General features: G+C 47.6%; 3 protein-coding genes and 1 non-coding gene across 23 annotated transcripts; 1 reads left to right on the top strand and 3 right to left on the bottom strand.

Moving 5' to 3' along the window:
• Positions 1 to 37,321: 37,321 nt before the first annotated feature.
• On the bottom strand, positions 37,322 to 405,430 carry tango2 (transport and golgi organization 2 homolog (Drosophila)). Of its 6 annotated transcripts, none has more exons than XM_072470802.1 (9): positions 405,336 to 405,430; positions 223,905 to 224,019; positions 214,218 to 214,306; positions 130,152 to 130,271; positions 117,151 to 117,265; positions 79,539 to 79,606; positions 72,504 to 72,657; positions 59,170 to 59,274; positions 37,322 to 40,343 (listed from the first exon to the last, which is right to left on the bottom strand). In XM_072470802.1, exons 2-9 carry the CDS (start codon positions 223,952 to 223,954, stop codon positions 40,223 to 40,225), a joined length of 822 nt encoding a protein of 273 aa, XP_072326903.1. In that variant the 5' UTR covers positions 223,955 to 224,019; positions 405,336 to 405,430; the 3' UTR covers positions 37,322 to 40,222. The 6 variants fall into 6 exon arrangements, with proteins under 6 accessions (XP_072326903.1, XP_072327077.1, XP_072327006.1 ...); XM_072470976.1 differs by lacking the exon at positions 405,336 to 405,430 and adding an exon at positions 349,932 to 349,952; XM_072470905.1 differs by lacking the exon at positions 405,336 to 405,430 and adding an exon at positions 323,137 to 323,157.
• Positions 405,431 to 405,797: 367 nt separating this feature from the next.
• Positions 405,798 to 952,246, top strand: arvcfb (ARVCF delta catenin family member b). Of its 14 annotated transcripts, XM_072471369.1 has the most exons (23): positions 405,798 to 406,473; positions 499,076 to 499,135; positions 507,120 to 507,242; positions 636,640 to 636,727; positions 663,608 to 663,668; positions 663,816 to 664,065; positions 764,088 to 764,243; positions 770,215 to 770,810; positions 798,183 to 798,682; positions 826,052 to 826,235; positions 862,987 to 863,104; positions 866,742 to 866,910; positions 867,800 to 867,817; positions 871,117 to 871,188; positions 915,237 to 915,364; positions 917,405 to 917,555; positions 919,065 to 919,257; positions 927,610 to 927,721; positions 928,962 to 929,061; positions 930,262 to 930,309; positions 931,629 to 931,720; positions 938,680 to 938,792; positions 950,266 to 952,246. In XM_072471369.1, the coding sequence occupies exons 6-22, from the start codon at positions 663,856 to 663,858 to the stop codon at positions 938,779 to 938,781; spliced, it is 2,949 nt and encodes a 982-aa protein (XP_072327470.1). In that variant the 5' UTR covers positions 405,798 to 406,473; positions 499,076 to 499,135; positions 507,120 to 507,242; positions 636,640 to 636,727; positions 663,608 to 663,668; positions 663,816 to 663,855; the 3' UTR covers positions 938,782 to 938,792; positions 950,266 to 952,246. The 14 variants fall into 14 exon arrangements, with proteins under 14 accessions (XP_072327470.1, XP_072327552.1, XP_072327287.1 ...); XM_072471451.1 differs by lacking the exon at positions 663,608 to 663,668; XM_072471186.1 differs by lacking the exon at positions 507,120 to 507,242.
• Positions 918,570 to 918,675, bottom strand: LOC140430594 (U6 spliceosomal RNA). The gene has a single exon (XR_011949466.1). It is a non-coding gene; the product is annotated as a U6 spliceosomal RNA (small nuclear RNA).
• Positions 952,247 to 995,244: 42,998 nt separating the features above from the next.
• On the bottom strand, positions 995,245 to 1,023,881 carry LOC140388367 (catechol O-methyltransferase-like). 2 transcript variants are annotated; one of them, XM_072472546.1, is made up of 5 exons: positions 1,023,774 to 1,023,881; positions 1,021,856 to 1,022,138; positions 1,008,267 to 1,008,460; positions 1,005,376 to 1,005,507; positions 995,245 to 995,947 (listed from the first exon to the last, which is right to left on the bottom strand). In XM_072472546.1, exons 2-5 carry the CDS (start codon positions 1,022,136 to 1,022,138, stop codon positions 995,768 to 995,770), a joined length of 789 nt encoding a protein of 262 aa, XP_072328647.1. In that variant the 5' UTR covers positions 1,023,774 to 1,023,881; the 3' UTR covers positions 995,245 to 995,767. The 2 variants fall into 2 exon arrangements, with proteins under 2 accessions (XP_072328647.1, XP_072328567.1); XM_072472466.1 differs by lacking the exon at positions 1,023,774 to 1,023,881 and adding an exon at positions 1,023,164 to 1,023,353.
• Positions 1,023,882 to 1,068,768: the final 44,887 nt, after the last annotated feature.

The raw sequence follows: 1,068,768 nt of genomic DNA on the forward strand, positions 1-1,068,768 counted from the left end.
GCGGATATGTCGTATGCCGTTCATCTTCGTGAACCTTGCAAACTCCTCACTGGTGAATGGAGTGCCGTTATCCTTGACCAGCACCTCGGGAAGGCCATGTGTACTAAAAGACAAACGCATCTTCGCAATTGTTGCGCAGGACGTTGTGCCTAGCATCTTATGCACCTCTAGCCATTTAGACTGGGCGTCGATTAATAAAAGGAACATGGATCCTTGAAAAGGGCCGGCGAAATCTGCATGCAAGCGTGCCCAAGGCCGCCCTGACCATTCCCAGTGATGTAGGGGCGCAGCCGGCGGAAGCTTCTGATGCTCCTGACAAAATGGAGCAGTTTTGGGCCACCTTCTCAATGTCGGCGTCGAGGCCTGGCCACCAGACATAACTCCAGGCCAACGTTTTCATTTTGGTCACACCTGGATGCACATTGTGCAAGTCTCTTAGTATCAGCTCCTGTCCTTTTTCCGGGACAATCACACGCGTCCCCACAAGAGGATGCCGTCTTCCATGCTGAATTCTGACAGCTTGGAGGAAAATGCCCGCAACTCGCCTGGGAGCTGTCTATGCTGCCCACCATACAGGACTATGTGTCGAACCTTTGACAAGACTGGCTCTGTCTGGGTCCACTCACGGATTTGTGATGCTGCGACAGGCAAGGTGTCCATAAAATTAGGGTTGCAACCACCTCACCGGTCGTGGGGGTCGACATGGGGCTGGTCAATAATGACAATCGTCTCAGTGCGTCGGCATTCGCTATTTGGGTTCCTGGTTTGTGCTCCAGAGAATACTCGTATGCAGCAAGCAACAAAGCCCAGCACTGGATCCGTGCAGAAGCAATGGGCGGTATTGGCTTATCCTCTCTGAAAAGTCCCAGCAGAGGCTTATGATCAGTCACAATAATGAATTGGCGGCCATACACGTACTGGTGGAAGCGTTTCACTGCAAAGACCACTGCCAGGCCCTCCTTCTCGATCTGCACGTACTTCTTTCCCACTGCAGTCAATGTGTGAGAGGTGAAAGCTATCGGCCGCTCGGCCCCGTTCTCCATCTTGTGGGACAGGACGGCCCCAATACCATACGGTGATGCATCACGTGACGAGCAAAGGCTTTCCACGATCATAGTGGGTTAGTAACCCAGACGACGACAATTGTCGTTTTACCCACCGGAAAGCGTTTTCTTGCGGCTGACCCCAAACCCAGGTGTGATTTTTCTTTAGCAGAAGATGCAACGGGGCCAGCGTAGTTGCCAGATTGGGGAGGAACTTCCCGTAATGGTTTACGAGGCCGAGAAAAGAACGAAGATGCGAAGTGTCAGTTGGGGCGGGGGCCGGTTGAATCGCGCGCACCTTCTCTGCGATGGGGTGCAAACCTTCACGGTCCACCCGATAACCCACGTAGACTACTTCCTTCGCCTGAAAGACGCACTTTGTGCGACGTAAACGGACTCCAGCCTCCGAAAAGCGTCTAAGGAGAGCCTCCAGATTTTCCAAATGTTCCTGCTCCGACGTCCCTGTGATCAAAACGTCATCTAAGTAGACAGCGACACGCGGTAAACCTCTCAAAATGCCCCCCATAACGCGTTGAAAAATAGCGCAGGCAGAGGATACTCCAAAGGGCAACCGTGTATATTCATACAGGCCCCGGTGCGTATTAACCGTTACATATGGTCGGGAGGCAGGGTCCAGCTCCAGCTGTAGGTAGGCGTGACTCATATCTAATTTTGTGAATGAGTCTCCACCTGCACGTTTCGCGTAGAGATCCTCTATGCGAGGCACTGGATATCGGTCAAGTCGGGAAGCCGTATTCACTGTAAGTTTATAGTCGCCGCACTAGCGAACAGTGGCATCTGGCTCATTACAGGTACAATTGGTGCTGCCCAGTCAGCAAAACGGACGGGCCTGATAATACCCAAACTCTCCAAACGAGTGAGCTCCCCTTCTACCTTCTCGAGCAAAGCGTAAGGCACCGGTCGCGCCCGGAAATAGCGCGGCATGGCTCCTGGTTCGACTTGGATACGGGCTACGGCCCCTTTTATTTTCCCCAAACCGGGCTGGAATACATCTGGGTATCGTCCTAGCACCTCAGTCAACCCTTCAGAAACTGTTTGGAGGATGTGCGGCCATTGCAACCGCAAATGGTGCAACCAGTCCCGACCCAACAGGCTGGGCCCATGGCCGCGCACCACGATAAGTGGGAAACGCCCCTCCTGGCGTCCATAGACAACAGGGGTCATTGCAGTTCCTGCAATGTCCAGTGGTTCCCCCGTGTAGGTGGCCAACCTGGCCTGTGTGTCGGTTAATGTAAGGGTCTGTATACCCTGCTTGATGCGGTCAAATGTCCTCTGGGCGATCACGGACCGCTGCGCCAGTGTCCAACTCCATCTCAAGCCGGTGGCCATTGACCCATACTGTCACCTTAATGGGGGCCACATGGGGAGCTGCCACACAATGCAGCTGCAGGCAGTCGTCCTCCGTCTCCACATCCTCAGGAGTAGTCGCCGCAGGTTCATCCACATGGAAGGTACGGCCCCTGGGCTGGTCCCAGTTTCGGTCAGAATGACGGCGCCTCTGGCGCCCCCAGGACCGGCTTTGCGACGGGGTCAGCACCTACAAGTCTGACACGGACATGGCTCCTCATCCATTGTTTCTGGAGAAGGCTCCCTTCGGGGAGGAATGTCCGACGGCCACTGGCGTCGATCCGGACGTCGTCTCGCCCAAGGTACCGCAGGAGTGCGGGGGACGTTTTCGGACTGAAGGGGTTGCGCCCCAAGGCATGCACTTCCATTCCCTGTATCTCCTGCATTCCTCGTCCTGCGCTCTCTCGGGACAATACTATTTGAATGGCCTGTTGAAAGTCAATGTTGGCTCAGCTAACAACTTTCTCTGGGTGGCCGCATTGTTAATACCGCAAACCAAACGGTCGCGTAAGATTTCTGACAAGGTCTCACCATAGTCACAGTACTCCGCAATCCTGCGTAGCCTGGATAGAAAGTCGGCAAGGGATTCTCCTGGGGTCCTCTCAGCGGTATTAAACCGGTAACGTTGGACTATCGTGGACGGGGTTGGATTAAAATGTTGCCCCACTAAATTCACAAGTTCATCAAACGTTTTAGTGTCCGACGCAGCTGGGTACGTAAGGCTCCTAATCACCCCAAACGTATGCGGGCCGCAGGCGGTGAGCAATATGACCACCTGGCGCTCGTTTTCGGTGATGTTGTTTGCCCGGAAATAGTAACACATCCGTTGTGCATACTGGTTCCAGCTTTCCAGCGCAGCATCAAAAACACCCAAACGTCCGTACAGAGGCATGGTGTAATAGAAAACAACTTCCAACCTGTATCCAACAAAAAACCAGGAAGGTGGCTTCAGCAGTGTAGACAGCTATTCACTTTAACCCTCGTCACCAGCTTTGTGAGGGCCCCAAAGAATCCAGCACAAGTTTCAGGATACAAAGAAATAACATTTATTTACAATAACATATATACACACACAACAGCAACACCCTCGCTTGCTGCTTACTCCTTCCTGCTGGTTCCAAACTGGCCAATTTTATTTATACAGGGAGTCTGCTAATGATTTCTCCGCCCCCCTCATTGGGGAAGCTCATACTTCCACAGGATTGTGGGATTGTCATTAGTCCCCAGCCAATGGTAAGCAGGCAGGTTATAACAGTTTCCTGTTTGGGCTCTTTGATTAGTTGGAGTTTGGCTGGGGGGACATTAATAAAGAAAACAGTTAAAAGTGTTGGGTTAAAATGAATGCTTCAGGGGAACTTTGTGCAATTTTTTTTTGTGTCTGTATGGGAAGGACTGAAGAGGGCCTGTTATTTCTTATCTCTTTTTTTTCTTGTTTAACTTGAATGGTGCTATTGTGGGGGTTGTTTATGACTTGTATAGAGTGTTTGCTTAGGGAGTTTGAAAAAGCGCGGGAGCTGCGAGGCAGAGGGGACAGAATAAAAGGTCGCTGCCTGGGTGAGGTAAGTACTGATTAACCACTTCCTTACCTTGCAGGTCAGCTGTTAGTTTTGGGAGATCAGTTCCGGGAGCAGGCCTATTGGCTGACTGTAAATCAGGAAGGATACAAAAGGTGTGGCTGAAGTGCCAATAGAAGCGGAGTGCTGGAGGCAAACAGAGTGTATCTAAGTTTGGGTAAGGCTGAGTTCGGGTAAGAGGTGAGTGAGGGCTGTGTTTGTTTTTTGGAGTTTGGTGTTTGGGGTTGAGTTTCCCCCCCCCAAATTTTTTTTTTTTAAAATCCAATTAATTAAGTAAATTAATTAACTAGTTAAGGGAATTTGGTGCTCATCTTAAGGAGGTGCAGAGAAGCAGACCTGTGAGGGAGCCTCGGGAGCAATTACATCACAGCCAGCAGGTAAGTGATTGGCTTGAGACTGGTAAGTGATTTCTCTCTCTTTGACTTTCTCTTAGCTGTGTAGTGTAGTTCAAATTTAACTTCAGGTTTAAGTCATGGCAGGAGAGCTCAGACCCGTGTCATGCTCCTCTTGTGAGATGTGGCAAGTCAGGGACCCTTCTGGTGTCCCTGACTCCTTCATCTGCAAGAAGTGTGTCCAACTGCAGCTCCTGTTAGACCACTTGACGGCTCTGGAGCTGCGGATGGACTCACCTTGGAGCATCCGCGATGCTGAGGAAGTTGTGGATAGCACATTCAGTGAGTTGGTCACACCGCAGATTAAAATTACTGAGGCAGATAGGGAATGGGTGACCAACAGACAGAGGAAGAGTAGGAAGGCAGTGCAGGGATCCCCTGCGGTCATCTCCCTCCAAAACAGATTTACCGTTTTGGAAACTGTTGGGGGAGATGGCTCACCAGGGGAAGGTGGCAGCAGCCAGGTTCATGGCACCGTGGCTGGCTCTGCTGCACAGAAGGGCGGGAAAAAGAGTGGCAGAGCTATAGTGATAGGGGATTCAATTGTAAGGGGAATAGACAGGCGTTTCTGTGGACGCAAACGAGAATCCAGGTTGGAATGTTGCCTCCCTGGTGCAAGGGTCAAGGATGTCTCGGAGCGGCTGCAGGGCATTCTGGAGGGGGAGGGTGAACAGCCAGCTGTCGTGGTGCATATAGGCACCAACGATATAGGTAAAAAACGGGATGAGGTCCTACAAGCTGAATTTAGGGAGTTAGGAGTTAAACTAAAACGTAGGACCTCAAAGGTAGTAATCTCAGGATTGCTACCAGTGCCACGTGATAGTCAGAGTAGGAATGACAGGATAGCTAGGATGAATACGTGGCTTGAGAGATGGTGCAAGAGGGAGGTTTTCAAATTCCTGGGACATTGGGACCGGTTCTGGGGGAGGTGGGACCTGTACAAATCGGACGGTCTGCATCTGGGTGGGACCGGAACCAATGTTCTCGGGGGTGTGTTTGCTAGTGCAATTGGGGAGGGTTTAAACTAATGTGGCAGGGGGATGGGAACCGATGTAGGAAGTCAGTGGGGACAGAAACAAAAGGCAGGAAGGGAGAGTGTGTAAAGCATAACCTGAGAAAGCAGGGCAGAGAGCAAGGAAGGTCTACATTAAACTGCATTTATTTCAATGCAAGGGGCCTGACGGGCAAAGCGGATGAACTCAGGGCATGGACGGGCACATGGGACTGGGATATTATAGCTATGACTGAAACATGGCTAAGGGAGGGGCAGGACTGGCAGCTCAATGTTCCGGGGTACAGATGCTATAGAAAGGATAGAACAGGAGGGAAGAGAGGAGGGGGAGTGGCGTTTTTGATTAGGGAGAACATCACGGCAGTACTTAGAGGGGATATATCCGAGGGTTCGCCCACTGAGTCTATATAGGTGGAACTGAAAAATAAGAAGGGAGAGATCACCTTGGTAGGACTGTACTACAGGCCCCCAAATAGTCAGCGGGAAATTGAGGAGCAAATATGTAAGGAGATTACAGATAGCTGCAAGAATAATAGGGTGGTAGTAGTAGGGGACTTTAACTTTCCCAACATTGACTGGGACAGCCATAGCATTAGGGGCTTGGATGGAGGGAAATTTGTTGAATGTATTCAGGAGGAATTTCTCATTCAGTATGTGGATGGACCGACTAGAGAGGGGGCAAAACTTGACCTCGTCTTGGGAAATAAGGAAGGGCAAGTGACAGAAGTGCTAGTGAGAGATCACTTTGGGACAAGTGACCATAACTCCATTAGTTTTAAGATAGCTATGGAGAATGATAGGTCTGGCCCAAGAGTTAAAATTCTTAATTGGGGCAAGGCCAATTTTGATGGTATCAGACAGGAACTTGCAGAGGTAGATTGGGGGAGACTGTTGGCAGGCAAAGGGACGGCTGGTAAATGGGAGGCTTTTAAAAATGTGTTAACCAGGGTGCAGGGTAAGCACATTCCCTTTAGAGTGAAGGGTAAGGCTGGTAGAAGTAGGGAACCCTGGATGACTCGAGATATTGAGACTCTGGTCAAAAAGAAGAAGGAGGCATATGACATACATAAGCAACTGGAATCAAGTGGATCCCTTGAAGAGTATAGAGATTGTCGAAATAGAGTTAAGAGGGAAATCAGGAGGGCAAAAAGGGGACATGAAATTGCTTTGGCAAATAATGCAAGGGAGAATCCAAAGAGATTCTACAAATACATAAAGGGGAAAAGAGTAACTAGGGACAGAGTAGGGCCTCTTAAGGATCAACAAGGGCATCTATGTGCAGAGCCACAAGAGTTGGGTGAGATCCTGAATGAATATTTCTCATCGATATTCACGGTGGAGAAAGGCATGGATGTTAGGAAACTAAGGGAAATAAATAATGATGGCTTGAGAAGTGTGCATATTACAGAGGAGGAGGTGCTGGAAGTCTTAAAGCGCATCAAGGTAGATAAATCCCCGGGACCTGATGAAATGTATCCCAGGGTGTTGTGGGAGGCTAGGGAGGAAATTGCGGGTCCCCGAACAGAGATATTTGAATCATCGGCAGCCACAGGTGAGGTGCCTGAAGATTGGAGAGTGGCAAATGTTGTGCCCTTGTTTAAGAAGGGCAGCAGGGAAAAGCCTGGGAACTACAGACCGGTGAGCCTAACGTCTGTAGTAGGTAAGTTGCTAGAAGGTATTCTGAGAGACAGGATCTACAAGCATTTAGAGAGGCAAGGACTGATTCGGGGCAGTCAGCATGGCTTTGTGCGTGGAAAATCATGTCTCACAAATTTGATTGAGTTTTTTGAGGGGGTGACCAAGAAGGTAGATGAGGGCAGTGCAGTAGACATTGTCTACATGGACTTTAGCAAAGCCTTTGACAAGGTACCGCATGGTAGGTTGTTGCAGAAGGTTAAAGCTCACGGGATCCAGGGTGAGGTTGCCAATTGGATTCAAAATTGGCTGGACGACAGAAGGCAGAGAGTGGTTGTAGAGGGTTGTTTTTCAAACTGGAGGCCTGTGACCAGTGGTGTGCCTCAGGGATCGGTGCTGGGTCCACTGTTATTTGTGATTTATATTAATGATTTGGATGAGAATTTAGGAGGCATGGTTAGTAAGTTTGCAGATGACACCAAGATTGGTGGCACAGTGGATAGTGAAGAAGGTTATCTAGGATTGCAACGGGATCTTGATCAATTAGGCCAGTGGGCCGACGAATGGCAGATGGAGTTTAATTTAGATAAATGTGAGGTGATGCATTTTGGCAGATCGAATCAGGCCAGGACCTACTCAGTTAATGGTATGGCGTTGGGGAGAGTTATAGAACACAGAGATCTAGGAGTACAGGTTCATAGCTCCTTGAAGGTGGAGTCGCAGGTGGACAGGGTGGTGAAGAAGGCATTCGGCATGCTTGGTTTCATTGGTCAGAACATTGAATACAGGAGTTGGGATGTCTTGTTGAAGTTGTACAAGACATTGGTACGGCCACACTTGGAATACTGTGTGCAGTTCTGGTCACCCTATTATAGGAAGGATATTATTAAACTGGAAAGAATGCAGAAAAGATTTACTAGGATGTTGCCGGGACTTGATGGTTTGAGTTATAAGGAGAGGCTGGATAGACTGGGACTTTTTTCCTTGGAGCGTAGGAGGCTTAGGGGTGATCTTATAGAGGTCTGTAAAATAATGAGGGGCATAGATAAGGTAGATAGTCAACATCTTTTCCCAAAGGTAGGGGAGTCTAAAACTAGAGGGCATAGGTTTAAGGTGAGAGGGAAGAGATTCAGAAGGGCCCAGAGGGGCAATTTCTTCACTCAGAGGGTAGTGAGTGTCTGGAATGGGCTGCCAGAGGTAGTAGTAGAGGCGGGTACAATTGTGTCTTTTAAAAAACATTTAGATAGTTACATGGGTAAGATGGGTATAGAGGGTTATGGGCCAAGTGCGGGCAACTGGGACTAGCTTAATGGTAAAAACTGGGCGGCATGGACTGGTTGGGCCGAAGGGTCTGTTTCCATGCTGTAAACTTCTATGATTCTATGATTCTAGGGCTGATCTGGGGAAGTGGTGTGGAGGGGTCGGGGTCGGGGTGACTGGGAACAATTTGTGGGAGATGTGAAGGTGCCGAGGCTGGGAGTCCCAGGCTAGCTGAGTGCAGCGAGTCAACGGGAGCCGAGGTGGGGGGGTGTCCATATAGTTAGATTAGAGCAGGGGTTAGGTGATAGATTGGTGTTGCTGGGGGGGAATTGTTCTGCTGACGGCGATGGAAACTGGGCATGGCAACAGTGAGGAGGTCATGGGTGGAGCCGGCCAGGGGGCAAAGGAAAGGGGATGGCTGATCGGCAAAGGGGGGGGGGGGGGGGGCGAAGTCCCCCCCAACCAGGCTGATGACCTGGAATGTTAGAGGGATAAACGGGCCAGTGAAGAGGGCGCGTGTGTTTGCGCATTTGTGGGTTCTGAAGGCGGACATAATCTTGCTGCAGGAGACGCACCTGAAAGTGGCAGACCAGGTTAGGTAAAGGAAGGGCTGGGTCAGTCAGGTCTTTCATTCGGGGCTTGATTCTAAGACGAGGGAGGTTGCGATCCTGATTAATAAAAGGGTACAATTTGAGGCGGAGGGCACAGTCGTATATGGGGGTGTCAGGTTCGTTATGGTGAGGCGTAAGTTCGAAGGGGTAAGAGTAGTCCTGGTCAGTGTGTATGCCCCTAATTGGGACGATGTGGATTTTATTAGGAAGATGCTGGGGAAGATCCCCGACTTGGACCCGCGGAAGTTGATCATGGGCGGGGACTTTAATACAGTCCTGGACCCAAGCCTGGATCGGTCATGCTCAAGAACGGGCAGGTTGCCAGCGATGGCAAAGGAACTGAGAGGGTTCATGGAGCAAATGGGAGGAGCAGATCCGTGGAGATTTAGCCGGCCGACGGCGAGGTAGTTCTCGTACCACTCCCACGTCCACAAGGTGTATTCCCGAATTGACTACTTTGTTGCGAATAGGGACCTGCTGGCCGGAATGGTGGGGGCAGAATATTCAGCAATTGCCATATTGGACCATGCTCCACACTGGGTAGACCTGCAGTTTTGTAAGGACAGCTTTCAGCGCCCACCATGGAGGCTGGAAGTTGGACTACTTGTGGACGAGGCAGTGTGCGAGAGGCTGAGGAAATGCATGCAGAATTACCTGCAGGTGAACGATACTGGGGAAGTCTCGGCAGCGGTGCTCTGGGAGGCACTGAAGGCAGTGGTGAAAGGGGAGCTGATTTAAATCCGGGCGTACAGGGACAGGACAGATAGGGCAAAGACGGACCGACTGATTATGGAAATCCTACGGACGGACAGGAGTTACGCGGAATCCCCGAGGCCAGAGTTACTCAGGAAACGACAGAGGCTGCAGGCCGAATTTGGGGAGCTGACTACAGGCAAGGCTGTAGCAGCTTAGAAAGGTAAAAGGCACGATTTATGAGCATGGGGAGAAGGCCAGTAGAATGCTTGCGCAGCAACTAAGGAAGAGGCAAGCGGCTAGGGAAATAGGGAGGGTAGTGTATGGGGAAGGTAATCTAGTGGGTGATCCAGCAGGGCTGAACAAGGCCTTTAGGGACTTTTATAGGAAGCTGTACACTTCGGAACCACCCGGGGGACCAGGGGGGATGAGGCGATTCCTGGATGGACTGACCTTCCCAAGAGTGGGCAGGGGGTTGGTGGACGGACTGGGGGGCCTGGTCAGGATCGAAGAGGTATAGGGGGGCCTGAAGATCATGCAGTCGGGTAAAGCCCCAGGGCCAGACAGGTATCCGGTGAAGTTTTACAAAATATTTGCCGAGATAGTGGGGCCGGTGCTGGTCAGGGTCTTTAACGAGGCAAGAGACAGAGGGAGTTTACCCCCCGACGATGTCGCAGGCCACCATCTCGCTCATTCTGAAACGGGATAAGGACCCGGAGGCCTGTGGGTCATACAGGCCGATCTCTTTGATCAACGTAGACGCCAAGTTACTGGCCAAGATTTTGGTGACCAGGATTGAGGACTGTGTACCGGATGTAATTGTGGAGGACCAAACCGGGTTTGTAAAGGGGAGGCAGCTGGTGGCCAACCTGAGAAGGCTGCTCAACGCGATTATGATGCCCCCGGAGAGTAGGGAGATGCGTCCTGTGTCTCCATCTCGGAGTCAGAGTCTGCTGCCTCTGTCATCTGGGCATCTCTATCTCCGCGCGGTTCTGTAACGACCTGCGCAGGCTTTGAGTGAGGCACCAGAGGAAGATTGTGAGGACTACTTTCCATTGTCTCTGGCCTCTGCGGCTGTAGAAATGAGCTCCGGGGGCGGGGAATCTTTGGAAGGGATAGTCTTCTGGACCAAACGTGTTCTACATGTTTGCGCTGGAGACGACCCTGGGCTTGCACCTGGTAAGATATAGGGCCCGTTTGGCAAAAGATGATCCCAGGGACCCACTGGGCACCACCAGCAAAATTGCAAATGAACACTGGGTCACCAGGCGCACACTGCCGAATCGGCCGATGCCGAGAAAATCCCTGTCCCTGCCGTTCTTGTGTGCGGCGTACGTTTGCGTCAATGTCCGGGAAAACCATACTAAGGCGGGTGCGAAGTCTCCGGCCCATTAGGAGCTCTGCGGGAGCTACCCCAGTCACCGCATGGGGGGTGGTCCTATACGAAAACAAAAAGCGAGCCAGTCTCGCGTCCATTGACCCGGAAGACTGCTTCTTTAGGCCTGGTTTGAATGCGCACTGCGCGCTCCGCCAACCCATTTGAAGCCGGGTGGTGAGGGGCAGAGCGGATATGTCGTATGCCGTTCATCTTCGTGAACCTTGCAAACTCCTCACTGGTGAATGGAGTGCCGTTATCCTTGACCAGCACCTCGGGAAGGCCATGTGTACTAAAAGACAAACGCATCTTCGCAATTGTTGCGCAGGACGTTGTGCCTAGCATCTTATGCACCTCTAGCCATTTAGACTGGGCGTCGATTAATAAAAGGAACATGGATCCTTGAAAAGGGCCGGCGAAATCTGCATGCAAGCGTGCCCAAGGCCGCCCTGACCATTCCCAGTGATGTAGGGGCGCAGCCGGCGGAAGCTTCTGATGCTCCTGACAAAATGGAGCAGTTTTGGGCCACCTTCTCAATGTCGGCGTCGAGGCCTGGCCACCAGACATAACTCCAGGCCAACGTTTTCATTTTGGTCACACCTGGATGCACATTGTGCAAGTCTCTTAGTATCAGCTCCTGTCCTTTTTCCGGGACAATCACACGCGTCCCCACAAGAGGATGCCGTCTTCCATGCTGAATTCTGACAGCTTGGAGGAAAATGCCCGCAACTCGCCTGGGAGCTGTCTATGCTGCCCACCATACAGGACTATGTGTCGAACCTTTGACAAGACTGGCTCTGTCTGGGTCCACTCACGGATTTGTGATGCTGCGACAGGCAAGGTGTCCATAAAATTAGGGTTGCAACCACCTCACCGGTCGTGGGGGTCGACATGGGGCTGGTCAATAATGACAATCGTCTCAGTGCGTCGGCATTCGCTATTTGGGTTCCTGGTTTGTGCTCCAGAGAATACTCGTATGCAGCAAGCAACAAAGCCCAGCACTGGATCCGTGCAGAAGCAATGGGCGGTATTGGCTTATCCTCTCTGAAAAGTCCCAGCAGAGGCTTATGATCAGTCACAATAATGAATTGGCGGCCATACACGTACTGGTGGAAGCGTTTCACTGCAAAGACCACTGCCAGGCCCTCCTTCTCGATCTGCACGTACTTCTTTCCCACTGCAGTCAATGTGTGAGAGGTGAAAGCTATCGGCCGCTCGGCCCCGTTCTCCATCTTGTGGGACAGGACGGCCCCAATACCATACGGTGATGCATCACGTGACGAGCAAAGGCTTTCCACGATCATAGTGGGTTAGTAACCCAGACGACGACAATTGTCGTTTTACCCACCGGAAAGCGTTTTCTTGCGGCTGACCCCAAACCCAGGTGTGATTTTTCTTTAGCAGAAGATGCAACGGGGCCAGTGTAGTTGCCAGATTGGGGAGGAACTTCCCGTAATGGTTTACGAGGCCGAGAAAAGAACGAAGATGCGAAGTGTCAGTTGGGGCGGGGGCCGGTTGAATCGCGCGCACCTTCTCTGCGATGGGGTGCAAACCTTCACGGTCCACCCGATAACCCACGTAGACTACTTCCTTCGCCTGAAAGACGCACTTTGTGCGACGTAAACGGACTCCAGCCTCCGAAAAGCGTCTAAGGAGAGCCTCCAGATTTTCCAAATGTTCCTGCTCCGACGTCCCTGTGATCAAAACGTCATCTAAGTAGACAGCGACACGCGGTAAACCTCTCAAAATGCCCCCCATAACGCGTTGAAAAATAGCGCAGGCAGAGGATACTCCAAAGGGCAACCGTGTATATTCATACAGGCCCCGGTGCGTATTAACCGTTACATATGGTCGGGAGGCAGGGTCCAGCTCCAGCTGTAGGTAGGCGTGACTCATATCTAATTTTGTGAATGAGTCTCCACCTGCACGTTTCGCGTAGAGATCCTCTATGCGAGGCACTGGATATCGGTCAAGTCGGGAAGCCGTATTCACTGTAAGTTTATAGTCGCCGCACTAGCGAACAGTGGCATCTGGCTCATTACAGGTACAATTGGTGCTGCCCAGTCAGCAAAACGGACGGGCCTGATAATACCCAAACTCTCCAAATGAGTGAGCTCCCCTTCTACCTTCTCGTGCAAGGCGTAAGGCACCGGTCGCGCCCGGAAATAGCGCGGCATGGCTCCTGGTTCGACTTGGATACGGGCTACGGCCCCTTTTATTTTCCCCAAACCGGGCTGGAATACATCTGGGTATCGTCCTAGCACCTCAGTCAACCCTTCAGAAACTGTTTGGAGGATGTGCGGCCATTGCAACCGCAAATGGTGCAACCAGTCCCGACCCAACAGGCTGGGCCCATGGCCGTGCACCACGATAAGTGGGAAACGCCCCTCCTGGCGTCCATAGACAACAGGGGTCATTGCAGTTCCTGCAATGTCCAGTGGTTCCCCCGTGTAGGTGGCCAACCTGGCCTGTGTGTCGGTTAATGTAAGGGTCTGTATACCCTGCTTGATGCGGTCAAATGTCCTCTGGGCGATCACGGACCGCTGCGCCAGTGTCCAACTCCATCTCAAGCCGGTGGCCATTGACCCATACTGTCACCTTAATGGGGGCCACATGGGGAGCTGCCACACAATGCAGCTGCAGGCAGTCGTCCTCCGTCTCCACATCCTCAGGAGTAGTCGCCGCAGGTTCATCCACATGGAAGGTACGGCCCCTGGGCTGGTCCCAGTTTCGGTCAGAATGACGGCGCCTCTGGCGCCCCCAGGACCGGCTTTGCGACGGGGTCAGCACCTACAAGTCTGACACGGACATGGCTCCTCATCCATTGTTTCTGGAGAAGGCTCCCTTCGGGGAGGAATGTCCGACGGCCACTGGCGTCGATCCGGACGTCGTCTCGCCCAAGGTACCGCAGGAGTGCGGGGGACGTTTTCGGACTGAAGGGGTTGCGCCCCAAGGCATGCACTTCCATTCCCTGTATCTCCTGCATTCCTCGTCCTGCGCTCTCTCGGGACAATACTATTTGAATGGCCTGTTGAAAGTCAATGTTGGCTCAGCTAACAACTTTCTCTGGGTGGCCGCATTGTTAATACCGCAAACCAAACGGTCGCGTAAGATTTCTGACAAGGTCTCACCATAGTCACAGTACTCCGCAATCCTGCGTAGCCTGGATAGAAAGTCGGCAAGGGATTCTCCTGGGGTCCTCTCAGCGGTATTAAACCGGTAACGTTGGACTATCGTGGACGGGGTTGGATTAAAATGTTGCCCCACTAAATTCACAAGTTCATCAAACGTTTTAGTGTCCGACGCAGCTGGGTACGTAAGGCTCCTAATCACCCCAAACGTATGCGGGCCGCAGGCGGTGAGCAATATGACCACCTGGCGCTCGTTTTCGGTGATGTTGTTTGCCCGGAAATAGTAACACATCCGTTGTGCATACTGGTTCCAGCTTTCCAGCGCAGCATCAAAAACACCCAAACGTCCGTACAGAGGCATGGTGTAATAGAAAACAACTTCCAACCTGTATCCAACAAAAAACCAGGAAGGTGGCTTCAGCAGTGGAGACAGCTATTCACTTTAACCCTCGTCACCAGCTTTGTGAGGGCCCCAAAGAATCCAGCACAAGTTTCAGGATACAAAGAAATAACATTTATTTACAATAACATATATACACACACAACAGCAACACCCTCGCTTGCTGCTTACTCCTTCCTGCTGGTTCCAAACTGGCCAATTTTATTTATACAGGGAGTCTGCTAATGATTTCTCCGCCCCCCTCATTGGGGAAGCTCATACTTCCACAGGATTGTGGGATTGTCATTAGTCCCCAGCCAATGGTAAGCAGGCAGGTTATAACAGTTTCCTGTTTGGGCTCTTTGATTAGTTGGAGTTTGGCTGGGGGGACATTAATAAAGAAAACAGTTAAAAGTGTTGGGTTAAAATGAATGCTTCAGGGGAACTTTGTGCAATTTTTTTTTGTGTCTGTATGGGAAGGACTGAAGAGGGCCTGTTATTTCTTATCTCTTTTTTTTCTTGTTTAACTTGAATGGTGCTATTGTGGGGGTTGTTTATGACTTGTATAGAGTGTTTGCTTAGGGAGTTTGAAAAAGCGCGGGAGCTGCGAGGCAGAGGGGACAGAATAAAAGGTCGCTGCCTGGGTGAGGTAAGTACTGATTAACCACTTCCTTACCTTGCAGGTCAGCTGTTAGTTTTGGGAGATCAGTTCCGGGAGCAGGCCTATTGGCTGACTGTAAATCAGGAAGGATACAAAAGGTGTGGCTGAAGTGCCAATAGAAGCGGAGTGCTGGAGGCAAACAGAGTGTATCTAAGTTTGGGTAAGGCTGAGTTCGGGTAAGAGGTGAGTGAGGGCTGTGTTTGTTTTTTGGAGTTTGGTGTTTGGGGTTGAGTTTCCCCCCCCCCAATTTTTTTTAAAAAAATCCAATTAATTAAGTAAATTAATTAACTAGTTAAGGGAATTTGGTGCTCATCTTAAGGAGGTGCAGAGAAGCAGACCTGTGAGGGAGCCTCGGGAGCAATTACATCACAGCCAGCAGGTAAGTGATTGGCTTGTGACTGGTAAGTGATTTCTCTCTCTTTGACTTTCTCTTAGCTGTGTAGTGTAGTTCAAATTTAACTTCAGGTTTAAGTCATGGCAGGAGAGCTCAGACCCGTGTCATGCTCCTCTTGTGAGATGTGGCAAGTCAGGGACCCTTCTGGTGTCCCTGACTCCTTCATCTGCAAGAAGTGTGTCCAACTGCAGCTCCTGTTAGACCACTTGACGGCTCTGGAGCTGCGGATGGACTCACCTTGGAGCATCCGCGATGCTGAGGAAGTTGTGGATAGCACATTCAGTGAGTTGGTCACACCGCAGATTAAAATTACTGAGGCAGATAGGGAATGGGTGACCAACAGACAGAGGAAGAGTAGGAAGGCAGTGCAGGGATCCCCTGCGGTCATCTCCCTCCAAAACAGATTTACCGTTTTGGAAACTGTTGGGGGAGATGGCTCACCAGGGGAAGGTGGCAGCAGCCAGGTTCATGGCACCGTGGCTGGCTCTGCTGCACAGAAGGGCGGGAAAAAGAGTGGCAGAGCTATAGTGATAGGGGATTCAATTGTAAGGGGAATAGACAGGCGTTTCTGTGGACGCAAACGAGAATCCAGGTTGGAATGTTGCCTCCCTGGTGCAAGGGTCAAGGATGTCTCGGAGCGGCTGCAGGGCATTCTGGAGGGGGAGGGTGAACAGCCAGCTGTCGTGGTGCATATAGGCACCAACGATATAGGTAAAAAACGGGATGAGGTCCTACAAGCTGAATTTAGGGAGTTAGGAGTTAAACTAAAACGTAGGACCTCAAAGGTAGTAATCTCAGGATTGCTACCAGTGCCACGTGATAGTCAGAGTAGGAATGACAGGATAGCTAGGATGAATACGTGGCTTGAGAGATGGTGCAAGAGGGAGGGTTTCAAATTCCTGGGACATTGGGACCGGTTCTGGGGGAGGTGGGACCTGTACAAATCGGACGGTCTGCATCTGGGTGGGACCGGAACCAATGTTCTCGGGGGTGTGTTTGCTAGTGCAATTGGGGAGGGTTTAAACTAATGTGGCAGGGGGATGGGAACCGATGTAGGAAGTCAGTGGGGACAGAAACAAAAGGCAGGAAGGGAGAGTGTGTAAAGCATAACCTGAGAAAGCAGGGCAGAGAGCAAGGAAGGTCTACATTAAACTGCATTTATTTCAATGCAAGGGGCCTGACGGGCAAAGCGGATGAACTCAGGGCATGGACGGGCACATGGGACTGGGATATTATAGCTATGACTGAAACATGGCTAAGGGAGGGGCAGGACTGGCAGCTCAATGTTCCGGGGTACAGATGCTATAGAAAGGATAGAACAGGAGGGAAGAGAGGAGGGGGAGTGGCGTTTTTGATTAGGGAGAACATCACGGCAGTACTTAGAGGGGATATATCCGAGGGTTCGCCCACTGAGTCTATATAGGTGGAACTGAAAAATAAGAAGGGAGAGATCACCTTGGTAGGACTGTACTACAGGCCCCCAAATAGTCAGCGGGAAATTGAGGAGCAAATATGTAAGGAGATTACAGATAGCTGCAAGAATAATAGGGTGGTAGTAGTAGGGGACTTTAACTTTCCCAACATTGACTGGGACAGCCATAGCATTAGGGGCTTGGATGGAGGGAAATTTGTTGAATGTATTCAGGAGGAATTTCTCATTCAGTATGTGGATGGACCGACTAGAGAGGGGGCAAAACTTGACCTCGTCTTGGGAAATAAGGAAGGGCAAGTGACAGAAGTGCTAGTGAGAGATCACTTTGGGACAAGTGACCATAACTCCATTAGTTTTAAGATAGCTATGGAGAATGATAGGTCTGGCCCAAGAGTTAAAATTCTTAATTGGGGCAAGGCCAATTTTGATGGTATCAGACAGGAACTTGCAGAGGTAGATTGGGGGAGACTGTTGGCAGGCAAAGGGACGGCTGGTAAATGGGAGGCTTTTAAAAATGTGTTAACCAGGATGCAGGGTAAGCACATTCCCTTTAGAGTGAAGGGTAAGGCTGGTAGAAGTAGGGAACCCTGGATGACTCGAGATATTGAGACTCTGGTCAAAAAGAAGAAGGAGGCATATGACATACATAAGCAACTGGAATCAAGTGGATCCCTTGAAGAGTATAGAGATTGTCGAAATAGAGTTAAGAGGGAAATCAGGAGGGCAAAAAGGGGACATGAAATTGCTTTGGCAAATAATGCAAGGGAGAATCCAAAGAGATTCTACAAATACATAAAGGGGAAAAGAGTAACTAGGGACAGAGTAGGGCCTCTTAAGGATCAACAAGGGCATCTATGTGCAGAGCCACAAGAGTTGGGTGAGATCCTGAATGAATATTTCTCATCGATATTCACGGTGGAGAAAGGCATGGATGTTAGGAAACTAAGGGAAATAAATAATGATGGCTTGAGAAGTGTGCATATTACAGAGGAGGAGGTGCTGGAAGTCTTAAAGCGCATCAAGGTAGATAAATCCCCGGGACCTGATGAAATGTATCCCAGGGTGTTGTGGGAGGCTAGGGAGGAAATTGCGGGTCCCCGAACAGAGATATTTGAATCATCGGCAGCCACAGGTGAGGTGCCTGAAGATTGGAGAGTGGCAAATGTTGTGCCCTTGTTTAAGAAGGGCAGCAGGGAAAAGCCTGGGAACTACAGACCGGTGAGCCTAACGTCTGTAGTAGGTAAGTTGCTAGAAGGTATTCTGAGAGACAGGATCTACAAGCATTTAGAGAGGCAAGGACTGATTTGGGGCAGTCAGCATGGCTTTGTGCGTGGAAAATCATGTCTCACAAATTTGATTGAGTTTTTTGAGGGGGTGACCAAGAAGGTAGATGAGGGCAGTGCAGTAGACGTTGTCTACATGGACTTTAGCAAAGCCTTTGACAAGGTACCGCATGGTAGGTTGTTGCAGAAGGTTAAAGCTCACGGGATCCAGGGTGAGGTTGCCAATTGGATTCAAAATTGGCTGGACGACAGAAGGCAGAGAGTGGTTGTAGAGGGTTGTTTTTCAAACTGGAGGCCTGTGACCAGTGGTGTGCCTCAGGGATCGGTGCTGGGTCCACTGTTATTTGTGATTTATATTAATGATTTGGATGAGAATTTAGGAGGCATGGTTAGTAAGTTTGCAGATGACACCAAGATTGGTGGCACAGTGGATAGTGAAGAAGGTTATCTAGGATTGCAACGGGATCTTGATCAATTAGGCCAGTGGGCCGACGAATGGCAGATGGAGTTTAATTTAGATAAATGTGAGGTGATGCATTTTGGCAGATCGAATCAGGCCAGGACCTACTCAGTTAATGGTATGGCGTTGGGGAGAGTTATAGAACACAGAGATCTAGGAGTACAGGTTCATAGCTCCTTGAAGGTGGAGTCGCAGGTGGACAGGGTGGTGAAGAAGGCATTCGGCATGCTTGGTTTCATTGGTCAGAACATTGAATACAGGAGTTGGGATGTCTTGTTGAAGTTGTACAAGACATTGGTACGGCCACACTTGGAATACTGTGTGCAGTTCTGGTCACCCTATTATAGGAAGGATATTATTAAACTGGAAAGAATGCAGAAAAGATTTACTAGGATGTTGCCGGGACTTGATGGTTTGAGTTATAAGGAGAGGCTGGATAGACTGGGACTTTTTTCCTTGGAGCGTAGGAGGCTTAGGGGTGATCTTATAGAGGTCTGTAAAATAATGAGGGGCATAGATAAGGTAGATAGTCAACATCTTTTCCCAAAGGTAGGGGAGTCTAAAACTAGAGGGCATAGGTTTAAGGTGAGAGGGGAGAGATTCAGAAGGGCCCAGAGGGGCAATTTCTTCACTCAGAGGGTAGTGAGTGTCTGGAATGGGCTGCCAGAGGTAGTAGTAGAGGCGGGTACAATTGTGTCTTTTAAAAAACATTTAGATAGTTACATGGGTAAGATGGGTATAGAGGGTTATGGGCCAAGTGCGGGCAACTGGGACTAGCTTAATGGTAAAAACTGGGCGGCATGGACTGGTTGGGCCGAAGGGTCTGTTTCCATGCTGTAAACTTCTATGATTCTATGATTCTAGGGCTGATCTGGGGAAGTGGTGTGGAGGGGTCGGGGTCTGGGTGACTGGGAACAATTTGTGGGAGATGTGAAGGTGCCGAGGCTGGGAGTCCCAGGCTAGCTGAGTGCAGCGAGTCAACGGGAGCCGAGGTGGGGGGGTGTCCATATAGTTAGATTAGAGCAGGGGTTAGGTGATAGATTGGTGTTGCTGGGGGGGAATTGTTCTGCTGACGGCGATGGAAACTGGGCATGGCAACAGTGAGGAGGTCATGGGTGGAGCCGGCCAGGGGGCAAAGGAAAGGGGATGGCTGATCGGCAAAGGGGGGGGGGGGGGGGGGGGGGGGGGGCGAAGTCCCCCCCAACCAGGCTGATGACCTGGAATGTTAGAGGGATAAACGGGCCAGTGAAGAGGGCGCGTGTGTTTGCGCATTTGTGGGTTCTGAAGGCGGACATAATCTTGCTGCAGGAGACGCACCTGAAAGTGGCAGACCAGGTTAGGTAAAGGAAGGGCTGGGTCAGTCAGGTCTTTCATTCGGGGCTTGATTCTAAGACGAGGGAGGTTGCGATCCTGATTAATAAAAGGGTACAATTTGAGGCGGAGGGCACAGTCGTATATGGGGGTGTCAGGTTCGTTATGGTGAGGCGTAAGTTCGAAGGGGTAAGAGTAGTCCTGGTCAGTGTGTATGCCCCTAATTGGGACGATGTGGATTTTATTAGGAAGATGCTGGGGAAGATCCCCGACTTGGACCCGCGTAAGTTGATCATGGGCGGGGACTTTAATACAGTCCTGGACCCAAGCCTGGATCGGTCATGCTCAAGAACGGGCAGGTTGCCAGCGATGGCAAAGGAACTGAGAGGGTTCATGGAGCAAATGGGAGGAGCAGATCCGTGGAGATTTAGCCGGCCGACGGCGAGGTAGTTCTCGTACCACTCCCACGTCCACAAGGTGTATTCCCGAATTGACTACTTTGTTGCGAATAGGGACCTGCTGGCCGGAATGGTGGGGGCAGAATATTCAGCAATTGCCATATTGGACCATGCTCCACACTGGCTAGACCTGCAGTTTTGTAAGGACAGCTTTCAGCGCCCACCATGGAGGCTGGAAGTTGGACTACTTGTGGACGAGGCAGTGTGCGAGAGGCTGAGGAAATGCATGCAGAATTACCTGCAGGTGAACGATACTGGGGAAGTCTCGGCAGCGGTGCTCTGGGAGGCACTGAAGGCAGTGGTGAAAGGGGAGCTGATTTAAATCCGGGCGTACAGGGACAGGACAGATAGGGCAAAGACGGACCGACTGATTATGGAAATCCTACGGACGGACAGGAGTTACGCGGAATCCCCGAGGCCAGAGTTACTCAGGAAACGACAGAGGCTGCAGGCCGAATTTGGGGAGCTGACTACAGGCAAGGCTGTAGCAGCTTAGAAAGGTAAAAGGCACGATTTATGAGCATGGGGAGAAGGCCAGTAGAATGCTTGCGCAGCAACTAAGGAAGAGGCAAGCGGCTAGGGAAATAGGGAGGGTAGGGCTGAACAAGGCCTTTAGGGACTTTTATAGGAAGCTGTACACTTCGGAACCACCCGGGGGACCAGGGGGGATGAGGCGATTCCTGGATGGACTGACCTTCCCAAGAGTGGGCAGGGGGTTGGTGGACGGACTGGGGGGCCTGGTCAGGATCGAAGAGGTATAGGGGGGCCTGAAGATCATGCAGTCGGGTAAAGCCCCAGGGCCAGACAGGTATCCGGTGAAGTTTTACAAAATATTTGCCGAGATAGTGGGGCCGGTGCTGGTCAGGGTCTTTAACGAGGCAAGAGACAGAGGGAGTTTACCCCCCGACGATGTCGCAGGCCACCATCTCGCTCATTCTGAAACGGGATAAGGACCCGGAGGCCTGTGGGTCATACAGGCCGATCTCTTTGATCAACGTAGACGCCAAGTTACTGGCCAAGATTTTGGTGACCAGGATTGAGGACTGTGTACCGGATGTAATTGTGGAGGACCAAACCGGGTTTGTAAAGGGGAGGCAGCTGGTGGCCAACCTGAGAAGGCTGCTCAACGCGATTATGATGCCCCCGGAGAGTAGGGAGGTAGAGATAGTGGTAGCCATGGATGCTGAAAAGGCTTTTGACCGGGTCGAGTGGGATTATCTGTGGGAGGTACTAGGACGGTTCGGGTTCGGGGCGGGGTTCATCGACTGGGTTAGGCTATTGTATCAGGCCCCGGAGGCGAGTGTAAGGACGAACAAGGCGACATCGGACTACTTTAGACTGCACCGTGGGACAAGACAGGGCTGCCCTCTCTCCCCACTGCTATTTGCGCTGGCCATAGAGCCGTTGGCAATTGCACTGAGAGCTTCGACAGTCTGGAAAGGGCTGGTCTGTGGTGGGAGTGGAACATAGTCTCGCTATACGCAGATGATCTGCTGTTATACGTATCGGACCCAATGGTGGGGATTGACGGTATTATGGCAACGATTAGGGAATTTGGCCGGTTCTCCGGATACAAACTGAACATGGCTAAGAGCGAGTTGTTTGTAATTCAGGCGAGGGGGCAGAAGAGTATGCTGAAGGGGTTGTCGTTCAGGCTAGTGGGGGAGAGTTTCTGATATTTGGGAATTCAGGTGGCACGGGACTGGGGCAAGCTGCATAAGCTCAACCAGTCCCGACTGGTGGAACGAGTGAGGGAGGAGGTCCGGAGGTGCGATGCGCTCCTGCTATCATTGGCGGGGAGGGTGCAGACTGTTAAGATGACGATTCTTCCGCGGTTCTTGTTTGTTTTTCAGTGTCTCCCCACCTTTATCCCGCGGTCCTTCTTTAAGAGGCTGAATAAAATTATTCTGGGATTTGTATGGGCAGGGAAGTCCCCTCGGGTGATGCTTGAAAGGGACAGAGGAGAAGGGGGGCTGGTGTTGCTGAACTTCACCAACTATTACTGGGCGGCCAACATAGCGATGATAAGGAAATGGATGGTGGGTGCGGGGTGGGTTTGGGAGCGGATGGAGGCCGCTTCGTGCAGGGGCACGAGCTTAGCAGCCCTGGTCAGGGCGCCTCTGCCGCTTTCGCCGGCACGGTACTCCACCAGCCCGATAGTGGTGGCGGCTCTTCAGATCTGGGGCCAGTGGAGGAGGCATGTAGGGGAGGTAAGAACATCGGTGTGGACCCCAATCTGCGGCAATCACCGATTTGCCCCGGGGAACATGGACGGGGGTATCGACTGTGGAGGAGGACGGGGATTGTGTGGATGGGGGATCTGTTCCTGGAAGGGAGCTTTCCGAGCATGAGGGCGCTGGAGGAGAAGTTTGGGCTGGCGAGAGGGAACGACTTTAGATGCTTGCAGGAGCGGGATTTTGTACGCAGACTAGAGCCGTCCTTCCCATGTCTCCCGCCGAAGGGGAGGCAGGACAGGGTAGTTTCTAGGGGAGAGGTGGGAGAGGGTAGTTTCAGACGTCTACAAGGAACTAATGGGAGCTGAGAATACGCAGACCGAGGACTTGAAGCTTAAGTGGGAAGAGGAGCTCGGCGGGGAGATAGAGGACGGTATCTGAGCGGATGCCCTGAGCAGAGTAAACATGACCGCAACATGCGCCAGGCTCAGCCTGATCCAATTTAAGGTCGTGCACCGGGCCCACATGACGGTGGCCCGGATGAGCAGATTCTTCGGGCTGGAGGACAAGTGTGCTGGATGCGCCGGAGGGCCGGCTAACCATGTACACATGTTCTGGTCGTGCCCTAAACTCAGAGGGTATTGGCAGGGATTCGCAGATGTCATGTCCCGGGTACTGAAAACTGGGGTGGTAATGAGTCCTGAGGTGGCAATCCTTGGGGTTTCAGAAGATCCGGGAGTCCAGGAAGAGAGAGAGGCCGACGTTCTGGCCTTTGCTTCCCTGGTAGCCCGGCGACGAATACTGTTAGCATGGAGGGACTCAAAGCCCCCGAGGGCTGAGGTATGGCTATCGGACATGGCGAGATTTCTTGACCCAGAGAGAGTCAAGTTCGCCTTGAGAGATTCGCTACTAGGGTTCGCCCGAAGGTGGCAGCCATTTATTGACTTCTTCGCAGAGTAAGCGTCAGCAGGGGGTGGGGGGGTAGTGTAGAGTAGAGTAGGGGGATATTGAGGCAGGTCTGTGTGTGAACAGAGCCGTGGTTTGCACTGTGTTTAATTTGTGTCTTGACTTCTTTTTTTGAACTGTACAATGTCACTTTTTCTATATGCCTAAAATACTTCAATAAAATTGCTTGTTAAAAGAAAAACATTTCTGCAACAATAATGAAAATCTGAAGGAATGAGACCACATCAAAAAGTTTGTTTGGCAGTAATTTAAACTTTTAATGCTGTTGCAAATTCTTACATTGGACTGGATAAGCCCTGGGCAGGACTCTCTAAAAATGGGGCTATGTCCCCACTCCGGCGTAAAAACGCTGGTGTTTCGCTCCAGACTTTCCTAAAAAAAAATAAAGACCAATTCACTTACCTGCAGGGGGCTGGCAGGGACCCGGGGAGCTTCACGCAGCTTTGGCTGCAGATACGGGCCCCCGCACTTCCGGTCCCGAGTCCTGCGCCGAACGTGATGGCGGACTTAGCCGGCGGACCTGGACCAACAAACAAGGTCCCACCAATCTGCCCCACGCCGCTCCATATGACCCACCCGATTGCCTCCCATAAGGCCCCCCCTGGTGCATGATTCCCCCCACCAGGGCGGCGGGGGCCAGAGAATCGCAGGAGCGGCGTCTGGCCCAATTCGCCAAACGCGATTTTGGTGCGGGGCTGCGGAGAATCCAGCCCCCTGGCATGTTTAGTTGGTATCTATCAGGTCGGTGCCACAACTTCCCACCGTTTCAATCATTTGAATGTCATGGTTCTCGAACCTGTGCAGCGCTGCCTTTGAAAAGGTAGAACTCCAGCATGGACTTTTGGATCTCCGCATTTAACTATGCATGTGTGGTCTCCAGACTTCGCTGTCCCATGAACCATAGCAATGGTACAGCTGAGAGGTGGTGGTACAGTGGTATTGTCACTGGACTGCTTAACCAGAGGCCCGGGGTACTGCTCTGGGCTCCCAGGTTCAAATCCCGTCACTGCAGATGGTGTAATTTGAATTCAATAAAAATCTGGAATTAAAAGTCTAATGATGACCGTGAAACTATTGTCGATTGTTGTAAAAACCCATCTGGTTCACGAATGTCCTTTAAGGAAGGAAATCTGCCGCCCTTACCTGGTGACTCCAGACACACAGCAATGTGGTTGACTCTTAACTGACCCCTCAATGGCAATTAGGGATGGGCAATAAATGCTGGCACAGCCTGTGACACCCACGTCCCATAAACAAATAAAAAAATGGAACCATTCAGTCCATCTTGTCCATGGCTAACCATCTAAATAATGCTGGGTTTGTTATTCCGACTCCCAAAATCTGTCCCCTTATGTTGGCCCAAAACCCTCTTCCCTGAAATTCTCTCCCTGTCCTCCTCCTTCCTTTAACCCTTTCTCCTCTCATCTTGCCTCTCCATTCCTTTTTCTCATCCTTCTTCTTCAACCCTTTCTTAAGACTTCAATCTTCCTACTGAGCCCTTTCCTCCACCCTCCCCGACCCTCTCTTCCCCTGGCACTTTCATCCCATTATCTCCCGATAACATCTTGGGAAGACAAATTGACCATGGCAGGGACATTTCTCAAAGCAGCTCTTGCTTTGTTGGTAATACTTTGTTGGGAATAGTTTCTGCTGGTGGTGGTGGTGGGCGGGGGGGGGGGGGGGGGGGGGGGGGGGTGGGTAAGACTAACACTAATGTTCAACCCGTTACACATGCATCAATGATGAGCTTGCTGATTCTTGCGTCAGGGGCAAGCAGGAAGTTGGCATCCCCGTCATTACCTCTTGAGGTTGAAAGTCCAGGCAAAACGTTTAAAGGGCACCCAGAGAGTTTGCACTATCCTTCCCACCTTTGCCTGGCCACTGCTCCATTCTTCCTGTGATGATATGTATAGTACAAGTGTAGTAAAGGGTTAACATCAGACACTATATGTAAATCAAACACTAGATGGCGTTACTAAGTTATTGTATATAAGGCAGCATCTCTAGGAATTCTGGGAGAAGATGCTGAGAAGCTGATGAGAAAGCAGAGGGAGATTTCATTGTAGAGATATAGCACAAGGTCAAGTTCTAGTGTAGTTTAATAGTTAGAGAGAATATTGATTACTGTACTACAGATTCAGTATTATTAGTTTAGTATCTGTTACTCAGTAAAGTGTGCAAACCTAATCAAGTTTAGTAGTACAAAATAAATTTGTTTTGATTCAAACTTCTTATTTTTATGTTCTTTGTCAACACTACATATCTGGCTATCTTGGAGGAAAAGGCAAGGAACACTTCCCCTTTTACAGAGGCTGCCCAAAGAGGACCATGCAGTGGCAACTCTCAGTTAATCATGGAAGAATTTGACCTTGTCAGGTGCATGCCACTTATGCACCCTCGGAAAAGTGAACTTTCTGATTTCTCACTGGTGGGGAACTTAATTGGGCGGGTAACCTAATTCTGGCGAGGTATCCTCTTAGTGAGCACGCATGACCTGCTAATGCATGCAAAAGAGCTTCCTGACATTTTGGCATGTATGGAGAGTTCCCACTTAATTTCGGGCAAAGTAGTACTGACCAAATAGGAGCAGCGTGAAAAGTGAATTTTCTAGCCTACGATTTTAGGTGTTCAAACTGCTCAATCAGTTCATTTCATTATCAGACGATTATGTTGAGTTAGGAAAGTGACTGTATTTTCAACACCATAAGTTTCTAATCAGGGAAACTTCTATTGATAGTAATTTATAGATATTTATTACAAACTTAACAATAATAAAGAACAATCATTACGGAATGTAAAATTCTATTTTGCATTATTGTTGCAAAAAAAATCTTGGAATCATAAAATACAATTTCAGTAGTAATTCTGCTGAATTAACTTAATCGGGAAGTTGCAAAGAATTAAGGGCATGACCACAGGAATAATTACATACATCATTCAAATGGTTCTAGAATTGCACCAATATCTTTTTTCAAAATTCAGGTAAAGCCCCCCAAAAAATAATCCCTGCAGTGACATTTGCTGACCACCTTTATATATAAGTCATATTCTGAACACGCAAATACCACATACAACTGAGCAGAACTTTACAGAATAATAAGCTGCTTCAGTTAAAGGTTTAAACGTTGGCATTTGTGAAATTATAGCTGAAATAACCTGCGACTCTCGCAAAGACAAGTTGGGTTAAAGGGACAGTTCTTACAACATGACATGAAAATATCATTGTTTGCAGTTTAAAACAATGAGCTTTATTGCAAGTGCTGGTGAGCTCACAAACTGGGCGACAAGAATGAAACCAGGAGACAGAAATTCCTCCAATTAAAAAAAAAAAGAGAATGACATTTTTTAATCCAAAATTAGTAATCTGCAAAGGAAATTAAATTCTCAGGATTTGTATGTTTCAAATCATTTGATTAATACCATTATCACTGGTGAAAATCAGGTGAAATCCTATTCTCGTTAAAAGTGGTGTAACAGGGGTGCAGTGCTAAGAACTGCTGTCTCATGGCGCCGAGGACCCGAGTTCGATCCCAGCCCCGGGTCACTGTCGGTGTGGAGTTTGCACATTCCCCCTATGTCTGCATGGGTCTCACCCCCACAACCCAAAGATGTGCAGGGTAGGTGGATTGGCCACACTAAATTGCCCCTTAATTGGAAACATTTTTTTAAAAAGTGGTGTAACATCGTCAAGGGTGTTGTGTTGTGCTGGGATCTTATAAGCAGGGAGTTAAGCACACTTTAATATGGGAGTTCAGGTAAACGGCACAATGACTATTTTTATTGTTGCAAAGTCTGTTTCGCATAAGCGAGGCGCTTCAAAATAATGAGGAAATAAGACAAAATAGAAACCTACCTCTTTGTTGAGCGCTATCTTTACATGAATTATCTTCCCTATATATTTAGCTGGATAACTAAGCTATTTGCCAATGCAATCAAAACAAAAGAAAGAGAGTCTCTTGCCAGTGTTCGGAAAGTTAAGGCACTACTCGGGTCGGGTCCTCAGCCAGTCCCAGTTTATATTTCAATACGAGATCACATGTGAAACAGAATGAAATGAAAATGAAAATGAAATGAATAAAAATCGCTTATTGTCACAAGATGGCTTCAAATGAAGTTACTGTGAAAAGCCCCTAGTCGCCACATTCCGGCGCCTGTTCGGGGAGGCTGTTATGGGAATTGAACCGTGCTGCTGGCCTGCCTTGGTCTGCTTTCAAAGCCAGCGATTTAGCCCAGTGTGCTATACAGCCCTTTGTAATTCAAAGCCAGGTAGTGAAACACCATTTCTCAGGTTGCTCACTAGGTTGTCAAACACATTTTCGTCTCAAGCTGCTCATCGGGTCCCCTCCACAATGCCGTTTAGCTCTTTTTATACGTAACTGATTCCTGTTTCAGTGTGATTATGTCTGGCATGCATAGTGCATGTGAACTGCTGTGTAGTTCTGGCCGAGAGGAAATGGCAGAGAGGGTGAACGGTAGCACAGTGGTTAGCACAGTTGCTTCACAGCTCCAGGGTCCCAGGTTCGATTCCCGGCTTGGGTCACTGTCTGTGCGGAGTCTGCACGTTCTCCCTGTGTGTGAGTGGGTTTCCTCCGGGTGCTCCAGTTTCCTCCCACAGTCCAAAGAAGTGAGGTTAGGTGGATTGGCCATGATAAATTGCCCTTTAGTGTCCAAAAAAAGGTTACTGGGTTATGGGGATAGGGTGGAGGTGTGGACCTTAAGTAGGGTGCTCTTTCCAAGAACCGGTGCAGACTCGATGGGCCGAATCGCCTCCTTCTGCACTGTAAATTCTATGATTCTATGAGGTACCATCCGTTCTCAACTCAGCCCAATTCTGTGTTGCAGAGGATTTTCACCGCGTCTGGTGTTATGATTTCAAGTATTCAAACTATGTTTAATTGCTGCTGGGCGCTATTTTAAATATTTCACCATGTAGTTCTCCATTTTAGTCTTTTCTTATCCTTTGACAACCTGCCCTATTTCCTGTTTATTATTTGTTGCCATTCATTTCACCGTTTTTCCTATTTAATAATTTTATTTCCTAAGAAGCAATAACTTTAATCACATTGTTCACCAACCAATCTTTTCTTACTTTTCCATATTTTCCATATCCTTACCAACAGCTATTGGCAAGGCAGCAGTAGCTGAACACTGAACAATAACAAAGAAACACAATACACTGCTCATTTACACAAAATAACACTCAAACCTTAACATTAACACTGCAATGAAGTTACTGTGAAAATCCCCCAGTCGCCACATTCGGGTACACTGAGGGAGAATTTAGAATGTCCAATTCACCTGGTTTACTGTACATTCGTTCCGGTACGCATCGACACCATTGTCGAGGTGACGGAGAACTGCAATTTGGCCTCAAATCGGTGCCCACTGCGATTTTGGCGTCGGATCCGATTCTCCGCCTAATCGCATTTCGCGATTTTAGCTTCGACCAACAGAGAATGCCGCACAGGGACGTCCGGCAGCAGTATGTGGTGGCTCCCGCTAGGATACTGTATCTTTAGCCTTTTTTACCCAGTTGCTGCGGGTATTTTTGCTTAAAATCCCACTTGAGTGGAATGGCTTAGATAGGGTGGACGTAGGGAAGTTGTTTCCATTAGCAGGGGAGACTAGGACCCGGGGGCACAGCCTTAGAATAAAAGGGAGTCACTTGAGAACAGAGATGAGGAGAAATTTCTTCAGCCAGAGAGTGGTGGGTCTGTGGAATTCATTGCCACAGAGAGCGGTGGAGGCCGGGACGTTGAGTGTCTTTAAGACAGAAGTTGATAAATTCTTGATTTCTCGAGGAATTCAGGGCTATGGAGAGAGAGCGGGTAAATGGAGTTGAAATCAGCCATGATTGAATGGTGGAGTGGACTCGATGGGCCGAATGGCCTTACTTCCGCTCCCATGTCTTATGAGTGATAGCATCGGGTGCCCACAGAAGCGAAATGCCCAGAAAGACCAGGGCAAAGAAACCTGAAGGCAGAGTTCCGTCGACGGAGGCGAGTTTTTATAGGGGCTCCAGTTTGGGTGCTCTAGGAACAACTTTGCTTCTGTTTTTTCCTCCAAGATCTTCTTTGAATCCAGTTGCTGTGTCCACTCTGAGAAGCTTTTCAGGTAGCATCTGAAATTCAGCTCCATGTCGTTGTTGGCCCCTATCTATAGTAATCATCTCTTTGTGCCAGCGGGCATTGACTCTACCTCATGGGAGGGGAAGGGCTTGAAGAGGGTTGGGGACCTGTTTGTGGATGGAAAGTTTGCCAGCTTTAATGAGCTGTCGGAAAGATTTTAACTCCCTGGGACCACTTTGTTGAGATATTTCCAGATTCCTGATTTTTTCTTTCCCCCGGCACCACCGTCCAGTTGTGAACCCACCTCCCATCCATTGACTCTGTCTACACCTCATGCTGCCTTGGGAAAGCGGGCAGCATAATCCAAGACCTGTCCCACCCAGGGTATTCACTCTTCCAACTTCTTCCATCGGGCAAGAGATACAAAAGTCTGAGAACACGCACGATCAGATTGAAAAACAGCTTTCTCCCCACTATTACCAAACTCCTGGATGACCCTCTTATGGACTTTTCACACATCTTCTCTACTGAATAGAACTGCCCTCCTGTATGCTTCACCCGATGTCTGTGTCTATGTATTTACGTTTTATATTTATGTATGTCCTATGTTTTTTTCATGTATGGAATTATGTGTCTGGACTGTACGGAGAACAATACTTTTCACTGTACCTCGGTACACGTGACAAGAAAACAAATCAAAATCCTCCCTGTTGGAGAGGATTTTATCTTTGGCCGGGTCTGGTGGGTGGTGGAGTATTTCAAATATTTACAGCCAGATCCTATCAGTGGATTCAGCTCCGTTGAATGAGGTGAAGGTGAAATGGGAGGGTGAATTGGGTCCTATTCTGGATGAGGAGGTGTGGAGCGAATCTCTTCGCAGGGTCAACTCCACGTCCTCCTGTGCTCGGCTTAGTCTGATCCAGTTCAAGGTGGTGCACAGGGCTCACCTGACTGCGGTGAGGATGGTTGAGGGTTTTTTTTGTGAGTGGGCGACAGGCCTGAGCGGTGTTCTCGGGGGCCGACTAACCACACTCCTGTGTTCTGGTCGTGTCCCAAGTTAGTAAGCTTTTGGATCTCCTTCATCAACACCAAGTCAGAGATACTTAATGTCGATCTGGAGCCTTTTCCATTGATGGCTTTTTTCACGGTGCCAGACTTGCTGGCGCTGCAGACGGGGGTGAAGGTGGATGTCCTCACCTTCGCCTCGTTGATAACCCGGAGGCGGGTTCTGCTTGGGTGGAGGTCTCCTACTCTGCCCAGTGCCTCGGCCTGGTTGGGTGACCTCATGGAGTTCCTACATTTGGAGACAGTCAAGTAAACCGTTAGGGGGTCGGCCGATGGCAGGCATTCAGCTCCTTTTTTTAAAGAGTTAGTCACCGTCAGCTGTAAAGGGGGTTTTAGTTTTATGTTGTGGGGTGGATTGGATGTGTCCTAGCTTGTTGATTATGTTCTTTTTAGATTGTAACTTGATGCATCTGTTTTATGTTACATTATTATATAATTTTGTTACAATGAAAAAGTTTTCAATAAAAATATTTTTTTTAAAATTCGGTTCAGATCAGGCATAATTTAATGAAATGTTGGAACAAATCAAGGGGCTGAACAGTCTGCTCCAGCTTCAAAATACATCACAAACTGAATCCAGACGAATGGCTCTGATTCGCACCAACTTTGTGTAACAGAGCGTTTGAATACAGTCCCCTTCACAGTCATTACAAACATAACTAGGAGTCTATGGAATGGTAACGTTGCTCACACTCAAGTTAATTCAGATCTGGGCAAACAAACCAGAGCCAAATATTAGGCCATTCTCCTCAATTCAGTTTAGTTTCAGTGTGGGTTAACAAACCTTTCAGCCACCCGAATCATGACTTCCTCTGAGAGGCTGGAAATGTTCCCGTTCCAAAGTTGCACCATTATCGCTCTTACAATTTGTGGTAATCACCACTGTTGTATATATTAGGAGATATGTGGTAAGGCCCTGTACTACAGGTACGGGGATAGTCCCTGCCTGCTGGCTCCGCCCAGTAGGCAGAGTATAAATATGTGTGCTCCCCATACAGCAGCCATTTCGCCAGCTGCTGTAGGAGGCCACACATCTTAGTGTAATAAAGCCTCAGTTGTGTTCAACTCTCGTCTTTGTGCAATTGATCGTGCATCAATTTATTACACTAAAGTTTTCAGAAGATGGACCTCCGCTTCAAGCCGGATCGCCTGCAGCTGGGTCCGCAATCAAGAGACGCCAAAAAGGACTTTGAACAGTGGCTAGCTTGTTTCGAAGCTTACATCAGGTCTGCACCAGACCCAATTCCGGAAGCTCAGAAGATCCAGATCCTCTACTCGCGGCTGAGCTCCAATGTTTTTCCGCTTATCCAGGACGCGCCGACCTATGATGAAGCTACTGAAAGAGAACTACGCCCAGCGGATGAACACGCTCTTCGCCAGACACATACTCTCTCCTCGTAGTCAGCTCCCTGGTGAGTCCGTAGAAGATTTCTGGCTGCTTTAATTCTCCTGGTCAGAGACTGTGACTGTCAGGCTGTCCCGGCCACGGAACATTCGAACCCCCTCATGCGGGACGCTTTCGTCCCGGGGATAGGGTCAGATCACATCCGCCAGCGACTTTTAGAGGGGGCCACGTTCGACCTCGCGGAAACCAAAAAGCTGGCGCTATCGTTGACAATCGCCTTGCGCAATATCCAGGCCTACACCCCCGGCTGCGCGGCCCACTCCTCCTACGCATCGTTGGCTCCGCAGATGGCCGCCCCACCGGGGACCCTACTCAGCCAATCCTACGCCTGTGCCATGCGCCAGCCAGCCAACCCCGGGAGCCCCAGATGTTACTTCTGTGGGCAGCAAAAACACCCCCGCCAACGCTGCCCAGCCCGCAGCGCCCTTTGCAAGGCCTGCGACAAGAAGGGGCACTTCGCCGCGGTGTGCCAGGCCGCTCAGTCGCCACGATCGCCCCGACCCCCCCCCACGTACGGACAGTGGGCGCCGCCATCTTCCCCTCCTCGGACCACGTGCGGCCATGGGCGCCACCATCGTTTTCAACCCCCGTCACGTGCGGCCCGTGGGCGCTGCCATCTTATCCACCTCAGGATCTCCAGGCGCCGCCATCTTGTCTCCCCCACGGAACATGGGCGCCACCATCATACTAGGACCCGTGCCCCCCGGCACCCCATCGTCCGACACCAGCGACGACCAGCCACGACTCACCTCGGTCACGATTGACCAGTCTCGCCCGCACAATCCAGCCACCACCTCGACAAGCATGAAGATCGATGGGCACGAGATCTCCTGTCTGCTGGACTCCGGGAGCACCGAAAGCTTCATCCATCCCGATACGGTAAGGCACTGCTCCCTCGCGGTACACCCCGCCAATCAGAGAATCTCCCTGGCCTCCGGGTCCCACTCCGTGGCGATCCGGGGGTACTGTATAGCCACGTTCACGGCTTCCGCCTCTACGTCCTCCCCAACCTCTGCGTTGCCCTGCTACCCGGCCTGGACCTCCAGTGTAACCTCCAGAGCCTAACATTGAAATTCGGCGGGCCCCTACCACCACTTACTCGCGACCCTAAAGGTCGACCCACCTTCCCTATTCGCAAACCTAACCCCGGATTGAAAACCCATCGCCACCAGGAGCAAACGGTACAGCGCCCAGGACCGGACCTTCATCAGGTCCGAGGTCCAGCGGCTGCTGCGGGAAGGCATCATCGAGGCCAGCAACAGCCCCTGGAGAGCCCAAGTGGTAGTGGTGAAAACTGAGGAGAAACTTCGAATGGTCGTGGACTACAGCCAGACCATCAATCGGTACACGCAGCTCGACGCGTACCCCCTCCCACGCATTTCTGATATGGTCAATCAGATTGCACAGTACCGGGTCTTCTCACCTGTAGACCTAAAATCCGCCTACCACCAGCTCCCCATCCGTAAGGCGGACCGCCCATACACTGCCTTTGAGGCAGATGGCCGCCTCCACCATTTTCCTAGGGTTCCCTTCGGCGTCACCAACGGGGCCTCGGTCTTCCAAAGGGAGATGGACCGAATGGTCGACCGGTACAGGCTGCGGGCCACTTTCCCGTACCTAGACAATGTCACCATTTGTGGCCACGATCAGCAGGACCATGATGTCAACCATGCCAAATTTCTCCACACCGCCACTCTCCTAAACCTCACTTACAACAAGGAGAAGTGCATATTCAGCACGAACCACTTAGCCATCCTCGGCTATGTGGTCCAGAACGGAGTTCTGGGGCCTGACCCTGACCGCATGCGCCCCCTCATGGAACTCCCCCTTCCCGACTGCCCCAAGGCCCTCAAACGCTGCCTGGGGTTCTTTTCTTACTACGCCCAGTGGGTCCCAAACTATGCGGACAAGGCCCGCCCACTCATCCAGTCCACTCTTTTCCCCCTGACGGCCAAGACATCGCCAAGGCCGCGATGCACGCAGTCGACGAGACGTTACCCTTTCAAGTGGAGAACGATGCATCAGACGTCGCTCTAGCCGCCTCCCTCAACCAGGGAGGCAGGCCTGTGGCATTCTTTCCACGAATCCTTCATGCCTCCAAAATCTGTCTAAAAAGAGGCCCAAGCTATCGTTGAAGCTGTGCGGCATTGGAGGCATTACCTGGCCGGCAGGAGATTCACTCTCCTCACTGACCAACGGTCGGTAGCCTTCATGTTTAACAATACACAGCGGGACAAGATCAAAAACGATAAAATCTTGCGGTGGAGGATCGAGCTCTCCACCTACAACTACGAGATTTTGTATCGCCCTGGCAAACTCAACGAGCCCCCCGATGCCCTAGCCCGAGGTACATGTGCCAGCGCACAGGTGGACCGTCTCCGGACCCTGCACGACAGCCTTTGTCACCCGGGAGTCACACGGTTGTATCACTTCATCAAGGCCCGCAATCTGCCCTACTCCGTCGAGGAAGTACGGACAATCACCAGAGACTGCCAGGTCTGTGCGGAGTGCAAACCACACTTCTACCAGCCGGACCGTGAGTGCCTGGTGAAGGCCTCCCGCCCCTTTGAACACCTCAGCATAGATTTCAAAGAGTCCCTCCCCTCCCCTCCACCAACCGTAACACTTATTTCCTCAGTGTGGTCGATGAGTACTCCAGATTCCCCTTCGCCATCCCATGCACCGACATGACGTCTGCCACCATCATCAAAGCCCTAAACACAATCTTCGCTCTGTTTGGCTTCCCCGCCCACATCCACAGCGACAGGGGATCCTCATTCATGAGTGATGAGCTGCGTCAGTTCCTGCTCAGCAGGGGTATCGCCTCCAGCAGGACGACCAACTATTACCCCCGGGGAAACGGGCAGGTGGAGAGGGAGAACGGGACAGTCTAGAGGGCCGTCCAACTGGCTCTACGGTCCAGAAATCTCCCGGCCTCCCGCTGGCAGGAGGTCCTCCCCGATGCACTGCACTCCATTCGGTTGCTCCTATGCACTGCGATTAACGACACACCCCATGAACGTCTCTTCGCCTTCCCCAGGAAGTCCACATCCGGGGTGTCGCTCCCGACTTGGCTCGCAGCCCCAGGACCCGTACTCCTCCGTAAGCACGTACGACTCCACAAGGCGGACCTGTTGGTTGAAAGGGTGCAGTTACTCCACGCTAACCCCCAGTATGCCTATGTAGCGTACCCCGACGGCCGCCAGGATACTGTCTGCCTTAGGGACCTGGCACCAGCAGGTTCTACACACACACACACACCTCTGGCCCGGCGCCACCCTCCCCTCCCCCAGCGCACCCAGCAGCAACCCTCCCAGGACAATCCGTCCTCCCCCTGCCCGCGCCCGAGGATGAGGAAGATTTCGGCACGCTCCCGGAGTCACCGAGGACTGGACCGGCACCGGAATCGCAGCCACCACTGGTCGCTCCCAACGTCAGATCAAGGCCCCGGACCGGCTAAACCTGTAATTGGTTCGGGACTGTTAAAGCACCATGTACGGTACTCCAAAATTTTTTTTTGCCTCTGTATATTAAAACTTGTTCTGTATATAGTTCTCCGCCACCCCCGCCGGACTCCATTTTAACAGGGGGTGAATGTGGTAATCACCACTGTTGTATATATTAGGCATGATGTGGAGATGCCGGCATTGGACTGGGGTGAGCACAGTACGAAGTCTTACAACACCAGGTTAAAGTCCAACAGGTATGTTTCGATGTCACTAGCTTTCGGAGCGCTGCTCCTTCCTCAGGTGAATGAAGAGGTCTGTTCCAGAAACACATATATAGACAAATTCAAAGATGCCAAACAATGCTAGGAATGCGAGCATTAGCAGGTGATTAAATCTTTACAGATCCAGAGATGGGGTAACCCCAGGTTAAAGAGGTGTGAATTGTCTCAAGCCAGGACAGTTGGTAGGATTTCGCAGGCCAGATGGTGGGGGATGAATGTAATGTGACATGAATCCCAGGTCCCGGTTGAGGCCGCACTCATGTGTGCGGAACTTGGCTATAAGTTTCTGCTCGGCGATTCTGCGTTGTTGCGGGTCCCGCGACACGCGACAACACAGAATCGCCGAGCAGAAACTTATAGCCAAGTTCCGCACACATGAGTGCGGCCTCAACCGGGACCTGGGATTCATGTCGCATTACATTCATCCCCCACCATCTGGCCTGCGAAATCCTACCAACTGTCCTGGCTTGAGACAATTCACACCTCTTTAACCTGGGGTTACCCCATCTCTGGATCTGTAAAGATTTAATCACCTGCTAATGCTCGCATTCCTAGCATTGTTTGGCATCTTTGAATTTGTCTATATATGTGTTTCTGGAACATACCTCTTCATTCACCTGAGGAAGGAGCAGCGCTCTGAAAGCTAGTGACATCGAAACAAACCTGTTGGACTTTAACCTGGTGTTGTAAGACTTTGTACTGTATATATTAGGAGATGTGTGGTAAGACCCTGTACTACAGGTACGGGGATAGTCCCTACCTGCTGGCTCCGCCCAGTAGGCAGAGTATAAATATGTGTGCTCCCCATACAGCAGCCATTTCGCCTGTTGCTGTAGGAGGCCACACATCTTAGTGTAATAAAGCCTCAGTTGTATTCAACTCTCGTCTTTGTGTAATTGATCGTGCATCACTTTAAACACTAATGAGCTTTATCAAAGATGCTTATCTCTGTTTTGAGTTCATTCCACTTGGCAAATCACAAACACAAATGGGAGCCCGGGGGCAATTGCTAATTCGAAAAGCTGGTTTTGTCTTCTACCATGACAGCTACTGCTCTTTCCTCTCCCAACTTTGCCACAAATTTATCTCTCCTCCTGGCGATATTGATTCCTTGCTCCAGAGTCACTGGCCATCCTCCAGTCTCTCAGCCAAGCAGTCATTCTTCCCGTTTTAATGTTGGCATGCATGTGTAACCGCCCAAGGCATCAGGACTGAACTCACCCCACGCCCACCCACTGAAAACCCACACAGACGCACTTCTTAGCAGGTGCCACTGAACAGCACAACCAGCAGGGATTCTGACTCATTTTCCCACTGAAGTAAACTGCTGCACTTCCAGTGTCATCTTGGCTCGGGTTGTTAACACTGCACAGACGTTTGGAATGAACCTGAAGCCACAACAGTTTGGCCCTTTATCAAGAGAACTGGGAGACCGAGATGGTTTGTGTGATTCAACAATGAAAATTTATTATCTGGGTGAGCCAGAAAAAGTACCTTTGTTGCGCTGGAACTACTTTGAAGACTCCCACACTTTTAATATGGCTGGATTTACTTGCATCACATGGAAATAAATGGAGCTACCAACAGTTAACTTACATCGCTGGCTGAAGAAAAGATTGGCATGTTCAAATAAAAAGGTTGTGTGCATCGAAGGCATTTCTAAAGATAACATTCAGTACATTGTAGTCATTTACACAGTTGTAGAATTTACAGTAGATACCACTGTTTGAGAGAATCTATACAGTTTTATTCTCTCCCCACTTTGGGAAATTAAGTGCATTGACTAACAACTTTGACACACTTGCACCATCAGTTTCAACTATAACTTATATCCATCAATCTTGAGAAGAGCAAATGATATGAAAAATACTGTTCCTCAAAACTGGCTTGAAGCAGGTTCCCAACGGGAACATGGATTAGTGGGTAGGGCTCTCACACTGCAGTGCTGATTCGCTCGGCTGTGCTCTCTTCCATTCCTTCTGAGAATGCAGTAATGCTGAGACGACTCTGAGGAAGGCCTTTCCCACAGGACAGGCAAAGTCTGGTGACTGGTTACTGAGTTACACAGCAGAATCCAGGGAATACGTCACCAGCACCTCATAACTATGATTGTGAACTGGAGGTAAAAGGTTTATAAAAACAGGAAAATACACAACAAATAGTTGAGAATGAGGGGGTTAAAAAAAATGTTTAACCTTATGTCCCACACAAAAGTGCTGCCCACTTATCTCATAAAATAAAAACGTATTTAAGATGAAATTACCTGCACTGTTTCTAAGAATACAATTACATTGATCAATGGTAGAATTATTCACCAAACGGAAACAAACAAAAGCAACATTCCGGACACAAACTCACACACTAACTCAACTGTCGCACAAATACATCAGAGCTAGGAGCAGGAGGAGGCAATTCAGCCCCAGGGGCCAGCTCCGCAATTCAATACGATCATAGCTGATGTCATCAACTCCACTTTCCTATCCGTTCTCCATAACCCTTCAGCCCACTGCAAATTAAAAATCTGCCTATCCCCTTCTTAAATTTACTCAATGCTCCGGCATCCATCGCACACACACTCAATCAAACAAACAGTTGCGCACAAACACACACCTGCACACGTACACACAAACATTCGTAGGGCTGGACTTTATGGGCGGGATTCTCCACTCCCACACCGAAGTGGCCGCGCCGTCGTGAACGCCGTCGAGGTTCACGACGGCGCGGAACGGCCCCGGTCCCGACCGATTGAGGCCCTGACAATGGGCCAGTATCGGACCCGCGTCGTCTACCTGCGCCAGGCCTTGTCGCCCGCGTAAAAGTGGCGCCGCATAGATGACGCGGCCGGCGCTGCATAACGGACGTCATTCGCGCATGCGTGGTTGCCGTCCTCTCTAAATCCGCCCCGCAAGAAGATGGGGGACGGATCTTGCAGGGCCGCGGAAGGAAGGAGGTCCTCCTTCAGAGAGGACGGCCCGACGATCGGTGGGCACCGATCGCGGGCCACCCCACATTCCAGGTGAAGCCCGGTGCAGGATCCCCCCTCACCCCCCCACAGGCCCACCCCCCCAGCGTTCACGCACCGCCCACGACTGCAGCGACCAGGTGTGGGCGGCGCCGGGGGGAACCAGCCGTTTTGGCCTGGCCGCTCGGCCCATCCGGGCCTCAGAATAGCGGGAGTGCCGGAGAATCGCCATTTTCGGTGTCTCCGGCGATTCTCCGGCCTGCGAAACCCGACCGGGCCGTTCCCGCCGCTTGGGAGAATCGCGGGAGGGCGTTGGACCGGCGTCCCTGGAAATTCTGGCGGCCCAGGCGATTCTCCCAACCGGCGTGGGAGTGGAGAATTGCGCCCTATGTCTGCAAATCAGGCGGGAGGCACCCACACCCCCTCCCAATGCGTGATGTCATCGGGTTGCGAATACAAGGTCATTAAACCAGTCTCCCAAATTACGGAAGCTGAGCAGGCGTGGAAATCGGCAGCCCACCCACTATTAATAATTAACAAGTTATTAATCGACCCAACTGTTTGCAATTTCTTTGTTGCTTGCTGCATTTTTCAGACATTGGGGTGAAAAGGTTTGGGATTGTATTATGGCAGCTACGATGAGGAGGCACAAGGATGAGAGACAAGGCCTGTGACCTGGACCTTGGCTGAATGGAGCAGGTTCTGCTGGAGAAGGGAGCAGCGCGGTCTGTTTTTTGAAACTCATCTTGTATCTTTTTTGAACCTTTCATTAAAAAGTAAAGACTGATTCTGAGAGGCCTTTAAACCTGTAGCTGTGACCAATGTTCTATATGGAGCAGTGCCCCGTTGCCAAGTGACGCGTTGGCCTACAGTCTGTATTGGGCACTGAGCCCCCATTTGCACCTCTGATTGGCCTTTTTGTTTGACACATGACGACCACTATTTGGATCTGACATTCGTTTGGGGCTGAGACGGCAGGGCAGGAGGACCCCTCACTTTGCATTTCACCTCCCTGACCCCACTGGGAAACAAAATCCAGCCCATACATAGACATATTCACACCTGCACGCACACACACTTACACAGATGTACACACGTAAACACACACTTGCACAAATGAACACACACTCGCACACCCATTCAGTAGTCTTCACTTACCGAAACACACATACACTCAACTCACACACACGGACCATAAATTTATGAAACACAAAGTGCATTTTAAAAGCAAGACAGTTGCTAGGCTGCAGTATGATTGAATCAACTATTTACGTGTGTAGTGCCCCCAGAAACCTGCAGCGTCTGTGAAGCATGCTTTCATTTCCAGTCAACTTTGTTCTCTGTTCCTTTCTTTCTCGCTGCGTGCTGAATGGAAAGCTGTTAAATCTCAAGTTCAAACTGGAAGGAGCTGACTTTCCATTGGTTTGCGTCGGGGCTGAGCATGGTACGTTCTGTGAAGTTTACGTGACCTTTTGCATCAACGAGGATGACTGTGTTTGTCCTGACAATAAAATAAATCAAACCTTTCAATGCACTCAAAAAGAACTTTAAAGTTAAAAGACAAAAAACACAAAACAGAAAGGGAACAAAAGTCAGTGAGAAATGCGGCTTCAAAAGGGATGAAGCTCCATCGAAAGATCACCAAAGTGCTGACTGCCTTTCTTACTATAGCGAGTCCAAAAATGTATGAAGATACGTAAATGAATGATATAATAATAATCTTTATTGTCACAAGTAGGCTTACATTAACACTGTGTGGTAGTCACCACTAGCTGTATTATATGTATTACGGTAAGACACATATACTAGAGGTTCATGGGTAAATCTATGCCTGTTGGCTCCGCCCAGTAGGCGGGGTATAAATGTGTGTGCTCGCCGGTGCTGCAGCCATTCTGGTAGCAGCTACAGGAGGCACAACATCTTTGCTCAATAAAGCCTCGATTATTCCACTACTCTCGTCTTTGTGGTAATTGATAGTGCATCAATTTATTGAGCAAGATTTTTAAAACGATGGAGCTTTGCATCAAGCCTGATCTCCTGCAGCTGAGCCCTCAAGCAGCCACTGCCACGTCTACCTTTGACCACTGGCTAGCATGCTTCGAAAGCTACCTCCGAACATCCGCTGAGGAACCCTCGGACGTGCAGAAGCTTCAAGTCCTTTATTCACGGGTGAGCCCTGACATTTTTCCTCTCATCCGGGATGCGCCCACTTACTCCGAAGCAATGGAGCTCCTGAACGGACATTACGTTCGGCCAGTCAATCAACTATACGCCAGGCACCTCCTGTCCACGAGACAGCAACTCCCCGGTGAGTCCCTAGACAATTTCTGGCATGCCCTGCACACTGGGGAGGAACTGTAACTGCCAGGCAGTTTCAGCAATCCTGCACACAGAACGTTTAATCCGAGATGCCTTCGTTACGGGCATGAGGTCGGCGTATGTCTGCCAGCGCCTACTGGAAGGGGGTACGCTTGATCTTGCGGGAACCAGGCAGCTCGCGAACTCGTTAACAGTAGCCTCCCGTAACGTCCAGTTGTACGCTCCCGACCACACGGCACCACCATGGGCATGAGGGGCTGGTTTAGCACACTGGGCTAAATCGCTGGCTTTTAAAGCAGACCAAGCAGGCCAGCAGCACGGTTCAATTCCCGCACCAGCCTCCCCGAACCGGTGCCGGAATGTGGCGACTAGGGGCTTTTCACAGTAACTTCATTGAAGCCTACTTGTGACAATAAGCGATTTTCATTTTTCATTTCGTGGGCCCCACCAGCTACCGACTCCAGCTCACTGCAAGCCTGCGCCGCGCGGCAGCCAGCCAACCCCGGGGGCCGTTATCGCCTGCCACTACCTCCATCACCACTGACCAGCCCGGGGCCTCCCAGCATCTGCTGCAGCTCGCCTCGATCATCCCGGACCAGTCCCGGCCCGGCAACCTTGCGACCGCAACGACAATGGTGAAAATCGATGGGCACAAGACGTGCCTTTTTGACTCCGGGAGCACAGACAGCTTCATCCACCCCACGACGGTAAGGCGCTGCTCCCTCGCGGTACACCCCGTTACCCAGAAAATCTTCCTGGCCTCCGGATCCCATTCCATGGAAATCCGGGGGTACTGCATCGCGACCCTCACTGTCCAAGGCGTAGAGTTTTGCAACTTCCGGCTCTACGTGCTCCCCCACCTCTGCACTGCCCTGTTACTTGGCCTGGACTTCCAGTGCCACCTCCAAAGCTGAATCTTAAAATTCGGCGGACCCCTACCCCCCTCACCGTATGCAGCGTCACGACCCTTAAGGCCAATCCACCTTCCTTGTTAGCGAACCTCACCCCGGATTGCATACCCGTCACCACCAGGAGCAGACGGTACAGTGCCCAGGACAGGACCTTCATCAGGTCGGAGGTCCAACGGCTTCTGTGGGAAGGCATCACTGAGGTCAGCAACAGCCCCTGGAGAGCCCAAGTGATAGTAGTAACGACTGGGGAGAAGCACAGGATGGTCATTGACTAGTCAGACCATCAAATCGGTACACGCAGCTCGACGCGTACCCTCTCCCACGCATATCTGACATGGTCAATCAGATTGCACAGTATCGGGTCTTTTACACAGTGGACCTGAAGTCCGCCCACCACCAGCTCCCCATCTGCCCGGAGGACCACCAATACACTGCGTTCGAAGCAGATGGCCGCCTCTATTACTTCCTCAGGGTTCCCTTCGGCGTCACTAATGGGGTCTCGGTCTTCCAACGTGAGATGGACCGAATGGTTGACCGGTACGGACTGCGGGTCACCTTCCCGTACCTAGACAACGTCATCATCTGCGGCCACGATCAGCAGGATCGCGACGCTAACCTCCTAAAATTTCTCCAAACCGCCAAACTCCTTAATTTCACGTACAATAAGGAGAAATGCGTGTTCCGCACCAACCGCTTAGCTATGTCGTGGAAAATGGAGCTCTAGGGCCCGACCCCGACCGCATGCGCCCCTCATGGAACTCCCCCTCCCCCAAGCCCTGAAACGATGCCTGGGTTTTTCTCCTACCGTGCCCAGTGGGTCCCTAACTATGCGGACAAGGCCCGCCCACTCATTCAGTCCACAGTTTTCCCCCTGACGGCTGAGGCCCGCCAGGCCTTCAACCGCATCAAGGCAGACATCGCCAAGGCCACGATGCATGCGGTCGACGAGTCCCTCCCCTTCCAGGTCAAGAGCGATGCATCAGACGTCGCTCTGGCCGCCACCCTCAACCAGGCGGGCAGGCCCGTGGCCTTTTTTCCTGCACCCTCCATGCCTCTGAAATTCGGCACTCCTCTGTTGAAAAGGAGGCCCAAGCCATTGTGGAAGCTGTGTGGCATTGGAGGCATTACCTGGCCGGCAGGAGATTCACTCTCGTCACTGACCAACGGTCGGTTGCCTTCATGTTCAATAATACACAGCGGGGCAAGATCAAAAACGATAAGATATTAGGTGGAGGATCGAGCTCTCCACCTATAATTACGAGATTTTGTATCGCCCTGGGAAGCTCAACAAGCCCCCTGACGCCCTATCCCGCGGTACATGTGCCAGCGCACAAGTGGACCGACTCCGGGCTCTCCACGATGGCCTCTGCCACCCGGGGCTCATCAAGGCCCGCAACCAGCCCTATTCCATTGAGGAGGTCAGGACTGTCACCAGAGACTGCCAGGTCTGTGCGGAGTGCAAGCCGCACTTCTACCGGCCAGATCGAGTGCACCTGGTGAAGGCCTCCCGCCCCTTTGAGTGCCTTAGCATGGATTTCAAAGGGCCCCTCACCTCCACCAACCGCAACACGTACTTTCTGAACGTGGTCGATGAGTACTCCCAGTTCCCTTTCACTATCCCATACCCCGATATGACTTCTGCCATGGTCATTAAAGCCCTCACAGTATCGGCACCCTGTTTGGTTTCCCACCTACGTCCACAGCGATCGGGGATCCTCTTATATGAGTGATGAGCTGCATCAATTCCTGCTCAGCAAGGGCACTGCCTCGAGCAGGATGACCAGCTACAACCCCCAGGAAAACGGGCAGGTGGAGAGTGAGAAGGGGACGGTCTGGAATGCCGTCCTGCTGGCCCTGCGGTCTAAAAAAGGTCTCCCACTGGCAGGAGGTCCTCCCCGACACGCTCCACTCCATCCGATCGCTCCTCTGCACCGCGACTAATGAAACCCCCCATGAACGTCTCTTTGCCTTCCCCAGGAACTCCACCTCCGGGGTCTCGCTCCCAACACGGCTGACAGTTCCTGGACCCGTCCTCCTTTGCAAGCATGTGCGGACCCATAAGTCAGACCCATTGGTCGAAAGGGTCCACCTCCTACACGCGAACCTGCAGTACGCCTACACAGCGGGTGCCAGGACACAGTCTCCCTCCGGGACCTGGTACCCGCTGGATCCCCACCCACGGCTCCCGACCCGACACCCCCCCACCCCCCCCCTCCGGTTGCCTCATTCACTCCTGCACCACTCCCCCTCCCCCCAGCGAACCTCACCGCAGCCCCTGCCCCAGGAGGATCCGTCCTCCCACTGGTTCCACTCAGGGGCGATGAAGACGAGGACAACACGCTCCCGGAGTCACAGGTGACCAAGTCGGCGCCCACATCACCACCAGGACTGAGGCGATCACAGAGGAGGATCAAGGCCCCCGATAGACTGAACTGGTAAAAAAATTTCCACCACCCCCGCCAGACTATTTTTTTTAACAGGGGGTGAATGTGGTAGTCACCACTAGCTGTATTATATGTATTAAGGTAAGACACATATACTAGAGGAATATGGGTAAATCCCTGCCTGCTGCCTCCGCCCAATAGGCGGTGTATAAATGTGTGTGCTCGCCGTGCTGCAGCCATTCTGGTAGCAGCTACAGGAGGCACAACATCTTTGCTCAATAAAGCCTCGATTATTCCACTACTCTCGTCTTTGAGGTGATTGATGGTGCATCACACTGCAATGAAGTTACTGTGAAAATTCCCTAGTTGCCACACTCCAGCGCCTGTTCGGGTACACGGAGGAAGAATTCAGAATGTCCAATTCACCTAACCAGCACGTATTTCAGGACTTGTGGGAGGAAACCGGAGCACCCGGAGGAAACCCACGCAGACACGGGGAGAACGTGCAGACTCCTCACAGACGGTGACCCAAGTGGGAATCGAACCCGGGTCTCGGGTGCTGTGAAGCCACAGTGCTAACCACTGTGCGACCGTGCCGCCCAGGTATCAAGTGTTAACTCTTGAAAGACGATGAAGCATTCCAATTAAATAAATAATACAACAACTTCCTGATTCACCAAAATCAGCATTGAGAAATCATTGATGGATTCATGGTTTCTGCTTTATTTTTAGTTGGTTATTCTCTTTAATCAATCACAGGATATTGGGGCCGAGGCAACTGCACAAAAGAATGTAAAAAGCTATGGATGCTCCATGTTCATTGATCCACTATAAAGTGTATCGAACCTCTCTCGTCTGGTTATATTTCCTCGAGCCTGTGTGTTTTGCTTATATACCTGTATCCATAACTTGTACAAAACACAATAAAAAATCCCAGGATCTTGGGCTGTATATTTTACAGTCCTAGTAGATTTTGGGACATATAATTGCTGATGAGTTGTTGAGGTTATTAATGTATGAATAATCTAGCCCTCACAAAGGCCTCAATTTCTCTCCTTGAGTTGGGTAGTGGGAGTCAGGAAAATTCCCAGCATGGCCCACCCGCCTTGGGAGAAAGTGTCCGTAAAGGTGGGATCTTCATTGCCAGCGGCGGGTGCGGGCAGGGGTTGGGCCACCTGACCTGCGATAACGTTTGGAAGCAGCCACAGGGGCTGTCAGGTGCCTGTTTAAAAAGCCCGCCTTGGTGCAGTGGGACTTTGTGACCTCTCTCCATGCCACTGTCATGATATTCAAACACACACATCATGATGGACACACCAACAGGCAAATCAGAGCACACAACACCACAACCAATCACACACAAGAACACCAACCACATAAAAAGCACGAGCACGACACCTGGTGGTCAGTAGGTCTGGGGACAAAGACACGGAGAAGAGCAAAATCACAAAATCACAAACAGGGAATCCCCACGTGCAGAGTGTCAAGACAAAACTGTACATAGTAAGTTTAAATAAAATAGCGTTGTACCATATACAACCGTGTTGGCTCATCTGTGTGTCAGAACACCCAACACCACATGGTACAGGAGTGGATCGATACCTGCCAACTAACCTGCCATTCTGGACATGGACCGCACCGACAAACCGCAGCCGTTGCAAGTCGCGGGGAACCTAGGTACCAATTGGAAGCTCTTCAGGCAGCGATTTGACCTGTACATCCGTGCCACCGAAAAACAGAGTGCCTCGGATGAAACGAAGATTGCAATGCTCCTCTTCTACGCAGGTCAGCACGCCCTCGACGTCTTCAACTCACTGGTGTTCGAAGAAGGCGAAAACCAATCCAAATATGACACGGTCATCCTCAAACTGGACCAGCACATTAAAGTTGAAGTAAATGAAAGTTTTGAAAGATACCTCTTTCAGCAACGCCTGCAAGGTAAGGAGGAGCTTTTTCAACCCTTTTTGACGCACCTCCGGATTCTAGCGCAGTCCTGCGGTTACGGCACCACCACAGAGTCCATGATCAGGGACCAGATTGTTTTTGGCGTTGCCTCTAGTGGCCTACGCCAGCAGCTTCTTAAAATAAAAAGCCTCACCTTAGCATCTGCTGTGGAAGCCTGTGTCCTCCACGAAAATGCTACCTGCCGTTTTGCCCGATTTCAGGCGTCCGAGTTGGCACGGAGGGGGTCCCCAGCCGTCGAATCGGCAAGCCAGGTCGCCCACGACGTCGAACGCATCCAGACCGTCGATTACTTCCCGACTCACGGCCCGGACGACAGCGGCCGCTTCCCGCGCTTTTCGCGGTCTCCCGCGCTGGTGCGCGCCAAAAATAACGGCCACATCGAGGGACGCACTGCGCAGGCGCGCCCACCGCAAGATCGCACTGCGCATGCGCAGTGGCGCAACGAACGCCGTGACGTCATGACGTGCGGCAATTGTGGAGCTCTACATTTAAAAGGGCAATGTCCTGCAAAAAACCGACAGTGCCTCAGATGTGGCAAGATGGGCCACTACGCTGCCCACTGTCGTTCGGCTCAACCCATGGATCCGGCACATCCCCGACAATCTCGCAGACAAGTCAGTACCGTCCAGCCCACGCATCAAGACTTCCAGTTAAGTGATGCAGATGACCAGGATGCCTTCCGCGTTTCCGTCATCGATGTCAACAAGGTCAATGCCATCAATCCAGCCGATGAGTGGTGTGCCACCCTGACGGTCAACCGATCGCGCGTCACCTTCCGTCTGGACACCGGCGCATCCGCCAACCTGATTGCATATTCTGCAGTCCAGGCCATGAAGGTCAAACCACCCATCACGCCATCCCGGCTCAAGATGGTTGACTATAACGGGAACGTCATCCCGTCCATAGGATCTTGCCAGCTACAGATAACTCACAAGATGCACATGGCCACACTCCCCTTCGAAGTTGTCGGCTCATCAAAAGACTCGTTACTGGGCGCACAGGCGTGTAAGGTCCTTCACCTGGTACAGCGCATTATGTCTCTCTCTCCAGATGAGATATCCGACTTCCCGGATGCTGAGTTCCACGCAAATCTCCATTCCCTCCTTGCTCACAACCAGGAGGTTTTTGAAGGCATGGGGACATTGCCATACACGTACAAGATTCGACTCAAACCGGACGCCATCCCTATCGTTCACGCACCTCGCAGGGTTCCTGCGCCACTCAAAGACCGCCTCAAGTTACAACTGCAGGATCTTCAGGACCAAGGGGTCCTATCCAGGGTCACGGAGCCCACGCCATGGGTCAGCTCCATGGTCTGTGTAAAGAAGCCCTCTGGCGAGCTCCGCATATGTATAGATCCTAAAGATCTGAATAACAACATCATGCGGGAACACTATCCCATCCCGAAACGAGAGGACCTCACCAGCGAGATGGCGCAAGCCAAAATATTCACCAAATTGGATGCGTCCAAAGGATTTTGGCAGATCCAATTGGACCCGGCCAGCCGAAGACTATGCACATTCAACACCCCTTTCGGCAGATTCTGCTACAATCGGATGCCATTCGGCATCATTTCAGCATCTGAAGTTTTCCACCGCATTATGGAGCAGATGATGGAAGGCATCGAAGGGGTACGTGTATATGTGGACGATATCATCATTTGGTCCACCACTCCGCAGGAACACATGCATCGTCTACGACGTGTCTTCACCCGCATACGACAAAATGGCCTGCGTCTCAACCGTGCGAAGTGTGCCTTCGGCCAGACGGAGCTGAAATTCCTCGGGGACCACATCTCACGGTCAGGGGTCCGTCCCGATGCAGACAAAGTTAGCGCCATCACAGCCATGCCACGGCCGGCTGACAAGAAGGCTGTCCGAAGATTCCTGGGCATGGTCAACTTCCTTGGGAAGTTCATTCCCAACCTGGCTTCTCATACAACGAATATGCGCCATCTCGTAAAAAAATCGACAGAATTCAACTGGCACCAACCGCATCAGCGGGAATGGGAGGAGCTCAAGCACAAACTGGTCACGGCACCAGTGCTGGCGTTCTTTGACACGACTCGCCCTACAAAGATCTCAACAGACGCCAGCCAATCGGGTATTGGAGCGGTACTCCTGCAAAAAGACAGCACGTCGTCATGGGCCCCGGTTGCATATGCTTCACGAGCCATGACCCCTACCGAACAGCGCTACGCGCAAATAGAAAAAGAATGCCTGGGCTTGTTAACTGGACTGGACAAGTTCCACGACTATGTTTATGGCCTGCCACGATTTACGGTTGAAACTGACCAACGCCCCCTGGTCAACATCATTAACAAAGACCTGAACGACATGACCCCTCGCCTCCAGCGCATCTTACTTAAACTCAGGAGGTATGATTTCGAACTGATCTACACTCCGGGGAAGGATCTCATCGTGGCAGACACTCTCTCCCGAGCAGTGAGCACACCACCAGATGCGGAGGGGTTCGTGCGTCAAATTGAGGCACACGTAACTCTGACAGCAGCAAATCTGCCAGCTGATGATCCTAGTCTGGCCCACATACGCGCAGAGACGGCGACTGACCCCCTTCTGCAGCGAGTGATGCGCCACATGACGGAAGGGTGGCTCAAAGGGCAGTGCCCCCAGTTTTATAATGTGCGAGATGACCTTACCAACATAGACGGGGTCCTTATGAAATTAGACAGGATCGTTATTCCGCACAGCATGCGCCAGATGATTCTTCATCAACTACACGAAGGCCACTTGGGCGTCGAAAAATGCAGACGAAGGGCCCGAGAGGCGGTATATTGGCCGGGTATTAATGAAGACATAGCCAACATGGTGCTCAACTGCACAACCTGTCAGAGGTTTCAGCCGGCGCATCCTCCGGAGACGCTTCTACCACACGAGATGGTGACGTCCCCCTGGGCGAAGGTGGGTGTTGACCTATTTCACGCGCTCGGCAGAGATTACATCGTTATTATAGACTACTTCTCAAACTACCCGGAAGTCATGCCTCTCCATGATCTGACGTCGTCCGCAGTCATTGGGGCCTGCAAGGAAACATTTGCTCGCCATGGCATTCCAAGGACTGTCATGTCAGACAATGGACCCTGTTTCGCCAGCCGTGAATGGTCGTCCTTTGCCGCAGCATATGGTTTCACTCATGTGACATCCAGCCCTCTACATCCACAATCGAACGGGAAGGCTGAAAAGGGTGTCCACATCGCCAAGCGGCTCCTGTGCAAGGCGGCTGCTGCCGGATCGGACTTTAACCTCGCCTTGCTGGCCTATCGATCGGCCCCGCTATCCACGGGTCTCTCGCCAGCGCAGCTACTAATGGGTCGCTCCCTCAGGACGACGGTACCTTCCATCCTGGCACCAACAACAGACCATGAGACGGTTCTTCGGAACATGCAAATGCAGCGTGATCGCCAGAAAAGTCGGTACGACACACGAGCGACGGACCTGCCCCCCCTGTCCTCCGGAGACAAAGTACGCGTCCATCAACCGTATGGTGGCTGGTCAGCATCGGCCGAAGTCCTCCGACAAGTGGCTCCCCGCTCGTTCCTGGTTCGCATGCCGGATGGTTCAGTGCGTCGCCGCAATCGGCGCGCCCTTCGTCGACTTCCACGCTCACAGCCACACAGTACGCACACGCCAGATCCTCAACAGGCTTCCGAGGATGACTTTGTGGAGCTGCCGCAGATCACGCCCTTTCCATCGCCACCCATGGCCATGCCTGCACAGCAGCCGGTGGTTCTTGATCCACCCTTGAGGCGGTCAACCCGAACTCGTCACAAGCCCATTAGACTGGACTTATAATACCGTTCATATGTCTAACAAGTTGCACAATTTTACATGATAACCTGTTGTTGTTTATCGTTCCAGATATCGTCTGACTGGACAACTGTTCAAGTTTTTTTTTTCTCTCGTTCGCATTCATGTTATGTTATGGTACAACTTGGTTCATGTGACGCACCCGACATCGCCCCATGTAAATAGTTCCGTCATATGCACATGCTGTACACGACACACATTACTCTTAGATGCACTCACGACGCGATCATATTTATTACCACGTAGGCACATATCTTTGTAAAAAGGGGGGATGTCATGATATTCAAACACACACATCATGATGGACACACCAACAGGCAAATCAGAGCACACAACACCACAACCAATCACACACAAGAACACCAACCACATAAAAAGCACGAGCACGACACCTGGTGGTCAGTAGCTCTGGGGACAAAGACACGGAGAAGAGCTGTTACAAAATCACAAACAGGGAATCCCCACGTGCAGAGTGTCAAGACAAAACTGTACATAGTAAGTTTAAATAAAATAGCGTTGTACCATATACAACCGTGTTGGCTCATCTGTGTGTCAGAACACCCAACACCACAGCCACCTCATGCGCTCACCCACCCGTGGCCCCTCATGTCTCCTATGTCAAGCTATGTCCTCCCACCCATCCCCTTTGGCTCTTCATGTACCACATGACAAGCTTTGCCATTTTATCCACCCTCAATGGCCCCTTATGGCACCAATGACAAGCTTTGCCCTTCCACCAACCTTTATGGCCCTCACTCCCCTGCCAAGATATGGCAATTCCATGCCCATTGACATATGATCCAAGCCTATATGTGCTTGGCTGCGAGCCCAGACATCCATTAAGCTTGTTGAAGCACCTGTGCCCTGGAGAAAATATCGCTCAATTAACAACTCAGCCCTCTAATTTTGCTGCCAATTTTACAAGGTTAAGTAGTTTCAGTGGTTTGTTTTTTGTTTAAAGGGTTCAGTTGATTGACACTTATAAAGGCTGGAAGTGAAATGACTTTTTTTTCCAATAAAGTAGAATGTTATGACTGAGTTTCCCTTTTAAAGCTTTTTTTATACATCTTACTGTCCCTATAGGATTCACAGCTTTGATATAGTTTCTCGTGGATCAATGGACATGGAGGTTCCATAGCTTATTATGGAGGACGTGAGGTGTCTCAGGGGGTGGGTGGGAAGTCAGGGTTTGGTCGAGTGGGTATGAGGAGGACCTTTTGAACTTATATTTTAAAAGATCTCATCATGCAGACGAGGATTCATGACTCCTCTGAGGAGATGTGAATGACAACTCTTTAAAAACCTGGCCCAATAAGAGGAAGGGAGCTCGAAATGGCGGCCAGAATTTCACCCCCCACCCCCACTGTCGGGTTAATAGATGGGGGGTAGAAATTGAAGGAATACGATTCCCCCCAAGTTCCCACCCACCCAGCGATGTCATGTTGTGTGTGTGGGGGGGGGATAAGGCCTTGGACAGGTGCACTACCTCTTCTGTCAATTACAGCTCTTCTCACTGCAGAGATTGGGGAGCTATCTGGACACCCTCCCTAGTGAGTGGCAGAATACCCGCCTACAGCCACTTGACACTCATTTGAGTGTGAAATGGCTGTGGGGCAGTTGGGAGTCAGTGAGGATGCGTTCTCCATCGACTCTCTGGATGGTGGGAAGGGAGAGTCCGCAAAATTCAGGTCTTGAAGGCAGATAGTAGATTTAGGTTTATTGTCACGTGTACAAAAGTACAGTGAAAAGTATTGTTCTGCGTAGAGTCCAGGCAGATCACTCCGTACATGAAAAACATAGGACATATGATTAATACGCAATGTAAAGACATAGACATTGGATGAAGCATACGGAGTGTAGTACTACTCAGTAGAGAAGATGTGTGGAGAGATCAGTTCAGTCCTTAAAAGGATCATTCAAGAGTTTGGTAACAGCGGGGAAGAAACTGTTTTTGAACCTGTTCGTGCGTGTTCTCAGAATTTTGTATCCCCTGCCCGATGGAAGAGAGAATAACTCGGGTGAGAGGGATCTTTGATTATGCTGCTCGCTTTCCCAAGGCAGCGGGAAGTGTACTCAGAATCAATGGATGGGAGGCAGGTTCGTGTGATGGACTGGGCTGTGTTCACGACTCTCTGAAGTTTCTTACGGTCTTGGGCTGGGCAGTTGCCATACCAGGCTGTGATGCAGCCAGATTGGATGCTTTCTATGGTGCATCTGTAAAAGTTGGTAAGCGTCAATGTGGCCATGCCGAATTTCTTTAGTTTCCTGAGGAAGTATAGGCACTGTTGTGCTTTCTTGGTCATTACGTTGACGTGGGTGGACCAGGACAGATTGTTGGTAATGTGCACCCCTAGGTATTTGAAGCTGCCAACTATCTTCACCTCGGCACCATTAATGCAGACATGGGTGTGTACGATACTTCGCTCCCTGTTGATCGGCTTCTTAGTTTTGCTGACATTGAGGGAGAGATTATTGTCGTTACCCCACACTGGTAGGTTCTCTATTTCGCTGCTGCACTCTGACACATCGTTGTTTGAGATCTGACCCACTATGGTTGTGTCATCAGCAAACTTGAAGATGGAGTTGGAGCCGAATTTTGCACACAGTCTTGTGTGTACAGGGAGTATAGTAGGGGGCTAAGTATGCAGTCTTGCGGATCCCCGGTATTGAGGACTATTGTAGAGGAGGTGTTGTTGTTGTTATCTTTACTGACTGTGGGCTATGGGTCAGGACGTCGATGAGCCAATTCAGAGGGAGGGGCCAAGTCCTAGGTTTTGGAGTTTTGATATGAGCTTGGCTGGAATTATGGGGTTGAAGGCGGAGCTGTAGTCAATGTCCAGGAGCCTGACGTAGGAGTCCTTGTTGTCGAGATGCTCCAGGGACGGGTGCAGGGCTAGGGAGATGGCATCTGCTGTGGACCGGTTGCGGCGGTTTGCGAATGGCAGTGGATCAAGGCCTTCTGGGCGTATGGAGTTGATGTGTCTCACGACCAACAAGATATTTACATGGTAACGAGTTAACAAAATGAGTATTGAATCTATAGAAAGTGAGTCTGGGGAATTAATCATGGAAAATAAGGAGATGGCAGATGAATTGAACCGCTATTTACCATTGGTTTTCCCTTTTGAGGATATAAGTAACATTCCAAACATTCCTGTGTATCAGAAAATGGAAGGGAGGAACTCTGGTAAATCAGGATCACCAGGAAAGTGGTACTGAGTCAATTCTGAGTACTGAGGTTATTCACCAAGGCCCCACCTTCTCAGACTTGCTCCTCGCCTGAGGTGTGATGTTCCTCGGGCTAAATCCCCATAAGTAAGCTCTCTCCCTCAAAGGGAGAAAAGCAACCTCTGGTCATCTGGGATATGGCGACTTGACTTTACTGAGTAAACTGTTGGGAGGTGTCAGTTGACAAGTCCCCAGGTCGTAATGGACTTCATCCTAGGGTCATAAAAGAAGTGGCTAATGAGTTGATGTGTTGGTTTTAATTTTCCAAAACTCCCTAGATTTGGGAATGTTCCATTCGTTTGGAAAATAGCAAATGTAACTTCCTTTGTTCAAGAAGTGGGGGAGGCAGAAAGCAGGAAAACATAGGCCAGTTATCTTAACATCTGACAAAGGAGACAAAGGTGTTGCAACAGGGCATATCAAAGGGTGTGATTCTCCGGCCTTGTTACACTCTCGCTCAAGCAAAACAAGGCCAGTGATTAGTTGGAGAGGCCAAAAGACGAGATCTGTGCCGGGCGCCAAACAGTTTGCAACCGGCCTGCTCCCGTAGGCGAAATTGGGATCTCGCCGTGGTGCGACGAGAAACCAATTATCACAACTTAAGCCCCATTTCCCGACAATTAACAAAAGCGACCCAATATCCATCAGCCTCCCGCCATTCATCAGCCTCCCCAGCAAGTGGTTACGTGACGCCGATCAGTACCCCTTTATAAAGGCACCACAATTCGACTTCATCCAATGCTGAGATGCGCACATTTCCAAGAGAGGTCAATGGCTAATGATCAGAAATGGGCGATATACCCTCCATATAATAGGAGATGTTTGAGACAATTTTAGTAGCACTACTGCTGCAGCTGAATTCAGTACAGACTACAGATAAAGAACAAAGAACAAAGAAATGTACAGCACAGGAACAGGCCCTTCGGCCCTCCAAGCCCGTGCCGACCATACTGCCCGACTAAACTACAATCTTCTACACTTCCTGGGTCCGTATCCTTCTATTCCCATCCTATTCATATATTTGTCAAGATGCCCCTTAAATGTCCCTATCGTCCCTGCCTCCACTACCTCCTCCGGTAGTGAGTTCCAGGCACCCACTACCCTCAAAACCTGATGAATGTAGGAATGTCAGATATCGGGTTGGATTCTCTGTTTCTGAGACTAAGTGTTGACGCCAACAGAGAATCTGTGGACTTTCACAAAAAAACGGCGCCACACCTGCACCGATTCTGCTACTATTAAGGGGCTATCACCGGTGCCGCGTGGAACACAATCAATTCTGATGAAAAATGGTGCGGGATTCGCCGGGTTCATGATTGACACTCGGAAAGCTGACAAGCTGCAGCCGCACATAAACATTACACTCCCCACACACACTCATCCCAGCCAACAAGATGGCACTGGTTGTGTTGGAGTGCACCCATACAGCTGATCGGTCGTCTGGGGCCAGGGGGGTGCCCCGGTAGGACACCTATACGACCCCTGGCACCAGGTTCAAAGTGGGCTGTTCGCGGTGTGCGCAGCTGCATGGCTGCCTTGCCGGCTGTGGCATTGGTGTTCCATGTCCATCCAACCCCCCCCACAGCCCACCTCCTGCCCCCCCCCCCCCCCCCCCACTGTTCCCCCAGCCCAGGTAGAAGCCCCCCGGCCAGCGGCACAACTATCAGCAGCCGCCACGCCGGTTTCACGATTTTTAAAAGCACAAGTGAACCACACCGTCGGGAACCCGGCCCATCGGAGGCGGAGAATCGTGGAGGCCCCGGAGAAAACTGGATCGAGCCAACTAATGGCATGCAAACGGTGCCCACTGCACATGAGGAGCAAAACAAATTGACGCTGTTTTCGAGGTTCTGGAGAATCGGGGCCTGTTGCGATTTTGCCGTCGAAAGCCTTTTTACGCCCAATCGCACTTTCTGATTTCAGTGCCGGCTAATGGAGGATCCCGCCCATATTGTATTATATGTATCTGGTGCAGTAATGGCCTGGGTTAGGATGTGTATGTGACTGCTGCAGTAATGTTTAGAATATCCTGGTTTGAAAGACGGTCAGATTTTGTGGCTACAGAAGGATAACTAAAGCATTGTAAATGTAAGTTAATAATTCATTCAATCATGTATATTTTTTACCTGAATATGGCTAATGCAATTTTGTTTGTAGAAAGAAGGTTCCCTGGGAGTAGATAATTAAAGACATAGGGTGGAATTCAACTAAAATATTTCTAAGTGTCATTTTGGGCGCGCTTGGTGGCGTGTTTCTTGCAACACTATTCAAACCACACTCAAGTCATTTTTGGGCCTTGGGGAGCTTCTCTCTAGTCAAGCCGTCAGCCAGACCAGCTCCTCAGAGATCGGGCCGTCATTTTGCAATGGTGCCCCAATCTCTAAGTGAGCATGAGGGTCCCCCATTACCCCTTCCATGGGCAATGTCACTCTCCGCACACATGGGCAATACCCCCTTCCCAAGTGAGGGCCACCCTTTGCAGTGCTCCACTCCTCCCCGTTTTGCCCCCCACCTTCAGGACCCGCACCCTTAATCCCCCAACCTTCATGATGCCTCTTCATACCCGCCCATCACTCTTCATAACCCCCTCATCCCCTTTCCATGGGCATGGGCCCCCTCAGGCCCTGACCCTTGACAGTGCCACCTTGGCACATGGGAGCCCTGGCATGGTCACCCTCGCACACTGGCAGTGCCCCTGCCAACCAAGCAGTGCCACATGGGCACCTCGGCAGTGCCAGGGTGGCAATGCCAATGTGCCCAGCTGGCAGTGCAAAGGTGCCCGAGTGCCAGAAGGAGAGCCAGAGGGCAATCCTGCCGTGTCCCCAACCAACCAAAGATCTCCAATGGCTTGGAAAACCTCAGGTGCTGTTGGCCGTATCAATGTTTGTGTGGATCAGTGCTAAACGGTGCTTGGTCGAGGCATTACTGGGGAGGCCGTTAGTTCCTGGATGCAGGGAAACTCCGATGCAGACATATTCAAATGAGCCGGACGGCTTATTTAAATATGCTGATCTGGATCTCGATGCCTCACTAGGTTCAGTTGTATCTAGTGAGACGTCTCAACTGTTCGAATCTCGCGAGTGGTCTTTCGCAAGATTCAACGGCCTCATTGCGTCACCAAGGCGGGCACAACGAGGCTGGTAAATTGTGCCCACTGCATTTATCCTCAGTAAGATGGTCATAACCCAGTTGGCGGGGTAGAGATGATGGAGCTAACGGGAGGAGCCAGTGCCTGAATGGCGAGCTGAGAGGCTGTTTTGAAGAATAGAGAATACAGCCAGAGATTCTGCATTTTTCTGACAGGGGGTCAAGTCTCCCTCTTCAAGAAGTCTCAAAAGATCTCTATCCAATATTTGGCAAGAAATGCTGGGCGGGATCCCCGTCCCGCCGCACCAGCACGCCCCCGCCGGCAGCGGGATTCTCCACCCAGCCAACGTGGGCAGCCCCACGCCGTCGGGAATCCCTGGGCGTGGATGCGCTGTCAGCGTAACGGAGAATCCCGACAGCGGAGAATCCAGCCCCTTGTGTTTGCTACCTCTAGTTAAAAGTGTTTTTTGACTTGAGTTCGATTTGCTTCATTGTTGATAAAAAGATAGTAGTGAGGCGTTGAAGTGTTTCATTTTATTGTTAAGCATTGTTTAACTGGCAATTGAAAGCTACTCTTTGTATGATGTTAAAGTTAGTTTAATCCTGTGTTAGTAATAAAGTTTATTTAGGGCGGCACGGTGGCACAATGGTTAGCACTGCTGCCTCAAGGCGCCAGGGACCCGGGTTTGATTCCAATCTTGGATGACTGTCTGAGTGGGACCATAGAACCAGAAAATTCCTACAGTGCTGAAGGAGGCCATTTGGCCCATCGAGTCTGCAACGACCCTCTGACAGAGAGCATCCTACCGAGGCCCATTCCCTCACCCTATCACTAACCCCACCTAACCTACACATCTTTGGATACTAAGGGGAAATTTAGCATGGCAATCTACCTAACCTGTACATCTTTGGATTGTGGGAGGAAACCAGAGAACCCGGAGGAAATCCACGGCGACATTGGGAGAATGTGCACAGGAATTGAACCGGGATCCCTGATGCTGTGAGGCAGCAGTGCTAACCATGGTGCCACCTCGTCATTTATTAGTTTTTTGAGACTGTAACAAGCAAGACGGATAAAGGGGAACCAGTAATTGTTGTGTATTTGTATTTCCAAAAGCATTTGATACAGTGCTACAAAAGCTCACAACCCAAGTTAAGAACTCAGGATGTTGGGATTAATATATCAACATGGATAGGCCAACTAATAAGAAACAGAGTGTTGGGATAGATGGAATGTTTTCAAGTTGACAACTGTATCTAGTGGAGTGACACAGGGATCGGTTCTGGGGCCTCAACTACTTACAACTTGTATTAATAACATAGATGAAGGAACTGAGTGTACTGAAGCCAAATATGCTGGTGGCACAACGAAAAACAAGTTGTAAGGTCCAACCAAACATTCTTCAAGGGATGCAGACAGGTTAAGTGAGTGGGCAAAAATGTGACCGATGGAGCATAATGTGGGAAACTGTCAGGTTGTCCACTTTGTTAGAAAGAATACAAGAGCAGAATATTATTTAAACAGAGTGAGACTGCAGAATGCTACAGTACAAAGGGACATGGATGTCCTTGTACATGTATCATTAAAAAGTTAGCATGCAGGGCAGCACGGTGGCGCAGTGGGTTAGCCCTGCTACCTCACGGCGCCGAGGTCCCAGGTTCGATCCCGGCTCTGGGTCACTGTCTGTGTGGAGTTTGCACATTCTCCCCGTGTCTGCGTGGGTTTCACCCCCACAACCCGAAAGATGTGCAGACTAGGTGGATTGGCCACGCTAAATTGCCCCTTAATTGGAAAAAAATAATTGGGTACTCTAAATTTATTTTAAAAAATTAGCATGCAGGTATGCCAGGGAGTTGGATTATAAAGAGGGGGAAGTTTTGCTACAGCTATAAAAGACATTGGTGAGTTCGTACCCAGAGGATTGTGTCCAGCTTTGGTTTCCTTAATTGAGGGATATCCTTGTATTGGAGGCTGTTCATAGAACGTTCACTAAGCTGTTTCCTGGGGTAAAGGGGTTGTCTAATGAGGAAACATTGAGCAGGTTGGGTCTACACACATTGGAGTTTTGAAGAATATGGGGTGCTCTTATTGAAACATACTGAATAGATTCTGAGGGGGCAATTTCGCAAACAGGAAACCTCAAAGGACATGTTTCCTCAGGTCCTGCTGAAACTAATCGCAGGTCCTCAGTGCCATGCACCTGTTTCGTGGCTCAGCCACCCAGATTGAGGGGCTCAGCTCCCAGTTGTGTTCCGCCAATGCGGCAGCAGTGTTACGATCATTCAAACGGGAAGTGTTGACAAGGGTTGGGTTTGGGAAATGCTTTACATTTTAACTTCTCACTCAACCTAAACCAACCCATTTGAGGGGCTAAAATTACTCCCAATGTTGCAGACATTACAAGAAAAACAAGGCAATATGGAAATTATGATCAAACAGCAGAATTGAGGGCATCAGCTAATGAGAGTTCAACTTGCCTTTCAAGTCTAGATGCCTGTCTGAGGACCCTCTTGTGTGATATGGATGGTTAGTTCATCATTGCTGAGCTCTGATACCACCGGTAAAATAGAACAATGCTGATTCCAACCCAACAGGAAGAACTCACCGGGTGCCATAAGAGGAAGTGCGGACAAACAAGGCTGATATCTCCTTCAGGATCGGTCGAATGAAGTCCTGACCCTGCTCCTCGATATCTGTAGCTGGCATTTGGCTGGTAATAAAATGACAAAAATCAATTGTCAAACAGCGCAACGACCAATTATGCAGTCAAGCTGCTTAGATTTTAATCTGCTACCATGAGGTTTTCTTTCCTTTAACTTTACCACAGAGACTTCCGGTGACGGCGGGCGGGAGGCAGCCGCACAATGGAGGGCTCCCATTCGGGAACGGCATTTTCGGGGCTTTAAGCCCGGTCCCAGGGTCCACGGAGGCGGCATAAGCAGGTAGAAGGCACGGAGGAGGTACAGTGAAGGCACAGTAAAGAAAAATGTTGAGGGTGAGCAAAAAGACGGCCGTAAAAAAAACAGCTGAAGGTCCGTCGGGGAGTGGAAAGGTCACCACGGGGTCACCAAGGAAAATGGAGGCTGGAGCACCAGGGGAGGCCGCATTGCTTACGGCTGAAGAAATAACTAAGGTGATGGCTGCGGAATTCGAAAGGCAGTTTACAAAATACATGGAGACAATGAGGAAGGAGATGAGGGAGGTTTTGAGTGTGTTAGTGGAGGAGGCGATGGCGACGGCGGTGGCGAGCACAGTGGCGGAGGTGCGAGAGCAACGGGAGGCACTGAAGGAAGTGGAGGAGACGTTATTGCAGCACAGTGATCAGCTTACCTTGATGGGGAAGGAGATGTGGAAGGTGATGGAGATTAACAAGGATCTGCGAGGAAAAATGGAAGACCTGGAAAACCGAAACCAGGCGACAGAATTTGAGGATTGTGGGGCTGCCCGAAGGAGTTGAAGGACCGAAGCCGACTGAGTATTTTGCCGCGATGCTGGTGAAACTATTGGGGGAGGGGGAGGATCCCTCCCGATATGAGCTGGATCGGGCTCACCGGTCGTGGAGGCCTGTACCACAGGCGAGTGAGTCGCCAAGGGTAGTGACTCTGTGCTTCCGTAGGTACAGTGTGAAGAAGAAGGTCCTGTGCTGGGCCAAGCAGAAGCGGGTGGTGCAGTGGGCTGGAGCTGGTATACGTGTATACCAGGACTTTACGGTGGAGCTGGCGAGGAGGCGGGCTGCCTTCAACCGGGTGAAGAGGGCACTGTACATTAGCAAGGTGCAGTGCGGCATTGTATATTCAGCGAAGCTGAGGGTGACTTACAAGCTCAAGGACTTTTATTTTGGAACGGCGGAAGCAGCGGAGGAGTTTGCAAAGGCAGAAGGACTGTGGCAGAACTGAGAAATTGAGAAATGGCCATGTGCCGATGTAACCTCATGACTGTATTTTCTTCTTTTTTGTATCACTGCGCGCGGGTGTAGAGGCTAAAGGAGCCAATGTGGTATATATTTGGACAAGGGAAGTGATGGGACTTTCCCTCGAAATGAGGTCTATTTGGGGTGTAGATGGATATGCGGGGTTTGTGTGCTAGAAGGGGATTTCTGGGCTTTCCTAGGGCCGGGCAAGGGGGAAAGGGACCCGGGCGGGGACCTCCCACGCTGGCCGGTTTAAGCCGGCGTGAACGGGAGTGAGGTGGGGGAGGGGCTGCGGCCATAGGAGCCTGGCAGAACAGGGTCCGAATTGTCCAGCCGGGGTGGAAAGTTGGGGGAAGGAACCGAGGTTGGGGGGAGGAGTTTTACAAGAGACAGTGGACGGGAGGAGTTGGGGTGGGGGGGTTTACAACTCTTGGGTATCATGTGCGGTACTCTTTCAGAGGTTGGATGGCATTGCGTGTAGGGGGGGGGGAGGGGGAGTGGACTCTATAGGTTAATGGTGACCATGGGCGGTCCCGGACTCCTTTTTCTTTTTCTCCTTTGTTTTTTGTTTCCACCGTGGGAGGGTTTGCTTTATTGGATGCATATATTGACAGGTGGGCAGTTGTTTGGGGTGGTGGGAGGATGGGATCGTTGTTATTGTTAAGGGGATTGATTTTGTATTTGTTACCGTTTGCTGTCTGTGGGTGGGGTGTAAATTTTGAAGGAAAATGTGAAAATGGAGAATAAAAACATTTTTTTTTTTTAAATTGAAAGCCACAATGTTACTGAAATTCAGTTGAATGTAGAAAAGATCCTATCGCATTTATTTGATTAGTTCAATGAAAAATAATCTGAATGGAATCATAATCTTGCTAAAACATCGAGGCTGTGCCAAACAGATGTTAACTTGAGGAAAAGGCTCACAACCTCTTCACCTAGCTGATGAAGACAGGTATAAAACAAATTATGAAAACTGTTTTTCTCAGCCGTTTATTGACATATTTGGGGAAAACTAAGCTGTCAGCAGATATAAGGGGGGGGGGGGGGAGTAAAATGAAAGGGAGGCAGAGGGGGTTAGTTGAGGTGGGAAACATTTAGTGGGAAAGTGGGAACTGTGTATGCAAGCCACATTGGTTGTTGGTTGGGTGGGTGTAATTTGTTCTGTTGTTTGTTTTCCTCTTGAAAATTGTTGTTAAAAATTATATGTGCCTTAATAAAATATTTAAAAAAAAACTTTTCCACAGTACGTGCATCATCTGATATGCAGTAATACCCAATAACACTCACCTATAAACCTGGGCAAGAATTACTGGTGCCCGAGTGACACAGCATTCCTCCCCGAGAGCCCGGGTTTGGATTGCGGTTAACAGTCACCCCAAAGGGGTGTTAGCATTGGCGAGCGTCGAGAGAATACAGGAGTAAACATGGGCAAAACATAAAAATGGCCAATTTAAAACAATGCTGTGGAATGTCAAATTAATGGCGTTCACGCATAAACATTCAACAGACTTGTAAATGTGTTAGTTTAAAACAAGTATTATGTTTTTTTATTTTAACCAGACTGACACCATGACAACAGTTTAGACAGAGAAGCAGAACAGTTGCATTTGTATGTCAACTTCACTGAGTGAGCTTCTACTGTGTACTTTTTATTTTGGAAACTGCCATATTAATGCATTTAATTGGTGGCTTTGATGCATACAGGAATTCAGAAACAAATAGCGCTGAAGTGTTAGTCTCGATCATGACTCCCATTTTTGACGGCTTGGCGGGAGGATCGACTGGAATTCCTGACTCCAGAGAAGGTGAGGTTTGAGCTGAGGGGGTTGAAGGAAAGGTTCTACAATTCATGGGGACTGTTTATTATGCACTTCGAGAATTGGTTGTCATGAAATGAAATGAAAATCGCTTATTGTCACAAGTAGGCTTCAAATGAAGTTACTGTGAAAAGCCCCTAGTCGCCACATTCCGGCGCCTGTTCGGGGAGGCTGTTACGGGAATCGAACCGTGCTGCTGGCCTGCCTTGGTCTGCTTTCAAAGCCAGCGATTTAGCCCTGTGCTAAACAGCCCCTCATCGAACATTAGGGGAGCGGAAGGGGGGTGGGGGCTGGGGTTATTATTGCTCTTGAGTACACTGTTCACTGATTGATTGTTAACTTTCAAAGAACAAAAGAAGAACAAAGAAAAGTACAGCACAGGAACAGGCCCTTCGGCCCTCCAAGCCTGCGCCGACCATGCTACCCGTCTAAACTAAAATCTTCTGCACTTCCTGGGTCCATATCCCTCTATTCCCATCTTATTCATGTATTTGTCAAGACGCCCCTTAAACGTCACTACCGTCCCTGCTTCCACCACCTCCTCCGGCAGCGGGTTCCAGGCACCCACTACCCTCTGTGTAAAAAACTTGCCTCGTACATCTCCGCTAAACCTTGCCTCCCGCACCTTAAACCTATGCCCCCCTAGTAATTGACCCCTCTACCCTGGGAAAAAGCCTCTATTTCATTTTTATTTCATTTTTACTTGGAATGTAGGGGTGATATCTGTATACTGAAATGGAATGCTGTTTGGGGGATTGGTACTGTGTTTGTTTTTGTTTGTTTTCTTTTGTTGTATATTTGATGAAAATGTTGGAAATGAGGAGAATAAAAAGATTTTTTTTAAAAATGACTCCAAGTCCTGGAACGGGGTTTAAACCTACAACCTTGGAAATGGAGGTGAAGAAGAGATCCACCGTATTCAGATCCAAAATAAAAAGCTCTCTTTTAGAGTTCATAATAAAACCAAAGTTGGGATTTGAAACAAGGCCTTTTGCACACCAAATACTCCGCTGATCAATGTACCCTGTGAAGTTTCAACACTGCTTTTCCCAATATTCCCATGGCTTCCTCAGGGTATGCACTATTTGGGTTTTGAAATGTAACCTCTCTGATTGACATATCTGGTTTTATGTGGTCATATGACTATACCATGAGGCTGCCTCTGGAGGCAGACATCTTAAGGCTAGTTCAGCAAAGCTGAATAAGTGCAGCTGTCCTTACACTTGAAACATGCACCAACCACAGTGTGGGAAAATTGTCTGTTCCCAGGTCTACCCCAATGTTACTCTGAACCACATTTCAGGAGACGGGCGAGGGCCATTTTATAATATTCAACCTGATTTACACCTTTTTTCCCCCAAAAGTTTTCCCTCCTTTTTTTCCAATTAAGGAGCAACATAGCGTGGCCAATCCATCTGCCTTGCACGTCTTTGGGTTGTGTAGGTGAGACCCACGAGGAGAATGCGCAAACTCCACACGCACAGTGTCCCGGGGCCGGGATCGAACCCGGATCCACAGCACCGTGAGGCAGAAGTGGTTGATTTACACTTTTAAAACAGCTAAGGTTGGGATCTCTGTACTTTGTCAGACCACGACTCCATCGAACCATAGAAAAGTTACAGCACAGAAGGAGACCATTTGGCCCATCTTGTCCATGCCAGCCCGAGGACACCCACCTTCCTGCACCCGGTCCATAGCCCTGTAGCTTACAGCACTTACGGTGCAGATCCAGGTCCTTTTTAAAAAGAGTTTAGGGTCTCTGCCTCTACCACCAACTCGGGCAGCGAATTCCAGGCTCCCACTACCCTCTGCGTAAAAAAATTCTCATATCCCCATTACACCTTCTGCCACTTATCCCCTGGTTTTGGAATTCTTCGCCAAGGGAAACAATTTTATCCTGTCCACTTTTTCTCTTCCCCTCATAATATTGTACACCTTAATTAAGTCACCCCTCGGCCCTCTTTGCTCCAAGGAAAATAACCACAACCTATCCAATCTCTCCGTGTAGCTACACTTTACTAGCCCTGACACCATTCTTGTAAACTCTTCTGCACTCTCTCCAGAGTAATAACATCCTTCCTGAATGTGGTGACCAGAACTGCGCACAATACTCCAGTTGCGGCCTCACCGGTGTTTTATACAATTCTAACATTATAGCCGTACTTTTATATTCTATATTTGCCAATGAAGGAGACCATTCCATATGCTTTCTTTACAACCTTGTCTACTAGAACTGTTGCCTTTCGGGACCTTTGTACTTGTATGCCAATATCTCTCACTTCATCTACCCCTCTTAGTATATTCCCATTTCTTATGCACTCCCTATAACTGTTTGACCTCCCTAAATGCATGACCTCACACTTCTCTGTGTTAAATTCCATCTGCCACTTTACCGCCCACTCCACCAACCCATCTATATCATTTTGGAGATATTAGCTATCCTCTACACTGTCCACCACTCGGCCAATCTTGGTGTCGTCTGCAAATTTCTCAATCTTGCCCTGCCATGTTCATGTCCAAATCGTTAATATATAACACAAACAGTGAGGGTCCCAACATCGAGCCCTGTGGAACACACTTGAAATACCTTTCAATTTGCAAGGGCAGCCATTGACCATTACCCTTTGTTTCCTGTTACTAAGCCGTGAGACCTTGTCAAATGCCAAGCTAAAGTCCATGTACACAACATCCACTGCACTACCTTCATCAACCCTTCTTGTCACTTCCTCAAAGAATTCAATCAAATTTGTGAGGTAACATAGAACATAGAAAAATACAGCACAGAACAGGCCCTTCGGCCCACGATGTTGTGCCGAACCTTTGTCCTAGATTAATCATAGATTATCATTGAATTTACAGTGCAGAAGGAGGCCATTCGGCCCTTTGAGTCTGCACCGGCTGTTGGAAAGAGCACCCTACCCAAACTCAACACTTCCACCCAACACCAAGGGCAATTTGGACATTAAGGGCAATTTTTCATTGGCCAATTCACCTAACCCGCACATCTTTGGACTGTGGGAGGAAACCGGAGCATCCGGAGGAAACCCACGCAGACACGGGGAGGACGTGCAGACTCCGCACAGACAGTGACCCAAGCTGGAATCGAACCTGGGACCCTGGAGCTGTGAAGCATTGTGCTATCCACAATGCTACCGTGCTGCCCTTGAGAACAAATAAATCTACACTATCATTTTACTGTAATCCATGTACCTATCCAATAGCTGCTTGAAGGTCCCTAATGTTTCCGACTCAACTACTTCCACAGGCAGTGCATTCCATGCCCCCACTACTCTCTGGGTAAAGAACCTACCTCTGATATCCCTCCTATATCTTCCACCTTTCACCTTAAATTTATGTCCCCTTGTAATGGTTTGTTCCACCCGGGGAAAAAGTCTCTGACTGTCTACTCTATCTATTCCCCTGTTCATCTTATAAACCTCTATCAAGTCGCCCCTCATCCTTCTCCGTTCTAATGAGAAAAGGCCTAGCACCCTCAACCTTTCCTCGTAAGACCTACTCTCCATTCCAGGCAACATCCTGGTAAATCTTCTTTGCACCTTTTCCAAAGCTTCCACATCCTTCCTAAAATGAGGCGACCAGAACTGTACACAGTACTCCAAATGTGGCCTTACCAAAGTTTTGTACAGCTGCATCATCACCTCACGGCTCTTAAATTCAATCCCTCTGTTAATGAACGCGAGCTTAAATTCAATCCCTATGTTAATGAACGCGAGGTAAGATATTCCTTTAACAAATCTATGCTGACTATCCCTGACTAGTCCATGCCTTTCTATGTGACAGTTAATCCTATCTCTCAGAATTGATTCTACTAATTTGCCCACTACAGATGTAAGACTAACTGGCCTATGATTGTTTGACGATCCCTTAAACAATGGAACCACGTTTGCATTTCTCCAGTCCACTGGTTCCTCCCCTCTATCTAGCAAGGATTGGAAAATCATCCTCAGAGCATCTGTTAACTCCTCCCTGACCTCCTTCAGTAGCTTCAGAAACAATCCATCTGGTCCTGGTGACTTATCAACTTTCAAAAATTCCAACCCTTCAAGTACTTCCTCTCTCTTTATGGATTATCCTATTCAATATCTCACAGTGTTCCTCCAGGACGACTGTATCTGCATCATCCATTTCCTTTGTAAACACGGAGACAAAATATCCATTTAAAACATTTCCCACAGCCTCTGCGTCTACACACAAGTTCCCCTCTTCATCTTTGATAGGTCCCACTTTTTCATTAACTAACCTTTTACCATTAATATATTGGTAAAACATCTTTGGGTTTTCTTTAACTTTACTTGCTAATCTTTTTACATGGCCTCTCTTTGATTTCCTTATTTCCTTTATTACTTTATCCCTGCACTTCCTATACTCGTCTGGGCTATCTGCAGTGCTTAGTCCTTTGTGCCTATCGTACACTTTTTTTTTCTATTTGATCTTTCCCTGTATTCCTCTGGACATCCAGGGGGGGTCGAGATTTGGCAGTACCACTCGTATTCTTGGAGGGACACCTCTACTTTGCATATTTAGGATCTCGCTTTTTAGTGCTTCTCACTGGTTTCCCACTCATTGATCCTTTGGCAGTGTTGGTCACTTCACCTCAGTCAAGTCCCCTCTCATTTCTGTAAAATCTTTCTTCCCCCCCGCTCAAAATTAAAACAACGACAGTGGTACTTAAGGGGTCAAGATGGTGGAGGGGAATTGAGCGTGGGGGTGTTGACAACTGAGTTTCTTTGTACATAGCTGATCTCCTGTTGTATATTTCGGACCCTGTTGGGAACTTCGATACGATCATGGGGATTCTGGGCGAGTTTTGCTGCTTTTCGGGGTATAAGCTGAATATGGGGAAAAGTAAGGTGTTCCCAATTAATGCAGGAGAGGAGGCTGGGGGAACTGCCGTTTCAGGTGGTGGGGGCGAGCTTTTGCTATCTTGGAATACAGGTGGCGTGGAGTTGGGCAGAGCTGCAGAAGCTGAACTTGGCACGGCTGGTGGAGGGAATGAAGGCGGACCTCAAGAGGTGGGATGTGCTGCCATTGTCTTTGGGGCCGTGGGTGCAGACAGTGAAGGTGACGGTGCTGCCGAAGTTTAGTTTGTATTCAAGAATCTCTTGATTTTTGTTCCTTTCTAGGAAGGCGAATGGGATGATTTTGAGGTTTGTGAGGGCAGGGAAGGCTCCTTGGGTGAGGAGGATGTTCTTGGAGAGAGTTCAACAGCGGGTGGAGGGAAGGGGGGGTTCATATTGCCAAGCTTGTTGAATTACTCGTGGGCAGCAAACATTGCAGCGGCTAGGACATGGGAGGTGTGGTCCGTTTGGGGGCAGATGGAGGTGGCCTTGTGTAAGGGGTCCAGTCTGAGGGTGCTGTTGTTGGCACCCCACCCATTCTCGCCGGTTTGGTACTCAACGAGTCCGGTGATGGTATCAGTACTGAGGATTTGGAACCAGTGTCGACAGCACTTTGGATTGGAAGGCATTTGGGCGACGATTTGTGACAATCATAGATTTGCGTCAGCGGGGTTGGATGCGAGGTTCTAGGGGTGGCGGCAGGTGGAGATAGAGCAGGGTTTTTCAAACTCAGGGTCACGACCCACAGGTGGATTGCGGGCGGGTATCTCGAGGGATGGGGGGCAATCGGTTGTGGCGTCCCAATCGTGGGAAGAAGTTCGCAACTGCCGCGACCAGATTTTAAGAATGCTGGCCGCGAGCAGCCACCGATTGGTTGCGGTGTTTGAGGGGGCAGGCGGCACGAGGCTGGGCTGTGTGCTGGTCACCGAGCGCAGAGTGGTGGTGGGGGCTGACGGCATCCACGTGGACGCGATACTAACAGTGGTGGCCCCAGCTTGGAGCTCCGCTCTATTGATCGTCCTTTGCGCGCTGGTCGGCTCGTCCCCCACCATCGATCGGCAGTATGCAACCTGTGGCAATTTGGTCAATCCATTCAACGACCAGCACAACGTCCGTTTGCACTCCCACGACGGTAAGTACTGGTCGGGAAGTGGTCTGTGACTGGGGTGGATAGAGTGAGAGGAAGCCAGGCCAGGTTTATCAGAATACTGATTAACTGAGGCCAGTCAATAGGTCTGACATATGTGAACACTGGAAGAAACCTACAGTCATCACATTGTGTCACCACGCTCTGGAAACCAGGAAGTCAGAACTTTTGGTGAGAATGGAGCAGGAGGTGACTTGGATGTTTGGATAGTGCAATGCAGTGGAACCAGTAAGAAATAGTGTGACATTGTGCATGTTTGACAAGTTACTTCATCGCCTCTAAAGTCGGAGTTTGTAAAGTAAAAACAAGATTTTACTTTGTTCCATAACTGGTTACATTTCTAAAGAAATGGGAATATATTTAAAACAAATACTGTATGTAAATGTAAGGATGCACATGTTCAACTGATGTTGTTTTAATTTTTAGCAGTAAAAAGTCATAAATTTGGAAAAATTAGGTATTAGAAATAAAGTTGCAAAGTTAAAAAAAGAATGTCGGCTGCAGCCAGCCTTTAAATACGAATGAAGAGTCTTTCCGCCAGAGGCAGCGGCAGAGAGAAGGTCATGCGTCCGGCACATCAATGCTTTGGGTGCAAAATCATAGAGGTGAGATTACTCCAGCAAGCAAGCAACAGGACTGTGTGAAGAACTGAAGATGGGTCATTTTGTAATAAGAACATAAGAACTAGGAGCAGGAGTAGGCCATCTGGCCCCTCGAGCCTGCTCCACCATTCAATGAGATCATGGCTGATCTTTTGTGGACTCAGCTCCACTTTCCGGCCCGAACACTATAACCCTTAATCCCTTTATTCTTCAAAAAACTATCTATCTTTATCTTAAAAACATTTAATGAAGGAGCCTCTGCTGCTTCACTGGGCAAGGAATTCCATAGATTCACAACCCTTTGGGTGAAGAAGTTCCTCCTAAACTCAGTCCTAAATCTACTTCCCCTTATTTTGAGGCTATGCCCCCTAGTTCTGCTTTCACCCGCCAGTGGAAACAACCTGCCCGCATCTATCCTATCTATTCCCTTCATAATCTTATATGTTTCTATAAGATCCCCCCTCATCCTTCTAAATTCCAACGAGTACAGTCCCAGTCTACTCAGCCTCTCCTCGTAATCCAACCCCTTCAGCTCTGGGATTAACCTAGTGAATCTCCTCTGCACACCCTCCAGTGCCAGTACGTCCTTTCTCAAGTAAGGAGACCAAAACTAAACACAATACTCCAGGTGTGGCCTCACTAACACCTTATACAATTGCAGCATAACCTCCCTAGTCTTAAACTCCATCCCACTAGCAACGAAGGACAAAATTCCATTTGCCTTCTTAATCACCTGTTGCACCTGTAAACCAACTTTTTACGACTCATGCACTAGCACACCCAGGTCTCTCTGCACAGCAGCATGTTTTAATATTTTATCATTTAAATAATAATCCCTTTTGCTGTTATTCCTACCAAAATGGATAATCTCACATTTGTCAACACTGTATTCTATCTGCCAGACCCTAGCCCATTCACTTAGCCTATCCAAATCCCTCTGCAGACTTCCAGTATCCTCTGCACTTTTTGCTTTACCACTTATCTTAGTGTCGTCTGCAAACTTGGACACATTGCCCTTGGTCCCCAACTCCAAATCATCTATGTAAATTGTGAACAGTTGTGGGCCTAACACTGATCCCTGAGGGCCACCACTAGCTACTGATTGCCAACCAGAGAAATACCCATTAATCCCCACTCTTTGCTTTCTATTAATTAACCAATCCTCTATCCATGCTATTACTTTCCCCTTAATGCCATGTATCTTTATCTTATGCAGTAACCTTTTGTGTGGCACCTTGTCAAAGGCTTTATGGAAATCCAGATATACCACATCCATTGGCTCCCCATTATCTACCACACTGTTAATGTCCTCAAAAAATTCCACTAAATTAGTTAGGCACGATCTTCCCTTTACGAACCCATGCTGCGTCTGCCCAATGGGACAATTTCCATCCAGATGCCTCGCTATTTCTTCCTTGATGATAGATTCCAGCATCTTCCCTACTACCGAAGTTAAGCTCACTGGCCTATAATTACCCGCTTTCTGCCTACCTCCTTTTTTAAACAGTGGTGTCACGTTTGCTAATTTCCAATCCACCAGGACCACCCCAGAGTCTAGTGAATTTTGGTAAATTATCACTAGTGCATTTGCAATTTCCCTAGCCATCTCTTTTAGCACTCTGGGATGCATTCCATCAGGTCCAGGAGACTTGTCTACCTTTAGCCCCATTAGCTTGCCCATCACTACCTCCTTGGTGATAACAATCCTCACAAGGTCCTCACCTGTCATAGCCTCATTTCCATCAGTCACTGGCATGTTATTTGTGTCTTCCACTGTGAAGACCGACCCAAAAAACCTGTTCAGTTCCTCAGCCATTTCCTCATCTCCCATTATTAAATCTCCCTTCTCATCCTCTAAAGGACCAATATTTACCTTAGCCACTCTTTTTTGTTTTATATATTTGTAGAAACTTTTACTATCTGTTTTTATATTCTGAGCAAGTTTACTCTCATAATCTATCTTACTCTTCTTTATAGCTTTTTTAGTAGCTTTCTGTTGCCCCCTAAAGATTTCCCAGTCCTCTAGTCTCCCACTGATCTTTGCTACTTTGTATGTACCAATAAGGTAGCGAGGGCCAGAGATACAAACAGGACAGGATCTCACAACTAAATCTGCTGGAGAGAGCTTCTCAGGAGAATTCACGGTAGGACAAGGCAGTGCTGGTGTGAGCTGTATCCCGAGCTCCAGGGCCTCTGGTGAACAAACAATTAAGAAGAAACTGAAATCGGGAACAAAGCAAAATAAAGATGATTTCTTGAGGTATAGCGCTAATTGTGCCAATGGAAATCAGGATGCAAAGCTCATGTGTGTTATATGCAGGGAAGTACTGACGAATGAAGTTTAAAACACTCAAATCTTCAAAGGCATTTGAAGACTAAGCATGGAGAGTTCGAGGACAAACCTGTTGATTTTTTTCAAAACATGAAGCAAGAACGTAAATAGTCAGCTGAAATCCTTAGCAGAAATGTAACATTGAATGACGGAGCAAGAGCGATTGTGAGGACAAATCAGGCCCACCCGCCGCATTAAAGGTAAGCAATAATGGTGTGTCGCGAAGGTCGGTCGTTGTGGGTCGCTGACGTCGGCCAGGATGGGTCCTGAAGGTCTATCGGTTGGTAAAAGTGGGTCCCGGGAAAAAGAGTTTGAAAAACACTAGGATAGAGTACTTCAGGGAATTGTTCATGGGAGAAAAGTTTGCAGACATGGAAGCGCTCGACGGCACATACCAATTACCAAAGGGGAATAGGTTCAGGTATCTGCAGGTTAGGGACTTTATTAGGAAGGAGGTGTCATCCTTTCCGATGCTGCCGCCCCAGTGCTGCAGGATAAGCTTCTGCCCAAGGATGAAATTGGGGTGGGCAGGGTTGCAAACATGAATGGGGAGCTGATGAAGAGAGAGAGTGCTCCCGTGGAGAAGGTGAGGCGCAAGTGGAAGGGGGAGTTGGCAGAGGGCGCTGGGAGCCGGTGTGCGTAGGGAAGCTCTGCGGAGGGTGAATGTATCCTCGTCGTGTGGTAGGCTAAGTCTTATCCAATTTAAGGTGGTGCATAGAGCCCACATGACGACGTCCAGGGTAGATTGGCGTGTCCGAGGTTGAGGGAGTTTTGGAAGGGATTTTTGGACGTAATGTCAAAGATTTTAAGGGTAGAGGTAGCTCTGAGTCCTGAGGTGGTGATATTTGGGGTGTTGAGGATCTGGGAGTACCAGTGCTGCGAGAGGGTGACGACTGTTGCTGGGGGGAGATGTGTGGAGTGGGGTGGTTCAGTTACCCGTTGCTGCGCTTGTTTTTTGCATTTTTGTGATTATGTATATATTTAAAATGCCTCAATAAAATGTTTTAAAAAAAGACAAATGATCAGATGAGGAAACAATGTCTGGCCTTTTCCCCTATAGTCCACGGATGCGAAGGACAGCTATGTTGTGCTCTCGCTGTCTTCGCTGACATCAGTTGAACTGGTGGTCGAACCTGAAGCTTCTGCTCGGTATGGCTTTGTATTACTAATGGCAGTGCTGTATCGACCAAACCATTTGAGCAGCTCCAGTTTAACTTTGGATATCTGCATATTCAAAGCAGTTTTGGGTTAAATATTGTCAATAATACGTACAACTCCTCATTATTCAGCACAGTGATGAGTTCTTGCACCAAGTTCTCCGGAGAAAGTTCATTGCTTTGCTTAATTGCATCTGTAAAAAGTTTTTTTCCCAAAACAAGTTTTTTCCATGGAGTCTCAAGAAGACTGTTAGAAAGCCCATAAATACCTAGGGATGTAAAAAAAATTAAAATAATTACAAGAAAGATTTAATCCATCCAATTGAATGCAGAAGTGTTGTTTATATCTAGAGTCCCATCGCTGCCTTAAACAGGATGTAAATTCTTCAGTCTTTCAAAGAACAAAGAACAAAGAAATGTACAGCACAGGAACAGGCCCTTCGGCCCTCCAAGCCCATGCCGCCTTGCTTGCCACCCTTTTGAAGGTCCTGGAACCATTTATTAGGAGCTAGTGACAGTGCCAATGACAACTATGACTCAAATGTGACTCAGATTGGTAAATTTAGAGTACCCAATTGTTTTTTCCAATTCAGGGGCAATTTAGCGTGGCCAATTCCCCTAGCCTGCACATCTTTTTAGGTTGTGGGGATGAGACCCATGCAGACAGGGGGAGAATGTGCAAACTCCACATGGACAGTGACCCGGGGCCGGGATCAAACCTGGGTCCTCGGCGCTGTGAGGCAGCAGCGCTAACCACTGCGGCACCGTACTGCCCTGTGACTCAGAGTGCTACAACATCACTTTGAATTCACTTAATTACAATTCACTTCAATGGATTTTAATATCGAAAAGAGGCTTAACACCAAATCTTCCGGGAAATCGAGCAGCCTGGACACTGAGAAGAGTAGATCATCATTACGGCAAACTGAGTCAACACTGGAGATCTCTGGGGCTTCATTTCCAATTCTGGTTGGGAACCTGACAATGGATCAATTCCCAGTTCCAGTGCCTGCGTCGCTTACATGGCGTTTTCTAAACGTCAGTGTCCTAATTGGACTGGGGGTGAGCTTGATGCCCAATTACTGGTGTGAGCTCTGGGAGGAGGTGGAAGATGCCTGTTGGAGGAGGAGGGTCAAAGGAAGACGGCAGCCAAGAAAAAATCTGCCGCTGTTTGAAACAAGTAAGAAAGCAAATATTTGGAGGACCAGATGTCTTAGCCCTCAGAGAATTGGTAAAATGCTCAGCCAAATGTTACTGCACCCAATCTGACAGCAAAAACTCCAGGGGCAAAATCTTCTGGCTGCAAAAATATCTCTGCAACTCCCTGCATGAAACCTGATAGGTGCACAACTAACATTGGGTTTGGCGAATCCTGATTTGAAAATTGTCTCCTGGTCCACCCGACCTGTTAACACACTCCTCAAAAGAGCTCCCCATGCTGCCTTTGAAAATTGTGTTCTGGAGGTGTTGGGATCCAGAACGCCCTCCAAGAACTCGATTTTCAATGTGCATCTGCACTGAGCTCTGAGCTAAACTTCTCCTGCAACTGAAAATTTAGTTCCTTAAAGTCACAACCATGCGGCCGATTTTCCGTCCGCATTGAGCCCGGCGCAAATCTCGGTATGTCGGGAATATTCTGGGAGAAGGAGAAATGGGGGGCGCCATTCTCCTAAATGGTGACTAAGTGTTTGCGCTGTCGTGAACGCGTGAAACAGGCGCGGGCACTAGCGATTCTGGCTCCCTGCACGGTGCTGGAGCGGTTCACTCCGCTTCAGCCTCCCTTCCTGGCGCCAAATGGGCACCGCGCCAACCTGCTCATGGGCAATTGGGCCGTGCCATCCTGCGCATGCGCGGGGGACTTCTTCAGCGCGCCGGCACCAACGCAACATGGCGTGGGGGTTCAGAGGCCCGCCGCGCAACAAAGTAGGCCCGGGGGAGGGGGGGGGGGGGGGGGAGGAGGCCGGCTCGCCGATCAGTCGGCCCTGATCGCGGGCCAGACCCCATCGGAGGCCCCCGCCGGGGGCGGAGGCCCCCCCCCCCCACACACACACAGGCCGCCCCCCCGACCCTTCGCACAGAGTTCCTGTCGGCTGCGAGCAGAGGTGAACGGCGCCTGCGGGACTGTGCCGTTTCCGCGCGGCCCATCCGGGCCAGAGAATCGGCGGCCCGCGACCGGCAGCGCACCAAACGCGCCGGCGCAAATGGTGCCGATTCTCCGCACCTTGGAGAATCGCATGCCGGCGTCGGGGCGGCGTGGCGCGGTTGCGGTGATTCTCCGGCCCGACGTCAAGTGCCAAACAGTTTACGGTGTTCCCGGGCTCTCCTAGCAGAGACCCAGCGAGGGTGTAAACCAGATGACCATTCATTAAAATGGATTGAAATATTGAAAATTGGTGAAACACCGAATCTTCCGGGAACATGCAAGGTTCCCACCTGCTGGCGCGATGTGGTGTCAACGGAAATCATGACTTATCTCCACAAACAGGGACCAAATGTGACGACCACCCAAGAGGGTGGGGGGGGGGGGGGGGGGGGGGAGGCCGGGGGGAGAGAGAGATTGAGGCCATTGTAGCCCCTGGGTGGTCGGGACCTTGGCAGGGCAGTGCCCTGGCACCCTGGCAGTGCCAAGGGGTGGGGTCTGAAGGGGGTAGGGATTATCGGACAACCTATTGGGAGAGCCCCCATGCTCTGAGGGTGGTGATCTATATTTGGTTGGGGGATCAGGGCTGTGGGAGGTGAACATGCCACGAGTGCGGGCCGGATGGTCCCGATGGTGGGTCACTTTGAGTTCTCAAAGCCGAGCTTCCTCAAAGCCTCATAAAGATGGTGCAAAACCACCTTTCAAAAAAATGGCACAGTGTGGGAAGATCTGGTCGGGAAACCTACCTGTTTCTCAGGGGAGAAACACGCCGGCTTTCTGACTAAATCTGACACATCTCCATTTTCTGGGAAAATTCCGTCCATTATTTCACAATCTCCAGATATTATGATGTGGAGATGCCGGCGTTGGACTGGGGTGAGCACAGTAAGAAGTTTTACAACACCAGGTTAAAGTCCAACAGGTTTGTTTCAAATCACTAGCTTTCGGAGCACTGCTCCTTCCTCAGGTGAATGAGGTCAATGATTCACCTGAGGAAGGAGCAGCGCTCCGAAAGCTGGTGACATCGAAACAAACCTGTTGGACTTTAACCTGGTGTTGTAAAAACTTCTTACCGTCCAGATATTATGGCAGAGAGTCTTCAAAAAATGCACTCTAAATACAAATCTACAAATGCCAACACAGAAATAGTCAAGAGGCACACAAGCATTTTTTTAAAAAATCACCATTTATCTTGAAGGTTAAAACTTGCAATCTTCCCAAAATTGTACCGAGTTTTGATCAGGCAAGAAAAGCTGTGGGAAACTTGCTGGCTTCACAGCTGCCTTTTCTCACCTGATTAAGCAGAGCTCTGTGCAATTTCAGAGTGGTTGGTGGGGATCACACAGCCAACTGGCGGGACAGTGCCTAAACACACCGGTAATGCTGAGAATCTGAGATTGGGGCGTCAACTTTAAAGAGCGCCCTGAGTTGGGGACCAAGTGCAATGTGTCAAAGTTTGCAGACGACACTAAGGTGAGTGGTAAAGCAAAAAGGGCAGGGGATACCGGAAGTCTGCAGAAGGATTTGGACAGGTTAGGTGAATGGGCTAGGGTCTGGCAGATGGAATTCAATGTTGCCAAGTGTGAGGCTATCCATTTTGGGAGGAATAACAGCAGAATGGATTATTATTTAAACGGTAAGATGTTAAAACATGCTGCTGTGCAGAGGGACCTGGGTGTGCTAGTGCATGAGTCGCAAAAAGTTGGTGTGCAGGTGCAACAGGTGATTAAGAAGGCTAATCGAGTTTTGTCTTCCATTGCTAGAGGGATGGAGTTCAAGACTAGAGAGGTTATGCTGCAATTGTATAGGGTGTTGGTGAGGCCGCATCTGGAGTATTGTGTTCAGTTTTGGTCTCCTTACCTGAGAAAGGACATATTGAAAGAACTGGAGGGCATGCAGAGGAGATTCACTAAGTTGATCCCAGAGTTGAGGGGATTAGATTATGACGAGAGGTTGAGTAGACTGGGACTGTACTCATTGGAGTTTAGAAGGATGCGGGGGGATCTTATTGCGACATATAAAATTATGAAGGGAATAGATAGGATAGATGTGGGCAGGTTGTTTCCACTGGTTGGGGAAAGCAGAACTAGGGGGCATAGCCTCAAAATAAGGGGAGGTAGATTTAGGACGGAGTGTAGGAGGAACTTCTTCACCCAAAGGGTTGTGAATCTCTGGAATTCCTTGCCCAGTGAAGCAGTTGAGGCTCCTTCTTTAAACATTTTTAAGAAAAAGATAGATGCCTTTCTAAAGAATAAAGGGATTCGGGGATATGGTGTACGGGCCGGAGAGTGGAGCTGAGTCCACAAAGATCAGCCATGATCTCATTAAATGGCGGAGCAGGCTCGAGGGGCCAGATGGCCTACTCCTGTTCCTAGTTCTTATGTTCTTATCTCAAAGTTAAATTTAAGGCCCCCAAACCAACAGATATTGGGATATCCCCACGGACAAGGGGAACAGCGCCTAACATGTACACGCAGAAGGGGATCCCCCTTCCCCCACGGATAAGGATCCGCCCCCCTCCCACTTGCAGAGGGGAACCCCCACAATGGAGGTGAGTAACCTCCCCTGCATGTGCCCCCTTGGCAGTTCCCCCTGGCAATATCAGGGGGCACTGCCAGGGAGCACCACCAGAGTGCCAGGAGGCAATGTTCAGGCACGTCCCTCAATCCCTGGGGTCTATAGGCACCTCCGCACACCCCGCGTGATCATTATGACTGGTTTTTGCTTGTGAAAAGCAGTAGTGATTCGCACTGGCGTGATGCCATCGGGTGAGGGATGAAGAAACGACGTGGGCTGAAATTACAGCGTCAAGTCCAGTAATCAAATGCACATTTATTTAGATATATGTAAATCAGCTGCACATACTCTCTGGGCGTGAGCCTGATTATGTCACCCGCGGGTGATGGGGACGATCTCAAACTTAGACCTCACCGGCGCAAATCATGTTTTTAGTCGCTCCGAGATTTAGCAGCCATTATGGGATTTGCACTCGCAGCTAAAGGGGCCACAAGATCATGTCCCTGGCATCTTGTCCACAGACCAATACTTCAAGTTCATGTGTTGAACCTAGACTGCAAGTGTCAACAGGCTTTGAGCTTGAGGTCTGGCTTGGGTCACTGTCTGTGCGGAGTCTGCACATCCTCCCCGTGTGTGCGTGGGTTTCCTCCGGGTGCTCCGGTTTCCTCCCACAGTCCAAAGATGTGCAGGTTAGGTGGATTGACCATGATAAATTGCCCTTAAGTGTCCAAAATTGCCCTTAGTGTTGGGTGGGGTTACTGGGTTATGGGGATAGGGTGGAGGTGTTGACCTTGGGTAGGGTGCACTTTCCAAGAGCTGGTGCAGACTCGATGGGCCGAATGGCCTCCTTCTGCACTGTAAACTCTATGAAACATCATAGATAAGATCATAGAACATCATTAGGGCTTTTCACAGTAAATTCATTGAAGCCTGCTCGTGACAATATGCGATTATTATCAGAATTATTAATATAAGTCCCTTTTTAATTCTTAAACATCACCATGAATATACTTTCCAATGGGAAAGGATTAGGGAATCCCCGAGAAAATTTCAGGAGCTTAGTTGGTGATTTACCTTCTTCAGTAAAAAGGTGATGAGACTAAATGTAGTGACAGTATCATTATTCCAGAGATATCAGTAAACCCGGGTGGAGGTCTTGTGGTACAGTGGTAGTGTCCCTATCTCTGGACCAGAAGCTCCAGATTCAAGTCCCACGTCAGGGCCTGATGTCCATGGAAGACATATTCATCACATGGCCAAACAGCCTGTAAATCCTTTCAATACACCTGATAGCAGGTGGTAAGGGCGGGAGAGTTTCCTGGTCAGCCAGACTGCAGAAGGCAATGGCAAACCATTGAAGTACTTTGTCAAGCATTTTCACAGACCAATCCAATGTAAGTCCATGATCACCAATGTCCTCTTGGGGCACGGTATCTGAAGGAGAAGGAAGATCAGCAAGCTCAACAGACTACAGGTCGGAATCAGGGACCTTCCAGGATCATATGTCACTCTCATACAGTGCTGAACTGTTTGAGGAGTAACTTCTTGGTCTAGGTCATGGATCAACAATATAGTTGAACATAACAGAAGGTGACTTCCAGTTTTACAAAGGACAAAGAAATGTACAGCACAGGAACAGGCCCTTCGGCCCTCCAAGCCCGTGCTGACCATGCTGCCCAACTAAACTACAATCTTCTACACTTCCTGGGTCCGTATCCCTCTATTCCCATTTAACTTGTGTAGAGAGCATATGCTGCCATTTTGCTATCTTGCACATCAAACTAAATGGTGTGGATCAGGGGGCAGCCATGTTCTATGTACCGCTAACAGTTTAGCAGCACAGTGGTTGGCACTGTTGCCTCACAGCACCAAGGACCTGGATTTGATTGTGGCCTTGGAATGTGTGGCAGTTCCACGTTCTCCCCGTGTCTGCGTGGGTTTCTTCCAGTTTCCTCCCACAACCCAAAGATGTGCAGGTTAGGTGGATTGGCCATGATAAATTTCCCCTTACTGTCCAAAGATTTGTACGTTCGGTTACAGGGTTGCAAGCATGGGGTGGGGTCTGGGCCTAGGTAGAGTTCTCCTTCGGTGGGCTGGTACAGGCTCGATGGATTGAATGGACTCCTTCTGCACTGTTGGGATTAATTTCTCTAACATGTACTACAAAGAACATCCACACATACCACTAATATACACAGTTTGTACAAATATGTCCCCTTAATATTCCCCGCTCCCTCGGTGACTAAGAGTTCCTAAAACATGGATATGAACGGATACCATCGAGTGCAGAACCCTTCACTGTAGGGGTTCTATGTTCTGTATTTTGAACGATGATTGGACCAAGAACTTCAATGTTGTCTATCTAATTTTTCATGGTTCGATTATTCAAATTCCAGAGAGGAGAAATGGAACTTCTACAGGATTCACCCTGCATTCTGTGCCTGGCTTCTCCCATCTCTTAAGAAACTTATTAACAAATTTAAAAATTCAAACCTGGCTCCAGTGTTTTGGGCTCCTGGCCACTTTTACTTCCATAGTAACACATTGTATCTCCTTTGGTGCTGTAAGAAAAGAATATTCACCTATGAACTTGGGTGGGATTCAGTTCGTTCAGAGACTAAAGTGATCACCCCCCCCGGCGGAGAGTAGGGTCTGTGTCCGGCTGATGCTAGGAGCATCGCTGAGGTGCTATTCACATACCTTTGCCAAGCTAAATTATACATACAGGTGAACACGCCAGTTTCCCTGACCTTACTGGTCTCTGGCCGCCAATTTGAATGGTCCCAGCATCCAGAGAGAGGCCCCCGCCCCCACACAACGCAAATGTTGATTCCCCGCTAAAAAAGGGAGTACCCCAAGCCCCCCATCAAGGTGGGTCATCCTCCCCCCCCAATCAGGGGAATAAAGGGTGAAAGGACCACACTACGCATGCATCAGTGATTTCTCTTCCTCTTTTCTAACCACAGAAAGTACTCAGCATTGTGAAGTGGCCAGCAGCTGTCAATCAGAGCAAAAAACCTCAAAAAAACCATGCACTCATCTGAAAGTGTGTAGACCCCACTGGAACGCACTCTACGCCCTACAAACCGATATTGGCCCCATCTCTAGATGGCACACCTCTTGACTGCAAGTATCACCAACCGCAACTTGAAAATGAAAATGAAATGAAAATCGCTTATTGTCACAAGTAGGCTTCAAATGAAGTTACTGTGAAAAGCCCCTAGTCGCCACATTCCAGTGCCTGTTCGGGGAGGCTGGTATGGGAATTGAACCGTGCTGCTGACCTGCCTTGGTCTGCTTTAAAAGCCAGCGATTTAGCCCAGTGTGCTAAACCAGCCCCTGTTAACTGGGGAGGTGTGGTCACATGCGGAAAAGCTCATATTGTGACTGTACTCATCCAATTCAGACCATCAGAGAGTCTAGGGCCAGAGGGCATAATCTCACAGTAAGGGGTCGCCCATTTAAGACAGATGAGGAAAGATTTCTTCTCTCAGAGGATAGTGAATTAATCTGTGGAATCCTTTACTGCAGAGGGCTATAGAGGCTGGGTCATTAAATATGTTCAAGGCCGAGATAGGCAGATTTGAAAACATCTTTATTATTGTGACAAGTAGGCTTACATTAACACTGCAATGAAGTTACTGTAACTGTAAAAATCCCCGAGTCGCCACATTCCGGCGGAGCCTGTTCGGGTACACAGAGGGAGAATTCAGAATATCCAATTCACCTAACAAGCATGTCTTTCGGGACTTGTGGGAGGAAACTGGAGCACCCGGAGGAAACCCGTACAGACATGGGGAGAACGTGCAGACTCCACACAGACAGTGACCCAAGTGGGTCTCGAACCTGGGACCTTGGTTTTTAAATAGTCAGGGAATCAAGGGTTATGGAAATAAGGCAGGAAAGTGGAGCTGAGGATTATATCAGATCAGTATCTGCGTGGGTTTCTTCGTGAGCAGAGGGCATTGGATCTGATCGGCAGAGTGGGAAAGCGGGCAGTCGCAGAGGTCGCATGGGACAACCAAGTGAGTGCCCAATGTATTGCAATGTCCCCGGGACAAACCGGTGGTTACCCCTGATCGGGGACCACACCGATGCTCCCATTGCACCCCAGTGCCGTCTCCACTGGCCCCAGATCCTTAGTGTTGCTGCCACCACCGGGCTCGAGCCCGTGACTACATGAGGAGTTGACAGCAGGCATCCAGCACCTGCAGGTCCATTTGGGGGAGTGCAATTGCCTGCAGCAGCATGGGGAGGTGGTGCCAATCATGTGTACCACCTAGGCCAACACTGCATGGGTGGCGTCCGTGGTGGAGACCTTGGATGCAAAGGTTTCAGCCATGGTTCAGGATGTCCGAGGCCTGGGGTACCCCTATGCAGGTGGTGGCTGAGGTATAGGTCAGGGCAGCCATGTCACAGGGCAGCACGGTAGCATGGTGGATAGCACAATTGCTTCACAGCTCCAGGGTCCCAGGTTCGATTCCCGGCTTGGGTCACTGTCTGTGCGGAGTCTGCACGTCCTCCCCGTGTGTGCGTGGGTTTCCTCCGGGTGCTCCGGTTTCCTCCCACAGTCCAAAGAGGTGCAGGTCAGGGTGGATCGGCCATGCTAAATTGCCCTTAGTGTCCAAAATTGCCCTTAGTGTTGGGTGGGGTTACTGGGTTGTGGGGATAAGGTGGAGGTGTGGACCTTGGGTAGGGTGCTCTTTCCAAGAGCCGGTGCAGACTCGATGGGCCGAATGGCCTCCTTCTGCACTGTAAATTCTATGTAATTCTATGTACTACGGCCATATGGACATTGCTATGGCAATGGCTGAGCCTGGCTGAATCACAACGGGACATGGCTGCGGGCATTGACAGCATTGTCCACCCGGGCGATCTATGAATGGGAGGCCGGCAATGTGGGGTGATGTGTGAGAGGACAGCACGGCCAGGGCCCCACAAGGCAGTCGGGGGTACCCCAAGTAGCAAGTGTCCGCACTCGGAGGCAGCAGGGGCCTGGGTCAGAGATGCGGGGGCGCTGGAATGGTAGGGCCAGAGATGCGTCACCGGGCACTGCTAGCTGTTGGGTGCCCTGCGCCAACCTCAATTTTCAGCTGAAGCACCATTCTCCACCCGATTGCGATTCCGCCACCGCTGGATGGCGAATCCCGCCCAAAGTTAAATATATAAGCCCTTAGGACTGCCTTAAAGAAATGAAGGGATTCACACAGTAGCAGTTATAATTATGTTTGTGGTAATTTTATCTCTTATTTGTTATGTTTTTACTTTAGTTTCACTCCTTCTCTAAAGCCATCCCCTCCTCCCCCATTCTTAGAGACGAATTATTCAGTCAGCTTTTAAGAAGGTCTGTGAAGGTGATCATTCTTCCTCGTGCTGCCAACTTGCATTTTACGTTTATTTCTCGCTCAAATATGTCTGCTGGTGGGTAAATCAAGGCAGTGGCTTCAAGAGCCCATCATTTGCCTTCCAAGGAGTGAAAGGATAGTTAACAATATTTTGCTTGGCAGGTCGGTGGGTGGGAGGATGCTCTGAGTAGATCAACACGTCCTCATCATGTGCCAGGCTCAACCTGATACAGTTCAAGGTGCTTCACCGGGCACACATGACGGTGGCCCGGATGAGCAGGTTTTTTTGGGTGGAGGACAGGTGTGTTAGGTGTGCGGGAGGGCCTGCAAACCATGTTCACATGTTCTGAGCATGTCCGAAGCTCAGGAGATTCTGGCAGGGATTTGCTGATGTCATGTTCATGGTGCTAAAAACGAGGGTGGCGCCGAGTCCAGAGGTGGCGATTTTTGGAGTGTTGGAAGACCCGGGAGTCCAGGGGGCGAGAGAGGCTGACGTTTTGGCCGTTGCCTCCTTGGTAGCCCGGAGACGGATCCTATTATCCTGGAGGGACCCGGAGTCCCTGAAATCGGGGGAGTGGGTTAGCGACATGGCCGGGTTTCTCAGGCTTGAAAAATTAAGTTCGCCCTTAGAGGATCAGTGTTAGGGTTCGTTCGGAGGTGGCAGCCGTTTATCGATCTATTTGCGGAAAATTAAACTGTTAGCAGATACAATAGGAGGGGAGGGGGGTTAGAGAATGGGGGCGTAGGGGAGTTAGTTTAGTTTAGTTCAGGTGGGACCAGCGAGAGGAGATGGAGGCACTGGGGAATTGTGTGTATAAGCCATGTTGGCTGGGTTTGGTTATTGGCTGGTGGGTGTGTGGGGGGGGGTTATGTACTGAATTATATTTACATTTGTTTTTGTACTTTGTTATTATAAAATCATGGGCGCAATTCTCCCATCGGGAGACTAAGTCCTGAGGCCGGAGTGAAAACCGGAGTGTTTCACTCCGGCGTCGGAGGCCACTCCTGTTCTCCCGCCCCCGGGGGGCTAGAAGCGTCGCCGGGTCATTTACGCGCGCCGGGCCTTGGCGCCGATTAAAAGAGGCGCTGCGTAAATGACGCGGCGCCGACGTCACCCACGCATGCGCGGTTGCCGTCCTCCCCGCGGCCGCCCCGCAAGAAGATGTCGGATGGATCTTGTGGGGCGGCGGAGGAAAGGAGGTCCTCCTTCAGAGAGGCTGGCCTGCCGATCGGTGGGCACCGATTGTGGGCCAGACCCCTTTTGAGCCCCCCCTCGATGCAGGAACCCCCCTCCCCCACCCACATGCCGCCCCCCCAGCCTTCCCGTGCTGTTCCCGCCGACAGCGACTAGGTGTGGTCGGCGCCGGCGGGAACCTGTCGTGTTGGGCAGGCCGCTCGGCCCATCTGGGCTGGAGAATTGCCACTCGCCCATTACCAACGGCAAGCGGCGATTCTCCCAGCGGCCAGCCGTGAATCTCGCTGCGCCGGTTTGGGGGGGGGGTGGAGAGAATCGCGTGCGGGTGCCAGGGTGGCGTGGTGGGACTCGTGTGGTGCCCCGGCGACTCTCCCACTTGGCGTGGTTGGGGGGGGGGAGTCCGCCCCATTAATGTCTTAATAAAATGTTTTTTTTAAAAAACAAAAACAATATTTTGCTTGAATTATCGTATATAATTACAAACACAAATAGATGTTCCTTGGTTATCATCTGACTGATGGCTAATTGTGACAGTCAGATATTGGGAGTGGTTTTCCGGTCACATTGCCCCGGTGCGAATCCGCGATGTCAGGAAAATATCAGGAGTGTCCTGAAACGAGATTCGTGATGTTTCCGAGCCAGCCCAGCAGACGGAATCAGGTTCACATGCAGTGAGGGCATGAACCTAATTACTATTCATTTAAATGGATGGAAATATGCAAAGTCAGCTTGACACCGAATCTACCTGACACATGTAATGTTCCTGCCAGTGTGATGCTGGGGCGGCGTGGTAGCACAGTGGTTAGCACTGTTGCTTCACAGCGCCAGGGACCTGGGTTCGATTCCCGGCTTGGGTCACTGTCTGTGCGGAGTCTGCACGTTCTCCCCGTGTCTGTGTGGGTTTCCTCCGGGTGCTCCAGTTTCCTCCCGCAAGTCCTGAAAGACGTGCTTGTTAGGTGAATTGGACATTCTGAATTCTCCCTCTGCGTACCCGATCAGGCGCCAGAGTGAGGTGATTAGAGGATTTTGCAGTGTTAATGTAAGCTACTTGTGACACTATGTGGCGCCGGCAAGAATCACTCCTGGCCTCCACAAATCGAGAACAGGCAGGATTACCATGCAGGGGTCTCGGAGGCCATAGTAGCCTCCCGGTGGTCGGGGACATGGCAGGGCAGTGCCCTACCACTTCTCCTGGCACCGTGGCACCACCAGCCTGGCAGTGCTAGGGTGGCACAGTCAGGTTGGCATTGTCAGGGTCCAAGAGACAGTGCCAGATTGTGGTGAGTCCTAAAGGGTGGGGCGATTGGCGATCTGATAGTGGAGTGTTGTTCACTTGAGGGGGGCTGATGCTTCCAATTGGTGGTGGGGGGGATGCCTGCGTGGTTTTTGGGATGGTGGGGGGAGCCAAACATTTAATGATGGGGGGGGGGAGGATGCCCTCTGTGGTCAAGGGTTGGGGTATTCTTCTTGTCTGCAGGGGAGGGTTTCACAATGTGCATTGAGTGGTTGGGAAGGGGGCCTGTCACTTAACTTTGAGATCAGATAGTTCTTTAAAAAAGGTGCCCCCAAGGGCAGCACGGTGGCACAGTGGTTAGCACTGCTGCCTCACAGCGTCGAGGTCCCAGGTTTGATCCCGGCTCTGGATCACTGTCCGTGTGGAGTTTGCACATTCTCCCCGTGTTTGTGTGGGTTTCGCCCCCACAACCCAAAGATGTGCAGGCTAGATGGGTTGGCCACGCTAAATTGCCCCTGAGTTGGAAAAAATGAATTGGGTACTCTAAATTTTAAAAAAGGCACTCTCAGAGTCGGTGCAAGACACACACCCCTTTAAATAAATGACTACGGCGGGAAGATCGCAATCAGATTTGGTCCGGAACAACCAACGTGATTCATGCCAATTTTCGCTGAAACCCACGCTCCACCATCCCTCCCCCACCTGTCCCAACCTCCAACCACTTAAATGGCCCAATCCATTTATAATCCAATTTTCCGAACATCTTCCACTCGTCACACTCCCCAAAACACTCTGTTTCTCTCCTCCCTGAAGATGCTCCTTTAAACATTCCTCTATGACCTAGTTTTTAGCTACTGTCCCTCTTTATGTGACTGGGTAACAAATTTAGTTGGATAACATTCCTGTGAAACACCTTGGGACATTTTATTACGAAAAAGGCGCTTAGAGATAATTGCAAGTTGTTGTAGAAACAGTCTACCATACATTGGCATTACAATGTATGCCTGTTTCTGTGAATACATGAACAGGTGTGCACTGGGGAATTTTTTTTTTTAATTGAAGCTTCTTTATAGAAAGGCATGTGTTTGATTCTCTGTAATGATTAAAGGGCAGCATGTTAAACTCTGGCATGAAACTTCACTAACAAGAGTCAAGGGATCCTTTGATGCAAATACTTTCTTGGATGATCAACTCTCCTGTCAGCCTCCTTTGAACTGAACTCCAAGTTACAGAAGAACCACCGTCCCGGCCTGTGTAGTTGGCAGTCAGGACCAGGAGGTCCCGACTCTAAATTTGCTTCAGCTGCTTGGATACAACCTGTTAAGTGGAAGTTATTTGTTGGACAAAAATCAATGCTGGCCTCAGCTGAATTAGACCTTTGTTTTTCTGTGGAGAGACCTCTATTTCGCTCATCAGTATTCAAGTTTACATGATCTTTCTTTGCAGTGACTGGCTCGGTTGAAAAGTCACTGGGGAGGGACTCGGGGGTGGGGGAGGGGGGGGGGCGTCTGCTGAGGGGTTCGGAATTGTACCTAAATAAACAAGAAAAATCCCACTCAAAATCCTAAAAAGTCTGGGAGAGCCACTTAAGAGCATTCAAACGTACAATTATGTTGTCCCAAAATATAAACATAAATACATGAACCCTTAGGACTGTTTTCCAAAAAAATTGAAAGTTCCACATGGTAGCAGTTTTAATGATGTTTGTGGTGATTTTACCGCCTCCTTTTTACTATGTTTTGACTTTAGTTTCTCTCCGTCTCGAAAGTCATCCCCTCCCCCTAGAGCTGGGAGACCATTTATTCAGTCAACTTTTAAGAACGTCTGTGAGGATATTCTGGGTGATTATTCTTGCTTGTACTTCACAGTCTTCGCTCAGTGCTAATCTCACAGCTTGCCTGACATGCAGATCTGGTGCGTGAGTGGAAAGCAAGCAAGAAATTACAAACGTGTTTCTCCTTCTATAGCATCATTGCCTGGAGAATTCCAGCAACCTTTGCAATTCACGAGATGAATCATTCATCCACATGACAAGTCCCCCCACGCAGAGGGTAAGGGAAGTGGGAGTGGGAAAATACTAGGAGATTGAAGAAACAGTTCAACTTGTGACATCTTCGCATTTCCTTTTGGTTTAAAGTCCCAATCCTTTTTATAGAAGAAAATAACTGTTCCAGCAGAAGTTTATTCGACACTTTTTAAGATGTCAGTTTCATCACTGTGTAGATTCACAAGCAGAACCTCTGTTCCTGAGGACAGCACAGTAGCACAGTGGTTAGCACAGTTGCTTCACAGCTGCAGGGTCCCAGGTTCAATTCCGGCCTCGGGTGACTGTGTGGAGTTTGCACTTTCTCCCCGCGTCTGCATAGGTTTCCTCCGGGTGCTCCGGTTTCCTCCCACAGTCCAAATGTGCAGGTTAGGTCGATTGGCCATGCTATAATTGCCCCTTAGTTTCCAAAAGGTTAGGTGGGGTTACTGGGTTATGGGGATAGGGTGGAGGCGTGGGTGCTCTTTCCAAGGGCCGGTGCAGACCCGATGGGCCGAATGGCCTCCTTCTGCACTGTAAATTCTATGATTCATTGGCCCAAACCACTGCAGTCAGCAAATGCAGTAAGTGCTCTGTGCTGTTCCAGAGGGGCTCCACTGAGGATGCACAATTTCAAAGCAGTCAAGAAGCACTCTACAGCTGCTGGACTAACACATTACAGGTTGGGAAAGCCTGCATTATACATCCTATAATTAACAGCTCCGGGCCAGTCTGGCAAGGAGCAAGTGACACTATACTTTACAGTCTCCATGGCAGAGGCAAAACTATTTCGGAAATAAAAAGCATCACGCCTACAGGAAATTCTTTTTAAGACAGTTATTTTATGAGAAGGATAAGAAGCACTTTTAAAGAACTCTTATACTTTCCCTTTAATATAATTTAAAATAGATGTTGAATCTTTTGGTATTTACGGTGTAAAGGCTGCCAGTCTGGGTTATTTTCACTAAATATGAAAATAGAATTAAAATGACTTACTCATTGAAAATTGAGAGTTCAATCTTAATTGCCATCATTTTCAGAAGTCTGCATTTGGGGGAAGGGTGTGGTGATGAGTAAAATAGTATTCTCTTTGTATTCTTGTGGAAGAACATGATAATTACACAGGGTCCTTAACTGAAGCACTATTCAACCAAATTTTGATATAGTGGTGCTATTTCCATTTTTAACTGAAAGAAAGTTACCTCAGGGAAAATGTAAGCATTTTCCTCGTCTTGGCAGCTGGCACCAGCTATCCCCAGGACTGGCGTCCATTGACTGAGGTTTCATAATGCACATATATGCGCGCTGGGCACTGGAGCAGTAACTGCTTATTTCGAATGAAACTTGAATTATTGGGTTTCCCAGCTTTAAGAATATACAACAGCAAAAATGAATGTGCACTGCTCATCTTCTACAGCAGCTTCCAAAGCCATTACGTCTACCACCTCGAAGGCCAAGGGCAGCAGACATATGGGAACACCACCACCTGCAAGCTCCCCTCCAAGTCACTCACCATGCTAACTTATCATTGTTCCGTCACTGTCGCTGGATCAAAATCCTGGAACTCCCTCCCTAACAGCAGTGTGGGTGTCCCCATATCACATGAACAGCAGTGGTTCACGAAGGCAACTCACCACCACCTTCTCAAGGGCAATTAGGGATGGGCAACAAATACTGGCCTAGCCAGCGACGCCCACATCTCTTGAACAAATTTTTAAAAATAGATGATAGCTGCTTTGAAACACCTGAATGTTGAAGGCAGGAAAAAAAGATCCAAAGAAAATTACTGGAGGAAGTTTCCCAAGACACTTACAAAAGTGGAAAGCACCTTTTTAAGCATTCCGAAAATTAGTTAAAAAATCAGCATGTATGCAATATTTATCTTTATACATTCCTTCTAATAATAATTACACTATTCTGCAACATTCAGCATTTTCCATTGTGTTCACATTCATCATTCCTCAAGTCAAACACACTTCTTCAGTAACTGCACCTAAGCGTTTTAATAACAAATGTTTGTTTTCTTTGGAATTGCACTCCAAAGTTTCAAAAGCCTTTCTAGTAAATAAGGCAATTGGACATAAGTTCAAGGCTTTCACATGTTCGAAGGACTGTGGTAGTCACCACTGTTGTATTATATTGTATATACTGCACTGCATACGAGGGTTATACGGTAAGGCCCCTGTACTAGGTATGAGGGTAGATCCCTGCATGCTGGCTCCGCCCAGTAGGCGGAGTATAAATGTGTGTGCTCTCCGAACTGCAGCCATTTCGGCAGCAGCTGTAGGAGGCCACACATCTCTGTGTAATAAAGCTTCGATTACTCTCTACTCGCGTCTCGTCGTAGTTGATAGTGCATCAAGGACATCATTAATTACAAGAATACTTACTTGGATGTGGATTCCTGCCTTGCAGGTAAGAAAAAGGATGGGGTAATAGAATAATTGTGATGACTGCATTCTTCACATGTAATGACCTGAGTTCAACCAGGACATTGGGAGAGGGACAGGGGAGATTGGGGGTGGGACCAAATATGAGGCAAGTGGGCAACCAGAAGAAAAACAGACATATACAAAAGTTTAGATTTTCACTGGTGTTTTGGCAAACAGCCAAGTGACCGAATAACACAGCAGAAGCCGAGCAGGAGGCTGTCATTTTGCCCACTCGGCTGGAGAATAACGTACAGTAGACAAGAACAAAAGAGGGACAGGAAGCTACGAATAAAAGAAACCTAAAATAAGTCAGCTCATTCTGCTCATTGCTGGAATCAGTGCAGCTTTTTGAACCGCTAACACACACATAGCTTTCTTTGTTAGCCTTTCCCCCTGGTGTACATGGTTCAACACTCCAGTGAACAAGAAATCTACTGATCACGTTTGTCAGTAACAGTTGAGGCATCAAGAATTACAACTCAAAGGCAACTTAAACCCCAAAACATTTCAATCAAAACAATTCAAGAAAACTCTGAATAAAAGATTCCAAAGAGCAGCAGGAATTGGACTGCTTGGCAGACTAAACCCATCATTCAATAAACAGCGTAATCCTCTATTGAATCCCTGTTTCAGGTTTGATGTTAAGAAGTGTAGCAAGACCGTGTTTGTAGATTTCAGACCCTGCTGCTTTTCACTCGCAACAATTTTTGGAATTGTCACAATCTCGGTGAATATTAATAATGTACAATGTATGCTGTTACTTGTGTTTAGGCGATCGACCTTCTGATTTATTAACAGATACTGGTAAATGTTGGTGTCAAATCTTGCTAATTGGGGTCTTTTTCAAAAGATACAGGAACATCACCCGCTGCACAACTCGTTTTATGTTGAGTGTCGCACATTTCATGTGCACTGTGTAACCTCAGGTAAACCCGGTCAGTTTCAGCTGATGTGCTGCACGGAAGCTGGGAACATACAAACTAGAGAAGGAACATTATGCACTGCTAGGGATATTAAAGGGATGCAGCAGCACATTGCAATATAGATGGGCACCGTCAGAGACAATAATCAGATTGTCAACATCCCCAATGTGCAACCTGCTGCACTGAACAATTCCAAAAGAAGATCCTGCCCAAAAGCAGGAGTCTTTACATCTTTTCTGCGTTGGTTACAGGGTATGAATCCTTCTGCTTGCTTCAGACAGGATTTTCCTGCCCCCATCCATTCAGACCTTGGAAATGTTCTTCGTGTGTAAAAAGGTGCAAAGACCTGGCAATGTGGACTTGCTCCTATTTCCTGTCCCTAACGCCTCAGGAACTGAAGCATGGAAACCTTTAAAGCATAAACATCCTCCCCAGAATGTGTAGTCAAGGAAATGCTTTTCCAGAAAATCAATCCGACATGAAGAATTCAGTACCTGGCTGGTCACGGAACTGATTGTGTTTGCAATAGCATGGAGTGTTTTGCTGAACATGCGATGTGCATGATGCATGCCTGCCTGTTATCAGGCCAAAGCTTGTAACAAAAAAAAAACTATTCTGATGCATGAAGCAAATTGCAGTGCCCCGGTACTGGTTTGTGAACATTAACTTGTGTTTAACCTTTAATGGAGTCTGCAAGTTCGCAGATATTACAAATATATATCTGGGCAGAAGGAACTTGTTGAGAAAAATGGATTTTAGGCAGTTGTGATGGGGGCCTGTCTATAAATATTAAACAATTGTACTTTTGCACACACAGGCAATGCCAAGTTTGTGCACATCATGCAGGACTGTGTACTTAAGCTTGCAGAATCGGGACTCCCAGTGGTGTTATGTAGGGGAAGACAGGCATGAGGTGGCTCCTGCTATACTGCACTTTTTGCCATTATCGCTTAGTTTAAGGGGGTATTTACGTTTGAAAACCCACTGAATTAATGGCATAAAGATCCAGTGGTTAGCACTGTCGCTTCACAGAGCCAGGGTCCCAGGTTCGATTCCTGGCTTCGGTCGCTGTCTGTGCAGGGTCTGCACATTCTCCCTGTGTCTGCGTGGGTTTCCTCCGGGTGCTCCGGTTTCCTCCCACAAATCCCAAAAGACATGCTTGTCAGGTGAATTGGACATTCTGAATTCTCCCTCTGTGTACCCAAACAGGCGCCGAAATGTGGCGACTAGGGGCTTTTCACTGTAACTTCATTGCAGTGTTAATGTAAGCCTACTTGTGACAATAAAGATTATTATTATTATAATAAAGGTGGTGCCCAGAAAAGCCTGGGGATAAAAGGCAGTCAGTAGAAGGTCGTCGAGGGAATCGGAGGCTTCTCAGACCTCATCTGCTGAAAAGATGGTGTAGGCAGCCTCTGGTGCCCTGGCCACTCCACTAACCCCAGAGGTGCTTGCCAGTACTTTGGCGAAAGAATTCGATAAGCATTTTTCTCACATGTGCATCATGTATATTTGCGGATTGATATTTTTGTGGTGGATAGGTCTCTCCTCCCTTTAGTGGTGGCAGCTGGTTACTCAGTGATCGTGATTTTGGAGCATGCCCTGCATTTTGCTGATTTGGCACTAGAGTCAGGTCCCTCCGGGCATCCACCATGGAGATGGGACATAGCTTATTAGATGACAAGAAATATTATGAATGCATGTCCACTGCCAATGGGGAATATATTAAATTTAATAGAAGTGAGTCAATGTCACTTTCTACGGGAAGCCCTTAAGATGTTCCTCAGTGATCCAGCTACAGTGCAGACTTTGTTTGCACTGAGTGCTGAATTTGGTGCATTTGAATGCTATAGTGAGAGTTTGGTGACTGAGGGAGTTAGGTGAGGAGGGAGCAAGGTGCTCCTTTCATTTTATTTCCGTAAAGAGCGAGAAGGGAGCCAGGAGTTTACAGAGAGTGCAGCTGACTGGGAGCAGAGTCGGAGGGCGGAATTCCAGTTGGTTCACAGGGCAGCTATATTCTGTAAGGTAAGAGGGGATGGAGGCTCGGGCAGTTGCATGCTCCTCCTGTAGAATGTGGGTGGTGAGCGATACCACCGGTGTCCCCACTGACTATACCTGCGGGAAGTGCACCCAACTCCAGCTCCTCAGAGACCGTGTTAGGGAACTGGAGCTGGATGAACTTCGGATCATCCGTGAGGCAGAGGGGGTTATAGAGGAGTTCCAGGGAGGTAACCACACCCAAGGTACAGGACAAGAGTAGCTGGGTTACAGTCAGGGGAAAGAAAACGAACAGGAAGACAGTGCAGGGATCCCTCGTGGCCGTTCCACTTCAAAACAAGTATACCGTTTTGAATGCTTTTGGGGGGATGACCTACTGGGGGAAGGCCCGAGCGGCCAGGTCTCTGGCACTGAGTCTGGCTCTGGGGCTCAGAAGGGAAGGGGGGAGAATAGAAAAGCAATAGTAATTGGAGATTCAATGGTAAGGGGAATAGAAAGGGGATTCTGTGGTCGCGAGCGAGACTCCCGGAAGATATGTTGCCAGGGCCAGGGATGTCTCGGATCGTGTCTTCAGGATCCTTAAGGGGGAGGGGGAGCAGCCAGAAGTCGTGGTGCACATTGGTTCCAACGACGTCGGTAGGAAAAGGGGTGTGGAGGTAATAAACGAGTTTAGGGAGTTATGCTGGAAGTTAAAAGCCAGGACAGACAGAGTTGTCACCTCTGGTTTGTTGCCGGTGCCACGTGATAGCAAGGCGAGGAATAGGGAGAGAGTGCAGTTGAACACGTGGCTGCAGGAATGGTGTAGGAGGGAGGGCTTCAGGTATTTGGATAATTGGAGCGCATTCTGGGGAAGGTGGGACCTGTACAAGCAGGACGGGTTGCATCTGAACCAGAGGGGCACCAATATCCTGGGAAGGAGGTTTTCTAGTACTCTTCGGGAGGGTTTAAATTAATTTGGCAGGGGAATGGAAACCGGATTTGTAGTCCAGCAACTAAGGTAGCCGATATTCAGGATGCCAAAGCGTGTAGTGAGGCAGTGGAGAAGGTAACACTGACAAAGGAGAGTACTTGCAGGCACGGAAATGGGTTGAAGTGTGTATACTTCAACGCAAGAAGCATCAGGAATAAGGTGGGTAAACTTAAGGCATGGATCGGTACTTGGGACTACGATGTGGTGGCCATCACGGAAATTTGGATAGAAGAGGGGCAAAAATGGTTGTTGGAGGTTCCTGGTTATAGATGCTTCGATAAGATTAGGGAGGGTGGTAAAAGAGGAGGGGGGTGGCATTGTTAATTAGAGATAATACAACAGCTGCACAAAGGCAGTTCGAGGAGGATCTGCCTACTGAGGTAGTATGGGTTGAAGTCAGAAATAGGAAAGGAGCAGTCACCTTGTTGGGAGTTTTCTATAGGCCCCCCCAATAGCAGCAGAGATGTGGAGAAACAGATTGGGAAACAGATTTTGGAAAGGTGCAGAAGTCACAGGGTAGTAGTCATGGGTGACTTCAACTTCCCAAACATTGAGTGGAAACTCTTTAGATCAAATAGTTTGGATGGGGTGGTGTTTGTGCAGTGTGTCCAGGAAGCTTTTCTAACACAATATGTAGATTGTCTGACCAGAGGGGAGGCCATATTGGATTTGGTACTTGGTAATGAACCAGGGCAAGTGATAGATTTGTTAGTGGGGGAGCATTTTGGAGACAGTGACCACAATTCTATGACTTTCACTTTAGTAATGGAGAGGGATAGGTGCATGCAACAGGGCAAGGTTTACAATTGGGGGAAGGGTAAATACGATGCTGTCAGACAAGAACTGAAGTGCATATGTTGGGAACATAGGCTGTCAGGGAAGGACACAAGTAGCCTTGTGCACGGGCAGCACGGTAGCCTTGTGGATAGCACAATTGATTCACAGCTCCAGGGTCCCAGGTTCGATTCCGGCTTGGGTCACTGTGTGTGCGGAGTCTGCACATCCTCCCCGTGTGTGCGTGGGTTTCCTCCGGGTGCTCCGGTTTCCTCCCACAGTCCAAAGATGTGCAGGTTAGGTGGATTGGCCATGATAAATTGCCCTTAGTGTCCAAAATTGCCCTTAGTGTTGGATGGGGTTACTGGGTTATGGGGATAGGGTGGCGGTGTTGACCTTGGGTAGGGTGCTCTTTCCAAGAGCCGGTGCAGACTCGATGGGCCGAATGGCCTCCTTCTGCGCTGTAAATTCTATGATAATCTAAGTGAAATGTGGAACTTGTTCAAGGAACAGATGCTACGTGTCCTTGATATGTATGCCCCTGTCAGGCAGGGAAGAGATGGTCGAGTGAGGGAACCATGGTTGACAAGAGAGGTTGAATGGCTTGTTAAGAGGAAGAAGGAGACTTATGTAAGGCTGAGGAAACAAGGTTCAGACAGGGCATTGGAGGGATACAAGATAGCCAGGAGGGAACTGAAGAAAGGGATTAGAGAGCTAAGAGAGGGCATGAAAAATATTTGGCGGGTAGGATCAAGGAAAACCCCAAGGCCTTTTACACATATGTGAGAAATATGAGAATGACTAGAGCGAGGGTATGTCCGATCACGGACAGTAGCGGGAGATTGTGTATTGAGTCTGAAGAGATAGGAGAGGTCTTGAACGAGTACATTTCTACAGTATTTATGAATGAGAGGAGCCATATTGGTGGAGAGGACAGTGTGAAACAGACTGGTAAGCTCGAGGAGAGACTTGTTGTGGTATTATGGGTATTACGGGACCTGACAGGCTGAAGCACCATTGGTGGAAACTGTATGCTTTCTATTGGTTGAATGTATGATAGCTCCGCCCTGATAGGCGGGGTATAAGAACCCGTGCCGCCCATTCTGTACCTGAGCTGCTGGGGGAGACATCTAGCTTATTAAAGCCTTCAGTTGGACTACAACCTCGCTTTAGTGGTCATTGATCGTGCATCGATTTAATAAGCTAGTTTTTTAAGAAGAAAGGATGGATCTCCGAATCAAGCCGGAGTGTCTGCAACTTAGCCCCCACGCGGCGAACTCAGCGGCAATCTTTAAGCACTGGCTAGCGTGCTTTAAAGGGTATCTTGAGATGGCCGAAAACGCACCCACGGGAGAGCAGAAACTGCACGTCCTGCACTCAAGGGTGAGCCCGGAGATTTACACCCTCATCGAGGAAGCGGAAGACGTCGATGCAGCAATAGAGCTGCTAAAAAGACACTATATTCGCCCAGTAAACCAGGTCTACGCCCGGCAGCTGCTTGCAACAAGGCAACAAACCCCTGGGGAATCGCTGGAGGAATTCTACCGTGTACTCCTGGTGTTGGGCAGAAACTGCGGTTGCCCGCAAGTTTCGGCGAGCGAACAGACGGAACTCTTAGTCCGGGCCGCTTTCGTGGCAGGTATGCTATCGTCAGAAATCCGTCAGCACCTGTTAGAAAAGGACACCTTGGGTCTCAGGGAGGCACGGGCTCTTGCAGGCTCCCTGGGCGTGGCCTCCAGGAACGCCCGCGCTTACCTGCCCGACCGCGCGGCAGCCCCCTGGGCAGCGTGGAACCCCTCTGCGGCCGACCCCGAGACTTCCCCCATTCCCCCACAGGCCTGCGCTGCAAGGCGGCCTGGCAACCCCGAGGGGCCCCGCTGCTACTTTTGCGGGCAGGCAAAGCACCCCCGCCAACGCTGCCCGGCCCGTGCATCCACCTGCAAGGGATGCGGCAAAAAGGGCCATTTCGTGGGGGTATGCCAGGCCCGGGCGGTTGCCGCGGTCTCCGGCGGCGAATGCGGACCGCAACCACTAACTTCTCCACGGGCCCCGTGCGGCCAGCGGTTGCCTCCATCTTCATATCCCAGGGCCACGTGCGGACCCCGGGCTCCGCCATCTTGTTCCGCGGACGCCACGTTGGAGGGATGGGCGCCGTCATTTTGTCCACCCCCAGCCATGTGCGACCAATGGGAGACGCCATCTCGGATGAACCCCAAGGACCCCAGCTCGGCTGACCACGCACTGCCCGTAGAGAACTCTCAACTGCTGCCACTAGCCTCGGTGACTCTGGATCAGTCTCGGCCTCGAACACTCTCAACTGCTACGACGACCGTATTCATCAACGGGCACGAGACGTCCTGCCTAATCGACTCTGCGAGAACGGAGAGCTTCATACACCCTGACACGGTAAGACGCTGTTCTCTCCTCATCCACCCCATTAATTAAAAAATCTCCCTGGCTTCCGGTTCCCACTCAGTGGAGATAAAGGGGTTTTGTGTAGTAAACCTTACAGTCCAGGGAAGGGAGTTCAAAAATTTCCGTCTCTACGTCCTTCCCCACCTCTGCGCGGCTACACTCCTGGGTTTAGACTTCCAGTGTAACCTTCAAAGTCTGACCTTCCAATTCGGCGGCCCTATACCCCCCCTTACTGTCTGCAGCCTCGTGACCCTTAAGGTCGACCCGCCTTCCCTATTTGTGAACCTCACCCCGGATTGCAAACCTGTTGCCACCAGGAGCGACGCTACAGTGCCCAGGACCGGATCTTTATTAGGTCAGAGGTCCATAGGCTACTGAGGGAAGGGGTCATTGAAGCCAGTAACAGCCCCTAGAGAGCTCAAGTAGTGGTGGTAAAGACCGGGGAGAAGCATAGGATGGTCATCGACTACAGTCAGACCATCAACAGGTTTATGCAGCTGGACGCGTACCCTCTCCCCCGCATACCCGACCTGGTAAACAGGGTTGCGCATTATAAGGTCTTCTCCACGGTGGACCCCAAGTCTGCCTACCACCAGCTCCCCACCGCACTAGTGGCCGCAAATACACTGCTTTCGAGGCAGATGGGCGGCTCTATCACTTCTTAAGGGTTCCCTTCGGTGTCACTAACGGGGTCTCGGTCTTCCAGCGTGAGATAGACCGAATGGTTAACCGGTACGGTTTATGGGCAACATTCCCGTATCTCGATAATGTCACCATCTGCAGCCATGGCCAGCAGGACCACGACACCAACCTCCAAAAATTTCTCCAGTCCGCTAAAATCCTTAACCTTACATATAACAAGGATAAATGCGTGTTTAGCACCGACTGTCTAGCCATCCTCGGCTACGTAGTGCGAAATGGAGTTATAGGCCCCGACTCTGAACGCATGAGCCCCCTTATGGAGTTCCCCCTCCCTCACTGCTCTAAGGCCCTGAAACGTTGCCTAGCGTTTTTTAGCTACTACGCCCAGTGGGTCCCCAACTACGCGGACAAGGCCCGTCCCCTGATCCAATCCACAGATTTTCCCCTGTCGATAGAGGCCCGCCAGGCCTTCAGCCGCATCAAAGCAGACATTGCAAAGGCCACGATGCACGCCATCGACGAGTCCCTCCCCTTTTAAGTCGAGAGCGATGCGTCCGACGTAACTCTGGCGGCCACCCTCAACCAAGCGGGCAGACCCGTGGCCTTCTTCTCTCGTACCCTCCATGCATCCGAAATCTGCCACTCCTCAGTCAAAAAGGCCAGAATAGAAGCTGTGCGACATTGGAGGCATTACCTGGCCGGCAGGAGATTCACTCTCCTCACTGACCAACGGTCGGTTGCTTTCATGTTTGATAATGCACAGCGGGGCAAGATTAAAAATGACAAGATCTTGCGGTGGAGGATCGAACTCTCCACCTACAACTACGAGATCTTGTATCGTCCCGGGAAGCTAAACGAGCCTCCTGATGCCCTGTCCCGCGGCACATGTGCCACCGCACAAGTGGACCGCCTCCGAGTCCTCCACGAGGACCTCTGCCACCCGGGGGTTACTCACTTTTTCCATTTTGTCAAGACCCGCAACCTGCCTTACTCCATCAAGGAGGTCAGGACAGCCACCAGGGACTGCCGAATCTGCGCGGAGTGCAAACCGCACTTCTACCGACCAGAGAAAGCGCACCTAATAAAGGCTTCCCGTCCCTCAGCATGGACTTCAAAGGCCCCCTCCCCTCCCCTCCACCGACCGCAACACGTACTTCCTGAACGTGATTGACGAGTACTCCCGGTTCCCATTCGCCATCCCCTGCCCTGACATGACCGCAACCACCGTCATCAAGGCCCTCCATAGCATCTTTGCACTGTTCGGGTTCCCCGCTTACATACACAGTGATAGGGGGTCCTCCTTTATGAGCGACGAACTGCGTCAATTCCGGCTCAGCAAGGGCATCGCCTCGAGCAGGACGACCAGTTACAACCCCCGGGTTAACGGACAGGTAGAGAGGGAGAACGGAACGGTCTGGAAGACCATCCTACTGGCCCTACGGTCCAGGAACCTCCCAGTCTCCCGCTGGCAAGAAGTCCTCCCGGGTGCCCTCCACCCCATCCGGTCACTGCTTTGTACGACCACCAATCAGACAGCTCATGAATGTCTCCTTGTCTTCCCCAGGAAGTCCTCCTCTGGGACCTCGCTCCCGACCTGGCTGGCAGCTCCCGGACCCATCCCGCTCCGAAAACACGTGCGGGCGCACAAGTCGGACCCATTGGTCGAGAGGGTCCACCTGCTCCATGCTAACCCCCAGTACGCCTACGTGGCGTACCCCGACGGTCGACAAGATACGGTCTCTCTACGGGACCTGGCGCCCGCCGGAACCCCACGCACATTCCAGCCGCCAGTGCCACCCTCCCCTCCACCGCAGCACCTTACAGGCGGATCGGTCCTTCTGCCGGCCCCGTCGAGGTCCCCCCACCCACCGACACCCCCCGCAGGCGCTCCCTTCCCAGGTCAACCGTTTTCCCCGCCAGCGCCGTCTCGGGGTGGCGAAGCTGCCATGGAGATCGAAGCCACGCTCCCGGAGTCACAGACGCCCAAGCCTCCACCGGAGTCACCACCGAAGCTCCGACGATCGCAGAGGATGATCAGGGACCCCGATCGACTGATTGCTTAATTTTAATTGTAATCTGTAAGTATAAACCATCAAATGTACATAGCTTTCAGAATTGTAAATAGTTACTAAACACTGTACGGAGGTATTACGGTACCACCATAACTAATTATACCATAGAACGATACAGCGCAGTACAGGCCCTTCGGCCCACGATGTTGCACCGACATGGGAAGTCAAAAAACAAAAGCCATCTAACCTACACTATGCCATTATCATCCATATGCTTTTCCAATAAACTTTTAAATGCCCTCAATGTTGGCGAGTTCACTACTGTTGCAGGTAGGGCATTCCACGGCCTCACCACTCTTTGCGTATCGAACCTACCTCTGACCTCTGTCCTATATCTATTACCCCTCAGTTTAAGGCTATGTCCCCTCGTGCTAGCCATTTCCATCCGCGGGAGAAGGCTCTCACTGTCCACCCTATCTAAGAACATAAGAACATATAAGAACTAGGAGCAGGAGTTGGCCATCTGGCTCCTCGAGCGTGCTCCACCATTCAATGAGATCATGGCTGATCTTTTGTGGACTCAACTCCACTTTCCGGCCCGAACACCATAACCCTTAATCCCTTTATTCTTCAAAAAACTATCTATCTTTATCTTAAAAACATTGAATGAAGGAGCCTCTACTGCTTCACTGGGCAAGGAATTCCATAGATTCACAACCCTTTGGGTGAAGAAGTTCCTCCTAAACTCAGTCCTAAATCTACTTCCCCTTATTTTGAGGCTATGCCCCCTAGTTCTGCTTTCACCCGCCAGTGGAAACAACCTGCCCGCATCTATCCTATCTATTCCCTTCATAATCTTATATGTTTCTATAAGATCCCCCCTCATCCTTCTAAATTCCAACGAGTACAGTCCCAGTCTACTCAACCTCTCCTCGTAATCCAACCCCTTCAGCTCTGGGATTAACCTAGTGAATCTCCTCTGCACACCCTCCAGTGCCAGTACGTCCTTTCTCAAGTAAGGAGACTAAAACTGAACACAATACTCCAGGTGTGGCCTCACTAACACCTTATACAATTGCAGCAGAACCTCCCTAGTCTTAAACTCCATCCCTCTAGCAATGAAGGACAAAATTCCATTTGCCTTCTTAATCACCTGTTGCACCTGAAAACCAACTTTTTGCGACTCATGCACTAGCACACCCAGGTCTCTCTGCACAGCAGCATGTTTTAATATTTTATCATTTAAATAATAATCCCTTTTGCTGTTATTCCTACCAAAATGGATAACCTCACATTTGTCAACACTGTATTCCATCTGCCAGACCCTAGCCCATTCACTTAGCCTATCCAAATCCCTCTGCAGACTTCCAGTATCCTCTGCACTTTTTGCTTTACCACTTATCTTAGTGTCGTCTGCAAACTTGGACACATTGCCCTTGGTCCCCAACTCCAAATCATCTATGTAAATTGTGAACAGTTGTGGGCCCAACACTGATCCCTAAGGGACACCACTAGCTACTGATTGCCAACCAGAGAAACACCCATTAATCCCCACTCTTTGCTTTCTATTAATTAACCAATCCTCTATCCATGCTACTACTTTCCCCTTAATGCCATGCATCTTTATCTTATGCAACAACCTTTTGTGTGGCACCTTGTCAAAGGCTTTCTGGAAATCCAGATATACCACATCCATTGGCTCCCCGTTATCTACCGCACTGTTAATGTCCTCAAAAAATTCCACTAAATTAGTTAGGCACGACCTGCCCTTTATGAACCCATGCTGCGTCTGTCCAATGGGACAATTTCCATCCAGATGCCTCGCTATTTCTTCCTTGATGATAGATTCCAGCATCTTCCCTACTACTTAAGCTCACTGGCCTATAATTACCCGCTTTCTGCCTACCTCCTTTTTTAAACAGTGGTGTCACGTTTGCTAATTTCCAATCCGCCGGGACCACCCCAGAGTCTAGTGAATTTTGGTAAATTATCACTAGTGCATTTGCAATTTCCCTAGCCATCTCTTTTAGCACTCTGGGATGCATTCCATCAGGTCCAGGAGACTTGTCTACCTTTAGCCCCATTAGCTTGCCCATCACTACCTCCTTGGTGATAACAATCCTCTCAAGGTCCTCACCTGTCATAGCCTCATTTCCATCAGTCACTGGCATGTTATTTGTGTCTTCCACTGTGAAGACCGACCCAAAAAACCTGTTCAGTTCCTCAGCCATTTCCTCATCTCCCATTATTAAATCTCCCTTCTCATCCTCTAAAGGACCAATATTTACCTTAGCCACTCTTTTTTGTTTTATGTATTTGTAGAAACTTTTACTATCTGTTTTTATATTCTGAGCAAGTTTACTCTCATAATCTATCTTACTCTTCTTTATAGCTTTTTTAGTAGCTTTCTGTTGCCCCCTATAGATTTCCCAGTCCTCTAGCCTCCCACTAATCTTTGCTACTTTGTATGTTTTTTCCTTCAATTTGATACTCTCCCTTATTTCCTTAGATATCCATGGTCGATTTTCCCTCTTTTTACCGTCCTTCCTTTTTGTTGGTATAAACCTTTGCTGAGCACTGTGAAAAATCACTTGGAAGGTTCTCCACTGTTCCTCAACTGTTTCACCATAAAGTATTTGCTCCCAGTCTACCTTAGCTAGTTCTTCTCTCATCCCATTGTAATCTCCTTTGTTTAAGCACAAAACACTAGTGCTTGATTTTACCTTCTCACCCTCCATCTGTATTTTAAATTCCACCATATTGTGATCGCTCCTTCCGAGAGGATCCCTAACTATGAGATCCTGAATCAATCCTGTCTCATTACACAGGACCAGATCTAGGACCGCTTGTTCCCTCGTAGGTTCCATTACATACTGTTCTAGGAAACTATCGCGGATACATTCTATAAACTCCTCCTCAAGGCTGCCTTGACCGACCTGGTTAAACCAATCAACATGTAGATTAAAATCCCCCATGATAACTGCTGTACCATTTCTACATGCATCTGTTATTTCTTTGTTTATTGCCTGCCCCACCGTAATGTTACTATTTGGTGGCCTATAGATTACTCCTATCAGTGACTTTTTTGCCTTACTATTCCTGATTTCCACCCAAATGGATTCAACCTTATCCTCCATAGCACCGATGTCATCCCTTACTGTTGCCCGGATGTCATCCTTAAATAACAGAGCTACACCACCTCCCTTACCATCCACTCTGTCCTTCCGAAAGGTTTGACACCCTTGGATATTTAACTCCCAGTCGTGATCATCCTTTAACCATGTTTCAGTAATGGCCACTAAATCATAGTCATTCACGATGATTTGCGCCATCAACTCATTTACCTTATTCCGAATACTACGAGCATTCAGGTAAAGTACACTTATGTTGGCTTTTTTTACCTCTGTTAATAAAGTTGCTGTGAAAAGCCCCTAGTCGCCACATTCCGGCGCCTGTTCGGGGTGGCCGGTACGGGAATTGAACCCACGCTGCTGGCCTTCTTCTCGCATTACACGCCAGCTGTTTAGCCCACTATGCTAAACCAGCCGCTCTGTTCCCTGACCCCCTGATCATTTTGTATGTCTCTATTAAGTCTCCTCTTAACCTTCTTCTCTCTAACGAAAACAACCTCAAGTCCATCAGCCTTTCCTCATAAGATTTTCCCTCCATACCAGGCAACATCCTGGTAAATCTCCTCTGCACCCGTTCCAAAGCTTCCACGTCCTTCCTATAATGAGGTTTATTTGTGGGTACATGTGTCTTTCTACAAAAAGCAATTAATCACTTGTGAAGCACGTCAATAAAGGCCATTCATTTTCAAATCTCTGCACTGCACCCCCCGCCCCCAACCTCCAACCTCTGTAATCTCCCCCAGCCCGCAATGCTCAGAGATCTCCGCACTCCTCCAATTCAGGTCCCTTCAGCGAGCCCGGTTTTAATCGCTCCGCCATGGCTGGCCATGCGGTCAGTGATTGCCAAGGCCCAAAACTCTGGGGTGCCCTCCCGAAATCTCACCACCTCCCTCTCTGCCTTTAAAAGACGCTCGGTAAACCCCCCCGATTTGACCAAACCAGCATTTAGGCAACACCCTGAACAGGGCAAGATGTCGCATTATCTCAAATGGCCTGGTGTTGCTACGTTTTGTAGTTTCAGGCCACCACCCCCGCCGGACACTTTTTTTAACAGGGGGTGAATGTGGTATTATAGGCATTACAGTACCTGACAGGCTAAAACACCATTAGTGGAAACTTTATGCTTTCTATTGGTAGAATGTATGATAGCTCCGCCCTGATAGGTGGGGTAACAGAACCCGTGCCGCCCCAGCAGCCTTCATTCTGTAGGATAGACAAGTCCCCCGGACCTGACGGGATATATCCAAGGATTCTATGGGAAGCAAGAGATGAAATTGCAGAGCCGTTGGCAATGATCTTTTCGTCCTCACTGTCAACAGGATTGGAGAGTGGCGAATGTCGTGCCCCTGTTCAAAAAAGGGACTAGGGATAACCCTGGGAATTACAGGCCAGTTAGTCTTACTTCGGTGGTAGGCAAAGTCATGGAAAGGGTACTAGGGATAGGATTTCTGAGCATCTGGAAAGACACTGCTTGATTAGGGATAGTCAGCACAGATTTGTGAGGGGTAGGTCTTGCCTCACAAGTCTTATTGAATTCTTTGAGGAGGTGACCAAGCATGTGGATGAAGGTAAAGCAGTGGATGTAGTGTACATGGATTTTAGTAAGGCATTTGATAAGGTTCCCCATGGTAGGCTTATGCAGAAAGTAAGGAGGCATGGGATAGTGGAAAATTTGGCCAGTTGGATAATGAACTGGCTAACCGATAGAAGTCAGAGAGTGATGGTGGATGGCAAATATTCAGCCTGGATCCCAGTTACGAGTGGCGTACTGCAGGGATCAGTTCTGGGTCCTCTGCTGTTTGTGATTTTCATTAATGACTTGGATGAGGGAGTTGAAGGGTGGGTCAGTAAATTTTCAGACGATACAAAGATGGGTGGAGTTGTGGATAGTGAGGAGGGCTGTTGTCGGCTGCAAAGAGACATCATAGAATTATCATAGAATTTACAGTGCAGAAGGAGGCCATTTGGCCCATCGAGTCTGCACTGGCTCTTGGAAAGAGCACCCTACCCAAGGTCAACACCTCCACCCTATCCCCATAACCCAGTAGCCCCACTCAACACTAAGGACAATTTTGGACACGAAGGGCAATTTATCATGGCCAATCCACCTAACCTGCACATCTTTGGACTATGGGAGGAAACCGGAGCACCTGGAGGAAACCCACGCACACACGGGGAGGATGTGCAGACTCCGTACAGACAGTGACCCAAGCCGGAATCGAACCTGGGATCCTGGAGCTGTGAAGCAATTGTGCTATCCACAATGCTACCGTGCTGCCAGGATGCTGCATAGATAGGATGCAGAGCTGGGCTGAGATGGAGTTTAACCCTGAAAAGTGTGAGGTTGTCCATTTTAGAAGGACAAATAGAATGCGGAATACAGGGTTAACGGTAGGATTCTTGGCAATGTGGAGGAGCAGAGATATCTTGGGGTCTATGTTCATACATCTTTGAAAGTTGCCACTCAAGTGGATAGAACTGTGAAGAAAGCCTATGGTGTGCTCGCGTTCATTAACAGAGGGATTGAATTTAAGAGCTGGGAGGTGATGATGCAGCTGTACAAAACCTTGGTAAGGCCACATTTGGAGTACTGTGTGCAGTTCTGGTCGCCTCATTTTAGGAAGGATGTGGAAGCTTTGGAAAAGGTGCAAAGGGGATTTACCAGGATGTTGCCTGGAATGGAGAGTGGGTCTTACGAGGAAAGGTTGAGGGTGCTGGGCCTTTTCTCTTTTTAAAAAAAAATATTTTTGTTAAGGTTTTCATAAAATATCAATAACAAAATGAAAAAGGAACCCAACAGGGTTAAGTACAAAACACGGTCTAGAAAAGCAACCCTCCCTACCACTCTCGCCCCTGTACATAAATAATAAATTAACATTCACACCCCAACTTAACACAACTGGTATATATACCCCCTCAGACCCTCCAGTGTAAATAACAGAAACAGAAATAACCCCCCCCCCCCCCACCCCAGTTGCTGCTGCCATTGACCAATGTCTACCGTTCTGCCAGGAAGTCTAAGAACGGTTGCCACCGCCTAAAGAACCCTTGTACCGACCCTCTCAAGGCGAATTTAACCCTCTCCAATTTAATGAACCCCGCTATATCGTTGATCCAGGATTCCACGCTTGGGGGCCTCACATCTTTCCACTGAAGGAGAATCCTTCGCCGGGCTACCAGGGGCGCAAAGGCCAGAATTTCAGCCCCTTTCGCCTCCTGCACTTCCGGCTCCTCTGCCACCCCAAATATTGCGAGCCCCCAGCCCGGTTTGACCCTGGATCCTACCACCTTCGACACCATCCTCGCTACGCCCTTCCAAAATTCCTCCAGCACTGGGCATGCCCAGAACATATGGGTGTGATTTGCTGGGCTCCCTGAGCACCTAACAGATCTGTCTTCACCCCCAAAAAACCGGCTCATCCTTGTCCCGGTCATGTGTGCCCTGTGCAGCACCTTAAACTATATGAGGCTGAGCCTCGCGCACGATGAGGAAGAGTTCACCCTCCCTAGGGCATCTGCCCACGTCCCTTCCTCAATCTTCTCTCCCAACTCCTCCTCCCACTTTCCTTTCGCCATCACCACCGAGGCCTCCTCCTGCATCACATGGTAAGTTTCCGAGATCCCCCCCCCCCCCCCCCCCCCCCCCCCCCCCCCCCCCCGAGAGCACCCTGTCCTGTGCTGTGTGTGGCAGGAGACGCGGGAATTCCACCACCTGCCGTCTGGCAAACGGCCTTACCTGTAAGTACCTGAAGGTGTTCCCTGGGGGGAGCCCGTACTTCTCCAGCTCACCCAGGCTCGCAAACTTCCCGTCCACAAACAGGTCCCCCAACTTTCGTATCCCTGCCCTGTGCCACCCCAAAAACCCTCCACCTGTTCTCCCTGGGGCAAACCGGTGGTTCCCCCGTATTAGGGTCCATGCCGAGGCCCCAACTTCCCCCCTATGCTCCCTCCACTGCCCCCAGATTTTGAGGGCAGCCGCCACCACCGGGCTCGTGGGAGACCTCCTTGGAGGGAGCGGCAGTGGCGCTGATGCCAGCGCCCCCAGACTCGTACCCACACAAGACGGCGTCTCCAGCCTCTTCCATGCAGCCCCCTCCCCCGCCATCACCCACTTTGCGCACCATCGTCGCATTGGCGGCCCAGTAGTACCCACAGAGGTTGGGCAGCGGCAGTCCCCCCTATCTCTACTCCGCTCCAGGAACACCCTTCTCACCCTCGGAGTCCCTCGCGCCCACACAAACCCCCATTGTACTCCTGTTAACCCGCCTAAAAAAAGCCTTCGGGATAAACACGGGGAGGCACTGGAACAGGAACAAAAACCTTGGGAGCACCGTTATTTTGATTGACTGCACCCTACCCGCCAGGGACAGCGGCAACGCGTCCCACCTCTTGAACTCCTCCTCCATTTGCTCCACCAGCCTTGTAAAGTTAAGCCTATGCAGGGCCCCCCAGCTCCTGGCCACCTGGACCCCCAAATATCTGAAGCTCCTCTCCGCCCTTTTTAGTGGGAGCTCGCCAATCCTGCTCTCCTGGTCCCCTGGGTGAACCACGAACAGCTCGCTCTTCCCCATGTTGAGCTTGTACCCCGAAAAATCCCCGAATTCCCTAAGAATCCTCATTACCTCCGGCATTCCCCCCACCGGGTCCGCCACATGCAGCAGGTCGTCCGCATAGAGCGACACCCTATGCTCATCCCCACCCCGCACCAACCCCCTCCAGTTCCTTGACTCCCTCAGTGCCATAGCCTGGGGTTCAATCGCCAGTGCGAAGAGCAGGGGGGACAGGGGGCACCCCTGCCTCGTCCCTCGGTGCAACTGAAAGTACTCAGACCTCCTCCTGTTTGTGGCCACACTCGCCATCGGGACCTCACACAACAGCCTAACCCACCTGACAAACCCCTCCCCAAACCCGAACCTCTTCAGCACCTCCCACAGGTACCCCCACTCTACCCTATCGAAGGCTTTCTCAGCGTCCATCGCCACCACTATCTCCACCTCCCCCTCCCTCGCCGGCATCATGATAATGTTCAAAAGCCTCCGCACATTCGCGTTCAACTGCCTCCCCTTCACAAACCCCGTCTGGTCTTCATGGATGATCTGCGGCACACAATCCTCAATCCTCGTGGCTAAGACCTTCGCCAGCACCTTGGCGTCTACATTTAGCAACTTCTGTAAGACCCACACTGCAGGGGATCCTTGTCCCGCTTCAGGATCAAGGAGATCAGTGCCTGGGACATCGTCGGAGGCAAAGCCCCCTCCCCCTCCCTTGCCTCATTGAAGGTCCTGACTAGTAACGGGCCCAACAGGTCCATATATTTTTTATAGAATTCGACCGGGAAACTGTCCGGCCCCGGTGCCTTCCCCGACTGCATGTTTCCTATCCCTTTGGTCAGCTCCGGCAGCCCAATCGGGGCCCCCAATCCCGCCACCAGTCCCTCTTCCACCTTTGGAAACCTCAATTGGTCCAGGAAGCGGCCCATCCCTCCCTCCTCCCGTGGGGGTTCGGATCGGTACAATTTCTCGTAAAAGTCCCTGAAGACCCCATTGATGCCAACCCCACTCCGCACCACAATCCCTCCCCTATCCTTAACTCCCCCGGTCTCCCTGGCTGCGTCCCGCTTCCGAAGCTGATGCGCCAGCATCCGGCTTGCCTTATCCCCATACTCGTAAATCGCCCCCTGGGCCTTCCTCCACTGCACCTCCGCCTTCCTGGTGGTCACCAGGTCGAATTCGGCCTGGAGGCTGCGCCTCTTCCTCAACAATCCTTCCACGGGCACCTCCGCATACCTCCTGTCTACTCTCACCATCTCCCCCACCAGCCTCTCCCTCTCCCCCTGCTCCCTCCGCTCCTTGTGGGCCCTAATGGAGATCAGCTCTCCCCTCACCACCGCCTTCAGCGCCTCTCATACCATCCCCACTCGGACTTCCCCGTTGTCGTTGGTCTCCAAGTACCTCTCTATACTTCCTCGGACCCGCCCGCTCACCTCCTCGTCCGCCAACAGCCCCACCTCCAAGTGCCACAACGGGCGCTGGTCCCTCTCCTCCCCCATCTCCAAGTCTTTGTTCTTTGTTTGTTCCACCCAATGCGGGGTGTGGTCCGAAAGTTTGGCCTTTTCTCATTAGTTCGGAGAAGGATGAGGGGCGACTTGATAGAGGTTTATAAGATGATCAGGGGAATAGATAGAGCAGACAGTCAGAGACTTTTTCCCCGGGTGGAACAAACTATTACAAGGGGACATAAATTTAAGGTGAATGTTGGAAGATATAGGGGGGATGTCAGAGGTAGATTCTTTACCCAGAGAGTAGTGGGGGCATGGAATGCACTGCCTGTGGAAGTAGTCGAGTCGGAAACATTATGGACCTTTAAGCGGCTATTGGATAGGTACATGGATTGCGGTAGAATGATGGGGTGTAGATTAATTTGTTCTTAATCTAGGGCAAAAGTCCGGCACAACATCGTGGGCCGAAGGGCCTGTTCTGTGCTGTATTTTTCTATGTTCTATGTTCTAGAGGAGATTATCTCCAACAAAGTGCACATGGTGATAACAGCGAGGGCGGAGCAGCAGAAGCTGGTGGACTCCATTCGTTTTTTAAATAAATGTAGAGTACCCAATTCATTTTTCCAATTAAGGGGCAATTTAGCGTGGCCAATCCACCTACCCTGCACATCTTTGGGTTGTGGGGGTGAGACCCACGCAAACATGGGGAGAATGTGCAAACTCCACACGTGACCCAGAGCCGGGATGGAACCTGGGATCTCGGCGCCGTGAGCCAGCAGTGCTAACCACTGTGCCACCGTGCTGCCCTGGTGAACTCCATTCCTGAGGTGGACCACCAGTAATCACTTGCCCCAACCCCAGGGTTGTTGGCAAGTAGAAAAGAGCTGCACACAATTCGAACTATTGTCAACGGAAGAGTGGTGGGCCAGCTGCGACGCTCAAGGGGTATGTTTTATGAATACGGGGAGGATGCCAGTTGCCTCTTAGCTCATCAGCCGAAGCTTTAGGCGGCTTCCCGGGAGATTGTACAGATACATAACTCAAGCGGCAGTCTGGTTTCTACCCCACCTCTCAGGTCAATGCGGCTTTTGAATCATTCTATTGGGATCTCTATAGATCAGAGCTTCTGGCCCAGGGATCAGTCAAGACTGACTTTTTGGACAGTTTATCCATCCCAGTTGCGGAGCGGGAGGGGAGCGAGGAGTTGGAATCCCCATTGGGCCCAGGGGAAATTATGGATTGCATTGGGTTGATGCAGACTGGTCAAGCCCCTGGGCAGGATGGCTTCCCCATTGAATTTTAGAAGAGGTTTGCAGAACAGTTGGTACCTTTAATTCTGGATATATTTAATGATTCCTTATCCGGGGGTTTGTTGCCCTTTACCCTCACACAGGCATCTATCTCCTTGATTCTCAAGACAGACAAAGACAACAGATTTTGGTCGTATCAACCTATCTTACTCATGAATGGGAATGTTAAGTTACTTGTTAAAGTGCTGGTGCTGCGGCTGGTGTCCTGCCTCCCAGAGGTGATCTTGGAGGATCAGACAGGCTTCGTTAAGGGTCAGCAATTGTCGGCCAACATACGTTGCCTGCTAAAAGTTGTCATTTCCCCCTCCTTGGTGCCCGAAACGGAGGTGATTGTTTCCCTAGACGCTGAAAAGGCATTTAATAGAGTGGAGTGGGAATATCTGTTTGAGATTCTTGGGCGGTTTGGATTTGAACACAAGTCTCCTGGATTTAACTACTGTATAGGGCCCCCAACTGATCGTGTTGGCTGATCTCTGGCTACTTCCCGTTAAAAGGGGCACGAGACTGAGGTGTCCACGGTCTCCGCTCCTATTTGCCTTGGCAATAGTACCGCTTCCTATAGGTCCTCTAATAAGTGGAGGGGGATAAATTGGGGAGGGGTGGAGCATCAGGTTTTTCTTTATACGGATGACCTACTTCTCTAAATTACGGACCCAGTACCCTCCATGGATGAGATAATGAAGCTGCTTAGGAGTTTTGGCTCCTTCTCTGGGTACAAGTTGCACTTGGACAAGAGCGAATGCTTCCTGGTTAACCCCTGCCCAACTAGGGACACTACCTTTTCACCTTGCTTTCATTATCTGGGGGTCAGCTGGCACGCCAAGCTTAATTGTTAGATTATATTAGTCTGGTTGATGGTGTCAAATCCGTGGAAGCCATTCACCAACCTGTTCCAAGACCTGTTTATAGCCAGCAGTCATAAGCCGGAGGGAGAGGGGGGGAGGGGGGGGGGGTAGGTGGGACCACAGACACAAACAGAAAGAGGGAGAAGGGGTGAGGGGGGGGGGGGGGGGGGGGAGAAGGAGGAAGGGGGGGAGAAGGAGGAAGGGGGGGAGAAGGAGGGAGGCAGGGAACACGGAGGCACAGAACTCAACCATACCCAACCGTAAACAGCATACGTAGCACTATGCTACCCAACAGGTCCACGTTGGATGATCCAACAAACAAAGAAGGCACGCCAGGTAGCAAGAAGGGGAGGGGGAGCGGGAAGAAAGGGGAGTGGGTTCTGGAGGCCAAGTCAAAGCTAGGCACTTGTAAAGAAATATGAATTGTAACCGATGTATATAGTGAAAGTTCACTTTCACTTTTGTTTTGTATTAAAAAAATCCCCAATACAAACATTAAAAAAAAACATCAGCTGGGATCGTAACATTTTCAAATGAGATTTTAATATTGGATTAGATTGGATTTGGTTGTCATGTGTAACGAGATACAGTGAAAAGTATTTTTCTGCTGCTAACTGGAATGAGGGGGCAGGAGAAGGGGATTAAGACACTGAAAGATTTGTTTCTTGGGCGTCGGTTTGCAGGATTGAAGGAGCTGGGAGTGAAGTATGGGCAGGAGCAGGGGGAAATGTTTAGATAAATGCAGGTTCGAGATTTTGCCAGGAAGAGGATAGAGCTTCCCAGTGGAGCCGGCCTCCACATTGCTGGATGAGGTGCTGACGACAGGGGGACTGGAGAAGAGGGTAGTGTCGGTGGTTTACGGGGCCATTTTGGAAGAGGAGCAGGCACCATTGGAAGGGATGAAAGCAAACTGGGAGGAAGAGTTGGGAGAGGGTATGGAGGAGGGGTTCTGGTGTGAGGTGCTCCGGAGAGTGAACGCCTCCATCTCGTGCGCGAGGTTGGGGCTGATATAGTTGAAGGGGGCATATAGAGCACACTTCACAAGGTGAGGATGAGCCGGCTCTTTGAGGGGGTAGATGATGTGTGTGAACGTTGCGGCGGGGGGACGGGGGGGGGGGGGGACCTGTGAATTCACAGGCCCCCCGCCTGTGAATCACGTTCATATGTCCTGGTCCTGTCCAAAGCTGGAGGTTTACTGGAAGGAGGTTTTTAGGGTAATCTCTAAAGTGGTGCCCGTGACACTGGACCCGGGCCCTCGGGAGGCCATATTCGGGGTGTCGGACCAGCCGGGGTTGGAAATGGGTGCGGAGGCAGATGTTGTAGCCTTCGCCTCGTTGATCGCCCGAAGGCGGATCCTGTTAGGCTGGAGATCAACCTCTCCACCCTGTGCCCTGGCGTGGCGGGGGGACCTGTTGGAATTCTTGAGAGGTTAAGTTTGAACTGAGGGGAAGGATGGAAGGGTTCTACAATTCATGGGCGTTATTCATTGTGCACTTTCAAGAATTGAATAACATCGAACATTAGTGGGGGGGGGGGGGGGGTTGGGAGGGTTGGGGGGGAGGGGGACTGCATGTGTTCATGGTGACTATGGGTGATTCCTGATTCCTTTTTGTTATTTGTTTATGTTAACATGCGGGCCAATGTTTGGGGGTTGGTGGGAGGATTGGATTGTTGTTGTTGATATGGGGATTGACATTATATTCGTTACTGCTTATTGTTTATTGTTGGTGGGTGTAAATTTGGGAGAAAATGAAAAAGGAGAATAAAAATATATTTTTTAAAAAACTTAGAACTAGGGAGTATAGCCTCAAAATAAGGGGGAGAAGATTTAGGATTGAGTTGAGGAGGAACTTCTTCACCCAAAGTGTTGTAAAGCTGTGGAATTCCGTGCCCAGTGAAGCACTGGGTTGAATGTTTTTAAGGCAAAGGTAGATAGATTTTTGAACAGTAAAGGAATGAAAGGTTACGGTGAGCGGGCGGTAAGTGGAGCCGAGTCCGCAAAGGATCAGCCATGATCTCATTGAATGGCAGAGCAGGCTCGAGGGGCCAGATGGCCGACTCCTGCTCCTAGTCCTTATGTTCTTATATATAGTTTAGAAAGAGGTAATCCCAAGATATTTATATTTAGCTCTTATAGGATGAACAATTCACACAGACTGGACTTGTTAAGAGCAGAATTGGTAAAAGTATGACTAAGGATGTTAATGAACTACCAAACAAAGCAAGCTGTATATCTTGTTTTCCAATCATTAGCATTCTGCTGAATAGTAAATTACTCAGACAACCTTTCCTGCTACTCTATCAGCGCTACTATTTTGGATCTATATTGGCCAAGTGCATGTCGCTTGGTGCTGGAGTCTGACCTAGCTTCCCCAGAGACAGAAAAAAGGTAAAACGCCCACTTCCATAGCCATTACTTCTCCTGACAGAGCAGAGGCTGATAAGGTCAGCAGATCTGAAGGTACAGCTACTGCATCGATTCTTTAAAAATGAATGAAAAGCACTTAAGTGACAGAATGAGGGTAAGGGGAGGGGAGAGCAAGGGAAAGGGAGAGAGGGGAGAGGAAGAAAAAGAGGAGAAGAGATGGGAAGAGGGACTAACAGGGTGAGGTTAGAAATGAAGCCATTTAACCCATCAGTTCCACAGACTTTGTTAAAAGCAGTCTCTTTTAGGCCCACTCGCCAGCATCTCTTCAAGTATTTTCTCAATTCCCTTTCAAAGACATTATGACCCTCATGAAGACCACGGGGAATCGCTGATTGATCTCCCCGTGGGCCTTAAATATCGACCCCTAGACCTGGACCAGCAGTTCCCTATAGTCCTGGGCTGGGATATTTGTTTTGTACACTGTGGCGGCGGCTTTATTCGTGTTGGAGAATAAACCTGCTTTGCCTTTTAGCCTGTGCCTCCTGGAATTATTACAAAAGGCTTCAAGAGAGTCATTATTCATCACTCAATTCGGCAACACATTCCAGGTTTTAACCACTCAATGCATACAAAGGTTTTTCCTCATGTTGCCCTTGGTTCCTGTGTCAGTCCCCTTTAACCTGTGCCCTCTGGTTATCGACCATTCAGCCACTGGAAAGAATTGGGGGGAAAACGTGAGAGAAAAGGAGGGCGAATAAGGGAAATTGGGGTTGATCGAAAGCCAGGAAATTAGATTGGGAATGCGTTTGCAGGAAAATCATTGCAGCTGGTCGGGTCACCCGCTGAGAGCTTGCTACTGGAGCCAAGGCAGTTTAAAACCAGTAGCAACAGATGCAGCATCAGGATTCTTATTGCACCATTACCCAGAACGACTCTACAGTGAATGTTCACGTGTTGGCCATGATTGAGGGATGATATGACAAGGCCTGCAAAAACAATGGAGGAGCTCCTGAGAAAGGGCACTTTGAGCTGCGCATAAAATCTCAGGTCGGTTGGTGTGCTGTGATCAGCTGTGATCACTGAATGTTAGAACAGGCTCAAGGGACAGTTCCTAAATGCCTTTTATTCTCTTAGTGCATCACATAATGTGATCCTCTCAGCATCATCTACAGACACAATACCATTAAATTGTTGCAACCATTCACTGTACATAGTCGGGGGGGGCAGGGGGGCACAGTGGTGGTGGTGGTGTCGCTGTACATAGCTAATCTCTGATGATATTGCACACAGAATAAGCTGTGACAGTAAAGCCGTTCTCCTTCTTCCAATCTGAAAATTAAGAATCTCCCACTTGAACTGTATGTATCCAAGTTCTCTGTAATTGTACACCACCCTCCACCCTTTACACAAGGCTTATCCAACATGTGGCCCAGGGCCACCACACGGCCCAACAGGCTTTTCTATCCGGCCTGCAAACCCGTGTTCAAAATGTTGGTTAGTGAATTAAGAGATTCTTCCATGAACTGCTCCTCCAATCATAGGCTGTTTCTCTCCCACATTTCCTGTTGCTAGGATTACTGGCCAATCAGCAGCAAAAGTGGGAGAGAACCAGTCTCTGAATGGAGGAGCAGCTTCCTTCAGCCAGAGGCCTGAAAGAATGATACGGCGACAGCAGGGAGTCTGCTGGGGAGGGAGGGAGCTTTTCAGGGTCAGGACGAACAGTCAAAGTAAAATAAAAATAAAATCTTTAGCTTCTGGGCACGTGGAGAGTGGCTGCCAAGTGGAGAGGGAATGGCTGCCAGGCGGGGCCAGAGCAGGGGAAAGAGACTGGCTGTTGGTGTGTGAGTGAGAGTGTGGGCGCGATTTAACGTGCAAAAAACAGAGTCCCGTCTTGGGCGCATATAGCAGGGTCATTCTCGACCCTTGGGACTCTGCTGTTTTTCTTGGCCTTGGTTGGGAACGCCCCACTGAGGCCGGTTATCTCATTTCCTGCACAGATGACTGCGCCATCAGGGTGCCATTTTTACATTTTCAACACCACCCCCTTCTGCTCCTCAACGGTGGCCTCCAGACCCCAACTTAACTTTTAGGGGGTCCTTGAGCGACCTCTCACCCTACCGCTTAAAGGAGCAGCACCACTGGGCCCGATCCATGGCATGGGCAATCTGGCACATTGGCACTGCCAACCTGGCACACTGGTAGTGCACCTGCCAGCCTGACGGTGCCACCCGGGCACCCTGGCAGTGCCAGGATGACACCTGCCATGGTATCCAAATGGCAGTGCCATGGTGTCAGGCTGGCAATGCCAATGTGCCCAGTTTAGGGCAGCACGGTAGCACAAGTGATTAGCACTGTGTCTTCACAGCTCCAGGGTCCCAGGTTCGATTCCCCGCTGGGTCACTGTCTGTGCGGAGTCTGCACGTTCTCCCCGTGTCTGCGCGGGTTTCCTCTGAGTGCTCCGGTTTCCTCCCACAGTCCAAAGACGTGCAGGTTAGGTGGATTGGTCATGCTAAATTGCCCTTAGTGTCCAAAAAGGTTAGGAGGGGTTATTGGGTTACGGGGATAGGGTGGAAATGAGGGCTTAAGTGGGTCGGTGCAGACTCGATGGGCTGAATGGCCTCCTTCTGCACTGTCTGTTCTATATCTATATCTATATCTTGGCAGCGGGAGTGCCAAGGTACCACAGGGGCCTCCAATGGCCTGGGAGGCCCTTCCAGATGCCGTTATGCCTGGTCCACGTTTGTGTGGACCAGTGCTAATCGGTGCGGTCTCCCAGGTGAGGCCACTAGTTCCCGGGCATCGAGAGAATCCGGACTAGATATGTTTAAATTAGTCTAATGGCTCACTTAAATATATTAATCTGTATCTCACCGCGAAGTAGAGATCCAGACCGTGACGTCTCGCGAGATCTCGTTAGATCTCACGAGGCGTTCACAGTGTCACAAATCCCGCGAGAGGCCTCTCACGCGATTTAACGGCCTCGTCGCGTCACCTAGTCAGGGGCAATGACGCTATCAGGTAGCGCCTAGTGTGTGTGAGCACAAGAGAGTGTGTATGTGAGAGAGTGAGACAGAGAGCGGGTGTGGGTGTGTGTGAGCCTGAGCTTGTGTGTAAGTAAGAGAGTGTGCGTCTCTGTCAATGGGACAGTGGCTCAGTCCTAAGCTCAGGGTTCACATCAACCCTCACTGCCACACACCCAGACTAACTCACACCATAGCTGAGTGTGAGTGAATGAACACCCAGAGACTGGAGCCTGAAAAACACAATTTGACCCTCTCACACTCCATAGAACCATAGAATTTCTGAAGTGCAGAAGGAGACCATTCGGCTCATCGGGTCTGCATTGACCCGTTTAAAGAGCACTCTATCAAGGCCCACTTGCCCGCCCTATCCTCGTAACCCCACCTAACCTACACATCTTTGGGCTGTGGGAGGAAACCGGAGCACGCGGAGGAAACCCACGCAGATACAGAGAGAAAAACCAAACTCCACACCCAAGGCCAGAATTGAACGCGGGGCCATGGTGCTGTGAGGTTAATCACTGTGCCACCTTGCCGCCCAGTACTTTAATGGGCACCTTTATTAATTGCTTATTATTTTAAATGATAAATTTATTGCTTTGACATTGATTTATTTTTGCTGCAACTTGTTCCTTCTCTTCATACCTCAACATTTTATTGAAATTCCTGTTTAATGTTGGGCCTAACCTTACCTTTTTTAAATTTGCTCATTGGCCCCTTCAGTGGGAAACAAAATTGAAATGTGGTCCCTCGCACGTAAAGGTCGGACAAGCCTGCACTGCATCATCATTTTCAGCAGGTCTGCAGACAAGGGTCTTGTCGTACCTTTGAAACCCGAAGCTAGCTCATATCTAGAACCGAGAGACGTGATGAGGAGCTACCAACGAAAAGGAAAAACTGTCACTCATTGAATCGAAGGTCTCTGAGGAGCAGGCGGTCAGATACCGATATTATGGCTAAAGGTTTATTCTTAGAAAACCGATAGTTGAACCTTCAAACCAGATGTGTAATTAATAGCAAAATACTGCAGATGCTGGAAATCTGAAATGAAAACAGGAATGTTGGAAATACTAAGGGAGGGATTCTCCGGCTGCGCCCGCCCGGTGACCGGAAATTCCCGCCCAGGATCAATGGCCCTTTACAAGGTCCGCGTCCCGCCCGTGGCGATCTTCAGCGGACAAGGCAGAAGAACCCTAAGTCTAAACAAAAAGTCAACCTGAAATGTTAACTCTGTTGCTCTATAAGAGATGCTGCCAGGTCTGTTGAGTAGGTTGAGCAGTTTGTATAAAATGTTCTTTACTGCGTTGTTGGTCAGGGGTCTTGCACCTGAATCCCACCATGCTATGTCTCCAGAAAGGCAGACAAGTCCACTGTGTCAATGTATGGCAGCAATGAGGTCACATATTTTTGTAATTATTTGAATCATATTGAAAGCCAGCATTGTTCAACAAATTATACTGGTGAACTTACTTAAAGTCTGCAGTTATCAAGTTAAATCCATTGTACAGATGTCCCTCTGAAGAAACTTTCTTCAAGTAAGTCAAACCATCCACATCTTCAGTCAGGAAATTTGTCACTAGATTACCTTGAATAATATTTTTTTAAAATACATATAATTAGATAAAATCTCACAATGGCACATCTTGAAGCACTACATCTAAGAAACACAAACCGCCTTCAGGATTGCAGCATTTCTGCACAAGCATCACAATGATTTTTAAAAACTGGTCACTTTAAAATAAAGCGTACAAAATTGTAGAAATGTTCTTCAACACTGTACACTTCACCTGAACTGCTGCATGAAGTTCAGCATCTAAAAGCAGCACAGTTCGTTTTCACAATATTCTAACTCATTGAACTATTTTCTACACTGTTGTCTCGAATCTTATTAAGAAACACGTAAGGTCATAAGGTGCAGACAGTGAAGACAGGGTTGAACTTGATTGTGATGCTCCCTCACAGTTGAGTAGTTGATAGATCTCACTGAAGAAAATTTGTTTAGTCTATGTTTCCAGAGTTGAGCCTGGCTGGACAGGAGTGTCGGACAGTGAGTGGTGACAGCTTATTAAATCTTGAGGCTATGACTCTGTCCATGCCCAATATTGAACAATGCGCATGGGATCACTGAATAGCAATCAAGAGACCAAACCAAGGCAACTTTCCACCTTCCTAATGCAGAGATAGTGAAAGTATCACATTGATTATTGAAAATACAGTAATCAATGAATCATACTAATTATTAGAGATGCCAAGATTAACACCCCCCCCCCCCCCCCAACTACCTGAAATACTGGCACCACCTGCCATACTGGCTGAAATCAACCCATTCAACATAGCTCAGGGACAATCTTAGAGCTTTCATGTTCTTTTGCTGGGATATAAGTCTCCAGTGACCATTAGATAGGAGTGTTCATCAGAAACAGGTCTATATCACTTCCGGTTGCGGCTAGCAGAGCTAAGTCGCACGTTCGGCAGTTCCCGCTTGGAACGGACTTTTGGGCTCTTTTTAGGATCCCCAAAGGTATTCTTTTAACATTTCCCGGTGTGGGAAGAAGACTGCAACATTCCCCCAACAGTGTATGGCTTGGACCAGGAGCGGGGCGACTAAAAAAGTGGTGGTGAACCCAAAGAAAGTGCGAGGGAAGAAGAGCAAGATGGCGGCGGGCGGGGACCAGGCAGCGTGGATGCAGTGGGCGCAGGAGCAGCAGGAGGTTATCCAGCACTGCTTCAGGGAGCTCAAAGCAGACCTGCTGGAGCCGATGAAGGCTTCTATTGATAAGCTGCTGGAGACCCAGACGGCCCAGGGGGTGGCGATCCGCGAGGTCCGACAAAAGATCTCAGATAACAAGGATGAGATCTTAGGCTTTGCGGTAAAGGTGGAGGTACACGAGGAGCTCCACAAGAAATGGCAGGAACAGTTCGAAGGGATGGAGAATCGGTCGAGGCGGAAGAATCTGCAGATCCTGGGCCTCCCAGAGGGGCTGGAGGGGTCGGACGTGGGGGCCTATGTGGTGACCATGTTAAACTCGCTGATGGGAGCTGGGTCCTTCCAGGGGCCCCTGGAACTGGAGGGGGCCCATAGAGAGCTGGCAAGGAGGCCCAAGGCTAACGATCCGCCACAGGCGGTGTTGGTGCAGTTTCATCGGTTCGCTGATCGGGAGTGCGTACTCAGGTGGGCCAAGAAAGAGAGGAGCAGCAAGTGGGAGAACGCGGAGGTTTGAATATACCAGGACTGGAGTGCGGAGGTGGCAAAGAAGAGGGCCGGGTACAACCGGGCGAAGGCGGTGCTGCACAGGGAGGGGGTGAACTTTGGCACCTACAAGGACCGGCACCATTATTTTGAGTCCCCGGAGGAGGCGTGGGCCTTTGTTCAGGCCGAGAAGCTGGACACAAACTGAGGGTTGGGGTGGGGGGTCGGGCGTGGGGATGGTTGGGGATTGTTGTTGTTGTGTTACATTTTGAGGGGTGGTTCTTTGTTCTTGTTTCTTTTTGATTCAGTGTGGGTGGTTAGGGTGGGTTGGGCACTGTTTTGGTTGGATCTGTCGGGTGGGCTCTTGGAGGGAGGCAAGTAAACAGAGTAGGGGGTAGATGGCCGGTAGGGGGCATGGGGCCCCGCGGGGGAGGGTGAGGCCCAAGTCGGGGGTGAGGGGACTGGGCCTGTAAAAGGAGCTGTGCCAGAGGCGGCGGGGCCGGGCAGGTGAAAAGCGCGGGCTTTTTCCCACGCTGAAGGCTGGATGGGGCAGTGCCGGGGCGGGGAAGCGCGGGTTTTTTCCCCGCGCTTGGGATGGAAGGGGGAGGCGGAGAGCTTGCTGGTGGGTAATGGAGGGGGAGGGGAAGTCCCACAATGGGAGGAGTCGAAGGAGAGGCTGGGAGTGGCCGGGGTCAGCAGGAGTCAGCTGACTTGTGGGAGTGCAATGGGGGGAGCAATGAGGCTAGGATGGGTCCTAGCTGGGGGGTGGGGGGGGGGGGTGAGGAATGCGGGGGAACCGGGTTGCTGCTGGTATGGTCAAGGGGGAGCTGGAGCGAGTAGAGGGGGTTGGGACAGGGGTCTGCCGCCATGGGGAATGGGCCAGGAGTGGGGTGCGGGCGTGTGGCTGGCCAAGGAGCGGTTATGGCTAGTCGGCGGGGGAGGGGGGCGGGTAGCCCCCGATCCGGCTGATAACCTGGAACGTAAGGGGACTGAACGGGCCATTTAAGCGGGCCCGGGTGTTCGCGCACCTGAAGGGGCTGAAGGCAGATGTGGTCATGCTCCAGGAGACACACCTGAAGGTGGCAGACCAGGTAAGATTGAGGAAGGGGTGGGTAGGTCAGGTGTTTCATTCGGGGCTGGATGCCAAAAATCGGGGGGTGGCGATATTGGTGGGAAAGAGGGTGTCGTTCGAGGCGTCGAGTATTGTGGCAGACAATGGCGGCAGGTAAGTAATGGTAAGTGGTAAGCTGCAAGGGGAAAGTGTGGTGCTGGTCAACGTGTACGCCCCGAACTGGGACGATGCAGGTTTTATGTGGCGCATGTTGGGTCGGATACCAGACTTGGAAGTGGGGGGCCTGATAATGGGGGGGGGACTTTAACACGGTGTTGGATCCGGCACTGGACCGCTCCAGGTCTAGGACGGGTAGGAGGCCGACGCCGGCTAAAGTGCTGAGGGGGTTTATGGACCAGATGGTAGGGATTGGAGATTTGTAAGGCCGGGGGCGAGGGAATTTTCATTCTTCTCGCATGTTCATAAGGCCTATTCCCGGGTCGACTTTTTTGTTCTGAGCAGGGCGCTGATAGCGAGAGTAGAGGATACCGAGTACTCGGCGATAGCCATTTCGGATCACGCCCCGCATTGGGCAGACCTAGAGCTGGGGGAGGAGAGGGACCAGCGCCCGTTGTGGCGCTTGGAGGTGGGGTTGTTGGCGGACGAGGAGGTGAGCGAGCGGGTCCGAGGAGCATAGAGAGATACCGGGGAGGTCCGAGTGGGGATGGTATGGGAGGCGCTGAAGGCGGTGGTTAGGGGAGAGTTGATCTCCATTAGGGCCCACAAGGAGAGGAGAGAGCAGAGGGAGAGGGAGAGGCTGGTGGGGGAGATGGTGAGGGTAGACAGGAGGTACGCGGAGGTGCCGGAGGAGGGACTGTTGAGGGAGAGGCGTAGCCTCCAGGCCGAATTCGACCTATTGACCACCAGGAAGGTGGAAGCGCAGTGGAGGAAGGCCCAGGGGGCGGTTTATGAATATGGGGAAAAGGCAAGCGGGATGCAGCTAGGGAGATCGGGGGAGTTAAGGATAGGGGAGGGAGTGTGGTGCGGAGTGGGGTTGGCATCAATGGGGTCTTCAGGGACTTTTATGAGGAACTGTATCGGTCCGAGCCCCCACTGGAGGAGGGAGGGATGGGCCCTTTTCCGGACCAATTGAGGTTCCCGAAGGTGGAGGAGGGACTGGTGGCGGGATTAGGGGTCCTGATTGGGCTGGAGGAGCTGGCCAAAGGGATAGGGAGCATGCAGGCGGGAAGGCACCAGGGCCGGACGGTTTCCCGGTCGAATTCGACAAAAAATATGTGGACCTGTTGGGCCCATTGCTGGTTAGGACCTTCAATGAGGCAAGGGAGGGGGGGGGCTTTGCCCCCGACGATGTCCCGGGCACTGATCTCCTTGATCTTGAAGCGGGACAAGGATCCCCTGCAGTGTGGGTCTCACAGGCCGGTTTTGTTGTTAAATGTAGATGCCAAGGCGCTGGCGAAGGTCTTAGCCACGAGAATTGAGGATTGGGTGCCGCAGGTTATCCACGAAGACCAGACGGGGTTCGTGAAAGGGAAGCAGTTGAACGCGAATGTGCGGAGGCTCCTGAACGTTATTATGATGCCAACGAGGGAGGGGGAGGCAGAGATAGTGGTGGCGATGGACGCTGAGAAGGCCTTCGATAGGGTAGAGTGGGGGTACTTGTGGGAGGTGCTGAAGAGGTTCGGGTTTGGGGAGGGGTTCGTCAGGTGGGTTAGGCTGTTGTATGAGGTCCCGATGGCGAGTGTGGCCACGAACAAGAGGAGGTCTGAGTACTTTCGGTTGCATCGAGGGACGAGGCAGGGGTGTTCCCTGTCCCCCTGCTCTTCGCACTGGCGATTGAACCCCTGGCTATGGCACTGAGGGAGTCGAGGAACTGGAGGGGGTTGGTGCGGGGTGGGGAGGAGCATAGGGTGTCGCAATATGCGGAAGACTTGCTGCTATATGTGGCGGACCCGGTGGGGGGAATGCTGGAGGTAATGAGGATCCACAGGGAGTTCGGGGATTTCTCAGGGTACAAGCTCAACATGGGGAAGAGCGAGTTGTTCGTGGTTCACCCAGGGGACCAGGAGAGGGGGATTGGCGAGCTCCCACTAAAAAGGGCGGAGAGGAGCTTCAGGTATTTGGGGGTCCAGGTGGCCAGGAGCTGGGGCGCCCTGCATCGGCTTAACTTTACAAGGCTGGTGGAGCAAATGGAGGAGGAGTTCAAGAGGTGGGACGCGTTGCCGCTGTCCCTGGCGGGTAGGGTGCAGTCAATCAAGATGACGGTGCTCCCAAGGTTTTTGTTCCTGTTCCAGTGTCTCCCCATTCCTATCCCGAAGGCCTTCTTTAGGCGGGTCAACAGGAGCATAACGGGGTTTGTGTGGGCGCGAGGGACTCCGAGGGTGAGAAGGGTGTTCCTGGAGAGGAGTAGGGATGGGGGGTGGGGCTGGCGCTGCCCAACCTCTGTGGGTACCACTGGGCCTCCAAGCGGCGATGGTGCGCAAGTGGATGATGGAGGGGGAGGGGGAGCCATTGGAAGAGGCTGGAGACAGCGTCCTGTGAGGGTACGAGTCTGGAGATGCTGGCAACGGCGCTGCTGCCGCTCCACGAACCCGGTGGTGGCGTCTACCCTCAAATTCTGGGGGCAATGAAGGCTGCACAGGGGGGGAAGTGGGGGCCTCGGTGTGGACCCCGATACGGGGGAACCACCAGTTTGTCCCAGGGAGAATAGATGGAGGGTTTTCGGGGTGGCACAGGGCAGGGATAAGAAGGTTGGAGGACATGGTTTGTGGATGGGAAGTTCGCGAGCCTGGGTGAGCTGGAGGAGAAGTACGGGCTCCCCCCCGGGGAACACCTTTAGATATTTACAGGTAAGGGCGTTTGCCAGCTGGCAAGTGGTGGAATTCCCGCTGCTGCTGCCACGCACAGTACAGGACAGGGGCTCTCGGGGGGGTGGGTGGGAGTGGAGAAGATCTTGGCAACATACCAGGTGATGCAGAGGGGGAGGAGGCCTCGGTGGAGGAGCTGAAAGGTAAGTGGGAGGAGGATTTGGGGGAGGAGATCGAGGAGGGGACGTGGGCAGATGCCCTTGGGAGGGTGAACTCTTTCTCTTCGTGCACGAGGCTCAGCCTCATATAGTTTAAGGTGCTGCACAGGGCACACATGACCGGGACAAGGATGAGCCGGTTTATTTGGGGTGAGGACAGGTGCGTTAGGTGCTCAGGGAGCCCAACAAACCACACCCATATGTGCTGCGCATGCCCAGCGCTGGAGGAATTTTGGAAGGGCGTAGCAAGGACGGTGTCAAGGGTGGTATGATCCAGGGTCAAACCGGGCTGGGGGCTCGCAATATTTGGGGTTGCAGGGGAGCCGGGAGTGCAGGAGGCGAAAGCGGCCAGTATTCTGGCATGTGCGTCCCTGGTAGCCCAGCGAAGGATTCTTCTTCAGTGGAAGGATGCGAGGCCCCCAAGCGTGGAATCCTGGATCAACAATATGGTGGGGGTTTATTAAATTGGAGAGGGTGAAATTTGCCTTAAGGGGATCGGTGCAAGGGTTTTTCAGGCGGTGGCAACCGTTCTTGGACTTCCTGGCAGAACGGTATACAATGGTCAGCAGCAGCTGTAACCCGGGGGAGAGGCTGTGGGGGGAAGGGGGGTCTATTTTACTTTTGTTTGTCTGTACTGGGGGATCTGAGGGGGTGTATATATTTGCTATGTTTGCTATGTGTTAATTCGGGGTGTTAATTTATTATTTATGTATCGGGGGGAGGGGGGCACGGGGTTGTTTTGTTTTGTATTTAATTCTAGTGTTCCTTTTACATTTGGTTGTTGATATTTTGTGAAAACTTTAATAAAAATTATTTTTTTTAAAAAGTCTATATCGTAAACATGCTTGAATGAGTATTGTTAACTAGTCAAGCATCATGGCCAAACCTCTGCCATAGGTTGGTAATTGGTTAGATGGTAAGAAAAGGGGAGTAGGAATAAGGGGAAGATTCTCAGAAGGTGTACAGGGGCCTCAGCTCCACTATGTATAAAAACGGCTTGGATGAAGGCAGAGTAAGTCGTATACTCAATTATGGCAGATGATATGGTTAGCAGTAGTTATATACTGAGAGCAAGTAGTAACACAGGGTCATAGATTAACTTTGAAAGACAGAGGTCAATGTAGGGAAGTGTGAGGTCACCAACATTTGATCCAAGAAAGACAAATGGAAGTATTTTCTTTGTTTTCTTTTTGTTTTAAATTTAGAATATCCAATTCATTTTTTTTCCAATTAAGGAGCAATTTAGCGCGGCCAATCCACCTACCCTGCACATCTTTGGGTTGTGGGGGTGAGACCCACGTAGACATGGGGAGAATGTGCAAACTCCAGACGGACAGTGACCCGGGGCAGCACGGTAGTACAGTGGTTAGCACAATTGCTTCACAGCTCCAGGGTCCCAGGTTCGATTCCCAGCTTGGGTCACTGTCTGTGCGGAGTCTGCACATCCTCCCCGTGTCTGTGTGGGTTTCCTCCGGGTGCTCCGGTTTCCTCCCACAGTCCAAAGATGTGCAGGTTAGGCGGATTGGCCATGCTAAATTGCCCTTAGTGTCCAAAATTGCCCTTAGGTGGGGTTACTGGGTTATGGGGATAGGGTGGAGATGTGGGCCTGGGTAGGGTGCTCTTTCCAAGAGCTGGTGCAGACTCGATGGGCCAAATGGCCTCCTTCTGCACTGTAAATTCTATGAATCTATGAACCTGGGTCCTCAGTGGCGTGAGAGAGCAGTGCTAGCCACTGCGCCACCGTGCCATCCAAACTGAATTATTTTCTTAATGAGTAGGTGCTATGGAGGAACACAAGAATGAAAACAAATCATTAAAAGTACAAAAGGTAATCAGAAATGCCAGTGAAATGTTGAACTTTATATCAAAGTGCTGGAAAACCCCATCTACAACTGTTGTGGACACAGCAAAGTTATGTTGGCCAGGGAAAGAGATTTATCAGTATAATATCAGGTTAGATTCAGAGAATTATAGAAACCCTACAGTGCAGAAGGAGGCCATTCGGCCCATCCAGTCAGCACCTACCCTACTATACCCATTTACAGTCCCCCCCATCCACTCCGCCTTATCCCCATAACCCAGAACCTAACCTACACATCCCTAGACATTAAGGGGTAATTTAGCATGGTCAATCCTCCTAAACTGCACATCTTTGGACTGTGGAAGGAAACCCATGGAGAAACAGGGAGAACGTACAAATACCACAACAGACAGAGGCTGGAATTGAGCCCGGGTCCCTGGCGCAGTGAGGCAGCAATGCTAACCACTGTGCAAACTGCCCCCCCATAAACTTATCTCACTGGGTTTAGAAGGTTGCAGGAGTTTTAATAATTGTCTTTAAAATAATAAAGAGATTCCATACGATAGATTCAGAGAAACTATTTCTTCTGGTCAGGCAAATATTTTGGTCACAAATATTTTGGATTGAAACACATTACCACATAGATTAGAGGAAATTTGGAATTCACAACCTCCCAAAATTGTCGATGTTATGAAAGGTAGATTATTATTGAGTAAGGACATATGGGATGTGGTACAGAGAGAGGTAAATAGAGTTCAGGCAGAGATCAACCATAATATAACTGGATACACAAGTCACTATGTAGTGACACAGGTCAATAATGCTATTAAAAAGCAAATAAAGTATGGCATTCATTTCTGGAGGGATAGAAATGAAAAGCAGAGACATCATCTTAAATTTACTAGGACTGTAGCTTGGTGACACTTGGATCATACAGTTCTGTTCCCCATATTAAAAAAAGGGTATCGAATGGTGATGCCGGAACAAAACTTGACAAGGTTGTTTCCAGAACGGGGAAGTTACATCCAACAGGATGGATTGGGACCCTCTTCTTTAGAAAGAAATAGGCTGGGGAGTGACATGACATAGATCTTTAAAGATATGTTTTTTTTTCCAATTAAGGGGCAATTTAGCGTGGCCAATCCACCTACTCTGCACATCTTTGGTTTGGGTTGTGGGGGTGAAACCCACATAGACATGGGGAGAATGTGCAAACTCCACACGGACAGTGGGATCGAATCCAGGTCCTCGGCACCGTGCGAACCACTGCGCCACCGTGCCACCCAGATATATTAAGATTATGAAATAATTTGGTAGGGTAGACACGTGGAGAAAATGTTTCCATTTGCGGCGAGCCCAGAACTCAGGGGTTATAATTATAAGTTCCAATAGGAGGAACCTCTTTACTCAAAAGGTGGCGAGAATCCAGCAGCACGGTAGCATTGTGGATAGCACAATTGCTCCACAGCTCCAGGGTCCCAGGTTCGATTCCGGCTTGGGTCACTGTCTGTGCGGAGTCTGCACATCCTCCCCGTGTGTGCGTGGGTTTCCTCCGGGTGCTCCGGTTTCCTCCCACAGTCCAAAGATATGCAGGTTAGGTGGATTGGCCATGCTAAATTGCCCTTAGTGTCCAAAATTGCCCGTAGTGTTGGGTTGGGTTACTGGGTTATGGGGATAGGGTGGAGGTGTTGACCTTGGGTAGGGTGCTCTTTCCAAGAGCTGGTGCAGACTCGATGGGCCAAATGGCCTCCTTCTGCACTGTAAATTCTATGATTCTATGAATGTGGAACCCACTACCAGAAAGAGTGGTTGAGACAAATTACAGGTAATGCACTTAAGGATAACTTAAATAAACACAAGGGAGAAAGGAATACAAGATTAGACTGACGGGATTTGATGACGTTGGTAGGAGGCGGCTATTGTGGCCCATAAATACCAGCACGAACCCGTGAGACCGAATGGCCTGTTTGCCTGTTGTCAGTTCTACACAAGAGACTCAAAGGGTTGAATGTCCTGCTCCATGTTTCAAGACTAAATGTTGCATAAGTATCATCTCAAAACTACAAAAAAACAAATACATCTTTAATTCATCGTGCTCTTTGATTAAATTCCATTTTTAAAGCACGTTTTTAAATGTAAATTTAATGCAACCTCAGGACGATAGCTTTTATAAATAATTTATTAGCAAATCAATTTCCTAATGCAGCTGGTTCTACCTCATCCGACCGAACCTTTAGACAACTAGAGTGACAGTCAAGATGACGATGCTACAGCTTTTGTCAGTGCTGCATAATGCACAAAAAACAGGTCAGTCTCCAGGTGGCGGTGAAGACTAAAAATAGAAATACTGGTAGGGAGCAGGTGCTTATCCTGTTTGTAATTCTAAAACAAAAAGCATAATTACATGTTTTTCTACGGCAGGTTTGTGATGGCAAAAATTGGCCTCAATTTGGGAGGGGAAGAGAAGGAGCAGCTTTAAACCTCAACACAAAATTATTTAAATCGAGAAGTAGCAAAATTGAATCTGGATTTTGGTTCTGACTTTAACATGTGAAATTCTCTAATTGAAAAAATAATCTAAGCAAGGCTTGAAAGCTGCCTTTGTTCACACACTTGTCAATCATCATTTCTTCAAAACATCAGAAACACTCATGTAAAAGTCGAATTTTTGAGACCACATTTTTAGACAAAAAGTAGCAGGGTGACTGCACAAATTATATTTTTGAGGGGTTGAAATTTCTGACTCTGAGCAGTCACACACCTGGCAGCAGTGGGTAGCCAATCAGGCCAAATGCTGGAACAATTTGGGGCAAGTTGCTGTTATCACCAAGATTTTCCTGGTGTTGAATGTGCCCTGTGGATTTGAGCCACTGGCAGCAGTTTGGAGGCAGCTGCCAGCGGTAGGCAGGAGAGTCGGTGGGTCTCTGTCACTGGCCCCACGAATGTGCTGACAAAGTGCAAAGGCTGCAGGATTAGCCATGAATCTTCCTGTGCAGGGATTTCCCTCCAAACTGATGGCCCTCAGGGCTGTTTTCCCCAAATATGAATCAGGATCCCAAGGGCACTTCCACTTTGAGGCATCCTCGTGCTCTCCGACCTGCCTCAACAAGCCTCAGCAGGGCCTTCCTCTCCCAGTGATGTTGCCATCAGTACGGGCATCAACGGTGTTGCCTTTTCTGTGGCTCTGCTGTAACTATGGCAATCAGTGAGGTTGCCCTCCTTTCTTTGATATCTATATTCTAATGCTCAGAGTCGCCAGGTATCAAATGATACAACCACAAGGTTCAACCGGATACCGATCAAAGAGGCAAACACCAGTTAGTTAGTTCAAGGTCAAGAGTACTTTATTTATACACACAATTAGTCATGCAACATAAACACTACTAGTTAACTACACCTATCGACTAAGACAACCTGTACTTAACTTCATGCACCCGGCTTAGGTCAGAGGAACAGTGGCCGTTGTTCGATTCTGGATCTATCGGATCTGTAGGAGTAACTGCTGCTCAGCTGGGCTCATCCATCTGGTAGCGAGCATTGAACTTGGACTGGCTTCTGGTGGTGCTGCGATTGGAGATGGACGTTGCCGGGGCCCCAGGTCCAAAAGAGGACGGACACATGGTGGACTCTCTTCTTATGCTTGGGGGTTTCGCGCTCTTTTGGGCGGTCCTTCAGTTTGGACCCCACTAATTGGGTGATCCCTGATCACTATGTTCGATTTCGAACCAATAAGTGGGCGGGTGCCTTGATGGCTGGGCGTGTCCCAAGCGGTCACTGACCCTGTTGTTTATGCTTCCCTAGTACAGGGAGTGACGCCGAAATGTCTGGGACTGTACCGGTCGCTCAAGTACCAGTCCTTTGTCTTGGTGGAGATGGGCCAGCAAATGCTAATCGGTCCATCAAATGCTAATTCGATACCGTCTGGATTCCTTACTCCGCAAATATACATTTTCAGGCTCTGAGCCTGCCTGAATCTCACATTGTCCATTTTACCCGCTATGCTTTGCGAGCTTCTCTGTTCAGCTCCAGGGTCCCAGGTTCGATTCCCTGCTTGGGTCACTGTGCAGAGTCTGCACCTTCTCCCCGTATCTGCGTGGGTTTCCTCCGGGTGGACCGGTTTCCTCCCACAGTCCAAAGATGTGCAGGTTAGGTGGATTGGCCATGATAAATTGCTCTTAGTGTCCAACAAAGGTTAGGTTGGGTTACTGGGTTACGGGGATAGGGTGGATGCGTGGGCTTAATTCGGGTGCTCTTTCCAAGGGCTGGTGCAGACTCGATGGGTTGAATGGCCTCCTTCTACACTGTAAATTCTATGATTCTAAGAGTACAATGCTCCTGTTGGGCCTTCAGCTTCGGGTAATGGTTTGATATCTTTAACTTTATGGCAAGTGTGGAGGAAGACTGTTAACTGGGTTCCCTCCCAGAAGATTCAACGTGTTGGCAACTGGGATCAGAAATCATCCCAATACCTAAAATCTTTCAAAGAGTATAAGATCCTGTCCAGTGTTTCATCAGTTCCATAGATACTGCCAGGCCTGCTGAGTATTTCCAACATTTTCTGTATTTTTTTGTTTCAGATTTCCAACTCCTGCAGTATTTTGCTTTTGTCACAGACAGAATGTGGTCGGTCCAGGCACTCGAACGGCGGCGGCTGGCAGGCTCCTTCACGGGCCGGGGTACAGGGTAGGAAGCCTCTCCTCCACGGCGTCCAGCGGGGTTTTAAGCTCGGCGTCCGTAAAACGGGGTGCTGCTCTCCTCGCTGCCACCTTGTTGCCTGGGATGGTGTGTGTGGAGAGCGCAGTGTGTATATCCGGCTGCAGCTTGTCAGCCTCCTGAGTGTCAATCACTAATCCGGCGAATCCCGCACTGTTTCTCATTGGAATCAATCATGTTCCATGTGGCGCCGGTGCTAGCCCCTCAATGGTCGCTGGGTGCGGCACCAGTTTTGCTGTCGGAGAAGCCCACGAAATTGCCCGGGTATCAACACTTAGTCTCAGAAACAGAGAATTCCGCCGCAGATGTTTCAACAATCTGCCCAGATTTCCTATGGTTTACAGTAGATTTACAGGGAAGAAAATCAGCATATTCACCAGGAAAAGCGGCCTTGTAAAATCTATTGCACAGAACATGCTGGTTTCATGTTTCTTCTTTCATACTTTGTGCACTACACCTGCTGAATTGGTTGTTCACTACGCAAACATTATTAAAAAATATGCTGTTAGAGGAATGCAGATGTTAGTCCACATTAAATTTAGCACAGGCATATTTGTTTCATGTTACAATAATGAAATTAGAACGATGCATTGAAAATTATCAATGAGGTAGCTGCATAAAGAAATAGGAAATGTTGTTGCTACAAGAGATTTAAGTTGACAATCCTTCTTACCTCTGCCTAATGCATTCAATCTGTTTATCGGTTGAAGATAATTGGTCAGTGCAGCAAACTTGCCCTTCTTGTTAACACCCAACCATGTTCCTCCTTCTCTGCCTTTTTCCATGTCCAGTCCTACAGGTGACACATGGAACAGAAGCAATGCAAGAGAGGTTTTCAGATGTGCTGTTTTGTTTCATAACTCCCATCATTTATTTAGGAACCTATTGATCATAGTGAACCATTTACTGAACAATCTCTTAAATAAGTGCTCCAAAAGCTTGTGATTTCAAATAAACCCGTTGGACTTTAACCTGGTGTTGTGAGACTTCTCACTGTGCCCACCCCAGTCCAGCGCCGTCATCTCCACATCTTAAATAAGTAAGAACCTCATTGGGTTGGCAAAGGAGGAAAGAGGCAGGGGAAGTAGAACTTATTGCTTCGAATAATTTGCATGTGAATGCAAATAACGTTTTTTGTTTACTTTTTATTGGCACTTACAATTTTTATAAAAATTACCTCAAAACAAACAGCAGAGGAGGAAAGCAAGCCATAGGTAACAGCGTAAAACAGAAGTCACTGCAAGAACAAATAAGATCGGATGAATAGGGACAGAATCCCCAACACAGTCCCTTCATGGATGTAGGACCTGTCTGCACAAGAACGGGATAGATGCAACATCACAGACCTACATCATGCCCATAGATTCAAAACAAAATGTCAGAAAGAAGGAATCAACATCCCGAGTATCCCAGAACTAAAGGGGAAATCGACGAACACTCAGATTAAACTCTTCTCCAGACCCAGGCCAGAACAGATAGACGTAACATCACTACAAAATGACAAGGAGAGAACCGGGATCCAGCAAGCATCAATTCTAGCCAAACAAATCCCAACAGGATAACGCAATCTGCTTGGCCCTGGAAAAAAGAGATTAGCTCTCACTGGGAGGACCTACCTTGAACATAGCGATGACAGAACTAATCCTACCAACCCAAGCCCTCCACCTCTCCTCCCACTCCGGCTGTGCTTGTCTTCCCTCCAGAATACATTTGGATAAGGGTACTTTGCACAAACTATGAATTCAACAGCTTAACATGATATAAACGTCTAAAATCAGGACACCAAACCCAAGTTATTCACTTTCCTGCAAGCAAATAATTGACAACATCAACAGACAACAATATAATTATCAGGGAGTGAAGTGCAGGATACCAACTGAGATGCGAGGCAGTTCTCAGGGTAAAGACTTCTCCACTGACTTCCGGTGACGGAGATGTGCTGAGCAGTCGCACATCAGGTGGCTCGCCTCCAGAACACAGTGAAATAAGCATGTTTGGACAAATTTAGCCCGAAAATTCAGAATCATTCTACCCGTAAATAGAAAAGGAAGAGGAAAGGAGCAATTTGCCATCAAGTGGGAGCTCAAGAGGCTGCAGGGAAGGCAGAAGCGGTGGAAGAGGACAGAAACAGCGAGGGAGCAATTGGCGGACCCACGAGGCGAGAGGTCCTCGGCCACCCGCAAGAGAGGGAGACCGATGACCCGAACAATAGGTTTTCCCCCCGACCTGGAGACAGATGGAAAACATTCCTGATGAAGGAATTGACCGCGATGGAGGAAGAAATCAAAGTGGAGATCCAGGTGGCGGTCAAGGTGGTGGAGGCGCTGTCGCCATGTAGACATGGGGGAGAACTGGAGGCTCAAGGGAAGATGATATAGGAGCTAGAAAAGACTTTGACTGACCAGAGCAACAGGATTGTTGCTCTGGAGGCCGAAATAAAAAGGTTGGTGGCGACCCAGGGGAGCCTGAAGGGCAGGGATCAGGAGAACCGGTCTTGGCGCCAAAGCATTCGAATAGATGGCCTGCCTGAAGGGATAGAGGGCAGGGACCCGACGGACTTTGTGGCCCAGATGCTGGGCAACTTGGTCGGAAGGGACAGCTTCCCCAAGCCGCTGGAGATTGACAGGGCACACAGGTCACTCCGACCGAAGCATAAGGCCAGGGAGCGACCAAGGGCAATAATCAGCAAACTATATTGTCATTTTTATCAATGACCTAGAGGAAGGCGCAGAAGGGTGGGTGAGTAAATTTGCAGACGATACTAAAGTCGGTGGTGTTGTCGATAGTGTGGAAGGATGTAGCAGGTTACAGAGGGATATAGATAAGCTGCAGAGCTGGGCTGAGAGGTGGCAAATGGAGTTTAATGTAGAGAAGTGTGAGGTGATTCACTTTGGAAGGAATAACAGGAATGCGGAATATTTGGCTAATGGTAAAGTTCTTGGAAGTGTGGATGAGCAGAGGGATCTCGGTGTCCAGGTACATAGATCCCTGAAAGTTGCCACCCAGGTTGATAGGGTTGTGAAGAAGGCCTATGGAGTGTTGGCCTTTATTGGTAGAGGGATTGAGTTCCGGAGTCGGGAGGTCATGTTGCAGCTGTATAGAACTCTGGTACGGCCGCATTTGGAGTATTGCGTACAGTTCTGGTCACCGCATTATAGGAAGGACGTGGAGGCTTTGGAGCGGGTGCAGAGGAGATTTACCAGGATGTTGCCTGGTATGGAGGGAAAATCTTATGAGGAAAGGCTGATGGACTTGAGGTTGTTTTCGTTGGAGAGAAGAAGGTTACGAGGAGACTTAATAGAGGCATACAAAATGATCAGGGGGTTGGATAGGGTGGACAGTGAGAGCCTTCTCCCGCGGATGGAAATGGCTGGCACGAGGGGACATAGCTTTAAACTGAGGGGTAATAGATATAGGACAGAGGTCAGAGGTAGGTTCTTTACGCAAAGAGTAGTGAGGCCGTGGAATGCCCTACCTGCTACAGTGGTGAACTCGCCAACATTGAGGGCATTTAAAAGTTTATTGGATAAACATATGGATGATAATGGCATAGTGTAGGTTCGATGGCTTTTGTTTCGGTGCAACATCGTGGGCCGAAGGGCCTGTACTGCGCTGTATCGTTCTATGTTCTATACAGGTATCAGGATTGTGAGAGGACCCTGCGTTGGGCTGGGCAGACAAAAGTGAGCAGTTGGGAAGGACACAGAAATACGGGTGTACCAAGGCATTGGGGCAGACCTGGCAAAGCGCAGGGCCGAGTTCAACCAAGCAAAATCGGCCCTGTACAAGAACGGCATAAAATTTGGGATGTTATTTTGGGGCGATCAAGAAGAACGCCAAGGTTCCTCTTCCTGTTTAGATCCATATTGATCTTCATCCCCAAGGCCTTTTCCCAAAAAACAGACAAAATGATTATGCCGTTTTTGTGTGGGAGGGATATCCAAGAATCCCAAAGACAACACTGCAGAGGAGGAGAAGTATGGGTGGCCTGGCCCTCTCAAACTTGCAATACTACTACTGGGCAGCCACGGAGAAGAGAGTGAGGGGATGGGTAAGGGAACCGAACATTGAATGGGTGAAGATGGTGGAGTCCTCTTGCATGGGAACGACCCTCTGAGCCCTCACCACGGCACCGTTCCATCCCTCCGGCAAAACATGCATCTAGCTCAGTGGGAGTAGCAACACTAAGAAACTGGAACCAGATGAGCCAACACTTCAGTTTAACCGAGGTGTCCACCATTGCCCCCATCTGCAGCAACCACAGGTTCCCACCAGCCATGCTAGACGCCACCTTCAAGAGGTGGAGACAGGACAAGGGGACGCTAGCGATCAGGGACTTTTACACGGGGACAGACTTGCGACCTTCGAGAGACTGGAACGACTGAACAGACAGAAACTCCGAAATTTACAAGTCAAAAACTTTCTCCGCAAGGAGATGATGAGGTACCCTGGAGCCCTTAGCGACACAACGTTGGAGAAGCTAATGGACGCGGACAGTATGGAAAAAGGGAACTGCGGGGACATATATGAATGACTTTTAGAAAGGACTCGCTCACCACTAGACTGAGCAAAGCAGAAATGGGAAGAAGAACTAGGGACAGAGGTAGGGTGGGGACTCTGGAGTGAAGTACTGAACAGGGTCAACTCCACCTCCTCCCGCCCAAGGCTCAGCCTCAGCCTCATGCAGCTCAAAGTGGTGCACAGAGCGCACCTGACAAGAACCCGAATGAGCAGGTTCTTCCTGGAGGCAGAGGACAAATGTAAATGGTGCCAGGGAGGCCCAGCCAACCACACCCACATGTTCTGGGCATGCCCCAGATGGTCAGGTTCTGGACAGACTTCTTCAAGACGATGCCCAAGGTTGTGGGGGTGAGGGTGAAGCCTTGCCCGAGAGTGGCAGTCTTCGCGGTAACAGATCAGCCAGAACTTCATATGGGGAAGAGGGCCGAAGCCCTTGCCTTTTCTTCACTAATCACCTGCTGGAGAATCCAGTTCGGCTGGTGATCAACAGCACCATCCACAGCTGCAGACTGGCTGGCAGACCTATTGGAATTTCTCCATCTGCAGAAGATCAAATACACCATGTGAGGGTCAGACGATGGCTTCCACAAAGCCTGAGGGCCATTCATCAGTCTGTTCCAGGACCTGTTTGAAGCCAACATTGGATAGAAAGGGGGAGGGGAACAGGGGACGCATGGGAACCAGGGTCACAGAAAGCAGACAGGAACGAGGAAGGCAAGCCGCGGAGGCAGAGACCAAAATAAATGCCAGGAGGGAACCCAGGGAGAGACCTACATGGGGTTCACAGGGCCCCCACAAAGCTACAAGAGCAAAACAAACAACTATCAAACCATCTATGGCGAAGGAAGGGGCCTAAGATAGGACCCAAAAACAGTAGAAAAGGGGAGCGGAGGTGGGAACAAAGTGGGGGGTGGAGAGGAGGTGCCGAAAAAGAACAGCGTGGAAATTGTAAATAAGAACCATTTCATTCAACTCCTGGACAGTGTATAAATGTAAATTTCAATAAATATATTTATTAAAAAAAGACTTCTCCACTGGCGCACGAAGAAAGCTGAAATCAAGGATAAAGCAGGTTCAAAGAGGATGTGCCCTCTTCAGGATCTTCCATGAATTTCAACGATCGAAAAAACCTCATTGATTCCAACATGCCGTCACCCAACATGCCGTCATCCCTCTTGACCGACATCAGGAACAGGACAATATAGGACCAGGTGTTGGACAGTCAACCCAACCAAGACCTCAAAGACAGGATTAAACTGTTACAGGTCCTCGATCAGCCAAGGACAGCATTCTCTCTGTTACAAGAACCTCCTCGTGCGCCTCCAACGCCTCCATAAAAACGCCTCGCACCGCCTGAAATTGGGCTTTGACGACTTGCATCGCAGAGCAGACATTCAGATGGATCAACACCATCTCCGGCAGCCATCATCTGTCGGAACACACCGCACTGTCAGGGCAGGAAGCCTCCCCAAAGCAATTGTGTCACTAATGAGAAGGCCCCACCCCACTTCCTTCCGGCCGCCACGCCATGAGGATTTAAGCATTTTATCTCAGTTCAATGGTTCTAAAATACCCCGCACCCCGGGCAACAACTATTTTGAGTTATAGTCAAAAGTTCTCTTGCTGAATTCCTTATTTGGGTGTCAGAGGAAATGCAACTGGATGGAGGAAGTAACAGAATTGGTTTCTTTCTATTGAGATGGTTAATCTGCAGCACTTTCAAAAGTTAAATCATGACTGCAGGACAAGGGGATCCAAATCTGGGAAGGTGAGAAGCAAGAGCAGGATATAACCAAGAAAGCACTTCTTCATGTAAAGAGTGGTAGATAGCTAGCATACGATGCAGGTGATAAAAGTTGGAGAAAAAAAAATTTGGTGCTCGAAATTAAAAAAAACAGGATATTGCAATGGGTGAATCCCAACTTTCTATGGAAGGATCAGATAGATGAGCAGGAACAAACAAAATAAAATCAAACCTAACAATTTAGAAGTGAAATTGGGAAGCACTTGTTCACACAAGAACCACTGAAAAATGGAACTCACTCCCCCCCCCCCCCAAAAGTTTGTGAATGCTGAGTTAGTTGAAATTTAAGACAGAGATGGAAATATTTCTGTTGGACAGTGGTATCAAGGGATATTGTGCAAAGGCAAGTAAATTGATTAAAGGTACAGATCAGGCATGATTTAATTGAATAGCAGGAAAGCTCAAGTGGCTCAATGGCCTATTTTTAATTCTGATTTCAGCTTTACATGTCTCTGTAATGCACAGTTTTGCAATTTATGAAAAATGTACTTTCATTTGTGAGACATTAATTATGGAGGACAGATATTTCTGCTAAAGGAGGAATTTCATCCCCCCCGCCGTCCTCGCCCACTCCATAGAATTATCCCAGCAGGAGGAAAGTGTACTTTCCGTTTTCCAAATCAAATCAATCTCACCGACCTAGCACGGTGTCGTGACTGGAGAACTGATTTTCACAGCAATGTGTGATCTCACAAATGACTTTGCACTCGGAATCCAGAGGCCTGGACTGGTGATTCAGACACACGAGTTTGAATTCCACCACAGCAGCAGGAGAATTTGAGTTCAGTTAATTAATTAAATCTGGAGTTTATAAAAAAAACAGCTGGTGTCAGTAATGGTGACCATGGAACTACAGGACTGTCATACTAACTCATCACGTTTTAAATATGTATTTTTTTATTCAACAAATGTTCAATTTTACAACAGACAAAGAAGTCCCGAAGTCTCTCGGCCCCCTCCCTCTCCCAGATCTTGTACGATGAATCCATCACAGCTGGTATAAATCTATGATTCCTGCAGATCCCCGCCAGTAGCAATATAGACTCTAGTTTAAAGTGCCGGATGAATTGGTTCCATATTCTCAGAGAAGCTGTTACCACTGGGCGCGCAGAGTACCTGGCCGGAGAGAATGGAAGAGGAGCAGTAACAAGTGCTCTCAAGCTTGAACCTGTACAAGAAGAGTCCTCGACCCACCCCTGCACTTTCTCGATGTTCGCTGCCCAGTAATAATACATCAAATTGGGTAATACCACCCCTCCCCCCAGCATTTGTCTATCCGTCTGCAGGAATACCCTCCAAACCCGCCCAAACAAAGATCAAAATGAGCTTTTCAATTCTACTAAAAAACGACTTGTGCAGAAAAACAGGAAGACACTGAATCACAAACAAGAACCTCAGAAGAATGTTCATCTTAAGTGTCTGAACCCTTCCTGCCAATGACAACGGGAGGGCATCCCACCTCTTCAATGTAATGATATGTATAATGTAAGGACTGTAAAGGGTTAACAAGATGATGTTCATTTATCTCAACACTAGATAGCACCATAGAGTAGGTATATAAATATACTGTGCCTCCGAGTGTTCTGGGAGAAGGCATTAGAAGGGGCTGGTTTAGCACAAGGGGTGGTTTAGCACAGGGCTAAATAGCTGGCATTTAAAGCAGACCAAGGCAGGCCAGCACTGCGGGTTCAATGCCCGTACCAGCCTCCCCGAACAGGCGCCGGAATGTGGCGACTAGGGGCTTTTCACAGTAACTTAATTTGAAGCCTACTTCTGACAATAAGCAATTTTCATTTTCATTTCATTTCATTTTCATTTCATTTAGAAAAGGTGTTGGAGAAGGGTTGAGATTGGGCGTTAGTTGTATTAGAGAGATATTATAGATTTCAGTAGCATAGATATAATACTGTTCCTTTCTTACCTTTTACGTAGTAAGATGTGCAAATCATTTAAAGTAGTGTTTTAAAAAAAATATTTTTAGTCTCCATTTTCACATTTTCTTCAGAATTTACATCCCACCAACAAACAGTAAAGGGTAACGAATACAATGTCAATCCCCTTATTAACAACAACGATCCAATCCTCCCACCAACCCCCAAACAACGGCCCACCTGACAATATAATCATTAAATAAAACAAACCTTCACAAGGTGGAAAAAAAGTAAAAAAGAAAAAGGAATCAGGAATCGCCTATGGTCACCATTGACACATATAGTCCACCCCCCAACCCACCCCCCTAATATTCAATGCCATCCAATCCCCGAAAGAGTACCGTGAATGACACCCATGAATTGAAGACACCCTCCCCCCCAATCCCAGACTCCTCCCCTCCACTTCCTCTTGTAAATTCCTCCCCCCAACCTCGGTTCCTTCCCCTAACTTTTCACCCCGGCTAGACTCACTGAAACCTGTTCTACCAGGCTCCGATGGCCGCAGCCCCTCCCCCACCTCACTCCTGTTCACTGGCTGGCTTAAACCGGCCAGCGTGGAGACCCCCGCCCGGGTCTCCTTCCCCCTTGCCCGGTCCCAGGAAAACCAAGAAATCCCCTTTAGCACACAACCCCAGCATACACACCCAAGCCCCAAAGAACCATCATTGCAAATGAAAGTCCCAACTCGTCCCTTGTCCAAATATACAGCGGCGACTCATTTAGTACACACACCAACACGCAGTGAAAAAAATAAAGTTACATGAGGCTACATCGGTACACAACCATTTCTCAAGTCTGCCACAGTCCTTCTGCCTTCGCAAACTCCTCCGCTGCTTCCGCCGTCCCAAAATAAAAGTCCTTAGATTTGTAGGTCACCCTCAATTTAGCTGGATATACTATGCCGCACTGCACCTTGCTGATGTACAGTGCCTTCTTCACCCCGCTGAAAGCAGCCCGCTTCCTTGCCAGCTCCACCGTAAAGTCCTGGTATATGCGTATACCAGCTTCAGCCCACTGCTCCACTTGCTACTGCTTTGCGCAGCACAGGACTTTCTCCTTCATGCTATACCTATGGAAACACACAGTTACTACCCTTGGCGGCTCACTTGCCTTTGGTATAAGCCTCCATGACCGATGTACCCGATCCAGTTCATATCGGGAGGGATCGTCCCGCTTCCCCAATAGCTTCGCCAACATCGTGGCAAAATACTCTGTCGGCCTCGGGCCTTCCACCCCTTCGGGCAGACCACAATCCTCAGATTCTGTCGCCTGGATTTGTCTTCCATTTTGGCTCGCAGACCCTTGTTGGTCTCTATCACCCTCCGCAAATCCTTCCCCATCGAGGTGAGTTGATCACTGTGCTGCGATGATACCTCTTCCACTTCGTTCAGTGTCTCACCTTGCTCCCACACTTCTGCCGTTGCGCTTGATACCGCCGCCCTCACCGGGGCAATCGCCTCCTCCACCAGCACTTTCAATACCGTCCCCATCTCCTTCTTCATCGATTCTATGTGCTGTGTGAAGTGTTTTTCAAGATCCACAGCCATCACCTTGGTCATTTCTTCTGCTGTGAGCAATGCAGCCTCCCCTGGTACTCCACCCTCCGCTTTCCTTACAGTTCCTGCGCTGACTTTTCCACTTACCGGCTGACTTTCGCTAACCCCCTTTTTCACGACCGTTTTTCTCCCAAACTTGGACATTTATCCTCCCTGTGCCTTCTTACAGCCTTTTCAGACTCCGTTGCCCCCGTGACCGGGTGTTAAAACACCAAAATTTCTATTCCCGAGCAGGAGCCCTCCAGTGTGCGGCTTGCCAAGGTCATCCCCACACCCCCACTACTTGCCTTCAAACAACCGCGCAGCCTCAAACGAACCATTGTTTGCAGCAAACTACCCAGTCTTCAGAACAGTGACCACGACACCACACAATCCTGTCATGGCAATCTCTGCAAGACGTGCCAGATCATCGACATGGATACCACTATTACACGTGAGAACACCACCCACCAGGTACGCGGTACATACTCGTGCGACTCGGCCAACGTTGTCTACCTCATACGCTGCAGGAAAGGATGTCCCGAAGCGTGGTACATTGGCGAGACCATGCAGACGCTGCGACAACGAATGAACGGACATCGCGCAACAATCACCAGGCAGGAATGTTCCCTTCCAGTCGGGGAACACTTCAGCAGTCAAGGGCATTCAGCCTCTGATCTCCGGGTAAGCATTCTCCAAGGCGGCCTTCAGGACCCGCGACAACGCAGAATCGCCGAGCAGAAACTTATAGCCAAGTTCCGCACACATAAGTGCGGCCTCAACCGGGACCTGGGATTCATGTCGCATTACATTCATCCCCCACCATCTGGCTTGCGAAATCCTACCAACTGTCCTGGCTTGATACAATTCAAACCTCTTTAACCTGGGGTTACCCCATCTCTGGATCTGTAAAGATTTAATCACCTGCTAATGCTCGCATTCCTAGCATTGTTTGGCATCTTTGAATTTGTCTATATATGTGTTTCTGGAACAGACCTCTTCATTCACCTGAGGAAGGAGCAGCGCTCCGAAAGCTAGTGACATCGAAACAAACCTGTTGGACTTTAACCTGGTGTTGTAAGACTTCAAAAAGAAATAATCACTGTAAGGATCCCAGCCTAGTAAAGATAAAGAGGGAGAGTGCTCCGGTTTCCTCCCACAGTCCAAAGATGTGCGGGTTAGGTGAATTGGTCAATGATAAATTGCCCTTAATGTCCAAATTGCCCTTGGTGTTGGGTGGAGGTGTTGAGTTTGGGTAGGGTGCTCTTTCCAAGAGCTGGTGCAGACTCAAAGGGCCGAATGGCCTCCTTCTGCACTGTAAATTCAATGATAATCTATGATTAATCTAGGACAAAGGTTCGGCACAACATCGTGGGCCGAAGGGCCTGTTCTGTGCTGTATTTTCTATGTTCTATGTTCTATGAGACTCGAGGGCAGGTAGAAGTAGAAAGAAGTTGAACCGTGAAGTCACAGCCAGCAGGTAAGTGATTGGCTGGTGACTGGTAAGTAGTTTTTCTTTTCCCTGAGGTGTGTTGATAAGGTATGATTTTTCTATTTCTATTTTTTTTTATCGTGTGATTGGTAACAATTTTTCTTTTTTTTTTCCTTTTTCATTTATCTATTATTTGATATTGTAGTTGGACTAATTAAGCTTAAGATTAAAATGGCAAGAGACCTCAGACCCGTGTTATGCTCCTCTTGCTCAATGTGGGAGCTCAGGGACGTGGCTGGTATCCCTGGCTCCTTCACGTGCAGGAAGTGTGTCCAGCTGCAGCTCTTGTTAGACCGCATGACGGCTCTGGAGCTGCGGATGGACTCACTTTGGAGCATCCGCGATGCTGAGGAGGTCGTGGATAGCACATTTAGCGAATTGGTCACACCGCAGATTAGGATTTGTGAGGGAGACAGGGAATGGGTGACCAAAAGTTTGCACTGAGTGCTGAATTTGGTGCTTTTTGAGTGCGATAGTGAGAGTTTGGTGACCGAGGGAGTAAAAGGCTTCATTTTTATCAAAAGTTTAGTCTTTCTTTGATTTAGTTAATTAACTTAAAAGTTGCTGTTTGGTTTAGAAGAAGGTGAATTTTCAATCAGCTTTAAACAGTCTTCTACTTCTAGGCACTTGCAGCTGGAGCTTGTTAATTAGTTAATTGGATTAGGCCAGTTTTTCAGAGGCTAGATACACAGTATAAAAGTGATCCCCTACAGTGCAGACTTTGTTTGCACTGAGTGCTGAATTTGGTGCTTTTTGAGTGCGATAGTGAGAGTTTGGTGACCGAGGGAGTTAGGTGAGGAGGGAGTAAGGCGCTCCTTTCATTTTGTTTCCGACATTTCCGCAAAGAGTGCCAAGAGAGCCAGGAGTTTACAGGAAGTGTAGCTGACTGGGAGCAGAGTCGGAGGGCGGAGATCTAGTTAGTCCACACAGCAGCCATATTCTGTAAGGTAAGAGGGGATGGAGGCTAGGCCAGTTACATGCTCCTCCTGTAGGATGTGGGTGGTGAGGGAAACCACCGGTGTCCCCACTGACTATACCTGCGGGAAGTGCACCCAACTTCAGCTCCTCAAAGACCGTGTTAGGGAACTGGAGCTGAAGCTGGATGAACTTCGGATCATCCGGGAGGCAGAGGGGGTGATTGAGAAGAGTTACAGGGAGGTAACCACACCCAAGGTACAGGACAAGAATAGCTGGGTTACAGTCAGGGGGAAAAAAACAAACAGGCAGACAGTGCAGGGATCCCTCGTGGCCGTTCCCCTTCAAAACAAGTATACCGTTTTGGATGCTGTTGGGGGGGATGACCTACCGGGGGAAGGCCCTAGCGGTCAGGTCTCTGGCACGGAGTCTGGCTCTGGGGCTCAGAAGGGAAGGGGGGAGAATAGAAAAGCAATAGTTGTAGGAGATTCAATGGTTAGGGGAATAGATAGGAGATTCTGTGGTCGCGAGCGAGACTCCCGGAAGGTATGTTGCCTCCCGGGTGCCAGGGCCAGGGATGTCTCGGATCGTGTCTTCAGGATCCTTAAGGGGGAGGGTGAGCAGCCAGAAGTCGTGGTGCACATTGGTACCAACGACATAGGTAGGAAAAGGGGTGTGGAGGTAATAAACAAGTTTAGGGAGTTAGGCTGGAAGTTAAAAGCCAGGACAGACAGAGTTGTCATCTCTGGTTTGTTGCCGGTGCCACGTGATAGCGAGGCTAGGAATAGGGAGAGAGTGCAGTTGAACACGTGGCTGCAGGAATGGTGTAGGAGGGAGGGCTTCAGGTATTTGGATAATTGGAGCGCATTCTGGGGAAGGTGGGACCTGTACAAGCAGGACGGGTTGCATCTGAACCAGAGGGGCACTAATATCCTGGGAGGGAGGTTTGCTAGTACTCTTCGGGAGGGTTTAAACTAATTTGGCAGGGGAATGGGAACCGGATTTGTAGTCCAGCAACTAAGGTAGCCGATATTCAGGACGCCAAAGCATGTAATGAGGCAGTGGGGAAGGGAACACTGACAAAGGAGAGTATTTGCAGGCACGGAGATGGGTTGAAGTGTGTATACTTCAACGCAAGAAGCATCAGGAATAAGGTGGGTGAACGTAAGGCATGGATCGGTACTTGGGACTACGATGTGGTGGCCATCACGGAAACTTGGATAGAAGAGGGGCAGAAATGGTTGTTGGAGGTCCCTGGTTATAGATGTTTCAATAAGATTAGGGAGGGTGGTAAAAGAGGTGGGGGGGGTGGCATTATTAATGAGAGATAGTATAACAGCTGCAGAAAGGCAGTTCGAGGAGTATCACCCTATTGAGGTAGTATGGGTTGAAGTCAGAAATAGGAAAGGAGCAGTCACCTTGTTAGGAGTTTTCTATAGGCCCCCCAATAGTAACAGAGATGTGGAGGAATAGATTGGGAAACAGATTTTGGAAAGGTGCAGAAGTCATAGGGTAGTAGTCATGGGCGACTTTAACTTCCCACATATTGAGTGGAAACTCTTTAGATCAAATAGTTTGGAAGGGGTGGTGTTTGTGCAGTGTGTCCAGGAAGCTTTTCTAACACAGTATGTAGATTGTCCGACCAGAGGAGGGGCAATATTGGATTTAGTACTGGGTAATGAACCAGGGCAAGTGATAGATTTGTTAGTGGGGGAGCATTTTGGAGATAGTGACCACAATTCTGTGACTTTCACTTTAGTAATGGAGAGGGATAGGTACGTGCAACAGGGCAAGGTTTACAATTGGGGGAAGGGTAAATACGATGTTGTCAGATAAGAATTGAAGTGCATAAGTTGGGAACATAGGCTGGTAGGGAAGGACACAAGTGAAATGTGGAACTTGTTCAAGGAACAGGTGCTACGTGTCCTTGATATGTATGTCCCTGTCAGGCAGGGAAGAGATGGTCGAGTGAGGGAACCATGGTTGACAAGAGAGGTTGAATGTCTTGTTATGAGGAAAAAGGTGACTTATGTAAGGCTGAGGAAACAAGGTTCAGACAGGGCATTGGAGGGATACAAGATAGCCAGGAGGGAACTGAAGAAAGGGATTAGGAGAGCTAAGAGAGGGCATGAACAATCTTTGGCGGGTAGGATCAAGGAAAACCCCAAGGCCTTTTACACATATGTGAGAAATATGAGAATGACTAGAGCGAATGTAGGTCCGATCAAGGACAGTAGCGGGAGATTGTGTATTGAGTCTGAAGAGATAGGAGAGGTCTTGAATGAGTACTTTTCTTCTGTATTTACAAATGAGAGGGGCGATATTGTTGGAGAGGACAGTGTGAAACAGATTGGTAAGCTCGAGGAATTACTTGTTAGGAAGGAAGATGTGTTGGGCATTTTGAAAAACTTGAGGATAGACAAGTCCCCCGGGCCTGACGGGATATATCCAAGGATTCTATGGGAAGCAAGAGATGAAATTGCAGAGCCGTTGGCAATTATCTTTTCGTCCTCACTGTCAACAGGGGTGGTACCAGGGGATTGGAGAGTGGCGAATGTCGTGCCCCTGTTCAAAAGAGGAACTAGGGATAACCCTGGGAATTACAGGCCAGTTAGTCTTACTTCGGTGGTAGGCAAAGTAATGGAAAGGGTACTGAAGGATAGGATTTCTGAGCATCTGGAAAGACACTGCTTGATTAGGGATAGTCAGCACGGATTTGTGAGGGGTAGGTCTTGCCTTACAAATCTTATTGAATTCTTTGAGGAGGTGACCAAGCATGTGGATGAAGGTAAAGCAGTGGATGTAGTGTACATGGATTTTAGTAAGGCATTTGATAAAGTTCCCCATGGTAGGCTTATGCAGAAAGTAAGGAGGCATGGGATTGTGGGAAATTTGGCCAGTTGGATAACGAACTGGCTAACCGGTAGAAGTCAGAGAGTGGTGGTGGATGGCAAATATTCAGCCTGGATCCCAGTTACCAGTGGCGTACCGCAGGGATCAGTTCTGGGTCCTCTGCTGTTTGTGATTTTCATTAATGACTTGGATGAGGGAGTTGAAGGGTGGGTCAGTAAATTTGCAGACGATACGAAGATTGGTGGAGTTGTGGATAGTAAGGAGGGCTGTTGTCGGCTGCAAAGAGACATAGATAGGATGCAGAGCTGGGCTGAGAAGTGGCAGATGGAGTTTAACCCTGAAAAGTGTGAGGTTGTCCATTTTGGAAGGACAAATATGAATGCGGAATACAGGGTTAACGGTAGAGTTCTTGGCAATGTGGAGGAGCAGAGAGATCTTGGGGTCTATGTTCATACATCTTTGAAAGTTGCCACTCAAGTGGATAGAGCTGTGAAGAAGGCCTATGGCGTGCTCACGTTCATTAACAGAGGGATTGAATTTAAGAGCCGTGAGGTGATGATGCAGCTGTACAAAACTTTGGTAAGGCCACATTTGGAGTACTGTGTACAGTTCTGGTCGCCTCATTTTAGGAAGGATGTGGAAGCTCTGGAAAAGGTGCAAAGAAGATTTACCAGGATGTTGCCTGGAATGGAGAGTAGGTCTTACGAGGAAAGGTTGAGGGTGCTAGGCCTTTTCTCATTAGAGCGGAGAAGGATGAGGGGCAACTTGATAGAGGTTTATAAGATGATCAGGGGAATAGATAGAGTAGACAGTCAGAGACTTTTTCCCCGGGTGGAACACACCATTATAAGGGGACATAAATTTAAGGTGAAAGGTGGAAGATATAGGAGGGATATCAGAGGTAGGTTCTTTACCCAGAGAGTAGTGGGGGCATGGAATGCACTGCCTGTGGAAGTAGTTGAGTCGGAAACATTAGGGACCTTCAAGCAGCTATTGGATAGGTACATGGATTACGGTAAAATGATATAGTGAAGATTTATTTGTTCTTAAGGGCAGCACGGTAGCATTGTGGATAGCACAATTGCTTCACAGCTCCATGGTCCCAGGTTCGATTCCGGCTTGGGTCATTGTCTGTGCGGAGTCTGCACGTCCTCCCCGTGTCTGCGTGGGTTTCCTCCGGGTGCTCCGGTTTCCTCCCACAGTCCAAAGATGTGCGGGTTAGGTGAATTGGCCAATGATAAATTGCCCTTAATGTCCAAATTGCCCTTGGTGTTGGGTGGAGGTGTTGAGTTTGGGTAGGGTGCTCTTTCCAAGAGCCGGTGCAGACTCAAAGGGCCGAATGGTCTCCTTCTGCACTGTAAATTCAATGATAATCTATGATTAATCTAGGACAAAGGTTCGGCACAACATCGTGGGCCGAAGGGCCTGTTCTGTGCTGTATTTTCTATGTTCTATGTTAAAAGGCAGAGAAAAAGCAGGAAGGCAGTACAGGTGTCCCCTGCAGTCATCTCCGTCCAAAACAGGTATACCGTTTTGGATACTGTTGGGGGAGATGGCTCACCAGGGGAAGGCAGCGGTAGCCAGGTTCATGGCACCGTGGCTAGCTCTGCTGTACGGAAGGGCGGAAAAAGAGTGGAAGGGCTATAGTGATAGGGGATTCAATTGTAAGGGGAGTCGATAGGCAGTTTAGTGGTCGAAAACGAGATGCCCGAATGGTATGTTGCCTCCCAGGTGCACGGGTCAGGGATGTCTCAGATCGGCTGCAGAATATTCTGAAGGTTGAGGGTGAATAGCCAGTTGTCATGATGCATATAGGCACCAATGATATAGGTAAAAAATGGGATGAGGTCCTACAAGCAGAATTTAGGGATTTAGGAGTCAAGTTAAAAAGTCGGACCTCAGAGGTAGTAATCTCAGGATTGCTACCAGTGCCACGTGGTAGTCAGAGTAGAAATGAAAGAATAGGCAGGATGAATGTGTGGCTTGAGAGATGGTGCAGGAGGGAGGGGTTCAGATTTTTTGGACATTGGGACCGGTTCTGGGGGAGGTGGGACTACTACAAATTGGACAGTCTACACCTGGGCCGGACTGGAACCAATGTCCTTGGGGGTGCTTTTGCTAACATTGTTGGGGAGGTTTTAAACTAATGTGGCAGGGGGATGGGAACCAAATGTGGAGGGTAATGGACAGTAAGGAGGTAGTAACTAAAGCCTGTAAGGAACTAGATCATGAAGTCAGTGTGACTAAGGGGAAGAGTAGGCAGGGAGCAGATGATGAACACAAAGCGACTGGTGATCTGAGGTGCATTTATTTTCATGCAAGAAGTGTAGTAGGTAAGGCAGATGAACTTAGGGCTTGGATTAGTACCTAGGAGTATGATGTTATTGCTATTACTGAGACTTGGTTGAGGGAAGGGCATGATTGGCAACTAAATATCCCAGGATATCGATGCTTCATGCGGGATGGAGAGGGAGGTAAAAAGGGTGGAAGAGTTGCATTACTGGTCAGAGAGGATATCACAGCTGTGCTGAAGGAGGGCACTATGGAGGACTCAAGCAGTGAGGCGATATGGGCAGAGCTCAGAAATAGGAAGGGTGCGGTAACAATGTTGGGGCTGTACTACAGACCTCCCAACAGCGAGCGTGAGATAGAGGTACAAATATGTAAACAGATTATGGAAAGATGTAGGAGCAACAGGGTGGTGGTGATAGGAGATTTTAATTTTCCCAACATTGACTGGGATACACTTAGTGTCAGATGTCTAGATGGAGCAGAATTTGTAAGGAGCATCCAGGAGGGTTTTCTCGAGCAGTATGTAAATAGTCCAACTCGGGAAGGGGCCATACTGGACCTGGTATTGGGGAATGAGCCCGGCCAGGTGGTTGACATTTCAGTCGAGGATTATTTTGGTAATAGTGATCACAATTCCGTAAGTTTTAGAATAGTCATGGACAAAGACGAGCGTGGTCCTAAAGGAAGAGTGCTAAACTGGGGAAGGCCAACTATCCCAAAATTCAGAAGGAGCTAGGGAATGTGGATTGGGAGCAGCTGTTTGAAGGTAAATCCACATGGGATATGTGGGAGGCTTTTAAAGAGAGTTTGATTAGAGTGCAGGCCAGACATATCCCTGTGAAAATGAGGGATAGAAATGGCAAGATTAGGGAATCATGGATGACAGGTGAAATTGTGAGACTAGCTAAGAGGAAAAAGAAAGCATACATAAGGTCAAGCGACTAAAGACAGACGAAGCTTTGGAAGAATATCGGGAATGTAGGACCAATCTGAAACGAGGAATCAAGAGGGCTAAAAGGGGTCATGAAATATCTTTAGCAAACAGGGTTAAGGAAAATCCCAAAGCCTTTTATTCATATATAAGGAGCAAAAGGGTAACGAGAGAAAGGGTTGGCCTACTCAAGGACAAAGGAGGAAAGTTATGCGTGGAGTCAGAGAAAATGGGTGAGATTCTTAATGTGTACTTTGCATCGGTATTCACCGAGGAGAGGGACATGACGGATGTTGAGGTTAGGGATAGATGTTTGATTACTCTAGTTCAAGTCGGCATAAGGGGCAAGTTTTGGGTATTCTAAAAGGCATTAAGGTGGACAAGTCCCCAGGTCCAGATGGGATCTATCCCAGGTTACTGAGGAAAGTGAGAGAGGAAATAGCTGGGGCCTTAACAGATATCTTTGCAGCATCCTTGAACACGGGTGAGGTACCAGAGGACTGGAGAATTGCTAATGTTGTCCCCTTGTTTAAGAAGGGTAGCAGGGATAATTCAGATAATTATAGACCGGTGAGCCTGACAACAGTGGTAGGGAAGCTGCTGGAGAAGATACTGAGGGATAGGATCTATTCCCATTTGGAAGAAAATGGGCTTATCAGTGATAGGCAACATGGTTTTGTGCAGGGAAGGTCATGTCTTACCAACTTAATAGAATTGTTCGAGGCAGTGACAAAGTTGATTGATGAGGGAAGGGCTGTAGATGTCATATACATGGACTTCAGTAAGGCATTTGATAAGGTTCCCCATGGTAGGCTGATGGAGAAAGTGAAGTCTCATGGGGTCCAGGGTGTCCTAGCTAGATGGATAAAGGACTGGCTGGGCAACAGGAGACAGAGAGTAGTAGTGGGAGTTTCTCAAAATGGAGACTGTGACCAGAGGTGTTCCACAGGGATCTGTGCTGGGACCACTGTTGTTTGTAATTTACAGAAATGATCTGGAGGAAGGTATAGGTGGTCTGATTAGCAAGTTTGCAAATGACACTAAGATTGGTGGAGCAGCAGATAGTGAAGGGAACTGTCAGAGAATACAGCAGAATATAGATTAAATGAAAAATGAATGAAAATCACTTATTGTCACAAGTAGGCTTCAAATGAAGTTACCGTGAAAAGCCCCTAGTCGCCACATTCCGGCGCCTGTTCGGGGAGGCTGTTACGGGAATTGAACCGTGCTGCTGGCCTGCTTTCAAAGCCAGCAATTTAGACATGTGCTTGGAGAGTTGGGCGGAGAAATGGCAGATGGGAGTTCAATCCGGGCAAATGCGAGGTGATGCATTTTGGAAGATCCAATTCAAGATCGAACTAGACGGTAAATGGAAAAGCCCTGAGGAAAATTGATGTACAGAGAGATCTGGGAGTTCAGGTCCATTGTAACCTGAAGGTGGCTGCGCAGGTCGATAGAGTGATCAAGAAGGCATACGGCATGCTTTGCTTCATCGGAAGGGGTATTGAGTACAAGAGTTGGCAGATCATGTTACAGTTGTATAGACTTTGGTTCGGCCACATTTGGAAAACTGCGTACGGTTCTGGTCGCCACATTACCAAAAGGATGTGGATGCTTTGGAGAAGGTGCAGAGGAGGTTCACCAGGATGTTGCCTGGTATGGAGGGCGCTAGCTATGAAGAGAGGTTGAGTAGATTAGGATTATTTTCATTCGAGGTTGAGGGGGGACCTCATTGAGGTCTACAAAATCATGAGAGGTATAGACAGGGTGGATAGCAAGAAGCTTTTTCGCAGAGTGGGGGACTCAATTACTAGGGGTCACGAGTTCAAGGTGAGAGGGGAAAAGTTTAAGGGAGATATGCGCGGAAAGTTCTTTATGCAGAGGGTGGTGGGTGCCTGGAACGCATTGACGGCGGAGGTGGTAGAGGTGGGCACGATAGCGTCATTTAAGATGTAGCTAGACAGATACATGAATGGGCAGGGAGCAGAGGGAAACAGATCCTTAGAAAATAGGCAACAGTTTTAGACAGAAGATCTGGATCGGCGCAGGCTTGGAGGGCCGAAGGGCCTGTTCCTGTGCTGTAATTTTTCTTTGTTCTTCTGTGTTCTTTGTTGTCATCATTGCTTTGCAGGCAAAAAGAGAAAGTTGTTAAAGATAACATAAAGCAGAAGAATAGCTGAGATTGGATTTGATCCAGGTGGATTGGCTAATTTGAGTTATATAGGTTAGGAAGCACAACGAGGTGTGCGCAGAAATAGATTGGTAGCTGTCAGGAGGGGTTTCTTTTGAGAAATGGCAACAGGCATTTTGAACAAGTTGGTGGTTTTGTAAAAAGGCATCAAAAGACTTGCATTAGAGAGCGCTATTCACAACCCTAGGATGCCTGAAGGTGCTTTTTAAAGTGTAGCCCACAGTTAAAATGTAGATTTACTGCAAGGGTTAAAAAAGGAGCTGGGACTTCCGGCGGGGTAATGTAGGGAGAAGACGCCCACGACGTGGCTCTCACTAGAATTCTGCACTTTTTGCCCTTTTCGCTCAGTATTATATTACTCCTTGAGTCTGAATAAAGCTCGTAGTCTTACAGTTGAAGTAGATGCTTTATTTGTATGAGTTTGTTCTCTCTCCAGCTCTTGTACTATGTTACATCTGAGCTGCCTGTCTGTGTCCTGCTCACCAGCTGCTGTTCCTATGAAGAGTGTGTTGACTTCCTGTTTGTGTATATATATGTATATATATATATATATATATGCATCTCTGGTGCTCCCTCTTTTGATTATTTAGTTGTAGTGTATTTACATTGTGTATATACAGTGATGCATATCACTACAAGTATCAGGGGGTAAGGGCAGCACGGTGGCGCAGTGGGTTAGCCCTGTCGCCTCACGGCGCTGAGGTCCCAGGTTCAATCCTGGCTCTGGGTCACGGTCCATGTGGAGTTTGCACATTCTCCCCGTGTCTGCGTGGGTTTCACCCCCACAACCCAAAGATGTGCAAGGTAGGTGGATTGAACACACTAAATTGCCCCTTAATTGGAAAAAAAAATGAATTGGGTACTCTAAATTTATTTTTTTTAAGTATCAAAATCCACATAATTAATGGGATAGGCATCCTATTGGATTGAAATGCCCAGAAAAGCCAGGGGAAAGAAGATGGACAGCAGAAATTTGACGACAGAGTCGGAGGCCTCTCAGAGTTCGTCGACAGTGGCAGCTTCTGGTGCTCTGGCCACTCTACTAATGGCCGAGGTGCTTTCGGGTACCTTGGCGAAGGAATTTGATAAACACTGGCAGATTGTGTCGGAGGACCTCAGGAAATCAGTGGAGGAGGCCTCGGCCCCCATCCGAGCGGTTCTGGAGGAGACAAATGAAACTGTGAAAACCCATGGAGCCACAGTAAAAGATATGGAAATGCCCCTTTTGAGACACAGTGATCAGAGAGCCTCACTGGAAGCGGAGTCTTTGGTGGCCGAAGCGAATAAGTAATTGAAGGCCAAAGTGAATGGTCTAAAGAATTGATCCAGGAGGCAAAACCTTTGGCTGCCAGAGGGGAGGAAGGCCCAATGCCCACGGAGTACTTCGCAGAGATGTTCTGCAGACATTCCCTCTCGCTATAGCACGAAGGTCCTCTTTTCGACTACTGTATAAGGCCCTACTGCTAGTGTTCATATGAATGCCCTGAACTCTGGCTACTTCCTGTTGAATAGGGGAATGAGACAGGGATGTTCACTGTCTCTGCTCTGATTTGCTTTGGTAATAGAACAAATCGCTATCGCACTGAGGTCCTCTATTAAATGGAGTGGGATAAATCGGGGAATGGTGGAGCATCGGGTGCCTTCGCGTGGATGATCTATTTCTCTATATTATGAATCCAGTACCCTCCATGGATGAGATAATGAAGTTGCTTCGTATTTTTGACTCCTTCTCCGGTTATAAGGTTGCACTTGGACAAGAGTGAATGTTTCCTGGTCAACCCCCGGGTTTGTTACTTATTCGCCTTGCCAAGACTAACTTTCGTTATCTGGGGGTCTGGGTGACCTACAATTGGGCCTAGCTTCATAAACTAAATTACACTAATCTGGTTGACAGTGTTAAGTCAGACTTGCAGAGATGGGATAACCTCTCCCTATCCTTGGCAGATAGAGTTGAGACCATTAAAATGAACTCTCGTGTGAGATTTTTATTCCTTTTTCTCCCCAAGTTTGTTTTTGTCAAAGTCAACATTTTGTCATCACCTGAAAGTCAACAAATTAATATCCTCCTTTATTTGGGCGGATAAAACTCCAAGGATCCGTCAGGCTTTGCTCCCAAGAGATCAACGCTGAATGGCTTCTTTCTGCACTGTAAATTATATGAAACAGCCAGGGGGCTTGGCGCGACTCAATTTATTGTTTTATTGTCAGGCAGCCAATATTAAGATGATATTGTTCAGCGATCCTGGTTCCATCTGAGGATAAATGGAATCGAGAGCCTACAATTTTTCTAGCACAATAGTTACTGCACCATTGCCTCTCATAGAATTATGGAATTTACAGTGCAGAAGGAGGCCATTAGACCCATCGAGCATGCCCCGGCCCTTGGAAAGAGCACTAAGCCCACACTTCCACCCTATCCTTGTAAACCAATCTAACCTTTTTGAACACGAGCATGGCCAATCCACCGAACGTGCACATATTTGGACTGTGGGAGGAAACCGGAGCACCTGATGGAAACCCACGCAGACTCTGGGAGAACATTCAGACTCTGCATAGTGGCCCAATTTGAGGATCGAACCTGGGACCCTGGCACTGTGGCATCAATGCTAACCACTGTGCTATCATGCCGTCCGGTGAGATTTTCCCTGAATCCAGTGGTGGTGTCCACCCTGAGAATTTGGAAGCAGTTCAGATAGTATTTTAATCTCCGTTCCCTGTCTTCACGAGTCCCCATCAACATCAACCATCTTTTTCTGCCAATGGGTTTGGACTCGATGTGTAAATCCTGGGAGGGAAAGTGTCTGGAGAGGTTTGGAGACCTACTTGAAGAGGGGAGGTTCAGTTTTAAGGAGCCGATGGAGAAATTCCAACTGCCTGGTTCCAGTCTTTTCAGGTACTTTCATATTCAGGATTTTTCACGCAAGGCTTTCTCCTTCTTTCCCTTGGCTCCACCCTCTTCCCTGTTGCAGAGGATTTTGTCTTTGGCCGGATCTGATGGGGGGACATTTAGGGCATGTATGGCCATACTCTCGCAGTGGAGTCAGCTCCGTTGAGTGAGGCGAGGACAAAATGGGAGGCTGAGTTGGGTCTCATCCTGGATGATGAAGTATGGAGTGAGGCCCTTCACAGGGTCAACTCCACGTCTTCAAGTGCTCGGCTAAGTTTGATTCAATTCAAGGTTTTGCACTGGACGCACCTGACTAAAGCGAGGATGAGCGGATTCTTCTCAGTGGTGGAAGAGAAGAGTGAGCGCTACTCTGGGGAGCAGGCTAACCACATTCATATGTTCTGGAGTGACTAAAGGCAGACTGGATGACCGCTTTGCAGAACACCTCCGGTTCATCCGCAAGCAGGACCCAGACCATCCTGCCATTTCAACTCACCATCAGGGGCTGGTTTAGCACAGTGGGCTAAACAACTGGCTTGTAATGCAGAACAAGGCCAGCAGCGTGGGTTCAATTCCCGTACCGGCCTCCCCAAACAGGTGCCGGAATGTGGCGACTAGGGGCTTTTCACAGTAACTTCATTGAAGCCTACTTCTGACAACAAGCGATTATTATTATCATTTTCTCACATAGGATTAGGAAGGTGTAGGCAATTCAGCCCTTCAAGCCTGCTCCGCCATTCAATCAGGTCATGGCTGATCTCTTCCTGGCCACGCTAAATTGCGCCTTAATTGGAGAAAACAAATTGGGTCGTCTAAATTTATATAAAAAAAGAGACAGAACTTGTATGATAAAATTTTCCATAGTGACGACAGAGCGCAAATCTCTCACAGGAGTGGAAGCATGTGAAGCACTTGGGTTCGTTAAGCGAGTTTACAGTGCAGAAAGCATGGTAGCCCGCCAACATGCATCCTTAGAATCCATCACAAAGGACTTTCCGGAGATATTACAAGGCTTTGGCACTCTGCCTTTCATGTACCGCATCCAATTGAAGGAGAATGCAAAGCCAGTCGTACACGCGCCGAGACGTGTACCAGCTCCTTTGATGGATAAATTAAAGACCGAGTTAGACAGAATGACGGCTCTAGGAGTTATCAAATGCATAGAGGAGCCTACGGACTGGGTTAACTCTATGTTGTGTGTCAAGAAGAGGAATAATGATCTATGAATATACATGGCCTCCAAAGACCTGAAACTTAACATCAAGAGAGAGCATCACTCAATTCCGAAGAGGGAGGAAATAACATGCGAGATGACTGGAGCGACATGTTTCAGCAAGTTGGACATGTCACAAGACTTTTGGCAGCTCAAACTGGACAAAGCGAGCACAAAGCTGTGTACGTTTAACACACCATTTGGGCTCTAATGTTTCCTTCGAATGCCATTTGGCATAATTTCTGCTTCAGAAATTTTCCATCATGCCATGGAGCACATAGTTGAAGGGTTATCAGGCGTCCGTGTCTATGTGGATGACATTATAATTTGGGGGTCCACACGCGTCGAGCATGACAAAATGCTTCTCAGGGTCTCAAAGAGCATAAAGAAGAATAACCTAAAGCTTAACAAAGCAAAGTGTCAAATTGGGGTTGGCAGCATCACCTTCTTAGGGGATCGGTTCTCTGCACAAGTTGTGCAGCCGGATCAAGACAAGATAAAGGCTATTTTGACGAGGCCAGAGATAAAAAAGGCATCCTACGGATGTTAGGGATGATCAACTTTGTTGGCAAATTCATTCCCAACCTGCCATCTAAAACCCCTTACCCCTGATATACGATCAAAATGGACGCAGTGTTCCAATGGTTCCCCAGGTATCAGCAGGAATGGCCAAGCGTTGCAAATCTCCTTGACTACAACACCAGTTCTAATGTTTTTTTGACCCTGCGAAAAAGAACAACATTTCACCCGATGCATCTAAGGATGGCGTGGGAGCGGTGTTACTGCAGCAGTTTGCAGAAGCAAGCTGGTTGCCTGTGGCAAACGCATCCAGAGCAATGTCAGAGACGGAGCGCAGGTATGCGCGAATTGAAAATGAATGTCTAATCGAATGTCTAATCAAATGGTTAATCAATGGTTTGGCCAAGTTCCCTGATTATGTGTATTACTCGTAGTAATTGTACAGAAGAATTTGAGCGAAATGTCCCAAGGATCCAGCAGATGATAGTGAAGCTCCAATGCTACAATTTCAACCTAATCTGTACACCAGGCAAGCATCTCATTGTCGCTGACATGCTTTCTCGAGCCAAGGGCATTAAAGAGATACAACTGATTGATGAGGACGTGCAAGTCCATGTTAAACTTATCACTGCATCACTTCCAGTCTGATGATAATTTTTTTTTTTTTTTTATAAATGTTTTATTGAAATTTTTTTCCCAAACAACAATTTTTCCCCTCTTATAAAGCAAACGCAACAATAACAATACAGAAATTTTAAACAATACACAAGTAACAAAACCCCTTTATCTTTGACCTAAACTAAACCCCCCCCCTCCCCCTGGGTTGCTGCTGCTGGTCATCTGTCTTCCCTCTAACGTTCCCCTAGGTAGTCGAGAAATGGCTGCCACCGCCTGGTGAACCCTTGAGCCGATCCTCTCAGGGCAAACTTTATCTGCTCCAGTTTAATGAACCCCGCCATATCATTTACCCAGGCCTCCAGTCCGGGGGGTTTCGCCTCCTTCCACATGAGTAGGATCCTGCGCCGGGCTACTAGGGACGCAAAGGCCACAACGTCGGCCTCTTTCGCCTCCTGCACTCCCGGCTCTTCCGCAACTCCAAATAGAGCTAACCCCCAGCCTGGTTTGACCCGGGCCTTCACCACCCGCGAAATCAATCCCGTCACTCCCTTCCAATACCCTTCCAGTGCCGGGCATGTCCAAAACATATGTGCGTGGTTTGCCGGGCTCCCGCCACACCTCCCACATTTGTCCTCCACTCCAAAGAACCTGCTCAATCTTGCTCCCGTTATGTGTGCTCTATGTAGCACCTTAAATTGAATCAGGCTAAGCCTGGCGCATGAGGAAGAGGAATTTACCCTGCTTAGGGCATCAGCCCACATACCCTCCTCTATCTCCTCCCCTAGTTCTTCTTCCCACTTTCCTTTTAGTTCGCCCACCGACTCCTCCCCCTCTTCCCTCATCTCTCGGTAAATCTCTGACACCTTGCCCTCTCCGACCCACACCCCTGAAAGCACCCTGTCCTGTATCCCCTGTGTCGGGAGCAACGGAAATTCCCTCACCTGCATATATCTCAAGAAATTTCCCCGGGGCAACTTATACTTTTCCTCCAATGCTCCCAAGCTCGCAAAAGTCCCATCTATAAATAAATCTCCCACCCTCCTAATTCCCAACTGGAACCAGCTCTGAAATCCTCCATCCATTCTTCCTGGGGCGAACGTCTGGTTGTTTCTGATTGGGGACCCCACCAGGGCTCCCCGCACCCCTCTCTGTCGCCTCCACTGTCCCCAGATATTCACCGGCACAGCTGCTGATGAATAAGCAGCTATGAAAGACCCTGCCTTCCATTACCACTGATCCTCTGGATCGAGGACTGGAGCAGAAACTGCTTCTTCAGAAATGGAGGCAGAAAGGGTTCTATGATAGATCCGCAAAGAAGCTCCAGCCACTGCATCCAGGTGACACAGTTAGGCTGGAGAATGCCAATGGAAATGGATGGTCAAGACATACAAAGGTACTGCAACAGGCAGGTCCATGTTTGTTTCCCATCATTACTGAAGGTGGTTCAGTCTTGCGGAGAAACCGAAGAGCGTTGTTGAAAGTTCAACGTCCCTTCGCTTTGAGTCCAACAGAAGAGTTGGTATGTAATCCCAAAACACCTGAAGAGGATACAGACCACCAATGAAAGCCAGAGAAACATCCGTGGCAATAAATACAGAACAAGCAGGAACACCAACGACAAATGAAGGTGGAACACGATCGCCTATTCAGTCATTGCTCAGGAGATCAACCAGATTACGTCGTAAACCTGAGAGACTGAACTTGTAGCGAACTGTGTACAGTTACATGTTTGAAATTGTTGCACATATCATGTTTGGTGGAACACAATTATATTTGAATATGTTACATGTTTGAAATTGTTATGCATATCATGTTTGTTGAAGCATAATTACATTTGTAAATGTTAACACTTCCAAAGGAAGGGGGGTGTGGTGATATGCATATGCACAGCAATGTTCAATGTTATCCATTAATGTATGTAGTTGTCTATACAACCTCCGACCAGCAGGTGGTGATAGAGATCCACCATGTGACTCCAGAGATCTGGCAGTTCGTGGTAAGTTGTACTAGAGGACAGTCGCATTAGAAGTAGCTCCAGGAGAATTCACTTATGCATTACCGTTTGTATTAGAAATGGCTGAGCAATTAAATACATTCTTTGGTTCTGTCTTCACAAATGAGGACACAAATCAGATCCCAGAAAGTTGGAGAATGAAAGGTATAGTGAGAGGGAAGAACTGAGGGAGATCAACATTAGTCGAGAAATGGTGCTGGGAAAATTGATGTGATTGAAGGTGGATAAATCCCCAGGGCCTGAGAATCTGCAGCCCAGAGTGCTCAAGGAGGTGGCTCTGGAAATAGTGGATACATTGGTGGTCATCTTCCGGGATTCTATAGACTCTGGAACTGTCCCTGCAGATTGGAGGGTAGCTCACGTCACTCCGATATTCAAAAAGGGAGGTAGAGACAAAGCAGGGAATTGTAGGCCAGTAAGCCTAACATCGGCAGTGGGTAAAATGCTTGAATCCATTATCAAGGACTTTATAGCGGAACATTTAGAAAGCAGTGGCAGGATCAGTCAGAGTCAGCATGGATTCATGAAGGGAAAATCATGCTTGACAAATCTGTTGGAATTCTTTGAAGAGATAACCAGTGCAGTCGACAAGGGGGAGCCAGTCGATGTGGGGTATTTGGCGTTTGACAAAGTCCCGCATAAGAGATTATTGTGCGAAATTAAAGCTCATGAGTTTAGGGGAAATGTATTGAGGTGGATAGAAAACTGGTTGGCAGAGAGGAAACAAAGAGTAGGGATTAATGTGTCCTTTTCAAATTGGCAGGCAGTAACCAGTGGGGTACCACAGGGATCGGTGCTGTGACCCCAGTTATTCACAATATATATTAATGATTCGGATGAGGGAACAAAATGTAACATCTCAAAGTTTGCAGATGATACCAAATTAGGTGGGAGGGTGAATTGTGGCGAGGATGCAGGGATCCGACAGCAAGATCTGGACAGGTTGGGCGAGTAGGGAAATCAATGGCAGATGCAGTATAATTTGGATAAGTGTGAGGTTATTCACTTTGGAAGCAAAAACAGGAAGGCAGATTACTATCTGAATGGTTGTAAATTGGGAGGGGGGAGTGTGCAGTGGGACCTGGGTGTCCTTGTGCACCATTCGCTGAAGGTAAGCATGCAGGTGCAGCAGGCGGTAAAGAAGGCTAATGGCATGTTTTTTTTTAAAAAAAATGTTTATTCAAATTTTTCAAAAAAAATTTTTTAACAAACAAACCCCCCTATAACAAAAAGAAGAACACAAACACCACGATCAAAAATAATAAACTACTTATACATTGGGTTTCTCCTGCATATATTAACCCCCCATATGACATTCAAAAGTACCCTTGGGGAAACCCCCCCCACCCGCCCAGATACCCCCCCCCCCCCACCCCCCCCGGGTTGCTGCTGCTGCTGACCTCCTCCTAGTGCTCCGCGAGATAGTCTAGGAACGGTTGCCACCGCCTGAAGAACCCAGCTTAATGAACCCTGCCATGTCATTTATCCAGGCTTACACACTGGCGGGCTTCGCGTCTTTCCATAATAGCAAGATCCTCTGCCGGGCTACCAGGGACGCATAGGCCAGAATACCGGCCTCTTTCGCCTCCTGCACTCCCGGCTCGTCCGTTACCCCAAATAATGCCAACCCCCAACTCGGCTTGACCTGGACTTTCACCACCTTGGACATAGTCCTCGTGAAAACCCACCAGAACCCATCCAATGCCGGCCACGACCAGAACATGTGGACATGATTCGCCGGGCTTCCCGAGCACCTCCCACACCTGTCCTCCATCGCAAAGAACCTACTCAACCTCGCCCCTGTCATATGCGCTCTGTGAGTAACCTTCAATTGTATTAAGCTGAGCCTGGCGCAAGAGGAAGAGGAGTTAACCCTACTCAGGGCATCAGCCCACAGACACTCATCAATCTCCTCCCCAAGCTCCTCCTCCCACTTGCCCTTTAGCTCCTCTACCGAAACCTCATCCTCTGGTTTCATCTCTTGATAGATCGCCGAAACCTTGCCTTCTCCGACCCATACACCCGAAATCACCCTGTCCTGAATCCTCTGCGCCGGGAGCAATGGGAATTCCCTCATCTGCCGCCTCACAAACGGCCTCACTTGCATATACCTGAACGCATTTCCCGGGGGTAACCCAAACATCTCCTTCAGCGCCCCTAGGCTCGCAAACGTCCCATCTATAAACAGGTTCCCCATTCTTCTGATCCCTGCCCGATGACAGCTCCGAAACCCCCCATCCATCCCTCCCGGGACGAACCGATGGTTCTCCCGAATCGGGGACCAAACCGAGGCTCCCATCTCGCCTCTATGCCGTCTCCACTGCCCCCAGATCTTCAACGTTGCCGCCACTACCGGACTCGTGGTGTACCTTGTCGGCGAGAGCGGCAGCGGTGCCGTCACCAGCGCCCTCAGGCTCGTGCCCCTGCAGGACGCCATCTACAAACTCTTCCACGCCGCCCCCTCTCCCTCTATTACCCACTTACGGATCATCGCCACGTTGGCTGCCCAATAGTAGCCGCACAGATTCGGCAGCGCTAGCCCTCCCTGTCCTTGCTACGCTCTAGAAACACCCTCTTTACCCTCGGGGTCTTATTTGCCCACACAAAACCCATGATACTCCTATCTACCCGTTTGAAAAAGGCCTTGGGAATCATAATGGGAAGGCACTGGAACACAAAGAGAAACCTCGGGAGGACCACCATTTTGACCGACTGCACCCTACCCGCTCGTGAGAGTGGCACACATCCCATCTTTTGAAATCCTCCTCCATCTGCTCCACCAACCGCGTCAAATTGAGCTTGTGCAGGGCCCCCCAGCTCCCAGCCACCTGGATCCCCAAGTACCGAAAGTTCCTTTCCGCCCTCTTCAATGGTAGGTCGTCTATCCCTCTTCCCTGGTCCCCTGGATGCATCACAAAGCGCTCACTTTTCCCTACGTTGAGTTTATAGCCCGAGAAGTCCCCAAACTCCCTTCGGATCCGCATGACCTCCACCATCCCCTCCACTGGATCTGCCACATACAGCAACAAGTCGTCCGCATACAGCGACACCCGATGTTCCTCTCCCCCTCGGACCAACCCCCTCCATTTCCTGGACTCCCTTAGTGCCATGGCCAAAGGCTCAATTGCCAATGCAAACAACAAGGGGGACAGGGGGCACCGCTGCCTCGTCCCTCGGTACAGCCGAAAGTACTCCGACCTCCGCCGATTCGTAGCCACACTCGCCACCGGGGCTCTATATAGAAGCCTGACCCAACTGATAAACCCCTCCCCGAACCCAAACCTCCGCAACACTTCCCACAGATACTCCCACTCCACCCGGTCGAAGGCCTTCTCTGCGTCCATAGCTGCCACTACCTCCGCCTCTCCCTCCACCGATGGCATCATAATCACGTTGAGGAGCCTCCGCACATTAGTGTTTAGCTGCCTGCCCTTTACAAATCCCGTCTGGTCCTCATGAATCACCCCAGGGACACAGTCCTCAATTCTCGTAGCCAGCACTTTTGCCAGCAACTTAGCATCCACATTGAGGAGCGAGATCGGTCTATACGACCCACATTGCAGTGGGTCCTTCTCCTGCTTCAGAATCAGCGAAATCAGCGCCCCGGACATTGTCGGGGGCAGGGTCCCCCTCTCCCTTGCCTCATTGAAAGTCCTCACTAACAACGGGCCGAGCAGGTCCACATATTTCCGATAAAACTCGACCGGGAACCCATCTGGCCCCAGGGCCTTCCCCGCCTGCATGTTCCCCAATCCTTTAACCAGCTCCTCCAACCCAATTGGCGCCCCTAAACCAGCCACCTCCTGCTCCTCCACCCTCGGGAACCTCAGTTGATCCAAAAATCGTTGCATCCCCTCTTCCCCCGCTGGGGGCTCAGATCTGTACAGCTCTTCATAGAAGTCCTTAAATACCTCATTTACATTCACCGCACTCCACACCGTATTCCCCCTGCTATCCTTAACTCCACCTATCTCCCTCGCTGCCACCCTCTTACGGAGCTGGTGTGCCAGCATCCGGCTCGCCTTCTCCCCATACTCGTACGTCGCCCCCTGTGCTTTCCTCCACTGTGCCTCTGTTTTCCCTGTGGTCAACAGGTTAAACTCCGTCTGGAGGCTTCGCCGCTCCCTAAGTAGTCCCTCCTCGGGGGCCTCTGCATACCTCCTGTCCACCCTTAAGTTCTCCCCCACCAAACTCTCCCTCTCTCTGCCCTCTCTCTTCTCCCTGTGGGCCCTAATGGGGATTAACTCTCCCCTGACCACTGCCTTCAACGCCTCGCAGACTATCCCCACCTGCACCTCTCCGTTGTCATTGGCCTCCAAGTATCTCTCAATGCAGCCCCACACCCTCACGCACACCTCCTCATCCGCCAGTAATCCCACATCAAGACGCCACAGCGGGCACTGGTCCCTCTCCTCTCCTAACTCCAGCTCCACCCAGTGCGGGGCGTGGTCTGAGATGGTTATGGCCGAATACTCCGTTCCTTCCACTTTCGGGATTAGCGCCCTATTCAAAACAAAAAAATCTATCCGGGAGTAGGCTCTATGTACATGGGAAAAGAATGAGAATTCCCTGGCCAGGGGCCTAGCAAACCTCCATGGATCCACTCCCCCCATCTGGTCCATAAACCCCCTAAGCACCTTGGCCGCAGTCGGCCTCTTCCCCGTCTTGGGTCTGGAGCGATCTAATGCTGGATCCAGCACTGTGTTGAAATCCCCCCCCCATTATCAAGTTTCCTGCCTCCAGATCTGGAATCCAACCCAGCATGCGCTTCATAAATCCGGCATCATCCCAGTTCGAGGCGTATGCGTTTACCAGTACCACCCACACCCACTGCAACCTACCGCTCACCATCACGTATCGACCTCCATTATCCGCTACAATATTCTTGGCCTCAAACGACACCCGCTTCCCCACCAGTATTGCAACCCCTCGGTTCTTCGCATCCAGCCCTGAATGGAATACCTGTCCGACCCATCCCGTTCTCAACCTGACCTGGTCTGCCACCTTCAAATGTGTCTCCTGAAGCATGACCACGTCTGACTTCTGTCCCTTTAAGTGCGCAAACACTCGGGCCCTCTTAACCGGCCCATTCAGGCCCCTCACATTCCAAGTTATCAGCCGGATTGGGGGGCTTCTCACCACCACCCCCCCCCCCTGCCGACTAGCCATCGCCTTTTCTAGCCAGTCACGTACCCGCGCCTCCCGCACCCTCCAGTCCCCCAGACGGCGGACCCCCGCCCCGACCACCTCTCCTATTTCCAGTTCCCCATTGGCCAATGCAGCAGCAACCCTATACCCCCCCCCTCCCCGCTAGATCCACATCTAGTTCTTTTGCCCCCCCCATAACACTCCCGTAAGTCAGCTGACTCCTGCTGACCCCGGCCTCTCCCGCCTTCCCATCGACACCCTCAGTGTGGGAATTCCCCCTCCCCTTCAGCAGTCAGTGTGCGCTCCTCCGACCCCCACCGCCGTCCTTCCCTAACGCGGGAAAAAGCCCTCGCTTTCCTGAGCCTGTCCCGCCCCCTCTGGCGCAGCTCCTTTTGCGGCCTTATCTCAATTCTCCCATCCCCGGGCATCCCCTCCCTCCAACACCGGCGCCCAAACACTCCCACAGTCTCCCTATCAAATCCCTTCACCCATCCCCATCCAGCACCCAACCAAGGGAACATTCCCTACATGTAGTTAAAACCATATATACAGCAGACATCCCCCCCACAACCACAGCCCCTCAATTTGAGTCCAACTTTTCAGTCTGTATAAAGCTCCAAGCCTCCTCAGGCTTTTCGAAATAGTGGTGCCGATCTTGGAATGTGAGCCACAATCGCGCTGGCTGCAGCATACCGAACTTCACCCCCTTCCGATGGAGCACCGCCTTGGTCCGATTAAAGCCAGCTCTCTTCTTGGCCACCTCTGCACTCCAGTCCTGGTAGATTCCGATCTCCGTGTTCTCCCACCTGCTGCTCCGCTCTTTCTTGGCCCATCTCAAGACACACTCTCTATCCATAAAGCGGTGAAACCTCACCACTACAGCCCTTGGCGGCTCGTTGGCCTTGGGTCTCCTTGCCAGGACCCGATGAGCCCCATCTAACTCCAGGGGGCTCGGGAAGGCTCCCGCGCCCATCAGCGAATTGAGTATCGTGCTCACATATGCCCCGGTATCGGGCCCCTCAACTCCTTCAGGGAGACCCAGAATCCGAATATTCTTCCTCCTCGACCTATACTCCAGGTCCTCAAATCTTTCCGCCCACCTCTTGTGCAGCGCCTCGTGTGCCTCCACCTTCACCGCCAGGCCCAAGATCTCATCCTCGTTCTCCGAGGCTTTCTTCCGCACCTCCCGGATCGCCGCCCCCTGGGCCCTCTGGGTCTCCACTAGCTTCTCCATCGGCGCCTTCATTGGCGCCAGCATTTCTGTCTTCAGCTCCTCAAAGCAGCGTTTAAGAAACTCCTGCTGCTCCTGCCACCACTGCGCCCATGCTGCTTGGTCTCCACCCGCCGTCATCTTGCTTTTTCTCCCTCTCACTTTTCGCTGCTCCAAGATCACTTTTTTCATCGCTCCACTCCTGGTCCAATCCATACACTGTCGGGGGGACCGTGCTGTCACCTTCCCACACTGGAAGCTGTCGAACAAGTGCCGTTGGGGCCCCTCTAGAGAGCCCTAAAGTCCGTTCCTGGCGGGAGCTGCCAAACGTGCGACCTATTCAGGCATGGCCGCAACTGGAAGTGGCTAATGGTATGTTGACCTTCATTGCGAGAGGTTTCGAGTATCGAAGCAGGGATGTGTTGCTGCAAATGTACAGGGCCTTGGTGAGGCCACACTTGGAGTATTGTGTGCAGTTTTGGTCTCCTTCTCTGAGGAAGGATGTTCGAGGGAGTGCAGCGAAGGTTTACCAGACTGATTCCAGGGATGGCGGGACTGTCATATGAGGAGAGATTGACTAGGTTGGGATTGTTCTCGCTGGAGTTCAGAAGAATGAGGGGGGAATCTCATAGGGACTTACAAAATTCTAACTGGACTGGACAGGGTAGATGCAGGGAAGATGTTACCAATGATGGGTGTGTCCAGAACCAGGGGTCACAGCCTGAGAATTTAGGGTGAACCATTTCGGACAGACATAAGGAGACACTTCTTCACACAAAGAGTGGTGAGCCTGTGGAATTCATTACCACAGGAAGTAGTTGATGCTAAAACTTTGAATATATTCAAGAGGCGGCTGGATATAGCACTTGGGGAGAATGGGATCAAAGGCTATGGGGAGAAAGCAGGATTAGGCTATTGAGTTGGATGATCAGCCATGTTCGTGATGAATGGCGGAGGCCCGAAGGGCCAAAAGGCCTCCGTCTGCTCCTATCTTCTATGTATCTATGTATATTATAGTTCATTCGTTATCTTTCCACGTGTTCATTTCGTCAATAAACTATCTTACTCGTAAAGAACTAGATGTTCTGTGTGCACCTTTACAACGGCCACAGAACATAACAACCTCCATTTTAAAATTCTCATCCTTGTTTGTAAAATCCCTCCACCAATGTAGCAAATTTAGAGGACTGAGACCTTTCGCTAATCTCCGTCAGCTGCACAGGGTTCCAAGATATCTGTACTCATCAAATTCTAGACTTGAGCATCGCTATTTTAATGGTTCCATCATTGGCAGTCACGCCTCCAGCTGCCAAGGCCCCAAGCTCTGAATTTCCCTCCCTAAACCTCTCCATCTCTTCATCATCCTTTCATGCATTTATTAAAACCTATTTATTTCACCAAGCTCTTTTTCATCCTCACTAACACCTACTTATGTGCATTGGTCTCAAATGTTGCTTTATAATAGCTGCTTTCAAGCATTTTGGGACATTTTGTTACATTGAAGATGTCTTCATAAAAATGCAATAAATAGAAGTAGGAGGCCATACAATTCCTTCAGGCTCGCTCTGCTGTTTGATAAAAACATAGCTTATCCTAAATTCAAGACCACATTCGTGCCAGATTCCCAATATCCCTCATTCCCTAACTGCTTTCTTCCTACATGCCAGTCATTGCACAGTGGGTACTATTTGTGTTTAAGTCAGAAGCTTGTGCGTTCAATTCCCACTTCAGAGATTTGAGCATAAAACATCCCAGTTGATATTCCAGGACCGGTGGGACTGAATTGTTGGGAGTTTAACATTGAAATATTAAACTGCGGCCCTGTCTGCTCTCTCAGATGGTAGACTTTCATACGGCACTATTTTAAAGATCATCTGGGGATCTACCCCCAGTGTCCAAGCCAACATAGATCCCTCAGTCAACATCACTGAAACAGATTATACGGTCGCGATTCAGCAGCTTAGTTGACTTAGTGTTAGGACGAGGCCGTTGAATCTCCTGTTGGTTCACACAAACGTGGAACAGTCATAATGGCACCTGGGGAAGGGGGACACGACGACCTGGGGGGGTGGGGGTCATCTAGGCCATTAGAAACCTCCGGGTGGTCAGGGACAGGGCAGGGGAGCAGCCGCCAAGAAAAACCCTGCAACATGCGCCCAAAGCCGGACATAGATTTTTTTTCCCGGTCTGATCCGGCTGCGGAGTTACCGACTTTAAAAGAAAAATAACTGAAGTGCTTTGGGACATTCGAAAATGGTGAAAGGTGCTGTATATAGAAATACAAGTTTCTTTCCCCCGGCCTAGGGATAACCCATCTCAGGAAGCCCACCAGATGGAGTGCTTCACCAAGGTAGAGCGTTCTCTCTCTCTCTCTCAAAGAAACTGGCAGGTGAGAACTGCCCTACCTGAAGGGCGACCAAAAACTAGGGGTGAAGCTTCACTGATAGCTGCTGGTGAGGAGCGTGTGACACAGACTGTTTCTTGGTTGAAAAATTACTGGGTGTGTGAGTGGCAGGGGGGATAGAACATAGAACATAGAACAATACAGCGCAGTACAGGCCCTTCGGCCCACGATGTTGCACCGAAACAAAAGCCATCTAACCTACACTATGCCATTATCATCCATATGTTTATCCAATAAACTTTTAAATGTCCTCAATGTTGGCGAGTTCACTACTGTAGCAGGTAGGGCATTCCACGGCCTCACTACTCTTTGTGTAAAGAACCTACCTCTGACCTCTGTCCTATATCTATTACCCCTCAGTTTAAAGTTATGTCCCCTCGTGCCAGCCATATCCATCCGCGGGAGAAGGCTCTCACTGTCCACCCTATCCAGCCCCCTGATCATTTTGTATGCCTCTATTAAGTCTCCTCTTAACCTTCTTCTCTCCAATGAAAACAACCTCAAGTCCATCAGCCTTTCCTCATAAGATTTTCCCTCCATACCAGGCAACATCCTGGTAAATCTCCTCTGCACCCGCTCCAAAGCCTCCACGTCCTTCCTATAATGTGGTGACCAGAACTGTACGCAATACTCCAAATGCGGCCGTACCAGAGTTCTGTACAGCTGCAACATGACCTCCCGACTCCGGAACTCAATCCCTCTACCAATAAAGGCCAACACTCCATAGGCCTTCTTCACAACCCTATCAACCTGGGTGGCAACTTTCAGGGATCTATGTACATGGACACCTAGATCCCTCTGCTCATCCACACTTTCAAGAACTTTACCATTAGCCAAATATTCCGCATTCCTGTTATTCCTTCCAAAGTGAATCTCCTCACACTTCTCTATATTAAACTCCATTTGCCACCTCTCAGCCCAGCTCTGCAGCTTATCTATATCCCTCTGTAACCTGCTACATCCTTCCACACTATCGACAACACCACCGACTTTAGTATCGTCTGCAAATTTACTCACCCACCCTTCTGCGCCTTCCTCTAGGTCATTGATAAAAATGACAAACAGCAACGGCCCCAGAACAGATCCTTGTGGTACTCCACTTGTGACTGTACTCCATTCTGAACATATCCCATCAACCACCACCCTCTGTCTTCTTTCAGCTAGCCAATTTCTGATCCACATCTCTAAATCACCCTCAATCCCCAGCCTCCGTATTTTTTGCAATAGCCTACCGTGGGGAACCTTATCAAACGCTTTGCTGAAATCCATATACACCACATCAATTGCTCTACCCTCGTCTACCTGTTCAGTCACCTTCTCAAAGAACTCAATAAGGTTTGTGAGGCATGACCTACCCTTCACAAAGCCATGCTGACTATCCCTGATCATATTATTCCTATCTAGATGATTATAAATCTTGTCTCTTATAATCCCCTCCAAGACGGTGATTGGGATGCCATGACTTGAGAACGTCTCCTTACAGGCTTTGGTGATGGTCCGAGAGGTGAGGGTCGCGAGCTTCAGCACCTCAGGGTAATTCGAGAAATAGTCGATGATCAATACGCAGTCATGACCATTTGCGTGAAAGAGGTTGATGCCAACCTTGGACCACGGAGAGGTCACTATGTCATGCTGTTGGAGCGTCTCCTTGCTCTGCGCTGGCTGGAACCGCTGACAGGTAGCACAGTTCAGGACCATGTTCGTGATGTCCTGGCTGATGCCGGGCCAGTAGGCAGCTTGCCGGGCTCTGCGTCTGCACTTCTCGACGCCCAGGTGTCCCTCATGAATCTGGTGCAGCACCAAGCTCTGGAGACTGAGCGGAATGACAATCCTGTCCAGCTTGAGGAGGATACCATCAATCACCGTCAGGTCATCCTTCACATTGTAAAATTGTGGGCACTGCCCTTTCTGCCAGCCATTGGTGAGGTTGTGGATGACGCTCTGCAAGTGGGGGTCTTTGGCTGTCTCATCACGGATGAGAACTACCTTCTCATCTGTCGGTGGGAGAGTGCTAGCACACAGGTGCACCTGAGATTCGATGTGCTGGATGATCTCCAGCGGGTCACTGGGCGAGGTGATGGAGCGGGACAATGCATCAACGATGATGAGCTCCTTGCCAGGTGTGTATCATAGAATTTACATAGAATTTACAATTTATAGAACCAACCGTGTACGCCAAGTTGAAGTCATACCTCCTAAGTTTAAGCAGGATTCTCTGCAACCGAGGCGTCATGTCGTTCAGGTCCTTGTGGATGATGTGGACCAGAGGCCTATGATCCGTCTCGACAGTGAATGTCGGCAGGCCGTAGACATAATCATGAAATTTGAGGATGCCGGTGAGACGACCCAAGCACTCCTTCTCAATCTGAGCATATCTGGTTTCAGTGGGCGTCATCGCCCTTGATGCGTAGGCTACTGGTGCCCAGGATGGTGTGTCATCTCGTTGGAGCAACACCGCACCGATGCCATCCTGACTCGCATCTGTGGATATTTCATAGAATTTACAGTGCAGAAGGAGGCCATTCAGCCCATCGAGTCTGCACCGTCTCTTGGAAAGAGCACCCTAACCAAGGTCAACACCTCCACCCTATCCCCATAACCCAGTAACTCCACCCAACACCAAGGGCAATTATGGACACCACCTAACCTGCACATCTTTGGACTGTGGGAGGAAACTGGAGCACCCAGAGAAAACCCACGCACACACGGGGAGGATGTGCAGACTCTGCACAGATAGTGACCCAAGCCAGAATCGAACCTGGGACCCTGGAGCTGTGAAAGCAATTGTGCTATCCACAATGCTACCGTGCTGCCCATGTCTTTGTCTCCCGGTCCGGGTCGAAGAATGCCAGGACTGGTGCAATGGTGAGCTTGGCTTTCAGCTCCAACCACTCTTTCTGGTGTGCCGCCTTCCACTCAAAGGCAGTTGACATTTTACCAGGTTGAGTAGGGCCGTGGCGTGTGTGGCCATGCTTGGAATGAACCTGCCCAGAAAATTGACCATACTCAAGAAGCGCAGCACCGCATTTTTGTCCTCAGGGACCTTCATCGACTCGATGGCCTTGATTTTGTCTGTGTCCGGGCGCACACCATGCTGTGAGATCTGGTTGCCGAGATGATGCCAAATGGCATGCGATTGTAGCAGTATCTGCCAAAAGGCGTGTTGAAGGTGCAGAGCCTTCTGCTGCACTCTTCCAGCTGGATTTGCCAAAATCCCTGTGATGCATCCAATTTGGTGAAGAAGCGCACGTGTGCCATCTCACTCGCGAGTTCCTCCCACTTCGGGATGGGGTAGTGTTCCCGCAATATATTCGTATTGAGATCCTTGGGGTCAATGCAGATGCACAGGCCCCCAAAGGCTTCTTTACGCACACCATCGGGCTGACCCAGTCAGTCGGTTCGGTGACCTTGGATATGATGCCTTTTTGCTGAAGATCCTTGAGCTGTGCCTTCAGGCGCTCCCTCAGTGGAGCAGGGACTCGGCGTGGTGCGTGGACCACTGGCTTGGCATCAGGTCGTAGCAGAGTCTTGTATCGATACGGCAGCGTGCCCATCCCATTGAACACATCTGGATACTGGGCGAGGCTGTCGTCGATGCCGGCCTGAAGGATCCACATGGGAGGATGTTGCGGTGTAAACCTTTTGAACGAGGGTCAGCTGCTTGCAGGCGTGCGCACCTAGTAGGGATGCCCTGTCCGACTTACCAATTTCAAAGCGTAACCGTGCTTGTGTGTGTCGGTTGGATACGTGCAGTGGCAGGTTCTCAGTGACGTGATGGCATTCCCGTTTTAATCCAGGAGCTTGCAGGCAGCTGGAAGGACCGTGGGGTCTTCTTAATGTCTGCCTGTGAGAGGGGGTTGGCAGAGGCACCTGTGTCCAGCTTGAGCTGGATGGGGCAGTGGTTGACCTTCATCACTGCTCGCCATTCGTCCTCGGAATCCACAGCTAGGATTGGTCTTGCGATGTGTCTGGTGTGGCATATTCACAAGTTGCAATAATGCCCACACGGTAGGCGTTGTCCAGGCATTCATCATCTGGATCCGTTGCACTGCCGGGATCAGAATCCTGTAGGCGTTGTTGCACACTCCGGATGCTCCTGACTGGTGGTACAGGTCTGTACAGGGCTGCTTACTGGCTTGGCTTCCCGCAGTTTAAACAGTGTCTGCCTCTTGCAGGGCAGTGTTTCTTTAAACTGGCGGTGCCACAGTTTGAACACGTCATGACGTCGGCGCCCTGACGCTCCGTGCGTCGTTGCACATGCACAGTGCGGTTCTCAGCCGTCTGCACCTGCGCAGTGTGGGTTTCGGCCGCTTCGTTATCCCGTTCGCATTGCGCATACTTCGGGCCGCGGGAAGAGCGTGCGAAATAGCCGCTTTCGTCAATGTTGAGGCGCTGCATCCGGGAGATGGCCTGCACACTCTCTGTCTCATGGGAGGCTAGTCTAACATTTTCTGCCGTTCTGTACTGGGAATAGCGATTTTTAGCGTGCTCATGCACTGTGCATGTTTCAATCGCGACTGGCAGGGTCATATGCTTGATCTTCAGTAACTGCTCTCTCAGAGGATCAGAGTGAACTCCAAGAACGATTTGGTCTCTAATCATGGAGTCCGTGATATCACCGAAGTTGCAGGATTGTGCCAGCAGTCTAAGGTTAGTTAAATATGAGTTGAAGGATTCGTCTTTACCTTGCAATCGCTGCTTGAATATGTAGCGCTCAAAGATTTCGTTGGTATCCACCTCACAGTGGCTGTCAAACTTGTCCAGGATGGTCTGAAGCTGTGTCTTGTCCTGGTCTTCGGCGAAGTGAAAGGAGTTGAATATTTCCAAGGCGTGATCACCCGCTGTGGCGAGGAAAAGAGCTATCTTCCGTGTATCAGAAGCACCATTGAGGTCTGATGCTTCGACGTAAAGCTGGAATTTCTGCTTGAATGTCCGCCAGTTGGCACTGAGATTGCCGGCGGTCCTGAGCTGGTGAGGAGCCTGAATCTTTTCCATTGTGCCGGTATACATTCACTGGTCGTCACGGATCCTGCTGAGTTGAACTAACTAGATTGAACAAACTCCTGGTATCATGTTGTGTTATGTAATTTGGAATAACACAAGCTGCCACTTGATGCAGTTTTGAGTAAAAGATGCTCCAGACTTTGAAGTGAGTTCAATGTGTTTTATTTATAGCAGAGTTCTCAATGAGTTCGACTCTGCTAATCTAAATGTAGTAACTCAGTCTAACTGAACCAGCCTTGCTCTGAGCCATGTGCTGGGGTGTGATGCTAAGGATACACCCTGTCTCACTCTGCAGATGTTGGTCTGTGGAAAGAGGCGGGGTGTGAGTGCCTCATCCCTTTTATAGTGAGAGACCACCCCTGAGTGTCCTGACTGCTCATTGGTCGTGTCCTATTCTATGTGTTCATTAGCTGCATGTTTGCATATCATGACATCCACCAGATCTTCTGACTCTCGGTCAAAAAAAGAATCAGGGAGCGTGGTTTGCACCTTCACTTTGGCGGGGCGGGGTCCAATAGAGCCGGCAAACTTATCGACAGAGATCAGGACTTTTTTTAAAGGGTGCCCAGGTGTCAAAGTTAAGTTAAAGCACCCCCCACTACCCCCGTGGAAATCGGGACAACCTGATGGACAGTGGGATCCCCGGGGGCCAAGGGGAACAGCCCTAAATCTCACATGCAGAGAGACTACCTACCCCCACCACTCAAAGATCAAGGCACCCCTCCACGCCACGCAAGCATTAGGGTGACCCGGCCCCCACCTCCATAGAACATAGAACATTACAGCGCAGTACAGGCTCTTCGGCCCTCGATGTTGCGCCGACCTGTGAAACCACTCTAAAGCCCATCTACACTATTCCCTTATTGTCCATATGTCTATCCTTAGCGCCGGCATCGGGACATTCTCTCCCTCCCCCACCACGGGACTGGGTCGCCTGCCTCCTCCTCTCCTCAGAACACACGTGTGAAGGTGACAGGACCCCCTCACTGACCCCCACGTGAGGTACCCCCATAAAAGGTATGGATAAAGTAGACGTGGAGGGGATGCTTCCTCTTGTGGGGCATTCCAGAGCAAGAAGTCATAGTCTTAGGATAAGAGGTAACAAATTTAAAACGGACTCGAGGAGAAACTACATCCTCTTTCAAAGGATTGTGAATCTGTGGAATCTGCTACCCCAGAGTATGGTGGATGCGGGGACAGTGAGTAAATTTAAGCAGGAGTCAGACAGATTTTAATTGGTAATGGGTTGAAGGGTTATGGAGAACAGGCAGGATGGGGGAGTTAAAGCCAGGATTAAATCAGTCATGATCGAATGACGGAGCAGACTCGATGGGCCAAATGGCCGAATTCTGCTCCTATATCTTATGAACTTACAGCAGGGAACACCCATAACGGGACCCCCCCCCCCCCCCCACCCCCCAGCAGAGAAACCCCAGCATAGCAGAGAACCAACCCCTTAACCTTGGTCTGCTGATTCTCGCCCAGTATATCTCTGAAGCCCAGAATGGTTGAAAATGTCGACATAAGCTTCTTCCACTTCACATTTCTCATGAAGTGCTTCATTGCATTTTCGAAGTATTTACATAAGACATGATACCCACAAATTTTGTAAAAAGCAGAAAAGAAGCTCCTGCTATACTGAAGAGTAAGAAGTCGCTCTGTTCCTGGTGTGATACAACTATGACCGAGTGGAAGCTCACGACAATCAAAACTCAGGTTTCAGCATTGCCATTAAAACACGGTGATTTTAAAAATCCACGGATCAACATTCCCATATCTAATTCTTGCATTTAAAACAGGAACGGCAAAACAAACTTGGGCAGAAATTTACATCACATTTACTGCCTATTATTTCAACAGGTGCTAAAATTCAAGAGAGATGTCTCCAATAATTTTGGCAAAGATGCAGAAGGTAGGAGCAACTTATATCTTTGCTAAACAAATCAAAACAAAGCAATGAACTGGTGAAAGGTTCTGCGATGCGTAGGTAAGAAAAAGGGACATGTTTGCTGAAGAACACTGTCCTGATTTATACGAGCAGTGGGTGTCCCTGATGCAAATTAATGAAGACGTGATCAGAGCCTTAACGTATCAACTGAGGGAAAGATAAGCAATGAAAAGAAAAAGATAGAGGAAAAAGCAAAAATAGACAATAAAACAAAGGTAAGAAATGTTTACTGGAGTAAGTTTACTGATCCTATCGTCACGGTAGCACAATGGTTAGCACACTTCACAGCACCAGGTGTCCCGGGTTTGATTCCCGCTTGGGTCACTGTCTGTGCGGAGTCTGCACATTCTCCCCGTGTCTGCGTGGGTTTCCTCCGGGTGCTCCGGTTTCCTCCCACAGTCCCGAAAGACATGCTTGTTAGGTGGATTGGACATTCTGAATTCTCCCTCTGTGTACCCGAACAGGCGCCGGAGTGTGGCGACTAGGGGCTTTTCACAGTAACTTCAATGCAGTGTTAATGTAAGCCTACTTGCGACAATAATAAAGATTATTATTACTGTCAGTGAGAAGCTAGTCCTGGAGGGTGTGTGGACAGGAGAATTGATACTACAGTGTCGTCGTCCTTGGAGTATGGTTTCCTGCTTGGAGTACAGGATTGCTGAATTCATTCAATTCTGAATTTATATTGTACATGTCACTGTTTCTTGACTCATTGGGCGCGATTTAACTAAATGGGCCAAACCCCCTAGCGAGCCCGTTTGGCAACATGTTTCCCGACGCTTGCAATGCCGAGAAAGACAAGGCTAAAAAATGCAACTCTTATTTGATAAGGGGCCTCAACGGGGAAAGTGTAGCCGAGGCTGCAACAAAGCCCCGTTTTGTACACTGATGGGCTCCGCTCGCCAGGACTCCTCAGTGTAGGGAGAGATTGGGACACCATTTAAAAATGGCATCCCGCTCTCCGGTGCCCCCAAAAGCGACTTCCCCAGCCGCCCCCAATGTCCCAACTCACTACTTGGCACTGCCAACCTGTCACCTGGGCACTTTGGCAGCACCAGGTTGGCAATTAGGTGGCACAGCCAGGGTGCCCAGGTGGCACCAGCCATGTCAGGGTACCACCCTGCCCAAAGGGCATGCACCTGGGGGCCTCTGATCCCTTGGAAGTCCACGAGTGCCGTTCCATCTGGTCCCCGCTTGTGGAGACCCGGACTGAATGGCACTCGTCTGAGGTCTCCGAGGCAAGGGGGATTGATTCCAAGGCTTGGGTAACTCAGGAATCTGCACATTTAAGTGAGACTAGCTGTCTCTCTTTAATATGCAGATTTGCTAAAATGTGATCCTGTCCATGGGGTCTCCTGGCTTTCATCGGCCATGATATGCTGCAGCGAGCTGTTTTTCGGGCACAGTGTGCCATTAAATCGCGTCCATTGTGTTAATTTGGAGTCATAGGGCAGAATCATACCAGAATTTGCCAAAAAATCAGACTTGGACTGAACTCTGGCATGTAGCTCTCCAGTTCCACAGACCAAGACTGGTTTAGTACAGGGCTAAATCGCTGGCTTTGAAAGCAGACCAAGGCAGGCCAGCAGCACGGTTCAATTCCTGCAATAGCCTCCCCGAACAGGTGGGGACTGGGGGCTTTTCACAGTAACTTCATTTGAAGCCTACTTGTGACAATCAGCGATCTTCATTTCATTTTTCAGGTTTCTCTCCAGATATGGAGCCGAGCTGCTTTGAAGCAAAAAACATGGGCATGGCTCATATCGTCCCTCTGGCGGGGCTCCACAGAGATCGGGGTGCCATCTTTAAAGAGCACCCAATCAGCACTGCAGCCTAACAGCCCCCAGCATGGAGGTATCACCAACATTTCCCTCCCACCCTGACAATCAGCGCTGGTATTCCCCTGCATCCTGTAATATCCTGCACCAGGCCGAAGGGGTGGGAATGATTGTCTCCCCTGTGGTTCCCACGGAACACCAGGTTAAAGTCCAACAGGTTTGTTTGGAATCACTAGCATTCGGAGCGCAGCTCCTTCATCAAATCACCTGATAGACTTTAAAGTCCAAACCTGTTGGACTCTAACCTGGTGTTGTAAGACTTGTTACTGTGTCCAACCCAGTTCAACGCCGGCATCTCCACATCATGATTGTCACGGAGTATGGGCTCCTCCGTTGAGGGGTGGGGGAACTCCATTCAATTGTTTTACAAGATCAGCCAGTTAGGCACTCACCGAGGAGAGACCCCGGAAGGATCTACAGCGTGAAGTATATAACGTAATCGTAAATAAACCAAAGTTTGCTCTCCTTACTCGGTGTGGACTCTCCACATCCTTATTAAACACCCCCTCCCCCCCACAATAATCATCGCTGGTGTCCCCCCCGCCCCGCCCTGACAATCATCGCCAGCATTCCCCACCCTCTGACAATCATAGAATCACTCCAGTGCAAAAGCAGGCAATTCGGACCATCGGATCTGCACCGACCCTCTGAAAGAACACTCCACCCAAGCCCACTCCCCCACCCTATCCCAATACCCCTTAACCTAACCTACACATCTTTAAACACTAAGGGCAACTTAACATGGCCAATCCACCTACCCTGCACATCTTTGGACTGTGGAAGGAAACCGGAGCACCGGAGGAATCCCACACAGACACAGGAAGAACGTGCAGACTCTGCACAGACAGAGACCCAGCGGGGAATCGAACCTGATGTTGTGAAGCAAAAGTGCTAACCACTGTGCTGCAGCAGGGTCAGTAATGCTACCTGGGACGCAGTGGCAGCAGCTGTCAGTTTGGGCAGCATGACCAGGAGAACTGCCATCCAATCTCAGAAGATGATAAACAACCTTCACCAAGTTGTAAGGGTAAATTATCACCTCTCCTAGCATCAATTTTGCCTGCCACCCTTCAAATCCACAACCCCCCCCCCCACACACACACACACACAGATCACTGGCTGACACCTCGCACCATCCCCACATGCAATCTTCATGCTTGTTCCTCAGAACCCCCTGGCACCCACCAGCACAACTCCTTCATGTCCATGTGCGGTGCCCGTACATGCCACCTGCTATAGACCCCCTCTGATCCATCAAGTGTGCGGCTCACAATGCCCTCTCTTTGCCCCCGCAGGAGAAGATAGTCCACAATAAGCGGAAAGGGGCTAAGAGGGGTGTGGAGTCCCGGAGATCCAAGTCCTCACCCTTGTGAGGAACAGAGGGTGGGAAGGTGGGAGGTTGGGTCGATACCAAGGGAAATGTCTAGTATACCGATGCACGTACCCTGGTTGAATGTACAGTGTATAAAATGCAAAAAGTGAAGACATTTAACAAAGGCTATATTTAAAATGCTAACTCATCTCTCTGAAGATACTGACTGACCTGCAGAGTACTTTATGTCTCTGTCTTAATGCTATGTCTGACCTGGGAGTGTTAAATGCAGAAGGTGGGTGGGGATATGCCATGACTCAGCAAGGGCATTCATGAGCTTTTTTATGGGCATGAAAAAAGTTCAGGAAAAGTTTGCTTTACAGTGAGCAGAAGGTTGTACGTGCCAGGCAGTGAATCACAATTTGTGACCCTGGGCGGGATTCTCCGACCCCCCACCGGGTCGGAGAATCGCTGGGGGGCGGGGTAATTCCCGCCCCCGCCGAATTCTCCGAAGGGTGAAAAGTCGGCGGGGCATCAATCGAGTCGCCCGCCTCGGAGAATGGCAGGGGTGGGCGCGAGACAATGGACTCCGGGGCTGCCCATATTCTTCTGGCCGGATGGGCCAGATGGGTGAGTGTCAGCGACGGGGGGATGAGTGCAGGGGAGGGGGGGGATGAGTGCCGGGGACAGGGGGATGAGTGCCGGCGACGGGGGGATGAGTGCAGGGGAGGGGGGGGGGATGAGTGCCGGGGACAGGGGGATGAATGCCGGGTACGGGGGGATGAGTGCCGGGGACAGGGGGTGCGAGGGCAAGGGAGTTTGTCTGCCTGGCCAGGTGCTTTCCTCCAACAGTCGCGCCTATGCAGCCCATGCCACCTGGCTGGGGGGAGACGGGGTACAGGCAATGATGTCATGTCGTCGTTCCCCCCCCCCCACCCCCCACCCATCGCCCCCCACCCCCCCGCAGGCTGTCATGTTTTCTGATCAGCCAGCAATGTTGGCCGCCGTGGCAGCAGCAGCTATTCTCCATGTTTCCCTGGAGGAGGAGCGTGCCAGAGAGTCGACGCCGGTCCCGGCTGTCGTACCAGGACCTCACGGACCGGGAATGCAGGAAGAGACTCCGGATGAGCCGGGAAACCGTGGCACACATCTGCCACCTGCTGGCACACCTGGCACCGCGTGGCACTGGGGGGGGGGGGGGAACACCCTCTCCCCGTGTCCGTCAAGGTTACGGTGGCCCTGAACTTTTATGCCACGGGGTCATTCCAGACGCCAGGTGGGGACCTGTCCGGCATCTCGCAGACATCGGTGCACCGGTGCATCCGGGCAGTGACAGATGCCCTATATGCCATTGCGGACTGCTACATCCGCTTCCCTGTGGACCGGGCCAGCCAGGATGCCCGGGCCGTGGGCTTCTCTGCCGTGGCCGGGTTTCCCATGGTCCAGGGTGTGATCGATGGGATGCATGTCGCCGTGCGGCCAGCTGCAGATAACAGGGCCGTGTTCAGCAATAGGAAGGGGACCTATTCCATGAACATCCAGGTGGTCTGCGATCACTGCATGATTATCCTGCACGTAGACGCCCGGTACCCGGGAAGTGTACATGGCTCATACGTGTTGTCGCAGTCTTACATCCCCGGCATACACGAGGGACGCCACCCCCGGCTGAGGGGCTGGTTGCTGGGCGACAGGGGTTACCCGTTGCGGTCGTGGCTGATGACGCCTATACGGAGGCCACAGAATGACGCGGAGAACAGCTACAATGATGCCCATGCAGTGACAAGGGGTGTGATAGAGAGGTGCTTTGGTGTGCTCAAAATGCGTTTCAGGTGCCTGGACCTCTCTGGGGGCGCCCTCCAGTATCCGTCAGATAGGGTCGGCTGCATCATTGTGGTGTGCTGCGTCCTGCAAAACATAGCCCAGCAGAGGGGCGATGTTCCGCAGGCAGAGGAGGGTGGAGTGGAGGAGCAGCAGGAAGAGGCGCAGTCCTCCCAGATGAGGGGGATGGGGGCAATGGTCAGGGCAGACAGGCTAGACATGGGCGGGTGGCTGTCCACTGTTACCGGCTGGGCCAACGGGCACGGGACGGGCTGATAGCCACCCGCTTCACTGACTAGGGGGCGTGGGAATCGGCGAGTATGGCCACATACCGCACACCATGGCAGCACCCGAACACCCTCACCCTCCCACCCATCCACCCACCCAGCACCCTCACCCGCCTCCCCCCCCCACCCCAACCACACCCACCCCACCCGCATGCACACCACCCCTCCATTGCAGATCCACCTGCGGCACGACGGCCGGGCTCTCACAGGCGCCGGTGGAAGCGTGTCTATTGCAGGCCATGGAGGATGATGACAACCCGCTCTGCGATGAGCTCCTGGCTCCACATCGTTGGACGATGTCTGACCCATGGCCTCAGTACCACCATCCACCCGGACCATCCCTGCATGTGGCTGTGACACTGCAGCGCACGGTCCCTTCCCCTGCCCGGGGGGATGGTGAGGGCGGCCCAGGGGGAAGGGGGCAGACTCACCTGTGGCCGACGTAAGACCACCCCTCACACACACACTGGCACTCAACGTACATGACACCCCCGCACGCTTCGGACAGAGCACAAAGGCAGCTTCTGTAGGTGTTAAAGTGATTTTAATAACAAACAGTGCATACATGTGCCCTAGCCCCTGAAACTCGTCTGTGCCCTGCACCCGTGCCAACTTACTCAGCGTCTAATTGTTTGGCCTTATGGGCCCTTTGACTACTCCCAAGTGGTGCCCCAGATGGTACAGCAGAACTGGAGGTGGACTGCTGCGATTCCTGCCCTCTGACTCGGGATCCCTTTGGCGGCCATTTCCTGGGGCGTCCTGGCCTCGATGGGCTGCCAGTCGCTGCCAGTCCTGGAGGCCCGTGCTGGTATCGACAATGGTCTGCAGGTTTGCAGCCATGGAGCTCAGGGAGTTGGCCATCCCTGTCTGTGACTGTGCGACGCAGGCCAGCACCTGGGCAATGGCGCCGATGCCCTCAGCGATGGCCTGCTGAGACTGGGCCATGGCCTGCAGTGATTGGGCCATTGCCTGCTGAGACTGGACCACGGCGTTGAGCGCCTCTGCCATCTGCCGCTGGCTCATGGCCTCCTGTGAGAGGGCAGCCATGTCCTGGGCCACAGACGCCGCCTGCATGGAAAGCCCCAAGCCTCGCATACTGCTCCCCATGCCTGACACCGTCACACCCATTGCCTCCACCGCGGACGCCACCCGTGCGGTGTCAGCCTGGGTGGCACGCATGACCGGCACCACTCCCAGCTCCTGGACGCGGGTGCACTCCTCCACCTGCGACTGCAGCCGCCGCCAGCCGGCCGTCACCCCCTTCGCTCGTCCCAGGTTCGGTGGTTGCATCGGGGCTATGGGTGGGTGTGGTAACTCCAGGAACCCGGGATCCATCTGGGCGGCAGATGTTCGCTTGCGCCAGGATGCCCCCCAACCTCCCAGCCCCTCTGCTGCTCCTACCTCCACCTGCTGTACCTGTACGGCTGTGTTGTGCGCACCAGTGAGTGTACCAGACGCCTCATCACTAAAGTGCCCAACCGAGGTGAGTGTCTCTGTGATGGTGGAGGGTGTTGGAGACAGCAGTGGCGTTGTGTCGTGCACATCGTCCGACTCTGAGTCCATGGTACTTTGGGGTGACGGTTCGTCTCCACCCATCCACTCTGTGTCACTGTTCTGTATTTTGGTTTCCTGGGTAGGGGTGTCCTGGGTAGGGGTGTCCTGGGTAGGGGTCTCCGGGGTAGGGCTGTCCTGGGTTGTGGTTTCGTGGCTCGGCTACGACGGGGCCCTGTGGCTGCCCCCCTCGTCGCTGGGTGGCACACGCCTGCATCGCTGCACCCGCACGAGACGGGAGCGTCGTCTCCCTATTGCTCCAGGTCTCTCCGTCTCCCATGGTCGCCCTGGGGCATCCTGCGGGTGTCGCGTGCCAGGGGGTCCGGGTCTCTCCGTATCCCGTGGTCGCCCTGGGGTATCCTGCGGGCGTCGCGTGCCAGAGGGTCCGGGTCTCTCCGTATCCCGTGGTCGCCCTGGGGCATCCTGCGGGCGTCGCGTGCCAGAGGGTCCGGGTCTCTCCGTATCCCGTGGTCGCCCTGGGGCATCCTGAGGGCGTCGCATGCCAGAGCGTCCGGGTCTCTCCGTATCCCGTGGTCGCCCTGGGGCATCCTGAGGGCGTCGCGTGCCAGAGGGTCCGGGTCTCTCCGTATCCCGTGGTCGCCCTGGGGCATCCTGGTGCCCACAACACATTCCTGGGGCGGTCGGCAACTGCGGAGATGGATGCCTCGGCGTTTGCTCCTGCGATACACAATGAAGCATGCATGGTTAGACATGGTACAGGGACTCCCTCTTCGCCTTTAAAAATAAACTCTGTTCCTGGAAGAGCCCACTGATGTACTGAGGAGGCAGCCAGCCCCGCTGGGCTCCGGGCCTACGCACTGCTACATCTGGCTGAGGGGGCGGGACGGCCGGCATTCTTGAAAGCCAGTTGCAGCCGGCATTTTAAAAGCCGGTCATGGCAGTTTGACACATCGCCCGCGATCAGAAACGCTGCGTCTGATCGCTCCGCGAACTCTCACCCTCCCGCCCGCAGCCCACCTACCCACGGGTCGCAACCCAGAGTTTGAAAATGACTGCTTTAGGACTTAGCCGGTTCAGTCAGTTGTCGTGCTACCGAGCCACTCTTGGTGATGGACATTGAAGTCACCTACCCAGAGTTCATTCTGTGTCCTTGCCCCCCTCAATACTGCTACCAGTTGATGTTCAACCTGGAGGAGCACTGATTCATCAGCGAAAGGGTGGTGGGGCGAGGTGCAGGGTGGATGAGTGGGGAGGCAGTAGGCAGTAATCAGCAGGAGCTTTCCTTTCCCATGTTTGACCTGATGCCATGAAACCTCATGGGGTCCAGAGTTGATATTTGGAACTCCCAGGTAACTCCCTCCTGACTGGAAATATTAATACTGTGTCCACAAGAGCAGGTCAAAGGCTAGGAATCCATGCGGCGTCAATGATGGCGCACGCCGTCACTGTCCATACAGGGTGACGCCATCGTGAATGGCGTCACGCCGCTCCTAGCCCATTCGGGGCTGGAGAATTTGCGTTGTTTGGGGGGGGCCCGACGCCGGAGTGATCTGCGCTGTTTTTGGTGCCGGGTCCCGGACATCGCGCCAGTTTTCGGAGAATCCCACCCCGTGTTTCCTTGTAAAATAGTTTAGAATTGATTTTTTTCTGTTCAGTCACTTTGCTGCACAGGAACAAAGTGAAACAGTCAGATCCTGGAGCCAGCTCCATCAATCACACTAGAAATGACCTGAAACCAGAGGAAGTTTGATCAATACATGTTTGGAAAACTGAACATACCTTGTATCAATGCAAAACAACTTCCACGTTATTTCCTTTCCATTTTTTCAGTTGCAACTGATAAAGATTCAAATGTAATTCGAGTTTACTGCCAAATAACAATTGAATTCTTCAATTGCTCAGTAAACTTTTAAATAGGTAGAATATTGCTGGCAAACCTGCTTCTGAATCCACATGTTTGATAGAGATAGTAGAGAATTGGGAATATGAACCTGTTACTTGACTCTCATTGTTTTATACTTGGATAATAGTGTGACCCAAGGACAGAGCAATAAATACAACATGAGTGCACAGTCATGCCTTTTGCACAGGCGCCTTTCAACCCCAACAAGACAGATCAAGCAATAAGTCCAAAGATGTGCAGGTTAGGTGGATTGGCCATGCTTAATTGTCCATTAGTGTTCAAATATGCGCAGGTTATGTGGCATTACAGGGATAAGGCGAGAGAGTGGGTCTAGGTAAGGGGTTGTTTTGGAGGGTCAGTACAGAGTTGATGGGCCGAATGACCTCCTCCTGCACCGTAGGGATTCTATGGGTTGGATTCATTAAGCTGCTTTATATCAGAGTATGGTGAGCAGTGGGCTCTTCCAGGAACAGAGTTTATTTTTAAATCGATTAGTCTTCCCGTCAGAAGCTGCGCCAGAGAGCAGGTCACGCGCCCGGTACTCTGACGTCACGTATTCTGGCCGCGAAATTACTTCTTCCATTTTATAGCTGCCAGCAAGCAAGCAACAGGACTGTGTGAAGGAGTGAAGAGGGATCTTTTTGAAGTAAGGAAGAGAGAGGGCCAGAGACGCAAACAGGCCAGGATCTCACAACTGAATATGCGAAGAGAGCTTCACAGGAGAGTTCGTGGCAGGGTAAAGCAGTGCTGGTGTCAGCTCTAGGGCCTCTGATGAACAATCCATACAGAAATTTAACATTGAATGACAAAGCAAGTGAGATTGTGAGACCAAGCAGGCTCCACTGTTGCATTAAAGGTAAGCAAAAATGGTGGGTTACGGAAAATCAGCCGGTGTTGATCGCGAAGGTTGGCCGGTTTGTAAAAATGGGTCCCCGTGAAAAAAGTTTGAAAACACTGTCCTAAAGGACATAGCTGGGTCTGCGGCAGGAAATGAGCATACCAATAAGAGGGAAAAACCTACTTGGCCTCATTCTCACCAATTTACCTGTCACAGATATATCCGTCCAGAACAGTACTGAAGTATTGGTTGGAGTGACCACCGCACAGTCCTTGTGGAGACATTGAATACTGTGCTAAATGGGATAGATTTCAAACAGACCTACAAATTCAAAACTGGACATCTATTAGGCACTGTGGGCCATTAGGGAGTCATGCCTAGCTGTTGATCAGTCATCTCAATTCCAGGACATCACCTCAGGAATTCTTACAGGTCGTGTCCTTGGCTAAACCATTTTCAGCTGCTTCATCAATGACCTTTCCTCCATCATAAGGTCAGAAGTGGTGATGTTTGCTGATGACTGCACGATGTTCAGCACCATTTAGGACTCTTCAGACACTGAAGCAGTCTGTGTACATATGTAGCAAGACCTTGACAACATTCAGGCTTGGGTTGCTAAGAGCCATCTCCATCAAGAGAGAATCTAACTATTTCCCCTTGGCATTTAATGGCTGAATTCCCCACTGTTAATATCCTGGAGTTTACCATTGACCAGAAACTGAATTAAACTAGCAATATAAATACCGTGGCTTCAAGAGCAGGTCAGAGACTGGGAATTCTGTAGCGAGTAACTCACCTTCTGACTCCGCAAAGTAACAAGTCAGGAGTGTGCTGGAATGTTCCAATTGCCTGTATGAGTTCAGCTCCAACAACACTCACCCAGAACAAAGCAGCTTGCTTGACTGGCCCCTATCCACCACTTCCAACATCCACTCCTTCACCACTGACGCACAGTGGCAGCAGTATGTACCATCTCCAAAATGGCATTGCAGCCACCCACCAAGGCTCCTCTGACAGCATCTTCAAAGCCCACACCTCTACCACCTAGATGGACAAAGGCAGCAGGTGCATGGGGACATCCCCATCTGCAAATTCCCTTCCAAGTCACACAACATCCTGATTTGGAATTATCTCACCATTTGTTCACTGTCACTGAATCAAAATCCTGGAACTCCCTCCCTAACAGCTATGACATGGGGCAGCACAGTAGCACAGTGGTTAGCACAGTTGCTTCACAGCTCCAGGGTCTCACGTTCGATTCCCGGCTTGGGTCACTGTCTGTGCGGAGTCTGCACGTTCTCCCCGTGTCTGCGTGGGTTCCCTGAGGGTGCTCCGGTTTCCTCCCACAGTCCAAAGATGTGCAGGTTAGGTGGATTGGCCTTGCTAAATTGCCCTTAGTGTCCAAAAAAGGTTAGGTGGGATTACTGAGTTACGGGGATAGTTTGGAAGTGTGGGCTTAAATGGGGTGCTCTTTCCAAGGGCCGAATGGCCTCCTCCTGTACTGTAAATTCTATGATTCTACGACACAACATTGTCTGCAGCGGTTCAAGAAGACAGCTCACCACCATCTTCCCTTTCTTTAAACATTTAGAGTACCCAATTCATTTTTTCCAATTAAGGGGCAATTTAACGTGGCCAATCCACCTACCCTGCACATCTTTGGGTTGTGGGAGTGAAACGTATGCAGACACGGGGAGAATGTGCAAACTTCACACAGTGACCCGGGGCCAGGATTGAACTCAGCTCCTCAGTGCCATAGGCAGCAGTGCTAACCACTATGTCACCGTGCCACCCGCACTACCACCTTCTCAAGGGCAATTACAGATGGACAAGAATAATGCTGGTCTAGCCAGCAACACCCACATCCCATGAAAGAATAAAAAAACCAATTCTGTGTCGAGCTTGCAAGATGAGCAAATGGCTAGGGTCCTATTTATAAGATTATTGATAAGCCAATCTAAAAATGTGTGTTGCTATATGAATCCCAATGTGTAAACTAACTGGTGAAGGTAGGTTTGCAGTACATAATAGTGGAGAGACCATTAGTGCATTTTTAATCTAGCATGTCAAGGACTGCTCCATTTCAAAAGCGAATTGCAGTGCGGAATGAAGCAAATTATGGCATGTGAGGAATTCCTTACCTGCGGCTGCAAATTCAACAATTGCAAATGTATCATCCTCATATCAGAAATAAGCACGGGGGTAGGAGGTTACGGCTCATTCCATCAGAAACACGTATCTCATGGAAACTAGCAAAAACATTTGCAAGCTCTGGATGTAGAGGAGATACCATGGCTACACCATCTATTTGGGCATGCATGGTATCATTAAAGTTGAATTAAACTGCATGAGTTGCTAAATTCATAAGTTCAACAAATTCAGATCCAGAAATTGGTGATAGGTGCAGAGTGTCGTGATATTGTGACGCGGTGCAAATGTTGATGGTTCCCTTCAGCGGCTTTGTCTTCATAAATAAGCTAACAATGTTGATTGAGCACATAGGCAATATATATATATTAAGAGACATGCTTTGTCTATGGGCTGAGCAAAGCTGAAGGAATCCTTCACTGTGCATGTGGAAAACTCACTAAGAACTAGCTATAGTAATTCACTCAACTGAAAACGTCATGCCCGTGTAATGGCAGGGCTGTTGGTTGCACATCCCAATGATTGACCAATCAAATTAAATAACATGTTCCTCTGGCTGCTCGTAATAGGCAGAGGACAGTCCCATACTCAACCTACCCGCGCTTACAAAACTCAAAACAAAACGTCACGTCGACTATGAGGTGCGATTTTAGGACAGGGCAGCACTTGCTCAACAATCTTGAGTACGCTAATAGCTAAAAAGAAATGTCAGAAATGAAATATATTCAGACATTGAGAACAGTTCTCTGCAAACAAAAAGAATATGTTCAAGCCTTAAGCCTTTATGAATTGCTCAGAAGCATGGGTGACTTTCTTCATAATAATTACTTGGCTAATCAGAGTCAACTTGCCAAGGGGTCAGCACCCCTTTACCCTGTGGTATAAATTGCTGTGATAATTAAAAATTTGGCATTCTTGCATATGACCTGATGAGTGCAAGATTAAATACTTAAGCAACATGTCGTTCTGTTCAGCAATGCCCTTCAAATTCCTGTCAAGTACTTGAGAGCAGAACAATGCATTGTGAATTTTGTTTTTTATTCATTTACAGGATGTGGGCGTCGCTGGTTAGGCCAGCATTTATTGCCCATCCCTCGTTACCCTTCAGAAGGTGGTGGTGATTTGCTTTCTTGAACCGCTGCAGTCCTTGAGGTGTAGGTACACCCACTGTACTGTTAGGGAGGGAGTTCCTGGATGTTGCCCCAGCGACAGTGAAGGAACGGAGATATATTTCCAAGTCAGGGTGTTAGTGACTTGGGATGGGAATCTGGAGTTCCCAGCTATCTGTTGCTCTTGTCCTTCCTAGGTGGTAGTGGTCGTGGGTTTGGATGGTGCTGTCTAAGGAACCTTGATGAGTTACTGCAGTGCATCTTGTAGATGGTACACACGGCTTCCACTGTTTGTTGGTGGTGGAGGGTTTGAATGTTTGTGCAATGGGGAGCAATCAAGCAGGCTGTTTTGATCTGGATGGTGTCGAGCTTCTTGAGTGTTGTTGGAGCTGCGCTCATCCAGGCAAGTGGAGAGTATTCCATTACATTCCTGACTTGTGCCTTGTAGATGGTGGACAGGCTTTGTGTGGTCAGGCGGTGAGTTACTCGCTGTAGGATTCCTTGCCTTTGACCTGCCCTGGTAGCCGCATGCATTAATATGACTGGTCAGGTTCAGTTTCTGATCAATGGTAATCCCCAGGATATTGATTGTGGGGGATTCAGCGATGGTAATGCCATTGAATATCAAGGGGCAATGGTTAGTTCCTCTCTTGTAGGAGATCACCATTACCTGGCACTTGTGTGGCGTGAATGCAACTTGCCACTTGTCAGCCCAAGCCTGGATATTAACATGGACTGCTTCATTATCTGAGGAGCTGTGAATGGTGCTGAACATTGTGCAGCCATCCGCAAACAGACCCATTTCTTACCTTCTGATGGGAGGTTGTTGATGAAGCAGCTGAAGATGGTTCGGCCGAGGACATTACCTTGATGAGCCCCTGCAATGATGTCTTGGAGCTGAGATGGGGGGGAAATCAACTGTGTGTGGGTCCTCCATGCCAACCACTGGGCCGTGTGTTCCCATTCCGGGAACACCCCTAGACCCTGCCGGTTTGCCCAACGATCACCCATAAGTTCCACAGATCGCAGAGGCCTCTTGCCCTGCGGCTGAAGGCTATTGCTAATCGGGAATTGGCAATCATGGTTAAATGAGCACTTCACACATCCCAAGTGGATCCCCGTGGGTGGGCGGGCCCTTGCCAGTCATGGCGGCTCCCCAATATTTGCACCATAGTTCAAACGAGGTTCTTTGTCCCTTGCACAGAACATAGAACATACAGTGCAGAAGGAGGCCATTCGGCCCATCGAGTCTGCACCAACCCACTTAAGCCCTCACTTCCACCCTATCCCCGTAACCCAATAACCCCATCTAACCTCTTTTTTGGACACTAAGGGCAATTTAGCATGGGCAATCCACCTAACCCACACGTCTTTGGACTGTGGGAGGACCGGAGCGCCCGGAGGAAACCCATGCAGACACAGGGAGAACGTGCAGACTCCTCACAGACAGTGGCCCAGCGGGGAATCAAACCTGGGAACCTGGCGCTGTGAAGCCACATTGCTATCCACTTGTGCAACCGTGCTGCCCCCACCTGTGCTATCGTGTCAACACCCTTTGCGATGCTCCTCAGTGATTGGGTCATGCTCTGCAGTGCCTTGGCCATGCCCATCTGAGACCGTGACATGCCCCTCAGCGCCTCATCATGGTCAACCTGGTACCGGGTCACGTCCCCCAGCGGGTTGGAAATTCTGCCGAGGCCCTCAGCCATGGCTGTCACTGACTTGAGGCACACATGGACACTTCAGCTAATGCTGCTGATATTATGCACCAAGCTCTCCACTGGGGTCGCAACCCCAGCAGTGTTGGCTTTGGTGCCATCTGCTACGCCCATAGCTTCTGGGACTCTTCCAATTGGCTATGGACCTGCTGGAGTGTTACTGATATCGCCCTCCGAATATCCCGGCCACTCCCTAACGTCTCTATCAGCTCCGGGAGAGCCTGTTCCATAGGCTTAGCATCTGGCTGAGACCCAGCTGGGACCTGGAATCCAGCAGCCCACTGACTGCTGTCTCGCCAGGGCGTTCTTGCCTCCACCTGATGTGTATCAGTGACTGTGTCGTGCTCAGCACATTGTGCCCAGAAGCCTGTCCACTAACATGGCGCACCAACATGTATGTCTCTGCACTGGTGGAGGGTGGGGATGATAGCTGGTCTCATGGGAGGCAGTGGAGGGAGAATGAACACGTGGTCAGTGAGAAGGATGGGTCAGTCTGTATGGCAATAACAACTAACGTTTGACAGGTCCTCCGGGTGGGGCCGGTGGATCCTCACCTCTGCGACCTCCGTACTGATTTTTTAAAAATAAATTTAGAGTACCCAATTATTTTTCTTTGCAATTAAGGGGCAATTTAGTCTGGTCAATCCACCTAACTGCACATCTTTGAGTTGTGGGGGTGAAACCCACACAGACATGGGGAGAATGTGCAAACTCCACATGGGCAGTGACCCAGGGCCCGGATTCGAACCCGGGTCCTCAGCGCCATAGGCAGCAGTGCTAACCACATGCCGCCCTCGGCCTCCTTATTGATGACCGTTCGTCCTCAGCCTCCCCCGTAACCCCCAGGGCCCGTTCCTTGAAGGTCGTGAGGATTCCTATGTCTGGCACCCCTCTGCCAGACTGGACCCTCTCCAAGTGATTGTGAACAAAGAACAAAGAAAATTACAGCACAGGAACAGACCCTTCGGCACTCCCAGCCTGCGCCGATCCAGATCCTTTATCTAAACCTGTCGCCTATTTTCCAAGGATCTACTTCCCTCTGTTCCCCGCCCGTTCATATATCTGTCTAGATGCATCTTAAATGATGCTATCGTGCCCGCCTCTACCACCTCCGCTGGCAAAGCGTTCCAGGCACCCACCACCCTCTGCGTAAAATACTTTCCACGCACATCTCCCTTAAACTTTCCCCCTCTTATCTTGAAATCGTGACCCCTTGTAATTGACACCCCCACTCTTGGAAAAAGCTTGTTGCTATCCACCCTGTCCATACCTCTCATAATTTTGTAGACCTCAATCAGGTCCCCCCTCAGCCTCCGTCTTTCCAACGAAAACAATCCTAATCTACTCAAACTTTCTTCATAGCTAGCACCCTCCATACCAGGCAACATCCTGGTGAACCTCCTCTGCGCCCTCTCTAAAGCATCCACATCTTTCTGGTAATGTGGCGACCAGAACTGCATGCAGTATTCCAAATGTGGCCTAACCAAAGTCCTATACAACTGTAACATGACCTGCCGACTCTTGTACTCAATACCCCGTCCGATGAAGGCAAGCATGCTGTATGCCTTCTTGACCACTCTATCGACCTGCGTTGCCACCTTCAGCGTACAATGGACCTGAACTCCCAGATCTCACTGTACATCAATTTTCCCCAGGACTCTTCCATTGACCGTACAGTCCGCTCTTGAATTAGATCTTCCAAAATGCATCACCTCGCATTTGCCTGGATTGAACTCCATCTGCCATTTCTCTGCCAAACTCTTGCTGTATTCTCTGACAGTCCTCCTCGCTATCTGCAAACTTGCTAATCAGACCACCTATACCTTCGTCCAGATCATTTATGTATATCACAAGTAACAGTGGTCCGAGCACGGATCCCTGTGGAACACCACTAGTCACCTTTCTCCATTTTGAGACCATTACTACTCTCTGTCTCCTGTTGCCCAGCCAGTTCTTTATCCATCTAGTTAGTACACCCTGAACCCCATACGACTTCACTTTTTCCATCAACCTGCCATGGGAAACTTTATCAAACGCCTTACTGAAGTCCATGTATATGACATCTGCAGCCCTTCCCTCATCAATTAACTTTGTCACTTCCTCAAAGAATTCTATTAGGTTTGTAAGACATGACCTTCCCTGCTAAGGTTGGTGGAGCGAAAGGGAGTTTTTTTGGGGGGGTGAAGGGTGGGTTGGAGGACAAATGGAGGGTTAGGGGGGCTGGTCGCATGGGGGTGGGAAGGTTTTTTGGGGGGTGGGTCAACTCATGCGTGTGGCTGGTGTAAGTCATTGACCTTCTTGCGGCACTGGAGGTCAGTCTACTTGGTCACACTTCCTGAGCTGATGGCCACTGCCACCATCCCAGAGGGCACTGCTTGCCCTGTGGCTCATCCTCGGGACCCTCAATGATCCCTCCTGGCCTTGACCGCATCTAGGAGCCTCTCCAGGTCCATGTCTCCAAACCTTGGGGCTGGTCGTCTCGACGACATGGCTGCGAGCTGAGTGGGGTTGGATGTTAGTGTTGTTCAAGTGCTTTTCGATCTTGTTAGCGGGAGGCTGGCGAGCGTGGTCCCGGTGAATCAGCTGGTGAGCCTTCAATTGTGAAGTGTGAAGCCCTTGGGGCCTCGTTAAGTGGGCCAATTAACGTTGTATTGCATTGCTGGCCTCGCGGTCCGAGCGCCGGGAAGCTCACGGCAGTTCCCACTCACTACCACACTTGGAAATCTTTCCAGAGAATCGTGCCCCAGATGTCTTCTTAACCACTGTGTCCACCTGCTCTGCTACCTTAAGGGATGGGTGTACATGCACACCAAGGTCCCACTGATTCTCGGTGCTTCCCAAAGTCCTGCCATTTATCCTGTGTTCCCTAACATTGTTTGACCTGCCCAAGTGCATCACCTCACATTGATCCGAATTGAATTCCTTCTGATCAAGACTGTCTATACCCTCCTGTTTATTTACCACCCCATCAATTTTCATATCATCTGCCAACTTGTTTCCTCCCACAAGTCCCATAAATGTGCTTATTAGGTGAGATGGACATTCTGAATTCTCCCTCTGTGTACCCGAACAGGCGCCGGAGTGTGGCGACCAGGGGATTTCCACAGTAACTTCATTGCAACGTTAATGTAAGCCTACTTGTGACACGAATAAAGGTTATATTTCTATCCAAATCATTTATATAAACCACAAACAGCAAAGACCCTAACTGTGGGAACTCACTGTCACAGACTTCCAGTCAGAAGAATACCACTCAACCATCACCCTCTGCTTCCTGCCACTCAGCCAATTCTGGATCAAATTTTCCAATTCCCTTGCATCCCATGGACTCTTACCTTCACTATCAGTCTCCTGTATGGGACCTTATCAAAAGCCTTGCTGAAGACCAAGTAGGCTACGTCCAATTCATTTCCCTCATCTACACTCCTCGTCACCTCTTCAAAAAGTTCAATCAAGTTGGTCAGACATGCAGTGAGATTCTCCGGCCGCGCCCGCCCGGCGACTGGTAACTCCCACCAGAGGTCATTGGACCGTTACATGGTCCGCGTCCCACCCATGATGATCTTGCAGTGGGCGGAGTGTAAGAATCCAGCCCATGGCCTCCCCTTAACAAAACCTTGCCGTCTGTATTTGATTAATCCCTGCCTCTCTAAATGCAGATTAATTCTGTCTCTCAGAATTGCTTCCAATTGTTTCCTCAGCCCTCCAGCACCTTTCCTGCGCTAGAGAGGAACTGAAAATTATTGCCATTTCCTCCCTTGCCTCACTCAACAGCCTGGAAGATATTTCACCTGGCCCTGGAGATTTTCCTACTTTTAAGCCTGCCAGAACACGCGGAGCCTCCTCTCGATCTGTGTGAAACTTCATTTTGTTGCAGTTCTTCTCCCTGATTTCAAGTACAACAAGTAAAATAAGACTGTCCGCCTGGGGTTTGCACATTATTTCCCTGTCTATGTGGATCTCACCCCCACAACCCCGAAAGATGTGCCGGGTAGGTGAATTGGCCACACTAAATTGCCCCTTATTTGGAAAAAAAGGGGTACTTTAAATTTATTTAAAAAAACATAACCATGATGTTACTGTTCCCCTATTGCAAATGAAGCAAGCTACTAAGAATTAACTCCATTATTTTAAGTGATATAAAAATATATTTTCCCCTCCCTGTATGGAGAGTTTTTATTTCTGTTCTTATTTAGCAGCGTTTTGCTAATATCACATCTCACACTCTTAATTAACAGTTGGATTGGTGACCTACTTGCAGATTTTATCCTAATTGAGCCGGATGATAGGAAAAACTGAAGATTGCCATGGGTTGGTTTGGCCTTTAGCTTCCCCTCCCTCTGGGAAAAGACTACATTTCCTTTCCCCCTCTTATTCCTTTGAACCAGCTGTACCAATCCATTAAAATCATGAAGTATTCAGCAGCAAAATCACAAGATACTTTAGACAATTTAAAAATTGAAAAATATATTCAATTTGTCGTCAAGACTTAAAACTACTATTTCATATTGGCTACCTTTTAAAGCAATTGCCTGTTTTTATTCCCACTGGTGTAAATCCCATGTAAAACTAGTGTCACCTGCTGAAATTTACAGAAATGAGATACTTTCGCCCAGCGGCAATTAGATAGTGTTAGCAATAATGAGACATTGCGAGATTATTAATGCAGCCTGGACCTTGGGAAGTCAGTAAACCCATAAAACTTTATGTGCTTATCTCACTGCAGCCGTAGCGTGATGCCTGAGGTGATGAATTTGCCAACTCTCCTGTAAATTAATTAGTGATCTGATGAACGTATGCCTGAATTACAGCTGGGTAAAAGCACAGTGATTCCTTCAGCTACCTGAATAATCCAGCGTCCTATACATTGAGCATGGTCCTCACATTAATAGCTATGGAGGAAATAATGATGCAGGTAAACAGGGCTTCCATCATGCAGTAGGTGACTGAGCTGTTCTATTGTATCTTGTTATGGGCCAGGGTTTAGAGAACCCCAAAGTGTATCATGGAGTTCACCTGACCCACAACTTTTAATAGATCGTGGTATGGGGAGCACACGGCCCACTCTACAGGTGTGGTACAGCAGAAATGGAAAAGTATTTTTTAAAGCAAAACAATGTTTATTCTATGAACTCAAGTTAACCTTTTTAAAACATACAGTGAACATCTTAGCAACCATTAATTCAAATACAACCCCCAAAGCCAGACCTGGAAAACACCACAGAAGCCGGGACCTCCACTCTGCTGCTACACTAAGTAAACCTTTAAGCTTTCCTTTTTAACATCCATACGACTGAAAAACAAAACCTTTATCAGAAGCACATCAGGTTAAAGTCACTACTGAAAACATTTATAATTCTGAATTCACCAAATGATCCAGAGATAGTCTTTTGATGGCAGAGAGAACAGCAGTACACCTGCTTGGTCTGGCTTCAGCTCCAACACTGAACACAAAACTAAAACACACCCTGCAGCCTGCTCAAAAACAAAAGTAAAAAACTGACAGACAGCCCAGCTCCACCCACTCTCTGACATCACTGCAGTAATAAACACCCATTTCTTAAAGGTACACTCACTACAGATATTTATATACACGCCCATTTATAAACACCCATTTCTTAAAGGTACTCTCAGATGACAATCTTCCATGAAGTATACTCTTCTTACTTCAAGTAAAGTTATTTTTTAATCTGTTCTGCCTGTATGTTCCTTGGATGTGATTGGAACAGCTGGCAGGCTGCTTCTAAAACTTCATTCTAACTCTTTTAAACTCTCTAACAATATTCTAATTCAATTACTTACAGATTTAGCGATCTTTAGGACCCGACACCTGAAACTGACGACCTGAAATCGACCCGGACCAGCCGTCCACATGTGAGCAGCTGCTGGAGCTGCAGTCCCAGACCTGGGAATTCCCCTACAGCGGCTGCCAGAGACCAGGAAAATGTCCTGGAAGCCAGGGCCTTCACTCTGCTGCTCTCCAATGACCAGACCAGCATCCCAGGAGCTGGAGCTCTCTCCCCCCCACCTCCCTATCCCACTGACCCGGGGAGCTGTGACCACCAAGCACTCCTTCCACTCCCCCCCACCCCCCCTCTACAGTCACCCCACAGTCCTAAAAATCAACTCCCACAGCCTAACAATCATGAATACTGCTCTTTCAAATTTACTTGCAGGTCTAGAGATCCTCCGTCCTCTGAAGGAAGACCGCAATCTGGAAAGGACCCTGCGGACCCCAACACACGGACCCGGCCATCGCCTCATCCGCAACCGCAATCCCAGAGACGTCATCCACTTACTGGCCATCACCCCATCCACGCGGGAGCATGGTCTGGACATCCACCAACCTGTGAAGACAAACCGCAGCCCGACAGCGACCTGGGACGCTCGACCACGCAGACCCACCTACTGACGCAGGAATCGCAAGCAAGGCAACAAATCCTCCATCCACACACAGACCAGAGTGAATAACCTCATTGGACACAACTATTCCCTTAACACTTGAGGCATGATCAATTTAACTGGAGACGAAGGTGAATCCAAACTGAGGCTTTATTAGTATCAGATGTGTGGCCTCCTACAGCAGCTGACGAAATGGCTGCGAGCTGGAGGCCACGCATATTTATAACCCGGCTCCTGGGCGGAGCTAGCATGCAGGGGCCCAGGTGAACCTGTAGTGTAGGTTCTACCGTACAACCCTGAATATAAGAACACAGTAGTTTACCACAACACTGCATACTCTCACCGTCTCCGAGGCTCGAAAAGAAGCAGTCACACCAGGAAGCGTGGAAAACGTGCAGGTCTGCAGGTGAGAGTGAAACAACGCGGCCCCAAAGCCCCTCTGCCTAGCTTACTCCCAGCTAATGTCCAATCTCTAGAAAACAAGCTAGACGAACTTAAAGCCAGACTCACTTTTCAAAGAGAACTAAGGGACTGCTGTGTGCTCTGTTTCACGGAGACATGGCTCACTACTGCTTCACCAGACTGTGCCCTACAACCAGAGGGCTTCTCAATCCACCAAATGGAACGTACGACGGCCTCAGGCAAGGCAAGGGGAGGTGGGGTCTGCCTCCTAATCAATGTTTTGTTGCCTGTGTGGTAGGTAACATGTGCTACTCAATCCTTGGTTAATGACGAGGTCTTCTGAATCTCGATGAAGAAGACTCCAACTCGTCCAGTAGTAACAAAAGGTTTATTGAGTAACTATAACAATAATTGCATGAGTTCTTTACTTTAACTTTGATACTAGTGATAAGGTTAACAAGATCTAACTACAGTAACTATATGTAACTCCACCAGCCATCTGAACTAGTCTGCTATTGCCCTGGTCACAGTGCACCCCCGAGAGACCAGAGACCCAATGTGGTTGCCTTTTATACCCCTGTTGGTCCGGCCCTCTAGTGATCATGTGGTGCTACTGATTATACATTAACCCCTTGTGTGCATGCACATAAAAAGATCACTACATCCCCCTTTTTTTCATGTTACATATTTTCTGTATGTTGTAAAGAAAATTGAACAAACATAATGGATGCAGTTTGCAAATGCATTACATAAAATCAATGAGTTAGTCCGTCAAATGTGAATACATTTAGTCTCTTAGGTTTTTTCACTTGTGTGAAATAGGTAGACAAATGATGTTATGTACAAGTTGTGATGATCTTGATGATTATACAAAGCCAATTAATATTTATGAGTCCAATCTTAATAAAACATTTGTGAGTCCGAACTTTATGAATTTGTTCAGTTGAGTTGCTTTTGTCTTCTGTTGTTGAAGTGGTGATGTTGATGTCGTTATTTCTTTGTGAACGTCGTCAGTGTTCTTGTGTTTAAATGACCATCAAGTCATCATGAGGTGTTCGAATGGTCAAACCACTTTTTTGTCTGATTTAGACTTTTTTTTCCTCTCTCTATACTTGTGTTAGCGATCCTGTGTTACACCGTTGTCTGACCCAGACTTTATTCTATGCTTGTGGTATTGACTCTGTATGTCATCTTTGTTGTCTGACCTGGACTTTTTCCTGTGATTGCGGTATTGATCTAGTGTGTCATCTGCCTTGAAAGCTGGTGTGCTTGCTTGTTCTGGAATTTGTGAGATTATTTGTCATGCCATGGCATGTTTGTAGTCTTGTCATTGTTTTGCAGTGTGCTGTGGCATTGTCCTTCATGTGCAGAGTTGTACCATGTTGTACAGGTCGTTGTTTCATTGTTGTCGTTTCTGTTGTTTGTCTTGGTCGTTTTCGTTGTCGTTCTTGTTGTTGTTCTTTTTGTTGTTTTTGTCGTGCTTGTTGTTTCTGTTTCCCCCCCCCACTGTTGTTCTTGTTTTTCTTGTTGTGCTTGTTGTTTCTATTTTTGTTATGCTTCTTGTTGTTTTTGTTGTTGTTCTTGTAGTTTTTGTTGTTGTGCTTGTAGTTTTTGATGTTGTTGTTGCTGTTCTTGTTTCTGCAGCGCTTCTTGTTGTTTTTTGTTGCTCTTGTTGCGCTGCATGTTGTTTTCGTTGTTGCTTTTGTTGTTCTTGTTTCTGCTGTGCTTCTTGCAGTTTTTGTTGTTCTTGTTGCGCTCAATGAGTGTTCCGTGTGGATGATGTGAGTCATTGTCACAGTTATTGGTAGCCATGACGTGGAGATGCCGGCGTTGGACTTGGGTGAGCACAGTAAGAAGTCTTACACCACCAGGTTAAAGTCCAACAGGTTTGTTTCGATGTCACTAGCTTTCGGAGCACTGCTCCTTCCTCAGGTGAATGAAGAGGTATGTTCCAGAAACATAGATACAGACAAATTCAAAGATGCAAGACAATGCTTAGAATGCGAGCATTTGCAGTTAATTAAGTGTTTACATATCCAGAGATAGGGGTAACCCCAGGTTAAAGAGGTGTGAATTGTCTCAAGCCAGGACAGTTGGTAGGATTTCGCAAGCCCAAGCCAGATGGTGGGGGGTGAATGTAATGCAACATGAATCCCAGGTCCTGGTTGAGGCCGCACTCATGTGTGCGGAACTTGGCTATAAGTTTCTGCTTGGCAATACTGCGTTGTCGCGCGTCTTGCGACAACAAATGAACGGACATCGTGTGACAATCACCAGGCAGGAATGTTCCCTTCCAGTCGGGGAACACTTCAGCAGTCAAGCGCATTCAGCCTCTGATCTTCGGATAAGCGTTCTCCAAGGCGGCCTTCAGGACGCGCGACAATGCAGAATTGCAAACTTACTAATCAGACCAGTTACATTTTCCTCCAAATCATCTATATATACTACGAACAGCAAAGATCCCAGCACTGATCCCTACGGAACACCACTAGTCATAGCCCTCCAATTAGAAAAGCACCCTTCCATTGCTACTCTCTGCCTTCTATGACCTAGCCAGTTCTGTATCCACCTTGCCAACTCACCCCTGATCCCGTGTGACTTCACCTTTTGTACCAGTCTACCATGAGGGACCTTGTCAAAGGCCTTACTGAAGTCCATATAGACAACATCCACTGCCCTACCTGCATCAATCATCTTTGTGACCTCTTCGAAAAACTCTATCAAGTTAGTGAGACACGACCTCCCCTTCACAAAACCATACTGCCTCTCACTAATACGTCCATTTGCCTCCAAATGGGAGTAGATCCTGTCTCGAAGAATTCTCTCCAGTAATTTCCCTACCACTGACGTAAGGCTCCCCCTCTGTAGTTCCCTGGATTATCCTTGCTACCCTTCTTAAAAAAAGGAACAACATTGGCTATTCTCCAAACCTCCGGGACATCACCTGAAGACAGTGAGGATCCAAAGATGTCTGTCAAGGCCTCAGCAATTTCCTCTCTAGCCTCCTTCAGTATTCTGGGGTAGATCCCATCAGGTCCTGGGGACTTATCTACCTTAATATTTTTCAAGACGCCCAACACCTCGTTTTTTGGATCTCAATGTGACCCAGGCTATCTACACACCCTTCTCCAGACTCAACATCCACCAATTCCTTCTCTTTGGTGAATACTGATGCAAAGTATTCATTTAGTACCTCGCCCATTTCCTCTGGCTCCACACATAGATTCCCTTGCCTATCCTTCAGCGGGCCAACCCTTTCCCTGGTTACCCTCTTGCTTTTTATGTACGTAAAGAAGAGTGGTGTTGAGCTTTTCAACCGTGTTGCTGATGCAATGATCATCAATTCCGAATAACTCATCCATGTCTGAGCAGTAGTCTTCAATGAACAAATCATCTCTTTTTGTTTCGGATTTGTCATTGTTCTTTCTATGTCAAATGAAGAAATCATCTTCTGAGTAGTATTCTTCAATGAACAAATCACTGTGCTCTCCTCTTTGGGTGGTGCAAACTGCTTGTGCTAGGGTGTTGCGGAGGTTCTTTTTAGCTGCTGGTGTAAGTTCGTGCATTGTTCTGACTTTTGATTTAAGAAAATTGTGTTTTGCAGCTTTAAATGTCTTTTTGTTCATTTTCATGCATTTCCCTTTTAAGTGGGCGTGGTCCAGGTCCTCTGATGTCATGACGTCATGCGTAGGAGTCGATTGCGAATGCCGATTCGGTTTCCTTTACTGTGCGCTCTTTTCGCAACTGCGCATGCGCGGCTTCTCAAGTGTATTTTGCCGTTTTCCTTCTTTTTGAGAAGTGCGCATGTGCATACTGGCCGGAACGCTCTTGCTCAAGATGGCTGCCAATCAAAAAGCGCTGTTGCATCGAGCATCGAGTGAAATCCTGCCTCTGCCTCGTGGTGAATGTTCATGCCATTTTTACCGATTTTGTTTTCTAGATACTGATTCTGTGTTTGTAAAGACTCACAGTATTGATTTTGTTTTTGTTCATAAGCAAGGCATTTTTGTATAGCAGTTTCTAGAGTTAGATACTTATCGTGTGAAAGCTCTTCCTTCAAATTTTTGTCACATAGTCCAGAAATTAATTGACCCATTATCATAGTGTCTCTGAAATCAGCATCATCACAGCTTGGTGGTATTAACTTGAGGTTTCTCTGGCATTTATGACATGAGTTAAATCTTTGCAGCATCTCTCCAGACTGACTCTTACAATGTTCATCAAATGTTTTGAGTATTACTTCTATTTTGGTGTTGTCTTCACCTCTAAGTAATTAAAGCAATTACAGATTCTCTAGCTTCATGCCCTCCTATTGAGAGTAGTAGTGCTATTTTCATTGCATCAGAGACCGTGCTTAAATCATTAGCTGCGATAAATATTTGGAATATCTGTTCAAATCTTTTCCAGTTATAACTTGAATTACCGGTTGTTTCCCAGTGGTCCAATGAGTCCCAGAGTTAGTCAAGGATCCATTTGCTGCGAAGTCTTCCACAGTCGAATATCCGGTCTGAATTTTCTTCTCTTTTTGTCTAATCTAATCTAACTAGTTCTGTTAAAGCCAACACGCCTGGTACCATGTTTTGTTACCTGTGTGGTAAGTAACATATGCTACTCAATCCTTGGTTAATGAAGAGGTCTTCTGAACCTCGATGAAGAAGACTCGAACTCGTCCAGTAGTAACAAAAGGTTTATTGAGTAACTATAACAATAATTGCATGAGTTCTTTACTTTAACTTTGATACGAGTGATAAGGTTAACAAGATCTAACTACAGTAACTATATGTAACTCCACGAGCCATCTGAACTAGTCTGCTATTGCCCTGGTCACAGTGCACCCCCGAGAGACCCAGAGACCCAATGTGGCTGCCTTTTATACCCTGTTGGTCCGTCCCTCTAGTCATTATGTGGTGCTACTGATTACACATTAACACCTTGTGTATATGCACATATAGAGTTCACTACAATCAACAACTCTTGGAGCCTAGATATAGCAACACAGGCGTGTTTCTGCTCCCCGGACCAAGAATGCCTAACGCTAAAATGCCGCCCCTACTACCTTCCGCGGGAGTTCAGCTCCGTTATCCTGACGGCAGTTTACATCCCACCCCATGCGAACGTGAAAATCGCACTGGACGAAATATTCACCACCACAAACAGCCTTGAAACTAAACATCCCGAGGCCTTGTTCATTGTAGCTGGGAACTTCAATCAGGCCAAGCTCAAGACCATACTACCAAGTTACCACCAACACGTCACCTGTTCCACCAGAGGCCCAAACATCCTGGACCACTGCTACACAAATATCAAACATGCCTACCGCTCTATCTCACACCCACACTTTGGCAAATCTTTTTTAAAAATAAATTTAGATTACCCAATTATTTTTTCCAATTAAGGGGCAATTTAGTGTGGCCAATCCACCTACCCTGCACATTTTTGGGTTGTGGGGGCGAAACCCACGCAGACACGGGGAGAATGTGAAAACTCCACACAGACAGTGTCCCAGAGCCGGGATCGACCCTGGGACCTCAGCGCCGTGAGGCAGCTGTGCTAACCACTAAGCCACCGTGCTGCCCCACTTTGGCAAATCTGACCACAAGGCTGTGCTCTAGCTCCCGGCTTATAAGCAAAAACTGAAGCGGAAGAGTCCGTCAAAGAAAGTTGTGCATTGTTGGTCTGAGGAATCGGATGGTCTCCTACGGGACTGCTTAGTCAGTGGACTGGTCAGTATTTAAAAACTCTGCGACCAGCCTGAACGAGTACGCCACTACAGTAACTGGCTTCATTAGTAAGCGTGTAGAAGACTGTGTGCCAAAGCAGCAAATCCGCGTGTTTCCCAACCGGAAACCCTGGATGAACAGGGATATCCACTGCTTGCTGACGTCTAGGTCTGAGGTGTTCAAGTCCAGCGACCCTGACCTCTACAAGAAAGCCAGATATGATCGAAAGAAATCCATCAAAGATGCCAAAAGACAGTACCGGACCAAGCTCGAGTCACAGGCTAGCCACACGGATCCCCGCTGTCTATGGCAAGGTCTGCAAGACATAACGGGCTCCAAGATGAAGGCATGTAAAATCGTCGGCTCCAACGCACCCCTACCTGATGAGCTCAATGCATTCTATGCCCGCTTTGAGCAAGAGGTCAGCGAGAGCGAGCCCTCCACCCAGAAGCCGTGGATGAACTTGTGTCTGAGATCACCACTGCAGACGTCAGAGCAGCAGCCTTCTCGAAGGTCAACCCATGGAAAGACACTGGCCCGGATGGGGTACCTGGACGAGCACTCAGGTCTTGCGCGGATCAGCTGGCGGGGGTATTCGCAGACATCTTCAACCTCTCTGTCCAACAATCTGAGGTCCCTATCTGCTTCAAGAAGACGACCATCGTCCATGTACCAAAAGAAAGTCAAGCAGTGTGCCTTAATGACTATCGTCCAGTGGCTCTGACATCCATCATCATGAAGTGCTTTGAAAGGTTAGTCATGGCACAAATCAACTCCAGCCTCCCGGATTGCCTTGATCCACTACAGTTCGCCTACCGCTGCAACAGATCCACAGCAGACACCATCTCCCTGGCCCTGCACTCTATCCTGGGACACCTAGATAACAAAGACACCTATGTCAAACTCCTATTTAGCGACTACAGCTCAGCCTTCAACACCATCATTCCTACGAAACTCATCTCCAAACTCCGTGGCCTTGGCCTCGGCTCCTCCCTCTGAGACTGGATCCTGAACTTTCTAACCCACAGGCCACAATCAGTAAAGATAGGCAACAACACCTCCTCCACGATCATCGTCAACACTGGTGCCCCACAAGGCTGTGTCCTCAGCCCCCAACTATACTCCTTGTACACCTATGACTGTGTGGCCAAATTCCCCTCCAACTCGATTTTCAAATTTGCTGATAACACCACCGTAGTGGGTCGGATCTCAAACAACGACGAGACAGAGTACAGGAATGAGATAGAGAATCTGGTGAATTGGTGCGACGACAATAATCTCTCCCTCAATTTGAACAAAATGAAGGAGATTGTCATCGACTTCAGGAAGCACAGTGGAGAACATGCCCGTCGACATCAATGGGAACGAAGTAGAAAGGGTGGAGAGCTTCAGGTTTTTAGGTGTCCAATCACCAACAGCCTGTCCTGGACCCCATGCCGACACTATAGTTAAGAAAGCCCACCAACCACTCTACTTTCTCAGAAGACTAAGGAAATTTGGCATGTCAGCTACGACCCTCACCAACTTCTACAGATGCACCATGGAAAACATTATTTCTGGTTGTATAACAGCTTGGTATGGAGCCTGCTCTGCCCAAGACCGCAGGAAACTACAAAAGGCCGTGAATGTAGCCAAGTCCATCACGCAAACCAGCCTCCCATCCATTGATTCTATCTATAATTCCCGCTGCCTCAGAAAGGCAGCCAGCATAATCAAGGACCCCACGCACCCCGGACATACTCTCTTCCACCTCCTTCCGCCAGGAAAAAGATACCGAAGTTTGAGGTCACGTACCAACCGACTCAAGAACAGCTTCTTCCCTACTGCCATCAGACGTTTGAATGGACCTACCTCGTATTAAGTTGATCTTTTCTCTACACCTTGCTATAACTGTAACATTATATTCTGCAGTGTCTCCTTCCTTCCCTATGTACGGGATGCATTGTTTGTACAGCATGCAAGAAACAATACTTTTCACTGTATACTAATACATGTGACAATAATAAATCAAATCAAATCAAATCATCCCATCATCCTAAAATGGTGCCCACCCTCCTCTGCTCCATCTGTGTGTTATTGGCCTCTAAGGTTACATCCATCAGAAATGCCAAGATGCTCAAGAGGAACCTTCATCACTAGTCAGGATTGTGAAGTCAAAAACCTACTCGGTGACCTGACCTCATCAGAAGAAAATCATCTGTCTCCACAAGTCATGTGAAAAATCAGGTGCAGAGATTGGAATTCAGGATCCATCATTTTTCAATATCCTTATTCTGATCCCAGACCAGACCCCAACAGTGGCTAGGATACTGGACCAAAACCCCACTACTTTAGTTTATTTTGTAAGAGACCACTTGGAAACGTTTTTCAGTCTTGTTGAGTTTAGTATACATCCCTCCTACTCCCCGAAGGGTCTCTCACACCCAGCCCCCACCTGGACCGGGGTATTTACTGCACAAAGTCCGAAACGCCATCCATGTCGATGGAATGAGGAAAATCCTTTACCCTCTCCGCTAAAGGCTGATTATCACTCGCTGCCCTGAGCCAGAGGGGTATAACGGACTGGGGAGCGACGCTTCCTGGTTGATCGCCTGGAAGGTTCTGCTGCCTATCTCGCAGCGGTCACCCCGGGACCTGTGTCGATTTCCGTCAGCAAAAAGTCCATGTCCGACTCCTGGCCAGACTGGTCAACCTCCTGCATTTCCGAGTCACCGGGCCCAGCAGCCTCACTGGGTACCACTGGCAACTGCTCCGGAGAGAGCAGTCGATCCTTGCAGTCGAGCCTGTTCCACCCAGCTCCAGAGATGATCGACGTGCCGATTTTAATCCTTCCCTTACACCTGCACCGTATATGAGACCAGCCCGGTGCATTGTACCACTGTCCCCGGAACCCATAATGCCCCGTCAGTAAAGTTCCAGACGTAAACAGAGTTGCCAGTGGCAAATTCTGTCACAGGCCTAGTTCATTGAGCTCCAGTCCGCTTCTGCTAGTCACGGACCTTATCCCCGATATCCGGTGAAAGGAGGCTCAACCTGCAAGTGATGATCTATCAAAGGCTCCGCTGACGTCACCCCGGTCGTAGTGCAGCATGGTCATATAGTGGAATAGAAAGCAGCTGAGGCAGGTTTCTGGTGAGCCCGCGGTCTGTTTTCTCATCCCTATCCGAAGGTCTGTCTGGCACATGATGTACCGTCAATTACCACGAGACGAGAATGGTGGAACAATCGAGGCTTTATTGAACAAGATGTTGTGCCTCCTGTAGCTGGAATCAAAATGGCTGCAGCGCAGGAGAGCACACACTTTTATAAGCCGCCTGCTGGGCGGAGCCAGCAGGCAGGTATTTACCATCGTACCTCTAATATACGGGCAGTACCGTAATACGTATAATATACCACAAGTGGTGTTCACCACATTCACCCCCTGATAAAAAAAAGAGTCCAGCGGGGGTGGTAGAAACATTACAAGTTAAGTCTGTCTGTCGGGGACCTTGACCCTCTTCCGCGATCGCCTTAGTCCTGGCAGTGGTGTGGGCGCCGACTTGGTCACCTGTGACTCCGGGGGTGTGTTGTCCTCGTCTTCGTCACCCATGAGTGGATTCAGTGGGAGGACGGATCCTCCTGGGGCAGGGGCTGCGGTTCGGTTCGCTGGAGGGAGGGTGAATGGCGCAGGGGTGAATGAGGCAACCGGAGGGGGGGAGGGGGGTTGGCGGTGTCAGGTCAGGGTCGTGGGTGGGGACACAGCGGGTGCCAGGTCCCGGAGGGAGACTGTGCCTTGGCGCCCGTCGGGGTATGCCACGTAGGCGTACTGCAGGTTTGCTTGTAGGAGTGGACCTTTTCAAGCTAGGGGTCCGATTTCTGGCTCCGCACATGCTTCTGGAGGAGGACGGGTCCAGGAACTGTCAGCCATGTTGGGAGCGAGACCCCGGAGGTGGACGTCCATGGCAGGGTGGATGAAGCTCTCTGTGCGCCCGGAGTCAAAGAGGCAGTTCGTCTCGTGCCCATTGATCTTCACCGTCGTCGTAGCGGTCACGAGGTTGTGGGGCGGAGACTGATCCAAGGTGAGAGAGGCGTGGTATGGAAGATGCTGGGAAGTCCCGGGCTGGTCAGCGGTGGCGGAGGTAGCGGTCGGTGGCGAACGGTCAGATGAGCCGAGGTCCTGAGGCAAGTTCCAAAATGACGCCGAAGATGGCAGCGCCCATGGGGCGCACGTGCGGGGCGGCATCAAAGATGGCAGCGCCCACGAGCCGCACGTGGTTTGCCGTGGGGAAGACGGCGGTGCCCACGGGCTGCACGTGGCTTGCGGAGGGGAAGATGGCGGCGCCCCTGGGTCGCACATGGGGGGTGTAGAAATGCCAGGCCTGGAAACAACGGCGACTGACCGGGTCTGGCAAACAAACCGGGTCTGGCAAACAGAAACAAAGTGTCCTTTCTTCCCACACCCATTGCAGGTCGCACTCCGCGCCGGGCAGCATTGCCTGGGGTGCTTGTTTTGTCCGCAAAAATAGCACTTGGGCCCCCCAGAGTTGGCAGGCTTGCGGTGAGCTGGAGTCGGCAGCTGGTGGGGCCCACGAGGGTGCCGTGCAGTTGGGGGCGTAGGATTGCACGTTACGGGAGGCCACTTCTAATGAATTAGTGAGTTGCCTAGTCCCCGCAAGATCGAGCGTACCCCCTTCCAGTAGCCGCTGGCGGATGCTGAATTCATGCCCGTGACGTAAGTGTCTCTAATTAAAAGTTCGGTGTGCTGGACTGCCGAAACTGCCTGGCAGTCACAATTCCTACCTAGGATCTGCAGGGCCCGCAAGAGATTGTCCAGAGTCTCCCCGGGCAGTTGCTGGCGTACACTTGATTCACCAGTCGAACGTAATGTCCCTTCAGGAGGGTCATCGCTTCGGAGTAGGTTGGCGCATCCTCCCGGATGAGGGGAAAAATGTCAGGGCTCACCCGTAAATAGAGGACTTGGAGCTTCTGCGCGTCCGAGGGTTCTTCAGCGGCTGCTCTGAGGTAGCCTTCGAAGCAGGTTGGCCAGTGGTCGAAGGTGGACGTGGCGTTGGCTGCTTCAGGGCTCAGCTGCAGGTGATCAGGGTTGATGAGGAGATCCATCGTTTAAAAATCTTGTTCAATAAATTGATGTACCATCAATTACCACAAGATGAGAATGGTGGAGCAATCGAGGCTTTATTGAACAAGATGTTGTGCCTCCTGTAGCTGGAACCAGAATGGCTGCAGCGCAGGAGAGCACTCACTTTTATACGCCGTCTGCTGAGCGGAGTCAGCAGGCAGCGATTTACCATCGTACCTCTAATATACGGGCAGTGCCATAATACATATAATATACCACAAGTGGTGTTCACCACAGCACGTTCTGCCGGGTTCAGCGCAGAGAGATGGCACAGAGACTGCAGCTCTGGAAGAAGGCCATTCCACCCATCTAGTCTGCACCGAACCTCCGAAAGAGCCCTCCAACAAATCCACTTCCCAATAACCCCTTAACCTAAACCTAACATCCCTGGACACTAAGGGGCAATTTAGTATGTCCAATTCACCTAACCGGCGCATCTTTGGACTGTGGGAGGAAACCGGAGCACCCGGAGGAAACCCACGCAGACAAAGTGCAAACTCCACAAAGTCACCCGAGGCCAGAATTGAACCCGGGTCCCTGCCGCTGTGAGGCACCCGTGCTAACCATTGTACCACCCTTTCGCCCCGGAAGAGAATACTGGTTTAGCACAGGGCTAAATTGCTGGCTTTGAAAGCAGACCAAGGCAGGCCAGCAGCACGGTTCAATTCCCATACCAGCCTCCCCGAACAGGCGCCGGAATGTGGCGACTAGGGGCTTTTCACAGTAACTTCATTTGAAGCCTACTTGTGACAATAAGCGATTTTCATTTCAGTTCAAACATTAAGATGGGGTGGTGGTGGTGGATGGGATGGCAAAGGGGAGAACTCATCCAAAAACCTAGTTTTACACTATTTCTCTTAATGCCGATACCAGGGGTGACCAACCACCATATTCTTGAGAACTGAACGATTGGTCAACACGTTTTAACTTCCAACATAGCTTGTAGCTCAGCTGATGAGAAACCAAGTGGCTTGTTCCCAGTGCCTTGGGGCATTTTAATATGTTAGAGCCACTATATGATTGCAAGCTGTTGATGTTGGAGATCTTTGGTGATCCATTACGACATGGTAAGTATTGCCCAAGCAGGAGATGCCAGTTCGGATTCTTATAACCTTGCAGAAAGACACCAAAGCTCTGGAGTAGTTTAGGACACAAGCTGAACAGAATGGGGAACTCTCGAATCACGAGACAGAAGTAAAGACCGCAGTCCAAGGGCAGCACGGTGGCGCAGTGGGTTAGCCTTGCTGCCTCATGGCGCCGAGGTGCCAGGTTCGATCCCGGCCCTGGGTCACTGTCTGTGTGGAGTTTGCACATTCTCCCCGTGTCTGCGAGGGCTTCGCCCCCACAACCCAAAGTTGTGCAAGGTAGGTGGATTGGCCACGCTAAATTGCCCCTTAATTAGAAAAAAATGAATTGGGTACTCTCAATTTTTTTTTTAAAAAAAGACCGCAGTCCATCTCATTTGCTCTCTTCTAACTTGATAATGGAGCTTGTTCACCAATTATGACAATCAACCTCTGCAAAGATCTCAACATCCCCATGTGAGGTGAGGGAAATCCTCCATAGTTGGGGGAAACATAGGTCTGAAGCAAATTATTCCCCCCAGTCATACTTCTTCTTGACTACATCATCACTGAAATTACCCTTTTCAGGGCTATTTGAACCTTTAACCTTCCAATTTAGTCCCATTGCACATACATGGCTCCAGGTGTAGCACATATGCGGCATGTCAGAAAACCAAGGTGATTTTAAATGATCTATATGTATTTCTGGGAATTAGACACAAAGTATAGCTTTAAGTAAATTTAATTTTGCGTTTCTTTATAAGGGTTTAAACTTGAGGTAGTTTTACGTTAAAGATGCATGCACTTGGTCACTTTAAACTGTGCCTGTATTAGAATGAAAGGTGAAAGTAAACATGGTTTAATGGAAAACTAGGCTGTTACTCAGCAACCAGGAGCAACCCATGTTAAGAAGCACTTTTGAGGTTGATTTTAAACTGGGCCCAGGAGAAGGAACGGGACCAGGGAACTGGAAAAAGCAGACTTCCCAAAAGAACAAAACGAAGTCCAGAAAGTGCTCTAAGTTTAAAAAAAAATAATTTTTATTAACGGTTTTCATAAAATATCAATAACAAAATTAGAAAGAAAAAAGAACCCAACAGGGTTAAGTACAAAACACAATCTAAAAAAGCAACCCCCCCAAACCCCTCCCCCCCTGTACCTAAATAATAAATTAACATTAACACCCCGACTTAAGACAACAGGTGTATACACCCCCTCAGACCCTCCAGTGTAAATAACATAAATAAAAATAAAGTAACCCCCCCCCTCCCCCGAGTTGCTGCTGCCATTGGCCAATGTCTATCGTTCTGCCAGAAAGTCGAAGAACGGTTGCCACTGCCTAAAGAACCCTTGTACCGACCCTCTCAAGGCGAATTTCACCCTCTCCAATTTAATGAACCCTGCCATATCGCTGATCCAGGATTCCGCGCTTGGGGGCCTCGTATCTTTCCACTGAAGGAGAATCCTTCGCCGGGCTACCAGGGATGCAAAGGCCAGAATTCCGGCCTCTTTCGCCTCCTGCACTCCCGGCTCCTCTGCCACCCCAAATATTGCGAGCCCCCAGCCCGGTTTGACCCTGGATCCTACCACCCTCGACACCGTCCTCGCTACGTCCTTCCAAAATTCCTCCAGTGCTGGGCATGCCCAGAACATATGGGTGTGATTTGCTGGGCTCCCTGAGCACCTAACACACCTGTCCTCACCCCCAAAGAACCTTGTCCCAGTCATGTGTGTCCTGTGCAGCACCTTAAACTGTATGAGGCAGAGCCTCGCGCACGAAGAGGAAGAGTTCACCCTCCCTAGGGCATCTGCCCACGTCCCCTCTTCGATCTCCTCTCCCAACTCCTCCTCCCACTTACATTTCAACTCCACCACCGAGGCCTCCTCCTCCTCCTGCATCACCTGGTAGGTTTTGGAGATCTTCCCCGCTCCCACCCACCCCCCCAAGAGCACCCTGTCCTGTACTGTGTGTGGCAGTAGCCGCGGGAATTCCACCACCTGCCGTCTGGCAAACGCCCTTACCTCTAAGTACCTGAAGGTGTTCCCGGGGGGGGGGGGGGGGGGGGGGGGGGGGGGGCAGCGGCGCCGTTGCCAGCGCCCCCAGACTTGTACCCACACTGGACGCCGTCTCCAGCCTCTTCCGTGCAGCCCCCTCCCCCTCCATCACCCACTTGCGCACCACTGTCACATTGGCGGCCCAGTAGTACCCACAGATGTTGGGCAGCGCCAGCCCCCCCCTTATCTCTACTCCACTCCAGGAACACCCTTCTCACCCTCGGATCCCTCGCGCCCACACAAACCCCATTATACTCCTGTTAACCTGCCTGAAAAAAGCCTTCGGGATAAACACGTGGAGGCACTGGAACAGGAACAAAAACCTTGGGAGCACAGACATTTTGACTGACTGCACCCTACCCGCCAAGGACAGCGGCAACGCGTCCCACCTCTTGAACCCCTCCTCCATTTGCTCCACCAGCCTTGTAAAGTTAAGCCTATGCAGTGCCCCCCAGCTCCTGGCCACCTGGACCCCCAAATATCTGAAGCTCCTCTCCGTCCTTTTTAGTGGGAGCTCGCCAATCCCCCTCTCCTGGTCCCCTAGCTGAACTACGAACAGATCGCTCTTCCCCATATTGAGCTTGTACCCCGAAAAGTCCCCGAATTCCCTAAGGATCCTCATTACCTCTGGCATTCCTCCCCCCGGGTCCGCCACATACAGCAGTAGGTTGTCCGCATAAAGCGACACTCTATGCTCCTCCGCACCCCGCACGAAACTCCTCCAGTTCCTCGACTCTCTCAGTGCCATAGCCAGGGGTTCAATCGCCAGCACGAAGAGCAGGGGGGACAGGGGACACCCCCGTCTCGTCCCTCGGTGCAACCGAAAGTACTCGGACCTCCTCCTATTTGTGGCCACACTCGCCATCGGGACCTCGTACAACAGCCTAACCCACCTGACAAACCCCTCCCCAAACCCGAACCTCTTCAGCACCTCCCACAGGTACCCTCACTCTACCCTATCGAAGGCTTTCTCAGCGTCCATCGCCACCACTATCTCCGCATCCCCCTCCCTCGCCGGCATCATGATAACGTTCAAAAGCCTCCGCACATTCACGTTCAACAACTGTCTCCCCTTCACAAACCCCGTCTGGTCATCATGGATGATCTGCGGCACACAATCCTCAATCCTCGTGGCTAAGATCTTCGCCAGCACCTTGGCATCTACATTTAGCAAGGAAATCGGTCTGTAAGACCCACATTGCAGGGGATCCTTGTCCCGCTTCAGGATCAAGGAGATCAGTGCCCGGGACTTTGTCGGGGGTAAAGCCCCCCCCACCCCCTTGCCTCATTAAAGGTCGTAACTAACAGCGGGCCCAACAGATCCATATATTTTTTATAGAACTCGACCGGGAAACCGTCCGGCCCCGGTGCCTTCCCCGCCTGCATGCTTCCTATCCCTTTGATCAGCTCCTCCAGCCCAATCGGGGCCCCCAGTCCCGCTTCCACCTTTGGAAACCTCAATTGGTCCAGGAAACGGCCCATCCCTCCCTCCTCCCGTGGGGTCTCGGATCGGTACAATTCCTCGTAGAAGTCCTTCAGGGACCCCATTGATGCCAACCCCACTCCGCACCATGCTCCTGCCCCTGTCCTTAACTCCCCCGATCTCCCTAGCTGTGTCCCGCTTCCGAAGTTGATGCGCCAGCATCCTACTTGCCTTTTCCCCATACTCGTAGACCGCCCCCTGGGCCTTCCTCCACTGCATCTCTGCCTTCCTGGTGGTCACCAGGTCGAATTTGGCCTGGAGGCTGCGCCTTTTCCTCAACAATCCTTCCTCAGGCTCTTCCGCATACCTCCTGTCTACCCTCACCATCTCCCCCACCAGCCTCTCCCCCGCGCTCCTTGTGGGCCCTAATGGAGATCAGCTCTCCCCTCACCACCGCCTTCGGTGCCTCCCATACCATCCCCACTCGTACTTCCCCGTTGTTGTTGGTCTCCAAATACCTCTCTATACTTCCTCGGACCCGCTCGATCACCTCCTCGTCCGCCAACAGCCCCACCTCCAAGCGCCACAGCGGGCGCTGGTCCCTCTCCTCCCCCATCTCCAAATCCACCCAATGCGGGGCGTGGTCCGAAATGGCTATTGCCGAATACTCGGTATGGTCTACTCTCGCTATCAGCGCCCTACTCAAAATGAAAAAGTCGATTTGAGAATAAGCCTTATGGACATGTGAGAAGAATGAAAATTCCCTAGCCCCCGGCCTTGCAAATCTCCAAGGGTCCACCTCTCCCATTTGGTCAATAAATCCCCTCAGCACTCTAGCCGCCGCCGGCTTCCTACCCGTCCTAGACCTGGAGCGATCCAGTGCCGGATCAAGCACCGTGTTAAAGTCTCCCCCATTATCAGGCGACCCACTTCCAAGTCTGGGATCCGACCCAACATACGCCGCATAAAACTCGTATCGTCCCTGTTCGGAGCATACACATTGACCAGTACCACCCTCTCTCCCTGCAACTTACCACTTACCATTATGTACCTGCCGCCATTATCTGCCACAATGTTCGACGCCTCAAACGACACCTTCTTTCCCACCAAGATCGCCACCCCTCGATTTTTGGCATCTAGCCCCGAGTGAAACACCTAACCTACCCACCCTTTCCTCAGCCTTACCTGGTCTACCACCTTCAGGTTTGTCTCCGGGAGCATAACCACATCCGCCTTGAGCCCCTTCAGGTGCGCGAACACGCGGGCCCGCTTAACCGGCCCATTCAGTCCCCTTACATTCCAGGTTATCAGCCGGATCAGGTGGCTGCCCGCCCCCCTCCCCCGCCGACTAGCCATGACCCCTCCTCGGCCAGTCACGCGCCCGCACCCCACACCCGGCTCGTTCCCCACAGCGGCATACCCCCGTCTCGACACCCCCCCCACTCGCTCCAGCTCCTCCTTGACCTTAGCAGCAGCAACTTGATCCCCCCCCCCCCGGGGCTTGGACCCATCCTAGCTGGTTTACTCCCCCCATTGCATTTCTGCGAGTCAGCTGACTCCTGCTGACCCCGGCCACTCCCGCCTCCCCTTCGACTCCTCCCATTGTGTGGCACACCCTCCTCTCCCGCTCCCCATCCACAGGCTCTCCCCCTCCCCCGTCCGTTCTAAGCACGGGAAACAATCCTCGCTTCCCCGCCCCCCAACCCCCAGTCTTTGGCGCGGGAAAAAAGCCCACGCTCTCCACCTACCATGCCCCGCCACCAACCAAAACAGTGCCTAACCAGCCCCATCCACCCTCCCCAACCCGAAAGAGAAAAACACAGAGAAAAAGAAACCCAAAACAATGCAAAGGCCCCCCCCCGAACAAAAAATAGGCATAACATATCCACCGCAGTCCCCAATCGCCCATCCCGACCCTCAGTCTGTGACCAGCTTCTTGGCCTGAACAAAGGCCCACGCCTACTCCGGAGACACAAAATAATGGTGCCGATCCTTGTAGGTAACCCACAGTCGCACCGGTTGCAACATGCCAAACTTCACCCCCTTCCTGTGCAGCACCGCCTTCACTCGATTGTACCCGGCTCTCCTCTTCGCCACCTCCGCACTCCAGTCCTGGTATATTCGAACCTCTGCGTTCTCCCACCTGTTGCTCCTCTCCTTCTTGGCCCACTTGAGCACCCCCCCCCCCAATCGACGAACCGATGGAACCGCACCAGCACCGCCCGCGGAGGCTCGTTAGCCTTGGGTCTCCTCGCCAACACTCTATGGGCCCCTTTCAGTTCCAGGGGCCCCTGGAAGGACCCCGCTCCCATCAGCGAGTTCAACATGGTGACCACATAGGCCCCCACGTCCGGCCCCTCCAGACCCTCCGGGAGGCCCAGAATCCGTAGATTCTTCCGCCTCGACTGATTCTCCATCTCATCGAAACGCTCCTGCCATTTCTTGTGGAGCGCCTCGTGCGCCTCCACCTTTACCGTCAGGCCTAAGATCTCGTCCTCATTGTCAGAGATCTTTTGTCGAACCTCTCGGATCGCCACCCCCTGGGCCGTCTGTGTCTCCAGCAGCTTATCAATAGAAGCCTTCATCGGCTCTAGCAGGTCCATTTTAATCTCTCTGAGGCAGCGCTGGATACCCTCCAGTTGCTCCTCCGCCAACTGCCTCCACGCTGCCTGGTCTCTGCCCGCCACCATTTTGCCCTTCTTCCCTCCCTTCTTCGGGTCCATCACCACCTTTTTTGTCGCCCCGCTCCTAGTTAAAGCCATATACTGACGGGGAGCTGTTATTAACTCCTTCCCACACCGGGAAACGTCGAAAAAGTGCCCTTTGGGGCCCTGAAAAGAGCCCAAAAGTCCGTTTTTGCGGGAGCCGCCGAATGTGCGACTTAGCTCCGCATAGCCGCAACCGGAAGTCTCGAGAGGGAATCATTTTGGCAGTGTTCGCTTCACCAATCTGCCCCAAAAAGTCTGTGGAAACTCCTGAAAAAGGTCTGAGAGTCCGTTCCAGACGGGAGCTGCCGAATGCGCGACCTACTCCTCCATGGCCGCCACTGGAAGCCTCGACCCCGCTTCTTCAATGGCCTTGGTAGATCTTTTCACAGTTGTTCCCTCTGCTGTTAGAATTCACTTTTAATAAAGGCCCTCAAGCCTTTTTCTGCCGGGTCTGGTAACCAAGAGACATACCATTCCTGGGGGACACTGTCGGGGGAATGTTGCAGTCTTCTTCCCACACCGGGAAATGTCGAAAAAATTCCGTTGGGGGCCCTGTAAAGAGCCCAAAAGTCCGTTCAAAGCGGGAGCTGCCGAACATGCGACTTAGCTCTGCACAGCCGCACCCGGAAGTCAAAGTGCTCTAAGTTAAAGACACAGCTGCAAGATCCAGATTTAAAATGAGAAGCTAGACATCAGAGATAAATCAAAAGTTTGGTGACATCTTAATACAGCCGGTGAAGCAGTGGTGTTCTTTGGCACGGCTGGGTACCTGAGAGATTGTGTGGAAGCTTGACTGAAGGTGGCAATCCAAGGCAGAGGAATTCTGAAAGGAGAGATTGAAATTATGGAAGTGAATCCTTGATGAAGGCATCCAAGGGAAAGAGTGGTTTGAGAGAAGATTCCAAGGTGTGTTTTTTTCGAGAGTGGTGTTTGGAAACAGAAGGCATAGTTCCAATGAGACTAGTTGGCTCAGTGTGATAAGCATCTGAGGAAATTTGATGAGATGTCCACATACATTGGGTGGCATCTGCCACTTAGTTTCAGAGTGTGGTGTGTCTGACCCCAGTTGGCCTATTGGTTTGCATGGACTGTGTATTTACTGCGAACATTATACTTTTAACCTGTGTTATCTTTATAAATCTGTGGGCAGCATGTTGGTGCAGTGGTTAGCACTGCTGCCTCACGGTGCCGAGGACCCGGGTTTTAATCTCGGACCCGGGTCACTGTCTGTGTGGAGTTTGTACATTCTCCCCGTGTCTGCGTGAGTCTCACCCCCACAACCCAAAGATGTGCAGATTAGGTGGATTGGCCATGCCAAATTGCCCCTTAATTAGAAAAAAGAAACAATTGGGTACTCTAAATTTATTTTCAAAAAACCTTATAAATCTGTGTATACAAAACAAAGAAATGTACAGCACAGGAACAGGCCCTTCGGCCCTCCAAGCGCGTGCCGAAAATACGTGTAAAGATATTGTTGCAACGAAGGGGTATTGTAGTATGGTTAATATTTTCTTGGTTAATAAATGTTTTATTCGTTTGTTAAAAGTGAATTGGCAGTCCTGCAACTCTGTTCATCCAGGTCTCTAAAGAAAAAAATAAAAGTTAAGATCAATTTAGCTGTGGTTCTGCTCTGGGACCTGACTGTCCAGGAGTAATATCAGCTGGGTTCATAACAAGCACCACGACCATACAAATTTGCTGCCAGTTGCCTATTGAATGCAATAAATCTGACTGTTTTTAAAAAAACATTGTTGATAGACTTCAAGTGGTTTTCTTTATTTGAATGTGCCCACAAGGTGAAGAAGAATTTACTTGTGATTTGTTTTAAAAGGTAATACACAAAAAGTAAAACACATTGGTTACGAGAAATCATGCTCGTCCCACCACTCAACCTATTTTGAAGGATTGCACTTCAGCTTAATTATGTCCTTACCGCTTAGAATCTCACTGTTGTTTCCCCAGAAATCTGCTGGCTTTGATGGTCTGGAATAGTATTCATCTCGGTTTGCTGCCAGGATAAACCTGTGGAAGGACAGAATGTACATATATAAGAGTCAAAGCTCTTTGCCAATGTAATCAGAACCATTAGTCAAAGGGCAAGGTCAGGAAATTATAATAATCTTTATGATTGTCACATTACATTAACACTGCAATGAAGTTATTGTGAAAAGCCCCTAGTCGCCACACTCCGGCACCTGTTCGGGTACACCGAGGGCGAATTCAGAATGTCCAATTCACCTAATAAGCACGTCTTTCGGGACTTGTGGGAGGAAACTGGAGCACCCGGAGGAAACCCACCCCGACACGGGGAGAACGTGCAGACTCCGCGCAGACAGTGACCAAGCCGGGATTTGAACCCGGGTCCCTGGCAACAGTGCTAACCACTATGCTACCGTGCTGCTCCACTTGACTTTGGGCAGGGTTTTCCAGCATCACCCACTGCCGGGCTTGTCCAGACCCGCCGAAAGTCAATGAACCTTTTGCTGAGCTGCCCAATCTCCTGCGGCGGGTCGAGCCATGATGGGATTGGAAAATTCCAGCCTTTGTAACTAATATTAGTAGAGAAAGCAAAATAAACCCGTGTTTTTATTTTACAAAGAAGATCCGACAGTTTGATACTGTGTATGGGAATGGAGTTCAACTGCAAAATACCTGTTAATCTTGTAGTGATCTCTGTAGATGTGTATATTGGTTTAGCATAGTGGGCTAAACAGCTGGCTTGTAATGCAGAACAAGGCCAGCAGCGCGGGTTCAATTCCCATACCGGCCTCCCGGAACAGGCGCCGGAATGTGGCGACTAGCGGCTTTTCACAGTAACTTCATTGAAGCCTATTTGTGACAATAAGCTATTATTATTATTATTACATGAAGGGTTAATATGTAGTCAGTATGGTCAGATGATCACTAGAGGTGAACACAAACAGGGAGTATAAATACAAGCTCAATCCCTGCTCTCTTCGGGTGTGTGGTGGCTAGAGAACAGAAGTATAGTTAGCTCAGAGTGTAAAATATATTATTCATAGTTAATCTAATTCTATCTTTTTAATTTAACAACTAGTAATAGTATTGAAGAATCGAACTCACAAGTTAATTGATAAGTTACTCAATAAATTATTTGTTATCACTGGACGACTTTGAGTATTCATCATCATCACAGTTAAGTTCCACTCGGCATAAACAAATGAGTAACATATATTACTCCAGGTAATATAACAAATCTGGTGGTTACTTATTCCGCATAAATGCGAAGAGAATGTTCAATGGACAGATTATATACTTGTTTAGTGTGCACCACACAACATAACTAGGTAAAAATAGCAAAATACCAAAGTGAAGAGTCAGGAATTGAAAGGGTTAAAATTCTGTCCCAGAACTGGGGATGTGGTGTGAAGCATCTCAGATATTTGTGACTGAAATTTTTCTGCTCGTCTAGGATCCTCAGTGCAAAGAGCTGTAGATGTTATTTAATGATGTCTGAAGTCCAAGGCATAAAGAAAAAGAGTCCTCAAGCTTGGCAGGACTGGCGGCTGTAGCAATCTCATCCAGAGAGTGCACAAAGGATAAGGGAGGCCAGAGAGGAAATTGAAAGTCAAGCTGGTCAAGTAGGGGAAGCAGTGGTTTGATGTTGTGATCTAGGTGCTTTGTTCAGATCAACCTGACCTAGATTTGCTTAATGCTGCACGGACATTGTGCAGAAAACTATTAAATGTTGCACTTGGTCATTTTAATTTAACACAAAAAGACAACACTGAAGTGGAAAATGTTTGGATAAAGGAAAACGCCAGAAAAAGCCCTATTTTTTTTAATCTTTAATAAATGTGAAAAATATAGTTTGTATTTTAACTGTGATAGTTCCTTGTCCATTTTGAGTACCTAACACTTCCCGTTGCATATTGCCACCTTGTTCAAAGTTGAAATAAAAAATCTTTATCTTTTAAAAACGAAAGATGAGTGGTGCTTATTCCATCAATGTTCAATGACTCACACTCAGTACACGGATTTGAATAATCTGCCTTTATAAAGTTCCCTCAACATCGTAAAATGGCGTCATAGGAGTGATTCTCAAACAGAGGAAATAGTAGCACAAATTTGGCAAAAGCTTGAGCCAGGAGGTAGGTTTTTAGCAGTACCTTATAAAGAAGTCGAGATTGATCCCGAGGGGGAGAGTTTAATGGGAGGGATTTCTGGAGATCAGGGCTTACAGCAGCTGATTGAGTGACTAAAGCCGCGGTGTCAATGTATCAGCAATTGTATCCTTTTGATGGTCATTGATTCGACCTCCAAACAAGTATAAATGGACACAGCTGAACAGTTGGGTATGGGGAAACAGATAGTTACAATGCTGAGCTGTCCAGAGAATAAACATTCTGAAGGCAAAAGACAAATTTGAGTCTTATTTCTTTACCAGTTTTTCAAACTGCTGGTCATGGGCAGGTGTTGAGAGGATCACAGGGTGACTTGTCACGGCCTTCCCGATCACGGGTGAAGCGCCCAACGGCTGTGACCCGCTCTTAAATTGAGAATGCTGGCCATGACAGCTTTTCAATGGAATGATGCAGTCTTCCAGCCAGAAGCAGCAGCAGAGAGCAGGTCATGTACCCGGCGCGAACACTGATGTCCTGTGCCCTGGACATCTGTGCTTTTGGCGTGAAATCAGGAGGAGAGATTCCTCCATTTTCTAGATGCAAGCAAGCAAGGGAACAGGACTGTGAAGAATTGAAGATGGGTCGTTTTAAAAAAAGGAAAACTGAAATCGGTAACAAGGCACTACAACTACAAAGATGATTTCTGTTTTTTTTTTCTTTTTTTAAAATAAATTTAGAGTACCCAATTCATTTTTTCCAATGAAGGGGTGTTTTAGCGTGGCCAATCCACTTAGCCTGCACATCTTTGGGTTGTGGGGGTGAAACCCACGCAGACACAGGGAGAATGTGCAAACTCCACACGGACAGTGACCCAGAGCCGGGATTGAACCTGGGACCTCGGCGCCGTGAGGCAGCAGGGCTAACCACTGTGCCACGGTGCTGCCCTAAGATGATTTTTGAGGTTATGGCTTTGTTAAATGCAATGAAAATTGTTTATTGTCACAAGTAGGCTTCAAATGAAGTTACTGTGAAAAGCCCCTTGTGCCAATGCAATTGTGCAATGCAATGTAATTGTGCCAATGCAAATAAGAATGCAAAGCCCAAGTGTGCTCTACGTAGGGAATTACAGGCAAATGAGTGTTTAAAACCCTCGAAGGCATTTGAAGACTAAGCATGGGGAATTCGAGAACAGACTTGATTTTTTTTCCAAAGGATGCAGTGAGAACTTAAATCATCAGCTGAAGTCCTTAGCAAAAATATAACATTGAATGACAAAGTAAGTGAGGTTGTGAGAACCAAGCAGGCTCACCTGTTGCATTAAAAGTAAGCAAAAATGGTGGGTTGTGAGGTTGGCCAGCGTGGGTCGTGAAGGTCGGCTGGTTGGTAAAAGTGGGTCCCGTGGAAAAAAAGTTTGAAAAACACTCCTTTACTATTGTTGGGATTAACACAGGGGTGTGCAAAGGCCAGAATGTCAGGAGCACAGATCTCAGAGGCATGTAGAGCTTGTGAAGAATACCGAGATTGGGGGGGGTGGGGGGGTGTGGCCATGGAGGGAATTGGAAAAAGATGATGGGCATCACAGTGGTTAACACTGCTGCCTCACGGCTTCAGGGTCCCGGGTTCAATTCCGGCCTCGGGCGACTGTCTGTGTGGAGTCTGCACTTTCTCCAGTGTCTGCGTGGGCTTCCTCCGGGTGCTCCGGTTTCCTCCCACAGTCCAAAGATGTGCAGCTTAGGTGGATTGGCCGTGCTAAATTGCCCTTGTGTCCAGCTCTTTCCAAGGGCCGGTGCAGACTCTATAAACCGAATGGCCTTCTTCTGCACTGTAAATTCTATGATAAATTTGAGGTGTTGCTGGGCTGAGAGTTAAGGTGGTGTGGTGAACCACTGTATTAGGAGATGGAAGGTAGGACCTGCACTACAGGTTCGCCTGTAGCTCCTGCCGGCTGGCTCCGCCCATGGAGAACTGTATAAATATGCATGACCTCCAGTGCCCTGCCATTTCGCCAGCTGCAGCAGGAGGCCACGCATCTGACTGTAATAAAGCCACAGTTGCACCCAACTTTAGTCTTTGTGCAATTGATCGTGCATCAATTTATTACAGTCAGATTTTCCACAGAATGGATATCAGAATTAAGCCCGATCGCTTGCAGCTGGATCCACACTCGCCCGATGCCAGAAAAGACTTTACTCACTGGCTAGCATGTTTTGAGGCCTACAACAACGCGGCGGACCCCGCGCCAACGGAGGCTCAGAAGATAAACGTCCTGTACTCCAGATTGAGCTCCAGCGTGTTCCCGTTGATCCAAGATGCCACGAATTACACAAAAGCAATGGAACTCCTTAAGGAACACTACGCGCAGAAGATGAACATGCTCTTCGCCAGGCATGTACTCGCCACCCGCTCGCAACTACCTGGCGAGTCCATCGAAGACTTCTGGCGGGCCCTAATTCCACTCGTCCGGGACTGTGACTGTCAGGCCGTTACGGCCGCCGAACACGCGAATCTCCTCATGCGCGATACCTTCGTGACGGGGATTGCGTCGGACCGCATCCGAGAACGATTACTGGAAGGGGCCATGCTCGAACTGGCAGAGACAAAAACTTTGGCGCTCTCCATGACGGTCGCATCTCGTAACGTGCAATCATACCCCTCCCACCGCGCTGCCCACCCTTCTTCTCCTTCCTACCCCTCCTGGACCCCGCCGACGACCTCCTCAGCCGAGGCCCTGCCATCCCAATACGCCAGCGCCGCACGCCGATCCGCGCACCCCGGGGGTCCCCGCTGCTACTTCTGTGGTCAGCAGAAGCACCCACGCCAAAACTGCCCGGCCCGCATTGCCGTTTGTAAAGCCTGCAGTAAAAAGGGCCACTTCACGGCTGTGTGCCAGGCCCGCGCAGTCGCTGCGATCGCGCCCGCTATAGCCCCCTCCCCCACGCCAGACAAACAATGGGAGCCGCCATCTTCTCCTCCCGGGTACATGTGCGACCAATGTGCACCGCCATCTTGTCCCCCTTCGGCCACGTGCGCCCCATGGGCGCCGCCATCTTGTCCCGACCCAACAATGTGCGCACCATGGGCGCCGCCACCTTGTCCCCCACAGGGTCTCCGGACATCCCGACATCGGAACTGCACACGCTCACCACCTGAAGCATCCGATGGCTACCCACAGCTCGCTTCGATGACGCTGGACCAATCTCGCCCGCACAACCTGGCCACCGAGTCGACGACGGTGAAAATCAACGGCCACGCGACCTCGTGCCTGCTGGACTCTGGGAGCACCGAAAGCTTTGTTCACCCAGATACGGTAAGGCGTTGCTCCGTCGTGGTCCGCCCTGCTAATCAAAGGATCTCCGTAGCCTCCGGATCCCACTCCGTCCCGATCCGAGGCTTTTGTACAGTCACCCTCACGGTCCAGGGCGTAGAATTTAGTAACTTCCGCCTCTATGTCCTTCCTAATCTCTGCGCTGCAATCCTGTTGGGCCTGGACTTCCAGTGCAACCTCCAGAGCCTCACCCTCAAATTCGGCGAGCCCTTACCCCCCCTTACCGTTTGCGACCTCGCGACCCTCAAGGTCGACCCCCTCCCATTTTGCCAATCTAACTGCGAATTGCAAGCCCGTTGCCACTAGGAGCAGACGGTACAGCACCCAGGACAAGACCTTCATCAGGTCCGAAGTCCAGCGGCTGCTTAAGGAAGGTATTATCAAGGCCAGCAACAGCCCCTGGAGAGCCCAAGTGGTAGTGGTTAAAACTGGGGAAAAACACAGGATGGTCGTGGACTACAGCCAGACCATCAATCGGTACACGCAGCTCGACGCGTACCCCCTCCCACGCATATCTGATATGGTCAATCAGATTGCGCAGTGCCGGGTCTTCTCAACAATTGACCTGAAATCTGCCAACCACCAGCTCCCCATCCGGAAGTCGGACCGGCCATACACTGCCTTCGAGGCGGACGGTCGCCTCTACCACTTCCTTAGGGTCCCTTTCAGTGTCACACTGGGGTCTCGGTCTTCCAAAGAGAGATGGACCGAATGGTTGACCAGTACGGTTTGCGGGCCACCTTTCCGTACTTAGATAATGTCACCATCTGCGGCCATGACCAGCAGGACCACGATGCCAACCTCGATAAATTCTTCCGCACTGCCACTCTTCTCAACCTGACCTATAACACAGAGAAATATGTGTTCAGCACGACCCAGTTAGCCATTCTCGGCTATATTGTCCAAAACGGACTTCTCGGGCCCGACCCCGACCGCATGCGCCCCCTCATGGAACTTCCCCTCCCCCACTGCCCCAAGGCCCTCAAACGCTGCCTGGGGTTCTTTTCCTACTACGCCCAGTGGGTCCCAAACTATGCGGACAAGGCCCGCCCACTCATTCAGTCCACCCAATTCCCCCTCGCGGCCGAGGCACAACACGCTTTCGCCCGCATCAGAGCAGACATCGCCAAGGCCAGGTTGCCGCAGTGGACCAGTCACTGCCTTTCCAAGTAGAAAGCGACGCTTCAGAAGTCGTCCTTGCCGCCACTCTAAACCAGGCAGGCAGACCCGTGGCATTCGTTTCCCGCACCCTTCATTCCTCTGAAATTTGACACTCATCCGTCGAAAAGACGGACAAGCTATCGTTGAAGCTGTGCGGCATTGGAGGCATTACCTGGCCGGTAAGAGATTCACTCTCCTTACGGACCAACGGTCGGTAGTCTTCATGTTCAATAACACACAGCGGGGCAAGATCAAAAATGATAAAATCTTGCGGTGGAGAATCGAGCTCTCCACCTATAATTACGAGATTTTGTATCGCCCCGGTAAACTCAACGAGCCCCCAGGCGCCCTCTCCCGAGGTACATGTGCCAGCGCACAAGTGGACCAACTCCGGGCCCTGCACGACAGCCTTTGTCACCCGGGGATCACTCGATTGTACCATCTGGTCAAAGCTCGCAATCTGCCCTACTCCGTTGAGGAAGTAAGGACAGTCACCAGGGACTGCCAGGTCTGTGCGGAGTGCAAGCCGCACTTCTACCGGCCAGACCGTGCGTGCCTGGTGAAGGCTTCCCGCCCCTTTGAACGCCTCAGCGTGGATTTCAAAGGGCCCCTCCCCTCCACCGACCGTAACACGTACATTCTCAGTGTGGTCGATGAGTGCTCCAGATTCCCCTTCGCCATCCCATGCCCCGATATTACATCTGCCACCGTCATCAAGGTCCTCAGCACCATCTTCGCTCTGTTCGGTTTCCCTGCCTACATCCACAGTGACAGGGGATCCTCATTCATGAGCGATGAGCTGCGTCAGTTCCTGCTCAGCAGGGGTATAGCCTCCAGCAGGACGGTAGCTACAACCCCCGGGGAAATGGGCAAGTAGAACGGGAGAATGGGACGGTTTGGAGGGCTGTCCAGCTGGCCCTACGGTCCAGGAACCTCCCAGCCTCTCGCTGGCAGGAGGTCCTCCCTGATGCTCTAAACTCCATCTGGTCACTACTGTGCACCGCCACTAATAACACACCCCATGAATGTGTTTTTACCTTCCCCAGGAAGTCCACATCCGGGATGTCGCTCCCGACTTGGCTCGCAGATCCAGGACCGGTCCTTCTCCGTAGGCACGTCCGACTCCACAAGGCGGACCCCTTGGTGGACAGGGTTCACCTGCTCCACGCCGACCCTCAATATGCCTACGTTGAGTTCCCCAACGGCCGCCAAGATACTGTTTCACTCAGGGACCTGGCACCGTCAGGTTCCACCCCAACACCCCCCCCCCCACCCATGCGCCCCCCCCTCCCACCGCGCCGCCAATATTGACCCCACCAGACCCCCCCCTCCCCTTTTCTGCACAAGAGGACGAAGAGGACTTCGGCACGCTCCCGGAGTTCCCCGATGACTAGCCAGCATCAGCACTGCCATCGGTGCCACCTCCACCACTGCCAACACCTACTTCGCCGCCACCGTTATGCTGCTCCCAACGAAGCACCAAAGCTGAACCTTTGATGGACCGTCAACATAGACTTTTCTTTTTCCTACCACTGTACATAATTGCACTAATTGTATATAGTCACCCCTGCCGGACTCATTTTTAACAGGGATGAATGTGGTGAACCACTGTATTAGGAGATGTAAGGTAGGACCTGCACTACAGGTTCGCCGGTAGCTCCTGCCGGCTGGCTCCGCCCATGGAGAACTGCATAAATATGCATGACCTCCAGTGCCCTGCCATTTCGCCAGCTGCAGCAGGAGGCCACGCATCTGACTGTAATAAAGCCACAGTTGCACCCAACTTTAGTCTTTGTGCAATTGATTGTGCATCAAGTGGGTCAGCAAGTGTAGGGGTGTTGGGTGAATGTCACGTGCTGTAAATTAGGATATGGGCAGCAAAGGTTTGGATAATCTCAGGATTATGGGGGTAGACTATTGGAAGTTGGCCAGAAGAGCAACAGAATAGGTAAGCCTAGAGCTAACAAAGGCATGGATGACGATTTCAGCTGAGGCAGGGGCAGAGTCAGGTGTTGCTACAGAGGTTGAAGCAAACTGTCTTCATGATGGAACAGATGTGTGGTCAGTGGCTCATTTTGGAGTCAATTGTGACATTGGGGTTGCGGTTGGTCTGGTTCAACCTCAGGGTTGTCAGGGAACGGGATGGATTCAATGGCCCAGAATGGAGCTTGGGCAAGAACCAAAGACAATTGACCTTCCCAATATTTTGTTGGTGGAAATGTCTGCTCGGCATGTACTGGATGTTGGAGATAAATAAGAGACAGTGGATGGATCAAGAGACAGTGTGAGGTAAAACTGGGTGTAACAGTGTCTATGGGAACGTGCTGTTGTGTTTTTGGATGGCGTTTTTGATTGGCAGCAATAGGAGGGGACCAAGGATAGATTGTTGGGGAATTCCAGAGGTGATAGTATTCTGAATTCTTATGAGATCATCAACTAAAGAATAACTGAAGATAAGAATAATGGGATATAAATATATTAATGAATATTGTGACAAATTGTATCATAATATATTTTGTAATTGAATCACCTGTGATGGTATTCAAGAGCAAAGTTGAAAGAACACACTGCTGTCTCAGACTTCAAGCCCAACTTTAAACTGGGAGCCCTAAAATTCAACATGGATTTATTTCTTTGCCCAGATCCGTAAAAAGGTATGAAAATGTTCCTCGCTTTAAGTTGTCAGTGATACAGTCTCAAGGAGAACGCCGCTCTGTGGGCAATACCTGAAGACCGTGTACATTTTGTCCTTTGTGAATTGTACAAGGGCCAGATCATGCAGCCTTGGTCTGTGTTAAAATTTAAATAAAGTTTTATGGATCTCGAGTTACTGAAATCAGAACCACCGTTGCTAGATTTTTTATCCACAAAGGAGGATAGGGCATTTGAAATCAAACCCTCCAATTTTAAACAAGACAATCCATCAAATAAAAAAGTGTTAATCTGACTGAATTTTTCTGGTCCTCAAGGGCTGAACTACCAGGGATTGGAGCTGCATGCACTTCAAAGGCTTGTGAGTTTGCAACATAGGGGATTTGACTTAGAATACCTGTAAGCAGAAACTGAATGCGGGTCAAACTGGAAGAAGATGATACACATGGAGACCTCGGGTTAGCTTCACTTCTTCAGAGCCAGGAATAAAGCTAGGGTCATTGGTACGATGCCTGGGGAAATAGAATTGAGATTAATGGTATTCAATCCTCATGATCCAGAAAACTTTCAATCAGAGCATAAACTCGTGGTCTCTATTGACCACACCTCTGTGCACAATTAAGATTGCAAAATTTAAACTTGTACATAATTACTACAGTACAGTTTATGTCCGAATACAGGCTAACCAAAGAATGCAAAGAAAATCACATCATGATACCGGCAAATTTTAAAACTATGATAGCTCATTGGTTTTTGCTTCCATGCACTGAAAATAAATGAGTCAAAAATGAAGCGCACCATCTATTCATTTTATATTGGTTTCTACTGGCTGTTTCTGCAATATACAGGAATCTTCATTAGAGTTTGGATGTAACAGGGACACCTCAAGTGCAATGTTCCAAGGAAGCACAGCTTTGCATCTTGCTGCTCAGACCTTATCCTCGTTCAATTTGGACAAGTAGAGGCAAGCAAGCAGATGTAATTGAAAACCTGTGAATGGCTGTAATCTAATCTATCAAACAGATGTCCAACAGTCTTGGCTTCAGTATCTCTTGAAAAAGATATTGAATGGTCGATTTGAAGCCAGGAGGAGCCTTTCGGCCAGCAGAGAGACTGATCTATAGCTGGTTCCAAGGCATGGGTGCACAAACCTGTTTTGATGGAAGAGACAATTTACTGAAACATTTGGAACCAGCCTCATTTCGACATTGTATGGCAATATTTTGAAGAGGTTAATCCACAGTCAGAAGCAGGTCCACACATCAGGGCACGGGCAGTATTCTCACAAAAAAAAGGATTGACAACTTGTTCCAAACCCAGTGATCTGATGAAATTGGCCTTCCTTTTACAAGTTATGCTCAAGTGGAACCTTGACTTTTGTCAATGAAAACAATGTTCAGGTGCCAAAAACCATCAACCTGCAAATCGGCCTCACTGTTTGCGCTCCATGATAGTGGAGGGAGGGGAAGCCAAAAGCCCCCAGTCTTTTTCTGGAAGTAACAAAGGACAGCGTATGACTGGTGTGCTCTCTTTGAGGAACAGTTGAGGAGCTTTGACTTGAAGCATGGCATTGCAAAGCTGAAAAACAGCCTGAGGAATTAAGAAATGCATGGTTCAAGTGATCGGCTGCATCTGAATGAAATGAACAAAGAACAATACAGCACAGGAACAGGCCCTTCGACCTTCCAAAACCCTCAGCATTTCCTTGTGCGTATCCCTCTATACCCATCCTATCCATGTATTGTCAAGATGCTTTTTGAATGCTTAATGTATCTGCTTCCACAACCTCCCCTGGCAACGCGTTCCAGGCACTCACCACCCTCTGCGTAAAAAACCTGCCTCTCACATCTCCTCTAAACTTTGCCCCACGGACCTTAAACCTATGCCCCCTGGTGACTGAGCCCTCCACCCTGGGAAAAAGTGCCTGCCCATCCACTCTCTCCATGCCCCTCATAATCTGTAAACCTCCATCAGGTCACTCCTCAACCTCTGTCTTTCTAATGAAAACAGTCCGAGTCTATTCAGCCTCTCCACATAACTAACACCCTGGAGGATGTTAGTTATTCCACCAGGCAACATCCTGATAAACCTCCTCTGCACCCCCTCCAAAGCCTGCACATCCTTCTGGTAGTGTGCCGACCAGAATTGAGCGCAATTTTCCAAGTGCGGCCTCACCAAGGTTCTAGCAGGACTTGCCAGTTTTTGATACTCAATGCCCCGTCCAATGAAGGCAAGCATTCCGTATTCTCTCTTGACTACCTTGTCTACTTGTGTTGCCACCTTTAAAGATCTGTGGACCCGTCCAGATCTCTCTGACTTTCTATATTCCTAAGAGTTTTACCATTTACGGTATATTTTCCCTCTATGTTAGACCTACCAAAATGCATTACCTCACATTTGTCCGGATTAAACTCCATTTGCCATTTCTCTGCCCAAGTCTCCAACCTATCTAAGCCCTTCTGTATCTTCTGACATTCCTCAACACTATCTGCCACTCTACCAACCTTGGTGTCATCCGCGAACTTACTAATCTGACCGGCTACATTTTCCTCCAAATCGTTTATGTACATCACAAACAACAGAGGCCCCAGCACAGATCCCTGTGCAACATCACTAGTCACAACCTTCCATTCAGAAAAACACCTTCTACTGCTACCCTCCGCCTTCTGTGACTGAGCCAGTTCTGTATCCATCTTACCACCTCACCTCTGATCCTGTGTGACTTCACCTTTTGTACCAGTCTGCCATGAGGCACCTGGTCAAAGACTTCACTGAAGTCCACGGAAACAACATCCACCTCATCAATCATCTTTGTCACCTGCTCAGAAACATTGATCAAGTTATTAAGGCACGACCTCCCCTTCACAAAACCATGCTGTCTATCGCTTAGGAGTCCATTTGTTTCCAACTAGATATAAATCCTATCCCTGAAATATCTCTCCAATAATTTACCTACTACCGATGTGAGGCTCACCGGCCTATAGTTTCCAGGGTTATCCCTGTTACCTTTCTTAAACAGCGGTACCACATTAGCTATTCTCCAGTCCTCTGGGATCTCACCTGTAGCCAATGAGGATACAAAGATGTTCGTCAAGGCCCCAGCAATTTGCTCCCTTGCTTCCCTCAATATTCTGGGATAAATCTCATCTGGCCCAGCAGACTTATCTACCTTAATGAGAGGCTGTTTAGCACAGGGCTAAATCGCTGGCTTTGAAAGCAGAGCAAGGCAGGCCAGCAGCACGGTTCAATTCCCATAACAGCCTCCCCGAACAGGCGCTGGAATGTGGCAACTAGGGGCTTTTCACAGTAACTTCATTGAAGCCTCCTTGTGACAATAAGCGATTTTCATTTTCATTTCATTTTTTAACATAGACATAGAACATACAATGCAGAAGGAGGCCATTCAATCCACCGAGGCTGCACCAACCCACTTAAGCCCTCACTTCCACCCTATCCCTGTAACCCAATAACCCCTCCTTACCTTTTTGGACACAAAGGGCAATTTAGCACGGCCAATCCGCCTAACCTGCACTTCTTCTTTGGACTGTGGGAGGAAACCGGAGCACCCGGAGGAAACCCACGCAGACACGAGGAGAATGTGCAAACTCCGCTCAGACAGTGACCCAGCGGGGAATCGAACCTGGGACCCTGGCGCTGTGAAGCCACAGTGCTATCCACTGTGCTACCGTGCTGACCTCCACTGTGTGCTACTGTGCTGCCTTCCACTGTGCTACCGTGCTGCCTCCACTGTGCTGCCCTTTAAAAGACCCAATACATCCTCCTTTTCGATGTTAACATGATCCAGATTGTCCACACACCCTATCCAAGAATCATCTTCCACAAAATCCCTCTCTTTAGTGAACACTGATGCAAAGTATTCATTTGGTACCTCTCCCATTTCCTCTGGCTCAACACATAGATTCCCCCCACTGTCCTTAAGTGGTCCAATCCTTTCCCTGGCCACCCTCTTGCTTTTTACATATGAATAAAAAGCTTTGGGATTCACCTTAATCCTACTTGCCAAGGACTTTTCATGACCCCCCTCCTAGCTCTCCTAATTACCCGCTTCAGTACCGTGCTACTTTCTTTATACTCCTCGAGGGTTTGGATTATTCCCTGCCTTCTAGACCGTACAAAAGTCTCCTTTCTCTTTTAGACGAGCTAAACAATATTCATGATTTAAGCATTGGGTGCTGGGTCAACTTATTTCACAAAATTGCACAAGGAGGAATGTCTGCTGCCAAAAGCGAGTGGTGTCCATGATGCTGGCATCCCACTTTAATTGGGTGACCTGCAAACACTTTGCATGATCCACTCCATACAGGATGAACTAGAAGCAATTGCCTTTGGCACAAAGTTCACTACATCAGCAGAGCAGGCAGTTTCATTTTATACGTGATCCGACTCGGGCACTGCTGGCCCACTAAAGCAGCAACCTTTGGAGCCGCACTAGTTGTCTGTTGCTACTGACGACAAGACATAGCTTGTGAATCCGCTGTCAGGAGTGATAAGGATATCCTTGTCTGGATTGTTCACTGACATTGAAACTGCTGGTGTCGAGGAGTGAGGAAGAGGTACAGAGGAGTGAATCCGATGAGCAGATGCAGAAGATCAAGCCCTCACTGTGGCCATGCTGTCCAATTAACTGTATTTGAGGACTGGCTGATAATTACACTATCTAGATTTAGAGATTTGTCACGTGCACCTAGGTACAGTGAAAAGTATTGCTCTGCGTACAGTCCAGACAGATCGTTCAGTTCATAAAAGAAATACGACATATGATTAATACACAATGTAAATACATAGATATAGACATTGGGTGAAGCATACGGAATGTAGTATTACTCAGTAAAGAAGATGCGTGGAGAGATCAGATCAGTCCATAAGAGGGTCATTCTGGAGTATGGTAAGAGTGGAGGAGAAGCTGTTTTTGAATATATTAGTGCGTGTTCTCAGACGTTTGTATCTTCTGCCCGATGGAAGAAGTTGGAAGAGAGAATAACCCATGTGGAACTGCTTTCCCAAGGCAGTGGGAGGTGTAGACAGAGTCAATGAATGGTAGGCGGGTTTTCCTGATGGGCTGGGCTGTGTTCACGACTCTCTGTAGCTTCTTACGGTCTTGGGCTGAGCAGTTGCCATTCCAGGATGTGATGCAGCCAGATAGGGTGATTTCTATGGGGGGCACAGTGGTTAGCACTGCTGCCTCACGGCACCCAGGTCCCAGGTTCGACCCCGGGTCTGAATCACTGTCCGTGTGGAGTTTGCACATTCTCCCCGTGTTTGCGTGGGTTTTGCCCCCACAACCCAAAGATGTGCAGGGTAGGTGGATTGGCCATGCTGAATTGTCCCTTAATTGGAAAAAATGAATTGGGTTCTCTAAACTTATAAATAAAAAGGATGATTTCTATGGTGCATCTGTATAAATTGGTTGGAGGCAATGTGGACATGTCAAATTGTCCTTCGTTTCCGAAGCTAGTATAGTATTGTGCTTTCTTGGTAGCATTGACGTGGGTGGCCCAGGACAGAATTTAAAGCTGTCAACCATCGCCACCTCGGCACCATTGATGCAGACAGGGGTGTGTACAATACTTCGCTTCCTGAAGTCAATGACCAGCTCCTTAGTTTTGCTGACATTGAGGGAAAGATTGTTGTTGTTGCACCACTCCACTAGGTTCTCTATCGCCCTCCTGTACTCTGACTCATCGTTGTTCGAGATCTGACCCACTTCAATCGTGTCATCAGCAAACTTGTAGATGGAGTTGGAGGTGAATTTTGCCACACAGTCATCATGTGTGTATAGGGAGTATAGTAGGGGACTGAGTATGCAGCCTTGCGGGGCCCCGGTATTGAGGTCTATCGTGGAGGAGATGTTGTTTATCATCACGGATTGTGGTCAATGTTTCAGGAAGGCGAGGATCCAGTTGCAGAGGGAGGAGCCAAGTCTTGTTTTGGAGCTTTGATATGAGCTTGGCTGGGATTATGGTGTTGAAGGCGGAGCTGTAGTCAATGAAAAGGAGTCTTACGTAGGAGTCCTTGTTGTCGAGATGCTCCAGGGATGAGTGTAGGGCCAGGGAGATAGCGTCTGCTGTGGACCGGTTGTGGCAGTATGCGAATTGCAATGAATCAACGCGTTCTAGGAGCATGGAATTGATGTGTGGCATGATCAACTTCACTTTACAATGATAGATGTCAAGGCCACCAGACAGTCGTCTTTGAGGCACATTGCCTTAGAACGGAGTAGGGAGTGGTTGAAGGTGTCTGAGAACACATCTGTCAGTTGGTCCACACAGGATCTGAGTGCACGACCAGGAACTACGTCAGGATCTTTTGCTTTCCAAGGGTTCACGTTTTGGAAGGCCGATCTGACTTCAGAGGCTGTGACAGGAGGTACGGGTGTGTCCAAGGCTTTTGGGCCAGTTGGTTTCCTGCTTGAAACGAGCATAGAATGCATTGAGTTCATCAGGGAGGGGTGCTCTGTTGCCCATTATATTGTTTAAGCCTTGCCACAACTGAAGAGAGTCCGTGTCATTAGTCTGTGACTCTAGTTTAATCTGGTACTGTCTCTTGGCGTCCCTGATGGCTTTGAGGAGGTTGTACCCGGATTCATTGTATAGGTCAGGGTCGCCTGTTTTGAATGCCCCAGACCTGGCCTTCAGTAGGGAGTGAAGCTTCCGGTTAAACCATGGTTTCCAGTTGGGGAACGGATGTACTACCTTTTTTGGCATGCTATCTTTCACACTGAAAAATTTTTTTTTTTAAGTGTACCCAATTATTTTGTTTCCAATTAAGGGGCAATTTATCGTGGCCAATCCACCTACCCTGTACAACTTTGGGTTGTGGGGGTGAGACCCACGCAGACACAGGGAGAATGTGCAAACTCCACACGGGCAGTGACCTGCGGCATGGATCGTACCCGGTCTTCAGCACTGTGAGGCAGAAGTGCTAGCCACTGCACCACAGTGCCGCCCCTTCTACACACTTACTGATGAAGTCTGTCACGGTGGTGGCATAATCGTTAAGGTTGGCCGCTGAGTTCTTCAATATGGACCAGTCCACTGACTCCAAGCAGTTCCAAGGAGCTCTTCTGTTGCCTCGGACCAGCATTGCATGATCCTTCTTAACTGGATTCTCCCGCTTAACATTCTGCTTATATGCCGGGAGAAGGAGCACCGTTTTGTGGTCCGACGATGGCAGAAGTGAACTCCTGTGGAAGGTAGTATGGGCAGTATTTCACAGTCAGGTAATCCAGTCCAGGCAGCAGTAGTTTGCCAGGGCCTCCACGCCCAAGCACCAGCACATCAAACTTTTCTTTGTGCTAAATAGTTAATGGCAAATATATTGTTGGTAGAAATTGACCACAATCGGCACTAACTTTGCGCAAGTACTTTGAACATTATGTGCAGTGCTCTTTTTTGATCAGGTACATTTCAATTGTTGTTTTGATGGGTATTTTAGGTGTTTGCTTCATATATTTCTAGATTGTTTCATTAAAGTTACCAAATTTGAACCACTGGATAATTTGAATGTTTTTTTTTCTGAGTGAGAAACTAAACCGGCTGATGCTCTCTACCAAACATGAACAATGTCGTACAGTCTACGAAACAGTTCGACTGTATTTTGAACTCATCACTGTAGAATCCTAATGGTTATTATCGTACAAGCTTGATGGTTAATCTGGAGCTGCAACAGTTAGCTTCCTCACCTGATAGATCAAACTTGACTGAGCAAGGACACAGCCTATATCTTGGTATTGTAAGACCTAAGACATAGGAGCAGAATGAGGCCATTCGGCCCATTGGGTCTGCTCTGCCATACCATCATGGCTGATATGTTTCTCATCCCCATTCTGCTGCCTCCGCCCCATAACCTTTGATCCCCTTATTAATCAAGAACCTATCTATCTCTGTCTTAAAGACACTCTGCTGTGGTCCCAACACTAACCCCTACATAACACCACTAGTCACCGGCTGTCATCCAGTGGAAAGGACCCCCTTATACCCACTCTCTGCCTTCTGCCAGTCAGTCAATCCTCTATCCATGCCATTACCTTGCCCCAACACAATGGGTTCTCATCTTATTTAGCAGCCTCCGGTACAGCACCTTGTCAAAGGCCTTCTGGAAATCCAAATGGATCACATCCACTGGTTCTCCTTTGTCCAACGTCCTCATTACCTCCTCAAAGAACTTTTCATAGAGTATTCATAGAATTTACAGTGCAGAAGAAGGCCATTTGGCCCATCGAGTCTGCACCGGCTCTTGGAAAGAGCACCCTACCCAACCGCACACTTTCACCCTATCCCCAGAACCCAGTAACCCCACCCAACACTAAGGGCAATTTAGCATGGCCAATCGACCTAACCTGCACATCTTTGGACTGTGGGAGGAAACCGGAGCACCCAGAGGAAACCCACGCACACACGGGGAGGATGTGCAGGCTCCGCACAGACAGTGACCCAAGCCGGGAATCGAACCTGGGACCCTGGAGCTGTGAAGCAATTGTGCTAACCACTATGCTACTGTGCTACCCAAACTCTAACAGGTTTATCAGGCATCACCTAACCCTGACGAATCTGTGCTGACTCAGTTCTATTTTACCATGCACTTCTAGTACTACACAATCTGATCCTGAATAACAGACTCTAAAATCTTACCAACAACCGAAGTCAGGCTAACCGGCTAATAATTTTCAGTCTTCTGTCTCCCTTCTTTCTTTAACAGGGGTGTTAAGATTAGACATTTTCCATTCCTCTGGAAATGATTCATTTTTTAAAAAAATTTAGTATACCCAATTCATTTTTTCCAATTAAGGGGCAATTTAGCATGGCCAATCCACCTAGCCTGTACATCTTTTGGGTTGTGGGGGCGAAACCCACGCAAACACGGGGACAATGTGCAAACTCCACACGGACAGTGACCCAGAGCCGGGATCGAACCTGGGACCTCAGCGCCGTGATGCAGCAATGCTAACCACTGCGCCACCATGCTGCCTCTCTGGGAATGATTCTTGAAAGATCACCACCAATGCCTCCACAGTCTCCTCAACTATCTCCTTCAGAACCCTGGCGTGTAGTCCATCTGGTCCGGGTGATTTATCCACCTTCAGACCTTTCAGTTTCCACAGCATCTTCTCCTTAGTGATGGCCACTGCACTCAGCTCTGCCCTCTGACTCTCTTGAAGTTCTAGTATCCCACTGGTGTCTTCTACTGTGAAGACTGATGCAAAATACCAATTCAGTTCCTCTGCATTTCTTTGTTCCCTATTACTTCTTATCCAGCCTCATTTTCCAGTGGTTCAAGGTCCATTGTTGCCTCTCTCTTACCTTTTTATATATCGAAAAAAAACTCTTGCAATCTTCCATTATATTACGAGATAACTTACATTCATATTTCACCTTCTCCCCCTTATTGCTTTTTAGTTGACCTCTGCTTGCTTTTAAAGGCTTCCCAATCCTCTGGCTTCCCACTAATCGTTGCCACATTGCATGCTTTTTCCTTTGCTTTTATGCTGTCCTTGACTTCGCTCGTCAGCCATGGATGCCTTGTCCTCCCCTAAGCATGTTTCCTCCTCCTCAGATGAATTTCTGTTGTATCTCCCAAAGCCCCCCCAAAGATTCCTGCCATTGCTGTTCAACTGTCTTCTCTGCTAGGCTCCCTTTCCAATCAACTCTGGCCAGCTCCTCCCTCATGTCTTTGTAGTTCCCTTTATTCAATTGTAAAACTGTTACATCTGATTCCAATACCAGCTTTAACTGTTGACCCTTACCTGGTCCTAACCAGGTGATGCACTCAGCACATGGTGAATGTCTGTGTTGCAGGCTGTGAGCTCTGTGCTCTGAGCTGGCTGCTACTAGAATGAGCGGGAACTCTCCTGTCCCCTGTCTTTATGGTGCGTGTGCTCTCACTGGTGATTGGCTGCGGTGTTGTGTATGCTGATTGGTCCCACTGCATGTCCATCAATGTGTGTGTGTCTGCACCATAATATACTGGTGTATATTATGACATCCCCCCTTTTAAATAGAGAACATGGGCGCGATTCTCCACTCCCACCCCGGTTGGGAGAATCGCCCGGGCCGCCAAAATTTCCGGGGACGCCGGTCCGACGCCCTCCCGCGATTCTCCCAAGCGGCGGGAACGGCCCGGTCGAGTTTCACGGGCCGCAGGCCGGAGAACCGCCGGAGACACCCAAAATGGCGATTCTCCGGCACCCCAGCGATTCTGAGGCCCGGATGGGCCGAGCGGCCAGGCCAAAAGGGCGGGTTCCCCCCGGCGCCGTCCACGCCTGGTCGTTGCAGTCATGGGCGGTGCGTGAACGCTGGGGGGGGCGGCCTGTGGGGGGGGGGGGGGGGGGGCGAGGGGGGATCCTGCACCGGGCTTCACCTGCAATGTGGGGTGGCCCGCGATTGGTGCCCACCGATCGTCGGGCCGTCCTCTCTGAAGGAGGACCTCCTTCCTTCCGCGGTCCCGCAAGATCCGTCCCCCATCTTCTTGCGGGGCGGATTTGGACTGGACGGCAACCACGCATGCGCGGGTTGGCACCGGCCGCGTCAACCAACGGCGGATGACATCCGTTATGCGGCGCCGGCCGCGTCATCTATGCGGCGCCGCTTTTACGCGGGCGACAAGGCCTGGCGCGGGTCGATGACGCGGCCCCGATACTGGCCCATTGTCAGGGCCTGAATCGGTCGGGACAGGGGCCGTTCCACGCCGTCGTGAACCTCAACGGCGTTCACGACAGCGCGGCCACTTCGGCGTGGGAGTGGAGAATCGCGCCGTTCGTGCCTGCGTGATAATAAATATCATGTAGTGAATGTACCTGACTATGTGTGTGCATGTTATTTACATGACTATGTACATGAGGCTAATCTATTTACACGGGAAGATGCCTGGTGCAGAGAAATAGTGTTTCACACCAACAGCACAATGAACATTATATACAAACTACTGGAACGATGAAACAGGATAACAGAACAGATCAAAGAGTCCAACATTGTAGAGCTCATAACTCAAGTCTCTGAGGTGGGCGACAAATTCTGGTTGACCGTCAGGGTGGCACACCACTCGTCGTCTGGATCAATGCTGTGCACCGACAGTAGCTGGTGGTTTTGATTCGGGGACAGCCTGCTCTTTGTTATAACAACGACTCGAAAAGGCTCCCTCGGGTCCTCGGTGTCACTGATATGCGGGAAGTCGGAATCGGACTCAGTGAACGTGGGTTGAATTGCCTGAAGGTTCCTGCGAGGCTGGCTGAAGCGATGCGAATTGGCAGGCTGAGCTGCTCGACATCAGGGAGCATAGTGGCCAAGTCTGCCACATCGTAGGCATTGTCGCGATTTTTCAGGATATTGCCTCTTTAAATGGGCGGAGCCACAGTTGCCGCACGTCGTGACGCCAGTATGCTCATTGCACCAGCGCGCATGCGCGGTGCGGTCCTGTGTGGTGCGCGCCTGCGCATCACGTTCCTCCACGTCACCGTCCCCTCGTTTGGCGCGTACAAGCGCGGGAGGCTGCGAACAATGCGCGAAATGGCCGCCCTCATCCAGGCTGCAGCCTTGGAGGTGTTCAATTGTTTGGACCCGTTCCGCCTCGTGGGGACCTTGCCCTGCCGTTTCAGCTGCCCGTATGTGGGAGTACCGGCTGGTGGCATTTTCATGCAGGACACAGGTCTTGATGGCAGTCACTAGGGTGAGTTGCTTAATTCTGAGGAGCTGCTGACACAGGCGGTCCGACAGGACACCAAATACGATCTGGTCGCATATCATGGAGTCGGAGGTGCCGTAGCCGCAGGACTGCACAAGGATGCGGAGCTGTGTTAAAAAGGATTGGAAAGGCTCGTCCATACCCTGCAAGCGCTGCTGGAACAGGTATCTTTCAAAGCTTTCATTGACCTCTATATGCTGAAGTGGGGTTCGAATTTGAGGAGAACCGTCTTGTCCTCGTCGTCTGCGAATGTGAGGGAGCTGAAGATATGGATGGTGTGTTGCCCGGCCGTGGAGAGGAGCAGAGCAATCTTCCTGGTGTCCGAGGCGTTCTCCCTGTCCGTGGCTTCGAGGAAGAGCTGGAAGCGTTGTGTTTAAAAATCTTCCAATTGACCCCGAGATTGCTGGCGATGCGGAGCGGCGGCGGCAGGTTGATGTTCTCCATACTTCAGGATGCCGGAATGCTGATTAGTTGCAGGTGGGTCTCAGAAGTGCTAGTATGCAACCACTCCTTGTACCATGATGTGTTGGGTGTTCTGGATCACAAACAGGTCACCAACACTGGAAGTGGTGCAACTCTATTTTATTATAAGGATAACTATACTAACATACTTGAACTGTGGGTAAATGCAATACCAGCTTTAACTGTTGACCCTTGCCTAGTCCTAACCAGGTGATGCACTCAGCACATGGTGAATGTCTGTGTTGCAGGCTGTGAGCTCTGTGCTCCGAGCTGGCTGCTACTAGAATGAGCAGGAACTCTCCTGTCCCCTGTCTTTATAATGCGTGTGCTCTCACTGGTGATTGGCTGCAGTGTTGTGGATGCTGATTGGTCCCACTGCATGTCCATCAGTGTGTATGTGTGTGTGTCTGCACCATAATATACTGGTGTATATTATGACAGGTAGGCACCCCCCCCCCCCTAACCAACAACTCTATCTGGGCCCCAGCCTGATTTCTGACAGAGTGAAAACCAAGTGTGTTGATCTGACCAGTACAATGAAGCAATAGTGTATAGCTCAAATGTGGTATGTATAAATTTATTTTGCATGTCCTACGTGTATATCGATGCATGAAAAGTGCAACACTTGGACCTGCACACTGAATATTTTCCACTTACCAAAATTCAGATTTGTTTTTTAAACATTCCTTTGCTTTCTCCTTGTGTTGACTTTCCAAGGCCACCCTTTTCTGGGCTTCTAATACTGAACAACTGAGCTTCAGGCAGGTGCCCAAGAACAGCCTGAGTCTAAACAACTTCTCTCCTTGCTCATGGGGAGGCATTTAGCTTTTACGAAGCCTCTCTGCCTGATGGTTGGGAACATGCCATGTGTCAACAGGGCTGCCAGCACCAAGGGAATGTTGTGAATGGGATTTACGATTGCCAAAAATGAGACAGGTTGTTAGTCCATTCAAACAAACGGACTCTTCTTTCCAGAATGACTTTTCAAAATGGTTTGTACTTTTAAACCAAAATGAGTGTCATTTTCAATGTGCAAGTCTTGACAGGTGGACATTTCATATGGAACATTAATACACAGCACACTGTTGCTCATTATAAATTCCCCAGGAAATGATTTAAAACTGGCAACCGAATCAAGGGGCTTTTAGTGGGCCATCATAATGTAGCAGAGCTTTGTTCTGTCCAACATTAAAGCTCCATCGCTACATTATTACCTCGTGATCAGTACCAGATGTATATTATCCATGTGGGATGCAAGAAAAATGTGCAATGTTAGATTGCTGAGCAAAACTAAAATGGCATTTGCTATTTATATTGACTCAAAACCTTTCAGCTATATATCCGGAATGATTCCCCCACAACAATCAAATTCATGCTGTCAATATTTCTTGCTATAGGTTTTTGTAAAATGTATTAACTGGTGTTGCAGTTATATCAAACATATTATGGTGTAAAACAGAAGGAGCAGGGTGTGGGAGCCAAGAGAGAGTGTAAAAGAGGAATACCAGGGTGCACAAAATATTGGGAAAAGCAGATAGCACTGGTACAGAGAATAAGTAATAAAGTCTAAATCAGGGTTACTGCGTATGTCTGAATGCACGGAGTATAGAGAATAAGATTGGGGAGTTACAGGTGCAATTGCCATATGAACACATGATGTTATGGTGATAACAGAGACCTGGCTGAAGGGAGGGCAAGACTGGGTGTCAAATATTACTGGGTACAAGGTGTTCAGAAAAGATAGGAAAGGAAGGAAAGGAAGAAAAGGAGGAGGGGCGGCATTATTGGTTAAGGAGAGCATTGCAATGATGGAGAAAGAGGATGTCCTGGAAGGTTCAAGAACCAAATTAGTTTGGTTCGTGGTGAGGAACATTGCTTGGTGTAGTTTACAGACCAACTAATGGGAATGATGTACAGGAACATACCTGCAGAAGAATTACAGGGAGATGCGAACATTATAGAGTGGATATGATGGGGGACTAATTACCAAAATCCAAATGTAGTCTGGGACAGTGGTTGTGTAAAGGACGGAGGAATGGCAAACGTTCCTAGATTGTGTTCAGGACAACTTTCTACAGCAGTGTATATCCAGTCCAAGAAGAAAGGACCTGGTACTTGGAAATGAGGTGGGCAAAGTAGATCAAGTGTAAAAGGGGAACATTTAGGAGACAGTAACCATTGACATAGTTTGAGGCTAAGGGGTAAACTTTTTAGGACTGAGGTGAGGAGAAATTTATTCACCCAGAGAGTGGTGAATCTGTGGAATTCACTACCACAGAAAGTAGTTGAGGCCAAAACGATGTGTAATTTCAAGAAGGAATTAGATACAGCTCCTGGGGCTAAAGGGATCAAGGGATATGGGGGGAAGGCAGGATCAGGGTATTGCACTTGATGATTAGCCATGATCATAATGAATGGCAGAGCAGGCTCAAAGGGCCGAATGGTCTCCCTCCTTCTTCTATTTTCTATGTTTCTATGTATCATAAGATTTAGGATGACGGTCGGAAAGGACAATGGGAAATTCACAGGAAGAATAATTGTCTGGGGGTGAGCAGACTTCAATGTGGTGAGAAGAAGCTGGGTCATATAGACTGGAACAAAAGGATGATGGGAATAACTGTAGCTGAACAATGGGCTACCTTCAAACAAAATAAATAGTTTGGGCAAAGTCAACGTATAGAGCACGATCTCTCGACCTTGCCGTGCCCGACTTGGGACGCGTCGAGCTCTTGCGAAATTTACCAGCCTCGTCATGCCTCATGAGATCTAACGAGATCTTGCGAGGTGTTGTGATCTGGAAACCGCCCATTGAGGCCGAGACTCAGATTTGCATATTCAAGTGAACAGTTAGTCTCATTTGAATACTACATCTACACCGGATGCCTAGGTGGCACTGCCAGACTGGAAGAGGCAATGCCAGGGTGCCAGGCTGGCAGTGCCAATGTGCCCAGGTGGCATCTTGCCCACACCGTGGATCAGGCCCGGGGGTGCCTTGTCTTTATGAGCTGGGGTGCAGGGGGCTCGATGATCCTTTTATTGGTGAGTTGGGGCTTTGGGTGGGTCCAAAGGTCGGGGCGTAATTGCTCGTTAATGCAGGAAAAGGGACAAAGTGCAGCCTCAGTGGGGTGTTCGTTGCCAAGGCCCAGCAATGAAGCAGAGTCCCGTTTAATAGCGGGGTTGTTCTCGCCACGGTCAGCGCTGTGAAACACCGGCTAAACGCGCTTGACACAGGACTGTTTCATTTCCATTAAATCGCGCCCAGTCTCTCAAAAGGAAAAGGTAGGGCAAACCAATCCTGACCTTGCTGGATGGAAAAGGCGATAGAAATTAAAATAAAGAAGAAAACATGTGCACATGTCAGGTAGAAAATACAATTGAGAACCAATATGAATACAGAAGGTTCAGATGGGAGGTGATAAAGCAGATTGGAGAAGCAAAGAGGCATTGAGAAAAGGCTGGCAGTCAATATAAAGGGAAATCCCGAAGTCTTCTATAGACATGCAAATAGTAAACAGGTGGTAAAACAAGGAGGAAGGCCGGTTAGGGACCTAAAAGGGAAATTACACTGAAGGCAGGGGGCAAGGCTGAGGTATTCATAGAATTAAAGTGCAGAAGGAAACCATTCGGGCCATGTTGTCTGCACCGGCCCTTAGAAAGTGCACCCTATTTAAGGCCACACCTTCACCCTATCCCGGTAACTCAGTAACCCCACCTAACCTTTTTGGACACTAAGGGGCAATTTAGCATGGCCAATCCACCGAACCTGCACATCTTTGGACTGAGAGGAAACTGGTTGCCCTGCAGCTGCATATTGAGTATGATTCACATCTGCAGCCAGCTTGCAATAATCCTACATAATAAGTGACTGATTGAAAACTAAGCGATCATTATTAATGAGATTGTCCTGGCTTCTTCTCCTACCCCGCCACTGATTAACATTGCTTAGGATTCATCAGCACACATTTATGAAACAATCCAAGAAAAGAAGAAGGTGAAATGGAAAAATAAAGAATCAAATCACAGGATCTGGCATCCTTTCTCTAGTGGCCCATTCTGTGATACAGAATGTTCGACTGCTGTTTCATCCCTCTGCTTGCACTGTGGATGCCAATATTTGTACACATTTGATTGCAGAGTCTGAGGAGAGGCAGGCAGAATGATTCATCTGGGAGAACTGCAGTAAATTCATGCTCTAGGAATGCATACTGTTAAGGTTCATAAGAATCTATGAGCAGTTAGTTTCCAGCAACTGGATTGTAAATAACTGGAGGTTTTCACACCTTGAACAGTAAATAGTGGGGGAGGTGGCAAATCTAACATTTGCAACAAAAATTAAACAGTTAAGAAAATCATTTAATGAGATTAATAATTGTAAATTCAGAATAGACTATGTAATGTCACAGCTTGCTGCACCCCCAGCCAAGCCGTTCCAGTATAGCTAGAACACTGGCATCTACCTGGCAATGTGGAAATTTGTCCAGGTATGTCCTGTACATAAAAAGCAAGAGAAATCCAACACGGCCAACTACTGCCCCATCAATCTACTCTCAATCATCATCAGTAAAGTGGCAGAAGGGGTCATCAACAGTGTTATCAAACAGCACTTACTTGGCAATAACCTGCTCAATGACGCTCACTTTGGGTTCCTCAGCTCCTGATCTGATTATTGTTTTGGTTCAAACATGGCCAAAAGACCTGAACTCCAGAGGTGAGATGAGAGTGACTGCTCTTGACATCAAGGAGCATTTGACAGAGTGTGGCATCAAGGAGCCCGAGCAAAACTGGAATCAATGGGAATTGGGGAAAAACCCTCCTCCGGTTGGAGGCATACCTGGCACAAAGGTTGTGATATTTCAAGATCAATCATCTTAGTTGCAGGACATGGTGACAGGGGTTCATCAGGGTAGTGTCCAAGCCCAACCACCTTCAGCTGCTTCATCAATGACCTTTATTCCATTCTGAGGTTAGAAGAGGGGATGTTCACCGATGATTGCATTTTGTTCAGTCCCATTCGGACAGGAGGTACAAAAGTCTGAGAACACACACTAACAGATTCAAAAACAGCTTCTTCCCCGCTGTTAACAGACTCCTGAATGACCCTCTTGTGGACTGAACTTATCTCTTCACACATCTTCTCTACTGAGTAGTGCTGCACTCCATTTGCTCACCCGATGCCTGTGCCTATGTATTTACATTGCGTATTTATGTATGTTCTATGTTTTTTCATATATGGAACGATCTGTCTGGACTATACACAAAACAATACTTTTTACTGTACCTCAGTACATGTGACAGTAAATCAAAATCAAAATCCATTCATGGCTCCTCACATACTGAAGTCGTCCATGTCCAAATACAGCAGGTCTTGGGCAATATCCAGGTTTGGGCTGACAAACGGCAAGTAACATTCATGCCACAGAAGTGCAAGGCAATGACCATCTCCAACAAAAGAGAATCTAACCATCACCCCATTGACATTTAATGGCATTACCATCGCTGAATCCCCGACTATCAACATCCTGGGGGGTATTATTGACCAGAAATTGAACTGGACCAACCCTATAAATACTGTGGCTTCAAGAGCAGATCAAAGGCTAGGAATCCTGGGTAAATAACTCACCTCCTAACTCCCAAACCTGCCCTCCATCTACAAGGCACTAGTTAGGAGTGTGATGGAATACAGTTCACTTGCCTGGATGAATGCAGCTCCAACAACACTCAAGAAGCGCGACACCACCCAGGACAAAGCAGCCCACCTGATTGGCACTCCTTCCACAAACATTCATACCCTTCACCACCGACGAACAGTGGCAGCAGAGTGTATCATCTACAAGATGCACATCAAAGCTCCTTGGAAAGCATCTTCCTAACCCACATCTGCTAATGTCTAGATCTAGAAGGACAAGAGCACCAGACGGATGGAACACCACAACCTGCAAGTCCCCCTGGAAGCCACTCACCATCCTGACTTGGAAATATGTCGCCATTCCTTCACTGTCGCCTGGGCACTCCTTTCTTAACAGCACTGTGAGTGCACCTACACTCCATCAACTGCAACAGTTCATGAAGGCAGCTCACTACCACCTTCTCAAGGGCAACTAGGAATGGGCAATAAATGCTGGCCTTGCCAGCGATGCCCACATCCCGTCAATGAATCATTAAAAACAAGATTGAATCCAGATTCCGAATTGTACAGCTTCAGCACTGGTATTGTAACAGTGCATAATTGTCGCCTCAATCGCAACATTTCTGGTCTCTAATCTGATTTTGATTTGATTTATTATTGTCACATGTATTGGTATACAGTGAAAAGTATTGTTTCTTGCATGCTGTACAGACAATGCATACCGTACATAGGGAAGGAAGGAGAGACTGCAGAATATAATGTTACAGTTATAGCAAGGTGTAGAGAAAAGATCAACTTAATACAAGGTAGGTCCATTCAAAAGTCTGGTGGCAGTAGGGAAGAAGCTGTTCTTGAGCCGGTTGGTACGTGACCTCAAACTTTGGTATCTTTTTCCTGACGGTAGAAGGTGGAAGAGAGTATGTCCGGGGTGTGTGGAGTCCTTAATTATGCTGGCTGCTTTCTGTGGTGCACCTGTAGAAGTTGGTGAGGGTCGTAGCTGACATGCCAAATTTCCTTAGTCTTCTGAGAAAGTAGAGTCGTTGGTGGGCTTTTTTAACTATAGTGTTGGCATGGGGGGACCAGGACAGGTTGTTGGTGATCTGGACACCCAAGAACTTGAAGCTCTCGACCCTTTCTACTTCGTTCCCATTGATGTGGACCTAATCTGCTGACATTATTGTGGGTACTGCTCCTCTTTAACTTTCCATCAGTTTCCCTTAAGCTCTAGATTCATCACAGATAGTCTTCACTACCCTTTTGCTGTGTTCTGTTTGGTTTCTCAGTTTTAACTCCAGTTTTAAACAATTAAATATTTTGTTCAGGTATTTCTCCTATCTAGGCTATGTTTTACATTCTTCAATCAAAATCACAGCAGCTTCCTGAGGGCTGGACAAGTTTGTACTGCGAGAAACTGGATCATACAGCATAGCAAAGTCTCAGATTCAGTCTCCGAAAATGCTTATTTGGCAAATGACAGCCAGGAGTGCTAGTCAAGGGTACTCACATCGGACCAATGCTGAGAAACCTCCAGTTACCAAGGAGAGAATCCGGTTCACGAATGATGCCCACTGTAGCAGAACATGCGTGCTGATCACAGTTCCAATGAGGAAAAGCTACTGGTACTCATGGAATCTTACCCAAACATCAGCTGCTGTTGTCTTTTCAACAGAAAGAGGGTCTGCGCATGCAACAGCTGAGCTGTAGCCAGGGACACAATCAATTAAGTTAGTAACAGTAAAACATGTAGGTTTGGTCCATAGCCTTCGGTTAGCATTTGGGGCAAATTGTAACCAATACATGCACCAGATGCAGCCCTGCCTTTATGGAAGGGAAAAATCTAAATGCTACTGCTTGGCTTGTTTTGTTTTGCTCACCTCTACTCTCCTTCACGACAAAAGAAATGTTTCATCAGCAGTAAAACATCATTTTTAAGACCCGCACTATAGACACAAAATGATGCATCAGTCCGTGCACCAGAGGATTGTAGAAAATAATGGAACACATAGCGAAACTCAAACTTGGGTGATTTGCTGATCTATCATTTCTTCCAAACCCACCCAACCCAATCATCCAATGCCGTTTTGCTCACTAATTTTCACTACCAATCTTTTCTCTTTCCCTCCTCGCCCGAGAGCATTGGCTTCTTGATGAGCTGCAGTGTCATAGTACTTCACCAAGATGCCATTATTTAGAGGTAGACCCTGTTATGTTGATGGGTTAGAACAGCATGGACATCGGATCACAACAGAGCCAGATTCTGTCCTTGCCCTTTGTTCACACCTCGACTTCCAGTATGGGTGGTGGTTAGTGATCAAGAGTGGGACCTCGGGTTAGTTCTCCCTTTTGTAACCAGTCAACTGCTGCATGCCAATTACTATTCCAGCTGAGATTAACACAAAGAATAGGAATTCTATTACCTGTGCAATAAATTGCCAGAAATATAATGAGCAGGATTCTCCATTGCCTGATGCCGATATTGTAATCGGCGATCGGGCGGAGAATCCCTTCCGACGCCCAAATTGGGGGCGGCGGTGGTTTGACGCCGGTTTTCAAGCCTCTGTCCCCACGAAACCGGCATCATCGTGTCGCGCGTCGTTGGAACGCCGTTGGCAGGTCATCGGCAGGCCCTCCCCCGATGCTCCGCCCCCCGTGGGCCGAGTTCCCGACCACGCGGTTGACGTGTGGTCTGAGCAGTCGGGAACCTGGCGTGGCAACCGCGGACTGTGTCCAGCGCTGCCACAGTCGGCCGGGAGCCTTGCCGCTGGCCGGGGGGGACTTCTACAAGGGCTGGGGGGACTGGCCGTATTTGGCAGGTTGTCCTGTGGGGCCGTTTGTGGCAGGCCGGATCTGCGCACGGTTGGTGCCATGTTGTATGGCGCGACTGCTACAGGGCATCGCCATGTGCATGCCTGGCCACAGACCCGGCCATCCTCCGCTCGTTTTTGGCACAGGAGCCGGGGGTTTTACCCGGCGCCGCTGCTAGCCACTCTCCGGTCCTGGAATCGGTGAGGGTTCAACGTCATATAACGCCACAGTTCCCATGGCGGCGTCGGCACTTAGCCGCAGAAGCGGAGAATCCAACCCAATAACTTTCCAATTGCACCATTAAACCTGGCATCGATCCATTAAAATTCTTTACATAACAGGGTTTCTGAATGGAGGAACGCATCATCGTTCACAAAAAAGGATTTGAACAGGATGCTGTTTGCAAGTCTAAGCTCAGAAATAAATATACGTGTATTTCTTTCCAGCAAGAATTTGTTTTTTTCTTAAAATACAGCAACAGGTTTTAAAAATTATTTCAGAAGCATTCTGGAAACTTTCTGAATTTGAATACATCTTCACAGCAGGTCATTGTACTCGAATCCCTGGCCAGTCAATGCACTTTCAGAACAGCATCAGTTTTAGCAACAAAATACCTTTTCCAATTACATCCATACCAGCTGTTCCTGGTCTATTATTCTGCTCACAGCCTTGCCTATGAGAACCAACAGACTCTGCTTAATAGAGTGCAGCTATATCTTGTGACGTTTATTCACTCAATAAATTACTACAAATTGTTGGTAATTGTACATTTTTATGTTTACTTCTACAGTATTCCAGTACAAGATGCTGAATGACATTTTAAAATATATGAAGTGTTCTGACAACTACTATCAATTTTCTCTGGCAAAGCAATAAGCACTACAGTGTTCCCACCAAACATTATCAAGTGCGGTGCAGAAATTTATTGGAAGAGAAAATGATCTCAGTAGCAGCAATATTTCCTCCTTTCATAATCTTTATAGGTGGCTCTCCTTTATCATAGACAGCAAGACTCATTTCTCCTTTTGAAAATGAAATGAAAACCTTTTGGTTACAAGTTAATGGGTGCTTCAGGTTTGAACAAACCTCATTATTTTCAGGATATGGGCTGATTTGACCCACTGCTTCCTCCACTGAAAATGACGAAAATTATTCAAAACTAGGCAAGCAAAACATTTACAACTGGTTGTTTGTTCCAGCTTTATAAATTGGATTGTCGGCTTTTACCAAGTATAATGCATCCCCTTTCTGTGGACCCAACATATCCTGTGTTCATTGTGTGGTAGGTGAAGAGAGGGAGATAAGAAGCAGCTGGAATGGGTCAGTATAATGAACAGAAATGTTAACATCGAAAAAGAAATTGTGAAAATATAGAACAGGGATGTCGGCATCTGTAATGAAAAAGAAGAAATTCTAACAAAGCTTCATCATCCTGTCTTTTCTCTCTCCGTCCCTGGTGTATATTTCCTGCATGTTCTGTTGTACAGGCGTTTCTAGTTTCTTCTTTGTATTAGAAATTCCAATGCAGCCGGAATAAAAAGAATTTAAAGTGATTTTTTAATTACATGAAGCAGCATGCTATTGCCTCCAAGTCCTGCCTCCGATGGGGATTATATAACTGTTCAGACTTTGATCCCAGTCTCAAACATGAATGCTCTAAAGACGGATGTCTGAGCTTCTTGTCCGCATGGGTGCATACTACGGAACCTCACAGGCAACATGTAAAATATAAATTAAATTCAATGAGTCTCAAGTTGCCAACGCCGATCTCGGGTTTATTCGTCAATAAGGCAACAGCACTAAGTACAGCCATTTCTAAAGCTCCAGGCATATGAAATTTAAATAGGTCAAACTCGGTGAACAGAAGTACAACAGCAGAAACTTGCATTTATAGTGTCCTGAAGGCAGAAAAACATCCCTACGTGCAAGAGGAAATTATGAGGCGGGTTGGCCAAATATTTGGGGTGAAATATAACAGCGGTGCCCGATCTGGGGCACGACGCAGCCGGTAAGTCTCGCGAGAGGGCTCACCAAGCCTTGTGAGATCTCATGGGATCTCGTGAGACGTCGCGATCTAGATCCCGCCCATTGTGGGCACGATCCAGGTCTCGCTAATCTGTATATTAAAGTGTTGCAGTAAACAATACTTTGATATGCACTCAGCAGAGTTACTCAAGGCCCAAGCCTCGGAGACCCTGAGTGTGCGTCGTTTAGTTGGGGGGGGGGGGGGTCCACGGGTCGCATTGGGGGGGGTCTTGAGATCGGGGCACCATTTAAAAATGGGACTAAATGCAGCCTCGGTAGGGCACTGCCTGCTGAGGCCCCAAATGAAACACAGTCCTGTTAGACAGTGGGATCTTTCTTGGCGCTTGACACGGGACTTTGTTTCATTTCTGTTACATTGTGCCCTTGGTTTTGATCACATAGATGGGTTTTAAAGGAGAGAGAGAGAGAGAGAGATGGTGAAGAGGTCATGGAGGAAATTAGAATGTATAGAATCCCTTCTGTGCGGAAGGTGGCCATTTGGCTGATCAATTCTGCACCGACTCTCGAAAGAGGACCCTACCTAGGCCCACCTTCCTACCTCATCCCCGAACCCCACCCCACTGCCCATTATAGCCAAGTTCCGCACACATGAGTGCGACCTCAACCGGGACCTGGGATTCATGTTGCATTACATTCATCCCCCACCATCTGGCCTGCGAAATCCTACCAACTGTCCTGGCTTGATACAATTCACACCTCTTTAACCTGGGGTTATCCCATCTCTGGATCTGTGAAGATTTAATCACCTGCTAATGCTCGCATTCCAAGCATTGTCTGGCATCTTTGAATCTGTCTATATATATGTTTCTGGAACGTACCACTTCATTCACCTGAGGAAGGAGCAGCGCTCTGAAAGCTAGTGACATCAAATCAAACCTGTTGGACTTTAACCTGGTGTTGTAAGACTTCTTACTGTGCTCACCTCAGTCCAACGCCGGCATCTCCACATCATCTATGGAAACTAAGGGACAATTTAGTGAACCTGCGCACCTTTGGACTGTGGAGGAAACCGGAGCACCAGAGTGTGGTGGTATGTATTAGGGGTAGTACGGTACCTGTGAAGCTGAGAGGCTATTGGCTGACAGGTCCCGGGTCCTGGTTGGATCTGCCGCCTGCTGGCTCCGCCCAGAAAAGCGGAGTATAAGAGCCCGGGTTCTCCCAGCAGCCGCATTCTGCAACTGAGCTGCTGGGGAACAAGTCTTGCTTAATAAAGCCTCGATTGACTTCATCACTTCTCGACTTGAGTGAGTAATTGTTGCGCTACAATTTATTAAGCAAGACCGTACCGTTCTCCCTCTCTACCTGACCGTTCCCCCGAGGGTTGTAACTGGTCGTCCTGCTGGTGCTGAGGGCTTTAATGACCATGGCCGCTGTCATGTCGGGGCAGGAGATGGCGAAGGGGAAACGGGAGTACTCGTCCACCACATTTAGGAAGTATGCATTGCGGTCGGTGGAGGGGAGGGGGCCTTTGAAATCCAAACTGATGCGTTCAAAGGGACGGGAAGCCTTTATCAGGTGCGCTCTATCTGGCCTGAAAAAGTGCGGTTTGCACTCTGCGCAGATTTGGCAGTTCCTGGTGGCTGTACGGACCTCCTCAACAGAGTAGGGGAAGTTGCAGGACTTCACAAAATGGTAGACTCGAGTGACCCCCGGGTGGCAGAGGTCCTCGTGGAGGGCTTGGAGGCGGTCTACTTGTGCGTTGGCACATGCGCCGCGGGATAGGGCATCGGACGGCTCGTCCAGCTTTCCGGGACAATACAAGATCTCATAGTTATAGGTGGAGAGCTCAATCCTCCACCTCAAGATCTTGTCATTCTTGATTTTGCCCCACTGTGCATTATCGAACATAAAGGCTACCGACCGTTGGTCAGTGAGGAGACTGAATCACCTGCCGGCCAGGTAATGCCTCCAATGTCGCACAGCTTCCATTATGGCTTGGGCTTCCTTTTCCACTGAGGAGTGGCGGATTTCTGAGGTGTGGAGGGTTCGGGAGAAAAAGGCCACGGGTCTGTCCGCTTGGTTGAGAGTGGCGCTACAACTGTTGGGCTAAATGCATAGCCACTGTACGAAATTAGTTCCAGGACCAGCCTTGTATACCCCTACCACCATGCGAACCACCACCTCGCCGAGTTCTTTTTTAACAAGGGGTGAATGTGGTGGTATGTATTAGGGATAGTACGGTACCTGTGAAGCCGAGAGGCTATTGGCTGACAGGTCCCGGGTCCTGGTTGGATCTGCCGACTGATGGCTACACCCAGATAGGCGGAGTATAAGAGCCCGCGTTCTCCCAGCAGCCGTATTCTGTAACTGAGCTGCTGGGGAACAAGTCTTGCTTAATAAAGCCTCGATTGACTTCATCACTTCTCGACTTGAGTGAGTAATTGTTGTGCTACACATAGGAAATGTACGCAGCCACTGGGCGAATGTGCAAACTCCACACATAGTCACCCAAGGTTGGAATTGAACCCAGGTCCCTGGCACTGTGATGCAGCAGTGGTAACCACTGTACCACCATGCTGCCTGTACTAAGAGTGGAATCAGTTACCTAAAAACGCAGCTACCTAAGATGGAGCAAAGGACGGATGCGCAAGAGTCAAAGAATTGGGGAACTCTGGGATTGTAAGGCTCGAAGAGTGGTAATAATTTGTTTTTTAAATTTCCAATTAAGAGGCAACAACTTGTATTTATGTAAAACTTTAACATAATAAGTCATACCAAGATGCTTCACAGGAGGGGCTGGTTTAGCACACTGGGCTAAATCGCTGGCTTTTAAAGCATACCAAGGCAGGCCAGCAGCATGGTTCAATTCCCGTACCAACCTCCCCGAACAGTTGCCGGAATGTGGCGACTAGGAGCTTTTCACAGTAACTTCATTGAAACCTACTTGTGACAATAAGCGATTTTCATTTCATTTCATTTTCATTTCAGGAGCATTATAAAACAAAATGACACCAAGTCACAAAGAGATATTACGTTAGGTGATCAAAAACTTAGTCAAAGTATTAGGCTCCCCCGTTCTCTAACTCCTGTGTGTCCCACCTTTGCTCCATCCTAGGTAGCTGCACTTTCAAGTAGCTGATTCTCCTCTGAGAATTCCCTCCTTGACCTCTTCACCATATCTCTCTCTCCTTTAAACCCCACCTATCTCATCTCTTAAACGGAGGAACGTGAGTTAGAGAGGCAGAGGACGGGTATTCCAGAGTTTAGTGCCAGGCACGGCTCCAATGGCTGAGATATGGAAAATCGGGGATGCTCAGCAGATCAGAATTAATAGAATGCAGATATGCCAGTGGGATGTTGGGGTTAGAGAAGATTACAGAAATAGAGAGGGACATGGCCATGGGCAGGTTTGAAAACAAGGATGAAAATTTTAAAGTCAAGATATTACTTTGGATGATCTCACGTTTATGGGGATAGAATGTGGGAGACCAGCCAGGAATGCACTGGAATAGTCAAGTTTAGAGGTGAGAAAGGTGGGGGTTTCAGTGGCACATCAGCTGAGACGGTGAAGTCGAGTGATGTTAGGGAGTTGGAAAAAGGACGTCTTAGTGATGGCACGAATATGAGGTCAAATATGACAACAAGGTTGTGAACAGACTGTTTTAATCTTAAACTGTTGCTAGGGAAAGAGATGGAGTCGGTAGTTAGAAAACTGAGTTTGGAGTAGGAAACAATGGCTTCAGTCATCCCAATATTTAATTAGAGGACATTTCTGTGTAGTGGATGTCGGATAAGCAGTTTAAAAAAAAATGTTCCTTATTGGTGGTTTTCAATTTTATCGAGTGGAACTTTTGTGTCCGATATTTACATTTTGTACAGTTTCTTATTTACATACATCTTTCTTGTGCTTTTTGTTGTCTGTGGGTTTGGGCGTGGGGGGGGCTTCCTGCACCCCCCCCCCCACCCCCCCCCCCCACCCCCCTCAATGCTTCTCTCTGTGGCTCCCCTGGGTTTCCTCTTCATATCTAACCCCCTTCCCTCTTTGTACCTCCTTGTAGTGTGTGCTCTTCGGCTCTCCCCCGTCTTCCCCTCCTTCCCTCGTCACTGTTGGCCTCGAACAGGTCTTGGAACAGGCCGACGAATTGCCCCCACACTTTGTGGAAGCCCTCTTCCGATCCTTGGATGGTGTCCTTGATCTTCTCCAGATTGTGCCCCATCAACAGGCGCAGTCTTGGTCTGTACACATATACAGTTTGTAAAATAAATTTAGAGTACCCAATTCTTTTTTCTAATTAAGGGGCAATTTAGCGTGGCCAATCCACCTACCCTGCACATCTTTGGGTTGGGGGGACGAGACCCACGCAGTCACGGGGAGAATGTGAAAACTCCACACGGACAGTGATCCGGGGCCAGGATCAAACCGGGGTCCTCGGTGCCGTGAGGCAGCAGTGCTAACCACTGCACCACCGTGACGCCTTATAAAAATATTCAGTTGACAAGGTTATTAATACTTTTAATTTTGCCTCACCCTCTTATGTTTTCTTCTCCAATCGTTTCTGCAATTGAGAACAACCAGCTGCTGGCCACTGACATAGCCTCTGTGGACCTGCCTGCTGGGAAGTGCATGACAGCAGCTTAAGGTACTTTAGCAATCAGTATTCCCTTTTTAGCAACTGGAAAATGCCTCCTATAATGCTGTCACTCATACATTGGAGAGTTCTTTTCTGGCCAGTGGGTCCGCCGTTTAACCCATGGAAGTGTTTGGAAATGTTTTGAGACTCAAGTGATGCAACTGATTTTAGCATAGACAAGCACTATTGCAGAAAGGTGTGGCTATGACGGTTTTGTGATTATGGTCCTAGGCTGCCTACTCAGAAGTTTGGCACTCAAATCCCACCAAATTACCAGACTTTCATTCAAAACCTAACTGGTTTGGCAATGTCCTTAAAGTGAGGAATCCTACCACTCCTACTCTATTGACTCACAATGCCCTCTGAGGTGCATGACACAACAAAACAGTGAAGAAATATTGAAAGTTTTACAAGAAGGACTGTCAGTTCAAGGAAAAGTCCCACTATCAGAACCCCTTCATAATAACTGGAGATGAGAAATATACGCTGCTTTGAAATATCACCCTCATTTCAAGGGTAAATGGGAAAAAGGCACTGGGCAGAATACACTGATAGAGTTTAATTCCTGCTGTTCCAACCTCTTCATCGAGTTCAACATTACCTTTTTCCATACTGAATGCAACATGACACAGTGCAAAGCAACTTAACATTGGGCAAACGACTCACAACATGTCTCCCTGTTGTTTGTTGCAGCTTTCTGAACTCAAAATCTGTACCAAAGTGCAAAAGTCAAGGCCAGAACTGTCTGCTGACCCAATGTGTGCTCAACAAATGTTGCTTCAGGAAGTAATTATGGGCGGCGTGGTAGCACAGTGGTTAGCACTGTTGCTTCACAGTGCCAGGGACCCTAGTTCGATTCCCGGCTTGGCGCACTGTCTGTGCGGAGTCCGCACATTTGCTCCGGGTGTTCCGGTTTCCTCCCACAAGTCCTGAAAGACGTGCTTGTTAGGTGAATTGGATATTCTGAATTCTCCCTCTGTGTATCCGAACAGGTGCTGGAATGTGGCGACTAGGGGCTTTTCAGAGTAACTTCATTGCAGTGTTAATGTAAGCCTACTTGTAACACTAATAAGGATTATTATCATTATTATTATTATCCCTGTAACCCCACCTATCCTTTTTTGGACACGAAGGGACAATTAAAAAAAATTTTTTTTTTTTTTTTTTAAAAGGCCCAATTTTTTTTTCCAGTTAAGGCAATTTAGCGTGGCCAATCCACCTACCCTGCACATCTTTGGGGGAGAGACCCACGCAGACACGGGGAGAATGTGCAAACTCCACACGGACAGGGACCCAGGGCCGGGATTGAACCCGGGTCCTCAGTGCCGTGAGTACTAACCACTGCGCCACCGTGCCGCTCCACCAAGGGACAATTTAGCATGGTCAATCCACCTAACCTGAACACCTTTGGATTTTGGGAGAAACCAGAGCACCCGGAGGAAACCCACGCAGGGACAGGGAGAATGTACAAACTCCACACACGCAGTTACCCAAGCTGTCAAATGACCTTAAATTCAGAACTGGTAGAAAGAATCAATCAACGATTCCCACACAATGATCCTATAAGCACAAGATAACCACAATAGACAGCATGTCTTCTTACACAGGTTTATCAAGGAGTTACACAAACTGCTGACAAGAATTTTGAGTCTAAAAGACCTATGCAGTACCACCACATTCATACAACCACCACCAACCTGGATTTTTGTACCGCCCTTGAAGGAGAAAAAAAACTAAGGTGCTTTGGAGGGGTGGAGTAGGCAAAATTTGACAGAAGGATGCATAGGAGGTATTAGGACAGGTGGCCAAAATCTTGGACAAAGAGTACTTTTTATAAGAGCGTTCTTGAAGGAGGAGAGCCAGAGACGGTGAGGGATTAAGCAAAGGAATTCCAGAGTTAAGAGTATAGGCAACTGAAGGCATGACCGCCGATGGTGTAAACTGGCAAAAAGTACTTTTCTCACAACCATTCACAATTCACAGCAATGAAACTAGCAAGTCACCACTGACGTAGAAGAACATTTTGGAAATCAACTCTTTTAAGACTGCAAACAAATTTACCTTTGTAAGATGCAAGGCAAATTGTAATTATATAGCCTCCACATGTCAAATACCTCAAATATTAAGCCTTTGAGGTGATTGATCCAGGGAAGGGATCTTCATTGCACCACCATTGCAGTTTATTACACCGCAACAATACTTTGTTTTCAAAAGGAGATCCAGCGAAAATGTGTGGATCATGTTAAAACTGCAAATCCACTAATTTTATTTGCTTGCTAAGCACCGCTGCAGTTGAATAATCATGCACGGAAGCCTGTTTAAAAAAGGTTCATCATTCATACAAGTACATCCTTTTTATTCACGAGTATGGAAGAGGGCTCAGTAATTTCTGCAAGCTATGAGTACACACCTTTTAGAAGTGAAGGCCCAATATCATGCACGAATTGTCTTAGAAATTAAAGCCAGGCAAAGAAAATTATAGGAATACGTGATACTTCAAGGGTAGAAATTAAATTAAAGCACTCATACAGTAATGAGATTTAAGTTATGTCCATATGGAAGACAGGCTACTTTCGATGCAAAATGATGCCAATGAAGAATGACAGCTCAATAAGTGACAAAGATCAGTAGCTTTTCAAATATTATTGAATGGTGAAGCTCAGGAGTTGCTCAAAAGCTCAAAAATGGCTGTGAAGGTAAAGCCGCTTCTTCCTCAGGGCTGTAAGGGAAGATAAAGACTTGCATTTACTCTGTTATGATGACCACGAAGGACATTGGTGATCATAGATTGATCTCCCTGTGGGATTCATGGAATGAGAGTTCCCTATTGAACAAGCAGAGGCTCGTCCAATGGGAACCATTCAGTAGGAGTTTAAAACCCCCAGCCCAGAATCGGACTGGTATTCCCGGTGGTCCTTGGGTTGGGACGCAAGTCCTGTACGCCAGGGCTGCGGTTCTCTTCGTTGTTTGAATAAATAAGTTTTGTATGAAACCTGGTCTTGGCCAAGTTTTTACAGTGCCGGTCGTGACCGACGGACATCTCAAAGCATTTTGGAGCGAACTTGAATTGCAACTAGTGTTGTAATGTAGAAAACGTGACAACCAAGTTGCGCACAGCAAGCTCCCACAGTTTGATAATGACCAGTGTGTGACATTTGTTGAGGGATAAATATCGGCTGAGGTTAACTTTTTAAAAAATATATTTTTACTGGCATTTTCAACTCCACATAATAAAACTTTGCATCCAATATTTACAGTTTGTGCAGTTCTTATGTACATATAATCGTTCTTGATGCTTCCTACCCCCCTTCCCCTCTCCCTGCAACCTGACCCCTCCCGGATCCCTCCTTGACATCCCCCTCTTTTGTTCCGGGTGTTCTGTCCCCTAACTCCTATTCTCTCCTTTCCCCCCCCCCTCCCCTTTGCGTTTTCCGTTGCCGGCCTTGTGGGTTCGGGAGGGGGGGACCTTTTCGCCCCTTCCCCCCGCCCCGCATCCCCCCACTCTTCTCCCTGTAGTTCCCCTGAGTTCCCTCCTCTCTTAACCCCCCTTCCCCTTAGAGGGCAGCACAGTAGCATAGTGGTTAGCACTGTTGCTTCACAGCATCAGGGTTCCAGGTTCAATTCCCGGCTTGGGTCACTGTCTGTGCGGAGTCTGCACGTTCTCCCCGTGTCTGCGTGGGTTTCCTCCGGGTGCTCCGGTTTCCTCCCACAAGTCCCGAAAGACGTGCTATTAGGTAATTTGGACATTCTGAATTCTCGCTGTGTGTACCCGAACAGGCGCCAGAATGTGGCGACTAGGGACAGGGAATCAAACCCTGGCCCTGTGAAGCAACAGTACTCACCACTAGGAGATACAGAGCTTCCTGGAGGAACCGGCCTCCACATTGCTGGAGGAGGTGTTGACGACAAGGGGACTGTAGAAGGGGGCAGTGTCAGCGGTGTACAGAGCTATTTTGGAAGAGGATAAGGCACCACTGGAAGGGATCAAAGCAAAGTGGGAGGAAGAGTTGGGAGAGGTTATAGAGGAGGGGGTCTGGTGTGAGGTGCTCCGGAGTGTAAATGCCTCCACCTCATGTGCGAGGTTGGGGCTGATACAGCTGAAGGTGGTATCCAGAACAGACCTCACGAGGGTGAGGATGAGCCGATTTTTTGAAGGAGTAGAGGATGTGTGTGAGCGTTGCGGGGGGGCGCTAATCACGTTCATATGTTTTGGTCCTGTCCAAAGCTAGAGGATTACTGGAAGGAGGTTTTTAGGGTAATTTCCAAGGTGGTGCACGTGAAACTGGACCCGGGTCCCCGGGAGGCCATATTCGGGGTGTCGGACCAGCCAGGGTTGGAAACGGGTGCAGAGGCAGATATCGTAGCCTTCGCCTCGTTGATCGCCCAAAGGCTGATCCTGTTGGGATGGTGAGCAGCCTGTCTACCCAGTGGCCTGCCATGGCGGGGGGACCTGTTGGAATTCTTGATTCTTGAGAAGGTTAGGTTTGAACTGAGGGGAAGGACGGAGGGGTTCTACAAGTCATGGGTGTCATAATATACATCAGTATATCATGGTGCAGACACACACACAATGATGGATACACAGCAAGACCGATCAACACACACAACACCGCAGCCAATCACCAGTTAGAGCACACTCACTATAAAGACAGAGGGCATCAGTTTTCCCGCTCATTCGGGATGCAGCCTCTCAGAAGGACACAGCTTACAGCACAGATCTTCACCATGTGCTGAGTGCATAGACTGGTTAGGGTAGGCATAGGTCTTTAGTTTAATCTAAAATCATGTTAACCCACAGTGAAAGTATGTTCAACAGTTTCTTGCTTAATAAAATAGTGTTGTTCTATTTTAAGTGTTGGTGGCCTGTATGTGTTTCACGGATCCAAAGCACCCGACATATCAATGGGCATTATTCATTATGCAATTTCTTTTTTAAAAAGAATATATTTATTAAGAATTTTTAACAGAATTTTCAACCATACAATACAAACCCCCCCCCCCCCCCCCCCCCCACCCCCGCCGTAACACAAACAAAAGAAAGCTTGCAGAGCAAGACATGAACATGGCAAGTCAATATGATACAAAGCTTTGTACATTGGATTCCTCCCGGACATATCAGTTTCCCGGATCATTCATGTGTTTTCTTGCTCAAATGCCCCCCAGAAAGGCCCCCCTTCCCCCCCCCTCCCCCCCTGGGTTGCTGCTGCTGTCCGACCTTCCTCTAACGCTCCGCGAGATAGTCTAGGAACGGTTGCCACCGCCTGTAGAACCCCTGCGCAGACCCCCTCAAAGCAAACTTTATCCTCTCCAACTTGATAAACCTACCATGTCATTTATCCAGGCTTCCACACTGGGGGGCTTCGCGTCTGTCCACACTAACAAGATCCTACGCCGGGCTACTAGGGACGCAAAGGCCAGAATGCCGGCCTCGTTCGCCTCCTGCACTCCCGGCTCGTCCACTACTCCAAATAGTGCTAGCCCCCAGCTTGGCTTGACCCGGACTGTCACCACCTTAGATACTGTTCCCGCAACTCCCCTCCAGAACAGCTCCAGTGCCGGGCATGACCAAAACATATGGACATGGTTTGCCGGACTTCCTGAGCACCTTCCACATCTGTCCTCCACCCCAAAGAACCTACTCAGCCTCGCCCCCGTCATATGCGCTCTGTGAACTACCTTAAACTGTATCAGGCTAAGCCTGGCACACGAGGAAGCGGAATTAACCCTACTTAGGGCATCAGCTCACAGCCCCTCCTCATTCTCCTCCCCTAGCTCCTCTTCCATTTACCTTTTAGCTCCTCTACCAAAGCCTCCCCCCCTCTTCTTTCATCTCCTGGTATATCGCCTACACCTTGCCCTCCCCGACCCATACGCCCGAAATCATCCTGTCTTGAATCCCCTGTGCCGGGAGCAGCGGGAATTCCCTCAACTGCTTCCTTACAAACGCCCTCACTTACATATACATGAAAGCATTTCCCGGGGGTAGTCCAAATTTCTCCTCCAGCGCCCCTAAGCTCGCAAACGTCCCGGCGATGACCAAGTTCCCCATTCTTCTAATCCCTGCCCGATGCCAGCTCTGAAACCCCCTGTCCATCCTTCCTGGGTCAAACCGATGGTTATCCCTGATCGGGGACCACACCGCGGCTCCCATCGCTCCCCTATGTCGTCTCCACTGCCACCAGATCTTTAACGTTGACGCCACCACCGGGCTCGTGGTGTACCTTGTCGGCGAGAGCGGCAGCGGTGCCGTCACCAGCGCCCCCAGGCTCGTTCCTTTGCAGGACGCCATCTCCAACCTCTTCCACGCAGCCCCCTCTCCCTCCATCACCCACTTACGGATCATCGCCACGTTGGCTGCCCAGTAGTAGCCACCCAGATCTATCTCTGCTACGCTCCAGGAACCCTCTCCTTACCCTCGGGGTCTTGCTCGCCCACACAAATCCCATAATGCTCCTGCTTACCCTCTTAAAGAATGCCTTGGTGATCACAATTGGGAGGCATTGGAATACAAAAAGAAACCTCGGGAGAACCACCATTTTAATCGACTGTACCCTGCCCGCCAGCGAGAGTGGCAACATGTCCCACCTTTTAAAGTCCTCCTCCATCTGTTCCCCCAGCCGCGTCAAATTAAGTTTGTGCAGTGCCCCCAGCACCTAGCTACCTGAATCCCCAAGTATCGAAAGCTCCTTTCCTCCCTACTCAACGGTAGGTCGTCTATCCCTCTTCCCCGATCCCCCGGATGCACCACAAAGAGCTCACTCTTTCCCACATTGAGCTTATAGCCCGAGAAGTCTCCAAACTCCCTTAGGATCTGCATGACCTCAACCATCCCCTCTACTGGATCCGCCACATACAGCAACAAGTCGTCTGCGTACAGCGACACTCGATGTTCCTCTCCCCCTCGGACCCCCTCCTGCTCCTCCACCCTCGGGAACCCCAGTTGGTCCAAGAATCGTCGCATCCCCTCTTTTCCCCCTGGGGGCTGGGACCTATACAGCTCCTCGTAAAAGGCCTTAAATGCCTCATTGACTTTCACCGCACTCCGCACCGTAGTTCCCCTTCCATCCTTGACTCCACCTATTTCCCTCGCTGCCATCCTCTTACGGAGCTGATGTGCCAGCATCCGACTCGCCTTCTCCCCATATTCATATATCGCCCCCTGTGCCTTCCTCCACTGTGCCTCTGCCTTCCCTGTGGTCAGCAGGTCGAAATCCGTCTGGAGACTTTGTCTCTCCCCGAGTAGTCCCTCATCAGGAGCCTCTGCATATCTCCTGTCCACCCTTAAAATCTCCCCCACTAACCTCTCCCTTTCCCTGCCCTCTCTCGTCATACTATGAGCCCTGATGGAAATTAACTCTCCCATGACCACCGCCTTCAGCGCCTCCCATACTACTCCCACCTGCACCTCCCCGTTGTCGTTGGCCTCCAGGTACCTTTCGATGCACCCCCGCACCCTCCCACACACTTCCTCGTCTGCCAGCAGTCCCACATCCAACCGCCACAACGGGCGTTGGTCCCTCGCCTCCCCCAGCTCTAGCTCCACCCAATGCGGGGTGTGGTCTGAAATTGCTATGGCCGAACACTGCGTTCCCTCCACTTTCGGGATCAATGCACTGCCCAAAACAAAAAAATCTATCCGGGAGTAGGCCTTATGTACATGGGAGAAAAAAGAAAATTCTCTGGCCAAAGGCCTGGCAAATCTCCACGGATCTACTCCCCCCACCTGATCCATAAACCCCCTGAGCACCTTGGCCGCCGCCGGCTTCTTCCCCGTCCTAGATCTGGAACGATCTAATGCTGGGTCCAACACCGTGTTGAAATCCCCACCCATTATCAAGCTCCCTACCTCCAAGTCTGGAATACGCCACCAACATCCGTTTCATGAATCGAGCATCGTCCCAGTTCGAGGCGTATACATTTACCAATACCACCTCCATCCCCTGCAACCTACCGCTCACCATCACGTATCGGCCTCCAATGTCCGCCACTATGTTCTTGGCCTCAAACGACACCCTCTTCCCCACCAGTATTGCCACCCCTCTATTCTTCGCATCCAGCCCCGAATGGAACACCTGTCCTACCCATCCCTTCCTTAACCTGACCTGGTCTGCCACCTTCAGATGTGTCTCCTGAAGCATGACCACGTCTGCCTTCAGTCCTTTTAGGTGCGCGAACACTCGGGCCCTCTTAACCGGTCCGTTTAGGCCTCTCACATTCCACGTGATCAGCCGGATTGGGGGGCTACCCCCCCCCCCCCCCCCCGCCGACTAGCCATCTCCTATCTTAGGCCAGTCCCGTGCCCGCGCCTCCCGCACCCTCCAGTCCCCCCGACGGGGAACTCCCGCCCCGACCACCTCTTCCATTTTCAGTTCCCCCTCGGCCAGTGCAGCAGCAACCCTATTGTCCCCCCCTCTCCACCCCCCCTCCCCGCTAGATCTGCATCTAGCTCTTTTGCTCCCCCCATACTACTTCCGTGAGTCAGCTGACTTCTCCTGACCCCGGCTTCCCCCACCTTCCCGTTGATCTCCCCCGTGTGGGAGTCTCTCCTCTTCCTTACCTTCCTCCATCCCCCCCCCTCCCTAGCGCGGGAAAAAACCCGCGCTTTCCTGAGCCAGCCCCGCCCCCTGTGACGCAGCTCCTGCTGCGGCCTTCTCCCAGTCCCCCCATCCCCGAGTCTCACCTCCCTCCAGCACCGACGCCCACATTTCCCACTATCTCGCCAACAGAATTTTTTTTTTAACAAGAACTCTTCCCCCATCCCCATCCATCGTCCCACCCGTGAAACATTCTTTACCCATATTTACAACCCCGTATACAGTCGGCATCCCCCCCACAACCACAGCCCCTCAGTTCGAGTCCAATTTTTCCGTTTGGTTAAAGGTCCAAGCCTCTTCTGGCGTTTCGAAATCGTGGTGTCGGTCCTGATAAGTGACCCACAGTCGCGCAGGCTGCAGCATTCCGAACCTCACTCTTTTTTTGTGCAGCACCGCCTTGGCCCGGTTGAAGCCAGCTCTCCTCTTTGCCACCTCCGCACTCCAGTCCTGGTATACTCGCATTCTCCTATGTGCTGCTCCGCTCCTTCTTGGCCCATCTCAGGACACTTTCTCTGTCCGCGAAGCGGTGGAACCTCACCACTATCGCCCTTGGCGGCTCATCAGCCCTGGGTCTCCTCGCCAGGAGCCGGTGAGCTCCTTCCAGCTCCAGGGGGCTCGGAGGGAGCTCCGCACCCATCAGCGAATGGAGCATCGTGCTCAAGTACGCCCCGGCATCAGCTCCCTCCACTCCTTCGGGGAGACCCAGAATCCGGAGATTCTTCCTCCTCGACCTGTTCTCCAGGACCTCGAGTCTCTCGGCCCAGCTCCTGTGCACCGCCTCGTGCGCCTCCATCTTTACCGCCAGGCCCAGGATCTCGTCCTCGTTCTCATTATTTTTATCACTCACCTCACGGAGCTCTATCGCCTGGGCCTTCTGGGTCTCCTTCAGCCCCTCGATCGCTAACAGCATTGGCGCCAGCACCTCCTTTTTAAGCTCCTCCACACAGCGTCTGAGGAATTCCTGCTGGTCCGGCCCCCATGCTGCTCGATCTCCGCCCTCCGCCATCTTGTTTTTTCTCTCTCGTTTTTGCCGCTGCTCCAAAGTCTTTTTCTCCGACACTCCACCGCTAATCCCTGCCATACAACGTAAGGGGGAACTTACTTCACCTTCCCACACGGGATTCAATCAAAACATTTCAGTTGGGGCTCCTCTGGAGAGCCCAAAAGTCCGTGATAGCGGGAGCTGCTGAAATGTGCGGCTTAGCTCCGCATCGCCGCAACCGGAAGTCCCCATTATGCACTTTCAAGAACTGGATAACATCGAACATTAGTTGGGGGGGATGGGTGGAAGGGCTGGTGTGTATTAAGGGTGACTATGCGTAATCCCTGATTCCTTTTTGTCATTGGTTTATGTAAACATGCGGGCTAATGTTTGGTGGTTGGTGGGAGGATGTGATCGTTGTTATTGTTATGGGGTTTAACATATTTGTTGCTGATTATTGTTTTTATAAAAACCGTGCTCACCACTGTGATACCGTGCCACACCAGCCCACTGGAAAAGGCCACTCCAACATGGAGCACTGCCGAGGCAGTGCACTGCCTCACCACCCCCCAGAGCAGACCTACAATGGTGAAAGGCACCCAATACATGAACAGGAAAGTATGTGTGTGAACATCAGTGAGTTCATAAAGAGTATATGCGTGAATGACTGCACGTGCATGCCTTTTAGAGTTGGCGTGCGTGAGAACGGGCAACTCACACCACCGGAAAATGGCACGCCAACGCAGGGCTCAGCAGGATGAGAGGGAAACCCCCCCCCGCCCCCCACCATCATCGGCAGCGTACGCTGAAGGAAAACACAAGCACGACAGGTCTGCTGCTCGAGGGGGCGGGGGTTGCGCTGACTCGACAGCTGGTGGTATTGTATTTGTTTTGTTTCTTGTCTCAATTTTGTCTTTGGTGTGTAGCGTTATATTCCATGCGAGACTTTTGATCCTGCTTACAAACAATGCTATCAATCCCCCTAATTATAGAATCCCATACAACTACCACTTGTCTTTTTAGCCGCCCCGCTTGAATAGCCTCCTGTATCACGGTGCAGTGGTCGGCTAGTTCATCCAACCTACAGCCCTTTTCCTCATCCACATAGGGAGAAAGTACCTCATACCTGTTGGGCAAGGTATGGAGCTGAGGCTACTCCGTTCCTGAATTCAGGATGCCTCTACCTGCCTCACTTGCAGTCACACCTTGCTGTCTCTGACCACTGACAGAATTTGAGGTACTTAATCTACGGAGTGTGACTGCCTCCTGAGACATGGGGCGCGATTCTCCGCTCCCGCGCCGGCTGGGAGAATCGCCTGGGTCGCCAGATTTTCCCGCGACGCCGGTCCGACGCCCTCCCGCGATTCACGGAAGCAGCCAGATCGGCACAATCGTGTTTTGCGCGGCGCGGTACAGTGAATCGCCCAAGACAGCCAAAATGGCAATTCACCGGTACCCCCGCGATTCTCAGTGCCGGATGGGCCAAGCGGCCTGCCCAAAATGGCGGGTTCCCCCCGCCGCCATCAGCGGTAACAGCGCGGGAACGCTGGGGGGGCGGCCTGCGGGGGGGGGGGGGGGGGCGAGGGGGTATCCTGCACCATGGGGGGCCTCAAATGGGGTCTGGTCCATGATCGGTGCCTACCGATCGTTGGGCCGGCCTCTCTGAAGGAGGACCTCCTTTCTTCCGCAGCCCCACAAGATCCGTCAGACATCTTCTTGCGGGGCAGACTCGGAGAGGACGGCAACCACGCATGCGCAGGTTGGTGCCGGCCAACCCGCGCATGCGCAGGTGACGCCAGTTATGCGGCGCCGGCCGTGTCATGTATGCGGCGCTGCCTTTACGCGGCGCCAAGGCCTGGCCCGTGTAAATGACACGGCGCCGCTCCTAGCCCATTATTGGGCCCTGAATCGGTCGGCATAGGGGCCGTTTCGCGCCATCGTCAACCTCGACGGCGCGAACACTCTGCCTCCATTTCGGAGACTCCCGCCCAAAGTGTCCAGCTAACTCTCCCCCTCCTGGATGTGCCACAGTGTCTGAAGCTCAGACCCCAAATCATCAATTCTGAGCAACCAACACTTGCTGCAGATGTAGTCACGCGCAATGGGATTGGCCAGCTCTGACATCATACAGCTACACCACCCCGACTTGTAAATATATCACCGTTCCTGCAACATCCTGGAACTCCCTCCCTAACAGCACAGTAGGTGTACCTACACCTCAAGGGCTGCAGTGGTTCAAGAAGGCAGTTCACCACCACCACCTTCTGAAGGGCAACTAGGGTTGGGCAATAAATGCTGGCCTAACCAGCAACGCCCACATCCTGCAAATGAATTTTAAAAAACATCCCCTGCCCAGCCATCTCTACTAGTTAATTAATTTATTAATTCGTTTTGCAGTGTTCTTTTTCAAATTTAGTGCAAATCTCAGGTCACAGCTTTCCTGTGACATCACTTTTTCATAGCCACAATGTACACTCTGTGCTGCTGCTTTGCCTTCCGACTGCTCTCTGCAGACTAGGCCACCAATGCCCGAGGTAAGCTAGTCTTTATACTCACTCTGTGCTGCTGCTCCGCCTTCCGACTGATCCTTGCAGACTAGGGTGATAGTGGAAGGAGGAGAGAGAACACCCCACCCCTTTACCACCACTGGTAATGCCAGAGGACCAGGCCATAGAAGCGAGAGGGGTTGCAGCAGACAAGCACACAGCTGCCAGACAAAAAAGAGCAGCGCACCGTCAATTATGCAAAAATGAGCCCCCCCCCCCCCCCACCCCTCCCCTACAGAGCACCTGCATCAGTGGAAAGATGCTTGGTGAGCCAACCACCGGAAGGTCGCACCGACATGGAGCACAGCAGAGGAGGAAGAGAAAGCCAAAACTACCTCCCCCTCTCCAGCTCTGGCAGTGCCTCGTTCCAATGACTCCCAGGCCACAGAGGCAGGAGGGGCTGTAACCGCCGAAAAAAATAAACCGCAGTTACATGGTATCCATCATACAATTCCCCCTCCATAAACATAGACCAAACGCAGAACAAAAGGAAAACAAGGAACACCAGTGACCTGCACGGTTCCCATAACCGGAGCAGCAGATGGCTACTGAACATAAAAAGTCACCGGAGGTCCTTTAAAGGGCCGCCTCCCCGCCTTTCCTGCAGTATCGGCATCTGATCTCCCATCACCACCCTGTCCGAGGACCAGGCCACGGGAACACAGGGGGCATTAACAGGTGACCCACAAGTCGAGAACAGAATACATAGTCAACACACAAATCAGACTTTTAAAAACATCCACAGATGTTCAAGTAAGTCCTTTGGCAAATACATTGTTAAACCAATTGCATTGTTAAAAACAGGTGATGAGGGCAGCATGGTGGCGCAGTGGGTTAGCCCTGCTGCCTCACAGCGCCGAGGTCCCAGGTTTGATCCCGGTTCTGGGTCACTGTCCGTGTGGAGTTTGCACATTCTCCCCGTGTTTGTGTGGGTTTCGTCCCCACAACCCAAAAGATGTACAGGGTAGGTGGATTGGCCTCGCTAAATTGCCCCTTAATTGGAAAAAATGAATTGGATACTCTAAATTTATATTTTATAAAAACAGGTGATGAGTATTGGCTGAACTGCAAATGGACACAGTTGGGGGGAGAGGGAGGGAATAGAAAGAAGCTGTCACTCTGCCAACTGTTATGAGAATAAACCTGCTCAAGCAAACGACAAGCTTCAGACTTACTCTTTCTCCACATGCAATTATTGGATTTAACAAACTCCAAGATGTTAACTTGTCTATTTTCTGCAGATGCTAACTGACTCATGCTGTGCTTCCAGCATTTACTGACTCTGCTCAGGACTAATATTGTTCCTCATCGATTTTACTCAGTCCACCACTACCCACTTAGAATCATAGAATTTACAGTGCAAAAGGAGGCCATTCGGCCCATCGAGTCTGCACCGGCCCTTGCTTTTCACCAAATCATTCATTTCCTCTTGCCCCAGAAGCATATCTAATAGCTGCTATGTCCAACATTTCCTTTTCAATAAAAGACCATCTGGAAAGATACTTTAGGTTTTATATTCAATATAAAATTAAGGAAGTGATGCTGAACTTGGACAAGTCATTGGTTACCATCATTTACTAATTCCAAACACTTAACCTTTCGTCATAGCATGAATTGCACCCTAAATGAACCCAGCATCACGGAGGCGATTCTCCAATATGGAGCCCAAGTGTTTGCGCCGTCGTGAACGCCGTTCATGGTTTACGACGGCGCAAACCGGGCCCGGGTACGATCGATTCTGGCCCCCATAGGGGGCCAGCACACCGCTCCAGCCTCCTTTCGCGGCGCCCCAACCCGCGCATGTGCAGTTGGGCCACGCCAACCTGCGCATGCGTGGGGGACTTCTTTAGCGCGCCACTAAGGGCAATTTAGCATGGCCAATCCACCTATCCTGCACATTGTTGGATTGTGGAAGGAACCGGAGCACCCGGAGGAAATCCACGCAGATACGGGGAGAACGTGCAGACTCTGCACAGTGACCCAAGCTGGGAATCGAACCTGGGACCCTGGAGCTGTGAACCAATTGTGCTAACCACTGTGCTGCCGTGCTGCCCTGGAGACCTGGAGACCCTCCCAAACCTGCTGAGACTTTCCAGCATTTTCTCTTTTGGACCACACAGCACTGTGTGGAATATAACTAATGCCTTTTAAAGCTACTCTCCAATTGCTGTTGGTTTAACACTTCATTCGTCTGCTAATGTAACCCAATGCCTTCACCTTTTTTTCCTGTAGTTAAACATTGAGCTCATGATTTTATAGATTTAGCCCTTCCGCCAAAAAACTTAAACTATTGTAAAATATTGATTGCACCACAAACATAAATTGTGAGCTCTGGCCACAAGCATTCAAAGCCGAAATGAAGGCATGATTTGTACTCTGAAATTTATGGTACTATAAAAAGGAAAGGATGGACCAAAATGAAGCCTGTACAGCTGTGTCTAGCAACAAAGTTATGTAGGAAAATCTAAGGCCTGCAGCAGCTGCCGACTGGAATATTTTGTTGAGACAAAAATAACCTCATCAGCTAGACAGGCTAATAACATGTGCCATTGTGGTCTCATGCAAGGATGTTTTAAGATGCAATAGGTCCATACTTACCAATCAACAGGTTACTTTAAGTGCCCATCTGGCTTAAGAATGTTTTCTATGGTAGGAATGATGGATAAGAATCAAATGCACACCCCATGACGTAGATTACAGTGAACATCTTTTCTAATTTTGCATTCAACAGCGAGAAATGGCTCTGCAGTTATGGCACGTACTATATTTTTTGACTTAAATAAAAATATGTCATATGTGCCAAAAGACAGAACAAGACTTTAAGCAGTATCTTGGATTAGAAAAATCAAATCAAATCCTCTGCTGACAAAACCAAAGTTTTTTAAAATTGAGTTTTAAAAAAAAAACAGAATCAGGTTTTCAACAGAAGTACTATAACCATTTGTGAAAAATGCACCTTATCTGCCACTGGGGTGGCACAGTGATTAGCACTGCTGCCTCACAGCGTCAGGGACCCAGCTTCGATTCTGGCCTTGGGTGACTGTGTGGGAGTTTGCACCTTCTCCCCGTTGCGTGCGTGGGTTTCCTCCGGGTGCTCTGGTTTCTTCCCACTGTCCAAGGGTGGGCAGGTTAAGTGGATTGAACATGATCAATGTGCGGTGTTACAGAGATAGGGCTGGGGAGTAGGCCTAGGTAGAATGTTGTTTTGGAGGATCAGTGCAGACTCGATGGCCGAATGGTTTCCTTCTGCACTCTAGGAATTCTATGATATTACATAGAAAATGAACCTAAAGTATCATAAACTGGATATAACGTACGATGCAAGGGTTTGTCGAATAAATTACACCAAAACACAGTCGCAACACAATGTAAAAATACACTCACCAGGATATATGAGAATGTCAGCAGGGTTTGTTGTCCTGTTTACTCACATTTAAATTCTGTGTCTAATAGGATTTAACATCTTATTAATTCAGCCTTGTTGACTGCTATTTGAGTTATTGATTATGGATTTTGGTTTTATTTGAACAGTCTCTGATGTGTTGGGTAGGCTGGGTCGATGTGCACTGCACTTGATGCAGTGTAGCGACAGACAACCTCCAACACTTGATAAGATGCAACACAATTTTATTTAACATCTAAACTATTATACATGTTCAACTGTGGGTTGACACTATGCTGACTTGACTGGAGACCTGATACTAGCCTAACCAGACTTACTAGCTACCACATGGTGTTTGCACTGGCCAGCTCACTAACTCTGACTGTCTCAGAGGCTGGGTCCCGAGCGAGAGAGAAAACTGGTGCCCTCTGGCTTTACAGTGGTCGTGTCCTGTTTGGTGATTGGCTGCTCTGTTCTGAGTGATTACTGGTCATCCTGGTGTCAATTACTGCCTGTCTGCACTCCATTGTATACACAGATGTATATTATGACAGACTCTTTCTTTTTAATTATCGATGCTCTTCAAGCAGTTCACAAAATCCATAGAATTCTGTGAAGAAAGCCTATGGTGTGCTAGTGTTCATTAGCAGAGGGATTGAATTTAAGAGCTGTGAGGTGATGATGCAGCTGTACAAAACCTTGGTAAGGCCACATTTGGAGTACTGTGTGCAGCTCTGCTCGCCTCATTTTAGGAAGGATGTGGAAGCTTTGGAAAAGGTACAAAGGAGATTTACCGGGATGTTGCCTGGAATGGAGAGTAGGTCTTACGAGGAAAGGTTGAGGGTGCTAGGCCTTTTCTCATTCGAACGGAGAAGGATGAGGCGGCGACTTGATAGAGGTTTATAATATGATATGGGAAATAGATAGAGTAGACAATCATAGGCTTTTTCCCCGGGTGGAACAAACCATTACAAGTGGACATAAATTTATGGTGAATGGTGGAAGATATAGGGGGGATGTCAGAGGTAGGTTCTTTACCCAGAGAGTAGTGGGGGCATGGAATGCACAGCCCGTGGAAGTAGTTGAGTTGGAAACATTAGGGACCTTCAAGCGGCTATTGGATAGGAACATGGATTACGGTAGAATGATGGGGTGTAGGTTAATTTGTTCTTAATCTAGGACAAAAGTGTGGCACAACATCGTGGGCCGAAGGGCCTGTTCTGTGCTGTATTTTTCTATGTTCTATGTTCTAATCCCTCCAGTGCAGAAGGAGGCTATTCAGCCCATCAAGTCTGAACTGACCCTCCGAAAGAGCACCCTAACCTTAGCCCACGCACCTGCAACCTCCCCTAATCAGTGGCCATTTAGCGTGGCCAATCCACCTAGCCTCCTCCCATGTCATCGTTTCCCCCCCGCCGTCCCGGTCCCCCTATTCCCCCCCTCTGTGTACGCAAACAGGCGCCGGAGTGTGGCGACTAGGGGCTTTTCACAGTAACTTCATTGCAGTGTTAATGTAAGCCTACTTGTGACAATAAAGATTATTATTATTGAACGGCAGCTCCCCTAAATTCCTTTCCTGCCCTCTGGTCTCAATCGGGAATAACTCGCTCTTTCCCATGTTCAACTTGCACCCAGAGAACCGGCCAAAGTCCTCCAAATCCCCATAATTCCCCCAATAGGTCCGAAATAAATAATAACAGGTAATCCACATACAGCAAAACCTTGTGCTCGACTCTCCCCCGCCCTCCCGCACAATCCCTCTCCAGTCTCTCGATGCTCTAAGCACCATTGCCAATGGTTCTACAGCCAAGGCAAAAAGCAACGGGGAGAGCAGGCACTCCTGCCTTGTCCCATAGTGCAGCCCGAAATATCCCGAGTTCAACTGGTCCATCCACACACTTGTGACCGGTGCCCTATACAGCAACTGGACCCAGTCCACAAACCCCTGCCCGAACCCGAACTGCCCCAGCATCTCCCATAGATACTCCCGCTCCACTCGGTTAAAAGCCTTCTCTGTGTCCATCACCAATGCCACCTTCACTTCCTGCCCCTCTGGGGGCATCATAATCACATTAAGCAGTCTCCTCAGATTTGCTGACAACTGTCTCCCTTTCACAAACCCTGTTTGGTCCTCACCTACACCCACAGAAAAAGTCCTCAATTCGCGAAGCCAACACCTTCACCAACAACTTAGTGTCCACATTCAACAACAATATCAAACATTACAATCCACACTGCTCCTGATCCTTGTCCTTTTTCAATATCAGGGAGTTGGGTTCCTGCGACGTTGTAGGGGGGAAATCCCAACTCTCCCTCGCATCATTGTATTCCCTCACCAGAAATGGCCCCAGGTACCCCCCCAAAACTTTTATAAAACTCCACCGGGAACCCATTCGGCCGGGGGCCTTCCTTGCCTGTATCGTCACATTACTCTCCAGCACCTCCCTCAACCCAATTGGTACCCCCAATCCCTGCACCAACTCCTCGTCCATCCTGGGAAACTCCAACCCGTCCAGCAACTGCCGCATTCCCCCCTCTTCCCCCGCCCCCCCCCCCCCCCCCCCCCCCCCCCCACCCCCCCGGCTCATACAACCTCCTATAAAAAGTCTCAAACACCCCGTACACCCTTACCGGGTCCAGCATCACTCTTCCCATTCCGTCCTTTACTCAATCTCCCTCCCCGCCAACTGCTTCTTCAGCTGGTGGGCCAACATCCTGCTCAGCTTCTCCCCCATACTCATGTTGCCCCTCTGGTCTGCCTGAGCTGTGAAGCAACAGTGTTAACCACTGTGCTACTGTGCTGCCCAGTTTTATTTTCCATCTCAGGAAGACAAGTTGGAGTTGTGATAAGGGGTAGAAGGAAGGTCATTTGGATGGAAAGTCCACTGACACTTTATTGAGTACTGAGGGCGTGATGCACAATCAGAAGTGATGTAGTTCTGAGAACATGTTAAATCTAAATCCTACCTACCATCTTAGTTAGACATAAAGGATCCTAGACTATACAAAGAGGGGCAGGGAATTTCTCCTTCTGTACTGGCAAGCATTGCAACCTCAACCAAACCCATCAAAGACATATCACTGAGGGTTATATATCAGAGTAACATCATTGGCTGGTGTAATATCATGTGTTATGCAATGAAGTCTTCGGAGTGTTTCGTAGGCTTTTGTGGAGTTCAGCATTGTACCCTATTTAGATCATAGAATTTACAGTGCAGGAAGAGGCCATTCGGCCCATCGAGTCTGCACCGGCTCTTGGAAAGAGCACCCCACCCAAGGTCAACACCTCGCCCCTATCCCCACAACCCAGTAACCCCACCCAACACCAAGGGCAATTTTGGACACGAAGGGCAATTTATCATGGCCAATCCACCTAACCTGCACATCTTTGGACTGTGGGAGGAAACCGGAGCACCCGGAGGAAACCCACGCACAAACGGGTTGGATGTGCAGACTCCGCACAGACAGTGACCCAAGCCGGAATCGAACCTGGCACCCTGGAGCTGTGAAGCAATTGTGCTATTCACAATGCTACCGTGCTGCCCACAAAATAATCGCTTATTGTCACAAGTAGGCTTCAATGAAGTTGCTATGAAGAGCCCCTGATTGCCACATTCCGGGGCCTGTTCGGGGAGGCCGCTACGGGAATTGAACCCGCGCTGCTGGCATTATTCTGCATTGCAAGCCAGCTATTTAGTCCACTGTGCTAAACCAGCCCCTCACTTTTGCACAGCATCTTGCAAATAAACTCCTTGCATTATATTATACAAACTCGACATGTGCCACCTCTGATTCTCTCTCTTTGCGGCTACAACAAAGAACATAACATTGTGGGACCGTGTCTTTCACAAAATGGATGTCATAGAAAATAGCTGCAGGAGTAGGCTATTCGGCCCTTTGAGCCTGCACCATCATTCAATATAGTAAGAAGTCTTACAACGCCAGGTGTTGTAAGGCTTCTTACTGTGCTCACCCCAGTCCAACGCCGGCATCTCCACATCATGATCATTCAATATGATCATAACTGATCATGCAAATCCCACTGCCGCTTTCTCTCCATACTCACTCCCTTGATCCATTTAAAAAAAATAAATTAGGGGTGGCATATGGTGCAGCGGTTAGCACTGGCACCGCGGCGCTGAGGACCCGGGTTCGAATCCCGGCCCTGGGTCACTGTCCATGCGGAGTTTGCACATTCTCCCCTTGTCTGCGTGGGTTTCACCCCCATAACCCAAAGATGTGCAGGTTAGGTGGATTGGGCACGCTAAATTTCCCCCAGAATTGGAAAAAAAATAATTGGGTAATTAGTTTTTTCCAATTAAGGGGCAAATTAGCGTGGTCAATCCAGTTACCCTGCACATCTTTGGGTTGTGGGAGTGAGACCCACGCAGACACGGGGAGAATGTGCCAACTCCGCATGGACAGTGGCCCATGGCCGGCATTGAACCTGGGTCCCTGGTACCGTGAGGCAGCAGTGTGAGCCACTGCGCTACCATGCTTGATCCCTTTAGCCACGAGGGCCACATCCAGCTCCCTCTTGAATATATCCAACAAACTGGCCCCAACAGCTCTCTCTGCCAGAGAATTCCACAAGTTGACAACTCTCTGAGAGAAGTTCTTCCTCATCTCAGTCCTGAATGGCTTACCCCTTATTCTCAGGCTGTGACCCCTAGTTCTGGACGTCCCCAACATCGGGAACATTCTTCCTGCATCTAGCCTGTCCAGTCCCATCAGGATTTCTATGTTTCTACGAGATCCCCTCTCATTCTCCTAAACTCCAGTAAGTTCAGCCCAGTCGATCCAGTCTTTCTTCGTATGTCAGTCCTGCCATCCCGGGAATTAGTCTGGTGAACCTTCGCTGGTCACCCTCAATAGCAAGAATGTCCTTCCTCAAACTAGGAGACCAAAACTGCACACAATGCTAAGATGTGGCCTCACCAAGGCCCTGTATAACTGCAGCAAGACATCCCCTATTCCTGGACTAAATCCTCTCGCTATGAAGGCCTGCATACCATTAGCTTTCCTCACTGCCTGCTGTACCTACATGGCAACCTTCAGCGACTGTTCCACTATGATACCCAGGTCTTGTTGCACTTCCCCTTTTCCTAAACTGCCACCGTTCAGATAATAATCAGCCTTCCTGTTTTTGCTACCAAAGTGGATAACCTCACATTTAGCCACATTATATTGCATTTGCCAAGTATTTGCCCACTCAGCCAGCCTGTCCAAGTCACCCTGCAGCCTCTTTGCATCCTCGTCACAGCACACATTGCATCCTGGCTTAGTGTCGTCTGCAAATTTGGAAATATTGCATCAATTCCTTCGTCCAAATCATTATTGTATATGGTGAACATCTGGGGTCCCAGCACTGAACGCAAGTGCTGCAACACAAGTCACTGCCTGCCACTCTGAAAAGGACCCGTTTATTCCCACTCTCTGCTTCCTGTCTGCTAACATGTTCGTTATCCACGTCAATACATTACCTCCAATACCATGAGCTTTAATCTCGCTCACTAATCTCTTGTGTGGGACCTTGTCAAAAACCTTTTGAAAGTCCAGATACACAACATCCACTGGTTCACCGAGTCCACTCTATTGGTCACATCCTCAAAAAATTCCAGAAAGTTTGTCAAGCATGATTTCCCTTTAGTGAATCCATGCTGACTTGGACTGATCCTGTTTCCAAATGTTGTTATTTCATCCTTAATAATTGACTCCAGCATTTTCCGCACCACAGATGTCAGGCTATCCGGTCTATAATTCCCCGTTTTCTCTCTCCTTCATTTTTTAAAAAGTGGGATTACATTAGTTACCCTCCAATCCATTGGAACTCTTCTAGAGTCTACAGAATGCTGGGAAATGATCACCAATTTACCCACTATTTCTGGGGCCACTTCCTTAAGTATTCTGGGATGTAGAGCATCAGGCCCTGAGGACGTATCAGGTTTCAAACCCATCAATTTGTCCAATACAATTTCCAGACTAATAACGATTTCTTTCAATTCTTCCTTCATACTAGACCCTCTGTCTGATCGTATTTCCAGAAGGTTATTTGTGTCCTCCTCCGTGAACTAACGTTTTTTGCCCTTTGGTGTACCGCAGCTCCACCCATACAGATTCCACGTTGTCCAGACTAATGTCCTTCCTTACTATTGCGTTACTCTCAGCAATGCTATCCCACATCCCTTTCCTTTCCTTCTATCTTTCCTGAATATTGAATACCCCTGGATGTTGAGTTCCCATCCTTGGTCACCCTGGAGCTAGGTCTCCGTGACCCCAATTACATCATATTCGTTAATGATTGTCAGCGCAGTTAATTCATCAACCTTCTTCCAAATGCTCCTCGCATTGAGACACAGAGCTTTCTGTCTTGCTTTCTTGACATTTATAGCCCTTTTAGAATAATGATGTAACGTTGCCCTTTTTGATTTTTGTCTTTCACTTTTACTTTTCCCTTTATTGCCTTTTGTTTCTGTCCCCACCTTACTTCCCTTCCACTTGCTGCATCGGTTACCACCCTCCCCAACAGTACTAGCAAACACTCCCCCAGGACATTGGTTCTGGTCCTGCCCAGGTGCAGACCGTCCGGTTTGTACTGGTCCCACCTCCCTCAGAACTGGTTCCAATGTCCCAGGAATTCAAATCCCTTCCACTTGCACCATCTCTCAAGCCACACATTCATCTTAGCTATCCTGCCTTTCCTACTATCGACCGTGGATATCTAAGGAAATAAGGGAGAGTATCAAATTGAAGGAAAAAGCATACAAAGTGGCAAAAGATTAGTGGGAGACTAGAGGACTGGGAAATCTTTAGGGGGCAACAGAAAGCTACTAAAAAAGCTATAAAGAAGAGTAAGATAGATTATGAGAGTAAACTTGCTCAGAATATAAAAACAGATAGTAAAAGTTTCTACAAATATATAAAACAAAAAAGAGTGGCTAAGGTAAATACTGGTCCTTTAGAGGATGAGAAGGGAGATTTAATAATGGGAGATGAGGAAATGACTGAGGAACTGTACAGGTTTTTTGGGTCGGTCTTCACAGTGGAAGACACAAATAACATGCCAGTGACTGATAGAAATGAGGCTATGACAGGTGAGGACCTTGAGATGATTGCTATCACTAAGGAATTAGTGATGGGCAAGCTAATGGGGCTAAAGGTAGACAAGTCTCCTGGCCCTGATGGACTGCATCCCAGGGTGCTAAAAGAGATGGCTAGGGAAATTGATAATTTACCAAAATTCACTAGACTCTGGAGTGGTCCTGGCGGATTGGAAATTAGCAAATGTGACACCACTGTTTAAAAAAGGAGGTAGGCAGAAAATTATAGGCCAGTGAGCTTAACTCCGATAGGAGGGATGATGCTGGAATCTATCATCAAGGAAGAAATCGCGAGGCATCTGGATGGAAATTGTCCCATTGGGCAGACACAGCATGGGTTCATAAAGGGCAGGTCGTGCCTAACTAATTTAGTGGACCTTTTTGAGGACATTACCAGTGCGGTAGATAACGGGGAGCCAATGGATGTGGTATATCTGGATTTCCAGAAAGCCTTTGACAAGGTGCCACACACAAGGTTGCTGCATAAGATAAAGATGCATGGCATTAAGGGTAAAGGAGTAGCATGGATAGAGGATTGGTTAATTAATAGAAAGCAAAGAGTGGGGATTAATGGGTGTTTCTCTGGTTGGCAATCAGTAGCTAGTGGTGTCCCTCAGGGATCAGTGTTTGGCCCACAATTGTTCACAATTTACATCGATGATTTGGAGTTGGGGACCAAGGGCAATTGTCCAAGTTTGCAGACGACACTAAGATGAGTGGTAAAGCAAAAAGTGCAGAGGATACCGGAAGTCTGCAGAGGGATTTGGATAGGTTCAGTGAATGGGCTAGGGTCTGGCAGATGGAATACAATGTTGACAAATGTGAGGTTATCCATTTTGGTCGTAATAACAGCAAAAGGGATTACTATTTAAATGATAAAATATTAAAACATGCTGCTGTGCAGAGAGACCTGATGTGTGATAGTGCACGAGGAGCAAAAGTTGGTTGACAGGTGCAACAGGTGATTAAGAAGCCGAATGGAATTGTGTCCTTCATTGCTAGAGGGATGGAGTTTAAGACTAGGGAGGTTATGCTGCAATTGTATAAGGTGTTAGTGAGGCCACACCTGGAGTATTGTGTTCAGTTTTGGTCTCCTTACCTGAGAAAGGGCGTACTGGCGCTGGAGGATGTGCAGAGGAGATTCACTAGGTTAATCCCAGAGATGAAGGGGTTGGATTACGAGGAGAGGTTGAGTAGACTGGGACTGTACTCGTTGGAATTTAGAAGGATGAAGGGGGATCTTATAGAAACATATTGAATTATGAAGGGAACAGATAGGATAGATGTGCGCTGGTTGTTTCCACTGGCAGATGAAAGCAGAACTAGGTGGCATTGCCTCAAAATAAGGGGAAGTAGATTTAGGACTGAGTTTAGGAGGAACTTCTTCACCCAAAAGGTTGTGAATCTATGGAATTCCTTGCCCAGTGAAGCAGTTGAGGCTCCTTCATTAAATGTTTTTAAGATAAAGATAGATAGTTTTTTGAAGAATAAAGGGATTAAGGGTTATGGTGTTCGGGCCGGAAAGTGGAGCTGAGTCCACAAAAGATCAGCCATGATCTCATTGAATGGCGGAGCAGGCTCGAGGGGCCAGATGGCCTACTCCTGCTCCTAGTTCTTATGTTCTTAAGATCGCCTGACCATTTATTCAGTTTTCTCTCGAGGTAAATTCTCACTGCGATACAATCTGTGACCACATGAGGCTGATGTAGAAGACATTCCTTGCCTCTCTGGGCCAGTGCGGTTGGAGCAGCAGCCAGTGATCTGTAAGATTCTCTTTGGGTGGCATATCCTGCTATTGTGTTCAGCGTTGGGATCTGTATTATTTCTTGTGTTCAGTCTGTCACTAAAAAACCCCGTGTGTCCTTTATCATTCTCTCAGTTAACCTGGACGTACAGCCTCCTCCACCCCTACAAGCCCCTATGCCCACTCCTTTCACCTCCAAATTGTCTCTTCACACCAGGGCTCTTGTCCTTCAAGAGCACTTCTTTTTTTTCATCACCTTCCCCGCCGATCTCCACTCCCTACTCCCAGGTACTTGTCATAATATTCAGGTAAACATCATAGTACAAACATACATACATACTGATGGACAGATCAACGGACCAATCAACACACACACAACACCACAGCCAATCACAGGCAAGAGCATACACAGTACAAAACAGGGAACACAACACTTCCTGGGCATTCCAGCAGGAGACAGCTCAGGGCACAGAGCTCATAGCAAGCCACTCAGACAGCCACCATGTGCTGAGTGCCACTACAAGATAGTATTAGGAATAGGTCCACAGATTCTAGGGTTATGATCGAACCTCAGTAACCAGTTTACCACTGTAAATAAATGTTAGTAATAAAACTGAGTTGTACCATTCGCAACCGTGTTGGTTCGTCTGTGTAGCAGAGTACCCAACACATCAGTACTCATCCCCAAGCATCCGTCTCTGCCGTGTGGCGACATGGACTCCATCAGCTGAATCGGTTCCTGTGCCACAAGGACTTTTGGTTCTAGCTTTACCAGGTCTTCAATTGTTCGCCAAGGATGGCATTAGCTGGCAACAAAACTACGCATGTATACAGGAGCCGGTAAAATGTTGCAGGTGTATGGAATGGAATGTCTCTGCATATTTTGCATATTGGTCAGCTAAGTCGTGCCCAGCATTGTTTTTTTTAAGCATGTTTTCAGTTTGTTAGATATTTACTTGGGAAACGGTACTGACAGGCGTCCAGTGACATTCTGTTTGACCGTGTTTTTAGTTCAGCAGTTTTTTTTGTATAATAATATTTATTGTCACAAGTAGACTTACATTAACACTGCAATTAAGTTACTGTGAAAATCCCCTAGTTGCCACACTCTGGCACCTGTTCGGGTACATGGAGGGAGAATTCAGAATGTCCAATTCACCTAACAAGCTCGCCATTCGCGACTTGTGGGAGGAAACCGGAACGCCCGGAGGAAACCCATGCAGACACGGGGAGAACATGCAGACTCCGCACAGATAATGACCCACGCTGAAAATCGAACCAGGGACCCTGGTGCTGTGAAGCAATAGTGCTAGCCACTGTGCTAGCCACTTAGGGCTCCTGTTTCTGAAGTGGAAGTTTTAAGTTTAATTTCCTATCCAAGGTCATGTTAGGTTTTGAACGAGTGAACATGACGTTGTTAAAACTGTGCAATATTGAGCCTGTTAATCTTTCCAGTGCTTGCACGCAATTTTCCAAATGCTGACAATGGGTGTGAAGGTATAAAATAATCAAATAATCCTGAGTTACACCCTTTAGTAAGGTGTCAGGATAGAACTGTCCTTTAAACAGCAGAGCAATTTACAATTTTTACATTTAATAATACAAATGAATGTGACATTTTAAAAAGTAACTATGTAGAATTTATTGTGAATTTATTGTGGGTCACGAGAGTCGGCCATTCTGGAAAAATGGGTCGCTGGAAAAAAAGTTTGAAAATCACTTGTAGATTGTGGAAAGGGTTTCTGGAGTCAGGTGGTGAATTACACTCTCTGCAAAATTCTCAGCCTCATGACCTGCTCTTGTAGCCACAGCATTTATATGACTGGTCCACTTGAGGTTCTGCAGTGTTTTGGGATTCCGAGGTTGTGAAAGATGTTACATTAAAGCCAAACTAATTTTTCTACCTTTTTCAGGCTCTAATATTTTCAAGTTCTTTTGAATGTTATAAACCACCAGTGGCAAAACACGACAGGATATTCTTGAAACATAATTTATGAGACATGCCATCAGATAGATCTGCAAAAATTAACTGACCAATAACACAACTTACCCTTGAAACCTGATTAACCCACTACCATTAATTTTATACTAAATGCAACTGTAATTCTGTTTTATAGATGAATTAGTACAGCAATCAATAAGGAAACTTTTATCGGAGTGATAAATACATGAGAAATGACATTTTTATTTGATTAGAGCGGTAATTGTGAAGGCTGCCAATTTTGTCTCTACCATCCAAATTCTTTCAATGTCTCTTCAGAGTCCCACTGTCAGATATTGTCAGAGGGATAGGAACAATGTGTGATGAACAAACCATAACCTTGATACTTAACAGACCCATGAACACTGGATAAATTCAAGGTTTGAGGTTTCCAGTCGTACTTTTATCCCCAAGATAGCTTTAATGTTGGCATTTTCTCTGTTATTCTCTCATTCCCTGCTGTGAAACTCATCAATACCTGTTCCTGCTGAGAAGTGACAGCAACAAAACACAATGGAGGCAGGCCTATTCCAGCATCCAGTGGTAGCGAAGGTCATTGATTAAAATTATTGGACCTGTAGAAAATCATCTTAAGATAGAAGACTGCAATCTCATGAGCTGGTCTTCTGCCTAACACATGTTTTGAACGATCTAGCACTTTTAGATGTCTTTGCTCCTCCACAGTTCCCAGCTTCTTGCCATTTAGAAAACACTGATCGATCTTCCTAAGGTCCAAAGTGGACAACCACACACCAAACTCCACCTGCTATAAATAGCATTAGAGGCAGGCTGCTTGGCCACAAATGTCTCACCTCCTGACTTTTCAAGGTATCTTCACCATCTACTCTTGGTTCAAGCCAACTGTGATAATGAAATTCTCACCTGGTTCAGTGTGGACAGAGCAGTTCACTTGATTAGTGATCTGTTATTGCACTTAATAGTTACCTTCTCACACAGCGGAAGCATGCCGGGCCCATAAACCAGAGGTCGATGGATCTAAACTATCCTCTGCTATCCAATCGCACATCTATATTTTCTTTGCAGTAAATTGGAATCAGCTTCTTGCTCTGTTTCTGCAGTGTACTGGTTATTGTGTTTGCTTTATATGCAAAAGATCCTCGGTTTGAAACCAGGTAGAAAAATCATTCATTTCTGGTTGCAGCGTATACAAAGAGGCAGCAGCAACTCACCAAGTTTACTTCAACAATACTTACTCACATCTCCAGCAGGTATAAAGACAATAGCAATAATATTATGGAAATACTAATAACCCCCATCTCTCATTAGATGTACTGAGATTTTATCCTATGATCTCTCATCTCCATCTGATCTCCCCCACCAATAGTTGCCTGACCTGTTATGCTCACAGTGCACCACCTTCCTAAACAAGTTACATAGCCAACAACTCTTGCTATTTGATTGGATGATTCATCATTGATTCCAGGTTCTCCAGGACATTCTTGGAGGTTTGGTAACTGTACCCCATCCCAACCTGGGATATGTATCACCGCATCTGGATCAGGCCAGGCCAATATTCTGGATTATCACAGAATTTACAGTGCAGAAGGAGGCCATTCGGCCCATCAAGTCTGCACCAGCTCTTGGAAAGAGCACCCTACCCAAGGTCAACACCCCCACCCTATCCCCATAACCCAGTAACCCCACTGGCCAATCCACCTAACCGGCACATCTTTGGACTGTGGGAGGAAACCGGAGCACCCGGAGGAAACCCACGCACACACGGGAAGGATGTGCAGACTCCGCACAGACAGTGACCCAAGCCGGAATCAAACCTGGGACCCTGGAGCTGTGAAGTAATTGTGCTATCCACAATGCTACCGTGCTCCCCATCTAAAATTATTGTGGGAGCACCATCAGAAAAGTTCAAGAAGGGAATCCACCACTATCTTCTCAGGGGAACTACGGAAGGGGAGTGAACGCAACCTTGCTGACATCGTTCTCATCCCAAAAGCAAGCAAGAAAAGGAACAATCTGTGAAGGTGGAATAAAGGGAGAAGTTGATGGCATGGCTAATTTGTTCTCCTCGCATCTTGCAAAATAATTTATGGTACCCCAAATCCTGTTCTTAAAGTGCTTGACTACTACAGTCAGAAACTGAACCACTTCAGTGGGCAGCACAGTAGCACAGTGGTTAGCACTGTTGCTTCACAGCTCCAGGGTCCCAGGTTCGATTCCCGGCTTGGGTCACTGTCTGTGCGGAGTCTGCACGTTCTCCCCATGTCTGCGTGGGTTTCCTCCGGGTGCTCCGGTTTCCTCCCACAGTCCAAAGATGTGCAAGTTAGGTGGATTGGCCATGCTAAATTGCCCTTAGTGTCCAAAAAGGTGAGGTGGGGTTACTGGGATAGGGCGGAGGTGTGAGCTTAAGTAGGATGCTCTTTCCTTGGGTGGGTGCAGACTCGATGGGCCTCCTTCTGCACTGTACATTCTATGATGATTCTAACTGTGCAGAAGCCACTGAAGTGTGCACATGGGTGATTCCTCCTGATTTCTGGCCACAATGTTGGGGCGTGATCAACAAAAACCTTGAGTAAACAGTTAGAAATGGGATTTTAATTGTTTCTCTGTGACCTCTGCCAATCTTCCAACAAAGTTATGGTGGAAGCTGTTTATAAATATGAGAAATGCCGATAAAAAGATTTAAAAAAAAAAAGTTATGGTGGAAACAGGGCTTTGCGATGCCGCAAGTGAGAATTATGATCGGGCGGGGAATAGTGGGCAATGGAAAAATCGCGATTTGCGCTTGCCGCCGATTTTGACACCATGAACTGGTCCCTCACTGGTGGCGTTATTGAACTTTGTGCCCCGTGCCAGTGGGTCTATGCAAAACCATAATTTGCATGGATTTAAATATCCATGGATTGGGCACATCATGCTCCACCCTTCAGCGATGCTCCGCCCTCTTAGGTGGAAGTCACGCCGATGGGAATTGGTGCAAGTATTTACAAGCAGGGCCTGGATGCCATGGCTGTCGAAGGGGAGCAGGAGGCTAAAGAAGCTCTCCAAAACCTTCAGAAATTGTCAGGCTGGCTGTGGGGTGAGTGCCCGGGCAGTGGCGGGGAATGACTTGGTGCCAAGTCGGTGTTCTCGGGTGTTCCCCTCAAGATTGAGGTGGTCAGGCTCAGACCACCATTGTCATGTAGATTTAAACACACCCGTATGGTGCCACTTACAGGCTCATGGCTGCTTGCACTGCTGACTACTCACTGTGTCCTGTGAATGTTCAGAGAGCCCTTGGTGATGTGGGAGCCCACGCAGGCCGCCGGTCTGGAAACCCTCATGCCCCAGCGGTATCATCAAGGGGATGGGCATGGCCAAGCTCAATCAGTGGCCCACTCGTCCTCAAAAGCACTACCCCACTGAAGAGGAAGCAGGGGATTATCAGAGCTCACCCCAAACAGGCCACCTGCACTGTGCCCTTTGAAACCCTCCTTTGTTCTCTGCCCCTCTCAGGGCAGAGGCCTCACCAGTGATTCTCACCCCTCAGGATCACAGGCTGTCTCCTCCTGGTGAGTCTGGCAGTGCTGACCGCCTCTGTCATCTCTTTCCAGGTGTTGTTCAGGAGGATGAGCTTGAGTCTGCGGCCCACTGTGGGGAAAGAGGGTGTCCCACCTCTCCTCATTGGTTTTGAATAGTGGGTCCACTGCAGATGCCTAAAATCGGGGGCGGAAGAAGGTCTTCCCTGAGCCATCGTTATGGCTGCAATGTGTGTGTAATGAGTGGAGCACTGGAGCACTTAAAAACAGCTCCAGCTGTCAGGCTCTTTGGTGCCAATTCTGGCCCAAGTGGTTACACTGCCTGTTGGCCGGGAATTACTTTCAATTCATGCCGACAGGGGGCTGGTTCATTTGCATGTACTGAATCGTGGAACAAATAGCCCCCAATGGAAATGTTAATCTCATGATATTCAGTCCCAGTGGGAACACGGAGTCTCCCAAACGGAGAATCCCGACCAGAATTTCTGCAGAAATTCAGTGCTAGGATACTCAGCAAAATGATTATGCCGTTTCAACCAAAATGCTTGTGGGAACAGCCTTACAGTAATAAAACGGTCTACATCTGAGCACAAATATTTTATCTCAAGAGGAGAAACAATGATGGCTAGTGTGGGAAATTCAAAACTTGCCTTGGAGATTGAAGTCAGATCATAGTGTTCGCACCAAGAAGCAGGAACTTCACTTTGCATGTAGTTATTCCAATTTTGGCTTGGGACTGCTTGATGCTACACTGGCTGCCTGAAGCAAAATGAGCATTTAACATAGACATAGACATAGAACATACAGTACAGAAGGAGGCCATTCGGCCCATCAAGACTGCACCGACCCACTTAAGCCCTCACTTCCACCCTATCCCCGTAACCCAATAACCCCTCCTAACCTTTTTTTGACACGAAGGGCAATATGGCATGGCCAATCCACCTAACCTGCACGTCTTTGGATTGTGGGAGGAAACCGGAGCACCCGGAGGAAACCCACGCAGACACGGGGAGAACGTGCAGACTCCGCACAGACAGTGACCCAAGCCGGGAATCGAACCTGGGACCCTGGTGCTGTGAAGCCACAGTGCTAGCCACTTGTGCTACCGTGCTGCCCTAAATGCATTGTACTGCATTTCCCAGCACCAACATTTCTCACTTTCCTCATCAAAACCAGCAGCATTGGAGTCCGTGTACATTATTACATTTTGCCAGTGGTACCCTGCTACTGATAAAATGCCTGGAAGAAAGTTCATCATAACTAACACCTTGTTCCATCAGAGAGACAAGCACAAGGCCTCATGGCCTCATGGCAACAGAAACAATACTAGAAGTATCGAAAGCTGAGGCACTCATGATCCTGGTGAGAACCCTATTCAGCCAGTGCCTCACTGCCAACCTGATCATTCCCAGTGACCCAGAGGTGCAGAGTGTTCACAGCACCTGGTCTGCCCTCAAGGACTCCATAATCAGCACTTGCAAGGAGACATTTGGTCACTCGGCCAGCAAACATCATGACAGGTTCAATAAAAAGGACCAGGTGCTGATATGCGACCAGCGTAAGGCATTTCTGAACCTAAAACAGTAACCCAACTCGAGAGCAGAAACACAGCTCTACAGACAACTGAAGTCTGAGGTCCAGAAAAACATTAAGAACAGATTGTGGGTCGAGAAAGTACAGTTAGTTGGCAACTATGATCTGCGCATTTTCTTGAGTGCAGTCAGGACCACCTAGTGCCCAAGCACCCAAGGTACAACCCCACTGCTGGCCAAGTCTGAGAGGTGCTCATCAAGAATAGAGAGACAGTCAGCACCCACTGGAAGGAGAACTTCAAAGACCTCCGGAACAGAGACTGTTCTCAACACAAATGTCCTCTACTTCATCCTGCAGCATGTTACCCACCACCAGCCCAGTACAACCCCAACGTGGCACAAGGGCATCTATACCCGCTAAAGAACAACAAGGAATCAGGATTGGATGGGATCCCTGCCAAAGCACTAAAACATGCAGGGAAGTACGATTGTCACTAATACATGACTTAATTTCCCTTATGTGGAAAGAGAAGAACATGCCAGGAGATCTCAGACACCATAATTGTGACTTTCTCCAAGAAAGGCGACACATCTGACTTTAGTAAGTACAGAGTCCCTACTGTGAGCCACAGGGAAGGTCCTCGCAAGAATCCTCCTCAATCACCTTCTCCCTGTGGCTGAAGAGCTCTTTCCAGTGTCCTAATGCAAATTCCGTCCACTAGCGGGCACAATGGACATGATCTTCACTGTACGACAACTATGTGAAATGCAGGGAACCGCCCCGATCCTTGTCGATGGCCTTCTTTGACCTCACAAAGGCCTTCGACACTGTCAATCGCAAGGGTTTATGGAGCGTCCTTCCTCATTTTGGCTGTCCCCAAAAGTTTGCCGCTATCCTCTGCCGACTCTGCGATTACATGTAAGCCATGATCCTGACCAACCGGTCCAACAATCCCGATTCACATTCAGACTGGGGTCAAGACTGTGTCATATCACCAATGCTCGTCTCAATCTTGCTTCCTGCAATATTCTATCCCACCCTCCGCAAGCTCCCTGCTAGAGTACAGAACAAACGGGAATCTGTTCAACCTCCACCACCTGCAGGCCAGCTCTAACATCATCTCATTCTCGCCATTGAACTACAGTAAAGATGATGTTTGCGCCTGTGCACACTTTTGAGGCTGAGCACCAGTCCATTGTCAACACCTTCACTGAGGCATACGAATCAGAGCATAGACTTTGCACTGAACATTCATGAGACAAAGCTCCTCTCACAACCTGCCCCACAGCACTGCCACCCCCTAGGTTATCAAATTCCATGACATGACTTTGGACAACATGAACCACCTTCCACACCTTTGGTAGCCTAGTGTCAACAAGGCAACACATCGACGATGAGGTTCAACATAGTTTTCAGTGTGCCAGTGAGCATTCAGTGGTCTGAGGAAGAGCATTTGAAGGTGATGATGTCCGATCTGGCACCAAGCTCATGATCTACAGATCTCGCGGTCTTGGCGATGTCGGCCTTGATACGGTTGAACGCCTGGTGAGCCTCGGCCGTCAGTGAGAAAGCGGTGGATTGAATGAGTGGGCGGGCCTTGTCCGCATAGTTTGGGACCCACTGGACGTAATACGAAAAGAACCCCAGGCATCGTTTGAGGGCCTTGGGGCAGTGGGGAAGGGGGAGTTCCATGAGGGGGCGCATGCGATCGGGGTCGGGCCCTAGAACTCCGTTCTGAACCACATAGCCGAGGATGGCTAATCGGTTCGTGCTGAACACACGCTTCTCATAGAACATAGAACATAGAACAATACAGCGCAGTACAGGCCCTTCGGCCCACGATGTTGCACCGAAACAAAAGCCATCTAACCTACACTATGCCATTATCATCCATATGTTTATCCAATAAACTTTTAAATGCCCTCAATGTTGGCGAGTTCACTACTGTAGCAGGTAGGGCATTCCACGGCCTCACTACTCTTTGCGTAAAGAACCTACCTCTGACCTCTGTCCTATATCTATTACCCCTCAGTTTAAAGTTATGTCCCCTCGTGCCAGCCATATCCATCCGCGGGAGAAGGCTCTCACTGTCCACCCTATCCAACCCCCTGATCATTTTGTATGCCTCTATTAAGTCTCCTCTTAACCTTCTTCTCTCCAACGAAAACAACCTCAAGTCCATCAGCCTTTCCTCATAAGATTTTCCCTCCATACCAGGCAACATCCTGGTAAATCTCCTCTGCACCCGCTCCAAAGCCTCCACGTCCTTCCTATAATGCTGTGACCAGAACTGTACGCAATACTCCAAATGCGGCCGTACCAGAGTTCTGTACAGCTGCAACATGACCTCCCGACTCCGGAACTCAATCCCTCTACCAATAAAGGCCAACACTCCATAGGCCTTCTTCTCAACCCTATCAACCTGGGTGGCAACTTTCAGGGATCTATGTACATGGACACCTAGATCCCTCTGCTCATCCACACTTTCAAGAACTTTACCATTAGCCAAATATTCCGCATTCCTGTTATTCCTTCCAAAGTGAATCACCTCACACTTCTCTACATTAAACTCCATTTGCCACCTCTCAGCCCAGCTCTGCAGCTTATCTATATCCCTCTGTAACCTGCTACATCCTTCCACACTATCGACAACACCACCGACTTTAGTATCGTCTGCAAATTTACTCACCCACCCTTCTGCGCCTTCCTCTAGGTCATTGATAAAAATGACAAACAGCAACGGCCCCAGAACAGATCCTTGTGGTACTCCACTTGTGACTGTACTTCATTCTGAACATTTCCCATCAACCACCACCCTCTGTCTTCTTTCAGCTAGCCAATTTCTGATCCACATCTCTAAATCACCCTCAATCCCCAGCCTCCGTATTTTTTGCAATAGCCTACCATGGGGAACCTTATCAAACGCTTTGCTGAAATCCATATACACCACATCAACTGCTCTACCCTCGTCTACCTGTTCAGTCACCTTCTCAAAGAACTCAATAAGGTTTGTGAGGCATGACCTACCCTTCACAAAGCCATGCTGACTATCCCTGATCATATTATTCCTATCTAGATGATTATAAATCTTGTCTCTTATAATCCCCTCCAAGACTTTACCCACTACAGACGTGAGGCTCACCGGTCTATAGTTGCCGGGGTTGTCTCTGCTCCCTTTTTTGAACAAAGGGACCACATTTGCTGTCCTCCAGTCCTCTGGCACTATTCCTGTAGCCAATGATGACATAAAAATCAAAGCCAAAGGTCCAGCAATCTCTTCCCTGGCCTCCCATAGAATCCTAGGATAAATCCCATCAGGTCCCGGGGACTTATCTATTTTCAGCCTGTCCAGAATTGCCAACACCTCTTCCCTACGTACCTCAATGCCATCTATTCTATTAGCCTGGGGCTCAGCATTCTCCTCCACAACATTATCTTTTTCCTGAATGAATACTGACGAAAAATATTCATTTAGTATCTCGCCTATCTCTTCAGACTCCACACACAATTTCCCATCCCTGTCCTTGACTGGTCCTACTCTTTCCCTAGTCATTCGCTTATTCCTGACATACCTATAAAAAGCTTTTGGATTTTCCTTGATCCTTCCTGCCAAATACTTCTCATGTCCCCTCCTTGCTCGTCTTAGCTCTCTCTTTAGATCCTTCCTCGCTACCTTGTAACTATCCATCGCCCCAACCGAAACTTCACACTTCATCTTCACATAGGCCTCCTTCTTCCTCTTAACAAGAGATTCCACTTCCTTGGTAAACCACGGTTCCCTCGCTCGACGCCTTCCTCCCTGTCTGACCGGTACATACTTATCAAGAACACGCAGTAGCTGATCCTTGAACAAGCCCCACTTATCCAGTGTGCCCAACACTTGCAGCCTACTTCGCCACCTTATCCCCCCCAAGTCACGTCTAATGGCATCATAATTGCCCTTCCCCCAGCTATAACTCTTGCCCTGCGGTGTATACTTATCCCTTTCCATCATTAACGTAAACGTCACCGAATTGTGGTCACTGTCCCCAAAGTGCTCTCCTACCTCCAAATCCAACACCTGGCCTGGTTCATTACCCAAAACCAAATCCAACGTGGCCTCGCCTCTTGTTGGCCTGTCAACATATTGTTTCAGGAAACCCTCCTGCACACACTGTACAAAAAACGACCCATCTAATGTACTCGAACTATATCTTTTCCAGTCAATATTTGGAAAGTTAAAGTCTCCCATAATAACTACCCTGTTACTTTCGCTCATATCCAGAATCATCTTCGCCATCCTTTCCTCTACATCCTTAGAACTATTAGGAGGCCTATAAAAAACTCCCAACAGGGTGACCTCTCCTTTCCTGTTTCTAACTTCAGCCCATACTACCTCGGAAGAAGAGTCCCCATGTAGCATCCTCTCCGCCACCGTAATACTGCTCTTGACTAGCAGCGCCACACCTCCCCCTCTTTTGCCTCCTTCTCTGAGCTTACTAAAACACCTAAACCCCGGAACCTGCAACATCCATTCCTGTCCCTGCTCTATCCATGTCTCCGAAATGGCCACAACATCGAAGTCCCAGGTACCAACCCACGCTGCCAGTTCCCCTACCTTGTTTCGTATACTCCTGGCATTGAAGTAGACACACTTCAAACCACCTACCTGAACACTGGCCCCCTCCTGCGACGTCAAATCTGTGCTCCTGACCTCTATACTCTCATTCTCCCTTACCCTAAAACTACAATCCAGGTTCCCATGCCCCTGCTGCATTAGTTTAAACCCCCCCAAAGAGCACTAACAAATCTCCCCCCCAGGATATTTGTGCCCCTCAGGTTCAGATGTAGACCATCCTGTCTGTAGAGGTCCCACCTTCCCCAGAAAGAGCCCCAGTTATCCAGAAATCTGAATCCCTCCCGCCTGCACCATCCCTGTAGCCACGTGTTTAAATGCTCTCTCTCCCTATTCCTCATCTCACTATCACGTGGCATGGGCAACAACCCAGAGATAACAACTCTGTTTGTTCTAGTTCTGAGCTTCCATCCTAGCTCCCTGAAAGCCTGCCTGACATCCTTGTCCCCTTTCCTACCTATGTCGTTAGTGCCAATGTGGACCACGACTTGGGGCTGCTCCCCCTCCCCCCTAAGGACCCGGAAAACACGATCCGAGACATCACGTACCCTTGCACCTGGGAGGCAACATACCAAACGTGAGTCTCTCACGCTCCCACAAAATCTCCTATCTGTGCCCCTGACTATAGAGTCCCCAATTACTAATGCTCTGCTCCTCTCCCCCCTTCCCTTCTGAGCAACAGGGACAGACTCCGTGCCAGAGGCCCGTACCCCATGGCTTACCCCTGGTAAGTCGTCCCCCCCACAAGTATCCAAAGCGGTATACTTGTTTCTCAGGGGAACGACCGCAGGGGATCCCTGCACTGACTGCTTTTTCCCAGTCCCTCTTACAGTTACCCACCTATCTCCAATCTTTGGTGTAACTAATTCCCTGAAACTGCTATCTATGACCCCTTCTGCCTCCCGAATGATCCGAAGACCTTCTCCTTGTTGTAAGTTAGGTTGAGGAATGTGGCGGTGTGGAGAAGTTTGGAAAGGTTAGCGTCGTGGTCCTGCTCGTCGTGGCCGCAGATGGTGACACTGTCCAAAGAACAAAGCAAAGTACAGCACAGGAACAGGCCCTTTGGCCCTCCAAGCCCGTGCCGACCATGCTGCCCGACTAAACTACAATCTTCTACACTTCCTGGGTCCGTATCCCTCTATTCCCATCCTATTCATGTATTTGTCAAGATGCCCCGTAAATGTCACTATCGTCCCTGCTTCCACCACCTCCTCCGGCAGTGAGTTCCAGGCACCCACTACCCTCTGTGTAAAATACTTGCCACGTACATCTACTCTAAACCTTGCCCCTCGCACCTTAAACCTATGCCCCTAGTAATTGACCCCTCTACCCTGGAGAATAGCCTGACTATCCACTCTGTCTATGCCCCTCGTAATTTTGTAGACCTCTATCAGGTCGCCCCTCAACCTCCGTCGTTCCTGTGAGAACAAACCGAGTTTATTCAACCTCTCCTCATAGCTAATGCCCTCCATACCAGGCAACATCTTGGTAAATCTCTTTTGCACCCTCTCTAAAGCCTCCACATCCTTCTGGTAGTGTGGCGACCAGAATTGAACACTATACTCCAAGTGTGGCCTAACTAAGGTTCTATACAGCTGCAACATGACTTGCCAATTATTATACTCAATGCCCCGGCCAATGAAGGCAAGCATGCCGTACGCCTTCTTGACTACCTTCTCCACCTGTGTTGCCCCTTTCAGTGACCTGTGGACCTGTACACCTAGATCTCTTTGACTTTCAATACTCTTGAGGGTTCTACCATTCACTGTATATTCCCTACCTGCATTAGACCTTCTAAAATGCATTACCTCACATTTGTCCAGATTAAACTCCATCTGCCATCTCTCCGCCCAAGTCTCCAAACGATCTAAATTCTGCTGTATCCTCTGACAGTCCTCATCGCTATCCACCAACCTTTGTGTCGTCTGCAAACTTACTAATCAGACCAGTTACATTTTCCTCCAAATCATTTATATTTACTACGAACAGCAAAGGTCCCTGCACTGATCCCTGCGGAACACCACTAGTCACAGCCCTCCAATTAGAAAAACACCCTTCCATTGCTACTCTCTGCCTTCTATGACCTAGCCAATTCTGTATCCACCTTGCCAGCTCACCCCTGATCCCGTGTGACTTCACCTTTTGTACCAGTCTACCATGAGGGACCTTGTCAAAGGCCTTACTGAAGTCCATATAGACAACATCTACTGCCCTACCTGCATCAATCATCTTTGTGATCTCTTCGAAAAACTGTATCAAGTTAGTGAGACACGACCTCCCCTTCACAAAACCATGCTGCCTCTCACTAATACGTCCATTTGCTTATTCCTGATCTCTACCCATATAGCCTCATTGCCCTCTGAGGTGTCCTCCCGTAGTACAGCTGTGATATTCTCCCTAACCATTAAAGCAACTCCGCCACCCCTTTTACATCCCCCTCTATCCCACCTGAAACATCTAAATCCTGGAACGTTTAGCTGCCAATCCGGTCCTTCCCTCAACCAGGTCTCTGTAATGGCAACAACATCATAGTTCCAAGTACTAATCCAAGCTCTAAGTTCATCTGCCTTACCCGTAATACTGCTTGCATTAAAACATATGCACTTCAGACCACCAGACCTGCTGTGTTCAGCAACTTCTCCCTGTCTGCTCTGCCTCAGAGCCATACTGGCCCTATTCCCTAGTTCTCCCTCAATGCTCTCACCATCTGACCTACTGCTCCGGTGCCCACACCCCTGCCATACTAGTTTAAACCCTCCCGTGTGACACTAGCAAACCTCGCGGCCAGGATATTTATGCCTCTCCAGTTTAGATGCAACCCGTCCTTCTTATACAGGTCACACCTGCCCCGGAAGAGCTCCCAGCGGTCCAGATAACGGAAACCCTCCCTCCTACACCAGCTGTTTAGCCACGTGTTTAGCTGCTCTATCTTCCTATTTCTAGCCTCACTGGCACATGGCACAGGGAGTAATCCCGAGAGTCCAGGTACGGGAAAGTGGCCCGCAGCCCGTAGCGGTCAACTATTCGGTCCATCTCCTGTTGGAAGACCGAGACCCTGTTGGTGACGCCAAAGGGAACCCCAAGGAAATGTTAAAGGCGGCCGTCTGCTTCAAACGCAGTGTATGGGTGGACCACCTTATGGATGGGGAGCTGGTGGTAGGCAGATTTCAGGTCCACTGTCGAGAAGACCCGTACTGTGCAATCTGATTGACCATATCAGATATGCATGGGAGTGGGTATGCGCCGAGCTGCATGTACCGATTGATGGTCTGACTGTAGTCAACGACCATCCTGTTTTTCTCCCCAGTTTTCACCACTACCACTTGGGCTCGCCAGGGGCTGTTGCTGGCCTCGATAATACCTTCCCAAAGCAGCCGCTGGACCTCAGACCTGATGAAGGTCCTGTCCTGGGCGCTGTATCGTCTGCTCCTGGTGGCGACGGGTTTGCAATCAGGGGTGAGGTTTGTAAACAGGGAAGGTGGGTTGACCTTAAGGGTCGCGAGGCCGCAAACAGTAAGGGGTGGTAGGGACCCGGCAAATTTCAGGGTTAGGCTCTGGAGGTTGCACTGGAAGTCCTGGCTGAGTAGCAAAGCAGCGCAGAGGTTGGGGAGGACGTAGAGCCGGAAGCCGCTGAACTCTATGCCCTGGACGGTGAGGGTGGCGATGCAGCAACCCCGGATCGCCATGGAGTGGGATCCGGAGGCCAGGGAGATTCTTTGGTTAGCGGGGTGTACCGCGAGGGAGCAGCGCCTTACCGTATCGGGGTGGATGAAGCTCTCAGTGCTCCCGGAGTCCAGACGGCAGGATATCTCGTGCCCGTTGATCTTCACCTTTGTCGAAGCGGTCACGAGGTTGTGTGGTCGAGACTGATCGATCGTGACCAAGGCGAGGCACGGCTGGTCGTTGGCGGTTGCAGATGGTGAGCGGCCCGACGAGGTGCCCGACAGGCAGGGCACCTGAGGCGGGCAAGATGGCGGCGCCCACGGGCCGCATGTGTCCTGGGGCAGGCAAGATGGCGAAGCCCTCGGGCCACAAGTATCCTGGGGCAGCAAGATGGCGGTGCCCATTTGTTCTGAGGGAAGCAAGATGGTGGCGCCCACGGGCCGCACGTGGTCTGAGGAGAGGAAGATGGCGGCGCCCACTGGCCGCACGTGGGGGGTGCCGAGACAATAGCGGCGATTGAGCGGGCCTGGCACACTGCAGCGAAATGTCCCTTCTTGCCGCAGGCCTTGCAGAGCATGCTCCGTGCCGGGCAGTGCTGCTGGGGGTGTTTTGTCTGTCCGCAGAAGTAGCACTTGGGCCGCGCGGCGCAGGCATGGGGTTGGCTGAGGGCGGTTGCTGATGGGGTCCACGATGGGGTGGCCGCTGGCAGGGTCCACGATGCACAGGGGGGGGGGGGGGGGGGGGGGGCGTGCGATCGGGGGCATAAGCCTGTACGTTGCGTAAGGCGACCGTGAGTGCTAGTTTCTTGGTCGCCGCAAGGTCAAGCATGGCTCCTTCTAAGAGGCTCTGGCGGATGTAGGCCAGCCCTATGTCCGTAACGAACGCGTCTCTCATTAGCAGGTTTGAATGTTCAGTGGCCGAAACGGCCTGGCAGACACAGTCTCTCACCAGGGCGAGCAGGGCACGCCAGAAATCTTCCACAGACTCACCGGGAAGTTGGTGCCGTGGATAGGAGGTGCCTGGCGTAGATCTAGTTGGTCTGCAGAGCCTAATTCTCCTTCAGTAGCGCCATGGCCTCTGCGTAGGTAGGCGCGTCCTGGACGAGGGGAAAAACGTTGGAGCTCAGCCGCGTGTACAGAATCTGGAGCTTCTGTGCTTCTGAGATTGGGTCTGGCGCAGACCCGACGTATGCTTCAAAGCAAGCTAGCCAATGTTGGAAGTCTTATTTGGCGTTGTCTGCTTGAGGATGCAGCTGCAGGCAATCCGGCTTGATGTGGAGGTCCATCTCTGAAAAATCTCTGTGTAATAAATTGATGCACTATCAATTGCAACAAGACGAGAGTAGAATGTAATCGAGGCTTTATTACACAGAGATGTGTGGCCTCCTACAGCAGCTTACGAAATGGCTGCTGTTCGGAGAGCACACACATTTATACTCCGCCTACTGGATGGAGCCAGCAGGCAGGGATCTACCCCCGTACCTGTAGTACAGGGGCCTTACCATAATACCCATCTATACAATATAATACAACAGTGGTGACTACCACATTGTTGTTTGCATTTTTGTAGCGAATGACAAAAGCTTAATAAAAATGTTTCTTTAAAAAATTACAGTGAAGAGCCGGTCGTTACGTTGATTGTTCCATTATAAATAATTCATTTCAATAATACTGTCAGAGGCTAGAGGAAGCAAATTTCACTCATTTGTGATTTAGAAAATGCAATTTCCCTTTCCTGAAAAAAAGATCCTGTAGAATTCATGCAAGTTAAAAAGTACCTAGTTTTTCAGAGGTAGTGTGTTTTTGTGATGTCCCCAGCCAGGCTGAAATGGATTATACAAACGCCAAAAGCAAAGTGGGATCTCATCCAGTGACAACTGTCACAGAAAAAGGTAACTCTGACAAAATGAACAGGACATCCAACTTTGCTTTGCTTGCCAAACTAGAACGTATTATGTTCTGGTGGTTGCTGCCGAAAAGCCAATTTTGGTAAACTTTTGACTGCAAAATGTTGACAAGACTTAATTTCTCTGTTTATTTCAATCGGAAATTGTGCACTTCAAATTCAACACTCTTTGTTTCAAAGGCTGGTACAGTAACCAAATTTTGAAAAATTCATGTTCAATATTAGAATTGTTCCAAATTATTTACTCTTACCAATGATTACCAATTTCGAGGGCCGAAGGGCCTGTTCTGTGCTGTACTGTTCTATGTTCTATTTGATCTTGGTTTTGGACAATGCTCGGCACAACATCGAGGGCCGAAGTGCCAGTTCTGTGCTGTACTGTTCTATGTTCTATACCTTCATCTGACTAGCAGAAGGCCGAGAGTGGGGATAAAGGGGTCTTTTTCAAGATGGCAGCCAGTGACTAGTGGTGTGCCTCAGGGGTCTCTGCTGGGACCACAACTTTTCACAATATACATTTATGATCTGGAAGAAGGAACTGAAGGCACTGTTGCTGATGCGCTAAGCGTCAAGAACCACAAAGACATGTGAGACTTTAACTCAGGCTTTAATATACTACATGGGAGGCTTACCCGACACAGACGACCCCAGACAGAATGGGGTCTGTCCCAGAAGAGGTTCTTATACTGACTCCCGGGGGAGTGGCTAAGGCGGAGCTCTCCATGGCCAGGTCGGGTTACCTACCAGTGACCGAACCTCTGCAGAGTTACAGTACAATACACAGTATTACAGGGCCACGTTACGCACAACTATTATATACTATGTACAATGGTAGGGAGGTACAGTGGTGTATCACCACAGTTGCTAAGTTTGCAGATGATACAAACATCTGTAGAAGGTCAGGTAGTATTGAGGAAGCAGGGGGCTGCAGAAGGATTTGGACAGGCTAGGAGAGTGGGCAATGAAGTGGCAGATGAAATACAATGTGGAAAAGTGAGGTTATGTACTTTGGAAGGAGGAATGGAGGCATAGACTATTTTCTAAATGGGGAAATGCTTCGGAAATCAGAAGCACAAAGGGACTTGGGAGTCTTTGTTCACAATTCTCTTAAGGTTAGTGTGCAGGTTCAGGGGCTGGTTTAGCACAAGACTAAAGAGCTGGCTTTTAAAGCAGACCAAGGTAGGCCAGCAGCACGGTTCAATTCCCGTACCAGCCTCCCCGAACAGGCGCCGGAATGTGTCGACTAGGGGCTTTTCACAGCAACTTCATTTGAAGCCTACTTGTGACAATAAGCGATTTTCATTTCATTTCATTCAGGTTCAGTCGGCAGATAGGAAGGCAAATGCAATGTTAGCATTCATGTCAAGAGGACTAGAATACATGGATGTACTTCCGAGGCTGTATAAGGCTCTGGTCAAACCCCATTTGTAGTATTGTGAGCAGTTTTGGCCCCGTATCTAAGGAAGGATGTGCTGGCCTTGGAAAGGGTCCAGAGTAGGTTCACAAGAATGATCCCTGGAATGAAGAGCTTGTCGTATGAGGAACGGTTGAGGACTCTGTGTCTGTACTCGTTGGAGTTTTGAAGGATGAAAGGGATCTTATTGAAACTTACAGGATACTGCGAGGCCTGGATAGAGTGGACGTGGAGTGGATGTTTCCACTTGTAGGAAAAACTAGAACCAGAGGACACAATCTCAGTCTAAAGGGACGATCCTTTAAAACAGAGATGAGGAGGAATTTCTTCAGCCAGAGGGTGGTGAATCTGTGGAACCCTTTGCCACAGAAGGCTGTGGCGGCTAAATCATGGAGTGTATTTAAGATAGAGATAGATAGGTTGTTAGACCATAAGACATAGGAGCGGAAGTAAGGCCATTCGGCCCATCGAGTCCACTCCACCATTCAATCATGGTTGATTTCAACTCCATTTACCCGCTCTCTCTCCATAGCCCTTAATTCCTCGAGAAATCAAGAATTTATCAACTTCTGTCTTAAAGACACTCAACGTCCCGGCCTCCACCGCCCTCTGTGGCAATGAATTCCACAGACCCACCACTCTCTGGCTGAAGACATTTCTCTTAATCTCTGTTCTAAAGTGACTCCCTTTTATTCTAAGGCTGTGCCCCTGGGTCCTAGTCTCCCCTGCTAATGGAAACAACCTCCCTACGTCCACCCTATCTAAGCCATTCATTATCTTGTAAGTTTCTATTAGATCTCCCCTCAACCTCCTAAACTCCAATGAATATAATCCCAGGATCCTCAGACGTTCATCGTATGTTAGGCCTACCATTCCTGGGATCATCCGTGTGAACCTCCGCTGGACCCGCTCCAGTGCCAGTATGTCCTTCCTGAGGTGTGGGGCCCAAAATTGCTCACAGTATTCTAAATGGGGCCTAACTAATGCTTTATAAAGCTTCAGAAGTACATCCCTGCTTTTATATTCCAAGCCTCTTGAGATAAATGACAACATTGCATTTGCTTTCTTAATTACGGACTCAACCTGCAAGTTTACCTTTAGAGAATCCTGGACTAGGACTCCCAAGTCCCTTTGCACTTCAGCATTATGAATTTTGTCACCGTTTAGAAAATAGTCCGTGCCTCTATTCTTTTTTCCAAAGTGCAAGACCTCGCACTTGCCCACGTTGAATTTCATCAGCCATTTCTTGGACCACTCTCCTAAACTGTCTAAATCTTTCTGCAGCCTCCCCACCTCCTCCATACTACCTGCCCCAGGTTGATTAATAAAGGGGATCATGGGTTATGGGGAGAAGGCAGGAGAATGGGGATGAGAAAATATCAGCCATGATTGAATGGCGGAGCAGACTCGATGGGCCGAGTGGCCTAATTCTGCTCCTACGTCTTATATCACTGGTAAAAACTCCAAATTGGATGTTTGTCATGTATACTGCCCAACATTGGAAATAGCTGTGTGAGAATGTGCAGGAAAGTTGGATTTCCCTCAAAATTTAATCTGCTCTTGCCAGTCCATGATTGCAAAGTCCTGCTCCGACTTACACAAGTATATTGAAGGACCATGATACAAGTAGGCATACAGAGGTCGAAACTTCTGCTTGAAGTGGCTACTAAGTTTGCTTTTTAAACTGCACCCCCTCCCCAAAGCTAACATTGGAAAGCCCAAACTATTCTTGGGTTTAGGACCCCTTTCGGACATCACTAGCAATCTGCAACCTGTTGCCAGTCACTGTGACATAAGATGTAGAGGTGGTGTCTGTCATAGAATGTATCATCAGGTGATTTCTGTACCTTTATGGACCTAAATCAAACATTTGCACTTGTAAAGGGTTAATGGTTATGTTGATTAGAGAACGATGATGCAAGCATGACATCAAGGTCAGATGACCAAGAAACTTCAAGGGAGAATGACAATATAGTCTGTGTCCAGAAAATAATGTACTTATCAAGAGGCCTTGGATGTAAATAGCCTAAGTAAATAATTGTAAGAAAAATAAAATACAAACTATTTGCATGTCACTCGTAGATTAAGTAAAACCTCATCAAGCCAGGAGGCAACACCAGTAAAATGAAGTAGGCCAACCATAGTGGCAGTGCTGGAGGCTGCAGTTTAATAAAACTTAAACCACACATTGCTAATCCACAGGTGAAGACCTAGGATCAACTTGACTTTGCAAATAAGAACAAAACTAAGGAGGGGGTTCTCTGTCCCGCCGCACCCGTTTTCTCGTATGGCCCGCCCCCGCCGGCAGCGGGATTATCCATCCCGGCAGCCAATCAATGGGGTTTCCCATTGTGAGCACCCCTATGCCGTCGGAAAATCCACAGGCGTGAGTGTGCTGCTGGCGAAGCGGAGGATCCTGCTGACAGAGAATCCAGCCCTTGGTAGGGGACAGTGAACAGACCACTCATCACGTCTACAACCACTTCCCCCTTTACAGTCCTTCCAACACAGTTTGCAACAAGAGCAACTTGAGGAGCTCTAGTGCTGCAGTTCAAAACATACTTTTGGGCTTACAAGAGAGGACACAAAACAATTGGGGAGGTAGTTGATTGTCCTGGAGTCAAGGAGCCCTTGGCATCCATTAAGGATTTGAGGATCTTCAATAATTACCAGCCCCAAAAAGAACATGATCATTGAATGGAGGAGATTCAACCAAAGGAGTCAAAAGCCAGGCAAATCCATCAATATATTTATTAACAACTTGCATAGGCTGGCCAGTGGTTGCTGCTCCAGAACTTTAAAACATGTCTTAATTTGCAACCGCAATGTAGCCGGTGTGCTTGGCGAGGTGCTATTGGGCATCTTCCAAACCAAGGAAGATTTAATGCTAGAGAAGGCCGAACAATTTACAAGCCAGGAAGCAGAATCAGGGCATACTTTGGAGACATGGTGAGACTTGGGAGGGGTTAAACCGGTATGGAGGCCCAAAGTTGGGGGCCCAGTCCATTTGAAAAGGTCACCAAAACTGCTGAAGGGGCAGGGGAGCCCTTCTAACTATTTTAAAATATTCTCAATGCAGTGCCAAAAGCAATATTGCTGTGAAAGTGCCCAGCAGAAAGAGCCAAATGCTTCCTCTGTCAGGCATTTTAAACAATTCTGCACAACAACAAAGCACAAGTTAAAGGAAAAAATCTGGAACAAGCTTCCAACCATTTCAAGTCCAGGAAATTGGAAATACAGCATTTCAACCTGACAATTTCTTTGGAAAAAAAATCAAAGATCCCACCAAGCAGTTTTGGTCTGTCAAGCTGGAAGTCAAGGACACAGAACAGAATTTAAACGGACACTATGCTGGGGGTCACAATCTGATTTTGAGATCCAGTCATCAAACATAAAGCTGCAGGGGCCAGGAGGCACAGACCTCAAAATGAAGGGTCAGATCACTTCAACCCTTAAACATAAAGATAAAGAAATTAATGAAACTCTTTTAATATCTTGTAGAACCAACAACCGTCTCTACTGAGGGCAGCGTGTTCAGGATTCGGGGTGCGATTCAGTGGAAGTCCGCTGTCGGGTACCTTTTAGCAGGGTGTTTCTTGGCACCTGTAGCGCCCAAAACGTCCTGCTACCCAACGGCACATTGTTGTTTTTTGGCCTTGGGGAGCTTCTTTCTGCCGAGGCTGCACTTAATGATTTCCTGCTGGTAAGCTGTAAGGCTGTTCGCTCTCCCTCTCCGCTTTATTGAATCCCCAGATCGTGCCGGGCTGAGTGAGTTGGGTGATTTGCGATTGGCCCAGCGTGGAGCTCGTCTCGCGATTCACCCATTGCGCCCGTATTGGCACCGTGCGCAGTGGGTGAATCGTGAGATGAGCTCCCCGCCGGGCGCAACGCATTCGCTGAATTGCGCCCTCCGTCTTTTCCAAAGGCGTGATGAAGTAACACAGGATGACAGGGGAGCCATGTTTAGGAATGAATTTCCAAAATTGTTCCAGAGACTGGAACAAAGTCTACTCAAAAATCACTCTACCCCGGCATGCCAAATCCATCTGCTTAATTACTCCTTGGAGGGTACAACACCCACCGATTGAGAAAGTCAAATGCCAAAGTGACAGGATGCTGCTTCAAGGTGACCCCCCCACCACAAGCCTGCCACACTGAAACAGTGAAAATTCTGCCTGTTAACACTCTCCACAGGTGCCGGGTATTTCCAGCATTTTCCGTTTTCATTTCAGATTTCCGGCAGCCACAGTGTTTTACTTCTGTTTCTATTTCTTCTCAAAATGTTATTCTTTTACCTTCAGAATGAGTCCATGTTCCACTCAACCCCTGTAAGCACAGATCAGTTATTTTCAACACCAATTCACACTTCTTCCCATGTTCTGCCAGCTGTTGCTTGGTTACCAAGTCCCATCACTCTGGTTACTGCTGAATGTTCTTCTGTTTGCTGATCAGGACTTTGGTCAGGTTGGTCTGCCGAGACGTATTGCTCTTCTGCACTCCCTGACACAATTTAAATCATTTGTATTGCAAGATCATCCAATTCAGGCAATGATGCAACGTTTGATGACAATTATAAATGACACACGAATTACCACTGAGATAAAAATTAACTACCATTAAGAACTGGTCGTAGGTACACATACATAGAGACATGTAGCTGTTAATGTGAGGCACATAATAAAACACAGTGGTGATTTTTAATTGAAGATCAAAGATTCACCTTCCTTCTCCCCACCATGAAAACAGCTACATGTTGGTATCATTGCAATACAATCACTGTGAGCAGCAGTTTTAAAGCAGGCAATACTACCACAACACAATAATGCCCATTTGAGGCAGCAATCACATCACCTGGTCCCAAGTTGCTGTCTACTCAATTCTTCAGTCAGGTGCCAGAAAGTTCAATAAAACAGCAGAGATTAACGTGGCTTCTGAATTTTTCTGCCGTATTATGAAGAAGACCATTCCATTTTAAGTACACTGATACAAATCTCGAACATAGGAACATTTAGCCCCTCTAGCTTCTTCTCGCCTCCTGTTAAATCATGTTTTTTCAATCAATCGGCCAATATCTGAGAGATATCATCTTAAAGCCAGTTCAGCATCTCCAATTGAAGTCAGGAGTGTAACGAATACTCACTGCAGTAACGTTCCAGAAGCTCAACTTAGTCCACTTGATTTGACAACCTGCCACCGGACTCGATAGCCATCATTGGCAGCAACTCAGCAACATTATTTCTTTTAAAAATAAATGAATTTTGTGCGCCCAATTCATTTTTTTCAATTAAGGGGCAATTTAGTGTGGCCAATCCACCTACCGTGCACATCTTTGGGTTGTGGAGGCGAAACACACACAAACACGGGGAGAATGTGCAAACTCCACACGGCCATTGACCCAGAGCCGGGATCAAACCTGAGACCTCGGCGCCGTGATGCAGCAATGCTAAAGCATGAGAAGGACAAGAACACCAAGATCATAAGTATGCCACTGCATCCAGGTTTTTCTGTTAAGTCGCACGCACACCTTCCTGAATTGGACATGTTTCAACACAACTTCACTGGCGCTGGAATAAAATCCTAGAATTTCCTATGTAACATCACTGTGGGAGCACTGTCACCAGCAGAAGTGCAGTAGTTCTGGGCAACTAGAGATTGCCAACAAATTTGGCATTTCTAGCTTCACTCACATTTATCATAGAATTTACAGCGCAGAAGGAGGCCATTCGGCCCATCGAGTCTTCACCGGCTCTTGGAAAGAGCACCCTACCCATGGTCAACACCTCCACCCTATAAAATGAAATGAAATGAAAATCGCTTATTGTCACAAGTAGGCTTCAAATGAAGTTACTGTGAAAAGCCCCTAGTCGCCACATTCCGGCGCCTGTTCGGGGAGGCTGGTACGGGAATTGAGCCGTGCTGCTGGCCTGTCTTGGTCTGCTTTCAAAGCCAGCAATTTAGCCCTATGCTAAACAGCCCCTATCCCCATAACCCAGTAACCCCACCCAACACTGAGGGCAATTTTGGACACTAATGGCAATTTATCATGGCCAATCCACCTAACCTGCACATCTTTGGACTGTGGGAGGAGACCGGAGCACCCGGAGGAAATCCACGCAGACACGGGGAGAACGTGCAGACTCCAAGCCGGGAATCGAACCTGGGACCCTGGAGCTGTGAAGCAATTGTGCTATCCACAATGCTACCATGCTGCCCAAATGACAACTTGTATTTATACAGCCCCTTTAACATTGCAGAACATTCCAAGGCACTTTACAGGAGTATTACCAAACAAAATTCAAAACCAAAGAGATATTTGGGCAGATGGACAAAAGTCACGAGTAAACTTGAAAATTCTGATTTTTCAGCCCAACAGGCTTATTTAGATATATTTATGTTCCACACAAGCTTGGGTGTGTGCGTGGGTTTCCTCCGGGTGCTCCGGTTTCCTCCCACAGTCCAAAGATGTGCAGGTTAGGTGGATTGGCCATGCTAAATCCACCTGAGTGGATTGCCCTGAGTGTCCAAAATTGCCCTTCGTGTTGGTTGAGTGGGGTTACTGGGTTATGGGGCTAGGGTGGTGTGGGCTTGAGTAGGGTGCTCTTTCCAAGAGCCGGTGCAGACTCGATGGGCCGAATGGCCTCCTTCTGCACTGTAAATTCTATGATTCTATGATTCAACCCAACAGCATATTATTTCATACTTGTTGCTTTCCAATAAGATTTGCTTGTTTTCCTCTGGCTAGTGTCTATGCAAGTATCTATATTTTAATAAGTTTGTTATGGTAGTGTTTAGCAGCACTGCGCCTCATAAAAAGCAGGGGAAATGTCAAATTGGCCAACCTTTCGGGCAAACTGAGGGCAGCACGGTGACGCAGTGGGTTAGCCCTGCTGCCTCACGGTGCCCAGGTCCCAGGTTTGATCCCGGCCCTGTGTGTGGAGTTTGCACATTCTCCCTGTGTCTGCGTGGGTTTCGCCCCCACAACCTAAAGATGTGCAGGGTAGGTGGATAGACCACGCTAAATTGCCCCTTAATTGGAAAAAATGAATTGGGTACTCTAAATTTATTTTTTTTAAACCCTGAGGACAAACTGAGCCAAACAAAAACAGACCTGGGCCGAGATTCTCCAAAATCCAGCTAAGTGCTGACGCTGGCGTAAACACCGGAGTGTTTCACGTCGGCGTCAACAGGCCTCTTGGCCCAGCGATTCAATGGCCCACAGGGAGCCAGCACAGCGCCGGAGTCAGCGCCGATACGTGGCCCTGCACTGCCGGCCCGGGTCCGCGCATGGTGGCCATTTCCATGCCGGCGCATGTGCATGGTGGCTGTTCATGTGGCGGCGCCGCGCAACATGGCGTAGCATCACAGCCGTCCCGCACGTGGCAATAACGTGGAGGAGGTGTTGTTCTTTATTCTTATTGATTGTGGTCCATGGGTCAGAAAGTCGAGGATCCAGTTGCAGAGTGAGGAGCCAAGTCCGAGGTTTTGAAGCTTTGATATGAGCTTCGCTCATTAAATAGGAGTTTGATGTAGGAGTCCTTGCTGTCGAGATGCACCAGGGATGACTGTAGGGCCAGGGAGATGGTGTCTGCTGTGGACCGGTTGTGGCGGTATGCAAATTGCAGTGGGTCTAGGCATTCTGAGGGTATGGAGTTGATGTGCCTCATGACAGAACAAAGAACAAAGAACAGTACAGCGCAGGAACAGGCCCTTCAGCCCTCCATGCCTATGCTGACCATGCTGTCCACCTGAACTAGAATCTTTTAAACTTCCGGGGTCCGTATCCCTCTATGCCCATCCTATTCATGTATTTGTCAAGATGCCCCTTAAACGTCACTATCGTCCCTCCTTCTACCACCTCCTCCGGCAGTGAGTTCTGGGCACCCACTACCCTCTGTGTAAAAAACTTACCTCGTACTTCTCCTCTAAACCTTGCCACTCGCACCTTAAACCTACGCCCCCTAGTAATTGACCCCTCTACCCTGGGAAAAAGTCAATCACTATCCACTCTGTCTCTGCCCCTCATAATTTTGTAGACCTCTCGAAGCACATCATTACAATCGATGTCAGGGCCACCGGACGGTAGTCATTGAGGCACGTTGCCTGGTTCTTCTTTGGTATCGGTATGATGGGGGGTCTTCTTTAAGCAGATGGGTACCTCACGAACGGAGTAGGGAGAGGTAGAAGATGTCCGCAAACATATCTGCCAGCTGGTCTGCGGAGGATCTGAGTGCATGTCTAGGGACCCCGTCCGGACCCGTCGCATTCTGAGGCTTCACTTTCAGAAAGGCCGATCTTACTTTAGAAGCTATGACGGTGGGTATTGGTGTGTCCGAGGCTGCTGGGACAGTTGACAGCGGTTTGATGATTTCCTGCTTGAACCGAGCATAGAATGCATTGAGTTCATCGGGGAGGGGTGCGCTGCTGCCGGAGATACTGTTCGGCTTCACTTTGGAGATATATTTGGTGAACAGTTAGTAAAAGCTGTAGCATAAAATAATGTGTCAGGGCTTTGGAGTTTAAAAAAAATAACTGTTTAATAGTGGTACTTGTGAGAAAAAAACAATTGCCCATACATGGCTTTTATTATGTTATTCACATTAAAAAAAAATTTAAATTTAGCAATTTCGTTTTACCAATTAAGGGGCAATTTAGCATGGCCAAGTCACCTACTTTGCACATCTTTGGGTTGTGGGGGTGAAACCCAGCAGACACGAGGAGAATGTGCAAACTCCACACGGACAGTGACCCGGGGCCAGGATCGAACCTGGGATCTTGGCGCCGTGAGGCAGCAGTGCTAACCACTGCACCACCGTGCCGACCTTATTATATCATTCACATGCTAACTGCATTTGTTTCTGGCTATCCAACTAGATCCAAAATTATCCCCAAAGATTATCTTAACTAAAAATTTAATATAATCAAAACATGTTAATTTTCTGTCTGGCCAGGATAGTCACTCCTGTTCTCCCAGGGATTCCTGCTGGAAGTATGTGCATAACTGGCAGGCAGTTGACTGAAACTAGGATGAGGTTTCTATGATCAATCAAGACTCACACAAACATATCGCTACTTGGTAAAGTACAGGATGACCTTGAAGTGAATCCGAGTGAGCAGGTGGGAAGAGCTCAAAATCAAATAAGCCTTTAAAAAAAGATTCAAAATGCTGGAAATAATATTAGTTAAAAATCTCAACATGAGAGTGAAAGACTAGTTATGCACAGCCTACTTATATTATTCTACATGTTTCATTAGCTAAACAATTACAATTCTTGTCCTGCTTCTAAAATGGTAATTGCTTCCCCTTTGATTCAAATGTATGCACATGTCCTAAGAGAGCTAGTGGACAATCTGCTTCCAGCACTCTGCCAATTGCCAACTGTGCAATATAAACTGTACATGAGCAGTCTGGATGCTGTTCCTTTTTCGGATGGGGTTGGTGAGGGAAAAAAAAAATCTATTTTGTCCAATCCTTTATTTTCGGAATTGGGAACTTAGTCTTTTGCCAGACTGCGTGCAGGAACTGGTTTCTGTACAAGTTTATTCAGCAGAGCAACACCCACATCCCAAGAATGGATTAATGTGGTAAAAGGTTAAGGATCAGATTAAGAAACAAACAGTTAAAACAAATGGTAAAACATTTATATTGTGCTCAGTCTTCATGCACTGATGTTGTGCAGTATTGCAGGCCAAGAGGTGCCTATGAGCTACTTTGAAACTGCTGCCAGTGCTGAACTGTAATTAAGCACAGAGCTGCTCTGGGCTGAATCACTTGGCGCATTTCCCTTCAGTCCTGAGTGGAAGGCCTTTGTGCAGCATCTCCCTCGCCAAGGCTTGGCTAAAATCAGGAACTTGCCTTGGGTGCAGCTATATATAAACACATATTAGACTTCCTGACCTGAAACCAGTGATAAAATGCAGCAACAACACAAATACAAGTACTTGACCAACTTGGCAATTACTGCAGTTTTAAAAGCTTAACAGTATATTGTGTCATGCTGTATGGAGTGGCACAGTAGCACAGTGGATAGCATTGTTGCTTCACAGCTCCAGGGTCCCAGGTTCGATTCCCGGCTTGGGTCACTGTCTGTGCGGAGTCTGCACATTCTCTCTGTGTCTGCGTAGGTTTCCGCTAGATGCTCCGGTTTCTTCTCACAAGTTCCGAAAGATGTGCAGGTTAGGTGGATTGCCCATGCTAAATTGCCCTTAGTGTCCAAAAAGGTTAGGTGGGGTTGCTGGGTTACAGGGATTGGGAGGAGGTGTGGGCTCTGTCCAAGGGTCGGTGCAGACTTGATGGGCTGAATGGCCTCCTTTTGCACTGTAAATTCTATGAATCTATGTACTGTAATTGCACATTTAAAATCTAAACAAAATGAATATTGCACATTTTGACACCGTGGTGGTTCGGGCCTTGGGTGACTGTGTGAAGTTTGCAAGTTCTTCCTGTGTCAGAGTGGATTTCCTTCGGGTGCTCTGGTTTCTTTCGACAGTCCAAAGATGTGCAGGTTAGGTGGGGTTATGGGGCTAGGGCGAGGGAGTGGGCTGAGGTAGGGTGCTCTTTCAGAGGACCGGTGCAGACTCGATGGGCTGAATGGCTTCTTTCTGCATTTTAGGGACTCTATGGATTATGACCAAACTAAAAAAAGCTTTAACACAAAAACAAAGTCCTGCAGATGTTAGAAATCCAAAATAAAACCTGGAAGAACTCATCAGGGAGCATCAGTGAGAGAAAAACAGAATTAACAGGTTGAGATTATCATTTTGACCTGATGCTGCCTGACCTGCCAAGTTTTCCCAGCTTGTTTTTGTTTGTATTACAAAGAGCTCTAGTCCAGAGTATTGTGCCCAGTTCTGGTTATTGAGACATTCCAGCACAGGGAGCTTTAGCATTGTGGAGAACACTTTCAATGTTTACTCCCAAGGTCTTTCTTATGAGGGAAAAACATGAGCTTGGAATCTCAGAAGTAGGTAATATCATAACAAAGGAATAAGGGTGAATAAGGTAGATAAATAAAATTTATGGAGCCATAGAATTTCAACAGTGCAGAAGGAGGCCATTCAGCCCATCGAGTCTGCACCAAACCTCCAACAGGAGCACCCCAACCAGGCCCTGCAATATCCCTGTGTGATGAACGGTTACTGCCTTGTCATCATGTAAGGTGATATCCCCTTTAAGACCGGGCTTGGAACCCTGGGGACTCCGCCTCTGGCTCCGCCCATCTGTGAGCCATATATAAGGGGCTGCCCTGTGGGCTATGCAGCAGTTAGCACATGTCTCAGCTCTAGCATAGTTCTTAGTCTATTAAAGCCTTCTTTACCGTTTACATTCTTTTTTTTTTTTAATAATATTTTATTGAAAATTTTTGGTCAACCAACACAGTACATTGTGCATCCTTTACACAACATTGTAACAATACAGATAATAATGACCTTTTTAAGTTTAAACAAAAACAACAACAAATAAATAAATATTAAATAACAAAAAAATAAAAACTAGCCCTAATTGGCAACTGCCTTGTCTCAGGCCACCCCCCCCCCCCCCATCCCTCCCTCCCCCCCCCCCCCCCCCCCCCCCAAGTCCTGGGCCGCTGCTGCAGCCTTCTTTGTTCTCCCCTATCTATCTTTCCGCAAGATATTCGACGAACGGTTGCCACCGCCTAGTAAACCCTTGAGCCGACCCCCTTAGGACGAACTTAATCCGCTCTAACTTTATGAACCCCGCCATATCATTTATCCAGGTCTCCACCCCCGGGGGCTTGGCTTCTTTCCACATTAGCAATATTCTGCGCCGGGCTACTAGGGACGCAAAGGCCAAAGCATCGGCCTCTTTCGCCTCCTGCACTCCCGGCTCTTGTGCAACCCCAAATATAGCCAACCCCCAGCTTGGTTCGACCCGGACTCCTACTACTTTCGAAAGCACCTTTGTCACCCCCATCCAAAACCCCTGTAGTGCCGGGCATGACCAAAACATATGGGTATGATTCGCTGGGCTTCTCGAGCACCTCGCACACCTATCCTCCACCCCAAAAAATTTACTGAGCCGTGTTCCAGTCATATGTGCCCTGTGTAATACCTTAAACTGAATCAGGCTTAGCCTGGCGCACGAGGACGACGAGTTTACCCTGTTTAGGGCATCTGCCCACATCCCCTCCTCAATCTCCTCCCCTAGCTCTTCTTCCCATTTCCCTTTTAGTTCGTCCATCATAGTCTCCCCTTCGTCTCTCATTTCCCTATATATATCCGACACCTTACCGTCCCCCACCCATTTCTTTGAGATGACTCTGTCCTGCACCTCTTGTGTCGGGAGCTGCGGGAATTCCCTCACCTGTTGCCTCGCAAAAGCCCTCAATTGCATGTACCTGAATGCATTCCCTTGGGGCAACCCATATTTCTCGGTCAGCGCTCCCAGACTCGCAAACTTCCCATCCACAAATAGATCTTTCAATTGCGTTATACCTGCTCTTTGGTGAGAACGGCAATGGGGCTGTCACCATAGCCTGCAGGCTGGTCCCCCTACAGGACGCCCTCTCTAATCTCTTCCACGCCGCTCCTTCCTCCTCTCCCATCCACTTACTCACCATTGAAATATTAGCGGCCCAATAATACTCACTTAGGCTCGGTAGTGCCAGCCCCCCCCTATCCCTACTACGCTGTAAGAATCCCTTCCTCACTCTCGGAGTCTTCCCGGCCCAAACAAAACCCATGATACTCTTTTCTATCCTTTTGAAAAAAGCCTTCGTGATCACCACCGGGAGACACTGAAACACAAAGAGGAATCTCGGGAGGACCACCATCTTAACCGCCTGCACCCTCCCTGCCATTGACAATGCTACCATATCCCATCTCTTGAAATCTTCCTCCATCTGTTCCACCAACCGCGTCAAATTTAGCCTGTGCAATGTGCCCCAATTCTTAGCTATCTGGATCCCCAGGTAACGAAAGTCTCTTGTTACCTTCCTCAACGGTAGGTCTTCTATTTCTCTACTCTGCTCCCCTGGATGCACCACAAACAGCTCACTCTTCCCCATGTTCAATTTATACCCTGAAAAATCCCCAAACTCCCCAAGTATCCGCATTATTTCTGGCATCCCCTCCGCCGGATCCGCCACATATAGTAGCAGATCATCCGCATATAAAGATACCCGGTGTTCTTCTCCTCCCCTAAGTATTCCCCTCCATCCCTTGGAACCTCTCAGCGCTATCGCCAGGGGCTCAATCGCCAGTGCAAACAGTAATGGGGACAGAGGACATCCCTGCCTTGTCCCTCTATGGAGCCGAAAATATGCCGATCCCCGTCCATTCGTGACCACACTCGCCACTGGGGCCCTATACAACAGCTGCACCCATCTAACATACCCCTCTCCGAACCCAAATCTCCTCAACACCTCCCACAGATAATCCCACTCCACTCTATCAAATGCTTTCTCGGCATCCATCGCCACTACTATCTCCGTTTCACCCTCTGGTGGGGCCATCATCATTACCCCTAACAACCTCCGTATGTTCGTGTTCAGCTGTCTCCCCTTCACAAACCCAGTTTGGTCCTCATGAACCACCCCCGGGACACATTCCTCTATTCTCATTGCCATTACCTTGGCCAAGACCTTGGCATCTACATTGAGGAGGGAGATTGGTCTGTAGGACCCGCATTGTAGCGGATCCTTTTCCTTCTTTAAAAGAAGCGATATCGTTGCTTCTGACATAGTCGGGGGCAGTTGTCCCCTTTCCTTTGCCTCGTTAAAGGTCCTCGTCAGTAGCGGGGCGAGCAAGTCCAAATATTTTCTGTAAAATTCAACTGGGAATCCGTCCGGTCCCGGGGCCTTTCCCGTCTGCATGTTCCTAATTCCTTTCACCACTTCTTCTACCGTGATCTGTGCTCCCAATCCCATCCTTTCCTGCTCTTCCACCTTGGGAATTTCCAGCCGATCCAAAAACTCCATCATTCTCTCCCTCCCATCCGGGGGTTGAGCTTCATACAATTTTTTATAAAATGTCTTAAACACTTCATTCACTCTCTCCGCTCCCCGCTCCGTCTCTCCATCTTCGTCTCTCACCCCCCCCTATTTCCCTCGCTGCTCCCCTTTTCCTCAATTGGTGTGCCAGCAATCTGCTCGCCTTCTCTCCATATTCATACTGTACACCCTGCGCCTTCCTCCATTGTGCCTCTGCAGTGCCTGTGGTCAGCAAGTCAAATTCCACATGCAGCCTTTGCCTTTCCCTATACAGTCCCTCCTCCGGTGCTTCCGCATACTGTCTGTCCACCCTCAAAAGTTCTTGCAACAACCGCTCCCGTTCCTTACTCTCCTGCTTCCCTTTATGTGTCCTTATTGATATCAGCTCCCCCCTAACCACCGCCTTCAACGCCTCCCAGACATCTCCCACCTGAACCTCCCCATTGTCATTGAGTTCCAAGTACTTTTCAATGCATCCCCTCACCCTTAAGCACACCCCCTCACCCGCCATTAGTCCCATGTCCATTCTCCAGGGTGGACGCCCTCTTGTTTCCTCCCCTATCTCCAAGTCTACCCAGTGTGGGGCATGATCCGAAATGGCTATAGCCGTATATTCCGTTCCCCTCACCCTCGGGATCAATGCCCTACCCAACACAAAAAAGTCTATGCGTGAATAGACTTTATGGACATAGGAGAAAAACGAGAACTCCTTACTCCTAGGTCTACTGAATCTCCACGGGTCCACCCCTCCCATTTGCTCCATAAAATCCTTAAGCACCTTGGCTGCTGCTGGCCTCCTACCAGTCCTGGACTTCGACCTATCCAGCCTTGGTTCCAACACCGTGTTAAAGTCTCCCCCCATTATCAGCTTTCCGGTCTCTAGGTCTGGGATGCGTCCTAGCATTCGCCTCATAAAATTGGCATCGTCCCAATTCGGGGCATACACGTTTACCAACACCACCATCTCTCCCTGTAATTTGCCACTCACCATCACGTATCTGTCCCCGTTATCCGCCACTATAGTCTTTACCTCGAACATTACCCGCTTCCCCACTAATATAGCCACCCCCCTGTTTTCCGCATCCAGCCCCGAATGGAACACCTGCCCTACCCATCCTTTGCGCAACCTAACCTGATCTATCAGTTTCAGGTGCGTTTCCTGTAACATGACCACATCTGCTTTAAGTTTCTTAAGGTGTGCGAGTACTCGTGCCCTCTTTATCGGCCCGTTAAGCCCCCTCACGTTCCACGTGATCAGCCGAGTTGGGGGGCTTCCCACCCCCCCCCTTGCCGGTTAGCCATCATCTTTTTCAAGCTTCTCGCCCAGTTCCCACGCAGCTGTATTTCTCCCAGACGGTGCCCCCCCGCCCATCCTTTCCCGTACCCACTCCCCCCTTTCCCCAGCAGCAGCAACCCAGTAATTCCCCCCTCCCCCCCCCCCCCCTGCTAGCGTAATTACTCCCCCCATGTTGCTCCCAGAAGTCAGCAAACTCTGGCTGACCTCGGCTTCCCCCCGTGATCACGGCTCGCACCGTGCGGCGCCCCCTCCTTCCTGCTTCTCTATTCCCGCCATAATTATCATAGCGCGGGAACCAAGCCCGCGCCTCTCCCTCGGCCCCGCCTCCCATGGCCAACGCCCCATCTCCTCTCCCTCCCCACCTCCCCCCATCACCACCTGTGGGAGAAAGAAAAGTTACCATACCGCAGGATTAATCATACAATCCCTCTTCGCCCCCCCCCCACTCGTCCCACCACTTTGTCCAAACGTTCATTTTCGTAGTCCAATCATTCCAATTTTTCTTCTACAATAAAAGTCCACGCTTCATCCGCCGTCTCAAAGTAGTGGTGCCTCCCTTGATATGTGACCCACAGTCTTGCCGGTTGCAGCATTCCAAACTTTATCTTTTTTTTGTGAAGTACCGCTTTGGCCCGATTAAAGCTCGCCCTCCTTCTCGCCACCTCCGCACTCCAATCTTGATAGACGCGGATCACCGCGTTCTCCCATTTACTACACCGAGTTTTCTTCACCCATCTAAGGACCATTTCTCTATCCTTAAAACGGAGGAATCTCACCACTATGGCTCTGGGAGCTTCTCCTGCTCTCGATCCTCGCACCATAACTCGGTATGCTCCCTCCACCTCCAACGGACCCGTCGGGGCCTCCACTCCCATTAACGAGTGCAGCATCGTGCTCACATATGCCCCGACGTCCGCCCCCTCCACACCTTCAGGAAGGCCAAGAATCCTCAAGTTGTTCCTCCTTGCGTTATTTTCCAGTGCCTCCAACCTCTCCACAGATCGTTTCTGGTGTGCCTCCTGTATCTCCGACTTCACCACCAGGCCCTGTATATCGTTTTCATTCTCTGCTGCTTTCGCCTTCACGACCCGAAGCTCCTGCTCCTGGGTCTTTTGTTCCTCCTTTAGCCCTTCGATCGCCTGTAGTATCGGGGCCAACAACTCTTTCTTCATTTCCTTTTTTATCTCCTCCACGCAGCGTTTCAAAAACTCTTGTTGTTCAGGGCCCCATATGAAACTGCCACCTTCCGACGCCATCTTGGTTTCTGCTTGCCTTCCTTGCCGCTGCTCCAAAGGATCCGCTGCAATCCGGCCACTTTCCTCTCCTTTTTCCATCCGTGTCCAGGGGGAACACCCTTCTGGTTTACCGCACGGTGTTTTCAGCCATTAAAATTGCCGTTGGGGCTCCTATCAAGAGCCCAAAAGTCCGTTTCACAGGGAGCTGCCGAAACGTGCGACTCAGCTGGTCATCGCCGCACCCGGAAGTCTACCGTTTACATTCTAAGTGTCATTATTGAGGGTACCACACCCTGTAACCCTGCCTAATCTTTTTTTTGGACATTAAGGGGCAATTTATCATGGCTAATCCACTTAACCTGCATATCTTTGGACTGTGAGAGGAAACCAGAGCACCCGGAGGAAACCCACGCAGACACGGGGAAAACATGCAAACTCCACACAGTCACCCAAGGCCGGAGTTGAACCCGGTTCCCTGGCGCTGTAAGGCAGCAGTGTTGACCACTGTGCAGTAGGGCAAGGGATACAGATCCAAAGTAGTAAAAGGCAAATTTAGAATTGCTCCAGGAAATTTCCAGCTAAAATCATGGAAGGTAAGAACCCAAACCAAGAAACTGAATGCGACAAGATATTTGGAGATGGTGGGAGTGGGGAACGGTGGGTATGCATCTATCTGTATAAATTAAATAGATGGGTGTTTCAAGTATAAGGACAGTAGTCTCCTTCAGTATCTGTTTCTATGAGAGGGTTTATTGAACTGATCAAGATGTCTGCCTTCCGAGGAAGCCTCATGGCACAATCACATGACTACAGAAAGCCAGGAGTGTCAATCAGGCTGGTTACATTTTAAAACCAAACAATGGGCATATTGACCTTCCTTCTATCATTATCATATGATCCTATGAATCATCTATCAGAGCTAATGTGATATCTAACAGAAGCCTTTTTAAAAAGCGGCTGCTATAACTGTATCAGCTTCCTATTCAGGTACGACCTCTGAACTGAAAAGGTTTATTTTAACAGTTATCTCTTATCAGCTAATCAGACAATATGATGGCCTTGAATTTTTACAGGTGCTAGCCTGCAGATTCATTTGAACATAATGCCCAAGGATCTCATTAACTTAGCTTTCCACTGATAGTTTTTGTCAACCACAGAGATGTAGTAATTTAAGACCATAAAAAGTGACAACAGAATGACTGCTGTACCACATTCTTATTAGGAACCATGTTGATGTCTCAAAACCCCAAAGGATAACTTGAAACATTATTGGTGGTGTATTTTGGTTTAAACATAGAATTTACAATGCAGAAGGAGGCCATTTGGCCTATCGAGTCCGCACCGGAAAGCCCAACCCACCCAAGCCCACACCTCCACCCTATCCCCACAACCCAGTAACCCCACCTAACCTTTTTGAACACTATGGGCAATTTTTAGTATGGCCAATCCAGCTAACCTGCACATCTTTGGACTGCAGGAGGAAACCGGAGCACCCGGAGGGAACCCACGCAGACACGGGGAGAACGTGTAGACTCCGCATAGACAGTGACCCAAGCCGGGAATCGAACCTGGGACCCTGGAGCTGTTTAGCAACTGTGCTAACCATTGTGCTACCGTGCTGCCCATGGTAGCATAGAACAATGAACAACCCAATGAAGAACCAGTCCCGTCGATGTGTAAACAATTACTAAAGAATATTTTCTGAAGTAAAAAAAACCCAAAAGACTAATATACACTATGATGCTTAATGAAACACACCATTCCCAAAATATATCCACATTCCCTGAACTCACGGACACACCATTTTTCCAAGCAGCATTCAACTTAAATAACTCCACAGATCAAATGCAGTTCATGTTTGCCACACAATACCACTTCAGTAACCAAGACGTGGAAACTGTCTCATCTTTTTCAGCGGAGGCACAAAACTGCGTTGTTTAGAGGAGAATATCTGCAATCTGCTGTGGCTCTAAATGCTCGCTGGAATAGGCCTCAGTGACTCAGATCACAGATGGAACTGGTCTGTCTGACTGTTGGGTGGAGAACTAGTCCACCTCTCCAATGAGGGTGCGAGCAGTTATACCATTTAGTCTCTTTGATATTTCCCTCTGCGGGTTCTGTCTACCTCTCTCAAATTCCTTGCCTTCAGAAGTTATCATTTGTAAAGTCCCATTAATCTCTGATAAACAATGTTTCTAGTACTTACTAACTAGTAGAGTTGACCAGGGAGAACCGACGAATTTAAGGAGGATTAAGACAAATTTTGAATTAGTAATGGGTTGAAGGGTTTCGGAGAATGTCCAGCACAGTAGAGTTGAGGCCATGATGAGATCAGCCACGATCGTATTGAACAGTGGAGCAGGCTCGAGGCGCTAAATTGCCAACTCCTGTTCCTCGTTCTTATGTTCCAAGAAATAACTATTCTATCTAATTCCACTTCCAGCTCTTGATCTGTAGCTCCGTAGGTAACAACACCTCAAGCACAAATCTGGTGCTCTTGATTAACAAGGGAATCAGGGGTTTTGGGGAGAAGGCAGGGGAATGGGGGTGAGGAACATTTCAGCCATGATTGAATGACAGAGTGGACTTGATGGACCGAATGGCCTAATTCTGCTCCTATATGTCTTGTAGCCTTATAGGGCATTGGTGAGGCTACACCTGGAGTATTGTGCAGTTTTGGTGTCCTCATCTGAAAAAGGGGCCTGGCTTCTCCAAACGGACGTCAACGGGCCTCTTGGCCCAGCGATTCAGTGGGCCACAGGGGGCCAACACAGCGGCGGAGTACTGCACGCTGCTCCGGCACCGATACGCGGCCCTGCACTGCTGGTGCGGGTCCGCGCATGCGTGTGGTGGCCGCTTCCACACCGGCGTATGCACGCGGTGGCCGTTTCCATGCCGGCGCTGTGCAACATGGCGGAGTCACACAGCGGGCCCGCATGGAAGGAGGTAGGCCCCCTCCAGATCGCGCACGCCTGCCGATTGATAGCCCCGATTGCGGGGCCGGCGTGCAGGAACCCCCCCCCCCCCCGCGGGAGTCTGATCCCCCGCCCGCCCAACTGGACGGCCACCGCGGTCGCGGGTCAGAGCTCCCGCCAGGTGATATCAGGTTGGAACCACGGTGGCGGAACTCAGCCAATTGACCGTGGAGAATCGCTGCCGAGGGCGTTTGCAACATCCCCCGACCGGCGCCGCGTCAACTGCGCGCGCGAGTGCCGCTGATTCCCAGCGTCGGAGCGGCGTGGCGGGAATTTCCGGCGTCATTGCCGATTCTCCGACACGGTACGGGCTAAGAGAATCCCGGCCAGGATATTCTTGTTATGGAAGCAGTGCAGCGAAGGTTTGCCAGGCTGATTCCTGGGTTGGCAGGACTGTCATATGAGGAGAGACTAAACCGTTTAGGATTATATTGATTGGAGTTTAGACGAATGAGAGGGGATCGCATAGAAACTCATAAAATGCTGACAGGATTAGACAGGGTAGATTCAGAAAGAATGTTCCCGGTGGTTGGGGGGTCATAGTTTGAGGGTAAGGGGTAAACCTTTCAGGACTGAGGTGAGGAGAAATTTCTTCACCCAGTGAGTGGTGAATCTGTGGAATTCGCTGCCACAGAAAGTAGTTGAGGTCAAACTGTTGTGTAATTTCAAGAAGGAATTAGATATAGCTCTTGGGGCTAAAGGGATCAAGGCATATGTGGGAAAGATGGGATCAGGGTATTGAACTTGATGATCAGCCATGATCATAATAAATGGATGAGGGACTTCCGGGTGCGGCGATGACCAGCTGAGTCGCACGTTTCGGCAGCTCCCTGTGAAACGGACTTTTGGGCTCTTGATAGGAGCCCCAACGACAATTTTGACGGCTAAGAACACTGTGCGGTAAACCAGAAGGGAATCCCCCCTGGATACGGATGGAAAAAGGAGGAGATAGTGGCCAGATTGCAGTGGATCCTTCAGAACAGCGGCAAGGAAGGCAAGCAAAAACCAAGATGGCGTCGGAAGGTGGCAGTTTAACATGGGGCCCTGAACAACAAGAGTTCTTGAAATGCTGTGTGGAAGAGATCAAAAAGGAAATGAAGAAAGAGCTGTTGGCCCCGATACTACAGGCGATCGAAGGGCTAAAGGAGGAACAAAAGGCCCAGGAGCGGGAGCTTCGGGTCGTGAAGGCAAAGGCAGCCGAGAATGAGGACGATATACAGGGCCTGGTGGTGAAGACGGAGACGCAGGAGGCACATCAGAAACGATGTGTGGAAAGGTTGGAGGCACTGGAAAACAACGCAAGGAGGAACAACCTGAGGATTCTTGGTCTTCCTGAAGGTGTGGAGGGAGCGGACGTCAGGGCATATGTGAGCACGATGCTGCACTCGTTAATGGGAGCGGAGGCCCCAGCGGGTCCGTTGGAGGTGGAGGGAGCATACCGAGTGATGGCGCGAGGGCCGAGAGCAGGAGAAATTCCCAGAGCCATAGTGGTGAGATTCCTCCGTTTTAAGGATAGAGAAATGGTCCTTAGATGGGCGAAGAAAACTCGGAGCAGTAAATGGGAGAACGCGGTGATCCGCGTTTATCAAGACTGGAGTGCGGAGGTGGCGAGAAGGAGGGCGAGCTTTAATCGGGCCAAGGCGGTGCTTCATAAAAAGAAGATAAAATTTGGAATGCTGCAACCGGCAAGACTGTGGGTCACATATCGAGGGAGGCACCACTACTTTGAGACGGCGGATGAAGCGTGGACTTTTATTGTGGAAGAAAAACTGGAATGAGCGGGTTATTAAAAAGAACGTTCGAACAAAGTGGTGGGGCGAATGTGGGGGGCAAAGAGGGGTTTTATGTACTAATCCTGCGATGTGGTAACTTTTCTCTCTCCCACAGGTGGTGATGGGGGGAGGAGGGGAGGTGGAGGAGATGGGGCGTTGGCCATTGGGGGCGGGGCCAAGGGAGAAGCGCGGGCTTGGTTCCCGCGCTATGATAATCATGGCGGGAATAGAGAAGCAGGAAGGAGGGGGCGTCGCACGGTGCGTGCCGAGGTCACGGGGGGAAGCCGAGGTCAGCCAGAGTTTGCTGACTTCTGGGAGCAACATGGGGGGAGTAATTACGCTAGCGGGGGATCTAGCGCGGGGGGTGGGAGGGGGGAATTACTGGGTTGCTGCTGCTGGGGAGAGGGGGGAGCTGGTATGGGAGAGGATGGGCGGGGGGGCACCGCCTGGGGGAGATACAGCTGCGTGGGAACCGGGTGAGGAGCTGGAAAAAGGTGATGGCTAATCGACAAGGGGGGGGGGTAGGAAGCCCCCCAACTCGGCTGATCACGTGGTACGTGAGAGGGCTGAACGGGCCGATAAAGAGGGCACGGGTACTCGCACACCTTAAGAAACTTAAGGCAGATGTGGTTATGTTACAGGAAACGCACCTGAAACTGATAGACCAGGTTAGGCTACGCAAAGGATGGGTGGGGCAGGTGTTCCATTCGGGGCTAGATGCGAAAAACAGGGGGGTGGCTATATTAGTGGGGAAGCGGGTAATGTTCGAGGCAAAGACTATAGTGGCGGATAACGGGGGCAGATACGTGATGGTGAGTGGCAAACTACAGGGGGAGACGGTGGTTTTGGTAAACGTATATGCCCCGAACTGGGATGATGCCAATTTTATGAGGCGGATGCTAGGACGCATTCCGGACCTAGAGATGGGAAAGCTGATAATGGGGGGAGATTTTAATACGGTGTTGGAACCAGGGCTGGATAGGTCGAAGTCCAGGACTGGAAGGAGGCCGGCAGCAGCCAAGGTACTTAAAGATTTTATGGAGCAGATGGGAGGTGTAGACCCGTGGAGATTTAGCAGACCTAGGAGTAAGGAGTTCTCGTTTTTCTCCTATGTCCATAAAGTCTACTCGCGAATAGACTTTTTTGTGCTGGGTAGGGCATTGATCCCGAAGGTGAGGGGAACGGAGTATACGGCTATAGCCATTTCGGATCACGCTCCACACTGGGTGGACTTGGAGATAGGGGAGGAAACAGGAGGGCGCCCACCCTGGAGAATGGGCATGGGACTAATGGCAGATGAGGGGGTGTGTCTAAGGGTGAGGGGGTGCATTGAAAAGTACTTGGAACTCAATGATAATGGGGAGGTCCAGGTGGGAGTGGTCTGGGAGGCGTTGAAGGCGGTGGTTAGAGGGGAGCTGATATCAATAAGGGCACATAAAGGGAAGCAGGAGAGTAAGGAACGGGAGCGGTTGCTGCAAGAACTTTTGAGGGTGGACAGACAATATGCGGAAGCACCGGAGGAGGGACTGTACAGGGAAAGGCAAAGGCTACATGTAGAATTTGACTTGCTGACTACAGGCACTGCAGAGGCACAATGGAGGAAGGCACAGGGTGTACAGTACGAATATGGGGAGAAGGCGAGCAGGTTGCTGGCACACCAATTGAGGAAAAGGGGAGCAGCGAGGGAAATAGGGGAAGTGAGGGATGAGGAAGGAGAGATGGAGCGGGGAGCGGAGAGAGTGAATGGAGTGTTCAAGACATGTTATAAAAAATTATATGAAGCTCAACCCCCGGATGGGAGGGAGAGAATGATGGGCTTCTTGGATCGGCTGGAATTTCCCAAGGTGGAAGAGCAGGAAAGGGTGGGACTGGGAGCACAGATCGAGGTAGAAGAAGTGGTGAAAGGAATTAGGAGCATGCAGGCGGGAAAGGCCCCGGGACCGGATGGATTCCCAGTCGAATTCTATAGAAAATATGTGGACTTGCTCGCCCCGGTACTGACGAGGACCTTTAATGAGGCAAAGGAAAGGGGACAACTGCCCCCGACTATGTCTGAAGCAACGATATCGCTTCTCTTAAAGAAGGAAAAGGACCCGCTACAATGCGGGTCCTATAGACCTATTTCCCTCCTAAATGTAGATGCCAAGGTCCTGGCCAAGGTAATGGCAATGAGAATAGAGGAATGTGTCCCGGGGGTGGTCCACGAGGACCAAACTGGGTTTGTGAAGGGGAGACAGCTGAACACGAATATACGGAGGTTGTTAGGGGTAATGATGATGGCCCCACCAGAGGGAGAAACGGAGATAGTAGTGGCGATGGATGCCGAGAAAGCATTTGATAGAGTGGAGTGGGATTATTTGTGGGAGGTGTTGAGGAGATTTGGTTTTGGAGAGGGGTATGTTAGATGGGTGCAGCTGTTGTATAGGGCCCCAGTGGCGAGCGTGGTCACGAATGGACGGGGATCTGCATATTTTCGGCTCCATAGAGGGACAAGGCAGGGATGCCCTCTGTCCCCATTATTGTTTGCACTGCCGATTGAGCCCCTGGCGATAGCGTTGAGGGGTTCCAAGAAGTGGAGGGGAATACTTAGGGGAGGAGAAGAGCACCGGGTATCTTTGTATGCGGACGATTTGCTACTATACATGGCGGACCCGGCGGAGGGGATGCCAGAAATAATGCGGATACTTGGGGAGTTTGGGGATTTTTCAGGGTATAAATTGAACATGGGGAAAAGTGAGTTGTTTGTGGTGCATCCAGGGGAGCAGAGTAGAGAAATAGAGGACCTACCGTTGAGGAAGGTAACAAGGGACTTTCGTTACCTGGGGATCCAGATAGCTAAGAATTGGGGCACATTGCATAGGTTAAATTTAACGCGGTTGGTGGAACAGATGGAGGAGGATTTCAAGAGATGGGATATGGTATCCCTGTCAATGGCAGGGAGGGTGCAGGCGGTTAAGATGGTGGTCCTCCCGAGATTCCTCTTTGTGTTTCAGTGCCTCCCGGTGGTGATCACGAAGGCTTTTTTTAAAAGGATTGAAAAGAGCATCATGGGTTTTGTGTGGGCCGGGAAGACACCGAGAGTGGGGAAGGGATTCTTACAGCGTAGCAGGGATAGGGGGGGCTGGCACTACCGAGCCTAAGTGAGTATTATTGGGCCGCTAATATTTCAATGGTGAGTAAGTGGATGGGAGAGGAGGAGGGAGCGGCGTGGAAGAGATTAGAGAGGGCGTCCTGTAGGGGGACTAGCCTACAGGCTATGGTGACAGCCCCATTGCCGTTCTCACCGAGGAACTACACCACAAGCCCGGTGGTGGTGGCTACACTGAAGATTTGGGGACAGTGGAGACGGCATAGGGGAAAGACTGGAGCCTTGGGGGGGTCCCCGATAAGAAACAATCATAGGTTTGCCCCGGGGGGAATGGATGGGGGATATGGAATGTGGCAAAGAGCAGGAATAACGCAACTGAAAGATCTGTTTGTGGATGGGAAGTTCGCGAGTCTGGGAGCGCTGACCGAGAAATATGGGTTGCCCCAAGGGAATGCATTCAGGTATATGCAACTGAGGGCTTTTGCGAGGCAACAGGTGAGGGAATTCCCGCAGCTCCCAACACAAGAGGTGCAGGACAGAGTGATCTCAAAGACATGGGTGGGGGATGGTAAGGTGTCAGATATATATAGGGAAATGAGGGACGAAGGGGAGACTATGGTAGATGAACTAAAAGGGAAATGGGAAGAAGAGCTGGGGGAGGAGATCGAGGAGGGGCTGTGGGCAGATGCCCTAAGCAGGGTAAACCCGTCGTCCTCGTGTGCCAGGCTAAGCCTGATTCAGTTTAAGGTATTACACAGGGCACATATGACTGGAGCACAGCTCAGTAAATTTTTTGGGGTGGAGGATAGGTGTGCGAGGTGCTCGAGAAGCCCAGCGAATCATACCCATATGTTTTGGTCATGCCCGGCACTACAGGGGTTTTGGATGGGGGTGACAAAGGTGCTTTCAAAAGTAGTAGGAGTCCGGGTCGAACCAAGCTGGGGGTTGGCTATATTTGGGGTTGCACAAGAGCCGGGAGTGCAGGAGGCGAGAGAGGCCGATGTTTTGGCCTTTGCGTCCCTAGTAGCCTGGCGCAGGATATTGCTAATGTGGAAAGAAGCCAAGCCCCGGGGGTGGAGACCTGGATAAATGACATGGCGGGGTTTATAAAGCTAGAGCGGATTAAGTTCGTCCTAAGGGGGTCGGCTCAAGGGTTCACCAGGCGGTGGCAACCGTTCGTCGAGTACCTCGCAGAAAGATAGACGGAATGGGAAAAAGAAGGCAGCAGCAGCAACCCAGGATCGGCAGCGGGGGGGGGGGGGGGGGGGGGGGGGCCCAGGAGCCAGAAGGACTCTCAGGGTTGTTAATATATACTGTATAGTATGTATAGGTCGTTGCTACAGATAATTATATATTGGACTGTTAAATTATATTTTTGGAGAGTGTTACTTGTGACAAGGCAGTTGCCAATTAGGGCTAGTTTTCATTTTTGTTATTTATTATTTATTCATTTTTTGTTTATAAAATAGGTCATTGTTATTTGTGTTGTTATAATATTGTGTAAAGGATGCACAATGTACTGTGTTGGTTGACCAAAAATTTTCAATAAAATATTTAATTAAAAAAAAAAAAAAATGGATGAGCAGGCTCGAAGGGCCTCTTGCTTCTATTTTCTACGTAGGTTTCTGATCTGGCCATTCATACCTCATGGCTCTAGATTCCTGTTAATCTTGTTATTGGCAAATCGCATTTCATTATTCCTCGAGATGCCTGCTAGTCTTGTTACTTGTCTGTTATTTTATTTTCATCTCAAGCTCACTGTTAATCTTGTTACCTTCCCACATTCCTGACACACACTTCAGAAAGTAATTAAAAGGTACAACGTTAAAATAGATGCTGAAAGGGGCAACATGGTGGCACAGTGGCTAGCACTGCCGCCTCACGTTGCCAAAGTCCCAGGTTTGATCCCGGCCCTGGGTCACGGTCTGTGTGGAGTTTGCACATTCTCACAGTGTTTGCGTGGGTTTCGCCCCCACAACCCAAAGGTGTGCAGGGTAGGTGGATTGGCCACGCTAAATTGCCCCTTAATTGAAAAACATGAATTTGGTATTCCAAATTTATAAAAAATAATAATCAAAAAAAAAATAGACGTTGAACAAGGAAATCAGAGGGACAACATATTTGCAAATCTGATGGCAGATGCAGTTCTGCATAAGGTGAGCAATACAAAGTGACAAGATTGGGAATAAAGCAGAGAGAAAATACGCAAATGACGACTTCGGCATGTTGCTCAGAAAAACTGTGTGGCCTTCAGCCTTGGCTGTTCACCCGGCTATACCCGAATGGGACCATCTCTGTTTACCCATACATGTCTTACTCTCTTGGGGGTTACTCACTTGAATTTCAAATATCTGTGGGGGGGGGGGGGGGGGGGGGGGGGGATGTGGAAAAATTCTAAAGTCTACCTGTTGTTTACACCTGCAGGGAAGCAGTGTCATCTTTATAAATTTAATTACGCAAAAGTAAAGTATTTGTCATTTAGCAATGGGGCTGGCATGGCAGTGTTCTGTATTTAAGTGTGATCTTTAAGGTCCACAAAAGAAACTTGGGAATGCCTGGATTATAGTGTCTGGCCCTGTTACTCAGATACTAAATTCACTAATTTTATCTGTGAATTCACCATGAACAAGTAACTGAGTGACATAATTTCTAACCATGAAATTGGTGAGCTCAATGCATTCAGAACCATTAGGGGATGGGTATCTGGAATTTGGCTAGGACTCAAAATTTGAAGTGAACTGAACCAGAACTTGGGCCTTTCACTCTAACTTCAATTCTAAAAAGACAAAAGCACAGATGATCTGAAATACAAAAAGTACAGCTTTGGCTATCCACAGGCTGCAGATCTGAATGCTCATTGGAAACAAGCACAGGCCTACTGCTGTTCAGATGTGTCCTGATCTTTACTGTAACAAAGAAACAGCATACTAGGCAAATGAATACTATTCCTTAGACATTGGCCCTACACAGAGCGAAAGTAGATGGAGCATGAGATTGAACAAAATTAATGAATAACTGAAAGCAACTGCAAGGCATTAATCTAAATAAGAGGGGTAGATGTTGTTCGAAGCAAAACTTGTGTTGTTCGGAACCGCAATGTGAACTTCTAAATTACATTAAAGCCGTGAAACTATTGTTTGGTATTATTACTTTTTAAGAATATAGATGGTCTTGTCTGGATGTGGGACAGAAATTTATTTGATGCCAGTTTTTTTTAGCACTTACAAACCGCAGGAAGGCCAACTGCCAGTGCATTCCAGAGCCTTTACAAGCGTTGTTCAAGCATGTTAATGACTCTGACATCTTTTACTGCTGATTTAACATGTAATTCTCTGTCCAATGTATACAGAAAACTTTCAAAGAGCTAGTGTCTTCCTGAAAAAATATTGTGCAAATCTTTCATTACCTGGGAACTAAAAGCCAGAATAGTGCATATTTCTCCTCATAATGATGCACCCAAGTAACACAGCACTGATGATTTACATAATTTCCCCAATCTATATTCGTACTAAATTTTTGTCAGCCTTATACCTTGTATAAAAGCCTTTCCACATCTGTCCAAGTTTCTGCCATCATGGGCCATAGATACTTGCCATGGATTCTGTATGCCACATATGAAATCATGGTTGTTAATTTCAACCGGGTAATACCAACAAAGTTTGGTGTTTTGATGTATGATTTACCCACAAAAGCTAACAAATTGTAAACAGAAAAAAATTGGTTAAGGAGGCCATTTGACCCCTTGTGTCTGTGCTCAATGAAAAAGAGCAACCCAGCTTAATCTCACCTTCCAGATCTTGTCCTGTCGGTTACGGCACCTCAAGTGCATATCCAAATGATTTTAAAATGTGATGCAAGTTTCCGCTACTACCACCCTTTCAGGCAGTGAGTTCCAGACTCAAACCACCCTTTCGGTGAAAACATTCCTTAATGCCCCTCCATCCTTCTACCAAGAAAACAACTACATTTGGCGGTCAAATGGCCGACTTCTCCTAATTCGAAGGTCTGTACCCAATTTGCAGAGCTATGGAGAAAGAACACGAAAGCAGGACTAATTGGGTAACCTTTTCAAAGAGCCAACACAATCACAATGGGCTGAATGGTCTCCATCTGTGCAGTATGGTTCTATGCTGAGTGACAATTGGACTGTGTTGGCAGAGTAGTCTACGTTTGAAGAGTTGGACCATTGAGGCTGACTGACTGCATACAGGTCTGTGGACTATAATGCACTGCATTACTCATAACTTGAAAAAAAAATGTGTGAAGAGTTTTCTTAGCATGATTCAAAACTTACTCCATAAATAAAAGTAAAGGAACTTAAACCTGTCTTGTGGATCATTATTTTCACCAATGCGGCAAAACTGGAAGGAACAAATCTGCTTCAAGTCACAATCCTACAGAATCGACAGATGGTCAATCGTGTTACGACGTTCTCATGAATGTAAACTTTAATCTACAAGTCCCTCGGGCTATCTTCATAATTTATAGTGACAGGATAAGCCATTGATGAGGGGGCTTCACTTCACAATTAGGTGACCCAATTTGTGTAAAATGGTTGCCCGTGACCTTCTTCAAGGCTGCATAGTTTGAGTTTAAAAATGAATCATTCTTTCCTGATGGATTTCAATGGGAATTGCCTGCGGAACTGTGCTCTGGCTAAAACAGAAATATTGCACTGCTGGTTCATGAAAGGATGGAGTCCAGCCAAAGGCAAGCCGTGCCCTCTAAGATAAAAGGGCAAAGACAGTCTGTTACAAGTGCAGTAGAAGCATATGTGGAAACCATGAGTGTATCGTATATATAAGCACTTAGTGATTCAAGGCATCAAAAATCACATTGGTAAAATTTTATAAACACACTGCAATTAGAGTGAGATAAAAGCATTTCACTTTATACAGGAGCTGTGTTTTCAAAAGGTTAAATAAGCTATGGTAGCTTATATTTGTCAGAAAACATAACACAGCTCACTCCTGTCACTGAACACACTGGGCCTGTAACTCCAATGATTACAATCCTGCCAGTGAGATTGGGAGGTTGCCAACTTGAAGTCCTCCAGTGCTTAATCTACCAGAGCATCTGTAGCTCTTCTGATCATACATTCAGATATATTTTGTATATATATGTATTCGGATTATATGGATGGCATCAGGTACCCGGGATCGATTCACTGTCTGTGTGGAGTCTGCACGTTCTCCCCTTGTCTGCGTGGATTTCCTCCAGGTGCTCCGATTTCCTCCCGAAAGATGTGCTAATTAGGTGAATTAGACATTCTGAAATCTCCCTCAGTGTACCCGAACAGGCGCCGGAGTGTGGCGACTAGGGGATTTTCACAATAACTTCATTGCAGATTAATGGAGGTCTACTTGCGACACGAATAAAGATTATTATTTCATTGCTAATTCTGCATCAGCTGAAGCTGTACTTTAATTTCATCTATTACGTCATGATTAATTTTGGAATTTGCTACATTACAACTGAAAACAAAACCACAGAACTATTTCCTTGGTTTGCCTCTGGCTTTAAAAAGATTCTCCAGCTCAGCCACAGCCAGCTGATGTTATCGTCTCTGCCCAGGTTTAGCTCAAACCTTTAGAGAGGAATGTTGAAAGTTACAACAGCAGTCCTGATAATAATCGTTATTTGTGTCACAAGTAGGCTTACATTAACACTGCAATGAAGTTACTGTGAAAATCCCCCCGTGTCCACACTCCGATCGATGCCTGTTCGGATACACGGAGGGAGAATTCAGAATGTCCAATTCACCTAACAAGCACATCTTGCAGGACTTGTGGGAGGAAACAGGAGCGCCCGGAGGAAACCCACGCAGGGAGAACGTGATCAAAAGCATGATTGTGTCACCTGGAAAATATTAAGTGATACAGATCTCAGAGATGTGCAACTTTAATTGATCTCGGTTAAGGTAGCAGGGAGGGCACCGCAAATGACTTTACTCAGCAAGACAGAAGAGAAGACATGGGAAAGTGGCTTTGGCCTTGGTTTCCCATTTTGTCCAATAACTCATGGTGGAATGTTTAGCACAGGGCTAAATCGCTGGCTTTGAAAGCAAACCAAGGCAGGCCAGCAGCACGGTTCGATTCCTGGAACAGCCTCCCCGAACAGGCTCCGGAATGTGGCGACTAGGGGCTTTTCACATTTGAAGCCTACTTGTGACAATAAGCGATTTTCATTTCATTTCAATGTGAGTCGGGTGAGACTTGGCTGGAATATTTGCTCTCCCATTTCCCCTACTTGAGTAGTCTATCCAGGTGTACACAAAGCACGGTATTTAGGTGGATGTCCTCATAAAGATAAGTATGCACGAGGAAGGCCTTTGGCATGGTCACGCACCTCCACTGGGTGAGAAATACTGAGAAGCCTTGGCAAATAAATTAGGAGGTTTTTTTCACACAAGTTGGTGGAAGCAAGTTTCATCAATAGCTTTCAAAAGAGAACTGGAGATGTACTTGAAGAGGATAAAGCTGCAGGGCTCTAGAGGAGGAGTGGGGCTAATTTAAAATCTCAAAGAGGCGGTGCAGGTATGATGGACCATGGGCAACACGGTGGCGCAGTGGTTAGCACTGCTGCCTCACGGCACCGAGGTCCCAGGTTCGATCCCAGCTCTGGGTGGAGTTTGTACATTCTCCCAGAATTTGTGTGGGTTTCGCCCCCCACTACCCAAAAGATGTGCAGGGTAGGTGGATTGGCCACACTAAATTGGGAGAAATGAATTGGGTACTCCAAAATTTAAAAAAAACCAAATATGATGGACCAGATGGTATCCTCCCGTGTTGTAAGATTCTATGATATGTAACCCGTTGACTGGAAACAGTACATCTCACTCCAGGCAGCGCAAAGCAGTCTTCCATTCTTTTTAATGGCGGGAAGAGACGCTATTGATTCAATGTTTTCAGTAGGTCGCATGTGCGCACAGCCAGGCAAAAGCCTGGAAGGCACTGCGCAGGCTTTCACAAATTGTCCCTTTGCCGATGTGGTAAACACCACTCGTGATATATTGTATGCATTATGGCACTGCCTGTGTATTAAAGGTACTACGGTAAATCCCAGCCTGCTGGCTCCTCCCAGCAGGCAGCATAGAAAGGTGTGTGCTCTCCTGCGCTGTTCCCATTCTGGTTCCAGCTGCAGGAGGCACAACATCTTGTGCAATAAAGCCTCGATTGTTTCACCGTTCTCGTCTCGTGGTAATTGACGGTACATCAGCCGACACCACACGTACACAACCACGCAAAAGAAATTCGAGATACTGCTCATTCAAATGAACAGGCTGTGCACAACAAAAACATTTAGAGGGGACACTGGTTACCTTCTCTGTTACTTAGCTGACTTGGAAATCTATTATGTTACCTTTCTTCCCCCTTATTTTTCCTTTCCTTTTAAAAATTGATAACTTGAAAAATGTAGTTAGATTTTGAGAGTAAATTTTGGCCTCAAACTAGAGTAAATTACCTACTCATTCTACTGAATTGTGATTCATATTCTCAACCAACATGTCATCTTGCCAGCTGCTTGAATATTTCTTAAATAATGGGCATGATTTAACCACCGTGTTGCACCTGTGAATCTGGGTGCGCCTGGTGAACAGCGGGAAAGGCGAAAACAGAGATCTGCCACGGGCAAAAATCAGTTTGCCAACTATCTGGCCCACACCCGATCTCGTCCAAATATGGCATGCGTAGCACTAACCCCAATTAGCACCAATTTCCATCTCATTAGCAAAATTGAAGTCAGATTTCATGGCATCCCGGGAATTAGCCGGCTCCCCAGCAAGAAACCATGCCGGCATCATTTAGTACTCCGTTTTTTAAAACGTGAAGTTGGTTCAATGGCGACTGAGGGATCTGCGGAGGAGAGGAGTCATTTCCATTTTTGAATATGCAGCTCCAGTGCACCGGAGCTGCTGCCCCAGTGCTCAGCGGGTGTGGGCAGGGAGGCCCCAAAGTGGGGAGGTTGGGCTTGTTCAGAGGGCTGAATCATTCCAGGTCGGGGGTCATCCCTGGGCGTGCGCTGCAGTGTATTCCTCAGAGGGTCTCCCACTTTGTGGTGGTCTGCTGTGCCCTCCACATGCTGGAGGAGGGGGGACATGAAGCCTCGTCTGCGAAGGGTGAAGAGGCTTACCAGGGTGGAAGAGCCCAGAAAGGAGGCGGAAGATGGTATACTGGCGGCAGCAAGGGTCCAGCATGCCCGGAGGACCAAGAAGGTCCTCATACTCGCGAATTCTCATAAGTCGATGCTTTGTCTGTCAGCTCACCCTCTCCCCTCGTTCCCCCCGACTACCGCATTCCACCCTCCGAGGATCTGTGTTACAGCTCCCCAGGGTGATGGGCCTGTGTTGGCATAGACAGCGGGTCAATATGTAAGGCAGGAGAATGATGATCACTCGCTGTGAGGTAAAAAGCACTGGTGCTTCTCAATTTATGCCATAGTTTGACTGCTGGCTTTCCGCTGACACCGTGCTCACACCCATCTTCTGAAAGGAGTCTGCATCGGGGCGTTAGATCTTGGATAATTGAGCCCGGATGGGGAAGCGGAGGGCAACAGGGGATGGAGGTGCAGGCACATCCGCTGTGAAGATTAACATGTCAGAGCTGCAAATATATCAGGTGCAACATGATTTAATAGTGCACATTTTGGCATTTCCATTGCCCCTAGCATAACATGGTGACCCTCCACCACTCCCCCCCCCCGCCCAACCCCTTCGCCCAGTACGCACTCAGTGGTCCTCAAATCAGGTTGATCTTACATGGTCTAATGCTATGTCTAGGTGTGTCCCAGGATGCACATCTGTGATGTGAGAGTGCCTTTAAGAAATGGGTGTTTAAGAAATGTAGCTTTGAGAAATGAGTGTTTATCAGTGACGTCAGAGTGTGGATGGAGCTGGTCTGCCCGTCAGCTTTTTACTTTCATTTTAGGCTGTTTGCTGCAGGGTGTGTTTTAATTTAGTTTTCAGTGTTGGAGCTGAAGCCAGACAGAGCAGGTGCACCGTTGATCTCTCTGCCATGAAAAGACTATCTCTTGATCACCTGGTGAATTCAGAATTATAAATGTTCTCAGTAGTGAATGTAAACCTAATGTGCTTCTGTTAAAAGGTGTTTCTTTTGTCTTTTGGATGTTGTTTGGGAAGTTATTAAGGATTACTTCGTGTTGTATTCTTTGGGGGTTGTATTTGAATTAATGGTTGCTAAGATGTTCACTGTATGTTTTAAAAGGTTTACTTGAGTTCATAGAATAAACATTGTTCTGCTTTACAAAATACTTTTCCATTTCTGCTGTACCACACCTGTAGAGTGGGTCGTGTGCTCCCCATACTACAATCTATTTAAAGTTGTGGGTCAGGTGAATTCCATGATACACTTTGGGGTTCTCTAAACCCTGGCCCAGAACAAATTGGGGGCTAGAAGGGGATAAAAGTCCATCTATTGGATTGGCTTAGTGAACTTAAAGACAGTGAGGGGTGAGCATATTGTGGTTGCTTTCTTGCATCTTTGTAGAAACTTAATGTCAGTGTCTATATGCGCGATCTTTCTGGAGATCCTTTCCACTTTGAGCCGGCAGTTTGCGGTGTCGATGGTAGCCATGATGTGGAGATGCCGACGTTGGACTGGGGTGAGCACAGTAAGAAGTCTTACAACACCAGGTTAAAGTCTGCGTTGTAGGTAGACTTGAGTGAGTTTGTGATCTGTAGCCCTTTCGGGATCTTGTCTGCTTTCTTGCATCTTTGTAGAAACTTAATGTCAGTGTCTATATGCGCGATCTTCCTGGAGATCCTCTCCACTTTGAGCCGGCAGTTTGCGGTGTCGATGGAAGCCATGATTGGAAATTACATTATTGGATTACGTGTCAAATTTTAGGGAACGATTAAATAGAGCAGGTGAATTGACTAGACAACATTTAAACATTGCACAAAATGTGATGAAACGGGTAACAGACAAGAAATCCAAAGTTCGTAGTTTTGCCTGTGGAGATAAAGTTTTAGTATTGTTACCAGTGGTAGGTGAACCTTTAAAAGCTAGGTTTTGTGGACCTTATCAGATTGAAAGGAAATTAAGTGGTAAATACACCAGATCGAAGGAAGACTCACAGAGTGTGCCATGTGAATATGCTTAAAAGGTACTTTGAAGGGGAAGGAGAGGAAAAGGAGGAGGTTTTAATGATTCTAACTCAAAGTGACGAACCAAATCCAGATGACTGTGAATTTGACATACCTCAATTTAAATTGGAAAATGAGGATGTTCTTAAAAATTGGAATAAATTGTTGAGTTACCTTCCAGAGGAAAAACAGACTGACCTGAAAGAGTAATTGCTATCACATGGGCAAGTTTGTGGAGATAAATTGGGAAGTACTAAAATGGCTATACATGATGTAGATGTGGGATCAAACAACATCCATACAGACTTAACCCTTTAAAATTGCACAGGTTGACAAAGAGATTGAGAGTTTGCTTAAAAATGACATAATTGAAGTGGGTTGCAGCCAATGGAGCTCACCCATAGTGATGGTACCAAAACCAGACGGTATCCAATGGTTGTGTGTGGACGATAGAAAGGTTAATGCAGTTACAAGAAAGGACTCTTATCCTATCCCACGTTTGGAGGTGTTATAACCTGCCTACTTACCATTGGCTGGGGACTAATGACAATCCCACAATCCTGTGGGAGTATGAGCTCCCCCAATGAGGGGGGCGGAGAAACCATTAGTAAACTCCTAGTATAAATAAAGCTGGCCAGTTCAGGAACCAGCAGGAAAGAGTGTGCAGCAAGGGAAGTTGCTGCTGCTGTTATATATATATGTTATTGTAAATAAATGTTATTACTCTGTATCCTAAAAACTCGTGCTGGATTCTTCGTGGCCCTCACAAAAGAGGATTGCAATCAGCTTTTATTTCCAAACTGGATTTACTTAAAGGTTACTGGCAGGTACCTTTATCCGAAAGGGCGAAGGAGATTTCAGCTTTTGTGACTCCAGATGGGATACACCAATTCAAAGTTATGCCATTTGGCATGAAAAACACCCCAGCCACATTTTTTTTTTTTTATAAACATTTTATTGAGGTTTTTTGGGGGGCATTGTAACAGCAGCAATATAAACAATATACATAAAAATATAAACATAGTGGAAGTACCACCTCCCTCCCCCACAGGTCCCACCATTAATTAACCCCTAAACAACTCTAACCTAACCCCCCCGCCCCCCCCGGTTCTGCTGACGATTAATTCTCTGTGAAGATGTCAATGAATGGTTGCCACCTCTGGGCGAACCCTAACAGTGACTCTCTCATGGCGAACTTAATTTTCTCCAGGCAGTGAAAGCCAGCCATGTCCGATAGCCAGGTCTCTGACTTCAGGGGCCTTGAGTCCCTCCATGCTAGTAATATCTGCCTCCGGACTACCAGGGAAGCAAAGGCCAGTCTGCCTCTTTCTCCTCCTGGATTCCCGGATACTGCGACACCCCGAAAATCGCCACCTCTGGACTCAAAGCACTCTCGTATTTATTACCTTGGACATGGCGTCGGCAAACCCCTGCCAAAATCCCCTCAGTTTTGGACATGCCCAGAACATGTGGACATGGTTCGCTGGTCCTCCCACACATTTTTCGCACCTATCCTCCACCCCAAAGAATCTGCTCATCCGGGCCACTGTCATGTGAGCCCGGTGAACGACCTTGAATTGAATCAGGCTGAGCCTGGCACAAGTTGCGGTCGCGTTGACTACTCAACGCATCTGCCTAAAGGCCCGCCTCTATCTCTCCCCCAGCTCCTCCTCCCACTTTCGCTTCAGCTCCTCGGTCTGCGTCTCCTCTGGTCCGATAAGCTCCTTATAAATGTCAGAAACGCTCCCCTCTCCTATCCATCCTCTGGAAACTACCCTGTCCTGAATCCCCCTTAGCGTCAGGAGTGGGAAGGTTGGTACCTGTCTACGCAGAAAGTGCCGCATCTGCAGATATCAAAATTAGTTTCGCCCCGCCAATTCAAACGTCTCCTCCAGTGCCCTCAGACTCGGAAAGCTCCCCTCTATAAACAAGTCCCCCATCCTCTCACTCCCCACTCTCCGCCATATTCGGAACCCCCCGTCCATCCTCCCCGGGGCAAACCTGTGATTATCACAAATTGGGGACCAGACCGATGCTCCCCCTGATCACACGTCTCCTCCATTGCCTCCAGACTCTCAAAGCCGCCACCACCACGGGGCTGGTGGGGTACCGTGCCGGCAGGAACGGCAGAGGCGCAGTTACCAGCGCTCCCAAACTTGTGCCCATGCAAGAAGCCGCCTCCAAACGCACCCATGCCAACCTCCCCCCCCCCCCCCCCCCCCCCGACCCCCCCACCCCCTTCCTAATCATGGCTATGTTAGTCCCCCAGTAATAATTGCTGAAGTTTGGCAGCGCCAGTCCTCCCTCTCCCCGACTCCGCTCCAACATTACCCTCCTCATTCGCGGGGATTTGCCCCCCCCCATACGAAGCCCGCTATAACTTTATTGACGCACTTAAAAAAGGACCGCGGAATGAAGATGGAGATACATTGAAATATAAACAGGAATCTCGGGAGGACCGTCATTTTCACCGTTTGGACTCTACCAGCTAGAGACAACGGGAGCGCGTCGCATCTCTGGAAATCATCTTTCATCTGATCCACCAACCGCGCCAAGTTCAATTTATGTAGCTGGTCCCAATGTCAAAGTCAGCATTTTCGCTTCTGTAGGAGAAAAATTCAACACACTCGTTAAGACAGAATAACAAGCTTCATTTTCGAAAACAACTGCCTGCAGTAATGGCTGAAACCTGAAGTGAGAGAGCAGTCAACAAAACTGCTCGGTCTGTCACAAGTTGGGCAGCACGGTAGCATTGTGGATAGCACAATTGCTTCACAGCTCCAGGGTCCCAGGTTCGATTCCGGCTTGGGTCACTGTCTGTGCGGAGTCTGCACATCCTCCCAGTGTGTGCGTGGGATTCCTCCGGGTGCTCCGGTTTCCTCCCACAGTCCAAAGATGTGCAGGTTAGGTGGATTGGCCATGATAAATTGCCCTTAATGTTGGGTGGGGTTATTGGGTTATGGGGATAGGGTGGAGGTGTTGACCTTGGGTAGGGTGCTCTTTCCAAGAGCCGGTGCATTCTCGATGGGTCGAATGGCCTCCTTCTGCACTGTAAATTCTATGAAATCTAAGTTCCACCATTACTGCAGGCAGTTGTTTTCGAAAATAAAGCTTGTTATTCTGTCTTAACGAGTGTGTTGAATTTTTCTACAACAGAAGCGAAAATATTGACTTTGACATTTGGCGCTGCGAGCAGTTACCAATATCCTGAGTGAATTCCGTGGGGGACTGCAGAAGTGATCGAGCCAGACCCGGAGGAAAGAGACAGATGCTGGCACAAGGTAAGATTAACCTTGGTCTCTCTCTCTCTCTCTCTCGGATTCGTGGTTCGACCCCTCATCCCTGACGGAAGTAACTAAACAGGTGACGGTGCTCGAATCTAAATTGTACTGATTAAATTGTTAGTAGAGTACTGCGGGTCAGGGACCCCAATTGTGGTTAGCTTTAGGTCAGGGACCTCTTGATTGTTTTACAGCTTTAAATTTGGGTCAGGGACCTCTATACACTTTGGGTCAGGGACCCTGCAATTTGAATTGGTACCAGGGATTTTTTTGATTACCAGGGGCACATTTTATTGACATTATGGGACAGAGTTTAGACAAAACCGGGGGCAATTCCCCTCTATTTTTCATGTGCTGTGAAAACCCTTCTCATGAACGTAATTTACGAAGATTATCTGCAGCGCTGAACAATAAATTGGGTAACGATATTTGGCCACTAGGGGGCACTTGGAACTACGATAATTGCATTTCTGCTGAGAAAATCATTTAGCAGAGAAACGCCGGTTTTAAGTGGAAGTTTTTAATCTCAGAGTGGAAGAAGTAGTCCAGTAAGCGCCACGAACAATCACTATTAATGAGTTGGAGAGATAACGCCCGTAGAAAAGGGATTGATGATTGTCCAATGATGTGGATGGTAAAGCAAAAAATTGGGAGACTTTAAAATTGGAATGTGAGCTTTGGGATAGAAAGCATAAACAACAAGGCGAAAATAAAAAATCTCCAACCAACAGGCAAAGAGGGCTAGCCCAGCAAATTAAACGAAAGGAAGATCCTCCCAGTTGCTCTGGCATGCCGATGTTTCCCTATTCAGGCGATACGGAAGAGGAGGATTTAACCCCTGGACCCCACCCTCATCCTGCACACCCTGATTCTACAATTCCACCATCCCAAGTCCAGACTCCCCCTTATGGTCCCACTGCCAATGAAACTCCTGCTAACGCATCCCCCGTAGCAACACGCACTCGGTCACATACGCAAGCCGTTAATATGGAACAACCTTTCACCTCTGTTAATCAGGCTTTTCTTGATTTATCGCTCCAACCTAAGGAGGAGGAAACCTTTCCGCCACCACCTCCCCCTGCAAATTATCCCATTAGGAGTGTTATTAACCCCCACGCTGGTGATACTGACAACCCATTCATTGAGGTGTGGCAGGCTTTTAAACCCCATGAGCTATGTTTGATCATGGCCCAATGTCCCTCCTGCAAAGAGGACCCAGAGGGGTTCACTGAGTTTTGAGGAGAATTGCGACCATGTACGGTGCTACCGCACGTGATCAATATTCTCTGATTTATTCATCCCTTCCCCCAGAATTAGGGGAAAGATGGAAAAATGAATTAGGACTTCATGGGGACATGTGGACGGCCTTCAGCGCGCACACCAAACGGAGGACGATCAGCGTACTTTAATGTTCCCTGCACTAAAACGGGCTCTCCATAAACCCATTGACATCGCCAAACTCTTTGAATGTACCCCCACTTCTAAGGAAGATGGTCCAGAATTTTTTGACCGCTTTTGTGGCGTGTACACTCTTTACTCCGGGGACATTGCTTTCAATGCAGGCACACAGTCTCCCCAATTTAATGCACTATTAATGCAGGTTTTGCCTGACCGCGTAGCATCCAGTATTAAAACTAATAACATGGACTGGTCTGACAATTCTCAACCTCAAATGAAACGTGCTGTGTCTTATTATTGGAGCAATGGCCGCCACCGTGAGACCTGTTACAAAGACACTTCGCCCAAAATTAAATCCAAATTTATCCAACGTCCCTCTCAAAGAAGAGCTCCTAAAGGTCAGAACTCTCAGACAGATTCACGTTACTAGCGCCCATATTGCACGGACCCTCCTGAATTTGGTTACCGCCCACAGGCTCCTTACCCCTTCACTCCACACATGGAGGATTTCGACAGCGCTCCTCCGCGTCGTCCTCCTGCCAAATATAATGTCACTTGCTTCAACTGTCAACGTACAGGCCACTACGCTAGGGATTGTCCAGCACCCCGACGACAAGGTAGATTTCAATCCCGTCGGCAGACACCCTTTACTACCTCTAACCCCTACTGACTAGCCAGATCGAACTTTCCGGTCCTCTCAACAGACCACTCTAACAAGCCCACCGCTACGAGTTACATAGAGGGCGTGCCTATCCCCTTCCTGATTGACACTGGCGCGACTGATTCTACGCTAGATTGGACATTAATTCAGAAACATTGCTTTCCCCTTTCTGATGAGCATGTGGAACTTGCTGGCTTCATGGGGGAAGGTGCTGTTTATCCGCTTACGAAGCCGCTCTCTGTTCAATTTGAGGGCCGGGAATGTTGCATCCCTTTCAGTTACCCGCGTCCTCGGTGTCAACCTGGCCGGACGTGACTTGCTGTGTCCCCTGCAGGTGGAAATTGTTGGCCTTGATAACGGCATTACTATATCAGCTATCCCGCAGGCCCAGCTTCAAAATTTTCCCCTTTTCACTACTCCACAGTGGTGGTCGGTTGATTTTGATCCCTCAAACTTTTCACCTCCCTTAGATATTCCCGATCAACATGTCACTCTTTGCTACGATCATACAGGATGCTCGCCAGATTTGGAGAGCATTTACCAAGACGCCCTCGGTTCTCTACAATCCGTTTCCTTTGTTGGCCTCGCTAAGGGAAAAGAAGGGTCTGCCTTTCTTGTCAATTTACCCCATGGCCTCTGGCGTCATTCGGGACTTGTGTCACCCCACGTGACCCTTTCTGTGAACGAAGGCTACAGTGCCAAGTCTTTGGGATTTCTGGCAGCTGCACTGCGAGGACAAGCTGATCCTTTCTTTAATGGAAATCAAATCCTACCTGCAGGCACTTTAGAATATTTTCACCGCCCATTTGTCCTCATTGGTACACTGCACCACCATCGTTCAGTCCAATCAACGACTTCTGAACTACCTGCAGATTTATGGGCGGCCTCCAAACTCGAAGTTGGTCTCACAAATGTCCCTCCCGTCGTTATTAAAGTTAAACCTAACATGCCCTTGCTCTCGATTTCACAGTACCCTTTACGCCCCGAGGCTGAAGAAGGAGTCTCGGTCATGATTCAATCGTTCAATTGTTCCTTCAACAGGGAATTGTGGTACCATGCCAATCGCCCTGTTAACACCCCGATTCTTCCAGTTCCTAAGATAGGAAGACCATCCGAACGGCGTTTGGTCCAAGACCTCCGACGTATTAATCAGACAGTGGAACCCTTACATCCTATTGTCCCAAACCCGGCGACAATCCTTATTAATGTCCCACCGGAACCAACTGTTTGCACCCTTGTTGATTTACAACATGCCTTTTTTGCGATACCCCTCGCCTCTGAATCACAGTATTTGTTTGCCTTTACATTTAAGGGCAACCAATACACTTGGGACTAGGCTCCCACAGGGCTTCATTCATTCTCCAACCCTCTTCTCACAAGCATTGCACTCCCAGTTAGCGACATTATCAACTCCTGGTGGCTCCACCATCATCCAATATGTTGATGACTTACTCCTTGCCAGCCCTGACTTCAACGCTAACCAGCGTGACACCATTTACCTGCTCATCCGTCTCGATTCATGGGGATAGGTGATCCCGCCCACTAAAGTTCATAAAGGCCAACGGCAGGTCAAATTTTTGGGTGTCCTAATAAGTGCTACGGATTGCTCCCTTACTCAGGAACGCATTACTCCTATACTGCAGACTCCATTTCCTACATCGCCCAAGCAGGTGCGAGCCTTTTTAGGATTGGTGAACTTTTGCAGACAATGGATTCCGAATGTTACTGTCCATACTAAAGATTTAACTCCGTACTCCTCTCAAAATGCTCCTCTTAAGTTTGAACTTCCTGATTCAGCAAAACAATCTTTTGTTACTCTGAAAAACGCCCTGGCTACCGCCCCAGCGCTAGGACGACCTATATATGACAGACCCTTTCAGTTGTCCGTTAATGTTCTTGATGAATGTGCCACTGGTGTTCTAACACAAGAACACGGTGACCGGCGTCGCCCAGTCGCCTACTATTCTACGAAATTGGATCCTGTAGCTTGCGGTCCACCTCCCTGCACCCAAATTCTTACGGCTGTCCATTTGTTAGCACAGGCAGCCTCTAATCTGACCCTTCACCAGCCAGTACAAGTGCACACCTCGCAATCTATTGTGGCTCTCCTAACGTCTCAGCAAACCCAGCATCTGACTCAAGCCCGCTTGAGCCGCTATGAGGTTTCACTGTTGCAAAACCCCTACCTCTCTTTTCATTACTGTTCTACCTTAAATCTTGCTTTATTCCTCGAACAGCCCCCCGATAACCTTGCGGATCTGCCACACGATTGTTTGCTTCGGAATCACTTCCTTACCGCGCGCCTCGCCCGGATTTAACGGACCGACCGATTGATAATCCAGGTCTAATTTTTTATGTTGACGGCAGTTCCTCCATTTCTCTTACTGGCATCCCACAGTCGGGATATGCCGTGGTAACCGACACTGACGTGCAGGAAGCAGCAGCCTTCGAGACCCGTCGCCGCACAAAAAGCCGAGCTATTTGCCCTTACTCGAGCATGTATTTTGGCCACAGGTAAAAGTACTAATGTTTACACCGATTCTAGGTATGCCTTTGGCGTGACCCACGATTTTGGTCGCCCCTGGCAACAGCGAGGCTTTCTCACCTCTGCGGGAGCTCCCATTCAAAATGCTCTTTGGGTTAAAAATCTCCTCGATGCTATTCAGCTTCCCCATCAATTGGCAATTATTTTTTTAAAAAAATATATTTTATTTGAGTTTTTTGGCCAAACATAACAATACGTAGTGTTTCTTTTACACAACAATAAAGCAATATAAATAGTCGTGGCCAGTTTTAAACAAATAAATAATATATATATAAACAAAAACAAAAGAAAAACTAAACTAAATGGCAACTGCCTTGTCCAAAATAAATACTCTCCAAAATTACAGTCCAACAGTCCAATATACAATTACATATACCAAATACCTATACATGTACAATAACATCCCTGACAGTCCGTCCGATTCCTCCCCTCCCCCTCCCTCCCCTCCCGGGTTGCTGCTGTTATCTACTTATTTTCCATTCCCTCTATCTTTCTGTGAGGTAGTCGACGAACGGTTGCCACCGCCTGGTGAACCCCTGAGCCGAACCCCTTAACACAAACTTAATCCGTTCTCACTTTATGAACCCTGCCATATCGTTTATCCAGGTCTCCACCCCCGGGGGCTTGGCTTCCTTCCACATTAACAATATCCTGCGCCGGGCTACAAGGGACGCAAAGGCCAACACGCCAGCCTCTCTCGCCTCCTGCACTCCCGGCTCTTCTGCAACCCCAAATATAGCCAACCCCCAGCTTGGTTCGACCCAGACCCCCACCACCTTCGAAAGCACATTCGCCACTCCCACCAAGAACCCCTGTAGTGCCGGGCATGACCAGAACATGTGGGTGTGATTCGTTGGGCCTCTCGAGCATCTCGCACATCTATCCTCTACCCCAAAAAATTTACTAAGCCGTGCTCCAGTCATATGCACCCTGTGTAGCACCTTAAATTGTATCAGGCTTAGCCTGGCACACAAGGACGATGAGTTTACCCTACGTAGGGCATCCGCCCACAGCCCCTCCTCAATCTCCTCCCCCAGTTCTTCTTCCCATTTCCCTTTCAGCTCATCTACCATGATCTCCCCCTCGTCCCTCATCTCCCTGTATATGTCCGCTACCTTACCGTCCCCCACCCATGTCTCTGAGATCACTCTATCCTGCACTTCCTGCGTCGGGAGCTGCGGGAATTCCCTCACCTGTTGCCTCACAAAAGCCCTCAATTGCATATACCGAAATGCATTCCCTTGGGGCAACCCATATTTCTCCGTCAGCGCTCCCAAACTCGCAAACGTCCCATCTACAAATAGATCTCTTAATTGTACTACCCCAGCTCTTTGCCATGCTCCAAATCCCCCATCCATTCTCCCCGGAACGAACCTATGATTGTTTCTTATCGGGGACCGCACCGAAGCTCCCGTCCCTCCCCTATGCCGTCTCCACTGCCCCCAAATTCTCAATGTAGCCACCACCACCGGGCTTGTGGTGTATTTCTTTGGTGAGAACGGCAACGGCGCCGTCACCATTGCTTGCAGGCTAGTCCCCTTGCAGGACGCCCTCTCCATTCTCTTCCACGCCGCTTCCTCCCCTTCTCCCATCCACTTACACACCACTGAAACATTGGCGGCCCAGTAGTACTCACTTGGGCTCGGTAGTGCCAGCCCCCCCCCTGTCCCTACTACGCTGCAAGAATCCCCGCCTCACTCTCGGGGTCTTCCCAGCCCACACAAAACTCATAATGCTCTTCTCAATTCTTTTGAAAAAAGCCTTCGTGATCACCACCGGGAGGCACTGGAACACAAAAAGGAATCTCGGGAGGACCACCATTTTAACCACCTGCACCCTACCTGCCAATGACAAGGACACCATGTCCCATCTCTTGAAATCCTCCTCCATCTGTTCCACCAACCGTGTTAAATTAAGCCTATGTAATGTACCCCAATTCTTGGCTATCTGGATCCCCAGGTACCGGAAGTCCCTTGTTACCTTCCTCAACGGTAAATCCTCTATCTCTCTGCTCTGCTCCCCCGGGTGCACCACAAATAACTCACTTTTCCCCTGTTCAGTTGATAACCTGAAAAATCCCCAAACTCCCCAAGTATCCGCATTATCTCTGACATCCCCTCCGCCGGGTCCGCCACATATAGCAACAAATCGTCCGCATATAGAGATACCCGGTGTTCTTCTCCCCCCCTAAGTACTCCCCTCCACTTCCTGGAACCCCTCAGTGCCATGGCCAGGGGTTCAATCGCCAGTGCAAACAATATCGGGGACAGAGGACATCCCTGCCTCGTCCCTCTATGGAGCCGAAAATAGTCAGACCCCCGTCCATTTGTGACCACGCTCGCCATCGGGGCCCTATACAGCAACTGTACCCACCTGATATACCCGTCCCCAAAGCCAAATCTCCTCAACACCTCCCACAAATAATCCCACTCCACTCTATCAAATGTTTTCTCGGCATCCATCGCCACCACTATCTCCGCTTCCCCCTCTGGCGGGGGCATCATCATTACCCCTAGCAGCCTCCGTATATTTGTATTTAGCTGTCTCCCCTTCACAAACCCAGTTTGGTCCTCATGGACCACCCCCGGGACACAATCCTCTATCCTCATTGCCATTACCTTGGCCAGGTTCTTAGCATCCACATTCAGGAGGGAAATGGGCCTGTATGACCCGCATTGCAGCGGGTCTTTTTCCTTCTTTAGGAGGAGCGATATCGTTGCCTCTGACGTAGTCGGGGGCATCTGCCCCCTTTCCCTCGCCTCATTAAAGGTTCTCATCAGTAGCGGGGCCAGCAAGTCCAAATATTTCTTATAGAATTCAACTGGGAATCCGTCTGGTCCCGGGGCCTTCCCCGCCTGCATGCTTCCAATCCCTTTCACTACTTCCTCCGTCTCAATCTGTGCTCCCAGCCCCACTCTCTCCTGTTCCTCCACCTTAGGAAATTCCAGCTGATCCAGAAAGCACATCATTCTCTCCTTCCCGTCCGGGGGCTGCGCTTCATATAATCTTTCATAAAATGCCTTGAACTCTCCATTCACACTCTCCACTCCCCGCTCCATCTCCCCCTCCTCATCTCTCACCCCCCCTATCTCCCTCGCTGCTCCCCTTTTCCTCAGTTGGTGGGCCAACAACCTACTCGCCTTCTCCCCATATTCGTACTGTACACCCTGTGCCTTCCTCCATTGTGCCTCTGCCTTACCCGTAGTCAACAAGTCAAACTCTATATGTAGCCTTTGCCTTTCCCTGTATAGTCCCTCCTCCGGTGCCTCCGCGTACTGTCTGTCTGCCCTCAGCAGTTCTTTCAACAACCGCTCCCTTTCCCTACCCTCCTTCAATTGGCAATTATTAAATGTGCTCCGCACACAAAAGGGGACACTCCTGTTCAATTAGGAAATGCCCGTGCTGATTCGGCTGCTAAAGCTGCGGCTATATCAGCCTCTCTGATTGTTCCCAGTGGGGCTAATCAGGCTCTAAATCAGGTACCTGCATTAGGAATGAAGGGCATGCCAGACATAGCTGAAGTTCAAAATTTACAGAGGGACACCTCTGATTCCGAGCGCACACTATGGAAGTCAATGGGGTGTTCACATTAGGGGCTGGTTTAGCACAGGGCTAAATCGCTGGCTTTGAAAGCAGACCAAGGCAGGCCAGCAGCATGGTTCAATTCCCGTACCAGCCTCCCCGAACAGGCGCCGGAATGTGGCGACTAGGGGCTTTTCACAGTAACTTCATTTGAAGCCTACTTGTGACAATAAGCGATTTTCATTTTTCATTTTCACTCCTTGACACGAGACCTCTGGCTTACTCTTGTTGGTCAAGTTTGTATTCCGAAATCTTTATTGCCGGTACTTATTGATTATTTGCATTCTTGTACCCATCTTGGAAAGGAGGGAATGGTACAGCTACTCCTGAAAACTTGGTGGCACCCAGGTTTGAATACAGCAGCGCAAACGCGGCTGGATCGATACGTTATTTGCATGAAACATAAAAAGGGTAAAGGCATTAAATGCCCTCCAGGAACCACTCCCTTGCCAGATGGCCCTTTTGCCTGTATAGAGCCTGATTTTATCGAATTGCCAAAAGCACAGTGCCAGAAATATTGTTTTGTCATAATCGATGTGTTTAGTAAATGGATTGAAGCCTTCCCCACCACTAATTGTACGGCACATACAGTGGTGAAGTTGTTGTTAACGGAAGTCATTCCTCGTTTTGAGGTACTCAAACTGGTGAGCTCAGACAATGGACCACAGTTTGTAGCTCAGATCAATACTGAATTGTGCGAAGCACTCATAATTAAACAGCAACTGCACTGCGCGTATCACCCGCAGGCTGCAGGAATTGTGGAAAGAGCCAACGGGACTTTAAAAGAAAAATTATCTAAATTAACTGAAGAAACTGGGTTAAACTGGCTAAAAGTATTACCCTTGGCACTGTTTCACATGCGAGTGACTCCCCATTCGCGGACCGGACTGTCAGCTACAGAGATAGTCTATGGTCGGCCAATGAGGACTCCCTGGGATGCCCATGAAAAACCCCTAGAGGAAGTAGACCTCCACGTGATGGGGGAACAAATGCAGAACTATTTGAAGCAATTAACACTTTCTCTGAAGTTTCTCCACTCACAGGTAAAACAGGCACATCTCCCAGTAACGGCAGGGACAGCCGTCCCTCGATATCCAGTGATCAAACCCGGACACCACATGTTGGTGAAAAACTCGGACAGAAAGAAACTAGGACAACGCTGGAGCGGACCCTTCCTCGTACTGCTGACTGCACCAACTTCCGTCAAACTTGAAGGACGTTCAAGTTGGATACATCTATCCGATTGCAAGAAGATAGTCTCCAACCCAGACGAGAACACAGGATGAAGATCTTCATTATAACTTTTGGACTCTCTGGACTATTTAGCCTTAATGGCCACTCGGTAGTAAAAAAACGACCTGAGCGAGACCTGCCTTCCAATACCTATTTATATATGTCATAACTTTATGCCAAAAAATTGAACGTAAGCAAGTGTTGGGTTTGAACCCACATCCCCGTCCATTCGAGGGAAGGAATACCTCTCTAATCCCTCCCCTTTCATATCGCAGAGACGGTTGAATGGATTTTACGACAAAATCAAACAGGGAACAGGGGAAATAGGGCGGATATGGAAATATGGCGATCTGCTGGCTATGACATGACTAAATTTTCAGCTTCGTATCAACCAACCTATAATCATGCCTTCACTCCACCCTCCCTCACCTTCCACTCATATAATGTTCAAGGTTCCATGTATTTTAATAAATCAGGGAAAGGAAAGTTGATGGGGCAAAGTAGGTGCAACCTTACAGTTGACTGGCAAGGACCGGTACCAGGCATATCCAACAAGGGCATGTTTAACTGTGATTGGTCCAAGGTATGGAATATAACCTCTAACATTTCATGGGGACATCCCCAATCCCCTGGATGACATCAGCTGATGATTTTACGGCCTATAATGGAACCTATTTCATATGCGGCACTAAAGCATATCCATGGCTCCCCATTGATTGGACAGGATCCTGCTTTTTGGGATATGTTGTACCTCTAATGCGTCACCTACCCTCCCTGAAGCACTCCCCCTCGTGAGCAAAAAGGACTATTTCTAAAACAGAACAGTTCTTTATGATGGCCTTTCCCTTGTACGGAACGGGCAAGGCATCTGACGAACTGATCCACATGGCCACAGCATTGGAACAACTGGCGAACGTAACGGCAGCAGAAGCCAGGGAAGCTGGACAGGCACTGGCTGAGGTCTCAGCTGAGCTAGTAGCTCTCTGGACCGTGGCATTACAAAATCGACTGGCTTTGGATTATCTGTTAGCCTCGCAGGGAGAAACGCACGCTATCATAGGTCAAGAGTGCTGTACTTGTATTCCAGATGGCTCTGAAAATATCACTAACCTGGCCGACCATATTAAGAGACAGGCTGCTCAAATTCAAGAGATTGGCAGTGAATTTCATGATTATAACCCGCCGGGTTGGCTAGGATGGTTGGGTCATGGATTATTTGATTGGATCTTTAAGGCCTTCATTCTACTACTCCTAATTCTACTAGGGATAGGATTGCTTGGTTGCTTGTGTAAATGCATTTTCAAACGAGTCATGGATATACCTATTTAACTAGTTGTCATGATATGACAAAAGGAGGGAATGTGCTATGGTACGAATTAAGTAATGGCATGATGGGAAAACTGGTCAATGGGAAGACCGGTCAAAAGGTTTGATATACCAGAAATACTGGAACTACTCATTCCAGCTCCCCAGGCCCAGGTAAAGAATGCTGCCCTAACTATTTTCAGATTAGTATGGCCATAGGCCAACTCTGTATAACTTGGAGTCTGAAAAGATCAGCGAAGGTCGAGCCATTCCAAAACACCGGACCTCGGCAACTCCTGATAAAACTAACTCGTCATAACCCAGGGCCGTAGGAATTTAAAACAAAGATAAGTTCAGGAAGAAACAAGTCTATTCTGACCTTTCAATGTTCCCTCAGAGGACTAAATAATGGTATGAGTGATATAGAATCATAGAATCATAGAAGTTTACAGCATGGAAACAGGCCCTTCGGCCCAACCAGTCCATGCCGCCCAGTTTTTACCATTAAGCTAGTCCCAGTTGCCCGCACTTGGCCCATAACCCTCTATACCCATCTTACCCATGTAACTATCTAAATGCTTTTTAAAAGACACAATTGTACCCGCCTCTACTACTACCTCTGGCAGCCCATTCCAGACACTCACTCCCCTCTGAGTGAAGAAATTGCCCCTCTGGCCCCTTCTGAATCTCTCCCCTCTCACCTTAAACCTATGCCCTCTAGTTTTAGACTCCCCTACCTTTGGGAAAAGATGTTGACTATCTACCTTATCTATGCCCCTCATTATTTTATAGACCTCTATAAGATCACCCCTAAGCCTCCTACGCTCCAGGGAAAAAAGTCCCAGTCTATCCAGCCTCTCCTTATATCTCGAACCATCAAGTCCCGGTAACATCCTAGTAAATCTTTTCTGCACTCTTTCTAGTTTAATAATATCCTTTCTATAATAGGGTGACCAGAACTGCACACAGTATTCCAAGTGTGGCCGTACCAATGTCTTGTACAACTTCAACAAGACGTCCCAACTCCTGTATTCAATGTTCTGACCAATGAAACCAAGCATGCCGAATGCCTTCTTCACCACCCTGTCCACCTGCGACTCCACCTTCAAGGAGCTATGAACCTGTACTCCTAGATCTCTTTGTTCTATAACTCTCCCCAACGCCATACCATTAACTGAGTAGGTCCTGGCCTGATTCGATCTGCCAAAATGCATCACCTCACATTTATCTAAATTATACTCCATCTGCCATTCGTCGGCCCACTGGCCTAATTGATCAAGATCCCGTTGCAATCCTAGATAACCTTCTTCACTATCCACTGTGCCACCAATCTTGGTGTCATCTGCAAACTTACTAACCATGCCTCCTAAATTCTCATCCAAATCATTAATATAAATCACAAATAACAGTGGACCCAGCACCAATCCCTGAGGCACACCACTGGTCACAGGCCTCCAGTTTGAAAAACAACCCTCTACAACCACCCTCTGCCTTCTGTCGTCCAGCCAATTTTGAATCCAATTGGCAACCTCACCCTGGATCCCGTGAGCTTTAACCTTCTGCAACAACCTACCATGCGGTACCTTGTCAAAGGCTTTGCTAAAGTCCATGTAGACAACGTCTACTGCACTGCCCTCATCTACCTTCTTGGTCACCCCCTCAAAAAACTCAATCAAATTTGTGAGACATGATTTTCCACGCACAAAGCCATGCTGACTGCCCCGAATCAGTCCTTGCCTCTCTAAATGCTTGTAGATCCTGTCTCTCAGAATACCTTCTAGCAACTTACCTACTACAGACGTTCGACTCACCGGTCTGTAGTTCCCAGGCTTTTCCCTGCTGCCCTTCTTAAACAAGGCCACAACATTCGCCACTCTCCAATCTTCAGGCACCTCACCTGTGGCTGCCGATGATTCAAATATCTCTGTTAGGGGACCCGCAATTTCCTCCCTAGCCTCCCACAACATCCTGGGATACATTTCATCATGTCCCGGGGATTTATCTACCTTGATGCGCTTTAAGACTTCCAGCACCTCCTCCTCTGTAATATGCACACTTCTCAAGACATCACTATTTATTTCCCTTAGTTTCCTAACATCCATGCCTTTCTCCACCGTGAATACCAATGAGAAATATTCATTCAGGATCTCACCCAACTCTTGTGGCTCTGAACACAGATGTCCTTGTTGATCCTTAAGAGGCCCTACTCTGTCCCTAGTTACTCTTTTTCCCTTTATGTATCTGTAGAAGCTCTTTGGATTCTCCTTTGCATTATTTGCCAAAGCAATTTCATGTCCCCTTTTTGCCCTCCCGATTTCCCTCTTAACTCTATTTCGACAATCTCTGTACTCTTCAAGGGATCCACTTGATCCCAGTTGTTTATGTACGTCATATGCCTCCTTCTTCTTTTTGACCAGAGTCTCAATATCTCGAGTCATCCAGGGTTCCCTACTTCTACCAGCCTTGCCCTTCACTCTAAAGGGAATGTGCTTACCCTGAACCCTGGTTAACACATTTTTAAAAGCCTCCCATTTACCAGCCGTCCCTTTGCCTGCCAACAGTCTCCCCAATCTACCTCTGAAAGTTCCTGTCTGATACCATCAAAATTGGCCTTGTCCCAATTAAGAATTTTAACTCTTGGGCCAGACCTATCATTCTCCATAGCTATCTTAAAACTAATGGAGTTATGGTCACTTGTCCCAAAGTGATCCCTCACTAGCACTTCTATCACTTGCCCTTCCTTATTTCCCAAGACGAGGTCAAGTTTTGCCCCCTCTCTAGTCGGTCCATCCACATACTGAATGAGAAATTCCTCCTGAATAGACTCAACAAATTTCCCTCCATCCAAGCCCCTAATGCTCTGGCTGTCGCAGTCAATGTTGGGAAAGTTAAAGTCCCCTACTATTACCACCCTATTATTCTTGCAGATATCTGTAATCTCCTTACATATTTGCTCCTCAATTTCCCGCTGACTATTTGGGGGCCTGTAGTACAGTCCTATCAAGGTGATCTCTCCCTTCTTATTTTTCAGTTCCACCCATATAGACTCAGTGGGCGAACACTCGGATATATCCCCTCTAAGGTACTGCCGTGATGGTCTCCCTCATCAAAAACGCCACTCCCCCTCCTCTCTTACCTCCTGTTCTATCCTTTCTATAGCATCTGTACCCCGGAACATTGAGCTGCCAGTCCTGCCCCTCCCTTAGCCATGTTTCAGTCATAGCTATAATATCCCAGTCCCATGTGCCCATCCATGCCCTGAGTTCATCCGCTTTGCCCGTCAGGCCCCTTGCATTGAAATACATGCAGTTTAATGTAGACTTTCCTTGCTCTCTGCCCTGCTTTCTCTGGTCATGCTTTACACACTCTCCCTTCCTGCCTTTTGTTTCCGTCCCCACTGACTTCCTACATCGGTTCCCATCCCCCTGCCACGTTAGTTTAAACCCTCCCCAACTGCACTAGCAAACACACCCCCGAGAACATTGGTTCCGGTCCCACCCAGATGCAGACCGTCCGATTTGTACAGGTCCCACCTCCCCCAGAACCGGTCCCAATGTCCCAGGAATTTGAAACCCTCCCTCTTGCACCATCTCTCAAGCCACGTATTCATCCTAGCTATCCTGTCATTCCTACTCTGACTATCACGTGGCACTGGTAGCAATCCTGAGATTACTACCTTTGAGGTCCTACTTTTTAGTTTAACCAAACATGGTCTGGTCTTTGCTTCAGTTTGTATTTCCGATCAAACTCCTGACCATACTGTTGTCACATAATCTTGATAAAGTTAATGTATAAATATTGAGTTAATTCTCCACGAAAGCACGGAACTTGTGACAGACTGAGCAGTTTTGTTGACTGCTCTCTGACTTCAAGTTTCAGCCATTACTGCAGGCAGTTGTTTTCGAAAATAAAGCTTGTTATTCGCCTCTCCTGACCCCTCGCCTGGTCCGCAAACATCTCGCTCTTCCCCATATTAAGCTTATACCCTGCAAACCGGCCAAATTCCCCTAAAATTCCCATGATTTCTTCCATCCTTTCAATTGGATCTGAAACATACAGAAGCAGGTCGTCCGCATACAGCGAGACTCTGTGCTCCAGCCCCCCCACCCCAGCCCCCCACCCCCCTCCGGACCAGCCCCTTGAGGCCCTCAGAGCAATTGCCAGCGGCTCTATCACCAGTGCAAACTGCAATGGGGGGAGGGGGCATCCCTGTCTCGTCCCCCGGTGCAGTCTAAAATAGTCTAAAGTTGTCCTGTTCGTCCGTACACTTGCAACCGGAGCCTGGTACAGCAACCTAACCCAGTCAATAAAGCCCCTCCCAAATCCGAACCGCTCCAGCACCTCCCATAAATAATCCCACTCAACCCGGTCAAAAGCTTTCTCCGCATCCATTGCAACCACTACCTCCACCCCCCCTACTTTCCGGGGGCATTATGATCATGTTTAACAGCCTTCTTACATTGGCCACCAGCTGCCTGCCCTTAACGAACCCCATCTGATCCTCCACAATAACGTTCGGTACACAATCCTCAATCCTGGAGGACAAAATTTTGGGCCAGCAGTTTGGCATCTACGTTCAACAGGGAAATCGGCCTGTAAGACCCACATAGCTCCGGGTTCTTGTCCCATTTCAGGATAAGCGAAATAGTGGCCTGTGACATCGTCTGGGGCAGAACCCCCCTTTCCCTTGCCTCATTAAACACCTTCATCAGCACCAGTCCCAATTTACCAGCCACATTTCAACAGTTAACTAACAAAGCCGTTTCAGGATTACCCAATTGGGCCGTACACATCGCGATCTGGTAATTTTCAGCCAGACATGGACAGAACATTTAAAACATCTAATGGAGTTATTCGATCGACTTCAGGAGACAGGTTTGGTGATACACCTAGCCAAAAGTGAATTTGGAAAGGCCCAAGTCACTTTCCTTGGCCGTACAATCGGACAGGGTCGAATGATCCCACGGGGTGTGAAAACAAAAGTTATTGGGGAGTTTCTGATATCCTCGACACAACGGGAAATAATGCGATTTCTTGGTATGAGTGGATTGTACTGGAAATTTGTACCGAATTTTTGCAGTTTGGTCGCTCCACTGACGGTCTTGTTCAAGAAGCGTAACAAATTCCAATGGACAGCGGAGTGTCAACAGGCATTTGACGGCCTGAAGGCTGTGTTAACCACTGCTCCCGTGTTAGCCATCCCAAATTATACCGAACCATTCAAAGTGGCTGTTGATGCGAGTGATGTGGGCGTAGGTGCGGTGCTTCTACAAGACGACGACGAAGGGCTAGAGCGGCCTGTTGGTTATTTTTCAAAGAAATTGAATTCTCACCAGAAAAAGTATTCCACATTGAGAAGGAGACTTTGAGTATGGTGCTGGCTTTGCAACATTTTCACATTTATATGACCAGCAATCCGTCTGACACCGTTATATATACTGATCATAATCCGTTGACGTTTTTGGAGCGTTTCCGGAATAACAATGCAAGGCTGTTTCGCTGGAGTTTATTGTTACAGCCATTTCATTTAAAAATAGTACATGTGATAGTACAATAGATAATTCCAGCTAGGGGCTGGTTTAGCACACTGGGCTAAATCGCTGGCTTTGAAAGCAGACCAAGGCAGGCCAGCAGGACGGTTCAATTCCTGTACCAGCCTCCCCGAACAGGCGCCGGAATGTGGCGACTAGGGGCTTTTCACAGTAACTTCATTGAAGCCTCCTTGTGACAATAAGCGATTTTCATTTCATTTCATGTGGCAGGACAAGAAAACGCGATAGCCGAAGCTTTGTCACGACTGTGATGAACGGAAGCAGTTTCAGTTGGAGGAAGAAGAACGGGGGAAAAAAGGACTATACTATTATACCTGTTTGCATGTGTTGTTTTTTGAAATGAAAAAGTAATTTACTGTGTGCATTTGTTAAAGGATAGTGAAAAGGTGAAAAAATGAAACCATCTTGAAGTTGATGGTTTATTTTTTTCTTGTTGGGAGGTGTCATGTGAGAGTACCTTTAAGAAATGGGTGTTTTAAGAAATGTACCTTTAAGAAATGGGTGTTTAAGAAATGTAGCTTTAAGAAATGGGTGTTTATCAGTGATGTCAGAGTGTGGGTGGAGCTGGGCTGTCTGTCAGCTTTTTACTTTCGATTTAGGCTGTTTGCTGTAGGGTGTGTTTTCGTTTTGTTTTCAGTGTTGGAGCTGAGGCCAGATAGAGCAGGTGCCCTATTGATCTCTCTGTCATGAAAAGACTATCTCTTGATCATTTGGTGAATTCAGAATTATAAATGTTCTCAGTAGTGAATGTAAACCTAATGTGCTTCTGTTAAAAGGTGTTTCTTTTGTCTTCTAGATGTTGTTTGGGAAGTTATTAATGATTACTTAGTGTTGTATTCTTTGGGGGTTGTATTTGAATTAATGGTTGCTAAGATGTTCACTGTATGTTTCAAAAAGTTTAACTTGAGTTCATAGAATAAACATTGCTTTGCTTTAAAAGTTTTGGATGTACCACACCTGTAGAGTGGGCCGTGTGCTCCCCATACCACAATCTATTAAAACTTGTGGGTCAGGTGAATTCCATGATGCACTTTGAGGTTCTCTAAACCCTAGTCCATAACACATCAGAGGCGGAGACAGTCTGCTGCTTTCCGCACCATGTGCCTTTGAAGCCCTTAGCAAACGTTCTCTGGAGGCCTGGACTGGAGGGCCCCAGCCGATGTACCGCTGTCACTGGCGTTGCCGTGCCACCCTGTTCTGCCTGCTGTCCTTGTGATGCACCAATGTCAGAAGCGGGGGATTCGGAAGAACAGGAGATCGCTGTTGTCTCCCTCGTGGCAGGCACCGGGTTGGTCTCCAACACGGAGGGCCCTGGGGGTATCCATGGGATGGAGAGGCAGCTGAAGTGAGCTCCAAAGGCCTCTGCGTTATAATAACAATAATAATAATCTTTATTATTGTCACAAGTAGGCCTACATGACATTGCAATGAAGTTACTGTGAAAATCCCCTAGTTGCCACATTCAAGCACCTGTTCGGGTACACAGAGAATTCAGAATGTCCAATTCACCTAACAAGCATGTCTTTCGGGACTTGTGGAGGAAACCGGAAAAAACCCTCGCAGACACGGGGAGGGCGTGCAGACTCCGCACTGACAGTGACCCAAGCCGGGAATTGACCCTGGGACCCTGGCGCTTTGAAGCAACAGTGCTAACTACTGTGCTACCGTGCATTTATCCAGCTACACGGGTCCTGGCACATTCCTGTTGTCTACACCATGGTGTTGATACCCAAGGCGATGCTCCTCTGTGACTCAGCCACACTTTGGAGTGCCTCAGTAATGTCCATCTGCATCTGGGATATGCCCGTTATCGATTGGAACATGATACAGAGGCCCTCAGCCATGGTCATCACAGACTGAGCCATGTCTTGGACACCACCACTCAAGACGCTGACCTTGTGCTGTAGGTCTTCCACTGCAGTCGCCACCCTAGCAGTGTTGGCCTCAGTGCCAAGCATTGTTGGCGTCACCTCCTGCGCCCGTAGCCTTTATAACTCCTACAATCAGCAATCGCTGGAATGTCGTAAAAAACCCTCCTGAATCTCCTGGCTGAGTCCTAGCATCTGCATCAGCTCGGGGATAACCTTGTTCAGAGTGCGGCCTGGGTTGCTGGGATCCAGCAGATCTCCAACTGCTGATCCCCTTGGATGTTCCTGGCTCCACCTGATGTGCATCAGCAACTGTGATGCTCACCAGATTGTGCCCCAGAAGCCTGTCCACAAATGTGGCCATCAAGGTGTGTATCTGCGCTGGTGGAAGGTGGGTGTGATAGCTGTGATGCCTCACCAATGGTCTACTCGGAGCTTTCTTCTGAGCTGGCATCCTGGGTGGCAGGGGGGTGGCCGACTGAGGATGGCCTGGCCCCATCAGGTAGAGATCCTGCAAGAGAATGGACATGAGGTCATTGAGAGGGAAGGATCATTTTGTGTGACATGAATTCCCTTGAGAGACATTAGAAACAGAACCAGAAAAGATCAACAAAACCTTCAAGGCCTTCTACCAAGGGCTGTACACCTCAGAGCCCCCAATGGGGGAGTCCGGGATGAAACGGTTCCTTGATGGACTGGACATACCAGTCGTGAGGGAGGACAGAAAACAGGGCCTGGAAGCACCTGGGAGAGATCATGGACAGCATTAGCTCCATGCAGGCAGGGAAGGCGCCGGGTCCAGACGGGTTCCCGGTGGACTTATACAAAACATTTGCGATAGCACTGACTCAGCACCTGCGGGAGATGTTCACAGACTCGCTAGCTAGGGGCACACTGCCACCCACGCTAGCACAGGCCTCAACCTCGCTGATACCTAAGAAAGACAAAGACCCAACGGAATGTGGATCATACAGACCCATCTCACAGCTGAACGCAGATGCCAAAATATTGGCCAAGATCCTCGCCAAAAGGCTAGAAGACTGCGTACCAGAAGTGGTCGCAGAGGACCATTCGGGCTTTGTCAAAGGTAGACAGCTTACCTTGAACATCAGGCCACTGCTGAACGTGATAATGACCCCCTCCGGGGAGAGAACACCAGAGGTGATCGTCTCCCTAGACGCAGAAAAGGCCTTCGACAGTCGAATGGAAATACCTCATAGAGGTACTGGAGCGGTTTGGGCTTGGAACAGGGTTAGCCTCCTGGGTAAAACTCCTACACAATGCTCCCATGGCGAGCATACGGACCAACAACACCAACTCCCGATACTTCCAGCTGCACAGGGGCACCAGACAAGGCCCTCGCCACGGCAGCACTCCCATCCCCACCCAAAAAACACTCCAGCAGCCCGGTGGTGATAGCCCCCCTCCAATCTTGGAACCAACTACGGCAGCTATTTGGCCTGACCGAAATGTCGGACAAAGCTCCCATCTGCAACAACCATAGGTTCACACCAGCGCTGACTGACGCCACCTTCAAAAGGTGGGGACAGGACGGAGCGACAATAACAGTCAGGGACCTACACACGGACAGCAGGATCGCAACACTGGACGAACTGACAGAGAAATTCCAGCTATCCAGGGGGAACGAGCAATATCTGCAACTCAAAAACTTCAGACGAAAGGAGACAAGGACTTACCCACAACTGCCACGACAGACATTACTGGAAGAGTTACTGGACGCAAGCATACTAGAGAAAGGAAACTGTAGCGACATGTATGACCGACTGGTAGAAAGGGCCGACACCGTATAGGACGCAACAAGAAAGAAATGGGAGGACGACCTGGGGATTGAAATAGGGTGGGGACTCTGGAGCAAAGCACTGCACAGGGTCAACACCACCTCCACGTGCGCAAGGCTCAGCCTGTGATACATAGTGGTACATAGAGCCCACTTAACAAGAACCCGTATGAGTAGGTTCTTCCCGGAGGTGGAGAATAGATGTGAACGGTGCCAAGGAGGCCCGGCCAACCAAGCCCATATGTTTTTGTCTTGCCCCAGACTTGCAGGGCACTGGACAGCCTTCTTCGAGGCAATGTCCAAAGTGGCGGGGATGAGGGTGGTGCCATGCCCGAAAGTGGCGGTCTTCGGGGTTTCAGACCAGCCAGATCTATTCCTGGGGAGGAGGGCAGACGCCCTTGCCTTTGCCCCCCTGATCGCCCGCCGTAGAATCCTGTTTGGCTGGCGGTCAGCAGCACCACCCAAAGTTGCAGACTGGCTGTCCGACCTCTCAGAATCTCTCCAAATGGAGAAAATTAAATTCGCCATCCGAGGGTCAGACGACGGCTTCCACAGAACGTGGGAGCCATTCACCCAATTGTTCCGGTACTAGTTTGTGGCCAACAAACAAGCAGAAGAATAGCCAGGTAGCCAAGAATCAGGGGAAAGTAGCCAAAGCATGAGGATTGGATTGGATTTGTTTATTGTCACATGTACCGAGGTACAGTTAAAAGTATTTTTCTGCGAGCAGCTCAACAGATCATTCAGTACATGGGAAGAAAAGGGAATTAAAGATAATACATAATAGGGCAACACAAGGTATACAATGTAACTACATAAGCACCGGCATTTCATTTCATACAATTTACAGTGCAGAAGGAGGCCATTCGGCCCATCGGGTCTGCACCGGCTCTTGGAAAGAGCACCCTACCCAAGGTCAACACCTCCACCCTATCCCCATAACCCAGTAACCCCACCCAACACTAAGGGCAATTTTGGACACTAAGGGCAATTTATCATGGCCAATCCACCTAACCTCACATCTTTGGACTGTGGGAGTAAACCGGAGCACCCGGAGGAAACCCACGCACACACGGGGAGGATGTGCAGACTCCGATGAAGCATACAGGGTGTAGTGTTAATGAGGTCAGTCCGTAAGAGGGTCATTTAGGAGACTGGTAACTGTGGTGATATGCATCACTGTAAATACACAAGGGGTTAATGTAAATACACTATGACTAAGTAAACACTAGAGGGAGCACCAGAGACGTCATGACATGCAGACATACAGCTAATGAACACATAGAATAGGACACGACCAATAGGCAGTCAAGACACCTAGAGGTGACACTACCACAAGGGGGCATTACACAACCAATATACAAGGACAGGGCACACATGCTCTGTCTCTTTTGACAGGTGACACTTAGAGAGTAGGACAGGGGCAGATCAGAAGCATCACACCCACCACGTGGCTTAGGGCAGACTGGTTAGTCAGACTGAGTTACTATAGCAAGATTAGCAGGAGAGTCGAACTCATAGAGAACTGTGCTAATGGTTCAATAAATCACATTGAACTTACCTGGGCATCGAGTTGCAGCCTATGTTATCCCAGAGTACATAACACAACAGTAACAGCGGGGAAAAAGCTGTTTTTGAGAGAAGAAGCTGTTTTTGAGAGGGAGAGATAAACCGGGAAAGGGGGGGGGGTGTACAGCTAAACCTAAGAGGAAAGAAAGGCAAACCACAGGAGGAGAGGGGGAGGGGGAGAGGGAAGGGACAGGGAACAAGAGAGGAGAACCAGGGAGGTGTGTGTGGGGGGGTGGGGGGGGCAGGGAAATGACAGCCGGAAGGAGGGCACGGGATACAATAACAAATTTGGCATCTCCAGGAACAGAGAACAAGGAGAATACAGGCGAAAGACAGGAGGAACGGCTGAAGCGGTGGTGAGCGCGAGACGACAACGGCAGCGAAATCCGTCCGGGAGAAGCAAGTGACAACACCAACACCAGACCCATTCGAGTATTGCTCACTGTAATTGTTTCTCCAGCACCCAAATGTATATTTACCTCCCCAGTCTCCCCCCCGTACAAACAATTGTCTACTTGTGTGTTGTAAATAATTTTGCCAGTTGTACAGAGTTGCTGCTGTTGAGCTGGTGCACAATACCCTGCCAGTTATTCTATTTTATTTTTTATTATTTTTTTTTTTTTTTGTTATGTTTGGGTGTGCTCTTCTCTTCTATATATGTATATATATTTCTTATTCTGTGTAAATAACGGTAAATATACTTTGTTCAAAAACCCAATAAAAAAACATTTATTAAAAAATGAAATCACTTGAGAGGCCTAGGTGGAGGGCCAGTGGATCCTCACCTCTGCAGCGCAGGCCAACCTCGCTGGCAGTGACTGCTCTCTCCCTGGTCAATCCCGTGATCTCCAGGGCCTGTTCCACATAGGGGGTCAAGACTCTGACACTCTGCCTCCTTTCTTGTCCATTTCACGTCTATTATGGCCTGCAGGGACAAATAGAGGGCTTTGTGCATGGACAAATAGAGGGCTTTGTGAGCTGCACGCTTTGACGGATCGGGGGGGGGGGGGGTCTATTGCAGTGGAATGTGTGTGCACCGCAACTGAACTTTTTTTTTTCCAATTAAGGAGCAATTTAGTGTGGCCAATCCACCTACCCTGCACATCTTTGGGTTGTGTGGGCGAAACCCACGCAAACACGGGGAGAATGTGCAAACTCCACTCGGACAGTGACCCAGAGCCGGGATTGAACTTGGGACCTCGGCGCCATGGGGCAGCAGGCCTAACCCACTGCGCCACCGCAACTGAACTTGAAGGGTTGCGCAGGTGGGTACTGAGGAACAAGCACGAAGATCGGATGTGGGGAGGGTGCAAGGTGTCAGCCTGTGATCTGTGGGGGAGGATGGGAATTTTTAAATCTTTATTAGTGTCACAAGTAGGCTTACATCAACACTGCAATGAAGTTACCGACCGTGGAATTGAAGGGAGGCAGACGGAACTGATGCCAGGAGAGAGGTGGTAATTTCACTGATCTCAGCGCAGGTCGTTGGTCTTCTTCTGACATTTCACAGCGATTCTCCTGGTCATGCTGCCTGCATTGACGACTGCTGCCACTGCCTCCAAGGCGGTATTGGTGGCCTTGCTGCTGGCCCTCTGACACTCTCGGGGGAACAAGATGTCTCATCTCGCATCCACTGCTTCCAGAGGCCTGGCCAAGTCAGCATCACCAAAGCGAGGAGCAGGTCTGCGGGCTGCTAGATGTGTATGTTGACTGGAAGTAGGCCATGTGAGAGAGTTCAAAAGCAGCTCCTCTTGTTCGCAGCGAGACACCGAGGTTCGGGTCTGGAGAGTCGGACGGCGGGAAGCTCGTGGGGGCTCATTTCCAGCACTTAAGTGTTGTTAAATACGGGCCGCGATCTCGCCAACGCAGCTGTAGGAAATATCTTGCCAATCATGCCTGAAATTACACTTTGAACTTTTTTATTAATCCACCCCAAAATCTATATTTTGCAAGAAATGCTGGTCTTGTCAGTGACACCCATGAATGAGGAAAAAAATACTTCAGCAGGTCCAGCTTGTCTTGGAAGCTCAGCTCACTCAAATTCAATCAGAAGCTAACTGTATCAACAGTGACTTTTATATGCCCCAAATCACTGATAAACACAAACTGATTTCTTTTAACAAAATTTTCTAGCTAAATTCATTTGCACCTGCAATAATCTTGGCTTTGTGCTCAGAAGAAGAAAAGGTCACAATTCAGATTTAGCTCCAACCGAGACAATAAAAGCCATTTAAAGAACACATCATCATACACCACTTTGTTGTCATGACACTTAATTTACAGATTTGTGTTCAAAGCTGTGCCTTGCATCTACTACATAAAATGCAGCAACATTTTATCCGAATGATGTTATATGTAGACTGCCATCAGGAAGGGCATTCTTGACACACAAATTGAATACCTCGAAGCTTCATGAACAACCAGGCAACTTCTTAGATTGGGGCATGCAAATTGTCAAGTTTCATTCATCACACGATTTTGAAATAAAGAGAGGCTGCATTATACCCTCACCAGCAGCTCAAGAGAGGGATAATCTTGCCAGGCTCCTTTGATAGCACCTTTCACATCGATGACCTGGGAGGTCAGGACAGCAGATGCAGGCGGACGCCACCACCTGCAGATTTCCCTCTGAGCCTCATACCATCCTGAATTTGAACTTTATCATTGTTCCACTGACGCCGTGTCAAAATACTGGAGCTCCCACCCCAATTGCACTGTGGGTGTACTGGTGGGTGAAAGCAGAACTAGGGGGCACCTTTCCCGTAACAGCCTCCCCGAACAGGCGCCGGAATGTGGCGACTAGGGGCTTTTCACAGTAACTTCATTTGAAGCCTACTTGTGACAGTAAGCGATTTTCATTTCATTTCATTTCATAGCCTCAAAATAAGGGGAAGTAGATTTAGGACAGAGTTTAGGAGGAACTTCTTCACCCAAAGGGTTGTGAATCTATGGAATTCCTTGCCCAGTGAAGCAGTAGAGACTCCTTCATTAAATGTTTTTAAGATAAAGATAGATAGTTTTTTGAAGAATAAAGGGATTAAGGGTTATGGTGTTCGGGCCAGAAAGTGGAGCTGAGTCCACAAAAGATCAGCCATGATCTCATTGAATGGCGGAGCAGGCTCGAGGGGCCAGGTGGCCTACTCCTGCTCCTAGTTCTTATGTACACTACATGGATTGCAGCGGTTCAAGAAGGCAGTTCACCACCACCTTCTCTAAGGCAATAAAGGATGAACAACAAATGCTGGCCTCATCAGTGACATTCACGTCCCATGAATGAATAAGAAATATAATAATTGTGATATAAATGTTGATAAACTATCAATCCCTCAATACATGCAATGTTCATGGATGACAGTAACCGGGTAAAACGTAATTAGCCTCAGTAGTGTTAAATCACGGAGAAGAAAATATGTTAGCCTGGGTTCCTGCTCACCACTGCCCACTGCCATCTGGTGGAAAGTGGTAAGTGTGGAGCAGGTTCCCTCTCCCAACGAGAGATAACAGCAAATTACTGCGGATTCTGGAATCTGAAACAGAAACAGAAAATGCTGGACGATCACAGTAGGTCTGACAGCATCTGTGGAGAGAGAAGAGAGCTAACGTTTCGAGGCTGGATGACTCTTTGTCAAAGCTAGAGAGAACTGGAAATAGGGTCAGATTTACATTATGGTGGGGGGGGGGGGGGGGGGGGAAAGAGGCATGGAATTGTGGGGCTGGATAGGGGGCTAGCGATCGGTGGAGATTGACAAACGTGTCGTGGAGGGAAAGACAAAGGGAATGGAAATGGGGATGATTAAGGCTAAGAAGGGTGCTGATAGTGGCCCATGAAGAGATCAGAATGTGTGAATGGCAGAACAGAGGTGAGCGATGTGTCAAAGGCAACTAGGATCAGACGGCTCAAGTGGGAAGAGCTTCACATGCACCTCCTTTGATCTGGTCTATTGCATTTGCTGCTCCCAGTGCAGTCTACTCTACATTGGAGAGACTAAACGCAGGCTGGGTGACGGCTTTGCAGAACACCCCTGATCTGTCCGCGAGCAGGACCCAGACCTTCCTGCCTCTTGCCATTTTAACTCACCGTCCTGCTGTCACGTCCACATGTCTGTCCTTGGCCTGCTGCAATGTTCCAGTGAAGCTCAACGCAACCTGGAGGAACAGCACCTCATCTTCCAATTAGGCACGTTACAGCCTTCCGGACTTACCATTGAGTTCAACAACTACAGACTGTGAACTCTCTCCTCCATCTTTACCCCATTTTTATTTCCATACATTTATTTTCATTTCTTCCATTGATTTGTTTTCCCCTCACCATTGTTCACTTTCCCCGCACTCCACTAGGGCAGGCATTGTCAAACTCGGGGGCGCGACCCGCGCGCGGGTGGGTAGCGGGCAGGTGTTGGGAGGGTCGCGGATAGCTTGATGGAATTCAAATAGTAGCATCAGCACGAAGAAGCATCACTTTGCACCAACATTGAAGTTGTGGCATAAATTGCTTCAGATGCAGTCTTTCAGGCTGTCACACAGATGTTACCATTGTAATGTCAAGGTACCCAGTGTTTAATGCTCATTCAACCTGAAATGATTAACTGTGTTTGTGGTAAAGAGGATTATATCACAGCAGGAGGATGGAAAATTATTTGGAAAGCAATTTCAAAGTGTTTTTGAGTACAAAAAATGATAACACCAATAAAGCAGAGTCAATTTTATCTTCATTCATAAACTGTAGTAATGTTCCAGTGGCGGGGATGTGCTGAGCAGACGCAGGAAAGGTGGCTCTCATCTGGGAAACTTGGAATTAGGCACATTTAGCCCAAAAATCGGCCGCTAAACCAACAAAACCTCTCTCCCCCGCCCCCCCTCAGAAACCGCCACAGAAATATGCCCTCAAACCAGCCAAATGGCCGAAAGGAGGGTAAATCCAGCAGGAGCCAGAAGGACAGAGGTGAGCGACGCGAGGAGCGAGGCAGCACGGGAGACGATTGATCAAGCCAGGTCGCCGATGCCAACACCAGCCGACCCGCTGATAGGCCAATGGATTGAGCTCCTAACCCAGGAGTTCCTTAAACATAGCGCGCCATACAAAAAAATGATGGTGACGGTGAAGTTGGCAGCCACAGATGCCTTGGCTCCTTTCAAGGAGGCGCTGGACAGGATGGAACAGCGATAGGAGACTCAAGAGGCAACGTTGCGGGAGCTTGATAAGGCGGCTACCGACCAAAGACACTGGATCACCTCATTGGAAGCGGAGGTGGCAAAGTTGATGGCGACCCAAGGAGCGCTCAAGGAAAGGGGAGGACCAGGAGAACTGGTCACATGGCCAGAATCTCTGAATTGTGGGTCTGCCAAAGGGCACGGAGGGCAAAACCAACTCAACGGCCGCCTTAGTACCCGACGATCAACCACGACTCGCATCCATGGCAATCGACCAGTCTCGACCAACGCATCCACCAGCGTGAAAGTCAACGGCTCGGTGACCTCCTGCCTACTGGATGCCAGGAGCACTAAGAGCTTTGTACACCCGAATACGGTAAGGCACTGCTCCCTTAAGGTACACCCTACCAATCAAAGTATCTCCCTGGCCTCCGGATCCCATCGCGTAGCGATCCGGGGGTACTGCACGGTCACGCTCACAGTCAAAGGCGTAGAGTTCCACGGTTTTCGCTTTGACGTCCTCCCTAACCTCTGCACTGCACTTATCCTCGGCCTGGATTTTCAGTGCAACCTCCAGAGCCTGACCCTTAGATTCGGCGGACCCTTACCACCCCTCACTGTGTGCGGCCTCGCGACCCTAAATGTCGATCCTCCTTCCCTCTTTGCCAATCTAACTCCAGATTGCAAACCCGTCGCCACCAGGAGCAGACGGTACAGCACCCAGGATAAGGCCTTCATCAGGTCCGAGGTCCAGCGGTTGCTTCGGGAGGGAATCATCAAGGCCAGCAACAGCCCCTGGAGAGCTCAAGTGGTAGTGGTTAAGTCTGGGGAGAAAAACCGAATGGTCGTGGACTACAGCCAGACCATCAACAGGTACACGCAGCTCGACGTGTACCCCCTCCCACGCATATCTGACATGGTTAACCAGATTGCACAGTACCGGGTCTTCTCAATGGTGGACCTGAAATCCGCTTGCCACCAGCTCCCCATCCGTAAATCGGACCGGCCATACACCGCCTTCGAGACAGACGGCCGGCTATATCACTTTCTTAGGGTCCCCTTCAGCGTCACCAATGGGGTTTCGGTCTTCCAAAGGGAGATGGACCGAATGGTCGACAGGTACGTCTTGCGGGCCACGTTTCCGTACCTAGGCAATGTCACCATCTGCGGCCATGATCAGCAGGACCACGACGCCAACCTTGTTAAATTCCTCCGCACCGCCACTCTCCTCAACATCACATATAACAAGGACAAGTGTGTGTTCCGTACAAACCGCTTCGCCATCCTCGGCTATGTGGTCCAGAACGGAGTTCTGGGGCCCGATTGCGACCGCACGCGCCCCCTCATGGAGCTCCCCCTCCCCCAAAGTCCTCAAACGCTGCCTGGGGTTCTTCTCTTATTACGCACAGTGGGTCCCAAACTATGCAGACAAGGCCCGCCCACTCATACAGTCCACTCATTTCCCCCTGACGGCCGAGGCCCAACAGGCTTTCGCCCGGATCAGAGCTGATATTGCCAAAGCTGGAATGCACGCTGTAGACAAAACACTTCCTTTCCAAGTAGAAGGCGACATCCGCCGCCATCCTCAACCAGACAGGCAGGCCCGTGGCATTCTTTTCCCGCACCCTCCATGCCTCCGAAATTCGGCACTGATCCGTCGAAAAGGAGGCCCAGGCTATCGTGGAGGCTGTGCGACATTGGAGGCATTACCTGGCCGGCAGGAGATTCACTCTCTCCTCACTGACCAACGGTCGGTAGCCTTCATGTTCAACAACACACAGCGGGGCAAGATCAAAAATGATAAAATCTTGCGGTGGAGAATCGAGCTCTCCACCTATAACTACGAGATTAAGTATCGCCCTGGCAAACTCATCGAGCCCCCAGGCGCCCTATCTCGAGGTACATGTGCCAGGGCACAGGTAGACCGACTCCGGGCCCTGCACGGCAGCCTTTGTCACCCAGGGGTCACTCGGTTGTACCACTTCATTAAGGCACAAAATTTGCCCTACTCCGTCGAGGAAGTAAGGATGATCACAAAGGACTGCCAGGTCTGTGCGGAGTGCAAGCCGCACTTCTACTGGCCGGACCGCGCGCACCTGAAGGCCTCCTGCCCCTTTGAACGCCTCAGTGTGGATTTCAAAGGCCCCCTCCCCTCCTCCGACCGACACACATATTTCCTCAGTGTGATCGATGAATACTCCCGTTTTCCCTTCGCCATCCCATGCCCCGACATGATGTCTGCCACCGTCATTAAAGCCCTTAATTCCATCTTCACTCTGTTCGGCTTCCCCGCCTACATCCACAGTGACAGGGGATCCTCATTCATGAGTGATGAGCTACGTCAGTTCCTGCTCAGCAGGGGTATCGCCTCCAGCAGAACGACGAGCTACAACCCCCGGGGAAACGGACAGGTAGAAAGGGAGAATGGGACGGTATGGAGGGCCGTCCAGCTGGCCCTACGGTCCAGAAATCTCCCGGCCTCCTGCTGGCAAGAGATCCTCCCTAATGCACTACATTCCATTCGCTCATTACTCTGCACTGCTACTAACAGTACACTGCATGAACGTCTTTCTGCCTTCCCCAGGAAGTCCACATCCGGGATATCGCTCCCAACTTGGCACACAGCTCCGGGAACCGTGCTTCTCCGTAAACATGTGCGGCTCCACAAGGCGGATCCGTTGGTGGAAAGGGTGCACCTGTTCCACGCAAACCCACAGTACGCCTACGTGGCATTCCCCGACGGCCGCCAGGATACTGTCTCCCTCAGGGACCTGGCACCAGCAGGTTCCACCCCCACAGCCACCCTCCCCACCCCCGCTGCCCCCATCACCCGCCCCCCCCCCCCGAGGACTGTCCGTCCTCCCCTGCCCACCCCCGTTGATGAAGAGGATTTTGGCACGCTCCCGGAGTCAACTTCGACCACGATAGCACTAACAACGCCGGCTCCACTTCGTCGATCTCAGAGGACGATCAAGGTGCCGGACCGGCTGAACCTCTGACCGGCCCGCCGGATGACCAGAGATATTTTCTTTTATTGTTCTGTAAATATTGAAGATTGCGAATTGTATATAGTTATCCACCACCCCTACCGGTCTCAATTTTAACAGGGGGTGAATGTGGTAAACCACTGTGTTCTCATATTAAGGGTTGTACGGTAGAACCTGCACTACAGGTTCACCTGGGCCCCTGCATGCTAGCTCCGCCCAGGAGCCGGGTTATAAATATGCGTGGCCTCCAGCTCGCAGCCATTTCATCAGCTGCTGTAGGAGGCCACACATCTGATACTAATAAAGCCTCAGTTTGAATTCAACTTTGTCTCCAGCCAAATTGATCGTGCCTCACTACGAACAGCAAAGGTCCCAGCACTGATCCCTGCGGAACACCACTAGTCACAGCCCTCCAATCAGAAAAGCACCCTTCCATTGCTATTCTCGGCCTTCTATGACCTAGCCAGTTCTGTATCCATCTTGCCAGCTCACCCCTGATCCCATGTGACTTCACTTTTTGTACCAGTCTGCCTGAGGGACTTTGTCAAAGGCCTTACTGAAGTCCATTTAGCCAACATCCACTGCTTTACCTGCATCAATCACCTTTGTGTCCTCCTCGAAAAACTCTATCAAGTTAGTGAGACACGAGCTCCCCTTCACAAAACCGTGCTGCCACTCGCTAATACGTCCATTTGCTTCCAAATGGGAATAGATCCTGTCTCGAAGAATTCTCTTAAGTAAATTCCCTACCACTGACGTAAGGCTCACCGGCCTGTAGTTCCCTGGGTTATCCTTGCTACGCTTCTTAAACAAAGGAACAATATTGGCTATTCTCCAGTCCTCTGGGACATCACCTGAAGGCAGTGAGGATCCAAAGATTTCTGTCAAGGCCTCAGCAATTTCCTCTCTGGCCTCCTTCAGTATTCTGGGGTAGATCCCATCAGGCCCAGGGGACTTATCTACCTTAAGATTTTTCAAGACGCCCAACACCTCGTCTTTTTGGATCTCAATGTGACCCAGGCTATCTACACACCCTTCTCCAGACTCAACATCCACCAATTCCTTCTCTTTGGTGAATACTGATGCAAAGTATTCATTTTGTACCTCGCCCATTTCCTCTGGCTCCACACATAGATTCCCTTGCCTGTCCTTCAGTGGGCCAACCCTTTCCCTGGCTACCCTCTTGCTTTTTATGTACGTGTAAAAAGCCTTGGGATTTTCCTTAACCCTATTTGCCAATAACTTTTCGTGACCCCTTTTAGCCCTCCTGACTCCTTGCTTAAGTTCCTTCCTACTTTCCTTATAGAACATAGAACAGTACAGCACAGAACAGGCCCTTCGGCCCTTGATGTTGTGCCGAGCCTTGTTCGAAACCAAGATCAAGCTATCCCACTCCCTGTCATTCTGGTGTGCTCCATGTGCCTATCCAATAACCGCTTGAAAGTTCCTAAAGTGTCCAACTCCACTATCACAACAAGCAGTCCATTCCACACCCTAACCACTCTCTGAGTAAAGAACCTACCTCAGACATCCCTCCTATATCTCCTACCCTGAACCTTATAGTTATGCTCCCTTGTAACAGCTACATCCACCCGAGGAAATAGTCTCTGAACGTCCACTCTATATATTCCACACAGGCTTAGACTGTTCCCAGCCTTCTAGCCCTGACAAAAGCCTCCTTTTTCTTTTTGACGAGGCCTACAATATCTCTTGTTATCCAAGGTTCTCGAAATTTGCCGTATTTATCCTTCTTCTGCACAGGAACATGCCGGTCCTGAATTCCTTTCAGCTGACATTTGAAAGCCTCCCACATGTCAGATGTTGATTTACCCTCAAACATCCGCCCCCAATCTAAGTTGTTCAGTTCCTGCTGAATATTGTTATAATTAGCCTCCCCACAATTTAGCACATTCACCCTCGGACCACTCTTATCCTTGTCCACCAGCACTTTAAAACTGACTGAATTGTGGTCACTGTTCCCGAAATGCTCCCCTACTGAAACATCTACCACCTGGCCGGGCTCATTCCCCAATACCAGGTCCAGTATAGCCCCTTCCCTAGTTGGACTATCTACATATTGTTTTAAGAAGCCCTCCTGGATGCTCCTTACAAATTCTGCCCCGTCCAAGCCCCAAGCACTAAGTGAGTCCCAGTCAATATTGGGGAAGTTGAAGTCTTCCATCACATAACCCTGTTGGTTTTACTCCTTTCCAAAACCTGTCTTCCTATCTGCTCCTCTATCTCCCGCTGGCTATTGGGTGGCCTGTAGTAAATCCCCAACATTGTGACTGCACCCTTCTTATTCCTGATCTCTAACCCATATAGCCTCGCTAACCTCTTGAGGTGTCCTCCTACAGTACAGCTGTAATATTCTCCCTAACCAGTAGCGCAACTCCTCCACCTCTTTTACATCCCCCTCTATCCCGCCTGGAACATCAAAATCCTGGAACGTTTAGTTGCCAATCCCGTCCTTCTCTCAACCAGGTCTCTGTAATGGCAACAACATCATAGTTCCAAGTACTAATCCAAGCTCTAAGTTCATCTGCCTTACCTGTTATACTGGTTGCATTAAAACATATGCACTTCAGACCACCAGTCCCTCGCAACATCTCCCTGTCTGCTCTTCCTCAGAGCCATACTGGCCCTATTCCCTAGTTCTCCCTCAATTTTTTCACCTTCTGACCTATTGCTCCGGTACCCACCCCCCTGCCATACTAGTTTAAACCCTCCCGTGTGACACTAGCAAACCTCGCGGCCAGGATATTTATTCCTCTCCAGTTTAGATGCAACCCGTCCTTCTTATACAGGTCACACTTGCCCCGGAAGAGCTCCCAGTGGTCCAGATAACGGAAACCCTCCCACCCACACCAGCTGTTTATCCACGTATTTAGCTGCTCTATCTTCCTATTTCTTGCCTCACTGGCACGTGGCACAGGGAGTAATCCTGAGATTACAACCCTAGAGGTCCTGTCTTTTAACTTTTTGCCTAGCTCCCTGAACTCCTGCTGCAGGACCTCATGCCCCTTCCTGCCTATGTCGTTTGTACCAATATGTACAACGACCTCTGCCTGTTTGCCCTCCTTCTTCAGGATGCCCGCTACCCATTCTGAGACATCCTGGACCCTGGCACCAGGGAGGCAACACACCATCCTGGTGTCTCTTTCACGTCCACAGAAGCGCCTATCTGTGTACCTGACTATAGAGTCCCCTATGACTATTGCTCTTCTGCGCTTTGACCCTCCCTGCTGACCATCAGAGCCAGCCGTGGTGCCACTGCTCTGGCTGCTGCTGTTTTCCCCTGATAGGCTATTCCCCCCAACAGTATCCAAAGTGGTATACCTGTTCGAGAGGGGGACAACCACAGGTGATTCCTGCACTGACTGCCTGCCCCTTCTGGTGATCAACCATTACTCTGCCTGCACCTTGGGTGTGACCACGTCTCTATAACTCCTATCTATGACGCTTTCCGCGAACTGCATGCTCCTAAGTGCATCCAATTGCTGCTCCAACCGAACCACGCGGTCTGTGAGGAGCTGCCATTGGTTACACTTGCTGCAGATATAGTCGACCGGAAGCTGGAAGCGTCACAGATCTGCCACATCTCACAGTGGGAGCACTGCACCCCGCTGAGTGACATTTAAGCACTAACTAATTTAAAATAAACACTTAAATTATTATTAGATTGAGTTACAATTAACTATATGGCCCTGACGCTAAATAATTTTTGCTGTAAAATGAAATGCTAAATACCGATCTCTGCCCTCAGGTTTAGTTACTCCGCTTTCTCGTTAGTCATTGACTTCAGGAAGCAAAGTACTGTACACACCCCTGTCAGCATCAACGGGGCCGAGGTGGAGATGGTTAGCAGTTTCAAATTCCTAGGGGTGCACATCTCCAAAAATCTGTCCTGGTCCACCCACGTCGACGCTACCACCAAGAAAGCACAACAGCGCCTATACTTCCTCAGGAAACTAAGGAAATTCGGCATGTCCACATTAACCCTTACCAACTTTTACAGATGCACCATAGAAAAGCATCCTATCGGGCTGCATCACAGCCTGGTATGGCAACTGCTCGGCCCAGGACCGCAAGAAACTTCAGAAAGTCGTGAACACCGCCCAGTCCATCACACAAACCTGCCTCCCATCCATTGACTCCATCTACACCTCCCGCTGCCTGGGGAAAGCAGGCAGCATAATCAAAGATCCCTCCCACCCGGCTTACTCACTCTTCCAACTTCTTCCACTGGGCAGGAGATACAGAAGTCTGAGAACACGCACGAACAGACTCAAAAACAGCTTCTTCCCCACTGTCACCAGACTCCTAAATGACCCTCTTACGGACTGATCTCATTAACACTACAGCCCTGTATGCTTCATCCGATGTCAGTGCTTATGTAGTTACATTGTATATGCTGTGTTGCCGTATTATGTATTTTCTTTTCTTCCCTTTTCTTCTCATGTATTTAATGATCTGTTGAGCTGCTCGCAGAAAAATAATTTTCACTGTATCTCAGTACACGTGACAATAAACAAATCCAATCCAATTAGATTTTTTTTGCAATATTATTTTTTTTCCCCAAATTTAACAGATTCACAACCAGCCAATCAAGTCACAGCTTTACTGTGATGTCACTTACAGTTTTCCCTCCCACACAATTTGAAAAGGTAATAAAAATCACTTAACTTCCCAGGATGCTCTCTGGTTCTCTCCCTGCAGATTAACAGTTACAGGCCAGAAGAAAGAGAATAAAACAGTAGGGAAAAAGCACCTTCTCCCACTCTGCACCGAATTACCAAGTTCCAATTCCCACTCTGGATGTGGCTCCTTCACCTGCGCAAAGCTTCCTTTCATGAAATTAGTTCCAGACTCTAACCATCTTTGGAGTGATTTTTATTCCTCACTTCACTTCTTCTTTGGCCCATTATTTTGCATCTTTGCCCTCTAGTTCTTGATGTACTCCTGAGAGGGAAATGTTTACCCTGTCCATACCCCTCAGGATCTTGAATAACTTTATCAAGTCTCCTCTCAGCCTTCTTTTCTCCAAGAAATATAGACCCCACTTAACCAGTGTATTCATAGCTACAGTTGTTTATCCCTGGAATCATTCCTATGACTTTCCGCTGTACTCACTTCAATGCCTTCACATCCTTCCTCAAGTATGGTGCCCAGAACTGGACTTTTTGGTTCATTTTTAGCAGGAGAAATGGGGGAAAATCAGTGGAGAGAAAATGGTGGAATTTCCCAGAGGGTAGGTGGTGGTTTTGGAGGTGAGGGGGCGGCAGATTCATTCCAGAGGAGGCCTGTCTCCCAGCAATTTTTCAGAAGTGGTTCAGGAAAATAATGGTTGCCTGCCTGTCAGAAATTCACAGCTGTGCCATAGACACTGAAGGCCTTGAAATATATAGTTCACCAGCATACTGATGCTGCATTAGTAGGAACAGAAACAAAACTCTGGAACTACACACCCATGAATTGTGCTGTAGCTTTATTCAAAACTCAAGTACTCCTGTACGTTCTTGGGTATAAAACATGGCACTGAGTGCACACATGAGAACCACAAGGTTTTGGAAGAAATTGAGGGCCACTCTGTGGAATGTGCAACTCAATGGTTTGAAGTGGAGAGTGATGTTTGTGGTGATATGCATATAGGCATATCTATGTATAATTGTGCATAGTTGTATCAATGTATATATTTGTATATAAGAGCACCACTGTACATAGCCACAAACCAATACATGTAGAGAGAGCTATGACCTCCCGCCAGCAGGTGGAACCAGACACCCATACAGACACAGAATAAATATACACACAACAGGGGACGGACGGGGGATAGTTCCTTAGTTTTATAGTAATGTAGACGGAGTTGTTTGTACATAGAAATGGATGGTTACCATCAAGAAAAAATACTTGTAACAATCATATCTTTGTGTTCTCTGTGTACCTGTAACACATAGGTAACAGCCCGTAACAGCCTCCCCGAACAGGCGCCGGAATGTGGCGACTAGGGGCTTTTCACAGTAACTTCATTGAAGCCTACTTGTGACAATAAGCGATTTTCATTCATTCATTTCATTCACCTTCATGATCAAGGAAGCAACTGAATACAACAATGTTAATAAATGGACCACTGTTTGTTGGTTACATTCAGACTCTACCACAACAACACATTCATTCTATACATTACCTTTGAAATAGAAAGAATTCCAAGAAACCTCTGAAGACAAATGGAATGGATGCTGATCTTTTATAAAGATAGAAAGGGAAACAGAGAGGCAAACGGCGTCCTAGTTGGGCGGAGATGGTTGGTTGACTTTCTCACATAGCAGTGCAGAGAATTGCTGTTGCATTTGCTTAACACCTGAATTTCAATCTGTTTTGTTGCCTGTGAAGTTTAACAGGCAATTTCAGAGAGAAATGATAAATGACAATAATATATTCTTACTTTCTTCTTTTCTAGTATTCTTGTGACAGCAACATAAAGCTTTTACATTTCAGGACATAATGGATTGCAATCACTAACATTTCAGTAAGACATAATGGTGATTGTGAAATCATTCCAATATTTTCACTAAAATTGTGGAAAATGGCAGCAGTCCCATTTCAAACTACAGCTGTGATTGAAGAGAGAATTTTGAGCTAAAATACACTGGAGTGTATTACCGGTGGTTGCAAGAACAACAATTTGAAGTAATGGTTTAAAACAGAATACAAGCACACTTCATGGTTTAAGAGGTATATTGGGCCACTTACAATCTTTCCTCTCAGCATTTCATGCATTTGCAAAAATCTACATTCAAGTAAAATATGTTAAACCCCTGTCCAAGCACAATCAGGGGCTGTTTAGCACAGGGCTAAATCGCTGGCTTTGAAAGCAGACCAAGGCAGGCCAGCAGCACGGTTCGATTCCCGTAACAGCCTCCCCGAACAGGCGCCGGAATGTGGCAACTAGGGGCTTTTCACAGTAACTTCATTAAAGCCTACTTGTGACAATAAGCGATTTTCATTTCATTTCATTTCATTTGCTTCAGCTATATTTTTGTCATGCTGGGAAGACCAAGAGAGAGGGGGTAATGAGGGCTCTGGATCAGAGATCATCGAGGTAGCCCAACGTAATAGACAGAAGAAGCTCGACTTGACAGTTGGTTCAATCCGCATGTCACATGGTCTTCACTGGGAATGGCTTCCAGGACCTAATGATTTAAAAGACTTAAAAGCCAGTTATTGCGCAATGATGGAATCCATTTTCCCGGGCTGCAAAATTTGGGTATTGTACATGGGTCCCATATTTTTGGGAGGAAACTCTGGTTGTGCTGCCCATTTGCTACATTAGGTTGCTGTCCCCTCCTTCAATCCCCAGCCCTAATTCAGGACGCCCATCCCTGACCTCTTATACATTCAATTCAACTTGCGAGTAGTACAACCTCCTGACCCAAGATCTTGCACAGTTAAGTGATAGTACATGCTGTGGGCAGGACACATTTAAATTCCTCAAGCACTATAAAACTATTAATAATTAAAACATTTTTACTCTCCAAATGCATTAGTAATAAGGAGCCATTCCACTCACAACTTGAATCAGCTTTCAGTAATGTGGGTCAGGTGAATATTGCCCATACTTTTCCCTATAGTAATCCCTGTATCATTCCCTCTAGTAAGCCCGGTATTATTTAATTCTCATTTTCTACATTGAACCAAAACAGACTTTTATCATGGGAACGTCCTAAAATATTTTAAAAATTATTCCACAGAAATAAGCTGAATGTTTATTCCTCAGTACTTTTCAGTCCTGCACTTCCATCCATTCTCGATTACTCCTTATAGCCCTGCTCTCGCTTTGTGCCCTGGCTCTCGCCTAACCCTGCTCCCTCCTAATCCTCTCTTGTTTCTGCTCTGAAAGCCTGTGGATTTTCTGCCTACTCAGCTTTACCATCTCCTCTTGCCACTTTCCCATTCTCCCTCGTGTCTCTCACCATCCTGAAAACATACTTTTATCTTTCTTACTCCCTCCCAACAGATCTAAACAAGAAGCCACTTGATTCCCCATTCAATCTGTATCAATTCCTACCCCACCTCTTCACTGGATTTCTCCATTTACCACTAATTCCTTTTGTTAAGAAAATGCACTTTATTCCAAACTTATTAAAATGGGCACAAAACATAAATAGTCTGGGGAATATACTCCCCAATTTTACAGTTTGTACAGATTTTAATCCCGCCCCGCCTGCGACAAACAACTCCTCAAACATGGCCACGAACATCCTCCACCTTGCCTCAGAGCCCTCCGCTGAAGCCCTCAGTTCGTATTTAATCTTTTCCAGATGAATAAAGTCATCTAACATCTCCCAGCTAGGCTGCCACCCCTAAGGCGTTGCTGACCGCAATTCCAACAAGATCCTTCTCCGGGCAACCAGAGAGGAGAAGGCCACGACATCGGCCTTTATCCCATCCATCAGATCCGGCTTCTCTGATATCCTGAATATCACCACCAAAGGGTCCGGCCCAACCTCCTCCCCCATGATCCTCGTTAGGGCAGCATGGTAGCACAGTGATTAGCACTGTTGCTTCACAGCACTAGGGTCCCAGGTTCGATTCCCGACTTGGGTCACTGTCAGTGCGGAGTCTGCACATTCTCCCAGGGTCTGCATGGGTTTCCTCCGGGTGCTCCGGTTTCCTCCCACTAGATGTGAAAGATGTGCTTGTTAGGTGAATTGGACATTCTGTACCCGAACAGGCGCCGGAATGTGGTGACTCAGAGCTTTTCACAGTATCTTCATTGCAGTGTTAATGTAATCCTACTTGTGACAATAAAGATTATTATTATTACATCGAAGATAGGAGTAAAAGGAGGCCTTTTGGCCCTTCGAGCCTGCACTGCTATTTATCACGACCATGGCAGATCATCCAACTCAATAGCCTAATCCTTTTTCCCTATAGCTTTTGATCCCATGGGTAAAGAGGACACTGTTGCAAAGGCAGAGGCAGAAGGGAGGTTGGCGTTGCCAAACGTGCTGCATTTTATTGGGCGGCGAACGTGAGACGTGGCGGTGGTGGAAAGGAGGGGGGCAGAATGGGTTAGGATGGAGGAAGAAACCAAAAGAGAAAATGCTGGAAAATCTCAGCAGGTCTGGCAGCTTTTGAAATGGTAACCCCCCTCGGTTGGCTCAATTCATTTACTGGAAACACTTCACTTTTCCCCACATTCAACTTGTATCCTGAGAATGCCCCAAACCTCCCTAATAGGCCCATAATCCTCCGCAAGCTCTCCAGCGGGTCCGACACATATAGTAACAGGTCTTCCGCATATCACGACACCGGATGCTCACTACTCCCCCTCGTGACCTCTTGCCACTCTGCCGACCCCCCCGAGGGTCATTGCTCGAGGCTCTATTGCTTGCGCAAACAGCAGAGGCAACAGCGGGCACCCCTACCTTGTTCCCTTGTGTAACCAAAGCTTTGTGAGCTCATACCGTTGGTCCGTACGCTCGCCACTGGTGCCATAGATAATAGACGCACCCACACTACAAACTTTGGCCCAGAACTGAACCTTCCCAGGACCTTGAACAGGTACCGCCACTCCACCCGCTCAAATGCGTTCCCCGAATCCACGGACACCATACCTCTGGTACCCATCCTCTCGTCGGGGTCATAATCACATTTAACTGTTACTGGAAAGCTGCCTGCTCTTTACGAAACCTGTCTGGTCCTCCACGACCACCCATAATACACAACATTGCATCCTCCCTACAACCAACTTAGCAAGCACTTTTACATCTGTATTTAACAGCGATATGGGCCTGTATGACCCACATTCTTTTTTTTTCTTTAAAAAGAAATAAATTTAGAGTACCCAAATTCTTTTTTTTTTTAATTAAGGGACAATTAGCGTGGCCAATCCACCTACCCTGCACATCTTTGGATTGTGGGGGCGAAACCCACGCAAACACGGGGAGAATTTGCAAACTCCACACGGACAGTGACCCAGAGCCGGGATCGAACCTGGGACCTCGGCGCCGTGAGGCAGCAATGCTAACCACTGCGCCACCGTGCTGCCCTTTGACCCACATTCTAACGGGTCCTTCCCCTTCTTTGGTATCAATGTTGCCTGCGTCACCGTTTTCAGCAGCTCCGTCTTCTCTAGCACCTCGCTAAATGACACCAACAGATGCGGGGCCAGTTCCTTCGCAAACTCGTTATAAAATTCCGCCGAGTAACCATCCGGCCCCAGGGTGTCATACCCGTCATAAAATATCTCCCTCAGCCCCAATGCCTCCTCTAGCGCCTGCCTCTTCTCTTCCTCCAGCTGGGGAAACTCCATCCCATCCAAAAACCACCTCATGTCCACTTCTTCAACCCCTGGGTCCACCATGTACATAGAACATACAGTGCAGAAGGAGGTTATTTGGCCCATCGAGTCTGCACCGACCCACTTCGACCCTATCCTCATAACCCAATAACCCCTCCTAACCTTTTTGGTCACTAAGGGCAATTTATCATGGCCAATCCACCTAACCTGCATGACTTTGGACTGTGGGAGGAAACCGGAGCACCCGGAGGAACCCCACGCAAACACGGGGAGAATGTTCAGACCTTGCACAGACAGTGACCCAGTGGGGAATCGAACCTGGGACCCTGGCGCTGTGAAGCCACAGTGCTATCCACTGCTATCCAAAGTTCCTTATAGTATTCCCTAAACGTCTCATTTATCTTCCCCGGCTCCATCACCACCTCTCCGGTCTCTGTCGCTCTCCTCAATATTTCCCTGCACGTGGCCTGCCTCTGCAATTGGTGTGCCAAAATTTGACTTGCCTTCTCTCCGTACTCATACTATACCCCCTTTGCCCTACGCAGCTGCCCACCGCCCTCCCTGTTGTCAACCTATCCAATTGTCCCTGCAGCTTTTCCCTTCTCACCACTCCATCCGTGGTGGGTGCCATTGCATAATCCCAGTCTACTTTAACTATCTCATTCAGTAAACACTCGTACTCCTCCCTCCTTTCACTATCCTCATGTGCCTTTACTATCCTCATGTGCCTTAAATGAGGTAATCTCCCCTCAGACGACCACCTTCTGTGCCTCCCAAAATGTGGCCGTTAACACCTCCCCGTTCTGGTTCAACCATACATAATCTTTAATCACCGACTGCACCTTATCACAGAACCCTCTGTCTGCCAATAACCCCGAATCAAGCGTCCATCCCGGCCTCTGCTCCTGTCCCGATCTAAGCCGAACCTCCAGCCATTGGGGCGCATGGTCCGAAATTACTATCCCTGCGTATCCTGCCCCTTCCACCCCTACCAACATCTCACGGCTCACCACAAAAAAGTCGATTCTGGAGTATACCCAGTAAACATGTGAGAAAAAGGAGTACTCTCTTCCCCCTGTGTTCTTAAAATGCCATGGGTTCACCATGCCCATCTTTTCCATGAACCCTCCCTGCTTCTTTGCCACCCGTATCCTTCCCATTCACCTGAGGCTCGACCTGTCCACCCTCGGCTCCAGCAAGCCATTAAAGTCTCCTCCCATGATCAACTGGTGCGTGACCAAGTCCGGGATCGCTGCTAGTAACCCCCTCATAAACCCTACATTGGCCCAATTCGGTGCGTATACATTCACCAACACCACTGGCATCCCCTCCAATACCCCGCTTACCATCACATATCTACCCCTCCAGGTCCCTCACTTCCTTCACACTTACAAACCCCGTCTTCTTGCTCATCAAGATGGCCAGCTCGGCAACTTCGAGTCAAACCCCGAGTGAAACAGCTGACCCACCCATCCCATTCTCAACCTAACCTGGACCTTCACACGGAGGTGCGTCTCCTGCAGAAAGACCATCCCCGCCTTCAAACTCCTGAGGTGTGCAAAGACCTGAGATCTTTTCACCGGTCCATTGAGCCCTTGCACGTTCTGTTATAAGCTTTATCGGGGACTTACGTCTCCATTCCCCTCTACCGTCTGCGATCCTTTCCTTTCAACTCTGCCCCCTCTAATTTTGTCCTGTACCGAGCCCATCCAAGATGGGCCCCTTCTCCGCCCCTGACCATGTTTCTTCTCCAACCCTACCTCATTGCATCTCTTCTCTCACCCCCCACCCATCTCTCGTGGCTGTCTCCCCCTCACCTCACTTCCGTTCACCAGCACTACCTGCCAGCGTGACAACTCCTGCCCAAAGGCTCCTCCTACTGACCCCACCCCTCTCCCACTTCTGTGTAGAAGGCTCCCCACTGACCTCCCCCTCCCCCACCCAAACAAAGAAACATCCCACACCACAGGTCGCCTCCTCCGACAAAAAGAAAAAACATAGCAGTTGGGGTGGGGGTGGTCCAATATACCTGTCACTGCAAAGTGCCGTCACCTCCGTCTCCCAGAGAAGTTCAGTTCTCCCCCTGTTTGTGTGCTAGTAGTATTCCCGGCCCTCAAAAGTCACCCACAGTTTTGCTGGGTAGAGCACCCCGAACCTGATCTGCCGCCAACACAGCACCGCTTGGTCCTGTTAAATCCTGCACGCCGTTCTGCCAGTTCAGCTCCGATGTCCGAATATATTTGGACCTTGTTCCTATCCCATTCACAGTTCCGCTTCTCCCCGGCCCACTGCAGGTTCTGCCTTCTCTACCTGTAGTCTTGCTCTTCTACCTTTGCTCTCAGCGTCCTGCAAAGGTCTCCTAAGAGCCTCACATCTGCCTCCAGTACCACCATCCGATCGCTATGGTCTGACATCACCCTCTCCATCTCTTGGATTTGCTACCCCTGTGCCTCCAAACACTTTTCAACCATTTCCATCGAGCCCTTCAGGGGTGCCACAGCCCCTTCGATGGCTTTGGATCTGTCCTCCTGCATCTCTTTCCTTTGTTGACGGAACTCGTCCCTGATGAAAGCCAACAACTGTTCATCTGGGGATTTCCAAACTATACTGGCCCTTCTCCCTCCACCATCTTTCCAGTGACTACTGCGCCACAGGTCTCTTCCAACTCCTTGGCCAGGTCTTTCACCTTCTTCTGCCGGGTTTGCTAACCAGATACATGCCACACCCGAGGGGGACTTCTCCTCTGACTTTTCCGAAGGTTCTTCGAAATTAGAGGGGGCAGAGCAGGAGCTGCCCTGTGTGTGACCACCCACACCATGGCCCCCACCGGAAGTCGAGACCTGTGACTTATACAGGGGACCATCTTGCCATAGCAGGGAAAACGATGAACCCAGTGACCTATGGGCAGCAATCGATTTGGCTGCCTTGATTATAGCAAAGGGCTTGGACCGAACCTACTGGGTCATAGTGATTGATTACAACCGGGAATAAGGCCTTCCATTTGGACCGATACCCGATGCAACAAATTGAAGATTTGTATGCAAAATTGGCTGGGGGTCATACGTTTACTAAGCTTTTACTGGCACTATGCCAGTGTCAACCTGAGCCAGGGGACTGCCAGGGTATGTTCCTCTCTCGAGGGCTATACTTACCGTTGTGCCACTGGGGAAGGATTCTCTTATCTGCATCTCGTACTTATTTATTCATTTTGATTTTTCCGATTATGGGGCAATTTTTAGCGTGGCCAATCCACCTATCTTGCAGAATCGCATTTTTAAAAAGCTGTTGTAAACCTTGCTGACACGTTGGCGAGGTTTGAATATTCAGTGAGGGGGAGGAATCATCTGGCAGTGGGGCTGGATAAATTTATTGAAACACATTAAAATAAGGTTCTTGCCCTTTATGAGTGCGAACCCCCAGACATTACCAGCGATCTCTCCGGAGAGAATGGTGTTTCCTGATTCTCTCTGGATTTTCTGCCCACGTCGCTGCTCTCTCTGACGGTGAACGCAGGCTGAAAATTGCCCCCAGTGTGTTTAATTATGGTCTGGAAATTGTCTTCCCAGTTTATTGGCAGGTGGTATTCCAAAAATAAAATATCTTAGTTTCAGCATCCCTTGTTGAGTATGGATACTAGACAGGTATTCCAATGCATAATATTGCCAATTCAACTATGATTTATTAAACAAAACATCTCTGCTGTCCAACAGTCAGTGCTAATATGACATGAACAGCTGGCAGTTCATGCACCAGATTCAGCAGGTTTGCAGCTAAAATCACAGCTTACTGCACATTGACAGTAGGTTTTTTTGTGCTTTCATTCTTTGAACAATTTTTTGTCCATGTGTGTACATCACAAATAATTTCTACTTTATCTCAAGGGCTCGATTCAAAGCCTTTGTTCCTTCCAAAGAGCGAATATAATTTGCTCAGGAGCTCTGTGGAACTACTGTAATTACACCTGGTTAAGCAGGTTTAAAATCTATAAATTCCCACTGGCTGTTATGGTGTCGATCTACATATTTGGGAGGAGGAGGAGGAGAGTTGACGGTAAATATTGAATGACAACATTATCGTTTAATTTTGTTGTGCACTTGATTTATCTTTAAGATAAACCAACAAAGATTCAAGGGGAGAAGGTGATTTTGGATCTGGCAGGGGTGAATGATGTGTTTCGGGAATTTTTCAGTAGATTGTATAAATTGGAACCCCCAGCCGGGGTCCGGGCTTCTGGGGCCGCTTCTCGTAAAGGCTTTTAATGAGTCCAAGGAGCTGGGAGTGCTCCTCCCAACATTATCGCAGGCATCGATTTCCCTTATTTTGAAGCGGGAAAAGGATCCGGAGAGTTGTAGGTCGTGTCGGCCGATCTCCCTGTTGAATGTGGATGCCAAATTGCTGGAAAAGATCTTGGCTATGCGCATAGAAGATTGTGTTCCGGGGGTGATAAAGGAGGACCAGACGGGATTTGTGAAGGGACGACACCTAGAACATAGAACATTACAGCGCAGTACAGGCCCTTCGGCCCTCAATGTTGCGCCGACCTGTGAAACCACTCTAAAGCCCATCTACACGATTCCCTTATTGTCCATATGTCTATCCAATAACCATTTGAATGTCCTTAGTGTTTGCGAGTCCACTACTGTTGCAGGCAGGGCATTCCACGCCCTTACTACTCTCTGAGTAAAGAACCTACCTCTGACATCTGACTTATATCTATCTCCCCTCAATTTAAAGCTATGTCCCCTCGTGCTAGACATCACCATCCGAGGAAAAAGGTTCTCACTGTCCACCCTATCCAATCCTCTGATCATCCTGTATGCCTCAATTAAGTCACCTCTTAACCTTCTTCTCTCTAACGAAAACAGCCTCAAGTCCCTCAGCCTTTCCTCATAAGATCTTCCCTCCATACCAGGCAACATTCTGGTAAATCTCCTCTGCACCCTTTCCAATGCTTCCACATCCTTCCTATAATGCGGCGACCAGAATTGCACGCATTACTCCAAATGCGGCCACACCAGTGTGTTGTATAGCTGCAACATGACCTCATGGCTCCTAAACTCAATCCCTCTACCAATAAATGCTAACACACTGTACGCCTTCTTAACAACCCTCTCAACCTGGGTGGCAACTTTCAGGGATCTGATCTGGACCTGACGTCCAATATTAGACGGCTCCTAAATGTGATAATGATGCCTGCGAAGGGACGCGAGGTCGAAATGGCAGTGGCCATGGACGCAGAAAAGGCCTTTGATTGGGTGGAGTGGAAGTACCTGTGGGATGTCCTGGCTCGGTTTGGGTTTGGGCAGGGATTTGTGGATTGGGTCCGGTTGTTATATCAGGCACCGGTGGCAAATGTAAGGACCAACCGGATTCGATCAGAGTATTTTAGTCTGTGCAGGGGGGCAAGGCTGGGGTGTCCACTCTCCCCACTGTTTGCCCTGGCCATAGAGACTTTGGCAATGGCGCCGAGGTCATCGAACATTTGGCGGGGGATAGTGAGAAAGGGTGGAAAATGAAAATGAAATGAAATGAAAATCGCTTATTGTCACAAATAGGCTTCAAATGAAGTTACTGTGAAAAGCCCCTAGTCGCCACATTCTGGCGCCTGTTCGGGGAGGCTGTTACGGGAATTGAACCGTGCTGCTGGCCTGCCTTGGTCTGCTTTCAAAGCCAGCGATTTAGCCCTGTGCTAAACAGCCCCTGCGTCTCGCTCAATGTGGATGATTTGCTCCTTTATGAAACAGACCCGTTGGGGGGGATTGCAGGAGTTATGGGAATATTGGAGGAATTGGGCCGGTTTTCAGGTTACAAACTGAACATGAGCAAGAGCGAGGTGTTTGCGATCCAGGCAAGGGGCCAGGAGAGAAGACTGAGGGAGATGCCATTCAAAGTGGTGGGAAGGGGTTTTAGGTACCTGGGGATTCAGGTGGCAAGGGACTGGGGTCAGCTTCATAAACTAAATTTGGGCAGGGTGATTGAGCAAATGAAAAGGGACTTCCGTAGGTGGGACGTGCTCCCGCTGTCATTGGCGGGGAGGGTACAGACTGTAAAGATGACAGTCCTCCCGAGATTGCTGTTTGTGTTTCAGTGTCTTCCAATCTTCAGCCCCAAGGCATTTTTTAGGAAGATGAATGCGGCGATCTCGGGTTTTATATGGGCTGGGAAAGCTTTGAGGGTGAAGAAGGTCGTTCTTGAGCGGGGCCACCGGAAGGGAGGCTTGGCCCTTCCGAACTTTATTAACGACTACTGGGGCGGCCAATATTTCCAAGGTTAGGAAATGGGTAGTGGGGGAGTGGTCGGTATGGAATCGAGTGGAGGTGGTATCTTGCAAGGGTACGAGTCTGGAGGCTTTGTTAACGGCACCTCTGCCGTTCTCGCCGGCTCGGTACTCCACACACCCAGTGGTAGTGGCAGCCCTAAGAGTGTGGGGCAATGGAGGCAACACATGAGACTGGAGGGGGACGACGGTGTGGTCACCGATCTGTGACAATCAGTTCGCTCCAGGATGGCTGGACGGGGGCTTTAGGATGTGGCAGCGGGAAGGGATTGAGAGATTTGGGGATCTCTTCATTGAGGAGGGTTTCCCGAGCCTGGAGGAGCTAGAGGAGGAGTTTGAGTTGCCGGGTGGGAACGGATTTCGGTACCTGCAGGTACAGGACTTTGTCCGGAGGCAGGTTCCAAGCTTCCCTCGAAGGAAACTACAGGATAAAGTAATGTCTTAAATAGGGGCTGGGGAGGGGAGAGTCTCGGAAGTATATAAGGAATTGATGGAATGGGAAGGGGTTCCAATCGGGGAGGTGAAGAGGAAGTGGGAGGACGAGTTGGGAGGGGAGTTGGAAGTCGGGCTATGGAAGAAGGCCCTGAGGAGAGTCAACGCATCCTCATCGTGTGCCAGGCTTAGCCTGATCCAGTTCAAGGTAGTCCACAGGGCTCATATGACTGTGGCCCAGAAGAGTAGGTTTTTTGAGGAAGTGGAGGACAGATGTGGGCGGTGCGGGGGAAGTCCGGTGAATCATCTACTTATGTTTTGGGTGTTCTGAAGCGGAGGGGATTTTGGCAGGGATTCTCAGATGTCATGTCAGAGGTCCTGGAAGGGAGGGTAACTCAGAGTCCAAAGGTGGCAATATTTGGGGTGTTGGTAGATCCGGTAGACCAGGGGTGAGAAAGGCCGACGTTTTGGCCTTTGCCTCCCTGGTGGCCCGGAGACGGATTTTGCTGGGATGGAAGGACTCGGAGCCTCCAAAGTCGGGGGTGTGGGTCAGTGACATGGCAGTGTTTCTCAGGCTGGAGAAGATTAAGTTTGTCTTAAGGGGATTGCTCGGAGGTGGCAGCCATTCATCGACTTCTTTAAGGAAAGCTAACCGTCAATAAGTATGACAACAAAATTTTATGACAACAAAAATATTAAGACAATGTGAATAAAGAACACAAACTATCAGGGGTCCTCATTTTTTTTTGGACCTTTTCTTTAGATTTTCTCAAGGCTGTTTTTTTATTTTGGGGGCTCCCTTTTTCATTTTCATGAACTGGGATCTTAGTAAATCCAAATGGTTAGACGTTGGCCTCTCAGTTACTCCACCGCAGTATATAAAATGTTCGGAGGTGTGATGGCACATAAATGCAAATCTTTCTTATGAAATAACTGTTCAGGATGAAATTGTTCCATTAATAGTGTTCACTGCAATCGCATCTATTACATTTCCCCCTGACAGTAGCTCCTGAACTTATGCAGCCTTTGCCTTATGCAGACTCCCCATTAATTTTCAAGAAATTCATTACCTCAGGTGATTTCACGTTTTCCTGGCTATTGGTTAACTGAATATTCCTTTGTTAACAGCTTTAAAATTGTTCTCCCACCTTCATAGCCCCTCATCATCTCAGCCCTCTATTCTCCCCACACAGACTCTCCCCTCTCTTTGGAATTTGAGGCACAGAGGCCAGTAGACGTGCTTATTGGATGGCAAACCCCTAACCGTTTATCATCAGTGTCCAGCCCCTCATGTGCAGGCAGGAGTTCAGTCTCCATACGCACTGCACCCGAAGCACTGGACCAACAAGCAATGTTGCATCGGCTGCTCAGTTGGCCGGGGCAAACGGGTAAGCTGGGCAGCCATTCCCCCCACAGCCTTGCCTCTTAGTCCGCAGCCTTGGTCATCCCCACTCCACACAGACTTTGGGCCGCCCTGCTCTGGCAACCTCTGCTACAGCAGGCTCTGCTCCCGCCCCACCAGCCTGTGGTTATTTATTCAGGTCTTCTCATTAGAACAACCCTCTTCCCAAAGTTTGCCACTCTTATTTGTTTCTTAAGTTTTCATGATAATTTCTGAAATCTGAGATACAGAAATTGAGGAAATACAGCTAGTGCAACCACTTAGAATACATGGTTGCACTTAAGAGTGCAGGGGCCCCCTATGGCTGTCCCCCTAACAAATATGCCGTTTTGGATACTGATGAGGGAGAAGGTCCATCAGGGGAAGCAGCAGCAGTGACCACAGCGAAGGGGGGAGGTACAAAGCGTAGAAAAGCAATAGTGGTAGGGGATTCAATCGTCAGGGACACAGAAAGGTGCTTCTGTGGCTGCGAAAAGGACTCCAGGGTGGTAGCTTGCCTCCCTGGTGCCAGGTTCCTGGATATCTCTGAGTGGCTACAAAACATCCTAAAACAAGAGGGAAATCAGACAGAGGTCATTGTCCACATTGGCACGAATGACATAAGTAGAAAGAGTAGCGAGATCCTGCAACGGCAATTTAGGGAGCTAAGTAGAAGGTTAAAATGCAGGGCCGCTCGGGTAGTAATCTCAGGATTACTCCCCGTTCCACGTGCTAGCGAGGCTAACAACAAAGATATAATGCAACTGAGCACGTGGCTAAAGAACTGGTGCAGGAGGGAGGGCTTCAGTTTTTTTTGATCACTGGGATGTCTTCCTGGGAAAGTGGGGCCTGTACAAGGACGGGTTACACCTGAACTGGGGGGGCACCAATATCCTGGCTGGGAGGTTTGCTAGTATGTTTCGGGTGGGTTCAAACCAATTTGGCAGCGGGGTGGGAATCAGGACAGTAAGCCAGCAAGTGTAGAGACTGGGGATGAGCATGGTGTTGCTAACTTTTGGTTGGCTCTGTTTAATCACGTTTGCTCAAGAGTCGCCAGGTATCTTTCGACACCGCCACAAGGTTCAGAACCGAATACTGATCAATGACTCGATACACCAGTTAGTAAGTTCAAAAGCAATGCTCATTTATTTACACACAGTCAAATCTACTCATGCATAAACCCTACAAACTAAACTACCACTATTACTAAAGCCTATACTTAGCTTCGGTTGCCCACTCAGTCAGAGGAACAATGGCACTTGCTCGGTTCGGAGGCTGCTGGGTTGAGCTGTTTACAGGATAGCAACTAGGAGCGTCTATCTCGTAGCATGCGTTGACTTGGGACTTACTTGGTCTGGTGCAGCTGCTAGGCAGGTCTCTCTCTTCGGTGAGAGCAAAAGCCAAAATCTCCCTTGGGGGATACCTTTTATACTAAAAAGGGCTTTGCGTGCTTTTGGGTGGGCCTTGAACTTAGCCTAACTAATTGGTTCTTTCCCAATCATCTGTATCGATTTTCCTCCAATAGAGGGGTAGTTCCCTGATCGCTGGGCGTGTGCTGGTGACTGTTAGTCTGCTTTGTCTTAGCTTCTTCTGGTGCCGGGGAGTCTGCCTTAACATTGTGTATCTAAATGTTTCCCTTTTGTTCCCGGAGATGGCTCATTAGTATGTAGATTGTTTGGTGGTTTTGGTCCTGTCTGAGAGTTTAAGGTTCTAATTAACAGACAGAGCTTGCACCTGCTTGTTTCTTTGCATTGTCCAATTTTCCCTGCATTCTTTGCATGTGTCCATTTTGTAATCGGGACGTGGCCATCCCAGATGGCTACACACCCTCCTTGTGATCCTCAATGCGAAGCGTGAAGGATCACATTACTATGTCGTCTTCATCCTCTGATCACCGGGGCACCCATACATAGGTTCTACACTGTCCTATCCTATGCAACACAATTTTACCTAAACCATTTGAAATACATTCATTATCATAAAAACTCTATGGGGCACTATGACATTAATACATGCATTACAGAAAAATTTAAAAAACTGGAACCTCTAACTATTCTCAATAAGCTATCCTCATACAAACAATCCAAAAATAATCTAAACATCTTAAACTGTACAAAATAGCAGCACACAAATTTCTCTGGCCTGGCAGTCAGACACAGAGGTTTACATCTCTTTATTCCACAGAATACATGAGACAAAATGGATGCTCTTTAATCCGTCCCAATGGGTTCGGGGGTCTGGTGAAATCCGAAAATGCGAGACCTAAATCTGTATACCGGGGTGCGAGAGCGATATGCTCTCCTGCGCCATTTCCTGACTCTAAACGTTTGCACGACACTGCAAAGTATCGCCAGCACTAAGGGTGCCTCGACTACATATGATGGACTGGAGTCCCTATTTGAGCATGGTCTCGGGAATCGTGGCTACCGTGGGGGCTGCTGCTGGGGTTACTTTGTTCAGTTCAGTTCCCGGTAATCGATGGTCAAATCGGTGCGTTGTTTGTGGAGGCTACTGATCTGAGTATGCCTTGATCCAACAAACTCTCTATTACTTTGGAGATTTCTCCCTCTGCTTCCTGGGGAAATCCGTACTGCTTCTAGGGTTTAGGGTTGGGACCTGTAATGTTCACAAAGCCAGCCAAACTGCCACAGTCGTGCTTGTGCTGTGCAAATGCTGCTTTATGTTCCTGCAGGACTGCCCTAACCAGTTTGTCTGCACTAACGGCTCGAGGGTCGAACCAGAAGTCTCCTACTGAGCTAATCCGATTTACGTAGTCTCCTACTGTGAGCGTGGCGGGGGCTCGTGCTGCCTTTGCCATTTTCCAAACACACTTGTTAACTGGATCAAAAGAAAGGTTATGGGAGCTCATGAAATCGATCCCAAGGATATGTTCTGCTGTTTGGGGAAGATCAACTAAAACAACGGGGTGCTTGGTTGCGATGTTAGCTATCTGTATTGCTATAGGGGCTGTGATGTGTCCCTGTTGTAAATGGCCTGTAAAGCCTCTGAGTGTAATGGTGTCTGTTGTGGGCCATGTGTCTCGCTGAAACATCGTGGAGGAATTGAGTGTGGTGCTGGACCCTCCTGTGTCCCAAAGAAATTCTACAGGTTGTCCCCGGACTTTGCCTGCTACTACCGGTCTCCCTGACTTGTCCCAAAGGGTGTCGCAGACCCAAGTTGGGGAGCCCGCACACCGTCAGTCGGTGCCGTTCGTGTCTGCATTCTCTGAACGGGCGCTAACGCTATGGATCGGCTTTGCCCTATTCCGGTTTAGGGTGCCTGTCTGTTGGTTTCTCTGCTGCTTCTGGGGCGCGTTGCACTCTCGTGCAAAGTGTCCTAGCTGTCCACAATTATAACATTCTTGAGGTTTTGGCTGGGGTGGGCTGTTCCTGCCGTCATTTACCCATGCGGGGTTCTGGCGTGCTTTAACTGGGTTCATTTCTGCCTGCTCTTCATCGGGTGTTATAAATGCGGTTTTGCCTGCAATTGATTGCTCCCAAGCACAGGACAATCTCTTCAAAACCCATTTTTCATTGTGGGCCCCATCTGATGGGTCATAATTTGTGCAAGCTTTTCGTCCTGCTTCTGTGGCGTGGGAGACTAGAATTTGGGACCATTTGGCCATATTATCTGGGGACAAATGGGCGCGGGCTAACTCTCCAAAAACTGCGGTAAAGTGAATCCACAAACGTCCAGCAAACGCTGTGGGGTGCTCTGTCTTCTTTTGCCTACACTTATTTAGGCCTTCTATGGGGTCTCCTCTGTTAAAGCCAATCGCATCAAGGATCACTGTGTGCATCTCTTGGAGTGTGCCTCCTCCTACATTCTGTGGGTCGGGAAGGGCTGCTACGACTGAAGGGTCGAGGCTTAAAACTGAGAGCTTCACTTGCTCCTTTTCGACCAGGCCGTACATGGTTGCCTGTTGTTTGACTTTCGCGAAAAATTGGTGGGGGTCGGATGTGGGAAGGAACGGTGCAATTTTTCCACACGCATCCCGTAATTGGGTCACGGTTAACGGGGTTGTGTAAAGGAAGTCTGCTTCTCCTTCTCCTGCGGCCCTGCAGTGTGTGGTTACAGGATTCATGGGGGTGTGTTCTGCCTGTTCAGTTGGGGGTTGGGGCGCTTTCTTTTTCTGGGGGTTTTCCTGCGTACATGTCCCATGTACGTATCTACGGGCAGTCTTGTTTAATTCCTGCCAATCGGAGCCGTTTTCTTGATCTAATTGGGGTCCGAATGTACTTTGAAATCCATTTTGCACAGACAGCAGAGGTTGCAATTCTGCAATTTGCTTCCGGCACTTTGAGTGGTATACGGAGCTTTGCCTTTGTTCCGTCGTGGAAGTATGGAGTGCTCGTAGGGCTGCTTTTAAATCAGTGCACTGTTTCTGCAATTTCTCAACTTGCTGTTCCGTTTCTTGTCTTACTAAGACCACACGTTGCGTGTCCTGGTAGGCTTATCATATTGCGTCTGAAAACTGTTCAAATGCGCGAGACAAGACTGATGTGCCCACTTGGCATCATCCACCTCTCTGTCCCTTTCTGCTAACTGCTCTTTTAAATCTCGATTCTCTTTCTCGACCTCACTCACGTCTACCTCACTGGTTCTGTCTCTCTCCTCTATCTCTCTACGGAGTGTCCTAACGACCTCCTCTGTGCCTCGCAATTGTGCCAAACAGGACACGATTGCCATCGGCTTGCGAGCTTTTCCCAAGCTCTTCTTGTGGATCTCTGACAGGTTCTCCCACCAAGTATGTCCTATACTCCTGGGTCCTATTTCCTCATTATCACAGTATTCACTCCAAAGGGGCCATCTTTTCCCTTTGAGATATTTCCTGATCTCTTCTTCCCAAACGGGACACTGTCCTACTCTACTGCTGGTCGCTGCGACCTCAAATTCCTGGGGGTTAATAAGGCGTTCCATTGCCTTCATTGCCATTTTCTCTATCTAGGTTCTCTACTGAATTTGGAACAGGGGGTGATAAAGTGGTGTTGTAAACATGGGTACGGCTTACGCTAATTTCCGGCCTACAAATTCCCAACAGTTTTATGCAACAAAATCTCTCAGGTTTACCTTATATCGCTGTTAGTACGCATGCATTAACACACTTCCGAATCTCAGAGGTTTGATCAGTACTGTTCTAATGCTTGTGGTTTTTCGGTTTCCAATTGGATTCTCAATTCAAATTTTGGGTTCCCTCGGAGTGGTTAGGCCACTTCTAAGTCGAGTCCCGTCAGATGTCGCCAGTAAATGTGGCTAACTTTTGGTTGGCTCTTAATTTGGCTGTTTAATCACGTTTGCTAAAGAGTCGCCAGGTATCTTTCGACGCTGCCACAAGGTTCAGAACCGAAAACTGGTCAATGACTCGATACACCAGTTAGTAAATTCAAAAGCAATGCTCATTTATTTACACACAGTCAAATCTACTCATGCATAAACTCTACAAACTAAACTACCACTATTCTAAAGCCTATACTTAGCTTCGGGTGCCCACTCAGTCAGAGGAACAATGGCACTTGCTCGGTTCTGAGGCTGCTGGGTTGAGCTGTTTACAGGGTAGCAACTAGGAGCGTCTATCTCGTAGCGTGCGTTGACTTTGGACTTACTTGATATGGTGCAGCTGCTAGGCAGTTCTCTCTTTTTGGTGAGAGCCAAAGCCAAAAGAGGGCGGTTCTCCCTTGGGGGATACCTTTTATACTAAAAAGGGCGTTGCGCACTTTTGGGCGGGCCTTGAACTTGGCCTCAACTAATTGGGTCTTTCCCAATTATCTGTATCGATTTTCCTCCAATAGAGGGGTGGTACCCTGATCGCTGGGCATGTCCTGGTGACTGTCAGTCTGCTTTGTCTTTGCTTCTTCTGGCGCCGGGGAGTCTGCCTTAACATTGTGTATCTAAAAGTTTCCCTTTTGTCCCCGGAGATGGCTCATTAGTATGTAGATCGTTTGGTAGTTTCTGTCCTGTCTGAGAGTTTAAGGTTCTCATCAACAGACAGAGCTTGCACCTGCTTGTTTCTTAGCATTGTCCAATTTTCCCTGCATTCTTTGCAAGTGTCCATTTTGTAATCGGGAAGTGGCCATCCCAGATGGCTACAATGGTACCAGGGTCAGGCTGGCCAAAAGGAAGAGTATGCTGGGGGAGGTCGAACTCAATGGGCCTGGAGGTCTGGAGTCTATCTGCTTTAATGCACGGAGTATAACAGGTAAGACAGATGAACTTAAATACTTGATTCACGTGCAGAACTTGGATGTGGTTGCTGTACGAAGACTTGGTTAAAAAAGGGACAGGACTGGCAGCTAAACATTCCAGGATATAGGTGTTTTAGCCGAGAAAGGGAGGAAGGTAAAAAAGGTGGGAGAGTTGCAATACTGGTTAGAGAACATATTACAGCTGTACAGTAGGACGCCATGGAATAATCAAGTAACGAAGCACTGTGGGTAGAACTCAGAAACAGGAAGGAGGCAGTCACTATGATGGGGATGTACTATAGGCCTCCCCAACAGCCCCCGGAAAGTTGAAGAACAGATATGTAAACAGATTCTGGATATATGTAGAAATAATAGGGTTGTTGTAGTGGAAGACTTTAATCTTCCTCATATTGACTGGAAATCCCTTAGGGCTAGGGGTCTGGATGGTGAGGAATTTGTTAAGTGTGTCCAAGAAGGTTTTTTGGAACAATATGGGGATAGTCCGACTAGAGAGGAGGCTATATTTGACCTAGTACTAGGGAATGAGCCCGGCCAGGTCATCAAAGTTGCAGTGGGAGAACATGTGGCGAACAGTCCCCACAATTCCGTAAGCTTTTGGATACTCATGGAAAAGGACGAGTGTTGCCCTGGGGTTGAGGTGCGAAGTTGGGGGAAGGCTAACTACAAACAAATTAGGCAGGATTTTGAGGCTGTTCACAGAATAGAATTTACAGTGCAGAAGGAGGCCATTCGGCCCATCGAGTTGACACAGGCCCTTTAAGCCCACACCTCCACCCTATCCCTGTAACCCAGTAACCCTACCCAACCTTTTTGGTCACTAAGGGCAATTTATCATGGGCAATCCATCTAACCTTCACATCTTTGGACTGTGGGAGGAAATCGGAGCATCCGGAGGGAACCCACGCAAACATGGGAAGAACGTGCAGACTCCGCACAGACAGTAACCCAAGCCGGGAATTGAACCTGGGACCCTGGAACTGTGAAGCAACTGTGCTAACCACTATGCTACCGTGTTGCCCTGTTGTTTGGGAGAGGCTGTTTGAAGGTAAATCCACATTTGGCATGTTGGAGTCTTTTAAGGAGCAGTTGATAGGAGTGCAGGACAGGCATGTGCTGGTAATAAGGAAGGACAGGAAAGGCAGGTTTCGGGAACCATGGATGGCCAGGGAAATTGAGAATCTTGTTAAAAAGAAAAAAGATGCATATATGAGGTACAGGCAACTAAAAACAGATGAAGCACTTGAGGAATACAAGGAAAGTAGAAAAGAGCTCAAGCAGGGAGTTAGGACGGCAAAAAGGGGTCATGAAATGTTCTTGGCAGACAGGATTAAGGAGAATCCCAAGGCATTTTATACGTATATTAGGAAAAAGAGGGTAGCTAGAGAAAGAGTTGATCCACTCAAGGATAAAGGAGGGAAATTATGTGCAGAACCAGAGGAAGTAGGTGAGGTCCTTAATGAGTATTTTGCATCGGTATTCACAAAGGAGAGGGACACGTTGATTGGTGGTGTTTCAGAGGGATGCGTAAACACTTTAGAACAGGTGGGTATTGCAAGGGAGGAAGTGTTAGGTGTGTTAAGAAGCATTAAGGTAGACAAATTCCCAGGGCCAGATGGAATCTATCCCAGATTACGGAGGGAGACAATGGGCCTCTGATAGAAAACAGATTTTGTGGTTAGCTATAGATAAGATAATCCTTAAATTATGAAGAGTAATTAACTAAATCAAAATATATTAACCATGAGAGTGAGAAAAGCTGAATACTTGGAAATTGATCAGATAAGACATTCCATTCTCACATTTTCCAAGTTGTTTGGAACAGCTCGACAATTCCAGGGCCAGTGAAATGAGACTCACATGCCTTCCCAGGTGTGGACAAGATCCGTTTTCATGGTGAAGTCAGTCAGGGTCATAATGACTTTTCGAAAACTGTGTTAATCTAATTAATATTCGAGGCATAATTGGCAAGCCAGGTTATGGAAAAATTAAAATCACACAAAGATTTTTATCTTTTAAATTGACAGACAGACAGTTTGGTCGAATTGAGTGAATGATAAATTAGTTAAAGCCAATCACAGCTGTCAAGAGGGCGAAAATATAAAAATAGTCACCTCCTTCAAAGTTCAGTTGTCGGGATGAGAAAACACTTTCCTATTCCGGAATCATTCTTACGTAATCTGTAAAACCTAATCTCTTGCTTGCTTTGCAAATCACCATTTTTCTTTTGTTCTATTTTGTACTGTGCATCTTGATTTGAAGAAATTACCATGAACTATAATTGTATTTTAAATTCAATTCAACTTTCTGTATTTGAGAAAGATAATCGACAATTGAAGGTGGTCCACAGAGCGCACTTGACGGGGGCGAGGTTGAGTAGGTTCTTTGGGGTAGAGGACAGATGTGGAAGGTGCTCAGGGAGCCCGGCGAACCATGGCCATATGTTTTGGTCATGCCCGGCACTGGAGGGGTTCTGGAGAGGTGTGGCAGGAGCAATATCTCAGGTGGTGAAAGTCCGGGTCAAGCCAAGCTGGGGGCTAGCAATATTTGGAGTAGTGGACGAACCGGGAGTGCAGGAGGCAAGAGGCCAGAATTCTGGCCTTTGCGTCCCTAGTAGCCCGGCGAAGGATCTTGCTAATGTGGAAGGAGGCGAAGCCCCCCAGCCTGGAGGCCTGGAAAATGATATGGCTGGGTTCATAAAGTTGGAGAGGATTAAGTTCGCCTTGAGAGGGTCTGCGCAGGGGTTCCCCAGGCGGTGGCAACTGTTCCTAGACTATCTCGCGGAGCGTTAGAGGAAGGTCGGTCAGCAGCAGCAGCAACCTTGGGGGGGGGGGGGGTGGGGGTGGAGGGGACGTCCTGGGAAGGGGAGGAGAGGGGGGGGGGGACTGCCTGTGAGGGTGGATGTGCAAGAGATAACTTGAAGGGTTGGGGAAACTGGCACGTACGGGTGAGGGCCAGTGTACAAAGCTGTGTAAATATATCATTTTGCCATGTGTATACCTTGCTATGCGCGATTTCTCGGGTTTTTTTTGTTACGGGGGGGGGGTTATTGTTTGTAAGGCAGAAAAATTTTGTTGAGAAACTTTAATAAATATATATATTTTTTAAAAGAGAAAGATAATCGATCTGACTAGCTTGGTGCCGGGCTGGTTGGAACTTCCTAAATTCATCTTCTAAATTCTGTATTGAAAATTGACTTTACAAGTAGACACTACAAACTGATAAAAATAAAGTTTCAAATAACTTTACCAATATCGCAGTCTGGAATCTCTCTTATTTGGGAACTGAGAAGGGATAACGCATATCCAGGGTTCCGAATAGACACAGAAATCCATCAGCCTCGAACAGAAATCTTTGTGTCCTCGTTGGCCACAGGTGAGATCCCAGAGGATTGGAGGATAGCCAATGTTGTACTGTTATTTAAGAAGGATTGCAAGGATAATCCGAGTAATTATATGCCGGTGAGCGTGACGTCAGTGATATTGAAATTGTTGGAAAAGATTCTCAGAGACACGATCTGTGCACATTTGGAAGTGAATGGTCTTATTAGCGACAGACAGCATGGTTTTGTATGGAGGAGGTCATGTCTCCCTAATTTAATTTAATTTTTTTAGGAGTTCTTTTACACAGAGGGTGATGGAGGCCTGGAATGCACTACCAAGTGAGGTGGTTGAGACAGATACGTTCGAGACCTTTAAGACTTAGCTGGATAGGCACATGAACAGACAGCGTATAGAAGGATACAAGTAGTTGGTCTAGATAGGACACGTGATCAGCGCAGGCTTGGAGGGTTGAAGGGCCTGTTCCTGTGCTGCACTGTTCTTTAAACATCAAAGCTGTGGCTGTTGACTGATGGTTGCACAGTATTTGACTACCTTTATAATTCCTCATATAATGAAGTAGGCCATGTCCTTATTTTTTCCATGACATGAATAGAGCTTCCCCTATATTGTCCTGGTTAAGAAATGCTAACTTACATATCTCTGGAATGTTTACTGGGCAAATGCTGAGGACTATGAGGCCTGCCATGGTCTGGGCGTTCCAGCGCATGTGTGGAGAAGGACAGGCTGCGCATGCTCAGTTTAGTGTTCTGGGTAATTCAGGGCCATTGCAGAGATCACCAGGTGGCCTGCGGTCAGGGGATCCAGTACGGCCCCACAAAGGAGGTGGAATCTTGTGTCAGAGGATGGAGGATATCGAGAATGAGGAAATACAGGGACTTAGATGAGAGACCCATCCATGGAAGGGACCACCAGGGAGAGAGAAACCACTAGGAGAGGAGCATGGGAAGAGGCTCCAGCAGCAACACTTGCTCTTCAGATGGGTTTCAGTTTGTGGGGCACTGGCATCAGTACGGGAGAAAGTGGGGGCTGCACCGTTGGGAAGTCCTACATCTGAACCATGCTAAGACCAGTGTTCTTACAAACTGCATGACTAAGGAAGTAGAGAGGTCTTCAAACTAAATGGGGAGGGGGGGGGGGGGGGGGGGGGAGGTCCTGAAGATGGGAGATGCATGCTTGCAAAGAAAAAGGATATGGCAGCATTGCAAAGCAGGTTTTTAGGTAATGATACCCAGAGTGTGACAGGAAGGGACAGAGTGTACAAACATTAAAAAAACCGGAGCAAATAGGGTCAAAAGGGGGAAAAAAAATTAGAAAAAGGTGTGAAAATCCCCTAGTCGCCACACTCCGGCGCCTATTCGGGTACTGTAGCGCACAAAGACTCCTTGAGACGAATAGAGTGAAGTCGATGAGGCTTTATTAAGCGTGTCTGTTCCCCAGCAGCCCGATAGTAAACTGGCATGCGGGGGAAGACACCGTCTTCTTATACTTCGCCTTCAGGGCGGAGCTTGAGGTCAACGGCCAACCAGGACCCGGGATCTGTCAGCCAATGACATTAGGGCTTCCAGTCCAACATGACCCCCAATACATACTACCACATTCACCCCTTGTCAAAAATGAACCCGGCGGGGTGATGCTTCGTATGGTGGTAAGGGTTTACAGGGCTGGTCCTGGGAGGATAGAACAGTTACATGGTAGTACAGTATTGGACAGTTTCGTCCTGTTACAACTATTTACAGAGGGTATAGGAAAAACAAAATGTTCATTGAACAGTCCATCTTTGTTTTACATCAACGCCACGAGTCGGTCGGGCGGTCTGGTCGTCCGTGACGATCGCCTCGGCCCCGGCGGTGGTGGTGGTACTTCTACCAGTGTTGTCGCCTCCGGGAGCCGCACGGTTCCAGCTGTCGGTGCAAAGGGGAGGGGGACTGATCCTCCTGGGAAGGGGGCGGTCGCGGGGTGCGGCGGTGGCAGGAAGGGGGGCGGTTGGGTTGATGGTGTCGGGGGGGGGGGGGGGGGTGTGCGTGGTGCCGGCGGGCGCCAGATCCTGCAGGGAGACCGTGTCCTGTCGGCCGTCGGGGTACTCCATGTAGGCGTACTGGGGGTTTGCGTGGAGGAGGTGAACCCTTTCGACCAACGGGTCCGCCTTATGTGCCCGCACGTGCTTTCGGAGCAGGATGGGTCCTGGGGCCGCCAGCCAGGTCGGCAGCGACGTTCCAGAGGAGGACCTCCTAGGGAAGACAAGGAGACGCTCGTGAGGCGTTTGATTAGTGCTTGTACATAATAATGACCGGATGGAATGGAGAGCGTCCGGGAGGACCTCCTGCCACCGTGAAACTGGGAGATCCCTGGACCGTAGGGCCAGTAGGACGGCCTTCCAGACCGTGCCGTTCTCCCTTTCTACTTGCCCGTTCCCCCGGGGGTTGTAGCTGGTCGTCCTGCTTGAGGCTATGCCCTTACTGAACAGGAACTGGCGCAGCTCGTCACTCATGAAAGAGGACCCCCTGTCGCTGTGGACGTATGCGGGGTAACCGAACAGCGTGAAGATGCTGTTCAGGGCTTTAATGACTGTGGCCGCGGTCATGTCGGAGCAGGGAATGGCAAAAGGGAAGCGGGAGTATTCGTCCACTACATTAAGGAAATATGCGTTGCGGTCGGTGGAGGGGAGGGGCCCTTTGAAATCGAGACTGAGGCGTTCAAAGGGGCGGGAAGCCTTAATCAGGTGCGCTCCATCTGGCCTGAAAAAATGCGGCTTGCATTCCGCGCAGATGTGGCAGTCCCTTGTGACTGTACGGACCTCTTCTAAAGAGTATGGGAGATTGCGGGACTTGATGAAGTGGTAAAACCGAGTGACCCCTGGGTGGCAGAGGTCCTCGTGGAGGGTTTGGAGGCGGTCAATTTGTGCGTTGGCACATGTGCCGCGGGATAGGGCATCGGACGGCTCGTTCAGCTTTCCGGGCCGGTACAAGATCTCATAGTTGAAGGTGGAGAGCTCGATCCTCCACCTTAAGATCTTGTCATTTTTAATCTTGCCCCGCTGTGCATTATCGAACATGAAGGCTACCGACCGTTGGTCAGTGAGGAGAGTGAATCTCCTGCCGGCCAGGTAATGCCTCCAATGTCGCACAGCTTCCACTATGGCTTGGGCTTCCTTTTCCACTGAGGAGTGGCGGATTTCTGAGGCGTGGAGGGTTCGGGAGAAGAAGGCCACGGGTCTGCCCGCTTGGTTAAGGGTAGCCGCTAGAGCTACGTCGGAGGCGTCGCTCTCGACCTGGAAGGGGAGGGACTCGTCGATGGCGCGCATCGTGGCCTTTGCGATGTCCGCTTTGATGCGGCTGAAGGCCTGGCAAGCCTCTGTCGACAGAGGGAAGGTCGTGGTCTGTATTAGGGGGTGGGCCTTGTCTGCGTACTGGGGGACCCACTTTATACTGGGCAATCCGATTGACCATGTCGGATATGCGGGGGAGAGGGTACGCGTCTAGTTGTGTGTACCTGTTGATGGTCTGGCTATAGTCAATGACCATCCTTTGTTTCTCCCCTGTCTTCACTACTACCACCTGCGCTCTCCAGGGACTATTGCTGGCCTGGATTATGCCCTCCTTTAGTAGCCGCTGGACTTCGGACCGAATGAAGGTCCGGTCCGCTGTACTGTCTGCTCCTAGTGGCGACGGGTTTGCAATCCGGGGTGAGGTTCGCAAACAAGGACGGGGGTTGCACCTTGAGGGTAGCGAGGCCGCAGATAGTGAGTGGGGGTATGGGGCCGCCGAATTTAAACGTAAGGCTCTGTAGATTACATTGGAAATCTAATCCCAGCAAGGTGGGGGCACAGAGTTGGGGAAGGACGTTAAGTTTGTAGTTTTTGAATTCCCTCCCCTGTACCGTTAGGGTAACTATGCAGAATCCCTGGATCTGTACGGAGTGGGATCCTGCAGCTAGGCAAATCTTTTGTGCGCTGGGGTAGGTAGTTAAGGAACAGAGTCTTACTGTGTCGGGGTGTATAAAACTTTCCGTGCTCCCGGAGTCAACTAGGCATGGCGTCTCGTGGCCGTTAATTAGGACCGTTGTCGTCGTCGTCTGGAGAGTCCGGGGCCGAGCCTGATCGAGCGTAACCGAAGCGAGCCGTGGTTGTAGTAGTGGGGTGGGGTCCGTTGTTGCCGTCCAAGATGGCGTCGGGGATGGACAAAATGGCCGCCCCCATACATCGCACGTGGCTGGGGGGTCACAAGATGGCGTCGGGGGTGGACAAAATGGCCGCCCCCATGCGTCGTACAGGTCGGGGGCGGTCCAAGATGGCGGCGCCCCTCCTCCCCTCGTGGTGGTCGGGACCCAAAATGGCGGCGTCTGCGGGTCGCACAACGGCACCCCTCCTCCCCTCGTGGTGGTCGGGACCCAAAATGGCGGCGTCTGCAGGTCGCACATGGTGTGCTGAGGGGTCTGGGGAGCGCTAGGACCGCGTGGAGTTCCCTCACTGCGAGCGCCAGGGCCGCGGGTGCTAGGACCGCGCGGAGCTCCCTCGCCGGGGACAGCGGTGGTCGGGGCCCAAGTCGGCGGCGCCGGCGGGTCAGGCGTGGGGCCGCGAGCGCAAGGAGCTCCCTCACCGGGGACAGCGGTGGTCGGGGTCCAAGTAGGTGGCGCCGGTGGGTCAGGCGTGGGGCGCGGGACGGGGGTGAGGGTGGCGTTCGGGACGCGAAAAACCCCTTCCTCTCCGTGGAGAGTGTTGGCCGGGACCCAAAGCGGGAGCGCCGGCGGCGGGTCGTACATGGACTGCGGGGAGGGGGGTTGGGGAGCGTAGGCGGCGTGCAGGGCTCCCGGGACCGCGGTGGTCGGGACCCAGAGCGGCTGCGCCTGCGGGTCGTACAAGGCGTGCTGGGGGGGGGGTTGGGAGGCATAAACTGCTTGTAGGGCTCCCTGTGGCCCCGGGACGGCGGCGACCTCGCGGGATCGGCACACCACCGCATAATGGCCCTTCTTCCCGCAGCTTTTGCAGATGGCTGCGCGGGCCGGACAGCGTTGTCGGGGGTGCTTCGCCTGGCCGCAGAAATAACAGCGGGCGCCCCCGGTGCGACTCGGCGTTTGGACTGCGCAAGCCTGTGGGGTGTCCGGGGGGGGGGGGGGTAGGGGGTTTGTCGCGACGGGTACGTACGGGGCCCAATGGCCTGCCGCGCGGTCGGGGCCGTAGGCGCGGGTATTACGCGCGGCCACATCTAGGGAGGCTGCTAGGGCCCGGGCCTCTGAGAGTCCTAGCGACTCTTTTTCTAGAAGTCTTTGGCGGATTTGGGAGGATTGCATACCTGCCACAAAAGCGTCGCGCATTAACATGTCCGTATGTTCGTTTGCATTCACCGACGGGCAGCTGCAGGCTCGTCCCAAAATCAGCAGCGCGGCGTAGAACTCATCCATCGATTCTCCGGGAGCTTGCCGTCTTGTCGCGAGCTGGTAGCGAGCGTAGATTTGGTTAACTGGGCGAACGTAGAGATTTCTCAGTGCTGTGAACGCCGTCTGGAAATCGTCGGTGTCTTCAATGAGGGTGAAAATCTCCGTGCTCACCCTCGAGTGCAGGACCTGCAGTTTTTTTTCGTCTGGACTCGGCCTGTGGTCGATCTGATGTAGGCCTCGAAGCAAGTCTGCCAGTGTTTGAAGGCTGCTGCCGCATTCACTGCGTGGGGGCTGATCCTCAGGCATTCTGGAATGATCCTGAGCTCCATAGTCCTTTTTAGGCACGCTTAATAAATTGTAGCGCACAAAGACTCCGTGAGACGAATAGAGTGAAGTTGATGAGGCTTTATTAAGCGTGTCTGTTCCCCAGCAGCCCGATAGTAAACTGGCATGCGGGGGAAGACACCGGCTTCTTATACTTCGCCTTCAGGGCGGAGCTTGAGGTCAACGGCCAACCAGGACCCAGGATCTGTCAGCCAATGACATTAGGGCTTCCAGCCCCACATGACCCCCAATACATACTACCACAGGTACACTGAGGGATGATTCAGAATATCCAATTCACCTAACAAGCATGTCTTTTGGGACTTGTGGGAGGAAACTGGAGTACCCGGAGGAAACTCACATGAAGAAAAAGGTGGTGAGGTCACTTTGTTAGTATAAGGAATGGGATTCAGGGTGATTTAGCAATTTGGATCAGAAAGTGGCTAGCTGGAAGAAGGCAAAGGGTGGTGGTTGATGGGAAATGTTCAGACTGGAGTCCAGTTACTAGTGGTGTACCACAAAGATCTGTTTTGGGGCCACTGCTGTTTGTCATTTATATAAATGACCTGGAGGAGGGCGTAGAAGGATGGGTGAATAAATTTGCAGTTGACACTAAAGTCGGTGGAGTTGTGGACCGTGCGGAAGGATGTTACAAGTTACAGAGGGACATAGATAAGCTGCAGCGCTGGGCTGAGAGGTGGCAAATGGAGTTTAATGCAGAAAAGTGTGAGGTGATTCATTTTGGAAGGAATAACAGGAAGACAGAGTACTGGGCTAATGGTATGATTCTTGGCAGTGTGGATGAGCAGAGAGATCTTGGTGTCCATGTACATAGATCCCTGAAAGTTGCCACCCAGGTTGAGAGGGTTGTTAAGAAGGTGTACGGTGTGTTAGCTTTTATTGGTAGAGGGATTGAGTTTCGGAGCCATGAGGTCATGTTGCAGCTGTACAAAACTCTGGTGTGGCTGCATTTGGAGTATTGCGTGCAATTCTGGTCGCCGCATTATAGGAAGGATGTGGGAGCATTGGATAGGGTGCAGAGGAGATTTGCCAGAATGTTGCCTGGTATGGAGGGAAGATCTTATGAGGAAAGGCTGAGGGACTTGAGGCTGTTTTCGTAAGAGAGAAGGAGGTTAAGAGGTGACTTAATTGAGGCATACAAGATGATCAGAGGATTGGCTAGGGTGGACAGTGAGAGCCTTCTTCTTCGGATGGTCTAGCACGAGGGGACATAGCTTTAAGTTTGAGGGGAGATAGATATAAGACAGATGTCAGAGGTAGGTTCTTTACTCAGAGAGTAGTAAGGGCGTGGAATGCCCTGCCTGCAACAGTAGTGGACTCGCCAACACTAAGGGCATTCAAATGGTCATTAGATAGACATATGGACGATAAGGGAATAATGTAGATGGGCTTTAGAGTGGTTTCACAAGTCGGCGCAACATTGAGGGCCGAAGGGCCTGTACTGCGCTGTAATGTTCTATGTTCTAAGATGGAATAAGTATGATAGCAAGAAATGATCTTGGATCGAAAGATGACCAAATAAAAAAGAGAGGGAAGATAAATTGAGGGTAAACTAGCAAGTAATATAGAAACTGACAGTAAGAGCTTCTTTAAAAAGGAAGAGAAGCCAAGGTGAATATAGACTCCTTAGAGAATGAGACTGGGGAAATAATAATGGGGAACTAGGAAATGGCTGAGGAATTAAATAAATCCTTAGCGATAATCTTCACAGTAAAATACACTAATAACATTTCAAAAATGTTAAATAATCAAGGGGAAAATGGGGGGGGGGGGGGGGAGGTAATAAATACAATTAAATAACACTCAAAAAAATACCAGGGAAACTATTGGGGCTAAAGGCCGATAAGTCTCCTGGATCAGATGTGTTGCACACTAGGATATTAAAAGAAGTAATTGCAGAGATAATGGATGCACTGGTAGTAATTTTCCAAGAATCCTTAAATTCTGGAAACGTCCCAGAGGATTGGAAAACTTATTTAAAAAGGGAGTGAAGCAAAAACAGGTACCCATCGGCCAGTTAATTTAACATCTGTCATTGCGAAAATGTTAAGAGTCCACTGTAAAGGATATAATAGTAGAGCATCTAGAATACATAATGTACTCAAGCAGAGTCAACATAGCTTCACAAAGAGAAAATAATGCTCAACAAACTTATTTGAATTCTTTGAGTGGTAAAAAGCAGAATAGTGAACCAGATGATGTAATATACTTTGATTTCCAAAAAGCACTCCATTAGGTTCCTCACAAAAGGCTACTTAATAAGAGAGAAGCCCATGGTGTTGGGGGTAGTATATTAGTTAGCCATTCTTCTGTTCAAGCTAATAGAGGACAGAGAGTTGGGGTAAGAGGGCAATTTCTAGGACGCCAACCTGCAAGTAGTGGAATGCCACTGGGATCAGTGCTGTGGCCACAATTATTTGCAATATATATTAATGACTTGGATGAGAGAAGTGAGTATACTATTGCCAGGTTTGCAGATGACAACAAATGTGATGTGTAGCTGACTGAGGCTTCTTGTAATTTGAATTTCTCTGCCCAACCTTTCAATTACTCTTAGCACTGCTGCACTTTTTAGCCAAATGTCCATTTTTGTTGCAATTGTGACAGATAACTTCCATGAACTTGAAATAGTTTGATAGTGTGTGCCTCCACACATGAAAAATTCCCCAACTATTGCCTTGTGATTAACTGACTCTTTTCTTTCTTGATGCACTTCACCCGACTGTGCCCCACCATTGGCTTTTTGAATATATTTTGCACTGTTGGCAGCCAGTACAGCAAGGTGGCACAGTGGTTAGCACTGCTGCCTCACAGTATCAGGGATCCAGAGTGACTGTGTGTGGAATTTGCACATTCTCCCCATGTCTGCATGCGTTTCTCCTACAGTCGAAAGATGTGCAGGTTAAGTGGATAGGCTATGACAAATTTTCCCTTAGCGGCCAAAAGGATAGGTGGGATTGCGAGGGTCTTGGCTTAGCTAAGGTGTTCTTTCGCAGGCCGGTGCAAACTTGATGGGCCAATGGCCTCTTTCTGCACTGTAGAGTTTCCATGATTTCCATGCCTTGAGAAACTTCTGGAACCTTCTTGAAAGTCAGCGTAGCGACTCCCAACAAGTGACACTGTATACTGTCTTCATTCATGCCCCAGTCTAATTTATTCTGGAGCATATCCTCTCACACTGCACCAAACTTCTAGAAAGTTGCCGCAATTCAGCAACAATGGTGGCTACCGACTGTCCTGCCTTATGAAAATGATTATGGAATTTTAATAGTTGGGCAATCACTGAGGGCTTAGGATGGTGGTGATTCTGAACAAGTAGAACTAAATCTGCAAACAAAATGTCCCTGGTTCCAGTGGTGTTGCTAAATTTATTAGCTTGTAAGTTTTTGCCCCACATACACAGGAGAATGGAATGCTGTTTAGCTATATCTGCAATTCCATTTGCAAAGGTAAGTGACCGAACCTTTCCATATAATCAGTCCAGACCTCGTGCCCCTCCAGTTATAGTCACGAAATAGCCATGGAGTGTTGCCGATTTAATTTTCGTTGGTAAACTCATGAAACCCTCATGGGATGGAGCTCTCGAATGCTGCCCACATTCTAAAGTAGCTGCTCACTGTACAAAACGTTGTGTCGCCACGCTGCACTTTGAATTTTTATTATCCTGTTTAATTCTTGTCGCCAAAAAGACGTGGTAACTTGACCAAAAATGATAGTCAAAAGCGTTGTGAAAATTCAATCTTCATTACTTATGAAAATATTGAAATAGGACGGCTTGAGTTCAGACACCAGTCGCAATTATACTCAACTGGACACAAGCTTCTTGTGGCGATACTGAAAACCCTTGCAAGCCGGCGCTACCGATGACATCACACACGCATGTTCATACTTGCTAAAGAAGTCCATACATATGATCAAATAGGAAGATGCTTATTGTAACATTCTGTAACACAACTGAATTCAAAAAGTTCAAAACTTAAAGTACATCTCAGTCATGTGAATTTCAGTAAATCACCAGCCTCTGTCTTTAAAGCACTTTTTTTCAGTCAACGAAAATAATTGCTGTGCAGACAAGCAAACAGGTCTCCCCTGGGGAGTTGGGTGTGACCTGTGTCACGCTAGATTTGGATGTTTAAAATAGTTGCACTGAAGTTAGAAGTGCTTTTATTTCTTCTAACTCTTTCTGAGTAACTATGGGCATGTCACTGGCAAAACTGTTCAAAGTTAGTGATTTAAATTTCTTTGTCAGATAGTTCCCAATGTAGTATAATTGTCCAGGGAAAGTTAATGCTTTGTGGGGTAAACCCATACCTGGGCATCCATGTAAATCTGATGCTGGGGAGCCAGACGATTACACATCCTTAATATAACTTTTTACTCATGAAAAGTCTACAAAATTGAGGGGCATAGACAGGGGGATAGTCACAGGCTTTTCCCCAGGGTAGAGGGGTCAATTACTAGGGGGCATAGGTTTAAGGTGCGAGGGGCAAAGTTTAGAGTAGATGTACGAGGCAAGTTTTTTTACACAGAGGGTAGTGGGTGCCTGGAACTCGCTGCCGGAGGAGGTGGTGGAAGCAGGGACGATAGTGACATTTAAGGGGCATCTTGACAAATACATGAATAGGATGGGAATAGAGGGATACGGACCCAGAAAGTGTAGAAAATTGTAGTTTAGTTGGGTAGCATGGTCGGCACGGGCTTGGAGGGCCGAAGGGCCTGTTCCTGTGCTGTACTTTTTTTTGTTCTTTGTTGAAATTAGAAATGATTTAATCCAATTACCAATTGTATGCATGGTTAACAACACAATGTTATTGGAAGCTTATGAAAAAAGAAACGAACAGAAGAGTAATGTTAAAAAAAAATCGCATTGCAAGTTAAAAGTACCTTACTGCAACACAATTTTTCCAACATCTGACACGTCAAAAGACATGATGTGGAGATGCCGGCGTTGGACTGGGGTGAGCACAGTAAGATGTCTTACAACACCAGGTTAAAGTCCAACAGGTTTGTTTCGATGTCACTAGCTTTCGGAGCGCTGCTCCTTCCTCACCTGAGACAACTAATTGCAATGTCTCTCAACCAATTACTTAACAGTCTCCCCTTCCTTGGAGAAAACAAAAAATTAGGTGAAAACAAAATTTCAAGAAACTCAAAAACACACACATGATTTCCCCTTTTTTTTTGTTTGGACGAGAAAGAAAAAAAGTCACAGAAACAAGCGCCCTTCATTAATATCCAAAAGTTTCTGTGAACTCGCCCCTCTTTTTGTAAAACAGTCTGACAGTTGATAGCTCCTGTCAACCCATTCAATTTTTGTTATTTCCCCTCTGCCCAACATCTGCTTCAAACTTGCGATGTTTATCCGTAACCTCTTTGCATTGACACTTTTTGTAGAGTGCACATTTTCCCACAGGGATTTATTGTCAATGTGACAGTCAATAGGTATATTACCCAAATCCCTAATCCCCAAATTTCTGTCAATATCATACTTATATAAAAGGCCATATCCACTGCCTCTACAAGGCTTAATGTCTCAGCATTAAGTGCTTTTTACCACTCTCCTTATTTTCGTTGTTTCCCACACAAGCGGGCAACATTTACCATTGTTCCCCAAAAGGAAAATGATAAAACCTCCTGCACTTGAAACCCCATCACATAAATTTGTGTAGGGCGCATCAATATAAACTATGAGTTTCAAGTGCTTACGGTCACCTAAACCCGGGAACTTCAAAACACACTCCTGCATTTTTAGTTTGGCCAAACGCTTTATTTGCTCTTATTATGTCTTCCACTTTGGGATCATTCATTTTTGTACTCAACTCTAAGACATCAAAACTCACATCCGGTCTAGTCTGTCTACCTAACCAGTTCAGATGCCCAATTAAACTTTGCAGTTGCTCTTTTTCTATCTTTGAAACCATTGCGTCTTTTTGTGAAACTCGACCACGACTAATTGCTATTGGGGTGATGCTTTCCAAATAAGATTGCTGACATAAAGTTGCCCCTAACTTACTCTGTCCAATTTCCAGTCCAATATATTTAAATGCACCAGAAGCCTGACTTCCAACCCCAAATTCTTTCCTCAAACCAGAGATTACAATAGCTTCAAAATCACTAGTCCCACCCCATAAAAAAAATCATCGGCATGCATCATAAAAATGCCAGAAAGATTTCCTTTATAGTGCCAGTAAAACATTGCAGGATCTGCTTTCAACTGGCAGCAGCCTAACTTTAACAAAACTGACCTTACCGAAAAATACCAGACTCTCGATGCATCATTTAATTCATATACACATTTGTTCAACTTCCAGAGTGCCCCTTCTGTGTTAGCTGCTTCTTTAGGAGGACGGAGAAAAATGTCTCTCTGGAGCTGATGCCCCTGCAAAAAGGCAGCTTTTGTATCTATAGATTTGCATTCCCATGCCTTTGTGGCTAATAGAGCCAAGAAGATCTTTAAAATCACCTTTCCTGCTGTAGGTGAATCTCCCTTTAAATCCTGATCTTCTATGTTTTCTTCAAATCCCCTTGCCACAAGCCTGGCCGTTGCCTTATAAGTTCCACCCGGAAGAACCTTTTCCGTGCAAATCCATCTGTGGGATAGAGCTCTTTGTCCCCTATCCGGTACTTACGTGTATACCCCAAATTCACTTCAACTATGCAATTCTTGCTGTTTAGCTTCTCGAATAACTTTTTCATCTAATTTATTTGAAGCCACCAAAATCTCACGTGCATGTGGGCTTCTACTCCTATTAGTATTCGCAGTCTTACTCGTGTTCTGAGATCTTGACAAACTACGTCCCCTCTCCCGCCTGGTATCTCGTTCTGACTCCAGCGATCGCTACCCGATAGAGACTCCTAGCCATCGACCCGTATCAGCCTTTTGAATCCCGCGGGCCAGATCCGATTCGATAAGCCATTCGTTTCCCTGACCTGGTGGGCCCTTCCTAAAGTTAAGTATTGGCCAGTAGTGGTAGGTTTCTAGATAGAGAGTAGCATTATTGGTTAAGCATTACTTGTTGTACACAATAAATGACCGTTGATTTCAATCTTACTAAGCGGTATGCTGACTTATTAATCATAACTCGAGCTTGAACCACGTGGCGATATCAGAAAGATACCTGGCGACTCATGAGCAAAGGTGACATAATCAGAGGTAATAAACTAAGGCTAATAAGAGCAACACCTGTGGCTTTCCCTGCTCTACTAATAACAGTTGCATCCTTCCATTGACTGGACCCTTCAGGCAAGTATGTCACTTTTGTACCAACTTTTGGCAGTTGCCCTTTCGGAGAAATGGCCTGCTCTAATTCATCAGAAGTGGTGTGTTCCTCCACAGAAACCCTGTCTATATCAGTTAATTGGTCCTCATAGTTCTGGAACACATGCATACCAGATGACTCTGGTTCCTCGCATGTCTGTCTGCTCTGTCTAAATTTGAAAATTTGTAATCTGTACCCATTATCCTTGATGAATGTACCCTAACAGTTTGATTACCATGTTGCAAAATAATTGTTTTGCCATCTATGCCTATGATCTTCCCTGGGGCTTTCCATTCATTAGAATTGTCTCTCTTATAGTATACCATGCCTCCTTGCTGAAAAAAGGCATCTATTGGTCGTACGTTATGGCTTAAAGCTCTGCGAATTCTTTCAGAGACTTCGGCTTCCAGAAAAGCTTTTCTACTGCTGTGTAATGCATTTAAATGTTCAGCAAAACCAGAGCTAATTGTAGTCCCCTCCCAAGCTGGAGGTTAGTCATCCAAAATGGACGGAATTTTAGGATTTCTACCAAACACTAATTGATAAGGACTATAGCCCCCAAACATCTGCAATTAATTCTTTGGATGTACTGCCCATGCTAAAGCTGAATTTAGCCTGCAATTTGGTCGATCTGCCAAAATTTTCCTAAGCATGTCATCGATGACAGCATGATTTATTTCACAGACACCATTACTAAATGGGCTTTCTGCAGCCGTATTCATAACTCTGATATTCATGTTTTCACACATATCCCTAAACTCATCATTAGCAAATTCTCCCCCATTGTCCGTAAGGAATTTTGCCGGTGGACCCATTCCTGTCCCTATCCATTTTCCACAATTTGATCCAGAATTACTCTCGTTTCTTTACTTCGTACAATCGTTGATTGACTAAATCTGGTTGTTAAATCTACAAAATAAATATATTATTTGCTTTATCCCAGATCTTAAGATCCATGGCCACAATGTTGTTAAAATCCCTGGCCAAAGGTAGGGTTACTATCGGCCGTGCTGGTGTCCTGTACTTCCTACAAACTTCACAGCGGTCACTAACCTGTTCTATCAGTTTAGTATAGTCGTCATCCCTCACCCCTGCATCCTTTAATACAATTTTCAGTCTCCGAGGAGACGGATGTGCAAATTGCCTATGCAATTTTAATACCACAAGCTTTTTATCAGCTAAAGTCCCATTTTCAACTGTCATTAACACATCCTTAACAACTCTACTTGAAAAATTATTTGTCAGTAATGGAATACAATAGAGTCCCGACTGTGTAAATTGTAAGCCCACCGTCTTTCCAAAAACTGTTGCCTTACCCTGTTCCATATGTGCTTTCTTCATCGATGGTCTGCTCAGAAGCAAAGGTATCTCACTTAATACAACATCCGTGCTAATCAAATGATTCACTCTGGCAATATTGCAAGGGATCACCACTCTTTTCAGCGACTTCAGAGTATTAATGAGCGATGAGCTGCGTCAGTTCCTGCTCAGCAGGGGTATACCCTCCAGCAGGACGACCAGTTACAACCCCCCGGGATCAGGCAAGTAGAACGGGAGAATGGGACGATTTGGAGGGCCGTCCAGCTGGTCCTACGGTCCAGGAACCTCCCTGACGCTCTACACTCCATCCTGTACTATTGTGCACCGCCACTAATAACAAACCCCATGAACGTGTTTTTACCTTCCCCGGGAAGTCCACATCCGGGATGTCGCTCCCGACTTGGCTGGCTGTTCCAGGACCGGTCCTTCTCCGTAGGCACGTCCGACTCCACAAGGCTTGGTGGACAGGGTTCACCTGCTCCACGCCAAGCCACAATATGCCCACGTTGAGTTCCCCGACGGCCACCAAGATACTGTCTCACTCAGGGACCTGGCACCGTCAGATTCCACCCCAACACACACCCCAACCAATGCGCCCCCTCCCCACCGCGCCGCCAATATTGACTCCACCAGAGCACCCCCCTCCCCTTTTCCGCACAAGAAGACGAAGAGGACTTCTGCACGCTCCTGGAGTGCCCCGATGACGGGCCAGCATCAGCACCGCCACCACCGCCATCGGTGCCACCTCCACCACTGCCAGCACCGACTTCGCCGGCACCGTTATGCCGCTCCCAACGAAGCACCAAAGCACCGGACCGGCTGAACCTTTGACAGACTCCGGACCGTCAACATGGACTTTTCTTTCCCTATAACTGTACATAATTGCACTAATTGTATATAGTTTCATGTCACCCCCGCAGGACTCATTTTTAACAGGGGGTGAATGTGGTGAACCACTGTAATAGGAGATGTAAGGTAGGACCTGCACTACAGGCTTGCTGTTAGCTCCTGCCGGCTGGCTTCGGAGAACTGCATAAATATGCATGACCTCCAGTGCCCTGCCATTTCGCCAGCTGCAGCAGGAGGCCACGCATCTGACTGTAATAAAGCCACAGTTGTATCCAACTTTAGTGTTTGTGCAATTGATCGTGCATCACTGCTATTATTAGTATGATGTGGAGATGCCGGCGTTGGACTGGGGTGAGCACAGTAAGAAATCTTACAACACCAGGTTAAAGTCCAACAGGTTTGTTTCAATGTCACTAGCTTTCGGAGCGCTTCCTGAGGAAGGAGCAGCGCTCAGAAAGCTAGTGACATCGAAACAAACCTGTTGGACTTTGACCTGGTGTTGCAAGACTTCGTACTATTATTAGTATGATTAAGCCTACCATCTCTTTGTTATTTTACATGAGATTCAAACAGGGGGAAAAAATTAAACCTGAGGGCAGGTGCAAGCTGTGCGAGGAATTACTGGAAGACCTCTTGTTAAGACGTTTGTTCTGCGGTTAAATTAAAATTGATAGAAAACTTTCAGGACTGCTATGAATGCTGGGACAGTCCACCCTCCATAGCAGAGTAAACAACAAGAAACAAACATTCAGGCAAGGACGAGTAGGAAATGGTTTGTTTTTTGGGGGGCGTGGAGAAAATTAGTAGAGTTTTCATGCCTGGCGTTTCAACACCAACACGGAGAAGATGGGCAAGCTGCTCCTCTCGCGTGCACCGATGATGAACGGGGTCAGGTTTGGCTGACAAGAGAGGCGCACCGAACACTTCTCTGTCCAGCTGTCACCTTGCACAGAAGTGGGGTGTGAGCAGTGAAAAGCAGCACAAGCAGCGGTGTTTAAGGCAGTTGCTCAGACCTGCTTTCGAAGCGTACATTTTAACACCAGGCGGGAAGGGAATCTCCCGCTGTCAAAATGGGGGCCCGGGGGTGCGCGTGTGGGGGGGATAACTGGGCCCAACGAGGTGAGATTCTTGACCTGCCGGACAGCAGAGCCCAGACCACAGATTGCGATGACAGGCTGCTTGCTGACAACTGACCATCAAAGGCCTTAAGACCTGATAAAGATTGACCCACCGTTTCCTTGATGACCGCGGACACCTGGCTTGCCAACAAATCGTTCCTAGCGACAACGTCCTTCGCACTGCGGCCCCTCCAACAACGATCCATCCGATTGGCGCGCCGCGCTTGCCCGCCCGCCGTTAATTGGACGACAGTCGCCCTTCTGCCATTGGCTGCCGCCGACGTCGGTCAGACCCGGCGCCACGTGACGATTGGCCTCGGCGACGAGGAGGCGGGAGCGGGCTGAAGGTGCCGCCCACTGGAGGAGGCGATTGGCTGGACGACGCGGCCGACGATTGCCCCGCCGACCTGTCAATCGTCCGCCGGGAGGGGGGGAGGAGCGGGGTCGGCGTGGCGGACGAACGATTAGTTCCGCTAGGTGCCAATCATTCCCCGCCTTCAGCCAATTGGGTGTAAGGAATGTCAATCGCCGCCTGCGCGTCTTTGATTGGCGGAATGCTGGCGGGCGGCGGCGTCGTCGTCGCGATTCGGTGTGAGAGACCGGCCGCTCCCCGCCACAGGAGTAGGAGAAGCAGCGGTTCCACTGGCTGGGATTCGGGAGCATCTCGCTCCTCGTCTCCTTTAAAATTTCTCCAGGGTCCCCCCCCCTCCCTCACCTTCTTTCCGTTCTCCGAATTTACTTCAGACCGAGAACCCCCCTCACTCAGGTACCACAATCCGGAGAGAAGTGAGTGGCCCGAGGGCAAACTCTGCAGCAGCAAGGCGGGCGCTGAGAGAGAGAGAAAAATAATTCCCTTTCGGATAAATCCTTTTGGGCCGAGGAGGGGGAAAGAAAGGAAGGACTGCGGGTCCCGCTATCCCCCCCGCCCCGCCCCCAACACCAACCGCCATTCGAGGAAAACACGGGGGGGAAACCGGAGTGGACCGTTTATTTTAAATATACTTCACCAAAGCCGTTAAGTGAGGCCGACCAGGACGAAAATCAGGAAGGTGGAGGCGGTTTGTTATCCCTTCTGCAGCTGCTGGCTCTGGTCAAAGAAGCGGAGTGGCGGTGCTTGGTGGGCTTTTCTTTTTTTTTGTGTGTTTTGGCGAGGAGAGAGGTCCGGCGCAACTTAAACAAAAGGTGCCGTAATTAATCTGTCTGGGACTGTGTCCGAGGAGGAAGGAAGGAAGCCCTCTTCACAGAGCTGAGGTAGGCGGTGGGCAATGTGGTCCACTCTCTCTCCCGTGAGAAGGGAACCTTGGGTCTGGGGCGTTCGTTTTCTCTCTGTTTTGCATTTGAGATGAAAGCTGTTTTGTTTTATCTCTTTGCGTTGGAATGATTCCCACCTACCTGTTAACGGGTTGCTTTCTCTCTGTCTTGTGTGTGTACCAATTTTGCAAGGACAGGAACCGGGAAGAGAGATGTGGCTCACAGTGAAGTGACACTACAGCGTGTCCACCCACAACCTGACTTTTCAGTCCCCAGAGAGTGTTAAACTTGTCAGTTGTCATTTGGAGCACCCCCTTGCAGCCAGCCGCTTGTGTGTGTGTGTGTTTATTTCTCATTTTGGAAGTCTGTTTTCAAATGTATTCGGCTTGACTTAGGTTTTGGAAATATGCAGTAATGCTGTGAGATGTTTGGGATTGGACTCTCCACAGTGATTCAAACCAATTCTGCAACAAGATCAAAAATTGCCTATTTGCTCTGCGGTAGCAAACTGTGACTTCTAATTCGATACCATGCCTGTGTAAGCAACATTGGAGGATTTTCGTTCGTGTGGGAGACCTAACAAATGGTTCATTTGGGACACCGGGGGTGGCTTTTTTGTTTCCTGTCGACAAACATTGTTGCAGGTTTATTTTCTCTCCCAAGCTATGGAAGGAGGGGGTACTGGGGGCTGCATTGTAGACGAATTTTATGTCTTTCGCAAATACTTAACAACAATTAGTATTTATGCTTATCGTTTTAACGGAGAAATAAGACGACGTTCAAATTAACATCATGACAAAGTTGTGCATTTTTTCCTGTGTAAAACGAGTTTTCAACATGTCTTTCTGCGGCAACCAGTGGAATTGATTTATATTTAATACCATTCGGGGGATACTGTCAACGGTTCTGTTTTTATATAAACGCGAGCTATTACATTGTCTACAACTTCCAGTGAGAAGCTGACTCCACTTCTGCTACCTAATGAAGTGAGATTGTTTTCTGATCGTGGCAGGTGGACACGTTGCAGATGCGAACCGGTGAAATGTCATTCCTGTTGTGGAACGGATATGTATAGGAGAAGCTGTGTAGGAAATGGTGGTATTGAGCGGCCTCACAAATGGGAAAGTCAACTGAGCCACCATTTCTGGATTTTAAAAACTTCCTTGACTAAGGTTTCGGTGCCTCCTCCGTATGTAGTAGCTCAGTGTCGAAATTTATTTGATAACGTTCTCGTGAAGCGCCTTGAGACGTTGTGCTGCTTTAAAGGCGCTGCACTAACGTAAATTATCGAATTCAATTTATCTTTGAGAGAGCCCAGTAGTTTGTTCCCAGGTCTGTTCACTTAATTGGTAAAGCAACCTTGTGAGTAATAAAGGGCCTTTCAGAATCTTAGGACGTCGTCCCCAACCAATTTACAGCCAATGAAGTACTTTATGAATTGTAGTCGCGGCGAATGCGCCAACGAATTTATGCATACCAGAGTCCCACAGGCAGCAATGTGATGAGATCCGTTAATCCGTTTTGTTGTTTGAGGAACAAATGTAATGCAGCAGACTGGGAAACTGTACTCTGGTCCCACTGGATTTAAAAAAAACATTCACCTGAATAAATCGACAGGGCCCTTTGCAGAAGATGCCAACTTTCTGTCGTTCCCCAGCACCGCACTGAGGTGTTGACCAGGATTAATGATTAATAAATTGGGATTTCAACCTCCAACGATTCCACGCAGTAGCAATTTGTGTGGAGTCGAGGTATTTTTTGGGTGGAGGGGGGTGCTCAATCTTGAGGCTTCAGGTCAGATTGGACAAATGGTCAATGGTCTGGGGTAGGAGGACCTTTTGTACAGAGGATGTGGAAACCGTATTTAGATGCTTTTGAATTTTTGGCTTCCACCATTTTTAAAATAAATATACTCATGCAGCAGTGTAAATTGGGCTTTGTTAAACCACATTAAAATAAAAGCTGTTGGCACAGCATGTTGGTGTTCACTATGTAGTGTTGGGAAGGTTGAGCAATCTTTTGGTTTGCAATGGCAAATTGTTGCATTTTGTGTTTAGTCTCTTTGAACTGGACGGTTCTGTAAGCTTTTCCCCGAGTGTTGCAGTTTAATTGAACTGATAAGCTTAAATTGTTTATGGCTCCTACCTAAAGGTTTGAACCCTATTGGGTCAGAAATGTGATTCAGTGATTTAAGATTATATGTGTTATTTGTCATCAAATTGCAGTGTCATCAAATTGCAGTGATAGAATTTTGTCTTGTCATAAAAATTTTAAAATATTTTCTGTAAATAGCTTTAGTTTTTCTATTTTAGATTTGCTACTTCCCTTCCCTAAAATGGTACCTCACAACATTTCCGCATTTGAAATGTGCTTATTCTTTGGTTTGCTGGTTGGGTGGCATGGGTAGTTCAGCTGGACTAGCATTTTCTCCCTTTTATGTTGTGTAACATGCTTTCTGCTGTGTTACAAAGGCTTACATTGGAAATTAATATGGGGGGGAATGTTTGGTCGAATCCTGTGCAAGCATATTTTCAGGCAGAAGTGAATCTCTCGTTTTGGGAATGTCCCAAGTTGAGCGTGAATTTGGAACCAGTCTTGGATAGCTCTTATTTATCCGTCATCCTCACTAGATTTCTGGTTGAAGTTTCAACACTTTGATCTTTTCTTAAATAATATATATTTTTTTAAAATCTAGAGTGCCCAATTCTTGTTTTCCAATTAAGGTTCAATGTAGTGTGACCCTGCACATCTTTTGGGTGTGGGGCAGAGGCCCACACAGACACGGGGGAGAATGTGTGAACTCCACGCGGACAGTGTTCTGGGGCTGGGATGGAACCCGGGTCCTCGGCGTCATGAGGCTGCAGTGCGAACCACAGTGCTTCTGTGCCGCCCTTAAAGATTTTAATTCAAATTTTCACTTTGCATAATACAAAATAACAGAAAAGAATAACACACAGATACACAAACACAACCTCCCCCAAACAACTAATTGTGGCCAATTCCTTGAAATAGACAGTAAATGGACTGTGCCCTCCAGTAAAAACCCTCGATTGCCACCCCCCACCCTCTCACCCCTCCACACCCAATGTTGTACTTTCTCAAGGTATAGGAGCTTCATCAGATCCCCAGCCACACTGAGGACACACAGACCCCCACCCTAGCAGCCCTCTCCTCCTGGCAATCAGCGAGGTCGACCCGTGCAGCCGTCCACAGCTCTGGTGAGTGTGACACCCCAAATGTGGCCACTGAAGGACAGGGCCCCAGCTCAATCTTCAGAACTGCTGGTCATGGTGCAGAAGTTGGTACCCAAGAAACCCACAAGCTTGGGACAAGACCAGAACGTGTGCACGTGGTTAGCCGGGCCTCTTGAGTAGCACACACACTTGTCTTCTACCCCTGCAAAGAAGCGACTCATCTGGACTTGGGTGCATCCTATGAACTAGTTTTGAGTTGGATTAAACCATGTCTTGCGCATGAGGACGTGGAGTTCACCTGCGCAGGGCCTCACTCCAATATGACACCTCGTCATCCAATAGGGCCCTAACTCCTCCTCCAGCCTAGCCATAACCCTCCACCGACACTGAATCCTCTGGTATAATATGTTCATAATACCGGAAGTGCTCCCTTCCTTGGACCCTGCGAGTGAAAAAAACCATTAGAGAGGTTGGTGGCACCATGGGGAATGTTAGGAAATTGCATTTTGAAAAGCTGCAAACTTGTAAATGTGTGGAGTTGAACGCAGGAGCCCAAACCTTTTGACTCTAGACTGGCTTTCCCTCCCACCCCCTGTAAAGTAGCATCTAATCTTGCAGGCTCAAATAGATGATTAGCATGAATTGGAGCCAGCTTGAACACTGGCTCCAATTTAAAATGCTGTTGGAATTGTCTCCATATCTTCAGAGTAGAAACAGCCACTGGATTTGCCGAATACTTTGTCGGTGAGAACGGGAGTAATGCCCACAGACCAGACCCTCGACGTGACTTTGATTCCATCTGCACCCAAGCGGTTCCTGGAACACAGCACCAGTCCAACACCTTCTCTGCATTAACTATCCGGTAGTAAAATATCAGGTTTGACAACACCCAGCCACTGACTGTCTATCCCTTTGAAGGACTGCCCTTCGAATCCTTGTAGTCTTGCCTGCCCATATAAAGGATGCAATCAACTTTTCAACTCCCAAAAAACCCCAACCCAAACTTCTCCAATGCAGCAAAAAGTTACTTCAATCTTTGGTTAACTGAGTATTTTCGCCTAGCATGGTTGACACCGCTGTCTGCTCCATTTCATGCGCTTTTACTTTTTCCCCTTGTCCCTCCCAGAAACACAATCTGGTTCCCTTGGTTTTCCATCTATCCTAGCAGCTTCTGCATTCAATGTATAATTCCCTGCTGATTTCGCCAGCTCCAGACACATGATGCCACCATAAAAAACATCTTCCCCTGCCCTCCACTTTCAGCATCCTGAATTAATCATTTTCTCAATGATATGTGTAGCACAAGTGGCTAGCACTGTGGCTTCACAGCGCCAGGGTCCCAGGTTTGATTCTCCGCTGGGACGCTGTGTTGAGTCTGCTCGTTCTCCCCGTGTCTGCGTGGGATTCCTCCGGGTGCTCCGGTTTCCTCCCGCAGTTCAAAGACGTGCAGGTTAGGTGGATTGGCCATGCTAAATTGCCCTTCGTGTCCAAAAAAAGGTTAGGTGGGGTTATAGGGTTACGGGGATAGGGTGGAAGTGGGTTCTTAAGTGGGTCGGTGCAGACTCGATGGGCCGAATGGCCTCCTGCACCGTATGTTCTATGATACCCGGGTCCACCCTTTCGTCACTTCTTACAGATCCTCCCTTCCCTGTGGCACCTTTCCGTGCAGGAGATGCAACGCCTGACCTTTCGCCTTCTTTCCCTCACTGTTCAAGAAGTGAAGTGCATGTTTGCACACAGCTAGCAGTCTTTTTAACCCCTAAATTGTCTGCTACATCTTGGACCCAAGTTCCTAATATCTCCCCATCATGACACGTGGTTTATAGTTCTATTATATTAAAGACAATCAAGGATATAACATTTACATTGAAGATTAACAGGTTAAGTTTAGATAAATGGGCACATCTTGCTAAGAACTTGATGAGCAACTGTGAAGTAGATGCAACAAGCCTGTGTTAATTACAATTGAAGGATGGTTCATATTTGTCAAAAAGCTTGGACATGTTGGTTTAAGGTGAGTGGAAGGGGAGAGTCAAAAAATAGATGGTGAAACTTAAACAATGGACGATCTATCCTGGAGCTTTGGTGGAGTCTGATACGTGCAATCTTTGCAGTTAAGGTGGTCCAGAGGGGTGTTTTTATTTTGCGAGTTGCATGTCGATTAATTTTAAAGCATGTGGTTAAATCTTTAATATTTGTAATATCCATTTCTTTCTTCAGATGAAGGGATACTTAATCGAAATGTTTGTTTGAGGACATCCCAGAGCATGCCACATTGTTATCGAGATGGGAGGATCTTGGAGAGATCTCTGGTTTCAGTTTACCTTGGAGGGTTTTTTTTTTTTTTTTGTTGCAACTTAGACTTTCTGTGGTGCAGCCCACAGAGAAGATAGTCAAAGTAAATGACACTTGGGCCCGCACGATGCAGAAAATAAAGAAACTTTATTTCCCCATGTGGAATGTGTGTGGCGCCTAATTTCCATGTTAGTATTTCTTGAAGGAAAAGAAGATTGTATTGTTTGAAGCTAGTGGAATCATGTGCAGGGGTCGACAGTTTTATGGAAGTAAGTAGAACGGGGTGCATAATATGTTACAAACCATTTATTAATTAGTAATATTTATTATATTAACATCGGCACAACATCGTGGGCTGAAGGGCCTGTGCTGTACTGTTCTATGTTCTTTTATGTACAAAGTTTGTTTTGTTTAAAACCATGACATCTTGTGCTGTAGTTCTATTGGTTAAAACAAGGTGTTTGGATTTCTCTTTGTAAAGGTTAGCAGACCCTAACTGGATTGTCGCAATGGAATAAATGTATAAAGCTCTTCATGGAAATAGAGTTGGGAGGGAAAATTGGGCTAATAATGAAAACACTAACAGTCTAGAGACTATCTGAAAACAAGTGAGGAGTTCAAGGAGCACCCTGAGAAATCCAAATACCTAGTCCCCACCTTCAACACACTTTAAAAAAATATATATATATATATATATATATATTTTATTCAAAATTTTGTGGCCAAACATAACAGTACATAGTTTTTCTTTTGAACAACAACAAAGCAATATAAATAACCGTGGCCAATTTTAAATAAATAATATATAAACAAAAACAAAACCAAGTGGCAACTGCCTTGTCAAAAATAGTTACACTCCAAAGATACAATCCAATATACATTACCCTTAACAAGTGTCTATACATATACAATGACATCCCTGAGAGTCCATCCGGTTCCTCTCTCTCTCCCCCCCCCCCCCCCCCCCCCCCCCCCCCCCAGGTTGCTGCTGTTGTCTTCTACTTTTCCATTCCCTCTATCTTTCTGTGAGGTAGTCGACGAATGGTTGCCACCGCCTGGTGAACCCTTGAGCCGAACCTCTTAATACGAACTTAATCCGTTCTAACTTTATAAACCCTGCCATGTCGTTTATCCAGGTCTCCACACCCGGGGGTTTGGCTTCCTTCCACATTAAGAATATCCTGCGCCGGGCTACTAGGGACGCAAAGGCCAAAACATCAGCCTCTCTCGCCTCCTGCACTCCTGGCTCTTCTGCGACCCCGAATATAGCCAACCCCCAGCTTGGTTCGACCCGGACCTCCACCACCTTCGAAAGCACCTTTGCCACACCCACCCAGAACCCCTGTAGTGCCGGGCATGACCAGAACATGTGGGTGTGATTCGCTGGGCTTCTCGAGCATCTCCCACACCTATCCTCTACCCCCAAAAATCTACTGAGCCGTGCTCCAGTCAAATGCGCCCTGTGTAGAACCTTGAATTGTATCAGGTTTAGCCTGGCACACGAAGACGATGAGTTTACCCTACGTAGGGCGTCAGCCCACAGCCCCTCCTCAATCTCCTCCCCCAGCTCCTCTTCCCATTTCCCTTTCAGCTCATCTACCATGATCTCCCCCTCGTCCCTCAATTCCCTATATATGTCCGACACCTTACCATCCCCCACCCATATCTCTGAGATCACTCTATCCTGCACCTCCTGCGTCGGGAGCTGCGGGAATTCCCTCACCTGTTGCCTCGCGAAAGCCCTCAGTTGCATATACCGAAATACATTCCCTTGGGGCAACCCATATTTTTCCGTCAGCGCACCCAGGCTCAAACGTCCCATCCACGAACAGATCTATCAATTGTACTACCCCAGCTCTTTGCCATGCTCCAAATCCCCCATCCATTCTCCCTGGGACAAACCTATGGTTATTTCTTATCGGGGACCGCACCGAGGCTCCCATCTTTCCCCTATGCCGTCTCCACTGCCCCCAAATTTTCAATGTAACCACCACCACCGGGCTTGTGGTGTATTTCTTCGGTGAGAACGGCAACGGTGCCGTCACCATTGCTTGTAGGCTAGTCCCCCTGCAGGATGCCCTCTCCAATCTCTTCCACGCCGCTCCCTCCCCTTCTCCCATCCACTTACACACCATTGAAACATTGGCGGCCCAGTAATAGTCATTCAGGCTCGGTCGTGCCAACCCCCCCCCCCCCCTCCTCACTCTCGGGGTCTTCCCGGCCCCCACACAACTCATAATACTCTTCTCGATTCTTTTGAAAAACGCCTTCGTGACCACCACCGGGAGGCACTGAAACACAAAAAGGAATCTCGGGAGGACCACCATTTTAACCGCCTGCACCCTACCAGCCAGTGACAGGGACACCATGTCCCATCTCTTAAAGTCCTCCTCCATCTGTTCCACCAACCGTGTTAAATTAAACCTGTGTAATGTACCCCAATTCTTGGCTATCTGGATCCCCAAGTACCGAAAGTCCCTTGTTACCTTCCTCAACGGTAAATCCTCTATTTCCCTGCTCTGCTCCCCTGGATGCACCACGAACAACTCACTTCTCCCCATGTTCAATTTATACCCTGAAAAATCCCCAAACTCCCCAAGTATCCGCATTATCTCTGGGATCCCCTCCGCCGGGTCCGCCACATACAACAACAAATCATCCGCATACAGAGATACCCGGTGTTCTTCTCCTCCCCTGAGTACTCCCCTCCACTTCCTGGAACCCCTCAATGCTATGGCCAGGGGCTCAATCGCCTGTCCAAACAATAACTGGGACAGAGGACATCCCTGCCTCGTTCCTCTATGGAGCCGAAAATAACCAGAGCCCCGTCCATTCGTGACCACGCTCGCCATCGGGGCCCTATACAGCAACTGTACCCATCTGATATACCCATCTCCAAAGCCAAATCTCCTCAGCACCTCCCACAAATAATCCCACTCCACTCGATCAAATGCTTTCTCTGCATCCATCGCCACCACTATCTCCGCTTCCCCCTCTGGTGGGGGCATCATCATTACCCCTAGCAGCCTCAGTATATTTGTGTTCAGCTGTCTCCCCTTCACAAACCCAGTTTGGTCCTCATGGACCACCCCCGGGACACAATCCTCTATCCTCGTTGCCATTACCTTGGCCAGAATCTTAGCATCCACATTCAGGAGGGAAATGGGCCTATAGGACATGCATTGCAGCGGGTCTTTTTCCTTCTTTAAGAGGAGCGATATCGATGCCTCTGACATAGTCGGGGGCAGCTGCCCCCTTTCCCTGGCCTCATTAAAGGTTCTCATCAGTAGCGGGGCCAGCAAGTCCATATATTTCCTATAAAATTCCACTGGGAATCTGTCTGGTCCCGGCGCCTTCCCCGCCTGCATACTTCCAATCCCTTTCACTACTTCCTCCGTCTCAATCTGTGCTCCCAGTCCTGCCCTCTCCTGCTCCTCCACCGTAGGAAATTCCAGCTGATCCAGAAAGCACATCATTCTCTCCTTCCCTTCCGGGGGCTGAGCTTCATATAATCTTTCGTAAAATGCCTTGAACACTCCATTCACTCTCTCCGCTCCATCTCTCCCTCCTCATCTCTCACCCCCCCCTATCTCCCTCGCTGCTCCCCTTTTCCTCAGTTGGTGGGCCAGCAACCTGCTCGCCTTCTCCCCATATTCGTACTGTACACCCTGTGCCTTCCTCCATTGTGCCTCTGCATTACCCGTAGTCAACAAGTAAAATTCTATATGTAGCCTTTGCCTTTCCCTGTACAGTCCCTCCTCCGGTGCCCCCACATTGTCTGTCCACCCTCAAAAGTTCTTTCAACAACCGCTCCCTTTCCCTACACTCCTGCTTTCCTTTATGTGCCCTGATAGATATCAGCTCCCCTCTAACCACAGCCTTCAGTGCCTCCCAGACCACTCCCACCTGTACCTCCCCATTATCATTAAGTTCCAAGTACCTTTCAATACACCCCCTCACCCTTAAACACACCCCCTCACCTGCCAATAATCCCATGTCCTTTCTCCAGGGTGGGTGCTGTTCTTTTTCCTCCCCTATCTCCAGGTCCACCCAATGTGGAGCGTGGTCCGAAATAGCTATAGCTGTGTACTCCGTCCCCGTCACCTTCGGGATCAGTGCCCTTCCCAAAACAAAAAAGTCTATCCGTGAATAGATTTTGTGGACGTAGGAGAAAAACGAAAACTCCTTACCCCTAGGTCTACTAAATCTCCAGGGGTCTACTCCTCCCATCTGCTCCATAAAGTCCTTGAGCACCCTAGCTGCAGTCGGCCTCCTTCCGGTCCTGGACCTCGATCTGTCCAGCCCTGGGTCCAGCACCGTATTAAAATCTCCCCCCATTACCAACTTTCCCGCCTCTAGGTCCGGGATGCGTCCCAACATACGCCTCATAAAATTGGCATCATCCCAGTTTGGGGCATATACGTTCACTAAAACCACCGCCTCCCCTTGCAATCTGCTGCTCACCATCACGTATCTGCCCCCACTATCCGTCACTATGGTCTTTGCCTCAAACATTACCCGCTTCCCCACTAATATAGCCACACCCCTGTTTTTTGCGTCTAGCCCCGAATGAAACACCTGCCCCACCCATCCTTTGCGTAGTCTGACCTGGTCTATCAATTTCAGATGCGTCTCCTGCAGCATAGCCACATCTGCCTTAAGTTTTTTTAGGTGTGCGAGTACCCGTGCCCTCTTAATCAGCCCATTCAGCCCTCTTACATTCCACGTGATCAGTCGGGTTGGGGGGCTCTTTACCCCCCCCCCCCCCCCCCCCCCCCCCCCCCCCCCCCCCCCCCATCATTGTCGACTAGCCATCTCCTTTTTCAATCCAGCTCCTCACCCGGTTCCCACGTAGCAGTATCTCCCCACAACGGCACCCTCCTGCCCCGACCACCCCACCCCATACCAGCTCCCTCTTCTCCACAGCAGCAGCAACCCAGTTATCTCCCCCCCCCCCCCCCCCCCCCCCCCCCACTAGATCCCTTTCTAGCGTAATTGCACCCCCCATGTTGCTCCCAGAAGTCAGCAAACTCTGGCCGATCTCGGCTTCCCCCCCGTGACCTCGGCCCCCACTGTGCGAGGCCCCCTCCTTCCTGCTTCCCTGTTCCCGCCATGATTACCATAGCGCGGGAACAAAGCCCGCGCTTCCCATTTGGCCCCGCCCTCAATGGCCGGCGCCCCCAGCTCCTCATCCTCCCTCCTCCACAACATGGGGAAGAGAGAAAAGTTACAGGATCGCAGGATTAACAACTTGGGAAATCATCTCTTCCCCCATTTCCCCCCCTTCACCCCACGTAGTACCCCACCACTTTGTCCCAAACGTTCTTTTTCTAGCCCGCTTATTCCAGATTCTCCTCGACAATATATGTCCACGCCTCTTCTGCCGTTTCAAAGTAGTGGTGTTTCCCTTGATGTGTGACCCACAGTCTTGCCGGCTGCAGCATTCCAAATTTAACCTTTCTTTTGTGCAGCACTGCCTTGGCCCGATTAAAGCTTGCCCTCCTTCTCGCCACCTCCGCACTCCAATCTTGATATACGTGGATCACCGCGTTCTCCCACCTACTGCTCTGGGTTTTCTTTGCCCATCTGAGGACCATCTCCCTGTCCTTATATCGGAGAAATCTCACCACTATGGCTCGAGGAATTTCTCCAGCCCTCGGTCTTCGCGCCATAACTCTATAAGCTCCCTCCACCTCCAACAGGCCCGTCGGGGCCTCCGATCCCATTAACGAGTGAAGCATCGTGCTCACATATGCCCCGACGTCCGTCCCTTCTGCACCTTCGGGAAGACCAAGAATCCTTAAATTCTTCCTCCTCGCATTATTCTCCAGCACCTCCAGCCTTTCCACACACCTTTTGTGTTGTGCCCGTGCATCTGTCTTCACCACCAGGCCCTGTATTTCGTCCCCATTCTCAGCAGCCTTTGCCTTCACGACCCGAAGCTCCTGCTCCTGAGTCTTTTGCTCCTCCTTTAGCCCTTCAATCGCCAACAGCTCCTTCTTCATCTCCTTTTTAAGTTCTTCCATGCAGCGCCGCAGGAACTCTTGTTGGTCAGGGCCCCATATTAAACTGCCACCTTCCGACGCCATCTTGCTTTGTGCTTTCCTTCCTGGCCGCTGCTCTAGAGCATCCACCGCAATCCGGCCACTTTCCTCCTTTTTCCATCCGTGTCCAGGGGGGATTCCCTTCTGGTTTACCGCACAGTGTTTTTAGCTGTTAAAATTGCCATTGGGGCTCCTATCAAGAGTCCAAAAGTCCGTTCCACCGGGAGCTGCCGAAACGTGCGACTTAGCTGGTCATCGCCGCACCCAGAAGTCCCACCTTCAACACTCTTGATGACCCGTTTAATATTGTGCCCAGCATTAGCACTACAGTTTGGCTTATAAACAGCTCCCACCAATGTTTGCTGTTTCTTGGCTCCACCCAACCTGATTCTACATCTTGACCATCGATCTAAGGTCCCCTCTTACCAATATGTTGACTGTGTCCCTATGTTACTCCATCTATTTCGTTTTTGTCGTGCCCTCCTAACTTGGATATTTATTCGGGTCACTCTGTAGCCAAGTCATTGTAATGGCAATTAAATCATGCCCATTTATTTACCTTCCCTTGTGCATTCAAATCATTGACCTTTTTACGAAGTCAGATAGTGCCTTTAATTCTGCTTTTTTAAAACTTTATTCTCCATTCTGATCCTATTTAATGGTTGCCTATGCATCACCTGTCTTCCATTTTTGCTTTCTACTTTTTACCAGTTTTGCTTCCCTTAAATCTGAACTCTGGTTCCCACCTCCCTGCCAGTCTAGTTTAAACCCTTCTCAGCAGGGCAGAAGGAGACCATTTGGCCCATTTGAGCTTGCACTAACCCTCTGAAAGAGCATCCCACCTTGACCCATTCCCCTGCCCTATCCCCACAACCCACTAACCCCACCAAACCTTTTGGACACTAAGGGGCAATTTTGCACAGCCAATCCACATAACCTGCCCATCTTTCGGTTGTGGGAGGAAACTGGAGCACCCGGAAGAAACCCCCACAGACACAGGAAGAATGTCTCATCTAAGGCTGGAATTGAACCCGGATCCCTGATTCTGTGAGGAAGCAGTGCTAACCACTGCCACCATGTTGTGAAACTCCCTGTGAGAATATTAGTCCCTGTCCTGTTAAGATGCAGTCCGTCCATGTGTACAATACTATAAGACATGGGAGCAGAATTAGGCCACTCGGCCCATTGAATCTGCTCCACCATTCAATCATGGCTGATATTTTTCTCATCTCCATTCTCCTGCTTTCTGGACATCTTCCAATTGTGGGAGGAAGCCGTATAGGTTCCACCTGCCTCTGAACCTGGCCCAAGTGCCTCAAAACACCTGGTGCCTGCCCTCCTATACCAGTTCTTCAACCACGTGTTCAATTACTCAGTTCTCCTATTTCTATGCTCACAAGCACATGGGACTGGAACCAATTCTGAGATGACTGCTTTAGAGGTGTGCCTTTTCAACCTCCTGCCTAGTTCCATGAAAATCTTCAGTTTTTCATCCCATTTCCACCTCCGTCATTGGTACCAATGTAGACCATAAATTCCGGAGGTAATTGAGGTAAAATAGTGCTCATGAAGAGTTGTGGATGTGCTGGAAAGAGTTCTGAAATTTGTGTTTAGGTGTGGGGGGGGGGGGGGGGGGGGGGGGGGGGGGGGGGGGCGCGGGGCGGGTGGATGGAATACGACTATACATGGATATCTTTTTGCCAAAATAAAGAAAATGGGAATTATAACCCCAGGAATAGAGAGCCGATTGGGAGAGTCATCCATTGACCACTTGGCGGGTGCTCTTGTCACAATGCTTAAATGTTGAGTCCAGAGACTGGAGACCTTTTTTAGTTAATCCTGAAATCTCAGCCTGCGCTCCACAGTGCAGTGGTTTGGAGTTTTGATGTAAACTGACAGCTTTGTAATGAGCATTTTCTCGTCTTAATCTCATTATTGATTTAGTTGGAACTATTAACAAGATATTTTTTACTGAGTATAAAATGTGTAAAGCTGCTCAGAGAAGTGGTGTTGGGAGCGCCTGTTTGGCCATTATGATCTGCAGCCGAAGCTCGTATATCTGCTCCATATCCCTTAAACCTTTGGGTTAACAAAAATCTATTGGACAGCACGGTGGTGCAGTGGTCAGCACTGCTGCCTTACAGTTCTGGATTTGATTCTGGCCCCGGGTCAATGTCCATGGGGAGTTGGCACATTCTCCCCATGTCTGCATGGGTCTCGCCCCCACAACCCCAAAGGATATGCAGGGTAGGTGGATTGGCCACACTAAAATTGCCCCTTAAAAAAAAAAAAAAAAATTGGGTGTCAATCTCCAGGTTTAGAATTAGAATCATAGACTCGTGCAGGAGGCCATTTGGCCCTTTGGGTATGCCCTCTGAATGTGTATCCACCTGGGCCCTATCCCCTGAACCCCATCTAACCGTTGGACACTAAAAGAAATCCGATGTTGCAGTTAGCTATAGATGAGGTAGACAGAGGGTTTAAATAAGAAATCATTGGGAGTAATTGACTGAATCATACTAACCATGAGAGTAAGAGAAGCTGACTAACTGGGAATTAATCAGATAAGCATATTTTGCAAGTTGTTCGAGACTGGCCAGAATCCAAGGTCAGTGACAAGATTTCATTGTAGGCAGTTGCCTTCCCAGGCCTGGACAGATCTGTTTCCATGGTAACAGTCAGTCAGGGTCATAATGCCTTTTTGAAAACTGTGTTAATCTAATTAATGTTCGAGGCATAATTGGCAAGCCAGGGTATGGAAAATTACAAAATCACACCCAAATATTTTATCCTCTTAAATTGATGGACAGACAGTTCGACTGAATTGAATGAATTATAAATTAGTTTAAGCCAATCACAGCTGTAAAGAGTGCGAAACTTTTAAGATAGTAATCTCCTTAAAAGATCAGTTGTCGGGATGAGCAAACACTTCTTTTCAGGAATCACTAACTTTTTTTTTTTTTTGAAACCTATTCTGCTTACTTTGCAAAATCGCCATTTTCTTTTGTTTTAAATCACTGACATTTTTGGTACTGTGCATCTTGATTTGAAGAAATTTACCAAGAAATATAACTATTTTGAATCCAACTACGGTATTTGCTAAAGACAATCGATCTGGCGAGCTTGCTGCAGGGCTCGTTGGAACTTTCTAAAATTTTGTGTTGAAATTGAGTTTACAAGTAGACACTAAAAAAACTGACGAATAAAGTTTCAAATAACTTTGCTTAAAAAGTTCAGTCTGGAATCTCTGTTATTTGGGAACTAAGAAGGGATAACGCATATCCAGGGTTCCGAATAGAGAGACAGATCCATCAGACACTTAAGGGGCAATTTAGCATGGCCAGTCCACCTGACCTGCACACTTTTGAACTGTTGGAGGAAACCGGAGCACCTGGAGGAGACCCACACAGACACTGGGAGAAGGTGCAAACTGCACACAGTCACCCGAGGTCGCAACCTGTGCCCCTGGTGCTGTGAGGCAGCAGTGCTAACCACTGTGACACCTTGCTGCAAGTTGATCTAACATCGACATTTCTGGCAGAGCGTTCCAAATTTCTACCCCTCTTGTGTGTCCAAGTGCTTCCCAACTTCACTCCTGAAAGGTCTGGCTCCAATTTTAGATTATGCCCCCCTGCCAGTGTGTCTCTGTCAACATGCTTCAAATCATCCCTTCACCTTAAATTCCAAAGAATACAATTCTGTTTTGTGTCATCGCTCCTTGTAATTGAACCCTTGGAATCCAGGTATCATTATAGTAAATCTAGCCTGCACTCCTGTTCAAAGCTAATGCATCCTTCCTGAGTAGTGGTATGTAGAAATGCTCGGGTATGGGTTTTGTATAGCTGCTGCAGAAGTTCTAATCCCTTCTACAGGTTGAGCATCCCTTATCTGAAAACCAAAAGATTCCGAAATCTGCACTTTTTTTTGTGCTGATGTGACATCATGCGTGGGAAATACTAGAAGGCTTTGTGAAGGTTCCAGGGCAATGTGCAGGTCTCAGCGTGCTGCACCGCACATGCCCAAGTCCACATTATATTCCAAAATCCGATACACACTCTGCCCCCAAGCATTTCGGATAAAGGATGCTAAACCTGTATAAAAGCCCTCCAGGTATAAAGGCCAGCGTTCCACTAGCCTTTTCCAATTAAGGGCAATTTAGCGTGGGCAATCCACCTACTCTGCGCATCTTTGGATTGTGGGGGTGAAACCCACGCAGACATAGAGGGTGTGCAAACTCCACACGGACAGTGACCGGGGGCGGGGATCGAACCCATATCCTTGGCGACATAAGGTAGTCTCTTTTGGACCACCTCTGTTTTCATCTTTTTATGTAGCAAGTGCTCTTTGATGTATAATTTTTGCGTTCAAAGTAGATGATCACGCATCTGCCGAAATTGAAATCCATTTGCCACAGTTTTTCCAATTAATCTATCAATACCTCTTAATTTTAAAATTCCATCTGCACTGCTTACTACCCTGGTGGAATATCACTAGTCACATTCTGCCAATTACAGTAGATGTCCATTATCCCACATCTTTGTTCTTGCTGGCCAGCCAATTTCTGAAATGCGTCAATAATTTCCTTAAATTACGTAAGCTTCAACTTGGAATGTCTCTTATGAAGAACTTTAATCAAATACTTGCTGGAAGTCCTTATAAATCATAGAATGTCTACAGTGCAGAAGGATGTCATTTGACCCATCGAGCCGACCTAGGCCCATTAGCCTGTAACCCACCTAACCTGCATGTCTTTGAACTGGAAGAAACCTATGCAGACACGAGGAGAACGTGCAAACTCCACATAGTGACCCAAGGTCAGAATCGAACCCTGGCGCTGAGGCAGCAGTGCTAACCACTGCCATTGTGCTGCCATAACAAATGGGCGTTCCCTGTGAACTATTTAGTCACTTTTCATATCAGCGCTTCGCATATGTATTGATTTAACCTCACCAAGGATTCCCCACCATGATTGACAGGCCTCTTGACTATGTCTGTCCCATGCACTGCACTTGTGCTCTTGCTTCCCTCCCCCCCCCCCCCCCCCCCCCGCATATTCCAGAATCATGGTAGGGTTCTCCTGTATCCTCAATTTATTTTCCACCAGCCTGCGCATTCAATGGATTATCCTCAACCGCCTGCCCGATGCCACCACTGAACAAATAATGTTGCTCCCCCCCCAAAGCATCCTGAAGGGATCATCCCTCTAAAACCCTAGTCCACTTACGAATAATGACTAGCACCCTCTCCCCTTCCCAAGGCAACTGCCAAACAGAAGAAGCAGTACCTGCACTTTTTACGTCCACGGGCCCCAAACACGCCTTCCGATTGAAACAGCCATTTATTTGTAATTTGAATTTAGTTATGCTGTATTTCCTGCTCATGCTGCAGACTTCTGTATGTTGTTCGCATTTTAATTTTAAGCAGGTGATGGGCAGTTTAATGCACAAAGACTGCAACTGTGATGGTTGGAGATTAGGAGATGTGTGTAATATGTAACTGTGAATGCTTATAAAAGTGTGTCATGGTTGGTTCCAGTTACATCATTCACAACTGTTTTCCTAGAATATAACAATATTGGGAAGATCAAATGCAGATTGACTTGAGGTTTGGCCGTTGTGACCCCAAACTTTTGGTTCCCTATCATTTTATTTCTCCTTTTCATTCTCTGACTGGACTCTTTACACTGTTCCAATGAAGCTGCGCTGAAGATCCAGGAGTGGCCCATATCTTTAAATTAGGCATTTCTAGACTAAGCATTGAGTTTGCCAATTTCAGATCTTGGCCACTGCCTATTCCTTTTTTCGGATCGCAGCTATTGGGAATAGTTCTGCTATTCACACTTGCACCTTTACTAGACCTATAATTTTTTCTTTCTTTTGTCCTATTACGCACTCCATTTGCCTTGCATCATACTTTTTTGTCATTTAATCTCTCCTATCTTCCACTTCCAACCTATCACGCACTTTCCCCCTTTTCCTCTTCACCTTTTCCTACCTATGTACTTGGTTTAAAATTGGTTGCACCTTTTAAAATTTTCCAATTGAGTTTCTTCCTCCACTGCTGCCTGACCTGTCCAGCAAGTTCAGATTTCTAGCAAAGCATTTTGCTTATTAGAAGTGCTTTTGAGCCAACCTGAGGATGTGGTGCCAATGCTCCATGAATGCATGTTCTTTGTGGTCTTGTGAATAGAAGACATTCAGAGGTACTTTTTATGCCATGTAGTGAATTCAGAATGGAGTTCTTTGCTAATGGTTTTCTTAATTAACTGTCTGAATGTTGGTTGTTCCCTTTCCTTGACTCAAGACAATTAAGTAGTTCAAGTGACATCAGTGTCCAATCATTTATAGAGTACAGGTTTACTTTTTCTAAATGACATTTACTGTGATTATACATTGCAGACTTCAGTAAAGCCTCTAATGTTAATACTTTTACAGAGAGTGATATTTTCTCATTTAATTGTTCCATTTCAGTCTTTTCCATGTCCTGCCTAACATTTGGTCAAGACCCTGGTTGACTTGATCTTTGATTCATAACTACTACTACTCTGAAGCCAGCTGCAATGAGTTTATCTCACTAATTTCCCATGTTGTTTCCTTTTTGTGCTTTTCCAACACAATGTGACTAAGATGGAAAACTTGAATGTTTTAGGGTACAGAGATCGAGGGGAAATTGTAGGCAGAAAAATATGTCCCACCACTTGTGATCAGCTATGCTGTTTAAGAAGTGCAGGTGGATTATCCAGAAAGGAGAACCAAGTTTAGCCTGAGTGAGAAATGATGACTTGGAAACTCTGACATTTGCAAGGGAAGTTCTTGTGAATTTTTATTTTCAATAAACAAATGTTGTAAATGGTAAAGATTAAGGATAAATCTCCGCTTTCATTGCTTCATCATTAATTTATAATATTTCTAATTTATTGAGTTAGACTTCCTTGTGTGTTGACTGATGGTGAGCTTTTGTTTTGATTGGCAGCCAGTTTTTATTGGTTCAATGTCAGTTTTGTGTTGGCCAAAAATCCATGAGGCGTTCTCAGGACATGGAAGAAATATTACTTGCATTTATACAGCACCTTTAATGTAGCTGGACATCACCAGGCACCTCCACACCAGTATCAATTAAAAAAAGAGCGTTCTATTGAATTGTTGAGATTCAGCTGGTTATAGTAAGGTGCCATCTTTTGCACGGTAGCACAGTGGTTAACACTGTTGCTTCACAGCGCCAGGTCCCAGGTTCGATTCCCGGCTTGGGTCACTGTGCGGAGTCTGCATGTTCTCCCCGTGTCTGTCGGTTTCCTCCAGGTGCTCTGGTTTCTTCCCACAAGTCCCGAAAGACGTGCATGTTAGGTGAGTTGAATTATCCCACTGTGTACCTGAACATGCGCTGGAGTGTGGCGACGAGGGACTTTTCACAGTAACTTCATTGCAGTGTTAATGTGAGCCTACTTGTGACACTAATTAAGATTATTATTATTGAGTTGAAGAGCATTTGGGTCCATCAATGACCTTCATGGTGTGGAACTTTTACAGAAGGATTTCCTTTCACCCTTTGCACGTGGATACGTTGTACGTTTTAGGGGCTGTCAAAGATGCTGGAAGTGCATGCCTTTTGCAATGGATTGTGTTGCTCATTAGGTTGCTTGTCTCCCCTACTTTTTTTTGTGGCAAGTTCCTGGCACCATTTTGTCAGTTTGTAAAGGTTCAGTTGTTCAGTGACCCGTATGTGAATGACTACCATTCTTTTTGAGAGCGGGAAAGAAGATAAAGACATCTTGGGTGTTGAATAAATGTCCATTGCTAGAATTTCCGAATCGGATACCAGTCCTCCTGGTTTGTTTATTAATTTGATACCAGAGCTAGGTAGGTTTGCAGTCCTCTATGGGAATGACTCATGAAGCCTGTAGAAGTAGATTAGGGGGTAGGAGACGAGAGTTTGGGGTTGGAGTGCTGGAATTTTAACCATCGGGCTTCATCTGATCCAGCGTGCCATGCCTTGAGGTGCTGGTAGGCTGTATCATTTTGGCTGATGGAATGTCAGCAAACTGTGGCTCTCATTTGTGCCTTAAATCTCGGTGGGGTCATCCTGTATCAGAGCTCTTAGATGTGGAAAAGTGTGTTTCTGTCCCTGTAGGAAGAGGTAAATGTGCCTGCATTTTTAAAAAAATTACATGATTTGGAGACATTTGAACATATCTTGGTGTGCACAACAGACGCAGATGACCACAAACAAAACAAATTTATCTCAAACTTGCGTGATCATGAGTGGAGTCAGTTGTTCATGCAGTTTTTGCATTGCTTAGAAAGATAGTTTTCCTGCATAACGTTATACCACACGTGGCAATGTTTAACCTGTATTAACCTGTGCTGAAGAAATTGAATAATGTCTACATTGAACCTCCAATTATTTGGTAACAAGAGTACTTGACCATCTGTGTTTTCTTCATTACAACAATGACTATACTTAGCATTTCATTGGGTTTAAAGTCAGAGGCAGTGGAGTAGTGGTATTTTCACTGAACTAGTAATTCAGAGACCTAGGGTAAAGCTCTGGGGAACAGGGTTCAAATCCCACCAGGGCAGTTGGTGGAATTTGAATTCCGTAAAAGTCGAATGACGACCATCGATTGTCAATTGTTGTAAAAACTGGTTCATTAATGTCCTTTAGGGAAGGAAATCTGCTGTCCTTATCCTACTCTGGCCTACATGTGATTCAGACCCACAGCAATGTGGTTGACTCTTAAATAATCTAATCTTTATTAGTGTCACAAATAGGTTTACATTAACACTGGAATGAAGTTACTGTGAAAATCACCTAGTCTCCACTCTGCGGCGTCTGTTCAGGTACATGGAGGGAGAATTTGGAATGTCCAAGTCAGCGAACAAGCACGTCTTTCGGGATTTGTGGCAGGAAACTGGAGCACCCAGTGGAATCCCACTCAGACACGGGGAGAACGTGCAGACTCTGCACAGACAGTGACCCTGGCGCTATGACTCAACAGTGCTACCGTGCTAGCGACGCCCAGATCCCATGGACAAATAATTTTTAAAAACTGAGTCATGAAAGGCAAACTCGTTTTTTTTTTCCTCGCGCATTTAAACTTTTTCCATTGAAAGTTCCTTTTGCGTACATTTATGGTAGAAATGATCTATGTAAACTTGTCACATGAATTTTTTATTCTTTCATGGGATGTGGGCATCGCTGACTAGACCAGCGTTTATTGTCCATCTCTAATTGCCTTTGAGAAGGTGGTGATGAACCACTGCCTTGAACTGCTGTAGTCCATGGGTTACTAGACCATTTAGGAGGGCAGTTAAGAGTCAACTGCATTTTTGAGAGTCTGGAGTCACACGCAGGTCAGACCATCACGGATGGTAGATTTCCTTCCTTGGAGGACTTTTTTTGTTACAATGATTGACAGTTGTTTCACGGTCGCTATGATTTATTAAGGGAATTAAAATTCCACCTGCTGCCATGGTGGGATTTGACCAATATCCCAGAATATTCACCTGTGCCGTTGAATTATTATGAGATGCCGGCATTGGACTGGGGTGAGCACAGTAAGAAGTCCGTGACTGACTACCATTCTTTTTGAGGCCATACTCCTGTGCGGAACTTGGCTATAAGTTTATGCTCGGCGATTCTGCGTTGTCGCGCGTCCTGAAGGCCCCTTGGAGAATGTTTACCCGAAGATCAGAGGCTGAATCCCCATGACTGCTGAAGTGTTCCCCGACTGGAAGGGAACATTCCTGCCTGGTGATTGTTGCGCGATGCATGTTCATCCGTTGTCGCAGCGAATATGCCCAAATTAGTGTGACAAGTTTGCACAACCAAATTTTATTATAATTGTGGAGATTGAAATTTGTAACAACAAAATGAAAGGCAATCTGTGTAAATTCAAACGGGGAGCTGAAATATATTTGATCCTGTTCTTGATATCCCTGCTTCTCAACTGAAGATTGCAGCCATAGGGAAGATTGACATATGCATGTTTGTTTGTTTTTTTTTGCAGCAATACGTATGTGGTGGAAAAAAGGAAACCTTCCTGTCAAGCAGAACCAGTTGCGAATTGTATGTTTCCACTTGGCTGGGTGAAAGTTAATAGAATGCAATGGGCTTTTTCTTTGCAGCATCTGTTCGCTTAGTATCCCACAGTGGGGCTTTACTAACAACTTAGATGATGGGAAAGAAAGCTACGTATCCAAAGTTGCTGACAAAATAGTTATGATGTGGAGATGCCGGCGTTGGACTGGGGTGAGCACAGTAAGAAGTCTTACAACACCAGGTTAAAGTCCAACAGGTTTGTTTCTATGTTACTAGCTTTCGGAGCGCTACTCCTTCCTCCGGTGAATGAAGAGGCATGTTCCAGAAACATATATATAGACAGATTCAAAGATGCCAGACAATGCTTGGAATGCGAGCATTAGCAGGTGATTAAATCTTTGGAGAACGCTTACCCGGAGATCAGAGGCTGAATGCCCTTGACTGCTGAAGTGTTCCCCGACTAGAAGGGAACATACCTGCCTGGTGATTGTCGCGCGATGTCCGTTCATTCGTTGTTGCAGCGTCTGCATGGTCTCGCCAATGTACCACGCTTCGGGACATCCTTTCCTGCAGCGTGTGAGGTAGACAACGTTGGCCGAGTCGCACGAGTATGTACCGTGTACCTGATGGGTGGTGTTCTCGCGTGTAATGGTGGTATCCATGTCGATGATCTGGCACGTCTTGCAGAGATTGCCATGTCAGGGTTGTGTGGTGTCGTGGTCACTGTTCTGAAGGCTGGATAGTTTGCTGCAAACAATGGTTTGTTTGAGGTTGCGCGGTTGTTTGAAGGCAAGTAGTGGGGGTGTGGGGATGACCTTGGCAAGATGTTCATCTTCATCGATGACTTGTTGAAGGCTGTGAAGAAGATGTCGTAGTTTCTCCGCTCCGGGAAAGTACTGGACGACAAGGGTATTCTGTTGGTTGTGTCCCATGTTTGTCTTCTGAGGAGGTCGGTGCGGTTTTTTGCGCGTTGGAACTGTCGATCGATGAGACGAGCGCCATATCCCGTTCGTACGAGGGAATCTTTCAACGTCTGTAGATGTCTGTTACGCTCCTCCTCGTCTGAGCAGGTCCTGTGTATACGGAGAGCTTGTCCATAGGGGATGGCTTCTTTAATGTGTTTAGGGTGGAAACTGGAGAAGTGGCTTGTGAGCAGTGGAGATGGAAGTGTAAAATTATGAAGAATTATTGATAGTTTAAGTGGGCAAAACTGATCACTGAATTTCAATTTGGCTAAATGGGAGGTCATCTACTTTAAATCTAAAAAGATTGGAACATGGTACTTCGAAGTGGTGAAAAGCTGGACATATGGGGTCCAGGTACATAGATCATGCACCATAGAAAGCACCCTACCTGGCTGCATCACAGCCTGGTATGGCAACTGCTCGGCCCAAGACTGCAAGAAACTTCAGAGTCGTGAACACCGCCCAGTCCATCACACAAACCTGCCTCCCATCCATTGACTCCATCTACACCTCCCGCTGCCTGGAGAAAGTGGTAGCACAATCAAAGACCCCTCCCACCCGGCTTACTCACTCTTCCAACTTCTTCCATCGGGCAGGAGATACAAAGGTCTGAGAATACGCACGAACAGACTCAAAACAGCTTCTTCCCTGCTGTTACCAGACTCCTAAATGGCCCTCTTGTGGGCTGACCTGATTAACACTACACTCCTGTATGCTTCACCCGATGCCGGTGTTATGTAGTTACGTTGTGTACTTTGTGTTGCCCTGTTATGTAGTTTTTTAAATTTCATTTTCATGTGCTTAATGATCTGTTGAGCTGCTCGCAGAACAATACCTTTCGCTGTACCTCGGTACACAGGACAATAAACAAAATCCAATCTATTAACATGTCATAAGCATGTACAGAAAAGAATGAAAAGGCTAATGGAATGTTAGCCTTTACATCCAGAGTTCTAGAATGCAAGGGGGTGGAAGTCATGCTTCGGCTGTACTTTGCACTGGTTAGACTACACCTGGAGTATTATGAGCAGTTTTGGGAACAACAGCTTGGGAAAGTTAAATTGGCCTTGGAAAAGCAGCAAAGATTTATCGGAATGATAGCTTAACCTTCAGGAGTCTAGGTATGAGGAGAGATTACATAAATAAGGGTTCTATTCCCTGGGATTTGGAAAGTTATTGTATTGGATTTGTTTATTGTCACGTGTACTAAGGTACAGTGAAAAGCATTTTTCTGTGAGCAGCTCAAACAGATCATTTAGTACATGAAAATAAAATAAAATGAAAAGAAAATACATAATAGGGCAAAACAATGTACCGGCATCGGGTGAAGCATACAGGAGTCTAGTATTAATCCGGTCAGTCCATAAGAGGGTCAGTTAGGAGTCTGGTAACAGCGGGGAAGAAGCTGTTTTTGAATCTGTTGGTGCGTGTTCTCAGACTTTTGTGTCTGCTGCCCGATGGAAGAAGTTGGAAGAGTGAGTAAGCCAGGTGGGAGGGGGTCTTTGATTATGCTGCCCACTTTCCCCAGGCAGCGGGAGGTGTTGATGGAATTAGTGGATGGGAGGCAGGTTTGTGTGATTGACTGGGCTGTGTTCACGACTCTGAAGTTTCTTGCAGTCTTGGGCCAAGCAGTTGCCATACCAGGCTGTGATGCAGCCAGATAGGATGCTTTCTATGGTGGTGCATCTGTAAAAGTTGGTAAGAGTTAATGTGGACACACCGAATTTCCTTAGTTTCCTGCGGAAGTATAGGCGCTGTTGTGCTTTCTTGGTGGTGGCGTAGACATGGGTGGACCAGGACAGATTTTTGGTGATGTGCACACCTAAGAATTTGAAGCTATCAACCATCTCCACCTCTATCCCGTTGATGCTGACAGGGGTGTGTGCATACTTTGCTTCCTTAAGTCGATGACCAGCTCTTTAGTTTTGCTGGCATTGAGAGATAGATTGTTGTCTTTGCACCATTCCACTAGGTTCTCTATCTCCCTCCTATATTCTGACTCGTCGTTATTCAAAATCCGACCCACTGTGGCCGTGTCGTCAGCAAACTTGAAGATCGAGTTGGAACCAAATTTTGCAATGTAGTCGTGTGTCCAGTGGGTATAGTAGGTGGCTAAGTACACAGCCTTGCAGGATCCCGGTATTGAGGACTATCGTGGAGGAGGTGCTGTTTATTCTTCCTGATTGTGGTATAGGGGTCAGAAAGTTGAGGATCCAGTTGCAGAGTGAGGAGCCACATCCTAGGTTTTGGAGCTTTGATATGAGCTTCGCTGGAATTATGGTGTTGAAGGTGGAGCTGTCGTCAATAAATAGGGGTCTGATGTAGGAGTCCTTGTTGTCAAGATACTCCAGGGATGAGTGAAGGGCCAGGGAAATGGCTTCTGCTGTGGACTGGTTGCAGTGGTAAGTGAATTGAAGTGGATCTAGGCATTCTGGGAGAATGGAGTTGATGCACTTCATGATCACCCTCTCGAAGCACTTCATTAAGATTGATGTCAATTGGATGGTAGTCATTGAGGTACGTTGCCTGGTGGTTCTTTGGCACCGGTACAATGGTCTTCTTGAAGCATGTGGGGGCCTTGGAGCGGAGTAGGGACAGGTTAAAGATATCCGCAAACACATCTGCCAGCTGGTCAGTGCAGGCTCGACGAGGGATCCGACCGGACCCGTCTCCTACCGAGGGTTATGGTTTGAATCAATTGAAGTTTTGAAATATCAGGAGAATGGGCAAGGAATTTAGTGGAAGCTCGTCACTGGTTGAGGAGTCTCAAATCAGGGGCATAGTTTCAAAATTGTATCAAGGAGTTTCAGGAGTGAAATCGGGAAACACATCTACATACAGACGTGTTAGAAGTTTGGAACTCTAATTTACCAGGACTGGAGTGCGGAGGTGGCTAAGAAGAGGGCTGGTTTTAACCGGGCTAAGGTGGTGCTCGATCGGGAGGGGGTGAAGTTCGGGATGCTGCAGCCAGCGCGATTGTGGGTCACGTTCCAAGATCGGCACCACTATTTTGAAACGCCTGATGAGGCATGGAACTTTATCCAGACTGAAAAGTTGGACTCAAACTGAGGGTTTGTCGTGGGGGGATGTTTACTGCGTTTGGGGAATGTTCTTTTTGTTTTGATGTTGGGTGGGGATGGGTGAATGGATTTGATGTGGGGGCTGTGAGAGAGTGTGGGCGTCGGTGGGGCAGGGCCCCACGGAGGAAGAGGGGGGGGTGGAGGCCCGGGGATGGGGAGTTGGGGTAAGGCCACAAAAAGGAACTCCGCCAGAGGGGATAGGGCCGGCTCAGGAAAGCGCGGGCTTTTGTCCCGCGTTAGGGAATGATGGGGGTGGGGGGCAGTGCTGGAGAGGAGCGCACACTGACTGCCAAGGGGTGGGGGGGGGATTCTCACACTGGGGGGTTGATGGAATGGTGGGAGAGGCCGTGGTCAGCAGGAGTCAGCTGACTTATGGGAGTGTCATGGGGGGAGCAAAATGCCTAGATGAGGATCTAGCGGAGGGGAGGGGGGAGAACTGGGTTGCTGCTGCATTGGCCAAAGGGGAGCTGGAAGTAGGAGAGGTAGTCGTTGCAGGAGTCCGCCGCCTGGGGGACTGGAGGGTGCGGGAGGCGCGGGCATGTGGCTGGCCTAGAATAGGAGATGGCGAGTCGGCAGGGGGGTGGGGCGAGTAGCCCCCCGATCCGGCTGATAACTTGGAATGTGAGGGGCCTGAACGGGCCGGTCAAGAGGGCCCGGGTGTTCGCACACTTAAAGGGACTGAAGGCAGGCGTGGTTATGCTCCAGGAGACACATCTGAAGGTGGCAGATCAGGTTAGGCTGAGAAAGGGATGGGTAGGGCAGGTCTTTCATTCAGGGCTGGATGCGAAGAACAGAGGGGTTGCAATACTGGTGGGGAAGCGGGTGTCGTTCGAGGCACTGAATATCATAGTGGATAATGGAGGTCGATATGTGATAGTGAGTGGTAGGTTGCAGGGGGTGCGGGTGGTACTGGTGAATGTATGTGCCCCGAATTGGGATGATGCCGGATTTATGAAACGCATGCTGGATCGGATTCCGGATCTGGAGGTAGGAAGCTTGATAATGGGGGGGGGGGGGAGATGGACCAGGTGGGGGGAGTGGATCCATGGAGGTTTGCCAGGTCGCAGGCCAGGGAATTTTCCTTCTTTTCCCACATCCATAGAGCCTACTCCCGGATAGACTTTTCCATTTTGAGTAGGGCGCTAATCCCGAAAGTGGAGGGAACGGAATTTTCGGCCATAGCCATCTTGGACCACGCCCCGCATTGGGTGGAGCTGGGGTTGAGGGAGGAGAGGGACCAGCGCACGCTGTGGCGTCTCAATGTGGGACTGTTGGCGGGTGCGGGGGTGTATTGAAAGATACTTGGAGGCCAACGACAACGGGGAGATGCAGGTTGGGGTAGTCTGGGAGGTGTTGAAGGCGGTGGTCAGGGGAGAGCTTATCTCCATTGGGGCCCACAGGGAGAAGAGAGGGGAGGGAGAGGTTGGTGGGGGAGATTTTAAGGGTGGACAGGAGGTATGCAGAGGCCCCCGAGGAGGGGCTACTTAGGGAGCGACGGAACCTCCCGATGGAATACGACCTGTTGACCACTGGGAAAGCAGAGGCACAGTGGAGGAAAGCGCAGGGGGCGGCGTATGAGTATGGGGAGAAGGCGAGTCTGATGCTGGCACATCAGCTTTGTAAGAGGGACTCAGCGAGGGAGATTGGTGGAGTCCAGGATAGAGGGGGTGATACGGTGCGGAGTGCGGTGAGAATAAAGGAGGCATTTAGGGACTTCTATGGGGATCTGTACAGGTCTGTGCCCCCAGCGGAGGAGGAGTGGATGCGACGATTCCTGGATCAGCTGAGGTTCCTGAGGGTGGAGGAGGAGGAGGTGGCTGGTTTGGGGGCGCCGATTGGGCTGGAGGAGCTGGTTCAAGGATTGGGGAGCATGCAGGCGGGGAAGGCCCCGGGGCCGGATGGGTTCCCGGTTGAATTTTACAGGAAATACGTGGACCTGCTGGGCCCGTTGCTAGTGAGGACTTTTAATAAGGCGAGGGACGTGGGGGGACCTTGCCCCGACAATGTCCAGGGCGCTGATTTCTTTGATTTTGAAGCGGGACAAGAATCCATTGCAATGTGGGTCATATATACCGATCTCACTCCTCAATGTTGACGCTAAGTTGCTGGCGAAGGTGCTGGCTGCGAGAATTGAGGACCAGATGGGATTTGTGAAGGGTATGCAGCTAAATACACATGTGCGGAGGCTCCTCAATGTGATTATGATACCCTCGGTGGAGGGGGAAGCGGAGGTAGTGGCAGCTGTGGACGCGGAGAAGGCCTTTGATCGGGTGGAGTGGGAGTATCTTTGGGAAGTGTTGCGGAGGTTCGGGGAGGGGTTCATCAGTTGGGTCAGGCTGCTATACAGAGCCCCGGTGGCAAGTGTGGCCACGAACTGGCGGAGGTCAGAGTACTGTCGGCTGTACCGGGGGACGAGGCAGGGAATCCCCCTTGTTGTTTGCACTGGCAATTGAGCCGCTGGCCATGGCACTGAGGGAGTCCAGGAAATGGGGATTGGTCCGAGGAGGAGGAGGAGGAGGGAGGAGAGAGAGGAACACCAAGTGTCGTTGTATGCCGATGACCTGTTGTATGTTGCGCATCCAGCGGAGGTCATGCGGATCCTGAGGGAGTTTGGGGACTTTGTGGGATGTAAACTCAATGTGGGTAAGAGTGAGCTCTTTGTGGTGCATTCAGGGGACCAGGGAAGGGGGATAGACGAGCTGCCGTTGAAGAGGGCGGAAAGGAGCTTTCGGTACCTGGGGATCCAAGTAGCTCGTAGTTGGGAGGCCCTGCGCAAGCTCAATTTGACGCGGTTGGTGGAGCAGATGGAGGAGGATTTTAAAAGATGGGATATGCTGCCACTCACTAGCGAGTAGGGTGCAGTCGGTCAAAATGACGGTCCTCCCGAGGTTTCTCTTTGCCTTCCCATTTTGATCCCCAAGACCTTTTTCAAACGGGTAAGCAGGAGCATCATGGGATTTGTGTGGACGAATAAGACCCCGAGGGTGAAGAGTGTTTCTGGAGCGTAGCAGGGACGGGGGGGTGCTGGCGCTGCCAAATTAGTGTGGCTATTATTGGGCTGCCAATGTGGTGATGATACGTAAATGGGTAATGGAGGGAGAGGGGGTGGCGTGGAAGAGGCTAGAGATGGCATCCTGTGAGGGCACGAGCCTGAGGGCGCTGGTGACGGCACCATTGCCGCTCTCGTCGACAAGGTACACCACGAGTCCGGTTGTGGCGGCGACGCTGACTATCTGGGGGCAGTGGAGGCGACACGGGCGAGGTGGGAGCCTCGGTTTGGTTACCAATTCGGGAGAATCATCGGTTCGTCCCGGGAAGGATGGATGGGGGCTTTTGGAGCTGGCATCGGGCAGGGATTAGAAGAATAGGGGACCTGTTCATCGATGGGATGTTTGCGAGCCTTGGGGCGCTGGAGAATTTTGGGCTACCCCCGGGAAACGCTTTCAGGTACATGCAAGTGAGGGCATTTGTGAGGTGACAGGTGAGGGAGTTCCCGCTGCTTCCGGCACGTGGGATTCAGGACAGGGTGATTGGATTGGATTTGTTTATTGTCACGTGTACCGAGGTACAGTGAAAAGTATTTTTCTGCGAGCAGCTCAACAGATCATTAAGTACATGAGAAGAAAAGGGAATAAAAGAAAATACATAATGGGGCAACACATAATGGGGCAACACAACATATACAATGTAACTACATAAGCACTGGCATCGGATGAAGCATACAGGTAGTAGTGTTAATGAGGTCAGTCCACAAGAGGGTCATTTAGGAGTCTGGTGACAGTGGGGAAGAAGCTGTTTTAGAGTCTGTTCGTGCGTGTTCTCAGACTTCTGTATTTCTGTATCTCCTGCCCGATGGAAGAAGTTGGAAGAGTGAGTAAGCCGGGTGGGAGGGATCTTTGATTATGCTGCCCGATTTCGGGTATATGGGTTGGAGAAGGCAAGGTTTCGGTGATTTACCAGGAGCTGAAGGAAGAGGAGGAGGCCTCGGTGGAGGAGTTAAAGGGCAAGTGGGAGGAGGAGCTTGAGGAGGAGATAGATGAGGGTCTGTGGGCTGATGCCCTGAGTAAGGTTAATTCTTCCTCCTCTTGCGCCAGGCTCAGCCTAATACAGTTCAAAGTTACTAACAGAGCACATATGACAGGGGCGAGGTTGAGTAGGTTCTTTGGGCTGGAGGACAGATGTGGGAGGTGCTCGGGGAGCCGGCAAACCATGTCCATATGTTCTGGTCGTGCCCGGTGCTGGATGGGTTTTGGAGGGGTTTTGCGAGGACTATGTCCAAGGTGGTGAACACCCGGCTCAAGCCGAGCTGGGGATTGGCATTATTTGGGGTATCGGATGAGCCGGAAGTGCAGGAGGCGAAAGAGGCCTGTATTCTGGCCTTTGCGTCCTTGGTAGCCCGGCGGAGGATTTTGCGACTATGAAAAGATGCAAAGCCCCCTAGTGTGGAAGCTTGGATCAATGACATGGCAGGGTTCATCAAGCTGGAGAGGATAAAGTTTGCCTTGCGAGGGTCTGTTCAAGGCTTCTCCAGGCGGTGGCAACCGTTCCTAGACTATCTCGCGGAGCGTTAGGAGGAGGTCAGCAGCAGCCCGGGGGGGGCGGAGGGAGGGGGGGTTTCTTTTGGGGTGGCGTTTGGATGAAGGTGGTTTTTCCCCCCCTATTTGTGCTTTTAAATGTCATATGGGGGTTTTTTGTATATGGGGGAAATCCAATGTATAATTTCTGCGTGTTGGGTTTTTGTTGCTTTTTTTACTTGTTTGGGAGGGGTTTTGTTGAAAATTTATTGAAAAATTTGAATCAATATATTAAAAAAAGAAGTTTGGAACTCTCCTTCGCAAATGGCAATTTGTGCTCAGACTTAATTTTAAATTGAGATGGATAGGTTATTGTTAGCCGAAGATGATATGGATAGAGGGGCGAAGATATGTGAACTTAGGGCGCAGATCCACCATGATTTCACTGAATGACAAAACTGGCTGGTCCGCCTCGTCCTATAAATCCATGAAAAGGCAACACTGCTTCTTAATCTTTCTGTTGCAGCCCCTCTAGAATATGTGGGATTGAATGCAATGAAGTGAGTTTGTCGCCAGCATTCCCGTTATCACCTTGACTGATACAAATCTATTAATTATTCCTGTGGTCTCTAATATTTGGTCTCTGTCAATGTGTAGTCAGTGTAAATGTTTTATCGCTCCTGTTTTGCCAAGCTGAGACTTCTCTTCCAAATGATTTGTGGTGCATTATAATAAATCAGAATTTGAATATCAAATATAAATTAATTCATTATTGTTTAAAGTGCAAAATCTGTTAAAGTTGAGACTAAATTTGAAGATCTGTTTAAACAATGGAATCTTTAAAATTTGTTTTTTATTGATTCCGAAGATGTTTCCCTGCAATGTCTAAAAATAAAGGTTCCTGCTAGTTTGTTTTGTGTGGGTCTTTGGAAACTTTACAAACTCTAATCTCGACACCAATAATTAAGCATTCAAAACAAAACTCTATTTTCTAACTTAAGGTTTATTACATGGAGACACTGATTTTAATCTTCTCCATCTAATATCAGAATTCAAGCTTCTCCCTGATTCCAGTTTTTCTTATTTCGACTGGCCAAAAGTTAATTACTCAATTTTCTGAACTAAGTTTTCTCGTTGCACTAATGTTCCAACTGGTCATTAATTTCAATGGCTGTTTATGGGTTTGTGTGCAAATTTGGCTGTTGTATTTGCTTTCACAGCTATTTTTTGAATGTTTTTAGTGGAGTATTTTCTTTTTATACACCACAAAAATAAACCTAAACAAACCTGTACGCATGGTGGCGCAGTGGTTAGCATTGTTGCCTCACGGCACTGAGGTCCTCATTTTGACCCTGGCCTTGGATCACACTCTGTGGAGTTTGCAAAATTTCCCCGTGTCTGTGTGGGTTTCACCCCCACAACCCAAACATTTGCAGGATAGGTGGATTGGCCACGCTAAATTGCCCATTAATTGGAAAAAATAGTAATTGGATACTCTAAATTTATTTATTTTAAAAAATCAGTCATTGTTGACAATTTGCAAATGTCCTGCATTTAAATTCACCTCCTGACCCCTTCCACTTGCTATTTGGCGTGTTATCATTATTCGCTGGTTCATCAGTCCTGTACACAGTGGGGTAGTATAGTGACATATATGTTGCATCATTGTAGGTTGTTCTTACTTAGTTGTCTGTATTCGCAACTGTTACCAGACTCCTAAATGACCCTCTTATGGACTGACCTCATTAACACTACACCCCTGTAAGCTTCACCCGATGCCGCTGTTATCTAGTTACATTGTGTACCATGTGTTGCCCTGTTATGTATTTTCTTTTCATGTACTTAATGATCTGTTGAGCTGCTCGCAGAAAAATACTTTTCACTGTACCTTGGTACATGTGACAATAAATAAACAAACAAACTTGTGGCAGTGGTCTCTCCCTTTGGCCTATTGGCTACAAGTTGGTGAATGGCCTCCATGTCTTGTGGAAGTCCTCTTCCTACCCTCGGATGGTGAATTTGATTTTCTCCATTTGGAGAAATTCTGACAGGTCGGCCAGCTAGTCCGCAGCTTTAGGTGGTACTGCTGATTGCCAGCCAAGCAGGATTCTTTGGTCAGCGATTAGGGAGAGAAAAGGCTTGGGCATTGGCCTTCCTCCACAAAAGGTTCTGGTTGGTTTGATACCATGAAGACTGCCACTTTCATGCACCGCTTCACCCTCATCCCCACAAACTTGGACATTGCTTCGAAGAAGGCTATCCAGAATCTGACCAGCCTGGAGCCTGCTCAGATCATGTGGGTGTAGTTGGCTGGGCCTCCCTGGTACTATTCACACTTGTCCTCCACCTCCTGAGAAGAATCTGCTCATTCTGGTTCTGGTTCGGTGTGCTCTGTGTATCACTTTCAGCTGCATTCGGCTCAGCCTTGCGCATGTGTAGGTGGAGTTGACCTTCCGCTCCAGAGCCCCCACCCTATTTCCATCACTAGCTCTTCCTCCCATTTGTCTCGTTCCTTCCCCAGTAGTCTCCCATACAAATCCCCCCAGTCTCCCCTCCCCGTCCTGTCCTGTTGATGGTGTCGTCCGTTTGGCGATCGTGAACCTATGGTTATTGCAGATGGGGATCGTGATGGACATTTCGGTCAGTCCAAAGTATTGTCTTAGCTGGTTACATGACCCAAGTGTGGCTATTACTACTGGGCTTGTCGAGTGCTTGGCTGGTGAGGATGGAAGTGCTGCCATGGCTAGGGCCTGGAGGGACCCTCTATTTTTACCCATTCGGCGTACAGTTCCTTTATCCATCCTTTCCTATTCTCCCCTGTTGCTGCTCAGTGGTAATATTGCAGGTTTGGGAGTACCAGGACCCCCCCCCCCCCCCCCCCCCCCCCCAATCCCCTGCTCAAAGCTTCTCTATCTTTACAGGACTTTTTGGGGGATCTGAGTCCTTCCCCCACCCCACCTCTGCACACCCGCACGAAGGGCCATGATCATTTTTTTTTGTTTTTTTTGCTGTGTTATAAAAGGCCTTGGGATGTAGATCGGTATGGATCTGATCAGGAAGAGGAACCTAGGCAGTACGTTCATCTTGATTATCTGCACCCTCCCCGCCAGGGAGATTGGGAGTTTGTCCCATGTCTGCAGATCCTTTTAACTTCCTCTACCAGACTGGCTAGATTCCATTTGTGAATCTGTGTCTAGTCGCGGGCAATTTGGATCCCCAGTTAGTGGAATTTGTCTCTGGCTTGTTTAAATGGCGGTCCTTCCAGCCCTGTCCCTCTTTGCAGGTTCACCGGGAAGATTTCATTTTTTTGCTCAGATTGACTTTGTAGCCCGAAAAGGCTCCATACTTTTTCAAGAGCTCTATGATTCCCTCTATGCTGCGTCGTGTGTCCGCGACGTGGAGGAACAATCATCTGCACAGAGCCGATACTTTGTGCTCTTTCTCCCCTCAGGATCACCTTCCAGTTCTTTGCTGCTCTGAGCGCGATTGCTAGTGGCTCGAGTGTGACCGGTGTGGGCTGGGACCAGCGAATCACGTGCACATGTTTTGGGATGCGAAAAACTGGGAAGATTCTGGGCAGGAGTGTTCGCGGTCTTAGCCAGGATAGAGGAGGAGGAGGAGGACCCGGACCCTTTGGTGGTGATATTTGGGGTTTCAGAGAAGCCAGAGCTCATGGAGAGGAGAAAGGCTGACGTCTTGCTCTTTGCCTCTCTGATTGCACGGTGGTGAATTTTGCTGGTTTGAGGAAAGGTGGGGGATGTTTGTGACCATGTTTGAGGGGCTGTTCGTCACGGAGGGGTGGGGGGGGGGGGGGGGGGGAGGGAGGTGAAAAGGGGAAACATCTGTACAGACTGTATAGTTGATGGTTGGGAAGTATGTTTCCTGGGGTATTTATTCGCTGTAACCTCTTTTGATACATGTTTGTAATAAAATATATTTTAAAAATAAGTGTACTTGAACAGGTGGCGACCAGGGGCTTTTCACCGTAACTTCATTGCAGTGTTAATGTAAGCCAACTTGTGACCATAATAAAGATTATAAACTCCACATGGACAATGGGCCGGTATCGAACCCAGGTCGTCGGCGCCATGAGGCAGCCGTGCTATTTGCTGCGCCACCGTCCCGCCCCCGTTTTCTATCCTCCCACGACTGGCATGTCCAGTCCATCGAGGAACAGCTTCATCCTCCTAGTCCCTCAAGTCTCCTTAGGGCGGCTCGGAGATGTACAACCCCTAATAGAAGGCCTCAAATGCATAGTTTACATTTTTTGGTTCCACCACTAGTTTGCTCTTGTTGTCTCTAATCTGTGCTATTTCCCTTGTGGCTGATGACTTTCACAGCTGGTGAGCCTGCAGATGGCTGGCTTTGTTCGTTTTCGCACAGGGTGGAGTTGTTGCACCACTTTAGTCGTGGAGAGCCGGTTAAAGTCCATTTGTAGTGTTTTCCTCGGTGCCAGGAGCTCTCATTGGCCGGGCCGTGAAGTGTTGTCGGTCTATCTCCAGTATAGAGTCGACTAGCTGTTGCCGAGCCACCCCCTTTTCCATCAGCTCCTCCCAGAGCGTTGAGGGTGAGATTTCCCTGTTCTCGTTATTGGTTATACCAATGGCCTGTGATACTTGCAGGAAACCTTGTTGGCGAGGTGGGTCGTGTCCAACCTCCATGAGGGGGGGGGGGGAGATGTTGAGCGCGGCCCGTCTCCGACGTCACATCCACATAATGTGGAGCGTGGTCGGAGATTACTATTGCGGATAATTCTGCTCTTACTATCACTGGAAGCACCGATTTCCCCAGCACCGATTTCCCCACTAAGAGGTCAATTGGGTATATCCTTTCTGTACCTGGGAGAAGGAGAACTCCTCTCCTGGGTGTGTGAACCTCCATGGGTCCACTGCCCCCATCTTCATGAATGTGCTGAGTTCTTTTGCCATGTTGGAGGTTTTCCCCGTTTTGGGACTCAACTTGTCTCCATGGGTCTTATACAGATTTAAATTCCACCTCCATGACAAGCCGGTGTGTGACTTCCTGGGGATTTCGGTGATGATAGTCTTAATAAACTCTCAACCCCGGTTGGGAGCGTACAGGACTCCGCTGACCATGACGTAACGTCTCCCTGGATCTGTAACCATCCTAGTTGCCGTAAATACCATCCTCCTACTTATCAGTATGGTCTCACCCAGCTTTCTTTCTTCTAGTCGGTTCTTCTACCTCAGTTGCGTCTCTTGGTAGCCTGTCAGCTTTCATACTTTTCAGATGTGCAAAGACTCTGGATCTTATCACTGAGCTGTTATGTCTTCTGACGTTCCCGGTGATTATTCTGATGGGGTTTGCTTGTTTATCTTCCCTTCACCCCCACGTTCCTCTTTCTCCTCAGTTTCTGCACCCCACTGCTCTTGCCCCCTCTTCCCTGCGCCTTAGCTTTCGGTTTTAGAACGAGGCAGTACAATCATGCGCAAATTCTTTTTCAGTCTGATGGTTTCACCTCTACTTCTACTGCTGCTTTTCCAGCCCATTATTTTGGATGAACTTACCTGCTTCTGCAGGAGCGGCAAGGTAGTACTCCTTATGCTGGTAGGTTACCTAAAGTTTGGCTGGGTAAAGCATCCCAAACTTTATCCCATGTTTGAATAGGGCCAGGTTCGCCTTCGCTTAATTGTATTTGGCCCGGTCCACCCAAGTTCTTACCTGGTGTCCCTCCCAGTGTCAGGTTTTCGTTTGGTCCATCTCTGGATCCTTTCCTGTTATTGGCACCGGTGCATCCGCAATTATTGCCCTCGGTTGCTCTCCGGCCCTGGGTTTGGGTCGGAGTGACTTGTGTGCCCTGTCTATCTCTGGTGGGTTGGGGAAGCTATCCCTTCCCGCCAGGTTTCCCAGCATCTGGGCCACATAGTCTGCCTTCAGTCATCTCTGGCTGCCCCACTATTTTATTTTTAATAAATTTAGAGTACCCAATTTAGGTTGGCCAATTCACCTAGCCTGCACGTCTTTGGGTTGTGGGGGTGAAATCCATGCAAACATGGGGCGAATGTGCAAACTCCACACGGACAGTGACCCAGAGCCGGGATCGAACCTGGGACCTCGGTGCCGTGAGGCAGCAGTGCCAACCATTGCGTCACCGTGCTGCCCTGCTGTTCTGAAGTTTTGGTGCCTCGACTAGTTTTCATGGTCTTCCACTCCCCTTCAGGCACCCCAGGGGCGTTACCAACCTTGCTTTGTTCGGCTGTCGGACGACGATCTGGTCACTTTGGTCCATGGAGGTAATTTCTAGTTCTTTGATCGTGTCTTCTTGGGCCTCTAGTCAATGACCTATTTTGTCTAGTGCCACCTGCATGGTGACCAGTGCTTCCATGAGCCCCAGCTATAGTATTCTTTTATTGTCACAAGTATGAAGTTCCTGTGAAAATCCCCGAGTCGCCAATTCCGGCGCCTGTTTGGGTAAGCTGGTACGGTAATTGAACCTGAGCTGCTGGCCTTGTTCTGCATTACAAACCAGCTGTCTAGCCCACTGAGCTAAACCAGTCCCTACCTGGATCTCGAGCCTTATTCCTTCCTTGAACTACTTCAGCTCTCGAGTGAGGAATTTCCTCCATCTCGTCCAGCGCTGTTCGTTGGCCCCTCTCTTTCGGGTGCTGCCGGGGCTTCCTCACCTCGTGGGTCCATTGTCTCGCCGTTGGCTTCTCTAAACTCCAGTTGCCTCTTGTCTCCTTGCAGCCTCTGGTGCAGCTGCTGTTCAGCATTTTGCTAATTTGCCTGTAGCTTGCGGCTCCCTTGGCCCGCCGCTTTGAAATTCCTTCCCTAAGCCTCCACCTGTTGCTCCTTCCCCTACCCCACTCCTTTTTAAGGCGCTCCTTAAAACTGGCCTTTTTGTCCACTCTTGGTCATTTGTCCTAAGATGTCTTTCTGTGGCGAGGCATTAGTTTTTAACTGTACTGGCAATGTTTTTGCTCAGTGCCTTGGAATGTTTTTCGACATTAAATGTACTATATAAATCCATACTAATCAATGATTTTTTCCCCCCTCCCGTAACCCTTGTTGTATCTGTCCAATTCAGATGCTTCAGCTAGCTCCTTAATTAAAGTTTACCCTGATGTCTTTATTTATGAGTAGAACAAAGTACGGACACTGATATAATGCAACACACTTTATTAAATATAGTTAACTGGTAAATTACCCACTATACATATAAGAAACACCCAGGGTTCGACTATGCTACCCGCAAAGGTGGTCTGGCAAGTTGTAGATCTGATCCCTGAGTCCCTCTGGTTCCTCTTTGCAAAGGCGATTCTCGCTGGCTGTTTCTTGCTTTCATGCTTCCTTCTGGTCAGGATCACCTTACACAGTCTTTGCTGCTTCAAGTCTCTGCCTCTTCTGCAACTGGTGTGAGATGCCTACTTTTATTCCTCCACTCGCTTTTCCAGAAACTTCTCTGGCTTCTGGCCAATGAGGTCTTGAGGGAGGGTCCCAGCAGCCAAAGGTCTGGTTGATGACTGTTTGACAGGCCACCTGAGCCCACCCCAGCTGTCCCATCTGATGGTGTGGGCTGCACATGACCTGTTCCCATAAAAGGCAACAGTAGATACACTCGGTGACCAAAAGTCTGGCTTGATCTTGGCTACAAACAACAGACTTCCTGAGGTTTGACTGCAGAATGATTTTAAAATGCCACATTCTACATTGGTATTTCACTGAGTCATAGAATCTACAGTGCAGAAGGAGGCTATTCGGTCCATCCAGTCTCTAGCCGGCCCTTGGAAAGAGCACCCCACTTAACTCACGCCTCCATCCTATCCCTGTTGCCCAGTAACCCCACCTAACCTTTTTGGACACTAAGGGCAATTTAGCACGGCCACCTAACCTGCACATCTTTGGGCTGTGGGGAGGAAACTGGAGCGCCCGGAGGAAACCTACGCAGCCACAGGGCGAACGTGCAGACTCCGCATGACAGTGACCCAAGCCGGGAATCGAACCTGGGACCCTGGAGCTGTGAAGCAACTGTGCTAACCACTGTGCTACCACGAACAGTAAACTAGAAATTATTTACCTGGCCCTGACAGATTCCACTCTATAATAAATAAAAATCGTGTGAATAGTGTTGCTTTACTTAGAAGTTATTGAATTTGAAGAAAAGAACAGATGGGTTTTATGGCAGTAGGTGAGTAGGATCTGCTCCTTCATGGGTGAGTACCGTCTGATGGAGCACTGATTGGTGTCTTTCTGTGGTTAGGCATCAGTTTATTTGTTGATTTTAATTGGAACAGCACTTGCTCTAATTTATAGATGGTTTTAGTGCTCCTTGATTTAGAGGGCAAAATTTTAATTAAAAGGAAGGCTGAGGTTTTATTGGTGAGAGCAGCCTGTGCTAATAGTGGATAGACTGAGTTTCAAATTCTAGAGAGATGTGGAGCATGTCTGGTTGTAATCAGTTGTGCATTAAACTGTTCATTTCACAAGATGAAGGAGTTGGGCTCTCAATTAATATTCTCTTCATAATTTTTCCAATTAAGGGGGAGTTTAACATAGCCAATCCACCTACCCTGCATATCTTAGGCTTGTGGGGTGAGGCCCATGCAGACACTGGGAGAATGTGCAATCTCCACATGGACAGTGTCCTGGGTCCGGGAACGAACTCAGGTCCTCGGCGTGAGCCAGCAGTGCTAACCTCTCAATTAGCATTTCTATCGAAGTATTAGGCCCATGTACTTAACGTTGTCATGGGGAAGGATGCAGAGGAAACTATTGTAAAGATCAGGATGCAGGCTTTCTTAAAATATCACTAAATATCGATGTTTGGAGTCTGTCTGGATCCAGGAGAGGGGGCAGCTCGAGATCAAATCAAGTGTTGAATGGTTGGCTGTGCAGGACAGTCATGCTCTTTCACGGGGAGTTAAAACAAAGCTGCAAGTGTTGCCTAGCTTGGACGCGAGGGAGAATGTCTGGGAAGAGAACCTCACCGTCTAAGAGTGCACATTACCAGGCCGAGAAAAGAACAGGAAAAAACATGAGCCCAGAATCACTTCGGGTTGATTCTGGGAAAATGGAATGTCCAGGATCTCTTGTATACCTGTGAAGTGTGTTTTTCCCCATTTGGCTAAGAATAAGAAGGCGGGTATTCCATTCTGTGGTTTGAAGTATATGTTGCCGAAAGTATCTTTAGGTTAATTGTGTTTTTGGTTATTTGTTATAGTAAATGACTTAATGTGAAATCACCTGTTATTCTTCAAGCTGTTTTCTGGAAGTTGGGCTTTCCTTTCTCACGTTCTCTGCCTCTATGGGGATGATAGCAGTGTACCTCTAAATTACAGGGGAATAATATGATATGCTACCTTAATCTGATGTCACACTGCATGCACATTATTGTGAAAGGGCTTGTTTGCAATGTGTGATATAAGAGTAGTTCACAATATAATAAAGGGTCAGCCATTACCATTGTGCAGGTGTCTGTTCACTGAATAAGATCAGGGCTTCATGCAATTGCGGTCCAAATGCCACCCATGCTTATATGCCTAAGAATAGTTTTGCTGTGAGGAGCAGTGGGATATCCTGAGGATGTGAAAAGAGCTTTATGAATCCACAGTGAATAGTTATTTCTGCCACAATCTGGCATGGTACAAAAGCAGCTTAACTGGTGCCCTCATTGCAGCCTTGGCTGAGATCAGCTAACACTGCACTGCAGGGATTGAACTAATGATTATAGGGCATTTTTAGGCCTGTGGGGTGTGGAGCAGGTGCAAAGTTAATTCTCTGCCCCCAACCCCACAAATTATTTCAATAATCAAAGTTTACCAGTTCTGAAGCTTGCTTGTATTTCTGAAATCTGGCAGCTGAAATGCAAAATAAAGTAGTGGATTGGGGTCAGGCAGCTTTTCAATAATGCAGTGTGACATTTTAGGTTATTGACTGGGTACTGTAGATGTATCTAAAAAAGGGGTACAGTATCCATAATGGAACTTGTTTTGCTAGAGTCTAGCGACCGCAAATGTCAGCGCGCTGTATATTGATTGAACATTTAGTTGCTCTTGCTACTTGGTTCAATCTAGAAAGTGTAACAAAAAGATCAGATTGAGAGTAAGTCAGGGTTACTTGATCTGGAGTTTATCATAGAATTTACAGTGCAGAAGGAGGCCATTCGGCCCGTCGAGTCTGCACCGGCTCTTGGAAAGAGCACCCTACCCAAGATCAACACCCCCACCCTATCCCCATAACCCAGTAACCCCACCCAACTAAGGGCAATTTTGGACACGAAGGGCAATCCACTCCGGTGGATTTAGCATGGCCAATCCACCTAACCTGCACATCTTTGGACTGTGGGAGGAAACCGGAGCACCCGGAGGAAACCCACGCGCACACTGGGAGGATGTGCAGACTCCGCACAGACAGTGACCCAAGCCGGGATCGAACCTGGGACCCTGGAGCTGTGAAGCAATTGTGCTATCCACCATGCTACCGTGCTGCCCGTTTTATTTTGCACATCTTCTGGAAAAAGGTGCTACATGCTTTACTTGAGAACCTTTCTTAAAAAAAAAAAAGTGGTCTCTAGTCAATTAAACATCTCTTACAAGTTAATTTGAACAAATCGCAGCAGCAACTGTAACTTGTAGGCACATTTCTTTCAGCTGTTCTAATAAAATGGGCTGTAAAGGGTGGGAGCATTGCAGCTTGGTGACCATTGTATAACCGTAGTACTTTGAAGTAGAGATGCTGAATCTATATCAATGCACCCATTTTCAAGAGCTGCTAATGTCAAGGTAATGAGAATGGGCACTTTAATCCCCTCTCATGACTCTTTGGGTACGGTGGCCTCAGCTGCATCTTTAAAATATATTATCCTGTTTATATATTGGGAGGATATTACTTGGATGGTCCAAAGTCGCCACAAGGTCTTTTTTTCGGTTTATCTTATCTAATATTTGAAATTCGGTGGGGGGGGGGGGGGGGGGGGGGGGGGGGTTTCACCATGTTAGAAGGGTTTGAATACGGACTCTTGTGCCCGGAGAGGTAAAGAGAAGGTGGTGGGAGAAGGTCTATTCCTCCAATTGACTAAGGAAATCAAATTGGTTAAAGAAAGAAGGAAGACTCTGATTTATGTCGCACTTTTCATGACAGCCGGGTGTCTGATAGTGCTTTTCAGCCGGCAAAGTACTTAGTCACTCTTCAGAAAGTGGTCTTGCCCTGCTGTGGTAGTAGCTAGCTCTTTGGTCATTATCTGGTGAGACCAAAGAAATGTACAGCACAGGAACAGGCCCTTCGGCCCTCCAAGCCTGTGCTGACCATGCTGCCCGACTAAACTACAATCTTCTACACTTCCTGGGTCCGTATCCCTCTATTCCCATCCTATTCATGTATTTGTCAAGATGCCCCTTAAATGTCACTATCGTCCCTGCTTCCACTACCTCCTCCGGCAGCGGGTTCCAGGCACCCACTACCCTCTGCGTAAAAGACTTGCCTCGTACATCTACTCTAAACCTTGCCCCTCTCACCTTAAACCTTTGACCCCTCCACCCTGGGGAAAAGCCTCTGACTATCCACTCTGTCTATGCCCCTCATAATTTTGTAGACCTCTATCAGGTCTCCCCTCAACCTCCTTCGTTCCAGTGAGAACAAACCAAGTTTATTCAACCTCTCCTCAGCTAATGCCCTCCATACCAGGCACCATTCTGGTAAATCTCTGCTGCACCCTCTCTAAAGCCTCCACATCCTTCTGGTAGTGTGGCGACCAGAATTGAACACTATACTCCAAGTGTGGCCTAACTAAGGTTCTATACAGCTGCAACATGACTTGCCAATTCTTATACTCAATGCCCCGGCCAATGAAGGCAAGCATGCCGTATGCCTTCTTGACTACCTTCTCCACCTGTGTTGCCCCTTTCAATGACCTGTGGACCTGTACTCCTAGATCTCTTTGACTTTCAATACTCTTGAGGGTTCTACCATTCACTGTATATTCCCTACCTGCATTAGACCTTCCAAAATGCATTACCTCACATTTGTCCGGATTAAACTCCATCTGCCATCTCTCCGCCCAAGTCTCCAAACAATCTAAATCCTGCTGTATCCTCTGACAGTCCTCATCGCTATCCGCAATTCCACCAACCTTTGTGTCGTCTGCAAACTTACTAATCAGACCAGTTACATTTTCCTCCAAATCATTTGTATATACTACAAAGAGCAAAGGTCCCAGCACTGATCCCTGTGGAACACCACTGGTCACAGCCCTCCAATTAGAAAAGCATCCTTCCATTGCTACTCTCTGCCTTCTATGACCTAGCCAGTTCTGTATCCACCTTGCCAGCTCACCCCTGATCCCGTGTGACTTCACCTTTTGTACTAGTCTACCATGAAGGACCTTGTCAAAGGCCTTACAGAAGTCCATATAGACAACATCCACTGCCCTACCTACATCAATCATCTTAGTGACCTCCTCGCAAAACTCTTATCAAGTTAGTGAGACACGACCTCCCCTTCACACAACCATGCTGCCTCTCATTAATACGTCCATTTGCTTCCAAATGGGAGTAGATCCTGTCTCGAAGAATTCTCTCCAGTAATTTCCCTACCACTGAAGTAAGGCTCACCGGCCTGTAGTTCCCGGGATTATCCTTGCTACCCTTCTTAAACAGAGGAACAACATTGGCGATTCTCCAGTCCTCCGGGACATCCCCTGAAGACAGTGAGGATCCAAAGATTTCTGTCAAGGCCTCAGCAATTTCCTCTCCAGCCTCCTTCAGTATTCTGGGGTAGATCCCATCAGGCCCTGGAGACTTATCTACCTTAATATTTTTTAAGACACCCAACACCTCGTCTTTTTGGATCTCAATGTGACCCAGGCTATCTACACACCCTTCTCCAGACTCAACATCTAACAATTTCTTCTCTTTGGTGAATACTGATGCAAAGTATTAATTTAGTACCTCGCCCATTTCCTCTGGCTCCACACATAGATTCCCTTGCCTATCCTTCAGTGGGCCAACCCTTTCCCTGGCTACCCTCTTGCTTTTTATGTACGTGTAAAAAGCCTTGGGATTTTCCTTAACCCTATTTTCCAATGACTTTTCGTGACCCCTTCTAGCCCTCCTGACTCCTTGCTTAAGTTCCTTCCTGCTTTCCTTATGTTCCACGCAGGCTTCGTCTGTTCCCAGCCTTTTAGCCCTGACAAATGCCTCCTTTTTCTTTTTGACGAGGCCTACAATATCCCTCGTTATCCAAGGTTCCCAAAAATTGCCGTATTTATCCTTCCTGACAGGAACATGCCGGTCCTGAATTCCTTTCAACTGACACTTGAAAGCCTCCCACATGTCAGATGTTGATTTGCCCTCAAACATCCGCCCCCAATCTATGTTCTTCAGTTCCCGCCTAATATTATTATAATTAGCCTTCCCCCAATTTAGCACATTCACCCTAGGACCACTCTTATCCTTGTCCACCAGTACTTTAAAACTTACTGAATTGTGGTCACTGTTACCGAAATGCTCCCCTACTGAAACATCTACCAACTGGCCGGGCTCATTCCCCAATACCAGGTCCAGTACCGCCCCTTCCCTAGTTGGACTGTCTACATATTGTTTTAAGAAGCCCTCCTGGATGCTCCTTACAAACTCCGCCCCGTCTAAGCCCCTGGCACTAAGTGAGTCCCAGTCAATATTGGGGAAGTTGAAGTCTCCCATCACCACAACCCTGTTGTTTTTACTCTTTTCCAAAATCTGTCTACCTATCTGCTCCTCTATCTCCTGCTGGCTGTTGGGAGGCCTGTAGTAAACCCCCAACATTGTGACTGCACCCTTCTTATTCCTGATCTCTACCCATATAGCCTCACTGCCCTCTGAGGTGTCCTCCCGCAGTACAGCTGTGATATTCTCCCGAACCAGTAGCGCAACTCAGCCTCCCCTTTTACATCCCCCTCTATCCCGCCTGAAACATCTAAATCCTGGAACGTTTAGCTGCCAACCCTGCCCTTCCCTCAACCAGGTCTCTGTAATGGCAACAACATCATAGTTCCAAGTACTAATCCAAGCTCTAAGTTCATCTGCCTTACCTGTAATACTTCTTGCATTAAAACATATTCACTTCAGGCCACCAGACCCGCTGTGTTCAACAACTTCTCCCTGTCTGCTCTGCCTCAGAACCCCACTGTCCCTATTCCCTAGTTCTCCCTCAATGCTCTCACCTTCTGACCTATTGCTCCCGTGCCCACCCCCCTGCCATACTAGTTTAAACCCTCCCGTGTGACACTAGCAAACCTCGCGGCCAGGATATTTATGCGCCTCCGGTTTAGATGCAACCCGTCCTTATATAGGTCACACCTGCCCCGGAAGAGCTCCCAGTGGTCCAGATAACGGAAACCCTCCCTCCTACACCAGCTGTTTAGCCACGTGTTTAGCTGCTCTATCTTCCTATTTCTAGCCTCACTGGCACGTGGCACAGGGAGTAATCCCGAGATTACAACCCTCGAGGTCCTGTCTTTTAACTTTCTGCCTAGCTCCCTGAACTCCTGCTGCACAACCTCATGCCCCTTCCTGCCTATGTCGTTAGTCCCAATATGTGCAACGACCTCTGCCTGTTTGCCCTCCCCCTTCAGGATGCTCTCTACCCGTTCGGAGACATCCTGGACCCTGGCACCAGGGAGGCAACATACCATCCTGGAGTCTCTTTCACGTCCACAGAAGCGCCTCTCTGTGCCCCTGACTATAGAGTCCCCTATTACTATTGCTCTTCTGCGCTTTGACCCTCCCTTCTGAACATCAGAGCCAGCCGTGGTGCCACTGCTCTGGCTGCTGCTGTTTTCCCCTGATAGGCTATCCCCCCCGACTGTATCCAAAGGGGTATACCTGTTCGAGAGGGGGACAACCACGGGATTCCTGCACTGACTGCCTGCCCTTTCTGGTGGTCACCCATTTCTCTGCCTGCACCTTGGGTGTGACCACACTTACATAACTGCGATCTATGACGCTTTCCGCTACCTGCATGCTCCTAAGTGCATCCAATTGCTGCTCCAACCGAACCATGCGGTCTGTGAGGAGCTCCAGTTGGGTGCACTTTCTGCAGATGAAGCCATCCGGGACGCTGGAAGCCTCCCGGACCTGCCACATCTCAGTCAGAGCACTGCACCCCTCTAACTGACATTGCGTCAATTAATTAAAATTAAAATAAAAAAAAAACATTAAAAAAAAAAATTTAAAAAAATTCAAAGTTACTGTTAACTATCTGTTTCCTTGCACTAGATTTCTAATAGAAATGCGAAAGCTTAAATATAGTACTCTCCGATCTGTGGCTTAGATACCCCTCTAAATTATAATTAAGTAATTATGTTTAATTAGTTACCAATGCTTAATTTTTTAAATTTAGTATAGATTCCCAACCAGCCACTCTGGCCACAGCTTTTCTGTGATGTCACTTCAGTTTCCCCCCCGACACGCACAATTTGAAAAAGGTATAAAAGTAAAAATGAGTAAAAATCACTTACTTACCTTCTTACCTTCTGAGTGTCTTAGATGTTCTCAGGTTCTCTCCCTGACAGAGACTGCTCCTCCACCTCTGAACCTTGACCTGCACAATGCTAATAATATAATATAATAATAATATAATATGGCACTTACCTCACACCAATGGGTCTTATTATTAGGTTAGAGGAGGAGGGCGGGTGGGAGACACTCCACGTGTAGTGTCTCGGGTTTCCTCTCCACCAGAATTTATTGGTGGGGGGGGGGGGGCTCTTCCCAGAAGTCCGCGGGTCGAAAAAAATACAGAAATCACTTGCGCACCGCTCCCGCTGAAATCGACTGGCCTATTCCTGTGAAGGTAAGTGTTTTTAAAGGATAAACTTACCTCCCAGAAATCACTTGCGCACCGCTCCCGCTGAAATCGTGAGTGAGTATTTAATAAGTGTTCTAAGGTTTATTCCATTTCTAAGGTTTAAAATAATACAGAAACTGTTCTTTTGTAAACTGTAAATTATATGTAAAGCAGAAATAGTGAATTTAAATGAGCTAAAATGCATTATGGATGGCAGGACAGTTGATGTGTCAAGTTTGCAGCATAATAATAATCTTTATTGTCACAAGTAGGCTTACATTGCAATGAAGTAACTGTGAAAAGCTCCTTGTCACCATATTCCGGCGCCTGTTCGGGTACACGGAGAATTCAGAATGTCCAAATTACCTGACAGCATGTCTTTTGGGACTAGTGGGAGGAAACCGGAGCATGCAGAGGAAACCCACGCAGACAGGGAGAATGCGCAAACTCTACAAACAGTCTCAAGGCCAGAATCGGACCTGGGTTTCTGAAGCTGTGACGCAGCAATGCTAACCACTGTGCCGCCGTGCTGCCCACTGACTGGAGACTGGGATGATCCAGGAAATGTCAGCAGTTAAATAGATATTTTGTCAGTCTTCAGTCAAAGATGCTAACATTGCAAAAATAGTAAATCAAGGAGCAAAATGGGGCGACGGAATAAATGCAGTAAGAGTCTCGTGGACCTGATGGGTTGCCATCCTTTGATATTAAAGGAAGGAGCTACAGAGATAGTGGATGCACTGGTAGTAATTTTCCAAGAATCCCTTAAATTCTGGAAAAATCCGAGCGGTTTGGAACAATTATTGAAAAAGGGAGCAAAGCAAAACAGATAACTTGGGAAGTGTCCATTATAAAGGATGTAATAGCAGAGCATTTAGAAATACATCATTTCATGAAGCAGAGTCAACATGGCTTCAATCATGCCTGACAAATTGACTAGAATTATGTGGTGGTAATGAGCAGGACAGAGGAAGAGGAATCAGTAGATGTAATATACCTTGATTTCTAAAAAAGCATTTGATCGGGTAGCACAAGTGGATAGCACTGTGGCTTCTCAGCGTCAGGGCCCCAGGTTCGATTCCCTGCTGGGTCACTGTCTGTGCGGAGTCTGCACGTTCTCCCCGTGCCTGCGTGGGCTTCCTCCGGGTGCCCCGGTTTCCTCCCACAGTCCAAAGACGTGCAGGTTAGATGGATTTGCCATGATGAATTGCCCTTGGTGACCAAAAATGTTAGGAGCGGTTATTGGGTTATGGGGATAGTGAGGGCCTGGGTGGGTTGGTGCAGACTTGATGGGCCGAATGGCGGCCTCCTGCATGATGTTCTATGTTAAGGAAAGATGTATCACAGAATCATATAATTTACAGTGCAGAAGGAGGCCATTCAGCCCATCAAGTCTGCACTGGTTCTTGGAAAGAGCACTCCATTCCACCCTATCCCTGTAATCCCACCTAACCTTTTGGGACACTTGGCAATTTATCATGTCCAATCCACCTAACCTGCACATCAGTGGACTGTGGAAGGAAACCGGAGCATCCCGGAGGAAACCTCACGCAGACACTGGGAGAACGTGCAGATTCCGCACACAGTGACCCAAGCCAGGAATCGAACCTGGGACCCTGGAGCTGTGAAGCAACTGTGCTTGCTACCATGCTGCCCATGTAAATGTGTAGGGAAGCAGTTCAGAGAAGGTTTACTGGTGCTTCACGGCGCCAAGGACCTGGGTTTGATCCTTGTCCCAGGTCAGTGTCCTTGTGGAACTTGCACATTCTCCCCGTGTCTGCGTAGGTCACTTCCCCCCCCCCCCCCCCCCCCCCCCCCCCCCCCCCCAAAAACCCAAAGATGTTCAGGGTTGGTGAATTAGCCACGTTAAGTTCCCCTTTAATTGGGGAAAAAAATGATTTGGGTTCTTTAAATTATTCAAAAAAGAACAAAAAAAATCTGGGTTGACTGGAATGTGGAGATGAGGTTGAAATCCGATCAATTTTTTGTAAGGGATTTATATCGCTGCATAACTCTCTCATTTTGTTCAGTTCTGATTTATTTTAATATAACTTGGAGTTTCTTATTTTTGAAATCCGACCAGTCATGACCTTGTTCAATGGAGCAGGCTCAAAGGGCTGATTCCTAATCACTCCTAATTATTGTGTTCATATGCTTGGCCCCTTTAGTTGAATTTTTCAAACCATTTATTTGTAACTCCTGCAAAAACAGTTTGCTTATTTACCGTGTTTCACTTTTGAAAATACTTTGTATTGCATGTTTTTCCATGGTACCTCGTGCTGTATTTTCAGAGTCCTGATTTTCTGTGCTCAAAACCAAACTGCATTTGTATAATTTACATTTATCCTATTTACTGATTTTTTTTTTTTTTCTTGAAGATTGCAAACAGCAATCGGCATGTTTTAATTTCAAACCTGGAAACATTTTTTATTTACAATTCCAGAAAACCGTAGAGTTGTTTAGGCCGAAGAAATGACTGAAAATATTTTTCCAGCGACTGCACTTCATGTCGCAGCTCACTCGTAAATTTGCAATCCAGTTTACTCATTAAAATCCACCTCCCAGTACAAATACCTGAGGAATGTCTTGCGACATATGGATCAGTCTATTGTGCTTCTACGGCTTTTCTCCTGTGACTTTTTCTTCATTGTTATTCAGACTCTGGTGCCTATCTCTTCACACAAGAAGCCTTATAACTGCTTGAGGGCTAAATCTGTCAACAGCTCGTGTGTGAAAAATGCCCAAATTACAATAAATTAAAATATCTATCTGTTTACATGAAACATGCACTCTTGCCAACAGGTTTAAACTAGTGTACAGATTTTTAAAAAAATTAATAAAATTGATTAGCTCTGAGTTTGTACAATTGGTTAAATTTAGGGCAACTGAATAGCTTTACTCATCTATAATTGTGGAATGGGCACGAAGTGGAATTGTGATTTTGGTTTGATATTTGGCTTCAACAATATTTTCAAATGATTTGCAATTAAATCATGCAATTAAAATACAATCATACAATTAAAAGGGGATAGTTTAGCACAGTGGGCTAAACAGCTGGCTTGAAATGCAGAGCAAGGCCAGCGGCAATTCCCATACCGGCCTCCCCGAACAGGCACCGGAATGTGGCGACTAGGGGCTTTTCACAGTAACTTCATTGAAGCCTACTTGTGACAAGCGATTATTATAATGCAGGGTTTAAGCAGAATGGAAGATTTTAAAATGCATGGTTTGTGTTTTTAGAAATTTATGTATGGCCTTTTTAAAGCAAAGCTTTTGATTACATGAGGTCAATTAAGGCTCTTGAAGAAAGGTAAGAAGTCTAATGTTATCTGTGGTACCACCTTTCCTGTTGCAGCATGGCCCTAAAATATTGAATGGTTCAACGGTGGCAACAAAAGTTTCTTGTATATTTGGAAGAATAGATCAATACTGATTGTGTGTGTGTGTGTATGTATACTGGGCACACAGTGCAGAATTGACTTGCAGAGGCAACAGATTGAAAGTTATATTTGGGTTTTTTTTAAAGAAATAATTTCTCATTGCTCTCCTTGGTGAGGTGTTGGCTCCTGTCTTGGATACAACTTCGTAGACATCTTAAAGAACAAACAAAGAACAAAGAAATGTACAGCACAGGAACAGGCCCTTCGGCCCTCCAAGCCCGTGCCGACCATACTGCCCGACTAAACTACAATCTTCTACACTTCCTGGGTCCGTATCCTTCTATTCCCATCCTATTCATATATTTGTCAAGATGCCCCTTAAATGTCCCTATCGTCCCTGCCTCCACTACCTCCTCCGGTAGTGAGTTCCAGGCACCCACTACCCTCTGCGTAAAAAACTTGCCTCGTACATCTACTCTAAACTTTGCCCCTCTCACCTTAAACCTATGCCCCCTAGTAATTGACCCCTCTACCCTGGGGAAAAGCCTCTGACTATCCACTCTGTCTATGCCCCTCATAATTTTGTATACCTCTATCAGGTCGCCCCTCAACCTCCTTCGTTCCAGTGAGAACAAACCGAGTTTATTCAATCGCTCCTCATAGCTTATGCCCTCCATACCAGGCAACATTCTGGTAAATCTCTTCTGCACCCTCTCTAAAGCCTCCACATCCTTCTGGTAGTGTGGCGACCAGAATTGAACACTATACTCCAAGTGTGGCCTAACTAAGGTTCTATACAGCTGCAACATGACTTGCCAATTCTTATACTCAATGCCCCGGCCAATGAAGGCAAGCATGCCGTATGCCTTCTTGACTACCTTCTCCACCTGTGTAGCCCCTTTCAGTGATCTGTGGACCTGTACTCCTAGATCTCTTTGACTTTCAATACTCTTGAGGGTTCTACCATTCACTGTATATTCCCTACCTGCATTAGCCCTTCCAAAATGCATTACCTCACATTTGTCCAGGTTAAACTCCATCTGCCATCTCTCCGCCCAAGTCTCCAGACAATCTAAATCCTGCTGTATCCTCAGACAGTCCTCATCGCTATCCGCAATTCCACCAACCTTTGTGTCGTCTGCAAACTTACTAATCAGACCAGTTACATTTTCCTCCAAATCATTTATATATACTACAAAGAGCAAAGGTCCCAGCACTGATCCCTGTGGAACACCACTGGTCACAGCCCTCCAATTAGAAAAGCATCCCTCCATTGCTACCCTCTGCCTTCTATGGCCTAGCCAGTTCTGTATCCACCTTGCCAGTTCACCCCTGATCCCGTGTGACTTCACCTTTTGTACTAGTCTACCATGAGGGACCTTGTCAAAGGCCTTACTGAAGTCCATATAGACAACATCTACTGCCCTACCTGCATCAATCATCTTAGTGACCTCCTCGAAAAACTCTTATCAAGTTAGTGAGACACGACCTCCCCTTCACAAAACCGTGCTGCCTCTCACTAATACGTCCATTTGCTTCCAAATGGGAGTAGATCCTGTCTCGAAGAATTCTCTCCAGTAATTTCCCTACCACTGAAGTAAGGCTCACCGGCCTGTAGTTCCCGGGATTATCCCTGCCACCCTTCTTAAACAGAGGAACAACATTGGCTATTCTCCAGTCCTCCGGGACATCCCCTGAAGACAGCGAGGATCCAAAGATTTCTGTCAAGGCCTCAGCAATTTCCTCTCCAGCCTCCTTCAGTATTCTGGGGTAGATCCCATCCGGCCCTGGGGACTTATCTACCTTAATATTTTTTAAGACACCCAACACCTCGTCTTTTTGGATCACAATGTGACCCAGGCTATCTACACCCCTTTCTCCAGACTCAACATCTACCAATTCCTTCTCTTTGGTGAATACTGATGCAAAGTATTCATTTAGTACCTCGCCCATTTCCTCTGGCTCCACACATAGATTCCCTTGCCTATCCTTCAGTGGGCCAACCCTTTCCCTGGCTACCCTCTTGCTTTTTATGTAAGTGTAAAAAGCCTTGGGATTTTCCTTAACCCTATTTGCCAATGACTTTTCATGACCCCTTCTAGCCCTCCTGACTCCCTGCTTAAGTTCCTTCCTACTTTCCTTATATGCCACACAGGCTTCGTCTGTTCCCAGCCTTTTAGCCCTGACAAATGCCTCCTTTTTCTTTTTGACGAGGCCTACAATATCATTCGTCATCCAAGGTTCCCGAAAATTGCCGTATTTGTCTTTCTTCCTCACAGGAACATGCCTGTCCTGTATTCCTATCAACTGACACTTGAAAGCCTCCCACATGTCAGATGTTGATTTGCCCTCAAACATCCGCCCCCAATCTATGCTCTTCAGTTCCCGCCTAATATTGTTATAATTAGCCTTCCCCCAATTTAGCACATTCATCCTCGGACCACTCTTATCCTTGTCCACCAGTACTTTAAAACTTACTGAATTGAGCACTAGATTTCTAATAGAAATGCGATAGCTAACTATAATATCCTCCGATCTCTGGCTTAGATAATAACTTAATTATAATTTAGAGGCTATGTTTAATTAGTTCCCAAATAGTCAAAAAAATTTAGGTTAGAATCCCAACCAGCCACTCAGGTCACAGCTTTTCTGTCCCCCCCGACACACACAATTTGAAAAAAGGTATAAAAGTAAAAATCACTTGCTTACCTTCTGAGATGTTCTCAGGTTCTCTCGCTGACAGAGACTGCTCCTCCACCTCCAATCCTTGGCCTGCACAATGCTAATAATATATAATATAATATGGCACTTACCTTACACCAATGGGTCTTATTATTAGGTTAGAGGAGGAGGGTGGGTGGGAGACACTACACGTGTAGTGTCTCAGGTTTCCTCTCCACCAGAATTTATTGGGGGGGGGGGGGACTTGCCAGAGGTCGAACTTCCGGTTCCCGCAGAAATCCAAAGGGCTGCTCCTGTAAAGGTAAGGTTTTTAAACTCACTACTCACCTCCCAGAAGGCCCCTGCGCACCGCTGCCGCCGAAATCCAATGGGCTGCTCCTGTAAAGGTAAGGTTTTTAAACTCACTACTCACCTCCAAGAAGGCCCCTGCGCACCGCTGCCGCCGAAATCCAATGGGCTGCTCCTGTAAAGGTAAGAGCTTTTAAACTAACTACTCACCTCCCAGAAGGCCCCTGCGCACCGCTGCCGCCGAAATCCAATGGGCTGCTCCTGTAAAGGTAAGAGCTTTTAAACTAACTACTCACCTCCCAGAAGGCCCCTGCGCACCGCTGCCGCCGAAATCCAATGGGCTGCTCCTGTAAAGGTAAGGTTTTTAAACTCACTACTCACCTCCAAGAAGGCCCCTGCGCACCGCTGCCGCCGAAATCCAATGGGCTGCTCCTGTAAAGGTAAGAGCTTTTAAACTAACTACTCACCTCCCAGAAGGCCCCTGCGCACCGCTGCCGCCGAAATCCAATGGGCTGCTCCTGTAAAGGTAAGGTTTTTAAACTCACTACTCACCTCCCAGAAGGCCCCTGCGCACCGCTGCCGCCGAAATCCAATGGGCTGCTCCTGTAAAGGTAAGGTTTTTAAACTCACTACTCACCTCCAAGAAGGCCCCTGCGCACCGCTGCCGCCGAAATCCAATGGGCTGCTCCTGTAAAGGTAAGAGCTTTTAAACTAACTACTCACCTCCCAGAAGGCCCCTGCGCACCGCTGCCGCCGAAATCCAATGGGCTGCTCCTGTAAAGGTAAGAGCTTTTAAACTAACTACTCACCTCCCAGAAGGCCCCTGCGCACCGCTGCCGCCGAAATCCAATGGGCTGCTCCTGTAAAGGTAAGGTTTTTAAACTCACTACTCACCTCCAAGAAGGCCCCTGCGCACCGCTGCCGCCGAAAACCAATGGGCTGCTCCTGTAAAGGTAAGGTTTTTAAACTCACTACTCACCTCCAAGAAGGCCCCTGCGCACCGCTGCCGCCGAAATCCAATGGGCTGCTCCTGTAAAGGTAAGAGCTTTTAAACTAACTACTCACCTCCCAGAAGGCCCCTGCGCACCGCTGCCGCCGAAATCCAATGGGCTGCTCCTGTAAAGGTAAGGTTTTTAAACTCACTACTCACCTCCCAGAAGGCCCCTGCGCACCGCTGCCGCCGAAATCCAATGGGCTGCTCCTGTAAAGGTAAGGTTTTTAAACTCACTACTCACCTCCAAGAAGGCCCCTGCGCACCGCTGCCGCCGAAATCCAATGGGCTGCTCCTGTAAAGGTAAGAGCTTTTAAACTAACTACTCACCTCCCAGAAGGCCCCTGCGCACCGCTGCCGCCGAAATCCAATGGGCTGCTCCTGTAAAGGTAAGAGCTTTTAAACTAACTACTCACCTCCCAGAAGGCCCCTGCGCACCGCTGCCGCCGAAATCCAATGGGCTGCTCCTGTAAAGGTAAGGTTTTTAAACTCACTACTCACCTCCAAGAAGGCCCCTGCGCACCGCTGCCGCCGAAATCCAATGGGCTGCTCCTGTAAAGGTAAGAGCTTTTAAACTAACTACTCACCTCCCAGAAGGCCCCTGCGCACCGCTGCCGCCGAAATCCAATGGGCTGCTCCTGTAAAGGTAAGGTTTTTAAACTCACTACTCACCTCCCAGAAGGCCCCTGCGCACCGCTGCCGCCGAAATCCAATGGGCTGCTCCTGTAAAGGTAAGGTTTTTAAACTCACTACTCACCTCCCAGAAGGCCCCTGCCTTCACTAATTTATAGACCGTTGCAGGAGGCTTTGCCGACGCAAAATAAAAACATTACTTTTAAGTTGGTCAAAAGTGTTTTTTGGCAGGAAGATTCACAAAAGATACCCCATTTCTTCGGCCTGAACTGGGAAATTTATAAATTTCCGTTACAATGGAGGTTTCAGTAGATTAGACTTGGTTTGTTTTTGAGCATTGGATCAGTTTGATTGGTTATGGATATCCGAGATCCTCCAGCATTGCAAAAAGTAAAGTGTTGGCAAATATTTGCACCTGGGCATTTGCTATTAGCTGTGCAAACTAACCCTACCAAAGGAAAGCTAGTCTTAAATTTATGACCATCTTCTCATAATATAAATACACAGAGCTCTTCAGCTTCAGAAACATCAGTTGTGAAATTTTTGTGTAGTGAGCTTAAACAGCAAAACATCTGAATGCATGGCAAATGGGAGACATTCTATCCTGAATTCTTATGTTCCGTTTAAATTGGAAAATCAAACCCAACAGAAATACAGCCTTTTAACAAAATTGCTGGTGGAAGTGTGTGGGGGGGGGGGGGCAAGAGAGGAGAAAGAGTGTGATCATGCTTTTGCATAATGCCATTCAAAATTACCCTTGTTCACTGTGTTAATTCTGAAGAGCCAAGTTTTTATAAACATATGAGAACTAATCCGATTTAACCCAAGTATGAAAAGAATTCTAATTTAATTATTTTGGTACTTGTATCTTAAAATGCATATTCTTGGCAGGTTAATTTCAAATGGGCAAATGTCCATCAGTCAGTTTGAAAAGCTTGTGTGCTCTCTGAATTTAACTTTGTAATTTAAAAAAATCATGTATTCAACATCTGGCACGATGAGGAAGTGGTTAATATTGGGCTATTCCCATTAGTGCAGATTCTAATTTTACTCCTTTGTTGACCATTGAACAGCGCCAGAGTGTCATGGGCCCAGCAATGACAAAGGAATGAAAAATATGCAATTTTAATGCACCCAGTCCTGTTAATTAGTTGTCAATTGTGTTTAATTATGTGTAGGTAGATAATTGGGTTTTCAGTTGGTAAATATTGACACACTTACTGAAACGTCCCGTACCGGCCTCCCCGAACATAGGATTATTATTATTTTGGGGTGAGTTAGGAGATGTATGCTTTTATTGTTGCACTGTATAAATAAATACAAGGCTGAGTAAAGATTGACTCCAGGATCATCATTCACCAAGTGGCTTTCTGGGGTAGAACAAATTATAGTTGATGGATTGCTCAGTCAGGTTGCATCACTCAAATAGGAATAAGTGGCTTTCTGGGATAGAACAAATTGTAGTTGATGGATTGTTCAATCAGGTTGCATCACCCAAATAGGAATATTTGTAGGTATCCCTGAAGGCAATGGTGCTGTGTGACCACATCAAAATAAATTGGTTTTCCAGCTCAGTTGACCTTCTGATAGGAATAGGAAACCCCTGCAGCCTCCCAACCACTGACATTGCCAGACATTTTGTCCCAATAACTAGCTAAAAACACATTAATTGGAGTTTTTATGTTTTACATGCTCTCAATATCACATGGCAACATTGGCAATGACCTCTATAGTGCCTGGGCCTCTGTATCTTCTAAAACATATTCAAGGTATTAGATCCAATAAGTTTTTGTGTCATTGATTTATTTTTATGTTCCCCTGTGCTTCTGGTATTTTGATTTCAGGATCGATATGAAATGTTTTCTTTAAGAAGCTATTTTCTTGACCATTGTGTCACCCAAGTCTTCCTTTAATGGACTCCGATTCCCCCTCTTTCTATTTTATTCACTCATGAGATGTGGGCATTGCTGGTAGGCCAATGCTTATTGCCCATCCTTAATTGCCCATCCTTAAAACACACATGAGTGCGGCCTCAACCGGGACCTGGGATTCATGTCGCATTACATTCATCCCCCACCATCTGGCCTGCGAAATCCTACCAACTGTCCTGGCTTGACACAATTCACACTTCTTTAACCTGGGGTTATCCCATCTCTGGATCTGTAAAGATTTAATCACCTGCTAATGCTCGCATTCCTAGCATTGTTTGGCATCTTTGAATTTGTCTATATATGTGTTTCTGGAACATAGCTCTTCATTCACCTGAGGAAGGAGCAGCGCTCCGAAAGCTAGTGACATCGAAACAAACCTGTTGGACTTTAACCTGGTGTTGTAAGACTTCTTACTGTGCCCTAGAGAAGGTCGTGGTAAGCTGCTTTCTTGAACCATTGCAGTCCATGGTGATGCAGGTATACTCGGTGCTGTTAGGAAGGGAGTTCTAGAACTTTGACCCAGTGACTGAAGGAAATTAAAGGTTCTCGTCCTTTTGGTTGAGACAGAGGAACTTGGGTGAGTTGCTGCGGTGGATCTTTAAAGATGGTACACTGCTGCCATTGTGCATTGGTGGTGGAGGGAGCGGTGCTCGTCAAGCTGGCTGCTTTGTCCTGAATGGTTTTTTGTGTTTTTGGAGAGGCAAGTGGAGGGTTTCCAGCACACTCGGACTTGTGCCTTTTAGATGATGGGCAGGCTGCAGGAAGCCAGGAGAATGACTTGCAATTTTTTTTATAGTCACAATATATGCCTGCTCCAGTTTAGTACAGTATTTTCCTTTTTTGTTTTTAAGCGTTCCCAATCTGTGGGGTTTCCACTTTGCCTTGCATTTCTGTAAGCCTTTTCTAATCCTGTCTTGTTGACAAATCCCGAAAGACATGTTTTTGTTAGGCGAATTGGACGTTCTGAATTGTCCATCCGTGTACTCGAACAGGCGCCGTAGTGTGGCGACTAGGGGATTTTCACAGTAACTTCATTGCAGTGTTAATGTAAGCCTACTTGTGATGCTGATAAATGTTATTATGATTATTACATGACTCCTGAACTGCAGAAGTGTGGTTTTTACCTTTTAGGAGTATTGTGCTGAACATTTGTCATTCTAGGTCTGCCCACTAACGGCTCTGTCTAGGCAGGCTACTGTAGTCAATTTATTTCTCAATTCTTTGACTTTCACTATATGAAATCTGGTTTGTGACTCTAGCTTCTCCTGTAAACTTAATAAATTTGGTCATATTATTGTCACCACATGGACTGACCACGTCCCATGAACGTATAAAAATACTTTTTGATAGATGTTCCTCTCGGGCTCATTGCTAACCAACATTGGTCTCCCACCTCGTATGTTTGTAACCTCCTCCAGCCCCCAATCCTCAGATATCTGTGCTCCTCTAATTCTGACCTCTATATCCCCAACTTTAATTTGCTCCACCACTGATGGCCATGCCTTCAGTTTCCTCGGCCTCAAACACTGGAATATCCTCACTGCACCTCTGCCTCTTTACATTACTTTCCTCCTTTAGTATCTACCATTTATCTCCATACTTTGTTTTATAATACTCCTGTTAAGTGCCTTGGTACGTTTCATTATATTCGGGCACTATACAGATTTAAGTTTTGGGCTGTCGGCCATCCCTAAATATAGAATAGCTTGTCAGTTCGCAGCCAGTGGCTTTACTGCCATAATCAGTTGGTATATCAGTATAGTTTATTTCACCCGGGGCATTGCTGCGCTTTTTGGCGTGTTTCACCTGGGACATTTCTGAGCTTTTTGGGGTGTTTCCAGAGTGGAGGCCCAAATGCCATAGAAGTGACTTGCTTTCGAAAGGGGCAGTCAGTGTCAGCCATATTGCATTTGGTTTATGGGATGTTAAAAGCTAATTTTTCAACAAACTGGGTAGTGTTGATGGGAGAGTCAATACTTGCATTTATTTGTAATTGTGGATAAAATGTAAATCATAGAACATAGAATTTACAGTGCAGAAGGAGGTCATTCGGCCCATCGAGTCTGCACCAGCCCTTGGAAAGAACACTCTATTTGAACCCACACCTCCACCCTATCCCTGTCACTCAGTAACCCCACCTAACCTTTTTGGACCAATAAGGGCAATTTATCATGGCCAATCCACCTAACCTGCACATCTGTGGACATCCATTCATTGCATTGAGGGATTTTGACTGTTTACATCAGCTTTGCAATGTTACGAAGATTGTCTGATTTGAAAAGACCTGTTGGTGTAGCTCTAATTTATTTTGTTCCAAATACTCTGTCTCTTAAGGTGGCTCTTCCATTACTGTTGTGTAATATTTTAGTGATTCTTAAGTTCTCATTAAGTAGCAGAGGTAATCCCATTTACCACACAGCAGCGTGTGCAAGCTTCATCTCCCAATTCTTAGACTAATAAATTAGATTTTGTTAGATGGCTGCTCTGTATTTCTACTTCAACTTTCCATTATGATCAAATATCTCCTCTCTCACATCTGACATGATGAGTAAAAACTTTATAGAATAAAGTTGAGAAGCTCACTGTTAGAATGCTGATTATTTTAGGTCATTTAATTTATACATTATGATGCAGCAATGCTGAAACAGAAATGGAACAATTGAAGGGATTACATTTTGCTGATCCCCGTATAGAGCAAGAGGCTGATCCCTTCACATACTGTTTATGATGTATAATGATTGGAATTTGCATACTGTGCCCATTTTTAAAATTCCGAAATATGACATTACAATTTTGCTAAAATATTCTGTGAATATGGAACAAAAGTAGCTTTCCTATATATTTGTTGCAAAAGAAATTGAATTTATATAATGCCTGGTTGCATACTAAATGTTTCGGGTATTTTTAGTCAATGTGCTGTTGTGTCGTAAAAGCAAGAGGTCCCACAAAGAGCACGGAGAACTCTTCAAATTGTACTATGGGATCTTTTTGTTTTCACCTGAAGACCCAGGCAGGAATTTGGTTTAACATTTCACCTAAAAGGTACACTTCAGACAACAATGCACTTCTTTCGTACTCCACTGCAGTGTCAGCTGGATAATGCATTTAAACTTGGGAGTGGGACATGAAGCTGCAATCTTCTGGTTCAGATGAAATTGTGCTACCAGTTGAACCAAATTAACTAGTTAACTTGTCAGCATGAATCTTCAAATTTATATGTACTTGATGGCTTTTGCCTGTTTGCCATGTTTGGATCATATGTTGGACATGGCCCCAAAATGGTCGTGACAATGGACAAGTGAATTGAAAGTGTAGAATGAATAATTAATAAAGCACTTGAAAAATATCTGTGCCAGATCATCGACATGGGTACTACCATTACACGTGAGAACACCACCCACCAGATACGGGGTACATACTCATGCGACTCTGCCAACATTGTCTACCTCATACGCTGCGAGAAAGGATGTCCCGAAGCGTGGTACATCGGCGAGACCATGCTGCGACAACGGATGAACGGACACCGTGTGACAATCACCAGGCAGGATTGTTCCCTTCCAGTGGGGGAACACTTCAGCAGTCAAGGGCATTCAGCCTCTGATCTCCGGGTAAGCGTTCTCCAAGGCGGCCTTCAGGACGCGCGACAATGCAGAATCGCCGAGCAGAAACTTATAGCCAAGTTCTGCACACGAGTATGGCCTTAACCGGGACCTGGGATTCAGGTTGCATTACATTCACTCCCCACCATCTGGCCTGGGCATGCAAAATCCTACCAACTGTCCTGGTTTGAGACAATTCACATCCCTTAACCTGTGATTATCCCTCTCTCCAGTTTCTCTGTAGACTTAATTACCTGCAAAGACTCGCATTCAGATATCGTCTTGCACCTTTGACTTTGTCTATGTATATGTTTCTGGAACCCACCTCTTCATTCACCTGAGGAAGGAGCTGTGCTCTGAAAGCTAGTGATTTGAAACAAACCTGTTGGACTTTAACTTGGTGTTGTAAGACTTCTTACTGTTTTTATATTGTGGTTTGCATTACCTCTGCAAAACACTCGATCAGTGAAGTACTTGGTGAAGTATGGTTACGGTTGCAATGTAGGAAACACAGCAGTGAATTTGTGCACAACAAACTCCCACAAACCAATGTTACAACGGCCAGATATACTTGGCATATTTTGCTGATTGAGGGATAAATATTGGCCAGGCTCTTGTTCAAAATACTGCCACAGGATCTTTTACACCCCTCCGAGGACAGACAAGTTTTTGGTTTTGCATCTCATCCAAAAGGGCACCACCGACCGGTGCACCATTTTTCAATATTGCACCAGAGTATCAGTCTAGATTTTTGTGCCCAAGTTCTGGAGTGAAACTTGAACACAACCTTGTGACTCAGGAGGCTAGAATGCTAACAATTGGATTGCAGTTGACAGCGAACGGTTGTGAGCTGCTTTTTTTTTTTTTTTTTACAATTTTGGGTCAAAATTAATGATGTTTATTTACAGAAACCTTTGGGTGCAATTTCTGTAGGAACAAATGAAACACTTATTTGTAACTAAACATGCTAAAAGGAATTGATGTGCTTGATAATCTAGATTGAGAGCTGCTTCTCGCTATGGATTTTGTTCAGCTGTATTTGTGTAATGCAGGTGGCTGTAGATGTGCTGTATGTTCATATATGGAAAGCAGCTGTGTTTGTTGAAGGATGGAGTGTGCTGGCTGTATGTTTGAGTGTTATTGACTTCTGTCCTTCATCATTCGCGGCAGAAAGAGAATATCTGGTTTAATGGGAATTTAAATTAAAATAAATTTAGAATACCCAATTATTATTTTTCCAATTAAGGGGCAATTTAGCGTGTCCAATCCACCAACCCTGGACATCTTTGGGTTGTGGGGGTGAAACCCACGCAGACATGGGGAGAATGTGCAAACTCCACGCAGTGACCACCCAGGGCTGGGATTCGAACCAGGGTCCTCAGCGCCGCAGTCCCAGTGCTAGCCAATGTGCCTCCCTAAATGGGCATTGACTTGAAAACAAGAAGGCTGATTTAGTTGTGAATATTGTTGGATATAACTGTATTCTTCTGCCCCTGGAGGGTCATCCACTTGTGGTGGTCTGCTGTGCCCTCCACAACATGGCACAGCAGCGGGGTGATGTGCTGGAGGTGAGGAGGAGGAACACATGGCCACCTCTGAGGAGGAGCTGGACCAGGAAGGGCTGGAGGATGACCCTGGAGAAGACCGGAGGGTAGAGGACCAGTGGTGGTGGCGAGGGTCCAACATGCCTGGACGACCTGGGAGGCCCTCATCCATGCCTGCATCTCTGACTTCGTCCGTCATCTCTTCTCTATTCCCCCACCCACCCATTACCCACTCTGTTGTTCAACATGGACTTCTCTCAGTCTCCATGGTTCTAAACTTAAGTTACTTGAGGATATGTTCTTATACAGAAAAGTAGCTGGAGCTTGGTGCTGTAGGTATAGTGTCGTCATGTTTTGGCAACTACAACGGCTCATGGGCAGTCTGGAAGCTGGATTGGAGTTTAATTGCAGCCTGCATACAGTACCAATTCCTCTGTGTCACTGCCAAGATTTGAGCGCACCTTTTGCGACATGTCAGTGCAGAGCTGAGGAGTGTTTGGTTAACGGGGATGCTTTCTTTTGATGGGTAGTAATATCTCCTTTTGTGACATGGTGTTTCATGATGCGGAGAAGCCGGCATTGGACTGGGGTCAGCACGGTAAAAAGTCTTATAACACCAGGTTAAAGTCCAACAGGTTTGTTTCGAATCACTTTCGGAGCACTGCTCCTTCCTCCGGATTCACCTGTGGAAGGAGCAGTGCTCTGAAAGCTAGTGATTCGAAACAAACCTGTTGGACTTTAACCTGGTGGTGTTTCATAGCAGTGCTGTGAAGCACGGTGGGATGCTTTACTACTGTTAAGGTGCTTACAAGGTGTAATTGTAAGAGCAGGGAGTTCTCCCAGTGTCTTAGTGAATGTTTATTCTCTGGCCAATAACACCAAACAATAATTAACTTCTCTCTACTGCTTGTGGGATCAAAGGTATTGCTGACAGTAAGTTTTTATTATTAAATTGGTTCCTTGCTGTTATATCTTCTCCCAGAATTTGCCAAATGTTTCCTATTTGTATGCAGTTGACTGAAAAATCTAACCTCTTTCCCTTCCATTCCCCCACCTCCCTTTTCTTTAGAAGTGCTAACCTTTTAGGAAATAATGGCTCCCAGAAGAAGAAATGACATGAAACCATAATCCACCGTTTTATGATTGTTTGTAAGAACTTGTTTGTTTTAAAAACTAGTGCAGCAATGAACACAGCTGTTTATTCCCACTCTCTACCACTGATTTTCAGAATGAGCTCATTTGTGCCGACATTAGGTTCCACAAGTACTGCTACCCTCCAGTAGTTTGTTCAGGTGGCCATTCGATTTGCAAGAAGAGGGGCCGCACGGTGGTGCTGTGAGTAGCACTGCTGCCTCGCGGCGCTGAAGTCACAGGTTCGATCCCGGTGCTGGGTCACCGTCCGTGTGGAGTTTGCACATTCTCCCCGTGTTTGTGTGGGTTTCGCCCCCACAACCCAAAGATGTGCAGGGCAGGTGGATTGGCCACGCAAAATTGCCCCTTGGGGGGAAAAAAAATTGGGTACTTTAAATTTTTTTTTTTTGGAATTGCAAGAAGATGCATATACATTAGTTATTCCAGCTAAACCTTTAGCATACCTGTATTTTCACTTTCCATCAGCAGTCATTGGGTAGCAATCAGGAACTAGGAGTCCTTTTTATTGCTCTGTCCTGAGGTCAACTGCAAGAGGTTCTTGTGTCATCCGTGATTACATCAACTGACTGGTTGCAGAAAGAGAATCCCATGTGGGACCTTTCAAATTTGTGGAGGTCAGTTTGGAACTGAAATCACATGAGTCGCAAGGGAAGTACATGGATCACCTTTTTAAAAAAAAAAAAAAAAAAAAAATTTTATTTACCAGTTTTTGTAGAAATCTGTATCAGTGGTTGGAAAGCTTGGGTGTTCCCTTGTGACTTTCCCAGCACTGGGTGTTCTCATTTCAGGTCATAACGTGGCGAGGATGTTTCATACATGGATATTCTATTCATGACGGAGTCAAAATAATTATGCTTAGAATGGTTTTTTTTTTTTTTGGGGGGTGTCTCATACAAATTTCAATTCTTTATGGAATGCAAAACGCAATGGTAGTCTTTAAGTATTTTTTGGCTTGAACAGCTTTTTGCTGTTACTTTCCAAGTTTAAACCTGCATTTCATCTCTAAATTGAGATGAAGCTATTTCAATTAATTTGCCCAGATTGCAAAAATTCAAATTTACAAGGGATCTTTCAGTGTTGTTCAGTTATTGCTGTTTTAAGATAGCAAGATCCTTCTAGCAATGAGGCTGACTGCTGATGGAGGCAGATTATACAAACCATTTATATTATGAAGTTTTGAAAGCCCGCTGAATTAAACTGGGCCTCTAGCAGAAATTTTTGTTTCCTTGTTGGTCACAGATCTGACAGGATTGGAGGATAGCCAATGCGGTCACGTTATTTAAGAAGGGTAGCAAGGATAGCCTGGGTAATTATAGGCCAGTGAGCTTGATGTCAGTGACAGTGAAATTGTTAGAAAAGATGCTCCGAGATAGGATCTATGCACATTTGGAAGTGAATGGTCTTGTTAGAGACAGCATGGTTTTGTACGAGGGAGGTCATGTCTCACTAATTCAATTTGAGTTTTTGAGGAGGTGACAAAAATGATTGGCGAGGGAAGGACTGTGCATGTTGTACACATGGGCTTTACTAAAGCATTTGACAAGGTCCCTCTGTTGCTAACTTTTGCCTTCGTTTAATTGCTCTGTTTTATCACCTTTGCTCTTGAGTCGCCAGGTATCTCTTGGATACTGCCACGTGGTTAAAGTCCGAGTAATGATCAATAATCCAATACACCGCTTAGTAAGCTTTAAATCAAAGCACATTTATTATACACAGCAATCACTACTCATGTATAAATTCTACGTCTAAGCTACTTCTACGACTAACAGGCCAATACTTAACTTGGAACTGGCCCACCAGGTCAGGGAAACGAATGGCCTTTCGTTCGGGTTCTGAGCCTGCGGGATTCGAATTTGGTACAGATTGGTAGCTAGGAGCGCCTATCTCGTAGCGAGCATTGAAGTAAGACTTACTAGATATCAGCGATGGCTGGACCGGTCACTGTCAAGGGTTGGTTCGCGTTGCTGAGTGACCCGGTCAAGCAGAGAAGCAGAGGGCCGATTTGAACTTGGGCTTGATTCTTATAGTCCCCAGGGGTTTCCCGCCAGGGTGGACCCTGTACCTGGTTCCAAGTGATTGGACTTTGTCCCAATCACTTGGGTTCAATTTTCTCCAATGCTGGAGCGGTTCCCTGATCAATCGGCGGCCCTGAGGTGGTCGTTCACCTCCCATTGTGTAGGCTTCTGCTGGCGCCAAAGAGTCTGGTTTGGCTGTGTGTCTAAATGTTGCTCATTGTTCCCGGGGATTGCTCATTAATACGCAGATGGCTGGTGTTTGTTATGCTGATGGTTGCCGGCATCGATCTTGTCTGGCCTTTCCCGAGGTAAATACACACACAACCTGCAGCTGCTCGTTTGCGTCCTGTTGGCTGACTTTCCCATCAGCCATTGCCGTTCGCCATTTTAAATCGGGAGTTAGCCATTCTAAATCCGGAGTTTAACTGGCTACATTCCCTCCTTGTGATCCTAACGCGAAGTGTGAAGGATCACATAACTATGTTGCTTTCTATTCCCTGACCTGGGGCGGGCACTTCCATCATGGCCTCTGCACTGACCATAGCTATACAAAAATGTTTTAACTAACAATTCTAAGGGCACTACGTCAAACAGGGACATGCATTACAAAACAATAAACTGGGAACCTCTAACTATTCTTAATACACTACACTCACTTAAACATTTCATTATCCTAACTTCCTCAATCATACAACAAAATCATAGCATTTCATACACAGTCTTTCCTGGCTTGGCAGTCAAGCTCAGGATCATACAATTTGCTCATGAACAGTTCTTTACATTTCTTTATTTACAATAAACGCAAGTGAATGCCCTTTATTATAGATCGCGGGGGTCTGGTCGTATCCGAACATAGGGGATCTGACCATATATACCGGGGTTCGAGCGCGGTAGGCTGTCCTTCTCCATTTCCGTAGACGCATAGTCTGCACAATGCAGCAGAGTATCGCTAATGCTAGTAATGTTTTGATTACATAGGACAGAGAGTACCAGGTTTTAAACCTGGCACACCAAGATGATGTGGTGTCGCTGGTGACTGGGCTCTGGGTACTGTGGGGAAGTGAAACATTAACGGCTGGGGGGCTTGAAGTCATGGGGTTCGCGTTCATGCCCAACCAAATGTCCATAATCCTGAGGGTGATCCATATGAAGGAAGTCCTCATGGCTCTTCTCTTTCCTTTCCTTTCTTCTCTTCTCCGGTCCTGGAGCTTCTGGAGTTCTGTGGAAACAAGCATAGTGTCTGTAACTATCTTTGTTTAATATCTCGTACGATAGTGTGTCTTTCCTGTAGTGGCAATTACTCGTTTTTAATTGGTCACTACGTGTGACTCCTTTTTTTTTTTCAAAAATCGAATTTTAGGACAAGGCACGCTTCCCAATAATGAACCAGTGTGAGCCGTCTTGCAGACTGTGCAATTTACCATCCAAATGTTTCAGGATGTAAATAGCGTGTGGTTGGCAACCTAAGGGTTACCTGAACCAAAACACAACTTTTTGAACTGAAAGTGCCAAAATGAGGTGCGTATGGGCCGCGACGGGTACGATTTGGATGGAGTCCACGGGTAGGACGGCTACCAATGCCGTGTCTCTCCTACCCAAGCGTAGTTGACCAGAGGGGGGTTCCGAGGCAGGGCGGGTCCCAAGCCGTTTCTCCACTGCCTGAGCAACCGACAAGAACAGGCAAAAATGTAGTCATCGTGGGGGGGCTGCCGTAGTGGTTCTTTCCTTCGAACCAGAAGAGCAGTTACGAACGGGCGTCTGGTTCCTTAACCAGTCTCTGCAGACAAGTCCTCCGAGGTTTTGGCCGAATAGGCGTGGGGCAGTGAAATTTTTTTTTTCCTGTCGGACGTACAACATTTAACAAACTTACAAACAACAAAAACATTCTGCAGGTTCCATCAGAAAGGACAACACTTCTCGCAAGCGGTTCCTTTTAAAACATCACCTGGACACCCCCGTTCTCGGTTGCAAACAGGGTCACAAAGAGGTTCTCGGTTTGGGAGTCAGACCCAAGGTCGTCGTCTTCTCCCGGGTGCCAAACTCTGGAGTGTATCAGGGCTGAAAGGGCTGCATGGTGTGAGGTGGGGTCGCTCTCGTCGTTGCGGACGAGTCTGAATGAGTTATCTCGGTGCCAGTAATTGGTGTCTAGTTGTGTGGGGACAAAATCAGGGTCGTCAGTGTGGTTCAGTGGTCGGTGGTGGGGTTTATTTAGGAAAGTGATCATGAAGGGATCACTTGGATCGTGGTCGGAATCGCTGGGTGTGGGGCCTGTTGCATGGGGATAGTAGGGAGGCGTGCTGTGGCTATCGTCCGAGTCACAGTCGCTGTCTCTGCTGCTGCAGTCTGTGGGCGTTCCGGGGCGGAGTGTATATTTCGGGGGTGGAGTCGAGGTCGAGTCCGTGGCTGGGCTGGACGTGTTGGGGGTTGGTAGGGTTACGTTGGCGGTGGACGGGGTGTGGTGTGCTGTGTCGAGCATGACTTGGTGTGCATGGTTCGACTGTGTTCCATATGCCTTCAGATGGTTTATATGAAACCACGCAGTCTTACCATTGGGGTACTTTATTTTATAAACGGAAGGGCTTACTTTATCCGCAATGGAATACGCACCCCAGTATTTTGGTGACAGGAATGTGCTGGGGTTATATACAGAGAGCATAACTTGCTGTCCTATACTGTACTCAGTCGCATGCACTGTCTTGTCGAAACAAGCCTTGCTCTGTTTCTTTCTGGTGCCCAATTTTAATGCGGCTGCTAGCTGATCCGTTTTAACATTTTCCACTAATTGTTGTACTGCTTTCTCGTGTGTGAGGGACGTCACTTTGGGGCTGGTCAAGTCCAAACCTAACATATTCTGTGCCTTTCATGGGGCGTCCGGTCATGAGGGTTTGTGGGGTGTAACCTGTGGAAGTAGAAATTGTGTTATTCAAAAACATCAGCGCAAAAGGGAGGACTGAATCCCAAGTGGTGGTGTTCTGCTGGACCATTTTTCGGAGGGTGGATTTTAGGGTACGATTCATGCGCTCCACGATACCACTCGACTGTGGGTGGTATGCTATGTGGAATTTTTGGGTGATGCCAAATATCGTGAGGACGTTCTGCATGACCCATCCCGTAAAATGGGAGCCTTGGTCTGATTCAATGCTGCGGGGGAGTCCCCATCTTGTAAAGACGTGGTGGGTCAAAATCTTGGCTGTGGTTTTTGCCGTGTTTGTGCGGGCTGGGAATGCTTCCACCCATTTTGTAAATGTGTCTATGACCACAAGTACATATTTATAGCCATTCCTGCAAGGGGGCAATGGACCTATAAAATCAATCTGGAGGTTAGTCCAGGGGCCATTAACGGGTCGGGTGTGGCTGAGTTGAGCCTTTTTGGCATATCTGTCTGGATTATTCTGGGCACAGATAAGACTATTTTCTATGTAATGGTTTACATCTCCCTTTAAATTCGGCCACCAACAAAGCTGCTTGAGATGGGCTGTAGTGGGATCGATTCCCTGATGTCCATGACCGTCATGGAACAAACAAATCAGTTGATTCCTGTCCTGTTCAGGAACCACATAAAGGGTGTCTTTTAACACCACACCGTCACGTGTGGTCAGTGCATTTCTAAATCTCTCATAGGGAGCTGGATATTTCCCTTTCACAATCTCCCTGATATTGCTGTCCTGCTTCTGGGCCTCTACTAGATCCTCGATCTTTGTCTGTGAGACCTGAACTGCACTCACTGGTGTGCCTTCGGGGGGGTGCCCAAAGGTATCCATGCCTGGAACCTGCCTTAGCCAGTGTGTCTGCTTTCACATTTCCAGGGGGGGAGGAACGATGGTGACTGCGGACTTTGATTATCCCAAAAGTCCTGTTCTGGGCTCTTTCTAAAATATGACGGAGCAATGGGGCTGAGGGAAGGGGTTTTCCGTCTGTGGCAACAAATCCTCTTGCTTTCCACAGGAGCAGAAATTCCGTGAGGCTGTTGCAGACATAGAGGCTGTCCGAGAATATGTCTGCTGGGCTGGGGAAGGAATCTGGGTGCTCAACTATATATGCAATGGCTGCAAGCTCTGCTGCCTGCACGCCCAAGTGTCCGGGTAGTCTTAACGATATTTCCTCGAGGGCACGTCCCTGCGTGTCCTCGACATAGATACCGCAACCTGTTATGCGTTTCCCATCCAAGACTGTGGAAGATCCATCCACATAGATCTTTATGGGCTCACGCATGTACATGTGCTGGGGGCTCTGGGTTGAACTATCTATCTTTCTGGGGGGTGTTTTAGCGATAAAGGGGCCTGTGTTATGGTGTGGAGAGATAATTTCGCACTCATGGGGGGTTCCGGGGTATTCTAAGTTGTCGGCTAAATAGGTGTGGGTCTTTGTACTTTTCACAGTGATGTCCCGTCCCTGCAAGAGAGGGGTCCATCTAGCTGCTCTTTTTTGACTAACTGTACCGTCCTTGAGACGTCCGTCCAGTAAAAGTTGGGTGGGGGTGTGTTCGGTGAGAATCGTGATGCGGTTCAGTCTGGTAATGTATGAAAAATACTGGACTGCCGAGAATACTGCGAGCAGGTGCCTCTCACAGGCTGAAAATCCCTGCTCCACAGCATCTAAAAGTCTGGAGGCGTAAGCTACGGGCCTTAACTGGTCGTGCCGTTCTTGGATGAGCACGGCTGAAAGGGTGCGGTCTGTGGTCGCTACCTCTATGGCGTAAGGGGAAAGCGGGTCTGGAACTTGTAGTGCGGGGGCTGCTATGAGTGCCTGTTTTAAAGAGTCCACAGCATCCGTATGCTGTGGAAGCCATTCCCAGGGGGCTCCTTTCTTTAGGAAGTCTGAGAGGGGTGCTGTCTTGCTGGCGAAATCGTCAATGTGGTTTCGGCAGTAGCCAACCAGTCCTAAAAACGACCGGAGGGCTGAAACGTTATGGGGAAGGGGCAATTTAGCGATCGAGTCAATCCTTTTATGCTCGATCTCACGTATACCATGTGTGATAATTGTTCCCAATATCACCTTGTCTGCCAAAATCTGGGCCTTTTTGGGGTTGACTTTACAACGGATTGAGTGTAATAGTTCCAGGAGTTCGGACAGAAGCTCAATGTGCTCTTCATTGGTGTCTGTCTGCAGTAGTAGGTCGTCTACATACTGTACCAGACATTCGGGGAGAGAGAATTTGGCTAAACCATTTGCCAGCTGTCGGTGGAAAATGGAGGGGGAGTTGTGGAGTCCTTGTGGCAGGCATGTCCACGTGTACTGCTGTGCTTTAAAGGTGAAGGCAAATTTGTGCTGGCACGCCTTTGCCAATGGAATGGACCAGAATCCATTACTGACGTCCAAAACCGTAAAGAATTGTGAGTTGAGTCCCTGTTTGAGCATGGTCTCGGGACTTGTGGCTACCCCAAGGTGGTGCGTGGGTGACTTTGTTGAGTTCCCGGTAATCGATGGTCAGTCGCCATGATCCATCGGGCTTTCTCACTGGCCAAATCGGGGCATTATTAGTGGAGGCTACTGATCTAAGTACGCCCTGCTCTAATAAGCTTTCTATTACCTTGGAGATTTCTCCCTCTGCCTCTTGGGGAAATCTGTACTGTTTTGGGGGTCTAGGGTCAGGTCCTGTTACTTTAATTTAAAAAAAAAATGTTTATATTAAGAATTTTGTAGAACCCCTGCGCAGACACCCTCAAGGCAAACTTTTTTTTTAATTAAATATTTTATTGAGAATTTTTGGTCAACCAACACAGTACATTGTGCATCCTTTACACAATATTATAACAACACAAATAACAATGACCTATTTTATAAACAAAAAATGAATAAATAATAAATAACAAAAATGAAAACTAGCCCTAATTGGCAACTGCCTTGTCACAAGTAACACTCTCCAAAAATATAATTTAACAGTCCAATATATAATTATCTGTAGCAACGACCTATACATACTATACAGTATATATTAACAACCCTGAGAGTCCTTCTGGTTTCCCCCCCCCCCCCCCCCCGATCCTGTGCTGCTGCTGCTGCCTTCTTTTTCCCATTCCGTCTATCTTTCTGCGAGGTATTCGACGAAGGCTTGCCACCGCCTGGTGAACCCTTGAGCCGACCCCCTTAGGACGAACTTAATCCGCTCTAGCTTTATAAACCCCGCCATGTCATTTATCCAGGTCTCCACCCCCGGGGGCTTGGCTTCTTTCCACATTAGCAATATCCTGCGCCGGGCTACTAGGGACGCAAAGGCCAAAACATCGGCCTCTCTCGCCTCATGCACTCCCGGCTCTTGTGCAACCCCAAATATAGCCAACCCCCAGCTTGGTTCGACCCGGACTCCTACTACTTTTGAAAGCACCTTTGTCACCCCCATCCAAAACCCCTGTAGTGCCGGGCATGACCAAAACATATGGGTACGATTCGCTGGGCTTCTCGAGCACCTCTCACACCTATCCTCCACCCCAAAAAATTTACTGAGCCGTGCTCCAGTCATATGTGCCCTGTGTAATACCTTAAACTGAATCAGGCTTAGCCTGGCACACGAGGATGACGAGTTTACCCTGCTTAGGGCATCTGCCCACGGCCCCTCCTCGATCTCCTCCCCCAGCTCTTCTTCCCATTTCCCTTTTAGTTCATCTACCATAGTCTCCCCTTCGTCCCTCATTTCCCTATATATATCTGACACCTTACCATCCCCCACCCATGTCTTTGAGATCACTCTGTCCTGCACCTCTTGTGTCGGGAGCTGCGGGAATTCCCTCACCTGTTGCCTCGCAAAAGCCCTGAGTTGCATATACCTGAATGCATTCCCTTGGGGCAACCCATATTTCTCGGTCAGCGCTCCCAGACTCGCGAACTTCCCATCCACAAACCGATCTTTCAGTTGCGTTATTCCTGCTCTTTGCCACATTCCATATCCCCCATCCATTCCCCCCCGGGGCAAACCTATGGTTGTTTCTTATCAGGGACCCCCCCCAAGGCTCCAGTCTTTCCCCTATGCCGTCTCCACTGTCCCCAAATCTTCAGTGTAGCCACCACCACCGGGCTTGTGGTGTAGTTTCTCGGTGAGAACGGCAATGGGGCTGTCACCATAGCCTGTAGGCTAGTCCCCCTACAGGACGCCCTCTCTAATCTCTTCCACGCCGCTCCCTCCTACTCTCCCATCCACTTACTCACCATTGAAATATTAGCGGCCCAATAATACTCACTTAGGCTCGGTAGTGCCAGCCCCCCCCTATCCCTGCTACGCTGTAAGAATCCCTTCCTCACTCTCGGGGTCTTCCCGGCCCACACAAAACCCATGATGCTCTTTTCAATCCTTTTTAAAAAAAAAAAAAAAAGCCTTCGTGATCACCACCGGGAGGCACTGAAACACAAAGAGGAATCTCGGGAGGACCACCATCTTAACCGCCTGCACCCTCCCTGCCATTGACAGGGATACCATATCCCATCTCTTGAAATCCTCCTCCATCTGTTCCACCAACCGCGTTAAATTTAACCTATGCAATGTGCCCCAATTCTTAGCTATCTGGATCCCCAGGTAACGAAAGTCCCTTGTTACCTTCCTCAACGGTAGGTCCTCTATTTCTCTACTCTGCTCCCCTGGATGCACCACAAACAACTCACTTTTCCCCATGTTCAATTTATACCCTGAAAAATCCCCAAACTCCCCAAGTATCCGCATTATTTCTGGCATCCCCTCCGCCGGGTCCGCCACGTATAGTAGCAAATCGTCCGCATACAAAGATACCCGGTGCTCTTCTCCTCACCTAAGTACTCCCCTCCACTTCTTGGAACCCCTCAACGCTATCGCCAGGGGCTCAATCGCCAGTGCAAACAATAATGGGGACAGAGGGCATCCCTGCCTTGTCCCTCTATGGAGCCGAAAATATGCAGATCCCCGTCCATTCGTGACCACGCTCGCCACTGGGGCCCTATACAACAGCTGCACCCATCTAACATACCCCTCTCCAAAACCAAATCTCCTCAACACCTCCCACAAATAATCCCACTCCACTCTATCAAATGCTTTCTCGGCATCCATCGCCACTACTATCTCCGTTTCTCCCTCTGGTGGGGCCATCATCATTACCCCTAACAACCTCCGTATATTCGTGTTCAGCTGTCTCCCCTTCACAAACCCAGTTTGGTCCTCGTGGACCACCCCCGGGACACATTCCTCTATTCTCATTGCCATTACCTTGGCCAGGACCTTGGCATCTACATTTAGGAGGGAAATAGGTCGATAGGACCCGCATTGTAGCGGGTCCTTTTCCTTCTTTAAGAGAAGCGATATCGTTGCTTCAGACATAGTCGGGGGCAGTTGTCCCCTTTCCTTTGCCTCATTAAAGGTCCTCGTCAATACCGGGGCGAGCAAGTCCACATATTTTCTATAGAATTCGACTGGGAATCCATCCGGTCCCGGGGCCTTTCCCGCCTGCATGCTCCTAATTCCTTTCACCACTTCTTCTACCTCGATCTGTGCTCCCAGTCCCACCCTTTCCTGCTCTTCCACCTTGGGAAATTCCAGCCGATCCAAGAAGCCCATCATTCTCTCCCTCTCATCCGGGGGTTGAGCTTCATATAATTTTTTATAAAATGTCTTGAACACTCCATTCACTCTCTCCGCTCCCCGCTCCATCTCTCCTTCCTCATCCCTCACTCCCCCTATTTCCCTCGCTGCTCCCCTTTTCCTCAATTGGTGTGCCAGCAACCTGCTCGCCTTCTCCCCATATTCGTACTGTAAACCCTGTGCCTTCCTCCATTGTGCTTCTGCAGTGCCTGTAGTCAGCAAGTCAAATTCTACATGTAGCCTTTGCCTTTCCCTGTACAGTCCCTCCTCTGGTGCTTCCGCATATTGTCTGTCCACCCTCAAAAGTTCTTGCAGCAACCGCTCCCGTTCCTTACTCTCCTGCTTCCCTTTATGTGCCCTTATTGATATCAGCTCCCCTCTAACCACCGCCTTCAATGCCTCCCAGACCACTCCCACCTGGACCTCCCCATTATCATTGAGTTCCAAGTACTTTTCAATGCACCCCCTCACCCTTAGACACACCCCCTCATCTGCCATTAGTCCCATGTCCATTCTCCAGGGTGGGCGCCCTCCTGTTTCCTCCCCTATCTCCAAGTCCACCCAGAGTGGAGCGTGATCCGAAATGGCTATAGCCGTATACTCCGTTCCCCTCACCTTCGGGATCAATGCCCTACCCAGCACAAAAAAGTCTATTCGCGAGTAGACTTTATGGACATAGGAGAAAAACGAGAACTCCTTACTCCTAGGTCTGCTAAATCTCCACGGGTCTACACCTCCCATCTGCTCCATAAAATCTTTAAGTACCTTGGCTGCTTCCAGTCCTGGACTTCGACCTATCCAGCCCTGGTTCCAACACCGTATTAAAATCTCCCCCCATTATCAGCTTTCCCATCTCTCGGTCCGGAATGCGTCCTAGCATCCGCCTCATAAAATTGGCATCATCCCAGTTCGGGGCATATACGTTTACCAAAACCACCGTCTCCCCCTGTAGTTTGCCACTCACCATCACGTATCTGCCCCCGTTATCCGCCACTATAGTCTTTGCCTCGAACATTACCCGCTTCCCCACTAATATAGCCACCCCCCTGTTTTTCGCATCTAGCCCCGAATGGAACACCTGCCCCACCCATCCTTTGCGTAGCCTAACCTGGTCTATCAGTTTCAGGTGCGTTTCCTGTAACATAACCACATCTGCCTTAAGTTTCTTAAGGTGTGCGAGTACCCGTGCCCTCTTTATCGGCCCGTTCAGCCCTCTCACGTTCCACGTGATCAGCCGAGTTGGGGGGCTTCCTACCCCCCCCCCCTTGTCGATTAGCCATCACCTTTTTCCAGCTCCTCACCCGGTTCCCACGCAGCTGTATCTCCCCCAGGCGGTGCCCCCCCGCCCATCCTCTCCCATACCAGCTCCCCCCTCTCCCCAGCAGCAGCAACCCAGTAATTCCCCCCTCCCACCCCCCCCGCTAGATCCCCCGCTAGCGTAATTACTCCCCCCATGTTGCTCCCAGAAGTCAGCAAACTCTGGCTGACCTCTGCTTCCCCCCGTGACCTCGGCTCGCACCGTGCGACGCCCCCTCCTTCCTGCTTCTCTATTCCCGCCATGATTATCATAGCGCGGGAACCAAGCCCGCTCTTCTCCCTTGGCCCTGCCCCCAATGGCCAACGCCCCATCTCCTCCACCTCCCCTCCTCCCCCATCACCACCTGTGGGAGAGAGAAAAGTTACCACATCGCAGGATTAGTACATAAAACCCCTCTTTGCCCCCCACATTCGCCCCACCACTTTGTTCGAACGTTCTTTTAAATAACCCGCTCATTCCAGTTTTTCTTCCACAATAAAAGTCCACGCTTCATCCGCCGTCTCAAAGTAGTGGTGCCTCCCTCGATATGTGACCCACAGTCTTGCCGGTTGCAGCATTCCAAATTTTATCATCTTTTTATGAAGCACCGCCTTGGCCCGATTAAAGCTCGCCCTCCTTCTCGCCACCTCCGCACTCCAGTCTTGATAAACGCGGATCACCGCGTTCTCCCATTTACTGCTCCGAGTTTTCTTCGCCCATCTAAGGACCATTTCTCTATCCTTAAAATGGAGGAATCTCACCACTATGGCTCTGGGAATTTCTCCTGCTCTCGGTCCTCGCGCCATCGCTCGGTATGCTCCCTCCACCTCCAACGGACCCGCCGGGGTCTCCGCTCCCATTAACGAGTGCAGCATCGTGCTCACATATGCCCCGACGTCCGCTCCCTCCACACCTTCAGGAAGACCAAGAATCCTTGGGTTGTTCCTCCTTGCGTTGTTTTCCAGTGCCTCCAACCTTTCCACACATCGTTTCTGATGTGCCTCCTGCGTCTCCGTCTTCACCACCAGGCCCTGTATATCGTCCTCATTCTCGGCTGCCTTTGCCTTCACGACCCGAAGCTCCCGCTCCTGGGTCTTTTGTTCCTCCTTTAGCCCTTCGATCGCCTGTAGTATCGGGGCCAACAGCTCTTTCTTCATTTCCTTTTTGATCTCCTCCACACAGCATTTCAAGAACTCTTGTTGTTCAGGGCCCCATGTTAAACTGCCACCTTCCGACGCCATCTTGGTTTTTGCTTGCCTTCCTTGCCGCTGTTCTAAAGGATCCACTGCAATCTGGCCACTCTCTCCTCCTTTTTCCATCCGTATCCAGGGGGGATTCCCTTCTGGTTTACCGCAGAGTGTTTTTAGCCGTCAAAATTGCCGTTGGGGCTCCTATCAAGAGCCCAAAAGTCCGTTTCACAGGGAGCTGCCGAAACGTGCGACTCAGCTGGTCATCGCCACACCCGGAAGTCCTCAAGGCAAACTTTATCCTCTCCAACTTGATAAACCCTGCCATATCATTTATCCAGGCTTCCACGCTGGGGGGCTTCACCCCTTTCCACATTTACAAGATCCTTTGCCGGGCTACTAAGGACGCAAAGGGCAGAATGCCGGCCTCTTTTGCCTCCTGCACTCCTGGCTTGTCCGCTACTCCAAATAGTGCTAGCCCCCAGCTTGGCTTGACCCGGACTTTCACTACCTTAGATACTGTTCTCGCAACTTCCCCCCCAGAACCCCTCCAGTGCTGGGCATGACCAAAACATATGGACATGGTTCGCCGGGCTTCCTGAGCACCTCCCACATCTGTCCTCTACCCCAAAGAACCTACTCAGCCTCGCCCCCGTCATATGCGCTCTGTGAACTACCTTAAATTGTATCAGGCTAATCCTGGGACACGAGGAAGAGGAATTAACCCTACTTAGGGCATCAGCCCATAGATCCTCCTCAATCTCCTCCCCCAGCTCCTCTTCCCATTTACCCTTCAGCTCCTCTACCAAAGCCTCCCCCTCTTCTTTCATCTCCTGGTATATCGCCGACACCTTGCCCTCTCCGACCCATATGCCCGAAATCACCCTATCTTGAATCCCCTGTGCCGGGAGCAGCGGGAATTCCCTCACCTGCCGCCTCACAAACGCCCTTACTTGAATGTACCTGAAAGTGTTTCCCGGGGGTAGCCCAAACTTCTCCTCCAGTGCCCCTAAACTCGCAAACGTCCCATCAATGAACAGGTCCCCCATTCTTTTAATCCTTGCCCTATGCCAGCTCTGAAACCCCCCCGCCCATCCTTCCCGGGACAAACTGATGGTTGTCTCTGATCGGGGACCACACCGAGGCTCCCATCGCACCCCTGTGCCGTCTCCACTGCCCCCAGATCGTTAGCGTTGCCGCCACCACCGGGCTCGTGGTGTCCCTTGTCGGCGAGAGCGGCAGCGCTGCCGTCACCAGCGCCCCCAGGCTCGTTCCTTTGCAGGATGCCATCTCCAACCTCTTCCATGCCGCCCCCTTTCCCTCCACCACCCACTTATGGATCATCGCCACGTTGGCTGCCCAATAGTAGCCACCCAGATTTGGCAATGCCAGCCCTCCTCTATCCCTGCTTCACTCCAGGAACCCCCTCCTTACACTCGAGGTCTTACTCGCCCACGCAAAGCCCATAATGCTCCTGCCTACCCTCTTAAAGGCCTTTGTGATCACAATTGGAAGGCATTGAAATACAAAAAGAAACCTCGGAAGGACCACCATTTTAATCGACTGTACCCTGCCCGCCAGCGAGAGCGCAACATGTCCCACCGTTTAAAATCCTCCTCCATCTGCTCCACCAGCCTCGTTAAGTTTGTGCAGGGCCCCCCAGCTCCTAGCTACCTGAATCCCCAAGTATCGAAAGCTCCTATCCGCCCTCCTCAGCGGTAGGTCATCTATCCCTCTTCCCTGATCCAGGTGCTGTTACTTGGACGGAGCTAGTCATCCGTCCACAGTCGTGCTTGTGGGTCGCTAATGCTGCCCTGCTCTTTTGCAGAACTGCCCTAACCTGCTTGTCCGTACTAAGCGTGGTCGGGTTGAACCAAAATTCGCCTACGGCGCTAATTTTGTTCATGTACTGTCCTATGTTGAGCGTTGCGTGGTCTCTTGCGAATTTTGCCATCTTCCAGACACACACTGGTTGACTGGATCAAATGAAAGATGATGGAATTCATGAAATCGATTCCCAGAATGTGTTCTGCTGTGTGGGGCAGGTCAACTAAAACTACGGGGTGCTTGGTGGTGATTGTGCCGATTTGAATGGGTACAGGGGCAGTGATGTGTCCCTGATGTGAGTGGCCTGTAAAGCCGCTGAGGGTGATAGTGGCTGTAGTGAGCCACGTGCCCTTTTGGAACATGGTGGAGGAATTTATTGTGGTGCGGGACCCTCCTGTGTCACAGAGAAATTTGATGGGCTGTCCCCGAATTTTTGCTGCAACTACCGGTCGTCCGGACCTATCCCAAAGGGTGTCGCAGACCCAACTGGGGGAGCCCGTACACCGTCAGTCCGTTCCGGTCAAGTCAGTGTGATCTGAACGGGTGCTAACGCTATGAATGGGCTCTGTCTTTTTCTTAATCAGAGTGCCCGTCTGCTGGGCTCTCTGTGGCTTTTTAGGGGCATTGCACTCTCTTGCAAAGTGTCCCAACTGTCTGCAGTTGTAACACTCCTGTGACTTGGTTGGGGGGCTGTTCTTTCCCTCATTCACCCATGCGGGGTTGTGGTGTGTTGTTTTTACTGCCTGCATATCTGCGCCGGCCTGCTTTTCCTCCGTATTCTTAACTGAGAGTTTACTTTGAACAGATTGCTCCCAAGCGCGGGACAATCTTTTCACTACCCACTTCTCGTTATGGGCCTCCTCTGAAGGATCATAACTCGCGCAGGCTTTCTGTCCTGTTTCTGTGGCATGGGAGATAAGGGTGCGGGTCCATTTGGCCATGTTGTCTGGGGACAAATGGGCACGGTCTAAGTCTCAAAGACTGCTGCAAAGTGAATCCACAGGCATCCAGTGAACGCTGTGGGGTGCTCGGATTTCTTTTGCCTACGTTTATTGAGGCCATCTACCCCGGTTATACCCGATCGCATCCAGGATCGCGGTATGCATTTCTGCAAGGGTGCCTCCTCCTACGTTCTGTGGGCCGGGAAGGGCTGCTGCTATAGATGGGTCTAAACTTAAAACGGTGAGCTTTACATGCTCCCGCTCATCCAGGCCGTACATGGTCGCTTGATGTTTAACTGTGGCAAAGAAATGGTGGGGGTCTGGGGTGGGGAGGAACGGTGTGATCTTATCGCACACATCCCGTAATTGGGTCACTGTTAAGCGGGCGGAATATAGAAATTCTGCATCGTCCAATGTGGCTGTGCGGTGGGCGGTTACAGGGTTCATTGGAGCTTGAACTATCTGCTGTTTGGGGCGCTTTTCTCTTTTGTGGCTTTCCCTGAACATATCTCTGCGCTGTTTCATTCAACTCTTTCCAATCAGGGCCGTCTTCCTGATCTAATCTTTCTCCAAAAGTTTCCTGAAAACCTTTTTGAACAGAAAGCAGTGATTGCAGCACTGCAATCTGCTTCTGGCACTTTGTGTGGTCTAATGTGCTTTGTCTTTGTTCTGTGGTGGCAGCATGGAGTGCTCTTAATGCTGCCTTGAGGTCATTACATTGTTTTTGTAATGCCTCTACCTGTTTTTCAGTTTCTTCTCGTACCAGGACTGCGCGTTGCGTGTCCTGATGGGCCTTTTCGTATTGAGATTGGAAGCTGCTTAAGTGCGCAAGACAAGACTGGTGAGCCCTTTTGGCGTCATCCACCTCCATCTTTTGCTGCCAACTTCCTTCTCCAGTCTAAATTCTCCTTTTCTACCTCGCTTACATTGACCGTACTCATTCGATGTATGCCTTCTACTTCTTTCTGGAGGATCCTAACGACCACCTCTGTGCCTCGCAATTGTGCCAAGCAGGACACGATTGCCATCGGCTTGCGAGCTTTCACTAAGCTCTTTGTGGATCTCGCTCAGGTTCTCCCAGCAAGTATGTCCTATACTCCCGGGACCTGATTCCACGTTGTCTCAGAATTCATGTCCCACTCTACTGCTGCTGGTCGCTGCGACCGCAAATTCCTCTGGGGTTCATTAGGCGCTACATTGCCTGCATTGCCATCTTTCATATCCGAATGCTTCTTTTAAATTTGCAACAGGGGAGCTAAGGCGGTGCTGTAAATACGTGTACGGCTTTCGCTACTTTCCGATATACAAACTTCCGACAGTTTTGACGCAACAAAAATCTATCAGTTTTACCTTATAGCCCTGTTAGTTACGCATGCATACACACACTTCCGAATTATGAGTATTGATCGGAACTGCTTGAACACTTGTGGTTTTCTGTTTCCAATTGGATTTTTAATTCAAATGCTGGGTTCTCCCGGAGTGGTTTTCCACTTCTAGATCGGGTCCCGTCAGGATGTTGCCAAATAATGTTGCTAACTTTTGCCTTGGTTTAATTGCTCTGTTTTATCACCTTTGCTCTTGAGTCGCCAGGTATCTTTTGGATACCGCCACGTGGTTAAAGTCCGAGTAATGATCAATAATTCAATACACCGCTTAGTAAGATTTAAATCCAAGCACATTTATTATACACCGCAATCACTACTCGTGTATAAATTCTACGTCTAAGCTACTTCTACGACTAACAGGCCAATACTTAACTTGGAACTGACCCACCAGGTCAGGAAACGAATGGCCTTTCGTTCGGGTTCTGAGCCTGCGGGATTCGAAGTTGGTACAGATTGGTAGCTAGGAGCGCCTATCTTGTAGCGAACGTTGAAGTAAGACTTACTAGATACCAGCGATGGCTGGACCGGTCACTGTCAAGGGTTGGTTCGTGTTGCTGAGTGACCCGGTCAAGCAGAGAAGCAGAGGGCCGATTTGAACTTGGGCTTGATTCTTATAGTCCCCAGGGGTTTCCCGCCAGGGTGGACCCTGTACCTGGTTCCAAGTGATTGGACTTTGTCCCAATCACTTGGTTCAATTTTCTCCAATGCTGGAGCGGTTCCCTGATCGATGGGCGGTCCCGAGGTGGTCGTTCACCTCCCATTGTGTCGGCTTCTGCTGGCGCCAAAGCGTCTGGTTTGACTTTATGTTTCTGAATGTTGCTCATTGTTCCCGGGGATTGCTCATTAATATGCAGATGGCTGGTGTTTTGTTATGCTGATGGTTGCCGGTATCGATCTTGTCTGGCCTTTCCCGAGGTAAATACACACTCCACCTGCAGCTGCTCGTTTGTGTCCTGGTGGCTGACTTTCCCATCCGCCATTGCCGTTCGCCATTTTAAATCGGGAGTTAGCCATTTTAAATCGAGAGTTAGCCATTTTAACTGGCTACACCGCACGGCAGGCTGGTGCAAAAGATTAGATCACATGGGGTCAGGGGTGAACTAGCTGGATGGATTCAGAACTGGCTTGGCCATAGAAGACAGGGTAGCAGTGGAAGGATGTTTATCCGAATGGAGGTCTGTATCTTGTGGTGTTCCGCAGGGATCAGTTCTGGGACCTCTGCTCTTTGTAATATATATAAATGACTTGGAAGAATACGTAGCGGGTCTGATTAGCAAGTTTGCGGATGGTACTAAGATTGCAGGAGTTGTGGATAGTGACGAATATTGTCAGAGAATAAGCAGGATATAGATAGGCTGCAAATTTGGGCAGAGAAATGACAGATGGAATTTAACCCGGACAAATATGAAGTGATGCATTGTGGTAGATCCAATTCAGGTGGGAGCTATATAATAAATGGTAGAACCATTAGGAGTATACATGCACAGAGATCTGGGTGTGCAGGTCCACAGATCCTTAAAAGTGGCAGCACAGGTGGAAATGGTGGTAAAGATAAGGGGTATTGAATATAAAAGCTCAAATTATGTTAGTTATGTAGAACGTTGGTTAGGCCACATTTGGAATACTGTGTCCAGTTCTGTTCACCACACTAACAGAATTATGTGGGCACTTTGGAGAGAGCACAGAAAAGGTTTACCAGGACGTTGCCTGGTATGGAGGGTATTAGCTATGTGGAGAGATTGAATGAACTGGGATAGTTCTCCCTCAAGAGACGGAGGCTGAGGGGCGACCTGACCAAGTTTATAAAATTATTAGGGGTATAGATAGGGTGAACAGCTGGAGGCTTTTTCCCCGGGTGGCAATGTCAATGACAAGGGGCCACAAGTTCAAACTGAGGGGGGATAGGTTTAGTGGAAATGTGCAGTGCAAGTTTTTTTTACAAAGAGGGTGGGTGATGGCCTGGAATGCACTACCAAGTGAGGTGGTTGAGGTAGATACGTTAGTGACCTTGAACACTTATTGGATAGGCACATGAACAGACTGGGTATAGAAGGATACGGACATTTGGTCGAGATCGGGCATGTGATTGGTGCAAGCTTGGAGGGCGAAGGGCCTGTTCCTGTGCTGTATTGTTCTTTGTTCTATCTTAGACAATTGATTGTCTACTTTTTACACCTTTATTGCCACCCTTTTTATACTCTAAACTTCAATGTAGGTGTTCTTGCATTTATGGGTGCTACCATATTCACAGAATTACAGAACCAGTTACAATGGCCAAAGGCTATTTGACTGAATTAGTTTGCGTTCGTGTTCACCCTTTAGATGAGCAGCAATCCGAATTCTGTGTTCCTATTTTGTTCCCACATTCCTTCATTCCTCTTCCCTTTAACTACCCATCTAACGTATTCTTAAACGGTGATATCCTCTACATAAACAAGTATTCTATTCCACATATACTTGATCCCCTTGTATAAAGGTTTTTCTTTCATTCATTTGTTTTCGCAGTTCCACATAATTTTGTTGGAGCCAAATCCTGAAGCTGTTTTAAGTGTTTTAATATGTTAAGCCTACCTCCTCCCTTCCTCTGCTCACAAAGTAATATGTCGATACTTGTTGATAAAGATCAACAAAACAATTTAATTCAACTAAGAACTCGATACATTTATGCCCTGGGAGCAGTCGATGAGTACCAGAGGGTACCATGTACCGCTCTACTGGCTTTCAATGGTAACTAATGCAAAGAAACATGATGAAGGGCGTAGGGACAAGAAATTGAAGGCAGCTTTAGCCATGTCGTTCAGTGTGGAAGAGCAGTAAATTATGGTGCAGAGCCATGTGGACAAGGGGTGGCCCATGCTCCACCATCATTACTCTCTGTTGAGTTAACTGCCGCAATGTTGCAGTTGTCTTCACTGGTTGGATCTGGAGAGAACAATTATCAAACATTGGATAAATTACTTCAAATGGAACATTATATCTGTTGGATATCAGTTGAGGAAAGAATGATGCTTTAATATGATGCCCATGACCATAGTTCTGAATACTAACCCTGAAGGATTATGCGTAAAGCATTGTTGCTTAAACGTTCAGTTGACACCGCTGCCTTAATTATTGTTTTCATGAAGAAAATTCCATCAAGGAAATTGAAGGAGCTAAGATTAAGTTAGCAAAATGTTTTTAAAAATAAAAAGAGTACAAAGAACAAAGAAATGTACAGCACAGGAACAGACCCTTCGGCCCTCCAAGCCCGTGCCGACCATACTGCCCGACTAAACTACAATCTTCTACACTTCCTGGGTCCGTATCCTTCTATTCCCATCCTATTCATATATTTGTCAAGATGCCCCTTAAATGTCCCTATCGTCCCTGCTTCCACTACCTCCTCCGGTAGCGAGTTCCAGGTACCCACTACCCTCTGCGTAAAAAACTTGCCTCGTACATCTACTCTAAACCTTGCCCCTCTCACCTTAAACCTATGCCCCCTAGTAATTGACCCCTCTACCCTGGGGAAAAGCCTCTGACTATCCACTCTGTCTATGCCCCTCAGAATTTTGCATACCTCTATCAGGTCGCCCCTCAACCTCCTTCGTTCCAGTGAGAACAAACCGAGTTTATTCAATCGTTCCTCATAGCTTATGTCCTCCATACCAGGCAACATTCTGGTAAATCTCTTCTGCACCCTCTCTAAAGCCTCCACATCCTTCTGGTAGTGTGGCGACCAGAATTGAACACTATACTCCAAGTGTGGCCTAACTAAGGTTCTATACAGCTGCAACATGACTTGCCAATTCTTATACTCAATGCCCCGGCCAATGAAGGCAAGCATGCCGTATGCCTTCTTGACTACCTTCTCCACCTGTGTTGCCCCTTTCAATGACCTGTGGACCTGTACTCCTAGATCTCTTTGACTTTCAATACTCTTGAGGGTTCTACCATTCACTGTATATTCCCTACCTGCATTAGCCCTTCCAAAATGCATTACCCCTCATTTGTCCGGATTAAACTCCATCTGCCATCTCTCCGCCCAAGTCTCCAGACAATCTAAATCCTGCTGTATCCTCAGACAGTCCTCATCGCTATCCGTAATTCCACCAACCTTTGTGTCATCTGCAAACTTACTAATCAGACCAACTCCATTTTTTTTTTCCAATTAAGGGGCAATTTAGCTTAATCTCTGCTACCATCCAGGACCTGTTTCCAGAGTTATTTTCGGGCCTTCTGGTGACCAGTTGGTGGGGGCGGAGCAGACACCTGCACCACATATCCCAGTGGCGCGATCAAGGCGGGCCCTGGGTTGGTTGGTGGGCCCATGTCTCGTTCTCCCGGTACATTGGTACAGAGGGGAGGGTACCCTGTTTCTCCAACCCAAAATTAGTGTTTGTACCATTTGGACATGTATATCTTTTTTACTGTTTCAGTAAAAAGATATGGCCAATCCACCTTGTGGCTGCAGCTTTTCTCTGTCTCTGTTGCTGCTGCTGGTTCCGGTGCTGGTTGAAGTGCCTGGAGGAAGGATAGAAAGAAGGAGAGGGGAGAGAAGGAAACAAACAAGGAAGGAAAAACAAGGTGGGAGTAAAGCACTTTGGACTGTTTGTTTGCTGGGCCCCACCGGGCTGAAGATCCTAAACACCAGTGGGAGGTCGGTTCCATTGGGTGGTCGCTCCAGGGTGGGAGCACAGACTGTATTTCGCCGAGCCCTACTTGGGCCAAAGACTACTTCAAACCAGCGTCACTAACTTTACTTAGTATGGTGACCTAGGGTGGGAGCATGGACTGTGTTTTTAGCTGGGCCCCCTTCTGGGCTGAAGATCCCCAATCCTTCACCTGGAGTCTCTCACCTCGGTGCCCCACCCTCCTGACCTCTTGCAACGCACTGTGTCCCTTGTTCTCTCTTCCCTTCCTTGCCTTGTTTCCCCCGTATATCTTCCGAGGGGGAGAGTACGTCATTCGACCTCGCTCTTCCCCTGGCACCCTTCCTCCCCATCCTACTATGTATTTCGTCAATTAATTTCCAACGCGACAAAGCCCACATTGGGGTGGGCGTGGCACGTGCCCTGATGGCCACTCCACCTGCACCAGTGGCGGGTCCAACCTGAGCCACCGTTGCGGGGGTGATTTTCTCTTGGCCTCCACTGCTCTCTCAGCCCCACCACATTTCTGGTTGCTAACCCGAAAGCTGGGTGTGAAGTGCTACGTTCACTCCACCGTCGCCATAGAGGCGTGCACTTGCGTGATGGCCGGGGTCGTCAGCCGCTCTGCCATTGTGTCCGCCTCGCGAATGTATGGGAAAGTAGTGTTCTTCCTGAGGACCGAGAGGGCGATTCCCCTCTGTTGAAAAAGGGCTCACTTTGGGTGGGACTTATGAGGCGGTGGACCATCTTGAGGCCACCGCCGAGAGGGTCATATTGTCCAATGTCCCGTCCTACCTCCCTGCGGAGAACCTCCACCCCCACCTCCAACTATTGGGGGAGGTTCGTTCCAAGGTAACGCCACTTCCTTTCGGCCTGAAGTAAGCCCCCCTCAGGCACATCTACTCCTTCCAGCACCATGCTTTCATCTGTCTGGCCCAGGAGGATGTATTAAAGGGGGATTCAAGGTCTCCCACCTAGGCGAGACTTTCCTCGTGTTTTGGTCTGTGGATCGCATGAGGTGCCACGCCTGCAAGAATGTGGGGCACGTGCGGAAGAACTGCCCTGCTTACAAAGCCACCACTGACACACCGGTCGCTGCGGTTGGCACCTCCGCTCCCTGTCCCTCCCTTGTCATTTCCACCCCGACCCTACAAGGGGACATTGTGCCGCATCTACTGGCCAGTCGGCTGCTGGCGTGAAGGAAGGAGGGCATCGACCTGGCCGCAAGGCCTGAAAGAAGGCAAGGTGGGATCGGCTCCAAATACCCCCGACCCATCAGCCTGGGGACCCCTGCACCCCGGAACTCCGGCCTGGAGACCACCGCAGACACTCTAGTTCATCCCGGGTCCATTGACGCCTCAGCATCGGGTACTGGACCTGGCGTTTTGGAGCGGGTTAGCAAATGGGAGGGCGGTGATGCATGTGGTCCTAGGCTGGCACAGAAGACGCCAACAACTCTAATCTGGGGACAGAGTGTTGAGGGAAGGTGGGGGGGGGGGGGGGGGGCGGCGATGTGAGGATGGATGTTTCTCCGGCACAAGCCACCCCCGCAAGTGGCGCCACTCCTTGGAGGGGGAGGGAGAGAAATATCATGACTTCCCTGGTGCAGAGCGGGTGGCGCTCCGACCACTGCCCCATGATATTACATAGTGCCCCCGGAAGAGATTAGACAAAGTCCATCACCTTTCGACCCGAGCTGTCACATCCCCCCGAGCAGGACGCTTCGGGGCTGGGTGCGAGCCATTTTGCACCCCAGAGGCGTTCCTTTTCGCAATGTTGGAGGGCTGTGGCGGCTCCCTGACCTCGGTTATTGGGCAGGGGTGGCGAGGAGAGCCCCCCTCTCCATCCCAGTCTCCGTCGCCGGGCGTCCCCAGCTCCACCCCGGAGATTTTGCTGGAATTGTTCCCGGGTCTGTCCGGTGGCCCGGCGTTGCAAGAGGAGGCGTGGTGGGGTCTGAGCCGTCACCTCCCTCTGGTCTGATGCAATTAGAGGAGCCTGCGAGGAACCCTTCTATCGACGATGGGATCGAGGCAGACCCAGGGCTGATTGGTGGAACCGTGCCGTCCGTCACACTCAATGTGGCGGAGGACTCTGTCACAGATGGTGACTGCCGGGAGGAGGACAGCTACTCGGTGGGGGCCATGGGATGATTTTAGGTCCATCTGCAGCGAGGAGAGTTGCTCCTCATCCCTCGAGGGTAACTCTGCAATTTTCTACATGCAAACCGTGGTCGCCGAAACAGAGTGCAGCTAGCCCTCGACCAGTGGTCGGACATGGCACTGCGCCCACGTTAAAGAGGCAGGAGATGCGGACGCATTTGGGCAGCGTTGCCAGAAATCTTTACTCAACGGGCTCCTGAGGGAGCAAAGGGGCCTGCGTTCCTCTGCGGTTTCCGAGCATTGAAAAGGAGAAGATAGCACTTTACTACTGACATGGAGGTGACCATAGCCAGCCTCAACATTAACGACAGCACGGACGCGCTCCGCAGGAGACAAAGCCACATGGGCATCTTGCAAGAAACCCACACCGCTCCAGGAGACAAAGCCACATGCCTCCTGGAGTGGCGAGGGGGGAAGTCTACATGAGTCACTTAATCTCCCGGTTAGGCGGGGTGGCTATCTTGTTGGCCCCACACGTTCAGCCGGAGATCTTGGGGTCAAGGAGCCAGTGCCAGGCCGTTTGTTGCACCTGACGGTCCATGAGGGGGTCGAGGTACTTCACATTGTGAATGTCTATGCTCCCAAGGCTGGCCTGCAGCAGACTATTTTCTTCGAACAAGTGTCCACTCATCTTGGCACCATCGCCACGGGCGAGTGCTGTGTCCCGGGGGGGGAAGAGGAGAAGAGAAAGAGAGTGATTTAAATTGCACCATCGGGACAAAGGTCTGTCTTGGTACCCTGTGTAGCTCTCGTGCAGTGGTGAAGTTAAGGAACCTGGTTGGGTTCTTTGACTTGGTGGATGGCTGGCGGACTCTCCTCCTGACTCCAGCGTCTTCACTTTTGAGTCCTGGAGCTGGAGCGGCCAGAATCGAAGCCTCTACATTTCAAGGGCGTACCTGCCCAGTGTCTCGATGGTCTCTGTGCAGCAGGTGCCGTGCTCGGACCACCGGCTGATGTGGGTGGGGCTCGCGCTCAGCCGTGGGACGCGTACTGGCATTTTAACAACCTGCTGCTGGAGGAAGAGTGGTTCCTGGGCTCATTTCATCACTTCTGCACCGGCTGGAGAAGGAAGCGGGGAGGCTTCCCCTTTTTTGAGGCTATGGTGGGACGTGGGCAAGACTCGCGTGCGTACCTCCTGTTAGGAGTATGTGAGGGGGTCGCTGAAGAGGCGGAAATCCAGGGTCGAGGAGTTGGAGAAGGAGGTGCTCAACCTGGAGTCACGTCTCCGTCAATCCGATGAGGACCCGGCCCTGCAGCTGGTGCACAGAGAAGGGTGCGCTGTGGGACCTGCCAACTAGTTGGGTCCCGGGGCACGTATGTTGGGCTGCCCTTGTCTGGCCAACTTTATTCTATGCATGGCCTGCAGGCCCCCCCCCCAGCCCCCTCTACTCACTGGGGGGAAAAAAGGCACAGGGTCTGTCAGCAGCTCCTTATGCTGCTGGCCGACGACTGGTCCCTTGTCTCTGATCCAGAGGAGGTTCGCTCCCAAATTCAAAGTTTCTACAGCACCCTCTTCTCTCTGGGTCTGTCCAGCAAGGATGCTTGCAGAGTTTTGTGGGAGGACCTGCCGCAGCTTCGCCTGGAGCATGCCGGGAGGCTTGATACCCCTATAAGCCTGGGAGAGCTGACCGGCACCCTTGACAGCCTGTCCAGGGGCAAAACCCCAGGGCCGATTGGGCTGACTGTGGAGTTCTTCAAGGTGTGCTGTGACGTCCTGGGGAGCGACTATGCGGGGGTCCTGGGGGCAAGTATTGCGACCAGGGAGATACCCGTCTCAAGGCACAGAACCACAATTACCTTGCTGCCAAAGAAGGGGGATCTCTGCCATCTTAAAAACTCGCATCTGGTCTCCCCCCTCAGCACCGTTTACAAGATTTGCGCCAAGGCGATGTGTTTGCACATTGGCATCGTGCTGGACCACATGATCCACCCTGACCAGTCCTTAATGGTCCCGGCCCCACAATCCACAACAACATCCATCTGGTCTGGGCCTGGTCCATCATTCCCAGAGGGCTGGTATGTCGAGTGCCTTCCTGTCCCTTGATCAGGAGAAAGCGTTTAATAGGGTGGATCACAAATATTTATTCAGGACTCTGCAAGCATTCGGGTTCGGGATGCAATGCGAACCCCTGCCCAGACGGAATTCCACATTGGCCCCAGGCCCCGAAACTTCCCTGGGGGCTGATGGCCCACAATCCTAGCTGCCTCGTGGAAATGCCCTCCGTGCCTTTTTGCACTGCGCAGAGGGGTTTCCTGTACGGGCTGCTGCTGCACATCCTTCACCTCATCCTCGCCCGTCGACCGGACACGCCATGGTGGACCTCAAAGGTGGTATGTGCTGGGTGGCGGAGGTCCCCACTGGAGATCCCTCGGTCCCTCTATGGAGGAGTCCTCCTCTTCAATCTTGGGGACCTGGGGTGAAGGGTGTTGCATGCAGCAGTGCCGTACAACCGATTGCACCGGTTCACGGACTCCCAGGAAGCCTGCCATTTTTGTGGCCTTGTGGAGTTCATGGGCCATGTCTATGTTACATGTTTTAGGGTGCACTCCCTTTTTAGTTTTCTAACTAATCTTTTGTTGGAGTTTTGTTTGCACTTCAGCCCCACGCACATGATCTACGGGCACCCTGTGCGGAGAGGGGTGGGGAAGGCAGAAGACCTCCTGGTGAACCTGCTCCTGGGCCTGGCGAAGCGCTCCATTTATCGGTCCAGGCAGCGGGCGACTGAGGGGGTCGTCTGGACAGATTGTCTGCCCCTCTTCTGTGGCTACATTCGCAGCCGGGTGTCCCTTGAAAGGGAGCATGCAGTGTCCAGGGGCACCATCTCTGGCTTCCTTGCCCGGTGGGCACTGCAGGGGTTGGAATGCTTTACTGACCTGTTTAACAGGGGCTGGTTTAGCACACTGGGTTAAATCGCTGGCTTTGAAAGCAAACCAAGGCAGGCCAGCAGCACGGTTCGATTCCCGTAACAGCCTCCCCGAACAGGTGCCGGAATGTGGCGACTAGGGGCTTTTCACAGAAACTTCATTTGAAGCCTACTTGTGACAGTAAGGGATTTTCATTTCATTTCAACTGCACTCTTATTTGATGTTTTTACGTTTTACATTTACATTGATCTTTGTTATGTTCGGGAAGTGCCCCCAACAGGAGCAGCCCTTTGCTTTGTCCCTCAGTTTGTTTCATTTCTTCTATTTTGTTGGTGGACCTCAAAGGTGTGGCCAATCCACCTTGAGTGGCTGCATCTGCTCTCTCTGTCTGTCTTTGTGCTCAGTTTGCTGCTGCTTCCAGTGCTGGTTGCTGCTAAGTTGCCTGCGGAGGGAGAGAGGGAAGATGACATTTGATGCTGCCTGTTATATCTGATGTTACAGGGAGATGCAAAAGAGGGAAAGCCGTCTTCACAGGTGAAGGATTGGCCTGGCCTGTCCTGGCTTGGTTAGAGCTCCAGAATGGGACTGGATTTACGAACTGCCTGGCTACCTCCCTGCATTTTTACAGACTGCAGCAGAAGTAGAGGAGGAGGGGCTGGGACTGTTTGCTGTCTGTTTCATCTGCAGGGCCCTCGGGCCTGAGGTCTCCGAGCAAACAGGAGGTTGCTGCAACACTTGGAAGGGGACGAAGAGGAGAGGAAGGTTGGTGCATCTGGACTTTATTTCTGTTTCATCTGATTACGCTGAGACCAGATAATATCCGTGGACTGTTTTGCTGGGTTCCTGCTGGGCTGAAGACCCTGTCCCCCACCCACCTGCTGCTGGATCGAAGACCTTTTCGGGGACCAGCCTGCTAGACTTTCCTCTGCACTGGCCTGTCCTTTTGTGCCTTGCCTTCCTGCTGCTCCCTCCCCTTTCCTGCCTTGTACTTGGGGCACACTGCGGTCCGTCTCTCTGTGCCCCATCCTCCTGTGCCTCCCCCCTCTCCTCCCCTTCAGTTGCTCTCTCCCTCCCCATTCTCCCCTATCATCCACCATTGACTGGAATAGCAGCAACGCTGCCTATGCCGGTGGTGGGGCCCTCTGCAGCCACCTATGTGGGAATGGTGGCCTCCACCCTCTCCACTGGGACTTGGTCACTGTTTCACCTCATGACCCATAAACGTGGGGTGAAGTGCTACGCCAACCCCACCTTGTCAATCGAGCCTGCGTCTGTGTTATGGCTGAAGTTGTTTGCCCTTCAGCCATAGTTGCAACCTCAAAGGTGGTATGGCAAGGCTGTTTTCTTTTTGAGAGCCCTGCGGGCAGCCCACCTCGCCCTGGAAAAAGGGCTCACGGTGGGCGGCATCTATCAAGTGATGGACCCGCTGGAGGCCACTGCTGAGAGAGTTATTCTCTCTAATATCCTGCCTTCTATTCCCACGGATCTCCTCACTCACCTCCATCAACTGGGGGACGTAAGGTCTGGAGTGGTACCACTCTCGCTCGGCCTCAAAGGCCCCACCCTCGAGCATATTTTCTCCTTCCGGCCTTTGTTTGCCTGGTCTGGGCGGAGATCCTGGAAGGGGCTTTTGAGATCCCTTTAGGGGATAAAACCTACCGTGTCTTTTGGTCTGCGGGTGGCATGCGGTGCCATGCCTGCAAGAAGGTGGGGCATATTAGAAAAAATTGCCCCACCACCAAGGCTGCTGCTGGTGGTGCTGCTGGTGGTGGTGACACCACCGCCCCCTCTACTTCCATTGGCCTTGCAACTAGCCCCCCCCCCCCCCCCGCATTGAGGGGAGCCATGCTGGCACCTACTGACACCTCGGCTGCTGGCGTGGCGGTGAGGGGGCACCCGTGTGGCCGGAAGGCTGTAAAGAAGACCAACAGGGCGATTCGACAGCGGTCAGGTTCGGATCCTACTGACCCAGTGCCTCTGGCTCCTGACTTGGCTGCAGCTGTTACACTCACCCCACCATCACCCAGCAACACTCTCAGCCTGCTGACATTTTGCTATCGGATGCAGGGCCTGGTGACAGTTCTGCGCAGGCCCCTGTGGGTGGTGGTAGTGAGGTGCGTGACTTCGAACCAGAGAGTGCTCTGTCCCAAGCGCACATTCTGGAGAGAAGCATTTGAGGGACAAAGAGTCCGCCTGGAGGGGTCTCCAGAGATGGAGGTCTCCCCTGAGTGTGACTCTCCCGCAAATGACGCCACTCCAGATTCTTTCCCACAGATGTCACACACAGTCCTCGAAAGAAAAGAGGCAGAGGGATAGTGAAGAAATCCCAGCAGCTGCTGCTGCCCTCCTGAGCAGGGTGCTTCGGGGTCGGATGGGACCCCAGACTTGTTCAATTTTTCAGGGGAGGGGACAGCAAATCCCTGGTTATTGGTTTCTTTGCGGGTTATAATGTCTTTGGGCACCTCTGCCACCATCCCGGACCTGTTTCCGGAGTTATGTTCGGGGCCTTCCGGTGTCCAGGTGGCGGGGGCGGAGCAGGCATCTGCACCACTGCCTCCTGCTGGCCCGGGACCCCAGGAGGAGCCTGAGGAGAACCCACCTGTCGATGATCCCGGTGGCAGGATCAAAGCAAGACGTGGGTTGGTTGATGGGCCCGTGTCGCCCGCCGCACTTAGTGTGGGTGGAGGATTTGGGCTGGAGAGTGACTTCGGCACCCCCCCCCCCCCCCCCAAGGCTGACCTAAGTTATGTCGCGGGTGGAAGAATTTGATATTTTTTAACCGTGTGCTTGATTTTGCTGTTGAAGTATTCCAAATTGGCAGTTCAATAAGCTTGCTTCACGATTTCTCTTGATGTTTTAGTTGGCAGCACGGATTATGGGATTGTAATACGATGAACAAAGATCATAATTTGCTTTTCTCCCCTTGACAGACACCGTGTAAATGTAGGAAATGTTTTGCAAGGGACCTTAAAGATATTGGCTATGTTTTTCTCTTGCAGATGTTGGTGCTCAAGTACATATAAATGTACAATAAACTGACTTCTTGTTTTGCCTGCCACTGCAGTTTGAAAAATGTGGTTTGTGGGTATGGAAAACTTGAAAATATAGACGTTGGCTTCGCATGTTGTGCTTTTGGCATATTTCCAATACAGCAGACTGAAATTTTTGAGAGACTCTGGCAGCTACTGTTAATGCAAGGCAGCCAAAAAAGCCTGAGGAGCAGATGCTGAAATTTACTCGTAATAAGCTGAGGAGCAAGAGGACAATGATGAGAGCTGCTGAATCTCAACAGTGTGGTTTCTACTTCGCTCAATGAATATTACATCTACTCTTTTTTTTTTAAGAGCGCAGTGGAGTTTCAAAGCCTGAGGATTTTTGTTGTTGTATTGGTGCCTTAAGAGTTCTGTTTATTTTGTATCCCTACATCTCTTGGATAGACCACACACATTCTTGCATTTCAACATCCTTTGCTGATGTGGGCCCCTAGTGTTTGGTTTTTCAAAATGAATTTTACTTGTACTTGATATTCATTCTCTAATTTAAAATGAATTTGATTATTCCTGATCACCATTTTAGTCTCAGAAAAATGTAATTACTTGTGCTCTAATCTTCCATCCAATAAAACGTTCTCTCTCTTTTGCAGACAACTGCCGGGTTAATACATCCCATCAGAACTATCTCCAAGAAACGTACACATCCTTGAGTAAGTGAAGTTGCATTTATCAGCCTTCTTTTGTTTTCCACTCCTACCTCCTGTCTTAAATCAAAATCTGAGTGACTGAGCACGATTCACTAATGATTAATGCTCGGTCCTGTGTTGTGCCTGACATACTGGATAATCAAAAAATCTTCAAGACTCTTGTGCAAATTATGTAAGTATGCGCTTCCCAAGGGGTTAACTGTCAAATAGAAAACATAATACAAGAAAAGTATTTAGATACTGGAAATCTCGTTTAAAAATAGGAAACACTGGAAATGCAACAGACCTGACAACATCTGGGGCAAGAAACCGAGTCTGCATTATAAGATGGCGACTTTTGATTTTTGATGAAAGATCATTGACTGAAACTTTAACGCTATTTCTTCCCCGGCAGATGCTGAAGACGGTGGTATGATTAAAGTTGGGATGCTTAAGGTGCAAATTAGATTAGTGCAGGTATCGGAGAGGATTGTGAGGCTGGAGGAAAATAGAGAGAGGCATTTGAAAATCAGGATCATTTTAAAATAGATATCAATTGGGTTTTTTTTTCAATTCATTAATGGGATGTGGGCGTCGCTGGTTAGGCCAACATTTATTGCCCATCCATAGTTGTCCTTCAGAAGGTGGTCGTGAGTTGCATTCTTGGACCGCGGCATCCTTGAGGTGTAGGTACACCCACTGTGCTGTTAGGGAGGGTGTTCCAGGATGTTGCTCCAGCAACAGTGAAGGAACGGCGATATATTTCCAAGTCAGGGTGGTGAGTGACTTAAAGGGGGGAAACTCCAGGTGGTGAGGTCCCATGTACCTCCCTGTGCAGCTGGATCCTTGACTTCCTCACCAACAGACCACAATCTGTCAGGATAGGCAACAGCACCTCCTCCACAATAGTCCTCAACACTGGGGCCCCGCAAGGATCAGTCCTTTACTGTACTCCGTATACACACACAACTATGGGGCAAGATTTAACTCCAACTCAATCTGTAAGTTTGCGGATGATACAACTGTGGTATCTCAAACAATGATGAATCAGACTGCAGAAGGGAAATAGATCACTTGGCTGCATGGTGTACCAAAAACAACCTCTCTCTCTAAATGTCGGAAAGACCAAGGAACTGACTTCAGGAAGGGCTCCGAAGTGGAGATGGTCGATAGCTTTAAGTTCCTGGGGGTCACCATCACGAACAGTCTGTACTGGTCCACTCATGTTGATGCAACAGTCAAGAAAGCGCAACAATGTATCTACTTCTTATAGAAGCTAAAGAAATTCAGCATGTCTGCATCGACTCTCTCAAACTTCTACAGATGTGCCATAGAGAGCATCCTATCCGGCTGCATCACAGCATGGTATGGCAACTGCTCGGCCCAAGATCGCAAGAAACTACAGAGTGTGGTGAACTCAGCCCAATGCATCACACAAGGTTGCCACCCTCACGTTGATTCTGTCTACACCCCCCCCCCCCCCCCCCCCCCCCACTGCCTCAGGAAGGCAGACAGCATTATCAGACGCCCCCTCCCACCCAGGTTTTGCCTTCTGCCAGATCTTTCCATCAGGCAGAAGATACAGAAGTCTGAAGACCCGCACATCCAGACATAGGAACAGCTTCTTCCCCACAACTACTAGACTCCTCAACGACTCTCCCTCGGACTCATCTGTTCCCTGTAAGAACACTGTTCACGATGCCCTATGCGGCTGTTACTCATATATTTGCTTTGTTTGGCCCTTGTTCCGCGCTGTAACCAATCACTGTTTGTTGATGTACTATTTGTCAATGTACTCTTGTTGATTATTCTTTTTTTTTTTTTTTGTCTACTATGTCCGAACTGTGTATGTTCCCTTGGCCGCAGAAAAATACTTTTCACTGTACTTCGGTACATGTGACAATTAATCAAATCAAACCTGCTGCTCTTGTCCTTCTAGATGATAGTGATCGTAGGTTTGGAAGGTGCTGTCTAAGGAGCCTTGGTGAATTGATGCAATGCATCTTGTAGATGGTACGTACAGCTGCTGCTGTTCGTCGGTGGTGGAGGATTTGATTGTTTGAGGCAGGGGGAGCAATCGAGAGGGCTGCTTTGTCAAGCTTCTTGGAGCTGCACTCATTCAGGCAAGTGGAAAGTATTCCATTACACTCCTGACTTGTGCCTTGTAGATGGTAGACAGGCGTGTGGGGTCAGAAGATGAGTTACTCGTCTTCGGTATTATTGCCGGAATATTGTCATGGCCCATGGCCTTTGCAGTTGGCCGGTTGTAAACCGAAGATGGGCGAACTAGATTTGATGTGAATTAGTGTACTTGCAGTAGAGTTTTGGATGATGTCAAGTACTAGGACTCTGGCCAGGACTGGGTTACAATAGTCAATTCTGGAGTTGACAAAGATATGGATGCTGGTTTCGGCAGTAGAAGAGCAGCAACAGGGGCAGACACCAGTAATATTACAGGCGTGGAAATAGGCAACCTTAGTAACCGTGCAGATATGTTTGAGATTTCATCTTAATGAAGAGATTATGAACAATCTGATTCATTCTCCGGGATGGAATTGGTGGCAAGGGAGTGAAGTTTTTGGTGGGAACTGAAGACCAATAAGTATTCGAAAGATTGAAGTAATGGAGGAAATTTCCTCCAATGTAGGGGTCGATAGAACTGGTGGTGAGGTAGACCTGAGTGTCACTGAAGTACACTGACTGACTGTTTTATGCACGACCAAGGGGCAGTATGCAGATGTAAAATTGGATGGATCCAAGGATTATCTTTCGCAGACATGGGAGCTAACTATGTTGGAATGGGAAGATGAACCATTGATGGTAATTTTCTGATATCATTAGGTTGATATGAATAAAACCATGATGTGGAGATTGGCGTTGGACTGGGGTGAGCACAGTAAGACGTCTTACAACACCAGGTTAAAGTCCAACAGGTTTGTTTCAAATCACTAGCTTTCGGAGCACTGCTCCTTCCTCAGGTGAATGAAGAGGTTGGTACACATGTGTATGGCCTCAACCGGGACCTTGGATTCATGTTGCATTACATTCACCCCCCACCATCTGGCCTGGGTTTGCAAAATCCTACCAATTGACCTGGTTTGAGACCAGTCGAGGGCAGTTCCACCCTGCTGGATGACAACGGAGAGACATTAACTGTAAAAGGCTGCTAGGAGGAAGGACAAGGAGAAATAGTTTGTCTTGGTTACAGTCACTGGGTGGGTTGAAAAGAACAGTAGCATGTCGCTAATTGGCTTAATTTTTGTACTAGAAAAGGTGAAAATATTGTCTTGGGTAGAAGACCAAATGAGCAAAGGTCAATCAACTGAACATGATTCGCTTGACTTTGTCCTTCCATCAAATAATAGCATAAAATAATAACCTGAGGGTACCCCTGCCAAAGAGATGAAACTCCTCCTGATCTGTGTTGTAAATCGAAGACCCCTTATTGCCCCCTTATTTTTAAACTCTGTACATTTGCTCCATGTACTTTCAGGAGGGGATAGCAGAAAGCTTTTAAAAATAAATTTGAAGTACCCAATTATTTTTCTTTCTCCAATTAAGGGGCCATTTAACATGGGCAATCCACCTACCCTACACATTTTTGGGTAGAGGGGGTGAAACCCACGCAGACATGGAGAATGTGCAAATGCCATATGGACAGTGACCCGGGGCCAAGATTGAACTTGGTGCGAAAGAGAAAATGCTGGAAAATCTCAGCAGGTCTGGCAGCATCTGTAGGGCGAGAAAAGAGCCCAACGTTTCGAGTCCGATGACTCTTTGTCAATTCATTTAAGATTCCAGCATCCGCAGTAATTTGCTTTGAATTTGGTGCCTTGAGGCAGCAGTGCTAACCACTGTGCCACTGTGATGCCCTTTAACAGGAAAGCTGATGGTGCTTTATCCTGCCTGGTTGTTTATTTCTCTTGGTTGAGCTTCAGACCTGCCTGTAATATTGATGAGTCTGAATCTACCATCACTTAGAACCAGTTCTACCTTCTCTCTAGGGATATTCCTTGTCAGCTTCTTCACTCTTGTCTCACCCTGTTGAATTTGTCCTCTGGATATTTAAACTTTTCATGTTTGGCCGTTCTCTGAACATTGGTTTTGATGGATGTGTTGAAAAACAACTCTTTGACTTCTTTGTTGGTTATGTAAGTTTTTTGGGAAACACTGCCCTGGTGAACAAAGTACAAAAAAGTGGAAAGCCCAAGGGAAATGTAAGTTTGACCTTGAAATGTAGTTTGTCAAAAGCTGGAATTCTCTTTAAAAATAGAACTAATTGTTACGACTGAATTAAAAACAGCATTGTAAAATTTTGTGTGCATGTCTAATACATTTGTAATGCGACTATAAATGTGGTCATGCTTATGCAAAATTCCAACTTATTTCTCTGATCTTTTGTGGCCAAATAAAATGACTGGGAAACTGGAAATGCATTGCTACTATTCTGCATATAAATGATTTTTTACCAAACGGTAATCAATTTTATTGAGTTCTGCTATTTTGAATTTGATTTTGGTGAAGAATGATGGGTTTTTGAGTTTGGATTTCTATGCACTTCATTTTGGAGAAGTAAATTGAACACTACCATAACGTCTTGAATTAGTGTTGAAGCATTAGGGCACTGCTCAAACTTCAGAATAAATTATTCTGTGTGCTTAAACAATGCATATTGAACCCATGAGAGTATCACTCTTAGATTGACTTGCATTTTTATCTCGGGTGCATGAAATTTTCATAATTGAAATTGCATTAATTATGTGGGTTGGGATTGCTAATACTGCTTGCACAGGAGTTCATTGTATCTAGACAATATGAAATTACATGTGGTCTCATGCCATAAGTTGGTCCAAAGAAACCGGAGTCTTGCAGGTGCTATGCTTGCTTCCTGTATAACACATCTTGCTTGCCATTTTAGAATTTCTCAATTACTGTTTAACTTATGATTCCAATGATCCCAATTATTTTGCTTGATGAATCCCAGCTTCAAATGGTCTTGAGCCTGATGGATATTTTGTGACTCACTGTCGGAGCATGAAGTAAAGCTTGAAATTAATAAAGTAAATCTAATTGGCCAAAAAATAAGTTTGACATTTGTTTTTGTTTTTTTGCTCTCCCCATGATCCATCTCCCAGCTCTAAATCCAGTCAATGCTAACTTATTTTTTAGGCCTAGCTCTTTTCGTAGTCTTAATTCTCTTTTCCAGATCCATCCATCTCAGCCAATTTGTGCGCAGCAAGCTGCCATACATAGCAAATGTGGTCATGACCATTTAAATTGAGCCACAAGTATTGTGCAGTTGGGGTAACTCCCCTATTCTTCAGAATGATGCCTTGGGATCTCTTGTCTTCAGAGAGCAGACAAGGCCTCTGCTTAACATCTGTTCTCAAAGACGGTGCTTTTGACGGTGCAGCACTGTCTCAGTATTGGGATTTGAACCTATGATCATCTTAACTGAAGCACAGCCTGATGCACTACCAAATCTTTTCAACATCTTAAAATACAAGTTACAACATGTTGACAACTTAAAACATGAAATTATGAAGCCCAATTATTCAGCATCCACTAGTGTACCTTTTTGTCTCCAATCACCGTGTTAATTTTTGACCTCCTTGTGTCATTGAGTTTTTTCCCCACTTGCTGCGCTGAATGAATCAGGGAAGTTTACTTCGGTTACGAATGGCTGGCTGAGATGTGAATTGGGAGCTGATGGTCCAGGGCTTCTGTCAATTGAAGAATAAAAACAGCTTTGGTGCTGAGCTCCTTGTGCAGACTGGATCTTTGAAATCATGCAGATTGCGAGGAAGTATTCCGGGGTGGCCATTCACCACAATTTGGCATTTGTGAACTGAAAATAGATTTGCACTCGGCTGAAATAACTTGTGTAACATCCAGGGAATTAAGAAAGCTGTTTATCTGCTTGAGTGGAAGTGCTTGCTGCCTGAGTTTGATTTTACTAAACGCTATTTTGGCATCTTACTGGCTTTTGATGCAGCTGATGTGAATGGGCAATATTTCTGACCTTCCCACTTGTGCCTGGTTCCTTTCAATCTCAACCAATTTACCTTGCAGAGGATATTGTCTTCAAGTTTCGTATTGAGTTATTTCTTGACATTCCACAAGGTGGTGATACTGCTCCCATCATCGACAGGTTGCCCAGTTCAGAAGTGTCAGCACTGTCTGGTGATTTTAACTGCATTTGTTTACCACAGCATCACTAATTAAGTGCTTGCATTGACTCGAAATTCTGCTTCTGGAAAAAGTTTCTTTCCTTCCAAATACATGTAATTTTGCATGATGTGATCCTTTGTATTTTTGGGTATGCAAGATGGATTTTCTGGCAGTTATAATGTTCTGATCCATGAGTGTGATTGTCTTTTGCGCAAGGTTGTCATCGCCCCTGTAATGCGACTGGTGCTCTTATTTTTCTTTGAACGTATGGTCTCGGCTATTGATGTTGCGAATCCAAGGGCAGCACGGTGGCGCAGATGGTTAGCACGGTTGCCTCACGGCGCTGAGGTCCCACGTTCGATCCCGGCTCTGGGTCACTGTCTGTGTGGAGTTTGCACATTCTCCCCGTGTTTGAGTGGGTTTTGACCCCACAAACCAGAAGATGTGCAGGGTAGGTGAATTGGCCACGCTAAATTACCCCTTAATTGGGGAAAAAATGAATTTGATACTCTAAATTTTTTTTTTAAACATGCAAATCCAAATTCAAAATTGAATCGTACATTTGGCTTCACTTGGAATTTTAATTGTGAGCATCATTTTTGTCAGTCTGAAATGCAACTTTGTATGTTCGCTTTCTCTCGTCACATATTTTGAAGATTACTAACTTGCAAGGTCACGGGGAGAAAGCTGTGGTGTGGGACCAGCTTGGACCTCATTTGATGGGCTTGCAAACGGAATGATGGCTAAGTTGCCCCCTTCTATACTGTCAGATTTAGTGGTTCTTCATTTGCCAATGGTGGCTGCCTCTTGATTCTCTGTAATGTTGGATCTGGAGCACTGAACATTTCCAGACCTTTTCATCTTCATGACAGCAGCACAATCTGCTGATGTCCAAGAAGTCCATGTCTTGAGTGCCACTGTATCTCTTATGACCAGTAGCTCTGCCTTGTTTACACAGATTAATTTGTAAATTTAACTATCATTTGCTGAATCACAATTGCAGAAGGAACATTCAGCATTCAAAATCTTTTCCATCATGAGCATGTCTTTTTATTAAAACAAAGCTAATTTCATATCTTGTACCTTTTGGCTGAGTTTTGTCATATCCTCTTGATGCAAAATAACGTGTTTGCGGATTTCTTAGTACAATGCTAAATAATTTCAAACCTTTAATCTGGACCATTTCCATTGAAATATGTGTCTTTGGAGAGCATTATTCCTATACCATTGACACAATGGGCGGCATGGTAGCACTGTTGCTTCACAGTGCCAGGGTCCCAGGTTCGATTCCCGGCTTGGGTCACTGTCTCTGCAGAGTCTGCACGTTCGCCCCGTGTCTGAATTGGTTCCCCTGGTGCTCCAGTTCCTCCCACAAATGCCGGAAATCGTGCCGTTGGGTGAATTGGACATTCTGAATTCTCCCTCCGTGTAACTGAACAGGTGCTGGAGTGTGGCGACTAGGGGCTTTTCACGGTAACTTCATTGCAGTGTTATTGTAAGCCTACTTGTGACAATAATAAAGATTATTGTAATAATCTAAAATGATCTTGTATGTGATGGCCTAAATTTGCAAAAAAGATTTTATTTGTTTGTGCAAGCTCACATGAGAAATGCGCAGACTGCGAGTTTCGATGAAGTAAGCATTCAAAATGGACCTACCTTGTCAAGGAAATAACATTTATAGCACATTCAACACATGTGCTTTTATATAATCAAAAAACAGAATACTGCCGGAAACTGAAAATGATGCGAAGGTCAGACAGCATTTGTGGAGAGAAAGATGAGTTGATGTTTCAGGTCTGTGACGTTCATCGGAACTTTTCACCTTTTTTAAAAGCGCAAAATCATCCTAACGTACTTCGGTGGGAAAGAAAATCGGCAATTGCTGCGACTGTTTTTGGACAATGATGACATTCCCATCCACCTGCTGCTCTTCTGCCTGGTGGAAGTTGTGGGCTTGGTAGGTGCTGTTGAAAAAAAACATTGTAGAGTTGCTGTGGTGCTTGCTTACGAAAACCCTACAGCCACAATAAGGTAATGATGGAGGGCTGGGTATTTTAAACTCCGTCTTTTTGTATTATGTTGCTATGTTGAGAGTTCTCAGAGCTTCATTGTGATCAGTAATAAAGGAACTGCAGCTGTGTCCTTCAGGGATTCTAATCTAGTCTGGATGGTATGGTTTCAATTTATAACTACTGAAACTACTTTTCCTCATTATTAGTTGTATTTCAGCTATTCCTTTTGTGAAATTCTGTGTGTGCTTGACTCAAATCAAGAGAATTTGTACTGAAATGGCAGCAGTTATATTTGCACTTGTGCTTCTCTTTCATTGTAGCTTTCTACTAAGCATGGTATGTAGGCTGTCACTTGTGTCGTAATGCTGGAAGTCGTTCCTTCGGTTGATCCAAAAATAATTTGTGTTGGACCCCCCCCCCCATTAGATATGTGCAGCTTGCCGCCATTTTGATAAATCTTTCCTCCTTTAAATTGTTTTCCCTTGAAGGACTGACTGTCTTCTCTATCAATTTCAGCTTAGATTTTAGTTCTGTATCTGCAGAATCTTTTTCTCTTCACTGTCTTTCGTTTTCCTTGTGTAAGCCTTTTTAGTCATATCTCTTTGACATTCAATGTAATTTTGAAAATATCTTGCTTACTCCTATTTCATTAAAACACCTGCTTAAAACAAAAACAGGATTTTAAGTCATTTACTTCCTCTAATTGGAATGCCAATTTTTTCACTTCCTCATTTGCTTCCGATTCTGATACAATATTTGTTTATGTTGCGGATTTTAGTCCTGAAGAGAGGATCTATCTAAAGGGTAAACTTGACATCTTCCTCTTTAGATGCTGACTGTGCTACATTTTTTATTTTTATTTCAAACTTGCACCGTTTGCAGTTACTTTGGCTTTGTATGCTCTATTGTGAATGGTATGGTAGGGTACTTGACGTCTGAAGAAAAGTGCTCCAGATTGTCTTGTACCTGTTATCAGTTGATTAAACACTTGCTGCTGGCATGTGGAGGGGCAATGTCTGTTTCTGTGATGCTGCTTTCTTCATTGTTAGGCAAAGGTTTCATTGCATTTGTTCACTTTCAAATACAGCTTGTGTCTGAAATAAGGTTGATGAATGAGTGTTTGACCTGTTGAAGGTCATGGGGAGAAGACAGGAGAATGGGGGTATTTGATTTGATTTCAGTTTATTGTCATGTGTACAAAGGTACAGTGAAAGCATTGTTCTGCATACAGTCTAGGCAGATTGTTCCATACATTAAAAACGTAGGACATACGATAAATACACAAGGTAAATACGTAGACATAGACTGAAGCATACGGAGTATAGTGCTACAACAGTAGAGAAGATGCACCCATAAGAGGGTAATTCAGAAGCCTGGGAAGAGCGGGGAAGAAGTTGTTTTTAAACCTGTCAGTGCATGTTCTCAGCATTTTGTATTTTCTCCCCGATGGAAGGCAGAATAACCCGGGTGGGAGCGGGTCTTTGATTATGCTGCCTGCTTTCTCAAGGCAGTGGGAGATGTAGACCGAGTCAATGGATGGGAGACTGATTGACATGATGGACTGGGCTGTGTTCTTGACGATGTGGTTTCCTACGGTCTTGGGCTGAGCAGTTGCCATACCAGCCAAATGGGATGCTTTCTATGGTATATCTGTAAAAATTGATAAGTCAATGTGGGCATGCCGAATTTCCTGAGGAAGTATAGGTGCTGTTGTGCTTTCTTGGTCATAGTGTCAGTGGGTGGACTAGGACAGATGGTTGGTGATGTATACACTTAGGAATTTGAAGCTATCAACCATCTCCATCTCGGCACCATTGATATAGATGGGTGTGTACGACACTACGCTTGCTGAAGTTTAAAAGTTTTTAAAAAATTAAGAGTGCCCAATTATTTTTGTCCCAATTACGGGACAATTTAGCATGGCTAATCCACCTAGTCTGCACATCTTTGGGTTGTGGGGATGAGACTCGTGCAGACCCTGGGAAAATGTGTAAACTCCACACACAGTGACCCGGAGCAGGGATCGAACCCGGGTCCTTGGCACCATGAGGCGGCTGTGCTAACCACTGTGCCACCGTGCCACGCTTGCTGAAGTTGATGACCAGCTCCTTAGTTTTGCTGACATTGAGGGAGGGATTGTTGTCATCGCAACACTCCACTCACCACGTTCTCTCTCTCCCTCCTGTACTCTGACTCATCGTTGTTTGAGATCTGGCCCACTACGGTAATGTCATCAGCAAACGTGCAGATGGAATTGGAGCCAGATTTTTCCCCACAATTGCAAACATAACCATGTCACGGAAATTTGCAAAGCCGGCCAATAAGACCGTGACAAAGCCAAGTCAACATTTTATTTTGAAATGAAAGAAAAATTAAGTGAAAATTGCTTATTGTCACAAGTCGGCTTCAAATGAAGTTACTGTGAAAAGCACCTAGTCGCCACATTCCAACACCTGTTCGGGGTGGCTGGTACGGGAATTGAACCGTGCTGCCGACCTGCCGGGGTCTGCTTTAAAAGCCAGTTCTTTAGCCTTGTGCTAAACCAGCCCCTTTATGTTGTTGGAATCAATAGAAGAGAAATTAGGTTAAACATTTTTTGAAATTGGGTTGGAACGCAATGGAATACTATATACACCTCTGGTGACCATATTTTTTATACACCTCTGGTCACCATATTCCTAAAAATATGGAGTTACTGGAATGGTTGCTAGTAGGATTTGCAAGGATGATACCAGAACTGACTTGTGACAGCTACCAGAGGAGGATGAATTGGAGAGTCCTGTTTCGCAGAAGGAGTGACCTTGAACTTGTGCAAGGTTTTTTTAGTAGGCACAGTGTTTCCACTTGTGCGGCAAGTATAAATGAAAAGTCATTGATGCAATGTAGTCACCAGGAAATTCAGAAGTAACTTCTTAACTCCTGACCACAGGGCTTAATTGAGGGGAGTACTGCAGATGTATCTCAGGAAACCTAGATACGCACATGACGCAGAAATTAAAGAGGATTAATTATGTGGGTAGAGAGTGAAAGTAATCTTTTAGTTGAAAGTTGAAACCAGCATGAACTCATTCAGCCAAATTGTTTGTTTCTGTGCTGTATATTTTAATTAAGAATGGCTACTTGGCCATTGGCAGAACATGGTCAGGTCCCTCGTACCAAACATAAGGAGAAGGAAAGACACTTGATTTGGGGGGGTGGGGGGGTGGCAGCACAGTGGTTAGCACAGTGCTTCACAGCTCCAGGGTCCCAGGTTCAATTTCCGGCTTAGGTCACTGTCTGTGCAGAGTCTGCACTGTCTCCCCTGTCTACGTGTGTTTCCTCCAGGTGCCGTTTCCTCCCACAGTTCAAAGATGTGCAGGTTAGGTGGATTGGCCATGCTAAATTACCCTTGGTGTCCAAATTAAACGGTTAGATGGGGTTACAGGGATAGGGTGGAGGCATGGGCTTAGATAAGGTGCTCTTTCCGAGGGCCGATGCAGACTCTATGAAATGAATGAATGAAAATCGCTTATTGTAACAAGTAGGTTTCAATGAAGTTATGATATTGTGAAAAGCCCCGAGTCGCCACATTCCGGCGCCTGTTCGGGGAGGCTGGTACGGGAATTGAACAGTGCTGCTGGCCTGCCTTGGTCTGCTTGGCCGAATGGCCTCCTTCTGCACTGTAAATTCTATGATTATATGATAATGCATCAAATAATTTTTATTTCTATAGAACTTTAAAAAAAATATATTTTATTAAAGTTTTTCGATCAACCAAAAATTTTCAATTTTTACAACTTTGTAACAGTATATACATTGATCGTTTTTAAAATAATATATTAACTAACGGCAAATGCCAACACAAATAAAAAACAAAAAGAAATAGTAACATTGAAAAGATAAATATGAACAACAATTATGTAACAACACCCAAAAGAAAAAAAAACAAAGACCCGAATGCACCCTCTTCCCCCCCCCCCCCCCCCCCCCCCCCCCCCCCGGTTGCTGCTGTTGTCGTTCCTATTTTCCCTTATCGTTCTGCGAGATAGTCGAGGAACGGTTGCCACCGCCTGGTGAACCCCTGAGCCGAAAGTCTTAGTGCGTACTTTATCCGCTCCAATTTTATAAACCCTGCCATGCCATTTATCCAGGCCTCCACGCTTCCTTCCACATAAGTAGAATCCTTTGCCGGGCTACTAGGGACGCAAAGGTCAAAACATCGGCCTCTCTCGCCTCCTGCACTCCCGGTTCATCTGCAACCCCGAATATAGCCAACCCCCAGCTTGGTTCGACCCGGACCCCCACCACCTTTGAAATCACTTTTGCCACACCCACCCAGAACCCGTGTAATACCGGACATGACCAGAACATGTGGGTGTGGTTCGCAGGGCTTCCCGCGCACCTCCCGCACCTATCCTCCACCCCAAAAAACCTGCTCAATCTTGCTCCCGTCATATGCGCCCTGTGTAGAACCTTGAATTGGATCAGGCTGAGCCTGGCACACGAGGACGAGGAATTTACCCTACTTAGGGCATCTGCCCACAGCCCCTCCTCAATCTCTTCCCCCAGCTCCTCCTCCCATTTTCCTTTCAGTTCCTCTATCCTCGTCTCTCATTTCCCTGTATATATCGGACACCTTACTGTCACCCACCCATGCCCCCGAAATCACACTGTCCTGGATCCCTTGCGCCGGGAGCTGTGGAAATTCCCTTATCTGTTGCTTCACAAATGCCTTCACCTTGCATATAGCGAAATGCATTCCCAGGTGGCAACCCGTATTTTTCTGTTCGTGCTCCCAGACTCGCGAACATCCCGTCCAAGAACAAGTCCTTCAGTCTCGCAATTCCTGCTCACTGCCAAGATTGAAATCCCCCGTCTATCCTTCCCGGGACGAACCTGTGGTTGTTCCTTATCGGGGACCACACTGAGGCCCCCGTCACTCCCCTATGTCGTCTCCACTGCCCCCAAATCTTCAGAGTCGCCACCACCACTGGGTTTGTGGTGTTACTTTTCGGGGAGAACGGCAGCGGCGCCGTTGCCAGTGCTTTTAAGCTAGTTCCCCTACAGGATGCCATCTCCAGCCTTTTCTACGCCGCTCCTTCTTCTTCCCTCATCCACTTACATATCACAGACACGTTAGCGGCCCAATAATAATCACTCCGACTCGGCAGTACCAATCCCCCTCTATCTCTACAGCGCTGCAGGAACCCCCTCTTTACCCTTGAGGTCTTTCCGGCCCACACAAAGCTCATGATGCTCCTGTCCACCTTCTTAAAAAAAGGTCTTTGTAATCAGTATGGGGAGGCACTGAAACACAAAAAGAAACCTCGGGAGGACCACCATTTTAACCGCCTGCACCCTGCCCGCCAATGACAGGGGCACCATATCCCACCTCTTAAAGTCCTCCTCCATCTGCACTACCAGTCGCGTCAAGTTAAGCTTACGCAAGGTTCCCCAGTCCCTGGCCACCTGGATCCCTAAATACCGGAAATTTCCTGTTACCCTCCTCAGCGGCAGCTCATCTATTCCCCTGCCCTGTTCCCCGGGGTGCATCACAAACAGTTCACTCTTCCCCATATTCAGTTTGTATCCCGAAAACTCTCCAAACTCCCTGAGTGTCTGCATTATCTCAGGCATCCCCTCCACTGGGTCCGCGACATATAACAGCAGATCATCCGCGTATAATGACACCTGATGATGTTCTCCTCCTCTAAGTACCCCTCTCCACTTCCTGGAGCCCCTCAGCGCTATGGCCAATGGCTCAATTGCCAACGCAAACAGTAACGGGGACAGGGGGCACCCCTGTCTTGTGCCCCTATGTAGTCGGATCGTTGCCTGTTCGTAATCACACTTGCCACCGGGGCCCCGTATAGGAGCCGAACCCATCTAATGAACCCCCCTCCAAATCCAAATCTCTTCAGTACCTCCCACAGATAGTCCCACTCCACTCTATCAAATGCCTTCTCTGCATCCATAGCCACCACTATCTCCGCCTCCCCCTCCGGTGGGGGCATCATCATCACCCCTAACAACCTCCGTATATTGGTATTCAATTGCCTCCCTTTGACAAATCCTGTTTGGTCACCATGCACCACCCCAGGGACACACTCCTCTATTCTTGTCGCCATCACTTTGGCCAATAACTTGGCATCTACGTTCAGGAGATGGATAGGCCTGTATGACCCGCACTGCAGCGGGTCTTTGTCTCTTTTCAGGATCAGCGATATCGTCGCCTCCGACATTGTTGGGGGTAGTGTTCCCCCTTTCCTTGGCCTCATTGAAGGTTCTCGTCAGGAGTGGGGCCAGCAGGTCCACACATTTCCTATAAAATTCCACTGGGAACCCATCTGGTCCCGGGGCCTTCCCTGCCTGCATGCTCCCGATTCCTTTTACCACCTCCTCTACCTCAATCTGCGCTCCCAGTCCTGTCCTCTCCTGCTCCTCAACCTTCGGGAACTCCAACTGGTCTAGGAAATGCATCATTCCCTCTTTCCCTTCCGGGGGTTGGGCCTTATACAGCCTGTCGTAGAATACCTTAAATACCACGTTCACCCTCTCCGCTCTCTGTTCCATCCTTCCCTCCTCGTCTCTAACTCCTCCGATCTCTCGCGCCGCCCCCCTCTTCCTAAGTTGTTGGGCCAGCAGTCGGCTCGCCTTCTCTCCGTATTCATACTGTACTCCCTGTGCCTTCCTCCACTGCGTCTCCGCCTTACCCGTGGTCAACAAGTCAAAGTCCGTGTGTAGTCTCCGTCTTTCCCTGTATAGCCCTTCATCCGGAGCCTCCGCATATTGCCTATCCACCCTCAAGATCTCCCCAATCAGTCTCTCCCTTTCTTTACCCTCTTGTTTCCCCTTATGGGCCCTTATGGAGATCAGCTCCCCTCTCACCACCGCCTTCAGCGCCTCCCATATTACTCCCACCTGGACCTCTCCATCATCATTAACCTCCTAGGTATCTTTCAATGCATCCCCTCACCCTTCCGCATACCCCCTCGTCCGCCAACAGTCCGATGTCCAATCTCCAAAGTGGGTGTTGCTCCTTTTCCTCACCTAGTTCCAGATCTACCCAATGTGGGGCATGATCTGAAATGACTATAGCTGAGTACTCCGCTCCTGCCACCTTCGGGATCAGCGCCTTTCCCAGGACAAAGAAATCTATCCGAGAGTACACTGTATGGACGTGGGAGAAGAAGGAAAACTCTTTACTCCTCGGTCTAGTAAATCTCCAGGGATCCACTCCTCCCATCTGCTCCATAAAGCCCTGAAGCACCTTGGCCGCTGCCGGCCTCCTCCCGGTCCTAGATCTGGACCGGTCCAGCCCTGGGTCCAGCACTGTGTTGAAGTCCCCCCCCCCCCATTACCAACTTTCCCATCTCTAGGTCTGGGATGCGCCCCAACATACGCTTCATAAAGTTTGCATCATCCCAATTCGGGACATATACGTTCACCAGCACCACCGCTTCACCTTGCAATCTGCCACTCACCATCACGTACCTACCCCCACTGTCCACCACTATGGTCTTCGCCTTAAACGATACCCTTTTCCCCACCAGTATTGCCACTCCTCTATTTTTCGCATCCAAGCCTCCCACCCATCCTTTTCTTGATCTAACCTGATCCGCCAGTTTCAGGTGCGTCTCCTGAAGCATAACCACGTCTGCCTTTAGCTTCTTTAGGTGCGCAAATACCCTTACGCTCTTAATCGGCCCATTCAACCCTCTCAAGTTCCACGTGAACAACCGGGTTGGGGGGGCTCTACCCCCCCCCCCCCCCCCCGTCGACTAGCCATCCCCTTTTTTAAACCAGCTCCTCACACGGTTCCCACGCAACCGCTTGTCCCCCAGACAGCACCCTCCCGTCCCGACCATCCCATCTCGTAACAGCTCCCCCTTCCCCTTAGCAGCATCAGCAACCCAGTTAATCCCCCCCCCCCCCCCCCCCAGATCCCGCTCTAGCTTGATTGCACCCCCCATATTGCTTCCCGGAGTCAGCAAACTCTGGCTGACATCGGCTTCCCCCGTTTATCCTTAGCCTCCCTGCGTGTGAGGCCCCCTCGTTCATACGCCCCCTTTTCCCGCCACAGTTTCCATAGCGCGGGAACAGAGCCCACGCTTCTCTCTCGGCCCCGCCCCTAATGGCGCAGCTCCCCCTCTCCTTCCCCATCCCCTTCCCACCGGCACCCACATTTCTTCGTGTCCCCCCCCACTTCGAGGGGAAAAAATTCCCCCATCTGATTTACAATTTCTTGCCGCTACCTCGCTACTTCATTCCAAACATCCTTTCCCAAATCTAGTCCCATTTCTCCTCTTGAATGAATGTCCATGCCTCCTCTGCCGTCTCGAAGTAGTGGTGTTTGCCCTGGTGTGTGACCCACAGTCTTGCCGGCTGCAACATTCCGAATTTCACTTTCTTCCAGTAGAGCACCGCCTTGGCCAGATTGAAACTCGCCCTCCTTCTCGCCACCTCCGCACTCCAATCTTGGTAGACGCGGATCACCGCGTTCTCCCATCTGCTGCTCCGTGTCGTCTTAGCCCATCTCAGGACCATCTCCCTGTCCTTGTAGCGGTGGAATCTCACCACTATTGCTCGCGGTATTTCCCCTGCCTTTGGTCTTCTCACGAGGACCCGGTATGCTCCCTCCACTTCCAGGGGGTCCGTCGGGCCTCAGCTCCCATTAAGGTATGGAGCATCACACTCACGTACGCCCCAACGTCCGCTCCCTCTGCCTCTTCGGGAAGACCCAAAATCCTTAAGTTCTTTATCCTCGAGCTATTTTCCAGGGCTTCCAATCTCTCCATACACCTCTTGTGTAGCGCCTCGTGCGTCTCCGTCTTCACCACCAAGCCCTGTATCTCGTCTTCATTTTCGGCAGCCTTTGCCTTCACTCCACGGAGCTCCATCTCTTAGGTCTTTTGTGTCTCCTTCAGCCCCTCAATCGCCTGCAGCATCGGCGCCAGCACCTCCTTCTTGAGCTCCTCCACACATCGCCGGAGGAACTCCTGCCGTTCCAGGCCCCATACCAACTGGGCTCCCTCAGCCGCCATCTTGCTTCTCCCTTCCGTTCCCTGCCACTGCTCCAGAGGATCCTCCACAATCTGGCCACTACTATCACTTCTTTCCATCCACACCCGGGGGGGGGGGGGACTCGTTCCTTTGTCGCCTCACACTGGGTTTAGCCTTTGAAAATTTGCGTTTGGGCTCCCGGTAAGAGCCCAAAAGTCTGTTGAAACGGGAGGTGCCGAAACGTGCGACTTAGCTGGTCATCGCCGCACCCGGACGTCATTTCTATAGAACTTTAATGTTCTATTAATGTTATTGAAGGTAGGCGACACGGTGCAGCAGTGGTCAGCACTGCTGCCTCATGGTGCTGAGTACCTGGGTTCGATCCTGGCCCCATGTTACTGTCTGTGTGGAGTTTGCACATTCTCCCAGTGTCTGTATGGACCTCGCCCCACAACACACAGATGTGCAGGGTAGGTGAATTGGCCATGCTAAATTGCCCCTTAATTGGAAAAGAAATTGGATACACTAAGTTCATTTTTTTTTTTGAAGAGCAGGCTTTGGCCATCTTAATTCTTTCTTGGGGAGTTTTGAACTTGTGCGTACTGTTCACAGTAAATGAATGTGAAAGTAGCATTGGATTTGCAGCCTAGAAGGAAGGAGGAATTAGATTCCTCCAGTTTCAAACACTTGGTAATAATTAGGTTGGAGATGTTCAACTGTCTGCTCTTCACTGTATAATGCAAAAAGATTGAATGTCTACATGGATAAAAAGATACCTGGAAACCTCTATCCTGATTAAAGCTCAATGAACTTGCAACTTTTGACTGTACAACTGTAAATGACAATAATAGAGAATCATCTCAGCTACTCTCTGGGTGATAAGTTATAATTACAAAAAGTGGTGGTGCATTGTTGTGATTGAAGAGTATGTGAGAGATTAATCTGAAACAATGCCATTATGGTACTCTAACCTCCTGTTGCTTAAAATGCAAACCAATTGCAAAAGCAGCTCCTGACAGCATTTCTTGAATAGCTTTTCTTTTTCTTATGAAGGTGCTCAAAGATGTGTTTAATATTTTAAATCTTTGATGAGATTTGTACATCTGAATCTGTACATCTATTTCAGTTATTCAGCCTGTTCTGTCAGTCCGGAACTGTAAACGCATAACTTGAAGATCATTTTAACAATTGCTTTGGGTAGCCAAATGATGCAACTTAAATAATTTAGATCTGTGAGGACAGCATTGGGTATGCCAATCCATGTCCCTCTTGAGCAAAATATCTCGAGATTTCTGCAAAATAAGAAACTGAGTATGATGGGATTGCATCAGGGTGATCATGAGTTGCTTTTTTTTCTGAAATGTTTATCTATATTTAGAAAATGAAATTAATTCTGAAGTGGTGCTGCTGGCCTGCCTTGGTCTGCTTCTAAAGCCAGTGATTTAGCCCTGTGCTAAACCAACTCCGGTTTAGTAAAGTGAGGTGATCATTGATTTGCAGGTGAAGTGTTCTATTACAGATATTGAGAACCATTTACTTACTCACAGGTAGCGAATGGAATATTAGTTACATTTGAAGGACCCCTGAGATATAGATAATTTGAGGTATGCATTGTTTGCTCCTGGCGAAACAAGTCGAGATACATCTTGCTAGAATCATAGAATTTACAGTACAGAAGGAGGCCATTCGGCCCATCGAGTCTGCACCAGCTCTTTGAAAGAGCACCCTACCCAAGCCCACATCTCCACCCTATCCCCATAACCCGTTAATCCCACCCAACACTAAGGGCAATTTATCATGGCCAATCCACCTAACCTGCACATCTTTGGACTGTGGGAGGAAACCTGAGCACCCGGAGGAAACCCCCCCACACACACGGGGAGAACGTGCAGACTCCGCACAGACAGTGAACCAAGCCGGGAATCGAACCTGGGACCCTGGAGCTGTGAAGCAATTTTGCTAACCACCATGCTACCGTGCTGCCCCAAGAAGGGACAAAGGAATGCCTTGTGCTTTGGGTACAGATGCAGTAGTTAATTCTCTCCAAAGGTTCTGCAAGAGAAAAGCCAGTAAAACCCCAGTATACTTTATTCACAAGTGGTATTTAATATATTATTGGTTTGCTTAATTGGAATATAGTGGCAGGTTTAGGAAGTAAGTTGAGGTTCCTTCTTTGAACTATTAACTGCAACGCTATTTCTTTGCGGATGCAGTTAATTCTGAAATAAATGTAAGTTTATTTTAACATAAAAGATACTATTGGCAAGTGTTATCTCTCCAGTGGTACAGTAACATTTTGCCGTTTTATGAATTGATAATAGTTGGGTTCTCGTTCAGGATCCTAACAAGGTAAAAGCAAAACACGACGGATACTGGAAACCTGAACTAAAAACAAAATGCTAGAAAATAAAACTTGGCTCTGGCAGAGATAAACGGGAGGGCACAAAATAAATTTATATTAAGGGAGTCAAAATGGACGAGCAAGTTCATGGTCTGAGGTAGAACATAATGCTAAGTCCAAAAGAGTGTTCCAAAAAAATGAGGGCAGGTCAGAAGTGCCTTTTTGGAAGGGAGCATCATTGCAACAGATGCAACTGAGGCAGGACAGTGGGAATGAGTCCTTGAAGGATGCTGTAGTGGAAAGTGAGAGAGAGCGACCATAGTCATCAGTTACTCATCCTAGCTCCCCAGTTGCTGTAGTCCCAAATGACCATAGGCTGCTTTCCACTTTTGAGGGGGGAACCTGACTGGTGGTGGTTTAACCTGAGGTCACCACACCTCAGGACGAGGGGCAAGGTTGAGAAGATAGGGCCTTCATGAATAACCTCTTGTACTTATGCTAATTCTGTACTCGTTTACATTAATTCATTGAGATTCTGCGATCTCACTTTTCCGATCCTCTGGGAGCTAATTCCTTAAGCTGCTTTTTGCTCCCATCCTGTCCTTGTAATTAGTACAAGTATCTTGCTAACTTGCTCATACTTGCAATATTCATGAGCTGAGAGTTTTGTCATCCTGATGAAATAGCAACTAACACGGTGCTGCATGCAAGCCACGATGAATCAAGTTATACCCTGGTTCGGTCATAAGTAATATAATTTCCCAACTGATGCAAATGGCCAATTGCAAACACTCTGCCAGTTCAGTTTGTAAGATTTTCAATTCCCCTAGTTATCATTAATTGTGTTACACTGAGATGCTAGCACTGATTTAAGTGCCCCATTGAGTATGTTTTGTACTAAAAGCAATTCAGTCTGACGTGCACAATGCTAGCTTTCTTTCTTTGCAGCAGATGTTTCCTTTGCATTAGATTAAATCAAATTGAATTTTTCAGAAATGTTTTGTATCTTGAAACAATTCTATGCAGGTTGGATCTCTGCGATAAGTAGCAACCAATTTAATTGTCTACTCTTGAGAGAAATTTGTTGCCCTGACCAACATTTAACACTTGAACATACAAAACTGTTCATCTGACCATAGATTTCATTTATTTTGGGAGTTTGCTGTGAACAGATTGGCTGCCACATTGAATCAGGGAACAGTTAAAGGATAGGAGACCAATTGGCCCATGTCTGTGCTGACCCTCTGAAGGAGCAGTTTACCTGGTGCCACGACCAGTTCTGCAAATAGTTCATTTTCAGTTAATGGTCCATTTTTCTTTTGAAAATCTCAATTCACCCCGAGTGCACTACGTCAGGTCCTAACCACTTACATGAAATTTTTTTTTTTTTTTTTTTTTACATCTGTTGCTGTTTTTGCCAATTATCTTATTTCTATCCTATCCTCTGGCTCTTGTTCTTCCACCAATGGGTCCTACCTACTCTGTCCAGACCCGATTTTGATTACAGTAATTAAACCTCCCCATATCCTCTCTGCAAGGAGAGCAGACTTAGCTTTTCTAATCTTTTTCCACTAGTGAAGTTTCTGATCCCTCCATCCATTCTCATGAACTATTTCTTACCCTCTCTAATGCCTTCATATCCTACCTAAAGTGTGGTCCAGTGAGGTGGAAGCAATACGCGGAATACTGCGCGCTTGTAAGAAACATACGACAATAATCTTGGGTGAATGTATTATGCATATACACTGGATTAATCAAATTGGCAAGGGAAGCTTTGAGAGGGAGTTCATTGAATGTATTATAGATTGTTTCTGGAAACAATATGTTGGGAAAGCAACCAGGGATTTGGTGTTGTGTAATGAGGAGGATTAATTGATGACCTCATAGTTGAGGATCCTCAAGCGAACAATGACCATTGTATGATAGAATTCAAAATTCAGTTTGTGAGTGAGAACCCCAGCAACGTGAAGGTTAAAAGGTGGGATACTTGATGAGCAGTGGCAGTGATTTCAGGAGATGTTAAATTCCTCACAACAAAAATATATTCCAGCGAGGAAGACAGACCATGAGCGAGTAAAAAATATCCATGGCTGAGCAAGTAGGTTAAGGACATTGCAAAGGCTAGCGGCAGGCTGGAAGATTGGGAAATTTTCAAACATAAACAAAGGGTTACTAAAAGAGCTAAGGTAATTCTGAGGTAATAGAAAGGGTGGAACTTGGAACAATCAGCATCAATAGGGAAACAGTACTCAACAAATTATTGGGATTGAAGGCAGGCAAGTCCCCAGGGGTGTTAAAGGAAGTGGCAGCAGAGATGTTTAATCCATTGGTTAGAATATTCCAAAATTCACTGGATACGGGAAAAGTTCCAGTGGATTGGAAAAATGCTAATATAATGCCCTTATTCAAAAAGGGAAGGAGGCAGAATGCAGGAAATTACAGATCAGTTAATTAACATCTGTTGGGAAATTGTTAGAATCCATTATTAAAGAAGTTATACGAGGACATTTTGAAAGTCCAAACACAATCCAGGAGACAGTCTGCATGGTTTTATGAAGGATGAATCATGTTTGACTAATACTGGAGTTCTTCGAAGTTGTAACAAGCCAAATGGGGATCTACATCAATGTAGATGCAGTATATCGGGACTTCTAGACGGTGTTTGAGGTGCCAAGTACAAGGTTTGATCACATGGGGTTAGGGATAATATATGAGCTTGGATAGAAGACTGGCTGACGGACAGAGGCGGGATAAATAGGTCTTTTTCTGCATGACGAGATGTAACTAGTGGGGTGCCATAGAGTTAAGTTCTTGGGGGCCGAACTATTTACAAACTACATTAAAGACTTGGATACAGGGATAGCAGGTTCTGTCGCAAAATTGGCAGATGACAGTAGTTGGACAAAAGTTGCAATGAGGAAATAAATTTACAAATGGATACAGATGGTTTAGATGTGTGGGCCAAAGAGATGGATTAGATGAGTGGGAACCAGAACAGCAGGCCAGTAAATGTAGAGACTTGGGGGAAAGTGAGACTGAGATAAACATAGTGCAGAGTAAGAGAGGGCAGAGTGAAGTCGCCGGGCTCGGGCAGAGGGAGGCCGCAGGGGGAAGCCGCCGGGCTCGGGCAGGGGGAAGCCGCCGGGCTCGGGCAGGGGGAAGCCACCGGGCTCGGGCAGGGGGAAGCCGCCGGGCTCGGGCAGGGGGAAGCCGCCGGGCTCGGGGGGGGGGGGGGGGGGGGGGGGGGGGGGGGACACGGGACGGGGGACGGTAGGTCTGGAGTGCATTTGCTTCAATGCAAGAATTATAACCGGTGGAACAGATGAACTGAAAGCCTGGATTATTGCATGGAACTAGGATGTAATTGAAATTATGGAAATATGGTTGGAGGGACGGGACTGGCAGCTTAACGTTCCAGGATGTTGTTGTTTGAGACGGGACAGAAGGGGAAAATCAAGTGATGGGGAGTTGCATTGCTGATTTGGGAGCAGATCACAACTGTGTTGAGGGAGGACACATTGGATGGATCTTGTAGTGAGGAATTATGGGTGGAACACAGGAATAAGAAGGGTGAAATATCAATGTTAGGAGTCTACTATAGACCTCCCAACGGCCTGCAGGAGACTGAGGAGCAATTGTGTCATCATATACTGAAAAGGTATGAAAAAGGGTAGCTGTGATGGGTGACTTGAACTTCCCATTTTGACTGGGAATCCCTTACAGCCAGAGGCTCGCATGGAGAGCAATTTGTTAGATGTGTCCAGGAGGGCTTTTTGATAGGTATGTTTACAATCCTACCAGGGAGGAGCCCATACTAGATTTAGCATTGGGACATGAGCCAGGCCAGGTGATTGATGTTTCAGTAGGCGGAGCGTTTTGGGCTTAGCGACCATGATTCCATAAGATTTTGAATAGTCATGGTTAAGGACGAGTGGCCCACGGGTGAGGGTGCTTAATTGACTGAAAGCCAATTGCATCCAAATTAGACAGGAACTGGGGTATGGGATTGGAGCGGCTATTTGAAGGCAAATCCCACGCCTGACTTGAGAGGCTTTTTAAGGCCATTTGATTGAAGTGCATGACCGGCATGTCCCCGCAAAAATGAAGAATGGCAGGGTTCGGGAACCATGGGTGACCAGGGAAATTGTAAGCTTAGTCAAAAGGAAAAAGGAAACATACGATAGGTCTGGGCATCTAAAAACTGACTAAGCTCTTGAGGAGTACAGTGAATGTAGGAAGGAACTTAAATGTGGAATTCGGAGGACTAAAAGAGGCCAGGAAATTTCTTTAGCAAACACGGTCAGCGAGAATCCTCAGGCTTTATATGCATATATCAGGAGCAAGAGGATAGCAAGAGAAAGAGTAGGCCCATTCAAGAAGAATGGAGGTAAGTTATGCATGGAAGCACAAGAAGTGGGTAAATCCTTAATGAGTACTTTAAGACCATAAGACCATAAGAGATAGGAGCGGAAGTAAGACCATTCGACCCATCGAGTCCACTCCACCATTCAATCATGGCTGATTTCAACTCCATTTACCCGCTCTCTCTCCATAGCCCTTAATTCCTCGAGAAATCAAGAATTTATCAACTTCTGTCTTAAAGACACTCAACGTCCTGACCTCCACCGCCTTCTGTGGCAATGAATTCCACAGACCCACCACTCTCTGGCTGAAGAAATTTCTCCTCATCTCTGTTCAAAAGTGACTCCCTTTTATTCTAAGGCTGTGCCCCCGGGTCCTAGTCTCCCCTGCTAATGGAAACAACTTCCCTACATCCACCCTATCTAAGCCATTCATTATCTTGTAAGTTTCTATTGGATCTCCCCTCAACCTCCTAAACTCCAATGAATATAATCCCAGGATCCTCAGACGTTCATCGTATGTTAGGCCTACCATTCCTGGGATCATCCGTGTGAATCTCCGCTGGACCCGCTCCAGTGCCAGTATGTCCTTCCTGAGGTGTGGGGCCCAAAATTGCTCACAGTATTCTAAATGGGGCCTATCTAACGCTTTATAAAGCTTCAGAAGTACATCCCTGCTTTTATATTCCAAGCCTCTTGAGATGAATGACAACATTGCATTTGCTTTCTTAATTACGGACTCGACCTGCAAGTTTACCTTTAGAGAATCCTGGACTAGGACTCCCAAGTCACTTTGCGCTTCAGCATTATGAATTTTGTCACCGTTTAGAAAATAGTCCATGCCTCTATTCTTTTTTCCAAAGTGCAAGACCTCGCACTTGCCCACGTTGAATTTCATCAGCCATTTCTTGGACCACTCTCCTAAACTGTCTGAATCTTTCTGCAGCCTCCCCACCTCCTCCGTACTACCTGCCCCTCCACCTATCTTTGTATCATCGGCAAACTTAGCCAGAATGCCCCCAGTCCCGTCATCTAGATCGTTAATATATAAAGAGAACAGCTGTGGCCCCAACACTGAACCCTGCGGGACACCACTCGTCACCGGTTGCCATTCCGAAAAAGAACCTTTTATCCCAACTCTCTGCCTTCTGCCTGACAGCCAATCGGCAATCCATGTTAGTACCTTGCCTCGAATACCATGGGCCCTTATTTTACTCAGCAGAGGCGCCTTATCAAAGGCCTTTTGGAAGTCAAGATAGATAACATCCATTGGCTCTCCTTGGTCTAACCTATTTGTTATCTCTTCAAAGAACTCGAACAGGTTTGTCAGGCACGACCTCCCCTTACTAAATCCATGCTGGCGTGTCCTAATCCGACCCTGCACTTCCAAGAATTTAGAAATCTCATCCTTAACAATGGATTCTAGAATCTTGCCAACAACCGAGGTTAGGCTAATTGGCCTATAATTTTCCATCTTTCTTCTTCCCTTCTTGAACAGGGGGGTTACAACAGCGATTTTCCAATCCTCTGTGACTTTCCCTGACTCCAGTGACTTTTGAAAGATCATAACTAACGCCTCCACTTTCTTCAGCTATCTCCTTTAGAACTCTAGGATGTAGCCCATCTGGGCCTGGAGATTTATCAATTTTTAGACCTCTTAGTTTCTCTAGCACTTTCTCCTTTGTGATGGCTACCATATTCAACTCTGCCCCCTGACTCTCCGGAATTGTTGGGATATTACTCATGTCTTCTACTGTGAAGACTGACGCAAAGTACTTATTCAGTTCCTCAGCTATTTCCTTGTCTCCCATCACAAAATTACCAGCGTCATTTTGGAGCGTTCCAATGTCAACTTCTGCCTCCCGTTTGTTTTTAATGTATTTAAAGAAACTTTTACTATCATTCCTAATGTTACTGGCTAGCCTACCTTCAAATTTGATCCTCTCTTTCCTTATTTCTCTCTTTGTTATCCTCTTTGTTTTTGTAGTCTTCCCAATCTTCTGACTTCCCACTACTCTTTGCCACATTATAGGCTTTCTCTTTTGCTTTGATGCATTCCCTAACTTCCTTTGTCAGCCATGGTTGCCTAATTCCCCCCCCTCTGATAACCTTTCTTTTCTTCGGGATGAACCTCTGTACTGTGTCCTCAATTACTCCCAGAAACTCCTGCCATTGCTGTTCTACTGTCTTTCCCACTAGGCTCTGCTCCCAATCGATTTTCGTCAGTTCCCCCCTCATGCCCCTGTAGTTACCTTTATTTAACTGTAACACCTTTACATCTGATTCTACTTTCTTTCAAATTGGAGATTGAATTCGACCACATTATGATCACTGCCTCCTAAGTGCTCCCTTTAAGATCTTTAATCAAGTCTGGCTCATTACATAACACTAAGTCCAGAATGGCCTGTTCCCTCGTGGGCTCCATCACAAGCTGTTCCAAAAAGCCCTCCTGTAAACATTCAATGAATTCCCTTTCCTTGGGTCCACTGGCAGCATTATTTACCCAGTCCACCTGCATATTGAAGTCCCCCATGATCACTGTGACCTTGCCTTTCTGACATGCACTTTCTATTTTGTGGTGCATTTTGTGCACCCGGTCCTGACCACTGTTAGGAGGCCTGTACATAACTCCCATTATGATTTTTTTGCCTTTGTGGTTCCTCAACTCTACCCACACAGGCTCCACATCATCTGACCCTATGTCGTTTAGTGCTATTGATTTAATTTCATTCCTGATTAACAAGGCAACCCCGCCCCCTCTGCCCACCTGTCTTTTCGATAGGTTGTGAATCCCTGGATGTTTAAATGCCAGTCCTGAACCCCCTGCAACCATGTCTCTGTGATGCCTACCACATCATACCTGCCAGTCACAATCTGGGCCACAAGCTCATCTACCTTGTCCGTACACTGCGCGCATTTAAATATAGCACCTTTAATTCTTTATTGACCGTCCCTTTTTGTTTTCTTAGTGTGGTGGACCTTGGTTTACTGAGCCTTTCCATACACTAATATTTTGTGGGATGGGGACTATTGTAACCACTCTTGAGTTTTGTCTGTTTGTGTTTTTTTGTATTCCTAAGCAGCTACGCTCCCCGCTGATTACTTCACCTCTTGGTTCCCTGACTTTCCCTTCTTCCCCCGCCCCCCCCCCCCCCAATCTTCAGTTTAAAGTCCTTTTGACCACCCTATTTACTCTTTTCGCCCAAACACTGGTCCCAGTTCGGTTCAGGTGGAGACCATCCCAACGGTATAGGTCCCCCCTGTCCCAAAACTGATGCCAGTGTCCCATGAAAAGGAACCCTCATTCCCACACCACTCTTTCAGCCACGTGTTAACTTCCCTTATTCTTGCCTCCCTATGCCAATTTGCACGTGGCTCGGGCAGTAATCCGGAGATTATGACCCTTGAGGACCTGTTTTTTAATTTGAATCCTAGCTCTTTATAATCTCTAAACAGGTCCTCTTTCCTAGACTTCCCTATGTTGTTGGTACTGACATGGACCGCAACAACTGGATCCTCCCCCTCCCTCTCCAGTAAACTTGCAAGCCGGTCAGAGATGTCCCGCACCCTAGCACCGGGCAGGCAACATACCATGCGGGACTCTTTATCCTGCTCACAAAGGATACTATCTATCCCCCTGATAATAGAATCCCCTACAACTTGCCTATTTACTCCCTCCCCTTGAATGGCCTGCTGAACCATGGTGCCTTGGTCAGCTGACTCATCCTTCCTGCAACCCTGTTCGCCATCTTCACAGGGAGCAAGTGCCTCGTACCTGTTGGACAGGGTCAAGGACTGAGGCTCCTGAGTTCCTGACTGCTGGTTCCCTTTACCTGCCTGACTTGCAGTCACACCCTGCTGTCCCTGGCCACTGGCAGGATTTAAACTACTTACTCTGACAGGTGTGACTGCCTCCTGAAACAGTGTCCAGGTAAGTCTCCCCCTCCCGGATGTGCCTCAGTGTTTGAAGCTCAGACTCCAGCTCATCAACTCTGAGCCGGAGCTCTTCGAGCAGCCAACACTTACTGCAGACGTGGTCGCTGCAGCTCGCAATAGGATCTGCCAGCTCCCACATCAAGCAGCTCAAGCACATCACCTGACCAGCCATCACTGATTAATTAATTAGTTTAATTTAAGTTTATGGTGGGGGCAGCTTCAGCCAATCAGACACTAATCTACCCTGCACTTTTAACTGAAAAACAGCACAATTAGATTAACCACTTACCTTTCCTGGTTACCTCACTGCACCAAACTACCAAATTCTCACTCTGACACTACACGTGTAGTGTCTCGGGTTTCCTCTCCACCAGAATTTATTGGTTTGGGGGGTGGGGGTCCTTCCCAGAAGTCGAACTTCCGGTTCCCGCCTTATATTAAAAAAAAAAAAGAAAAGAACAGAAACGGGACTAGGTAAGTGTTTTTAAAGGAAAAACTTAGCTCCCAGAAATCACTTGCGCACCGCTCCCGTCGAAATCCAAAGGCCTGCTCCTGTGCAGGTAAGCGTTTTTAAAGGAAAAACTTACCTCCCAGAAATCACTTGCGCACTGCTCCTGCCGAAATCCAAAGGCCTGCTCCTGTGAAGGTAAGTGTTTTTAAAGGAAAAACTTGCCTCCCAGAAATCACTTGCAAATCCAAAGGATTTGCATCGGTATTCACCAGGGAGATGGACATGACCGATTATTGAGGTCAGGGACAGGTGCATGAACAATATTGAACGTCAATATTTCAAAGGAGGAAGTCCTTTGAAGTCCTAAATTGCATTAAGGTATACAAGTCCCCGGGGTCAGATGGGATCTATCCCAGGTTACTGGGGGAGACGAGGGGAGAAATAGCTGGGGTCTTAACAGATAGCTTCATACCCTCTTTGGCCATAGATGAGGTTCCAGAGGACTGGAGAATAGCCAAATGTTATTCCCTTATTTAAGAAAGGAAGTAGGGATAATCCAGCAAATTCTAGACCGGTGAGCCTGACATCAGTGGTGAGGAAGATTTTGAAAAAGATAGTGAGGGGCAGGATATATGCACTTGGGAGAAAAATGCACTAGTTAATGACAGGCAGCATGGTTTTGCCCAGGGAAGGTCATGTCTCACCAACTTGATTGAGTATTTTGAAGAGGTGACAAAGAACTTGGTGGGAAGGGCTGTGGATATAGTTTATACAGACTTTAGTAAGGCATTTGACAAGGTTCCACATGACTGACTGGAACAAAGACTAAAATCACATGTGATTTACGGTGGGCTGGCTCAATGGATACAGAACTGGCTTGGTTATAGAAGATGATAGCGATGGAAGTGGTCCGCAGGGATCAGTGCTGGGATCTCTGTTGTTTGTAGAATGTATAAATGATGTGGAGGAAAATGTGGGTGGTCTGATTAGCATTTGGCGGATGACACACAAATTGGCGGAGTTGCAGATCGTCCCGTGCCGAGGATTGTCGGAGGATACAACAGGGTCTAGATAGATTGGAGACTTGGGCACAGAAATAGCAATTGGAGTTTAATCCGGATGAATGCGAGGTGAAGCATTTTGGAGGAACGAATCTAGGTTTGAATTATCCTGTAAATGGCTTAGGAACATTAACGTACAGAGGGATCTAAGCGTGCAGGTCCACAGTTTCCTAAAAGTGGCAACACAGGTGGCCAAAGTGATTAAAAAGGCATGCGGCATGCTTGCCTTCAGCCAGGGCACTGAGTTCAGGAGTTGGTAAATCATGTTGCAGCTGTATAAAAACTTGGTTTGGCCACATTTGGAGTATTGCGTACAGTTCTGGTCGCCACATTATCAGAAAGACGTGGAAGCTTTAGAGAGAGTGCAAAGAAGGTTCACCAGGATGTTGCCTGGTGTCGAGGGTGTTACAAGACCAGGTTCAAATCCAACAGGTTTGTTTCAAATCACTAGCTTTCGGAGCACTGCTCCTTCCTCCGGTGAATGAAGAGCAGGGTTCCAGAAATATTTACATAGACAAAGTCAAAGATGCAATACGATACTTTGAATGCGAGTCTTTGCAGGCAAGTAAGTCTAGAGGTCCAGACGGAGCAACTGGAGAGGGGGACAATCACAGGTTAAAGAGGTGTGAATTGTCTCAAGCCAGGACATTTTGTAGGATTTTGCAAGCCCAGGCCAGATGGTGGGGGGCGAAAGCCTGGGCGTGCGAAATCCTGACATGGAGAAAGTTTAAGGGAGATGTGCGGAGTCACCTTTCAGCGTGGCGGGTGCCTGGAACGCGCTGCCAGAGGATGTGGAAGCAGGCACATCAGCAACATTTAAGAGGCACCTGGTTGCCACCATGAATCGGGAGGAAATAGAGGGATACGGACCAAAACAAGAAGGTTTTGTTTTAGTTAGGGCATCATGGCCGACACAGGCTTGGAGGGCTGAAGCGCCATTTCCTGTTAAATTAGTGGGCCAAAAAAATGGGTTAGATGAGTGGGCCACAATGTGGCAGATTGAGTTTAATGTGGATAAGTGTGAGGTCATCCATTTTGGTTGGAAAAGTGAAAAAGCAACTTATTATCCAAATGGGGAGAGACTTTGGGTACTCTGAAGCAGAAGGATTTGGGTGTCCTCGTGCATAAGTCACAGAAAACTAGCATGCAGGTGCAGCAGGTAATAAAGAAAGCAAATTGAATGTTGGCATTGATGGCTGAAGGAATAGAATATAAAGGTTGTGAAACTGTACAAGGCATTAGTGAGACTGCGCATGGAGTATTGTGCACAGTTTTGGTACCCTTATTTGGAGAAAGATGTGGTGGCATTGGAGGCAGTTCAGAGAAGGTTCAGTAGATTGTTTCCAGAGATGAGGGGTTTGTCTTATGAAGAGATATTGAGCAGTTTAGGCCAATAATCCCTTGAGTTTAGAAGAATGAGGGGAGATTATATTGAGGTATATAAGATAATAAAAGGTACAAAGTATTATTGTGGGGTGGGTGCTTCCCCTTGTGGGACATTCTAGAATGTGAGGTCATAGTCTCAGGATAAGAGGTTGCAAATTTAAAATGGAGATGAGAAACTACTTCTCCCAAAGGGTTGTGAATCTGTGGAATTCACTGCCAGAGTGTGGTGGGCAGCTCGGTAACACAGTTGCTTCACAGCTCCAGGTTCCCAGGTTCGATTCCCGCCTGGGTCGCTGTCTGTGCGGGGTGTGAACATTCTCCCAGTGTCTGCATGGGTTTCCTCCTGGTGCTCCGGTTTCCTCCCACCTAAGCTTTGCAGGTTAGGTGGATTGGCCATGCTAAATTGCCCTTGGTGTCCAAAAAGGTTGGGTGGGGTTACTGGGTTACATGGATAGGTGGAGGTGTCGGGTTGGATAGGGTGCTCTTTCCAAGAGCCAGTACAGACTCGATGGGCCGAATGGCCTCCTTCTGTACTGTAAATTCTATGAATAATACAGGGGCAGCGAGTAAATTTGAGGAGTTAGACAGATTTTTAGCTAGCAATGGGTTGAAGGGTTATCGAGAACGGGCAGGACAGGGGAGTTGAAGCCATGATGAGATCAGCCATGATGGTCTTGAACAGTGGAGCAAGCTCGAGAGACTAAACTGCCTACTTCTGCACCTAATGTTCTAAGAACTATTCTGTCCAATTCGAATTTCCAACTGTTGGTCTGTAGTCCTGGCACAGCACCTGGAGCAGAAATCTGGTGTTCTTGATTAACAAGGGGATTTCTTGATAGGGGATCCGGGCTTGTGGGGAGACAGCAGGAGAATTGGGACGAGGAACATAGCCATGATCTGGTGGGCAGAATGGCCTGAATCTGCTCCTGTACCTTCTGATCAATACTCCATTTGATGCCGAACCAGTATTTTATGCAGTTAAGATAACTTCCTTGCTTTTTATAGAATCATAAAATTTACCGTGCAGAAGGAGGCCATTCGGCCCATCCAGTCTGCACTGGCCTCGGAAAGAGCACCCTACTTCAACCTACGCCTCCATCCTATCCCAATAACCCGACCTAACCTAGAACTCCGTGCCCCTATTGATGAAGCACAGGTTACTGTATACTTTATTAACCCCACTCTAGTTGCTGTGCCACCTTCAATGATTTAGCACAAGTACACCCAGGTCCTTCTGCCTCTGGGCCCCGTATAAAATTGTGCATTTTTAATATTGTCTGCATTCTTTCAACGAAAATGAATCACCGTAACACTTTCTTTCTCTGCAATAAATTGCCGCATGTCCCATTCAACCAACCTGTCTATCTGTTTCAAGTTCGACACTGTCCTTCTCATGATTTGCGATACTTTGTTTTGTGTCACCACCAACTTGAAAATGAAGCCCTCTATACCACATCTAGGTCGTTAATATCACGGAGAGCAAGCGTACAAAAACCAATCCCTGGGGAACTGTACTATAAACCGTTAGTTTAAAAAACGCCGTTCTTTGTGTCCTATCACTCGTCCAATTTTGTATCCAAGTTGCTGCTGTCCCTTTTATTCCATGAGTTATAACTTTGCTTAATCTTTTTCAAATACCTTTTGCAAGTCCATGTACATGAAGCTCTGTTATCTCCGCAAAATCTTAAGCAAGTTCATTGAACATGATTTGGCCTTTGGACTGTGCAGCAAGTTATTTACATAATGTGATTAATGTAAGAAATGGTTATATTTTTTACATTTTTACAGTAATATTAAAACCTGGGTTAAGATGCACACAAACTATGCTAGAGTGGTGATTAAGCTGTTGTGAAAGTGAGGTCATCCTTGATTTGCAGTTCTGCTAATAGATGTTCAGCACCATTTACTTTATAGATAGTTAGCTAATGGAATATTTTGAGGATTGAACGACCCCTGGGGTGTAGATAATTTGAGGGATATTGTTTGGTCCTGATGGAACAACTGACATTGTGTAAGAAGAGAGAAAAGAATGCCTTGTGCTTTGGGTATGAATTATATAGTTAATAGGAGAAGCCAGGTCTGTCTGAAAAGGCATTTGCTCCTGGAACACTCATCTAAACACGGGTGTTTCAGTTGGTCCTCAAGGGTGTTCTCCCCAAAGATTCTGCTAAGTAGAAGCCTGATTATTAACTTTATTCATGTGTGGGATTTGAAATAGTGGTAGGTTTAGGATGTAAATTAAAGTTTTCTTTTATTTAGAACTGTTGTAACTGTTAACTGTAACTGTCTTTGTTGTATGGGTAATTTGTTTTAAATTGAAATTTGTTTTAACATAAAATAAACCTTTTTAAAATTTAGAATACCAATTATTTTTTCCAATTCGGGGGCAATTTAGCATGGACAAGTCACCTACCCTGTGCACCTTTTGAGTTGTGGGGGGAGAGAGACCCACGCAGACATTGTGCAAACACCACACTGATAGTGACTTGGAGCCTGGATCGAACACTGTGCCGTGAGGCAACAGTGATAACCACTGCATCACAGTGCTGCTCGTTACATTAAAGATACCTATGGTCAATATGATCACTCCTGTGGTGCAGTGACATTTCCTCAGTTTTACATATTGCAAATAGTTGGATTCCCATCCAGGATCCGAACACTAAGTACATATCGTATACACACGCTTGGAACTGGCCCAACTGACATGCATTAAACATCATTGATTATATCTTCCAGTCTTGGAATCTATGATTATAGTAGTTTAAAATGGAAAAGATAATTATCCATAGTGCAGATGGTTCCCCTAACACTTTGGCCAAACCGTGAAGGTTGTAAAGGGCACTGTTGGGGACTTATCAACCACTTTGCAAAAATTGGCATGTCTAACTTTCATTGAATGAAATGCAGTTCATTCTCCAACCTGCAATCTGTCTGTCTATGCCACTGTCTACAGAATCTATAAGGTAATAACATGTATTGGGGACACAGATGCCCACAGTTAACAGAGCAAGTTGCATATCTGGTCTTGACTGCTGCTTGTATCATATAAGCCAGCTAATGCTTTATAGGAGCTATAGCTAGCGGGCTTCAGCTAATAATGAAGATGCAAACAGTGATTCTGGACAAAGGTTTAACTCTTGGAGAAACGGGGTTTAGGATGACCACATGTCTTGTCAATGGCCAAAATAACGATGAGGTCAGCAGTGTTTTCAAACTCACTTTGACCCCATCAAATCACTTCAGTCATTTATCTTCATGTAAGTAAATCATTTCTACTATTTTTATTTCTGAATAATTAGTTGAAATTGCACCTATAAGTTGCCGAGCACTCTGACTGATCAGCTCGAGCCTTTACTCCACTAGCAAGTTATTTGGGGCCTGCCAGTGTCTTAAAAAAAATAAGCTATGTTTGTGACAGTCTCCATCAAGATAGCTTACATTAATAAATTCATAATCATTAATTTCAGATTGGAGACAAAGCTAAACAATAACTTGCTTTCTGTTGTCTAACAATTCAGTAATGCATTGCAAAATGATTTGGGACACGTTTCCCTGTCAACTTGGTCCTGTGACATACTTGCACTACAACAGTGCAAGTGTGTAGCAAATTACATTCCAATGTTAGTAATGCGTTCTGACAGCTTCTACCTAGCTTATTACCTTCTAACACAACCAAAGCCAGATTAACAGGTGTGTAATAGATGGGAAGAAACCTTTCCCCGTAGGAGAGTTAATAACCAGGGGGCATAGATTTAAAATGAGCGGTGTATTTAGAGGCTGGTGGGAATCTGGAACTTCCTGCCTGAAAGGGTGGTCGAGGCAGGAATCCTCACCATATTTAAGAAACATTTAGATGAGCACTTGAAACACCATCGTATACAAGGCTACGGACGAAGTGTTGGAAAATGAGATTATAAATAGGTAGGTGCTTGATGGCTGGTGCAGACATGGATGGATGGATTTGTTTCTTGCCATGTGTACCGAGGTACAGTGAGAAGTATTTTTCTGTGAGCGCCTCAAACATGTCATGAAGTACATGAAAATAAAATAAAAATAAAATACATAATAGGACAACACAAGGTACACAATGTAAATACAAAGACACCGGCATCGGGTGAAGCATACAGGAGTGTAGTATTAATGAGGTCAGCCCCTAAGAGGACTTAGGAATCTGGTAATAGCGGGGAAGAAGCTGTTTTTGAACCTGTGCGTGTTTGCAGACTTTTGATCTCCTGCCTGATGGAAGACGTTGGAAGAGTAGGCTGGGTGGGAGGGATCTTTGATTATGCTGCCCGCTTTCCCCAGGCAGCGGGAGGTGTAGATGGAGTCAATGGATGGGAGGCAGATTTATGCGATGGACTGGGCTGTGTTCACAACTCGATGAAGTTTCTTGCGGTGTTGGGCTGAGCAGTTGCCATACTAGGCTGTGATGCAGCCAGATAGGATGCTTTCTCTGGTGCATCTGTAAAAGTTGGTAAGAGTTAATGTGGACCTGCTGAATTTCCTTAGTTTCCTGAGGAAGTATAGGCGCCGTTGTGCTTTCTTGGTAGTAGTGTCGACGTGGGTGGACCAGGACAGATTTTTGGTGATGTGCACCCCAAGGAATATTAAGCTGCTAAATGTAACCGGAGTGCTATCTCACATTGATAGTCATTAAAACATCTACCATGTTCTGATAATGCACTGAAACTGTCCTGACTAATCCTCCCAGCCCTTGATCATCATCTGACTCTAGATCCCACAGCTGAGAAGCACTTCAGTTATCCACTGTCTTCGTCTGCTTTTTTTGCACTTGAATGACAACTTTCCTCACCTTTACCAGTCCCCAGGAAGGCCAAAAGGACCTGTTCTGAGCACAATGGCAATACATTCTCAAATAACCCAACATACAAATGATTAACTCCTATCCCCTTCTCTTTTGCACCCAATTTCCCGATGGAAAAGTATGTTGTCTGATGTAGTCTCCTTCATTTCCATATAACTGAGTTTAGGAACTTGGCAAACAGAATTGTGATCCTGAGCTATAATTAATTACTTGAATAAAATAATTTTCAGTTTCACTGTGTGTTGCTATGGTAGATGTTTGTTTTTGCCTTTTGATGTGGAAGCTAGCAAATTTGAATTATATAATTTGAGTAGCAACGTTGTAGTAATTGAGAATTTTGTAGCTCCATTGTTAGAACAAGAGTTTTGGAAACTTTTTTCTAACAAATTGATATTTTGTTTTTTTAAAGTTCCGATCAATGTTTTGCCAAGTAGAAGCAACTTTTTTTTTTTACACAATGAGCAGAATCTTGATTTTTATGAACTTAATTTTGTTTTAGTGTTTGGTGTTTAATGCTGCAAATGTGTTGGAAGTGAAATGAGTTACTATTTAGTGCAGTTCTTCCCAAGCTATTTTCCAATGTGACCACATTTTGGGCACTTTAAAGTGAACCAGACATCAGAAAAAACAAATACCAATAAAACAACATAGTAACATAATTATCAAATTTCACATATAGATCAACATATAATGTTGAAGAACTTTGTAAAAATGTCAACATTTTGTTTGTACAAAGCCAGGCTTTCCTCATTCCTCAGTGAGAAGACTCTGAAGATCCTCTCACTTCTCTCTTCTCCCCCCCCCCCCCCCCCCCCAGTGACTGACAGCAATCAGCCCACCTCCCCTCTCCCACCTTGTCAAACACACAATCCCTGTTCCACCACCACCACCCCTGCTGCTGAACTTCCTTTTAATCCAGTTGCTGATGCCTTTAAAGCAGTGAACTAGCCTTGATAAGGAGCCTGTGCGATAGGTGCATCGCAATGAAGTTTGCAGCCATGACTTCCCTTCAGCTGTGTGATCTCCAATTTGTTCTCCACAGTCAGTTAGACTTTTTGCCTCTGTCTGTGTCAAGTTGATGCATAAATATCCTAGGTCTGCTTGGCACTCGGTGCTAAAAGTATTTTCTGAGCTTGGGATGCTCTGGGCTCATCGCCTTCCTCTTGCTGTATGGCGGCAAGCAGCCAGTGTGTTCAGGCTGTCTTGCTGGCCGTCTCTCCAGAAACTCCATTGTTACCTTGGAGGAGGGGGAGCTTGTCGACGGGGGTTCTTTATCAGTCTGCAGGCTCGGGTGGTGCCAGAGGACTGGAGAATTGCACATGCTGCTCTCCTGTTCAAAAAAGGGTTTGTTATGGACAGGGTAACACAGACTGAAATCCCCTAACATTTCTACACTTCTGTGTTTAACCTGTAAGATTCAATTTGGATAAGGTTGAGGTCTGTTCTGAAACCTCCTGCCAGCCCCCCCCCCCCCCCGCCCCGTTTGTGTGGTCAGTTTTTGCAAAGTCACTAACAGCAAATTTTCATACTTTGCATCAACTAGGGAATGGCTATTTTAGATCTAGTATTGTGCAATGAAGAAGGGCTAATTAAATCTTGTAAAAGGAGCCCTTTGGAAAGAGTGGCCATAATATGATAGAATTTTATATTACGTTTGAAAGTGATTTAGTTCAGTCAGATTAGGGTTTTAAATAGAAACAAAGAAAACTATGAAGTTATGAGGGGCAAATTAACTATGGTACATTGGGAAACTATTTTAAAAGATATGACGGTAAACTGGCTAAAAGCTAAAGAATCAATACATACTGTGCAATAAAAATACACAGACCCAGCCGTGAAAGTGTGCCATTACTCATGAAAGAAATCAAGATTGCATTAGTTCAAAAGGGAGAGGCCTAGATATAGTAGATCCATTGGTGGTTATTTTCCAAAATTCTTTGGACTCTGCAGTGGTTTGTACAGATTCGATGGTAGCTAATATAAACCCGCTATTCAAAAAGGGAGGCAGAAAGAAAATCGGGGACTATGGACCAGTGAGCCTCGTGTCGGTCGTCGGGAATTCTGGAACTCGGGAATACTGGATTCCATTGTCAAGGATTTCATAGCACAGCATTTGGAAAGCAGTGGTGTAATTAGACAAAGTCAGCATGGATTTACGAAAGGTAAATTGTTTGACAAATCTGCTGGAATTCTTTGAACTAGTGGAAGTGTTGCTAACTTTTGGTTGGTTCAATTGGCTCTGTTTTATAACCTTTGCTCTAGAGTCGCCAGGCATCTTTATGATACCGCCACGAGGTTCAAGTAATGATCAATAACTCTACACACCATAGAATCATAGAAGTTTACAGCATGGAAACAGGCCCTTCGGCCCAACCAGTCCATGCCGCCCAGTTTTTACCATTAAGCTAGTCCCAGTTGCCCGCACTTGGCCCATAACCCTCTATACCCATCTTACCCATGTAACTATCTAAATGCTTTTTAAAAGACACAATTGTGCCCGCCTCTTCTACTACCTCTGGCAGCACATTCCAGACACTCACTCCCTTCTGAGTGAAGAAATTGCCCCTCTGGCCCCTTCTGAATCTCTCCCCTCTCACCTTAAACCAATGCCCTCTAGTTTTAGACTCCCCTACCTTTGGGAAAAGATGTTGACTATCTACCTTATCTATGCCCCTCATTATTTTATAGACCTCTATAAGATCACCCCTAAGCCTCCTACGCTCCAAGGAAAAAAGTCCCAGTCTATCCAGCCTCTCCTTATAACTCAAACCATCAAGTCGCGGCAACATCCTAGTAAATCTTTTCTGCACTCTTTCCAGTTTAATAATATCCTTCCTATAATAGGGTGACCAGAACTGCACACAGTATTCCAAGTGTGGCCGTACCAATGTCTTGTACAACTTCAACAAGATGTCCCAACTCCTGTATTCAATGTTCTGACCAATGAAACCAAGCATGCCGAATGCCGCCTTCACCACCCTGTCCACCTGCGACTCCACCTTCAAGGAGCTATGAACCAATTAGTAAGATTCAAATCAAAACACATTTATTATACACAGTCAATCACTGCTCATGCATAAATTCTACTTAATGAACTATCTCTTTAACTAACAGGCCTATACTTGGCTTTGGACTGGCCCACCAGGTCAGGGGAACAAATGGCCTTTCGTTCAGGTCCTGAGTCTACGGGATTCAAAAGCTGGTATGGACTGGTAGCTAGGAGCGCCTATCTCGTAGCTAGCATTGACTTGAGACTTTTTGCTTGGAGGCAGCTTGGGCAGTTCACTCTTTCAAGGGTTGATTCGCTGCTGAGTGACCCTGCCAAGAAGGACGACTTGAACTTGGGGGCTTTACTTTATAGTCCCCAGGGGCTTCCCGCCCTTCGGGGCGGACCCCGTACCTGGTTCCAAGTGATTGGACTACTTTCTGATTACTTGGATCGATTTCTCCAATGCTGGAGTGGTTCCCTGATCATTGGGCGGTCCCTTTGTCTTGGCTCCTGCTGGCGCCGAGGAGTCTGGCTTGGCTTTATTTACCTTAACTGTTGCTATTGTGCCTGGGAATCGCACATTACTATGTAGATGGCTGCTACATTACTATGCAGATGGCTGCTGGGTTCAGTGCTGTCTGGTTTCTTAGAGGTCTCAATACACATGATTTCTGTATTTGCTAGTCTTTGCCTGTGTTGGCTGAATTTCCCATCAGCCTTTGCGGTTCTCCATTTTAAGTCGGGAAGTGGCCAACCCGGGTGGCTACACTAGTGACCAGGGAGAACCAGTGGATGTGGTTTATTTAGGTTTTCAGAAGGGTTTCGACAATATCTCACATAGCAGATTGCTGCGTAAAGTTAAAGCTCATGGGATTGTGGGTAGTGATTTGAAATGGATAGAAAGCTGGTTAGCTGACGGGAAGCAGAAAGTTGGAATAACTGGGTCTTTTGATTGGCAGGCAGTGACTAGTGGGGTACCTCTGGGTTCTGCGCTCGTACCCCAACTGTTCACATTGTATGTTAACATACAATCCCAGGTTCGATTCCTGGCTTGTGTCACTGTGCGGAGTCTGCACGAATAGAAGAGATTAAATTCGGCCTTATAATCTTTATTGTCAACAAGTAGGCTTACATTAACACTGCCATGAAGCTGCTGTGAAAAGCCCCTCGTCACCACATTCTGGCATCTGTTCAGGTACACGGAGTATTCCTAATGTCCAAATGACCTAACAGCACGTCTTTCGGTACTTATGGGAGGAAACCAGAGTGCCCGGTGGAAACCCATAGTGAGGGGACTTGAGAAGGTGGGATCAGGATAATGAACCTGATCAGCCATGATAATGAATGGCAGGGCAGGCTTGAATGGTCGTCTCCTGCTTCTATTCTCTATGCATGTTTCCATGCATATGTTTAATTGGGGAACATTTTGGAATTGTGCAAATGAGAACCAAGAAAAAGGTTGAAGAGAAAGTAGAATGAGTGTCAACTAACAGAAACAGACAGATTATAAAACCTCTCTGGGTATGTAAAAAGGTTGCGACTTAGTAGGTCCTACTTTATAGACTTGAATTGGGAGGTGGGAAGGGGTGCATTGGGAGAAGAGAGAATTTGACATTTACAACTGCTGAAATAATAATCTTTCATAGATTTCATAGAATTTACAGTGCAGAAGGAGGCCATTCAGCCCATCGAGTCTGCACCGGCTCTTGGAAAGAGCACCCTACCCAAGATCCACACCTCGACCCTATCCCCATAACCCAGTAACCCCACCCAACACCAAGGGCAATTTTGGATACTAAGGGCAATTTAGCATGGCCAATCCACCTAACCTGCACACCTTTGGACTGTGGGAGGAAACCGGAGCACCCGGAGGAAACCCACGCGCACACGGGGAGGATGTGCAGACTCCGCACAGACAGTGACCCAAGCCGGAATCGAACCTGGGATCTTGGAGCTCTGAAGCAATTGCGCTATTAGTGTCACAGGTAGGCTTGCATTAACACTGCAATGCAGTTACTGTGAAAATGAAAGGGTAATAGGAATATCCAAATGAGTAAACCCTGAGTACGACCATTTAAAGTGGAAGGGAGCAAAGGAGGAGAGGCCTCCCTATAAGCCTTCTGAGCCCTATGAGCGGCATAGCCTCAGATTTCGCAAAATTACTTTTATCGTCTAAGGACCTAAACCTACTCACTGTCAGTAATAGCAGGAGCAGAGACATCCTCCTTAGTCACAAATTCCAATACACCACCCGTGTGTAATATGATCTTTTGTTGCTTCCCACCACTAGACAACCCAAATACTGGAGGATTCTATCTAATTGCCTCCACTCGGGACTCAATAGCTATCTCGACCGACTGGCAACCTGCCTAGTCCCTCGCTGAAGACTACAATTATCAGATCTATAACTATTAGTAACAGATTTTGCTAGAGGATTTTTATAGAGTTATATCCGCTTAACAAACTCTCCTCCCAGCCCAATGTTCTGCAGCGCGTAAAAGAAAATAATTTCGACTCCATCCGGTCAAAAGCTTTCCCTGCATCTAATGAGATCACTAAGCTGTCTAGCGCCTGCTTTTGGGAGACCTAAATGTTTAATAATCTAACATTGTTACATGAATTTCGGTCCTTAATGAACCCAGTCTGATTGTCCAGGGCAGTGGGGGGAGGGACTTTTTTCTTGGCACAATACCAGTATTTTGGACAATTTCAAGTCTACATTCAAGAGTGAAATCGGCTACAGGATGCATATTTCTCTGGATTCTTGCCTGCCTTAAAAATTAAGTCGCTGAGGCAACAGGCCTGCTTTGAATGAATGATTATACATATTCATCAGAATAGCAAGTCTTTAAATTACCTGTCATTCGAATTGTGCTAATTTCTTTCAGCATTAAGTGGCTAGGATTCCTACCATACTCCATCTCTATCTTGGCCAATTTTACTTCAGACTGTTGCTTAAGCATTTTACTTGTTGTTTTGCTGGCCATATGCAAAATGACCAAGCCACTTGCAAAAGCCTTGGATTTCCCACAGGATTGAAGGACTTAATTCATAGAGAGAATAGATTGAATAGAAGAGATTAAATTTGGCCTTAAAGTAAGTGGTAAAGCTATGATCCTTAAACCAAAATGCATTAAATCTCCAAGATCTAGACCAAGAATAAATTCTCCGGAATAAAAATTCCAAGAAGACTGGGGCATGATTAGAGATCACAATACCACCCACTGAGCAGGACACCACCATGTAATACTGTTTTGAGCATGAAAAAATAATCAATTCTAGGATTAAATTGATGAGCAGAGAAGTTGAACTCCTTATTTTGGGATGCAGCGTTCTCCAAACATCAGAGTACCCCATGTTTTTTTAATGGAATGTGGGCTTCGCTGGCTAGACCAGAGTTTGTTGCCCAAACCAAATAGCCCTCTTAAGGTGTTGGTGAGCCTCCTCCTTGAACTGCTGCAGTCCATATGGTGTAGATTGACTGCTACAAGAGGGAGTTCCAGGATTTTGACCCGGCGACCATGAAGGAATGGCAATATATTTCCAATTCAGTGTGGTCTGTTACATGGAGGGCAACTTCCAAGTGGTGGTGTTCCTTGGTACCTGCTGCCCTTGTCCTTTAGGATGGTAGTGGTTGCAGTTCCTGCAGTGCATCTTGTAGATGGCATACACCGTTCCTGTGCTTTGGTAATGGAGGAAGTGAATGTTTATTTATTTTTAAAATAATCTTTATTACGGCAGCACGGCGGTGCAGTGGTTAACACTGCTGCCTCACGGCGTTGAGGTCCCAGGTTCAATCCCGGCTCTGGGTCGCTGTCCGTGTGGAGTTTGCACATTCTCGCCATGTTTGCAGGCGATTGGCAGGCATTGACTAGTGGGGTACCTCTGGGATCTGTGCTAGTACCCCAGCTGTTCACATTGTATATTAATATACAATCCCAGGATCGATTTCACCCCCACAACCCAAAGATGTGCCGCTCAGTGGATTGGCCACGCTAAATTGCCCATTAATTGGAAAAAATGAATTCGCTACTTTAAATTTATAAACAAAAATCTTTATTGTCACAAGTAGGCTTACATTAACACTGCACGAAGTGAAAAGCCCCTAGCCACCACATTCCGGCGCCTGTTTGGTTTCACGGAGGGTGAATTCAGAATGTCCAAATTACCTAACCAACTCGTCTTTTGGCACTTGTGGGAGGAAACCCATGCAGACACGGAGAACTCTTGCACACAGTGACCCAAGCTGGGTATCAAACCTGGGACCCTGGGCTGTGATGCTACAGTGCTAACCACTGTGCTGGGGCGTTTTTGTGTCTCCTACAGAAAATATCTGTTCAATGCTTCCTCCATTGCCCTGTTTCTCACTATCAATTCCCCAAACACTCTCTAGAAGTCCAACACCTGCCCAGCTGTGTGATTACCCTTTTTCATTCCTGCATTCAACCCACATGGCAACATCCCATGATCCTTTGAGTCTATCATCCGTGCTCAGGACTATGACTGTTCAATCCATACAGCAACATCCCCCTGGTCTTTCTTTTTTAGCCCCATTTTCTATCCTGCCTGGTAACCATGTAACCAGGAACATTGGGCTGGCATTCTTGCTCTCCTTTAATCCATCCATCATTAAATAGTTATATCGTACTTCCAGTGCCGATGCGCCCCTCAGCTCATTGCCTTATTCACTCGGCCCCCTGCATTTAAGTATATGCTACAAATCACCTGAGCAACTCCTTTGCATCTACTTTCTACCCTTTCCTCTGTCTTCAAAATGCACTTAGTAATTTTCCACTTCAGTTTAGCTCTGTCTGTTACTCTGCTGTTTGACATGCAAATAGTCTTGTGCTGTCGCTTCACCAGGTTGACAACCTGATATTTAGGAAAGCCTGGTGTTGCTCCTAGTGAATTGGAGGTTACTTTGCCAACTAAGGTTGATCCCCTGGCTTGGTGGTACTTGTAGACTGAGGGGTATGCCAGGCCAGGAGGTTACGGACTGTGGCTGAGTACAATTCTACTGCTGCTAATTTGGCCAAACCCATAAAGACTAAACTTTCCCCATGCAGCAGCCCTTTTAACAATTACATACCCCCCAACCATACAAGTCGAGAATGGGGCTAAAGCACCTGCCACGCTTAAACTTCTGGTGTTCCTGAGTTTCCTGCAACAGAGTTGTGAACTTTCTCTGCCTTAAGGGACGATGAATTTTTTTTCTTGCAATAGGATGATGTAGCCCCGGTACATTCCAGGAGCAGAATTTCGAAGTAGCTCTGCCAATGAGCATATAGGATGTTGACACAGCGAAAATGGTCTACCAGCCAAGGAATTTCCCACCCTGCTTGGCATGGATCAAAAGATACAACCCCCATCCTCAGCCATACCTAGAGACAGTCGAAGGCATGAGATTTGTCTGTACTTTTACAGGAGCCAAATAACGATTCTTTGACTGCAAATTTTTTTAAAACACCCAACGCCAGTAAGTTTAAGTGGGGTTGTCCTCCGTAAATGAGGCGCTGTAAGGCTACACCGACAAATCTTTCATAATTACAACCAAGGAGTCTTTCTTTCTCAAGCGAGGACACAAAATATGCCACAAAGTTCAAGCACCATGCCATTTTTCTAAAAAAATTCAGTTACGCGATGTTGGTCAGGCCAGCATTTATTGCCCATCCCTAGTTGCCCTTCAAAAGGGGGTGGGTTGTCGCCTTGAACCACTGAAGTCCTTGACATGTAGGTATGCCCAATGTGCTGTTAGGGAGGGAGTTCCAGGATGTTGCCCCAGCGACAGTGAAGGAACAGTGATCTATTTCCAAGTGTGGGTGGTGAGTGATTTGGAGGGGAACTTCCAAGTGGTATCTGCTGCTCTTGACCTTCTAGATGGCAGTGGTCGTGGGTTTGGAAGGTGCTGTCGAAGCAATCTTGATGAGTTACTGCAGTGCACCTTGTAGATGGTACACATGGCTGCCACTGTTCGGTGGAGTGTTTGAATGTTTGTGGAAGGGGGAAGCTATCAAGCGGGTTGCTCTGTCCTGGATGGTGTCGAGCTTTCTGAGTGTTGTTGGAGCTGCACTCACCCAGGAAAGTGGTGAGTATTCAATTACACTCCTGACTGTGCCATGTAGATGATGGGGGGGGGGGGGGGGGGGGGGAGAGACCTAGCCAGGAGATGAGTTGGTCGCCATAGGATTCCTCACCTTTGACCTGCCATGGTAGCCACCGTATTAATTTGGCTAGTTCAATTTTTGAGCAATAATAACCACCAGGATCTTGTTGTGGGAGATTCAGCGATGGTAATGCCATTGAATGTGAAGGGGCGGTGGTTAGATTATTTCTTGTATGAGATGGTCATTCCCTGGCGCTTGTGTGGCATGAATGTAACTTGCCACTTGTCAACCCAACCCTCGATATTGTCCAGGTCTTGCTGCATTTGGGCATGGACTGCTTCATTGATGAGAAAATATCAACCATGATTGAATGGTGCAGCAGGTTCGATGGGCCGAGTGGCCTAATTATGCTCCTATGTCTTATGCTCTGATGGTCTTATTATCTGAGAAGTCACAAATGGTGCTGAACATTGTGCTGGCATCCGCAAGCACCTTCACTTCTGACCATATGATGGAAGGGAGGTCATTGATGAAGCATCTGAAGATGGTTGGGATGAGGACACTACCCTGAGGAACTCTTGCAATGATGTCCTGGAGTTGAGATGATTGACCTCCAACCACCACAGCCATCTTCCTTTGTGCCAGCAGAGCACAACCAGCGGAGAGTTTTCCCTCTGATTCCAATTGACTACAGTTTAGCTGGGGCTCCTTGATGCCGGTCAAATGGTGCCTTGATGTCGAGCGTAGTCACGCTCACCTCATCTCTGGCATTCAGCTCTTATGTCCATGTTTGAACCAAGGTTGCACTGCGGTCAGGAGCTGGTGGAATCCAAACTGAGCATCCATGAGCAGGTTATTGCTGAGTAAGTGTCGCTTGATAGCACTGCTGATGACTCCTTCCATCACTTCGCTGATGATGGAGAGTAGACTGATAGGGCAGTGTTGGAGCGTTTCCTGGGCCTGTATTTTGAGCCAGGATTCATGTGGGGGTTTCCCCTTATAGTTATGGCTCCGCTTAATACAGAGAGCAACAGACACATCAACCTGGTTAGGATGGCTTTATTATTTCAAGCTTGGTTTCGTGTACACGAGAGAGAGATCTGGATAAATCCAAGATCAATCTGGCTAACACTGATAAAAACACACCAATTATAGGATTTTCCAAAAATCAATACCCTGCCCCAGTTGGCCTTGATCCAATCCTTGGAGCTCTCACTTGTATATTATCCAGTAACATTTCTTTAAACAAAATGACTTGTGATCAGCTCATGATTTAACCCCATAAGAACAAAGAACAAAGAAATGTACAGCACAGGAACAGGCCCTTCGGCCCTCCAAGCCCGTGCCGACCATACTGCCCGACTAAACTACAATCTTCTACACTTCCTGGGTCCGTATCCTTCTATTCCCATCCTATTCATATATTTGTCAAGATGCCCCTTAAATGTCCCTATCGTCCCTGCTTCCACTACCTCCTCCGGTAGTGAGTTCCAGGCACCCACTACCCTCTGCGTAAAAAAACTTGCCTCGTACATCTACTCTAAACCTTGCCCCTCTCACCTTAAACCTATGCCCCCTAGTAATTGACCCCTCTACCCTGGGGAAAAGCCTCTGACTATCCACTCTGTCTATGCCCCTCATAATTTTGTATACCTCTATCAGGTCGCCCCTCAACCTCCTTCGTTCCAGTGAGAACAAACCGAGTTTATTCAATCGCTCCTCATAGCTTATGCCCTCCATACCAGGCAACATTCTGGTAAATCTCTTCTGCACCCTCTCTAAAGCCTCCACATCCTTCTGGTAGTGTGGCGACCAGAATTGAACACTATACTCCAAGTGTGGCCTAACTAAGGTTCTATACAGCTGCAACATGACTTGCCAATTCTTATACTCAATGCCCCGGCCAATGAAGGCAAGCATGCCGTATGCCATCTTGACTACCTTCTCCACCTGTGTTGCCCCTTTCAATGACCTGTGGACCTGTACTCCTAGATCTCTTTGACTTTCAATACTCTTGAGGGTTCTACCATTCACTGTATATTCCCTACCTGCATTAGCCCTTCCAAAATGCATTACCTCACATTTGTCCGGATTAAACTCCATCTGCCATCTCTCCGCCCAAGTCTCCAGACAATCTAAATCCTGCTGTATCCTCAGACAGTCCTCATCGCTATCCCCAATTCCACCAACCTTTGTGTCGTCTGCAAACTTACTAATCAGACCAGTTACATTTTCCTCCCAATCATTTATATATACTACAAACAGCAAAGGTCCCAACACTGATCCCTGTGGAACACCACTGGTCACAGCCCTCCAATTAGAAAAGCATCCCTCCATTGCTACCCTCTGCCTTCTATGGCCTAGCCAGTTATGTATCCACCTTGCCAGTTCACCCCTGATCCCGTGTGACTTCACCTTTTGTACTAGTCTACCATGAGGGACCTTGTCAAAGGCCTTACTGAAGTCCATATAGACAACATCTACTGCCCTACCTGCATCAATCATCTTAGTGACCTCCTCGAAAAACTCTATCAAGTTAGTGAGACACGACCTGCCCTTCACAAAACCGTGCTGCCTCTCACTAATACGTCCATTTGCTTCCAAATGGGAGTAGATCCTGTCTCGAAGAATTCTCTCCAGTAATTTCCCTACCACTGAAGTAAGGCTCACCGGCCTGTAGTTCCCGGGATTATCCTTGCTACCCTTCTTAAACAGAGGAACAACATTGGCTATTCTCCAGTCCTCCCGGACATCCCCTGAAGACAGCGAGGATCCAAAGATTTCTGTCAAGGCCTCAGCAATTTCCTCTCCAGCCTCCTTCAGTATTCTGGGGTAGATCCCATCAGGCCCTGGGGACTTATCTACCGTAATATTTTTTAAGACACCCAACACCTCGTCTTTTTGGATCACAATGTGACCCAGGCTATCTACACCCCCTTCTCCAGACTCAACATCTACCAATTCCTTCTCTTTGGTGAATACTGATGCAAAGTATTCATTTAGTACCTCGCCCATTTCCTCTGGCTCCACACATAGATTCCCTTGCCTATCCTTCAGTGGGCCAACCCTTTCCCTGGCTACCCTCTTGCTTTTTATGTATGTGTAAAAAGCCTTGGGATTTTCCTTAACCCTATTTGCCAATGACTTTTCATGACCCCTTCTAGCCCTCCTGACTCCTTGCTTAAGTTCCTTCCTACTTTCCTTATATGCCACACAGGCTTCGTCTGTTCCCAGCCTTTTAGCCCTGACAAATGTCTCCTTTTTCTTTTTGACGAGGCCTACAATATCACTCGTCATCCAAGGTTCCCGAAAATTGCCGTATTTATCTTTCTTCCTCACAGGAACATGCCGGTCCTGTATTCCTTTCAACTGACACTTGAAAGCCTCCCACATGTCAGATGTTGATTTGCCCTCAAACATCCGCCCCCAATCTATGTTCTTCAGTTCCCGCCTAATATTGTTATAATTAGCCTTCCCCCAATTTAGCACATTCATCCTCGGACCACTCTTATCCTTGTCCACCAGTACTTTAAAACTTACTGAATTGTGGTCACTGTTACCGAAATGCTCCCCTACTGAAACATCTACCACCTGGCCGGGCTCATTCCCCAATACCAGGTCCAGTACCGCCCCTTCCCTAGTTGGACTGCTTACATATTGTTTTAAGAAGCCCTCCTGGATGCTCCTTACAAACTCTGCCCTGTCTAAGCCCCTGGCACTAAGTGAGTCCCAGTCAATATTGGGGAAGTTGAAGTCTCCCATCACCACAACCCTGTTGTTTTTACTCTTTTCCAAAATCTGTCTACCTATCTGCTCCTCTAACTCCCGCTGGCTGTTGGGAGGCCTGTAGTATACCCCCAACATTGTGACTGCACCCTTCTTATTCCTGATCTCTACCCATATAGCCTCACTGCCCTCAGGTGTCCTCTCGCAGTATAGCTGTGATATTCTCCCGAACAAGTAGCGCAACTCCGCCTCCCCTTTTACATCCCCCTCTATCCTGCCTGAAACATCTAAATCCTGGAACGTTTAGCTGCCAATCCTGCCCTTCCCTCAACCAGGTCTCTGTAATGGCAACAACATCATAGTTCCAAGTACTAATCCAAGCTCTAAGTTCATCTGCCTTACCCGTAATGCTCCTTGCATTAAAACATATGCACTTCAGGCCACCAGACCCGCTGTGTTCAGCAACTTCTCCCCGTCTGCTCTGCCTCAGAGCCACACTGTCCCTATTCCCTAGTTCTCCCTCAATGCTCTCACCTTCTGACCTATTGCTCCCGTGCCCACCCCCCTGCCATACTAGTTTAAACCCTCCCGTGTGACACTAGCAAACCTCGCGGCCAGGATATTTATGCCTCTCCGGTTTAGATGCAACCCGTCCATCTTATACAGGTCACACCTGCCCCGGAAGAGCTCCCAGTGGTCCAGATAACGGAAACCCTCCCTCCTACACCAGCTGTTTAGCCACGTGTTTGTCTGCTCTATCTTCCTATTTCTAGCCTCACTGGCACGTGGCACAGGGAGTAATCCCGAGATTACAATCCTCGAGGTCCTGTCTTTTAACTTTCTGCCTAGCTCCCTGAACTCCTGCTGCAGGACCTCATGCCCCTTCCTGCCTATGTCGTTAGTACCAATATGTACAACGACCTCTGCCTGTTTGCCCTCCCCCTTCAGGATTCCCTCTACCCGTTCGGAGACATCCTGGACCCTGGCACCAGGGAGGCAACATACCATCCTGGAGTCTATTTCACGTCTACAGAAGCACCTATCTGTGCCCCTGACTATAGAGTCCCCTATTACTATTACTCTTCTGCGCTTTGACCCTCCCTTCTGAACATCTGAGCCAGCAGTGGTGCCACTGCTCTGGCTGCTGCTGTTTTCCCCTGATAGGCTATCCCCCCCGACAGTATCCAAAGGGGTATATCTGTTCGAGAGGGGGACAACCACGGGATTCCTGCACTGACTGCCTGCCCTTTCTGGTGGTCACCCATTTCTCTGCCTGCACCTTGGGTGTGACCACATTTACATAACTGCGATCTATGACGCTTTCCGCCACCTGCATGCTCCTAAGTGCATCTAATTGCTGCTCCAACCGAACCATGCGGTCTGTGAGGAGCTGCAGTTGGGTGCACTTTCTGCAGATGAAGCCATCCGGGACGCTGGAAGCCTCCCGGACCTGCCACATCTCACAGTCAGAGCACAGCACCCCTCTAACTGACATTGCGTCAATTAATTAAAATTAAAATTTGTCTTTTTTCTTTTTTAAATACTTTTTTTTTAAATTGCAAAGTTACTGTCAACTATCTGTTTCCTAGCACTAGATTTCTAATAGAAATGCGATAGCTAACTATAATACTCTCCGATCTCTGGCTTAGATATCCTCTAAATTATAATTAAGTTATTATGTTTAATTAGTTCCCAAATACTCAATTTTTTTTTTTTTTAAATTTAGGTTAGAATCCCAACCAGCCACTCAGGTCACAGCTTTTCTGTGATGTCACTTCAGTTTCCCCCCGACACACACAATTTGAAAAAAGGTATAAAAGTAAAAATCACTTACTTACCTTCTTACCTTCGGAGTGTCTGAGATGTTCTCAGGTTCTCTCGCTGACAGAGACTGCTCCTCTACCTCCGATCCTTGACCTGCACAATGCTAATAATATAATATGGCACTTACCTTACACCAATGGGTCTTATTATTAGGTTAGAGGAGGAGGGCGGGTGGGAGACACTACACGTGTAGTGTCTCTGGTTTCCTCTCCACCAGAATTTATTGGTTGGGGGGGGGGGGGGGGGGGGGACTTGCCAGAGGTCGAACTTCTGGTTCCCGCCTTATATAAAAACAAATAAAACAGAAAAGAAGAACAGACACGGGACCAGGCAAGGCTTTTTAAAGTAAGTACTCACCTCCCAGAAGGCCCCTGCGCACCGCTGCCGCCGAAATCCAAGGAGCATTACGGGTAAGGCAGATGAACTTAGAGCTTGGATTACTACTTGGAACTATGATGTTGTTGCCATTACAGAGACCTGGTTGAGGGAAGGGCAGGATTGGCAGCTTAACGTTCCAGGATTTAGATGTTTCAGGCGGGATAGAGGGGGATGTAAAAGGGGAGGCGGAGTTGCGCTACTTGTTCAGGAGAGTATCACAGCTATACAGCGAGAGGACACCTCAGAGGGCAGTGAGGCTATATGGGTAGAGATCAGGAATAAGAAGGGTGCAGTCACAATGTTGGGGGTATACTACAGGCCTCCCAACAGCCAGCGGGAGATAGAGGAGCAGATAGGTAGACAGATTTTGGAAAAGAGTAAAAACAACAGGGTTGTGGTGATGGGAGACTTCAACTTCCCCAATATTGACTGGGACTCACTTAGTGCCAGGGGCTTAGACGGGGCGGAGTTTGTAAGGAGCATCCAGGAGGGCTTCTTAAAACAATATGTAAACAGTCCAACTAGGGAAGGTACTGGACCTGGTATTGGGGAATGAGCCCGGCCAGGTGGTAGATGTTTCAGTAGGGGAGCATTTCGGTAACAGTGACCACAATTCAGTAAGTTTTAAAGTACTGGTGGACAAGGATAAGAGTGGTCCGAGGATGAATGTGCTAAATTGGGGGAAGGCTAATTATAACAATATTAGGCGGGAACTGAAGAACATAGATTTGGGGGCGGATGTTTGAGGGCAAATCAACATCTGACATGTGGGAGGCTTTCAAGTGTCAGTTGATAGGAATACAGGACAGGCATGTTCCTGTGAGGAAGAAAGATAAATATGGCAATTTTCGGGAACCTTGGATGACGAATGATATTGTAGGCCTCGTCAAAAAGAAAAAGGAGGCATTTGTCAGGGCTAAAAGGCTGGGAACAGACGAAGCCTGTGTGGCATATAAGGAAAGTAGGAAGGAACTTAAGCAGGGAGTCAGGAGGGCTAGAAGGGGTCATGAAAAGTCATTGGCAAATAGGGTTAAGGAAAATCCCAAGGCTTTTTACACTTACATAAAAAGCAAGAGGGTAGCCAGGGAAAGGGTTGGCCCACTGAAGGATAGGCAAGGGAATCTATGTGTGGAGCCAGAGGAAATGGGCGAGGTACTAAATGAATACTTTGCATCAGTATTCACCAAAGAGAAGGAATTGGTAGATGTTGAGTCTGGAGAAGGGGGTGTAGATAGCCTGGGTCACATTGTGATCCAAAAAGACGAGGTGTTGGGTGTCTTAAAAAATATTAAGGTAGATAAGTCCCCAGGGCCGGATGGGATCTACCCCAGAATACTGAAGGAGGCTGGAGAGGAAATTGCTGAGGCCTTGACAGAAATCTTTGGATCCTCGCTGTCTTCAGGGGATGTCCCGGAGGACTGGAGAATAGCCAATGTTGTTCCTCTGTTTAAGAAGGGTGGCAGGGATAATCCCGGGAACTACAGGCCGGTGAGCCTTACTTCAGTGGTAGGGAAATTACTGGAGAGAATTCTTCGAGACAGGATCTACTCCCATTTGGAAGCAAATGGACGTATTAGTGAGAGGCAGCACGGTTTTGTGAAGGGGAGGTCGTGTCTCACTAACTTGATAGAGTTTTTCGAGGAGGTCACTAGGATGATTGATGCAGGTAGGGCAGTAGATGTTGTCTATATGGACTTCAGTAAGGCCTTTGACAAGGTCCCTCATGGTAGACTAGTACAAAAGGTGAAGTCACACGGGATCAGGGGTGAACTGGCAAGGTGGATACAGAACTGGCTAGGCCATAGAAGGCAGAGGGTAGCAATGGAGGGATGCTTTTCTAATTGGAGGGCTGTGACCAGTGGTGTTCCACAGGGATCAGTGCTGGGACCTTTGCTCTTTGTAGTATATATAAATGATTTGGAGGAAAATGTAACTGGTCTGATTAGTAAGTTTGCAGACGACACAAAGGTTGGTGGAATTGCGGATAGCGATGAGGACTGTCTGAGGATACAGCAGGATTTAGATTGTCTGGAGACTTGGGCGGAGAGATGGCAGATGGAGTTTAACCTGGACAAATGTGAGGTAATGCATTTTGGAAGGGCTAATGCAGGTAGGGAATATACAGTGAATGGTAGAACCCTCAAGAGTATTGAAAGTCAAAGAGATCTAGGAGTACAGGTCCACAGGTCATTGAAAGGGGCTACACAGGTGGAGAAGGTAGTCAAGAAGGCATACGGCATGCTTGCCTTCATTGGCCGGGGCATTGAGTATAAGAATTGGCAAGTCATGTTGCAGCTGTATAGAACCTTAGTTAGGCCACACTTGGAGTATAGTGTTCAATTCTGGTCGCCACACTACCAGAAGGATGTGGAGGCTTTAGAGAGGGTGCAGAAGAGATTTACCAGAATGTTGCCTGGTATGGAGGGCATAAGCTATGAGGAGCGATTGAATAAACTCGGTTTGTTCTCACTGGAACGAAGGAGGTTGAGGGGCGACCTGATAGAGGTATACAAAATTATGAGGGGCATAGACAGAGTGGATAGTCAGAGGCTTTTCCCCAGGGTAGAGGGGTCAATTACTAGGGGGCATAGGTTTAAGGTGAGAGGGGCAAAGTTTAGAGTAGATGTACGAGGCAAGTTTTTTACGCAGAGGGTAGTGGGTGCCTGGAACTCACTACCGGAGGAGGTAGTGGAGGCAGGGACGATAGGGACATTTAAGGGGCATCTTGACAAATATATGAATAGGATGGGAATAGAAGGATACGGACCCAGGAAGTGTAGAAGATTGTAGTTTAGTCGGGCAGTATGGTCGGCACGGGCTTGGAGGGCCGAAGGGCCTGTTCCTGTGCTGTACATTTCTTTGTCTTTGTCTTTGTCTTTGGCTGCTCCTGTAAAGGTAAGGTTTTTAAACTCACTACTCACCTCCCAGAAGGCCCCTGCGCACCGCTGCCGCCGAAATCCAAAGGGCTGCTCCTGTAAAGGTAAGAGCTTTTAAACTCACTACTCCCCTCCCAGAAGGCCCCTGCGCACCGCTGCCGCCGAAATCCAAAGGCCATCTGTCACCTGTTGTTCACCAGGATCTTGTGTCCTTTCTAAAGCTGTTTTTCATACATTCCCAACCTGTATCGCAGTCGGTTCCTGTCCACCTCATATCCCACTTGTCTCAAAAGCATAGGCAAGTTAGCTAACTTAAATTCCATCATGAATTGTGGCCACTGCTTGTAGCTAGAGTTTAAATGATTATCATGGTTATGTCCTAAAATACAGGTTTAATGGTTCATAATAATTACTGGGTATACTTTCTATGATTAATCTCAATCCTTAAACTAACTTGTGTAGAACTATTCTTGTATTATCCTAGCTATTTAGTTTTAAGAGGTCTCATCTGTGGACACCCCCTTGAGGCAGTTGTTGGCTGGGTTTGATTTGATCCTGCTTGTGTACAGGACACATCTGGGCAATTTTCCACATTGTCGGATAGATGCTAGTGTTATAGCTGTATGGAACAGCTTGGCTAGGGGTGCGGCATGTTCTGGAGCACGAGTCTTCAGTACTATTGCCGAGATATTGTCAGGGCCCATAGCCATTGCAGAATCTAGTGCCTTCAGCCGTTTCTTGATATTGCGTGGAGTGGATCGTATTGGCTGCAGACTGACGTGTATGATGTTGGGGACTCCAGAGGAGACTGCGATGCATCATCAACTCGGCATTTCTGACTGAAGATTGTTGTGAATCTGGGCAGCATGGTAGCACAGTGGTTAGCACTGTGGCTTCACAGGGTCAGGGTCCCAGCTTTGAATTCTGGCTGGGTCACTGTCTGCGGGGTCTGTACGTTCTGCGTGTCAGCGTGGGTTTCTCCGGGTGCTCCGGTGTCTTCCCACTAGTCCCGAAAGACATGCTGTTGGGTAATTTGGACATTTTGAATTCTCCCTCTGTGTACCCGAACAGACACCGGAAAGTGGCGACGAGGGGCTTTTCACAACTCCATTGCAATGTTAATGTATGCCTACATTGAGGTCAAGAATATTTTTCCTCCTTGGTGGTTGCCACACCACCTGCTACAGTCCCAGTAGTTATGTCCTTTAGGACCCGGCCAGTTCAGCCTATGGTGCTACTACCGAGCCACTTTTGGTGACTGACATTGAAATCCCCCACCCAGAGCATATTCTGTGCCCTTGCCACCCTCCGTGTTTGCTCAAAGTGATGTTCAACATGGAGTGCTGATTCACCAGCTGGTGGCTGGTACGTGGTAATCAGCAGGAGGTTTCCTTGCCCGTGTTTAACCTGAAGTCATGTGGCTTCATGGAGTCCAGAGTCCATGTTGAGGACTCCCAGGGCAACTCCCCCCCCCCCCCCCCCCCCCCCCCCCCCCCCCGATTGTGTCCCACTGTACTACTACCTCTGCTTGGTCTGTCCTGCCGGTGAGCGAGGAATGGTGAAAGTGGTGTCTGGAACATTGGATTCTGAGAGAGTGTCTGTCAGGCTGTTGCTTAACTAGACTGAGACCGCACTCTTAACTTTGGCAGAGGCCCCCAGATGTTAGTAAGGTGGACTTTGCCATTGTCTGATTCGATGCCTGGTGGTCTATCTGGTTTCATTCCTTTTTTAAATGTTTTTGTAGCTGTTGAATACTACTGAGTGGCTTGCTAGGCCATTTCAGAGGGCATTTAAGAGTCAATCACATTGTTGTGGATCTGGAGTCACATGTAGGCCACACCAGGTAAGGTTGGCAGATTTCCTTCCCTATAGGACATTAGTGAACCAGATGGGCTTTTACAACAATTGTCAATGGATTTTTAATTCCAGATATTTTATTGCGTTTAACTTGCATCACCTGCTGTGGTGGGTTTCAAACCCAGGTCCCCTGATAATTATCCGGGGTCTCTGGATTACAGGTCCAGGGACAATACCACTATGCCGCTGCCTCCCCTGCATTCTAACCCTACCTGTTGAGACTTAATCCACGTACCCACCTCCCAGCGGTAGCACTACTCTTATTCATCGTGCTCAATGCAAAGGAGACCATAAAACATATATCTCCATTATAAGCACAAGGATGGAAAGAAAGGAAGACAGATATTCTTTTCTCAGCCCTAGATCTTGCAGTTCAGGACACAATTACAAAATTTGTGGATACTATAAAATTTGGAAGCATTGTGAACTGAGGGGCCGAGTGCAGAACTCCAAAAGGGCACCAGTTGGTGAAATGGGCAGACAGGTGGCAGAATGAAGACCATTGTGGAGAACTGGGAAGTGATTCATTTTAATAATGCAGAGAGACTGAAATAAATGGTACCTTTTTAAAAATTGGGGTGGGTTGTAGACCCGGTTGTAACTTTATCTTCCATAGCTTGAGAGCTCCTTCCAACATTTTCTTTTATTGTGGAATTCTCAACTTCTTTTCTCTACCTCCCTGGTTTTAATTTAAAAGCACGCATTGATAAAGGCACTGCTGAGATATGGACTGAGGATATCCTGGTTACTAAATGGCTGCTTTGACCAACTAAACCATTGTACCTACTCCTGGTTGTATATGCACCTAAGTCATTGGTGGTGGCAGGACAAGTTGAGAGTTGTTAATGAAACTTACTAGTATCTTAGACTTTATTAAAAGGGACAAAGAGCACAAGAGCAAACTGGTTTTACAGAACACTAATTTGATCTCCGCTAGCGTGTTGTGTTCATTCTGGGCTCTGCACTTGAGAAAATACATGAAGTCATTGGAGGGAGTGCAGAAAAGATTCCTAAGAATGGTCGCTGGAAAGAGGAATGTTGTTTTGAGGGTAAAATGGGAAAGAACAAAGATAGGGACAGCACAGGAACAGGCCCTTCAGCCCTCCAAGCCTGTGCCGATCATGATGCCCTAACGAAAAAAAACTGCTCGTACTCAGTCCACATCCACCTCTTTCCTCCCTATTCATGTACCCACCCTGATGCCTCTTAAATGTTGATAATATCTCTGCTTCCAGCATATCCTCTGGCAGCGCGTTCCAGGCACCTACCACCCTCTGTGAAGTAGGCACTGTTTTCCATGGTGAAGAAAAGGCTGAGAGAGAATTGTTTAAAGGTGTTCAAAATCATTTGAGGGGCTGAGACGAGAGTAGATTGGGAGAAGCTGTTCTCTTCAGAGAAGTGGGATTCTGTGGGCACAAATCTTTTTATTGTCATAAGTAGGCTTACATTAACACTGCCATGAAGTTGCTGTGAAAAGCCCCTTTTGAAGTCATTGGCAAAAGAAGCAATAGCAACATGAAAAGCTTTTTGATTTAACAAGAGGATGAGATCTGAAATGCACTACCTGAGTGTCATCCAAGGCAGGTTCATTCAAGGCATCCAGAAAGAATTAAACTGGCTGAAAAGGAAGAATTTTCCAGGGTATGAGGAGAAGGCAGCAGAAAGGCACTGAGTGAACTGCTTGTTTGGGGAGCCTGTGCAGACATGTCAGGGCGAATGGCCTACTTCTGTGGTAACAATTTTGTGTTCGTTTGTCCAGACACACGTGTTCGTTGTATAACGTAAATGACTGTAATAAAATATTTGTTGAAATTTGACTGAATATAACGTTTTCAAATGTTATTCATTGAGCTTTTACTCCATTGAATGTGGCTCATACACAAGGCTAGGCCAGTCGCATGTACAGTAGTTTATAAGCTAAATTTAATTAGAACTATACAGCACAAACCATCTTGGTGGCATGGTCTGACTTTCTCAACCTTGTAAAACAGTAGAGGTGCAGTCTTTCGGCTGAGACCTTAAATTGACCTTTCAGGGCAACATGGTGGCGCAGTGGCTATCACTGCTGCCTCACGACACCAAGGACCGAGGCTCATCCCGGCCCTGGGTCACTGTCCATGTGGAGTTTGCACATTCTCCTCGTGTTTGCGTGGGTTTCGCCCCCACAACCCAAAGATGTGCAGGCTAGGTGGATTAGCCATGCTAAATCGCCCCTTAATTGGAAAAAATGAATTGGGTACTCTCAATTTTAAAAATAATTTGAGCTTTCATCTGCCTGCTCAGGTGGATGTAAAAGATGCCATGGCACTCTGAATGGAGAGCAAGGGAGTTCTCCCTGTGTTTTGGCCAATGTTTATCTTTTTATCATCATCAAAGAAAAAAATATTATGGACCAATTATCACATTGCTCTTTGTGAGTGTTTGCTGCTGCTTTTCTTGCGTTACACCAGTGACGACAATTCAAAAGGGACTTCATTGGTTCTGGAATAATTTGAGCTGTCTGGTGGTTGTGAAAAGTGCTATACAAATGCAAGTTTTCCTTTCTACTGAAATGTAACCCAGAATAATGTGAAGAGTAGCATTTTGCTTCTCTGCCAGATACAAAACAGAATTGCTGTAAAATAGGTGACCCATGTGCTCGTAAAGCTACGGAAATGAAGGTAATTAATAGCAGTCGGGACAAAGTATTGGACAAATTTGGGGAACTAAAATATGACTGAGCCTGATGGCTTATATTCTGCAAAAGTGGTTGCTGCAGAGATGGTGGATGCATTGGTTATGATTTTCCTAAATTCTAAACTTGTCCTAGTGAATTGGAGGTTACTTTGCCATTTAAGAAAGAAGAGTGAGATAACTGAGAACTGTAAGCTTGTTAGCCTAACAGCAGTCAACAAGAAATGCTGGAATCTCTTCAGGAAGTCTTAACTTAGAAAATCATAATGTCGTAAGGTAATCAGACAGTCAGTGTGGTTCTATGAAAGGGAAACTGTTTGACAAATTGATTTTTGAGAATGTAACTAGTCGGGCAGTCTCTTTGGATTTCCAGACGACATTGATAATGTGCCACACAACGTTATGCACAGGATGAGGGCTTATGATGTCGGGTGTATATATTGACATGGATTCAGGGTTGGTGAATGACAGATGCAGAAAGTAGGTAGATTTTTGATGTTGGCAGGGTGTGACTAGTGGAGTTCTGCAGGGAACAGAGCTAGGGCTTCAGCTTTTGCAATCTATATTAATGATTTGGATGGAGAAATAGAGAGTAGTGTATTTAAGTTTGCTGACATTACAGTTAAGTGTAGATGTAAGCTGTGAGGAGGGCACAGAGGCTGCAAAGAGAAAGACCGGTTAAGTGAGTAGGCAATCGAGTGTCAAAAAGAGTTGGTATGGACAAGTGTGTGGTTGTTCACTTTGCCACTAAGCCTACAAAAGCCGATGTTGATGTTCAGAAGGACTTGGGCATATACATACCAGAAACTAAGTTAGTTTGCAGGTACAGCAAACAATAATGAAGGCAAATGTTATGTTAGCCTTTATTTCAAGGGATTGGAGTGCTACTTGTACTCGAGGAAGTTGTTGTACAATTGTATGACACCTGAAATGCTGTGTGCAGTTTTGACCTACATATTTGAGGAGGGATAAGGTCAGATTGGAGGCAAAGATTCACTTGATTCATTCCTGGCATAAACGGATTATCCTTTGATAGGCTGAGTAAATTCGGCCAGTTCTCTTGGGCCTGGTCTCTTGTGTTTCAAATGAGGAGACATGATATTGAAACACAAAAGGTCGTGAAGGGGATTCACAGGTTAGACACTTGAGGTTGTTTCCTGTGGCTGGGGAGTCTAGATAAGGGACTGATTGTTTAGGGGACATTCCTTCATTCAAGTGTTGAGCCTTTGGAATCCTCTGCCTCAGAGTATTGCTCGAATATTGAACATATTTAAGGTTGGGATAGATCGACATCTGGTAGCCCCCCCCCCCCCCCCCCCCATCTCTTCTCTTGTGGCTTCCCCATCTTCCTTTCATCCCCCCCCCCCCGGGTTGCGCAGTCCTTTTGGTCCCTCATCTATCTTGTTTTTTTAAAAAATCTTGGCTTACTCTTCGTTGCTGGCCTTGAACAGGTTTTGGAACAGGCCGACAAACTGCCCTCTAGTATCCAGGAAGCCTTCCTCTGACCCACAGATGGCAAACTTCACATCTCCATGTGGAGAAATTCTGAAAAGTCAGCGAACCAGTCTGCAGCCGTGGGTGCCGATTGCCAGCTGAGCAGGATTCTCTGGCGTGCGATTCGGGAAGCGAAAGCAAGGGCATCGGCCCTCTTCCCCATGTACAGATCTGGCTCGTCTGATAACCTGAAGATTGCCACTATCGGACATGGCTTCACTCTCACTCACAACCTTGGACATTGCCTCAGAGAAGGCTGTCCAGAACCCAGCAAGCTTGGGACAAGCCCAAAACATGTGGGTGTGGTTGACCGGGCCACTCTGGCACCGTTCACATTTACCCTCCACCTCCGGGAAGAACGTGCTCATTTGGGTTCTGGTCGGATGTGCTCTTTGCACCACTTTGAGTTGCATTAGGCTTAGCCTTGTGCAGGAGGAAGTGGAATTAGCCCTGCTCAGTGCTTCGCTCCAGAGTCCCCACCCTACCTCTGTCCCCAGTTCGTCCTTCCATTTTTGTCTGGTCTCATCCAGTGGTGTTCGAACTTTGTCCAGTAGCTGTCTGTATATTTTCCCACATAGCCTCCCCTTCTTGCTGCTTGTGCCTATCAGGTCCTCCAGTAGTGTGGTTTCTGGGATCCCGGGGAACCCTGCTGTCTCTTTGTGGAGGAAGTGTTTTATTTAGAGGTGTCTCATTTCCTGTCCTTTTGCTAGCTTCCACTTTCTCGTCAGTTCGTCCAGTGTCGCCATTCTGTGCCCGACATACAAGTCCTCGACCGTCAGTGTGCCCCCGTCCCACCTCCATCTTTTGAAGGTGGTATCTGGTATGGCTGGGGCAATCTTTGATTGCTGCTGATGGGGGACATTTTAGTTATCCCGAAGTTGCCTCAGCTGGGTCCACGTTCTCAGTGTGGCCGCTACCACTGGGCTTGTTGTGTATCTTGCTAAGGAGGATGGGAGTGCTGCTGTGGCCAGGGCCCGGAGGGTCGTTCCTTTGTAGGATGCCGTCTCCATTTGTACCTAATTTGTGCTGGGTTCTTGTACCCATCCCCTCACTCTCTTTCTGCCATTGCTGCCCAGTGGTAGTATTGTAGGTCTGTTAACATAGAACATACAGTGCAGAAGGAGGCCATTCAGCCCATCGAGTCTGCACTGACCCACTTAAGCCCTCACTTCCACCCTTCCCCGTAATCCAATAACCTCTCCTAACCTTTTTGGTCACTAAGGGCAATTTATCAAGGCCTAACCTGCACGTCTTTGGACTGTGGGAGGAAACCAGAGCACCCGGAGGCAACCCACGCAGACACGGGGCGAACGTGCAGACAGTGACCCAGCAGGGAATCGAACCTGGGACCCTGGTGCTGTGAAGCCACTTGTGCTATTGTGCTGCCCATTAAGGCCAAGCCCCCTATGATTTTCCTTCTTTGCAGTGTCGGTTTGGGAATTCTTACCTCCCACACACAAATGCCATGATTAGACTGTCTACATTTTGGAAAAAGGCCTTGCAGATGAAGATAGGTATGGATCTAAACAGGAAGAGGAATCTTGGCAGTACGTTCATCTTGATCGTCTGTACACTCCCTGCCATGGAGAGTGGGAGTGAGCCCCACCTTTGAAGGTCATTTCTTTCTTCCTCCACCAGGCTGGTCAGGTTCCACTTGTGGATCTGAGAGAGTTTGTACTGCCTATGTCTGCGTGGGTTTCCTCTGGCTTCCCCCCCCCCCCCCCCCCACAATCCAAAGATGTGCAGGTTGGGTGGATTGGCCATGCTAAATTGCCCCTTGGTGTCCAAAGATGTGCAAGTTAGGTGTGGTTATGAGGTTACAGAGAGCAGGGGGGTAACGGAGATTGGGCAGGGGAATGAGCCTCGGTAGGGTTGATGCGACTCGATGAGATGAAAGATCTCCTTCTGCACTATAGGAATTCTATGGTTCTATGGAGTGTTGGCCTTTAATGCAAGGGTGATAATGGGAAGTCTCACGGGGTATTGGTGAGACTTCAGCAAGAGTACCGTTTTGGTCTCTTGATGGACACAAGAAAATCTGTTACCTAGCGTGCTTCAGGAATGGGGAGTGCCGGTTAATCAAATATGCCAGTTGAAAATGAAAATCGCTTATTGTCACAAGTAGGCTTCAAACGAAGTTACTGTGAAAAGCCCCTCGTTGCCACATTCCGGTGCCTGTTCGAGGAGGCTGGTATGGGAATTGAACCCACGCTGTTGGCCTTGGTCTGCTTTACAAGCCAGCTATTCAGCCCACTGTGCTAAACCAGCCCAGTTTACCAAGATGGTACTTTTTGTCTAATCAAAGCTCATGAACAATGTTGTGGTGATGTGGGCGTTGAGGTTTTGAGAGTTTCTTGAGGGTCACTAGTTTTGTAATTCTCTTGCAGTGAGTGGAGGCTTGGCGATTTATACAACAAACTAGAATATATATGTTGACATTTTCCATTGACAAGGGAGTTGAGGGTTATGGCAAATGGGCAGAGAGAGTCAAGGCCACCATTGGATCCGCCATGATTGTAGTGAATAACACCGGCTCGATTGGCTAAATAGCATACTCCTGTTAATTATGATCTTATGGTCTACTTGTTCTTGCTTTGAGAAACTAGGTTTGTTTTCTCCCAATACATTGGAACATTGTTTTGGTACAGTTGATAAATCGACCTCCATGTTTGGCATGAAAAATATTTGCTGACTGGAAGTTGAAGGGCCAGCAGTGAACACCTGAATATTAGGATGTTGTTGTGTTTGTCTTGTATCTTTGCCTTTGCCTACTCCTAATTCGCATTTTCGTACGTTCATTGCAGCTTGACATTTTGAAATCGGCATGGCTTAATTGTGAAGAAATAGCTGTTTATCAGGTCACGTTAATTTGTACACCTGAGAATTTGCTGTGTAACTAAATTAAACTCTTGGCTAGGAACCAACCTAGACCATATCAGCTGCTTTTATTTTCGTGCTGAAATTGAAGTGTCATTTATTTCTCCCTGATAGCTTTTGCAACAGGTTTAGCTTAAATATTTAAATTGTTCAGTTGAACAGCATTGCTAGATTTACTCAATTGAACATATTACAAAATTAAGCATTTTACACCGGTTGCTCAAGTTGATTGATGTGAAGTAGTTGTTATACGTGAAGCAACTTTAAACTTTTTAGAATCATCTGCTTCAGCTAGATCAAATCAATTTATTCAGTGTGAAGGACAATCCGAACAATTTTCTATGGTATGTGGATTGGATTTTGTTTATTGTCACGTATACCGAGTTACAGTGAAAAGTATTTTTCTGTGAGCCGAAACCAATTGAGGCAGATGTCGGTTTAGTTTTATGTGGACTTCCAGAAGGCATTTAAGATTCCAGGTAGGAGACTAATTTTAAAGCTTGTGGAATTGAAGGCAAATTATTCACTTTGTTTAGAGATTGGTTAAGTGGTATTTGGGTATTTACTCAAATTAGAGGGAGGTAACTATTGTGGGATGTGTGGGGCCGTAACTATTCACTGTATTCAATAACGACTTAGTATAAATCTGAATGCATTGCGTGAGAAGTGTGGTGGAGGTCAGTTCAATCGCAGCATTTAGAAGGGAATTAGACTATTATCTGAACAGGAAGTGTGTGCCTGGTTGCAGGGAGAAGGCAAGAGAATGGCAAAAAGGGATTGAGTGTCTTTAAGACAGAAGCAGGTTCTTGATAACGAGATCACGGGTGATGTGGAGAAGGCAGGACAATGGGGATGAGAAACAGATCAGCTGTGATTGGGCGGCATGGTTAGCAATGGCTTCACAGCTTCAGCGTCCCAGGTTTGATTCCCGGCTTGGGTCACTGTCTTTGCGGAGTCTGCACGTTCTCCCCATATCTGCGTGGGTGCTCCGGTTTTCTTTCACAGTCCAAAGATGTACAGGTTAGGTGGATTGGCCGTGCTAAATTGCTCAGTGTCCAAAAAGGTTAGGAGGGATTACTTGTTTATGAGGATAGGTTGGAAATCTGGGCTTGGGTGGGGTACTCTTTACAAGGGTTGGTGCAGACTCAATGGGCCAAATGACCTCCTGCATGGTAAATTCTATGATTGAATGGTGGAGCAGACTCAATGACCGAATGGTCTAATTCTGGTCCCTATGCCTTATGGTCTTAGGGAATTTTTCATACTGAGAGCTGGTGCAGACACAATGGGCTAAATGGCCTTATGCGCTATAACAATGCTGTGATTCTGGATAAACGAGCTTAATGTATCCGGTTGGTTGAGCAAAGATTGTTACAGTAAGTCATGTGACTGGAATATTCAAGTACGATGTTTGCTTAAGTGAATGGGTGAAACTGTGGCAAACGTTTTTCAGTGCAGGCAAGTGTCAAGTCATCACTTTAGGTGAAAGATTAAGCTTCGTGGAGGCCCAAAGCAATTAAGATCTATATACACTGATGACTAAAATGTAAGAGGTAGGAGAAAAATCAAAAAGACTAATGGAATGTTAGCCTTTATAATTAAAGGGCTGGAAAATACAGTGAATTTTGGTACAAATCAACAAAACCTGGTTATATGTTAAAAAAAAAAAATCGATTATATATGGATTATAATTTAAGTAGTTCTGGACACTGCACTTCAGATGCAAACATTGGAAGAAGTGCAGCTAAGAGTCACCAGAATGTTATCAGGTCTTGAAAGGTTACTTTGAGAGATTATGTACACTGTTGTATTCCTAGAATGGATACAAAGCTTAGGCAGGTGGATGGAGCTGGATCATTCACAATCCCATTGAATTACAGAATAAACTTTTTTTAAAAATAAAAAAAATTAGAGTACCCAACAATTCTTGCGGCAATTTAGCATGGTCAATACACCTAACCTCCATATCTTTGGGTTGAAGGGGTGAAACCCACACAGACAGGTGGAAAATGTGCAAACTCCACACGGATGGTGACCCAGGCCCAGGATCGAACCAGCATCCTGTGTCATAGGCAGCAGTGCTAACCACTACAACACCATGCCTCCTTAAATTCCAGAATAAGTTTGAGGGGCTGGAGATCTACTTGGTTACGCTCAGTATGTACCTCCTTCCTATCCCATTTCTCCTGATATATCACCGTTTATCATATATACAAAGAACAAACAACAGCACAGGAACAGGCCCATCAGCCCTCCAAGTCTGCACCGATAATGTACCTACGCAGGTCATGGTTGAGAAACTATTTGCAACTTGTGGTGCCACCTTTACGTAATGAAACCTCCTAAGGAGCCAAACAAGAGTATTGTAGAACAAGTACAACTCTGAGCCACAAGGAAATGTGTGTTCAGATGACCAAAAGCTTGGTCAGAGAGGTTTTAAGGAGTGTCTTTAAGGAGAGATTTAGGGAGGTGTAGAGATGGGTATTGTATCCATGTGTCGGTTGCTCGGGGCCCAGGCAATTGAAGATGTGGCCACGAACGGTGGAACAATTAGAATGGGCATGCACAAGAGGTCAGAATTGGAGGAACACTGGTATCTTGGAGAGTTATGGGCTGGGGGTGATTACAAAGATGGAGCGCAACAATGCCATGGAACAATTTGAAAACCAGTCCCAGTATGAGTATTTTAAAATGACTTTGTGTGGCAGTGATCTTGTGTGGGTCATCGTGTATAGAGTGATGGGGCATGGGACCTTGATGCAAGTTAAGAAATGGGCAGCAGAGTTGCGAGCAGACTGGCTTAAACGTAGACTGTTGCCTGAAAGAAGGATGGAGTCGGCAACAAAGAAATGGAGATGGGACCAAAAACAACGGCTTCAATCTTGTCTCATTTATTTGCAGGAAATTTCTCCTCATCCAGTACTAAATGTCAGATGAGCAGTCTGTAAATGGAGCAACAGTGGAGGAGAGTTGAAAGAGCTGGTTGAGATGAAAAATAATGTTGTACTTTGAAATCATTTCACCAAGGTGCAGTATGTACATGAGAAATGAATTAAGGCGCAGTATGTACATGAGAAATGAGGGGACCACAAATAATCAAAAGGGCCAGGAAGAAAAACATTGCAAATTATGCTCTGGCTACAGTTACAGAAGAATGGAATGGGGTGAGAGCAGTTCCATTCAGCTGGACAACAGTGAAGTGGCATTGGAGAATGATGGTGTCGTGAGCTGTTTGTGAAGTCAAGAAGGAAGAATTTACCTTTGTCACAGTTATAAACTAAGTAATTTGTGAATCGAAGAGCGAGAGCTGTCTCGATTCTGTGGCAGGAGCGAAAACCTGATGAATTCAAACTGCTGTTCCCAGATCCATTCCCATCTTCCTTGAAAGTGACAACATGCTCAAGGACGTGAGGAAAGGAAAGAGAAGTTGGAGATGGGGTGGGTGATTGACTGTGTCAAGGGTTGGTTTTTTGAGAGAGATGATAGCAGATTTAACGGGAGAGGGAAACCAGTTGAGAGAGAGAACCGATTATAATATCTGCGAACATTGGGAGGGGAGGTTAGATGATCAGTTGAGTGGGAATGGGACTCTTCATCTCATTGTTTGTGGAATCTTGTTTTGTGTGCACGTCACGGACAAAACAACTGCAACAACATTTCAAAATAAATAAATTGGCTGTGAATGCTTTGGGTTGATTTGAGGACAGGAAATGCACTAAAAAGCAAGTTGTTTAATTTCTACCACTTACTACATGGCACTGTTGTGTTGCTTGTCACTTCTGCCAAATTGCTATTCTTATCTGCCTGGTCATCGAAGCATAATGGATGACTTGAAACCTCTTTGACTTTGCACTGAACCGCCCTGACCTCCTTATCTGGCACTCTCCCAGGAGATGATCATCCATTATTTTTGTCTTGCGGATCATCTTAGCGTGGGCTGCTTACCTCCTGTACACTCATTTCAGGAAATGTTGTGTTTCCACAGTAATGCTGACTCTGTCTTTTGAAACTGATCAACTTTGATCTTTAGTAAATCTGTCTGCAGCTGCTAACTTGAATTTGTCTCCTTGGACATGCATAGTTTCACAAAATTCTCATTACAAGTTTTCCACAACAATGGTTGCCATTGTCCTGCAATAATAAATGAACTCCATTGCAATGAAACTTTAAACAACTAACAATTCAGTGCTTAACTCCAACTTCAGGCAAAACTTTTATTTATCCCACTGGCCTTTTCTTACCTGTACAATCCATTTCAGTACAACCATGTTAATGTTCTCAGTCTTTTATCAGCTCAGTGTTTCTGTTAAAATCTAAACATTGGATCAGTAGTTGTGATGCGTTTACTTGGAACAACAATTTATGTTTAACTATGCTCTATTTAAAATTGAACCTTGACACAGGACAGTACCTTCATGGACGGCACGGTAGCACAGTGGTTAGCACTGTTGCTTTGCAGCGCCAGAGACCAGGGTTCAATTCCTGGCTTGGGTCAAGGTCTGTGCAGAGTCTGCTCATTCTCCCAGTGTCTGTGTGGGTTTCCCCCAGGTGCTCCGGTTTCCTCCCACAAGTCCCGAAAGACATGCTATTCGGTAACTTGGACGTTCTGAATTCTCCTTCCGTGTATCCGAACCGGTGCCGTAGAGTGGCAACTAGGCGATTTTCCCTTGCTTGCAGTATTATGTAAGCCTACTTGTGACCTTGACCTATACTAGAAATCCAGGTACGACCTCCGCAAAATCAAGGATGCCAAGAGACGATACCAGACCAACCCAGAGTCACGGACTCTTGTCAGTTGTAGCAAAGCTTAAACAATGTAACTGGCTACAAAGCCAAGTCTCTGGCAGCAGCGCACCCCTCTCCGATTAACTCAATGCATTCTACGCTCGGTTCGAGCAGGAAACCATCAAACCACTGTCAGCTGCCCCAGCAGCCCCGGACACAGCCATACCCACCGTCACAGCTTCCGAAGTCAGATCGACCTTCTTGAAAGTGAACCTTCTCACTTCCAGTGGCAGCCATGGTGTGAGTGGTCGCACATTTGGTGGCTCCTGCTCGTGGTGGACTTTTTGGACCTCCCCTCCCCCGATTTCCGGTGGATCTGAACGATAATACAAGATACTGATGAGGTAGAGGAAGAAAGTTCCCCACTGGTGTATGGACTTTTGGACTAGATGTGGTCTGAAAAGAAGAAAGCGCTAGTTGAAAACTGATGTGGAGCCTGCGACACATGGGAATATGGCGGAGGGTCAGGGACCGTAACTGCCAGTCCTGTGGTCGACGGATCAACTTGTGGCCTTTCTGCATGAGAAATTTGCTCAGCAGAGGAAGGAATATCTGGGACCTGGCCAGGGTGGTCGATCCGATCAGGCTGGGATTGATCGCAAGGAGCAGAGGTTAGAACCCAGGGCCAGGCGATCCAGAACATAGAACATAGAACCGTACAGCACAGAACAGGCCCTTCGGCCCTCAATGTTGTGCCGAGCATTGTCCGAAACCAAGATCAAGCTATCCCACTCATTGTCATTCTGGTGTGCTCCATGTGCCGATCCAATAACCGCTTGAAAGTTCCTAAAGTGTCCGACTCCACTATCACAACAGGCCCATTCCACACCCTAACCACTCTCTGAATAAAAAAAACTACCGCGGACATCCTTCCTATATCTCCCACCCTGAATCTTAGTTATGCCCCCTTGCAACAGCTACATCCACCCGAGGAAATAGTCTCTGAACATCCACTCTATCTATCCCCCTCATCTTATAAATATCTATTAAGTCGCCTCTCATCCTCCTCTGCTCCAAAGAAAAAAGCCCTAGCTCCCTCAACCTTTCCTCATGAGACCTATCCTGCAAACCAGGCAGCATCCTGATAAATCTCCTTTGCACCCTTTCCAATACTTCCACATCCTTCCGACAGTGAGGTGACCAGAACTGCGCGCACTACTCCAAATGTGGTCTCACCAGGGTCATGTATAGTTGCAGCATAACCCCACAGCTCTTAAACTCAAGCCCCCTGTTAATAAACGCTAACCCACTATAAGCCTTCTTCACAGCTCTATCCACTTGTGTGGCAACCTTCAGAGATCTGTGGACATGAACCCCAAGATCTCTCTGTTCCTCCACATTCCTCAACCCTGCCGTTGACCCTGTAATCTGCATTCAAATTTTTTCTACCAAATGAATCACCTCACACTTATCAGGGTTAAACTCCATCTGCCATTTTTCGGCCCAGCTCTGCATCCTAGCAATGTCTCTTTGCAGCCTACAACAGCCCTCCACCACATCCACTACTCCACCAATCTTGGTGTCATCAGCAAATTTACTGACCCACCCTTCAGCCCCTTCCTCCAAGTCATTAATAAAAATAACAAATAGCAGAGGACCCAGCACTGATCCCTGTTGTGAACCGCTGGTAACTGGTCTCCATTGCATTGCCTTCCCTGCCATCCCCTCTAGATTAAAAAAAAAAGAAAGAGCTTATCTGCTTTTCTTTTTAAAAAAAAAAATATATATATTTTGTTCAAGATTTTTGGCCAAACATAACAGTACGTAGTGTTTCTTTTACACAACAATAAAGCAATATAAATAACAGTGGCCAGTTTTAAACAAATAAATAAATAATATATAAACAAAAACAAAACTGAATGGCAACTGCCTTGTCCAAAATAAATACTCTCCAAAAATACAATCCAACAATCCAATATACAATTACCTATAACAACTACCTATACATATACACTAACATCTCAGAGTCCGTTCGATTCCTCCCCCCTGGGTTGCTGCTGTTGTCTATTTCTTTTCCATTCCCTCTATCTTTCTGTGAGGGAATCGACGAACGGTTGCCACCGCCTGGTGAACCCCTGAGCCGAACCCCTTAACACGAACTTAATCCGTTCTAACTTTATAAACCCTGCCATGTCGTTTATCCAGGTCTCCACACCCGGGGGTTTGGCTTCCTTCCACATTAACAATATCCTGCGCCGGGCTACTAGGGACGCAAAGGCCAACACGTCAGCCTCTCTCGCCTCCTGTACTCCCGGCTCTTCTGCAACCCCAAATATAGCCAACCCCCAGCTTGGTTCGACCCGGACCCCCACCACCTTCGAAAGCACCTTTGCCACCCCCACCCAGAACCCCTGTAGTGCCGGGCATGACCAGAACATGTGGGTGTGATTCGCTGGGCCTCTCGAGCACCTTGCACACCTATCCTTTACCCCAAAAAATTTACTGAGCCGTGCTCCAGTCATATGTGCCCTGTGTAACACCTTAAATTGTATCAGGCTTAGCCTGGCACACGAGGACGATGAGTTTACCCTACGTAGGGCATCAGCCCACAGCCCCTCCTCAATCTCCTCCCCCAGCTCCTCTTCCCATTTCCCTTTCAGCTCATCTACCATGATCTCCCCCTCGTCCCTCATTTCCCTGTATATGTCCGACACCTTACCATCCCCCACCCATATCTCTGAGATCACTCTATCCTGCACCTCCTGCGTCGGGAGCTTCGGGAATTCCCTCACCTGTTGCCTCGCGAAAGCCCTCAATTGCATGTACCGAAATGCATTCCCTTGGGGCAACCCATATTTTTCCGTCTGCGCTCCCAGACTCGCAAACGTCCCATCTACAAACAGATCTCTCAGTTGTACTACCCCAGCTCTTTGCCATGCTCCAAATCCCCCATCCATTCTCCCCGGAACGAACCTATGATTGTTTCTTATCGGGGACCGCACCGAAGCTCCCGTCCTTCCCCTGTGCCGTCTCCACTGCCCCCAAATTTTCAATGTAGCCACCACCACCGGGCTTGTGGTGTATTTCTTCGGTGAGAACGGCAACGGCGCCGTCACCATTGCTTGTAGGCTAGTCCCCCTGCAGGACGCCCTCTCCAATCTCTTCCACGCCGCTCCCTCCCCTTCTCCCATCCACTTACACACCATTGAAACATTGGCGGCCCAGTAGTACTCACTTAGGCTCGGTAGTGCCAGCCCCCCCCTTTCCCTACTACGCTGCAAGAATCCCCTCCTCACTCTCGGGGTCTTCCCAGCCCACACAAAACTCATAATACTCTTCTCGATTCTTTTGAAAAAAGCCTTTGTGATCACCACCGGGAGGCACTGAAACACAAAAAGGAATCTCGGGAGGACCACCATTTTAACCGCCTGCACCCTACCTGCCAATGACAGGGACACCATGTCCCATCTCTTAAAGTCCTCCTCCATCTGTTCCACCAACCGTGTTAAATTAAGCCTGTGTAATGTACCCCAATTCTTGGCTATCTGGATCCTCAAGTACCAGAAGTCCCTTGTTGCCTTGCTCAACGGTAAATCCTCTATCTCTGCTCTGCTCCCCTGGATGCACCACAAACAACTCACTTTTCCCCATGTTCAGTTTGTACCCTGAAAAATCCCCAAACTCCCCAAGTATCCGCATTATCTCTGGCATCCCCTCCGCCGGGTCCGCCACATATAACAACAAATCATCCGCATACAGAGATACCCGGTGTCCTTCTCTTTCCCCCCCCCCCCCCCCCCCCCCCCCCGAGTACTCCCCTCCACTTCCTGGAACCCCTCAATGCTATGGCCAGGGGTTCAATCGCCAATGCAAACCATAACCGGGACAGAGGACATCCCTGCCTCGTCTCTCTATGGAGCCGAAAATAGTCAGACCCCCGTCCATTCGTGACCACGCTCTCCATCGGGGCCCTATACAGCAACTGTACCCACCTGATATACCCATCCCCAAAACGAAATCTCCTCAGCACCTCCCACAAATAATCCCACTCCACTCGATCAAATGCTTTCTCGGCATCCATCGCCACCACTATCTCTGCTTCCCCCTCTGTTGGGGGCATCATCATTACCCCTAGCAGCCTCCGTATATTTGTATTCAGCTGTCTGCCCTTCACAAATCCAGTTTGGTCCTCATGAACCACCCCCGGGACACAATCCTCTATCCTCATTGCCATTACCTTGGCCAGAATCTTAGCGTCCACATTCAGGAGGGAAATGGGCCTGTAGGACCCGCATTGCAGCGGGTCTTTTTCCTTCTTTAGGAGGAGCGATATCGTTGCCTCTGACTTAGTCGGGGGCAACTTCCCCCTTTCCCTCGCCTCATTAAAGGTTCTCATCAGTAGCGGGGCCAGCAAGTCCATATATTTCCTATAGAATTCAACTGGGAATCCGTCTGGTCCCAGGGCCTTCCCCGCCTGCATACTCCCAATCCCTTTCACCACTTCCTCCGTCTCAATCTGTGCTCCCAGCCCCACTCTCTCCTGTTCCTCCACCTTAGGAAATTCCAGCTGATCCAGAAAGCACATCATTCTCTCCTTCCCATCCGGGGGCTGAGCTTCATATAATCTTTCGTAAAATGCCTTGAACACTCCATTCACTCTCCCCGCTCCATCTCTCCCTACTCATCTCTCACCCCCCCCCCTATCTCCCTCGCTGCTCCCTTCTCCTCAGTTGGTGGGCCAGCAACCTGCTCGCTTTCTCCCCATATTCGTACTGTACACCCTGTGCCTTCCTCCATTGTGCCTCTACATTACCCGTAGTCAACAAGTAAAATTCTACATGTAGCCTTTGCCTTTCCCTGTACAGTCCCTCCTCCGGTGCCTCCGCATATTGTCTGTCCACCCTCAGAAGTTCTTTCAACAACCGCTCCCTTTCCCTACCCTCGTGCTTTCCTTTATGTGCCCTAATAGATATCAGCTCCCCTCTAACCACTGCCTTCAGCGCCTCCCAGACCACTCCCACCTGTACCTCCCCATTATCATGTTGCAAGTACCTTTCAATACACCCCCTCACCCTTAAGCACACCCCCTCATCTGCCAATAATCCCATGTCCATTCTCCAGGGTGGACGCTGTTGTTTTTCTTCCCCTATCTCCAGGTCCACCCAATGTGGAGCATGATCCGAAATGGCTATAGCCGTGTACTCCGTCCCCGTCACTTTTGGGATCAGTGCCCTTCCCATCACAAAAAAGTCTATCCGTGAATAAACTTTGTGGACATAGGAGAAAAACGAAAACTCCTTACTCCTAGGTCTACTAAATCTCCAGGGGTCTACTCCTCCCATCTGCTCCATAAAGGCCTTAAGCACCCTAACTGCAGCCGGCCTCCTTCCGGTCCTGGACCTCGATCTGTCCAGCCCTGGGTCCAGCACTGTTTTAAAGTCTCCACCCATTACCAACTTCCCCACTTCTAGGTCCGGGATTCGTCCTAACATACGCCTCATAAAGTTGGCATCATCCCAGTTCGGGGCATACACGTTCACTAATACCACCGCCTCCCCTTGCAATTTACCACTCACCATCACGTATCTGCCCCCACTATCCGCCACTATAGTCTTTGCCTCAAACATTACCCGCTTCCCCACTAGTATGGCCACCCCCCCCTGTTTTTTGCGTCTAGCCCCGAATGAAAGACCTGCCCCACCCATCCTTTGCGTAGTCTGACCTGGTCTATCAGCTTCAGATGCGTCTCCTGAAGCATAACCACATCTGCCTTAAGTTTCTTTAGGTGTGCGAGTACCCGTGCCCTCTTAATCAGCCCATTCAGCCCTCTCACATTCCACGTGATCAACCGGGTTGGGGGGGCTCTTTACCCCCCCCCCCCCCCTTGACGACTAGCCATCTCCTTTTCCAATCCAGCTCCTCACCCGGTTCCCACATAGCCGTATCTCCCCCAAGCGGCGCCCCCCCGCCCCGATCACCCCCCCCCCCCCCAATACCAGCTCCCCCTTCTCCCCAGCAGCAGCAACCCAGTTAACCCCCCCCCCCCGCTAGATCCCAAACTAGCGTAATTGCACCCCCCATGTTGCTCCCAGAAGTCAGCAAACTCTGGCCGACCTCTGCTCCCCCCCGTGACCTCGGCTCACACTGTGCAAGGCCCCCTCCTTCCTGCTTCCCTGTTCCCGCCGTGATTACCATAGCGCGGGAACAAAGCCCGCGCTTCCCTTTTGGCCCCGCCCCCAATGGCCGGCACCCTCCGCTCCTCATCCTCCCTCCCCCACGACATGGGGAAGAGAGAAAAGTTACAGGGTCGCAGGATTAACAATTTGGGAAGTCATCTCTTCCCTCTTTTCCCCCCCCCCTTCATCCCACATATTCACCCCCCCCACTTTGTCCCAAACGTTCTTTTTATGGCCCGCTCACTCCAGTTTCTCCTCGACAATAAATGTCCACGCCTCATCTGCCGTTTCGAAGTAGTGGTGTTTCCCTTTATGTGTGACCCACAGTCTTGCCGGTTGCAGCATTCCAAATTTAATCTTCCGTTTGTGCAGCACCGCCTTGGCCCGATTAAAGCTTGCCCTCCTTCTCGCCACCTCCGCACTCCAATCTTGATATACGTGAATCACCGCGTTCTCCCACCTACTGCTCCGAGTTTTCTTTGCCCATCTGAGGACCATCTCTCTGTCCTTATGTCTGAGAAATCTCACCACTATGGCTCGAGGAATTTCTCCAGCCCTCGGTCTTCGCGCCATAACTCGATAGGCTCCCTCCACCTCCAGCGGACCCGTCGGGGCCTCCGATTCCATTAACGAGTGCAGCATCGTGCTCACGTATGCCCCGACGTCCGCCCCTTCTGCACCTTCGGGAAGATCAAGAATCCTTAAATTCTTCCTCCTCGCATTATTCTCCAGCACCTCCAGCCTTTCCACACACCTTTTGTGTTGTGCCTCGTGCACCTCCGTTTTCACCACCAGGCCCTGTCTGTCGTCCTCATTCTCAGCAGCCTTTTCCTTCACGACCCGAAGCTCCTGTTCCTGGGTCTTTTGCTCCTCCTTTAGCCCCTCAATCGCTTGTAATATCGGGGCCAACAGCTCCTCCTTCTTCTCCTTTTTGAGTTCTTCCAAGCAACGCCGCAGGAACTCTTGTTGGTCAGGGCCCCATATTAAACTGCCTCCTTCCGACGCCATCTTGCTTTGTGCCTGCTTTCCTGGCCGCTGCTCTAGAGGATCCACCGCAATCCAGCCACCTTCCCCTCTTTTTTCCATCCGTGTCCAGGGGGGATTCCCTTCTGGATTACAGCACAGTGTTTTTTGCCATTAAAATTGCTGTTGGGGCTCCTATCAAGAGCCCAAAAGTCCGTTCCACCGGGAGCTGCCGAAGCGTGCGACTTAGCTGGTCATCGCCGCACCCGGAAGTCCCTTATCTCCTTTTCACTCTACCCTTTAGGTTAAAGGAGGTGGAAGGGTGGGGGACACTACATGTAGTGTCTAGGGTTTAGAAACTGCCCAACTTAAATACAGGTAAAAATAAAAGACTTAACCAGCAACCACTGAGCCAAACACGAGAACAGCAATCAGCTGTTATGGGCCTGCACAAACAATTTAAATCTTTACTACTTACCCAGCAGTCACTCTGTCCTCACTCCGACCGGATTCAGCTCGAAACTCCCCAACAGCAAGTTTTTTTAAAAAATGTACTCCCCTTCTTGGCAAGCACTCCCTCAGCAACCACTGCGTCCCGCACGATAACACCTTGGAAAAGAAAAACTACTTACCAGTCACCAGCCAATCACTTACCTGCAGGCTATGATGTCACCGTTCAACTTCTTTCTACTTCTTTCTACTTCTACCTGCCCTCGAGTCTCCCTCTTGATCTTTACTCGGCTGGGATCCTTACAGTGATTGTCTTTTTTTTTGGTTAGAGGAGGAGGTAGGAAGGGAAGCACTGAAGAAGTGTTTGAGGTTTAACTGTCACTTGACAACAGCTCCTCCACAAACCACCTTCAAGGTAACGTGACCGCAATGCACTGATGCAAATTTTCCCCGCAACAGCCAATCAGCAGCTCCGCTCTACTGCCCTCTGTTGGATGCTTGCCTTCACTTGAACACCTAGGGTGTCTTGCTCAGGTACACTTTCTGGATGCAGTGACCGCAATGCACTCATGCAAATTTTCCCCGCAACAGCCAATCAGCAGCTCTGCTCTACTGCCCTCTGCTGGATGCTTGCCTTCACTTGAACACCTAGGGTGTCTTGCTCAGCTACACTTTCTGGATGCAGTGACTGCAATGCACTGATGCAATTTCCCCCGCAAAAGCCAATCAGCAGCTCCGCTCTACTGCCCCCTGCTGGAAGGTGGAGGAGGCGGTGGCTGAGCACGGTGATCAGCTATCCGCGATGGTGGCGGAGATGGGGCTGATGAGGGACCATCAGAAGAGGCTGTAGGACAAAGTGGATGGTCTGAGGAACAGATCACGCAGACCGAATTTGACGCTTGTCAGCCAGCCGGAGGGCAGCAAGGGAGCGGACGCTGGTGCATGTGTGACACGTATGTTTGAGAAACTGGTGGGAGAAGGTGCGTTTGCTCGACCTTTTGAGGTGGACCGGGTGCACAGTGCGCTTATCAGGAAACCGCGAAAGAACGAGTAGCCAAGGGCGATGGTGGTCCGAATGCACCGATTCCTGGACATGGAACAGATCTTGAGGTGGGCCAGGCAGACGAGGCACTGCATATGGGTAGGCAATGAGCTGCCTGTCTACCGGGACCTGGGTGCGGAGCTGGCCAAAAATTAATTGGGGACACTAAATTAAAACAGAAAAAGAGATTGTTGTTTTGTTAGGGGGTGGCGGCGGGGAGGAAGGGTGGTATAGATCTGATAGGGCAGGGGTCGATGACGGTGGGTGCCTGAGGAGGCGCGGGGACACGGGCTGGAGGCTGCCCTAAGAAGGGTTATGGTTGATTGGCAGAGGGGGGCAGAAAATCAAGGTAGCCCTAAGATGATCGATGTTGGGGTTCGTCCGGAGGTGGCAGCCGTTTAGCGACTTTTGAGAAAATTAAACTGTTAGCAGATACGATATGGGGGGGCAGTTGGGTTGGGTTAAGTGTGGGTGGGGGGGCAGTTAGGAAGGAGAGGGGTTGGATTAAGTGTGGGTGGGGGGGCAGTTAGGAAGGAGAGGGGCAGGGGGAGTTATTTTAGGTGTGATCAGCGGGCAGGGGAGGAGGGACTGGGGAACTGTGTGTGAGCCATGTTGGCTGGGTATGGTTGTTGGTTTGGGGGGGGTTGTTCGTTACTGAGTTTTGTTTGCATTTGAAATTGTTGTTATAAAATCACAGATGCCGTAAAATATTTTTAATAAAAGAGTGAACCCACCGAAGGCGACGGGTCCTGGTGGGATCCCTGATTGTGTACTCCGTTCCTTTGTGGGCCAGCTGGCAGATGTGTTCGCGGGCACATCTCCCTACTCCGTTCCAAGGTCCCCACCTGCTTCAAGAAGACCACCATCGTACCGGTGCCAAAGAAGAACCAGGCAACGTGCCTCAATGACTATCGTCTGGTGGCCTTGACAGTAATCGTAATGAAGTGATTCGAAAGGTTGGTAATGAGGAACATCAACTCCATACTCCCAGAATGCCTAGATCCACTGCAATTCGCTTACCGCCACAACTGGTCCACAGCAGACACCATCTCCCTGGCCCTACACTCATCTCTGTAGCATCTCGACAACAAGGACTCCTATATCATACTCCTAACTCTTATTTATTGACTACAGCTCTGCCTTCAACACCATAATCTCAGCCAAGCTGATGTCAAAGCTCCAAAACTTAGGACTTAACTCCTCACTCTGCAACTGTATCCTCGACTTTCTGACCCACAGACCACAATCAGTAAGGATAAACAACAATACGTCCTCAATATTGGGACCCCTGCAAGGCTGTGATTGCATGGCAGAATTTGGCTTCAACTCCATCTACAAGTTTGCTATGACACGACTGTAGTGGGTCAGATCTCGAACAAAGAGGAGTCAGAATACAGGAGCGTGATAACTAACCTCGTGGAGTGGTGTAACAACAAGAATCTTCTTCAATGTCAGCAAAACTAAAGAGCTGGTCATTGAGGAAGCTAAGTATTGTGCACACCCCTGTATGCGTCAATGGTGCCGGGGTGGAGATGGTTGACAGCTTCAAGTTCCTAGGTGTGCAGATCAACAATGTCTTGCTCCACCCACCTCGACACTACGACCAATAAAGCACAACAGCGCCTATACTTCCTTAGTTTCCTGAGGAAGTTCAGCATGTCCACATTGACTCTTCCCACCTTTTGCAAATGCACCATAGAAAGCTTCCTATCTGGCTGCATCACAGCCGGACATGGCAACTGCTCGGCCCAAGACCGTAAGATACTGCAGAGAGTCGTGAACACAGCTCAGTCCATCTCATGAACCCGCCTCCAATCTATTGACTCTGTCTACACTTCCCGCTGCCTTGGTAAAGCGGGCAGCATAATCAAAAGACCCTTCCCACCTGGCTTATTTACTCTTCCAACTTCCACACGCAGGAGATAAAGAAGTTGAGAACACGCATGAACAGATTTAAAAACCGGTTCTTCTCTGTTATCAGACTCCCGAATGACCCTCTTATGGACTGATATCTCTTCACACACCTTTACACTGAGTACTACACTCAGTATGCTTCACCCGATGTCTGTGTATTTACATTGTTTATTTTATGTTTACCCTATGTACTTTCACATCAGGCCCTTTGAAAGAGCACCCTACCCAAGCCCACACCTCCACCCTATCTCTGTAACCCAGTAACCCCACCCCACCTTTTTGGATAGTAAGGGGCAATTTAGCATGGCCAATCCACCTAACCTGCACATCTTTGGACTGTGGGAGGAAACCGGAGCACCCGGAGGAAACCCACGCAGTCATGGGGAGAATGTGTAGACTCTGCACAGACAGTGACACAAGCTGGGAGTCGAATGTGTGACCCTGGAGCTGTGAATCAACTGTGCTAACCACTGTTACTGTGCTGCCCGTGTGCGGAATGATCTATCTGAACTGTATGCAGAACAATACTTTTCACTGTACCTTGGTTCATGTGACAATAAACCAATCCAATCCACTGATTAAGATTATTATTATCTGAATTGAAATAATTGCTGTTCTGCGATCCTCTAGCCCTCAACATATTCTGTTTGGATAGGCAAGTTAAACTTCAGCAGGAAGACAGTCACACGGGTATTGCTTTTGGAGGCTGGAGGACCAAGTTTTATTATGCAGCTAGGGCAAGTTCAGCTAGATTGGCATTTTTGTGACGTGTATTGTAGTGTGCACATTTGAACCAAGTAGATGAATCTTACTGTCTTGTACGTTGGGGACTGCTTGCTCTTGCTCTCTCTCGTGCTCTACCCCCACCCTCTACCTTACACAGTTGTCATCTCTGGCTTTCCATATTAATGCAGGTTTCAGGCATGAAGTGTTATTAATTGAAATATCTTGGTTCAGAATGTTCCAGTAACTGTTAATCGAATAATTTTAAGAATTTAGTGAAGCAGATGCTTGTAATCAAACGCACAAACCCAAATTATATTTAAAATGGCCAGTTTAACTCCTTAATTAGTGGCGCGAAGGGTTTAAGAAGTTTGACTAAGCAGAGAAATTCCAAAAACAGCCTAATTTATTTCTTTTTTTTACTTTAAATGTTGTAAATTCAGCTCAACAGGGTGGTATATATTTAGATCTTTGTTTCTGAGAAAAGAAGTCAACAGGTCACATAATTGACCTGTGTTGGGCAGTCGCCCAAATTTATTAATTCTTCTGACAATGTTATGAAACGGTTGGAAGATATTAAATCAAATTCATGAGGGACTTTATCATGAGATTAAGAGGAATGAAGAAAGATATGGGGCAGCACGGTAGCCTTGTGGATTGCACAATTGCTTCACAGCTCCAGGGTCCCAGGTTCGATTCCGGCTTGGGTCACTGTCTGTGCGGAGTCTGCACGTTTCTCCCTGTGTCTGCGTGGGTTTCCTCCAGGTGCTCCGGTTTCCTCCCACAGTCCAAAGATGTGCGGGTTAGGTGGATTGGCCATTCTAAATTGCCCTTGGTGTCCAAAATTGCCCTTAGTGTTGGGTGTGATTACTGGGCTATGGGGATGGGGCGGAGGTGTTGACCTTGGGTGGGGTGCTCTTTCCAAGAGCCGGTGCAGACTGGATGGGCCGAACGGCCTCCTTCTGCGCTGTAAATTCTATGATAATCTATGATAATCTATGATATGTTGCATTAAATCTGACAATGACAAGCTGTAAAGGATATCTTCTACCTTGGGTGGGAATGGATCTCTCTCCGAAAAGTAGCTTGATAGTATACCATATTGTCTTGTGGATAGACTAAGATACTGCTTTAATGTCCAAAGTGATAGATCAGTCTGAGCTGTGGTTGGTTCATTATAGTTAACCAAATCATGGCGCAACATATTAATTCCAATACCTTCTGGAACTTTCTGTCCGAACTTGAATTTAGAACTATTTGTTCCTTGTAGTAAAAGTCCATTCCCTCTTTTCCCACGCAAACATGGAGAGAATCTGCAAACTCCACACAGGCAGTCACTCGAGGTCTGAATCGTACCCAGATCCCTGGCACCATGAGGCAATAGTGCTAACCACTGTGCCACCATGCCAGGCAGATTCTTATGTTTAGTTCTGGAATTCCCCCCCTCAGCACTTCTGCCTCTTTCTCTCCCCTTGTTGAAAACCATCATCCTTTATAGGACTAAAATTTAAATCCCACCGGTTCTCCAATACATTTTGGGGAACCACCAATGTTGACTGTAACTGCCTTCTGAAGTGTCCTGGCCAGGTATTTAATTTTTGAAAACTTGCAGTGGTCCATGGCCACGTTGTTTATGGCATCCAAAAGATGGAAATCAAATGCTGACCTTGCCATGTTCTGTGAAATTAAAAAAATTACTTTGATCAAGCACTTGATCATTTCTCACAATCTCCTCTTCGAGTTTGCTATATATTTTATTTGCTCCTATGAAGCAACTTCAACCATTTTCTCTTGCTGGTATCTAAGGGATTGTTTTTATTGTACCTATTGCAGCTTTCTGTATTGTCATTCATGTAAAAGCGGTATATATTACATAATACGTCTGAGCCTGAAATTGCAATACTGTCATCTTTATTGTTTGGCTTTAATTAGCCATCCATTCCATATTAAATACAACTACAGTAGTTCAGATAGTGGGTTTAACCTCCAGCCATTTTTTGTACTGTTCAAATTACAATGCGAGGTAAATTGAGGTTGTACCCTTACTGGTTTCAAACCAGTTCAGAAAATTACTGTATTGAATTTGTGTTTTCAACCTTGTTCCAAACCCCTGATTTGCAAACTGAATTGAAGCCTATTTCAATGCTTATAGTTTGTGAACATGTGCTGATTATGGCTCTCCTATATCACTAATTACAGTGGATAGTACTATAAATTTAGTGTGTGGCTTGAGCTGCACAACAAGCAGCTTTTCCTTTCCTTTAGATTTTGGCTTAGGTACATGTATAATTCAGTCATATTGTATTGCAAGGCTAAAACGCTTCAAAGAATATAAATGCCAAGCCATTAAAGCAAAAGTCCTTTCACTTAACCTTTTCCATACATTTTGATATGTATAGGAGGACAGATCTGGAAATAGTATCCTCTCATATTCAAGGCCACAGTGTATCCAATCTGTGGTTTTGCAGTTTTCTTTTGTTTCCGTGGAAAATAGATTCGCATTTATATTTGTAGCTCTTAAGTGTCCATGCCCAAATGCATTTGGTTTGCATCCTTCCTCTGAGGGATGCAAGAATAAATTGTAGTTTCTTGTCAGGACTGCATATGATTGGGAAAAGTGATGGTTTGAAGGTGAAGCAGCTTGTTTGGTCTCTGTTCTGGGAGTTAGATATTTCGAGGATATAAGGAAGTTCATTGGTCATTGGGATTCATGTGGATAGGATTGTAGATTGTGGCATATGAGACCAGCCAATTTTTTTCAGTGCCCAAATGTGTTTTAGCCATAAATTAATATGCAAGTAGACTTACATTAACATGGCGATGAAGTTATTGTAAAAATTCTCCAGTCATCCCACACCGTCTGGCACCTGTTCGGGTACACAAAGGGAGAATTCAGAATGTCCAATTCACTGAACAAGCACGTCTTTCGGGACTTGTTGAAGTAAACCGGAGCACTCAGAACAAACCTGTGGTTGGTCATGGGCCCTGGGGATTGCCATAACCTGCAGTAATTTTGTGGAAATATGGTTATGTTGCATAAATGCTAGATGTTGCATTGTCTGCTTGAAGGTGAACTATAAATATTTATTTTGAATCCACTGTTTTCAGTTTCTTCTCCTTACAATGTCTGTTGCAATCATTCTGGATACAGTCCACATGTGTCCCTAACTGACTTTTATTTTAATAGCCAGAATTTGGGACCAGTCTGGGAGTTGATATGGACAGATTATTCATAATTAAAATGGCATTTTATTGTACCACATGCTTCATACTGATCTTAATTGAAATTCTAGATGCACGAGTAGTGCAGTTTAGTGTCTCTATTCAAAATCCCCCTTGGCTTGTTTGGAAGCAGGCCTAATGCAAGAAACTTCAAACAAAGATTTAAAAAAATAGTGCTTTGTCAACAACAGCAAGAAATCACATTACTGCTGCTCGTCGTGTATGGCTCATTGTCACAGAAGTCACACTGCTGTTTTGAGTTTCTGGAAGTATTTACTTTGTCTTGCTAGTTTGCTTTTCGATTACGGTCCGGGGCACACCTTTCACAAGCACCTTTTGCAAGTTAAGTTGATGACCCCCCATCTGGTTTTGATGTGCGTGTGCTTCACTTAAGTGCTGTGATTAGCACAATGTTTAAAGATAGACATCCCATTTCCTGTGATGGATTAAAGGCAGTGAATATTATACAGATTGAGTTGAAGGAATAAGCTCAAAATCAGTTTGGAAACCAAGTTTACAATCCTCTAGACCTTTTACCAGTACCCAGACTTGCCATTGTCTTTTATTTACATGCGTTAGAAGGAATTTTGGACCAGTTTTGTTCAAATTCACTGCAACCTTTCCATAGTCTTACAACTGAACTAAGTGAAAAGTTAGAAATGAGTAGGAAATTTGGTCTTCATAAGACATGCTTGAGAGAAGACTTTGGAAGCATATCCTATGCATTTATCATATTTTAAGTTAACCCAGTGCATACCTTTTTTCAATTGCATCGGGTACAGGCCCAACCTGCTCAATCTTCCTTCATGAGACCATCTCTTCATCTCTGGAATCAATCTCATGAACTTAACTGGCTCCAATGCATATATATCCCTCCATGGTATTGTGAATCATATGTTAGCACGCATAGAGGATTGAATGACTAAGAAATAAGTGGGATGAATTGGACAGTTTTAGGTTGGCAAATTGCAACTAGTTGGACGCCACAGGGGTCAGTGCTCCGGCCTGGACTCTGGATGAACGGATTGTATTGTACTGGTGCTACAAAGGTCGGTTGGAAAATAAGTTTCAGGAAGATCCGAAGAGCCTGCAAAAGGATATAGGTAGATTCAGTGGGGAAAAATTCAACGACGGGGGAATAATGTGAGGTTATCCACTTTGGCAGGAAGAATAAAGAAGAATATTAAGTGGCGAGAGACTCAATGCTGTGGTTCAGAAGGTATCTGGCTATCCTTGTGCATGAAACAAAAAAATTAGCATGCAAGTACAGTAAGAAATTGGGGAAGCAATTGGGATGTTGGCCTTCATTGCAAGGGGAGCCGAGTATACAAATAAACCTTTCTAACTGTTCAGGGTGTTGAGTCCACACTGAGTACAGCTTGCATAGAAACATTAATAAATAGGTGCAGGAGTAGGCCATTCAGCCCTTCAAGCCTGCACCATGACTGAATATGATCATGGCTGATCATGCAAAATTCAGTATCCCAATCCCGCTTTCTCTCCATACCCCTTGATCCCTTTAGCCGCAAAGGCCACGTCCAACTCCCTCTTGAACATATCCAATGAACTAGCTTTCTGTGGTAGAGAATTCCACAAGTTCACAACACTGAGTTCTTCCTCATCTCAGTCCTGAATGGCTTACCTCTTATTCTTAGGCTGTGACCCCTAGTTCTGGACGTCCCCAACATTGGGAACATTCTTCCTGCATCTAGCCTGTCCAGTCCCACCAGGATTTTATGTTTCTATGAGATCCCCCTCATTCTTCTAAACTCTGGTAAGTTCAGCCTAGTCGATCCAGTCTTTCTTTATATGTCAGTCCTGCCATCCCGGAATTAGTCTGGTGGAACCTTCGCTGGTCACCCTCCAATAGCAAGAATGTCCTTCCTCAAACTAGGAGACCAAAACTGCACACACTGCCCCGTATACTGCAGCTAGACATCCCTACTCCTATACTCCAATCCTCTCGCTATGAACACCACATCATTAGCTTTCTTCATCGCCTGCTGTACCTGTTTGCCAACCTTCAGCGACTATTCCAGCATGACACCCAGGTCTCGTTTTGCGTCCCCTTTTCCTAACCTGACAACATTCGGATAATCTGCCTTCCTGTTTTTGCCGTCATAATGGATAATCTCCCATTTATCCACAGTATATTGTATTTCCACTCAGCCAACCTGTTCAAGTCACCCTGCAGCCTCTTTCTACCCTCCTCTGAGCACACTGCCACCCAACTTCGTATCGTCTGTAACTTTGGAGATATTTCATACAATTCCTTCGTCCAAATGATTGCTGTATATTGTGAACAGCTGGGGTCCCAGCACTGAACCCTGCGGTACCCCACTAGTCACTGCCTGCCACTCTGAAAAGGACCTGTTTATTCCCACTTTCTTCCTGTCTGCCAACCAGTTCTCTCTCCACGTCAGTACATCACCCCCAATACCATGAGCTTTAATTTTGCTCACTAATGTCTTGTGTGGGACCTTGTCAAAGTTCTGATCTCCTTTGAGAGGCATGCTTGCATTGGAGGCAGCTCCGAGAAGGCACACGAGGTATCTTTTTAAAAAAAATTGTTCATGGGATATGCCCATCGTTTAGCTAAGCCAGTATTTATTGCCCACCCCTAATTGACCTCTTAAGGTGGTGGTGAGCCCCTTTCTTGAACCACTGTAATCTGGTGTCGGAACACTTAGTGCTGTTGAGAAGGGAGTTCCAGGATTTTGACCCAGCAACAGTGAAGGAACGGTTAAAGCTCTGTGACGTCTCGGACCGTGTTTTCAGAATCCTTAAGGGGGAGGGGGAACAGTCACAATTGGTGGTACACATCAATACCAACAACCTAGGTAAGAGAAGGGACAGGGACTTAAAACAGGAATTTAGGGAGCTAGGGTGGAAGCGGAGAGCCAGGACAAACCATGTTGTCATCTCCGGTTTGTTGCCGGTGCCACGTGCTAGCGAGGTGAGGAACAGGGAGAGTGTGCCGATAAACATGTGGCTGCTGGGATGGTGTAGGAGGGAGGGTTTCAGTTACGTGGATAATTGGAGCATGTTCTGGGGAAGGTGGGACCTGTACAGACAGGATGGTTTGCACCTGAACCAGAGGGGCACCAATATCTTGGGAGGGAAATTTGCTACGGCTCTGGGGGGTTTAAACTAATTTGTCAGGGGGATGGGAAAACAAGCTGTCGTCCAGAAGCCAGTGTTGAGAGTAGTGAGATACTGAGGAGGGTATCAAGGTTGCGGGAGTGTACCGGCAGACAGAAAGGTGGGTTGAAGTGTGTCTACTTCAATGCAAGGAACATTCAGAATAAGGTAGGTTAACCTGGAGCGTGGATTGGTACTTGAGACTACGATGTTGTGGCCATTACGGAAACATGGTTAGAACATGGACAGGAATGGTTGCTGGAAGTTCCGGGGCATTGTTAATCAAGGATAGTTTAACGGCTGCAGAAAGGCAGTTCGAAGGGGATCTGCCAACTGAGGTAATATGGGCCGAAGTTAGAAATAGTAAAGGAGTGGTCACGTTGTTAGGAGTTTTCTATCTGCTCCCAAATAGTAATAGAGATGTGGAGGAAGAAATTGCAAAACATATTATGGATAGGTGTGGAGGTCTCAGGGTAGTTGTCATGGGTGACTTTAACTTTCCAAATATTGATTGGAACCTCTATAGGTCGACAGTTCAGATGAGGCTGTTTTTGTACAGTGTGCGCAGGAGGGTTTCCTGACACTGTGGATAGGCGGACAAGAGGGGGGGGGGGCACATTGGATTTGGTACTGGGTAATGAACCGGGCCAATTGTTAGATTTGTTTGTGGGAGAGCACTTTGGAGATAGTGACCACAACTCTGTGTCTTTCACTATTGCAATGGAGAGGGATAGGGCCATACGGCAGGACAAGGTTTATAATTGGGGAAGGGGTAACTATGATGCAATTAGGCGAGAATTAGGGAGCATAAGATGGGAACAGAAACTGTCAGGGAAAGGCACAAATGAAAAGTGGAGCTTGTTCAAGGAACAAATACTGCGTGTCCTTGATGGGTATGTCCCTGTCAGGCAGGGAGGAAATGGCCGTGTGAGGGAACCATGTTTCACAAAACAGGTTGAATGTCTTGGAAGCGTATGTAAGGATGAGAAAACCAGGTTCAGTTGGGTCGCTTGAGGGTTACAAGGTAGCAAGGAATGAGCTAAAAAAAAAAAAGGGCTTAGGAGAGCTAAGAGGGGGCATAAGAAGTCCTTGGCGAGTCGGATCAAGGAAAACCTAGGCTTTTTACTCTCGTGAGAAATAAAAGAATGACCAGGGTGAGGTTAGGGCCGGTCAAGGACAGTAGTGGGAACTTGTGCATGGAGTCAGAAGAAATAGGAGAGGCGTTGAATGAATATTTTTCTTCAGTGTTCACCAAGGAGAGGGGTCATGTTTTTGAGGATGAGTGTGTGATACAGGCGGGTAGGCTGGAGGAGGTAAATGTTCTGAGGAAGGATGTATTAGCAATTTTGAAAAACCTTCAGGTTGACAAGTCTCCTGAGCCAGATGGGATATATCCAAAGATTCTTTGGGAGGCTAGGGATGACATTGCAGAGCCTTTGGCTTTGATCTTTGGGTGCTCGCTGTCCACGGGGATAGTGCCAGAGGACTGGAGAGTGGCGAATGTTGTTCCTCTGTTCAAGAAAGGGAATAGGAATGACCCTGGTAATTATCAGCCGGTTAGTCTTACTTTGGTGGTCGGTAAGTTAATGAAAAAGGTCCTGAAGGATAGGATTTATGACCATTTGGAAAGATGCAGCTTAATCCGGGATAGTCGACACTGATTCGTGAAGGGTAAGTCTTGCCTCACAAATTTGATTGAGTTCTTTGAGGAGGTAACTAAGTGTGTAGATGAAGGTAGAGCAGTTGATGTCGTATACATGGATTTTAGTAAGGCATTTGTTAAGGTTCCCCATGGTCGGCTTATGAAGAAAGTAAGGAGGTGTGGGATATAGGGAAATTTGGCCAATTGGATAACTAACTGGCTATCACATAGAAGACAGAGGGTGGTGGTGGATGGAATTTTTCAGACTGGAGACCAGTTACCAGTGGTGTACCACAGGGATCAGTGCTGGGTCCTCTGCTATTTGTCATTTTTATCCATGACTTGGAGGAGGGGGCTGAAGGGTGGGTCAGTCAATGTGCTGATTATCTGATGACACCAAGATTGGTGGAGTAGTGGATGAGGTGGAGGGCTGTTGTAGGCTGCAAAGAGACATTGATAGGATGCAGAGCTGGGCCGAAAAATAGCAGATGGAGTTTAACCCTGATAAGTGCAAGGTGATTCATTTTGGTAGAAAAAATTTGAATGTGGATTACAGGGTCAACGGCAGGGTTGAGGAATGTGGAGGAACAGAGAGATCTTGGGGTTCATGTCCACAGATCTCTGAAGGTTGCCACACAAGTGGATAGAGCTGTGAAGAAGGCTTATAGTGGGTTAGCGTTTATTAACAGGGGGCTTGAGTTTAAGAGCTGTGGGGTTATGCTGCAACTATACATGACCCTGGTGAGACCACATTTGGAGTAGTGTGCGCAGTTCTGGTCACCTCACTGTCGGAAGGATGTGGAAGTATTGGAAAGGGTGCAAAGGAGATTTATCAGGATGCTGCCTGGTTTGCAGGATAGGTCTCATGAGGAAAGGTTGAGGGAGCTAGGGCTTTTCTCTTTGGAGCGGAGGAGGATGAGAGGCGACTTACTAGAGGTTTATAAGATGATGAGGGGGATAGCTGGAGTGGACGTTCAGAGACTACTTGGACGTAGCTGTTGCAAGGGGGCCTAACTATAAGATTCAGGGTGGGAGATATAGGAGGGATGTCCGAGGTAGGTTCTTTACCCCGAGAGTGGTTATGGTGTGGAATGGGCTGCCTGCTGTGATAATGGAGTCGGACACTTTAGGAACTTTCAAGCGGTTATTGGATAGGCACATGGAGCACACCAGAATGACAGGGAGTGGGATAGCTTGATCTTGGTTTCGGACAATGCTCGGCACAACATTGAGGGCCGAAGGGCCTGTTCTGTATTGTACTGTTCTATGTTCTATATATTTCCAAATCCGTATGGTGTGTGTCTTGCGTGCAACTTGTCGGTAGTGGTGTTTCATGCAACTGCTGCCCTTCCGGGTGGAGATGTCATGGATTTAGACATTGAAGTTGCTGCAGTGCACCTTGCAGATAGCACACACCGCTGCCACTAGACAAGCCAGCACCCAATTATTGCCCCATCAGCCTATTGTTGATCATGAACAAAGTGCTGGAAGGGATCACCAACAGTGATCCCAAGCTATACACTGTCCTGACTTGGATATATATCCCAGTTCTTTAGCTCTGTCTGTGCCAAAATCCCAGAACCTGTTTCCTAACAGCATCATGGGTGTGCTGTTGACTGCAGCAGTTTGAGAAGGTGGTTTACCACCATATTGTTGGTTCGTTCAAGTAAGGAATGAATTCTGGCCCTGCCTTTGACACCCAGATCTTGTGAAAAGAATAAAAAGGTTTCAGAATAAGAGATTTCTCATTTAAGATGGGGATGATGACAAATTCCTTCTGAGGTTCATGAATCTTTCGGAGTTCTCCAGTGAGATGTGGAGGCCATAAGATACTCAACTCTCGGACAAATGTTTGAACTTTCAGGTCTAGTGTTATGGGAAATGTTAGGAAGGTGGAGTTTAGGTCGATCAGTCATGACATCATTGATGGAGCAGGCTTGAGGTGCTGTTTGAACTCACTCTTGGTATTTCCTGTGCTAGGTAAAATTTTTAAAATAAATTGAGTACCTAATTCTCTTTACCAATTAAGGGGCAATTCACCTACCCTGCACATCATTTTGGGTGTGGGGGTGAGACCCACGCAGACATGGGGAGAATGTGCAAACTCCACATGGACAGTGACCCGGGGTTGGGATCAAACCCGGGACCTCTGCACCGTGAAGCAGCAGTGCTAATGCTGCATTCAATTTCAAGTTAATCCATGACTCCAGGTCTCTCTGATATTGTATGTAGCAGTGGAGGTCAAGCTTGTGTTCTGAAAGGGGCAATGAAAGTTGCTTTGACTATGTGGCAAACGGAAACATTTACTTTGTGTCAATTTGCTGAGTGTTTGGAGGTGTTCTGTAAGGTATTTACATGGTGTTGGCCTCATTCCATGAGGGGTATGTGGGTCAAATGGCAATGGTTGAGCAGTTGAGAATTGTAGTTGTTTTTGAAATGGTCCTGGATGGATGAAATAATTGCTTCTTTTCGCTTTGAGCAATCTGTGGAGAGATCTGCAGACTCACACAAGATGGCAGTTTTTGGTCATAGCAGAATTACATTCCTGTTTTTCCACCAATCTATGATCATTGTGTGTTTTGACTTGCAGAATCTAAAACCTACTGACAGATTAAACCATATCTAATTCACTGTCCAGATGTTTTGGGTTTCTTTATGCTTGGTGAATTTTTGCTGAGACAAGCTGTCAGCTGTATTTCCAGGTAACGTCAAGTTAGGGTGAACACTGACATCTGTTTACATTATCAGCAATTTGGATACATGCAGCATCACCACTGTTAAACCTAAATCATTTCACAAATGCAGATAGGCAGGGGATTACAGTTGTTACAGTGCCGATGTTACTGTTGAATGAAAATGCTGACGAAACAGATCTGTATCCTAAAATTGTGATCTGACAATAATAGGGTGCAGGAAGATGAATGAAGATTTATTGTGTCTAACAGTACTCTGGGGCAGCACGGTGGCGCAGTGGTAGATCTGCAGTCTCACGGCGCCAAGGTCCCAGGTTCGATCCCGGCTGTGGGTCACTGTCCGTGTGGAGTTTGCACATTCTCCCCGTGTTTGCGTGGGTTTCGCCCCCACAACCCAAAGTTGTGCAAGGTAGGTGGATTGAACACACTAAATTGCCCCTTAATTGGAAAAAATGAATTGGGTACTCTAAAATTTATTTTAAAAAAACATTACTCTGATTCAACTGTGCATGACGTCTATTTAAAAAATAACAATGCAGATTGAAACTCTAGCTGAAGTATGACTTCAGCGACTTCTCTCGGTTTTTAAAATCATTTTTTGTGAATTGTTTGCTGCCCTCCCAAGTTGTAAAACTGGCACCTTGTTATCAGTACATTGTGGATGTCCTCCCTGTGGACCTTTTCCGGCCCAATTTCTGATTTCAAACGGTGTTGGAAGAGCAGGATTTATAGTCGGGAATAAAAAAAAATAACTCTCATCTTGTGCCTGTTCTAACTAGGGCATTGCTTATCCTAGGGTACAAAGCGTTGTAGTTATTGGTGGAGGAGAGAAGACTGCTGAAAGCAGAAGGCATGTTCAAGCTGCTGCAACAATAGGCTGCTTTCTGACAACTTTTCATACGTGGTGTTCTCATTTTCATATGTGGCTGCACAGTGTAATTTGATGGTCTTAAGAGTGGAGCTGAAATGCCCTTAAAAGGTTTCCTGAGGAAGATTCACCTGAGGAAGGAGCAGTGCTCCGAAAACTAGTGTTTGAAACAAACCTGTTGGACTTTAACCTGGTGTTGTAAGACGTCTTACTTAAAAGGTTCAGAGCTGCATGACTTCGGCAGTCCTTCCTTCACACCATTTAATCTTACCAAGTCCCATATGTTGTGGCCAGATAATGAATGGCTTGGATAGGGTGGATGTAGGGAAGTTGTTTCCATTAGCAGGGGAGACGAGGACCCGGGGGCACAGCCTTAGAATAAAAGGGAGTCACTTTAGAACAGAGATGAGGAGAAATTTCTTCAGCCAGAGAGTGGTGGGTCTGTGGAATTCATTGCCACAGAAGGCGGTGGAGGCCGGGACGTTGAGTGTCTTTAAGACAGAAGTTGATAATTTCTTGATTTCTCGAGGAATTAAGGGCTATGGAGAGAGAGCGGGTAAATGGAGTTGAAATCAGCCATGATTGAATGGTGGAGTGGACTCGATGTGCCGAATGGTCTTACTTCCACTCCTATGTCTTATGGTCTGATGTAATGATGCTGCTGTCTCTCTTTTGGAATTCCCACTCTCAATAGATGAAGCAGCAGATGGAAAATGAGCATAACTGGGAAGGAAGCAACATGAAGTGATTTTAAAACACATGACAGGATGATGGAGCTCTGACTCTACACTCATCACTCCATTTTATTTTATATTTTAATGTTGAAGGGTTCTTTCCAACTTGTCTGGAATGCAATTACTCATGATCTGGTTTGCTGCTCCCAAATGTTAGATTACTTTTCCTCTAGATGGCAACAGCGTAATGCAAGGGCTAAAAGTCTTTTCTGGTGACAATGTGCATTAATCAGTACTATTAATTGTCAGGATTTTGTATTGTTCTGCATTGAATGGACCAACAGCCAAAGATCCTTCTGAACTGTAAATTCTATGATTCTATGCCTTCTAAATCTGTGAGAAACTCATTTCCAATAACATTGCAAAGATTCTTCACTCCAGTAATAAATATTTTCATTTAGTTAGATTTATTGACACATGTACAGAGGTACCGTGAAAAGTATTGTTCTGTGTACAATCGAGGCAGATCGTAACATGTATGTAAAAACATAGGGCATACGATAAATACAATGTCAATATATACACATAGAAATTGGATGAAGCACATGGAGTGTAGTGCGAACAACAGTAGAGAATAATAATCTTTCTTGCCACAAGTAGGCTTACATTAACACTGCAATGAAGTTCCTGTCAAAAGTCCCTAGTCGCCACATTCCGACGTCTGTTCGGGTACAGAGCGGGAGAATTCAGAACATTTAATTCACCTGACAAGCACGTCTTTCGGGATTTGTGTGAGGAAACCGGAGCACCCGGAGGAAACCCACGCAGACACGGGAAGAACGTGCAGACTCCGCACGGACAATGACCCATACCGGGACCGAACCTGGGACCCTGGTGCTGTGAAGTAACAGTGCTAACCACTGTGCTTGCATGTGTAGAATGATCAGTCAGTCCATATGAGGGTCATTCAGGAGTCTGGTAACTGGTGAAGAAGCTGTTTAGAAATCTGTTTGTGTGTTTTTAGACTTTTGTAACTTCTGCCCGATGGAAGAGGTTGGAAGAGAGAATAACCCAGGTGGAAGGGGTCTTTGATTATGCTGCTCGCTTTCACAAGGCAGTGGGAGATGTAGACAGTCAATGGATGGGAGGCGGGTTTGCATGATGGACTGTTCTCTGTTCACGACTCTCTTATGATCTTCGGACGAGCAGTTGCCATAACGAGCTGTGATGCAGCCAGGCAGGATGGTGCATCTGTAAAAATTGGTAAGAGTCCATGTGGATATGGCGAATTTCCGAAGTTCCTGAGGGAGTTCAGGCGCTGTTGTGCTTCCTTGGTCGTTGCGCGACGTGGGTGGACCAGGACGCTAGTTGGAATTAGAATCTGACAACCATCTCCACCTGGGCACCATTCATGCAGACCGGGGTGCGTATGACACATCGCTTCCTGAAGTTGATGACCAGCTCTTTAGGTTTGCTGACATTGAGGGATTGTTGTCATTGCAGCATACCACTAGGTTCTCTATCGCCCTCCTGTACTCATAACTCAGTGTTGTTTGAGATCCAACCCACTATGCTAGTGTCATCAGCAAACTTGTAGATGAAGTTGGAGCCAGATTTTGCCCCACAGTCGTGTGTGTGTGTGTTCGCGTGTGTTGGTGCGTGCGCACAGGCAGCCTGGTGTTGGGTCAGGACGTCAAGGATCCAGTTGGAGGGAGGTGCCCTAGGTTTGGGTTTGGACCGATTGTGGCGGTATGCAAATCCCAGTGGATCAAGGCATTCTGAAAGTATGGACTTGATGTGTCTCATGACCAAACTCTTGAAGGTTGGCCATCAGTATGATGGTCTCCTTGAAGCACATGTAAGCACTGTTGCTTCTCAGCTCCAGGATCCAGGGTTTAATTCCCAGCTTGGGTCACTGACTGTGCGGAGTCTGCATGTTCTCATCGTGTTTGCGTGGGTTTCCTCTGGGTGCTCGGTTTCCTTCTACAAATCCTGAAACACATGCTTGTTAGGTGAATTGAACATTGAGTTCTCTTTCAGTGTACCTGAACAGGCGCCTGTGGCGACGAGAGGCTTTTCACACTAACTTCATTACAGTATTAATGTAAACCTACTTGTGGCACTAATAAAGATTATTATTATAACGGTGTACAATTCATTAAGTGCTTTCTTCAATTCTGCTTGGGGCGGGATGTAGACCGATGTGAATGTGACAAAAGTGAACACCCGTGGAAGGTAGTATGGGCACCACTTCACAGTCCGATATTCCTGGTCAGGGAGCTGTAATTTCTGGGGTCACCATGTTTCAGCACCAGGAGTAATTGACGAGGAGTCAAACCCCTTCGCCTTTCCCAATGCCACTGTGCGATCCATCTGGTGAATTGAGAAGCTGTCCGTTTGAATGACAGTCCAGTGAGGCAGGAGTAAGTCATAGAACATAGAAAATACAGCACAGAACAGGCCCTTCGGCCCACGATGTTGTGCCGAACCTTTGTCCTAGATTAATCATAGATTATCATTGAATTTACAGTGCAGAAGGAGGCCATTCGGCCATTGAGTCTGCACCGGCTCTTGGAAAGAGCACCCTACCCAAACTCAACACCTCCACCCAACACCAAGGGCAATTTGGACATTAAGGGCAATTTATCATTGGCCAATTCACCTAACCCGCACATCTTTGGACTGTGGGAGGAAACCGGAGCACCCGGAGGAAACCCACGCAGACACGTCATGTCTTTGTGAAACAGAGCACACAGCAGACACTCTTCCCTCAGAGGTAAGTCTAGCATTCAGATAGTCTAGCTGGTGTTTGATTGCTTGGACATATTTGCCAGGAGTATGTTGAGGAAAGGAGACTTGAAACCATGTAGGCATATGGCTGTGCAGTGTATCAGTACTCCGAGAGGTTATGAATTACGGGTAGGAGAGGCAGAAGTGAGGAGCAAGAGGAGAATATGACCTGGAAAGGGATGAAACGTTGAGTCAAGAAATAGAGGGGCACTTGTTGCTGATTTTCTCCTTGGTTCAATTGCTCTGTTTTATTACCTTTGCTCTCGAGTCTCCAGGTATCTTTATGATACCGCCACAAGGTTCAAGTCCGAGTAATGATCAATAATCCAATACACCGATTAGTAAGATTTAAATCAAAGCACATTTATTATACACCGTAATCGCTACTCATGCACAAATTCTACGTCTAAGCTACTTCTACAACTAACAGGCCTATACTTAACTTTGGACTGGCCCACCAGATAGGGGAACAAATGGCCTTTCGTTCGGGTTCTGAGTCTGCGGGATTCGAAGTTGGTATGGATTGGTAGCTAGGAGCGCCTATCTCGTAGCGAGCGTTGAATTAAGACTTACGATTGTCAGGCTTCACTGCACCGGTCACGGTCAATGTTGGTTCGTGTTGCTGGGTGACTCGGGCAGGAAGAAGAGCTGAAGAGGAGCTGCTGAAGAGTGAAGAGAGCTGAAGAAGAGAGCGATTTGAACTTGGGGCTTAACTCTTATAGTCCCCAGGAGCTTCACGCCTTTCGGGGCGGACCCTGTACCAGGTCCCAAGTGATTGGACTTTGTCCCAATTGCTTGGTTCGATTTTCTCCAATACTGGAGCGGTTCCCTGATCGATGGGTGGTCTTGAGGTGCTCGTTTCACCTCATTTGTGTTGGCTCCTGCTGGCGCCGAGGAGTCTGGCTTTGCTTTGTGTGTCCAAAATGTTACTTATTGTTCCCGGGGATTGCTCATCAGTATGCAGATGGCTGTTACTTTGTTATGCTGATGGCCGCTGGTATCGATGTTGTCTGGTTTTTGCAGAGGTAAATACACAGCAAACCTGCAGCTGCTGGCTTTTGTCTTGTTGGCTGACTTTCCCATCAGCCTTTGCTGTTCGCCATTTTGAATCGGGAGTTGGCCAATTTAGGTGGCTACACACTTATGTGAGAAGCTGTGTACGAACTGCACTGGAGCGATGGAAAGCTGCCATTTGAGTTTGGGGAAACTGATTGCATGACTTAATTTAGCATGCTACTGTCCAGAAACAGGAAGATTGGAAAATATTGTTTCCTAAAGTGACCAAATGTACTTCGTACATCTTTTCTGATCAAGGTTGAAAAGATAATTTCAATCTTAACTTAAATTCACATTCAGCTGTCAATGGCAAAATGTCTGCACATGGCTGAGATCTACAGAGCAGAACAGCCAACTGACTTGTCTAGCTTTTCATGAAGAACGGATGTTGAAATTAAGAAATGGAGGAAAAAGTTGACTGACTTAAAAAAAATTTTTTTGTTATAACTTTGGCTGCAGTTGACCAGGACATTGATGGGATCCCAGCTGGAGTACCGAGTACAGTTTAGTCTCCTTATTTAAGGAAGAATATAATAGCATTACAAACAGTGATGAGAAGGTTGTCATGTTCTGTAGACTGGCCGATAAGAATGATGAACTACAGAACAGCTAGTTTAAATGATTTATTATGAAACAACTGCGTGATAAAGATAACTGGGATAAATACAATAATGAACTACTTATTGAAAAATAAATTTAGAGTACCCAATTATTTTTTTCCAATCAAGGAGCAATTTAGCATGGCCAATCCACGTAACCTGCACATCTTTGGGTTGTGGGGGCGAGACCCATGCAGGCACTGGGAGAATGTGCAAACTCCACACGCAGTGACCCGGGACCAAACCCGGGTCCTCAGCGCTGTAGGCAGAAGTGCTACCCACAGTGCTACCCATTGTGCCACCCACAGTAAACTACTAATACTAACTAGCGAGTGCAAAATATTTCCATCCTCCAACACGACTCACTCCCAACTCCCCAGACACCGGGTCACTTGGTGTGTTTACACTGCCACCTAGTGTTCAGAGGTTTGTATAACATCTGAAATGAAATGAAATAAATCGCTTATTGTCACAAGTAGGCTTCAAATGAAGTTACTGTGATAAGCCCCTAGTCGCCACATTCCGGTGCCTGTTCGGGGAGGCTGTTACGGGAATCGAACCGTGCTGCTGGCCTGCCTTGGTCTGCTTTCAAAGCCAGCGATTTAGCCCTGTGCTAAACAGCCCCTAAGCAGAATTGCTTTCTGCATATCATCACAAAAGTTTACTCGGCTGATTCCTGGGATGAAAGGCTCATCCTCCGAGGAAAGCTCAGACAAGTTAGACCTGTACTGTAGCGGGATCCCCTTTTACCTCCACCTCCGTAGGCTTCTACCAGGCTTGGCACCCCGTCGCCCAAGCCCCACCACTGCCCGGGTGATCCTCTCTCTCACCGGTGGATTCGCTATCACCTGCGCCTGCTTCACCTGAGCAGCGCCCCCAAGAGAAAGAGGAAAGGAAAACCTCTGCCCACCTGTACATGGCAGCCTTTCCTGAGTGAGCGGGTTCGAATCGCCCAGGGATTTCTCTCTGTTCTCGACACCGGATTTATGGTAAGGAGTATTTTAATAGTGACTTGGCTGGAGCTCGTTGGTGAGGGATTGAAGGAATTGAGACAGACTCCAATTCAAAATCCAAACACATATATTTTATTGTTTGCCAAGATCAACCACCACCAAATACAGAAAAAACACAATTATCTTATACTTTAATGACTATTACTATGGAAGGAATACTATTGCAGCACAACGTAAAACTTACATACACAATTTTAGCAATCTTTTAAAAGACAAAATAGGAGCTTGCACCCCCTTTCCCCAAAGCCTCAACCACTATACTAGTCCCGGGAGCTTCGCAAGCTGCTGTGGGATACTTACAATCCAAGGCTGTAGCTAGAACAAGAGGTCAAGCTCAATTCGGGATGTTGTAGGAGCAGGGAGTTCAGCAAGAGCAAAAGATCCTAAGAGAGCGAATGGCCGTTTGACCACCCTTTTTATAGTCCAAAATTCAAGTTTTCGTGCCAGTCCAGCTTCTTTCGTGTGAGCAGGTAAGTTATCATTTCAAAGTTCCCGCAGGTCCCACCCCTTCTCCTGATACTTCCAGGTAGCCAGCTCTAGTCACCGAGCTCCATTGCCCTGGGAGATCACGGTCTTCCACACCTCGTTAAGAAGATGGGATTTTCGAGTCTGCTATCTGCTCCGGAGATTGCTGCCATTACGACCTGATTATGCTGATGGGTTTTCCAGCTCCGATGGAGACAAGGTCATTAACATATGCAAGGAGTTTTTCCCAACACATTGTTTCTTGGCTGGGGGAGATTCAGGGCTATTCGCATTTCCATTGTGCCCTTTGCTGATCCAATTAGTGCTGTCTGTCTACTGATGAGTTGTCAGTCCGGGGGGGGGGGGGGGGGGGGTTGCTGCAAACATTCCTTTCACACTCACAGACAGCCCTGCAAGCCAAGCTTGCTGGGAAAAATGTGGCCAAGCTCTTTGTTGAAAAGGTGTCCATTTTACAGTTTCTGAGTTTAAAGTCCGGTTTCACAGTTCAAGGGGACGAGGGGTTGCCTGAGATTCTTACAGTACCTGTTAGACTTTAGAATAACGAGAGGTTACCTTTATGAAACATGCAAGATCCTGAGAGGACTTGACAAAGTGGGTGATGAGTGAATGTTTCCTCTGATAGACACTAGAACCAGGGACAGTTTAAAAATGATTCTCCCATATAAAAGGGAGATGAGAAATCTTTTGAGGGTTCTGAATTTGTGAAACTCTCTTCCAGTAGAGGCAGGTTTTTACGACCCAAATTGGATTCTTGACTGATTATGCAGCCAAAAGTAATTGGAGCAGACCGGAAAGTTGGCCACACTTAACAGCCATGATCTTAGCAAATGGCATACACCGCATAATTTGTATATTCATGTCAACAATGAGCATTATATAACAGTAAATGTATAGAAGCCAGTTATTGGGAGAGGTGGCCAAAACTGGTTGAAGTGGTGGAAATTCTGGTGCTGATGACATGTTGGCCACTGGTGGGGTAAATGGGGCGATCCACAAGAGGCTGCAGTCTGGGGAATGGAGAATTTGGAAGAAGCTTGGTGTGGGGTTGGAAGATAAGTGGATTTAAGCAGGAGGACAAAAGCATTACATTTCGCTATAGGACTGGGGGAAAACGTGGGTCAGTCAGTCAAAATTGATGGGAAATTTGACTTATTGTCGAATCAGCTGCAGGCGTTACCATTTTGGGTGAATAGAATTTTACTTCACCTCCCCCCCCCCCCCCCCCCCCCCCCCCCCCCAAATATGTATGGATACAAAACACTTAACCGAACAATTCACCTGATCTCTGCTGATCCTTTTGGCCATCATCTTGAGATTTCTGCAGAATTAACCTGGCAGTGTCTTTCCTGTTGATTGGCTTCCCCCTGTAATGTGAATAAGATTGATCATTTGAGTAGAGATCAAAGCAATGCAATTTCACACGATGGCAGGATCACAAGAGTTGGAGCAAATGTTTGCCTCCTTTCACTTGTTACGTAGTCTTCAACATCGATGGGCCGAATGGCCTCCTCCTGCACTGTAAATTCTATGATTCTGTTAGTTTTGAATTCTTGCCAAACGGAACATTGTTTCCAGAAGATTTGAAAATAAGTGAAGATTATAAACACTGATGGCTTTGTCCAAATCCTCAAAGCTTCTAACTGAATTTACTTTGAGCAACTATCAAGCTGTGCAGTGCAAAACCACTCCCTTTTGTTTTGCTAAAAGTTGATGCAAGGACTTCCCAAATGACCTTGGGAGGAGTTCTGTCTTGCATATTGTTGGTCGGATAAAATACCAAGTCCTTTCAACTTAATCTGCTGGTTGGTTGCAGCCAATGCAATTGTTTTGGTCCTTGTATTCGCAATGACTGAATATTGCTCAACAGTAGAAGCTGGAAGTACTGAAATTTTGTTGACATTCAGCTGCAAACCGATCAGTAGACCGTCATAGGAGTGCTGAGACCAAAGTTAACAGTCTAGGTCCCCCTCCTTGCATCTTTCATGCATCTGGCACTTAACAGAAGCAGCAATAACATAAGATACAACTGGGTCGTTTCAGAATATCCCGTATCAGATCTTGGCACCCTTCATAGTTAGTGACCAAAACTCTCAACGTTGGAACTTGTGTTGGCAGAACACCACTTTGGAGTCGAGTTTAATGTTAAGAGGCTTGTACGAGCCTCACGAATACAATACAGGAGTAATCCATTGCCTTCCCAGAGAAAGGGGAAACATTTTGAAACACATTTTTCTTTCAAGTGGTACAAGAGCTACGCATTCTTCTCATGAAAATGGCAAGTGAAGCAATCAATGGAATGATTTTGAATGATGGTATTCTGTATCCAGTAATTTGCCAGCTTTCTAGACTTGAACAATTTTGGTTCTACAATGACCTGGCCTTGAGCTTTGAGAATATAGTTTCACTTCTGCCTATGTACAATTTCTGGATGTTTTGCTGTAAGACGAATAAACTTTGACCACCTGAGCAAGGACTGGCGATCAGGTATAGCTATTGTTGGACAAAACTATTATAAGAATTGAAGAGGGCGCTCACCCGAGCGCATCCTTCTCCCATCCTGTGTTAAGGCTTTTCCATGCCTGGTTGATAAACTACAAAGCTTGAAAAAATGAATATTAATATTAAGAGCATCTACCTTGCTGAGAGCGCTTCAGGCTAATCCAGATCTAACAACCTTCTCTAAAAACGGCTCACGTTTTGAGAGCTGTGATAATCCGCAGCATTCTAAAGCAATGAAAAACATTCTAAATAAAATAACCCCTTCACCTCGTTTTAAACAAAACAATTTTCCCTATCTGCCAATGTTAACAGATACTTGAAGAAAATTTCAAGTTGTAGATCCACATTTTTTCCAGGACCTCATCCGTCTTCAGTTACACTAAAAAATACTTTTTTTGCCAAAGCTTTTTGTCTTGAAATCACCAGGACATTTACAAGAATACAATACAGGGGTACTGAACAAATTTAGACTGAATTGTCTGTCATCAACTGGTGCATTCTCTTTGGCAATGCTTCTGCCTCTGATTCCATTTGCCAATCAATCAACACTTTCTCTCCTGATGTAGTATACATTTGTAGATTTGTATTTTACTCTTGTGAATGTCCTGATGAATGCAAGTAGGAAAGCTTTGACAAAGTCTCTTTCAGCAATACTCAAGTTCTGCATTCCCAAATGACAACCTGTTCTTCCTCTGACTGCACCCAGCTTGTACATCTATTGTGAGATATATATTTTGAGAAGACTAACAAATGGTTGAAAAGATTGCCATTGACTTCCGGTGGCGGCCATAGAGGAGTAGGTCGCACATTTTATAGCTCCCGCCTGTAACGGACTTTTGGACCTTTTTTCCCCCCCTCCCCCACCCCGTTTCTTTCTGGATTTTATGGGATAAATCGGTGAAGAGTGAGACAGTAAGGAGAAATCCCCATCCGGTGTATGGCGAATTGGACCAGAAGTGGCCGTGTGAGAAGACAAAGTCCTATAAGGGAGAAGCGAGTAGAGTTGGTAACACTGGGCAGCAAGGCCATGGGGAGACGACGGTGGTCGATGGATAAGCTGGTGAAGTTTTTTGAGGATTGCTTCGCCAAGCTGAAGAAGGACACGCTGGACCCGATTAAGGCTTCGACTGATCAAGTGGTTAAGAATCAGGAAACCCACGGGAGAACGATCCAGGAGGTGGAACAAAAGTTGTCCGAGCATGAGGAGTATATAACCGTGCTGGAAAGCAAGGTGGGGATGATGAACGACCGCCAGAAAAGAATGCAGGAAACGCTGTAGGACCTGGAGAATAGGCCCAGGAGGCAGAATCTCAGAATTGTTTGCCTTCGTGAAGGCAGTGAGGGATCGGATGCGAGGGCTTGTGTGACTGACATGTTGTATAAGTTGATTGGGACTGGAGCGTTCCCTCGGCCCCTGGAATTGGACAGAGCGCACAGAGCCCTCGCGAGGAAGCCTCGAGTGAACGAGCTGCCGAGGGCCATGGTGGTAGGTTTTCACCGTTTCATGGATAAGGAACACGTTTTGCAGTGGGCCAAGAAAGAACGGAGCAGCAACTGGGAGAACTGAGAGTTGCGCATGTATCAGGACCAGGGAGCGCATTTGACCAAGAGGCGAGCTGAGTTCAATCGGGTAAAAACTACCACCTTTAAGAAGGGAGTGAAGTTCGGGATGCTGTACCCAGCTTATCTGTGGTCACACATGAGGAACGGGACTTGTACTTTGAAACGCCAGACAAAGTATGGACAGTTATTAAAGAAATTAAGCTGGAGGCGAATTAAAAGACACTGAAGCCTTGGAGAAGTACTGTGGCCGATTTGTTGTGCTGGATTGTATAAATTTAAATAGCGCTATGTGAAATAATGGGCTGTGGATGGTTAAAGGTTGCTTTGTCTTGCAGGGAGCTGGTTAGAGGGAGGTATGGGCTTTGAATTTGGCCCTACTTTTTGGGTGACTATTTTTCTAAAGTGACTGTTTCTTCACTTTTTTCTGATGTTTGTTTACTGGGGAATGTGATGCTTTTAAAAGGTTCATTCATGTGTGGGGAGAGAGGAGAGAACAATAGGGAGACAGACTGTTTGGTGCCAGGAGCGAGAGCTATAGAGTCAGCATGGGTCAGCTGATTCTCAGAAGCGCAGTTGGGGGTGGGCAGGTGTTAAGCTGGAGCTTGACTTGGGGGATTGGGTTTCTAGTGTTGCTGAGGGGGAAGGGGTTGGGAGCTGCTTTGCTGGCAGGGGAGGAACTGTTACGAGGGGACAAATGGGAGGTCGGGAACGGCGACTGCCCGAGTGGGGACTCTAAGTGGAGGGCGCGAGCATTTGAGGGGACTGAAGGTGGATGTGACAATGCTGCAAGAGACTCCTGAAGGTTACAGACCAGACGAGATTGAGGAAGGGGTGGGTCAGCCAAGTGTTCCACTCACGATTGGACTCAAAGACCGGGGGGGGGGGGGGGGGGGGTAGCGATCTTGATCAGCAAACGAGTGGCATTCGAGGCAGGGAGAATCGTGTCAGACACGGGGGGGCAGGTACATAATGGTGAGTGGGAAGCTGGAGCAAGTGGTATTTGTGAACATATATGCTCCGAATTGGGACGACATGGAATTTATGAGGCGGGTGTTAGGTAAGATCCCAGACTTAGAGTCACATAACCTGATCATGGGAGGGGACTTCAATACAGTCATTGATCCGGAATTGGACTGGTCAAAATCTGGGACAGGCAGGAAGCTGGCTGCGACAAACTAATTGAAGGGTTTTCTGGAACAGATGGGGGGAGTAGACCCATGGACGTTTGCACGGCCGAGGACGAAGGAGTTTTCCTTTTTTTTTCATATGTCCACAAGGTATACTCTCGCATCTACTTTTTTGTTCTGAGCAGGGTGCTAATACCGAAGGTGGTGGATACTGAGTACTCTGCAATCGCAGTGTCGGATCATGCCCCGCACTGGGTGGATCAATGGGTTAGTGTGGAGAGAGGGCAACGCCCGCTGTGGAGACTGGATGAGGGGTTGCTAGCGGACTAAGGGATCTGTGGGCAGGTTAACTAGTCCATCCAGAAGTACCTGGAAACAAATGATACAGGGGAGGCCTCTGCAGCGACGGTCTGTGAAGGCAGTAGTCGGGAATTAATCTCAATACGGGCCCACAGAATAAAGGTGAAACGGGCTGAGGGAGAGGTTAGTTGAGATACCCCAGGTGGACAAGAGATACTCTGAGGCACCGACGCGGGGCTACTGAGGGAGCGGCGAAGGCTACAGGCGGAATTTGGGCTGTTGACCACAGGAAAAGCAGTGGAACAGTTGAGGAAGGCATGGGGGGGCGATCTATACATACGGGGAAAAGGCAAGCAGAATGTTGGAGCACCAGCTCAGGAAAAGCGAGGCGGCTAGGGAGATAGGTAAAGTAAAGAGTAGAGACGGTAATACTGTCCTGGACCCAGCGGGGATAAACAAGGTGTTTAAGGACTTCTATAGTAAATTATGAGATCGGAATCCCCGGCTGGGGTGGAGGGGGTGAGGCAGTTTTTTTGGATCGGTTGAGGTTCCCGAGGATGGAGGTGGACCTGGTGGAAGGGCTGGGAGCCCCAATTGAGATTGAGGAAATAATCAAGTGGCTGGAGGGCATGCAGACGGGCAAGGTCCCGGGGCCTGACGGCTACCCGGTGGAATTCTATAAGAGGTTTCAGAGATATTGAGCCCACTGCTGGTGAGGACATTTAATGAAGCAAGAGAGAAGGGAGCCCCCCCCCCCCCCCCCCCAAACAATGTCACAGGCCTCGATTTCATTGATCCTGAAACAAGAGAAGGATCCGGAGCAATGCGGATCATACAGGTCGATTCCTCTACTGAATATGGATGCCAAACCGCTGGCTAAGATATTGGCCACAAGGATAGAGGATTGTGTCCTGGGGGTGAAAGGGAAAGACCAGACGGATTTGTTGCGGGCAGGCAACTCGAGGCCAATGTTCAAAGGCTGCTCAAATGTTTTTATGATACCCTCGGGAGAGGAGGCAGAGGTAGTGGTAGCGATGGATGCGGAGAAGGCTTTTGATTGGGTGGAGTGGAATTACCTGTGGGAGGCGCTCGGTAAGGTTTGGGTTTGGTGAGGGCTTCATTGACTGGGTGCGGATCAGGCACCAGTAGCGAGTGTGCGTACGAACCGGCTGAGGTCGGGGTATTTTAAACTACACTGAGGGAGCAAGGAATGGGTTTAGGTATTTGCAGATGCAAGACTTCCTGAGTTCCTGCTGCCACAGGCGATACAGGATAGAGTAGTCTCCAGTACCTTGGTGGTAGAGGGGAAGGTATCAGATATTTACCAGGAGCTTTCGGAGGCGGAGTAAAGCCCAGTGGAGGAGCTTAAGGGCAAGTGGGAGGACAAGCTAGGAGGAGAGATAGAGGCGGGTCTATGGGCAGATGCCCTAGGCAGGGTTAATACCTCCTCACCATGTGCCAGGCTTAGCTTGCTACAATTTAAGGTAGTCCACTGGGCACACATGACAGTGGCTCGGATGAGCAGGTTTTTCGGGGTAGAAGATACATGTGCGCGGGAAGACCAGCAAATGATGTCCACATGTTTTGGGCATAACCGAAGTTTAGAGGGTTTTGGCAGGGTTTTGCTAAGGCAATGTCCATGGTGCTAAAAACACGGGTGGTGCCGGGTCCGGAGGTAGCGATCTTTGGAGTATCGGAAGATCCGGGAGTTCAGGGGGCGAAAGAGGCCGACGTCCTGGCCTTTGCCTCCCTGGTAGCCTGGGACGGATCTTGTTAATGTGGAGGGACTCTAAGCCCCCGAGTGTGGAGACCTGGGTTAGTGACATGGCTGGGTTTCTCAGTCTCGAGAAAATAAAGTTCGCCTTAAGAGAGTCAATGTTAGGGTTCACCCGGAGGTGGCAGCCGTTTGTCGGTTTTCTCGGGGAAAATTAAAATGTCAGCAGATGCTGCATTCCGGGGGGGGGGAGAAGAGAGGAGAGATTGTTGTTGTATGGTTGAGGTGCGAGAAGATTTGGTGGGGGGGGGGCGAAGAAATGTTTATTTTATCATGTTGATGTCATTGTTTATGTTACTGTTATGAAAATTTTCAAATACCTCAATAAAACTATGATTTAAAAAAAAAAAGATTGCCATTGAAGACAAATGTTGGTAGAGGCAATTTACTTCAATCCCAGGCTGCGATTGTCGGGAGGTTATGGTTTTGGGAATAACAGGAGTTGGACAGAACATTTTCTTGTGGTTCTTGTTGGAGATATAGATCTGAATGTTGGGTGAGGAAACGATGAGGCACTGCCAACGTGTCCCGTTGTGGTCAAATTGCATGTTAACAATTAATGTATGAAGACTTCTTAGTTGGATGAAGTGCTAGATGACAGTTGATGCCAATGGAATAAATATTCAACATGAGTTGCGACATTCAGAAGAGAAAACAGAAAGGATCAGAAAAAGTGAACAATTTTGTGTTCAATGTTGAAGCACTTTGCTAATTGTAAGAAGTTCAATTAATTGGAAAAAATGAATTGGGTACTCTAAATTTTTTTTTTTTAAAAGCCTCTATGCAAAGCCCCAAGTTTTTGCCCAAATCTTCACCCTCTCAGGATTTGCTTGTTACCCTTCAATTATTTTTAAACCTCAGCCTGGCACCCTCTGATTTGGCTGATAACCTCCCCACATGGTTGGTCGAAGGTTGTGTACCCCCAGCCCGTCTGCAGTGCTAGACCCTCTGCTTAGTTATCTTCTGCCATGCCCGTGTCCTTGGACAGTATTGATTTGGTTTAGATATTGGAACGCTTTGAAAGTGAACGCCTGACAGTCACCTGCCGATGTGTTTTTCATGTTGAGGTTTGGCCCCCTTATTTGCAGTATTTTTGTCTTTGAATTTTGGGCTTTTTATGTTTCATAAAGCCGAGTTGGAGGGAATTCTATTCCTAGAAATTGGGTGGTGTGCTCCACTTTGGGATAAATAGTGGATGGGATTGGGTGAAGTGTGTTGAAATGGATAGAAAACTGGTTGGCAGACAGGAAACCAAGAGTAGGAAAAAAGAAGTCTTTCCCCAAATGGCAGGCAGTGACTATGGAGTACCATTGGGATCAGGACTTAGCTAGTACCAGGACCCAGCTATTCACAATATATACTAATTATTTTAATGAGGAAACGAAATGTACTATCTCCAAATTTACAGATGATACAAAGCTGGGTGGGGAGGGTGAGCTGTGAGGAGCATGCAGAGATGCATTAGTGTGATTTGGACAGGCTGACTGAGTGGGCATGTTATGAATATAGGAAATTGTTGTACAGATTTTATATTTGTCACAATGTTATTAAAAATCTTGTTTTAAGATGCACGCAGTATGTCTTCTAAAGCCCCAATTAAGGGATCATAAAAATAAGGTGACCATTCATTTTAACCATTTACTTGTTTACAGATAGATGGCTAATGGAATATTGTTTTGATTTTGGAGGATCCCTCGCTTGTAGATAATTTGGGGAATGGTGCACCGTTCTGGATAAACAAGTCAGGGAATATCTTTGGGGGAAGAGACAGAAGTAGTAAGGGGTGGAGTCAGATCTCTCTACTTTTGGAAGTTTAGGATTTTCGTGCTCAGCTGGCTCCTGTGAAGTTCTCTGCAGGGTTTTTGTATAGAAAAGAACAAGTAAACAGAATTGTGGTCTTTGAACTATATTGGTTTGATTAATTGGAATGTGTGTATAGTTGCAGTTGTAAGGAGTAAGTAAAGTTTTTTTTTTTTTTTTTTTTTTTTTTTTTCTTCTTTTTAATAACTTTGAACTATTAACTTGGATTTGTTTATTGTCACTTGTACTAAGGTACAGTGAAAAGTGTTGTTCTCTGTACAATCGACAGATCACTCCATACATGGAAAAAAACATAGGGCAAACATAAGTACACAATGTAAATACATAGACACAGGCATCGGGAGTTTGGTACTATTCAGTAGAGTGTGTGAAGGAATCAAATCGGTCCATAAGAGGGTCGTTTAGGAGTCTGGTAACAGTGGGGAAGAAGCTGTTTTTGAATCTATTTGTGTGTTCTCAGACTTCTGTATCTCCTACCCGATGGAAGAAGTTGGAAGAGTGAATAAGCCTGGTGGTCGGGGGCTTTGATTATGCTGCCTGCATTCCCAAGGAGGCGGGAGGTGGAGACGGAGTCAATGGATGGGAGGCGGGTTTGTGTGATGGACTGGACATGTGTTCACAACTCTCTATAGTTTCTTACCACCTTGGGCCGAGCTGTTGCCACACCAGGCTGTGATGCAGCCATGTTGGATGGTTTCCATGGTGCATCTGTAAAAGTTGGTATGAGTCAATGTGGACATGCCGAATTTCCTTCATTTGCTGAGAAAGTAGTAATCTTTATCGTCACAAGAAGGCTTACATTAACACTGCAATGAAGTTACTGTGAAAAGCCCCTAGTCGCCACACCCCAGCACCTGTTTGGGTACACAGAAGGGGAATTCAGAATGTCCAATTCACCTAACCTGCACGTCTTTCAGGACATGTGGGAGGAAACCGGAGCACATGGAGGACCCACACAGACACTGGGGGATCGTCCAGACTCCGCACAGACAGTGATCCAAGCCGGGAATCAAACCTCAGACCGTGGCGCTCTGAAGCAACAGTGCTAACCATTGTGTTACCTTGCCGCCCCTTGGAAGCCTTGGAAAGTATATGCGCTGTTGTGCTTTCTTGGTTGTAATGTCGTCGTGGGTGAACCAGGACAGATTGGTCATGTGCGCACCTAGGAATTTGAAGCTGTCAAGCATCTTCACCTCTGCACCATTGATGCAGACAGGGATGTGACTGATGTGGTTCCTGAAGTCATTGACCTGCTCTTTAGTTTTGCTGACATTGAGGGAGCAATTGTTGTCATTGCACCACTCCACTAGTTTCTCTATCTCCGTGTTCTGACTCATCGTTGTTTGAGATCTGACTCACTACGGTCGTGTCATCAGCAAAACCCAAATCTTGCGACACTCGTGTGTGTTTAGGGTGTGTATAGGGAGTATAGTAGAGGGCCAAGTATGCAGCCTTGCAGGGCCTTGGTACTGAGGTCTATGGTGGAGGAGATGTTGTTGTTTATCCTTAACATTAGTGGTCTATGGTTTAGAAAGTCAAAGTTGGAGTGAGGAGCAAAGTCCTAGGGTTTGGAGCTTTGATATGAGCTTGGCTGGGATAATGGTGGTGTAGGTGGAGCTGTAATAAATGAATAGGAGTCTGACGTGGGAGTCCATGTTGTCGAGATGCTACAGGGATGAGTATAGGGCCAGGGAGATAACGTCTGCTTGGACTGGTTGTGGCGGTATGCGAATTGCAATGGATCGAGACATTGAGAGTATGGAGTTGATGTGCCTCATGACAAACCTCTTGAAACACTTCACAATGATCGATGTCAAGACCACCGGACGGTAGCCATTGAAACCTGTTTCTTCTTTGGCACTGGGATGATGGTGGTCTTTTTGAAGCAGGTGGGATCTTGGAACGGGGCTAGGAGAGATTGAAGATATCCGCGAACACATCTGCCAGCTGGTCTGCCCAGGATCTGAGTGCATGACCAGGGACCCTGACAGGACCTGTCGCTTTCCAAGGTTTCACTTTCAAGAAGGCCGATCTGAATTCAGAAGCTGGGACAGTTGACAGCTGTTTGATGGTTTCCTGCTCGAAACAAGCACAGACTGTATTGAGTTCATTGGGAAGGGTTGTGCTGCTGCCAGAAATTCTACTCTGCTTTTCTTTGTAGCCCGTTATGTTGTTTAAGCCTTGCCACAACCAACGAGAGTCTGTGACGTTAGTCTCTGGCTCTAGCTTGGTCTGATATTTTCTCGTAGCATCCCTTATGGCTTTGTGGAGGTTGTGCCTGGAATTGTATAGGTCAGGGTCGCCTGCCTTGAACGCCTCAGACCTGGCCTCCTGTCGGGAGTCAATCTCCCAACTCATCCATGGTTCCGGTTGAAGTGTGTACATACTATCTTCTTTGGCATGCACTCTTCTACACGCTTGTTGATAAAACTCTGACTATGGTGGCATACTTGTTTAGGTTGGTCGCTGAGTTCTTAAATATGGACCAGTCCACTGACTCCAAGCAGTCACGCAGGAACTCTTATGTTGCCTTGGACCAGCACTACTGCACGACCTTCTTAACCGGATTCTCCCGCTTTAAGTTTCTGTTTGTATGCTGGGTAAAGAAGCGCAGCCTTATGGTATGAATTTCCGAAGTGCAGTCAGGGGATGGATCGGTAGGCCCCCTTTATTTTTGTGTAGCTGTGGTCTAGAGTGTTGGCACACTTGATGGAATAGTAGATGTGTTGGTGGAATTTTGGCAATACACTTTTGAGGTTGGCCTGGTTGAATTCCCCAGCCACTATGAACAAGGCCTCCAGGTGTTCAGTTTCATTGTTATTTATAATGGCATTGTTATTAATATTGTTATTATATTTATTATGTTAACTGTAAAACTTTTCATTTGTGATTGATTTGGTGTTTAAATTAACGTTTGTTTGAACATAAATATGCCAATGGGCACTCCCGGTAAAGTATCTTTGCCTCGCTGTCTTACAAATTACAAATTGTTGGGTTTCCTGTCCGGGATCCTAACATAATATAATATAATGTGGATAAATGTAAGGTTGTCCGCTTTGGCAGAAAAGGAAGGAAGGGCCTTGGTGAGACCACACTTGGAATATTGTGTGCAGTTTTGGTCTCCTTATTTGCGGAAGGATGTTCTTGCTCCAGAGGGAGTGCAGCGAAGGTTTACCAGACTGATTCCGGGGATAGCAGAACTGATGGAACATGGAACATGGAACAGTACAGTACAGGCCTTTCGGTCCACTATGTTGTGCCGACCATTTATCCTAATCTAAGATCAACCTAACCTACACCCCTTTAATTTACTGCTGTCCATGTACCTGTCCCAAGAATCACTTTAATGTCCCTAATGACTCTGACACCACCACCTCTGCTGGCAGTGCATTCCACGAACCCACCACTCTGTGTAAAGAACCTACCTCTGACATCTTCCTCCAATCACCTTAAAATTATGTCCCCTTGTGACAGCCATTTATGCCCTGAGGAAAAGTCTCTGGCCATCCACTCGTTCTATGCCTCTCATCACCTTGTGCACCTCTTATCAAGTCACACCTCTTCCTCCTTCACTTCAGTGAGAAAAGCCCGAGCTCCCTCAACCTTTCTTCATAAGACATGCCCTCCAGTCCAGGCAGCATCCTGGTAAATCTCCTCTGCACCCTCTCCAAAACATCCACATCCTTCCTATAATGAGGTGACGTGAACTGGACACCATATTCCAAGTGTGGTCTAACTTGGGTTTTATAAAGCTGCAGCAAAACTCAGGGCTCTTAAACCCAATCTACCTGTTAATGACAGCCAACACACAATACAATTTCTTAACAACACTATCAATCTGTGTGGCAACTTTGAGGGATCTATGTACGTGGACCCCAAGATCCCTCTGTTCCTCCACACTTCCAACAATCCTGCCTTTAACTCCGTATTCAGCATTCAAATGTGACCTTTCAAAATGAATCACTTCACATTTATCAAGGTTGAACTTCATCTGCCACTTCTCAGCCCAGCTCTGCATCCTGTCAATGTCCAACTCCACCAACTTTCGTGTCAATGGTAAACTTATTAACCCACCTTTCCACTTCCTCATCCAAGTCATTTTTAAAAACCACAACGAGCAGAGGTCCCAGAACAGATCCCTGCGGGACACCACTGGTCACCGATTCCCAGGCAGAATACTTTCCATCCACTACCACTTGCTGTCGTCTTTCGGCCAGCCAATTCTGTATCCAGACAGCCAAATTTCCCTGTACCCCATGCCCCCTGACTTTCTGAATGAGCCTACCATGGGGAACCTTATCAAATGCCTTACTGAAATCCATATATACCACATACACTGCCCGACCTTCATCAATGTGTCTCAACACATCCTCAAATAATTCAATGAGGCTTGTGAGGCACGACCTGCCCCTCACAAAGCCATGCTGACTATCTTTAATCAGACTATGTTTTTCTAAATGATCATAAATCTTATCTCTCAGAATCCTTTCCAGTATTTTGCTCACCACAGACGCAAGACTGACTGGTCTATAATTCCCAGGGATTTCCCTATTCCCTTTCTTGAACAGGGGAACAACATTCGCCTCCCTCCAATCACCCGGTACTACTCCAGTGGAGAGTGAGGACGCAAAGATCATCGCCAACGGAGCAGCAATATCCTTCGCTTCCCGTAGTAACCTTGGGTATATCCCGTCAGGCCCAGGGGACTGATCTATCCTGATGCTTTTGCAAAATTTCCAGCACATTTTCCTCAATATCAACCTGTTCGAGTCTATTAACCTGGTTCACACGGTTCTCATGAGCAACAAGGTCCCTCTCTCCAGTGAATACTTAAACAAAATATTCATTTAGGACCTCCCCCATCTCCTCAGACTCTAGGCACAAGTTCCCTCCACTATCCCTGATCGGCCCTACTCTCACTCTGATTATCCTCTTATTTCTCAGAAGTGTAGAATGCCTTGGGGTTTTCCCTAATCCTTCCCTCCAGGGCTTTTTCATGCCCCCTTCTAGCTCTCCGGAGTTGATTTTTTTGAGTTCTTTTCTGGATATCTTGTAACCCTCTAGAGCCGTGCCAGATCCTTGCTTCCTTCTTCCTCTTGACAAGAAGCTCTTGACTGCATGAGGAGAGATTGAGTCAACCAGTATTAAATTTGCTGGAGTTAAGAAAAGTGAGGGGGTGGGAATCTAATAAAAATCTATAAAATTTTAACAGGACCAGACCGGGTTGATGCAGGAAAGATGTTCCTGATGGTGGGGACAGCCAGAACCAGGGGTGATAAATAAACCTTTTGGGACTGAGATGATGAGAAATGTCTTCACCAGAGAGTGGTGAGGTTGTGGAATTCTCTACCACAGAGTTGTTGAGGCCAAAACATTGTATGTTTTCAAGAAGGCGTTCCAAACCGCTCTTGGGGCTAAAGGGATCAAAGGATATTGGGGAGGGAAGGCCGGGGGGGGGGGGGGGGGGGGGCTAAAGGGATCAAAGGATATTGGGGAGGGGAGAAAGCAAGAACAGGTTCATGAGTTGTATGATTTAGAATAGCGGAGTAGGCTCTTAAGTGCTGAATGGCCTATTCCTATTTTCTATGTTTCTATAGCTTGGAGAGGCACGTACTTCCAGATGAGCAACGTAATATTGTAGGTTGAAAAAATTGTTGCATTTTACAGAGCATAAACTGCAGAGCATTAAAAATTGCTGCAAATAAGGCAATTGTTTTTGTGCTCTTCAATGCTTCTTAAGGAGTGAGTGGTGGCTCGATCTATTTTAGTTCAAAGTCAGATGTGGTTGTTTGGGGGGGGGGGGTGCGTTGTGGGGAGGAGGGAGCAGTGGCAAGGTGGTGGTCAAGGTTGGATTTGAACTAAATTATAAACCAAGCTATTTCTCAGCCAAGCAATGGTGTGCTATTGGACTGGGTGTCGTCACATTGTTAATGCAACAGCAATGCTTCAAATTTGTTTTTGAGCTTCAAAGCCTTAGCTGCAGGAATTGCTGTTCACAAAGATAATTGAAGTACATGTCAATTGCGTGTGTCGGTGATATTACTGAGGTGAACAAAGAAAATGGCTTTTGGGTCAGAAATAGGAATGAAAGTGTGCAATGTTATCTGGATTGTCATATTTCTTGTGTTGAAAAAGCTCAGTTCTTGTATTTTCCAATAGTGGCAGTAAGAGTTGCGATTTAATTTGAAACCCATATAGTACTGTTGAATTAAAAATAGGCAGTCTTTGGTGTTGGTATGCAGTGTACATCAGAAATGCAGTTGTGATGTTTATGATCTGCTGTAGCCAGATTGTAACAGCACATGGCCGTAATACAGCAAATTTACATTATTGGAAATAATGTTGCTCTCCTTGCTGATGATACTTAGATACGTTGTATTGCATGCATACCACTTAACAAAACCACCACCTGGGGATGTTATAAAATATTTCTTTTGCTCCTCAGTAGAATTGCTGCTTTGTTCCCTGCTCTTAGCTCAAAAATATTTTTTCCAATTTTTCAGTGTTTTCATTCCTTTAGCTTGCTACGGTGGATTGCAATTCTTGTCGAAGCTGTCAGATGGCATTAATCATGGAAGTTTTTCCACTGCCGTATTAAGTCACCATTTGCTGTGATCTGTGGCTGATTAGCTTGCATAACTTAAATATTTAGCTAAAAAATCTTTACCTTTGCCCCAATCCCACTGCAAACATTTGCCTCTTTCCATAGTGCACCCAAATTATTTCCAATGCCATTCAGTCTGCAGTACAGAAAAGGCCCTTTGGCCCATCAAGTTTGCACCAGTCCAAAACAACCAGCTGACCATTCTAATCCCATTTCCCAGCACTTGCCCATAGCCTTGTAAGCCTTGCGATTGCAACTGCACATCCAAATACTTAAATGTTATCTGCCTCTACCACCCTTTCAGGCAGCAATTCCAAGCTCTCACCACCTGCTGGGTCAAAAATGTTTTCCTTCCATCCCCTCTAAACCTCCTGCCCGTTACCATATATCTATACCCCCTGGTCATTGATCCCTCCACCAAGGGGAAGGTTTTTGCTGTCTATTCTATCTATGCCCCTCATAATTATATACATCTCAATCATGTCTCTCCTCAGTCTCCTGCTCCAAGGAAAACCACTCCAGTCTATCCAATCTCTCTTCATAACTAAAACTCTCCAGCCTGGGCAACAGCCTGGTAAATCTCCTCTGCGCCCTTTCAAGTGCTATCACATTCCTCCGATAATGTGGAGTCCAGAACCGCACACAATAAACTTGCTGAGACCGAACCAATGTTTTATACAGTTCCTGCATAACTTCCCTGTTCTTAAACTCTATGCCTTGGCTAATAAAGACAAGTATACCATAAGCCTTCTTAACCACTGTATCTACCTGCTCTGCTGTGTAGCCACCAGGGTTGGCCACTTCCCGACTTAAAATGGAGAACCGCAAAGGCTGAATGGAAATTCAGCCAACACAGGCAAAGACTAGCAAATACAGAAATCATGTGTATTGGAGCCTGTAAGAAACCAGACAGCACTGAAGCCAGCAGCCATCTGCATAGTAATGAGCAATTCCAAGGCACAATTGCAACAGTTAAGGTGAATAAAGCCAAGCCAGACTCCTCGGCGCCAGCAGGAGCCAAGACAAAGGAAGGCAAACAGACATTTAGGGACCACCCAACGATCAGGGAACAACTCCAGTATTGGAGGAATCGATCCAAGTGATCGGAACGCAGTCCAATCACTTGGAACCAGGTACGGGGTCCACCCGGAAGGGTGGGACGCCCCTGGGGACTATAAAGTAAAGCCCCCAAGTTCAAATCATTCTCCTTGACAGGGTCACTTAGCAACGCGAAGCAACCCCTGAGAGTGAACTGTCCAGCGGCCACCAACCAAGTAAGTCTCCAGTCAACGTTCGCTACAAGATAGGCGCTCCTAGCTACCAGTCCATACCAGCTTTTGAATCCTGCAGACTGAGGACCTGAACGAAAGGCCATTTGTTCCCCTGACCTGGTGGGCCAGTCCGAAGCTAGGTATAGGACTTTGTGATAGGAATAGTCTAGAAAGTAGAGTTTATGCATGAGTAATGATTTACTTTGTATAATAAATGTGTTTTGATTTGAATCTTACTAATTGGTGTGTTGAGTTCTTGATCAGTACTTGAACCTCGTGACGGTATCATAAAGATACCTGCCGACTCTAGAGCGAAGGTTAAAACAAACAGAGCAAATTACGATTTAAGAGCCAACCAAAAGTTAGCAACAGCTGCCTTAAGGGACAGGTGTACATGCACACCAAGGTCCCTCTGATCCTCTGTGCTTCCCTGGGTCCTGCCATTTATCATATATTCCCTTGCTTTGTCCTGCCTAAGTGCATCACCTCACACTTATCCGAATTCCATTTGCCACTGATCAGACTATTTGAACAGCCTGTCTCTATCCTCCTGTAATCGAGGGCTATCCTCACTATTTACCACCCCACCAATTGTCATATCATCCGCAAACTTCTACAATCCTCCTACAATTCTAATTGATTTACATAAACGACAAACGCCAAGGATCCCAAAGCTGCTCCCTGTGGGGAGCCCACTGTCACAGGCTTCCAGTCAGAAAAACACCTCTCAGTTGTAACCATCTGCTTCCTGCCACTCAGCCAATTCGTCTTCCAATTTGCCATATTTCCTTGGATCCCATGGGCTCTCTAACCTTCGCTATCTGTCTGCCATGTGGTACCTTATCAAAAGCCTTGCTGAAGTCCAAGTAGGCTACGTCAAATGCATTCCCCTCGTCGACACACTTGGTCACCTCTTCAAAAGATTCAATCCAGTTGGTCAGACGTGACTTGCCCTTCACAAAATCACGCTGACTGTTTGATTAATCCCTGCCTCTCCAAATGCAGATTAATTCTGTGTCTCAGAATTACTTCCAATAATTTTCCCACCACAGAGGTCAGACTGATTGGCCTGTAGTTTCCTGGCTAATCCCTTCCTCCCTTCTTGAATAATGATATCATATTGGCTATTCTCCAGTCCAATGACACCTCTCCTGTGACCAGAGAAGAATTGAAAATTATTGCCAGCGCCCCTGCTATTTCCTCCTTTGTCTCACTCAAAAGCTTGGGCTACTTAGACCATAAGACATAGGAGCGGAAGTAAGGCCATTCGGCCCATCGAGTCCACTCCACCATTCAATCATGGCTGATTTCAACTCCATTTACCCGCTCTCTCCATAGCCCTTAATTCCTCGAAATCAAGAATTTATCAACTTCTGTCTTAAAGACAGTCAACGTCCCGGCCTCCACCGCCCTCTGGCAATGAATTCCACAGACCCACCACTCTCTGGCTGAAGAAATTTCTCCTCATCTCTGTTCTAAAGTGACTCCCTTTTATTCTAAGGCTGTGCTCCCGGGTCCTAGTCTCCCCTGCTAATGGAAACAACTTCCCTACGTCCACCCTATCTAAGCCATTCATTATCTTGTAAGTTTCTATTAGATCTCCCCTCAACCTCCTAAAATCCAATGAATATAATCCCAGGATCCTCAGACGTTCATCGTACGTTAGGCCTACCATTCCTGGGATCATCCGTGTGAATCTCCGCTGGACCCGCTCCAGTGCCAGTATGTCCTTCCTGAGGTGTGGGGCCCAAAATTGCTCACAGTATTCTAAATGGGGCCTATCTAATGCTTTATAAAGCTTCAGAAGTACACCCCTGCTTTTATATTCCAAGCCTCTTGAGATGAATGACAACATTGCATTTGCTTTCTTGATTACGGACTCAACCTGCAAGTTTACCTTTAGAGAATCCTGGACTAGGACTCCCAAGTCCCTTTGCACTTCAGCATTATGAATTTTGTCACCGTTTAGAAAATAGCCCATGCCTCTATTCTTTTTTCCAAAGTGCAAAACCTCGCACTTGCCCACCTTGAATTTCATCAGCCATTTCTTGGACCACTCTCCTAAACTGTCTAAATCTTTCTGAAGCCTCCCCACCTCCTCAATACTACCTGCCCCTCCACCTATCTTTGTATCATCAGCAAACTTAGCCAGAATGCCCCCAGTCCCGTCATCTAGATCGTTAATATATAAAGAGAACAGCTGTGGCCCCAACACTGAACCCTGCGGGACACCACTCGTCACCGGTTGCCATTCCGAAAAAGAACCTTTTATCCCAACTCTCTGCCTTCTGCCTGACAGCCAATCGTCAATCCATGTTAGTACCTTGCCTCGAATACCATGGGCCCTTATTTTACTCGGCAGTCTCCCGTGAGGCACCTTATCAAAGGCCTTTTGGAAGTCATGATAGATAACATTCATTGGCTCTCCTTGGTCTAACCTATTTGTTATCTCTTCAAAGAACTAACAGGTTTGTCAGGCACGACCTCCCCTTACTAAATCCATGCTGACTTGTCCTAATCCGACCCTGCACTTCCAAGAATTTAGAAATCTCATCCTTAACAATGGATTCTAGAATCTTGCCAACAACCGAGGTTAGGCTAATTGGCCTATAATTTTCCATCTTTCTTCTTCCCTTCTTGAACAGGGGGGTTACAACAGCGATTTTCCAATCCTCTGTGACTTTCCCTGACTCCAGTGACTTTTGAAAGATCATAACTAACGCCTCCACTATTTCTTCAGCTATCTCCTTTAGAACTCTAGGATGTAGCCCATCTGGGCCCGGAGATTTATCAATTTTTAGACCTCTTAGTTTCTCTAGCACTTTCTCCTTTGTGATGGCTACCATATTCAACTCTGCCCCCTGACTCTCCTGAATTGTTAGGATATTACTCATGTCTTCTACTGTGAAGACTGACGCAAAGTACTTATTTAGTTCCTCAGCTATTTCCTTGTCTCCCATCACTAGATTACCAGCGTCATTTTGGAGCGGCCCAATGTCTACTTTTGCCTCCAGTTTGTTTTTAATGTATTTAAAGAAACTTTTACTATCATTCCTAATGTTACTGGCTAGCCTACCTTCATATTTGATCCTTTCTTTCCTTATTTCTCTCTTTGTTATCCTCTGTTTGTTTTTGTAGCCTTCCCAATCTTCTGACTTCCCACTACTCTTTGCCACATTATAGGCTTTCTCTTTTGCTTTGATGCATTCCCTGACTTCCTTTGTCAGCCATGGTTGCCTAATCCCCCCTCTGATAACCTTTCTTTTCTTTGGGATGAACCTCTGTACTGTGTCCTCAATTACTCCCAGAAACTCCTGCCATTGCTGTTCTACTGTCTTTCCCACTAGGCTCTGCTCCCAGTCGATTTTCGTCAGTTCCTCCCTCATGCCCCTGTAGTTACCTTTATTTAACTGTAACACTTTTACATCTGATTCTACCTTCTTTCTTTCAAATTGCAAACTGAATTCTGCTATATTATGATCACTGCCTCCTAAGTGCTCCCTTACTTTAAGATCTTTAATCAAGTCTGGCTCATTACATAACACTAAGTCCAGAATGGCCTGTTCCCTCGTGGGCTCCATCACAAGCTGTTCCAAAAAGCCCTCCTGTAAACATTCAATGAATTCCCTTTTTTTGGGTCCACTGGCAACATTATTTACCCAGTCCACCTGCATATTGAAGTCCCCCATGATCACTGTGACCTTGCCTTTCTGATTCTATTTCGTGGTGCATTTTGTGCCCCTGGTCCTGACCACTGTTAGGAGGCCTGTACATAACTCCCATTATGGTTCTTTGCCTTTGTGGTTCCTCAACTCTACCCACACAGACTCCACATCATCTGACCCTATGTCGTTTAGTGCTATTGATTTAATTTCATTCCTAATTAACAAGGAAACCCCGCCCCCTCTGCCCACCTCTGTCTTTTCGATAGGTTGTGAATCCCTGGATGTTTAAGTGCCAGTCCTGAACCCCCTGCAACCACCTCTCTGTGATGCCTACCACATACCTACCAGTCACAATCTGGGCCACAAGCTCATCTACCTTGTTCTGTACACTGCGCGCATTTAAATATAGCACCTTTAATTCTCTATTGACCGTCCCTTTTTGTTTTCTTAGTGTGGTGGACCTTGGTTTACTAAGCCTATCCATACACTGTCATATTTTGTGAGATGGGGGCTATCGTAACCTCTCCTGAGTTCTGTCTTTTCGTGCTTTTTTGTATTCCTAAGCAGCTACGGTTCCCACTGATTACTTCACCTCTTGGTTCCCTGACTTTCCCTTCCCCTCCAATCTCTAGTTTAAAGTCATATTGACCACCCTATTTACTCTTTTCGCCAGAACACTGGTCCCAGCTCAGTTCAGGTGGAGACCATCCCAACGGTATAGGTCCCCCCCTGTCCCAAAACTGATGCCAGTGTCCCATGAAAAGGAACCCCTCTTTCCCACACCACTCTTTCAGCCACGTGTTAACTTCCCTTATTCTTGCCTCCCTATGCCAATTTGCACGTGGCTCGGGCAGTAATCCGGAGATTATGATCCTTGAGGACCTGTTTTTTAATTTGAATCCTAGCTCTTTATAATCTCTAAACAGGTCCTCTTTCCTAGACTTCCCTATGTTGTTGGTACTGACATGGACCACAACAACTGGATCCTCCCCCTCCCTCTCCAGTAAACTTGCAAGCCGGTCAGAGATGTCCCGCACCCTAGCACCGGGCAGGCAACATAACATGCGGGACTCTTTATCCTGCTCACAAAGGATACTATCTATCCCCCTGATAATAGAATCTCCAACAACTACAACTTGCCTATTTACTCCCTCCCCTTGAATGGCCTGCTGAACCATGGTGCCTTGGTCATTTGATTCATCCTTCCTGCAGCCCTGTTCGCCATCCACACGGAGCAAGTGCCTCGTACCTGTTGGACAGGGTCAAGGACTGAGGCTCCTGAGTTCCTGACTGCTGGTTCCCTTTACCTGCCTGACTTGCAGTCACACCCTGCTGTCCCTGGCCACTGGCAGGATTTAAACTACTTACTCTGACAGGTGTGACTGCCTCCTGAAACAGTGTCCAGGTAAGTCTCCCCCTCCCGGATGTGCCTCAGTGTTTGAAGCTCAGACTCCAGCTCATCAACTCGGTGCTGGAGCTCTTCGAGCAACCAACACTTACTGCAGATGTGGTCGCTGCAGCTCGCAATGGGATCTGCCAGCTCCCACATCAAGCAGCCCAAGCACTTGAATCTGGCCCTGGCAATTGTCCACTCTTTAAGCATGCCAGACCACTCAGAACCTCCTTCCTGCCTATGTTAATCATCTCCTCTCTGATTTCTGTACCCACACTGTCCCTCTCACGAGTGAACACTGACACAAAGTATTCATTTAGAACTCGACCTGCATCCTCCGGCACCACATCTCTGTCAAGCAAGTATTCCTGAGTGCCAGTGGTATTTAATGGTGGGTTGAGAACTGAGATGGTTTTTTCTTGTTTAAGTGAAGTGAAACCTACATGTGACAAGCGATTTTCATTTCATGAAGTTACTGTGAAAAGCCCCTAGTCGCCACATTCCGGCGCCTGTTCGGGAAGACCGATACGGAAGTTGAACCGTGCTGCTGGCCTGCCATGGTCTGCTTTCCAAGCCAGCGATTTAGCCCTGTGCAAATAAGTGGGAATAAAGATCGTAATTATTCACTGTATTGTTCAAGGGTCCTGGTGTAATTTTAATGATTTTAATACCATGTTAGTGATGACGTTTATTTTAATATGCCATATCCCTATTTCTTTGCATTTAATTCATTTTGCAAAAACACTATTCAAAGGGATCTTTGTAAATGCCATTGAACGTTTTCACCCCCCGTGTGTTACATCATCCTGGAGATTGTGCACCTTGTAAAGTGGTTTTGGAAAAGGTTACTGTTCCTGCTTTGATTTTGGCAAGACTATTCTTTTTTGGATTGGCAGGACTGGAATACAATGGTCGCTTTAACTTTGTCCCAACCATTTTTTCTTTTTGTCAAAAAAAAAAATCACCTTGACCCGTTCTTAAAGAAATGTTGCAACGATTGCTGGAACTGAACAGAACAAATGCAAATAGAATTAGCTGCTTAGTAAATTGAAGAAATTTGAACATATTCGAGCTGAGTTCTATGCCGATGCAAAATAATACTTGATGCTAGGAGCTTTGTATTTTGCGAAGAGATGGTGATTTTAATAATTGTTAAAGTCAGCAGCAAACCTTGAACTGCTTGTATAAATTCAGAAGATTAACGCACATTTTGCTTTGAAGATTTTAAACTGTATTTCCTTTAGGGATTGCAGACATGTTTGCATTACGTGTTTGCATTTCTGAAGCTAATCTGGTGTATAAAAATTTAAAGTATGCAAAGGCTGCAGCTTAGTAAGATTTCTGAAGCACAAAGATTTCCATTTGATTATTGAAAAGCTGCTGTATTTAAAGTCTATCTGCATCCTGCAATTGACTGGTTTGGATTACTATGGATATTCCCAACAAACCTGTTTAAAGATCTTGATCAGTTGAATATTTGAATTTTGATTACGTCCAATGTCAGCCTTGCCTCTAATAGCATTCTCTGCTTTGAGTCAGAAAGTCATATGTTCAAGGTCCTCTTGAACACTGATTCAAAAAGCACTGCTTCTGACAGTGTAGCACTCTCTTGTCGGCATGCTTTTCAGAAAAGTGGGGAATTCTTCCACTGTCTTGGCCAATATTTATCTCTCCACCAAAATCATTAAAACAGTGTATCTTATGATTTATTTAATTACTGTGTATACATTAGTTGCTACGTTTATCCATATCAGCGCTTCCTAAACTTTTTTCCAGGTATGGCCCCATTTTAATGCTACAGACGTTATGTGACCCAAGAGTGAAAAATGTAGGGGCTTCGAGAGCTTTCAAATTGGGGATTGGGGTGTAAGTGAGTGGGTGTGTCCGTCCAGGGTTTGAGGAAAATGTCATATCTCCAAATTTGCAGATGACACCAAGTTGGGTGGGAAGGTGAGCTGTGAGGAGGAAGCAGCGATCCTTCAATGTGATTTGGACAAGCTGAGTGAAAGGGCAAATGAATGGCAGATGCAGTTTAATTTGGTAGCAAGAACAAGACGGCAGACTATTATCTGAATGGTCATAAATTGGGAGATGGGCACGTGCAATGAGACCTTGGTGTCCTCGTACACCAGTCACTGAAGGAAAGCATGCAGGTACGGCCGGCGATAAAGAAGGCAAATGGTATGCTGGCCTTCATTGGGAAAGGATTCAAGGACAGGAGCAGGGGTGTCTTGCTGCAATTATACAGTGCCTTGGTGAGGGCACACCTGGAATATCGTGTGCAGTTTTGGTCTCCTTATCTGAGGAAGGATGTTCTAGCTGTAGAGGGAGTGCAGCGAAGATTTGCCTGCTTGATTCTTGGGATGGCAGCACTGACGTGCGAGGAGGGATTGAATCGGTTAGGGTTGTATTTGAGGTGATGCATTTTGGTAGATCAAATCAGGGCAGGGTCTACTCAGTTAATGGTAGGGAGTTGGGGAGAGTTACAGAACAAAGAGATCTAGAGGTACAGGTTCATAGCTCCTTGTAGGTGTGGTCGCAGGTGGACCGGGTGGTGAAGAAGGCATTGAACAGGCTAGGTTTTATTGGTCAAAATATTGAATACAGGAGTTGGGATGTTTTGTTGAAGTTGTACAAGATATTTGTAAGACCACAAATGGAATACTGCATTCAGTTCTGGTCACCCTTTTATAGGGAGGGTATTGTGGCGGCACGGTGGCACAGTTGCTTCACAGCTCCAGGGTCCCAGGTTCGATTACCGGCTTGCGTCACTGTCTGTGCGGAGTCTGCACGTTCTCCGTGTCTGTATAGGTTTCCCCCGGAGGCTCTGGTTTCCTCCCACAGTCCAAAGATGTGCAGGTGAGGTGGATTGGCCATGCTATTGCCCTTAGTGTCCAAAAAAGTTTGGTGGGGTTACGTGGACGGGGATAGGGTGCAAATGTGGCCTTATGTAGGGTGCTCTTTCCATGGGCCGGTGCAGACTTAATGGGCCGAATGGCCTCCTTCTGCACTGTAAATTCTGAGATTCTAATTCTTTCATTATTAAACTAGAAAGAGTGCAGAAGAGATTTAAGAGGATGCTGCCAGGACTTGATAGTCTGAGTTTTCAGGATAGGCTGGGACTTTTTTCCCTGGAGCGTAGGAGGTATCGGCATGACTTCCGAGAGGTCTATAAAATAATGAGGAGCATAGATAAGGTAGATAGTCAACATTTTTTCCCAAAGGTAGAGGAGTCTAGAACTAGAGGGCAAAGGTTTAAAGTGAGAGGGGCGGGGTACAAAAGGGACCAGAGGGGAAATGTCTTCACACAGGATGGTGAGTATCTGGAACGAGCTGCCAGAAGCAGTGGTAGAGCCTGGTACAATTTTGTTCCTTTAAAAAACAGTTCAACAGTTACATGGGCAGGGTGGGTATAGAGGGATATGGGCCAAATGCGGGCAAATGGGACTAGCTTAGTGATAGAAACTTGGTGGCATGGACAAGTTAGGCCAAAGGGTTTGTTTATATGCTGTAAACATCTATGACTAAGTGTTCGCTGGAGTTCAGAAGAATGAGGCGGGATCTCGTAGAATCCTATAAAATTCTAAAGGACTGGTCAGGGTTGATGCAGGAAGGATGTTTCCGATAGTGGGTGTGTTCAAGAACCAGGCACAGTCTGAGGATACGGGGTAGACCATTTGGGATAGAGATGAGGAGAAATCTCTTCATCCAGAGAGTGGTTGGCCTGTGGAATTCGTTACCACAAGAAGTAGCTGATACCAAACATGGTATGGTTTCAAGAAGTGGTTAGATAGAGCACTTGGGGCAAAGGGGATGAAAGGATATGGAGGAAAGCGGGATTAGGGTATTGAGTTGGATGAGCAGCCATGATCATGATGAATGGTGGAGTGAACTTGGGCCAAATGGGCACCACCTATTTTTCTGATTGTTTGTTACATCAATTTAAAACAAACATTTTGATTTTATGTGCTGAGAAACAATTCTTGAGTATAAGAATTGGCAAGTCATGTTGCAGCTATATAGAACCTTAGTTAGGCCACACTTGGAGTATAGTGTTCAATTCTGGTCGCCACACTACCAGAAGGATGTGGAGGCTTTAGAGAGGGTGCAGAAGAGATTTACCAGAATGTTGCCTGGTATGGAGGGCATTAGCTATGAGGAGCGGTTGAATAAACTCTGTTTGTTCTCACTGGAACGAAGGAGGTTGAGGGGAGACCTGATAGAGGTCTACAAAATTATGAGGGGCATAGACAGAGTGGATAGTCAGGCTTTTCCCCAGGGTAGAGGGGTCAATTACTAGGGGGCATAGGTTTAAGGTGCAAGGGACAAGGTTTAGAGTAGATGTACGAGGCAAGTTTTTTTTTTTTTTTTTTTTTTTTTTACACAGAGGGTAGTGGGTGCGTGGAACTCGCTGCCGGAGGAGGTGGTGGAAGCAGGGACGATAGTGACATTTAAGGAGCCTTTTGACATGTATATGAATAGGATGGGAATAGAGGAATACGGACCCAGGAAGTGCAGAAGATTTTCGTTTAGACGGGCAGCATGGTTGGCACAGGCTTGGAGGGCCGAAGGGCCTGTTCCCGTGCTGTACATTTCTTTGTTCTTTGTTCTAATGGACTTGGGTTGGAACATTGTTCGTCAGGCTGAGAAATGAGTCAGACGGTTAGTTGCAGGTCATTTGTGCTGTGAGCTTAAGCTCAACAGAAGTCGGTTTTGAGAGGAACAAATATGCTTTCCATGTTGGAGTGGTGACTCTGGTCTCTTGGCCTTAATTTGAACCCATCTTATTTCCTTTAGTTGTGGAAAAATGTAAGTGGTCTCCACTTGCTTGATTTGCGTCAGATTTGGGCTGAAGTTGTTTACCAGCGAGTGAACTATTTCCTACTGTCATGAATATCATTTGACAATATGTTCTTGTGCCTTATCCTTGGGCCAGAGACATTTAAATATCACACTCAATCATGGTAATTGAGTCCCCCTCTGTCTCTCATTCAATCAAATGTTTCCTTTTTGTCTTTTTAAGGACATTTTAAGAAAAATGTTGAAGACGAAGAGGTTGTTAAGTATTGTCAAAAATATCTGAAATGGTTGCATGTATTAACATAGTGTGTTTCACCCATTCGCAAAGTCAGCTATATCCCACAACGGTCGCCTAACCCTCCTGACTACATTAGAGGTTTAAAACAAAACTTAATCTTTACCTATTGATCTCTTTGCCACTAGAGTCTTCTGGTGGATATTTTATTCTTTCACAGGCTGTGGTGTCACTGGCTAGGCCAAAATTTGTTGCCCATCCCCAATTCCCTTTGAGAAGTGTTGGCGAGTCACCTTCTTGAACCGCTGCAATGGTGTTGGTACACTCGTGTCAGGGATTTCTAGGATTTTAATCTCGTGCCCGTGAAGGAATACCAATATAGTCCCAGGTCCGGGTGGTATGTTGCTTGAAGGGGAATTGCAGGCAGTGGTGTTTTCTGAAATGCAAACTGCATTTCAGAAAAAGAGCTAAATGTCAGCGCACAGACCAATCAGAAATTCTTTCTGTTTAAACAAACAAACCATCCACCTATGATACTGCCATTGAAAAGTTGTGGCTGCCAATCATCAGCTCATGGCCTGTTGCCAAACTGTGCCAAAACTTGGAATAAACTGGGCTTTTCGCTGTCTAATTTCCCAAAGCCAAAATAAGGAGCCAGGGATTCCCAACGGGGCGAATAAATCTACCATTGCCATCAAGAATGTGAAAGTGAATTTATTTTTGCCAATTTGAAACTGAGAAGTACCCTCTCCTGACACCTTGTGCACTGGAGGTTTCACGTAGCTCTGAGATGGCTTGTCCCTCGTGAAAATCAAATCCAAGTATTGCTCTGTGCTCAGGTGCCCACCTGATGGACTGTATTGTGGTGATATGCCTATGCACAGTTTTGTCGATACTTGTCTATCAATGTATATAGTTATCGATGTGACCTCCAACCAGCTGGTGGTGCTAGAGATCTGCCATGTGAATAGATATCCGGTTGTTGGTTGCAAGTCGTACAAGAAGATAGTCGCACTAAAAGTAGTTTCAGGAGAATTCACTGAATACTGTTTGTATCATAATTTGCCAGTTATCTTTCTACGTGTCCATCTTATTAATAAATCATCTTGCTAGTCAAAGAACTAGATGTTCTGTTGATCTTTACGGCCATAAAACAGAACATAACATGTATGAGACTGACCATCTCAAACTATGACCCAGGCTTCACAGCAGTGTTCTGCATAGTGTATGTTTTTGGAGATTTTAGTAAAGTCGAATTTTCAAGAATAGGTCTTGTGCTGCATTTAGAATCTAAAAATAACAAAGAAGGAATCATGTGGCGAGTGAGGATCAGATATCGAGGGTGAAAATGGCAGATGCGCAGGACCCCGGCCCCGTCAGCTCAGTGGTCGACAGATCAGTCGGTGAGCTTCCTAAATGAGAGGTTCACTCAATAATGCAAGGGGTGTGCGGAGGACCCGGCCCGGGTGGTGGACTCTATCAGGGCGGTGGTTGACCGCGTGGAGACGAGACTGATGATCCAGGGACAGGCAATCCAGAGGCTGGAGGAGCTGGCGGGAGAACATGAACAGGCGGGAGAACATGAGGAACAGTCTACCTCAGTGGCAGCAGAGGATGCTGCAAGACCAGCAAAAGCGACTGCTGGTGAAAGTGGAGGACTTGGAGAACCATTCTCAGAGGCAGAACATCTGGTTCGTGGGTGTGCCGGAGGGAAAAGAAGGATCGAATGCTGGTGCGTATGTGGGGAATATGTTGGAGAAGCTGCTGGGAGAAGGTGCATTCGACAAGCCACTGGAGGCGGATCAGGCCCACATGGTGCTTATGCGTAAACCCCAGGGGGGTGAGCCCCTGAGGGCGATGGTGGTCTGATTGCATTGGTTCCTGGACAAGGAACGCATTGAGGTGGGCCAGGTAAATGAGGCGATGTACGTAGGAAGATGCTGAGATTCAGGTGTACCAGGACCTGGGAACAGAACTCATAAAGAGGAGGGCGAGTTTTAACAAGGTCAAGTCGGCCCTGTATGTAAAGGGAATAAAGTTTGGACTGCTATACCCGGCACGCCTGTGGGTGACCTATGAGGGTCGGGGACTGTACTTTGGCTCGGTGGAGACACGGACTTTATGAAAGATGATAAACCGATGAGAGAAGGAAGGCCTTGAACCTTGACTGTGGGGAGCTGAGCCATTTTTAGTAAAACTTTTAACTTTTGATTTGCGATGTTGGTACTGACTTTGGGGGTTCTGTATATATTTTTTCTGTTTTTCTTTCGGTTCTGTTTGGGATTAGGTTAACAGTTACTTTGCTAAGGGAGGAGAGGTGGGCCTTTGAGCTCGGACCTTGGGAGGGAAAGTTTGTTGTTTTTGTTTATTGCCATTGTTTTGATTGCTTGCACTAAGAACAGTGGGCAGGGGAACCAGCAAGGGGGGGGGGGGGGGGGAAATGCTAGGCATCGGGTGGGGGCTGCCAGGCTCGTGCGGACTGTCTGTGCGGAGTCTGCATATCCTCCCCGTGTGTGCGTGGGTTTCCTCCGGGTGCTCCGGTTTCCTCCCACAGTCCAAAGATGTGCAGGTTAGGTGGATTGGCCATGATAAATTGCCCTTAGTGTCCAAAATTGCCCTTAGTGTTGGGTGGGGTTACTGGGTTATGGGGATAGGGTGGAGGTGTTGACCTTGGGTAGGGTGCTCTTTCCAAGAGCCGCTGCAGACTCGATGGGCCGAATGGCCTCCTGCGCTGTAAATTCTATGAATTCTAACTGGAAGGGCTAGTTCACGGAAACAAAGTGGGGGGGTGAGCTATAAACCAATGTGGGGGGGGGGGGGGGAGAGGGGGGAGGCTGAGGGTTGGGGGGGGGGGTTAGACTGCTGACGGGGAGGGGACTTTTAAGTAGGTGGAGGAGGAGAGTTGATGGCGGTAGCTGCCTGGGGGCAGGCCAGGTGAGGTGCGGGACATGGGCCAAGGATTGGCCAAGGAGAGGTGATGGCTGACTGGCAAGGGAGGGGGATGGGGTGCCCCCTGACTAGGCCGGTTACGTGGAATGTTCGCAGGCTAAATGGGCCGGTCAAAAGGACCCATGTGTTTGCACACTTGAGGCAACTGAAGGCGGACGTGGCCATGTTGCAGGAGACACACTTGAAGGTGGGGGATCAGGTTAGGTTGAGGAAGGGATGGATCGGACAGGTGTTCCCTTCAGGATTGGACTTTAAAATGAGTAGGGTGGCACTCCTGGTCAATAAAAGGGTGGCATTCAAGGTGGGGAAGGTAGAGGTGGACCTGGGGGGTAGATTCATCATGGTTAGTGAGAGGCGGACCCGGGGCTAGATTCATGATGGTTAGCGGGACGCTGGAGTGAATGGCCGTGGTATTGGTAAATATATATGCCCCAAACTGGGATGACGAGTTCCTTCGGAGGGTGCTAGGGAAGATCCCGGACCTGGATTCACATCGGCTGATTATGGGGGGAGACTTTAACACAGTCCTGGGTCCGAGACTGGACTGGTTGAGTACCAGGTCCAGAAAGGCGTCAGCTACGGCAAAAGAGCTACGGGGTTTCTGGAGCGCATGGTAGGGGTGGACCCATGGAGATTTGGGATGCCAAAGAGTATGGAGTTTTCATTCTATTCCCATGTGCATAAGATGTACTCTCGGATAGATTTCTTTGTGCTGGACAAAATGCTACTGGCTGAGGTGATGGATACTAAATATTCAGCAATTGTGATGTCAGACCACGACCCACACTGGGTAGACCTGCAAGTGAGCAAAGAAAGGTCCAGCAGCCGCAATGGAGGTTGGATGTAGGGCTGCTAGTGGAGGACGAGGTGTGTAAGCGGGTGAGGGAAGCCATTCCGGAATACATAAGGATCAATGATACAGGTGAGATTTTGGCAGGGGTGGTGTGGGAGGCAATTAAGGTGGTTATCGGGGGGAGCTCATTTCTAACTCTTATCAGGAGAAGGCTGAATGGGCAGAGTTGGACAGGCTGGTATGCCAACTTTTACAGGTGGACAGGAGATATGCGGAGTCTCGGGATGAGGGGCTTTTGAAGGCGAGTCAGAGACTGCAGCTGGAATTTGGGCTCCTGTCCACGGGTAAGGCGGAGGGGCAGCTGAGGGGGATGAAGGGGGCAGTGTATGACTATGGGGAAAAAGCCAGCAGGATGTTGGCGCATCAGCTGAGGAAGCAGGAGACGGCGAGAGAAATTGGGAAAGTAAAGGTTACAGTGCGGAAGGTGGTGGTGGATCCGGCAGGGGTGAATGATGTGTTTCGGGAATTTTATGGTAGACTATACAAATCGGAGCCCCCAGCTGGGGAGGAGGGTGTGAAGCGATTCTTTGCGGGGTGGGGGGGGGGGCGGTTGGAGTTCCCGAGGATAGATGAAGAGTTGGTAGATGGCTTGAGAGGTCCAATCGGGGAGATTATAGAATGATTAGGGGCGATGCAATCGGGTAAGGCTCCGGGACCTAATGAATTCCCTGTCGAGTTCTATAAAAAGTTCCCCGGGCTGCCGGGGCCGCTCCTGGTAAAGGCTTTAATGAGTCCAAGAAGCTGGGAGTGCTCCCCCCAACGTTATTGCAGGCATCGATTTCTCTTATTCTGAAACGGGATAAGGATCCAGAGAACTGTGGATCTCCCTTTTAAATGTGGATGCAACATTGCTAGCAAAGATCTTGGCCACGTGCATAGAGGATTGTGTCCCGGAGGTGAAGGGGAGGACCAGACGGGGTTTGTGAAGGGACGTCACCTGACGTCCAAAGTTAGATGGCACTCAAATGTAATAATGATGCCAGCGGAGAGGCACAAGGTCGAGGTGGTGGTAGCCATGGATGCAGAAAAGGCCTTTGATTGGGTAGATATCCAAGTACTTGTGGGATATCCTGGGACGGTTTGGGTTCGGGCAGGGATTTGTTGACTGGGTCCGGCTATTATATCAGGCATCGGTGGCGAATGTAAGGGCCAACCGGGTCCGGTCAGAATATTTTAGTTTGTGTCGGGGTACAAGACTGAGGTGTCCACACTCCCCACTGCTGGCCATAGAGTCCTTGGCAATGGCACTTAGGTCATCGAACATCTGGCGGGGGATCGTGAGAGGCAGGATGGAGCATAGGGTTGCACTCTACGTGGCCAACTGGCTCATTTACATAACAGACCCGTTTTTTTGTGGTGGGGGGGAGGGGGATGACTGGGATTATGGAGATGTTGGAGGAATTTGGTGGGTTCTCGGGCTAAAAATTGAACATGGGTAAGAGTCAGGTGTTCACGATCCAGGCACTGGGGCTGGAGAGGAGACAGAGTTACCATTTAAAATGGTGGGAAGGAGTTTTAAGTACCTGGGGATTCAGGTGGCAAGGTACTGGGTCAGCTCCAAGTTAAATTTGGCCATGGTGGTTGAGCAAATGAAAGGGGCCTCCGCTGGTGGGACATGCTCCCGCTGTCACTGGCGGGGAGGGTACAGACTGTGAAGATGACAGTCCTCCCGAGATTGCTATTTGTGTTTTAATGTTTTGCAATTTTTAACCCCAAGACATTTTTCAGGAAGATTAACGCGGTGATCTTGGGTTTCGGAGGGGCTGGAAAGGCCCCGAGGGTGACTGAGGTCCTTTTGGAACCGGGGTGTGGGATGGGGTGCTTGACCCTTCCACATTTTATTAATTATTACTGGTCCGCGAATATATCGATGGTTAGGAAGTGGGTAGTGGGGGAGGGGTTGGTGTGGCAGTGAGTGGAGGCAGCATCCTGTAAGGGTATGAGTTTGGAGGCTCTGTTAACTGCCGGCTCCGTTCTCCACAAGCCCAGTGGTAGTGGCAGCCCTGAGAGTGTGGAGGCAACACATGAGACTGAAGGGGGCGTCGGTGTGGTCACCGATCTGTGACAACCACCGTTTTGTTCCGGGAGGGCTGGACGGGGGCTTGAGGAGGTGGCAGCGGGCAGGGATTGAGAGATTTGGGGATCTCTTCATTGAGGACGGTTTCCCGAGCCTGGAGAGATTAGAGGTGGAGTTTGAGTTGCCGGATGGAACAGATTTTGGTACCTACAGGTAGGCTGGTTCGGAGGCAGGTTCCAAGCTTCCCTTGCCTCCCTCTAAGGGGACTGCAGGATAAGGTGATGTCAAAAACAGGGGTTGGAGAGGGGCGGGTCTCGGAAATATATAAGCAATTGATGGAGTGGGAAGGGATTCCAATCGGGGAGGTGAAGAGGAAGTGGGAGGGAGAGTTGGGAGGGAAGTTGGAAGTCGGGCTATGGGTGAAGGCCCTGAGAAAAGTCAATTCATCCTAGTCATGTGCCAGGCTTAGCCTGATCCAGTTCAAGGGGGTCCTAAGGGCTCATATGACTATGGTGCGGATGAGTATGTTTGAGGATGTGGAGGACCGGTGTGGTGGAAGCCTGGCGAATCACGTCCACATTTTTTGGGCGTGTCCGAAGCGGAGTGGATTCTGACAGGGATTTGTGGATGTCATGTCAAAGGTCCTGGAAGGGATGGTTACTCCGAGTCCAGAGATGGCAATATTTGGGGTGTCGGAGGAGCCGGGGGCCAAGGAGTGGAGAGAGGCTGACATTTTGGCCTTTGCCTCCCTGGTGGCCTGGAGACAGATTTTGCTGGGATGGAGGGACTCTGAGCCTCCAAAATCAGGGGTGTGGGTCAGTGACATGGAATGGATTCTCAGGCTGGAGAAGATTAGGTTCGCCTTAAGAGGTTCAATTCAGGGGTTCGCTCAGAGGTGGCAGTCGTTCATCGACGACTTTAAGGAAAACTGACTGTCAGCAGAAAGGGGGGAGGGGGCGTGGGGGAGGGAGGCGTGGCGTTGTATAATAAGGCGAGGGAATCTACTGTACGGGCAGTCAGGAGGTAGGGCGGGGGGGAAATTGGGTATGTTATTGTGATGTTGTTCTGTGTGTCGGACCGCTCTGTTTTAAATATTTAAATGTTAAAATCATAAATGCTTCAATAAAATCTTTTCTAAAAATAAAGAGCCTAAAAATGAAATATGAAAGGTTGAAGACTACTGTTCTAGATTGTTAACGGTTGAAAGTTTCAGAAGGTGCAGTCAAAGGAGTCTTGGTGATTTTCTGTCGTGCATCTTTGAGATGGTGCACACTGCTGTCTCTCTGTCAGAACCCAGGTTCATGTTGAGCTCTTGTGTTGGAGCCTCACTCATCCAGGCAACTGGAGAGTATTCCATCAGGCCCCAGACTTGTGCCTTGAAGACGGTGATTGGTCTTGGGGAGTCAGGAGGAGAGGTACACTTGCTGCAGGATTTCCAGCTACTGACCTGTTCTTGTAGCCCAACATTTATTTGTTTATTTATTTTTAAATTTAGAGTACCCAATTCATTTTTTTTTAGTTGAGGGGCAATTTTAGTGTGGCCAATCCGCCTACCCTGCACATCTTTGGGTTGTGGGGGTGAGACCCACACAGACACGGGGAGAATGTATTAGCCCAATATTTATATGGCTGGTCCAGTTCAGTTCCCAGTCAATGATAACCCCCAGGATGTTGTTAGTGGGGAATTTTGGAAATTTTCATTGCCTGCTTTTTGTGTGGTGCAAATGTCACTTGCCACTTATCAGCTCGAACAATGTTTGGGTCTTCGTGCATATGGATCCGGACTGCTTTAGTATCTGAGGAAGTGCAGAGCATTGTGCAAGCACAGGTAAATATCCCCCCTTATCATAACGTTATCACATTGCAGAAGGAGGCCATTCAGCCCATCGATTCTGCACCAGCCCTTGGAAAGAGCACCCTATTTAAGCCCATGCCTCATGCGAGCACGGTTGGTGATTTCTTCCTAGCATCGTTGATGATTCTTTCCATCACTTTACTGCTGATTGAGAATAAATTGAAGGGGTGATGTACAGGACATAATCGGGCAATTTTCCATTGTTGGGTAAATGTCATGGACTTAGTGGAACAGCTTGGATTGGGGTACAGCTAGTTTGCGAGCACAAATCTCTGATACTACTGCTGGAATGTTGTCAAGACCCATAACCTCTGAACTGTCTAGTGCCTTCAACAGTTCATTTATTTCTGCGGAGTGAATCAAATTGGCTGAAGACTGACATCTGTGGTCCTGCGGACCTCGGGGAGGGAGAAATGGATCATCTACTCGGCACTTTTGGCTGAAGATGGCTGTAAATACTTCAGCCTGGTGCTGCACTTCCTCGTCATTGAGGATGGTGGAGCCTTTTCCTCGTTAGTTGATTTATTTTTCAATATCATTCACAACTGGATGTGGCAGGGCCGCAGATTTGGATTTGATTCTTCGGTTTATTGATCACTCAGCCTCTGCTGTTTTGCATGAAAGCAGTCTGGTGTCACTTCACCAGGTTGACACTTTATTTCTAGGTATGCCTGTTGCTGCTCTTGGCATGCCCGCCTGCGCTCTTCAGTGAACCACGGTTGAACCACCATTACCAGATGTGTGGCAAGTAGCAAAAAAAGGAACCAGAAAATGGCCCTTGCACATAAGCAAAGGGAAAAAAATTGCAGATAATGAAAAATCTTAAATGAAAGCAGCACCAGTCGGGGGAGAAAACCAGTCAATTGGTATAATTTCATAACAGAAGGTGGTCTGATAAATTGACCTGGAACATTAACCCAACTTTTTTGCCTATTTTGTAAAGTGAGAGATTCCTGTGTATTTACAGCAATGCATGCCTGTTTCATGGGCACATCCAGACCTATGGCAGGTTATTTACAAGTCATTGTTTGTGGATTTTAGTCTGGTAATTGGTCTGTAAACTGCTTTGATCATTCAGCGCGGTTTCACGGTGGATCAACACTCCAACTTAGTTATTCAAAACTAGCTAGTTGCTTATTACACGGGCATTTATTTGCCTATGCTTTTCTCGGCTCTTCCTTCAAAGACTGACTTATACTGGAACTTCATTCCATGGATACGGCAGCTCGCTGTTAGCTCTGTCAAATGTCATTCTTTGTTCCTGAGTGTCAACAGTTTGTGTCGGGAGGCTATTTATAGATTGGAATTAAGGCGTCGTAGCCAAGAGTAATCATCTTTCAGTAGCCATGCATAGATGCATATGTTGAGCAGAAATTGCTTGAAAGTACACTAATTAGGAAATGTTGGACTTTCTGTATGGAAATTAATGAGAGGTGCAAACATAGTAGTTATAATGGGGGACTAATTTCCTTAGCGTAAACTGGAACAGTGATAGTGTAAAGTGAGGAGGGGCAAAAGTTCCTAAATTGTGTTCCGAAAACTTATTTTTTCTTTTTTTAAATTAATTTAGAGTACCCAATTCATTTTGTCCAATTAAGGGGCAATTTAGTATGGCCAATCCACCTAGCCTGCACATCTTTGGATTGTGGGGGCGAAACCCATGCAAACATGGGGAGAATGTGCAAACTCCACGTGGACAGTGAGCCAGGGCCGGGATCAAACCTGGGACTTCGACACCGCGAGGTAGCAGAGCTAACCCACTGCGCCACCGTGCTACCCACAGAAAACTTTTGTAATGCAGTATGCAAGTAGTCCAACAGGAAAGGAGGCACTGATGGACTTCGTTCTTGAAAATGAGGTGGACCAAGGAGATAAAGTGTCAATAAAGTGTAAAATAAATAAGTGGGGAGTGCGGACTTCGATGAGACGAGAATGGAACTGGGCCGTTTAGATTGGAATGAAAGGTTGGCATGTAAAACTACCTGAGCCTGAAACACACATGGTCTAGACCCAATCAAGGTATATTCCCTTCAAAGGGAAAGCAGGGCAAATCAATCCAGAGCTCGCTGTGTGCTGAAGGAGATAGAAATTGAGATGAGCAAGAAAAAGTGTGCCTATGACAGGTGTTCAGTTGAAAACACAGTTGAGAACCAAGAGGAATACAGAAGGTTGAGGGGAAGTGAGAAAGCACATTAGGGAAGCAAAGAGGCATTATGAGAAAAGACTAACAGCCAATTGTTATGGGTGAGGCATTTTCAGATCCCCAAAATGTATCATGTAGTTCAACCAACCTCTCCCTTTAATGGATTTGTTGCTTTTCCTAGCACACGGCTTTTTTCCTAGGTGTGGGATTACAATTATGGACACGTGGGTTTTTAAACACCAAACACTGTTTATTCCATGAACTCAACTTAACATTTTAAATAAACATTGGATCTCTTAACACCCCTTACTTTAAAGATAACTTAGAAAATATTGCAACAGTAAATAACTCCTTAAAATGTTCCTTCAAACTTCCAAGAGACTTAACACCTTTAAACAATATCACATCAGGTTAAAGGATATATATATATTTTCTGTAGAATGGCAGAGATATATTAGCTGAGTTGACTTCAGCTCCAGCACCTTGCTTTCTTCCTGCAAACTCTCTGGAAACACACACACACCCAAGCTGCTTTCTCAAACCTGGATTTCCTCCTTCAAGCAGATCACAGCAAACCAGAACTTCTCAAGCTGCTGTCTCAAACGGTCTTTCTACTTTTAAACTGCTCTCAGCAAAACCAGCCAGGCACTTTTTAGCTGCTCTCAGCAAAACCAGCCAGGCACTTTTCAAACTGCAAAATGGCTGCACTGAACTGAGCTCCACCCACTCTGACATCACTGTTTTCTTAAAGGTACATTTCTTAAACATCCAGTTCTTAAAGGCACTCTCGCATGACACAATATAAAGGGGAATCCCAAAGTTTCCTATATAGATTATAAATACTAACGGTGGTAAAAAGAGTAGGGCTGATTAGGGACCAAAAAGGGATTTACAGGAGTCTGGGGGCATGGCTGAGGTATTAAATTAATCATTTGTATCCATCTTTAGCAAGGAGGTAGATGCTACCCAGGCTATGGACACGGACTAAGAAACTCTGTCCCTAGAAGGGTTCAAAACTGATGGAGGAATTGTTGAATAGATTGTTGGTACTTTAAAAGTTGACAAGGTAACGGGTGATATGCGACCAAGGATATTGAAGGAGTTGAGAATGGAAGTTGCAGGGTTGCTTTCCACAATCCGTCTTCTCTAGAATCGGGAAGTGCTAGAGGATGCTATGCCCTTGTTTAAAAAAGGTTGTAAGGATAGCCCCAGCAACTACAGACCAGTCAGTTTAACATCAGTGGTGGGCGAGCTTCCTGAAATAGAATTAGTAGTCACATGGAAAAATGCATTGATTAGGATAAGCTGGCTTGGATTTCTAATGGGGAAATCATGTTTAACCAACTGGCTGGTGTTTTTTGAGGAGTTAACAAGGGGTTGATGAGGGTAATGCTGTTGATGTGGTGTACATGGACTTTTAGAAGGCATCCAATACAGGGTCACACAATAGACTGGAGAAAAGTTATAGCTCATGGAATAAAAGGGACGGTAGCAATGTGGACTCAAAATTGACTGAATAAGCGGTAGCAGAGAGTAATGGTCAATGGATATTTATCGGGCTGGAGAAGGTTTGCAGTGGTGTTTCCCCAGAGGTCTGTATTGGGATTCTTTTTTTTTTTTTGATTATATATGAATGATCCAGATTTTGGTGTGTATGGGGCAATTTCAACGTTAGCGGATGACACTAAACTTCAAATTATTGTAAAACTGAGGAGGACACTGCAGAACCAAACAAGTATAGACAAGTTGGTGGATTGGGCAGTTAGTTTGCAAATGAGGTTCTCAGCGGACGAGTGTGAAGTCATGTCTTTTGGTAGGAAGAACATGGACAGTCAATATAAAATCAGGGGCAAAATTCTTAAGGGTTGCTGGTGCAGAGGGACCTGGGTGTACATGTGCATGAGTCATTAAAGGTGGCAAACAAAGTAGTTATAAACATAGTAGTTAAGTGGAGAGAGCAGTTAATAAAGTCTAGTATTCTGGGCTTTTAGTAATATCGGCATTGAGTACAAAAGCAAGGATGTTATGCTGAACTTGCACAAGATACTAGTTTAACGTCAGCTGGAATATTGTGTACAGCTCTGGGTGCCAGACGAAAGGATGGATTGAACGCATGAGAGAGAGTGCAGAAGAGATTTACAAGAATGCTCCCAGGGATGAGAAAGGTCAAATAAGAGGATAGATTGGAGAGGTTGGGACTGTTCTCCCCTGAGTGAAAAAGGCCAAAAGGAGATTTGTGGAGAGATCCTGAGGGGAGGCAGACCAGAATGAAGGCACAAATTTAATGCAATTTGCAAAAGAAGCAAACGTGATATGAGAAATTCTACTCGCAACATGTTGTTTGGATCGAGAATGCACTACCTGCAAGTGTGGTGGAAGCGGGTTCCATTGACTCGTTCAAAAGGGCATTAGTTGATTACTTGAATAGAAACTGTATGCAGGGGTATGGAGAAAAGACAGGGAAATGGTACTAAGTCATGATCGTTTGGAGTGCTGGTGCAGATGCAATGGGCCAAATAGCCGCCTCCTGCGACGTAACAATTCTTGTGATTGATAAATTTTCAACTCTCCAGTAGATAATATTTTCCAAAATTGAGTATCGTCCGCTTAGGCTAATGATGAGGAGAATGACCTCCTGCACTGCAGGGAATCTCTGGTTGTGCAACTTTGGAGCGCACTACCTCAAAAGGTGGTGGAAGCAGGGTCAATCATTGAAAAATGTTATGTCAAAGATTGATTGATTCTTGTTCAGTGAGGAATCCAAGGTGGTATGTGGGAATGTCGAACTTGAAACATAAACAGATCAGCCATGATCTTACAAAATGGTCGAGCAGGCTTGAGGGGTTGGATGGCCTACTCCCCTTCCGTATGTTTGTATATGGTCTGTGACTCGGTTCTAGTCTCAGCTGCTAGACTAATACTGTTCATGAAGTTCTGTACTGGTGGCAGCCTGAGCTGGAATGCCATCTGTGACTCTGATCGGGGATGATGCCATTGTGCATGCCCCAAGTCATGATGTGTGCTGACATTAAATCTGCTCCCTCAAGATTTTGCTTTTCATGAATGAAGAACTTGGATTTCGTTGTGCAGGTTGTTCTCCGTTATTGCTCTTTGCAGAACATTTTTCATACGTCTGGTTCATCTGCAGTGGAGAATAGGTTGAATTGAGCAAAGGTTTGTTTTCATTTCAACGTCAAATACTGCACTATAAAGGAGTTACATAGAACATAGAACATAGAACATAGAACAATACAGCGCAGTACAGGCCCTTCGGCCCACGATGTTGCACCGAAACAAAAGCCATCTAACCTACACTATACCATTATCATCCATATGTTTATCCAATAAACTTTTAAATGCCCTTAATGTTGGCGAGTTCACTACTGTAGCAGGTAGGGCATTCCACGGCCTCACTACTCTTTGCGTAAAGAACCTACCCCTGACCTCTGTCCTATATCTATTACCCCTCAGTTTAAGGCTATGTCCCCTCGTGCTAGCCATTTCCATCCGCGGGAGAAGGCTCTCACTGTCCACCCTATCTAACCCTCTGATCATTTTGTATGCCTCTATCAAGTCTCCTCTTAACCTTCTTCTCTCTAACGAAAACAACCTCAAGTCCATCAGCCTTTCCTCATAAGATTTTCCCTCCATTCCAGGCAACATCCTGGTAAATCTCCTCTGCACCCGTTCCAAAGCCTCCACGTCCTTCCTATAATGCGGTGACCAGAACTGTACGCAATACTCCAAATGCGGCCGTACCAGAGTTCTGTACAGCTGCAACATGACCTCCTGACTCCGGAACTCAATCCCTCTACCAATAAAGGCCAACACTCCATAGGCCTTCTTCACCACCCTATCAACCTGGGTGGCAACTTTCAGGGATCTATGTACATGGACACCTAGATCCCTCTGCTCATCCACACTTGCGTCATGCTTGTATGTGTAGATTTAAGTAGTATCTAAATGGGCTTCATTTTATAATTGTGTCACAAAATCCATTGTAAACCTGAACTTGAAGCAAGAGCTGTGGGAGAAGCAACAAGTGTGTAATCTTAATGTACGACTACAGTTTAAAGGTTAAATCAATTCTGCTATTGAGTTGCTTATTGAGTAACCTTAAGATGGCAGGATCTCATGGCTGATTCTTTTTTTTAGGGCAACAAGTTTTCCGAAGGACAGTCTTAATCAACTGAGAGTCTAATGTTCAGCATCTGAGGGTTTCCTCTCGAGCAACGCACACAAGGTAGGTGTTGGTACCTTTTCAATTGCATGATGTCAATACCCTATTGGTTGCTCACAATCTTGCAGCACATTATTTTTTCCCATTGGTATCTATTGCTTAGCTGAATTCCACAATTTGGACAAGGGGCTGAGAAAATTGAACAATACAAAGAATGCTTTCGGGCTTCATAAAACAAGCTTTTTTTTCCCCTGCAAATATTTTGTTTCTGAAGATACCACAATTCAGCTACCAGCCACCAGAAGGTAATGTATTGCCTATTGATGTTAAATGTTCCTCTTGCAGAAGATTTGTTTAATCATGTCAGAGCTTTGAAAAGTGGAAGTTTTTAAAACACCTTATGCTTTATTTTACAATATTGCAGGTTCTCAAAATAGGTTTTAGGTTGTACGTTTGGTAAATGATTCACATTTCTCGCAATCCCTACACTTCTGGTACCTCTGGTCCAAACTATTTCATAGTTTGTCACATTGAAGCCAGGATTCCTTTTATGTCAGTCGATTGTTGGCTGCTAAGTATGTTGAAGAGAATTTTTTTATTTCACAGGATGTGAATGTTGCTGGCTTGGTCAACATTTATTGCCCATCATTATTTGCCCTTGAAAAGGTAGTGGTGAGCCTCCTTCTTGAAGCACTGCGGGACACTTGTAAATGTTGTTTGGAAGGGAGTTCCAGGAGTTTGATCTAGCAACTGTGAAGGAACAGCGATTATATTTCCAAATCAAGATTCAGAAGGGAACTTGCAGTTGATGGTCTTCCCATCTGTTGTGGCAGAGGGCACTCAGTGGTTTGGTAGGTGCTGTTGAAGAAGCCATGGTGAGTTGCTGTTGGGCATCTCATTCTTGCCGCACACTGCTACCACTCTGTATTGATGGTGAAGGGGTGCCAATCAACCAGACTGCTTTATTCTGGATCATTTGAGCTCTTTGAGGTGTCCAGTTTCTCGAGTGTTGGATATGCACTCATCCAGACACGGGGAGAATGAAATGAAAATGTAAATCGCTTATTGTCACAAGTAGGCTTCAAATGAAGTTACTGTGAAAAGCCCCTAGTCGCCACATGCTGGCGCCTGTTCGGGGAGGCTGGTATGATTACAAGTCTGACTTGTGCCTCACAAATGGTGAACAGACTGGGGAGTAAGGAGATGTTGCTGCAAAATTCCCAGCCTCAGACCTGCTCTTGCAGCTGGTGATTCAGTTTGAAGTCAATGGACGAACACCCAGGATGTAGATAGTGGGGGACTGACTGATTGTAACATCACTAAAAGTCATATGGAGATGCTTAGATTCTCTCCTGTTGAAGATGGTTATTGCCTGGCACTTGTGTGATGCAAATATTACTCGCCACTTGACAGCTCAAAGCTGAATGTTATCCTGGTCTTGCCTCATATGGGCACCAGACTGTTTCAGTATCTGAGGAGTTGCGAATGGTTCTGAATGTGCAGTCATCAGCGAACATCCCCACTTCTGACCTTATGAATGGAAGGGAGGTCATTGTTGAAGCAGCTGAAGATGGTTGGGCCTCGGACACTATCCTGAGGAATTCTTACAGTATTGACCTTGAACTGGGATGATTGACCTCTAACAACTACATCCATCTTCCTTTGTGCTGGGTAAGACTCCAACCAGTGGAGAGTTGTCCCAGCCTTCCGATTCCCATTTTGCTGGGACTCCTTTATGCCACATTTGGTCGAATGGTGCCTTAATATTAACAGCAGTCACTATCAGCTCACCTCTGGAGATGAGGTCTTATGTCCTTGCTTGGACTAAGGCTGTAATGAGGTCAGGAGCTGAGTGGCCCTGGTGGAATCCAAACTCAGCATCAGTGAATAGGTTACTTGTTAGTAAATGCCGCGAGATAGCACTATTGATGGCTCTTTCCATCATGTTGCTGTTGATAGAGAGTAGACTGGGGTAATAATTTGCCAGGGTGCACTCATTCTGCGTTTTGTGGATGTAACATTCCCCAGCAATTTTCCACCGGTTGTTGTGACTGTAGTGTAACATCTTGGTTTGGGGCATGGCTGGTTCTGGAGCACAGTTTTTAGTATTATTGCTGGACTGTCAGGGCCCATGGCTTTTACAGCAGGGTTTTTCGAAGTGTGGGCGTCGTGGGCAGGTATCGGGAGGGTGATTGTTGAAAGGAGATGGGGCACGTTTCAACTGATGTTTATGGCCTGGGAAATTGTGTAAATGTGCCATCCATTATTTGCAATCCAGCAGCTTCAGGTTACCTTCCATGGAGAATTAAAACTAAATAAAAAGCCTTCAACTGCTTCACCTCCGAAAGACCTCGACCCAGTACTCGCCTCAGATAATTACTGAGCAAATAAATGCTTGGATGATCTAGCGGAGGGACAAAAAGTAGATGAGAAATAGGAGGGAGCCCGGGAGAGGTCCTTGGGTGATAACAGAGGTAACCATGTAGGAGCAGGAAGAGAAGCCATTTCAATGAATCTCAAGCTATAATTAGATATGAATGGAACGAGGGAAGACAGTTCCATGCAGCTGGATAACAGTGGGGAAAGGTGGTCTGGTCAGCTGAATCAAAGGCTGCAGACAAGTCACCGACATACAGCATGGTTTTGTCTGGGGGAGGTCATGTCTCACTAATTTAATTCAGTTTTTTGAGGGTGTGACAAAAATGATTGACGAGGGAAGGGCTGTGGATGTTGTCTACATGGACTTTAATGAAACATTTAATGAGGTCCCTCATGGCAGGCTGGTGCAAAAGATCAAATCACATGGGGTCAGGGGTGAGCTAGCTAGATGGATTCAGAACTGGCTTGGCCATAGAAGACAAGAGGGTAGCAGTGGAAGGGTGTTTTTACGAATGGAGGTCTGGAACAGTGGTGTTCCGCAGTAATATAGATGAATGACTTGAAAGACAACGTAGCGGGTCTGATTAACAGGTTTGCCAATGATGCTAAGATTGCAGGAGTTGCGGATAGTGATGAAGATTGCCAGAGAATAAGCAGGATACAGATAGGCTGCAAAGTTGGGCGGAGAAATGACAGATGGAATTTAGCCCAGACAAATGTGAGGTGATGTATTTTGGTAGATCCAATTCAGGTGGGAGCTACAAAATAAGTGGCAGAACCATTAGGAGAGCAGGTCCACAGATCCTTAAAAGTGGCAGCATAGGTGGAAATGGTAAAGAAAGCATATGGCATACTTGCCTTTATCGGATGGGGTATCGAGTATGAAAGCTCGCAAATTATGTTAGTTGTATAGAAAGTTGGTTAGGCCACATTTGGAATGCTGTGTCCAATTCTGGTCACCACACTACCAGAAGGACGTGGAGGCTTTGGAGAGAGTACAGAAAAGGTTTACCAGGATGTTGCCTGATATGCAGGGTATTAGCTGTGAGGAGAAATTAAATAAACTGGGATTGTTCTCCCTAGAGAGGCGGAGGCTGAGTGGCGACCTGATAGAAGTTTATAGAATTATTAGAGATATAGATAGGGTTAACAGTTTGAGGCTTTTTCCCAGGGTGGAAATGACAATTACAAGGGTCTACAAGTTCAGTGGAGATGTATGGGGGAAATGTTTTTACACAGTGGTCACCTGGAATGCGAGTGAGGTGGTTGAGGCAGATATGTTTGCGACCTTTAAGACTTATTTGGATAGTCACATGAACATCCGGGGTAGGGGAGGATACAGGTGGTTGGTCCAGATAGGACGCATAGGAAAATTGCTTATTGTCACAAGTAGGCTTCAAATGAAGTTACTGTGAAAAGCCCCTAGTCGTCACATTCCGGCGCCTGTTCGGGGAGGCTGTTACGGGAATCGAACCGTGCTGCTGGCCTGCCTTGGTCTGATTTCAAAGCCAGCGATTTAGCCCTGTGCTAAACAGCCCTTATTGATCGGCGCAGGCTTGGAGAGCCGAAGGGCCTGTTCCTGTGCTGTACTGTTCTTTGTTCATCACCCCTGTACTCCATTTTCAAATCCCACCATGGCCTCATCCCTGCGTACCCTTTCTTCCCAGCCCACAGCCTCTTAGAACAAAGAACAAAGAAATGTACAGCACAGGAACAGGCCCTTCGGCCCTCCAAGCCCGTGCCGACCATACTGCCCGACTAAACTACAATCTTCTACACTTCCTGGGTCCGTATCCTTCTATCCCCATCCTATTCATATATTTGTCAAGATGCCCCTTAAATGTCCCTATCGTCCCTGCTTCCACTACCTCCTCCGGTAGTGAGTTCCAGGCACCCACTACCCTCTGCGTAAAAAAAACTTGCCTCGTACATCTACTCTAAACCTTGCCCCTCTCACCTTAAACCTATGCCCCCTAGTAATTGACCCCTCTACCCTGGGGAAAAGCCTCTGACTATCCACTCTGTCTATGTCCCTCATAATTTTGTAGACCTCTATCAGGTCGCCCCTCAACCTCCTTCGTTCCAGTGAGAACAAACCGCGTTTATTCAATCGCTCCTCATAGCTTATGCCCTCCATACCAGGCAACATTCTGGTAAATCTCTTCTGCACCCTCTCTAAAGCCTCCACATCCTTCTGGTAGTGTGGCGACCAGAATTGAACACTATACTCCAAGTGTGGCCTAACTAAGGTTCTATACAGCTGCAACATGACTTGCCAATTCTTATACTCAATGCCCCGGCCAATGAAGGCAAGCATGCCGTATGCCTTCTTGACTACCTTCTCCACCTGTGTTGCCCCTTTCAATGACCTGTGGACCTGTACTCCTAGATCTCTTTGACTTTCAATACTCTTGAGGGTTCTACCATTCACTGTATATTCCCTACCTGCATTAGCCCTTCCAAAATGCATTACCCCTCATTTGTCCGGATTAAACTCCATCTGCCATCTCTCCGCCCAAGTCTCCAGACAATCTAAATCCTGCTGTATCCTCAGACAGTCCTCATCGCTATCCGCAATTCCACCAACCTTTGTGTCGTCTGCAAATTTACTAATCAGACCAGTTACATTTTCCTCCAAATCATTTATATATACTACAAAGAGCAAAGGTCCCAGCACTGATCCCTGTGGAACACCACTGGTCACAGCCCTCCAATTAGAAAAGCATCCCTCCATTGCTACCCTCTGCCTTCTATGGCCTAGCCAGTTCTGTATCCACCTTGCCAGCTCACCCCTGATCCCGTGTGACTTCACCTTTTGTACTAGTCTACCATGAGGGACCTTGTCAAAGGCCTTACTGAAGTCCATATAGACAACATCTACTGCCCTACCTGCATCAATCATCTTAGTGACCTCCTCGAAAAACTCTTATCAAGTTAGTGAGACACGACCTCCCCTTCACAAAACCGTGCTGCCTCTCACTAATACGTCCATTTGCTTCCAAATGGGAGTAGATCCTGTCTCGAAGAATTCTCTCCAGTAATTTCCCTACCACTGAAGTAAGGCTCACCGGCCTGTAGTTCCCGGGATTATCCTTGCTACCCTTCTTAAACAGAGGAACAACATTGGCTATTCTCCAGTCCTCCGGGACATCCCCTGAAGACAGCGAGGATCCAAAGATTTCTGTCAAGGCCTCAGCAATTTCCTCTCCAGCCTCCTTCAGTATTCTGGGGTAGATCCCATCAGGCCCTGGCGACTTATCTACCTTAATATTTTTTAAGACACCCAACACCTCGTCTTTTTGGATCACAATGTGACCCAGGCTATCTACACCCCCCTTCTCCAGACTCAACATCTACCAATTCCTTCTCTTTGGTGAATACTGATGCAAAGTATTCATTTAGTACCTCGCCCATTTCCTCTGGCTCCACACATAGATTCCCTTGCCTATCCTTCAGTGGGCCAACCCTTTCCCTGGCTACCCTCTTGCTTTTTATGTATGTGTAAAAAGCCTTGGGATTTTCCTTAACCCTATTTGCCAATAACTTTTCGTGACCCCTTCTAGCACTCCTGACTCCTTGCTTAAGTTCCTTCCTACTTTCCTTATATGCCACACAGGCTTCGTCTGTTCCCAGCCTTTTAGCCCTGACAAATGCCTCCTTTTTCTTTTTGACGAGGCCTACAATATCACTCGTCATCCAAGGTTCCCGAAAATTGCCGTATTTATCTATCTTCCTCACAGGAACATGCCGGTCCTGTATTCCTTTCAACTGACACTTGAAAGCCTCCCACATGTCAGATGTTGATTTGCCCTCAAACATCCGCCCCCAATCTATGTTGTTCAGTTCCCGCCTAATATTGTTATAATTAGCCTTCCCCCAATTTAGCACATTCATCCTCGGACCACTCTTATCCTTGTCCACCAGTACTTTAAAACTTACTGAATTGTGGTCACTGTTACCGAAATGCTCCCCTACTGAAACATCTACCACCTGGCCGGGCTCATTCCCCAATACCAGGTCCAGTACCGCCCCTTCCCTAGTTGGACTGTTTACATATTGTTTTAAGAAGCCCTCCTGGATGCTCCTTACAAACTCCGCCCCGTCTAAGCCCCTGGCACTAAGTGAGTCCCAGTCAATATTGGGGAAGTTGAGGTCTCCCATCACCACAACCCTATTGTTTTTACTCTTTTCCAAAATCTGTCTACCTATCTGCTCCTCTATCTCCCGCTGGCTGTTGGGAGGCCTGGAGTATACCCCCAACATTGTGACTGCACCCTTCTTATTCCTGATCTCTACCCATATAGCCTCACTGCCCTCTGAGGTGTCCTCTCGCAGTATAGCTGTGATATTCTCCCGAACAAGTAGCGCAACTCCGCCTCCCCTTTTACATCCCCCTCTATCCCGCCTGAAACATCTAAATCCTGGAACGTTTAGCTGCCAATCCTGCCCTTCCCTCAACCAGGTCTCTGTAATGGCAACAACATCATAGTTCCAAGTAGTAATCCAAGCTCTAAGTTCATCTGCCTTACCCGTAATGCTCCTTGCATTAAAACATATGCACTTCAGGCCACCAGGCCCGCTTTGTTCAGCAACTTCTCCCCGTCTGCTCTGCCTCAGAGCCACACTGTCCCTATTCCCTAGTTCTCCCTCAATGCTCTCACCTTCTGACCTATTGCTCCCGTGCCCACCCCCCTGCCATACTAGTTTAAACCCTCCCGTGTGACACTAGCAAACCTCGCGGCCAGGATATTTATGCCTCTCCGGTTTAGATGCAACCCGTCCATCTTATACAGGTCACACCTGCCCCGGAAGAGCTCCCAGTGGTCCAGATAACGGAAACCCTCCCTCCTACACCAGCTGTTTAGCCACGTGTTTATCTGCTCTATCTTCCTATTTCTAGCCTCACTGGCACGTGGTACAGGGAGTAATCCCGAGATTACAACCCTCGAGGTCCTGTCTTTTAACTTTCTGCCTAGCTCCCTGAACTCCTGCTGCAGGACCTCATGCCCCTTCCTGCCTATGTCGTTAGTACCAATATGTACAACGACCTCTGCCTGTTTGCTCTCCCCCTTCAGGATTCCCTCTACCCGTTCGGAGACATCCTGGACCCTGGCACCAGGGAGGCAACATACCATCCTGGAGTCTCTTTCACGTCCACAGAAGTGCCTATCTGTGCCCCTGACTATATAGAGTCCCCTATTACTATTACTCTTCTGCGCTTTGACCCTCCCTTCTGAACATCAGAGCCAGCCGTTGTGCCACTGCTCTGGCTGCTGCTGTTTTCCCCTGATAGGCTATCCCCCCCGACAGTATCCAAAGGGGTATACCTGTTCGAGAGGGGGACAACCACAGGGGATTCCTGCACTGACTGCCTGCCCTTTCTGGTGGTCACCCATTTCTCTGCCTGCACCTTGGGTGTGACCACATTTACATAACTGCGATCTATGACGCTTTCCGCCACCTGCATGCTCCTAAGTGCATCCAATTGCTGCTCCAACCGAACCATGCGGTCTGTGAGGAGCTCCAGTTGGGTGCACTTTCTGCAGATGAAGCCATCCGGGACGCTGGAAGCCTCCCGGACCTGCCACATCTCACAGTCAGAGCACAGCACCCCTCTAACTGACATTGTGTCAATTAATTAAAATTAAAATTTGTCTTTTTTTTTAAATACTTTTTTAAAAATGTCAAAGTTACTGTCAACTATCTGTTTCCTAGCACTAGATTTCTAATAGAAATGCGATAGCTAACTATAATACTCTCCGATCTCTGGCTTAGATATCCTCTAAATTATAATTAAGTTATTATGTTTAATTTTTTCCCAAATACTCAAATTTCTTTAAATTTAGGTTAGAATCCCCACCAGCCACTCTGGCCACAGCTTTTCTGTGATGTCACTTCAGTTTCCCCCCGACACACACAATTTGAAAAAAGGTATATAAGTAAAAATCACTTACTTACCTTCTTACCTTCTGAGTGTCTGAGATGTTCTCCGGTTCTCTCGCTGACAGAGACTGCTCCTCCACCTCCGAACCTTGACCTGCACAATGCTAATAATATAATAATAATATAATATGGCACTTACCTTACACCAATGGGTCTTATTATTAGGTTAGAGGAGGAGGGCGGGTGGGAGACACTACACGTGTAGTGTCTCGGGTTTCCTCTCCACCAGAATTTATTGGTTGTGGGGGGTTGGGGGGGACTTGCCAGAGGTCCGCGGGTCGAACTTCCGGTTCCCGCCTTATATAAAAACAAATAAAACAGAAAAGAAGAACAGACACGGGACCAGGCAAGGCTTTTTGAAGTAAGTACTCACCTCCCAGAAGGCCCCTGCGCACTGCTGCCGCCGAAATCCAAAGGGCTGCTCCTGTAAAGGTAAGGCTTTTTAAAGTAAGTACTCACCTCCCAGAAGGCCCCTGCGCACCGCTGCCGCCGAAATCCAAAGGGCTGCTCCTGTAAAGGTAAGGCTTTTTAAAGTAAGTACTCACCTCCAAGAAGGCCCCTGCGCACCGCTGCCGCCGAAATCCACTTAGGTTTTGTCTTCCTCTGTTTCTGGTCTCTTGTGCATATCCTATTTTAATTGCTCCAGCACTGGTGATTGTGCCTTTGGTTGCCTCGGCACAAAGTTCTGGAATAGCTATCCCTCTACCTCCCACTGTTCCTTAACCACCTCCTTTGAGTTTATAGTCATCTGACCTAATAATTCACTGCCAAAAGAGAGAATGCTGGAGAATCTCAGCAGGTCCGGCAGCATCTGTAGGGAGAGAAAAGAGCTAACGTTTCGAGTCCAATGACTCTTTGTCAAAACTAACAGACTAAGAAAGTGGGAAATATTTATACTGTGGAGTGAGAATGAAAGATGAGTCATAGCCACAGAAACCCAGGGAAACCGGGTGCTAATAGCCATAGAAACCAAGGGGAAAGAGCGCTAATGGCAGTGCCCAGAGAGAACAAAAGATGTGAAAGGCCGAACAGCAGAGAAACTAGCATCAGAGGATGAAATGTAGATGTGGGGGATGCGAAAGGGGGAAACAAAGGGGAGAAAGGTTAAGGAAAGGTGCATAAGATGGTGGGGGGTAAATATATATTCAGAAAGAACAAAATGGTAAGAGACAGTTAAAATGAAATGGGATGAAAACAAGTGGGTCGAGGTGAGGTAGAGCTGATCATCTGAAGTTGTTGAATTCGATGTTGAGACCGGACGGCTGTAGCATACCAGAAGATATGTTGTTCCTCCAGTTTGCATTGAGCTTCACTGGAACATTACAGCAGGCCAAGGACAGACATGTGGGCATGGGAACAGGGTTTTTTGTTGAAATGGCAAGCAACGGGAAGGTCAGGGACCTGAATGCGCACAGACCGAAGATGCTCAGCAAAGCGATCACCCAGTCTCCATTTGGTCTCTCTGATATAAAGGAGACCACATTGGGAGCAGTGAATGCAATAGACCAAATTGGAAGAGGTGCAAGTGAAATGCTGCTTAACCTGGAATGAGTGCTCTGGGCCTGGGATGTTAAGCATGGAAGAGGTAAAGGGGCAGGTGTTACACCTTCTGTGATTGCATGGGAAGGTGCCATGGTGATGAGAGAGGTACTGGGTATGGTGGAGGAGTGGACTAGATTATTTCCGAGGGAACGGTCTCTGCGGAATGCTGACAGAGGGAATGAAGGGAAGATGTGTTTGGTGGTGGCATTACACTGGAGTTGGCGAAAATGGCGGAGGATTATGCTTTGCCTACAGAGGCTGGTGGGATGAAATGTGAGAACGAGGGGGGACTCTACCCTTGTTCTGGGAGGGCGTGGAGGGGACAAGGGTAGTGACGCAGGAGATGGACCGCAGACTGTTGAGGGCCCTATCAACAACTGTAGGTGGGAAATCACGGTCGAGGAAGAAGGAATACATTTTCGAAGCACCATTTTGGAAAGTGGCATCATCGGAACAAATGCAAAGGAGGCAAAGGAGTTGAGAGAAAGGGATGGAGTCCTTGCAGAGTGTAGGGTACGAAGAGCTGTAGTCCAGATAGCTGTGGGAGTTGGTGGGCTTGTAGTGGATATTAGTGGAAAGTCTATTGCAGGAAATGGAGACCGAATGATCAGGGAAGGGAAGTGTCAGATGGACCAGGTGAAAGTGATGGAGGGGTGGAAACTGGAAGCAAAGTTGATTAGTTTTTCCATGTCCGGATGGGAGCATGAAGTGGCACCAAAATAGTCATAAATGTATCAGTAAAGGAGTTGTGGGAGGGGCCCGAATAGGCCTGGAACAAGGCATGTTCCACATACCCCATTAAAAGGCAAGAGTCGCTCGGACCCATGCGGGTACCCATTGCTACACCTTTGATTTGGAGGAAATGGGATGGGTTTACGGAGAAGTTGTTGAGAGTTAGAACGAGTTCAACCATGCGGAGGAGAGTGGTGGTGGATGGGAATTGAACGGGCCTCTTTTCGAGAAAGAAGCGAAGAGCTCTCAGGCCATCCTCGTGTGGGATGGAGGTGTAGAGAGATTGCACATCCATGGTGAATAATAATTCACTCTGTTTCTTGGTGTCATACTTTTTTTAATGCTTCTGTAACAGTTTGGGATGTTTCATTATATTAAAGGTGCTATATAAATATAATTTGTTGACCAATATCGGAGCCACATTATAGGTAGGTAATGAATCCATTAAAGGAGCGGAAAATGTAGCTGGCCATGATACGAATTGCAAGTTGGGCATGCAGAAATGAAAAGATAACAAATTTTATGGATCGCTCCAAAGCAAAATACTGCAAATGATGGAAATCTGAAATAAAAGCAGAAAATGCAACTCATCAGGCTGAGCAGTGTCAGTATTGAGAGATACAGCTGACATTTCAGGTCTGTGACCTTCATCAGAAGTGGGAAAAGTTAGACATAGATTTTGGGCAAATGAGGGAAGAGGGTAGTCATTTTTGCTCTGAGTGCAGGGAGTTAAGGTCCGTGGTCACATCAAGGCAGGAGAGCTGGGCACAAGTTGCACTAGCACTACAGTGTAGAGTGAACACGTCTGTCTGATATCAAAAGTGAGTGACTAATAGGTGAGCCGTTCTTTCTTGGGTGAGTCTTTTTCTCTTCTAGCTTTCTGACGTTGGAAATAAAGACTACATGTGGAAACAGAACTTGCAGGAAGTAAAGACGAGTGGTATGAGTAAAAAAATTGAAATTCTAAATTAAGTTCTCATGAAATAAAATAGGGAGACAGGACCAGGCGATGTAGCTGCAGCACGTGGAAGCTGACAGACCCCATTGTGGTTCATGGTGACAATGCCTATAGCAAATGTTGATTGCTTGAGGCGCTTTGAAGTTAGTGAGCTGGAGTCTGAGCTTCCGACATTGTGACACATTGGGGAGGGGGTGAAACACCTGTGTGCAGTGTCTCAAAAGGCAGTCACACCCCTTTGATTAACTGCCCTCAATTCTGTCAGAGGTCAGGGGCAGGAAGATGGGACCGCAAGTGAGCCAGGGAGAGGGATCCAAGGATAGCATTGCAGGAGCTTCAGCCCTTGCCCCTGTCTAACAGGTACGCGATTCTTGCTCTGTGTGGGCGCGAGGGGACCTTTGGAGAATGCGCAAACTGACCACGGCACCATGGTTCAGGAGCCATTCCAAGTGGGGAGAGAAAAGGCAAATTTAGTTGTTGGGGTTATAATAGTCCGGGGAATAGACATTTTTTTCTTGCAGCAGGATCGAGAGTCATGTCGCCAGGATCGAGAGGCTTAGCGGCTGTGTTGCCTGCCCGGTGCCAGGGTTTGGGACATAGAATCATCATAGAATTTACAGTGCAGAAGGAGGCCATTCGGCCCATCGAGTCTACACCGGCTCTTGGAAAGAGCACCCTACCCAAGCCCATACTTCCACCCTATCCCCATAACCCAGTAACCCCACCCAACACCAAGGTCAATTTTGGACACTAAGGGCAATTTCTCATGGCCAATCCACCTAACCTGCACTTCTTTGGACTGTGGGAGGGAACCAGAGCACCCGGAGGAAACCCACGCACACACTGGGAGGATGTGCAGACTCCGCACAAACAGTGACCCAAGCCGGAATCGAACCTGGGACCCTGGAGCTGTGAAGCAATTGTGCTATCCACAATGCTACCGTGCTGCCCCTTGACATCTGGTGGAACAGCATTTAATCTTCCGGTTACGCCCATTACAGCCTTCTGGCATCAACATCGAAGTCAACAATTTCAGATGATTAGCTCTACCCCACCTTGACCACTTTGTTTTCATTCCATTTTATCTTAATTGTCTTTTACTTTTTATTTCTTTATTATCATTCTTTTTATATATTTCCCCCCCTCTTAGTCCCCCTTTCCTTACCTTTTCTCCCCTTTGCTTCCCCCTCCCTTCTTTATCAATTTACCCCTCTCACACCCATGCCCTCCCTCCCCCACATCTCCATCTGTCACAGCATACCCTCTGATTTTAGTTTCTCTGCTGTTTGGTGTTTCACACCTTTTATTCTCTCTGGGGACTGCCATTAGCACTCTTTTCCCTTGGTTTCTGTGGTTATGACTCATCTTTCATTCCCTCACCTTACTTATAAATATCTTCCACTTTCTGTGTCTTTTACCCTTGACAAAGAGTCATCTGGACTCGAAACATTGGCTCTTTTCTCCCTACAGATGCTGCCAAACCTGAGATTTTCCAGCATTTTCTCTTTTGGTTTCAGATTCCAGCATCTGCAATAATTTGCTTTTATACTGTTTTCTAAATGCTCTGCTATAAAATCTTTGATATTTTCCCCACTACTGACATCAGGCTTACTGGTCTAAAATTCTCTACTTTCTCTCGACCTCCCTTTTTAAATATTCCTTGTGATTGGGATTTTTATTAGAGAAGCTCAAGGGGCTAATGGCAGTTAAGTCACCAGGGCCTAATGAACTGCATACCAGTGTTTTAATGGAAGTGGCTGCAGAGATAGTGGACCCAGAGGTTGAAAGATTCTGTCACTCGCTAAATTCTGGGAGGATACCAGAAGATTGGTAAAAAGCCCAAGTGACTCCATTGTTCAAAAATGGAGAAAGGCAGAAGCCAAGGAACTATCGAGCAGTTAGTTTTAACATTTATTATCGGCAAATCAATAATAGAAGAGGAAACAGCTAATCATGTAAGAAAGCTGAATATAATCAAACCTTCTCAACATATTTTAATGAAAAATAAATCATGTTTGATAAATTTGCTTGAATTCTAATGGAGAGCAGATTGAGGGGAACCTATAGAACTAGTGTATTTAGATTTCCAGAAGCCATTTGATAAGGTGCTGTATAAGAGGCTGGTACATAAAGTAAAAGCCCATAGAATTGGATGAAGTATGTTAGTATGGATATGGATTGAAAACCGGCTGTCATGTAAAGAGAGTTGGAAAAATTGGGTCCTTTTCAGAGTTGGTGGGGTCAACTAGTAGGGTGCCACAAGGATCAGTTCTTGGCCCACAATTATTCACTATTTACATTAATGACCTGGGTGGACAGCACGGTAGCATAGTGGTTAGCACTATGGCTTCACAGTGCCAGGGTCCCATGTTCGATTCCCGGCTTGGGTCACTTGTCTGTGCAGAGTCTGCACGTTCTCCCCGTGTCTGCGTGGGTTTCCTCCAGGTGCTCCGGTTTACATAAGAGTTAGGAGTAGGAGTCGGCCATCTGGCCCCTTGAGCCTGCTCCGCCATTCAGTGACATCATGACTGATTTTTTGTGGACTCAGCTCCACTTTCCCGCCCGAACACCATAACCCTTTATTCTTCAAAAAACTATCTTTATCTTGAAAACATTTAATGAAGGAGCCTTAACTGCTTCACTGGGCAGGGAATTCCATAGATTCACAACCTTTGGGTGAAGAAGCTCCTTTCTATATCTACTTCCCTTATTTTGAGGCTATGCCCCCAAGTTCTGCTTTCACAAGTCCCGAAAGATGTGCTTTTCGGTGAATTGGACATTCTGAATTCTCCCTCTGTGTACCTGAACAGGCGCCGGAATGTGGTGACTAGGGGATTTTCACTGTAACTTCATTGCAGTGTTAATGTAAGCCTACTTGTGAAAATGAAGAGTATTATTATTATTACTATTAAAGAATGTAAAGTTTCCAAATTTGCTGATACAAAAATAGGTGGAAGGGCATGTTGTGATGAGGATATTGTGATTTCTGCAATGGGATAAAGATAGATTGGGTGACTGGGTGAAATCCTGGCAAATGGAGTTTAATGTGGGTAAATGTGAGGTCCAGTAGGAGACATCAAAAGGCAGTTAATTATCTAAATGGAGAGACTGCAGGTCAGTGAAGTAGAGAGGAATCTAGGTGTTCTAGTGCATGAATCACAGAGCTAGCAGGCTGGTCCAACAAGTAGTCAGGACAAATGGCATTTTGCCCTTTATTGCAAAGGGGTTGGAGTTTAAATATAGGAGGGTTCTGTTGTTGCACAGGGTGTTGGTGAGGCATTCTGGAATACTGCATCCAGATTTAGCCCCCTTACCTTAAAAAGGATACAGTAACATTGGAAGCATTCTAAAGGAGATTCACCAGGCTCATCCCAGAATGAGAGCTTGTCCTATCAGAGACTAAATCGTCTGGGTCTGTATTTGTTGGACTTTAGAAGATTGAGTGGGTGATCTTACTCCAGCATATACGATCTTGAGGGGGCTTGACTGGGTGAATGGTGAGATGTTTTCGCTCGTGGGAGAATCTTGAACAAGGGGGCATAGCTACAAGATAAAAGGCCAGTCATTTAAAACTGAGGTGGATAGAAATTTCTTCTCGCAGAAGGTGGTGAATCTCTGGAATTCTCTGCTCCGGAGAATGGTGGAAGCTGGATAATTAGAAGTATTTAAAGTGGAGATGGATAAATATTTGATAGATCGAGGAATAGAGGGGCTATGGAGAAATGGCACAGAAGGAATTGAGGTCGGTATAGATCAGCCATGATCGTATTGAATGACGGGACAGGCTGGAAGGGCCTGGTGGCCGATTCCTTCTATTTTTTGTGTGTTTGTGAATGATGTAAAAGGCCTGTGGGGTGGATGACTGGAAAGATTTTTTAAAACGTTTTTCCAATGAAGGGGAAATTTAGTGTGGCTAATCCACCTACTCTGCACATCTTTGGGTTGTGGGGGTGAAACCCACGCAGACACTGGGAGAATGTGCAAACTCCCACACGGACAGTGACCCAGGGCTGACATGGAACCCGGGTCCTCGGCGCCGTGAGGTAGCAATGCTAACCACTGCGCCACTGTGCTGCCCCGACGGGAGAGATTAAATGACAAGATTTTGGGGTGCCAAGCCAAGATAGTGGTAATTGAACAAGTAAAGAAGAAAAGATGTCCAGTGGAGGCAAGCGTGGTCGGAATGTGTAACAATGGCTTGCTAATGAACAGCCTGAAGAAATGTGGTTTCTAATATTCAATGAAAATTATTAAGTTATTTTAATTCAATTGTCACATAATTTGGCATAAATAGAACCATCTGAAACCAAATTTAAAAGCATCAATCGCTGCTTCCCTTGTGATGACGTTTTCTATTTGGAGGCAGCCTGACTTGTGGAATGCTGTCATCTCAGCTACAGCTTACCATAAGAGGGACTGTGTGACAGATCCCACACCTTGTCAATTGGTGACAGTTTTTAAAATATATATATTTTATTCAAATTTTTCCGGCCAAACTAAACAGTACAAAAATGTTTCCCTTTTACAACAATAAAACAATATAAATAATAGTGACCGTTTTTAACAAATAAATAAATAATATATAAACTAAATGGCAACTGCCATAACAAAATATTAACTCTCCCAAATAATAAAGTCAAACAAGCCAATATACATATCCAAGTAAAAATATCCATACAAAAACTCCCCCGAGGACCCACCCGAGCCCCCCCCCCCCCACCCCCCCACCCCCTTCCTGGGTTGCTGCTGCTACTTTCCCAGTTCCTTTATCGTTCTGCGAGATAGTCAATGAACGGTTGCCACCGCCTGGTGAACCCTTGAGCCGAACCTCTCAGTGCGAACTTTATCCGTTCCAGTTTTATAAACCCTACCATGTCGTTTATCCAGGCCTCCACGCCCGGGGATTTAGCTTCCTTCCACATTAACAATATCCTTCGCCGGGCTACGAGGGATGCAAGGCCAAAACATCAGCCTCTCTCGCCTCCTGCACTCCCGGCTCTTCTGCAACCCCGAATATAGCCAACCCCCAGCTTGGCTCGACCCGGACCCCCACCACCTTCGAAAGTACATTTGCCACCCCCACCAAGAACCCATGCAGTGCCGAGCATGACCAAAACATGTGGGTGTGGTTCGCTGGGCTTCTTGCGCATCTCCCGCACCGATCCTCTACCCCGAAAAATTTACTGAGCCTTGCTCCAGTCATGTGCGCCCTGTGCAAGACCTTGAATTGTATCAGGCTAAGCCTGGCACACGAGGATGAAGAGTTTACCCTGCGTAGGGCATCTGCCCACAGCCCCTCTTCGATCTCTTCCCCCAGCTCTTCTTCCCATTTTCCCTTCAGCTCATCCACCATGATCTCCCCCTCGTCTCTCATTTCCCTGTATATATCTGACACCCTACCTTCCCCCACCCATGTCCCCGAAATCACTCTATCCTGAATCTCCTGCGTCGGGAGCTGCGGAAATTCCCTCACCTGTTGCCTCACAAAAGCTCCCAATTGCATGTACCGAAATGCATTCCCCTGGGGCAACCCATATTTTTCCGTCAGCGCTCCCAGACTCGCAAACGTCCCGTCTAGGAACAGATCCCTCAGTTGCACAATCCCTGCTCTCTGCCATGTTCTAAATCCCCCATCTATTCGCCCCGGGACAAACCTATGATTATTCCTTATCGGGGACCGCACCGAGGCCCCCGTCATTCCCTTATGCCGGTCTCCACTGCCCCCAAATTTTCAGCGTTGCCACCACCACTGGACTTGTGGTGTATTTCTTCGGGGAGAACGGCAACGGTGCCGTCGCCAACGCTTGTAGGCTGGTTCCTTTACAGGATGCCATTTCCAGTCTCTTCCACGCCGCTCCCTCCCCTTCTCCACCAAACCTGCACATCTTTGTACTGTGGGAGGCAAACCACGCATACACTGAGAACGTGCAAAATCTACAGTTGTCCGAGGTCTGAATCGTGCACCATGACGCCCCAGCGATGTTCAGCACGCATCAGTGCAAGGACCACTACTTTTCAATATTCTGAAATGACTTGGCTATTGAAATGCAGAAAAAATTTCGAACATTGCTACTGATAGCAAATTTGGAGGAATGGCAAACTGTGATGACGATACAAATCAGCTGCAACAGGAATGGGCAGACAGGGGCAGGCAGAATTTAATACAATGAAGTATGTGGTGATGCATTTTGACGGAAGGGATCAGGAGGGGCATAGTTTATAACACAGCTCTGAACAATGGGTAGAGACCGAGGAACCTGGTGGTGCATTTACATTGATCTTTAAAGGTAGCAGGACATATTGAAGGAGTGGTTAGAAAAGCAAATGGGACCCTGAGCTTCATGAATGTAGATATTGAGTATAAAAACAGAGTGGTTACAATGGACCTTTTTATAAAGCTCTGGTTAGGCCACAATTTAGTATTGCATCCAGTTCTGGTCACCAAACGTCAGAAGGGATGTCTAGGTGCTTGAGGGCGCAGAGGAGATTTACCGGAATGGTTCCAGGGGTGAGTGATTTTGGCTAGAAGGTTAGATTGGAGAAGATAGGTTTGTTCTCGTTGGCGCAAAGTGGGTTGCAGTGAGATTTTTTTAATTGATCTTTAGTCACAAGTAAGCTCACATTAAATGAAGTTACCGAGGAAACTATGGGCAACATGGTAGCACAGTGGTTAGCACCGTTGCTTCACAGCGCCAGGGTCCCAGGTTCGATTCCCGGCTTGGGTCACTGTCTGTGCGGAGTCTGCATGTTCTCCCTGTGTCTGCATGGGGTTCCTCCGGTTACCTCCCACAAGTTCCAAAAGTCGTGCTGTTGGGTAATTTGGACATTTTCAATTCACCCTCTGTACACACGAACAGGCACCGAATGTGGCGACTGGGGAATTTTCATAGTAACTTCATTGCAGTGTTAATATAATGTAAGCCTACTTGACAAAGATTATTATTAAAAGCCCCCTAGTCGCCCCATTCCAGCGACTGTTTGGGAACACCGAGGGAGAATCGAGAATGTCCAATTCACCTAACAGCATGTCTTTTGGGATTTGTGGGAGGAAACTGGAGGAAACCCACGCAGACACGGGAAGAATGTGTAGACTCCGTACAGACCAGTGACCCAAGCCGGGAATCGAACCTGGAACCCTTGAGCTGTGAAGCAACAGTGCTAACCACTGTGCTACTGTGCCTCATTTGATGGAGATGTACAGTATTATGACCGTTTTAGATAATGTAGACCGATGTTGTACAATTAGCTGATAATATAGATGAGGGGGCACAGCTTTAAGGTTTTGGGTCAGAAATGCATGATGATTATGAGGAAGAACTTAATTGTGCAGCGAATGGTAATGATCTGCAACTTGGTGCCTTGTGAGAGTGGTAGCTGTGGAGACCAACAATAATTTATGAAGAAAATTGAATGGTCACGTGAAGGAAATATGCAAGGCTATGTGGATAGAGTGGGGGAAATGAGACTTGATTGCACTACAGAGAGAAAACCTGTAATTGATGGGCTGAGTGGTGGCCACCTTTGGTGTAATGTCTCAATTTATTACATGGCAATTCAGTTTTGAAATCTGTCTTGACCATAGAACTTTGTTTTCTATGGCAGCTGCTGCTTATAGCAGAGTTTAAATGATTTTAGCGTAAAACTTTAATTCAACAGGTTGGCTGTTTTGTGTGGGTAAATGATACATGCGTTGAGGGTTCTGTTTTGGTCAGTCTCTTTCAACTAGGTTGGTTGGGAAAATGTAAGATAGGTTAGTATGCTAGTTTTGCATCATGTGGTTTAAAATTGATTGTTTGTAGTCTGTCTCATGAAAAACTTGGTGAATCAGTTGCAATATATTTTTCTGAATTTTAGTGGAACTGGAATGGAGCACATGTTGGTTGAAACACTGAGCATTAAATTCAACTGTGCTCTTAATATGAAGAGCGGTGATAACTGAATATGTGCAATTTGAAGAGAGCTCTTAGCAGTTGTGATTGTAATTTAAGAATGCAACAGTTTATGACAATTGTAGTCAATATATGTGCCATTGCTTTGTATATTCCCGTGCCAGCCTCCCCGAACAGGTGCCGGAATGTGGCGACTAGGGGCTTTTCACAAACTTTATTTGAAGCCTATTTGTGACAATAAGCAATTTTCATTTCATTTCATATACTGTTTGCCATGGTACAAATTGATACACTCAACACCAGTTTTATTTCAGAAAAAATAAGTTGAGAAGTTAATAGCAATGTTTTAATTTATGCGTTGAAAGTTTTCCCCTTTTGTACATTGCAATTGAAATTGCAATATTGAAGCTGTTTTGTTTGTAAGATTTTTAGTTAAGAAATCTAAATCTCTATTTTCACCAGTGTACACACACTTCCCCCATCACCTCCCAAGTCCCCTTGTTCTGAACAATGGGTGCACCCTGGTGTATCCCTTGCAGATTAATTTTGACAAACTGTTCAAACACCAAGTGCATTTGTGTTTTCACGAAATGTACATGTACTTTCAGGAGTCATTGCTGAATGCCAGGCAGGAGTGGGAATTTGGGTTTTCTCTCACTGGATGGGTCGTTCTTGAGATCAGTTGGTATTACACTACTCGTGGCATAAATCTAGATTTGCCTGGTCTGCAGATTTGGCTCCCATGTTTTATACTGAAAAGCACATTAAACTATCTAGAATGGAATTGAAGGAATAAAAAAACATTAGAGTTACAAGTACTCTCTTGGGCTAGACCCTTACCATAGAAGATGTTTGCTTTGTTTGGGCAGCTGGGGAGAAAGGATGACTCTGCAGTCTCTTTTATTCCACTGCTTGATTATTTACCACTTGTATGAAAGGTGATTAAAGCAAATTAAAAGATTGTACGTAGCATTTTCCAACCACTGTTCATTAAATCTCTAAGTATTTGTATCAGATTTGTTCAACCTTATGCCTAGTTTAATTGGAGATTAAGCAGCAATGAGGGATAGACAGTTGCTTCTGTGTCAATTAATGTGAACACCGTATGTTCTGCAGCATCTCGGATGCTAAATCTTGGGATGGGGCGGGGGGGGGAGGGGGGGGGGGGGAAGAGGAGGGAATGAGCAACAAAGAACAGTTTTTTTTAGTAGATGCATAGGTTGAAAGGGCACTTGAGGGAAGGAATAGCACATCTTCTTAATATATAAGTGTTCACAAATTATGAAGTTACCCATTTTGGAAGAAAATGTAGGAAAGCAGAATTAGTTTTTCAGTGTTGAGACTGAATGATGTTATTCATGGGGACTTGGGTGATCTTGCATAGGCATCAAAGAAAGTTAACATACAGGCATTGCAACCAATTAGGACATCTTTCCCTTTTTTATCTTCTCCTGTGTTCTGTTCTTTGACATCTGGAGTGGGTGGGATACAGGATTATAGATTTGGGAATCCCACCCTTTTTCTTTGTGTGAGCATATTTGTTCTGAACCCTCTTAAGAACCCAGCTGATAAATGCTGGAGCAGGGGTTTCCAAACTGGGTTTGATGGAACTCCTAGGTTCCACACGATAACTCCAGGGGTTCTGTGGCAGGTCCGGCGCAAAGGAGCCAAGGCTGCAGGATCCCTGAGGGATGGGTGGCTGGGGTGTGGGTGCGAATAGGTGTCCCATTACAAATGACAAAAGCTGAGACTTGGGAAGTATTTGTTGAATAATAGAACTTTTTTGTTACAATTGTATGCATACGTCATTGAAACATCTTTTAAGTTAGTTTATCTATGTTCATATCCATTGTGCACTATTTCTGTGTTCTAATTTTTTAGTATAAAATTTCTCTGGGGTTCCTTCAGTACTCTTGGGAGGTCAAACGGGTTCCTGGCTGGAAAAGTTTGTGAAACCCCGTGCTCGGATATTCTGAATCTCAGAAGGGAAACTTGGAATGCCAGTTTTAAACTGTAGTTTTTGCAGTTTGGCATAACGTGAGGAACAATGTGAAGGTCAGGAAACAATAAAACACTCCAGAAAGGCAACTAAAAAACATACACTGAACTACAATAATGGTTTCACACAACATTGTTAAATTGACTGAGTTCCAAACCCCTCTATTTTCCTAAATTCAGAGCCAGACCTCTCCAAACAACATTCCATAGGTTTTAAAACGAGAAGCAAAATCCAGCAATAGTTAGCACACTTGGTACCTAATAAGTCTTTTGGGATTGCTTCTGATTGAGAATAACAACTGATGGTTCAAACAGGATTCTCCAGGCACTGGCTTGTTTGGAGTCAACACATCTTCCTTCTGTTTGTGGTTGTAATCTTGGACCAGCTCTGCTCTGCTGAGCTCATCTTAACTCCCCATATAGGTTCAACATGGCCACTGATATACTGCTTTTTATTTTGACCTTTTCTTATCTGAACTACTCGTCTTAAAAGGTCCCTCTTAATGACATCGCTTGCATGAGCTCACCCTTTTAGAATGTGTGAGAAGTTCACCCTCCGCTTCTCTTTTGAACTTTTACCATTGGTACTTTAACTCCTGAAATGCTATGCTCTATTGTTATCCACTTCTCTTGGGTAAATATGTGTTAGTGTTGTCGGGCTAATCTGCATATCAAAGTCCTCAGTCAATCTGTCTTCCTAACCAATTCCCGTTTTAAAATAGTTTTCTTTTAATACAGTCACCAGAGCACATTCCCAAATTTTGGAGTTCTTCATTTTTATCCATCACAAGTTCTTAACCCGCTTTATCATCTCTTTCAATGTCTGAATGCCTCCCACTGATCTGCCACTGACTCAACCAAGTAGCTTTTTCAAGTCCACTTTTGCTAAATCCCATTTGAAAAAAACGGAACTTTCTCTAATTTAGACTTTTACCCTTGAATTAACTTTATTATTTCCCATAACCATCTGAATAATGATTACAGCCACCAAAATACTCTTCCAAGTACTTGATCGCTTCTCTAAAATGAAACCCAGAAGTGTCCCATCTCTTAGGCTTGCTACATACTGACTAAAATATTCTGAATGCATTTTAATGGTACTGCACCTTCTATACCTCTTTATAACCGTATTTTTCTCCCAGTTAATAGCCTAATTGAAATCCTGGCACTGCTCATAAATGTACCGACATATATTTGCTCTCCTATCTCCATCTACCTGTTTTAAAGTCTCTACTACTCCTAGCAGTATGATTGCAACCTTATTGTTCTTCAGTTCTACTCTCCGCCTCAATTGTGTAGCTTGAGACCAAATCTTGTTTGGTAATGCTCCTGTGAAGTACCTTGAGGTGTTTTGCTGCAATAAAGGCACAAAATTCAAGTTATTATTAAAACATTGGGGTATGCATAACTGTAACTTGATGTAAGGCTGTAAATAATTGTTGCAGAGTACAGGAGTGATGCTGCCATTTGGATATTTGCAGCTGTTCAACTATGTGGCTCTGTCACTTCACTTCAGAATCTCCATCAGTTTCATCCGATTTCTGTATGGCTCCGTCCCCACACCTATCCAGGTTCTGAGAGCTGGATACAATTAAAATTGAACAGTTTACTAGCATAGATTAATGGTTATATTTCTACTTGCCCAACCAGAATTGTCCGAACAATTAGTGCAGTGGAACTTAACGGAGAACCCAGTACGATGAAGGGTCGATAGCCTAGCATGGCTAGTCAGTCATCAATTAAATTTCCCATGGAAAAGTGATCTCATTCCCTTTCTCCCATTGTCAAGCTGCCACCATGGAATGTGTCATCTCAAAATTATTTATATGGCTATCTCTGTCAAGTCATTCATTCTGTCTTGGTTGCTGGCTCATCCTCTGTTATTTGGTTCCTTGGAGAAATAAACCATTCTCTTCCTTCTCAAAAGCCACTACCTCCACTGTATCCCATATTCAACGGATTTGTTCCACTCTATATAGAATCAATTCTCTTTAGGTTGCATGCTCTCAATTGTCACGTTATCCAGATTATTGCACTACAGTGACTGAATTGCTTAATTTTGATCTTTACTTTGCTCTCTGGGAGCAATTAAACATATTTTCAATTCTTCAGTTTTTCCATATCTATTGAGACAAATCAACAACTGTTGCTTCTTGACTGATGTCTCCATCCTTAATTTCCGTTATCTATCAACATTCCAAGATGACTTGCTACTTGTGATTTCAAATGGATTTTCCACATTTCTTCCATGGCTAACATGTAACAGTATGCCCCCCCCCCCCCCCCCCCCCCCCCCGATGCAATAATTGAACTGTAAGCCAAATTATGTCCAAAGTTTGAATAGATAACCCGTTTGGCAGAAACCTTTGCAACACTATTTTCTTTGTTGAATGGGATATTGTTGATCCTTATTCCCCTGTCTTCTATTCCCCTTCAACCGTGTCTCCCTGTTTATCAGCGCAGAATGATTAGTGCTCCTGTATTTACCAGTGCAATCAGGCTATCGAATACACTTTTCCTCCCACCATGTTTCTTATATGATAAAATTAAAAATTATACACTCTTTGATTTATTCTATCCCTGAATTGCAAAACGGTAGAACTGTCACCTCTTTACCCCTCTGCACAAATTGAAAGCTTTAAAAGTCAAACATGGCATCACCCCATCATTGTTTTCTGACACAGCTATTTTTCTTGGATCCTACATTGCAGAGTGCTGCACTAGTTTTTATTTTGCAATTTAAAGAATCCTGCAGTCATAAATTTTGAATGGTTGTGGGTGACCTTTTAAAATCAGCACCTCAAGTGGATCTGACTATTCAAAAAAAAAAAGACTGAAATGCTGGATTTTATGGCTAGAGATATAGAATATTGAAATAGAGATCTAACAGCAAATCTTTTTAAAACCTTGCTAATACCACAGTGGGACTACTGGACTTCAAATTATCGGGGGGGGGGGGGGGGGGGGGGCTGTTGAGTCATCAAAAAGGAACAGTTCAGATTTATTGGGTAGATGGTTGATACGAAGAACATGCTGAAAAATTGTGGCTGTCTTTTGTTGTAGGAGATGACTGGGTCATGTGATAGAACTTTCTAAATCATGAAGGATTGGGACAGCGTGGTTAGAAATGGACTGTTTCCAGTGATTTGAGGGGTCGACAATTAAGAAATTTGGGAGAGTTTCGGAACCCTTTTCTCCACAGTCGAAGTTGAGTCTCTTGGGAGTGCATTGTTAAAGTTAGTGATCGAAGCGTATACCATTTCACTATTTAAGAATAGTTAAATGTATGCATGCTGAGATGAAAGTGGAGCAGGCATAAGATTCACTGTAATTCTTAATTTGATAATTAACCTGGGTTGGTGGAGCTGAAGATTTATGGATTGGGTTTGTTTTATTGTCACGTGTACCGAGGTACAGTGAAAAATATTGTTCTGCATATAGTCCAGACAGATCTATCCACACATGAAAAAAAGATAGGACATTTAATAATTTTTCTTGTCACAGGCTTACATTAACACTGCAATAAAATTATTGTGAAAAGCCCCAAGTCGCCACATTCCGGAGCCTGTTCGGGTACACTGAGGGAGAATTCAGAATGCCCAAATTACCTGACAGCACGTCTTTCGGGACTTATCGTGCTGACATACATAAATATACAATGTAAATACATAGACACGGGTATCGGGTGAAACATAGAGTGTAGTACTACTCAGTAGAGAAGATGTGTGAAGAGATCAGATCAGTCCATAAGAGGGTTATTCAGAATTCTGGTAACAGCGGGGAAGAAGCTGTTTTTAGACCATAAGACATCGGAGCAGAATTAGGCCACTCGACCCATCGAGTCTTCTCCGCCATTCAATCATGGCTGATATTTTCTCATCCCCATTCTCGTGCCTTCTCCCCATAACCCCTAATCCCCTTATTAATCAAGAACCTATCTAACTCTGTTTTTGAATATGATAGTAAGTGTTCTCTGACTTTTGTATCGCATGTCCGATGGAAGAAGTTGGAAGAGTGAATAATCACAGTGGGAGGGGTCTTGGATTATGCTGCCCGCTTTCCCAAGGCAGTGGTGCAGGCAGTCAATGGTTGGGGCAGAGGGTTTGCGTGATGGACTGGGCTGTGTTCACGACTCTGTAGTTTCTTACGGTCTTGGGCCAAGCAGTTGCCATACCAGGCAGTGATGCAGCCAAATCGGATGCTTTCTGTGGTGCAGCTGTGAAAATTGGCAAGAGTCAATGTGGACATGCCTAAGGAAGTACAGGTGCTGATGTGCTTTCTTGGTTGGAGCTTGGACATAGGTGGACCGGGACAAATTGGTGATGTGCACACCAAGGAATTTGAAGATGTCACCCATCTCATTGGCACCATTGATGCAGTAAGGGGTGTGTACAATACTTTGCTTCCGGAAGTCAATGACCGGCTCTTAGTTTTGCTGACATTGATAGAGAGATTGTTGTCATAACACCACTTCAGAGGTTCTCTATCTCGTACCTGTATTATGACTCATTGTTGTTCGACCCACTACGGTCGTATCATCAGCAAACGTATAAATGGAGTTGGAGCCAAATTTTGTCAGGCAGTCATGTGTGTATCGGGAGTATAAAGGTGGCGAAGTGTGCAACCTTGCGGGGCTCCGGTATTGAGGACTATCGTGGTGGAGTTGTTGTTGTTAATCCTAACTGATTATGGTCCATGGGTCAGGAAGTATAGGATCCAGTTGCAGAGGAAGGATCCAAGTCCTAGGTTTGGGAGTTTTGATGTGAGCTTGGCTGGGATTGTGGCATCAACGTGTGGAGCTGTAATCAATGAATAGGACTCTGATGTAGGAGTCCTTGTTGTCGGGATGCTTCAGGGATGTGTAGGGCTAGAGAGCTGGCGTCTGTTGTGGACCGGTTGGCACGGTATCCGAATTGCAGTGGATCAAGACATTCTGGGAGTTTGGAGTTGATGTGTCTCATCACCAACCTCTCAAACACTTCATAATGATCGATGTCAAGGCCACCGCACGGTAATTGTTGAGGCATGTTGCCAGGTTATTCTTTGTGTATGATAGTGGTTGTCTTGAAGCAGGTGGGGACCTTGGAACGGAGTGGGGGAGGCTGAAGATGCCTCCGAACACATCCGGCAGTTGACCCACGCAGGATCTGCATGCACGACCAGGGACCCTGTGGTTTTGTCATTTCCACTTCATATTAAGTCACTTTGCATCTCTGTCCAATGTCAGCTATGGTGTGGAAACCCACACCGAGTTGAGCACTATTTTTAGTGACGTGTGTGTGGTCTTCAAATACTGGATAGTTTTCACAGTCTGAGCTATATTTTCCTTTGAACAGTGGTTTTTGGATTTATCTTTTGCCTATGTTGTTTTAATGTCTGTCTTTAACTTCTATATTTGCTGCTGCTGCTTGCCTGAGCAGTTGTGTTTTTCTGACCTGAATGCTTCACCTGTTAGTTTGCTATTCCTATACTCTAACTTATTTGTTTCTCTTTTCTCTGCAGCTTTCTGATTCTGCTTTAGGCTGCTGGTGTGCTTTCCAAATCTACTTTGTAGCTGTAGCAGGTGATTTCACATTGTTAACTTTGGAAAAATTAAACCAAACCTGGTGTGTCTTATGCTTTTATTAACCAAATGTGAATGATCTTTGATTTTCCTATATATTTTTTTTTACTTTTACTAATCTACTAACCTTTAACTCTTGACCCCAAGGTTGCCTGATTAGTCACCAGGTAAGAACCTCTGGACGATTATGGATGATTATGATGTAAGATCTGCAGCTAGCATTCTAGCTTCGGTTAAAGAACAGGAGGCTCGGTTTGAGAAGTTGACCAGAGCACTTGAGGAAGAGCGTCGTAATGTTTCCATGCAACTTGAGCGTGCCACTATTCCCTCAGAAAGATCAAGTATATCTAACATTGACAACAATGAGTCGTTTGCATGGCAACAGCTAGTGTTACAGGTAACTTATCCTTTAATTTTGACTGGACAGAATTTGTGCATTAATTTACCAGGAAGAACAAACAAATAAGGGTTATCTGTGTGCCAGAATTGTAACTGTCACAGATGTCGGTGAGAGTGTGCATTCTGAATAGCAGATACTATTGGAACGATATTTTGATTATGGAGAAGACAAATGAAACATGAAAATTGCCTGGGCTTGTTGTGCTCCTGTGAAGTGTGAATATTATTTGACGCAAGCATATTTATTGACTTTTTAAGCAGAGGCTGGTTGTTTCTGTAAGGACATTGTAGGGATGATGCCGAATGAAAAATGTTTACATCTAAATATGTGTTTGGCACCAAAATCTCTTCATGGGAAGTTTGTGCAGTAAGAAATAATTTGAAAAACTAAATCTTTTCCTGGAATTGTAGAAAAGCATTTTTTTTTGACTCTCTGGGTTTTTTAACTTAAAGTTAGGGGTGAGTTTGCCGTTTACAATGAAGGATTCTCCAATATAGCTCCTTGATGCTTTCATTCCATGACAGTCTGCTCCCTCATGTTTGTTCACCAAAGGTTTTAAGGATCACAGAACCAAGGTGGGGCAAGATATAAATCATCTTGATTGAGTTGAGTGGTGCCAAGGGCTTGAGTGATCGATTGGGCGACTTGTGTTCCTATGTTCCTAAACACTCCGGACCTAGGATAAGAAAAACACTTGCATCTTTTAGTCCAGCAAAGCATTTATGGTGTAACTCATGGATTAGTGTCCTATTGTTCTGATATAAACATACTGCCTGGTTGTGCCAGATTTGTTTTGCTCCTAAAAATTAATTGCATGTTTTTGTCATAATCCTGGAATTTTCAGTCAGCATAGGAGGTATATGATGGTTATCGAGTTATTAAGATTGAGACTTCCGGTTGCGGCTATGCGGAGCAAAGCCGCACATTCGGCGGCTCCCGCTAAAACAGACTTTTGGGCTCTCCGGAGGAGCCCCAACGGCAATTTTTTCGACGACTTCCAGTGTGGGAAGGTGAGCAAGGTCCCCCCTCCATAGTATATGGATTGGATCAGGAGTGGAGCGGTCAAAAAAGCGTTTTTGGAGCAGAGAAACATGCGAGGGAGAAAAAAAAAGATGGCCGCGGGCAGAGATCAAGCGGCATGGGTGCAGGAGCAGCAGGAGTTTCTCAGGTGCTGGTTTGAGGAGCTGAAGAAAGAGGTGCTGGCGCCTCAACACAGCCTACTCCCGGATAGATTTTTTTTTGTCTTGAGTAGGGCGCTGATCCCGAAAGTGGAGGGAACGGAGTACTCAGCCATAGCCATCTCCGACCACGCCCCGCACCGGGTGGAGCTAGAGTTAGGCGAGGAGAGGGACCAACGGCCGCTGTGGCGTCTGGATGTGGGATTACTGGCGGATGAGGAGGTGTGCGGGAGGGTGCGGGGGTGCATTGAAAGGTATTTGGAGGCCAACGACAACGGGGAGGTGCAGGTGGGGGTAGTATGGGGGGCGTTGAAGGCGGTGGTCAGGGGAGAGCTAATCGCCATCAGGGCTCACGGAGAAGAGAGAGGGCAGGGAGAGGTTAGTGGGGGAGATCCTAAGGGTGGGCAGGAGATATGCAGAGGCCCCCCGAGGAGGGACTACTTAGGGAGCGGCGAAGTCTCCAGACGGAATTCGACCTGTTGACCACTAGGAAGGCAGAGGCACAGTGGAGGAAAGCACGGGCGATGTATGAGTATGGGGAGAAGGCGAGCCGGATGCTGGCACATCAGCTCCGTAAGAGCATGGCAGAGAGGGCAATAGGTGGAGTCAAAGATAGCAGGGGAACTACGGTGCGGAGTGCGGTGAAAGTAAATGAGGCATTTAAGGACTTTTATGAGGAGCTGTACAGATCTCAGCCCCCAGCGGGGGAAGAGGGGATGCAAAAATGTCTAGATCAACTGAGGTTCCCGAAGGTGGAGGAGCAGGAGGTGGCTGGTTTGGGGGCGCCAATTGGGTTGGAGGAGCTGGTTAAAGGACTGGGGAGCATGCAGGCGGGGAAGGCCCCGGGGCCAGAAGGGTTCCCGGTTGAGTTTTACAGGAAGTATGCGGACCTGTTAGCCCCGTTGCTAGTGAGGACTTTCAATGAGGCACGGGAGGGGGGGGACCCTGCCCCCGACAATGTCCGGGGCGCTGATTTCTCTGATCCTGAAGCGGGACAAGAACCCACTGCAATGTGGGTTGTATAGGCCGATTTCGCTCCTCAATGTGGATGCTAAGTTGCTGGCAAAAGTGCTGGGTACGAGAATTGAAGATTGTGTCCCGGGAGTGATTCATGAGGACCAGACGGGATTTGTAAAGGGCAGGCAGCTAAACACCAATGTGCGGAGGCTCCTAAACATGATTATGATGCCATCGGTGGAGGGAGAGGCGGAGATAGTGGCAGCTATGGACGCGGAGAAGGCCTTTGACCGGGTGGAGTGGGAGTATCTCTGGGAAGTGTTGCGGAGGTTTGGGTTTGGGGAGGGGTTTATCAGTTGGGTTAAGCTCCTTTATAGAGCCCCGGTGGCGAGTGTGGTTACGAATTGGCGGAGGTCGGAGTATTTTCGGCTGTATCGAGGGATGAGGCAGGGGTGCCCCCTGTCCCCCCTGTTGTTTGCATTGGCAATTGAGCCTTTGGCCATGGCATTAAGGGAGTCCAGGAAATGGAGGGGGGTGGATCGAGGGGGAGGAGCATCGGGTGTCGCTGTATGCGGACGACCTGTTGCTGTATGTGGCAGATCCAGTGGAGGGGATGGTGGAGGTCATGCGGATCCTAAGGGAGTTTGGGGACTTCTCGGGCTATAAGCTCAATGTAGGGAAAAGTGAGGTCTTTGTGGTGCATCCAGGGGACCAGGGAAGAGGGATAGACGACCTACCGTTGAGGAGGGCGGAAAGGAGCTTTCGGTACTTGGGGATCCAGGTAGCTAGGAGCTGGGGGGCCCTGCACAAACTTAATTTGACGCGACTGGTGGAGCAGATGGAGGAGGACTTCAAAAGATGGGATGTGTTGCCACTCTCGCTAGCGGGCAGGGTGCAGTCGATTAAGATGATGGTCCTCCCGAGGTTTCTTTTTGTGTTCCCGTGCCTTCCTATTATGATTACCAAGGCCTTTTTTAAGCGGGTAGGTAGGAGCATCATGGGTTTTGTGTGGGCAAACAAGACACTGAGGGTAAGTAGGGGGTTTCTGGAGCGTAGTAGGGACAGGAGGGCTGGCGTTGCCGAATCTGGGTAGCTATTATTGGGCAGCCAACGTGGCGATGATCCGTAAGTGGGTAATAGAGGGAGAGGGGGTGGCATGGAAGATGTCCTGCAAAGGAACGAGCCTGAGGGCGCTGGTGATGGCACCGCTGCCGCTCTCGCCGACAAGGTACACCACGAGTCTGGTGGTGGCGTCAACGCTAAAGATCTGGGCGCAGTGGAGCTGACATAGGGGTGAGATGGGAGCTTCGGTGTGGTCCCTGATCCGGGAGAACCATCGGTACGTCCCAGGAAGGATGGATGGGGGGTTTTGGAGCTGGCATCGGGCAGGGATCAGAAGGATGGGGGATCTGTTTATAGTCGGGACGTTTGCGAGCCTAGGGGCTCTGGAGGAGAAGTTTGGGTTACCCCCGGGAAATGCGTTCAGATATATGCAAGTGAGGGCGTTTGTGAGGCGACAGGTGAGGGAATTCCCGCTGCTCCCGGCACTGGATTCAGGATCGTGATTTCGGGTGTATGGGTCGGAGAAGGCAAGGTTTCGGCGATATATCAGGAGATGAAAGAAGAGGAGGCGGCTTCGGTAGAGGAGCTGAAGGGCAAGTGGGAGGAGGAGTTGGGGGAGGAGATTGAAGAGGGTCTGTGGGCTGATGCCCCGAGTAGGGTTAATTCCTCTTCCTCGTGTGCCAGGCTCAGCCTGATACAGTTTAAGGTTATTCACAGAGCGCATATGACAGGGGCGAGGTTGAGTAGGTTCTTTGGGGTGGAGGACAGATGCGGGAAGCACTCTGGAAGCCCGGCGAATCACGCCCACATGTTCTGGTCGTGCCCGGCACTGGATGGGTTCTGGAGGGGTTTCGCGAAGACTATGTCCAAGGTGGTGAAAGTCCAGGTCAAGCCAAGTTTGGGGGCTGGCATTATTTGGGGTGGCGGACGAGCCGGGAGTGCAGGAGGCGAAAGAGGCTGGTATTCTGGCCTTTGCGTCCCTGGTAGCCCGGAGGAGGATCTTGCTCATGTGGAAGGACGTGAAACCCCCCCAGTGTGGAAGCCTGGATAAATGACATGGCAGGGTTCATTAAGCTGGAGAGGATAAAGTTTGCCTTGAGAGGGTCTGCGCAGGGCTTCTTCAGGCGGTGGCAACCGTTCCTGGACTATCTCGCGGAGCGTTAGAATGAGGTCGGTCAGCAGCAGCGGCAACCCAGGAAGGGGGAGGGGAGGGGAGGTGGGTGTCTCTTTCGGGGGGGAGGGGGGGGGGTGAAGAGAGGGTACTTGGGCGGGCGGGGGAGGGGCTTTTCCTAGGGGTACTTGTATAAAAAAAAAAGCATATGGGAGGGTTAATATGTGCGGGAGAAACCCATTGTATAAGTTCTGTATTATGTTTGATTGATATATGAATGTTCTGTCCTGTTCTTGTCTCCTCTTTTCTGTTATGTGGGGGGGATTTAATTGGTTGAAAATTTTTGTTGGAAAAACTTTGAATAAACATATATTTTTTTTTTAAAGATTGAAAGAATAGAAAAATGTGGAATATTTGTTTGGATTTATGTTAGGGATGGATACAGGATACAGCTAGTTAAAAAAGGTGCATTTCGGTTTTAAGTAAGGACGGTTTTCCTCTATAATATCATATTCCTTTCTCTTGTGTATTGAGGTTATGCTCAATACATGATATAAAATTACAGGAACATAAAAGTTGAGGCAAAATCCTTTGAATCATTCAAGAAGTAATTGGATTCTGAAATGAACACTAAGTCACCTTGTTAGGAAGGAGCATCTCATGCTACTTAGGAGAACACATTGTAGTGAAAATGTGTACTATTTTAGTGTTGTAAATATTTGTGAAGGATAATTAAGGAGAGGGGTTCATTTATACATTGATGGGGTCCAGAGAATTTCTTCTACATGAAATTTCTGTTTTATGTTCTTCCACTCTCAATGTTGAAACTGGTATTATTTAAGTGTAACTACTTTTTCAACAGAGTAGATTTATCTTGGTAATTTGAATTTTTTTTACTGTTGTAAATTGAGTTTTTGCCAGTTCATCTAACTTTAAATCTAAATTGAGATAACGCTAAGTCACAGTATTCCTGAAAGTCAGATCAACCTTTTGCTTGCTTTCATTTCTCATTATCTTTTTCCCCCCTCTCGCCTTTCCATTGTCTCCCTCTCTGTGGCTCACTTGATCTTCATCATGCCCCCGGTCATGGACTCTCGCTTGCTCTCTTTCTTGCCAGCCCCACCGACCAGAAGCCATTGCAGGTCAGCGAGCATATTGATTAAAGGAGGATGGGACTGGTGTGAGTCAACACATGGGCAACAGGATTGAGTGTCCTCAAGTTGACAGCGGGTAGGATGTCGAGACCAGATGTGCATTGGAAAAGTTTTTAGTTCAGATGTACTGAAGGTCTGGATGAGTGTTGCAACAACATGAGGGGAGGTGGTGGCATAGTGGTCGTGTCACTGGAGTAGCAAACCAGAGACCCAGAGTCATGCTCTGGGGACCCAGGTTCGAATCCCACCACTGGAGATGGTGAAATTTTAATTCAAAAAAAATCTGGAATTAAAAGTCTAACCATGACCATGAAATCATTACCAATTGTGATTTTAAAAACCCATCTGGTTCATTAATGCCCTTTAGGGAAGGAAATCTGCCGTCCTTACCTGGTCTGGCCTACATGTGACTCCAGAGCCACAGCCAAGTGGTTTACTCTTAACTCTCAAGGGAATTAGAGATGGGCAATAAATGCTGGCACAGTGCCTGTGATGCCCAGATCCCGTCCGCAAAAAAAAAGCGAGCTGATGTTTGTGAAGTTGGGCGATGTTGCAGAGGTGCAAATAGGCGGCCTTCATGATGTTATGAATATATGGTTGGGAGGTTGCCTCCGGATCGAGTGACACTAGGGTTGTGAATAGACTGGCTTAATCTCAGACTGTTGCCAGGGACAATTAGTACCGAGGAAACAGAAAATGAGTGGGGATTGGAAGTACTGTTTTTGGCCTTCCCCATAGAACAAAGAGAACAAAGAACAATACAGCACAGGAACAGGCCCTTCAGCCCTCCAAGCCTGCACCAGTCATGATACCAACCTTTGCCAAAACCCTCAGCACTCCCATGTGTCGTATCCCTCTATACCCATCTTATCCACGTGTTTGTCGAGATGCCTTTTGAATGCTGTTAATCGATCTGCTTCCACAATCTCCCCAGGCAACGCGTTCCAGGCACTCCTGACCCTCTGCGTAAAGAAACCTGCTGCGCACATCTCCTCTAAACTTTGCCGCACGGACCTTAAACCTATGCCCCCTGGTGACTGACCCCTTCACCTTGAGAAAGAGTGCCTGCCCATCCACTCTATCCATGACACAACTTGTATGCCTCTATCAGGTCACCCCTCTATCTTACTAATTAAAACAGTCCGGGTCTATTCAACATCTCCACATAGCTAACACCCTCCAGACCAGGCAACATCCTGGAAAACCTCCTCTGCACCCTCTCCTAAGCCTCCACATCCTTCTGGTCGTGTGGAGACCAGAATTGTCCGCAATATTCCAAGTGCGGACTTAGCAAGGTTCTATACAACTGTAGCATGACTTGCTAGTTTTTATACTCAATGCCCTATCCAATGAAGGCAAGCATTCCGTATGCTTTCTTGACTACCTTGTCCACCTGTGTTGCCACCTTCAAAGACCCATGGACGTGCATGCCCAGATCTCCCTGACTTTCTATATTTCTAAGAGTTTTGCCATTTATGGTATATTTCCCCTCCACGTTAGACCTACCAAAATGCATTCCTCACATTTGTACGAAACAAACTCCATTTTCTATTTCTCTGCCCAAGCCTACAACCTATCTGTGTCCTGCTGTACCTTCTGACAATCCTCAATACTATCTGCCACTCCACTAACCTTGGTGTCATCCGTGAGTTTACTAATCAGACTGGCTACATTTTCCTCCAAATCGTTTATGTGCACTACAAACAACAGAAGCCCAAGCACAGATCCCTGTGGAACACCACTAGTCACAACCTTCCATTCAGAAAAATACCCTTCTATTGCTACTCTTTGCCTTCTGTGACCGAGCCAGTTCTGTATCCATCTTACCATCTCAGCTCTGATCTCGTGTGACTTCACCTTTTGTACCAGTCTGCCATAGATTATCATAGAATTTGCAGTGCAGAAAGAGGCCATTCGGCCCATCGAGTCAGCACCGGCTCTTGGAAAGAGCCCCTTACCCAAGGTCAACACCTTCACCCTATCCCCATAACCCAGTAACCCTACCCAACACCAAGGGCAATTTTGGACACTAAGGGCAATTTATCATGGCCAATCCACCTAACCTGCACATCTTTGGACTGTGGGAGGAAACCGGAGCACCCGGAGGAAACCCACGCACACACTGGGAGGATGTGCAGACTCCGCACAGACAGTGACCCAAGCCGGAATCGAACCTGGGACCCTCGAGCTGTGAAGCAATTGTGCTATCCACAATGCTACCGTGCTGCCCCATGCCATGAGGCATCTTGTCAAAGGCTTTACTGAAGTCCACGTTAACCACATCCACCGCCCTCTCCATATCAATCACCTTTGTCACCTCCTCCAAAATCTCGATCAAGTTAGTGTTAGGCACAGCCTCCCCTTCACAAAACCATGCTGTCTATCGCTTCTGAGTCCATTTGTTTCCGAATGGGTATAAATCCTGTCCCTGAGAATTCTCCCCAATAATTTACCTGCTACCGATTTGAGGGTCATCGGCTTATAGTTTAGAACATAGAACATAGAAAATACAGCACAGAACAGGCCCTTCGGCCCACGATGTTGTGCCGAACCTTTGTCCTAGATTAATCATAGATTATCATTGGATTTACAGTGCAGAAGGAGGCCATTCGGCCCTTTGAGTCAGCACCGGCTCTTGGAAAGAGCACCATACCCAAACTCAACACCTCCACCCAACACCAAGGGCAATTTATCATTGGCCAATTCACCTAACCCGCACATCTTTGGACTGTGGGAGGAAACCGGAGCACCCGGAGGAAACCCACGCAGACACTGGGAGGACGTGCAGACTCCGCACAGACAATGACCCAAGCCGGAATCGAACCTGGGACCATGGAGCTGTGAAGCAATTGCGCTATCCACAATGCTACCGTGCTGCCCTTAAGAACAAATAAATCTACACTATATCATTTTACCGTAATCCATGTACCTATCCAATAGCTGCTTGAAGGTCCCTAATGTTTCCGACTCAACTACTTCCACAGGCAGTGCATTCCATGCCCCCACTACTCTCTGGGTAAAGAACCTACCTCTGATATCCCTCCTATATCTTCCACCTTTCACCTTAAATTTATGTCCCCTTGTAATGGTGTGTTCCACCCGGGGAAAAAGTCTCTGACTGTCTACTCTATCTAATAATAATCCTCCAGGATTATCCCTGCTACCTTTCTTAAACAGCGGTACCACATTATTTATTCTCCAGTATTCTGGGATCTCATCTGTAGTCAATGAGGATAGAAAAGATGTCCGTGAAAACCCCAGCAATTTACTCTCCGCACAAGGCTAAATCGCTGGCTTTTAAAGCAGACCAAGGCAGGCCAGCAGCACGGTTCAATTCCCGGACCAGCCTCCCCAAACAGGCGCTGGAATGTGGCGACTAGGGTCTTTTCACAGTAACTTCCATTTGAAGCCTACTTGTGACAATAAGCGATTTTCATTTCATTTTTCATTTCTTGTTTCTCTCAGCATGCTGGGGTAAATCCCATCCGGTCCAGGAGACTTATCTATCTTAATATCTTTTAAAAGACCCAATACCACCTCCTTTTCGATGTTAACATGATCCAGACTGTCCACACACTCGACCCAATTTAGCAACAATGGAGGAATTAAGAGCTGATATTGGAGCAGGAAAATAGCTATAACATAGAACATTACAGCGCAGTACAGGCCCTTCGGCGTTGCGCTGACCTATGAAACCACTCTAAATCCCATCTACACTATTCCCTTATCGTCCATATGTCTATCCAATGACCATTTGAATGCCCTTAGTGTTGGCGATAGTCCACCCAAATTGTTTCTGTTGGCGACTAAGGGAGCTTTTACCAAAACAAATAACTTAAATCTAAAAATATGGCGAGTTACAAGAAAATAAGCAAATTTCATTGTTAATACATGTCCATGTTTTCCCAAATTAAAAATAGCTTCAATTGAAAAGTGGCTTTTTGATTTTTTTCGCTTTGTTTTTCTGTGTCCTGTTACTATTCTGAATGAGGTCAAACAATCTGTGAACGTGCATGTGGTTGTGTGTAGGAGTTGAGAAGCCACAGGTTTGGATGGAGCATAATGGGAAGATTTTATACTAAGTGTATGGAATAATTTGTATACTAAGTATCTTGTGGTAAAATGAAGATCATAAAACCAAAAACTAAAATAATTTTATTACTACTACATTTTTATTTTTTCCACTTGTGTAATTATCTGAAGACCAGCTGCAGGATTCAAGACAATCCATCCAACGGGATGGCACAGTGATGCCTCACGGTGCCGAGGATCCGGGCTCTGATCCTGGATCACTATCTGTATGGAGTTTGCACGTTTTCCCAGTCTGTGTGGGTCTCACCCCCACAACCCAAAGATATGCAGGGCAGGTGGATTGGACACAATAAATTGCCTCACAGCTCCAGTGTCCTGGGTTCAATTCCAGCCTCGGGTGACTGTGTGGAGTTTGCACTTTCTCCCATAGTCTCCCTGGGTTTCCTCCGGTTGCTCTCCGGATTCCTCCCACAGTCCAAAGATGTGCAGCCTAAGTGGATTGACCATGCTAAATTGGCCCTTGGTGTGCAAACGTTTGGTGAGGTTACTGGGTTACGGTGGAGGTGTGAATTTAGGTAGGGTGCTCTTTCAAGGGCCGGTGTAGATTCGATGGGCCTAATGGCCTCCTTCTGCACTGTACATTTTATGAATTGCTCCTTAATTGGAAAAAGAAAAGAAAAAGATAATCCATCCAACAACACAGTGCTGTGATGTGCAAGAAGATGACTGTATGGAGCCTTGGGTATCAGGGGAATAATATTGAAAATTGACTATCAGTTGAAGCCACTATTTCTGGATCATTCTCAATGTCTACTCCATTGTGTGTTTGCTACCATGTCCTAGCAGGGGGTTATATTTTGCAAGAACCAAGCAAGTTTTAAATTGGTGTAATGCAGGAAGTGGACCCTTTTGAGTCAATACAAAGCGTTTGGTGATATGATCCAACTGTGTGTTGAGTTTTGTAGAGAGTTGATCTCACACAATTGAATTCTGGAAATGCATTGCATTAGTTTTCAGCTGACTCTCGATGCAAGTATTGGAGTTCTGGCCTCCTCCATCAAGCATGTTGCAGCAACTGTTCTTAAATCACAATGTGGAACCATTTTAGGAATTAAACGTCAAACATGTCCAGTATCTTTCTCACAGAGCATTTTGCTTTGTTAGTTTATTATCTCTAATCTTAAATCTTGTAAAATATTTCCACAAAGTTAGTTTTGTTTCTTGCTGGATTAAGTTTCCAAGCTCTATCAGCAAGATTGCAAAACATGGAACATATTGGCTTGCAGTCTACAATGAAATGTGTGTCAATAGCTTTATTGAAAAGTTAAGACTGTGTCAAAACCATTTAAATTCGGCATTCATATGTGAGCTTCTATCTCCTCGGATATACGATTGTGCTTTGACATATATTACCTGAAGGATGAAGTTTTACTTCATTCTGACTCAAACCAGACCATGTATTGTGCCCAGATACAAATTCACGATCACTGTGGTTGTTGAGTTATACAGTTTTTAAAAAAAATAAATGGTGCCCTATTCTTCGTTGCCAATCCAGGGGCAATTTAGAGTGGCCAGATCACCGACCCATCAGCTTTTGGATTGTGCGGGTGAGATCCACGCAGACACTGGGAGAATGTGCAACCACCACCTGGACGGGGGGCCGGGATCGAACCCGGGTCCTCGGTGCTGTAAGACAGCAGTGCTAACCACTGCGCCACCGCACCATCCTGCTGAGTTACTGTTATATGTTTGTAATATTCGTTCTCTATACACCCAAATTTGAAAAGCACTTTTAAATTGACAAGTGTTGTACTGAAGTTATAAAATGTGTTTTTCTATTTTTCAAATCCTAGAGCAAGAATGCTTGCATTTGGGCTTGACCCGAGATCTTTACAAGTTCAACAACTATGAAACTAGATGAGCAAGAAAACATTGCTTTGCAGCGGTTCAGAATGAAGTAGAAAATAGGTTAAATATTTTGTTGGAGCATGTCACTCAGCAAGAACCCTGACAAATCAAGTTAATCATGCCATGTTCCTTGGATAACACCTTCAAACCTGTGACTGCTGTCCTCTGGGCAGGCATGGGCAGCAGATGCATGGTATCAACACCAAGATTCCCTCCAAACCACAAACCATCCTGATTTGGAATTATTCCTTCAATGTCGTGAGGTCAAAATCCTGGAATTCCCTCACTCAGCACTGTGGGTGTTCCTACACTAGATGGACCGCAGCAGTTCATGAAGGCAGCTCACCACCACTTTCTGCAGGGCAATTTCGGATGAGCAAAAAAACCTGGTCTAGCCAGCAGTTTCTGCATTCCATGAGCAAATTTTAAAAATGCCAGTTTAAAGAGGTTTAAAGGTGATATTTGCGACAATGAGTTGCATTTTTCTCAAATTTGGTGCAAATGTCTTTAGATTGAAGTTGTCAACTTTCACTGTAGATGTTTTTGAAAGCATACCAATTTTTTGTAAGGATCTTTCTTTCATAAACCACTTTCTTTCTTAAAACAGATACAGCTAGGAGCAGCATGGTTGCGCAGTGGTTATCACTGCTGTCTCACAGCCCTGAGGACCTGGGTTCTATCCCAGCCCCAGGTCACTGTCCGTGTGGAGTTTGCACATTTTCCAGTGTCTGGGTGGTGTAGCCATCTGGGATGGCCACGTCCCGATTACAAAATGGACACTTTGCAAAGAATGCAGGGAAAATTGGACAACACCGAAAAGCAAGCAGGTCTGTCTGTTGATTAGAGCTGTAGCTCTCCGACAAGACCGATACTGCAGAACCATCTACATACTAATGAGCCATCCGCAGGAACAAAAGGGTAACATTTAGGTAAAACATGCTAAGACAGACACCCCGGCGCCAGAGGAGACTAAAACAAAGCAAACCAACGGCCACCTAGGACACGCCCAGTAACCAGGGAACCCACCCCTCTATTGGAGGAAAATCGATAAGAACGATTGGGAAACGGCCCAATTAATTGAGGCCAAGTTCAAGGCCCGCCCAAAGGCGCGTGAAGCCCTTTTGTGTATAAAAAGGATTCCCCAAGAGAGAATCGCTCTCTTGGCCTTGGCTCTCAACGCGGAGAGACCTGCTAAAGCTACTCCAGACCAAGTAAGTTCCAAGTCAGCGCACGCTACGAGATAGACGCTCCTAGTTGCTATCCTGTAAACGGCTCAACCCAGCAGCCTCAGAACCGAGCAACGGCCATTGTTCCTCTGACTGAGTGGGCACCCGATGCTAAGTATAGGCTTTTAGTAGTAGTGATAGTTTAGGTTGTAGAGTTTTATGCATGAATACGTTTGACTGTGTGTAAATAAATGAGCATTGATTTTGAACTTACTAACTGGTGTATCGAGTCTTTGATCAGTATTCGGTTTTGAACCTTGTGGCGGTATCGCAAGATACCTGGCGACTCTTGACCAAACGTAATTAAACAGAGCCAAATTAAGAGAGAACACAATTAGCAACAATGGGTCTTGACCTCACAACCCAAAGGTGTGCAGAGTAGTTGGATTGGCCACTCTAAATTACCCCTTTATTGGGGAAAAAACATTTTAAAGAAAAAAATGAATCAGCGAAAACAAAAAGATAAAACTATTATAAATGCTAAGAGATATCCCAAACTGCTTCATTCTAGAAATTACACTTAAGTAACTATTACACACTCCTTATTAATTAACACAATAACAAGGCTGCTCAGTTTGTGCATTTTTTAAATTAGTTGTAAACCATCTTGTACTTTAAAAGTAAGAATAATTAATTATCCAAGCCACTTGATGCACGGAACTTTCAGCTCAACAGAGAACTTGATTCTAAAAGTATTTGGGCAAAAATATAGGTTCTTTCCTTGCTTCCTTCCCTCTCCTACTGAGATAAATTTGACTGAGTTCCAGATCATTGAAGAGTTGAGGGGCTTTAGGGCATGAACTCTGCTAATTTTGACCTGTTTTCTGATGGTGAACAAAGAAAGAAAATTACAGCACAGGAACAGGCCCTTCGGCCCTCCCAGCCTGCGCCGATCCAGATCCTTTATCTAAACCTGTCACCTATTTTCCAAGGATCTACTTCTCTCTGTTCCCCGCCCGTTCATCTATCTGTCTAGATGCATCTTAAATGCTGCTATCGTGCCCGCCTCTACCACCTCCGCTGGCAAAGCGTTCCAGGCACCACCACCCTCTGCGTAAAAAACTTTCCACGCACATCTCCCTTAAACTTTCCCCCTCTCACCTTGAAATCGTGACCCCTTGTAATTGACACCCCCACTCTTGGAAAAAGTTTGTTGATATCCACCCTGTCCATACCTCTCATAATTTTGTAGACCTCAATCAGGTCCCCCCTCCACCTCCGTCTTTCCAAGGAAAACAATCCTAATCTACTCAACCTTTCTTTATAGCTAGCACCCTCCATACCAGGCAACATCCATCCCGGTGAACCTCCTCTGCACCCTCTCTAAAGCATCCACATCCTTCTGGTAATGTGGCAACCGGAACTGCACGCAGTATTCCAAATGTGGCCTAACCAAAGTCCTATACAACTGTAACATGACCTGACGACTCTTGTACTCAATACCCCGTCCGATGAAGGCAAGCATGCTGTATGCCTTCTTGACCACTCTATCGACCTGCGTTGCCACCTTCAGGGTACAATGGACATTAAATCCCAGATCTCTCTGTACATCAATTTTCCCCAGGACTCTTCCATTGACCGTATAGTCCGCTCTTGAATTAGATCTTCCAAAATGCATCACCTCGCATTTGCCTGGATTGAACTCCATCTGCCATTTCTCTGCCCAACTCTCCAATCTATCTATATTTTGCTGAATTCCCTGACAGTCCTCGCTATCTGTAACTTCACCAATCTTAGTATCATCTGCAAACTTGCTAATCAGACCACTGATACCTTCGTCCAGATCATTTATGTATATCACAAGCAACAGTGGTCCGAGCACTGATCCCTGTGGGACACCACTAGTCACCCTTCTCCATTTTGAGACACTCCCTTCCACCACTACTCTGTCTCCTGTTGCCCAGCCAGTTCTTTACCCATCTAGCTAGTACACCCTGAACTGCATACGACTTCACTTTTTCCATCAACCTGCCATGGGAACCTTTATCAAACGCCTTACTGAAGTCCATGTATATGACATCTACAGCCCTTCCCTCATCAATTAACTTTGTCACTTCCTCAAAGAATTCTATTAGGTTTGTAAGACATGACCTTCCCTGCACAAAACCATGCTGCCTATCACTGATAAGTCTATTTTCATCCAAATGTGAATAGATCCTATCCCTCAGTATCTTCTCCAACAGTTTGCCCACCGCTGACGCAAGCTCTAAGGTCTATAATTCCGTGGATTATCCCTGCTACCCTTCTTAAACAAAGGGACAACATTAGCAATTCTCCAGTCCTCCGGGACCTCACCCGTGTTCAAGGATGCTGCAAAGATATCTGTTAAGGCCCCAGCTATTTTGTCCCTCGCTTCCCTCCTTAACCTGGGATAGATCCCATCAGGACCTAGTGACTTGTCCACCTTAATGCCTTTTAGAATACCCAAAACCTCCCCCTTCCTTATGCCGACTTGACCTAGAGTATTTAAACATCCATCCTTAGCCTCAACATCCGTCATGTCCCTCTCCTTGGTAAATACCGATGCAAAGTACTCATTAAGAATCTCAAGGGGAATGGGGAAGGAAATTGAGGAGCATGGTTCTAGGGAGAACAATCAGCACGAATCACCTTGGGCCACATTTGTTATAAAAATTGGAAAAAGGGCAAAGACTTTTGGAGTAGGAAGAAAAGTGGGAAAGTAAGTGTGATTGCACTCAATTTTTAACCGTTGACTTTGAATAAATGGGTTTGCTGGGCTTTTCGGAAAAGGATCACAATCTTCAATTTTGTTTGAAAGCGTGGACGGCATTGGTGCAAGCTGGAGGATCAAAACCTAAAGGGCAACTTTAGCTTGCATCAGGTAACTCCATGGAACTGTCCAAAGGGTCGAGATATTGATGCACAATTTGACTTTTGTAGTAATCTGCCATATGAATGATTATGGCTTCTATCAGCAAACCATGCCATTTGAAAGTCCAATATATATATGCGCAGTAACAGTGCTGCTGGGGCCTGATATAATCTGTTCACTGTGGATATTGTGACCTTGAATGTCCAGTTCTGCAATAGTGCACATCATCCAATCAGTTCACGGAAATTAGCTTCCTCGCCTCTTGCTAAACATGTTTGGGCAGCATTTAACGTCAGCAAAATTTGTTTCCTCCTGTGTAATGTCTGTTCATTTTTATGATTTTAGTTGCATGGTGTCATGAGCTGGATGTTTTGTTCATTGTGTGAGTGGAATATAAGACTATTTTACATTCGCTGTATACAGTCAATTACCACATTGTCAAAAGTTAGTTTAAAGAATCCGTTGTATCTTTTTCTTGCATTTAACTGAATAGGATTTAAAATTGAACAGCTTGATAATTCAACTTTGAACGAGGATGTCCGTGATAGCATTGTTTTTATTTCCTTTTCATGTGCATAATGGCAGTTGTAATTTGATTGAAAAGATAAACTTTAAGAATAAGGAACATCATTCCCACAGCAAAAGTCTTGTATCCCTGTTTGATTTGACAAAGTTAATTTTTTTTGTGAAAACGCGAGGTAGTGTTTTGCTGTTTTTTAAAGCGTGTTGCAGAGTGTTTGTTTGTGAAGTTATGAGAATGTGCATCTGTAGTTTCACCCTGTTACTTGGCCATCTCTTAATTCTTGCTGTTGAAGATTCCACATGCATAAGTGAATTGTTGGTACGTTCTAGAAACCTGACTTAAAAAGTAAAGCAATATTTTGCCAATAGCTTGTGGTGCAAATTCTGAAGATGATTTCTGTGGACCTGGAGGTTGCAACTGAGATTCTGTTATAACAATCACTTTTATTGTCGCAAGTAGGCTTCAATGAAGTTAAGCCCCTAGTCGTAACATTCCGGCGCCTGTTCGGGGAGGCCGGTACCGGAATTGAACCGGTTCTGTAGGGGCACTGTTCTGCAGGGGCACAGATGGGCGCTTTTGTGGACGTGATGGAGACTCCAGGATGGTATGTTGCCTCCCTGGTGCCTGGGTCCATCCAGGATGTCTCAGAATGGGTAGCGGGCATCCTGAAGGGAGAGGACAAACAGGCAGAGGTCGTTGTACATATTGGTACTAACGACATAGGCAGGAAGGGGCACGAGGTCCTGCAGCAGGAATTCAGGGAGCGAGGCAGAAAGTTGAAAGACAGGACCTCGAGGGTTGTAATCTCGGGATTACTCCCTGTGCCAGGTGCCAGTGAGGCTAGAAATAGAAAGATAGAGCAGCTAAACAGCTGGTGTAGGAGGGAGGGTTTCTGTTATCTGGACCACTGGGAGCTCTTCTGGGGCAGGTGTGACCTGTATAAGGACGGCGGGCTGCATCTAAACTGGAGAGGCATAAATATCCTGGCTGCGAGGTTTGCTTGTGTCACGCGGAAGGGTTCAAACTAGTATGGCAGGGGGGTGGGTACCGGAGCAATAGGTCAGAAGGTGAAAACATTGAGGGAGGACTAGGGAATAGGGCCAGTATGGCTCTGAGGAAGAGCAGAAGGGAGATGTTGCTGAAAACAGCGGGACTGGTGGCCTGAAGTGCATATGTTTTAATGCATGAAATATAACGGGTAAGACAGATGAACTTAGAGCTTGGATTAGTACTTGGAACTATGATGTTGTTGCCATTACAGAGACCTGGTTGAGGGAAGGACAGGATTGGCAGCTGTATGCTCCAGGATTTAGCTGTTTCAGGCAGGATAGAGGGGCTGTAAAAGGGGTGGCGGAGTTGCGCTACAGGTTAGGGAGAATATTACAGCTGTACTACGAGAGGACACCTCAGAGGGCAGTGAGGCTATCTGGGTAGAGATCAGGAATAAGATGGGTGCAGTCACAATGTTGGGGGTTTACTACAGGCCTCCCAACAGCCAGCGGGAGATAGAGGAGCAGATAGGTAGACAGATTTTGGAATGGAGTAAAAGCAACACGGTTGTTGTGATCGGAGATTTTAACTTCCCCAATATTGACTGGAACTCACTTAGTGCTAGGGGCTTGGAGGAGGCAGAGTTTGTAAGGAGCATACAGGAGGGCTTCTTAAAACAATATGTAGATAGTCCAACTAAGGAAGGGGCTGTACTGAACCTGGTTTTGGGGAATGTGCTCGGCCAGGTGATAGAAGTTCCAGTAGGGGAGCATTTTGGGAACAGTGACCACAATTCAGTAAGTTTTGAAGTGCTGGTGGACAACGATAAGAGTGGTCCTAGGGTGAATGTGCTAAATTGGGGGAAGGCTAATTATGACAATATTAGGCGGGAACTGAAGAACATAGATTGGGGGTGGATGTTTGAGGGCAAATCAACATCTGACATGTGGAAGGCTTTCAAATGTCAAGTTGAAAGGAATTCAGGACCAGCATGTTCCTGTGCGGAAGAAGGATAAATAGGTCAATTTTCGGGAACCTTGGATAACAAGAGATATTGTAGGCCTCGTCAAAAAGAAAAAGGAGGCATTTGTCAGGGCTAGAAGGCTGGGAACAGACAAAGCTTGTGTGGAATATAAGGAAAGTAGGAAGGAACTTAAGCAAAGAGTCAGGAAGGCTAAAAGGGGTCACGAAAAGTTGTTGGCAAATAGGGTTAAGGAAAATCCCAAGGCCTTTTACACAGACATAAAAAGCAAGAGGGTAGCCAGGGAAAGGGTTGGCCCACTGAAGGACAGGCAAGGGAATCTGTGCGGTGCCAGAGGAAATGGGCGAGGTACTAAATGAATTCTTTGCATCAGTATTCACCAAAGAGAAGGAATTGGTGGATGTTGAGTCTGGAGAAGGGTGTGTAAATAGCCTGGGTCACATTGAGATCCAAAAAGGCAAGGTGTTGGGAGTCTTTAAAAATCTTAAGGTAGGTAAGTCCCCAGGGCGTGATGGGATCTACCCCAGAATACTGAAGGAGGCTAGAAAGGAAATTGCTGAGACCTTGACAGAAATCTTTGGATTCTCACTGTCTTCAGGTGATGTCCTCCCGGAGGACTGGAGAATAGCCAATGTTGTTCTTTTGTTTAAGAAGGGTAGCAAGGATAATCCAAGTAACTACAGTCCAATGAGCCTTACGTCAGTGGTAGGGAAATTACTGGAGAGAATTCTTCAAGTCAGGATCTACTACCATTTGGAAGCAAATGGACGTATTAGCGAGAGGCAGCACGGGTTTGTGAAGGGGAGGTCGTGTCTCCCTAACTTGATAGAGTTTTTCGAAGAAGTCACAAAGATGATTGATGCAGGTAGGGCACTGGATGTTGTCGATCTGGACTTCAGTAAGGCGTTTGACAAGGTCCCTCATGGCAGACTGGTACAAAAGGTGAAGTCACACAGGATCAGGGGTGAGCTGGCAAGATGGATACAGAATTGGCTAGGTCATAGAAGACAGAGCGTAGCAATGGAAGGGCGCTTTTCTAAGTGGAGGGCTGTGACTAGTGGTGTTGCGCAGGGATCAGTGCTGGGACCTTTGCTGTTCGTAGTATATATAAATGATTTGGAGGAAAATGTAACTGGTCTGATTAGTAAGTTTGCAGACGACACAAAGGTTGGTGGAATTGCGGATAGCGATGAGGACTGCCAGAGGATACAGCAGGATTTAGATTGTTTGGAGACTTGGGCGGAGAGATGGCAGATGGAGTTTAATCTGAACAAATGTGAGGTAATGCATTTTGGAAGGTCTAATGCAGGTAGGGAATATACATTGAATGGTAGAACCCTCAAGAGTGTTGACGGTCAGAGAGATCTAGGTGTACAGGTCCACAGGTCACTGAAAGAGGCAGCACAGGTGGAGAAGGTAGTCAAGAAGGCGTATGGCATGCTTGCCTTCATTGGACGGGGCATTGAATATAAGAATTGGCAAGTCATGTTGCAGCTGTATAGAACCTTAGTTAGGCCACACTTGGAGTATAGTGTTCAATTCTGGTCGCCGCACTACCAGAAGGATGTGGAGGCTTTAGAGAGGGTGCAGAAGAGATTTACCAGGATGTTGCCTGGTATGGAGGGCATTAGCTCTGAGGAGCGGTTGAATAAACTCTCTTTGTTCTCACTGGAACGATGGAGGTTGAGGGACGACCTGATAGAGGTCTACAAAATTATGAGGGGCATAGACGGAGTGGATAGTCGGAGACTTTTTACCAGGTTGGGGGGTCAATTACTAGGGGGCACAGGTTTAAGGTGCGAGGGGCAAGGTGTAGAGTAGATGTGCGAGGCAAGTTTTTTTACCCAGAGAGTAGTGCGTGCCTGGAACTCGCTGACGGAGGAGGTGGTGGAAGCAGGGACGATCGTGACATTTAAGGGGCATCTTGACAAATACATGAATAGGATGGGAATAGAGGGATACGGACCATTTTAGTTTAGACCGGCAGCATGGTCGGCACAGGTTTGGAGGGCCGAAGGGCTTGTTCCTGTGCTGTACTTTTCTTCGTTCTTTATTACAAGCCAGTTGTTTAGTCCACTGTGCTAAACCAGCCCCTTTAAAGGAGCGGGAGTGATTGGATTTGCATCCAGGGTGAGGAAGTGAAACGTTACCCAGAGATTTCGTTCTTCAGGGGAACATTGGAAATGGGAGCAGCAATAAGCCCCTCAACTAGGTTATGACTGATTTTCTACCTCAATGCCATTTTTTTTTTGTTAGTTTATTTTTTAAATTGAGTACCCAATTATTTTTTTTCCAAATAAGGAGCAATTTAGCGTGGCCAATCCACCTAACCTGCACATCTTTGGGTTGTGGGGGTGAAACCCACACAGAAACGGGGAGACTGTGCAAACTCCAGACGGACAGTGGCCCAGGGCCAGGTTTCAAACCCAGGTTCTCAGCGTCGTAGGCAGCAATGCTAACCACTGTGCCACCCCAATCAATCCCTGTCTCACGTCTGCTCAATGACTGAGCTCCACTCCACTCTGGGCTAGAGAATTCCAAAGATTCACCACCCTCTCGAATCCACGTAGATTACCTTTATTCTCAGATTGTATCCCCTGGTTCTAAACACCCCCCTTCCCAATCTTTCCTGCAACTATCCTGCCGTGCTCTGTAAGAATTTTGTATGCTTCAATGAGATCACCCCTCATTCTTGAAACTCTGCTGCACACAGGCCCAGTCTCCTCGATCTCTCCTCATATGACTTCCCTGCCACCACGGGGGAGACAGTGAACCTCCGTCTATGGCCAGTACATTCATCTTTAGACAATGAGGCCAAAACGGCACAATACTCCAGGTGTGGTCACACGTGTCTCTACCATTGCAGCAAGACTTATTTACTTCTTACTCTAATCCTCTTGGAGGCCAACATACCAAATCATTTCTTGCTGCATTTGCATGTTCAGCTTTCAGTGACTTGGAAACAAGGCCACAAAGGTCCCTTTGGACATCACCACTTCCCATTATCTCAATTTCAGAATTTTTTTTCCGACCAAAGTGGAGTGCTTTACATTTTTCCGCATTATAAAAGCGGGGGTGGCAGCAACCTCAATCCCAGTCAGGACTGAACTACCCCTACCATTCACCCTGCCCTGACTCCACTCTTTTTCCTCATAAATGAGATATGGTGTGACAATCACCTCTCCTTCCATAACCACAAGTGTTGTCCTCGGGTTAAGGTACTAAATTGGGGGAAGGTTAACTACAACCAGATTAGGCAGGATTTGGAGTCTGTTGTTTGAGAGAGGCTGTTTGAGGGTAAATCCACATTTGGCATGTGGGAGTCTTTTACGGAGCAGTTAATGAGCGTGCAGGAAGGCATGTGCCGGTAAAAAGGAAGGCCAGGAAAGGCAGGATTCGGGAACCATGGATGACCAGGGAAATTGAAAATCTTGTCAACAAGAAAAAAGATGCATACGTGAGGTACAGGCATCTAAAAACAGATGAAGCACTTGAATACAAGGAAAGTAGAAAAGAGCTCAAGCAGGGAGTTAGAACAGCAAAAAGATGTCACAAAATGTCCTTGGCAGGCAGGATTAAAGAGAATCCGAAGGCATTTTATATGTATATTAGGATCAAGAGGGTAGCTAGAGAAAGAGTTGGTCCACTCGAGGACAAAGGAAGGAAATTGTGTGGAACCAGAGGAAGTAGGTGAGATCCTTAATGAGTATTTTGCATCGGTATTCACAAAGGAGAGGGACATGTTGATTGGTGGTGTCGCAGAGGATATGTAAACACTAGAACAGGTCGTTATTATGAGGGAAGAAGTGTTAAAAAGCATTAAGGTAGACCAATCCCCAGGGCCAGATGGCATCTATCCCAGATTCCTGAGGGAGGCAGATGAAATCGCTGGGTCTCTGACAGAAATCTTTGTGTCCTCATTTGCCACAGGTGAGATCCTAGAGGATGGGAGGATAGCCAATGTTGTACCGTTATTTAAGAAGGGTTATAAGGGCAGCATCGTGGCGCAGTGGGTTAGCCCTGTTGCCTCACAGCGCCGAGATCCCAGGTTCGATCCCGGCTCTGGGTCACTGTCTGTGTGGAGTTTGCACATTCTCCCCGCGTTTGCGTGAGTTTCGCCCCCACAACCCAAAGATGTGAGGTAGGTGGATTGAACATGCTAAATTGCCCCTTAATTGGAAAAAAAATTAATTGAGTACACCAAATTTATTTATTTTTAATTTAAGAAGGATTACGAGGATAATTCAAGTAATTATAGGCCTGTGAGTTTGACGTAAGTGATAGTGTAATTGTTGGAAAAGATTCTCTGAGAAAGGATCTATGCATATTTGGAAATGAATGGTCTTATTAGCGACGGAGCCTGGTTTTGTATGAGGGAGGTCATGTCTCACTAATTTGATTGAATTTTTTGAAGAGGTGACATGATTGACGAGGGAGGTACTGTGGATGTTGTACACATGGACTTTAGTAAAGCATTTGATAAGGTCCCTCATGGCAGGCTGGTGCAAAATATTAGATCACATGGGGTCAGGGGTGAACTAGCTAGATGGATTCAGAACTGGATTGGTCATAAAAGATAGAGTAGCAGTGGAAGGGTGTTAGTCTGAATGGAAGCCTGTTACTAATGGTGTTCTGCAGGGATCAGTACTGGGACCTCTGCTCTTTGTAATATATACAAATAGAACATAAGAACTCGGAGCAGGAGTAGGCCATCTGGCCCCTCGAGCCTGCTCCACCATTCAATGAGATCATGGCTGATCTTTTGTGGACTCAGCTCCACTTTCCGGCCCGAACACCAAAACCCTTGATCCCTTCGTTTTTCAAAAAACTATCTTTATCTTAAAAACATTTCATGAAGGAGCCTCTACTGCTTCACTAGGCAAGGAATTCCACAGATTCACAACCCTTTGGGTGAAGAAGTTCCTCCTAAACTCAGTCCTAAATCTACTTCCCCTTATTTTGAGGCTCTGCCCCCTAGTTCTGCTTTCACCCGCCAGTGGAAACAACCTGCCCGCATCTATCCTATCTATTCCCTTCATAATTTTCTATGTTTCTATAAGATCCCCCAGCATCCTTCTAAATTCCAACGACTACAGTCCCAGTCTACTCCACCTCTCCTCGTAATCCAACCCCTTCAGAAACAGGAAAGGAGAGGTCACCCTGTTGGGAGTTTTTTTATAGGCCTCCTAATAGTTCTAGGGATGTAGAGGAAAGGATGGCGAAGATGATTCTGGAAAAGAGCGAAAGTAACAGGGTACTTATTATGGGAGACTTTAACTTTCCACATATTGACTGGAAAATATATAGTTAGAGTACAATAGATGGGTCGTTTTTTGTACAGTGTGTGCAGGAGGGTTTCCTGAAACAGTATGTTGACAGGCCAACAAGAGGCGAGGCCACGTTGGATTTGGTTTTGGGTAATGAACCAGGCCAGGTGTTGGATTTGGAGGTAGGAGAGCACTTTGGGGACAGTGACCACAATTCGGTGACGTTTACGTTAATGATGGAAAGGGATAAGTATACACCGCAGGGCAAGAGTTATAGCTGGGGGAAGGGCAATTATGATGCCATTAGACGTGACTTGGGGGGGATAAGGTGGAGAAGTAGGCTGCAAGTGTTGGGCACACTGGATAAGTGGGGCTTGTTCAAGGATCAGCTACTGCGTGTTCTTGATAAGTATGTACCGGTCAGGCAGGGAGGAAGGCGTCGAGCGAGGGAACCGTGGTTTACCAAGGAAGTGGAATCTCTTGTTTCATAGAATTTACAGTGCAGAAGGAGGCCATTCAGCCCATCGAGTCTGCGCCAGCTCTTGGAAAGAGTATCCTACCCAAGGTCAACACCTCCACCCTATGCCCATAACCCAGTAACCCCACCCAACACAAAGGGCAATTTTGGACACTGAGGGCAATTTATCATGGCCAATCCACCTAACCTGCACATCTTTGGACTGTGGGAGGAAACCGGAGCACCCGGAGGAAACCCGCGCACACACGGGGAGGATGTGCAGACTCCGCACAGACAGTGACCCAAGCCGGAATCGAACTTGGGATCCTGGAGCTGTGAAGCAATTGCGCTATCCACAATGCTACCATGCTGCCATGTTAAGAGGAAGAAGGAGGCCTATGTGAAGATGAGGTGTGAAGTTTCAGTTGGGGCGATGGATAGTTACAAGGTAGCGAGGAAGGATCTAAAGAGAGAGCTAAGACGAGCAAGGAGGGGACATGAGAAGTATTTGGCAGGAAGGATCAAGGAAAACCCAAAAGCTTTCTATAGGTATGTCAGGAATAAGCGAATGACTAGGGAAAGAGTAGGACCAGTCAAGGACAGGGATGGGAAATTGTGTGTGGAGTCTGAAGAGATAGGCGAGATACTAAATGAATATTTTTCGTCAGTATTCACTCAGGAAAAAGATAATGTTGTGGAGGAGAATGCTGAGCCCCAGGCTAATAGAATAGATGGCATTGAGGTACGTAGGGAAGAGGTGTTGGCAATTCTGGACAGGCTGAAAATAGATAAGTCCCCGGGACCTGATGGGATTTGTCCTAGGATTCTCTGGGAGGCCAGGGAAGAGATTGCTGGACCTTTGGCTTTGATTTTTATGTCATCATTGGCTACAGGAATAGTGCCAGAGGACTGGAGGACAGCAAATGTGGTCCCTTTGTTCAAAAGGGGGAGCAGAGACAACCCCGGCAACTATAGGCCGGTGAGCCTCACGTCTGTAGTGGGTAAAGTCTTGGAGGGGATTATAAGAGACAAGATTTATAATTATCTAGATAGGAATAATATGATCAGGGATAGTCAGCATGGCTTTGTGAAGGGTAGGTCATGCCTCACAAACCTTATCGAGTTCTTTGAGAAGGTGACTGAATAGGTAGACGAGGGTAGAGCAGTTGATGTGGTGTATATGGATTTCAGCAAAGTGTTTGATAAGGTTCCCCACGGTAGGCTATTGCAGAAAATACGGAGGCTGGGGATTGAGGGTGATTTAGAGATGTGGATCAGAAATTGGCTAGCTGAAAGAAGACAGAGGGTGGTGGTTGATGGGAAATGTTCAGAATGGAGTACAGTCACAAGTGGAGTACCACAAGGATCTGTTCTGAGGCCGTTGCTGTTTGTCATTTTTATCAATGACCTAGAGGAAGGCGCAGAAGGGTGGGTGAGTAAATTTGCAGACAATACTAAAGTCGGTGTTGTCGATAGTGTGGAAGGATGTAGCAGGTTACAGAGGGATATAGATAAGCTGCAGAGCTGGGCTGAGAGGTGGCAAATGGAGTTTAATGTAGAGAAGTGTGAGGTGATTCACTTTGGAAGGAATAACAGGAATGCAGAATATTTGGCTAATGGTAAAGTTCTTGAAAGTGTGGATGAGCAGAGGGATCTAGGTGTCCATGTACATAGATCCCTGAAAGTTGCCACCCAGGTTGATAGGGTTGTGAAGAAGGCCTATGGAGTGTTGGCCTTTATTGGTAGAGGGATTGAGTTCCGGAGTCGGGAGGTCATGTTGCAGCTGTACAGAACTCTGGTACGGCCGCATTTGGAGTATTGCGTACAGTTCTGGTCACCGCATTATAGGAAGGACGTGGAGGCTTTGGAGCGGGTGCAGAGGAGATTTACCAGGATGTTGCCTGGTATGGAGGGAAAATCTTATGAGGAAAGGCTGATGGACTTGAGGTTGTTTTCGTTGGAGAGAAGAAGGTTAAGAGGAGACTTAATAGAGGCATACAAAATGATCAGGGGGTTGGATAGGGTGGACAGTGAGAGCCTTCTCCCGCGGATGGAAATGGCTGGCACGAGGGGCCATAGCCTTAAACTGAGGGGTAATAGATATAGGACAGAGGTCAGAGGTAGGTTCTTTACGCAAAGAGTAGTGAGGCCGTGGAATGCCCTATCTGCTACAGTAGTGAACTCGCCAACATTGAGGGCATTTAAAAGTTTATTGGATAAACATATGGATGATAATGGCATAGTGTAGGTTAGATGGCTTTTGTTTCGGTGCAACATCGTGGGCCGAAGGGCCTGTACTGCGCTGTATCGTTCTATGTTCTATGTTCAGCTCTGGGATTAACCTAGTGAATTTCCTCTGCGCACCCTCCAGCGTCAGTACGTCCTTTTCAGGTAAAGAGACCAAAACTGAACACAAATGACTTGGAAGGAAACCTAGCGGGTCTGATTAGCAAGTTTGCGGATGGTAAGATTGCAGGAGTTGTGGATGGTGATGAAGATTGTCAGAGAATGCAACAGGATATTGATGAGCTGCAAAATTGGGCAGAGAAATGGCAGATGGAATTTAACCGGACAAATGCATTTTGGTACATCCAATTCAGGTGGGAGCTATAAAATAAATGGCAGCACCATCAGGAGTATAGACACACAAAGATATGGGTGTGCAAGTCCACAAGAGAGGACCCCAAAAGTTGCAGCATAGTTGCAGGTGGAAATGGTGGTAAAGAAAGCATGTAGCATGCTTGCCTTCATAGGACGGGGTATTGAGTATAAAAGCTGGAACATTGTTACAATTATATAGAACATTGGTTCAGCCACATTTGGAATACTGTGTCCAATTCTGGTTACCACACTACCAGAAGGGAAGTGGAGGCTTTGGAGAGGGTACAGAAAAGGTTTACCAGGATGTTGCCTGGTATGGAGGGTATTAGCTATGAGGAGAGATTGAATAAACTGGGATTGTTCTCGCGAGAGACTGAGGACAAGGGTCAACCTGATAGAAATTTATAAAATTATTAGAGGTATAGATAGGGTGAACAGTTGGAGGCTTTTTCCCAGGGTGAAAATGACAATTACAAGGGGCCGCAAGTTCAAGGTGATGGGGGAAAGGTTCAGTAGAGATGTGCGGGGGAAGTTTTTTACACCGGGTGGTGGTGGCCTGGAATACACTGCCAAGTGAGGTAATTGAGGCAGATACGTTAGCGACCGTTAAGACCTATCTGAATAGGCACATGAACAGACTGGGTATAGAAGGATGCAGGTGGTTGGTACAGATAGGACATGTGATCGGTGCAGACTTGGAGGGCCGATGGGCCTATTCCTGTGCTGTATTGTTCTTTGTTCTTTATAACCACAAGTGCTACAAGACAATGACAAAAAGGAGTAAAACTACACAGACCGTATTTCACATAATCCACTCTGATTTTGCTAGAAGAGGATAATTGACGACGACACTGCTTCGCGCATGCAACTCGCGCACACCTGTAGGAAAAAAAGACAACAATAAATAATCAACAACTTAATCACAAGGGAATAACATCTGGGATTAGAGAAGAATTGAAAGATAATGACACCATCTTTGTTGCTCAAGAAGGCAGAGGTCAAGATGGGATCAGCGAACACTTGGGCAGCACAGTAGCACAGTGGTTAGCACTATGGCTTTGCAGTACCAGGATCCTGGGTTTCCTGCTTGGGTCACTGTCTGTGCGGAGTCTGCACATTCTCCCCGTGTCTGTGTGGGTTTCCTCCAGGGGCTCTGGTTTCCTCCCACAGTCCAAAGATGTGCAGGTTAGGTGGATTGGCCATGCTAAATTGCGCTTGGGTTAGATGGAGTTGCAGGATTACGGGAATAGGGTGGAGGTGTGGGCTTAAGTAGGGTGCTCTTTCCAAGATCTGGTGCAGACTCGAGGGCCAAATGGCCTCACTCTGCACTGTAAATTCTATGTCTAAAAACACTTCACGATATCTTTAGTTGACATTTTCTTGGAAATCAAGAGATGATGGTGAGGAATGAATTTGTCGGGAAAGGGTGCTAGGAAAACTGGTAAGACCGGAAGGCTGACCGAACTTCAGAATTCGATGGCCTGCATTGTAGGATCTTAAAAGTGGTGGTGGAACAGCTCATCCATTGGTTATAATCTTCCAAAATTCTGTCTATTCTGCGAAGGTTCAAGTGGATTGGCGAATGGCTAATTTAATACCTTTATTCTAACATCTACCCTCGCTAAAGTGCTAGAGTCTGTTATTTTGGAGTTTACAGTAGAATACTTGGATAATCACTTTGATCAGGCATAGCCAACATGGATTTAAAAGGGAAATTGCGTTTGATTTTTTTTTTTGACAAAGTAACACTCAAGGTGGATGAAGGAAACTGGTAGGTGTGGATACTCCGATTTCCAAAAGGCTTTTGATACAATGCCACATCTAAGGTTACTGTACAAGAAAAGAGCACATTGTGTAGGGGATAACATATTAGCACAGATGAAGGATTGGTTGGCTAACAGGAAGCTGAGCAAGGATAAAAAAGGTCAAGTTATAACTAATAGAGTGCCATAGGGATCACTGCGGTACTCAACTGTTCACAACGTATATCAATGACTTGGATTAAGGGGCCGAATGTACGGTCGCCAACTTTGCTGATGATATCAAGGTAGAGAAGAAAGTAAGTTGTCAAGAGTATGTAGCGAGTCTGCAAAGGGAAATAGATGGGTTAAGTGAGTGGACAGAAATCTGGCAGATGGAGTATAGCATGGGTAAATGTGAATGTGAACTTGTTCATTTTGGGAAGAATACTACTTAACTGAAGATTTCAGAACTCGTTACAGAGGGATCTAAGTGGCCTGGTGCATGAAGCAAAACGTTAGTATGCAGACGCAACAAGTGATTAGGAAGGCAAATGTTCATGTTTATTGCAAGAGGAATGGAACATAAAAGTAGGGGAGTTTTACTGCAGCTGGTACAGGTCCTTGGTGAGACCACATCGGGGTGGGGGGGGAGCTTGTGTTCAGTTTAGGTCTCTTTTTTAAAAATTTCTTCAGAAGCAGTTCAGAGAAGATTCACTGGACTCATTCCTGGAATGAAGGGAGTATTGCCTTGTGAAGAAAGATTGAACAGGTTAGGCCTATACCCATTGGAGTAGAATGAGAGATGATCTTATTAAAACATAAGATCCCAAAGAGACTTGATAAGATGGATAACTGGAGAATGTTCCCTTATGTGGAGAAGACTAAAACTGGGAGATTTAATTTAAAAACTGTCTCCCTTTTAGGACAGATTTAGGAAGAAACCATTTCTCCCATAGGGCTGTTTATGTGTGGAATCCTATTCATGGTCTTTAACTTATTCCAGGCAGAGCGAGACAGGTAAATGTATCTTTGTATTAAGCTTTTTGTTTTAGATTTCAGACCCCAGTTTCAGATTGAACAAATCACCTTCTGTTGCTCTATTAATAATGTTGGTGAACCATAAGCCTTCCCTTATATCGATCAAATGACCACGCAACCAGTTAGTTAGTTCAAAAGATGGTTTATTTACATATACAAGAGTTATCTCGACATGCAAACACAATATCTACTATGAGTTAAACTACACCCATCAGCTACAATGACCTATACTTAACTCCAGGGCGACCAGCACTGTGCAAATGGATAAGGCCTTTTATCTGGATTTCACTTGGCTGGTTCGAAGAAAGTGGCTCTGTGTCTGCTGGACTCAGCTGTCAGGTATCGATTGTTGGTCTTGAACTTGGCTGGCTGTTCCTGCTATGATTGGGTTGGCACAGGCCGGATCGAAAAGCGACAAAACACATGGCTGTGTCCTCTTTTATCCCTCTGGGATTTCGTGCTCTTTGGGGCAGTCCTTAACCTTGGACACAATAGTTCGACAGGGTTCTGATCACTGTCATCGATTTTGGCCAATAAAGGGGCGGGTGCCTTGGTGGCTGGGCAGGTCATTAGCGGTCATTGACCTTGGCAGTTGGGCTTTCTGAGTAAGGGGAGTGGCGCCGATCAGTCTGTGGCTGTACTGGTTGCTTGATTGGAGTTCTATTGTCCTGGGAAAATGGGCTATTAAAATGCAAACGAGCGGGGGTTTCGATCAGGCCTGGTTACCTGTGTTTTAGATGCACATAGGCTAGTCCTGGGTTGGCCATAATTCCCATGGTCCTTTCCTTTGCAGGTGGCCATCTTAGATGGCTACACTTCAAACTGAATGTAAAATTTTATTTAATTTAAAATTCCCCCATATTATGGTCACTCTTCACAATGAAATTAATTAGTCTTTTCTCATTGCACGAGCCCTTTCTCATTGCACATAAATCAGTGACCGTTGCTTCAGAGTGGGGCATGCTGATGTTGAAGGCAACAAATGCTTGTTTTGGCTGTTTGCAGTCTCTTGTATTTCACTCCCATGTAGTAGCACTTCAGCTGTGAACTTAGCTTCCGAATGTTAATTTTTGCTTTAGCTGGTGGGGTGTGTGGAAAGGCAATGTGAGACATCTGCCGAACCTCATGTAATCTGCAAAAGAGATATTTCCCTGCAGTAATCGATGTACCCTGGGTGGCTATTGGCTCCCCTCCTTACACAACCCTGGTTGTGATGAGCTAACTAATGTGCAAGACTTGCACCTCCGTGGCTCAGTACTGCTCTAAATGTCTTTCTAAAACTAACATTTTGTCGTGATTATAATTTTGGCCTGGAAGGCCAGCATTTCTATTTCTTGAACTCTCTTTGTAATTGGTGTCAGAACACAGACCATGCAGGTTCTTGGCTTCAATTGAACATCACTGTTGTAGCATAATTTATTTAACACTTCATAGTTCCTTGCCAAGTACTACATTAAATATGATTGGCTTGAGTTCAGTTTTAATACATCAATGATAATAGAATGCAGTCTAACTATGGACTAGTGAACATTATTTATAAAATCTGTACACAATATTTTTGGGTTGAGCTTTCTGAAAATAATCCAATCTCAAAATAGCTATAACAGCACTTTCAGAAGCCAAACGTGTGTTTTGCCGAGCACCTGTTCTGTACTGGAATTTTGTCTTTAGTCTCGCATTCATTGTTGTTTAAAATGAACTTCCTGTGTCTATGAACAACTATGTACAGACATATTGCTTTTGTGTGTACTTTGTATAACCATCATCAAGGAATTATGCATGGGTATCTTTATAAACGGAGGCAGTGATGCATAACTCAATGGCGAACATCAGGTTTTAAATATGACCACTCTGTCAATCGTTTAGAAGTTGAATTAGTTGCAACTTTTAACCGTTTTGGAAACATGTGGCTGCTTGCAACTTTATTGATTAAAAATGAGCTGGTATAATTTAACGTTGCAAAGGCTTAAATCCAAACAGTTGAATTTAAAGCGATTGCTTTCACAAAGTATGATAATTGAAATTTACTGCCAAAAATTCATTCTGCTGTGTTTCAAAATCCATATTTGTTCACAAACTTAATGGAAGAAAGAGCAAAGACTTGAGCTTCAGCAGTGACAACAACACTTACAAATATAATGAATTGGGTGTGGTTTTTCTGAGAGCATATATGGCAGCTATTATATACATAAAACTCCACAAAAACCCAAGTTGAATGGCCAGTTAATGTTTTTGGTGCTGATTTGAAAGGGTAAAGTTGGCCATTCGTTTTTAATAATACCATGGCATTTTTAACATCTCACCATGAGGCAAGGTCTTTATATGATGCATCACTCTGAAGGCAGGGCATGCTCTTGGGTATGTTATCTGCTTATGAAATGTTACCCTGACAGATTTGTTAAAAATTGCTTCTCCCTGAATTAATTCATGTTAAATCCACATTGCGTCACTTTGCTTAACCTGTAGTTTGAGTACGCACCCCCCTCCAAAAACCCAGGAGAGTTTGTGGGTTTGGAAGGTGCTGTCTAAGGAGCCTTGGTGACTTCCTGCAGCGCATCTTGTACATTGTACACACTGCTGCCACTGTGTTGGTGACTGAGAGAGTGCTTATGAATTGGGCGACTTTGTCCTGGATGGTGTCACGGTTCTTGTTTTGTTGGAGCTGCACTCATCCAGGCAAGTGGAGAATGTTCCATCACACGCCTGACTTTTGTGGTGTTGATGGCTTGGGGGAGTCAGGAGGGGAGTTACTTGCTGCAGGATCCCTAGCCTTTGAACCAATCTTGTAGCCACAGTTTTGAAATGGATAATTCATTTTCTGGTCGATGGTAACCCCCAGGGTGTTGACAGAGGAGCAGGCTATTTAGCACCATGCATCTGTTCCGCCCTTCTGCAAACTTATCCTTTAATAACTGGAATCTATCAATCTCTGATTTAAATTGCATACTTGGACTGCTATCAGTTGCCATTTGTGGAGGAGAATTCCAACCTACTGCCAGCCTTTGTGTAGAAGTGTTTCTAATTTCACTCTTTAAACATCTGCCTTTAATTTTTCAAGCATGCTGCCTAGTCAGAGGCTCCCCAAACAGCGGGAATAATTTCTCTCTCTACACCCTAATAACTTGCAAACGTGGATCAAGTAACCCCTTAACAGTTGAAATTCCAGGAATACAACCCTACTTGGTGGAATTTCTCCTTGTAATGTAACAGTAGACGTCCATCTATCATTCCAGTTAATCTATGTAGCAGTCCCTCAAAGACCAATTTATGGTGCCCAAAGCTCCCTTCAGTTTTCCAGGTGTGGACCAAACAGGCTTTGTGGAGCTGAAGCATGACTTCTCCCCACTTGTATCCTAGCCCTCCTATATGGGCCAGCATTTCATTATCCCAGCCTTGCCATCCAGCCGACTTTCTTGGCCTTCTCAAGGAGTTGACTGAGCCAAGAATTTGATTTCCTATTTTCTGGCAGACCTCTAATGACTTTGTGATTGGCCCCTGTACCTGTGTGTTAGGGTTGAAGGTGGTAATTGTAAACATAATAATAATAATTGCTTATTGTCACAAGTAGGCTTCAATTAAGTTACTGTGAAAAGCCCCTAGTCGCCACATTCCGATGCCTGTTCGGGGAGGCTGGTACGGGAATTGAACCCGCGCTGCTGGCATTGTCATTGTTCTGCATTACAAGCCAAAGCATGTCTTTTCCCCACACAGTATTCACAGAGATGCACTAAATTGTTGGAAAGTGACTAGGTTTTCCACACACTTCAGAAACTGCATGGAGAATGAACTACCCCTTGACACGCACTCGCTAGCACACCCACTAGCGTGCCTGCTAGCGCACCCGCTAACTCGCCCAGACACGACCAGATTGTGCGCATATCTGTCAAGAAAAGGGTTAACTAGAAATGTGAACATTGTGAAGTGGAATAACTTGGTATTAAGTCCTGGTCCCAGTGCTTTGAAGTGCTGTTTTAATAAATTAACTCTAGTTGGTGTCTGTCTTGATGTTACTGATGTGAAAACGGTCAGGATAGTGCTGTTTTGCAGAAACATTCCTGAGTTTTTAAACAAACACTGAATGAATTTGATCTTGGGTCTGTAAATAATTGACATAGCACTAGATGTGAGGAGACCACGACATTACCATAAATGGTCACTGCCAAATGTGAGAACTGTGTGTTATTGCCAGTAATAGCTTCTTGAAGTTGACAGGTCTGCTGTATTCCCCCTGATGAAGTAGTGGACATAAGGCGTGATCTGGGCTGAGTTTCTAAAGTAGTTCTTTGTTTAACACTTTTCATCTCATGTCGATAAGAAAAATTTCTGAGGGCACTTGAGGCATTTATATGTTTGCAAAGGGGAGGGGGAGAACCTTTAAAAACCGAGTCTGCTGCAAGTTGCGGTGTGAAAGAGATCATTGGTAATGAATGTTGGAATAAACACTTTTCAACATCAGTTGGATTGTTGAATGTTTACTTGTAGAGTAACTTTGGATTTGCTCAATTTGGAATGCTTAGAAACCAGGCAGGAAGCAACAGGAGCAGCAGTGAAAAGGCAAACCAGGTAGTTTCAAGAGCATGATTTGGGTGACTTAAGTTTTTTTTAAATATAAAAAGCTAACTAAAGGAAGGTAGTGTTTTGAAATACTGGCAATGAATGACTACTTTTGTTAGTTTCCTGCTCCTATTGGCCATATCTTGTCGAGAAGGGAACTAGTGTCTTATTGCAGTCAATAGGTGGAAGGACATGCAGAACAAAATGTTTACAAAGAAGAGAAATGTTGGATAGTCTTAGGTTTGAAAATTTCAAGACTTGTTGAAGAGAAAGATATTTGCCTCTGAAGAGAATAGCTTTAGCAAATGGAAGGGCTGTGGGTATTTAATTTGAGGTTAAAAAAATATGTTGGAGCATGTTGATGAAGGAATAGACATGACATCAGATGTAATGGGCGATCAGACATACTGGAGACAAATTATTTTATGCTTTTGAGAACTTAAAAACAAGATTTTCAATGCCCCTTTAATTGAGATGTGGCGTGAGTCACCAGTGTAGAAGTGCAGAGTTCCACAGGTGTCTTGACATAAGTCACCTGTCCAATGGCAAGTCTCAAACCAGGCATTGTGTACATACTCTGAGGTAGTTGTTCAGTTTCTAATGTGGATGTCAGAAGATAGTTGATGTAAAGAATGTTCTGATACTTCTGTTAAAATGAGACAGGATTAATTTTCTTGGTGAGGTGCACAAGAATCTATAATGTGTTTATCTTGGGTGCAAATGCTAATCAACATGTGGAGGAGGAATTGTTGACTCGCTCGAAACATCACATTTGGCATAATTGTGAAATGATCTTTCAGGCAAGTGCAATTTGGAATAAAATTGGTGCCGCAGCTTGCTATCTTGAGTTGCACATTAGTTTTAGCAGGACAGTCGTGTTAGGGGTTGGTGTACTAACATGCGTTCTTGAACTGTAGCATCAGAATACTCTGGTCTTTGGAGGAGAAGGTCAAACCTTGTCATTCACTCAGACACCCCATTTATTTGACCTAGTCATGGTGAGTTGGGAGGTTCTATATTCAAGGGGCTGAGAGTTTGACATTGACCTTGTACAAAGTTCACGTGTAAAGTTGCAGCAAAGATTATGTAGTAATTAAAAGCATTCCTATTTTCCTCTAACCTTCATGGAAGTGAATTGTCTTGTCAATCTCTATTGGTTCCTCTCTTATAAGAGTGGCTAAGCACCTGAGACATCTTGGATGTAACTTAATGAAGTCATTGTGTAGCTGTTGGCAAAGTCAATGTACAGCGCCGCTTTCTTGTTTAAAACAAGCCTTGTTTTGTACTGTTTTGCCCAGCTTACTTTTTCAATATAAAACTATTACGTCTGATCAGGGCACTTGCATTTCAAACAGAGCTGGTGAATATGTGGGTGAATTATCATTGAATTATCATTGAATGGATTTGAATGTTTGTACCATTTCTGTTCCTCAAAGTACTGCCTTGAGTTCCAAGTATTGTTCAGATAGAGGTAGGTTACTTCCTGGAGAACATGATGGTCTCTTTGTAATGGATATGTTTTTCATGTGGACTTTATCAAGATTTATCAAATCCCTGACTAATTGAAATTGTTACAATCTTTGGCAAGCTGTTGGGTGTCGCATTTGAAATGAAAAATGAAAATGAATGAAAATCACTTATTGTCACAAGTAGGCTTCAAATGAAGTTACTGTGAAAAGCCCCTAGTCGCCACATTCCAGCGCCTGTTCGGGGAGGCTGTTACGGGAATTGAACCGTGCTGCTGGCCTGCCTTGGTCTGCTTTAAAAGCCAGCGATTTAGCCCTGTGCTAAACAGCCCAATGTAGTGAACTTGTTGGAAAAATGCTGAAATCATTGTTTTATTTGAGTGGGAGGGAGAGACTCTAGATTTTAGGTAGTGCAGCTGTGGGTTTAATTCTGTGACTCAAACTTTAAAGACTACTTTTAACTTTGTCCTTGGTTTCTGTTAATTAGGGTGTGGTCAGATGTAGCTGTATAGAGTTTCCAGCTGCAACTGTCCATCTCTGCAAACTGCTTTTGTTTACTGCACATGCTCAGTAGTATGGGATGGGCACATTGTTGGAGGAAAATCAAGTTGTTGGACTTTGAAGCTAATTGCTGCCTTGTAGAGCCACGGAAATGAGTAATTGTGAGGATTGTGCACTGAGAGCCAGCAGTTCATTAGAAAGGGACATATAACAAATTCTCAACTGATGCACGGAGATGAGCATAGCTACGGACACTCAGCTGTGAGCTTAAAGTTAAATTATGGAATTGGAGCAATAAATGCCAGAAGACTGGAATTCTGAGCCCTGTGGCTGCAGTCAAGTTTTGGACAGGCTGACCATCAAGAGTGAAGGTGAGAGATTACACTTTGGGGCTGAAAGATGAACTGCAAAGTACAGATGTATGCTTGATGTGAAGTGAAAGAAATGTATTAGAAATGGAACTAATGCAGAAAAGCAACCAAATGCTTAAGCCTTCTATTGAAGTTTTTTTTCTGCGGGGAGGCATGGTAGCAGAAGAAATAGTTGGAAAAAAAAATTTCACAACCGAAAATTGCTGGAAGTGCTATACTGGGAACCTGAGCTCTTATTCTGACTTTACTTCGAAATGTCGTATTTTATTCTTGTTCAGCAAATAGTCTGCTGTGAGTGGATTTGAAATGAAAGTATCTAAATTCCGTTTATTCCTCAGTTCTGAACTTGTGAATGTACTATTGATAAGCTATGAAGCATAAATGGTGTGCAGGTATTTACCCCAGGTTGTCATGAATTAGTAGAAATAACTGTTGATATTAGGGGGGTGTATATCAGAGGAGACTCTCATCGGGTTTGTATAAACGTTCAAGTGTTAACTTGCTGTTTTTGCAGGCATAGAAAATGCAATTGAGTTTGTAATCTAATACTACCCAGCGCATGGACTGAAATTGAGCAGCTGGAAATATTAAACCAGAAAGTTTACGTCTCAAAAAACCGCACTAAATACCATCTCCACTGGGATTTAAAGTTGGAATTGATTTTGGGACATGAAAGTTAGCTGCTGATACTTTTCAAATGGCGTGTTCACTGTTAGGTGAATATTACCAAGAATGTATAGTGGAGTGGTGGTGGGAAGGTGGAGTGGGGAGCTGAAAAAAGATTAACTTGTAAATGCAAGTATTAAATTACAGTGAATATGAACCGTCATCTCTGGAGCCTGCAAAAGGATTCCACAGCTACTGAAATGTTTTTCTACTGTACTTGGTGTTGCAAAAATTGCTGATAGTAATGTTAAATTATCAATGTATCATTGAGTTTCAATGTCTGAAGTATCAATGTGCATTGTAGATAGTGTTTTCTTACTGTATTATAGAGCTTTTTGCTGTTGAGTTGAATGTTTAGCTTGCAAGAGATTTCTCAAATTGGAAATTTTTACATTAAGCCAGTTTCAATATTTTTTAATAAGCGCTTGTCAGGGTGATTTGTTTTCTAAACTTGCTGTACTCTCAGCAATTCATTATATTTTAAGCTGGTGATGTTCACAGTACTGAACAAAGCATTAGCTAAGAGGAGCGGTTGAATAAACTCGGTTTGTTCTCACTGGAACGACGGAGGTTGAGGGGTGACCTGATAGAGGTCTACAAAATTGAGTGGCATGGACAGAGTTGATAGTCAGAGGCTTTTTCTCAGGGTAGAGGGGTCAATTACTAAGGAGCATAGGTTTAAGGTGCGAGGGGCAAGATTTAGAGGAGATGTACGAGGCAAGTTTTTTATACAGAGGGTAGTGGGTACCTGGAACTCTCTGCCGGAAGAGGTGGTGGAAGCAGGGACGATAGTGACATTTCAGGGCACCTTGACAAATACATGAATAGGATGGGAATAGAGGGATACGGGCCCAGGAAATGTAGAAGTTTAGACGGGCAGCATGGTCGGTGCAGACTTGGAGGGCCAAAGGGCCTGTTCCTGTGCTGTACTTTTCTTTGTTCTTTGTTCAAAGATTGATTGGTAGTTGGGGGAATAGAGACCTAGCCTGCACTAAACTGAAATATTGTCACAAGGAGAAGCAATGAGAAATGGATATCCAAGGCTAATGGCTCAAATGTTTTAGCAGTGCCTGGTTCAGTTCAGAAGCTGATGTCACCTGCCCATTTATTGCTGATTTCTACAAACTTGATTCAAACAGATTTTACGCTCAGCTGCATTTGACTTAGCCAGTGGGCTAAATGGTGATGTGTACAGTAACTCTCGAGGGCTCTTCGAGGCTGTTGAATGCGTGTTCTCACTTTCTGGCTGAATATTGTCTTGCAAATTGGTAAATAATTTGTAGAGTAATCAACACACTGAAAGCAAGTATCAAATAATTGCTGAAAATTGGGATTTGAACTGATTTCCTCTGGCTATGCCCAATGAATGATCGTCTTGAAAAATAACATGGAGAGTTTTCAAACACCTCTGTAGAGGTCAGTTTTTGCACAGGTCAACAGATTGGGTAATTTCCCTTGCATAACTTGTGGTGGAATATTGGTGCTCTCTCAGTTGAACAGAATGGGTATGTCCTTTGGCTGCTTTTTTACATGTCTCTTCTGCAATAATGATTAAATGCTGTTATTTCGAATTGGCTGCATCACTGTTTAGTTTACAAAGTACTACTGCATAGTCCTGCTGCTGCAGCAAATAGTTTATCGACCGAGATAAATCTTAGATGCACATAACATTCTAAAGGTTTAACTACCCACTTTGGGAGTTAAATTCTTGGGTACCTAAGTGGTTTTGAGGATTTTAACGTCCCGAGAATTCTTCACGAATAAGCATTCTGTTTGAAATTATGCCATTGAGGAAATTAACTTAACATTTGCAGACTTGTATTTATCTCTTAGCTGTAATTCTGCATTTGAGGTGAGATTATTTAGAACCAACTATAAAGCCTAATAATGGCATGAGACTATTTGGATGAAATATAGATACAACTACAGTAGAGCTGCAGTACTGGCATCTACCCAGCAATGAAGAAAATTGCCCAGGTATATTCTGTATGTAGGTCAGCACAGTGGTTAGCATTGCTGCCTCACGGCACCGAGGTCCCAGGTTCGATCCTGGCTCTGGGTCACTGGCCGTGTGGAGTTTGCACATTCTCCCCGTGTTTGCGTGGGTTTCGACCCCACAGCCCAAGTATGTGCAGGGTAGGTGGATTGGTCAGACTAAAATTGCCCCTTAATTGGAAAATATTAATTGGGTACTCTAAATTTATTTTTTTAAATGTACATCCTGTATGCAGGCAGGACAAATCGAGCCCGACCAATCACTCTTCATTAACATACTTTTGATAATCAGTAAAGTGATGGAAGGGTCATCCAATGGTATCATCAATTGACACTCCTTAGCAATAACCTGTTCAGTTTAGGTTCTGCCAGGGCCACTCGGCTCCTGACCTCATTACAGCCTTGGTTCAAACATAGACAAAAGACCTTTATTCCAGTGGTGAGGTGAGATTAACTGTCCTTGACATCAAAGCTGCATTTGACAGTGTGGCATCATGAAGCCCTCAAAACTGGAGTCAAAGGGAATCGGGGAAAACTCTCCTGGTTTGAAGTCTTATCTCGCACAAAGATTGTCATTGTTGGAGGTCAGTCATCTCAGCTCCAGGACATCACTGCAGGAGTTCCTCAGGGTAGTGACTTGGGCCCAACCACCTTCAGCTGCTTCATTAATGACTTTCCTTCCATCAAAAGGTCAGAAATGTGGATGTTTGCTGATAATTGCACAATGTTCCGCACCATTCATGACTACTCAGATACTGAAGCAGTCTATGTCCAAATGCAGCAAGATCTGGGTGATATCCAGGCTGGACTGACAAGTGGCAAGTAACATTCATGCCACACAAGGGCCAGGCAGTGACCGTCCCTAATAAGAGAATTAAACCATCACCCCATATCATTCAAAGGCATCCCCCACTATCAAATTAATTGACTAGGAACTGAACTAGACTAGTCATATAAATACTGTGGCTACAAGAGCAGGTCAGAGGCTAGAAATCCTGCAATGAGTAACACGTCTCCTGACTCCACAAAGCCTGCCCACAATCTACAAGGCAAAAGTCAGCAGTGTGATGGAATACTCTCCACTTGCCTGGGTGAGTGCAGTTCCAACAACAGCACAAGAAATGCCACGCCATCAGGACAAAGCAGCTGCTTGATTGACACCCCTTCCACAAACGTTCAATCCCTCCACCACTGGAAGTTTCCCTCCAAGCTACACAAGATCCTGACTTGGAACTGTAATCCTGTTCCTTTGCTGTCACTGGATCAAATTCCTGGAACACCCTCCTTACTGTGGGTGTACCTACACCAGGACTGCAGCGGTTGAAGGAGGGAACTCACCACCACTTTCCTGAGGGAAATTAGGGTAATAAATGCTGGCCTAGCCAGTGAAGCCCACATTCATTGAATGAATAAAAAATTAATCAAGTCAAATTAATTCCAAAGAACTGCTGATTTTAAACAGTCCTTGAAGCCAGGAACTGTTTTGAGAATGTTTTAAACACAATTTTTAAAATGACCTTTTAATGACTTTCCATGTGACAAATTATGAAATACTTTTAAGCTGCTCCTGAATTCACTTTTTATTTCCTGGTGCTCTGGAGGAAAATGGTTAAGAGACAAAGGAATGTTTTTGTTATATTAAATATGCGGTTGCTTTAAAAGATGCTATCCTCAGAATTATATTGAAAAATAGCAGTATTTGTTGCCATCCTCTTAACTTGTCATCAAGCAGTAAACCCTAAGGAGTTGTATTTCTCTTTTTTTTTAAACTTGCATCCGTGTGCACATCCTGTCCGTTGTTTCTTACAAATTTCAATTTCCATTTTCATGTGATAAAAATGCTATGTAAAACTGTCACACTGTAATTAGTTTGCTGCCATTGGAGTTGATGCACTGGCAGATAGTTATTATTATAAGATGACATTTGCATAGGCAGTTGTTTTACCATTATAAATGTGGACATTGGAATTTATATTGATACAAAAATTAACCACTTTAAAATCGAGACCGAGTTCTGTCAGCGTGCCCTCCTAATTATCCTCCAGCCGTAACCCTATTTCAGCTGAAGTTGACATGATTATGACTCCCAGTGTGCAACACCTCGCAACAAAGACTGTCTGGTACTTGACCATTTTTGTAACACCGTTTATCATTACAAATTTCTGTACTCATATTTTTGTTAGTATACATAAATTCACCATTCTGTGCAGTCAGACCATTTGAACATAGAATATACAGTGCAGAAGGAGGCCATTCGCCCCATCGAGTCTGCACCGACCCACTTAAGTCCTCACTTCCACCCTATCCCCGTAATCCAGTAACCCCTCCGAACCTTTTTGGACACTAAGGGCAATTTAGCATGGTCAATCCACCTAACCTGAACGTCTTTAGACTGTGGAAGGAAACTGCCGACGCAGACACTGGGAGAACGTGCAGACTCCGCATAGACTGTGACCCAGCGAGGAATCGAACCTGGGACCCTGGCGCTGTGAAGCCGCAGTGCTCTCCACTTGTGCTACCGTGCTGCCCAAACCTAGCTGCTGAGTTAGAACATAGACCATACAGTGCAGAAGGAGGCCATTCAGCCCATCGTGTCTGCACCGACCCACTTAAGCCCTCACTTCCACCCTATCACCATAACCCAGTAACCCCTTCTAACCTTTTTTGGTCACTAAGGGCAATTTATCATGGGCAATCCACCTAACTTGCACATCTTTGGACTGTGGGAGGAAACCGGAGCACCCGGAGGAAACCCACGCAGACACGGGGAGAACGTGCAGACTCCGCACAGACAGTGACCCAGCTGGGAATTGAACCTGGGACCCTGGAGCTGTGAAGCCGCAGTGCTACCGTGCTGCCCTTGTAAAATATTTTCCTCCTAACTAAAATGTACAATCCAAATACAGGTTTTCAAAAATTAGATTAAGAAAAAACACACTCCTCTCCAGCAATTAATCCATCAAATTATTGAGGTATTTTATTGTCTATGCTAAAATGTTCACTATAGCACTGTGACTTCGCCAAAAAGCCTGGGCTTGGAGCTAATATTTTCCATACCGGGAATGTGTTGAGTTTGACTCATACAGTCAAAGCATGTCCATATGTATTGTGTGTCTTCATAGGTGCTTCTTTATTGAAATTGAAAATAATTTTTACAAGGCCAAATTTCAAATTGAGGTTTTGTTTAGAAGCCCTGTATCAATTCAGCTTTCGTGTTTTATGAACCTGGAATCAAAGGGGGCCATTCAGCTGTGATGTCCATGATAGTTCTGCGAAAGAGCAACTTGATCTGCCCCACACCCTTGCCCTTAGCCCTGCAGCTTTTTTCTTCTTGCAGTGCTTATTCAATTCCCTTTTGAAAGCCATGATGAAATCTGCCCACAACCCATGTTATGCTGTGCATTTCCAACAGGTATCCCCGCCACGCCAGGGGGGAGAAGTAGTTATTTTTGCTCCTGCAATTTTAAGCACCTCTTCATTTGTTTTATAGTCTGCATATGGAATTTTAAGCATGCATTTTAGCATCATAGGTCTCTACTTTCTGATTTTTCTGTTTAAATAAACCTTTCCTTGAAATCTCCCCCATCTGGTTTAGCACACTGGGCTAAATTGCTGGCTTTTAAAGCAGACCCAGGCAGGCCAGCAGCACGGTTCCGTACCAGCCTCCCCGAACAGGTGCCGGAATGTGGCCACTAGGGGCTTTTCACAATAACTTCATTGAAGCCTACTTGTGACAATAAGCGATTTTCATTTCATTAATGTCCTTTTAGCCAGCCAGAGACTCCCATATCCGATGAAAGAGCACAGTTCCGCAGCTGACCAGCGAGACCCCCTTCACGGTCATTTAAATTCCACTGGGTTAACTATGTTTCTCTGCACAGATGTTGCCTCGAGCATTTTCTGTTTAAGAAAATCCATGCTCTGATAACCTCTTGTGCAAGCACACTTGGCCAACTTTACTCCCTAATTACAAGGCAGTGTATGTTAATACCAACCAGAAAACCCACAACATGTTATTAATCAGTAGCGAAGTTGTTTGTAGATATGGCAAGTATTCCAGATATTACCTTGTTGGCAGATCAATTACTTTAGTCAGCTACTGGTCTGTGCAATGAGTGCACTCTACAGTCCACTTGTACACAAGCCAATGCAAAGTTTAGAAACTAAGAAAAGTTGTAAGAAATAATTATGGAAATTACATTCAGGCAAAGTAAGAACTTTATCCGTCTTTTCAAATGGCATTGAGAAATTGCTCAGGATTTTGCTGTTCTCAATTTGTCACCTGAAGGCTGAGATTCAATTTGCAGTCTTGATACTCCTTCTGGTCCACAGCATGTACGGTTACATGGGCTAAAATATAATCAAATAATTCAATCCATAGTTAACATTTTTTCTGGCAGAGAAACATGTGAACAAAACTTTGCATGGTTGAAATATTATTTAGCAGCAGAAATCAGCCAGAAAAATTGAAATTCAAGCACAAAAGGCTGGTATTGGCCTTTGGTAAAATTGAAAACCTTCCATTTCAGAAAATGTAGCCTTCAATGTGGTCCAAGATACAACCTACTATTCTCCTCCACCTTATCATCTTGTGTTCGCATTGTGCTTGTGTCTTCAATAATGTTCGATACCTGCGGATCGAGGGAGCTGATGCTCATGGTGACGTGCAATTGGGCCAACAACTGGCATGATAACCTACACTGCTCACAAGATTGGTTATTTCAAGGCTGTTCCTTTAGCATCATAGGCGCATAATAAAGATATTTCTCTACATTTCACTATTCTCCACAGGGCGTCACGGTGGCACAGTGATTAACACTGCTGCCTCACAGCATTAGGGACCTGGGTTAGATTCTGACCTTGGATGGTTATCTGTGTGAGTTTGTTCATTCTCCCCGTGCTTGCGTGGGTTTTCTCCGGAAGCTACGATTTCCCCCTCTCAGTCCAAAGATGTGCAGGTTAGGTGGATTAGCCACGTTAAATGGCTGCTTGGTGCCCAACAGTTTGGGAGATAGGACCGGGGGGGATGCCTAGATAGGGTGCTGTTTCAGAGGGTCGGTGCAGGCTTGGTGGGCAGAATGGATTTCTGCACTGTAGGGTTCTATGATTGTTGTTTCACAAGACAATACAAAAGGTTGCTGTGTGTTTTGAGGAAGAATTATATATAAAGCATCACCATTTGTTACACTGAGCACCTTTGCTGGTAATTGCAAGCATTCACTTTCATTTTATAATCTTTATTGTCACAAGTAGGCTTACATTAACACTGCAATGAAGTTACTCCGAAAAGTCCCTATTCGCCATGTTCCAGCACCTGTTTGGGTACACTGAGAATTCAGACAAATTACCTAACAGCACATCTTTCGTGTGGGAGAAAACTGGAGCTCCCGGTTTAGACGACTATTGGCAATTTCATCGTTGAAATGACGAGAAGAAGGAACTAACAGTTTCACGACCTCTGTACAATCACTGTTGTAATCTTGGAAAACAGAGCAGCGAATTTGCACAGCAGAATCTCAAACAACAGACATAAATGTCCATATTTGAAGTGAGGTTGATCAAGGGATAAATGCTGATCCCACTCGTCAAGTAGTATCACTGAGCTAAGGCTATGATTAGTATTTGGTTGCCTGTTCTCTCACTCTGCAGTTTGATCACCTTTCTTAGCATAAAATCAGAAGTGTGCCATTCAACCCTTTGAACCTCATCATTCAATTAGATGATGGCTTATGTGTACCTCAATCCTTTGACACACATTTGAACAATGTCCCTTAATAGATTTGCGAAACAAAATTCTACCTACTTTAGGTTGATCCAGTGTCTGCAGCCTTTGGGGGTTTTAAGTTCCAGATTTCCACTATTCCTTGTTCCTGCATTGTGGAATTCATCCAATACTTCCAAAAAAGGAAACTCTTCCTTATACCCACAGTGTACTAGATCTGTACTCCATTTCAAATGAAAGATTGACCTCGTAATTTTCCACAAACCTGAAGATTGACCAGTTGCATTTTTGTCAATCTCTTAATTTGCTGGGTTGTAACACTTTACGTGCAAACCATCCTTTAATACTTTACCCAACTGACACATTCTTCAGATATGAGCCAAGGTGGTGGGAATCAGTTAGCTGTTTGATACGCAACCTGATCAAACCTGGCACACGCGCGCATTTACAACAAGGAGTGATGGATTATCATCAGACCTGGAAACATTGGCTAATGTTCCACTGAATAATCTGCTGTGCTTAGACCAATTAAAGTGTCTTATTGCTGCCCCAGCTCAAAACAGCTAACCTATTCCTAGATTTAACCTGGAATTTTATTTTCCTGTGTTCTCAGTTATTCAGCACCTTAATCCAGTGCGAGGGCTATTTTTGTACATGAAGAAAAATGAACTTGAGGATAAAAAATGCTCAGAATTATTAATATTTTTGTTTCAACATTGAAACTTGGTACGTATTGCCGATTACAAGGAATTGTTATGCTTGGCCACGTGAGGAAACTGAATTAATTAGATTGTCATCAATCAAGGATGCTACAATGATCTTGTCATTTTTACTTGAGTTATAAATTTGGTCCCTCATAGACACAGTAATAAATTGCTTGTTCTTTAACAGTTTTGTTTCTTGTTAAAATATTGTTCAGGAGAATATATATTTGAGAATATAAATTTGCTTTGGAGAAAATATTTATACTATCCTTATCCTACGTGGAGCTCAGATTTCACTGGTGAATAGAAATTGTGTGACTAGAAAATATATTTGTGTGTCGAGAGATGGCCATTTAGCCAAACAAGGCTGCTCTGTTCACAAGCAAATTTAAATCTGCAATGTCTTTGAAATTTATTTTTCCTCTAATGTGGGAATCTTGTACATAGCTGTTTCTAGATTACCCTAATAATAAAGCAAAATGTTTGTCGATTTTCATTTTTCAACCACTCCTGTGGGCAATACCCTGACTGCAACTATCACTTCTTCTGCAGTTTGCTTCGTCCTTATCCCCTTAACCTTCAACTGACACATTTGTCAGTGATTCTCAACAGTGCTTACTGCTTTTGTGAGACTGTTCTACCCAACTTAGCTGAGCTATCCAGAATTAAAACTTAGCTCACTTTCTTCCCCATCACTTCATCCAAAATGTTCTCAAACTTGGGCCTCTACTGTTGATGTAAATGTTGATTACAATTTTCTGCTGAAAATCAGTACAGTTTACTAATTTTAAACCATTGCTGTTTCCTTTTTGATATTGAGACATATGAATTTGCAGCCTAGAAGACTGACTCAATCCACTCGCCTCTTCTTTTCCTATAACCCTGTGTAATATTATATAATTGTTCCACAGTTCCTTGACGAGCTATTAGCACTCATGTTTTTCAACTTTATTTTCATTCATTCCTACACTTCACCTAATGTACCATAAATTATTTCAGCATGTAGACTGTGGGACAACTGTTCTATAGATTCAGATATTTTATTGAATTTCTTTTTAGATCCGTCGTTGCTTCTTTCAATTCTTTCTCCACACGCATTTTGCTGTCATCTTCAAACCTGGCCACTTCAGATCTTGCTGTAATATAATTGAGCAGCCGGGATCCACAGTGCAAGCCCTGAGGTTCGAGTCTTGGTGCAGTCTCCTTAAAAGATACAGTTGATTTATTTGTTTCTGCCAATTTTTTCCATTTGTTCCCGGCAAGTGAATTTCGCTGGCAATGTGCTGATAAACTGTCGTCTTACGGCTATAGTCCATGTGGTTATAGGTAAGAAGTTGCATAATTGTGGCCCAGTGACAGCGAAGCAATGGCAAGTCGGGTATGTGTGTGGCAGGGAGAGAGGATGTTGCTCTCATGCATGTACTTATCCTTCCTGGTGGTAGAGGTTGTGGGTTTGAAAGGTGTTGATGAAGGCTGCTCAGCAGATTTCTGCAGTGTTGGTTGTAGGTTATACATGTTCCCATTGTGCATCGGTGGTGGATGGGGTGTTAAATAAGCAGGCTGCTTTTTCCTGCACGTTGTCAAGCTGCTTGCATGTTGGAGCTGTACTCGTCCAAGAAAATGTTATATCCTACTTCTAACTTTCACCTCCATGGATAGTGGACAGAACTTAGTGGACAGGAGAGCCAGGAAGCGAGTTGCTTGCCCCACAATTCACAGCCTCTGACCTGTCGGCAACCTCCAAGATGTTAGTGGGGGGATTACATTATGGTAATGCCATTGAATGTCAAGGAGATATGGTTATTTCTCTTTCATCCAAGATGTCCATTGTCTGGCACTTGTGTGGCACAAATGCTACTTGTCACATTTCAACCCAAGCCTGAATTTGTACCTATGTCTTGCTACATGCAGGCATGGACTGCTTCAGTATCTGATGGTACTGAACACCGCATGACAAAGCTGCTGAAGCTAGTTTAGCCGAGGGCACTATCCTGAGGAACTCCTACGGGGATGTCCCAGCACAAAGATAATTGACCTCCGACAACCACAACCACCTTGCTTTGTGCAAGGTACGACTCCAACCAGTGGAGAGTTTTCCAATTGGTTCTTAACGATTTTCTAGGGCTCCTTGATGCCACACGGAATAATGCCTTGATAATAAGGGTGTTACCCCGCCCCTAATTTCTTGTTAAGCTCTTTTGTCCATGTTTAGACCAATGCTGTAATGAAGTCTGCAGTTGAGTGAGATGGTGGAACCAAAACTGAGCATCAGTGAGCAGGTTATTGATGAGTCAGTTCTGATTATTGACCTGACATTTAAACTTATCACTTCACAGATGCTGCCTAACCTGAATCATGGTGCAGAAGAAGGCCATTCGGCCCATCGAGTCTGCACCGGCTCCTGGAAAGAGCACCCTACCCAAGCCTACACCTCCACCCTATCTCTGTAATCCAGTAACCCCACCCACCCTTTTGGACTCTCAAGGGCAATTTGCATAGCCAATCCACCTAATCTGCACATCTTTGGATCAGCAGGAGGTTTCCTTGTTCACGTTGCTTGACCATTTTCAAGTTTTACTTTGAAATTTTGGGAGGAAACCGGAGCACTCGGAGGAAACCCACACAGACATGAGGAGAACATGCAGACTCCGCACAGACAGTGACCCAAGCCAGGAATCGAACCTGGGACCCTGGAGCTGTGAAGAAACTGTGCTAACCACTGTGCTACCGTGCCACCCGATGCTGAGCGCTTCCAGCATTTTGTGCATATTGCTGGGTAAATGCTGCTTTATAGCACTGTCACAAATGCCATTATTCACTTGCTGATGGTTGAGCGGACTGATCAAGTAGTAATTGGCTGGATTAGATTTGTTTTGCTTTTTTTTTAGACTGCACTTATTTGGAGAATTTTCCACATTGTTGGGAAATGCATTTGTTGCAATTGTACTGGAACAGTTTGGCTCGGGCATGGTTCTGGAGCATCAGTCTTCAGTAAGGGTTTACTCCCCTAGCTTAATGGTATGGTGTGGCGCAAGGCAAAAGCCAGGTCACATGGTTACAGATTGTGGTTGAATATAATTCTGCTGTTGCTGCTCTTAGCACCTCCATGGATGCTAATTTATGAACTGCTAGATCCGTTTTGAATCTATTCCATTTAGTACAATAATAGTGGCACAATTCAGTGGAGGATAACCTCAATATGAGGTAGGTCTTGCCTCCAGAATGACTCCGCTTGTCACTACTTCTAACAATGTCATGGACAGATGCAACTGCAGCAGGAAGATTGGTTTGGATGAGGTCAAGTAGATTTTTCCTTCCTGTTGGGTTTTCTCATTACCTGTTGGTCGAGCCTGGTAGATGACCTTCAAGGCCAGAACCACTTTTAATGATGGACATTGAAGTCTTCACCCCCACCCCCCCTAGAGAATATTCTGTGCCCTTTTTACCCTCAATGCTTCTTCCAGTGGTGTTGAACATGGGAGTTACTGATTTTGTCATTTGATTTGATTTCTTATTGACACATGTATTAGTACACTGTGAAAAGTGATGCAGAAACCACACTTTTCACTGTGTACTAATACACATGTGACAATTAATCAAAACAAATCAAATCAACTGACAAAATCTGTAACTCCATGTTTAACACCACTGGAAGAAGCATTGAGGGTAGAAAGGGCACAGAATATTCTCCAGGTGGGAGACTTCAATGTCCATCATTAAAAGAGTTGAAGGGTGGTGGATGGTAATCAGCAGGAGGTTTCCTTGTTCACGTTGCTTGACCGTTTTCAAGTTTTACTTTGAAATTGCACGAATTTGACCTTAAATTCTGTTCATAATCTACATTGTGGATTATGCTTTTCTTTCGATTCTGTGCCTGACAACCTTGTAAAATGTTGGAGTAAAGTCTGAATGAGTGAAAGCCAACAATCCCGAGAGGTTACTACTTCTGCTGAAGACAATGATTCATTGTGGCATATGGCTCCAATCACTGAAGGGAGAGGTTGTGTTTCAATTCATGTTCATATCGGTGAGATAATGTACTGTGATGTAGCGCATCCTATTTTGATACTTCAGCATTGGGTGTGATCGTCAACCTTTGATTCTTTGCGATTGGGGAACTGCATGACCAAATGTGTTCTTTTCAGTTAAAAGCTAAACAAGTGCCAACATTTTCCAATTGCTGAGGTATCACATTTGTAATTACAACCCAGTAAAATATCTGAACTCCTATAACACAATTTGGTGTTTGCACAATGGATCTCGGATTACCTAGGTTTTAATTTTCTCTATACAGATAATCTTGTTTTCCTAATGCTATGAAATGTTTCAAGCAAGGTCATATTGTGGATGCAAATGTATCTTTTTTTTGCTAAGTTTCTATCAAGGTTACTATTGTGCTTCCTTCCTTTGCCGTCAGTCTTGAATCTTCCAGATTTCCATTCTAATTCAACGCACAAGTGGTTTTATTTTTGTGCTCATTTAATTGTTAGAATTATTGAGAGCTTGACAGTTCATTTACTCTAAGCATTTTAAGTACAAAGCTTCATGGTGGAAGCTAAGTCAAATGTATTTTCTCAGCAAGAATTTATTCTATTGTAGTTCTTTGAGAGCAAGGAGTAATGAGATTTCTAACTCCTTCCTTCTGCACCATCCACTACTGCCAACTCTATTTGGTTAGCCAAGACTTGCAATGCAACTCGCTGCCAAGGTTGAAAAGAGCAAATGAAAAGAGCAAATGAAAAGGTGAGATAAATGTAAAGCCAATGTGTAGATGCTAACCAGCTTGGGAGTTAATAGCCTAGCAATGTGAGGAGGAGGCAAGCACTTAACTGTTGGTGTCAGAAAGAAGGCGATACCGGAGGAGTGAGTTGCGTTTGAAATTCAATATATTGGAAATCCCTACAGTGCAGAAGGAGGCCATTCGACCCATAGAGGCTGCACCAATCCTCCAAAACAGTACTCTACCTTGGCTGATTTCCACTGCCATTTCCCCGTAACCCCTGTGCATCGATCATGTAAATCCGCTTAACCTGCACATCATTGGACACTTGTACACTGAGCAAGAGAAATAAAGGGGTGCCTCATTACTCTCCTTTCCTGAAACAATAGCTGATTGGAGTGTATCGGATTTGCATCTCCACAGGCCTGCTTTCTTCTCGTTTAAAAGATGCAGGAATGAGTTATTACTAACACTGCTTGATTTTGTTGGATGGCGAAGTTTGATGTTTTTTCTTGTTCTGGAAGTTTGATGCTTTTTCTTGCTCTGGACTTTGTTTCTTATTTTATATAGTGTGTACCCTGAATAATTGCAACCATTTGTTAAAACCGAGCAAAAATACTGCCTTGATGAAACAGTATTAAAGCGAGCAAAAAAAAATCTAAAAACACCGTCAATATTTTAACTACATCTTGTCATCTCACTTTTATGTAAAAAGTCTGTTTTACCCCTACATCATAGCTGAAAAATGCCACACTGATTTGTGTTTTTGATAAATTTTGCTGCATGCAAGAACATACAACTTCCTGCGAGCACTATAGTTCATCATTTATAGCTGTCCTTTACTAATTAGTTTATTTGCACTTGCTTTGTGTTTTAACAGTGCTCTTGTAGACAATGCACCATCAAATGTGCTCATACCAAAGCAAGTTCTGAAAATGCACAAGAAGTTAGAATATCATTTGGGAATTGCTGCTTGAAACACAATAAATTGAGTGTGCATCTCTGGTTCATTTGCTTGCTAAAAATGGGTCAACAAAGGAAATGCTGAATTTTCATATTATACAATTTGTTTAGACTGCAAGCATTTGCACTTCCAAGATTCTGTCGGTAGAAGCACCAAAAATCAACTGTTATCGGCATTCTGGATGATCTACCTCATTTTCATGTTCATTAATGAGAGGAATGTTCAGCATAATTTATGCAAAAGCAGTCATTTAATCAATAATGATGTGGTTGCCTGAGAATGAGGTCATCAATTGTGCAGTCAAATAGAAAATGAGAAAGAAAGTGGTATATAATGTGATGTTTATGAAACAATTGCAAAGAGAAGGTTTCATCGCCATAAATTAAGATTCAATGGTATGAAATGTGTAGATATTTTTTGATAACAATTGAGATTTCTTAATTGTTGTGAACGGTAGCAGCAGTGTACCATCTACAAGATGCACTGCAGGAACGCGGCTTCTCAGGGAGCACCTGCCAAACCCATGACCGCTACCATCGAGAAGGACAAGGACAGAAGACATACGGGAACACCACCACCTCCAAGTCACACCGTCCTGACCTGGAAGTATATCGCCCTTCCTTCACTCACTGGGTCAAATCCCTGCAACATAGTCCCTTTATAGCACATTGGGTATATCTACACCACATGGTCTGCAGCAGTTCAAGAAGTCTGCTCAAGGTCACTTGGGGATGGGCAACTAACGCTGGTCGAGGCAGTGAAGCCCACATCCCGCAAAATAATTTTTTAAAAAACAGCTGAGAAGCTGGTTTACTGAAGAAAATCAATATAGGTTTTTAAAATGGCCTGTTCTTCAATGGTTTAAAAAATGCCCTTGAGAATTGGAACAATGTGAAAACAGTCTCACTAAAATACACAAGTCCAGGGGAAATTGTTCAGGTGTACAGATCAACAGAACTGTGAAGGAATAAGCTCTGATGGAAGATTAGAGATGCTTTAGATCATTGTCTAGAAAGAAGTATTTATCTGACTTGTATGTAATGGTGTCGACAAAGATACTCGGATTATTGCTTCAAAGTCAACCAAGAAAGTAAGACCACAGGACGTTACTGAAAATTAGTAAAAGATCAATTTGAAATGTTGTGGAGTGCTGAGTAAGAAAAGACTTCCTTTGAATATTTGCAATAACTTTAAGACAGGATGTTGCAGTAAAAGGAACTTTGTCATTGTTTCTAAAGACCGTTTGATGTTGTGATTTATGTTGCTTTGCAGGAAGCGTGCAGCAACCAGGAATACCCAGTGAAAAACGGGCCTTGTCCCTGCTCTGAAACAAAATTCGGGCAAGTTTGCACCAATATGGCAACTGGCCCAATCATTACATGCTAACACCTTCATCGCCATGTGCCATAACTCCCATGTGTAAAATGCTGTCCTTTGAGGTAGCTGCAGTGGACCTGGTATGCAGTAAGATCATGTTATAACAATGTGTTATAAAACTAAATGTAGGATGGTGGAAAGGTAAATGTGAAAGATGTTCAAGATATTCAATGTTAAAGTAGATTACTGTACTAACGAGTCGCTACTACGCTGTGTACTTATTGATCTATTTAAGAACACCCTGTGTGGTTGATGATGAATGACTTCATGTTCCAGTGTTATGTAGGCTTGTAAAACTCATTGTGGAATCTCAGTTGAGGAGGGTACATGGCTATCATTTTACTGAATGAAATCTTATTTGTGCAATGATCATCATAGCAAATCGAGATTAGAATCAGTTGGTCCTTTTTTTAAAAAAAAAAAGTATATGGCAAGACAATTCATTTGAGAATTCCATCTTTTGATTAGCGTGTGTGCCCAAGTTGCACTCTTTAAATGGGCAATTTAGGATTAATGAGCAGTATGTCGGAGTACAACTATTTTAATTTCATGTTGAGCAGGTTCTTACATGATGACTGAAAGATCATGTTAATAATTCCACTTGTTTATCATTTTAGTATAATATATTGTGATCTGAAGTGATTGAATTGATTGTTGATCCATGGTGGCTGTTTTCACCAGTGCCTCACCCAAGTGACCATTCTCTTGTGTGTTACTTGCATGTTACTTCAGCCATTCTGCAATGGGGACCACCAGAGCACCAATGGGTAACTCTCCAGCCACCGTCTGTATAGGTCACCTTTTCCTCCAGACTTCATAGGCTGGTGTCTGTGTATGCAAGTCCAGGGATGTCCCCCCTCTTGGCTAGTTGTGCTAACCTCCGCTCTGCTCTCAGCTCTGGGTGGTTGCTTCACAGGGCCAGGGTCCCGAGTTCAATTCCTGCTTGAGTCACTCTGTGTGGAGTCTGCACGTTCTGCCCTTTGTGGGTTTCCTCCGGGTGCTCCAGTTTCCTCCCACAGTCCAAAGATCTGCAGGTTAGGTGGATTGGCCATGATAAATTGCCCTTGGTGTCCAAAGTTAGGTGGGGTTACTGGGTTCCGGCAATAGGGTGGGGTGCTCTTTCCAGGGTCCGGTGCAGACTCGATGGGCCGAATGACCTCCTGCACTGTAAATTCTATGATTCTATTAACACTGCAATGAAGTTACTGTGAAAAGCCCGTAGTCGTCACATTCCGGCACTTGTTCGGATACACAGAGGGAGAATTGTGTCCAAATCACCTAAGTTACCTAATTTAGCTTGGCCAATTCACCTACCCTGCACATTGTTTTGGGTTGTGGGGGTGAGACTCGTGCAGATACGGGGAGAATGTGCAGACTCCACATGGACAGTGACCTGGGGCCGGGATTGAACCGAACCCTGGTGCTGTGAGGCAGCAGTGCTAACCGCTGCGTCACTGTGCTGCCCGTAGTGCCATTTAGTTGACCGTAATCTTTGCCAATTTAATTGCCGAAAACAAAATAAAAACAAAGTGCTAAAAATACCCAGCAGGCCAGGCAGCATCAGTGGAGAAAAAAACAAAGTTGAGGCGTTCAGGCCTGTGACCTTTCTTTAGAACTGAGAAAACATTGGCAAACATTGATTAACTATTATTTCTAACTGTGCGCCTTTAGTGCGCATCACAATTTCTCACCTTGCTCTAATTTTCCCATTTGGTTTTTGATCATAAGGCAAAGAGTCCCTTGGTACAGATATTCAACTATGCCACTAGCTGGTGTAATGCAATATTTCCACCTACTGGCAGGAATGTGATACCACGCATCCCAGTTATAAATCAGTTTATCACATTTGCATTTGACCTAAAATCTGGGTTCAAGGTGGCAGTTTAATATGTCTTTTAAACTGTTTTATGCTATATAGTTGACTGTTTTGTGGTGCTTATGGCACCAACATGTTTCTCGTCTATGATTAATTCTATGGAGCTAAATATCCCCTCACTTTGCATATAATTCCAATGCTGAATTTACTCAAATGCTGATTGAATACTCACAAAAGATTGATTTGAAGTATTAGGCTTCCATGGACCAAACTTAGTGTCGAAACATACAGTTGGCACTGACTTTTTAATCATCCTGTTGACTTACTTTAAATGACCTCTTCAAGGGTGCTCATTATAGACGAGCATCTGGTAGTTGTCGAGCGAGGATCATGTAACAATCAATGCAAACGTCTTGCATGCTGTTGTTTTTAGATGGTCCTGTTTTGTAGTTGGGTAACATTCTGACTTTAACTAGCATTACTTTGTTGGATATTCACCTGTATCCATATATGATTAAGTCATTCACTGGCATATCTGCATTCATTCAATGTTCATGAAATTAGATTGAGGGCAGCACGGTAGCACAAATGGATAGCACTGTGGCTTCACAGCGGGGTTCGATTCCCCGCTGGGTCACTGTGCGGAGTCTGCTCGTTCTCCCCGTGTCTGCGTGGGTTTCTTCCGGGTGCTCCGGTTTCTTCCCACAGCCCAAGGATGGGCAGGTTAGGTGGATTGGCCATGATAATTTGCCCTTCGTGACCAAAAAGGTTAGATGGGGTTATTGAGTTACGGGGATAGAGTGGAAGTGAGGCCTTAAGTGGGTTGGTGCAGACTCGATGGGCCGAATGGCTTGGTTGCTGTGGGTATTCTAATATACCATAACATGATCTGCCATCTTTCTAATTCTTTCAACTTATTCCACAACTTTGATATGTCACAGTGGGCCTGAAAGGCAATTACTTTTTTTTCTCCAGAGGGGAGATCAATAATCCTCATTAATTTATATGAACTTGGTCAGAGTTCATTAAAGGTTGATGAAGAATAAGTCCATGAGCTTGACTGGAAATGTGACCAATAACAAATGTAACAAAAACTAATTTTTAGAAAAATCTACTGATATGCTTATTACGTGTTCAGTCTGTCGTGTAAGTTGCTGCACACTATCATGGGAAAGTCTGATGATTCAGTAACCAGTGTGATGGCTCTTTGTACCAGCTTGTTTGTTTCTAAGAGAGTTGGTATACTGATCCATGTATTGAAATGTGAAGAACATTGTTTATGAAATTCACTGGATGAAATATTCTTTATTTACCAGCTGGATTTTGTGAATCGTGGCACCTTCAAGAAGATTTACTTCGAAAGAACTGCTATTAAGTGCAATTTTGTAATATTCTGAGCTCGCTGATGCTGAATTAGGTGCAATTTGGTAATATCCTGAACTCGCTTGTGATTTGAATTCTACAGAACCAGTGCTAGTTGGCAAATTTGCAAGTGAGCAGTTGTCTTTGAAAATCATGGTTCTGGCTGCATATCTTCACTGATGACTGGGAAGGACCCCATAGTTGGAAAGTCATAGTTGGATCTGCTCAATACTGTCTGTCCGTGGTCAATACAGACTTCTTGTACCCACACTAGCCAATGTTCTTTTGGGGAACACGTAGTCCGGTGCTCATCCATTACGTTGCTCCTTGCTGCATGTTGTGGACCTTTTGCAGGTTGTTCTCAAATCTAGTTTTTAAATTTTAGGTTTTTTTTCATGTTATATTTCTCCACCAACATTTTTTTGAAATTGTTTTGTATAATACCTCTGTATTTGTTGGCTCCTTTATTTATTAGACTCATGTCAAACGGATTCCTGTAATTTTTTTAGGCTGCAGGTGTGATCAATTCTATCTGATCCAAGCACAAGATTGAATAGCTCTACTTTCATTAATTTGAAACTCTATGTCCGCATAATGTTCAAAGAGCTTAGCAATGAATCCTGTTGTACCTTAATTGTATATTTTTAAAAATAGAAGTGTCAATCATGCCATTTTTGGTTTTATCCAAAACACAAACAGAAAATACTGGTCAATCTCAGCAGGTCTGACAGCATCTGTGGAGAGAGAAGGGAGCTAACATTTCGAGTCTGGATGACTTGTCAAAGCTAGAGAAAACTGGAAATAGGATGAGATTTAAGTAGGAGAGCACTTTGGGGACAGTAACCACATTTCGGTGACGTTTACGTTAATGATGGAAAGGAATAAGTATACACCGCAGGGCAAGAGTTATAGCTGGGGGAAGGGCAATTATGATGCCATTAGATGTGACTTGGGGGGGATAAGGTGGAGAAGTAGGCTGCAAGTGTTGGGCACACTGGATAAGTGGAGCTTGTTCAAGGATCAGCTACTGCGTGTTCTTGATAAGTATGTACCGGTCAGGCAAGGAGGAAGGCGTCGAGCGAGGGAACCGTGGTTTACCAAAGAAGTGGAATCTCTTGTTAAGAGGAAGAAGGAGGCCTATGTGAAGATGAGGTGTGAAGTTTCAGTTGGGGCGATGGATAGTTACAAGGTAGCGAGGAAGGATCTAAAGAGAGAGCTAAGACGAGCAAGGAGGGGACATGAGAAGTATTTGGCAGGTAGGATCAAGGAAAACCCAAAAGCTTTCTATAGGTATGTCAGGAATAAGCGAATGACTAGGGAAAGAGTAGGACCAGTCAAGGACAGGGATGGGAAGTTGTGTGTGGAGTCTGAAGAGATAGGCGAGATACTAAATGAATATTTTTCGTCAGTATTCACTCGGGAAAAAGATAATGTTGTGGAGGAGAATGCTGAGACCCAGGCTAATAGAATAGATGGCATTGAGGTACGTAGGGAAGAGGTGTTGGCAATTCTGGACAGGCTGAAAATAGATAAGTCCCCGGGTCTTGATGGGATTTATCCTAGGATTCTCTGGGAGGCCAGGGAAGAGATTGCTGGACCTTTGGCTTTGATTTTTATGTCATCATTGGCTACAGGAATAGTGCCAGAGGACTGGAGGATAGCAAATGTGGTCCCTTCGTTCAAAAAGGGGAGCAGAGACAACCCCGGCAACTATAGACCGGTGAGCCTCACTTCTGTAGTGGGTAAAGTCTTGGAGGGGATTATAAGAGACAAGATTTATAATCATCTAGATAGGAATAATATGATCAGGGATAGTCAGCATGGCTTTGTGAAGGGTAGGTCATGCCTCACAAACCTTACCGAGTTCTTTGAGAAGGTGACTGAACAGGTAGACGAGGGCAGAGCAGTTGATGTGGTGTATATGGATTTCAGCAAAGCGTTTGATAAGGTTCCCCACGGTAGGCTATTGCAGAAAATACGGAGGCTGGGGATTGAGGGTGATTTAGAGATGTGGATCAGAAATTGGCTAGCTGAAAGAAGACAGAGGGTGGTGGTTGATGGGAAATGTTCAGAATGGAGTTCAGTTACAAGTGGAGTACCACAAGGATCTGTTCTGGGGCCGTTGCTGTTTGTCATTTTTATCAATGACCTAGAGGAAGGCGCAGAAGGGTGGGTGAGTAAATTTGCAGACGCTACTAAAGTCGGTGGTGTTGTCGATAGTGTGGAAGGATGTAGCAGGTTACAGAGGGATATAGATAAGCTGCAGAGCTGGGCTGAGAGGTGGCAAATGGAGTTTAATGTAGAGAAGTGTGAGGTGATTCACTTTGGAAGGAATAACAGGAATGCGGAATATTTGGCTAATGGTAAAGTTCTTGAAAGTGTGGATGAGCAGAGGGATCTAGGTGTCCATGTACATAGATCCCTGAAAGTTGCCACCCAAGTTGATAGGGTTGTGAAGAAGGCCTATGGAGTGTTGGCCTTTATTGGTAGAGGGATTGAGTTCCGGAGTCGGGAGGTCATGTTGCAGCTGTACAGAACTCTGGTATGGCCGCATTTGGAGTATTGCGTACAGTTCTGGTCACCGCATTATAGGAAGGACGTGGAGGCTTTGGAGCGGGTGCAGAGGAGATTTACCAGGATGTTGCCTGGTATGGAGGGAAAATCTTATGAGGAAAGGCTGATGGACTTGAGGTTGTTTTCGTTGGAGAGAAGAAGGTTAAGAGGAGACTTAATAGAGGCATACAAAATGATCAGGGGGTTAGATAGGGTGGACAGTGAGAGCCTTCTCCCGCGGATGGAAATGGCTGGCACGACGGGACATAGCTTTAAACTGAGGGGTAATAGATATAGGACTGAGGTCAGAGGTAGGTTCTTTACGCAAAGAGTGGTGAGGCCGTGGAATGCCCTACCGGCTACAGTAGTGAACTCGCCAACATTGAGGGCATTTAAAAGTTTATTGGATAAACATATGGATGATAATGGCATAGTGTAGGCTAGATGGCTTTTGTTTCGGTGCAACGTCGTGGGCCGAAGGGCCTGTACTGCGCTGTATCGTTCTATGTTCTATGTTCTATTTGGAGTCTATCCTGTTCTTGCTGCCAGCTTGCTGTTCAGGAATTAGCAATGTTATTTTCATGACTGCATCTCTGGAATGTTTACAAAAATATTCTCCTCAATAACGAAGCAATCAAAGAGATGCCGCAAATGTCATCCTGTATAAATACGGATATGTCTTCAGAATTGGACATGACTAGCCATACCATCTACTTAAAACTTCATTTCATTGTCCAGATAGATGGGATTGCCCTTATCTGGTTTCATTCCTTTCCATCTAGTCATTGCTTGAGAGACACCTGCAATGGTTCTCTTTCCAATCCTGCAGTGATAGCTCAGGAGACCCTCGAGAATCTAATTTTCACCCCTTCCTAATTCTTGCCTCCAGAAAAGGACAAAGGCTTTCATCTGCAAAACTATTATTGACAGCACTCTTCTCTATGAATTTGAGACTTGGGTCACTTATGCCTCAGCTACACAGCCAAGTGATATGACAGGTGAACAAACTCCAGAATCCTCACTGAAGTCAATTCTTCAGCACTGCAACCACAATCATGCAAAGTCAGCTCTGCTGGTCTGGACACTGCTTCTGCATGCCAAATAATGGGCTTCCAAAAAAGATCCTCTTAACTGAAGTATTGCACTTGATGTCAGGGAAAACATTGAGGACACCCTCGATGGCCGCTTTGAATAGGAGACAAATCGTATGTGGGAAGAACTTGCAAGGCAGCACTTCATTCAACAAACGACACATTGTTGAAACCCATCCTCAAACTCTGCTGGGGAGAAGAGATGAAAGCAGAACGAGGAGGGACAGAATTCCAGATCAAGACCTGCCGTTTCTCTGGGTCACTTTCTCCATTCTGCCTAAAGACCTGTGGTTGAAATCGCCCAAGGACACAAACCATGAAACCGGACATTCTTCTTCATTTTGAGGGGCTGACACCGACGCCGATTTTACATGTGTTCCTCTTAAAACAAGATTTATTTCCACACATACATGGACTGTAAAAGCTTCTATAGGTAAACACAAAAGAACAAAGAACAAAGAAATGTACAGCACAGGAACAGGCCCTTCGGCCCTCCAAGCCCGTGCCGACCATACTGCCCGACTAAACTACAATCTTCTACCCTTCCTGGGTCCGTATCCTTCTATTCCCATCCTATTCATATATTTGTCAAGATGCCCCTTAAATGTCCCTATCGTCCCTGCTTCCACTACCTCCTCCGGTAGCGAGTTCCAGGTACCCACTACCCTCTGCGTAAAAAACTTGCCTCGTACATCTACTCTAAACCTTGCCCCTCTCACCTTAAACCTATGCCCCCTAGTAATTGACCCCTCTACCCTGGGGAAAAGCCTCTGACTATCCACTCTGTCTATGCCCCTCATAATTTTGTATACCTCTATCAGGTCGCCCCTCAACCTCCTTCGTTCCAGTGAGAACAAACCGAGTTTATTCAACCGCTCCTCATAGCTTATGCCCTCCATACCAGGCAACATTCTGGTAAATCTCTTCTGCACCCTCGCTAAAGCCTCCACATCCTTCTGGTAGTGTGGCGACCAGAATTGAACACTATACTCCAAGTGTGGCCTAACTAAGGTTCTATACAGCTGCAACATGACTTGCCAATTCTTATACTCAATATACAAAAGATTAAGAATAACAAATGTGCGTCCATTACAATGGAGTCAGGAGGGTTTATGATGGGAAATAAGGAAATGGCAGAAAAACTGAATACTTTGTCGTCTTGAAATGAAATGAAAATGAAAATCGCTTATTGTCCCAAGTAGGCTTCAAATGAAGTTACTGTGAAAAGCCCCTAGTCGCCACATTACGGCGCCTGTTCGGGGAGGCTGGTACGGGAATTGAACCATGCTGCTGGCCTGCCTTGGTCTGCTTTAAAAGCCAGCTATTTAGCCCAGTGTGCTAAACCAGCCCACTGGAGGAAAACATTAAACACCTCCCCAGAATAATGGAGAATCAAGGGACTAGTGTAACCGAAGAACTGCAAGATATTATTAAAGAAAAATAATACTAAAGAAATTGTCCAAGTAGACACATCTCCTGGAGCTGATGATCTACATCCTGGAGCTGATGATCTACATCCCGGGGTGCTGAAAGAGATGGCTGCAGAGATCGTAGATCTCTGGAATGGTTCTTGCAGCTTGGAAGGTGGCAAAATTAAACCCTAGTATTTAAGTGGGGATTAATTGTAATATTTCCAAGTTTGCAGATGATACAAAATTAGGTGGAAATGTGACCCGTGAAGAGGATGCTAAGACACTTCAAGGGGATTTGGAGAAGCTGAGCAAGTGGAAAAAAATTAGGCAGATGGAGTGCAGTGTGGAAAAACTTGGGGTTATCCACATTTGTAAGAATAAACAAAATAGAGTTTTTCTTAAATATGGGAGGTTGGGTGATGTTGAATTTGAAAGGAATTTGGATGTTGTTCACAAATCGCTTAAAGCTAACGTGCAGATCCAGCAAGCAATTGGGGAAGCAAATGGTAGGATAGCCTACATTGCAAGAGGATTTGAGTACAGGAGTAAAAATGTCTTGCTGCAAATGAGCCTTTATTCTCTGGAGTTTAGAAGAATGAGAGGTGATTTTATTCAAACATATAACATTATTACATTACTTACAGTTTAGATACAGGAAGGATGCGATACACGAAAGACATTTCCCTGTGGGGGTGGTGGTGTCTCGAACCAAGGGCACAGTCTCAGAATTAAGGGTGGGCCATGTAGGACTGAGATGAGGAGTTTCTTCATTCAAAATGTGTTGAATCTTTGGAAATCTCTGCCCCAGAGGGCTGTGGAGGGCTAGTCGTTGAGTAAGTTCCAAGACTGAGATAGATAGATTTGTATGTATAAAAGGGATAAGGGGATAGTGCAAGGAAGTGGTGTTGAAGTAGAGCATCAGCCATGATTGAATGGCGGATTGGGCTCTAAGGTATGAATGGCCTAATCCTATTTCTTCTGTTCTTGTGTTCTTCTTTGTCATGCAGCTTGTCTGATGTCAAGTATTTGATGAGCAGAAATTTCCTGTGGTGAATTAATGAAAAGCTGAAGCCATTGCCTTTGATCCCCACCACAAACTCTAGCGTAGCTATCCCCCTGGCCACTGTCTTGAGGCGGAACTAATCCATTCGCAACCACGCCATTGTCTTTGACCCCGAAGCTGAGCTTCAGATCCCATATCCTCTGTCACCATGACTGTGTACTTCCGTCTTCCTGTCTCTGCGTCCTTGACTGAGCTCATCAGCATAAGCCTTTGTTGATAATTTGTGGGGCTTTATTGTTTTGGTTGTTTTTAAAATAATTTTTATTAAAGGTTTTCGTAAAATATCAATAACAAAATGAGAAAAAAAAAAGAACCCAACAGGGTTAAGTACAAAACACAATCTAGAAAAGCAACCCCCCACCCCCCCTGTACATAAACATTAACACCCCGACTTAGCACAACAGGTATATACACCCTCTCAGACCCTTCAGTGTAAATAACAAAAACAATAATAAAGTTAAACCCCCCCCCCCCCCCCCGAGCTGCTGCTGCCATTGACCAATGTCTATCGTTCTGCCAGAAAATCTAAGAACGGTTGCCACCGCCTAAAGAACCATTGTGCCGACCCCCTCAAGGTGAATTTCACCCTCTCCAATTTAATGAACCCTGCCATATCGCTGATCCAGGATTTCACGCTTGGGGGCCTCGCATCTTTCCACTGAAGGAGAATCCTTTGCCTGGCTACCAGGGACGCAAAGGCCAGAATACTGGCCTCTTTCGCCTCCTGCACTCGCGGCTCCTCTGCCACCCCAAATATTGCGAGCCCTCAGCCCGGTTTGACCCTGGATCCTACCACCCTCGACACCGTCCTCGCTACGCCCTTCCAAAATTCCTCCAGCGCCGGGCATGCCCAGAACATATGGATGCGATTTGCTGGGCTCCCTGAGCACCTAACACACCTGTCCTCACTCCAAAAAAAACAGCTCATCCTTGTCCCGGTCATCTGTGCCGTGTGCAGCACCTTAAACTGTATGATGCTGAGCCTCGCGCACAATGAGGAAGAGTTCACCCTCCCCAGGACATCTGCCCACGTCCCTTCCTCAATTTCCTCTCCCCACTCCTCCTCCCACTTACCTTTTACCTCCATCACCAAGGCCTCCTCCTCCTCCTTCACCTGGTCAGTTTCCGAGATCTTCCCCACTCCCACCCCCCCCCCCCCCCCCCGAGAGCACCCTGTCCTGTACTGTGTTGGCAGTAGCCGCGAGAATTCCACCACCTGCTGTCTGGCAAACTCCATTACCTGTAAGTACCTGAAGGCGTTCCCCGGGGGGGGAAACCGTACTTCTCCTCCAGCTCACCCAGGCTCGTGAACTTCCCGTCCACAAACAGGTCCCCCAACTTTCGTATCCCTGCCCTGTGCCACCCCGAAAACCCTCTGCCTGTTCTTCCTGGGGCAAAACGGTGGTTCCCCCCGTATTGGGATCCATGCCGAGGCCCCAACTTCCACCCTATGCTGCCTCCACTGCCCCCAAATCTTGAGGGCAGCCACCACCACCGGGCTCGTGGTAATCCTCCATGGAGGGAACGGCAGCGGCGCCGCTGCCAGCGCCCCAGACTCGTACCCACACAAGACGCCGTCTCCAGCCTCTTCCATGCAGCCCCCTCCCCCTCCATCACCCACTTGCGCACCATCGTGGAGCTTTATTGTTGAATGTCGGGGCGAGTGATTGATAAGTTAATGCGGTTGAATGGTTGAGATATGGGCTGAAACTTGTAAATTTAGCTGGGCAATCGAGTGAGTAAGACGGGAATAAGTGCAATACTGAGGACATTGATCGATTATGTCAATGTCAAGTGCTTGGTGTTTCAGTCAAGAAAAGGATGGCTTTGGTTTTTAACTTCCTCCAGCTTATGAGCAAGACCAGAGGTATCTTGATTTGATGTCAGGCAAACTCTGACATGGATGTTCACACACAAAAGCTCTGACCCCCATCAACACAGATAATGGGCTGGATTCTCCGATTTTGAGGCTTTGTCCGAAGGAAGTGTCTAGTTTTACAAAGAAAAAAATCGTTGAGGCCCCAGCACCAACCCTCTGACCAGTGAGGGGCTAGCAGCTGCACAACGTAAAACACACTGCCTTTACGAAATAAAGGCTGGAGAATTGCTGGGTTTGTGGCTGCGCATGCGCACGGTGACGACCTGCAGCGGTCGCGCCATACAACATGGCGCCGGCTGCACGTGAACCCAACCTGTCAGAAAGTGCCCCTTGGACACGCCCTCACCGAAGCCCCCCTGGCCAACGGCATGGCTCTTTCTCTTCCCCCCCCCCCCCCCCCCCCCCCGCAAACTGTGGCGGCGCTGGACACCCTCCGCAGCCACCACGCCCGTTTGTCGAAAACTGAAAGCACACGTGCCTTTGGGAACTCGGTCCATCGGTTACGAACATTGGGGGAGGGCCTTCAGGTAACGTCCTGAGGCCATCCTCACGGTGTGCGGCATACTCCCCGATAATGCCGCCTTGGAGGGGGCGGAGAATACTAAAACAGGCGCTGCACTCAATTCGGTCGGAAAAAGGGCTTCTCCGCCTGATCGCCTTCGGAAATTGGAAATCGGGGGATGAAATGACAATGCAGTTAACCTACTGTTCGACAGCCGTTCCTGAAATCTTCTGCCTGTGAAATGTGTATACTTGTCTGTTTAAAAAGCAAAATGTATTGACATGTTTACCCCGTCAGTTAATGTATAAATGCGATATGGTTAGGGTTGGAGTGTGGCTACATCTAAGGTTAGTTTGACATCAAATTAGGGCGGCACGGTGGAGCACTGCTGCCTCATGGTGCCGAGGACCCGGGTTGGATTGCGGCCCCAGGTTACTGTCTGTGTGAAGTTTGCACATTCTCCCGTGTCTGCGAGGGTCTCACCCCCACAATTCAAAAGATGTGCAGGGTATGTGTATTGACCACGCATGCTAAATTGCCCCTAATTGGGAAAAAAATAATTGGGTACTCTACATTTATTAGAAAAAAAATTGACATCAAATTATTTCAACTTAGATATTGCTAGTGTAAGCCATAAAATTAGTAAAGTGAGAGTAAATTTTGCTTATTGTGCTTTGGAGATTTTGTTCTTGTCTGTTATCTTGGCACATTATGAACTGCCTTGATCATAGAAAATTTTAATTTTCAATACAGTAAAATATGGCTCAGCAGTTGCTTGTATGCACAAATGCAAGAGCCCAAATGATAACTTTGAAACAAGTATTACGATTCCAGATCAAGCCCCAACAGTGGCTAGGATACTTGACTGAAACACTAATATTTTTGTTTGGTGTTAGACTGTGCAGAAAGAATATTTCACTTCAGAAGTGATTGCACAAAAAAGTTGGGATTTGGAATTTTAAAACAAAGCTATTGTTAACACAGTATTAAAATCTTTAACCTCACCCCTGAAAATAGCTTACACTTACCCATAAACAATACCAGTAAATACAATACCCTTAAATACTACCACTATTCCCAATTAAACAACAAAAAAGAGAGCGCCTACAGCTCTCAATCCACCCTACATCCCAAAGGCACAGAGTAATGCTTGCTGTCCAAACCGATTTGGCTTCTGTTGGAACCCCTGCAGACTCTGACTGGATGTCTTCAAAAACTGTGTCAACTGGTTTGTTTCAGCTTCCCCCTTTTTTCAGACAAGTCTGCACTGCCTTAAATACTAATAATCTTTTTTTAACTATCCTACTGTTGGAGAAAACTGCTGTACTTGTTGACTTGTGTTAGCCATATCAGAACTCAACTCAATTGTTTTTCCTCCAAGGGCTCCACCCACCAATTACCTCTTCCCAGGCTGAAAGCAAATTAACTCACCAAGCTGAAAACACACCAACTCCCCAAAGACTCCCTCTAGTCAAACAACAGTGCATTATGCTCAGACTTTTATAGTGGTCAATTTCACTTCTGCCTCCAAAAAGCTTTCTGGTCTTGCAAAACAAGATTCTTTTTTTTAAAATGTTTTTTCATTTAAAGGACCCAATTTGTTTCTCCAATTTTAAGGGGGGGATTTAATGTGGCCACCCACCTACCCTGCACATCTTTTGGCTTGTGGGAGTGAGACCCATACAAACACTGGAGAGTGTGCAAACTTCACACGGACATTGACTCCGGGCCGGGATCGAACCTGGGTCCTCAGCACCGTGAGGCAGCAGTGCTAACCACTGCGCCGACATCCTGCTCGACTTCATTTAAAAACAAGACTCCTGCACTCAAACAAACTCTCTAACCCAGGCTCTTGAGCCTTAAATTTCCAAATGTTTATAATCCAATATAACTAAAATCCTGCATCATTCACACAAGCCACTTGGTTACAATAGCGTTTTTTTAATGATTTGCATTACTGTTTTTAGTAGCGCTTCTGGTAGCTTTACTCTTTTTCCTGCTGTTCAAAATATGAAGTGACCTTGAATAATAACCAGTAGAACTTCAAAATAAACACTGATTTACAGACAATGACTGCTCGAGATCAAGTAATGTTCAGAGTGTGACTCAGTGATTGAAAAGGAAATAAATTTGTTGGTGTGGTGAGCAGTATGGATGGGGAACTGCCTTTTAAGCATCACAGCTGATAGCTTTTGAAGTGGAATGCATTCCTGATGTTTTAAATTATGAAGCTTCTCCCTCCATCCCCCACCACTCCATTTCCTGACTCTAGTGTAAGCTTCCATTATTGCCTTTAAACTATGCCCCCAAACCTTAAATGTAATAGCTGCTATCAGTATCGCATACATCAAATTGTAGTCAGAGTCCCAATTACACTTGGGTCAATTTGGTTTGTTTCGATACTGTGAGTAATATGCTTAAACAAAATGTGTAGAGATACAGAAGGGTATCTCCCCAGACATGGGTTTGAATACAACCATTGACGTTGCTATCTCTGGCATCACTGATCATTTGTCAGAGACTTTTCAATATTAACCAGTATTTGAGGTCTCATGATGGTAGTTAAGAACAATCATGGTCGTATCTTCAGTACATCAATGAATTGAAGTATTTCAGTGAAGGAGCTGTGTAATGGTCGGCCACATGCAAGAAATTGTTTAAATTTGACCCGAAACGATGGGTGTGTTGGAGGAAATGAATTCCATGATTGGTTTCATGAGTGTAAAAACGTTCCGTTTGTGTCTTGATAAGATCTGTATTCCTGAAAATTATTGAAGCTTCCCGTAGATTGTAAGGTCAGTCTACAGCATACTTTAAATCTACTTTCCATCTCATTCGTTTAGAGGAAGTCCTCCTTAAAATACGTTTTTTTTCTCTCTGATATCATCTGATGACCGTTGTGCTGAGAATATTAAACGTAAGTGACTGAGCAAATCGTTTCTGGAAAAAGCGGAATTCCAGTACGGCTTGCTGTACAGATGTTGCATGCCTTGTTAAAATACCTTTTCCATTCCAACTAATGTATTGCTTCATCAGAAGGAGACTGATTTTTATTATGATGGGGCTAATTTTGAAGGACAGAGGTTGAATAATGGAAAGGAATACACTACTTTTAACCACAGGATTGAAGGAAACAGTCTGTGGAATGCTAGTATGCTATGAAAGGAAGTAAGAAAGAAAATCAAGCCTTCAAATCTTTGGTGGGGAAGAGAAAATGGTTAGGGAATCCACTGGGAAGAGTAATGGAACCGCCAAAAACAGACATCAAAAGAACAAGGGCTCCAGAAATGCAAATGTAAGCAATACTTCCAGTGTCACAGCAGCAAAATGTTCTCCAAGTGGAATTGAGATTTCAGGATTGAAAAAAAAAACTAAAAAGATGGAATGATAAATATACTTAATTTCTGAAAGTCTACGTGGAAGGGAAAATGTGGTAGCATCCCTTCCATCATCAGAGGTTGAACCTAATGGTTTGGAACCAATTGCAAAACATGATCAACTATAATAAATTTACCAGGGTGGGTATTATGTTCTGATATGTACTAAGTGAGGTCTGTCAAGTATTTTGCCGATGCCATCCCATTTTAATTTCTCCAACTTCGTGTGACAACCAGAGTGAAAATTTAGTGGGTGCAAGAGTTGTTGATTTTTTGGGGGTGGGAGGGGGTTTGGTAAACCTCAGTTATGTGGAGCAGGTGGAGATGGAAGGAGGCTTCGGTGGTTAAGTGGTGATTGGGGGGGGGGGGAGAGAGAGGGTTGGTGCAAAGTTTCATTGATTGAGCTGCGTGCTTATATTTTTGGTGAAGGGCAGAAGTTAAGCATTTGGCGTGTTAATGAGTTTCTACAGAAAAAAAATGAACTTTCCAGAGCTTTTTTGTTGCAGCCTCAATCGGACTTAAAACAAACACTTTTGGGCTCGGCCCACCAATGCAGATGAAACCTCAGGAAATAAATGTAGGAACTGCAGATCAGATCTGGTGAAGGGTCATGGACCTGAAACTATTTCTACAGATTTTGCCTGACCTGCTGAGTATTTCTAGCATTTTTAATATTGCAAATTTCCAACATCTGTAGTATTTTGCTTTTGTAAACCTCAAAGTGAGTTTGATATCGATCTGAATGTGGAGGTTAGATCCAAGTTTGAAATGTCATTGTATTATGTTTTTTAAAAATAAATTAAAAAGTGCCTGGGAAAACTCTGATCAGGAACTAAGTCTATGCTGAGCGTCCAATATGACTTCAGAACTGAAGAGATAGTAAGTGTGATGGGTATTATACTGTGTGTTTGGGGGGGGTGGGGGTGGGGGGGGGTGGAGAGAGGGCGATGTTTCAGGTGGAACAAAATGGAAGCTCAGGGATATGTTATAGGGCGGGGAAGATAAAAATAGCTCTGCTGGACCAATGCTTTATTTACTGCCATCTATGGTATTACTGGCAGAATAAAGGTCAACTTCAAAAGTTGTGAGAAGATACATGCTTGCACAAAGACACATTTTAAAATATATACTATATGTTTCATGGGATGCGAGCATTACTGGCAAGGACATTTCAGATTTTTTTAACACAAAATCGTGGTGGGTCTGGAGTCACATGTAGGCCAAACGAAGTAAGGACGGTAGATTTCCTAATGGGTTTTTATGACTATCATAATAACTCATGGTCACTATTACTGAGACTAGCTTTGAATTCCAGACTTTATTAATTGAATTTAATTTTTATGGGTGACATGGTGGCACAGTGGCTAGCACTGCAGCCTCACAGCACCAGGGACCCGGGTTCAATTGCGACCTTGTGTGATTGCCTGAGTAGAGTCTGCATGTTCTCTCTATGTCTGCATGGGTGCCAGTACGCTCACTGTCTGCCCCAAAATGGTTGACTTGAGTTCATGGTACGAGGTTGTTGAACTCAATGTTTAAGTACAGAGAGCCGGTGCCTAATTGAGAGATGAGTGGCCATTCCTCCAGCTTGCATTGCGCTTCACTGGAGCATTTCAGCAGGCTGAGCGCAGAAATATGAGCATGAGAGCAAGATGGTGAATTGAAATGGGAAGTGACCAGAAGATTCTGTATCGTACTTGCGGGCTGAGTGGAGTTAATCCACAAAGCGGTCATTTAATCTGGTGTGATTTACTAAGTGTAGAGTGTTGCTAACTTTTGGTTGGTTCTTAATTTGGCTCTATTTAATCACGTTTGCTCAAGAGTCGCCAGGTATCTTTCGACACCGCCACAAGGTTCAGAACCGAATACTGATCAATGACTCGATCACCAGTTAGTAAGTTCAAAAGCAATGCTCATTTATTTACACACAGTCAAATCTACTCATGCATAAACTCTGCAAACTGAATTACCACTACTACTGAAGCCTAGCTTTAGGCACCCATCAGTCAGAGGAACAATGGCCGTTGCTCGGTTCTGAGGCTGCTGGGTTGAGCTATTTACAGGGTAGCAACTAGGAGTGTCTATCTCGTAGCGTGTGTTGACTTGGAACTTACTTGGTCTGCTGTAGCTGCTAGGCAGGTCTCTTCACTGAGAGCCAAAGCCAAAGGAGAGCATTCTCCCTTGGGGGATACCTTTTATACCCAAAAGGGCTTTGCGCTCTTTTGGGCGGGCCTTATACTTGGCCTCAACTAATTGGGTCTTTACCAATGATCTGTATCGATTTTCCTCCAATAGAGGGGTGATTCCCTGATCGCTGGGCGTGTCCTGGTGACTGTCAGCCAGCTTTGTCTCCGCTTCTTCTGGCGCCAGGGAGTCTGTCCTAACATTGTGTATCTAAATGTTTCCCTTTTGTCCCCGGAGATGGCTCATCAGTATGTAAATCGTTTGGTACTTTCTGTCCTGTCTGAGCGTTTAAGGTTCTAATCAACAGACAGAGCTTGCACCTGCTTGTTTCTTAGTATTGTCCAAATTTCCCTGCAGTCTTTGCAAATGTCCATTTTGTAATCTGGACGTGGCCATCCCAGATGGCTACAAGAGGAAACCACGTTTGAGCAACAAATATAGTAACTAAATTGAAAGAAGCAAAAGAAAATCACTGATTCACCTGTAAAGGAGTGTTTTAAAGTCCCTGGGTAGTGTTGCAGTAGGAGGTCATGTGACAGGTGTGGTGCTTCCTGCGATTGCATGGTAAATGCTGTGGGTAGGTGATTGGGTGTTGGGGATGATGGAGGAGTGGACCAGGGTGTCTCAGAGGACTTATTGCTTTGGAATGCTGACAAGGGAGAGGAAGATGTGTTTGGTGGTGGCATCATGCAAGAGATGGCAGAAACCTTGGCGAATGGTTCCGGGATGGGAAGGGGGTCATGGGGAACTGTGGGTGGTTCTGGGAGGGAGAGGAAGGGGTGAGGGTAGAAGTGTCGGAAATGAGCCGTGTCAGGTCTGGACATGCGATTGGGGGGAGAAATCCTCAATTCAGGAAAAAGGAAGTTGTGGAAGATAGCATCATGAACAAATGAGAAGGAGATGGAGAAACTGGGAGAATGGAATGGAGTTATTACAGGAAGCAGGCGTGAGGAAGTATAGTCGAGGTAGCTGTGGGAGTCGGGTGGGCTTGTAATAAATATTGGTCGACCATCAAATGGTAACAGGAAGTCAAGAAAGGAAAATTGTTCAGTGCGTGAACCAGTTCAGCCAAGAGGGTGGCAATGGATGGGGACTGAGTCTCCGTTCAAAGAATCAGCAGAGGGCCTCAGACTGTTTTGGTAGGGATGGAGGTGTCGCACGATTCGACATCCAGAGTGAAGAGACCATTCGGGCCAAGAAACTGAACATTCATAGCTACCTCGACTGCACTTCCTCGAACCCTGCTTCCTGTAAGGATTCCATTCATTCAGTCATCCAGTTTCTCTATCTGTTTTGATGATGCTGCTTTCTACATCGGAGCTTCTGCCATTTCTGACTCTTTCTTCAACTGAAGAATCTTCACCGCCTGTCACCATCGACCCACCCACTGTTTGAGATAGGACTACCATGTCAAACCTATTTCCCACACTTCCTCCATCCCTCTTCCACCCTCCCTCCCAGAACCACAATGGGGTTCTCCTTGTCCTCACTTTGCACCCTGCTTTTCAAAGGATCAGCCTTTGCCATTTCCGCGACCTCCAACATGCCACCACAAAACAGATCTTCCCCTGCCTACCCTGTCAGCATGCCTCTGCCATTGACACCCTGGTTTGCTCCTCTATCACCCTCAACACCACCTCTTTCCCACTGCATGTTCTCATGCAAATGCATGACGTCATACCTGTCCTTTACTTTCGTTCTCCTCACTGTCCAACACCCACATATTTCTTCCAGGTGAAGTAGCAGTTTTCTTGCACTTTCAATTTAGTATATTGCAGTCACTGCTCATGGTGCAGTGTCCTCTACAAGCTCAAATTGGGTGATCACTTTGCAGATTTCTTCTGGTTAGTCCACAAGCATGATCCTGACTTGTCGGTTGCCATTTCTATTCACTCATTACTTTTTAAAATTTGGACTACCCAATTCTTTTTTTTTTCCCAAATAAGGGCAATTTAGCATGGCCAATTCACCTATCCTGCACATCTTTTTAAGTTGTGGGGGTGAGACCCACACGGACATGGGGAGAATGTGCAAGCTCCACACGGGCAGTGACCCAGGTCCTCGGTGGTGTGAGGCAGCAGTGCTAGCCACTGTGCCGCCATGCTGCCTCACTTGCACTCTCCCACTCGCACTCTCATTTCCGACCTCACTCTGTTGCAAAGCTCCAGTGAAGCCTGCGCAAGCTCAAGGGACATCACCACCTCTTTCAGTTAATCTCTTTACAGTCTCCTGGATTCATATCGAGTTCAATAGCATGTGATCATGAACTCTGTTGTCTATTTTCAATTTTGTTCTTCCAAGTACCTTCTCGTGTATTTGCGTTCAGACTGAGCAGGCCTTTTTTCTGCCATTAACACCTACTCTGGATCGGTGCTTTTGGTTCTCATTGCCACTCCCTTTGCCTTTTGCTCCACTGCATCTTTGGCATTTATTCTCCCCAACCTTCCCTTTTCTTGCACCTGACCCTCCCACCTTGCTCAAAAGCATAAAACGCATCACATTCCTACCTCTCCAGTTCTGAAGATGTTGTATTGCACTCAAGAGCATTAACTCTGGTTACCTCTCCACAGATGCTGCCAGAACTGCTTAGTTTTTAATTCAGATCACCAGTATCTGCAGTATTGTACTTTTATTATTGGATTATGTTCGCCTGTGTCTGTCCTTGGATCAACATTATGCCTTACTTTGCATAGCAATGTTCACAGAGAAGAATAATCTCATGGCTGCATATGCAAGCATTTACACTTCAGCAAATAAACATGAAAGATCAGTAGCTCTGGAATTTTTTTGACACTGCATGTTGCTCTGATTCAAACCTTCAGATTCAAGGTCTTTCAGTTGATGTCTCCTGCTCTTTGAATTATGTCTCTGCAAGGCCTAATTATTATGAAAGGGGTCACTTTGGTTAGTTTGGATTTATTTTTCAAATGTTCTCATTAATTCCCTCCTCCTGAAATGCATCATTCTTTGAAAGAACTATACACGGTGCTTAAACCTCCCAGTGTTGCATTGTAATTAGCTAGAGGTGTTTGATGTAGCCCGGAATGAATTGCAGTACATGTCTGGAATTAAGTCTCTACTCTGACCTCATTCTTTTGCCGTTCTTGCTGTTTGACAAACCCCTAAATTGTAATATTGCTGCTCACATGCCTAGCCCCAAAATTTGTCACGCATGGATAATCTTCCATTAAAAATGGTGGAATCGGAACAAGCCTCTGCGTGAGATCGATTTTTGGTCATGGTCTGAATCCATAATTGAGTGCGTCAAACAGAATTGAAATTAATTAAGATCAGTTAAGCACCTGTGAGGCCACACCTGTGAGAGTAATGCTTTTCATGAATGCTCATCGCTGATTCAAGAGGCGAGTTGGAAAGACAAGTGGAATTATTCTATAATTGTTCTTTTTGGTATTGATTATTTGGAGATTAATCGTCACCAGTAGATCAGTTTTTTGTTTGGTCTGTGTGACTGGCCTATGTAGAAGGATGGTCTGGAGCCTGTCTCTCAGACTGCACAAAGTTTTAAATCTATATTGTTAACAGTGTGCACAGATCTCGAATGTGCATGGTGACCTGATTTCGTTTTTCATCATCTACCAATCAAGTATCCGCATTCAGGCAGGTCTTTCCAAACCTCTGTTCAAATGCGTCAGATAAACTCAACTGCCTGGACTGGCTTGGCATAATTTGGACACTAACCTGGGCTGTTGTACAGCTTATGAAACGTGGGCATTAACTGAAGTGTCACAGCATTAAAAGTTGGTCTTAATCTTAAGATATAGCTGATGCAACATCACAGCACGACAGCGCAGTGTAATTTGCGTACCTTTATTTAACAATTTTTTTTGTTCTTGACTGTGGTGCAGACAAGTATTTATGGGCTTGGATTTATGTCAGTGGCAAAACATTGGTATTCGCCACTGACTGTACAGAAACACAAATTTACCTTGTCTTCTCAGCCGCAGGGGGATCTTCCTCTTGCTGCAGCAAGGTCTATTGTAAGAACAAACCGTATGCTCTTCTATTGTGGTGCGTAGCCAGTGAAGATTCACTGACATTCTCCACGGACATTCAGTTGAAGACGTGCCCTGGAGGTCAGTTTTCAGCTCAATAACAGGAGTTGTATTTATATGATTTAAAAATACTTGACACTTGAAATTGAAACTGTGAAATAGTTTCAGCACTTTTATAATAGTTTTAAAAGTTTGCTGGAGTCTGCCTCCCTGGGTATTATTACCACCTGGCTCCTCTGCCCCTCTCACTCCCTCTCTTGATCTCGCGCTCAAATTAATGGCCGCCACCATTTTACAAATAGGATCCTCATTGTGCATTGAGAAGCACCACACATTCTGGATTTCAGCAAACGTCAAGTTGCCTGCTGTTGCGTCCCAGGCTGTGGTGTTGGTTTAAAGATGGGTAAGTTTTGGAGATGGGAGAAATTTAAATAATTTGAGAGCACTGCAGATGTAAAGTATGAAAAATATTTTACCACTGACCTAAACAATGGTTATTTATTCAAACATTTATTTGAGATAAGTGATTGAGACTTTATATCTGTTTTAATAGACAATTGGATTATTATAAGCATCTAGCACACTGTAGACTGATATAGCTTGAAAGGGATGATCGTAATAATGAGGATAATAAAGTCAGCAACTGAGGAATGGAAAAAATATAAAATATTGCTGCACTTCCCTAGATGGTATAGTCTGCTATACATTCTCACTATTCTTGGAGAATAATCACCAGCAACAGGTTCAAAAACTGATGCAGTTTTAATTATTGCATTCTCTAACAAGAGTTATAAAAATGCACAGAATCTAGTTTTCTATTCTCTAGTATTTACTGTTTTTGGTTTAAAAAAAAAAAAAAAAACATCTCCCTTTGGCAAAAGTTATAGTTACATGCTCCTGTGGAACCAGCACTGCAGTGCAATACGGCAAAACTAGTTCACCATCGGTGCCAGACTTTGAATGAGATGACAAAGCAAGTGTCTACTTCTTATGGTTTGGATGGACAATGGCTCTGACCAGCATTGTAACTTAAACCGGTGCGATGAAAAATCATATTTCTTGTTCATTGCTTTGCTGTTTGTGTGATAACGCTGTGTAAAAAGTAGCTGCTGCGTCTGCCTACTCATCAGTCCCTGCATTTCCAGGTAAATCATTTTATCGAAAATGTTTTGGGGCATTTGAGTCTTGGGGTATAATATGAAAGCTGTGTACCCCTGTCTCCAGCAAGTGACGTTGATATTCTCTTTTAGCAATTAATGAACTGACTTGTTCTTGACTTGCCATTGATCTTTCCACAAAAAAGAATTAATCTGCATTCAAACCTCATGGCAGTTATTTTTCAGATAATTAGATGATCTCAGTCTTATTATTTTGAGATGTAAATATTAGAAAATACATAAATATAAGGTGACGCTGAAACGTTGTTCTTTTCAGCTCTAAAAATGTCTTTCATTTTAAATACTTTCAAACCCAAGAATTATGCTTCTTAGCTGCAACAATTTAGAATATATTCATTAGCAATGAATATTGCATGCCTTTAATACCATAAGGTTTTTGTTTACACTTTAAAAAAAAAAAATAACAACACATTTATTTACATAACACAGTGCATCAAGGTACAAAATTTAAATTGGGTCCCGTGAAGGCAAGGCGAGGGAGCGTGAAGGGTCTCTCTGATTGACGTGAATGAATGTCCTCCCTGTTAGCTCCGATCGTGCGAGGCTGGAGCGTGGGCAGGAGTCCGGGAAGGTGGTCCATGTTGAGTGGGTTTTCATGTTCCAGTTACTTCTCTACTTTCCACTTCACTGTGGCAGAGAGAGAAAGCGGAGGGGGCGGAGGGATAGAGGAAGGGAAGTTAAGTGAGGGAGGGACAGTGAGGAAGACAGTGAGAGAGTGAAGGAGGAGAGGTTTGTTTACACACTTATTAGGTGCCTTGGGTATACCTAGTAGAGAAGTGTTGTTGCAGGTTTTTTTTTTTTTTTGTTGCGATTGTATAGGGTGTTGGTGAGACCACATTTGGGGTACTGTGTCCAGTTTTGGTCTCCTTATTTGAGGAATATGTGGTGGCATTGGAGGCAGTTCAGACGAGGTTCACCAGATTGATTCCAGTTTGACGTGCGAGGAGAGATTAAACAGTTTGGGCTTGTACTCGCTGGAGTTTAGAAGGATGAGACCGGATCTGATTGAGGTACATAAAATACTAAAAGGGATTGATAAAGTGAATGGAGACCAGATGTTCCCACTTGTGGGGCAATCTAGAACGAGAGGTCACAGATCTAGGTTGAGAGATGGTAGATTTAGAACTGAGTTGAGGAGGGCACTACTCGCAGAGGGTTGTGAATTTGTGGAACTCGCTGTCTCATAGTGTGGTGGACTCTTGGGTCATTAAATGATTTCAAGGAGACGATAGATATATTGCTGATTTTTCAACAAAACGGGTTAAAGGGATATGGGCAACAGGTGGGAGGTGGACTTTAGACCAAGAAGAGATCAGCCATGATCTGATTGAATGGCGGAGCAGGCTCGAGCAGCTGAATTGCCAACCACTGCTCCTAATTCTTATGTTCCTATGTACCTTTGAGATTTGCACAAAAATAAATTCTGGCAACCCCGCTTATATTTTTGTTCACCTGTATTGCATTGTTGCTCGAGCTATAAAATTAAAATTTTACTTTCTCCACTACTTTAATAGTTTCACTTGGGAAATAGTAACAGATGGTACACTAGCAAACCAGGTGACTCGCTGCCAGATTTGCCTAATTTTCGGTTGGGAAATTCTTCTCCATGAGATTGTGACATTGAAGGATTTATCCTGCAGAGAATTGAATGCGTAAGCCACGATGACATTACAGGATACTTGTATACCAACCAATATGCCATCTGCCCCTCCAACATTACTCAAAGCATTTACCTGCTCTTTATTATCCTCCTGCCAGTAGCACTTTGCACTAATATGCTGGCCTGCCAAAGTGTATTTAATGTAATTTTACTTGGTTGACAATATTTTAACTATCTCTTGAAAACAGAATAAGTCACTTGAAATGAGTTTTCAGTCAATTTCTAATTTTCTTTAAGTAAGGATTTAATAATATACAAAATTTGTATTAGTACTTAAGTTTAGCAGATTATTTTTTTTGCTAAATGCCAGCGTAATGGAACTTAAGAGGGAATGGAATTTTAAAACATTTGTTTTAAAAGAAATTAAAGAACGTCAAATGTAAAAGTAGAGGTGAATAAAAAATATTGATTGGCAAGAGATTAGAACAACAATCCTGGATATCAATCAGAATCTTCCACAAAGGATAAAGCTCAAGTTCAGCCTGTGCAAGCTCCATGGAGGAAAAGCCAGATGCTTCAAGCAAGTTGGGTTCAAAGTCATCTCTCTTGGCCTACAATCTGTTAAATGAGCCAAATATGTTAGTCTGAGCAAAGATTTCTTGATGAGGATTCGGCTGAAAGCCTGACATTCAAGGTCTGCCATGTCTAATCCCTGCACAATTAAGGATGGCCCTATTTATTAACTTGTCATGTTTATTAGCAATGTCTTGAAATTCTCATCTTTGTTTTCAAATCTGTGATCCTGCCCTTCCCCATCTCTGCAATGTTCTCCAGCCGCGCAACCCTCCTGCGCTCCTCTCTTGTGCAGCATCATTTTAATGCTCGTGTTTTGCTCAGCCCCAAGCCCTGCAATACCCTCCCTTCACCTCGCTCTCTACCTCGATTTCCTCCTTTTAAGACACTCCTCCAAATCTACCTCTTGCCCAAGCTTTTGGTTTGTCTCCAAAGCACCGCTTGGGTGAAACGGGTGCTTTGCAATCCCAGCGAAAGCAACTCTCTCCAGCATGGCAATCTGACAATGATTGCCACTTTGAGGAAATTCCAGACCCATGCTTTTCAGATTCCTTAGCACAGCCAAGATTTCAGAAAATGATAGGCTCATTGTCAGCCAACTTGAAAAATGATTTGCAACAGTAAAGAACCAACCAATGCCTGCCTAAGTAGAAAGACAAGAATGTTTCACTCTGTTTGGCAGGAAGCTAATGATTTATCTGCATGCTTTTGCTGATAGTTGCAGAATTTGTTTCACATATTGTACAATGTACAATTTGAAATGAAATGGCTCCTTTGTAACTAACATAACAAATAATAGGTACTTTGTTTCTTCTATTTGTGGGACATATAAACTTTTCCAATAAATGCATTATTGTGGGGGAAAGGTCACCTGTTAGATTACAAGTGTTATTCTTTGAATTTGCAAATGTTTGCAAGTTAACATTTTGGTATTCTTGATAGTTAGGAATGAAGTTCTAATCCAGATTTTGTGGCTGCCTTTCTCGTAAGACTTATGGTTTGCACTGGTGGTCAACTCTGTGGAAAAACTAGCGTAGCTCTGGAGCCTGACTTTGGCATGGCAGCCACTGCTGCGTTTGCTGCAGAGGAAGGCAGTGGGCTGAGAAGGTGCAGGATTTGCTGGCCTCTGTTTTCTCTGGGCCCTCTTTATGGCCTGCTGAGATTTTTGTTTCTGCACATGTCTTTCATTGCCCTTCCCCACAGTCAGCCTCCGGAGGTCGTGGCCATTAATTGGCCTTCCAGTTGTTAGTGTCAATACCCGCAACCTTCAGAACTTGTTTGCAGCTGGTGGAGATATGGGCATTCAATAAGTGATCCAGTGGCCATTTCATGGTACCCGAGGCCTTGGATAGATGGCTTCTGTCCATCCGATGAACGTGGCCGAGATGGTGCAAATGTTGCTGACTTAGCAATGAGTTTTTGCTGATGGGATTGACATACTCCAGGAACTCTGACCGCGCGCCCTGCCAAAAGATGCTGAGGATGTGTCCAAAACAGTGAAGGTGGAAACCGTCCAGCTGTTTCTCATGAGCAGCATGTGCTATATAAATGTGCACTCAAAACGTAGGCTTGGTAAACTCGCAGTTTTGTATCCTCAGTTAGGTTGTTGTCCTATACTCTTGTAACAGCGAGTTGATTTCAGCATGGAGTGACCTTTTTTCAATTAATTTACGGGATGTTGGCATCATTGGCTAGACCGGCATTTGTTGCCCATCCTCGTTGCCCTTGAGAAGGTGGTGAAGAGCTACATTATTGCAGTTCCTGATGTGTAGGTAAACCCACAGGGCTGATAGGGAGGGAATTCCAGGATTCTGACCCAGCGACAGTGAAGCAACAGTGATATATTTCCATGTCAGGATGTTGGGTGACTTCGAGGGGGACCTCCAGGTGGTAGTGTTCCCTTGTATCTGCTGCTTTATCCTTCTACATGGCGGGGGTGGTGTGTTTGGAAGGTGCTGTCAAAGGAGCCTTGTATCTTGCAGATGATATAACTCGCTGTCACTATTGTCGGTGATGGGGGGATTGAATGTTTGTGGAAGGGGTAGCTTCATAGAATCCCTACAGTGCAGAAGGACGCCATTTGGCCCATCGAGTCTGCGCCGACCCTCCGAAAGAGGTCCCACCTAGGCCCACTTGCCCAACCTATCCCTATAACCCCATCTAACCTTTAGATGCTGAAGGACAATTTAGCATGGCCAATCCATCTAACCTGCACCTCTTTGGACTGTGGGAGGAAACCCAGGCAGAAACTGGAAGAATGTGCAGTGCTAATCATAGAAACCATAACAAAGAATAAAGAAATGTACAGCACAGGAACAGGCCCTTCGGCCCTCCAAGCCCGTGCCGACCATGCTGCCCGACTAAACTACAATCTTCTACACTTCCTGGGTCCGTATCCTTCTATTCCCATCCTATTCATATATTTGTCAAGATGCCCCTTAAATGTCCCTATCGTCCCTGCTTCCACTACCACCTCCGGTAGCGAGTTCCAGGCACCCACTACCCTCTGCGTAAAAAACTTGCCTCGTACATCTACTCTAAACCTTGCCCCTCTCACCTTAAACCCATGCCCCCTAGTAATTGACCCCTCTACCCTGGGGAAAAGCCTCTGACTATCCACTCTGTCTATGCCCCTCATAATTTTGTATACCTCTATCAGGTCTCCCCTCAACCTCCTTCGTTCCAGTGAGAACAAACCGAGTTTATTCAATTGCTCCTCATAGCTAATGCCCTCCATACCAGGCAACATTCTGGTAAATCTCTTCTGCACCCTCTCTAAAGCCTCCACATCCTTCTGGTAGTGTGGCAACCAGAATTGAACACTATACTCCAAGTGTGGCCTAACTAAGGTTCTATACAGCTGCAACATGACTTGCCAATTCTTATACTCAATGCCCCGGCCAATGAAGGCAAGCATGCCGTATGCCTTCTTGACTACCTTCTCCACCTGTGTTGCCCCTTTCAATGACCTGTGGACTTGTACTCCTAGATCTCTTTGACTTTCAATACTCTTGAGGGTTCTACCATTCACTGTATATTCCCTACCTGCATTAGACCTTCCAAAATGCATTACCTCACATTTGTCCGGATTAAACTCCATCTGCCATCTCTCTGCCCAAGTCTCCAGACAATCTAAATCCTGCTGTATCCTCCGACAGTCCTCATCGCTATCCGCAATTCCACCAACCTTTGTGTCGTCTGCAAACTTACTAATCAGACCAGTTACATTTTCCTCCAAATCATTTATATATACTACAAAGAGCAAAGGTCCCAGCACTGATCCCTGTGGAACACCACTGGTCACAGCCCTCCAATTAGAAAAGCATCCCTCCATTGCTACCCTCTGCCTTCTATGGCCTAGCCAGTTCTGTATCCACCTTGCCACCTCACCCCTGATCCCGTGTGACTTCACCTTTTGTACTAGTCTACCATGAGGGACCTTGTCAAAGGCCTTACTGAAGTCCATATAGACAACATCTACTGCCCTACTGCATCAATCATCTTAGTGACCTCCTCGAAAAACTCTATCAAGTTAGTGAGACACGACCTCCCCTTCACAAAACCGTGCTGCCTCTCACTAATACGTCCATTTGCTTCCAAATGGGAGTAGATCCTGTCTCGAAGAATTCTCTCCAGTAATTTCCCTACCACTGAAGTAAGGCTCACCGGCCTGTAATTCCCGGGATTATCCTTGCTACCCTTCTTAAACAGAGGAACAACATTGGCTATTCTCCAGTCCTCCGGGACATCCCCTGAAGACAGCGAGGATCCAAAGATTTCTGTCAAGGCCTCAGCAATTTCCTCTCCAGCCTCCTTCAGTATTCTGGGGTAGATCCCATCAGGCCCTGGGGACTTATCTACCTTAATATTTTTTAAGACACCCAACACCTTGTCTTTTTGGATCACAATGTGACCCAGGCTATCTACACCCCCTTCTCCAGACTCAACATCTACCAATTCCTTCTCTTTGGTGAATACTGATGCAAAGTATTCATTTAGTACCTCGCCCATTTCCTCTGGGTCCACACATAGATTCCCTTGCCTATCCTTCAGTGGGCCAACCCTTTCCCTGGCTACCCTCTTGCTTTTTATGTACGTGTAAAAGGCCTTGGGATTTTCCTTAACCCTATTTGCCAATGAGTTTTCGTGACCCCTTCTAGCCCTCCTGACTCCTTGCTTAAGTTCCTTCCTACTTTCCTTATATTCCACGCAGGCTTCGTCTGTTCCCAGCCTTTTAGCCCTGACAAATGCCTCCTTTTTCTTTTTGACGAGGCCTACAATATCACTCGTCATCCAAGGTTCCCGAAAATTGCCGTATTTATCTTTCTTCCTCACAGGAACATGCCGGTCCTGTATTCCTTTCAACTGCCACTTGAAAGCCTCCCACATGTCAGATGTTGATTTGCCCTCAAACATCCGCCCCCAATCTATGTTCTTCAGTTCCCGCCTAATATTGTTATAATTAGCCTTCCCCCAATTTAGCACATTCATCCTCGGACCACTCTTATCCTTGTCCACCAATACTTTAAAACTTACTGAATTGTGGTCACTGTTACCGAAATGCTCCCCTACTGAAACATCTACCACCTGGCCGGGCTCATTCCCCAATACCAGGTCCAGTACCGCCCCTTCCCTAGTTGGACTGTCTACATATTGTTTTAAGAAGCCCTCCTGGATGCTCCTTACAAACTCCGCCGTGTCTAAGCCCCTGGCACTAAGTGAGTCCCAGTCAATATTGGGGAAGTTGAAGTCTCCCATCACCACAACCCTGTTGTTTTTACTCTTTTCCAAAATCTGTCTACCTATCTGCTCCTCTATCTCCCGCTGGCTGTTGGGAGGCCTGTAGTATACCCCCAACATTGTGACTGCACCCTTCTTATTCCTGATCTCTACCCATATAGCCTCACTGCCCTCTGAGGTGTCCTCTCGCAGTACAGCTGTGATATTCTCCCGAACAAGTAGCGCAACTCCGCCTCCCCTTTTACATCCCCCTCTATCCCGCCTGAAACATCTAAATCCTGGAACGTTTAGCTGCCAATCCTGCCCTTCCCTCAACCAGGTCTCTGTAATGGCAACAACATCATAGTTCCAAGTACTAATCCAAGCTCTAAGCATTAAAACATATGCACTTCAGGCCACCAGACCCGCTGTGTTCAGCAACTTCTCCCCGTCTGCTCTGCCTCAGAGCCACACTGTCCCTATTCCCTAGTTCTCCCTCAATGCTCTCACCTTCTGACCTATTGCTCCCGTGCCCACCCCCCTGCCATACTAGTTTAAACCCTCCCGTGTGACACTAGCAAACCTCGCGGCCAGGATATTTATGCCTCTCCGGTTTAGATGCAACCCGTCCTTCTTATACAGTTTACACCTGCCCCGGAAGAGCTCCCAGTGGTCCAGATAATGGAAACCCTCCCTCCTACACCAGCTGTTTAGCCACGTGTTTATCTGCTCTACCTTCCTATTTCTAGCCTCACTGGCACGTGGCACAGGGAGTAATCCCGAGATTACAACCCTCGAGATCCTGTCTTTTAACTTTCTGCCTAGCTCCCTGAACTCCTGCTGCAGGACCTCATGCCCCTTCCTGCCTATGTCGTTAGTACCAATATGTACAGCGACCTCTGCCTGTTTGCCCTCCCCCTTCAGGATTCCCTCTACCCGTTCGGAGACATCCTGGACCCTGGCACCAGGGAGGCAACATACCATCCTGGAGTCTCTTTCACGTCCACAGAAGCGCCTATCAGTGCCCCTGACTATAGAGTCCCCTATTACTATTACTCTTCTGCGCTTTGACCCTCCCTTCTGAACATCAGAGCCAGCCGTGGTGCCACTGCTCTGGCTGCTGCTGTTTTCCCCTGATAGGCTATCCCCCCCGACAGTATCCAAAGGGGTATATCTGTTCGAGAGGGGGACAACCACAGGGGATTCCTGCACTGACTGCCTGCCCTTTCTGGTGGTCACCCATTTCTCTGCCTGCACCTTGGGTGTGACCACATTTACATAACTGCGATCTATGACGCTTTCCGCCACCTGCATGCTCCTAAGTGCATCCAATTGCTGCTCCAACCGAACCATGCGGTCTGTGAGGAGCTCCAGTTGTGTGCACTTTCTGCAGATGAAGCCAGGAGATAGAAAAGTTACAACACAGAAGAAGGCCTTTTGGCCCATCTTGTCCATGTCAGTCTGAATACACCCAGGTGCCCTTTCTAATTCCACCCTCCTGCACCCGGTCCATAGCCCTGTAACTTACGGTACTTAAGATCCAGAGTTTAGGGTCTCTGCCTCCACCACCAACTCAGTCAGTGAATTCCAGACTTCCATTACATTCTGCGTAAAAAGTTCTTCTTGTCCCCTCTACAGCGTCAGACATGTCCCATGGTTCTAGAGTTCTCGACCAGTTATCCTGTCCATTCTATCCCCTCATAATTTAGTACACCTCAAATAAGTCCAAGGAACTTCTTTGTTCCAAGGAAAATAACCCCAACCTACCTAATCTCTCCTCATAGCTACACTTCTAGCCCTGGCAGCATTCTTGTAAACCTCTTTACTCTCGCCATATCAATTATGCCCTTCTTGTAATGTGGTGACCAGAACTTCACACAATACTCCAGTTGTGGCCTCAACAGTGTTTTATAAAATTCCAACATTTTTTATTTAAGTGTCAAAGTGCCCAATTATTTTTTCTTCCAATTAAGGAGTAATTTGGCGTGGCCAATCCACCTACCCTGCACATCTTTGGGTTATGGGAGTGAGACCCACGCAGACACGGAGAATGTGCAAACTCCACGCAAACAGTGGCCCGGGATCAAACCCAGGTCCTCGACGCCCTGATCAGCAGTGCAAAAGACTGTGCCACCCCAAATTCTAACATAACCTTTTATATTTGAGTTTGGTGACTGAGGGAATTAGGTGAGGAGGGAGTAAGGTGCTCCTTTCATTTCGTTTCCTACATTTCCGTAAAGAGCGAGAAGGGAGCCAGGAGTTTACAGAGTGCAGCTGACTGGGAGCAGAGTCGGAGGGCGGAGGTCCAGTTGGTCCACAGGGCAGCTATATTCTGTAAGTTAAGAGGGGATGGAGGCTAGGCCAGTTGCATGCTCCTCCTGTAGGATGTGGGTGGTGAGGGATACCCCCGGTGTCCCCGCTGACTATACCTGCGGGAAGTGCACCCAACTCCAGCTCCTCAAAGACCGTGTTAGGGAACTGAAGCTGGATGAACTTCGGATCATCCGGGAGGCAGAAGGGGTGATAAAAGAAGAGTTACAGGGAGGTAACCACACCCAAGGTACAGGACAAGAGTAGCTGGGTTACAGTCAGGGGAAAGAAAACAAACACGCAGACAGTGCAGAGATCCCTCGTGGCCGTTCCCTTTCAAAACAAGTATACCGTTTTGGATGCTGTTGGGGATGACCTACCAGGGGAAGGCCCCAGCGGCCAGGTCTCTGGCACGGAGTCTGGCTCTGGGGCTCAGAAGGAAGGGGGGGGAAATAGAAAAGCAATAGTAGTAGGAGATTCAATGGTTAGGGGAATAGACAGGAGATTCTGTAATCGCGAGCGAGACTCCCGGAAGGTATGTTGCCTCCTGGGTACCAGGGCCAGGGATGTCTCGGATCGTGTCTTCAGGATCCTTAAGGGGGAGGGGTAGCAGCCAGAAGTCGTAGTGCACATTGGTACCAACGACGTAGGTAGGAAAAGGGGTGTGGAGGTAATAAACCAGTTTAGGGAGTTAGGCTGGAAGTTAAAAGCCAGGACAGACAGAGTTGTCATCTCTGGTTTGTTGCCGGTGCCACATGATAGCGAGGCTAGGAATAGGGAGAGAGTGCAGCTGAACACGTGGCTGCAGGAATGGTGTAGGAGGGAGGGCTTCAGGTATTTGGATAATTGGAGCGCATTCTGGGGAAGTTGGGACCTGTACAAGCAGGACGGGTTGCATCTGAACCAGAGGGGCACCAATATCCTGGGAGGGAGGTTTTCTAGTATTCTTCGGGAGGATTTAAACTAATTTGGCAGGGGAATGGGAACCGGATTTGTAGTCCAGCAACTAAGGTAGCCGATATTCAGGACGCCAAAGTGTGTAGTGAGGCAGTGGGGAAGGGAACACTGACAAAGGAGAGTACTTGCAGGCACGGGGATGGGTTGAAGTGTGTATACTTCAACGCAAGAAGCATCAGGAATAAGGTGGGTGAACTTAAGGCATGGATCGGTACTTGGGACTACGATGTGGTGGCCATACGGAAACTTGGATAGAAGAGGGGCAGAAATGGTTGTTGGAGGTCCCTGGTTATAGATGTTTCAATAAGGTTCGGGAGGGTGGTAAAAGAGGTGGAGGGGTGGCATTGTTAATTAGACATAGTATAACAGCTGCAGAAAGGCAGTTCGAGGAGTATCTGCCTACTGAGGTAGTATGGGTTGAAGTCAGAAATAGGAAACGAGCAGTCACCTTGTTAGGAGTTTTCTATAGGCCCCCCAATAGTAGCAGAGATGTGGAAGAACAGATTGGGAAACCGATTTTGGAACGGTGCAGAAGTCACAGGGTAATAGTCATGGGTGACTTCAACTTCCCAAATATTGAGTGGAAACTCTTTAAATCAAATAGTTTGGATGGGGTGATGTTTGTGCAGTGTGTCCAGGAAGCTTTTCTAACACCGTATGTAGATTGCCCGACCAGAGGGGAGGCAATATTGGATTTGGTACTTGGTAATGAACCAGGGCAAGTGATAGATTTGTTAGTGGGGGAGCATTTTGGAGATAGTGACCACAATTCTGTGACTTTCACTTTAGTAATGGAGAGGGATAGGGGCGTGCAACAGGGCAAGGCTTAAAATTGGGGGAAGGTAAATAGAATGTTGTCAGACAAGAATTGAAGTGCATAAGTTGGGAACATAAGCTGTCAGGGAAGGACACAATTGAAATGTGGAACTTGTTCAAGGAACAGGTACTAGGTGTCCTTGATATGCATGTCCCTGTCAGGCAGGGAAGAGATGGTCGAGTGAGGGAACCATGGTTAACAAGAGAGGTTGAATGTCTTGTTAAGAGGAAGAAGGAGACTTGTCTAAGGCTGAGGAAACGAGGTTCAGACAGGGCGCTGGAGGGATACAAGATAGCCAGGAGGGAACTGAAGAAAGGGATTAGGAGAGCTAAGAGAGGGCATGAACAATCTTTGGCGGGTAGGATCAAGGAAAACCCCAAGGCCTTTTACACATGTGAGAAATATGAGAATGACTAGAGCGAGGGTAGGTCCGATCAAGGACAGAAGTGGGAGATTGTGTATTGAGTCTGAAGAGATAGGAGAGGTCTTGAACGAGTACTTTTCTTCAGTATTTACAAATGAGAGGGGCCATATTGTTGGAGAGGACAGTGTGAAACAGACTGGTAAGCTCGAGGAAATACTTGTTAGGAAGGAAGATGTGTTGGGCATTTTGAAAAACTTGAGGATAGACAAGTCCCCTGGGCCTGACATGATATATCCAAGGAGATGAAATTGCAGAGCCGTTGGCAATTATCTTTTCGTCCTCACTGTCAACAGGGGTGGTACCAGGGGATTGGAGAGTGGCGAATGTCGGTGCCCCTGTTCAAAAAAGGGACATGGGATAACCCTGAGAATTACAGGCCAGTTAGTCTTTCTTCGGTGGTAGGCAAAGTAATGGAAAGGGGACTGAAGGATAGGATTTCTGAGCATCTGGAAAGACACTGCTTGATTAGGGATAGTCAGCACAGGTTTGTGAGGGGTAGGTCTTGCCTTACAAGTCTTATTGAATTCTTTGAGGAGGTGACCAAGCATGTGGATGAAGGTAAAGCAGTGGATGTAGTGTACATGGATTTTAGTAAGGCATTTGATAAGGTTCCCCATGGTAGGCTTACGCAGAAAGTAAGGAGGCATGGGATAGTGGGAAATTTGGCCAGTTGGATAACGAACTGGCTAACCGATAGAAGTCCGAGAGTGGTGGTGGATGGCAAATATTCAGCCTGGATCCCAGTTACCAGTGGCGTACCGCAGGGATCAGTTCTGGGTCCTCTGCTGTTTGTGATTTTCATTAATGACTTGGATGAGGGAGTTGAAGGGTGGGTCAGTAAATTTGCAGACGATACGAAGATTGGTGGAGTTGTGGATAGTGAGGAGGGCTGTTGTCAGCTGCAAAGAGACATAGATAGGATGCAGAGCTGGGCTGAGAAGTGGCAGATGCAGTTTAACCCTGAAAAGTGTGAGGTTGTCCATTTTGGAAGGACAAATGTGAATGCAGAATACAGGGTTAACGGTAGAGTTCTTGGCAATGTGGAGGAGCAGAGAGATCTTGGGGTCTATGTTCATACATCTTTGAAAGTTGCCACTCAAGTGGATAGAGCTGTGAAGAAGGCCTATGGTGTGCTAGCGTTCATTAACAGAGGGATTGAATTTAAGAGCCGTGAGGTGATGATGCAGCTGTACAAAACTTTGGTAAGGCCACATTTGGAGTACTGTGTACAGTACTCGTCACCTCATTTTAGGAAGGATGTGGAAGCTTTGGAAAAGGTGCAAAGGAGATTTACCAGGATGTTGCCTGGAATGGAGAGTGGGTCTTACGAGGATAAGTTGAGGGTGCTAGGCCTTTCCTCATTAGAACGGAGAAGGATGAGGGGCGACTTGATAGAGGTTTATAAGATGATCAGGGGAATAGATAGAGTAGACAGTCAGAGACTTTTTCCCCGGGTGGAACAAACCATTACAAGGGGACATAAATTTAAGGTGAATGGTGGAAGATATAGGGGGGATGTCAGAGGTAGGTTCTTTACCCAGAGAGTAGTGGGGGCATGGAATGCACTGCCTGTGGAAGTAGTTGAGTCGGAAACATTAGGGACCTTCAAGCAGCTATTGGATAGGTACATGGATTACGGCACAGGTTAGGTGGATTGGCCATGATAAATTGCCCTTAAGTGTCCAAAATTCCCCTTCGTGTGGGTGGGGTTACTGGGTTATGGGGATAGGGTGGAGGTGTTGACCTTGGGTAGGGTGCTCTTTCCAAGAGCTGGTGCAGACTCAATGGATCGAATGGCCTCCTGCACTGTAAATTCAATGATAATCTATGATTAATCTAGGACAAAGGTTCGGCACAACATTGTGGGCCGAAGGGCCTGTTCTGTGCTGTATTTTTTTTTCTATGTTCTATACCTCTGCCAATGATGGAGCCTTTCGGGACCTGTGTACTTGTACGCCAATATCTCTCACTTCATCTACCCGTCTTAGTATATTCCCATTTATTTAGTATATTCCTATTTATTGTGTATTCCCTATAACGGTTTGATCTCCCTAAATGCATGACCTTGCACTTCTGTGTTAAATTTCATCTGCCACTTTATTGCCCACTCCACCAACCCATATATATCATTTTGGAAATTACAGCTATCTTCTACACTGTCCACCATCCAATCTTTGTGTTGTCTGCAAATTTACCAATCATACCCCCATGTTCACATCCAAATCGTTAATGTATAACGCAAACTGCAATGATCCCAACACTGAGCCCTGTGGACACTACTTGAAACAACTTTCCACTTGCAAGGACAGCCATTCGCCAATACCCTTTATTTCCTATTACAAAGCCAACTTTTTATCCAGTTTGTCCCATTGTCCTGTATCGCTTAGGCTTTTACTTTTTTGATGACTATGCCAGCCTGGTGATTGTGTAGCCTAGATATGTGAAGCTATGAACAACCCCCAGCATTATGTTGTCCATGTTGATCGATGGTGGTTTGGCAACATCCAACATTTGTCTCCCTAATGCTGGATGGTCAAATCATATTCTGCAGTCGTGAGAATTTGTGAATGCTCATCTCTTCTGCCACCAACCCACAGAAAATCTTGCTCATTCCATTATAAATGTTAATAATTGTTTATCTTTAAAATGGAAAGTTAATGTTAATTCTTGATGTAATGTGCTGCATGTAAATATGACAGTAGTAACCAGACCTAAAAGTACACAATTGGCTGCGAAGAGAGTTGAAAGTGACACAATATAAATGCAAGTTGTTTTTTTTTCTTGCACAGCAAGGAATGAAAATCTGAATATTTTGCATGCCTTTATATGAGGTATATTTTCAACCACATCAAGGCTGAAAGGTCAGTCCTTTGAGTCTTGCCTTCTGAATTTGTTTTTTAAAAAAATATTTTTATTGAAATTTTTACATATTGTACACTATACAAGCAGTAAGGGTAACTGCTGATTATACTGTTTTTATCAATTTCCTTTGTGTCGCCCGAAGACTGCCACTTTTGAGCAAGATGCAACCCTCACCCCAACAACCTTGGACATTGCCTCGAAGAAGGCTGTGCAGAGCCCGACCAGTCTGGGGCAATCCCAAAACATGTGGGTGTGGTTGGCTGGGCCTCCCTGGCATCGTTCACATTTGTCCTCCAGCTCTAGGAAGAACCTGGGGCACAATTCTCCCATCGGGAGTCTTAAGTGCCAACGCCTAAGTGAAAACCGGAGTGAAGGAGGCCGCTCCCGGCCCCCTATTCTCCCGCCCCCGGGGGGCTAGGAGTGGCGTTGCGTCATTTATGCGCGCCGGGCCTTGGCACCGCGTAAATGTGGCGCCATGTAAATGACGCGGCCAGCGCAGTGTAAATGACGTCACCCGCGCATGTGCGGATTGGCCGGTGCCAACCCACGCATGCGTGGTTGCCGTCCTCCCCGAGGCCGCCCTGCAAGAAGATTTTGGATGGATCTTGCGGGGCGGCGGAGGAAAGGAGATCCTCCTTCAGAGAGGCCGTCCCGCCGATCGGTGGGCACCAATCGTGGGCCAGACCCCATTTGAGGCCCCCCCCCCCCCCCCCAGCGTTCCCACGCTGTTCCCGCCGGCAGCGACCAGGTGTGGACGGTGCTGGCGGGAACCCGTCGTATTGGGCCAGCCGCTCGGCCCATCCGGGCCGGAGAAACGCCGCTCGCCCGTTGCAAACGGCAAGTGGCAAATCCTCCAGCGCCCAGCCATGATACTCACCGCGCCGGTTTGGGGAGGGGGGGGGAGATTTGCGTCGGGGTGGGACATGCGCGGCGCCCCCGCGATTCTCCCACCCGGCGTTGGGGGGGGGGGGGGGGAAAGAGGGGGAGAGGGGGTTCCGCCCCTCATTCGGGTTCCTGTCAGGTGTGTCCTGTGCACCACTTTCTGCTGAATCAGACTTTGCTTGCGCATTAGATGGTGGAGTTGGCCTACAGTGTTTTGGTCCAGAGTCCTCACCCTATTTCTGTCCTTAGCTCTTCCTCCCATTTTTCCCAAGTTTCACCCAGTGGGGAACGAACCTTTTCTAAAACTCGTCTGTACATGTTCCCACAGTTTCCCCTCATAATTGGGGATGTAGATCGGTATGGATCTAAACGGGAAGGGGAACCTGGACAGTACGTTCATCTTGATCATCTGTACCCTCCCCGCCGGGGAAAGGGGGAGTGAATCCAATCTCTGTGGGTACTTTACTTCCTCCGCCAGACTAGTCAGGTTCCACTTGTGGATCCGTGTTTAGTCGTGGGCAATCCAGATCCCAGGTAGCCAAATTTGCTTCAAGCTATTTTAAATGGTAGACTTTCCAGCTCTGCCCCTCCTCCTCTCTCGTTCACCGGGGATGCTTCGCTTTCGCCTGCGTTGAGTTTGTACCCCGAGAAGGCTCCGAACATTCCTAGGAGCTTCGCAATATTAGCAGGTCAGATATGTAGAGGAGCATGTCATCTGCACGGAGTGAGACGGTGTGTTCTCTGCACCTCCCCTTCGAACTCCCTTTCAACCTCTTGCCTCTCTCAGGATGATCACCAGCAGCTTGATTGACAGGAGGACCAGGAAGGGAGACAGCGGCTATCCCTGCCCTGTACCTCTGTAGACCTTATTCAGAGCTGGTGGTGTGGTCTGTACGCTTGGCCTTGGGGCGTTGTATACGAGTTTCACCCATGAAGTTAACCCTGCCCCTAGTCCAAACCACTCTATTGCCTCAGTGAGGTATTTCCACTCGCTTGCCTTCTGAATTTGTGATCAATTACTGTGGAATTACTCATCGCTCGACCTTGCACTGCTTACCTGACTTGAATGGACGTTCCTCGTTCGTACAGTGGTTCCCCGATGGGGACCTTGGGAGTTGGTCAAAAGATATTAGACTTGATATAAAATTCCATTATCAAGGACTTTATAGCGGAACATTTAGAAAGCAGTGGCAGAATCAGTCAGAGTCAGCATGAATTTATGAAGGGAAAATCATGCTTGACAAATCTGTTGGAATTCTTTGAAGAGGTAACCAGTACAGTCGACAAGGGGGAGCCAGTCGATGTGATATATTTGGACTTTCAGAAGGCGTTTGACGAAGTCCCGCATAAGAGATTGTTATGCAAAATTAAAGCGCATGGGTTTGGTGGAAATGTATTGAGTGGATAGAAAACTGGTTGGCAGAGAGGAAACAAAAAGTAGGGATTAATGGGCCATTTTCAAATTGGCAGGCAGTAACCGGTGGGGTACCATAGGGATCGGGCTGGGACCCCAGGTATTCACAATATATATTAATGATTTGGATGAGGGAACAAAATGTAACATCGCAAAGGTTGCAGATGATACCAAATTAGGTGGGAGGTTGAATTGTGAATAGGATGCAGGGAATCTGCAGCAAGATCTGGACAGGTTGGGCGAGTGGGCAAATCAATGGCAGATTGTTAAGGATGAGATTTCTAAATTCTTGGAAGTGCAGGGTCGGATTAGGACAAGTCAGCATGGATTTAGTAAGGGGAGGTCGTGCCTGACAAACCTGTTAGTTCTTTGAAGAGATAACAAATAGGTTAGACCAAGGAGAGCCAAATGGATGTTATCTATCTTGACTTCCAAAAGGCCTTTCATTAGGTGCCTCACGGGAGACTGCGGAGTAAAATAAGGGCCCATGGTATTCGAGGCAAGGTACTAACATGGATTGACGATTGGCTGTCAGGCAGAAGGCAGAGAGTTGGGATAAAAGGTTCTTTTTCGGAATGGCAACCGGTGACGAGTGGTGTCCCGCAGGGTTCAGTGTTGGGGCCACAGCTGTTCTCTTTATATATTAACGATCTAGATGACGGGACTGGGGGCATTCTGGCTAAGTTTGCCGATGATACAAAGATAGGTGGAGGGGCAGGTAGTACGGAGGAGGTGGGGAGGCTGCAGAAAGATTTAGACAGTTTGGGGGAGTGGTCCAAGAAATGGCTGATGAAATTCAACATAGGCAAGTGCGAGGTCTTGCACTTTGGAAAAAAGAATAGAGGCATAGACTATTTTCTAAACGGTGAAAAAATTCATAATGCTGAAGTGCAAAGGGACTTGGGAGTCCTAGTCCAGGATTCTCTAAAGGTAAACTTGCAGGTTGAGTCCGTAATTAAGAAAGCAAATGCAATGTTGTCATTCATCTCAAGAGGCTTGGAATATAAAAGCAGGGATGTACTTCTGAAGCTTTATAAAGCATTGGTTAGGCCCCATTTAGAATACTGAGAGCAATTTTGGGCCCCACACCTCAGGAAAGACATACTGGCACTGGAGCGGGTCCAGCGGAGATTCACATGGATGATCCCAGGAATGGTAGGCCTAATGTACGATGAACGTCCAAGGATCCTGGGATTATATTCATTGGAGTTTAGGAGGTTGAGGGGAGATCTAATAGAAACTTACAAGATAATGAATGGCTTAGATAGGGTGGACGTAGGGAAGTTGTTTCCATTAGCAGGGGAGACTAGGACCCGGGGGCACAGCCTTAGAATAAAAGGGAGTCACTTTAGAACAGAGATGAGGAGAAATTTCTTCAGCCAGAGAGTGGTGGGTCTGTGGAATTCATTGCCACAGAGGGCGGTGGAGGCCGGGACGTTGAGTGTCCTTAAGACAGAAGTTGATAAATTCTTGATTTCTCGAGGAATTAAGGGCTCTGGAGAGAGAGCGGGTAAATGGAGTTGAAATCAGCCATGATTGAATGGTGGAGTGGACTCGATGGGCCGAATGGCCTTACTTCTACTCCTATGTCTTATGTAGTATAATTTGGATAAGTGTGAGGTTATTCATTTTGGAAGCAAAAACAGGAAGGCAGATTACTACCTGAATGGTTGTAAATTAGGAGAGGGGAGTGCAGCGGGACCTGGGTGCCCTTGTGCACCATTTGCTGAAGGTAAGCATGCACGTGCAGCAAGCGGTAAAGAAAGCTAATGGTATGTTGGCCTTCATTGCGAGAGGTTTCGAGTATAGAAGCAGGGGTGTGTTGCTGCAATTATACAGGGCCTTGGTGAGGCCACACCTGGAGTATTGTGTGCAGTTTTGGTCTCCTTCTCTGAGGAAGGATGTTCTTGCTGTCGAGGGAGTGAAGCGAGGGTTTACCAGACTGATTCCAGGGATGACGGGACTGTCATATGAGGAGAGATTGACTAGGTTGGGATTGTTCTCGCTGGAGTTCAGACGAATATGGGGGGGATCTCATAGAGACTTATAACATTTTAACGGGACTAGACAGGGTAGATGCAGGAAAGATGTTACCAATGATGGGTGTGTCCCGAACCAGGGGTCACAGCCTGAGGATTCAGGGTAAATCATTTCGGACAGAGATAGAGACATTTCTTCACCAAAGAGTGGTGAGCCTGTGGAATCCATTACCACAGGAAGTAGTTGATGCTAAAACTTTGACTATATTCAAGAGGAGGCTGGATATAGCACTTGGGGAGAATGGGATCAAAGGCAATGGGGAGAAAGCAGGATTAAGCTATTGAGTTGGATGATCGTGCCATGATCTTGATGAATGGCGGAGCAGGCTTGAAGGGCCAAAAGGCCGCCTCCTGCTCATCTATGTATCTATGAATGTCTCCATTGTGTCTTGGTGATCAATGTTCGACATTGCTATTTTCATCTTGGAACTAAATGTTGTGTCATCCATTATTTGCCAAACCCTGGTGTGTTTAAGTCCTTGCAGGAGACTGGATGAGCATTGAGATTTGCACCAAGCTGCCCTGGCTCCATTGAGAAATGTTGTTATTGTTGTTTTTTTTTTAATGGTTCCACCATTTGGTGGCTGTGCTTTCAACTGCCAAGGCCTTGAGCTCTGCAATTCATCTCCTTCAACCTCTTGACCCCTCTCACCCTTCATTATTTCACTGCTTGAAACCTACAGCTCTTTGATAAAGATTTTGGTTGTCTGCTCTGTTATCTCCTTGTGTAACTTGGTGTATATATATATATATATATATATATATATTTGGTTCAATAATGCTCCTGTGAAGCATTTGATGCATTGATTTTTTTTATTCATTCGTGGGATGTGGGCGTTGCTGGCTGCTATTCCAGTATTTATTGTTTATCCCTTGAGATGACGGTGGTGAGCTGCCTTCTTGAAGTGCTGCAGTCCACGTGGCTTGGGTACACTCTACTGTTGGATGGAATTCCTGGATTTTGACCCAGCGACAGTGAAGGAACGGCAGTATATTTCTCAGTCAAGATGGTGAGTGGCTTGGCGAGGAACATGCAGCTCATGGTATTCCTTTTTATATCTGCTGCCCATGTCCTTCTAGATGGTGGTGGTCATGAGTTTAGAAGGTGCTGTTTGAAGAACCTTGGTGAGTTCTTGCAGTACATCTTGTAGATGTTACACTGCTGCGACTGTGCATTGTCACTGGAGGGAGTGAATATTTGCGGATCTGGTGCTAGTCAAGCAGGTTTGTCAATCTTCGAGTATTATTGGAGCTGCACTTATTCGTACTCCTGACTTATGTATTGTAGATGATGGATAGGCTTTGGGAGTTTTGTGGTTAGTTATTCGGCAGAATTCTCAGCCTCTGTTCTGCTGTTGTAGCCACAGTTGTTTCTATCGCTAGTTCTAGTCAATGGAAACTCCCAGGATGTTGATAGTGGAGGATTCAGCATTGATAATGCTGTTTATTATCTCTCCACAGCCGTGCACACACACGCATATACACACACACACACCTACACACAGACACACCCCCACACCACTTTTTAATTGTGATGAGGCTATGAAGATCTCACCTGTGATTGCTTCTTTTGTGGTTGAACTGAGTTGCTTGTGTCTCATCCTGTATAAAATTGCAAATGTTTATAATCCGTGCAGGAGTGTCTGGAGCAGGAAGTGTGATTGTGGAGGAATTAAATGCTATTGTTTGAAGTGCAGTATCCTTTTATACAAAATCAAGCTGAACATGAATGTGGAAGTGAGATTAGTTGTTTATATCATGAAAGCTTGGGCTGACGAGAATTCTGATTGGGTTGCTAATCTAAATAAATAACTTTTGTTGGCTTACACTGTTGGGGTTTAGGTGAGTTCGGATACTGTCCTTCTGCTTTGGTTTTGAATGGTGCAGTCATTGTTGAGATTGAAGCACAGTATTGAATGCAAGAGTCATGGATGAAACGAGATTGAGCATTCCACTCCGTTAACAGTGGTATGTGTCAACCATGTAAAACAATAGAATATCTCCGAGCAACTATAGTATTCTGAGTGTGCTAATGAAAGAAAATGTAGTTATAGTCATCTAACATCAGGACATATCAACTTTGTTATTTACTTCCAACCAATTATGACTTTGAAATAATAATCACTTATGCCAGTAAATGCAACAACCGGTTTGCACACCAGTTTTGAACTATTAATTTGCCGTTTTTTTGGAAGTTTTTTTTTTTAATTGTTACATAAATGCCCAGTGTAGTTGCTCGCAAGAAGTACTGTCAACTGTGTAATGAGCTGTTTTTAGAAATAATAAACTGGTGTACTTTTGATAGTTATTTGGACACTGTTCTGTGTCATTGCTGTCTGAATTGGAAAAAGCATGATGATACTTGGGGATGTTATGCTCTATATATCACAGGCAATGTATTATCTAGACCACCGAACAAATTGCAAGTTTATTTTTAAGCAAAAGGTATTTTACACTTTTCACTAGTGTTTTGGGGAACATGATCCATGGAATGTGTTATTTTGTCCCTGGTTCGAGAACCCAAGGGAGGCATCCTTGCTGCACTTACCCTGTTGAGTCCCATAAGAATTTTGTATGTTTGAATGAGATCACTTCTCGTGCTTCTAAACTGCAGAGAATAAAGGCCCAGTCCATTTAAACTCTTCATAGCACAATCTCTCCATCCAGGGAATTAGTTTGGTGAACCTTCATTATACTCCCTCTATGGCAAGAATATTTTTCCTTGGACAATGAGCTGAACATTGCACAGACTGCGGCTGTATATTCACCAAGATGTACATAATTGTAATAAGACCCCTTTACTTCTATACTTGAATCCTATTGTAATAAAAGCCAATGTGCTATTTGCCTTCCTAATTCATTGCTGTTTTTGCATCTTGGCCTTTGGTGATTCCTGAGCACGAATGCCCAAGTCCCTTTCAAGTCCCTTTCAAGTCCCTTTCAAGTCCCTTTCAAGTCCCTTTCAAGTCCCTTTCAAGTCCCTTTCAAGTCCCTTTCAAGTCCCTTTCAAGTCCCTTTCAAGTCCCTTTCAAGTCCCTTTCAAGTCCCTTTCAAGTCCCGCACGGTAGCACGTTGGTTAGCACTGTTGCTTCACAGCTCCAGGGTCCCAAGTTCGATTCCCGGCTTGGGTCACTATGTGCAGAGTCTGCACATTCTCCCCGTGTCTGCGTGGGTTTCCTCCGGTGCTCCGGTTTCCTCCCATCGTCCAAAGATGTGCAGGTTAGATAGATTGGCCATGATAAATTGCCCTTAGTGTCCAAAAAAGGTTAGCTGGGGTTACGGAGATAGGGTGGAGATGTGGGCTTAACTAGGGTGCTCTTTCTAAGAGCTGGTGCAGAGTCGATGGGCCGAATGGTCTCCTTCTCTGTAAATTCTATGAAGTACAACACTTCCCTACCCCTCCGTTTAAGAAATGTTCTGTATTTCTACTTTTCCCCATTTTTCCATGCAGTATTTCATCTACCAAATTTTTACCCACTCACTTATCATCATAGAATTTACAGTGCAGAAGGAGGCCATTCGGCCCATCGAGTCTGCACCGGCTCTTGGAAAGAGCACCCCAGCCAAGGTCAATATCTCCACCCTATTCCCATAACCCAGTAACCCCACCCAACACTAAGGGCAATTTTGGACAGTAAGGGCAATTTATCATGGCCAATCCACCTAACCTGCACATCTTTGGACTGTGGGAGGAAACCGGAGCACCCGGAGGAAACCCACGCACACACGGGAAGGATGTACAGACTCTGCACAGACGGTGACTCAAGCCGGAATCGAACCTTGGACCCTGGAGCTGTGAAGCAATTGTGCTATTCACAATGCTACAGTGCTGCCCTTCGTCACTCCAAATCCCCTTGAAGTGTCTTTGCATCCTCCTCGCAACTGACGCTTCCACCTAGTTTTGTATCATCTGCAAACATGGAGTATTACGTTTAACCCCCACATCCAAATAATTGATGTGGATTGTGAATAGCTCTTTATTCTTGAAAAATGTGCAGCGGTATTGGGGGGGTGGGGGGGGAAGGCTGCAGTTCAGAACCTTGGTTTTATTTAAGTTCGGAGTCACTGAGGAATGGATAGCTCTTGGAGTGATGGGCTGAAATATATGCTGTTTTGAACTATTTCTTGTAGCTATATAAAATAAATTATGAAATGTGAGTTTTGGTAATTGTAAGATCATTAGTTAGAATATATTTTATGTAACCTAATTTAACCTAGAAGTTGGATTATTTCCATATTTTAACTTGTATGTGGCCTATTTTACTCTTTGCAGCTGTATTGTATGTTGGAGCTGGGAGGATCAGAGTCGGAAGTACCTAAGACAGGTTGAATAATAGAATCACAAAGTTGCAATGTAGATTTGTCTAGATCAGGATGTTTGTCAGACCTATTACGAAAAAGCATTTCAGATTGTGCTAAACTGAACCTCGTTGTAGGATATGTGGTTGGGACAATACTTGCAGTAAACAAGAGATGAAATAGACATGACTATCTGCAATAGTCCCCAATTAATACTGCATTGAACCAGTTGCTATTTTTAAGTAGCATAATAAAATGGTGCCAGAGATGACTAACTGGGAAATATGTCTCATTGATTCAGTGGTGATTTTTAGCATGGCAAGATTTGGAGGTTTCACTTGCATATTAATGGGTAAGTTGGAGGTTTTGCATACCATCTCTCGGGCAATGATGGTAAACTGTGATCATCCATACGTGGAGAAGCCATTCCTGACTAATGTGCTGACATGAGGAAAAGATGGGCAAGTGAAAGTGGTGCTCTTTGGATACGTACTGAGTATTTCTGAACAGCTGGAGCAGCTTTTGTGAGCAAGCATTAAGATTGAAGAATTCTAGTTTCACTGCTAACAGTTTGTGTAGTGAACCAATAACCCAGATATGTTTCATTAGGGTATTTGGCTGACAAGATTGTAGTCAGATGATCTCTTAAGTATACATATTGGCTTAAATTTGTAGGTGAAAATATTCACGAATAGCCCTTTGCGTGAGTGAAGAAGTGATTTATTAATTTTCAGAATTTTGGGAGAAAGGCCCTTGACCCCCATGGTCTGCAGCACCCTTTCTCGCCTGAGCTGAGGTCGCACTAGGTTAATATACAGAAGGGAAACGGAATTAGTTTGCATTTGCATTTACATATACCCAATCAATTCTGTTCGTCTCACACTCCATAACATGCATCTTCAATGCCATAAATGGCTACAAGATAGCTCCTATAGCCTCTCATTGGTAGTTTGTGTCCCATTACATAGGTAATGGTTGCATACAGCCACATTGAACAAGTGGTTCCTCATTCCTTGCTAGTTCCTTTATTTGAGGCCCCTTTGTCCGGTCCGTTAGCTAAGTAGCTAACAATACCGAAATTGGACAAGTTTGCGAACAGCTAATTGTCTCTGCGGATGCAGCTTGTGTGTCACTTGTTTTTCACAAAGCTTTACTTACTTCAGCAACAGACACTGATAATAACATAGGGTCAAGAACATTGACAGAGTCCATTTTATATCAGGCGGCATCCATGTTGTATTTTCTGTAGTCCATTCGGAATTCTACCTCTTCAAATTGAATGCCGAAAACATTTTCTTGGCTTTGGAGACAAACACGTAGAAGTAAAGGCAGACTGGCCACACATAAAAACATACAAAATAGAAGCAGGCGAAGGCTATATGGCCTGTCAAGCCTGCTCCACCATTCACTATGGTCACAGTTGATCTTGGACATCAACCAGTTTCCCGCCTGCTCCCCATATTCCTTGATTCCCCGTGAGATCAAAAATCTGTCCATCTGTCCAGGAATATAATTCCATGAATCCGCATCCACGAATCTTTGGTGTAGAGAAAAAAATTTGCAAGAGTGAAGGAATTTCTCCTCATCTCTGTCCTAAATCGGCCCCTTCTGCTGAAACTCTGCCCTTTTGTTAACAATCTCTCTCAGTATCTACCCTATCAAGCCATAACCATGAATATTTCAACAAGATCATCTTGCATTCTTTTTAACTCTGGAGCATATCGACGTAATTTCCTCAGCCCCTCATGCCAGTGACCAATCTCATGAAACTTTGCCGTCCAGCTCCAGTGAAAGTAAACAATATGGCGATTTGTACATCGTGCTGCACACTGTACTGCAGATGTGGTATCAAAGCCCTGTACAACCGTAGCAAGATTCTTTTATTGTACTTCAATTTCCTCGTAGTAAAGGCTGACATACCATTTGCTTTCCTCATTGCTTGCTGTGGCTGCACGCTAAATGTTTCATGTTCCTTGCGTGAGTACACACGTGTCTCTGAAGATCAATATTTACAAGTTTCACACTGGAAAAAAAACAACATTCTGTTTCTCTTCGTATGACCAAAATGAATAACTTGTCACTTCACCACATTCGCTGCTTGCATTCCCACCTAGCTTTGTATCATCAGCAAACTTGGATACATTACTCTCTCTCTTCTAAATGATTGATTTAGATTGTAAATAGCTGAGGTCCCAGCATTGATCCTTATGGCACTCAACTAGTCACAGCCCGCAAACTTGAGAATGCCCATTTATCTCTATTCACTGTATCCTGTCTGTAAACTAATCCACAAATGTTTCACCCCCAGACTCTTGTGTATTCACCCTCCTTTTGGTTTGGCATCTTATTCATTCTGGATCTGAACTTCTCGCCCCAGAGCTTTTTGCTACTTTGCCTATACTGTAACTTTGGCTGCTTCTGACACTAGCACCCTGAATCATGGGAAAGTAATGAATTCCTCTTAAAGTGGCAGTGAAATATATAATGTATTCTTTTAATTACATTAGGTGAACTTGTATACCTAAGGACAAACTGATCTGATCAACACTAATGTAATAATATGTGCTTACGCATGTCATGTTCAATTTTCAGGAGCAAAGCCCCTGTAGCCAGACTTCAAAAACAATGCAGGAGCCGCAAGAGTTAGTGGAAGAAACTGTTACTGTTGAAGAGGACCCAGGGACTCCCACCTCCCATGTATCTGTGGTGACATCAGATGATGGAACTATAAGAAGAACTGAAACTAAGGTAAGAGATCATTGTTGTTTTTTAATTTGTGACACCATTTTTGGGTGAGGGTGGCTCTGTCACCTGCCCTCAGACCCGCCCGCCTGTTCATGTATCCTTCTCAGATACTTTATACCTGTTTCATGTTTATCGTACCATTCCATAGCATACTTCGCCACCCTGAAGCAAGCTTCATATGTTTCCTCTTTCTTTGACTGTCCCAAATAATCTTTATTAGTGTCACAAGTAGGCTGACATTAACACTGCAATGAAGTTACTGTGAAAATCCCCTAGTTGCCACACAGCAGCGCCTGTTTGGGTACAAATTCAAAAAGAACTTGTCTTAAGGGAACAAATTATTCTAACTGGGATTCACTGGCTGGGCCAGCATTTGTTGCCCATCCTTAATTGCCCTTGAGAAAGTTGTGGTGTTCCCATGTATTTGTTGCCATTGTCCTTCTAGATGGTAGTAGTCACGGGTTTGGAAGGTGCTAAGGAGTTGCTGCAGTGCATCTTATAAATGGTCATTGCTGCTACTGTGCGTCAGTGGTGGAGGGAGTGAGTGTTTGTTGAAGGAGTGCCAATTCAGCGGGCTGATTTGCCCTGGATGGTGTCGAGCTTCTTGAGTGTTGTTGCAACTGTACTCATTCATGTGTGTGGAGTATTCCATCACACTCCTGACTTGTGCTGTGTAGGTGGTGGATAGGCTTTGGGGAGTCAGGAGGTGAGTTAGTCGCTGCAGGATTCCTAGCCCTTGACCTACACTTGTAGCCACAGTATTTATATGGCTTGTCCAGTTGGGTTTCTGGTCATAAGTTCATAAGATATAGAAGCAGAATTAGGTCATTTGGCCCATTGTGGCTGCTCCACCATTCTGTCATAGCTGCGATCAATGAGGGCTAAACATCTAATTTCTCGAAACTGACAGCCAAATGCACAATTCGGAATTGAAGGGGAGAAATGGTATAATTGCCAGCACCCTCAGTAGCAGGGAGATCCGTTGACATCGAGCAGCCTGGAGGCCGGTTTTACATCTGAGGGGGTCCGTTTTGCTTCTAAGAGGCTCCAAGTCTTAGAGCCCAAGCAGTGCATGAAGCTTGGTAAAGGGAGTTTAAATATCTTTGCTGGACCAGGAAAAGACATTTCTCAGGCATGATTATCATAGCATAGTGTAGTCCTGTTCATGTGTATTTGTCTTTTCTTTAATTTAATAAGTAGTATTTAATTGTTAGATGCCGACTGGGCTGCTTATTCTCACTAGGGTATCACTTGACTCCTCCCACCATTCCAAAAATAAAACTATACATCCCCACCAACCGGTGTTCCAAGTTGGGATACCCTCGCAGATAACATCAGTGTGGTTTATGACAATAGAATCATCATTTGATTTATTCTTTTATCAATGTACTCATTTGGCCACATTATTGTACAATTTCTTAAGAAAATGGGTTTCACAGCAACGGCCCACTACTGTGGTGTATACTCACTTTGTAAAGTATTCTTCTTTGGCGATCACTCACTAAACAGTATGACTTTCCTCCTAAGAAACAGTGTTACTGGTCATGGGTTCTGTGGTTATTGCATGGCTGTAATGGTCATGGATTCTGTAGGTTATTGCCCAATCCTGGAGCCGCATCTTAGAACAGTCACTTGGCAGGTATTTCCAGGAGGTGAGATCAGTCCTTGGACTCTAGATCGTTGGTATTCTTTTCCCTGGCTCCTTTTCCAGGCCTCCCCCTTGGCATCAGGTGTCCTTGAAGAATTGCGTCCCTTCAATCAGGAGATTCCTTCTAGTCAGCCTCTTCTTAGCAAGGGTCTCCCAGGCGTGTGTCTGTGTTGCATTTTTGAGGTAAGCCTTCAGTGTCACTTTGATGCACTTCCTTCGTTCTCCTCTTGTTTGGAAGCCATTCTTGAACTGGGCAAAGACGATTTGCTTTGGCAGTCGGGACTGGGACACCCGAAGCACGTAGTTGCTCCAGCAGAGTTGGTTTTGGATGATCATGACCTCTATGCTGGTGCTCTTGGCTTCTTCAAGGACACTGATGTTAGAAGGCCTCTCCTTCCAGCTGATGGAGGGAATCCATCTCAGACAGCATTGATGATACCTCTCCAAGTCCTTGAGGTGGTGTCTGTACAGTCTGAACCGTATAAAGGAGTTGTGAGGACGACCGCAATGTAGACAAGGATCTTGGTGTCAATATGGATGTCCCGGTCATCAAAGACTCTCTTCCTTGGGGCTCTGAAGGAGGCAGTCGCGGATTGAAGATGATGTTTGATCTTCGCATTATAGTCTGCCTTAGAGGAGAGGTGGCTCTCCAGGTATGAGAGAGATTCCACGATTGGTAGGGGTTTTCTGTTGATCTTGATGGAAGGAGAGGACTCAGAAATGAGTGTAAGGGCAGCACGGTGGCACAGTGGGTTAGCACTGCTGCCTCACGGCGCTGAGGTCCCAGGTTCGATCCCGGCTCTGGGTCACTGTCCGTGTGGAGTTTGCACATTCTCCCCGTGTTTGCGTGGGTTTCGTCCCCACAACCCAAAGATGTACAGGGTAGGTGGATTGGCCACGCTAAATGGTCCCTTAATTGGAAAAAATGAATTGGGTACTCTAAATTTAAAAAAAAAAAAGAAAGGAATGAGTGTATATGAAAAATACTGGGAAAAACTTAGTAATGAGGTAACAGAAAAAACAAAGAAAAACACAAATCCAAAATGACAATAAATAACAGAAATTGGAGAACACAAGAAATGAGCGAGCAAGCCAAGACACAAATACCGATTTTAAAAAAACTACAGTAAAAAGTAACCAGTAGTCTATTTGTATTGCATTGATTGGCTTTAGTGCAAATGTAGGCAGATGGCTTCATGTTCTGAGCGTTTTCTTGCGTTTCTTGGGTCTACCCACAATTTACATGTTGTCTGGGTCGTCCGTGTGTGGGCACCTGCAACCTCCGGTACGTAGGCCCTACTTCCCCTTTTCCTCTCTGTGGTGTGGGTGTTCCCCCCTCCCTCCCCCTCCTTTCTCTGACCAGGGCGTCGGTCCCTCTCCCTGTAAAGAGTTCTGGATGTTCAAATGTCCCGAAGACCGGCCACTAACTGGCATGACTCCATCTATACTCCAACCTCCCTGGACATGGCCTCGAAGAAAGCGGTCCAGAACCCGTCGAGTCTGGGGCAGAGCCAGAACATGTGGGTAATAATCACTTATTGTCACAAGTAGGCTTCAATGAAGTTACTGTGAAAAGCCCCTAGTTGCCACATTCCGGCTCCTGTTCGAGGAGGCCGGTACGGCAATTCAACCCACGCTGCTGCCTTGTTCTGCATTACAAGCCAGCTGTTTAGTCCACTGTGCTAAACCAGCCCCTTATCTCCACCTCGGAGAACCCACTCATCCATGTGCTGGTTAGGTACACCACCTTTAGTTGCGTTAGATTCAGCCCTGCGCATCAGGAGGTGGAGTTGACCCTGTGCAGTGCTTTGATTCCGAGTCCTCGCCCTGTTTCCATGCTCAGCAGCTCCTCCTGTTTTTTGTTGCATCTCATCCCATGGGGCCCTTGCCTCTTTTAACAGTCGTCCATATACATCGCCAAATTTGCCTTCCCCTAGCGGGTCCAGTTCAAGAAGTCTGTCCAGTAGGGCGTGTTCGAGTATCTGGGGGAACATCTTGCTGTCCTTGCAGAGGAAGTCTTCCAGCTGTAAGTATCAAAGCTCATTTTCTTTAGGGAGAGCTTTTCTGTTAGTTCTCCCAGGGTCGCCAATCAATTGTCTGCGTACATGTCCCTCACCGTTAGTATCCCTCCGTACTCTCTCCACGTCTTAAAAGTGGCGTCTATTTTTGCCAATATAAATTTATGGTCTGTAGATGGGGGCTGCGACACTGTTTGTAGTGGTGCCTGAACTGGTTCCAGGTCCTGATGCGGCTCCTACCACCAGGCTCCTTGAATGTGGTTGGGGGGGTGCTGAGAGTGAGGCGGTGGCCAGTGCCCGGAGGTCTCCTCCATCTGGTCCCATTCCGCCTCTGACTCTCCCAACCATCCCCGTACTCTGTTGAGCCAGGCCTCCCATGTGGCGCCCTCTTTGTAGGATGATTTTCTGTATCCTAGGATTCTTTCCTGCCCAGAGAAAGACCATGATCAGTTTGTCAACTCTGGTGAAGAAGGATTTGGGCATGGAAGATCGGGAATGATCTGAGTCGGAAGAGGAACCTTGGCAGCACATTTATTTTTATCGCTTGCACTCTTCCCGCCAGGAAGGAACTTGATGGAAGGAGAGGACTCAGAAATGAGTAGGGGCAGCACGGTGGCGCAGTGGGTTAGCCCTGTTGCCTCACGGCTCCGAGGTCCCAGGTTCGATCCCGGCTCTGGGTCACTGTCCGTGTGGAGTTTGCACATTCTCCACGTGTCTGTGTGGGTTTCACCCCCACAACCCAAAGATGTGCAGGTAGGCGGATTGGCCACGCTAAATTGTCCCTTAATTGAAAAGACAAAGAATTGGGTATTGTAAAAAAAATTTTCAAGGGAAAACAAATTTGTGAAAAATATTCTCATGCCTGTAAAGATCTGACTTTCCCAACCATTAATGTTCTTTGCAAGTCAAGATCAACAAAATGAGTGCATTTTTAATGTATGTATGAAAGGAATTATTTACTGAGTGTTTGACATCTCTTGAATCGGTTTGGTCTGGCTTGTAAATTGAACACTTTTAATATTTAATGTTTGAGCAGAAAACACGCTGTTCAGTTTACCTTCTGCATGCTCTTTGTTGTGAACATGATGAATTTACCTCCCTGCTGTAATGGACAGGATGACAGAGTTATAGTTTTGTCCATGCCTCTGCAGTATTTCAAATTGGACTGATGTATGACCAGCAGTGGGAAGTGGATGATGTTTGTCTTCTGTGATGTTTGGTAATCACAAGAGTTAGGAATCCATTTGTGTTTTCTCCCCCTAATGTAATTAACCCCCATGGTTTATTTAGTTAGAAATACTGGAGATGAAATGTTTATAAATTTGTTACACTTGCATTTATTTATGTATGTTATATAATTTTGTTTATTTATACATTTATCTCTGTCTGTCTCTCTCTTTGTCTCTGGCCCCCGGGGGCCCCTGTCCCCCGCCCCCTGTCCCCCGCCCCCTGTCCCCCGCCCCCCCTCAAATGGCACAGTGTGTTTAGTGTTGCAGCACCCCCAGGAACTCAGTTGCTTAAGGCATTAAGTAGCTAAGCTGCAATGATCAAGGTCCGCAATTCTCCGTTTTTCTCCTTTGCGGTGAGTCTCAGCACTCCAGGTTGGGGAGGGAAATATGCCTGGGGTTTCCTTACCTGATACGTCCATCTTGGTATGTGAGAACACAAAGTTGAACTGCCACTGTACGGGCTTGTACATGAATTACAGCAAGTTGGAAAGAAACACTAGGTATGGTCGTCAAGTAGCTGGTACCTTGTGCGCAGGAAGGAAAGGAAGTACATTTGACAGGCAGGAAGAGGAACATCGGGGGATCTCAAGCATTCACAAACTATTCTGCTGGTTATCCCAGTTCACCATAAAACAGTTTTAGTTTTTTTAACATCTAGTTAAGCCTTGATCTAATCCATGTTATAGCATGAAAATGTCCTTTTGCGTTCTGAGACCACTTTTAATCACACTCAAAGTCCTACATAATTTAATGTATTTACTGCCTAATATTCATTTGTCCATTATTTCTTCCTGGTTCATGCATGTGGGTGGCATTTTATGTACTTGCAGTCGGTAATATTTTTACTGTGAAAGATAAATTTCATGTCAGTGACACATCACAGACACTTACAAAAAAAACAACCTTCATTTAAGTATCAAGAGAGATGTTTAAATAAATACCAATCTTCTACTTCAGTTCCCATGCATTATCAAGACATCCCTAAATCTGGCTTGTTGTGTGTGTGGGCCGGTGTGTTATGTTTGGGGTGAGATTAATATTACTCTATTGCTGTGAACATATTAAATTTGTGTTTGCAGGTTACTAAAGTAGTTAAAACAGTGACAACCCGTACAGTTCGGCAGGTGCCACTTGGGCCAGATGGATTGCCTGCAGAGGGGTCATCTCCTGCTGGCAGTTGTACAGATTCCATTGACAGAAGATATATGAAAAATGGAGACCGTTACATCACGCCACAGGCAAACTCTACTTTAACCAGGGCCTATAACAACTATCCAGATGCGTGCGAGAATCGGCATGAAATGTACCGTTCGTACACTGGCCAGGATGGGTTTACAGATGTATCGGATAACTATGGGAGCTTGTCACGAGGAGTTCATTACCGCCCCCGTTATGCTTACATGCCACGAGACAACTACAGACTGGATGAAAGTTACACGCTGCTGAATAGAAACAAGTATGCTGTTGCCCAGCCACAAGTGCAGCCAGACGGCAGTGTTGATCTGAACCGATCTCAACCAGAACGCTTCCAGCCAGAACCTTATGGACTCGAAGATGACCATAGAAGTCTAGGACCTGATGATGATGGATACGAATTGGATGGGGAGCCAGAACCAGATTATTCCACTGTGGGTCGAAGGGCACCCACAAGGGCTAATGGAAGGCGATCAAGGAGGTAAGAATTTGCCCTCTGTAATGATTGCTGCAATCTTTAACCATGCATGCTGCAATACATTGTCAATAGCCACGTATCAAAATAATGTTGATCATTGTCGTGGTGTTTTTACTTGGCTACTCCATCTATCCTGTGCTTTCACTTCCCTTTCCACCTTCTGTCAGTTTTCAAGTAATTATTTCAGAAGGGTCAGCAAAGATCAGGGTCAGCAAAGATCAAGTTCAGTGTCCTATTATTAGTGCTAAGTGATTGCATCGTTGAATTCCAATTCATTGACCCCTTGCTGTGCAAATGGAAACCTGTCAATGTAATTTTGATACAGTACTGATTTTTTTCCCCTTCCTAGATTAAGCTGCAACAAGTACAAAAACTGCAGCATTAGTTTACATGCTGAAGTCATGTTAATTTTGACATTGTTTCTGTTTCAAATTTAACGTCTTGAAGCTCATGTTAGACACCCAAATGGATTCATACTTTCAGCATAGGAACTGTTGGAATTGGATTGGATTGGATTTGTTTATTGTCACGTGTACCGAGGTACAGTGAAAAGTATTTTTCTGCGTGCCACTCAACAGATCATTAAGTACATGAGAAGAAAGGGGAATAAAAGAAAATACATAATAGGGCAACACAACATATACAATGTAACTACATAAGCACTGGCATCGGATGAAGCATACAGGGTGTAGTGTTAATGAAATCAGTCCATAAGAGGGTCATTTAGGAGTCTGGTAACAGCGGGGAAGAAGCTGTTTTTGAGTCTGTTCGTGCGTGTTCTCAGACTTCTGTATCTCCTGCCCGATGGAAGAAGTTGGAAGAGTGAGTAAGCCGGGTGGGAGGGATCTTTGATTATACTGCCCGCTTTCCCCAGGCAGCGGGAGGTGTAGATGGAGTCAATGGATGGGAGGCAGGTTTGTGTGATGGACTGGGCGGTGTTCACGACTCTCTGAAGTTTCTTGCGGTCCTGGGCCGAGCAGTTGCCATACCAGTCTGTGATGCAGCCCGATGGGATGCTTTTCTATGGTGCATCTGTAAAAGTTGGTAAGGGTTAATGTGGACATGCCGAATTTCCTTAGATTCCTGAGGAAGTATAGGCGCTGTTGTGCTTTCTTGGTGGTAGCGTCGACGTGGGTGGACCAGGACAGATTTTTGGAGATGTGCACCCCGAGGAATTTGAAACTGCTAACCATCTCCACCTCGGCCCCTTTGATGCTGACTGGGGTGTGTACAGTACTTTGCTTCCTGAAGTCAATTATCAGTTCTTTAGTTTTGCTGGCATTGAGGGAGAGATTGTTGTCGCTACACCACTCCACTAGGTTCTCTATTTCCCTCCTGTATTCGGACTCGGCGTTATTCGAGATCCGGCCCACTATGGTCGTATCGTCAGCAAACTTGTAGATGGAGTTGGAACCAGGTTTTGCCACGCAGTTGTGTGTGTACAGGGAGTAGAGTAGGGGGCTACGTACGCAGCCTTGCGGGGCGCCGGTGTTGAGGACTATTGTGGAGGAGGTGGTGTTGTTTATTCTTACTGATTGTGGTCTGTTGGTCAGAAAATCGAGGATCCAGTTGCAGAGTGGGGAGCCAAGTCCTAGGTTTTGGAGCTTTGATATGAGCTTGGCTGGGATTATGGTGTTGAAGGCGGAGCTGTAGTCAATAAATAGGAGTCTAATGTAGGAGTCCTTGTTTTCGAGATGCTCTAGGGATGAGTGTAGGGCCAGGGAAATGGTGTCTGATGTGGACCGGTTGCAGCGGTATGTGAATTGCAGTGGATCAAGGCGTACTGGGAGTATGGAGGTGATGCGCTTCATGAATGCTTTAGATCTTGACATTAAATGCAATAAGGAACTTGCTGGTGCAGCAGCTCGGAGCAGTTTTTTTTCAGTGGCCTGGTTGTGTGGGCATCAGGATGTCTCAGCAATTTTTTTTTTTTTTTTTTTTGCTATGATACAAAACCTTGAATTATCCAATAATTTGAATTAAGCAGGGCAGCACGGTGGCGCAGTGGTTAACTCTGCTATCTCTCGGCGCTGAGGACCTGGGTTCGATCCCGGCCCCTGGTCACTGTCTGTGGAGTTTTTACATTCTCCCCGTGTCTGTGTGGGTCTCACCCCCATAACCCAAAGATGTGCAGGTTAGGCGTAGTGGCCACGGTAAATTGCCCCTTAATTGGAAAGAAATAATTGGGTGCTCTAAATTTCTTTCTTTTAAAAATGTTTTTTAATTGTATTGAGCAGTTTAATTAAGAAAGCAAAGTTGTCATTTGAAACTTAATGGTTTCAATTATCCAATAATTTAGATTAATCGTTTTTGAAATAAATAGTCTGTCTCTAAGTATTGGCAGGAACTTGGAATGAATTTGATGCTTAGAAGAAAGCGTACAAATTGAACAATTGTTTCTTCCTCTTCAGTGGACAGAGATGAGACTGAAGGGAGGACTGAGGAGAGAGTGAAGGGAGGACTGAGGAGAGAGTGAAGGGAGGACTGAGGAGAGAGTGAAGGGAGGACTGAGGAGAGAGTGAAGGGAGGACTGAGGAGAGCGTGAAGGGAGGACTGAGGAGAGCGTGAAGGGAGGACTGAGGAGAGCGTGAAGGGAGGACTGAGGAGAGCGTGAAGGGAGGACTGAGGAGAGCGTGAAGGGAGGACTGAGGAGAGCGTGAAGGGAGGACTGAGGAGAGCGTGAAGGGAGGACTGAGGAGAGCGTGAAGGGAGGACTGAGGAGAGCGTGAAGGGAGGACTGAGGAGAGCGTGAAGGGAGGACTGAGGAGAGCGTGAAGGGAGGACTGAGGAGAGCGTGAAGGGAGGACTGAGGAGAGCGTGAAGGGAGGACTGAGGAGAGCGTGAAGGGAGGACTGAGGAGAGCGTGAAGGGAGGACTGAGGAGAGCGTGAAGGGAGGACTGAGGAGAGCGTGAAGGGAGGACTGAGGAGAGCGTGAAGGGAGGACTGAGGAGAGCGTGAAGGGAGGACTGAGGAGAGCGTGAAGGGAGGACTGAGGAGAGCGTGAAGGGAGGACTGAGGAGAGCGTGAAGGGAGGACTGAGGAGAGCGTGAAGGGAGGACTGAGGAGAGCGTGAAGGGAGGACTGAGGAGAGCGTGAAGGGAAAAAGACTAGCAGGGCTATAGTCATAGGTGATTCAATCGTAAGGGCAGTAGACAGGCGTTTCTGTGGTCGAAAACGAGACTCCCGAATGGTATGTTGCCTCCCGGGTGCATGGGTCAGGGATGTCTCCGATCGGCTGCAGGACATACTGAAGGGGAGGGTGAACAGCCAGCTGTCGTGGTGCATGTAGGCACCAGCGATTATAGGTAAAAAACGGTATGAGGTCCTATAATCAGAATTTAGGGAGTTACGAGAAGTTTTTTAAAAGTAGGACTTCAAAGGTAGTAATCTCAGGATTGCTACCAGTGCCATGAGAGAGTCAGAGTTGAAATTCAAGAATAGTCAGAATGAATACGTGGCTTGAGAGATGGTGCAGCAGGGAGGGGTTCAGATTTTTGGGACATTGGAACCGGTTCTGGGGGCAGTGGGACCATTACAAATCGAATGGTCTACACCTGGGCAGGACTGCAGCCAATGTCCAAGGGGGTGCTTTTGCTAACACTGTTGGGGAGGTTTTAAACTGATGTGGCAAGGAGATGGGAACCAGATTAAGAAGTTAGAGGTCAGTAAAGTGGCAGCAACTAAAGCCAGTGAGGTACTAGATAATAAACTCATTGTGACTAAGGGGAAGAGTAGACAGGGAAGATATGATGAACGCAAAGGGACAGGTAGTCTGAGGTGCATTTGTTTTAATGCGCGAAGTGTACCAGGTAAGGCAGATGAATTTAGGGCTTGGATTAGTACCTGGGAATATAATGTTATTGGTATTACTGAAACTTGGTTGAGGGAAGGGCAAGATTGGCAACTAAATATCCCAGGGTATAGATACATCAGGAGCGATAGAGAGGGAGGTAAAAGGGGTGGAGGAGTTGCATTACTGGTCAGAGATGATATCACAGCTGTGTTTAAGGAGGGCACTATGGAGGATTCGAGCGCTGAGGCAATATGGGAAGAGCTAAGAAATAGGAAGGGTGCAGTAACATTGTTGTGACTTTACTACAGGCCTCCCAAAAGCGAGTGTGAAGTAGAGGTACAAATATGTAGACAGATTATAGAAAAATGTAGGAGCAATAGGGTGGTCGTGATGGGAGATTTTAACTTCCCCAACATTGAATGGGACTCGTGTAGTGTTGGAGGCGTAGATGGAGCAGAATTTGTAAGGAGCATCCAGGAGAGTTTTTTTAGAGCAGTATGTAAATAGTCCAACTCGGGAAGGGGCTATACTGGACCTGGTATTGGGGAATGATCCCGGCCAGGTGGTTGAAGCTTCAGTCGGTGATTACTTTGGGAATAGCGATCACAATGCCGTAAGTTTTAGAATACTCAGGGACAAAGACAAGAGTGGTCCTAAAGGAAGAGTGCTAAATTGGGGAAAGGCCAAGTATAACAAAATTCAGCAGGAGCTAGGGAATGTGGATTGAGAGCAACTGTTTATGGGTAAATCCACATTTGAAATGCGGGAGTCTTTTAAGGAAAGGTTGATTAGCGTGCAGGGCAGACATGTCCCTGTGAAAATGAGAGATAGAGATGGCAAGATTAGGGAACCATGGATGACGGGTGAAATTGTGAGACTAGCTAAGATGAAAAAGGAAGCATGCATAAGATCTAGGCGACTTAAAACTGATGAAGCTTTGGAGGAATATCGGGAAAGTAGGACAAATTGAGAAAGGATTGACCCACTCAAACACAAGAGGGAATTAATGAGTGGAGTCAGAGGAAATGGGTGAGATTCTTAATGAGTACTTTGCATCGGTATTCACCAAGGAGAGGGACATGACGGATGTTGAGGTTAGGGATTGATGTTTAAATACTCTAGGTCAAGTCGGCAAAAGGAAGGGCAAGTTTGGGGTATTCTAAAAGGCATTAAGGTGGACAAGTCCCCAGATCCGGATGGGATCTATTGAGTAGATTAGGATTGTTTTCGTTGGAAAGACGGAGGTTGAGGGGGGACATGATTGAGGTCTACAAAATTGAGAGGTATGGACAGGGTGGATAGCAACAAACTTTTTCCAAGACTCGGGGTGTCAATTACAAGGGGTCACAATTTCAAGGTTAGAGGGGGAAAGTTTAAGGGAGATGTGCATGGGAAGTTTTTTACGCAGAGGGTGGTGGGTGCCTGGAACGCTTTGCCAGCGGAGGTGGTAGAGGTGGGCACGACAGCATCATTTAAGATGCATCTAGATAGATATATGATGGGCGGGGAAAAGGGGGAAGTAGACCCTTGGAAAATAGGCGACAGGTTTAGATAAAGGATCTGGATCGGCACAGGAAGGAAGGGCAGAAGGGCCTGTTACTGGGCTGTAATTTTCTTTGTGCTCTTTTGTTCTTAGGACTGGGACGAGAGTGAAGGGAGGACTGGGACGAGAGTGAAGGGAGGACTGGGACGAGAGTGAAGGGAGGACTGGGACGAGAGTGAAGGGAGGACTGGGACGAGAGTGAAGGGAGGACTGGGACGAGAGTGAAGGGAGGACTGGGACGAGAGTGAAGGGAGGACTGGGACGAGAGTGAAGGGAGGACTGGGACGAGAGTGAAGGGAGGACTGGGACGAGAGTGAAGGGAGGACTGGGACGAGAGTGAAGGGAGGACTGGGACGAGAGTGAAGGGAGGACTGGGACGAGAGTGAAGGGAGGACTGGGACGAGAGTGAAGGGAGGACTGGGACGAGAGTGAAGGGAGGACTGGGACGAGAGTGAAGGGAGGACTGGGACGAGAGTGAAGGGAGGACTGGGACGAGAGTGAAGGGAGGACTGGGACGAGAGTGAAGGGAGGACTGGGACGAGAGTGAAGGGAGGACTGGGACGAGAGTGAAGGGAGGACTGGGACGAGAGTGAAGGGAGGACTGGGACGAGAGTGAAGGGAGGACTGGGACGAGAGTGAAGGGAGGACTGGGACGAGAGTGAAGGGAGGACTGGGACGAGAGTGAAGGGAGGACTGGGACGAGAGTGAAGGGAGGACTGGGACGAGAGTGAAGGGAGGACTGGGACGAGAGTGAAGGGAGGACTGGGACGAGAGTGAAGGGAGGACTGGGACGAGAGTGAAGGGAGGACTGGGACGAGAGTGAAGGGAGGACTGGGACGAGAGTGAAGGGAGGACTGGGACGAGAGTGAAGGGAGGACTGGGACGAGAGTGAAGGGAGGACTGGGACGAGAGTGAAGGGAGGACTGGGACGAGAGTGAAGGGAGGACTGGGACGAGAGTGAAGGGAGGACTGGGACGAGAGTGAAGGGAGGACTGGGACGAGAGTGAAGGGAGGACTGGGACGAGAGTGAAGGGAGGACTGGGACGAGAGTGAAGGGAGGACTGGGACGAGAGTGAAGGGAGGACTGGGACGAGAGTGAAGGGAGGACTGGGACGAGAGTGAAGGGAGGACTGGGACGAGAGTGACGAGAGGACTGGGACGAGAGTGACGAGAGGACTGGGACGAGAGTGACGAGAGGACTGGGACGAGAGGGACGAGAGGACTGGGACGAGAGTGACGAGAGTGACGAGAGTGACGGGAGGACTGGGACGAGAGTGACGAGAGTGACGAGAGTGACGGGAGGACTGGGACGAGAGTGACGAGAGTGACGAGAGTGACGAGAGTGACGAGAGTGACGAGAGTGACGGGAGGACTGGGACGAGAGTGACGAGAGTGACGGGAGGACTGGGACGAGAGTGACGAGAGTGAAGGGAGGACTGGGACGAGAGTGACGAGAGTGAAGGGAGGACTGGGACGAGAGTGACGAGAGTGAAGGGAGGACTGGGACGAGAGTGACGAGAGTGAAGGGAGGACTGGGACGAGAGCGACGAGAGTGAAGGGAGGACTGGGACGAGAGCGACGAGAGTGAAGGGAGGACTGGGACGAGAGCGACGAGAGTGACGAGAGTGAAGGGAGGACTGGGACGAGAGCGACGAGAGTGAAGGGAGGACTGGGACGAGAGTGACGAGAGTGACGAGAGTGAAGGGAGGACTGGGACGAGAGTGACGAGAGTGAAGGGAGGACTGGGACGAGAGTGACGAGAGTGAAGGGAGGACTGGGACGAGAGTGACGAGAGTGAAGGGAGGACTGGGACGAGAGTGACGAGAGTGAAGGGAGGACTGGGACGAGAGTGACGGGAGGACTGGGACGAGAGTGACGAGAGTGAAGGGAGGACTGGGACGAGAGTGACGAGAGTGAAGGGAGGACTGGGACGAGAGTGAAGGGAGGACTGGGACAAGAGTGACGAGAGTGAAGGGAGGACTGGGACAAGAGTGACGAGAGTGAAGGGAGGACTGGGACGAGAGCGACGAGAGTGAAGGGAGGACTGGGACGAGAGCGACGAGAGTGAAGGGAGGACTGGGACGAGAGCGACGAGAGTGACGAGAGTGAAGGGAGGACTGGGACGAGAGCGACGAGAGTGAAGGGAGGACTGGGACGAGAGTGACGAGAGTGAAGGGAGGACTGGGACGAGAGTGACGAGAGTGACGAGAGTGAAGGGAGGACTGGGACGAGAGTGAAGGGAGGACTGGGACGAGAGTGACGAGAGTGAAGGGAGGACTGGGACGAGAGTGACGAGAGTGAAGGGAGGACCGGGACGAGAGTGACGAGAGTGAAGGGAGGACCGTGACGAGAGTGACGAGAGTGAAGGGAGGACCGGGGCGAGAGTGACGAGAGTGAAGGGAGGACCGGGATGAGAGTGCAGGGAGGACCGGGACGAGAGTGAAGGGAGGACCGGGACGAGAGTGAAGGGACGAGAGTGACGAGAGTGAAGGGAGGACCGGAACGAGAGTGACGAGAGTGAAGGGAGGACCGGGACGAGAGTGAAGGGAGGACTGGGACGAGAGTGACGAGAGTGAAGGGAGGACCGGGATGAGAGTGACGAGAGTGATGGGTGGACCGGGGCGAGAGTGAAGGGAGGACCGGGGCGAGAGTGAAGGGAGGACCGGGACGAGAGTGAAGGGAGGACCGGGACGAGAGTGAAGCGAGGACCGGGACGAGAGTGAAGGGAGGACCGGGACGAGAGTGAAGGGAGGACCGGGACGAGAGTGAAGGGAGGACCGGGACGAGAGTGAAGGGAGGACCGGGACGAGAGTGAAGGGAGGACCGGGACGAGAGTGAAGGGAGGACCGGGACGAGAGTGAAGGGAGGACCGGGACGAGAGTGAAGGGAGGACCGGGACGAGAGTGAAGGGAGGACCGGGACGAGAGTGAAGGGAGGACCGGGGCGGGCCGAGAGTGAAGGGAGGACCGGGGCGGGCCGAGAGTGAAGGGAGGACCGGGGCGGGCCGAGAGTGAAGGGAGGACCGGGGCGGGCCGAGAGTGAAGGGAGGACCGGGGCGGGCCGAGAGTGAAGGGAGGACCGGGGCGGGCCGAGAGTGAAGGGAGGACCGGGGCGGGCCGAGAGCGAAGGGAGGGCCGGGGCGGGCCGAGAGCGAAGGGAGGACCGGGGCGGGCCGAGAGCGAAGGGAGGACCGGGGCGGGCCGAGAGTGAAGGGAGGACCGGGGCGGGCCGAGAGGGAAGGGAGGACCGGGGCGGGCCGAGAGGGAAGGGAGGACCGGGGCGGGCCGAGAGCGAAGGGAGGACCGGGGCGGGCCGAGAGCGAAGGGAGGACCGGGGCGGGCCGAGAGCGAAGGGAGGACCGGGGCGGGCCGAGAGCGAAGGGAGGACCGGGGCGGGCCGAGAGCGAAGGGAGGACCGGGGCGGGCCGAGAGCGAAGGGAGGACCGGGGCGGGCCGAGAGCGAAGGGAGGACCGGGGCGGGCCGAGAGCGAAGGGAGGACCGGGGCGGGCCGAGAGCGAAGGGAGGACCGGGGCGGGCCGAGAGCGAAGGGAGGACCGGGGCGGGCCGAGAGCGAAGGGAGGACCGGGGCGGGCCGAGAGCGAAGGGAGGACCGGGGCGGGCCGAGAGCGAAGGGAGGACCGGGGCGGGCCGAGAGCGAAGGGAGGACCGGGGCGGGCCGAGAGCGAAGGGAGGACCGGGGCGGGCCGAGAGCGAAGGGAGGACCGGGGCGGGCCGAGAGCGAAGGGAGGACCGGGGCGGGCCGAGAGCGAAGGGAGGACCGGGGCGGGCCGAGAGCGAAGGGAGGACCGGGGCGGGCCGAGAGCGAAGGGAGGACCGGGGCGGGCCGAGAGCGAAGGGAGGACCGGGGCGGGCCGAGAGCGAAGGGAGGACCGGGGCGGGCCGAGAGCGAAGGGAGGACCGGGGCGGGCCGAGAGCGAAGGGAGGACCGGGGCGGGCCGAGAGCGAAGGGAGGACCGGGGCGGGCCGAGAGCGAAGGGAGGACCGGGGCGGGCCGAGAGCGAAGGGAGGACCGGGGCGGGCCGAGAGCGAAGGGAGGACCGGGGCGGGCCGAGAGCGAAGGGAGGACCGGGGCGGGCCGAGAGCGAAGGGAGGACCGGGGCGGGCCGAGAGCGAAGGGAGGACCGGGGCGGGCCGAGAGCGAAGGGAGGACCGGGGCGGGCCGAGAGCGAAGGGAGGACCGGGGCGGGCCGAGAGCGAAGGGAGGACCGGGGCGGGCCGAGAGCGAAGGGAGGACCGGGGCGGGCCGAGAGCGAAGGGAGGACCGGGGCGGGCCGAGAGCGAAGGGAGGACCGGGGCGGGCCGAGAGCGAAGGGAGGACCGGGGCGGGCCGAGAGCGAAGGGAGGACCGGGGCGGGCCGAGAGCGAAGGGAGGACCGGGGCGGGCCGAGAGCGAAGGGAGGACCGGGGCGGGCCGAGAGCGAAGGGAGGACCGGGGCGGGCCGAGAGCGAAGGGAGGACCGGGGCGGGCCGAGAGCGAAGGGAGGACCGGGGCGGGCCGAGAGCGAAGGGAGGACCGGGGCGGGCCGAGAGCGAAGGGAGGACCGGGGCGGGCCGAGAGCGAAGGGAGGACCGGGGCGGGCCGAGAGCGAAGGGAGGACCGGGGCGGGCCGAGAGCGAAGGGAGGACCGGGGCGGGCCGAGAGCGAAGGGAGGACCGGGGCGGGCCGAGAGCGAAGGGAGGACCGGGGCGGGCCGAGAGCGAAGGGAGGACCGGGGCGGGCCGAGAGCGAAGGGAGGACCGGGGCGGGCCGAGAGCGAAGGGAGGACCGGGGCGGGCCGAGTGCGAAGGGAGGACCGGGGCGGGCCGAGTGCGAAGGGAGGACCGGGGCGGGCCGAGTGTGAAGGGGTGGGGAGGGCCGGGCCAAGCCGAGAGAATCAAAGCTGGGGGTTTGAGGGAGAGGGGAAGGGTTAATATTTAATTCGTCTGGGGTGTGATTGTAAAAGGCAAGTGAAGCAGGGTAAGGATATCCAGTAAGAGAATGGACATGAGCGTATTGAGGATGGGAGGTATTGAAGTGTTTTAGATGTTTTCATTAACTGATACTCATGTATATGGCTCCTTATTTGGTTGGGGATTGTTGCATTTCATTGTTTGCCATCTAACCAGTTGGCCAGGTAATGCTGTCCTTGGAGTGCCAGCTACAGCTGCAATGCCATTTGAATCTTGAGACGAGTCATTAATCTTAATATATGTTTGTGAAGCGCACGCCGTTGTGTTTTCCCAAGGAGATAACAATTTCAATTGTGTGTGGACAGAGCAAAGGCCAGGTTAAGTGTCAAGGATTCTGTCAAGCAATCCCTCTTTGCTGATTGGTGTCAGGCTCAGCTCTTTGGATACCTTCACTTGTTTCTGAATCAGAAAGTCATGGATTCAAGCCTTGTCTAGAACATTGCACACACAATCTAGATTGATGCTTCTTTGCAGTAATGAGGGAGTGAAGGAATTTCAGAGACACAGTTTTTTGGATGTAATGTTAAATAGCGGACAGAGTCTGCTTTCTTGGGTGAATATAAAAGATTCAATAGAACTGTTTGAACAGAAGAAGGGGACTTCATCATTATAGTAGCTGTGACCAATGTGATGTTGGATGTTTTGAGGTTAGAGAACACACTTTATAAATGCAAACTGTTTTATCTCTTCATAGTTTGGACCGCACCAGCTGTGTCACTTATTCTGCCTCCTGTAGCAAGGTAGCACAGTGGTTAGCACTTGCTTCACAGCTCCAGGGTCCCAGGTTCGATTCCCAGCTTGGGTCACTGTCTGTGTGGAGTCTGCATGTTCTCCCTGTGCCTGCGTGGGTTTCCTCCGGGTGCTCCAGTTTCCTCCCGCAGTCCAAACATTTGCGGGTTAGGTCACGCTGAAATGCCATGTACTGTTCAAACGTTAGGTGGGGTTGCTGGGTTACAGGGATAGGGTGGAGATGTAGGCTTAGGTAGGGTGCTCCTTCCAGGGCCGGTGTAGACTCGATGGGCCGGATGGCCTCCTTCTGCACTGTAGATTCTATGATTCCATAAGTATGATAGAGCAGTATGAAGATTGAAGGAAAGTCACCAGATCTGAAATCCGTAGAAGATTCCATATTTCCTGCGGCAAGCAACTGATCCACGTAACTTGGACTTTTCTGAAGTATCACTATGTAGATGAACACTTTATTTTTTTTTTAAAAAGTCAGTAAATTATTTCATAGGAAATAGCGCTGCTGGTTAATCTTCCGTGACAAGTTTTCTGAAGTGCTCTTAAGCCTGTATTTAAGGATGTTTTGTTTGGGTGAATCAATCACAGAAGGGATGTTATGATAATCTCATGTTTTTAAAAACAGGAAGATTGAGCAAAATGTCATTGCATACCTAAATTCTGCTTAACGTTTTTCAACTGACAAATTTGATTAGCACAAGCTTCAACTTGAGGAATATTTTGCACTATTTTTAATGCCAGTCTTTGAGTATCCTGTTGAGTTCTGAAAAGGCTTCTTATTGGAGAATTCCAGTTTTATAGAATTAACAGTGCAGAAGAAGGCCATTCAGCCCATCGAGTCTGCATCAACCCATTGAAAGAGCTCCCTACTTAAGCCCACGCCTCCACCCTATCCCCGTAACCCCACCTAATTTTTGGACACTAAGGGGCAATTTAGCATGGCCATTCCACCTAATCTGCACATCTTTGGACTTTTAACAAGGTGGGCGTTGGTCCTTTTCCTTCAACTTCACTGATGCTGAAATAGGCTGTCCATTTTTCACTCACCAATATTTAGTTTCTGCCACATCTGAGGCAGAAAAAGGCATTTAGTCGTTTATTATCCTGAGGAGAATCAGTAACGTCGAATGCAGTTCCTGATGGGTTTAAAATCTGCAGCAAAGCTTGTGGTTTATAAAAGTTGTCAGCATTTGATGAATGCTGTGGCATTAAGCACTTTCCCAGATTTTGTAATTCATTTTATAGTCATTTCTTTTCCCCATTATTGACTTAAACTTTTCAAGTCTAAAAATACCTGTTTGGAGGCTTCCAACTCTTGCTGCCAATCTTCTGAACATTTAGCTTCGACTTTTGATGGATTACCTTTTGCTTTAATTGACACTAAATTTTCCAGCTCACACTATCAAATGACAGACAACCATAAATCAGTTTGTCAGGCAGCATCTAAAGGGAGTGGAGGAGAGACCTGAAATTAAAATGGAAAATGCTAGTAAAATTCTGCTAGCAAAATGCAGCAGTTTTGTGCTGCCTGTTCTTTATCTTGCAGTTTTACAGCATCTAAATTAATTTGATTTTTCTTTGTATTGCTCGAGTGTTAAGATCAGAATGTCACTATGCACGATGCCCAGGTTTTCAGTAGTTCCAATGATCATCTTTGTGAAAGGAAGCATCTCCACCAGTTGTCGTTACACCCTCTTTATTCACCCTCATCCCCCAATGTCTTAGCACTTGAGCACGTGTTTCTGAAATGTTAAACATAACCGTTTAATTTAGTGCCTGCACTAAGATGATTGAGATACTTATTGTTATTCCTTGGCTTTTATGTTCTCTACCTCGTGATAGAACATGGATGCAGCTTTTTGTTTACAGCCTTATAAACTTGCCTTTTCCTACATGTAAAGTCGCCTTTTGTGAGGTGATGTAACCTGAGGATCATCACACCCCGCACCTTTCTCAAACTCCCCTGCTGAGCCCCTTAACTCATACTTAACCTTCTCTAACCACAGGAAGTCATACGGGTCACCCAACCATGCTGCTACCCCCAGTGGCGATGTCAACCGCCACTCCAGCAAAATTCGTCACCGTGCAATCAGAGAGGCGAAGGCCAAGACATCGGCCTTCCTCCTCTCCATGAGCTCCGGCTTCTCGGAAACTCCAAATATCGCCACCAAAGGGTCCAAGTCCACTCCCTCCTCTACTATCCTAGTTAAGACTGCGAACACTCCTGCCTAGAATCTTCCCAATTTTTCAGAACCCTAAAACATGTGCGCATGATTTGCTGGCCCCTGCCCACACCTCTCACACTCATCATCTACCCCCTGAAAGAGCCCACTCATTCTCACCCGAGTCGTGTGCACCACCTTAAACTGTATCAGGCTCATCCTTGCACAAGAGGAGGTCCCGTTTACCCTTCGCAGTGCCTCACTCCATACTCCCCAATTGATCTCCATTCCCAACTCCGCTTCCCATTTCTCCTTGATCTTCACCACCCGCTCGCCTCCCTGCTCCCGCAGCCACTTATATATATCCCCAATTCTTCCCTCCCCTTCCATATCTGGAAGCAGCAGTCGCTCCGGAAGGGTGTATCCTGGCAATCTAGGGAACCCCTTCCAGACCTTCGTGCAAAGTCCCTAACCTGCAGATAACTGAACTCCCTACCCCTCGGCAGCTCTACCCTCTCCATTGGCTCCTCCAGACTGGCGAACCCTTCCTCCAAAAACAAATCCCTCACCTTGACCAGCCCCACTTCCCTCCACCTCCTGTATACACTATCCATCCCCCCCCCTTCCCGGCTCAAACCCATGATTCCCGCACAGCAGTGTTCGCACCAACATCCCTTCCACCCTAAAATGCCTCCTCAGCTGATTCCATATCTTCACCGTGGACTGCACCACTGGGTTCCCTGAATGCCTACTCGGAGCCATTGGCAATGCTGCCGTCACCATAGCCCTCAAACTAGACCCCTTACAAGATTCCTCCTCCATCCTAACCCACTCTACCCCTTCTCCTTCCCACCGCCGCCGCACCTTATCCACATTTGTCGCCCAATAATAATGAAGCAAGTTTGGCAACGCCAAACCCCCCCCCCCCAACCCCCGTTGCCTCTGTAGCAGTGTCCTCCCCACCCTCGGCACCTTCCCCCACCCATACAAAGTCCGAGATGATTGTATCCACTTCCCGAAAAAAAGTCCTTTAGTATAAAGATCTGGAGAGCCTGAAAGATGAACGAACCTCGGCAGAATATTCATTTTCACCACTTGGACCCTCCCCGCCAACGTTAAGAGCAGTGTATCCCACCTCTTAAGATCCTCCCTGGCCTCCTCCACCAGCTTCGTTAAGTTCCACTTATGGAGCCCCGTCCATTCCATTGCTACCTGAATCCCCAAGTACCTAAACCTATCCCTCGCTACCGTAAATGGCATGTCCCCTAAATTAGCCTGCTGTGCCAGCTCATTCACCAGGAATACCTCGCTTTTCCCTATATTCAATTTGTATCCCGAGAACCCTCCAAACCTCCCCAGCAGGCCCATAATCCTTCCCATACTCCAACGGATCTGAAACATACAGCAAGAGGTCATCGGCACAGAGCGACACCTGATGCTCCCTCTGTCCCCTCATTATCCCCTGCCACTCTGCCGACCCCCTGAGAGCCATCGCCAATGGCTCTATGGCCAGCGCAAGCAGCAGCGGTGACAGTGGGCACCCCTGCCTCGTACCCCTGTGTAAGTCAAAGCTTCTTGAGCTCACATCATTTGTCCTCACCGTCGCTCTTGGCACCACATACAGAAACCGCACCCATGCCACAAATCTCGGCCCAAACCCAAACCTTCCCAAAACTTCGAACAAGTACTCCACCCGATCAAATGCTTTTCCGCGTCCATGGACACCACCACCTCTGGTACCAGAGCTCTCGTTGGATTCAGCACCACATTCAACAGCCGTCTTATATTACTCGCGAGCTGCCTGCCCTTCACGAAGCCTGTTTGATCTTCTGCAACCACCCCCAGGACACAATCCTCCATCCTCCCCGCCAACAACTTAGCCAATGCTTTCACATCCGTGTTCAATAGTGATATGGGTCTATACGATCCACATTCCACCGGATCCTTCTCTTTTTATGGGATTAGTGTGATTACTGGTTGCTTCATTGTCTCCGGCAACTCCCCCTTCTCCAGTGCTTCATTAAACGCCCCCAACAGATGTGCCAGATCCGCCGCAAATTCCTTCTAAAATTTTGCCGGGTACCCATCCGGCCCAGGGGCCTTCCACGACTTCATACCCCTGATACTATCCAGCACCTCCCTCAGTCCCAGGGGCTCCTCCAATGTCTGCCTCTTTGCTTCCTCCGCCTGGGGAAATTCCAGCTTGTCCAGAAACCACCCTTTGTTCGCCTCCTCTTCCCCCTGGCTCTGCCTCAAAAAGTCCTGGTAATACTCTCAAAATGCCTCATTTACCTTCCCTGGCTCTGACACCACATCCCCAGCTCCACTCCGGATCTTCAATAGTTCCCTGGACGCAGCCTTCCTCCGCAGCTGGTGCTCTCCCCATACTCGTATTGCACCCCTCTTGCCCTACGCAGTTGCCCTACCGCCCTCCCCGTTGTCAGCTGTCAAATTGCCCCGCAACTTTTTCCTCCTCCTCAATCCCTCCACGGGGGGCACCCTCGAATATTTCCTGTCCACCTCCACTATCTCGCTCACTAGACGGTCATGTTCCGCCCTCCTTTCCTTATTCGCATGAACTGTAAATTAGGTAATTTCTCCCTGGACCACTGTCTTCAGTGCTTCCCAAAAAATGCCCGCCGATTCCTCCCCATTCTGATTGAACTCCACGTAATCCCTAATCGCCAACCGCACCTTATCACAAAAATCTCCATCTGCCAACAACCCCGAGTCAAAGCTCCACCCCGGCCTCTGCTCTCGCCTCGTACTGAACCGAATATCCAGCCAGTGGGGTACATGGTCCGAGATAACTATCCCCGCATACTCTGCCCCCTCCACCCCAACAAAATCTCCTGACTCACTACAAAATAATCAATCCTCGAATACACCTTATAGACGTGTGAAAAGAAGCAATACTTCCCTTCCCTCTGTGTTCTGAAAGCGCCATGGATCCACCATACCCATCCTCTCCATCCTGACTTTGAACAGGAACAGCCCTTTATGTGACCAATCGCTCCATGGTCACAAGCGGAAGTCCCACTCAGCTGAATTCCATCTACATCTAGGAGCTGTTTAGCACGGGGCTAAATCGCTGGCTTTGAAAGCAGACCAAGGCAGGCCAGCAGCACGGTTCGATTCCCTTAACAGCCTTCCCGAACAGTCGCCGGAATGTGGCGACTAGGGTCTTTTCACAGTAACTTCATTTGAAGCCTACTTGTGACAATAAGCGATTTTCATTTCATTTTTCATTTCAGCTTTTTATTCCATTTTGGCAATATCCCTTTGCAATTTCTTTTAGTGTTCTAAAGTTTTAACAACAACTCATCAGCATTCCCTCTAATTTTCCTTTTGCTGCGTGTGGCCGGTTTGTCCCCTGCGCAGCACATACTTGATTGCTGACACCCTTGTATCTTCGAGGGAATGCTGTTCTTCATCCACTTGTTTCAACATCTTTTCCTCTGCCTCTATCCAAATCATTGGGCACGTTGGAAAGAACCCCTGTGTGACATCACTAACCTGTTCCAACTATTCTGGAAAACCGCCCTTAACTCCTGTACTATTTTCTCTTTTAAAGCATCATTTGTCCCCTTAATTGCCACATCCTTACTCTTCTACAGTAATCTGAGGCATTCCTGTAGTCCATGTACACAGCACCCACTGTATTTACTGCATTGGAAACTTCTGAGGTTTGTTGTGTGCTATCCTCCCTCTTGAAATCTAACTCTTAATTAATAAACAGATAAGGAATGCACAAGCTGATCTTTTTTTTTTTTAAAGTTTGTTGATTATGCCACCAATGTACAAAAAAAAATGCAAAAGTGGGGGAAAACTATCTATTGTGTATGAAATGGGAGTGCAAATCCAGGAAGGAGAAGGAAACTATTTTTTCCCTTCCCTGGAACTGAATTTGACAACTTGGACCTGGGATGTCCTTGAAACCACTCCTGCAGCTGAATCTTTGGTGAGATTAGGATACTGGAATGGGCACACCTCTGAGGATATTCCGGCCCTTCAAAGTGTTTCAGTAACCCTGACTTCAACTTGATCCCCTTAATTCAGCTGTCAGCCAAGTAGATTCATTTAATTACATTTTTGGCAATTCAAATCTTTTTGTTCAATTTGATGATGTATCAGCAGTTTTGTGTGTGCAGTTGATCTGTTATGGTCATGATTGTTAATTGTACAACTACATGTGCCCTTGGAAACTTTATCTGAAACTGGGCAAATTGCTGAATATGCATTTGGCAAGAATATTGTTGCATTTATTCAGTTTAAAATAGACCCATGGTATAATTATTTTTGTCCTAAGAATTGGGGAAAATTAGGGCAGCATGGTGGTGCAGTGATTAGCACTGCTGCCTCACTGCGCTGTGGACCCGGGTTCAATCCCGGCCCTGGGCACTGTCCGTGTGAAGTTTGCACATTCTCCCTGTGTTTGCATGGGTTTCACCCCCACAAGCCAAAGATGTGCAGGCTAGGTGGATTGGCCACGCTAAATTGCCCCTTAATTGGAAAAAATGAATTGGATACTCAAAATTTATTTTCAAAAAGAATTGGGGGAAATTGACATTAAAGAAATGAAATTTGGATAAAATAAAACCGAGTGGTGAAGGGCAGCTGGTGGAAGAGATTTTGAGATACATTTAGCATATCGGTGAGGTAATGAAGTGTTTACCTATGTGACTGGGGGAGAAAAATGGGGTGTAAATGAGGCAACTTTGAAGTGAAGGTATAGAAATTGACACACATGCTAAAAGCTGACTCCACAGGGTTTATGATATCCAAGGGAAAGAATGATATATCGACAGCACAATGACTGGGGAAAGAAACACAGCTACCATCACATAGGAACAGAAGCAGGTGATTCAGCCCCTCAAGCCTGCTCTACCATTCAATGGAATCATGGCTGATCTTTTTTCATAGAATTTACAGTGCAGAAGGAGGCCATTCGGCCCATCGAGTCTGTACCAGCTCTTGGAAAGAGCACCCCACCCAAGGTCAACACCTCCACCCTATCCCCATAACCCCGTAACCCCACCCAACGCTAAGGGCAATTTTGGACACTAAGGGCAATTTATCATAGCCAATCCACCTAACCTGCACATCTTTGGACTGTTGGAGGAAACCGGAGCACCCGGAGGAAACCCACGCACACACGGGGAGGATGTGCAGACTCTGCACAGACAGTGACCCAAGCCGGAATTGAACCTGGGACCCTGGAGCTGTGAAGCAATTGTGCTATCCACAATGCTACCATGCTGCCCCGTGGTTGAATTCCATATCCCTGTCTTTGGCCCGTGACCCTAGATATCTCCATTTGACAAAAAAGTATCGATCTCCGTTTGAATATTAACAACTGGTCTAGCATCAATTGCTGTTCGAGGAATTCTAAACCTCTCCCACACTTGATGTGTCGAGGTGCTTCCTAACATCCATCCTGAATGATCTGGCTCTAATTTTTAAACTATGTCCCCTAGTTCTAGAATTTCCAACCAGTGGACACAGTATCTTTATCTTTCTTGTCTTTTGCTGTTAATATCTTGACTTTGATCAGATCATCCCTTAACCTGCTAAATTCTAGAGAAAACGGGCCTAATTTGTATAATCTCTCTTCATAACTTAACCTCTGAAGTTCAAGTATCATTCTTGTAAACCTACGTTGGACTCCCTCCAATGCTAAAATATCCTTCCTATGGTGTGATGCCCAGATCTGCTCACAGTACTCCAAGTGGGGTCTAACGAAGGTTTTGTAAAGCTGCAGCATAACTTTGTGGCCTTACACTACAGTCCTCCAGATATTAAGGCCAGCATCCGATTAGCCGCCTTGCTAACGTTTTGCACTTGTTCGTGGCATTTTAAAGATCTATGCACATGAACCCACAAGTCTCTTTGGACATCCACTGTACCCTGGTCTATCCTTCTTTTGGTCCAAAATGGAGAGACTCATACTTGCTTAGATTGAGATCCATCAACCACAGTTTTGCACATTCACCTAGTCTGTCAACATCTCTTCATAATGTTTTGCTATCATCTACACTGTCTACAATGCCACCCAATTTTGTGTAATCAGCAAATTTGGATATATTACTTTCTGTGCCATTATCCAAGCCTTTAATCAATATTTTGGACGATTGAGACCCTGTGGGATACCACTCGTCACATCCTGCCATTTAGAGTACCTACCCATTGTCCCTTCTTTCTGTCACCTGCCACTCAACCAATTTCCCAGCCATGTCAGTAATTTGCCCTCAATTCTGTGGGCTTCTACCTTAGTTAACAGTCTCTTATGTGGGATTTTATCAAATGCCTTCTGGAAGTCCGTATAAACAACATCCATAGACATTCCCATCCACCACCGGTTTAGACACTTGGCTAGATAGCTGGCTTGTGTTGCAGAGTAAGGCCAGCAGCGTGCGTTCAAATCCCTGGCTGAGGTTATTCATGAAGGCTCACCTTCTCAACCTTGCCCCTTGATTGAGGTGTGGTGATTCTCTGGTTAAATCACCACCACTCTGATCTCCCTCAGGGAAAGCAGTCTATGGTCATCTGGGACTTGGGCGACTTTACCTGACCTTAGAAACCTCGTCAAAAAATTCAATGAGGTTTGTCAGGCATGACCTACTTGTCATGAATCCATGATGGCTCTCCCTGATTAACTGAGTATTTTCAGTGTTCAGTTCCCCTGTCCTTGATTATAGACTCCACTAATTTCCGCACCTCAGATGTTAGGCTAATTGACCTGTAATTCTCTGGTTTTCCTCTTTTGCCTTTCTTAAAAAGCGGAGTGACATGAGCAATTTTCCAATCCAAAGGGACGACTTCTGAATCTGGGGAAGTCTGAAAGATTATAATTTAGTGCATCTGCAATGTGCTTTCTTTAACACCTTGAATGGCAGCCATCGGGTCCTGTCACTCTTCAGTTCCATTAATTTCCTCATTATTGATGTTTTGCTCAGGTTAATTCTATTTGCTCCTTGCCCCCAATCCACTATTAATGCCCTCAGGACTTCTGGCAAGCTGTCTTCCTTTTCAACTGTAAATACTGAGGTAAAGTAATTATTCAGCATGTCTGCCATGTCCCGATAGTCAATGGCAATATCCCCACTTTCCGTCTTTAGCGGGTCAGCATTGTTCCTGACCCTGCTTTCCCTTTATGTAACTATAAAACTACTTATTGATTTTGATGTCCCTTGCAAGTTTCCTTTCTTTTCATAATCCTTTTTAGTCGCTCATAAGTTTTGTGGCCCTTTGCTGGCCTTTGTATCTTTCCCATTCGGTAGGATCTGTGCTGTTTTTTGCGCTTTCTTTTTTTTAAATATATTTTATTGAAATTTTTTTCCCTGAGCAACATTTTTCCCGCTTACAAAACAAGCGAAACGATAACAGTAACAAAACAGAAATTTTTAAACTTTTTAACAATAATAATAATAGTAGTAATAATATACAAGTAACAAAACCTCGTACTCTATTGACCTATACTCAACTGCCTCCCCCCCGGGTTGCTGCTGCTGGTCATCCGTCTTCCCTCTAACGTTCCCCTAGGTAGTTGAGAAATGGCTGCCACCGCCTGGTGAACCCTTGAGCCGATCCTCTCAGGGCAAACTTTATCTGCTCCAGTTTAATAAACCCTGCCATATCGTTTACCCAGGCCTCCAGTCCGGGGGGTTTTGCCTCCTTCCACATGAGTAGGATCCTGCGCCGGGCTACGAGGGACGCAAAGGCCACGACATCGGCCTCTTTCGCCTCCTGCACTCCCGGCTCTTCCGCAACTCCAAATAGAGCTAACCCCCAGCCTGGTTTGACCCGGGCCTTCACCACCTGCGAAATCACTCCCGTCACTCCCTTCCAATACCCTTCCAGTGCCGGGCACGCCCAAAACATATGTGCGTGGTTTGCCGGGCTCCCGCCACACCTCCCACATTTGTCCTCCACTCCAAAGAACCTGCTCAATCTTGCCCCCGTTATGTGTGCTCTATGTAGCACCTTAAATTGAATCAGACTAAGCCTGGCGCATGAGGAAGAGGAATTTACCCTGCTTAGGGCATCAGCCCACATACCCTCCTCTATCTCCTCCCCTAATTCTTCTTCCCACTTTCTTTTTAGTTCGCCCACCGACTCCTCCCCCTCTTCCCTCATCTCTCTATAAATCTCTGACACCTTGCCCTCTCCGACCCACACCCCTGAAAGCACCCTGTCCTGTATCCCCTGTGTCGGGAGCCGTGGAAATTCCCTCACCTGTTGTCTAGTAAACGCCCTCACCTGCACATATCTCAAGAAATTCCCCCGGGGTAACTTATACTTTTCCTCCAGTGCTCCCAAGCTCGCAAAAGTCCCATCTATGAATAAATCTCCCACCTTCCTAATTCCCAACTGGTACCAGCTCTGAAATCCTCCATCCATTCTTCCTGGGACGAACCTATGGTTGTTCCTGATAGGGGACCCCACCAGGGCTCCCCGCACCCCTCTCTGTCGCCTCCACTGTCCCCATATGTTCAGTGTTGCCGCCACCACCGGGTTCGTGGTGTACTTTTTCGGTGAGAACGGTAGCGGCGCCGTCACCAGCGCCTCTAGACTCGTCCCTTTACAGGACCTTCTCTCCAGCCTTTTCCACGCCGCTCCCTCACCCTCCATCATCCATCTACGTATCATTGCCACATTGGCGGCCCAATAATAATCTCCCAAATTCAGTAGTGCCAGTCCTCCTCTGTCCCTACTGCGCTGCAGGAACCCCCTCCTTACTCTCGGAACTTTCCCTGCCCACACAAAGCTCGTAATGCTCCTATCTATTTTATTAAAAAAGGTCCTGGTGATTAAAATAGGGAGACATTGAAATACAAATAAGAACCTCGGGAGGACCATCATCTTAATTGCCTGCACCCTGCCCGCCAGCGATAAAGGCTGCATGTCCCACCTCTTGAAGTCCTCCTCCATTTGTTCTACCAGCCGTGTCAGATTAAGTCTGTGCAAGGTTCCCCAGCTCCTAGCGATCTGAATCCCCAAGTATCGGAAGTTTCTTTCCACTTTCCTTAGCGGTAAGCCTTCTATCTCTCTACTCTGGTCCCCTGGATGTATCACATAATTCACTCTTCCCCATGTTTAACCTATACCCCGAAAATTCCCCGAACCTCCTCAAGATTTGCATAACCTCTATCATCCCCCCCGCTGGGTCCGACACGTATAGCAATAGGTCATCCGCGTATAACGAGACTCGGTGTTCTTCTCCCCCTCTAATCACCCCTCTCCATTTCCTGGAGTCTCTCAACGCCATGGCCAGAGGTTCAATTGCCAACGCGAACAACAATGGAGACAGCGGGCATCCCTGTCTTGTTCCCCTATATAATCGGAAATACTCCGATCTATGTCGACCTGTAACTACGCTTGCCGTTGGTGCCCCATAAAGTAGTCTAACCCAGCGAATAAATCCGTTCCCAAACCCAAACCTCCTTAACACTTCCCATAAATACTCCCACTCCACCCTATCAAATGCCTTCTCTGCGTCCATTGCCGCCACTATCTCTGCCTCCCCCTCCACTGAGGGCATCATTATCACCCCTAATAGCCGTCGCACGTTAACATTCAATTGTCTCCCTTTTACGAACCCTGTCTGGTCTTCGTGCACCACCCTTGGGACACAGTCCTCTATCCTCGATGCCAGCACCTTTGCTAGCAGTTTGGCGTCCACGTTCAAAAGTGAAATAGGTCTATAGGACCCACAATGCATCGGATCTTTGTCCCTCTTCAAAATTAGCGATATCGTCGCCTCCGACATTGTCGGGGGTAGTGTCCCCCCTTCCCTGGCCTCATTGAACGTCCTTGCCAACAACGGGGCCAACAAGTCCACATATTTTCTGTAGAATTCCACCGGGAACCCGTCTGGCCCTGGGCCTTCCCTGCTTGCATGCTTCCCAGTCCCTTAACCTCGTCCACCTCAATTGGCGCCCCCAGGCCTGCCACCGCCTGCTCCTCCACTGGTCCAGGAACTGCCGCATCCCCTCCTCTCCCTCTGGGGGCTGAGACCTATACAGTTCTTCATAAAAGGTCTTAAACACCTCATTTATCTTTCCTGCCCTTCGCACGGTGTCTCCCCTTTCATCCCTAATTCCTCCTATCTCCCTCGCTGCTGCCCTCTTTCGCAGTTGATGCGCCAACAGGTGACTAGCCTTTTCCCCATATTCATACCTCCTCCCGTGTGCCTTCCTCCACAGTGCCTCCGCCTTTCTGGTGGTCAGAAGGTCAAACTCGGTCTGGAGTCGTCTCCTCTCCCTGTACAGCTCCTCCTCCGGGGTCTCTGCAAATTCCCTGTCCACCCTTAAAATCTCCCCCAGTAATCTATCCCTTTCCTTGGCCTCTGTTTTCCTTTTGTGGGACCCAATAGAAATCAGCTCTCCTCTGACCACCGCTTTTAGTGCTTCCCAGACCACTCCCACAAGGACCTCGCCTTCGTCATTGACCTCCAGGTATCTCTCGATACACCCCCTCACTCTTGCACACACTCCCTCATCCGCCATCAGTCCCACATCCAATCACCAGAGTGTTCTCTGCTCCCTGTCCTCTCCTACTTCCAGGTCCACCCAATGTGGAGCATGATCCGAAACCGCTATGGCTGAGTATTCAGCTTCTTCCACCCTAGAGATCAACGACCTTCCTAGAACAACAAAATCTATCCGGGAGTACACTTTATGGACGTGGGAGAAGAAGGAATACCCCCTAGCCCTGGGTCTAAGAAATCGCCATGGATCCACTCCCCCCATTTGGTCCATAACCCCCTTAAGTACCTTGGCCGCTGCCGCCTTCTTCCAGTCCTTGAGCTGGATCTATCTAGCCCCGGGTCCAGCACCGTATTGAAGTCCCCTCCTAAAATCAAATTTCCTGCCTCCAGGTCCGGAATACGCCCCAGCATCCGTCTCATGAACCCCACATCGTCCCAATTTGGGGCATACCCATTAACCAACACAACCTCCATTCCCTCCAGCCTACCACTCACCATTACATATCTACCTCCACTATCTGCTACGATGTTCTTTGCTTCAAATGCTACCCGTTTCCCCACCAAAATGGCCACCCCTCTGTTCTTTGTGTCCAGTCCTGAGTGGAACACCTGTCCCACCCATCCTTTCCTTAGCCTAACTTGGTCCGCCACCTTTAGGTGCGTCTCTTGGAGCATAACCACGTCTGCCCTTAGTCCTTTCAAATGTGCGAGCGCTCGGGCCCTTTTTATCGGCCCATTCAGGCGCCTCACGTTCCACGTGATCAGCCTCACTGGGGGGCTACCTGCCCCCCTCCCGTGTCGACTAGCCATTACCTTCTCTAGGCCAGTCCCATATCCCGCCTCCGCGCTCCCGCTCGCTCCCCCAGCGTCGCATTCCGCCCCCGACCACCTTCTCTTTAGCCATTTCCTTTTGGATTTCCGCAGCAGCAACCCAGTTGTCCCCCCCCCCCCCCCCCACTAGATCCCTGGGTCCCTGGCACTGAGGCAGCAGTGCTAACCACTGTTAGCACTGCCTTCTGGGCAGAGGTAAAACAAATTTTACTGAATGATACCGTCACCTATGTCACCAGGACTAATCCAGTAGGAGGTTATTGATTAAGAAATCAATTATTTCCACTGCTGTTTAGCACAGGGCTAAAGAGCTGGCTTTGAAAGCAGACCAAGCAGGCCAGCAGCACGGTTCAATTCCCGTACCAGCCTCCCCGAACAGGCGCCGGATTGTGGCGACTAGGGGCTTTTCACAGAAACTTCATTGAAGCCTACTTGTGACAATAAGCGATTTTCATTTCATTTCATTTTCAATTTTAAACACCTCCAGTAAAAACTTGAATGTCTAGGATGTAGCCTGCACGGCAGGACGGTGGCGTGGTGGTTAGCACTGCTACCTCCCCTGGCCAAAGACCAGGGTTTGATCCTGGCCCCGGGTCACTGTCTGTGTGAGGTTTGCACGTTCTCTCCATGTCTGGGTGGGTCTTGCCCCACAATCCAAAAAGATGTGCGGGGTATGTGGATTGGCCACACTATATTTCCCGTTAATTGGGGAAAAAATGAATTGAGTACTTTGAATTTGTAAAAGAAAAAAAAGAATCTAGCTGATGTGACCATCAATTCACACGAGACGAAGAATTGAATTGAACAGTGGTTTTAATCAGCTAGATTTGTGCCTGCCTGCGACTGTTCTGTACTGAGTACCGCCTATAGGCTACAGATCTATATACCTCCCCTGAGGGGGCGGAGCCCACAAAGGCATCATCATAATACAATACAATGTAATGCAATGCAATGGTGAATAGTAGCAGTAATACATTCACCATATTAGCCTGTATGTGCATACAGTCAAATGGCGCCTTGTCCATTTCGGGAGCTGGATTTGAGTGCAGCCCAGACAAAAAAGAAAGTGTTGACTTTAAAGTTTTGTGGCAAAGAATTACTGAGTTTACGTTGAGGTTCATTGTTGACAAAGAGTACTTGGAGATTTGCACCTGTATTCAACCCATCCGATACTTGACTTAATGCTTTGTTGATGTTGGGGGCACAAATGCAGAAGTTTCTCTTTGTTAGTTACAAACTATCTTGAATGTTTAAAAATAAATCCATTTTTTGACTGATTTACTAATTGATGAAAATCATTGCATCATGCTTGCTAATGTCATTTTGTTAATGGGTCTTTCTGACTGTTAAGATTTTAAGCATTTTTGCAACCTGTCTGTAGCCTTTGACACATTTGACCCTATCCTGTTTCAACTCCTCTCCACTGTTGTACAACTGGGTGGGACTACACTCACCTGTTCCATTTTAATCTACCTAAACGAAACCAGAGAATCATCCACAATGACTTCTCTTCCTGGTCCTGCCCCATTGCCGTGGGCATTCTCCAAAGACATATCCCTAGCTGCCTCCTCGTTCTCATCTATATGCTACCTCCGGGCTACAGCATCAGTTTTCATATGTGCGTGCCGACAACAGAAGTCTACCTGATGGCCACCTCTCTTGAGTCTTCACTACCTAAAAAAACAGACTTCTTGAAGCACTGGATGAGCAGAAACTTCCGCCAGTCAAATATTGGGAAGACTGACATAAAATCTTTCAGCTGATTCCATCCCTCCCTTGGCAACTCCCTTGGCAACTCCCTTGAGACCTTTTGCAATCTTGGTGTCCTGTTTGAGGTGTCCGACCACACATCTGAGCTGTCAATAAGACTGCCTATTTACACCTACATAACATTGCCTGACTCTCCCTGCCTCAGTTCATCTGCTGCTCAAATACTCATTTGTTACTTCTGGACTAGACTATCACAGTGTACTCCTGGTCAGCCTCCCATATTTTACTGGGCAGCAGATGTATAGATGACCTTGAGTCATTACTTACACTAAGTCCATTATCCCCTGTGTTTGCATTGGCTCCCAATTAAACAACGGCTTGGTCTTAAGATGCCCGTCATTGTTTTTGAATCCCTCCATGGCCTTGCCCACATCCCACCTCTTCTACTCTTCCAGCCCCACAATCAGCCAAGATATCTTCACTCTTCTAATTCCAGTCTCTTCAGTATCTCTGAATGTAAATGCTTCATTGTTGACCACCATATCTTAAGTTGTCTAGATCCTGAGCTTTGGAATTCCTCCCTAACCACCTCATCACTCTGCTTCTTAAAGCTGAACTCTGATCTAGCTTTTGGTCATCTGCCTTAATGTCTCCCACAGTGTCAAATTTTATTTGGTTAAAACACCTATCAAAGGCCTTGAAACTTTCCAGCCAAATGACAAAAAAAAAAGAAAAATGGCCTTGAGACTTTCTATTTCATTAAAGGGGGTGCATGAATTCAAAATGTTCTTCAAATGGCCCTTTTGAAGTCCCCAGGTTTTTTTTTAATTGAAAATACCTGCATCCACAAAGAGAAAAAACAACTTGTGTCTTTCATCAAACTGATTGGTAACTAAGTCTGTCGTTTTACCCAAGTTGACTGATCTGTTTCTAATCCAGTTTGCAGATTTTGCCGGTTCCAAGTTGCTTTACCCATTTAAAGTCTTGTTTGTCCTCTTGAGTAAAGTCTTCATGGATAATTATTGCAAATTAAATTAAGGAATAAAAGTTAACAATTATTTGTGTGGAAGGGAAGATAGAATTGTTGTCCTTTACTCACGTGATCTGACTCTAAATATGTTTCTATTTTAGGGGTTATGATGATCCTATTGAAGCAGAGATCATTGAAGATCGGATTCCGTATCTGACAGGTGTGTACAATGCACCACTAGCTCAGCCAGAAAGGGGGAGCATGGCCAGCCTAGACCGGCTTGGACGACGCTCACCATCTATAGACAGTATCCGGAAAGATCCTAGGTGGCGGGATCCAGATCTCCCAGAGGTTATCGCAATGCTCGGCCATCACCTTGACCCAGTTAAATCAAATGCCGCTGCCTACTTGCAACATCTGTGCTATGAGAATGACAAAATAAAAAAGGAAGTAAGGCAGCTGAAAGGTATACCCGTTTTAGTTGGACTTCTGGATCATCCGAAACCAGATGTTCATCGTAGGGCCTGTGGTGCTCTGAGAAATATCTCGTATGGTAAAGATCACGATAGCAAAGTGGCAATCAAGAATTGTGATGGAATTCCTGCTCTGGTCCGATTACTAAGGAAGACCAATGACATGGAAGTTAGAGAACTAATAACAGGTAAGTAGGGAAATTATTTATTTTTCAGAATAGTGTCACAAGTAGGCTTACATTAACACTGCAATAAAGTTACTGTTGAAAACTCCTAGTTGCCACACTGGTGCCTTTTTGGGTACACAGAGGGAGAATTCAGAATGTCCATTCACCTCTTTCGCATCTTTTGGGACTTGGAGGAAACCGGAGAACCCGGAGGAAACCCACGCAAACACTGGGTGGATGTGCAGACTCCGCACAGACAGTGACCCAAGCCAGGAATCGAACCCGAGTCTCGGGCGCTGTGAAGCCACAGTGCTAACCACTGTGCTACCCTGCTGCCTGAATTGGATATCATGAGTCAATGCTTTTGATACACTGAACTTGTCTGTCACCAGATGGCTCTCTGGAATTGAAAGCTACCAGCATGTTGCTTTGGTCTGGAGTGTCAATCCCAAATGGTGACTTCATGTTCAGTACCAAGCAAATGCTTAGTGGTACCCAGCTGGTGGTGAATTTTAAAAGGCCTTGTCCACGACGCGGAAGGATACAGTTTATTCATTCTGCGGATCTGCTTGCTGAGTGGCTACTTTGCCAGCTAGCAGATCTGAAAAGCTTTATCTTCATGAGGCTGAGATCTGAAGTCTCATTTCCCTGACCACAGGGAGAGATTGCCTATGGAATTGATTAAATTGTGGACGAAGAGATGAAACGGGGAAGTGCTTTGCATGTAAAATGTTCCGTGTTTTCCTCGCTAGTTATGCATTCTGTTAATTTCTCTGACTTAGAAGCTAGTTCCCCCAGCAACACTAGGCCAGGTACTTTGATTCATCAACAACTTGATGGGCACATGGCAGTAAATTATAGATTTTTTTGTCAGGAACTTTTGTGTTGCTTCACTTTTAATGTTAACTGCGTTGCAGTGTTGGATTAAGAGGATGGTACTGTTTATTTTTTTGGTATAAATTTTCTTGCATTCGATCCAAGTATGCAAAAATTTAGCCAGTGTTGCAGATTATTCAGAGCATGAGGTATTTTTATTTGACATGCACCTGTATGAACCTTCGTTTATATGCAAAACCTCCGAGGATTAAAAAATGAGTAACAATCTTCAAGTAGCATAGAACTTTAGTCATTGGAGTTTTAGTTTGGATATAGAAGCTGACTGCAAGGCAGTTGGTAGAATAGAATTCCAAGGAAAACATATTAGTTTGGTGGCTACTGCAGACTAAGAAATCCATGCAATGCTGAAATGTAACCTTGTGTCCATCAGTGCAGACAATGCTACCAAGAAGTGAATTTCTACAACCTTCAAATAGCAAATAATACGTAACAAGTTATCAATTAGATGAGCTATTTTAAATTCCCCATTTGATACTCTTGGCTAAAATTAGTGAGTGCAATGCAATCTAGCCCAGTAAGGCATGTATCAAGCAGTGTGACTGGATTGACCGAAACTGCAACAAATTGAACATCCTGTGTAAGCTTGCATAGGTAAATATGTCACCCCCTCTGATTCAAGCCACGCTCCAGGACTTGAATAAGTAACCTGGAGTGCTGCAGTTTTCTTAGTACCATATTTTCCCTGGGTGTCTTGGTCAATATTTCTCAACCACTGAAACAAATGAACTAGTCATTCATCTCCTTATTGGATTGGGACCTGGCGTCCAAAGTGGTCAAGGGATTCTCTTTCATATCAGTCACTCCACAAATGAGTTTGTATTGTGTGTGCAGTACTTCAGACTGTTTGAGAATTCTAACAAGTTACTTAAAACTCCACTGCCTTATTCCTTTTAATTTCTCTACAGATAATTACTGATACTTACAGCACTGATTTGTAATCAGGATTTAGAGCAAGATTCTGAATGGGATGAGAAATTGTAAGAGGTGTAGAATGAAAGCATGTTCTCTCTAATAAACTATTGGGACAGAACATTGCTGCAACCTCCTCAAGGAATTTCTCTATTCCAGGGTAATGCATGAATAGGAATGTAGAGTGTGCTAAGGAAGTGGCATGCATCTTGGTTTATTCTTGTCATGTAATGTAAATGCAATGACATTTTTTCATGCAGTGTGACATGTTGAAGAAAAATGTAGCACTGACTAGATGATCTGTTTTTGATGGTAGATGTATTGGCCATGACACTGAAAAAACACATTATGCTTCTCTTCCAATAGTGTCATGCAATTTTAATGTTGCCTTGAAAAGCAAGCTGGCTCTCTGGTTTAATATTGCAAACCATGATCAGCACCTCCAACAATGCAGCACTCCCTTGCTGCTGTGTTGGACCATCGGACTTCAGTAAGGCCTTTGGCAAGGTGCCTCATGGCAGATTAGTACAAAAGGTGAAGTAACACAGGATCAGAGGTGAGCTGGCAAGATGGATACAGAACTGGTTAGGTCATAGAAGGCAGAGAGTAGCAATGGAAGGGTGATTTTCTGATTGGAGGGCTGTGACGAGTGGTGTTCCGCAGGGATCAGTGCTGGGACCTTTCCTGTTCGTCGTATATATAAATGATTTGGAGGAAAATGTTAACTGGTCTGATAAGTTTGCGGACGACACAAAAGTTGGTGGAATTGCGGATAGCGATGAGGACTGTCGGAGGATACAGCAGGATTTAGATCGTTTGGAGACTTGGGCGGAGAGATGGCAGATGGAGTTTAATCCGGACACGTGAGGTAATGCATTTTGGAAGGTCTAATGCAGGTAGGGAATATACAGTGAATGGTAGAACCCTCAAAAGAGTATCGACAGTCAGAGAAATCTAGGTGTACAGGTTCACAGATCACTGAAAGGGGCAACACAGGTGGAGAAGGTAGTCAAGAAGGCATACGGCATGCTTGCCTTCATTGGCCGGGGCATTGAGTATAAAAATTGGCAAGCCATGTTGCAGCTGTATAGAACCTAAGTTAGGCCACACTTGGAGTGTAGTGTTCAATTCTGGTAACCACAGTAACAGAAGGATCTGCAGGCTTTGGAGAGGATGCAGAAGCGATTTACCAGGCTGTTGCCTGGTATGGAGGGCATTAGCTATGAGGAGAGGTTGAATAAACCCGGTTTGTTCTCACTGGAACGAAGCAGGTTGAAGGGCGACCTGATAGAGGTCTACAAAATTGAGTGGCACAGACGGCGTGGATAGAGGAATCAATTACTAGGGGGCATAGGTTTAAGGTGCGAAGGGCAAGGTTGAGAGGAGATGTACGAGGTAAGTTTTTTTTTTTTACACCGAGGGTAGTGGGTGCCTGGAACTCGCTGCCGGAGGAGGTGATGGAAGCAGGGACGATAAGTGAAGCTTAAGGGGCACCATAACAAATACGTGAATAGGATGGGTATAGAGGGATACGGAGCCCGGAAGTGTAGAAGATTTTAGTTTAGACGGCAGCATGGTCGGCGCAGGCTTGGAGGGCCGAAGGGCCTGTTCTTGTGCTGTATTTTTCTTTGTTCTTTGGAACAGGGATGCCAAACAGACAAAATGAAGAAATTATTTGTTAACCTGCTTCAAATCATTTTTTTAAATAAACATTTTATTGAGGTTTTTTTGGCATTGCAACAGCAGCAATATAAAGAATGTACATGAGAATATAAACATAGTGCAAATACCACTCCCTCCCCCACAGGTCCCACCATTAATTAACCCCCTAATCTATGCTAACCTAACCCGCCCCCCCCCCCCCCCTCTCTGCTGATGATTAATTTTTCGCGAAGAAGTCGACGAACGGTTGCCACCTCCGGGCGAACCCTAACAGTGACCCTCTCATGGCGAACTTGATTTTCTTCAAACAGAGAAAGCTAGCCATGCCCCATAGCCAGGTCTCTGACATCAGGGTCCTTGAGTCCCTCCAAGCTAATAGTATCCATCTCCGGCTACCAGGGAAGCAAAGGCCAGAACATCTGCCTCTTTGTCCTCCTGGATTCCCGGGTCTTCCGACACCCCGAAAATCGCCACCTCCGGACTCAATGCCACCCTTGTTTTTAATACCTTGGACATGACATCTGCAAACCCCTGCCAAAATCCCCTAAGCTTTGGACATGCCCAGAACATGTGGACATGGTTCACTGGTCCTCCACATTTTGCACACCTGTCTTCCACCCCGAAAAATCTGCTCATCCGGGCCACTGTCACGTGGGCCCGGTGAACGACCTTGAATTGAATCAGGCTTAGCCTGGCACAAGTTGCGGTCGACTTGACTACTCAACGCATCCGCCCAAAGGCCATCCTCTATCTCACCTCCCAACTCCTCCCACTTGCGCTTCAGCTCCTCTGAACCTATAAGTTCCTTGTAAATGTCCGAGATGCTCCCTTTTCCTACCCACCCTCTGGAAACTACCCTGTCCTGAATCCCCCTTCGTGGTAGGAGCATTACCTATCTACGTAGAAAGTCCCGCACCTGCAGATATCTAAATTTGTTTCCCCTCACAAATGCAAACTTCTACTCTGAAAGGTACCCTCTATAAACAAGTCCCCCATCCTCTCAATCCCCGCTCTCCGCAATATTCGGAACCCCCCATCCATACTCCCCAGAGCAAACCGGTGATTGGGGACCAGACCGATGCTCCCACATGTCTCCTCCATTGCCCCCAGACTCTGAGAGCCACCACCACCACGGGGCTGGTGGAGTACTGTGCTGGCAGGAACGGCAGAGGCGCAGTTACCAGTGCCCCCAGACTTGAAGCCGCCTCCATATGCACCCATGCAGACCCCCCCACACACACACACACACACACACACACACACACACACACCCACACACACACCCACACACACCCACACACACCCACACACACCCACACACACCCACACACACCCACACACACACACACACACACACACACACACACGGCAACCACTTCCTAATTATGGCTATGTTAGCCGCCCAGTAATAATTGCTAAAGTTCGGCAGCGCCAGCCCGCCCTCTCCCCGACTCCGCTCAAGCATTACCCTCTTCACTCGCGGGGACTTGCCCCCCACCCCCCCACACGAAGCCCGCAATAACTTTATTGACCCGCTTAAAAAAAGGACAGTGGAATAAAGATGGGGAAACATTGAAATACAAACAGGAATCTCGGGAGGACTGTCATTTTCACCGTTTGGAGACTCCCAGTTAGAGACAAGGGGAGTGCGTCCCATCTCCGGAAATCATCTTTCATCTGATCCACAAACCCGGCCAAGTTCAATTTATGTAGCCGGTCCCAATCCTGCGCTACTTGGATACCTAGGTACCGGAAACTGTCCCCTACCAATCTAAACGGCAGTTCCCCCAGTCGCCTCGCCTGGACCGCAAACATCTTGTTCTTCCCCATATTAAGCTTACACCCCAAGAATCGGCCAAATTCCCCTAAAATTCACATGATTTCTTCCATCCCCTCAATTCTCGGAGCAATTGCCAGTGGCTCTGTAGCCAGCGCAAACAGCAGTGGGGAGAGACTGCATCCCTGTCTCGTCCCTCGGTGCAGTCTAAGAACAAAGAACAAAGGGAACAAAGAAAAATTGCAGCACAGGAACATGCCCTTCGGCCCTCCAAGCCTGCGCCGATCCAGATCCTCTATCTAAAACTGTCGCCTATTTTCTAAGGATCTGTATCCCTCTGCTCCCTGTCAATTCATGTATCTGCCTAGATACATCTTAAATGACGCTATTGTGCCTGCCTCTACCACCTCCGCCGGCATTGCATTCCAGGCAATGGTCTGAAAACAGGTAATCTAAAATAGTCCGAAGTCGTTCTGTTCGTCCGTACACTTGCCACAGGTGCCTGGTGCAGCAACCTGACCCAGTCAATAAAGCCCCTCCCAAATCCAAACCGCCCCAGAGCCTCCCATAAATAATCCCATTCAACCCGGTCAAAAGCTTTTTCTGCATCCATTGCGACCACTGCCTCCACCTCCCTACCTTCCGGGGGCATCATGATCACATTTAACAGCCTTCTTACATTGGCCACCAGCTGCCTGCCCTTAACGAACCCTGTCTGATCCTCCACAATAATATTCGGTCCATAATCCTCAATCCTGGAGGACAAAATTTTGGACAACAGTTTGCCATCTGCATTCAACCGGGATATCGGTCTGTAGGACCCACACAGCTCTGGGTTCTTGTCCCGCTTCAGGATAAGCGAAATCGGGGCCTGTGACATCGTCTGGGGCAGAACCCCTTTTTCCCTTGCCTCATTATACACCTTCATCAGCACCGGTCACAATATCCCGGAGAACTTTTTATAGAACTCCGCTCGGTACCCGTCCGGTCCTGGGGCCTTATCCGACTGCATGGCCTTCAAGCCCTCCACTATCTCTTCCAACCCGATCGGGGCCCCCAGTCCTTCTACCAGCTCCCCGTCCACCTTCGGGAAAGTCAGCACCTCCAGGAAGTGCCTCATCCCCTCCGGCCCCGTAGGGGGTTCCGACCTGTATAGCCTGCTGTAGAAATCCCAAAACGCCTTACTCACCCCTGCCGAATCCCCAACCAAGTTCCCATCCCCGTCAATAACTTTCCCAATTTCTCTCGTTGCCTCCCTCTTTCTATGCTGCTGAGCAAGCATTCTTCTCACCATGCTCCTAGATCGACCCCCTCGCCTTTCTGAGCTGTTCCACTGCCTTCCCTGTGGTTAACAAGCCGAACTCCGCCTGTAGCCGCTGCTGTTCCCTTAAAAGCCCCGTCTCTGGAGTCTCTGCGTACCTCCTGTCGACTTGTCGAATCTCTTTTACCAGTCGGTCCGTCTCTGCCCTGTCCGTCATGTCCTTGTGAGCCCGGATCGAGATCAGCTCTCCTCTCACCACTGCCTTCAGCGCTTCCCAGACCACCGCTGCTGAGACTTCCCCCGTATTATTTACCTGCAGGTAATTTTGTATGCATTACCTCAGCCTCTTGCACACCACTTTGTCCGCCAGCAGGACTACATCTAACCTCCATTGCGGGCGCTGATTACTATCTTACTAACCTGCAGGTCAACCCAGTATGGAGCATGGTCTGAGATTGTAATCGCCGAGTACCCCGTGTCCACCACCCCTGCCAGCAAGGCCCTACCCAGAATAAAGAAATCGATCCGCGAGTATACCTTATGCACATGGGAGTAGAAGGAGAATTTCTTCACCCTCGGCTGCCTAAATCTCCATGGATCCCCCCCCACCCCCCCCCCCCCACCCAACATCTGCTCCATGAACCCTTTCAGTTCCTTGCCATTGCTGGCACCCTGCCCATTTTCAAGCATGACCGATCCAGGCCGGGATCAATAACTGTGTTAAAGTCCCCTCCCATGACCAGCTTGTGGGAGTCCAGGTCTGGTATCTTCCCCAACATCCTCTTTATGAATTCCACATCATCCCAATTTAGCGCATACATATTAACCAGCACTACCTTCATCACCTCCAGCTTACCGCTAACCATAATATATCGACCTCCCACATCTGAAACTATTCTACCTTCCTGAAATATCACGCACTTATTAATCAAGATTGCAACCCCTCTAGTCTGTGTCCAGCCCCGAGTGGAAGACCTGACTGACCCAGCTTTCCTCAATCTAACCTGGTCCACTACTCTGAGGTGCATCTCCTGCAACATTGCCGCGTCCACCTTCAGTCCCCTCAGGTGCGCGAACACACGTGCCCTCTTAACCGGCCATTTAACCCTTGAAAATTCCAGGTGATCAGCCTAGTTCGGGGGCAAAGTGCACCCCCCCCCCCCCCCCCCGCCGATCAGCCATCCCCTTTCTTGGTCCCGCCTCCAGCCCATGTGCCACGCCTCCTCCGGGCCGCCCCCACCACTGACGACCTCCTCAGTCCCTCCCTCATCAGCAGAACAACTACCACCCCCTCCCCCCAGCAATACCACTCTGAAACCTAACCATACAATAAACTAAACATATGCAAACCCCCCCCCCACTGCGCTTCCGTGAACTCGCTCACCCAGCCAGCTTGGTGGCCCCCGCCCCGGCGCCAAATAGTCTCCCACCTATTGTTCCCTCACTCATTCCGCCCCCCCCCCCACCGCTCATACAAACAAATTCCCTCATCTAACGATCCCCACACAATTACCCAACTGAAAGAAAAACACCAAAACCCAAACAAGCACGTCTCCATCCCACAAAAGTGCACATCAAAGCATTGCCAATATTCACCCGAAAGAAAACAAAAAAACTTTTTCCCCCCCTTCTTAAACAGAACTCAAAAACAAAAGAGAAAAAATAAATAAAAACAATATAAGCCAACAAGTTGCATCCAAGTTCAAAAGTCTTCAGCCCACCACCAGTCCTTCCTTTTCTTTTCGCGAAGTCCAGCGCGTCTACGGGCGATTCAGAATAATGATGCTGGTCCTCATATGTGATCCAGAGACGAGCTGGATACAGCAGTCCAAACTTCACCTGTGTCTTGAAGAAGATTGACTTAATTTGGTTGAAACCTGCCCTTTTCCTGGCCATCTCCATACTCGGGTCCTGGTAAACCCACAGGATTCTGTTGTCCCACTTACAGCTCTGCGTTCGCTTGGCCCACTGAAGAATTAATTGCTTGTCCAGGAACCTGTGGAATCTCGCCACCATTGCCCTCGGAGGGTCCCCTGTTCATGGCTTCCTCGCAAGCGTTCTGTACGCCCTGTCCACCTCCAAGGGTCGGGAAAATGTCCCCTCCCCCAGCAGCTTCTCAAACATACGCGCTATGTATGCCCCAGCATCAGCTCCCTCAGACCCCTCCGGGAGCCTGACAATTCTTAAGTTCTGCCAACGGGACCTATTCTCTAGGTCCCCCACCTTCTCCAGAAGCCTTTTCTGCTGGTCCCTCAACCTCCCCACCTCCAGCTCCACACGGTTTGATGCTCCTGCTCAGCCAGCGCCTTCTCAACCTTCTGGATCGCCCGATCATGGGCATCCAATCTGTGTTCCAGCCAATCAATCGACTGTTTAATCGGGTCCAGGCAGTCCCGTTTCTGCTTGGCAAAGCCGTCCTGGATAACCTGCATCAACTGCTCCGTTAATCGCTGGGCCGACACAGCAGGGCTCCAGTCCTCGGCCATGCTGTCTCCTGCTGCAGCTTCAGCACAGCCCTTGCCTGTCTTTTTATTGCTGCCTTTTCGTGCACTTTTGGTTCTTTTCTCCGATACGTGGAAGCAGTGCCCAATTGCCTCAGCTTTCGAATTCACCATTTAAAACCGGAAAAAAGTTGGGGGGGGAAGGTCTGACCAGAGCGGGAGCCACCAAATGTGCGACTTTCTCCTTCATAGCTGCCACTGGAAGTGTCTGCTTCAAATCATTATTGACAAAAGAAAGCGTTCTGAAAATTGTTTCACCTCAAGATTTTGAAATGTCCATGACGATTCTGTAACATAGCTCAGTTTGCCTCTGTTTAATCCTGCCCAGATCTATCCTCTTTAATAGTGAGACAGATGAATGATTTTGAAGTAAATTCATGTAGACCACTCACTAAGAAAATCACTGACTTGTGTTGAAGGGGCTGATTGCAAAATCTTTCTTTTGCCTCTCGTGAGATTGAGCACTGCATTCACTTGGAGGATTTATCTACAGTAGAATACCGTTAGAACAAAGAGTATACAGTGCAGTGCCATTAGCCCAGCGAGTCTGCACCGACCCATATAAGCCCTCACTTCCACCCTATCCCCGTCACCCAATAACCCCTCCTAACCTTTTTGGTCACTAAGAGCAATTTATCCTGGCCAATCCACCTAACCTGCACGTCTTTGGACTGTGGGAGGAAACCGGAGCACCCGGAGGAAACCCACGCAGACACGGGGAGAACGTGCAGACTCCGCACAGACAGTGACCCAGTGGGGAATCGACCCTGGCGCTGTGAAGCCACAGTGTTATTCACTTGTGCTACCGTGCTGCCATTGTTCTGCTTCAATTAATATTTTTGGCAGCCTAGTACCTGATTGCAGAAACCCGTTGTTACACCATGTTTCAGCCTGTAAACTGAACTCCTGAGGTATCCAAACAAGTTTGGTTTTGGTTTCCCCAGTATGGAATTTTAGTCTCTGACCTCCAATTGAAAAGTAATAGAATAGTTAGCAGTATAAAATTTATATTCCTCATGTCAATGCAGAAATACTGCTGGAATTAAGTAACTTGAACTGTGCATTTGAACAACCAGTACAAAGTACTGGTTGCTTTCCTGTTGTTTTGTCTATCCAGGGGACACACTCACTGTTGCACCATTGATTAGGAGCATTGTGCAAAAAATTTCAAGCCCCACTGACATGTCTTGCCTTTCAGTATTCAGTAACGACTTCTCTGCTGATTAACCAAGCAGCAACCTGGAATACTGCATACCTTCCTGGTTCAGACATTGGTTTACTGAGCCTGTTCTGAAGAATTGGTTGACTTTGGTTCAGACGTCACACCTGTCATCTCGGAACCATCTCAACCGCAAAGGTAGTTTGCTTGGTTTTGCTCTTCCCCTCACTAATAACTGAATGCAAACATGAGAATAGCAGCATGATGGACAATACAAATCACCATTAAATGTCTGCATTTTGCCAATTTCCTAAGCATAGAATGGTCATATCACATTTCATGTAAAATGAGGGTTCCAGTATTTGGATATGTGAAGCTTCAGTAGAATTTTCAAGCCTCTCCCAAATCCAGTAGGCATCAAAAAAAAAAAATCAAAGGATCATAAAATTTACAGTGCAGAAGGAGGCCATTCGGCCCATCGAGTCTGCACGGGCCCCTGGAAAGAGCATCCTATTTAAGCATACACCTCCACCCTATTCCTGTAACCCAGTAACCCCGCCTAACCTTTTTTGGACACAAAAGGGTAATTTAGCATGGCCAATCCACCTAACCTGCACATTTTGGACTGTGGGAGGAAACCCACGCAGACACGGGGAGAACATGCAGACTCTGCACAGACAGTGACCCAAGCCAGGAATCGAACCTGGGACTCGAGCTGTGAAGCAACAGTGCTAACTACTGTGCTACCGTGCCAAATAGATGTGCACGTGTTGTTCCTGACTAAATCCTTAAAATGCTATTGACAGTATGTACATTTGCCTGGCATAAGGGTCAGAAGAGCCTGATTTTTAAAAAATAAATAAATTTAGAGTTCCCAATTATTTTTTCCAATTAAGGGGCAATTTAGCATGGCCAATCCACCTACCCTGCAAATCTTTGGGTTGTGGGGGTGAAACCCACGCAGACACGGGGAGAATGTGCAAACTCCACACGGACAGTGACCCAGAGCCGGGATTCGAACCCGGGTCTTTGACGCCCTCGGCAGCAATGCTAACCACTGTGCCACGGTGCTGCCCTTGAAGAGCCTAATTTTAATGGAAATTAATACTTCTGTGTAATGATGGGTGTCTGTCAACTATCTTCCAAATGGCTATTTTTACAGGATATTGGTGGGTGCTCCTGATTTATAGGTAAAATACACAGTTTGTGCATGCAATAGGCATGTATGTGAGAAGTCATTTATATCATTGTTTACAGACATTGCTTTGTACTAATGTAAACTGCATCTTGTTGAAAATTCTCACCAAACGTAATTTTGTATTGGATTACTGCTGGTTGGCCAAACTCTGCAAATATTAATAAAAACAAAAATTGCCGGAAACACTATGTCTGGCAGCATTTGTGATGAGAGGAACAGGAAGTCTGTGCCCTTTCATCGTAAATTGTGTTTAACTTGAGTTTTTCTGATAAGATAACCAAAAGAAAATTGATGAGGGTAATGCTGTTGATGTATACATTCAGAAGCATTTGATGAAATGCCGTGCAACAAATTTGTGAGCAACGTTCTAGCTCACGGAATGAAAGGGTCCGTAGAAACACTCTTACAGAAGCCTGGAATAGGGCGCAGTTAATTCCAGCCCAACTTGATCTGGAGTTGCAACACAATTGAAATTTTGAAAATATTTTTATTGGGGATTTTGCACTTAATATCAAAACTTTCCAGAACAATATAGAAGCAATCATAATGACTAAACAATATCACCAACACAAGTATCACAAGTTGCCACCGTGTTTGTGACAGTCGTCCCAGCACTATCATTTCCCTACATTATTGTGCATCATGTGGTGCAGTGATTAGCACTGCTGCCTCACGGCGCCGAGGTCCCAGGTTCGATCCCGGCTCTGGGTAACTGTCCGTGTGGAGTTTACACATTCTCCCGGTGAGGGAGGGAGGGAGGGAGAGAAAGAGAAAGAAGAGTGGTGGGGGGAGGAGAGGTGTGTGTTTGGGGGGGGGGGGAGGGGGGAGAGAGAGAGAGAGAGAAGAGTGGTGTGGTAGTCGCCTTTGGTTCCCTAAGCCATCCTGACCCTCCGTGTTCAGTGCCAGTGGTAGAATAGGAGGTTCGGTAGGGCCGGGCCCACGGTCGCCCTCACTGTTAAATGGTCTTGAGTATCCCAGGAATATCATTTCTCTCGCCCCCCCCCCCCCCCCCCCCCCCCCCCCCCAACCCCAGAAAAGGACATGATTAACTTGTGGACCCTAGTGAAGAAGGATTTGGGGATCAAGATCAGGAGTGATGTGAATACAGAGAGGAACCTCGGCAGCATGTTGATTTTGACTGTCTGTACCCATCCCGTTGGCAAAAAAGGGAGTATCCCCCATCTTGGGCAAGTCCCTCTTCTCCACCTCCACTAGGCTGGAGAGGTGTAGCCTTGTCAAGGCGTGAGCGGCTTGGATCCCCAGGCATCTGAACTTGATTTGGATCACTTTAATCGGTAGTTCTCCCAGCTTCACGGGCAGCACGGTAGCCTTGTGGATAGCACAATTGCTTCACAGCTCCAGGGTCCCAGGTTCGATTCTGGCTTGGGTCACTGTCTGTGCGGAGTCTGCACATCCTCCCCGTGTGTGCGTGGGTTTCCTCCGGGTGCTCCGGTTTCCTCCCACAGTCCAAAGATGTGCGGGTTAGGTGGATTGGCCATGATAAATTGCCTTTAGTGTCCAAAATTGCCCTTAGTGTTGGGTGGGGTTACTGGGTTATGGGGATAGGGTGGCGGTGTTGACCTTGGGTAGGGTGCTCTTTCCAAGAGCCGGTGCAGACTCGATGGGCTGAATGGCCTCCTTCTGCACTGTAAATTCTATGATAATTCATTATCTATGATAATTCACTCCTCCCTCTCGGGGGGGTTCACGGGCCAATTTCATTCTTTCCCACGCTGGCTAGGGGGTGGTGTCACATAGGAGCAGGTCATCCACATACAGTGAGACTCTATGCTCTCTGCCCTCTCTCCGAATGTCTGCCCTCCATCAGCTGATGTAAGGGCGATAGCCAGTGGTTCGATTGTCAGTGAATAACTGGCACCCCTGCCTCATTCCTTTGTGCAGCCGAAAGGTACGGAGCTGTGGCATTCATCCGTATGTTTGCTGTTGGAGTGCTGTACAGGAGCTTCACACATGCAGTGAGTGAACCCAGCTCCAAACCCAAACCATTCAAGTACCTCCGTGAGGTACCTCATTTTTACTCGATTGATGGCTTTTTCAACGTCCAGGGTGAAGATTACCTCTGGTGTCCTCTCCCAGGGTGGGGGGTCATTATTTCATTCAACAGGTGTCTAATATTGCTTTTAGTTGCCTGCCCTATCAAACCCGGTCTGACCTTCCATGATTACTTCTGTCAGGCAGTTTTCTGGGTACCTTACCAATGCTTTCACTGGGACTTTTGCATCAGTGTTTGAGAGAGAGATGGGTCTGTATGCTCCACACTCTGTGGGGTCTTTGTCCTTTTTGGGGTTCAATGGGATAGAGGCCTGGGCCAACTTGGGTGGCAGAGTCCCATTTGACAGTGAGTGGTTGAGCATCTCCAAGTGTGGGGCCAGCATTGCTGCTAATTATTTGTAGAAGTCATCCGGGAAAGGGAACCTCACATCCATGTAATGTGGCACGTCGTCTGAGATTTAAATCATGGAATATTCCACCTTTGTTTACCGCTGTACGTCTGTACATCACCCTGCCTGCTCCCCACACCCCTCCCCCTTATTCTTGCAGCCCATGTTCTGGCCATTGCCTTCTATCGCTAGTTGCCCAATCTGGACAAACCGGTGTCTTCCTCCAAGGTGTCGAAGTGGTCTTCTTTACCCTGGTATGTGACCATAGCTTGGCAGTGTAGAGCATGCCAAACCGCACCCGACTTTTGGACAACACGGATTTGGCACTGTTGATTTCTGCCCGGTGTTTGGCCAAGTCAGCTCAGCACTAATGTCCTGGTACACGCAGATGGAATGTCCTTCCCACCTGTACCCTCTAGTGCTCTTTGCCCACCTCAAGATCTGCTCTTTGTCCTGGTACCTGTGGAGCCTCCGTTGTCACCCATGGTGGTTCTCCAGCCCTGGACCGCTGCCGAAGTGACCTGTAGGCACGGTCCACCTCCGGGGACTTGGTGAAACCCTCCTCGCTGACCAGTTTCCTGAGTGTCGCTGCTATGTATTCTGTGGGGTTTCTTCCCTCTGGCAGCCCCACGATTCTCAGGTTTCGCTGACGTGATCGGTTCTCCTGGTCCGGTTCAACCCCTTCTGGGTATTGACATGGCTCTCTACCTCAGCCTCGCATGCCGCAATCCGGTCCCCTTCGTCCCTTGTCGTCATCTCCTGGGCCTCTAGCCTCTGCTCTCTTTTCTCTTTTAGTTTGGGTAGGGGGCTCTTTCCAAGAGCCAGTGCAGACTCAAAGGACCGAATGGCCTCCTTCTGCACTGTAAATTCAATGATAATCTATGATTAATCTAGGACAAAGGTTCGGCACAACATCGTGGGCCGAAGGGCCTGTTCTGTGCTGTATTTTTCTATGTTCTATGTCTATTGCCTCCCTCTTGGGGGCCATCGCGTCTTCCACTTGATGGCTGCCAAGAGGTGTTTTCTCAACTCCTCCCTATGTCTCTGGAGCTCGGAGGTGATGAAGCACAGCAATTTGCCTGTCAGCGCCTGGGCTTATGCTGAGAACTCTGCAGAGTCGACCTTCACCGGTTCTGTGCCTCCACATGCTCTGAGGCTGAGGTTTCCCTCCCTTCGGATTAACTGTCTTGTCAGCTAGGTGGTGTCCAACATTCGGCCCACAGACCCGCTATGGCCCCGGGAATAGCTTCACCTGGCCAGGGGACTGAGCCTCCCAGCATCGGCCTTCTGGAACTTTCTAAAGTAACACAATTGAAATTAACGCTTAATTTTAAAAATACCAAGTTTTTGCCTGTCCAATAACTAGTTACCAGGTTTGTAAATGTAAACTCATTTAACTTTTATTAACAAACGCTATAATTTTATAGGCAACAAATAAAATTGGTTAATCTAATTTCTTCCCTGCCCCCACCCACTTTAACTCATCCCACTCTCCTACATACACACAGGATGGACAAACAGGAGGGAAAAGGGGTGTAAAAATAATGCTAGAAGTGAAAGGATAAGAGTCTCTGTTTCAGCTGGACATCTTCCGGTTAGATCAATCTTCAACCTAGGCCTCTAAGTGGGGTGCCTTTGCTTTCAGTCTGTAATGGTTTTCATTGTAGACTCAGCGGGAGCTCGAAACATCTCTGCAGAGTCAAACTGCAGGCAAGGAACATTTGAAAGAGCGAAAGAGCAACACAACCCCTCCTCTCAGTGTCCAAGAGCTTTCTCTCGAGTTTTCTGGAAAAAGCCCCACCTGGCAGAACCCAATTGCTTTCTGTTGCTGGGCTGAATACAGTCCCTGGCTAACCCATTGGCCACCAGCCAACCAGTCAAACCAAATCCCTCCAATCTTTTGGGTGCCCTACAGTCTGAGTTCTTCTGCCCAAAAGCTAAATCTTCATAGCACTGTGTACTATTTTGCAACTTTTGAGTTTCTCATTTCCCCTACTTCAAGTTATATCTCCATTCAAGATCCATGGATCAAAAGCGATAATGGCAAGTAAAAGAAATAGGAAATAAGGGGATTAACAGGAAGGGCCCGTACAACACAGATTCAAAATTAGCTGCGTGGCAGGAAAAAGAAGTGGTAGTTAATAGATGTTCTGGCAATGGAGTTCTTAAGGGGCTGCGGCTTCTGCTCTTGCTGAAATATGACCTAGACCTTGGTGTACAAGGCACAATTTCAAAATATGCAAATGATACAAAAGTTAAAAGCATTTGAGAACTGAGACGTATAGTGTACAACTTCAAAAGGACGTAAACAAGTTGGAATGAGCAGACAAGTGGCAGTGAAGTGATTTATTTTGGAAGGAAGAACAAGGATATACAAGGTATATCAAAATGAATGGTACAATTCTAAGTTGGTATAACTGAGGAACCTGGGAGTGTATACGTAAATCATGCAATGTGCTAAGATCGGTCAATAAAACATCTTTGACTTTATTAATGGGGGCACGAATGCAAGGAAATGTTTGCACCTGTACAGAACATTGGTTCAGCCTCAACTGGAGTGTTGTATCCAGTTCAGGGTACCACAAAGGTGAGGGTGAGAAGGCATTGGAGTGCTGAATGGTCCCAGAGATGAGGAGCTGCAGTTATGTTGATTGGGAGGAGGTTTGATAGTTATTCAAAATCATGGGGAGTCTGGACAGAGGAGATGAGGGAAAATGTTCCCATTGATCAAGAACCTGAGCACATAGGTTTGAAGTGAACAAAGGTGAGATGAGGTCACAAGGCAAGTGATAAGGATCTAGAATACACGGCTTAAAAGTGTGGTGGAGGCAGGTTCAATCAAGGCATTTTCGAGGGAATTGGATTGTTAAAAGGAAGGTGTGCGGGGAAACTGCACCAGATAAATTGCTCCTGCCAAGAATTGACCCAGATATGATGGGCCGAATGACCACTTGGTGCTGTGACAATTTTATTATTTCTGATTTCCAGCATCCAGAGTAAAAGTAATAACTTCTCTTGTTGCCTGAGGGGAATGAACAAACTAGTGGCAAAACATCCACTGCCTACGCTCCTGTTTGCATTCCACACTTCCTCCTACTTAGTTTTGTTAAGAATCCCGCTGATGTTAAATGCGAGGGCATCCCAAAACCCAGAAGGGTAACTTGGAACACTGGTTCTTAATACTGTGCATTTTCAATTTGTATAATGTGAGGAAAGATATGCAAACCACTGAGGAACAGCCCAGTGTTGTTGTAATCAATAAAGAATATTTGTTGACTTAAAAGAAACAGAGTACAATGTACTACAACAGTACACTTAATAGTTGTACACAATGTGGTAGTCACCACTAACTGTATTAGATGTAGTACGGCAAGACTCATATAATAGATACATGGGTAAATCCCTGCCTGCTGGCTCCGCCCAGTAGGCGGGGTATAAATGTGTGTGCTCGCCGGTGCTGCAGCCATTCTGGTAGCAGCTGCAGGGGGCACCACATCTTTGCTCAATAATGCCTCGATTATTCACTACTCTCGTCTTTGTAGTAATTGATAGTGCATCACACACACAGCATCATATGAAGTTAGCCCCTGTTTCGAGCTATCCACATTCCTGAGCTTTGAGAAATTCCCCTTTCACCAACAACATCCAATATTATGTAACTCGCTAAATCCAGCATATGGTTACCACCCAGAAGGGGTTTTTTCCAGTTTGGGAAAAACTTAAGTCCAGCGTGGCGTTTCTCCTGAGCTTTTAAAACAACAACTTTCAGCGCCAACTGGTTTTCAGAGGAGCCTGCTTTCTCCAGCTGGGTGTGTCTATGGTAGTAGCTGCTGCTACTGTATTCGGTTACGCTGCTATGGATGTAGTGTTTCTTCCCTTTGATATTCTATCGTAACAACACCTTGGACCAGACTTCTCACAGAGGTGTGAATTATATTCTTATTTCCTCACTTTGAACTGTAAGTACTTATTTCTGTACACCATTGTTCAACCCCTAGGCCCAGGGTTTTTCGCAGTGCGGGTCATGAAAGAACCTACTCCGCCTCGCCCCCGTCATATGCGCTCTATGAACCACCTTAAATTGTATCAGGCTAAGCCTGGCACACGAGGAAGAGGAATTAACCCTACTTGGGGCATCAGCCCATAGCCCCTCCTCAATCTCTTCCCCCAACTCCTCCTCCCATTTACCCTTCAGCTCCTCTACCAAAGCCTCCCCTTCTTTCATCTCCTGGTATATCGCCCACACCTTGCCCACTCCGACCCATACGCCCGAAACCACCCTATCGTGAATCCCCTGTGCCGGGAGCAGTGGAAATTGCCTCACCTGCCGCCTCACAAACGCCCTCACTTGCATGTATCTGAAAGCGTTTCCCGGGGGTAGCCCAAACTTCTCCTCCAGAGCCCCTAAGCTCGCAAACGTCCCGTCAATGAACAGGTCCCCCATTCTAATCCCTGCCCGATGCCAGCTCTGAAACCCCCCCGTCCATCCTTCCTAGGACAAACCGATGGTTGTCTCTGATTGGGGACCACACCGAGGCTCCCGTCGCACCCCTGTGCCATCTCCACTGCCCCAGATCTTTAGCGTTGCCGCCACCACCGGGCTCGTGGTGTACCTTGTCGGTGAGAGCGGCAGCGGTGCCGTCACCAGCGCCCCCAGTCTCGTCCACTTGCAGGACGCCATCTCCAGCCTCTTCCACGCCGCCCCCTCTCCCTCCATAATCCACTTACGGATCATTGCCACGTTGGCTGCCCAATAGTAACCAGCCAAATTTGGCAACGCCAGCCCTCCTCTATCTCCGCTACGCTCCAGGAACCCCCTCCTTACCCGCGGGGTCTTGCTCGCCCACACAAATCCCATAATGCTCCTGCTTACCCTCTTAAAGATGGCCTTAGTAATCACAATTGGTAGGCATTGGAATACAATAAGAAATCTCGGGAGGACCACCATTTTAACCGACTTTACCCTACCCGCCAACGAGAGTGGCTGGCAACATGTCCCACCTTTTAAAATCCTCCTCCATCTGTTCCACCAACTGCGTCAAATTAAGTTTGTGCAGTGCCCCCCAGCTCCTAGCTACCTGAATCCCCAAGTATCGAAAGCTCCTTTCCACCCTCCTCAACGGTAGGTTGTCTATCCCTCTTCCCTGGTCCCCCGGATGTATCACAAAGAGCTCACTCTTTCCCACATTGAGCTTATAGCCCGAAAAGTCTCCCAACTCCCGTCAGATCTGCATTACCTCAACCATCCCCTCCACTGGATCCGTCACATACAGCAACAGGTCGTCTGCGTACAACGACACTCGATGTTCCTCTTCCCCTCGAACCACCTCCTTCCATTTCCCCGACTCCCTTAACGCCATGGCCAACGGTTCAATTGCTAATGCAAACAGCAGAGGGGACAGGGGGCACCCCTGCCTCGTCCCTCGATACAGCCGGAAATGCTCCGACCTCCACTGGTTCGTGACCACACTCGCCACCGGGGCTTTATAGAGGAGCTTAACCCAACTAATAAACCCTCCCCCAAACCCAAACCTCCTCAACGCTTCCCAGAGATTCTCCCACTCTACCCGATCAAAGGCCTTCTCCGCGTCCATGGCTGTCACTATCTCCGCTTCTCCCTCCACGGATGGCATCATTATCACATTTAGGAGCCTTCGCACATTAGTGTTTAACTGCCTACCCTTTACGAATCCCGTCTGGTCCTCGTGAATCACCCCCGGGACACAGTCCTCAATCCTCGTGGCCAACATTTTTGCCAGCAACTTGGCATCTACATTAAGGAGTGAGATCGATCTATACGGCCCACATTGCAGTGGGTCCTTATCCCGCTTCAAGATCAAAGAGATTGTTGCCTCCGACATTGTCAGGGGCAGCCCCCCCCCCCCCCCCCTCCTGAAGGTCCTTACCAGCAACGGGGCTAACAGGTCTACATATTTCCTATAAAACTCCACCAGGAACCCATCCGGCCCCGGGGCCTTCCCTTCCCTGCCTGCATGCTCCCCAGTCCTTTAACCAGCTCCTCCACCCCAATTGGCGCCCCCAAACCAGCCACCTCCTCCTCCACCCTTGGGAACCTCAGTTGGTCCAAGAATCGCCGCATCCCCTCTTTTCCCCCTGGGGGCTGGGACCTATACAGTTCCTCGTAAAAGGCCTTAAAAGCCTCATTCACTTTCTCCGCACCGTAGTTCCCCTGCCATCTTTGACTCCGCCTATTTCCCTCGCTGCCATCCCACGGAGCTGATGTGCCAGCATCCAGCTCGCCTTCTCCCCATATTCATATATCGCCCCCTGTGCCTTCCTCCACTGTGCCTTCCCTGTGGTCAACAGGTCGGACTCCGTCTGGAGACTTCGGCGCTCCCTGAGTAGTCCCTCATCAGGAGCCTCTGCATATCTCCTGTCCACCCTTAAAATCTCCCCCATTAACCTCTCCCTTTCCCTGCCCTCTCTCTTCACCCTATGAGCCCCGATGGAGATTAACTCTCCCCTGACCACTGCCTTCAGCGCCTCATATACTACTCCCACTTGCACCTCCCCGTTGTCGTTGGCCTCCAGATACCTTTCAATACACCCCCGCACCCTCCCCCACACTTCTTCGTCTGCCAGCAGTCCCACATCCAACCTCCACAGCGGGCGTTGGTCCCTCTTCTCCCCCAGCTCTAACTCCACCCAATGTGGGGCATGGTCTGAAATGGGTATGGCCGAAGACTCCATTCCCTCCACCTTCGGGATCAATGCCCTGCCCAGAACAATGTGGGAGAAAAAAGAAAATTCTCTGGCCAAAGACCTGGCAAATCTCCAGTGATCTACTCCTTCCCCCCCCCCCCCCCCCCCCCCAAAATCTGGTCCATGAACCCCCGAAGCACTTTGGCCGCAGCCGGCCTCTTCCCCGTCCTGGATCTGGAGCGATCTAATGCTGGGTCCAGCACCGTGTTCAAATCCCCACCCATTATCAAGCTCCCTACCTCCAGGTCTGGAATACGCCCCAACATCCGTTTCATGAATCCAGCATCGTCCCAGTTCGGGGCATATACATTCACCAGTACCACCTCCGTCTCCTGCAACCTACCACTCACCATCACGTATCGGCCTCCCTTATCCGCTACGCTGTTCTTGGCCTCAAACGATACCTGCTTTCCCACCAGTATTGCCACCCCTCTATTCTTCGCATCCAGCCCCAAATGGAACACCTGCCCCACCTGTCCCTTCCTTAACCTGACCTGTTCTGCCACCTTCAGATGTGTCTCCAGAAGCATGGCCACGTCTGCCTTCAGTCCCTTTGGGTGCGCGAACACTCGGGCCCTCTTAACCGGCCCATTTAGGCCTCTCACATGCCACATGATCAGCCGTATTGGGGGGTTATTCCCCCCCCCTGCCGCCGACTAGCCATCTCCTATCTTGGGCCAGTCCCGTGCTCGCGCCTCCCGCACCCTCCAGTCCCCCAGGCGGGGAACCCCCGCCCCGACCACCTCTTCCATTTTCAATTCCCCCTCGGACAGTGCAGCAGCAACCCTACAACCCCCCCCCCCCCCCCCCCCCCCGCTAGATCCACATCTAGCTCTTTTGCTCCCCCCATATTACTTCCGAGAGTCAGCTGACTTCTGCTGACCTCGGCTTCCCCCGCCTTCCCGTTGATGTCCCCCGTGTGGGAGTCTCTCCTCCTTGCCTTCCTCCACCCCCCCCCCCCCCCACCCCCCTTTTGGCGCGGGAAAAAGCCTGCACTTTCCCGCTCCCTGTGGCGCAGCTCCTGTTGAAGCCATTATCCCAGCTCCCTCATCCCCGAGTCTCACCTCCCTCCAGCATCGACGCCCACATTCCCCATCATCATCATCTCGTCTACGGAAAAGGAAAAAAGGGAAATTTTAGGAATTTGAACCAGAACTCTACCCACATCCCCATCCATCATCCCACCCATGAATTATTCTTTACCCATATTTACAACCCCATATTTACAATCCCATATACAACCAACATCTCCCCCCACAACCACAGCCCCTCAGTTCGAGTCCAGTTTTTCCGTCTGAATAAAGGTCCGAGCCTCTTCTGGTGTTTCTAAATAATGGTGACGGTCCTGATAAGTGACCCACAGTCGCGCAGGCTGCAGCATGCCGAACCTGACTCTTTTTTTTTTAATGCAGCACCGCCTTGGCCCGATTGAAGCCAGCTCTCCTCCATGCCACCTCCGCGCTCCAATCCTGGTAAACTCGGATCACCGCGTTCTCCCATCTACTGCTCCGCACCTTCTTGGCCCAACTCAGCACACTTTCTTTGTCCGCGAAGCGATGGAACCTTGCCACTATCGCCCTTGGCGGCTCATCAGCCTTAGGTCTCCTCACCAGGACCCGGTGAGCCCCTTCCAGCTCCAGGGGGGTCGGCGAGGCCTCCGCTCCCATCAGCGCATGGAGCATCGTACTCGCATACGCCCCGGCATCAGCTCCCTCCACTCCTTCGGGAAGACCCAGAATCCAGAGGTTCTTCCTCCTCGACCTGTTCTCCAGGACCTCAATTCTCTCGGCCCACCTCCTGTGCACCGCCTCGTGCGCCTCCATTTTTACCGCCAGGCCCAGGATCTCGTCCTCGTTGTCATTCATTTTTTTCTTTCACCTCACGAAGCTCCACCGCCTGGGTCTTATGGGTCTCCTTCAGCCCCCCGATCGCCAACAGCATTGGCGCCAGCACCTCCTTTTTCAGCTCCTCCACACAGCGCTTCAGGAACTCCTGCTGGTCCGGCCCCCATGCTGCTCGCTCTCCGCCCTCCGCCATCTTGCTTTTTCCCCCTCGATTCTGCTGCTGCTCCAAAGCCTCTTTTTTTCGCCTCTCCGCCGCTGATCTCGGCCATATATCGTAAGGGGGGACCTTATTGCACCTTCCCACATGGGATCAATTCAAAAAAAGTTCCGTTGGGGCTCCTCTGGAGAGCCCGAAAGTCCGTTGTCGCAGGAGCTGCCGAAACGTGCGGCTTAGCTCCGCATCGCCGCAACCTGAAGTCGCCAAGCTAATTCTCATATCAAAAACACCTTCAAACAGATGCACCCTTATCAATTCCCCATTTATCCAATTATTTATTTTATCGCAATGTTACAGATGCCTGGTCAACCCTCAACAATGGTTAAAATGCTGACACCGATGTATAAACATTTTCTTTAGTTTTAAGAAGTTGCGTTCCAGGAGTGAGAATATAAGAAATCAGGTTTGGTTATTTTATAAACAAACTTTATTAAAAGAAAACAATATTTAAACTCTTAAAATTCAACTCTACCACTAACGGATTACATTTAGATTCTTAACCTTAATGCAATCAATTCCAATTAAACATCACTTAAATAACACACAGCTCTTTCCGCTTACATAGATGGGAAAAGATGATTCTTGTATTTCCGAAACAATTCTACGACAAATGCTTTCAGAACGCTCACTCACACTCTCTCTCAGCTCCGCCCAGCCATTCAGATGATAGCCCTCCTCTGGAATGTCCAGACTGCAACCTGCCAACCTCGATTGCCCATTCCCAATTAAACAAAAGACCAGAGATATGCCATGCATATGCAGCTACCTTCGATCGGGGAAGGTAGGTGAGGCGGTGGCATAGTGGTATTGTCGCTGGACGAATAATCCAGAGACCCAGAGTAATGATCTGGGGACCCAGGTTCGGATTCCACCATGGCAGTGATAAGATATCTGGAATTAAAAGTCTCATGATGACCATGAAACCATTGTCATAAAAACCCATCTGGTTCACTGATGTCCTTTTTAGAGAAGGAAATCTGCCATCCTAATCTGGTCTGGCCTACATGTGACTCCAGACCCACACCAATGTGGCTCTTAACTGCCCCCTCAAGGACAATTCGGGATGGGCAATAAATGCTGGCACAGCCTGCGGCACCCACATCCCATGAATGTATTTTTTAAAAATCGACTGACAAATGGGTCATCAGACTCTAAAGATATGGCTGGCCTTGCAGGAGTGTCTCGAAAGGCAATGGATATCGGGTGAATCACCTTATTCATTCCCTAATGAGTCTGAATGGGACCAAGTGACTCAGCCAGGTGTGGGTGTATCACTTTGAGTTTGGGCAAACAGTATTTTCCTCCAGTCTGTTTAACCCTTAAATTACCTGCTACATTTTGGACCCCATTACTGGACCCAAGTTCCTAATATCTCTCAATCATGAAACCCAATTTTATTTTTAATCTTGAGTTTGCTCAATTCTTGAATCATCTTTTTATTCCAGCATCTTGACATACCCCAACACGATACCCTCCTATTCCTTTTCCCCTCAAGTGCTTAGTTAGCTTTCCCTTCAATACATCTATGTTATTCACCACAGGCATTCCCACATTCTCATCACCATTTAAATTGCAAGTGTCTCCAGAATTCCTTATGGATTTGTTTGCGACTATCCTATTCATGGCCCCAAGTGTTTCACATCTCTACTCTTTGAAACATGATCCTAATTTTATAAATTTAAAGACCTCTATCAGTATTTTGTACTGAGAAAATAGCATGAGTGGTGTGTTGTCCAGATTTCTTCGTTTCTGGGCCAGCATTTATTGTCCAATCCTAACTGTGTTCTGTTTCAGAGGGCATTTGAGAGTCGGCCACATTGCTGTATGTTGTGGATCTGGTATCACATGTAGGCCAGACAGGGCAAGAACAGCAGATTTCCTTGAACTGAGGACACTAGTGAACTAGATGGTTTTCATGGTCATTTTCTGGAATTCCAATTACACCATCTGCCATGGTGGGATAGGAACACAGGTGCCCAGCTTTGCCATGGGTCTATGGTTTACTCGTCCAGTGATGTCTCAGCCTCACCTATAAGTCTTAACTGTCTGGAAAGGACTGAGTGCATTGGAAAGTAAAGTGTGAAGTAGAAATACTGTTGTTCAGACTTTACAAAATCTCTGGAAATATTTGATTTTATGGTATTCGGGCGATGGGTCAATTGTTGATGCAGAGTATTTAAAACATATTTACAAAAGTGGAGGGAGAAAACTTTGCTTCTTGATTTTCAAGTGAAGATTTGTAAGCAAATGACCCAAAAGGAAAATACAAGCATGGTAAAGAGATGAGTAATGCGGAGATTCGACTCTCAATTGACCCCGATTACTTCTGAATTACAGAGTTGCAAAACCTGAGGATTAATGATGGAATTATTGTTTGAATTTGATATTGCACTCATCCATAGTCAGGTTGTCCAGTAAGGAGCCGTTACATTACTATTTGGTGCAACCGTGTGCATACATCCTCTAGTATGTGACTTGATAGAAAAATGCATCGGCAATTATTACCCAACTTATTTTTAATTTTAGAAAAATATATTTTTCTTTGTAAACGGACGAGAAAAATCCAACCCTTTTTACACTTTTCCTCATAGGCACGATTTCTACACACTGGCCCGAAATCAGATTTCTATAGTGAAATGTTGCAGTAATAGATCATTTGAACGATTGATCAGTTTTAGTGCATGGAATATGTTGTGTACTATAATTTTGCAAGGTTTTAATTGACCTCATTTGTGTCTGAATTGTTTTAACATAATCCTTAACTTGGGAGGCAACTTTTTCTGGATTCCTGACTAGTTATCCTCTGTCTTCGGGTTGATCCGTAATCACAAGTATTAGATGTGACCTGTGAAGTGGTTCTGGGCTGCATCTAAGTTAACTTGTGCTAAACTCTTTATTTATACCTTTTTATGAGGTGGAAAAATCCTTGTTCTAAACAGCTTTCCAATAATAAATATATATATAATTCTGTTGGGAGTTACTGCAAACTAAGTATTAAGAATAATTGTGCGTAAAAATGTGACTTCCTTTTACGTAAAGAACCGAGGAATTCAGAGGGAGAAGAGAAGAAAGATGGGTTAAAAGCAGGAGATGGGGAGGACGTTATAGTTGGGGTAGATGACAGAAGCCAATGTGAAGATTTTAGGAGGCTTTTGAATTTGGGAAAGGAGATTAGAATCCAGTAATAAGGAGGGAGTTTGAGATAACAGGGAGCTAGTCGTGGACTTGAGGGAATAAGGACTAGTTTAGTCAGGAGCAAGTGGTGAATGCCAGGGTATAAAGTTGAAGGAGGTTGTTGGCATTGGGATAGTATCGTAGCATTCCTGCAATGCTGAAGGAGGCCATTCAGCCCATTGGGTCTACACGACCCTCTGAAACAGCACCGTACCTCCACCTAGACACAATTTAGCACGGCCAATCCACCGAACCTGCACATCTTTGGACTGTGGGAACAGGAGCACCCAGAGGAAACCACGCCAATACTGGGAGAACGTGCAGACTCCGCACAGGCAGTCACCAGGGGTCTCTGGCACTGTGAGGCAGCAGTGCTAACCACTGCCACCATGCCAACATGAGATTTAGCATTAAGCCATGAGGAATGTAGCCATGAAAAGATGTCACTGAACGGATAATCCAGTTTAATGCTCAATATGGATTCAGTTCCCACTACAGCAGCAGGTGGAATTTAAATTCCGTTGATAAATCTGGCAAATAAAGCTAATACCAGTAATGGCAACCATGAAACTGGCATCAGTTGTGCAGTGGTGATCATGTTGGCCTTGCACGTGTAAGGTTCCCTGTTTAAAGTCAGCTGAAATGAAAATTTCATAACTGACATTCATGTGATGGAGGCAGGTTTAATTGAGGTATTTGAGAGAGAACTGAAATATTGTCTGTAAAGGAAAAATGTAATAATCGCTTATCGTCACAAGTAGGCTTCAATGAAGTTACTGTGAAAAGCCCCTGGTTGCCCCATTCCGGCGCCTGTTTGGGGAGAACGGTACTGGAATTGAACCCGCGCTGCTGCCATTGTTCTGCATTACAAGCCAGCTGTTCAGCCCACTGCTAAACCAGCCCCTGTGCAGGGTTATAGTGTGATGGTACTAGGTGCATTTCTCATTCAGGAGAGCCAACACATACACAACAGGCGCAAAGGCCCCCTTCTATGTTGTCAGAATTCTGTCATTAATACCACGTTGTATAGTGGCATTTCACATTTTAAATATTGAAATTGTGATCCATGGAGTTTGGAATATCTGGCAGTCCAGACATTCATTCTTTAAGCTGAGAAGGCTAATCGGTTTTAAATTATGCATTCGAGTCACTTTAGTAGTCATACACAAAGCTTTGTAAAAAGCACATCACTGAAAAGCAGTGTCACGTTTTGGGAGATGGAAGAGCAGGTGTAGTGAAGGTAGCAAAGGAATCTATATTACAAAATGTTTTAGACGTGTCCCTATATCTAGACAGTTCATTTGTCATGTTGGATAAATTACAAGCTTAGGATTCTGGGGCTGTGACTTTGACATGGGCTTTTAGAAGTTAAAATGTGAATATTTGATGGGTGAAAGGGAAAGGTCAGGGGAATGTGACTAATTGGATAGCAGCAAAGAATTGGCACAGGCGACGGTCAACTGAATGGGGCATCATTCCGATTCCTTGATAGCAAGTCTCTGCAGTTGCATACTTGGATTGCAATTTGGGGTTTGTTGTGGTATACACTGGTTACCAAAATAGTCCCTCGAGGAATTAATTTCAAGCCTATGTTTGAGCCTTTTAAGTGACTATTTTAAATGATGTCATTTTTATACTGTCAAGTTTTTTGATTTATTTTGTGCAGGTACACTGTGGAACCTGTCGTCCTATGAGCCACTGAAAATTGTGATTATCAATCACGGCCTTCAGACTCTAACAAATGAAGTCATCATTCCTCATTCAGGCTGGGAGAATGAACCTAATGAGGATTCCAAACCACGTGATGCTGAATGGACAACAGTTTTCAAAAACACATCAGGATGTCTAAGGTGAATCTACTTTTGTAAAAAAAATACTTCTTACTCCTTTGCCCTGCTTATGAGTTTGATTCTGCATTCGTTGGTGGCATCTAGTTTTGGAGTAAGAAAGTTGTTAATTCAGATCCACACTACGGCAGGATTTAAGGTGATGTTTCGGGCTGTGCTACATTGGTTTAAATGCCATCTTTGGAGGGCGCATTAAACCCACTGAATGATAAAGATCTTGCGTTTATTGAAGAAAAACTAGAGCTACTCACGGTATCCTCACCAGCAGTCAGTCATTCCTCAACCAAGATTACCGCAAAAGATAAATTGGTCATTCATCGCTGTTTGTGGAATCTTCCTGAATGTATGTTGGTCAACAAGCAACACCTTTAACATAATTTGTGTGGAGAGCTTCGAGATCCTATGACACAGCACTCTCACCAATGCAATTCCTCCTTCAATTGGATAAGAGATGAGCAGTCTGATTGTGTGTATTTTAAGCTGAGGAATGACTTGTTAAAAGAAGTGATGGGCGGCACGTGGCGCAGTAGCACTGCTACTGACAGCACTGAGGTCCTGGGTTCGATCCCGATCCCGGGTCACTGTCTGTGTGGAGTTTGCACATTCTCCCCCACAACCCAAAGATGTGCAGGTTAGGTGAATTGGCCACGCTAAATTGTCCCTTAATTGGAAAAAAAAATATTTGGCTACTTTTTTTTTTTTTTAAAAGTTAAAAGAACTAATTACAGAATCACAGAATACTACAGTGCCGAAGAGGCCCTTCGGCCCATCGAGTCTGCACCAAAGCATGGAAGGTCCTGACCTTCCTACCTGCCAGCACTTGACTCATAGCCTTGAATGTTAAGGTGTGCCAAGTTCTCATCCAAGTACTTTTTGAAGGATGTGAGGCAACCCACCTCTACCACTCTCCCAGGCAGTGCATTCCAGACCGTCTGGGTAAAAAGGTTTTTCCTCAAAATCCCCCCGAAACCTCCCGCCCCTCATTTTGAACTTGTGGCCCCTTGTAACTGACCCTTCAACTAAGGGGAACAGCTGCTCCCTATGCATCCTGTCCATGCTCCTAATCTTGTACACCACGATCAGGTCACCCCTCAGTCTTCTCTGCTCCAGAGAAAACATACCAAGCCCATCCAACCTCACTTTATAACTTAAATGTTCCATCCCAGGCAACAGCCTGATGAATCACCTCTGTACCCCCTCCTGTGCAATCACATCCTTCCTATAATGTGGCGACCAGAATTGTACAAGTTCTATTATGCTCCATCATGACCTCCCTGCTTTTGTAATCTATGCCCCGATTGATAAAAGAGTGTCCATATGACTTTTTCACCACCACTGCCTTCAGCGATCTAATATTATGCCATTTGTCCCCAATCTGTATAAATATTGAAGATTCAAATATTGAGAATTTTCGGTTTCCATTCCAGGTCCTCTAGGTTTGACCAAAGTTATTGGTCACGTTGTTATATCTGTTACAATAGTAGGTCTTTACAAAGGAGTTGAAGACATTGGGGAAGCTATAGAGAAGAACTACCAAACAAGATTGAACAGGCTGCAGCTTCTTTATCTCAAAGAAAAGGCTGAAGGTTGACCTAATATAGGTTTTAACATTTTGAAGGAGTCTGATAGAGTAGACTTTGACAAGATATTCTCACCTTGTGGGGGAAGCAAAATGAAGGGACATATATGTAACATAATGACTAATAAATCCAGTAAGGAATTCAGGAAACTTATTTACCACAGAGTGGTGAGAAGGTTGATTGCATCAAATAGCATAGGTGCATCGATAGCATCTAATGGGCGGCACGGTAGCACAGTGGTTAGCACTGTTGCCGCACAGCGCCAGGGACCCGGGTTCGATTCCTGGCTTGGGTCACTATATGTGCAGAGTCTGTACGTTCTCCCCGTGTCTGTGTGGATTTCCTCCGGGTGCTTGGTTTCCTCCCACAAGTCCCGAAAGACGTGCTTGTTTGGTGAATTGGACATTCTGAATTTTCCCTTTGTGTACCCGAACAGGTGCCAGAATGTGGTAACTAGAGGCTTTTCACAGTATCTTCATTGCAGTGTTAATGTAAGTCTACTTGTGACAATAAAGATTATTATTATTAATGATGGCCACTACAGTCACCTCTGCCCCCTGACTCTCCTGAAGCTCTGGTCTGCCACTAGTGTTTTCCAATGTGAATACTGATGCAAAGTACCTATTCAGTGCCTCTGTCATTTCTCTGCTCCCTATTACTACTACTCCAACCTCATTTTTCAGTGGTCCAATGTCCATATTTGCGCCTCTCTCATCTTTTCATGCTCTGTATTTAAGGGAATATGTTGGCCTTGGAGAGGGTCCAGAGGAGGTTCAAAATGATCCCCGGAATGAAGGACTTGTCATATGTGGAGCGGTTGAGGACTCTGGGTCTATACTCAATGGGGTTTAGAAGGGTATAGGGGGGGGATCTCATTGAAACTTACAGGATGCTGAGAGGCCTAGATAGAGTCGACATGGAGAGGATGTTTCCACTCATAGGAGAGCATGCATACGTAGATACATAGAAGATCGGAGCAGGGGGAGGCCTTTTCGCCCTTCGAGCCTGCTCCGCCATTTATCACGATCATGGCTGATCATCCAATTCAATAGCCTAATCCTGCTTTCTCCCCATTGCCTTTGATCCCATTTGCCCCAAGTGCTATATCGAGCCGCATCTTGAATATATTTAATATTTTAGCATCAACTACCTGCTGTGGTAATGAATTCCACAGGCTCACCACTCTTTGGTGAAGAAATGTCTCCTCATCTCTGTCCAAAATGGTTTACCCTGAATCCTCAGACTTGACCCACGGTTCTGGACACACCCACCATCGGAGCATCTTCCCTGCATCTACCCTGTCTAGGCCAGTCCTGTTCGAATTTTATAAGTCTCTATGAGATGATACCCCCCCCCCCCCCCTCATTTTTCTGAACTCCAGTGAGAACAATCCTAATCTAGTCAATCTCTCCTCATGTGACATCCCGGGAATCAGTCTGGTAATCCTTCGCTGCACTCCCTAGAGAGCAAGAACATCCTCCCACAGAAAAGGAGATCACAACTGCACAAATACTCCAGGTTTGGCCTCACCAAGGCCCTGTACAATTGCAGTGGGCTAAACAGCTGGCTTGTAATGCAGGACAAGACCAGCAGCACGGGTTCAATTCCCGTATCGGCCTCCCCGAACAGGCGCCGGAATGTGGCCACTAGGGCTTTTCACAGTAACTTCATTGAAGCCTACCTGTGACAATAAGCGATAATTATTATTACTTGAAACCTCTCGCAATGAAGGCCGACATACCATTAGCCTTCTTTACCGCCTGCTGCACGTGCATGCTTACCTTCAGCGACTGGTGCACAAGGACACCCAGGTCCTGCTGCACACTCCCCTCTCCCAATTTACAACCATTCAGGTAGTAATCTGCCTTCCTGTTTTTGCTTCCAAAGTAAATAACCTCACACTTATTCAAATTATACAGCATCTGCCATTGATTTGCCCACTCGCCCAACCTGTCCAGATCATGCTGTAGGATCCCTGCATCCTCGTCACAGTTCACCCTCCCACCCAACTTGGTATCATTTGCAAACTTTGAGATGTTACATTTTGTTCCCTCATGCAAATCATTAATATATATTATGAATAGCTGGAGTCCCAACACCAATCCCTGTGGCACCTTGAGGGCACAGCCTGAGACTGAAGGAATGATCCTTTAAAACTGAGATGAGGACTAATTTCTTCAGCCAGGGTTTGGTCAATCTGTGGAACACTTTGCCGCAGAAGGCTGTGGAGGCTAGTGTCTTTAAGACAGAGATAGATAGGTTCTTTATTAATAAGGGGATCAGGGATTATGGGGTGAAGGCAGGAGAATGGAGATGAGAAAAATATCAGCCATGATTGAATGGTGGAGCAAACTCGATGGGCTGAGTGACCTAATTCTGCTCCTATATCTTACGGTCTTATGGTGCTGGAATTTTGAGCGCTGAAGGAAAATCTGTGGCTACCTACCCACATGCTTCAACAAATTTAAATGTAGAGTTACTTTGTTGTAACTGGCTGGTTTGTATCATATTGTAGAAATTGAAGTGTTTTTAAAAATGTCAAACTTGCGAGGTAGCATCTTTTATCAGAGGAAGTCTGATACTTTTATTAATAATAATCTTTATTGTCACAAGTAGGTTTTACATTAACACTGCAATGAAGTTACTGTGAAAAGCCCCTGGTCGCCACACTCCGGCACCTGTTCGGGGACACTGAGGAAGAATTCAGAATGTCCAATTCACCTAACAGCACGTCTTTCGGGACTTGTGGGAGGAAACCGGAGCACCCGGAGGAAACCCACGCAGACACTGGGAGAATGTGCAGACTCCGCACAGACACTGACCCAAGCCGGGAATCGAATCTGAGAATCTGGCGCTGTGAAGCAATAGTGCTAACCACTGCTACCGTGCCGCCAGTACTTTAATCTGAAGTAAACCGATGAATTAATGTTGCCTGATGGAGAATAGCTGCACACACCATTTACTTTGTTCTACTGTTAGGAAAAATTCTGTTTGTCTTGCAACCAGTTTCTTGCTTCAGTTTTCAGTGAAAGCGCACACAACTCTGACATTAAAGGGACGCCCCAACTGTCAACTGTTTGGATCACAGGAGTTTTGACACATGCCCAATAGCCAAATAGGATTGCAAGAAAAAAAAGATTATTTCACACTCGTTTTTGCAGTCAGAGTAATAATTGCATTTATCAGTGGCAAACCTGTGGTCAGCTGCAGTTGCAGCACTTGCAAATGTAGACCTAGAATTTCCCCATGTCCTGTCCCAGGAACAATTTGACAAAGGGTCACCTGGACTCGAAACGTTAGCTCTTTTCTCTCCCTACAGATGCTGCCAGACCTACTGAGATTTTCCAGCATTTTCACTTTGGTTTCAGATTCCAGCATCCGCAGGAATTTGCTTTTATTAGGTAGGGAGGTGGCTTTGAGACCAGCTAGAGGTCAGCCATGATCTGATTGAATGGCGGAGCAGGCTCGAATGGCTGAATTGCCTACTTCTGCTCCTAATTCCTATGTTCCTATGTTAGACCAGTGAGATGAAGTTATGACAGTGGGGCAGGAAATTCCAGGCTGTTTTCTTGAAATGGGAAGCAAAGAATGGCTGGAACCTCAACAGGAGACAGGCAGCTGTATCTATGGGATTTTGAGCTCCAGGGAGATGGTTAGATAAGGTGGTGGGGGCAGGAACCAAGAAAGATTTGGATGATGGACCAGGAGGCAACTTTTTCAGCTCCGACAACCTTTTCTATTATTCAGTTAGATCGTAGATAATCAGTCCCTCAACCCCATTATCCAGCATTCTAAAAGCAAATTACTGTAGATGCTGGAATCTGAAACGAAAGAGAAAATGCTGGAAAATCTCAGCAGGTCTGGCAGCATCTGTACGAATCTGTCCTACAGATACTGCCAGACCTGCTGAGATTTTCCAGCATTTTCTCTTTCGACCCAGTGTTCTAAAATCCTTTATACCGTTACCCAAGAACAATCTATAGATTTTGGTCTTGAAAATTTCAATTGATGCCCAGAATCCGTAGTTGGAGAGAGGATGGCGTTCCAGATTTCCTCCGTGCTTTATATGGACAAAATGGTTTCTGAATTTAATTATTTTTCAAGTTTGTTCTTGGGATGCCGTTATCGCTGGCAAGACCAGCATTTATTATGCATCCCTAATTGCCCTTGGGCAGGTTGTGGTTGAAGCACTACGTTGAAATGCTGCAATCCATGTGGTCGGGTACACCCACTCTGCTGTTTGGGAAGGAGTAACCATGATGGATCGGTGATTTGTAGTTCAAAGCCAGGATGGTCCGTGACTCGGAAGGGAACTTGCAGGTGGTGGTGTTCCCATGCACCTGATGTCCTCTTTCTTTTTAGTGTTGGAGATCCTGGGTGTGGAAGATGTTCAAGGAGTCTGCTTGGCAACTAGCATTACAAATGATTGCAAAATGCATTGAAGGAAGTCAGATTTACTCTGCAGTTAGCCCTTGTTCATGGCTCAGTCAGAACTAAGCTTATTTCTCTGGCCTTTCTTATCCCAGCTTTGCTAATCCTGCTGGTGCATAGGATGGGAAGCTTCAAAGTAAGGGGCACTGAGTATAAAGGTCAGGAAATCTGACCCAGACCAGAGATTCACCATGGATCCATTGGCTTTGTAATGTGAAGTATTATCCTAGATGTTAATTTAGCTGCTGACACATTGAACTGAAATTATTTCTATATATTATATATAGATTGCTGTTTTGAATACCTATGAATAATTTGAAAGCCAGTAAACACTTTGATGTTTTTTAATTTCTTCATGTGATGTGGGCATCGCTGTCTGAGCCAGCATTTTATTACCTAACCCTAATTAGAATTATAGAATCCCGAAAATGCAGGAGGAGGCCATTCGGCCCATCAAGTCTGCATCGACCCTCTGATGAGAGCACTCCACTGAAGGCCACTTCCCCACACTAGCCCAATAACCTCTTAACCTAACACTACACATAACTGGGCACTATGGGGCAATTTAGCACGGCCAATCCACCTAACCGACGCATCTTTGGACTATGGGAGGAAACCGGAGGACCCGGAGAACCCAGGCAGACACTGGGAGAACGTGTAAACTCCACATAGATCGTCACCCGAGTCCCTGGCACTGTGAGGCAGCAGTGATAACCTTAATATAATGACCAGAGGCACTTCACAGGAGCGTTATAAAAGAAGGAATGGCACTAATTGCCATTGAGAAGGTGATAGTGAGCGGAGGCCATGGAATTATTTGTGGGGGAAATGCGAGTTGTAAAAACAAAGTGCTGCTATTCTGGGGAGCCTGTGTAGGTCGGAGGGTACAGAGGTGATAGGGGTGTGGGATTTATTGCATGGTAAGACATGGGCAGCAAAGTCTGGACTACCTCAGGTTTATAGAGGAGGAGGCAGCACGGTAGCGCAGTGGGTTAGCCCTGTTGCCTCACGGCGCCGAGGTCCCAGGTTCGATCCTAGCTCTGGGTCACTGTCCGTGTGGAGTTTGCACATTCTCCCCCTGTTTGCGTGGGTTTCACCCCCACAACCCAAAGATATGCAGGCTAGGTGGATTGGGCATGCTAAATTGCCCCTTAATTGGGGAAAAAAAATTAATTGGATACACTAAATTTAAAAAAAAAAGTTTATAGAGGATACAATATGGGGGACCAACCAAGAGTGCATTGGAATAGTGGAGCCCAGAGTTCACAAACGCATGGATTAGGGTTTCAGTCACAGATGATAGAGAAAATTGACATTTCTTTTTCTTAAATGCTTTTAACATTTTTTTTTTGCTGGTGATTGTATGATTAAGATGGTGGTTAAATCTCCACTGTATTTCCTGCCACCGTGCTGGAACAGAGACTCCATGGCACTGTGGACAGCGATTGAGCAGGGCAGTGAGTACGGTGCCAGGTGTGGGAGGATTGGTGAGTTGGCAAACATCGCAATCATGATCCCAGGATTTTAGTTCAATATTCTGTGAGAATTACAATCCTTAACCATGGTGAAAAAATATATATTCATTGAAGCTAAGCTTGGTGATCTATTTTTACTTATCTCAATATTATGGATGGTCCTATTCTTTGTTACTGGCATCTGCATGTGGTTTCTTTGGCAGTGATATGACAGTCACTGCGACTGCGTGTGTGGAAATGCACCTCCTGCAGTTACAATGGCAGCAAATGCAGCCTTAAATCTCTGGGTATCAGTGTGCGTATGAAAGTAAGGGGTTGAGAAATTATTCTATACAATGTTTAGATCACAGAATACTACTGTGCAGAAGAGGCCGTCGGCCCATCGAGTCTGCACCAATGCATGATGTCTGGTATCGCCTGACCTGCCCACCAAATCCCATTTGCCAGCACTTGGCCCATGGCCATGAATGTTTCACGTGCCAAGTGCTCATCCAAGTACTTTTTGAAGGATGAGGCATCCCACCTCTACCACTCTCCCAAAATAATCATACCAGGAGCTGGAAGGCAGTAAACATAAGGCAGTGCATTCCAGGCTGCCACCATTCTATGGGCAAAAAGGTTTTCCTTCAAATCCTCCCTAAACCTAACACCCCTCACTTTGAACTTGTGGCCCCTCGCAACTGACCCTTCAACTAAGGGGAACAGGGGCGGCACGTGGAGCAGTGGTTAGCACTGGGACTGCGGCACTGAGTTCCCGGGTTCGAATCCCGGCCCTGGGTCACTGTCCGTGTGGAGTTTGCACATTCTCCCCGTGTCTGCGTGGGTCTCACCCCCACGACCCAAAGATGTGCAGGTTAGGTGGATTGGCCACGTTAATTTGCCCCTTATTGGGAAAAAAAAAATTGGATACTCTAAATTTAGATTTTAAAAAACAAAGGGGAACAGTTGCTCCCTATCCATCCTGTCCATGCCCCTCAAAGTTTTGTACACCTCAATCAGGTCACCCCTCCATCTTCTCTGCTCCAAAGAAAACAACCCAAGCCTATCCAACCTCTCTTTATTGGTAATCTGGTAATCTAGTGATGGGAGACCAGGAAATAGCTGAGGAACTAAATAAGTACTTTGCGTCAGTCTTCACAGTAGAAGACATGAGTAATATCCCAACAATTCCGGAGAGTCAGGGGACAGAGTTGAATATGGTAGCCATCACAAAGGAGAAAGTGCTAGAGAAACTAAGAGGTCTAAAAATTGATAAATCTCCGGGCCCAGATGGGCTACATCCTAGAGTTCGAAAGGAGATAGCTGAAGAAATAGTGGAGGCGTTGGTGATGATGTTTCAAAAGTCCCTGGAGTCAGGGAAAGTACCAGAGGATTGGAAAATCGCTGTTGTAACCACCCTGTTCAAGAAGGGAACAAGGAAAAAGATGGAAAATTATAGGCCAATTCGCCTAACCTCGGTTGTTGGCAAGATTCTAGAATCCATTGTTAAGGATGAGATTTCTAAATTCTTGGAAGTGCAGGGTCGGATTAGGACAAGTCAGCATGGATTTAGTAAGGGGAGGTCGTGCCTGACAAACCTGTTAGTTCTTTGAAGAGATAACAAATAGGTTAGACCAAGGAGAGCCAAATGGATGTTATCTATCTTGACTTCCAAAAGGCCTTTCATTAGGTGCCTCACGGGAGACTGCGGAGTAAAATAAGGGCCCATGGTATTCGAGGCAAGGTACAAACCTGGAATGACGATTGGCTGTCAGGCAGAAGGCAGAGTTGGGATAAAAGGTTCATTTTTCAGAATGGCAACCGGTGACGAGTGGCGTCCAGCAGAGGGCGGTGGAGGCCGGGACGTTGAGTGTCTTTAAGACAGAAGTTGATAAATTCTTGATTTCTCGAGGAATTAAGGGCTATGGAGAGAGACTGGGTAAATGGAGTTGAAATCAGCCATGATTGAATGGTGGAATGGGCTCGATGGGCCGAATGGACTTACTTCCGCTCCTATGTCTTATGGTCTTATAACTTAAATGTTCCATCCCAGGCAACATTCTGGTGAATCATCTCTGCACCCCCTCCAGTGCAATTAAGTTCTATACAGCTCTATCACAACCTCCCTGCTTTTGTAAACCATGCCCCGATTGATAAAAAGCGAATGTCCCATATGCCTTTTTCACCACCCTATTAACCTGCCCTTCTGCCTTCAGAGATCTATGGACAAACACGTCAAGGTCCCTTTGCTCTTTGGAACTTCCCAGTGTCAGACCTTTCACAGTATACTTGCTTAATTGGTTAATCGTACTTCCAATGTCTCAAGATTATCTCCAAATTGTGGATTTAATAAACTGAGTGATTTCTCTCTGAAGAGGACAGTCATCTTAGAGAGTGGGGATCTGGTAATTGCTCACACTGTAACCTGTGAGCTTTTGCAGATACTGAGACGATTTTAGGCAAGGGAAGCCCACCATGATCATTGTCAGGTTCATTCCAAAGTCAACATTGAGTATCTTACAGCAAGATTTTCATGTTGCAAACTGGTATTGAAAGCTTGCAAGCAATTTTTGAAATAGTAAAGCTTGCTGAAGGTGCTGTATGGTGGTTACAAGGTGATTTATCTCTTGTGGTACTCGTATTCTAAATCAAACCAAGCAGCGTTGCTCGCAGTTTCATTGTGGTGCGAACAGACTGCCATGTTCTAGCAAATTATTTTCGCGATTGTGACGTTGGCCAAGACAAATATGTTCACTGCCTTCCAGCTACTGATATGATTATTTTGAATAATTTAAGAGTTGACGGTTGGAGTCCCCCGGGAGGTGCACAGAAGAATGATTCAACAAAGCTGATGGCTCATTTTAGCTGTTCAAATAGACTTTTTGGCACACTGAACAGCCAGAGTTTACTTGTAACTTGGAAAATCTGGAATTTTGAGCCAAATAATTTCACATCATAAGCAGCAGGTGCCAGACATCTTCCAGCTGGAACCATTAAAGGTGCAATTTGTAGCAGTGTGTTTGCTTACCCTGCACTGCAATAACAACTGACCCGTGTCTTAAGACAGATAATCAGATTAATACTAGGTAAGGCTGTCACCGGTGCATGTAGTTAAATTATGCTTAAATCAAAGAAGTTGCACATTGATGAGGTTCCTGTGACATATATCATTGCTCCGTTTCAGATAGCCAGACAGTGAAGGATAAAACTAGTACCTAGTCTTAGCGGGTTGTCTTTCTGTTTATGGAGGTACGCGTTCCAAACATGAGCCTCTAAGTCTTAATCAAACCAACTTCAGTCTGCCAATGTATAAACATGAGGAGGCTGTGACGTAGCGGTATTGTCACTGGACTATTAATCCAGAGACCCAGAGTAATGCTCTGGGGCCCCAGGTTCAAATCCCACCACTGCAGATGGTGTAATAAAAATCTCTAATTTAATAATCTAGTGATGACCATGAAACCGTTGTTGATTGTTGTAAAAACCCATGATGTCTTCTATGATTTTATTAATAGATGTTGGCACAGTCCACAAATAAATAAAAAAGCACAACTTAATCCCCAGTTCATGTCTTCAATACCATTAAATATCCACCTGGTCTGGCTGACGTGAAACTCCAGATCCACAGCAATGATGGGGCTTCAGACGACCGTCTGTGGGGAGGGCAAACTTCCTGTGTGTGCGTGGGTTTCCTCCGGGTGCTCCGGTTTTCTCCCACAGTCCAAAGATGTGCAGGTTAGGTGGATTGGCCATGCTAAATTATCCCCTTAGTGTCCAAAAGGTTTGGTGGGGTTACTGGATTATGGGGATAGTGGATGCGTCAGTAAGGGTGCTCTTTCTAACGGTCCGTTCAGACCTACTGGGCTGAATGGCCTCCTTCTGCACTGTAAAAATTCAATGATTTAATAGATGCCGGCACAGCCCACATCCCATGAATGAATTAAAAATAAAGCACAAATAAATCCCCAGTTCATGTCTTCAATACCATTAAATATCCAATCCATCATAGGATCCTTACAGTGCAGAAGGAGGCCATTCAACCAATCGATTCTGCACCGACACTCCAAAATAATATTGTACCTTGACCCCCTCTCCCGCCCTCGCCCTGTAACGGGCAGCATGGTGGCATAGTGGTTAGCACAATTGCTTCACAGCTCCAGGGTCCCAGGTTCGATTCCGGCTTGGGTCACTGTCTGTGCGGAGTCTGCACATCCTCCCCGTGTGTGCGTGGGTTTCCTCCGGGTGCTCCGGTTTCCCCTCACAGTCCAAAGATGTGCAAGTTAGGTGGATTGGCCATGCTAAATTGCCCTTAGTGTCCAAAATTGCCCTTAGTGTTGGGTGGGGTTACTGGGTTATGGGGATAGGGTGGAGGTGTGGGCTTGGGTAGGGTGCTCTTTCCAAGAGCCGGTGCAGACTCGATGGGCTGAATGGCCTCCTTCTGCACTGTAAATTCTGTGATTCTATGAACTCCACGTATTGATCATGGCCAATCCACCTAACTTGCACATCTTTGGACTGTGGGAGGAAACTAGAGCACTCTGAGGAGACCCACACTGTTACCCCCCTTGACCCAGACTGGCAACAAATAATTAACCAAATAACCAATAATTCTTAGAAAAATACCCCAAGTCTTTGGCTGCCCAATAATTAGTCACCAGATTTGTACGTTTAAACACAATTGCTTTTTATTTATTGCAAGGACTGTAATGAAGTGTACAACTGGTTAACTATTATCAAATTCTCTGTCGGTCTGTCTCTGGGAGGAAGGGTGAAAAAAAGGGAGTCTTTGTTTCAGATGGTTGTCTTTAAGCAGATGTTCCTTCAATGCAAGCTTTCAGATCCAGGTCTCTGTTTGCGGCCTGTAATGGTTTCACTGTAGATTCATTCATTCAGGTTCTTTGTAGGTTCAGGAACACATTAACACTCAGACTTTCTGGAGAGAGAAGGGAGGGAGCAGGTCTTTGTCGCTGTGTGCTCAGGTCTCAACTCTGGTCTCTGAAAATAATTCCACTAGGCAGAATCCAATCACCACTTGTTACTGGGCAGAATATGGTCTTTTGGCCAATTCATTGGCCACCAGTCAAACCGAATCCCACCCCATCTCTTGGGTGCCACCAAGTCTGCATCTTCCTGTCCAAATCTAACATCTTGAATTCCTCATTCTCTGCAGCTTGGCTTAAAGGTACATATCCATTAAGCATCGTGGATCAAAAATGATAACGGCAAAAATAAAAGACAGGAAAAATAAAGGAATGAACAGGAAGGAACCTGACACGGGAAGAATGTGTAAACTGCGCACAGTCATCCGCAGGGGTTGAGAAGTTATTCGATAAGATGTTTCAAAACTGCAGTGAGGTAGCAGTGCTAGCTACGGTGCTGCTCTGAACATCTTACCTCAATCTCTAATTTTATTTTGAAAATTAATTTTGAATTAAAACATCAGAATGCCAAAACCTGATCATTTGCAGGAAAAATTGTTGTACAATTGAACTATATTCCAAACATTGAAGGCCTGAAATATTTAAGAAAATGATTGTTGTGGATTAAAGTTTAATCCATTTGCAATTCCTGATCTGATGTATCAAATTTTGGTGGAAATTAAAAATCTGGCTAGGCCATTTATTTATCAGGAGCCCTTTATGTTGTAGCATCATATGTAACCGTGTAAAGATGTACAACGAGCAAAATGAAAACCATCTTCAAGTTTTGTATTTTGCAGGAAATGTTTTTGTTACAAAATGTATTCAGACTATGAGGTCGCTCTTGTAGAATCTCAGAAATGGGACACATGTTTGGCCTTGAGCTGGAAGCGGAAGTGAATCAACGCTACTAGATTCCGCTGCAAGTGAATTTTTGAGGCCAAGGGCTGTTGGACAGCAAGTATTTATATTCATAAATTATACAAAGGCCTTGTGATATGAACAATAGAGCCATTGTATGGTTGAAGAGGAAATAAAGTTGGAACACAGCAGCTTTCCTTGCAGTTTCTATGAAACAGTGTGTTATGTTTTCAGTTTATTTGGTAGTTGTCTCCAATCAACTTGGACCCCAGCATATTGTGCTCAAACTGAGGGCTCATCTGGTGACCTTTTCCCAAGATATTGTCTATGCTGTATCCTCTCCAGCTGAGTGAATGACATCAGTAACTTTGTGTGGGAATTTTGGAGTGCGACATCCCCTGTGAGTAGCTACAATGCCAAAACATTAGACTCTTGACCAGGGTATTGGAATTCAAACCTAATTCTCCAAAAATACTAGTTAACATATAATAATAATCTTTATTGTCACAAGTAAGCTTACATTCATATGGTAATGATGTTACTGTAAGAAGCCCCTAGTCACACTCCGGCACCTATTCTGGTACACTGAGGGAGAATTCAGAGTGTCCAAATTACCTAACAGCACGTCTTTCAGGACTTGTGGGAGGAAACCGGAGCACCTGGAGGAAACCCACGCAGACACGGAGAATGTGCAGACCCCCCACAGACAGTGACCCAACCTGGGACCCTGGTGCTGTGAAGCAACAGTGCTAACCACTGTGCTACCTTGCCGCCTTCACAAGGAAGTCCGTCGTCTAATTATACATTTCTGAGGAGACTGGTGCCAATGGAGTAATCTGTTGTCTTGATATAATTCTTAGTTTATCTAAGTCTGTACCAAGGGTGGCGCAATGGTTCACACAGCTGCCTCACGGTGACACAGAACTGGGTACGATCCTGGCCGCGGGTCACTGTCCGTGTGGAGTTTGCACAAACTCCCTGGGCAGGATTCTCCCAACAGGAGTCTAAGTGCTGACGCTGGAGTAAAAACCGAAGTGTTTTACTCCGGCGACGGCGCCCGTTCCCAGACCCCCACTCTTTCCCCCCTCCGTGGGGCTAGCAGGGGCTTTGTGCGATTTACGGGGGCGGGGTCTCGGCATGGCGTCAGAGACCCGGCGCTGTGTAGAAGACGTGGCACCTTGGGTCCCGTGCATGCGCAGTTGGGCCGGCGCCAACTAGCGCAAGCACGGTAACCTCGCGGAGCGCTCCGGCCCCTCACCAACATGGCGCCAGGGTTCTGGGCCGGCCACAGAAGGAAGTAGGCCCAGGGGGGGAAGAGACCGGTCCGCCGATTGATGAGCCCCGATGGCGGGCCAGACCCCATCGGAGCCTCTTTCTCCCCCCCCCCCCCCGGCCCCCCAAGGGATGGAGCCGCCCTCACAGGCCGTCCCCCAAGCCTTCGCGACGAGTACCCGCCGGCAGCGACCGGGTGTGGACGGCGTCGGCGGGAGTAGGCCGTTTATACTCTGCCCATCCGGGCCGATTCTCCGAGTGGCCCGGTGCTGGTTTTGGCGGGGGAGGAGGAGGAGGGATCGCGTGTGGGTGTCGGGGTGGCGTGACAAGATTTGCACGGCGCCCCGGCGATTCTCCCATCCGGCGGGGAGGGGGGGAAGAATACCGCCCCCTATGTCTGTGGGCCTCACCCCCCACAACCTAAAGATGTGCACGGTCGGTGAATTGACCACACTAAATTGCCCCTGTATTGGGAAAATATAATAATTAGGTACTCTAAATTTATTTTAGAAACTAAGACTGCACCATATAACCATGTAGAACTAATTACCAGATAATTGACCATGTGACTCAGGCTTGAGGATAACTGAGAAAATTCAAATTGGTATACAATGGAGCCAGATGGGGGCTGCAGTTTGGCGACCGTGTATGTGTTTGTAAATAATTTGTTTTGGATTGAAGGCGGCATAGATTGAACTCTTTCCATCAGGCCTATCGTTCGTTAGCCTAATACCCGACCCAATTTTTTTTTGTGGGGAACTTGGTTACAGCAGGAGACTCCCAGAAGGGCAGCATGAATGTTTTATGGATGTCCTCCAAGCATCCCTGAAGATATCAAACATTCCAGCCAACTCCTGGAACTCCCTGACTTTTGACTGTCCGAAACAGATAAGACACTGAACAAGTTGAGAGACTTCATCAGGAGAAGGAGCGGCAAAGATAAATGTGTTGGAGAAAGCCGAACACCTCATCTGCCAGACACTTCAAGCATCACTCGCTCCATGTAATAGAGCCTGCCGATCAAATAATGGGCTTATCAACCTTCTTGGTTCCCATCGAAACAAAGTGGAAGCAAAGTCATGCTCAATCTCTCGGGGCTGCCTAAGATAAGAGAGCTCTTCATGGCATGAGATGCTTCATACTGATGCAGTGCTTTTTTCAAAAAGATTATAAATCGCAACGCTATAATTGTCAGAAAATTTACTTTAAAATATTACACACTCCGCTTCATAAGTCAATGGCTAAGCCTCAGCTGGAACTTGGACAGTTCTGGGAACTACAGTTAAGAAAAGATAAAAAGGCATTAATAATCTTTATTGTCACAAGTAGGTTTACATTAACACTGCAGTGGAGTTACTGTGCAAAGCCCCTAGTCGCCACATTCCTGCGCCTGTTCAGGTACACAGAGGGAGAATTCAGGATGTCCAATTCACCTAACAGCTGGTCTTTTGGAGTGGTGGGAGGAAACCGGAGCACCCGGAGGAAACCCACGCAGACACTGGGAGAACGTGCAGACTCCGCAAAGACAGTGACCCAAGCCGGGAATCGAACCTGAGACCCTGCGCTGTGTAGCCATAATGCTAACCGCTATGCTACCATGCTGCCCACCCACATTAGAAATTATAGGGATTGTTTGCCAGGATATTATTAGCTATGCGGGACTTTAGAGGCTAAAAATTTTAGGACAGTTCTGGTTGGGACAGAAAAGATTCAAATGTGATCCAGTAGAGTTTTTGACAACAGATGAATTGTGTGAGTGGTCTCACGTTTGGTAGCTCCCGCTCGCGAGCGAACCTTTTCCCCGGCTAACAGCGGGACTCAGAGATTGTAAAAGGTGCAGGAGTGGTGGAAGGAGAGAGTGTCCAACCAGTGTATGGATTAGTGGACCAGAAGTGGTTGAAAAAGGAGGGAACAATCGTCAAAGGCAGGTGGTGTTTGAAGTATGTTGGCGGGCGGGGGGTGAAGTATGTTATGGTGAAGGGAAACTGGAGGGGATGCCGGTGGTACTGGTGAACATTTATGCTCCGAACCGGGATGATGCTGGACTCTCATCGGCTGATTATGGGGGGGCGGGCTAGGAGACTTTAATATGGTTAAAGATCCAAGGCTGGATCGGTCGAGCTCGCGGGAGGGTGTCGGCAGCAGGGGGTTTATGAAACACCGGGGTGGGGGGAGAGATCTGTGGAGGTTTGGGAGGCCGAGAGCGAAAGATGTTGCACTATCTCAAACACCAAGCTTCTTGCTTGGGCTTGTCCAGTTGCGAACGGTTTTCTTCTGATGGATTTCTGAGCATAAACTAAATGCTTTTTCCCCAGCAGGTATATTTCACTGAGACATCCAAAACCGCACTTCCAAACTCACTGTTACTTCAACAGAGTATACACATGAGTTCTCTAAACTCAATCCCCCAGCAGCCTTGCAGTATTCCTTTTCCGTGAGCTGAGAACCCCTGTCTTCAGTCTGACGCACTCTGAACTTCTTTGCTGTCTTTCCTTAGTCTGTCATTCATTGGACCCCTGTTGTTAGGCAATAGCGCAGTGTTTTTTCTTTGTTTTTTCCAAAATCACAAAACTGCTAACCCTCTTTAGAACCCATCTCTTCACTTCAAGGACTACAAAATCTCATTCAGATGTATGGTATACAAACAAATCCAGAAAACCTGTCGTTCCTGACTGGCCCTACAGACATCCTGGCACCAAGCACACAAAAAAAACTAAATTAAGCTGCAACTATGGTCACGATTCAGTGACCCTGTTGTGCTCAAGCGCGAATGCAATGAAGCCAGTGAATAACGGGAGAATCCAAAAATGAGAACCGCACTGAGTGCCAAACTGTTAACTCTGCAACCGGCCTGCTCCTGCAGGCGAATTCGGGATCCCGCTGTAGCGTGGCACAAAACTAATAATCGCCACTTGAGACCAATTTCCATACAATTAATGGGACCCGCCCCATATGCAATGGCCTCCCCTGATCCAGCTGACTCCCCAGCAAATGGTCACACGGGCGTGAATTAGTGCTCCTTTTTAAAAACAAGAACCTGGCGGATGGGTTGCTGCGGGGACCCGAGGAGGTGAGTAGCCATCTTCACCCACAGGCAAAGAGCCCAAGAGCACTGGGCTTGCTTCCCCTGTGCTCTGACAAGGGCGGTGGGGGGGGGGGCAAATGGTGGGTCCAGCCTCCGTTGGGGTGGGCTGCCATTGGGCGGGGGGGGAGGGGGGTGCAAACCGTGCACGGGTCCACCAGACAACTCCTGAAGGCTATTGTTAACGGAATTGTCACTCGTATTTTTTTTTTTTTAATTTAGAGTACCCAATTAATTTTTGCCAATTAAGGGGCAATTTAGCATGACCAATCCACCTACCCTGCTCATCTTTGGGTTGGGGAGCCAAACCCACGCAACACGGGGAGAATGTGCAAACTCCACACGAACAGTGACCCAGAGTTGGGATCGAACCTGGGACCTTGGCGCCGTGAGGAAGTAGTGCTATCCACTGCGCCACTGTGCTGCCCTTGGCACTCGTAGTTAAGTGAATTTTTCAGGCATCCCAGGTGGATTCCCGTGGGTGAATGTAGCATGTGGGGCTCATTGCTCAGCATTCCAATCAGACTGTGATGCCTGAACAATACAGGAGGCAACACCATGGATACAGCAGCCAACATCCGAACATCCAGCGGGTCAGCCTCAACCCCAGGGATATGTCTGTGGCTGGGGGATGGGTGTATGCAACAGTGAGGAGACCTGCACCCGCACTCTGAGGCTTGATGGTCGGCTGGCATTGCGGAAAAAAAGTGTCAGAGGCATCATACTGGTTGTGGTGAAGTGTACACCTCTGCCCCACCCTCCCGATGGTGCCGCCCCACTTTTTTCTGTTCCCCATCCCCTCTATGATCCTTGACGTGCATTGCCTTTCATGCTGTACCGCTGCGTATGGTAGCACAAGTGGATAGCACTGTGGCTTCACAATGCCAGAGTCCCAGGTTCGATTCCCTGCTGGGTCACTGTGCGGAGTCTGCACGTTCTCCCCGTGTCTGCGTGAATTTCCTCCGGGTGCTCCGGTTTCCTCCCACAGTCCAAAGACATGCAGGTTTGGTGGATTGGCCATGATAAATTGTCCTTGGTGCCCAAAAAGGTTCGATGGGGTTATTGGGTTACGGGGATAGGGTGGAAGTGAGGGCTTAAGTGGGTCGGTGCAGGCTGGATGGGCCGAATGGCCCCCTTCTGCACACTGTTCTATGTTCATATTCTATGTTCTTTGCGTCTCGGTGGTGTTTCCCCAGGATGTGCATCAGAGGTGGCTTTCGATGACCCTGGTGGGCATCCTCTGGGGAGGGAGGGCATTGATGCGCTTGCCAGCAGCACATGCACAACCGTGCCGCACTATAACCGGTGCTGACTGTGAGATGCGGCGTCATTAGAGGGGTGGAACCTGGGAGAGCTGGTAGCCACTGTCGCCAAACCACATGATGGTCCGGGTTGGCACCCAACGCCCCCTCCTGGTTGGTGCCGATAGGGTCCTGGGGGTCACCTCGGAATGGAGGGGCAGCTGACCCTGCGTCACCTGGCTCTGCCAACCCTGGAAGCTCCCCAATGTCTGCTCCATGGTGCCGACGCTCTCTGCGATGCGCCTCATTAACTGGGACACGCTTTGCAGCGCCTCGGCAATGCCCACCTCCAACTGGGGCAAGCTCCGCAGCGCCTCAGCTATTCTCATCTGAGACCGGGACATGTCCCACAATGGGTGGTCCAGGGTATGGCATGTGCTAGGCAGGGGCGGTGCCAGGTGAATTCCTGTGGGGGTGGGGTTCAATACCAACTCAGCCGTGCGACCAGGTGTAGGTCGCTGACCTTCGTGCAGCACTGTGTGCCGGTTTTCCAGGCGGCACTGCCTTAGCTGACGGTTGCTGCCACTTACTCGCAGGTGGCACTGGCTGTCATGTGACTTACCTCCTGGACCCTCTGGCAACAGGACATCACCTCTGGCCTCGATCACATCTAGGAGCCTCTCCAGGTCTGCGTCCCTGAATCGTGGGGCCGGTCGTCTTGGTGCCATGGCTACGAGCTGAGTGAGGTTGGCAGTTGAAGTGCTGTTCGATCTTGTTAGCGGGGGGCTGACGAGCACAGTCCTGGTGAATCAGCCCAGTGAGTAATGATTTGCAGCGGGTAGCCCGTGGGGTTCTGTAAGTAGATTACTGTTGGATTGCCTGGCCAAGTGTCGGGAAACTCGCCGCAATTCCCACTTGCTACCATAGCGGGCACGATTCAATGAAAAAGTTTAGATGTTCTACCTTTCTTAACACCGAAATAGAAATTAAATTTTAAGTTATACATTGTTCCTAACACTAGGTTTGGCCGAGTCGGCACCGGCTTCGTGGCACAAATGCTGACTACCTGTACTGTTCAGTTGTTTCTGATTCTGTGCGTTACTGTGATTTTTGTTTTTGCCAACAAACGTTGTAATTTCTTGATGGGGACTAACCCAGGTGGTGGCACTACATTTCTTCATCAATTTAAGTTGGAACTTTTTACACTTGTGGTCATGATCCCAATTATTCTGCTCTTTTCGCCTCCACAATTTCATTTGAAAATTCCATGTTAATTGTGCATCCCCTGTAAATGGATCAGGATGGAAGCTTCTTGACGGAGGGGCTGTGATGAGCACACTATTCCCACAAAACCATAAACTGGACTTTCTAACTCTGACACTGAGGGATGTGCATTGTTAGTTTTGAAGGAAGGCATCGGCACTATATTTCAAGACAGTTGGAAATGTACCCATTCCAGTTGAACATCTTCATGAAGTAAAATTGCATCATTTCTGCTCCAGTTCAAAGAATTTCAAACAATCTGGTGTGAACCAGCATTCTTGCTATATGACTATCCAAAAGCATCGATACTTACTGTTTTCATTGCTAAAGTTTCTACAGCTGCTTTGCCAACCTTAAATGTAAGCTGAACATGAAATTGTGCAGACAGCTAGTCAAGCCTGAACGGGTGAATGAATAATGGCTTACTTTTATAGAATTAGACAGTTGAGACCTTAAAAAATGTACTATTCAAGTCATTTGTCTGAAGTAGTCTTTGGAGGAATTATTGGTCGATATGATTTACAGACATCACCATTGTTTTTGTGGAATATTTTATTTGTGCTGAATTAATTTGTTAACGTACAATTTTGCCTGACATTCCAAATGTTTGTGTCTATTAGAAATTGCAACGAGTGAAAGATTATTAAATGAAAAATAGGTTCCTTCAATATACTTGTAAATTGGCAGATAATTGGTTTGCATCACTCCGTTGGAAGAGGTGGTGTTAATAGCGGTGAGGTTTTTATCTGCAATTTTTCTACATTTCGTTGTTTTTATTCAACAAGCATTCATTCTTTTGTTGTGCATGTTTGCAATTGTTGAACAAGGACAACATACTTGTATAGCGCCATTATAGTAGCAGAATTTTCCCAAGGATCTTAAATAATTACGAGAAAAGTTAATGGCTGACAAGTTGCTTGGATGAGGTAGTCTGCATCCTAGTGTCTTAAAGGAAATGGCTGCATAGATAGCGAATGCCTTGGTTCTAATCTTCCAAAATTCCCTAGATTCTGGGAAGGTACCAGCAGATTGGAAACGTAAATTTAATGTAACTATTCAAGAAAGGAGGCAGAGAGAAAGCAGGAAACTATAGGCCTGTCATTGGCAAAATGCTGGATTCCATTATTAAGGAGGAATTATCAGGATACTTAGAAAATGCAGTCACAAGAATGTTTGACAAATTTATTGCAGTATGCTGGAAAAAAGAGACATGCTATTAACGCTCTGTGTATTGCACTTGTCGGGATAGTTCGCAAGAAATTGCCAACTGTAATGGGGGAACAACAATCTATACTGCATGAAAAGTGGCTGCTGATTGGTTGACATGGGGGCTCTGGTGGATGAGTTGGATATAGTCAGTACTTTGCCTATTGCGCTATAGGATGGGCCATATCGACAACCTTGTAAATGGGGCCCGAGTCATTTACTCACAGTGCAGGTTTGATGCTGAAATAGGAGCATCAAAGCCATGCAGCGGGTCATGGCTACCCTGATCAGATCATCGCTTGTTGTCTATCACGCAACCTTGACAATGGGCCTAAGGCCGCATCTTTCAGTCCAATCTACCTTTGATTACCCGAGATGGGTAAGGTGTCTCTCAAATTTGAGCAACAGGTGAAGTTTGCCGTTACTGTACCGTAGCAATACGAGTTTTATTCTCCACTAATAGGATGCTGCCAACAAGCCAAAAAGATGTGGTATAAGTCATGATATGCAGACATGCACATAATGAGATACAAACAGGCAGCTAATGAATACAGAGAACAGGACATAAGCAATCAGCAGGCAGAACACTTGGGGGTGGTTTCCCACTATAAAAGGCACGAGGCACTCACACTCTGCCTCTTTCCACTGGTGACATCTGCAGTGTGAGTCAGGGTGTACATATCATAAAACTCCTACAGCACGTGGCTAAGAGCTAGTCTGGTTCAGTCAGACGAGGTTAGCAGAGAGTCGAACTCAGAGGATTGAGCGAACTGTGAGACGGGTTCAATAAAACATATTGAACTAACTTCAAGGTGTGGAGTATCTCGGGTAAAGCTGCATCCAGTTGCAGCCCATGTTATCTTACTGTGCTTAACATGACATGATACCAGGAGACTGCAATCCCTCGGTGATTTACCTAAACCTTCCGTGACGACCAGCAAATGTATCCCGGCACCACATCAACAGTTGTGGACCTCCGGCAATCTCAGTGCCAACTGGCAGACTTTCAAGCAAAGGTTTCTGCTGTACATCGAAGCCTCAGACCTTGAGGGTGTGTCTGATACAAGGAAGATCGCGCTGCTCCTTTCAACTGCGGGGGATCAAGCCATCTAACTCTTCAACTCTCTGAACTTCACCGAAAGCCAGGACAAGACAAAGTTTCAGACCGTCCTGGACAAGTTTGATAGTCATTGTGAGGTGGACACCAATGAAATTGTCAAGCGCTATATGTTCAAACAACGCCTCCAAGGTAAAGATGAATCTTTCGACCCCTTCCTAACTAATCTCCGTCTACTAGCACTGTCCTGCAACTTTGGTGATATTGCTGACTCCATGATCAGGGACCAGATCGTTTTCGGAGTTTACTCTGATCCTCAGAGAGCAGCTTTTAAAAAATCAAGAATATGACCCTGTCAGTCGCGATTGAAACATGTACAGTGCCTGAGCATGCCAAAAACCGGTATTCCCAATATAAATCGGCTGAAACGGAGAAACTTGACTCCCACGAGAGTGTGCAGGCCATTGCCCGGATGCAGCGCCTCAGCCTTGATGAAAGCGGGCATTTTGCGCGCACTTACCGGAGTCCCACGCATGCTCGATGCGACTGGCCCGATAAAGCGGCCGATCACCACACTGCGTAGGTGCGAACGTCTGCCGACCGCACTGCGCATGTGCGATGACACACGGAGCGTAATGACATCATGACGTGCCCAAACTGCGGCACCGACCACTTAAAGAAACACTGCCCTGCAAGAGGCCGGCGATGTTTAAATTGCGGAAAGCCTGGACACTATGCAGCCATGAGCAGGTCTGCACCACCAGTCAAGGGCCAGCGCTCCCAATACCAACGCAGGCGCGTTCGGAGTGTACAGCAAGGTTTACAGGATTCTGATCCTGGCAGTACAACGGACCCAGAGGACGACTGCCTGGAGTCCCCCTACCATGTGGGCATCAATACCACACGTGAATATGCCTCACTGAAATCATCACGACGCCGGCCCATCCTCACTGTGGATTCTGCGGACGAATGGCGTGCGGTGATGCAAGTAAGTCGATGCTCAATCCAGTTCAAGCTGGACACAGGTGCTTCTGCCAATCTCCTTTCACAGGCGGATTTCAACCGCATCAAGAAGCCACCCCAGCTCCTTCCAGCAGCCTAACAGCTCCTGGACTATAACGGCAATGCAATCACAGCACTGGGATCTTGCCATCTGCTCATCTCCAACAAGAGCAATCACGCAAGGCTACAGTTTCAGATCGTCAAGCCAGACCGGGCCTCCCTGCTCGGCGCACAGGCATGCAAGCAGCTACACCTTGTGCAGCGGGTCTGCACAATGACCTCCCCCAACGGTGATCTTCAAGCCGCATTGACGACATCCTAGCTCCGTATCCAGATGTGTTAGACGAGATGGGCTCCCTGCCATATCGGTACAAGATCCTGTTACGGCCTGTGACCAGGGCATCATCTCTAAAGTTACAGAACTGACTGACTGGGTCGGCTCAATGGTATGTGTGAAAAAGCCTTCGGGGGAGCTGCGCATCTGTATTGATCCCAAGGATCTCAACCAGAATATAATGCGGGAACGCGACCCCATCCCGAAGCGGGAGGAACTTAGAAGTGAGAGGGCACACGCCTGGTTTTTCATGAAGCTAGATGCGTCGCAGGGATTCTGGCAAATCCAACTGGATGAGAAGGCTCTGCACCTTCAACACACCGTTTGGCAGGTCTCTGCTACAATCGTATGCCGTTTGGCATTGTCTCGGCCTCGGAGATCTTCCATAGAATCATGGAGCAGATGATGGAGGGCATTGAAGGGGTTTGTGTGTATGTGGACGACATTATATGGTCCACGACCCCCGAAGAGAGCATCTCTCGTTTCCAGCAGGCATTCCGCCGTGTCCATGCCGATGGCTTTGAGCTGAACAGGGCCAAGTGTTGCTTTGGCATGTCGACACTTAAGTTCGTAGGTGACCAGATATCTCAACAGGGTGTGCGCCCGGACGCAGACAAAGTCAAGTCCATCGAAGCCATGAAGACCGCTGAAGACAAGAAGGCGGTATTGTGCTTTTTAGGCATGGTAAACTTCTTGGGCAAGTTTATCCCAAACCTGGCCCCACACACCACGGCCCTCAGACACCTGTTAAAAAAAGTCTACTGCCTTTGAGTGACAGGCAGCTCATCAAGCAGAGTGGTTGGAGCTGAAAGCCAAGCTCACCACTTCACCTGTATTGGCATTTTTTGACCCTGACGGGGAAACAAAAATCTCGATGCGAGCCAGGGCGGCATTGGCGCAGTGTTGCTCCAGCGCAATGACACCTCATCTTGGGCACCGGTATCCTACGCATCATGGGCAATGACACCTGCTGAGCAACGGTATGCCAAAATTGAAAAGGAATGCCTGGGTCTGCTTACTGGAATTCTCCAAGTTCCACGATTATGTCTACGGCCTGCCGGCGTTCACTGTCGAGACAGACCACAGGCCTCTGGTCCACATTATCCACAAGGACCTGAACGACATGACTCCCCGGCAGCAGCGCATCCTCCTCAGACTCCGCAGGTATGACTTTGAACTCGTGTACATGCCTGGCAAGGAGCTCATTATTGCGGATGCTTTGTCCCGCTCCGTAACCTTGCCTGCTGACCCGCCGGCATTCGTCCAACAGATCGAATCACAGGCCAGCAACCTCCCGGCATTGGATGAAAAGGTGATTCGCATTCACGAGGAGACAGCCAAAGACCCTCTTCTGCAGCGTGTCATATGCCACCTTGCCGATGGCTGGCAAAAAGGGCAGTGCCCTCAATTCTTCAATGTGAAGGGCGACCTGACGGTAGTTGATGGCATCCTCCTCAAGCTGGACCGCATTGTCATTCCGCTCAGTCTCCAGAGCTTGGTGCTCCGGCAAATCCATGAGGGACATCTGGGTGTCGGGAAGTGCAGGCGCAGAGCAAGGCAAGCTGTCTACTGGCCTGGGATTAGTCAGGGTATCTCCAATATTGTCCTCAACTGTCGGACCTGTCAATGCTTCCAGCCAGCACAGAGCAAGGAGACGCTTCAGTACGAAATCGTGACCTCCCCGTGGTCCAAGGTGGGCATCGATCTCTTTCATGCCAATGGTCGTGATTGTGTTAATCATTGATTATTTTTCTAGCTACCCAGAAGCTGTGAAGCTCTCGGACCTCACATCCAAGACCGTCATCAAGGCCTGTAAGGAGACATTCTCCAAGCATGGTATTCCACCCACTGTCATGAGTGACAACGGTCCTTGCTTCAGCAGCCAAGAGTGATCAAGATTTGCCCAGGTATATCCGTTTCATCACGTCACCTCCAGCCCGCCTTACCCGCAGTCCAACGGGAAGGTTGAGAAAGGGGTGCACATAGTGAAGCAGCTCATTTGCAAGGCTGTGGATTCTGCTTCTGACGTCAACCTAGCACTGCTTGCGTACAGGGCAACCCCTCTCTCTACCGGCATGTCACAGGCTCAACTCCTGATGAACAGGGACCTGCATGACTCTTTCAGCCGTACACTTGCCTAACCTGGATCACCACCCGGTTCTGCAGAAGGTGCAGAAGCTCAGGGACAGGCAAAAGCAGAGCTCTGATGCTCATGCCACTGATTTGCCTGTGCTACTCCCGGCGGATGCTGTTCGGATCAAGCTACCTGATGGAGGCTGGCCCCGATCGTATGTTGTGCGTATGGCTGATGACTGTTGTATGGCGCAACAGACGGGCACTGTGCACAGTTGCCTGCCCGCAACCACACTCTTCATTGTTTCCATCCGTTATTGTACACATCTCCTGATACCTCGAACCACAAAGCCACCAGTCAGGCTTCAATCCCGCCTATCAAGGCGCCGTCGTCCCCACCACCACCTCTCCAGCAGTCAACCAGGATCAGATGCAAGCCCCAGAGACTGGACTTATGAAAACTTGTTTTGTTTGCTATTTTCTGTTTTTGCACCTTAAACACCCGTTTTCACATGTACATATGTTCCCATCTGTTACTGTCAGTAAATAAGTTAGTTTTTCGGCCTACATATGTAAATACTTTCACACAGGCCATAGAAAAACATTTCAAAAGGGGAGATGTCATGATATGCAGACATGCACCTAATGAGATACAAACAGGCAGCTAATGAATACAGAGAACAGGACATAACCAATCAGCAAGCAGAACACTTGGGGGTGGTTTCCCACTATAAAAGGCACGAGGCACTCACACGCCACCTCTTTCCACTGGTGACATCTACAGTGTGAGTCAGGGTGTACATATATAATTCCTACAGCACGTGGCAAAGAGCTAGTCTGGTTCAGTCAGACAGATTATTCACACGAGGTTAGCAGAGAGTCGAACTCCGAGGCTTGAGCTAACTGTGTGACGGTTCAATAAAACATATTGAACTAACTTCAAGATGTGGAGTATCTCTCAGCTAAAGCTGCATCCAGTTGCAGCCCATGTTATCTTACTGTGCTTAACACAACAGTGTATGCATTTCAGTGTCCGTGTGAATCCAGGTATATAGGCCGTACTTCCCAATAATTTTTTTTTAATAGACAATTTTATTGAGGTATTTTCGGCATATAAAACAATGACATTGTATAGCACTGTACTGAAAGAAAAGCAAATAACGCATTGTACAAACCACGACTCCATTCTCGCAAGGACCTGCCTAAACCACTCCCTACTCTACTCTACCCTAGCCCTCTTCCCCCCCCCCCCCCCCCCCCTGTTGACGATTAATTCTCCACGAAGAAGTCAATGAATGGCTGCCGCCTCCAGGCGAACCCTGATAGTGAACATCTCACGGCGAACTTAACCTTTTCTGGACCGAGAGCTTGCCATGTCCGATAGCCATACTTCGGTCTTCAGGGGCTTTCAGTCCCTCCATGCCAACAGTATTCGTCGCCGGGCTACCAGGGAAGCAAAGGCCAAGACGTCGGCCTCCTTCTCCTACTGGACTCCCGGGTCCTCCGACACCCCAAAGATTGCCACCCCAGGACTCATTACCACCCCAGTTTTCAAAACCCGGGACATGATGTCTGCGAATCCCTGCCAATACCCCCTGAGTTTAGGGCATGACCAGAACATGTGCACGTGATTAGTCGGCCCACCGACTCATCTGGCACATTTGTCCTCCAGCCCGAAGAATTTACTCATCCGGGCCACCGTCATGTGGGCCCGGTGCACGACCTTAAACTGGATCAGACTGAGCCTGGCGCATGTTGTGGTTGTGTTTACTCTGTTCAAGGCTTCTGCCCAAATACCTCCAGCTTCCCCCCCCCCCGAGCTGCTCCTCCCACTTAAGCTTCAGGTCCTCAGTCTGTGTATCCTCTGCTCCCCTTAGTTCTTTGTAAATATCTGAGACGCTACCCTCACCGACCACTCCCCCGACACTACCCTGTCCTGCCTCCCCTTTGGCGGGAGGCTTGGGAAGGACGGCACCCGTCTGCGCATGAAATCCCGCACCTGTATCTAAAGTCATTCCCTCCCGCCAGCCCAAACCTCTCCTCCAACGCCCTCATGCTCGGAAAACTCCCTTCCAGGAACAGATCACCCAACCTCACAATCCCCGCCCTCCGCCGTAGTCGATACCCACCGTCCATGTTCCCCGGGGCAAATCGGTGATTGCCACAGATTGGGGTCCACACCAATGCTCTCACTTCCCCATTATGCCTTCTCCACTGGCCCCAGATTTGCAAAGCTGCCACCACTATAGGGCTGGTGGAGAACCGCGCCGGCAGGAGCGGCAGAGGTGCCGTAACCAGGGCCGCCAAACTGGTGCCTCTGCGCGAAGCAGCCTCCATCCGCTCCCAAACCGACCCCGTACCCACCATCCATTTCCTTATCATCGCTATGTTGGCCGCCCAGTAGTTGTTGCTGAAGTTCGGCAACGCCAGCCCCCCTTCCCCTCTGTTCCTTTCGAGCATCACCTTCCTCACCCGCGGGGACGTCCCCGCACAGACAAATCCCAGGATAATTTTATTCAGCCTCTTAAAGAAGGACCTCGGGATGAAAATGGGGAAACACTGAAATCACGGGAGAATCGTCATCTTAACAGTCTGCACCCTCCCTTGTGACAGCGGGAGCGCATCCCAACTCCGAACCTCCTCCCTCACTCGTTCCACCAGTAGGGACAGATTGAGCTGGTGCAGCTTGCCCCAGTCCCGTGCCACCTGTATCCCCAAGTATCTAAAGCTTTTTCTTACCAGCCAGAACGGCAACCCCTTCAGCCTACTCTCCTGCCCCCTCGCCTGAATTACAAACAACTCGCTCTTAGCCATGTTCAATTCATATCCTGAAAACCGGCCAAATTCCCTCCAGGTTTCCATGTTATCGACCATACCCGCCATTGGGTCCGATACGTATAACAGCAGGTCATCCGCGTATAACGAGACTTTATGTTCCACTCTCCCCCAGACCAGCCCTTTCCAGTCCCTTGAAGCTTTTAGAGCAATTGCCAGCGGCTCTATGGCCAGCGCGAACATCAGTGGGGAGAGAGGGCAGCCCTCTCTTGTCCTGCGGTGCAGTCTGAAGTAATCTGATGTCGTCCTGTTCATCCTTACACGAGCCTCTGGGCCTGTTACACTAGCCAATTGACCCCTCCCCAAACCGTCCCAGCACCTCCCACAGATTGTCCCACTCGACCCGGTCAAAAGCCTTTTCCGCATCCATAGCTACCACTATCTCTGCCTCCCTGCCCTCCACATTAAGCAGCCTTCTTAGATTGGCCACCAGTTGCCTACCCTTTACGAACCCAGTTTGGTCCTCTGCAATTAGGTCCGGTACACAGTCCTCAATTCTAGTCGCCAAGATCTTGGCCAGTAACTTGGCGTCTGCGGGGGGGGGCAGCGCGGTGGCGCAATGGGTTAGCACTGCGGCCTCACGGCGCCAAGGTCCCAGGTTCGATCCCGGCTCTGGGTCACTGTCCGTGTGGAGTTTGCACATTCTCCCCGTGTTTGCATGGGTTTCGCCCCCACAACCAAAAAATGTGCAAGCTAGGTTGTTTGAACACACTGCATTGCCCCTTAATTGGAAAAATTAATTGGGTACTCTAAATTTATTTTTTTTAAATTAAAAAACTTGGAGTCTGCGTCGATCAAAGAGATCAGCCTGTAAGACCCACAAGACTCCGGGTCTTTATCCCGTTTCAGAATAAGCGAAATAGTGGTCTGCGACATCGTCGGGGGTAGGACCCCTCTGTCTCTTGCCTCATTAAAAACCCTGACCAGCACCGGCCCCACTATATCGGCAAACTTTTTGTAAAACTCCACCGGATACCCATCCAGCCCCGAGGCTTTACCCGACTGCATGACCTTTAGGCCCCCCAATACCTCTTCGATCCTAACCAGGGCCCCCCGTCCGTCTACCAACCCCCTGCCCACTCTTGGGAAGGTCAGTCCGTCCAGGAATCGCCTCATCACCTCCGGTCCCCTGGGGGGGTTCCGAAGTGTACAGCTTACTACAAAAGTCTCTAAACACCTTGTTCAGCACTGCCGGGTCCCCCACCAGATTTCCTTCCCCATCCGCTATCCTTCCTATCTCCCTAGCCGCTTCTCTCTTCCTTAGTTGTTGCGTGAGCATTCTGCTGGCCTTCTCTCCGTGCTCGTATATCGTGCCTTTTGCCTTTCTAAGCTGCTCTGCAGCCTTGTAGTCAGCTCTCCGAACTCGGCCTGCAGCCTCTGTCGTTTCCTGAGTAACTCTGGCCTCGGGGACTCCGCGTAGCTCCTGTCCGTCCATAAAATTTCCTTAACCAGTCGGTCCGTTTCTGCCCTATCTGTCCTGTCCCTATGAGCCCGGATTGAGATCAGCTCCCCTCTCACCACTGCCTTAAGTGCCTCCCAGAGCACAGCTGCTGAGACTTCTCCAGTACCATTTGCCTGCAGGTAATTCTGCATGCATTTCCTGAGTCTCACACCGCCTCGTCCGCAAGCAATCCAACTTCCAACCTCCATTGTGGGCGCTGAAAGCTATCCTTACAAATCTGTAGATCTACCCAGTGCGGAGCATGGTCCAATATGGTAATTGCCGAATATTCTGCCCCCACCATCTCCAGCAGCAAGTCCCTACTCATGACAAAGAAATCAATTCGGGAATACACCTTGTGGACGTGGGAGTAGTACGAAAACTCCCTCGCCGACAACCGGCTAAATCTCCACTGACCAGCTCCCCCCCATTTGCTCCATTAACCCTCTCGGTTCCTTTGCCATCGCTGGCACCCTGCCCGTTTTTGAACACGACCGATCCAGGCTTGGGTCCAGGACTGTGTTAAAGTCCCCCACCCATAATCAGTTTGCGTGAGTCCAAGTGGGGATCTTCCCTAGCAATCTCCTGATAAAATCCACATTGTCCCAATTAGGGGCATACACACTAACCAAGACTACTCTCACCCCTTCGAGCTTACCCCTAACCATAACAAATCTGCTGCCCCCATCTGCAACTGTACTCTCCGCCTCAAATTGAAACCTTTTATTAATCAGGATCGCAGCCCCCCCCCCCCCCCCCTAGTCTTAGTGTCGAGCCCTGAATGAAAGACCTGACTAACCCAGCCTTTCCTTAACTTAACCTGATCTACCACTTTCAGGTGCGTCTCCTGCAGCAAGACTACGTCCGCCTTCAGAACCCGCAAATGCGCAAACACGCGCGCCCTCTTCACTGGCCCAATTAGCCCTCTAACATTCCAGGTGATCAGCCTGGTTGGGGGGCACTTGGCACACACCCCCCTTTGCCGATCAGCCATCCCCTTTCCTTGGCCAGCCCCCCAGCCATGTGTCGCACTTCCTCTGGCCCGCCTCCTGGCTGGCTCCACCTATGACCTCCTCACTGTTGCCATGTCCAATTTCCATCCTCGTCAGCAAGTCAACTCCCCCCCCCCCCCCCCCCCCCCCCCCACCAGCAACCCCATCCTACCACCTAACCCCTGCTCTAATCTAACTATATGAATACCCCCCACCTGGCTTCCGTTGACTAGCCCACCCAGCTAGCTTGGTGGCTCCCAGCTTCGGTGCCAGCGCATCTCTCACCCATTATTCCTTGGCTCCCCTCGCCCCAGCCCAACCATACCATTTCCCCAAACCAGTCCTGCTTAAACATATACTCTATGCAAGTCAGAGACATCCCCAATAATCGTGCAATTTAAATCAAACAAATAGAGATAAGAAGTACCAGGCACTCTCAGCCCTTCCCCTCCACACACAGAAACGGATTGCAAATAATTCCCCCGAAACCCCCATCATAACCACTCCTTTTTAACTATTTTTTTTTTTATTTTCCCTCTACCAAAACTCCAACCAAACAAGAAACCCAAAAAGGAAACATTCAGGGAAACCACGAAAAAGACATCGCAACCAAAATGCATCAACCTAAAAAGGTCGAAAAAACGAAAAGAACGGACTCATGCATGCAGGCATCTCTCAAAGCAAGAGTGAAACAAAATAGACTTAAAAGTTCTACCAAGAGTCCTCAGCTCAGGGCCAGCCCTTGCTTCTTAACAAAGTCCATCGCCTCCTCGGGTTCCTCAAAATAGTGGTGCTGACTCTCGTACGTAACCCACAGTCGCGCTGGAAAAAGCAGCCCGAATTTCATCTTGTTCTTATACAAAATCTCCTTCACCTGCCTGTAACCTCCCCTCCTCCTGGCCACCTCAGTGCTCAGGTCTTGGTACACACGCAGGGTCCTATTGTCCCAGGTACAGCGTTGTGTGCTCTTGGCCCATTGCAGAACCCGCTCCTTGTCCAGGTACCTGTGGAACCGGACCACCATCGCTCGTGCGGGACCTCCTCGTCACGGCTGCCTCACCTGCACTCTATGTGCCCTGTCCACCACCAGCGGGCGAGGGAACACCTTGTTCCCCAGCAGCTTCTGAAACATACCCTCCACATACGCGGCAGCATCCAGCCCCTTAGTCCCCTCCGGGAGGCCAACGATTCTTAGATTCTGTCGGCGTGATCTGTTGTCCAGGTCCTCCAGCCTTTCCAGGAGCATTTTTTGCTGATCCCGCAATCTCTGAATCTCCACGTCCGCCACTGTTTGAAAGTTGACCTCCTCCACCATCTTCTCCAGCTCCTGGAGTTTCTCAGCCTGATCATCCAGCCTTTTTTCCAATCGGTCCATCGACTTCTGGAGCGGCTCCAAATTATCGTGCTTCAGAGCTAAAAAGCCCTCCTGCATGGCCTGTAGCAGCTGCTCCATTGTAGGCTGGACTGTTGGCATCTTGCTCTGGACATTGGTCTCTCTCTCAGCCTCCACCGTGCCCTTGTTTGATCACTTCTTCTGCTGTTTCCGGTCCCTCCGGCTTCTTAAGTCCATACAACTCTGTATGGGTTCAATGCTCGAGTACTATTGCTTTCCAGTTCCGCGCTCAAAAGCGCAACGAAGTCGGGGAAAAAGGTCCAAAAGTCTAACCGAAACGGGAGCCACCAAGCGTGCGACCTACTCCCTCATAGCAGCCATCGGAATTCCGCACTTCCCAATAATTAGCAAATCATAACAAACCACATGCCCTTTCAGCTGTTCTTAGGCATAGTACTGACCATACCCAACAGCCTGTGCTCACCAAACCAAAACGCAATGTCCAACCTTAGATGTTGATCTATGATTTGACAACACCTGCAAAACAGCCCTTTATGTGCTAAGAATTACCCTGAAATGCAATTTAAAATTATCAACTGGGCTCCGTATGCTCACTTGCGCGCACTAAAAGCCACATATATTCACACACAGGAACAGACCTTTGGAGACAGGACACTTTTTGTGCCTTTCTTAACTGAATGTAAGCTTGAGGAGCAAATTTCTTAGTGTTCTTTGAGGATGTAGCAATCCAAGGTGGGCCAAGGTTATTTTCAGGTCACCGAATTGTAACTGATGAAATGCAGTAGTGGGTTAATGACTTAGATGAAGGGAACAAGTGTATTGTAGCCAGGTCTGTTGTTGATATAAAGGTAGGAAAGCAAGTTGTGAGGAGACTGCAAATAATCTGCAGAGGGATATGTGATTGGGCAAAAGTTTGGCAGGTGGCTTACAATGTGAGAAAATATGAGCTTGTCCCCTTTGCAACAAGAATAGAAAAACTGAAAACTAATAGAGAGACTGCAGAAATTTGTGGTACAGAGGGATCTGGGTGTCCTGGGACATGAATAACAAAAAGCTAGTATGCAGTTACAGCAAGTAATTGGGATGGTAAACGGGATGTTGGCTTTTATTGCAAGGTGGGTAGTGTATAGACATAGAGCAGTCTTTCTGCACTGTACAGGGCTACTCACCTGGAGTAGTTTGTGCAGTTTCGGTCTCGGACAAGGAGTTGAGAGAAGGTTCAAGGAACAAGGAACAGTTGAGAGAAGGTTCACTCGGCTGATTTCTAGATGGAAGGGGCTATTTTGAGGAAAGATTGAGCAAGTTGGGCCTCTGCCCATTGGAGTTTAGAAGAATGAGAGGTGATCTTATTGAAATGTGTAAGATATTGAGGGGTGGGGGCTTGGGAGGATGAATGCTGAGGATGTTTCCCTTTATGGGGGTAACTAGAATTAGGTGCACACTTTTGAAGTGTTAGACCCAAGGGTAGATGTCAGACAGTGAGTGAGGGGGAGCACTTGGAGCCAAGCGGTCATCTGGTGAAACTTCTAAGTAGATTTCCTGCCAGAGTTGGCAACATAATCTTTTTTTAAAAATAAATTTAGAGTACCCAATTCATTTTTCCAATTAAGGGGCAATTTAGCGTGGCTAATCCACCTACCCTGCACATCTTTGGGTTGTGGGGGTGAAACCCACGCAAACACTGGGAGAATGTGCAAACTCCACACGAACAGTGACCCAGAGCCGGGATCGAACATGGGACTGCAGTGCTACCACTGCGCTACCGTACTGCCCTGGCAACATAATCTTACCAACATAATCTTACCAGTGCTATTTCCCACCACACCACCTGGAACAGGAATTTTGAGAAGATTTGTGTCAATACTATTTCTCCAGTAGGAAATGTCATTGAATTGGGCTGATTTAGAATTCAGGATTTAGGAGCAGGTTGTTCAGCCTAACAAGCCTGCTCTGATATTTTATAAGATCATGGCTGATATCCATGTAGTCAACCCCCCCTAATATTCAATGCCATCCAATCCCCGAAAGAGTACCGTGAATGGCACCCATGAATTGTAGACACCCCACCCCCACCTCCAGACTCCTCCCCTCCACTGCCTCTTGTAAACTCCTCCCCCAACCTCTTCCTTTCCCTAACTTTTCACCCCGGCTAGACTCACTGAAACCTGTTCTACCAGGCTCCGATGGCCGCAGCCCCTCCCCCCACCTCACTCCTGTTCACTGGCCGGCTTAAACCGGCCAGCGTGGAGGCCCCTGCCCGGGTCTCCTTCCCCCTTGCCCGGTCCCAGGAAAACCAAGCAATCCCCTTTAGCACACAACCCCAGCATACACACCCAAGCCCCAAAGAACCATCATTGCAAATGAAAGTCCCAACTCTTCACTTGTCCAAATATACAGCCGTCGACTCATTTATTACATACACCAACACGCAGTGATAAAATAAAGTTACATGAGGCTACATCGGTACACGACCCGCTCTCAGTCCCATTCCTCAATTCTGCCACAGTCCTTCTGCTTTCGCAAACTCCTCAGTCGTCCCAAAATAAAAGTCCTTGGATTTGTAGGTCACCCTCAACTTAGCTGGATATACTATGCCGCACCACACCTTGTTGATGTACAGTACCTTCGTCACCCGGCTGAAGGCAGCCCGCTTCCTTGCCAGCTCCTCCGTAAAGTCCTGGTATATGCGTATACCAGCTTCAGCCCACTGCACCACCCGCTTTGCCCAGCACAGGACTTTTCCCTTCACGCTGTACCTACGGAAACACACAGTTACTGCTCTTGGCGGCCCACTCGCCTTTGGTACAGGCCTCCACGATCGATGAGCCCGATCCAGTTCGTATTGGGAGGGATCGTCCCCCTCCCCCAATAGCTCTGCCAACATCGTGGCAAAATGCTCCGTCAGCCTCGGGCCTTCCACCCCTTCGGGCAGACCCATGATCCTCAGATTCTGCCGCCTGGATCTGTATTCCAGGTCTTCCATTTGGCTCGCAGATCCTTGTTGGTCTCTGTCACCCTCCGCATCGAAGTGAGTTGATCACTGTGCTGCGATGATACCTCTTTCACTTCCTTCAGTGTCTCACCTTGCTCCCGCATCTCCGCCGCTGCGGTCGATACCGCTGCCCTCACCGGGGCATTTGCCTCCTCCACCAGTACTTTCAATACCCCCCATCTCCTCCTTCATCGCTTCCATGTGCTTTGTGAACTGTTCTTCAAGTTCCACAACCATCACCTTGGTCATTTCTTCTGCTGTGAGCGATGCGGCTTCCCCTGGTGCTCCAGCCTCCGCTTTCCTTACAGTTCCTGCGCTGACTTTTCCACTCACTGGCGGACTTTCATTAACCCCTTTTTTGCCTCCGTTGCCCCCGGGACCGGGCGTTAAAACCCTTAATTTCTGTTCCCGAGCGGGAGCCCTCCAGTGTGTGGCTGCCTCCCGTCCGCCGTCACCGGAAGCCTCGGTGATACTGTATAGTTTACATCATGCACGGAAAACATAGAATTATGGTTAAAAGTAGTATTATTTTCGGGCTCATTGCTCCAAAGTATTTGCCTGAATGAGTGCAGCTCCAATGAAACTCAGAAGTTTGACATGATCTAGTACACAGCCCACTGGATTGGCACCCCTTTCAGAAACAGCCACCTTCTCCACCTTTGACGCACGGTGGCAGTCGTGTGTGTCATCTGCAAGATGCACTGCACAAATTCACCAAAGCTCCTTGGGGAGCAACTTCCAAACCCATGACTGCTGGGTCAGTCCGTTCCGTTGGCTGGACGGCTAGTTTGATGCAGAGCGACGCCAATAGTGTGGGTTCAATTCCTGTACCTTCTGAGGTTACTCATGAATGCCCCACCTTCTCAACCTTGCCCCTCGTCTGAGGTATGGTGACCCTCCGGTTAAATTTCCACCAGTCAGCTCTCAAAGGGGACAGCAGCCTAAGGTCCTCTGGGTCTGTGGCGACATTTACATTTACCATCTAGAAGGATAAGGGCAGCAGACATGTGGAAACACCACCACCTGGAAGTTCCCTTCCAAACCTTTCATCATCCTGACTTGGAAGTACAACACTCTTCCTTCACAGTTGCTGGGTCAAAAGCCTAGAACTCCCTAATAGCACTGTGGATATATCTGCACCACAGCTCAAGAAGGCAGCTCACCACCACCGTCTCAAGGGCAATTGGGGATGGAAAATAAATGTTGGCCTAGCCAGGCAAGCACTGCCCATGTCACATGAATACATTTTTAAAATGTACTTCATTACATGAGTTGAGGAATTGGTGATGTTAACCTTCTTGGGAATCTTTCAGCATGTCGGAAGGTTTTGTTCTAATTCTAGTACTTTTTATTTCCATTTGGTAGAAATGTGAGTTCAGATGGAAGCGATGCCCGGAGAAGGCTTCGAGAATGCGAAGGTTTGGTAGATGCACTCCTGCATGCACTGCAGTCAGCAGTGGGCAAGAAAGACATGGACCGAAAGGTAATTTAGAACTAATTGAGCAATTATAAGTGAGTCACTGGTGACCAAAACTTTCGCCTTCATGGGTTACATGGGGCAAAATTCTCTGTTAAGTGTTGATGATGGTACTGAATTGCTTGCAATTTGCATTCCTGTTGAGGGCGCTGTGTGTGGAGCAATTCAGGATATGTTAATGGGCCAGCACTTTGCCGACTTAAATTCCGAGCATTGTCTGGCCCAGCGGGCATTTAAACCACGGGCCGGAGTTAGTGTCAAAAAGCCTGGCACTGGGTGGTTTTTAAGCTCTGAAATTACTCCACACACACTGCAACCACCAAAATGGCTCAGAGAAGACCTCCCTCCCCCCACCCCCAAATCCCGGGCCACAGACTCAAAACTGCCCTCCTGAACACTGACTGACTGTCTCTGCCACTACCTCCCAGGCATCGCTGGCAATCTCACCAGGAGGAAACAGCTGGTGATCCCGAAGGGGAGGGAGGGGGTCACTGGTGAGTCGTCTGCCGTGAGAGTTGCAGGGAACCAGGACGGGTTTCAAAGGCTGCAGTGCAGCTGTCCTCGGGTTGGGGTGAGCTCTGCTGATTCTGTTTCTTCTCTGCAATGGGACAGCGCTTGTGAGGAGTGCCAACACCTGGTGGGCCCCTGACTGAGCTTGGCCCCTTGATGATACAGCTGGGATATGATGGTGTCCAGAGGGGTGGCCTGGGTGGGCTCCCAGTGGCCTTCTGAGCCTTTAAAGGACACAGGCAGCACTCCGACGTGTGAGCAGCCAGGAGCCTGTTAGTAACACCGAAGGGGTGCATTTAAAAGTCGGACAGCAGCAATGGCCACCCCACGTCAAGTCCACGGGCGTCAAAGCACGATCCGCTACTGCCCCCTAACCCTAACCTGAGGGTTTTCAATGGTTTTGGTTTTTTTTTTAGTCTCCCATTCTCCCTCTGCAGCCATGGCGCCCAGTCCACATTTGTAAATACTTGTAATAATTCACGCCCAATCACATTTAAATGCATGCAAATGCCGGTGATTGCGTGACACTGGCGTTGGGTGCAGACCTCGTTATCACCACCAGTGAGGGACCGGAGCATGGCCACCGAATCGTTGCTGGATGTGTGGTACTCCGCCCGATCGTAGGGTGTTTGCGGCTTCGCCAGGCGGAGGATTTTGCCCATTGTGTTTAACATGGGGCCTTGTATAAAATTAGAATCCATATCTCCTAAATTTGCATAAATTTCAGATTATTGATGCTAACCAATCGTTTCCATTAGTGAGGCAAGATTGCAACAAATAACCTTGTCTGTCACTCAAAATTGACAAATAAGTAATGCGAGAACAAAGATGACAGGTTGTCTCAGTCTCTGCAGGCTTGTCCTTAAAAGGGTTCAGTGGCTGAAGGTAGCCCTTGGACTGCAGTTTCACTGCCTCTCCTTTAAATAATGGACAAATATTAACATAGAAAATTTAAATCATGCACAGGAAAAGCCGTGCACTGGAGATGTTTAAAGTAAACAGAGTCCATTAAAACATGTTTGCTCCATTTTCCTTTCAAAATTTTCATCGTATTGTTCACCTCAGCAATGTAAATGCAATTAACCCTTTTATGGTCTTGAACTTAACTGCGTGTATAAGTTCAAGGTGTGAGCTGCCTTGCAGTGTTAACAACCTTCTGTTTGAAAGACTGTTGTGTTTGATTTTCTTTTACCAGTATTCACACTAACGTTTTGCCTTCTTGGAGACGTTGCTAACGAGTTAAATTATTTTATCATTCAACTGGAAATTTGCAGCCTCCATGAAAAGGAATTGTACTTCTAAGTTTCAATAAGTGATTAAAATTGCTCCCAAATCAAAAAAAAGATACTTGAAAACTGGAAGTTGCAGTTGAGCAAGATTGAGTTGTTGAGAAAGTCAGAGTTTTGAGAGACGGAAAGTGAAGCCTGACAGTGCAATAGACTTTCAACACGATGGAGATTTATCAATCCAGAATAGCCCAACTGTGTTGAAGTGTGAGAAGATGACTAACATCTCTGGAATTGTTCCTCAGGATATACATCACTAAGACTGCAGGACAGATAATTGCAGGACTTTTATAGCTGGTACGGGGAAAATGACATACTCGTCAATTAATTCAAAGCTGCCTTTGCAGAGATGAGGTGGTATGCAGGAATAACGACGTGTCAGTTTGGATGGAAAGAATTTGCTGCTGTAGAAATAGAACCATGGTATTCAAAAACGGATCATAGCAAGACTGGAAAATTACAATATATTTGCACATTTTTCAACGTTTTACATAGGTAATTTGTAGTCACAACACCATTCAGAATCACTCTTGATTACTTTAACATAATTTGGATTTAAGTTGCCATTGAACATTCACATGCATTATACCTTGACATTTACTCAGCTACAGCTTCGTTGACTGTGCAAAAGAGCAGTAATTCGAAAAAGACACAATGTAGGTCTTCAGTGGCAGCTCTAGTGGCACGCTAGTACAGTGCTTAGTACTGTTGCTTCACAGTGCCAGGTTTGATTCCCGGCTTGGTCCACTGTCTGCGGAGTCTGTGTGGGTTTCCTCCGGGTGCTCCGGTTTCCTCCGACAAGTCCCGAAAGACTGCTGTTAGGTGAATTGGACATTCTGAATTCTCCCTCAGTGTACCCGAACAGGCGCCAGGGTGTGGCGACTAGGAGCTTTTCACAGTAACTTCATTTCAGTGTTAATGTAAGCCTGCATGTGACAATAGATATTACTATTATTAGTAGTATACGGGTAAAGCAACAGCACGTTCAGTTAAATCCCAGCTGAATTTGAAACCATCAAGGGATTTCATTAGTTCGAAGTGCGTCAAAAGGTGCAGATTGTGGGAGGCTTAAAAATAAGTGTTATCAGCCCACAACAGGGCAGGGAAAAATTTAGCTCATGCAAAAACCCAATCACAGAGTGGTGTGGGCAATCCCTGTCAGGAAGTCTCTGCTAAGATACTCCAAGCAAGATAAAGAGCAAGATGTTATTTTGGGTGGAAGGGAGATGATTGCTGAGGCACAGATGAAAGCTTCAAACAATTGAGCTTTTATTAGGACGGAAGTATCTTGCATGAACATCACCAGAAGCCATTCAGACCAGTTTTCCTCTTCAGTACAACAGTTCTAATCTGATGCTCTTGGGTTAGTCCATTAATCATAGATTATCATAGAATTTACAGTGTAGAAGGAGGCCATTCGGCCCATCGAGTCTGCACCGGCTCTTGGAAAGAGCACCCTACCCCCATAACCCAGTAACCCCACCCAACACTAAGGGCAATTTTGGACACTAAGGGCAATTTATCATGGCCAATCCAACTAATCACATCAGCAAGTTATGTCATCATTATGAGAACACAGTATTATGCACCGCCTCCTGAACAAAAGACTCATAAAATATTTATTCAACAAAATTATCTGGCCAAGATTACTGCACAGTGCAGAAGGTTAGGTACTAGCCTTTTAACATCTGGAGCTGGGTTGACATGCAGCCAAGGATCCAGGAAAAATAAGTCTTTTTCATTTGCCAATCAGAAGAGTTCCATAAGAAAAGTCAGAGCAGTCTCAATCGACTTGGAATGTACTGCTTCTTGTTGCTTATGGAAGTTTAATTGTTTTTGTTTAATAGTCAGTTGAGAATTGTGTGTGTATTATGAGGAACCTCTCCTATCAAGTGCACAGAGAAGTGCCAGGGGCTGATAAATTCAGAGAACCAGCAGCTGACCAAACTGGAACAGGAAATTCTCAGAAGAAGAAGAAAGATGATTCTGGTTGCTTTGGTGGGAAGAAGGCAAAAGGTAAGAATGTGACTGGGAAAATGTAGTTTAAATTGAAACCTGTGGTGTGGGAGTATGAGCTTCATTTTGCAATGCTTTTAAAAGTAATGGGAATTGAATTATAATGTTGGATTATAGCAGAGAATACAAGTTTTTTTCAAGATATTTTTGATCACAAAGCAATAATAGCACTGTCTGGTTTGGCCTCTTTTGGAAATATATCACTGTCGCTGGGTCAAAATACTGGAACTCGCTCCCTAACAGTACTGTGGGTGTACCTATATCTCAGGGGCTGCAACAGTTCTTAAAAAGGCAACTCTCCACTACTTTCTGAAGGACAACGAATAATAATAACCTTTTATTATCACAAGTATGAAGTTACTGTGAAAAGCCCATAGTCGCCACATGGTGCCTGTGTGGGTAAGCTGGTATGGGAATTGAACCTGCGCTGCTGGCCTTGTTCTGCATTACAAACCAGCTGTCTAGCCTACTGAGCTAAAGCAGACCAACAAGAGATGGGCAATAAATCCTGGCATAACCAGCGACACCCACATCCCGTAAATGAATTAAAATTGTCAAGTAATGCTGTACAGGTTATCTGGCAGGGAGTGTTATGTTCCCTGGCAGTTTTGATGATTGCTGACAAAAATGTTCATTTACTACTTTAACTTTGATTTGGGACTTCAGAATCAGGCTCCTAAACTTACAAAGCAATAGTGGTATTGAAAATAGCTTTGATAAAATGTATCATTTCAGTGATCTAATGCAAAGGAAGTGTACATGGCAAAATTAGAAAAGAAGAGAGATTGTATTTTCTCATTATTTAGTCAAGTTTACTGCTTTTTCATGCCTGGTTTGATTGGTCCTTTTCTCTCTGCACTTTCTTTTTGGCTGCTCTTCTGCTATTTAGAGGAGTGGTTTAATCAAGGTAAGTCTGCTGCTGTTTTGCCTTTTTATTGATCGCTTGTTTGCTCCTGTCGTTGTTCGTTTCCTGTTGATGTGAAGTAGGTTCTATTTTCATGGAAGTACTTGAGAAACATTACGGTAGTGTATCAAGCTATTGTATTAAAGAAAATGTGGGTCATTTTCTGTACCTTGGGAGATGCCTCTTGAGGAAGGCTGACATAAGCAGTGAAATCTATCCCCCCTTGATTGTGCCATCTCCACCTTCGGCCGACTGAGGCAAAGAGTATTTGAGGACCAGGATCTTAAACCTGAGACTAAGGTCGTGGTTTAACTCGCAGCAGTGATCCTATATGCTTCAGAGACTTGGACAACTTGCAGCAGACACCTCAAAGTCTGGAGAAACACCGCCACAGTAGCTTCACAAGATCCTCCAATTCAGTGGCAAAGAAGGCAGCCTAACAGCAGCACCCTCTCCCAAGCCATCTTACCCACCTTGGGGCGCTGATCACTCAAAACCAGCTCTGTTAGCCAGGACATTTCGTTGGTATACGTGACAGCAGATTCTCAAAGCAATTAATAGGAAATAGTGCTAAAATGAGAGAGAAGGAAATCCAGAAATTGGGAATGTGTTCTGGTGGTATTATCTTTTTTTAAATCTATTTAAAAGTGGAAACTGGAGTAGCACGTAGAAATATAGAATTTACAGTGCGGAGGAGGCCATTCGGTCCATCAAGTGTGCATCAGTCCTATTTAAGTCCACGCCTCTACCTTGGGATAACCCAGTAATGCCACTGAACATTTTGGACACTTCGGAGCAATTTTGCATGGCTGATCTACCTAATCCGCACATCTTTAGATTGTGGGAGGAAACCGGAGCACCCAGAGGAAACCCACGCAGACACAGAGATAGTGCAAACTCCACACAGACAGTTACCCGAGGCCGGAATTGAACCCGGGTCCCTGGAGCTGTGAGGCAGCAGTGTTAACCATTCCGCCATCGTGCCACCCACGTGTTGGCTGGGTTGATGGAACAAGTGTTTTATTATGTTGATAAGTCTAGCAACTTTGTCAACAGAAATTTACCACGGGCAAGTTGATAACAATTGATGATAGAATGTCAAGAGTTTAAGTAAAGATGTTGAAGTTCAAAGGTGGTGTGAGTTTCGCAATTCCAAAAGGTGAATTCCCAAAATGTGGGTAATATTGACATCTGAGCAGGTTAGCTGAGATAAGGGACGATCAAACGGAAAAACAGTATTGCAAGGCTAAACCCTCTGCAAGTTAGCTGTTCTGAGACCTCTGCCCGCAGCAGGAAGCTGTGTCAACTCCCAACAAACTATGCTTTGGAGAAAAACTTATTTGAGGAACTCCTTGTTCTATCCTGAGTCAGAAGCAACCCCAATGGTTATAACTGCTTGTTGTGGTAACTATTTGTGGATTTTGTCTCTAGTTTTTAAAACCTTTTAGATGCTGTTTGGGTAGGTTTAGCTCTGAGGTTAGGAAAATGAAGGGATTTGCAACTGGAAAATTTAAAAATACTGTTTATAGCCATTAGATGTATTTCTAGTTAGCTTTCTTGTGTGTTTTGTTTTGTTTAAAATCGTCACCAACATCTGGGACATCCTAAACTGGCCTACATGCCTTTTCTCACATTATACCAAGTTGCAAAATAGAGGAGACATTCAAGCTTCCCTTCTGGGATTGGGAATACCTGAGCATTTAACATGAGCTGTGCTCTTAACACAATTTCTCTCCTCGGAACTCTGGCACGGCAGGAGACTCCACGGAGGACAGCAAAAATGGCTTCACTGTGTCCTCAAAACATCCCTGAAGAGGACAAACATACCCACCAAATCACAGGAGACCAAAATGGTGAAGGCTCATTAAGGAAAGCACCGAGTGGCAGCACGGTGGCGCAGTGGATTAGCCCTGCTGCCTCATGGCGCCGAGGTCTCTGGTTCGATCCTGGCTCTGGGTCACTGTCCGTGTGGAGTTTGCACATTCTCCCCGTGTTTGCGTGGGTTTTGCCCCCACAACCCAAAGATGTGCAGGCTAGATGGATTGGCCACGCTAAATTGCCCCTTAATTGGAAAAAATGAATTGGGTACTCTAAATTTATTTTAAAAAAGGAAAGCACCGAGAACATTAAGAGACTTAGCTGGGAACAAGCAGAAGCAAAGTCACGGCTGGCATTCACTAGAGCATACAAATGTCCAAACAACCTCCTTGCCCAACCTTTCAAGCACCACCTGTCCTGCATGTGGCAGAGTCTTTAGATTAGGCACTGGACTTTCCAGCCATCTCCAGACTCATCGAACCAGAGTGAAGCAAGTCATCTTCAATCCCATGAGACTTTCTAAAAGGAGGAGAAGTATCAAATTATGGGAGTTCTATCGTTTCATAATCCCCTTTGGTTAGACCCCAGTTAAAATACTGGACATCACATCTTAAAGGATATATTGTCATTGGAGTGGATGCAGCATAAACAAAACCTGGGTAGAGTTCAGTTGTATTCTCTTGGACACTCGAGGTCATGTGCTTGTAAGAGACCTCAGCCCATAGCTGAGCATTGGAGCCTTTTGAGTTCCTGCAGTGTATCCTGTAGATGGTGCACACTACTGCCACGGTGCCAATGGTGGAGGGAGCAAATGTTTAAGGTGGAGTTTGAGGTGCCAAACAAATGGGCTGCTTTGTCTTGTATAGTGTCCAGCTTCGAGTGTTGTCGGAACTATACTCATTCAGGCCAGTATTCCATCTCCATTCTGACCTCTGCCTTGTACAGGTTGAAAGATTTTTCATGAGTCAGTTAGTGAGTTACTCACCATAACTGTATGAGCCAAGTGTTGGAAAATGGGATTAGTGTAGTCAGATCCTCGTTGACCAGCATGGACACGTTTGGCCGAATGGCCACCTCCTCCCCGGTAAACATCTACGAATAAAAATACTTTGTTCCTGACCTTGCAGCCACAGCATAAAGCTGTTGAGGTAAATTGAAAATGTCAAAACTGCGTTTGGTTGATGTTTGTTGGGTAAATTTATTCAGGGATAAGAAGCAATGGCAAGTCACTGAGTTGAGGTAGAAATCTGCCATGGTCTAATTGAATGGCAGAACAGGCTCGAGGGACTAATTGGCCCACTCTTTGAACCTCCAGTTTCAAGAGGCAAGTTGAAGACTGGAGATTTAATACAGCAATAACATTCCAAACCGGGTTTGTTGAGCTTTTTATGTGTTAATTGTTGCTGGAATGTACTACAACTCTTGTGAATGCTTCCCAAAACGATAGCAATCTTCCTGTCTTTGTTTTTCTCCTCCATGCTTAGGTAAAAGGAATGTAGATGCTGACAAGAACTTTGATACCCTGGACTTGCCAAAGCGTATTGAACCGGTGAAAGGTAACTTGTGTATATACTGAAATGGCACAATGTTGTGCATGCTGGAATTCCATTTTAATTACAATATCCACCAGTCATTCATTCAGTCAGTTCCTGTTCTTTTGTTGCTGTTCCATGCTGTGGATAAAAGATTTTTAAGCCATTCCTAAAAAGTCTTGTTCCAAAGTGAATGAACAATAGACTATTTTGTGCACATTCTCCACATCTGCCAGCTCTGATCCAGGCACAATGAGCTTAATGTGTTCACAAGTTGCATTAGCAAAATGTGAAATTAAGTTGTTCTCCAGGTACTGAAAAAGCTGAAAATATCGGGTCAGGAAGTCTCTGTGGAAATTCAAAAGTCAGTGATTTTTGGGGTCTTCAGACCATTCCTGAGGTTAGCAAGGCACTACAGACGGGCTGTATTGGGGAATGGGGTGCGGAAAGAAGAAAACTAGGGAGGGAAAAGCAACAGAAACATAGGCCCATTGAGGTAAGGTGCAGGAGGTTGAGGGGATGTGAGGAAAAATCTTTCACCCAGAGGGTGGTGGGATTCCAGAACTCGCTGTCAAAAAAACTGAGGGCGGCACGATAGCACTGTTGCTTCACAGCGCCAGGATCCCAGGTTCGATTCCCAGCTTGGGTCACTGTCTGTGCGGAGTCTGCACGTTCTCCCCATGTCTGGGTGGGTTTCCTCCGGGTGCTCCAGTTTCCTTTCACAAGTCCTCAAGACGTGCTGTTGGGTAATTTAGACATTCTGAATTCTCCCTCTGTGTACCCGAACAGGCGCTGGAATGTGGCGACTGGGGGCTTTTTACAGTAACTTCATTGCGGTGTTAACGTAAACCTACTTGTGACAACAATAAGATTATTGTGACAAGGATTATTCTTATGGGAGAGACCAGAACTAGGGGACACAGTTTTAAACTAAGGATCTCCCATTTAAGATGGTGATAAAGATAACATTTTCTTTTGAAGTTTGTTAGTCCGTGAAATTCTCTTCTCCAGAGAACAGGGGAGGGAGAGTCGATGAATGTTTTCAAGCTGAGTTAGATAGATTCTTGATTGACAAGAGAGTCAAAGAGTAAAGGAGGTAGACCGGAAATGAGAGTTGAGGCCATATCAGATCAGCCATGACCTTAAATGGCACAGGAGCAAAATGGCTGACAGCTCCTAATTTGTATGTACTGTGCATCTACAATATCACACCGAGGTGAGGTCGTCTTAAAATGTTGACCAACTGCTTTTCCGCCGAAGTAGTCCAAGCAGCAAATGGGTTCTAGCTTTTTCTATTGATGTTTTTCGATTTCCTGCATCTGTAGTATTTTATTATTTTTGCTCATGTTCCGAGTGACTGAGTGAAACGCATGCAAGTGTAATGCTATACTACACAAGTTTCAAGTTCATTTACAAATCTCTTCACAGTTAGCTGATCTCCATTTGTGCGATATGACAAGACTGCTGTAAAAGGTTCCATTTTCCCAGGCTCCCCACCTCCACTTGGCTGCCTCTCACATTCTTCCCAAAATTCCTTTCAAATTCCGTGGAAAATCACCGTTAAAGATGGCTCTTTGAATATTAAGAATCTTTCTTAACTCATCTTTCTCCAGCTCTGTCATCTTAATTTAACTGAAGGGTGTTGAAAAAGGATGTGGGGGCAGCTGTTATTTTGGATTACTTCATACTCTTCGTGTTGGTGTTCTCCCACTTTCACATTGGATCGCGCGTGCTCACTAATGCTGTGGCTCTGTACAGCAATATTTGGACTGGAACCAAGGTTAATTGAAGCAATGATATGTTTCTACACCCACTTCAGGCAATGTGTAATCATTTGGAATTGTTTAGATAGGGTGATGGTTTCCGAATGAAATCCTGTGAAGTGTTGCCAATCTGGGACTGTATTCTGAAAGTATTTCTTTGAAATGTGTTGAGAAAACAGTAGTTTGGATGAGGATGAAGCTTCGCACACTGTTTTATCTTAGTTGTTGCCTTCAATTCTACAAAACTCAGTTCTTATGTTGATAAAGTTTAAATTGAAGTTGAGTAACAAAGCAGTGGTTGAATTTGATAATTGATGTATGCTTCCTTTTAATCGGGCCTCTTTAGAATGATCTAATTACAGCTAACAAATTCCGAGCCCCCTGGATGCCGAGGAGGAATGTAAAATGTGTAGATTAACATTAAAAAGAAAATTAGGAAAGCAAAGCGGTGGTATGAAGAAATATTGACAAAGGGAATTAAGGAAATCCAAAGCTGATTTTATGAATACATAAAGAGCAAGAGGATAACTGAAGAAGGAATCCGGCCTATTGGGGACCATAAGGGTAATCGATGTGTGGAGGATTTTTTATGGTTCTTAATGAATGCTTTGCATCTGTTTTCAGATGAGGAGTGGTGTGAAATATCAGGCAAAATTAACACCGTGATATTGTGATGGAATGTTGTTGAAAAGAAAAACTTGTTGCTGAAGCCAAACACATGCCAAATTTCAAGCAATCACAATAATTTACACTGCAGGAGAACTGCTTGCTTGTAAAGTTCACTCTGACCAAGGTGTTGCCAGTAAGGTTCACTCTGAACAAGGTGTTGCCTGTGAAGTTCACTCTGAACAAGGTGCTGCCTGTAAAGTTCACTCTGAACAAGGTGTTGCTTTGGAGAAAGCAACAGGGACCTATAGGCTCCCTCAGGTCCTGGATAATTCAGAAAAGTAGCCAGGCTTGAACATATTCTGTTTGTTTGCAGAGTACGGGGGTCCCTGTGTATGAAAATATGTTGCCCGTAGCTTAATGAGCAATGTTATGAACTCAACTGATTATCTTAGATTGGTTGGTGCAGCTCTGAGCGCACAAGGTTTGTTCAGCAAAGGGGTTGTGCAGTGGTTAGCACTGCTGCCAACGGTGCTGAGGACCGGGTTCGATCTCAACCCCGGTTCACTGTGTGGAGTTTGACGTTCTCCCCGTGGCTGCGTGGGTCTTGCCCCCACAATCCAAAGATCTGCAGGTTAGGTGGATTCTGCATGCTAAATTGCCCCTTAATTGGAAAAAATAATTGGATACTATAATTTATTTATTTTTAAAAAACGATTGTTCAGCAAGTACTGCCCAAGTGTGGAGTTATGTCTAACAGTAAGCCGTACATCACAACGATTGGCTGATTGAATCACACAGCATGTTGCTTCAGTGGTTCAAAATAGGCAGAGCATAGACTGTACCAAACCAGCCTGTGTTTGCAAAGCCCAGAGCAAAGCTTCTTCTGTCTCCCAAGAACATTGATTTTGAACAGAATTATGAATTTGAGAGATTCAAATTTTTTTTAGAAATGATTTATGATCATTCAGAAACTTGACAGCTTGTGCCCATGTGAAACAAAATCTGGACAACAATTTGCCTTGGGCTGATAAATGGCTAGCAACATTTGTGCCACAAGTACCAGGCAATGACCATTTCCGAGAGAATCTAAGCATCACCCTTGACATCCCATAGCATTGCCATTGCTGAATCCCCCAGTATCAACATCCTAAAGGTTAGCATTGACCAGAATCTGAACTGGAACAGCCATATAAAGACTGGCTACAAGAGCAGGTCAGAGGCTGGGAAGTATGTGGAGAATGCTCACCTTCTGACACGCAAAAGCCTGTTGTCCATCGACTTGGCACAAATCAGGAGTGTGATTGAATACCCTCCACCTGCATGATGAGTGCAGCTTCAACAACACTGAAGAAGCTCAACACCATCCAGTACAAAGCAGCCTGCTTGATTGGGGCAATTCACCACCTTCAACATCCTCTCACGCTACCACCGGCGCGTGGTGGCAGTTGTATGTACCAACTAGAGGTTGCACTGCAGGAATTTATTAACGCTCCTTCAACAACACCTTCCAAGCCCCATGACCTTTACCAACTACAAGGACAAGGGCAGCAGATGCATGAGAACACCACATTTACAAGTTCCCCTCCAAGCCACACACCATTCTGACTTGACCGTCGTTTCTTCACTGTCACAGGGTCAAAATCCTGGAACACACTCCCCTGACAACACTGTGTGTACCTACACTACATGGATTGGAGAGTTTTAAGAAGGTGGCTCACCACCATCTTCTTGAGAGCAATAAAAATACTGGTCTCGCCAATTACACCCACGTCATGTGGAAGAATAGAAAAAAATTGTTGGACAATTAACCAATGATTAAGAGCTTTATGGCAGCATTGCACTCTGCATAGTTGTCTCATTAATTTGGTAACTAACCAAGCATACAAGGAACTGTTGCAAGATCAAAAAGGGGTCGCCACAAAGAACATTTGGAGGATGCTCAGTCTAAGCCTCAACAACAAAAGCCAGAATGTTGCAGCAACTGTCACAGTAGAAACCAGGATTAATTGTAAGAGGGCAGGTACAGTTCAGTGCGGAGAAATGTTTTGGGAAAAGAACAGTTAAAAACAATACTGGTGTAAATCAAAATCCTCAAGATTGGAGGAACAGAGATACAGGAGTGCAGTGATGCAAGTCTTTAAAGGTAGGATTGCAGATGTATACGGCCAATTGAATTCTGGATTTTGTACATGGGTATTAAATAAAAAAGCAAGAGCGTAATGTAGAATTTGAACTCAGCAATATTTTGGTCACAGTTGGATTGTCACAGTTCTGACAATGTTATTATACAAGAAACCTTGAATCCTGTGATGGGTCCAGCAAAGATTAAATGGAATGCTGTCGGGAATAAGTGGTTATAATATTTTTTTTTTTCAACTTGAAAAGCTAAATACTGTTTAAACATGAACAGCAACGGTTCAGGGGGTAAATAATCGGAGTCTGCAAAATGATGGCAAATCTTATTTAGTTAACGTTTTCACTGGTTGATATATCTGTAACAGGCTAGCAAAAACCTAGAATTGGTATGAATAGCATGACTGGAGTTAACTAAAATTATCCACAAACTGGGTTAACATGGCACCATCAAAAATGAATGTAAAGTAGAAGCAATGGTACTTTGTTCTGAAAATGCAAGAGGTCCTGAGGAGATGTCAGGAAAACGGGAACAGAGTAGACCGTTTAGTTTGAATAGGAACCAATGAACTATATGGAAGTCATGTTCTGTGCTGTATTTTCAACCACTCTCGGCCATTCTATGAGAGCTGTTGTTAAACCCTTGACCTCCTTTTAGTTATGTCATCAGAATTATCTGCACTAAATTAATTCCGGAGTAACTGTCCAATTGAAAGATGTCCTTGAATAAATGTGTTGGTGTTCAGTGAAGATTCGCAAAAAAGCAATTGTTCCTCACTTTTTTTAAATTTGCCATGAATTTATTTGAGCGAACTTAATTGGTATGTAAGCATGTAGTGTATTATCTAATAATTAGTGTATTATCTAATTTGACTCTCAATTGTCCTGAGTAAACTACCTCCAGTAAAATGTTCCAGTCGCAGCCTTCCCGTGAGTGAGTAAAGTGCACTCTGTCAACCCTTGAAGCTTAGATTTTAAAGTCCAGAGACAGTAAGATCAGTTAAGTTAATTATTCTTTCAACATGGAAAGAGATTACACCATCTATTGTTCAGAAAGCGTTTTAATTGTCTTGGAGAGCGAGGTAAGATATTGTCTTCAAAACTAAACTTTCATTCCGGTGTTCATGCTATATAGTGTTGAATCAAATGATTTAAGTGAAATCAACTTTAGCTTCGCTTTATAACTTGATGTGGTTAGCAAAACTGTAGTAATAGTGGCCATCGTGAGCCATTTTGGTAAATATAAAATGCCATTTGCCATAAGACATAGGAACAGAAGTAGGCCATTCGGTCCATGAAGTCTGCTCTGCCATTTCAATGAGATCTTGACTGATCTGATATGATAATCTTCAGCTTCACTTTCCCGCCTTATCCCCATAACCCTTGATTCCCTTAGTGATTAAAAATCTGTCCATCTCAGCCTTGGAACGTACTTAACAACCCAGCCCCTACAGCTCTCTACAGTTAAAAAAATAGCATAGATTCACTGCCCTCAGAAGAAAATTCCTCCTCATCTGTCTCAAAATGGGCGACCCCTGACTGAGATTATGCCCTCTGGCCCCAGACTATCCCACAGGGGAAAACAACCTCTCGGCATCTAGCCCCCTGAGAATCCTATATGTCAATAAGGTCGCCTCTCCACCTTCTGACCTTCAATGAGTACAGGCCCAACCAATTCAACCTCTCCTCATAAGCAAATCCCTCCATACCCGGGATCAACATAGTGAACCTTCTCTGGACTGCCTGTACCAGTATATCTTTCCTTCGTTAAGGGGACCAAAACTGTTCACGATATCCCAGGTGTAGTTTTAGCAAGACTTCCCTATTTTTATATTCCATTCCCTTTGAAATAAAAGGCCAATATTCCATTTGTCTTCCCTATGACCTGCTGAATTTGCATGCTCGTTTTTTGTGACTTATGCCTGAGGACCCCCAGATCCCTTTGTGCTGTATCTTTCTTTCATCTTTCTCCATTTCAATAATATTCAGCTCCTTTATTCTTCCTAACAACAAGCATAACTTCACATCACCCAACATTATATTCAATTTGCCAAATATTTTCACACTCAACCTGTCTATATCCCTCTGTTGACTGTCAACCACGCCACTTGCCTTCCCACCTATTGTGGCAATAGTTCATTCACTTCCCTCATCCCAAGTCATTAATATATATTGTAAATAATTGTGGCCCCAGCACTGATCTCTGTTACACTTCACTAGTGACAGGTTGCCATTCTGAAAATGCCTTCTATTAGTCAGCTTATCCTCCATCCATGCTCATCCCTAACTTGGAAAGATGTTTATTTGTGCAAATTCCTTCAGTGCAGTGTTGTGGCAAATGCATCCGTATTTTAAAAAGGAACACCGGATATTCATTGCTCTTAAGAAAATACTGGTATGTTCAGCTTGCAAAGTGTATTTTGACCACCTTGTCCACTATCTTGTGGAGGAATAGAAAATACTGGTATGTTCAGCTTGCAAAGTGTATTTTGACCACCTTGTCCACTATCTTGTGGAGGAATTTTGGAAGCTTGTTGGTGAGTCAAATGCACTGGATCTGCACACTCTGGATGACGGTAAAGTTGAAATTGAGCTCTTTACAATAATTGCCAATTTCGAACAAAACAAACCTTAACCCTAGGATGACAGCAGAAAGGCCCAGAATGTTCGGACACAGGTTTGTACTTGTAACTCTCATGTTGCAAGTTATTATCTCAACCATACTGGTTATTTATTTTTTTTTGCAATGGGAGAGGAGAGTGTAAACAAGTAACCTGGGTGTTCCCAAGAGACAATTAAACAATTTCAGAGTTTTTAAAAATTCATTCATGGGAAAATTCATTCATGGGATGTGGGCGATGCTGGCTGGGCCAGCATTTATTGGCCACATACGAGGGCAGTTAAAAGTCAACCATTTTGCTGTGGGTCTGGAGTCACATGTAGGCCAGACCAGGTAAGGAAGGCAGATTTCCTTCCCTAAAAGACATTAGTGAACCAGATGGCTTTTTTCACCGGGGACAATGGTTTCATGGTCGTCATTAGATTTTTAATTCCAAATTTTTTTTAATTGCATTTAAATTTCACCAAATGCCATGATGGACTTCGAACCCAGGTCCCCAGAGAATGTCTCAGCTAGTTCGGTGACAACACCACGCTACTGCCTCCCCTATCATGGTGGTTCTCAGAGCGACAGTGGTTAGTTCAAAGGTAGAATTGGAAATTGAAACCGACTGCCTAACTGTCCTAAATGCCAAGTGCATTTGTGTGCAGTAACAGAGACCAGAGTGTGTGTGTGTGCAAACCTTTTGAGGGTGGTTTTATGATCCCAGCTGACACTGGATAATTGAGATCCCAAAGTGAGACCTGGTTTGGTGGATCCAAACCTTGTTTTTTTTGTTAGAAACCTTGAGGGTCAGTTACAAAGAGGTTGGAAAGATTTCAGTACAAACAGCAGAAAAATGACTCAAACTCTCACTTCCTTTTATCCCAGCAATACACTTACAGAGACACAACCCAGGGAAGATTTACCAGTATCTCAACATCAAGGTGTCTTGCTTGAGAGGCTCAGTTGCAAACTCCTTTCTTCCAATGGATTTCTGAACATTCACTGGATGCGGTTATCGCTTCCTGAGACACCCAAAAAAACTTGCAATCTGAACTCACCATTACGTCACTTTCAGAACAAACACTAGTTCCCTAAATAAAGTTCCTTGCAGGATTTCTTACAGAAGAGTTTAGAACTTTCACTTCACTTTTTGGCATGTCCATACTGATTGAACTGTCCTTGTGTCTTTCCCTGTCTCTCCCTTTAACCTTGTCGCTGAGCAGCAAGACAGATTTTCTACTTTTTGTTTTGTCCCTAAATTACTAATCCGTTTGTAACCCATCTTTTCATTTCAAGCGTTATAAAATCTAATTAAAAATGGGCGGCGCAGTGGATAGCACTGCACCGAGGACCCGGTTTCGATCCCGGCACCGGTCACTGTCTGTGTGACGTTTGCATGTTCTCCTCGTGTCTGCGTGGGTCTCACCCCCACCACCCAAAAAGATGTGCAGGGTAGGTGGATTGGCCATGCTAAATTGCCCCTTAATTGGAGAAAAAAAAGAATTGGGTACTCTAAATTTTAAAAATAAATAGAACCTAATTAAAAACGCGTGTATACTAACAGGATAACGGGGCCTCCAAACGTCCTGTCACCAAGCCCTCAAAAAAATCTCAATGAAACTTGAACCATGTTCCACCTTTCTTAACACACAAATACAAATATAAAGTAAACTTAGTTATACATTGTTCCTAGCAGTTGGGCATTGAGATGGCTGTTGAAATGACATACATTATCCTTAAATAAAGACATATAATGCGAAAGCAAGAAAGTAATGCTGAACCTTCAGAGAACAATGCTCCAGGTGGAGTATTGGGGCCAAATTTGGGTGAAACACTTCATTAATAATGTTAAGGCCTTAGAGGGTGTGCAGGAAACTACTAGACTGATGGGATGTGGAATTTCATTTATGTGGAGAGAGTGGAATGACTGGCTTTGTTCTCCTCAGAGCAGAGAAGGTTAAGAGAAAATTTAATATAAGGCATTCTCAATCCTCTCCACTTCATAATGAATGAATTGACTTTGTAGTAGATGGGTGCGATTTGATCTTGTAGTGTCAATTTTTCACAGATTAATTAAGAGGATGATTGTCGTCAGATTTTTCACCGCCCACAAACAATGTCCACATGCAGGCACTTCCAGCTAGAACTGCCAGCTAGAAATTGGGAACAAAAAGCCTGTCCCAACTTCCCCCCCCCCCCCCCCCCCCCCGAACCAGGGATGCTATGCCTGTCTTTCTCCATGCTACTGTCATCCCCAGAACAAACTGGAAAGCTATGGTTACGGATTCCTTTTATCAATGCAAGTCTAACCATGCCTCTTGGCTTGCCAGTGGAATGAACAAATAATCCTTATAATTTAATGATGTGGGAGCAAACTGGGCTTGAGATTTGAGAACACTGCTGACCCAAAATACTGTGCCAGAGCATAATAGGATATGGGTCCATCCTAGTTCATCTCCACATGCAGTTTTTCATCTGAATAATCTATTCAGTGAGAATATTCTCCTATATTCTATAACATCTGGCACATTTCTGCTATTTGCAGCACCATTTCTGCTCTGCTGCGTTGTCCATACAAGGAGCAGGTCATTGCGAGAGAGAAAAGATAATTGGGCATTCTGATTTGAGAGTGAAATAGAACTTGGGTGAGGTAGACAAATACAAAGGACAAATGACTTAACTGTCCTCTGTGATGTTCTGACAAACCCCAAGTGTCCTGATGTACATTTTGCTTGTCTTTATTGGAAGATTGCACAGTATTTGATTGTCAGTCATCCTGTCTCCTGAATACTTGCAAACAATGAGCTCAACGCCTGACTGTATTTTTGACAACTCCATGTATGAAATATATTCTATTTCTGACTGTAATACAACTATGTCTTGCAAAATTAGTCTGAAGAGCTTTGATGACCTATATAAGGTGCACATCTTTTGAATTTCTTCTCTCAGCTGTCAGGTTCAGTAAGAGCTGCTTTTGTTTGCAGTTTTGATGTAATGGAATATGAATGCTGTGGCCCATCCAAGACTTTTTTGCATTTATCAGTATGGAATGTGCATAATGCTTGGATTTAAGTCATCGTGTACATTTCTCAAGCGCATGCTGCTCCTCCGTAACATCACTCAGCTCCGACTCCTCACCGCCTCCACAGTCTCTGAATTGTCAGACTGCTTGGATAAGCAGACATTTTCTGCAAATAAACGTTTGATCCTTGTGGTTCTTGCCACCAACCTTGTTCCCTGGACACTGACTCCATTATGTTGGACTGGCAGCTGTCTGAGGTTGAACATAGTTGCGACATAGTTAATATCCATGAGAGTCTGATGACAGCCTTGCCACCATCAAAATCCACCTCGGTAATATCCCTTGACTCCACCCCTCATCTGGTTTGTTACCCTCATTTTTGTATTTTGGTACTTTCCACTGTTCAAAAGCAAACCTGGCCAGTAGTCTGAATTGTACCCTCTAAACTTGTGATCATCCAAAATACTGCTCATTCTCATCCTTACTTTCTCATCTCTGCATGGTCTTGGGTCTTCCCTATCTTTTCAATCTCCTACAACCCTCCGAAACCTGCATTCCTTCTATTGTGGCCACTTGAAGATCCCGGCTTTTAATTGCACCGCTGTTGGTGGCCATGTCTTCAGCTGCCAAGACCCTAAGCTCGGGAATACCTTCCGAAACTCTGTCCATCTACCTCTCTTACTTTTCTTCTTTTTTTAAGACACTGCCTAAAACCTATCGCTTGCCAGCCAAGCTTTTGATAATCCGATTCAATACCTATCTCATGGCTCCTTTGACAGGAAATTTGAGTCTGAAACTTCATTATCTGCTCACCATTCTGATTGCTGGACCTAACCCAAAAAGTCTGTCCTGGAAATTGGGATAAATTCCATTGCTGCTGTAACAGATTTATATATTCAATCGGCACTTCTGAAACTTTTCTGAATTTTCAGTTAATAAATCTCCACATCATGATGAGTGGAAACACTAAAGTGAGCTGCAACAGACACAAAAGCTTATACTTAAATAGAGCCTTTAACATAATGACACTTCCCAAGGTGCTTTTCAACAGCATTATAAAGTCAAATATGCCATTGAGCCAGCCACATAAGGAGATGACCAAAAGAATAGGTTTTAAGAAGTGTCGTAAAGGGGGGACAGCAAGGTAGAAAAGGTTCAGTAGGATGTTCCAAAATGAAGTTGTATTCTTCCAGCAGACCAAAGCTTTTTACATAGAGTGGTCAAAGTGTTAGGAAACTTGCCAATACATTGCTCAAGCCAACTACGGTGGACCATGCTGGCTAGTTGATAATCAACAATTCCTGGAGCGCTGCCTTGTTGCAATATCGTGCAGGATAAAAGGGACAATGGATATTGTGGATTTCAGATGAGAATGAGCAAAGATTGAAGAAATTAGTCTTTTTAAATGGAGTGTTGAAAAATAAGTGGATTTTTCAAGGGTATTCAATGCCTCGATTAGTAAACTCTAGCTACATTCTAGGTATTAGGCTGACAATTTAATGCAACACTTGGAAGAAATGCTGCATTGTTGAAGAGTACTGTTTTTTGCTGAAACATCTGCAGTCTGTTTCCATGGACCTCAGAGATGTATTGGTACTGTTTGAAGAATGACAGGGAGCCTTGAGCGGTTTTGATTCCAAGGGGGAAATTGACTAGTTTTGTTCTTTACAGAAGCTAGCTGCATTTACCGGCATAACAACAATTACTGCACTTCAAAAGAGTAACTAATCAGCTTGGAAACACTTTGGGATGGTCTGAAGATGTTAAACGTGTTGCAAAAATCCAAGCATGTTCCACACTATATACAATTGGTACAATGGGTGGGATTTAACCAAAATTTGTTCAAGTGTCAGGTTCAGACTGAAAACCAATGTGTACCCCACCAGATGCACACCCGGGTTTTCAGAGCATATTTTCTGGCACTCGGTGTACAGGAAGTCTGGGAGCTGGTTCGTGCTGCACTCTGGTGGCAGGGTGCCACCTTTAAAGGGTGCCCTGATCTTGCCCCCAATTACCACCATGCAGATAATGGGGGCATTCGGAGAGGGATGATCTTGCCAGCAAGATTCTAGTTTCCCAACTTCTCGCAGGATTTTGGGCCCGTGTTGCATTTACGCTGACTGCTAACGTGGGCTCAAAATCACCCCAATTGTGGAAGACTTTTTCTACATATGATTACAACATGGCTCAATTCAATTGAAATATGGAGTACATTAGCAAATGACATGCATCTTAGGGTTAAAGAATTCTCATACCCCTCTATCTGCATGATCGTTGTTCTCAACGATGGAACCAAGAAATTCCAAAAGACCTGCATTGATTTGAATAAATATTTCATCTCTCAATCTATGGGCTAACCTTTTGAGTTCCTAAAAGGATATTTCCACTTCTAAAACAAATGTCTCCTCTTGCAACTCATCTGAAGAACTTAATTTATTATTATGCTGTGGGGAAATTTGATGTTGGAATGAGTCTGTATTTTCACCAGATGTCCTGTTAAATTTATTTTCTCAACATACTCTTTTAAAGCCTGTACATGTATAGAATAATTTAATATTATTGAAGGAAATAAACAATGTAATCCAGAGACATGCATACAACTACATTTATTATGATTATAGAATTTGCTAATTCAATCGGCACGGCCTGAATCGTGCAAATTGAAGCTCAAATGATTATGCAAACAGACTTGCATTTGATTTGCCTTGGAAACTCGTTGGCAGCTCCTTGTATCATTATAATTAGTCAATAAATTTAATGCAGTTTTTACTTCTGATGCCATATGGCTGGCAGACCAAAGGAAAGACAGGAGAAAGAAAAATGCAGTACAGATAATTATGCAGGTTCCAAAGATCTATTCTGTTGAATGGCATGCAAATACTTTATTTTAACAGCACGTTGAGTTATGGACTTTGGAAGAGAGAGTACTTTGTAGGAGTTTAAACCACACAGCACTATTACAAGTGCTGAAGTCTTGCCTTGGAAACTGCGGGGAATAGAATATGAACATTGTCAGTTTTTGTCCAAAGTTCTCGTTACGCTATTTTAGCAAAGCCTTTCACCTATTCATTTTTAAGTTGGCAAAAGGTTTTCAGATGATTATGTTATGAATTTGAATGCACAATGGGTAAGATTGAGGCCCCGGGGAATGTGCATTGCATTAATTTTCATCTTGAGAAAATCTTGATGTTTGGCTGATTCTCTAATTTTCAGCTAACGTTTTTCAGTGTCAGCAGTTTGGCTCCTAAGGAAGGAATTTAACATCGAAGTACAAGTTGAACTTCTAGGTTGGTGTAGTTATTTCATCTTCGATTTCACACAAGTTATCATCTCCCAAAGAGGAACGGAATCTTGCACCGTTTGAATTCCTATCTTGATTGCACATGTCGTAGAGCTGTAAGAATTTTCGCATGCAAGAATTCAGCCGCCTTGCTGAAGTGTGGTCGGATTGTTATTGGTCCCCCTACTGTTAAGTGATCAGATGCAAGTGTAACTGTCAATCCTTAAGTGAATGCCTGTTTGCCTCGATGTCCTTATTGCCTAAAATAGAGGAAGTGGGCTTTCTGTTGGTCGAAGACAGCAGTCACACTAGAGGTAAAATCTATTTGCTGCCACTATTGACCTGCATCAGCAAGCATTAAATATAGTTTAATCTGTTCAAGCATTTGTTCCAACTTAATAAGAGGGAAATAATTCCCCATACTGATGTAGTGATTCCAGTGAAAAGTGAGTTTATGCTATGCTCCCTGTTGCTGGCACGTGCTATCTGGTTTACAGATGAAGGTTGCGCATTTCAGCAAGATACCGATTCCCCTTGTAATAAATGACAACATTCTATTAGCTTTACTAATTACTTGCTATACCAACATAGTCGCCTTTTGTGATTCATGCAGTAGGAATCCAGATCTATCTACACTTCAGAGCTGTGTAATCTCTCATCATTTAGATAATATGCATCTTTATTTTTCTTGCCAAAATTGAAAATTTTACATTTTTTCACAATATACTCCACTTCCTAGATCTTTGCCCACTTATTCAATCTATCCATAATTTTTTGGAGCCTCTTTATCTCCTCTCCACAGCTTACGTTCCTACCTATCTTTGTATCATCATCAAATTTGGCAGCCATCCAAAGAGGGTTTCAAGTCATAACATTTCTGTGCTCTGAAGTAGACAGATACGAACTGGAAACATTAACTCTTTCTTTAAAGAATGGCATGGGGTCGCAGTGGTTAGCACAGCTGCCTCGCGGCACCGAGGACAAGGGTTCAATCCCGGCCCCGGGTCACCGTCTGTGTGGAGCTAGCACGTTCTCCCCATGTCTGTGTGGGTCTCTCCCCCACAACCCAAAAAGGTGCGCATGGTAGGCTAAATTGTGCCTTAATTGGTGAAAAGAAGAATTGGGTATTCTAAATTTTTTAAACTCTTTCTCTCACCACAGATGCTGACAGACCTTTTCAGAACTTTGTTTTATTTCAGATTTCCAGCAACCGCAGTATTTTGCTTTTACCAAAATGCTGTACTCTGCAAGCAAGGGGAAGTACCTTCAGAAGAGGGACAGGGAAAATTTAGATGAGGAGGGCTAGGTTAGATGAAGAATACAAATACTGGGAGAGACTTTAATGGACTTCATCAAGGGATTGAACAGCTGCCAAATTTGCTGACCGCACAAAGATGGGCAGGAAAGTAAACTGAAAACATATTTAAAATTAGTTTTAAATTCTGTATCCCTTCGCAATTTAAATTTCCTTAAAGCTGTTAAAATAGCGGCTAGGCTTGTTCTTAACTATTGACATCTGTGTTGTTTTTGACCTTCCCTTTTGTTACAGTTAGCAAATCTGACTTTCTAATAATTGCAAGAACCCAAGCATTCACGCATTACCTACCATTAATTGGTTTCATTATGCGCTGTTAAATTTGGATTGGAATTCCAGCATCTGCTGTAGATTGCCACTTCATCAGTTTGTGTTCAGAAACAACTATTACTTCATCACTGTTGTTTTTGTCTTGTATCAAGTTTCTGGTTAGGTGTTGCATCATTTCTTCTGTTGGAAATCCCCATTACTTTCATTTGTTTCCTGCTGCCAGCAACTTTTCTGTTCATTTTTGGCAACATTGGCGATTCTGCCAAATGCTAATTTCTGCTCAAACTATTGAAGAAGCTCCCCTTGAACATCTTGGCCACTATTTAAAATAGTAATTCTTGGGCTGTGGGTGATGCAGGGAAGGTTGTCTATCCCCAGTTGCCCTTGACAAGATGGTGGTGGTGGCCCTTCTCAAACTGCCGATATCCATATGGTTCAGGCAGGTAAATGATGTCAAGCAGAGAGTTCAAGGATATTGACCCAGTTGCAATAAAAAAACAACACTTAGCCAAGTCAGGAAGGTCTCTGATTTGAATGGGAGGTTGAGATGAAGGCTTTCCCACACACCAATTGTTTTTATTGACCTAACTAGAAGCTGTGGGTTTGAGGGATCCTGACAAAGAAGTTGCGGTAAATTGCTGCAGTCCATCCTGTAACTCCTCAATTTGCAGTTGTAAATTCTAAACATGACTGCATTTGCAACCACCACCTTTATGCTGGTGGATGAAGGGCGAATAAGCAGACTGCCTTGTCACTGTCAAACTCCTTGAAAATTGTGGAGAGAATTCCATTGCACTCATTTGGCAAACAGCATATTTCAGGACAAGAACAGGAATTTGGCACTTTGAGTCTGCTGTGCAATTTAATAAAGTCATGGCTGATCTCCTACCTCAATTTCTGTCTTCCTGTACTTGATCCCCATTGTATCAAAGATGTACTGATCTCTGTCATTCGCTGGATGTGGGCGTTGCTGGCTGGGTCAGCATTTATTGTCCCAATTGCTCTTGAACTGAGTGGCTTGCACAGCCATTTCAGAAGGTACCTAAGAGTCGACCACATTGCTGTGGATTTGAAGTAACATGCAGGCCAGACCAGGTAAGGATGGCTGATTTAATTTAATGGTCACCATTAGACTTTTAGTTCCAGTTTTCTATTGAATTCAAATTTCCATCTGTCATGGTCCTTTAACAAAAGCACCATGCCACCGCCTTCCCGTAATATTATATTTCATGACTGCATATCCAGAGCCCTCTGGTCCAAAGATTCACAATCCTTTGAGTCAAGAAATTTGTCCTTGTCAAAGTACCAACCCCTTATTCTGAGACACTGACCCTTCATTCTCAACACCCTAGCCAGCGTACATATCCTCACAGCATCTACCCTGTCTGACATTTGTATGGTATTTCCTATTAATCGCTACTTCACAAGCTTGGATATTGCTCATATGTGGGCATGAACTGTTTTATTACCTGAAAAACTGTGAATGGAACCGAAGACCATGCAATCATTAATCAGCTTATATCCCACTTTCTGACTTACATTTCTTGTATGGCTGACTACTTTATTTCATTGATGCCGCATATTTGTACCAGATGGAAATTATTTTTACAGTGGCTTATTGCAAATGCTTTTGCCATCATAATAAAAACCCTTCAACTTTATCGTGATTTGTAATCTTGTTTTGTAATTAAATTTTCCTCCTCCAAGCATTTCCTTCTATCAGCAATAAGAACTATTTACCTGTTTTTACAGGAATTATCTCCTCCTCCCAAATCTATTTCAAATGAATCCAATTACTATCTAATTTTCAGAAGTAGAAAATCCGTGGTCACTTCCAAAGCCTCATTTCTGTTTAGTTCTTTGTCGGTCTAGTCAATGGGATTCAGTGCTTAGATACAATTGCTAGCTAAATTGGCAATTCGAGATGATTACAAGATGACGGTACTGCTCGGTGGAGAAGAAAATGCTGAATTTGCAACAGTTTGCATTCCCATGTGAGTACTGTATGTCTAACAGCCTGGAAAAGCCAGAGGTTTAAAATGCACTTCCCAGTTAGAGTTGCTAAATGGATCCAAGCCAGATGGTGTACAAGACATCAATCTTTTCCTTGTTAGTATGTTTATTCACAGGATACAGCATTACAGATCTCTGCCTCCTAACTGCCAATCAGTGTCCCAGCTGATTCTCTTGATATGTTGTTATAAATGACCCATAAACCAATAAACTAAAGTCAATAAGAAATTGACAAATTAACAGCCCTTAAAGGGGCACTGTATCAAAAACAAAACTATGGAAGGAAACTTGGTGTTCCCAGGGCTGACCAGCCTCTGTGATGCCCACCGGTCATGGAAGGCCTCAAATGTACCCGTGAACACTGCGTAGTCTCCCTTCAGCAACACGCAGATGCGAGCATAGCCACAGAATAGGGTCAGACAGTCAGCTCCATGACTTGCTGCCTGGACCTGTTAATGGCTATTTTGGCCAGGAGCAGGTTCACGGGGAGGTCCTTTATCAAACAATGCCCATCACCTGTGTAACTTTAACAGTATAATCAGCCAACCTTTAACAAGAGTGCCAAGATATCCCAATTTCAGCAAGTAAATATCTGTGTTTCCCTCAGTTGCCTTCAAAGCACAGTAATGGAAGTTATTTAATGAAACCTGCATGATCTTGCAGGTGGGGATAGTAACCTGTTCCTTAGTCAATTTCCCAATGTTGACAAGGATTCACAATAACTTCATAGAGGAAATATTGGCAGTTTTAACTGAGTTGCCTGAGGGAAGATAAAAATGACACTGCCTGACAACCCTTCCCTGTCGCTTATCACTGTTGGTGAACAATCTGTCCCCGTTGGCCTATCTTTGTCATGTAACTGAGGGGAACACCTTGAGTGTCTGATTGTGATCTTTTGTTTTGGAAGGAGGGGATAGGGATGAGAAGAGAAATGTTCAGTTTCGTGCATCCTTAATTCTAAAAATAGGGACCCATAGCTTCTACAAGCCTTGAATGGCATTTAGTGACCAATCATAGAGTCGTCACAGCCTTCAGTATGGAAAGGCCAATTGCCATGTACACAACCCTGCAGCAGAAACTGAAGATCTAAAGTTCAATCATTGGAAATCATTGTCTCAATTTTCTACCACTGAGTATGGCTTTCACAAATCATTTGATTCAGTTTCTTTGTTTTTGCCTTAAACAATGAAAGGAATATTTTGACAGCTAAAACTGCGATTCTTTTGCTCTTTGAAGCAGCTTTCATGCCACAGAAAATTCTTTCTGCCGATGCAGTTATTTATATAATATGAACAAGCTCTAGATCTGAGTATTGATATTGCCATGGCAGCTACCCAAGGACTCTAGTGTTAGTGTTGAGCGAGGGTGAGAATATTGATGACTCTGTTCTAGTCTGCCTTATGGTTTCAGTTTTAACTGCGATGGGTAGGAGTGAGAAAATATACTGCAGTTCTCACATTTTGACAGCTTATCACCATGCAAATTTTTTACTACTTTGAACCCAGCTACAAAGTCTTGTACGTGATTTATTGTTAACTTCATGTTTGCATTCTTCCTTGTGTCTGGAAAGATCCTTCATCAAAATTGTACCTATTAAGCTGGTCACATGTTGATGGTATTCCAGCAGATGAGTGCTATGTACAAGCACACTTTAAGATCACCGCAGTTAATTTCAACGGGTTAATTCAGCAGGTGGCACAGTAGCACCGTGGTTAGCACTGTTGCTTCATAGCGCCAGGGTCCCAGGTTTGATTCCGGGCTTGGATCACTGTCTGTGTGGTGTCTGCACGTTCTCCCCGTGTCTGCGTGGGTTTCCTCCAGGTGCTCCGGTTTCCTCCCATAAGTTCCGAAAGACGTGCTTGGTAGGTGAATTGGATATTCTGAATTCTCCCTCAGTGTACCCGAGCAGGCACCGGAATGTGGCGACTCGGGGCTTTTCACAGTAACTTTATTTGCGGTGTTAATGTAAGCCTACTTGTGACAATAAAGATTATTATTAAATTTCCAACTGTGCCCTGAGCAATAATGAGATGGGCGTTATGTTATTACATTAAGTAGTTTGATAACTGGCCATTTATTCTCCACAATTTTTAAAACCAAATTAATGCTGTGACATGGTTATTCTTGTAACCTACTGATATGTTAAAATAACTTTAATTTTCACCGAGCGTTTACTCACCATTTTATTCCGTTAATTTTCAGCTTCGCGTTTATTCGATATTGAGCTTGGCTGTGTACAGGGTAATTTTGCAGATTAGAATGGGACTTTAAGTGAACAAGTATTTACTCATTAGATGGAGATGTGTAGGACATTGCTTTGATAACTACATATTCTGAAAGAGGGACTAAAAAATCCTTTCTTCCCATGGTTCCTGCTGCTTTCACTTAATTGACAAAGCAGATGCACAGTGAAGACTGTCTGCAGACAAGTATTATCTGCTTTTCCATATTAATGCAACAGCTACAAAACTGACAGTTTTCTGTTTCTGAGAACTAGTTGACAGCCACACATTAGTCCTGGCCGTAAGCTTCTGTTGCTTCCTTAGGATTATTTTGACACTTTTCTTATTTCAAAAATATTTTTATTCAGAACATTTTAATTCTCTATACAAAACACAGTACTCGATCAAACATTGTACAATTCTCATTATATGAACCGCCTCCACCGAAAGTAGAACCCCGAATGGCAAACCTTAACTTCCCCAAATGTCAAAATTCCAACCCACCAAATCCTCTTCCGGGCTATCAAGGAGGCAAAGACCAGCGCTTTCCCCTCCTGCACTCCCGGTTCTTCCAACATCCCAAATATCGCCACTAACTGGTGAGGGGCCAGTTTTGCCCCTAGAATCTCTGACAACATTGTCCCATAATCGCGCTAATTTCGGTCATGATCAGAACATGTGTGGTTCACTGGCCCACTTAGACACTGCTCGCATCTGTCCTACACCTCGGGAAAGAACCCATTCATGTGTGTCTTTGTCATATGTGCTCTGTGCACCACTTTAAATTGAATTAAGCTCAATCTTACAAATAAGGCTTGTGTAAGGCCTCACTCCACACCCACCCCTTCCTAAAATGTACCACCCAGCTTCTCCCACTTCCCCTTTATCACCTCCAGCGAGGCCATCTCTCTCTCTCCATTAACTGCCGATAAATATTTATATAACAAGTTGTCCGCATATAGGGACAATTCCATACCCTTCTCTCTCCTCCCCTCCACTATTGCCGATGCAAAAAGTGAAGGGGAGATTGGACATCCTGCCCTGTACCCCAAACTAATTGTGTTAGTGCGAAGTGGGGACCCTGTAAAATGGCCTAATCTAGGCAATGAACCTCAGTCCAAACCCAAACCATCCCAATACCTCAAGAATACTCCCATTCAACCTGGGCAAAGGCCTTCTCTGTGCCTTCTCTTGGGTAGCACAAGTGGATAGCACTGTGGCTTCACAGCGCCAGGGTCCCAGATTCAATTCCCTGCTGGGTCACTGTCTGTGCGGGGTCTACATGTTGTGTCTGTGTGGGTTTCCTCCGGGTGCTCCGGTTTCCTCCCAAAGATGTGCAGATTAGGTGGATTGGACATGATAAATTGCCCTTAGTGACCAAAAAGGTTAGGAGGGGTTATTGGGTTATGGGGATAGGGTGGAAGTGAGGGCTTAAGTGGGTCAGTACAGACTTGATGGTCCGAATGGCCTCCTTCTGCACTGTGTGGTCTATGTCCATGTCCATGGAAATTATTATCTCCGTTTCCTGAACAGTCGGGGGCGACATCATTACATTCAATAACTTCCTCAAATTAGTCGACACCTTCCCTTGTGTGCCTTAATCGAGATTTGCTCCCTCTGATTACCGCCTTTATGCCTCCCAGAACGTGGAAGGAGGGTAGAACATAGAAAAATACAGCACAGAACAGGCCCTTCAGCCCACGTTGTTGTGCCAAATCTTTGTCCGAGATTAATCATAGATTATCATAGAATTTACAGTGCTGAAGGAGGCCATTCGGCCCATCAAGTCTGCACCGGCTCTTGGAAAGAGCACCCTACCCAAGGTCAACACCTCCACCCTATCCCCATAACCCAGTAACCCCACCCAACACTAAGGGCAATTTGGCATGGCCAATCCACCTAACCTGCACATCTTTGGACTGTGGGAAGAAACCGGAGGAAAACCATGCACACACTGGGAGGACGTGCAGACTCCGCACAGACAGTGACCCAAGCCGGAATCGAACCTGGGACCCTGGAGCTGTGAAGCAATTGTGCTATCCACAATGCTACCGTGCTGCCCTTAAGAGCAAATTAATCTACACTATTTCATTCTACCGTAATCCATGTACCTATCCAATAGCTGCTTGAAGGTCCCTAATATTTCCAACTCAACTACTTCCACAGGCAGTGCATTCCATGCCCCCACTACTCTCTGGGTAAAGAACCTACCTCTGACATCCCCCTATATCTTCCACCATTCACCTTAAATTTATGTCCCCTTGTAATGGTTTGTTCCACCCGGGGAAAATGTCTCTGACTGTCTACTCTATCTATTCCCCTGATCATCTTATAAACCTCGATCAAGTCGCCCCTCATCCTTCTCCGTTCTAATGAGAAAAGGCCTAGCACCCTCAACCTTTCCTCGTAAGACCTACTCTCCATTCCAGGCAACATCCTGGTAAATCTCCTTTGCACCTTTTCCAAAGCTTCCACATCCTTCCTAAAATGAGGCGACCAGAACTGTATACAGTATTCCAAATGTGGCCTTACCAAGGTTTTGTACAACTAACTGCATCATCACCTCACGGCTCTTAAATTCAATCCCTCTGTTAATGAACGCTTGCATACCATAGGCCTTCTTCACAGCTCTATCCACTTGAGTGGCAACTTTCAAAGATGTATGAACATAGACCCCAAGATCTCTCTGCTCCTCCACATTGCCAAGAACCCTACCGTTAACCCTGTATTCCGCATTCATATTTGTCCTTCCAAAATGGACAACCTCACATTTTTCAGGGTTAAACTCCATCTGCCACTTCTCAGCCCAACTCTGCATCCTATCTGTGTCTCTTTGCAGCCGACAACAGCCCTCCTCACTATCCACAACTCCACCAATCTTCGTATCGTCTGCAAATTTACTGACCCACCCTTCAACTCCCTCATCCAAGTCATTAATGAAAATCACAAACAGTAGAGGACCCATAACTGATCCCTGCGGTATGCCACTGGTAACTGGGATCCAGGCTGAATATTTGCCATCCACCAGCACTCTCTGACTTCTATCGGTTAGCCAGTTCGTTATCCAACTGGCCAAATTTCCCACGATCCCATGTCTCCTTACTTTCTGCATAAGCCCATCATGGGGAACCTTATCAAATGCCTTACTAAAATCCATGTACACTACATCCACTGCTTTACCTTCATCCACATGCTTGGTCACCTCCTCAAAGAATTCAATAAGACTTGTAAGGCAAGACCTACCCCTCACAAATCCGTGCTGACTATTCCTAATCAAGCAGTGTCTTTCCAGATGCTCAGAAATCCTATCCCTCAGTACCCTTTCCATGACTTTGCCTACCACTGAAGTAAGACTAACTGGCCTGTAATTCCCAGGGTTATCCCTATTCCCTTTTTTGAACAGGGGCACGACATTCACCAATCCCCAGGTACCACCCCTGTTGACAGTGAGGATGAAAAGATCATTGCCAACGGCTCTGCAATTTCATCTCTTGCTTCCCATAGAATCCTTGGATATATCCCGTCAGGCCCAGGGGACTTGTCTACCCTCAAGTTTTTCAAAATACCCAACACATCTTCCTTCCTAGCAAAGTATTTCCTCGAGCTTACCAGTCTGTTTCACACTGTCCTCTCCAACAATATGGCCCCTCTCATTTGTAAATACTGAAGAAAAGTACTCGTTCAAGACCTCTCCTATCTCTTCAGACTCAATACACAATCTCCCGCTTCTGTCCTTGATCGGACCTACCCTCGCTCTAGTCATTCTCATATTTCTCACATATGTGTAAAAGGCCTTGGGGTTTTCCTTGATCCTACCCGCCAAAGATTGTTCATGCCCTCTCTTAGCTCTCCTAATCCATTTCTTCAGTTCCTTCCTGGCTATCTTGTATCCCTCCAGTGCCCTGTCTGAACCTTGTTTCCTCAGCCTTACATAAGTCTCCTTCTTCCTCTCTTGTCAACCATGATTCCCTCACTCGACCATCTCTACCCTGCCTGACAGGGACATACATATCAAGGACACATAGTACCTGTTCCATGAACAAGTTCCACATTTCACTTGTGTCCTTCCCTGACAGCCTATGTTCCCAACTTATGCACTTCAATTCTTGTCTGACAACATCGTATTTACCCTTCCCCCAATTGTAAACCTTGCCCTGTTGCACGCACCTATCCCTCTCCATTACTAAAGTGAAAGTCACAGAATTGTGGTCACTATCTCCAAAATGCTCCCCCACTAACAAATCTATCACTTGCCCTGGTTCATTACCAAGTCCCAAATCCAATATGGCCTCCCCTCTGGTCGGACAATCTACATAGTGTTAGAAAAGCTTCCTGGACACACTGCACAAACACCACCCCACCCAAACTATTTGATCTAAAGAGTTTCCACTCAATGTTTGGGAAGTTAAAGTCACCCATGACTACTACTCTGTGACTTCTGCACCTTTCCAAAATCTGTTTCCCAATCTGTTCCTCCACATCTCTGCTACTATTGGGGGGCCTATAGAAAACCCCCAACAAGGTGACTGCTCCTTTCCTATTTCTGACTTCAACCCATACTACCTCAGTAGGCAGATACTGCCTTTCTTCAGCTGTTATACTATCTCTAATTAACAATGCCACCCACCCCCCAACCACCTCTTTTACCACCCTCCCTAATCTTATTGAAACACCTATTACCAGGGACCTCCAACAACCATTTCTGCCCCTCTTTTTCCAAGCTTCCGTGATGGCCACCACATCGTAGTCCCAAGTACTGATCCATGCCTTGGGTTCACCCACCTTATTCCTGATGCTTCTCGCGTTGAAGTATACACACTTCAACCCATCTCCGTGCCTGCAAGTACTCTCCTTTGTCAGTGTTCCCTACCCCACTGCCTCACTACACGCTTTGGCATCCTGAATATCGGCTACCTTAGTTGCTGGACTACGAATCCGGTTCCCATTCCCCAACCAAATTAGTTTAAACCCTCCCGAAGAGTACTAGCAAACCTCCCTCCCAGGATATTGGTGCCCCTCTGGTTCAGATGCAACCCGTCCTGCTTGTACAGGTCCCACCTTCCCCAGAATGCGCTCCAATTATCCAAATACCTGAAGCCCTCCCTCCTACACCATTCCTGCAGCCACATGTTCAACTGCACTCTCTCCCTATTCCTAGCCTCGCTATCACGTGGCACCGGCAACAAACTAGAGATGCCAACTCTGTCTGTTCTGGCTTTTAACTTCCAGCCTAACTCCCTAAACCCGTTTATTACCTCCAGACCCCTTTTTCTACCTACGTCGTTGGTACCAATGTGCACCACGACTTCTGGCTGCTCCCCCTCCCCCTTAAGGATCCTGAAGACACGATCCGAGGCATCCCTGGCACCCGGGAGGCAACACACCTTCCGGGAGTCTCGCTCGCGACCACAGAATCTCCTGTCTATTCCCCTAACCATTGAATCTCCTATTACTATTGCTTTTCTATTCTCCCCTCTTCCCTTCTGAGCCCCAGAGCCAGACTCCATGCCAGAGACCTGGCCGCTAGGGCCTTCCCCAGTTGGTCATCTTTCTTCCCCCCCCCCCCCCCCAACAGCATCCAAAACGCTATACTTGTTTTGAAAGGGAATGGCACGAGGGATCCTTGCACTGTCTGTCTGTTGTTTTCTTTCCCCTGACTGTAACCCAGGTACTCTTGTCCTGTACCTTGGGTGTGGTTACCTCCCTGTAACTCTTCTCTATAAACCCCTCTGCCTCCTGGATGATCCGAAGTACATCCAGCTCCAGTTCCCTAACACGGTCTCTGAGGAGCTGGAGTTGGGTGCACTTCCCGCAGGTATAGTCAGCGGGGACACAGGTTGTATCCCTCACCACCCACATCCGACAGGAGGAGCATGCAACTGGCCTAGCCTATATCCCCTCTTACCTTACAGAATATAGCTGCCCTGTGGACCAACTGGACCTCCGCTCTCCGACTCTGCTCCCAGTCAGCTGCACACTCTGTAAACTCCTGGCTCCCTTCTCGCTCTTTACGGAAATGTAGGAAACAAAATGAAAGGAGCACCTTACTCCCTCCTCGCCTAACTCCCTCAGTCACCAAACTCTCACTGGAGCACTCAAATGCACCAAATTCAGCACTCAAATGCACCAAATTCAGCACTCGGTGCAAACAAAGTCTGCACTGTAGGTGGATCACTTTTATACTGTGAATCTAGCCTCTGAAAACTGGCCTAATCCAATTAACTAATTAACAAACTCCAGCTGCAAGTACCTACAAGTAGAACCTTTGTGAAATGAAAAATGAAAATCGCTTATTGTCACAAGTAGGCTTCAATGAAGTTACTGTGAAAAGCCCCTAGTCGCCACATTCCGGCGCCTGTTCAGGGAGGCTGGTACGGGAATTGAACCGTGCTGCTGGACTGCTTGGTCTGCTTTAAAAGCCAGCAATTTAGCCCAGTGTGCTAAACCAGCCCCTCTGTTTAAAGCTGATTGAAAATTCACCTTCTTCTAAACCAAACGGCTACTTTTAAGTTAATTAACTAAATAAAAGAAAGACTAGACTTTAGATAAAAATGAACCCTTATACTCGCTCAGTCACCAAACTCTCACTACAGCACTCAAATGTGCCAAATTCAGCACTCAGTAGAGACCTCCTTGTTCTTATTGAATTCAGCATAAGTGCCTATAGCTGCCCAATCCTCTCACATGCTCTCTTATCCACCAGCAGTGCCTCATCCAACCTCCACTGTGGTCAACGGGCACCGCCCTTCTCCACGCACAGATCCACAAACTGCGGCACGTGGTCCGATATGACAGTCACCGAGTATTCGAAGTTTACTACCCCTGAAAGCAGTACCTTATCCCTCAGTAAAAAAAAGTCAATACGGGAGTACACTCGTCTTCGTATCCAACCCAGAATTGTACACTTGTCCCACCCACCCTTTCATTAACTTTGTTTGGTCCCTAACCCACCGCTTGAGTCTCCCGTATATGGACCACATCAGCCTTCAAACTTTTTAAATGGGCGAAACCCGAGATCTTTACACCCGCCCGTTCAGTCCCCTCGCGTTCCACGAGACCAGTCTGGTCGGAGGACTCCAAACCCCACCACCCTGAACAGCCATACCTTAATCCGAATGGTCTACCCAAGGCCCCTACTTTGCCCACCTCCCGGGCCACTGCCAACCCCCTCCATCCAATGACTTCATGAAGAAATATTTGTTGTCAGCAACGCACCACCCTCGCTGCTCCAGGTTTTTTATCCCAACCCACGTGATAAAACAAAGTAATCAACAACCCCCACCCACGTCCCAACTAGCAAGCCGCAGGTCTCTCCTTCCTCCTCCCCCCCCCCCCCCCCCCCCCACCTTTAAATCACATACCCCAAGCTCCTTCAACCCAAGCCTGCTTCTCCTGGTAGGTACAGACCTTACCCACCTCAGGATTATCTTGTCCAGGTATCAATAGAGTTGTACTATCATCGCCCGTAGCAGCTCCCCAGCTCTCGACTTCTTCCTGAACTATCAACGGGCCCAGTCTGCCTCAGGAGAGGTGGTCAAAGAGCCCCTCCCCCCACCAACTTCTCAAACATCTTTGCCACATAGTCTGTGGTTCATGCACCCTCACTGCGTTCAGACAACCCTACGATCATTGGCTTCTGACACCTGGAATGGTTCTCCAGATCATAGATCTTGGCCTTCAACTTAATAAGCCCCTCTGACATCATCAGCATCTCTGCCTCCAAAGATGCAATTCGATCTTCATGGTCAGTAACCATCTCCTCCATCTTCTGGATCAATGCATTCTGTGACTCCAGCCGCTGTTCCACCCTCTCCAGGGCAGCCTGAATTGGTTCTACCACTCTCGCTAAGTCTTCAGTGACTGCCTGCCTGGTTCTGCCACTCTCGCTAAGTCTTCAGTGACCGCCTGCCTGATTCTGCCACTCTCGCTAAGTCTTCAGTGACCGCCTGCCTTTGCTTTTTGAAGGATTGTCTCTTTTGTCTGAGATTATGTCCTTTGGTTCTAGATTGTGTCCTCTGGTTTTAATACTTTCCTGTTAAAGCTCACTCTTATTTCCAGCATGAAAACTCAAAACAGATTTCCACTCACAATGGCCACCACCGGAAATCTGTTAAAACTGAGATGAAGGGGAATTTCTTCAGCCAGAGGGTGTTGAATCTGTTGAACTCTTTGCTGCAGAAGGCTGTGAAGGCCAAGTCACTGAGTGTGTTTAAGACAAAGATATATAGGTTCTTGATTAATAAGGGGATCAGGGTAATGGGGAGAAAACAGGAGAATGGGGATGAGAAAAATATCAGCCATGATTGAATGGCGGAGTAGACTCGATGGGCCGAGTGGCCTAATTCTGCACCTATGTCTGATGGTTACAGCAGGAACCTCTTAGCAATTTTTGGAACCAAACCATGCTTTCCTTAACCCAGCCTTCAGGAGCCTTGGTATAATTGGTTTGTTCATGGAATGACTATTCTTATTTTAGTTTGTTTTTAAACTTGTTTTTTTTTTGTGAATTTGGTATCGCTGTGTGAGATGATGAGCCAAACTCCTGTCCACTCAGGTGGGTGTAGACGATTCCATGGCACTCTTGGAATAAGAGCTGGGGAGTTTACCAAATCCCTTGGAATTATATTTATTCTTCAACCAACAGCACTAAAAAGATTATTTGGTCATGATCTGCTTTCTGGTTTTTTTTTTTTAAAACCTTTGTGTGTGGAGATGGGCTGCCCGGGATCCCGAAGTTAAAACAGTGACTACACTTTAAAAGTATGATGATATTACCTATTGAGGATGTTGTGTGTTACGAATTTTATTAAGCTGGGCACTGAGTGTATATGGAATTGAGACCATTAACGTGGCTAGGTGTAAAAAGCAGGCATTTGAAGTGAATAAGACCAAATTGAATATTCTACAAGTAAACACAATAAAGGAAGAAATTTACCTTGGGGAAATAAGTGAGGATTTTGATTTTTAGCTGTTGAATTTCAGTGGGAGGTAAGAGGAGCTTGCGAATTACAGACATAAGTAAGGTTATTACTTAAGTTTTATTTGACCCAAGAGTTGGGGCAAGAGACGACATGAAAGATTTTTATATTTTGAAGACCATTAAGTTCAGAGATATTGTAAATAATGGTTTTAAAGCCAGAAGAGAAAATCATATTTAAAGGAAGTTTTGGGCTGTGTTGTGGAGAGTGACTGTGTAAGAACGGAGAATGTGCTCTATCTGGAACAGATCTGTGTCCGAGCAGGTTAGGTGGATTGACCATACTAAGTGGCCTCTTGGTGTCCAGGGATGTGTTGGTTTAGGTTAAGGGGTTATTGGGATAGGGTGGGGAAGTGGGTTTGGGTAGAGTGCTCTTTCAGAGGGTCGGTGCGGGCCCAATGGGCCGTATGGCCACCTCCTGCACTGGAGAGTTCCTGGGATTTCTATCAAGTACACTGAGCTGGTTCAGCCACCCCAGAGAAGTGTCTTTGTTTCAGAAAGGAGGGTTTTGTTCTAAACTTTTGGAATGCTCCACAGCGGGGAGGTAGAGTAGCCCTGTGACATAGGTTCCAGCCTTGTAATATTGCTGGAATTTTTATAGACTAGATATCGACGGGGACTGTTGCCTAAAAGGGTGTTTAGTAGACTTTTTAAAAAATAAATTTAGAGTGCCCAATTTTTTTTTTCCAATTAAGGGGCAATTTAGCGTGGCCAATCCACCTAACCTGCACATCTTTGAGTTGTGGGGGCGAAACCCATGCAGACATGGGGAGAATGTGCAAACTCTACACGGACAGTGACCCAGGGCCGGGATTCGAATCCGGGTCCTCAGCGTCGCAGTCCCAGTGCTAACCACTGCGCCACATGCTGCCCCGTTTAGTAGAGTTTAACTACGTGAGAATCATTTGGGAAAATCTTCTTTAAGACTAATTTTAATTGTGTAAATGTTTAAGTTTTCTTTTGTTTTAATTTACTCTTGAAAATCTCCAAAATATAGTTGAAATTTTGTAATGGAGTTCATGGATAGTTTTTTGTAGTAAAATACAAATTGAAAACCATGATGGCTTGCCAAGTTTCCTTTTTGATTTATTAACATGGCCATAACCACCTGCCAGATTCTAACAGGAAGTCCAGGTGGCCTCTGTTTTCTTTGGGCCAGCTGAGCTTTCTGTTTCTCCTCGTGTCTTCATATCCCCTTCCAAATAGTCAGCCTCCAGAGGTTGTGAATATCATAACCTCTCTGCTAGTTGCCTGAGTCAGTGTCTTCATCTATGCCTTGCCAGATTTCTTTTGTAGTGGAGATATAGGCATCCAGCAGGGCGTGACCCCATGGCTAGTTCACGGTGCAGGAGGTATTTAGATATATGGCCGTTGTCCATCACATAAACATGGCTGAGTCAGTACAGATGTCTTTGGCTTAGAAATGAATGTATGCTGATAGAATTAGCACATTCCAGGACCTGAGCAGGTTATCTTGTCCTGCCAAGAAATGCTGAAGATACGCCTGAGATACTGAAGGTCAAGACAGTTCAGCTTTGTTTCTTGAATAGCATATGGTGTCCAGGTCTCACTACTGTAAGGATGTGCACTGTGAACATAGGCTTGGAGACTTGCAGTTTGGTGTTCTGAGTTAGTTTGCTCATATTCCATTACTCAGCCTGGACATCAAATGCATTGCAAAAGCTGCAGCAGTTTTGATTTCTGCATCAAGGGTCAAATTGCTGGTGATTTGGAGCCAAAATATGCGAAGTTATCAACAGCCTCTCATGTTGTATTGTCAATTCTACACAGGGTGTCCGCTTATAGAATCAATAGAATTTACAGTGCAGAAGGAGACCATTCAGCCCATCTAGTCTGCACCGGTCCTTGGAAAGAGCACCCTACCTAAGCCCACAACTCCACCCTATACCCTTAACCCAGTATCCCCACCTAAACCTTTTGGACACTCATAATATGCACACAAGTATATGATGGTGCGCAGACAGACAGTGAGTGACACAAAGGATGACCAATGAACATACAGAACACAGCAGCCAATCACCAGATAGGACACGGCCACTATATAACCAGGAGGCACTAGTTTTCCCGCTCTCTTGGGATGCAGCCTCTGAGCAACAACTAGAACATCTACCATGTGGTAGTAAGATAGTCTGGTCAGGTTAGCCTCAGGTCTCCAGTCAACTCAGCATAGTGTCAACCCACAGTTCAAGCATGTTTAATAGTTAAGAGTTTAAGAAAATAGAGTTGCATTTCTTTAAGTGTTGGAAACCTGTCTCTCTCTCTCTCTCTCTCTCTGCTACAGTTAACGCAGACCCAGCTTACCCAACACATCAGACACAGGGCAATTTAACCTGCACATCTTTGAACTTATGTACTAGAACTGATGGATAGCTGCTCAGTCTTTCCCTCCTGAGATTTAAGACAAATATATAACTATTTCTCTTCAGAGTTGTTCTATGCAATAATTTCAGACCAGCATTTCCTTTTTGAACACCTTCGGTAACACTTGGAGAGACTCATGCCTGTAAAGTTTGGTTTAAGCATCATGTAATGGTCCAGGATGTTGCCACACAGCCATCAACCAGCACTGACAGTGTGATACTGGGGGATATTGACAGCTTTGCATATCTAGGCTCCACAATCACCTATCACATTGCTGAAATTAACATGTTTCCTGGTATCCAGTTTAATATTGATACGGTTCATGTGCCACCATTATACACTAGACAGAATGCAGTTACATATTTGTCCTTTGGGTTTTTTTGTAACTGCTTTTTTCCTTTTATGCTGTTCTCAATGCACAAACTAGGGTAAACATTTGGGCCATACTGGGTACTGTGTAAATTGAGAACAGAAAACGTCCTATTATATTCTGATCTTAAACCGCAGACTTAATTGTTTCCTGTAGTTATACTTTTCATTACTGGTTTTGGAACCAGTGTAGACATTTGGATTCCTTGATAACCTCTGAAATAGCTCAATCCTGTACACAATAACATAATGTTTATCCTGACAGTGGAGGTAGCAAACGGTTAACCAGAAATAGATCTAATAGAGGGTTTACTTCTAGTTGATTTAGAACAGCAATAATGCATTTATTGAGCATTATTGATGTGGGAAATATGCCTACATACCTCCGAAAACAAAGAAAAATTTAAACTAAAGAATGGTGACCAAAAGGTTGTTAAAAAGATACATTTTAAATCTGTGGGGAGCTTGCACATTCTCCCCATGTCTGCATGGGTTTCACACCCACAACCCAAAGATGTGCAGGTTAGGTGGACTGGATTGAAAAAAAGATTAATTTCAAGTCGAATCTTGAAGGAGAAGAAAGAAATTGCAGGCCAGACCACATCCACGAGAGGGAATTCCAAAGTCAGTTTGAGGAATGGTCACAAAAGTGGGGTGGAATCATAGAATCAACAGTGCAGAAGGAGGCCATTCAGCCCATTGAGTGCACCGACCCTTGGAAAGAGTACCCTCCTCAAGCCCACGGCTCCACCCTATCCCCGTAACCCATTAACCCCACTTAAATTTTTTTGGACACTATGGGCAATTTAGCATGGCCAATCCACCTAACCCGCACATCTTTGGACTGTGGGAGGAAACCGGACCTCCCGGAAGAAACCCACGCACACACTAGGAGAACGTGCAGACTCGACACAGACAGTGACCCAAGCCGGGAATCGAACCTGGGACCTTGGAGCTGTGAAACAACTGTGCTAACCACTGTGCTACCATGCAGCCCTAAAAGAAAGGGAGAGGAACAGAAAATGGCAGGAGAAAATTGTAGGGTTCTGGAACATTGGGAATGGGTGTGGGTGATGCCATGGGGAGGAACAACAATAAACGCAGCAATAATGTGTCATTGGGAGACCAGGAACAAATGTAGGTCAGGAAGGGGATGGAAGTGATGGGCAAGAGGGACTTGGTCGAAGATAAACTGTAGAATTTTGAACCAGTTTCAATTTAGAAAGTGAAGAATGACTGGCCAGCCAGAAGAGCATTGAAGAAGTTTAGTTTGGAGGTAACAAAGGCATGGCAGAGAGTTTCAGCAAGCGATGGGATGTGTTGTGAATACATATCTCCATGAACCTTATAGCTTTTTTAAAAAAAGTTAAGAATATTGAATTATTTAGTCAGTGATTAGCACTGCTGCCACGGAGCGCCAGGGACCCGGATTCCATTCTGACCTTGGGTGACTGTCTGTGGAGTTTGCACCCTCAGTCCAAAGATGTGCAGGTTAAATGGGTTGGCCATGTTAAATTGTCCCTTAGTGTCCAAAGGTTAGGTGGGGTTATGGGTTTGTGGGGGAGTGGGCTCTTTCAGAGAGTCGGTGCAGACTCGATGGGCTGAATGGCCTTTAGTACTGTAGGGATTCTATGTTTACCAAATTTTTGCAACTTGCTTTTTAAATCAATCATTCTGAGTTTGATGAAATAAGACTGGTTGAAGTCTCTCTTATTCTGGGTTAAACTAGTGAACGTAAGAAATTGGACATTGTGGTGAGTGAGTAAATTTATGGTGCGATCTGTGGAGTAGTGGGCTGGAGAAACTGCACACTCCTCTCACCCCACTCATAACTGGAATACATATGGAGGTGGACCGTGTTCTGGAAGTTGACTGTCTTTTTGATGGAGAGGATGTGAATTGAAGTTCAACTTGGGCATCTTCAGGATGACAAGGTTATGGAAATAGTTGAGCTTGAGATTGTTGCAAAATGGGGAGTGGAGCTGATCGTGAGGGTATGGGATTGGTTGCAATGGCAATGTTGGTTTTTCCCAATATTTAATTGAAGAACTTGTTATCCGACCAGCAATTTAATAGTATGGAGGAGATACGTAGAGTTGGGTGTCAGTGGATTATTTCTGAAAACTGATCCCCATGTAGATCAGCCAAGGGACAGCATGTATATCCGACCAGCAATTTAATAGTATGGAGGAGATATGTAGAGTTGGGTGTCAGTGGATTATTTCTGAAAACTGATCCCCATGTAGATCAGCCAAGGGACATCATGTTGAGTTTCAGTACAGGAGCAGGGATGTGTTGCTGCAATTATAAGGGCCTTGGTGAGGACGCACCTGCAATATTGTGAGCAGTTTTTGGTCTCCTTATCTGAGAAAGGATGTTCTTGCTCTAGAGGGAGTGCAACTAGGGTTTACCGGACTGATTCCTGGGATGGTAGGACTGAAGTATGAGGTGAGATTGAGTTGGTTTGGATTGTATTCGCTGGAGTTCAGAAGAATGAGGGGGGTGGGGGGGGGGGGGGGGGGTCTTGTAGAAACCTATAAAATTCCAACAGGACTAGAAATATATTCGCAATGGTGGGCGTCTCCAGAACCAGGGGTCACAGTCTGAGGATACGGGCAGACCATTTAGGACTGAGATGAGGAAAGATGTCTTCGCTCTGTCATGAGACTGTGGAATTCATTACACAGAAAGTAGTTGAGGCCAAAACATTGTATGTTTTCACAAAATAGTTAGATATAGCTCTTGGGACGAAGGGAGTCAAAGGATATGGAGGGGAAAGCGGGATTAGGCTATTGAGTTGGATCATCAGCCATGATATTGAATGGCAGAGCAGGCTTGAAGGGCCAAATGGCCTCCTCTTGCTCCTATTTTCTATATTTCTATGAGCAGTGGACCAAGGGCAGATGCTCAAGTGTGGCGGAGGAGGATTGGTGGACCTCCTGAAGGGAGGTCCACCAATGTTGGGAAAAGACAACATTGAGAGAGTCTCTGGCAATGAGTGGATAGATAGCAGTGGAAGGGTGTGAGTGCTCCACTTGATAATCAATTAAGATGTGAATCCTTTTAAACAGTTGCTGTACCAGTTTGTTGGTGAAACTGGAATTAATTTTGTCAATGTTTAAAGAATTTAATGGTCTTTCTTCCCCAGTGGGCGAACACAATTTGTCAAAAACTCTTGTAGCATACAAATACCAGAATGGTGGAAGGTTAATTCGATGGACCTGTCTTTTTTCATCTAGTAATTCCTGTGTTACCATCCAATAGACCAATCCACCTACTCCTAGCATACTGTTGTCACTGTTCTTCACTGAGACTGTTTACAGTTGGGAAGAAGATGGTCCTTGTTCACGTGGTTAGATTTTATTTTTGCTCTCTGGGGATTAAGTGCCTGGCACCACAACTTGTCATCTGAAAAATATAGACATGAAATTCTCTCCAAGTCTGCTCCAAAATATTAAAGCAACGCTGACGTCAAGAATTTAGAAAACCAGTCACTGAGCAATATAGTTCTGAATAATTTAACATCTGTACTTCAACTTTTTTTTCTTTACTGTTTAAATCATAGAATTTATGTGCAGAAGGAGGCTATTCAGCCCATCAGGTCTGCTCTGGCCCTTGGAAATAGCACCCTACTTAAGCCTCCACCCTATCCCAGTAACTCCACCTAACCTTTTGGAAACTAAGGGCAATTTTAGCATGGCCAATCCACGTAACCTGCACATCTTTGGACTGTGGAAGAAAGTGTAAACTCCACACAGTCACCCAAGGCCAGAATTGAATCTGGGACCCTGGAGCTGTGAGGCAGCACTGTTAACCTGGTGACGGGGACGAGGGAATTCATTGAATCGCCCCAATTTGTCACTGAATTTGTTAACATTCATGCTCATTTTGTCATCTAGTTACTAGCATTTTGCACGTTGACAGTTTTGTGGATGAGTCATGCCGTAATTGCCATTTGAGAAGAGTTTTAATTGATGGAAATGGACAAAAGGAAACGCACAGCAAGAGTTGAATAAAACTTGTTTTTTTTCTGTGGGTTGCTGATATCCAAAACTTTAAAATGTGAAGTGAAAGAAACAACTTAAAGCAAAGTAGTCCAAAACTTCAAGCAAAGTAATCCAATGGTATTAATTCACATTTAGATTTATCCTGCTGCTCCTTTGGGCACTTCAAAACACCAATTTGGGGTTAAAGAATGCAGCTTAGTGAACACTTTACAAGTCTTCATTATAAGCACATTTCAGACTGGCTTTATAACAAGTAGAAATTTGAGTCTTTGTTGAGAAGTATTTGGCAAACACTGTGCAGAGATTATCATCAATGATTATTCCAGCTGCTATCCTTCCCAAGTACTTGTTCATCCTTCTATTGGCATTGGATGTGTCTGGAGGAATGCTAGTCATTGAAGAACTCACTAAGTATGTAATGTATCCTTTTTAAAACTCATGGAACTGCCATTTTCTGATCACTTAAGAATAAAGAATCGCTCTTTATCTTGCCAAATTAGACAGACTCCAGTGTCAGTAGTCTCGTGGTTCATTTAACAACATATAGTTAGTGGCACCATGAGGCTGATAAATGTTGGGCTGCATATGACACTAAAATATGTATATTACTATTGGAAGATCACCTGGAGCTTTGCACAGGTACCAGCCATCTAAACTCCATATCCTCGTAGCTGCCACAGTTTGTCATCTGGTTGCGAGGATTTTGCATATTGACAGTTTTGTGGATAATTCGTGCTATAATATGAAGTGGAATTATCGTTCAAATCTACATTTATTTTTATCCTCTGTTCCTCCACATGAAGCGGCTGGAGCCGAGTACCATAAACTCCATATCTTTCTCCTCTTGTCAACCCTGCTTATAAAAAAATTACTTGATTTGAATCGTTCCAGAAATGCTACCTGCACTCCCAAAATCATTTAAGCCCGAAACGGTTGGTTTTCTTTGCTGTAATATTACTGCAACTGCATTGTTCAACTCATTTAAGAAATGACTGACTCTCCACACACACCCACCAACTCTAGTTTTCTCCTCCCTGTTTGGACTATCCCAATATGATGCATCTACTTCACTCTGACCAATGAAACTAATCATCCCCACTGAAAATGATCATGCATTAGTCTGGTTGGAATGGGCCTGGGCAATTTAAGAGCTGAAAAATATTGTCAGCTGTCTGCTCCACTTTGTCCTCCTTCGTTATCTTCTTTCTCCCTTCCCTTCCTATGTCCCCACTCAAAAGTTAAATGCATTTCTGTTTCGTTTTTATTATATGAACACATTGCAACACATGAATATTTCAATGCATGACTGTGATTAATGTACCTACGCTGCTGAGGACCTGGGTTCGATCCCAGCCCCGGGTCACTGTCTGTGTGGTGTTTGCACATTCTCCTGTGTCTGCGTCGGTTTCATTCCCACAACCCAAAGATGTGCAGATTAGGTGGATTTCTAGAAAATGTACTTTCGATCTGCTCCTACCACTGTTTCTGGGAAGTTGTTTCAGCTCCACATATTTTCAATGAAACTTTGCTGAGCTCTCACTTCATTCTTTTGGTCATGATCTTACATTTGTGTTCACCTTTACTGACGCTAACCGGTTAACTTTTGTTTTCCTTATTTACTTTAACAAAACGTCTTGATTTTGAATGCCTTTATCAAATTTCCTCAACCTCCATTTTAATGAAAACAAATGATGATCGGTTTAGCATTACACCGTTTCTTTTGTACTCCATGTCAATAGTTATAAAACATAATCCATGTGTTTTTTCCAACATATTTTCAACTAATCTTTCCAATTTGCAATTTTGTACATTTGAACCCCCAGGTCTCCTTGATCCTTTTGCTCCCTGCTTTTCAAATGTGGTGCACATTTTATCTCCTTTTTTCTTCTTTCAAAAGGCAGCGCCACAATTTTCATCTGATATCTAAGTGCCTTCTGTATTAACTTGTCTGCCTTTCTGAACTTAATTATTAAGCAACTAAATTTTCTTCAGCAAATGTTTATAATCTGCAAGTATACTGACAGGGCCGTTCTAATGCTTATCCCTAAGGGAGAGCACTGATTACGCCCTTGCAGTTTGAAAAACGCATGTTAACTATAACTTTTGTTCTTCAAGTAACTTCCTGTAAGTTGGCCAGATATGATTTGCCTTTGACAAGTCATGCTTGGCTGTCTTTTAATTAATCTGTGCTTTCCAGGTTATTAATTTTAATCTACGTTACAGCATATTGAAGGATGCCCACTCTCTTATAGCTGAAATGTACCAGTGTTAAAATTGGCAATCTTCCAGACTTGTGACCTAACCTCCATATTTTAGGAAGTTTGGACGATTGTGGTCAGAGCTGCTGCTCTTTGTCCTCAGATTTCGCTTGATACTCTTGGCTGCTGAAAGAACCTGGGTGAATTCCACCAATTTACTGACTTCTTTACCGACAATTATCCTTATCTAATTACTGCAGCTCCTCATCTTCTATCCTTTAATTGCCATTGCTACATTCTATTCCATTGAAAGAAGTGAAGTACTAATTTGTGATCTCTGCCACTCCTTCAATCATCTTAAGATTTGCTTTTTAAAACCTTTAATTGGGCTTGCTTTTTTTTTTTGCTCTTTTACTTGGTGTTTAAAAAATCCTTTATTGTCTCCCTTTATTACCTTCCAGCCTTTCTATATGGTGGCACAGTGGTTAGCACTGCTGCCTCACAGCATCAGGGATCTGGGTTCAATTCCAGCCTTGGGTGACTGTGCGGAGTCTGCACGTTCTCCCTGGGTCAACGTGGGTTTCCTCTCTCCGTCCAAAGATGTACAGGTTAGGTGGGGTTATTGGGATAAAGCAGGGGAGTGGCCGAGATCGGGTGCTCTTTTCGAGAGTTGGTGCGAACCCGATGGGCCGAATGACCTCCACATCTGCACTGTAGGACTTCTGGTTGCGGCTATGCGGAACTAAGTCGCACGTTCGTCAGCTCCCGTTAAAAACTCTTTTTAGAGCCCGTAACGGCGCTTGTTCGACTTTTCCCGGTGTGGGAAGGGGACAGCAACATTCCCCCGATAGTGTATGGATTGGACCAGGAGTGGGGCAATTTTAAAAAGTGGCATTGAAGCAAAGAAAGGTGCGAGGGAGGAGGACCAAGATGGCAGTGGGCGGAGACCAGGCAGCGTGGAGGCAGTGGGCGCAAGAGCAGCAGGAGCTTCTCCAGCGCTGTTTTAAGGAACTGAAAGCAGAGCTGCTGGAGCCAATGAAGGCTTCAAATGATAAGCTGTTGGAGACCCAGACGGCCCAAGGGGAGGCGATCCGGGAGGTCCGGCAGAAGATCTCGGAGAACGAGGACGAGATCCTGGGCCTGGCGGTGAAGGTGGAGGCGCACGAGGCGCTCCACAAGAAATGGCAGGCGAGGTTCGAGGAAATGGAGAACCGGTCGAGGCAGAAAAACCTGCGGATCCTGGGTCTCCCGGAGGGGCTGGAGGGATCGGAAGTGGGGGCCTACGTGGTCACCATGCTGAATTCGCTGATGGGAGCGGTGGCATTTCAGGGGCCCTTGGAGCTGGAGGGGGTTCACCGAGTGCTGGCGAGGAGGCCCAGGCCCAGCGAGCCGCCACGGGCAGTGCTGATACGGTGCCACCGGTTTGCTGATCGAGAGTGTGTTAAGGTGGGCCAAGAAGGAGCGGAGCAGCAGGTGGGAGAACGCGGAGGTCCGGATCTACCAGGATTGGAGCGCGGAGGTGGCGAAGAAGAGTGCCGGTTACAACCGGGCGAAGGCAGTGCTGCACAGGAAGAGGGTGAAGTTCGGTATGCTGCAGCCAGCGCGTCTGTGGGTCACCTATAAGGATCAACACCATTATTTCGAATCCCCGGAGGAGGCGTGGGCCTTTGTTCAGGCCGGAAAACTGGACTCAGACTAAGGGTCGGGGATGAGGGGTCGCGGTGGTGGGATGGTTGGGGATTGGTGGGTTGTGTTTCGAGGGGGGGTTCTTTGTTTTTTGGGGGTTGATTGGGCATTGTTTTAATTGGGCGGGCTCGGTAAACTGCTTGGGGGGTTGATGGTCGGTAGGAGAGATGGGGCCCCATGGGGGGGGGAGGGGAAAGAGAAAGAGGCCTGAGTTGGGGGTTGTGCAACCGGGCCTGGAAAGGGTGCTGCGCCGGGGAGGCGGGGCCGGGCGAGTGGAAAGTGCGGGCTTTTTCCCGCGTTTAGGGCTGAAGGGGCGGGGCCGGAGCTGGGCGGCGCGGGCTTTTTCTCCCGCGCTGGGAGTGGAATGAATGAGATCCCGCTGGCGGGGAGGGGAAGTTCCACACTGGGGGGAGGGGAGGGGGGGGGGTGGAGTGGCCGGGGTCAGCAGGAGTCAGCTGACTTACGAGAGCGCAATGGGGGGAGCAATGCAGCTAGGGTGGGGAGACCTAGCTGGGGCGGGGGGGATCGGGTTGCTGCTGGAATGGCCACGGGGGAGCTGGAGTGGTAGAGGAGGTCGGGGCGGGGGTCTGCCGCTGTGGGGAATGGGCTGTGCGGAGGGTGCAGGCACGTGGCTGGCCTAGGAAGGGCTATGGCTAGTCGGCGGGGGAGAGGGGTGAGTAGCTCCCTGATCCGGCTGATAACCTGGAATGTAAGGGGACTGAATGGGCCAGTCAAGCGGGCCCGGGTGTACGCGCACCTGAAGGGGCTGAAAGCGGATGTGGCCATGCTTCAGGAGACGCACCTGAGGGTGGCGGATCAGGTAAGGTTGAGAAAGGGGCGGGTAGGGCAGGTGTTTCATTCGGGTTTGGATGCAAAAAATCAGGGGTGGCGATCTTGGTGGGGAAGAGAGTCGTTCGAGGCGTTGAGCATTGTGGCAGACAATGGCGGCAGGTATGTGATGATAAGTGGCAAGTTGCAGGGGGAGCAGGTGGTGTTGGTCAATGTATATGCCCCGAATTGGGATGATGCGGGGTTCATGTGGCGTATGCTGGGCCGGATTCCGGACCTGGAGACGGGGCCTGATAATGGGGGGGGATTTCAACACAGTGCTGGATCCAACATTGGATCGCTCTAGGTCTAGGACGGGCAGGAGGCCGCCGGCGGCCAAGGTGCTGAGGGGGTTCATGGACCAGATGGGAGGGGTGGATCCATGGAGGTTTGCGAGGCCGGGGGCTAGGGAATTTTCATTCTTCTCCCATGTTCGCAAGGCCTTCTCCCGGATTGTTTTTTTTGTCATGAGCAGGCGCTGATTCCGAGGGTGCAAGATACGGAATACTCGGCGACAGCCATTTCTGATCATGCTCCGCACTGGGTGGACCTCGAGTTGGGGGAGGAGAGGGACCAGCGCCTGCTGTGGCGCCTAGAGGTGGGGTTGCTGGCGGACGAGGAGGTGAGCGGGTGGGTCCGGAAGTGTATAGAGAGGTACCTGGAGGCTAATGACAATGGGGAGGTGCAAGTAGGGGTGGTCAGGGAGGTGCTGAAGGCGGTGGTCAGAGGAAAGCTGATCTCCATTAGGGCACACAGGGAGAGGTTGGTGGGGGAGATGGTGAGGGTGGATAGGACGTACGTGGAGGCCCTGGAGGAGGGATTGCTCGGGGAGCAGCATCGTCTCCAGGCTGAGTTCGATTTGTTGACCACCAGGAAGGTGGAGGCGCAGTGGAGGAAGGCGCAGGGGGTGATATATGAATACGGAGAAAAGGCGAGCCGTATGCTGGCACACCAGCTTCGGAAGCGAGAGGCAGCTAGGGAGATCGGGGGAGTTAGGGATGGAGGAGGGAACACGGTGCGAAGTGCGGTGGGTATCAATTGGGTCTTCAGGGTCTTCGAACTGTACCGGTCTGAGCTCCCACTGGAAGAGGGAGGGATGGGTCGCTTCCTGGACTGGCTGAGGTTTCCGAGAGTGGAGGAGGGGCAGGTGGCGGGGTTGGGGGCGCCAGTTGGGTTGGAGGAGTTGGTCAGAGGGATAGGGAACATGCAGGCGGGGAAGGCACCGGGGCCGGATGGGTTCCCGGTTGAATTTTACAAGAAGTATGCGGACCTGCTGGGCCCGCTGTTGGTAAGGACCTTTAATGAGGCAAGGGAAGGGGGGGCTCCGCCCCCGACGATGTCTGGAGCGCTGATTTCCCTGATCCTGAAGCGGGACAAGGATCCCCTACAGTGTGGGTCATATAGGCCGATCTCACTCTTAAATGTAGATTCAAAGTTGCTGGCAAAGATTTTGGCCATTAAGATAGAGGACTGTGTGCCGCAGGTCATACATGAGGATCAGACGGGGTTCGTGAAAGGGAGGCAGTTGAATACCAATTTATGGAGGCTCTTGAATGCTATAATGATGCCGGCGATGGAAGGGGAGGCGGAGATGGTGGCGTCGATGGATGTGGAGAAGGCCTTTGATAGGGTGGAGTGGGGGTACCTGTGGGTGGTGTTGAAAAGGTTCGGGGAGGGGTTCGTCGGGTGAGTGAGGCTGCTGTATGGGTCCCTGGTGGCGAGTGTGGCCACGAACAGAAGGAGGTCAGAGTATTTCCAACTACACCGGGGGACGAGGCAGGGGTGTCCCCTGTCCCCGCTGCTCTTTGCACTGGCGATTGAACCCCTGGCCATGGTGTTGAGGGAGTCGAGGAACTGGAGGGGGCTGGTGCGGGGTGGGGAGGAGCAGCGGGTGTCGCTCTATGCGGACGATTTGCTGCTATATGTGGCGGACCCAGTGGGGGGAATGCCGGAGGTGATGAGGATCCTTAGGGAGTTTGGAGATTTCTCCGGGTACAAGCTTAATATGGGGAAGAGCGAGTTGTTCGTAGTGCACCCGGGGGACCAGGAGAGGGGGATTGGTGAGCTCCTGCTAAAAAGGGTGGAGAGGAGTTTCAGGTACTTGGGGGTCCAGGTGGCTAGGAGCTGGGGGGCGCCTACATAAGCCTAACTTCACAAGAGTGGTGGAGCAGATGGAGGAGGAGTTTAAGAGGTGGGGCGTGCTGCCACTCTCCCTGGCGGGTCGAGTGCAGTCAGTTAAAATGACGGTGCTCCCGAGGTTTTTGTTCTTGTTCCAATGCCTCCCCATCCTGATCCCTAGGGCCTTCTTCAGGTGGGTTAACAGGAGCGTTATGGGGTTTGTGTGGGTGCAGAAGACCCCGAGGGTGAGAAGGGTGTTCCTGGAGCGGTGCAGGGATGGGCGGGTGGGGGAGGGGGGGGTTGGGGCTGCCTAACCTCTGTGGGTATTATTGGGCCGCCAACGTGGCAATGGTGCATAAGTGGGTGATGGAGGGGGATGAGGCGGCATGGAAGAGTCTGGAGATGTCGTCCTGTGTGGGCAAGAGCCTGGAGGCGCTGGTGACGGTGCCGCTGCTGCTTCCTCCAACGAGGTACACCACGAGCCCAGTGGTGGCGGCTACCCCCAAAATTTGGGGGCAATGGAGACGTCACAGGGGGGAGGTGGGGGCCTCGGTGTGGTCCCCGATTCGGGGGAACCACCGGTTTGTCCCGGGGAGGATGGACGGAGGGTTTCTGAGTTGGCACAGGGTAGGTATTAGAATGATGGGGTGCCTGTTTGTGGACGGGAAGTTCGCCAGCCTGGGTGAGCTGGAGGAGAAGTTTGGGGTCCCCCCCGGGGAACATCTTCAGATATATGCAGGTAAGGGCGTTTGTCCGGCGGCAGGTGGTGGAGTTGCCACTGCTGCCGCCACGTGGGGTCCAGGACAGAGTACTGTCGGGGATGTGGGTTGGAGAGAGAAGGATCTCGGCAACGTATCAGGTGATGCAGGAGGAGGAGGAGGCCTCGGTGGAGGAGCTAAAGGGTAAGTGGGAGGAGGAGTCGGGTGAGGAGATTGACGAGGGGATGTGGGCGGAGGCCCTGGGGAGGGTGAATTCTTCCTCCTCTTGCGCGAGGCTCAGCCTCATATAATTTAAGGTGCTGCATAAGGCTCACATGACCGGGGCAAGGATAAGCCAGTTCTTTGGGTGTGAGGACAGGTGTGTTAGATGCTCAGGGAGCCCAGCAAATCACACCCACATGTTCTGGGCCTGCCCAGCGCTGGAGGACTTTTGGAAGGGTGTAGCGAGGACGGTGTCGAGGGTGGTAGGTTCCAGGTTCCAGGGTCAAGCCGGGCTGGGGGCTTGCAATATTTGGGGTGGCAGAGGAGCCGGGAGTGCAGGGGGTGAAAGAGGCCAGTATTCTGGCCTTTGCGTCCCTGGTAGCCCGGCGAAGGATTCTTCTTCAGTGGAAGAATGCGAGGCCCCCAAGCGTGGAATCCTGGATCAGCGATATGGCGGGCTTTATTAAATTGGAGAGGGTGAAATTCGCCTTAAGGGGATCGGTTACAAGGGTTCTTCAGGCGGTGACAACCGTTCTTAGACTTCCTGGCAGAACGTTAGAAGATGGTCAGCAGCGGCAGCAACCCGGGGGGCGGGGGGATTGGTTTGTTTTTCTTAAGTGGACGGGTATTTTTGCCTTTGTGTTCATGAAGGCTGTTAATTTATTATTCATGTATATGGGGGTGGGGGGGGGGTGTTTTCTTTCTATATTTTGTGAAACCATCTGCACTGTAGGAATTCTATTCATGCTTGTGTTCTTTTTAAAAAAATAAAATAAAAAACATTTTTTAATTTAGGGAGTACCCAATTCTTTTTTTCCCCCCAATTAAGGAGCAATTTATCGTGGCCAATTCGCCTACCCGGCACATCTTTGGGTTGTGGGGGTCAGACCCACACACACACTGAGAGAATGTGCAAACTCCACATGGACAGTGATCGAACCAGGGTCCTCGGTCCCGTGATGCAGCAGTGCTAACCCCCATGCTGCCAGACCTGCTTGTGTTCTAATCTCCTATTATGTTTCTTCTCTATTTTCTACATTCTACTCCGTTTTCTTCACTAATTTATTTTCTGCCTCTTTACATTTCCCCAAGTATCAACCAAGGAATGCTACCTGAATAATGAATATTTGATGACCAAGAATTTTCAGTTTCTACATGCTGTAGGCTAAACCTACTATTTATTTTGCCTAACCCCACCCATAGTTGTTTGTAATTCTTGTTCACCAGTTTTAACCACAGTACATCTTAAGCTTTTTATGTACATGGCACTCCGATCTGTATCTCTTTGCTTGCATTGAGAATGGTGGTGAGTTAAGTTAATGCACATCAATTAAATTTCATTAATATCTTCTCAGGTTATGAGCTGCTGTACCAACCTGACGTGGTTCGGCTCTACTTGTCCTTGCTCACAGAAAGTCGAAATTACAACACATTGGAGGCTGCAGCAGGTGCTCTGCAGAACCTAAGTGCTGGACAGTGGACGGTGGGTGTATTAATACAGCTGATATATTATTAGAGATTTCACAGTTTTGAATAGAATGTCCAATTCCTAATCTCTCTCTTCACTGCTTCCAAATGATAATTTATCTGTCAAGGCAACCAACTTGAATCGGTATTTTGGTTGATTGTTTTTCAACAGTAATTTCTGACTCGCCACAAGAATGGATGTGGGGACACCGTTTCAACCACATGCACTGATTTTCGTAGAAAATGCCCCTCTCTAAAGTCTCCATACAGGAAAATGTGTTTCACATAATTATCACTCCATAACCAAGGAAGCATTGATCAAAATAACATAAATTTTGCGGGGGGCTTAGCATTTTATGGCATATGCATGTTCGTGCAAATATGTATTGAGAACCCATTCCCTATGGTGGTGACTTTATTTATTGAACAGTAATTCAATGATCCATATTTGGTTCGCAAGTATCCGCACTCGGCTAGTGGCTATTGTTTAAGGCAAGAGGAAGAGACCTTTATACCATCGAGATGGACAAGGGGAGAGCAGATGCATGGTAACACCACCACCTGTAAGTTCCTCTCCAAACCCCACATTATCTTGACTTTGAACTATGCTGCTGGGTTAAAATCATGGAACTCGATTCCTAACAGCACTGTGGCTCAGTACTGCATCTTGAAGGCAATTGGGGATGGGTAATAAATGCTGGTCCAACCAGTGACGTCCGTATCCCACGAAAGAATTTTCACCGTGAAGTGCATTCTAGTAAGAGTAACCATGTCGTTAGAGCCACACATTGTCCATCGAGTTGCTGAAGCTCTACAAAGCCAGGGGAGCTGAAGGATTCCAAGAACATGTCCATGGAGACAAGTGACCCCTGCGAATAAATGTCAGGTCGCTCTGACTTTTAAGTGCTTAAGAGACCTCAGACAGTATTTCTTATCCTAGCCAACTTAAGTTTTAAACTTAAATTTTTGACTCCTTAGCAAATTGCGACTTCAAAATCCTGTGCTTTATTGTACAGCTGCACATTTGGGATACAGTGGCCCCTTGCTTTTACTGCATGAAGGAGCAGTCAGAAAGGGATTAGTGGGTGGGAAAGAGCTGAGGTTCAAAGAGTGTGGAATGGCTATTGAAAGAGCAGTTGGTTTGTGTAGTAATTTTTTTTTTTTGAAGTAGCCTGATTAACTTAAATGGTCATTATATTGTCCTGCGAGCAAATGTAAGTTTTAATGGGGGAAAAAAGAGGAAAAGAATAGAACTTCAAATGCATAAACATGTTCACGTGTGGCAATATAAAAACCTTTTTTTATACTTTTTCAGGGAGTACAAAATACGACTAAATATTTTGGGATGTGTCATATAAAGAAATATCCACTTTAGAGATGAAATTTTAGAATTAAGAGAACTTTTTAAAATCTCCCGATAACACTGAATTGAAATTTAGTCAATACTGGAACTTCATTTTTTTTTTTTTAAATGCACGGTAGATCAGCAGCATCTGAAACCAGGCTTTGTCGACGGGAACCCAGTCAAGGTCAGAGAAACAGTTAGACCAGAAATATTAGTTTCACTTTTTGGAAGCCCACTGAACCCTGTTATTTTTTTGTTCGGCTTTAATAGTAGTGTCGGCATTTACTGAGTTTGCGGTGTTGAATTAAGGTACACCGTTGAAGCAGATAACCCTCGATGAGATCATCAGTATTTGTTCGTGTTTTATTTTTCCAGATTTAATTTTTTTTAAAGGGTATATGGTGATTTGCTCTTCAAATGCCAAAAGTTGGGGCTGAGATATTTGACAACTTTTCCTTCAGAGTTTTTAGGGTGTCACTAAATAATCAATATGTTTGACTAAACTGGCAACATGAAAATGAAAAAAAATTCATATTTCGTACGTATTTCATATGTATTTCATACATTTCATATATTTAAGAAAATCAACACTGGTTACATTTGATATTTTAAAAAATCAACACTGATCAAGGGAGAATTCGGTTTCTTTCTCTCATCAGCAAAATATTTTTCTTATGTGCGTTGATATGGTAATTTTGCTTGTAATTGCAGTGGTCCAGTTACATTCGTTCAACTGTGCGGAAAGAGAAAGGCCTCCCAATATTGGTGGAGCTGCTGAGATCAGATTCTGATAAGGTTGTACGAGCTGTGGCAATCGCATTGCGAAATCTTTCTGTAGACGGACGCAATAAAGATCTCATAGGTAAAGTACCAAAGATAAACTTTTTAACCATAGTTTTTATGAAATGTGTCATCTTAGTTTACCCAGTGGGTTGCTCTTGAGGCAAAACAGTGCATTTTCATCCAGAAAGCACTCATTGAAATTCTCGCCTCCACTCTCAACTTGGCACTTGTGTCTCTGTTTTGGTGGTTTTTATTTGGCCTGTTGAATGGACTACATTATTGTGAAGGACTGAAGCTTGTGGCAAGAGAAAACTGTCATGATCTGTCTCATCCTGTCTAAATGAACTATCTCTCATCTGGTGACAGGATGGCATGATCAATAGCTTCGGAGGTCCTTCGTGTCTATTGTGACTCACAGCTGAGCGAGGCAGTGTGCCAGCGAGAACCAGCTGAGGGTGAATTGGCGGGCCAGTTGGCTGCAGATCTGTGGTTTCTAATGCCAAGAAGGAAGTGGTGCCTGTGATTCCTTGTTTCTCCCCTGTAGAATTAAGATGCTGCGCGCTACATGATGACCCAGTTAGTCACCAAAATTCCCCAACTCTAAATTTAATTTTGGGGTTTAAAACAGGAATGCAATTCAGCCTAAGCAGGGGAATATTGAAGATTTTACTTGTGCGTACTCAGTTGCCCACCTCAATTTGTTTTTATATTTTCGAAGAATCAAAATTAGTCCCCAGTATCTTTTAGTCCACCTTAATTAACAACCATGTATGAACTCTCTGTAGATCCACCGGGTTCTGTGTTGTGATAATATTGAATCATAGAATTTACAGTGCAAAAGGAGGCCATTCGGCCCATCATGTCTGCACCCTACGTAAGCATAATCCGACCTAACCGTTTGGACACACGGGCAATTTAGCGTGGCCAATCCACCTAACCTGTACATCTTTGGACTGTGGGAAGAAACCGGAGCACCCGGAAGAAACCCATGCAGACACAGGGAGAAAGTGCAAACTCCACACACGCAGTGACCCGAGGCCGGAATTGAACCCTGGAGCTGTGAGCTAGCAGTGCTAACCACCGTCCACCCCAAAGAAATATGGAACGCTTCACGAATTTGCCTGTCATCCCTGTGCAGGGCCATGCTAATCTTCTCTGTATCGTTCCAATTTTAGTATATGTGCTGCCGAAGTGAGCGCATATACTAAAATACTTGGGATCAGTAGCGTTGGCTTAGTCTGTCACTTTTTGTTTTAAAACTCTACCCCTAGCTGACTGTATTTGAAAAGATTTATAATTACAAAATATTTAAGCCTAACAATTATGAATCATTTTAGGGCGGCATGGTGGCACAGTGGTTAGCTTTCAAAGGGGGGTGTACCAGTGCAAAGAAATTGCACCTGGCAATGCAGAATGGGTGTACATTTGTCACCAACTGCAAAAGGATCCCTCCTGCAAAATATTTGGCAGCAATGAACAGCTCAGTTTTTATTCAAATGAAATCCATTCCATTCTGCTGTCTTGTCTTTCTTGCAAAGTGTATTCGTTAAATGGGTTTTCATAGTTGTGTATTCTGCCTCCATTGCAGGTAATTACGCTATGCACGATCTGGTAAGCAATCTGACCGGTGGTCAACAAAGGCCTGCCAAGAACCTTGAAGAAGACACAATAGTCGCAATACTCAACACTATCCATGAAATTATTACTGACAGTTCATCGAACGCCAGATCCTTGATTCAAGCACAGGGCATTGAGAAACTTGTGGCAATCAACAAATCCAGGTGAACAAATAATGTTTCTAAATTAGCTCGAAAATGATTTGAGAAACTTGCGTCCAAATTCCATCTGTGAACAAGAGCAGCCTTCTTTTTGGTGTTCAGTTGAATTGTGTGCCTAACGGACTACAATTAGAGAGCTAAGATTTTATTTTCTAACAACTCCAAAATAAGGTGTGAAACTTGTTTACATTTTCTTGACCAGTAAGTAATGGATTATCCTCACTATAAATTGTGAGGCATAAACCCCTCATCCCACTGTTCCAGTGATTTTTTAAAAACTATTTTTCAATGGGTGAATGCACAGAGAAATAAAACCGAGTATTTCTTATTATTTTGCAACCTAATATTGCAAGAAAATTGGACCTGACTATATTTTACAAAATGATCTGGAACAAGGAATGCTTGCAACTAAACTTCTTCTCATGAGTTGCATTATTTTTGCATTATTGCATTGTTAGGGGCTTGTTTAGCACAGTGGGCTAAACAGCTGGCTTGTCATGCAGAACAAGGCCAGCAGCGCAAGTTCAATTCCTGTACCAGCCTCTCCGAACAGGCGCCGGAATGTGGCAAGTAGGGGCATTTCACAGTAACTTCATTGAAGCCTACTTGTGACAATAAGCGATTATATTATTATTTATTATTTCGTCTTGTGCAGTGAATCATTATTGTACCCTTTGAAAATTTGGGGCTTGTAATTTCTCAAAGCAGCTGATTTAATAAGTTTCATCTATCATACCCAAAATGAACTGACTTTTAAATCTCCATTAACCTATACTGTTTATAATTCTGGCCCAATATTTTCCATTCTGCTGCAGAGTGCAACTGTGCTTAAATATTTATCTCAACCTTAAATATACACAAGGACTCAAACCTCTGAGAGAAGAAATTCCTCCTCATTTTAGTCTCAAATTGGTGCCCCTTTATTCTGAGACTATGCCCTCTGGTACTGGACTCTTGCAGAAGAGGTAACATCCTCAATATTTCCCCTGTCAAGCCCCTTAATCCTATACGCTTCAATGAAATCGCCTCTCATTCTTCTAAATTCCAATGAGTAGAGTCCCAACCTGTTTAACCTTTGCTCATAAGACAATCCCGCCATACGTGGGATAATCCCAGTGAAACTTCTCTGAACCACCTCCAATTAAATAATACCTTTCTTTAAATAGGGGGCCAAAATTGTTCACAGTACTCCAGATGTGGTCTCACAGCTGCAGCAAGACTTCTCGACTCTGATACTCCAACCCGCTTGAAATAAGGACCAACATTCCATGAGCCTTCCTGATTACCTGCTGCACCTGTGTGCTAGCTTTCTGTGTTTTGCACACACATATATCTCCAAGTCTCTGTGTTGCAACTTTCTGTAGTTTTTCTCCATTTTACTCTGTTCTTTTGTTCTCCCATCCAAAATGAACAACATCACCATTTCCCACATTGCACTCCATTTTCCAATCATTTTGCCCACTTAACCTGTCATTTGCAAACTGTATCCTTCTCGCAACCTGCATTTCCACCTATTTTTGTGTTGTCAGCAAATTTGGATACAGTACATTCACTTCCTTCCTCCAAGTCATTAATATTGAGATATTTTTTATAAATTTAGAGTACCCAATTCTTTTTCCCTAATTAAGGGGCAATTTAATGTGGCTAATTCAGCTGCCCTGCCAATCTTTGGGTTGTGAGGGCGAGTCCCACGCGGACACAGCGAATGTGCAACTCCACATGGGCAGTGACCGGGGGGGGCAGGATTGAACCCGGATCCTTAGCGCCGTGAGGCTCCAGTGCGAACCATATTTGGGCAGCACGGTAGCACAAGTGACTAGCACTGTGGCATCACAGCGTCAGGGTCCCAGGTTTGATTCCCAGCTGGGTCACTGTCTGTGCGGAGTCTGCACTTTCTCCCTGTGTCTGTGTGGGTTTCCTCAGGGTGCTCAGGTTTCTTCCCACACTCCAAAGATGTGTAGGCTTGGTGAATTGGCTGTGCTGAATTGCCCTTAGTGTCCAGAAAAGGTTAGATGGGGTTATTGGGTTACGGAGATAGGGTGGAAGTGAGAGCTTAAATGGGTCATAGAACATAGAACATAGAAAATACAGCACAGAACAGGCCCTTCGGCCCACTATGTTGTGCCGAACCTTTGTCCTAGATTAATCATAGATTATCATTGAATTTACAGTGCAGAAGGAGGCCATTCGGCCCTTTGAGTCTGCACCATCTCTTGGAAAGAGCACCCTACCCAAACTCAACACCTCCACCCAACACCAAGGGAAATTTGGACATTAAGGGCAATTTATCATTGGCCAATTCACCTAACCCGCACATCTTTGGACTGTGGGAGGAAACCGGAGCACCCGGAGGAAACCCACGCAGACACGGGGAGGACGTGCAGACTCCGCACAGACAATGACCCAAGCCGGAATCGAACCTGGGACCATGGAGCTGTGAAGCAATTGTGCTATCCACAATGCTACCGTGCTGCCCTTAAGAACAAATAAATCTACACTATATAATTTTCCCGTAATCCATGTACCTATCCAATAGCTGCTTGAAGGTCCCTAATGTTTCCGACTCAACTACTTCCACAGGCAGTGCATTTCATGCCCCCACTACTCTCTGGGTAAAGAACCTACCTCTGATATCCCTCCTATATCTTCCACCTTTCACCTTAAATTTATGTCCCCTTGTAATGGTGTGTTCCACCCGGGGAAAAAGTCTCTGACTGTCTACTCTATCTATTCCCCTGATCATCTTATAAACCTCTATCAAGTCGCCCCTTATCCTTCTCCGCTCTAATGAGAAAAGGCCTAGCACCCTCAACCTTTCCTCGTAAGACCTACTCTCCATTCCAGGCAACATCCTGGTAAATCTTCTTTGCACCTTTTCCAGAGCTTCCACATCCTTCCTAAAATGAGGCGACCAGAACTGTACACAGTACTCCAAATGCGGCCTTACCAAAGTTTTGTACAGCTGCATCATCACCTCACGGCTCTTAAATTCAATCCCTCTGTTAATGAACGCAAGCACACCATAGGCCTTCTTCACAGCTCTATCCACTTGAGTGGCAACTTTCAAAGATGTATGAACATAGACCCCAAGATCTCTCTGCTCCTCCACATTGCCAAGAACTCTACCGTTAACCCTGTATTCCGCATTCATATTTGTCCTTCCAAAATGGACAACCTCACACTTTTCAGGGTTAAACTCCATCTGCCACTTCTCAGCCCAGCTCTGCATCCTATCTGTCTCTTTGCAGCCGACAACAGCCCTCCTTACTATCCACAACTCCACCAATCTTCGTATCGTCTGCAAATTTACTGACCCACCCTTCAACTCCCTCATCCAAGTCATTAATGAAAATCACAAACAGCAGAGGACCCAGAACTGATCCCTGCGGTACGCCACTGGTAACTGGGATCCAGGCTGAATATTTGCCATCCACCACCACTCTCTGACTTCTATCGGTTAACCAGTTTGTTATCCAACTGGCCAAATTTCCCACTATCCCATGCCTCCTTACTTTGTGCAGAAGCCTACCATGGGGAACTTTATCAAATGCCTTACTAAAATCCATGTACACTACATCCACTGCTTTACCTTCATCCACATGCTTGGTCACCTCCTCAAAGAATTCAATAAGATTTGTAAGGCAAGACCTACCCCTCACAAATCCGTGCTGACTATCCCTAATCAAGCAGTGTCTTTCCAGATGCTCAGAAATCCTATCTTTCAGTACCCTTTCCATTACTTTGCCTACCACCGAAGTAAGACTAACTGGCCTGTAATTCCCAGGGTTATCCCTAGTTCCATTTTTGAACAGGGGCACGACATTCGCCACTCTCCAATCCCCTGGTACCACCCCTGTTGACAGTGAGGACGAAAAGATAATTGCCAACGGCTCTGCAATTTCATCTCTTGCTTCCCATAGAATCCTTGGATATATCCCGTCAGGCCCGGGGGACTTGTCTATCCTCAAGTTTTTCAAAATGCCCAACACATCTTCCTTCCTAACAAGTATTTCCTCGAGCTTACCAATCTGTTTCACACTGTCCTCTCCAACAATATCACCCCTCTCATTTGAAAATACAGAAGAAAAGTACTCATTCAAGACCTCTCCTATCTCTTCAGACTCAATACACAAATCTCCCGCTACTGTCCTTGATCGGACCTACCCTCGCTCTAGTCATTCTCATATTTCTCACGTGTAAAATGCCTTGGGGTTTTCCTTTATCCTACCCGCCAAAGATTGTTCATGCCCTCTCTTAGCTCTCCTAATCCCTTTCTTCAGTTCCCTCCTGGCTATCTTGTATCCCTCCAATGCCCTGTCTGAACCTTGTTTCCTCAGCCTTACATAAGTCACCTTTTTCCTCTTAACAAGACATTCAACCTCTCTTGTCAACCATGGTTCCCTCACTCGACCACCTCTTCCCTGCCTGACAGGGACATACATATCAAGGACATGTAGCACCTGTTCCTTGAACAAGTTCCACATTTCACTTGTGTCCTTCCCTACCAGCCTATGTTCCCAACTTATGCACTTCAATTCTTGTCTGGCAACATCGTATTTACCCTTCCCCCAATTGTAAACCTTGCCCTGTTGCACGTACCTATCCCTCTCCATTACTAAAGTGAAAGTCACAGAATTGTGGTCACTATCTCCAAAATGCTCCCCCACTAACAAATCTATCACTTGCCCTGGTTCATTACCCAGTACTAAATCCAATATTGCCCCTCCTCTGGTCGGACAATCTACATACTGTGTTAGAAAAGCTTCCTGGACACACTGCACAAACACCACCCCATCCAAACTATTAGATCTAAAGAGTTTCCACTCCATATTTGGGAAGTTAAAGTCGCCCATGGCTACTACCCTATGACTTCTGCACCTTTCCAAAATCTGTTTCCCAATCTGTTCCTCCACATCTCTGCTACTATTGGGGGGCCTATAGAAAACTCCTAACCAGGTGACTGCTCCTTTCCTATTTCTGACTTCAACCCATACTACCTCAATAGGGTGATACTCCTCGAACTGCCTTTCTGCAGCTGTTATACTATCTCTAATTAATAATGCCACCCCCCCACCTCTTTTACCACCCTCCCTAATCTTATTGAAACATCTATAACCAGGGACCTCCAACAACCATTTCTGCCCCTCTTCTATCCAAGTTTCCGTGATGGCCACCACATCGTAGTCCCAAGTACCGATCCATGCCTTAAGTTCACCCACCTTATTCCTGATGCTTCTTGCGTTGAAGTATACACACTTCAACCCATCTCCGTGCCTGCAAATACTCTCCTTTGTCAGTGTTCCCTTCCCCACTGCCTCATTACATGCTTTGGCGTCCTGAATATCGGCTACCTTAGTTGCTGGACTACAAATCCGGTTCCCATTCCCCTGCCAAATTAGTTTAAACCCTCCCGAAGAGTACTAGCAAACCTCCCTCCCAGGATATTGGTGTCCCTCTGGTTCAGATGCAACCCGTCCTGCTTGTACAGGTCCCACCTTCCCCAGAATGCGCTCCAATTATCCAAATACCTGAAGCCCTCCCTCCTACACCATTCCTGCAGCCACGTGTTCAACTGCACTCTCTCCCTCTCCCTATTCCTAGCCTCGCTATCACGTGGCACCGGCAACAAACCAGAGATGACAAGTCTGTCTGTCCTGGCTTTCAACTTCCAGCCTAACTCCCTAAACTTGTTTATTACCTCCACACCCCTTTTCCTACCTATGTCGTTGGTACCAATGTGCACCACGACTTCTGGCTTCTCACCTTCCCCCTTAAGGATCCTGAAGACACGATCCGAGACATCCCTGGCCCTGGCACCCGGGAGGCAACATACCTTCCGGGAGTCTCGCTCGCGACCACAGAATCTCCTATCTATTCCCCTAACCATTGAATCTCCGACAACTATTGCTTTTCTATTCTCCCCCCTTCCCTTCTGAGCCCCAGAGCCAGACTCCATGCCAGAGACCTGACCGCTAGGGCCTTCCCCCGGTAGGTCATCCCCCCCCCCCCCCCAACAGCATCCAAAATGGTATACTTGTTTTGAAGGGGAACGGCCACGAGGGATCCCTGCACTGTCTGCCTGTTTGTTTTTTTTCCCCCTGACTGTAACCCAGCTATTCTTGTCCTGTACCTTGGGTGTGGTTACCTCCCTGTAACTCTTCTCAATCACCCCCTCTGCCTCCCGGATGATCCGAAGTTCATCCAGCTTCAGCTCCAGTTCCCTAACACGGTCTTTGAGGAGCTGAAGTTGGGTGCACTTCCCGCAGGTATAGTCAGTGGGGACACCGGTGGTATCCCTCACCACCCACATCCTACAGGAGGAGCATGTAACTGGCCTAGCCTCCATCCCCTCTTAGCTTAAAGAATATAGCTGCTGTGTGGACTAACTAGATCTCCGCCCTCCGACTCTGCTCCCAGTCAGCTACACTTCCTGTAAACTCCTGGCTCTCTTCGCACTCTTTGCGGAAATGTCGGAAACAAAATGAAAGGAGCACCTTACTCCCTCCTCACCTAACTCCCTCGGTCACCAAACTCTCACGAGAGCACTCAAATGCACCAAATTCAGCACTCCCTCGGTCACCAAACTCTCACTATAGCACTCAAATGCACCAAATTCAGCACTCCCCCGGTCACAACTCTCACTATAACACTCAAATGCACCAAATTCAGCACTCAGTGCAAACAAAGTCTGCACTGTAGGGGATCACTTTTATACTGTGAATCTCGCCTCTGAAAAACTGGCCTAATCCAATTAACTAATTAACAAGCTCCAGCTGCAAGTGCCTAGAAGTAGAAGCCTGTTTAAAGCGGATTGAAAATTCACCTTCTAAACCAAACAGCAACTTTTAAGTTAATTAACTAAATAAAAGAAAGACTAAACTTTAGATAAAAATGAAGCCTTATACTCCCTCGGTCACCAAACTCTCACTATCGCACTCAAAAAGCACCAAATTCAGCACTCAGTGCAAACAAAGTCTGCACTGTAGGGGGGGGGGGGGTCAGTGCAGACTCGATTGGCCAAATAGCCTCCTTCTGCACTGTGTTCTATGCCACCGTGCCACCCTTTAATATATATTGGAATCAGTTGTGGTCCCAGTACTGATCCCTGAGGAACCCCAGTGGTTGCAGGTTGGCAATCTGAAAAAGAGCCCCTGATCCCCACACGCTGTTTCCTGCCCCTTAGCCAATTCTCTCTCCATACCAATATACTACCTCCAACACCATGGGCTCTTATCTTAGACTTGGCCTTTTGTGAAGTACCTTGTCGAACACCTGGAAGTCCAAACAACACACCTTCTGGTTCCCCTCTATCCACTCTGGTTCATACTTCCTCTCAAAATCAGTCAGACTCTATTTCTCTTTCATGAAGTCATGCTGACTGTTTGATTAGATTATGATTTCCCAAATGTGCTGCTATTACTTCCTTAATAATTGATTCCAGAGCCAAGAGTGAGTGAGTGAGTGGTGGTCAGAGGTGTGTTCAAGCTCTCCCCCAGGGGTACTTATCAAACTTGATGCTTAGTCATGGCTGGTGCTAAGCTTCTTCAATGCTCAGTCTCTGACTGACTCTTGTAGCTGCAGTATTTGTGGCTGAACTGGCAGGTTTCTGATCAATGTTAACCCTCCAGGATGTTTATAGTGGGGGAATTCCGTGTGGCAGTGGCACTGAATATAATGGAGTGGTGGTTAGACTCCTCTTGTTGAGATTGTCATTGCTTGGCACATGTATGCTGTGAATTGATGGTGAATGGAATTGATTTCTCAATGCTGCAGTAATGACTTGATTAAGATCCCTGTTTTGAAGGTTGCCTTTTAAGCAAGCGGTGCCTTTTCTGCACTGCATATTTTACCGTCCTTCCGCTCATTGTTCCTTTCTACCCACATTCACTATGTAGGTGGTTTTCTTAAAAGGAGCTTTATCATGCTATGGAAAATGCATGAACAGATACATACTATTAAAAGCAAGTTTGTACGTGCTGCTGTTGGATATCCAGCAGTGTACTTATACATGTTGGAAATGGCTTTGCATAGTTTGTATTTTCAAGAATCTAAAACTTGGAGTATCTCCATTGCTTTTATTGGTGTCAGTTTATAATAGGCAGTTCAGGAGATGCTTCAAACAAACACAATACATTATCTTTTCTTCTGAATACTCAGATTTTTATGCAGCATGAGACTTGGTTGAGGATTGAAATAATGGTCAAACTTAAATGTGTGGAGAAACTTTTGTGTAAGGCGAAGGCAATTGGTATTTCATTTCAGCAGTTTTTATTGTGTCACACTGAATCTGTCTAAAGGTACATTACTTTTGCTAATTTTTAATTTAATCATACGGATTTGAATTCAACACTGTAGCCAGTCAGTGAGGGAGATGAAGGCTGCAGCTCATGTCTTGCAGACAGTATGGAGTTACAAGGAGTTGAGAAATGCTTTGCATAAAGATGGCTGGAACAAGTCTCACTTCCAGGTAAGAGTCACTTTTTGGGCAGGGACTAAATGTAAAATCATTGGTCATTTTTTAATTTTGGTTTGTTGTTGCTTTGGACCAATCACAGTGCTCAAAAGCACTGAGCTTCAGTTATCATGGTAAAGTTTATACTGACCAGGGACCGATGAATCACTGCGGTATGAATTGAAACCCACTAAATTCTCATCCTCACCTGCTCTAATTCTGTCAGCATTAATCAAGAGTCAACACTGAACAACATTATCTTTATTGTGCTTATTTGCAACCGGGGATTGGTAGAAACCATTCATTATTCATATGATTGTTATTGGTTAATAAGATTCTCAGAAAGCAGCATTAATGATTGAAGAGCTGCACCATAACTGTTGATCAACAGGAGTACAGAAAAGGTGCAGGAGCATTTTTTTAAATTACAGGTTTCCAAGGTACTTTGTTTTGTGTAGCTGACAGTATGTGCCAGTACAATAATAAACAGCTTCAAGAAAAGAATTCCTACAGTGGGAGAAGGAGGTCAGTTGGCCCAATGAGTCTGCGTCGACCCTCTGAAAGAACATCCTACATAGCTCCACCCACCCACATAACCCCATCTAACCTACACATCTTTGTGGCACTAAGGGACAATTGATCATGGCCAATCCACCTAACCTGCACATCTTTGGACTGTGGGAGGAAACCGGAGCACCCGGAGGAAACCCACACAGACACGGAGAATGTGCAAACTCCGCACAGACGGTGACCCAAGGCTGGAATTGAACCCGGGTCCTTAACACTGTGAGGCAGCAGTGCTAACCACTGTGCCGCCACAATGATGTAATCTTAAGAATAACTTTCTGACCATTTTAGAAGTCTGTGATGTCTTAATGTATAAACAGTACATATAGCTTGGACGCAAAGAGCAGCAAATCTTTCATACTTATATGGCTACTATAATTGGTCCCATTACCTTTTATTTTATTTTGGTGAGGATGAACAGACTGGTTCCTGTTGATGGTCACAGATAGATGATCCCTATTGGAAAGTGTTTAATTAAAGCAGAATTGAACATTACTACAATATTCTGCAGTCAAATCAGCTGCTGATTCCCACTGTTAGATTGCTTGGGTAAAGATTTTGGAATTGCTCAGCACTTTCGAAACTGTACTCGTAAACTAATTTCTTCACGGATAGAGAGAATAAGTTAACAAAACTAATGTGCCTATTTGATTCATAGAACTGATATTTTTTTCTAAACCATATGTAGCCGAATGTGACTACACTTCCCAAAGGATCTAAAAGTAGTGGCAAAGCAACTGGCTATGATGACAGCACTCTGCCATTAATTGAAAGGAACCAAAAAGATGGTGAGTCTTGGGTCATTTAAATCACATTCTCTTCTGTCTCCAGTTTGTTTGCTGCTTTTTCAGCCCCGCCTACAGCACTAACATTCATGGTCTTGGGTTTTATAAATCACTATACATTTAATGATATACATTGTTTAATAATAACGTATTGGTCCAATTTTTATTTGCAAGTGGTATCTTCCTATGCCATGCCTCAGCTATCTCTTCAGTAGTGTTGCCCTGAAGCTGGCTGATTTTCATCCTTCTCTCCTTGCTGTTGAAGTAGTTGAACTTTGTGTCTCATGCCATTTGAGGACTAGTTCCATTTGAGGACCAGAACTTTTGGGGCATTGCAGGCGTGAGTTACAACTCTGGCATTGACTTCTGCGCATCCGGGTCCTGCCAAGAATCAAACCAATAGGCGTATCATAGCATCCCACCTGTCAGTCTTCAGATCAGATCTTGCACTTGTGTACTCCCTTCCACAAAAGTCCAGGATCCTGAAAGAGATTGACTGCAGCAATGCTGTTTCTGTTTCGAATACGCACACTTTTTCTTGGTTTGAACCTGTGGTGAAGCACTCCATGAGCTATAGACCTGTACTGTTGGCTATACATGGAACATAAGGTTGGAATGGATCATGGAATGGGTGGAGGTAAGGAGGTTGAAGGGAGACTGGAAGTCAGCTTATGCAAGAGACTCTGTATTGGTGAGGATGTGGGCCATAGCTTTCTGGATGACCTGTAATTTATTAATGTACGGATACAGAAGCCAACATTGAAGACCAGGATGGAGGGGGAGAGGTGAACTGTGAGCAAGAAATCTTGGTAAATGATGAGATGCAGGGAGGAGGAAGCTATATACCTGCGGTGCTCTCGAGGGTGATATTGAAAAGAAGAAACGTCAGAGCAATTCTTATCTGCAAATTGTGTAAAGACATTGACACTGAATGTGAAATATCCCACAGGTAGAATGAAATGTACAGATCGGAGGCAACAGTGGGGGTGTTTTTCTTTAAATAGAAAAAGATATTTCAAGGACTTGGCTTTCCGTGTTGAATATGCAGTTATCTACTGGCAAATATTTGTGACGAGATATTAGAATTTGAGCTATTATATGCTGAGGGCTTCAAAACAATTCCCTACATTCTGGACACATTAATTTCAATAAGCACATTCAGCTCTTTCGTACTAGGAACCTCATGGCCAATTCTATTTTTAGGTAACAAATGGCCTGGTGAAATGATACCCATGGAGCAGTTTGGTCCAGGTAAATATGACCTTGAATTCCTCTTTCTGTTCTGTGCCGTGTTCAGTGCTTTAACCGGCTGCAAATTAACGCTCGGCTTACAGTACTTCCATTTAAAAAGCATACTTCATATTAGCTCATGAAGAACTAATTATACAAACAAACTAAAGTTAACAAAAAATGTTAACTATTCCAATTTGATTTTGGACTTTGCTTGGTTTGAACTTTTTTTAGGGTGTGGCGATGGGCTTTTCCAAGTTGTGTTGCAGTACTTGAAATAGCCACAGACAGAAATGTTTTGAGCAATTCAACTACAGCCCCTACCTGCAGAAATCTGGAACTGCACTAAGAAAAATTCTAAAAAGCAGACAATACTGCGGATACTGAAAATCTGAAATAAAACCTGGCAATGCTCAGCAGGTCTGACAGAATCTGAGGGGAGAAATATAGTTAGCTTTTCAGGTCGATGGCCTTACACAGCACTTGATTGATTTAAATAGCAGACTTGATAATTGAAACCAAGAGTAACTAATATCTGGTCTTTGGTCGCAAATAAATAATTCAGTACCTCTTTCAATTTGATTTTGATATGTGTGTTTTGTACGGTGTAGAAATCTCCTTTTTTTTAACTGGTCGGTACATAATATTTCTTGGATATGGGAATTCATAGAATCATAACGTTTACAGTGCAGAAGGAGGCCATTCAGCCCATCGAGTCTGCATCGGCCTTTGGAAAGAGCACCCTACTTAAGCCCACACCTCCACCCTATCCCCTTTACCCAGTAACCCCACCTAACCATTTTGGACACTAAGGGCAATTTAGAATGGCCAATACACCTAACATGCACATCTTTGGACTGTGGGAGGAAACCGGAGCACTGAGGAGAAAGTGCAAACTCCACACAGACGGTAATCCAAGGCTGGAATTGAACCTGGGACCCTGGAGCTGTGAGGCAATAGTGCTGACCATTGTATATTCTACTGATCCAAGATTTGTTTCTAAATTGTGAACATTTTTATACACAAGTTTTAAATTCATAACATCTACAAGCAATTCCTCTTTCTTCTTTCCTCTTCTCTTCCCTTTCTTTCCCTCCTCTTCTTAGATTTGGCCTAAGTAACTATGTTTGTCCAATTTCTGCTTATAGGGTAACTTAGTATTGAATCTTTATGTTATGGGTTGGGCTTTGACTGTATGTGAATTATTTTTCTGGTTTCCTAGTCTTTTCTGAAACTGTAGTGTGCCGAACGATAATCCCTGTACATCAATAAACTATTCATGCATATGGAGCACTTGAGTTGAATGCCTTTGTATTTACAAAATATATTTGTCACCACAGATACTTATTCCACCTTGGATCAGAGGGAGAAAGAGCGCAAGTGTAAGACCTCGGATGTTTCTGGAGATGCTTTTGAGCGACAACCTTTGCGGGTAGGCCACATTGCAGCCACTTGTACTTCACACTCAATAGACCTAAAATACCATCAGGCAAACCTCATCTGATGCCTGGATTCAGATCTGGATTGAACTGTTAAAATACAATCCTCAGTTAGCTATTGTCCTCTCACACACTCGCGCACACACACTTCATAATTGCTTGGCAGTTGCTGCTCTAGGTAGCTATTTTGAAGAAAATAATGACTTTCGTGCTTATTGCCCTAACTGATCATTTCTGATTAAAAATGCTTTATCTGCTTTCTTACCGTTTTAGAAAATTCTTGTCTTGGAATTGCTCTTGTCATGTTTGATTTGTCAGCTGTATGCATGAGTGTTTAATGCTACCCTCTGTTGAAAGGGCTCTTAAGCGAGTATGTGAATTTTGCATGAAATGTTTTTGAATTTTTCCAGAAATATTAAGGCTACAAAAAAAACGTATTTTAAAGTTTTTTTTTTTTTTTTTTTTTTTTGAAAGCATCACTGAATTTTCTAAAGTCACCCTTTGAGAACTGGGGTGCATACTGTGGCTAGTTGAAAAACATTAATTTAGCTGCCTGATCTTGCTACATTGCATTGTCATCACAGATTTAGAAGTTAAAATGGCAGATTCAGCTTCCAGAGGCTGAATAAAACAAGCTTGTCATGATATTCAAACACACACATCATGATGGACACACTAACAGGCAAATCAGAGTACACAACACCACAACCAATCACAGACAAGAACACCAACCACATAAAAAGCACGAGCACGACACCTGGAGGGCAGTAGGTCTGGGGAGAAGGAAACAAGAAAGAGCTGTTGAAACACCACAAGCAGGGAGCCCCCCACGTGCAGAGTGCAAAGACCAAGTTGTAAATAGTGAGTTTAAATAAAGAAGCGTTGTACCATATGCAACTGTGTTGGCTCTTCTGTGTGTCAGAACACCCAACACCACATGGTACAGGAGTGGATCGATACCTGCCTACCAACCTGCCATTCTGGACATGGACCACACCGGCAAACCGCAGCCGATGCAAGTCACGGGGAACCTAGGCACCAACTGGAAGCTCTACAGGCAGCGATTTGACCTGTACATCCGTGCCACCGAAAAACAGAATGTCTCGGATGATTCGAAGATTGCAATGCTCCTCTTCTACGCAGGCCCCCACCCAAACGATGTCTTTAATTCACTGGTGTTCGAGGAAGGCGAAAACCAGGCCAAATATGACACGGTCATCCTTAAAATGGACCAGCACTTTCAAACTGAAGTAAACGAAACTTTCGAAAGATACATCTTTCAGCAACGCCTGCAAGGTAAGGAGGAGCTTTTTCAACCCTTTTTGACGCACCTCCGGATTCTAGCGCAGTCCTGCGGTTACGGCACCACCACCGAGTCCATGATCAGGGACCAGATTGTTTTTGGCGTTGCCTCTAGTGGCCTACGCCAGCAGCTTCTTAAAATAAAGAGCCTCACCTTAGCGTCTGCTGTGGAAGCCTGTGTCCTCCATGAAAATGCTGCCTGCCGTTTTGCCCGATTTCAGGCGTCCGAGTTGGCACGGAGGGGGTCCCCAGCCGTCGAATCGGCAAGCCAGGCCGCCCACGACGTTGAACGCATCCAGGCCGTCGATTTCTTCCCGCCCCACGGCCCGGACGACAGCGGCCGCTTCCCGCGCTTTTCGCGGTCTCCCGCGCAGGTGCGCGCCAAGAATAACTGCCACAACGAGGGACGCACTGCGCAGGCGCGCCCACCGCAAGATCGCACTGCGCATGCGCAGTGGCGCAACGAACGTCGTGACGTCATGACGTGCAGCAAGTGTGGAGGTCTACACTTAAAAGGGCAATGTCCTGCAAAATACCGACAGTGCAACAGATGTGCCATGATGGGCCACTACGCAGCCCGCTGTCGTGCGGCTCAACCCATGGATCCGGCGCATCCTCGACAACCTCGCGCACGAGTCAGGACCGTCCAGCCCACGCATCACGACTTCCAGTTAAGTGATGCAGATGACCAGGATGACTTCCGAGTTGCCGTCATTGATGTCAACAAGGTCAATGCCATCAATCCAGACGATGAGTGGTGTGCCACCCTGACGGTCAACCGATCGCGCGTCGCCTTCCGTCTGGACACCGGCGCATCCGCCAACCTGATTGCTTACTCTGCAGTCCAGGCCATGAAGGTCAAACCACTCATCACACCATCCCGGCTTAAGATGGTTGACTATAACGGGAACGTTATCCCGTCCGTAGGATCTTGCCAGCTACAGGTGACTCACAAGAGGTACACGGCCACACTCCCCTTCGAAGTTGTGGGCTCATCAAAGGACTCGTTACTGGGCGCACAAGCGTGTAAGGTCCTTCACCTGGTACAGCGCATCATGTCTCTCTCTCCAGATGAGATATCCGACTTCCCGGATGCTGAGTTCCACGCGAATCTCCATTCCCTCCTTGCTCACAACCAGGAGGTTTTTGAAGGCATGGGGACATTGCCACACACGTACAAGATTCGACTCAGACCGGACGCCATCCCTGTCGTTCACGCACCTCGCAGGGTTCCTGCGCCTCTCAAAGACCGCCTCAAGGCACAACTGCAGATTCTTCAGGACCAAGGGGTCCTATCCAAGGTCACGGAGCCCACGCCATGGGTCAGCTCCATGGTCTGTGTAAAGAAGCCCTCTGGCGAGCTCCGTATATGTATAGATCCAAAAGATCTGAACAACAACATCATGCGGGAACACTATCCCATCCCGAAACGAGAAGACCTCACCAGCGAGATGGCGCGAGCCAACATATTCACTAAATTGGATGCGTCCAAAGGATTCTGGCAGATCAAACTGGACCCGGCCAGCCGAAGACTATGCACATTCAACACCCCTTTTGGCAGATTCTGCTACAACCGGATGCCATTCGGCATCATTTCGGCATCTGAAGTATTCCACCGCATTATGGAGCAGATGATGGAAGGCATCGAAGGGGTACGTGTATATGTGGACGATATCATCATTTGGTCCACCACTCCGCAGGAACACATGCATCGTCTTCGACGTGTCTTCACCCGCATACGGCAAAATGGCCTGCGTCTCAACCGTGCGAAGTGTGCTTTCGGCCAGACGGAGCTGAAATTCCTCGGGGACCACATCTCAAGGTCCGGGGTCCGTCCCGATGCAGACAAGGTTAGCGCCATCACAGCCATGCCACGACCGGCTGACAAGAAGGCTGTCTTAAGATTCCTGGGCATGGTCAACTTCCTTGGGAAGTTCATTCCCAACCTGGCTTCTCATACAACAAACATGCGCCATCTCGTAAAAAAATCGACGGAATTCAACTGGCACCAGTCGCATCAGCGGGAATGGGAGGAGCTCAAGCACAAACTGGTCACGGCACCAGTGCTGGCCTTCTTTGACACGACTCGCCCTACAAAGATCTCAACAGACGCCAGCCAATCTGGTATTGGAGCGGTACTCCTGCAAAAAGACAGCACGTCATCATGGGCCCCGGTTGCGTATGCCTCACGAGCCATGACCCCTACCGAACAGCGCTACGCGCAAATCGAAAAAGAATGCCTGGGCTTGTTAACTGGACTGGACAAGTTCCACGACTATGTGTATGGCCTGCCACGATTCACGGTCGAAACTGACCACCGCCCCCTGGTCAACATCATTAACAAAGACCTGAACGACATGACTCCTCGCCTCCAGCGCATCTTACTTAAACTCAGGAGGTACGATTTTGAACTGATCTACACTCCGGGGAAGGAACTCATAGTGGCGGACACTCTTTCCCGAGCAGTGAGCACACCACCAGATGCGGAGGGGTTCGTGCGTCAAATTGAGGCACACGTGACTCTGACAGCAGCAAATATGCCAGCTGATGATCCTTGTCTGGCCCACATACGCGCAGAGACGGCGACTGACCCTCTGCTGCAGCGAGTGATGCGCCACATGACGGAAGGGTGGCTAAAAGGGCAGTGCCCCCAGTTTTATAATGTGCGAGATGATCTCACCAATATAGACGGGGTCCTTATGAAATCGCATAGGATCGTCATTCCACACAGTGTGCGCCAGATGATTCTTCGTCAACTACACGAAGGCCACTTGGGCGTCGAAAAATGCAGACGAAGGGCCCGGGAGGCGGTATATTGGCCGGGTATTAATGAAGACATAGCCAACATGGTGCTCAACTGCACAACCTGTCAGAGGTTTCAGCCAGCGCAACCTCCGGAAACACTTCTACCACACGAGATGGTGACGTCCCCCTGGGCGAAGGTGGGTGTTGACCTATTTCACGCGCTCGGCAGAGATTACATTGTTATTATAGACTACTTCTCAAACTACCCGGAAGTCATGCCTCTCCATGATCTGACGTCGTCCGCAGTCATTGGGGCCTGCAAGGAAACGTTTGCTCGCCACGGCATTCCAAGGACTGTCATGTCAGACAATGGACCTTGTTTTGCCAGCCGTGAATGGTCGTCCTTTGCCGCAGCATATGGTTTCACTCATGTGACATCCAGCCCTCTGCATCCACAATCGAACGGGAAGGCTGAAAAGGGTGTCCACATCGCAAAGCGGCTCCTGTGCAAGGCGGCTGATGACGGATCGGACTTTAACCTTGCCTTGCTGGCCTATCGATCGGCCCCGTTGTCCACGGGCCTCTCGCCAGCGCAGCTACTAATGGGTCGCTCCCTCAGGATGACGGTACCTTCCGTCCTGGCACCGACAACAGACCATGAGGCGGTTCTTCGGAACATGCAACTGCAGCGTGATCGCCAGAAAGGTCGGTACGACACACGAGCGACGGACCTGCCCCCCCTGTCCTCCGGAGACAAAGTACGCGTCCATCAACCGTATGGTGGCTGGTCAGCACCGGCCGAAGTCCTCCGACAAGTGGCTCCCCGCTCGTTCCTGGTTCGCATGCCGGATGGTTCCGTGCGTCGCCGCAATCGGCGCGCCCTTCGCCGACTTCCACGCTCACAGCCACACAACACGCCAGATCCTCAACAGGCTTCCGAGGATGACTTTGTGGAGCTGCCGCACATCACGCCCTTTCCATCGCCACCCATGGCCATGCCTGCACAGCAGCCGGTGGTTCTTGATCCACCCTTAAGGCGGTCAACCCGAATTCGTCGCAAACCCATTAGAATGGACTTATAATACAGTTCATATGTTTAATAAGTTGGACAATTTTACATGATAACCTGTTGTTGTTTATCGTTCCAGATGTCGTCTGACTGGACAACTGTTCAAATTTTTTTTCTTCTTCTCTCGTTCGCATTTCTGTTATGTTATGGTACAACTGGATTCATGTGACGCACTCGACATCGCCCCATGTACATAGTTCCGTCATAGACACATGCTGCACACGACACACACACACTCTTAGATGCACTCACGTCACGATCATATTTATTACCACGTAGGCACATATCTTTGTAAAAAGGGGGGATGTCATGATATTCAAACACACACATCATGATGGACACACTAACAGGCAAATCAGAGTACACAACACCACAACCAATCACAGACAAGAACACCAACCACATAAAAAGCACGAGCACGACACCTGGAGGGCAGTAGGTCTGGGGAGAAGGAAACAAGAAAGAGCTGTTGAAACACCACAAGCAGGGAGCCCCCCACGTGCAGAGTGCAAAGACCAAGTTGTAAATAGTGAGTTTAAATAAAGAAGCGTTGTACCATATGCAACTGTGTTGGCTCTTCTGTGTGTCAGAACACCCAACACCACAAAGCTGATACAGCTTTTTATGACTTTACTGTCGTGGAAACACCATTAGCGAGGAGAGTATCAAAGAGTGGCATAATTTGCAAGCTTGATAGAAAGAAATGGTTACATATTCTATTATAGGTATTGCCTAATCTTGCTAACTTGCATCGTCATCCCAGATTTAAACCTAATGTGAAGTTTTTTCAACCGTAGATTGAGTTTTTATTGCATGATTTTTTTTTTACATTTAGAGTACTCAATTAATTTTTTCCAATTGAAGGGCAATTTAGCATGACCAATCCACCTACTCTGCACATCTTTGGGTTGTGGGGACGAAACCCACGCAAACACAGAGAATGTGCAAACTCCACACGGACAGTAACCCAGAGCCGGGAACGAACCTGTGACCTCGGTACCGTGAGGCAGCAATTCTAACCACTGCGCCACCGTGCTGCCCTTTTATTGCATGATCTTAATCAAACTCATTGAATGATTACTTCAATTACACCTCTGTCACCAAATTAATGGATGTAACTGATCTAATTTCAATTAGACCTGACTTTTTGTGTGGAACACCATATAAAGCCAGTGTGCACAAAATTCAGGTTTCAAATCCACAATTATTCTGAATTTTGTTATTCTAACCTATTTTTGTTTTTTCGAAGAATAAATGGAACAAGATTGTAAAAAGGAAAGGAGAATATATTAGGAGAATACATTTTCAAGAGTATGCAACTGTATGAGCTCTGTGCAATTAAATTCTCAGATGTTTTATGATGAAGTAGAGCAGATATTCCTATTACTTTCCATTACATCTTTGTATGCTTTCAAACAAAACCTCCAAAGATTTTATACCTTCACTTTAATTCATATTTTGATTCAATAAATTAATGTGTGAAGTTGCATTTCCTGTTCAGTCAATCTCAGCATGTCAGACTGTTGAAACTTGACAAGGTTTTCAAAATTACTCTAAATTCTGTCACGTGCTGGCCAGATTATCAATAGCCCTCACTGCCCCATGTCCAGCTAATCAAATGAATTTGGATCAAAATGGATTTTCACGGCACCCAAATTCTAACTTACGAATTCCATGTTGGAGTTGTTTTTTTAATACCAAAAATTATATTTTTGTGGCCTTGATCTTTGAGCTGTCAATTATACTTAATTGCTTTTATGTTGAACTAACTTGGCTTTATCTGTTCCTGTTTTAAGACCAGCTCTCTTGCTATTAACCCTTTCCCTGTTGCCACAGAATGATACAAATAAGAGAAACATTAACAGGATTAATAGGGCCTCAGTGAACCTTGTGGATGCTCATGACACTAAACCTCAGCCTGTTGACTCCTGGGTCTAAGTGCTTGCATGGTAGGTGTCTTTGAGTTCCAATCACCTAATTAATAATCTAGTCACATGACAACCTTCAATCATATTGAAGTAAAATTGTTAACAGTGTAACTCTTGGTTTTGAAGTGTCATTGATTCGTATTTGAACAACGGTTGCTTTCTACCATTGCTATTGCATTCAGAATTAAAAGGGTGTTTATGCAAACTGTTAAATCTTCCAGTCGTCTTGTTATTTTATACAAGAAGGCAAGTTTCCAATCACGATAAAATTTACTTCAATTTTATTTCAGATTGTTGCATGGCTTCCTCCCATGAGATGATCAATCTATTTATCATATCAAGAGTATGTCTAGAGTCTAAGACAAACCTGTACAGTTTAAACAGTAACCCTGTCCAACATCCAACTGAACCTTTGGAGCAAACTTTTCACAACCTGTATAAATGATTTGTGGCCTTGATCATATTTTGTTCTGACACTCTGGGCCAGTGCGGGGTGAATTCTAGCTCCACTGAACCCGGAGTCACAACACAGTTGAAATTAGCTCTTTTCAAAATACCCAAGGTCTTTGGCTGTCCAATAGCTACAGTCACCAGGTTTGTAAATGTAGACCCCATTAACTTTTTATTATTATCAGTAACTCTAAATAGGCAACAGATAAACCTGGTTAACTACGGTCACATCTCTAACACCCTCCCTTTTAACTCACCCCACCCTCTATCTACCTACCACCTTCCCATTCTCCCTCCCTCTTTCAGCTTGTAATGGTTTTACTATAGGCGCACAGACATAGCAGGCAGCTAGCATTCGAGAGAGAGAGACGGCTTATTCTTTCAGGGTCTAGAAATTTCTGCCTTCAGACGATAGGCAGCAGAGAGAGAGCTGCTTCTATCCTCCAAATGGCTGCTCCTGCGTGTTCTCCAATAAAAACCCACCTGCCGGGAACCAGTTGGTGTTTGCTGAGCAGAATACTGTCCTTGGCCAATTCATTGGCCACCAGCCAACCAATCGAAACTAACTCCTCCAATCTCTTGGGTGCCATAAAGTCTGGGTTCTTCTGCCCAAAATACATAACTTTTTAAGACAGCGTACGATTTTGACACTGAGTTCCTTACATCCTCTGCTCGACTTAAAGGTGTATCTCTATTAACGATCCATGGACCAAAAACAATAAAGACAAAATAAAAGAAATAGGAACGAGGGGAATCAACAGGAAGGACCCTTGGATGTCTCAAAACTAAGGAATATGAGTTGAGAGGAGGATGCAAGGAGGCTTCATGGGATTTTTAGCAAGCTAGGCGAATGGGCAAGAATATGGCAGATGGAATATAATACGAATAAATGTGAAGTTATCCACTTTGGTAGAAAAAATCACAATGGTGAAGTATTTCCTCAATGCTGAGAGGTTGGGAAGAGCTGATATCCAAATGGACCTGGGTGTCCTTGTTCATGAGTCACTAAGTGTTAAGAACCCGATTGATGTTCAATGCGAGGGTATCCCAACACCCAGAGGGTAACTTGGAAAATCCGTTCTTAGTGGTATATATTTTCAGTTTGGTATAATATGAGAAAAGATGTGCAGACCAGTGAGAAACAGTCCAACCTAGTTGTACTCGATGAGTAAAGAATATTTATCAACATTTTTCTTCATTCGTTCGTGGGATGTGGGCGAAGCTGGCTGGTTTAGCATTTGTTGCCCATCTCTGAGGGCATTTAAGGGTCATAGAATCATAGAATTTACACGGCAGAAGGAGGCCATTCGGCCCATCGAGTGTGCACCAGCCGTTGGAAAGAGTGCCGTAGTTCCACAATATCCCAGTAACCCCCACCTAACCTTATTGGACACTAAAGGACAATTTAGCATGTCAATCCACCTAACCTGCACATCCTTGGACTGTGGGAGGAAACCAGAGCACCCGGAGGAAACCCACGCAGACACAGGGAGAACATGCAGACTCTGCACAGACAATGACCAAAGCCGGAAATCGAACCTGGGACCCTGGAGCTGTGAAGCAACAGTGCTAACCACTGTGCTACCGTGCCACCCATTCACATGTGGTCAGTAAAAGGGGGGATCATTTTGTCTGACATGAACAACTCAATTGAGACAGGTGATCTGGAGTCCAGATGTTCAAAATGAACGTACAGCCCAGGTACCTCTTCCTACTTAGATCCATCCTGATCTACATCCCCAAGGCCTTTTTCAGAGCACTAGGCAAACTAATCATGGTGTTCCTATGGGCGGGGGGGGGGGGGGGAAGAATGCTAGGATCCCAAAGATGGTCCTACAAAAAACAAAATCCAGGGGAGGGGGGGGGGGCTAGCCCTCCCAAACCTACAATTCTACCACTGGGCGGCGACGGCCGAGCGAATAAGGGGATGGATCAAGGAGCCAGAAGCTGAGTGGGTGCGTGCGGAAGACGCCTCCTGCATGGGGACCTCCCTCCGGGCCCTCTCCACGGCGGCACTCCCATCCCCACCCAAAAAACACTCCAGCAGCCTGATGGTGATAGCCACCCTCCAGTCCTGGAACCAATTGCGGCAGCAATTTGGCCTGACCAAAATGTCGGACAAAGCTCCCGTCTGCAACAAGCATAGGTTCACACCAGCGCTGACTGACGCCACCTTCAAAAAGTGGGGACAGGGCGGAGGGGCATTGACAGTCAGGGACCTATACACGGATGGCAGGATCGCAACAGTGGACGAACTGACAGAGAAATTCCAGCTATCCAGGGGGAACGAGCTAAGGTACCTGCAATCAAAAACTTCCTATGAAAGGAGACAAGGACGTACCCACAACCGCCATGACAGACATTACTGGAAGAGTTACTGGACGCAAGCATCCTAGATAAATGGAACTGTCGCGGCATGCATGACCGACTGGTAGAAGGGGCCGACACCGTACTGGACGCAACAAGAAAGAAATGGGAGGAAGACCTGGGGATTGAAATAGGGTGGGGACACTGGAGCGAAGCACTGCATAGGGTCAACTCCACCTTCACGTGCGCAAGGCTCAGCCTGCTGCAACTAAAAGTGGTACATAGAGCCCACTTATCAACAACCTGTATGAGTAGGTTCTTACCAGAGGTGGAGGATAGATGTGAACGGTGCCAAGGAGGCCTGGCCAACCACACCCACATGTTCGGGTCTTGTCCCAGACTTGCGGGGTACTGGACAGCCTTCTTCGAGGCAATGTCCAAAGTGGTGGGGATGAGGGTGGAGCCATGCCCGAAAGTGGCGGTCTTCGGGGTATCAGACCAGCCAGATCTATTCCTGGGGAGGAGGGCGGTGCCCTTGCCTTTGCCTCGCTGATCGCCCGCCGTAGAATCCTGTTCGGCTGACGGTCAGCAGCACCACCCAAAGCTGCAGACTGGCTGTCCGACCTCTCGGAATCTCTCCAATTGGAGAAAATCAAATTCGCCATCCGAGGGTCAGACGACGGCTTCCACAGAACGTGGGAGCCGTTCACCCGATTGTTCCGGGACCTGTTTGTGGCCAATGAACAAGCAGAAGAATAGCCAGGTAGCCAAGAATCAGGGGAAAGTAGCCAAAGCGTGAGAGGGAGTGACAGACAGGGGGAGGAGGGGAGTGGGGGGGGCGGGGGGCGGGGGGCGGGGGGGGGGGGGGGGGGGGAGAACAGCTAAACCCAAGAAGAAAGAAAGGATAACCACAGGAAGTGGGGTGGCGGGGGGGAGGGGGCAAAGTGGGGAGGAGGGGGGAGAAAGAGACAGGGAACAATAGAGGAGAACCAGTGAGGTTTGGGGGGGGGGGGGGGGGGGGGATGACAGCCGGAACGAGGGCACGGGAAACGATAACCAACTTGGCATCTACAGGAACCGAGAGCAAGGAGAATCCAGGTGAAAGACGGGACGAACGGGTGGAGCAGAGGTGAATGCGAGACGACAATGGCAGCGAAAACCGTCCGGGAGAAGCAAGTGACAAAATCAGCACCAGACCCATTCGCGTATTGCTCTCTGTAATTGTTTCTCCGGCACCCAAATGTGTATGACCCCCCCCAACAAACAGGTGCCTACTTATGTGTTATAAATAATATTCTCAATTGTATAGAGTTGCTGCTGTTGAGCTGGTGCATAATACCCTACCAGTTATTTTTTTTTTAATATATATATATATTATATACATTTTTTTTTTTAAAAGGACAGGCGATCTGGGTGAAGGGGCAATGGATGCTTACCTCTGCGGCACAGCACAACCTCACTGGCAGTGACTGCTCTCCTCCCGGTGAAACTGTGGTCTCCAAGGCCCGTTTCTCATGGGGGTGAGGACTCCGATCTCTGGTACTCCGCCCCCATCTTGGCCATTTCCCACTTATTAAGTTGCTGTGGATCTGGAGCCACCAGCCTCCCAGAACAGGCGCCGGAATGTGGCGACTAGGGGCTTTTCACAGTAACTTCATTTGAAGCCTACTTGTGATAATAAGCAATTTTCATTTTCATTTCATTTCACATATAAGTCTGACCAGGTAAGGGTGACAGATTTCCTTCCCTAAAGGACATTAGAGATCTAGATGGGTTTTTACAACACTCAACAATGGTTTCATGGTCATTATTAGAGTTTTTATTGAATTCAAATTCCACCATCTGCCCTGGTGGGATTCGAATCTATGTCCCCAGACTTAAAAGAAAACACACCAAAAGGAAGACTATAATACACGACAACTGTACACTTAACTACAGTAATGGAAATACACACACACAGTATCTCATGAAGTTAACCCTTGTTCCCAACCTAATGTGTTTCCTGAACTTTGTGAAATACCCCTTTTCCCAAACCGCATTCAACATTACATAACTCAATGAACTAAATCCAGCGTGTAGTTACCACCCACAGGTTATTTTCCAGGTTTGGGGAATACCTTCTTCACTTCAGTTTAGCGATTCATTTCTGTTAGAGTTTTTAAAATCTGCAGCTTTTGGCATTAACTTGTTTTCGGGAGAGCCTGCTTTCCCTAGCTGGGTGCGGCTATGATGGTAGCTGCTTCCGTCCTGCTGTATTCAGCTATCCTCCCATGGTTATACTGTCCTTTCCCTTTGATGTTGTCCTATCTTAATAATATCTCGGACAAGGCTCTTAGCATATAAGTGAAAATTATATTCTTCTCTCTCCACTTTGAACTCCCCTCTTCTCTCCTTCCAGCACCTTTCTAGACACCATTGGTTTCCACTCGTCACTGATGTAAACACTTGTTTTCCTACTCCTATGCTAGTTGACATCTCAAAAACACCACTTCAGGCAACTGCACTCATCAGTTCCCTTTTTATCCAATTCCTTTATTTTTCTTGTCACAATTCCATATTTAATCTTGATTTTTGCTCCATTCTTGAATCTTCCTTTTACTCCAGTATCTTAACAAAAGCTTGCATGCAGGTGCAGCAAGGAATTAGGGAGGCAAATGGTATATTGGCCTTACAGGAGTCAAGATGTCTTGCTGCAATTGTGCAAGAGCCTTGGTGAGACCGCATCCGGAGTATTGTGTACAGTTGCCTTCTCCTTATCTCGGGGAGGGTGTACTTGCCATGGAGGGAGTGCAATGGAGGGTCACTGGACTAATCCCAGAGGTGGTGGGATTTTCTCAATAGTAGAGATTTGGGAATCTGGGCCTATATTCTCTTGTTTAGAAGAATGAGTGTCATCTCATTGAAGCTTATAAAATTCGTACAGGATTCAACAGGGTAGAGAAGGGCAGGACGTTTCTTCTGGTTGGTAAGTCTCGAATCGGGAGTGGCCATTTTAGATTGAGACGAGGAGGAAATGCTTCACTCGGAGGGCGGTGAATCTTTGGAATTCTCTACTTCAGAAGGATGTAGAAATTGGATCAATGAGAATATTCCAGATGGAAATCAGTAGAATTCTGAATATTAATGGCATAAGGGATTATGGGGAAAGTGGGGGGAAATGGCCTAAGAGGTAGATGATCAGTTGTGATCTGTTTGAATAGTGCAGCAGGCCTGACGGGCCAAATAACCTACCTCCTACTAATCCTAATGTTGCTAAGATCCCATGGCAGTAGTGATGAGGAGCAGAGAGTTCTAGTAGTAAGCCCAAAGTACTCCTTCAACAGATGCTACCAAGGAAAAAGACTGGAAAGAAAAAAATCTAATTGTTTGTGAGACATGCCTAGCACAGAACGTCACCTGTTGTTCAAAGCAATTCCTTATGTCAAGTGTATCAAGCCAGCTTGCTGTGATAAATACAAGTAGTAATGTAAGGATTCTGTTCAACGCACTTTAATTGCCTGATGGAACAGACTCTCGGTGCTGAATGGCCTACACCTGTTTCAAAGCAGTAGAGTTTTTCATTACCTTTTGGAAATTGCACTTTGGACCTATTTTATCCTTCAAAAGCTGGCAAGGGCAAACCATGCCCATTTCGGGCTTCAAATCTTGTAAAAGAGGACCGATAGAATTTTAAACGTTTTGGCTAGTTTTATTTTCTTTCAAGTGCCTTCAAATAAAAGATGACCTTGGAAATTCTTAAATATAAAGCAGTTGAAAACTTTATGTGCAAGTTGCGAATAGTATCTATTGACAAATTAATGAATTGCCTTTTTGAAATTCTTTATACAAAATTAATTTTCTACTTAATTTCTCTGTGGCCCTATTTACTCTTTATGAAGCTGCTTTTGCTTCGATTGGATTGGATTGGATTTGTTTATTGTCACGTGTACCGAGGTACAGTGAAAAGTATTTTTCTGCGAGCAGCTCAACAGATCATTAAATACATGGGAAGAAAAGGCAATAAAAGAAAATACATAATAGGGCAACACAACATATACAATGTAACTACATAAGCACTGGCACCGTTTGAAGCATACAGGGTGTAGTGTTAATGAAGTCAGTCCATAAGAGGGTCATTTAGGAGTCTGGTGACAGTGGGGAAGAAGCTGTTTTTGAGTCTGTTCGTGCGTGTTCTCAGACTTCTGTATTTCTGTATCTCCTGCCCGATGGAAGAAGTTGGAAGAATGAGTAAGCCGGGTGGGAGGGATCTTTGATTATGCTGCCCGCTTTCCCCAGGCAGCGGGAGGTGTAGATGGAGTCAGTGGATGGGAGGCAGGTTTGTGTGATGGACTGGGCGGTGTTCACGACTCTCTGAAGTTTCTTGCAGTCCTGGGCCGAGCAGTTGCCATACTAGGCTGTGATGCAGCCAGATAGGATGCTTTCAATGGTGCATCTGTAAAAGTTGGTCAGGGTTAATGTGGACATGCCGAATTTCCTTAGTTTCCTGAGGAAGTATAGGCGCTGTTGTGCTTTCTTGGTGGTAGCATCGACGTGGGTGGACCAGGACAGATTTTTGGAGATGTGCACCCCTAGGAATTTGAAACTGCTAACCATCTCCACCTCTGCCCCGTTGATGCTGACAGGGGTGTGTACAGTACTTTGCTTCCTGAAGTCAATTACCTGCTCTTTAGTTTTGCTGGCATTGAGGGAGAGATTGTTGTCGCTACACCACTCCACTAGGTTCTCTATCTCCCGCCTGTATTCTGACTCGTCGTTATTCGAGATCTGGCCCACTATGGTCGTATCATCAGCAAATTTGTAGATGGAGTTGGGACCAAGTTTTGCCACGCAGTCGTGTGTGTACAGGGAGTAGAGTCGGGGGCTAAGTACGCAGCCTTGCGGGGCCCCGGTGTTGAGGACTATTGTGGAGGAGGTGTTGTTGTTCATTCTTACTGATTGTGGTCTGTTGGTCAGAAAACCGAGGATCCAGTTGCAGAGTGGGGAGCCAAGTCCTAGGTTTTGGAGCTTTGATATGAGCTTGGCTGGGATTATGGTGTTGAAGGCGGAGCTGTAGTCAATAAATAGGAGTCTGATGTAGGAGTCCTTGTTTTCGAGATGCTCTAGGGATGAGTGTAGAGCCAGGGAAATGGCATCTGATGTGGACCGGTTGCAGCGGTATGCGAATTGCAGTGGATCAAGGCGTTCTGGGAGTATGGAGGTGATGCGCTTCATGATCAACCTCTCAAAGCACTTCATTACGACTGAAGTCAGGGCCACTGGACGGTAGTCATTGAGGCACGTTGCCTGGCACGTTCGTGATGTTATTCTCATGATTATTCTTGGTGCTAGAAATCTGTTTTTGCTCTACAATGTGAATATCTGGTCCTGACCACACATTCATGCTCCGACATGTCATACTGTACCTATCTTTTATATGGGTTTGGGAGCTCCTAGAACGTTACCTCTATTGGAAATTTTACCTTTCATTTCCTGGTCTGTCATGAGTCTCCATTAGATAGCCAGTGACACGATTTCCATGCTGCTGCTTTCTCCGTGAAAGGTCCCCTTGCTGCTATTTAGGACGTTGCCTCTTGCGCTGTGTGCAGTTGGCAGCAAGAGTACAATTTGCCTGACACTGGCACGCTCTGAATAAGTAATATGCAATAAGTAATATGTGCACTTCGTAATGTCTGTCTCAAGTGGTGATGATGATCTGCTTGACTGCTTAATGAGTCAATACAGTGCTAAGTCTGGTAATGAGATATACAGACCAGAAGGACCCAGCCTGTGTGCCCAATTTGTGCCAAGTCTGCTTTAATTTAAGCAACTGTTGGCACACTTGGATTTGGAAGGAATACAACATGTGTTCCAATTTCCGAATGTAGGTGAACTGTGTATATCAAATGAAGGTCAGGATTAGGAATGGCTGTTAAGATAAGATCCTGCAGATCCAGATCGGCACCAAAAAGACTTGGAATAAGTACCATAGGATTGCCAGCACCTTTGTGTGGGTGTGTAACTTGGTCTCCTCTGGCCAGCCCAATCCATTTTCTCCCTGTTCTGATACTGCCAGTTTCACAGTGATGGCTTCATGCTTGCCACCCATTACTTGTCTGTATCTACTGGATCAAACGGTCATTGGCCAAGCAGTTTAGGCACCATTAGCACTGCTGCCTCACCGCATTGGCTGCCCCCCCCCCATTCATGGAATTTCTAATTGTTTGGTGTGATTTGTAGTAATTTCGCATTTTACTTTTTTTTAAAAATTAACTTCCTGCTCATTTCACAATTTCTGCAGTTATCACCAATTTGAAAAAGTCAGATTATTTTTCAGGGTGGCGCAGTGGTTAGCACTGCTGCCTCACGGCACCGAGGACTCTGGTTCGATCCCGGCCCCGGGTCATTGTCCATGTGGAGTTTGCACATTCTCCCCGTGTCTGCGTGGGTCTCACCCCCACAACCCAAAGATGTACAGGTTAGGTGCATTGGCCACGCTAAATTTCCCCTTAATTGGAAAAAATATATTATTTTGCAATATTCTCAGAGGTTATCTGACAATTCTAATTTAAATGATTAAGTGTTAGCCTGTCACCTTGGCAAAATCTGACGACCAGCCAGTTTATTTGAAGTCCCTCAAACAAAATGAAGAATGACCAGTTAAGCTGTTTAACATCCACCACCACAGAAGAGCAGGGCTTTGGATTAACAACTCATCCAAAACTGGCACTTCTGCAAAAATGTTGATGCCTTCTACACAAAAAATGAATACTTCTATCTTAAACATAGCCTTGTCTCATTATGCATTATTCCTAGCTTCAAAATTCACTGTTGCCCCTCTCCTGTCATGTAACTCTGCTTTTCGTATTAAACGTTTATTTTGTAAAGCATGTTGCTGATGTGAAATTGAATGCATCTAATATTTAATAATTTTCTAACTGCTTTAATATGTTGCTTCATTTTTATGTAATTACACTGCCTACATAAACAATTGAACGAGTAATCATTTATATCACTTGCCTTCCTGGATTTGTATATGCATCCTTGAAGATCATAGTAAATTGAATAAAAAAATGCAGCTACATATAAAAACCTTGTGGGTTGGGTGAAATAGATAAATATGTTTTGTTTTTTAACACTCTTCAATTGAGGGAAGTTATTTTTGTTAGACCATTATTTGAACGTGGCAGTGGCTAAGTGAATTGAGAAGTCAGGGTAAGGAGTGCTTCTACCAGCAAGTTTGTAAAATTAAATCATCTCTCTTGAACATAGGTATGAGTAAAAAGAACAACTGGAAAATGTGTGGGCAAGTTTTGTTTATGGCTCTGCACATAAAGGGCTTCATGATGTGTTGTCTCTTCACTGCTGTATAGCGTGGGTCATGTGCCACAAGAACAATACCTTGTGCTACATTAAATGGAAATGGGCATTTACAAGAATATGATCATTTTATTCATTTGTTAAATTGTCTTCAGAGACAGCAGTGAGACGTCCTATTGAGCATTATCAATTTGCAGTGCAGGTAGCAATCATTCGGCCCACCATGTCTTTGTGTCAGGCCTTTGTCAGAACAATACAAAGGTAAATCCCATTGTCTTGTGTGTCCCTCTGTTTCAAAGTTTCATCAACTCTTGCCTTAAAAATGCCATGCTCGCTTTCTCAGCTCTGGAAGAAGCCCATGGATTGTACAGTAACGTGACTGGTGCTTTGAATGCTGCTGTGGTGCGAGGATGCAAAAGTCCATTTAAGTACTATTCCAACAGACCCTGCTCATAGACTTACAGATTGTATGATGTTAATGAGAACCACATGCAGCTTCACTGATAATTCTGAGGCTGACTGTTTGACAGTGCAGGATAAACTTTCTATCTTGAGAGTTGTTGATTCCCGTTATAGTATATGATGAAAGAATAAGTCTGAAGCTTGTCTTTCACCTTCAAGTTTATTCTCCAAACGGCTCAGCATGATAGTCTGTTTTCCCCTCTCCCAACTGTTCCAGCTGTGTTCATTTATACTCTTTTGGAGGTTGAGCCAATGTTCGTCACTGTCTTTAACAGTGCAATTTCTCTATTCTGATCTAAAGCAGAAAAGGCTGGACAATCTCAGCAGGTCTGACATCATTTGTGGAGAGAGAGCGGAGCTAACGCTTCGAGTCTGAATGACTCTTCGTCAAAACACCATTTTACAAAGAGTCATCCAGATTCGAAATGTTCTGTTCTCCTCAGATGCTGTCAGACCTGCTAACTTTGTCCAGCATTTTCAGTTTTGTTTCAGATTCCAGCATCCGCAGTAATTTGCTTTTTATCTATTCTGATCTATCCCCGTTCAAACAGCTGTGCAACCATCATCATGCCATCATCAATTTAAAGAGAAGGAAATGTGATGAGTAAATACAAGGCAAGATTCATTTAAGTAGATCTCCGAACATCCCAATTATTCAGCTTAATTGTGTTTTGTTAAGCTTCAAATTCACATTTTGTAAATCTAAAGGTTCTTTTATAATTGCAGCCTGAATAATTGCCACTTTTGTACTGTAAAACCACCCACCCCCCACAAGAATACAGGGAAGGGGGCAGATTTATTTTCCAGGAAATAATTTTTTTTAAACAAGGAAATGACGCCACACAATAGGGGTGGCTTTGTCAACCCAGGAAAGTGTGACCAGTGGCAACTAAAGCAAACATTGTTTGGTTGAAAAAATATACGACTTATTTCCACAACCTTTAACTTGTTTTTTTTCCCCCAAACTTGTTTATTCTAGGCATGAAATGCAGCAGTTATTGAACATTATACAGAGGATCACATTATTCACCACTGCCATTAGATTTGGAGGACTTCATTTCGCAGAAGCTATCGACTAAATTTAAAGAGAAGGAAAAAGAAGTTCCATCGAACCATAATATAACCACATCTTTCCGGGGACATGGGTGGGGATGTGAGGGGTGGAAAAGTCGCAATATAGTCCCTCCAAATGTAGCAGCCCCTTAGCCAAAAAATTTGCTTTTGTCTGGTAGGCTGGATTTCTTTTGAAATCTTTGCAGTGAGTGATATGAAAGGTGAGAAGAGAATGTTGTGTGGTGGAGAGAAAGGAAGGCAAGAGGGTCTTTTTTTAAATGAGTCATTGCTTTTAAAACTGGTTTCAAAATGGTGGTTTATTTCTCCAATTTAAACCATAGTTTTGTTTCTGAAAGTTTAAATCTGTTTTCATTTTATGATGGATTTTATGTCTGAGTGAAGAGATGACATAAATACACACCTGCTGGGATGAAGGACGTGAATAGAGAAGGCTCGATCGAAAGGGGTTCGAGAGATGAGACAAAGAAGGATTTGAAGTTAATCAGCGAAGCTCAACTGAGACTGTTGGTTTCAGTGGATTGGTGTAAATGTATAGTTACAACTGAGGCGTTACACGTTCTATTAAGGAAAATGTTTCAATGGACTGGGGCCGAATGTTGTTACTTTAAACGTGGAAGCAAATTTTGATGCATAGGTGACATGTAAGTTTTTTGGGGGAGGGGGGCATTTTTGTAAATTTACCCTGTTCCATTTTGGATTTTACTATTTGTGGATTGGTGAGATAATGTTAACATTATTGGGAAGCTTTGCAGTTTATGGCGCACTTCAGCTTTTGTACATTCAAAACCAGCGTGAGACAAGTGACATTGGTGCTGGACCAAACTACATAATGAAGAAGCAAAAAGTGGTGTAGCCATCCCCCCCCTCCCCGCCCCCCTCCAAACCAAAACAAATCAAAGAATTAAAATCGTTGTTCCAGCACGACAAGTTTGTCTATGTATTTTGAACCATTGTATGTCTTTATACTCAAAAAAAAAAAAAAAAAAAAAAGTTTTTGTTGTATCAAGTTCCAATTGATTTTTACTTCTCGCAGCTGAGTTACAAACTGAATTTTCAACCTGGATGCCTGGGACGCTCATCATTTAAAAAAACACTTGACTTTTTCTTCACATGTTCCCAAATTACTGGAAGAGTTGAATTTACTTTGCATTCATAATTGGCATGTATCCTTTGTGTCCAACAATATTGGTTAGCTTGACTTTTGCGATGCCTTTTTGAAGCAGAATTGCATCTTAATATTTTTTTTTCTTTGACTTGGGAAGGATGGGTGATTCTGAAACAGTGTTTTTCTTCAAATACTTGCGTACCTGAAGGAGGAACTGGAATTCAGTTGCCAAAACAGTGTGGTTGGATGGTATGGACACAACATTTGCTGTTAATTCTTGTTTGTTACCAAAGGATTGGAAAATAGAGACAGTCCCCAAGTACATTACAAGAGCTGTTTGAGACCTTTAATTACTTTTCTTTTGTGTAGAATGTGCTGCAGATGACTGCTTTGAAGAAACAATAAGCAAAGTCTACCATTCTGGTTGTAGATATTACTGTTCAGATATCTGGAAACTTTGGTTATTAGTGGCAAATGTGTTTGTACTATCATGTGCCTTAAACTTTTCATGGTAGAGAAAGATAATGTGTTTTTATATATATAATATATATATATTACTCTTAGCATAACTGTAGTTTATACTGGTGGGTATTGCATTGCATTACACTGTATTATAAATTACACTTAACAATGACTTAACGCTTTCTTAGAACTATGCTACAGTGACCGAATGTATTATGTTTAATTCCACTAATATCCTGCAGCAGGTAGAAAGCTTGTTCAACCAGGTTTGTAGAATTATCAACTTGGTGTGTTTTCAATAAACGATACCTGGAAATGATTTTGTGTCTTTCTTCATAAGTGCAACCCACATGTAAGGATTACTGTCCAGCCAGCCAGCTAAGCCCTTCAACCAACTCTGAACTTGATCATGTATATGCGCGCACTTTGATTTATCGGGCAAGTCGAGGTGTTAATTAGAGATAGTATAACAGCTGCAGAAAGGCAGTTCGAGGAGTATCTGCCTACTGAGGTAGTATGGGTTGAAGTCAGCAATAGGAAAGGAGCAGTCACCTTGTTAGGAATTTTCTACAGGCCCCCCTAATAGTAGCAGAGATGTGGAGGAACAGATTGGGAAACAGATTTTGGAAAGGTGCAGAAGTCACAGAGTAGTAGTCATGGGTGACTTTAACTTCCCAAACATTGAGTGGAAACTCTTTAGATCAAATAATTTGGATGGGGTGGTGTTTGTGCAGTGTGTCCAGGAAGCTTTTCTAACACAGCATGTAGATTGTCCGACCAGAGGAGGGGCAATATTGGATTTAGTACTGGGGAATGAACCAGGGCAAGTGATAGATTTGTTAGTGGGGGAGCATTTTGGAGATAGTGACCACAATTCTGTGACTTTCACTTTAGTAATGGAGAGGGATAGGTACGTGCAACAGGGCAAGGTTTACAATTGGGGGAAGGGTAAATACGATGTCAGACAAGAATTGAAGTGCATAAGTTGGGAACATAGGCTGTCAGGGAAGGACACAAGTGAAATGTGGAGCGTGTTCAAGGAACAGGCACTACGTGCCCTTGATATGTATGTCTGTCAGGCAGGGAAGAGATGGTCGAGTGAGGGAACAATGGTTGACGAGAGGTTGAATGTCTTGTTAAGAGGAAAAAGGAGATTTATGTAAGGCTGAGGAAACAAGGTTCTGCCAGGGCATTGGAGGGATACAAGATAGCCAGGAGGGAACTGAAGAAAGGGATTAGGAGAGCTAAGAGAGGGCATGAACAATCTTTGGCGGGTAGGATCAAGGAAAACCCCAAGGCCTTTTACACATGTGAGAAATATGAGAATGACTAGAGGGAGAGTAGGTCCGATCAAGGACAGTAGCGGGAGATTGTGTATTGAGTCTGCAGAGATAGGAAAGGTCTTGAACGAGTACTTTTCTTCTGTATTTACAAATGAGAGGGGCCATATTGTTGGAGAGGGAAGTGTGAAACAGACTGGTAAGCTCGAGGAAATACTTGTTAGGAAGGAAGATGTGTTGGGAATTTCGAAAAACTTGAGGATAGACAAATCCCCCAGGCTTACGGGATATATCCAAGGATTCTAAGGGAAGCAAGAGATGAAATTGCAGAGCCGTTGGCAATGATCTTTTCATCCTCACTGTCAACAGGGGTGGTACCAGGGGATTGGAGAGTGGCGAATGTCGTGCCCCTGTTCAAAAAAGGGACTAGGGATAACCCTGGGAATTACAGGCCAGTTAGTCTTACTTCGGTGGTAGGCAAAGTCATGGAAAGGGTACTGAAGGATAGGATTTCTGAGCATCTGGAAAGACACTGCTTGATTAGGGATAGTCAGCACGGATTTGTATAGGGTAGGTCTTGCCTTACAAGTCTTATTGAATTCTATTGAGGAGGTGACCAAGCATGTGGATGAAGGTAAAGCAGTGGATGTAGTGTACATGGATTTTAGTAAGGCATTTGATAAGGTTCCCCATGGTAGGCTTATGCAGAAAGTAAGGAGGCATGGGATAGTGGGAAATTTGGCCAGTTGGATAACGAACTGGCTAACCGATAGAAGTCAGAGAGTGGTGGATGGCAAATATTCAGCCTGAAAGTGAGGAGGGCTGTTGTCGGCTGCAAAGAGACACAGATAGGATGCTGAGTTGGGCTGAGAAGTGGCAGATGGAGTTTAACCCTGAAAAATGTGAGGTTGTCCATTTTGGAAAGACAAATATGAATGCGGAATACAGGGTTAACGGTAGGGTTCTTGGCAATGTGGAGGAGCAGAGAGATCTTGGGGTCTATGTTCATACATCTTTGAAAGTTGCCACTCAAGTGGATAGAGCTGTGAAGAAGGCTTATGGTGTGCTAGCGTTCATTAACAGAGGGATTGAATTTAAGAGTCGTGAGGTGATGATGCAGCTGTACAAAACTTTGGTAAGGCCACATTTGGAGTACTGTGTACAGTTCTAGTCACCTCATTTTAGGAAGGATGTGGAAGCTTTGGAAAAGGTGCAAAGGAGATTTACCAGGATGTTGCCTGGAATGGAGAGTAGGTCTTACGAGGAAAGGTTGAGGGTGCTAGGCCTTTCCTCATTAGAACGGAGAAGGATGAGGGGCGACTTGATAGAGGTTTATAAGATGATCAGGGGAATAGATAGAGTAGACAGTCAGAGACTTTTTCCCCGGGTGGAACAAACCATTACAAGGGGACTTAAATTTAAGGTGAATGGTGGAAGATATAGGGGGGATGTCAGAAGTAGGTTCTTTCCCCAGAGAGTAGTGGGGGCATGGAATGCACTGCCTGTGGAAGTAGTTGAACATTAGGGACCTTCAAGCAGCTATTGGATAGGTACATGGATTACGGTAGAATGATATAGTGTAGATTTATTTGTTCTTAAGGGCAGCACGGTAGCATTGTGGATAGCACAATTGCTTCACAGCTCCAGGGTCCCAGGTTCGATTCCGGCTTGGGTCACTGTCTGTGCGGAGTCTGCACATTTTCCCCGTGTGTGCGTGGGTTTCCTCCGGGTGCTCCGGTTTCCTCCCACAGTCCAAAGATGTGCAGGTTAGGTGGATTGGCCATGATAAATTGCCCTTAGTGTCCAAAATTGCCCTTAGTGTTGGGTGGAGGTGTTGACCTTGGGTAGGGTGCTCTTTCCAAGAGCCAGTGCAGACTCAATGGGCCGAATTGCCTCCTTCTGCACTGTAAATTCTATGATAATCTATGATTAATCTAGGACAAAGGTTCGGCACAACATCGTGGGCCGAAGGGCCTGTTCTGTGCTGTATTTTTCTATGTTCTATGATATTGTTTGAAGCCTGCTGTATTTGTAATACTTAAACAAGTTTTGGTATTTATGTCGAATTTATTAGCTCTGTATCTTAAACCATTTGGTGGGATGCACTTGCTGACCCTTCCCGATTACTGTGTTCAGTGGCAAGAGCCTTTTTGCCAAATGAGGGAGCTCTTTCATTCAGTAAGAAATCTACCTCCTGTGATTTTATTCTTTTTGGTCAATTATTGTACATTTACACAGACTCCCCATCGAGGTGTTTCAATGACTTCATTCTGTACAACTTGACCTCGTTCTAAAATTAATTGTAATCTGTGAGTGTGTATTCCTAGGAAGCCTTAACGGTTAAAACTTCAAGTATTTGACAAAGTGATTTGAAAGATATTCACTTAGACCAATTTCCTTATTTTGGAATACAGTGTTACTGGCACTCGGTGTAGCAATCTATTTATTGATTAGTGAACTTGAGTGTAAATTCAACAATGGGTCTGACGCTAAAGCTGTTCGTTCTTAACAAAGCAGGTCCCCATTGGAAATAGTCAAAATATTTATTCCATGTGAGGATGTCATAGCTGCTTCATATAAGCCCATGACCAGACCACAATTTAATTCGGGCACCACCTGTTTTAATGATGTTCACTGATCCATACTACACTGAAAGTTCTGTGAAGCATCCATTCAAGCGCAAAGATTTTCCGCTTGAGCTTAAATGTACTTTTTGAAACAAGTACAGCAATTTGTGATCAATTTTCTGAATCATCCTTGTGAAGGAAACTTGGTGTCCATCCCTAATTGTCGTTAAGCATGTGGTGTTGAGCTGCCTTGAGCCAGTGCAGTCCATGTGTTGGGTACACCCACGGTGCTGTTAAAAAGGAGTTACCCCACGGCAGTCCAGAAACGCTGATATAATTCCAAGTCAGGGTGGTGTGTGGCTTGGAGCAGTACTTGCAGGTGATAATACTGCTGTGCCATCTGCTGCCCCCTACCTTCTAGGTGGTAGAGGCTGCGGAATTTCAAGGTGCTGTCAAGCCTTGGTGATTTGCTGCTCATCTTGTAGATAGTGAAGTGTGCACTATGTCGTTAGTGATGGAGGCAGTGAATATTTAGGGTGGTGGATGTGCCACTCTGGCAGCTGCTTTGTCCTGGATACAGTCATAGATTATCATAGACTTTACAGTGCAGAAGGAGGCCATTCGGCCCATCGAGTCTGCACTGGCTCTTGGAAAGAGCACCCTACCCAAGGTCAACACCTTCACCCTATTAGGTGAAGTAAAGGGGCTGGTTTAGCACAGAGCTAAATCGCTGGCTCTGAAAGCAGACCAAGGCAGGCCAGCAGCACGGTTCAATTCCCGTACCAGCCTCCCCGAACAGGCGCCGGAATGTGGCGACTAGGGGCTTTTCACAGTAACTTCATTTGAAGCCTACTTGTGACAAGCGATTTTCATTTCGTATCCCAGTAACCCTAGCCCAACATTAAGGGCAATTTTGGACACTAAGGGCAATCTATCATGGCCAATCCAACTAACCTGCACATCTTTGGACTGTGGGAGGAAACCGGAGCACCCGGAGGAAACCCACGCACACACGGGGAGAATGTGCAGACTCCGCACAGACAGTGACCCAAGCCGGAATCGAACCTGGGACCCTGGAGCTGTGAAGCAATTGTGCTATCCACAATGCTACTCTGCTGCCCAAAGTACTTTTTGGAGCTACTCTCATCCAGGTAAGGGGGAGAGCATTCCATTACGCTCCTGATTTGTGCAATGTGGATGGTGGACTGATTTGGGGAGTCAGGAGGTGAGTTACTCTTCTTGTCGCCACTGTATTTATGATTGAACCAGTAAAATTTCTGGTCAATGGTAAAGCCCCCAGGATGACGATGTGGGGAGTTCAGCAATAGAAATGCCACTGAATGTCATGGGAAGATGGGTAAATTATCTCTTGTTGGAAATGACCATTGTCTGGCACTTGTGTGGCATGAATGTTATTTGACCCTTATCAGCCCAAGCCTGAACATTGCCCAAAGATCCTGCTGCATATAGGCATAGATTAATTGTAAAATCTGAGGAGTTTCAATTGAGGGGTGTGGTCAGTGGTAATCAGGAGGTTTCTATGTCCATCGTTGACCTGATGCCATGAGACGTAATGTGGTCTGGTGATAAAGTTGAGGACTCCCAGGCCAAGTTCCTCCCAACTCTATGCCACTGTGCTGCCACCACTATCATGCCAGTGTAACATGGCAAGGCGTGGAATGATCAAGGAGTGGGACACTCGCTTTGAGATATGATTCGGTGGTATGACTTTGGCTGTCACTTGCCTAGTCAGTGGGACGCTCTCCCAATTTGGGCACAAAAACCCAGATGTTGGAGTGGAGGACTTTGCAGGGTCAACAGGGCTGGGTGTTTCATTGTCGTTTCTGGTGCCTCTCAATATCGGGTGGTCCATCTGGTTTCATTCCTTTCTAATTTTGTGGTGGTTTGATACAACTGAGTGACTTGCTGGACCACCTTGGGGGGCAGTTAACGGTATTGTTGTGGGTCCTGGAATCACACCTAGACCAGACCAGCTAAGGTGGGCAGATTTTAACCCCTCAGGACATTAGCAGTACACTTGGGTTTTTGCAATAGTTTCATGTTCATCATTATTTGGTCTATCTATTTTAATGCCAGATTTTATTAATTGAATTCAAATTCCGCCTGCTGCCATAGTGGGATTTGAGCCAGTGTCTCCAGAGCATTAATTTGGGCCTCTGGATTATAATCCAGTGACAATACCACTATGTCATCATCTCCCCTTTTAATAGAAATTACCAGAAAGTAAGATTCAATTAACCTGCACTGAACTGTAACAGTAAGAAATGACGGAAATAACTTGTATTTAGACTGTATCTTTCAGGGCCTCCAGATTTCCCCATGGTTTTGCATCCAGTAAAGTACTTTTGTCATCTATTCACTGTAGAAATGAAAAAAATATTGTAGCAATTCAGTACTTTATGCTTTTGAAGAACACTGGCATCTTTAATAAACTTAGAAGATATCAGAATGAAATGTAATCAGAAAAGTGTTCAAATACTTGGGAATTTCCAAAGCCCTCTCTGCTACAGTGCTCCAGACAGCCATTTGTAATGGATTATCTGAAATTCCTCCTTTGTTCTGCGCCTGTTCACTTTTCTCAAGATGCTGATCCCCTGTTGAAGTGCACCTATGTGGGTGGCAGGCACCCTCCAATTGCTCAACAAAATGGTCTTTCTTAATGTGTGAACCACAGGATGTGTCATATGCCGTCCTTTGGGAATCCAGCATTGATTTATGCATAACAATATGGAGCAGAACTTTCCCCTACCTGTCCCATGGGTACCCATGAAAAGGAAATACTTGCATTTATGTAGTGTCTTTAAGACGGAGATAGATAGGTTCATGATTAATAAGGGGATCAGGGGTTATGGGGAGAAGGCAGGAGAATGGGGATGAGAAAATATCAGCCATGATTGAACGGCGGAGCAGACTCGAAGGGCCGAGTGGCCTAATTCTGCTCCTGTGTCTTATGGTTTTATGGCCATCAGACATCTCATTGTTTTACAGCCAATTAAATACTTTTGAAATGTCCCCACTGCTATAATGTAGATTATGTCATTGCGTCCTGCAATCTGATTATGATTGGATTTTGTGAGGATGATTGAAGGATATGTATTGACGACTGCTTATTCTTATTCAAAGTAGTACCATGGGTAGTTTTGCATCCAAGGAAGCAAATGGGCCTAAGTTTTTTTTTTTTTTTTTTTTTTTTTTCCAACCGCCCCCAGAAATTAATATGCTCCAAAATGTATCCAAACGGTTGATGCAACCATTGCTATGCACGTTGTACACTGGATGTACACCATTTTGTCAGCAATTTAATGGATCATTCAACCTCAACCCCAAACATAAATGCCATTGTTTTTGCTTGTGATTGTTCAGCAGTCCCCCACCAAAGGAAGCAGCTCCAATGAGCAGAATCAAGCCCTCGCATTGCCTTTCCAATACCGTTTCAATCAAGATAACAGCGACATTGAACTGCTGTAATGTCAGAAAATCAATTGACAATGCAAGATTGATTGATTAACCTTGTGTTTCAAGATTTTTAATCACGCCACTGGGTCTTGTGCAGAAACGTTGTCCATGTGAAACTGCATGATGAATACAAATCAGCTTTTTTTTTCATAAAACATTTTATGGAAGCATTTGTAATTTTCAGTTTAACAAATTAATATTCTAAACCGCCTAGCAGCGGCCCGACACAAGCAACGATATTACAATAACATAACCAACTAACCCCCTCCCCCAACTCCTAACTACCCGTATATTAAGTCACCCCTGCCTCGTCCCCTGGTACAGCCGAAAGTATTGCGACCACCTCCGATTTGTGGCTACACTTGCCACCGGGGTTTCGTACAATAACCTAACCCAACTTACGAACCCCTCCCCGAACCCGAACCTCCTCAACACTTCCCACAGCTGCCCCACTCCACCCTATCGAAGGCCTTCTCCGCATCCATAGCCGCCACTTCCCCCTCCACTTCAGGCATCATGATTACATTTAGGAGCCTCCGCACATTGGTGTTTAGCTGCCTTCCCTTCACGAAACCCATCTGGTCCCTGTCTTTTATTTTACACTGCCATGCGCCTCATTTTCTTTCCCCCCCACCTTTCTGTTTTCCTTAAAGTCGTCGATGAACGGCTGCCACCTCCGAGCGAACCCCTGAATTGAACCTCTGAAGGCGAACTTAATCCTTTCCAGCCTGCGAAACACTGCCATGTCACTAACCCACACTCCTGACTTTGGAGACTCCGAGTCCCTCCATCCCAGGAAAATCCGTCTCCGGGCCACCAGGGAGGCAAAGGCCAAAACACGCCTGGGCCCCCGGATCCTCCGATACCCCAAATATTACCATTTCTGGGCTCGGAGTCACCCTCACTTCCAGGCCCTCTGACACGACGTCCGCAAGTCCCTGCCGGAATCCCCTCAACTTCGGACATGCCCAGAACATGTGTACGTGGTTCGCCGGGTCCCCCCCACACCAGCCGCACCTCGTCTCCACTTACTCAAAAAACCTCCTCATCTGGGCCACGGTCATATGAGCCCTGTGGACCACCTTGAACTGGATCAGGCTAAGCCTGGCACAGAGAGGAAGAGTTGACTCTCCTCAGGGCCTTCTCCCATAGCCCAATTTCCAACTCCCCTCCCACTTCCTCTTCACCTTCCTGATATGGACCCCTCCCCACTCCATCAACTCCTTGTATATCTCTGAAACCCTCCCCTCCCCAACCCCCGTTTTTGACATCACCTTATCCTGTAGCCCCCTTAGAGGGAAGCTTGGAACCTGCCTCCGGACAAAGTCCTGTACCTGCAGGTACCGAAACCCGTTCCCACCCGGCAACTCAAACTCCTCCTCTAGCTCCTCCAGGCTCGGGAAACCCTCCTCAATGAAGAGATCCCAAAATCGCTCAATCCCTGCCCACTGCCACTTCCTGAAGCCCCCGTCTAGTCCCCCCGGAACAAACCGGTGATTATCGCAGATCGGTAACCACACTGACACACTCCAATCTCATGTCCTGTCTCCATTGTCCCCACACCCTCGGGGCTCCCACCACCACCGGGCTTGTGGAGTACTGGGAACTTTGGGAACCGTGGTTTACCAAAGAAGTGGAATCTATTGTTAAGAGGAAGAAGGAGGCTATGTGAAGATGAGGTGTGAAGTTTCAGTTTGGGCGATGGATAGTTACAAGGTAGCGAGGAAGGATCTAAAGAGAGAGCTAAGACGAGCAAGGAGGGGGCATGAGAAGTATTTGGCAGGTAGGATCAAGGAAAACCCAAAAGCTTTCTACAGGTATGTCAGGAATAAGCGAATGACTAGGGAAAGAGTAGGGCCAGTCAAGGACACGGATGGGAAGTTGTGTGTGGAGTCTGAAGAGATAGGCAAGATACTAAATGAATATTTTTCGTCAGTATTCACTCAGGATAAAGATAATGTTGTGGAGGAGAATGCTGAGCCCCAGGCTAATAGAATAGATGGCATTGAGGTACGTAGGGAAGAGGTGTTGGCAATTCTGGACAGGCTGAAAATAGATAAGTCCCCGGGACCTGATGGGATTTATCCTAGGATTCTCTGGGAGGCTGGACCTTTGGCTTTGATTTTTATGTCATCATTGGCTACAGGAATAGTGCCAGAGGACTGGAGGATAGCAAATGTGGTCCCTTTGTTCAAAAAGGGGAGCAGAGACAACCCCGGCAACTATAGACCGGTGAGCCTCACGTCTGTAGTGGGTAAAGTCTTGGAGGGGATTATAAGAGACAAGATTTATAATCATCTAGATAGGAATAATATGATCAGGGATAGTCAGCATGGCTTTGTGAAGGGTAGGTCATGCCTCACAACTCTTATCGAGTTCTTTGAGAAGGTGACTGAACAGGTAGACGAGGGTAGAGCAGTTGATGTGGTGTATATGGATTTCAGCAAAGCGTTTGATAAGGTTCCCCACGGTAGGCTATTGCAGAAAATACGGAGGCTGGGGATTGAGGGTGATTTAGAGATGTGGATCAGAAATTGGCTAGCTGAAAGAAGACAGAGGGTGGTGGTAGATGGGAAATGTTCAGAATGGAGTTCAGTTACAAGTGGAGTACCACAAGGATCTGTTCTGGGGCCGTTGCTGTTTGTCATTTTTATCAATGACCTAGAGGAAGGCGCAGAAGGGTGGGTGAGTAAATTTGCAGACGATACTAAAGTCGGTGGTGTTGTCGATATTGTGGAAGGATGTAGCAGGTTACAGAGGGATATAGATAAGCTGCAGAGCTGGGCTGAGAGGTGGCAAATGGAGTTTAATGTAGAGAAGTGTGAGGTGATTCACTTTGGAAGGAATAACAGGAATGCGGAATATTTGGCTAATGGTAAAGTTCTTGGAAGTGTGGATGAGCAGAGGGATCTAGGTGTCCATGTACATAGATCCCTGAAAGTTGCCACCCAGGTTGATAGGGTTGTGAAGAAGGCCTATGGAGTGTTGGCCTTTATTGGTAGAGGGATTGAGTTCCGGAGTCAGGAGGTCATGTTGCAGCTGTACAGAACTCTGGTACGGCCGCATTTGGAGTATTGCATACAGTTCTGGTCACCGCATTATAGGAAGGACGTGGAGGCTTTGGAGCGGGTGCAGAGGAGATTTACCAGGATGTTGCCTGGTATGGAGGGAAAATCTTATGAGGAAAGGCTGATGGACTTGAGGTTGTTTTCGTTGGAGAGAAGAATGTTAAGAGGAGACTTAATAGAGGCATACAAAATGATCAGGGGTTAGATAGGGTGGACAGTGAGAGCCTTCTCCCGCGGATGGAAATGGCTGGCACGAGGGGACATAGCTTTAAACTGAGGGGTAATAGATATAGGACAGAGGTCAGAGGTAGGTTCTTTACGCAAAGAGTAGTGAGGCCGTGGAATGCCCTACCTGCTACAGTAGTGAACTCGCCAACATTGAGGGCATTTAAAAGTTTATTGGATAAACATATGGATGATAATGGCATAGTGTAGGTTAGATGGCTTTTGTTTCGGTGCAACATCGTAGGCCGAAGGGCCTGTACTGCGCTGTATCGTTCTATGTTCTATGTTCTACTGAGCTGGCGAGAATGGCAGGGGCACCATTAGTAAAGCCTCCAAACTCGCACCCTTGCAGGATGCCACCTCCACTCGCTCCCACATTGACCCCTCCCTCACTACCCACTGCCTAACCATCGCTATGTTGGCGACCCAGTAATAGTTAATAAAATTCGGAAGGGCCAAGCCTCCCTCCCCACGCCCCCATTCTAAAAGTACCTTCTTTACCCTCTGACATGCCCAGAACATGTGTACGTGGTTCGCCGGGTTCCCCCCACACCAGCCGCACCTCGTCTCCACTTCCTCAAAAAACCTCCTCATCTGGGCCACGGTCATATGAGCCCCGTGGACCACCTTGAACTGGATCAGGCTAAGCCTGGCACAGAGAGGAAGCCCACACAAAACCCAAGATCGCCACATTCATCTTCCAGAAAAAAGCATTAAGAGATAAAAATTGGAGGACTATCATTGTCATTGTCACGGTCTGTACCCTCCCCGCCAACGACAGCGGGAGCATGTCCCACCTACGGAAGTCTCCTTTCATTTGCTCGACCACCCTGCCAGATTTAACTTGGAGCTGACCCCAGTCCCTTGCCACCTGGATCCCCAGGAACCTAAAACCCTTCCCTACCACTTTAAATGGTAATTCCCTCAGTCTCCTCTCCTGCCCCCGTGTCTGGATCATGAACTCCTCGTTCTTACCCATATTTAACTTGTAGCCCGAGAACTGACCAAATTCTTCCAATATCTCCATAATTCCAGGCATCCCCCCTGACGGGTCTGTTATGTAAAAGGAGCAAATCGTCCGCATAGAGTGAGACCCTATGCTCCGCCTCCCCCCCCCCCACCCCCCCCCTGCCCTCATTGCCAAGGGCTCTATGGCCAGGGCAAATCAGCTTTATTGGTGAATAACTCTACAAGCTAGAGTTTCTAATCACCTATCACGTCCCCAAACAATGGTTTCTAACAGTGTTACATTTTCCAACAAAAAATCTCAAACCGGTGCGAAAAACATTTTGAAAAAGTTAAGGGATTTGGGTAGTCCTGAATTCAGCCATTCTGGTACTGTGGAGAACGTATTTTAAGCAGGTGTTTTACTGTCACCTTTTTATCCCTACAGTCCATAAAATGGCAGGTTATGGGAACGTGGTGATGCGGTGTTATCATCTCTGGACTAGTAATCCAGAGACCCAAGGTGATGCTCTGAGGACACGGGTTCAAATCCCAGCACAGTAGCTGATAGAATTTAAACTAAAAACATCTGGAATTAAAAGTCTAATGATGACCATGAAAAAACATTATTGTGTTGTAAAAACCCAACTGGTTCACTGATGTCCTTTCGGGAGGCAAACGTGCCGTCTTTACCCGGCCTGGCCTACATGTGAGTCCAGACCCACAGCAATGTGGTTGACTTTTAAATGCCCTGTGAAATGGCCCAGCAAGCCACTCCGTTGTATTCAACAACTGCAGAGGGGACACAAAGGAGCACCCGGCATCGATGTCGGCCCCAAAATGACTACGTCAAATCCAAAATGACTACGGCAAATGGAGTTTAATGCAGAGAAGTGTGAGGTGATTCATTTTGGAAGGAATAACAGGAAGACCGAGTACTGGGCTAATGGTAAGATTCTTGGCAGTGTGGGTGAGCAGAGAGATCTCGGTGTCCATGAAGGTAGTGCAATGTTCCTCCTGCAGAATGTTTGAGGTGAGGGACGCCGTCAGTGTCCCTGCTGATTTCATCTGTGGGAAGTGCACCCATCTCCAGCTCCTCCGAAACCGCGTTAGGGAACTGGAGCTGGAGCTGGATGAACTTCGGATCATTCGGGAGGTAGAGGTGGTCATAGATAGAAGCTTCAGGGATGTAGTTACTCCGAAGAATAAAGATAGATGGGTGATGGTGAGAGGGGCTGGGAGGAAGCAGTCAGTACAGGGATCCCCTGTGGTCATTCCCCTTAGTAACAAGTATACCGCTTTGGATACTGTTTGGGGCGGGGGGGGAGACTTACCAGGGGTAAGGCATGGGGTACAGGTCTCTGGCACAGAGTCTCCCTGTTGCTCAGAAGGGAAGGGGGGAGAGGAGTAGAGCATTAGTCATTGGAGACTCCATAGTTAGGGGGATAAATAGGAGATTCTGTGGGAACGAGAGAGACTCGCGGTTGGTGTGTTGCCTCCCAGGTGCCAGGGTGCGTGATGTCTCAGATCGTGTTTTGGGGATCCTTAAGGGGGAGGGGGTGCAGCCCCAGGTCGTGGTCCACATAGGTACCAACGACATAGGTAGGAAAAGGGATAGGGATGTAAGGCAGGAATTCAGGGAGCTCAGGTGGAAACTTAGATCTAGGACAGAGTTATTATCTCTGGGTTGTTACCCGTGCCACGTGCTAGCGAGACGAGGAATAGGGAAAGAGAGGAGTTGAACACGTGGCTACAGGGATGGTGCAGGAGGGAGGGTTTCAGATTTCTGGATAATTGGGGCACATTTTGGGGTAGGTGGGACCTCTACAAACGGGATGGTCTACACCTGGACCAGAGGGGTACCAATATCCTGGGGGGGAAATTTGCTAATGCTCTTCGGGTGCGTTTAAACTAGTTCAGCAGGGGCTTGGGAACCTGAATTGTAGCTCCAGTATACAGGAGGTTGAGAGTAGTGAGGTCATTAGTTAGGTTTCAAAGTTGCAGGAGTGTACCGGCAGGCAGGAAGGTGGTTTAAAGTGTGTCTTCAATGCCAGGAGCATCCGGAATAAGGTGGGTGAACTTTCGTCATGGGTACCTGGGACTTCAATGTTGTGGCCATTTTGGAGACATGGATAGAGCAGGGACAGGAATGGTTGTTGCAGGTGCCGGGGTTTAGATATTTCAGTAAGCTCAGGGAAGGTGGTAAAAGAGGGGGAGGGGTGGCATAATTAGTCAAGGACAGTATTACGGTGGCAGAAAGGACGTTTGATGAAGACTCGTCTACTGAGGTAGTATGGGCTGAGGTTAGAAACAGGAAAGGAGAGGTCACCCTGTTAGGGGTTTTCTATAGGCCTCCGAAAAGTTCCAGAGATGTAGAGGAAAGGATTGCAAAGATGATTCTGGATAGGAGCGAAAGCAACAGGGTAGTTTTTATGGGGGACTTTAACTTTCCAAATATTGACTGGAAACGCTATAGTTCGAGTACTTTAGATGGGTCCGTTTTTGTCCAATGTGTGCATGAGGGTTTTCCGACACAGTATGTAGATAGGCCAACGAGAGGCAAGGCCATATTGGATTTGGTACTGGGTAATGAACCAGGACAGGTGTTCGATTTGGAGGTAGGTAAGCACTTTGGTGATAGTGACCACAATTCGATTACGTTTACTTTAGTGATGGAAAGGGGTAGGTATATACCGCAGGGCAAGAGTTATATCTGGGGAAAAGGCAATTATGATGCGATGCAGCAACACTTAGGATGCATCGGATGGAGAGGAAAACTGCAGGGGGTGGGCACAATGGAAATGTGGAGCTTAATCAGGGAACAGCTACTGTGTGTCCTTGATAAGTATGTACCTGTCAGGCAGGGAGGAAGTGGTCGAGTAAGGGAACCATGGTTTACTAAAGCAGTCGAAACACTTGTCAAGAGGAAGAAGGAGGCTTATGTAAAGATGAGACATGAAGGTTCAGTTAGGGCGCTCGAGAGTTACAAGTTAGCTAGGAAGGACCTAAAGAGAGAGCTAAGAAGAGCCAGGAGGGGACATGAGAAGGCTTTGGCAGGTAGGATCAAGGATAACCCTAAAGCTTTCTATAGATATTTCAGGAATAAACGAATGACACGGGTAAGAATAGGGCCAGTCAAGGACAGGAGTGGGAAGTTGTGCTTGGAGTCCGAGGAGATGGGAGAGGTGCAAAATGAATATTTTTTGTCAGTATTCGCACAGGAAAAAGACAATGTTGTCGAGGAGAATACTGAGATTCAGGCTACTAGACTAGAAGGACTTGTGGTTCATAAGGAGGAGGTGTTAGCAGTTCTGTAAAGTGTGAAAATAGATAAGACCCCTGGGCCGGATGGGATTTATCCTAGGATTCTCTGGGAAGCTAGGGAGGAGATTGCTGAGCCTTTGGCTTTGATCTTTAAGTCATCTTTGTCTACAGGAATAGTGCCAGAAGACTGGAGGATAGAAAATGTTGTCCCCTTGTTCAAGAAGGGGAGTAGAGACAACCCCGGTAACTATAGACCAGTGAGCCTTACTTCTGTTGTGGGCAAAATCTTGGAAAGGTTTATAAGAGATAGGATGTATAATCATCTGGAAAGGAATAATTTGATTAGAGAAAGTCAACATGGTTTTGTGAAGGGTAGGTTGTGCCTCACAAACCTTATCGGGTTCTTTGAGAAAGTGACCAAACAGGTGGATGAGGGTAAAGCAGTTGATGTGGTGTATATGGATTTCAGTAAAGCGTTTGATAAGGTTCCCCAAGGTAGGCTACTGCAGAAAATACGGAGGCATGGGACTCAGGGTGATTTAGCAGTGTGGATCAGAAATTGGCTAGTTGGAAGAAGACAAACGGTGGTGGTTGATGGGAAATGTTCAGACTGGAGTCCAGTTACTAGTGGTGTAACACAAGGATCTGTTTTGGGGCCACTGCTGTTTGTCATTTTTATAAATGACCTGGAGGAGGGTGTAGAAGGATGGATGAGTAAATTTGCAGATGACACTAAAGTCGGTGGAGTTGTGGACAGTGCGGAAGGATGTTACAAGTTACAGAGGGACATAGATAAGCTGCAGCGCTGGGCTGAGAGGTGGCAAATGGAGTTTAATGCAGAAAAGTCTGAAGTGATTCATTTTGGAAGGAATAACAGGAAGACAGAGTACTGGGCTAATGGTATGATTCTTGGCAGTGTGGATGAGCAGAGAGATCTCGGTGTCCATGTACATAGATCCCTGAAAGTTGCCACCCAGGTTGAAAGGGTTGTTAAGAAGGCGTACGGTGTGTTAGCTTTTATTGGTAGAGGGATTGAGTTTTGGAGCCATGAGGTCATGTTGCAGCTGTACAAAACTCTGGTGTCGCCGCATTTGGAGTATTGCGTGCAATTCTGGTCGCCGCATTAAAGGAAGGATGTGGAAGCATTGGAAATGGTGCAGAGGAAATTTACCAGAATGTTGCCTGATATGGAGGGAAGATCTTATGAGGAAAGGCTGAGGGATTTGAGGCTGTTTTCGTTAGAGAGAAAAAGGTTCAGAGGTGTGGTAGTATCATGTATTGCAGTACCTGAGAGGCTGTAGACCATTAGGTAAGCCTTGCAGCTTACCATTGGCTGTTTGGTATGTGGCTCCGCCCTGACAGGTGGGGTATAAGAACAGGTGCCATCCCAGCAGCCCTCATTCTGTACCGAAGCTGCTGGGGAACAGATATAGTCTATTAAAGCCTTCAGTTATGATACAACCTTGTCTTTGAGTTTAATTGATTGTGCATCAATTTAATAGACTACTCTTAAGCTGAAAGAATGGATCTCCGAATCAAGCCAGAGTGTCTACAACTCAGCCCCCACGCGAAGAACTCTGCGGCGATATTTAAGCACTGGCTGGCGTGTTTTAAAGGCTACCTCGAGGCGGCCGGAGGCGCCCCCTCAGGAGAACAGAAACTGCATCTCCTGCGCTCGAGAGTAAGCCCTGGAATCTTCTCCCTCATCGAGGAGGCGGAGGACTTCGATGCTGCGATCGAACTGTTAAAGGGACATTATATACGCCCTGTAAACCAGGTCTACGCACGTCACCTGCTTGCAACTCGACGGCAAAGCCCCGGGGAATCGCTGGAGGAGTTCTACCGTGCGCTACTGGTGCTGGGCAGAAACTGTGGCTGCCCGCAAGTTTTGGGGAGCAAGCACACGGAACTCCTAATCCGGGATGCCTTTGTAGCAGGTATGAGCTCCTCAGAGATCCGCCAAAGACTTTTAGAAAAGGACACCCTGGGACTGAGAGAAGCACAGGCCCTGGCAGGGTCCATGGATGTTGCCTCCAGAAACGCACAGTCCTATGCGCCCAACCACGCAGTGGCCCCCTGGGCTGCGCGGCATCCCGCAGCGGCAGTCCCACTGACCTTCCCCATGTCCCCGCAGGCCTGCGCTGTAAGACAGCCCGCTAACTCCGTTGGGCCCCGTTGTTTCTTCTGCGGGCAGGCGAAGCACCCCCGCCAGCGCTGCCCAGCCCGCACCTCCACCTGCAAAGGGTGCGTCAAGAAGGGCCATTTTGTGAGGGTCTGCCAAGCACAAGCCGTGGCCGCGGTCTCCCAACGACTCCAGACCACCGCGGCAACCTTCCCTTCAGGCCCCAGGCAGCCAGCCTTCACCGCCACCCCCCTATCCTAGGGCCACGTCCGACCCACGGGCGTGGCCATCTTGCCCCTCGGACGCCACGCTGGACGGATGGGCGCCGCCATTTTGTCCATCCCCGCCGCCATTTTGTCCATCCATGACCACCATGTGCGATCCATGGGAGACGCCATCGTAGATGGGGCCCCAGGCCCCCAGCACAGCCGACTACATGCTGCCCGATCACAACCCACAACTGCTCCATCTGGCCTCGGTGACGCTGGACCAAAATCGACCTCGGACACTCGCGACTGCAACGACGACGGTGTTCATCAACGGCCACGAGACGTTTTGCCTGATCGACTCTGGGAGCACGGAGAGCTTTATACACCCCGACACAGTAAGGCGCTGTTCACTTGTTACCCACCCTGTAAACCAAAGAATCTCCCTGGCCTCCGGGTCACACTTGGTGGAGATAAAGGAGTTTTGCCCAGCGAACCTCACTGTCCAAGGCAGGAAATTCAACAATTTCCGCCTTTATGTCCTGCCGCACCTCTGCGCGGCTACACTCCTGGGGTTGGACTTCCAATGTAACTTGCAAAGCCTCACCTATAAATTCGGCGGCCCTATAGCCCCCCTTACTATCTGCGGCCTCGCGACCTTTAAGGTCGACCAGCCTTCCCTGTTTGCGAACCTCACTCCGGATTGTAAACCCGTCGTCACCAGGAGCAGACGGTACAGTGCCCAGGACCGGACCTTCATCAGGTCAGAGGTCCAAAGGCTACTGAGGGAAGGGGTCATTGAAGCTAGCAACAGTCCCTGGAGAGCTCAAGTAGTGGTGGTAAAGACCGGGGAGAAACATAGGATGGTCATTGACTACAGTCAGACCATCAACAGGTTTACGCAGCTGGATGCGTACCCTCTCCCCCGTATTGCCGACCTGGTAAACAGGATTGCGCAATACAAGGTGTTCTCCACGGTGGATCTCAAGTCCACCTACCATCAGCTACTCCTCCGTACTAGTGACCGCAAATACACTGCCTTCGAAGCAGATGGGCGGCTCTACCAATTTTTAAGGGTTCCCTTTGGTGTCACTAACAGGGTCTCAGTCTTCCAACGCGAGATGTACCGAATGGTTGACCGGTACGGCTTACGCGCAACGTTCCCGTATCTTGATAACGTCACCATCTGCGGCCATGACCAGCAGGACTACGACACCAACCTCCAAAAATTTCTCCAGACCGTGAAAATCCTTAACGTACAATAAGGATAAATGCGTTTTTAGCACTGACAGCCTAGCCATTCTCGGCTACGTAGTGCGAAATGGAGTTATAGGCCCCGACCCTGAACACTTGCGCCCCCTTATGGAGTTCCCCCTCCCTCACTGATCCAAGGCCCTGAAGCGCTGCCTCGGGTTTTTCAGCTATTACGCACAGTGGGTCCCCAACTATGCAGACAAAGCCCGACCCCTAATCTAGTCCACAACCTTCCCCTTGTCGACGGAGGCCCGCCAGGCCTTCAGCCGCATCAAAGCAGACATTGCAAAGGCCACGATGCGCGCCATCGACAAGTCCCTCCCCTTCCAGGTCGAGAGCGATGCGTCCGACGTAGCTCTGGCCGCCACCCTCAACCAAGCAGGCAGACCCGTGGCCGCCTTCTCCTGTACCCTCCATGCTTCAGAAATTCGCCATTCCTCGGTCGAAAAAGAGGCACAAGCCATAGTAGAAGCTGTGCGACATTGGAGGCATTACCTGGCTGGCAGGAGATTCACTCTCCTCACTGACCAACGGTCGGTGGCGTTCATGTTTGATAATGCACAGCGGGGCAAGATAAAGAACGACAAGATCTTACGGTGGAGGATAGAACTCTCTACCTACAACTACGCGATCTTGTACCGTCCTGCGAAGCTAAACGAGCCTTCCGATGCCCTGTCCCGTGGCACGCGGCACGGCACAAGTGGACCGCCTCCGAGCCCTCCACGAGGACCTCTACCACCCGGGGGTCACTCACTTTTTCCACTTCATTAAGGCCCGCAACCTGCCCTACTCCATTGAGGAGGTCAGGACAGTCACCAGGGACTGCCAAATCTGCGCGGAGTGCAAACCGCACTTCTACCGGCCAGAGAGGGCGCACCTGATAAAGGCTTCCCGTCCCTTTGAACGCCTCAGTATGGATTTCAAAGGCCCTCTTCCCTCCACCGACCGCAACACATATTTCCTGAACGTGATTGACGAGTATTCCCGGTTCCCGTTCGCCATCCCCTGCCCCGACATGACCACGACCACCGTCATCATGGCCCTCGAGGGTATCTTTACACTGTTCGGGTTCCCCCGCGTACATACACAGTGATAGGGGGTCCTCCTTTATGAGCGACGAGCTGCAGCAATTCCTACTCAGCAAGGGCATCGCCTCGAGCAGGACGACCAGTTACAACCCCCGGGGAAACGGGCAGGTAGAGAGGGAGAACGGAATGGTCTGGAAGACCGTCCTGCTGGCCCTACGGTCCAGGACTCACCCCGTCTCCCACTGGCAGGATGTCCTCCCGGAGGCCCTCCACGCCATCCGGTCGCTGCTCTGTACAACTACCAATCAGACACCTCATGAACGTCTCCTTGTTTTCCCCAGGAAGTCCTCCTCCGGGACCTCGCTCCCAACCTAGCTAGCGACACCCGGACCCATCCTGCTTCGGAAGCACGTGCGGGCGCACAAGTTAGACCCGTTGGTCGAGAGGGTCCTGCTGCACGCTAACCCCCAGTACGCCTACATGGCGTTCCCTGACGGCCGGCAAGATACAGTCTCCCCCCGGGACCTGGCGCCCGCCGGAACCACACGCGCACCCGAACCATTATCTCTCCCCCCCCCCCCCCCCCCAACCACAGCACCTCACTGGGGGGGTCGGTCCTCCCGCCGCTCATACCTAGGCCATCCCACCCACCGACGCTCCCGACAGGCACCCCCTCTCGTGTCAACCGTTTGCTCTACCAGCGCCGCCTAGGGGTGACGAAGCTGCCGTGGACGACTAAGCCACGCTCCCGGAGTTGCAGACGCCCGGACCCCCACCAGAATCACCACAGAAGCTCAGACGATCCAGGAGGACGGCCAGGCCACCCGACTGACTGATTGCTTCACTGTAACTGTAACTGTAAATGAACACTGACTGTATATATCTTCCACGCTTGTAAATACTCACGGTACCTCCATATCTGAGCATACCATGTTAAATGCAATTGTAACCACTGGCCACCACCCCCGCCGGACTCCTCTTTAACAGGGGGTGAATGTGGTATTATCAGGTATTGCAGTACCTGAGAGGCTGTAGACCATTGGGTAAACCTAGGAGTTTACCATTGGCTGTTTGGTATGTAGCTCCGCCCTGATAGGCGGGGTATAAGAACAGGTGCCGTCCCAGCAGCCCTCATTCTGTACCGAAGCTGCTGGGGAACAGATCTAGTCTATTAAAGCCTTCAGTTATGATACAGTCTCGTCTTTGAGTTTAATTGATCGTGCATCAAGAGGTGACTTAATTGAGGCATACAAGATGATCATTGGATTGGATAGGGTGGACAGTGAGAGCCTTTTTCCTTGGATGGTGATGTCTAGCACGAGGGGACATAGCTTTAAATTGAGGGGAGATAGATATAAGGCAGATGTCAGAGGTAGGTTCTTTACTCAGAGAGTAGTAAGGGCGTGGAATGCCCTGCCTGCCACAGTAGTGGACTCGCCAACATTAAGGGCATTCAAATGGTCATTGGATAAACATATGGACGATAAGGGAATAGTGTAGATGGGCTTTAGAGTGGTTTCACAGGTCGGCGCAACATCGAGGGCCGAAGGGCCTGTACTGCGCTTCTATGTTCTATGTTCCATGTTCTAACCCCCCTGACCATGCAAAGTCCTCCTTCCTAACATCTGGGACTTGTGCCAAAATTGGGAGAGCTGTCTGACAGACTAGTCGAGTAACAGCCTGACATAGCCATGCTCACGGAATCATAACTTACATTTAATGTCGCAGACATCGCTCCTGGATTTAGCCTGTCTCATGGGCAGGATAGATCCAGCAGAGGTAAAGGCACACAGTCTTCACATTGAGAATACCCTCCATCCTGTTGTGTGGCACCCCCCACAGTGCTAAATGGGATAGACTTCAAACAGATGTAGCAACTCGAGATTGGGCATTCATCAAGCACTGTGGGCCATCAGCAGCAGAATTGTAGTCAACCACGATCTGTGACTTCATGGCTTGGCACATCCCCTACCCCACCATTACCACCAAGCTAGGGGATCAACCCTAGTTCAATGAAGGGAGTGCAGAAGGGCATGCTCAAAGCAACATCAGGCATACCTTAAAAACAAGTCATCAACCTGGTCAAGATACAACACACAACTATGTTTGTGTCAAACAGCATTAGCAGCAAGTAATAGAACTAAGCAATTCCACAACCAATGGATCAGATCTAAGCTCTTCAGTCCTGCCACATCCTATCATGAATGGTGGTGGACAATTAAACAACTGGGAGGAGGCTCCACAAATATCCCCATCCTCAATGTTGGAGAAGCCCAGCACATCTGTGTAAAATGTGAGGTTGAAGCATTTGCAACAATTTTCAGCCAGAGTGGATAATCTATCTGTCTCCTCTGTGGTCCTTAGCATCACAGATATCGGTCTTCAGCCAATTGAATTCACTCCACATGATAGAAAGAAACTGCTGAAGGCACTGGATGCAACTAATGGCTATGGGCCCTGACGATATCTCTGTGCTCTCCAGAACTTGCCGCGCCCCTAGTCAAGCTGTTCCATTACAGCTGCAACACTGGCATCTACCCAGCAATGTGCAAAATTGCCCAGATATGTCCTGCACACAAGAAAGGACAAATCCAACCCGGCCATCCATCTCCTTGCGATCGTCAGAAACATGGAAGGGGTCATCAACAGTACTATCAAGCACCATTTACTCAGCAATAGCCTGCTCACGGATGCTCAGTTTGGGTTCTACCATGTTCACAGCTCCTGACCTCATTACAACCTTGATTCAAATATGGACCAAAGAGCTCAATGCCTGAAGTGAGAGTGACTGCCCCTGACATCAAGGTAGCATTTGACCGAGTATGTTATCCAGGAGCCCTAACAATACTGAGTCAATGGAAATCAGAGGGACAACTCTCTGCTGGTTGCAGTACTACCTGGCACAATGGAAGATGGTTGTGGTAGATGTTGGTCATCTCCGCTCCAGGACATAACTGCAAGAGTTCCTCGGGGTCGTGTCCTGGGCCCAACCATCTTCAGCTGCTTCATCAATGACATTCCATCATAAGGTTAGAAATGGGGATGTTCGCTGGTGACCTGCACAATGTTCAGCACCATTCACGACGACTCAGATAATGAAGCAGTCCATGTCCAAATGCAGCAAGACCTGGACAATATCCAGGCCTTGGCAAAAAAATGGCAGGTAATGTTCATGCCACACAAGTGTCAGGTAATGACCATCTCCAACACGAGAAGATCTAACCACTGCCCTTGGACATTCAATGGCATTACCATTGCTGAATCCCCCACTATCAACATCCTGGGGGTTACCACTGACAATAAACTGAAGTTGACTAGCCATTCACATACGGTGGCTACCAGAATAGGTCAAAGGCTAGGAATCCTCTGGCGACTAACTCTCTCCCTGACTCCCTTCCCCGTCCCCCCTCAAAAATAAACCTGTCCACCACCTACAAGTCAGGAGTGTGATGGAATACTCCCCACTTGCCTGGTTGTGTGCAGCTCCAACAACACTGAATAAGCTCGACACCCTCCAGACAATGCAGCCTGCTTTATTCTGCTCCTTCTACAAAAATTCAATCCCTTCACCAGCAATGAGCAGTGGCAGCCGTGTGTCCCATACGCAAAATGCACGGCAGCAACTCTCCAAGGTTCCTCAGGCAGCACCTTCCAAACCCACTGCCATCTAGAAGGGCGAGAGCAGCAGATACCAGGGAACCCCACCACCTGGAGGTTCCCCTCCAAGTCACTCACCGCCCTGACTTGGAAATATATCGGCCGCTCCTTCACTGTCACTGGGCCAAAATCCTGGTCTGCCCTCCTGAACAGCAGAGTGGGTGTACCGACAAGTCGGAATGCGGTGGTTCAAGAAGGCAGTTCACCACCCACTCGAGGGCATCTTGGGATAGGCAATAAATGCTGTCCTAGCCAGAGATACCCACATCACATAAAATAAATTTTTTGAAAAATCAAGCTTTTGTTTTGTCTGTGTTGTGTGTCATGTTTGTTTTACCCTGAGTGCTTTATCATTACTAGATGCTCCAGCCTAGTTGTCCGACTAGAAAGAAAGGGCATTTGATTTGCAGCTCCTGCACTCTGCAGAGAAATTAATAGGTTTCATATGTAATCATTGCAGTAGCAGCAACAGAATCTCTGTTTTCTTCCACTCCCCAGTATTACCTAGATCCATATTCTTCTGTTTTAAAAAAAAATATTCCAATACCATCAGCATCATATTTCCAGCATCCACAGCAGTAATTTGCTTCTATTATAATGAGTAGGTTTGGATGGTTACAGTGGATTGAAGTCTGTTGAGCCATGATAATGACATGCAAGGTTGTGATCTTCCATTTGTTATTGGGGCCTAGCAGTTAAGACACCAAGCCTTCCTATGGAGAGCACATATGTTTGCATCTCAATTTTCAATTACTCGTATTGGGGTAGAAGAAGCTGTGGTAGTCTGTGCAGAGGTATTATGGTACCTAGTAATGCTGGAACACCATTGGTAGATATTGTATGTTTCCCATTGCTCAAGCTGTATGGTAGCTCCGCCCCGCAAGGCGGGGTATAAGAGCCTGTGCCGCCCCAGCAGCCTTCTTTCTGTACCTGTGCTGCTGGGGGAAATATCAAGCCTTCGGTTGGACTACAACCTCGCTTTAGTAGTCTTTTTTTAAAAATATGTTTATTCAAAGTTTTTCCAACAAAAATGTTCAACCAATTAAACCCCCCCCCCCCCCCACCACCGCCCCCGTAACAGAAAAGAACAGAACATATCAGTCAAACATAATACAGAACTTATACAATGGGTTTCTCCTGCACATATTAACTCTCCCATATACTTTTTTTTAACAAGTACCCCGAGGAAAACCCCCTCCCCCGCCCGCCCCCCTCCCTCCTTGGGTTGCTGCTGCTGCTGCTGACCGACCTCCTTCTAACGCTCCGCGAGATAGTCTAGGAACGGTTGCCACCGCCTGAAGAACCCCTGCGCAGACCCTCTGAAGGCAAACTTTATCCTCTCCAGCTTAATGAACCCTGCCATGTCATTTATCCAGGCTTCCACACTGGGGGGTTTCACGTCCTTCCACATGAGCAAGATCCTCCTCCGGGCTACCAGGGACGCAAAGGCCAGAATACCGGCCTCTTTCGCCTCCTGCACTCCCGGCTTGTCCGCCACCCCAAATAATGCCAGCCCCCAACTTGGCTTGATCTGGACTTTCACCACCTTGGACATAGTCTTCGCGAAACCCCTCCAGAACCCATCCAGTGCCGGGCACAACCAGAACATGTGGGCGTGATTCGCCGGGCTTCCCGAGCACCTCCCGCATCTGTCCTCCATCCCAAAGAACCTACTCCGCCTCGCCCCTGTCATATGCGCTCTGTCAGTAACCTTAAACTGTATCAGGCTGAGCCCGACACAAGAGGAAGAGGAATTAACCCTACTCAGGGCATCAGCCCACAGACCCTCTTCAATCTCCTCCCCCAACTCCTCCTCCCACTTGCCCTTCAGCTCCTCTGCCGAAGCCTCCTCCTCTTCTTTCATCTCCTGATATATCGCTGAAACCTTGCCTTCTCCGACCCATGCACCCAAAATCACCCTGTCCTGAATCCCCTGTGCCGGGAGCAACGGGAATCCCATCACCTCCCTTAGGATCCGCATGACCTCCACCATCCCCTCCACTGGATCTGCCACATACAGCAACAGGTCGTCCGCATACAGCGACACCCGATGCTCCTCCCCCTCGATCCACCCCCCTCCATTTCCTGGACTCCCTTAATGCCATGGCCAAAGGCTCAATTGCCAATGCAAACAACAGGGGGGACAGGGGGCACCCCTGCCTCATCCCTCGATACAGCTGAAAATACTCCGACCTCCGCCAATTCGTAACCACACTCGCCACCGGGGCTCTATAAAGGAGCTTAACCCAACTGATAAACCCCTCCCCAAACCCAAACCTCCGCAACACTTCCCAGAGATACTCCCACTCCACCCGATCAAAGGCCTTCTCCGCGTCCATAGCTGCCACTATCTCCGCCTCTCCCTCCACCGATGGCATCATAATCATGTTTAGGAGCCTCCGCACATTGGTGTTTAGCTGCCTGCCCTTTACAAATCCCGTCTGGTCCTCATGAATCACCCCCGGGACACAATCTTCAATTCTCGTACCCAGCACTTTTGCCAGCAACTTAGCATCCACATTGAGGAGCGAAATCGGCCTATACAACCCACATTGCAGTGGGTTCTTGTCCCGCTTCAGGATCAGAGAAATCAGCGCCCCGGACATTGTCGGGGGCAGGGTCCCCCCCTCCCGTGCCTCATTGAAAGTCCTCACTAGCAACGGGGCTAACAGGTCCGCATACTTCCTGTAAAACTCAACCGGGAACCCTTCTGGCCCTGGGGCCTTCCCCGCCTGCATGCTCCCCAGTCCTTTAACCAGCTCCTCCAACCCAATTGGCGCCCCCAAACCAGCCACCTCCTGCTCCTCCACCCTCGGGAACCTCAGTTGATCTAGAAATTTTTGCATCCCCTCTTCCCCCGCTGGGGGCTAAGATCTGTACAGCTCCTCATAAAAGTCCTTCAATGCCTCATTTACTTTCACCGCACTCCGCACCGTAGTTCCCCTGCCATCCTTGATTCCACCTATCTCCCTCGCTGCCAGCATCCGGCTCGCCTTCTCCCCATATTCATATACCGCCCCCTGTGCCTTCCTCCACTGTGCCTCTGCCTTCCCTGTGGTCAACAGGTCAAATTCCGTCTGGAGACTTCGCCGCTCCCTAAGTAGTCCCTCCTCGGGTCCTCTGCATATCTCCTGTCCACTCTTAAGATCTCCCCCACCAACCTCTCCCTGCCCTCTCTCTTCTCCCTGTGAGCCCTGATGGAGATGAACTCTCCCCTGACCACCACCTTCAGCGCCTCCCATCCTACCCCCACCTGCACCTCCCTGTTGTCGTTGGCCTCCAAATACCTTTCAATGCACCCCCGTACCCTCCCGCACACCACCTCATCCGCCAGTAATCCCACATCCAGACGCCACAGCGGGCGTTGGTCCCTCTCCTCTCCCAACTCCAGTTCCACCCAGTGCGGGGCGTGGTCTGAGATGGCTATGGCCGAATACTCCGTTCCCTCCACTTTCGGGATCAGCGCCCTACTCAAAACAAAAAAATCTATCCGGGGGTAGGCTCTGTGTACATGAGAAAAAAAGCCCTGAGCACCTTGGCCGCAGCCGGCCTCTTCCCTGTCCTAGATCTGGAGCGATCTAATGCTGGGTCCAACACCGTGTTGAAATCCCCCCCCATTATCAAGCTTCCTGCCTCCAGATCCGGAATCCGCCCCAACATGCGCTTCATAAATCCAGCATCATCCCAATTCGGGGCGTATACGTTTACCAATACCACACACGCCCCCTGCAACCTACCGCTCACCATCACGTATCGACCTCCATTGTCCACTACAATATTCTTGGCCTCAAACGACACCCACTTCCCCACCAGTATTGCCAGCCCTCTGTTCTTCGCATCCAGCCCCGGATGGAATACCTGTCCTACCCATCCCGTTCTCAACCTGACCTGGTCTGCCACCTTCAAATGTGTCTCCTGGAGCATAACCACGTCTGACTTCAGTCCCTTTAAGTGCGCGAACACTCGGGCCCTCTTAACCGCTCCATTCAGGCCCCTCACATTCCACGTTATCAGCCGGATTGGGGGACTTCTCACCGCCCCCCCCGCCGCCGCCGACTAGCCATCTCCTTTTCTAGCCAGTCCCATGCCCGCGCCTCCCGCACTCTCCAGTCCCACAGACGGGGGACCCCCGCTGACCACCTCTTCTGTTTCCAGTTCCCCATCGGCCAATGCAGCAGCAACCCTATTTCCCCCCCCCTCCCCCTCCCCCCGCTAGATCCGTATCTAGCTCTTTTGCTCCCCCCATTACACTCCCGTAAGTCAGCTGACTCCTGCAGACCCCGGCCTCCCCCGCCGTCCCATTGACCCTCTCTCCCCCCGTGTGGGAATCCCCCCTCCCCCTCCTCCCCAGCAATCCGTGTGCGCTCCTCCACCGCCCCCCCCCACGTCCGCCCCCCCCCCCCCCCCCCCGTCCTTCCCTAGCGCGGGAAAAAGCCCGCACTTTCCTGAGCTGGTCCCGCCCCCTCTGGTGCCGCTCCTGTTGCGGCCTTATCCCAATTCCCCCATCCCCGGGCCTCCCCTCCCTCCAGAACCGACGCCCACACTCTCTCAGAGTCTCCCCATCAGATCTCTTCCCCCATCCCCATCCATCACCCAACCCGTGGAACAGTCCCTACGCATAGTTAAGACCCTGTATACAGCCGACCTCTTCCCCCACAACCACAAACCCTCAATTTGAGTCCAACCTTTCAGTTTGTATAAAGGTCCAAGCCTCCTCAGGCGATTTGATGTAGTGGTGTCGATCCTGAAACGTGACCCACAATCGCGCTGGCTGCAGCATTCCGAACTTCACCCCCTTCCGATGGAGCACCGCCTTGGCCTGATTAAAACCAACCCTCTTCTTGGCCACCTCTGCACTCCAGTCCTGGTAGATTCAGATCTCCGTGTTCTCCCACCTGCTGCTCCGCTCTTTCTTGGCCCATCTCAGGACACACTCTCTATCCATAAAGCGGTGAAACCTCACCACTACAGCCCTTGGTGACTCGTTGGCCTTGGGTCTCCTCGCCAAGACTCGATGAGCCCCATCTAGCTCCAGGGGGGATCGGGAAGGCTCCCGCGCCCATCAGCGAGTTGAGCATCGTGCTCACATATGCCCCGGCATCGGGCCCCTCCACTCCTTCAGGGAGACCCAGAATCCAAAGATTCTTCCTCCTCGAACTATTCTCCAGTTCCTCAAATCTTTCAGCCCACCTCTTGTGCTGCGCCTCCACCTTCACCGCCAGGCCCAAGATCTCATCCTCGTTCTCCGAGGCTTTTTCCCCGCACCTCCCGGATCGCCGCCCCCTGAGCCTTCTGGGTCCCCACTAACCCCTCGATCGCCGTCAGCAGTGGTGCCAGCACCTCTTTTTTCAGCTCCTCAAAGCAGCGCCTGAGAAACTCCTGCTGCTCCGGCCCCCATGCCGCTCGATCTCCGCCCGCCGCCATCTTGTTTTTTCACCCTCGCACTTTTTGCTGCTCCAAAAACGCTTTTTTGACGCTCCACTCCTGGTCCACTCCGTATATTATGGTGGGGGGGGGACCTTGCTCCCCTTCCCACACTGGAAGTCATCAAAAAAATTGCCGTTGGGGCTCCTCTAGAGAGCCCAAAAGTCCGTTTTAGCGGGAGCCGCCGAATTTGCGGCTTAGCTCCGCATAGCCGCAACCGGAAGTTGCTTTAGTGGTCATTGATCGTGCATCAATTTAATAAGCTAGATTTTAAAAGATTGAGCTCCGAATCAAGCCGGAGTGTCTGCAACTCAGCCCCCACGCGGCAAACTCAGCGGCAACCTTCAAGCCCTGGCTGGCGTGTTTTAACGGACACCTCGGAACGGCCGAAAACACACCCACGGGAGAACAGAAATTGCAACTCCTGCACTCGAGGGTGAGCCCAGAAATTTACACCCTCATCGAGGACGCGGACGACTTCGATGCAGCAATGAGCTGCTAAAAGGACATTATATTCGCCCAGTAAATCAGGTCTACGCCCGACATCTAGCGATGAGCCGACGAATCGCTGGAAGAATTCTACTGTGCACTCCTGGTGTTGGGGAGAAACTGCAGCTGCCCGCAAGTTTCAGCGAGCAGAACTTTTGATATGGGGCGCTTTCGTTGCAGGTATGCTGTCCTCCCAAATCCGGCAGCAATTGCTGGAGAAAGACACCCTAGGCCTCAAGCAGGCACGGGCCCTTGCCGGCTCCCTGGACGTGGCCTCCCGAAACACCCGCGCTTACGTTCCAGACTGCGCGGCAGCCCTCTGGACAGAGTGGAAACCCAACCCCCCCCCCCCCCCCCCCCAACCCTGCGGCCGACCCGGAGACATCTCCCATTCCCCCCCACAAGCTGGTGCTGCAAGACGGCCTGGCAACTCCGGTGGGCCCCGCTGCTATTTCTGCAGGCAGGCCAAGCACCCCCGGCAGCGTTGTCCGGCCCCCGCATTCACCTGCAAGGGCTGCGGTAAAAAGGGTCACTTTGTGGCGGTATGCCAGGCCCGGGCGGTCGTTGCGGTCTGCGGTGGCGAATGCGGCCCGCCACCACAATCCTCTCCACGGTTCCCGTGCGGCCAGCGGGCACCGCCATCTTCCTCCTCCAAGGCTAATTATAACAATATTAGGCGGGAACTGAAGAACATAGATTGGGGGTGGATATTTGAGGGTAAATCAACATCTGACATGTGGGAGGCTTTCAAGTGGCAGTTGAAAGGAATACAGGACCGGCATGTTCCTGTGAGGAAGAAAGATAAATACGGCAATTTTCGGGAACCTTGGATGACGAGTGATATTGTAGGCCTCGTCAAAAAGATAAAGGAGGCATTTGTCAGGGCTAAAAGGCTGGGAACAGACGAAGCCTGCGTGGAATATAAGGAAAGTAGGAAGGAACTTAAGCAAGGAGTCAGGAGGGCTAGAAGGGGTCACGAAAAGTCATTGGCAAATAGGGTTAAGGAAAATCCCAAGGCTTTTTACACGTACATAAAAAGCAAGAGGGTAGCCAGGGAAAGGGTTGGCCCACTGAAGGATAGGCAAGGGAATCTATGTGTGGAGCCAGAGGAAATGGGCGAGGTACTAAATGAATACTTTGCATCAGTATTCACCAAAGAGAAGGAATTGGTAGATGTTGAGTCTGGAGAAGGGGGTGTAGATAGCCTGGGTCGCATTGTGATCCAAAAAGACGAGGTGTTGGGTGTCTTAAAAAATATTAAGGTAGATAAGTCCCCAGGGCCTGATGGGATCTACCCCAGAATACTGAAGGAGGCTGGAGAGGAAATTGCTGAGGCCTTGACAGAAATCTTTGGATCCGCGCTGTCTTCAGGGGATGTCCCGGAGGACTGGAGAATAGCCAATGTTGTTCCTCCTGTTTAAGAAGGGTAGCAAGGATAATCCCGGGAACTACAGGCCAGTGAGCCTTACTTCAGTGGTAGGGAAATTACTGGAGAGAATTCTTCGAGACAGGATCTACTCCCATTTGGAAGCAAATGGACGTATTAGTGAGATGCAGCACGGTTTTGTGAAGGGGAGGTCGTGTCTCACTAACTTGATAGAGTTTTTCGAGGAGGTCACTAAGATGATTGATGCAGGTAGGGCAGTAGATGTTGTCTATATGGACTTCAGTAAGGCCTTTGACAAGGTCCCTCATGGTAGACTAGTACAAAAGGTGAAGTCACACGGGATCAGGGGTGAGCTGGCAAGGTGGATACAGAACTGGCTAGGCCATAGAAGGCAGAGAGTAGCAATGGAGGGATGCTTTTCTAATTGGAGGGCTGTGACCAGTGGTGTTCCACAGGGATCAGTGCTGGGACCTTTGCTCTTTGTAGTATATATAAATGATTTGGAGGAAAATGTAACTGGTCTGATTAGTAAGTTTGCAGACGACACAAAGGTTGGTGGAATTGCGGATAGCGATGAGGACTGTCGGAGGATACAGCAGGATTTAGATTGTCTGGAGACTGGAGAGATGGCAGATGGAGTTTAATCCGGACAAATGTGAGGTAATGCATTTTGGAAGGTCTAATGCAGGTAGGGAATATACAGTGAATGGTAGAACCCTCAAGAGTATTGAAAGTCAAAGAGATCTAGGAGTACAGGTCCACAGGTCATTGAAAGGGGCAACACAGGTGGAGAAGGTAGTCAAGAAGGCATACGGCATGCTTGCCTTCATTGGCCGGGGCATTGAGTATAAGAATTAGCAAGTCATGTTGCAGCTGTATAGAACCTTAGTTAGGCCACACTTGGAGTATAGTGTTCAATTCTGGTCGCCACACTACCAGAAGGATGTGGAGGCTTTAGAGAGGGTGCAGAAGAGATTTACCAGAATGTTGCCTGGTATGGAGGGCATTAGCTATGAGGAGCGGTTGAATAAACTCGGTTTGTTCTCACTGGAACGAAGGAGGTTGAGGGGAGACCTGATAGAGGTCTACAAAATTATGAGGGGCATAGACAGAGTGGATAGTCAGAGGCTTTTCCCCAGGGTAGAGGGGTCAATTACTAGGGGGCATAGGTTTAAGGTGAGAGGGGCAAGGTTTAGAGTAGATGTACGAGGCAAGTTTTTTACGCAGAGGGTAGTGGGTGCCTGGAACTCGCTACCGGAGGAGGTAGTGGAAGCAGGGACGATAGGGACATTTAAGGGGCATCTTGACAAATATATGAATAGGATGGGAATAGAAGGATACGGACCCAGGAAGTGTAGAAGATTGTAGTTTAGTCGGGCAGCATGGTCGGCACTGGCTTGGAGGGCTGAAGGGCCTGTTCCTGTGCTGTACATTTCTTTGTTCTTTGTTCTTTGAGGTCAGTCCATAAGAGGGTCATTTAGGAGTCTGGTGACAGCGGGGAAGAAGCTGTTTTTGAGTCTGTTCGTGTGTGTTCTCAGACTTCTGTATCTCCTGCCCGATGGAAGAAGTTGGAAGAGTGAGTAAGCCGGGTGGGAGGGGTCTTTGATTATACTGCCCACTTTCCCCAGGCAGCGGGAGGTGTAGATGGAGTCAATGGATGGGAGGCAGGTTCGTGTGATGGACTGGGCGGTGTTCATGACTCGCTGAAGTTTCTTGCGGTCCTGAGCCGAGCAGTTGCCATACCAGGCTGTGATGCAGCCCGATAGGATGCTTTCAATGGTGCATCTGTAAAAGTTGGTCAGGGTTAATGTGGACATGCCAAATTTCCTTAGTTACCTGAGGAAGTATAGGCGCTGCTGTGCTTTCTTGGTGGTAGCGTCGACGTGGGTGGACCAGGACAGATTTTTGGAGATGTGCACCCTTAGGAATTTGAAGCTGTTAACCATCTCCACCTCGGCCCCGTTGATGCTGACAGGGGTGTGTACAGTACTTTGCTTCCTGAAGTCAATTACCAGCTCTTTAGTTTTGCTGGCATTGAGGGAGAGATTGTTGTCGCTACACCACTCCACTAGATTCCCCACCTCTGCGCGGCCACACTCACAGGGTGAGACTTCCAGTGCAGCCTCCAAAGTCTAACTTTCAAATTCGGCGGCCCTATATCCCCTCTCACTGTCTGCAGCCTCGCGACCCTAAAGGTCGATCCGCCTTCTCTGTTTGCGAATTTCGCCCCGGATTGCAAACCCGTCGCCACCAGGAGCAGACGCTACAGTGCCCAGGATCGGATCTTTATTAGGTCAGAGGTCCAAAGGCTACTGAGGGAAGGGGTCATTGAAGCGAGCAACAGTCCCTGGGGAGCTCAAGTAATGGTGGTAAAGACCGGGAGAGAAACATAGGATGGTCATTGACTACAGTCAGACCATCAACAGGTTTACGCAGCTGGACGCGTACCCCCTCCCCCGTATTGCCGACCTGGTAAACAGGATCGCGCATTACAAGGTCTTCTCCACAGTGGATCTCAAGTCCGCCTACCACCAGCTCCCCATCCGCACTAGTGACCGCAAATACACTGCCTTCGAGGCAGATGGGCGGCTCTACCACTTCTTAAGGGTTCCCTTTGGGGTCTCATTCCAGCGTGAGATGGACCGAATGGTTGACCAGTACGGTTTACGGGCAACATTCCCGTATCTTGATAATGTCACCATCTGCAGCCACGACCAGCAGGACCACGACACCAACCTCCGAAAATTCCTCCAGACAGCAAAAATCCTTAACCCTACGTATAACAAGGATAAATGCGTGTTTTGCACCGACTGCCTAGCCATCCTCGGCTATGTCGTGCGAAATGGAGTTATAAGCCCGACCCTGAATGTATGCGCCCCCTTATGGAGTTCCCCCTCCCTCACTGCTCCAAGGCCCTGAAGCGCTGCCTAGGTTTTTTTTCTTACTATGCCCAATGGGTCCCCAACTATGCGGACAAGGCCTGTCCCCTGATCCAATCCACAGTTTTTCCCCTGGTGATAGAGGCCCGCCAGGCCTTCAGCCGCATCAAAGCAGACATTGCAAAGGCCACGATGCACGCCATCTCAACCCTTCCAGGTCGAAAGCGACGTGTCTGACGTAGCTCTGGCGGCCACCCTCAACCAAGCGGGCAGACCCGTGGCCTTCTTCTCAAGTACCCTCCATGCTTCCAAAATCCGCCACTCCTCAGTCAAAAAGAGGCCCAGGCCATAGTATCATAGAATTTACAGTGCAGAAGGAGGCCATTCGGCCCGTCAAGTCTGCACCGGCTCTTGGAAAGAGCACCCTACCCAAGGTCAACACTTCCGCCCTATCCCCATAACCCAGCAACCCCAACCCAACACTAAGGGCAATTTAGCGCGGCCAATCCACCTAACCTGCACATCTTTGGACTGTGGGAGGAAACCGGAGCACCCGGAGGAAACCCACGCAGACACGGGGAGGACGTGCAGACTCCGCACAGACAGTGACCCAAGCCGGAATCGAACCTGGGACCCTGGAGCTGTGAAGCAATTGTGCTATCCACAATGCTACCGTGCTGCCCAAGTAGTAGAAACTGTGCGACACTGGAGGCATTACCTGGTCGGCAGGAGATTCACTCTCCTCACTGACCAACGGTCGGTCGCCTTCATGTTTGATAATGCACTGCGGGGCAAGATAAAAACCGATAAGATCTTGCGGTGGTGGATCGAACTCTCCACCTATAACTACGAGATCTTGTACCGTCCGGGGAAGCTGAACGAGCCTCCTGATGCCCTGTCCCGCGGCACATGTGCCACCGCACAAGTGGACCACCTCCGAGCCCTCCACGAGGACCTCTGCCACCCGGGGGTCACTAGCTTTTTCCACTTTATCAAGACCCGCAACCTGCCCCACTCCATCGAGGAGGTCAGGACAGTCACCAGGGACTGCCAAATCTGCGCGGAGTGCAAACCGCACTTCTACCGGCCAGAGAAAGCGCACCTGATAAAGGCTACCCGTACCTTTGAACGCCGCAGCATGGACTACAAAGGCCTCCTCCCCTCCACCGACTGCAACACGTACTTCCTGAACATGATTGACGAGTACTCCCGGTTCCCTTTCGCCATCCCCTGCCCCGGCATGACCACAACCGCCGTCATCAAGGCCCTCCATAGCATCTTTACGCTGTTCGGGTTCCCCGCTTACATACATAGTGATAGGGGGTCCTCCTTTATGAGCAGCAAACTGCGTCAATTCCTGCTCAGCAAGGGCATTGCCTCGAGCAGGATGACCAGTTACAACCCCCGGGGAAACAGACAGGTAGAGAGGGAGAACAGAACGGTCTGGAAGATCGTCCTACTGGCCCTACGGTCCAGGAATCTTCCAGTCTCCCGCTGGCAGGAAGTCCTCCCGGATGCCCTCCACTCCATCCGGTCACTGCTTTGTACCACCACCAATCAGACACCTCACGAACGTCTCCTTGTCTTACCTAGAAAGTCCTCCTCTGGGACCTCGCTCCCGACCTGGCTGGCAGCTCCCGGACCCATCCCGCTCCGAAAACACGTGCGGGCGCACAAATCGGACCCGTTGGTCGAGAGTGTCCATCTTCTCCACGCTAACCCCCAGTACGCCTACGTGGCGTACCCCGACCGCCGACAAATACGGTCTCCCTACGAGTCCTGCCACCCGCCGGATCCCCACGCACACCCCAGCCACCAGTCCCACCCTCCCTCCCACCGGTGCATCTTACAGCCGCCCCCTTCCCAGGAGGATCGGTTGTTCCGCTGGCCCCGTCTAGGCCCCCCCGCCCACCGACTCACCCCGCAGATGCTCCCTTCCCAGGTCAATCGACTTCCCCACCAGCGTTGTCTAGGAGTGTTGAAGCTGCCACAGAGATCAAGGCCACGCTCCCGGAGTCACAGACTCCTGAGCCTCCACCGGCATCACCACCAAAGCTTTGACGATCACAGAGGACGACCAGGGCCCCCGATCGACTGATTGCTTCATTTTAAAGTGCATATAGTTAATTGTAAATAGTTACGACAATAAGACAAAACGCTGTACGGAGGTATTACAGTACCTCCATAACTATAACTTCTACCACGTTACCATGTTGTAATACCAAGCCACCACCCCCGCTGGACTTTTTTTTAAAACAGGGGGTGAATGTGGTAGTCTGTGTAGAGGTATTACGGTACCTAGTAATGCTGGAACACCATTGGTAGATATTGTATGTTTCCCATTGGTCAAGCTGTATGGTAACTCCGCCCTGCAAGGCGGGGTATAAGAGCCCGTGACGCCCCAGCAGCCTTCTTTCTGTACCTGAGCTGCTGGGGGAAACATCTAGCTTATTAAAGCCTTCAGTTGGACTACAACCTCGCTTTAGTCGTCATTGATCAGCATCAGTGGGACCTGGAACCATGCTATCTATCTGCCTCTTGAGAGGAACTGGTAAAATTAGGCAGAAGAGGAAAATAGGTATTTTAACATCTTGTTGGAATTTTTCCAGTGTTGCTTTTGCACCACTAAAATAACCAAAATCACAGTGACCATCTTCTGCTGCAGTGAGCAGTGTACTACAAAGAACAACAAACAAAGAAATGTACAGCACAGGAACAGGCCCTTCGGCCCTCCAAGCCCGTGCCGACCATGCTGCCCGACTAAACTACAATCTTCTACACTTCCTGGGTCCGTATCCCTCTATTCCCATCCTATTCATGTATTTGTCAAGATGCCCCTTAAATGTCACTATCGTCCCTGCTTCCACCACCTCCTCCGGTAGCAAGTTCTAGGCACCCACTACTCTCTGCGTAAAAAACCTGCCTCGTACATCTACTCTAAACCTTGCCCCTCTCACCTTAAACCTATGCCCCCTAGTAATTGACCCCTCTACCCTGGGGAAAAGCCTCTGACTATCCACTCTGTCTATGCCCCTCATAATTTTGTAGACCTCTATCAGGTCTCCCCTCAACCTCCTTCGTTCCAGTGAGAACAAACCGAGTTTATTCAACCGCTCCTCATAGCTAATGCCCTCCATACCAGGCAACATTCTGGTAAATCTCTTCTGCACCCTCTCTAAAGCCTCCACATCCTTCTGGTAGTGTGGCGACCAGAATTGAACACTATACTCCAAGTGTGGCCTAACTAAGGTTCTATACAGCTGCAACATGACTTGCCAATTCTTATACTCAATGCCCCGGCCAATGAAGGCAAGCATGCCGTATGCCTTCTTGACTACCTTCTCCACCTGTGTTGCCCCTTTCAATGACCTGTGGACCTGTACTCCTAGATCTCTTTGACTTTCAATACTCTTGAGGGTTCTACCATTCACTGTATATTCCCAACTACATTAGACCTTCCAAAATGCATTACTATTATCCCTTCTGCACTTAATTCTTTATGCAGCATTCAATATAGTCAACCATAGCATTTGCATCTAATAGTGTCTCCATCATGTGGCTCCTTTGCATGATTCCATTGCTACCTATCTGAACGCAACTATGCTCCTTTACCCTCTCACGCCTCAGTACTTTTGAGGTAACCTAAGAATCTATCCTTGTTCCCTTTTTGCTTAATGTTTTGCCCTATGGTCGAAGGTATGAGGCCAGCTTTCACAATGAAGGTCAGCTTTCACAGTGATACAATGATGATACCACCTCTAGACTCTCCACAATATTTGCAGCCTGACGTCAAGACACAAAGGACCAAGCCATATATCAATCTTGACTTGAGTTGCCATCCTCGGGTTTAACATTGGAAAGCCCTTTCCCATTAATTTCATCCCTTTGGCGATACTGAACCAAGGTATTCAAAACTGGATTTCCTGTTTGACCCAGAGTTGAGCTGGAACCCCACAATTTATCATCGAGACCATTCACCCCCTGCTCATCTCTGCAATTGAAATGTTTACATGACTCAGTCACCTTCTGATTATTACTTGTGATCTCCCTTTGTACCTATCTGTGAAGTCCATTGGGATGTTTCTTCATATTCAGGGCCTCAAATAAATGGTGGTGGTTGTTCAAAATAGAACGAAAGATATCTGTTGATAACGTATACCATTTTTTTCTTTTTTAAAACATTTTTTAAATTCTCCTTTTTCACATTTTCTCCCACATTTACATCCATCAACAATAAACAATAATCAGCAAGATATGTCAGTCCCCATAACAACAACGATCCCATCTACCCACCAACCCCCAAACCTCAACCCGCATGTTTACATAAACAAATGACAAAAAGGAATCAGGGATTACCCGTAGTCACCCTTAATCTTACACAGCTCCCCCCCCCCCCCCCCCCCCCCCCCCGCCCCCCGGTCTCCAGCTCCTCCTGTCCACTGCCTCTTGTAAAACTCCTCCTCCCAACCTCGGTTCCTTCCCCCCAACTTTCCACCCCGGCTAGACCACTCGGACCCTGTTCTGCCAGGCTCCGAATGGCCGCAGCCCCTCCCCCCACCTCACTCACGTTCACTGGCCAGCTTAAACCGGCCAGCGTGGAGGCCCCCGCCCGGGTCCCTTTACCACTTGCCCGGCCCTAGGAAAGCCCAAAGATCCCCTTTTAGCACACAAACCCTGCATATCCACCTACACCCCAAAGAACTCTCATTTCGAGGGAAAGTCCCGTCCCTTCCCTTGTCCAAATATATACCACATTGGCTCCTTTAGCCTCTACACCCGCGCACAGTGATACAAAATAGAAGAAAATACAGTCATGAGGTTACATCGGCACATGGCCATTCCTCAATTTGTCAGTTCTGCCACAGTCCTTCTGCCTTCGCAAACTCCTCCGCTGCTTCCGCCGTTCCAAAATAAAAGTCCCTGAGCTTGTAAGTCACCCTCAACTTCGCTGGATATACAATGCCGCACTGCACCTTGCTAATGTACAGTGCCCTCTTCACCCGGTTGAAGGCAGCCCGCCTCCTCGCCAGCTCCACCGTAAAGTCCTGGTATACACGTATACCAGCTCCAGCCCACTGCACCACCCGCTTCTGCTTGGCCCAGCACAGGACCTTCTCCTTCACCCTGTACCTACGGAAGCACAGAGTCACTGTCCTTGGCGGCTCACTCGCCTTTGGTACAGGCCTCCATGACCGATGAGCCCGATCCAGTTCATATCGGGAGGGATCCTCCCCCATCCCCAATCGTTTTGCCAACATCGCGGCAAAATACTCAGTCGGCTTCGGTCCTTCAACTCCTTCGGGCAGCCCCACGATCCTCAAATTCTGTCGCCTGGATCTGTTTTCCAGGTCTTCCATTTTTCCTCGCAGATCCTTGTTAATGTCCATCACCTTCCACATCTCCTTCCCCATCGAGGCAAGTTGATCACCGTGCTGCAATAACGTCTCCTCCACTTCCTTCAGCCCCTCCCCTTGCTCTCGCACCTCCGCCACTGCGCTCGCCACCTCCGTCCTCACCGGGGAAACCGCCTCCTCCACCAGCACACTCAAAACCTCCCTCATCTCCTTCCTCGCCGTCTCCATGCATTTCGCAATCTGCGCCAACTGCTTTTCAAATTCCGCAGCCATCACCTTAGTTATTTCTTCAGCCGTAAGCAGTGCGGCCTTCCCTGGTGCTCCAGCCTCCATTGTTCCTGGTGACCCTGCGGTGACCTTTCCACTCCCCGACGGACCTCCAGCTATTTTTTTCCGGCCGTTTTCTTGCTCACCCTCGACATTTTTCTTTGTTCTTTTTTTCCTCCTGTGTCTTCACTGTGCCTCCTCCGTGCCTTCTCCCTGCTTCTGCCGCCTCCGCGGACCCTGGGACCGGGCTTAAAGCCCCGAAAATGCCGTTACCGAACGGGAGCCCTCCATTGTGCGGCCGCCTCCTGCCCGCCGTCACCGGAAGTCCCAACGTGTACCATTTTAAGGAAAGGGGAACTTGAATACATTTCAAGTGCAGTAGCAGATTACGTGGACAAATAGCATCTTGCTGTACTGAATTAACGTGTTATATGATGTGTCTGTAAAGAAGCATCTCTGTAAATTAGCTTTGAAGCTGCATTTATTATAGTTTGGAAAGACTTGCACACAATTGAGATAAGAATTATAATAGCATACATTAATTTTAGCTGTGCTCTCTTTTTCCTTTTACCATGTAATTAGCACTTGAAGTGTTAAATATATATATTCTAATGTTTAATGCATGTAGCAATTATTCTTTAACATCCACATAGAGTAGTCCTTAACTGAAGTTCTTCCCAACAATATTGAGGCATTGACACCATTCCACGGTATCTGTGCAAAGTGACTGGTACCTTTAAGTTCACACAATGGTTTGAAAAATGAGAATGTCTGGAAAGGACATACAAAATGGGAATGAAAAATACTGTGGTTAATGAGGCCATTTTTTAATCCAACTTTGCTGTGTTCTTCTCTGCAGTGAATAATTCATGATCAGGTACTTTTACCTGCACACCAAAAGGGGGGGGGGTTTGTCACAGATGAACCTGATCCCAATATCCACAGGCTATATTCCAATTATTCTGTGTAGCCCTTGGCTCTAAAGCTCAGGTTTTCACACTGATAGGCCTATTTGCCTATCAGTGTATATAAAAACACATTTTCTGCAATTATTGCACTTCATTTAGTTTAATAATCTCTATTAATAATCGTCGATATTATTGTCACAAGTAGGTTTGCATCAACACTGCAATGAAGTTACTGTGAAAAGCCCCTAGTCGCCACACTCCGGCGCCTGTTCGGTTAGATCAGAATATCCAATTCACCTAAAAAGCAAGTCTTTTGGGACTTGTGGGAGGAAACCGGAGCATCCGGAGGAAACCCACGCAGACACGGGGAGAACGTGCAGACTCTGCACAGACAGTGACCCAAACCGGGAATCGAACCTGGGTCCCTGGCGCTGTGAAGCAATAGTGCTAACGAGCCTTTCTGGTTAAAATGAGTGCCTCCCCTAATCTATAAAATGAAAACCTAGCTCAGTATTAGTGCAATTTTGTGCAACGATATGTGTATTACGTCGGCCAGAGTGAGATTTGTGCAACAACAGAAGACAGTTAATCTAATTTGCTTTAATATAAACTTCCTTATGTCCCTGTTGTCACATTTCACCTCTGAAATAACTCTAGACTTCTCCATTTGATTGCTGACACTGTCACTCATGGTCTCTTGGGTAAATCACTTCTAATGTTATCCTTGACCAAGCACCTATAGGTTGTGGTTGTCACTTACGATTTTGGTAATATTAATGTATCTTTATCACATTCCATGTAACTCACTTTAGTTTCTACTAAACCATCCTTAAGTGTTATTCCATCCACCTACCCGTAACTGCATGGATTTCAACTGGGGTATAGTTCTTAATTTGCCAACAGCACCCCTCTCCTCATCCCCTAAGAGCACACCTTAAAGCTGCTTTTCTTTTCTTGTGGTTGACACTGCACTTACAAAGCCCCTCAATCTTGTAAGACTGTCTGTGTGGAACTGGGCTCCAAGTTGGTGTTTCTTGGCCACTGAGGAACTCTAATCCAACATCCATGTTGCCAATTGTTGAGCATCTACCACCACCCTGACTGAACTCGGGGGGGCGCGGTGCAAATTGTAGTACCGTACTGGATGCAAATTCACCGACCACGGCACTGTAGGATCTCGAGAATATTTTGATAATGTCAAGTTTGTAATCAAACCATGTAATTTGGCAGAAGAAATTGAACGTGGAATCATTAGAATCCCTATAGTGGAGAAGGATTCGGCCCGTCGCATAGACACTGGGAGAACGTACACACACACACACACACACACACACACACACACACACGGCGGAGTTGAGCCCGGGTCCCTGGCATTGTGAGGCGGCAGTGCTAACTTAACCACCGTGCCACCCATACTTGCAAATATTTCCTCATTGTTGTTACAAGTCCAAGGACAGTCTACGGCATCCTCGTGATGCTGATTGAAGTGACGTCTACACCAGGGAACACGGCACCAATGGCAATTTCATGAAACTGACCTCATCTGTGGAAATACAACTAAACTGTATTCCTCGGAGGACTGTTTGGAATGTATTCCTCACTTTGTTTACAGATTAATTCCCCCAGGCGAGTTAGTATGAATAGTCTTCATAGATGGATGTTGAAAACAAAGCAAATTGAATTTTTTTTCTCTCTCAAAACAGAGGAATTATTTTGCATCAAATCAAAAGAAAATCTTTGGAAGGAAGGAAATACACTTTTATCTTTGGAATATTACATTTCAGTTACAACGGTGGCCCAGTAGTTAGCACTACTGCCTCACAGCGCCAGGGTCCCGGGTTCGATTCCCAGCCTCGGGTGACTGTCTGTGTGGAGTTTGTACGTTCTCCCCGTGTCTGCGTGGGTTTCCTCCGGGTGCTCCGGTTTCCTCCCACAAGTCCTGAAAGACGTGCTTAGGTGAATTGGACATTCTGAATTCTCCCTCTGTGTACCCGAACAGGCGCCGGAGTGTGGCGACTAGGGGATTTCACAGTAATATCATTGCAGTGTTAATGTAAGCCTACTGTGACAATAACAAAGATTATTGTTATTATATTATTAAGAGATGATGTACAGGGGTCCTTGTACATGAACCACACTTTAAAAAAAAATAATTCCAATTAAGGGGCAATTTAGCGTGGCCAATCCACCTAGCCTACACATCTTTGGGTTGTGGGGGGCGAAACCCACGCAGACACGGGAAGAATGTGCAAACTCCACACACACAGTGAACCCGGGACCTCGGCGCTGTGAGACAGCAGTGCTAACCACTACGCCACCGCGCCGCCCCAAGAACCACAAATTTAATGTGTGTGGGTGTGGGGGGGGGGGGGGGCGGGGCCTCATCCTGCGCCATAACGATTGTGAGATTCTTCACACAGGGCTGAAGGAATTCTATTCCTGTTCTAATCACATTCTGATGCAGCATTTAAAAATCGAAGGAATTGCTTTGTGGGTGGAGGATCTCCTTAGCTCAGTTTTATTTTTAATTCCAGAGCAATCATTTGTTTAAAGGCTACATTCTGGAGACCAAACAGACTAATGTTTTGTTCTGTAAGAAATCCAGGAGTGTGATTCTTATGGTGCTAATCTTTTTCCCCAGACAAGAACACGTGGGCCCTTCATATGAATTATTAATGTTTCCTGATGAATTTTGTTTATACTGCGAGTTTCATTGGAATTTGCAATCAAAGATCTTTGCAATCTCGAGGGCAATTCAATCGCAATCCATGCACCGCTATAAAAGCCCACTGATTAATGTCAGGAGATTATCTCAAAAGGTTCTTATGAAGAGAACAGCCCTCCTCTTTTCTCTCCTATCCTTCTACTGTTTTATCTTCTAAATACTCTAACCGGTTGGGATACAGTTGCACTGGGGGTGGCGGCCTTCTGTGAGGCTTAGGGAGTGAGTGTCAGCAGGCCAGTTGTGAATGGAATCACGGCCAGACCCAATGCCCTGACATGATCTTTCTACCAAGAATATTGGCTGTCCATGGCCTCATCTTCCCCTTTCTTTGTAACCTCCTCCAGCTCTACATCCCTTCCATAACTCGGCATCCCTCCAAATCAGATCTCTTGTGCATCTCCCACTTTGATTTTGAAATTCATAGAATTTACAGTGCAGAAGGAGGCCATTCGGCCCATCGGGTCTGCACCGGCTCTTGGAAAGAGCACCCTACCCAAGGTCAACACCTTCACACCCTATCCCCATAACCCAGTAACTCCACCCAACACTAAGGGCAATTTTGGACACTAAGGGCAATTTATCATGGCCAATCCACCTAACCTGCACATCTTTGGACTGTGGGAGGAAACCGGAGCACCCGGAGGAAACCCACGCACACACTGGGAGGATGTGCAGTGACCCAAGCCGGAATCGAACCTGGGACCTGGAGCTGTGAAGCAATTGTGCTATCCACAATGCTACCGTGCTGTGCATAAGGACATTGAAGGTCATTTCATCTCCAAACGGCGACATGATTGCAATTGAGTAAATTTATTTTCACCGTTGGCCAAGCTGCTTTGTACAAATTTGGTCAACATCATTGACACCTACACCCGTGTCCAACCAGCCCCAACAGACTGTGTTACTGCTATGCAAGGATACGTGATGGTGGAATGGCTACGCACAGAATTTAAGCACAAGGAATTATCTTCACAAGTTGACAACAGAAGGAGCTGCAGCAGGTGGTACATGAAGGGTGCGAAGTATGTAGGATAGATTGCTGAGATGGGGGAAGTGGAAAAACCTTCCATTAATTTCTATAAGGAAGGAGACAGGTTCTTGTAAGGTGGACCTGTTATTACATAAACACCAAAGCAATACTGTGGATCAGATGGACCGACAGTAACAGTTACAGGCTGGAGACCACGTATAGATTTCACATACACATTACAATTCCTCACAACAATGTCATAGAAATCCACACGAGGGCAGGACTCGGATCATTTATCGTGACATAAACTGACACCTTATTTAGTTTCCTTGCAATGTCCACCTTTAACCCTTAAAAATAGCCTTTTCCATTCCATCTCTCAACGTTGTATATTCCAAATGTGTGGCGTAGTGCGTGCACGTGTAGCGGGGATTGTTGCGTACGTACTGCAGAAACTCTGGGGTTCCTGGGGCAATGACGTTGTCCGCTAACAGAACACAGCCCTTCCTCAGCAGCCCACACTCCTGCAGGGAAGGGAAAGAATTCAACAATTGGTTAGCAAGTGCAGAGTTTGAGAATCAATAAAAGACAAGATTATTTCAAAATGTATAAATGAAATAAAACATTGGTAGATCCCACTTCTCTGCCAGGCCAAACAGACGTGGGCAATATTCCAGTCCATAGCTTCACTGACTCATAGCTGCACAGTGCCATCCTTACAAAGTGCTAGATACAAAGCCCATCATCTTTTATGTAGACCAAATCAAAACTGATTTAAGGAATAAATCTGTGACCTTACAAATCTATGTGACTCCACACACCACTTTAAGATGCATGTACACAATGCGCAACAGAATTCTATTCATTTACTTTTAGAAATTAAGCAAATTCAAAGATGGGGGGGGGGGGGGAGAGAGAGTTCGTAAACTATTTCTCAAACAGCTGTGATATGTATTTTGGTTCCTTGCTTCATATTTTTTATGCTGAGTGTTATGAACCCTGCTGATGTTCAATGCGAAGGCAGCCAGAAGGGAAACTTGGCACTATTTACTTTTGTGATTTTGGAAAGAAATGTGAGAAAAAATTGTTCAAATAAGAAAACGTTTATTAAACTTTATAACACACCAAGAAAAGCAACAGTAAAGAACATATACAGTAACTACAATAATGGTTACCCAGGCAGTATACTTGAATTAACCCCCCCCCCCCTCCCGCCCATCCAAATCTTTCAAAAATTCCAAGAATACACCTTCCCCAAAACAACATCCCATAGGTTTGAACACTGAGGTAAATCCAGCATATAATTACCACAGGATCTGTAGCTTTCTTTTGGAAGCTGTTCTTCTAGTTTAGAGTGGAACTTATGGGACCTGACACAGACAGATATCTGCTGCTGCCTTTTAACATAGAATTTACAGTGCGGAAGGAGGCCATTCGGCCCATTGAGACTGCACTGGCTCTTGGAAAGAGCACCCTTCCCAAGGTCAACACCTCCACCCGATCCCCATAACCCCGTAACCCCACCCAACACTAAGGGCAATTTTGTACACTAAGGGAAATTTATCATGGCCAAACCACCTAACCTGCACATCTTTGGGCTGTGGGAGGAAACCGGAGCACCCGGAGGAAACCCACGCAGACACAGGGAGGATGTGCAGACTCCGCACAGACAGTGACCCAGGCCGGAATCGAACCTGGGACCCTGGAGCTGTGAAGCAATTGTGCTATCCACAATGCTACCGTGCTGCTCCGTTCCTGCCCAACACCTTGATTCTCTGAGAGGACTCTGCTTTTCACCTGGGCGTGGCTATGATCTGGGTCCCTGGACTGCAAGTCTCCCCTTTGCTCAACAAAGTATCTGTTTCACCTGGCTACTGGGCTAATTTGCATCGCACAAATCCTCAGTGCAGCTAATTCCCTATCAGTCTTTTTAGCCAATTCTTTAAGTTTTACTTCATTCCAACCTCCTAACGTGAGAGATAAGAAGCCCCCGAGAGCTTTACTTTTTATTTAGTTAGGTTGGCACAGTGGCTAGCACAGCTGCCTCACAGCACCAGGGACCCGGGTACAATTCCGGCCTTGGGTGACTGTGTGGAGTTTACACGCTGGCCCAGTGTCTGTGTGGGTTTCCTTTGGTGCTCCAGTTTCCACCCTCCGTCCAAAGATGTGTGGGTTAAGTGGATTGGCGATGATAAATTGCCTCTTAATGTCCAGGGATGTGCAGGTTAAGTTACGGCGTTAAAGGGATAGGGCAGGATGGACAGGGGAGTGGAACAAGGTAGACTGTTCCATCGGAGGGTCGGTGCGACTCAATGGGCCAAATGGCCTCCTGCATTGTAGGGATTCTCTTCCCATAAACGGCATCTGTAGCGTTAAGTGTTTTTACATTCAAATTCTGACCACCTACTGTAGAGAGAATTGGTTTAAATTTGCGGCCACAAATTGTATTTTAATCCTTCAATAGAACTGGATACGGGTGAAATTCATTGCTAAGGGTGGATGCACTGAGGGTAGGCACGCGTAGATTATTGAATAAACCAGTTGGCATTAATAATGCAACATGGCGCTAAAAGGGTTGTTAGGTTAAAAAGATCCAAAGTATTTATCACGGAAGATGTGTAAAAGGAGGAAATAGCCACAGTACAGCCAAGGGAATAGGTTCCCATTGCTAAGATTGCAAGGAATAAGAAGTTTGTATTACAGTCTATAATTGTTGAAGAGCAAAAATAAAAAACGAGGCTACAGTGTAATGACATAAGGAAGAAATAGCCCAGCTCAGATGACATCGATCACTTATTGATCAGCCTCCCCGAACAGGCGCCGGAATGTGGCGACTAGGGGCTTTTCACAGTAACTTCATTTGAAGCCTACTTGTGACAATAAGCGATTTTCATTTTCATTTCATTTCATTAATAAAATACTTAGTTTTGTGGCAGAATTTAATTCCTACTCGGGGATAAAGTTATGAGCAAGCTACTTGGTGAGTGTCCATTTTCTGATATTTTCTCCTCATTTGCCCTTGGAGACATTGAAGGGTATTGTTGGGGTGTTGTTATATCTGGTCCCTCACGGCATTAAGTCAGCCCAACACAACATTGGACACTTTTCTTAAAATTTGTAAGAGTTTTTAATTTAAAAAAAGACAGGCTAGGAGGGGAGCTTCCAGGTGGGGGGTTCCCACGTACCTGCTGCCCTTGTCCTTCGAGATGGTGGTGGTCATGGGCTTGGAGCCATGGTGACTTCCTGCAGTGTTCGTAGAAGCAGCGCAACAGATGATGATTGCTTCAGAAAAGCTGCAGCTGTTATTTGACAACTTGCCCCGGCGTGGGTCTGCGCTTGTGCACGCCGGCCGTCTCCGTGCCGGCCGCTGCGCAACATGGCGGAGCCCGACAGAAGTCCGGTGCGGAGGAACATAGGCCCCTCCCGGAATGAGCGCGCCCGCCGATTGGTAGCCCTCGATCGCTGACCTGGCCACTGTGGAGCACCCCCCCCCCCCCCCCCCCCGAGTTGGATCCCCTGCCCCCCCCCACCCCCACCAGGATGGCTACCGCAGCCAGAACGCTGAGGTCCCGCCGGGTGGGGCCATATGTAAATCACGGCGGCGGAACTAGGCGGGCACTCGGCACATCGAGCTCGGAGAATCGCCGCGGGGGCGATTTCAACGGCCTCCAACCGGGGACCGCGCGGGTGCGCTTGGCGCCAATTCTCCGGTCGCCGGAGAATCGGCGGCTCAGCGTCGGAGCGCGTGACGGGATTCGCGCGCCTCTCCCAGCGATTCGCTGACCCGGAGCGGGCTCGGAGAATCTCGGCCAAGGGGTCCAGTGTCTATGTTTTTGCTGCTCTGGAATAATTCCACCAAAAGAAAATGATTTAGACCAAACAGAATATACAGGATTGTTTTGAAAGCTTACAAAATAGAATTTATATCCTGAGTGTACTGTCACAGAGAATCTGTAAACTGATTAAAGCTGGGGTAAGATTAATCTCTGAATTGAAGTCGGAATGGATCTGTTGGGTATATTACTGAATAATGAATTAGCGAGGTTGAAATCATGCAACAGCATGATGGAATATTATTGTTTGTAACTGGTTTATACTTAAAAAGCAATCTAAGAATTGTCTGTTTCAATTGAGCCAGTACCTGGTAAGAGTTTTGCAATTCTGTTGAGTAAAAATCATCCTGACTTTCCCATTGCTGTTCAATCTGTAGTTCGGAAACGTTAACCAAGCAGTTCCCTTGTAACCCCTGCTAATGAAAGACCTTACAAAGTGGGGTAGACCTCAGGGTGGCACGGTCGCACAGTGGTTAGCACTGTTGCTTCACAGTGCCAGGGTCCCAGGTTCAATTCCCGGCTTGGGTCACTATCTGTGCGGAGTTCTCCCCGTGTCTGCGTGGGTTTCCTCCGGGTCTCCGGTCCCACAAGTCCCGAAAGACGTGCTGTTAGGTGAATTGGACATTCTGAATTCTCCCTCAGTGTACCTGAACAGGCGCTGTAGTGTGGCGACTAGGGGATTTTCACAGTAACTTCATTGCAGTGTTAATGTAATCCGACTTGTGACAATAAAGTTTTTTTTTTACATCAGCTCATGACTTGGAGATGATATATTCACTCCTGAGCTGTAACATGTTTCTCTGAAATGAATTCCATTTGTATTTCACTGATGATTTGCTCATTTTGGATGAAGTAAAAACAAAGTGTAACAGATAGCCTGTGGCATTGCCCACAATGAAGTGGAGGGTATACCTGTGATGAGCAGAATGCAACATCGTTTTCTGTACTGTCTTCTAATACAGTTGTTAGAACCTACTCCAGTAGCCCATATTCTGGGCGTCTTCCAGCCCCAGCCACCTGTCCCATGCCTATTCTGCCGATCCTCCATGCTCTTTTCAACACTTTTCAAGGGGATTAACATACTGCCTGATGTCCCCAGGTGGTGACTTGCATTTATACAGCGCCTCTAGCTTTGTAAAACCTCCAAAAGGTAATTTATAGTCCAGCCAAGTGAGATGCTAGGATAGGCGACTAAAAACTAGGTCAGCCAGGTAGGTTTATAAATCGTGATGGAATGTCTTAAAGGGGAGAGAGGCAGCGAGATTCAACGAGGACATTCCCGAGTTCCCAGCCTCGGTAGCAGAACACGTGACACCCAGTGATGGGTGGTGAAAATGATGGGTGAGTGAGGAAAGGATTGAAGGACAGCAGCAGAAGCCTTGGGGGTGAGAGTTGTTTTGTTGGGCTGGAGGAGGTTATCGAGAAGAAGGGAAGAAGATTTTAACTGCAAAAACGTCCAAGGAGACTTTAAGGGCGGAGACACCCCTCATCTGCTGCTGAAAGATCCAAGGTTTTGTCTCCATGGAATTTGGGTGTATAGCACGAATCCTCAGGCCCGGTATTAACAACAGATTTTGGTATTATTCAGATTTATTAATGATTGAGTCAGCAATGTTAGAAATACAGCTTTCCAAACATCATGCTCCACAAGACACGAGCAAAACAAAGTGCAGGTGGGAGTGAAATGTCTGAGGTGCTTGTGGTTCCCTCTGGCTGCAGCTTAGACAGGCCTGACCTATTCTGCTTGCTGACTGAATTAAGACTTGCGGTTGGCAGGTAGAAAAGGAGAGGGTGCTATCCCCAAATCTGCCAGCGATGGAAAGTAATCTTTATTGTCACAAGTAGGCTTACATTAACACTGCAATGAAGCTACTGTGAAAATCCCCTCGTCGCCACACTCCGGCGCCTGTTCGGGTACACACAGGGAGAATTCAGAATGTCCAATTCACCTAACAAGCACGTCTTTCGGGGCTTGTGGGAGGAAACCGCAGCACCTGGAGGAAACCCACGCAGACACAGGGAGAACGTGCAGACTCCGCACAGACAGTGACCCAAGCCGGGAATCGAACCTGGGACCCTGGAGCTGTGAAGCAACAGTGCCAACCACGTTCTCCCCGTGTCTGTGTGGGTTTCCTCCGGGTGCTCCGGTTTCCTCCCACAGTCCAAAGGTGTGCAGGTTAGGTGGATTGGCCATGCTAAATTGCCCATGGTGTCCAAGAAGGTGGGGTTACTGGGTTACGGGGATAGGGTGGAGGTGTGGGCTTAGGTAGAGTGCTCTTTCCAAGGGCCAGTGCAGTCTCGATGGGCCAAATGGCCTCCTTCTGCACTGTAAATTCCATGATTCTGTGGTGTTTATACTTTTTAAAAATCAATTTAGAGTACACAATTATTTTATTTTTCCAATTTAAGGGGCAGGTTAGCGCGACCAATCCACCTGCCCTGCACATCTTTTGGGTTGTGGGGGTGAGACCCACGAAGACACGGGGAGAATGTGCCAACTCCACACGGTCACCCAGGGCTGGGATCGAACGCGGGTCCTCGGCACCGTGAGGCAGCAGTGCTAACCACTGCGCCGCCATACTGCCCAACGCCGATCACCCAGAATACACCCATTTTTCTCGGCAGGAATGCTTTAAGGCAGGGGACCAAACATCTGCCGTAAGCGAGATTTGAACCATGAGTGTTGCATGGCTGGTAACCTTAAGCATTTACCACTACTCCAGCTCAGAACCCCTGGCGGTTATACGTCACCTGAGCCTCTTCTCATCCTCTTCATCTAACTCTATCAACATAGCCTTCTTTTCTTATCTCCCTGCTGTGTTCAACTAGTGTTGCCTTCAATCTCAGCCATTCACCTCCATAACTCCTTATTTTAGCTAAACTAATCTTCAGTTTTTGTCTAAGGATTACACATTGTCACCACGGTATGGCACTTATTGAGACATTTGATACAACAATGCAACTTTCATTGAAAAGATTTTCAACACTAGTGTTAAGCAATAATGTAGAATGCAAGGAGGTGATGTTCCGACGAGGTGTGGAGAGAGACAATGACTCCCCTCTGTCCCTACTCCTTCTTTGACCGCAAGTTATTTTTAAGCCAAGGATGTGCTGGCCAAACTGTTTACACGCTGCAACTATCAAAGACACAAACTAACAGGTTTGAAAAGAAAGAGAATAGTGTTTACTGCACTTTTCCAAGGACAGCACCTTCCATCCCAAAATCGCAACCACCTAGAAGGACAAGAGCAGCAGTAACCTGGGAACCCCACCACCTGGAAGTTCCCCTCCAAACCACACATCATCCTGACTTGGAAATATACCCGTCGTTCCTTCACTGTCACTGGGTCAAAATCCTGGAACTCCCTCCCTAACAGCCCTGTTACCGACACCACATGGACTGCCGCGGTTCAAGAAGGCAGCTCACCACCTTCACCACCTCGAGGACCTAGCCCCTGACACCCATCAATTAATTTTTTTAAACTTAGCCGCTCCAGATAAAAAAAATAAAAACTGTCCATCTTTCACACACATTCAAAGTTCTCTCTCACACAACTTTGACTACAGAGTAGGAGGATAGATTCATAATAATAATAATCGCTCATTGTCACAAGTAGGCTTCAATGAAGTTACTGTGAAAAGCCCCTAGTCGCCACATTCCGGCGCCTGTTCGCGGAGGCTGTTACGGGAATCGAACCGTGCTGCTGGCCTGCCTTGGTCTGCTTTCAAAGCCAGCGATTTAGCCCTGTGCTAAACAGAAAGTTGAATAGTATATGGCCGTTGAAGGTTGGTGATTTGCCTGGCTTCAGACTGAACTTCTGGGTTTGGTTGGCGTTGAAGTGGTTTAAAGGTGTAGGCGGATTATTTGTTCTGAAGACAGCAGTTGCTGGGTTGAGCCCTTGACGAGGGTTCCAGACTACAGCATGTCAAAATCAGCAGGCAGGGTTCAAAACTTGCAAGTTGGATGGAGAGAGCAAACCCACTCAGGGTCTGCCTTCCTCAGCATCTCATTTGCTTGCATTTGTCTACCTAGAAATAGATCGACAGTTCCAACGCGCCACAGCGAAAAACCGGACCGACCTCCTCAGAAGACAAACATGGGACACAACCGACAGAATACCCTTCGTCGTCCAGTACTTCCCCAGAGCGGAGAAACTACGTCACCTTCTTCACAGCCTTCAACACGTCATTGATGACGATGAACATCTTGCCAAGGTCATCCCCACACCCCCACTACTTGCCTTCAAACAACCGCGCAACCTCAAACGAACCTTTGTTTGCAGCAAACTACCCAGTCTTCAGAACAGTGACCACGACACCACACAACCCTGTCATGGCAATCTCTGCAAGACGTGCCAGATCATCGACGTGGATACCACTATTACACGTGAGAACACCACCCACCAGGTACGCGGTACATACTCGTGCGACTCGGCCAGCATTGTCTATCTCATACGCTGCAGGAAAGGATGTCCCGAAGCGTGGTACATTGGCGAGACCATGCAGACACTGCGACAACGAATGAACGGACATCGCGCAACAATCACCAGGCAGGAATGTTCCCTTCCAGTCGGGGAACACTTCAGCAGTCAAGGGCATTCAGCCTCTGATCTCCGGGTAAGCGTTCTCCAAGGCGGCCTTCAGGACCCGCGACAACGCAGAATCGCCGAGCAGAAACTTATAGCCAAGTTCCGCACACGAGTGGGGCCTCAACCGGGACCTGGGATTCATGTCGCATTACATTCATCCCCCACCATCTGGCCTGCGAAATCCTACCAACTGTCCTGGCTTGAGACAATTCACACCTCTTTAACCTGGGGTTACCCCATCTCTGGATCTGTAAAGATTTAATCACCTGCTAATGCTCGCATTCCTAGCATTGTTTGGCATCTTTGAATTTGTCTATATATGTGTTTCTGGAACAGACCTCTTCATTCACCTGAGGAAGGAGCAGCGCTCCGAAAGCTAGTGACATCGAAACAAACCTGTTGGACTTTAACCTGGTGTTGTAAGACTTCGTACTAGAAATAGATGCTTAACAACAAAGGGTTAGCTGGTTAGTCACATGACCCTCCAACTACCCAGTGACCCAGGCATGGTCATAGTGAGTGGATAGGCTGGCGAACATGATTAGATAACATCTGGGGAAATCCATTCCTACCTATGGTCCCATTGTCCAGGTAATTATGTCCACTGGTGTGTCCCCACCCAGTCGAATACCCAGATAAATGTCTGGGTGCTTTTTGTTAATGGAGTAGGAAATCACCCCCGCTCCCTCCCCCTCATTCATACCCCTTCAAGGCAAATGTTCTGGCAAGACTTACTGTGATTTCATTGGAATGTGGCTTTCAAAACTTCAGTCTGTGGTTTCGAGCCAGTAAATTCAGTCATTTTAAAAATAAAGCACGGTTTCATAACAGTGAAACTCGTATTTTGGCCTGTTTGGGGGGACGGGGGGGCTGTAGTAGTGAAGTGCTGGGACCTCCAGCTACTCTACATCCGAATATGGTGTGAAGATTGAGATGCCATTGGGTATGTATGTATGTATTCAATGTCCCGTGAAGCCAAGTTCTCGGTCTGTTTTTTAGTTTTCACTCCCCCCCCCCCCCCCCTTCAGATTTAAGTCATTAATTCCAGTTTGTCTCATTATTTGTGATCTCTGTTGTCTTAATGATGTTCAAATTGGCTTTTGTAAATATATTGATGTGCAAATTAAAATAGAATCAACTCCAAAGTACTGAAACGCACCAAGAACAATCTTTCCTGAGAGAATAACTTAATTTCCTTGGACAATAAATATGCCTCCAATCCAGAATTTGCTAACGGTGCCCTGTGTGGGCAGCAGGGTGGCACAGTGGGATAGCCCTGCAGCCTCACGGCTCCGAGGTCCGATCCCGGCTCTGGGTCACGGTCCGTGTGGAGTATGCACATTCTCCCCGTGTCTGCGTGGGTTTCGCCCCCACAACCCAAAGGTGTGCAGGCTAGGTGGATTGGCCGCGCTAAATTGCCCCTTAATTGGAAAAAGTGAATTGGGTACACAAAATTTATAAAACAAAAGGTGCCCTGTGTGCATTTGAAGCGCTGTAGGTTTGCGGCAAGGAGGAAAGCAGAGCTCTTACCTCCAGAAGTTGGGTGTCAGGTTGATATCGGTCCTTCCAGTGATCGAGGAAAACAAAATCTAATGTGTCCACCTCATGCTTTTTCTTCAGTTGTGGAATAATATCTCCAGATGAACCTTCCAAGATCTCCACCTTAATTGGAGCAGGAGGCAAACAATGAGAATTATTTTTTGTTACGGGTGGGAATAAATACGAGCCTGGGCTGCTGGGCCTCTGCTGTGAGCCCGTCTTGACGTCTCTCTCTGACAGCGGTGTGACTGCATCTGCACAAAACACACACCAGATGCTGAAGAAGGTGGCTCACTACCACCACCTGTAGGGCAATTAAGGATGGACAACAAATTCTGACCATGCCCACATTTCATGAATCATTTAAAAAAAATATCTCATGCTAGGGCTTAGGCCCATGGATGCTGGCCACGAGACATAGTCTTCCTGTAGCTGAGGAATCTGGAAACAGGGGCCCCATTTTCAGGATAACATTCAGGGAATTGCGGAATATTGCGGAATATGGGGAGCAGGTGGGAATGTGAAGTGGAAACCCAAGATCAGCAATGATTGTATTGAATGGCTCGATCGGTTGTATGTTCTCAACCTGAGTTCTGCAGGTCTGTCTGGCACAGTTATATCTCAGAATCATAGAGCTTTCCAACACAGAAAGAAGCCCTTCGGCCCCACGGGTCCACGCTGGCCACTGAGCACCTATCTCCGCTCATCCCATTTTCCAACACTTGGAAATGCAGGAAGTATGGTTTGACGTTTCAAGTGCTCATCTAAAAGCTTCTGAAATGTCATGAGGGTTCCCGCCTCTACCACCCTTTTCGGATTCCTGATTCCCAAACCCCTCTGGGTGAAAAGGGTTTTCTTCAAATCCTCCTAAATCCATCACAACATCGTGGGCCGAAGGGCCTGTTCTGTGCTGTATTTTCTAAGTTCTGTGTTCTAAATCTCCTGCCCCTCACCTTAAATCGATGCCTCCTGGTTATTGACCCCTCTAATAAGGGGAGAACATAGAAAAGAGCAGGAATAGGCCATTCGGCCCTTCGAGCCTGCTCCGCCATTCATTATGACCACGGCCTATTATCCAACTCTGTAAGCAGTATCCGCTTTCCCCCCACTTATCCTTTGATTCCTTTAGCCTCAAGAGCTATATCTAACTCCTTGAAAACATAATGTTTTGGCATCAATTGCTTTCCGTGCTAGCAAAGTCCACAGGATCACTACTCTGGGTGAAAAAAATTCCCCTCGTCTCGGTCCTGAAAAGGTTTACCCCGTATCCTTGGACTATGATCCCCTGTTCTGGACACCCCTACCATCGGTCGCATCCTTCCTGCATCTATCCCGTCTAGTCCTGCTAGAGTTTTCTAGGTTTCCATGAGAAACCCCCCTCATGCTTCTGAACTTCTTCATATGTGGGCAGCATGGTAGCACAGTGGTTAGCACTGTTGCTTCACAGCGCCAGGGCCCCAGGTCCGATTCCCGGCTTGGGTCACTGTCTGTGCAGAGTCTGCACGTTCTCCCTGTGTCTGCGTGGGGGTGCTCCGGTTTCCTCCCACAAGTCCCGAAAGACGTGCTTGTTAGGTGAATTGGACATTCTCAATTCTCCCTCGGTGTACCCGAACAGGCGCCGGAGTGTGGCGACGAGGGGCTTTTCACAGTAGCTTCACTGCAGTGTTAACGTAAGCCTACTTGTGAGAATAATAAAAATTATAAAGGTTATATAAACACGTCAGTGCCACCATCTCAGGAAAACCTTCTCTGCATCCCTCTGGAACAAGAACATCCTTCCTCAGGGAAGGAGCTGCACACAATATTCCAGGTGTGTCCTCACCAGGGCCCTGTATAATTGCAGCAACACATCCCGGCTCCTGTACTCGAAACCTCTCGCAATGAAGGCCAACATACCATTAGCCTTCTTTACCGCCTGTTGCACCTGCATGCTGACCTTCAGCGACTGGTGTATGGGATGCCCTGATTGCGTTACCCATTCCCCCCTCTTAATTCATCTGGCTTCCTGTTTTTGCTTCCAAAGTGGACAACCTCACATTTATCCACATTATACTGCATCTACCATGCGTTTGCCCACTCACTCAACTTGTCGGTTTCTTTCTATATACGTCCCTCATCATTTTGTACACCTCAACGAGGTCACCCCTTCACCTTCTCTGCTCCAAGTAAAAGACCCCCACTGCCTACATGTTTTAAAAAAAATAAATAATTGGCTTTAATCAAGTTTCTCTTCAAAATTTAGCTTCCGTTTGCTGGTAATTCTTCATTGTACAGGGCGAGGTCCTTTTACATTTTTTTGCGCGGACAAAAACCTACCCAGTATCTCCCAGCATGGCCCACCGTTCTACATTCCCATTGGCTGTAATATTTTTGGGATGTTCTGAGATTACGAAAAGAACGACTTGAATTAACCGACCTACACTCACCCTTCAAAAAATATTTTTTAGTACTTTCAATACCTGATTTTAAAAAATATTTTCCCTTTCTGGAAGTTGGATAACTATAATATATATCGCATGAAAATATATGTAAGGGTATTGCAATGAGAGAGTTTTGTGGTGAATGTATTATAGTAACCATTCACCAATGTACTACATTGTATCACGCTGTTGCCCATGTGGGCTCCACCTATGGACCATTGTACTGTACTACACTGATTGTGCCCTTGTGGGCTCCGCCCCCTTGAGGGGAGGTATAAAGAGCAGCTGCCCTGTAGGCGGCTCTCAGTGCAGAGCAGTCGCAGGCAGGCACTGTTCTAGTTGATTGAAGCCACTGTTCACTTCAACTCTCTGTCTCGCGTGAATTGATGGTCGCATCAAGTTTTTAATTAAATTGTTGAATTTCTCCTTGTGCTTTTAAGGGACCCGAATGAAACATTTTACCTTGTCCTCGACTGCAGCGAAGCGGAAGATCTGTTTTGCAATGTTTGCATTGGCTGGATTGAACTCGATCGTCAGTAAACGGGCACCGGGTTTAAGCACACGGACCATGCGCAAGGCTGAGTAACCACAATATGTCCCCAGTTCCAACACGGTTGATGGATTTGCCTCCTCCAAAACTTTATCCAAGATCGCACCTGCATATAAATATGTGACCATTAAAACACCGAAACGGGCTATTCAGCCGGAGTCTCTGTTGGCATCTATCCTTCACAGAGACAAACACAGGAGTCCCTACAGTGTAGAAAGAGGCCATTCGGCCCATTGAGTCAGCACCGACTCTCTGAAAGGCCATCCTATCTCGGACCACTCCCCTGCCCTATCCCCTAACCTGCACATCTTTGGACTGTGGGAGGAAACTGGAGCACCCGGAGTAAAACCACACAGCCACTGGGAGAACGTGCAAACTCCACACAGTCACCAGAGGCCGGTATTGAAACCGTATCTCTGGTGCTGTGAGGCAGTAGTGCTAAGCACCATGCCACCATAAGTCACTCTGATCACGTTTGTCCAGTACATTCCCATCCATCTTCAATCCCTTTCCTTCATGCAGGCATCAAAGGAAAAATGATAGTGTGTTTACAAAACTTCTTGCTACAGGTTACTTCTTTGGACAGGCCAACAAGTAAACTGGGAGCCACAGGTTGCTCACGAAGCTTTCTTTCATTTGCCTCCGTCATTTATGTTCAATGTCTCCAATCTAAACCCAGATCAGCCTAAATCAACTGGTAGATGTACAAGGACTTGAGAATTTTTTTGTGGCAACTGAAACTTTGTGTCGGCATGGTAGCACAGTGGTTAGCACTGTTGCTTCACAGCACCAGGGTCCCAGGTTCGATTCCCGGCTTGGGTCACTGACTGTGCGGAGTCTGCACGTTCTCCCCGTGTGTGCGTGGGTTTCCTCCGGGTGCTCCGGTTTCCTCCCACAAGTCCCGAAAGACGTGCTGTTAGGTGAATTGGACATTCTGAATTCTCCCTCTGTGTACCTGAACAGGCGTCGGAATGTGGCGACGAGGGGCTTTTCACAGTAACTTCATTGCAGTGTTAATGTAAGCCTACTTGTGACAATAATAAAAATTATAAAGATTATATATCCACGTCAATGCCGCCATCCCAGGAAAACCTTCTCTGCATCCCTCTGGAACAAGAGCATCCTTCCTCAGGGAAGGAGCTGCACACAATATTCCAGGTGTGGCCTCACCAAGGCTCCTGTATAATTGCAGCAACACATCCCGGCTCCTGTACTCGAATTCTCTCTGGCATTCACCTCTTTTGTCCATGTTTGAACCAAGGCTGTAATGAGGTCAGGAGCTGAGTGACCCTGGTGGAACGCAAACTGAGCGTCCAGGAGCAGGTTAATGCTGAGTAAGTGCCGCTTGATAGCACTGATCTTTTAAAAAAAAATTTTTTAGTGCACCCAATTATTTTTTTACGATTCAGGGGCAATTTAGTGTGGCCAATCCACCTCCCCTGCACATCTTTGGCTTGTGGGGGCCAGACCCACGCAGACACGAGGAGACTGTGCAAACTCCACGCGGACAGCGACCCAGGGCGAGGATCGAATCCGGGTCCTCGGCAGCGTGAGGCAGCAGTGCTAATCACTGCGCCACCCTGCTGCCCTCTTGACAGCACTGTCGATAACCCCTTCCATCACTTTGCTGATGAGAGTTCAGGAGTGTTTTACTGGATTTTATTCTGGTGAATTTGTATATTAACGTTGCCTAGTTTTTCATCTCTTTCTGTGCTGAAGCCTATGACTCATCAAGGGGATCAGAGTGTTGGTGACAAGGTGGTCATTGTTCATAGGTCATTGTTAAAATAGACAATTTGATTGTGGGGACTTTGTAATTTAATCTTCAATCAAAGTCGAATCAGGCACACTTTACAGCAAGTGGAATTGGATAATAGTTGCAAGCAGGAACTTTGGTTCAATTCTTTTGTGCGACTCAGCTCACTGAAACCAATTGCTTGTCCGATTATTGGCATCCTGAAGAGATCGGCTAACTAAACACAGACATAGAACATACAGTGCAGAAGGAGGCCATTCGGCCCATCGAGTCTGCAGCGACCCACTTAAGCCCTCACTTCCACCCTATCCACGTAACCCAGTAGCCCCTCCTAACCTTTTTGGGCACTAAGGGCAATTTATCATGGCCAATTCACCTAACCTGCCCGCCTTTGGGAGGAAACTGGAGCATCCGGAGGAAACCCATGCAGACACGGGGAGAAAGTGCAGACTCCGCACCGACAGTGACCCGGCGGGGAATCGAACCTGGCACCCTGGAGCTCGGAAGCCACAGTGATAAGCACTGGGCTACCGTGCTGCCCGTAATCTTCCCTCCTTGCATGGCTTAGATCAGTAGCGGAATGTGTTCAAGCTTTTTGTCTTCATAAACGACTCTTGTGAAAACTCTTAATACATTCCAACGTAGGTCATGCGCCAAGGTTCTGCTTGCTATTTGCCCCTCGGGAGCCAGAAACAATGTAGACTTGTGCGGGTGCCTTGCTCACTCACACATTCTGAATAATTTACAAACGTGGACTTGCGTAATGATGCCCTAGACCCATGCTTGTACCTTTTTCTTCCTGGAAAACAATTTTCTCAAAGTATGGTGTCATCAAAGGTTTAAATTATTCTGTGATCATATCAGTTTTTTATATATTGAATTTGGCAGGCAATCTTCAATGTCCCTGGACTTGGCCTATCCAGCAGATAGCTACCATGGTAACAGACTCAGCTCCACTTTTCAGTTACATTACATTGTATTGTGTGTGGTTCATTTATCATGCGTGTCATTTATTATTTAAGGCATGGACCCTACACAGATTTTATCACTGAATCCAGAATAACAGGGCAGCTCATTGAAACAACACATCTGAAAATCCAAACTACTTTGACTAAGAAAGGTCAGATTAATCACACACCATTTATAAAAGACATCTCCTCTGAAATCTGGCATTGGAGGCTGTGTCAGAACCCCAGTTGAGATTATTCGAGAGAGTTGAAATTGGAGAACCAGAGTTTGGTATTTTGGATTGCAACAGTGGATTCCGTTTTGATCCAGCTTTCGTATTTTGCATTTCTTGGCAAGGACCAGGACGTATCGAGTAACGTTGTGCCTGTGTAGCGTGTCAGCGTGCGCGTGAAACCTTGTTCACAAATAAAGCGGCATTCATCTGGCAACAAGTTTCGTGCCACTGGTTGGCACCGGCATGCCTGTCTGGGCTAGGGACGTGATGACTTGGTCAGGGTTCCAACTTTTTATAGCATCACAGAACATGTTACATCACAGAAGGAGGCCATTTGGTCCATCGAGTCAATGCTTGCTCAGCAAGAACAAATTTAACTGGTGATTCTTCCGTCCTTTCCCCAGAGCACGACAGACATTCTCCGTTCATGTTTTCCAATTCTCTTCTGAACACCATGATTAAATCTGCCTCCACCACCCTTTCAAGCAGCATGTACCAGATCACAACGACTCATTGCTTCAGCGTTTTTTTCTCCTGTTTCCTTTGATTGTTCTATCAATCACCTTAAACCTGCGCCCTCGAGCCCTTCCGCCAATGGGAAGAGTTTCTCTCTCCTATCCAAATACTTCATGATTTTCAACACTGGGCCCTTATTTTTCAAGTGTTCACCTACTGCGTGGAGTCGTTGGAAAGAATGGATTCTGTTCAAGGATAAAGAACAGAAAGTGTTGGAAATACTCAGCAGGTCGGCAGTACCTGTGAGGGAGAACCCGTTAACCTTTCAGGTGCGGACTTCCGGTTGCGGTGATGCGGAGCTAAGCCGCACATTTCGGCAGCTTCCGCTATAACGGACTTTTGGGCTCTCCGGAGGAGCCCCAATGGAAGTTTTTTTGATTGAACCCCGTGTGGGAAGGTGAAGTAAGGTCCCCCTTACGTCGTATGCCGGGGATTAGCAGTGGAGCGACGGAAAAAGAGGCTTTGGAGCAGCGGCAGAAACGAGGGGGAAAAAACAAGATGGCGGAGGATGGAGATCGAGCAGCATGGGGGCCGGACCAGCAGGAGTTCCTTAGGCGCTGCGTGGAGGAGCTTAAAAAAGGAGGTGCTGGCGCCAATGCTGATGGCGATCGAGGGGCTGAAGGAGACCCAGAAGGCCCAGGCGGTGGAGCTCCGTGAGGGGAGGGATAAAACTAACGAGAACGAGATCCTGGGCCTGGCGGTGAAGATGGAGGCGCACGAGGCACTGCACAGGAGGTGGGCCGACTCGAGGACCTGGAGAACAGGTCGAGGAAGAAGAATCTCCGGATTCTGGGTCTCCCCGAAGGAGTGGAGGGGGCTGATGCCGGGGCGTATGTGAGCACGATGCTCCATTCGCTGATGGGTGCGGAGGTCTCTCCGAGCCCCCTGGAGCTAGAAGGGGCTCACCGGGTCCTGGCGAGGAGACCCAAGGCTGGCGAGCCGCAAAGGGCGATAGTGGCGAGGTTCCATTGCTTCGCAGACAAAGAGAGTGTCCTGAGATGGGCCAAGAAGGTGCGGAGCAGTAGATGGGAGAATGCGGTGATCCGAGTCTACCAGGACTGGAGTGCGGAGGTGGCAAAGAGGAGAGCTGGCTTCAACCGGGCCAAGGCGGTGCTGCATAAAAAAAGAGTGAGGTTCGGAATGCTGCAGCCAGCGCGACTGTGGGTCACTTATCAGGACAGACACCATTATTTTGAAACGCCAGAAGAGGCTTGGACCTTTATCCAAACGGAAAAATTGGACTCGAACTGAGGGGCTGTGGTTGTGGGGGAGTTGTAAATATGGGTAAAGAATAATTCATGGGTGGGATGATGGATGGGGATGTGGGTAGAGTTCTGGTTCAAATTCCTAAAATTTCCCTTTTTTTCTTTTCCGTAGACGAGATGATGATGATGAAGCTCAATGTGGGAAAGAGTGAACTCTTTGTGATCCATCCGGGGGACCAGGGAAGAGGGATAGACGACCTACCGTTGAGGAGGGCGGAAAGGAGCTTTTGATACTTGGGGATCCAGGTAGCTAGGAGCTGGGGGGCCCTGCACAAACTTAACTTGACGAGGCTGGTGGAGCAGATGGAGGAGGACTTTAAACGGTGGGACATGTTGCGCTCTCGCTGGCGGGCAGGGTACAGTCGATTAAAATGGTGGTCCTTCCGAGGTCCTTTTTGTATTCCAATGCCTTCCAATTGTGATGACGAAGGCCTTTTTCAAGAGGGTAGGCAGGAGCATTATGGGCTTTGTGTGGGTGAGTAAGACCCCGAGGGTAAGGAGGGGGTTCCTTGAGCGTAGTAGGGATAGAGGAGGGCTGGCTTTGCCGAATCTGGGTGGCTCTTATTGGGCAGCCAATGTGGCAATGATCCGTAAGTGGGTGATGGAGGGAGAGGGGGCGGCGTGGAAGAGGTTGGAGATGGCGTCCTGCAAAGGAACGAGCCTGGGGGCGCTGGTGACGGCACCGCTGCCGCTCTCGCCGACAAGATACACCACGAGCCTGGTGGTGGTGGCAACGCTAAAGATCTGGGGGCAGTGGAGACGGCACAGGGGTGCGAAGAGAGCCTCGGTGTGGTCCCCAATCAGAGACAACCATCGGTTTGTCACGGGAACGATGGAAAGGGGGTTTCAGAGCTGGCATCGGGTAGGAATTAGAAGAATGGGGGACCTGTTTATAGATGGGACGTTTGCGAGCTTAGGAGCGCTGGAGGAGAAGTTTGGGCTACCCCCGGGAAACGCTTTCAGGTACATGCAAGTGAGGGCGTTTGTGAGGCGGCAGGTGAGGGAATTCCCGCTGCTCCCGGCACAGGGGATTCAAGACAGGGTGATTTTGGGCGTATGGGTCGGAGAGGGCAAGGTGTCGGCGATATACCAGGAGATGAAAGAAGAGGGGGAGGCTTTGGTAGAGGAGCTGAAGGGTAAATTGGAAGAGGAGCTGGGGGAGGAGATTGAGGAGGGGCTATGGGCTGATGCCCTAAGTAGGGTTAATTCCTCTTCCTCGTGTCCCAGGCTTAGCCTGATACAATTTAAGGTAGTTCACAGAGCGCAATTGACGGGGGCGAGGCTGAGCAGGTTCTTTGGGGTGGAGGACAGATGTGGGAGGTGCTCAGGAAGCCCGGCGAACCATGTCCATATGTTTTGGTCATGCCCGTTGTCATGATATTCAAACACACACATCATGATAGACAGACCAACAGACAAATTAGCACACATAACACGACAGCCAATCACAGACAAGGACAGAGGCAGTATAAGACAAGGAACACGACACCTGGTGGCCAGTCCATCTAGAGACCAGGACAAGGACAGGACCGGATTAACAACACACTCAGAGAGTCACCACGTGCAGAGTATCAAGACAAATCTGTAAATAGCAAGTTGGAATAAAACAGCGTTGTACCAATTGCAACCGTGTTAGTTCATCTGTACCTCAGAGCACCCAACACCACATGGTACCAAGTGAGTGGATCGATACCTGCCGGCAAATCTGTCATCCTGAGCCATGGACATCAACAACAAACCGCAGCAGCTGCAAGTCGCTGGGAACCTGGGCACCAACTGGAAGCACTTCAACAGCGATTCGAACTGTTCATTCGAGCCAACGAAAAACAGGGTGCCTCGGACGAAACAAAGATTGCCATGCTCCTCACTACCGCAGGTCAGCACGCCATCGATGTATCCAACTCCTTGGTGTTCGCGGAAGGCGAGAACCAATCCAAATATGACACGGTCCTCCTCAAGCTCGACCAGCACTTCAACGTTGAGGTAAATGAAAGCTTTGAGAGGTATATGTTCTATGTTCTATGTATATCTTTCAGCAATGCCTGCAAGGTAAGGATGAGCTCTTTCAAACCTTTCTGACGCACCTCCGCATACTCGCGCAGTCCTGCGGTTACGGCAACACCTCAGAGTCCATGATCCGGGACCAGATCATTTTTGGCGTTGCCTCCAGTGGCCGACGCCAGCAGCTTCTTAAAATTAAAGGCCTGACCTTAACATCTGCAGTGGAAGCCTGTGTCCTCCATGAAGAAGCGACCAGCCGCTTTGCCCAATTTCAGGCGACCGAATCGGCACGGAGAGGGTCCCAAGCGATCGAATCGGCAAGCCAGGCTGCCCACGAGGCTGAACGCATCCAGGCAATCGAGTTTCTCCCGGCCCGCGGCCCGGACGAGGGCGGCCGTTTCGCACGCTTTTCGAGGTCTCCCGCGCTTGTGCGCGCCAAAACCAACGGCAACATCGAGGGATGCACTGCGCAGGCGCGCCCGATGCAAGACCGAACTGCGCATGCGCAGTGGCGTAACAAACGCCGTGACGTCATGACGTGCGGCAACTGTGGAGCTGCACATTTAAAAGGGCAATGTCCTGCTAAAAACCGACAATGCCTACGATGTGGCAAGATAGGCCACTACGCTGCCTACTGTCGAGCGGTTCAACCGATGGATCCTACACATCTCCGACAACCTCGCAGACACGTGAGGACCGTCCAGCCCACACATCAGGACATCCAACCCAATGACACAGATGACCAAGATGCCTTCCGGGTTGCGGTCATTGATGTGAACCGCGTCAACACCACTAATCCGGCCGATGAATGGAGTGCCACCTTGATGGTCAACCAATCGCAGATCACTTTCCGCCTGGATACTGGCGCATCCGCCAACCTCATAGCGTATTCAGCATTCCATGCCATGAAGGTCAAACCACCTATCCAGCCATCCCGGTGCAAGATGGTCGACTACAACGGGAACGTTATCCCGGCCATGGGATCCTGCCAGCTCCAGGTGACACACAAAACACACACGGCCACACTCTCGTTCGAGATAGTTGGCTCATCGAAGGATTCCTTGCTGGGCGCACAGGCATGTAAGGCTCTCCACCTTGTACAGCGAATTCTGTCTCTCTCTCCAGACGACACATCTGACTTCCCGGATGCTGAGTTCAACGCAAATCTACAATCGCCCCTCGCTCACAACCAGGAGGCATTTGAAGGCATGGGAACACTGCCATACACATACAAAATTCGCCTCAAACCGGACGCCATCCCGTCGTTCGCGCACCTCGCAGGGTTCCTGCGCCACTTAAAGACCGCCTCAAGCTGCAGCTGCAGGATCTCCAGGACCAAGGGGTCCTATCCAGGGTCACGGAGCCCACGCCATGGGTCAGCTCCATGGTGTGTGTCAAGAAGCCCTCTGGCGAGCTCCGCATCTGTATAGACCCTAAAGACCTAAATAATAACATTATGCGGGAACATTATCCCATACCTAAACGGGAGGAAATCACCAGTGAAATGGCCCAAGCCAAGATATTCACAAAACTGGATGCTTCTAAAGGATTTTGGCAGATCCAACTGGACCCGTCCAGCCGAAAGCTGTGCACCTTTAACACCCCTTTCGGCAGATTCTGCTATAACCGGATGCCATTTGGCATCATCTCGGCATCCGAGGTCTTCCACAGAATCATGGAGCAGATGATGGAAGGCATCAAAGGGGTGCGCGTATATGTGGACGATGTCATCATCTGGTCCACCACACCGCAGGAGCACATACATCGTCTCCAACGCGTTTTTGCCCGCATATGGGAAAATGGCCTGCGCCTCAACCGAGCCAAGTGTGCTTTTGGCCAGACCGAATTGAAGTTCCTGGGGGACCACATCTCCCGGTCAGGGGTCCGTCCGGATGCAGCCAAGGTGAGCGCCATCACAGCCATGCCGCGGCCGGCCGACAAGAAGGCTGTACTACGATTCCTGGGCATGGTCAACTTCCTCGGGAAATTCATTCCCAACCTTGCCTTCCACACAACGGCTCTGCGCCATCTCGTAAAAAAATCCACAGACTTCCAGTGGCAACATACACACCAGCTGGAATGGGAGAAGCCCAAACACAAACTTGCCACGGCACCAGTGTTGGCGTTCTTCGACACGTCTTGTCCCACCAAAATCTCAACTGATGCCAGCCAATCCGGCATTGGAGCAGTGCTCCTGCAGAGGGATGACACGTCGTTATGGGCCCCGGTTGCCTATGCATCACGGGCTATGACCCCCCCAGAGCAGCGCTACGCGCAAATCGAAAAAGAATGCCTGGGCTTGCTAACTGGTTTGGACAAGTTCCACGATTATGTCTATGGTCTTCCACGATTCACGGTCGAAACTGACCACCGCACCCTGGTCAACATAAAAAACAAGGACCTGAACGACATGACCCTTCACCTCCAGCGCATCCTACTTAAACTCAGGAGGTATGATTTTCAACTGATCCACACTCCAGGGAAGGACCTCATCGTGGCGGATGCCCTATCCCGAGCAGTGAGTCCACCACCAGATGCGGAGGGGTTCGTATGTCAAGTCGAGGCACAGGTGGCCTTGACAGCGGCAAATCTGCCGGCTGACGACTCCAGTCTGGCCCGCATACGCAGAGAGACAGCGGCCGACCCCCTTTTACAGCGAGTGATGCGCCACATCATCTGGTCCACCACACCGCAGGAGCACATACATCGAAGTTCTCCGACGCGTGGCTCCCCGCTCGTTCCTGGTATGCATGCCGGATGAATCCGTGCGTAGGCGCAATCGGCGAGCCCTTCACCTCCTTCCACGCTCGCAACGGAACAGTACACAGACGCCGGGTCCTCCACTGGTTCCTGATAGTGACTTTGTGGAGCTGCCACAGACCATGCCCCTTCCATCGCCACCTGTGGCCAGGCTCGCACCTCAGCCGGTGGTTCTCGACCCACCCTTGAGGCGGTCAACCCAAATTCATCGCCCACCTACTAGACTGGACTTATGAGACTGTTCACACGTCAAAGTTTAGCAACTATTGTATTGTAACATGTTACTGTTTTATCATTCCAGATCTCGTTTGACCGGACCACACTTCAAAGTTTTTTTCTTGTTTTGTTATGGTACAACCTCGTTAGCATGACACACCCGACATCGCCCCATGTATATAGTTACGACACATGTGCATGCTGTAAATATCACGCACACACACTTTTAGCTGCACTCAGGACACATTCATATTTATAACCACGTAGGCACATAATCTTGTAAAAAAGGGGGGATGTCATGATATTCAAACACACACATCAGGATAGACAGACCAACAGACAAATTAGCACACATAACATGACAGCCAATCACAGACAAGGACAGAGACAGTATAAGACAAGGAACATGACACCTGGTGGCCAGTCCATCTAGAGACCAGGACAAGGACAGGACCTGATTAACAACACACTCAGGGAGTCACCACGTGCAGAGTATCAAGACAAATCTGTAAATAGCAAGTTGGAATAAAACAGCGTTGTACCAATTGCAACCGTGTTGGTTCATCTGTACCTCAGAGCACCCAACACCACACCCATCACTGGAGGGGTTCTGGAGGGGAGTTGCGAGAACAGTATCTAAGGTGGTGAAAGTCCGGGTCAAGCCAAGCTGGGGGCTAGCACTATTTGGAGTAGTGGATGAGCCGGGAGTGCAGGAGGCGAAAGAGGCCGGCATTCTGGCCTTTGCGCCCCTAGTAGCCCGGCGAAGGATCTTGTTAATGTGGAAAGTGGCGAAGCCCCCCAGCGTGGAAGCCTGGATAAATGATATGGCAGGGTTTATCAAGTTGGAGAGGATAAGGTTTGCCTTGAGAGGGTCTGCGCAGGGGTTCTGCAGGCGGTGGCAACCGTTCCTAGACTATCTCGCGGAGCGTTAGATGAAGGTTGGACAGCGGCAGCAGCAACCCGGGGTGGGGGGGGGGGGATATCTTTCTTGGGGGGGTGGGGGGAGGGAGGGGGAAGGGGGGGGTTTTCTCGGGTGCATTTGAGCAAGAAAATACATGAATGATCCGGAAACTGACATTGTACGGGAGGAATCCAATGTACAAAGTTCTGTACCATATTGACTTGCCATGTTCATGTCTTGCTATGCAAGCTTTCTTTCTTGTTTGTTCCCAGGGGGGGGGGGGGGGGGGGGGGTGTTGTTTGTATGGTTGAAATTTTTGTTTAAAAAATTCTTCATAAACATATATTTTTTTTAAAAAACCTTTCAGGTGCAGTGAAAGGTCACCGACCTGAACTCACTCCATCGATGATGCCAAGCCTGCTCGTTATTTCAAGCATTTTCTGTTTTTATTTCTGATTTGCAACATCTGCGGTGTTTTGCTTTTAACAAAATAGTGTACACAACGTGGCTATCTTGTGATGAGATATTGCAATTTTTGATTTAATTTCACTTTCTTATCTCACAACTTTAGGCCTATCATCTACAATGAAATATTTGAAGGATTTTGTCATTGCGGAGTTCTTTCCAGGATCAACATGCCTTTGATCTCTCCAACATGTGGGCAGCACGGTAGCACAGTGGTTGCTTCACAGCGCCATGGTCCCAGGTTCGATTCCCGGCTTGGGTCACTGTCTGTGCGGAGTCTGCACGTTCTCCCTGTGTCTGTGTGGATTTCCTCCGGGTGCTCCGGTTTCCTCCCACAAGTCCCGAAAGACGAGCTGTTAGGTAATTTGGACATTCTGAATTCTCCCTCTGTGTACCCAAACAGGCGCCAGAATGTGGCGACTAGGGGATTTTTCACAGTAACTTCATTGCAGTTTTAATGTAAGCCGACTTGTGACAATAATACAGATTATTATTACATGTGAGCATTTAAAAATGCCGTGTTCAGGGCGGCATGTGGCGCAGTGGGACTGCAGCGCTGAGGACCCGGGTTCGAATCCCGGACCTGGGTCACTGTCCATGCAGAGTTTGCACATTCTCCCCATGTCTGCGTGGGTCTCACCCCCACAACCCAAAGATGTGCAGGTTAGGTGGATTGGCCACGCTAAATTTCTCCTCGGAAAAAAAGAATTGGGTACTCTAAATTTAAAAAAAAAAGTCAGGCAGATGTTCTGAGAGACTTCGGTGCGCTCGTCCAAGGAACACAAATGTTAGCCTGTTGGTGCAGCAAGATATTGGGAAGACAAGTGGCCAATAGGCCTTTGTTGCAAGGTAACTGGAATACAAGAATGAGAATTCTTGGCAGAATTTTAAAGGGCTTTGGCGAGGTGATAACTGGTGCACTGAGCAGTTTTGGTCTTCATAATCCTAAGAAATTGTACATTTGTCTTGGATATGGTACAGCAAAGTACATTAGGTTGGTCTCTGGGAATTTAGAAGAATGAGAGATGATCTCGTTGAAATTTACTAGATTATGATGGAGTTTAATAGGTTAGATACGGAGAAGTTGTTTCAACTACTTGAGGAATATGAAACACGGGCACACAGCCTCAGGATAAATGGTTGGCCATTTAGAACCAAGGTGATAAATTTCTTGAAGTGGTTGGGAATCTTTTGAAGTTCTCTATTCATCACTCAGGGAATCGAGGGATGGCGAGCAGGGTAGGAAAGTGGAATTGAGGCAGAACGCGGACGGCATGGCGACACCATGGTTAGCACTGCTGACTCTCAGCACCAGGAACCAGGGATCAATTCCAACCTTGGGTGACTGTGTGGAGTCTGCACGTTCTTCTAATGTCTGCGTGGGTTTCCTCCGGGTGCTCCGGTTTCCTCCCACAGTCCAAAGATGTGCGGGTTATGTGGATTGGCCATGATAAATACGAGGGGTTACCAGGACAGAGTGGGGGAGTGGGTCACGGTAGTGTGCTCTTTCTGAGGGAGGGTTGATGCAGACTTGATGGGCTGAATGGCCTCCTCCTGCACTGTGGGGATTCTATGGAAGACCAGTCAGGATTTTATTGATGGCAGGGCTCGAGGGGTATCATTGTCTACATCCTGCTCCTATTCCTTGTGTTCTCGTTTTCTTCTAACTCGAGGCTTGGAAGTTCATTTTCAAAGAATGGTCAAAGCTTTATGTCAATGTGGACCCCAATCCTGAAATGTTCCATAATTAAAATGCAAAAAACCCCACATCCATGCTGCTACAGGTCTAACAAACTGCTTGGCGCAAATCCAACAAAGTGATGCATTGGGATTCTTTTCTTCTTGAATCATAGAATTTACAGTGCAGAAGGAGGTCATTCGGCCCATCGAGTCTGCACCGGCCCTTGGAAAGAACACCCTACAGTCCACACCTCCACCCTGTCCCCATAACCCAACAACCCCACCCAACCTTTTAGATACTAATGGGCAATTCAGCAGGCCAGTCCACCTAAACTGCACATCTTTGGACTGTGGGAGGCAACTTGCTGCCTCACGGAGCCAGGCACCCGGGTTTGAGTCCAACCCATGGGTGACTGTCCGTGTGGAGTTTGTACGTTCTCCCCGTGTGTCTGCCTGGGTTTCCTCCGGGTGCAGGTTAGATGGATTGGCCATGCTAAATTGTCCTTTAGCGTAGAGGGATGTGCAGGTTAGGTTATGGGGATAGGGCAGGGTGGGTGGGGGAGTGGACCTAGGGAGGGTGCTCTTTCGGAGGGTCAGTGCAGGCTTGATGGGCCGAGTGGCCTCCATCTGCACAAGAGAGATTCTATGAAAAGCACATCGCCTTTTGGGTGAAACGAAAACCTCGCTGTCAAAACCGATGTGCTTAAAAAGCAAGGGTGAGATGGTGACCTTAGGTTATTTTAAAAATAAAATGTTACCTTTTTCATCGCCGACATTCATTGCCCACTCCTTCTCCCTGCAGTATTTATCAATCTTGTCCACCACACTCTGGGGATCACCGTTCACAGCATTTTGCAACACAAATTCTAAAATTCTGGCCTCTTTGCTTTTTCCGGTTATGAGCTGTGCCATTTTCTCCCTGAGGACAGCGTGCCAGAATATTGCAGCTGTGCTGCTTCTCCGAGCCAGGATTGGCAACAGCAAGAGGAGGAAGGGCAAACTTGCCACACAAACGCCAAGGATTGTGAGATACTCCGGCATCTAGGGAGCGGAAAAACAAACACACCTACAGATGGGCACAAGATGCAAGCCTGGTCCAAATTGATTATATGAATTAAATTCCATCACCAGGATTACTTATAGAACATAAAAATACAGTGCAGAAGGAGGCCATTCGGCCCATCGAGTCAGCACGACCCACTTTAAACCCTCACTTCCACCCACTCCCTGTAACGCAAGAACCCCTCCTAACCTTTTTGGTCACCAAGGGCAATTTGTAGCATGGCCAATCCACCTAACCTGCACGTCTTTGGACTGTGGGAGGAAACCGGAGCACCCGGAGGAAACCCACGCAGGCACGGGGAGAACGTGCAGACTCCGCACCGACAGTGACCCAAGCCGGGAATCGAACCTGGGACCCTGGAGCTGTGAAGCCGCGGTGCTAACCACTGTGCTACCCTTGTAAGAAACCAGATGTGGGAGCAGCAGCTGGATTGGTTCTCCCAGCCCACGTGAGCCCAATTGTACCATCTGCCGCCCTGATTGAAATCGAGTCGCCCTGCATTCCCCAGGAATGGGACGCGGATCAATACGGCTGCATAAACACACAAAGTGGTTCAGCCACAGGGCTACGTTTAGTTGGGACTGTGTAACATCACAATTCCTGGTGATACACAACAACAGTAGCAACCTATTTCAGTCCTTGCCAATGCTAACCTGCCAACAGTTAGTTTAAATAGTTCATTTGAATCTTGCATATTGAAATTAATAGCGACCAGTTGGGGAGGAATGACCCCCAAGGTTGCAAACTGTGGACATATTCCAGGAGTTTTCATCGCATGACATCCAACATCGCCCCCCCATCCCCAACCCCATGCCAATACTTTTATAGCTAATTAAAATGTAAACTGTACACAAATAGTTAAATCTCCCCCATTGTTTTTCCCTCGGGTCCCTGAAGATTAATCTTGACTCTGGAGGGTTGGCAACTCTCCGGTGACTTCAACATCTGCCCTCTGCAGCCAGAATTTGTATCTGTGAAGCAACAAAGGATTGGAGCACCTTACCTATGGGTTTTTCTTTGCATTTTGCGGAGCCAACTTTTAGCAGTGATTTTTTTTTTCCCAGCCCCTCCGTTCACTCTGCAGGATTCATTTCTCTGGAGACCGTCTCTTCGCAGTTCCCCGACAAATCTCCCCACCAACCACACCCCCACCTTTCATGCGGCTTCTCGAATGAAACAAAAAACAATACGTTTGTGTTTTATTAGCTCGGGGAAGGAGCTGGTGCGACAGAAGCCTGTATCCCAGACCGTCCTGTTGCCACGGATACATCCTGAAATCCCACTGGCAATAATAAATAACAACACGCCCTCGCGGAAAGACTGAAGTGCATTTTCGGGGGGGGGGGGGGGGGAACAAATTGATCTCTAAATTGTGATTACATTATCCCAGGATGGGAGTCTCTTTTTAAACGAATAATCACGTCTAGGAGCTGCTCGTTTATCTTTCCACCCTGGACCATTGAAGTTAAATTCTCGGCTGTACTGCACACAGCAGATTTATCACTCCAAGCACAAAGTAACAATAGTGGGATGCGGGTTTGCAGCTAAATTACATTCGCACTCCTAAAGAAAAATAAATGTAGAGATTAAGCACCTGCACTTATTGTAATTACCTTTGTGGAAGGAGAACTGTTCAGAGCCTCTCCACCTTATTGAAACCCAGTTGGCTTATTAAAGATCAGGTAGAGCTCCTCAATGGCAATCACATGATCACATCATCCTGCACTCACTACATCTGGCATCTCAACAGCCTTGAAAAGGTGACATTTTATCTTCTCTCCTGCACTGCTGGGGGGGGGGCTGGCTTTGTTTTATTATCCTAGACTTTTCTTTGATCTTGTCCTTTTTCTTTAAATTGTCATTTTTAAAAATTTGCTTTCGTCCTCTTCTCTGCTGTCGTCTGTGTGGGGGGGTGGGTGGGTGGGGGTGCGAACTGGCAGTGTGCGTGGATGCAGGGAGAGTTCACTGCAGCCTTGACCGGCTGCTCCATCAAACCTGCCCACATCAAGCTGGTCGCACCGCGGGCAGCACAGTGGTTGGCACAGTTGCTTCACAGCTCCAGGGCCCCAGGTTCGATTCCCACTTGGGTCACTGTCTGTGCGGAGTCTGCACTCTCCCCCCGTGTCTGCGTGGGTTTCCTCCGGGTGCTCCGGTTTCCTCCCACAGTCCAAAGACGTGCAGGTTAGGTGGATTGGCCGTGATAAATTGCCCTTAGTGTCCAAAAAAGGTTAGGTGGGATTATTGGGTTATGGGGATAGGGGGGAGGCATGGGTTTAAATGGAGTGCTCTTTCCAAGGGCCGGTGCAGACTCGATGGGCCAAATGGCCTCCTTCTGCACTGTACATTCTATGATCAGGGTTAAATACGTCTTAGAATCATAGAATTCCCACAGTCAAGAAGGTAGCCATTCGGCCCATTGAGTTTGCGCCGTCCCTCTGAAAGACCACCGTAATCAGGCTCCTACCCTATCCCACTAACCCCACTTAACCTGCACAACCCTGGACACTAAGGGCAATTTAGCATGGCCAATCCACCTATCCTACATGTCTTTGGACTGTGGGAGGAAACCGGAGCACCCGGAGGAAACCCACGCAGACGCCGGGAGAACGTGCAAATTGCACACAGACAGTCACCCGAGGCTGGAATTGAACCCGGGTCCCTGATGCTGTGAGGCAGCAGTGCGAACCGCTGTGCCACCCTGCCACCCACTGTCTCCGCTGCCATGTAAATCCCTGGGAAAGACAATAAAAGGGGGATGGAAGCCAAACATTCCTCTCTCCAACCCCATGAAATGATAGAGACCAGTCCAGGAGGTCACGTGGACCAGGTATTAACTAATTGCCAAGTATTACATTTTCCATGCATATCAGAGAGTGATAGGAAATGGAACTGGAGGGTGACCATCCCAATTGTATCACCCTCGTTGTCACCATTGTGGGGATTGAGCCTTTTGATCTGAGCGTCAGCCGCACATTATCTTCATCGACTGAGGCATCGGAGGTGAGATGCCTTTCACTGAAATCACCGAATTTGCCAGGAAGGGGTTGTCGTTGAGCACACTGTGCTAGTGCTGGCTTTGTGAAGGAGCTTCCCAATTATCCCTGTTGCCTGGATCTTTCCCCACAACCTTACAGATATGACTGCTTAAGAGATTTGTGCTGATAGGGCTTTATAATTAATTTTATATTTGGTATTTTATTTATGATCCTTTTTCCCTTGGGGGCTGTTCTACATAAATCATCTCAATTAAAGACGCTGTCACGGCCAGTAGTTAACAACAGCACAATGTAATACGAGAAAGATTTACTATTCATGCTGAATATATTTCAACGACTTGCTGCAGAACTTAATATAGGATGACTTCCAGTGGTTAACACCATCGTATGGTTTGATAATAGTAATCATAGTAAAGTAATTGATAACATAAATCTACAGGATGAATACAAGACAGCAGTTGGAATTAGTCCAATGCTCGTAATAAAATTCAATCTTCAATATAGTCTGTACCAGATAGAGACGGCAATACCACGTGGAGGGGAGAAAATTATTTTTGTTACAGAGTGGGTTCTTACGAGCTGGAATGCAATGTTGGGGGGTTGGGGGGTGGGGGGGGGGTTGGGGGGTGGGGGGGGGTGAAAGTCAATTCAGTGCTAACTTTTGAAAGGAAATCTGAGGAATCCTTGCAATGGAAACATTTCTGGGGCTTTGGGGAAAGATGTGAGTGGGACCAGTGGGACCAGTGGGGCAGCTCTGCAGAGAGACGCGGTGGGTTTAAGGGCCCCTGTGCACTGTGGTTCGAAGTATTTAATTGAGATTTTGCATTTCAAAGGTCGCAGCACTTTGTGCCGAGTGCTGATTGTTTAGGTGAGGTTTGATGTGCTGGTTTTGACTTGCTGCAAGGTGTCCTTTGCTGCCTTTGTAGGGCAGCCTCCGCTGCACCCTTCAGCATCTCCCCCCCCCCCAGATTCTGGAATTTAAAAACTAACATTTCTCTCTCTTCTCTAACCGCCCCCCCCCCCCACCCCCCTCCACCCCCACTAAAAATATTCTCAGAAAACTTCCTCAAAAAGCTCCCAGATGTTAGATATTGAGTGTCATTTGAAGCAATTGAATGTGACTCCATGAAAGCATTGTTGTCAATTGTTTCGACACCTCGAGATCTTACAGATTACCGATGAGATGAATTGGTTGAGACTGGTTGCAGAATGAATGTGGGCTGTGTGCTTGGCGAAATTCCTGATACAACATCTTTCTTTCTGTTTTCTCTTAAAATTTAGAGTACCCAGTACATTTTTTTCCAATTAAGGGGCAATTTCGCGTGGCCAATCCACCTACCCTGCACATCTTTAGGTTGTGGGGGTGAAACCCATGCAAACACGGGGAGAACGTGCAAACTCCACACGGACAGTGACCCAGTGCCGGGATCGAACCTGTGACTTCAGCGCCGTGCGGCAGCAGGGCTAACCACTGCGCACCGTGCTGCCCCTCCGATACAGTATCTTTAACCACCTGGATAGGCAGCTCGAGGACTCGGCGTAATAGCTTGAGGTTTAAGATGGCATCTGACCGACGTTGCACTTACCTCCTGGGTCAGACAGTCTGAGAGAACAGCATACCTGTGTGCGACACACAGCAGGGAGAGAATAAATACAGCCTGGGGAGAGAAGCCTGGTCCACTTGCCCATCAGGGAGAGAGGGAGGCTGATCTGCAGGGGATACAGAGAAATCCATGTGTGCCCTGAATCTGAATGAAAGTGAACTGGAACATCACAGGAAGGTTGTAAGGTGATCGGTTAGCGTAAAGAGCTCAAATTTAGAAAACCTAAACTTTTAAACACCCCTCAAATACCTACCTTATAATAAATATAGAGACGTTAGCAAAAGGACAGTCAGATACTAGTGAGGCCATTATTTCACTTACTCTGAACTGATGACATTGATTGGATTAATTAGTAGTCAGTGGCAGTGAGAAGAGGCATTAATTTAATTCAAAATAAATTAAAATAATTGATTAGTTAATTAAGGTACAATTAGGATGGATGACAGAGCAGGTGATGTGCTTTGACTGCCGGGTGTGGGAACTCCTGGATGTCACTGTGATCGGGGGATAAATCTGCAGTCAGTGGCTTAAGGAGCTTCGCCTCAGAGTCATTGAGCTGCAGACATTACGACGTATCAGGGAGGGGGAAAGGTTCCTGCATGGTTCCATGTTTCCAGCAGGTTGTTACATCCCTTAGAATTGGGCGGCACGGTAGCACAGTGGTTCGCGCTGTTGCTTCACAGTGCCAGTGTCCCGTGTTCGATTCCCGGCTTGGGTCACTGTGCGGAGTCTGCACGTTTTCTCTGTGCGTGGGTTTCCTCCGGGTGCTCCGGTTTCCTCCCACAAGTCCCGAAAGACGTGCTTGTTAGGTGAATTGGACATTCTAAATTCTCCCTCAGTGTGCCCGAACAGGCGCCGGAGTGTGGTGACGGGAGGGTTTTCACAGTAACTTCATTGCAGTGTTAATGTATGCCTACTTGTGACACAGATAATGATTATTATTATTATAATAATAGGGTCTTTTCTTTTCGTCAGTGCTCATGGACAGGAAGGTGTGTGTGGTGATATGCATCACTGTAAATACACAAGGGGTTAATGTAGATACACTAGGACCAAGTAAGTACTAGAGGGAGCACCAGAGACATCATGACACACAGACATTCAACCAATAGGTCAGTAAGATAGGACACGACCAATGGGCAGTCAAGACACACCCAGAGGTGACACTACCACAAGGGGGCTACCCATATAAAAGGACAGGGCACACATGCTCTTTCTCTTTCCATAGGCGACACTCAGAGACACAGGGGCAGATCAGGAAGCATCACACCCACCGCATGGCTTAGAGCAGACTGGTTAGTTAGATTGAGTTACTATAGTAAGATCAGCAGGAGAGTCGAACTCAAGTAGGAGAATTGTTAACTGTTCAATAAATGTGTTAAACCTATCTCCAAGTCTGAACCTTCCTTTGTCAGAGTGTACATCAATGAAGCAGCTTATGCTACATGAAGAAGCAGAACTCAACAGTGTGAGTGCAAGTGAGGCGAGGAAGGGGATCGAGAAGGTGAAAATGGAGAAGCCTCGGCCTTTGCAATTGACCAACAGATTTGAGGTGTTTGCAACGTGTCGGGATGAGAATAGGGGCTGTAGGGTGGGTGAGCAATCTGACCATGGCAACATAGTTCAGGAAACCATTGAAATGGAGGGAGCTAACAGGAATGTAGTGGTGATAGGTGACAGTGTAGTGAGGGGATAAATGTAGTTCTCTGAAGTTGGGCCTGGGTTTGGGACAACTGGGGCGAAATTCTCCCCCAACGGCGCGATGTCCGCCGACTGGCGCCAAAGACGGCGCCAATCAGACGGGCATCGCGCCGGCCCAAAGGTGCGGAATGCTCCGCATCTTTGGGGGCCGAGCCCCAACATTGAGGGGCTAGGCCGGCGCCGGAGGGATTTCCGCCCCGCCAGCTGGCAGAAATGGCGTTTGTTGCCCCGCCAGCTGGCGCGGAAATGCGGCGCATGCACGGGAGCGTCAGCGGCCGCCGACAGTTTCCCGCGCATGCGCAGTGGGGAGAGTCACTTCCTCCTCCGCTATGGTGGAGACCGTGGCAGAGGCGGAAGGGAAAGAGTGCCCCCACGGCACAGGCCCGCCCGCGGATCGGTGGGCCCCGATCGCGGGCCAGGCCACCATAGGGGCACCCCCCGGGGTCAGATCGCCCCGCGCCCCCCCCCAGGACCCCGGAGCCCGCCCACGCCGCCTGGTCCCGCCGGTAAATACCAGCTTTGATTTACGCCGGCGGGACAGGCAATTTCTGGGCGGGACTTCGGCCCATCCGGGCTGGAGAATTGAGCGGGGGGGGCCCGCCAACCGGCGCGGCCCGATTCCCACCCCCGCCCAATCTCCAGTACCGGAGACTTCGGTGGGGGCGGGGGCGGGATTCACGGCGGCCAACGGCCATTCTCCGACCCGCTGGGGGGTCGGAGAATGACGCCCCTGATCTGGGCTGGAGATGGAGGGGGAGGGTCCAGTAGCTGTGGTCCACGTTGGTACCAACAACCTCTTGGGAAGGAAGGTCTGCTTAGAGAGTATGGGCTTAAAGATTGCGAGAGTAAGAAGTCTTACAACACCAGGTTAAAGTCCAACAGGTTTGTTTCAAATCACTAGCTTTCGGAGCACAGCTCCTTCATTGGGCGAATGTCCTGATGTCCAACGCCGGCATTTTCACATTAAAGATTGGTGTGGGGGAAATGGTTTTGATTCATGGGGCACTGACATCACTATTGGGGAAAGTGGGAGCTGTACCGTTTCAGCATGTCCACTGTGGTGGGACCAGTGTTCTGGTGAGTCACATATCTAGAGCAGTAGAAAGGGCTTTAAGCTAAATAGTGGGGTGAGGGTATATGTGACAAGAGAAAAAGAGAGGAGAGGCTAAGAGAGCAGGATAGCAGTGAGGGAAGTGATCATCCAAGTGTGCCAGGAAGCGAGAGTGCACCAACAGTTAAGGCTAGAGATTGCAAAAGTGTTAGGCCATAACTTCCGAGCTCCAGGGCCAGGGCACTGTGTCTGAGGGATAATCCCACTCCTGAAATTCCCAGGTAAGCATTGCACAGTAATTGTCTGGGAATTAACTCCTGATGGCTGTGAGCCCTGTTTAAATCCTTGCTGATTTTAATGGTGGGTTTGGCCAAATGGGCTACTCTCTGAGGCCCAATTGCTGCTGCAGCAAAAAAGGCAGTCAACAGGTAGTCTTTGTTTGTACAAACCCTGGGCGGGAGTCTCCGCACCTGCGACTAAGTGCCCGCGCTGTCGTGAACGGCGCCGAGTTTCACGACGGCGCGAAACGGCCCCGATCGCGATCGATTCAGGGCCCGAAAATGGGCTAGGAGCGGGGCCGCGAGGAACTCGGGGGGGGGGGGGGGGGCGTGGTGCGAAAGTAGCGTCGTAAGCACGGACGCCCGAATGATGCGGCGCAGCACCATAAATGGCGCGATCCGCGCACGGAAGGACCCAGGAGGAGGAGAGATGGCTGAGCCCCGGCGAGCCGCACCGAGGTTCCGGGACACGGACCTGGACACCCTCCTCGAAGAGGTTGAAAACCGAAGGGCCACCCTCTGCCGAAGACGTGGGCATCGCCAGCCATCCAGCACGGTGAGGCGCGGTTGGAGTGACGTTGGCACCGCTGTGAGTGCTGTGGGGCACACCCCCTGGTCCGGGGAGCAGTGTCGGAAGAAGCTGCGCGACCTCACTCGGGCTGCCAGGGTAAGTGCCATGAGGGTACCCCCGGCCCAGCGTGTCTAACGAACCCCGTATCGTTGTGTTCCCCAGGACCAGACGCCGAACGTCCAGGGTCGTCTCGGCCAAGACACAGCCGACCACCTCCAATCTCAAGCGCACCCAGGGACGCACGCCAGAGGGTGGCAGTCGGTCGGACAGGAGGGCCATCCTCTCAGTATGGGACGCTGGAAGGGGACGCACAGAGGACGGACAGAGACAATACTGAGGGGCACAGGACGGACAGTGACGAGAGTGATGGCCGTGCATTGCCCGAAGGTAGGGCCATGATCCAGGACAGTGACGGGGACAGGACAGGGACAGTGGACGATGACGCACAGAGAACGGCCACACAGTCCACGGAATCACCTGTAGCGCAACATGACATGGGCCGCATGCACCCTGCGCCGGGTCATGAGGGGGACCAGCACACACCAGACTTCTTAACGGACGATGACCTTGAACTAGCGGCACTGCTGTCTCCCACACCATCCACCATCGCAGAGACGCCTCGTTTGGGCAGATAAGTGATGAGGCTCCCGGGTCACGGTCTGGTGCGCACCACACAGCCGAGCAGGTACAGCAGGTGGAGTTTGGAGCAGCCGAGGGGCTGGACGATCAGAGGGCAGCCCAGGCCCAGCAAACAGCTGCCGCCCAGTTGGTTCCCGGGTTCCTAGATGTACTTGACCCACCCGGACACCCAATGCATGTGGACACCCAGGGACTGAATAACGGGATGAGGGCCATCTTCCAGGACCTGCACACGCAGTTGGAGGAGCCCATTCGCGTCCAGGAGCAGGGAGTGGTGCCGCTCATCCCAGCTACCCAGACCGACACCGCACGGCTGGCGTCCGCGGTGGAGGCAATGGGTGAAACGGTTTAGGCCATTGGTCAGGTTCTGCAAGGCATTGGGCTTCACGTGCACGCGTCATCCATGGCCCAGGAGAGGGCTGCCCTCTCACAGGTAGCCATGCGCCAGAGCCAACACGACATTGCCGCCGCTCTCCGGGCCCTGGCCGAGTCTCACCATGCCATGGCACAGTCCCAGCAGTCAGTCGTGGAGAGCATTGACCGCCTGGCGCACGTGATGGATGGCGTAGCGCACTCACAGGTTGTGGTAGCACAGTCCCTAGCAGGAATGTCGCACTCTCTGGGCTCCGCCTCGACGAACATTCGGACCATGGTCGATCCCGCTGCAGGCCTCCAGGACTGGCAGCGTCAGGTGTCGGTGGTGCATCGGGGCATGTCTCCGATCGCACCTCTGTCCCACAGTGAGGCCCGGGGGCCACCGGGCTCCCCGAGGGAGGAGGAGGTTCTGGGGCCCGTCCCGGTAGCTCCATCAAAGGACGTCCCGGTACACTCGGCCTCCCACCGTTCCGTCCCTGGCGCATCTGGTGGGCAGCGGGCAGGACAGGGTGGCACCACGCCATCCAGCACGCCCGCCGAGCAGCCTGGCTCATCGAAGCCGGGCCGCCACAGGAAACGCGTGCCGACGGGGAGCCATGTCGCAGGGCGTGATTCTCAGCAGTCCGCCTCCACTTCTGCTGTACCATCTGGGGAGACAACTAGACGTAGTGGTAGGGCCCGTAAGGCAAAGAAGTTAGAAACATAATAAGTTGGCACGGGTGCAGGGCACAGTTTAGTTGTAGGGGGTAGGGCATCTGTATGTGAATGTCACAATTAAACTCACTGTTGCATTTAACTTGTAAGACTCTGTGCTATGTCCGGTGCCAGGGGGCTTGTGAGGGTGACCGAGTGGCGCTGGGGTTAACGAGCGGGCCAACATCGGTGCCGGATGTGCTGTCCCTTTCCTCCCTGCCTCCCAAAATCGTAGTCCTCGGCACTCCGACGCCACCAGAGTGCATGGTGCAGCTATAGCCATGAGTCAGACCTTGGCTGGCAAATCTCAGCTCACAGCTCATTGCAGAGCGGGCCGTCATCATTCACCATGGCACTGTTCACACCCGCTTACCCAATCATCAATGTTGTGCAATCCCGTAGTGCCGCAGTGGTCAGGTGATGTGGAATTGGTGCCGTGAACGCGGTGCGGGGGGACGTTGGGGGGGTGGGGGGGGGGGGGCTGCTGTGTGGTGCCCGTGTGCAGGACTGATGGTGCAAGTGGTAGTGTTCAGCGAATCCCACCCCCACGGTGCGTGAACCGTGCGGCCACCAACGCGTCGCGTGCCCGCTGTCCGCGGCGGTGCCGTCGCGCAGCCTCCTGGACGTAACCAGCACCCGGGCAGTGTCTGTGTCCTGCGCCCCTCCCCCCACCCTGATGCACGCCATCCTCCTCCTCCTCCTCCTCCTCCTTCTCCTCCCCTTCGTTTGCGTTGGCTCCGGTGCCGTCGGGTCCTCCCTCCGACTCCTCCACCAGGGCATCTCCCCTCTGCATGGCAATGTTGTGCAGCGCACAGCAGACCACAACCATGCGACCGACCCTGTCGGGCCGGTACTGCAGGGTCCCTCCTGATCGGTCCAGGCATCTAAATCGCATCTTCAGCAGGCCGAAGCACCACTCCACCACACTCCTGGAAGCTGCATGGGCCTCGTTGTATAGGCTCTCCGCGTTGGTGTGACTCCTCCGTATTGGTGTCATCAGCCATGACCTCAACGGATAGCCCCTGTCGCCCAGCAACCAGCCCCTCAGCCGGGGGTGGGGGTGTCCCTCGAACATTGCGGGGATGAATGACTGTGCCAGAATGTAGGCGTCATGCACACTCCCGGGGTACCTTGCACACACGTGCATGATCTTCATGTGGGGGTTGTACACCACCTGAATGTTCATGGAGTATTCGCCCTTCCTGTTCATGAACATTTCCCTGCTGTCTGTAGGCGGGCGCATGGGGACGTGCACACCATCGATGACACCCTGGACCATCGGTATCCCGGCCACCTTGGCGAATCCACGTGCCTGTGCTTCCTGCTGTGCTCGGTCCTCGGGGAATTTTATGTACCTGTCCACGATGGCGTACAAGGCGTCAGTCACGGCCCTGATGCACCTGTGGATCCCGGATAGGTCCCCGCTCGACGCCTGGAAGGAACCGGTAGCGTAAAGGTTTAGGGCCACCGTCACCTTGACGGAGATTGGTATAGCGTGCCCTCCTCCCGTTCCACGTGGTGCAAGGTGGCATATATGTGCGACCGTCTCCCTGCTGAACCATAGTCTCCTCCTGCATGTGATGTCCGGTAGGGCCTCGAACGACATTCTGTCACGGTACACCCTCGGCCTTGCTGGACGCCTGTGGCGCCCTGGCACCACCATCAGTGGCTCCTCCTCCTCCTCCTCCCCTCCAAGCACTTCGATATCAGTGCCCGCTTCCTGTGCATTCCTCGCCGTCGGGGGGTCAATGTTCCCCTCGGCATCCCCCTGGACATTCCGGGCCTGAGCGCCTGCGGCCTGCGCGGCGTCGACGGGCCACTCCGCGGCCATCCCCTCTGCTGCAGCAACCGCTGCATCTGCAGCCACTGTGGGCCGTCTGAGTCTACGCTGCCGGATGGCCACCTGCAGAGCTGCGGCTCCAACCACGGCAGTGAACATCGCTGTCTGGTTGGCAACATGGTGACCTGCAGGCGGGTGGTGGGGGGCAGAGAAACAACATGTTGCACGGAGGTTCTTCCACATCTCGGCAGCTGTGCTGCATGGGATACCTATGTGTCCCGGTGGCCTGGTCGCGCTGCAGACACGCAGCCAGCCTAACACCTGGTCACTGTCTGCGTCCAACGGTCAGTTCACACCATCCTCCTCACCAGTGTGCCACTCTCCTGTGCCCATCAGCCACACGACATCCTGCGGCCGTTTCCTCGTCACCGTCCTGCCATATCAGGGTGGCTGACATGTGGCATCCGCGGATGGACGACTCCCTCCACACTCTCCCTCCCCCCCTCCCACCTCCACTCCCTCCCTCCCACCTCCACTCCCTCCCTCACCCCCTCCCACCTCCACTCCCTCCCTCACCCCCTCCCTCACCCCCCTCCCACTTCCACCCAATCCCTCACCCCCTCCCACCTCCACTCCATCCCTCACACCCCCACCCCCTCCCACCTCCTCACCCCCCCCCCCCCCGTTGGCCGCAGCGTTCTCGGGGAAGCCGACCCGGCCTGTAGGAGCTCCGGAACAGTCCGCTCACCTCCTCACTGCTCAGCGTCAGCCAGCCCGACTGGCTGACGACTTTATTTACCGGGTGTGAACGGCGACGGCGTGAACTGGGGTCGCGCTGTCGGGACTTCGGCCCATTCGGGCCGGAGAATAGCGGGGATAGCGGAGAATCACCATTTTGCGTGTCTCGGGCGATTCTCCGGCCCGCGCCGCGCAGAACTCGACGGGGCCGATCTCGCCGCTTGGGTGAATCGCGGGAGGGCGTCGGACCAGCGTGGCGTGGAAAACTGGCGCGGCAGGCGATTCTCCCAACCGGCGCGGCATCGGAGAATTGCGTCCCTATTTCCTGAATATTCAGATCATTTTGCATCAGTAATTTAGATCATAATGCATCAGCAATAAGGATTCTATTATACCATTGCTCATAGTTTTTCTTCATTAATGATCAGGATACATTCATAATCTGGTGTCTGATCCATCAAAATCAGTCTTATTGCATAAATAATCAGTAACCAATTTAATTAACAATCAGGGTTCTATTACATTAATCAGGATCCCGTTACATTAATTATACTTGCTATTGCATTAACAATGAACTGCAACGCGGTTCCTTTCTGCATTAAAATCCATTATCCTGACAATCCTGATTTTCACTCTGGGGTTACACAATATTTGGGGCATTAACATGAGGTTACACCAGGAAAATGTTTGGGAAGCACAGACTTGTGTTATGATCCATGATCAAACTCCCCAAGTTTTTGCCAAGATTCTGTTAGGGATCAATAGCATCTTGTTAAAAGTCAACAAGGTTTGCACTTCAAGACACTTACTCGGAAAATAAAGCCACAAGATTCCGTGGATTTTGAACAAACAAAAATAAACTTCACTATCCAAGGTCAGAAAGATAAATCAATTTACAATTTCTATCTTATACAGTCAGGGGTTAGATGAAGTACACATGAATTAACAGATCAAATGTGGTCAAGTATACCACACTACACCATAAATGGCTGATGCGACCAGGACAGAGTCCACGGATTTCGTAACAAACCACCCAGACATTAGTAATACTGAGAGTCAACCAATCTCACAAAGGTTCCGCTTCTCCCATGAGGGATTCCAGTCTTCACTTTTGACGATCTAACCACACACCGCTCCAACTCTGAGGGCCTCAAAGATGTCCAACCTCACAGGGTTTAAATCTAGTCTTCTGAGATTCTGTTCCCTGATTCCCAAATCTGCACTCAAGTGTTAAGTAATGGGTTAAGAGTTAAGTAATGCATTAAGAGACATTGCAATTAGTTGTCTCATTTATGTTAAGTATCCAATGATTGACACTGATATGTAAAGGGGCTTCAGGTGGCCTTTGTGGCTGGTGATGTGTAATTAGAGTTTTGTGCAAAGTCTGTTGGAAGAAATAAATGTGTGTTGGTGAAAAAGGAACAAAATTTTGACTCTTCATACTACAGCATCTAATACGTCTAACAATTGGTAGCAGAGGATGGTTGCTGAGTAAATGTGAAGGGTTGAAAGATACAACTTTTCCAGATGAAACCAAGGAGAGAGTGAGAGAAAAAAAAGAGGGATATATGGCTGAACCCAGGAAAAAGATGGCTGGATATGACTATCCCCCCATATTTTCTGAAAGGGAATCGTACGACCAATGGAGAAGTGCAGTAGTTATGTGGACTAAGGTAACTGCCTTGGGAAAGAGAAAACAAGGTATGGCATTGGCTCTTTCTCTACCTTATGACAGTAAAATCCAAAACAAAGTGCTTTCTGCGCTGGAATTGGAAGAGTTAGACTCAGAAGACGGTCTGGAGACTTTATTACATTATATAAGAACTAGGAACAGGAGTAGGCCATCTGGCCCCTCGAGCCTGCTCCGCCATTTAATGAGATCATGGCTGATCTTTGTGGACTCAGCTCCACTCTCCGGCCCGTACACCATATCCCGGAATCCCTTTATTCTTTAGAAAGGCATCTATCTTTTTCTTAAAAACGTTTAAAGAAGGAGCCTCAACTGCTTCACTGGGCAAGGAATTCCAGAGATTCACAACCCTTTGGGTGAAGAAGTTCCTCCTACACTCCATCCTAATCTACCTCCCCTTATTTTGAGGCTATGCCCGTAGTTCTGCTTTCCCCGACCAGTGGAAACAACCTGCCCGCATCTATCCTATCTATTCCCTTCATAATTTTATATGTCTCAATAAGATCCCCCCGTATCCTTCTAAACTCCAATGAGTACAGTCCCAGTCTACTCAACCTCTAGTCATAATCTAATCCCCTCAACTCTGGGATCAACCTAGTGAATCTCCTCTGCACTCCCTCCAGTGCCAATATGTCCTTTCTCAGGCAAGGAGACCAAAACTGAACACAATACTCCAGATGCGGCCTCACCAACACCCTATACAATTGCAGCATAACCTCCCTAGTCTTGAACTCCATCCCTCTAGCAATGAAAGACAAAACTCGATTAGCCTTCTTAATCACCTGTTGCACCTGCACACCAACTTTTTGCGACTCGTGCACCAGCACACCCAGGTCCCTCTGCACAGCAGCATGTTTTAACATCTTACCATTTAAATAATAATCCATTCTGCTGTTATTCCTCCCAAAATGGATAGCCTCACACTTGGCAACATTGAATTCCATCTGCCAGACCCTAGCCCATTCACCTAACCTGTCCAAATCCTTCTGCAGACTGCCGGTATCCTCTGCCCTTTTTGCTTTACCACTCATCTTAGTGTCGTCTGCAAACTTTGACACATTGCACTTGGTCCCCAATTCCAAATCGTCTATGTAAATTGTGAACAACTGCGGGCCCAACACTGATCCTTGAGGGACCCCACAAGTTACAGGTTGCCAACCAGAGAATCACCCATTTATCCCCACTCTCTGCTTTCTGTTAGTTAACCAATCCTCTACCCATGCTACCACTTTACCCTCAATACCATGCATCTTTAGTTTATGCAGCAACCTTTTGTGTGGCACCTTGTCAAAAGCTTTCTGGAAATCCAGATATACCACATCCATTGGCTCCCCGTTATCTACTGCACTGGTAACGTCCTCAAAAAATTCTACCAAATTAGTCAGACACGACCTACCCTTTGTGAACCCATGCTGCGACTGCCCAATGGGACAATTTCCCTCCAGGTGCCCCGCTATTTCCTCCTTAATGATAGATTCCAGCATTTTCCCTACAACCGAAGTTAAGCTTACCGGCCTATAATTATCCGCTTTCTGCCGACCTCCTTTTTTAAACAGTGGATAAGATTTACAAGAAAGATGACTTGTTAAGTGCGTATGAAGCATCGTCGGATTTTGATAAGTTCCGGAAAATAGAGGAATTCTCCATGGAAGACTATATAATGGAATTTGGCAGACTATATAAAAGGCTGCAGAAACACAACCTGGAATTTCCACAGTCTGTGTTGGCCTGTAAATTACTTGACTGTGCTAGAGTGAGCAACATGGATAGGCTCCTGGTTTTGACAGGAGTTCAGTTTACGGATGAGGATACCTTATTCGATCAGATGACAAAAGCTTTAAAGAAGTTTCTGGGGAAACATTCGATTCCGATGGCTCTGATGACTCAAATAGGTCAGCCTGCTATAAATCAGAATATGGAAGATACACTACTAACAGGATGGCCAAATTGTACGGCTACAAACAGGGCCCAAGACTATAGAAGGAGATCGAGACAAGGAAATTATGAAGCCAGAAACCCAGTTAGAACTTACAATAGGAAGATGAACCCCAGAAATGCACGGGGCATGATAAATCGATGTTTTCGATGTGACTCTCAATATTATTATGTCTACAACTGTCCAAAACGTTATGATAGAGTATTTGAAGCGACCCATGACACGGAAGAGTCAGAAGAGGAAAAAGATAGTGTTCAGGGAGAAGACGTCCTATTAACAAGCGGTTTTATGCCGGTAATGAGAGTGTTGGTTGCAGAATCCTTCAATTGTGCTGTATTGGACAGTGGCTGCACATCTACTGTGTGTGGAATTGACTGGTTAAAATGTTACCTGGACTCCTTAAATGCTGAAAGCCGTAACAAGGTTAAGCAATTTGAAAGTTCCACAAGTTTCAGGTTTGGGGATGATAATACTCTGAAGTCGCTGAAAAGAGTGGTGATCCCTTGCAATATTGCCGGAGTGAATCATTTCATTAGCACGGATGTTGTATCAAGTGCGATACCTTTGCTTCTGATAAAAAGCTTGTTGTATTAAACCTGCATAGGCAATTTGCACATCCGTCTCCTCGGAGGCTGAAAAATGTATTAAAGGTTGCAGGGGTAAGGGATGAAGACTATACTAAACTGATAGAACAGGTTAGTGATTGCTGTGAAGTTTGTAGGAAGTACAGAAGGACACCAGCATGACCGATAGTAACCCTACCTTTGGCCAGGGATTTTAACGACATTGTGGCTATGGACCTTAAGATCTGGGATACGGCCATTTTTCCGAAAGGACAACTACCAAAAGTTGGTACAAAAGTGACATACTTGCCTGAAGGGTCTAGTCAATGGAAGGATGCAACTGTTAGTAGAGCAGGGGAAGCCACTGGAAAGTATAAACATTGGTTGAATGTACAGCATTCAGGGGAGGGAGATAAGACAATGGATTGGGAACACGAAGTTCAAAAATGGAGGGCACAGAAATGCAGTGCCAGTTCAGATAGTACATCGGTTAGTGAACAGGTCTGCAGGAAAAGGTCGAGAACTATTGAAAGGACATCCCACAGCAGATAGGAAAGATCAAGCAGTAGCAGTATAGAACAAGTTACCAGATGGGAGCGGGGACGTAGTTTATCAAGGTCTCGGAACATGAGTAAGACTACGAATACTAATAGGAGTAGAAGCCCACATGCACGTGAGATTTTGGTGGCTTCAAATAAATTATATGAAAAGTTATCAAAGATGCTAAACTGCATAGTTGAAGTGAATTTGGGGTTTACACGGAAGTACCGGATAGGGGACAAAGAGCTCTATCCCACAGACGGATTTGCACGGAAAAGGTTCTTCCGGATGGAACTTATAAGGCAAAGGCCAGGCTTGTGGCAAGGGGATTTAAAGAAAGCTTAGAAGATCAGGATTTAAGGGTAGATTCACCTACAGCAGGGAAGGTTAATTTTAAAGATTTTCTTGGCTCTATTAGCCACAAAGGCATGGGAATGCAAATCTATATATATATAAAAGCTGCCTTTGTGCAGGGGCATCAGCTCCAGGGAGACATTTTTCTCTGTCCTTCTAAAGAAGCAGCTAACACAGAAGGGGCACTCTGGAAGTTGAACAAATGTGTATATGGTTTAAATGTTGCATCTAGAATCTGGTATTTTTTGGTAAGGTCAGTTTTGTTAAAGTTAGGCTGTTACCAGTTGAAAGTAGATCCGGTAATGTTTTACTGGCACTATAAAGGGAACCTTTCTGGCATCTTTATGATGCATGTCAAATAATTTTGTGGGGTGGGTCTAGTGATTTTGAAGCTTTTGTAATCTCTGGTTTGAGGAAAGAATTCAGGGTCGGAAGTCAGGCTTCCGGTGCATTTAAATATATTGGACTGGAAATCGGACAGACTAAGTTAGGGGCAACTTTACGTCAGCAATCTTATTTGGAAAGCATCAGCCCAATAGCAATTAGTCGTGGCCGGGTTTCACAAAAAGATGCAATGGTTTCAAAGATGGAGAAAGAGTAACTGCGAAGTTTAATTGGGCAACTGAATTGGTTAGGTAGACAGACTAGACCGGACGTGAGTTTTGATGTCTTAGAGTTGAGTACAAAAATGAATGATCCCAAAGTGGAAGACATAATAAGAGCAAATAAAGCGTTTGGCCAAACTAAAAATGCAGGAGTGTGTTTTGAGGTTCCTGATGTTAGGTGACCTTAGGCACTTGAAACTCATAGTTTATAGTAATGTGTCCTATGCAAATCAAGCACAGGAGGTTTTATAATTTTCCTCTTGGGGAACAATAGTAAATGTTGTCCTCTTGTGTGGGAAACAAAGAAAATATGGAAAATGGTCGAAAGCACTTTGGCTGCTGAGACGTTAAGCTTTGTAGAGGCGGTGGATATGGCCTTTTATATATCTCAGATATTGACAGAAATGTAACTTTTGGATATTGTTAATGAAGGCCGCCTGTTTCTGTGACTTGTTTTTTTTTTCTTCCAAAATTGAAAAAAGTAAGAAGGGAGTGTGTTTTTGAGTTTCTTGAAATTTTGTTTTCACCTCATTATTTTTTTTTCTCCAAGGAAGGGGTAAGAGTTAAGTAATGCATTAAGAGACATTACAATTAGTTGTCTCATTTATATTAAGTATCCAATGATTGACACTGATATGTAAAGGGGCTTCAGGTGGCCTTTGTGGCTGGTGATGTGTAATTAGAGTTTTGTGCAGAGTCTGCTGGAAGAAATAAAAGTGTGTTGGTGAAAAAGGAACAGAATTTTGACTCTTCATACTACAGCATCTAATACGTCTAACATCAAGCACCAACTCAGAAGCAAAACTTCAGCTCTTCAGCCACGTTGAGCAAACTGCTCGAATGGAGCATCTTTGCCCAAAGGACCTGCAGCATGGAGGAATCAACCTTCCACCTGTTTGGATCTTCAGGGCTTCTCCTGAGCTCTCTACAATTGCCTGGGCGTCTTATGAGTCCTCTTCACTTCAAGTCAATTAACTGCAGACCCTTTCCCTGTTTGGAGGAGCCTCTGTTCCTCTCTTTCTAACTTAACTGGGTCTTCTTTCTTCCCCATATCTGGGACTCTTGGGACCTTTCCCTTTGGGACTTTTTCTTCCTTGGATTTTTGCTTTCAAAGGTACTGCTTTCCCAGTCATATGATCCTGGTGTATGTACTGTTTTCCCTTTCTGTGCAGACGCACTGAGCTAATGCTCAGCACAAAGAGCTCCAAATGCCAAACTGCGTGGGCTGAAGATGCGTTACAGCTCTGAAGTGTGCCAGGCAAACACCAGCTCTCCATCGAAGCAGATATGAGTTTCATATCACCTTTTTCATCTTTATTCTCTAATTTGTGTGTTTCTATAATTATTTTCCATGCTGACTTTTATCAGGTAGAATTGCAGAAATGGGCTACAGGAACATTGAAACCATCTTCACCCCGGGAAACTGGATGAGAACAAATGTTTGTTTATGAATATTGTTGTTGAAAACTCACCACTATTCTTAGAATTCCCCCTATACCAAAAAGGGCCGACATTCTAAATGGTGATCAGGGATTCTCACTCCCCGACTCCGATACAGGCTTCAGTGGGTGTTATTCAGGTCAAACTATTTTTTCAAGTTATCCCCTGGAATAACCCATTCCTTCACCGAAGATTTCATCTACTTACCACTTAGTAGCATCGATCCTGGGTCCCGCATTGCTAAGTAAGTAAAGTAGACTTTGGAATAACCACTATTTCAGGTTAAATTAAGTTATTTTATTATATTTTTTCTTTTAAAAGCTGCAAATACTTTCTTTACAGAAAGGAAAAAGATCTTGCTTCTGGATCCTTCTGGTTGGTTGTAGGGACCTTCAGGCCCAACTTGACAATCAATCTTCTTTTTAAAATCTGGTCTTCTTTAGATGTATTCGCTGATGAGCTCGGTTGCTGTGTCCTATCTTTCCCATGTACCGAGCTGTGAGAGCTGACTCTGCTGGCTGTCTCTGAGCTGACTCTGAGCTGACTCTGGCTACTCTTTAAATTTTAGTCTTCCTTAGATGTATTAGCTATTTTAGCTCGGCTGCTTTGCCCTGTCTCTTTCCCATGGCCGAGCTGACTGTAATCTGACTCTGCTTCTCCACCTCTCTCTCCCTCTGAGTTCTGGTTCTGGTTCTGCCTGCTGGTCCCTTTCTTCGGGTTTATATATTTTTCTAACAGTTATCTAGTTTTTATGACATTATTCTAAAGTAACTCTTATTTAAATTTGATTGTAAAAAGTATCTTTGATCTAAACTTTCTGATCCAACTAAGTATTCATTTTGACATGACTTCATCTCATAGATCTGATTACATTGTTTCCTTTGTGATGTTCAAAATGCTTTGACTTCAATAGAGGTGTGATTTTGGTTTGGTTCTTGTCATTTCTATAGTTTTATCTTCCAATTGTGTCCTCAGCTCATAATTTTGACTTTGATTTTGGCTTTGAACTATGTTTCTCGTGGACTGATAGTCTCCAGTTTTCTTTAATTTGCGTGGTTCAGCAAATGTTCACACCTGGAATTCTCACCAAATTCAATTGAACCTCATCCATTCTTTTCCAGATGTTTACTAAGATAGTTACTTTCAATGAAGGTGTGAGCCATTGTTTTTGGCTTCATTCAAAATCCTGTTTGTCTTGTTTTGCCTTCTTGACCAAGGATATCTGCATTTTACAATCCTGCTCTGGCAGCTGCTGTTAACCCTTTGTGGGATATTTTCCTGTATCCTCTCATGTTTCTCTCAGACCAGATATTGCCAGACTTCCATGTTTCAAATGACACATCTTTCCATATTTTCAATTACAATATGAATGAGGAGCGTGCCCTGGAGGAAGATCTGTGAACAACCACATGAATCAGATTCAGAAACAGAACAGAGGCAGTAAAGGATTGAAGTGATGGCAAATGTCTTGAGATGAGTTGTTCTCTTGTGGTTTCACTGGATTTGTCATTTGAGCAGTGAAGAAAAGGTTTTATTTTGGAACTTTGGACATTGTAAGTTTAAACAGCAATGTGCAGAAAGTTTGAGAAGCTTCCATCAAACCGTTAATTTTCAAAATGACATGACTTTGGAAAAAAAGCTGTATTGAGCCAGAAAACTTTGAGAGAAAAAAGTGAAGCACAGCACCTTTGACATTGTAATTTCACGGTTTTCAGTGACCCAGCCAACCCGCTGGTCGTTCAAGTAACACAGCAGTGGCCCAAATGGAACCACCCTTTCTTCTTTTTAAAAAAAATTTAGAGTACCCAATTCTTTTTTTTTTCCAATTCAGGGGCAATTTCGCATGGACAATCCACCTACCCTGCACATATTTGGGTTTGTGGGGGTGAGAGCCACACAACACTGGGAGAATGAGCAAACTCCACACGGACAGTGACCCGGGACGGGAATGGATACAATACTCTAGATGAGGCTGAACGAGTGTTTTCTAAAGGTTCAACATAACTTGGTTGCCTTTGTACACTGTGCCTCTCTTTCTATGTTCTCTATATCCCACCTGTACTTTGGATTGGGTTGGATTTGTTTATTGTCACGTGTACCGAGGTACAGTGAAAAGTATTTTTCTGCGAGCAGCTCAACAGATCATTAAGTACATGGGAAGAAAAGGGAATAAAAGAAAATACATAATAGGGCAACACAACATACACAATGTAACTACATAGATACCGGCATCGGATGAAGCATACAGGGTGTAGTGTTAATGAGGTCAGTCCATAAGAGGGTCATTTAGGAGTCTGGTGACAGCGGGGAAGAAGCTGTTTTTGAGTCTGTTCGTGCGTGTTCTCAGACTTCTGTATCTCCTGCCCGATGGAAGAAGTCGGAAGAGTGAGTAAGCCGGGTGGGAGGGGTCTTTGATTATGCTGCCCGCTTTCCACAGGCAGCGGGAGGTGTAGATGGAGTCACTGGATGGGAGGCAGGTTCGTGTGATGGACTGGGCGGTGTTCACGACTCTCTGAAGTTTCTTGCGGTCCTGGGCCGAGCAGTTGCCATACCAGGCTGCGATGCAGCCCGATAGGATGCTTTCTATGGTGCATCTGTAAAAGTTGGTAAGGGTTAATGTGGACATGCCGAATTTCCTTAAGTTTCCTGAGGAAGTATAGGCGCTGTTGTGCTTTCTTGGTGGTAGCATCCATGTGGGTGGACCAGGACAGATTTTTGGAGATGTGCACCCCTAGGAATTTGAAACTGCTAACCATCTCCACCTCGGCCCCGTTGATGCTGACAGGGGTGTGTACAGTACTTTGCTTCCTGAAGTCAATGACCAGCTCTTTAGTTTTTCTGGCACTGAGGGAGAGTTATTGCATAACTTTAAAGTTATTGTCATGATATTCAAACACACATCACAACACACACATCATGATAGACAGACCAACAGACCAATTAGCACACATAACACGACAGCCAATCACAGACAAGAGCAGACACAGTATAAGACAAGAAACACGACACCTGCTGGCCAGTCCATCTGGAGACAGGACAAGGCCAGGACCTCATTAACAAGACACTAATACAGTCACCACATGCTGAGTACCAAGACAGATGTGTAAATTACTAGTTGGAATAAAACTGTGTTGTACCAATCGCAACCGTGTTGGTTCGTCTGTACCTCAGAGCACCCAACACCTCCTGGTACCAGTGAGTAAATCGATACTTACCGGCAAATCTGCCATCCTGAGCCATGGGCACACACAACAAACCGCAGCCGTTGCAAGTCGCTGGGAACCTGGGCACCAACTGGAAGCTCTTCAAGCAGCGATTCGAACTGTTCATGCGAGCCAACGAAAAACACGGCGCCTCAGATGAAACAAAGATTGCCATGCTCCTCACTACCGCAGGTCAGCACGCCATCGATGTATACAACTCCTTGGTGTTCGCGGAAGGCGAGAACAAATCCAAATATGACACGGTCCTCCTCAAGCTCGACCAGCACTTCAACGTTGAGGTCAATGAAAGCTTTGAGAGGTATATCTTTCAGCAGCGCCTACAAGGTAAGGATGAGCTCTTTCAGTCCTTCCTGACGCACCTCCGCATACTCGCGCAGTCCTGCGGTTACGGCACCACCTCAGAGACCATGATCTGGGACCAGATCGTTTTTGGCGTTGCCTCCAGTGGACTACGCCAGCAACTTCTAAAAAGTAAAGGCCTGACCTTAGTATTTGCAGTGGAAGCCTGTGTCCTGCATGAAAATGCGACCAGCCGCTATGCCCAATTTCAGGCGACCGAATCGGCACGGAGAGGGTCCCAAGCGATCGAATCGGCAAGCCAGGCCGCCCACGAGGCCGAACGCATCCAGGCAATCGAGTTTCTTCCGGCCCGTGGCCCGGACGAGGGCGGCCGTTTCGCGCGCTTTTTGAGGCCTCCCGCGTTTGTGCGCACCAAAACCAACGGCAACATTGAGGGACGCACTGCGCAGCCGCGGCCCGACGCAAGACCGAACTGCGCATGCGCAGTGGCGTAACGAACGCCATGACGTCATGACGTGCGGCAACTGTGGAGCTGCACATTTAAAAGGGCAATGTCCTGCAAAAACCCGACAATGCCTACGCTGTGGCAAGATGGGCCACTACGCTGCCTACTGTCGAGCGGCTCAAACTGTGGATCTTCCACATCTCCGACAACCTCGCAGACACGTGCGGACTATCCAGCCTCCACATCACGACATCCAAACTGACGGCACAGATGACCAAGACGCCTTCCGGGTTGCGGTCATTGATGTGAACCGGGTCAACACCATCAATCCGGCCGATGAATGGAGTGCCACCCTGACGGTCAACCGATCGCCGATCACTTCCCGCCTGGACACTGGCGCATCCGCCAACCTCATAGCATGGTCCGCATTCTATGCCATGAAGGTCAGACCACCAATCCAGCCATCCCGGGGCAAGATGGTCGACTACAAAGGGAACGTTATCCCGGCCATGGGATCCTGCCAGCTCCAGGTGACACACAAAATGCACACGGCCACACTCTCGTTCGAGATAGTTGGCTCATCGAAGGACTCCCTGCTGGGCGCACAGGCATGTAAGGCTCTCCACCTTGTGCAACAAATTCTTTCTCTCTCTCCAGACGGCACGTCTGACTTCCCGGATGCTGAGTTCAACGCACAGCCCTAATCGCTCCTCGCCCACAACCAGGAGGCATTCGAAGGCATGGGAACACTGCCATACACATACCGAATTCGCCTCAAACCAGACGCCATCCCGGTCGTTCACGCACCTCGCAGGGTTCCTGCGCCACTTAAAGACCGCCTCAAGCTGCAGCTGCAGGATCTCCAGGACCAAGGGGTCCTATCCAGGGTCACGGAGCCCACGCCATGGGTCAGCTCCATGGTGTGTGTCAAGAAGCCCTCTGGCGAGCTCCGCATCTGTATAGACCCCAAAGACCTCAATAATAACATTATGCGGGAACATTATCCCATACCCAAACGGGAGGAGATCACCAGTGAAATGGCCCAAGCGAAGATATTCACAAAACTGGATGCTTCTAAAGGATTTTGGCAGATCCAACTGGACCCGTCCAGCCGAAAGCTATGTACCTTCAACACCCCTTTCGGCAGATTCTGCTACAACCGGACGCCATTTGGCATCATCTCGGCATCCGAGGTCTTCCACAGAATCATGGAGCAGATGATGGAAGGCATCGAAGGGGTGCGCGTATATGTGGATGATGTCATCATCTGGTCCACCACACCGCAGGAGCACATACATCCTCTCCAACGCGTTTTTGCTCGCATACGGGAAAACGGCCTGCGCCTCAACCGAGCCAAGTGCGCCTTTGGCCAGACCGAATTGAAGTTCCTGGGGGACCACATCTCCCGGTCAGGGGTCCGTCTGGATGCAGACAAGGTGAGCGCCATCACAGCCATGCCGCAGCCAGCCGACAAGAAGGCTGTCCTACGCTTCTTGGCATGGTCAATTTCCTAGGGAAGTTCATTCCCAACCTTGCCTCCCACACAACGACTCTGCGCCACCTCGTCAAAAAGTCTACAGAGTTCCAGTGGCAACACACACACCAGCTGGAATGGGAGGAGCTCAAACACAAACTCACCACGGCACCAGTATTGGCGTTCTTCGACACGTCTCGTCCCACCAAAATCTCAACTGATGCCAGCCAATCCGGCATTGGAGCAGTGCTCCTGCAGAGGGATGACACGTCGTCATGGGCCCCGGTTACCTATGCATCACGGGCTATGATCCCCACAGAGCAGCGCTACGCGCAAATCGAAAAAGAATGTCTGGGCTTGCTAACCGGTTTAGACAAGTTCCACGATTATGTCTATGGTCTTCCACGGTTCACGGTCGAAACTGACCACCGCCCCCTGGTCAGCATAATAAACAAGGACCTGAACAAGATGACCCCTCGCCTCCAGCGCATCCTACTTAAACTCAGGAGGTATGACTTCCAACTGGTCTACACTCCAGGGAAGGACTTCATCGTGGCGGATGCCCTATCCAGAGCAGTGAGCACGCCGCCAGATGCGGAGGTGTTCGTATGTCAGGTCGAGGCACAGGTGGCCTTGACAGCGGCGAATCTGCCGGCTGACGACTCCAGTCTGGCCCGCATACGCCGAGAGACAGCGGCCGACCCCCTTTTACAGCGAGTGATGCGCCACATGACGGGAGGATGGCTCAAAGGGCAGTGCCCGCAGTTCTATAATGTACGAGACGACCTAGCCATCATTGATGGGATCCTTCTGAAGCTGGACAGGATTGTGATTCCGCACAGTATGCGCCAGCTGGTTCTCGATCAAATACACGAAGGCCATTGGGGGTCGAGAAGTGCAGACGGAGGGCCCGAGAGGCGGTATACTGGCCGGGCATCAGTGACGATATTGCCAACATGGTGATCAACTGTACAACCTGCCAAAGGTTTCAGCCGGCGCAACCTCCTGAGACGCTCCTGCCCCATGAGCTGGTGACATCCCCCTGGGCGAAGGTGGGTGTCGACCTATTTCACGCGCTTGGCATGGACTATGTTATCATCATGGACTACTTCTCCAATTACCCAGAAGTCATACGCCTGCACAATCTGATGTCGTCTGCTGTCATCAGGGCCTGCAAAGACACCTTTGCTCGCCACGGCATTCCGATGACTGTCATCTCGGACAATGGGCCCTGTTTTGCCAGCCATGAATGGTCGTCCTTTGCAGCCTCGTATGGCTTCACACACGTGACGTCCAGCCCTCTGCATCCCCAGTCCAATGGAAAGGCGGAGAAGGGCATTCACATTGCCAAGCGGCTCCTCTGCAAGGCTGCTGCTGCCGGATCGGACTTTCACCTCGCCCTGCTGGCCTATCGCTCAGCCACGGGTCTAGCCACGGGTCTCTCGCCAGCACAGCTGCTGATGGGTTGTGCCCTCAGAACCACTGTGCCTTCCATCCTGGCACCAACAATAGACCATGCTCCGGTACTGCATAGGATGCAACTGCAGCGCGATCGCCAGAAGAGATCGTACGACACAAGGGCAACTGATCTTCCCTCCCTGGCCCCTGGAGACAATGTCCGCATTCATCTACCAGACGGTGGCTGGTCAGCACCTGCCGAAGTTCTCCGACGCGTGGCTCCCCGCTCGTTCCTGGTACGCATGCCGGATGGATCCGTGTGTAGGCGCAATCGGCGTGCCCTTCGCCTACTTCCACGCTCGCAACAGAACCATACACAGACGCCGTGTCCTCCACTGGTTCCTGATAGTGACTTCGTGGAGCTGCCATACACCATGCCCCTTCTGTCGCCGCCCGTGGCCAGGCTCGCACCTCAGCCGGTGGTTCTCGACCCACCCTTGAGGCGGTCAACCCAAATTCGTCGCCCACCTACTAGACTGGACTTATGAGACTGTTCACACGTCAAGTTTTAGCAACTACTGTATTGTAACATGTCACTGTTTTATCGTTCCAGGTCTCGTTTGATCGGACCACATTTCAACGTTCTTCTTCTTCTTTTGTTATGCATGCCACACCTGACATCGCCCCTTGTATATAGTTACGCCACATGTACATGCTGTAAATATCACGCACACACACCTTTAGCTGCACTCAGGACACATTCATATTTATAACCACGTAGGCACATAATCTTGTAAAAAAGGGGGGATGTCATGATATTCAAACACACATCACAACACACACATCATGATAGACAGACCATCAGACCAATTAGCACACATAACACGACAGCCAATCACTGACAAGAGCAGACACAGTGCATGCTTTGGGTGAAATTCCTCAAGACATCATCCTGAATTTTCATTCAATAAATTTCATAAATGAAGACCAGGGTTGGGATTCTCTCTGCCCACGCCGGGCCGGGCGTGAATCGCACAACGCCGCCCCGACGCCGGTCTGCCGATTCTCTGCTGAGCAGAGAATTGGCGCCATTGGCGCCGGTCGGGAGCCGCGTCGCGATTCTCCGCCCGGGATGGGCCGAGTGGCCGCAAAACAAATCTGAGTTCCGCCGGCGCCGTCCACGTGTGGTCTTACCCGGCAGGACCTCGGCGTGCATCCTTTCGGGGGCGGCCTGGTGGGGAGACGGGGAGGGAAAAGGGGGGGGGTCCTCCGTTGTGGCCTGGCCCGCAATCGGGGCCTCCCGGTCGGCGGGCCGTCCTCTCGGGCTGGGGGCCTCTTTTGCTCCACGCCGGCCCCTGTAGCCCTAGGCCATGTTGCGGCAGGGCCGGCGCGGAGAAGGAAGCCACTGCGTATGCGCACAATCGCGCCGGTCGCAGCGCGCATGCGTAGACCCGCGACGCCCATTTGACGCCGGCATCGGCAGCTGGAGCGGCGTGGGTCACTCCAGTGCCGTGCTGGGCTCCTGAAGGGCTCGGAATCGCTGTTCCTGGGGGCCTGTTGACGCCGTCGTAAAACGCGACGGCGTTTACGACGTCGTCAACACTTAGCCTCAGGATCAGAGAATCCCGCCCCGGTATTCTGAATCCCTGGTGAGCACATTTTGTCCAAGAGAAGTTCTTCATAAATTTATTCCCAGCCTGTCTTTAATCTGTATCCTTCATGTATCTAACGGGTAAAAAGAATGGGCTTTGGAGGCAAAAGCAATATTTAACAGCAACAGTGACTGCACTTCAAGATGTACTTAATTGGCTGTAAAGCACCTTCGGACATCTTGAGGTCAGGAAAGGTGATTTATAAGTGCAAGTCTTATTTAACAGCCATTTAAAGTAAATTACAGTTCTTCTTTAAGAGACATGATCTAGTTACATAAGAGAGAATTATAAGCAGCAGCTTCCTGAGTTCCTCCGCTGCCTGGCCTTTAAATCTGTCCACTCCAATTATGATGGCTTTTGTCAGTTCAGAAAATACAGAAATAAGCCATCTGGCCTGGGGCAAACGTGCACAGTGGAGCAGCAGTGTTAAAGTCAGGCAGAAACTCACAGGTGAGTCGCCAGGTCCCCCAGCTGCAAACCTGCAAAGAAACCCGATGTGGGTGGAGGAGAATTGCAAAGAGAAAAATTATTTTTATTCAGATTTTTATCAAGACATAATTTCTGCATAACCATTAACATTTAACGAAACAAGGTAAACGTTAACATTACATAAAGAAAAAAGAACAGGAATACGCAACATTCCCCCCCCACCCCCTACCCCCCCGGATTGCTGCTGCTGCTGACATTTTAGTGCTCTCCTAGAAAGTCGAGGAACGGCTGCCACCTCCAAGAGAACCCCGTCATGGACCCTCTCAAGGCAAACTTTATTTTCTCGAGACTGAGAAACCCAGCCATATCACCACTCCAAGTCTCCACACTCGGGAGCTTCGAGTCCCTCCGCATTAAAAGGATCCGTCTCCAGGGAGGCAAAGTCCAAGCCCTCGGCCTCTTTCGCTTCCTGAATTCCCGGTTCGTCTGACGCACAAAAGATCGCTATCTCTGGACTCGGCTCCACCAGCGTGGCTAGGATCTTGGACATTGCCTTAGCGAATCCCTGCCAGGATCCTTTAAGAGCCAGACATGCCCAGAACATATGGACATGGTTCGCCTGGCTTCCCGCACACCTCGCACATCCATCCTCAACCCAAAAGAACTTGCTCATTCTCGCTGCCGTCATGTATGCCCGATGGACCACCTTAAACTGAATTAGGCTAAGTGTGGCACATGATGAGGAGGAATTAACCCTGCTTAGCGCATTAGCCCACAGGCCAGCATCCAGCTCCCCGCCTAGCTCCTCCTCCCACTTGCCCTTAAGTTCCCCCACTGGGGCTTCCTCCACCTCCTGTAGTTCTTAGTAGATGTCCGACACCTTCCCCTCCCCTACCCAGGTGCCAGAGACCACCCTATCTTGTATCCTAGTTAGCAACGGAAATGCCACCCTGTTTTTAAGAAAGGCGTGTACCTGAAGGTATCTGAAGGCATTTCCAGGGGGCAAATTAAATTTCTCCTCCTGCGCTTTCACGCTGGGAAAAGTGCCATCTCTGAACAGGTCCCCCATCCTTTTAATACCTGCCCTATGCCAGCTTTGAGACCCTCCGTCTATCTTGCCCGGGACAAATCTGTGATTGTTGCGTATCGGGGTCCAAACTGAGGCTCCCTCCAACCCCCCTGTGCCTTCTCCACTGACCCCAGATCCTTAGTGCCGCCGCCACCACCGGACTTGAGGAGTAGCGCGCCGGCGAGAACGGCAGAGGTGCCGTTACGAGTGCCCGTAAGCTGGTGCCTTTGCATGAGGCCGCCTCTAACCTCTCCCACGTCGACACCTCCCCCAATACCCATTTCCTAACCATGGCTATATTAGCCGCCCAATAGTAGCTGCAAAAATTCGGTAGTGCCAGCCCCCCCCCTCCACTGCACTCTAGATACCGTCTCTTTATTCGCGGGGTCTTATTTGCACATACAAATCCTGAAATGATCTTGTTCACTCGCTTAAAGAAGAATTTGGGGATGAAGATGGGAAGGCACTGGAAGACAAACAGAAACCTGGGGAGGACCGTCATCTTAACGGTCTGCACCTTCCCCGCTAGAGAAAGCGGGAGCATGTCCCACCTTTTAAGTCCCCCTCCATCTGCTCTACCAACCGGGATAAGTTAAGCTTGTGGAGGGCATCCCAGTTTCGAGCCACCTGTATACCTAGGTACCGAAAGCTCTTCTCCACCATCTTAAGCGGCAGCTCTCCCAGTCTCTTCTCCTGCCCTTTAGCTTGGATCACGAACATCTCGCTTTTCTTCTCGTTTAATTTGTACCCCGAAAAATTGCCACAGTCCCTCAAAATCTGCATGATCTCCCCCATCCACTCTCGTGGGTCCGAAATATACAGGAGCAGATCATCCGCATAGAGCGAGACCCGATCCTCCAGCTTGATAAGAGCAATGGGGAAGGCGGCGACTCCTGTCCAGTACCAGTTCCAAAGAGAAGTCGTGTAGGACTCGATGTTAATTGACTGTGTTCCTCTCTCCACAGACGCTGCCAGACCAGCTGGGTTTTTCTGGCCTTTCCTGTTTTTTATTTCAGATTTCCAGCCTCTGCAGTATTGGTTTGATCGCACTTTCACTCCCGGCGAAATGCCAGAGCTTAATTCTGTTCAACCTCCGCGAGCCGGTCTCCGTGCCTTTCTGGTATTTCCTCGCCATGCGCCCACCACCAAGATTTCTCTCTGCCATGCAACCTGTCCGGGCTCCACACATCGGTCCGACTACATTAGTGTCGATGTGGTTATTGTTCAGATTTACCAGAATGGTACCTGGGCTAACAGGGTTAAATGATGAAATTATGCGACATGGACCAGGGTCATTATCTGGAGCATACAAAGTGATCTAATTGAGGTAGTCAAGTTAATTAAAAGATTTGATAGGATAGAGGGAGGGAAATTAGGTCTGAGGGGCGGGAGGTCGGTGCAGAACCTTAAAATTAGTGCCAGGTCATTCAGGGGCGATACAAAAACATCAATTTAAAATGATGTGGAGATGCCGGCGTTGGACTGGGGTGAGCACAGTACGAAGTCTTACAACACCAGGTTAAAGTCCAACAGGTTTGTTTCGATGTCACTAGCTTTCGGAGCGCTGCTCCTTCCTCAGGTGAATGAAGAGGTCTGTTCCAGAAACACATATATAGACAAATTCAAAGATGCCAAACAATGCTTGGAATATGAGCATTAGCAGGTGATTAAATCTTTACAGATCCAGAGATGGGGTATCCCCAGGTTAAAGAGGTGTGAATTGTCTCAAGCCAGGACAGTTGGTAGGATTTCGCAGGCCAGATGGTGGGGGATGAATGTAATGTGACATGAATCCCAGGTCCCGGTTGAGGCCGCACTCATGTGTGCGGAACTTGGCTATAAGTTTCTGCTCGGCGATTCTGCGTTGTCGCGGGTCCTGAAGGCCGCCTTGGAGAACGCTTACCCGGAGATCAGAGGCTGAATGCCCTTGACTGCTGAAGTGTTCCCCGACTGGAAGGGAACATTCCTGCCTGGTGATTGTTGCGCGATGTCCGTTCATTCGTTGTCGCAGCGTCTGCATGGTCTCGCCAATGTACCACGCTTCGGGACATCCTTTCCTGCAGCGTATGAGGTAGACAACGTTGGCCGAGTTGCACGAGTATGTACCGCGTACCTGGTGGGTGGTGTTCTCACGTGTAATAGTGGTATCCATGTCGATGATCTGGCACGTCTTGCAGAGATTACCATGACAGGGTTGTGTGGTGTCGTGGTCACTGTACTGAAGACTGGGTAGTTTGCTGCAAACAATGGTTCGTTTGAGGTTGCGCGGTTGTTTGAAGGCAAGTAGTGGGGGTGTGGGGATGACCTTGGCAAGATGTTCATCGTCATCAATGACGTGTTTAAGGCTGTGAAGAAGATGACGTAGTTTCTCCGCTCCGGGGAAGTACTGGACGACGAAGGGTATTCTGTCGGTTGTGTCCCATGTTTGTCTTCTGAGGAGGTTGGTCCGGTTTTTCGCTGTGGCGCGTTGGAACTGTCGATCGATGAGTCGAGTGCCATATCCCATTCATACGAGGGCATCTTTCAACGTCTGTAGATGTCTGTTACGCTCCTCCTCGTCTGAGCAGATCCTGTGTATACGGAGCGCTTGTCCATAGGGGATGGCTTCTTTAATGTGTTTAGGGTGGAAGCTGGAGAAGTGGAGCATCATGAGGTTATCCGTGGGTTTGCGGTAAAGCGAAGTGCTGAGGTGACCGTCCTTGATGGAGACGAGTGTGTCCAAGAATGCAACTGATTTTGGAGAGTAGTCCATGGTGAGTCTGATGGTTGGATGGAACTTATTAATGTCATTGTGTAGTCGTTTCAGTGATTCTTCGCCGTGGGTCCAAAGGAAAAAAATGTCATCGATGTATCTGGTGTATAACATCGGTTGAAGGTCCTGTGCGGTGAGTAGGTCCTGTTCAAACTTGTGCATGAAGATGTTGGCGTATTGGGGTGCGAATTTGGTCCCCATGGCTGTTCCGTGCGTCTGAATGAAGAACTTGTTGTCGAAGGTGAAGACGTTGTGATCCAGAATGAAGCGGATGAGTTGCAGAATTGCGTCTGGAGATTGGCAGTTGTCGGTGTTGAGTACTGAGGCTGTTGCAGCAATGCCGTCGTCATGGGGGATGCTGGTGTAGAGTGCCGAGACGTCCATTGTGACGAGGAATGTTCCTGGTTCAACTGGTCCATGGGTGCTGAGTTTCTGTAGGAAGTACGTCATGTCGCGACAGAAGCTGGGTGTACCTTGTACGATGGGTTTCAAGATGCCCTCGATGTAGCCAGAGAGGTTCTCACACAGGGTCCCATTGCCTGAAACGATAGGGCGGCCTGGTGTGTTGGCCTTATGTATTTTTGGGAGGCAGTAGAGATCTCCAATGCGGGGAGTACGTGGGATGAGAGCGCGTAGGGTGCTCTGAAGATCTGGATCCAAGGTCTTGATCAGTCTGTTAAGTTGGCGGATGTGTTCCTTGGTCGGATCTGCGGGTAACTGTCTGTAGTGTTCTTGGTTGTTCAGTTGTCGGTATACTTCTTTGCAGTAGTCCGTTCTGTTCAGTACGACAGTGGGCCCCCCTTTGTCTGCTGGTTTGATGACGATGCTGTGGTTGGTCTTGAGAGCGCGGATGGCATTGCGTTGTGCTTGGGTGACGTTCGGGGTTGTCTTGTGAATGCGACTGATGAATCTGGCATTGACGCGACTCCTGACGGCTTGAGCATACATAGAACATAGAACATAGAAAAATACAGCACAGAACAGGCCCTTCAGCCCACGATGTTGTGCCGAACCTCTGTCCAAGATTAATCATAGAATTTACAGCGCAGAAGGAGGCCATTCGGCCCATTGATTCTGCACCGGCTCTTGGAAAGAGCACCCTACCCAAAGTCAACACCTCCACCCAACACTAAAGGCAATTTTGGACACTAAGGCATGTCGAGCCTAAGGCAGCGGCCTTCCGGAGGGGTCCAATTCGACTCTTTCCTCTTCGGTTGCCGCACCGCAGATCTCTCGGTCTGCTGTTCCGGTTCATTGGTAGTCTGCTTGGGTTCGCTGTTGGCCTCTTGGGGTCTGTGGAAGAATTCCCGCAGCTTCAATTTAAAAGTTACAGGAAGGGGACTTCTGGGTGCGGCAATGACCAGTGAGTCGCACGTTTCGGCACCTCCCGTTGGAACGGACATTTGGGCTCTTAATAGGAGCCCCAACGGCAATTTAAACGGCCAAAAACACTGTGCGGTAAACCAGAAGGGAATCCCCCCGGACATGCATGGAAAAGGGAGAGGATAGCGGCCGGATTACGGAGGATCCTCTGGAGCAGCGGCAAGGAAGGGAAGCTCAAAGCAAGATGGCGTCGGAAGGTGGCCGTTTGTTATGGGGCCCGGAGCAACAAGAGTTCCTGCGGCGCTGTGTAGAAGAGCTGAAGAAGGAGTTGAAGAAGGAGCTGTTGGCCCCGATATTACAGGCGATTGAAGGGCTAAAGGAGGAGCAGAGGACCCAGGGGCTGGAGCTTCGGGTCGTGAAGGCAAAGACTGCTGAAAACGAAGATGAAATACAGGGCCTGGTGGTGAAGGCAGAAACGCACGAGGCACAGCACAAAAGGTGTGTGGAGAGGTTGGAAGCACTGGAGAATAATTCGAGGAGGAAGAATTTAAGAGTCCTGGGCCTTCCCGAAGGCGTAGAAGGGGCGGACGTCGGGACATGTGTGAGCACGATGCTTCACTCGCTAATGGGATCGGAGGCCCCGACGGGCCCTTTGGAGGTGGAGGGAGCCTATCGAGTTCTGGCGCGAAGACCAAAGGCTGGAGAAATACCTCGAGCTATAGTGGTGAGGTTTCTCTGCTACAATGACAGAGAGACGGTCCTCAGATGGGCGAAGAAAACTCGGAGCTGTCGGTGGGAGAACGCGGTGATCCGCGTATACCAGGATTGGAGTGCGGAGGTGGTGAGAAGGAGGGCAAGTTTTAATCGGGCTAAGGCGGTGCTTCACAAAAAGGTTCAATTTGGAATGTTGCAACCGGCTGTGGGTCACACACCAAGGGAAGCACCACTACTTTGAGACGGCAGAAGAGGCGTGGACATTCATTGTGGACGAGAAGCTGGAATAGTCTGGCGAGAGAAAGAGCTTCTGGGACAAAGTGGTGGGGTAATTATGTGGGGCGAGGAAGGGGAAGGGGGGGGGGGGGATGATTTTTCAATTTGTTAATTCTGTGATCCTGTAACTTTTCTCTCTTCCCCATGTTGGGGGGGGGGGGGGGGGGGTATGAGGAACTGTGGGCGCCGGTGGGACGGAAAGGGGAAGCAGAAGGGAAATGCGCCATTAGGGGCGGGGCCGAGTGGGAAACGCGGGCTTTGTTCCCGCGCTATGGTAATTGTGGCGGGAACGGGGACGCAGGAAGGAGGGGGCCTCGCACAGTGGGGGCCGAGGACAAGGGGGGAAGCCGAGGTCAGCCAGAGTTCACTGACTTCTGGGAGCAACATGGGGGGTGCAACTACGCTAGAAAGGGATCTAGCGGAGGGGGGGGGGCGTTAACTGGGTTGCTGCTGCTAAGGAGAAGGGGGAGCAGTTATGGGATGGGGTGGTCGAGGCGGGAGGGCACCGTCGGTGGGATATACAAGTACGTGGGAGCCGGGTGAGGAGCTGGGTTAAAAAAGGGGATGGCTAGTCGACAAGGCGGGGGGGGGGGGGGGGGGGAAAGAGCCCCCCAACCCGGCTGATCACGTGGAACATGAGAGGGCTGAGCGGGCCGATTAAAAAGGCACGGGTACTCGCACACCTAAAGAAATTAAAGGCAGATGTGGTTATGTTGCAGGAGATGCACCTGAAACTGATAGACCAGGTCAGACTACGTAAAGGATGGGTGGGGCAGGTGTTTCATTCGGGTTTAGATGCAAAGAATAGGGGGGTGGCTATCTTCGTGGGGAAACGGGTACTGTTTGAGGCAAAGACCATAGAGGCGGATAGTGGGGGTAGATATGTGATGGTGAGTGGCAGATTGCAAGGGGAGGCGGTGGTTCTGGTGAACGTATACGCCCCGAACTGGGATGATGCAAATTTGAAAATACGTCTTTTGGGACTTGTGGGAGGAAACCGGAGCACCCGGAGGAAACCCACGCAGATACAGGGAGAACGTGCAGACTCCGCACAGACAGTGACCCAAGCGGGAATCGAACCTGGGACCCTGGTGCTAAGGAGCAACAACCGTGCTACCGTGAAAGAAGAGCCGCAGTACTTTGTGTGTTTAATGAAACCGCAATCATTCTAAAACAAAATCACTCTGGTCATCAAGCAGCATCTCTGGAGAGATGCACGATCAATAAGCCCAGAAACGAGATTGGAGACAACTGAAGGCTTTAATACGCTAGATGTTTCCCCCAGCAGCGCAGGTACAGAAGAAAGCTGCTGGGGCGGCACAGGCTCTTATACCCCGCCTTGCAGGGCGGAGCTAGCATACAAGCTTAACCAATGGGAAGAAGTACATTCTCCACCAATGGTATTCCGGCATTACCAGGTACCGTAATCCTCCTAACACAGACTACCACATTCACCCCCTGTTAAAAAAGAGTCCGGCGGGGGTGGTGGCTTCGTATTACAACGTGGTAAAAGTGGTAGAAGGTACAGTTATGAAGGTACCGTAATGCCTCCGTACAGCGGTTTGCCTCTTGCATCGTAACTATTTACAACAGTGATGTACATTTCAAAATGAAGCAATTAGTCGATCGGAGGCCCTGGTCATCCTCTGCGATCGTCGTAGCTTTGGTGGTGATGCCGGTGGAGGTTCGGGCGTCTGTGACTCCGGGAGTGTGGTTTTGGCTTCTGTGGCAGCTTCATCACCCCTAGACGGGGCCGGTGGAAGGGCCGACTGACCTGGGAAGGGTGCGGCTGTGGGGTGCGCCGGTGGGCAGGGCCTAGATGGGGCCGACGGAAGAACCGATCCACCTGGGAAGGGGGGGGGGGTGCTGTGGGGTGCGCCGGTGGGAGGGAGGGTGGGACTGGTGGCAGGGGTGTGTGTGGGGATCCAGCGGGTGCCAGGTCCCGTAGGGATACCGTATCCTGTCGGCCGTCGGGGTACGCCACGTAGGCGTACTGAAGGTTAGCGTGGAGGAGATGGACCCTCTCGACCAATGGGTCCGATTTGTGCGCCCGCACGTGTTTTCGGAGCAGGACGGGAGCAGCCAGCCAGGTCGGGAGCGAGGTCCCAGAGGAGGACTTCCTGGGGAAGACAAGGAGACGTTTGTGAGGCGCTTGGTTGGTCGTGGCACAGAGTAGTGACTGGATGGAGTGGAAGGCATCCGGGAGGACTTCCTGCCAGCGGGAGACTGGGAGATTCCTCAGGGCCAGTAGGACGGTCTTCCAGACCGTTCCGTTCTCCCTCTCTACCTGTCCGTTTCCCCGGGGGTTGTAACTGGTCACCCTGCTCGAGGCAATGCCCTTGCTGAGCAGGAATTGACGCAGTTCGTCGCTCATAAAGGAGGACCCCCTATCACTGTGTATGTAGGCGGGGAAACCGAACAGTTTAAAGATACCATGGAGGGCTTTTATGACGGTGGTTGCGGTCATGTCGGGGCAGGGGATGGCGAATGGGAACAGAGAGTACTCGTCAATCACGTTCAGGAAGTACGTGTTGCGGTCGGTGGAGGGGAGGGGGCCTTTGAAATCCATACTGAGGCGTTCAAAGGGACGGGAAGCCTTTATCAGGTGCACTTTCTCTGGCCTGTAGAAGTGCGGCTTGCACTCCGTGCAGATTTGGCAATTCCCGGTGGCTGTAGGGCAGGTTGCGGGTCTTGATGAAGTGGAAAAGTAGAGTGGCCCCCGGGTGGCAGAGGTCCTCGTCGACGGCTCGGAGGCGGTCCACTTGTGCGTTGGCACATGTGCCGCGGGACGGGGCATCAGGAGGCTCGTTTAGCTTCCTGGGACGATACAAGATCTCATAGTTGGAGGTGGAGAGTTCGATCCTCCACCATAAGATCTTGTCGTTTTTTATCTTGCCCCGCTGTGCTTTATCGAACATGAAAGCAACCGACCGTTGGTCAGTGAGGAGAGTGAATCTCCTGCTGGCCAGGTAATGCCTCCAATGTTGCACAGCTTCTACTATGGCCTGGGCCTCCTTTTTGGATAAGAAATGGCGGATTTCGGAGGCGTGGAGGGTGCGTGAGAAGAAGGTCACGGGTCTGCCCGCTTTGTTGAGGGTGGCCGCCAGAGCTACGTAGGACGCGTCGCTCTCGACCTGGAAGCGGAGGGACTCGTCGATGGCGTGCATCATGGCCTTAGCAATGTCTGCTTTGATGCGGCTGAAGGCCTGGCGGGCCTCTATCGACAGGGCAAAAACTGTGGATTGGATCAGTGGACGGGCCTTGTCCGCATAGTTGGGGACCCACTGGGCATTATAGGAAAAAAAACCAAGGCAGCGCTTCAGGGCCTTGGAGCAGTGCGGGAGGGGGAAACTCCATAAGGGGGTGCATGTGTTCAGGGTCGGGGCCTATAACTCCATTACGCACTACGTAGCCGAGGATGGCTAGGCGGTCGGTGCTGAACACGCATTTATCCTTGTTATACATGAGGTTAAGGATTTTTGCTGTCTGGAGGAATTTTCGGAGGTCGGTGTCGTGGTCCTGCTGGTCGTGGCTGCAGATGGTGACATTATCGAGGTACGGGAATGTGGCCCATAAACCGTACCGGTCAACCATTCGGTCCATCTCTCGTTGGAAGACCGAGACCCCATTAGTGACACCGAAGGGAACCCTTAATAAGTGGTAGAGCCGCCCATCTGCTTCGAAGGCAGTGTATTTGCGGTCACTAGTGCGGATGGGGAGCTGATGGTAGGAGGACTTAAGATCCACCATGGAAAAGACCGCTTATTGCGCGATCCTGTTGACCAGGTCGGATATGCAGAGGAGAGGGTACGCGTCAAGCGTCCAAAATTGCCCTTAGTGTTGGGTGGGGTTACTGGGTTATGGGGGTAGGGTGCTCTTTCCAAGAGCCGGTGCAGGCTCGATGGGCCGAATGGCCTCCTTCTGCACTGTAAATTCTATGAAACTGCGTAAACCTGTTGATGGTCTGACTGTAGTCGATGACCATCCTATGCTTCTCCCCGGTCTTTACAACCACTACTTGAGCTCTCCAGGGGCTGTTGCTAGCCTCAATGACACCTTCCCTCAGTAATCGTTGGACCTCTGACCTAATAAAGATCCGGTCCTGGGCACTGTACCGCCTGCTCCTGGTTTGCAATCCGGGGTGAGGTTCGCAAACAGGGGAGGCGGATTGACCGTGAGGGTCGCGAGGCTGCGGACAGTGAGGGGGTATAGGGCCGCCGAATTTGAAAGTTAGACTTTGGAGGTTGCACTGAAAATCCAACCCTAGGAGTGTGGCCGCGCAGAGATGGGGAAGGACATAGAGTCGGTAGTTTTTGAACTAGCTTCCCTGGACCGTGAGGTTAGCTACACAAAACCCCTTGATCTCTACTGAGTGAGATCCAGAGGCCAGGGAGATTTTTTGATTAACGGGGTGGACGGGGAGAGAACAGCGCCTTACCGTGTTGGGGTGTATGAAGCTCTCCGTGCTCCCAGAATCGATTAGGCAGGACGTTTCATGCCCATTGATAAGCACCGTCGTCGTAGCAGTCGAGAGTGTTCAGGGCCGAGACTGGTCCAGGGTCACCGAGGCTACTCGTGGCAGCAGTTGAATGTTTTCTTCGGGCGGTGTGTGGTCAGCCGAACTGGGGTCCTGGGAGTCCATCCAAGATGGCGGCGCCCATGGCTGGGGGTGCACAAAATGGCGGTGCCCATCCATCGTACGTGAGATAAGATGGCGGCGCCCGGTGGCCGCACGTGGCCCTGGAGGAGGAAGATGGAGGCGCCCGCTGGCCGCACGGGGACCAAGGAGAGGGTTGTGGTGGCGGTCCGTATTCGCCTCCGGAGACCGCAGGGACCGCTCGGGCCTGGCATACCGCCACAAAGTGGCCCTTTTTACCGCATCCCTTGCAGGTGGATGAACGGGCCGGACAGCGCTGTCGGGGGTGCTTGGCTTGCCCGCAACAATAGCAGCGGGGCCCCTCGGGGTTGCCAGGCCGCCTCGCAGCACAAGCTTGTGGGGGGATGAGAGATGCCTCGGGGTCGACCGTGGGGGGGGTTCTACGCTGCCCAGGGGGCTGCCACGCAGTCGGGGACGTAAGCGCGGGCGTTTCGGGAGGCCACATCCAGGGAGCCGGCAAGGGCCCGTGTCTCCGTGAGGCCTAGTGTCTCTTTCTTCAGCAATTGCTGGCGGATTTGGGAGGACAGCATACCTACAACGAAAGCGTCCCAGATCAAAAGTTCTGTGTTGTCGCTCGCTGAAACTTGCGGGCAGCTGCAATTTCTCCCCAACACCAGGAGCGCACGGTAGAATTCTTCAAGTGATTCCCCAGGGATTTGTCGCCTCGTCGCTAATAGATGTCGGGTGTAAACCTGGTTTACAGGGCGAATATAATGTCCTTTCAGCAGCTCCATTGCTGCATCGAAATCGTCCGCGTCTTCGATGAGGGTGTAGATTTTTGGGCTCACCCTCAAGTGCAGAACTTGTAGTTTCTGTTCTCCCGTGGGTGTGTTTTCGGCCCTTCCGAGATATCCGTTGAAGCACGCCAGCCAGTGCTCGAAGGTTGCCGCTGAGTTTGCCGCGTGGGGGCTGAGTTGCAGACACTCCGGCTTGATTCGGAGCTCCAGTCTTTAAATCTAGCGTATTAAATTGATGCACGATCAATAACCCCAGAAATGTGATTGGAGACAATTGAAGGCTTTAATACGCTAGATGTTTCCCCCAGCAGCGCAGGTACAGAAGAAAGCTGCTGGGTGGGCACGGGCTCTTATACCCCGCCTTGCAGGGCGGAGCTAACATACAAGCTTAACCAATGGGAACAAGTACATTCTCCACCAATGGTATTCCGGCATTACCAGGTACCGTAATTCTCCTAACAGACTACCACAACCTCACATTTAACTAATCATCCTCTGCCATTTCTGTCACCTCCAGTATGATGCTACCAGCAAGACTGTTCCTCTGTGATGTCCTGATGCAATAGGGCTGGTTTAGCTCAGTATAGGGCTGGTTTAGCTCAATGAGCTAGACAGCTGGTTTGTGATGCAGAACAAGTCCAGCAGCGCGGGTTCAAATTCCCGTACCAGCTTACCTGAACAGGCGCTCGGAATGTGGCGACTAGAGGCTTTTCACAGTAACTTCATACTTGTGACAATAAAAGATTATTTATTTACTTATTTTTATTCCACCATACCCTCTCCCCTTTCCAATTCACCTTCTCATGGCATCACAGAAAATGTACTCTCTTCCCTTTCTTCTGTCCTTTATTTTCCACATTCCCACCACCCAGGATTCCAAATATGCCAGGTAATAGTTCTATTTTCAATTTGGTGCACTGTATTCGCTGCTTTGTGCTGTCTCCTCTACATCGGCGAGACCAAGCGCAGAGTTGAACATTTCCATGTGCAGGTGTGAACCCGAGCTTCTAGTTGTTTGCCCCACTCTGAAACCTCTGTCAATGGCTCCTACAGAGTTCCAATGAAGTTCAAAGTATACTCAAGAAACACCACCTCATTTTCAATTAGACACTTTTATAATCTTCCGGCCTTGACACTGAGTTTGACGATTTCAGATCCTAACCACCCTTCCCATTTTGTCGATGCTGATAATGGTTTTCGTGCTGCCATTTACATCTGCTCTGGATCCATCTTTCATCCACTATTCCCACTTTTCATTGAATAAATCCCACCCTCCACCTCATACCAGACCTTCTCTCTTCCCCCTTTTTCTGTCTTTGACCTTGTTAATAAACTGTTAAATCTTCAACTTCTTCCAGTTCTGATCAGTAACCTGAAACGCTAACTCTGCCCCTTTCTCCAGAGAGGCTGCCTGACCTGCATTTTCCACTTTGATGAAATAGACCTTGAATCCAGAGCTGTGAGTGATGTTGTCTCATTTCCTCAGATGAATACCTATTGACAAGGCAGATAGCTAGTCTATCTAATATGGGCATGATTAATGTTGGTTTGGTTGCTGGATAATTGCTTGCTTTACTGTGCGAAAGCCCACGTTGATCTTTGTCTATCCATGAAACCTTTGTGGTGATCCGGATCTCTCGATATGATAATCCTGAGCATAAACCTAAAAGCTTTTAATTATGTTCCATAGATCTAATAAGCCTGATTTTCCTCCTCGCTGTAAAGCCCATCAACTCTTAACAATTACGTGAAGGGTTGCAAACGACCTTCCATGCTGCTCATGTGACTTCAAGACAAAATCTTTCTCTCTCATTGAAGGTGGCAGGTCGGGTGGAGAGAGCAGTTAATAAAGTCTATTGTATTCTGGGCTTTTTAAATAGGGGCATAGGGTACAAGAGCAAGGAGGTTATGCTGAACTTATACAAGATACTTGTTAGACTTCAGCTAGAATATTGTGTATAGTTCTGGGCACCACACGATAAGTAAAGTCGCTGTAGTCCCAGATGACTATAGGCTGCTTTTCCCTTTGAGGGGGAGAGCTGACTGGTGGTGATTTAAGCACACCTCAGACAAGGGGGCAAGGTTGAGAATAACGTCATGAATAACCTCAGCCGGTACGAGAATTGAACTTGCGTTGTTGGCCTCACTCTGTATCACGGACCAGCTGCCCAGCCAACTGACCCCCAATTGGCATCAGACTATAGGAAGGATGAAATGAAATGAAATGAAAATCGCTTATTGTCACAAGTAGACTTCAAATGAAGTTACTGTGAAAAGCCCCTAGTCGCCACATTCCGGCGCCTGTTCGGGGAGGCTGTTACAGGAACACATTGGAGAGAGTGGAGAAGAGGTTCACAAGAATGGTTCTGGGGATGCAAAACTTTGGTTATTGGGAAAGATTGGAGAGGCTGAGACTTCTCGTTGGAGAAAAGAAGGCTAAGAGGAGATTTGATGGAGATGCTCAAAATCATGAGGGTGCTGGACAGGGTACATAGGGAGAAACTGTTATCACTCATAAAAGGATCGAGAACGAGGGCACAGATTTACAGTGATTTGCAAAAGAAGCAAATGTGATGTGAGAAAAATCTTTTTTACACAAGGAGTGGTTGGGGTCTGGAATGCACGGCCTGGAAGTGTGGAGGAGGCAGGTTCAATCGAGGCATTCAAGAGGGCGTTAGATGATTATTTGAATAGAAACAATGTGCAGTATGAGGAAAAGGCAGGGAAATGGCACTAAGTGATGCTGTTCATTTGGGGAGGCAGTGCAGACATGTTGGGCCAACTGGCCCTCCGCCTGCACCGTAACAACTCTGTGACTCTCCTCAGTACTCCCATACGCTGTAATTACAGCTGAGGGACTCTTACTGTTCATCCATCTCGTGTTACGGACACCTGGTCAGCTCTCAACAGTGGCTAAACGGTGGACCCAGAGCCATAACTTTTTAAAGTTTTAAGATGGTGCGGAAAGATCAATTCATTCCAGGAGTGATAATGTAGGAAGTAGGGCTTGGTTACATTACAAACAAACTTTAATAAAAGAAAACAATATTTAAACTTTGGGCGGCACAGTGGCGCAGTGGCCAGCACTGATGCCTCACTGCGCCGAGTACCCGGGTTCGATCCTGGCCCCGGATCACTGTCCATGTGGAGTTTGCACATTCTCCTCGTGTTTGCGTGGGTCTCACTCCCACGACGCGCAGATGTGCAGGGTACGTGGATTGGCCACACAGAATTGCCCCTTAATTGGAGAAAAAAAACTGGATATTTTAAATTTACTGTTTAAAAACTTTTAAACCTCAACCCTAACAATAACAGATTACATGCAGTTTCTTAACCTGAACACACTAGTTCCCATGAACCAACACTGACAGAAAATGCAGCTCTCATGCCACTTTCACAGACAGACAAAGGCAATACTTGCATTTACGAAGCTCTTTTTCTTCTGGTGAGGGCATTCATTCTGAACCCTTTTTCCAAAACCAATCTCGGTGACAACTTTCATGACTTTCTCGGTCAACTGAGTTCACTTCAAAGATCAAAAATCAGTACAGCACAGGAACAGGTCCTCCTGCCCGCCAAGTCTGAGCAGATCATGATGCACATCTAAACTAAAAACTTATACACTTCAGGGGTCCGTCTCCCTCTAATCCCAGCCTATTCATGTATTTGTCAAGACGCCCCTTAAACGTCACTGGCGTACCTGTTTCCACCTCCCCGGCAGCAAGTTCCAGGCACCCACTACCCTCTGTCTGAAAATCTCCTCTAAACGTTGCCCCCTCGCACCTTTAACCCTTTGTAATTGACTCTTCAACCTGGGGGAAAAGCTATTTCCTGTACTGATTGCTTGTGGTGTTGGAAGAATTTGCTGAAATTCGGCATGTCCACATTGACTCTTACCAACTTTTACAGATGCACCATAGAAAGCATCCTATCAGGCTGCATCACAGCCTGGTATGGCAACTGCTCGGCCCAGGACTGCAAGAAACTTCAGAGTCGTGAACACCACCCAGTCCATCACACGAACCTGCCTCCCATCCATTAACTCCATCTACACCTCCCGCTGCCTGGGGAAAGCGGGCAGTATAATCAAAGATCCCTCCTACCCGGCTTACTCACTCTTCCAACTTCTTCCATCGGGCAGGAGATACAGAAGTCTGAGAACACGCACGAACAGACTCAAAAACAGCTTCTTCCCCACTGTTACCAGACTCCTAAATGACCCTCTTATGGACTGACTTCATTAACACTACACCCTGTATGCTTCATCCGATGCCAGTGCTTATGTAGTTACATTGTGTATGTTGTGTTGCCCTATTATGTATTTTCTTTTATTCCCTTTTCTTCTCATGTACTTAATGATCTGTTGAGCTGCTCGCAGAAAAATACTTTTCACTGTACCTCGGTACACATGACAATAAACAAATCCAATCCAATCCAATATCACACCAATATTTGTCTTTTACTGGCTTGAACCTTTATCACATTGTGTTACAATTTAGACCAAACTATTCATGTGAATTTACAGCACAGGAGGAGGCCATTCCGCCCATCCAACCATCTGCTGTTAGTTGCAGAGGGTCGGATATGAGCCCTGCCAACAGCTTTGTGGGTAAAGTTTATCAGGAAGTGAAGGTGGAAGAATAATTTTAACCGAGCAGAAACATTAAAGGTTAAAATAAATACAAACGAAAGGAGGTAATACTGAGGAGGAAGCTCAGGAGAGGGAACTTCGGCTCAAACAACAGTGGTGAGGATTGGTCCGGATCCGGATTGGTGAGGACTGGATTTGGTTTGAGCACAATTATTGTCACTCAGACACGGTTATTGTCACCCAGACGAGGTTTTTGTCACCCAGGCGACGTTATTGTCACTCATACAGCGATTATTGTCATCCAGATGCAGTTATTGTCACCCAGATGCGGTTATCGACACCCAGACGCGGTTACTGTCACCCAGAGGCGGTTATTGTCACCCAAACGCGATTATTGTCACCCAGGCGAGGTTATTATCATCCAGACGCAGTTATTGTCACCCACAGTTATTTTCACCCAGACGCGGTTATTGTCACCCAGACACGGTTAATGTCACCCAGACGCGGTTATTGTCACCCAGACACGGTTATTGTTGCCCAGACGCGGTTATTGTCACCCAGATGCGGTTATCCTCACTCAAACATGGTTATTGTCACCCAGGCGCACTTATTGTCACCCAGACGCGGTTATTGTCACCCAGACGCGGTTATTGTCACCCAGACGTGGTTATTGTCACCCAGATGTGGTTATTGTCACCCAGATGTGCGGTTATTGTCACCCAGATGCAGTTATTGTCACCCGGATGCGGTTATTCTCACTCAGACATGGTTATTGTCACCCAGAACACTTATTGTCACCCAGATGTGGTTATTGTCACCCATACGCGGTTATTGTCACCCAGACACGGTTATTGTCACCCAGACGCGGTTATTGTCACCCAGATGCGGTTATTCTCACTCACCATGGTTATTGTCACCCAGACGCACTTATTGTCACCTAGATGTGGTTATTGTCACCCAGACACGGTTATTGTCACCCATACGCGGTTATTGTCACCCAGACACGGTTATTGTCACCCAGATGCAGTTATTGTCACCCAGGCACGGTTAATGTAACCCAGATGCGGTTATTGTCACCCAGACACGGTTATTGTCACCCAGACGCAGTTATTGTCACCCAGACACGGTTATTGTCACCCAGATGCAGTTATTGTCACCCAGGTGCGGTTATTGTCACCCAGATGCACTTATTGTCACCCAGATGCAGTTATTGTCACCCAGACACGGTTAATGTCACTCAGACGCGGTTATTGTCACTCAGACGCGGTTCTTGTTCTTCTGTTACGGTTATTGTCACTCAGACACGGTTATTGTCACTCAGACACGGTTATTGTCCCCAGACACGGTTATTGTCCCTGTTACGGTTAATGTCACTCAGACACGGTTATTGTCACTCAGACGTGGTTATTGTCCCCAGACATGGTTATTGTCACTCAGACGCGGTTATTGTCACTCAGACACGGTTATTGTCACCCAGACATGGTTATTGTCACCCAGACACGGTTATTGTCACCCAGACACGGTTAATGTCACCCAGACGCGTTTATTGTCACTCACACATGGTTATTGTCCCTGTTACGGTTATTGTCACTCAGACGCGGTTATTGTCACTCAGACGCGGTTATTGTCACTCAGACACGGTTATTGTCACTCTGTTACGGTTATTGTCACTCAGACGCGGTTATTGTCACTCAGATGCGGTTATTATCCCCAGGCACGGTTATTGTCCCTCTGTTATGGTGATTGTCACCCAGTCACGGTTATTGTCACTCAGACGCGGTTATTGTCACTCAGACACGGTTATTGTCACTCTGTTACGGTTATTGTCACTCAGACGCGGTTATTGTCACTCAGATGCGGTTATTATCCCCAGGCACGGTTATTGTCCCTCTGTTATGGTGATTGTCACCCAGTCACGGTTATTGTTACTCAGACACGGTTATTGTCCCTCTGTTACGGTTATTGTCACTCAGACGCGGTTATTGTCACTCAGATACGGTTATTGTCCCCAGA

This window comes from Scyliorhinus torazame, chromosome 1 (genome assembly GCF_047496885.1).
Source record: "Scyliorhinus torazame isolate Kashiwa2021f chromosome 1, sScyTor2.1, whole genome shotgun sequence".
Taxonomy (NCBI): Eukaryota; Metazoa; Chordata; class Chondrichthyes; order Carcharhiniformes; family Scyliorhinidae; genus Scyliorhinus; species Scyliorhinus torazame.

Coding starts and splice junctions, on each gene's coding strand:
- tango2 (XM_072470802.1), bottom strand. CDS start 223,954: ATGTGTATCATCTTCTTCCAGTTTGACCCGCATTCAGTTTCTGCTTAC. Junction 117,266..130,151: donor ATTGAATGCATTAGGCAGAG/GTAAGAAGGATT, acceptor ATATTATTCAAG/GTAATCTAGTGACAAATTTC. Junction 72,658..79,538: donor GCCCAAAACACTGGAGCCAG/GTTTGAATTTTT, acceptor TTACATCCCTAG/GTATTTATGGGCTTTCTAAC.
- arvcfb (XM_072471369.1), top strand. CDS start 663,856: ATGGATGATTATGATGTAAGATCTGCAGCTAGCATTCTAGCTTCGGTT. Junction 798,683..826,051: donor AGTTAGAGAACTAATAACAG/GTAAGTAGGGAA, acceptor TATTTTGTGCAG/GTACACTGTGGAACCTGTCG. Junction 919,258..927,609: donor GTGGCAATCAACAAATCCAG/GTGAACAAATAA, acceptor TCAACACTGTAG/CCAGTCAGTGAGGGAGATGA.
- LOC140388367 (XM_072472546.1), bottom strand. CDS start 1,022,138: ATGCCGGAGTATCTCACAATCCTTGGCGTTTGTGTGGCAAGTTTGCCC. Junction 1,008,461..1,021,855: donor GAATGTCGGCGATGAAAAAG/GTAACATTTTAT, acceptor ATTTATATGCAG/GTGCGATCTTGGATAAAGTT. Junction 1,005,508..1,008,266: donor TCGCTGCAGTCGAGGACAAG/GTAAAATGTTTC, acceptor GCTCCAATTAAG/GTGGAGATCTTGGAAGGTTC.